At 46.9% G+C, this 1,153,433-nt stretch overlaps 2 protein-coding genes across 8 annotated transcripts in view; one reads left to right on the top strand and one right to left on the bottom strand.

The window, feature by feature from the left end:
• NBR1 (NBR1 autophagy cargo receptor) overlaps positions 1-416,151 on the bottom strand; it is a 1,466,631-nt gene extending 1,050,480 nt beyond the window's left edge. For all 5 annotated transcript variants that reach the window (XM_069634202.1, XM_069634206.1, XM_069634204.1 and 2 more), the window contains exons 1-7: positions 415,824-416,151; positions 355,218-355,329; positions 272,042-272,104; positions 269,443-269,461; positions 225,998-226,020; positions 193,885-194,103; positions 28,870-28,944 (exon numbers count right to left, since the gene is read on the bottom strand). In XM_069634202.1, coding sequence (XP_069490303.1) covers positions 28,870-28,944; positions 193,885-194,103; positions 225,998-226,020; positions 269,443-269,461; positions 272,042-272,104; positions 355,218-355,319 — 501 coding nt within the window. In that variant the 5' untranslated portion in view covers positions 355,320-355,329; positions 415,824-416,151. The remainder of the gene's footprint in view (positions 1-28,869; positions 28,945-193,884; positions 194,104-225,997; positions 226,021-269,442; positions 269,462-272,041; positions 272,105-355,217; positions 355,330-415,823) is intronic.
• Positions 416,152-417,042: 891 nt separating this feature from the next.
• Positions 417,043-977,536, top strand: BRCA1 (BRCA1 DNA repair associated). 3 transcript variants are annotated; one of them, XM_069634200.1, is made up of 23 exons: positions 417,043-417,462; positions 481,860-481,961; positions 508,808-508,861; positions 535,339-535,419; positions 541,364-541,452; positions 606,164-606,318; positions 611,066-611,171; positions 642,242-642,290; positions 668,324-668,466; positions 689,554-693,168; positions 697,050-697,135; positions 712,838-713,003; positions 749,660-749,771; positions 762,692-762,894; positions 783,285-783,622; positions 808,317-808,404; positions 840,581-840,658; positions 862,872-862,912; positions 901,616-901,699; positions 904,888-904,942; positions 928,791-928,864; positions 974,341-974,398; positions 977,286-977,536. In XM_069634200.1, exons 2-23 carry the CDS (start codon positions 481,882-481,884, stop codon positions 977,393-977,395), a joined length of 5,865 nt encoding a protein of 1,954 aa, XP_069490301.1. In that variant the 5' UTR covers positions 417,043-417,462; positions 481,860-481,881; the 3' UTR covers positions 977,396-977,536. The 3 variants fall into 3 exon arrangements, with proteins under 3 accessions (XP_069490301.1, XP_069490300.1, XP_069490302.1); XM_069634199.1 differs by having other exon boundaries at positions 611,063-611,171; XM_069634201.1 differs by having other exon boundaries at positions 417,044-417,462; positions 611,063-611,171; positions 689,554-691,764.
• Positions 977,537-1,153,433: the final 175,897 nt, after the last annotated feature.

The raw sequence follows: 1,153,433 nt of genomic DNA, 5'->3' as shown, positions 1-1,153,433 counted from the left end.
ATAATGGGAAAATCCCAAAGAGATATATTTGCGGTTGAATATAAAAAGTAGTATCCACTGCCACCAGCCAAAACTCGATCAGGGGGGACGGAGACGTGCCCCCTCGAACAACAGACCCCGGGGCAATCGAATTGCCCCGACCAATACGTCCACAATATGATGGTTTGTACTGGTTTCTGTTCATAATTTGGGACTAGTAAAGCCAATGGTGACTTTACATGCCTTGGGAGACAGTAGTCAGTCCCAGGGTATGGAGTCTATGTTGGGGGGTCGCTACGACACCCCTGGGTTACAGCACGGAGGGTGCTGTGTAACCCACATCAAAAACACATGAGACCTTATGGAGTAAAACACCCCATAGCCCATAAAACACATTGAAAGATAAAGGAACACCACAAATCATGTCTAAGAGTGGGAGTAAAAAGAATCTCACTCTTAGCAGGAGAAAAAATAAACCCCAAAAATCCGGCAAAGCTGCTGGGGGACTCACTAGGTTTGGGAAATTAGCCTTTACAGAGAATTCTCCCTAACACTCGACCCCCGCCACCTCCAGACTAAGGGACAGGAGGATTTAATCCACTCGTGGATGAACCTCATACCTCTAGTCGATGACATACATCCTAGAGAGTCCATCAGCATTTTGATGGTGTCACCCTGACCTGTGCGCAATGGTGAAATCAAACCCTTGCAGGCAGATTGACCATCAAAATAGTTTTGGATTTTCTCCCTTCATTTGCATTAACCATCTCAAGGGTTGGTGGTCAGCCTGAATGACAAAAGTAGAACCATGCAAGTATGGCCTAAACTTCTTCAGTGCCCACACAATAGCAAAGCATTCTCTTTCGATTGTTGCCCACCTTGTCCCAGGATCCTTCAGTGTTCTGCTGATGAAGCAAATGGGGTGCTCCCTACCCTTCTCATCCAGTTGGCTAAGGACTGCACCTATACCTACATTAGAAGCATCTGTCTGCACAATGAAAGTTTGGCGATAGTCAGGAGCTCTCAATACTGGTGCTTGGCAAAGAGCTTTCTTCAGGTTTTCAAAGGCCTGATTGCATTCCTCATTCCATTTGACCTTCTTAGGGAATTTTGGGGAGGAGATCACATTCAGTGGAGAAGCTATGGTCCCATAGTTCTCAATGAAATTCCTGTAATACCCAGTGAGGCCTAGGAAGGCTCTCACCTGGGTTGGAGTAGTAGGTGTTGTCCAATTTTGCACAGCTTCAATCTTACTGAGCAAAGGCCTTATTTCTCCACCTCCTACCTCATGCCCAAGGTAGACCACCTACACTGACCAATTTGGCATTTACTTGCCTTTATGGTCAGATTGGCCTGTCCAAGAGCCTGCAAAACATACCCCAAGTGGTTCAAATGTTCTTCCGAGGATTGACCGAATACTGCAATGTCTTCCAAGTATACCATGCAGAAGTCCTCCATCCCATTCAGAACCTGATTCACCATTCTTTGGAATGTAGCAGGTGCATTCTTCAATCCAAAAGGCATAACCTTAAATTGGTATAAGCCAACTGGGGTAGAAAATGCAGTCTTTTCCTTGGCATGGTCTGTCAGGGCTATTTGCCAATAGCCTGATGTAAGGTCAAATGTGCCGAGGAACTTGGCTGAACCAAGTATATCCACCAACTCATCTGTCCTTGGCAAAGGATGGGCATCAGTCTTGGTGACTGCATTAAGAGTTCTATAGTGCACGCAGAATCTCAATTCTTTGGATCCTGCCTTTGGTACTAACACAACTGGGCTAGACCATGGGCTATTAGAGGGCTCTATTACCCCGAGATCAAGCATCTTCTTGACCTCCCCTTTGATGTGGGTCCTTACATTTTCTGACATTCTATATCCTCTGCTTTTGACTGGCAGACAGTCACCAGAATATATCATGCTGTCCCCAAGGGGTCAAGCCTGGTGAAAGTGAGAACAGAGAGGCAAACTGATTTAACATGGCTTTGCACTCTTCTTGTTGCTCAGGTGTCAAGTTTGAAGAGAGATTTACTCCTTCAATCTTTTCGTCCAAAGGTAAGCCTCTGAGGAGATCAGGTAGAGCTTCACTCTCTTCTTCCTCTTCTGTTGAAGCTAGAAGCAAGGCTCCTACTTCAGGTCTAGAGACATACGCCTTTAGTCGGTTGGTGTGGAAGACTCTGGGAGCCTCTTTGGGATTGCCCAAGTCCACCAGATAGTTCACCTCTCCAAGTTTACCCACAACCTTGAAGGGTCCCATCCATTTATCTTGCAAGGCCCTCTGCCTTGTTGGGATCATAACTAGAACTAGCTGGTCTTGAGTCAACTCAACCATGTTAGCCTTCTGTTCATGCCGATGCTTGACCAGAGCTTGTCCAGCTTTCAGGTTATCACTAGCTTCTGCCATCATTTGTGAAATTCTCCTGCGGAGACCTATCACATAGTCAGTCACTCTGACTGGCTTGGGGAAGGAGCACTCTCCAACCCCTCCTTGATCAGGGATAATGGACCTCTGACCGGATGGCCATAGAGAAGTTCAAAGGGAGAATAACCTACTCCCTCCTGAGGGACTTCTCTATAAGCAAAGAGAAGACATGGCAATAGAAGGTCCCACTTTCTTTTAAGGGGATCCTCTAAAGCACCTATCATGCTCTTCATGGTTCTGTTGAACCTTACTACCAACCCATTTGTCTGAGGGTGGTAGGCGGTAGAGAACTTGTAAGTAACTCCACAGGTTTTCCACATAGTTTTCATGTAGTGGGACATAAAATTTGACCCCCTGTCAGAAATTACTTCCTTAGGAAACCCAACTCTGGTAAAAATACCAAGGAGGGCCTTAGCCACAGCCTGAGCTGTAACGGTCCTCATAGGAATTGCCTCAGGGTACCTAGTAGCATGGCCTACTACAACAAGGATAAACCTGTTGCCTGAGGAGGTTGGGGGATCAAGGGGACCAACAATGTCAATCCCTACCCTCTCAAATAGGACTCCCACAATTGGGAGAGGCACTAAAGGTAAAAAGAAAAATACCGGAGAGGTGGGCACCACAATGTTTACTTGCTTCTATTCAATGTGTACTTATTTAGTTTCCAATAATTTTGACCTGGAGCTGCCAGTTTAAACTGGTCCTATAGCACAAGGACCTCCATAAACCACAAACAAAAGAAAACAAGGCAACTTTGCCTTATTATAACTGGCGCTTCTCAGTTGGCCCCTAGAGAGGGCTGCAAGTTCCCAAAATATTTATATCCAACGTTCTCAGAGTCAAAGCATCAGTTAGATCCGTGCAGTTTTGGCCAGGAATGTTTTATTCACATCCCTGTTTTTCTAATTAAATTTATTCTGAATGTGATCTGTTGGGCGATCATATTTTGCCATCAATATACACTGAGCCAATGCATTTCGGTGAAAACCTTCATTAGGGCTGTATATAGGCTCTTGATTACATCATCAAGCTATGCATAGTCATACATTTGTCAATACAAGTTCATTGAATGATTTGTATACAATAGATAAACAAATTCACACATACCATTTTGTTTGTCCCATGAATATTCAATTGGTACGCCAGAAAAAATAAATGAAAAACAGAAATTTTCATTTAGTATCAGCGTTACAAAATTCTATGTACACAGTTTAAGGACAGGAGAGTGTCCTACCTGATCACTTTCAATGGGCTCTCTCTGTCAAATCTGGTAAGCCCAAAAGGCTTTTCTTTTTGCAACCCTCACGGCACCAGCCACGTGTGTTGCAGATGCGCGGTGAAACGCATATGTTAATCGTGTCTCTGTGAAATAAACAGGCTATTTAGACAGCTGTTCTAGCATGTCTTTAATGATTGTACGAATCAAAGCGGCGGATGTTCTCCGACATTTACCTTCAGTTCCTGCGTTGTTCTGCCTTCTGCAGAGAGACATGCACGCGCATGTCTCTTAGTTCTATTTAAACGTTGCCTTGGAGACGGAGTCGAGGTCTGACAGGAATGCCGAAGCACGTACGCCTCGCGCCCCACCCCCGGGTGATTACCCTGGGGCGGAGATGTCTCCATGACAACTCCTGAAACGTTATGGGTTACCAGGCTGTCAGCGCCGTTCTCGTGTGCTTGACATTAGTTTCGGACTGTTACTGTGAATGCATGTACATTGTAGTGTAAATGCATGTTATAAGTGTAATAGGTGTTGTATAATTTGTGCTGTTCTAAATTTCTCATTATGGCGGATAACCATTTATTGCTACCTCTACTGGCTAATGCTTACAGGTTATGTACAAAGCTAACCATCATTAGCTTACTATGTGTAGTATTTTTGTTTTTCATTTGCGGGTTTCAAACGATAGGTCTTAATTAAAGCAGGCACAAGTGTAAATGTACAAAAATAGAACTGTAGCATTTACAATAAAACGTCACGTAGGATTTTTCGTCTGAAAAGACAAGCAGAAAACCTTCACCCAAACAATGTTTTAGACAATCTAGCACATGATATTAGTGAAATTAAAAATAAATGTAATTCCAAATGTCAAATTACGTCCGTTTCATATGTCGATGACTGGGCTCCAGACCTGGTTGGCCATTACGATGGCTGCTGTGGGAGTTCATACGCAATCATTAATGTTTAATTACAAAAAACACATGAAGTTAATCTCTTCGTTCATTCCTTTAGGAATCAGCAAACTCAAACGATCTATCCAGAAAGTTTCTCGTTGATCTATTGTTTTCTGAAAGTTTTCATGTGACTCTCTCTTTTCAACTATTTCTCGGGTAGCAAATCGAATCTGTGCCAAATTATGTTTTTTGTCATGCCACAGCCTAAGTTTTGTTGTTGTTACGTATACAAGATCTGTGTTCGTTCCATCTTTTCTTGGCCGTTCTTACAGTTTGTCTGACATAATGTAAGCCACAGGGACATTTTGTGGTATATATCACGTTTTGGGAGTCACATGTTCCAAAGCTTTTTAGTTTTATATTCGATCCTGTATACGGATGTTTCAAAGAATCACCTTTCATGATGTAGCCGCAATTGCTACAATTTAGGCAAGGAAAAGTACCTATTCTCTTGGTGGCTTTCTTCTTTTGTGCTGGTCTGGTCTTTACAAGTTTATCTTTCAAATTATGACTTCGTTGATAAGCGAATGTTGGGACTTCTTTGAATAGATGTTCTACCCTTGGACACAGGTGACTGTGTTCCAGTGTTTTTTAATGATAGTCTTGATGATAGACTTAAATGATTAGTTTGTATAGTTCAATTTTGGACTCAAATAAGGTGCCCTCATATGTGGGCACATATATTACAAACTAATCAGAAAAATGAAGCTAAAAGTGTTTTTTAGCGAACTAGAAAATGAGGAAACGGGGAACAATAAAGAACAATAATTGGACAAATTCAGGAGCAAGAGCACCTTTATCCCTCCCATTAGTGTCCCATCAGTAGACATTTTTCAAAAACAGGTAACCAGAGACTTTGAAAAAATGCATTTTAAATCTAAAACTGGACGCAATATGAAACCCACACGAGTTAAAATTAATCCAAGACCTATATGGCGATCCAAACGTCACAAAAAGAGCTGCAGATAAAGGTGGTGGTCTAGTTTTGTTGAACACAGTGGACTATGATGAAGAATGCGAAAGACACCTGAGAGACATCAATACTTATACACCATTGGAAAATGACCCAACAGCAGAAATAAAAGAAAATCTGGGGATCCTTCTAGATAAAGCAGAGGAACTTGACTGGATAAACCATCACATGAAAAAATTCTTGACAAATTCTTACCCACGGGTACCACACTTCTATACTCTCCCAAAGGTACACAAAGACTCAGTCAAACCGCCAGCAGACCAATTGTTGCAGGGATAAACAGTATCCTAGAACCTCTTGGTAAATATGTGGACTACTTCCTACAACCTTTGATTAAAAAAACAAGTACATACATCCGAGACGCTACACACTTTTACCAACACCTGAATTCAATACCATTTGACTCCCAAAACATTTGCTTTACAATTGACGTTAAGAGTCTGTATACGTCAATCCCACACGATCTGGGTAACGAAGCAGTAGAATGGATACTTCTGAAGGCAGAGGAGATAAGAGCTCAAAAAGAATTCATAATGGCACTGCTGGAATTCATCAGCAACAATTCATACTTTAGATACAAAGATAATTACTACCTACAGGTGGCTGACACAGCGATGGGGGCCACCATGGCCCATTCATATGCAAACTCATTCATGCACAAATTTGAAACTGAAAATGTTTTACTTAACCAACTGTGGCAACAACATCTGGGTATCTGGATAAGACACATCGATGATATCTTTGGGGTATGGAAAGGCAGTGAACAAGAACTACTTGAATTCTTTGATTACCTAAACAGTAAGGACACGAGAATACAGTTTACACATGAATACTCTCGTGAAAGTATACACTTTCTGGATGTACAAATCAGAATAACCGACACAGGATACCAGACCACCATCTTTCGAAAGCCTACAGATAGGAATAATCTACTCCAACGACTAAGCTTTCACCAACCAAGCCTCACCAAAAATTTACCATACAGCCAGATGCTTCGCGTAAAAAGACTAGTGAGTGACCCTGTAGAGTACGAAAAAGAAGTGAAAGAAATGGGTAAGAAATTTATGGACCGTGGATACATGAAAGAAGAAGTGACAGCAGCAGAAATACACATAGCAACTCAGAAAAGCGAAGATCTATTGAGAACTAAAACCAAGAAGGAAGATGAACCTCTCTTAGTATTTGTATCCAAGTACTCAAGACAGAGTAACCGCATCAAGACTATCATTAAAAAACACTGGAACACAGTCACCTGCGACCAACGTGTAGAACATCTATTCAAAGAGTTCCCAACATTCGCTTATCAACAAAGTCATAATTTGAAAGATAAACTTGTAAAGACCAGACCAGCACAAAAAAAGAAAGCCACCAAGAGAAAAGGTACTTTTCCTTGCCTAAATTGTAGTAATTGCGGCTACATCATGAAAGGCGATTCTTTGAAACATCCGTATACAGGAGAGAATATAAAACTAAAAAGCTTTGGAACATGTGACTCCCAAAACGTGATATATACCATAAAATGTCCCTGTGGCTTGCATTATGTCGGACAAACTGTAAGAACGGCCAAGACAAGATGGAACAACACAGATCTTGTATACGTAACAACAACAAAACTTCGGCTGTGGCAAGACATTGGCATGACAAAAAACATAACTTGGCACAGATTTGATTTGCTATCCTAGAAATAGTTGAAAAGAGAGATCCACATGAAACTTTCAGAAAACAATGGATCAACGAGAAACTTTCTGGATAGAGCGTTTGAGTTCGCGGATTCCTAAAGGAATGAGCGAGGAGATTAACTTCATGTGTTTTTTGTAATTAAACATTCATGATTGCTTATGAACTCCCCCAGCTGCCATCGTAATGGCCAACCAGGTCTGGAGCCCAGTCATCGACATATGAAACGGATGTAATTTGACATTTGGAATGACATTTATTTTTAATTTCACTAATTTGTGCTAGATTGTCTAAAACATTGTTTGGGTGAAGGTTTTCTGCTTGTCCTTTCAGACGAAAAATCCTACATGACGTTTTATTGTAAACACTACAGTTCTATTTTTGTACATTTACACTTGTGCCTGCTTTAATTAAGACCTATCATTTGAAACCCGCAAATGAAGAACAAAAATACTACACATAGTAAGCTAATGATAGTTAGCTTTGTACATAACGTGTAAGCATTAGCCAGTAGAGGTAGCGATACATGGTTATCCGCAATAATGAGAAATTTAGAACAGCACAAATTATTCAACACCTATTGCACTTATAACATGCATTTACACTACAATGTACACGCATTCACAGTAACAGTCCGAAACTAATGTCAAGCACACGAGAACGGTGCGGACAGCTTGGTAACACATAGCGTTTCAGGAGCTGTCATGGAGACATCCCTGCCCCAGGGAAATAACCCGGGGGTGGGGCGCGAGGCGTACGTGCTCCGGCATTCCTGTCGGACCTCGGCGCCTCGACTCCGTCTCCTAGGCAACATTTAAATAGAACTAAGAGACATGCGTTTGCATGTCTCTCTACAGAAGGCAGAACAACACAGGAACTGAAGGTAAATGTCGGAGAACATCCGCCGCTTTGATTCATAAAATCATTAAAGACAGGCTAGAACGGCTGTCTAAATAGCCTGTTTATTTCACAGAGACACGAATAACATATTCATTTCATCACGCATCTGCAACACATGTGGCTGGAGCCGTGAGGGTTGCAAAAAGAAAAGCCTTTGGGGCTTACCAGATTTGACAGAGAGAGCGCATTGAAAGTGATCAGATAGGACACTCTTCTGTCCTTAAACTGTGTACATAGAATTTTGTAACGCTGATACTAAATGAAAATTTCTGTTTTTCATTTATTTTTTCTGGCGTACCAATTGAATATTCATGGGACAAACAAAATGGTATGTGTGAATTTGTTTATTGATTGTATACAAATCATTCAATGAACTTGTATTGACAAATGTATGACTATGCATAGCTTGATGATGTAATCAAGAGCCTATATACAGCCCTGATGAAGGTTTACACCGAAATGCATTGGCTAAATGTATATTGATGGCAAAATATGATCGCCCAACAGATCACATTCAGTATAAATATAATTAGAAAACAGGGATGTGAATAAAACATTCCTGGCCAAAACTGCACAGATCTAACTGATGCTTTGACTCTGAGAACGTTGGATATAAATATTTTAGGAACTTGCAGCCCTCTCTAGGGGCCAACTGAGAAGCGCCAGTTATAATAAGGCAAAGTTGCCTTGTTTTCTTTTGTTTAGAGGCACTAAAGGTGCCACATTCTTGGACCCAACCTTACCAGAAGTCTGGCAGGTATGGCAGCTCTTGCAAAACTTATCTACCTCAGCCCCCATTTTTGGCCAATAAAAGTAGAGTGAGAGCCTTTCCTTGGTCTTCTTGAAACTCAAGTGACCAGCCAAAGGAATCTCATGGGCCAGTTGCAAGAACTGTTGTCTGTTTTCTTGAGGTACTACAAGCCGCTTGTAGTCTCCAGGTGCAGACTCAGTTGGTTCACTGTAGAAGAGGCCATCTTCCCAGTGCAACCTATACTTCCCAGGCTCTTGCCCATCAGCCTGAGAAGCTGCCTGTTGGCGAAGAGCTTCTAGAGTTGGACATTCTCTTTGTCCCTTACTGAAGTATGCCCTGTTGGGTTCACCTTCTGCCAGTAAAGACTGCAGCTCAGGATGGTCAACAGGATCCAGATATCCAATGAGTTCTTGGCCTTCCACTAGCTCTTCTTCAGAGTCTAGTTCCACCATACAGGGTTGTACCTCCCTCTCAGCCTCAGCTGGAGGTGGAGTTACAGGTGTAACTTTGGACAACCTCGGGGAAGTCCTTGTTGGAAGCACTGGAGTGCTTGCTGTTGGGTGTTTCTTGGAATTCTTGGGTTTCCCCTTTGCTTCCTTTTGTTCCGTGATAGCAAGTTGTATTTCCAGTGGAGTAGGAGTGATATCTTTCTTCATCATCTCCTTGGGAGTACCTCTCATGGTTCTCTCCCTTGCAGGTCTGGTGAGCTCCTGTAACCTTTTACTAGGTGGTGTGGGGGTATGTGATACTACTCCAAGAGTTTTAAGGTCATTACCCAACAGAACCCTCCCTGGTACCTCACTTTGTATGCTGACAGGTATCTTCACAGTCATGTCATTACACTGGATGAGAACTGGTAATTGGGGAAGCATCTGCACAGGCCCTCCAGCTAACTTGGTGAGGCGTTTGGGTGCCTTAGCAACATCCTCAGCCTGGAAAAACGATTTATCCACCACAGTTCTGCTGGCCCCAGTGTCCCTAATGGCAGGGGTCTCCTGACCATTTACCTGGACACTGTCCTTATAATACTCTTTAGTATTATCTGGGATAGAGTTATAGACATCTAAATTCTGTTGTCCCCACAGACCCAGAGACACTAAAGAAACACTGGCTGAGACTCCAATGGGTTCATCAGCCAGCAGTAGAAAGTTTCCACTTGCCATTTGTACTTCATCCTCTGGAGTGAAGGCTAAGGAGACAAGCTGGACCCCTGAAGGTTTACCCTTACATCTGGGATCTCCTTTCACATGGTCAGGTGAGCCACAAATAAAGCATTTACGAAATGCTTTCTGGAATGGTGACTTTCTCTTACCTCCTCCTGGTTTACCACCAGAGGATACACTACTCTGATTGGGTTTCCCTTGTGGTTTACCCTTATTGTTCAGTTTGGGGCCCTGTTTGGGATTGGAATTATTAGAATTCTCTTTGGAGTCCTTTTTTAGCTGATTCCCCTCATCCTTTTTCTGAGTTACCCCAGAGTCTTTTTGAGTAGCCCTGTTGGCAACCCACAAGTCAGCAGCCTTAGCTAGTTTCCTGGAATCTAATTCCTTTGAATCAGCCAAGTGCTGTCTGAGCTCAGGAGAGCAGGCATCATAAATTGACTCCAACATCACAAGATTCTTCATTCCCTCATAAGTGTTCACCTTGTAACCCTTAATCCATCCCTCTAAGTTCTTCAAACTTTCACTCACCCAGGTAGCCCAAGGGGTACCATCATGCTTTTTAAGGGTCCTAAACCTCTAAAGGTACTGGGAAGGGGTCTTCCCAAATCTAGCTATCAAAGCTAGTTTCACACATTCATAATCCTTCTTATCCTCCTCCCCCAACTCCATTACCACATCAGTTGCAACAGGGGGGAGCCTAGAGAACAACCAGGAAAGTAACTCATTTCCTGTAATGTTCTGGAGCCCATGATTATATTCAAACAAACACGCTCGTCCCCTTTTATCAACATTGTTCTCCAAGCTGAAACGCGGAAACGCATTATTATAAGTTGTTGCAACTGCAAGTGACAGGTACTCTTATGGCACTTGCCTTTTTATAATCAATGATTAACCGTCCTACTTATGCAATAGCACACATGTCTAATACATCGCTTATAAATTTAAATTTACAGTGGAGCCCGTGAGAAATCAATAATCAATCACTTACCTTAAATCTGGGTAAGTGTATAACCTTTTAATTTCTTGGGTTGAATCGCAGCACTAGCATCTTTTAATTGGTGATGTCCTTTAAATGGAATTGCCCTAATCAGACTCGTTTGTTTTTCTCCCAGTTCACATTCAATTTACACCTGACTTCAGGTAAAAAAAAACTTTTCTATCAGCTCTTAAAATTTGTATGGCCCACAAAGAACTCCTAAGCTAATGAAAATCTGTTTATTTTTCCACTCCCTTCTCGCTTTCTGATCTGATGACTTTCAAATACACAAATGGTATGGATTTTTTCACAATTACATTGTATATGGATGTTTCTTTACTCTGGTCTTGTTTTTTTTTAAATTATATATAATTTTTTGGCTCTTGGCACTATGGATTGAAATATTGCAATGATGTGCCATATTTGATCAATGTAACTGTTATGTGGCTTTTCTCTTTGTTTGCCCTGTTACCTTGGGTCTTATATATGACTTTGCTTAATTTATTTGTACTACATTACCTCGCATGTACAAACATTTTGTAGCCTCAGTGAAAGGGCAAGTGCTCGAAACACGTGTCAGGCTACCCTAGTGTCAATTAAAAATCATTACACCATTTTGGTTTTAACCAGTGTCTGTGCGCAGTGTGTTTGCAAAACCTGTAACTCATTCTACTTACCTGGCGGCAGAATTGGCAAATCCCGCCCTCTGCACTCACCTGCAGCACTCCTCACTACACCTAAAATTACAAGTCCTTGCTCTGAACCTCGCTTTCCTCCCCCCTCTGCCAACTCCTTTTCTCTGTGTTACAATTTGATGGTTGTAGCTTGCTCCCATCCTTAGATTTAGGTTTAGATGGGCATTTAACCAACCCTGTAAAATTCAATAAATACCCTTGAACAGTGTCTCATTTGTGTCGGTCTTCATCAATGATACCAAGCCTTTCCTTACATCACATAATTCAACAATGTCTTTAGTAGGGCTCTTAGGGTTCCCTTCTCCAAGCCTAGTTTAGTTTATTTATTTATAAAGCGCACCTACCCCGGAGGTAACTGGGCGCATATGCTTAATAGTAGACAGTGGGCCTCATTCCGAGTATGGCGGTAAGGGATAGCGGCCACCGCTAACGAGAGCGGTGGCGGTAATCCCTTACCGCCATACTCCGAGTTCCCTTAGCGCCATGGTGCTTTTAACACCTGCTTTTAGCAGGCGTTAAATACCATGGCGCTAAGGGACCTTGATGTTAATTACGCCACCGTAATTTACGGTGGCGTAATTGACGCCTTCCCCACTCCCATTATGCCCTATGGGGCAAGAATGGGAATGGGGAAGGGTAAATGGGGATTGGGGAATTACCGCCCCGCCAACCTTGGAATGGGGCGGTAATTCCGCCAACCACCAAGGCGCTGCCGGTCCGGGTACGGCGTCAACCAAGGCGTTAATAGCGCCATTGGTTAGCGCCGTACTCGGAATGAGGCCCAGTGTTACCAAGAGCAGAAACATAGACAGGAGGACTTGTGTCACATATCAAGTCATTAAGCTATACAGACGCGATGTAAAACATTGATATGATACAGGTAGTAATGATGATTAAGCTAGACAGGTTCAGAGTATATAGTAAATATGATACAGCAAGCAGTGATAAACTGTTAATATGATACAGATGGCACTCGTGGAGAGTAGCGCAAATAGGTAATTAATCCCAGGGCTTGTGCGAAGAGCCAAGCTTTTGCTTAATTTCTTAAGGTCCAAAACGAGGGTTCAGCTCTAAGTGTTGTAGGCAGGGAGTTCCAGAGCCTGGCTGCTAAAACCGGGAATCTGGACCCGCCAGCTGTTTGTAGTCTGTACTTGGGGATGTTGAGACAGTCAAGATAGTTTGATCTGGTGGGTCTGGTGAATTTGTCGACCAAATATTTTGGTGCGTTATCGGAAAGCATTTATGCATAATTACAAGGGTTCGAAGAGAGATTCTGTCTCGAACTGGGAGCCACTGAATGTCACGTCTGATTGCAGAGACATGGTTGATGCGAGGGATATTAAGGGCATATCCAAGTGCATTATTTTGGAGCACTTGAAGTTTATTCAAGTTCTGTTTATTGAAGCCTAAGTATAGTACGTTAAAATAGTCTAGTTTGGAGAGGATCAGGGCTCTGGCTAGATTGATGCAGCTGTTGGCAGTGAGAAATGGCTTGCAGGCGTTGATCAATTTGGTATGCGGTAGTTAAGGCGGTTGCATTGACTTGCTTATTGAGGGAGAGGGTAGAATCCAGATATATGCCTAGAGTTTTGACCTCGCTAGACAATTTGATGATATTCCCATTGATGTTGAAGAATTTATAGAGAGGGTATCTAACTTTTTTAGTTGGGGTTGTGAGCAGATGAGAAGAAGCTCGGTCTTGTCATCATTCAGGCATAAGCCATGGTTGGCCATCCATGCCTAGATGTGGAGATGGATTTTGTTTAGCATTTTGGCGTAGCAACCTGTAAGAGTAATAAGGACTTGGGTGTCATCTGCATAGTTAGTGTAGGTGATACCCAAGTCGTCCAGGTGGTCAAACAGGAGCTTTGTAAAGATATTTTATAAAGGCCGAAGGTGCGAAGACTCTCATGGTCCCGTTTGCTCAGAAGGATTGTATCCAGGCAGCGGCGTTCAAGGAGAAGGAGGCTGCTAAAGTCAGGTGTTTGGGGAGTATATTGTGGCCCACTAAATCGAAGGCGGCTGAGAGGTCCAGCAGCAGGAGGAAGGCCAATTTGCCGTTGTCTTTTGATTCGTCCATTTGGATTTTCACATCGAGGAGGGCTGTTTCGGTGCCATGCCTCGGTCTGAAACCAGATTGACGGAGGCCAAGGAGATTGTTGTCCTCGAGGTGCTGTTGGTTTTGGAGGTAAGCAGCTCCATCAATGATTTTCAGGCGAAATGGCACGGTTGTTATGGGTCTGTAATTGGTGGGGATATTTCGATCAAGGTTAGTTTTTTTTATTTTTTAGAAGAGGCATGACCCAAGCCTCCTTGAGATTGTTAGGGACTATGCGGGATTCAAATGATGCATTTGATCAGTGAGGTAATGAACGGAGCAACATCCTTTGCTCCTTCCTTAATGATAGTGGCTTGGCAAATGTCCCCCTGGCATTTCGAGGGTTTCAGGCTAGCTAGGATATCTACTACCTCCTTGGTGGAGTCCGGGGAGAAGTGGAATAGGGGGATGGCGGTAGGCAGCGAGTTCTGTGTCTCGCTGAGATTGCTGCTCTGGGTCAGACTTTGCTTTTTGGCAGCAATTTTGGATTGCAACAGAGCTATTTTATCTAGTAGGGCTTTTTGGATATTGACACACCACAAGGCATTTTAGTGCAGGATTCGGTGGGTGCGACAGGGGTCTTCAGCTCTCCGAGAACGGAAAATAGTTCTTTAGAACCTGATTTTGCATTTTGTATTCTGGCGTTGTAGGTTTCTTTTGGTGCTTAGATTGGCAGTTTTGTAAAGGGAGGCCGCAGTTGTGAATTTTTCCTTGTTTAAGTCAGAAGGTGTTTTTTTCCACATTGCTTCAGCTGATCTTTTGGAGCCGTTTAGGGTTTTTTAAATCAGAGGAGAACCACTTGTTTAGGTGGGCAATAGGCTTCGATTTTCTTGTTTTAAGCAGGGCAATTGCATTTAAAGCCTGTAGTAAAGTATAATTATACCAGTCCACGAGCACAGATGGGTCCTTGTCTACACCATTAACTGTGTTGGCAATGGGTTGTAGTAGGGGCAGGAGGCTGGCTGCAGTGATGTTCTGCATGTTTCTGGATATGACCTGCGGGGCTAAGGTGACGTTAGGAATTGGGGGCAGGCTGTCCTGAATCTTGATGGTGATGCAGTGGTGGTCTGACCATGCGCACAGAGAGTTGGCAGTGATCTCGGTGGTGCAGTTTATGTCTGCCTGCCTATCCAGGATTCTTCCTTTGTTATGCGTGGGGTGGCTGACACAATGTTCAAAGACAAGTTGAGGGAGGGTGTTTGCTACGGCTGTTGGATGGATGTCATTTGTGTCATGTAGGCCTAGATTGAAGTCTCCCAGTATCACAATTTGGTAGAAGGGTTTGGTTTTTCGTGAGACGAGTAGAGTGATGTCTTCCTCGAAGGAGGAAATAGGGCCAGGAGGTCAATATAGGAGATGTAGAGAGAGAGTGCGTGAAGTTGACAGGGGGAGTTTGACTTAAAGAAGTTCATCGAGGGGAAGGGTTCTTTAGTAATCTCTCTGAGGCCCATTTGGCTTTTAGCGATGAATGAGACTCCACCACCTCTACTGAATTCTCTATCTGCTCTGATGATGGTATAGTTCTCTGGGAGAGACAGAGCTGGCACTGTGGCGGAGTGTAGCCAGGTTTCAGTGATTGCTAGAAAGTCAAAGTGGTTGGAGGTGGTGATGTCTGCGATAAAGGCGATGATGTCGGTGATAAAGGTCCCTCTTTATGAAGTTCAACAAACAAACAAAAAGGTTCCTCTAGTCAGGATGTACCTTTCACTGTACAGTTCTTTCATGGGTGTAGTTATCAGAGACTTCAAGAACGCTGGGTTCTTTGGCTCCTCACAGGAGCAAACACTCTGACCTCTAAAGCCTCTCCTTATTTTCTGGCACCTTATCCTCTTCTGTGCCTCTTTCAGTCTGTCCTTTTTCACTTTACTGTGCATCATGCACAACTTTTTTCTGTTGTGTACACTTGCACCTTCTTTCCAACTTTCTGTGACTCTTGCACACTTCTTACTTTTCACTGTGCTCTCTTGCACCTTCATTTGCCCTTTAATGTGAATATTGCACTCTCTGTATTTCTTGCGGGTTGCTTGCACCCTCTCTTGGCTGTCTGTTTCCCTTCTCGCGCTCTCTCTCGGTTTCGGTTCGCTTGCATCTCTCTCCTTATTTTCGGGTCTCTCACACCCACTCGTCTGTTTCTGCGCCGCCAGCGCACTTTGCTGTCTTTCAGTACTTACGTGCCTCTAGGGTACCTTTTCTGTCATTCCGCTTTGCTTTCTTTCACCAATTTCCAGCTTTTGCTTGCTTTTACCTTTCTCTTGCTTCGCTTTGCTTTCTTTCACAGCTTTCGAGCTTTTGTTTGCTTTTGTCCCGCTTTCGCTCACTGTGCTCTTCTTTCCACAACGCTTCTGCTCACGCTCCAGCCACCCGCACGCTACTGAGTTTCTCTCTGTCTCAGGAAACTCATCAACAGTAGCACAGCGCAAGGCTAGCAGGTCAAATTGGTTTGGGTCGAGGTCAGGGTCTCACCACCTGCCCCTCAGACACACTTGGGACCAGCACAAGTCCCAAGGGAACGAGCATTTCCCTGAAAACCACCGGCAGGATAAAGGCTGCCTTGCTCCGGCTCCCTGGAGATACGGCTCACTAGCCATGCTGCAGCCCCTCACAAACACTGTACCAGTGTCACGGCACGCTGTTCTCCTCTGGATCCACCAGGCTTCTCTCCCTGCAGCTCCCTATTCCTTGGCTCCTCTGGTCCAGTCAGCATCCCCAGCTCGATCTCAGATTCTGGCAGAACCACCCTTTTCACACTGCAGATGAGTCAATTGAAGTCAGATGGGCCCAGTTGAGGAAAAGTGCCTGACCTTGCCTGACGATTAGTGGGACAATTCCAAGGTTTTAGATGGTAGGCATCACTGTGCCCCTATGTTGTTTGTATGGGTAATACTCTTGCTCCCGATAGTCTCTTCCTGGTCCCAGTACGTATTGGAAATGGGGACAGGAGATGGGGTGTGATTGGAAATACCCCATCAAGGCCGAGGGAGAGTGGGTTGGTGTATAATTGGGAAAGGGGGAATACCATGTCTTACCGTACGGTATTCTCTGCCTAATCCCCTGTGACCTTCCACTCAGGCGATCCTCCCTCGCTTGTCCACACCCAGGGTCGAGATCCAACAGCAATGGCCCTTCCCTGGCCACATGAATGGAAGATCCCGGGGGTGTAGGTGGGAGAATAGGGTTAGGTTTCTCACACCCAAGAACTACTTGCGAACGCCACTCTGCCAAGCAAGGCCACATATACTTTGTCAAACCGATCGCGGCGCTTTTGGATGCACAACATCCTGATAATATAATGGTAAGTTGGGGACTGGTCATGCACATAGAAATACGTTAATACAGTTCACAGTTCTACTCCAATCCGGAAGAAGGAACAACATTTATTTTATCTATTTTAGCAAAACATATCACAGCAATACTAAGAACACCCATACAGCTTGGAATTTGCACCATTACATAGGTAAGTGTTGAAACTAACGCATAATAGAATTAACTGAACACACTCAGGAAGTCTGTACACAATGTCTGAACACCAACTTTATTGAAGTCGCAGAGCCTATTAGAATTAGTATCTACATACCCTAAGAGGATATACAGAGTCCCTCGATAAGCACATTGCAAATCACTCAAGATTACAGGAGTTCAAACAATTGGTTGGGTAAGACATACCTATGACTGTGTGTTAGGGAGAATTCTCATTCTATGGCAAAATTCCCTTACCTATAGAGTCCCCCAGCAGCTTTGCTGGATTTGAAGGGTTTGTTTCTTTTTACCTGCTAAGAGTGAGACTCTTTTTCCCACTCTTAGGCATTTTTGCTATGTGTGTTCTAGGCTATTTTTGTGTTTAATGCCTATGGGATCTTTCTCCACCCCATAGGAACCATCTTTATTCACATGTGTTACACAGCACACTCAGTGCAGCGACACAGGGGTGTTGTCGCGACCCCTAAACATAGACTCTATACCCTGGGACTGACTACTGTCTCCCAGGGCATACAAAGTCCCCATTGACTTTACTAGTCGAATCCTATGAACTAAACCAGTACAACCCATCTTTCTATGGAGGTACTGGAAGGGGTTAATAGTGTTTCCCTTATGTTCATTTTCGAGAGGGTACCCTACAGTCCCTCTCTCAAAAGTTTCTGGCTGGTGGCAGTGGTTACTACCATAAATATTCAACCGCAAATATTTCCCTATGGGATTTTCCAATTGTTCGAGTCTACCCCTTTTTCTGACAGCTTCTAATATACCGCCGGTGCATTTTAATATTAACTTTGCTCCGGTAGGTTTTAATTGCCAGAACTTTAATACAACTTCTTTCTCGTGCCTTTCTCTACAATTCTAACCCAGGTCGGGGATCCTTTGTTCGTCTGTTTGGCGGGCTTCTGCCCAGAGGCCCTCCTTCCGGCGCCACTGAGTCTGAGGTGGGTCCATTGTGTGGGAGGGGGAGTAGGACCCCTGGACAAGGTTGCCTCAGCAACCCATGTTGCACTCTCTCCTGATAGGCTGGAGGGTCTCCCGCCAAGATGACCACTCCACTGTGTGAGTGACAGCTAGGCTGTATGAATGGGGATCTTTTTGCATAAAAGCAGGGTCCTGAGGACTGGAAGAGCAAGACGTTGCCACTGGAACTAAGAAGCCGAAGAGGAGAGAAGCCAAAGACATCTGCAATGACTGAACCACCAGTGAAGCCTGCTGCAGCGTCTCACCACTTTTATCCACACGACGAGCGAAGATCTTCATCAGCAAGAGCCTTCTTCCCTTGAGCTGGTGGGGCCAACCAGTTTGCCAATCGCCTTCCTGGACCTACCTTGGTCGAATCGCCAGTACCCAGTACTTGGAGGCCCGATAGCCAGGCACCAGTCCATCCGGACCGCGATTTAAAGGAGCGTACCTTTTATTCGTCGGGCAGCACCGCGGCTGGTTTCATCCCTGGGTAGTGCAGTAACTCGAACCTTCCTCCACAACAAGAGCCTCTCTTCCTCTGCTGGATCACCTGAACTGCAAGAACTACCAGGAACAAACGCCACCGCAGGAGCCACTTCTTCATTTTAAGGTCCATTGTTCCGCCAGTAGCACTAAGGGTGTTTTAAATCCTTTACCTACCTGTTGGGTTGGCCGCTCCTCTCGCTTAACATTGTCTTTCGCCCTCTGCATCCATCTTTTCAAAATCGTTAACCAAAGACTTGACTGCAGCTACAAGAACATTTTCCTCCTGGGCCCTTGCCCTGTAACACTGACTCTGGCACAGGGCTACTGACGCTGGCTACATTTGTTAGATCTGCCTTCTTTAGATTGATTCTCATCTAGAACTGTGTGGTGCACCTATTTCTTACAACTGCCCTTTCCTTCCCTTTTTTGAACCTTGTGAAATGCCATTTTGCTCAGTTTTCATTTAAGTATTGCCTATACTGAAGCACTGTCTTACTTAAACTGGTTCACAAACTTATGGGAAGTGTTGCTAGGGTGTGTAAGAAGGTATTTCTGAATAACTTGTGTTTTCCCTCCCTTGTGAGAAATTGCTAGATGATGCCTGGTGTGTAGTTTTCACTGTGCCGTTTTGCTCAGTTTGCACTCTGGTTCACTTGGTCTACAATTTAACTTGGGAGTGTGTATATTTTTCCTTTGACTTAATTTAACTTGCTTGACGACTGTGATAGATGTGTTTTATTAGAAGTGTATAAAATAAATAAATATATATACTTTTTAATACAAAGCTTTGGTCAGTGTTTCCTTGTGCCATAGTGCTGTAGCCCTATTGTGTAGACCCTGAATACTGCTCATCTCCCTCTTGAATAAGTCTGACTGGCCAGCCACAGCTACCAACTAAATCTTTGTGGTACAGACTGATACCAAAGGGGATTTATTGATCTCACCTGTAGTCCTAATATTGTGTAGTGCTCCCTAAGGGAACTGCACAGGATTCTGCCTAACACTGTGGGTTTGATTGCAGGGACTCTTGGTCACTCCATGCACTTATTAATCAATTTGTGTGTCTTTTTTCCTCCCTCTCTTTACCGCCTCAATGCAATCTTAGTTGTTCTTTTGCTAATCTACAACATACGATACTGTTTTATTCCATAATATAACCACAGCACAATGATAATGCAATTAATCATATGCAATTATTTGACCATAAAATCCTCTTTGTTCCATTTTATATTGAATGTATGTTTATTAAGTGGGTCAGCCTTGATACAGACACATGGAGGTCGAAACATGTGTCGGCTGCTCAGGCTAGTTAGAGACTAATAATCAAAACATCAAACCAATAATTTCTGAATCCAATAGTAATTACTATGGAAATTATATGTAAACTAATAACCAAAGAACAAGTTACTTCTTATCTTGTAACATTCTTTCGACGGGATGTTCCTCCGACGTATTCCTTATCTTGATAGATTCCTTCCAGCTTGCTGGCCTCAGAAACATTTTTCAGTAGAGGGCGCTGCGAGTCGACGTCCCTCGAGACGGAGACCTTCGACAGCTTCCGTATCGCACAGACGTCATCATGCATATAAATAGACTCGCACAGCGTCCGTTGCTCAGTTCCGTTTTGAAGCTTAAGAATAACTGCATGAAGTGGTTATTGACCTTGAAGGAGCGTAAGCTGCAACTACAAGAGAAGTTTTACTGAGGGATGGATGGGAGGGGCGATAAGGAATACGTCGGAGGAACATCCTACCGAAAGAACGTTACAAGGTAAGAAGTAACTTGTTCTGCGAAGGGATTGTGTCCTCCGACGTATTCCTTATTTTGATAGACTCCCATAGCAGTGGTGTGTAAACAGAGGTGGGAGTAAAATTGCCATATTCCCCTTTAAGAATGAACAGAGTGTAACACAGCTTTGCCAAATCTAGTCTCTTGGCTAGAGTAGGAATCCAGATTGTAGAATTTTGTTAAGGTATGTGTGGACGACCATGTGGCAGCCGCACATGTCTCGAATCGGTACCCCTCTTTGGAGGGCCGAAGAGGCTGTGATACCCTTGGTTGAATGAGCCCTAAGATTTTGAGAGGGCTCTTTCCCTGCCAATTTGTAGCATTCTAGAATGGCTAAAATAATACATCTGGAAATGGTCTGTTTTGTGATTGGCAATCCTAATTTGTGCACTGTGTAACCTATGAACAGTTGGTCTGCTTGCCTAATCCTAGCAAATCTGCTGATATAAAAACTCGAGGCTCGCCTTGGATCCAGCCTATGTAGCCTCTCTTCCTCTTTCCCAAGATGGGGAGGAGGATAGAATTAAGGTAAGGTTATCTTCTGAGTGATGTGGAATTCAGAGACTACCTTTGGGAGGAAATTAGGCTTCACTTGTAGGACAACTTTATCTTTATGAAAAATTGTATGCGGGGGTTTACAAGATAGAGCTTGTAATTCGCTCACCCTCCTGGCAGATGTCAAAGCCACTAATAAGACAGTTATAAGGGTGAGAAATCTTAACAAACAAGAGTGGAGTGGTTCAAAAGGAGTGCCATCAGGAAATTTAAGACTAAATTTAAGTCCCACAAGGGAACTTGGAATGGTCTCAGGGGATAGACATTAGTTAACCCCTTCAGAAATTGTATTACTAGGGGTAATTTGAAGTATGATGGCTCTTCCGCAGTGCGCTTGAAGATCGATAGCGCTGCGAGGTAGCCCTTGATCGTACCAACTTGAAGACCTGAATTCACCAAATAGAGTAGAAAAGATAACACCATTGGTGTACCGCATGAGAAAGGTTCGATATTCTTTTCTCTACACCAGCTGCAAAATTTGTACCAACGGCAGCGGTATAATGTCTTTGTTGCTGGCCTTCTAGCCGAAAGCAACACCTCCATGACGTCATCTGGGAGGTCCCAATCCTTGAATCTCACCCTTTCAGAAACCAAGCGTGAAGGTTGAGGGTTCTGATGTCTGGATGGAGAACCTGACCTCCCTTCTGCGAGAGAAGATCCTCCCTGTGTGGAAGACGAATCGGAGGGCAGATGGACATGTCCAGAAGGTCCGGGTACCACGTTTCCTGGCCCAGTCTGGGGCAATTAGGATCATAGTCTTCTGGAATCTTCTCAACCTCCTGATCATCTGAGGAATGACAGGGACTGGAGGAAGCGCGTACAGAAGTGGAAACTCCCAGTCCACTAAAAACGCGTCCCCTAGAGCTCCTCCCGGGGAAAATTCCCTTGAACAAAACAGATCGCACTTCCTGTTGGTACTGGTGGCGAACAGATCCACTTGAGAGGTTCCCCAAAGGGTGAAGATCTCTTGAAGGACTTCCTGAGCTATCTCCCACTCGTGAGAGATTGTGCTCTGCCTGCTCAGAGCGTCCGTTGTCAAGTTCTTCTCTCCGGCTAAGTGAACTGCCGATAGAGAGATTTCTTCTTGAATTGCCCAAAACCAGAGCTGCATCGCCTCTCTGCACAGAGGCAGTGATCCTACGCCTCCACTTTTGTTGAGGTAGTGCATGGCCAAAATGTTCTCCCGACAGGCCCACCACTGAAGGTCTCGAGCCACTTTGTTTGGAACCTGAAGGAGATCTGTCATTCTTCCTGAGAATTGCAACCACTGAGTTCTTAGTGCCCACTGGAGAGATCTCATTCTCAGGTGAGCCTCTGGCACAAGGAAGATGCAGGATGCCATGAGGCCTAGCAACCTCAAAAAGTCAAAGGCTGGGAGACGTTGGGCATTTTGAAACTTGGTGACCATCTGCAGAATATCTTGAGCCCTCACCTCTGGTGGCAAGGCTTTCCCCAGGGAAGTGTCCAGGATCTCTCCGATGAACTGGAGTCTCTGTGATGGTATCATCTGTGACTTCTTTAAATTGAGGGAGAAGCCCAGACATAATCTAGTTGGATCTGAGCGTGTTCCCAAGATACCGCTCTGATCAACCAATCGTCTAGGTAGGGGTAGATGTGGATCCCGTCCCTCCTTAGACTTGCAGCCACTACCGACATTAGCTTGGTAAAGACCCTCAGGGCGGAGGTCAGCCCAAATGTCAGAACTCGAAATTGATAATGAGAGTTGCCAATTGCAAACCTCAGGTATTTCCTGTGTTTGAGATGGATTGGCTCATGGAAATAAGCATCCTGAAGGTCCAGAGATACCAGCCAGTCCTGAAGCTGGAGGGCCTGAAGGATCTGAGAGAGAGTTACCATCTTGAACTTGTCCTTCCTGAGGAACTTGTTCAATTCTCATAAGTCCAAGATAGGTCTCAGTCCTCCGTCCTTCTTCGGTGTTAGAAAGTAGGGGGAGTACCAACCCGTGTTCCTCTCCGCTACAGGTACCGGTTCTATGGCACCTTTCTCTAGCAGGTCTAGAATCTCCTGCAAAAGGAGTGGATCTGGAAACTTCAAAGAGTTGTTCCCTGGTGGATGACTCTGAGGAGTGCGTAGAAAAGGCAGGCAGTAACCTTGGGCAACTGTCTCCAATACCCAAGCATCTGACGTAATAGCCTGCCATTCCATCAGATGTTGAGTTAACCTGCCCCCTACTGGTGTCTTGTGAGGAGAGTCCTCAGAGTGGTTTAGAGGCGGCTGACGCAGATGCCGAGGGTAAAGAGGCACCTGCTGCTGCAGCAGCTTTTGTACTTTTAACCCGTCCACCTCGGGTGAATCGTTTTTGGCCTCTTTGAGCCGGCTGTCCTCTGCCTTTTCCGAATGCGGAATAAAAACGAAAGGATCTACCTCTCCAAGAGGTTCCTGAGGGGCGATAGGGAGTTTGACGGATTGCAGCTCCAAGGGATTTCGCTGCTGCCTTCGATGTTTCTTACCTCTCTAGGCGGTCATCAGCCTTCTTTCCAAATAAAGAAGAGCCGTCAAAGGGCATATTCGAAAGTCTGGCCTGTACATCTGGAGCAAAACCAGACTTTCGCAACCATGCAAATCTGCGGATTGTAGTACTTGCCGCCATGGCCCTGCTGACACTGTCAACAGAATCAATGCCAGTTTGAAGGGATTCGCACATTGCGTCTTTACCATCTTAAATGATGTTCAGAAAAGCTTCCCTTTCTTCTCCTTCCGGGAGACAGTCAGCCGCAGATGAAGCACACTCCCAAAGTGTATGGCTGAATCTTGCGAGCGTACAAGTAGCATTAATGGATTTAAGCGCCATGCTACACGCAGAAAATACCTTTTTTGACAGAGTCAAATCTCTCATCCCTGTTGTGAGAGAAGGGCCTCAACGACCGGTGGGGGGTGTCTGTACTTCCGCTCCCTATATGGTGGAGGAGAGGCACAGGAGACCCCAGCCAAGATTCTCTATTCGGTAGCAATGGTCAAGCAATCAAGGCCTAGCTTCTCAGGAGGTGATGCAGGCTGGTTCTTAAGTACAGTGTAGTCCCCAAGCCCCCACAAAGGAATATCCACACTCTGTATTGGTTAGAACACAGTCTTTATATAATCAATAGTTAAGGTTATGTACATTTATCATAGTAACTCACTTTGTACTCCGGCAAAATCTACAATGGCAAATATTTACAATCCTAAAGTGGTACCACCCTAGATCTCATTAAAGTGCATGAACAATACTGTACAATGTCACACAGACCAATAGAGTGAAACCAGCAATAGAGAGAGGAGAGAAAATAAGATGGTTAGGCAATAGGCAGAATACTGGCCCCTACCGCTAGGCACAGTTCTGTGTGGAGATCCCCCCACCTGGGCAACCTGTAAAACAAGATATAGCACACGCCCAGTCCATATACTGCTCGGCAAGTCTTATTCTCTCCTATAATGTTTTTACCCCCCCAATGTACCTGGTGGAGTCGAGCTCCTTGAAGAGACGTCGACAAAACGTCGAGGAACTCGCTGTTCGGCGACGGGGAATCGACGGCCCTTCTTGAATGCCTTCCCTTTCAAGCGGGAGGCACGGGGCGTCGAACGTCCGTCGACAAACGAGGTAGAACGATGTCGATGAGGCGGCAGCTTCGTCCAAGCGGTGCTCGTTGGCGTCGGAGCGTCGGCGTCCTGCAAGGCGGAGGTGTGCGGGGCACCTCGGTGACAATAGTTTTGGACCGCAAAGATTGTAGAGACGGAGGCCCAGCAAGGGCGTCGAGTCGTCCGAGTCTTTGAGGTCGTCGGGTGGCGGGAAACCCACCGGCAGGTTTCTCCTCGGCGCGTTGGTCGTCCTCGACTTTCTCCGGCAGGATAAACGGTCGACGATGCGGTCGAGAGAGTCCTTCGATTGAATGTTCTCAGGCAAAGGAGCGGACGGCTCCAGTCGTCGGCGGCACGGCGTCAAGGGGTTCCCACGGCTGGGCAACACAACTTCGACGGGCCTCCAGCGGTTACACAAACCTGCGAACCCTGGTCGACGGCAATGGACTTCGACGGCGTTGATGTCCGGGTGCTTCACTTCGATCTCCTCAGCGGTCCCGTCTCGGGTCGACAGCCTTTCGAGGGTCTGTCTTCCAGGGTGCTTCGGCGAAGGTGGAGCGGTGCTCGATGGTCCCTCGGAGCACGGGAAGAGGGCGCCTTACCAGGTCCTCTCTCGGGTCAGCCCTCGACGATCTCGCCAGCCTTCAGATCGGTCGAAGCAAATGCCACAGCAAGTCTTCTTCTTCCAGCTGGACGTCGAGGATCAGCAGTTCCAGTTACTCGTAGAGTGGAGACTCATCTCCCTGGCTGCTGTAGGAGCACAATGGTCGCTTCTCAACCAAAGGTCCCTTCTGAACACTTTCCAGTGGTGAGAGGTCCCCAGATATACTATCCTCTCTCTCATCCACGCTGCTGGCACACACTCAGCAGCCAATCATACTGCAGGGCATTCATGCAGTCAGTCAGCCAATCAGGCACACAGTGCATTCAGGCGCCACACTCCTCCCTTCCAGACACTCAGAACAAGAAATGTGGATTGGGACAAGTACCCAGCCATTCAACACTACACACTGCATTCAGGCCAGTTTCGGGCAGGGCTGTCTCGGTCTTTGTCTCTCATGCCAGAAACCAGACAACCACAACAAGAAGTGTATATTGGTCACACACTCCATTCACCCAGGTCCCACCCACAGGAGGTACCCACAACATACAGTCACTGGGAAGGCTCCAGTCAGTCTAGCTGGGCCTTCACAACAATACCATACATGGAACTTCCACCCAACAGCCAGTCAGGGGGAAGGGACAGAGACAGGGCTTCCCAGGACTTTGGGAAAACAAGATAACAGGCAATAGAAAGCAAGAGGCCACAGGGGCCATCTTGTTTCCTATCAGGAATCAACAGATCCCAATGGCAGGGCCAGGGTATCCCAAAATGGAGGACACCCGGAGCACCTGTCAAATTCAGCACGGAGCTGCCACCAGCCCATACCCTGCTCTGGGGCCACCCACAGGTGCCCAAAAACATACACTAGGGGCACAGGGTTGTACCCCTACCCATGGGTGCCATAAGGGTATCCCATGGGTCTGTTCACCAAACCAAAAGAGAGCTGCACTGCCAGGAGTCCCACATGGACTCTGGGGCAGAAAACATAACAGAACACACGGTAAAAACAGTAAAAGGACAAGGATTCGGAGGCCCTGTCCCTCAGATGCATTTCCAGCATCACACCTGTCTTGTGGAACAGTAGGGTATGCAGATCTACTGTTCGATGAAGTTTCTGCTTGTACAACCAGACTCTCTGGAGTTGGATGTTTGGACAAATATTCAGGGTCAGAAGCAGATACCTTATATTTGGCAGATAGTTTTTTGTTAACTGCCGGGATAACCTCAGGAGTTTCACAGTTGGTCGATATTTTCCTCTGTAATACAGTATGAAAAGGAACCACAGGATCTTCCTGTGGGCCTTTAATTAAAATGTCTGTAAGATCATCTTGTTGAAAAGAAGGTGAAGGTGTGGACCAACCCAAGAATTCTATTATCCTGGCCATTAAAATTCTGTAAGGGGTCTCAGCATGTTCCCCTGGGTCTGGTTTAGCAAATTCTACTTCTGGGGAAGTATCTAAACCATTTGCATCATGCAAGGACTCTTGAAGGTCCTTCAACCTATTCCCTTCAGATATAAATTCCTCTGGTACAGGTGTTGTAGTCCTCTGCAACCCAAAAGGTCTTTCATGATCAGAATCCTCCCCTTCCTCATAAATAGAGGACAAGGCTCTGAAATAATCTGACCTTGGGAATGGCTTAAAACCCATTTCTAGAGCAGAAGGGGCCAAGCTTGTAGTAACCGGTTGAGAAAATGTCGAAGTTGTTGACGCGGAAGTCAAAGGCTTCGATGAATCCAAAAAAGGCATCAAAAAGGTATGAAGAGACCTCTAAGAACTCGAGAGGATCGGAATCCTACTCGGAGTCGTCAAGGTTATCGACGACATTCTCGAGGTCATGGTGCGAAGCCCTCGGTACGTCTACTGACTGAGAAGTAGTGACAGCAGTAGGCTTGTCCTTTATCGGTGTCGATTCGACCGATCTGTGTGTCGATGGGCCCTTCGATAATGGCGTTGATGACGCAGATTTATGAGTCGAAGGGATTTTCGACGATGGCGTCGATGACGCGGTCTTACTGCCTTTGCTCGAGGGTCCATGACGCTCTCGGGCAGTTTCTTTCGCCGGGTGCCACAACTCGCAGCGTTTCGATTTTTCGGGTCTTTCACCCAGGGTATCACCTTTAGCCGTCTCTGAGGGGGTGGAGGCCGCTTTCTCGAACACGCCAAGCATCTTTTTACGGAATTCCTCCCACTTAGCTGGAGAGCTGTGTTTCGTGGGGCAGGTGACCCTTTCCGGGGAAACAGAAGACGAAGAAGAGGGTGATCTACGATACCTCTTTTTCGAGTGTTTGGATCTCGAAGACTGATGGGAACCGCTTCGAGACCTCGAACAGGAATGTTTCATGTGACAGCGAGGAGACGAATGTCTCGACTCTGCCGAGGAAACTTTCGAAGGAGTAGAAGTTTTAAGAGTCTTACCTCTTTCGAGCTTCCCCTTATGCTCCTTCAAGGCTTTTGCCGTCATGGACATGCAGTCCTCGCATTCTGAACAATGGTGCTCCGATCCCAGGCACCAGAAACAGATCCTGTGAGGGTCCGTCAACAACATTTTCTTTCCACAATCACGACACTTTTTGAAGCCGGACCGTGGGGTCGACGGTTCAGATGAGGGAGCCATCGAATAAAGTATGATATCTTCGAGGAATAAGTAGAATCTACATGAAGAACGAACTGAGCAACATGATTCAAAGACTCACGAAGCGCGGAAAAACAGAACTGAGCAACGGACGCTGCGCGAATCTATTTATATGCATGATGACATTGGCACTGATACGGAGGCTGTCGAAGGACACCAGCTCGAGGGATGCCGACACGCAGTCCTCTACTGTAAAAAAATTCCGAGGCCAGCAAGCTGGAAGGAATCTATCACGATAAGGAATACGTCGGAGGACACAATCCCTTCGAAAAGATGCTGTTTGGGAGAAATTTGCTAATGACCTAATCCATATATATGATACAATATGATTGGCTATTTATAATGCGCTTAATACCCAGAGGTTTCTAAGCACAGACCCGGGGATCAAACCTGTGTTGCTCCATGTCGTCTTGCTTCCAAGGCGAGCACGTTGGCCCTCAGCTATCCTCCCAAGATGATGTAAACAGAAGGGTTTGCGTGACTGTGCTACTGTTAACTTTTCTTTACTAGTTCCGATATATCTTATATTTCTGGAGGTTAATTTACGTCCTGCTTCCATATTTACCCTGTGTGCTATTTTAAACTATGAAATGCATTTTATATAAATGATTTGTGTTTGTTTTTGTTTGCATGTATTGTTTTATGGAATATTTCCTAAAGAAACATGATGAGGAGGAGGAGTGAGGGCTTCCACTGTACAAATTGATCATGCATGTGTCTTTTAATGCCTTCTACTATGGCATCCCAAGAGTAACCTTTTTCAAAATCAGTCGGCAAATGTCCAGAATTGTAAGCAAAACGCTATGTAGATGTGTGTTTTTAATAGGTCAGTGACGTACTAAAGTCTGCTCTTAAAGGTCATATGCCAGTCTCTTAGGAGGTATTCATATTGCAGCCACATAAACAAAACAAAACATACATTTAAAAGAAACCACACAATTTACTTTTTTCCACGTAAAACAAAAAAAAAAAAAAATTACTTTTTCCATGTAACATGTAAACCAGTCTGGAGGCTTTTCATTTGTCTTTTCCACTTCAAATGGTGTCTCCAGGAGCTACAGAGCAAAGAAAATACTAGTGTTATCTCCCAAGGTATATAAATCAAAAGAACATATCTACCAAAAACAGTTTATTGTTGCTTAAAAAATAAACAGACCAAAATGAGAACACTGAATGTAGAATGTTAAAATGCCAAAACATACAAAAGATACAGCAACGCACTTGTAACTATATTTTTTTCAATTGGCATCTTCTGTCCAGGGTCATACTATTATTAAAATAATAATGTTGCCTAAGACCATCTCTCAAACTAACTTACTAACTTAAGAAAAAAAGAAAAATAAGAGATAAAATATGAGCAGGCCTAATTTTTTATAAGTATTCAAGTCCTGAGTGAGACGCAAACAACCTTCGCCCAGACGGTCAACTAGGTCTTCTCCACACTAGTTTCTTCTGTATTGCCACATATAGGCGTAAAATAAATGAACATCCAAATAGAAGTGGTTACATGTTTTTATGAATTTTCCAGGCAAATATGGATGATACAGAGAGCAGGAAAACATACCTAAACAACCATGGAGCTTTTACATAGTCCCAGCTCACTAGGAAGACCAATGAACACATATGGAAAAAGGGACTTAGCATTAATTTTAACAACCTTGTCCTAAAGAACCAGATGGAATTTGCATATTCATTTGCTGGAATGAATTAAAGTATTTTGGGATTTCTCAAATTGAGTTACAAAGTGAGAATATACATTACCAGTTAAATCTATGCCACATAATTCATTAACATTGGACAACGTTATAAGATATTTTTGTCCCCAATTGTGCGTTGACTATCAAACTAATGGCCTACACTATTAACTTAATAAAACATTTTAAAATAAAACTAAAATGGGGATTTAAGTGATTGGCCAAAAAAAGGTGCCCATACAAGTAAAACGGATATAAAAAAAGCAGACCTTATTTCAAGGGACTCGTCTTGTAATTAGAAAAAATGCCATTGTGAGAATCACTTCACAGAAATAAGATCTTGAAGAGTTGGGTGTTAAAAATGAATGCAAAAGAAGCACTTTATAAGTTAGAAATATTTGCTTTTATCAGTCTAATACAGTTACAAATACATAGATGGCAAGTAACTAGTTAAGAGTTCTAAAGTGAGATTCTAAGATATACCCACGTTCTAGGACCACAAATCAAATAAAAAGTTTAACAATTAGTCAAAGGCAGCTATAAGATAAGTTATGTCTTTAAAGACATAACCATCTCGTCAATCTGAACGTCATAAATGTCAACAAGGAAAAGATTTTAAAACAAAGGGAATTTTTTTTCACATGAGGTAATTTGTCACTGAAAAAAAGTAGCTGTGTCCAAGCAGGAGCAATGCACTTTTCAATATCAAAAGCAAAGTAAAAAGGAAACATTTTAATGTAAAGTGCTGCTAGAGAAAACTTTTTGTAAAGAAACCAGGAGGCACGGACTACAGTAGATATGGGAGTGCTGAAAGAAACAAGAAAAGCATACAATAATATGTGAGGGTGCAGGAGTAAGGCTCGGACACAAGTGAGGCATTGTTTTGGTTATAAACCTTTATGCATTAAAGAAAATAGGTTCTTCAAAACTCCAAAGTAAACTAGTAGTGACAGTTCTTGCCAATTCAATAGTTCTCGAAGTCTCAAATGTTCAAAGGAAAAACCAATGTTCTGCACCTTAAACAATATTCCAATCATTAGCGTTTGGCTCCTTTCCCCTGGCTTTGACTGGTTCCATTGAGGAGTTTATCTTCTCTTCTTCATTAATGGACAGCCTCTGCCTCTCGTAGGGTCCCAGACCCTCTTATTTTCTCATATGGGTGCAGGTCCTAGACTCGCAATGCAGAAACACTACTCTCCTACTAAGTATGTGTGCCGCTTTGAAATGTTCCAATAATCTTCAGGGTCCCATGCCCTTTTGTGGTTTTCAGATTTGGTTTCTTTTATGGTTCGGGTCCCAGACTCGCAATACGTATTCACCACAGTTCGGTTCACTCTCCTGCCAAGCCTGTGGTTCTCTTTCAATTTCTTCCGTTACTTTCGAGGTCCCAGACCCTCTTGTTCCGTTTATCATGGGGGAGCACGTCTCAGACTCGCACATTGCTTTCAGGGACCCCAACCCTTCTCAAATGCTTTCCCACAGCTACCCCAGACCTGCAGCCTCTCTCGGTATGCCCGCATACCTTTACTCATGAATCGTGTATCCAGAGGAATGGGACCTTCCTGCGAGGATTCAGCAGCACTTGAGGACTTGGCTTTGCTGTTCGTCGCTTTGCAGCATTTGGCGTCTTTCTCGGAGCAGCTCTGCCCCAGCGTTGCAGCTCTCTGGTCCGGGAGACACCCATAGGTCGATTTAGGTACTTTCTTGCACCATCCCTGCCTCCTGGGCTTCCAGCTACGTACCTCTGTCTTCCATGCATGTCATCCACTTCTTTGAAAGATTTGCCGGTGCAGTTCTTGCAGCTGCCAGCTGCTCTCGACTCTCCTCCTCAGAGGGTAGCTCTTTCTCAGCATCCCAGCTGACTGGAATTTGAACCCCCGCACTTCCCTGTTGGGCTGTATGAAGAAACGGATGAGATTCTCCCCAAAAACCTGGTCTGGGACCCTCCTCAGGTGGCCAGGGAAAGGCAGATGCTTCCGGATCCCGAACCAGAGGGTGGTGCACTGCAGGAGGATCACATGGGGTGGGGGGGGGGATTTGAGAGACCAGGAAAACTGGGATCAACCCCTTTTTAACTTGTCAAACTAAAGAAGTGGAAAAACCAACGTTTGGAGAAACAAACTGCATGTCCCAGAATCCTAGAGGAACTGAGTCGAGGAAGAGGACTGGAGAGGCATGTAGATCTAGAAGTCAGGCACTTAATCCTAATAGCCACTTCAGGACTCAGGCAATTGAGGCAGAGGACTTACACCTGAAGCCAATTGTCAAACCTGCGGGGCATAAAAGGCTGCAGCAGGAGAGTAGAAGAAGGAGCAGAAGGAACAAGTTACTTACCTTTAACTGTTCCCCAGCATGGGTCTGGCATGGATTCACATGTTCATGAATATTCGCTGTCATAAAGCTGGGAATCCTCAGTAAAGAAAAAATCTGTTTCAGTTTCACTTCTTAACTGTCTTTCGCCTAACAACCAATCACTGGTCTCTGGGTCATACTGCCCCCAGCAAATGACTGCCTTCTACCTAAGGCCCTTTGGCAGCCATCTTCAGATTTGGTAGTGTGTAAAGTGGCAGTAGGACCAAGAGAAGAGCCGCAGAGGGGTAGGCGGGAGGGTTCGCATATGAATCCATGCCAGACCCATGCTGGAGAACAACAGTTACAGGTAAGTAACTTGTTCCTTCTCTGGCATGGATTCACATGCTCATGAATAAAGAATACATAGTAGTACACACATGCACAACCACGGGAGGTGGCAAGGCTCAACATTAAGCATCTCAACATTAAGCATCTCTTACCTCCTCACCAGGCTCACCTTCAAGCGAACACGTTGCGCAGCACTGCTTGGCCGACTCTGGACTCCTCCCAGGAATCCCTGTCGACGCAGTAAAACTTTGTGAAGGTGTGCTTCGACCTTCACGTAGCAGCCCTGTAGATGTCCAGCCGGGGCACACCAGACAGGAACGCTGTAGTTGCAACGATCCCTCTGGTCGAATGGGCTCTCGGATGGCCAGGCAACGGTCATTTTGACAACTGTTGACAATGGGTGATGCAGCCAGAGAGCCACCTGGAAATGGAAGCCTTGGAGAGGGCCTTCCCATGGTTCACAGGGCCAAAGTTAAAAAAAAGTTGCGACGTCTTCCGAAAACTCTTTGTGCGGTCCACATAGAACTTCAGCGCTCTAGCCACATCCAGCGAGTGCAAAGTCCTCTCAGCCGGCGAAGAAGGCATCGGGAAGAATACAGGTAACACCAAGGGCTTGTTTAGATGAAAGTAGGACGGCACCTTGGGCATGAAGGAGGGGTACGTCCATAGCACCACCCTCGTTTCGTGGAATGTCAGGTAAGGTGGTTTACAAGACAAGGCCTGGATCTCACCCACTCCTCGTGCAGAGGCGATGGCCACAAGAAACGCTGTTTTCCACAACAAAAATGTCAGTGGCGCCGAATGCATAGGCTCGAACAGTGGACCCATGAGCCTAGTAAGCACCACATTGAGCTTCCATGCCGGGGGCGGAGCCTTCACCGGCGAGAACAAGCAAAACAGTCCTTTGACAAACTCCTTGATGAAGCTATAAAACCATAAGGATGATCGTCCAGGAGATCTGGTGTAGCGGGAAATAGCCCCCAGATGAACTTTGATGGAAGCATGGGCCAGTCCTGCCTTGGCCAACGACATCAAGTACGGGAGCACCTAACTCGTAGAGGGTCGATCTTCTGAGTATGGCATCAAACAGTGAACCTCTTCCACTTGTGCCCGTATCATTTGAGAGTAGATGAAGCTCTGGCCTTGGCAAGCACCTCCATCCAATCTGCTGGGAGATCGTAGCTCCAAAACTCTAGTGCTGCAGGAGCCAGGCCTTCAGGTTCAGCGATCCTGGGTCGTGGTGCAGAACTGCGACCCCTTCCCTGGCGAGAAGATCTGCGTCCGCCGGAAGCTTGACTGGAGGGGACGCTGACATGTCCAGAAGGTTCGGGTACCATATCGGTCTCAGCCACGCCGGTGCAACGAGTATCATCCTACACCAGGACCGTCTGAGTTGATCGACTAGTCGAAGAAACAATGGCAACAGAGGGAATGCATACAGAAACAGGCCATCCCAGGGGAAAGAGACTGTGTCCTTAATGCACCCTGGCTGGGGAAACCTGCTGGTGAACCTCCGGCACTTAATGTTCGTCGCCGTCGCAAACAAATCGATCTGGGGATTGCCCCATCTACGTAACAGGCCAACCACTCGGTCCTGCCAAAGTTCCCACTCGTGGCAAGAGTGCAGCTCCCTGCTGAGAAAGTCAGCGATGGTGGGCTTTACTCCTGCCAGATGAAACGGGATGAGGAACATCCCCTGGGCTACAGGGCCTCTTTGGAGAACGCCGGGGATCTGGTTCCCCCCTGCTTTCGGATGTAGAACATTGTGGTTGTGTTGTCTGTGAAGACCCTTACCACTTTGCCTTTGAGGGACGGAAGGAAGGACTTGAGGGCCCAAAACACTGCCTGCAGCTCCAACACGTTGATGTGCAACGACTTCTCCTCCGGAAGCCATAGGCCTCTTGCATGAAGACTTCCGGAATGCACTCCCCATCCTTCCAGGGAGGCGTCCGTCGTGACCGTCTCCTGATGAGGTGGGGTCTGGAAATCCGCGCCCGCGGACAGGTGTGCGTGCCCTCCCCACCACTGTATCGCTCGACGGAAACTAACTTCCGAGTGTGGTCTTCTCCTCGAAGCTCCCCGCCACCTGTATCCAGCGGGAGTCGAGAAACTCGTGCAGCGGCCGCATCCGTAGTCTACACAGCCGAATGAGGTATATGCATGACATCATGCCAAGTAGGGACTTGATGAACCTCAACCTTGCGACCTTCAGGGCCAACAGCCGTTGTACCTTGCCCAATATAGCCACGATGCTTTCCTCCGATGGAGACGCCAGGCACAACACTGTTGAGTCGGGCTCCCAGAAACAGTGCGTCCTGCGATGGAGTCAGGCAGGACTTTGCAAAGTTTATCGAGAACACCAGGTCCATCAGGAGCTGGACTGTCTTCGTCGTGTGGTCGACAGCAGTGTCCTTTGAGTTTGCCCGGATGAGCCAGTCGTCCAGGTACGGGTACATGTGGATCCCTCGTAGACTAGACGTAGCCACGCAGCCACCGGGCCAGGCACTTGGTGAACACTCGTGGCGCTGACTTCAACCCGAAGGGAAGGGCCTTGAACTGGTAATGTCGCCTTTGAACCACGAAGCGTAGGTACCTGCGGTATCCTTTGTGTATGGGGATGTGAAAATAGGCATCTTCCAAGTCCAGCGACAATAGAAAATCCCCCTTTTACAGCTGTCCTAGCACGTGCTGAAGGGTCACCATCCAAAACTTTTGGGATTTTAAGTACTTGTTCAAACGACAGAGGTCCAGAATGGGCCGCCAACCGCCGGTCTTCTTTCTGACGAGGAATTAACGAGAGTACACTCCGGAGCCCAGGAGCTTCTTCGGGACGAGCTTGATTGCCCCCTTTCTTAACGTTGCCGTACTTCCAGCAGCAGAGGGATGTGGTTTTCCTTACGGGCCACTGGTGGTATCCTTGGACAATTCCGTTGGAACTCTAGGGTGTCTGTGGGCGAGAGCGTCTAGCACCCAATGGTCGGTGGAGATGGGACTTCCACACACTGACGAAGTTCGCCAGCATGCCTCCCACCGGGGCCAATGGTTGGGGGCCAGACTCCAGGGCCGGTTTAATCTTGTTTCGATGTTGAAGGGTCGCCTTGGGGGCCTTGGCCACGACAACCACCTCCAGACTTGGCGCGGCCCCTGTAGGTCTCCTGGGCCGATGAGCGGAGGTGGTAGAGAGGGAAGGGAGGGGGTGTGAGGGCTGAGGGTAGGACGAGACAGCTCCTCAGAATCCATTAGAGGAACTTTGGGATTCCCCTCCAGAAGTCTGAAAGGACGCTGCCGTTGCTGAAGCATGCCCAGGGCACGAGCCGTCCTAGTGTCTGCTTTGATAGCCTGAGAGACTCGTCCACAGTCTTTCCAAAATAATTGTCCCTGTCCTAGGGCATGTCCAACACCTTCGACTGAACATCCTGGTGGAAATTAGTGGCCCTCAGCCAGCCCCGCCGAAGGCAAACGCTGTTGCCCATTTGGTGAAAATCCTGTGTCGCCAATGTCCGTGGCCAGTGTAATGGCGTGGTCTGAAGCCACCTTGCCTTACTGTAGGATTTCCAACGCCTTAACTCGCTTGTCATCGGGAAGGAAGTCCAGGAGGGGGGCCATCTTGAACCAAAGTTCCCTGTCATGATGCGCCACGATGGCGAGAGCAGTTAGCTGCCTTGATGGTCATTGCTACCGATGAGATCACACTTTGCCCCATGGCATCCAACTTCTTCCCCTCACCGTCTGGGGGGGGGGTGGGGGTGTTGTCAGGCTGCCAACGAGGATGAGCCTTTAGACTTCTTCTTGGCCGCCGTCGAAACCAGAGTCTGGAGACAGCTGGGACCGTAAACACTTGGGTGCAGAGTCCGGACCTCTGTACTTCTCATAGCGATCCCTCTTTGCCGTAGCCAATGAAGGGTTCTTCAAGAGGGACAAACCCTCGTCCCAAATGTCATCCAATAGCAGGATTGAAAGTATGGTCTTCCTCTTCGCCTCCCGGCACTGGTAAAGGAAACCGTCTTTCTTCTTCTCCTCTGGGACGCGCTGGAACAGCTCTAAGGCCCTGGATATCAGATTGGAACGAGCCAATCTCGTCGGGCGGTGAAGATCTGGCTGGCAGAGATGGGAGATCCCCCAGGCCGCCGCCGCCGTCGTCGTCCATACCAGTGCCCGTGGTCGTTGTGTCCGGTTCCGTGTCATCCCTCGGTGGGGGAGAGGGAGGCGAGGGGTGAAAGGGCAGGGGGGGTGAACTCTCCTCCTCTTGGGTGGTAGTTCCTCAATGGCCTCAGCGCCGTAGGCGGGGCCGCCAGTGCCAGAGGCTTCCTTGTCCAGATTTCCAAGCACAGGGTATGCAGAGCCGTCAGAATGTCCACAGAGATATCCACAGGTGGTTGCTGGGGTGGAAGCGACAGGGACCGCAGTGTTTGCGGCTTTGGATCTGCTCTGTCGTCACCACCCTGTTGCTCCTAGTCGGTCCCCTCGTCATCGTCACCCTCGCCGGGAACCCCCCGCCCCCGTAGGGTTCGCTCTCAACACATCTCCCCTCCTGGAGGACCGGGAAGTTGGTGAGCTCTTCCTCTGAGGAAATGTCCATGCCCTGGAGGATTTACGTGCCCCCCACCCTCTCTGCGACCAGGGGAGATGGTTTCAGAGAAATGATGGGCACCTTCTCCGGAGTCTTCTTGATGGGCTGGAAGGAGGACTCCCTCCTGGCAGGCAGGGATACCCTCACCTATGGTGCCGTACCATGCGAATCCGCTCCGGCGGCCTTCGCGAGGGATGCCGCTACGACTTTGGTGGAAGTGTGGGTCCCAGCCTGATGCACCTGGGCCTTCATGGTCTTGACCGCGTCCGCTGCCTTCAATTTAGGGGGAGGGTCGTGACCCTGCTCCCCCTTGGCCTTCTCCGTCGGTCCGGCCTGGGTCTTCTCCAAAAGCTTGCCCGGATGGTCCGACTTCCTCTTCTTTGAAGAACCTGAGCGTCGGCTTGTGGTCGAAGGTGCTGGAGATGCTGAACTCGACCTGGCCGCCGAGGAGCCCGTCGCAAAAGCGCTCCCAGAGGCAGTGGACTTTAAGTGCTCAGCCTTATGTTCGGCCCCCGCGGGAGGGGCACCCTCAAAGGTCTTAGAAGAACGCTCTGCTTTCTTCTTCTGGGCAGGGGAGGCATGCTGCCGGGACTCACCCGGAGCAGGGGCCTTGGCATGCAGCCACTAGTTGAGGCGCTGGCGTCGGTCAGCCCGCGTGCTCGGCACCATCTCCCGACAAGCTATGCAGTCGTCCTCCACATACGTCTGGTCCGAATGCAGGCGGTAGAGGCACAGGGAATGTCATGGTCCGAAAAGACGTTCCGTAGGTTGCAGTCGGGGCAAACCTTAAAGAGAGGTGCCAAGTCCTCCTCCTCCGCCATATCCAGGGGGTGTAGGCCTCGAAGAAGCTTCTGGAATCCTCCAAGAAGAAAATCCGCCCTTTAGGGGCACTGAAGAATCCGAAAACGGGTCCCTGTTAATCGGAAAGGTTAATCAGTGGAGCTTGAGGCTCAATTGACCAAAAATAGAGTAAAAGTCTTTTAAAAAAAAAAACACAAAACGCAGTAAAAGCTGGAGAGCTATAGCACAAGGACTCCCAACACTTCAACGTGCGGCAAAAATCTGAAGATGGCTGCCAGAGGAGGGGCTTAGGTAGGGGGCAGTCATTGGCTGGAGGCAGTATGACCCAGAGACCAGTGATTGGTTGTAAGGAGAAAGACAGTTCAGAAGTGAAACTGAAACAGATTTTTTCTTTACCGAGTATTCCCAGCCTGACGACAGGGAATATTCATTGACATGTGAATCCATGCCAGACCCCATGCTGGAGAAGTTGGAAGGCTTGCAGTAGTAGCAGTAGTACTAGTAGTAGTAGAGGAGGAGCATGAGGCTGGCAATTCATGAGGAAGTGTGAGCACAGAAAGGACACCAGACCGTGGAGGGAGCAGATTTAATCTGCAAGTTCTGAGAGGACCCTGTCTTCTCAAAACCTGTGTTGCCGAGGCTGCGCAGAGGAAGATGTGCTGGAAGTAAAATTTTCCCCATGTCAGTTGAGTTGCTGTGATTGCAGAGCTGTGACCCTGCAGCAACACAAGACCAGAGGCAGAAGACAAGCCAAGGGTTTCGGGAACAAGAAAGACTCCCAATTAAGAAGGCCAGACCGGAGACACCCATGCTGCGGAAGGGTGTGGGTCCCAGGTGAGCCTAAAGAAGCAGAAGAGGTTGAGGAAGTCGGGAGTGCGAAACAACCCACAACCGCACTGTTCCTGAGATTGATGCGTGAAGCTCGGCGCTCAGAAACACTTAATAAGCCTTGCCGGCAACTGTAACCAGCTCCAAAACAACTTGCCTATAGTTGAAAGCAAGCAGAAGTTGTTTTTCATTGTTAACACAGTACCTGAAAGTTACAATGTATCACGCGAGTCTATTCTGAAAGCTGGAGTATTTGTGTAGAAATGAAAGACCTTTTCATTCATTGTTAAACACGTGTTCATATTACAGGAGTGGTTGCGTGCTTTCAATTACGGTAAAGGAACACTGTTTTCAATTCTGAATTTAATAGTGGAACAAGCACAAAGGAAGGTCACATGTGCACCATTACGTTTCCCGAAAGAAGTCATCTGTTGCCGCTTTAACATTTCATGGGAATACAATTCCATTCAAATCTTTAAGCTGAAAATCTATCTTAAAGAGTGGTCAGGTGTACCTAATTAGGGATTCACTTTGAAGACTAAACCTTGTAACCTCCTGAATTGACATTCTTTATTTCATAAAGTGGCTATACGGAAGCAAATGACAAGCAATACCAAAGCCAAAAGGCTAGCCCTTTTTCCAGTGAAGCAAGTATTGTTTAAACCCTGCTACCTGAAATGTGAAGTTGTCAACAGTCCAGTAGCCTTACGTCTAAGTGTGGTATTGTTAACTGAAGCCTGAGGAGTTGCACTAAGGCTTCTGGGAAATTACTTGGACAGATGGGATGTGAATAAGTCTGGGGAAGGGGAACCTGGTGCTTGGAACAAACTTTGGGGAAATAACCTGTAATGCTGAAGACTACTGAAGTGAGAGGAAGTCAGTCTTCTGGGCAGAGGCAGGTTACCCGTGATGGCAATTTGACAGACAAAAGAGGTAGAAAGGATGCTACCTTTTGGAAGACCCTGAGGGTAAGAGTGCCTTGCCTACCTGTAGAGGTTGAAAGTGTCTCGTCATTTCATGCCTACTAATTCTGAAGTACAAGACTGAAGAAGTACCCAAACTGTGGTAGCGTATAAAAGTGTCAGTGGATGTCACAGCAAAGTGGTTTGGAGTAGTAGTAGTGTGCGAAACCTGAGGGTATTCGCACTGCTAGACCCCATGGGTCCTTTGCGCAGGTGGTCAGGGAAAAGCCACTGCTATTGGATCCTGACCCTGGGGGCGGAAAAGCAAGGGAGGATCACCTGGGTGGAGTGTACCTGGGGACTGGGAGTGGGTGCCCTTGGGAGTTACATGGTATCCCCTTTCCCTTGCAACAACCAACCCAACCCTTCTTCAACCTTTATGGGCTGTTATAAGCCAGCTCCCCTCATTTCTCCACAATTGACACTTGAGAGTACTGGGACGAAGAAGACGCAACTAAGAGCAATGAAGACTATGCTCTTTTACCACTCTAGTACTGGGACGAGGAAGATGCCTGCTAAAAAAAAGGCATGTCCCTTTAATTGTGGTCAGGCAAGGCACACCTGTAACTTGCCTAGAGTTGAAAGCAAGCAGAAGTTGTTGGTTACTTTCAAGTACTGTGTTATGAAAATGTATCACATGCGTCTATTCTGAAAGCTGGAGTATTTGTGTAGAAATTAAAGACCTTTTCATTCATTGTTAAACACTTGTTCATATTACAGGAGTGGTTGCATGCTTGTCAAGGGGCTCTAGGTGTATAAATGGAGCCCAGCACAGTAGCAAAGGGGAGCAACAGGTGAAGGACCAGGAGGGCCAGTGCATGTGTTAGGGAGAATTCTCTTATAAGGCTAATTTCCCAAACCTAGTGAGTCCCCCAGCAGCTTTGCTGGATTTTGGGGTTTGTCTTCTTCTCCTGCTAAGAGTGAGACTCTTTTTCTCCCACTCTTAGGCATGGTTTGAGGTATATCTTTGACTTATTGTGTGCTTATGGGCTGTGGGGTCTTTCACTCCATAGGGTATCATCTGTTTTAGTGTATGTGTTACACAGCACCCTCAGTGCAGTAACACAGGGGTCTCATAGTGACCCCCAAACAGACTCCATACCCTGGGACTGACTACTGTCTCCCAGGGCATGTAAAGTCACCATTGGCTTTACTAGTCCAACATTGTGAACAGAACCAGTACACACCATCATATTGTGGAAGTACTGGAAGGGGTTAATTAGATTGCCCCTGGGTCTGTTTCCAAGGGGTTACTGTCCAGTCCCCCCTTGTCGAGTTTCTGGCTGGTGGCAGTGGTTACCACGCAGAATTTCCTAAGGGATTTTCCCATTGGTTTTAAACGCACCACTTTTTGGTGCAATGTTAAAGATACTTCTGGTTTATTTATTTAATATAAAATCACCGGTTGGGTCTTTTCGCCAGAACTCTTTTCCAAAATGGCGTTTGTGTCCGTCTCTGTAACTCCAACCAAGGTCGGGCTCTTTGTTCCACTTTTTGGCAGGCTTCTCCACAGAAGCCCTCCAACTGGTGCCACTCTGTCTGGGTTCCACAGGATGTGTGGGTGGGGGAATTGGCACCCTGGACTGCATTGCCTTAGCAACCCAAGTCGCGCACTGTGCTGAATGGCCCAGTGGTGAGCCGCCCGGCTCACCACTTAGCATGTATGAGTGACAGCTAGGCTGTTGAATGGGGTTTTTTCTGCATAAAAGCAGCGCTTTGGGGACTGGAACTTCAGAAGTCGCCACAAGACCTAAGAAATCCGAAGAGGGGAGAAGCTGAGCCAACTGCAATGACGACACCACCGCTGAGCCCTGCTGCAACGACCTCACCACTTTCCCGACGACAAGAGAAGATCTTCTGCCGTAAGAGTCTTTTCCCTTTGAGCTGGTGGGGACAACCAGTTCGCCATTCGGCTTCCAGGACGTCCCTTGGTCGAATTCGCCAGTCCCAAGCACCCCGGTGGCCGGATAGCCAAGCTTCACCACTGTGACCACGAATAAAAGGAACGCACCATTTAACCAAACGAACTCCGCAGCTGGTCTCTTCCCTGGGAGGTGCAACGACTCCAAGTTTCCTCCTCGACGAGATCTTCTCTTCCCCTGCTCGAAACCATGAACTCCACCCGCTGCCAGGAACAACTGCCAACGCGGGAGCTTCCTCACTCTTTAAGGTACTGTGTTCCAACTGGCCTCCCTTTCTGCGGAATAAAGGTGACCCTTAAATCCTTCGCTTTCCAACTGGGTTGGCCCCCAGATCTTCTAACTTTATCTTTCGCATCAAACCAACCTCATTTGAACATTTCTACAAAGACTTGAGTGCTTTTTAAACTGTGATCTTGGGCACATTTCTCCTTGCTCCATTTAAAGTGGGCCTGGCCTATGAACTTTGGCTCTACAGTAGATTCAGACTTCATTAACTTGCTGTGGTCTTAAGTGTTGGGAACGGGGGCGTGGCCAGGCGGCACACCATGCGGACGTGCCTCCTCTGAGCTCCGGTCTGAAGTGCCCAAGTCAGCCGTTTTAAGCCACTCATATGAAGAATTTCGGCCCCACACGAAAACGAGCTGAAAAGATGTGTTGAGGAGCCCGCTGCCGAGTTTTGGAGGTGGAAGACCCATGAATAGTGCACTTTCGGAGCCGTGGATCCTGGCACCGGGAAACCCAAAATGGCGGAGCGCGCCTTTTTGAGCAATCCTTGCGGGGAGACTCTCTCACCTGAGCTACGCCGGAGTTCGGGCCCTGACGGATGGCCCCTACTGCAGCAATAGACGCAGGGCACCGATGGTGGAGTGGATACACGGGCGACGCTGAGCCCTGCAGAAGAGCGAGGCCCGAGGCGAGCAAACCCGAAAGGCATCAGAGGAAGCAGAGCTTCGCCGGGGGGAGTCCGCCTGGGGAGCTCGCAATCTCCTGGATTCAACCATCCCGGTGGCAGCGATCCTGGCTCCCCTTGCGAGCCCCGCTCGGGACGGCTCAGCTCGGCTGGAGGACGGCAGCGCCTGGGGGAGGTCTCATCCACGAAGCTACTTCGCAGCTGACTCTCCGGCTGATCTCGCTCGAGTGTTGGAGCGGACGAGTTTTCATCGCCGGGTCTCCGGCCCCCGGCGGCACCGCAGTGTAAGCTCTGTTGGCCCCTGGGAGCTGCGCTTGGGGTCCCGACGGGAGAGGGTGGCCGGGCGATTGCGGACCCTCCCTGCGGGCGAGTCCCCCCGGCCTCTGGTCCCACCAAGAACGTGGCGTTCGCCCGCCCTGCCCCCCCTGGGAGCGCTGCTCGGGGCTGCGCGGCACGGGGCGGACGAATCTTCGGGGGACCTTCACTTGTCCCGCTCACGCGGGCCGCTGCGGGCTACCGCTCATCCCAGCCCATCCCAGTTCTGAAGCCAGGGCTGCAGCCGCGGTGCCTGCATTAGGAAGATCGACTCTGAAGGCTCTGCAGAGTGGGACTCAGCTTGCCTCACCTGCCCGATGGATTCGCGGCGCTTCCCCCCCAGGTATCAGGACCACAGAGCACTGAGAGCCCAATCTGCCTCGCAGTGGATCTGGGTGAATCCACACGACCTCCATGACTGTATGACAACAGACACAGACAGCAATCTATACAGGTACGGAGCGTAGAGGGACCACGAATAAATACACCAGGGGGTCCTGGAGCTGTCCTAAGAGGAGCCGGGGAAAGCGCCACTGTTAAGAGGAAATCCCTTGGGAGGGTCCAAACGGCCTGGTTTGGTCCCCCTGAAATATAACTGCGCCAGCACACAATAAGTTAAAAGCTCATAATATTAACAAGGTACGGGCTGAGTGCTTCTACATACTCATTTCCTCAGGCGCCTGGGGTTTCCATGCAAAGCCAAGTAAGTGACATCTACAGCACCGCCGGGGATGCCCAAATCTGGGACCAGAAAGAAAATACGCAGTATACAAGCCTATTTGACGCTTCAACCAAGAGACCCATTCCACTACTCCTGCTCTAACCCCGGAGCTGGATACAGGTATGGCTGTGTCCAGGGAAGATTTGGAGAAGATGCTTAAGTCCTTTAAACAAGAAATCTCCCAGGAAATCAAGGAGGAGATCAAAACCTCCAAGGACTCTTTGGCCCAGTCGCTTGCAGAACTTACGTCCCACCTCGGGGGGGGGGGGGGGGGCTAGAATCCAGAGTCAATGACCTGGAGAATGTTACCTGTGTACAATCTCATGACAGCGAAGCCCTGGCGGGAAGAGTGAAGGTCCTTGAGGAACACTTAGAGGACATTTGGGCGAAACAAGCTGACCTGGAAAATAGGTCGAGACGAAACAACGTACGCCTCCTTGGAGTCCCCCGGAAGATCCCTGACCGGGACCTAGCGGAATATGTTGAGACTTTTTTTAGGGCCCTTTTGGAGCTGCCACCAAATGAAGAGCTACAATTGGACAGAACCCACCGTGTGTATTCCTCATCCCAGTTGAAGAAAAACTTACCTCCAGATGTGCTTACCCGGGTGCATTTCTACCGCCAGGAGGAGGATATTATGGCGGCAGCCAGGGGCTCAGACTCCATTCGTTTTCAGGGCACTGAGATACACCTATTTCAGGACCTGGCCCCATACACTCTGGCACGTAGATGATGCCTGCACAAAGTAACAGCCTGGTTGAGGGATTGGAAGATCCGTTACCGATGGGGGTTCCCATGTAAGCTGCTGTTCGAACTCCACAATCAACACCATATAATATCCTCGGAGGAAGAAGTGAAAAGCCTGATGGAAGAGACACCTGACAGTGTGGACCACAACCCATGGTCCCCGGAAGATGACGGGTCCATCTCCCGTCCGGCGCCGAAGCCTAGGAGGGGGAGATCCCGCCGTAGACCACAGCCAGTCATGGTCCCGAGCGACGAATCAGAGCTGGAGAAAACAACTAAAGTTCCCGACGGAGCTCCGTCGCCAGCATCCTCGGAAGCGAAAAGTTGGGCAGAGATCTGTACAGGTTGAATGCAAGAGGTCCAAGTTACACCTTTATGAGGGGGACTGTACCCAGCGAGGACACCACCGGATCCCTGCTAGGACCCAATGAGGAAGACGTGTCGAGGGAGTGGGGAGCATAACTCGCAATAGAAGCTTCCCTCCCTGCACAGGAATGTTTCCTTTGAAGGGCTCACCTGAGGCCTGCAATCAGACTGCAGATGGGGATCTATCTCTCTGGGTTGAACCCCTGTTTAACTACTGTTTTTACTGGTTACCTGTTACCTCTGTATTTTCGTCTAGGTGTACTCTGGGTATTGGAAATTCTCTGTTAGTAGCTGACTTGGGCGCCGGATTGGATGGCGCCCTGCAAAGGTATTTTCTGATTTAAAGTGCCCTGGGGAATAAGAACTTTGCAATTTTTGATGGAAATATTTAGCGCAATCAATATTACATGCCTTTTTTATAAGTTCCTTTCTGAGTTCTTTAGGTTGTGCTCTTCTTTGGCGGTGCCAGAGAGAGTTTATGTTTTGTTTCACCACAGCTCTCATTCTGGATGCTCTGCTCAATTCCACTCTAGGAAATATATCACTCAGGCGCTGGCCGGGAGACCCAACTTGGTCATGAAACCTGAGCGACCGAACCATGTCAACCCCTAGCTACAAATTTATCTCACTTAATGTGCAGGGTTTGAATTCCCCTTTGAAACGAAAAGCACTCCTCCATAGATTGAAGTCCTTAGATGCCTCTTTTCTGTTTCTTCAACAGACCCACCTACGCCCGGAGGACGAATTTCGCCTGAATGACAGATTTTACCCCATTAGATTCTTTGCATCGAGTGGTCTGAAGAAGCGGGGGTTGCCATTTTGGTGCGCAAGGGGATATCTTTTAAGTCCAACGGAGAGTTTCGAGATGAGGAGGGGAGGTTTTTGCTGGTTAACGCCACATTAGATGGTTGCAAAGTCACCCTGGTCTCCATCTATGGCCCAAACACTAATCAAAGTCAGTTTTTTAGGAAGCTGTCCAAAGCCCTGTTTGACCACGACAAGGCGGAGGTGATTCGAGGAGGGGATTTTAATGCTGTAATCAACCCCTTGGTTGACAAATCACTTCCGCCAACAGTATCGAGGTGTGGAGATATTGTCATCAGGAAGAGAGGAATTACACGTATTTTTCAGCAGTAAATGGGGGTTTCTCAAGACTAGATATGTTCCTTATAGCTGACTCATTGATCCCAAATGTGTTAGAGGTTGAAATTCTCCCAGAGGCTTTAGCAGATCACTCCCCCGGTCCTGTTGTCCATCACTCACCCCCAAGTCACCCCCGTACGAAACCCCCCTGGAGGCTAAATGACTTTCTACTAGATGACCCAATGATTTGCGCCCATATCAGAGAAACCATGGAATTATACTGTAGGGAAAATGTCACAGAAGAGATGGGCTGGGGGACTATCTGGGACGCAGGTGAAGCGGTACTCAGGGGCCACCTAATAGAGCAGGCGGCACACCGCGGGAGGGCTAGGAAACTGCTGCGAGAGCAATTAGAGGGGGAAGTTCTCAGACTTGAGGAGGCACATAAGAAGAAACCCACTCGGCGCATACTAAGAGACCTGAGGGTGGCCAAAAGAACGTTGGAAGCACATCATGTGGGGAGAGCAGCCTATGGCATGATGCGCACCAAACAATTTTTCTACACGAAAGGGAATAAAGCAAACAGATTACTAGCGGCAAAAAAAAAGGAAGGCAGACCAAGCAAAATAGAATAGACTTTTTGAGGGACAGATCAGGCAAAGGCACATACTCGGAGGAGGGCAAATGTCACATCATAGAAGAATTTTTCAAGGAACATGCGACCCCGCATGTTGGAAACCCGGACCTCACTAAAGAGTTTATAGATAAAGCGGAACTCCCACTGTTACCCCAATCCCTAAAGGAAATTCTGGAAGCCCCAATATCGGGGGAGGAAGTAGAAGCGGTCATCAAATCCCTCCCCATTGGGAAGGCCCCGGGTCCAGACGGATTCAAAAACAAATTTGATAGAACTTTCGCAAAAGAACTCACACTGCATTTAACTAAATTATTCACTACCCTGTCGGACTCGGGATCAGTTACCCGATCTATGGCCGAATCATATGCCACCCTAATTCTTAAACCTGGAAAAGACCCGGCAGACTGCGCTTCCTATCGGCCAATAGCTCTGCTTAATACTGACGCCAAGCTCTTCAGCAAAATCATTGCGCGTCGCCTGGAGGAGGTATTACCTATGTTAATAGATCGAGACCAGACGGGCTTTATCAAGGGCCGATCGACCCATGACAATATCCGCAGAGCAATTGACCTAATAGCCCTGTCCCCCTCCATATCAGGCCCTCTTTCCCTGTTATCATTAGACGCCCATCGGGCCTTTGACAGCATGTCATGGGACTACCTACACTCAGTCCTGAAGGGCTTTGGCTTTGACTCGCACTTCTCCAAGCTGATCTTAGCCAACTTCCAGATTCCCACTACCCACGTTCGAGTCAATGCCCATTGGACTCCACACATACCTCTGGGCAGAGGGACCAGGCTGGGCTTCTCCCCTATCACCTCTGGTATTTGCGCTAGCAATGGAACCGCTGGCCCAACATGTCCGCTTACACCCTGAAATACAAGGGTTGGAATGAAAAGATCAGACCCATAAAGTTGCGTTATATGCAGATGACGTTCTCTGCTTTCTGAGAGAGGCGCAGACCTCGGTCCCTCCGCTCATGGCCCTACTGGATGGATTTGCGCAGATCTCGGGTTTCTCAATAAACGCAGCCAAATCAGAGGGGCTGAATTTATCTGAAACACCCGAGGTATTAAATGCTTTACAGAACACATATTCCCTCAGGTGGGTAACCTCCAAGGTAACATATTTGGGGGTGTACTTAACTGCAAACTACCCTGGGCTGGTGAGGGCCAATGTCTCCCCCTATTAAAAGAAGCTAAGGAATCTCTACTGAAAAGGGGTCTCCAGGAAATTTTGTGGCTGGGGCAAATGACAGCCGTTAAAATGACTTTGTTACCCCGTCTCCTTTATGCATTCCAGGCGCTCCCAGTCCACATTCCAGAGCGAGATCTGCAAGACTTGCAGAAAGAGATATGCCGATTTATCTGGCAGCGTAAAACACCCAGAATCCAGCGCAAGATCCTTATCGGAAGTAGGCAGCTTGGAGGCTTAGGGCTCCCCTCTATTGTAAGATATTATTGGGAATCTCAAATGGCTCCTATCCTGGGTTGGGCCATCCAGGAGGACCCCCCGCCAAAATGGCAGGACATAGAACGGGTTTTCGCTGGGGCCCCCCTCTCCCACCTCCCTTTCCTGCCACGGGAAACGTGGGCCTCAAAACTCCCGCTTCTCCCAACAACGAGCTCCTCGCTCAGATGCTGGGACAGGCAGATCACTTTGAGAGGGTTGACCCCGGATCTGGGCCCCATGACTCCGATCACACAGAACCCGGTCTTCACACCGGGGCTCCATCCTAGATCTTTCCATAACTGGGCAGGTACAAAGATCCTGAGGCTGCAGGAGATATATGCCGATAGAACCCCCTTGACATTTATCCAATGTAAGGAGAAATTTAATCTCCCAGAAACAGAAAGGTTTAAATACACACAACTTAGGCACTGGATCACCAACCCCTCCGTTAAAAAAGATTCTATCAGGCCACCCATAGGCTTAGAGCTAACCGCAACGGAAGGACAGCGCTCCCACAAAGTAGCGACATGCTACCGCCTCATAGAAATAGTCCCAGAGGAGGAGAAACTGCCTTACATGGAAGCTTGGTGGAGGGAGCTGGGGAGGGAAATTGCTCCTGAATCATGGCCAAGAATCTGGGCCCGAGCACACAAGTCTTCTAGATGTACGGCGGTGAGGGAATGTGCAATTAAAAAATGCTATCGCTGGTACTTCACGCCGCAGAGGTTGCATGCTATGAATATAGACTACCCTGATACTTGTTGGCATGGGTGTGAGGCTAAAGGAGACTTGGGACACATGTGGTGGAACTACACGATTATTCAATCATTCTGGTTGGAGATTCACTCCAAGATTAAGGACATTTGTGGTTCCCTCCTTCCCATGGACCCGGTAGCGATTCCCCGGAGGACGGCTCATACCCACAATCTGGTCCCAGAGCGCAGCTAATCACTCAACTACTGATGGCGGTCCGCCTTACGCGCGCAAGATTCTAGAAAGAACCTCAGGGCCCCCACATTGCACAATGGTGGGTCAAGGTCTGGGAACTCCTGGGAATGGAGAAGCTAACAGCTGCAGTAGTGAACCGAATAGACAAATACCGACAAATCTGGGGCCCATTTCTAGACTATGTGGAAGAAAAGGAACACATGTTCTTCCAACCAAGACTGGTCCAGTGCCTTCTCCAGCCCTGAGGGATTTAGAGTAAAAAAGGGACACTGCCGACCGGGGACCATAACTGGAGGAGGACACTGGGCACTAAGGATAATGTCTGGACTATAGAGAGTGCTGGTGAAGTTTTTTTTTTTTTTTTTTTCCTTCTTTCGCTCCTTTTTCTTTATTCCTTTAGTTTCTTTCTCCTACACACCATTGCAAGAACACATTCCCAAGAGTAATTGTGATGCCACAAATGGAATTATAATTGTTAAAATGAAATGTCAATCCATTGTTAAATTAATTGGTCACAGCGACAATTGCTGAGGTTTAAGCTGGCGAATTTGATGAAACTGTTGAACTACATTCAAATAACGTTGCCACTGTTTATATTGTTAAGATATCAATGTGCACTGATATTTCAATAAAAAGATCTTTACAAAAAAAAAAAAAAATAAGTGTTGGGAACTATTTTAATTTTCATGCCCTGCCTTTTTCTCTCCCTTTTACTTAATTATTGGAATGCCATCTAAGTTGCACGCTCACATCTGTTTTCACAAATAGTGGTGTTTTGACCTAGACTTGTCTAATAATTATTAAGGGAGGTGTGTATACTTTTCTGATTGTGTTTGAACTTGCTTTTAGTGTGTTTTAAATAAATAATTATATACTTTTGATACCAAGCTCTGGTCAGTGTTTGCTTGCTCTACTGTGTTTTTGGCCCTATTGTGTATCCTCTGTCTACTGCCCTACTGATCTTGAGAGAGGTCCGACTGCTCAGCCACAGCTACCAGGTAAATCTGGGTGGTGCAGACTGCTACCAATTGGGTTTACTGCTTACTCCTGTAGTCTTAATATTCTTGCAGTGTTCCCCAAGGGAACTGCACATGATTCTGCCTAACAGCATGATGTGGTAGTTGGGACTCCCTGGGGCAGATTGAAAAAGGGGATGGGAGCCATGCGGGAAGACTGTCCCTTTCATTTCTGCTCAAAGTGCTTCTTCCCCTGTGTTAGAGGACCACCACAGGAGTGTCTATGGGGCAGGAACTGGAGCCCTGACGCTACAAGCAGAAGGCTGTATGATCCACGATGGAGCACAAACTGTGAACTTCCTTATTTACTTAATACTTTGTATCGGAGTGGTCGAGTGCTGCAGATTAGCACGTTTTCGAAAGTCTCAGATTCTTTCATGGTCAATTATCAAACAGATGGGAATATTTTGTGTTAAGCAGTCCTGTGCATCAAGAAACAAGTTTTCGAACGTCTCTGTATCATTGTTTCTCTTTAATTGAATTCCTCAAACAAACATTGAACAACTGATGAAGTGAAAATGAACCATAAGCAAGACGTACAATTATTGAATACCAAAATGAATTTAAACCTTGCTACCAAGCAGAATTACAATCTTTGGAACCCAAAAAGGGGAAAGAAACTTGAAATCCAAGCAAACCATTACATGTTGAAGTGCTGAAATAAATATAACTCTAAAGAAACCACAGTATGCTGAAATCTAATATGATTCTAAAGAACATGCCAACAAAAGATATTGAAGCCTGATTTACAGTTAAATTTACAACCAGTGTGAAAGCAGCAAGTTATCTTAAATATTTGAATATTTGAAACAACAGTAACTGAACTTTGAAGACAAGGATACTATGTGGGGTTATTTTTTTATTTTTTTTATTTTTTATTATTAACTGTGTTGCTTGGAACTTGGGGAAGGGAACCCCAAGACTTGAATACAACTATTGCATCCTAAATCAAGAAAGGGAATTTTAAAACTTTTTGTTGTGGAATGTCTCGGGAGGATAGCTCAGCGGCAGCGTGCTCGCCTTGGAAGCAAGACGACACGGCGCAACACAGGTTCGATTCCCGGGTCCACGCTTAGATACCTCTGGGTATTAAGTGCGTTATAAATAACATATTATGTATCATAACTGTTTATACTTGGGGAAAGGAGCTGAAAGGAAGCTATGAGCTGGAAGAAGCTCAGAACTTGTTCTTCTGGTTGCTGACATCCCTACACATTGTACAGATATAGTTGTCAGGGCAAGTATAGGGTTAGACGTAGACTGATTCCTAAGATGTACTCTTTGACTCAGACGCTCCTTAGTTTTGCTTAGGTAGGGAAATTCTATCCTCGCATAGGGCAAGTTAGGCCTTTCCCATCCTAACCTTTAAGTTAATAAAATGTATTGTTTTGAATTTGGAATCTGTTTTTCTGTGTCCTTCTTCATGATGCCGTAACAGTAGGCTGCGAGACAAGTGTGACTTTTCTAATAGTAACAACAGTAGAAGGGTGGTTGTTAAGGGGGAAGAAACAACCCAGAGAGAAGAACAAGTTACTTTCTTACCTGGTAATGTTCTTTTGACGGGATGGTCCGACGACGTATTCCATATCTATGACATGTAATCACCACAGCTGTGCTGCTTCGGAAACTTTTTTCGGCGTCTGCGTCCTGCGTCGATGACGTTGATGTGCCGTCGTCGAGGACCTCCTCCGACGTCCGACGTCATCCGATGTAATAAGTAGGACGCACAACGCCCGTAGCCTCAGTTGTAGTTTTTTCCCCTAGAACGAGTGACACTAGCCAACTGAAAGTGCGAGTCGCCAACCGCGAACCTCAGGTTCTTCTTGTGCTTGGGATGGATCGGCACATGGAAGTAAGCATCCTTGAGGTCGAGTGACACCAACCAGTCCTGAAGCTGAAGGGCCTGGAGGACTTGAGAGAGAGTAACCATCTTGAACTTGTCCTTCCTGAGGAGTTTGTTCAAACCGCGCAAGTTCATGATGGGTCTCAATCCCCCGTCTTTCTTCAAAATCAAAAAATAAGGGGAATACCATCCCTTGTTCCTCTCCGCTACAGGCACCAGTTCTATGGTGCCTTTCTCCAGCAGGGCTTGAATTTCCTGCGCAAGGAGCGGATCCGGACTCTGCAAAGAGAGGTTCCCCGGTGGATTGTCGCGAGGCCTGTGCCGAAAGGGAAGACAGTAGCCGTGGGTTATGATCTCCAGAACCCACACATCTGAAGTAATGGCTAGCCACTCTACAAGATGCTGCGCCAGCCTTCCCCCAACCGGCGAACCATGGGACATGGCCTCATGACTGAGTGGGAGCGTCTGCGGCGTTACCTGAGGGCAAAGAGGCAACTGCCCGAGCGGCCTTGGCACCACGGGTACCCTGTCGTCCACCTCTGGCCAGCTCAACTCGCTTTACTGAAGGACGAGTAATAGCGAAAGAAACCACCCGTCCACTGCTGTCCCCTAGGACGAAAAGGCGGAGATTGGCAAACTGCAGCGCCCAACGACTTCGCTGAAGCTTTTGAGGTCTGCAACCGCTCAAGGCTCTCGTCAGCCTTGCTGCCAAAAAGGTGTTCACCGTCAAAGGGCATGTTGAGGAGCCGGGACTGCACATCAGGAGCAAATCCCAACTTCCGCAACCACGCAAACCTGCGTATCACGGTGCTCGCCGCCATGGACCTACTGACGCATTCAGCTAAGTCCAAACCCGACTGAACGGACTCACACATGGCATCCTTACCATCCTGGACCATAGCAAGGAAACCATCCCGTTCGTCCCCTTCGGCAATATGTTCAGCCGCTAATGCAACACAGTTCCACAGAGTGTGTGTGAAACGAGACAAGGCACAAATGGAGTTGGCCGCCTGAAGCGCCATACCACCAGAAGAAAACACTTTCTTCGCCCAGCCATCAAAACGTTTGTTGTCCCTATCAGGAGGGATGGTAGGGTACGACGCCTGCTTTGCCGGGGCCGTGGCCGCCTGCACCACCAAACTCTCCGGAGTGGGGTGCCTGGTCAAGTAGCAGGGGTCGCTACTGGCTGGACGGTATGTTCGCGACAAGGATCTGCCCACCGCCGGGAGACTCTCCGGAGCAGTCCAAGCCGCCGCCACCCTTCTCTGTAAAGCCATATGGGACGGCAGTACCGGGTCTGCACAAACTCCCCTGGGGGAGCAGACCATCCCAAGTACTCAGAATTTCACAAAACTAACAGGTTCGAAGAACCGAGAAGAACAGAACTCCAAAGAGTCGAGGCGTTAACCGAGATTCACGAAGCAACACGTTCGCCGAAAAAACGGAACTGAGGCTACGGGCGTCGTGCATCCTACTTATCACATCGGATGACGTCGGAGGAGGTCATCGACGACGGCGCATCGACGTCATCGACGCAGGAAAAAGTTTCTGAAGCAGCACAGCTGTGGTGAATACATGTCATAGATATGGAATATGTCGGAGGACCCGATCCCCTCGAAGCATCCTGACAATTATACTGAATGTACTGCAGAGGTATTAACGAATTATGAAATAGTAAACTGTGTTAAGCGACAATGAAGAGAAGATATCCAGGTTTACCATTGGTGCTATTTTCTTGGCAGGAATTGGAAGAGGATCCTTTCTACCAAAACGGGAGAATTGCTACCAGTTGATTTTTGTTTTGACTTGGAACTGACAAGAACTGGTTCAAGACTTTGTTTTTCTTTTGAACATTTTCAAGTTGACTTTAAAAACTTGGGAAGGTATTGTCCCAGGACAGGTGAAGGTCATCCAGATATATTTCAATTCTTCTTTAAAATATTATGTTGCTTTATTATTATTCTTTGAATGTGTTGTTGTTTAAAGTGAGGGCCAGTTTACCCATGCTAGGAGGAGTTCCCTTAGCTTTTAGACTAGGTAGTGAACCCCCTGATAGAGTAGGGCAAGCCAAGCTTTATTTACAAATGTATTCTTTAATAAAATGTCTCATCTTGAGAAAACTACAAGCTGTTGTCCGCCTCGCATCACTGACCCCTCACAGCTGTTCTGGACCAATCAAATATTGTGGAAGACTAGACCATTCACTTCGGTTCTCTAGAGTGATCTGCATCCTCCTGGGCATCTTCTACACAGTACTTGTGTAATCTTCATACGGAAAACCAATGGTGTCTATTCTAGTCAGATCTGAGGTATTAAGTTTACTGACTGTCCAACAAAGGATGCTAGCCCTATCTAAGGATAGGAAAGAAGGTTTGGTCTTGGGTAAAAAGGGGGTTTGAAATAAAGCAGGATTATACTGCATTCTTTGGGAAGGGTCATCTCTAATCCCATAAGGGGCTTCCTCTCCCATGTGATTTCCCCCCCCCCAGGGGGACTATTGTACACCACCCAGTCTCCATGGGAAAGGTCTCCCCCTACTGTAGAAGGGACGACATCCTCAAGATTTGTCACAAATAACAGAAGGAAATTATCTACTCTCAGAATGAGAACAAAATTGGCACAATTTTTTTTTTAATCAACAAATATATAGTTATCTTTAGTGATTGGATCTCATGAGCGGGTTACAACATGGAACAGTATTGTGAAGAAGCATAGCCAAAACGAGTTTCTGCGGAAGTAGAAATTTATCTAGATGATCAAACAAGCTCAATGACGTTTTTAAGGTCCCACAGCTCATCAAGGCTGGTTTAGAAGGAAATAACAAAACATTAGTCGGTTTCAATATCAATGTTCTACCCCACCAAACACCCCTTCCGATTATAGTATGAAGGATATCAAACGTAAATCGTTAATGCCGATAATGCTTTCCATAAAGTCAAAACTAAGTACACAAGAAAATATAGTTAAAAAAGAAGACGTTTCAATTCAGTAAAAGCCATTACCCTTGAAATGACTATGGTAAAACGTACAAGCACAATCAGGCAGCCCAAACGCACAGAACTTTCAGCAACAAAGATGAGGAAAGGAAAGGAAAGGAAAAAGGCAGCCTGGAATCAATGTGCAAAAACAAATTGATCGATCAACACACACTGAAATAGCAAATACAACTAGAGCAAACTAAAGTACAGCCATTGCTGCTTATGAAATACATGTTTGCAATACAGGTACAAAAACATTTCTGTTGCAAGATCCCACATTCTTAGACACATATTAAGTGAATTGAAGGGACTCACAAAATGCATAAAATGAAGCAGTAATGCAATAACATGCAACCTCCTGTGGAAGGAAGGAAATTATCCAAAGAGTTTCTAGAATCCCTTGCTTCTTAGACATGCTTGTACAATACACTGGACCCTTGAGGGTTTTGATGCACTGGTGTGTTGCCATACTAGTTAAGACAGGATTTTAGTTAATGAAAGATTGAAACAAATCAGATAGAGAATTACTGTTTTCCGGAATTATTGTTTGGATTCCATTTCAGTGCTTTTATAACACAGTTTTCCCAAAGCTTTAAAAAGCAGTGCCAATGATTCTACCCATTATTGTATAACTACACATATTTCCTGTAAGTGTAATTGTTTATTTGTAAAGCGCGTATACACAAGTGAAGTGCTTCAAAGCGTTTCTGTAATGCCGGTGATAATTCACAGGAAGAAATATACACTTTAATAACTGGCAGGTTATCCCAAAGACTCACCGGTACCTCTCTTCCTCTCCTTGTGACTGTGACCTTCCAGCAGTGGAAAGAATCTGCTTGTTCCAACCGGGGGGACGAATGTGAAAAGCCTCCCCACTAGAAACCCAGAGAGGAGAAGAGATCCCAGGGAAACCCTCTGGGCAAGAAAACCGTGTGTCGACGGCCACGGGAATGTAGTCTTCAATGCAGCGGAGATTCAGGTGAAGTCCGGAGACTGGTGGTCTTGAAAAAGAAAGAAAATGGCAAGTACTTGCAGGTAGGTGAGAGGTGGAAATGTAAGAGATTATGATTCAGATTACCCTTAAACAGGAGTGGGATGCGAGGAAAGGTGCCAGCCGGAAACTTCTGAGAATCCCTAGGGTAGCATGAAATAGTGAGATTAGAACGAGTAAGAGGACTGGATAGAATCGGGTTGAGGCCACGGGAGAATCTTTTACCTGGATAGAAAGAAGGGCAGAGCTTGGAGTTGATTCAGCAGTGAAGGGTTTGGAGCGAAAGGTGCAGTACCCGTGTCGCGTATGTCTGTAGATGTAAAAAAGGAGAAGGTAATTGAGTAGGGAGACGATCGGAAGGTGGAGGATCAGTGTCAATGTGACGGATCTCGAGAGCCCTGAATGTCGCTTACCGCGTTCCGGAAAGGAACGGTGAGCCGTTTGGAGCGAGAAAGTGTTGGAGTCCGAGGTGTCGGGAAACAGAGACGTGGTACGGTAGGCACTGAAATCGAGATAGGATAAAGATTGTTTAAGATACAGAAAAGTTAGTAATATGCAATACTTATCAGGAAGATCCTAGATGCGAACTCACGGAGCGTTGATGTTGAGGAGTATCAACACATCCGTGCGTCGTTCACAGGAACAGATAAACCTTCTCTCGGGTAGGGGGACAGTACTTCCTGGATACTGAGGCGTGCAACATCTAGACCTGCATCTTTAGTTGCGGTGGCCATGTTGCCAGTTAAAATGGCCGGCACCCGCCGTCCCAAGGTCCATCGATGCCACAAGGACCAACGCCTTCGGAGAGGCGTGACAGTTTCAAGGCGGGAAGGGAACAAGGGAATACAGAGTTATTCTTAGGCCTTGAAGTTTCCAAATGATCTAGAAAAAAATGACTAGCAAACTAGGTCTGACGGCATTACTACTAGTTCAAGTGCATGACAAGAAGCAAGGCGAGAAAGGGGCGGAGTAGAGGGAGAAGAACATACAATCCCTTAAACTATTCGACTAGGCCAACAACGTTTCGGATAGTGCAAGTGCATGACAGAGAGTGAGTAGATAAGGGGAGGCCGGGGGGCTGGGGGGTGGCGGGGGAGAACATACAGAAACAAACCAAAATAAATTCCGTACTACACCTGGTGAACTAGGTCTAGTGCATTCTAGGTAATGTAAGTGGGCAGATAGGAAGTGAAAGGGAGGGGGAAATGGGACAAGGGCGCCCAGTCCAGCATGGCCATGGGTTAAGTGCAGAGAGGTTACCCTCCTCATGGAAAAAATTCCAGAAGTGTAGTAGTGGTGAGCAGAGTGCAGAGGCCTGGGGCAAGTGCGAGGAGTGGCGGGGGAGTCCGAGACCTGTGTGGCTCTGTAGTTGCACCAGGCGACCAGTCAGCAAACGGAGCGGAGTTCGGGGAAGGAGGAGGAGGGAAGTAGTATTTTCCGGAACTTAAGGAGATCAGGCTCAAGAGAGAGAGAGGTATAGAGGTTGTTCCAGAGGGAAGCAACTGCAGAGGATAAAGATCTACCCCCAAATCGCTGTTTTGAAAAAACGGCTCACCCGCAGAGAGTTGGAGGACGGGCGGAGGCCTCTGTAAGGAGAGTATTTAGGGAGAGAGAGTTGTAGATAGTGCGGGCCCCGGCCCCCGAAAGCCTTGTGGACTACGCAGAGGGTCTTGTACTTCATCCTTGCAGCCACGGGGAGCCAGTGGAGGGATTTCAGCACCAGAGAGATACGGTCCCTGGGCTTGAGGCCAAGGATACGTCTTGCGGTTCTGTTCTGGATTAGTTGTAAAAGTTGGAGAGTAGAAGTAGGAAGATTGAGAAACTGTTGCAGTAGTCCAGTCTAGAAAGAACCAGGGCACTGGAGACGGTAAGCCTCTGGGGAAAGTGAGAAAAGGTAGAATACCTCTGAGAAAGTGCAGCAGGTAATGGGACCTTTTAGGAGATGTGAGAGGAGAAGGAGAGAGAGAGGAGTCGAAGATGGCTACTAGGTTTTTTGCTGCACTATTGGGTGAGGGCACAGGGCCAAGGGAGGCAGGCAAGAGTGAAAGTGGGGAAGCGGGAGCAGGGGTCCCAATGAGGATGATCTCTGTCTTGCTGGCACTGAGGCTGAGATCATTTGCAGCACACCAAGACTGAAATGCGGATAGACAACCAGGAATGAGCGAGGAGGAGGAGGCCGAGGGTAGCCTGAAAGAGAGCTGTGTGTCATGATATGATATTGCATTTGTATCGCGCTCGTACACAAGTGTTTCAGAGCGTGACAAGGTAGGGGAACAAGGGAGAACAAAAACAATGATCTTACTAGGCCCAGTGACATTGAGAACGCGCCAGTGCATGGGACAGGGAAAGGGGAAAAGTGCATGGAAGGGGGGGGGATTTGGAAAGTGCGGAGCAAAGGAAAACGGATAAATAATAAAATCAATAAATAATAAAAGGCAACAAACCGTGGTAGTGCTGCCAGAAAGTGTCAAGTGCTGGGTTTAAGGCAGCAGACCGGGTATATCTGATAAGTGGAGGAAAAAGGGGGGGGGCTGTATGGTTACAGACCCCAGTGCAAGGGATTGTCGAGAGGCAGTGAGGGTGGGTGGCAGGGTGAGCAGGTATCTGGGCCCACAAGACAGGGGATATGCCTGGTGTACGGTGCTGTTACGCTCACCTGGCTCCCACAGGGACGTCGGTCGGACCCGGACTGCTGCGGCCTCCACCCACTTGATGCGTAGTGTAGCGATGACTGACTGGATCTGCCCTCCTAATCTTGTCTGCTTGACTCGTAGTAATATTCTCCTTATATTCTTGAAGGATGAGCTCTCCATCCTGCGAAGTACGCAGGGATGCGTTGATGACCAGTTACTTCCCTGGCCTGAAGATGTTGGAAGAGTTGTAGACGAATCCTGACTCCAAAAGGTCTTGGCAAAGAGCCGTAAGTATATAGTTCGTAAGAGTTCAAAATGTCTGGTATTCACTGCTGTCCAATTTCTCTTTTTATCTTGCAGCTTTGACCCAATAAGAAGATTGACAGCTGAAAGTGCTCCGGTAAAAGTCTGTGTTACCCAACACTGTCTGCTAAATAATGCTAAGGGTTTAACTTGCTGCTTTCTCCTTTTCTTACGGGTGCGGCATAAGAAGATGTGGCGTGCTGATGAATAATACCTCCAGCGGTAAAATCAGTTAAGCATATGGCGGCTAAAGAGATTGTCTGTTTGTTCTCTCTGCTCACCTTGTTGTTTCTTGTCCCTTTAGGTGCCGGGATTCGGCCATGTAAAGATGAAGACAGCGCCGGATCGAAGAGATGCTGCGTGGAACGGTGAGTATGGTGCGGCGCTGCTGCTGGCGATGCAACGCTTTTAAATAAAGTCTTTTCTCTGGTTTGAAGATGCGATGAATCCGGGATCAGGTAACAAATCAGGTAATACTCTTGTTCTAACCTTTGCTGCTTTCCTTCTTTCTAGGTGCTCCAGGTTCGAGGCGGGCGTGACAGAAGGCTGGATGCTGCTGCTGGCATGGTGAACGTTACGCTGCTGGATGCAGAATAACGCGAAGCGTGTGCTGCTCTTCGGGCGTGGTTTAAATAGCCCCCAAAGTAGTCCCAGGTAGGTATTCCTCCCCGACCACACCGGAGTAACAAAAAAGTCCCTAAGGTAAGGTAGTCCATTCCAGGTCTCACATGGGCTTGGATCTTCTTGCAGCATGGTCTGCATCAGGTAAGAGTGCACCTATGAGCCTGGCGCCTATGGCGCCAGGACTGATGTCCCATATGAGCCTGGCGCCATAGGCGCCAGGACTGAACCCAGACAGCCCCTAGCAGGGGTTGCTGGGTTTTCTCAAGGCAACATGATGCCTGCTCCCAGGGCTGATGGACGTGGTCTGGATGCCCGGGGGTATGCATCACGACAGGTGCAGAGAGAGAAGATCAGCAGGGGAGAAGAGGGTTACAGGCAGAAGCAGTGAGGAAGGTCTTGAGGTGCTTCCGGAACCAGAGATGGTTCTACTCAAGTTTCAGAGTGGTAGGGAGGCTGTTCCAGATGGAGGCCCCAGCTGAAGACAGATCTACCCACAGCTCGTTTCTTTGAAAAATGACTGACCCTGAGGGAGTTGGAGGTAAAAGCGAAAAGCTCGAGAGGGGAGGTATTTTGGACCCAGGCCCCAGAAAGCCTTGTGGACAATGCAGAGGGTTTTTAATTTAATCCTTGCGTCCACTGGGAGCCAGTGGAGAGATTTCAGGGCTGGAGAGATACGATCCCAGGGCTTGAGGCCAAGGACAAGTCTTGCAGTCCTGTTCTGGATGAGTTGTAAAGGGCGGAGAGTAGAGGCAGGTAGATTTAGAAAGAGGCTGTCACAATAGTCCAACCTAGCGAGAACCAGGGCTTGGGAGACAGTGAGCTTCTGGGGGAAGGAGAGGAAAGAAAGAGTACCTCTGAGGAGGGGGTAGGAAGTTAGACTTTTTAGAGACATCAGAGATGTGGGCAGAGAAGGAAAGCGTGGAATCAAATATGACCCCGAGGTTCTTAGCTTCGTAGGTGGGGATAGGAGGAGGGCCAAGGGAGGCCTGCCAGAGAGTGAGGGGAAAGGAGGGTGAAGGTGTGCTGATGAGGAGGATATCAGTCTTGCTGGCATTCAGGCAGAGATCGTTGGAGGCACACCAACCCTGAATTGCAGTTAGACAATCAGAGATGAGAGAAGGCGAGGAGGTGGCAGAGGGAAGCCTGAAAATGAGTTGAGTGTTGTCAGCATAGCACTGGAAATTGGAACAGAAAATGGCAATGCAGTGGGCAAGAGTTGCCAGGTAAAAGTTGAACAGTCAGGGCGAGAGGTTAGACCCCTGAGGAACTAAACAGGTAGAAAGGGAGATAGATTAAAGGAAGGACCTAAGTTGGACCTGGTAGGGTCGATCAGAGAAGAAAGAGATCAGCCAGGCCAGAACCTTATCGTCAGTGATACCCAGGTTGACACAGACGGTTGAGAAGGAGGGTATGGTTGACCGTATTGAAGTCAGAGGAGAGATCGAGTAGGAGGACGACAGATGGAATGTTGAGTCAAGATTGGAGAGCAGATCTTCACGGATATTCAGGAGAGCAGTTTCTGTGCTTCTGGCAGCTCTAAAGCCAGACTGATGGTTGTGGAGACAGCCAACAGAACCAGAATGAAGGTTAAGCTGAGAGATGGCCACCTTTTCCAGGAGTTGGCCCAGAAAAGGAGTAATGGAGATTGGGCGATATTTAGCCGGGCAAGAAGGATCAGCTGTGGGTTTCTTGACAAGAGGATGTACAAGAGTGCTTCAGAGGGGAGGGGAAGGCTCCTGAGGCAAAGGAGTGGTTGCAGAAATCGGCACGGGCCGGAGCAAGGTTATCCATGTGGTCCTTGATGGTTTCAGAGGAACAGGGAGCAACCTGTTTTGACAAGGCTTTCATAGATCAGACTTGTCTAGCGACCTTGTCAGGGGAGAAAAGACGAAAGGACAAGAAAGAGGGTGGGGGGTGGCTGAAGGAGGGTGAGCGTTCACAGAAGAAGGAAGAGGAGGAGAGGGTGGACGAAGAGAGAGAGGGAGCCTGCGGACAAGGCAGAAATTCAAATCCTACTGTTTTTGCTTTTGGATTAAAAGTCAAATCCTGCTGTACTCCCCCCTCCCTCTTTTCCTCGCTACCACTCCCATGGTGCTTTCTTTTTCTCAAATCCTTTCAAACTGCTTCTCCATCAACTATCCTTTCCTTCTCACTAGGTCTGGTAGGAAGAAGTTCAAAAAGGATATCCTGGCCTCCAACCCAGGTCTCCCCATCGCTGATACTTATTCCAGAGCTTCTTCCAGACAGACTCTCACCGACATCCTCTTTGTCGTACCTTCCCCAGATCTTTGGACTCTTCATTTGATCTTTATGCTCTGTCCCGTCTCCTCCTCTCCCATTAATGGTGGCACCCGCGGGGTGTGGAGCAGAGTGTGGCGTCTGCATGAGTCAGGAGTCTGTCTACTGTGTTTTTTGCCTGGAAAGAGGAGCCCAGAACCCAGAGAACAGGATATTACCACTAACTGGCCGCGAAGCGGGCTGCAGAGTGTGGACTCTGCAGGAGTCCGTGGGACTAGCGGTGAAGCGGGGAGCACACACCCACAATAGGTAAGGAAACCTCCCCTGCCTGGTAAACTGGGAAATTGTTAACCCCCCCTCTTACCGCTTCATGGTCTTGCCATAAGTTCATAAACACCCGCAAATGACAGATTCAAGATATCTAAAACACAAGCAAAACAGGCAGTGTAAATCCTAATGTGGGGGGACTGCGGGACGAGTCCTTTGACCCCCACGCGGAAAAAGAAAATCATATAACAAGTGAAGCGAAACAAACAGAAAAAGCCTAGCGTGGGTGGACTGCGGGACATGTCCTCTGACCCCCGCACTGAACGCGAGACTCCTTTTTATGCTTATTTTTGAAGTGAATAAACATCCACTTAATGCCGGATGGAAGTATTGGGAAACAAACATTGCAACAGACCAACGTATAAAGATAAAAAGGGCGCCCTTTAGCCATCGCACAGTAAATACATTAATACAGAAATCAACAACCCTTTACCTGACACCCTCCCCCAACCCTCCCTCGTAGTCCAGACTCCCTGTTACCTGTGGGCCTCAGGAGACTGGGGCTGGCGCTAGGGGTCCCGCCGGTGAGCGAACGGCCTCCCCGTAGCGGGCCAGCTACTGCCTGGTTTCAGCGCGAACGCCGGTGAGACAGAGGCCTGCGTCGGAGGAACCCAGGGCACGTCTAGCTGCACTTCCGCCTCCTGTGCAGACCCGAGGATGAAAGATGGAACAAACGGAGAAGCCATGAACACAGAGGAGCTGCCAGCACACCATATGGGGCTTAGGAAAAAAAAGATGTTGGAGAAGCTGCCCAAAGCTGCAAAGGAAAACAGGAGAGCAGCAGAGCACAAACGCCTTGCCATGGAACAAGATTCAAAAGATTCCCCCTTTAAAGTGACAGTACCTAATTTTAACACCCAAGGAAGCACCAATGAAGCAAAACAATCACTGACCCAGAATAAAAGTGTGGCTGAAAGAAACGATGAAAAAAGCTCCAAAACACAAAATCCTACAAGTGGTGCCACATCCAACACATTACAGCAATTGCATGATTAAGAGGAGAATGCTGGAAATATTGAGGTAGGAGCTGAAAATTTGCCACAAACACAATGAAGAAAAGACCAACAGAGCAAAAGTGAACAATACAAATCAGTGATAGAGAATCAGAAGCAGAAACAACCACAAAGGAAAACATAAGGCTGCCCATTCACGGTAACGAGAATGGTGCAGCTGTCGGAGAGCTACTCTCCCAGAAGGAGAAAGCAATTAAGGCAAAGGAAAATGGAAACAATATTATCAGAGAGCAACAAAATCTGAACACCATTGGAAAGAGACAGCTCCACTAAGCCCACGTCGCTTAGAACGACTCTCATTGGACCTATCGGAAATTGAAGCACTAATGAAATTACAACAAACAAATAAGAAAAATAAAAGACTTGGCAATGAATTGGGACAGAGAACAGAAAACAGTGCTAGGGACCTTACAACACCTCTTAACATCGATTTTGGGGTCACAACAGCAAAAAAGAACCAAACGCCAAACTAAGGTATTCACGACAAGAGAAAGGCTATCAAGATGGAAGAGCCCACCTGTTCCTGTACCATAAACTCAAGCCAACAGCAGGAATCCGTGGCCACTACAATGGTAGAACTGCAAAATATGTTCATCGCCGTAACTACCCAAACAATGACACCATATGTAAGACTACAAGAAGTAAACATAGAAACAATCAAAGAACACTCAAAGATCTTAAACTCCATATACGATAAACAAAAGAGTTTGGAACAACTTATACACAAGCCCTAATCACGATTACCAAGATATTGTTAACAAGTAATAACCTCAGAGAACAGACCCAAAAGAAGAACAAATTACATGAGGAATTTACGAAAGGACAGAAAGCAAAACTAAGATTTAAACAACCAGGGCAAGGAAAATAAAACCCAACAAGAAGACACGAGCCCTGAAGCAAATATAATTCTGATTGATTTAACATCAGATACTATAAGGAACAAGACAAACGAAAAATATTCGATCCAGAACCGGGAGCTAGCAGAAACAAAGATTGACCAGAACAAGAAACAACGCAAAGGGGATGAGAACTACAGTATATTCGAACAACAAACACAGAATACCCCAGACAAAGTAAGAACGGAGGGCACGAACAAACAAATAAAAAAACATCCGAGAGGCTCGAGAGCTTTCCTCAGAAATTTGGTACAGAGTGATAGGGAAACTACCAGAAAATTAAAACAAACAGAAATAAAGATGCCAATTAGAACTAAGGCTATTGGAAACATCACCGAAAATAAAAGAGGAGTTGAAGAATCCACTCAAGGACAAGGAAAGAAGGTAGAAAAATCAACAATTCAGAACTTAGAAACAGAAGAAATAGAACAGAGAAACATCGATTTGTTAATGAACTTCTCTACTTATTCGACACACGACACTGAAAATAACGAGAGTGAAAACTCAATGAGAACGACGCTATCTGAACAACAAACAGATATGGCTTCAATGATCATAGTAGATTGTTACGAAGAAAGAAACACAGGAACAGAGAAATCCATAGAGCTATCCTGCAAGGAAATATCGGATGTCTAACTGCCCTCTGGAAATTACAATCTCTCATCAACAAGTCGATAGAGAGCAGATTACGAGAACCAATCAGTGGAGGCCAGTTACATTAGCTCAGAAGGATCCGAGCAAAATGAGAAGAACGACTCTAAGCTGGAAAGCATGCAACTTGAACAACCAAAATTCATTGACCCTCATTGGAAACCTAAAACAATCCGTCTGAGACTAGAAGGAAAAACTGATAAAGAGTCCAAAATTATCATGAATAGAACAAACACACTACGCCTTCTGCAAGCAATACCAAAATTGAGGAAACTGAATACCAAAGATCTTAAATTAATAGAATTCACCGACGAGAAAAGACTGGATAAAATATGGATATATTGCTATACAACTGAATTGATGAGACAAATAACAGCTTGCTTACACCAAAGAGATTAAGTCATTGGGATTTACTGTTACAGAGGAGGTCAGCCAAGATAACAATCACTGATACCAACAATACGTCCTGGTGAGACAATAACAGAAAGCTTTCAGACATCAGCCGTGGCACAGATATGACGTGCACAGAGAATGAAGAAAGGATGGCATACAGGGAAGAAAAGAGAGAAATTGCCCAGTATATAAATAGAAAATACCAATACCAGACAGCGAAAGCACCAGCAGGATGGAATCAGGAGACTTCACCCTTTTGGAGAGACACCAGCCACGAAACAGAGAGGACCATACACACAGGAGATCCTATAACAAATAGTAAACAAGGAAAAAACAGTTATGTTATGCTCATGGAACACAACAGGCCACCAACACCTATTCCAAACCGATCAACTAGAACTGAATGAAGCAACTATCATATGTCTACAAGAGACATGGCTGACTGATCCCCCAATATGCGAAGGCTATATCACCTATACAAATCCAGCTATTGCTAACAGAACGGGCCGACCATCACCTGGCCTCATCACGCTAATAAAACAAGATTTGAATTCAGAAGTCATTGAATACCATAACATAAGTAGCTGGGGCCGAAATATGATATTGAAAATTGACACAACGAATCAGCAAATGTTTACACCAATTCCACCGAGCCCTAAAGAATCGTATCTAAGCATCACAAACGTCTATTGGAATCCCAGAAAAACTAGAGGGGAGATGGTGAAAAACTAGAGGGGAGATGGTGATAGATTCAATAATGTCATTGATCGCACTGCTCAGAAATATGAAGGCATAGAATTTATCACATGTGGCAACCTTAACCTCCATTTATTCGATGACGAAGGGGAAATAATGGAAGAACATGCTCTTGAACAACACGCACGCAGATGGGCTACGGAGTTACACAACAGGAATTTTGAACGTTGGGAAGCAGGTAATAAAGAAACAAACATACCAGATCTGACATGGTCGCGCGGAAAAATCTAAATCAATCATTGATTACATTTTCACCACTAAAGGAATACCTCAATCTCGAACTAAAGCAGTGAATATATACAGTAAATATAGCGATCACTACATCCTTAAGCGCACGTGGGAAATGAACACCACGGAGCGCCCAAGAATAAATATCCCCCAACTCGCAGTGACGACTAGAATGAACAGACTCAAGATCCCACAGAACAAACTAACAACGCTCACCGAAAGGTTCAAGACCTTGACGCTAGAAGATGCCAATAGAGTCAATTATGGGTGGATATTCAAACAATTTCGATTAACAGAGAAACAGAAAGACCAGCCTCAACTTATACCCAAATACACATATAACAAAGCAATAGCCGGAAAAAAACATGAAAAGAAAATCGCAATAAAGAGAGCCAAAACGGAATCCCCACATACGAAAAGGCGAATGAAAGCATAGCCAAACAGATTTAAAAACTGGCTAAATAATGCAAAAATGATGCAAGATCAAGAAAATGTGGAACAGATGATGAAGACACTCAAAAACAACAATACGAGAGGTCTATGGGAGTTACTGAAACCGAATAAAAACACCAAAGAGGTAATGATAGTAAACGTCCCTGAATCCGCCTGGGTAACATATTTTATGGAGTTATACCAAGAATGATCATCAGAAACCAACAAGAACCCCTTACTAAGCGAAAAGCGCTGGAAAGTCTGCTACAATATTGAAGAAATCACCAACACAATGAAGAAGCTAAACGCATCAAGAGCCCCTGGACCAGATGGCATGTGAAACGCTACCCTCAAAAAGAATCCTGAAGCTTTTGCAATATTCTGTGGAGAAATCATCTAGCTCATCAACCGCACTAAAAAGCTACCGGATTCCTGGCAATTGGCCACATTGATACCAATATACAAACGAGGCGATACCAAAGAACCGATAAATTATCGGCCATTAGCACTTTTGGATCCTCTAGGGAAAATATTCGCCAATCTGCTTCTCACAAAACTCAATATATGGTCCAAACAAGCAAACCATTTGGCAGTGAGACAGACCGGATTTGTCCGTAACGTTGGTACAAACCTAAATCTGATAATCCTAAATATGCTGAAACGCGAAGCACAAAAGACAAAAACACAAACATATGTAGCATATGTTGATCTCAGTCTGTCTTATGACAAAGTCATCCGTCACCTGCTATGGGCTAAACTGGAACAATGGGGATGCCCGAGTGATATACTTGAACCCATTAAACTCCTACACACAAATACCAGAATCCAAGTAAGGACAGCAGATGAAGTAGTAACAAAATTAATCAATACTTGGCATGGACTAAAACAGGGTTGCCCCTTGGCAGCCGTATCATTTAGTTTGTTTACATCAGACTTTGAGAAAGCCATAAATGAACCAAGGATAAACCCTCCAAAGCTAAATGCCACGAAAGTGCCTTGCTTAATATATGCAGATGACATCATCTTGTTGGCCAAAACACTGGGGGGACTCCAAATGGCACTGAATAAAACGCAGGAATATATGGATACAAATCGAACTTTCAATAAACAAAGAAAACAAAAACAATGCTGCTGACAGAGAGAAAGAAAAAAGGAGAAAATATACATACATACATACTTCCTAAAAAAAGAAAAACTCATCCAGGTCACTACATACAAATACTTAGGAATCTGGATCAACCAATCAATAACGGAAAGACCTTGGACGCAACATTTGAAATCAAAAACCAAAGCCTTAGCAAGACAGGGCCTCATGATACATAGAAAATATGGAAAATGTTCTCTTACAGCAGTGCTGACATTCTACAAACAAAAGATGACAGCGATTTTAGCCTATGGAGCAGAAACGATGATTAACCTGGACGAAACTATATAGACAAAACTGGAGGCGATATTCTGGCGGAAAACATTAGGGCTGCCTAAAGCGATGCCAATTACTCGGATACGCTACAAATTGGGACTTCAATCCCTACAATCAATAGTGGAATGGAAAACACTAGATCTGTACAGGAAAGTAAACAGCGAAGAAAAGATCCCGGCCCTGGACATCCTGAGAAGATCAAAATATGAAGTCAAAGACCTTGTATTAAACAAATGGAAAGAAGCAACCATGAGGCTATGTATGAAAAGAGATATCACATTAGAGACACTGATACGAATGCCCCAGATTGCAAAAAAAAAAAAAACTGGCTCGACTAGATTGGATTGAGACCCAAGAGCATAAAGACCGATACAAAATGAACTTAAAATGCGAAGGTGAATCAAGAGCGGTTAACCAACTACCACATTACCTCAACCTGTATCCGGACAGAAGAATCCGAGATAGGTTTTTAAGATTGAGACTGAATCTCCTCCCCACAAGAGAAGTACTAGGAAGCTGGACACAAAACAAGGCGGATAACAAAGACTTCAGATTTTGTCGAACTGCCGGGAAGAGCGAAACGATATATCACATCCTAATGGAATGCGAGGCTCTTAACGAAAAACGCCTGATATATGGTGGCAAATACCAAAGTGCTACCGTAGAACTGGCCCCCAAGGAAAGATGGAGTCAAATCCTGATGGGAAACAATAGGAAAATGGTTGCTACCATCATCCATTTTTGGGAAGACATCACAACCGAGAACGAAACCCAACAGGGATGAAGGAAAAAACTAAATGAAGAACTAATTGAAGAAACATAAATGTATTTTAGTAGAATCGAAATGTAAGGTTTAAGATACAAACCAAACACATTTTAATAAAAAAATAAATGGTGGCACCCGCTGGGAAGTCCTTGAAGAACTTGATGTCCTCGGTTAGACCGAGACATGGTTCACTGCCAGCTCTGTCACAAGCTTTGACACTCTCATCCCCGATGGCTACAAGATCCTCTCTGCACCTAGATCCTCTCTGTCCGGAGGGAGTGTAGCCCTGATCTTTCCGGAGAGGATTCCTGCCTCTATCATTCTCACTCGGACTTAATCCTTTTTTTTGAATGAATGCCTTGTCCGCAGGCTCCCTCTCTCTCTCCTACCCATTCTCTTACTGTGGCTACTATCTGCTGGCCTCTGGTCAAATCACCTAATTTCTCTCTGAGTGGGTGGACCTCTCCTCTCCCTCCTGGCTTCAACCACTCAACTCCTCCTCCTTGGTGACCTCAATATCCATCTAGACTCTCCTTGTTCATCCTCTGTACTCTTCCGTGACCTTTGCGACTCACTCTCCCTTTCTATCCTACCTCTGGCCCGACTCACTCTGCAGGGAACACACTTGATGTCTTGTTCTCCTCTGACTTCCCCCTCTCTATCCCTCTGACCACTCCTCTCTCCTGGAGCGATCACTTCCTCCTCTACTCTAATCTCTCCCTCTCTTCCCCCCAGGCCAAACATACCCCAACACTAGTCCGTGGGACTAGCGGTGAAGCGGGGAGCACACACCCACAATAGGTAAGGAAACCTCCCCTGCCTGGTAAACTGGGAAATTGTTAACCCCCCTCTTACCGCCTCATGGTCTTGCCAAAAACAGTAGGATTTGAATTTCTGATTGGGTTCTGATGATTAGCGAAGGGTCTAGAAACGCAATGCAAATCAGGATGTAGACATGGGAGAAACAGGCAGAAGGGACATTGAAAGTCAGAAAGGGGGAGTAGGAGTGAGCCCAGAAGGAGGGAACTAACCCATAGTTCAGGAGGTGACAATGTCAAGGCAATCCGGATTTCTTAGAAGAGTGAGGCAGCTTCATTGAAGTTAAGGTGCTAGGGTACAGAGAGGACCCCAAGTAGCGTGATGGTAGTGGACAGGGAGCAGACAGGGGCCTTAGATGCGGGCTTTGGAAGACGGGGGCCGGCTAAAGCATGCCGGTCCCCAGTTGGTGGATTTGAGGGGCCAGATGGCCAATGAGCACACAGGCTCAGGTAGAGAGGCCCTGGCGGGAAGCCACTTCATTGAGGAAATGGCAGCGGCCATGTTTTAGTTGCCGCAAGGACGGCAAACGCTAAAAGTACAAAGGAACTCCAATAAAATTCTGCAGCACACGTGGCCCAGGAGAGGCTCTCTGCCACACACTGCAGTCGGAGGAAGTCAAATGCTCACGTAAAATACAAAAGTAGATGCCATCTTTTTTTTCCTTTAAAAAAAAAAATAAAATAATCAAGCGAATTTCCAATGATTGCTGGGATTTCCCTGTGCAGCACTGCACACTTGTGTTTGCGTTGAGGAGCATGCCATGGCCTCTGTCAAGCAGCCGCATAACACTGAAAGTTGGAGAAGGCAGAGATCCTGCGGGCCAGAGGTGCCATGTAAACATTGAAGAACGAAAAGAGCCAAGTTCCACCTGGGCAGGACAGTCCGCGAGAAAGGAGGAGAGCCACGCCAGCGCCTGATCTGTAATGCCCAGGGTGTCACAGAGACGGGAGATCAGGATGTTGTGGTTTACTGTGTCAAAAGCAGAAGAGAGGTCCTGCATAAGCAATACCAGTAAGAAGGGTGTTTCAGTTTCAAAACCATACGGGCTGAAGTGACAAGTTCAGTACCCTCACCAAGTGAAGAGGGGATGGGGTGTGAGGCCTACCAGGAAGGAGTGCAGAGTCATTTCTACCCTAGAAAGGGGACATTGGCAGTTGCGCATGTTCCCTCCTAAGGTCTTGCTTATACTTGGGCAGCACTCATTTGCATCAACCCACGCCATCAGTTACAAATGCGCGTCAAGTACTTTCATATTTTTCCAGCCCCAAAACCAACACAGTGGCTGGAGCGAGAGACCAGCAGAAGTACAACCCAGCAGTGCCCCACGGCATACGCTGTACAGTGTTGACTTGGCAAAGCAAGATGGAAAGAATGTGCACTGCCACCTAGCACTGAAGCGAACAGTAGCAAGAAAGCGGAAACCCCCTAGACCACCAGGCACTAAGATCATTTCTCCAAACATCCACAAAGATTGTAGTTACCTTAGAGGGAGGCAATGCTTGCCTCCAGGCCCCCAACACAAACTTGGACACTGTAAAACACAAGCTGCATTGTTGTTCTGTGGTGGACCGGCACAGAGAAAAAAGGCAGGTATTAACACGCTATATGAAACATTAGTTGTATGACACATCTCTCAGGCGTGATAAAACAAAGCCAGATGAGCAAAAAGGGAACAGGGAGTGGTTTAAAAGAGAGCCCAGGAAATATGAAGATGTGGATTGTTCAGGTGAGGTCAGAGGAGGAGGAGGTGGTGGCAGACCAAGAGATCAGCAGGAGGAAGGACGGTGGATAAAAGCATGTAGGATAATTGTAGAGCTGGGGAGGTACTGGTTGGTGAGTGCAAGTGGTAAGGTTATTGGTAGGAAGAAGACCAGATCGGGTAGAGTGTCTGAAAGACACACACTATAATCCCTTTAAGTAAACTAACACAGAATTTAGGGTGAGTCTAGAAACCTCCAGAGGGAGTTTATGTAGATAAGGCATTCGCATTTAGGTGGTCACATATAACGAAAAAAGAACCTAGGCAGTAGGGAGAAACAGCAATATATACTAACCTGAGAAGTAGGGAGGGCTGAGCTAGGGAGGAGTGGTACTTTTAGATGAGCGAGGGAAGGCTCTAAACCCTAAGAAACCATTCAATAAAATCTTTTGAACCATCTCTAAGACTCATTTCAGACACTGCCATGATTTATTATAACCATAACTATATGGGTTTAGACAGTGTTGAATGGGGGAGCTTGTCTGTTGCACTATAGATCTGATGGGAAGTTTAATATAACTGCCTCATAACAATCATTCCGTTTTGTTGCAAAAGCTTCAGGATTGTAAATGTGGAGTCGTTTGTGTTTTTTCTGGCTAGAAGAGTTTAATCTGTTCAGACTGGAACCACAAACTGATCTTTACCCACTATTGACATTTCGGAGCTCAATGTTGGTTAGTCCTTCAGACAAGAGAATTCTTTCTTAGATGACCAAGAAGGAATCCCCGTCTAAAGGATTGACCGTCATGGACTTCTGGTAGATCTTCACATTTCATCTGATGAATTCAGAATAGCTTTTTCCTCCAACAGTTCCCATATGGATATACAACTTTGGGATAATGGTGTTGGATACTGCAGTGATTCATACTGAGATCTGTGGAGACTTGGCACATACTGCTATTCCAATAGTTTCATTTCATTCTGTGGTACACACATTGGTTCTCTCATCTGGATGAAGGCAAAGCCCCTAAGTTGCACTAGAGCTTCCTCTTCCTGCTTGTAGAGAAGGAGCTAAGTACCCTCAGCTCAATCACTTCACCAATATTGCCTATCTGTTGGAAACCAGAATATGATGCACGTACAAAGCCATTTGAATTACAGATACCAAGGAGAATCCTGAATGCAAGGTTCCCATTTAGGCAACCAGAGCCACATATGAGACAGTATAATGGCTGTCTGTGGATTAGTCCGGAAGAAAGCAGGACAATTGAATGAACAAAGAGAAATAATTACGTCATACAAATGCAAAGCTGATGTACACAGGGAAGAGATGCAGAGACCAGAGAATGCAGACAATTGTATAAGGCATCCGAGATAAGTGACATCTTGGGATCAAAATGAAAAAAACTTATGAATCCAAGAGGTAGAATGCATAAGCAGTTATGACACCCTTTCAAAAGGAGTGTACGAATTTAAAAGTACAGTAAATACTTTATTTGTGGACAATAAGGTAAGGAATACAAAATGTATTCATAAAAATATATTTTGTATAAAAATGTTCTGTATAGGGTTTAACTACACAATATACAGTAGCCGAGCAGGATGAACACAGACTCCAGGTTAGGTTTTTTAGTTATGTCCTTGTTCAAGATGGCTGCTAAATTCTCTGGCCAGAAGGGCCCACACTTTCCTTTTACCCCCTTTTCCTGATGACCTCTGCCCCTCCTTCCATTATCAAACAGCAGAGCACATTTCTGGGAATATTAGCAGAGGGATAGGCTTGGGATCTGTAATCTTGTTTCCAAATCTGCCAAGTGTTTGGAAAAAAGAAAAGAAATAATAGTCTGACTTTCCAAGGTAATCTTCTTCGTGGACATTTCCATTTGTAGGGTTTCCAGGGAAACAACCCATATCTATTGCAACTAAAAAAAAATATTGGCATGAACAATAAGAAAGTATCTCCAGACAAATTATACAAAACAATGCCTCTAGTCCTAGGCAGCAGTAAGAGGGATTGATGACTTCGACAAGAGGTCAGGCCACAGTTTCCAACAAGCACTGGGCCACTTAAGCTGTACTACTGGCTGGGACTGGTATGAAGTTACTCCTTTTCGATAGGAATAATCACTGTTCAGAAACATCCCCACCTTCCTGTGCCTCCTCATGGAACCGGGACATTCTCCTTCCTAAATGGGTCTTGTCCACTGTACTGCTTCTCTTGACACCTTCTCAACAGTTTGCCACAAGTTCAGATATATGGTATGCCTAGCAGTTTCCCTTTTCATTCCTGGGTCTTCCCTGGCTACTCAAGTTTCTTCCTCCACTTACCTTAAGGTCACCCTTCATCTCTTTCAAATGAGGTTATGTGCTTATGACCTTCAGTCCTCATTCCATCTATGGATCTTCACTCTATTTCTTGAATTCTCCTTCCACCTCCTTCCCTTCCTTAGTTGTAATCTCATGAATCATCTACTCCTCCTGATGTGTTGTTAAGGCCCTACTTTACTACCACCTCCACCTGACTTATCACGTCTTCTCCAACCTTTCTCCCAAATCCTTGGTCTTTACCTTCTTCAGCCTCCAGCCTGTGCTACTCCACCAGCATTCGCCATCCTGCTCCTGATTGCCATTCTAACTCCCACGCCAGTGGGGTCCTATTAAATCCTTATATAAGAGCCTAGCCTGTGGGAACTGCCTTCTTTCAACTACTTCCAGGTGTGTAAATGATTTTAACTCTTGGCATTAGTTTGGTCATTGGTAGCTTGTGCAGATCCACAGCTATATTGGTTCCCATAGCGTACATGTGAGGGAACATGCAGCTTTGCAGAAACATCATGGTCCATGACTTCTCTGTGCTCTCTCTTGCCGATAATGCTGTTCAGTAAGTCACATTTCATATGCACAGAAGCTTGCGATGTCTGGCCTGGTTTACCTTCACTACCCACTGAAATCTAAGGAGCTTCTGCAATAATCTCACTGGCTCTCTGGGGATCCATTCTCTATTTTGTATCTTTCTGGCAGCAGACTGCTTTCAGGTTTACTTGACCATGAGAGAGTAACTAATTAGGCAGCTTCCTTTGGGGCATGTGTTTTTTTTTAAAGATGTGCCAGTGCTATTGATTTGGCACCAGTGGTAAGCCCCTGCCATTCAGAGACCTGGGGATCCCCATGTGCTGCCCCTGGTCACTGAATCACTTTGTAGGCGGCGGCACCTGGCCCCCATGGTCAACCCATGCATCACCATAAGAGCCAGACGGGGGACTTGTCACAAAAGATAAGTGCATGTTTAAAATAAATCTCCAAATAAGAATACCAATCCATAATGTGGTCTCACAGGACCATAGAATGCTCAAATAGTACACAGACCTTCAACTAGACTTTACATAAATACGCAATTACCCCTTCTCCGAAAGACAAAATTGGAGGTGTATATGTCAATAGGGAGCAATGGAGAAATGATAACCTACAGAGTTAAGTGAATTGTTTTCAAAAAGGCCCATAAAGGCAGCTCAGACCCAATGAAGGCCACAAGAGGGCTCAGGGGACTCACCTGAGGCAGTCCAGCCTAAGATGGATTCACCAAGCCCCTCAAAGAGGGGGTAGGGGTGAAGGGGAGGTGAGTAGGGAAGTCAGCAGCAGGGAAGGATGCAGTTTGGTGCTGGATTGGGTAGCTCAGTGTGGGAGCCCTACAGCCAAAGAAGAACGGAACAAACCTTTAGAGGCGAGTCTGATGAATTAAAACAGAAGACAGTCATCTTCCGGTCAGCCCCATCTCTTGGATGCTTCAGGATCTAATCCCAGCAGTTGACGTAGTTTCTGGTGCAGTGTGCCAACTTTTATTCTAAACTAGAGAGTGTAGGGTCATCCTAAAACATCAATCATTTACACATGCAACATTCAAACTCTGGGGGAGCACACCAAATTTCCTTGGTGATCTCGGGGGTTGTGGATTCCAGAGGAACGTTAACAAACTGAATAAATACAGTCAAACTATATACTTGCTCATCAAAATTATGTTGACAAGATTATCACAAAATATTTCTCTCTGGTTCTGAGCGACCATGCTTATGTGGGCCACTACTGTTCTTTGCTTAATATTTTTCACAGGCTAGTGTGTTCCTGACACAAAGCAGCCGCAAAGCAGTACCATTCCTGATATTCAATCTTAATACACATATGCAGAGTGCAAGAAGTTGTCCACGTCATCTACTGCATATTACTACAGGTAATCCCAATACATTCCTTTCTGAGTTTCTAGATTGACCTCAAAGTAGAGAAAGGACATTACATAGTTATTCCTAGTATATGAATAAATACACACAAGGGAACAAATCACAGTTGCCTGGTTACTTTCACAAAACCAGAAGCTAGATTTTGGAACCCTTCAGGAAGAAAGGATTAGTGTGAGCAAAAATGGCACAACTTGTGCAGTCACCACGTTAAGGTACAGTGACAACAAGAAGAACCAGCACAAAGGTCAGGGTACTGACCCTGGAAGACTAGGCAGGGGCGGTCATGACCCATAGAACTTGCCCCTTCTGGACTTCCTGGTCCTTATTACGCCGGGGCTTGTATTCTTTGGTACTCCCAACATGGCCCCAACAAGCGACTTGCCTCGCACCAGCTTCCACGTTGCACACGGCACGTTCTATAAATTGCCCACGCCCCCGCGCATCTCAACGCTATCATTAGGTAGTGACTTGACGTGTGTGTGTGCTGTTCGGCGAATCCACTTATCCTAGATCCTGGTTCCTTCTTCCTTCCTTCCTTCCTTCACCCCTTCCCTCTAATCTGCTCCTGGAATCCCCATTCTTAGCGACTGCTACCTATTTTCCTGGACATCCTGGAACAGCGGCCTTCCCGGAACTCTGAACGCGCTCTGCAGCCGGACGAGACTCGAGCGAGTCTATACAAGACCCGATCCGTCCACAAGAGGAATCCTCCCGCGGAACAGAGCAAGAAGCGATCCCAGGTGAGACGGGGGGAGATTTACGACAATTTGAGACGCCAAACGACCGACACTGATACTGCTATGGAGAAAGCAGTCCAGGACCTTATGCGTGGCATGCAAGAGCTCACAACTGAAGTACAGAACTTAAAGGCTGAGAATGCTGTGTTAAGGCAGCTTGTTTTGTCTCGCGACCCCGCTAACAAGGACAGTGTGTTACTGGGTGGAGTGGTAGACAAATATGATGGATCGGCAAAATCCTTACGTGGATTCCTGCTTGGTGCATTTTACTTTTAAGCCCTATTATTTTTCAACTTCTAGAGCGAAGGTGGGCTTCATAATCTCGCACCTCACAGGGAACGCGTTGACCTGGGCCACTCCCTTAGTCAACTCAGGGGATGCCCTCCTGGATGAATATGATGGATTCATTCAGGCACTCAAGACTATGTTCGACCGCCCAGAACAGGTTCTTAGTGCTCAGGAACGCTTACTTGATTTCCGACAGGGTACTCAGGATATGCTAACATACGTTACTAGATTCAAACAACTAGCCAAGGAAGCAGATTGGTCCTCAGACGCAAGTTTCATTCTATTTTGCAGGGGTGTAAACGAGGACATTAAGGATTAATTAGCCTGGGTGGCTCGTCCTAGTTCATTCCAGGCTCTTATGGATCTAGCCATGCAGATTTCCGAATCCAGGAAAAAAAGGCTGAAAGAAGAAAGACCAAGACACCTTTTCAAAAGAATTCCCTTGAGACCTCTTGAAACCGATTCTGCGCCAACCCGACATAGATCCGGAACCCATGCAAATCGGAGCCTTCCGTGGTCCTATTTCCCCTCAAGAAAGGATGAGAAGGATCCACACAGGCCTGTGCATGTATTGTGCCTCGGATAAACACCTTGTTAGAGAATGCCCTCTAGCCCCTCCACGGCGTTCGGGAAACGCCAGCTCCCGATCCTAGATGGAGCGAGGTGTCGGGAGAGAGATGTTTGCTCTACATCAATTCCATCCTTGAACTCTCCTGGACAAAACTGTTTGGTGATACTACAGGCCTTCCTCTCGCCCTCCAAAGACAAGACCTATCCCATTCTGGCCTCGGTGGACTGCGGAGCTATGAGAATTTTCATTGATCAAGACTGGGTTGTTAGTCATCATATTCCGTACGAGACACGAAACACCATGCAGCCGGTGGAAGCAATTGACGCAAGACCCCTCTCTTCAGGACCCATAAGCCTGCAGACTAAAGAGATCCAACTTTCCATAAAGCATCATCAAGAGCAGATTACATTCGACATCATTAAGTCAGCCCATTACCCCATGGTTTTGGGTATGCCCTGGTTACAAAAGCACAATCCGTATATCAATTGGACAGCAGGATCATTATTCCTGGGCTCAGAGTTCTGTATGTCCCACTGTCGATCCCTGGACCCCTCCTTGATAACTCCTAAAGAACCACCAGGAGACCAAGAAACACCACTCATGGTTTCCAATATCATACAAGTTCCAGAGGCCTAACAGGAATATGCGGATGTATTTTCTTCTGCCATAGTCCAAGCCTTACCCCCTCACAGGCCCGAAGACTGTGCCATAGATACAGATGTCTCAGCTGTAATTCCCCTCGGCCGAATGTTCATTCTTTCTGAACCTGAGAAAAAGGCCCTTCGGGAATACCTAGACACCAATCTTGAAAACGGCACCATAAAACCCTTGAAATCTCCAGCGGGTGCTTCGTTGTTCTTCGTTCCCAAGAAGGATACCAAGGAACTCAGACCCTGCCTCGAAAATCGAGGCTTAAACCAATGCACCCTCAAAGATTGGTACCCACTGCCCCTGATTTCGGATATCCTGGAAGCTGTGAGAGGAGCCGTAATATTCACGAAGTTGGATCTCCGGGGTTCCTACCATTTAATCCGTGTCCGGGAAGGGGACGAATGAAAAACAGCCTTTAGAACACCCTTTGGTCACTATGAATACCTAGTCATGCCTTTTGGACTAGCCAATGCTCCCGCAGTCTTTCAGCGTTTTATGGACAGGGTGTTCTCTGATATGCTGTTCCTCTTCGTCATTGTCTATCTGGATGACATATTGATTTTTTCCAAGGATCCTCTAAAACATGAAGAACATGTAAAGGCAGTACTACAACGACTTTGTTAACACAAACTGTTAGCCAAACCCGAAAAATGCTTGTTCCACGTTACTTCTGTTCACTACCTAGGATTCATCCTTAGCCCAGAAGGAATTGGTATGGACCCTTCAAAGGTAAAGGCGATACTGGCTTGGCCCGCTCCCAATTCTGTGAAACAGGTGCAATCCTTCCTGGGGCTCGCCAACTTCTACCGGAAGTTTATTTCTACCTTTTCCGAGATCGTTCAACCAATCGTTGCTCTATTGAAGAAAGACACCTCCTTTATCTGGTCTACACCGCAAGATAAAGCTTTCCAACGATTAAAGACAGAGTTCACGCAAGCCCCCATCCTGACCCAGCCCGACATAAATCGCCCATTTCTAGTGGAAACGGATGCCTCTAACTACGCCATAGGGGCGGTCTTGAAACAGGAACTTGAAGATGGACTGGAACACCCCATTGCTTACCTTTCACGAACCCTGACCACCAGCGAGACACACTATTCCGTCCTGGAGAAGGAACTCTTGGCCATCCGCCAAGCCTTCACTGAATGGCGACACCTACTTCTGGGTGCTAGATATCCAGTTGAGGTCCGCACAGATCATCGGAATCTCCAAATCCTACAGTCGTTGGAGTGCAGGAACAGTCGTCAGGCCCGTTGGGCCTACTTCTTTGCCCAGTACCAGTTTCAAATCACTCATGTTTCCGGATCACAAAACATGATTGCTGACGACTTATCTCGACGTCCAGACTACGCAGCCACGGAGGACAAAGCCTATCCTAAGATGTTTCCCCAAACTATCTTTGTAGCTCAAGCAATCAACCTCCTGGAAGCAATCCGACTGCAAACCCAGTCCTCTGACCTATGGAAGGATATTTCAAGGAAGAATTCATGGAATCTAAGAGTCAAGGAAGAATATCTATTCAAGGACAATGCACTGGTCATTCCTACGCAGAAATTACAACACAGGGTAATAAAACTCTGCCATGATACCCTTCACTCCGGTCATCGTGGTATAACTAACACCCTCCGTTTTATACAAAGACAGTTTTGGTAGCCTCGAATGAAGACCGACGTACAACAGTACGTCAAGGATTGTACTGTCTGCAGTCAAAACAAACATGATAACAAGAGACCGGCGGGTCTTCTACTGCAACCGTCACTGCCAACAGGACCATGGGAGTTTATTGCTACAGACTTCATTGTGGAATTACCACCTACCCGAGGGTACAATACCATCATGGTAACCATAGACTTGTTCACCCGTATGGCTAATTTTACACCTTTGTATAAACTACCATCCTCCTCAGAACTTGCTGGAATCTTCCTGGAACATATTTTCCATCTTCATGGACTTCCTTCCAAGATCATATCGGACCGAGGACCTCAATACGTCTCACAATTCTGGAAACATCTGTGTCGTATTCTAGGCATCCAACGCGCTCTCTCATCAGGTTATCACCCACAAACCAACGGAGCCATGGAACGTGTTAATCAAACTCTGGAGCAATATCTTTGTTGTTCTGCCACCAAGATTCAGGATGACTGGTCTCTCCTCATACCCCTGGCCGAGTTTGCCTACAACAATTCCGATCACTCAGCACTCAAGGTCAGCCCTTTCTATTGCAGTCAAGATTTTCACCCGTCCGTTTTACCTTCTGTTCTTCCACATCCCACGCAAGTACCTACTCTCGACTCATGGATACAGACTCATCAACATACACAAGGAAGCCAAGGAACAATTGAAAGAGGCTCAAACATGCACTAAGCTCTATGCGGATTCCAAGAGAAGATCAGCGTCCTCTTATTCTGTTGGTGATCAAGTCTGGTTGTCCTCGAAACTATTACCGTGACATCTACGGCCAATCAAATTGGCCCCTCGCTACTATGGACCATTTTCCATAAAGGAAGTCAACAATCCTGTCTCATTCCGACTCAAGCTACCCGATTCCTGGAAGAAAATACACCCAGTCTTTCATACTTCCCTATTGAAACCTTACATCCAATCCTCCCGAAAATCCTGCAGACCCAGTCCTGTTGTTGTGGACGATCAGCTGGAATATGAAGTCTCCAGAATATGCGATTCCAGGTATAAACGGGGTCGACTTCAATACCTGGTTGAATGGAAAGGATACCCTCCTAGCGAGAGAACCTGGGAACCAGTTTCTAACTTAAATACCCCTCGACTGCTTAGAAGATTCCATCTCATACACCCGGGCAAACCTGGTGGAACAGGTCTTCGGAGGAGGCATGCTGTCATGACCCATAGAACTTGCCCCTTCCGGACTTCCTGGTCCTTATCACGACGGGGCTTGTATTCTTTGTTACTCCCAACATGGCCGCAACAAGCGACTTGCCTCGCACTAGCTTCCACGTCGCACACGGCACGGTCTATAAATTGGCCACGCCCCCGCGGCCCCGCGCGTCTCAACGCTATCATTAGGTAGTGACTTGATGTGTGTGTGTGTGCTGTTCGGCGAATCCACTAATCCTAGATCCTGGTTCCTTCTTCCTTCCTTCACCCCTTCCCTCTAATCTGCTCCTGGAATCCCCACTCTTAGCAACCGCTACCTATTTTCCTGGACATCCTGGAACAGCTGCCTTCCCGGAACTCTGAACGCGCTCTGCAGCCGGATGAGACTCACGCGAGTCTATACAAGACCCGATCCGTCCACAAGAGGAATCCTCCCGCGGAACAGAGCAAGAAACGATCCCAGGTGAGACGGGGGGAGATTTACGACAGGGGCTGGGAGTGAGGGCCGGGGGGGGGGGCTACCTTGACAGTAGCCTCTGCCTTTGAGCTCCATAAGGTTCCCCAAAAGGACAATATAAATAGAAAAGTCAAGTCCCAGTAAAACCTAAACATGATTCACTGGGGTAAAAGGCACAATTAAAGAATAGCAAACAGTTTTAGGGACTTTCTTCCTTACAGTGACCCACTTAATGATGGCTTCTTATTTAGTGCAGCTAGGGGAGCACAAAATCTACCTTCAGAAATGTAATCATCCATCATGTGGTATGATCTAACAGGCAAATGTTCTTAGCTAAGAGTTTAGCCTTTTGTGTTTGGAGATTTCAAGTGTCTTTAAAACATATACCTAATCAGGCATTTTCTTTTGTGCTGCCATTAGTGTGTTTACATCTGGCTAGATCACTGTGTTGGTAATTTAAGAAACGTCAAAAAATGTTTTTTAAATTGTTTCACTTGACTTATTACTTCAGTGTGGTCGGCTGGTCATTTGTCTGCGTTTTACGTCATTCTACTATTTATGCTGTGTATTTAAGAAATGCTTTACAGTGCAAGGCAATAAGAAATGATTAATGCAACGCTCATCGTATGCATTACATTAAGTTTGATTTATGTCATTGTTCAACTTTCTGGACACACTTGCACTGTAAAACAGTTAAATAATTCCAGGAGATAAAGACAAATTATGCTAGGAAAAAGTTCCTCTGAAAGGGACTAATCTAGTGACTTGCAAAACGTATACACATACTCCCCCCACCTACAGAGGAAACTCACTAAGAACCGGATAGGGTCATTTTTTAATTTTTTAAATTTTCTTATTATTTATATCGCGCTCCGAACCAAGAGGTAACTGGGCGCTTGAGAACTTGGGTGTTACATACAAACAACGACAGTTATGAAGACCAATGGTTACAGTTAGGTCTGATGACAGGCGAGTTGGGCAAACATAGGAATGAAGTCTAGAGATGGAAGACAAGAGCCTCATCAGATAGGCTTATTGCTGAGCCAACTTTTTATTCCGGATTTGAAAATCGGGAAGGATGGAGGATGGTTCTTGTCTGTAGGAGAGGTGTATGGAGTTCCAATGCTTGGCTTCTTGGACTGGGAAACTAGCTCCTCCCACAGTTTTTACATTGAGCCTAGGTACTGAGAGGCAATGGGAGAGGGCAGATCTGGCGGGACGAGACGGTTGTTGCTTAATGAATTTATCTGACAAGTATTTGGGGGCAGTGTTTGCAAGGCGTTTGTGTGCGATTGCCAGGGTGCGAAGAGTCATTCTATTGTGAACTGACAGCCAGTTGGCATCCTGTCTGATAGTTGAAATGCAGCTGGATCTAGGAAGGCTCAGTGCTGCTCTCAATTAGTTATTTTGTAGGACCTGTAGCCTATATAGATTCAGTTCAGAGGATTCTAGGAAGAGTGTGTTGCAAAAGTCAATCTTAAACAATGCTAAGGCTCTGGCAAGCGTTAAGCAACTGCTAGGAGACAGATAGAATTTATAACTGTAGATTAGCTTGTTGGTGTAAGCTGTGGAGGACGCCAAAGAACTAACTATTTTCTTTAGAGACAGTGTTGAGTCTAGGTGGACCCCCAAGGTTTTTATTTCCTTGGCGACTTTGATCGTGTTTCCATCAATATTGAAGTATGTGTACCTCTGGTCTAGTTTATTCAGGCGTGCCTGAGTGCCGACAATCAGGAGCTCGGTCTTAACATCATTAAGACACAGATTGTTTGTTGGTGGCCATCCAGGCCTGGATTCCCAAGTAGATTTTGTAAATTAGCTTAGAGTCTTCATTGTAACGGCCAGTGAGCGGGATGAGGACCTGGGTGTCATCTGCATAATTGGTGTAGATGACACCAAAGTTGTCCAAGCGATCAAAGAGAAGCTTCATGAAAATATTATATAGCGTTGGTGACACCCAAGAGCCTTGTGGGACTCCACAGTGTATAGGGCTCGGGTCAGCTGAGGCAAGGGTTAAAAATCTGTGGTGGTTCGATTGGATAAAAAGGATTTGATCCAATTAGAGGCGTTGGTGGAGAAGGCAGCTGCTGGGGTAAGATGTCCAGTTAGGATTTGGGGGTCGACAAGGTCAAAGGCCGCAGACAAGTCTAACAGTAGAAGGATCGCCAGGTTGCCTTTATCTTTCGCCTCGACCATCTGGATTTTCAAATCCAGGAGAGCTGTCTCCGTTCCGTGTCTCGGCCTAAAGCCGGATTGTCCGAGTCCTAATATGTTTTCCTCCAAGTGCTTCTGGATTTGCAGGTATGCAACTCTATCTAGGAATTTTAAGAGGAAAGGGACGGTAGTAATAGGTCTGTGGTTTGTTGGAATGTTCGGGTCTAGATTGGGCTTCTTTAAGAGAGGCATGACCCAGGCCTCCTTAAGATTGTTAGGTAGTCGACTAGTCTCGAAGGATGAGTTTATCAGTGTGGCAATGAATGGGTGAATGGGGCCAGTTCTTTGGCTCCTTCCTTAATGATGGAGGCTGGGCAGATGTCTCCTTGACAGTGTGAAGGTTACATACTTTTATTAATATCTCCCACTTCTTTCGGTTTCACTTGAGAGAACGCTAAAGGTGAACATTGAGGGGTCTTTGTTCAGGCGCTAATTTAGCATAGTGGCAACTTGAGAGGCTACTCTTTTTAGATTCTATCTTGTTTTGTAGTAACGTTATTTTGTCAGCTAAGGATTGTTGGATTTTCGTGCACCAGGGTGCATCCTTAATGCAGTCCTCAGTAGGGAGTGCTGATGATTCTAGTTCCTTTAAGATGCTAAAGAGCTCCTTGGTACTTGATTTGGCGTTATGGATTCTGGTGTTATAGGCTTCTTTTTAATGTGGATAAGATGGCAGCTTTGTAGGATGCCGCCGCTGTGGTGAACATGGTTTTGTTATGACTGGTGGGTGATTTTCACCAAGTGGTTTCCGAGGTATTCCTTAGGATTGTTAGCTCGGGTGTGAACCACTTGTTGAAGTGGGCGATTGGTTTGGCTTTTCTTAGTTTGAGAGGTGCAGAGATGTTTAAGGCTGATTCCAGAGTAACATTGTATAGGTCGACTAAATTGTTCGAGTCTAGGTTCTTGTAGTTGGACGCGTCCATGATGTTATTGATAAGCAGCTGGAGATTGGAAATTGGGATATTTCGACAGTTTCTGGATAAGGTGTGGGGTGTGATAGTAGTTCTTCGGGGGGTTATCCCTTGGATAGAGAACGAAATGAAGTGGTGGTCCGACCAGGGGACTGGTTCATTCTGGAGAATTGTTATGGAGCAATTGAGGTCAGACACCCAGTCCAGGATTCATCCCTTAATGTGTGTAGGTTCTGTGACTCTGTGTTTGAAGCCAAGTTGGGAGATGGAGATTTCCAAGGCTAGGGCATGCGTATCATTAGGGTCCTGTAATCTTAGGTTAAAGTCTCCCAGGAGGATGGTTTGGGAGCCAAGTTTGGTATTGGCGGAGGGGTGTTTAGTGATGTCTTCATCAAAGGAAGAGATGTTGCGCCTGGAGGGCGGTAGATGAGATGCATAAGAATAGTTTGAGTGGGTGAAAGTGCGATTTTAACTGATAAGAGTTCTGCAGAAGGAAGGCGGCTCTGAGGCCCAGGTGGGTTTTTGTGATGAAGGCCACTCCTCCTCCTTTGCCTGAGTTTCTGTCATCCCTGATAATAGTGTATCCCTCTGGGAGGGCTAGTGAGATTGCTGGGCCTGCTGCCTGATGAAGCCAAGTTTCGGTAATGGCCAGGAAGTCTAGGCGGTTAGCTGTGATAAGGTCAACGATATTGAGGGCGTGGGCCACTAGTGAGCGAGCATTGATAAATGCTCCTTTGATGGGGGGCGGCGGAGGAGAAGCTAGAGGTCCTCCTGTGCTCTGCTTTACCAATGATGAAGGAGCCATGGCAATTATCGGTGCCGTAGTGGTGGTAGTGGGGGTGGGTGAGTTAGGAAGCTCAGACGCTACTGGTAAGCAGAAGGTTGGGAGGCGCTTTTCAGGATTGGGCAGTGTGTGTTGAGTGACCATCCTTAAAGTGACCTTGTGGTTGGGGGAAGCGTGAGCCTAATCTCTTATTTCTGCTGTCGAAAGTACATGGGATAAGTGAGGTGGGAGGTACGGCCAAGCGCTGTGTCCATTCAATAGGGCCGAGTATGGGAATGGCTACAACCATAGGGAGGGTGCCATCTGCAGGGGCGAATCTTTTGCTAGGTTGGAGAGGTGGGAGGAAGTTAGATGGGGTGGCGGTGTGGAATAATGGAAGGAAGGAGGCCATAGCCAAGCTAACTCTATGGAAGGTGGCCATGTTGGTGCGGGAGCGGAAGCGAACTGGAGAAAAAGTAGGAAGAGTTGCTATGTTGTGACTGGGGGTACAGCAGTGCTGAGGCTAAATCGCAATAGGTGCAGAGAGTAGGATTCTGAATTAGGAGTGGGCTGGACGTCACAAGGCAGCGTGTAGACTAGGTCTTCTGATTAGGTCTTGTGAGACATATGATTTTCGATTTGAATAGACTAGTAAACATTAATTAGGAGCATCGTGTCAATAATTTGGATTAGGCAGGTACAAATTGCTCGGGACATCAAGTATGAAGGAAGATGGGTTGGGCTAATGTAGAACACGACAGTAGTCGAGTAGACAAGCATAGGCTGAATGTAGCAATCCAAATAGCAGAAAGATTAGCAAGGTCTAAGTGTAATTGAAAGCAGTGGACAAGGCATGGGCTAATAAGGTCTGACAGGGACTAAATACTTTGAAAACCATTAATGCAGGGGGTGGCGCTGTTGCGCGGCATCGAAAATGGCCGCAGCCTGAGAGCGCTCTGCTGGAGGCTAAAGATTCCTGTCCCACCGGAGGTTTATAACGTGCTGCTGTCGCTTTGATAATTCGCCTTGTTGTGGCAGAATATTAGGGAAACACTTGATGAGCAGCTCGGGGACAACCGACAGCGGATTGCGACGGCCGGGCCTGGGACAGTTTATGCTGCGTGGAGCTGGTGTGCCCCCCTCTGCCCCGCCTTGTGGAATCCTGTGCGCCGGAGGTCTTTGGCGGTTTCCAGGGGTGGCGGGCCCGCGGCTTCGGAGCGGACGGTGCCTGGCGCTGTTGTGTGCGGTCCGCGGTGCCAGCGTGTGCTGTCGCAGAGGCGGGGAGCAGTTCCTCTGTCGGGCCGCGGCGTTGGTGTCCCCGCTCAGCGCCGGGAGCCCTCTCATAGCTGTCCGTTGGTGGACTTCCGCCCGGCTGCCCGGAGTTCGAGAGGCGGTAGGGGCGTGGAGGCGAGGGGCCTGTGGAGGTGTGTGGTGCTACCCCCTCCTACCTGACACATCCTGCCCTGCGGAGGTTTCTGGCGCCGGTACTCACTCACGTTGCTCCCTGCAGTGAGGGACTTTGGGGACCCCTGCCCGCTTGGACTTGGCTTTTTGGGACCTGTTAGGGGGGGGGGCATATGAAACCTGGGACAATTGGCGCTATCATGTGGGGCAGTGGCCCTGTGGCGGACATGGTGAGGTAACCCCACTGCCCCCCCTTCTCCGATGTGGAGCGAGTTGCCCCCCCCCGTCCCCACTGTGGAAGCTCTGGGTGGGGCAGGATTTTTCTTTTTTTTGACTGGTGGCCTCTACACTTCCTGTGGCTCCGGATCAGACTTATGGTGGGTTGTTCTGTGTGCTGGTCCTAGGGACCCTCCCCCATCTCCCCGGGCTAAATAACGGTGGTGTGGGGCGCAACTTGTGGCTGGCCTGGGGGGGGGCTTGGAGATTTGCCCTCACCCTGTGTACATTAGCCCCTCAAGTCCGGTGGACTTTGGCTCATTGGAATACCTTTTTCCTGCGCCTGGTGCCAGAGCAAATTGGGCACAGGCCCTGACTGCAATTTCCTATACCCCCCAGAATGGGTAATCAGAAATGACAATCTAAGATGGAGCAATTTGCGAAGGCGGACAGACCATCTGCCGGCCAGGAGGAGGAGCCCGGGGAAGCCCGCATCGACATATCTGCCTTAAATCAAACCCTGCTGGCCCTCAAGGGAAGTACTGACAGCTTGGGGGCAAAAATTGATGCTCTAACCTGTAAGGTAGATGTGTCGGCGATACAAATTGAGAAACTGTGTGGAAGGATGGCGGAGGCGGAGAAGAGGATTGGGGATGGGGAGGATAAGATCTCCATTCTCCAAAGAGAGGTGGCATCCTTGCAACAGACAGTTAAGAAAATTACTGCAAAAAATGATGACCTCGAAGGGAGATCTAGGAGGAACAATATAAGGATTACAGGGGTGGCCGAAACTACTCACATTGACAACATGGAACTCTTTGTTGAACAGCTACTTAAAGATGTCTTGGACAATCCGCCAGTTACGAATATGTTTATGGTTGAAAGGGCCCATCGTTCATTGGTGGTTAGACCGCCCCAGGTGCCCTGAAAAAGAGCTATTAAAGCCCGAATCTTCAACTACAGGGATCGAGATACCCTGTTGCGCGTGGCCAGAGAGAAGAAGAACCTGCAATGGGGCTCATAGACAATACACTTATTTCCCCGATTTTAGCCAGCAGGTGCAAGATCAGAGGAAAACGTTTCTAGGTGTCAAGACCATGTTGTGGAAGAAGGGGATCCGCTAGTCAATGAAGTATCCTGCTAAACTTAGGGCGGTACATGATGGCAGGGTGTCCTTCACTAACCCTGAATCGGCTGAGAGGTTTGCCTTGAGCATTCCGGATCCCATGCCCCCTGCTCCGGTGACCCCTTGACCAGAGTAGACCGGCGTGGCCATATGGGTGTTCAATGGTGCACGGCTGGTCCAGTTTGACGGCTGAGTAAGATATCCCACTGCAATATGATCGTAACATGTAATTCTTTCCCCCGGTGGGTGATTGAAAAGTGACATGTAACCATGGTATGGAGCCTCCAAGCTTTATGAGCCGCAGATGTCGCCAGCTTCCCCCGGAGCCCAGCGGCCACTTAGCTTGGATTTGTTTAATGTTTGTGGCGTCTAGGGTGGTGGGCGGGATGAGGGGGCCAGTAGATTGGGGTTTCTGGCGTGGGAGGGGTCTGGGGTCAGCGCGATTTGGGTGTTATCGGAGTGAGGGGAATATCCAGGTTACTGTATGTGCAGACGGAGAAACAAGAATTGACATATCTGGGGATATTACTTGTCTTCTAAATGTCACTGACCCAACTTTACACCTGTCATTGTTCTCTCCTAGTCCCAGGTGTGGTTGTCCCGATATACTTGTATCCAAGGGATGGGGGGGGGGGGGGGTTGGGTTTTCTTTTTAGGGAGGGCAACACTATGCGCGTCCCGATCAGATTAGACTCTTTCATGGCCTTACACCAGTTGACATCTCAGCGACTGCAGTTCCTTTAATCAATACCCAGAGCCATAACATGAGTATTCCCTCGGGGCCAGGTTCCCCTGTACCCTCGGACATAACCTTGCTTACATGGAACATTCAGGGCTTTACTAACACAAAAAAGGTGCGACTCATATCCAACAATACAATAAATCATCAGGTTAGTGTGCTATGTTTACAAGAGACCCATCTAGGGAAAGGTCAAAAGCTCCCTGCCCTTTCTGGCTGGGGAATTCAAAGGTATGGGTCTTCTTACGCTACACACTCCCGGGGTATTGCAACATACATACATCGCTGCCTGGGATTCAAACTTCACAAACAGGTGGTGGACGGGGAGGGACGGTTCCTGTTGGTGGCCCGGGGAGATTGCGACCCAATCGGTCCTATTTGTAAATGTTTACGGCCCTAACTACGACTCTCCCGATTTCTTTCAGGCATGCTTGGAGCACTTACGATTTGTCCCGGGATATGAGTTAGTGTGGGCGGGGGATTTTAATGTAGCCCTTTCTTCCACATGGGACAGGTCGACGTCGACCCAAAGGCCGATTCCCCACGCAGTGCAAAAAACGCAATCCATTGCAGCCGATTATTCCTTGTTCGATGTTAGGCGACAGTGTCATCCTGTCACCCGGGAATTCACGTTCCACTCTAGTGTGCATGGGAGCTCGCCCAGGATTGACTACGTGTTTATGTCTCCGGACCTGACCCGCGTGGTGGACAGGGTGGAGATTCTCCTGCATACCCTTTTGGATCATTCCCCGGTCCTTGTGAAATTCAGGGGTCCGCCATCGACCCTGGGCAGCTTCGTTGGAGTTTCTGGGCTTTAGAAGACTTGGTGTTCTGGGAGGGGTTGCGCCAGGCCATCATAGAATTTTTCCAGTTTAACGCGGCACCTGTTCCTAGTCCGGGGGTGGCATGGGAAACTTTTAAGGTGTTCTTGCGAGGCTGGTGTATGTCACAGGGGGGGGGGGGTTCTTAAAAGTATTCGCAGAGCGATTGCATGTAAGGAGATAGAAATTAAGAATCTGGAACTCCTTCAGGGAAATGCAGATTCTCCAGATCTTCAAGCTATTCTTGCGGCGAGGAGGTCTGGGCTCTGATGGACGGCGAGGAGCGATTCTTGGGTGATCCAGTTGCTGCAGCGAGATACGGGGAGGGAGATCGCCCGAGTAGAACCCTTGCCTGGGCCGTTAGACAGGAGAATCGATTGGAGCCTATATTAGAGGTGGAGCCCCAGGTGGGTGCGCCTATCAGGGAAGTGTTCGAGATTAACAAGGTATTTCGCCAATATTATGAGCAGTTGTATACTGGCCATAGTTCTGCTGGGCATGACGACATCGCGCAATTTCTTGATAGGGTCGCCTTGTTTCTGAGGTGGGTGGGCTTCTTAATGAACCCCCCCACGGCGGAAGAATTCCATAGGGTGATTAAGTCGCTTCCGAATGGTAAAGCTCCGGGAACGGACAGGATATCTGCTGAACTATACGAAACATTCCCTGATTTGCTTATTCACCATCTATGTAAAATGTTTGAAGAGGCGGCATCCTCCGGAGTGCTCCCAGAGTCCACGTGGACTGCCCTACTCACGGTATTACTCAAGCCCAATAAAGATCCCAGAAAGTGTTCCTCCTATCGCCCCCCTGTCACTGATAAACACCGATAATAAAATCATCGCCAAATTATTCGCGGATCAGCTTCTTCCGCACATGCCTGCATTGATCCTCGCAGATCAAGCAGGATTTATTCCGGGGCGATCCACCCAGAATAATCTGCGTAGATTATTTACTTTAATGCACAATGTGAATCCAGAGGTTCCTATTGCGGTGGTGGCCTTGGACGCGGAGAAGGCGTTTGATTCTGTGGAATGGCCTTTCCTGTTCGAGGTCCTACGCCGCTCGGGCATCGGATCCATGTTTCTTAGCTGGATTTGCCTTCTCTACTCAGCTCCACGGGTGAGGGTTTACACGAATGGTGTCCAATCCGCTCCCATTTATCCAACTCTAGGCACTAGACAGGGTTGCCCCTTTTCCCCTCTCCTATTTGCCTTGGCTATTGAACCGGTGGCCTGTGTACTGAGAGAACTCTCTCCCACCAAGGAGTGACAATCCGCTCACATGTATCCATCGTCTCACTCTACACGGATGAGATGCTTTTATATATAAAACATCCTCGGACAAACTTACAAACCGTGATGGAGGAGATATCTGCATTTGGCACTCTGTCTGGGCTACAGATAAACTGGTCTAAGTCAGAGGTGCTCCCGCTCACACCGGGAGTTGCCCCGCGGGATGTGGGTGAGGCCTTCGCTTGGTGTCCACAGGGAATCCCATATCTGGGTATAAAGGTGTCCACTTCCCAAGCACTTCTGTATCAGGAAAACTATGTCGCCACTCTGCAACATTTGGAACATCGGGTGGATACTTGGGTTTGGCTCCCTATTTCTCAGGCGGCCCGCATTTCCTTAGCTAAAATGATCGTCTTACCGAAACTTTTGTACGTTTTTAATAATGTACCGGTATGGCCCCCTGTAACTTTCTGGAACCACATAGTCTCTGATGACTAGGCTGATTTGGGCGGGGAAACATCCCTGTATCTCCTTGCGCTCAATGTGCTACGCATATGCCCAGGGGGGTTTTGACGTTCCCAACCTGTTTCTTTACTACTTAGTCACACTGATTCAGTACTCGATCTGGTGGTGGTCACCAACTAACAATTTGCCGCACTCGCAGCTTGAGAGGGCAACTGCCCAGAGGACCTTAGAGGCTTCCTTAGGGCCACTTGGGAGCGCCACTTGAAGACAGAGGTCCAACCCTAGAGATCACACTCAAGGACTGGGATAGCCTAGCAAAGTGGGTTGGGATGGGTCTGTGGTATTCTCCCAGGATGGCCATATAGGGTCCGTGGGATCCCTCTTACATTTGAGCACATCCTCATTCAGCATTTTCAGAATTTGCACATTTACACCCTGGGCAATGTGGCACCACAAGGAAAATTCATAACATGGGAAAATCTTAAGGCGAGAGGCGATTGGACTCCGGTCACCCAGTTGTTATATTTTCGCCTCCGCGAGGTACTGAAATCGAGGTGGCCTGACTTTCCAGACGCTCCAGAGGCCTCCCCAATTCTAGAGTATATTGTGGCCTGCCTTCTTCTAGAAAAGTGATCTCTTCCCTGTATGGTCTGACTCGGGGGCTTGGGTCTCCTTCTTCATATAGGGTCAAATGGGAAGATAGCATGGCTCGCTCATTGTCTGAAGATCAATGGAAAGTCATACTAGCTCAGACTAAATCGATTTCTAGCAATAACAGATTTCGCATGATTAATTTCAAATTTTTGCATCAACTGTACAATGCTCCTTTCTTTACACAAATTGTTTCCACTCAGGTCTCCGAATTGTAAGAGATGTCATCAGTCCCCTGCTGATTTTTACCATGTAGTCTGGTCCTGTTCCCATGTCCAGACCTTTTGGGGGGCCGTCGCTGAGGTGATGGAACAAGTGTTGGAGGCCCCGATCCCTTTGGGTGCTGGCGTGGGTAGATCTACATGTAAAACAGTGATAAAAGACTGTTTGGTATGGCCTCTGTGGTCGCCAGGGCTCTGGTGGCTCGTGCCTGGGGGGCATTTACTGTACCTTCATTACATCAATGGGTGAACTGCATGTCGATGTATGAGCGTAGGGAGACGCAATACAACCAAACGCTCCCCCTTAATAGCAGACCCAAGAACTATTGGCAAGCCTTCAGAAGCTACATGGCTCGTGAGTCTGACTCCGAGAGCGCCCTCTCATCGCAGGACAATGTGGAAGCCACCTCTGGACTAGGTTAAAGACTATCAGCTCTACAGTTTGTTCAGAGTCCGCGTCGTGCTGTGGGTCTATTGGTGTTTACCTTATCGTCTTATTAGGGTAGTCTAGGCCAAGTGACATGGATGAGTTTATGACATTTGGATGCGTTATGCTGCATGTATATATAACCTGGTGGAGGTTTAGGGGGAGGGTGGGGGGTGGTTTTGGTCCCGAGGTGGGACGTTGTTGACTGCTTTTTTTTTAAGTTTGTAATTGGCTGTGTCCGATCTGTTGTCTATTGTGCAATTGGGAAAATTAATTAAAAAAACTGTTTTTTAAAAAAAAAACATTAATGAAGTGTGCAGGCAGGCTAATAAGAACTGCCACAGTGAGCAAATACTACGGGAGCAATTAATGCAGGCTGATTGTGCAGGTACATGCGGGCAAGGCAAACAAGGCAATCTGGCACTCATGCGGTCAAATAATCTGCAAAACAGGCACTATTGAGATAAACAGTATTGCAGGCTGATTATGCAAGTACATGGGGGCGAGGCAAATAGGCAATCTGGCACTCAAGGTGGTCAAATAAGGGGCAACACAGGCACAATTGGGGTAAACAGTATTGCAGGCTGATTTTGCAAATACTAAGGCCGTACGGACGTCAAAAAATGGTAAGCGAGGTGTAAAGAAGTCTTCGTTTTAAACAGATTATCCTTTTTAAAAAAAACAATTTTATTGATTTATTCAAACAAAAAACAATACAAACCAAACACGCAGTGCATATATCAACAGCTCAATTGTTCATTGCTTAATTTAGGCCCCCTGATCCCCTTATCCCACTCCCCCTTACAAGCCTATTTATTCCCACACTCTGTATCTGCCTCGCGTGGTGGGGTCTCACTTTCCGTGGGTTCTGTCAGATCTTGTATCGTTCCAAACAATTCTGCTATTAATGATTTCCAGGCCATCAGGGTTCCTGCCTCCTCCTCACCCCCTACATTACTCACCTCTTGCCATACAATGGTTTCTGCCTCCGCACATTTCTGCAACTCTTTCCACCACACCTCCAACCGTGGCCTGTGACATGTCTTCCATCCCATGGCAATCCTTTTTGCGAGCACATATGCTAGATCTTTCAATTTACTAACATGTTTAAGTTTCTGCGATCTGGGGAACCCCCCCAGCAAGCAGGCCCAGGCTGTATCTTTAATAATCGTGCCCCCCTTTTCAGCTAGTTTCTGTGCTACTTCACCCCAGAAACGCTCAATTACCGGGCATGACCAAAACATGTGTACCATGCCAGCCTTTTCTTCGTCGCATTTGGGACATGCTTGTCGTCCAGCATTTTCAAACCTAGATATCCTCTGGGGTGTCATATATGCCCTGTGCGTAATATATAGTTGTATCTGTTTTAGTCTTGCATTCCTTGACACCTTCTTGTGGTACCCCAGGGCACGTTCTCACATCCCGTCCTCTATCGGGCCTCCTACTTCTGCTTCCAAGTCTAGTCTTAATTGTGTTAATTCCTTCCCGACCTTAGACATCATCATCTTGTACAGTCTAGAGATCTCGTGCCCCCCCCCCCCTCCGTTATATCATATATTGTATCTATGGTAGCATCTGGTTCTTCTTCCAGTACCGTTTCGGGCCATGTTCTCCTGATTCTCTGCACCATTGTGTGATATGCAATATACTGGCCCGTGTGTAACCCCGTTTCCTCCCCCAGCACTTCAAAATCTATGACAGTCCCCTCTCGCCAGATATCTCCCATCGTTACTAACCCCACCAATTCCCAGTGGTTCCTGATTATCATCCTTAGCTGCTTATCTCCCCCTGCCAGTACAACCAGTGGTAGCTGCGGGGAGCATGGGAATGGGTTCTCCATCATCCGGCATGCCCGGCGCCACATCTTCCACCCAAGCATCATCATCTTAGGGCGCTCTTCCATTTCTGTCTTGGGCAGCCAGATCATCTCTCTTAAATAAAATGGGGCACAATCATGTCAAAACAACCTGGATTCGGGGGTCACTTCATCTGAGAGCCATTTGGGGATACACTGCAGTTGGCTCGCTACATAATAGACCTCATAATTAGGCAGTTGTATCCCCCCTTTTTCATAGAAAAAGTTCTGCAGCTTCCATAGTGCCACCCTATTCCGGGTACCATGCCACAGGAAATCCCTACACATGCTGTTCAGTTTAGTGAAAAACTTCTTGGGAATCAGGTATGGAATATTCCCAAAATAATGCAGGAGCCTAGGTAGAACCACCATCTTAAGCATTGTCCCTCGTCCCATCATTGCTAGGGGCAACTTCACCCAGAATTTCATACACTTCTTGATTTTCTCAATGGCTACCTCAGTATTGTGCCTGTGTTCCTCTTCCACTGTGTGGTACACGTCTATCCCAAGATACTGGAAAGTACTAACTGCCCATGGTATTTCTAACACCGGTAATCATCGCACAGGGATTCCCTTATAACTGCCTAACAGGAAAATACTAGATTTTTGAGGATTCACCACTATACCAGACAACCCCGCATATCTCTCCATCACTTCCTGGATGTACTGGAGATTTTCCTCTGGGTGCCTCAAGTACAGCAGCAAGTTATCCGCATACAAGGAGATCAAGTGTCGTTCCCCTCCCACCTCAATACCTATAGTATCGTATTGTTGTCTAAGGTATATTGCTAGGGGCTCCAGGGCTAGTATATAGAGCATTGGGGACCATGGGTATCCCTGTCTGGTGCCTCTACTAAGTTGCCATCTTTCGGATATCACTGATCCTGTTCTGACCCTGGCCAACGGTTCACTATATAGCATCTTCGCCCAACTTATGTATCCAGGCCCCATTCCATAGCCCGCCAGCAGCCATGGCCACTTGACCAAATCGAAAGCCTTTAGCACGTCCAAGGACACAATTGCCATTTCGCCCTAGTTCCTGCTCCCCAATTCAACAACCGTTTGGAGTCGTCTATGATTATGAGTTATATTCCTATTCGAGACATAGCCCATCTGGTCGGGGTGTATTAGTTTGCCAATAACTCTCCGCAGTCTGTTTGCCAAGACAGCCGTCAATATCTTGCTGTCCTGGTTCAACATCGACAAAGGTCTGTAGGAGCCACAGCTATGCCCAGGCTTCTTGGGTTTGGGAAGAGGTATTATGATCGCTTCTCTAAGTGACTCTGGCAGCCGTCCCACCTCAAACGCTTCATTTAACATTTCTAACATTGGGGGGAGCACTTCCTCCCTATATACTTTATAAAATTCACTTGGGAACCCGTCCGCCCAGGGAGTCTTACTAGTAGGCAGCTGCCTCACCACTTCTTCTAACTCCTTCAAAGTAATCGGTGCATCCAGCTCCTCTCTTTCCTCAGCACTTATCGTAGGCAGTCCTTTGTCCCCCAGTGTTTCTGTTATCGCCCCATAGCTACTTCTCTCCTCATCCCCATATAGTAACCTATAATAATCTGCAAACTCCTGATTAACTCCATCTTGGGTGTCAGCTACACTACAATCTTCTCTCGTTATTATAATCGCAGGTCTGTGGGTTTCGCTCTTGGATAACCATGCCAAAAGCCTTCCTGTTTTATCCCATCCCTCATGCTGTCTCTCTATATATTTTTTATAGTTAAGGTTACACAGTCTTTCCCATTGCCCCGCACATTTCTGCTGCAGTTTAAGTAACAGCTCCATGTCTCCCTCTGTGTCACCTCCACCCCTCAATGCCTTTTCCAGTTCCCTTTCCGTTTCTTGTAGGTCAGCCAAGATCCCACCTTGCAGGCCTTTAGATTTTGCTATGGCTATGCCTCGCATCACCACCTTGAAGGCTTCCCATAATGTGCTCGCCGAGTCCACGCTACCCGTATTCATCTCAAAATAGTTTATAAATCTCCTCCCTCATATCTTCCCTGAAAAAGGGATCCTTAAGTGCCTCTGCCCGGAGGTGCCATGTCGGAATCCTTGCTCTCGGGGGGCAATATTCCCCCATCCGAGGGCCAGGGGCGAGTAGTCCGAGAGGACCCTCGCTTTATATTCTGCCTGTGTAATCTCTGTTATTACCTCCGACGTAGCAAAGACATAGTCCAGCCTCGTATGTAACTGCTGCAGGGCGGAATAGTGTGAGTATTGCCTTTCTTGGGGGTGTCTCGTTCTCCACACATCTGGCAGACCAAAGTCGTCTAGTAGTGTCTGCAACGCTTTAGCCTCTGGGGCGGGTCTATCAATCTTTCCATCTGATCTATCCACCCTGGGGTTTAATACACAGTTAAAATCCCCACCCCAGATCACCGCACTCCCCATACACATGCTAAGGTTAGTACACAGAGTTCTGAAATATGCTGCCGTATTCCGATTGGGGGGCGTATGTATTTACAATGCTCATCTCCCTATTCTCCACCAATCCCCTCATTATGACCATCCTCCCATCCGTTTCAGCCATTTCCTGCAACAGTTGAAACGGGACATGCAGCGCCACCCAGATGAGCACTCCCCTAGCATAAGCAGAATATGTCGAGCCCGCCACAACCCCTTTCCATTTCTTCACAACCATCTCCATCTTTTCCCGTGTCAGGTGAGTCTCCTGCAACAGTGCAATGTCCATCTTTTGTCTGCGCAGGTACAACATGACCTTGTTCCTCTTTAGATAACTATTAAGTCCCCTGACATTCCACGTAATTATTTTAAGGTCCCCCATGGCCCATTAGAGTTCCCCTTCCCCTCCCATCGGTGCAGTCCAGATCCCACTTCCATCTCAGTCTATATAGGCGTGTTCCCCGATTCAAACTTCCCCTAACTACAAACACCCCAAACACCCCTTCCCCTCTCCCTCTCCCTCTCACCTCCCTTCCCCAACTTTACCCCCCCCCCACCCCCAACTGTTGCCCAGCTCCATCCCTGGATCTCAGGCACCCCCGCATATAGCTCTTTCTGGCAATAGCCTGTACTCAAAGCTCAACAGGGTGAGGTTGCCCTAATGGCTATCCTGCTACTTCTACTGCCACTTGGGGGGTAAGGTGTCTGTGTCCTGCCACTCCTATTTGCTGCAATTCAGCCACATACTACTATCCAATTTGCTCATATATTCAATACTCTATATTCCAGTCCATTACACATCAGCAGAATCAGGGACATCCTAACCTGGCTTCAACACTACCCATCCCTACACATCTATCAATGTCTCTATCAGGTCTCTACTGGGATACCTCGCAGTGTGATATACCAGTATGCATAGAGTGTCTTAGTCACTTATCTTGCTCTCCTTGGGCCCGTTCCGCATCTTGTTCCGGGCAGCCCTGTAGGTCCAGCCATGTAGCAGCTTCCTCTGGGTGTCAAAGAAGAACATTCTACTTTTGTACAACACTTTCAATCTTGCAGGGTACAGAAGCATATATTTGATGCCAGCCGTGCGCAGCCTCCACTTCACCGCTACATAGCTATACCGCTGCCTCTGGACCAGCATTGCATAATCAGGGTAAGCTGTAATAGTAGCCGAGGCTCTTTCAATCGTTCCCCCTTTTCTGAAGTACTCCAAAATCTTCTTGTAATCTTTATAGTTCAATATCTTGGCAATTCTTGCGCGGGGAGGGGCTCCAGGCTTTGGTTTCCTCATGAGGGCTCTATGCGCTTGCTCCACTGTGAATCCTTGTGAGTGTTTGTCGGCTCCTATTTCCTGCAGGATCATATTCTCCACATAGTGCGTAGGGTCCTGGCCTTCTTCTCCTTCCGGCTATCACGGTTGTCTGTAATATCTTCTTCTTTGCTGGACAATTGCGGTTCACCCCACTCCCCCGACTCCTCACTTTATACCTTCTTGGATTTCCCTTTCTTGGAGTCTGAAGGTCTCTCCTTTTTTTTGTGAAGATATGAACGTCCCCGGAAGGATGCCACCGTGCCACCATTTAAAGGTGTAGCGGGGGGACCCCTTCCGGAGTCACCAAGAACGGGGAAAAAGCCGAAGGCACAAAAAACCCCGAAGAGGTCAAATCCAAGGGAATGAGGTTCAAACTCGAGTAGCTGGCGTCTGGTGTGGATGGAGGTTCCAGGAATGAGGGCGCCACTGAAGGGTGGTGCTAACGAAGGTACAAACAAGCAATGAAGGTATAGCGAACAGGATGCACCAAGGGCTAGGCAGCGGCAGTCCGGCAAGCAGCCAGAGTTCGGTACACAACGGTAATCGTGGATTCAAGGGTTAGACAAAGGCAATCCGTAGAGCAGACCGGGTCCTGGTACACAATGAACGGAAGGCAAGGTAGCACAGAGCAGAGCTGATAACGAGATGCCGGCTGGGAAGGGAGAAAAACAGGCAAGGGGGGAAAAGAAGAAGAAAAGAGGGAGGAAGGTAACGGAAGAGGAGAACTGAAGGCGGCAGAAGGGGGGAGAGAAGGATTGGCTAACAGGGGAAAACAGAGGAAGGTACAAGGTAGTTGAGGGAGCAGATCACAGAAGCGAGCGAGAGCGAAAGCAACACCACAGGAGAAACCGGAAACACTGCAATGCGCTCGCAACCCGGAAGCGGGGGAATAAATACTTCCGGTTATGTGTACGTGCAACGACTAGAGCGATACAGGTGAAAGTGAAGAACGTGATGGGAACGTTATGGCAGACCAAAGTGCCAGCGGTTCCAAACCCACCATCCCTGTCTAGATGTAACACCGGCAGACCAACCACACAAATGTTATTCCGCCACACTTTTCCTTCGGCATCCTCTGCGCGATTCTCCAGGTTAGCCACTTGCTGCTTTAGTATGTGGACTTCCTTTGCATTATCAGTGCTGGTGGTAGTGTTAGATTTGACAGCACTTTCCAGGCTGCTCGTTCTGTCTGCCAGCGCCCTGACATCTTGTTGAAGCAGGTTTACTTCTATCCCCACCGCGTCTATTTTAGCCTCCAAAGAGGTCCTTAGATCTGCCATTGCTAGCCCCCAAGAGTCTCTTAATTCCATTATGGCCGTCAATATCTGGTGGTTTTCAGTCTCCAGGGAGCTTCCGTGGGCACACTTGCGCCCGTGTGCGTCAACTTCGTTGGAGACTGCTGTGTCTTAGAAAACGCATCCATCGTGGGTAGTTTGCTTTTGCCTTTGATCACTCTCCCCACCATCTTGTGATCTGGATTAAGTGTCCCAAGCCGCTCTGTCCACGGCGTAGCAATACTATTACTCTGTTTCGCCGTGATGTCAGTGAGTCACTACAGGCCCTGGCTGTTGTCTTGGGGTGCCCCGTATGGATTTGTGTGCGCGGAGCCATGTACTCGAGTGGGTTATGTCCTCCCACGTTTCCAATTGGCCTATCTGCCACCTAGCACAGTTTTGTACCTTGTGCTTTCCAATATCGGCTCTTGATGCGCAGCCTTTGCACTCTTCGGGCCATCTGCCTTTACTTGGCGCCTCGGGGGATCTTGTGGCGTAGATGCCACGCAGCCATATGCCTCAGACAGAGCGGGAAGTCCCTTCTCTTTCCCTCGGCCTCCGGCACTTTTATTTTATGAGCACGATGGTATAGTTTAATTTATAATAGGTGCTCAATGGGCACCCTCCATAGCTGATAGCTGCCAAGTTAGTATTTAGCCTCAGATCCCAGGTCCCATATGTGCTTATAGGCAAGGGTATCTCCAGTGGTCCTTGCTAGTTTCCCTCCCTCAGCACGGTTCTTACGTTGCTTCCACTCTGCAAAATCCCGTATTTCTTTCCTCAGTTGTGCTTTTGGAGCACCACTCGTATTTGCCGGAATTTCACTCAATGTGAACCACAATGTCCAGCTCCTCTGGATCTCTCGCACCGCACAACTCGCCCCACAGCGGTGATATGTAGCGGCCGTGGTCCGCTTGGCAGCGCTCTATGGGTGGTTGCAGCCGCGGGCCCAAGGGACCCACGGCATTCATTCCTTCAGGGCTTCACCCCGGTTGAACAGCTCCTACACCCAGCTGTTATTCAGTACGTGCTCCTCCTCGCCCCAGTCAATCCAATATTTAGTGTTGGGTGCACGGAGCAAGGGGCGATTCGTTGTATGGCTCGTGCCGTTGTGCCCCCACTTGTTTGCTGGCAGCGCTTAGTTTCAGCTGTTTTTCGATCTTGCCTGCCGTGTGGAAGAAGTGCCCGGCAAGCAGCGCTGGTCCCTCTCAGTTCGGATTAACTACTGATGGTCATTGGAGGCAGCAAGCCTCTGTGCCTCCGTCTCGCACGCAGGGGTGCCTTACTTGCGTGATGGCAGCGCTTCGTTTCAATGATGTTAGCATTTAATCTCGCCTACCGTGCAGAAAAAATGTCCAGCAAGCCGTGCAGCTCCTCTATTCCATTCAGTCTAACACCCAAAGAATCACTGGACTCAGCAAGCCTTAACGCAGCAGTCTTGCTCACATGGGTGCCCTCATGCATTCATGGAGCGCCTGACGCGCATACATGGGACCTCCGTTCTATGTCTGCACCCGGCAGCTGTTCGTTGCACGGGTCATCCGCCACTCCTCCGCTCTTGTTATGCGGCACCCGTGCCGCCAAAGTATTTTCAGACGCAGGCGGCAGGGAGCCGCGTGCACGATAGTCTCATGTAGCTGGGGAGGCTGCGCAGGCTCCATATACCGGTCCCCAACATTCTCTGCGTGCGGCCACCACGCTCGCAACCTGGGCCCACCCGCTCCTCTGAACCCCTCACGGTAGCACGTGACCTCGCCGCCAGTCGCCACTCACCGTTCCATAAGCAGAGATCCACATGAGCTCCAGGGGACAATGTATCCTTTTTCGATTCGCGCTCGGGTCTATTCCGCTGATCCTGCATTCGTGGCCGCTCATCCTTTGTTATCCGCCATTTTGGATACTTTGATTCAGGGCTGCTGAAAGTTTCGGTGTCAATATCGCTTCTGCTGCTCACACGATTAGCTCAGTCTTTCAAGTAGTGGCAGAGCATCTATTCACACGCCTGTGCTTCCATTCTTAGAGTAGGCTGTCCATTTTCAATGCATGTTATTATGGATCGATGTCGGATCCCCGGAGCAGCTCTCTCAGGCACGTCCTGTTACATGGCAAGTTAGCCACGCCCCCCTTTAAACAGATTATCCTTGGGCGTTCAGAACATACAAGTAGAGACAAGGCTATGTAATAAGAAAGACCTGGGCAGAGTGATTAAACGAGGGGCGACTAATTGCACTAGGCATCATAACATGCTTCAGGTATTTGCAAAGGGGGCTGTGCTATTTAGTGGGGCAGCTGGTCGTAGGATGGCAATTGACAATTGTAGTATTAACGATGAGTGTACATAAAGAGTCAAGAGGTGGCATGACATATAGGCCACAGAATGCTCTGGGCATACTGAACAGAGAGATCCGATCAGAATTGTTTCGGATGGCAGCGTTCGGCCGGTAAAGATGTAGTGGCTAGCGGGATCTTAGCAGGGAGGCAGTTAAGCAGATGTTTCTTACCCTGTAAAGGAGGCCAATGTGATGGACATCGGAACAGCGTGAGGCGTTCTGCGGCAGCGGAACGACCCGTACAGGTGCAGACAGTCATGTGTTGCTTGAATGAATGGGACAGTTCATTTAGCGAACACTGAAACTTGATGGTGCTGGTCATTACTAGAGAGATTGCTACAAAACGCCAAGAGTCTAACTTTCAAGGAGGGGAGTATTAAGAGTTAAGAAACCGCAATGATTGGAAGCAAGCTGAAGAGTCAATGGCAGTGGGTGCCACTGTTTCGAGACCCATACAGAAAATGCCATCCATCTTGCCTTCCACACAAACACTGGGCCGAGGAAGAGGGTGACAGAGAACAAATGCTAACTCGTACACATCGCTTTGGACATGTCCACTTATTGGGTCAGGCGAAGTCAGGCACTTAACTCTAAGTGCATACATCTGATACCAATTAGCACTCTTCAGAAGGATAAAAGGCGGAACGTAGAAACACACTGAGTAAGGTGGAACACGAGCAAGCGATTAAATTCTGTGGTGAAGGTGAACCTATTGGAGCACAGCAACGGACCGAGGACCGAGAGCACGGGTGGAGAGTCCCAGGAGTTCCGTGCAGGAGGTTGTTGCCTCCAAAAGGCCACGAAAGGCACATGGAGAAGGGAGAGCCCCAAACAAGAAAGCTGCATTGTTTTTCAAGGACGCCAGCAACCCCCCCAGCAGAACGGCAGAGTTGGGGAGGCAAGATCAATCCTGTGGTACTAACCTTGACTTGAGAATCAAAGCAGCACAGAACAGAAAAGAAACGCACACAGCCGGTGAGTTGGAAAGCGATGCGAGAGACCGGTGTGCGCTAAAGAAAAATTGGAGTTGCAACAGGTTATCGCACAACTGAAGGCTGCATGCAAGTGGATGAGATGCAAAGAAAGGCAGACCTTTGAGTTAACTTTGAAATAACGATAGCTGGAAAGTCAATGATTCTGACTAACGGAGTGATCCGGTGAAAGGAATTAGCCCACTAGAAAGTCTCTGTGAAAGGTGAAAGGTTTGTAGCGATAAAGTGAATGAACTGTAAAAGCGAGTTGATTGAAATTGATCCAGAGAAAAGGGAATAGTAAAAAGATGAACATTGGTACATTATACAGTGAACTACCTAGACTAGGAAGCACTCTAGCAAGTGATATAGAAGTGAGAGTTACAAGGTGGAAAGTCAAAGTGGTCCTGCAGAGGTCTGAAGAAAAGCCATGCACATTCGAAAGTCGACATTAGGAAACAGTCCGAGCCCGACAGGGAGATAGAAGGTGTAATAAGTTAGGGGAAGTAGCCCTGTAAGGAAGTGAATGAAGCTTGGGGAAGGGAACCCCAGCAAGTGCTTTGTTTTGCTGTGAAAGGTCTGAGTCAGACAGAGGGAGAACAACAAACTTTTGGCTGTGAAAGGTCTGAGCCCAGCTGAGGGAGACCAATGTGAACTTTGCTTTAAGAAGTCTGAGCCTGACAGAGGGAGGCCGACACAAACCGTTTGATGAACTGTGTTTGAAAATTGGAAAGAAAGAATAATGTGGAAGGCCAAGCGGGCCTCGATCCACGTATTTAACTGCCTTTGTGTTAAGAGCTAGGGTGCGTCACCTTGCCTACAGGGACCGCCTTACTCCGTGCTGTCCAACGTGGGGAAGAGAGCTGACTCAGCCACATTTATTTTTTATATTTGAACACGGACTTGCCTTTACATACATATTCTCCTTTTCACACTTTTTGTACAAGATATAGGGCAGGCAATTAGGTTTTGTTAGTATAGGCAATTTTGATTTGACAGACTCAACTAGCACTGTTTTGCTTATTATTTGATGGTTGAGACAACTCACAGACAAAGTAGGAGTTTTTCCAACCCTTTTGAAACTTCAATAAAGGTTTTACAAATTGTACCTTTTGTGTCAGTGACATACCTGTGATACCATGCCTCCCTTACACTGGCAATAACCGAGAAATTAGTAAAGTGCTGGAAGAGCAAACTTTGAGACTAGGAAATCCAGACAGAGCAAGGAGAAACAAACCTATACGATTGATATTGGGCCTCATTACGAAATCGTCGGTAACCTGCCAGTGCCACCGGCAATCACAGGTTTCGGCGGAACTGTTGCTGACCATTCCTGTGGAGCACCGTCTTCAATGAGAGTCTGCCGGTAGGAGCCTTAAGGTAGGAGCCTGAATTCCCGGGAGGTCCGGCCTGCCGGGAGTTACGTGGCACCTACCGGCAGACACAAAGTTGCTACCAGCATTCTATTTCCAGACCAGCAAACTCGTTATGAGGCCCATTGTCTCATAAAATAAAAAGAATGACACAAAGAAACTATGGCCTTGTGTTCTTAACACCACACTACCAGAATTTCCTCATCAGAGGTATCATGTCCACGAGTATTAGAAAATCCAAAATACAGAATAAACTGTTAGTAGACGCACTGAAAGAGAAAAAATGAACAAGAATAAACTGAGTCACTAACTTGTGATGGAATGTACAGCCAACCAAAGATATGCTGTTTGTGCTGCCTGCCTTCGCAGTTGAACTTTATGCTGCAGACATTGCCAAGTTTAGGACTACGTTTGCTACGTCAGGGCTTTGTGTCCTTGGAGCTAAAACGCTCTATAGTTTCTGCTCCATTGAAAACACCCACTCATGATCCTAACAACCTTCAAAATTACCATCCAGTTGCAGGTCTCTCGTGCGGGTAACGTCCCAGCTGCAAGAATATGTGGAGAAACAGTCACTACTCGAGTCTCATCAATCTGGTTTCCGTCCCAAGCATGGAACAGAGACAGCTTTGATGGTGGTATGGGATGAGTTACTACAACTATCAGATATGGGTGAATTATTCTTTCTGGTGTTGTTGGACTCATCAGCGGCATTTGACACTGTGGACCCACAGCATCCTGGTATCGCGCCGGAAGATGGTGGGGGAGGGAGTCTCAGAGCATACCCTCAAATGGTTGGATTCATTTGTGTCTAACAGCTGCCACCAACTGAAACTGGGCAAGTTCTTATCGAATACCCTACCCAAGAATTGGGGTGTCCCTCAAGGTTCCCCACTTTCACTGCTTCGGTTCAATCTTTATATGCAATCTCTAATGAGCACACTAAGGAAATCTGATGTAGGGTTTACAAGGATAGCATGGCATCAGCAGTTAGAAAGACAAGTGACCACAGTTCAAAAGGTGTTTATTGAACTTCAAGAAGGGCATGATAAACGACCATCTAAAGCTATGGGAGTAAGCTACAACTAGAAAATAATAATAACGCAGTCCTAGTGGTGTCTTGACAAAATTAAAGGACCTATACTAAAAAACATATTGCCAATCCTTACCTCTAAATATAAATAGCGTGAGGAATAATGTTATGAAAAAGAAAGAAGTGTTCAAAATGATATGTCAGGTTTTGAAGCCGTTGGCCTCCCTTGCCCACGTTTTCAGCACGAGATAAGGCGGTTCACTCGAGAGTAGCATAGCCTCTGGCTTCTTTAGCACGAGGTTATAGTTCAATCATCAGCATCAGGGCCTTCGGAGCGCAAGTCTCGTGCTTCTCAAAGTCTCTTCACTCAAAGGGCCAGATGCAACAAAATAAACAACACATTCTGTTCCCCCTTTAGATTTTCTTAAGTATTCACATCGGGTGAGTCACTATCCACCCCGGAACCCCCTAAGCCGGGCTCATATCCGTTTAACACAATTAGTCTCCCTCAGCCAGACTCGGATCAATGTTCAATCAAATATGGAAGACTTTCGAATGTGCACAGGGGTTTGGCTTTGCCCGTTGCAGGACCATTTCGATTTCACAATTCTCTTTCTTTTAACGTTAGCACCCTTTCAGTTGGAATCCCAACAGTCTTTCAAATGAGCACCCACGTGATGCCGGACCACTCAGTCTATGGCATAGTATCTTATCTTCATTCACTCATCTGTTTTAATAATCTTCTTTATACAAAGTTGCCGCTTGCAACCTTGGTTTCCACACAGACCTGTCTGGTATCAGTCTCCCCAACTCACCGGCTGTGCTGACTTCACTGGTGCTGCTTTGTTGTAGGAGCCAAGGACAGTACCACAGCGGCAAACGCTTCTCCCCGCCTTGACTAGCGACGCAGGAGAGCCCTGGGTACCTGCGACACACAATGCAGGATTCTTCAGCTTTAATTCCTGGTCTTAAGTTTCCTATTCTCAAAGGCTCACAAAAGATGCGGTCTCTCAGTGAAAAGGTTGAGGGTACTTCCGTCCTTGCAATCCGCTTTGGTCCTGCCGTCTTCCACCTCATATTAAACTGCCCTCTTGGAACTGCTGCTTCCTCGTGTGCTTTCGTGCTCCACCTTTTAGCCATGTGGGGAAGTGTGATGGCAGTCAGGTGTGTGTAATGATCAGCAATTGCCTGACCCTGCCTGACCATTGTATTGGGACACGTCAGGTATACGCTCAGGTGTTAGTCCGTTTTCGCTCACAGCGAGTTGTCTGTGGGAAAGTGTTTGTGTCGGAAAAGGGGGTGGGGGACGTTTTGAATCCCTAAGTATCCTACCTGGTTGGATGGGGTAAAGGTGTTACAGGAAAGGGGATACTGCGTCTCGTTATACGGTGTCCCACTTCCGCTCCACGAAGACCCCTCATCCAGGTGATCCTGCCGCACTGGTCCACCCCAAGGAACTGGATCCAAAAGCGATGGACGTGTCCTGACCACCTGGATGACAGACCCCCGGGGACTAGCGGGTGAGAAACCTTCAGGTTTCTCACAGGTTCCAATTGTATGCAGACGACAAATCTACTTGAGAAGTGGCATTACTTGGACCTAGATATCTTTTAGGAGAGGAAATGAGTAGTCCCCCACCCCCTTGCTTCATGGGTTCAACCCTCAAGAATACCTCCAAAATCAAGAAACTGGGCAACTTTGGCAATCAAATCTGGGCTGCGATAGCCAGGTGAGTGTCAAGTTGCAGTTGGCATTCTACTCTTTGCACCTATTGTATCCTGCTCCCCTATTTATCCCACAGAATGATTATGCTATGGTTGTTGGGAACCTTAATTAGTTCCAATCTTGACTATGCCAACAGCATGCTAGCTGGCTTTCCAAATAGACATTTGATTAGGTTCCAGAGAGATCAAAATGCTGCAGTGAAGTTCATTTTTAAAACTCCCCAATCTACACCCAGCTTCTCGTTGCAACAATCTCTTCATTGGCTCCCTGTTAAAGAGAGAAACGACTAAGATATTATGCTTGGTTTTGAAATACTTGCATAACCTTGCCCCTACATAGCTTGCTTGGAAGTTGAAATGGTACCAACCAAATTGACTTTTGTGTTCGTGGGATAAACCTTTGCTAGCGACCCCGGGAAACAGACGTTTCGCAATGAATGGACAAAGACTATAGAATTCTGTACCCTGGGAGCAGAGGAACATGAAGGAGTTAATTCAATTCTGCAAATTCCTAGAAGCATATTTGTTTAAATAACGTGTAGAGTTAGGATAGCCCTTCAGATGTCTGTTCAGGTACTTTTTCCAAATCAGCAATTTGGAGTTCTTAGGCCATCTGTGCCCAGATGCAGTTAAGTCTGCTAGGCATGCCCGTTACAAATACTTGTGAGAAACCGGATGGTATTCTTCCACCTACTCCCCCAGGATCTTCAATTCAGGTGGCAATGGAAGTGCCATCGCTTTTAGATCCCGACACTGATGGTTGACAAGCGAGGGGGATCACCCGAGTGAAAGGTCACGGGGGATTGGGAGGAGAATACCCAAGGGCGAGATATGGTCTTCCCCCTTTCCCAATTATACACAAACCCACTCTCCCTCAGCCTTAATGTGGCATTTCCAATCACACCTCACCCCCATTTCCAATACGTACTGGGACAAGGAAGAAGCAAATCGGGAACAATGAGGATTACCCATAGAAACAACATAGGGATACAAAGTGATGCCCACCAACTAACACCTTTGAATTGACCCACTAATAGACTCAGGCAAGGTCAGGCACTTTTCCTTAACTGGGCACACCCGACTCCAATTTACTCACTGGCAGTATGAAAAGGGTGGTTCTGCCAGAATCAGAGAGAGCTGGGGATGCTGACTGGACCAGAGAAACCAAGTAGCAGGGAGCTGCAGGAAGAGAAGCCTGGAGGATCCAGAGGCGAACGGCGTGTCGGGATACTGGCCCGGTGTTCGTGAGGGGCTGCAGCGTGGCTAGGGAGCCGGAGCAAGACAGCCTGTATCCTGCCTGCGCTGTTCAGAAAAATGCTTATTCCCTTGAGACGTGTGCTGGTCCCAAAGGTGTCTAAGGGACAGGTGGTGAGACCCTGAACTTGGTCCAAACCCATTTGACCTGCAGCGCTACTGTTACTGAGTTTCATGAGACAGAGAGAAACTCAGTAGTGTGCGGGGGGCAGAAGTGTTGTCGAAAGAAGAGCCCGGTGAGCGAAAACGGGACGAAAGCAAGCAAAAGCGGTAAAAGAATACAAAGCGAAGCAAGAGAAAGGTAAAAGCAAAGCAAGCAAAAGGTGGAAAGCGGTGAAAGAAAGCAAAGTGGAATGACAGAAAAGGTGCGCTAGAGGCGCGGAAGTAATGAAAGACAGCAAAGTGTGCTGTCAGTGCGGAAACTGCCAAGAGTGGGTGCGAGAGAGACCCGAAAGGAAGGAGAGGGGTGCAAGCAACCCTAAACCAGGAGAGACCGCAAAGAAACAGTGAGAAGGAAAACGGACAGTTAAGAGAGGGGTGCAAGCAATCTGAAAGAAAAACAAAGTGCAAGAGGAACGTAAAAGGGCAAATGTAGGTGCAAGAGAACACAGTGAGAAACTGAAGGTGCAAGAGCACGGTGAAAAGTGAGGAGAAGTGTGCAAGAGGCACAGAAAGGTGGAAAGAAGGTGCAAGTGTGCCTGACAGAAAAAGAAGGTGTGCAGGAAGCACAGTAAAGTGGAAAAAGAGAGTGAAAGAGGTACAGAAGAGGAAAAGGTGCCAGAGAATAAGGAGAGGGGTTAGAGGTCAGAGTGGTCGCACCTGGGAGGAGCAAAGAACCGGCTTTCTCAAAAGTCTCCGATACTACCCTCCTGAAAGAACCGTACAGTAAAAAGTGCACCCTGACAAGGGGAACTTTTTGTTTCTTTGTTGAACTTTGTAAAGAGGGGCCTAGACTTGGGGAAGGGAACCCTAAGAGGCCCACTAAAGACATTGTTGAACTTTGTGAAGAGAGGCTTAGACTTGGGGAACTGTGTCTTTCTGTTTGGAAATGGAAGGGTCCAACCTTGGGGAAAGGAACCCCAAGAGACCCAGAGACATTGTGAACTCTATTGACTTACAGAAAGAGCCCTAAGTGGAAGGTTCCAAGCGTATGTTCACGGCCTCCCGAAAGCACGGAAATCTTGCCTGGCTCTCCCTTGATCCTTTCGATTGTCGATCAGCCTGTTGGCCTTCCACAGCTCGGTTTGCATCTGCCTCGGAAGAGCAGTTCCTTCTCTTGCCCCTCTTACCCAGCCTTGCTCAAAGTGGGCCTGTGCGTTCCACCTTTTATCTTCACAGGGAGTGTTAATAAGTGGCAGGTGTACATTGTTAGAGCTACTTTATGTTATGTTACTTGGAATTTATATAGCGCTTTATGTATCATTGGTATGACTTCAAAGCGCTGGTAGGATGAACACCCTCGGGAACCGTAGTTCAAGTCAGTAGAGAGAAAGTGTTGTAAGGTGCGTGGGCTATGTGTGCAGCTGGTGTGGTTGATGGATGATGGCTGCTTTACAGCGATAGGTGTGGTGCTGGTGAAATCAGTTGGATGTGTTCAGTCTGGTGGGTGGACACCTAGACTGGGTTCTGGCTGGGTTAGGGCCGAGGAACGCGTAAGCTAGCTGGAATGTCCTCAGCTAGCTGTGTTTATTAGGGTGATGAGGTGTTCATGGGGTTGTGTTCGTATGAGAACAGCTAGGCCGAATTTATCATGGTATAGCTGCGTACTAGTTGAATGATGGTGTATAGAAGAGTAAGCATAGTTGTGTGATATGGTGGATATCAGTACAAGTGCCTGCCTGAGACTGGGCACGTGATCAGGACAGTGGGGACGTACATAGCGACATACATATATTTAACGACAGGATGGATATGGGTCTATATGGGCTACAGATACATAAGCGTATACTGGTACATAGCATATATAGGCGATACAGCTATTTGGTAGCTTCATGGTGAACAGGCGTCGTCTCTATCTGCACCGTCCGTAGCATCCGCACAATTTGCACCATCCGTGACATCCGCACCATCCTTGTCGTCCGTGCCATCCGTAACACCCACACCATCAGTTCCATCCATTCTGTTAACTTCATCCGTTCTATCTATTCCGTCGGTTCCACCCACTTCTTCCGTTCCATCCACTCCATCCATTCCGTCCATTCCGTCCACTCCAATGGTTTCCGTCCGTTCCATCCACTCCATCCACTTCATCCACTCTTCCACCAACTGTTTCATCTGCACCTACTGCTCCATCAGTTCCATCCATATTGTCGTGCCATCCGCACCAGCCGTTCCATCCACTCCAATCCGTCCGTTCCATCCATTTCTCCCTCCTTTTCCATCTACTCTCTCTGTTCCGTCCGCTTCTTGCGTTCCATCCACGTAGTCTGTTCCATCCACGTCGTCTGTTCCATCCATTCCACCCACTCACCTGTTCCATGCCGCGCCAACCGTTCTATGCCGGACTAACCGTTCCATCTATTTCTTCTGTTCGATCTCCTTCTGTTCGATCTGCCCCTTCCTTTCCATCCACTCCCTCCGTTCCATCCGTTCCGTCCACACCATCTGTTCGATTCCATCAACTCTTCCATCCGCGCCACCTGTTCCATCCGCGCCACCTGTTCCATCCGCGCCAACCGTTCCATCCGCGCCACCTGTTCCATCCGCGCCACCTGTTCCATCCGCGCCAACCGTTCCATCCGCACAAACCGTTCCATCCGCACAAACCGTTCCATCCTGCACTAGCCGCTTCATCCTACACTGGCCGTTCCAGCCTACACTAGCCGTTCCAGCCTACACTAGCCGTTCCAGCTATTCCTTCTGTTCGATCCACCCCTTCCGTTCCATCACTCATCTGCTCCCTCTGCTCATCCACTTCCATTCCGTTCCGTTCTTCCATTCCATGCACGCCCTTCCGTTCCACCCGCTCCCTCCGTGCCATCCGCACCAACCAGTCCCTGCGTGCTATCTACTCCCTCGGTTGCATCCACTCTCTCTGTTCGATCTACTTCGACTATTCCATCTCCATCCGTTCCATCCCCCTTTATCCGCTCTGTCAGGCTTGTAGAAGCATGGTGAGCAGGTGTAGGGTGATGAGCATCCGCTCAGTCCAGTTTTAACTGACACAAGGCTAGTTTCATTGTGTGTTTTTGGAAGTTTCATGCACATCCTTAGGGTGGTCATTGGAGTTATGGGAAGAGCCATGTTTTAGTAGTTTGCGGAATGACAAATAGTCTTTGGTGTGTCGGATGTGAGGGGGAAGTGAGTTCCAAATGGAGGGGGGCCAAGGCTGGGAATGAGGATCCTCCAATCCTGACCGAGTTGGTTGTTGGGATCACCAGAAGGAGTGCAGAGCTTGATCTTAGGGTGCAGCAAGGGTGGTAAGGTTTAAGTTTGTCTTGCAGGTATATAGGGCCTGTCTTGTGCACTGCTCGGTGACTGATGCAGTGTGTTGAAAGTGGCCCTTCGTCCAATATGGAGCCAGTGTAGAGTTCTGAGAGCTGGAGAGGTGTGGTATCTTGGGCCCAGTGCTAGAAGCAATTTGGCGGCAACGTTTTGTGCTCTTTGTAATTCAGTAAGGTGGTATGCCCGGACTCCAAGGGAGTTAGCATAGTCTAGTCTTGACCTTACAATGGACCTAACAGCGGCAACCGTGTTCGGAAATTAGAGGTAGGGAAAAATGCATCTGAGAATTTTGAGATGGTAATGACAGGATTTGAAGACGTTGATTTGGCGAGAGAGGGATAGGTCCGAATCTAGAGTGCATCCAAGGTTTTTTACTGTGGGGGAGGGGGTTGGAGCTTAACCCATGTATGGGGGCCAGAGTAGGGGACGGGGAGAAGCCCAGTGTTGCCAGACACCATGATTTAGGTTTTAGTGGGGTTTAGGAGGAGGTGGTTTATAGTCATCCAACGGTCTATGTCATAGAGGCAAGCTGGAAGGTCTGGCTGGAAGTTGGGGTCTGATTTGAGGAGTTTCAGGATGATTTGTGTATCATCCGCATAGTTATAGCATAGGATATTGTGCGGGAGGATGATTCCAGGGAGGGTGGACAAATGGAGGTTGAACAGGAGGGCTGACAGACCTGCTCCTTGTGGTACTCCATGCGGCCGAGGCAAAAGTGGACAGTTGGGTTATTTGTTACCGTTGTTGAGGAAGGCGGCAATCCATTTGAGAGCGGTTCAGTGGATTCCTAGGGAGCGGAGGCGGTCAAGTAGGATTGAATGGTTGACTGTCGAACGCGGCAGAGAGGTCTAGGAGGATTAGTGCAGCGCACCCTGCAGAGTCAGCAGTGATCTTAAGATTTTCCCAGATTGAGGCCAGAGTGGTTTCTGTTCCGTGTCGTGGTCTGAACCCTGATTGGGTGGGATCCAGGAGGTTGTTGGATTCCACAAAGGTCGTTTAGTTGGGAGTAAGCAGTTTATATATGAGTTTTGCAATGAATCTGGTGTTCGAGATGGGGCGGTAGTTTTTGGGGTCGAGGGATGGTTTCTTTAGGAGAGATTTGACGTGAGCAATACTGAAGGCGTCAGGGAAGATTCCAGAGCTGTGGGAGTCGTTTAGAATGGTTCTTGCGTATACTCCTGCGCGCGCTGGTGGAAGAGAATATTTCTTTGAGGACTGAGGCAGGCAGGGGTTAAAGGGGGAGTCAGAGGGTTTTCGGGCAGAGAGAAGGACGAGAAATTAATCCCTGGAGATTGGTTTGAAGGTGTCGAAAATGGGTGGAGTTGTTGCAGTTGCAGGCGCGGGGGTGGTCGGAAGGGCCGGTGGAATTTGTGGCGGCGAGAGGAGGGCCAGCTTGTTGTTAAGAGAGGCTGTTCTGTCGAGAGCGGCGGAGTGGAAGTGAAGCTAGAGTGAGTCGCAGAGTGATTGAGAAGGGGGAGAATGGGCAGAGGTACAGGATGGTTTGACAAACTCGGAAATGATTTTGTGGTTTTCCTTGCTGGGGTTTTTACAGTTGTGAATCCGATTGTTGTAATGGGCTTTTTTGGCTTTCCGGATTTCAGCTTTATAGTAGCGATGGTGCAAGGTGAGGTTGGATCTACTCAGGTTGGTTGTTCTTTTCCGCCATTTGCATTCTAGGGATTCATTCCGCTGTTTCGCAATCTTCAGCTCAGGGGTAAACCATTTGGGATGAGGACCTGGGAGTGGGGAGGAGCGGCAGGTGAGGGTGAGCGGGGTTAGTGAGTTATTGAGCCAAGAATCGAAGCTGTTGATGGTTAAGGGTTCATCACAGAGGGTGCATGAGGGGGGTCTGAGAAGCAGTTCTTCAGCAAGGACGGGATGGATCTTTAGTTTCTTCCAGCATTTGTGGAGGAGGGGGTGGCTGGTTCAGGGATAGGCATGGGGGCAGGAGAGCGGATGGTGAATGGGACGATGAAGTGATCGGACCAGATGAAAGGTATGGGGGGGCTAGGTGTATCTGGTCATGTGAACTGAAGATGGCATCAAGGGCTTGTCCTTTGAAATGGGTTGGGCCGTTTATGTGAAGGGTGAGGTTAAGCGCATCGAGGCAGTCGACTAGAGAGTAGGTCATGGGATTGGTCGGAATGCCTAGCCAGAATTTGAAGTCTCCTAGAAGGGTGAGAGATGGGTGGTTTACTTGGATGGTGGCTATAGAGTCGCAGAGGTTGGTTGTGAAATGTCTGTCATAGCTGGGAGGTCTGTAGATGATTAGGAAGCTATGGAGAATGACGGGGCAGTGAAAGTTTTACGAGCAGGGATTTGCAGGAAGGACTGCAAACCTGGGAGTCGACGAGTGAGAAGTGAGATTTGAAAACGACTGCAACTCCGCCTCCTCTAGAGGGTCTGTTGAGTGGGATGAGGGAGTATTCGGGGGGAGGGGGAGGGCTTCATGAGCAACAGGGGCATAGTCGCCGGAGAAGCAGGTTTCAGTGATAAAGACTAGGTCGGGATTGTCAGAGGAGAGGAGGTCAAAGATGCTGTGTCTGTTTTTTGCTACAAAGCGGGCGTTAAAGAGGATGCATCTGACTTCTGAGAGTGGGGTTGTCCTTGTGGTAGTATGGGGGTGGGTGGGGGAGTTGGGGGCATGGGTGGTGGTAGTTGCGGGTGTGGGTGAGGGTTAGGAAGGGGAGGAGGGTGGGAGCAGGTTCTGGATGGTGGCTGGCTGGTGGATGGTTGAGGGAAAGAGAAGGCGGATGGAGGAGGGAGTGAGTGGTGGGTGGTCAGGGTTGGGTGGACAAGTGCGGGTCGGTGGTCGGTTAGAGGGCAGGGTCGGTGGTTGGTTAGAGGACAGGGAGGGAGTAGGGGTTGGGAGTCCATGTGTGGATCTCATGGGGATGGTGAAGTTTGGTGTGCTGGCGAGAAATCGAGGGTGAGGGGTTGAAGAGGGCTGAGGGAATCTGGGAGTGGGTCGGCAGATGAGGGGTGAGGAGTAGAGAGGAAGATGGGAACCAGGATTGTTTTTTCTTTTCCAGTTTTTTTTTTGCCGTCGGTGTGTGAGAGAGGGTGGGGGGGGGTCTGATGGTGACGGAGATGAGGCTACAGTTCTTGCCAGGGCGAGAGATGCAGAACTCAGGGAAGGGAAGGGATACAGTGGGTGTGGGGTGTTAGTGGGTGTAGGTGGGTCTGCGCATGCGGGCGGTTCAGTGCAGGGGTGGGCGGTTTGATGAGAACGGGGGATTATGTGGTAATGGGGGTTAAGAAGGGGTAGAATGCTTGCAGGAGAGTGGGTGGGAGGGGTGGGGGAGATAGGCCTTTGGATGTCTAGAGCGCCAGCAGGCTCCTCTGGCTTGAAGGTTGGATAGAGGGCGTGGTGGGTTTGTGATGGTGGGTGGAGGGTGGTTAGGGGGTGTTGGGGTTGTTTGGGGAGGGAGAGGGCGCATTCAAGGGGGGTTGCGAGGCTCGCCAGAATGAGGCTCTGATATTTGGTCTAGATAAAACGGGCCGAGTCATGGCACACTATCACGAATGAGACTCAACACAGTGATGCAATTAGGGCACACTGAATGATATTTGGGCGCACTGTCTAGAAGTGAGACTTAACACGGAAACAGTTAGGGTACACTCAATGCTATTTGGGTACACGATCTAGATGTGAGACTCAGTACAGTGAACTAGATGGGGCACACTCAATGATATCCCTTGCTCAATGTTGTTGGGCACACTTTCTAAAATCATATTTTAACACAGTGACGCTATTAGGCACACTCAATGATGTTGGGAGGACAGTCTAGATGTAATGTTCTCTATAGTGAAGCTATTAGGGTACGAATAATTGTTTGACCGTACTATGTGACTGTACAATGTAACACAGTAGACCTTTTAGGAATTTTTAAGTAAGAGTGGTAGGGCTTTCTGGCGTGAAGTAATTGCTTCAGTCCTCACAATTGCCACACTTACTTTTTGGTTGTTGCTGGTTGACGGCAGGCTACTGGCTTCTTGCTTCTCCTGCGGATACCTGCAGATACGATCTGGAGCCGCCTCAGTAGGAGCTTCCCTTTGTCTTGGGGCCCTTAGCCGCAGGACTGCACGGGCAGAGGGCTGCCCTGGGATGGTCAGTTAAGACCTGGAACAACAACCAATCACAGGCGGTGGGTGGGGTGGGAGGAAGGGGATCCCGCGGACTATGAGGGCACACAAGGCCTGGAAACACTTTAAACGAACTTATAGGCCCAGAGGGTCTACGAGCTTACAAACACTCAACAGGTTTGCAGAAGGAAAGTGGGGGGGGAGCGCGAGCCTCTCAGGTCGGTAGGCCCAGCTGTGAGGAGGGAAGCGCCAATCAGGGCCGGTGTTGTGGGCAGGATAAGCCAATCAGGGACGGTGGGAGGCGGGCGGTGGAGGAATTGGATTCTGATTCTGGCTGGCCTTATCACAGGGACCTGTCCAATGCAAGTCAGGGGAAGTAATCCTCCTAACCTCAGTCCTTATCTTCCTTGGCGCAGTCCTTTTGTCATGACAAAGTGGGGAGGAATTATGGGCGTTGTTTCCCATTAAAAAAGTGATAGGGGTTAAATGGGTTGTGGAAAAAGGGGGATATCATGTCTCACAATTGGGTGCTTCTCCCCCACTCCCCGAGGACCCCCTCCCAGGTGATCCTGCCTCGCTTGTCCACCCCAAAGGGTCGGGATCCAACAGTGAAGGCCTTTCCCATGCCACCTGAGTACAGGATTCCCGGGGACTAAGTTTTGAAACACCCTGAGGTGTTTCACAACACATTGTGTCCTACAAGGGATGCTCTCAAAGATCAGAAACCTTTTCACATGAAGATCCGGATGAAGAAACTCTGTAGAATGGGTCCCTTTAAATCAGAATAAGCAATCTACTGAGACAAGTAAGTTGATTAAAATAACCTCAATGAGCCAGAGTTTCTTTGTTTGTTTATTTGATAATGCACACCAAAACCCACAGGTGCAGCATTTACAAGAATATTTGAAGCTTAGTTACAACATAGAGAGTCCGTACATAACAAAATACATTACTGTACCTACAATTGATATGAAGTGTGCAGGATACAGGGGGGTGGAGTACTGGTGTACTGGCACAGCAGTTCCCAGAATATTTGAAGGTTGGTTACAGCATAAAAAGTTAGTATATAACATAACACATTCCCGTACAAATAGACATGCAGTGTGCAAGATGCAGGTGGGTGAGGTACTAGTTCCACGATGGGATACCCATGGTATCATATGTGGAACCCTAAGGTCAGGAGCACAGGAGCGTCGGTGGGGTGAGAAGTTTCTTAAATGTCCTTGGACCTGAGCCAGTTCAGTACGTTACATCTAAATCTGGCGTATGGCTGTTCCACCCTAAAGCCTGTGGGAAGTGCATTCCAGGAGAGTCGCTTTGACTGAGAAGCTGCCACCCCCAGCTTTGGAGAGTCTAAATCTAGGAATTTCTAAGCAGAGGTGGTTGGAGGATCTGGTGTGGTGGGAGGAGGTTTTTCTGGTCAGTCTGGCAGAGAGATAGAGAGGTGCAGCGTTATTAAGGCACTTGTAGGTAAGGGATACCGTTTTGAGAAGTATTCTGTCGCTGATTTTTAGCCATTGCTGGTCTCTTCTGACTTTGGCTATGTGCTCTCTGCGGGGTATATTCAGAGCTGCTATTAAGGAGTTGTTTTGTAGTATTTGCATTTTATTTATGATTGTTTTATTGACGCCTACATAGAGGGGGCGTTACAGTAGTCTAGTTTAGACATTATTACTGCATTGGCAAGTATAATGCAGCTAACTTTGGATAGAAAGGGTCTGCAGGCCCTGATCGAAATGTTCACATCGTGTTGATGACCTTATCTCAGTGCTTCCTTTATATATAGCTGGGCATTCACAACATTCACGCTTGTAAACAGGTTGGTTACCCCAGTTAGGCCGACTCAGCCCTTCAACCTAACAAACTGTGGAGGAGGCCATGGAGCTAACTTGTTTTTTTAATGTTAAGGTCATAATCAAGGTAAAATCCTAAGGTTTTCACCTCAGTTACTACTTTAATAACGTTGCCATCGATGTTGAAGGCAGCATAACTATGGCTAAGTTTTTTTAGGTTGGAGTCAGAACCCAGTATCAAGATCTCAGTTTTGTCGTCATTTAGGCAGAGGCCGTTTCAGGCTATTCATGCCTGAATGAGGCGGTATATCCTGTTTACCAGAGCTGTATCCTCGACAAAGCTGCCCGAGAGGGGTATGAGGATCTGGGTATCATCGTGTAGTTAGTGTATGTGACAGCCAGCCTGTCAAGTTTGTCGAAGAGTGGCTTAGTAAAGATTTTATACATTGTCGGTGAGACGCATGAACCTTGTGGGACACCACATGTAATTTGGATTGGGTCTGCTGAAGCTGAGGGGGAGAACACTCATTGTACGGTTGGCTAGGAAGGATTGTACCCGAGCTATAGCATCACTTGAGAAATGTGTAGCTGACGCTAGGTGTTCGCATAATAGTGCATGATCCACCAGGTCAAAAGCTGCTGATGGGTCGAGGAGGAGTAGCATAGCTGTTTTACCTTTGTCCTTCAACTCGTCGAGTTGTGTCTTTAGCTCAATTAGGGCAGTTTCAGTTCCATGTTGTGGTCTGAATCCGGATTGGCGAGAACCTATTAAGAGGTTAGCCTCAAGGTACCTTTGGATTTGGAGGTAGGCTACTCTGTCGATACTTTTTGAGGAGGAATGGGACCGTTGTAATGGGTGTGTAATTGGTGGGGATTGCCGGATCTAGGGTCTGTTTCTTAAGGAGTGGTAGTACCCAGGATTCTTTATGGTTGATTGGGACTGTGCATGACTTGAAAGAGGTGTTGATGAGCTTGGAGATAAAGGGCGCTAAATCTCTAGCTGCATCCCTAATTATTTGAGCTGGGCAGCTATCGCCTTGACAGTTAGACAGTTTCAGGGATAACATAACCTTTTCAGTTTCCAGTATGGAGATGCTGGAGAAACTAAAGGGTGTAGCAATGTTAGGAGTAGCTGTGGGTGGGGTAGGATGTGTCTCGGTGGAGCGCAAGGCTGCTTTTTTAATGGCTATTTTAGTCTGCAGAGTAACTATTTTATTTGATAAAGCATTTTGGATGCTGGTGCACCATTGTTTATCTTTAGGGTTGTTATCTGTAGGTGGGATGGGGTTTTCCATTTCACAAAGGATGGTGAAAAGCTCCTTGGTGTTAGAATTAGCTTTGGAGAGTCTGTCATTGAATGTGTTTCTTTTAGTGAGGATTATTTATTTTTTATACTTGTTTCCAAGATTGCCAAGTAGAGTTTTGTTCTCGACTGTAGGCGAGTGACGCCAAATAGCCTGGAGTTTCCTTTTTTGCAGTTGTATGTCTTTCAATTGGGGTGTGAACCATGTATTAAGGTGTGACTTTTGCTTGCTTTTGCGTAGTTTGACTGGCGGAATAGTGTCAAGGGCCTTCGTCATAGTGGTGTTGAAGGTCTCTACTAGTGTGTTGGGGTCTGAGTTATTGAAGATTGAAGAGAGGGTAGGTAGGAGGAGCGGGAGTAGTTTTTCAACCGTGATGTCTTTTTTACTTCTCGTAGGGAGCGATGGTACAGTTTCAAAGTTTATTTGCCTTATGGGCTCTATTGAGGACGAGAAACCGATCAGGTGGTGGTCCGTCCAGGGTTGGGGGGTTATTTTGGTGATGGAGATAGAACAGTTCAGGTTGGCTACCTAGTCTAGAGAGTGTGCGTGTGTGCGCGTGTGCGTGTACTTTTTGGGTCAGGCCATGTTCTGTCAAGGTGTTTTCAATGGATTGGGTCGGTTTATCCTGTGGGTCATTAAAGCCCAGGTTGAAGTCTCCTAGTAGTAGGAGCTGTGAGGAATGGTTGGAGAGGAGGCTTGAGAGGTCTTCCTCAAGGGTGCATATTGGACCAGGGGGTCTGTATGCTGAGAAGACTGTTAATGTGCTTTTATGGGAAATGGGGAGTTCGGCTACAAGTAGTTCACGGGATTTGATTTCAGGAGGTGTGGTGAGCCTTAATGCCAATTTGGTTTTGGCTATGATCGCGAGGCCACCCCCTCTGGCGTTGGGCCTATCAACTCTAAAGATTTGGTAGTTGTCAGGTATTGCTAACATGAGGGCTGGGCCTGCTGCATCATGCAGCCAGGATTCAGTGACCGCCAAGATATCTAGGTTGTCAGCCGAGAGTAGGTCTGCAATTTCAGTAGTATGCGCCATGAGGTATCTGGCGTTGATGAGGGCCCCTGAGATAGTGATCTTAATGTTCTACCCTTGGAGAGGGGAGGGTCTTTGTTTGGTTTTAGTCTGATTGCGAGGAGAGTGGGCGATGCAGTGGCTTTGAGTTTTTTGCGGGTTGTCAGCAGAAGGTGTGGCAGTAATATAGTCTGGGGCAAAGGTGGTATGACTAGGGAGGATATCTCGAGGCCTGATTCTATAGGTTTTAGGTTCGTGGAGCCTTGCAGTCTTGCTCGGAGTCTCAAGTTTCTCTCCTACAAGGAGCAGGGTAAGAGATTGATGCAAGCCATTATTGTGAGGGCACAGAGGAGTGTCAGTCGTAAGTTAAGCAATTGACTCTTTGTGTGGAGTGCATGGTACTATTTGGCTATAATGGTTATTGCCAGGTCAGGCTGGGGCAGTGACGCACTGGCAGGTACTAGGTGATTACGTTACTTCACATTAGCAGAAGTGTTGGAGCCGGCAGATAGGCTAGTCCCATAGCTCACGGCAAAGGGGCTAAAGTCACAGTAATAAGAGATATTCAGCATATGTTCACATAGGTCACAGTAATCGGAGATGTTCAGCATATGCTCACATAGGTCACAGTAATCTGATGTATTCAGCATGTACTCATATCCTAGTAATCAGATATTCAGATATTTGGTGCTGGTGCAATGTTATGAGGTACAATTACAAGCTGGAAATGTGGGCCACTAGGCTGGTCATGATCTGGTTCAGTAGTATGCAAGTCAGAGGAGGCTTTCGTTAGTGTTTCAGAGACTAATATTCTCGCGGAGTGTGTGCCTTTGTCACAATCACAGGTAGGTATTGAGGACAGCGAAGGTAATAATATTTTCAAAAATCTGAGTCAGGCTAATAGACAGGTGTCACCATAATGTAATGTAGTTACTTAGTAGGAGGCCGAGACAATATGTCGAACAGTAGCGCTTACGGAATATTGCTTACACATGCATGTTAAAATACAATGACTGTCTGGCTTGAAGGCAACTTTCATATGGAAGAGGAACAATAACAAGTGAATCATTGCAGTACATTTCTTAGGATCATAAATATCAAGATGTTGGGGCATGTTCATGGTGATTCACGCATATAGGACGTAGGTTAGGGTTGTGACTGATGTCGCACAGTGCCGGTGTGCACCATGGAAGGTAGAACTCAATAGTTGGAGGTTGGTGCGCGATAGTATGGTAGAAGGCACTGTGATGCGATCTGTGAGCAAGAGGCAGATCGCAAGCAAAGAAGTGAAGTAGTATTGGCCCAGATGGGCAATCTTACCCTTGATGGAAGAAGTATTCGGTCCAGAATTTCCGGCCCACGGCCCCAAACGGCGACGACAGGCTCAGGACAGGCCTCTTTGTGTGCCTGTCCTAGAGTAAAGGGAGGAATGCGATGCCGGTCCAGGAAGGCCCCGAGCTGCGCGACACCTGCAGGAAGCAGAAACCAGAGAACCCACAAGTTTTCAACTCGCTCAACTGCGACCAGAGCATGAAAATCCGTCAGGACAAAAGTCAGAGGATAGATGGTCGAAAGACCACAGAGAGTGCCTGTGAAGACGGCTGGCCCAACAAACTTCGCAGATACCAACGCAAGTATGAAGCCACAGAGTGTCCGGTTCCACAGAGCAACGAGAAGAAAAGAGAGATCCGAAAGAGGAGATACTGCGAGAAAGCAAACGCTGACTAAGGAAAGGCACCAGCGGTCGAGACCAAGCAAGAAGGATTCCGAGGAGCCATACTCCAGAAGACGCACTCCATCAAAGAGTAACGTAGAGGGAATCATTTTAACTTATAGCCAACTCGTCTCAGTGTTAGCCATGAAGGAAAGTTAATCTTGAAACAAGCCAATTTAAAGTGGGATGACATGAAAGAGAAAGCTATTAAAAAGCTGAATGACGAAAGAGGAACCATGATCGCAAAACCCTGGTAAAAGGAAAAATTGTCTAAAAAAGAACTAATGAAAAGCTGAATAAAGGGAGACAAAGACCAGTGATGATAATACCCTAGGAAAAGATACAAGTAGTGCGACAGAAACAAGGTCAGAGAGACCAAAGAAAACTGAACTATAATAAACAAAGGTGGATAGCCACCCCAAGACCTGAAGGTATTCAAGAATATATTGAGTACCAGAATCAAGAGGAAGAAAGTTAAAAGAGATCAATAAAGGAGATTCCTAAAGAGAGGACAATTCACAGGCACATTTGAAGAGTTACAGAGACTGATCAAAGAAGTAACATGAGGACTCAGAAATGAAAGTCAGACACAACTGTGCCATATTTTTGGTTAATGGTGTTGGGAAAATGCCTCTCCAACCCTGTTCTAAGAGGAATTTCCTTACCAAAACCAAAAACTAAGAATCTGTCAGAATATCCAAATCAAATCGGCCTGTGTCCTAAGTTCTATTCTGACCCTCACATTATAAACTTAACATTAAGGTGAAGGGGAAATGGGTGCTTTGGGGGCGCTGTTGAGCAGCCAACGGATAAAGACGTAGTTCTATGCTGCTCCGTCTGGGCCACCCATAATCATGGAAAAATCCCGATACAAAATGAAATTAATTCCTAAACAAAACTGCATGACGAAGACAGAGGTCTGACGGCATATCGCTGAAATCTGGGGGAAAATCTGAGCTTTCTGGCCGTAGAACCACCGATCAACAACCCTGGCGGCGCGGGAAGGGGGCCAAACACCAGCGCTGCAGGGATCACGGCTCGCTGATGCGTGGGATGACCATGACTCCCCCGAGAAATAACACTGCCGTCCCCTATCGCATGGCCGGGAGCGCAGCAAGAGACTCCCCGCCCCCTCCCTGGATCCCGGCAGACTACAAGAGGAGCAACCAAACTGATGCGGCCCCTGAGGGCTGGAGGCGCGGCAAGAGAAGAGACCGGGCAGCTGTAAGGGGGCTCCCCCCGGTCCCATGAGAGAGCCTGAAGAGGCAGATCTGGGCTGCCACGACCACCAAGGCTGCCGTTCCCCCCTCACCCACCCACGACCATACTGGACCACACCAGGGGCTGCCAGGGAGCCGCAGCCTCGGAGGGGCGAGGCTCGGCAAGAAGAGGACCAGGCAATCGCAGACAGATCCCCAACCACCCGCACAAAGCCGTGGGCCTGGGCCGCCAATACCCCCCCGAAAAACACCATATGCCCCCGAACCCACGGGACTGTGTGGGGGCTTCTAAGGTGCCGCAGCCTCTGAGGGGGTGAGGTGCGGCAAGGGGAAAGACCGGACAGCATCAGGCAGCCAACTCAAGACCCTGAAGACGAAGACCCGGGCTGCCACAACACTCTGGGCCGCTGTCCTCATCTGACCCAACAGATAGTGTGGGTCGCGTTCAGGAAGCCGCGGCCTCCGAGGGGGAGAGGCGCGGTGAGAAAAGGACCGGGCAACCTAAAGCAGAGCCCCAACCGCCCGCAAGAGAGTTTGAGCTGCAGGCCCGGGAGGCCAAGACCCCCCGAATCACTATCCGCCCTCTGAACCCACTGGGCCGTGCGGGGGGCTGCCAGGGCGCCGTAGCCTCAGAGCCACAAACGCCTGCAAGAGAGCCTAGGACCGCAGTCCCGGGCTGACACAATTCTCTAGGCCGCCACCCTCCCCTGACCCAACGGATCCCGCAGGTCAGGTAGCCGCGGCCTCTGAAGGGGAGTGGCACAGCATAGCAGCAGGCTTCCCACTGCCCACGAGAGTCCTGGACGGGGCAGGCTCAGGCTACCACGGGCCTCCAGACATTTACAGCGAAGGCATACTGAGGACAGACCTCCTGGACAGGCCCAGAGGGCATCAGAGAGACACAACAGCACTGGAACAGATGGGGAGGACTGGAGCAGCAACACTAAAGTAAGGGGGAACAACCTGGGACTCAGGAGGAGACGCAGCATCCTGACGGCAGTGCCCGTACAAACAGGGCTGGGGGAAGACGGGACCCACGAGAGGCATTGATAGACGGAGACCCGGGGGGGGGGGGTACAGAGCGAACAAGGAGAATTCCCTGGCATTAAAAGAGGCCATAGAAGGCATACAGATCCAGGAAACTCTTCCCCTACCAACCTGAAGCGGCCAAGATCATAACGGGGCAGCCTCCAACAGCAACCCCTGCCCCCCCCCCGGCACCATCACTGCATCCATAGTTCGCTGGGATCCGGGACACTCGTCAGGGCCCGCTGTACACAGGATTCTGCTCCCTGAACCCGAGAGACGCGAACACCCCCCCCAAATGCGGCGACACATGCTCCGAAAGACTGCTGCACAAAACAAAACAGACAGATACACTATGTCTGTCTCGGCAAAGGTCCCCACTGTCGCTGACTACGCTGGAAAGGGCACTCCAGTTAGTGAAACAAGTCAGGCACTGTCACTCACTGACATAATGACCGCTATTGGGGAGTCAAGGACGTCCGTGGAAATGAAAATAGATGGCCTGTCCTCAGAGGTCTCCTTCCTCCACCAGGACTTGAGGAACCTGACGTCTCATGTGGGGGAAACAGAGCAGAGAATCTCTGACGCCGAGGAAGGACACGATCAAACGAGTGGAGGAACGCCTAGTGCAGGTAGAGAAAAAAACTCGCCAATCTCAAGGCCAGGGCCAAAGACAGCAAAGGCCGTTCCCGGCACAATAAGCTCCACATCCTTGGGCTCCTGGAACGGGAGGAAGGCCCATCCATGGAACTCTTCCCAGAAGGCTGGCTTGCAGACCTAATGGCCCCCAAAAAGCGATCAAAATTCTTCTCTATCGAAAGGGCGCACAGAGTCCCGATAGGCAGACCAGTACCCGCAGCACCCCCAAGAACGGTAATTGCCAAGCTCATGAACTACCGAGACCGGGACACAATTCTCCACATGGCACGCTCAAAAGGCCTGATCACGTACAACGGGAACAGGATAGGGTTCCCACCCCCCCCCACCCCCCCCCGACTACACACAAGAGGTCCAAAAAGCCTGCCAGTCCTACGACTCCATCAAGTGCAAACTGGCAGCACTGAACATCAAATATATGCTTTTCTTCCCGGCCACTCTCAAGCTGCACCACGACAACACAGTCCACGTGTTCCAAAACCGTAAAGAAGCATGGAACTGGGTTGAGTCCCATGTTCTATCCTCCCCAAGATCCAGAGACCACACACCGAGAAAGGAGAATGGCAACACCACCCCGGCTCGGGGACAAACACCCATCTCGAGCATGGACAGTATAGAGGATAACTCGCCTGGTGGAAATGGAAAGACTAGCGAGACATAGGGGCGCCGGAGAACCCTCAATGCTTCGAACCGCTCTGGGGGATGGCACACATGGTCCCCCTGGCTCCTCCTTTCTGCATAGGCAGGAGATGCCTAACTTGTGTGACACACGCAACTAAACGGACCGCCCGGAACGGGTAAGCAGAGCAGCAACCTGAACCCCTGGGGAGTTCCCCGAACAAGTTCCCATTGTTGATGGTTGTAAGTTTGGGCGACAGGTGCTTCCGGTTATGGGGGGTTGGCGGGAGTACAAGGTGGGGGGAGTTCACGGGGGTTGGCTATCAAGCATCGCAGAACCTGATGCCAAGATAGCGGTTGTTATGGGTGCCAGTTGCGCTGGAACGAGGGATCCGGCGTTACGGATACCAGAGGATGTTTTGGTTTATGAAGTGCAGTCATTTGGTGGTAATGGGAGGGGCATTGGCGGGATTTCGGGGGGGGCACGGATCACATGATCCTCCTTGTATGCCGATTGAACTCAACAGATTAACGGGCCACAAACAGGTCTGTTGTCCTTGGTGACCTGGAATGTGAACGGCTTGGGCTCAAGCATCAAGTTAATATTGCAGTATCTTAACAGACACTCCCCAGACAAGGCCTTTCTCACGGAAACCCATTTGGCAAGGACGGAATGCAGGTTTTTTGTTTTTTTTTTTAGGAGATCCAAGTACCCGCAGTCATACCAGGCCGGGTTCTCAAGGGGCGCTAGGGGCACAATGGTTCTTTTCCATAAGCGCATCCCCTTTCAGGTTAAAAAGGTCGGAACCGACCCTGGCGGTCGATATTGTCATGAGCACTGCTCCCGAGAAGCCAAGTCAAGCCCAGCATCCCCGGAAACAGGCTCACGACCCTCGTCCCCGGCTCCAGCAAACCCCTATTGGGGCCCTTTGGACCATGTCCTGGCTCCTCTGGCGCCAGGCTCATAAGGAACCTCAGTCCCGGCGCCAGGGGCGCCGGGCTCATAATTCTTGCAAAGGTGCTTGGGTGGACCTACCTGTAGCAGACCATGCTGCATACTCACCTTTGCAAATGCTAGCAGGATGAAGTCCCCAGCCTTCTGCTGGGAGGAACTATTCCCTGAACTGGGACTATTTTCTTACCTGGGTGGGGCTGGTGCCACTCCTTAGCTCTGGAACACAGGAACTACTTTACCTGGGCGAGGCTGAGGAAGAAGACACCCAATCACTCCAACACTATTTAAACCACACCCGATTGGGAAAACGTGCTTCGCGTTATTCTGCATCTGCAGCAGGACGCTCACCGAGGCAGCTCCAGCATTCCAGTGACATCTCCAGCTTCAGCTCAGCAACCTGTGGAAGAAAGACACGAGAACTATACTTACCATCCAGGAATCCAGACACCGGCAGAACCTGCAAGCAAAAGAAACATGAGGTTAGCAAGTTGCAACACGTTCGCAGCCGCGCTCGCTTACCTGATCCATCTGTGCTTTCACGGATTCTTCGCGGCCTTCTCTTCAGCAGCCTAACGGCACCTGTAAAGACAAAGAACATTGTTAAGTAGGAATCGGGTGAAGGCGGCCGCATTTACTTTTCTTACCTGCTTTTGTGCGCGTATTACGATCTCTTCAACCGCAGCAGCCCGGCACCTGAAAACAAGAAAAGACATTATTTAAGTGCCATTAAAGACTGCAAGAAAGCCTAACACTTATGTGTTTCCCCACGTGCATCCGCGACTGGGAAAACGCCCGTAAGGTCCCGACACCTGCAAATAAGAAAAGAACATTGTTAGAGGTGCTATAATAAGGTCACAGATCATTATACTCACGTACTTCGCACGTGCAACGGCAACGGACGAACAACGCCCGCAACATCTCAAGACCTGAAAACAGAAAACAAGGGACATTATTGAGGTGTCATTGAAATTCCCATACCTACGTACAACCGCACGTGTCGCGCTCTCAGTGACCACGCCCTCAGCATCCAGGCACCTGAAAAAGACAATGCAAAGACTTCATTAAAGGTGCCCATCTCTTCAAGACTATAAACTCTTTATACCTACTGGCATCCGCTCGTGCAGTAACGGCAGCATCACCTTTCGGCATCTCAGCACCTGTGCCACTTCTAAGGCCACAAAAGACTTTGAGGACCTCCAGTGACGTAACTGCAACCCACGCACCCCTGCATAAGTCGCAGGATGGAGAGCCCAGCATTTATACGCCTAAAGTGAGAGCTCACCAGGACTTTGGACTGTCGGAGAGTTGGCGATTAGTGAGGAGGAAGTCCAGCCAAACGGTCATTAACCCTTTTTTCTTCCGCCTGCAGAAACCTTACCCTGCAAGCCAGACGATCAATAAGAGGAAGCCCAGTCCAGAGAGTCATCCGAGCTCTACGCTTCTCAATTGAAGAGACTATAACAGTTCAGCCGGGACCAGTGCCTCCGTGGGAATCAGGTGAGCGTTACAGATATTTAGCCGTGTTGGGTGACCTACGGGGAGAGCGGCGGGGCCTCATCGCAGCATACGCACCCCCCGCACTCACAAAGGACCTCCTCCCCGAACTACAATTGATATTACGGAAGGAAAGTGTGGATTTATGGGCCCTAGGCGGGGACTTCAATGATGTAATGGAGGTCGCCAGAGACAAGTCACGCAGGGGGATCACAACTCGGAGGGCCCGACTGCACTCTACAGTTTCAGACTCCACTGGGTTATTAGACACTTGGAAGGCTCTACACACGAATGAGTTTGGGTTTTCATTCTACTCCCAAGCGCACAAAACAATGTCTAGAATCGATTACATCCTCATCCTCCGGAACGCTTCCCACAGACTCATATCCGCTGCCCTATTGGCCAGAGGGATCTCAGACCACTCTCCCCTACTAGTGATCCTAAAGAGCAAACACCTGAAGCCAGACGCCACCTGGCATCTGAACGCATAGTACTTGGGGTTCCCTGAGATAACTGAAGGGTTGACAAATAAATCCAACGAATATTTTGAGCTCAACGAGGGTTCTGTTGATTGTCCAATTACGATCTTGGAGGCCTATAAATCTGTTCTTCGGGGGGTGGGGGGGGCATTCTCTTGGTGACCGCCCACCGACAGAACCACACTCGCGAACTCACGGAGGCTGAGGGGCAGGTCTCCGAACGGGAGTCACAATTTTTGGAATTGGGCACCGTGGCCTCACAAGAGGCCCTGGAAACAGCACAAGAGACCATAAGTAATCTGGCCCTAGACAATGCTCGGACCACCCACTGGTCGATCCGGAGCCAGATATATGAACGAGGGATAAGGCGGGAAAAAAGCTAGCCTGGCTTGGAAGGCGGGAACAACAGGGGTATGTTCAAGCAATTTGAACGCTGAACGGGGATCTATGGAGGGAGGATTCCGACATAGCGGACGCCTTTACCAACTATTACGAGCACCTTTATACCCCCCGGGTGGGAGCCCCGAGACCCACCATTTGAATTTCCTCGATACGATTGAACTCCCGCGCCTCACCACACCACAGAGGGAAACACTTGACCTTGAACTGACGGAAGACGAATTACAATCTGCGCTCACACAACTCCAAACCGGGAAAGTCCCGGGACCCAATGGGTTCCCAGCGGAAACTTGGAAACGCCTTGGCGGTTCACTAATTACACATATGCACCGTATGTTCCTCCGGAACAGAGAAATGGGCGCCCTCTCTCCAGGCCTCCGGGAAACCTGCATTGTAGTGCTGACCAAGCCAGGACGACCCCCTGAGCAATGTGCCTCATACAAGCCCATCTCACTGATAAATGGGGAGGCCAAAATCCTAGCCCGAGCCCTAGCCAACAGACTACTGGGAGCGATCGAGTCTCTGGTTCATCCCGACCAGTGCGGATTCATGCCTAATCAGTCCACACGCTTGAACTTACGCAGACTCCAATTCGCCCTGGACCGTGCCCCAGAGATACCTGACCCGCTAGCTCTACTGGCGGTCGACTTTGAGAAGACATTTGATTCTGTGGGGTGGGAGGCTCTGTGGGACATTTTAGAACAAATGAACTTCGGACATGGTTTCATCTCCTGGACCATGCTCCTCTATGAATCCCCCGTCGCAAAAGTCAGGGTGAATGGCAGACAATCCAAACCATTTCCACTGAGGCCAGGGACTAGGCAGGGCTGCCCCTTCTCTCCCCTGTTGTTCCTCCTCGCAATAGAACCACTTGCGATCAGGCGCTGTGCGGACGGCGAGTGGTCGGGATTCGTCAGGCCCAGGGGAGGGGGAAGACCGGGTCTCGGTGTATGCCGATGACCTCCTCATTTATCTCAGCAAACTGGTGGACTCATGCCCAGTGGTGTCTCAAATCCTCACGGACTACCAATGGTTTTCTGGCCTCAGGGTGAATACCCAGTAAACAGTGTTCTTTCCAATCCAGGGGGGAGGAGACACAATACCTGACCCCTGTCAATACCAGTTTTCCGTCCGTGGTTTCCTGTACTTGGGCATACGAATTAGTACCTCACTAGAGGAGTTCCTCCAACTGAACTTGCAACCTGTCCTCGACAGGCTCGTCACAGACATTTCCCACTGGCAATCCCTACCACTGTCCCTAATGGGCACTGCTGCATTATTCAAGATGTTGGCACTCCCGAGACTACTATAAGTTCTACAGAACGCCCCACTGCCCATCCCTCCCGAAATCTTCGCATCAATAGACAGACACATACAGGCTCTCCTATGTCGGGGGGGAGGGAGGAGGGGGGAGGGAGGGGGGGAACAACCCAAAATTGTTCTCACAACACTACAACGCTCAATTTGGGAGGGAGGGATAGGACTACCATGCATTCCCACAAACTACCTAGCGGCACAGATTGGGGTGGTAAACGACTGGCTGCATGGCGACAGCGCACTCCCCCACATCAGCATGGAACTGTCTGCCATGCACCCGCTTTCCCCCCTCCAAGTGCTGTACGCTCACCCAGGACGGAACGGCCAAAATTCCACGCAAGTCACTCCACATCCGCCGTACATGGGAAGAAGCACACTAACATATTGGCTGGGGCTCCAGGACCACACTGGCCCAACCCCTTCGGCATACTGCACACCTGCCTGAAATCCAAAAAATAGTGCCCCTGGGAAACCCGGGAAAGGCTCAGGATACTCACACTGGAACAAGTGATTCAAGGGGGGGCGCATGGTTGAGTTCGACACCCTCAGGGAGCACTTTGACTTGAGCCCTGGTGACCGCTTCAGATATGCACAACTTAACCATGCCATGAACGCACAGTTTCCAGACCTAGGGGAGATCCCGCCTTGCTCCCCCCTGGAAACCAACATCTTTGCGGAACGCATCCCTTAAGGGTTACCCTCCATGCTATACCAGGCCCTCAACTCCTTCGGCACCAAAGATCTCACCACACTGAAGGAGAAATGGGAAAGGGACATGGATAAGCTGGAACAGGAGGAATGGGTGGAAGCTCTGATGTTCCCTTGTGAGATCGGCATTGATGCGAAACTACGCCTGATCCAGCTCAGGATACTGCACCGATCCTATTATTCCCGTACCATGCTCGCTAGATGGAGTGGGATGGGTGCGGAAGTCTGCCTCCGATGGAAGTGCGAAAGGGGCACCTTCTTCCACACAATTTGGGATTGCTCTGAGGTACAGACTTTCTGGGCGGGTTGCACGCGCACAATCTCCGCGACGGTGTGATCCCAAATACCAATGGACCCAAAGCTGATACTGCTTGGGATATGGGGAGAACTGACCTCACTAACCACGGAAAACTATTCACGGCCGTGGAACTGGGGGCGGGCAAGAGGACGATTGCTGCAAATTGGGGATCAGCCGCAGCACTGAGCCTAACCCAATGGTCTATTGAGGTCACCAGGTGCGCCTCCTTGGAGCGACGAATTTACACGGCAAGAGGCTGCCCACGCAAGTTCCAAAAGGTCTGGGGAAAACGGATGGATGGTCAATGAGACCCTCTCTTCCCCTCCCCCCGCGGCACCCTCCGTCCACACTCAATGCAGCATATGCTGCAACATGACTGCATGCATTACCGAATTAACTGCCTTCTGCTCATCTTCTACATGTATGTTTTATGCACTTGTTAAAACCAATAAAATGAGTTTTAAAAAAAAAACAATGGATGCTTTGAAAAAGTGTTAATAAAAGAAAGAATGAATGGCTTCAACAGAAAAGTTCTTCAAGAACAATGTGCCTTCTTCCAGAGGGTGGTTCCCTTTCCCTGGATTCTTGAGGAATACAAACAAGTTATCTGGGCCTTTCTTGGCCAACACATCGACTCCCTGGCGCCTGCCCTGGCTGACTTCTGCAATCACTCCTTCGCCTCTGGAGTCTTCCCATCCCCCCTCAAGCACTCCCTTGTGCACCGCTTCTTAAGAAACCTTCTTCTGACCCCTCCTGCCCAGCTAACTATCGCCCAATCTCTATCACTCCCTTCCTGGGCAAGCTCCTGGAGAAACTGACCATCTCCCAGCTTAATCTCCATGCTGAATCTGTTGGTAGTCTTCATGACCATCAGTCTCGCTTCAGAGCTGCCAGAAGCACGGAAACTGCTCTCCTGAACATCCGTGAGGACCTGCTCTCAAACCTTGACTCTAACACCCCTTGTGTTCTCATTTTGCTCGACTTCTCTTCTGCCTTTGACACTGTCAACCACACCATCCTGCTCAACCGTCTCCGTGATAACCTGGGTATCACTGATCAGGCTCTGTGTGGCTGACCTCCTTCCACTCCAATCGACCCTCCCAGGTCGAACTGGATTCCTTCCTCTCCGACATCTTTTTATCTACCTGTGGTGTCCCTCAGGGATCTAACCTCTTCCCCTGGCTGTTCAACCAGTACCTGGCACTTCTTGCTCACCGCATCGCCGCTCTCTGTCCCAACTTTCAGTGCTATACGGATGATACCCAGCTCATTTTCAGGCTACCCTCGGCCTCCTCTTCCCCTTCCCTCATTTCCGACTGTCTTTCTGCTATCCAGGATTGGTGTGCCGCCAACGACCTCTGCCTTAATGCCAGTAAGACTGAGATTCTACTTATCGGCACACCTACTCCCTTCTTCCCTGCAGCTCTCTGGCCGGCCTCTCTTGGCCCTCTTCCTGCTCCTACCTGCAAGGCAAAAAACCTTGGGGTCATCTTCGACTCCACACTCTCTTTCTCTCCTCACATATCTGACGTCTCTAAGAAGTCACACTACCAGCTACACCTCCTCAGAGGTATCCTTCCTTTCCTCTCCTTCCCCCAGAAGCTCAGTGTCTCCAGAGGCCTGGTTCTCTCGAAGCTGGACTACTGTAACAGCCTCTATCTAAATCTTCCTGCCTCTACTCTCCGCCCTTTGCAACTCATCCACAACAGGACTGCGAGACTTGTCCTTGGCCTCAAGCCCAGGGACCGTATCTCTCCAGGACTGAAATCGCTACACTGACTCCCAGTGGCTGCGAGGATTAAGTTCAAAACCCTCTGCATTGTCCACAAGGCCTTCTGGGGCCTTGGGCAAAAATACCTTCAACTCTCTCTTCCTAAATATCTTCGTTCTCAAGCTCTTCACTCATCCACCTCCAACTACCTCAGGGTCAGCCGCTTCTCCAAGCAACGAGCTGGGGGTAGATCTCTCTCCGCAGCAGGGGCCTCCCTCTGGAACAGCCTTCCTGCCTCCCTGAAACTTGAGAACCATCTCCGGTTCCGGAAGCACCTCAAAACCTTCCTCTTTGCCTCCGCTTTCTCTCCCTCTCTCCCCTGCTAAAATCACTCAACCTGCTCTGAATCTGCACCTGGCCACTCACCGATCTCGGTCCTTGGCCCAGCCACTCTTCCCTGCACTGCCTACCTGCACTACGAGACTGTCTCTGTATCCGACAGCCCTTTCTCCCGGCACTTACCTTGCACTTGCCACCAGCTGGCCCTATTACTTATCTTGTATTCTACTAACCATGTACTGCACTTCCCCTCTCCCCTTCCCCTTGCACTATCTGAATGACACGTGGCCTAGTAGGATTGTTGTCTGTTCTCCCCCTTGTCCCACCCGCCTCATCGCGCCTTGAAACACTTGTGTATAGGCGCGTTACAAATGCCATATCATATCAACAGTCACCTTTACAAAAATAACCTGATTGACTATCACTTTGTAGCACAATCCTTTGTCTAGTCCCGATACGTTACCTTGGGACTTCTTTGGATCTTGTACACTTCTTGTTATGGCCTGGTATACTCTCCTGCCCGGGCTTCTTGTTCTCAAATACTTGCACTTGCCGGGTATACTCTCCTGCTAGGGCTTCTTGTTCTCACACACTTACAATCATGGGCCTTTGCCTTTCCAAGGATTGTGTATCAAATGCGTTGGATAATGTATCTTCTTGATATATTAACTTACTTGTGTTTTCTATGTGTTTGCTTTGCACCCACTCATATTTTCGTAAGGGTTCTATACTTGGTTCCTTTCCCTTAGAATATGTCTTTTTTCTTTCTCTTTGTTATGTTGCATTTATACATTCGTAAGGGTTTTTACAAATAATTCTTTTCCCTTCGAATAATACATCCTTTCAATTTCTTTCTCTCTCTGTTAACCTGCATACACTTCTCTGTATCCGGCGTGGTCGCCGACATGCTCCAGAGGCCCCAGTTTCTCTGGGAGGACTCACCGGCTCTGAACAGCATTCCTTGATTCTCTGCAGTCAGCCGGTAAAGCAGTTCTGCTTGCTTCATTGTTGCGACCGCGTCTGCTTCTTTCCTCCGTCTCTCGCGGCTTCCACAGATCGGGTCTGCTTCCTTCTCGGCTCTGGTTTGTGAAGAGCTGCTGCAGACTTCCTGCAAACGTCCCTCACTGGCTCTTGCCGTTCCTGCAGCGTATCTCGGAGCAGCAGCAGCAGCTTCTTGTTTCGTCGGCGTGCCTCCTGGCTCCACCACACCCGCTTCACCATTTATTCTTCCTGGATCTCACAGAGAGGTTTCACTCTGTCCTGCCAGCAGCAGACATCGCAGATTTTTAGTCTCTGCCTTTTTCACTTCCTGGGCTCAGGTGCATGCAAGCGAACACTAGAGCACTTGCTGAACCTGCCACAATATGCATGGTTTGATGATCTTCGTCCCAGTATTTTGAGAATTCTGGGACATGGAGGCCATTCTTGCAAACTGACACTGAGGACTTAAATAAGTATTTTCAGAGGTTTGAAAAGGTAGACCAAAGGGGGTTAATTGGTCTACAGGTTTGGGCAAATGGGTTTTCCTATTATCTAGAGGAGAAAAAGTAGATGTATGACAATAAGCCATGCGGATACTAGGTATAAAAGGGCCATTTGCAAGGCAAACAGGGGGATACCATGACTCACCCAATGAAACCATGACATCTCCCCAGAGGTGCTCTCCTCCCATATGATCCTCCCTCAAATATAGCCACCCCCAGGGTCAGGATCAGGTAGTGGCTGCCGTGCCCTGGCCACATTGGAGGAGGTTGCAACCGGGAAATTAGTGAAGACTCCACTGGGTTCATTACACTATTTAAGGATCCTATACTAAACTACAGACTGATACTAGAAATATCCTAAGGAACAGGGAGCTATTATCTGAACCCAAGTCAGTTTATACAGTGGAAGGGTCATTTGGGGGAGTTTTGGACAGCAGACTTCTTTGTTTTGACTTGCACGACAGACTGACGAGCACCTTAGTTAGTAAGTTAGGTAGGGACCACCCATAGTGATAGGGAAAGTTAGGCCTTACAATTCTTACTTTAATAAACTATCCTGAAGTATGTCATCTGAGAGTCTGTGTCCTTCTTCTGACTAGCTACAAATGGTAGGATCCAAAGACTGGTTTTCAATGTTAGAGGTGGGGGTTGTGGGAGGTTGTATTTCCCGCTGTTGGTTCCGGAGAGGTGCCCAGGAGCTGTGGGTGAAAGGATTCTTCTGGTCGGGGTCCAGGAGCAGAGCGCAACACTTAGGATGGAGAAATGCATGGTTGACGATTGCAGCCCTCTTCAGGACACCTCACAGGACAGGGTGGTAATGGTAATGGTTATTTGTATATACACAGGCAAGTGTTTCAAATCACTCAAGGAGGGAAGGAACAATGGGGAAAAAACAGTCGCTCAGAGACCTTGAATTTCTGAGACGATAACCGTCTGCACAGGCAGATTAAGTGAATAGTACACATTTAACAGTTGAGATACAGCAAACAGACCCGTCTGCGATTCTGCAGTTTTTTCAAGTGCACATTAAGGCGTGAAGACAAGGGAGAACAGACAGAACAGATTGTGCAAGTGCAGGAGGGCAGGGGAAGTGCAGGGGATCAGGAGCGCCCAGTCAGTAGAGACTGGTGAAGTGCAGAGAGGGAAGCTCTCAAGGTTGATTACAAGTGCAGTAGGGTGTAGGGCCTTGAGGCAAGTGCAGAAAGACTGGCAAGGGTGCCTGGGACCTGTGATACTCTGAGATACACCAGGTGGCCAGTCAGTAAACTGTGTGAAGGAAGGAGAGAAGGAAGATCAGAGAGCTAGGTTAGCAGGGTAAAGTGAGAGAGAAGGAAGAGGAGAACAAGAGTAAGGTGTTGAGGAGTTTCCGGAACTTGAGAATTTCAAGCCTCAAGGCGGGGGTGGCACGAAGGCTGTTCCAGAGGGAGGCACCTGCTGAGGAAAGGTATCTCCTCCAAATCTCTGCTTGGAGAACCGTCTCACTCGCAGAAGGTTGGAGGTAGAAGAGCGGAGGGCTCGAGATGGACAGTATTTAGGAAGGCAGCATTGAAGTTAGGTAGGACCCCGGCCCCAGAAAGCCTTGTGGACAATGCATAGGGTCTTGAATTTGATCCTTGCAGCCACGGGGAGCCAGTGAAGGGATTTCAGCACCGGAGAGATGCGTCCCTGGGCTTGAGGCCCAGAACAAGTCTAGCGGTTCTGTTCTGGATGAGTTGCAGAGGACACAGGGCAGAAGCAGGGAGGTTGAGGAAGAGTCTGTTGCAGTAGTCTAGCCTGGAGAGAACTAGCGCTCTGGAGACAGTGAGCCGCTGAGGGAAAGTTAGAAAAGGTAGAGTGCCTCTACGGAGGTGTAGTTGATAGACTTTTTTGAAATGGCAGAAATGTGAGAGGAGAAGGAGAGAGTGGGGTCGAAGTGGACCCCAAGGTTTTTGGCCACACAGGTGGGGGTAGGTGCAGAGCCAAGGGAGGTCTCCCAGAGTGAGAGGGGGAATGAGGTAGCAGGTGTCCCAATGCAGACAATCTCAGTTTTACTGCCATTGAGACAAAGGTCGTTTGCAGCACACCATGACAATGGCGAGGCGAGTTCCAGCGACAGCCAGGGCACACAGACGTTGGCATGCGTCCTTCTAGGACATGGTCCCTTGAGGCTGGGATGCTAAAAATTCAGCAGGAAGGTGGCTTGTATCACAAACTCAAGACCACCAAAGTTATGGGTGCAAACGCAGAACAGTGACTATTCAAGCGAAGTAGATAACTGGAGAGCTAGAAAGTCCACCTGATGGTCCAGGTACACTTCCGAACGATCAGGGCAGCTGGATCCATGAGAACACATCGAGACTGGGTTAACTCAGCAGTCCAGAGGTTAAAGCACCACACAGGGCCTTCGCAGATCAGTTAGTTCAACAGGGCTTGTAAATTTGGTTTTATTAAGAGTTTGAGTTATAAGTCACATTACATAAAACAATTACAAGCTCAGGGTTACATAGCGAGATCAGGAATTTCAATACTTCTACACGATTACTTTAACATGCTTCTTCGGTCTAGCCACTGTAGCTCTGCATGACTTTCCCCCTCCCCTTTCCCCTCCCGCCGCCCCCCGTAGGCCGAGCAGCCAGTCTCTTGGTCATTGCGGCATGCGTCCTTGAGGAGTCGCAGTCTTTTTAGAATATTTTCATAATGTAGGGATTTCTTTTGGGACAGGTGTTCGTGAGGGTAATACATTTTCTTGTGTTTATCTGGTCGCTTTATTTGCGTTGCATTCTTGGGTTTTGGTAAGTCAACGGAATAACCCGTTGGGGAGGTGTTAATTCTTAAAGTCCATCCATATGGCTTCACACTGCGATGACTTTCCATGCAGTGATGCAGTTATCAGTTCCATTATACATATATTAGTGGCAACATTAATCCATTGTTTCTTGGTGGGGGTTGACTTGGATTTCCATTTCATTACAAGTGTCGCTCGGGCGGCTAATAACAACTGAGGTGCTAGGCCTTTAATCCTATTCCAATCTTCTTCGTCCCTCTCAAGACCAAACTATATGAAATAGGGGTCAGCCACCCTCGATATGCCATCTATGTCTTTGATCCAGCCCAGGACCTCATCGCAAAAACCCTTTATTTGGGCGCACCCCCACCACATATGCCAATAATCAGCATTTTCCCCACATCCCCGCCAACATTTTGGGTTAGCTGTTTGAAACATTTTGAAGAGCCGAAGAGGGTCATACCTCCACTGGTGTAAAGTTTGATAGCGTGTAGCTTGTATTGGTTTGAAATGGATGTTTGAGTGGCAGCTTCACATATTGTTCCCCACAAGTCTTTACTAATCTGTTCGCTTAGATCTCTCTCCCATCAGCCTCTGAGCATTTTTTGGACCCTCCTCCCGCTTCTATCAGCTATTTATACAGTGCCGATATTAGGCCCTTCATTTCCGTTCTCGCGTCCAATATCTTCTCAAAGGGAATGAGGTCTCATTAGTTTGGGCTTCCACACTGGTTTCGTTAGGATACCTTTTATCTGTATGTATTGGAATGTGGACAGCGAGCCTATTCCCAGAGCTTCCGTCAGGTCTGGTAGTGATATAAAGGAATCTTTTCTTTGTAATTGCTCCATCCTCTCCAAGCCCACCTGATACCATGATTGGAATCGCTCTACATTTGAAATGTGGTTATTTATTCCGGGGGACCATAAATGGCTTAGGGGGGATGGCCATGTGGTGATTTTATGCAAGTTTTCGCCCTGTTTCCAAATGTCCCATATGGTACTCAAAATTGGGTGGCCTTTGAGTCTATTATGAAGCCTTTTCTTGGGGGACCAGAGCCATTCGGATATTGTAGCCGGTGACAAATAATGGTTATCCATGTGGACCAACTGGGGTTCCTTGTGGTTGCGTAGGTGAGGGATCAGTACACGAAGTTGGGATGCCTCATAATATTTTCGTAAATCCGGGAGTCCTACCCCACCCTTGTCTTTTGGGAGTGTTAGGGTGTTGTACAAATGTACAAAATTCTTGCTTTCTTCCCCTGCCAGAGAAATTTAACAATGGTTTTCCTGGTCTCTGAGAAAAAGCTTTTTGGCATCTCGATGGGTAACATTTGAAAGTGGTATAAGAATCGAGGGAGGCATACCATTTTGATGGCGTTAGTTTGTTCCATCTTGTTAGGTCGGTATGAAACCATTGGAGAAGGGGGTCGGGGGGGGGGAGTTTGCTTCGTATAGGTCATCTATATTTCTGGTAACTTGCATACCCAGGTATTGTAATTTAGTATGTTCAATCTTGAGACCTAGTGTGGAAAATTTTACTTCATTTTCTTCTTTCTGTCCCTGTAAGGGGAAGAGTATTGACTTTGTTTTGTTTATTTTGAACCCTGAAAGCCGACCATATTCCTCTAGCATTAGAAGGGCTCAGGGGATGGATGTCGTGGGGTTGGTAATGTGTACGAGTATGTCGTCGGCATAGAGAGCTACCTTGTATTCCGTTGTCCATAGATGGACACCCTCTAGTACGGGGTCTGTTTTCATTGCCTGTGCTGGGGGTTCGAAGGAGAGCGCAAAAAGGACAGCAGAGAGGAGGCATCCTTGGCAGGTTCCGTGTTCTAGATTGAACCATCTGGAGTATTCTCCATTCACAAAAATAGATGCTTTGGGATCTGTGTACACCGAATGTATTGCTCTTCTAAACATTGGGCCTATACCTACCTTACGTAGAACTGCCTTCAGAAATCCCCATTCTACCCTGTCAAAGGCCTTTTCTGCGTCAATCGAGGAAGACTGGGTCATTATGCATTGTCTGTGATGTGTGAATAAGGTGGAGTGTCTTACGCATTGTATCTGCTCCCTGTCTCCCCAATATAAACCCGACCTGGTCAGGGTGTACGAGTTGTGGCATTAATGTCTCCAACCTTGCAGCCAGGACCCTCGTATAGATTTTTGCATCCAGGTTGAGCAGAGAAATTGGGCGGTATGATCCACATTTTTTGGGGTCCCTCCCATCTTTAGGAATCACTGTAATCAGTGCGTGGGTGAAGGAATCAGGGGCTTTCCCAGTTTTTATTATTTCATTAAAGAGTTCTGTCATGAATGGCTTTAATTGTGTACTAAACGTTTTGTAGAATCCGGCTGTGTAGCCGTCTTCACCTGGGGATTTGCCTAAGGTTAACCTCTTTATTGCATCTTGGACCTCTTGTTCAGATATAGGGGATTCCAGCAGCTCTGAGTCTATAGTCTTGGTATCTTGGGCATATTGATTGAGGACAAGTAGGTCTCTGTTTCTGATTGTCGGTTTGTTTCTGAGGAGTATAGGTTCTTATAGAAGTTGGTGAAGCATTCTGGGATGGTGGGGTGAATCTCTCTCATTTTGGGGTTGTCTTCAATAATCTCCACTACTTTTCACTCTGCTTTTTGTTCTCGGAGCCTTGCGGCCAGCAATGCGTCCGGCTTGTCTCCCTTTTCATAGGTTTGTTTTAACATTCTAAGTTTGCGCACTATCTGCTCATGTTCCAATAGTTTCAATTCCTCCCTTTTCCCTTTTGCCTCTTTGATTTTGAGATAATCAGTGCCCACATCCCTCTTAATGTCCCCCTCTAATTGACAAATTTCGGTTCTTAATCTATGCTCAATTATGTTTTGCTTCCTTTTCTTTGATGACCCCTCCCTTATTAAGATCCCTCTCCAAGTGGCCTTTCCCACCTCCCATACTGTCTGCTTGGGGACTACAGCAGTGTCGTTTATTTTGAGGAATTCGTTAATTTCGGTCTCCATTTCTGTCTTGAAGACTGCATCCTTCCAAAGACTCTCGTTACAACGCCATTTTCCTCCCTTAGTTGGTAAATTTTCCCATTGAATTTCAGCCAGTACCTTATCATGGTCAGACCATGTGATCGAGGCTATCTCTGAATGTATTGTGGTATCTGTAAATTCTCTGGACAGCTATATGTAATCAATTGGAGTGTATGTATTGTGGGGGGCGGAAAAGAAGGTGAAGCCTTGTTCGTTGGGGTGCATGTTCTTCCATATAGCTCTCATATCATATATTTCCATCATCTTTGCCAACTCAGTTTGATCGTCTCTGCTCTGGTGTCTTATGTCAGGGTTGCCCGGTTTTCTATCTTTGACTGGGTCTGCCCACTGGTTGAAATCGCGCCCTAGGATAATGTGGCCTGTGGCTTCTAAGAGTATTTTGGGGATCACTTTGCCAAGGAATCTATTTTGTCCTGTGTTCGGGGAGTATAGTGTTGCAATCGTTACATTCACTTTGCCTATTTTTCCAGTTACTAATAGTGCTCGACCTTCTACATCTGACCATGTCTTGGTCTCGACAAACTCTATACCTTTCCGAACAAGAATAACTACACCTCCCTTTCTGAGTGGGCCAGGACATCAGAACTCCATTTCAACACGTTTTCCAAGGATTCTCCGTTCCTCACCCTTCACGTATTTTGTCTCCTGTAATAGTAAGATGTCAATCTCAGCCCTCTGAAATTCTCTGGCCACGAGTGACCGTTTCGTTGGTGAGTTGAGTCCCTTTACATTAAATGTCCCTACCCTTAGGGAGTCCCTCCCTCTTGTATTAGTATTTTGCGGCATTAGAAATGTTTTCAAGAGGATGGCTCTTATTGCATGACCGGCAGTATACTTTCGTTGTGAATTGCACGCTGCTACGACTGCTTCGAGTTTCTATGAATGCTGCTTCGACCCTCTTCCTTTTTTCACCCCCCTCAATGCTCCCCTCTCCCTTTCCCTGTTGATGGCTTTCGATCGAGCCCGGTTAGTTGCACCGGATCTGCGTCAATCCACCTGCGGGGGCCGTTACGTCACGCCCCTTAACCAATTATGGTATCACAGTTTCAATTGAGCCCCTTTAGTGTCCCCCCTGATTCCCATGTTGCGACCTCCGGGATGTCCATGATTTGATACCTTTTCCAGTCGCATCTTCTACAAAAAGTTTAAGTTCTATCTTACCAAGGATGTAAGTTATCAGTTGTCTGCCTCTGAGGAGAGTTACCTCTCTAGTACTTTTTTGATCCTTTCACCCGCTTTCTCCTGGGGCCTTGGATTCGCCATTCTTGATCTTCTCTTCGTGGTCCGTCTCGATTGCTTTCTTCTTCTTGGGGGCCGAGTAGATCTGAAATGCATGCCTTGATGTCTTTTCCGGTTCTTAGTCTAAATTTGGTTCCCTCGTATTCAAATGAGAGAGAGAAGGGGTAACCCCACCTATATCGAATGTTCTTTTCTTTTAATCGTTTTGTGAGGGGCCCGCACATCCGCCTGAGGACTAGTGTCAGTGCAGACAGGTCCTGGTATATTGAGATATGGGCACCTCCTAATGTGATAGTCTCACTCTTTCTAGCCTTGTCGAGTACTCGGGTCTTGTCTTGAAAACGATGGAATCGGGCAAGGACCGACCGTGGTATACCTGGGGGGCCCCCAAGCACTGTGGATTTGTTCGGTTACAGGTTCATCAATAGCATCATCTGCGACCAGAAGCTTAATGATATCATGGAGTATTTTCTTCAGGTCAGCTTCGGTTTCTCCCTCTCTCTCCGGAATTCCGAAACTACATATATTGTTCCGTCTTCCTCTATTTTCCAAGTCATCCAGCTTAAGCTTAAAATCTTCCTCTCATTGTTCTAATTCCGTCATCCTCTGGTCGAGTTGCGCTTCTAGAGTGTCTATGGATGCCTGATTGTTCTCCACTCCTTCAAGTCTATTTTACATATTGTCCAGTCTTTGTGTACGTTTGTCTATCTTGCCTCCTATATTGGTGCCCATGTTTTTAATTCTTCCCAATAGGGCCGCGATGTCTCCTTTTGTGGCGGCAAGCTTGTTTCCTGTGGTCCCACTGGTCGTCATGTTGGGTTTGTGAGGTGTGTTAGAAATGGGGGTTTAAGCAAACAGGGCTAATTTGTGTTTCACGTTCATATAGCCTTTGGGAGATTCTTCTAGTCGTGCGGTATGGGTCCATGGGGGCAAGGAGGGTTATATAAAGGCTGGATATTTAAATAGAATGGTGCTTTGCTATATAAGGTGCCACAGTATTCTCCTTGTCAGGTACTCCACTGTCCACTGTATCCTGCTCTGTTTGATTTGTCACAAACAGACTCCAGAGTAGCACTTTGTATATCTGCCCAATTACAGTGGATACACTCGGACTTACTGTGTTACAGCTGAGGTCTCGCCGCTCACCTCTGAGCGTAGTCGGAGTTGCCATGAAGTGTAGGAATAAACAATTCCAGGGTTTGGAAGAAGTAAAAGGGGTCTGTTGGGTCTGGTGCCAGCACAGTCAAATTCCCCATTGAGTGCTCAAGGTTCGGTGGACCTTCCGGGGCAGTCTGAGGGTGAATTCACATTAGGCAGGCCTTCTTTTGCCCTTGGTTGGTAGGTTATGCTAATAGTAGGCCGCTATTCAGTCTCTGGAGGGGCACCCTGGTGGGAGGGCTGGTGGTGTAGTAGAAGCCCCCTCTCAAACTTTGATTCGGACTATCCCGGCGCCTTAATGCAGTTCCTCCCTTTGGTCCTGTAGGTGGGCTGTGGTTGGAACATTCTCTGTTCCTCCGTCCGTTCCTGGGATATTGTCTAGGAAAGTGTGAGCGCGAGTCTCACCCTCGTGTTAACGATGTCAGAGAGGTGTATTCAGCTCAGGTCTTTTGGGCACTGAGGATTCCCCGCCTCGCAGCCTGTGTCCCTTAATGAGGCCACAAGTCTTAAACAAATGCGCTTTGCAGGCTGCAGTTTACCGAACCGGCGGGCAGGGGTGTTTAATGTTTACTTTCCCTCCGACAGAGGGAGGTCTGCGGGGGCGTCTGACTCACCGCGTCATCCGATGGCGCTTACACCGAGTGGCTACCTCTGGAGGGAGGCCCTCAGCTGGGGTTGGGCCTCAGTTGGCTTCCAGCTGCATTCAGGGCAGGTTGTGATCTCCAGACGCTGGGCACCTCACGTGCGGGGACGTCTCCCTCCTCGTCTGTCTTCACATCGGGAGCTCCTATGTTTGCTGTGCAACGAGAGCCCCTTCGGGGCCTGCAGTCCTGTTCGGCGGCTGCTCTCTATCACACCACAAGCTTGTTATGGTATCGCTCTGCTGAGCCGGGGGGTGGAGGGGGGAGGGCCTGTGTTGTCAGGAACGATTTCGGAATGAATTCCGATCTGATTTTCTCCGGAATTTCGGTCGGAGGGTGGGGGGACCTTCCTACATCAGTCGCTCGATTGCCTTGTGTGCAGGGTGGGGCGTTATGTGGGGGCTCAATCCACTTAACTGGGCCGTGGCGGCGGAGCTCCCGCAGGGACCATGTTTGTCTCTGCGCCCCCTCCCTGGTGGCCAGTGTTCTTTGGATTTTTAATCGGACGTCCTTCGACACAGGCTTTCTGGCTCCAGTGAGATCATTTATCTTCATTTGCAGAGTTGACACTACCGGCAGGACACAGGGGGTATTTCATTGCAAGCCAGCTCAGTGTTAGTCACTGCACTAGTATGCTGTGACTGCAACGCAAAGGCTTTTCATCTATGGTGAGCTGAACATTCTCTTACTGCTCAACCATTTCCATTTCCTCTGCTGTCCTTCGTGATATGGACATTTGTTCAGGTTCTTTTTCTTTACTCATAATTTGGATAATGCATTAGGGGACTGGATTTCCAAGCAAGGGCACCTGTGAGGGGGTAGAACACGAATAAATGGCCAGGATGATGCCTGGCAGAATGACCAGGCACCAGCAAAAACACACACATCTGACACCTCCTTAACTGTCTCATCTTTCCTGCCCTGAGTTTCGATGTGCCTCAGAGGTTGGTGCCCTATGTAAGAGAAGGGGGGGGGGGTAGGTGATGTAGGGCGACACAAATGGGTTATACCAAAACATATTCTCCCCTAAATGCAAAGAAAATAATGCTGTACACAACAGACTTATAACAATATGGTATTACATAATAGTGTCTGCAGGCAATACAACTTCATTTTAGAAGTTTGTTAGCATTAGAAGCTGGGACCAACTGTGGTGCCTGCCACTCCAAATATACTTGCACCCTACACGTTTTAGGGCTCTTCCATGCAAAGCATAGCGAGAACCGACACACAGGACTTCTGTTTCTGGAATACACTTGGATAATACACACATTGGCAGAGTCCAACTACCTTACCTGTCCCAACAGGAAAAGAACAAACCCCTGCACCAGCAGACAGAGTTCAAAAGGATATTCCCATTCTTTATAGATGACAGCTGCCCATCACTGAATGAACACCAAAATAACTAGTGCACATTAGTAAAATAATACAATAAATATAATGCCAGCTTACTTGGAAGCTGCATGAGTTACTGAAAAATCCTCCTGCAACAACTGAGTGTTTTTGAAACTGTGCTGTGTTACTTTTCCACTTGCAAGCATGGATTGATATATGATATGGCATTTAGAATGTGCCTATACACAAGTGTTTCAAGGCGCGATGAGGCAAGGGAGGGGGAACAGAGGGAAGGCAGAGACAGCAATCTTACTAGGCCAGGTGACATTGAGTTCGCGCAAGTGCAGGGGAGGAAGGGAGGGGAAAAGTGCAGAGGGAAGGGGAAGTGGAGTGCATAGGATAAACCGTAAATAAGAAAATAAATAAAAGTGAGGCCAGCTGGTGGCAAGTGCAAGGGTAAGTGCAGACATCAGGTGTTAAGTGCTGGTAGGGGGCTGTAGGGATACAGAACAGTCCCCGATTGCAAGGGTTGCCAGCGGGGCAGTGCAGGTGTGCCACTGGCGGGGAGGAGACCTGGGTGTTAATTTACTGTTATGGTTATAAACTATGGTATGAAAGAGCAACTGTTTATCAACTCGCTCACCTTGACAAGTCAAAGAATCCAATATGGAAGAGGCAAATGCGGCTGTGAAGATTTCCCAGAGGCAACCCTGAACCCCACCCCCTACCTGGAAATATAATAACCAGGGGAAAGGACAGGACCGCCAGGGAAACCCTCTAATGGGAAGAAAACCCTGGACGAGTCTGGAGTCTCGAGGTTCAGGTGGAGTGAAGATGTTCCTGAGGTGCTGTAGAAACTGATGTCCTCTCGGAGGCTTCCTCTGGATACATGAAAGGAAGATAAGAAGAGGGTTAGAATGGAAATGGGAGTTGGAGGTTTAGTAAAGGGCGGAAGGAGGATCCTCTCACCGTTAATAGAGTCTAGGAAGGCTTAGACTTGACGAGATGGGTACTCAAAAGGTTTGCAGATAAGTTACAGGAACTCTATAAGAACAGATAGGTAAGTGTTTTGATTGAAACTAAGAACAGGGAGTTCAAAGGAAATAGGGCTTACCCTCGCAGGCTTCTGGGAGGAAATGAAAGCCGGAGAGACTTCTCTCAAATCGGCTGGAAAATGATGTCTAAGCTGGACTGGTCTGCATTCGCAAAGAATGGGGGCTGAGCAGAGCAACTGCAGAAAAGGACTGAGAAACAAAGAATCAGAAGAGTAAGAAAGGATTAGTATGGAATTTTCTGCAAATAGGCAAGAAAGGCGAGAGCGAACTCACGGAGCGTCAGTAGCAGAAGCGACGCAAAGATCCGTAGGCTTCGAGTCCGGAAATAGAGTCACGTGAGCGTTCTGCGGCGTCTCGCAGGGACATGGGAAGACTGAACCGCTGCCGTCCGTTCGAAGGTCTCCATGAGCGTCCATCTTGGAACTGCTCCTCCAAAGAATACCACTCAAGCGGGCACAAGAACCGTATAACCGGGTACGAGCCTATAGTGACCACTTACGGCCATGTGTAACACTGGGCTCGAGATGAGAGGGTAGCCAGGTAACCAGTGCAGTGTCAGTTTCAGCCAGATGATCAGCAGGGGTGAGGAGAAGAGAAAGCAGAAGCACAGAGCAAGGTCTTGAGGTGCTTCCGGAACCAGAGATGGTTCTCCTCAAGTTTCAGAGAGGCAGGGAGGCGGTTCCAGAGGGAGGACTCAGCAGAAGAGAGAGATCTACCACCAACTCATTGCTTGGAGAAGCGACTGACCCTGAGGCAGTTGGAGGCGGATGAGCGAAGAGCTTGAGATGGAAGATATTTGGGAAGAGCGAGTTGAAGGTATTGAGGCCCCACGCCCCAGAAGGCCTTGAGGACAACACAGAGGGTTTTTAACGTAATCCTTGCCGCTACTGGGAGCCAGTGGAGAGATTTCAGTCCTGGAGAGATACAATCCCTGGGCTTGAGGCCAAGGACAAGTCTAGCAGTCCTGTTTTGGATGAGTTGCAGAGGGTGGAGCATAGAGACAGGGAGATTTAGAAAGGCTGTTAAAGTAGTCCAGCCTAGAGAGAACCAGAGCTCTGGTGACAGTGAGCTTCTGCAGGAAGGAGAGGAAAGGAAGAATACCTCTGAGGAGGTGCAGCTGGTAGTGTGACTTCTTAGAGACGTCAGAGATGAGAGGAGGAGAGTGTGTAGTCGAAGATGACCCTGAGGTTTTTAGCCTCACAGGTGGGAAGAGGAAGAGGGCCAAGAGAGTCCGGCCAGAGTGACAGGAAGGAACAAGTTACTTACCTGTAACTGTTGTTCTCCAGCATGGGTCTGGCATGGATTCACATGCTCATGAATAAAGAATACATAGCAGTACACACATGCACAACCACGGGAGGTGGCAAAGGCTCAACATTAAGCATCACATCAAACTCAACATTAAGCATCTTACCTCCTCACCAGGCTCACCTCAGGCGAACAGGTTGCGCAGCACTGCTTGGCCGACCCTGGACTCCTCCCTGGAATCCCGATCGACGCAGTAGAATTTCGTGAAGGTGTGCGTCGACCTCCACGTAGCAGCCCTACATATGTCCAGCAGGGGCACACCAGAAAGGAACGCCGTGGTAGCTGCGATCGCTCTGGTGGAATGGGCTCTCGGACGGCCAGGCAGCGGTCGGTTTGCCAACCGATGACAGTACATGATACAGCCGGAGAACCATCTGGAAATGGAAGCCTTCGAGAGAGCCTTCCCCTGATTGACAGGTCCAAAGTTCACAAAGAGTTGTGACGTCTTCCGAAAACACTTTGTGCGGTCCACGTAGAACTTCAGCGCTCTAGCCACATCCAGCGAGTGCAAAGTCCTCTCAGCCGGCGACGAAGGCGACGGGAAGAACACAGGCAACACCAAGGGTTCGTTGAGATGGAAGTCCGACGGTACCTTGGGCATGAAGGAGGGGTGCGTCCTGAGCACTACCCTCGTGTCGTGAAAAGTCAAGAACGGGGCCTTGCAGGAAAGGGCCTGGATCTCTCCCACCCGTCGTGCGGAGGTGATGGCCACAAGAAACGCTGTTTTCCACGACAGAAACTTCAACGGGGCCGAGTGCAGAGGCTCGAACGGAGGTCCCATGAGCTTGGTCAGCACCACGTTGAGCTCCCACGCCGGGGACGGAGCCTTCACCGGCGGGAACGATCTGAACAGTCCCTTCATGAACTCTTTCACCAGACGATGAGACCACAAGGACGTCCGCCCCGTGGTTCTGGTGTATCGGGAGATCGCAGCAAGATGAATCTTGATGGACGCGTGTGCCAGTCCAGTTTTGGCCAGCGTCAGCAGGTACGGCAGTACCTGGGGAGCCGTAATCCGTAGAGGGTTAATCTTCTGTGCGTGGCACCAGACAGAGAACCTCTTCCATTTGTGTCCGTAGCATTTAAGAGTCGAGGACGCCCTGGCCTTTGCAAGAACCTCTCTGCAGTCGGCCGGTATGTCGTATCCTCCAAACTCTAGCGCTGCAGGAGCCAGGCCTGCAAGTTCGGCGATTTCGGGTCGTGGTGGAGGATGGCGCCTCCTTCCCTGGAGAGTAGATCCGCGTCCACCGGCAGCTTGATTGGCGGGGACGTTGACAAGTCCAGAAGGTCCGGGAACCATATCTGCCTCGGCCACGCAGGTGCGACGAGGATCATCCTGCACCGTGACCTCTTGAGCTGGTTGACGAGCCGGATTAGCAGTGGCAAAGGAGGGAACGCGTAGAGGAACAGGCCCTCCCAGGGGAACGAGAAAGCATTGCCCATGCTCCTCGCCTGGGGAAACCTACTGGCGAACCTCCGGCACTTGGAGTTTGTCGCCGTCGCGAACAGGTCGATCTGGGGTGTGCCCCACCATCGGAAGAGGCGATCCACTAGATCCTGCCGTAGTTCCCACTCGTGGCACGAGCGCAGCTCCCTGCTGAGTGAGTCGGCATGGTGTTTTTAATCCCTGCCAGATGAAACGGCACCAGAAACATCCTTTGGGCGACGGCCCAATGCCACAGGTCCTGCGTCTCCTTGGACAGTGCTGGGGACCTGGTTCCGCCCTGTTTCCTGATGTAAAACATGGTGGTGGTGTTGTCGGTGAACATCCTCACCACCTTGCCCTTGAGGGACGGAAGGAAGGACCTGAGGGCCCAGAACACTGCATGGAGCTCCAGGACGTTGATATGGAGGGACTTCTCCGTCGGGAGCCAAAGGCCTCTCGCGTGCAGATTTTCGGTGTGCGCTCCCCACCCTTCCAGGGAGGCATCCGTGGTCACTGTCTCCTGGTGGTCTGGGGTCTGGAAGTCCATGCCCGCCGTCAGATGCGCGCGGGTGCCCCACCACCGGACCGCTCGGCGGAAACTCTCGTCGAGTGTGATCCTCTCCTCGAAGCCGCCCGTCGTTTGGATCCAACGTGTGTCCAGGAACTCCTGCAACGGGCGCATCCGGAGCCTGCACATGGGAATGAGGTAGATGCAAGAAAACATCATTCCGAGGAGGGACTTGATGGACCTCACCTTGGCCGCGTCGGAAGCCAACATCCGCTGTACCTTGCCCAGGATGGACCTGGTCCTTTCCTCCGACGGGGAGGCCAGAAGGGACACTGTGTCGAGCTTTGCTCCCAGAAACAGTGGGTTTTGCATGGGTACCAGGTGGGACTTGGCGTAGTTCACGGAGAATCCCAGGTCCGTGAGAAGTTGGACGGTCCTTGCCGTGTGCTCCACGGCGAGCTCCCTCGTCTTGGCTCGGATGAGCCAGTCGTCCAGGTATGGGTAGACGTGGATCCCCTCGCGGCGCAGCTGCGCCGCCACCGGTGCAAGGCACTTGGTGAATACCCTGGGTGCCGACCGTAGTCCGAAGGGGAGGGCTTTGAACTGGTAGTGACGCCCTTGGACCACAAACCTGAGGAATTTTCGGTGCCCCTTTAGGATGGGAATATGGAAGTAGGCATCCTCCAAATCCAAAGACGACAGGAAGTCTCCTTCCTCCAGCTGACCCAGGACGTGCTGGAGGGTGACCATCCGGAACTTCTGCACCTTGATGAATTTGTTCAGACGTCGCAGGTCTAGGATGGGGCGCCATCCTCCCGTCTTCTTCTTCACGAGGAAGTATCTCGAGTAAACTCCGGAGCCCCGAAGCCTCTTTGGGACGAGTTCGATGGCGCCCTTCCTGAGCATCGCCCTTACCTCCAGGAGAAGCTGAGGGACGTGAAGCTCTTTCCTGGCCACGGGGGGGACGCGCGGGCACCTTCTTTGAAACTCGAGCGCGTGGCCCCGGGCTAAGGCGTCCAGCACCCAACGGTCGGTGGAGATGGACTCCCACACGCTGACGAAGCTCGCCAGCCGGCCTCCCACCGGGGTGCATCGGTGGGGGCCCGACCCCACGGTCGGTTCAATCCTGTTTCGAAGAGGCTTTGCCGCCTTGACCTCCTTGGCGACGACGGCGGGGTCCGCCAGACTTGCCTCGTCCTCTGTAGGCCTCCTGAGACGACGAGCGGGCCGCTTGACGGTAGGTGGAGAAACCGCCGCTGGAACCTTTGGAGGCGCCCTTGCCTCCACTGCTCCGAAAGGGCGTCCGTCGTTGCTGCAGAACCCCAAGAGCCCGGGCCGTCTCAGTGTCCGCTTTAATGGCCTGAAGGGAATCGTCCACTGTTTTCCCAAACAGGTTGTTCCCATCGAACGGCATGTCCAGGACTCTGGTCTGTACGTCTTGACGGAAGTCCGTAGCCTTGAGCCATCCACGCCGCCTAAGGCACACGCCGTTGCCCAACTGGCGAAACCCAGTGTTGGCGATGTCCGTCGCAATAGTGATGGCGTGGTCCGACGCCACCTCACCTTCCTGTAGGATCTCCAGGGCATCCGCCCTCTTGTCGTCCGGTAGGAAGTCCAGCAGGGGAGCCAGTTTGTACCATAGCTCCCTGTCCTAGCGGGCCACGATAGCCAAGGCGTTGGCCGCTTTAATCGTCGTCGCTGCAGACGAGATGACCCTGCGTCCCATAGTGTCCAATTTCTTTCCCTCGGCGTCCGGTGGGGAAGTCGATGTGGAGGCCGCACCCCCCGCCCCCGCTTTCTTCCTAGCTGCCGCGGAGACGACGGAGTCCGGGGTAGGCTGCGCCCGGAGGCACAGGGGGGGCCGCGTCCGGGACCCGGTACTTCTTCTCGTACCGGTCTCTTCTAGCTGGCGTAGTGGAAGGGTTCTTGAGTAGGGCGAGGCCCTCATCCCAAATGTCGTCCAGTAGAGGCACCGCGAGGACCGTCTTCCTCTTGGCCTCGCGCCGTTGATAAAGGAATCCTTCCTTTTTCTTCTCCTCAGGGCAGAGTTGGAAAAGCTCGGATGCCCTGGCGATCATGGAGTGGAACGAACCAATCTCGTCGGGCGGAGAAGCCCTGGTGGGAGGTGACGACGGTAGATCCTCGTCGTATACCTCGTCGTCCGTACCCTTCGCTGCCGTGTCAGTCCCCGTATCATCCCCTCGGGTGGACGGGGAGGAGGGCTGGGCGGTGCGCGACGGCTGAAAAGGAGGTGGAGGGTGAATCCTTCTTTTCTTGGGCGGGGGAACGCCAGAAGGTCCCGGTTCAGGATCCCCCGACGGGAGAGGTTCCTCCGTCGGCAACGGTAGTCTCGGCCTTATCTCTGAGCATAAGGACTGTATAGCCAACAAAATGGCCGCCGAGGTGTCTTGCGGCGCTGGCAGAGGGGAATCCGACGGGCGATCAGGGGCCCCGTCGGCACCTTCGATGATGTCGTCGTCACCTGCGTCGGGATCCATCCCGACGGGCCGGTCTTCTTCCACGCCAAGGCCGTGGCTTAAGACCTCGATCAGCTCTTCCTCTGAGGTTGAAGCCGAATCTACGACGACGCCCTGCCCCCCCTTTTTCTTCCCCGCCGGGGATTTCACGGGGGTCCTATCGATGGGCACAAAAGAGGACTCCCTCCGAGGTGGCAGGGAGACTCTGAGCCCCGAGGTCGCCACCACTGGTGTAGACTCCACAGGCTGAGCCAGGGTCGCCGCGACAGTATCGATAGAGGGCTTGGCCGGATGGATTAAGGCCTTCACCACCTTAGGTGCGCTCACCGCCTTATCCTTGAGGGGGGGGACACTGCCTCGCTCCCCCTCCGATGGGGCCTTCGAGCTCAACCGGGGCCTCTCCAGGAGCTTTGCTGGGTGCTCGCCCTTCCTCTTACCCGACCCAGAGCGTTGGCTCGTGGTTGATGGTGCCGGGGAGGGTGCGCCCTGCCTGGCGCCCGTAGAGCCCGACCGTTCGGTGCTCCCGGTGCCAGCGGACTCGCGGTGCTTGGCCTTGTGTTGGACCCCTGTCGCCGGGGCGTCCTCAAAGGTCTTAGAAGACCGCTCGGATTTCTTCCTCTTCTTCTCGCCTGACGGGCTCTTCCCTTCCAGCCAGTTGGCGAGACGTTGATGGCGGTCCTTCATGGTCCGCTCCGACATATTGCCGCAAAAACGCACAGTCCTTCTCCACGTGCGTCTTGTCCTCATGTAAGCAGTAGAGACAAAAGGAGTGTTCGTCCTCCTTAAAGACGTTCTGCAGCTGGCATCCAGGGCAGACCCTGAACAGCTTTCCGGGCATCGAGCTTCCCTTCTCCTGGGCCATGTCCGGGCCTGAGAAGCTTCTGGAGTCCTCCAAAGCGTAGCTCGACGAAATCTTCACCCTTGAGGGGCGCAGACGAATCCGACACGGGTCCCCGTTGATCGGATGGAGAGTCAGTGGAGCTTGAGGCTCTTTTGACCGAAAAAACAAAGTTTTTGAGCAAAAAACGTGAAAAAATAGCACTAACGCTCGAGAGCAATAGCACGAGGATCCCAACACATGAACGTGCGGTAAAAATCTGAAGATGGCTGCCAGAGGCGGTGCTTAGGTAGAGGGCAGTCATTGGCTGTGGTCAGTATGACGCAGAGACCAGTGATTGGTTACTACTACGAAAGACAGATCAGAAACGAAACTGATACTGGTTTTTTCTTTACCGAGGATTCCCAGCCTGACGACGGGGAATATTCATGAGCATGTGAATCCATGCCAGACCCCATGCTGGAGAAAGGAGTGAGCAGGTATGCCGATGAGAATCTCAGTCTTACTGGCATTAAGGCAGAGATCATTGGCGGCACACCACTCCTGGATGGCAGACAGACAGTCAGAGATGAGAGAAGGAGAAGAGGTGGCGGAAGGGAGAGTGTCATCCGCATAGCACTGAATGTTGGGGCAGAGAGCGGCAATGCAGTGGGCAAGAGGTTCAAGATATTGGTTGAAGGGCTACGGAGAGGTTAGACCCCTGGGGGACCCCAGAAGTAGAGATAGAGATAGAGATAGAGGAGAGCAAGGACCCAAGTTGGAACTGGGAGGGTCAATCTGAGAGGAAAGAAGTCAGCCAAGCCAGGGCCTGATCGGTTATACCCAGGTTATCATGGAGACAGTTGAGCAGGATGGCATGGTTGACCGTGTCAAAGGAGGAAGAGAGATCAAGTAAGATGAGGACGCAGGGGGTTGCTGGAATCAAGTTTGGAGAGCAGGTCTTCACGGATGTTCAGGAGAGCAGTTTCCGTGTTTATGGCAGCTCTAATGCCAGACTGAAAGTCACGGAGACAACCAACAGATTCAGTGTGAAGATTAAGCTGGGAGATGGCCAGGTTTTACGGGAGTTCGCCCAGGAAAGGAATGATGGAGATTGGGCAATAGTCAGCTGGGCAGCAGGGGTCAGTAGAGGGTTTCTTCAGAAGCGAGTGCACAAGGACTCCAGTGGCGAAGGAGTGGTTGCAGAAGTCATACAGAGCAGGAGCCAGGGTGTCGATGTGGCCCTTGAAGGTTTTGGAGGAACTGGGGTGAACCTGTTTTGACAAGACTTTCATAGATCAGACTTGTCTAGAGACCTCGTCTGGGGAGAACAGGAGAAAGGCAGAGAAGGAGGGAGGATAGGTGGCTGAAGAAAGGCCAGCGGAAGAGCATGGAGTAGATGGAGGATAGGGTGAGGAAGAGAGAGAGGACAGGATGTCCCGAGTTTTAGAGATGAAATGAGAAGCAAGGGCCAGGGAGGGGACAGGAGAGGTGGAGACTGCAGCAGGATTGGCCAGCTCCTTGCAGATTTTAAGGAGTTTGGCCGAGTTGTTGGATGCCGCAGAGACGCAGGTTTGGATGCAGGCTCTCTTTTTGGAGCGAACAGAGAGACAGTACTGCCTTTGGAGCAGGCGGCAGGCCAGTTTGTCAGAGGATGTACAGGAAGCATGCCATTTCCTCTCAGCCACCCTGCCCTTGCGTTTAAGGGTGACGAGGTCCGAGTGGTACCAGGAGTTGCACTTGACTTTGGGCTTCAAGCAGATCCTCATGACAGGGGCAAGAACATCAAGAGTATCGGATATGGCAGAGTGGAGCATAGAAAGGGCCGTGTCAGGGTGTGCGTCAGCCAAAGGGTGACAGGGGTGGGGGGAGGCGTGAAAAAGCGGCGGCAGTGCTGGAGTTGGCATGGCCAGAGGGGTGGAGAGAGAGCTGGGAAAAAGAAGAAAGTGATCACTCCAGGAGAGAGGAGTGGTGAGAGGGATAGAAAGGGTAAGGTCTGTAGCGATCAGAACATCCAGAGTCGGGCCAGAGGGGAGAATAGAGAGTGAGAGAGCTGCAGAGGTCGCAAAAGAGCTCAGAGGATGGACAGGAAGCATCCAGGTGGATGTTAAAGTCTCCAAGAAGGAGTAGTTGAGTGGTCGAGACCAGGAAGGGAGGGGGAAAGAAAGAGAGAGAGAGAGAGAGAGAAAAAGAGGGAGAGAGAGAGAGAAAGAGAAAGAGAGAGAAAAAGAGAGAGAAAAAGAGAGAGAAAAAGAGAGAGAAAAAGAGAGAAAAAGAGAGAAAAAGAGAGAAAAAGAGAGAAAGAGAGAGAAAGAGAGAGAAAGAGAGAGAAAGAGAGAGAAAGAGAGAAAGAGAGAGAGAGAGAGAGAGAGAGAGAAAAGGAGAGAGAGAGAGAGAGAGAGAGAGAAAGAGAGAAAGAGAGAAAGAGAGAAAAATAGGCATTCGAAGGAAGAATAGGCCTGCATAGTGGCAGGAATCCACTCAGGGAAGATCAGTGCTACACCCCTTCCGGAACAGAGTTGGATCTGGGCATGGAGAGGATCTTGTAGCCGTCAGGGAGGAGAGCGTCAAAGCTTGTGGCAGAGCTGGCCATGAACCATGTCTCGGTGAGACGGAGGACATCGAGGTGAAGTTTTTTAACGAAGCGACAGCTGAGAGAGAGTGTAGAGTGGCAATATGGAGAAGGTTTGCGTCCTTGAAAGACTTCTGTGGAGGTGTACATATCAGAGGTACGCCCTGAGCAGGTGTAGAGGAAGCCTGAGGGGGGCAGAAGAGGAAGGAGGAGAGGGCAAGGTAGCCAAGGAGGAGACAGCAGGAGGAGGCAAGGAAGCTGTGGTGGGAATAGAGGGGACAGCAGGAGAAGAAAGGAAATTGATGAGGCGTGGGAAGAGTCTATCAAAGAGGAGAAGGTGGCCTTGAGGGCCTTGGACCAAGACGGTACCATTCAAGTAAACATTCATGATGACCTTAGAGGAGTGGAAGGAGGTCAGGAGAGCCTCCCAACGGGTGCCACCATTAATGGGAGAAGAGAAAGAAGAGAGCACAGAGACTATAGGCCTCATTACACGGATGGCGGTAGGTATTTAACGTTACCGGTAATGGAATACCGGTAACGTTAAATGCCCATGCGGATTACGACCCGGCTCACCGCCATTAGCAGCACCGCTAATTATGGTGCCACTAATAGCGGTCAGTCCACGTGCGCGAAACCCGCCAACCCGTAAATACCGACATGCCGCTAATAGCACACCATCACAAGGCTAGTGCACACTGCAATAGCGCCATGGTAAATACCCCAAAACCCCTTACCGGCATAGCGGCAATACCACCATCGCGAACCACCTGTTAAAAGAACTAAGCAGTGTCAACACCTGCCACAGGTGGCCAAAATCAGCACAGGTGGAGGCAATGGAGACTGTGGCTGCTCAAAAGAAGCACACCCCTTCCCGCACCCCTTCCCACACCAAGATGGTTCCAATACTGGCAGCATTACATGGCCTGGAGGACCTGATTGCAGCGCTGCTGCTACAACAACAGGCTGCACAGAGCAGAGGTAGGAGGAGGAGGGCCAGACAGGCACAGCAAGCACCACCACGCCACCTAATCATACCACAGAGGCACCCACCAATTCCCCGGATCAGAGCCAGTCCATTTAACCTAACACCTGAGCAGATATACACCCTGTACCGTCTGGACCGGGATACCATCACCAGCATCGTGGACATGATACACAACGACATTGTGAGCCTCATAGATATCCGAACTGCCATCCACCCCCCCCCCCCTCTACTCAAGGTGGTGACAGTGCTCCACTTCCTGGCCACAGGAACCTACCAGCATAAAGTGGGGCAGATGCTTGGCATCTCCCAACCAGTATTCTCACGCATACTGAACCAGGTACTCGATGCCCTCCTGAAGCATGCACCCGAACACATATCCATGCCACGGACTGCCCAGGAGATTGCAAACACCAAAGTTGGCTTCTATTCACTGGCAGGCATCCCAAGTTGCATTGGGGCCATCGACTGTACACATGTGGAATTGGTCGTCCCACATCACAATGAAGTAGTCTACCGAAACAGGAAGCAATTCCACTCCATCAATGTCCAAATGGTATGTGACGCATACAAGATAATCACACATTGCTGTGCCCGATTTCCAGGATCTACCCATGATTCCATGGTCCTGCGGAACTCAACTATCCCCCGCTACATGGAGCGACAAATGGGACAACGTTTGTGGCTACTTGGTGAGTTCCAGGCCAAGCACATGGCAGTGTGATCGGGGGGGAGGGGGCGGGGGGCGTTGGAAAGATAGATACTCCAACTGGGTGTGCATTGGGGGGGGGGAGATAGTTACTCCAACTGGGTGTAGCCTGTAGTCCGTTGCCCAAACGCACATACAGATGTACGCTAATGGGCATCTGTGAGGGCAGCAACGTACTTGGGATGAACGGACATGCAAGTATATGCCACACGACACAGCTGACAATCAAATCTAGTGACATCAAACATCAATCCTCATCCACATTGCATGACACTCCACGCCACGAAATACACAAATGTCATCCATGCCGTCAACATAGTCATGCAGCATTCCTACAGCACAACACCAACAATGCATTGTGCCCTTGGATGCATGCAAAGGGATACCCCCTAGCTATGGCAATGCACCACAAACCCATGGCACCACTGAAGTGTTGCCTCTCTGGCCTCACCCAGGACATGGCAGTCACTGTTGGAGGCATCAATGGGGCATGTCTACTTGCATGCTTGCGCTCACCTTTGCACAAAGCAGTCACACAGACCATATTCATTGATGCAGTTGAATGTGTACATGAATCACAATGATAGGCCAAAGTATGAGACATGAACAGGCCACACATGTGTCAAAAAGTAACAGGAACCCATTCCTCCCCCCATGTAGGTGATGCCGGCTACCCCCTGAAGAGGTGGCTCCTCGCACCTGTACGGAACCCACAGAACAGGCACGAAGAAGAATACAATCATGCACATACCCGTACCCGCCTTGTCATCGAGCAGACTTTTGGACTTCTGAAGTCACGGTTTAGGTGCATTAGCAGGTCTAGTGGCGCCCTCCTGTATGGCCATGAGAAGGTGGCAAAGATCACCACGGCATGTGTCATGCTGCACAATATGTGTATGAGACAGAATGTGCCACTGCCCCCTGATGTTGAAATGGAGGCACCTGATGAGGATGATGACGGGGATGAGGATGGAGGTGAAGGGGATGCAGGTCATGCAAGAGGGGATGGCCAGGAGGGATGTGCTGTGAGACAGCATTTGATCAACCAAATATTCTGAATAACATGTAGTCATACTGTCACCTGTATATGGCTGGTGATGCACTGGTGTCTGTTTGTTAGCTCACAATGGACCTTGACGTCAATAAATTGATAATACTCAATGAAGGAGTCAAGGCCTGTGTTTTGCTCAAACAACAGTGTATTAGTTAACAGAAACAGAAAAATGTGCAAGTCTCCAACCATCCCGCCACCCTTCCCCCCACCCCCCACAACTGTCCCATCACACCCTTCCCCCCACAACTGTCCCATCACACCCTTCCCCCCACCCCCCACAACTGTCCCTCATGAGTCTCCAACAATGTGTGTGTCCAGGCATGCACAGAGGTCAATGGACATTCACGCCCTATTGTACATTGCCAGGGCCAGCATTTGGGGGCTGGCTGGAGGTGCGCCTGGTGGTGCGTGAAGAGCGTCTGATTGGGCTTGTCTGCCACAAACTGGTGGTCGAAGAGGTGGCAGACTGTCCTGGTGGAAATTGGCGCTCCATTGCATCTGCGATGCGTGTTAGAACCTCCTGGACGCGTATCAGCTCCCCACACAGCCTGTCTGTGCACGACTCCATTCCCTCCCTGGAGTGCCTGGATGTCTCCCCGAGGTCAGCCCTGAGACGGGCAACCTCCTCCACATGTTGACCTATGAGAGCCTGCTGGCGCTGGATGACGCTGGCCAAGTCATGGGCAGTGGCGGCCTGTGGTGGTGCGTCTGCTGCGCATCCTGATACTGGCTGGTGTGCAGATGCCGCCTCTGGGGGGATACTGAAGGCCTCCATGGACTCGTGAACAGTGACGTGCGAGCCAGGTGTGTGTAGGGGTGATTGCTCGGGGGTTACAGCAGGGCTTGGGGTGTGCATGGGCAGATCGAGATCTGTGGGCTCATCCACGTCGGACAATGGGGCAATGGCTGCCGCCTCCCCTGCCGAACTGGCAGCAGCTGAGGGTGGACCCTCGGTGGCGGTGATTTGGGGGGGGGGGAGTGGACCTCCAGAGGCGGGGCAGTAGGGTATTGTGTGGCACTGGCAGTGGCGCGCAGGAGTTGTTTTGGACGCTGCAATAGGGGCCTTGGCCTTTTTCCACTTGATGTTGTTGGTGCGTCCTCGCTGGGCTGTGGCCTTTTCTGCTTTTGCACAGGGGGTGCCTGGGATGCTCCCTCGCTGTCTGTATGCGACCTTGTCGGGGACAAGAAGGGGGATGTCATTGGTTATGGTCGCATGTACTCAATGCAGGCTACATCATGAATTCATTTGGGGCCGTTTGAACTTGATTGTGGAGGAAGCAGGTGAGGTGTCATTTCAGTGCCTCATCCATGCAGTGTTGTGTGTGGCACTTGGCTCTGTTGATGTATGCATGTGTGTGTGTTGGGGTCTGGCGCCGACATGCGCAGGGTGGGATGCATGTGTGGATGCCGGGCCATCCATGCAGTGATCCAGGGCTGCCATTTGTGGGGACTTGTACATTCACATTGCATGCTTGTATCAGTGCACTTACCTCCATCAGAAGTGTCTGGCACGCCGTGCTCCATCCTCCCGACTCCCTCAGTACATTCTACCCCGATGAGGTTTGCGCATGTCTCCTCCCACTCCCTCAACTTGATCGGTGACCCTGATCCTCCAGCGGTGGCAGTCTTGTGGTCCTCGGCCAGGATCATCCTGACCCGGAGTCTCAGGTCGTACCATCGTTTTCTGCACTCGCGTACAGTGCGCGTGCTGGTGCCTACAGCACTCACTTTTGTTGCCACTTCGGCCCAGATTGCTTTCTTCTTTAGGAGGGTCTCCCGCCGCATGTCATTTGCGAAGACCACTTCTGCATTGTTCGCTAAGGTCTGAGTCAGCATCACTAACTCCTCGGTGGAGAACGTCTCCTTTCGCTGGCGGTCTGTGGTTTTTTTTTAGTGCCTTGGGCATGGTAACATTGTAGCAATGGATCTCAGGCAGCAAGGTAACACAAACAGGTCCAGGGGGCAGAGGATGGCAATGGATTGTGTTTTTAAAGATGGCCGCCGTGCTCTTTCCCGTTCCTGTGCGATGATGCTATTTCCGGTTCCGGTATTTAACGGACACCGCTATTAGCGGTGGCCGCTATTTGCACGATGCGTCAAGGCGGAGTTGCTATCTGCACTGTCGTGGAAGGTGGTAAGTGACTTTTGGGGGAGATTAGCGGCAAGGCTGGAGGGGCATTACCGGCATGGCGCAAAGCGCGTGTATCCGCCTACTCGTAATGGTACGCTATTAGCGCCCTCCTACGAGGGCGGACACGTTAAGGGCGCCATGCCGGTAATTTGCAGATTTTACCGCACAACGTGTAATGAGGCCCTATATGGAGTCCATAGGTCTGGCAAGGGAATGACAAAGAGCATGTCTGTGAGGGTTTGCCTGGAGGAAGCACTGGTGTAGGTATCAACGATGGGGAGGCCTGTGTTGGAGACTAGGATGTCCTTTTTAACCTACCAGATTTAGTGAGAAGAGCAGGATAGTCAATAGAGAAGCAGTTATAAAAGAATGGTGAGAAAGAGAGCACCATAGAGTAGGTAGGGAGAGGAAGGGTGGGGAAGGGGGCAGGGAAAACACTAGGGAAGGACACAGGCAGGGGTGCAGGCAGACGAGACAGAGAGACGAGACAAGTGGACAAGACGACAGGAGCTTAGATAATGGTAAAGCGTTTGCTAGATGAATGCTTTGCTAGGAGGCTAAACCATAAAATGGCACTACTTCACAATGCAATCAAATAATGGAGAGAAAACACACCCAAGTATGAGAGTCTGACCCACTCTTACCTTGCTTAGTCGGTGCTAGTTGATGCCTGGCCACTAGCTTCCCCTGCTGACACCTGCAGACACTAGCTGGAGCTGCCTCAGGGGATCCGCCCTTTGCCTTGGGGCCCTTAGCCATAGGGGCTGCCAGGCAGGTAACTTCCCTGAAAGGCTCCTTAAGATGGGTCAGGGGCGAATGGGAAGCTGCTGGGCGGGAGTAGGGTGAACACAGACAGGGGATAGGAGGGTTGGGGGAGAGTCGAGCTCAACAAGACCACTGCGTGTTGGTACTCAGTGGGGGGTGCCAAGGGGTTTGAAAAAGACACCACACTTACCTCCGAGCTGAGACCACGCTGGAGCGGGAAAAACCAGCAACCACTTTGAACCTTGCTGTGTTGCCTTTCCTACCTGCAACCACTGATTGACCTTTGAAACCTGGCTGTGTTTTGATTTTACCTTCCTGCAACCACCGATTCCTACCATTTACCTGCATTGTGATGTAGCCTCCCCTCATCATAGGGAGAGGCTTGACCATTTTGCATTTGGCCTATCTAGTACCTGCTCTTAACTTGTTTTGCATCTATTGTACCTCTCCCCTCTTCCCCCCTGCACTTCCCTTCCTCCCGTTTTCCCCCTTTCTTGTTTAAGCACTTGCATGATCCAAATCGCCTTGCGGCCTAGAAGGAACACTTATTTTTCATCCTTTCCTCCCCTTCCGGCACTTTCCTACCTCCCACTTTCCGTGCTCTCATGTTGGTACGTTCCGAATGTTTCAAGACCTTTTAAAAACGTTTTCCTTTTTCCTCATCCTTCTCCCCGCCCCCCTGTCTTGATGCGCCTTGAAACACAATTTTGCTGTATAGTGCGCATTAAAAATAACAAATAAATGATCTGCACAAACGGATGCAGGATTCCTCTTATCCAAAATCCAGCCTGGAAGTAAGTACAAGCCCACTAATGGTAAGGATCTGCACCACTCAAACAGCCAATAGTTGCCCAATCAGAGGCAACTATTGATTTCACTCATTCCCCACACCCAGACTCTCTGGCACCACTGACCGTCCCACCGACTTCCTGGGCTACACACAAAGGCAGCAATAGCCTGCGAAAGCTGCAGGTTTCCTGGGCAAGTGCATGACCTTAGATGGCATTTCCTTACCTGGCAGGGTGCAGCAAGAAGGCCAAACAATAATATGGCCAAAGAACAAGTGCAAAGCTCGTGGTATGGCCATTTTAGGGCAAAAGTCATGTTTAGTAGCCATGCGTGGTAAACGCGAATGTGCACACTAGAAATAAAACAAACTGATAAAAATGTATCTACTGCCACCAGCTTGTCTTTTGGCACATATAAATGTAACCAAAAATCCTAAGTGTAGAAGGCTAGGGTGATACAAATGTATCCCTATTGCATTGCATTGTAAACTGCTATGTGCAATGTGAAAAAGTTACAAAATAGTAAAAGATCAAAGGGAAACAGTTTCCCAGTACTGGTAGTCTGAAGGAATGATCAGTTTCACTAGAACAAATGAGCAAAAGGCAGAAGTGAAGCTTGAGGCTTTACTTCCCTGCAAAAATAAGAACAGGTTAAAAAACAAAGCAAATGATTGGGGGTTGTGGAGGGTCAGAAGGAGGACACGCTCTCTGATAAAACATTTCACATGAGTATTTAATAAAGAAAATAATGATGCCCATCTTCCCCTATGCTATCAGTCGACCTTACCTAAAAAAACTAGCTATGGTGCTAGTCAGTCACCACTGAATGTCTTAAAGGAATCTTATTCACCCTCCGAACTAACCCTAACTGACTATCACTAACTTAACAACTAAAGACAGGTGAAAGACTGCCTTCTCCTGGGTTTTTGCTTCTTGAAAACTTCCGTTCAATTGCTGATTTTCAAATAGTCTCTTGTGACTTCTTTGATCAGTTCATACAGTTCTCTCAGAACCTTATTGTGCTTTTGTTTCTTCCCTCTGTGGTTACTGGTTTCTGCTGGTTTATTACGCTCTTCCTTACTCTTTCTACAAATAGTTATTCTGTTCTCTTCCCATGGTAAAGTTCTGCAATATTTATGACTCTCCTATGATGAATCCTGCAGAGTCCTCACAGAATCGCTGCCTAAAGTCTCCTCCCAGGTGCCCAGGGGAAGCAAGCCGCTCCTGATCCTAACCCTGGGGGTGGTATTAGCTGGGTGGATCCCCTGTGAGAAGGCCACCAAGGGAATAGGGTGACTTCGTTAGGAGAGATGCAGTACTCCTCTTCAGAGGGGGCGATTTCCAGCAAAACAGAAATCCTTCCCATTCGGACCCCTGCATCCGACTTCTTCCCTTCACTCTGACCCTTCTTCCATGGACTCTTCCCCCTGTTCCCTGTTCTGAAGCCAGAAACCCCCCCCCCACCACCCTGAGTCATCTTCGACTCCACTCTCCTTCTTCCCTCATACTCAGGACATTGCCAAGAAGTCCCACTTTCAGCTCTTCCTTCTCAAAGGAAATCTACCTTTTCTCACCTTCCTCCAGAAGCTCAATGTTACCCAAGCCCTGGTTCTCTCTAGGCTTGACTATTGCAATAGCCTCCTTCTAAATCTAGCATCGAACACTCTGTGACCCCCCAGCTAATCCAGAATAGACTTATACTTGGCCTCAAGCCCAGGGACTGCATCTCTCCTGCCCTAAAAAGTCTTCACTGGCTCCCAGTTGCTTCACAGATTAAATTGAAATCCCTCTGTATCATCCACAAGGCTGTATGGGCCCGGGAACCACACTATCTGCAACACTCTCTTACTAAACATTCCCCCTCTAGACGTCTGTCTGTCTGTCTGTCTGTCTGTCTGTCTGTCTGTCTCGCTCTCGCTCTCGCTCTTGCTAATCTCGCAGTTGCTTGTTTGGTGTCCAGGGGCCTTAGGCATCGTCAGGCCCTGAACTCCCACACCGCCCCAGCTTCTGTCCATCCTCAGCACTTGCCTCGGCTCACCCTCCACCCCTGGAGGATCGCACTTACATTGTACTTCACCTAATGTTCCATCCATGAGCACCCCAGCACCTATCCCATTCCCTCTCCCTTCTGCACTTGCATGTTCTGAATACTCACAAGGCATAGTAGGTTTGTCCACCCCCTCTCCTACTGCATTTTAATATTTTTTTTATGTATTTTATTTGTTTTTTATCCCTTATCCCCTGCTGTTACAGTATTTACTTCCTGTGTAAGCGCCAAACAAGCGAACAATAAATAAATGCCAGAATACCTAATGGATTGTTGTCAGCGTAGTGCTTCCCTTCCCAAAACTATCCAAGTTGTCAGAAGTGAAAACCTTTATAAATCAGAGGAATGATACATGTAGGAGTCAGAGAAACCATATTACTCCTTTTGATGGTCACTGGTGTCTGACTTACTGTTGATACCATGCCTTCCTTACACCTCCCACCCCTGAAGTGTACCACAGCTCCCATCCTAGGAATCCATCCAAGTATGCCAATCCCCCACCCAGTCTCCTCCCCCCTAGTTGCCCCGTCTGGGTTTTATTTTGGCACCTCAGCGATAAAGATTCCTAAGCTTCTCCGGAATTTGTTAAGCTGTCTGATTTCTTAGTATAAGCCTTATTCTGGCTAGGTGTTGTGTTCACTGGACTAAGGGGAATCTGCAAGAAGTGCAGCTAAACTACCATAAAACAGCACTTTTACAAATAAAGCAGAGTCGCAGACCTACAAACACTACCTGGCCAAGCTAGGAAGCTAAAAGATGAGCTGGGCCCAGGTGTCGACAAATGGAATTCTCACAGCTCTTCTTGGAAGTGCGGCAGGAGGGGGCGGGGGTGACACCGACTAACATTTCCAATCAAGGCTCAAAACCATGTGGTTGCTGGTTGCGAGACCTTTGAAGAGTGGACCGTGTGGTGTGACAACTGTGCCTAGACCAAAAACCACTAAAGTTTGGAAAGCAGCAAAGAGGTGAATCATTGGTGAAGTTAGCCAAAGGAAGGGTCAAGTAGATCTCATGGTCTTTTTTAAGCATAAGAAAAAAGTAAACTGCTGAAAGTAAATCTTCGTGAAGGGAACTCTTAAAACAAAACCTGGAGAATATTCATGTTGGGGAAGAGAATCCCAAGACCACAGTGTTTTGTGAACTTTGTTACCTTTGGAACTTGGGGAAGGGAAACCAGAGACTGGCAAGTGATGTGACTTGTGATAAAGGTAACCTCAGAACTTGATCATTCCTTATTGCCACAAGACTACATTGGAACTGTATTGAACTTGGGACAGATAACTTTAGAAGAACTTAAACTGCCAATTATGGAACATTTACTTTGGAACACTTACATTTGGTTGAGAACATTTCCCCACTAGTTTTGTTGCAGTTGTGAGAGCAAGCATAGGTTTTTGACACAGACAGACTTTTGTTTTGGACTTGGACACAGACTTTTCTTAGATTTCTTTAGGCAGGGATATCCCGCCATAGCATAGGGTTAGTTAGGCGTTTTCAGAATCCTGATTATTAATAAAGCTTTGTTTAAATATATCTTTGTTGTCTGTGTCATTGCTCTCATTACCATGCCTCTCACAGTAGTCCCATAATGATTCTCATTTACTTCTGTGGATTTGAATGTTCTAGTTGCTTTATCTTGATTGGGACGAGTATGAGTGGTCCCATAATGATTCTCCTTCCCCCCTCCCAGGTCTCCCATTGCTTGCTACTCTAGGAATAACCATAGTCGGTTTCTAAGATGTAGAAGAAGAATTTCTGACCCAGAGCAGTACTACAGTAAGACCATTGACCTCAAAGAGATATTTCAGAAGGGGAGGGCTGGAGGAGGGCGGGGGTTCAGGAGGGCATCCATCCAAGATCATTGATGCAAGCTCTCAGAAAGCGGAGAACATTTCAAGAATGACTGCCTGAACTCCTGAGGAGAGGTCTCCTGAACCCAACTTGGTTTATTTGACGATGTATTTCAATCAAGTCCATCGTGAAAAGTAGCTCGAACTCATTAGAACTGGACCCCGGTTTGGCAGAATTGTTCAGACCTTTGCCCATATTAGCTTGCTGCAAGAGTAGATCCATACGCAACAACTTGATTAGAGCAGATTTTGGCATATAACAACACACAACAAGAACACAAAAGGCATGCAGTCGTATAAGAAGTGCCAGCACTGCCACAACGTTATGAAGGTTAAATCGATCAATCACCCATACACTGGACAGGGAATTTGATTGCGGCATTCCTCCACTTGTGATTCAACCAATGTGGTATACAGCATTAGGTGCCCTTGTGGCACCTTTCTTGTCGATATGACAACCAGGAAGGCAATTACATGCTGGACAGAGCATAAGTCAAACGTTAGAACAAAATCTGAAAGATCTCCTGTTGCACACCATTACGTAGCAACATGTCATTCCATTGTACAGATGCAATTAGTTATACTCCAGCACAATTCCATCACGCAGGGGCAGTGATGTCAATACCATTTTGTTGCAGAAAGAGATCTATTGGATAGAACGTTTAGAAGCATTATCACCTCGAGGTATGAACATTAGGTATGATTTGAGCTGGTTTCTCAGAACTGTCTTTTGAACCACATGTCACTCTCAGCAGTGGATGCGCCAGTATTGTGCTCTAATACATGTCCAATATTATGCACATTTCCAGTACATAACCATTACCCATTTATAACATTTGAACCCCGAGATGTGTGACCAAATTTGAGGCGTAATGAGCCATTTAATTGTGGATTATACTATGTTACAGGTTTATGTAATGTGTGTTCTTGTATATTTTTCAGTACACACAAGTTCCCCAATACTTATGCTTGATGATCAAAATGTAGGAAACCTGATGTTAATGTTATCTATTTTGAAATGCTATAAGCATACAAGAATTATCCAAACCATGTACTATTTCTTTCCACATTCGTAACTTAAGTTGAATATTTTCAATGTTGTAGAAGAACGCATAACCTGTGAATTTCACTCATTCATTTTTGAGGAATTTGAATTCTTTTGGTTAATAATATAAACTTACCAGGTTACTCACCGTAGTGACCACCTTACTCTTAGTCCATAGTCCCCTTTCCACCATACTTGTGGGGACATCTCTCCATCATGTGGGATGGGACAGGAGCACTTTGTAAAAAGCATCCACATTTTTTTCAAAAATGTGTCCCTCCTCTCTTTCCTGCGCGGGGCCCAGCACGCGGCCGTAACCCCGCCCACCTTGGCTCCGCCCCGCGCATCGCCCATCAGTCCTTTTCTATCGCAGGGTCCAAGACCCATTAGCAATAACAGAGGAACCTTATTAGAGGGGACGGCGGGCGGGCGTATGGAGGAAAGGGGACTATGGACTAGGAGTAAGGTGGTCACTGCGGTGAGTAACCTGGTAATACTCCTACGTCCCGTCCCCTTTCCTCCATACTTGTGGGAGATTCCCAAGCACTCCTTAGAGGAACTAGGGTGGATGGAAATACCCCTTACTGAAACAGGTTCTTTAGCACAGCATGACCAAACTGAGCATCAGCTCTAGAGCTCATATCGAGGCAGTAATGCTTACAGAAAGCAGATGGGGAGGCCCAAGTAGCTGCTTCAGCGATGGACTCCCGGGGAACATATTTCTGAAAAGCAACCGCGGCTGCCTTGCCCCGCACCAGATGTGCATGGATACCTTTAGGAGGTTTCAGCTTTTGTACGGTGAAAGACTGCGTGATACAGGCGGCAATCCATCTTGAAATAGATGCCTTAGACGCCGGCCTGCCCTGAAGGTTACCGAAGGTCACAAAAAGTGAAGAACTCCGAAGCTCGGAAGTCCTGTCCAGGTAGAACTTAAGAGCTCTTCGGACATCAAGACAGTGTAGAACCCTTTCAGCCTCCGAGGCATGGTTCGGAAAAAAAACCGGAAGGGAGATCGACTGATTCAGATGGAATTCGGTCACTACCTTCGGTAGGAAAGCCGGGTTTGTCCGAAGGACTACCTTGTCCTTGTGAAAGACCAAGAAATGATGCTCCACCGACAATGCCTGGAGCTCACTCACTCTCCTCGCTGACGTAACGGCGACCAGAAAGGACACTTTCCAGCACACGTACTTCAGGTCAACCTTAGCCATTGGCTCAAAGGGTTTATGGCACAGCGCCGTCAGGACTACATTTAGGTCCCAAGGTTGGTGCGGACTACAAACCGGAGGGTAGAGGCGTGTCAAGCCAGAAAAATGTCTCTTCACCACCTGGTTAGAGAATAAGAACACAGGTGTGTAGAAAGGTAAGCGGAAACCGCTGAGAGATAAGTCCTGCAAGCCAGAACATGAACTCCTGACTCTGCTAGGGAGGATACGAAGGACAGCACCGTGTCAATCGTTGCCACCCTCAGATCCAACTCTTTCTCCAAACACCAATGACAGAACCTGAGCCATTTACTCTTGTATTGAGATCTGGTCGAGGGTTTCCTGGCTGCTTGGATAATGCGCATGTTATCCGCAGACAAACTCAAATGCTCTAAAGATTTGAACTCAGGCACCATGCCGCCAAGCTGAGCGATTGTGGGGAGGGGTGCCACATCTGTTGTTCCCCTTGGTGGAGAAGATCTGGAGTTCCTGGTGTATCCGCCAGTCAGGTTACCAACAGGTGTTGAAGTTCTGAGAACCAGAACCTGGCCGGCCACCACGGGCCTATCAGTAGAAGAGAACAGTTCACAGAGTTCTTCAACTTCCAAATTGTTCAATGAACTAGGGGCAGAGGCGGGAAGGCGTAAGCTCTTATGTTGTGCCATGGAATCTCGAGAGCATCCCCCAGAGAGGAGGCTCCAAGCCCCCCATCTGGAGGTGTACTGAGGAAGCTTCTTGTTTACCGCCGTGGCAAAGAGGTCCACCTCCGGTGTGCCCCAATGCGAGAAAATCCATGAGAGGATATCCGCCTTCAACTCCCACTCGTAGCTGACCACTGTCCGCCGGCTGAGGGCATCCGCTGTGACATTCAGCTGGCCCGGGATGTGCAATGCAAGCAGCCAGACCCAATGAAGCACGGCTCACTCCCAAATCTGGATGGACAGGTCCACGAGAGGGGGAGACTTTGTTCCCCCTTGCTTGTTTATGTAATACATTGACACCACATTGTCTGTTCTTATGCGGACCACCTTATTGACAATGATCGGTCTGAACACCTTGAGCGCCAGAAAGATCGTCAGAAGCTCCAAATGGTTTATGTGCAGGAGCTTGTCCTGAGGCGACCAGTGGTCCGAGACCTGAAGAAGATCTAACGTCGCACTCCACCCCAAAAGGGAGGAGTCCGTCGTGATCGTCACCATGGGGGCTGGGTCCTGAAACCCCGTGCCCACTGACCGATTGCTGAGAGATGACCACCAGTTCAGGTCCATTCTCATGGAATCCGGAATCATTATCCGCTTGGAATCCGGGTCCACAGCCTGACGCCAGGAACTCCGAAGAGCCATCTGGGTCTGTCTCATTTTGAGACGAGCAAGAGGAAGAGCCAGTACACACGAGGCCATGAGGTCCAGAAGCCTCTGGAACCACCAGGCCGACATGCTCTCCGACTGCGCAAACATCTGACACGTGGCCAACAGATCCGGCATTCTGTCCCTGGTCAGATACACTCGGCAGTCGATCATGTTCCAACGAAAACCCAGGAAAGTCAGGTCCTGTGAGACCGTCATGGAGGATTTCCGCCAGTTCACCGACAGCCCAAGATGGAACAGGAGCTGAAGGAGAGACTGGAGGTTGCCCGCTGCTGCCAACGGACAAGGGCTGCGTAAGAGCCAGTCATCCAAAGAGGGATACACATGGATACCCTGGAGACGAAGATAGGCCGCAATCACCGACATCATCTTCGTGAAGACATGCGGTGCCGAGCTGAGGCCAAAAGGAAGCACCCGAAACTGGAAGTGCTCCTCTCCCAAAGAGAAGCGGAGGTATCTCCTGTGTGGATTCCAAATCAGGATATGCATGTACGCACCCTGAAGATCCACCACGCTGAGCCAATCGCCCATCTGCAAAGAGGAACGTATCTGGCCAGGTGTGATCATCTTGAATTTCTCTTGGGGTAGGAAACGATTGAACTGGGAAAGGTCTAGGATGGTGCGCAGGCCAGCTTGGTTGGGTTTGGGCACTGTAAACAGCCGGGAGTAGAAGCCCTCCCCTGGCTACCCGAGGGGAACGGGTTTCACAGCTCTGAGGTGCAGAAGTTTCTGAACCTCGGCCTTGAGGGAGGGTGAGCCCGACAGCTGAAAAGGAGGGTTGAGGGGTGGGGTAGGGGGTAAAGGTAAGCGGAAGCCCGCTCGAGCGACTGACAAGACCCATCTGTCTTCTGTGATGGTCTGCCACGCCTCCCAATGAGACGCAATGCGTCCTCCCACCGGTGTCTCGTGCGAGCGCGGAAAACCCTCATTTGGCAGGCTTATCGGTGGCTGTGCCACCTGAACCTGATGAGGCTGAGGAGCAGGAGAAAAACCGCGTACGCTGTTGTCTACGGCAGTTATTCCCCGCAGGAGCATCCACGCTGCGAGATTTGCAGTCGAGGAAGCCCCTAAAACCAGAAGAATGTCGACTTTGCGACAACGGTCTCTGGGATTTGAAAGGAGCTTTAACCAGAGCAGACAATGATTTAGCCGTCTGAGTGCTATCCTTGCTTTTGGTGAGCTCTACATCAGTAGAAGAGTGAAAAAGCTCAATACCATCGAATGGAAGGTCCAGTACCTTGTCTTGCACTTCCTTCAAAAACTTAGTGGCATGCAGCCACGCTTGCCGTGAGGCATCAACCCCAAGCATCAGGCCCCGAGCCGAGGTGTCTACGTGATGAGCCGCAGCCTCCAGGAGAACCTGAGCCAAGACCAAGGCATCGGAAAGGCCCCCTCTGAAATCTTCCAACTTCTCGACCGGAATGTGCTCCTCAAACTCCGACAGACCTTTCCACATCCGCATGTTAGCTCCCGCCAAAATCAATTCTGCATTGGCCTGCCTGAGCTGCAAGGCCGAATTGGCAAATATTTTCCTCCCTAGGGAGTCCAGGAGCTTGTCCTTCTTTCCCAAGACCTGAGTAGCTGTCGCAGAAGAGGATGCTGCAGGTCTCGATTGCAACGTAGCCGCAGCCACCACTGTGGAGGAAGGCGGACAAGACAAGGCCACTTCTTCCGAAGAATTCAGCCTGTACCTAGCGTCAATCTTTTTATTGACAAAAAGTCCCGAGTGTGGCTTTTCCCTGACTCTTCAGACTTCGGCCAGAACGTCCTTCTGCAGGAACAGGCCGGTGCGCTCCAAGGGAGACAAGGTGAACGCCCCAGAAAGCACGCCCTCCTGCGGAGCGGGTGCCTCAGGCACTGGAACATCTAAGAAACTCATCATGTCCAGCACCCGGTCATGGAAAGCTCTGATAGAGCGGGGAATGTCCTCGTTGTCCATCGCCTTGAGGGTCATCTGACAGGTCAGGATCCTGCTGAGCCTTGTCAGGCACGGCCTTGTCCACTGGGGACAATGGTGGCAAAGGCGGAAGAGCAGGGGGAGGCACCACGGGCAAGGGAAGCGCCGGCGGAACCACTGGAGGAACAGGTGGAGCCAGAGGCGCAGGTGGGCATATCTCCATGAAAAGCCCTTTGAAATATTCCCTCATGGGGTCGGTGCGCATAAGCGCTTGAAATTTACCGAAAAAGGTGTCCTCAGGAGATTGTTTCGGAAACCTGAGGAGGCCTCTCATGAGGTGGACAAATCCAGGGACGTAACGGAGAAGGGTGCCACACCGGCCCCTCCACCGACATATCCACATAAATCAAGGGAGCCGCCCCCGCGGGCAACGAAACATTGTGCGGAAGAGGCATCCAGGCGTTCCAATAATAAACCGGCCAGTAAGGATGCGCACAAGGGACCTTAGGTTCACCCAAAGGACCAAACCCTACACCAGGGGCCGATGGCGTAGTTGTAGGGGTAGCACCTAAAATGGCCGCCCTGGTCGTGGCTGGAACGGCCGCCATTTTGTCCTCATCTGAGGGGAACTGCGGCACGTGAGGAAGTCAGGCTCTTAATTTTAGCCTTAACGTAAGGAACCTCGGTAGAGCCGGTACTATGAGGCCTGGAATGTTTCTGCGACATACCAACCGCCAACTGAGCCTTCGAAGGAAGAACCTCAGCACTGCCGGTAAAAGAAGAACCTTTCTTCTTTGCCCCCTCCACAGATCCGGTGTCACCACAAGAGCGGGAACGGTGAGCAACTGCTTTCACCGACAGGGCCTTGCCCAGCCCCGCAGAACTGTTGGTAGCCTTAGCCTCTGTACGAGGGACCTCGGACCTAGGCCCGGTAAAAGCCTTATCGGCACAGGCCTCGAACATCTGTTCGGTAACCACAAGCCCAGCCAAGGCCTCGGGGCGCACCCCGTTTTTGTTTTTGAGGGAAGCCGAAAGAGAGGCCTCCGAGCAAGCTCCGGTAACCCACGACTCAGTAGAACTGGGCCTACAAACAGCCCCCACAGGAGGGGCCTCAGAGCGTACTCCGGTGTACACAGGCTCCTTATGGAGACCCTCAGAGAAAACTCTGGTAGAATTATTAGGCCCGACAGGCACCTAGGGGCGAACCCTGGTAACAGAGCGATCTACGCCCCTCCTGGACCGAGAGGAACCTGGGAAGGTATCCCCCGGTCGGGGTGCTCTGAAAAGTAAAAAAAAAAAAAAAGAAATTACCGGGCGTTTCATCTTCTCGTCGATGAACGCCTGAAAATGAGAAGGAGGAGTTCGTCCGAACACCTCCTCCCACCGCTCCAACCGACGTTGAAGTGCCGGGACCAAAAGGGAGTCACAGTAAAAACAGGAGTCCCCAACGGTGTTCCGGACCCAAATACTCTAAACAAAGAGGATGGGGATCCGCCCTCGCGAAGAGACGGTGACACGATGAACAGTCTGGAAAATCTAGTTTAAAAGACATAGACAGACTATTAAACGACCGCTAGCGAGAGCCAGAGAGGAAAACAGGGAAGAAAATCTTCCGAAGATGCAAGTGCGTCCGGTCCCGATCATGCGGAGAAAAGGACTGATTGGCGATGCGCGGGGCAGAGCCAAGGTGGGCAGGGTTACGGTCGCATGCTGGGCCCCGCACAGGAAAGAGAGGAAGGACACATTTTTGAAAAAAAATGTGGATGCTTTTTACAAAGTGCTCTGATCCCGTCCCACAGAACGGAGAGATGTCCCCACAAGTATGGAGGAAAGGGGACGGGACGTAAGAGTATTTAAAGTTTCTGTGAGTCGAAACATGAATGTGAACTCTTAGTTACAGACAAACTGTACAATGGCATCCAAAAATGTCACATTGTTTGACAATATATGATATGGCATTTATAACGTGCCTATACACAAGTGTTTCAAGGCGCGATGAGGCAATGGAGGGGTACAGAGGGAAGCGAGACAACAATCTTAATAGGCCAGGTGATATTGAGATGGCGCAAGTGCTGAGGAGGGGGGGGAGGGAAAAGGGGGAGGTGAAGTGCAGTACAGGGCCCACGAAGGAAGGCACAGAAAGCAAGGCTAACCCCTGTCCCGAGCCTGTCAGAGCCGGGAGGGTCCGAGGGTCGCCCAGTCCTAACCTTTCCTGTTCCTGCACCGGTATATCGTGCAAGGTCCCCCCTACTCTGCTCAACATGAACCTTATGTCCGGAAATCAGACAAGAATTGACACGTGCTGTAAGAACGCAAGCTCCTGCTCTAAGACTTGCTGACATTTGCCCATTCGTTTAAAAAGGTTGAACACTGCGCCTTTACTCACAAACTTCCGATGAGCCACGCCTTTCCAGACCGTGTACCCTGTACTTAATCTTATCTGCATATGTTCTCTGTGTTGCCCAGCCTTCGTTCATACGGCTGCTTGTGCCCGTGTCAAACTCCCTAACTTGCATCAAGTACAGTAGGGGCACAACTCGACTTACCGTAAAAACATCCTTACAGCCTTCTGCTTTGCATCGCGTATCACCGTAGTACAGAGAAGCCTACTCATATGGGATACATTACTCACCATAATCGTATTTCTGATGCTTGTATCTGCTTAGATTCACATGCTGTGCATAGGCTGACATCTAGTGGAAGCTGCAGAGTATTACAGTTTGTTTTTCGAAACTCGAAAATGGGTGTCGGCACAGGGCATGCCAGTAATACTATCCCTAGTGTGGCGTCCACTGTACCCATGATCCCTCGTGCGTCTAGGAGCCTCAGATTGTATTTTCTTTCTGACATGAAGTAGCATGAGGAGTAGCGGGAGTACAGATTATCCAAGCAGATAGATAGAAAGATAAGACTACAAGCATCCATGCGCCTTCTTTCAGAGGGGAGGAAGGGTGGGTCCCATGTAAACCTAAGCAGATACAAGCATCAGAAATACGATTACGGTGAGTAATGTATCCCTTCTGAGGCTTGTGGAATCTGCTTAGATCACATGCTGTGCATAGATTAGCGAGGAGTGTTAGAAGAAGGAGGTGGGATGTGAGAAGGGTCATGAGCAAATAAATGTCTTAGAACCGCTTGTCCCACTTGAGTATCTGTCTTGGAATGAGTGTCAATGCAGTAGTGCTGAGTAAAAGTGTGAATAGAGCTCCAAGTAGCTGCTTTGCAAATGGTGTCAAGGGGTACATTTGCAATGAAAGCCAGAGTGGCCCCAATGCCTGTTGTAGAGAGGGCTCTTGGCGTGAAAGGCAGTCTTTTCAGAAAGGGAGTAACACAGCTGGATACAATTTATAATCCACTTAGAGATGGCACCTTTGGAGATGCGATCTCCTTCTCTGCCTGTAGCTACGGAGACAAACAGTTGGTCTGTTTTCCTTAGCGCCTGGTCTTGTCTACATAGAATAGGACCGCCCTACGCACATCTAGGGTGTGTAGTTTCACCTCAGCAGAGCTTTGGGGTTCTTGGAAGAAAGCCGGAAGCTCAATGGACTGGTTAACGTGGAATTTAGAAATAAACTTAGGCAAGAACCTAGGGTGTATTCGTAAAACCAGTTTATCTTTATGAACAGTAAAGAAAGGATCCTGCACCGACAGAGCCTGAATTTCACTGACCCTTCTTATGGCTGTAATGGCTACTAAGAAGGCAGTTTTATATGTCAGGTGTTTGAGACTGCTTTTATGCATGGGCTCGAATGGGGGGGCCCATGGGTTTAGCCAGCACCACATTAAGGTCCCATCCTGTTGGTGGGTTAGACATTGGAGGGTGGAGTCTCTTAACCCCTTCCATGAAGGGGTTAACCACTGGTACTTTCCACCACAATACCTTGTTATGGGAGGTGGTGTATGCTGACAGTGCTGCCAGGTGTACCTTTAGTGAATTAAATACCAACCCTGCGTCCAGCAGGTGGAGCATGTAGGTGACAATAGTGGAAGGTGTGCAATCAACTGGGTTGATTTGCTTATTCTGGCACCAGATAACAAATCTTTTCCATTTGTCAAAATAACAGTGCCTAGTGTTTGGCTTCCTAGATTCCTTTAGGATGTCCATGCACCTCTGTGGTAAGTTGAGGTGTCCAAACTCTATGACTTCAGGAGCCATGCTGGCAAGTTCATTGAGCTGGGTTGAGGATGCACTGTTTGACCTTGGTGCTGGGATAGTAGGTTGTACCAGCACGGGTGTCTGATGGGTTCGCACATTGCTAGCCTGCGCAGGTGCGGGAACCATGGTTGTCTCGCCCACATGGGAGCAACTAGGATGAGCGTCATCGATTCCCTGTGCATCTTGTTGACCACCTTCCTCATTAGAGGAGTTGGTGGAAAAGCGTAAGCAAACATCCCTGACCAGTTCGTCCGCAGGGCGTTCCCCTTGGAGCCTGGCTGGGGAAACCTGGATGCAAAGTCTGGGCATTGTCTGTTTTCGCTTGTGGAGAATAGGTCTATAGTGGGGAAACCCCACTGTGAGAAGATGTCTTCTATGACTTTTCTGTGTTGAAACCACTCGTGTTCTCTTGGGAGAGGATCTCTGCTCAAGGCGTCTGCTAGTGAATCGAGATCCCCTGGAACATGTTGAGATGACAGGTAAAAGTTCCGTCTGAGTGCCCATATCCAAATTTTCTGGGCAAGCCTGGACAGATTTGGCAAACAAGTCCCTCCCTGCTTGTTTAGGTAGGACATCGCTGTCGTGCTGTCTGTTCAGATCTGCACTGACAGGTTCAACAGGTGGGGCTCGAACGCTCGAATCGCTCTGAATACTGCCAGAAGCTCTAGCAGATTGATATGATTCTTGGCCACTGTGTGAGACCAGAGACCCTGAGCTGTGTGGTGAAGGAGGTGTGCTCCCCACCGTGACAGGGATGCATCTGTAGTGACTACAGCCTTTACTTATGGATCGTAAAAAGGTTTCCCCTTTGACAGGTTCTTACTTGTCCACTAGTGAAGACTTTGTACCAGTGTTGGCGAAACGACCACTAGATCGTCCCACTGACCACTTGCCTGAGACCACTGTTTCGCCAACCATTCTTGCATGGGACGCATGCATAGGCGTGCGTGGGTGACCAGGTAAATACATGACGCCATCATGCCTAGCAAACGCATCACTTTGCGCACCGTTATCTGGCGACCGGGCTGATATAGAGGAATTTGCAGTAGTAGATTCCGAATTCTTTCCTCCGATGGAAAGGCCAACCCCTCTTGAGTGTTTAGTACAGCTCCTAGGAACTGCTTGGAGGTGCTTGGCACCAGGCTTGATTTCTTCTAATTTATGGAGAAACCCAATTCGAAGAGGAGGTCGATCGTTCTTTGAATGTTTGAACTGCAAATTACTGGGGTCTCCCCCGTGATGAGCCAGTCGTCCAGGTAAGGGTACACTGGGATTGCCTCCTTGCGTAGGTATGCCGCCGCCACCACCGCCAGAACCTTGGTGAATACCCTTGGAGCCGAGGCTATACCGAAGGGCAGCAACTTGAACTGGTAGTGCTGACTGTCCACTTTGAAGCGCAAGAATCTTCTGTGCGCTGGGAACATGGAAATATGAAAATAGGCATCTTTCATGTACAATGTTGCCATGTAATCCCCCTTTTTTAGGAGGGGGATTACCTCTTGGAGAGTAGTCATGCAAAACTTTTTTGGGCTTGACATACATGTTTGCAGGGCATAAGTCTAAGACTGGGCGCATTGTCAAATCTTTTTTGGCACAACGAAGTAAGTTGAATAAATACCCTTGTTTACCTGTTGGCCCCGGGACGAGTCCGATCGCGTCCTTTTCTAAAAGATTGACGATCTCCTCGAGGAGGATCTTCTGGGGGTCCAAGGAATGTACTTTTTGTCGTGGGGGATGGTTTCAGGGACGCTCGAGCAGTTTGATGCAGTATCCTGCGGACACTATGGACAGCACTCATCTGTCTGATGTGATCCCTTCCCAAGCTTGGGTGAAGTTGGTAATGCGGCTCCCTACTGGAGATGCGTGGGAAGGAACCCTGATCGCGGAGTCACTGTTTTGTGGGAGGTGTGCCGCCTCTGCTGGGGCTGCCTCTTCCCTTACCACGGCCCCTCTTGTTTCCCCTGTTGTGACTCTGGGTAGACTGCTGGTTGTTACCCCATGATGTACCCTGCCCCTGAGAATAGTTGGGGCCTCTGTGAATTTTGGCCGCTTGGGCGACGAAAATTACCATTCCCTCTTTGATTAGGGTGTGTGTTGGGCAACTGACCCAGGGATTTCAGAGTCTCATACTCATCTTTGGCATTTTTTAATGCGTCCTCTACGCCTTGCCAAACAGTAGGTTAGGCTCCACCGGCATGTTGATTAAGGATGCTTGTGTCTTGGGTTTAAACCCTGACTGTCTTAACCAAGCATGACTCTTAATGACAGTGCTCTCTGCTATTAGCCTGCCGGCGTGATCCACGGCATCAAAGGTTGCCTTAAGGATGCAACCGGACACGGCTCTCCCCTCCGACGCAACCTGTGCCAACTGGCCCTTTAAAGGTTCCGGTGCGTAGTCGATGAGTGCAACAACTTGCTCCCACTGGTGGCAGTTGTAACTAGCCAGCAGAGTGGTGGAGTTGGCAATCCTTGCCTGGTAGGCGGAAGTGGAAGCTACCTTCCTTCTCAACCCGTAGATCTTCTTGCTCTCCTTATCGGGGGGAGCCTCAGACGAAGATGGGGGCGTTCCCGCCCTCTTCCGGGTATTAGTCACTACCAGAGAGTCAGGTTTCAGTTGCCCCCTTATGTAAAGCGGGCCCGATAGGGCTGGCCTGAATAATTTTTCGTTTCTGGGATTTACTGCCCTGGTGAGGTTAGGATTGAGAAGGGAAGTGTCAAGTTAGTCCGACTCTTGATCAAGAGGCCTGGTAGAAGAACCCGAAGAGTAGCCATTGAGTTCTTCCTACCAATGTGTCCCTTTGTATTTCCAAAATAAACTACAAAGGAACCAATTAGTCGAACGATGGATCCACTGCAGCAGCTGGAGACAGACACGGTGGAGTGTAGACAAGACAACCGATCAAGGAACACTGCAGCGGGTGTTGATGTATACCGAGTATATGGGCTGTAGAAGGGAAAGTATATATCAGAAGATTCAAGACATAGGAGGGGAGAGACAACGCAGGAAGTGACAAACACAATAAGGAAACTTGTATGATGAACAAATGACAATGAGAAAACTCTGCAAACCCAACCTATCCCTAACTCACGACGAAACGAGGACGCCTAACGACCTGAGCGCAGGGTGTCAGTCTCTAGTTTGTGCGCTATTCTCTTGGGTATGCAGATTCACTCAGGTAAGGTGATGATGAGGTCACAGTGTAGAGAATCAGGTTGTTGTTCCTTTTGACCCGGCGTGATGAATCCGAATGTTGAAGAAGGATTCTGTTGGAAGGCAGTGGTGAACAGTAGAGGCAGACCAGAACAGCAGGCAGGGCAGGTCAAATAGCGTTCCGGAGTCCGGCAAAGTGCAAGCAGTTCAGGAGGTGACAAACAGTAGACAAAGGCAGGTTAATTAACTTTCCGGGGTTCGGTAGCATGTAAACAATCCAAGTGCAGATAAACAAGGAAACAAGGCGTTTCAAGAAACACAGACTGCGGTCAAAGGCCAGGAATAGAACAGGCGCAGTCAAAGGGGACAAGACATAGGAACGAGAGCTTGCTGTGATTCAGACGAAACTCAGAAGCAGCGAGTACGGCTACCCGGAAGTGTTATAACGGGTAGCCGCAACCTCATTTGGCTCCTCCTCCTCCCTACAGCGCAGTAGTTTTGTTTGTGGAGAGGAAGCCATAGTCGCCATGGCAACATGGGTTCGGAACAGGCATTTTGCTCTTTAACAAAGGAACAGAGTTTCCTTGAAACGGGCAAAACCCGTTGTTGAACACTTAGGGCTGGATGTTTTGTGGTAGGATCAATTCTCCTGTATAGACTTAAGAATAGGGATGGCCTGGGAAATGGGTTTCTTTTCTCCCACTAGTTCTTCGGCAAAGTCCCTCTCCTCCTGTGCTCCTGAGTGTCAATGCGGAAGTGTTCTGCCGCTCTAGACAAAACCTCATTAAGGAGAGGTTGGTTGTCGACTGGAGAGTCGGAAACCTGAGTTTCTTTGCCTACCAGAGAGTCTACTCTGTAGACTTCTGGGTGATCTTCCTCCTCCTCTTGGTCCTCGTCATTCCCATAGTAGTCCACCCCAGTTTGGTCTTCCAACATTACCAATTTGTGGATCCTCACTATACTGAGTGTATGGCTGTACGTAGAAAGGGTCAAAAGACTTACTTTGCGTTGGTGCCTCAACTCGAGGTTTCTTACCAGGGGGTTGCTGGTCCCTAGACCCGGAGGGAGAAGCCCCGTCAGGGGTATGGGAGAGGAAGTGATCTGGGTTCTTGGCATAGAAGTCTGGTAGGGATGACATTCTAGACATAACTCTGTCTATATCCTCACTGGACCATTCTTTGCGGCTGGGGATTACCCTTTCCTGGGAGTGTTTCCCTGCTATGACCTGACTGCACTTATGGGTTTGTGCAGGGGTCTTGGCTAGCTGTTTATCAGAAGACTTAGCACTGTCTTTATGTAGCAGAGGTGCAGAAGAAGGCGGAGAGGTTTTCTTCTGCTGTTTTCCCCCTTTCCCATTAGTGGAAGAGTGCTTGCCAGGCGTTTTCATCTTCTCAGAGCTTGTCGACGTCTGGCGCCAAGATTCGTGCGTAGAATCCCTATCCTTAGAGTGAGGACGTTGGGATACGGGAGCAGCGCTCAAGCGGTCTGCTGACGCCGACTCTTGGAGCGCGGCCTGGTGATGGAGGTCAGCTTCGTCTTCAGACGATCGTACCTCCATAACTTTGGTGAGTGAGGCACTCTTGGCAACAGTGGATGGTTGCCTGGTGTCATGCGGCGATCTTGACCGAGAACGCCCAGAGGGCACTGATTCGGTGGACCGTTCTTTGGGTGTCTCTTTCCGAGAACTCGACACGCGCGTCGAGTCTCGGTTGGACTTCGAGTGTTTAGTGGAAGTGGTGTGGGTAGCGCTCGTGTCACCGGGTGTGCTCCCCATAGCTGCCCTGCCGGACAACCTTCCGAGGTCGGGGACTTGCGCTTGGCTGTCTTTCGACACCACGTTGCCCTCGCCGTCCGACAGTACGGCGTCGCTCCCATCACTGAAGGTGCCCTCCGCTTCCATGGCCTCTCGTTGCCTGGCGTGGTGGGCCCAACGTTTGGTCGAACGGTCCTTTAGAGTCTTAGCTTTGAACCGGCTACACGCTCTTCGAAATTCGGTGACTCGACATGGGGATGGAAGAAATGGGGAAATATTATACTATTTGCAAAATTATGGCTACAAGCCAGGGAACTCCGCGGAATGCTTACGACAAGTATGGCAGAAAAAAACAATCTGAGGGTCCTAGACACGTGAGGGATCATGGGTACAGCGGACGTCACACTAGGGATAGTATTACTGGCACGCCCTGTGTCGATGCCCATTTTCGAGTTTTGAAAAACAAAACTAATACTCCGCAGCTTCCACTAGATGTCGGCCTATGCACAACATATGATCTAAGCAGAATCCACAAGCCTCAGAAGAACAAGTTACTTCTTACCTTGTAACGTTCTTTCGACGGGATGTTCCTCCGACGTATTCCTCATCTTAGATATCTCCTTCCAGCTCTGCTGGCCTCGGAATTTCTTTTCTCTCTAGAGGGCGCTGCGAATGACGTCCTTCGAGTCGATGTCCCTCGACAGCCGCCGTATCGACGCCGACGTCATCCTGGCTATAAAGGCCGCGCACAGCGCCCGTTGCTCAGTTCCGTTTTGTAGCCCACAAATATGCTTTCTGGACTAAACACATCACCCTGAAGGAGCGTAAGCTGCAACAACAAGGGAAGTACAACTGCGGGGATCGATGGGAGGGTCGATGAGGAATACGTCAGAGGAACATCCCGTCGAAAGAACGTTACAAGGTAAGAAGTAACTTGTTCTTCGAAGGGATTGTGTCCTCCGACGTATTCCTCATCTTAGATATGCTCCCATAGCAGTATTCTATTATTGGAGGAGGGAGTACTGACTTCATGCGGTCTTCTATTGATGAATAGAATGCAGTACAGCCCTTCCAAACCTAGTCTCTTGACTGGAGGAGGAATCCAAATTGTAAAATCGTGTAAAGGTATGGACAGACGACCATGTAGCGGCCGCACAGATGTCTTTAACCGGCACACATCTTTTGAGGGCCGATAAAGCTGCAATACCTCTGGTCGAATGAGCCCTAAGGTTTTGAGGGGGCTCTTTTCCTGCCAATTTATAACATTCCAGAATGGCTAGGATGATCCATCTGGAAATGGTCTGCTTAGTTATTGGTAACCCCAGCTTGTGACCTGTGTAACCTACAAACAGCTGGTCTGCCTGTCTTACCCTGGCTAGTCTACTGATGTAAAAACTTAAAGCCCTTCTAGGGTCTAGCCTGTGTAACCTCTCTTCCTCTTTCCCCGGGTGAGGAGGAGGATAGAAAGATGGTAGGGTAATCTTCTGAGTGATATGGAATTCCGAAACCACCTTTGGGAGGAAATTAGGCTTCACTTGCAGGACAACTTTGTCTTTGTGAAAGATAGTGTGAGGGGGTTTACAAGAAAGAGCTTGTAATTCGCTCACCCTTCTAGCAGATGTAAGTGCTATTAATAAAACAGTTTTAAGGGTAAGGAATCTTAACGAACAAGAATGGAGTGGTTCGAAAGGTGTGCCCATCAGGAAAGTTAGGACTAAGTTTAAATCCCATAAGGGAACTTGGAATGGTGTTGGGGGATAAACACTGGTTAACCCCTTAAGAAATTGTATTACCAAGGGTAACTTGAAATAGGATGGTTCTTCCGCAGTGCGCTTAAAGATGGATAGCGCTGCGAGATAGCCCTTAATGGTGCCAACTTGAAGGCCTGAATTTGCCAAATATAGTAGGAAGGACAAAACCATTGGTGTACCACATGAAAAAGGGTCGATATTCTGTTCTCTACACCAGCTGCAAAAGCTGTTCCAACGGCAGCAGTATAAAGACTTTGTTGCTGGCCTCCTTGCCGAAAGCAACACCTCCATAACATCATCAGGGAGGTCCCAATCCTTGTACCTCAGCCTTTCAGAAGCCAAGCGTGAAGGTTGAGGGTTTTGATGTCTGGATGGAGAACCTGACCTCCCTTCTTTGCGAGTAGGTTCTCTCTGAGTGGAAGTCGAATTGGAGGGCAGATGGACAAGTCTAGAAGGTCCGGGTACCACGTTCTCCTGGCCCAATCCGGGGCAATTAGGATCATGGTTCTCCGGAATCTTCTCAACCTCCTGATCATTTGAGGAATGACAGGGACCGGTGGGAACGTGTACAGAAGCGGAAACTCCCAGTCCACTATGAACACGTCTCCCAGAGCTCCTCTCGTGGGAAATTCCCTTGAGCAGAACAGGTCGCATTTCCTGTTGAGGCTGGTGGCGAACAGATCTACCTGAGGGGTTCCCCAAAGGGCGAAGATCTCTTGAAGGACTTCCTGAGCTAGCTCCCACTCGTGGGAGACTGTGCTCTGCCTGCTCAGAGCGTCCGCTGTCAAGTTCTTCTCTCCGGCTAGGTGAACTGCCGATAGAGAGATTCCTTCTTGGATTGCCCAAAACCAGAGCTGCATCGCCTCTCTGCACAGGGGTAGTGATCCTACGCCTCCTCTTTTGTTGAGGTAATGCATGGCCACCGTGTTGTCCGTCATTATCAGGATGTTTTTCCCTTGTACAGCTGGCAGGAACGCCTTCAGCGCAAGTCTGATGGCTCTCAGCTCTAACAGGTTGATATGTAGTCTGGACTCCGATGGAGACCAACGACCGCTGATGGTCAAGTCGTTGGCGTGGGCTACCCGTGACTACAGTTATCTCCGGCCAGGGTTGCCAAAACTGTTCTCCTTTCAGAATGTACTCCTGCCAGGCCCACCACTGAAGGTCTCAAGCTACTCTGCCGGGAACCTGAAGAAGATCTGTCATTCTCCCTGAGAATTGTGACCACTGAGTCCTCAGTGCCCACTGGAGGGATCTCATTCTCAGGCGAGCCTCTGGCACTAGGAAAATGCAGGATGCCATGAGGCCTAGCAACCTCAAAAAGTCGAAGGCTGGGAGACGTTGGGCATGTTGGTACTTGGTAACCATCTGTAGAATATCTTGAGCCCTCACCTCTGGTGGCGAGGCTTTTCCCAGGGAAGTGTCCAGGACCGCTCCTATGAACTGGAGTCTCTGTGATGGTATCATTTGTGACTTCTTTAAATTGAGGGAGAAGCCCAGTCTGTGAAGGAAGTGGCACACGTGATTTAGCTGGATCTGAGCTTGTTCCGAAGAAACAGCCCTGATCAACCAATCGTCCAGGTGGGGGTAGACGTGAATCCCTTCCCTCCTTAGACTTGCCGCCACTACCAACATTAACTTGGTGAAGACCCTCGGGGCGGAGGTCAGCCCAAATGGCAGCACTCGAAATTGATAGTGAGAGTTGCCAATTGCGAACCTCAGGTATTTCCTGTGTTTGAGATGGATAGGCACATGGAAATAAGCGTCCTGAAGGTCCAGAGATACCAACCAGTCCTGGAACTGAAGGGCCTGGAGGATCTGAGAAAGAGTGACCATCTTGAATTTGTCTTTCCTGAGGAATTTGTTCAATTCTCGCAAGTCCAAGATGGGTCTCAGTCCTCCGTCTTTCTTCGGAATGAGAAAGTAAGGGGGAGTACCAGCTCTTGTTCCTCTCCGCTACAGGTACCGGTTCTATGGCACCTTTCTCTAGCAGGTCCAAAATTTCCTGCAAGAGAAGCGGATCTGGAGCTTTCTGAGAGCTGATCCCCGGTGGATGACTCTGAGGTATACGTAGGAAAGGCAGGCAGTAACCTTGGGCAACTGTTTCCAATGCCCAAGCATCTGACGTGATAGCCTGCCATACCGCCAGATGTTGAGTCAACCTGCCTCCTACAGGTGTCCTGTGAGGGAAGTCCTCAGAGTGGTTTTGGGGCGGCTGATGCAGATGCCGATGGTAAAGAGGCACCTGCTGTTGCTGCGGCTTTTGAATATCTACCCCGTCCACCTCGGGTAGTTCTTCTTTGTCCCCTTTGAGCCGGTCGTCCTCTACCTCTTCCGAATGTGGAGTAGAAGCGAAAGGACTTGCCCCTCGCAGAGGTTCTGTCTAGCCCTTGGTGGTCGTGCAGATTAGTACTACCACCTCCGTCCCCAAGCACCACACAGACAGGAAAAAATAACACTGCCCGTGCAGCGCTTGAAGTCACAGGTGGAGAACGTCGTCTTATCAGGAACCAGAAACGCCAAAGGACCCCCTGACCACTGTAAGGCAACGGAGGGTTAATCAACACAGGGAATGGACAACAAAGCCATATGATAGGATAGCAAAAATGGGCTTACCCGAAAGTGAAGGAGAGGGTGGCCTGATGTGTATGCAGGAGTAGTGGGGGTACAGCAGGCACTGGTCGGTTGTGTCTCTGACAGGACTCGAGATGGATAAACTCTGAGGCAAATACGTGGGAAAATCCGTGAGCAGTCCAAAAAGCAGTTCCGGGGTCAATAACCAAAAGTTCAGTGTTCAATGGGATATCCGTGGGCAGTCCAATGAACAATTCCGAGTCAAAAAACCAGTAGTAGACAATGGAACCCAACAGAATGGCAATCCAGGGGTGTTTTCCGACAAGGCAGAAAAACAGCGTGATATCCGGGACAGAGAATGAGGCAATCCGTGTACAGTTCCGTGGTCGAGTAATCGTGGTAGCAAATATCCAAAAAAACGCCAAAGCAGTCCGTGAAGGAAGCAGCTGTGAAGCGGTGCTTCCGTGTTTCTCTGCTCCCTTTAACTTGTGTGGAAGGTCACATGATTCACATCACGGGAGGGGAACGTGAAAAGTCCGTGTCACGTGACCCGTGATGATGACGAAGGCCGTTGTGGATGCCTTGTCACGTGACGTGCGGTTCTGTGTGTGCCCAATCGGCAGCGCCAGTCGTGCGAAAACCTCCATGGGAGGTGCCAGTGAAGGAAGGGGCGAAGATCCCTCGGGCCGTGACGTGCGGGTCTCCTTTGTTTGGCAGGAGATCGCTGCCGTTCGTGTGCAGGGACACGAAGGTCACGTGAGTCTCGATGGTGGCGAATGTTGGGAGACACAACAGGTTCCTGTGGGACGAAAAGGAGTCTGACGGATTGCAGCTCCTAGGGATTTTGCTGCTGCTTTTGAAGTTTGCAGTTTCTCTAAACTGTCATCCGCCTTTTTCCCGAACAAAGAAGAGCCATCGAATGGCATGTTCAAGAGCCTGGCTTGCACATCTGGGGCAAAACCAGACTTTCTCAACCAAGCGAATCTCCTGGTTGATGTACTTGCCGCCATTGCTCTGCTGATACTGTCAGCCGAATCAATGCCCGTCTGGAGGGATTCGCACATAGCGTCTTTACCGTCCTGTATAATATTCAGGAACGCATCCCTTTCTTCTCCCGCCGGGATGCAGTCAGCCGCTGTAGAAGCACACTCCCAAAGTGTATGGCTGAACCTAGCAAGGGTGCAAGTAGCATTAACAGATTTTAACGCCATGCTACATGCTGAAAAGACTTTCTTTGCCATAGCATCATATTTTTTATCGTCCCTGTCCTGTGGGACGGTAGGATAAGCCGTCTTGACATCGGTAGAGGAGGCTGCCTGTACCACCAGACTTTCTGGGGATGGGTGTTTAGACAAAAACTCCGGGTCTGTAGAGGATACCCTGTACTTTGTAGACAGTTTTTTATTTACTGCTGGTACGACATCTGGGGTTTCCCAGTTTGTCATGATCTTCCTCTGAAGAGCTTTATGAAAAGGCACCACAGGATCCTCCTGTGGGCCTTTGTCAAGAATATCCGTGAGGTCATCATGTTGGAAAGATTGTGAAGGTGCAGACCACCCCATAAACTCTGTGATCCTGGCCATTAAGGCTCTATGGGGGTTTCAGCATGTTCCCCCGGGTCTGGCCTAGCAAACTCCACCTCAGGGGAGGAGTCTAACCCACTTGCCTCATGTAAGGAATCATGAAGATCCTTTAACCTGCGTTCTTCAGAGGAAAATTCCTCTCTAATTGGGGTTACAGGTCCCTGCAGCTCAAATGTGTCTTCCTGTTCAGACAATTCACCCTCTTCCAATATTGAGGACATAGTTCTCAATTGTTCTGAACTCATAAAGGGTGTAAACCCCATTTCCAAGGCTGAGGGTGCCGAACTTGTCATAATCGGCCTCGAAAACGTCGATGTCGTCGACGCCGAAGGCTTCGAGCGTAGCGTCGAAAACAAAGGCGGAGGCTTCGAAGACCTCGACAGAATTGGGATTCTACTCGACGATCTCGAAGCCATCGACGTCGAGGACCTGGGGATAGACACTGGGTGTGTCGTAACCGTGATTTTTCTTGGCGTCGAAACCGGTGTCGACGCTGGCGTCGTGTCGACAGACTCGTGTGTCGAAGGTCCCTTCGACAACGGCGTCGAAGACATCGACCTCGACGGAACATTCGTCGACGGCGTCGACGGAACCTTCGAGGAAGGTTTGGAGGTCATAGTCCTGCTCGAGGGTTCGTGACGCGCTCGAGAGGTTTCCTTCGCCGGGTACTGCGACTCGCTGCGTTTTTGACCTTCGGGTCTTTCGACCAGAGCATCGCTCACGGCAGTCTTCGAGGGGGTCGAGGCCGCTTTCTCGAAGACGCTCATCATATTTTTGCGGAATTCCTCCCATTCAGCCTGGGAACTATGTTTCGTGGGGCACGGGAATCTCTTTGGCGAAACAGAGGAAGATGAAGACGGAGAAGGGGATCTTCGACGTCTCCTCTTCGAGTGTTTCAATCTCGAGGAGTGATGAGACCCACTCCGAGATCTGGAGCACGAATGGTGACGAGGAGACGAATGTCTCGACTTCGTCGACGAAGAAGAAGCTTTAAAAGTCTTACCTTTCTCCAGCTTCCCCCTACGCTCCTTCAGGGCCTTAGCTGTCATGGACATACAGTCCTCGCACTCCGAACAATGGTGTTCAGCTCCCAAACACCACAGACAAACTCTGTGAGGGTCAGTCAGCGACATCTTTTTCCCACAATCTCGGCATTTTTTGAAGCCGGATCGAGGAGTTGTCGGTTCCGACGAAGAAGCCATCGAGTACGGTATCGAATAACTCGAGGTAAATAGGTTTAACTGACAAAACTGAGCAACTGTATTCCGAGGCACTGAGTACGTGCGGAAAAACAGAACTGAGCAACGGGCGCTGCGCGCGGCCTTTATAGCCAGGATGACGTCGTCGTCGATATGGCGGCTGTCGAGGGACATCGACTCGAAGGACGTCGACGGGCAGCGCCCTCTAGAGAGAAAAATTTTTTCCAAGGCCAGCAGAGCTGGAAGGAGATATCCAAGATCAGGAATACGTCGGAGGACACAATCCCTTCGAAATTAAGTTACTCGCATATTGTTTCACAATATTGGCAATTACCATCCACAGTAACTGATTCATCTGTTAATACCTTCTTTTGTATGCCCGACACGCTTTATTACCGTATGCCCATTATCATCCCTCAAGTCACGCTGCAAGTCTGTGCTAGATCACCCTGCTATGATGTGTCTAGAGTAGCTTACGCAACTCGTGCCCAACCTGGAGTCGCTCCACGCATTGGAGCCTGGTTGCTCGTTTAGATACTCTACTTGCTCCGTCCTGTCACAAATACGAGAGTCTAAACAATCACTGCTTGACGCCCAGCTTCCCATGGGCCATGCCTGTCTCATCTCATCTCATCGTACCCCATTACGCTGCTATTGTGATGCCATGGAATATTCTGCCACGCGCCCGTCGTATTTTATTGCACCTCATTTTGCTATTATTGCGATGCTATGCAGTACTACACCTGTTATGTCTGAACTATTGCGGTCTCCTATCAAAAATCTTTAACTGATGCCACGTACCTAGCTTGCAAATATTTAACCTACTATTGTCACCGTACTGCATATCTTGAACTACTAGGAACACCTCTTAATATGCTTTTTTAGCAATACCTTTCACATAGATTGCAAGTACCTAGCTCGTTACTACCTCTGCACGGTACTAATTGTGCTGTCCGATAAAGTTCTGGCAACTTGTAGCCATCAGAGCTATGAAGGCACAACATTTAGTTCTCATTACTACTGCCTGCAGCTTGGTTTATCTGAACCTACTACTCACAGTCCTTACTCTATCTAAGGTAGCCTCAGTACCCATGAAATCCTCCACCAACCAAAATGCCCTGACCAGTAGCCTATCTATGTCATCCAATCTACCACCATCCACCTTCATAACCCTATTACGCTCACTACCACCTGCTCTAATGCTACACGTGCGCAGCCACAAACAATAACACTATTAAGATCCAAGATAAAACACGATAGCCCGGTACTTGTCCAAAACTACACCCTTCTACAACACAACTACGACATATACCACCTTTGACACCTGAGTTATCACTAAAGCCACTGAGCCCCCCGGCTCATCCTACAACCTATCTCATCAACCTCGCACACTCACTGTATTACCTACCCCACCTTGCACCACACAAAGAAACCACAGACTTAGCTCGAGATTCTCACACAATACGATCACATCAACCACTCCAGCTAAGCATGGAGCCCCACCTGCCTCTGAATTCACTTGCAAATTAACGAACAAACACAAAATATTAGCCTTCCTATTAGCCTTCCTTCTATAAAAGCAGCCCTTATTAATGCTAGATCACTTCAGGCTCATGCCCCAGATATTCCGGACCACATTACGTCACACAATCTGGACTTCATCGCTATCACAGAGACCTGGCCGCACACAGCCTCTGGCCCCTCACTACCTCTGGCCATCCCAGACAACTACTCAATTATCCGTGAAGACAGAGATGCTAATATCTCAAAAGGAGGAGGCATTGCATTTATTCACAAGACCTCTCTAGGTCTGAGAAAGATCAACAGTCCTCTATTGCCCTCAGCAGAAATCCTTTCCGTCAAATCACCAACAGCGACTATCGCCATCCATATCTTGTATCGCCCACCAGGTCCCGCCACCACTTTTGACAATATCATCTCACATTTGCTTTCCACCAACACCAAGAATAAATCCCAAGTCATCATCCTTGGCGATTTCAATCTAGGCCTAGATGACCCTAATGACCAGAAAGCAGCAGCCCTTAGGGATACCATGACAGAACTAGGACTCTTGACTGGATAGCTTAACTAAACTGTAATATCGACACCCTTACTAACACCCCATGCGCTTGGACCGACCATCACCTCATTCTTTTCAATATCAAAGAAATTGCCTCACTTACGACTAACACAAAAGCTCCAGCTTCTATGACCAGGAACAAAAATGGAACTTAATATTAGATAAACTCATCCCTTTGCTACAGCCTATCACCAACCCTACCACAACCACCTCAGACCCCTCAGCTCTAGTCGATATTTACAATCATACTATTCTTAGATCAAACAACACTAGCACCCTTGAAATTATGTAAATCTAAACCATGTACCCACTTAAAAAGTTGGTACACCCCACACCTTAAATCTCTCAGGAAAATTAAAAGATCAGCAGTCATCTGGGAAAAATCCCCATCCTCTTCTAATAAAGACAACTTTACTGCAGCCTCTTTCAACTACACAATAGCCATACTTCAAGCCAAAAAAAACAACTATAGCTGAGTCCAACACAAAGGAATTCTTCAACATCCTGAAGGAGTTAGAATCGCCTGTCCCACCTCCTGCCACTTGTATGAAAGACACCCAATGGTGCACTAATATACAGAATGCACTCCAGGACTGCAATTACCATGCTCCAAAATAAAATAGAAATAAAGAAATCACTCATCTCTAATGCTGACCCCATCACAGATGCACATCCTATTAGCAACAACAGTCAACATCAATTTGACTTCTGTCCATTATCCATTAAAGAGGTAGAATCGATTATACTGAAACTCAAACCATCAAATTGCAAAGGAGACGCCTGCCCTGCTCCTCTCGTCAAGGAAGCTGTTAAGGAACTAGCCCCTTTTATCACTAGACTTATTAACGCCTCTTTCGAATCCAGTATAGTACCTAACAATCTGAAGGATGCACGGGTACTGCCTTTACTTAAAAAAGCTTCACTAGACCCCAACAATCCAACCAACTACAGACCAATCACAATGGTCTCTTTTCTGTTGAAAATACTTGATTGTGCTGCATATTTGCAAATACAACACCACCTAGAATCTAACAATTTACTAGGACTGAGGCAATCAGGATTTAGACCCAGACACGGAACTGAAACCGTCCTTATCGACCTCAAAACCCAAATCCAGTCGCTGAAAGACAAAAGGTAACTTGGCTTTGCTTCTCTTAGTAGACCTATCTGCGGCCTTCGATTTGGTGAATCACAAAATACTTTGTAAACACCTCTCTTCACTTGGCCACTTTTCAGACTAAGCCAAGGCCTGGATTGAATCCTTCCTCAATAACAGATCTATGAGGGTCTTTGTACCCTCTGCCTCTGCTTCTCCTACTCCCGTCACTTGCAGGGTGCCCCAGGTTAAATGGTTTTGAGGACCCATCCATGGAGGGGTGGGTTATATTGGGCAAGGTAGAGCTGATGTTTCGGGAAAAGTGGAGAATTTTTGGACTGGGCGATAGGTTTGTGGTTAAGGAACCGAGAATCTAGTTTTTGGCTCCTTGAATGGACTTAAAGTGGGATAAGAGGTGTAGGTGGTGTGGTGAAGCGGTGTAGCCATTCAAGGGGGCTCAGTGGCTCAATGATGGCAGCGTTGGGTGGTTATGAGCAAGTAGGTTTGGAGTCGAGTGTGGGTGGGAGCGGTGGCAGTGAAAGTGAAGGGGTGGCTGGATGAACTAGAGGAAGAAATGAGGCCAGGGCGAGTGTGACTCTATGGAAGGATGACATTGTGCTCTGTCGGTAAGCTGGGTCTGGTTAGATACTGGATAGGCCAGAGCGAGTGACAGTGGGCTGTCCTGATGTGAGGCAATGGGCAGGTAGATAACAACATCAATATTCTGGTTCCAAGGTAGACACAAGTTTGGGAGGTTATGAACAGTAGGCGAGAATTAGCATAAAGTCGCAAACAGGTGAGAAACAACCATTGGGCAAGGTGACAAAGTAGCAATATTAGTAGATTTGTAGGCAAAATATGGCATAGGCAAGTTCGAAGTTAGCACAGCTGGTGAGAAACAACCATTTGGCAGAGTGACAAAGTAGCAATATTAACAGATTTGTAGGAGAAGTATGGCAAGGGCTAGATCGAAGGTAGCACAAAGAGGATGGTACATGCTAAGTGCATTTACACAGATTAGACCTATGAGTAGAAATTAAAGCGGTAGGTTGTTTGATAGGGCAACCCCCGGTTGGCGACAGTAGAGTAGCGCTGAGTACTGGTAGTAGCTTAGGGATGAGGCTCTGTTACAGGCCATAGTGCGGCGGTCATTATCGGGTCAGACGCGCTGCGGGTGTAGAGTTAGTTTCAAATGGGCACAAAGTGGGTGCTGAACAGCTGGTTGTAGTGTCTACCATCAAGATGGTACTCACATGAAGCAGAGTTCTGTGCTGGTGGCGGTCCGGCGCTCACGGATAGGCACAGACATTAAAAGTTAAAACTACAAATTGCGGAGAGCAAAGTAAACAGACCTACCTCAATGACCGTGTGTTTCAGTCTACTCGTGTTACCATTGCACAATGCACGAAAGAAAGGTAGGACTAAATATACTGGAATGCAGTATAGCACAATGCATGGCCTTCCAAGTAAGACAAACAGAAAGGGGCAAAAAGGATCGCCATGTTGGGTGAACTAAACACACCTTTAGAAAAGCCTAACTTAGTTTGGGAGCCAATATGCCAAATACCCCCTTGCCCATCATTGGCAAAAATCTCATCAAATGGACTGCAAAAATGACATTCGTTTTGTGGGGCTGTACAAAGTGTCATTGCCCCCACGGGGCAGTATATTTAGTCCTACCTTTAACTTTTAATTGGCTTTTTTGGTTAACCAGTTAGGAATTGTCCACAGTCCTTTTGAATCACGAGTTAATTGGAGTTAATCTAATGGGTACTTTGGTGGTTTTTTGAATACTAATTTGAGATTTATTTTCTCTTTCTGGTTTCTTTGGCGAAATTAGCTTTCTGCAACTGCGAGGCATTTTGGAGGTATGTTTTTATTGATTTTATTGACAGCATTACGGTTTGTTTTGGTAACTTACGTAATATTTTTCTGCAATTGGCTTTCCAGTAATGACTTAATCTACCTGCCTACAGAACTGTATCTGGCATTGTCCTACTTTAAATGTGGAGTTCTTATTGCTGCAACCTAAGGTACTTATTTTTGGAATACATTACAGTCTTTGATTTAAGACTTAGCTTACTAAGTGGAACGTGATTGCGCTGCTATGGCCAACCTTTGTTTCTAAAATTATGTTTCTTTTTCTCTTTTTGTTTGTCTGTCAACAGACTACTACGAATGAAATTGGTTAATTTGTGGTAACTTAATTTCTACTTTTTTACTTTTCCTACATGTGATGTACATGTGTTTTATTTTTTGTGGTTGCATCGCGCCCTGGACTGCTTGCTCTCAACTTGTGCCTATGTTCTTTATGTAACAATTCTTTGCACAAAACAATCATGTGTATGTTTTATTTTTAACTTTACCCAATTTGTATGGAAATGATGTACTATGCAATTTAAGCCTCTGATGAAAAGCTGTACACAGCTTGAACACGTGTCAGGCTTCTCTTCGCACAAACAATAAAGGCTTCTCTTTGCACAAACAACTAATTATAATTTTTTGGCGCAGTGAGACTGGGAACATCTTTGTTTTTCTTCTACTAAAAAAACAACCTTGACTCCAAAGTCCCTCCCAATTATAGGCCCATCACCACCGTCCCATTCCTCCTAAAAATTCTGGATAGGGTTGCCTATCTGCAAATACAGAAGCACCTGGAGGAGAATGAACTCCTTGGACTCAGACAGTCAGGTTTCAGACCCAGACATGGTACCGAGACAGCCCTCCTAGATCTAAAGATCCAAATGGACGAGGCTAAGGACAATGGAAAATTAGCAATCCTACTCCTAGACCAATCTGCTGCCTTCGATCTTGTCGACCATCAAATCCTTACCAAACATCTGACCACAGCAGCAGCCTTTTCCACTAATGCCTCCAATTGGGTTAAATCCTTCCTCTCCAACAGAACCACCAGAGTCTTTTCCCCGTCAGCTTCTGCTGACCCTACACCGATACTTTGTGGCGTCCCACAGGGTTCTTGTGTGTCGTCCACCCTCTATAATATATTTAAGAAGCTTCTCTTCGACCGGCTGGACAACCTGGTTGTCATCTACACTAACTATGCAGATGACACAAGTCCTCATCCCCCTCACTGGCCGCTACGACCACGATTCCAAACTTCTAAACTCCATCTACCTTGAGATTCAGGCCTGGATGGCCACCAATGGTCTTTGACCCAACAACGACAAGACAGAGTTGATGATCGTGGGCACCCAGGCACGCCTGAATAAACAACTTCAGATACTCCTCCTTCGTCACTGTCTTGACTCAACCCTCTCGCTCAAAAAACAGGTAAATAGCGTAGCTTCATCCACAGCCTACACTAACAAAATAATCTATAGCTGCAAAGCCTACCTGTCCACAAGCAGCTGTCTAACGCTTGCTAGAGCTCTCGCTCTATCTAAACTTGACTACTGCAACACTCTCTTCCTGGGTTCTTCTGAACACAACCTAAATAAACTCCACGTACTTCAGAATAACTCCCTAAGAGGAGCCCTCAGCCTTCCCAGATCCTGTCACATCTCACCACACAGACAGAATGCCAACTGGCTACCTATCCGTGATAGAATCAAACTACGCACCCTAGCCATCATGCACAAATGCCTCACAAATTCAGCCCCAAAATACCTGGCAGACAAATTCTGCAAACACCAACCTACAAGTATTGCCAGGTCTACTCATTCCCACAATCTGATGGTACCCAGATTCAATCTAAAAACAGCCGGGGGAGCTAGTTTCCCAGTACAAGCCGCGAAACGCTGGAACTCCATTCTCATCCCCCTCAGACAAGAACCATCCTTCCTCACCTTTAAAGCTAACAAAGATTTGGCTGAGCAACAAGGCACTCAACTAAACCTTCCATGCCTATTTCTGACTCCGGTAACCGTGTGTATGTCTTATGATTCTTTACCTGCATGTCATCCGTCCTGACCCACATGTAACCAGGGTCCTTATTGTTTATACTGCATTGGATTGTAATGTGCCGGCACTTACTGTATGTATGTAACTCCTACGTTTTTCAAGCGCCCAGCTACCTATAATAAACAATAGACAAACCAACGGCATGGCCTCTTCACCCGCCTACACCTGCAAGCTTATTACAGCTTATCACCTGTACCTATCCCCAGCCAATTGCATTATAATATCCAGCGCCTTAGTCCTCTCCAAGTTGGATTATTGTAATGCACTATACCTGGGTACTTCTAAACAGAACCTTAATAAAAATAAATAACGCCATTCGAGCAGCCCTAAACATTCCAAGGAACTCCCACTTATCGGAAACTAGACATTCACTAAAATGGCTCAACATTAACCAAAGAATAACCTACAAAACACTCTCCCTCACTCACTCACAAATGCCTCTCAAACCAAGCCCCCACCTATCTGTCTGACACCTTTTCCCGCCATACATCCACACGCCCCCATCAGATCAGCTATGAGGCAGTGTGTCAAGATTCCCCGATTCAGGCAACAAGGAGCGGGTGGAGCTAGCTTCCCTATCCTTGCGGCCAAAACACGGAATGCCTTCCCTCTATCCATAAGACGAACCCTCCTACCACCTATTCTGAAAAAAGACTAAGGTATGGCTTCATGAGCAAGAATCCAGACTTACTGTCTAACTACGTGCTAAATCTTGCTCTATATTCTTATGATTGGATCTCCACTCTGCACCTCAGGCTGGTTTTTGTTATGCATATCCGGAAACTTTGTAGACTTTGTCCTATTGTTGTATAGCTTACATTTTGCCATATTGATGTATATCTGTACATTTTGTAAAAAAAAAATAGTGTTGCGTTTAATCTTAATCTGTCTATATTTTAGCAACATGTAAGTTTAGCACCCAGTTGCCTAAGGGTTCGGAGCACTCTATAAATACACTAAACTAAACAAGATAAACAGTAAATGAATAAAAACAATAAGAGGTGCAGCCAGCTGGCAGGTGCAAGGCTAGGTGCAATAGTTGCCTTTTGGGCAATTTCCTCGTACCCTCGATGATTCATCAGTACAGCTAAAATAATTGCTGATTTGACAGGAAAATAGAAAAATATCAGCAACCTCAGAAGAAGGTAAAGAAATCTGCTAGCACCAAGGGCCATAAACATGCCTTCTACAGTGCAATCTCTAAGGATCATAGAACCTTAATAACAGAGCTTAACATGCAAATGTTGACAATTAGGAGTCAGTAATAATTCCTAGATATACTACATTCAATACTGTATTTCAAATGATCAGAAAGAAAAGTACAACAAGAACTATCAATTTTACAAATACCTTTTCAGTGGTCTCGCGTTTGCTCTTTAGGTCCTGTCTGACCGCTTTAGCCAGCGGCGAATAATGTGCAACATGTTTCTTTCCTTTCTTCAAAGAGGATAACTTTACTTCTGTAACATTTTCACATGATTTTTGGCGTGAAGGATGGTGTGGTTCAAAGGAATATGGGGTTATTTCATATACATTTATCTGAATATCACCACCTTGCTTAACTGCAATCTAGAAAACACAATGATATAATCGTGTAAACTGCTGGAAGTAGACGATGCCAAACATATATATTTTTTTTTAAATCAAAGGATTGGTTAAAGGAGAGAAGGGAAAGCATTACACATTGTACACCAAAGACAGAAAGCAAAAAAGTAAACACCTCCATTACACAACACATTTCTCATTCAAAATGTAGGCTTTAATAAGTACTTGTTTTGAAGAGTGTGGGAACCTGAAGGACGGCTGGTCTTGTTTTCCAATTAAAAGGAATATCAATTTTTTTAAAGCACTGGTCATACCACCAGTCTGACCTCCCATTGTCGTGTCTAGATCAGATTATTAGTGTATTGTGTTTTTTTCTTTTTATGAAATCACTACACAGGTGATAAGGCAAATTACGAAGAGGGATTATCTTCTAGTGGATAAGGAAGAAAGTGTTGGATTCAATGTGGATAGTTTAAATCCATAATATCTACACATGCAATCTTAAAAGAGACATTATCTACAATACAGTAGATAAGGTGCCTCTAAATTGGTCTAACTTGAAATCCGTATGGCGCAATCGCTATAGCACAAATGCCCAATGAGGATCACATAGAACTCAATAGAATGTCCATTACTTAAGGCCTGTACTCCAGGAAGGTGTAATATCTATCAGAACTCCGGGGCCCATTTAAGAACTGCAGTGTTTAATCAGTGCTTGTAAATAGCTGTATTTTTATTTATTTATTGGACATTTTTTGTATGGCGCCTATACACAAGTGTTTCCAGACGCCACAAGACAAATTTGAGAGGGGGGCGGGGGGTGAAGAGCATGGGAATCACAAAAGTAACAGTAAGAAAAGGTTATATTGGTCTTGTGACAATACTAAAGTGCAAGTGCTTGACAAGGTGGTAAGGGCAGTGGGGGGAGAGGGTAAAGGGAGAAGTGCAGGAGTGGGTGCCCCCAGTGAAGGGGGCGGGCAAAAGCGGGGCAGGCCAATGTGTCAAGTTCCAGGGGAAAGGGGGATAGTGAGGATGAGTGCAGAGACAAGAAGGACCAAGTTGGGATAGTTCGGGAAAGGGAGCCCATGGGCAAGTGCTGACAAGGGATGTTGGGTGGACTGGTAGGGTGTGGACTGGCCCCTGTATGACTCTGAAGGGACCAGGCCCCCGTCGCATCGGCAGAGGAGAGTTAGCAAGAGGGGGCGAGAGAATAGAAGACATTAAAGCAAATGATAAAATGGACACTGCAAATCACCAGGTGTAATGCCTATTGCAGAGCCAACAGCTGCGCAGGACACCTTATTCCATAAAGGCTTATTTTCTTCTCATTTGTGTACAGTTGAATGTTTCCTTCAGTTTGAGCGACTGAAGTCCAACAATGCTTTGGTCATTGAGGAATGGCTGGAATGAGTGCTACATATGTCAGACATGGAGGTCACATTAAGAGTAAATTGGAACAAAGTAATTTATTGATGTATGTCTGAAGGAAAAAAAATGTGCCCTCAATACCTGGGAGAGTTGGCCCCTGAGCCAGGACCTCTCTCGACCTGGGGCAAGCAGCCTATTAAGGTGGATGCCAGAGCCAGTAAGGTCACAGATGCAGGGTCAGGGAGTTAGGAGGGTGCCAGTCTCTGTCCCCTCTACATGTGCCTGGCTACATGATCAACCTATACATACTGTGTCCTGCTCTGGCCAGTGTTCTCGTACCTCCCTTCTAGGACTCCAAATCCCAGAAACCCTTGCGGATGAGTAGGGAGAACGCAACCCACCAGCAAGAAAGCAGGCTGTGAACAGCAAGGCAGCAGAGCCATTCGTGCTGCAGACTGGCAAACACGAAACACCAGACCACGGGATTAAGAACTAAGCTGTTGCGGTTCCATGTAATAAAGTCGCCACAAAAATCTCGCCATACAAAAATATCGCCGAAAAATGGCCGTTTTTTGTGGCGACATTATTGCATGGAACATGCGGGGGATACCCCCACAACTCCCAATTTTTTTTTTGCCCCTGTCCCCATATATATGGTCACCCAAATAATATCGCCACAACCTTTTCCCGGCAATATTATTTACGGCAACCATATATATGGGGATAATATTACCTGATACCGCTGTTGCCGGCTACCATTACAAAACTCTGGCAGACCTGCATTTGAGAATGGGGCTCACATCTGAAGGACACGACCCCAGGGAAAGAACAAGGTAGCAATTGGCCTTGGGATCCAGCTGAGCACCAGGACAGGCGAGGAGAATAAAGAGGGGTAGAAGGAACACAGAGTGGTGTGGGTTGTTCAAGTGAAGTCAAGGGAGGAGAAGTTGGACTTGAGAGATCAGGCGGAGGAAGGAGGGTGCAGTGGACCGCAGAAGAAAATTATAGAAAGCGTGTGCAAGGGGAGGTATTGGTTGGTGAGAAAAAGTGGTACTTTGGTGTGAAAGAGCATGTATGATGAATAATTACAAGTTACTCACCAGAGTGACTAACGTACTCCTAGTCCAAAGTCCACTTTCCTCCATCCTGTATCGGCATCCCTCGCAAGGGACGGGACGGGGACCTTTTCTAAAGAGAACATTTGCCTTTGCCTTTAAATTTGGAGGTGCACAGGTGTGGCCGCGGCAGCATGCACTCCCTTGACTCTGCCCACTGGTGCCACACCAAGTCCACTTTGGCGCGTCGGCTGCATTAATCCGGCTATGGCCTCTGCATCTATTTAAGGGGGAGGATGGTGGGAAGAATGGAGGAAAGGGGACTATGCACTAGAACTATGTTTGTCACTCCGGTGAGTAACATGTAATTACTCCTACGTCCAGTCCCCTTTCCTCCATCCTGTATGGGCGTTTACCAATGATCATAAAGCCCTAGGGAGGAGTGTAGTTGACCCTCTTAGGCGAACAGATTTTGAAGTACCGCCTGGCCGAAGGATGCATCATAACGTGCACTGAGACCCAGGCAGTAGAGGCAGTAGTGCCTGCAGAAGGCAGACGGGCTGGCCCATGTCGCTGCCCACTAATCACCTGCTGTGATACATGCCTTTGGAAAGCGACCACTGTTGCCTTGGCCCTGACTGCATGAGCGTGTATGTTTCTTGGAAACTCCTTCTGCTGTGCCTTGTGGGCTTCCTGAATGGCCGAAACCATCCACCTGATTATGGATTAAAGAGCTTCTGACTTATGGAAATCTTTGGTCCTGTCCAAATAGAATTTCAATGCTCGCCTGACGTCAAGACAGTGCAGCACTTTTCCCGCCACATCCGTAGGACTAGGGAAGAAAGATGTGAGTAGACTCTCCTCGTTGATGCGGAAGGAGGAGACCACCTTCAGGAGAAACGAAGGATGAGTGCGGAGCACCACTTTGTCTTGATGGAAAGTCGTGTATGGCTCCATTGCCACCAGAGCTTTGATTTTGCTAATCCTGCGTGCCGATGTGAGGCCCACAAGTAGCGCAGTTTTGATAGTAACCAGCCTGATGTCCGCAACTGCCATGGGCTCCAGTGGTTTATGCGCGGGTGCGCTGAGAACTATGTTGAGATCCCAGACTTGATGCTGGAATCTGACCAGCGGGAACAGCCTTATCAAACCCGCCAGGTGTCTTTTCACCACTGGGTTGGAAGTAGAAAAAGAAATTGTATCAGAGTTTGTGTATGTACCAATTGCTGCCAGGTAGGTCTTGCATGTGTCTACCTGGACCCCTGATCTGGCTAGCTTTATTTTATTTATTGTTCGCTTCTTAGGTGTGCTGAGAATGACAGCACCTGGTGTAGGGTGCATTTTAGAGGATCTACCCCTGTGTGTCTGGCCCAGAAGCAGAACCTGGCCCATTCTCTTCTGTATTGCTTGCATGTAGCTTGTCTCCTGGCCTCTTGGATGATTTACTGTTGTCTGAGACATCTTGAGGTGCTGAAGACGTATCGGCTCAGGGACCAGGCTGCTAGGGCGGCCGTCATAACTGTGTGCTCCAGTTTGGGCTATTTGAATGGCTTGCCCGACCTGAGGTTGGAGTCCTGCCTCCACCACTCAATATGATGGTGCAGGCTCGCCGGTATGGCAACTGCCGCTGACTGGGCCCCGTCCTCCTGGTTCCAGGAGTCTGAAAAGTGTAGCTGCCGTTTCCTCTTTTTTGAGCCTGGTATACGGCATCACCAGGAGACATGCAGCCATTACGCCCAAAAAGTGCTGATACCACCATGCCGCGGTGACTGTCCTGCTGAGGACATATCCGACAGCCGCCTTGATGGTAACCACCTTCTCCTCTGTAGGAAATATCTGCCGTTGTGTGTCCCTTAGGAGTCCCAGGAATACCAGGGTTTGTGTCAGCTGCAACTACGACTTCTGAAAGTCAAAGGAGAACGCCAGGTCGCAGAGGGTGGTCATGAGCCTGTCTGCTGTGTCCTTGACCTGCCCCGGACACTCCCCCCGACCAACCAGTCGTTGAGATACGGATAAACAAGTAGGCCCTCCAATCTGAGCGGCACTGCCACAGTGTTAATAAGCCTCGTTAAGACCCTTGGCGCTGAGTTGAGGCCAAACTGCAGCACCTTGTATTGGAAATGCAAGCCCAAAACCTGAGGAACGTACGATGGGGCTGACAAATAGGGACGTGTAGGTATGCCTCCATCAGATCCAGGGTGCACAGCTAGTCTCCCCACACACCACAACTCGGCTATCAGGGCTTGTGTAACCATTTTGAACTTCTGCAAGGGCAGGTACATGTTTAAGAACGATAGATCTAGGACCACTTGCAGGCCTGTCTGGTTTTCTTCTGAATAGCGAGTATGCGGGAGTAAAAGCCCAAACCCTGCTGAGGGATTGGTACTTCCTATAGCACTTCGCTCGCTATAAGCAAGCGTATCTCTGCTAGGAGTGATGGTGTCCCGATTTGGGGGAGGAGCAGAGAACAGGGGGGGGTGAAACGGGGAGACGGATGCCTTGTGAGTCCACCGACAGTACCTAAGAGTCTGAATACATTGTCCGCCAGGACTGATTTTCGAGGGCCAATTTGCCTCCCACTGGAGTGCTGTGGATCTGACGCTTCACGTCACGGTTTCTTTGCCTCTGAGGCTGGGGTGCAGGAAGGAAGTGCAAGAACCCGTTTGCAAGGATTTGTTGCTTCCGGCAGTGTTAACTGGAAGACCGGTCAGGCTGCCAGGCCCTTCGGTCTTGGTAACCCCTAAATCGCCCAAATGTTCGGCCTCTATCCGCTCGAGGTTGCCCCTGGCCAAAGCTTTTGGCTGTCGGCTTGGTAAGAATAGCCAGTGACATGGTCGTTTGGGAGCTGGTTTTCTTTTCGTCAAGGTCCTGGTCTGTGGTGGAGCAAACGCGGGAGGGAGTGGTAGGAGGCAACTTGCAGCAGCTTGGCTGTAGTGCGTGGTCTCGTCTCCATGACAACAGATAAATACTGGAGATAGCATTCGCGTTCGCGCTTCGGCGAGTTGACTTTGCGACTCTGTTCTGCTGAACAAGGTAAGCGTACCAGTTACACGGAGCATTATAATCCTGTGCCGACTTCCATCAGCACTTACCAGCTCCTTTATCTTTGACAGGAGCAACGTTTGTACGTGCATTCTGCACGCTATTAGAAGATCCGTTTTGAATGCACAAGGTACAACGCTTAATTTTAACATACTCGTGTCAAACACTAGCTATTTCGATTTTTTCAACCTAGCTGACTGTCAGTTCTCTTTTGTTTCCATGTCAACCCCTTGGCACACATGGGTGGACACTTAAAATATTGGTATGTGATTTTTCTGCCTTTACTTGCATGATTTCAATACATTGATACCTGGCGTTTTCTATACAATTAACTGTAAAAGAAAGTGTATGCTAGATATTTTGTACAGCCCTGAAGAACGTTATAAACCGAAATGCATAGGCATATTTACATGAAACCTTAACCAATATATTTGCCTGGCCTCATTGAATATGAAGGAATAATATTTGATGAAAGAACCTAAGAGTAAAGTGAATAAATAGTTCCTTTGTGATAATTCTAACCATTTGTAGTGAAGAATACTAATTATTTTGAACAATCGATCAACATAATAGCACACGCGTGTGCAGCCCAGTAAAGGGCCAACTGAGAGCATCAGTTCTAATATTGTGGAGTCACTCTATTTTTGTTTTCTCGGAGTGAAACAAATCGTCACCCCCTCGAATTGCAGATCAAGAATTCTTTCTTGAACATCTGGGTTGAACCTTGTGGCCTTGAGCCAGGCTGCCCTTCTCATGTCTGTAGCTATGCATATGGCTCTACTCTCAGTATCAATATGGACGACCGTGGCTTCCAAGAGATCTTGTGCCACTATCTTGGCCTCCGCCAAACTTGCCTTCAATAACACCTGCTTGTGAGCCGGAATGTCAAGGAAGTCCGCGATCTCACACCACAGCCATTGATTCGCTGCTGCTAGGATAGCATCAGCATTGCATTTTCCTGCCTGAAGTGAAGGCCTGAGTTGGAATAGACCTTCTTGCCATAGGCCCCAGGGACCTTCTCCTCCTTGTCCAGTACTGCCGATGTGGATGTGCTGGTTGAGGACACCTGGGGTTTGGCATACATGGAGGCCGCCGCGATGACGGACGACAGTGGCTGAGGTTGTACGGACAAGAGTAGTGCATCGCCCTCGACCTGCCTAAACTTACCATCCAGCTTTTTGCTCACTGGCTGTGGAGTGTGGCTTAGCCCAACTATTCTTGCCTTGGGTTTTTCGACATCCGTCTGTAGGGGTATACCTTACCTGAAGTCTGCATGGATGATTAGAACCTCTACCAGGACGCCAACTTCAGGGTGCGCCTTTTGCGGCTGGGGGATTCCCTGGTAATCCGCCAGGCTGGCAATCCTGTCATGGAACGCTCTTGTCGACAAAGAGGTGTCCTGTTCTTCCCAGTCTGTGTCTTGCTGATCACCCGGCAGTGGAGTGGCCGGATGGAGCAGCATGCTGGCACCCACTGGTGTGGCCGTAGGGTGAGGGAGCAGTGCGCTTCCACATGGAGCCTGTGGCTGTGCTGGTACTGGCTGCTGCGGGACCATGGGAGGGATTATATCCAGGATGATGCCCTTTAGAATGTTACCCCATCTGCAGGGACAACATGAGCGTCAGAAATTTGTCGAAGAACTGCTCCTCCCAGGCAGGCTGTGCGCGCTTTTGCACAGGTGCCTGCACAATTGTAGCCATATAGCCCTGCTGCCTGCCGCCATTGAGCCAGTCATGTGTACATGAGGTCATGTGACCATTGACGTAGACACCAGTGTCCAATCCACTCTGTGCATTGATTACCGTCTTTGGAGCTCAGCTATCTAGTGCGTATCTGGCATGGCTGTCATCTTAGCTGCGTGAGCCGCCTTTTGTATACCCCGGTAGGGCGGACCACTGTGGTTGACACGGGCCTGAGCTCGGCTAAATTACTGACACGCATAGTGTGAGAAAACTGAAGGTGTCCTCCCTGACTAGTCCCAGGGGATCTGTAATCCAGGTGGCCAGACCACGACCATCACTATTGGATCCAGTTCCTGGGGGTGGACCAGTGAGGGAGGATCACCTGGATGGGGGATCCTCTGGAAGTGGAAGTGGTACACCAACGGGTGAGACATGGTATTGCCCTTCTTAAAAACACCTTTTCCACAACCTACCACGTAGGACACTCAAACACTCTACCCCCCCTGCCCCTTTTCGAGAAAACCACTTTACTTTTTGCACACCACCAAAGACGACAGACAAACACCAGAGCTGTTTACCTGACATGTCCCAACACAAGGGTCAGGCAAAGTCAGGCAATTGACCCGAATCACACACACCTGACGGCCCTTGCCCTTCACCACAGGGCTAAAAGGAAGGGCACAAGAGCACAATAGAAGCAAGGCAGACCACACGATGAGCGAGCTAACTCAGCACGGCAGTTAAAGAGGGGGAGAAAGACGGCACGGACCGAGAGAGTGACAAGGAGAGAAGCGACCTTGCCTTTTCCGACCAAGGCTAGTGAAACCTCCATGGAAGGAATCGTAAGACCGCAAACTATAGCCAGTGTGTGTTGCAGCAGATGTCAACGTTACACAGGGCCCTCCTGTGTTGATAATTAAGCCGGGGAGAGACGCTTGCTACTGTGTTACCGGCCTTGACTCCAGAGACAAGAAAAGCCAAGTGGTTCATCACAGCCGGTGAGTCGAGGGGAGAGCCGATAAGAAACCGAACTGTGTTGAACAAAACTAGCAGACGGCTAATTGCAGAAAGAACAAATAACTGTTAATGTAAGAGGAGAAAACCAGCTTCAGAGGAGTCAGGCACCACATGGGTGCTCACTCTGGAAACTCTAGGCGATTAGCCCATTGTTGTAACTACTGTTACCAGAAGGCCTTGGGAAAGGCGAGAAGAGGGTCAAAGTGGTCATACGGGGGTATAATAAAATCCTCCGTACAGTCTAAAGTCTTTGACCGGCAGATGGTCGTGAAGCTAAGGGAAGTGAATCTTCCTGCATCGTAAAGAACTGTTCAGGCAATTGTGTGAATGACAAAGTTGGCAAGAACAAACCCGATAGAGGGATGTCGATAAAGAGGGGGCAAAATCAAAAAGTTCAGATGAATAATGTGTTGACAGGAGTGAACACGGCAGAGGGGTGTCCAAAGTGAACTGTTTAAAAAGACATTAAAATGTGTGAATGTCACAGATGAGATTGTGTTAAAAGCTGTAGAGAAACCGACGGAGGCAGGCAAACAGTTGAGAAGGATCTGAACCCAGAAGAGGGGCATCCAGGGGTGAAATATCATCACCCCACCAACATATTAAAGCAAAAGAGAAATTTTGTGAAGACTAACCAGAGTGAACCCCATGGAGGGAGGCTGAGATTCGAGACGGGTCTGAGCCCGGAAAAAGGGGATCCAGGGGTGAGAAAGGATGTGCAAACAGAAGCAGAACTTTTTTTTGTGTTTTTCTAAAATGGAAATGTTTGAGGATCTGAGCCCGGAAGAGGGGTATGCAGGGGTGAAAAGATATCACCCAACTTACAAGCAGAAAGGAACTTTAGTTTGGAACACATCAGGTCCTCGGAGGCAAGAGACTTTTTGTAGAAAACAGACTTAACCACCAACTGAAGGCCCTGATTCCTGAAAGCGGAACTGTAGTCTTGTGCTGGGAAAGATCGAGCGTGCGCCGTGCTCCAGAATCCCACCTTGTCCTGTGCTCAAAACGTGGGGAATGGAGAACCCCGGCTAACACATCCTGGCTTATTATTTGTGAACACTTCCTTCTTTCCTGTGAATTCTACCCCACACTCTTTGTTTGTATTTAGCACAAGGATTGGCAATACATTTTTCTTAGTATAGGACCTTTTATTTGACAAGACGCCACTAGCACTTGATTATTTTTTGATGGTTGTAGCTTGCTCTCATCTTAGATTTAGGTTTAGATTAGGTGTTTTTCCAACCTGCATATACAGTTTAATAAACACCCTTGAACTGTGATCACTTGTGTCTGTCTTTTCTGTTGCCACCATGAGTTCCTTACAATAGGCTCTGCCGCTCCCTGCAGCTCAGGCCATTGCCAGGTAGGTTGTTGACCCTCGGCCATGGCGCGAGTAGTGCGGTCAGCCCTGCATATAGGCAGCTCTTCAAGCGTAGACCTGGTGATAGAGCAAAGGCCCTCGGGATGCATCCCGGTGTTTGAGCTGGATGGCTCCTTGGCTGCGGGACCGGGACGTTCCTTGAATCCCTCACCAGTTAGGCCGGTAGCTACTTGAGCCTCGGTACCCTTCTCTCCCGGATCCGACTGACCCTCCCGCTGGAGCCTCCCTGGGAAAGAGTCGCCCTTGCGGGGTGCTTTGGAGAACAATATACTCACTTTCTTGGTCTTCCTTCTGACATACTGCTTAATGTGGTCTGGAAGAGAACTGGCGAACAGTTCCCTCCAGAAAGCAAGCTGGTTCTTCAGGGACTGGGGAGTAAGTGCGTCACACGCCGAGCAGCTGTCCCATCCGTGGTCTTCCCCCAAGGCACCAGAGGCAGAGGGTGTGTGGGTCCGATGTAGGAAATTAACTGTTGCAAGACATGCACCTACTGAAGCACGTCGTGGTTGACATGCGCCAGAGACGGGCGAGTCACTCGTGGACTGTATTTGCAAAAATAATAGTTATTTAAACAAAGAAACCAGGAAAAAAGGGCTAGATAATTCTGTCCGATCCGGTCGACACGGAAAAAGAGGACTGGGTTGTGGCGCCGGTGGGCAAAGTCAGGGGAGCGCATGCTCACAGGGGCCACACCCCTGCGTGTTTCCAAATTTAAAGGGAAAGGCAATTTTTCTCTGAAGAAAAGGGTCCAGTGTCGTCCCTCTCGAGGGGCACCCATATAGGATGGAGGAAAGCGGCGGGGTGAGTGTATGTTAGTAAGGGAGGCTCAGTGAGAAAGGTGAATGAGTGAAAGGAGGGTGACGGAGACAGAAGGAGGGATGCAGTGTAGAGTCACAGGAAACTGCAGGAGGAGAGAAGAGGGAGGAGACTAGTAGAAAGTGGTTTAAGTTGTGAGAAACCCGAAGGTGTTCTCACACTCCCGGGGATCCTTTGCTCAGGTGGCCAGGGAAGGGCCATTGCTTTGCTCAGGTGGCCAAGGAAAGGCCATTGCTTTTGGGTCCCAACCCTGGGGGTGGACCAGCGAGGGATGATCACCTGAGTGGAGGGTCCACAGGGACTTGGGGAAGAAGACACTTAGGCAAGACACTGTATTCCCCATGTCAGGGTGACGATTTACCCCACCTTCCCTCCGAGTTTATGGGCTATTGAGAACCCTTTGCCATCTTCCCTTCTTCATGTCTACAAAATGTCAGGGCCAGAACAGAACAGTGGGGAGCAAGATCTACTCCCAATCCCAGAAAACATTTTGGAAGTGGGAAAAAAGGAGAATCCATCACAAGGGGTTTATACTGCCTACTGTAGTTCCCAATCCCCCCGATTTCAATCTATGTCCACAAAATCGTAACAAGGAAAAGAAAACATCCATGGGTGAGACAGGGTATTCCTCCTTAACCAACACCAACTTAATCCCCCTTTCCTTTATCTTCAGGGGCTATTTTCATGTATGCCCCAATTTTCCTAATGAATATGCACCAACACCAAGTACTGAGAAGAGGAAGAAGCAATGCATACTTCCTACTACAAACACCACTCTTGTACTGGTATGAAGAAGAGCAGTACAGAGCCATCCAATACTGAACGTCAGGCATGTCCCATTAATTGGATTCATTAGGGCCAGGCAAGAGAAGCCCACGACTCATACCTGAGGCCCCTTGTATAAAAGGAGGAGGCCCAAACATGTAAGGCGAGGAAAACTGCTGTGTTGAGAAGAGACAGACATCTGTACACCGGCATTGATCCCGGAGGATCTCCAACTGGTGAGTGCAGGACCAGAGGCCGTCAAACTGGAAGGCGGGCAGCTGGGGCTGCCGCGTTGATCAGAGAGAGCAAAGAGAAGCTAACAGTGCCGAGACCCAGAGGCAGCTGGAGCGGCAGAACCAGCCAGGACAAGGGGGTTGTGGAGTGAGATGCCAAGAAGGAAAGTCGGGACGTGCCCGACGAACGTAGATGTCTGCTTGCCCCCTGCAGAGAAGGTGAGCAGGAGTTACAGTAACCGCTGCTGGGTAGACGCGGAAAGCTGGTAAGTGTCAGAGGACACAGGAAGACCCAGTGCTCCCAGGGGAACGCAGGCAAGTAACGGTCCAAGTGAAAGTGAACAATATTGAATACCAAACGGAATGAAGAGTGATATTTGAATAAGATCACGTCTTATTGAATAGAAAACGAACATTTAAAGGGAAACTAACATATTGAATATCAGCACTGTGAGCAGAGTTATAAATTGAGCATATATTTGATTTGAACATTCTAACTATCAACGTGAAAGAGAGACATAACTCTGCAGCAAAGCAAATGCAGATGCAAAAAAGGGTTACATTAACTAAGGAGAATCCAAGTGTGCAAAGTCAAAGGCCCAAGGCAGAAGAGCCTGTGAAGGGGCCAAACAAAGCTAAGGGAGCTTATGGTTGCGCAACATGTAATGGTAGACCGTGTGGTCTAAGAACTGCGCCTAGAGCATAGACTTCCCCAGTGTGAAGATCACAGATATCACAAATCCAGCTAAGGAGAGGTCTAGGGTTCTGGGTTGTGTGACCTGTAATGAGTGAACCGTGTGGTCTGACAACTGCGCCGAGACCAGAGAGTCCTAAAAGCTGGCAAGTAAAGGACATTGAAATTGAACCCTCAAGAACTTTGAAACCATTGGTGAAGCAAGCTAGAAGATGGATCAAGTGGACCGATTGCTTTCTGATATTGAACATTGAATGAATAGAATTAGCAAAGCTACAGTAAAATCTTGGGGAAGGGAACCCTGAGAGTTGTAAGAATTGAGAAACACTGTCTTGGCAGGAAGGCAACCTCAAGACCCCTTTTTTCTTTGATGTGAACTGTGTTGTATTGAACCTGGGAAAGAGAAACTGAAGACCTCATTTTGGTGTGAACTATACTATATCGAACTTGGGGAACAGAAGCTCAAGACTTGGTGGGACCTTTGTAAACAAAACTAATGGAACTATTTTGAAGTTGGATAGGAAATCCAAGGAGATCTTTGAACCAAGATTGCTGAGACATTAACACTTTTTTGTTGGCAAAGAGAAACCCCACACCATGTTTAGTTCTAGATGTGGGGGAAAGCATAGGTTTTGACACAGACAGACGTTTTGATTTGGACTTACAGACCCAGACATTCTTTAGTTTTCTTTAGGCAGGGCTATTCCCACCATAGTTATAGGGCAAGTTAGTCATTACACCATACTGATATTTAATAAAAACTATACTATTGATTCTAAATGTGTTGTCTGTGTCATATCTTGATACTATGCCTGTCTCACAGAGTGAAAAGTAGTACAGATTAGTGGTAGGAGAGTGTAGTAGAGGACAGAGAAAGTGGAGGGGGGAGTGGAAAGAGAGAGGGGAGTTTAGTAGATGTGGAGATTAGTAGAGTGGACTGTGGTGGAAAGTATAGGTAGGGGATGTGATGAACCAGGAACGAGACAGAGGACTCATGGCGTTTGCCATAAACTTTTATTAAATGAAAATGCGGTTAAAAATGCATCACTGTCCCAATTCTAGTAGGTATTTCCCAAACTAAGGGCACGTTGTGTGTCAAGATGTCCAAAAGCAAAATGCCCTGTGTCTGAAATCCTATCCTAACCCTCACTCTAAAAAGAAACTATAAGGTGCTAAGGATAATGTCTCTGACTTGCAAAGTCTGAAAATGTTATAAAGTTCCACAGAAAGGCATAAATCTAACAAAGTTCCAAATGAATAATGCTCACAGTTCCAGGGAATCACTCCCTTCCCCAGGTTTCTCTCCAACAAACAAACGTTTGAAAGAGTAACAAAGTTCTTTGTAGCTCAAAAGGATAACTCCCTTCTCTTGGTGTCGCAACCTGCGTCTCCCTTCCCCAAGTCCCTCTCATATTCAATGTAATACAAACATCCTAAGGGCATGAATCTTTCCTGGCATTCTCAGACTCACGCAACAACACCTGGTATACTCTCCTGCCAGGTTCCTTCATTTAGTTCCTTAATACAATTTGGGTATGGGTCCCAGACTTGCAAGACACCTGTTGTACTCTGCTGTCAGGTTCTCTTTACACATTCATCACAGTTCAGAATCCTTAGGGCATGGGCTTCCTTGGGATACTTTTGTTCAGAAAACACCTGGTATACTCTCCTGCCAGGTTCTCTTTATAAAGATCACTTTCTACACACTTAACTCTGTCTTGTATTCTCCCTTGTCCTGTCTTTTCACATTAATTTCCTTTCAGTCTTATCTGCCACACAGTTTTCCCCATGTGTGTCCTTTAACGTTGCAATGGGTCCCAGACCCTTTTTCCATGTACTTCTTATTGGGAAAGCATCATGAAGCAGACACAGACAGAGATGTAGTTTTGGGTATAAACTTGTAACGCTCACCTGGTATCCACGGGGAGATCACTCAGCCTGTTCTGACCTGTTACGACCTCAAACCCTTCGCTGGAGGCTATTCGACTAGATACTGGGCCTGAAACACAGGATTGGTAGAGTATAACTCCCTATTGTCTCTGTGTGCTTGAACCCCTTCTCCCCCGGGGTCCAAACCTTCCCTTTGATCCACAGCTCACCTTGTTTTCTTGGATAGAGTGCTCTACGTCCTGCCTTCAGCGCAGGGGCGCGTTGATTGATGCGGGCTCGTTGCTGCCTAGTTTCTTCACTGGCAAGAGTCCGACAGGTAAGTATGAGTCTTTTGAACAGTTCTCCAACTTTGTTCCTTTCCTTCCTTAGATGATGGCCGGCGTCCGGGGATGGCGGCGTGCTGCTGAGATGAGTAGTGCTGAAGGTGAGTGAGAGCGCAAGGCGCGATGCACCCCTTTCGTATTTGCATTGAACCGAGTTCTTTTTCTGTGTCTTTTAGGTGCCGCAACGTTTTCAGCATGGATGCCGGTTATGAAGAACAAATGCGGTGGGTAAGCACGGTATGCGGCGCCTCTAGATGTTTCCACGCTAACCTGGAGTGTCTTTTTCCCTCTTGCAGATGGATGAGAAGTTCCGGAGACAGAGTTCCCCCAGAGCGGCTGGGATTCAGGTAAGCGTTTGAAGCTCGTACAGTATTTAAAAATAAGCGAAGATTTGCAGAATGCTTACGAATGCCTTTTTTCTGTTCTTTTCACTTTTCCTTAGGAAGCGGCGTGCTGGGATGGGAATGGCACCGCCGAAGATGCCTGCAGAACAGAAGGAGCGATGACTGATGGGCAGAAGCGCTGCAAGGTAAGGCTGTTCCTAACGGTGTTCTTGCAGGAGCTGAGCATAGAAGAAAGATGCAGGCCTACTGGAGACCGATCCGAACACGGCGAGTGTCACGCTGCAGGTGCAGAAAACGCATCAGCATGTTTCTCAGTCTGGGTGTGGCTTAAATAGTCTCTGGGTATCCCAGGTGCCTCTGGGCTGAACCACACCCAAAAGACTAGACCGCACATGCAGGTCTGGGAACCGAAATATGTGGGGGCATCCATCTTGTCCCCATCAATGCACTACAAGTCCAATCCCCAATGTTATCCTATGGGAGTGAGTGAGTGTGGTGCCACAAGTGCCAAGTCTGACTCCAAGTGGGTCTTTGGAGGGATGGAGAGGCCCTTGAGGGCCACGTAGGTGATTGTGGCCTGGCTCCAGCCTGACATCTTGGAGGGCACATGAGGGGCAGGAATCATGACAAAACATTTATTGAAAGAAAAACAGGATTGAGTAAAAGGCCTACCTTGCCCTAGTCTAAGTGGGATTTTCCCCACCTAACTCAAACTAAGGTCAGTCTATATCAGGTAGTCCAAATCAAATGTTCTGTCTGTGTCCAAGCATATTCTTGCCATTACATACTACTTGGATAGAAATGCGTACGGGTTGAGTATCAAAATGATAAGTGTACACAAATGTTCCACTGGCTCTTCACAGCTTATGGCTTGAGGAGGGATTCTCTTCCCCAAGCTTTCAGGAACTTCAAAATGACAAATTGGGGGTGCGTCCAACAAAAGGTGCTTCACTTACCTCAAGACACAGTTCGCAAATGTTCCCACAATACTTTTAACTGACAAGCAGGGGGTGCTTCCCAGCACCTCTATTCTGGCAAAGTTTTCAAAAAGTTCACAAACGCAAAGGCTTCTTCACTTGGGAATTGGTGTATTCTCCTACCAGATTTCCCAAGTGTTCACCAACGTCAAACACAGCAAAACCATTCCTCTTCTGGATAGAGGACAACTTGGCAATGCTTGCCCTCTCTTGGCAACACTTGCTCTCTATCGGCCCTTGGCAATGCTTGCTATCTCTTGGCCCCTGGCAATGCTTGCCTTGGGCTTTGACAGTTCGATACTCGTAGAACTTATCTGCACTTTGTTCACTCACATGAAAGGATCTGCGCGGCAACACAGACATCGGAGCGCAGAGGAGTCACTCGCTTGGCTCAAACTCACCGGGTTAGTGGTTTCGCTGGGTTCCGCTGGGTGTGCATAGGTCCTCGACACATGCAGCTCCTGCCGACCAGTCACCCGACCTCTCTCAGGTCACGGTAGCTTCCGCCACACTGAATGTGAGCCGCCTCAGTTCCTGAACGTCCCTGGTGCAATCGGGCCCACATGGAAAACTCGGCTGAATTCACTGACAGCCTTCTTCTGCGCAGGCTCTGCAAGGGGGACGAGAGGTACAGACCCTCTCAGGACCTGCAGGGCTCCCAGCGTCCTTTTGCCTCTCCAGCCCTGCTACGAACTGCTTCTCCAGATTCTCCTGCTTGTTCCCCTTGTCCTTAACTCTGCACCTGAGAGGGATATTTGTACCACCTAGTCTTTCTCAGGTGAAGAAGATCTCCACTCATTAGGTGATTATCACGATCCTGGTACTCAGTATCCCCCTTCTTCCCAGTACCATAGTGGTGTGTGCGCATATGGTTGTCAACGAGAACATGGGGAAGGGACTTGCAATAGCCAATGAAGGCTTGTGGAATGGAAGGGAAAAGGGGAATCCGCGTCTCATCTTCGGCACCCCAAACCTCTCCTCTCCTCTCCCCAGGTTACGTACCCCAAGGTAGGCCTCCCTTGCAAATTCACCCCCAGGGTGAGTCTGACAGCTTTGGCCTTTCCCTGGCCACCTGGGTGGAGACTGGTTTAGGGAATGGAGCAAGGATGCCCTCAGATTTCTCACATTATCCTGTTATCAAATGTCCCAGGGGCTCTATTCACCTGATCAAGCCTGCATCAGTTTTCACAATGCGGCTTGTCGGTGGTCCGTGGAGTGCTTGATTTGCTCATCCGCTTTCACCACTCTTCTGGCTCCTCTTGGCAGACTCCTCTTTTTCTAGCATCTCAGAGACTGTGCTCCAACCCGTTAGCGTCTCCAGACTACTCTCCCAGGCCTCTCAGGAATCGGCAGTACTGTCTGCTTTGCTTGGTCATTCCGACCCATGTCGGAAACAGCAAAACTCCTGTGCCGCCAGCCATAGTCCTCCCAGTCACTATCCTCGGTAGACCTCACCCCAGCTGTGTAAGGAGACAAATTCCATGCTGCTTTTCCTAGCATGGTTTTAAACCATGTTGGGCCAATTACAGTCTTCCAACCACTAGATGTTTGTTTTTTTTGTTTTTTTAATTTACTGCATTTGTATCGCGCACCTAACCCTCAGGCATCTGGACGCTTGGCTTAAGAATATGGTTACAGACAGCACAAGAATTAGTATTAGGCCTCTGCCTTTTCGCGTACATGAAGGCTTGGGAAATTGCCTTTTTACGCTTCAAGGTACCAGATTTCTGCGTTAAACGTTGCTTATGAGGGTGAGGGCCCAATGAGGGGACTAGATAGAGAGGCTTATTCACTGAGAAATGTAGGGTATTGCTAACTAGATAAATAGGAGGGCATAATTTGTGTTTTAACATTGGTCTTGAACATTTTTTTCTACCACGATTAATGCTTTTATGGAGGAGGACTGATTGAAGGTCCAGTGTATTTTCCATTTGTTCACATTTTTCTATTACTGTGCGCAAGAGACATTCAAAGGCAAGGAACATTTTGCTGATGTCATACTAGAGAAGCTTGTGTCGTCCAAGTTGGATTGGGCTGTGTTTGAACTGCAAGGCGGCAAAATATCTTTTGTTAGCGAGGAATTTGCATCTAGGCTATGGAGGCTAGGAGTTGCTGAGTCGATTGGCTCAGGGGGAAGGGATGGGAAAAGGGGAGGGGGGAGGGGGGTTAAGGGCATGAGGGGATTGAGACAGGATAGAGGGCAGCAGGGGAAATCCGGGCTGGCACGTCGTACTTTTCAAAATTGGGTGATCTGGCTATGACCAAAGAGGGAATGAATGACTCGAGGTCAGGGCCTCAACATTATTGCTACTAGACGATAGATCAAGCAGATTGCAACAGTCACGAGAAAGGCTTTGTGCTGCCACAGTGGGCGTGTCGATCAGAGCAGTGGTGACGACCGCTTGGATAGAGTTAATATTCGTTTCTATAGCTCCACAGGTCCCAGAGTACGGTAGTGACATAGAATTAGTATCTGGGTGAGGCGTGTACTCATCAGATGGACGAAATGGTGCTGAATCAGGGTTGAGGAGACTCTAGGTAGATGAGGGGAGGGGGTTAGAGGAGGGAGGAATAATGATTGCTGATTAGCTTTGAGCCAAAGAAGCTAAGGGATTGGTTAAGGTCTGCAGTGACAGCTTTGGCACCAAGTGCAAAGTCATCAGGACTTGGGGGGGTGGATTTTAGCAAAGTAGGTGGTGAGTTTGCGAGTTTTAACCAGAGACTCGGAACGAGTAATTGTCTTTGCTGGGCATACTCTGCGACGCCCACTCCGCAGGGTTTTAGGTTTGAGAGTATGGCTTTCCTGGGCGGGGACAGGAAGTTTGGGCAACTTAATGCTCTCAGAAACACTAGCCATAGTGGTTGCGTGGAATATATTAAGGACCAACAAAGACTTAATGCAGCATTGACGATTGGCGTCAAAATGTTATGAAATATTGGCAGGGTTTAGAGCGTGATTTCCCTTACTGATCTACAAAGTATAAGGTGGAATGGGCTCACCTGAAGGGACACCCAGGAGCTAGCAGCAGACTGGAGGCAAACGGGACAAGCTCCCGTGAAGGAAGTGCCTTCCGTCAAGGGAGGAAGAGGAAGAAGAAACAGAGAGGAAAAGAGTAGAAAGAGGACCAAGGTAGCTTTTCGAGAGAGGTTCGTTTCCAAGAGCCGAGGAAGCACAGAGTATGCGGTCTGCTCTTAAGGCACTGTAATGAATAGAATAAGTTCAGGGACAGATATATATGTCAGGGCGCTATCAATTAGGCTACTGACTTCTCGTTTGCAGGACTGGATATGCGTTGCAACTAGCCAGACAATTTAACATTTAGCTCAAAGGCTGGATTACAATACTGCAATCTATAGTGAACAATAAAATGAATACACCGGTCGGCATGTTATGGTCCGAAAGAGGTGGGGAATACAAGTTCTTGCTATATACGGCTATATACCGGTGTTCACTTCAGCGAACGCCAAACAGTACTCTGCAGGCACTCTTGCAAAGCGCGCCCACAATGGCGCGCAGGAGTGGAAATTTGGAACAAGTTACTTACCTGTAACTGTTGTTCTCCAGCATGGGTCTGGCATGGATTCACATGCTCATGAATATTCCCCGTCGTCAGGCTGGGAATCCTCGGTAAAGAAAAAAACAGTATCAGTTTCGTTTCTGATCTGTCTTTCGTAGTAGTAACCAATCACTGGTCTCTGCGTCATACTGACCACAGCCAATGACTGCCCTCTACCTAAGCCCCGCCTCTGGCAGCCATCTTCAGATTTGGAAGCACGTGAAGTGGCAGTATGACCAAGTGAAGAGCCGCAGAGGGGTAGGCGGGAGGGTTCGCATGTGAATCCATGCCAGACCCATGCTGGAGAACAACAGTTACAGGTAAGTAACTTGTTCCTTCTCCAGCATGGGGTCTGGCATGGATTCACATGCTCATGAATAAAGAATACATAGCAGTACACACATGCACAACCACGGGAGGTGGCAAAGGCTCAACATTAAGCATCACATCAAACTTAACATTAAGCATCTTACCTCCTCACCATGCTCACCTCAGGCGAACAGGTTGCGCAGCACTGCTTGGCCGACCCTGGACTCCTCCCTGGAATCCCGGTCGACGCAGTAGAATTTCGTGAAGGTGTGCGTCGACCTCCACGTAGCAGCCCTGCATATGTCCAGCAGGGGCACACCAGATAGGAACGCCGTGGTAGCTGCGATCGCTCTGGTGGAATGGGCTCTCGGACGGCCAGGCAGCGGTCGGTTTGCCAACCGGTGACAGTACATGATACAGCCGGAGAGCCATCTGGAGATGGAAGCCTTCGAGAGAGCCTTCCCCTGATTGACAGGTCCAAAGTTAACAAAGAGTTGTGACGTCTTCCGAAAACCCTTCGTGCGGTCCACGTAGAACTTCAGCGCTCTAGCTACATCCAGCGAGTGCAAAGTCCTCTCAGCCGGCGACGAAGGCGACGGGAAGAACACAGGTAACACCAAGGGTTCGTTGAGATGGAAGTCCGACGGTACCTTGGGCATGAAGGAGGGGTGCGTCCTGAGCACCACCCTCGTGTCGTGGAAAGTCAAGTACGGGGCCTTGCAGGAAAGGGCCTGGATCTCTCCCACTCGTCGTGCGGAGGTGATGGCCACAAGAAAAGCTGTTTTCCACGATAGAAACTTCAACGGGGCCGAGTGCAGAGGCTCGAACGGAGGTCCCATGAGCTTGGTCAGCACCACGTTGAGCTCCCACGCCGGGGCCGGAGCCTTCACCGGCGGGAACGATCTGGACAGTCCCTTCATGAACTCTTTCACCAGACGATGAGACCACAAGGACGTCCGCCCCGTGGTTCTGGTGTATCGGGAGATCGCAGCAAGATGAATCTTGATGGACGCGTGTGCCAGACCAGCTTTGGCCAGCGTCAGCAGGTACGGCAGTACTTGGGGAGCCGTAATCCGTAGAGGGTTAATCTTCTGTGCGTGGCACCAGACAGAGAACCTCTTCCATTTGTGTCCGTAGCATTTAAGAGTCGAGGACGCCCTGGCCTTTGCAAGAACCTCTCTGCAGTCGGCCGGTATGTCGTATCCTCCAAACTCTAGCGCTGCAGGAGCCAGGCCTGCAAGTTCAGCGACTTCGGGTCGTGGTGGAGGATGGCGCCTCCTTCCCTGGAGAGTAGATCCGCGTCCGCCGGCAGCTTGATTGGCGGGGACGCTGACAAGTCCAGAAGGTCCGGGAACCATATCTGCCTCGGCCACGCAGGTGCGACGAGGATGATCCTGCACCGTGACCTCTTGAGCTGGTTGACGAGCCGGATTAGCAGAGGCAAGGGAGGGAATGCGTAGAGGAACAGGCCCTCCCAGGGGAACGAGAAAGCATCGCCCATGCTCCTCGCCTGGGGAAACCTGCTGGCGAACCTCCGGCACTTGGTGTTCGTCGCCGTCGCGAACAGGTCGATCTGGGGTGTGCCCCACCGTCGGAAGAGGCGATCCACCAGATCCTGCCGAAGTTCCCACTCGTGGCACGAGCGCAGCTCCCTGCTGAGTGAGTCGGCGATGGTGTTTTTTATCCCTGCCAGATGAAACGGTACCAGAAAAATCCCTTGGGCGACGGCCCAATGCCACAGGTCCTGCGCCTCCTTGGACAGCGCTGGGGACCTGGTTCCGCCCTGTTTCCTGATGTAAAACATGGTGGTGGTGTTGTCGGTGAAGATCCTCACCACCTTGCCCTTGAGGGACGGAAGGAAGGACCTGAGGGCCCAAAACACTGCACGGAGCTCCAGGACGTTGATATGCAGGGACTTCTCCGTCGGGAGCCAGAGTCCCCTTGCGTGCAGATTTTCGGTGTGCGCTCCCCACCCTTCCAGGGAGGCATCCGTGGTCACAGTCTCTCGGTGGGCTGGGGTCTGGAAGTCCATGCCCGCCGTCAGATGCGCGCGGGTGCCCCACCACCGTATCGCTCGTCGGAAGCTCTCGTCGAGCTTGATCCTTTCCTCGAAGCTGCCCGTCGTCTGGATCCAGCGCGCATCCAGGAATTCTTGCAACGGGCGCATCCGGAGCCTGCACATGGGAATGAGGTAGATGCAGGAAGACATCATCCCGAGGAGGGACTTGATGGACCTCACTTTGGCCGCGTCGGCCACCAACATCCGTTGCACCTTGCCCAAGATGGTCCTGGTCCTCTCCTCGGACGGGGAGGCCAGAAGGGACACTGTGTCGAGCCTCGCTCCCAGAAACAGTGCGTCTTGCGCGGGCACCAGGTGGGATTTGGCGTAGTTCACGGAGAATCCCAGGTCCGTGAGGAGTTGGACGGTCCTTGCCGTGTGGACCACGGCGAGCTCCCTCGTCTTGGCGCGGATGAGCCAGTCGTCCAGGTAGGGGTAGACGTGGATCCCCTCGCGGCGCAGCTGCGCCGCCACCGGTGCGAGGCACTTGGTGAATACCCTGGGTGCCGACCGTAGTCCGAAGGGGAGGGCTTTGAACTGGTAATGACGCCCTTGGACCACGAACCTGAGGAATTTCCGGTGCCCCTTTAGGATGGGAATGTGGAAGTAGGCATCCTCCAAATCCAACGACGATAGGAAGTCCCCTTCCTCCAGCTGACCCAGGACGTGCTGGAGGGTGACCATCCGGAACTTCTGCGCCTTGATGAACTTGTTCAGACGTCGCAGGTCTAGGATGGGGGGCCATCCTCCCGTCTTCTTCTTCACGAGGAAGTATCTCGAGTAGACTCCGGAGCCCCGAAGCCTCTTTGGGACGAGTTCGATGGCGCCCTTCCTGAGCATTGCTTTTACCTCCAGAAGAAGTTGAGGGACGTGAAGTTCTTTCCTGGCCACGGGGGGGACGCGCGGGCACCTTCTCTGAAACTCGAGCGCGTGGCCCCGGGCCAGGGCGTCCAGCACCCAACGGTCGGTGGAGATGGACTCCCACACGCTGACGAAGCTCGCCAGCCGGCCTCCCACCGGGGTGCTTCGGTGGGGGCCCGACCCCAACGCCGGTTCAATCCTGCTTGGACGCGGCCTTGCCGCCTTGACCTCCTTGGCGACGACGGCGGGGTCCGCTAGACTTGCCTCGTCCTCTGTAGGCCTCTTGCGACGACGAGCGGGCCGCTTGACGGTAGGAAGCGAAACCGCCGCCGGAACCTTTGGAGGCGCCCTTGCCTCCGCTGCTCCGAAAGGGCGTCCGTCGTTGCTGCAGAACTCCAAGGGCCCGGGCCGTCTCAGTATCCGCCTTAATGGCCTGAAGGGAATCGTCCACAGTCTTCCCAAACAGGTTGTTCCCGTCGAAGGGCATGTCCAGGACTCTGGTCTGGACGTCCTGCCGGAAGTCCGTAGCTTTGAGCCATCCACGACGTCGAAGGCAAACGCCGTTGCCCAACTGGCGGAACCCAGTGTCGGCGATGTCCGTCGCCACGGTGATAGCGTGGTCGGAGGCCACCTCACCTTCCTGCAGGATCTCCAGGGCCTCCGCCCTCTTGTCGTCCGGCAGAAAATCCAGCAGGGGAGCTATCTTGTACCAGAGCTCCCTGTCGTAGCGAGCCACGATAGCCAAGGCGTTGGCCGCTTTAATCGTCGTCGCTGCCGACGAGATGACTCTACGTCCCATCGCATCCAATTTCTTTCCCTCGCCGTCCGGCGGGGAAGTCGATGTGGAGGCCGCACCCCCCCCCCGCTTTCTTCCTGGCCGCCGCGGAGACGACGGAATCCGGGGTAGGCTGCGCCCGGAGGCACAGGGGGGCCGTGTCCGGGACCCGGTATTTTTTCTCGTACCGGTCTCTTCTAGCTGGCGTCGTGGAAGGGTTCTTGAGGAGGGAAAGGCCCTCATCCCAAATGTCGTCCAGCAGAGGCACCGCGAGGACCGTCTTCCTCTTGGCCTCGCGCCTCTGATAAAGGAAGCCTTCCTTTTTCTTCTCCTCAGGGCAGAGTTGGAAAAGCTCGGAAGCCCTGGAGATCATGGAGTGGAAAGATCCGATCTCGTCGGGCGGAGAAGCCCTGGCGGGAGGCGACGACGGAATATCCTCGTCGTATGCCTCGTCGTCCGTACCCGTCGCTGCCGTGTCAGTCCCCGTATCATCCCCTCGGGTGGACGGGGAGGAGGGCTGAACGGGGCGCGACGGTTGAAAAGGAGGTGGTGGATGGATCCTTCTTTTCTTGGTAGGGGGAACACCAGAAGGCCCCGGTTCTGGATCCCCCGACGGGAGAGGTTCCTCCGTCGGTAACGGTAGCCTCGTCCTTATCTCGGTGCATAAGGACTGTATGGCCAACAAAATGGCCGCCGAGTTGTCTTGCGGCGCTGGTAGAGGGGAATCCGACGGGCGAGCAGGGGCCCCGTCGGCATCCTCGACGATGTCGTCGTCGTCACCTGCGTCGGGGTCCATTCCGACGGGCTGGCTTTCTTCCACGCCTAGGCCGTGGCTTAAGACCTCGATCAGCTCCTCTTCTGAGGTTGAGGCCGAATCTACGACGACGCCCTGCCCCCCCTTCTTCTTCCCCACGGGGGGTTTCACGGGGGTCCTCTCGATGGGCACAAAAGAAGACTCCCTCCGAGGAGGCAGGGAGATTCTGGGCCCTGAGGTCGCCACCACTGGTGTAGCCTCCACAGGCTGAGCCAGGGCCGCCGCGACCGTTTCGATAGAGGGCTTGGTCGGATGGATCAAGGCCTTCACCACCTTAGGTGCGCTCACCGCCTTATCCTTGAGGGAGGGGGCACTGCCACGCTCCTCCTCTGCCTTAGAGCTCGACCGGGGCCTCTCCAGGAGCTTCGCCGGGTGCTCGGCCTTCCTCTTACCCGACCCAGAGCGTTGGCTCGTGGTTGATGGTGCCGGGGAGGGTGCGCCCTGCCTGACGCCCGTAGAGCCCGACCGTTCGGCGCTCCCGGTGCCAGCGGACTCGCGGTGCTTAGCCTTATGTTGGGCCCCCGTCGCCGGGGCGCCCTCAAAGGTCTTAGAAGGCCGCTCGGATTTCCTCTTCTTCTCGCCGGACGGGCTCTTACCCTCCAGCCAGTTGGCGAGACGTTGATGGCGGTCCTTCATGGTCCGTTCCGACGTGTTGCCGCAAAACGCACAGTCCTTCTCCACGTGCGTCTTGTCCTCATGAAGGCAGTAAAGGCAGAAAGAGTGTTCGTCCTCCTTAAAGACGTTCTGCAGCTGGCATGCAGGGCAGACCCTGAACAGCTTTCCGGGCGTCGAGCTTCCCTTCTCCTGGGCCATCTCCGAGACCGGGCCTGAGAAGCTTCTGGAGTCCTCCGAAGTGTAGCTCGACGAAATCTTCACCCTTGAGGGGCGCAGGCGAATCCGACACGGGTCCCCGTTGATCGGATGTAGGATAGGTGGAGCTTGAGGCTCTTTTGACCGAAAATATCGAAGTTTTTGTGAAAAAGCGCGAAAAAATAGCACTAACGCTCGAGAGCAATAGCACGAGGATCCCAACACATGAACGTGCGGTAAAAATCTGAAGATGGCTGCCAGAGGCGGGGCTTAGGTAGAGGGCAGTCATTGGCTGTGGTCAGTATGACGCAGAGACCAGTGATTGGTTACTACTACGAAAGACAGATCAGAAACGAAACTGATACTGGTTTTTTCTTTACCGAGGATTCCCAGCCTGACGACGGGGAATATTCATGAGCATGTGAATCCATGCCAGACCCCATGCTGGAGAAGTAGGCCTTCTGGGAAGAGGGGCGTAGCCAACAGGAGCAACACAATAACTACACAAATAAGGGTCTTCTTCTGTCCAGCGTTTCCCACCATCAAACAGCACTCTGCAGCCAATCTTGCAAGGCGCGCACGCAGGACTTATGTGATTTAATTGCCCGGGTTCCTTCCCTTGCCAGGACTTTTTATATGTTTAACAGTTCCTCTGTATCACCAACACTGCATATATTGCTCTGGGCTTGGTATATATGTCTGCAGTAATGTTTGTTAAAACTTTGCCCACACTTGCATCTCGGGCATCCATAGTTCTTTGGGGTTTGTACTATGCCATTTCGGATTTCAAACTAACTATCTTCTTGTAGTTTTAACAATGGTGTTGCATTTAAATTATCATTGGCATGGTTGCCAGATCTCACCAGTTCTCTCCAGTGTCTACGGTCTGGTCTGCGCTTCTGCGGCATGGCTCTTTAACCCGCTTTCCACTCTGGAGTGTGCAGATGCCCTTCTGGCTTCCTTCGCGGCTCTGTGGTCACACGCCTGCTTCCTATTAGGACCAGGAATGTAGAACGCTGCCTGTTCGATCTGCCAAGCGTCCAGGAACTCTCTTGCAGCTCCCAGCGTCTCCACTGCACTTCCTGCTTGTGCAGTGTGTTTTTCCTTCTTTCTCGGGAGCCTCCTCTGCTCCGCCACACCTTGTTTCATGTTTGTGAGCCTCTGCATAAGAACCAACGTCTTCTCCTGCACTGCCACATTCAGTAGTGCGGTTGCCATCTTTAAATGTCCCGTGCACAGGTGATTTGGAAAAACAACTAGACTTCATGTTGTGCTTCCAGCTCTTAATTCCTTGTACAAACTCCTTCATCTAACACATCTCAGTGGTTAGCCAATTCTGGGAGTTGTAGTCCATGGGTGTAAATGGACACATGGTGTTCAAATAATTATTCTCAGTGATTTCACATAAAAGTACATTAGAAGCAAAAAGTGTTGTGTTGGAGTTGTGTGTGTTTAGGTCACAGGTGGGGGATTGACCACAAGAATATTAAGGTTTCTTTACTTAATCTAGAAAGGGGGTTCGGAGGGGGCAAGCAGCTGACCATTGGTCATTAAGGTCTTGGGTATTAGAGGGTCTTCCTCATGGGAAAGGGGGAAGATACCGCGCCTCGTCCAATGAAGTCATGACATCTCTGCAGTAGTTGTCTCCTCCAATGTGATCCTCCTATATGTAGCCGTCCACACGGTCTGGACCTGGTAGTGACTGTCGTCCCCTGGCCACATGGGACGATTCCGCTGGGGAATCCATGATGACTCCATTGGATTCATCACACAAAGTATATGTACAACTTTGGAGAAGGGCAGAGAGCCTGTGTGTGAAAACCAGATGTCCAGACAGGGGAGAATACCATGTGATCACAAGAAGCCCTGGCAGGAGAGTACACCAGGCAAACACAAGTGTGTAAAAGCGAGAGACCCTGGCAGGAAAGTGTCCCGGACAAGAGGCCTCGATAGCGAAACATATCAGATGGCTAAAGCTATATGGAGTAAAAGAGGTCCTGAGAAGTAACATCAGGACTGAAAAAAAGGATTCTGTTGATGGAAAAAAAGAAAGTCCTAAGAAAAGACTTAGGACTAGAAAAATAGACGTGTGAACCAGGAAGGAAAAAGCAAAAGCCTGGCAGGAACGCGAACCAGGTGTTCAGGAAGAGACATATTGTAACGTTAGAAAAGTTTGTACGTTAACATTGTTGCAGGACCCAAAAGGCATAAGGAACTGTTATGTGTGAAATCTCAGACAGCAAAGAGGAATCCAGGAGAAGGGAGACACCCTCTGGAGCAGAGACGTCTTATCTTCTAGTAACTTTTGTGTTACACCATTTATTCTTATTTTGTGAACACATTTCAAAACCTCCTAAAGGTTAAAGAAATTTACCGTTTCACCTTTGAGTTTAGTTTTAGTGTGAGGGTCAGAATAGAACTTTAGACACAGGACAGTATTATTTTGGACATTCTGACAGTGACAGATCCTTAGTGTTGGTTTAGGTAGGGATATTCCTCTTAGAGCAGGGTCAGAGAGGCATTTTCCCAACCCCTTTTTCTTTGAACAAAAGTATTTAACCAAAAACCTGGCAAACTTGTGTCCGGTTTTATTCCAGACTCTTTACACCTCACACTCTAAAAAGTAACTAAGGTGCTTTGGGTAATGTCTCTGACTTGCGATGTGTGAAAATGTTCACGTTCAACAAAAAGGCGTAAATCCAACTAAGTTCCAAATTAATGATGCTCTCAGTTCCAGGGAATCACTCCCTTCCCCAGGTTCCTCTCCACCAAACAAAAAGTTCAAAAGATTAACCAGTTCTTTGTAACTCAAGAGGATAACTCTCCTCCCTTTGATGTCGCAAATTGTTCCAGGGGAAAGGTCTCCCTTCCCCAAGTCCTTCGTACACTCAACGTAATGTGAAAATCCAAAGGGCATGAATCTTCCTTGGGATTCTCTGACTCACACAACAACTGGTGTACTCTCCTGCCAGGTTCTCTTTACTCATCCATCACAGATCAGAACCTTAAGGGCATGGGTCTTGCTTGGTATTCTTTTGTTCACAAAACACTTGGCATGCTCTCCTGCCAGGTTCTCTTTATATAGTTCACTTTCTACACAATTAACTCTGCCTGGTATTCTCCTTGGACAGGTATTGACGTACAATTCCCGCGCTACGCGCTAAACCCTCCAAAGTGCCCTGGCTGCCCTTTACTTCTCAGTGGGCTCACCGGTTCTTACTAGCGGCTTCAGGGTCCTTCGCGTCTCCAGAGTCGGCCTATGGCTTGTCATCGGGCCCAAGGAGCACTTTGTTCGCTTGTCGGCCTTCATCACGCCTCTGGCTCCCCTTGGCAGACTCCTCTCTTCCCTGCGTTTCGGTGACTGTACTCCGACCCGTGAGCATCTACAGACTACGCTCCCAGGCGTTGGCAGGACCATCTGCTTCCCTTGGCCATTCCGACGCGAGCTGGATACAGCAAAACTCATGTGCCGCCAGGCGCAGTCCTCCCAGTCACCTTCCTCGGTAGATCTGAACCCAGCGGGGTAAGAAAACTAATTCTTTGCTTCTTTTCCCAGCATGGTTTTAAAAGATGTTGGGCCAATTGCAGTCTTCCAAACCTAGACGGTTGGCTTTGGTTCACACTAGGAGTAATCCTCATTGCTCCTTCCCTCTGCCTCGTCCTCGTCCAAGTTCTTATTCTGTTCTTTGCTCTCTGACATTGAGGAACATGGTCAGAAAGATTGTCAGGTTGTTGAGGGATTGAGGGAATATCCTTAAAAGGGAAAAGAGGATATTGTGGTTCACCTGATGTTGTCATGTCATCCTCTCCGAGGGGCACCTGCCTACATGTGACCTTACTCAAATAGCCACTATCAGGGTCAGGATCAGGTAGTGGCTGCTGTCCCCTGGCCATCCCAGGGAAAGGAGTGATGACATCATCAGATTCATCACAGGGAGTAGTAGAGGGGAGTTTAGCATAGAGGGGGGGGGGGGAGCAGCAGTAGACAGAAGAACATCAGCGGGACAGTGTGAGAAACAGAAGGAGAGAAAGTGGCCAGTGGGAGGATGAGGATGAGAAAGAAGGAGAGTAGATGTAAATTAGAGGAGGGGAAGGACAGAACATCAAGGATAAGAGTATGAGGGTGTGAGAGGTAAATGACAGTAAGATCAGAGCAATTAGAAGGCACCGCTTATTGATAACATTCTCATTGTGGGTCCCAGGTTAAGTACATGCAATAAAATCCAGGAGGGACTGAAAGACAAGGTGGTTGTCTTTAGGTCCTCACTATTAGCTGGCACAACCAGGGTTCGAAACTGACAGAGATGTGAGAAATTTAGCTCCTGACACACCTATGTGAATTTAACTATGTGCGTTTGGGACAATCTACAAATATACCTACGGGCACATCTATACTATATCTAAAGTCTAAGGGTCCTAAATAATGGACAAACTGATCTGTTTGCATCCTACGTTGAAATTACATTTGAGGAACGCTATTCACTAGCTCCTTGCTCCCCAGTGGTAGCTCCTAGTCAATGGTTTATGCTGGTTAACCAGGAGATGCTTTTACCACTGCTTATCCAATCTTAATTCCGATACCTAAAGACCTTTGGCTTGTAGGGATTACCAATCTTGAATTAACATCTTGTAATTTGGTGAAGCCTGATCTAGGGAGGGAAAAGCCCACGGGAGAAAAGAGAGGGACGGTGCTCAGTTAGACCCTACGCATATATTTTAATAAAAATCCTTTAAACGTCGTAGAGAGTTTGTGTTCTTCAGGCATTCTGTGACAACCCTATTACTTGCTGTGACCTGCCTCTACCCCCAAAACAAAGAAACTGTATTATAGAATAGTATGATGAATCTGAGGATGTCGTCCCTTCTCCCCTGAGGGGGGGGGCGTTTATCATGTGGCCAGGGCAGTGCGTACACAGTACAATAATCCCCCTGGGGGTTGTGCATCGAGGCAGGATCCCATGGGTAAGGAAGCCACCGGTGGAATTGGGGACGATGGTTCTCTGAGAGCGTGGTTTTCTTCTGCCTTAATACACCCCATCCCCTCTCAGATATCAAATCCTTCCCCCTCCTTGGTAGGAAGAACTAATATACTTTGTTGCAAAGCTGGTGACTAATATACTTGAAAATCTTCACCTATTAGAAAATACTGAATGTCCTGCCTCAGAGGGGAAGACCAGTACTGGGACGAAGAAGATCACTCCAGAAGAAAAAGTGGGGGGTCTAGTCTTTTTTGCAAAGTCAAGTGCCCGAATGAAGACAGCTGGCTAGCGCGGGGGTTCAAAAGGAGCTTCGCTATGAAGCTTGGCGAGAATAATACTCTGAGGAGGAACAGCAGGTTACCTGCACCAAGCAGGCTGAGAGAAGCCGAGTGAGAAGCCCGAAATGAGGGGAAGGAAAACCCGACAAAGGTCCGTGCAAGAAGGACGGACAGGGTTGCTGCCAATACTTAACTCCAGGTGACCCTGGCACCCGTAAGCCGCTTGTAAGGCAGGACATGCAACCGGAGCAAGAGACACCTGCGGAACCGCTGCAGACCACGCCATTCACGAAGGAGATCCTTGAGCCTGGAGGAGCAACACAAGAGATGGGGAAACGCTGGTGCCGATCAACGGGGAGAGAACAGGTACGCGGGTTTATCAGAACATGTTGGAAGTCCGTGGAAGCTCAAGGGGGAATATACAAGTTGAAAGAAGAGGGATGGGGACCCAAAAGAGACTAAAAGAGGGTCTGGAATCCCAGAGCAGCATACTTGCCAGGAGAGTGAACCAAGGGGCAACAAACTTGTGCGAGTCTCGGACCTGCACCCATATCAAAAACCAAAGACTAATGCCAGGAGGGTCTGGGACCCAGTGGAAGACACAGATCACCTTTGTGAGTCACAAACTCGTTCCCATTTACAAGATTGGAAACCAGGGCACCAAAGACTCTGGGATTAAGTGAAACCTATACTTGGTAGAGGAGTATGTCAAGTTAGGGGGGCTTGAAGGACTGGGAATACAAGAGACAATTCTTGGTGTGCTATCCTGTGATCACAAGGACAATAAACCTAGGGGAAAGGAGCATTACCCTAGCTTTGGAACTTGCTATTTTTGAACATCATTTTGCATCACTTTATTACCAGCAAACATGGAGACTTTCTGTTTACTGAGAACACCAAGAACACTGTTTTTTTTTAAGTAAAGACTTGTCCTTGCACAGTTGTATCAGTATATTAGTGTGAGGGGCAGAAGTAGGTTTTCATTGGACACAACAGGGACTGACAATTTTTAGTTTCGGACTTCCTGACATTTTCATTAGTTTGAGAGGCACAGAGGGGTATTTTTCCAAACCTTTTTCATTTAATAAAAGTCTTTACTCAATATCATGCCACCCTTGTGTTCGAGTCTGACTTCTGCATCCTTACAATATATACACGCACAATCTTGTGGCAAAACGAGACCACAATTGTAGGGCATATGCATTTGTCTTATCGGCACTGACGGGGATGTCATTTGCTTGTATGGTCACAGACACTAATCAACAAAAGCTTAGATTTCCAGACTCTGGAAAGGGGAGGGCTGTTATGGGTATTTTATTTACTAAATTTAAAAAAGCAAAATAGGTTTCCTAAGGTTAAAGACTGTAAATGCAGTTTAATCCTATGATACACTAAGTTGTGATTTGCGCTATAGGAAATGCTTAATTAAAATCAACTGACCATACCAAGATCAAAACGCCAATACACTTATTGCACACATGAACATCCTGTACCGGCTGTGTAACTGCAGTCAGATCCCTTCCAAAAAAACAACCTCCTCCTGCATACCCTCATGTCCAAAATCCCCACTGCCAAAATAACATGTTAATCAAGATAACAGTTGATTTCTGTAACATTTTGAGATGAAAAACAACATTCAAATATTGACTAGCATGGTACAGCTACATAGTATCATACTGGAAACGGGTGAATATTTGCTCCAATAAGGTAGAAAAAACGAAATTCTACAACACCAAAAACAAAAAGCACTAAAACAATAATTACATCACTTGTAACACTTTCAAAAACCATGTGTTTTGTGCTATAAATCTGGTTGCAAGACTGTTTCATCAACTTTTTGGACAGTGGCGTGTTTGGAAAGATTTTGATAGAAAAAAATATAACAGTACCTTCAAAGCTTCTTCATACTCCTCTAAAATATGAATTAAGAAACATTATTAGTGTTTGCACTTACCAATAACACATTAAATATTAAATAGTCATACTATCATGTTGCAAGCAAACGTTTTTGGTTACAGTTTCTTGCGACAACACAAGACTGCTAAGCAATGCAGAAAGGCAATGCAGAATAATAGTCAACCTCTTTTTTAATATGCAGATTAATAAAGATAAAGTCTTGAAATGCTAGTCTTTTAAAATGCTAATAATGACAATGAGGATAAAAAAGTGAAAACAAAAATACATAATTCGCTTCCTATATTACCCCTGACCAAAACAATTAACATTCAACAACATACATGATAATGCCCAAACCATTTCATAAAAAGTAAACAATCAGCATATTCTAGTCTACTATGGAATGTTTAACGTTGGCCTGTGTGAGGGGTTAGAAATGAGAGGCAGACACAAGTTGTAATATTTATTTTCATTATCAGACATCTTTATTAAAATAAAAGGGCTGGAAAAATTGTCTCTCTGCCGCTGTGTTAGGGAGAAGTCTCTGTTAAGGCTAATTTCCCAAACCTAGTGAGTCCCGCAGCAGCTTTGCTGGATTTTTGGGGTTTATTTTTTTCTCCTGCTAAGAGTGAGACTCTTTTTCTCCCACTCTTAGACATGATTTGAGATATCCTTTGACTTTGTAATGTGTTTAATGGGCTACGGGGTCTTTTACTCCATAGGGTTTCATGTATTTTTGGTAAGTGTGTTACACAACACCCTCAGTGCAGTAACACAGGCGTGTCATAGTGATCCCCAAACATAGACTCCATACCCTGGGACTGACTACTGTCTCCCAGGGCATGTAAAGTCACCATTGACTTTACTAGTCTTAAATTGGGAACAGAACCAGTACAAACCATCATATTGTGGAAGTACTGATAGGGGTAATTAGATTGCCACTGGGTCTGTTTTTCGAGGGGGCACTGTGCAGTCCCTCCTCGTCGAGTTTCTGGCTGGTGGCAGTGGTTACCACGCGAAATATTCCACCGGAATATTTCCTATGAGATTTTCCCATTCATGTTAAACGCACCACTTTTTGGTACAATGTTAAAGATACCGCCGGGTTATTTATTTAATATTTATTCCCCGGTTGGGTCTTTTTGCCAGGACTCGGTTTTAAAATGGCGTTTGTGTTCGCCTCTGTAATTCCAACCCAAGTCGAGACCTTTGTTCCACTTTTTGGCGGGCTTCTCCACAGAAGCCTCCAAAAGTGGTGCCCCTCTGTCTGGGTGTACAGGATGTGTGGGAGGGGGGTTTAGGCACCCTGGACTGAGTTGCCTCGGCAACTCAAGTCGCACTCTTGTGTGATTGGCCCAGTGGTGAGCCGCCTGGCTCACCACTTAGCATGTTTGAGTGACAGCTAGGACCGATGAATGGGGGGTTTCTGCATAAAAGCAGGGCTTTAGGGACTGGAACTTCAGAAGTCGCCACAGGACCAAAGAATCCGAAGAGGGAGAAGCTGAGCCGACCTGCAACGACGACACCACCGGTGGAGCCCTGCTTAACCGTCTCACCACTTCCCAACGACAGAGAAGATCTTCATCCCGGAGAGTCTTCTTCCTCTGAGCTGGTGGGGATAAACAGTTTGCCCTCTTTTTCGCCTTCCTGGATCGTCTCGTGGTCGAATCGCCCATGCCAAGCACCCCAGCGGCCGGATAGCCACGCTTCACCACTACCGCAAATAAAAGGGTAGTACCTTTTAACCGGGAAACTCAGCGGCTGGTTTCTTCCCTGGCAGTTCAACGACCTCCAGCTTTCCTCCACGTCGAGATCTCCTCTTCCACTGGACGAAGCACCGACTTGCACCCGCTGCCAGGAACAACTGCCCCCGTTGGAGCTTTCTCACCATTCCAGCTACTGAGTCCCGCCTGGTCTCCCTTGCAACAGGCTGTTAAAGGTGTCCCGTAAATCCTCGACTTTCTATCCTGGGGTGTCTTGGGACCTACTAACTAACTTTTCCTAACTTGAGCCAACCCTTTTTGAACTCTTTGCAACAACACTTTAAAAGTACTATTCAACTGTGTGATCTTGGACACATTCCGACTTGCTCTCTTCAAGAGTGGGCCTGGCCTATGACTTTCTTGCTCCTCAGTAGATTCTGCCTTTTCTGACTTGCTCTGGTTCTCCTAAAGTGTTGGTATTGTGTATGTTCCTAATTCTGCCTTTTTCCCTCCCTTTTTAATTAACTTATTGGAGTGCCATCTTAGGTTAAGCACTCACCTCCGTCTGAAAATAAGTGGTGTTTTAACTAAGACTTGTTCAGTAAGTGATCAGGGATGCATATATATATTAATAGTGACTGTGTTTGAACTTGCTTGCCATATTAGTGTTAGTGTATTTTACAAAGTGTGTTTTTAAATAAATAATTATATACTTTTATACCCAAGCTCTGGTCAGTGTTTGCTTGTGCTACTGTATTTTGGTACCTATCTTGTATACTCTATATACTGTCTAACTCTTCTTGAGAGAAGTATGGCTGCTCAGCCACAGCTACCAGGTAAATCTGGGTGGTTCAGACTGCTCCCAATTGGGTTTACTGCCAACACCTGTAGTCCTAAGCCTTTTGCAGTGGTCCCTAAGGGAACTGCACATGTTTCTGCCTAACACCCTATCCTAAAGAGAGTTTCCCTACCCAGAAACTCAAACTAATCATCAGTCTGTGTCTCGTCGTCAAAAGAAACTGTCCTTGTGTCCAAAACATTCTACTTTGACCCCCACACTAGAAATGTACAACTAAGGGTTTAAGGAAATGACTCTGAATTAAGTTTGACAGAAAGTGTTCACAATTAAAGCACGCATATACATTCAACAAAAATGGTCTTTTCCAAGGAGAAATCCTTGGATACAGAGGGTGGTTCCCTTCCCCAAAATAATATAGATAGGATGGCAAAGGTGTCTCTTTCAAAATACAGTCCCCTTGGCTCTTTATTCAGGATGTTCCTGTGCCAACAATATATCCAATAGAAGAACAAGTTACTTCTTACCTTGTAACGTTCTTTCGACGGGATGTTCCTCCAACGTATTCCTCATCTTAGATATCTCCTTCCAGCTCTGCTGGCCTCAGAAAATTTTTTCTCTAGAGGGTGCTGCGCGTCGACGTCCTCCGAGTCGATGTCCCTCGACAGCCGCCGTATCGACGTCATCCTGCCTATAAAGGCCGCGCGCAGCGTCCGTTGCTCAGTTCCGTTTTGTAGCCCACAATAATTCTTTCTGGACTAGACTAATCACCCTGAAGGAGCGTAAGCTGCAACAACAAGGGAAGTAGAACTGCGGGGATGGATGGGAGGGTCGATGAGGAATATGTCGGAGGAACATCCCGTCGAAAGAACGTTACAAGGTAAGAAGTAACTTGTTCTTCGAAGGGATTGTGTCCTCCGACGTATTCCTCATCTTAGATAGGCTCCCATAGCAGTATTCTATTATCGGAGGAGGGAGTACTGACTTCATGCTGTCTTCTATTGATGAATAGAATGCAGTACAGTCCTTCCAAACATAGTCTTTTGACTGGAGGAGAAATCCAAGTTGTAAAATCGTGTAAAGGTATGGACAGACGACCATGTAGCGGCCACAGAGATGTCTTTAACCGGCACACCTCTTTTGAGGGCCGATGAAGCTGCAATACCTCTGGTCGAATGAGCCCTAAGGTTTTGAGGGGGCTCTTTCCCTGCCAGTTTATAACATTCCAGAATGGCTAGAATGATCCATCTGGAAATGGTCTGCTTAGTTATTGGTAACCCCAGCTTGTGACCTGTGTAACCTACAAACAGCTGGTCTGCCTGTCTTATCCTGGCTAGTCTACTGATGTAAAAACTTAAAGCCCTTCTAGGGTCTAGCCTGTGTAACCTCTCTTCCTGTTTCTCCGGATGAGGAGGAGGATAGAAAGATGGTAGGGTAATCTTCTGAGTGATATGGAATTCCGAAACCACCTTTGGGAGGAAATTAGGCTTCACTTGCAGGACAACTTTGTCTTTGTGAAATATTGTGTGAGGGGGTTTACAAGAAAGAGCTTGTAATTCGCTCACCCTTCTAGCAGATGTAAGTGCTATTTATAAAACAGTTTTAAGGGTAAGGAATCTTAACGAACAAGAATGGAGAGGTTCGAAAGGTGTGCCCATCAGGAAAGTTAGTACTAAGTTTAAATCCCATAGGGGAACTTGGAATGGTCTTGGGGGATAAACATTAGTTAACCCCTTTAGAAACTGTATTACCAAGGGTAATTTGAAATAGGATGGTTCTTCCGCAGTGCGCTTAAAGATGGATAGCGCTGCGAGATAGCCCTTAATGGTGCCAACTTGAAGGCCTGAATTCGCCAAATATAGAAGGAAGGACAAAACCATTGGTGTACCACATGAAAAAGGGTCGATATTCTGTTCTCTACACCAACTGCAAAATCTGTTCCAACGGCAGCGGTATAAAGACTTTGTTGCTGGCCTCCTTGCCGAAAGCAACACCTCCATAACATCATCCGGGAGGTCCCAATCCTTGTACCTCAACCTTTCAGAAGCCAAGCGTGAAGGTTGAGGGTTTTGATGTCTGGATGGAGAACCTGACCTCCCTTCTGTGAGAGTAGGTTCTCTCTGAGTGGAAGTCGAATTGGAGGGCAGATGGACAAGTCTAGAAGGTCCGGGTACCACGTTCTCCTGGCCCAATCCGGGGCAATTAGGATCATGGTTCTCTGGAATCTTCTCAACCTCCTGATCATTTGAGGAATGACAGGGACCGGTGGGAACGCGTACAGAAGCGGAAACTCCCAGTCCACTATGAACGCGTCTCCCAGAGCTCCTCTCGGGGGAAATTCCCTTGAGCAGAACAGATCGCATTTCCTGTTGACGCTGGTGGCGAACAGATCCACCTGAGGGGTTCCCCAAAGGGCGAAGATCTCTTGAAGGACTTCCTGAGCTAGTTCCCACTCGTGGGAGACTGTGCTCTGCCTGCTCAGAGTGTCCGCTGTCAAGTTCTTCTCTCCGGCTAGGTGAACTGCCGATAGAGAGATTCCTTCTTGGATTGCCCAAAACCAGAGCTGCATCGCCTCTCTGCACAGGGGTAGTGATCCTACGCCTCCTCTTTTGTTGAGGTAATGCATGGCCACTGTGTTGTCCGTCATTATCAGGACGTTTTTCCCTTGTACAGCTGGCAGGAACGCCTTCAGCGCAAGTCTGATGGCTCTCAGCTCTAACAGGTTGATATGTAGTCTGGACTCCGATGGAGACCAACGACCGCTGATGGTCAAGTCGTTGGCGTGGGCTCCCCACCCCGTGAGTGAGGCATCCGTGACTACAGTTATCTCCGGCCAGGGTTGCCAAAAATGTTCTCCTTTCAGAATGTTCTCCTGACAGGCCCACCACTGAAGGTCTCGAGCTACTCTGTCGGGAACCTGAAGAAGATCTGTCATTCTCCTTGAGAATTGTGACCACTGAGTCCTCAGTGCCCACTGGAGGGATCTCATTCTCAGGCGAGCCTCTGGCACTAGGAAAATGCAGGATGCCATGAGGCCTAGCAACCTCAAAAAGTCGAAGGCTGGGAGACGTTGGGCATGTTGAAACTTGGTAACCATCTGTAGAATATCTTGAGCCCTCACCTCTGGTGGCGAGGCTTTTCCCAGGGAAGTGTCCAGGATCGCTCCTATGAACTGGAGTCTCTGCGATGGTATCATTTGTGACTTCTTTAAATTGAGGGAGAAGCCCAGTCTGTGAAGGGAGTGGCACACGTGATTTAGTTGGATCTGAGCTTGTTCCGAAGAAACAGCCCTGATCAACCAATCGTCCAGATAGGGGTAGACGTGAATACCTTCCCTCCTTAGACTTGCTGCCACTACCGACATTAACTAGGTGAAGACCCTCAGGGCGGAGGTCAGCCCAAATGGCAGCACTCGAAATTGATAGTGAGAGTTGCCAATTGCGAACCTCAGGTATTTCCTGTGTTTGAGATGGATAGGCACATGGAAATAAGCGTCCTGAAGGTCCAGAGATACCAACCAGTCCTGGAACTGAAGGGCCTGGAGGATCTGAGAAAGAGTGACCATCTTGAATTTGTCTTTTCTGAGGAATTTGTTCAATTCTCGCAAGTCCAAGATGGGTCTCAGTCCTCCGTCTTTCTTTGGAATGAGAAAGTAAGGGGAGTACCAGCCATTGTTCCTCTCCGCTACAGGTACCGGTTCTATGGCACCTTTCTCTAGCAGGTCCAAAATTTCCTGCAAGAGGAGCGAATCTGGAGCTTTCTGAGAGCTGATCCCCGGTGGATGACTCTGAGGTATACGTAGGAAAGGCAGGCAGTAACCTTGGGCAACTGTTTCCAATGCCCAAGCATCTGACGTGATAACCTGCCATACCGCCAGATGTTGAGTCAACCTGCCTCCTACAGGTGTCCTGTGAGGGAAGTCCTCAGAGTGGTTTTGGGGCGGCTGATGCAGATGCCGATGGTAAAGAGGCACCTGCTGTTGCTGCGGCTTTTGAATATCTACCCGTCCACCTTGGGTAGTTCTTCTTTGTCCCCTTTGAGTCGGTCGTCCTCTACCTCTTCCGAATGCGGAGTAGAAGCGAAAGGACTTGCCCCTCGCAGAGGTTCCTGTAGGACGAAAAGGGGTTTGACGGATTGCAGCTCCTAGGGATTTTGCTGCTGCTTTTGAAGTTTGCAGTTTCTCTAAACTGTCATCCGCCTTTTTCCCGAACAAAGAAGAGCCATCGAATGGCATGTTCAAGAGCCTGGCTTGCACATCTGGGGCAAAACCCGACTTTCTCAACCAAGCGAATCTCCTGGTTGATGTACTTGCCGCCATTGCTCTGCTGATACTGTCAGCCGAATCAATGCCCGTCTGGAGGGATTCGCACATAGCGTCTTTACCGTCCTGTATAATATTCAGGAACGCATCCCTTTCTTCTCCCTCCGGGATGCAGTCAGCCGCTGTAGAAGCACACTCCCAAAGTGTATGGCTGAACCTAGCAAGGGTGCAAGTAGCATTAACAGATTTTAACGCCATGCTACATGCTGAAAAGACTTTCTTTGCCATAGCATCATATTTTTTATCGTCCTGTGGGACGGTAGGATAAGCCGTCTTGACATCGATAGAGGATGCTGCCTGTACCACCAGACTTTCTGGGGATGGGTGTTTAGACAAAAACTCCGGGTCTGTAGAGGATACCCTGTACTTTGTAGACAGTTTTTTATTTACTGCTGGTACCACATCTGGAGTTTCCCAGTTTGTCATGACCTTCCTCTGAAGAGCTTTATGAAAAGGCACCACAGGATCCTCCTGTGGGCCTTTGTCAAGAATATCCGTGAGGTCATCTTGTTGGAAAGATTGTGAAGGTGCAGACCACCCCATGAACTCTGTGATCCTGGCCATTAAGGCTCTATAGGGGGTTTCAGCATGCTCCCCCGGGTCTGGCCTAGCAAACTCCACCTCAGGGGAAGTGTCGAACCCACTTGCATCATGTAAGGAATCATGAAGATCCTTTAACCTGCGTTCTTCAGAGGAAAATTCCTCTCTAATTGGGGTTACAGGTCCCTGCAACTCAAATGTGTCTTCCTGTTCAGACAATTCACCCTCTTCCAATATTGAGGACATAGTTCTCAATTGTTCTGAACTCATAAAGGGAGTAAATCCCATTTCCAGGACAGAGGGTGCCGAGCTTGTCATTTTCGGCCTCGAAAACGTCGATGTCGTCGACGCCGACGCCGAAGGCTTCGAGCGTGGCGTCGAAAACAAAGGCGGAGGCTTCGATGACCTCGACAGAATTGGGATTCTACTCGACAATTTCGAAGCCATCGCCATCGAGGACCTGGGGATAGTCACTGGGTGTGTCGTGACCGTGAGTTTTCTTGGCGTCGACGCCGGTGTCGTAGCTGGCGTCGAGTCGACAGACCCGTGTGTCGAAGGTTGCTTCGACAACGGCGTCGAAGACACCGACCTCGGCGTCGACGGAACCCTCGTCGACGGAACCTTCGAGGAAGGTTTGGAGGTCATAGTCCTACTGGAGGGTTCGAGACGCGCTCGAGAGGTTTCCTTCGCCGGGTACTGCGACACGCGGCGTTTTTGACCTTTGGGTCTTTCGACCAGAGCATCGCTCTCGGCAGTCTTCGAGGGGGTCCAGGCCGCTTTCTCGAAGACGCTCATATTTTTGTGGAATTCCTCCCATTCAGACCGGGAACTATGTTTCGTGGGGCAAGGGATTCTTTTTGGCGAAACAGAGGAAGATGAAGACGGAGAAGGGGATCTTCGACGTCTCCTCTTCGAGTGCTTCGATCTCGAGGAGTGATGGGACCCACTCCGAGACCTGGAGCGCGAATGGTGACGAGGAGACGAATGTCTCGACTTCGTCGACGAAGAAGAAGCTTTAAAAGTCTTACCTTTCTCCAGCTTCCCCCTACGCTCCTTCAGGGCTTTAGCTGTCATGGACATACAGTCCTCGCACTCCGAACAATGATGTTCAGCTCCCAAACACCACAGACAAACTCTGTGAGGGTCAGTCAGCGACATCTTTTTCCCACAATCTCGGCATTTTTTGAAGCCGGATCGAGGAGTTGTCGGTTCCGACGAGGAAGCCATCGAGTACGGATCGAATAACTCGAGGTAAATAAGATTAATCTGACAAGAACTGAGCAACGGTATTCAGAGGCACTGAGTGAGCGCGGAAAAACGGAACTGAGCAACGGACGCTGCGCGCGGGCTTTATAGGCAGGATGACGTCAACGTCGATACGGCGGCTGTCGAGGGACATCGACTCGGAGGACGTCGACGCGCAGCGCCCTCTAGAGAAAAGATTTTCCGAGGCCAGCAGAGCTGGAAGGAGATATCTAAGATGAGGAATACGTCGGAGGACACAATCCCTTCGAAATTAGCTCTTCCTAGATTTCTTTCCACGAGTTCCCAAACCTAAAGGGGTTTTATTCAAAATAAGATATTCCACAGAGGTCTTTAACCTCTTTGATAGCTTAATGGACCTCCTGATGTACTTATCCATCAGGACTCCTCCTGCGAGCTATTCAGGCCTTAGCTTAGACTCTTTTGACGCATATTTGGATTTCAACAAGGAAAGGTCTTTGTTCAATTTCACAACTTCAACTTGCCCGTTTTCTTAATATCTCTGGTATACTTATTTTACCATCTGTTTTACAAAGTAAGTTTCTTTCTGTGATTGTGATGGACTTCCTGGTAAACTCCCCTGCCAGTTATCTTCCCAAAATTCCAACATGCAACCACCTCTCATCAGCAGCACACTTCTCTGACAAAGCCAACGCTTGGATACAATCCTTTCTACATAATAGATCCACAAGTCTCTTCGCACCTTCGGCCTCTGTCGAGCCAGCACCTGTCACATGTGGAGTCCCTCAAAACTCCTGTGTGTCACCAACATCATATAATGTGTTCACAAAACCTCTATTCAACGACTGACTATTTGGGTGTCACCTACACGAACTATACGGATGACACCTAAATACTCATCTCTATCACTGGGGACCACATCAAGGACTCTAAAGATCTAAATGACATTTACCTCATCATACGAGCCTTGGTGGCTAAGCATGGACTATGCCTTAACGAAAAGACAGAGCTACTCCTCTTAGGATCCCAATCCAGACTTAACAAATTAGACGTACAATTCACATTCTTTAACATCGAATGCAATAATATAAAGGTATCCAGAGACGTAAAAATGCTATGCATTTATCTAGACTCTTCACTCACCCTGACTAGACAAATCAACGCAATAGCCTCATCCACTACCAGCACCTGCAAGTTAATTAACGCTTGCAGACCATTCTGATCGACAACCAACTATACTTCCATAGCCAGAGCATGAGTTCTCTCTAAACTAGATTAATGTAATGGACTTTACCTAGGCACGAGCCAACGCAACTTAAACAAGTTGCAAGTAATTCAAAATAATGCCCTCCGATCAGCACTGAACCTCCCAAGGACTCAACACATCTCGGAAATAAGACGCAACACCCATTGGCTCTCTGTTAACAACGTAAGTGCCTCGCGAACCTGGCGCCCAGTTACCTGCCTGACAAATTCACCCGAAACACCTCAGTCTGCCCTACTAGATCCGCACAAGTACACTGCTTAAGGATCCCTAGGTTTAAGCTCCAGAAAGTTGGAGGCAGCAGCTTCCCTGTGTTAGCTGCTAAACTGTGGAGCACACTACCACTATCCTTAAGATCAGAACCCCCCTTCCATCTATTCAGAAACAAATCAAAAACATGGCTTCTCTTGCAAGAGGTTTAAGAAATGCCTTACTCTGCTCGTCTGTACTTTCAAGACATTTAAGAATGTACATGTAAGATATTTAGAATCTTAGCCTTTACTCTCCTCTCCTGTACTTTTTACTGCATCTTTTATGATTCTTTTGTCTACCACAATCTGCCTGTAACAATGTAACATATGTAGATGTAAGAAAAGCGCTCAGATGCCCCAGGGCTAGGTGCGCTATATAAATACATTTCTTCCGACTTCTATTGTAAAATCTCAATAAAGAATGTTTAAAAGAAAATAAAAATACAGTATATATATATATCCTATGCAAAATAACTTGATTTATTTTCATAATCTTCCTGTCATCTTTTCACATTCATATCTCTATTCCAACATAAACACATTAAAAGTATAGAAATCTAAAAGAAAATAATCAACCCAAAGGAGAAATCACATTTCTAAGAAGTAATGGTATTGATATTCTGATCCTTTCCTGTTCTATTGTTATGCTGATCATAAGGGTTTTCATTACTAACCTTTTGAGTAGCTTTCGGAAGGGGAGCCTTACTCTGACTGCAAGCCATTAGGTATTCTGGCATCGTGGATATCTCACCCTCCGGGGAAGATGAGTACAGTGTCTTTCGCAGAAGAGCCCTCTTATTCACTTGGGGGCCTTCTCCTCAGAGGTGATCCACCCAGCTAATACCACGCTAAGGGCTATAGTTAGGTAGCGGCTGCCTTCCCCAGGCTACCTGGGAGGAGACATTAAGGAGGGATTCTTTGAGGACTCCACAGGAATCATCACATTCGCCACTTATTATGCTTCCACAGTTTTAAGGAAAATAACTCTTTCCCTTTGGTTCTTCTATTTTTCACCATCCAATATTTTAATACAGGACAAGGTTATTCCATGGGGGACAAGGTCTTCCCTTGAGTCACTTTTAAACACAGTTTTCTTGAATCTTTAGTTTAACTCATTCTGTATCTCAATTAACCTTAAAGGAGTATAAGTCTTCCCTTTTCCTTTGACTGTTCCTCTTTTTAGCCCTGTGTAGTCACCTGCCAGAGTATTGTGAATGTAATACTGATCCGTAAAAGGGGTATGGGGTCTTCCTTTTTGTATTCGTTCTCACTGTTACACAGTTTCAGGTTTACTTCTCTTCTTACTCCTGGTTTACTCTCCTGCCAGGTAGTTCTATTCTTTCATGGTTGTGAGCCCCAGACTCACTTTTTGCCTGGTTCACTATCCTGCCAGGGCTTTTCCGTTCTTTGCTCATTCTTTCTTTCATCCAAGAAATAATGCTTTTCCAGTATTCACCGACCCTTTCTCATGAAAATTCTTATTGGTATCAATTCCTCTTTTGAAATATTGGGTCACCAACCCTTTCTTAACACTGGTGGTATTTGTGTCAGTGTCCTTTTTCAAGCACTGAGCTGCCGACCCGTTCTTCACACTGAGTATTCGTGTCAACCTCGCTCTCCAAGTACGGGGTCACCAACCCTTTCTTAACACTGTTCGTATTTGAATCAGTTCCTCCTATTACTTTAATTGGACTTTCTTGTGCTGTTAATGATGTGCAACACTCGCTTTGAAGTGCTCCGGTAACCCACTCATTCTCTCAGGGCTTACCGGGCAGCTCTGGTGTTCCTCACATCCTTCCGTCGTCGTCATCGTCGTCTTCTTCTTCGGTTCGCTGGCTGGGGGTGCGTCCCATTAGCCGCCTAGCTCCCGCTTCATCTTCCTTTGCCTCGGGTGGCTCCAGCTGCCTACTGCAATAAAGAGGGGAGCTTCTCTTGGCAAAGCCTCTCTGCACGCCGTTCTCGTTAGCCTCCATGCTGCCTTCCACCGTCTGCTCGCTCCGGCGTTCCAACCAGCATCAGCAAAAGCTGAGTTCCACTGCAGTCTGTCTTTCACTAGTAATTTCTTCAGCTGTGTGTGTTTTAAACTTCCCGACACTTTACAAAGGCTAGAACGCAGCGTTTGCTTCCAGTTCCTGGTCATCCTCATTGTTCTATCCCTCTTCCTCATTTCAGTACTTAAGGGGAGAGAAGGTAAATAAGGTTGTTGGTCAAGAAAACTTGGGAATTCTTTATCCATGTCAGAATAAGCCATGCAGGTATGTTGCAAAGTCACATGAGTGTCATTAAGAAATACATCTGAAGGTTTATTCTGATTCAGTGTTTTCCTGTCTCTCTGGAGCTTGTCCTCACCTACGTGGTCCTCGCATAGATAGCCATCCCAGGGTCAGAGTCGGGTAGCTTCTGCCTTTCCCTGGCAACTTAAGGGACACTTCCCTCCAGAGAACCAGTGACAATATCGCTAGATTCGTCACATACCCTTCCCCTTAAAAAAGTCATTTACCCCTGGGTAGTTGTATGGCGTTCCCTGGCATTATTGTTCCAGTCCCAGGCATCTTGTTTATATGTGTGAACTCTCGGTATAAACATGAATCAAGGTGGGGAATACCTAGTTCGGGATCTTTGATAATGTGCTTAAAATTTTCGAAGTGCGTACCTATTATGGCTTCCTCTGGTAGACCAGGGACGACGGCAGAGTTTATCCTTGTGGTCTGGCCTTGCATTTGTATGACTACAGGAATTCTGTTACATCTCCGGATCACTGTGAACACAGGTGACTTTTACTGGGTGTTTTGTTCCCAATTCATTAGTTGATATTATGTCTGGCCTCACAGCTGTTTGTTTACTGCCGCAGTCCACCACTGCCAACTAAGGCTTTCTATTTACTTGAGCAGTTTCAAGGGTTTTGAAGGGAAAAGTATTACAATAAAAACTACTTGTAGTTTCTATTAGTTCTTCTACAGCTTTATTCCACTCCCCTCATTCTTTGCCCTTCATCTACCCGATCTCCATCGGGTCTTCCACAAAAGAGACATACTATCGTACCTAGCACCCCTGTTGCACCTGTTCCCATGGCTCCACACCTTCGTGGGACACGTTTCGCTTATCCAACAACGAGACCGTTCTATACTAAGTGGAGACTGTTTGATGCATTGCCAGGAAAGCAGCATATTCACTATACACACCGGTATTATCACGTAATCTGCATTTAATCACGTGATTCCTTGCTACTTATGTGAACAGCGTTGGGAACTCTCATTCGATGCTTCTGATTGAGTTTCTACGGTAGTTGTTTCTCTGTGAAGCTACGTTCTGCGTTATTCGCATTACTGTTTTCTAAAAACAATGTTCCTGAATCCATTTCGACCACTTACTGCTTTTCCTTAAGCGGTTACTTTTGTTTCCGGTTACCAGTGACGAGTCTTCCGCTATCTGGCTTCCAAAGCGGATCCTCGGCTCAGTTGCGCCCGCTCGAGGTTTTTCCAGCACGGATTAAAACTTGGTTACGCTGGATCGGGAAATCGAGCAAGATCTAATCTCTGCGATTGTCTTACGCGGCGGCTTTCCAGGTCATCTACAGGCCGCCGCGCCGCACGGCAGCAGCCCAGCATTTCACTAGCAGTCGCATTTAAATGGCGGCAGTCCTAGACTCCTATATAGCCGTATAGACATTTCCGGCTGCTCCGGCTTATACAGTTTCAACTAGCTGGGCATTGCAAATTCCTCGTTCTCAAAACTCCACGAGCCTAACCATCGGTTATACTGCTCTTCAGGATTAGTGCTTACCCTCCCATTCCAACTTACCTTTTTTGACCATCGAAGGGCATGGATTATTAGTCCCGACAATAACAGTTTTCACCAATTGCTTTCTCCAAATCACCCTAAGGATACACGTGCACTGGACTGTACTTCATGGACGCTATCCAGTAGTACACCAACCCGGTACGTGACCCATGTGCCATTCGAGATTAGTTCCTTTACTAACCTTCCTTCCTTGTCATTGCACCTTACTTGGATTGACTTGGTGTTCCTTGTCGGACTTGTGCCAATCTACTCAAGCCAACAGGTTGGTGGTACTCCTTACTTCCACAAATTCCTTGTGTCAACACAAATTTATTTTGCGATTAGTTAAAATTGAATAGTCGGATAGACGAGAGCCATCAATTAAAAGCCGTACCTTGAATAAAAGATTTGTAGATTGGTATGCCCAGCTGTTAGAAAATCGATTGTTTGATGGTCTGAATGGATTCATGTGGGGGGAGAACCTCTACTTTATACTCGTTTCCCTGTGCTTCTTTTATTCTAATTATCATGAAGAGGGTAGGTGTGTCACGGTTTTTATGGCGGTATGATAACCTTCTTGCCAAATTATTGTATATCATGGTTATCGTGGTATAGCAGGTGGAGTTAACTAATCTAACAAATATATTCTTAAAAATTGTTAGCATTTTGAAACGTGTCTCTACACATTTTTAGCTGATCCTCCAGGAATTGAAGGCAGCTGCAGATTTGGTCTTTCATGGCACTCACTCATTGATCGCCTTGAATGTGGAAGTGTTAAAATGCACATTTTGAACAATGAGCTTGCTGCTCAGTCACAGGTCATCGCTTTGAAAATCGGCCTCGACCTACATTATTTTGGAACCACATGGCATGGGCATCATGACCCCTCGCTGCGATCAGTCATAAAAGTTTGTTTTGATAACGCTTTATCCCATTTAAAGGAGAAAAGTCACTCATGTGAGGTCTGAAAGCCCATGTCATTATGTTTCCTTTGTCAAAATGTCATAGCCAGCACACACTCATCGAAAGGTTTCATATTGATCAAATCACTATAGCTTGTTTACCATCTGCCTGGTGTATTATAAAGGTCTGATGCTGGAGACAACACTGACCATGTAATCCGAACATGACAGCGTTCAGTGGGTGCTGTCGATTTCTTTCTTGATTCTTGCAATACATGTTCATTTACCTTTTTAAAAGATAGTGGCACAAAAACATTTTGAAAATTACAAAGTTAAAATGCACATTGGCACAAATATGGCCTAGACCGCCCCATCACCACAGCCCCTTCATGACCATTTTCCCCAGGTCAGAGCGCATTAAGACCCTTGTAATGTGAGTTGAGAAGGAGGAATGCTTTCATGGGTTGTTTCACAAATCGAGGATAGACCTGAGAATTATCTCACCCCCATTGCTTTGGTTACTTCAAATTGAATGGATAATCTGTCCTGCCTGCTTGAGTCCAGTGCCACAAGCAGAAGGCAGGTGAAGGATCAAGCGAAGCAACAACTCTACTGCCAATGTGTAAATCTACACAGAGGACAGTGGGGGGAGGGGGTTTTAGTTTAGCACAAAGCACTCATAGGCCCAGTGTGCATACAGTCTACAGAGCTTATGTTTTTTGTGGACATGCATCAGAAGGGCATCAGTTCATTCCCCCCTTTGAATTCTGGGATGCGTAGCTCCCCATCTTTCAAATTGGTGGCAAAACTACAAATCAATGATTTTTAACTCGACTCTACTGATCACAGAGAAAGAGCAGTCACAGCATCAAAGCTGCATTTACTAATGTGGCCTCACTTTCCCTATGCTCTTATCTGCCAAAAGCCACATCCCAGAGTGCATGATCCAGAATGTGAAGCACTTGTTTACTGCAGCCTTTCCAAAACAGATTGAAAAGCTCTTAATAGCTGCAGGCCCTAAAACGGCATACCGGTATAAACAACATGACGGTTATTATAGTTCAATTAAGCTGTTCACAGTATCTATAAAGGTATACCGTTACACCCCTTGAAGGGGGGAGGTGAAGTAGCTCTGAAACTGTAACGAATAACATCTGATCGCCTAGTTGTGAGCTTTCTTCCCACCATTTAGTTACAACATGACCCACAGGCTCCTTAATGGTTATAATTAGATTGGTACATTATTCGTTAGGTTTCACAATTTCGGAGGTCCCCCAGTTTTTGTCAGCTGAGCCAGATCCCACCTCTGACACCATATATAAGGAATGAAGAGTAAGACTCAGACACAGTAACAAGTTTCAGTATGAAATAGGACGTTTATTGTCAAAATAATATGAGGGGTTGGGGAAATCCTACCTGTCCCTATGTGTACGAGGGGGTTCCCTGTTTTAACGAAACTAATGAACGTCTGTGCGAAGATGTTAAACCAAAAGAGCGTCCTCTGTTTTGAGTTTAAAAACCCTAAACTGACCCTTACACGCTGAACTTAAAAGAATGTGCACAATGGGATGTCTGTAAACTATGCAATTATAGCTTTCTTTCAGAGTTCCAAACAAAGTTCTAAGGTGCCGAAAACAAAAAGGAATTAAAGTTCCACGAGAGGAAGGGCTCCTCCCTTCCCATAGGTTTCTTCTGGCCTTTCACTATCTGTTCCATTTCAAGGGTTTTTATTATAAATCACACACAGTAGAGCCAGTTGTGGTTCTTTAAAGCTTCATTTAGAATTGCAGAACAGACAGGCATTAATTATAACAAGGCCTACTGGCTGGAAAAGAGGTTTGGGAAAGTGGCGCTAGGACTGCCACTCGTTCTCTGAACTCCCCTGGGAATCCTGCCCTAGCCCAGGCGTTCATAGCCCCTGTTAGGTTCTACAGATCGGTAAACCCTCCTATCTGTTCACTAAATTGCTTTAAAGGGGTGTTTCTGAGACATTGGCCATTTGCCTCCCTCATGGACTTCCTACCTATTTCTACACTACCACAGATGTTAGTTCTAGAGGGTGGTGTATGTCTGCCTCCTGATCTTATCACCCCTTCTCTTTACTACTCTACTCCTCCCTCCTGCTCTCCTATATCCTAACAACTTTGCCTACCTTCCTTTCACCACAAGACTTTATCTTATCCACCCTACTACAAGTCCTCTGGCTCTACTTCTATCACCACTATTCAATTCAAGGATATGGTGCCCTGCACACCCTTCCACTATGCCAGAAATTCTGCCCTTAACGATTACTAACCTCACTACTCAAAGCTCCTACCACACTTCCCCAATACATCCCACACCTTGCACCCTACTTCTAAAACCTTCTTACTAGCCTCACTCTGATACTACTCACTTCCTCTCACAGGAATGACTATCTCCCACTCTATGCTCAGTTTTTCCCTCTCACTCCCAACTCCTAAACTCCCACTTCCTGCACTGCAATACACTACACACCACTGATACCACACCTTTTCAAAATCCTCCTCTCCAACACTCTGCTCTGTCGCCCTTCCGCCAACTGGACTCTTGGTCTTCCTCAAACTCCGCCAGCGACTTCCCTCGTGCAACACACACTCTGCCTCTGCTGCTGTCTGCTTTTAAAGTGCAGGACTCTGTATGCAGGGGCTGTCTCACCCCCCTCTAATTGGTTGCAGTATGTAGCTGATTTCCTGCACCAATCAGTGCCTGCCGTTTCCCTAGGAGGAGGGAAACCCAGCTGGTAGGCTTTAAGAAACCCAAGCCCCTTCCCCTTTTCCAGCACGGTTTTACAAGCAGTTTGGTGTTTCTCTGCCACGTTAGTGGCTGAAAGTTAGTTTTTCTGTCTGGAGTGGTTGGTAAAATGAATATAGAAGATAGTTTTGTTTGGCAGTAGGAGGATGGTGAGGTTGATGAGCAGGAGGCTGGGCATCAGGAGATGGAGATTGAAAATCAAGAAGAGGGGAAATGTGAATATTAGATGAAAGGTGAACATCAGGAGGCGGCAGGCATGCAAATATGAGGGGCCCAACGGGTTGAGCTGAGGGTGGGTGGGTGATTGAGAGAACTTTAAGAGAAACGTAGTATGAGAAAGAGCGGTTCCCAGTGGGATGAGGAAAGTGAAGGAGACAGGAAAGAATATGCGGAGGGAAGAGTGCCAAAAGAGACAGAATAGAGATCAGAGGAGAAGGGGAATTAGGTTGTAAGTGATGGTTAGTTAGAAGAGGGGGAGATAGAAGTGATAGACAGATTGCGCAAGAACTGGTTCTGAAAATCAACTAGTAGAACACTGAGTTAAGGACAAGTGAAGCGGAGGAGATGGACGACATGTGAAGGCATCATGAGTCAGACACAGACAACAGGTTCAAGTTTCTCAACAAAGTTTTATTTTGACTCAAAAGGTAGGGTGGGTGAATGCCCAACTTGCAGGTGGGATTTTGCTACCTAAAGAAAACTAAGGATAGTCTACGCCAGGAAGTCCATAGTAAAACTTCTGTCTGTGTCCAAAACCTATACTTGCCCAAACAACTAACTGCATACAATGTGTAGGGATGTCAGCATCAAAAGGAGCAGTGTTCAGAGCTTATTCTAGCTCTTTGACTTGTAATCAGCTCCCCTTCCCAAGTTTATAGTTGTTGATGAAATATAGGAGTTCCCTTCTCCAAGAGTGCAAATCTTCCAGCGTTCAAAACACTTAACTTGAATATCACAACAGTGTCTTGGCACCGCACAAGCTACTGGATAGGTGCTTTTAGTGGCTTTTAAGCGCAGTTGTCAGACCACACGGTCCTCCACCCATTATAGGTCACGCAACCAGTACCCTTCTTTGACTGTTCTCCTTGGACTTCAGACCACTGCTTCTCCTCAGCAGTGATAATGACTTCAGTCATGGGTCACACTCTTTTGACAGTGTATTGTGGCTTGCTCAAACACCTTGCACTTGTATACCTCTGTAGGTTTCCTTGGCTCTTGCCAATGCTCGTTTCCTTATAATGTACAGTTCTTTGCACTATTCTGGCTGTGGCCAGTATTTGATCTCTCATATCTTGCATTCAACTCTTTGTACTCACTTGGCTTTGCTAGCACTTGTTTGAATTAATACAGTTAATTTCCAGCCATTTCACAACTTTCCTTTCAGTAAAGTTCACAATCTTGCCTTCACTCCTTTCAGGAAGCCAGAGTGTTTTTAACTTGTTTTCAATTCGTTAGATATTCAAAATACTTTTCTTTGCTTTAACTTGCTTTGAATTCCTCTGCTTTCATTGCCCTCATTGCATTCGGTATTCAAAATGCCTTGCATTTACTTTATTTCTCTCACCGCCTGCCAGCCCGGTGTTCCCCCTTTCTGGTTTTCACAAACTTGTCTGTCTTTAAGGCTCCTCGCGAGTCCTTCCGCCACCATGAGTACCTCTCTCGGCGCGGTCGATCGTGTCTACTCTCGGCGGTCCTCCCGTGGCTAGCCCAGCAATGCTTCCACACTGAAGCAGGATGCAAACGACCGCTTCCTTCGGTCAGGTCAACCTCCGTCTCACGGCTTGCTATCGGGCTCCAGCTTTTTCCATCACTGCTTCCTGCTGCGTACACTCTGCACTGCCTCACGGGCCTCCAGTGCGCCTCCTGCCACGCCGCCACATCGGAGAGGTCTCCCTGAGCACAGCTGACCGTGCTTCACCAGCTGATACTCCTTCCACAGCTGCCGCAATTTGCTTTGGGCTTCCAGCTTTTAATGCTCCAGCCTCCAGTTTCATTACAAAAAGGACTGCACCACTCGGCAGCAAATCGGTAGTCCTGCCGTGCTCTTGACCTCCTCCTCGTCCCAGTACTTAGTTGGTGCTGACAATTGTTCGGTTTCATCAAAAGAGGATGTGTTGGTCCAGTTGTCCTCTTCTTCGTCCCAGTACCATATTCATGCATTTTGGGGAATATTTTAGGGGAATCCCAGTGGAAGGGCTGACACAAGCCTATGAAAGCTTGAGGGATGGAGGGTTTGTGGTGAAAGGGAAATGGGGGATACCATGTCTCACCCAAGGACGTCCTCTCCTCACTCCCGAAGTCTCCTCCACCCAGGTGATCCTCCCTTGTATATCCACCCCCAGGGTCGGGTTCCAAAAGCGATGGTCTTTCCCTGGGCAACAGAGCAGAGGATACCAGGGGAAAAGAAGTGAGGACGCCATCAGGTTCCTCACAACACCAAGAAAGATAAGGAATCATGGGTCTGAGAGCCAGGGAGTCAGGGGAAGAGGGCTGCTGAGACATCAAGGGGAAAGCCCATGGATATAGAAGTAGGCCACAGTCTGTCTGCATAAAGCTAGCTGCCTCTCCACCCTAGACTATGGATCGTGCCAAAGCCTATGCCCAATGTCGTTATTCCTTTGCCTGGACAGTCACAATGATATACTGAGGTACTTGTGGGAGAAGGCCAAGTCAGCATGATTCACCCTGTAAATAAAGTGCCATGACTCAAAAAACCTGGTCTCAAAGCAATAAGACGGGGACTCCCTAAAACCTACAAAGCCACTCAGAGTGAGGGTAAGAGAAAACCTTTAACCAGAGTTTGGAACCATCATGGGAACTACAGAGACTTTGCTTTAAGAGAATTATGTACTCTTTTGGTACATCATTTTCCACATTCTGGGAATGGAACCCTGGTATTATTCAAACGCGACAGTTCACAAATTAAAAAGTAGACAAGAATACATACGCGAGCAGTAGCTTGCAATAGTTCCCGTGCATATCACTCGAATTGAAAGTTTAAAGAATAATGGCACTTCCACAAAGCATTGCAGAAAAAGGGGAAGGAACTACCCAGTGAAACCACACTAATACAACCATGTGGTAGGGAGGCAACTACCCGAGATATCTTAGCATGGAGCGGGCCAATCCTGCTGCAGTCTCTACCTCTCCTGTCCCCTCCCAGGCCCTCTGCACAGCTCTGGCTTCTCATTTCATCTCTAAAACTCAGGACATCCTGTCCTCTCTCTCTCTCTCCCCACCCCCCCACCCACTCTACTCCCTGATCTTCTTCAGGCCCTTCTTCGGCCACCTCGCCCTCCTCCTTCTTTGCCTTTCCCCTTTTATCCCCAGACGAGGTTTCTAGACTAGTCTGATCTATGAAAGTCTCGTCAAAACAGGTTCACCCCTGTTCCTCCAAAACTATCAAGGAACACATTGACACCATGGCCACCTGCTCTGGCTGACTTCTGCAACCACTCCTTCACCACAGGAGTCTTCCAATCCTCAGTGATGCACTCACTTGTGCACCCTCTTCTTAAGAAACCCACAGCCAACCCCTCCTGCCTGGCCAACTATCCCCCAGTCTCCATCGCTCCTTTCCTGGGCAAACCCCTGCAAAAACTGGCCATCTCCCAGCTTAATCTTCACATTGAATCTGTTGGTTGTCTCCATGACCATCAGTCTGGCTTTAAAGCTGCCAGAAGCACAGAAACTGCTCTTCTGAAAATCTGTGAAGACCTGCTCTCTAACCTCGATTCCAACACACCCTGTGTCCTCCTCTTACTTGATCTCTCTTCCTGCTCAACCGTCTCCGTGATAACATGGGTATCACTGATCAGGCCCTGGCTTGGCTGACCTCTTTCCTCTCCGATTGACCCTCTGAGGTCCAACTTGAGCCCTTCCTCTCTTCTATCTCCATCTCTGCCTGTGGTGATCCCCAGGGGTCTAACCTCTCTTCCTGGCTGTTTAACCAATAGCTGGCACTCCTTGCCCACCGCACTGCCACTCTCTGGCCCAACTTTCAGTGCTATGCGGTTGACACCTCATTTTCAGGCTCCCTTCCGCCACTTCCTCTCCTTCCATCATCTCCGACTGTCTGTATGTTATCCAGGAGTGGTGTGCCGCCAATGATCTCTGCCTTAATGCCAGTAAGACCGAGATTCTCCTCATTGTTACTTACCGGCCGACGAGTAATCAAGGCAAGCAACCAGGATGCCTATACTGGGTGGTTGCTTGAAGAGCTCGAGGTGGGCCTCCACCTGAGCCTCCTCTCTGTGAGGGTAATAAACTCTTTTTGATGATATGACTCTCTGCTGTACTCGGTATCGGACAAAGAGACTCATCACCCAAAAGAGCGGGGAGAACGCACCGCCACAGACCCAGCTGAAAGAAAAGACAAATGGAAAGTACTTGGTGACAGTAAGGACCACCACAAAACCCCCACAAAAATAGGAAGTACCTGGGCCACCCTCTCCCCTTGTAATTGAAAGGAACACGTATGGGAATCTCCCTGTAGGTGCAGAAAGGAAATTAGACACTATTCCGATAGATAAGGTATATTAATAAAAGGGATAATTATGTCTTACCAGAGTAGAAAGGGGGAGAGCCGTAATAATCCAAACTATGACACAACAATGGTACAAAACAATAAACAAAGAAGTTAGTAAGGATGCTATACCCGAGCGGCACGAGGAGTGCACTAGATGAGAGTAGGTGCACTTTCAGCAAGGCGTCCCTGCGTGCACGTGAGGAAATTATAGTTCCGAAACAAATGAAGAGAGTCAAGATCCAAAACAAAGGCACTTTGAAAGATGAAAGGGTACAGTTATCAACGATGCTCAAGATGGAGGTATAGCAGCAGGCTACACAAATGAAGTGGGGTAATATCTTCTGGACATTTGGGGCTACCAAGACAACAGGAAGAACTCACCCACGATTTGTAAGGAGTAGAAGCTGAGAGGTTGGAGTCAGCTGGGAGGATGAGGCAGACCAGAGTGTAGGCGAATGTTTGTTAGTTCCACACAGAAACGTGTGGAAATCCCCGTTCTGGACCAGTAAAGGAAGGCAATCCAGGGACAGGCAGCAAGATCTGGTACACAGGTGGGCGGTAGGCAGTACAGAATCAGGATACACAAGCAGACCGTAGACAGGCTATGGGGTCCGGTACACGGGCAGGCGTAAACAGTGCAATAATCACAATCCAAAAAGGCAAACCGTAAAGAATGCAAAAGGCTGGTGCACGGCGGGCGGACGAATTGATGAATCCTAAGGCAGTCTGTTAAGAAGAAACAAGTCCTGGTACACGATAAGGCAAAGCAAAGATAGGCACGGAAGACGAAACTTTGTATGCCAGCTGCAACGTTAAACAGAAGCAGCGTTCCTCCAACTGCAGTAGGTTAAGTCTCCCAGGAGGCAGAGCGCCGTATGCAAGGCGGGGCTCACGTATCCGCGTTGAAACTACACGCAATAGTCAGGCTTCCTGGGAGTTGTATGCAGAGGCTGGCTTGTTGGATTTCTCAGTGTTGCTGACCCCAATCTCCATGGTAATCGCCACTGAGACAAAAAGGGAGCTAAAAATCATCGGACACTGCGGCAAAGCGCCATGACTTTGGCAGGTACTTTGAAAGAAGTCTGTCCTGGAGTGAAGAGGAGGCAAGAGGGGCATTCAGACCCCGATGTGTGACACTCATCAGGACACCTGCTCCCTCCTTTCCGGTCACTCTCTGGGCAGCCACTCTTGGCCCTCTACCTGCTCCCACATGGGAGGCTAAAAACCTCGGGTCATCTTCGACTCCACACTCTCCTTCTCTACTCACATCTCTGATGTCTCCAAGAAGTCACACTACCAGCTGCATCTCCTCGGAGGTATTCTTCCTTTCCTCTCCTTCCCCAGAAGCTCGCTGTCTCCAGAGCTCTGGTTCTCTCTAGGTTGGACTACTGCACCAGCCTCTTTCTAAATCTGCCTGCTTCTACTCTCTGCAACTCATCCAGAACTGTAACGCTCACCTGATATCCCCAGGGGTGTCTGGAAGGCTCTGGAACTCTGGATACATAGTTGCCCAGCACCAAATAACGAATCTGCAATCACAGAAAGGAGGATTTGTGATAACTGTCTCTATCGGGCGACTCTCCCACCTCCCTCTGACCGGCCCCTCTCCCACTGAGCCTTTCTCACCTTAATGGTTTGTAGGGCGAGCTATCCGTCCTGCGTATGGTGCAGGGGCGCTTGGCATTTGTTGTCGATCTGCCAGAGTTGCTTCACTGGTTCAGTGTGCCTTTCTCTGGGTCCAGGCCTGCTGTGACCCTGATTCCGCTGGTAGGCAGGTAGGTTGGTTAATTGTAAGTCTTAGTTCTGATTTATGGTGGAATCCCCTTAATGTCTTTATCTCCTTTTCAGGTGTGAAGGTCTTGATGCTGACGTGCCGGATGGAGAGGCACGTTTTTAGGTAAGAGAAAGCGCGAAGCAAGGCGCCTTTATTGTCTTTTAAAGCTAACCTGTGTTTTATTCTTCTTCTCCTCCTCTCAAGCCGCTGTGGTGCTGCAAGTGGATGAGAGCGCAATGAAAAACTGGCCCCGGAATCCGTTAAGGTAAGTAAAGCGATGTGCGGTTGTTATATATTGAAGCAAACCTGAATAGGTCTCCTTTCCTTTGCATGATGTTGCTGTAACGCTCCGGATGGAAACGCAGCGTAGCGCGATGGAATTCATGCAAGACTGATGGAATTTGATGTTTTGGAAACGCGCGTGTTCTAATATTGTTTTTTCCTTTTCTCGTTATTTCAGGCTGCGATGTTCGGGCAGCAGCGGTGGTAGCGGTTCGGCAGAAGTCCTTAAGCTAGTACTCACAGGTCAGTGATGTTGTTTCTTCTCTCGGTTTCCAAATATTGCAGGCCGGTTGGAATGCTGAGTGCTGGATGGTGTATCCTCAGGTAAAACAGAATAATCTTGTTTTTGTAGGACTGCAGGGAGATGCTGACAAACAGGAGCTGGACAGGGTGAGCGTCACGCTGCTAGTTGCAGAATAACGCGAAGTGTGTTCTGCAGTCAGGGTGTGGTTTAGATAGCCCAGGTAAAGTAGTACCAGGGAAAGTAGTTCCAGGCCTGCCACACCCAAAACACTAGACTGCATGGCTTGGTTCTTATGAACTAGGCTGTGTGATTGCTTCCATGTTAGATTTAAAGACCCATGTAGTCAATTGAAAGTAAGCCTGCTATCTCCTTACAGTATATAAGCCTGGCGCCAGATGCGCCAGGACTGGCTCCAGGAGCCTTTTTGCAGACGTCTTGAGGCCCGTAGAGTAAATGTGGGAGCTTGCTTGTGGCACAGCTTGTGGCCCCTGACAGTGGTCATGACAAGAACAGGACTGCAAGACATGTCCTTGGCCTCAAGCCCAGGGATCGTATCTCCCCAGGACTGAAATCTCTGCACTGGTTCCCAGTGGCTGCGAGGATCAAGTTCAAACGCCTCTGCATTGTCCACAAGGCCTTCTGGGGCCTGGAGCCTCAATACCTTCAACTCTCTCTTCCGAAATATCTTCCTTCTCGAGCTCTTCGCTCATCCGCCTCCAACTCCCACAAGGTCAGTCGCTTCTCCAAGCAACGAGTTGGTGGTAGATCTCTCTCTTCTGCTGCGGCCTCCCTCTGGAACAGCCTCCCTGAAACTTGAGGAGAACCATCTCCAGTTCCGGAAGCACCTCAAATCCTTCCTCTTTGCTTCCGCTTTCTCTCCTCTCCCCTGCTGAACACCTGGCTGAAACTGAAACTGCACTGGTCACCTGGCTACCCTCTGATCTCGGGTCCAGGTCCTGTCCCCCCACCAGTTGCACCCCTGCACTGCCTCCATGGCAACCCCTCGCACTTGGGGACTGTTCTCTGTATCCCTACAGCCACCTACCAGCACTTGACACCTGATGTCTGAATTTACCCATGCACTTGCCACCAGCTGGCCGCACTTTTACTTATTGCCTTATTCTATTTATTTTTACTGCACCGAGTGCACGGAGTGTACTGTACTGCCCCCTCCCCATTCCCCTCGCACTTTTCCCCCTTCTCCTGCACTTGTGCGATCTCAATGTCACCTAGCCTAGTAAGATTGTCGTCTCAGGCTTCCTTCTGTTCCCCCTCCCTTGCCTCGTCGCGCCTTGAAACACTTGTGTATAGGCACGCTATAAAAGCCATAATATATGGCAGCGATTGTAGGTTTCAGGCCATTCTCATAAGCATGTTCCGATATCACAAATAAATGCATCCCCAGCCCTTGAACTATCCATCCCCTGATTGACACTCCACCCACCCCCACTTGTAGAATTAACAGGCAGACCATACTAAGCAGTCATTTAAAAGAAGGGGACAGGCCAAAACCCTTTGCAAATCCCATAATTTTAATACTAGCAGTTCCATCGCCCATAATGGCCAGGCCCACAAAGAACCGGAGAAACGCCAATGCTATCCCGTAAAATAAATAAATAAATAAAATAACAGCATGAGCGCAGTACATGGGTGTAATGTTGAGGCTGGCTCAGGTTTGCGAGCACTGCAGGTTTTGACAAACTCCCACATAGAGCTTGAGAATCTGCGGCGAGGCTGCATACCCCTCTAAGATGCATTGAGAAATGTGAGGAATCAGAAATGAGATGTGGACACAGTTGTATTCTCAAGTGTAGACATTTTTATTAAATAAAGGGGCTGGAAAAACACCTCTCAAGCCCTATTCTAAAGAGTAACTTCCCTACCTAGAAACTAAATCTAAGGATATGTCTGTGTCAAGATATCAGTAACTGTGTCCAAAACAACCTATCCTGACCCTCACACTTATAAAACAAACATAAACATGTGCAAGGAAATCTTTTTAACTTGATGTTACAAAATGTGTTGTGAGGGGCCGGAGTAAACAGACACAGGTAGGTAGTTTGCCCAAATGCTTTTATTTAAATAATACCGGGGGGGGACGTCTCACAAGCCCTAACTCTATGAGGGGTTTCCCTGCCTCAACAAAACCAACTAACATGGCAGTGGTCAGGATGTTAAAATAAATGTCCACAATCCTGTGCCCAAAAACCCACTCTAACCCTCGCACTCAAATGCTGCCCAAACATGTCTACAGGCAAATACAGTATGTTACTTGCTGTTTTCTCACAGCCTTTCTGCATCTTGGATGTACCACCTTCTAATTGGTATCGTGATGCCGATATACCCTTTCAAGAAGTGGCCATCTTCCTTTACTGATGGTTTATGATACTAACTCCATGCCAAGGGGATATTCCACTTCCTTGGTCTTACTGACAGACTTTATAATGCTAGGGGGACATTCCCCTTCTCTGGTATTTCCAGGCGAGTATGCCTAAGGGAAAATCCTCGTACCTGGTCTTTCCTTCTTTCTTATAATGTAATTTTGTTTGCATTAAGGGTTATATGAAGGAGGACACAGGCAACTGATTCCAGATTCAAAACAAATACACTGTATTAAATTAAATGTCAGGATGGAAAAAGACCTAACTTGCCCTATGCTAAGGTGGGACTTCCCTACCTAAATAAAACTAAGGAAAGTCGGAGTCTAAGAATTCAACTTGGAAATCGGCCTGTGTCCAAAATCTATGCTTCCCATGGCATGTAATCTATACAATGTGTAGGGATGTCAGCAACCAAAAGAACACAGTGTTTAACACACAATTCTGAGCTTATTCCAGCTCACTGCTTCCTTTCCGCTCCCTTCCCCAAAAATAAAACAGTTCCACAAAAGGACATCTCAAGAGTTCCCTTTCCTACATGTAGGATGCAACAGTCTTATTCAGGTCTCAGGGTTTCCTTCTTCCCCCAAGTTCCACACAGTTCAAACAACCTTGAAATGAAACTCAGGGTTCCCCTTAGCCAAGTTTAAAGTGACAGTTTAAAGTGACAGTTCAAACCAAACCACAAAAGTTCCTTGTTCCCCAATTCAGGTAATGTTGTTTTAAACATTTTGTTCAGATCATTTTGCTTCTTGCGTACAGGTCGTAAACTCCACTGTTCATTAGTATTTCAGCATACTGTTCGTCTCAAACAATATTTCTTTTTGCACATCAGCATATATTGGTGGACTTGTAGTAGTCTTAATTTAATATATATCGGATTCCTTGTGATAGTCTATTAACTCTACAAGATAAATTGGTTTGCTTGAAATAGTCTTAACACTTCAACATATTATGGTTTGCTTAGATTTAAAGTGTTCTTCCTCCTTCTGGGTTGCAAAGGTTTTAATTCTGTTTAGTAGCAAGGTTGTCCATACATTTCTGTATTCAATAATCAGCCTCTTGCTTATAATCCATTGTCACTTTCTCTGTAGCTCAGTATTTGTACGTTTCACATTAATTGCAAAGTTCATTGTTTGGAGTGCCCCAAAAGCATGTTGTTCATCACACGTGACCACTCCGATACATAATATCCCCATTGGTTTGATAATTGAAAATGAAAGATGTTCGAGAGAATTCTCAGAAATGTGCCAATTCTCTTCTACCTTAGAGACCCCCCCCCCCCCATCTCTTTTGCTGGACTTTAGGACTTTTTAATTTTTATCCTGGAGTGAGACCTTTTTCCCACTCCCTCATGTATTTTTCATTCATTTGAACACTGTTTCTTTTGGTTTTGGAGTCTGACAAACTCCATAGGCATCATCTTTTTACATTGTGACACACAGCACCTTCAGTGCAGTGGCATAGGGAAGTCTTTCAGATTTCACAAAAGCTTAAATACCTTCTCTTGCTTAAACTACTGTTTCCAAAAGCAGTGAAGTGAAATTGACTTTACTTACTCTAGACCCAGCACACACTATCTTACAATAGGGTGCTTGAGGGGTTACTTGTATCCCCTTGTAGCCCCTTCTATCTAGTTTCTCCTGTAATATTTTTATGTTACCCCCTTCTACAATTAATGGCTGGTGGCAGTGGTTTAACTTTTCCACCATTGAGTGTTTCTACTGCGGGCTGTAAATGCAGCTTCAGTAAAGCACCCACGGGTGCCCTTTTTGTCAAAATGGCTGGGTCTTTTTTCATCATTTCTTGTTGGAAAGGTCCCTGAGATTTACTCTGCGTGCCAAACCAGGTTTGGTCCCTTTGTTCGTTTTGACTTTGGCAGGGATCACTGCCAAAGCTGCGTCTGGCTCCAGCGTGTCTGGCATGGCAGGAAGCGAGGGAGGTTCCAGAAACTCCCTGTGATTAGACTCCTTGGTTACAGGAATGCACCCAAAAGGTGATTGGCTGTCTGTCCTTGGAGGATGCTATATAAGCGTTAGGAAAGATCCAGTTTCTGGGAACACCACCCTCAGGGATCATAAGGCAATAAAGAGAACAACAAGAGGAGAGGTGGTGGCCCTGTGACCTTGGAACCACAGTCAGGTGAATGGTGTTTCAGTCACCGGGAGAACGACCACTGCAGCACTTACTAATTTATTCTAAAAGAGTGCTAAAAGAGTTGAGCATGACAATTATGTTCAACTGGTTTTAAATTTTGGAATACAAGCAACAGTATCGACATTTTTCATAGCACTTTTGAAAGCAAAAGTTGAGGGAGAACAACCACTTAATATTGATGAAAAAACAAGGTTTTATTTTTAATCATAATAAAATGCATCTAAAAAATTCATAAAAACAAAATCAGGTGCACATTCTTACTGAAACAGAGACTTTATCGTCAGAGTTAGATAGTCACAGAGGCACAAAAGTGGGCTTAGTGCGTGAAAGACAAGAGCAAGACAAGCTGAAAAACAAAGACTTTTGTGAGCACTTGATGTGCAGCATCAAATAGTTAGAAGTAGAACATTGTTTGGTTGAACTAGTTCTATCATATATAGATAACCTGTTAGATATCTTAGGTTGGTTTTGTGGAGGTCGACATACGTTTCGGCTCATAACCCCATAGGAAATCAGGCAATGCACAAAAACGTTGTCTGTTGGTGCAGATGTAGCCGTCTTCAGGACAAAGGGAGAAAAAGAAACTATGATAATTTGTTGGTGTTGAATACTTCTTAGTCGTCGTATTGTTTTAAACAAAAAACACACGGAACCCACTATGTGCAAAATGTGGGCAAAAGCCACAGGAGCACATTTTGCAAAAGTTCAGCACAGACCAGATGTCGATATGATGTGGATATTCAATCGAGATCGATTTTCATGAGCGATTTTCGCCATTACTCATTGGGGAAGAAAGATTTTTCCTGTTGAATTCGTCTCAGAGCGCAATCTTTAGTGGAAATAGGCGTTTTTAGTCTTTCGAGTATCCAAAAGGTCGGTATATTCGAGAGAATGAGTGTGGTTAACTCCAGCCTAGTTGTCTTAACGTATCCTAAGCGTGAGCAGGAATACAGCCTGGTTTAGCAAGTAAGCCGGAGCTTGGTTCACGTATGTTGACGAAGCCGAAAGCAATCCTCGCGGTCTGCTGAGAAACTTGACGTCGTCTTAATCAGCTGATCAACCCTGCATACTGACGTAAACATCCGCTCATTAAAATCGATCTCGAGCAGGGGCCGATGGCGTAGTTGTAGGGGTAGCACCTAAAATGGCCGCCGTGGTTGTGGCGGGAACGGGCGCCATTTTGTCGCTAACTGCGGCACGTGAGGAAGTGAGGCAGGGGTCCCCGTCGATGGATCAGGGGTCTTAATCTTAGCCTTAACATAAGGAACCTCGGCCGAGCCGGTAGTATGAGGCCTGGAATGTTTCTGTGACATACCAACCACCAACTGAGCCTTCGAAGGAAGGACCTTGGCACTGCCGGTAAAAGAAAAACTTGCTTCTTTGCCCCCTCAACAGATTTGGTGTCAACACAAGAGCGGGAACGGTGCGCTTTCACCGACAAAGCCTTGACCGGCCTCTCAGAACTGTTGGTAGCTTTAGCCTCTGTATGAGGGACCTCAGACCCAAGCCCGGTAACAGCCTTTTCTGTGCGGGCCTCAAACATCCGTTCGGTAACTACAAGCCCAGCCAAAGCCTCGGGGCACATCCCGGTTTTGTTTTTGAGGGAAGCCAACAGAGAGGCCTCAGAGCGAACTCCGGTACCCCACGACTCAGTAGAACTGGGTTTACAAACAGCCCCCACAGGAGGGGACTCGGAGCGTACTCTGGTGTTCACAGGCCCCTTACGGAGACCCTCGGAGAAAACTCTGGTAGAATTATTAGGCCCAACGGGCACCTCAGGGCGAACCCCGGTCGGGGTGCTCTGAAAAGTAAACTTACCGGGCGTTTTTTCTTCTCGTCGATGAATGCCTGAAAAATGCAAAGGAGGAGTTCGTCGGACACCTCCTCCCACCGCTCCAACCAACGTTGAAGTGCCCAGACTGAAAGGGAGTCACAGTAAAAACAGGAGTCCCAACGGTGTTCTGGACCCAAACACTCTAAACAAAGAGGATGGGGATGCGCCCTCGCGAAGAGACGGTGACACGATGAACAATCTGGAAAGTCTAATTTGAAAGACATAGAGAGAGTAGTAAACGAACGTCAGTGAGAGCCAGAGAGGGGAAAAAAGAGAAGACAATCTTCTGCGGATGCAAGTGCGTCCGGCCGCGATCGAGCGGAGAAAAGGACTGATGGGCGAGCGGGGTTTCGGCCGCGTGCCGGGCCCCACGCAGGAAAGAGGGACACATTTTGGGGAAAAATTTGGATGCTTTTTACAAAGTGCTCCGGTCCCGTCCCACAGGACGGAGAGATGTCCACAAGTATGGAGGAAAGGGGACGGGACGTAGGAGTAAGGCCCGGAATGGACGTGGACCAAAAGCAAGTCCAATTCAGGTAAGTGTGCGCTTTTTGATTGTTTTTTAAATGTGAAGAATAAATGCTTACTAATGCTGCTTCTCTATTCTCCCCAGGTTGCGGCTTCGAAGGAGAGCGAGCATTCGCCCAGATGCTGGATGTTCGGGAACTTGGAGCGGATGACAGGAGCAGGGCTTGCTAATAGGTAAGCGAATATGAACAGTGTTCTTGTTTTCTTGTTCTTGCCGGTATCGGGTCCGGAATGCAGAGGAAGATCCGACAGATTGGTGAGCTTCACGCTGCGACCAGCAGAGTAACACAAACCGTGTTCTCCAGCTTGGGCGTGGCTTATATAGCCTGCAGGTATCCCAGGTGCCCCCAGGCCTGACCACACCCTAAATGCTAGACCGCATGGCTCAGTTCTGGAACTGAGCCATGCGGGGGCATCCATGTTGTGAAACTACCATTGTGAGTTCCTGTTCTCCCATTTGCCATATGAGCCTGGCTCCAAAGGCGCCAGGACTGACTCCAAGAGAGTCTTGGGGGACATGATGAGGCCCTTGGGGCCATGATAGAAGACCGCGGTGCAGCCCAGGTGGCCTGACTGCCAGGGTCAGGGGTCATGACAAGTATTCAGGATTGCTTAATGTCTTTTTAAACACATATCTGGTTCACTTTCACTGGTTCACTCAGGTCCCCCTCCTCTGGGCCGCAGACTTTCTTCTGTACGGTTCACTTGGGTCCCCCCTACTCGGGGCTCACACCTTCCTCTGTAGGTAGTTCTGGCTACCCTCCATCGGGCGCAAGCCTTCACACCACTAGAATCACACTGGTTTCTTTACAATCTTTCATGCTTTCACTTTTACGTACTGGCCAGTTCGATATAGAGACTTCCGATAGCCGATCACGTCTCGCTGGGGCACTCCGTTATATTTTAGCAAGCGCCTTTACTTTTCACAATCAAGCTTCTCTTTCTCACGGCTGCCGTCCTTCACACAACCCATAATTCTGGATACAGTTCAATGGGTTATACCGGCCTCCTCTCCCGAGGCCTTCTGGTATCTGCAGTTCATTTCACTACTTGTCGAAGACTTGACTGCATGAGGGGGCTTTTGCCCTTGGCTTTCTCCTCGTACGACCACTTTGACTATTAGCCTCCTTTCAGTTATTTTCTCTCGTGGCTTCTCTCACATGCACAATCGCGGCATTCTTCATTCTTGCTACAATGTACTTTCGCTCGCGGTTTCTCAACACCCTAACAAGCACTTCAATCGTTAATTGTCCTTTTCTTTTACCATCACAAGCCGGCCTCCCTTTTCACTCACCGGCAGCAGCTGATAAAGTTTATCAAAACTGTTTCATCTAGGCTTTTGGCCCAGCACGGCTAGCCTCCTTTCAAGTCCTCATGCAGTACATGAAGTAGGTTCTGCCATGACCTTCTGCAGCGGCAGGGAGTTGCCCATTTGGGATTCCTTAGCAATTTTCACCTCGCAGGTGATGGGTCCACAGCTTTTCGCTCTCCTCCGGGTCCTGTCTGCGCTGCTTCCATATTTGTGTCCCCTTCCCGGGATTTCCTGCCCTTCCATTCTGCTGGTGTTGTTCGCTTCGGTTGCCCTTCTCACCTTGCTCTCCAAGGTGCTCTCATGCTCTGCCTTTTATCCCAATGGGGAAAGGTAACAGGATTCAGGTGCAAGTCATTAAGGTGAATGCCTGACTCTGCCCGACACTGATGCTGGGACATGTCAAACAGACTGGTTGTGTGCAAATCTTTCATTTAAGCGCTTTGTCCGTGCAGCAGTGTGTGTGTGTAGGAAAGGGGGGATAGAGTTCCTAGACAGTACATGGAATGCAGGTGTTCTACAGGGAAATGGGTATAGGGATACCGCGTCTCTCCTCCGGGTGCCCCACTCCCACAGAACTCCTAATTAAGGTGATCCTCCCGGACTGGTCCACCCCCGGGGTCTGGATCCAATAGCGATGGCCGTGCCCCGGCCACCTGGTTGACAGTTCCCTGGGGGTTAAGCAGCGAGACACCCTTTGGTCGCTCACAACTGGGGCATGTCAGGTATAAGGCTAGGGTGTTAGTCTGTTTTCTCTCATAGCGAGCTGTCTGTGAGAAAGTGTTTGTGTTGGGAAAGGGGGTGGCGGGTTTAGCTCCGAAGTATCCTACGTGGTAGGATGGGGGTAAACGTGTTACAGGGAAGGGGTATCCCAGGCGATCCTCCCGCACTGGTCCACCCCCAGGAACTGGATCCAAAAGCGATGGGTGTGTCCCTGCCACCTGGATGACAGATTCCCGAGGACTAGTGGGTGAGACACCTTCAGGTTTCTCACAGTACAGTTTGGCACACGGCCCTGTTGTAAATAAACAATTGTTTAGGTATCTCTGCTTGGACATTGCAGTCTTGTATTTGTGTATTAGAAAGTACCCACTATAATGTCCCTTTGCCTGTGGCAGATTTGGTTTCCTGTATTGCCCCCTTTGGTTATCCAGCTTTGCTGCGACGCGGTAGAGTGCTTCTCCTTCACCGCTATACAGGAACATTATCTTGTTTCACAGCGGATTACTGTCCCCCTTCTTACTACAATTAGTCTGGACTTCTTGGGAAGTAATTTCCCTTCAACAAATACATACAGCATTCTTCCTGTTCGGTTGCTTCATAGTTTTGTTCTCCTCTCCTACCTAGGATTATCAACTTTGTTAATTTCAAAGTGACTGGGACGAGGAGGATTAGAAAAATGTCCAACATGTACGTACTGATAAGAATAACCCGTTTACTCGGGTTCCAACTCTTTTTCCCTTCCAGACCCTTAAGGATAAACATCTATCTCTGTATCACCGGACTCAGCCAGCCTGGGCTCGCTATACTACCCAGGTTTTGTTTAAATATAAGGCACTCGGTAGCTTTCCGCTACTTATGAGACGCTGCACGCGTTTATCCCAAGGTTGTCATATGCCGGCCCACTGTGGCTTCGCAGCATTATACATCCACAGTTATGTCATTGGACACAGCCTACCTGCTGTCCTTCTGTTCTCAGGTTCTCTGGCCGCTTCCCAAGTAGCCCAGCAGGGTCTCTGTCACTTGCTGTTGTGGTTGTTGGAATGCCCCAGGGTCCACAGCTGCTTTGAGTAGTGTGAAGGCATCATGAAGTAGACAGACAACTGAATGAAGTTTGGGCTATAAACTTTTATTAAATCAAAAAAGAGGGTTGGAAAAAGGTCCAACTTGCCCTATGCTAAATTGGGATTTCCCTACCTAAATGAAAGTAGTGATAGTCTGTGTCAGGAAGGCCAAAGCAAATATCTGTCTGTATCCAAAACCTATACTTGCCCTCACATCCAATTGTATACAATGTGTAGGGATGTCAGCATCTAAAAAGTGTTCAAATAGAAGTTCAGAGCTTCTTTCAGCTCTTGGTTGGAAAAGGGGCTCCCTTTCCCAAGCTTTCAACTTTCCAAAACAACAGCATTCTTTAGGATACTTCCCAGCTCTTCTAGCTTGGTTACCTTTCAACAATTCCATAGACTTCAGTTCCTTAAATTCAGATCACAAAGATTTCCTTTATATTCAATTACAAGTTTGTGGGTGATGTAAGTGGCTTTTCCTTAGGTGGGTGTATTCGGTATTCGGTCTAGACACAGTTGTCAGACCACACAGTCCACCCACTACAGGTCACTCAACTGATAAACCTTACTTGCTTTTCCTTCATATGTACGTTGCCACATTTTCAGCTTTACAGTGGTGCTCGATCTTTTCTCATTTCACATCCTCCTGATGCTTTATCACTGCTTGTTTTGCCACCTTTGACTTGTTACATATTCTCATTGCTCTTGCCACTGCTTTTTCTCTCACATTACACAGTTCCTTTATTTTCAGGGAATTGCACAAAACTACTTTCAAATCAGATCGGTATTCAACTGCAATTGCTTTCTTTCAGTTAGGTAATAAAGAAGGCATCCTTTCATTCGGATCAGTATTCAAAAAAGTACTCGCTTTCATTCAAATTGGTTTTAATTTTTGCGTGCTCATCTGCGGTCCCGGTGTCCCTCTGCCTAGGTTGACTCACCAGTCAGTGCTTACGGCATTCCAGCGACGGTTCCAGCCACCACGGCTCTGCCTCTCCTTTCGGCACCTCGCTTCATCTTCACAGCAGTTCTCTGTGGCTTCACTGCCACCACAAATGCGTCTCTCGCAGCTTGGGCTTCACTCTGCAGCTTCGCCTGGTCACGCTGGTTCCCTTCCGTGTTCTGCCACAGGCTTCCAGCTTCTTTTAGCCTTGCTTCCCCGCTGCATCTTCCTGGGGTTCTTGAGCACTCTGTCTGCCACGCTATCTTCCAGGAGAAGTTTGCTCTCACACAGCAGTCCATTGATCTGCTTCCACAGCCGACTCCATTGGCACTGTTCTTGCTGCTTTTAATCTTCCCGCCAGGTTGATTGGTCTGAAAAGCACTTGGACCGCTCATTGCCGACTAAAGGGGGGGGTGTGGGGGAGAGGGGAGTGGTGTGTGTATATTATATATAGGATACATTACTCACCGTAAAATGTATTTCTGATGCTTGTTTCTGCTTAGATTCACATGCTGTGCATAGGCCGACATCTAGTGGAAGCTCCAGAGTATTCGTTTGTTTTTTGAAACTCGAAAATGGGCGTCGACCTAGGGCGTGCCAGCAATACTATCCCTAGTGTGACGTCCACTGTACCCAGGATCTCTCACGCGTGTAGGACCCTCAAATTGTATTTTTTCTGGCATGAGGTAGCATGAGGAGAAGCGCGAGTACAGAGTATTCAAGTAGATATAAAGATAAGACTACAAGCATCCATGCGCCTTCTCGCAGAGGGGAGGAAGGGCGGGTGCATGTGAATCTAAGCAGATACAAGCATCAGAAATACGATTACGGTGAGTAATGTATCCCTTCTGAGGCTTGTGGAATCTGCTTAGATCACATGCTGTGCATAGATTAGCGAGCAGTGTTAGAAGAAGGAGGTGGGATGTGAGAAGGGTCATGAGCAAATAAATGTCTTAGAACCGCTTGTCCCACTTGAGTATCTGTCTTGGAATGAGTGTCGATGCAGTAGTGCTGACTACTAGATGTGAATAGAGCTCCATGTAGCTGCTTTGCAAATGGTGTCAAGGGGTACATTTGCAATGAAAGCCAGAGTGGCCCCAGTGCCTCTTGTAGAGTGGGCCCTTGGCGTAAAAGGCAGTTTTATTTCTGAAAAAGTAGTAACACAAATGGATACATTTGACTATCCATTTATAGATGGCACCTTTAGAGACGCAATCTCCTTTTCTGCCTGTAGCTACGGAGACGAACAGTTGATCTGTCTTTCTTAGCGGTCTGGTCTTGTCTACGTAGTAAAGGACCGCTCTTCGCACATCTAGTGTGTGTAGTTTCACATCAGAAGAGCTTTTGGGTTCTTGGAAGAAGGCCGGTATCTCAATGGACTGGTTCACATGGAATTTTGAAATGAACTTACCACTTAGGTGAGAACCTAGGGTGAGTTTGTAGAACCAGTTTATCCTTATGAACAGTAAAGAAAGGATCCTGCACTGACGGAGCCTGAATTTCACTGACCCTTCTTATGGATGTAATGGCTACTAAGAAGGCAGTTTTATAGGTCAGGTGTTTGAGACTGGCTTTATTCATGGATTCAAAGGGTGGACCCATGAGCTTAGCAAGCACCACATTAAGGTCCCATCCAGGTGGTGGGTTTGAAATTGGAGGGTGGAGTCTCTTTACCCCTTCCATGAAGGCTTTAACCACTGGTACCTTCCACCACAAAACCTTGTTGTGGGAGGTGGTGTAGGCTGACAGCGCTGCCAGGTGTACTTTGAGTGAATTAAATACCAATTCTGCATCCAGCAGGTGGAGCATGTAGGTAACAATATTGGAAGGAGTGAAATCAACTGGGTTGATTTGTTTATTCTGGCACCAAATAACTAATCTCTTCCACTTATCAAAGTAACAGTGTCTTGTGTTTGGTTTCCTTGATTCTTTTAGGATATCCATGCATCTCTGTGGTAGATTGAGATGGCCAAACTCTGGCTTCAGGAGCCATGCTGCCAAGTTAATCGTGCTGGGTTGAGGATGCACTGTTTGTCCTTTGTGCTGGGATAGTAGGTTGTGCCAGCACAGGAGACTGATGGGTTGGCACACTGTCAGTTTGCGCAGGTGCGGGAACCACGTTTGTCTCGCCCACATGGGAGCAACTAGGATGAGCGTCATTGATTCCATGTGCATCTTGTTGACCACCTTCCTCATCAGAGGGGTTGGTGGAAAAGCGTAGGCAAACATCCCCGACCAGTTCATCCATAGAGCGTTCCCCATGGAGCCTGGCTGGGGGAAACTGGATGCGAAGCCTGGGCATTGTCCGTTTTCGCTTGTGGCGAATAGCTCTAAAGTGGGAAAACCCCACTGTGAGAAGAGGTCTCCTACGACTTCTTCGTGTAGACAGCATCCGTGTTCTTCCGGGAGGGGGCCTCTGCTCAAAGCGTCTGCCAGTGAATGGAGATCCCCTGGAACATGTTGAGATGACAGGTAAATGTTCCGTCTGAGTGCCCATATCCAAATTTTCTGGGCAAGCTTGGACAGATTTGGCGAACAAGTGCCCCTCTGTTTGTTTATGTAAAACATTGTTTCATGCTGTCCATTAGGATCTGCACTGACAGGTTCAACAGGTGGGGCTTGAACGCTTCAAGCGCTCCGAATACTGCTAGAAGCTCTAGCAGATTGATATGATTCTTGTCCACTGTGTGAGACCACAGACCCTGAGCTGTGTGGTGAAGGAGGTATGCTCCCCACCCTGACAGGGACGCGTCTGTTGTGACTACAGCCTGTACCTCTGGATCGTAAAAGGGTTTCCCCTTTGACAGGTTCTCTCTTGTCCACCAGTGAAGACTTTGTACAAGTGCTGGCGAAACGACCACTAGATCATCCCACTGACCACTTACCTGAGACCACTGTTTCGCCAACCATTCTTGCATGTGTCGCATGCGCAGGCGCGCGTGGGGCACCAGGTAAATACATGACGCCATCATGCCTAGCAAACGCATCGCTTTGCGCACCCTTATCTGGCGACCGGGATGATATAGAGGAATTTGCAGTAGTAGATTCCGAATTCTTTCCTCTGATGGAAAGGCCAAACCCTCTTGAGTGTTTAGGACAGCTCCTAGGAACTGTTTGGAGGTGCTTGGCACCAGGCTTGATTTTTTCTCGTTTATAGAGAAACCCAATTCGAAGAGGAGGTCGATCGTTCTTTGAATGTTTGATCTGCAAATTACTGGGGTCTCCCCGTGATGAGCCAGTCACCCAGGTAAGGGTACACTGGGATTGCCTCCCTGCGTAGGTGTGCCGCCGCCACCGCCAGTACCTTGGTGAATACCCTTGGAGCCGACGCTATACCGAAGGGCAGTACCTTGAACTGGTAGTGCTGACTGTCCACCTTGAAGCGCAAGAATCTTCTGTGCGCTGGAAACATGGAAATATGAAAATAGGCATCTTTCATGTCCAATGTTGCCATGTAATCCCCTTTTTTGGGAGGGGGATTACCTCTTGGAGAGTAATCATGTGAAATTTTTGGGGCTTGACAAACTTGTTTGCAGGGCGCAAGTCTAATACTGGGCGCATTGTCAAATCTTTTTTTGGCACAAGGAAGTAAGTTGAATAAATACCCTTGTTTACCTGGTTGCCCGGGACGAGTTCGATTGCGTCCTTTGCTAGAAGATTGGCGATTTCCTCGAGGAGGATCTTTTGGTGGTCCGAGGAATGTATATTTTGACGTGGAAGGTGGTTTCGGGGACGCTCGAGCAGTTATGCAGTATCCTGCGGACAGTACCCATCTGTCTGATGTGATCCCTTCCCAAGCTTGGGTGAAGTTGGAAATGCGTCCCCCTACTGGGGATGCGTGAGAAGGGACCCTGAGCGGAGCGTCACTGTTTTGCGGGAGGCGTGCCGCCTCTGCTGGAGCTGCCTCTACCTCTACCACGGCTCCTCTCGTTTCCTCTGCCATAACTCTGGGTAGTCTGCTGGTTGTTACCCCATGATGTACCCTGTCCATGTGTATAATTGGATCCCCTTTGGGAATTCTGGCCGCGTGGGCGACGAAAATTTCCATTGCCTCTTTGGTTAGGAGGCTTGTTGGTCAACTGTCCCAGGGATTTCAGAGTATCATACTCGTCTTTGGCAGTCATTAATGCGTCCTCTAACACCTTGCCAAATAGGAGATCCGGCTCCACCGGCATGTCAATTAGGGATGCTTGTGTTTCAGGTTTAAATCCTGACTGTCTTAACCAAGCATGCCTCTTAATGACAGTGCTCTCTGCTATGAGCCTGCCCGTGTTATCTGCGGCATCAAAAGTTGCCTTAAGGATGCAACCGGACACAGCTTTCCCCCTCCGACGCGACCTGGGCCAACTGACCCTTTAGCGGTTCCGGTGCAGAGTCAATGAGGGCAGCTACCTGCTCCCACTGGTGGCAATTGTAACTTGCCAGCAGAGTGGTGGTGTTGGCAATCCTTGTTTGGTAAACGGCAGTGGAGGCTACTTTCCTGCCCAACCCATAAATCTTCTTGCTCTCCTTGTCTGGGATGGGGGGGCTCAGATGAAGATAGAGGTGTCCCTGCCCTTTTTCTGGTGTTAGTAATCACCAAGGATTCGGGCTTCAGTTGACCCCTTATGTAAAGCGGGTCTGGCTGGGCAGCCCTGAACAATTTCTCAATTCTGGGGTTTACGGCCCTGGTGAGGTTAGGAGTGAGAAGGGAAGGATCAATTCTCTATTGTGTAGGCTTCTGCGACGTCATCTTCCTCCCCCTCTTGGACCTCGTCATCCCCGTAATAGTCCACCCCAGATGGTCGTCCAAGATTACCAAGTCTGTATCCTCATCATGCTGTTGAGGATCTTCACCATACTGAGTGTAAGGCTGGATGTGAAAAGGGTCTGAAATCAGTCCCTGAGTTGGAGTCTCAAACCCGAGGTTTTTTAGTAGGGGGATGAGGGTCCCTGGATCCAGAAGGAGTAGCACTGTCTGGGGTATAGGAGAGGAAGTGCTCTGGGTTCTGGGAGTAGAAGTCAGCTAAGGAGGACATCCTAGTCATTACTCTGTCTATATCCTCACTGGTCCATTTTTTGAAGCTGGGAATGACTCTTTCCTGAGAGGGTTCCCCTTCTATTCCTTGTTCCTAGGTCCCTGGACTGGGGTCTTGGTTTATCTGAAAACTTTGAACTGTCCTTAAGTGTCTGTGGTGCAGAAGAGAGAGGTGGTCTCTTCTGCTGTTTTCCCCCTTCCCCATGAGTGTTTCCCTGATGTTTTCACCTTCTCTGAGCCTTTCGCAAGGAGGTGTCGAAAGACACCCAAGCGCAAGTCCCCGATCCCGGAAGATTGTCCGGCAGGGCAGTTATGGGGAACACACCCGGCGACATGAGCGCTACCCACACCACTTCTACACCTAAACACTCGAAGTCCAACTGAGACTCGACACGCCTGACGGATATTTAGCAAAATATGGCTGAAAGCCAGGGAACTCTGCGCAATGCTTCCGACAAGTAAGAGAGAAAGAAAAAGAGAGAAAGAAAAAGAGAAAAAGAGAGAAAGAGAAAGAGAGAAAGAGAAAGAGAGAAAGAGAGAGAGAGAAAGAGAGAAAGAGAGAAAGAGAGAAAGAGAGGAGAGAGGAGAGAGGAGAGAGAATATCTCTGGTTTGTCTCTTCCTTGTCCCAGTACCTGCGTGGTGATTACTGGGAGATGAGATACTGGAAAAATAGGGAAGGGGTTGGTAATAGCCTACAAAGACCTGGGGGATATCAGACTTGTTATAAAAGGGAAGGGTGTGCCTCATCCCCACTCCCAAAGTCTCCTCCACCCAGGTGATCCTCCCTTGCATATCCACCCCCAGGTCAGGATCCGATAGCGATGGCCTTTCCCTGGCCACCTGGAAGGAGGATATATTGGGGAAAGAAGTGAGGACGCCCTCAGATTCCTCACACCGATTAAGTTAGAACGGTTTATAGTCATAATGTCGACAAAAAAATGTCGACAGACAAAAATGTCGAAAAAATAATGTCGAAAATAATAATGTCGACATTCTATACTTTTAATGTAAAAAGTCATAATGTCGAAAAAAAAATGTCGACATTTTTTTTTTGACATTATGACTATAAACCCTTAAAACTATCAACACCTCACCCAACACCCCCCTGCCACCCCCCCCCCACACCCCCCAACCACCCTTTCACCCCTCATACTCAACACATACCAATTATTTATTTATTTATTTATTTATTTATTTAATAATTAAATAAATAAAAATTGTATTTACTATGGGGGGGTCCCCCCCCCAACCCCCCCTCACCCAACACCCCCCTGCCGCCCCCCCACACCCCCCCAACCACCCTTTCACCCCTCATACTCAACACATACCAATTATTTATTTATTTATTTATTCAATAATTAAATAAATAAAAATTGTATTTACTATGGGGGGGTCCCCCCCCCAACCCCCCCTCACCCAACACCCCCCTGCCACCCCCCCACACCCCCCCAACCACCCCTCATACTCAACACATCATATATATATTTATTTATTTATTTATGCATACACTAAATTAATGTCGAAAAAATATCGAATAATGTCGACATTTTTGTTTGTCGACATTATTGTTTTTCGACATTAATTTGTCGACATTTTGACTGTCGACATTATTGATGTCGACATTATGACTGCACACCAGTTAGAACATCTCCCCAGTAGTTGTTTCCTCCCATGTGATCCTCCCTCCTGAAACCACCCCCAGGATCATGATCAGGTAGCGGCTGTTCCCTGGCCACATGGGAGGAGGCTCCCACCGAGATTCCATGATGACGCCATTGGATTAATCACAGACAGCACCACCCAGTGCATGCTAGCTGGTGCTTGTGTTGCAGGGAAGCCGGATTGTATATTCCCCACAACCAAAGTCCTGCCTGCTTCAATACCCTACTGCAAGTCTCCTGAGACATATCAAAACATGCAGAGAAACCGAGCTATAAGCATGTGGTCCAATCGCAGAACAGCACACACTACAAATTACAGAAGAAACCTGCAATAAGAAGCAAAGGGAAGGGGAAACCAACATATAAAAGGTTGTTTCTTCAGTTCAGATGTGTTCAAAGAAGAGCTGGAGAAAGGCGTTTGAAGGCAGATGGCAAGCAAGAGGAATTTTTAAAGGAGAGGTGGTTGTAGATTGTTGGCGGTAGAAAGGGAAAAAGAAGCATATCATTTTTGAGAATTGTTGTTGAAGTGGGGGGAGGGTACTGGATAAGGAAGTAAACAACCTTAAAAGGAAGTCTCGTCGGAAAAAGTAGACGACTGGAGCAAGAGGGACACCATATGAGAGGAGTCGGGAGAGGAGAAAGGCTACCATCAGGAAACTAAGATGGAGGCTGGAGGAGGACAGCAGTAGCTACTAAGCAATGAAGAGCTGAGGTGCCACAGACTAAAGGGTGAGATCCATCCCCTTACCACAAAAGGAAGGAAAGGCACCCTTCCCTCACACCAGAGCCTAGGAAGTTTCTGGCAGGCCTGCCTGGTAAACGGCAGGTGACCGAGTTGGGAGATAATTTGAGTTGGTGCGGTCACAGAGGGCCAGGAGGGACTTGGTGCGAGTGTCCCAGAAAAAAAAAAGTTTACCCCAACCTCTTGGATGAGTAATGCCCTTATGAAATGTTTTCTGCAACACCTAAAAGTAGAGAATAGCCTTCTGCCTGGAGACACCATTGAAAGCATGAAGAGGAATCAGAAAATCTTCAGCCCACAACCCGAAGGCAAAGACCAGGGTTACCTCTGTGGATTGTGAACTAAGATATGCCTGATCCAAAATTGACTGGGAGAGCTTTCTTCTATTTAATATGGTTGGAGGATTTGATTTTGATAAAGAATACATTCTAAATCCTTAGAGAACTGCAGCACTGTGTCCTCCTACTTAGTGCAAAACACTTAGGCCAACCTGTGACAGAGTGCACCACAGTTTCATACAGTGCTACACAAAGACAGACATGCAGTAGCAAGGGCAGGCTATATATAAAATATGGTATTCTTATCACAAACCATTAAAAGCACAGAAAAATGCATCAGTGACATTCAGATTCTAGCAACAAAAAACTGTTACATGTTTAAAAAGTGGTTGTATTTAAGTTATAGCTTACTGAAGACTTACCTTGGCTATTGACAAACACCTGAAACAAAACAAAAAAAGTCCATGAAATTTTAAACAAGTTTTTTTTCTTTTGGTGGCAGGAGCACCAAAGACAAAGTATAACACAAATACTTGTTCAATCAGAAGGACACTATTTTTTGAAAACCTAAATTACTATGTATTCTCCATGTATACACAATGTAGGGGGATGCATGGTATCACAAGTAGGACACTGACACAAAAGATACAATTTGTAAAACCTTTATTAACTGTGTGTGGTTTATAAAACTCCTACTTTGCCCTATAACTAGGATGGGGGGAGTCTCGACCATCAAAAACGAAAACAGTCTTAGTTGTGCCTGTCAAATCAAAAGGGCCTATGCTAATAAAACCTAATGCCTGCCCTATCTCGTGTACAAAAAAGTAAACGAGATGTGTATATAAAAGGAAAATCAGTGTTCGACAAAGACATTTGGCTGAATCAGCTTTCCTCCCCACTTTCAGACAGAATGGAATAAGGCAGTCTATATAAGCAGGATGACGCACTCTAGCTCCGGTTTTAACAGTGAAACAGTTTGAAACGTGGATCGAGGCCCACATGGCCTTCCACGTTAAAGGCTCTTGTTCCGGTCTTCCCCAAATAACGAAACAAAAGTTAAACGTTGGTCGCCCTTGGCCGGGCTCAGACATTGCACAGTTAAAGGGTGATCCCACTCTGTCGGGCAGATACCTTTCCACGGTTCAATAACACTTGCTGGGGCTCCCTTCCCCAAGTTTTTTACACTTCGGGTCTCCCTCAGCCAGGCTCAGACTGCTTTTCGGATGTCGAAGAATTTCAAAAGGTGCAGGCTTCCTTTTCAGACCACCGCAGGACCACATCGACTCAGAATTCAATGTTCAACTTTTCCTCTCCCCTTCTCTCGGGGTTAACTTAGTTCACTGTTGCTTTTACAATTCATTGGGCCTCATTTCGAGTTAGGAGGTAACCACGCCGCTATTTGCGGCATGGCTGGCTCCGAACTCGTCCAAACTCAGGCCTGGTGAATGGAGTAATTACCGGTCCATTCTGAGGTCGGAGGGACCGGTAATTCCCCATTCACCAGGGCCATTCCCCATTCCCATTTGAGCCCCCATAGGGCTCAATGGGAAGGGGGAAGGTGGCAATAACGGTACCGTAAATTACGGTACCGTTATTGACCCCAGAGTCCCTTTGCGGGTCCCGTCCTGAACGCCTGCTAAAAGCAGGCGTTGAGGAAGTACCCGCAACAGGGAACTCGTAGTAGGGCGGTAAGGATTTAACAGCACCGGTTTCGATACCGGTGACCGTTAACCCTTACCGCCCCTACTTGGAATGAGGCCCATTCACTTTTATCGCTTTCAACAAAGCACCTTTCATGGAGACCTTCGAGTGGGCTACACAGCGTATCTTAAGTTCATTCACAGGTCTGTCTTTCCTCGAGTCTCATCCACACGCGTGCAGCCTTCACTCACGATATATTGTTGCAAACTTCAAACTTTCTTAGCACACACCAGTCTCAGGTTGCTTGCCAACTCACTGGCTGTATGCAGGTCTTGCATGCTTTTTGATTTTCAATTCACGAGTCAAGGTTAGTACCACAGGCTTGGCCTTGCCTCCCCAACTCTGCTGTTCACCCAGGAGGGTCGCTGGCGTCCTTGAAACACAATGCAGTCTTCGAGTTTGGGATCTGGCCTTCTCCACTTGTCTTTCGCGGCCTTATGGAGGTACTCTTTGGGTTTTCAGCATGCTGCTCTCGTCCCTTGGCCCGTCTCTCTGCTCCAGTAGGTTTGCCTTCGCCCCGGAAGTTCTGCTCGTACTAGTGTTCCATCTTTCTCAGATTGTCTCTCTAGATTCCGCCTTTTATCCGTGTATGGCGGGCTAATTGCAATCAGGTGTATGCACTTGAAGTCCAGTGCCTAACTTTGCCTGACCCGATTAGCGGGACAAGTCCAGTACGATGTATAAGAGTTAGTCTTGTTACTCTCAGTCACTTCTTCCTCAGCCTAGTGTTTGTACAAAAAAAAGGGGGGAATACTGCATCTCACCATCGGCCGTCTTACCCCCACTCTCCGAAGACCCCTCCCGCACTCGTCCACCCCGAGGGTCTGGATCCAAAGGAGATGTCCATGCCCTGGCCACCTGAGCGAGATCTCCCCGGGGACTAGCAGGTGGACACCCTCTAGGTTCTTACAACAATCAAAAAACACTTTGCACACAAGTCCTCAAATCAGATCTACACCTACTGGAACATATTTCCTTTTGCAGATCACAAAACAAAAAGCTAACTTAGTGTCAAGAAACAATGAGCATGAACATGATTTAGGATAGGCTGTAACAGGTATTAAAAGTGCCTAACTGGTGATTGAGCACACGTGAGGCTATAAATCAATGATAAGACAACATACATATATATTTATATATCAGTCTTACAGTGCTTACATCACTACAAAGGTCCCACACCGTAACAAAAATAAAATGTACAAATAACATGAAATACTGCTCCAAATGACTGAAGCCACAAAGATAAAAGTTGTCTTTATAAATTATTTATTTGTTTTGTGGGGCAGTCCAGGTCAATCAATATGATGGTAATTAACATACCTCTTCATTATCCTCATCCAGGTACTTGATTTGAATATTTTTCAGATCAAATGAAACCTTCACCTTGGAGTATAGAGAAAAAAAACAAATAAAACCAATAGATAACGTTTAATTGCATCAACTTTAAATTAATATTTCAGTACAAATAATTAGCCTAACATCATACTCGGAGCGAGTATTAATGCACCCTATCAAACTGGAGCAAACTATATTCTCCCACAAAGTAAATCAGTTGCAAGATCAAAATATATAAAGACGTAATTGACACACAAGGGACACTAACAGGGAAACAACCACCACATATGCAATTCAGGGCATAACACAAAAAAATGTAGTTTTTTTAAAAAAAAAAACAGGGAAAAATAGGTGGAAAGAACCATTTTTATAGTAACCTTCTCATCTCACAGGGACCTTTGTATGGCACTCTGACTTGTTGTTCTCCTCCAGCTAGCAGGCAAATTCATCTTAAATCCTACTGTGCTTTCTCCCCACTTTCCTCCTCTTAAACATCACCCGTTCATGACACCATATGCGATCATTTGTATAATCCAGTCTCAAACCATCAGTGAAGTATTTCCCTTCTGAAATCAGTTTTATTTCCACTGACCTCACCAGTAGCTCCCTTCATCCTCATGTCAAACCTCTGTCCCGTCCATCTCCATCCCAGAGTTGCCAACCGCCTTTCACCACACCCCCTGAGAAATGCATGTCTCTACACAGAATAGGCTCCAGATATCTTCCACTTCACTCCAGAAAGTTGCAACCTTCCCACAGCTGCAAATGTTATTAGTTTGGTTCCCATCTGCTCAAGCATACCACCATCAAGTGCAGTTCTCTCTCAAACCATGTCTAAACATTATCCGTGGTGTCAAGAATGTATAAAAGATCGCTCGCTGTTGGACAAAAGTCTTCAACTATACTCTGTCCAAAATCTATTTTAAGAATCTTTTACTTGGCCTCATCTATCTGCCATTCCGGCCAGGTTTATTCTACTGTTTCTCATCAGTTTGTATTTTTGTCATAGTGGATTCTCATTTTACTAACCTCGAGTGTAGATCCAAATCTAGGTATTCCAACCGTAGGTCCATTGTTCCTCATGAATGCCTCTGAACATTTGCACTAATCTGCCTTTATTTGCTTTCTTCTCCATCTTTTAATCTGCATTTGAACTTCAGAAACCCCAAATCTCAACCTTTTGCATCATGCTAGACCTGTTCAACCATACTTATTCCTGCCCGAGTCCAAAAGAGTCTTTTCCACTTTTACTCAATGTATCATTACCCCAAATCATGGATGATAGCATTATTTTAGCATCTTCCTCCTCGACTTCAGAGCCTTTAGCCAGGTATATGTGCTGCTAAGGGCATGTCTACCCGACATACGCTCTTCTCTCATTAACATCTCTTCCAAGAAAATATTCTCTCCTCCTTTCACACAGTATCAGAAAGTTGGGCCAAGATACAGGCTTCATTAGATCTTCTCCAAGTCAGGAAAGCCAAAGCTTCACTTCTTGCAACATCACTGGAGTGCTTCCAACACGAAACTAGCCTTCATTGTTGGTCCCTCTAGTAAGCTTACCATTTCCTTATAAAGTGTAAAGTTTTCTTGGAGGCTGTATAAAAAAGGTACACAAAATCTCTACAAGTTGTTTCTTACTACCATCTTCACATTCCTAATTTGCTCTATTCGTAGCACTTTAAATCCATCTCTAAACCAATTGACTACACAACCCTCAAGGTGGCCATAATGTCATCTTGGTAATCACCATCTGCTTGGTTTTCTCTAGGTTTAGCTTTATAGCCTGAGACTCTCTCAACCTTCTCTAACGAATGTAGGACCTGTGATGGACCTACCTGATGGAGCAGCAACAAATCTACATACGGAAGGAGCTTACAAGCCATGCCCAGTAAATCAATTCAAGGATGGTTTTTAGTATAGGCTCCAAAGACATTTACTTCTGAAGCCAGTTAAAACCATAGTGCATTGGCAGAATCCCTATAAACCCTAGCTCTGTTCAAATGATAAACGCATAAAATGCTCAAAGCTTTATTTTTTCTCAAAGTAATTTGGCAAGGTATAAAAGGAAATCTTGAATTATCAAAAGAGGACAGAAGACATAATGAAAACGGGGAACAATTTAAGGGAGAACTTGCTGAGTGAGAGAAGACGCTGCAATGGAATAAAAAGGGGCAAACCGATAAATATAATAAAAAGGGCTGTAAAACGTTTATTATTGACAAAGAGCAGCATAAAGATTCAATTATGGGGCAATGCAATCCTCCAAGTTGGTGCGAGTAACAGGCAGGGCAGCATTTGGTTCACTTTCCATTCCACTGAACTGAAGTGAAGTCAACCGACATGTAGAAGTCTTGAGAATTCACAACTTATAATGGCATATTCGCCATAAAATATGACATTTTCATTTTGTGGAAGCAGTGTCCAAGAAGTGAAGAGGTGAGACGACCAAGGGCCAGCAAGAGGTCTTTATCAAGAACACTATGAAGATCAAAGGCCAATACGGTTACCTTGTATCTCTCGCTGGGTCTGTCCCCCATCATTTGTAAGGCACTCCATTGCTTATCAAAGCAAAGTCTGCACTCAATAAATACCATGGTAATGATAATAATAAATGAGACACAGAAGGCGAGGAGGGGGCTAGGAGAAAGAGCGAGAAAGACAGACAGACACATGGAGAGGCACAGATGGAGACAGAGACAGCAGGACACACAATTCTAACAGGGTCAGTGAATTTACCCTCTCAGGGGAACTGAAAGGGACCCCTCTAAACCTGGGTGAGAAGGACTACTAAGGTGTTTGCCAGAGCCATCCTGCCCCAGAGGTGGGGTGAGGGAGTTGGGAGGGCCCCAGTATATGCTCTGCTTATGTGCCTTGTTATGGGTTATGTTAATGGGATTTGTACCGTGCACTAATACGTGAAAGGTACCTCAATCACCCAATGCATGCCATACCCTATTCTGGACACTTTTCTCTTTTCCTTCACAGGACCACAGAAGACTGTGCAAAAAAGAAGAAGCAAATGATCCTTGAGAGACAACTGTGGCGGCCTGTGCAATTTATGGGATAACAGATGGGGGACAGTTTATGGCACGCAAGAAATGCAGCTCTCTCACCAGAGTGATACAAAAACCACAAGCCAGAGGAACCGATGAACCCACAGCCATCAAAATCTATTTACAGCACCATGCCGACAAAGAGAATGGAGCTTAGGGAATTTTGTAAAGCTTTTTTCCCCCTGTGTAACCCAGCCCCTGAGGAAAAGACAGACAGAAATGGGTCCCTAGGGTCAGGTGAGCAATGGAGATAATAGAGAGGGAAGGGGCAGGCGAAAGTAAAGCCCTATAACATGGGAATGAGGAAAACGCAGAGTGTGTGTTGGGGGAGGTCAGGTGTAGAGAAGGCAGACCAAGGAAGCAGGCAGAGTAATGTCGGTGGAACAGCACGTGGTGGAAACTATGGTCGAGATTATTACAGGTGAGTTGTTCGTTGAGAGAGAATGGTACCTACTAATAAGCGTACGTGAATGATTGGTGGAAGGGGTGAGTGAGAGTTAGATAAAGAGTAGGTGAGAGTGGGAAGAGTGTATGAGAGTGAAAGGGGTGAATGAAAGTGGGAGAGAGGGGAGTAGAGTGAGGAGGAGAATGCAGTAAAGGAGAGAGGATAGAAGACTGGAGGATGGGTGAGTAGGGAAGAATAGCGAGAGACTGACCATCGGAAGGACTGGAGAGGGGGGGTAGTATATAGGGAGAAAAGGAAAGAAAGAGGGTGTGGAGTAGTTGAGAGGGATGGACAGTGCAAAGACAACATACGGGACAGGAGCGTTAGGGCATGGAAGCAGCGGGTGCTAGAAACTGGGTGGCTGAAAAGGCACCATAACATACAGAAGAGCCTAACATCCTGGGGATGGTTACAATAGGTTATCCACCCTAGAAAATGGCCAGAGGGAGTGAGATAGGAAAGGCTGGGGCCTTTAGGGAATTACTGTAGTGAGAGAGTAGGTGTTACCAATCTCTAGTTGCCAACCCGGGGAATAGAGAAGCCTGGCCTAAGGAGTTGGGAACCCCATGTCAGACAAGAGGGAAGACGAGAGGGAAGGTGATTAGCGTGTCAGATCTTATACAGATAATAATGTTTCAGCCTCATTTCAGTACTACCAAATATAAACTCTTTAATCATCCATTGGAGTCTGGGGATTCATAAGGCCATCTGTGACACAAAGAAGACCAACGGTGGAGAAGGACGAGAGAGTAGGAGGTGAATCAAGGAATACATAAGAAGAGCAAGAAAAGTGACAGGAGTGAGAGAAAGTATGAGAGAGAGCGACTGCAAGAAGACATGCACCCTCTGGAAGAGCACTGCTAACACAGAGGCAAAAGAAAATTAGGAAATCCTTTGGAAGTCCAGGAGTGAGCAAGGTAGATAAGGCTACAGACTTTAGGCCCCACCAATAGGGGTTACCGATCCGTAGTTGTATTACACCATTGGGGAATAGAGAGTGGAGGGAGCCCCCAGGAGGTCAAGGGGCAAGATAGGATCTCCCTCGGTTGACTCACCGTACAGTCACAAATAGAAACCCTTTAACTGTTTTGCCCGAGTATGTTAAAATTATTTAAGCCAACTGTGATAACAGAGTATCATCTTCAACAGACAAGAAAGGAATGCTTCCCAAATAAAAAGGTAAGAAAAAGGAAATACTGCAGTTAAGTCGGAAGAGAAAAGTAAGAAGAGTAAGAAATGGTGTGCTGTGTGCATGTATATAATTGAGGTGGCAATTGACTTTTTTTTATAGCTGGCTAGTAGCTTGCAACTCGAATGTTTGCCCCCTGGCTTTAATATGCCCGATTTAAATCAATTTGATCAGAAGTTTGATATTCATGATAAGCTGCAGTGTCAAGTGTAACAGCAAAATATACCTGGAGAATGTTAAATCCAGCATTTTGTACTCTGCAGAATCCCGGCTTTTGCAAGTGGTTTGTTCAAAGGTCAGCTAAACATTCATTGCTTACACTGAACAAATGCTTACTCATTCCTTTGATAAGCTTTACGTGCCAACGTTATTTAGTAATGTTTGTTATCACACAGGTCAAAAAGGACACATTGTACTGTGAAAAAGTATTTAAAATGTATCAATCTTAGATGAAAAAGAAACCTAAAACAAAAACAGCCTTGTGAGGATAGAAGCGGACACAGAGGACTAATATAATATGGTGCGAGTGGACACCAGGAGAAGGTCCTGAAGAGCACAAAGACACCAGACATGATATGACACTGTGAAACCTCAGAAATATGCTCAAACATAAAAGACAGACTTTGCTTGGTGGTCAGGAGCTACCAAGACATACGTGGGTGAGACAGAACATGTTAACATCACATCGAGATACCAGAGGATATGACCTGCAGAAGCTGCCAGAAGAGGTTTAACAGCAAAGTAGTAAAGAGCAGACGAGACAAACCCAAGAGCGGGATACGCAGAAAATACATAGTTACTGCAGAATGGGATACATTGGAGCAAGCCCTACAGATAAGGCAAATACTCTCAAAAAATTAAAACCGGGTGAAAAAATACTCCCAACAAAAACCAGGAAACCTTGTGCCCCTGCTATCACCCACATAGCTCTACGGATAGGTTTGGACCAGTACTGCACATAGTATCACAGAAGGAAACTATCATCAAAGCCTGATTGTAAGAACTAAACCTGTATATTATAATATGCATGAATAACTAGGTGCAAAGAAATAATTATCACAAAAGAAAATCTGGTTTCCAGTTAAAGCATAATTTGACCGGGTTATAAAATACTCCCAGTGGGATTTGGACTTTTTTTACTCACAAACTTTAAAATAGTGAGTACAACAATTCTCCTAGCAGTTACTGAAACATGGCTGCATAAAGCAGCCGGTCCAGCCTTAATGCTAGCTATACCCACGAACAGTACCATCTTTGGAAAAGACAGAGAAACTTCCAAAGGAGGCAGCATAGCATTCATCTGCAGAGCCGATCTCACCATCAAAGAAATAGATCATACAATTATGCCATCAGCGGAACTACTCTCATTAAAATTAGGAATCTCTGCCTCACGCACCATTACTGTGCACCTAATCTATAGACCTCTGGGCCCACTAGGAACTTTTGAAGAAGACATAACTACCCTTCTGAATACTAATGCCAAACCTGGGGCACAAATGATCCTACTCAGCGACTTCAACTTATGCCTCAATGACCCTAAAGATATTAATGCCTCTATCCTAGCTAATACGGTTATGGAAGCCAGCCTTACCATCAGGAACAACAGCCACACTCACTCCAAAGGCCGCAACCTGGACTGGGTGGCAGATTATCAACTGCACCTCCTTCATAACTGCCACTGAACCGTGCATATGGACTGATCATTACCTGATCTCCCATACCATTTTGGACTTACCTCAAACTAAGACAACCAAACTATCAGCACCACCAGCCCTCACCCGCTATATAAAAAAAATATAACAGCCACGATTCTCCTTCTTTTGGTTCAGCCCATCACTAATCATTCTGAGCTGATCACCAACCCTAATGACCTGGTTGACCTGTAAAATAACACTATAAACTCCATTGCGCCTCTGAAACGGAGCAAATCTAAACCTCTTGCCCATCTCAATACGTGGTTTACCCCTAGCCTAAAGCCCTGCGCAAAGAAAAAAAAGACAAGAGAAGCCTGTTGGAAAATAATTCCTTCTCCCCAAAATAAAAATCTCCTCACTTCCCTCACCAGTAGATATAAGAAGCAAATTATACAGTCAAAAAAAGAAACCTTCAATGACAGAATTCAAAAAGCAAACTCAAACACTAGGGACATTTTCTCTATTCTCAGAGAATTAGAATCCCCTATCGCACCTGTAGAATCATGCACCAAAGATAAAGCCTCGTGCACAAATATTCAAAATGCCTTATGCAATAAAATCACCATGCTACAAGACAAAATATCAGCCAAAAGAACCTCCCTCCATAACATTGCGCTCTCCACTCAAGAAGCCATCTTACAAGAACTCGCCATCAACCAAACTAAACCATCCAACCAATTCAACTTAAGGTCTATATCCATTGCATCACTTCACTTAAACCTTATCGTTGCCTTGGTGATACCTGCCCAGCCCCCGTTATCAAAGAGGCTGCACAAGACCTAGCTCCGTTCGTCACCTCCTTCATCAACGCTTCCTTTAAATTCTGCTCTGTGCCTACCAACCTTAAAGATGCCTGGATACTACCCCTTTTTTTAAAAAAAAAAACAACCTAGACCCCAATGTCCCAACGAATTATAGACCCATAGCGACAGTTAAGTTTCTCCTAAAAATCTTAGACAAAGCTGCCCATCTACAGATTCAATCCTACTTGGAGATTAATAACTTACTAGGCACCAGGCAATCTGGATTCAGACCAGACACGGAACCGAGACGGCACTCCTCGATCTCAAAAACCAACTAGATGAGCGTAAAGATAGAGGAGACACCTCCATTCTCTTACTAATAGACCGGTCAGCTGCTTTTGATTTGGTCGACCATAAAGTACTATGCAACCATCTCAAATCGGCTGCCAACTTCTCCACAAAGGCCACTGCGTGGATAAACTCCTTACTGGACAATAGAACTATAAGAGTCTTTTCGCCCACTTCAGTTGCTGACCCAGTACCCATCACCTTTGGCGTTCCTCAGGGGTCTTGTGTCTCCCCTACTTTGTATAATATTTTTACAAAGCCACTCTTTGATATTCTGGACAAACTGAGTGTCTCATACACTAATTATGCAGACGACACCCAGATCTTCATCCCAATCCAGGGAGACTACGACAAAGACACTAACTTCATAAACAAAATCTATCAAATCATACAAACTTGGATGGCCAACCACAGTCTGTCAGAACGATGAAAAAAACAAGCTTTTATCATTGGGTCCACCAGCAAACTAAACAAACTCTCAGACATGTACAAATCCATCACCATCAATGTAGCCAAGGAAGTTAAAACCTTAGGCTTCTATTTAGACTCAGCACTTAACCTTAACAAGCAAGTAAATGCCACAGCATCAACTACAAGTTACACTTGCAAACTAATCCATGCATGTAAACCATTTCTGACCACCGATAGCTGTACCACTATTGCACGGCCATTAATCCTATTGAAACTAGACTATTGCAACGCACTTTACCTAGGCACTGGCAAACACAACACTAATACTCCAAACCCTGCAAAACAACGCCCTTAGAACAGCCTTAGGCATTCCCAAAGGACAACACATATCTGACCAAAGGAGATCTGCCAAATGGTTGGCCATCAACGACAGAATCAAACTTAAAAAACTAAACAATACACACAACTGTCTCAATAACAAAGCACCTGTATACCTCACAGAGAAATTCTCTAAGCATACATCTGAACGACCCATCAGAAAGGCTCAAGCCAACAGTATCAGAATCCCCAACTTCAATCTGCTCAACTATGGAACTCAATCCCAGATTCCTTAAGAGCCACACCTTCCATCCGCTCCTTCAAAACCACAGACCCCCATCGCCGTGGAGTGGGCAGGAGCCCCCCACCACCGTCGTGGACACCGATACAGACGACGACTCGACTGGGCCTCGGATCACACGGCAGCGGTGATCCATTCACAGGAATCAAAGGAGATCCCTGCTGCCCCTGCATCGAGCCAATCTGCCCCCCCAGGGCACCCCACCTCATAAAAGGAGCCCCCGCAGCCTCTACACCCCCCAGGTCCGCTCGCGCCGACTTTTTGAAAAAAAATGTCGGGCGCGACGCGGCCTGAAAGCGAGGCTGAGCGTCTCATGTTGCTGAGCAACGCTGCATAGGCTGCTCTTAAGCCTAAACATCCGCCGGCAGGCGGAAGCCGGCGGCCACCTCAAGGCCACCATAAGGCTGCTTGCCCTGTTTGCCCCCACAGACCCCCATCGCCGTGGAGTGGGCAGGAGCCCCCCACCACCGTCGTGGACACCGATACAGACGACGACTCGACTGGGCCTCGGATCACACGGCAGCGGTGATCCATTCACAGGAATCAAAGGAGATCCCTGCTGCCCCTGCATCGAGCCAATCTGCCCCCCCAGGGCACCCCACCTCATAAAAGGAGCCCCCGCAGCCTCTACACCCCCCAGGTCCGCTCGCGCCGACTTTTTGAAAAACAAAATGTCGGGCGCGACGCGGCCTGAAAGCGAGGCTGAGCGTCTCATGTTGCTGAGCAACGCTGCATAGGCTGCTCTTAAGCCTAAACATCCGCCGGCAGGCGGAAGCCGGCGGCCACCATAAGGCTGCTTGCCCTGTTTGCCCCTGTTCGCCACGGAAGCATACTGTTGGACCCCGACTACCATCATAAAACTCGCGCTGTACAATTGCCTCATATGGGGAACTCTTCTTCTTTTTCAATTGCATGCTCTGTACGTGGATGATCAACAGTATACTGGACCGCAAACCACGTGAGTACAATCACTGGCTGCTCATTTGCTATGCTATGCTAGTTGCAGTAGTGACTTCCCTGCTACCCTGACAGATCTCGAATCTAGCTGACACCATATCTGACACTTGTGTTCACTCAGCTTCTTTTTAAGATCCATGGTGTCCTTGCATGAGCTGCCTACCTGCCCAAGCGCCCTTGTTTGAAACTGACTTCACAATCTCGCTAGTACGCCACCACTCGTGGGCATGCGAACTGCATTTCTGTTATCGTGCTACTTCCTGTGTTGTGCCCTATGGTCGCCAATAGACCACATTTAACCTATGCTGACCTCTGTGTTGTGCCCTATGGTCGCCAATAGACCACATTTAACCTATGCTGAACCCTGTGTTGTGCCCTATGGTCGCCAATAGACCACATTTAACCTATGCTGAACCCTGTGTTGTGCCCTATGGTCGCCAATAGACCACATTTAACCTATGCTGACCTCTGTGTTGTGCCCTATGGTCGCCAATAGACCACATTTAACCTATATTGTGCCCTATGGCTGCCATTAGACCACATTTAACCTATGCTGAACCCTGTGTTGTGCCCTATGGTCGCCATTAGACCACATTTAACCTATGCTGAACTCTGTGTTGTGCCCTATGGTCCCCAACAGACAGCTCTCTCCTAGAACTGGAAGGATGCCACACCTAGCATTAGCCCTCTGCGTCATGGCTACAATCACACATTCGGTCCTCAGCAGTCACAACCACACTACTCAGTCACCAACACCTACTTCAAACCTAAGCCAACTCACGACTAACGATATGCAACCTAAGCTCCCCACATTCTGCAAGGCCCAAGAAACAATACTATATGCCTCCCTTCCTTGTACCACTCCTAATAGAAACAATAGACTCCGCGCAAGACTAACCAAATTACATGAACCATTGAGAAGAACCCTTCCGGCCTCCAACCTCAAAACCAATTACAAACCTAGCTCACGAATGCCTAGCCATTCCAAACGGCCTACTCAAACATCTACCTCGAATGAGAACACCCTCCAGCTTAATAACCGCCTTCCTAAAGTTTGCACTACCACAGACAAACCCATCCGAGTCAACAAAACTCCCGAGGACCTCCCTCTCAAGGGAGCGCTCCTTAATGCTAGATCACTAGTCGCTCACGCTACGGATATTGCCGACTTAATCACAGAAGGGAACCTGGATTTTCTCGCAATCACGGAAACGTGGCTCCATACGGCAGCAGGACCTACCCTCATGCTAGCTGTCCCAGACGACTACACCATTATCAGACAAGACCGTGATAATACACGAGGAGGCGGCATCGCTATCATCTCTAAAACGGCTCTTGGTCTCAGACTAGCCCCCACCCAATCGCTACAATCATGCGAAACCTTCACCGCCAAAATGCAGATTAATGAGTCACAATCTATCACCATACACCTCATATACAGACCACCTGGCCCTCTTGGTACCTTCGAGGAAGACTTGCATAATATAATTATGAACAACCTGAAATCCTCCACCCAACTACTTATATTAGGCGATTTCAACTTAGGATTCAACGACCAAACAGACAAAAATGCCACAGACATAGCCAATACGATCAAAGCACTAGGCCTTACTCAAAAAGTCTCTACACCCACCCACATTAAAGGGAGAATATTGGACTGGGTAGCCGACCTCAACTGCTCTGCCACTATCACATCCATCCTGCCTTTAGCATGGACCGATCACTCTTTGATCTCCTTTCTCTTATCCACTGTCAGACCCACTCCACTGGCCCGACCACGAGCGCCACCATGCCTAACCAGAAGTAATAAAAGTATTACGGTAGAAAAAATCATCCCCGCCATACTGCCTACTCTCAATACACTGTCTGATAATCTCGACCCCAGCGGCCTAGTTCAGGAATTCAATAATATTATGCTTACCACTCTGGATAAAATTGCTCCTATCAAACTCAGACCGAGCAAACCTATAGCCCACCTAAACAAATGGTTCACCCCACAACTCAAAGACCTTCGCACCCTAAAGAACAAAAGTGAAACAAACTGGAGACGATGCCCATCTAGCGAGAATAAAGCCAAATTATCTGTACTCTCCTCTCTCTACAAAAAGGAAATCTGCCAAGCAAAACGTAACTCATATGACCAACGCATTGCTAGCTCAAACTCAAGCATGAAGGAACTCTTCTGCATACTCAAAGAACTAGAGTCCCCTATCGCTACCCCGGACGTCTGCACCAAGGACAAATCCTGGTGTACTGACATACAACAAGCCTTAGAGCATAAAATCGATACACTTCAAAACAAAATCCAATTAAAAAAGAAGGCTCTAAACTTACAGCACCTGCCTAACACTCTCCAGCCCAATGAGCCACTACCGGCACATAATGCCACATTCCACTTCTCTAAAATGTCCATCCTAGAGGTAGAAAAAATCATCATATCTTTAAAACCCTCAAACTGTAAAGGGGATATCTGCCCTGCACAGCTAATAAAAGACGCTGCTAGAGATCTCTCCCCATTTATAACCAAACTGATAAATGCCTCTTTTGCTACAGGTACTATACCCGCCAACCTCAAGCAATCCTGGGTGCTGCCACTCCTCAAGAAACAGACACTTGATCCCCTCATTCCTACTAACTATCGACCTATTACCACGGTCCCATTTTTACTAAAAATACTGGATAAAGCCGCCTACACTCAAATACAGAAGCACTTAGAATTGCACAAACTCCTGGGCAACAGACAATCCGGCTTCCGTCCAATGCACGGAACTGAGACTGCCTTAATCGACCTTAAGTCCCAGATAGACGAACTGAGAGACAAAGGAAGGACGGTACTCCTGCTCCTACTCGACCTTTCCGCTGCTTTCGACCTGGTCAACCACAAGGTCTTATGTCGGCACCTTGACTCTGCAGCTCACTTCTCCACGGACGCTATCAAGTGGATCGAGTCCTTCCTGAGTGAGAGGACCATGAGAGTCTTCTCCTCCTCAGCATCCGCCGAGCCTACACCCATCCTATGCGGCGTTCCGCAAGGATCCTGCGTCTCGCCCACCCTATATAACATCTTCACTAAGCCATTGTTCGACGATCTGGACCAGCTGGGTGTCACCTACACTAACTATGCAGATGATACTCAGATTCTCCTACCACTTTCTGGGGATTACAGTGCGGACACGGGCCTAGTGAACAAAATGTACCTCATCATCCAAGCATGGATGGCCACTCACGGCCTATGCTTGAACGACGATAAGACTGAACTAATAATTTTGGGTTCGCAGGCTAATATTAAAAAACTAGGTCAAGATTACTCATCCTTCAACATTGACGGCAACACCATTAAAGTCTCCAAGGAAGTAAAAACCCTGGGATTCTACTTGGACTCCACACTATCCTTTGACAAACAGGTCAAATCCCTTACCTCGTCTACGGCTTACACATGCAAACTTCTTAGAGCTAGTAAACCATTCCTCTCTGACTATAGCTGCCTGATCCTGGCTAGAGCTCTTATACTCTCTAGAATCGACTATTGCAATGCCCTTTACATTGGGGCTAACAAATCCATCACTAATAAACTCCAAACCCTACAGAATAATGCCTTAAGAGCAGCCCTTGGCATAAATAAGAAAACCCACATCTCTGCCTTGAGACATCAACACAAATGGCTCTCCACTTCCAATAAAATACTTCTAAAAACACTCTCACTGACACACAAAGCTTTGAACAACGCAGCCCCCAGTTACCTCATAGACAAACTTCAGAGAAGAACTCCTCTCAGACCCACTAGAATAGGGAACACTAACTGCCTAAATATCCCCAAATACAAACTGACTACCATCGGGGGCAACAGCTTCACTGTTAAGGCAGCCAGAAGCTGGAACTCACTGCCCCAGGAGTTAAGAGCTGACCAACCATATCCACTCTTCAGGAAAAACCTAATAAAGCATATCACTGCCACCAATCCTTAGTTACCCATCACCCTTCCCTGAGGACACTATCCTGCAATCAAGAAACATTATATCTTGCTATACTCTCTCGTTATGTAAATACTGCTGCCCATGCATGTGTACTCATATAAGTTTTATATCCTAGTGCACGCACCTTTGATCCAGCCCTATTGCTCATATTGTATATATCCTGTAATCATATAATACTGCCTCCCTTTTGTTCATAGTGTATATATCCTGCATTCTTGCAAACTAGCCACAGCCCTATTGTTCATATTGTATATATCCTGTCTGTAACCTGTGTAATCATGTAAGCCTTGCATTTCCTTGTCATTGCGCCCTTTTACTTACGAGTCTGGTGCGCTTAACAAATGAATAAACAAACAAACAAACAAACAATGTTAAACTCTGGCTACAAACCAACGACTGCTGATGCATAACCCCTTGACCGGCCTCTATGCATCAATACACAGGTGTTGCACTTAACATACCTATGTTAATTCTCTTCTCTATATACTTCTGCTATTCCTATATGTTGCCTATAACTGCAAATGTAAACCCTATATATGTAACCGTAACCTTACTTGTGTTACACATGTACATACTAATGCTAACCTTCTAGTCTACAAACTACTTTTACTCCTATAGGTCGCTTTAAGCTGTTAATGTAAATATAACCCAAGATGTAACTGTAACCTAAGATATAACTGTAACCTAAGACTTCACAAGCGCCCGGTTGCCCAACGGCCCGGTGCGCACTACAAATAAATAATACAATACAACAATACACTACTTCCAAAATCTTATCTTGAGCACTGAATGGATCCTATCAAAATACCGAAGAGGAAACAAAGTGGTGGCTTTCAGTTTTCAAATCTCAGTAACACGGAGTAGTTGACCAACATCCTTTGCCAATGCTAGTAGTATTAGCACCAGGAGGAAAATATGAATGAACTAATAGAGAGTGGCTCAACAGATCTCATCTCCTTCAACCACATACTTCAGCACTTGATCTAAAAAGAGGGTTAAGTGAGACTGATGGAAGGCCAAGTATCAACCAACAAGCGGCACACTGTACAGATTCTGGACACAGTCTAGACTGAAAGGTCTTTTGACTGTGAACTGGCTTAGCAAGTGAGAAGTGCTGATCTAGGTGTAAGCATTGAGAACTCTGCCCTTGCACAGAAACCCTGAATGTCCATGACTACTAGAACCACTGGGAGACCAGTGAGCACAGAGAATGAGATGTGTGGTGCTAAGAATTCTACAGATGATGCACTGAAACCCTCCCTAAAGTCTGCTTCCAGGTGGTGAGGTAAAGGCAATGCTTCCTGATCCTAGCTTTGGTGTACTGCGGGAGGATCACTGGGAGCAAACAAGGCCCAGGATGGTTAAGAGATCCTGATGGATAAGACACTGTATTTGTCCTTTCACGCAGGAAACCTTTCCAGGTCTTCAAACCAGGTAATGGCTTACTGTCGTTATCAGGCCCCTAACCGACAAATATAATCTGGGGTTCTGGACACACTGATCAGAAAATCAGAGAAAACCCTACCAATGGAGAGGCCCTTTACACCTTTCTTACTCCCAAAGCAAGGCATAGAATAACTACCATCGCACCGCAATTTACTAGACGAGAATGATGAATTACTTGGCATTTTATAAATCATTTCGCACTAATAGCATGTAATTTCAGAGAAGATGAGCATGTTTATTATTCTTTGTACCAAGCTCCAGGACAGAACAGGGCATATACAAAGGAAAGCAGAGATCCAGGCTGACCCCAAAGTTTACTTTTAATGAGCACTTTGGCTGATGGAAACTGCAGATAAGGGTGACTGTGTGGGAGTTTGTCAGTCTTCCACTTTACATATTTGAAGGAGGTCAGGTTGGTACTAAACACGTTAGCCCTTTCTCTCTGATCGGTCATTGCTTCCGCCTCTGTTCCCCAGCATTTTTCGATTTCATAATTTTTTTGCTCACATTTGGTTCCTTTATTGATGGTCTACCCCTTTAACATCTTTCTCTCATGTATCCACCGAGCCTATAACTTTCACTCTTGCCCATCACTTCTGAGAGTCTCTTCTATTTCTTTCTCACACATCTTGGTTCCTAAATCAATTGTCTAATTCCCCTCTCTTCGCTGTCCACCTTTCCTGAGCTCCATATTTCACGCAGACTGCAATGGCCTTAAACATGATAGGCTTTCATGTGCGTATGTAAAAAGCTATTGTGTGCAAGCATCTGAAAGGATGTGAAAGGCTGAGTGTGCATATATGCATTTGTGGTGTTCATGCATTTGAAACGTTAGGTGTGCACATGCAAGGCTGAGGTCTGTGTGCATGTGAAAGTCTGCATTGCTCATGCAAAGCTACAGTGCCATGGTATGTGTTGCTGTAGGTATTTTACATGTTACCAGATTTGGACATCTTAATTCAATGACCACACCAAAAGCTAAGATTATGGTTAACATGGTTAACCCATCTACTACCAGGCGCTATAGTCCGAACCAAGCATGCAAAGCGTATGCTAGTCTTTTTTAATTAATGCACATGCCATGTGATGGGAACTTGATATGCAATGCATGCTGGCATTCAACTTTCATGACTAACGTGAACTTTGCTTTCCATTGAAAGTTGCTAATTTGCCAAGGATATCTTGCATTGGCCCTGATTGAAAGTAAGGATATACAAAATTTGCTAATCATATATGTTGAATTGCTAATCAAAATATTTTTATTTAGCAGTCGCGACTAATCAATTTTGCAAGACTAATTTATGCCTTGCAAAGGTAGAATGTAAATGAATCTAGAAATTCTGCCTTGAATAAACTGACTTCCCTGTAACACCGAATTCCAAAGGGTTAATTTTAAATGACCTTAAGGAAGTAAACCTGCCCTCAAAGTCAAACAAAAGTCTAAAAGAAGTAACTTTGTTGTGGGGGACTACATGTTCCATATTCCCATGAGTACTGGGATGAGAAAGAGGGCCGAAGAGGCAAATTGCAGTAGTAGTCAGGCAAATAAGCCTAACAGCACACACCTGAAGGAACGTGGGAGACATAAAAGGCCCCCTCAGTTGCAGGCAGGAGGAAGAAGAGAAAGGAGCTGGAACTGTGACTGGAGTGTGTGCTGTAGCAGAAGCAGGAAGGCAGTGGCACAGAGCTTGCAAACCAAGCAGAAGTAGGAGAACCAGCGGGACGCCGGAACGTGGAAACAGCAGATTGCATCTGCTTGTTCCGAGAGGGTCCTGTTCCCCCAAACTCTGAAGTGCAAAGGTGGGAGCAGACGACGCGCAGAGAGGCTGTCTTTCCCCCATGTGAACCTGATTGCTGTGGTTGCTGGGAAGGAAACATGTCTGAGACCGAAGTGCAGAGCTGTGAGCGAGTCTCAGGTCTCAGGAGCGAGAGGTGCTCCTTGAACGAGTGGCCGGACCGGAGACAATCGAGCAGAGGAAGGGTGTGGGTCGCCATGAAGCCAGAAGCAGTAGAAGTTGGATTACAGTAGCCGGTGAGTCAAACCTGGCTCTGATTCCGCGCTAACACTGCCGGCAACAGTATCCAGTCTTTTCGTCACTCGCGCACAAGTATGAGCAAGCCAATTTTGTTTGATGAATTTTCTAACAAGGGAACAATGGAAAGTAACACTTGTGAGTGAATGGAAAGGTTTTCTTTTACTCACGTAGAAGCTGAATGATACCTAAACATCATTGTTAAACCCTTAAAGTCTTTCAACTTCACAAAGGAGTGGCCGCGTGAACCTAATTTTGTTTCCCGAACAAAGAGTGAACATCACTTGTTGCATGCCTCTCATTAACCCCTTAAGTGCCATGGGTATTTCTCCCCAGTGCCAGGGCCTTTTTTGGCGATTTCGGTATGTGGCCATTCATTCAATGGCTTGTAACTTTTTTGTTACATGAGGTATCTCGGCCAAATTAGGCTCCTTTTTTTCCCACATGTAGACGGTCGTAAAGCCACCCAGGAATCCTAGGTTGCTGTAGGGGGGTGAGAGAAAATAAGAAAAAAGGGCGAAAATTATGGGCTTTTTCAAAAAAATGGCAATAAAATGATGTACAAAGAAGCCTGAGGTTTTTTTCCTTGTAAGAGCTAGGAACAAATGGTTTGCTGTGCTGAATTCCCCAATTTCCTGGCTTTCAAGAACAGGTTGAGTGGAAACGAAAAAAAATATTTTGATGTGGTTATCAACCGTTTTGTGAGAGGTAGGCGATTTTGGCCATTTTTGCCAATTGGACATGCATGGACGGAATGGAAGAAAAAGGTAAGAAGGCCGAATTGGAGGACAGAAAGGCAAGTATTTCTGAAAAGTAGACAAAATTCGAAGTTTCGGAAGGGGTGATTTGCGTAGGTCAGGCAACAACTAGGTAGGGGAAACTGCCATAGATGGGGGAAAAGCAGGAAAATGACCGAAAAAAAGCTATGTGTTGGACATGGTTGGCTTGGTACGGCAATGGCTTCTATGAATTTTGAGAAAAGCAATGCTCTGCTACATTCCCCCGACTCTTGCAGTTAGGAGAGCACCCATTTTTTGTAGTGTTTTACAAAACAAGCAATACCACAAGCCAAACACTGAGCCATGGTACACAGGAGTTTTACGCTCACGGCCTGAACAGACGCACTTAGCATGTGTAAATCGGAAAAACCAATGTGGTGAGGAACGGCAAGCATACATTTTTTGAAAGAGCACAGGCAGACCTTTTCAAGGGTAGGTGACTTGTGCAGGTTACAAAAGTGTATGGTGCCTAAAGCAGCGACTAAATGTAGGTCACATTTGGGAAATGAAAGGGTTGTGTGACAAAGGCCACCAGCAAATGTGTCAAAACGTTATGAAAACCACACAAACACAACACATGGCCTACCGTCCTGCGTTCCCACAGGTGTCCCGATGAAAACGGTACCTAACATGTGTGGGTGCACCTACCTGGCCGCCAAGGGGAAAGCCTAAAACACAAGTAACCCCAAGTCTGTTTTCAGACCGGAATTTGAGACGCTCTGTTGACCGGATATGGGCCTCGGGTGTCCAAGCCACCAGGGAAAACAGGGAACCCCATGCATTTCTGAAAAGAGGACACCCGTGGGAATCCAGAGGTCTGCCTTGCGCAAATTGCCCCAGTTTTTATTAGCCACAATCCCCGACAAAGTGTGATATTTGGTGGGGAAAAAACACAACGTTCACTTTGTCTGGGGTTCTGGGTAATAAATTCTGGGCCGCTTCGTGCAAGGAGACCTCTGCGCATTCCCACGGGTGTCCTCTTTTGGGAAATGCATGGGGTTCCCTGTTTTCCTTGCTGGCTTCGACACCCTAGGCCCAAATCTGTAGGTTGCCCACATGAGCAAATTGTGCTTTGGCGAAAGGCTTGGGGTTACCAGAGGGTTACCCTTTTCTTTTTACGCCCCCGGTAGGTGCACCCACACATGTGAGGTACCTTTTTCGTCGGGACACCTGTGGGAATGCGAGAAGGTATGACATCTGTTGGCGACGTGTTTCGGTGAGTGGACACAGGGAAATGTCTCTGAAATTGGATGGAAATGAAGACAATTCTCAGACATTTCGGTCTAGCCACAAAAGGTGGGGCAGGACCCTCAATAGATGGGGCAGTAGGATTTGGGCACCCTGGGGCCAGATTGGCACACTAATCTGGCCATCTGCACCAAGCGAAGTTGGGTAAACAAAAAAAATAATACAAAATCGTAGGCTGCTTTTTAGGGGGGCTGAGGGGCACCCTAAATTGGAAGCAAATGTTGTACTGCAACGGGGGGTGGCACTCTCCCCCCCCACCCCAAATGGAGGTCCCCACCTTATGCATCCCTCCCTGGGGTCAGATGCCCCTTCCTAGGAGCAGATATCTGCCCCCCAGGGAGGGTTACAAGGGATGCCCCCCTTTCTACTTCGGTTGGGGGGGGCACCCCCTTTCAATCAGTAAAAATTCCATGGTGGCTAGTGGCCCCCCACCCTCACCCCTACCCCCACCCTCTTTTCCTATCATTTTTTTTTTTTTTTTACTTTCCCTGGGGGCAGATGGTCAGCCATCTGCCCCCATGGTTCATGTACTCCCATGCTTTGGGGGCTGGGGAGGGAGAGGGCTGCTTACTTGAAGCAGCTCCCCCAACTCACAAACAAATCAATGGTGGTCCAGTGGGTTGCTGGTCACGGATCAGCGCAGAGCGCTGATCCGTGACCTGCAATGTGTCCTATCAGTGGTGTCCTTGGAAAGGGGAGAACCTCCCCTTTCCAGGGACACCACTTTTTGTCATATCCCTGGTGGTCTAGGGGGCCCCAGGGCCCCAAACCCCCTCCCACCTCCCCCATCCTTCGATTTTATTTTTTTTCACCCCTGGGGGCAGTGATCAGTTGCCCCCAGGGGTCTCTGGCGCTGTGGCCCCATGCTTTGGGGCCACGGGGGAAGGGAGCTGCTAACCTAGTAAGCAGCCCCCTCCTCCCCCGCGTCACAAACAGATCTGTATTGATCCGGTGGCATTGCTGCCTGCGGATCGCTCGCCCTGCGCCCGATCCGCAGGCAGCAATGCCACACAATGGGTATCGTTGGAAAGGGGAGGGTCTCCCCTTTCCAACGATACCCGCCTCGATCTTCGGCTTGAAATACAGCCAGAGATCGAGGCGGAACAAGAAGGTCTCTTACCTTCTCTCTTCCCCTTAGCAGCCGAAAATGGCTGCTGCAGCAAATTTTCTTTCAGTTTCACGCCGACGTGCGTTACGCACGCCGACGTGAAACTGAAGGTAATCCAGACCCCTGGCAGTGAGGGGGGACCTCCCCCTCACATAGCCCGGGGGATGGATTACAGTTTTGCTCGATCCCTGCGTTTCAGGGATCGAGCAAAACAAAGTGCCTAAACCGACGAGCCAGCTCGTCGGTGACAACCTGGAGCGCTTGCCACCGACGAGCCGGCTCATCGGTGGCACTTAAGGGGTTAAGCAGAAGATCATTGTGAAACACCTTGGTTAAACACTGAAAGCCTTTAAACGTTATGAAGACATGGTCGCGTGTGCCTAATTTAATTTCAAAGTAAAGAGTGAACATTACCTCTTTATTGAAAGTAACAATCATTGTTCCTAAAATAGAAAGTGTTTAATTCTATATTTGCAGTTGGAGAGAACTCGAGCATTGCCCAAGCCAAGAGTGTTCCCCTACTGAGAGTGAAGCAGCCTTTCTGAAAGCCAGAAACGGTTTTAATAATTACTGTAAACCCAATAGAAGACCAAACTTGCCTAAGATACACGTGTACACGCATTACCTGAAGCCAGGAGAGTGGCAACAAAGCTTCTGGGTAATTGTGTGGCTGACATTGGCAAAAAGGTGAAGGCAAAGTTGGGGAAGGGAAACCTTGCTGCTTGTGTGCAATACTGAAGTTGTCGTGGTTTTAGACAGACAAGAGAGACAAATAGGCTGCCCTGTTTTGACAAGATATTCAGCGGAATAGCGCTTTTCCTGTTTTAAGGTGTTGCAGTGCCTAAAGTGAATCGTGTCCAAATCAGTCTTTTCAATACAAAGTACTAAAGCTGTGGTGGTATATTTGGGTTGTCAGTGGATGCCGGACTTCAGTAGTTCAAGAGAAATGAAATGCTATGGGGCCAAGGAGAATGTCCTTATGGTAAACTGTGGTAGAAGTTTAGTTGTTGAAGTAGAAGCTACAGAACTGAAGTCATCCTGACAAATATACCTAGGGTGCTTTCTAAACTGAATAGACGAATAATCATCATTAACCAAGACGTTTGTTCCATTAACATTCTAGAAGTTTTATTTCATTTTGAACTGCATCAAGTCTTTTTGGATAAATGGAAGTGGTAAAAAGGCATTGTGACTGAGAAAACCATTAATGCTATTCTAAGGAACGGGAAGGACTTTATTTCAGCAGAAGAAGAACTTTTGTTGTTGCTGGAACTATGGCGGACAACTTTTTACCTTGACATGGACTTTTCAAGAACTGATCTGAGACGTTAATATCTATGTGAAATTCCTTATATTCTGTTGATGAACATTGAAGAGGACTATAGCTCGAGTCCCGGGGAAGGGAGTTCATCCATGTTGCCAAAAGGTTATTATATTATGAATGTCATTGTTGATGTTAATTGAATTGCTATATATTTTGTTTTGGATTTGATGTTTAGTGCGAGGGCCAGCATTACTGAGTTAGAATGTTTTCCCTTAGTTTTGCTAGATAGGGAAATCCACAGTAGAGTAGGGCAAGTGAGGCATTTCTGTTCTAATAAAATGGAAGATTTTGAAAAAATATCAAACAGTTGTCTGCCTCGCTGACCCCCTCACAGTGTTGACGAATCATGGGATCAGATCACTTCTTCCGATGGGGGAGCACTTCCTTGTGAGGCTAGTGAGGTGAGGCCGCTACCCGATATTCCCCCTATGGGTGGTAAAATGTGAGAGGACCTCACAGGGAGAGACTCACCATAAGGGGATGGGGACTCCCGTTCAAGGGCGGAACTCCCTAACTGTCTTATCTTTGAGTCCCCGAAATCCCCAAGATCTTTAAGAAACACCTCTGACAGTACTACTATACATTATTGTGACACCTCCTTTTCTTACTACAAGACCACACTCATTGTCTTTCGAAAATACTGTGAAGAAGATTACAGGAGTCATACAAACAACTCCTTCATGCAATAGCAAAAGTGTTACGCTCACCTGGTCTCTGCTGAGGCGTTGGGGCACGGTTGCAGCCCTCCAAGGGAGTGAGGTTGCTCGGGTCCGACTTCGCCCTCTGCGCTTATGTGGTGACTGGTGGTAATAGGTGATAGTGCTCGGGACTGCTCCTGTGTGGAGAATAGGGGACTTGAGTGTGACAGCTTGTGGCCTGATCCCCTGCCAGACCCCTTCTTCCAAACCGAGGTTCCCGTGGGATTCGCTGTACCTGGAAAGCTCACCTGTTGATTAGTTTTGGCGAGCACGCTGTCCTGCTACTTCTGGCAGGAGGGCTTGTATGATCTGGACCGAGTTCCTTCACTGGTCACTTGCACGAGGTAGTCGTCCTGCTGTGACTAAGCCACTATACTTCAGGTAAGTGTTCCTGTTTGCCTTTGTCTTTCCACGTCTATTTTTGTTGTATTATAAAGTGTGTTGTCTTGTATTGCTGTCCGTTCCACTTTTGATGTTTGCTCTTTTGCTTTCTTCCCTTGCAGGTGATGTTGCCGGCCCGGCAGAAGCTGCGGAGCTCGAGACGGCAGCCGGAGGCAACGAGGAATACCAAGTAACAGACATCCTGCAGAACCGAAGCAGGGTAGTGAGAAGCCGGGAAAGAGTGGCAGTGAACGGAAAAAGCAGAAGAGAGGCCCTACATCCCAAGAAGAACCAGTCCCAGGAAGAAAGAGGTAACGGGAACCATGGTAGACCCATTGGGGGCTTTGGGCGATTAACAAATGCATCTGGAGTGATCTCCCTCATCTCAGTAAGTCTGGCAAAGATAACCAAAGACTCAGGAGTAATCTCCCTCATCACAATACTTATTGTAACAGTAAGCAAAGTGAAGTAAGCCTTGGGAACAATCTTACTCACCTTAGAAAATGCTCACAAAATTGATCCAAGAGCAATTGAGCCACGGACAGTAGGAGATTGGGAGACATTTAAATTAACTCTGGAATAAGCCTGGAGAGAAGTACAAAGCTTAATAAGAACTGTTAAGAAACATGGTCACCAGAAGCTAAGTGAACCTGGAGAAGGTAGACATTCTGCTGGTTTCCCAGTACAGCTTTGTTGATTCAGAAACTACAGCAATGGTTGCCAAACATATCGTCAAGAAGCCTAACCAGTGAACCAGGAGAAGGGAGTCCTTCTCCTGGTATTCTTTATATTGTTTTGTGTGTATTGTGGTAGGGCTAGAATTAGGTTGTTTTGGACAGGCCAGGATTTTTTTCATTTGAACAACCCTGACGACGAACACCTGAGTTTTACTTAGTTTGGCAGAGAATACCCTTTAGAACAGAGAGATTTAGCCAATTTTTCTCATTGTTTAATAATGAAGCGTTCATACCATGCCACCCCCTTATACGACTGCTTCCTCCAGCAAGCCACTGTGTCCGCTGAGTGGAAGACGGTGCAAACTAATCTGACAGCTGTGATGAATCTGATGAGGTCATCACTTCTTTCCCAGAGATAGCCTCTCATGTGGCCAAGGGACAGCAGCCGCTACCTGATCCTGACCCTGGGGGTGGCTATGCAAAGGAGGATCACATGAGGGGAGGCGATCCTCCGGGGGAGGGAGAGACTTCATCAGATGAGACATGGTATCCCCATTTTCCCTTTAGGGATACCCACCCTATTCCCCATGTCTTGATGGCATATTTTGTTAAGCCCCTTCAACATCCTGCAAAAGCCAAGGACAAAACTCATGATCATTTTTCACCTTTTCAAACAACATGCACAGACTAGGACGGCAATGAGCAAGAGTGTGAACCATAATGCGCAGTCCAGTGTTTGGAGGAATAGGATTGTCCAGAATGCCTTACAGCCTGAAGGTGGGAGTTTAAAACAGCTGCTGAAAGAGGATGGAGACCTTCCTTTTCCAAGCGTCAGCATGGAAACTGGCGATACACGCAGCCTGCAGAGCAGACCATGTCCGAACCCGGAGGCAAACCCCGAGGCAAGAGAGTGGAGGCGCCGAGAGTGTGAGCCGACCCCAGCAATCCGTGCCGGTCAGGCAGAGCAAGAAGCAGGCAGAACTGGGAGCCATGGCTGCACTGCGCTTCCAGCGGGAGAAGAAGTGAAGAAGCAAGCTGTGCTGGTTAACGGGTGAAGCACCCGAAGGAGGAGGAAGGCACTGCGGGAACTGGAAGCCAGGACAGGCTTAATTGTAATGCAGGAAGCGAGAGTGCTCTGTGCCGCTGAGTGGGGAAAGCTGCTCAAGACCAGCAGACAGAGGCGAGTACCCGAGCAAATGTGAGTGGCTTGAGAGAAAGCAGAAGTTGTCAATCAGTCCAGAAGGGAGAAGGGGACACTGAAGGTGAGGCAAATAAACCCTGAAAGAGTGAACTGGTTGCCAAGTGCGGAGGGAACAAGTAATCCTCATTGGAATCAGTATTATCTTCATCGTCACAGTACTTTGTCATAAAATAACTAGGAGAAGACCCATGCCCCTTTGTGTTGAATGAGAAAGAGAGATTGTGTTATAAAGTCCTGGCAGGAGAGTATACCATGCGAAGAACGAATCTGGGATTCACACCCACTAAGAATTGTGGAAGAACCTGGCAGGGGAGTATATCAAGTGCTTTGCGAGTCTGGGACTCGCACCCAAGTTGTGTTATCCTGAAAGAAGAATCTTAAGGAAGAGTCATACCCTTAAGAATTGAATTGCATTTAATGTGAAATCCTAGGGAAGGGAGTCATTCACTTTGGAACTGCGAACATTGAAGGAAATTGGTTATTTCTTTGAACTTTTTGTTTTGTCTTTGATGAAGCAAATCCTGGGGAAGGGGGAGACATGCCCTTTGGATGTCATGCGCTCCTCGCGCCTGTCACCTTGGCGTCTGTGGAGCTATTGGCGACTATGTCGCCATTAGAATGTTCTATCCTCTTTCTGTTACTTCCTGTTTTAACGCTCTAGCGTTTTTGTCCTCCGTTTGTGTTTCCGTATTTAACCACGGCCATTGTTTTGCTCCAGCGCGTTGCAACCCTTCTCTTTTGGCTCCGGGTACTCTTTTCTGTGATTTTTGCTAAACTTTTTGCCTTCCGGCATTACTCCCTTTTTCCCCCGCTGCCTTTTCCTGGCTGCTTCCTTGCTTTCGTACTACTAGTGCGTCCGCTGCACTCTCCAGTTACCCTTCCGTCGGCTCAGGCCGATTCCTTCTTTTCTACGGTCCTTTGTACTCTTCCCTCTTCTGTTTCCATTGTACTTTTTTTCTTTCGTTTTCCTCACTTTCCTTTCCTGTGGTTTCCCTTACCACAAGACATATCTCCATCCACTCACTTTTCCCGGTCCTCTTGCTTGCATTTCTCGCTTTCCTTGCCTTTCTTACCTGTATCTGTCTTGTTTCTCTCTCTCTCTTTTTGCTTGCTGTTTTCTTCGCCTCTCCTTTTTGATTGACTTAGCGCTTGCTGGGCACTTTCCACCGCCTGCTCATTGGTGCTGTCACCTCGTCCACTTAAGGAAGCTGTGCTGTCTGGGATACCTTCCTGGAGAACCCGTCTATATTTCATCATTCGCTGGACAAGGGATCCGGACCACCTTCCTCTCCACCTGACATCGGATTCCTCTTCTGTCATCAAACACCCCTCATCAAAAACTGCTTCTATACCATCTAAATATTTTTTTTTTTAGCATTGCTTTTTTCCTCTCATTGGCGCCTTCGGAGTGGGGTCCTTTGCTTCCCTGGCTCATCAGGGTGACAGAATGGCTTCCATCCGAGGAAGGCCATATCTCTACTCAAAAAAGAAATCTCTAAGAAAAAAGGGGCGAAAACACAAATCCTCTTCTGAAGACTCAGGTGAGGAGGAGGGGGATCTGGATGTGAAATTGTCCACTCCTGAGAAACCAAGTTCTGACAATGGAACTGTGAACATTGATTATTGGAACCTTCTTGTTTGAGTTGTACCTTTGTTGAACTTGAACATTTGAGCACCTTTTTGAACAAAAGACAATGCCCCTTTGCACCTTAGAGTTAGTTTTACAATGCGAGTGCTAGGATAGGATTTCGGACACTTGCTTTGCATATCTTGACACTTGACATACCCTTAGTTTTGTTTGACGTAGGGAAATACCTCCTAGATTAAGGGACAGTAAGGCTTTTTCCAACCCATTTATTGTTTCAATAAAAGTCTGCAGCAACCATTAAGAGTTATCTGTGTCCGAGTCTCATTCCTGGCTCCTCGCACAGCCCACAGTGTGAGATTGATCCCCGTTGGAAGGACAGGGTCTGAAATTAAGATTCAATGAGCAGGAGCTAAAACCAGCTCCTTTGTGTCAGGCATCACCCAGTAGGCAGGAGCTACTGCTGGGTAACCAGGAGCGAGTACCTAGCACACCGCAAATCTCACTTCCACATGAGATGCACACCTTTTGTTGATTTTGGATGATTCATTAGGTTTAAATGTGTACTAGGTATGCCCCGGTTCTTCTTTATAAGCATTCCCAAACACTCCTAGTCAATCTCACATATGCATGTATGTTATAAGGCACCAACTGGCCTGGGGAGCTAAAATTAGCTACGGGCAGCTACATGTTTTAAGCTAACCAGGCTCTCCTAGGTTAGAAGCAGGAGGTAAATGGCTCCAAGCTCCCCTCAATTTAGAACCCTAAAGGAGACATGGCAAACACTACTTAAGCGGTAAGTCAAGGAATTTCTGGATTCATGGATCCTTAATAGCTCAGATTCTGGCAAAAGTGAGAAGAGACGCTGTGAACTGCAAACAGAGAATGCAGTCCACAACTTTTGGGGGTAGGGAGTTGGACTCCTTAGTGGAAGCAAAGATGCACACACGAGAAGGATGCAGAAGATAACAGATTCTTGTGAAAAAGGAAGAACAGGGTGACTCATTAGAAAGGGGACACACTAGGAACATTGAATGTTACGAGGTTGGATTTTAAGAAAAAACTAAGAAACACTAGCAGTTCACGAACCACTTTAGAATCTTATGATTTGAATACTTGTGGGAAGCACAAGAAGAGTGGATCCAGGACGCCATGAGAAACCAAGCATGCAAAACCTTAGCAAAGTAAAGAGTGCTGTGATAGCTTTTGATTTAAGGTAAGTGTAATGTGACACAACGCAAAGAGAAATAGTATCATTTTGAGGCCCTATATATAACATCTTGATCAAACAAACATACTCAAGCCCAAGGAGTGAGTTTGCTTGAAAAGCTTCCAAGTTCAAATTCCTTCAATCAGGATATGTGAAGTTTACCCTAGTCCAACTAGCTTTGTGTTGAGACGGAAAAGGAGGCATGATTTACACGTGTTTTACTCGCTTAAAAGAAAGAAGACCTAGGTTTTTCCCAAAGCCTTTATTACTAATCCTTACACTATACAAAAGAAAGTCAAAAGAGGTGCTCATCAGGATGTCAAGATGGCTACAGAGAAATGCAGACCCCTGTCCCAAATCCTATTCTAGCCTAGTTTCCTGCCATACTTCTCAAAACGAAAACTTAAAACAACCAAGACCTGCTTTAGGCCATTTCCCGAATAAAGGGGTGGCTGCTGGCTTCTGCCCCTCCATGTGTACCTCTACCATAGGTCTTTACCTATGTGAAGAGTCCCAAGCGTGCAGTTCATGTTCTACTAGAGTGTGGTTCCAGGACTTCAGCGAGGACTCTCTGTTTCTCAGAACAGTCTCTTTCTCCCCACTCTGGGACTCCTTTTCCCTCCGCCACCCAGGGGTGTCTTCCTTCTGCCCCCCCGCAACCCTCATTCCCCCCACTCTGGGGTTTCTTTGTGCTCTTCCTACACCGGGCTTGTCTCAGTCTCTCTCCCTAATCTGGAGATCCTCTATACTTTGCCCACTCTGGGGCTTCTTTTGTTGTCTTAACACACTCCGTTGATGCTTGGTGTTCTGCCGACTCTGGGGCTGCTCTTACCTTCTCTCTCTACTGCTAGGCGTTTTGGGCCTCTCCTGCTCTGAGGCTCTTCTCCCTCTCTCTCCCCCACTCTGGGGCTTCTTGGTACTGTCCCCTTTGTCCTCTGACAAAGTCTCTTTCCCCCTTACAAGTCTCTTATTCATAGTATACCATGGAGTGCAAAGTAATATTTACAGTTTGCTTCTCTTTCAGGCTTACACAATTGAACGGGATATCCTTCCCCAACCTTCTTACTTCCAGATTCAATTTACTTTACTGTCGGAGACTTTCAAAACTATATGGTTTTGCTTTAATCCCTATGCATGACCACTCCGACAGTGCTGCATTCTCGTACTTGTATTTTTCAAGTTCAATACCTTTTACTTTACATTTAGTTCATTTAGTTCTGTTTCAAACAAGCGTTCTTAGGGATTGTATTCACTTTTCCTCTACTCAGTGAATTCCCCTGTTTTGGCTTTTAGTTTTGTTTGCTTTCTTCAGTGTTCTCATCACTTCCCTTCACTTCACAAACTTTGCTTTCAGTTTACAGAGACTTCCGATATTGTATTCAATCACACAGGGTCACTCTGTTACTTTGGCTCTTATTGTCTTTCAGGTATCACTTTTGCAGTTGGTTCAAGGTTCACCCCGGATCCCCATCAGCCGGGCTCAGATCCTCTAAAACACAATGTTCAATTAGTCTCCCTCCGCCAGGCTCGGACCAACTTTATTTATTTTGTCATCAACATTCACCTTCCTTTTTGGGTTTGGGCCACTTGCCCGCTTTACTTGGTGCCTTCCCGCACTTGCTCAATTTTCCACCTGCCCGCCCAAGTCTCTCTCACTCTCTTTTGATCAGACTCACCGAGCAGCGTTACGAGGTCAGCGGCTCAGTCCTTTGGCACAGGGATGAGGTCGGGGGTCTCACCACCTGCCCCTCTAGACCCTTGGGGTCGGCACTGGTCCCAAGGGAACAAGCAACTGTCCTGACCTCAACAGCAATGTCCTGGCTGCCTGAATTTAACATGTAGGAGTCACGGCTCCTGTGACACGCTGCAGCCCCTCCTTCTCACTGGCCCAGCGTCGCTGCACGCTGTCCTCCTCTGGATTCACCTAACAGTTCCCAGCCTCTTGGTTTCTCAGCTCCAGACAATCTTCCCAGCTTGTTTTGTTTGCGATTTGAAGAGGGATCCTCTGCCGGTCTCAGCCTTGCAACCTCCCGATTTCTCTCCAAACAGCATCTGACCTTTCTTTTCCAGCAGCTTCCCTTTATACACCTGTGTGATTTTAATGGGTAGCAGGTGTGCGATTAGGGTTGGTCTGCCTGACTTCATTAAGGGGACAGCTTGCTGTCAGAGTGCAGTAGCCTTTCTTGTGTCTTAGTGGGGTTTTCACTGGTAATCCTCACCCCTCCAGGTTGCTGCTTCCTCTTCCGAGTATTATGACAAAATGGGGTGCGAGGGGGGGGGGTCGTGTGTTTGAAAATACCCCAAAAAGACAGAGGTTGTATGGTTGTGGATAACAGGATGAAAGTGGGAGATCGTGCCTCGCCTAGGGTATTCCCATGAGAAGGACCCCGGACTCCCATACTCGGGTGATCCTCCCGCACTGGTACGCCCCTGAGGTCTGGGTCCAAAGGCGATGGCCGTGCCCAGGCCACCTGAATAGATGATTCTCTGGGTCTAAATGGGAGAATACCCCTAGGTTTCTCACATTACGCAAGTCTTTAAGGAGCTGGCTATAGTTACCGGCAAGGCTCGGGAAGCGTATCTGAACGCTGTGCTTCACTCAACAGCTTCAGGGCTACTGCTTTTGCAGGTTGCTCTGCTTCCCCGACTTCTTCGACCACTGATACGACTTCTGGCGCACTTAGTACCCACACCATTCAACATAGGTGTCTCTGGCCCAGCCACTTCAATTGGGAGTTTCCTTTTCTTCACAGACCCTCGGTTTGCCTTCTGCTTCTGGCCTTGGGCTCCAGCACAATCACAGCTCTGCAATCAAAGCAACTTGGCTCACAAGGGGAAAACTCAGCTTCCAGCATGTCTTCTTCTGTGCAGCCTCTGCAATGCAGGTTTTGGGAGAACAGGACCCTCTCAGAACTTGCAGATGAAATCTGCGGTCTCCACGTTACGGTGTCCCTTCTGTACTCCCACTTTCTTGTGACTAGCCAGCCTTGTGCCTGTCCTCTGCTACCACTACTGCCAGCCTTCCAACTCTTGTTCCAGCTCTTTCTACTCCTGCTGGGGGCCTTTTATGCCTCACTGGTTTGTCAATATGCTTCAGGTGCAGGCTGTAAGCCTTAAATGCCTGACTAAGGCAATGGCTACTGGGATCAATTGCCGAACTACATTGGCATACCTCTTCAGTCCTCTTCCTCGTCTTCTTTTCAATAAAGTTAGGTTTTTCTACTTCTGAATTACTTGGAAGGGTAGATTTATTTCCCATAAGATTTTTAACAGAGGGGCTGTGCAATTTAGCTTTTACAGAGGAAGATGGTTTAAAGGAGACATTTCCATAATCCTTTGCATTGCACCCTTGGGATTGAGGAGGATCCTTAGTTTGGGATACCAAAAAGGATCTCTCTTTTGGTGTAGTGTACTTTGATTTTACAACCTTAGATTTCACAACCTTAGATTGAATACGAGGTCGAGAGATATTAAAATGGCAATGGGCATGCCACCCCTTTGCCCGACTCCTTACTCCAGCACGCCACAGAAAATATAAAAGTATCCAAAAATCCCAAGTGTAAAAGGCTAGGGTGATACAAAGTATCCACATTGCAATGCATTGTAAGATGCTAAATCTAGAGATGTGGGGTAACTAGTTACTGAGTGCGATGAGACCTTGACTTTCAAGTTGGGTTATTTTAATAGAATAGTAGTATCTGCGGTTTATGTGGAGCTGAAGGGCTACCCCAGCCCAACTGCAAACAAACTAGAAATCCAGTGGTCGCACTAGTACGCACTATACACTTCTGAGATATTTGGTTCAACTATTTTGATTAAAATTAAATTGATTAAATTTGACTTATGAGACACAGTCTCTTGATATTTATGGGATTGAAGTTTGTGATTGCAAAATGTTTCTTAATTTCATGTTCATGCATGGATTATTCAAGTTGATTTTGTCAGTCCTCTACAGTCAATCATGCATTTGGACTAATGGAAAATATATTGCAACTGCTTTCAGGCATATTATTCCAATTTGGTCTTTATTTCCACAAGTACAAAATAGTTGAACCAAATATCTCAGAAGAGTATAGCGCGTGCTAGTGGAACCACAGGATTCATTGTAAAATGCTGTATGCAATTTTAAACAAAATTCAAAAAGTTTAAAAATTAAAAGGGAAAAACTGTTTCCAGTACTGATAGTCTGAAGGACTGATCAGTTTCCCCGTAACAATTGAGCAAAAGACACGGGATGTGAGGCTGAAGGATTAATCGCCTCCCAAAAAGTCACAATAGATTCCAAAACAAAGCAGACAGATTGGTGGTTGTGACAAATCTAGGGTATTTGTCCCTTCTCCCTGAGGGGGAGCCTCCCTCTTTGAGGCTAGGGAGGTGATCCCGTTCTGTAAGACCCTCCCTAGGGTCTGGGCAAGTGGGAGCTCACTGGGAGAGACTCCTCTTAGGGGACAAGGACACCTGCTCGTCTGAGGAACTCCCTAGAACATCCACCATTATGGCATATATGGGACTATCAGATATGAAGGACACTGTAAGCTCCAAGGATCTGGATGAAGACAAGTCTAAAATATCCCATTGTGCACAAGAAAGAGGACCCGTCTCTTTAAGGAGAGACATACATTTAACCGAGACGAGAAGGCTGGAAGAGGAGAGCAAACACCCTGGGACGAATGACAGCATGCCGAGGAGAGGCGAAGCATGACCCGAGAGAAACGTAAGCAGGGGAACAAGTTGATGCATGGAGGAGGCGAAGCCAAGGGGCCTGTGACTTTTATAAGAGTCCTGAGCTGTAGAGGGGAAACGCTGGAAGCCCGGCATTTTCTAAGAGGAGAGAACCAAAGGAGAATGGAAGCGTTATCCCGGTGGTTGCGTGACCACAGTGACTTTGTGGTGGGCAGTGCACCTGTTGAACAGTGCCAAAACGACTCTACAAGGAAGTCTGCAAGACGCCCTGAGAACCGCAGGCAGACGCAGTAGCACCGAGGTAGAAGACCAAGTGCAGGATGCCGACAAGCAGGAGAAGCCCGAGATTCAGAGTAGAAGAAGAGAGACCAGAGCGTGTGCCTAACCCAAAAGCGTTCCCCTGCAGATACAGACCTAACGGGGAGAGCAGGAATACCGGGAGGCCGCCGGGGCACTGGTGTAAAGCAAGGGAAACTCATCCCAGTACAATTGATGGGATACTAAAGATAAATATTTAAAGCAGAACTCAATGTAATCACAAGTAACGAAAATCAAAAGAGAAGGCATCAAGGAATATAAAGCAAGAGAAACTTGTCCTAGTGAAATTGACGAGACATATATAAAGCCATTTAAGAGTAACTATGCTACTGTGATCTCAAAAGGAACGAATGAGCCTGAGAGAGAAGTTTCCAAATACGAATGATAAATTAAATTAAGCGAAACAGATAATAGGAAGAAGTAGTCAAACTGAGGAAACCCGGGGAAGGACAAGTTACTAAAAAGAATAAACAACTTAAGGAAGTTGGAATTACAACAGTCAGATAGACACATACATCTGAATCAAAGTATAAGAAATAGTAATACAAAGGCTTGTGGAATAACTGTGAGAAAACGGTAGAGCAAACCCAAGGAAGAGCTATAGGACTATTTGAAGATATCTTCTGAAAAGCAGTATGAAGTAGGTAGAGACATTACCACAATAATAAGGCATAAAAGGGGAGATATTATCCTAGTGTCATTTCAGTTAGTTAGGATAGTGGTAGGGTAATGTAGAATTAGTTTTGGACAGAGGACATATTCTTTTCGGACTTCCGGACGACTGACAAGCACCTTGAGATATTTATATAGGCCGGGAAACCCCTTTAACAATAGGGAAAGAGGCCTTATTATTTTGATAAACAATACTCAATGTTCTTTAAGTGCCCGCCTCTTCCTTCCAACCCACAGCAGAGACCATAGAAACTATGGAGGGAAAGTTTCTAAAAGAAAAACCTTAACTAAAAGGCAAATCTTGTAGTGAACATGGGGTGGGCCCACAAGACACATCATAATGAAACTTAACAACCACATGCTTAAAGAAGGGATAATAGCAATGGCTAGTAAAACAAGGTCAGTCTAATTCATGCAGAGGGACATTCAGATATTCAATGATATATTACCAGCTACACTACAAAGGAAACGGTGTTAAGTAAATCTCTCACAGAGAACCCCACAGCAAGGTGTGCGGTACTCTTCCCTTTCCTTGTAAGGTATACAGTTAAAACCAAACGATACAAAATTACATACAACAGAGGAAGGAATGCATGCTTTATGATGTCAAGATCTCTAGCAAAGGGCCAGTAGGAGATGATGGTGCAAAATATGAAGCTCAGTGACTCAAAATAGAGCCATGTTTGCAAGAAAAAATATTTTTGATGGGATCAGCACTCAAAAGTACTTTTGACAATTGAAGTTAGAGCAATATCGCTGGTACTTTGCTATATTACATTATATTGAACTGATTACATAATCCATGACATCATCATTATGAACATGTCTTACGTTATGGGATTTTGTCTGAACTGAGCATATTTGATGAGCACCAGATTGCTGCAACCAGCATATATGCAAACATAGGTATTGCAACATGGCCGACAGAGTATACTGAGAGACATTAGTCATATTACTGTGTTTAGAGCGTTTTTTTTGCCAATGCCTCCTCGTATATGTACACACTTCTTTTCACAGGCAGCTCATGTGAACATGAAATGTGCTAGTTGTGAAACGGTTATGATGTTGCCGAACTTTCGGTTTTAAATCTTTTGGGAGTGCCATATTTGGATGGCTTTTAAATACGTTTCTGATGCACCAATAAAGATATGACTTGCTACTTGGACTCCGATCAGTTGCTCTAATTACCAGATCTTCAAAGAGTGCAACTCACCCTACTGTTGTGTCTGCTGCAGTAACCGGACACACACATATATATATATATATATATATATATATATATATTTACTAAAAAAACTTTCCACCTCCCCATGTGAAAATAATATTCCTAATATTGTGTGTTTGAGGCCTGCTATTGCCCCATGCATGTCATGTGCATAATGAGCAGACACCAGACCCTAAGGAAAGTACTTTAAGAACACAAGACAAGCGTAACGTTTTGCTATACAGCACCTTTTCAATTTTCATATTGCGCTGGACGGTGAATAAAACCACCTAGCCTACATTTTTCAATGCAGCAAAATAAGTGAGGCAAACATGTGATGTCATCAGTGATGTCATCAATGATATTTGTGATGTCATCTTTGATGTCCTAGGTGTTAAGTCATAGCAATGCACATAGATGGTGTGAGTTATGGTTGCTTAGCTTACTATAATGGGGGAATGTGCAGTGGTGTTTGGTTGCACTGTGAAGTATAACATTCCTTTAGTGAAATGTTTTTACTGATTGCACATATATATGTATGGCAGGGAAGGAAAAGAAGGGGGCTAAACAAGTGATGTCGTCATTGATGTCAGCATTGACATTTGAGATGACATCTTTCATGGTCTGGGTGTTAGTGGTAGCAGTGCACAGTGGTGGTGGCAGGTTTGGGGGCTTAGTTTACCATAACTGGCGAATTTCAGTGTTTTTTTTGGTTTTAATTTGAAGCATAAAGGGGAGGTGGAAAGTTTTTTTTAGTGAAGTGTACAGGTTTTTGTTAGGGCAACTTAACCATAACGTCCCCTCAACAAAGTTTTTTTGTAGTGAATTTCACTGGTTTTTGAGAGGGCAACTTAGCCATAATGTCCCCTTAAAGTTTTATTTTGTAGGGAATTGTGTAGATTTTTGGAAGGTGGAAGGTAAGCATGAAATTGTGGCAATGAAGTTGATGAGCAGAATATACACTGAAATCATGTGATTTTGAGAGATGTGTAGTATAATCTACGTACTTGACAAACATTTAACATGGAACATACAGAACCCCCTCCCTATTGATATTGGAAAGGTACGGACTGAGCGCCTGTTTGCGGATGAGGTTGGACAGGATCAACATTACCGAAAGAGGCGGAGGGTAATAGAAAATGTACTATTGTCTTACACAAAAAGTGTGCAACGTAGAAGAAGGATATAAAGATGTTATAAGTAGTAATAAGTAAACATGGAAACCTGAAGCTGGGAAAAGAAAACAACAAATGTAATAAGCATGTAGAATGAAGTGGATGGTACCATTAAAAAAAAAAGTAAAAAAAAAAAAGGATGCCTCCAGCATAATCACTTCACAGAAACTCGGCAGCCTGGAACGACAGTGGAGGGACGCAGTAGGACGAAGGGAGATGACAGCAAAAGAGTGAGTGCAGATCATTTTTTCAGATGCGTGTTTTTTTTTTTTGATATGTGGTGCATAAATAATAATTTCTTTCTGTTGTTTGGACTCAGAAATGGCTAGTACTTTGGAGTGGCTGGAGGAGTATTTCCCGCATGGGGAAATGTCTGAAGACAGCGACAATAATGGTACAGATTGCTCTGCACATGCAATATTTTAGAGGCATTGAACTTATGTATTTTTTTTTTTAACAGAGCAGGAAAAAAAAGACGAAAGGGTTACAAACTAGACAGAAGAAGACAAGAGGACAGAGGAGAAAATTGACATATTGAACGCCAAGGAGTTTGTGGAGGACTGTGTGAGAGAAAAAGTTTGTTATCATTGCCCCACCTGCACCTGTCCTGCTTCTCCATTCCCTAGTGAACCATCCCCAAACTTTGAACAGGAAAATAGACGTTTTGACGAAATATCCATCCCTTCACAAATCTTCTCCTCATAACCAGCCCGTGTTGAATCCTAATTCCCCCATATTTGTTTCACTGTCGCTGTTTGCATTTGCTGTCCAGGGGACTTTCATTACGGGGGTGGATGTGTGGAGGATGTCTTGTGACCGCACCTACGCTGAGCGTGGGGACTAGTTTTCGTGGTTTGTGTGCTTCTTCAACAATAAAAATGAACTTGTAGACACAAGGCAAAGTATTGTAGAGTGTAAAAATGTAATTTCACACCCCAAACAATAGCCCACCTCAGGAGTTGCTGTGTAAAATGTGTGCATCGCTTTGTAGGGATGAAGAGGGTCACGAGGCACACCCCTGCACCCCTACAAAAGGCCACACTCCGACCGCATCTTCATTGTCCTTCTAGCCATAGCAGATTGAGGTGTGTTGCCTTTACTGCTGTAGTGACCAAAAGGAAAGCAATCGGTATGGCTTCCATGGCTACTGTTGGGTTATTAGCCTCTGCACCATTTATTTTGGGCAACAAAGCAAGCATTCATTTGTAAACCATTCTACCTACAAATATCAATTTATTGAACAAAGAATAACAGGTGGAATGGCTGACAAATCCCTGTGTGTTTGGTACAGAAATAACATAGGAAATCCTTAGAAGGTTAGATTGTGAAAATAAGTTGCGGTAGCAAGTTTTTGGAATCTCGGTTATTAATAATGGTTCTCGTCACAAGTAGGGCACTTTGTACTCTCATCTAAAGCACATTGTAGTAGTATACAAACAGTAAAGTAGCCTTACCAAATGATAGTTGGAGGTCACCGTACGTTGACACACCATGCCAAAGAGCTTCCCCATCACACTCATGCACACAGCACACATACATTGGACAACAGACCAAAGTATACTTTTTTTTCTCAACAGACACCAAAGAAAGCCTACCAAAAAGCAACTCCGTAGAAAGGAATGTAGAATTAGAGCAAATAAAAATAAAAGGTGCCCAATGTAAGCATCCACCTGTTGTAGAGTTAGTGGAGAATCTTGGTACAAACCAGCTAATGCAGTTGGGTAACATAATAGACGAAGTCTCAACTACCGAAACTGTACCTCCTCCATCAAAAAGTGTCACTAAACACAGAAATGTTGTAAAAAAAAAAAAAAACGGCTGCCAGTACAGCTAACAATGTTCCTAATAATCCTGATAGTGTAAGAAGAACACATAGCAAAAAAAGTATTTTAGCAAAAATGTTTCATCACAGAGTCCTTCAGAATCTACTAAGAAGAGGACCAAAATCATCCTCACCCGTTAAAATGTACCGTAGAAAGTTAATTCTACAAGCACTCGTGGACAGTGCAATCCTTCTCAAAAGGAAATTGTTCATATTAGTGTTAAATAGGATGAAAGGACTAACAAAACTAAGTACGAAACTATAGATGAAACTCAGCAATAAACAGAATGTGAACAAAAATAATTTTTTGCATGTTTGTGGTGGTGAATGGAGTCACACAACAACCAGAGCCATATTTTAATGAAGAAGCATACAAACAAAATCAAACAAACACAATTGCCATCCATAGCAGTGGACGAGGGTATGGGAAAATCAATACTACCATCATGAAACAAGAAACACTGCTTACAAACTATCTTCTGAAATCTCAAAATTACCTCTCGATTCAGCAGAACCACACCGTCCAGTATACAAATGGCCGCGCACATCAATGTGTGCCATTCCAAACAAAGCTTTCAAATCTTTACGTCAGTTCCTCAATCAATATGTAAAAGGTAAAGACAAAAGTAAAATGAAAGTGCTGCAAAATATGGATATTTGTGTAGTGCGGAAAGTCACAGGACTAAAAGGACATTCATTAAACAGGATTTCTGGGCCTATTTGCAAAAGTACCTTCCATGATATCAAAAGAATATCAGTACATCATTCCAAAGTAAGAAATTTAGTGTATAAAATATACTATGCAAAAAGTCCAGCTTCAGAATTAGGAAATTTAAATACCACTCTTCTGCATGGTAGACCCAAATACTTACAAGAAGAAATGGACTGTATTCAGAAAAAGTATTTTGGAAGTGAGAGCCACGTAGAAAATTCAACAGTTTTAGAGCATAGTGGCGACAATTCTGTGCATAGCAACCTTCTATTACACACATACAGAAAAGAAATACTAAAATTTAAAAGGTCATCGGCTGAAGTACCAAACCATGTGTGTGTATGTTGCCGCAGAACGTTTTACAAAAGGAACACAAAAAATTTGGACATAGCATACAAAATAGAAAACAATGAAGACTCTAAATGGTTTGGTTTGAATGCCTAATATGTTGCAGTTACTGTACTGCAAAATTAGACAACAACCACACTCCTTCACGTGCAATTACAAATAATTTGGAATTGTTTCCATTACCATAATTCCTGCAACAGCTCAATTTGTATAAGAGCATAATAATTCAAACAGTTCACCCATTTCAAGCAATTATACGCCTTCATCCAAAAACAGCACATTTACCTTCCTCTGAATTGGTGAAAGGCATTTGTGGCAAAGTAGTTTACTTGCCATTAGATCTAATGGAAAATGTGCACACTCTAGGAGTGGAACGTTCAATAAAGCATTCTTTAATAGTCTTGGTAAATGGAGTACCAACAAAGGATAAAAACATTTGGCAACAATTAGTAGACTTACAGAAAGTTACACAAGCATTGCAATATCTAAAAGACAACAATGAGTACTACAAGGAAATAAATATTGATGAAAGCTTACGGCAAACAACTGAAATTATTCAAGAGCCATCAGAAACTGGACAATTCGAACTTCTGGATCGTGCTACAGTATCCTCTCTTTTGGACCATTACACAATTCATCCATTGCATTCCAATGAAAGCATCGATGATGCACTAGAAACTTACCAAATGCGACAAACCAAAAGGGTCACCAATGAGTATTTGGGAAAAAAAGTATAGAAGCACATGCTTTTCCGCTGCTATTTCCTACTGGCAAAGGTGGGAGATCCGAGGATAGACCCACTCAGATTGGGGCATTAGAATACCGCTCATTACGAATGTATTCGCAAGATCCTCGATTTAGACAAAATGTGGAATACATATTCCGCCTACTCTATGAAAGTGAATTAGCAACACTATGTTATGGAGTTGCACACATTCTTAAATCTGGAACGCACTTTCAAAATATGTCAGCTACGCAGTTAATACAAAAAGTACAAGAAAAAGATGAGGTTTTACAATCAAGTATAGTTTGCAAACATGCGTGGTACAAAGGAATACTGGTTTAGATGGCAAGGAGACGTGCGTTGCATGATCAGAAACCTTGGACCACCACCAACTTGGTTTGTTACGCTAAGTTGTGCAGAATATGCATGGGAAGATTTATATGAGATCCTACGCATAGCAAACAGCAACAAAAACTACAGATATATTAACACCTGGAGAACTTTGCTCTCTAGATCCAGTTAATGTCTCAAGATATTTCCATCATCGTTTCACTGCAATGCTACACTTTATTTGCAATAAAACTGTTCCTCCCCCTTGGAGAAGTGCAACACTTCTTTTGGAGAAAAGAATATCAAGCGAGAGGAGCACCACATATTCACATGCTGTTATGAATCAAGATGCACCGAAATGTGGGCACGACAGTGATAGCAATGTTTTGCAGTTTATCCCAAAAATATGTCACATGTGAAATCCCTTCACAACAGACACACAGTGCACTGCAAGGGCAGATTTTACAGTTTCAAAGACACAAATGTGGCAAATATTGTAGCCGTAAATACAAAAACAAAGATAAATACTACACCAAATGCCGCCTTGGTATCCCTAGACCAGTTACAGAAACAGGTGAAGTAAACAACTTCATGTCTTGAGTTCGAGTGTTAAAGGTAAATCACCTAAAAACATGTACTACATACGGGGGCCGTGTGCTCTGAGTCTGGCTGCTGCGGGGAAAGGGAGAGAAGCATTTCGTACTATCACAGTGAAGCCTGGTCACCAAGATGGAGTCGAAAGGGCGTACATAAATGGATGCCCTGTGTCCTGCTCAGTGGTCCCATCTACGCGAATGTAACCCAAAGTTAAGTGTATAAGGGCAAGGGGCGAACCCACTACTGGAGGCACTTGGTCCGAGTCTTGTACTGAGAAGTGAAGGATGCGAGGGGCCTACTGGCCCCTCACTCCCACACATGAGTTCATAGTGAATCTCACCATTCCAGCACAGTTTTCCAATTGTTGCCTTACTCCATGAACACTGTATGTGTTGTCAGGATTGCTTGTTGCATTTCTATGCAGCACTAACATTTGCAAACAAAATTGGTCTGTGCTGTGCAGGTAAATATTGTTAACAATTGGTGGCAATTGAAATAGACTATTCATTGCTACATTTGCATAGCAACCTAACCCACTTTCATTTGTAAATTTGAATGGGCCAGCAAGTTCTGTATCCGAGTGCATTTTTCGTTTTTTTCTGTTGCTTCTTTGCCGACGTGCCTGGTTAACATTCCCTAATAGGTTCTTCTATGTTTGCGGCAATTGATGAAACTTTAGCTACTTTTCTTTTTTTTGCAGAATTTCCTGTTGCATTCTGTTGCATTTCTGTTTCATTTACTTTTCTTTTACCACGTTTCAATTTATCTCGAACAGGATATTGTTTCAGGTGAGGGGTGTACAGTGAACGCAATCTATTGTATTCTAGAATGCAAGGAATATCAGCTTTGACTTTACTTGAATCAAAGTTTATTAGCAATAGACCGTCAAGTGTACGTAAGCGTGATAATGCTACGTAGCCCATGCCTTCCTTAAACACTGTCTTTCCTATATCTATCAATGCTTTCTCTAGGATAAAACCATGGGATTTATGAATGGTAACTGCATATGCAAGAGTTAGAGAAATTGCTCTCTAGGTACATACATTTCTTTGAAGAGAAGAAATCGAGCCATTGAGCGCCCTATCCTTTTCACTTCTGAAACTTTATCAAAGCGAATATTTACAAACTGAATGTTACTATCACGTGGGTATGATTGAAAGCCAACAACTGTGCCCAGTGCTCCATTAACTAGCCCTTGCTCTATGTCAAGGTTACGTTTAAGCATTACTCTACAATTTAATGATAATTTCAATATTTTTTCCAACCCAGCTGCGTTGGAGATTGAATTTTCTAAACTATTTAGTCTTGTTGTGGCTTGCTCACACATGGGTACTGTCAAACCATGTACATCTAGTTTGTCTGTGGCGCTAATTTCTATTATTGCTTGCATTTCTTTCTTTAACATTGTTTCATTGATTTTGAAACAGCTTGCAAGAGTTGGCATGAAGGCCATACAATTGACATTTTTTTGCGCTATTTGTTCCATAACATCAGCTGCACATGAATGATTGTCATAAAGTGCATGTATATGCCGCTTTTTTAATACAGATTGTGCTTCTTGCGATAATACACCAACTCTAATACTTTTTAAGATGTTGGCATAAGTGAGATCTGCAGATAGCCGCATGTTCTCAGTTAATTCTCTGTATTGGAAATGTTGCCAAAGGTTAACATTACCTATGCTACCAACAGTTTTCCGGCAGAGTTTGTGCCCTACAGTTTTTAAAAATCAGTTCACCTTTCACTGGTGTCAATTGTCGAAGATCTCCGAAAACGATAATGTGTTTCCCTGCAAAGAGTTCTTCGTTATTACTTTTAAGTACTTCTTGCAATTTGAGATGAATCAAAGCCAATATTAGATTGGAGACCATGCTCACTTCATCTATTAGTAACATTTTCATTTGTTTCAATACTCTACGTAATTCCATTGCAGCTTCTGCAGAAAGTTTGTAGTAGTCTATAATTTATTTTGATGCTCTACTGGAAGCAGTAGTAATCGGTGTAAAGTCACACCGCCTATGTTGTAGGCAGCTAAACCTGTGGGGGCTGTTACAACAGCTGAAAGTTTGTTGTTTGTCAATTGTTGAAGGAACTTGCTGATAATTTTGATTAAGAATGTTTTCCCTGATCCAGCATCACCACTGACGTACAGCAGTATAGGTTTGTAATTTTGGCAGGTACATTCTTTATTTTCGTGTTGAACGCCATGCACTATTTCTTTTGTTACCTTTTCAAAAATGGTGCACTGATCGTTGTTAAGTTTTGCTTGTTGTACAGCCAAGTCTTCTGTATCTTCATGATACTGATACATGGTGTTTTCTACTTCTGCCATAGCAACTTCAGCCTCATTTGCCATTAGTGGTTGTCCTAATGGTTCTTGACTTCCTGTTACAGAAGGTCGACTACTGTCGGAAGAGTCTTTATCAAGTTGGGCCTGAATTTCTTCTTCCTGTTGCTGCTCATTGTGTAACATTGTTTTGTACTGCGTAAAGTTCACATTGGTGATAGTGCTTTCATTTCTTTGAAAGCATCTTCATAGCACTCATAATTCTCTAGTATGTCTTCCTCTTTTCTCCATGGTTTGAAAAGTTGTAACAGAGACATGTAATGTAGTTCTTCCTGTTGAGGAGTTTTTTAATGACAATTTCACATGATTAATTAAGCTTCATTTGTTAAGTTTCACTAAGCTCCCTTCACAAATCGGTCACTCTATATCTACATATGCTTTCATCGGGTTTTACATTATTTTTGTATGCAAAGTTTTGAGCTATGTGGTATAGACACATGCTTTCCAGAGTGGTACTCCTGTTCGGATAGTATGTGTCCAGTAAATTGTTTTTTAGAATGTCTTGGCTGTTGGGATCATTTCTGGCAATTGTTTCTATGTCCTCATATGATTTTAGCACTCTTTTTCCATATTTTGAAGGACCAAGACTGAGCCATACTATGTTGTCTAACTTTCCATACAAAGCAGTGCCGGTTAAACGATCTGCTGCTTCATAGGCCCCACATTCTCTATGAGAGAGCATTTTTATGCCTAGGCTGTACAATATCTGTGATAATGTTTTGTCTGGTGCTAAATCATCCCAAAGGTCTTGAAGCCCTGTTTTTCCTGATTTTGTTAAGTAGGCTGTAACATATCGTGCAACAGCAGATGAATTGTCTGCAGTGTACTGCACATCTATGTATGCATTCCATAATAGGGCAATGATTGCATTGTAATCATTGATATATTTTGATTCCTCCCTTCTTTTTATGTAATACGTGTTTTTAGGTGATTTACCTTTAACATTATGTCGAACTGAAGACATGAAGTTGTTTACTTCACCTGTTTCTGTAACTGGTCTAGGGAAACCAAAGCGGCATTTGGTGTAGTATTTATCTTTGTTTTTGTATTTACGGCGACAATATTTGCCACATTTGTGTCTTTGGAATTGTAAAATCTGCCCATGCAGCTCACTATGTGTCTGTTGTGAAGGGATTTCACATGTGACATATTTCTGGATAAACTGCAAAACAGTGCCATCACTGTCATGCCCAAATTTCGGTGTACCTTTGATCCATACAGCATGCGACTATGTGGTGCTCCTCTCGCTTGATATTATTTTCTCTCAAAGAAGTGAAGCACTTCTCCAAGGGGAACAACAGTTTTATTGCAAATAAAGTGTAACATTGCAATGAAACGATGATGGAAATATCTTGAGACATTAACTGGATCTAGAGAGCAAAGTTCTCTAGGTGTTAATATATCTATGTTGTTTTTGTTGCTGTTTGCTATGCGTAGGAACTCATGTAAATCTTCCCATGCATATTCTGCACAACTTAGCATAACAAACCAAGTTGGTGGTCCCAGGTTTCTGATCATGCAACACACATCTCCATGCCGTCTAAACCAGTATTCCTTTGTACCACGCATGTTTGCAAACAAATTTGTTATACTTGATTGTAAAACCTCATCTATTTCTTGTACTTTTTGTATAAGCTGCGTAGCTGACATATTTTGGAAGTAGGTTCCAGATTTAAGAATATGTGCAACTCCATAACATAGAGTTGCTAATTTACTTTCATTGAGTAGGTGGGATATTTATTCCAAGTCGGGGATCTTGCGAATACATTCGTAATGAGCAGTATTCTGATGCTCTAATCTGAGTGGGACTATCATCGTATCTCCCACCTTTGCCAGTAGGAAATAGCAGCGGAAAATCACATGCTTCTATACTTTTTCCTAAATACTCATTGGTGACCCTTTGGTTTGTCGCATTTGGTAAGTTTCTAGTGCATCATCTATGCTTTCATTGGAATGCGATGGATGAATTGTTTAATGGTCCAAAAGAGTGGATACTGTAGCTCGATCCAGAAGTTCGAATTGTCTAGTTTCTGATGGCTCTTGAATTATTTCAGTTGTTTGCCTTAAGCTTTCATCAATATTTATTTCCTTGTAGTACTCATTATTGTCTTTTAGATATTGCAATGCTTGTCTAAATTTGTGTAAATCCACTAATTATTGCCAATTTTTTTTGTCCTTTGTTGGTACTCCATTTACCAAGACTATTAAAGAATGCTCTATTGAACGTTCCACTCCTAGAGTGTGCACATTTTCCATTAGATCGTGGCAAGTAAACTACTTTGCCACGAATGCCTTTCACCAATTCAGAGGAAGGTAAATTTGCTGTTTTTGGATGAAGGCGTATAATTCCTTGAAATGGGTGAACTGTTTGAATTATTATGCTCTCGTACAAATCGAGCTGTTGCAGGATTTTTGGTAATGGAAACAATTCCAAATTATTTGTAATTGCACGTGAAGGAGTGTGGTTGTTGTCTAATTTTGCAGTACAGTAACTGCAACATATTGCACGTTCAGTTATTTCATATTTACTTTCAGCGAAAAGATACAAAGCTAATTCAAACCACTTGGAGTCTTCATTGTTTTCTATTTTGTATGCTATGTCCACATTTTTTGTGTTCCTTTTGTAAAACGATGTACAGCAACATACACACACATGGTTTTTGCTACTTCAGCCGATGACCTTTTAAATTTTAGTATTTCTTTTCTGTATGTGTATAATAGAAGGTTGGTTTGTGCAGAAATGTTGCTACTATGCTCTAAAACTGTTGCATTTTCTACGTGGCTCTCACTTTCAAAATACTTTTTCTGAATACGGTCCATTTCTTCTTGTAAGTATTTGGGTCTACCATGCAGAAGAGTGGTATTTAAATTGCCCAATTCTGAACCAGGACTTTTTACACAGTATATTTTGTACACTAAATTTCTTACTTTGGAATGATGTACTGATATTCTTTTGATATCATGGAAGGTACTTTTGCAAATAGGCCCAGAAATGCAGGCTAATGAATGTCCTTTTAGTCCTGTGTCTTTCCGCACTACACAAATATCCATATTTTGCAGCACTTTAATTTTACTTTTGTCTTTACCTTTTACATATTGATTGAGGAACTGACGTAAAGATTTGAAAGCTTTGTTTGGAATGGCACACATTGATGTGCACGGCCATTTGTATACTGGAAGGTGTGGTTCTGCTGAATTGAGAGGTAATTCTGAGATTTCAGAAGATAGTTTGTAAGCAGTGTTTCTTGTTCCATGATGGTAGTATTGATTTTCTCATACCCTCGTCCACTGCTATGGATGGCAAATTGTGTTTGTTTGATTTTGTTTGTATGCTTCTTCATTACAATATGGCTCTGTGGTTGTTGTATGACTCCATTCACCACCACAAACATGCAAAAAATTATTTTTTTTGTTCACATTCCGTTTATTGCTGAGTTTCATTTCTAGTTTGGTACTTAGTCTTGTTAGTGCTTTCATCCTTTTTAACACTAATATGAATCACTTCCTTTGGAGAAGGATTGCACTGTCCACGAGTGCTTGTAGAATTAACTTTCTACGGTCCGTTTTAAGGGGTGAGGATGCTTTTGGTCCTCTTCTTAGTAGATTCTGAAGGACTCTATGACGAAACATTTTTGCTAAAATACTTTTTTTACTATGGGTTCTTCTTACACTATCAGGATTATTAGGAACATTGTTAGCTATACTGGCAGCTGTTTTTTTTTACAACATTTCTGTGTTTAGTGACACTTTTTGATGGAGGAGGTACAGTTCGGTAGAGGAGACTTCTTTTATTATGTTACCCAATTGCATTAGCTGGTTTGTACCAAGATTCTCCACCAACTCTACAACAGGTGGGTGCTTACATTGGGCACCTTTATTTTTATTTGCTCTAATTTACGTTCCTTTCTACGGAGTTACTTTTTGGTAGGCTTTGGTGTCTGTTGAGAAAAAAAAAGTATACTTTGGTCTGTTGTCCAATGTATGTGTGCTGTGTGTATATGTGTGATGGAGAAGCTCTTTGGCATGGTGCGTGCACGCACAGTGACCTCTAAGTATCATTTGGTAAGGCTACTTTACTGTTTGTATACTAGTACAATGTGCTTTAAATGAGAGTACAAAGTGCCCTACTTGTGACAAGAACCATTATTAATAACCAAAATGCAAAATAATTACTACAGCAACTTATTTTCACCATCTACCCTTCTAAGGATTCCCTATGTTATTTCAGTACCAAACACACAGGATTTGTCAGTCAATCCATCTGTTAATCTTTGTCCCATACATGAATATTTGTAGGTAGAATGGTTTACAAATGAATGGTTCCTTTGGTGCCCAAAATAAACAATTAACCCACGCAGCCTTTTTAAGGAGTAGTTACAATATGAAGATTGTACTGGACTTTATGACCAGGTTTCTTCGGATAGGTCGTCTGCAGTGTAGATGCTGTTGATTCTCAGGAGAGTAGTCTTCACTTTCAATTAAAAAAACAATATCAATTACTTTGTGTGTTTGCAGCGGTCATGATACTGCAGACTTTACGTCTACTTCTTTGGTCAGAGGTTTTAACTTTCATATTTCAACCCAGTCCACGTGTACATTTCACTTCTCTCTGTGCAGGCGTTCCATACTACTTTCAATATGGTACTTTCAAGTCCTTCCAAATAACTACATTTTTAAAGGGTTTGTAAATGCCTTGTTCTTTACAAAGTGTAGTATGCATAGGAGAGAGGTTTGTAAGTGATAGGGTAAAGTAGTGGATGGGCAAACATTTTGTACTCTTTAATGAAAAGCATGATGTCCAAAAATCGTGAGACCCTCCCAAGGACATGCCAGCACCACAAACGGAGCGATTACTATTCTCATAAGATCACACTGCAAGTAGCATTACTGTAGGCAGTACCGAGTACAGAACTCCAACATTTTTTCGCATACTAAATTGAGGTCTGCCCTACATTATACTTCTCAAATCACACGCTTTTGGCGGGTGTTACCCGCCTTTTAAAGGGCAAACTCAGCCGCCAAGCCCCCTGCACGGCCATTCATTCCAATGGGCGTCTCATCCGCCAAAAACAAAATCGGCTGATTTCACCCGCCTTTAACACAAAAATGGTTGCGAGCTATGCCTAAATAGGCATGCTTGCAACGTATGTACAGGTTATGCAGAAGACATTAAGCGGTTGTGCGATTTGTAAATGACAAATCGGCTTTCTTGCACTTCAAAAGGGGGAGCATCGTTATGTGTTCCCTATGGAAATTTACCGCCATTATTTTGTCTATTTGTAATCATAAGGCTTCCACATGTACTCTGATTAAAATGCACATACCTGTACTCTATACTGATGCATGTGCACATGCATGGAGCTGTAGGTAGAAATTCCAATACTTCCACAGTCGCTTGTGAAGTAGGTGCTTTGCAATGGTAATATATTTCCATTAACAATCATCGACAGTAATTTTGAAGTGCGCAATGTTGATGACGGAGTTAAAATTAGCGATGCTCTATGTGATTGGTGGATGACTGTGCGCCCGCTTAGTTGTGTCCAATGGGGGACTCGCTTTGGTACCACTGTAGAAAGGGTGGAAGGACTCGGTAAGAGTTACGTGCTGCACGTATGCAACGCTTGTCCGCTGGTAGGGCGCATCACATACGGGTTTGTACAGTAAATCCTACATGGGAAGACGACTGTGGGCATCAGCCAATCAGATGTTCACATTAGTCTTTTGTGTCGAAAGACGGTGCGCACACTGAAAATGGCAGAGGTGCAGAGGGTCTGGGTTTTGCTGCCTGGAGACATTTTTGTGAAAGGCTTACAACACTATGCCGAAAGTAGGCATGTCGCACACCACTTCCATGTGCGAGGAGTGGAGGTGGTGTGGAGCGCTGACACTGATGCCAATGCTGCGGCAATTCTGCAAGTTTGCAGAGAGATGCGTGGAATGACCACTCCTCATGTGGTAATTTTGCACTACGGTGCTTGCCTCTTGGGATACCTGACTTTGCGTACTTTGTTGGCAGATTTGGTACAGTTGGTTGAAGCACTCATGACCATCTTCCCAACATCGAAAGTTATTTTTTCTGCTTTACTCCCGAGAGTGCAATGGACCAACACTTCTGTTTTCTGTCCAGATCAAAGCATTGGGAGGTGCATCATCAATCGCGGCATGTGTGCATTCATGCTACGAGTCGGTATGTTTTTTTGTAGTCACGATAAAATTGTTCCAAGCAATGCGCTTTACTTTGAAGGAGATGGCTTTGTGCTATCCTCTTTGGGAAATGCAATGTTTTTTTTGAAACATAAGACTTGCTTTAGAGAAGGTTCTGTAATGTTTGCCAGAGTAAAGCAAGGAAAAAAATACATAAATACCACATGTCTAAAATATGTGGGCAAAAAAAAAAGAAAAAACTGCTCTTTTCAGAGCCTACCTTAAAGGGGAAAAAGGGGAATAGTACTTTAATGTACCGGTGTCACGCTCTGATCCTGTACATGTCTGCGAACATGGCGGTAGTTAGCAGCCAGCACATATCACCACCGGGGATAGAAGGGTGGAGCCGCATGTAAATGAGAATGAGCGGAGCTAGGGATTGGTCCATAAAGTTCAGTAGGTGTGTTCTGACCGACGTACTTTAGTAACACCGTCTTCTCCCTCACACGACATCAAACAGCCCTGGCTTTCCATATTCGAAAACAGATTATCTGGATTGTGGGAGACTCATGGATACATTGGTTGAAGGTGCACGCAGAAAGCTGTAGTTTATCTACAAAGATCAGATTTCCACATGTGGAAGTGCACTGGCATGTCGTGCGTGGCATGAGATGGTTGGACTTGGTACCTCTTTGTGTTACTTTACAGACAGAGCGTTCTCCGGATATACTCATCATTCCTTGTGGGGGAAACAGTTTAGGCCATGTATCTGGCATTTCTTTACAATTTGCCATGAAGGAAGGACCCGCAAAGCTCATGGACATGTTTCCAAATTGTCAAATACTATTTTCCCGTATTGCCCAAAGACAAAAATGGTTGCGTTCTTCTGCATTTGGTCCCCAAAAGGAGAAAGCGAGATGCAATGCGAATAAGTCTGTGTGTGCCTATTTAAGAGATGTTGGCATGTCCTCGTTCCACAGTGAAAAGATTTCGTTTCGTAGCACTTTCATTTTCTGCAGAGATGGCGTCCACCTCACATATGCTGGTAATCAAATGTTTCTTCACAATGTACAAAATGCATTGCGCCCTTTTTTGCAATCACACTAACCTATGTGACAATCCGTTTTCCCCAATCCACTGTTTTTGACCCACACCACACCCCACCAAAAGGCTCTTTTCAGAGCCGCCACTTACTCCCAATGTACACTTTATTGTGTTTGCGCCGCTTGCACCCTCCCTTTTTCTCCCTCTACAACTGTCTGCAAACTTTTGCTGCACTCTGCAGGGGACTACGGCCTTCACTTCATAGTTCTAGTGTTACACTGTGAAAGGCGGCTCTGAAAAGAGCCTTTTCTGTCATTTTTGATGTTTTTACGTTCATTGCTTACCAGCACTCGACACACTAGGAGAAGATGCGAAAGGAGGTTAAGGAAGGGACATCAGCCACGGGGATAAGAAAGGGCAACTGAACAGAGAAATATTACTGGTGATCTTTATTTAGGTAAGGAGCAAATCTTCTGATGCTCGGTGACTGCATCCTCAAAAGCACTTCGAAAACTCTCCCCCCTGCAGAGTGCTGCGTCACAATACATGCACACTACGGTCACCTTTGAAAGGCAAGGGTCCTAAGCATTGCGAATGGCTTGTGAAGCAGCTGGAGGGAGGTGCTCCCCCACAGGAGTGTCTCTTGTGGTGCGAGGAGCGGATTCCGAGGATGATGTGGCAGAACTCAAACGACTACGCTGTGGAATGAAGTGAGGTGTCGCTTCATGGTTGTCGTACCAAAACTGTACGTGCCAAATCTCCCGCGACTCAACACCACATCGCACTGGTTACACTTCACCAGGTTCGCACGTGCTTTTGGTACGTTCCCATAAACGTAAAACAACCGTCACACCCATGACTCCCACCAAGTGCTCCTAGTGCAGAGTTCCTCCACTTCATTCTCTTCCTCCTCTTCTTCCTCAATCTAAATCCTCACCCATATCTCTCTCTGCAGGCCCTTTCTGAGGTGGTGATGGTGGCAGGTTTGGGGGTGGTGCAGAGGCTAATAACCCAACAGCAGCCATGGAAGCCATACCAATTATTTTCCTTTTAAATACTTTGGATTGTGTCTACAAGTTCATTTTTATTGTTGCGGAAGCACACAACCCGTAGAAAGTAGTCCCCATGCTCAGCGTAGGTGCGGTCACAAGAGGACGTCCTCAACATATCCGCCCCCATATTGAAAGTCCCCTGAACAGCTAATGCAAAGACTCAAACATGCGCACAAGTGTCCTACAGACAGTGTTCGGGTTCTCAAACTACTTCAAAGTGCAACACAAGTGAGACGGCCAGTTAGGAACTGGCGCGCTGTTCGTAATACTTACGTTTGTACTGCGCATGTGCACTCATGCTATGTTCACTGTACGGCCAGTTCCAGTGTCTTTAGAAGAACTCCATTTTGTTTGCCTACGAACTTGCCACCTGTTCTACGGACGGCACCATTTTCACTGGACCCAATACGGACCGATATAGTGTATTTCACACACTCCATTTTAACTCATTTACACCCATTCCGGACATCTTGTGTATTCTATGACCGTGTATTATCTCGTTTCCAAGCGGTACGGCGACATAGTATATCATTTGGACACACTTTTCTGTTTATGTACGCACATTTTCTAAAGTTGCAGCAGTCACACATCACATCCGTCTTACTTCACATTAGACAACACCCACATTCCATTGCTTGTGGATAGGTCGAACAGGCGTGCTGTTCGTGAACATTTTACGTCTTTTTAAAAAAAATGTTTGCACACACTTTTCTCCACAACTACTGTACAAATCCATTACACACACACACACACACACACACACACACACACACACACACACACACACACACACACACACACACACAAATCTAAAGAAACAGCGGGGGAAGCGGACACTGAAACGAATATGGGGTAATTTTGATTTAACACAACCTGGTTATGAGGGGAAGAAGGGATGGATACTTCGTCAAAACGTCTATTCTCCTCTTGCAGGTTTGGGGATGGGTCACTAGGGAATGGAGAAGCAGGGCAGGTGCAGGTGGGGCAATGGTACCCAACTTTTCCTCTCACAATGTCCTCCACAAACTCCTGTAAACTTTGAAAATTGTCGCTCAAAATGTCAATTTTCTGCTCTATCTTTTTTATCCTGTCTTCTTCTATCTCGTTTGTTGCCCTTTCCTCTTTTCTTTCCTGTTGAAAAAAAACACACCATACGTTAAAGTGTACCATTGTTGTCGCTGTCTTCAGGCATTTACCCCTGCGGGAAGTACTCCTCCAGCCACTCCAAAGTACTAGCCATTTATGAGTCAAAATAACACAGAGAAATTATTATTTTTGCACCACATTCCAAAAAAAACCAACATCCACATAAAAAAATGACCTCCACTCACTCTTTTGATGTTATCTCCCTTTGTACTACTGCGTCCGTCCACAATCGTTCCAGTATGCCGAGTTTCTGTGCAGTGATTACAGTGGAGGAATCCTTTGTTTTTTTATTGGTACCATCCACTTCACTCTACATGATTATTAAATGTGTCCTTTTCTTTTTCCCACCTTCACGTTTCCATATTTACATATTACTATGTACAATATCTTTATGCCGTTCTTCAACGTTTCACACTATTTGTGTAAGACAATAGTACATTTTCAGATACCCTGCTCCTCTTTCAGTAATCTTTATCCTGTCCGTCCTCGTCCACAAACAGGCGCTTAGTCCGTCCCTTTCTAAAATCAATAGGGAGGAGGTTCTGCATGTTCTGTTAAATGTTTATCAAGTACGTACATTACAGTACATATCTCCCAAGATCACTTAATAAAAATGCATACTCTGCACAACAACTTCATTGCCACACTGTCACAATGAAGTTCCTGTTTCAAAAACCTGTACAATTCACTACAAAAAACAATTTGATAAGGGGACGTTAAGGTTAAGTTGCCCTAACAAAAACCTGTATACTTCACTAAACAGAAACTTTCCACCTCTCCTTTATGCTTCACACCAAAACTGAAAAACCCCTGAAATTCGACAGTTATGGTAAAAAAAAGCCTGCAACCCTGCCACCACCACTGTGCACTGCTAACACTAACACCCACACCATGAAACATGTCATCTCACATGTCAATGATGACATCAATGACGACATCAATGACGACATCACTTGTTTAGCCCTTCTTTTCCTTCCCTGCCATACATACATATGTACATTCAGTAAAAATAATTCACTAAAGGAATGTTATACTTCACAGTGCAACGAAACATCACTGCACATTCCCTCATTATAGTAAGCTAAGCAACCACAACTCGCCCCATCTATGTGCATTGCTAACACTAACACCCAGGACATCAAAGATGATATCACAAATATCATTGATGACTAACTGGCCCCAACACTAAAGGGATGATTCCCTTAATTGATGTTACTAAGGGCTGTCGGAGTCTGAAAGTCCAAAGTAAATGTCTGTCTGTGTCCAAGCCTATGCTTGCCCTCACTCTGACAAAATGTGTTAGGAAGTCTTTTAAAAGAAAAACAGTGTTTTAACAGAAAATAGGAAACCAAGGTTGGTTTCTGGTGGTCTTCTCATTAGGAGTATGTTGGTCAGTTTCACAAAAATGAGTTCAAGCCAAAGGAGCAGTTCATAAACCTTCAACACAGTTCTTGCATAGTCTGAAACACTTTCAATGTCTTAAGTTCCGTGGGATTCCCTTCCCCAAGCTTTAAATCATTTAGCATCAAAAACCAATAAGTATTCAATTTTGTTAGGCCTCTCGGGGTTCCCTTCCCCAAGCTCAGGTCCCTCTTCTCCAAGCTTCAATTCCTTCAGTACAACAAGATAATAGGTATTCCACTTTGTTAGGCTACTCAGCGTTCCCTTTCCCCCGAGTTTAGGCCCCTTTAAGTTGTAAGCACAAGTGCAGCTGGTCAGGATGTACCTTTCTCTCATATACAGTTCTTTCACATATAATCCATTCCTGGGGTAGCATCAGAGACTTCGAAAAAAGCCAGGTTCTTTACTCCTCCTAAGCGTGACCACCCTGATCTTTAACCGCTCTCTTTATTCCTTGTTCTTCCTTTTTTTTTTTTACTTTATTCAATATGCTTGACAGTGCAACAGAGAACGTCGAGCAACACATGAACAATCAGCAGTTCAGTTCACCAAAGGATATACAGTCTGGTAATATGGCATCGCAGGACCATGACAACAGGGTTTCCAAGCTTTACATCTGGACAGGTAGGTACTCAAAAAGAAAAAGTGATAAATCAAGGAAGGTCATTTACAGGGAACAAGGGGCCATCATCGTCTCAGTTCTTGCTGGGGGGAGTTGGGGGGGGGGGGGGGGGGAGCAGATCTGATCGGAAGGGTGTCCAGATTACTCTGGTCTGGGTCGTCTTACTGCTGGTTGAAGGTTTGCCCAGCGCTCCTCTGTGTCGGATGCCCAGGTAACAGCATGAAGCCATTGATTGAAATTGGGAGCTCTATGGGCAACCAGAGTAGTAGAATGCAGCGGGTCGCAAGCAACACACACGGTCCAGTTTAAGATCTCAACCCATACAGGGAAGCTTGTGAAAGAGACAGGCTAGCGTGGATGGCGCAATGGTGCAGTCGAGTATTTGAGATATGGTAGCGCACGCATTCTGAAGGGTGACCTGTGGAGGATTTTAAATTGGATTACTTTAAATCTAGAGTTGAGGGAGCCGTCACAGGGGTGGGCGCAGACTCCCAACGTTGGTCAGTAATCTCGACGCTGAGATCTCTGCTCCATGACTCCCTAAGTCCCTCCCATGAACGGCGCATTCTACCCTGAAGGAGGTTGTACAATTTGTAGACTCTCCCGCTCTTCCTTTAACCTTTCATCTTCAGGTGCCTCCCGTACCCATTCTTGTTTTCCTTTGTTTCCTTTGCTTCTTTGTCGTGCACACTTGCACCTTCTTTGCTTTCTCGTGCACACTTGCACCTTCCTTGCTTTCTTGTGCACACTTGCACCTTCCTTGCTTTCTTGTGCACACTTGCACCTTCTTAATGTCTTTACTTTCCATCTGCGCTGCTACCACCTTTTCCTTTTGGTCGCTTTCCTTATCTATATCTTGCATTTTCTGTCTCCCATATTTCCTTTCACTTTCCGCTAGTTGTCGCTCTACAAACTTTCTCTCACCTTTCACTTTTTCACTCTGTGCTGTTTTACAAGCCATCTCTCGCTTCTTTCACTTTTCCGCTCCGATCCGCTTTACCAACAGTGTCTTTCTTCCACTCCGCTCCAGTCAACTGCACGCTCCAGAGTTTCTCTCTCATTGACATGAAACTAACCGGGCAGCATCGCATTGATGAGCGGTTCCTCTGGATACACATGGTTGAGGTCAGGGTCTCACCACCTGCCCCTCAGGCACCCTTGGAACAGGCACAAGTCCACAAGGGACTAGCACTTTTCCGACCGCCAACAGCAGGACACAGGGTGCCTTGCTCCGGCTCCTTCGAGACAAGTCTCCCTAGCCATGCTGCAGCTTGTTTCAAACACCAGGCCAGTGTCTCAGCATGCCGTTCTCCTCCAGGCTTCAGGTCCTGCTGCCCTCTGCTCCTTGGCCTCTCTGGTCCAGACAACATCCCCAGCTTGCTCATTCTTTGGAAAAAGAACACACCTTTTCTAGTTGTGAAAATAGTCAAGTAGAGTCAAGTGTGAGTGATAATTAGTAAATGCCTGACTCTGCCCGACTATCAGTGGGACAGTCCGCGTTCTTTCTGTAGCCGGTTGCCCATCACGCCCCATGTTGTTCCAAGGGGAAATTTTCATTGAGCTTAGTTGCATCTTCCTCGTCTCAGTTTTTGTTAGAAATCGGGAGGGGGAGATGGGGTGTGATTGAAAATACCCCGTTAAGGCTGAGTGAGATGGGGTATTATTGGGAATGGGGGAATACCATGTCTCGCCCTTGGGCATTCTCCTCCCAATCCTGAGATCCTCCCTTGCTTGTCCACTCCCCCCTTCCCCTCCAGAGTCGGTACGGTATCCAAAAGCGATGGCCCTTCCCAGTCCACCTGAATGGAAGAGCCTGAGGGAGTACGTGGAAGAAAACCACCTGGTTTCTCAAAAACCCTTTCCCTATGCAGTTTGGACTGAATTGCCTCAAAGGGGAAACTCGAAAGGAAATCTACATTTCCTTGTTCTCTGCTCTTTTGATGTTCCACTGAGTAGGAATAGGGTTGCAACTTCAAGAACCACTGCATAACCCTTGGGTTGTATTCTTTTCTTGAAATGATCATACTAGGGGGGTGTAACGCTCACCTGATTCCCACAGAGGCGCGGGTCTTGGCAGTAAGCTGTCTGTGACTCGAAAAGTGATGTGCAGGACTCTATTGGCTTCTGAGGTCGAACCTCTTCGCACTGTGTGTCGGACTCGAAGAGTGAGGTTTCTGCAGGTGAAAGAATATGGGGGTTAATGGTCTGGGTAGTTGAATGTCCCTCTCTCCCTTTCTCTTCCCAGCTTTTTCGTAGAGCCCCCAGGTCAACGTGCTCACCCTATATAGGTGAATGCTGGGCTCTCCATCTGCGTCTGTTGCAGGGTGCCGTTGCCAGTTCCTTCACTGGTGAAACATAGGCTTCTTGAATTCAGAGGATGGTTACCGTTGTTGTCTGCACGAGCGGTGAGTTTCTGGACACCTTTTGTCTTTATAGTCTTTAAATGCGTGGCACGTTTATATGCAGACTCTATATAATGCTTTTCCCTTATGTATTGCAGGGCTCTTGAGATGGAAGATGAAGTAAAGCGCCTGGAAGTTTGTAAGTATGGCAAGCGCTCTAATTGTCTCTTTCCTTGCAGCTTAGTTCGTGTTAAAGAGACGCCGGAGTATTTGCAGGCGTTTTATTGCGACGAGCGGGATGGACGTAAGTAAATACCTGCTTAATGTCTTTTCTTTTGCCTTTCAGATGTTGGTTTGCAGCGCCAGAGTCCGCGGAATGCCAGTAAGTTGTTAACGATGCTTTGTCTTTACAGGCGGCGATGCAGAACGAAGAAATCCGGAATCCACAGCGTGCCGGTAAGTATGGCAATGCTTTTGCCTTTGCAGGTGGAGATGCGGCGTGACGAAGCGGCCGCAGCCGATGGATCAGGTGAGTAAGTACTGCGTGTAAAGTTCGCCTTGCTAACCTGTTGTTTCTGTTCTTTGCAGGTGCTGATGATGTCTGGATACTGAATTGGTAAGTAGGATTCTTGCAGGTCCAGGATCAGAAGAAGAAAAGCCAGAGCAGACTCAGTGAGCATTCTGCTGCAGATGCAGAATAACGCGAAGCACGCTTCAGCTATCGGGTGTGGTTTAAATAGCCTTGGAGTGATGAGGCGTCTTCTTCCATGGCCCCGCCTAGGTAAGAAAAGAGTTCCAGTTTCCAGAAGAGTTCCAGTGCTGTATCCAGGGAGTGGAGCTGCCCCACCCAGGTAAGAAAGTAGTTCCTGTTCTTAGATAGCTTCTAAGTGGCTGGTAAGTAAGCAGCATGGTCTGCTGCAGGTAAGTCCACCCAAGCATCCTCGCACCTATTATTAGCCCGACGCTTCCAGTGCCGGGACCAATGGTTTTGATGAGCCTGGTGCCACCGGCGCCAGGACAAGGTCCAAAAGGTCCCAGTGGGGACCGGCTGGTGCCTAGGATTAGGGTTAGGGGCCCGCTTCCAAGGACGTTGGGCTGGTCCTGGCTCCTTGGAAGCAGTGATCATGACAGGGGGAGGGGTCGGTGATAAATCTAAATGTTCAGCCCAATAAGTAGTACTTGAGATGTAGGATGGATTGATCGATAAAGCTTCCAATTCTATCACTGAATAGTTATCTTCCATGGGAAACATAAAATGGGATGTTCTAGCCCTTCATAGTTCTGATATATTACTGCACCTAAACCAGTCAAAGAAGCGCCAGTTTGTAATATCAAGTCCTTAGAAAAGTCTGCTACCTTGAGAATAGGGCTTTGAAATGTTAGTTTGAGGGCCTGATGGCATACTTCGTCCTCATCCCATTTTAGTTTCTGGGGTTCTGTATTTCGTAGTTTGTCAGTCCATCCGGCTGTTTTACTGGAAAAATTAAGTATGAATCTCTGACAATACCCAATTAACCCTAGGAAAGATCTTAAAACCTTTTTAGTTTTGGCCATAGGGTATTCTAAGACAGCTCAAACGCTTTCCTCTTGAGGTTGAACACTGCCATTTGCAACAAAAAAAACCTAGGTATTTCACGGGAGGTTAAGCCAACTTGCATTTAATTGGGTTGGTCATTAACAGCCTCAAAAAAAGTGGGGTTATTATAGTGCATAGATGGTACAAATGGTCTTCACAAGTTGGACTGTCGATTACAATATTGTCGATGTATGACCTGCATAATTCCAAATAAGGCTAAAGAATCTTATCCATCAACCTTTGGAAAGTCGCTGGGGCACCATTCAACCGGAAGTGTAAGAATTTAAACTGGTAAAGGCGTACGGGGGGGCAAATGTGGTCTTTTCCCTGCATCTGGTTCATGTAGTGGGACATTCCAATACTCATTGCTTAAGTCTACGGTGGACAAATTTACGGCACTACCCAATTCATCGATCAGATCATCAATATGAGGCATTGGGTAGGCGTCAATGTCTAAGATGTTATTCACCTTTCGGAAGTCTATACAGAACCTCCAACCTTTGTCTTCTTTTTCCACTAGCACAATTGGGGAGGGCCAGGGACTAGTAGATGGTTCAATTATGTTGGCCTGGAGCATTTGCTCTACATCTTTGATGACAATATTTCATGGGCCTCAGGTAATCAATATGGTATAAGATGTAGTACCTGCAGAGGTGCGGCTATGATGGTATATTTCTTTTAGCCTGCCAGGATCTTCCCAGAAAACACTGGGGTATTGTTCTGGCAATTCAAGGAGATCTTGTTGAGTGTCAGTAATGTCAGAGGGAATTAGAGTGTCAGAGGGAATTAAGAGTGTTATTATTCACCTCTACAGGTATTACATTAGATAACACTGTGGCATTAGACTCAGAGGTGTTCTCCTTCCATTTTATTTAACAAGTTTATACTGTAGATTTGTGTCTTGTGGCGACAGTCTGGTTGGGCGATTTTATAATTGCACAGGCCTAGCTTGTCCGATACCCCATATAGTCACAAAGCAGTATGTCACAGTGCACGCAGATGGAAAATAAATATTCAGAGACCACAGCTTTATAAAGAAATTCTAACAAATTAGGGTGCACGGAAGGAATGCCCCGACAAAAACCTGTCAATCAACATGTAAAACAAAAAGAGCCCAATCTATGAGCCCTCCCATCCCAGGCACACCATTTAAGCCAAAGAATGGCCATGCAGATAAACTCATATTAAGAAAAGATAAAACATTAATACATAAGAAACAGTTTATTGTTGAATATTAAATGCTCAGTAGTCAAATGCAAAACCAATGTTCAGTTTGAAGTTGTGAAGTAAGCTCAACGCGTTTCGGAGTACCACTCCCTTCTTCATGAGCATAACTGAAAATACTAAAGAAAGAAAAAAATAAACATACCTTATTTGTAATTCTTGATGCATACAATTTAAAGCCATACATCACCACCACAATAGTTAGAGTAAAGCATACCAGCATGCCTTGGGTTCACCAACTAATATCATACCATACGGGCAGTCCCCAATCTCCAGATCAACAGAGAATCACCTACAAATTATGTGACATTCATATCACCCTTGGTCGTGCTTACAACCCATAAACCACCAAATGAGTGAACAAGCTTAGACTTCTCATATGTGCTCAAGAAAGGTTCTATAGAGAATCAATTAAAACAAGCATAGTATAGAAAATTAGGGAAATATAGTGCACTGGCAAACTGGAATCCAAAGTCACCTGTGTAGTTCACAATCCATACAGGCAAAAATGTACTAGCCAAATTCTAATTAGGCATACCTAATGGTTGTGGCCGTGACCATATAAATAAAATAATGTATTCTGTAGGCACCAGCTCCCAATTGATACATATACTATTTTATTTGACAAAATGTATTCTGTATGTATGCAATTAATCCTTTGTTGTGTCTCTGGCGCCCGTTGTAACTAAGCTTCACATGTAACAGCGCCTCGATGCCCCTGGGCTGTTTGTGCGCTATATAAATATTTTAAAAAATAAAATATATATATATATATATATATATATATATATATATATATATATATATATATATATATATATCTATCTCAACAAAATCTCGGCACCGACTTGACGGCGCAGTCCTGAGCTGCACTCCCGGAGTGGAATGCCACTTTTGAGCTGCACACAATCGTACTCCACAGATCTTGCCTCAGCCAAAGTAGATTTAAAATTTCTTCTTTATTTCCCAAATATTAAAAAATCTGTGTTGACACTTCCATCCCTCGCCCAGCCAAAAGACGATGACATGTTTCACTACTACTCGTAGCTTGGTCACATGATGATATATATATATATATATATATATATATATATATATATATATATATATATATATATATATATATATATATATATAGTTAGTATCCGGTCATTTTTTAAAAACATTTTCGAAACACCATTTTTTCAAAAACATTTTGGTGAAATTATTTTTCACGAATGTATTCTTTTTTTATTTTATGTTTTTTTGTTTGGTAAGTAAAAAAAGTGTTTAGAAAAAAGGGGTTTGGGGGGACCCCCCCCATTTCAAAAATAAAAAAGTTTAAAAAAGAAACATTCGGAAAAAAAATAATTGGGCAAAATGGTGTCGAGAAAATGGCATTCGAAAATAGGCCATTCGAAAAAAAAGGAACTATAAACACACACATATATATTTATTTCACCTTCTCGTTCCAGAAACTGCAATAAATAAAAAGGTTTGCGGCCACTGCAGAGAGGGTATCAATGATAAAAATGTCAGTGGAGGGAGTTCTAACATTCAGATCAAGTGTGTTAGCCTACCTTGACGCTGCATGATAATTTAACATTTAGAATCCTCCAGGGATTATCCATCGACTATGTCCATCAACTAGGAGTCGAAAGGAAAGCCTTTTCAAGCGGTTTGTAAGGAAACACGGCCGCTGTAAAGATCAATGGCGACGTACATATAACAATTCCACCCACTAAGGTTAAAATCTTCACTCACTACAGAATTTACCTATGTAGTTAAAAGGGCATTCCACTCCCACCTCTACAAAGTTTCCCCCGCACCACAGGCGGGATTACAGAACCGGCTGGCGGTTGCAGGTGCATAACCTCAACTGTTGTAATAGAGTCTACTTTCACATCAAGTGATGCAGACTATGTAGTAGTGCTCACATGATCGCAGTTCTTTGTATTGTTAAGCAGAAGTAACCATGGCCATCATGGACTATGCATGGCCTACAACCCTTCGTACTAGACCTCCGTCAACTCTTCAAGGAAGTAAAGTCAGGATGTTAGTATACCACCTAAAATAGGGTTCTAGATGGTCAATATATGTTGTAACATCATGAAGATTAAATAAAACTTAAACGTGAAAAAAAAAAATTGCAAAAGAAATAGGTAATTTTTTTTTTAAGAATCCAAAATGAGTGCATAAAATCCAAGATTAAACCAATCGCCATAATCGTGAATCACTGATTAACCTGCTGTTGATATGTGAAAATGTGGGAGACCCATTGAAGGACACATCACATAGATCTATATACAAAGAACATTGCTTTGGTAGCGTTCAGTACTCTAATATAACAGTAGGAAACTAGACTATAGCTGTCTTGCCAGAAGAATCCAAACATTTCCAAACATAGAAGAAACCTGCCCACAAGGCATGTTGGTTTCAGGTGTCTCCGAAACAACGGGAGAATGTTTCTTACACATACCAACTAACCAAAAGTCTCCAAATGCTGCTACATACAGACACATTTTTAAATGAAGCAATTTAAACAGAAATCCCGATTCATGCCGTTCGGCTATACAGTGTCCAATAGATGTATCCAAAACATTTCCCGTTGAAGAAGTGTGTATTGAAGTCACCCGCACTAGACGGAGGTTTAACTACCTCCACAATTTTAAACTGCATTTGTGCGACTGTGTGGCATTTCTCGCTGAAATGACGATCAACTGGTGATTTCATGTAGGCTGTACGGACATTTGATTTGTGTTCCGTCCATCCCCATAAAGTAGGCAGCATGGGCATTTGATAGTGTAAATGACACTAGAGGTCATGCATGGCGAGTAATTGGATCTCTTTCCCTGTATGTGGGTGTCATGAAAGTCTAACCGTTTATTACATTATTGTAGTTATTGCATCCTAAACAGGGAAAAGTTCCCTTTTTGCGAGTGCTCAATACTCCTCGTCTATTCCTAGGAGGTGTTTCTACGTGAACCAACTCGTCTCTTAAGTTGGTACCCAGTATATATGCCATCATCAGTGCTTTTGGAAGCATTTTGAGCAGTTGGGGGATCATGGTGGAAGATATACCAATTCTTCTTCAAAATGTTGCCAATCTGGAAACTCTGCCGAGAATACTTGGAGATATATAGGAGTGGAGAGTCCATTTCCTTATGTTTCAGTCTCAGCATAGTTTCTTTAGGAATCTGTTCTACTCTGGTAGCTGCATCCATCATTACTTCTTCCAGATAACGCCCTTCCTAAAATGATCTTTCAAGTTGTTATATTTTATGTCAAATGTCTCAGGATTAGTGATGATCCTTTTCAGTCTTAACATTTGACTATATGGAAGACTAGGTTCACCAATCTAAGGTGAATTTAATTTCTCAATGCACAAAGTTGAGGTAGTCGAAAAAGGTTGTGAGCTCTTGTTTACTGCCTCTCCAAATTCGAAATATATTGTCAATATACCCCTTCCAGAGGGTCAGCTTCCCAGACCACTGTACACTGTCTAAGACAAAGGTTTTTTCGAACATATACATAAAAATGTTGGCATATGCTGGGGCCATAGCCGACCACATTGAAATGCCTCATGGTTATTGGTCCATTGTATTTGGATACCTCAATTTTCAGGGCTAGGTATTGCGGTGCCGAGTTGCACAAAATATTGTGAGACATTGATAGCCTTTTGAAAATGATCCTTTCTTTAATGGGGAGCAATGCACTTTTCTTCTTGTGGCTGCTATGTGATCTCTCCTTGGGATGTTCTTTTTTGAAGTTCCTGCAAAGAGAGCATTACAATAGTCCAGTTTTGCTCCTGTTGTTGCTCTGGCAATGGTCAAGCAGCTCTGTGGCGTAATGAATTGTCTTGCAGCGATACGTTTGGCTGTGTAAGCTGCTGAGGGGGTGATTGCATTAACTTGTTTGGTGAGGAAGAGCTCAGAGTGTATGTGGGCACCTAGTGTTTTTACTGCTGCTGACACTGGGATTTGGTGTCATCTATGGTGAAGGCGGTGTAATAGGGACCGAGTTTCTGCATCATTGTAGGTGGGCCTTCCAGCAGGATCTCGGTCTTCTCATTGTTTAGACATAGGTGGTTAGCTGCCATCCATGGTTGAAACGTGGAATAGATTTTGTTAAGACAGCATGTGTCTTCTTCGTAGCAGCCTGACAAGGGGAAGAGGATTTGGGTGTCATCGGCATAGTTGGTGTAGGATATGCAGATTTCATCCAGGATGTCAAAAAGAGGTTTTGTGAATATAATGTAGAGGGAAGGGGAGACGCAGGTACCTTGGAGGGCGTCGCAGGGGATAGGGATGGGGGGGGTGCTGGCAGTGTCTGAGAAGACTCATGGTTCTGTCTTCCAAGGAGGCTATGCAAGATGTGGCATTGGAGGAGAAACTGACTGGGGTGGTAACAGAGTGGGGTGGTCTACAAGGTTGAACGCAGCCGATAGGTCTAGCAGGAGAAGGACGGCTGGTTTGCCCTCATCTCTGAAGGAATCAAGTTGAATTTTAAGATCTAATAGTGCTGTTTCGGTGCCATGGCTGGGACAGAAGCCTGATTACCTCATACCTAGCATGTGGTTAGATTTGAGATGGGCTTGGATCTGGTTGTATGCTGCTCCGTCTAGAATCTTCAGGAGGAAAGGTACTGTCATTATGGGGCGGTAGTTATTTGGTGCTGCATGGTCCAGTGACAGGTTCTTAAGTAGTGGGCGGACCCAGGATTCCTTGAGGCTCACTGGAACAGTGCTGTTGGTGAAGGAAGCATTAATATATTTGGTGATGAATGGCACCAGTTGCTCTGAGAAGTCTATGATAGTAGCTGCTGGGCAGATGTCACCCTTACAGTTGGAGGATTTAAGGTTATTTAGGATGTTGGTTGTTTCAGCCTCAGATAATTGCCTGAATTTGAAGGCAGGAGCCGGGTGTACTTTGGGAGGCTGTGGGTGGTACTTATGCTTAACAATAGAGAACTGCGGTCATGTGAGCGCTATCAACAGTTGAGATAATACACGTGCAACTGCCAGCCAACTTGGATCCGGTCTGGGTGCGCAGAAACTTTGTAGAGGTGGGCGTGGAATGCCAGTTGAACAACATAGGTAAATTCTGTAGTGAATGTAGGCTTTAACCTCCGAGTGGGTGGTGGTGTATCTACGGCGGCATTTATATTTACAGCGGCTTCATTTCCTTACAGACCGCTTGAAATGGCATTCCTTTCAACTCCTAGTTGATGGACATAGTCGATGGACAATCCCTGGAGGATTCTAAATGTTAAACTATCACGCAGCGTCAAGGTAGGCTAACACACTTGATCTGAATGTTAGCACCCCCTCCATCTACATTTCTATCATTGAGATGCTCTATCTCTGCAGTGGCTGCAAACCTTTGTGTTTTCTGGAATGAGAAGGTGACCTATATGGTCACGACCACAACCATTGGGTATGGCTAGTACATTTTTGCATCTATGGATTGTGAACTACACAGGTGACTTTGGATTCCTGTTTGCCACTATCTTTGCCTCATTTTCTATACTATGCTTGCTTTAATTGATTCTCTATAGAATTTTTCTTGGGCACACATGAGAAGTCTAAGCTTGCTCACTCATTTGGTGGTTTATGGATTGTAAGCACGACCAAGGTTGATATGAATGTCACATAATTTGTAGGCGATTCCCTGTTGATCTGGAGATTGGGGACTGCCCATATGGTATGATATTAGTTTGTGAACCCAAGGCATGCTGGTATGCATTACTCTAACTATTGTGGTGGTGATGTATGGCTTTAAATTGTATGCATCAAGAATTACAAATAAGGTATGTTTTTTTTTTCCTTTAGTGTTTTCAGTTCATCTCCTGAAGAAGGGGAGTGGATCCTCGAAATGTTTTCAGCTTACTTCACAACTTCAAACTGAACATTGGTTTTGCATTTGACTGCTGAACATTTAATTTTCAACAAGAACACACAGCGCGACCAGTGAGTTTCAGTTCGCTAAGAAACTTGGTGCGCAAGTGAATGCAAGTGACTGGGTAGAGTGTAGCAGAGTGGTCGTGTGCACTCGGCACGTTGTCGAAAGTCTCTGAACGGAGGCGGCAAGCCTTAACACGAGGACAAATCGAGTGTAGAAGCGAACAATGGAACTGAATGATGCCAAGGAGCGCAGGAATGTTAAAGTGTGTGGAACATTGGATCAGAGTGAGTGCATATAAAGACACAGATTTGAAGAAATCTGAACAATGGAAGTATTAAGGAAGGATATTGTGCAGCAGAAAGGGGGAGCAAACTGAATTGTGAGCAAAATAATGAAGCCAAAAAAGGCTATTGTTACAAAACAGAAAAAGGATTTATGAAATACAGAGATCCGAGTAATTACTGAGAAACCTGAGTGAAACACAATGAGGAGAGCCTGAGAAGCGAAGGGCATATGGTTGCGTGACCTGTAATGGGCTCACTGTGCGGTCCATCAACTACACCTAGACCAGAGGGCTCCAACCAACTATGAAAGCAATCAATGAGAACAAGAAACCTGATGTTGAATAGTGTGACAAGAAACTTTGAACTTTGGGAAGGAGAACCCAGAGTCCTGGAGAACAGTTGTTGAACCTTATGAATCAAAATGCGTAAAGCTTTGAGAAGTGAACCCTGAGAAACCTTGTAGAACTTTGTGAACTAATATGCTTTGAACTTGAGGAAGGGAGCCAAAGAAGAGCCTCAGCAGAACTCTGCTTTTGCATTTTACTTTTTGAAGACTATTTTTGTTGAGTAAGAAAATCACTACAATCCGTTTGGTTAGATGTGAGGGCAAGCACAGGTTTTGACACAGACAGACTGGTGTCAGACTTACGCAGTTAGAGCTTCGTTAGTTGCAATAGTTGAGGGAAATTCCCAAATTCGTGAAAGGGCAAGCTAGGCCTTACATCATGCTGACTTTAAATTAAGAGGTTTACTGTTTAAAACTTAAACCTTTGTTGTCTGGGTCATCTCACAACAGTCACGGTTGCTTCTGCCCAACTTCAAAATGGCAGACCAGATCTTTAGACCTTTGGTCAAGGCCAAGAGTGGAATTCAGACAGACAAGAAGAAGAGGAGGAGGGCCTGGCACTTGCTTACCTCCAGAGAGGAAATTAAACTGCATGAATGGTAAAAGTGGAATCAAAAGTAGGGTCAACTCAGGAACACAGAGGACAGGGTTAAACATACCAATCGAAGGTGTTATTGACTGATCAGGATAATCAATCTGCCTATATAAGATGCCAGTTGAAGGCAGAGGGGACCACCTTTAGGACAATGATCATGGAGAACGAAAGAGCACAAAAGGAGCCAGAGTACGAGTCGCTCCAAAGCCTGTTGCGGGCTATACATCAGACTACAGCTAGGACCAGAATCAAAGAACAACGATATGGAGTACTTTAGATAGGTTCTTAGGCTTCTTTAGTTATCCATCCCGACATTTTGAGAATAGTTATTCCCCTTTGACTTCTAAAGGGGGTCCTAGACCGTTTAGGCATTCACCCCATCCAGTGCTCAAGATAAGATTTGGAAGTGAGAGTATTTTACTCCCCGTTTTTTTTTTTAAAGTTGGGAGTACAAATATAAGTTGAATTCCCAATGAGAGTATTAGTAAAATGTGTTTTAACAAAAAAATTGAAATGTTTAATGAATAATTATTTCTTTGCACCTAGTTATTCATGCACTTTGGAAGACGTTAATGTGCATCTTTTAAATCAGGCAGTTATAATAGTAGTTTGTTCCAATCGCACTACCTGCACTACTGATCCAATCAAATCCATGAAGCTGTGTGGGTGAAAAGAAGGGGCTAGCGTTCTACTTTGTTTCCTATTTTTTTTTTTGGGAGTATTTTTACTCCGTATTGTTTTTGGGGGCGTTCTGTGAAGGCATCATGAAGTAGACAAAGACAATTGAAGACAATTTTATATACAAAACGTGTATTAATTAAAAGTTGAGGGTTGGAAAATGGCCCATCTTGTCCTATCCCAATAGGTGGGATTTCCTTACCCAACTTAAACTAATGATAGTCAGGAAGTCCAAAAGCAAATGTCTGTCTAAAACCTATACCCTCACATTTTATTGTATACAATGTGTACGGAAGACAGCATCAAATAAAAGTGGTCAAATGAAAGTTCTCAATCATTCACTTCTTTCAGTAATGAGCAATATCTGCTTGACTCTTGACAATGCTCACTTTACTCTTGGCAACGTTTATTCCAAAACATTCACTTATGCTTCATTATTTTACTTTGCTTATTAATACTGCTTTTCTGTCTCAGCTTTATCCACTACACTTCAATGGTATTCATATTTTCTCTGGCTTTATCACAGTTAATTACTTGCTTGTTATATTTATTCAGTATTTTTCTCAAATGGACTTAAATGAGGGATTTCACGTAAATACAGCCTCTTTCCTTTAGTTGCTTGTCATGTTTCGCAAATATCCCCATGAAACCCGTGTCGGTACGCAATGGGAATCCCAGTGCTCCTGAGTTGACTCGCCAGTGTTGCTTGGTGTTTTCGACGAGTGGTGGGGGAAGGGCTGCAGCACTGGTCGTGTCTCTTGGAAGCGGTTCCTGTCCTGCCGGTCCTCCCGTAGCTCCACCGACAGCTTCCTTCTTGCTCGCTGGTTTCACCGATGCAACTCCCTGCTTCTGTGACATCGCCAGCCTCAGCAATGCTGTGGTTCGCTCTGCAGTGGTCCTACGGCTCTTTCCACGTCTCCCCAGCTGCTTCTCCAATTCAGAGGGAAGCTCCAGCTTTCTTCTGCAGAGTTCTCTCGTGCCGGCCTGCTTTTCACCTGGTTTCCCACTGCGCTTGCTCTGTATCCCTCTCAAGCTTATCTGGACATCTTACAGAGTTTCCACAAGACTGCACTTGCATACAAGTCCCTCTCACAGTTACAGCACTGGCTTCTAAATATCCCACCAAATGCAATAGATCCTTGACAACTAGACTGCGCAGATTGAGTTCTGCAGTCTGTTGTCAGTATTTGTTGCAGCTTCCTCGTCCCAGTACCAAAGTGATGTTTACTGGGAGATTGGACATGCAAAAGATAGGGACGGGACTGGTAACAACCTATAAAAGGCCTGGGGGATGTTGATTCATCAGAAAAGGGAAATGGGCGATACCATGTCTAACCCAAGGGTGCCTCATCGTCCCCTCCCCAAGTCACCTCCAACCAGGTGATCCTGCCTCGCACATCCTACAAAATCATCGGCAGGTGAGTGCTTGCAGCCCCCGACCTCCATTTTGCCCTGCAGACCCCCCCCCTTCCCACCGCATCCCGCATCCCTCCCCGAGCGTGTCCCTGCTCCCTCCCGCCTCCCAACTCGCCCACCGCCCGTGATTGGTTACTGGGCTTCCGGGACCAGGGTCTAGCGACCCGCGCTGCAGGCGCCCACTGCCTCCTAAAAAATCATTGGCAGGTGAGTGCTTGCAGCCCCCCGACCTCCGTTTTGCCCTGCAGACCCCCCCCTTCCCACCGCATCCCGCTTCTCTCCCCGAGCGTGTCCCTGCTCCCTCCCGCCTCCCAACCCGCCCACCGCCCGTGATTGGTTACTGGGCTTCCGGGCCCAGGGTCTAGCGACCCGCGCTGCAGGCGCCCACTGCCTTTGACCAACCAAAGCCCGCCTCTCCTCCTCTCCCAGCACCGTTCTCATTGGTCCTTCCAGCCTTTATCACCGGTCTCCCCAGGGCAGCCCTCTGCCCGGCAGCCCCCAGCGGCTAAGGGCCCCGAGGCCAAGGGCGACTCCAACAGAGGCGACTCCAGGAAGTGTCTGCAGGTGTCTGCAGGGGAAGCCACCCCAGTGGCCAGCCGTCAACCAGCGACTACAAGGACCAGTAAGGTAGGAGGGCCGGAGTTGGGAGAGGTACAGCTTTACACCAGATACTTCACCTCGTTGCCCCAAACTGCATTTGATAGAAGGGCCATCGCGCCCAAATTGCATTGTCTGTTCCCCAAACTGCACTGATAGGCCACTCCCACTATACAGGTGTCTCAAACTTAGCAGGGCCGCCGTGTCCAAATTGCATTGTCTGTTCTCCAAACTGCACTGATAGGCTTTTCTCCCACTATACAGGTGTCTCAAACTTAGCAGAGCCGCCGTGTACAAAGTGTATTGTCTGTTCTCCAAACTGCACTGATAGGCCACTCCCACACTGTACAGGTGTCTCAAACCTAGCAGGGCCGCCGTGCCCAAATTGCATTGTCTGTTCTCCAAACTGCATTGATGGGCCTCTCTCCCACTATACAGGTGTCTCTCAAACTTAGCAGATAGAAGGGCCGCCGTGCCCAAATTGCATTGCCTGTTCTCCAAACTGCATTGATAGGCCTCTCTCCCTCTATACAGTTGTCTCAAATTTAGCTGGGCCACCATGCCCAAATTGCATTGTTTGTTCTCCAAACTGCACTGATAGGCTTTTCTCCCACTATACAGGTGTCTCAAACTTAGCAAGGCCACCGTACCCAAATTACATTGTCTGTCCCCCAAACTGCATTGATAGGCCTCTCTCCCTCTATACAGTTGTCTCAAATTTAGCTGGGCCGCCGTGCCCAAAGTGTATTGTCTGTTCTCCAAACTGCACTGATAGGCCACTCCCACACTATACAGGTTCTCAAACCTAGCAGGGCCGCCGTGCCCAATCTGCATTGTCTGTTGTCCAGACTGCTTTGACAGGCCTCTCTCCCACTATACAGGTGTCTCAAATCTAGCAGGGCCGCCGTGGCCAAATTTGCATTATCGCTAAGGGAGACGGAGACTAAAGAGAGCCACTGTTAGAACCCAACTATATAACAATACAACCCTTAACTCCACCCTTACACCCCGACCAAGACAACAACTAGACTAAAACAACTCGGAATCGTACAATGCCGCGCAAACGACCCACCCAGAGGGAAAGAAGAGAAGAAAGAACAAACACCACGAAACTTCAACTAAGAACCGCAACAACAGAACACACCCCCACAGACAGGTTCAAAGAACGGACCAACACTGAAAGAAGAGACAAATCCCTTTACCTAACTCCATACCTCACTGAGACCTACACACCAGATCGAACCAACGCGACACCAAAACCAACTACACTGAACAACCTACCAACATCACGAAGAAGGACAAACCCCACCAAATACAACAAGCACACAACTGAAGCAATAACACCATACATCACCAAAGCAAGAAGAACCCCCAACCCACAACCATGTCCCCTGAAAGACGAACCGGATGAAAACAAAAACCCTAGGCTAAACCTAGAAGTACTACTCGAGAACGCCGACAACCTGAGACCTGGTCCTGAACAAGATCAGAAAACGACCCTAACAAAAAAAGGCAAACCAAGCTACACCTCTAAACTCCACTGCAATCTAATAAATGCAAGATCCATGTCAAAACACTCTACAGAGATCTTCGACCTACTCGACGACAACGGCATCGACATCCTCTTCATCACGGAAACTTGGCTGGACGACAACTACAAAATCACACTCCAAAGCTGCCTTCCAGCAAACTTTAAATGCCTTCAAATAAACAGGAAAAACAAAAAAGGAGGAGGCATCGCAATAGCATTTAAAGAGCAGCTGAAAATAAGAACAGACCAACCACTCAACATCCCCAACTGCGAGTCCAACTAGCCCAAAAACCAACATCACATTCATCCTGGTGTACAGACCCCCAACCTATGATGCATCGTTCGTCGACAACTTCATAGAAGCCATAACCAACATAGCCATCAACCACGAAAACCTAATCATACTGGGGGATTTCAACATCTGGTTCGAAGACAGTCATGCCAACTCCCAAAACTCACTGATTGAACAACTCGCCACCATGAAACTACGACAACTAGTAAAAGGGGCAACTCACTCGGCAGGACACACATTGGACGCAATATTCGCAGAGGAAAAACAATCACCATGGCACCGCCGATACAAATACTGTGGAGTGACCATCTCATCATCCCATTCGTAATCACTCTGCCTACTCAAGTCTACATCCAACCTCCCAAACTCACAGCCACCACAAAAAGAAACTGGAAAGACGTCAAAAAAGGCAACCTATTCGAACAACTGGAGTTAACCAAGCCCTCAACAACAGAAGTAGACCTAACTGACCTAGACGGGAAAGCGGAGATACTACACAAATGGATTGCAGATACAATCGACAAGATGGCCCCAGAAAAACCATTCACACCATCAAAAAAAAGAGCAATAGCAAAATGGTTTACCCCACTACTAAGCACCATGAAAAAAGAAAACAAAAAGATGGAAACGGAATGGAGGAAAGATTACAATCCAGACAAAAAAACAATGTTCCAGAAGCACATTCGCGCATACAAGAAGGAAATTCAAAAGGCAAAGAGAAAGCATTATGATGACAGAATCACAAATGCCACCAACACACAAAAAGAAATATTCCGTATCATTAAAGAAATGAGAAACCCACCAGGCTGTGACAACACCCCAACCCCCTCGGAGAAACTATGCAACAACCTTGCAGACCACTTCAAAAAGAAAATCAATGACATCCGACAAACCATCCAACATAGACCAACCAGCAGCGACTTACAACCAAACGAACCTAAATCAGAACCGCAGCACAAACTCAATAACTACCCTCAAATATCAGCAGAAGCATTCGCAATGCTGATAAAACACAGCAAGAAAGCGGGCTCACCGATGGATCCCTGCCCCCCGGACATCTACAAATCAATCCTCAGACAAGGAACACCAGCAGAATACTTCAGAAACCTTCTAAATCTATCACTGGCAACAGGAACAGATCCAAGGATCTTCAAATCGGCTTACATCAAACCACTTCTGAAAAACACAAGCGGGGACGTAGATGACCTCTCCAACTACAGACCAATCTCCAACATCCCCTACCCAGCCAAACTCCTCGAAACCTACGTATACAAATTAACCCAAGAATACGTTGAAGAACACCACATGCTAGACCAAGCTCAAGTCGGCTTCAGACCCACAAGAGGTACAGAAACAACACTACTATCCATCTGGGATGACCTAAAAACAAACGCAGACTCCAACACAACATCTGCCCTTATCCTGCTCGACCTCTCTGCAGCCTTCGACACAGTTAGCCATGACACCCTAACCAAAAGACTAGAAGACATAGGCATAACAGACACAGTGCTACGCTGGACTAAATCATTCCTAGCAGACAGAACTGAAACCGTCTGGATCAAACCCTTCAAATCCACCCCACGAGTCAACGACTGTGGAGTACCACAAGGATCCTCACTATCTCCACTGTACTTCAACATCTACCAAACCCCAGTAATAAGAATCTTCAAGAAACACAACATCAAATGCTACAACTATGCAGACGACACTCAAATCATCTACAAGATCGAAGACACCCAAGCCGATCATTCAAACTTAACCGACTGTCTAAAAGAAGTCTTCAACTGGATGAATGCCAACAACCTGAAAATCAACCCAGGAAAAACCGAAATCATGATCATATCCAAAGACCAAGAGAAGGAAACCGCCATCCCGTGGCCAACGGAAATGGGATCTACACCATCACCATCTAAGGTAGTAAAAAATCTGGGAGTCCTGATGGACAACACCCTAACGTTAGAACCGCAAATAAACGCAACAGTCAAGAAATGCTTCTTCCTCCTCCACACGACAAGAAAAATACTACCTTTCCTCTCCTTCACACACAAAACACTCACCATCGTAGGCCTCATGTCAAGTATCGACTATGCAAACAGCCTCTACCTCGGTATACTGGAATACCCACTGAAGAAGCTACAACGGATCCAAAACACTGCAGCCAGACTACTCCTCAAACTATCCAGAAGAGACCACATCACCGCGGCCCTAAAAACACTACACTGGCTCCCAGTAAAACAGCGTATCATCTTCAAAACAATGTGCATAACGCACAGGGCAATCAGCGGACAAGGAGCAGAATTCCTACAAAAAAAAATAACAATCTACAAGCCAACGAGACCGCTCAGGTCAACCAACAAAATCCGACTGGAACAAAAACCTTACATCAAGAAGAAACTCGGAGGCACCGCTTTCTACCACTTAACCGCGAAAACCTGGAACAACATCCCAAAAGTAATAAGGAACACCAAAGACCACCTTAAATTCAGAAAATTACTAAAAACCTGCTTCTTCAACACCGGAGACTAAAACCGAAACAACAATAAGACAAACGACTCATCAAAAAAGGACATTGACAAAACCATAGAACCGACAGAAGTACCCTGGGCATCAGTAGGGCTGACGCTGGACACAGGGGTCCACCCGCGAGACCCAGAGAAACGGATACAAATACTCCAGCCAACCCTTACCACCCCCCACCGCCTGTACAGCCACAACTAGGTTCCACGAGGCTGTGGAACGGACAAGATACCACCAATCACCACACAACCGGGTGTATGGACACTAGCAGCGGCGCTAGTCATGTGGAGGGGGTGAGGAACATGCAAGGTTATTAAGGGAGCGGGCGGAGGGGACAGCTAGATCCTCAAACGGCCTCAAATGGAAAAACGGGCACGTACCTCCTGAGGCTCAGGGTGTACAAGCATCCCGTCGGGTAAGATTACACGAGCCCAACCGGTTCAGTCCAGGATCGAGATGACTAACGAATACCATTAACAATTTCCTTCTCTGCATACACCTCTCAAACTCCAAACCAAACACAACCACAAACCTCTAGCGCAGCAAACCGCACGAACTTCACCACACTGGAACAACAAAACAAAAAAACACATAGACTCGCACATCAGCACACGACGACTAGCGGCCACATACAGCCCAGGCCCAGCCGACGGAACCACCGGGCTGAGGCTGCCAACAGCACATCACTGCAATCTTGCACTTTTCCAGCCTCCACCCACTAACCCACCATCCCCCCCTCTTTCAGAGCGGCCAGAGCACCAGGGGACCACTCCGGTGGTGATAGTGCGCAGTACAAATGACCTTTAACATTAACATTAACATCCACCCCCCAGGATCACGATCCGATAGCGACAGCCTTTTCCTGGCCACCTGGGAGAAGGATATGTTGGGGAAAGAAGTGAAGATGCCCTCAGATTTCTCACAGTAGTTGCCTATTTTTGGGGAGTAAAAGTGACCAATACACCCCTTATCTGTAGGGCTGATTCCATCCCTTACATAATAGGAGAGTGAAGCCAAAGCATAAACCAGGGGCCCTACCAAAGGTTGATCATTAGACTCAGGGTGAAGTCAGGAAACCTGCAAGAACTCCATAGCGCCCAAATAAAACCTGCCATTTCATTGGAACGTTACTTTGTCTTGAATATTCTTTTCTGTTGATCCTATATGGTCATAAGGTGCTCACATGCAAGAGCAAGAACCATGGGCCCACCGCAACACGAGTGCAAGTCAGTAAGCAGTAAGTGAAGCAATGGAGGGGCACCAAACTCGGTAGAGCTGCTGCAAAGTATCTGGATGAAGTACCGGAAGGGGACTTAACCAAAGCTTTACTGACTGAGGAATTTGCTGACTATTCGAAGCATTTGCCAAGGAACAGACAGCAAGAGAATAAAATTGTGATGCCAGAGCCAAAGTAAGTAAGCCATAGAAGGTTAATGTAAGGAATAAAGATGCATGCTGGAAATCGGAATTGCAGTTCCTAGAACACTTTGCATTTTCCCCTCTCTCCGGCCAAAGATGGTCTCAATAATTCCACAATTCGCTCCGAGTTCAAGAATGGATTGTCAATTTGTAGTACTTGTTCAAAACTCGATTGTAGGAGGGCCAAAACCAAGGTTATTCCCTAGTCTAATCTTCTACTGACACAGAGTTCCCTCCACTGCAGTCCTATTCTCCAGATTGTGGTACGTCAGGATTAGGGAAAGGTAACCCCCCCTACTGTCCATTAATGAGAACTTAAAGGCTGCAGTCTTCCATCTCTCACTTCGGGAATTTCTAATGGCAACCTGCTCTGGTTTTCCCTCAACATAATGAAGGTCAAGATGTGCCGTCTCCCTTGCTCTCTTTCTCTGTCCCTCTTCCTCCTCCTCTTCTCTCTTGCCCTCTTCTACTTCGTCTCCCCACTACTTCTATTCTCACCCCACCTCCTCTCCCAATCTTCCATTATCTCTCCTGCTTTTTCCATCTCTCCCTCCTACTACTCCATCCTATTCTCTTACCTCTCCATCCGTCTCCCCTCTCCTTTCTCTTTCGTGCTCGTATACTCTTTCACTCACTGTCTTTCTCTGACCAATCTCTCCTGGTCTCCCTCTACTCGCAGACTCTCCCATCGTCCCATCGTCCCTTCTCCCTCACTTGTTAAGCACTCGCTCCCAAACATTCACTCCACTCTCACAGACTTGGAACCACCCTCTGTCAGACACAGTCCTCAGCACTGCACTCCAGCTTCTGTCATCAGTCTGGTCTTAGGTCCACCACCTCTCCTCTCTTGCCTCACCCAGACACGCTTCATCAATCCCTGGCCATGCATGTCTTTTATACTTAGGCCTTCATTTCCGACTGCTTCCCGCCCCCCATTTGCCATTGGTCCCTGACCTCTCCGGTCCAATCTCCACTCTCTTGCTAACTTTTCTCAGGGAGTTGGGTCAGTGGATCCCCATGCTTTTAATAATTCTCCTTATCCCCACATCTTTTCCCACATATTGCAATTTGTGGTGTTGCCATAGTCCGTTGTTTGTTTATGGCAACTTGCATCGACTTCCTGCTTTCCCATAGAGTCGGCATTCTGGTCAGTAATCCTGAGATGAAAGGAGCAAGACTTGCGTCTACCACAGGTGAGAATTTCCCACCGAGGATGAAATGCAATACGGAGCTGATGGTTCTGTAAAAACAAGAGAACTTCTGCCAGATACAAGCTGCAAGGCATGGTAAGACAGTGGTACCAAGGTTACAGGGATGCATGGTACTATGAGGGGTCGGAAATGTGAGACGGACAACTTTGTGAAGATTTTTTAAAAGATGCCTTTTTATTAACTCAAAAGGTTGGATAAACGCCTCACTATCCCTACCCTGATGAGGATTTCCCTGGCTAAAATGAACTAAAGTAAACACTCTAACAAAATGTTTCTGTCCCTCACACTTAAAAATACAACAACTCAATAAAAGGTATTATATCTCAGTGCAAATAAAACCAATGTATCAGATTCAAAATCTGATAAAGTTTCCTCCTTACAATCTGTGTGAATTACCCTTCCCCAGATTCCAGAGAGATTCTAATCTACAGTTCCAAAAGGATAAAGAAATCCTGTCTTGTAACTAAGTTACACTTTCGTTCTTTTGGTTCAAACTTGATAACAAAATGGTCCAACTTAATTTCAACCAACAATTCACAAATGTTCAACAAGGTTTTCCTCTTTCCACTTGTGGCAAAACAGCTCATAACTTCTCATAAACCAAGAAGATTTTCATAGTTCATTAGGATCAATATAAATGTCTGTCAGGTTAATTCTGCAACAGTTCACACAACACTTGCTTCATTGATATTCAGTTGTCAGGATGATCCTTTATCAATTCACAAAAGCATCTTCGTGGTTCTACCACTTCTTCTTCAAGACTTAACCACACTGCAGTACTTAAATGAATTCCACCTGGTCCACTCACCTGCTAGGCCTACTACTACAAGGTCCCCTGCCCTGGTGTACTCTTATGGCAGAGCAGAATAAATTACTAACTATAAGTACTTCTGTCGTAAAGGTCATCTTCCAACAAATCAGCAATATGTCTTTTGCTTCCCAACTTCAAGTTTACATACTTCTACTGGCAAATACAAGCAATATATTGGTGCTGTGTGTTAGACACTTGTGATTGCCACACACAATGAAGGTCATGCTCCACTCCTCCTGAATACCTCCTATTAGAAGGACAGCCCTCCTGCCACACTTGTTTCCCCACTTTTGCATTAACCAATGCTGACAATGCTTCTTTCTCACACTCACACTTCTTTTGCTTTGGTAATGTGGGTTTAAGCCAGTTCCTCTTATAACCTCCTTTACAAACGGTCAATATGCTTTACGAATACCTCAATTCTTAGTTGCCCTCTCTTGGCTTTGGCAATGTTGGTTCTTTATAACTTGTCTTGATATATTCTCTTTTGGCTTTGGCAACAGTTGTTTATATTGGTTTCTCGATTTATTGCCCTCTTATTTGTGGCCTTTAATCTGATCTACAGTTACAATCACGCCCTTCTGGTCTGATAGTCAAGTTTGTATTCCGCAACCTGAGCCTTTTCAAGTCAGCTTGTTTTGCAATTGAATAATTAACCCGCTTTATATCAGTTAGGTATTCAAAAGAATGTTTCTTATCCCACTTCACTCTGTTTATATTACTTTTGTGCTTAGGCCCCTGGACTTGGCCAGTGTGCGGTTACGGGGTGCTCTGGTGTCATAATCTACTAGTGAATTGACCGGGTTTGGTATGCGTGTCCGTTTGCCTCGCTGCCTCCAGGTCCTCTGCTTCGGCTTCCCTGCGTGGCTCAGTAACTACTCCTTCTCTGCTTCCCGCGGCCTGGGACAGTGATAAAGGAGCCCACCTCGCTCCAATGGCTCTCTGGTGTTTGACGGACAATGGGAAAAGTTTTCAAACTGCACACTTTCCTCTGCATGACCTCTGCAGCTGATGTCCTCAGTGGCAAAATCTTCAATTTCAACGCTTCCCACTGCGCAACCTCTGCAATCAAGGTCTTGAACAGATGAGACCCTACCAGGACCAGCATCCGTTCGGCACACAACAGTGGTCCCAGCGTCTCTACTCTCCTCAATTTCTGCTGCCATTTGGAGGCACCACAACTACTCCATCCCCTGCTACTTCTCTTCTCTTCGGCCTGAACCTGAGGGGGGCCTTTTATGCCTCCCAGTCTCTCATGTGTAGATCATTACCCCTGATAGGCTGCAACTTGCAGTATCGGGCCTCTGCAGCCCTCTTTTTTGTACCAGTACCTTGGAAATGTCAAAATCAGCTTTCCTAATTGAAATCTGAACCCCAGGTACATTTGTCTTCCTTATTTATGTTCCCCAAATGAGTATAAGGATGAAGGATGTGGCTTTACAGACAAATGAGGGTTTTCAGGGTCTAAATTGGTAATATCTAAGGGCTCCACTTTATTATTTACTTGGAATTCTTAGAAGCTTTCATCTTTATAAATGTGAGGGACTAAAAGGGGATTTCTTACTCCCAATACATAACTGGTTATGGATTGTTTTCACCCACATTCGGATAGCTGTCTTGGGAAAATAAAAACTGACAGCAAGCCATTACATATTCTGGCATCAATGATATTTCTTTCCTTGAGATAGACAAATACTGTGTCTCAATCAATCGGGTCCTCCTGTTCCCCTGGGGCCCCTCTCATCCAAGGTGATACTCTTGGCTAATACCACTCACAGGTTCAGGAAGTGTCTGCCTTGCCCTGGTGTGAGGAACACATGGTGACAACAAGTAAGACAGACACAAGTGATCACAGTTTAAGGGTGTTTATTGAACAATGAAAGTGGTATGTGGGTTGGAAAAACGCCTAATCTAAACCTACATCTAAGATGGGGACAGGTGTCGACCATCAAATGAAAATAAGGCAGTTCTAGAGGCGTCAAGTCAAATAAAAGGGCCTATACTAAGGAAACCTATTGCCAATTCCTTAGGCTAAATACAAAGGGTGTAGGTTTAAGTCTCAAGAAAGGAAGAAGTGTTCACAAATGATAAGTCAGGAGGTGGTAGCCTGAGACTCCCTTCCCCAAGGTTTGAGCACAGGGTAAAGTTGGAGCTTAGAGCCTGTAGCACAGTATGGTCTCGGGCTTCAACAGCAAGAGACAACAGTTCCAATGGCAGTTCATAGAACACACTCTTGGGTTTTTCTAGCACAAGATGACAGTTAGCTTTTTACCCTCAAGCCTTCGATGGCCAAGTCTCGTTTCACTTGAAAGTCTCCTGCCTTCGAGGACCTGACTTGTTCAAACATCAACAAAAAAAATCCTTTAATAAATTAAAGCTCTTTTCCGATGTTCCCTGGGTGAAGATTCACCCCTCGGTCCCCTGCCCTTCTGGGCTGACCCTTTGGATCTCCCTCGGTCGGGCTCAAACCCCACTTGCCTTTTGGAGGATTTCTTTTCCCTTGGGGTCACAATGTTAATTTTCCCTGTGGGATTCACCTCCCTCACACTGCTTGTAGATCAAAGTCTTTCGATTGTACAGGGATTTTGCTTGGCCCTCTGTATGACCACTTTGACTATCGTCGGCCCTCCTACGGCTTTCTGGTACTTATAGTTTCTCTCATATGGGGCTTGACCAGAGTCTCTTGAATTAGCACCCACGTGGTGCCGCTTTCCCTCCACAGCTGGTCTCCCGTTCACACTATTAAAAGTTTGTTAGTTCAATAGCTCCGGTTCTAAACTTGTTACTTTGCAGTTCTCACTCATCACAGCCCATTTCTTATCGGTTCTCCCCTCGACTCACTGGTTGTGATGAACTGCTTGGCTAATGGTTTCTTTGGAGTCAAGGCTGGTAACAGGGCGTGGGAGTTTTCCTCCACGAAGGTTCCGCGGGCCTGGGATGAAAAGGGCAAAGTCACTTCTCTCCTCTCCACCCTCTCGCTTCACACTGTCTTTCTACTTCTCTTGAACTGCTGTGTGGTAGCCTTCTCAACGTGATGTCTGCTGTATTCGTCTTTCTCATACTGTGCTCTCCGGGTCCACCTTTTATCCCAGTGGGGAAGGGAAAGGGTTGTCAGGTGTGTGGGATTCTGATCAAATGCCTGACTTTGCTTGACCCTGGTATTGGGACACGTCAGGAAAACAGCAGTAGTGTTAGTCCGTTGTGTTGTGCGAAAGTGTTCACAGTGGAAAAGGGGTGGTGGGGCGGTGGGCAGTGGTTTTGGAATGTCCTACGTGAGAGGATGGAGAAAAGGTGTTAAAGGAAGGAGGATACCACATCTCACGCGTCAGTGTCACACTCCCCGAGGACCCACATCCAGGTGATCCTCCCTCACTGGTCTCCCCCCCCCATTAACTGGATCCTATAGCAATGGGTGTGTCCTGGCCACATGGATGCCAGACCCCCGGGGACTAGCTAGGTAGACACCTTCAGGTTTCGCACACTTACCACCTGGGAGGAGACTTTAGGCAGCGTCTTTGTGAGGACTCTGCAGGATTCATCACAGCACACATAGGAGAAGTTCAGGGAGTGAGGCCCTCCTAATTCACACTACCCACAAACCTAACCCATCCTCCTCCTCCTCCTCCTTCACCTCCTCCTTCACCTCCTCCTTCACCTCCTCCTTCACCTCCTCCTCAAGTGCATACGGAGCACCTTCAGATCATCCAATGGCTTTGATTCATGCATAAATATCAGTAACATACCATACCAAAATGGGCCATTTATAATAGAGAAAAGAGTTCTAGTTTGATTATCATGTGGAAGTTCAATTCTACTAACAGAATTATACACAATGCACAAGCAATTAAGAGTAATAGCAGAAGAGCAGTCATTTTGGCTGGACAACTGATATGCTTAATATCTGAATTTCCTTTATCAATCCAGTGCAAGGCACTAACTACACAATCTGTATACGCTACACAAACATGAAAATGATGTAATGGATTCAAAGTTGGACTGGGACAAGAATAGGCCCGGACACCCAAAAAAAAAAAGTGGCCTGCCCCTCGCCTCAAAAGAAGTGGCCCTCAAACCATCATCCGTGATTGGTGAATCGCGACAATTCACGACTTTCCAGAAAATGCTACTTATGGAGGGTTCATGTGTCTGTTACATTACAACACAACTCATAAAATAACATAACTTTGCATACAGTTCTGTGACAGGGTCCACAGCTCGCAGGGGTGGCATGAACACGACCTTTCACCCCTTGACAAAACAAAAAGCGGCATCAAATAGCATTTTTCCTAAGCACACTATGAAAAATATGGTTACGATTTCACTAATGTGACATACATTTCATACAGGAATGGATCACCATATGTATCATTAATATCTGTGGGTATAGATCCATATGGTCAAATTACTGTGCATGCAAGCAGACGTCCAAGGCCAATTGATAATGTTATTGTATAGCACTTATGCCTAAGCTCTTTTTTATAGAACAAATATGCATACAATATCACCCAACCTGTGTTGGTACTCATTTATCGACCTCAGAAGGATGAAAAGGCTGAGATGGCTCGAACCTGCAACCTGCTGATGACACACTCATCGCAGCAGCAAGCACTCAACCCACTGATCTATCATATCGGCTATAGTTAAAATGAGCAATTATTCTGTAGTGTGGATTCCATTAAACAGCAGACCAGTAAAGTTCATCTGCAAGTCTGGTGCAAATTTGGCCGCACGTTAAACCTGCGTGCATCTACTTTTCAGGCTTCAGGGTGTATGCAACAGAGTGCTGGTCGAACCCACGTCTCCAGAGGGACAGAATGTCCGACACAGACAGACAGACAGACACACCCCTTGTGTCTGTGACTTGACATCGACAGCAGAGGCACCCTCATCTATTGGACTGTACATGTCCAGCCCATAACGTGGGTGCGGTGCGCCTCAGTCCAGCCACCCTAACCACTCTTCATGAGAAGCCTGCGACTGCCGCATAACACTCCCAAACCAAGACAGCTCATAGAAGGCGCTTCATGTCAATGTAAATTCATTAATGGCGTTAAAGTACCAATGCAAAGTGAGAGGCTTGTTCCCTTCATTTCAGAATTTCCCACCCCAGTATGCGAGTTTAAGGACTTAATGTGCTCTCTGCAATGATGTATGTGCAGAACCCCTGCCCACATTTCCACTGTAGAGGCAACTTGTACTGCCAACAGGCTTTCAGAAAGTAAGCATGCGGCTTCTTCTCGCAAAGTTCCAGTACATTCCGGAAACGGAGTAACAGTATGCATGTTTTTACCTTGGCATGAACAGACAGTGCAAGGCTGGGCATCCATTTCAGGGGCAGCATGGCAGAGAAAGGTGGCTGTTAAGGGCAGGAAACCCATAGCTGGTCATTAGAATATGACTGCAGAGTTTGCGGATCAGAAAGCAGAGACCTTTTGAAAGGGAAAATACCAGTGCCCAGTTCCCCATTGTCATGTTTTTGCTGAATTGTTGTGCACATCATCAGTTCGTCAATTCTACGCCTCAAAATGCAGACTCTACGGAGAGGAAGCTTCAAGACCCACATAAAATAATTTCAAGCAGGCAAGAAATAGTGGCACATTTTTTATCATCTTTTGTGGTAATGATCACCACTTCACAGAGATTTTGGGATCCCAATTTGGGGGAATTACATTTTTTTTATTAATCTGCCAGTCGAGGTCAGGAAGACGGGGGCTATTTGCCACGCAGGCCTTTTGGAAGGCGTCAAACACATATCACCTAAATAGAATATGCAAGAGACACATATAGGCGTAACAAATACATCAATACTCTGCTACTCGGCCATTCCGGGGGCCTGGGACTGAGAACGCATATGCAACAATGCAACAGAGGGATTCGTGAAATACGGGTATCGGCGCAAATCACCTTGAAATGCCAACGCAAGAGGACCAAACTAGAAGACGTTGATGAATGCACTGTTGAATCCACCGAGTAATGCAAGACCACGAATTCCAAGGTTAGTGCAATAGTTTTGTGGACCAAGGCTTCATCAAGGGGTTTAACAAGCCTGAAAGAGCCATGCGTCGTAAGGTTACCTGAAATCTCACAGCAGGGAATGGTGGGGTGCTGCTTGCTTACTGTATAGATGCTGCAGCAACAGCTGCCAGGTTTGTATCTTCCGTGACTGGAGTGCTCACCCCTGTGAGGTTGTGCCTCCTCATTCCCCTTTCAGTTCGGGTCCTCCTGTTGTACTTGCCACAGCATCTGCTCAGTTTACATTTCTGTTAAATGAAGGGCAGGAAGTGCCATATGGTGCCTTATCCGCATAAGATTTCCAGAAGCTCTTTCGTCGGAGCCCGCAAGGAAGGGGGGCACAAAGAAAGTTAATGCCATGGGGCAGCTGCAGTGCCAGCACTTAGGTAATCAGAAGTTGCCTGTTCTCTCTCATGGCTGTGTGCACACCTTCCCCACAGCCTCTGCAGAGAGCACTTTTTTCCTCTTGTCAGGCAGTCAGCACTCAGAGTCTCGCTTCCTTTTGAATGCAAAATTCAAAAGAAAGCGAAACGAAACCAAATGCATGGGCGCGCGCCGCCAGAGGCAGCCTGTTGTTACTTTTAGGAAATTAAACAATAACACCACGTGCGCCCAGGCAGCCCTGCGGTCGCCGGCGCCATCAGGCAGCTGAGACTGGAATGGATACGATTTATTTACGTGTGTGTGTGTGTACGTGTATAAATCGGCCTCCAAGTGCTAAATAAAAACCGGCCCACAGTCCACTCAGCTCTAATTCTGGTCAGCCACGGGCGGATTGGCCGACTGCGCAATCCGATGGCGAATGGATTCTTATCTACCCAACCGAGAGTTCCAGCAACTTAATATTTGCATGAATGCTTCGAAACTAAAAACAAATGTGCTGATGATTACAGACAGTTCCGTTAAGTTGCAGCAAAATGTTATCACAAAGTTTTTAAAAAGTCACAACATTTAAACTCACCATGGCTTCCACATCTGCCCAGGTCGTATTCTGAGGGTCCGAAACATGAAAATTCTGCATTTGCCCATTGAAATTTACATTCAGGTTCACTTGAGCCTCCATATTGTTCAGGCTAACAAAAAAATATTAAAAAAGTGATTTGAATAGTCAGCCTTTTACTCAAACTATTTTATACAAGATTTATCAATTAGTTAAGCTTGAAACAGGCATGAAATAATATTTCAAATGAAGTTTACGAAAGGCCCTCTAAATAAAATAAACTTTAGCACCATGTTATCCCTCGCTTTGTCTTTTATGCCACGTTAATAGTCAGGTTAAATTACTTCCCAAATGGCAGCTGGCCATTTCATCAGTTCAAACAGAAGCAAGACTTGATTTTGGAGGGGAAATAGACAAATTTCAAACCAGCCAACAAATATCATACATGAAATGGAAACTGGCAAATGCCAGCAGGTGGTGATGTGTGGGGGGGGCGGGCAGCAACTTATAACAGCTGATGGAAATGAGCGAGTAGTCTTGACATTCAAAGAAGGAGTTGTGCTGAATCTGGAAAGTTTGCTAACCAGGGAGATGGGGAGAGCCAGATTTTTAAGAAAGTTATCTGCAGAATAACTGGAATTTGGGGAAATGTTGAGACCCTGCACCTGAAGGTGATGCGGAAAACGAATCAGAGGGTGAAAACGTGAACGAGGGGCTGACACTGTGAGGGGGACAAGATGTTGAAAATGAGAAAAAAAACCTAAGACTTTAAACTAGAGGGTGAGATGCATTAAAATGATGCACCAGAGTCCTATAAATAAATGTGAGGAAAATCGAGAAGAAGAAAAGTGAGATGCTAAATATAAAAGACTTGAGCATGAGAGATAATCCCTGCAGATAAGTGGTGTCCAAGCCACCAGGCAAACACAGCCAACAAATACAAAGTAAAAATACTTTCTGTAAAAAATAAAATATTTAAAAAAACACAAACACACACACCAAGCCCACTGGTGGTTTCTTCCACTAGCGTCCACCTATAAAGCTACATAAATAACTCTGAATTCAGTGGGATTGATTATTAATTGCAAAGTAATATACCGTACACAAATGCCTGCATCTGGAAAGGGTATTTGTTTTCTCACTTAGTAGTAATTATCCAATTTTTAGAAACCACAAGTAATTATACTGCCACTTCAAACCCTGCGAGAGATGTCAACAAATTAGAACTAACTGTGGACAAGACCTGTGAGATTTAAATTTGAAAGTGATAAAGGAGGTGAAACTACTAGAGTTTTGATAAGTGGTGGCCGCTAGATATAAAAAAGGTACTAAAGGAAATAAACCCAGCTTGGAGCTACATGAGCCACCCAGCTGGGAGATAGAGGAACCAATAGCTAGATGTAAATGAAAGAGAAAGCAAAATGCATGGGAACCAGAAATCAAATTCAACACAAGGAAGAGGCTCCAAGACTAGAAACTATTCCTTGTGATAAGACACAATATGTAACCCCACAAAGCCTACGCTAGAAAATGTAGAATAAAGAGAAAATGAACCAGATGAGGCTGAAAAGGCTTTAAGCACAGGGCCCCAGAGTATAAGCCTGGCACAGAAGGGGTACTTTGGGTGTAAAACTCAATTTGAAGGAAATGAACAAAAGAGAAAGAACTATTTGAGACAGACATTTATATTAATAGATTAGAAATCATGAAAACTACAAAAGTGTGTGAATCATTCAAATACATTATTTGAATACAAGTTTCTTACCTATTATTCAGTCTATTTGAGCTTGATTCTACAACTTATGCAAATAATGTATTCCGTAGAAGGCCTCCCGTTGCTTCATTAAAGGTTTTTGGAAATGTGGGATATATGATGAATCTTGTGATGTCATCACCATCTCCCCAGAGGTAGCTTCTCCTCTTGTGGCCAGGGGACGGCAGCAGCTACCTGATCCAGACCCTGTGGGCGGCTATATGACTGAGGACCACATGAGGGTAGGAGAACCTCGGGATGGGTAAGGGGGGGTGGGAAACACAATCAGATGAGACATAGCCCCCCCCCTTACTTTTACGGATATCCCCTCCATTCCCCATGCCCTAATGGCATATTTTAATAGATCCCTTCAACCATCCATGGAACCTACTGATAATACCTTCCAATGTTCTGTACATCAGTTACTGTCACGCACGACAAGCCGTAGCACTTATGGGACCGATGGTCTCTCCGCCGACTTTGAAAAGCACATAATGTTTTCCGGAACGTCAAGTGTTGGTCTAGATGTTCCCAACATGGCTGCTGCCGTGTCGGATATCAACACTCCGATTCCAGTCGGCGGTGCGTTGCAACCCCTTTGGTTCGCCTCACAGGTGAGACGCTGTTTAGATCCTTCCTAACCCTAACCCTGCTCCGCGCCACAAAGCTTTCCGACTTTCCCTTGCTTCCTCCCGCTCGCTCCCTTCATTTCTCCTTGCGTGTCTGGGGGGGTGGGGGTGGAGCCTCTCTCCCTTGCCTCTCGTTCTGCCTACCGCCTTCTGCCAAGGCTCTGGGCTTCCTACTGGTCGCTGGCATCTCCCCTTCTGGGTTCTCCGATTCCTCCGGGTTGTTCTTGTTCCTGTGCATTGTCCATTTCATCTACATTGCTTGATCTTCGTTCTCCCTGCTCTTCTACAGCCCTTCCTGTTTGCTGGTTGGAATCCCTTTCATTGTGGACACCTTTCACAGTCCGGATCCCTCTCATTGGAATCTCCCAAAGACAAACTCTCCAAGGGGTTTTTCCGCATGCAAAGGCTTTTCCTCTATATGGCTGCCTCAGTTAAGGGGCCACTAGTCCACCAATTACACAGACAGTGGCTTCCCTTCAAGGTAGACTTTATCTCTACAAGAAGAAAAGATCTGCAAGGAAGAAAAAGGGATGGGATAAGGAGTCTTCATCAAGTCAAGATTCAGGTAAGGAACGGGGACTCCTATCTGAATTAAGTGACGAACCCGACAGTGCCGACAGTTACCAAAAACTGATTACCATTCCATGCATATGAAAGTAATGTGACGAGAAAGCTGAATGGAGCAATGAGGATCAGTAAAGGCGAGAAGCACAAGACGCGCTCTAGTAGTTGCAAGAGCATTATAGGTGCTGGGATATTTGAACATCCTAACCAGCTGACAGGGGAGAGATGGTGCCTGGGAAAGCCTTGTCCTCTGTAACGATCGAGGCACTACTGTGCTGCTGAGAATACTGTGGGTGCTCCCCAGTTCAAGGAGAAGGCCAGAGGAAGAAGTCTTTCGGGACAGGTCTACCACATAGAGGCTGTGAGAGGAAGAGAGAAGACTTCCTGGCAATCACAAGAACTGGAGAGCCTTAGCCATGCCACCCGAACATGGAGAAGAAAACAGCAAGCAAGCAAGAGCTGTGGAGGACGCAGAAGCCGGCAAGCGAAGTCAATGAGCCCGGGAAGGGGGAACAGGGTGGTGAAGCGCTGCTTTGCCTTCACTGCAGGAGAACCGAAGAATGCCACAGAAACCCGGCAAGTCCTCAGGAGGAAAGCTGGGACACTTCGGCATCCTTACCAAGGACAAATAAGAGTAAATGAAGCACATAAGAGAGAAAGTGAAATGCAGTATTTCCAAAGGGGGACAAACAGAATGAATGCAATATATACAAGTTTGCAAGTGTGTCGAGTGAAACACATGAGAAGTCCTGGGAGGAGACTACAACAGGAAAATCCAAAACAGGGAGTAAAGAGTTACAAGTGGAGATGAAAGCTGGTAGGGGAGTACACCAGGTGTCCTATGAAGTTGGGACTAACAGCCAAGTTGTTTTTGATCAGAGAATTCCAATAGCAAATATCAAAATGGGTTCTCATTTAGGCCTTTTTCCTATTCAGGAAAAGAACAGTGACCCAATACTTGGAAAAGTACATGGATACGAATATGACCAGTGTTAACAAAGGGGCCGTGACCCAATATTTAAAAAGAGGAGTTGATACTAATAATAACTTTCCTGAGAAAGGGCAGGTGACCCAATACTGAAAAAGTCAAAAATTAGTCATGGGCGCCCATCTAGGAGAACGAACACGGCCCATTGACCTGTTCTATGGGAAGGTACCCACTCTAGAGTCTGCAGCCACATTTTAGCTCACTGTACCTTTCGCAGATCGGAAATATCCATTTGCACATCAGTCTTTATCTTGCCCACATGGGCAGTCCAGCACCGAAATGCTATGGCAATTTCTTTCTGAACAGGAGTACCAGCAGCAACCCCATACAAGTGTTTCAGCCTTGTTGGGCATCATCAGTGAGGTGGAGCTGTGCCTCTGAGCACAGTGAGCAAGGGGTCCACGTCTGGATGACCCTAGGACAGTTACAGTGAGCTAAAGTTTGGCTGCGGACTCTCAAGTGGGTACCTTCCCATAGAACAGGTCAATGGGCCATGTTCCTTCTCGCAGAGGGGTGCCTATGGACTATTTTTTCAATACCGAAAAAGCATTATTTCTTGGATGAAATTAAGAATGAGTAGAGAACGGAAAAGGCCGGGCTGGATAGTGTACCAGGCAAACAGTGAGTCTGGGATGCACACCCATTAGAGGATATAAAGCACTTGGCAGGAGTAAACAGGCACAATGCGAGTCTAGGGGTGTCCAGTCAACTCGTCGAAAAAAAACTGGTCGACTGCAATTTGGTCGACGCAATTTGGTCGAAAACCAAATGGTCGAATTTGTTTTTTATTTATATATTTATTTTTCGGGTTTTCGTTAGTTAAAAAAGGGGTTTTTAGAGAAAAAAAAGGGGGTTGGGGGGGACCCCTCCCCCCAAAAAGAAAAAAAAAGGGTTAAAATAAAAAAAAAAAATTCGACCATTTGGTTTTCGACCAAATTGGTTCGACCATTTGTCTGGTCGACCAATTTTTTTCGACCAAATGCCTGGCAACCGAGTCTAGGACCCGCACCCAAGAAACAGAATATCGTGCAGGAGAGTAAGCCAGGAGCGAGAAGAGAAGTAAACCTGAAACTGTGGAACAGTGAGAACGAAAACAAAATGGGAAGACCCATACCCATTTTAAGGAACAGTGATAAAGTCGCAATACCCTGGCAGTAGAGTACAAGAACCATAACCATTTAAGGGTAATTGAAATACTTTACCTGCATCACAATAAGCCATATAGGCATGCTACCAAGTAGGGATGTAACGGTATTACGGTATACCGTTAAAGATACCGTGAACCACTTAATTGAACAATAATAACCGTCACATTGTTTATACCGGTATACCGTTCATACCGTTAAGTGTGCTTTTCAATCGGATTTGGAAAGGCTGCAGTAAGCAAGTGCTGCGCAGTCTTGGTCTTGCACTGTTGGATGTGCCGTCTGCCAAGTAGTTTCAGTTGGAGCAGTTTTTAATGCCATTCCATAAACCACACGTGCCTGACACAAAATCAATATGTTAGCACAATAGGAAGAATAAATACAGTGCCAAGAAGGAAAAGTGTTTACTTTGGGTTGGCGGTTTGGGGTTTATATATTTATAATGGATAATGTTTTCTAAACATATGACAATGGGGGATTTCCCTGGTTCCATCATTGAATTTACATATAATAAGTCACAGTGCGAAATGTACTCATCTCTGTGGGTATTCTCTGCTGCCATGCCAAAGTGTAACATGTCCGTGATTGCTGAACACCTTTTGGCCCGCAAGTAAACTGAAGGCTGTAATGTAAAGAGAGAGGGCGTGCGTGTGTGTGTGTATGCACACAAGCGTATACTACCATCAGACTCCATTGATCTGTGGCATGCAGGTTATCAAGATAGCAACATGTTCATCTTCACCAGTAGCCAGTGGAGGGGCTAAAAGCCAAAATGACCACTTAAGAAAAGCTATTCAGTTTGCTTTGCCAGTCGCAGCAGGGCTCCCCTCCGCCTCTCCTCTGCACACGTGTGTTTGTGTTTGGTGGAAGCAAGGGGTGGCATTTCAGTGGAAAGTATGTTGAAAAGCCCAATTCTGGCCCTGGGTGCCTGGTTTTGTTTGTGATGATAAATCTGACAATTTATGACCTTTTAGAAAATATTTGTTAAGATTAGTTAACTCCACCTGCTATACCGCGATAACCATGATATACCGTCATTTGGCAAGAAGGTTATTGTACCGTCATAAAACTAATACCGTGACACCCCTACTACCAAGGCATGAGTGTCATTAAAGGATAGTTCCGGGACTTTTTTTTTATTGTCCCTACGGTTCGGCCATGTGTTTTTAAGCATAACTCGGTAGATCGTAGAAAACTTTCCTATGGACCTTACCCGACTTTTCGTCCATTAACGCACTCGAAATCAGCCGCCATTTTCTGATAATCCTATCATTTCCCCCCATCGCCCTGGCTCACCTGCTTTTGCGGCCCTAAATTAAATCCCCCGCCCCTGAAACAGACTTTATCAAAACATTCATATTCCCTGCCTCTATCCGTGACGTGACTGAGCTGCGTAGGCAAACGCGCCCAGGCGTCTTCTACGCGACTCCACACAGAACCCGGAAATCAACACAGATGAGCTCACACAACACAGCGCGCCACAATTGGGAATATGAAACTGTACTTTTAAATTAAACCGCAAGATTGTAAATTTGGTAAAGTACATTTATTTGACATCAAATGTTTTGAGAATATTCAGCGATTTGCATTTTTATTTGCTTACGTTCCAAAAAGTTCGTTTTGAGGCACGCGATGTTCCTTTGCTGTACACAGGGTCTTAGATCATCTCACAATACAGCGCCACAATTCGGAATATGAAACTGTGGTTTAAAAGCAAACGGCAAGATTGTACATTTGGCAAAGTACATTTATTGGACATCAAATGTTTAGAGAATATTCAGCGATTTGCATTTTTCTTTGCTCTCGATCCAAAATAGTTCGTCTTGAGGCAAGCGATGTTCGTGTGCAGTACACAGGGTGTTGGTTTACGATAAAATAAGCTCTTCGGTCGCACTGATAATCGCATGGCTGTTCCAACAACGAGGCACTAGGCCACCACAACGGTCTGTATGTTGCATCTAGCCGTTAGTACCGCGTAAGGGCATACTTGTACTTGGCGATCGTCCCATAAAATGGTCAGGGTGGTAACGTTGTTCACGCGGAGAAGCAACTGGTGGTTGAAAAACCCATCCGCCGGTGTCTGGTACTCGTGACACATGCAATAAGGAAGGATGTACCTGTTTGAAAAACATAAAAAATGAAATTAGTCTCACCATCAGATCTTTATTAAAATTATTCATTTTATATATTCGGTCGGGAAATTATTTCATAGCTAGGACAGTGCAACTGGGTATTATACGTCAAGGGGGGGGCTGTAGGATACTGAGACAGTCCCCCAGTGCAGGGGTTGACAGGGAGGCAGTGCAGGTGGCGAGTGGAAGGGCCCAGGACCGAGGTCGCAGACAGTGGACCAGTTGTAGCAGGGGAGAGGGAGAGAGAAAGCAGAAGCAAAGAGGAAGGTTTTGAGGTGCTTCCGTAAAAGGAGATGGTTCTCCTCAAGATAGTGCGCGGTACAAAACAATATGCCACATAGAACGAACAAATTTAAATTGCGGTATAAACTCATCTAAAGAGTTACTTACATTATATTTGCATTTTCCATTGTTTCTGTGCATAGGGCAGCCCCAAAATACCACTCCTTCTATGCCGACGTTATTTCTTCTAATGAACGAACATTAAATGGCTATCGTTTCTGAAATTTTATTCATTATCGTTTCTTACGTTATTGCACCACACCCCCAAAAAGAAGTCTTTCGGGATGGTCCCGGCCTGTCAAGGTCAAATAACAATAGAACCTTATACTGAGTCGTGGGCCATTCCGGCACCCGAGCAAAAAATCAAAGCAGCTGACCTTCACTTTGAACGAGCACACATTCCTAGTTAGCTACATTCAGTGTAAGGCCATCTCACAGGACTTGAAATTTACACTCCATCTTTGCATTTTGTCTGCGTGCTTTGCAGCCCCAGAGAACCATAAATACGGAGACATTCTATATTTTTGGAAAAATGATTTATATTACTGTTTGGTTTAATTTAATGCGCAAATGAACAAGGTTGGATAGACACATTGCATGTACACTGAGCAATCACTTTTATTTACACATTACATAGATACACATATTCAATGGGCCTGCGACATGAGGAGACTCGAGAGAACAGACAATCAAATTACAATCATTTAAACCGTGATGTGTATTTCTCAATGAGCTCTTCTTTAGGTGGACATGGAACAGAGGCAATGTTGGGTGGCAATGCAGTTGTCCTCTGCACAGGTTCATTCACAACTCCATGTATGTGCCTATCTAGGACGTCAACAATAAGTCTCTCAATAAACTCATATTGCATATCCTCAAACACTGGTTTGATCACCCATTGTTTACTTCTTTTAGTGAAGGCCTTATTGTAGCGAAGCGTCCCTAAAGTTCCAGTCGTCCTACTTTGTTGACGGCCAACATTATGGTTATGTGCCAAGACCGCTAGAAGAGTCCGATTTATCATGCCCTCCATGCCAAAATGCAATCGTTTTGGCCTGTACTTTAGGCACATATTGTGGAACACCTCCAAATCTCCTATGTGGCAGAATTCCGTGAGTCCCCTCAAATCTCTTGTTATAGTTTTATCAAATACAATCTTTTCAATGGCTTTGTGAGTGGGTGATGAAGGAATCAACCACTTCTTCTTCCGTGCCTCCTCTGTGGACAAATGGCCATGTTCACAATTGTGGAAATGTTGGTTTGTGTTCCAACGGTGAAAGTTGGTACAGTGTAGCATTACTGACCGCCATTTTTCCAGTAGAATTTCCAACGACCCTCCACATGTTTTTGAGCTCCACCAAAGATGGTTGCTGATTGACTTGGACCACTGTGAAATACCTTGCATATCTTTTTTTTTACCTGCAGCCGACATTTTTTTATTGATTGTTTTTGCAAGATGCCAAACGTCAAATTGGTGATTTATATTTTTGTACTCTTCTCTCATTGTCTTGGCAATTGAAACGTGTCTGTCCGTGGCTATCAGGTCGATCACCATTCCCCGCGATTGTAGTTCTTGCAATGATGCTACAAAGCCAACTTTCTCCATGGCCACTGAGGATGTACTTTGTGACACCTGTACGACCACCGAACTCACAATTTTCTTACTTTCCATGTCCTGAAAGTGGTAGGTGCAGTACTTGGCTGAAAATCCTGGGCTGTCGCACTGTCCATCACCGGCTAGCCTGAACCGTTTGCCCGCGAATGTACTATCAATAGACATTTTTTCCATTCTCCAAGCTTCGCTAATGGCTGGAAATAGATAATCGGTTTGGTATTTGTAGAACTGAGTTTTCGCAATGAAATGGATTCCCACAAACTGAAAGAAAGACTCTAACTTTTTAAAACTTGAACCACTAAAAAGTGCAGCCGCTGCACAAAGTAGATTGCCTGCTGGCAGTTGCCCCAGCATGGGTTGTGCAGACCATGAGAAAGGATGATATTTTGTACAGGTGGCATGTATTTTAAGGTTAGTGCCTCGAATTGCACGAGTCACATTAATCAATGGCTCCCCACATACTTCCCCACCAACCCAATGCCCACATTTCATCCAAATAATAATATCAATCAAACAACTATCGAATACAATGAATTTGGCCTCTTTCCTTATACTGTCACTCTGCATCACAGCTGGTTCGGCCTGTAACGTTGAGGACATGTCACTCACATGAAAGGTAGAATCTCTGATATCGTCTTCCGCTATGTTCAGTGATATTGATGGTGTTTCATTGTTGTCCACTTCATTCTCTTCCATTGCAACATCTGTTCCTTCTCCGGCGATGGGTGAATAAAACAATTTCTTCAACTTTCTCGCGGTCTTAGTTTTTGCGGGTGTGGATTCTGTGAATTGATCTCCGACTGCATCCGAACTACCAGGAGGACATTCACTATCAATGGCTGGTGGTGGTATAGCTCCGTTGTCAATCACTTCATATTCTTCCCATTGGCACGATGCATCTCCAGTCTCAAGTCCCTGCCAAAAGGTTTGACAAGCAACATCTCTCGTTCGCTTCACTGTCTGTGTAGATCTAGTTCGTACACCCACTCGCAACTAGAGGACAGATTGGAAAAGGGATGTTCAGTTTAAACACAACTTACAGTATTGAACTATTAACAGTGAAAAACAACATAATATAGTGACCAGGACACTAACCTTCTTTTGCTTTCTTTTCTTTGAATCTTTCTTGCCTCGAACTTCAACATCAGGACGCTGTTGCTCCGACTCGTGTGTGCATGTCTCCACTTCCTCTTGCGCTGCAACGACTATATTTTCATGATAAGCACATCCATCACGCACTGACGCTCCATCAACTCCCTGAAACATAGAACTTTCATTAGTATGTATAATAATATCGAAAACACAAAATGTACTTGGGGACCAATACCCACGTACATCTCAATAGCAAAATACGAATGAACGCGTTGTGTAGAACATTCAAACGACAATTATTCACGCATTGTTTATCTAGTTAGATGGAACTGTCAAGATCCATACCTCGGGCTCCTCATAGACTTCCATTGATGATATTATTGAAGATGATGCTTCAGTAACTCCCTGAAACATAGTAATTGCATTAGTATGGTTTTCTATTTTGTTAAAAAGAACAAACTTTGTGCAGGCGTCAACGGCTCATCTAAATAGACCTGCACAAATGATCAGTTGTCTAAAATAAATAATGGATATGTAAATATGATTCGATTTGCTCGATCGTTGGAAGTGTCACCACCCAGAGATCTGCATCAACTACTAGGGGTGATGTTCTTGTAGAAGAAGCTCCGTCATCTCCCTGAAACATAGTACTTGCGTTAATAAAGAAGGAAGTATAGCGGATGTAATCACGTCATATGATTTCGCTTGATCGAACTGTCAGTATCCATACCTCGAAATGCATAAGAACATCAAGGGACGATGTAACTGCGGTGCACACTTCTGCAAGCTGTTGCGCCGACCCGTAACTGCATGCTCCCGCTTCTTCTTGGACTAATGCTCCATCGACTCCCTGAAACATAGGACTTTCATTAGTAATGAACACAATATTGAAAAAAGAAGACACATAGGAGGGCGACGACAGAAGGACATATCAATGACTAAAAACGAAAGAAACATTGTGTGCAACAATCACGCTACAAGAATGCAAGATCTGATGATCTCCATCGATGGAACTGTCCGGAAACGTACCTCGAGCATCTGAGTGACATCAACGGTAGTCGTCAATACGTTGGACTCCTCAGCATCTTCCTGAAAGACAGTACTTGCATTATTTTGGATAACAATAATTATAACTGAAAACAAAGACTAGAGGACGAGTACAGTCAGTGGCAGAATAGCCAATTAAGATTACCCGATAGGCGCTTAAAGTGGCTGATGACTGCAATAACGACACGGATGGAGAATCTTCCGCCTTCATATTGAGTGGATACATAAATGGGGAAATTATTGTTAGCTAATGCTACACACTACCGCAAGGCCGAGAGATAAATACGTAAACTTGACTCACCAGTGGAGGGATGTGGACGAATAGAGTGGGAATAGCGGTTGAGAGCAATTTTCGCCTCGATCGCGTTGTGTTCTTCTTTACTAGCAATGATGTGGAGTACATGTCAGAGGTAAAGTGCCTGCTGCAGATGCGGTATCGATCACCCCTCTTGTCCGCAAAGACTTCTAGGACTCTACTTTCAAGCTCAGACGGTGGATATCCGCAATATCGGACCCATTCTCGTATCTGATCTATTGTCTTAGGGAAAACATGCATTATAGTACCTTCAGATTTATTATGGGTCTTCGAAGGGCAACCGCCAATGGAACAGGCAGGCATTGTGGAAAGTTCTGAAAAGTAAAGATCAACAATTCTCTATGAATACCAATGTGTTAAAAAATTAAATGACACATAAAAGGTTCAATGCAAGGTTCGTTTTGGTTCTTTTAACTATACACGTTATTCACATGCGGATAAGTATTTGAATAACTTTAAAAAAATAGAAAAATAATTTGACTAAACTCAGAACATGTGACTAGTTCCTTGCATGTACTGTCTTGAACGAAAAGAAATTGGACGCAAAATGATTATGGTACATGGCCTTACCTTGACGAACAAACAGTTAGCTGCAGGGATCAGAGCAGTTTCTTGTCGTAGAACAGGGAGCAGTTCACAGGTTGCAAACTGACGAGTTTCCTCGAAGTGGTCACGGAAGTTCGCAGAGACGAAGAGCAGATAACCAGCACCTTCACGGGTTGACTAGCAAAGCGCAAAGAAGTTCTCATTAGAAATATGAAGTGGGTTATAAAGAATTCGAAACAGGGGTGTGTTTGTGAATGAATGACGTGTATATGTTGTGGCATTATGCGGTTTGCAGGGGGCCGTCCAGCGTGAGGGGGGATGCTTGGCAGGAGACACGGGGTCTGGAGGTAGACATGGGAACAACAACCCATGCTCTATAGACCACTTTGAAGTGTACATGGTCTTTGGCACCTCTTGGCCTTTATCGCTCCCTGACAGCTCCACTTGGCAGCGCGAGTACTCCGGTGCGAACTACCTTTGATAGGGCGGGGGGGGGGTGTGGATTAGGGCGCTGGTCATGCAGACAAGACTCGTTTGCCGCAGGGCCTCACCAAGGAGAGGTCATCTCACTGCATGTAAGAGGCAGGCTGAAGGATCTAGTACATGGAAGGCAGGGGGGTGAGTTTATAAATACCTCAGCCTCCCAGGAGAATATATGGGTGCAGTTCACCCTGGAGACCCTGGATGCCTAGGCAGTTAGTCAGCTGCAGGCTGGCCTGTGGTGGCAAGGCGGCACGGGCCAGAGGGGGTCATCTCTGTACCCGGTGCCCAAAAGGATGATTTATTACGATCAACCATATTGATTATTTTTTTGTTTTGTATCAATAAAATTCAACGGCCTTTTGTTGCCAACGCTTGAACAAAGTGGTGTGGTAAGTATTTTTGGGGGAGGAGGCAAGGCCGGGAGGCTTGATGCCAACCCGCAAAATAACATATGTATGTCTGCTGCATATGGGTTCAACGGTTATGTGGATTGAAGGTGGGCGGCCAGCGTGAGGGAGGATGCTGGCCGGAGACATGTGGTGTGACAAGACAAGGCACAGGAAGACTATTCAATGGAGACACACTAGATTCATTTAAAAAATCAAAACAACCATTGTTAAAATATATGTTGGGTTTTATTTTAGATCTTTATTTCAATTGAACATAAATAATAAACATTACACATTGTAAAGTTCCGGTTGCAGCACATCCAGGGAAAATCCGCGGTATTGTCCACTGTCGCTGGGGAAATGTTGTCTAATGGCAAGTACCGCACAGGCAGGTATTACTCTACGAACGCGGTGTCCGAGCCTCCCGTGAAGCCACCAAGTGAAGCAACGATAAGCCACCAGCCTGTACCACCTGTGAAAATGAAAGATGCAAACTGTATTAAAATGACAAAACTTTATCACTGTCGATTCAGGTAAAAAATGTCATTCTGCTTTGAAAAAAATTCTATCTAGAAAATGCACAATATGGAACCAATTTACATGCGTTCGAATGATATGTAGATGTAATTTTATATGTGGGAGACGACCATGACATAGTAGTGGCATCACTGACATCACAACCAGAGTATACTTACTCGTTACTCGGATTACGTGGACGAACAGTGCCGCGAAGTTCGTGCATAAGCACCATCATCATCCTCAACACGGTCCGTGAGAGGCAGGCTTCCCTGAACTCTGGCAGCTCGGTGATGCATTGCGGACTTGGCTCGCCTTCCGAAATGTAGGCCAAGCACCCGGAATTTTCATGGCAGCAGCAGTTCTCCTCCTCAGTTGGCATTAGCTCGCACCGATTGCACGTGCACCAGGTGGAGACGCCGTCCATGCGACATGGTCCAGGCTCTTCATCCGTTGACTGGTCCTCCCAACTGCCGTCAGAATCCCCATCGTTTTCGCGTGCTTGCCTTTCCAGTAGTTCCTCCTCGGTGTACTCGGGCTCGTACATATACGGCATTATTGTAGCCATTGTGTGGTAAAGAAAGTAAAATAATTTACAGAGATGGTACAGGTGTTCACAAGGCCTAGAAGCGGCGAAGGTAGCTGACCAGAGCACAGAAACGAGTCACAGAATACTCAAAGTAACACACAGAGAGTAATGGAATCGAAAATCTGCTGCTGTGTGTTGTGAAACGGTGTGTTTATACTTATTGAGGAAAGAGGCGTCCTGCCATTTCCATGGCGACACTTCATTAGCTGAGGCGCAGCGATTGTTGACACGAAATGTGCTTTGGCGTTGGGAAATGGGCGGTACGCGTCTGCTGATGTCAGGCTCAGGGGCGGGGGATTTGATTTAGTGCCGCAAAAGCAGGTGAGCCAAGGCGATGGGGGAAATGATAGGATTATCAGAAAATGGCGGCTGATTTCGAGTGCGTTAATGGACGAAAAGTCGGGTAAGGTCCATAGGAAAGTTTTCTACGATCTACCGAGTTATGCTTAAAAACACATGGCCGAACCATAGGGACAATAAAAAAAAAGGCCCGGAACTATCCTTTAAGAAATGAGATCTTAAGGTTTATTTTGATTCAGTGTTTTGCTGCCCCTCTGGAGTTTGTCCTCCCCTACGTGGTCTTCCCGCAGATAGCCACCCCAAGGTCAGAGTCAAGTAGCTTCTGCCTTTACCTGGCCACGCAAGAGAAGCTTCGCTTCAGATAATCAGTAACGATTTGCTAAATTCTTCAATTATGTACAACAATGGACAAGGTTGGTGCAATTCCTTGGGTGATGGGATGCTCACAGGATTATGCACGTTAGAGAAACAGAGTAGCTGCTTGTCCCTGGCCTTAACTATCTCTGGCAGATGACCAATAGCAGAATCATTAACCTAATAATTCTCATCGGCAGCATGGCTCAAGATGACTATGCCATCATGCACAATAAGATGTGTGCAGCTTTATTTTTCTGAAACTGTATTCTGTCTTCCTCTTCTGTCTTACCTTACATGTGGAGTGTGACAGATCTCTTCACTTTCATTTATATAATTCAATATGAATGTAAAGTCTCCTGAGAAACTCTTCCATTGACGTGATTTTTTACACCTATGTGGATGAATCACAGCTGCTTATGTAGTAATGTAGAAGTAACACCCAAGATTAGTCATACTCGGGACATTGTGAGAAACCTGAAGGTGTCTCACCAGCTAACCTCAGGGGATCTGTCATCAAGGTGGCCAGGACACAGACATCGCTTTTGGATTCAGAGCCTGGGGATGGACCAGTGTCGGAGGATCACCTGGATGAGGGGTATTTGGGGAGTGGAACACCAGAAGGCGAGACGTGGTATCCCCTTCCCTGTAACACCCTTTCCCATCCTACAAGTTAATCCACCATCCCCCCTTTTCTGACACAAACAGCTCACTGTGAGCGAAAACGGACTAACACCAGCGCCTTATACCTGACATGTCCCAATACAGTGGTGTGGTCAGGCGCCGCGCCGCGCCACACCCCCACCCCCACCCCCACCCCCACCCCCACACACACACACACACACAGCGAGGCAAAGCACACGAGGAAACAACGGTTCCAAGGTGGCAGTTTAATACTAGGAGAACAACAGCAAGTCCAGCGAGGGTTTCAAGGATGGCAGGGCCCTTGACCTTTTCAAACTGTTACTTTCGCGAACCTTGGAAAGCAAGAGACCCAAGACGGGGAACTAAAGCTGAACAAATCTGCATTGTGTGTCAGAGGTGTCCGGGACTCCTGAGTCGATAACCAATGTGGGGAGGAGCAGTTGCGGCTGTGGTACTGTCCTTGGCTCCTACACCAAAGCAGCGCCAGTAAAGACAGCACAGCCAGTGAATCGGAGAGACTGATACCAAACCAACCTGTGTTAGAACCAAGGTTGCAAGCGGCAACATTGTAGGAAGAAATCTAAAGAGAATAGCCTGTGAAACGTATGTGACGAATGACGCAAATATAATTGAACACCAGAGGAGTGATTGAACTTTGAGAGGCCAAATAAGATACCTGTCAAGGAGTTCCCCCCTTCTCACCTGGGTCCGGTGTTTGCCGGTGTCTTCGATCGCTGCCTTCTTGCGAACGCTCCTGGTCTTGAACAGCGCTGCTCGAGTCTCGTCTGGTTCCAGGTTGCGTTTAGTTCCGGGATCGCGGAGTCCAGGAATCCGGGAGTCTGGGAAAGGCTATAAGTGCTCGGAACCAGGAAGGGGGAAAGGGACAGGAGTGGGTAATAGCACCGGGACAAAGGAAACAATATCGCGAGCTACGAACACACGTCTAGGCTACTCTGCAATAGCATTGAGACGCGCGGAGCCGCGGAAGGCGTGGTCTATAAATAGATCACGCCGCGTTCAGCGCATGGAGCGAGCAAGGGCTTCAGCTCTGGACGGCCATGATGGAAGTAGTACGGAATGTACGCCCCGTTGAGACAAGGACCAGGAGGTCTAAAAGGGGCGTGATCTGAAGTTCATGACAGCATGCCTCCTCCGAAGGCCTTTCCCTCCAGGTTTGCCCGGGTGTATTAGGTGAAATCTTCTGAGCAACCGAGGAGCCTTGATATTTGAAATAGGTTCCCAGGTCCTTTCGCTAGGAGGATAACCTTTCCACTCCACTAGGCATTGAAGATGGCCCCGCTTATACCTGGAGTCACAAATCCGGGACACCACATATTTCAGTTGGTTGTCAACCAGTAGAGGAGGTGGTCTACTGGATTTTCCAGAGGATTGGATGTAGGGCTTCAATAGGGATGTGTGAAAAACTGGATGAATTCTTTTCCAGGAGTTAGGTAGCTTGATTCGATGAGACAGGATTGATAATCTCCTTGATGGGAAATGGACCATAGTAGCGAGGAGCCAGCTTGTTTGGTCGCAAGTGTCGAGGAAGTAGTTTTGATGACAACCACATTCGGTCACCGACCGTATAGGAAGGACCTGGTCTTCTCTTGGAATCCGCATACCTCTTGGTCTGTAATCTGGCTTTCTCCAAGTGTTCTTTAGCCTCCCGGTGAATGTTGATAAGAGTTTCAATCCAGGAGTCAACAGTAGGTACTGGTGTAGGGTAAGGAAGAACCGAGGGTAAGACCGATGGATGGAACCCCTGGCTACAATAAAAGGGGCTGGTCTGTAGCGCTGAGTGTTCGGAGTTGTTGTAAGCGAATTCCGCAATGGGTATCAGGAGAGACCAGTCATCCTGGACCTTGGTGGCGAAACATCGGAGATATTGTTCCAGGGTCTGATTCACATGTTCTGTGGCTCCGTTGGTTTGGGGGTGATATCCTGAAGAGAGGGCACGTTGGATTCCTAGTACCCGACAGAGGTGTTTCCAGAATTGTGAAATGTATTGGAGACTCCGGTCAGATATGATCTTGGAAGGAAGCCCATGTAGTTGGAATATGTGTTCCAGAAATATTCCAGCTAGCTCTGAAGAGGAGGGTAGTTTCATCAGTGGCGTAAAATGGGCCATATGGGTAAACAGATCTATGGTGACCATGATGGTAGTATATCCTCGGGAAGGTGGTAACTCCACTATGAAGTCTGTAGCGATTATTTCCCATGGTTTAGAAGGTAGAGTGGGCTGCAAAAGAAGACCCGCCGGTCTTTTGTTATGTTTATTTTGGGCACAGGTTAAACAATCCTGGATGTATTGCTGCACGTCAGACTTCATTTTAGGCCACCAGAACTGTCTCTGTATAAGACAGAGGGTGTTGGTGATACCTCGGTGCCCGGAATGGAGTGTGTCATGACAGAGGTTTATTATTTTTTGCTGTAACTTGTAGGAATGAGTAGTGCATTGTCCTTGAATAAGTAGCCTTCTTTGGCTCTCAATTGCCAGAGATTTCGTGTTGAAATGTCCTTCGATAATTCCGAGGATTGAGTTTGCGATCAAACTTCTTCCAGGAGATCAACTGCTTGGGCTACGAAGATCGTGGGAGAGAACATTTTAGGAAATGCCTCATCTTCAGTGGTCACGTAGTCAGGACGGAGAGACAAGGCGTCAGCGATCAGGTTCTGTGATCCAGGGACATGGGTAATGTGGAACTGATACTGGGCAAAAAAGTAGGCCCAACGTGCCCGACGACTGTTCCTGCACTCCAGTGACTGTAGAATCTGAAGGTTTCGATGATCAGTACGGACTTGGACAGGATGTCTGGCTCCCAGAAGTAGGCGTCGCCATTCAGTGAAGGCTTGGCAAATGGCTAAGAGTTCCTTTTCCAGGACGGAGTAGTGCGTTTCACTAGGAGTTAAGGTTCTTGACAGATAAGCAACTGGGTGTTCCAAATCTTCCTCCATCTTCTGCTTCAACACTGCTCCTATAGCGTAATTAGAGGCATCCGTTTCCACTAAAAAGGGTCGACTAGTATCGGGTTGAACCAAAATGGGAGCTTGTGTGAACTCCGTCTTTAAACGCTGGAATGCAGTTTCTTGTAATGTTGACCAGACAAATGGGGTGTCCTTCTTTAGCAGAGCCACTATGGGTTGTACAATCTCGGAAAAGGTGGCTATGAACTTCCGGTAGAAATTGGCTAGTCCTAGGAAGGATTGGATTTGTTTCACGGATGTGGGAGTAGGCCAGGCGAGAATGGCCTTTACTTTTGAAGGGTCCATGCCAATCCCCTCTGGAATAAGGATAAATCCCAGATAGTGCACAGAGGTAACATGAAACAAACATTTTTCAGGCTTGGCTAAGAGGTGATGTTCCCGGAGTCTTTGTAGAACTGCCTTAACATGTCCTTCATGCTTCAGAGGGTCCTTGGAAAAAATCAATATGTCGTCCAGATAGACAATGACGAAGAGAAACAACATATCAGAGAACACCCTATCCATAAAATGTTGGAATACTGCTGGGGCATTGGCTAGTCCAAAGAGCATGACCAGGTACTCGTAGTGGCCAAAGAGTGTTCTAAAGGCGGTCTTCCACTCGTCTCCTTCCCGGATACGGATCAAATGGTAGGCACCCCTGAGATCCAATTTGGTGAATATTACGGCTCCTCTCACAGCTTCCAGGATATCCGAGATCAGGGGCAGTGGGTACCGATCCTTGAGGGTGCATCGATTTAAGCCTCTATAGTCGAGGCAAGGTCTGAGTTCCTTTGTATCCTTCTTTGGAACGAAGAACAATGAAGCACCCGCTGGAGATTGAGGGTCTTATGGTGCCGTTTTCAAGATTAGTGTCTAGGTATTCCCGAAGGGCCTTTTTCTCGGGTTCGGAAAGAATGAACATTCTGCCGAAGGGAATTACAGCTGAGGGATCTGTATCTATGGCACAGTCTTCGGGCCTGTGAGGGGGGTAAGGCCTGGACTATGGCAATAGAAAATACATCAGCATATCCCTGATAGGCCTCTGGAACTTGTACGATATTGGAAACCATGAGTGGTGTTTCTTTAGGAGTTACCGAGAAGGGATCCAGGGATCGACAGTGGGACATACAGAACTCTGAGCCCAGGAATAATGATCCTGCTGTCCAATTGATATACGGATTGTGCTTTTGTAACCAGGGCATACCCAAAACCATGGGGTAATGGGCTGACTTATTGATGTGGAATGTAATCTGCTCTTGATGATGGTTTATGGAAAGCTGGATCTCTTTAGTCTGCAGGCTTATGGGTCCTGAAGAGAGGGGTCCTCCGTCAATTGCTTCCACCGGCTGCATGGTGTTTCGTGTCTCGTACGGAATATGATGACTAACAACCCAGTCTTGATCAATGAAAATTCCCATAGCTCCGCAGTTCACCAAGGCCAGAATGGGATAGGTCTTGTCTTTGGAGGGCGACAGGAAGGCCTGTAGTATCACCAAACTGTTTTGTCCAGGAGAGTTCAAGGATGGAATTGATGTGGAGCAAACTTCTCTCTCCCGAATCTCTGCTCCACTTAAGATCGGGAGTTGTCGTTTCCCGAACGCCAAGGAGGTGCCAGAGGACATTCCCTGACCAAATATTTGTCTGAAGCACAATACATGCACAAACCCGTATGGATCCTTCTCAATCTTTCTTGAGGTGACATGGGTCCACGAAAGGCTCCAATTTGCATGGGTTCAGGTTCTGGGGCTGGACTTGGGTTTGCGTCCGTTCTGGCTGTACTCTCAAAGGACGTCTTGGGTGGGTTTCCCTTGGATTTCTTCCTTTCAGCCTTCCTTTCCTGGATGCGAAAGTCTATTTGGAAGGCAAGGTCCATTAGTGCCTGGAATGAATTTGGTCTGGCCACCCTGGCCAGTTCATCCTTGATCTCATCGTTTAGGCCTCTCCTGAACAGGGTAAAACTAGCCTCAGAGGACCAGTCTGCTTCCTTAGCCAATTGTTTAAATCTGGTCACATAAGTGAGCATATCTTGGGAGCCCTGTTGAAAGTCCAGCAAGCATTCTTGGGCAGTATAGACCTGCTTTGGACGGTCAAACATGCCTTTAAGGGCCTGTATGAACCCATCATAGTCGTCTAGGAGGGTGTCGCCGGAGTTAACAAGGGGTGTTGCCCAAGTTAAGGCGTTGCCGGAAAGGTGGGATATGATGAAACCCACCTTAGCACTAGGAGTCGAGAAATAATAGGGCTTAAAAGGTAAATTGGACCAGGCATGAATCCAGGAATCCGCGAAGTGTTTTTGCCAAACCATCATACTTGTCAACAATACCGCCCAACAGGGCACCCTCCTTTGTAGCAGAATCCCGGGATAAGACCAATTGTTTGAGCGGGGTGTTTTCCGCCTTAAGATTTTGAACCTCGGTTGATAATTCTTGCATGCGTCGCATTAAGTCCTGCACGGCGGCTTCCATCTCGTTTTTAGGTTCGATCGGGTGGCATCTCAAACTGTCAAGGAGTTCCCCCCCCTTCTCACCTGGGTCCGGTGTTTGCCGGTGTCTTCGATCGCTGCTTTCTTGCGAACGCTCCTGGTCTTGAACAGCGCTGCTCGAGTCTCGTCCGGTTCCAGGTTGCGTTTAGTTCCGGGATCGCAGAGTCCAGGAATCCGGGGGTCTGGGAAAGGCTAGAAGTGCACGGAACAAGGAAGGGGGAAAGGGACAGGAGTGGGTAATAGCACTGGGACAAAGGAAATAATACCACAAGCTACGAACACACGTCTGGGCTACTCTGCAATAGCATTGAGATGCGCTGAGCCGCGGAAGGCGTGGACTATAATTAGATCACGCCGCGTTCAGCGCATGGAGCGAGCAAGGGCTTCAGCTCTGGGTGGACATGTTGGAAGTAGTACGGAATGTAAGCCCCGTTGAGACAAGGACCAGGAGGTCCAAAAGGGGCGTGATCTGAAGTTCATGACAATACCATAGACAGAGTGATGCAGCGCCACGTGGGTGCTAACGCGAAGATCTCTGTCAGGTATCCAATTAATTGGCACCTATTGGAAAGGGGAAATTTGAGATCGAAGCGGTCCTGCAATGGGTCAAGTTAAATCCTGTGCACATTCGAAGGTCTTTGATAGTGGAATGCGTGCTAAAATTGGTCCGAACGTGGCTGAGGGAGCCCGATTGTGACGGAGAAAGAATCTGAGCCCGGCTGAGGGGGATCCGGGTTGAACCGCGAGTCCCCCGAGAAAGAGTATTCTCTAAACAATGGAAAAGGGGGATCTGAGCCCAGCTGCGGGAGATCCAGAATGAGACACCCGAATTGAACTCTCAAAAGAGGAGAGGAACTTTGTGTTTATTTTGTTCTTAAACATCAGGCCCTCTGAGTCAAGAGACTATGGAAAAGCAAAAGAGAAATGCGTGACAGAAGGCCCTGATGCTAGTAATGGAACTTTGTTCTCGTGCCTGCTACATATCGGCCCCGTCCTGCAGTACCTCCAGTTTCTTGTGGCCACATACGGGGGCAAGCGCGTTCCAGAACTTCGTTGTTGCTTCTGTATTGGTTTCCATGGCACCTGGCCATACAGCAGAGAACGTCGTATCAGCTGACACGTCCTGTGCGCAGAGAACGTGTAAGGAGGCTCCGCCCCCCCGTACCCCATAAAAGCCGAAGGGACTCAGCGGCTTGTTGCTGCTAATTGTGGCGTTACGTTCCTTCGGTTTCATCCCGTTCCAGTGCTTATTCCCCTTTTCCTTTTGACTTCCTGGTTCTTCGACCCACCTTTGTCTACTTGTATTGTCCTTGCCTGTTCCTTCAACCTGATTTTGAACTCTGTTGCCGACATCAGATTGTCCTTGGATTGCATTTGCTTTTTCCTCCATTCTGATCAGTGAACCCTGTTGCCGAACTCGGACTGTCCCTGGATTCCCACTGTGCTTTCGCCTGCCTGGTGAGATTACTTTTTCTTGCCGCTCTACGCAATTTGAACTATCTTCCTACACAGAGTACCACGCTGCACATACAAGACTGCCTCAACAACTTGGCCTGTGTTTGTGCTATAAGGTAACCCATCCAATTCTCCTGTTTTGTTCATTACCTGAAATTCATCAGTCTTTCTCATACGTGTGGATTCCTGGAACTATATCATTTATTCTTACCTTTTCTACATCAACCAAGTGCATAGTAGTGACGCTTTCCAGTGTATGCACCATCCCGTCACTAGTGCGACCCTCGTGCCGCCCGGGTATATTCTTCCTTACTAATCTTCCCATTTGTTGTTTTGTATCTGCCGTTGTTTTCCTTTCAACTGGTACCCATTTTATCTAGGAATCCCACTTATTAGGTCCGCTGGGGGTTGTATCAGTCATAGCGAGTTTGTGGTTATCACTTGTGCATACTCATAGTCTTGGGTTTTCTTGTAGGTTCATCTAATAAGGTCCAACACCACCTCAACCATTGTCTAGGTACTTAGAGAATTATCTGATTGTCTAAATACCTCCATATTGCCCGATTGCTTCTAATCATACTGTGTTTTCTTTGCAGCATTGGTTATTGGCGGTGTCTTCTCCCGCTCTTTTAGGCAATAGACATCTCTGCTGGTTTTTACTCAAACGGCAGAGAGGTACATCGTAGAAAAGAGCCCCTCTTAGAGGAAGCCTGAATCACAGAATTCAGGGGAGCTGGAATCCTGGAGGCTGAATCCGAACCTGTTAAATCCTACCTCCCTCCGTGAGGTCGTCTTACCCAGGCTCCAATCAGCATACGGAGCAGCGAGTAACAGTGCCAAAGAAGCAAGAGTGTGTGCTTTGCTCGATTGAACCGCCTTGTCCCGTGCTGAATGCATGGGGAAGGGAAGCCAACGGCCTGAACATTCTGACATAATTTTGTGAACACTTCTTTCTTTTCCATGAATAATAACCCTCACTATGTATGTTTAGCAGTAAGGATTGGCAATAGGTGTTTGTAGAATAGGCCCTTTTATTTTGATGATACGCCACTAGGACTGCAGCATCATTATTTGATGCTCGTAGCTTGCTGCCATTGGTAGATTTAGGTTTAGATAGGCGTTTATCACACCCTTGTTAAAGTTCAATAAACGCCCTTGAACTGTGGTCACTTGTGTGCACCTTAATGTGGATACCATGCCTTCCTTACAACACCTTGTCTTGCTTTCTTCTTCCTCTCCCTCTCTCAGGCCCCCTTTGGCCATCTCTCCCTCTCCTCTTCCTTTTTCCGCCTTCTCTCTGATAACACCCGACGAGGTTTCTAGACAAGTCCCATCTATGAAAGTATCGTCTAAACGGGTGCTCCCCTGCTCTTCTAGAACCATCAAGGACAACATTGCCACCCTCGCTCCAGCCTTGGCCGATTTCTGCAATTACTCATTTGCCACTGGATCTTTCCCCGCTCTCCTCAAGCACCCCCTCCTAAAAAAGCCTTTTGCCGGTCCTACCTGTCTGGCTAACTATAGCCTGATTTCGATCACTCCTTTCCTGTGCAAACTCCTAGAAAAGCTGGTCATCTCCCAGCTTATTCTCCACACTGAATCTGTTGGTTGTCTCCATGATCATCAGAGCAGTCAGAGGCATGGAAACTGCTCTTCTGAACACCCGTGAAGATCTGCTCTCTAATCCAGATTCCAGCTCTCCCTCTGTCCTCATCCTCCTTGACCTTTCCTCTGCTTTTGACACGGTTAATCAAGCCACCCTGATCAATTGTCTCCATGAGAACCTGGGCATCATGGGTCAGGCCCTGCCGAAGCCGACATCCTTCCTCCTGGACCGACCCTCCAAGGTCCAACTTGGGTCCTTTCTGTCCACCACCTCTCCCTCCACATGTTGATTCCCCCTGAGGGCTCCATCCTCTCACCCTGGCTCTTCAATGTCTATCTGGCCCCTTTGGCCCACCTGATCTCCACCTTCCACCTTCTCTTCCAACTTTCGGTGTTATGCTGATGACACTCGGCTCTCTTTCAGGCTTCCCTCTGCCTCCTCTCCTCCCTCGCTCATTCCCGTCTATCCGCTATTCAGGACTGGTACACCTACAACGATCTCTGCCTTAATGCCAGTAACTCAGAGATCCTTCTCATTTGGGTCCCCTGCTCCCGCTTTCCCTCACACTCTGGCTGCCCTCCTTGGCCCTCTACTCTCACCTTGCTGTGAGGCAAAAAACCTTGGTGTTATCTTCGACCCCACGCTCTCCTTACATCACGGACCTTGCCAAGAAGGCCCACTTCCACCTTCGCCTCCTCAGAGATAATCTACCTTTTCTCACTTTCCCCCAGAAGCTCACTGTCTCCAGAGCTTGTGTTCTCCCCAGGCTGGACTTCTGCAACAGCCTCTTTCTCAATTTGCTTAACTCTACTCTTACCCCCTGCATCTAGTGCAGAACAGGACTACAAGACTTATCCTTGGCCTCAAGCCCAGGGAACTGTATTTCTCCAGCCCTGAAATCTCTTTACTGGCTCACGGTGGCTGCAAGGAACAAGTTCACGACCCTCTACATCGCCCACAAGGCTTTCTGGCATCAGGTCCTACACTACATCCAACTCTCCCTGCCAAAATACCTTCCTTCTAGAGCCCTTTGCTCAGCTACCTCCAACTCTCTGAGGGTCAGATGCTTCTCCAAGCAAAGAGTGGGAGGTAGATCGCTCTCCTCTGCAGGTGCCTCCCTCTGGAACGGCCTCCCTGCCCCTCTCAGACTTGGAATGGAGCACCAGAAGTTCTGGAAACGCCCCAAGACCTTCCTTTTCTCCTCTTCCTTCGCTCTCTCGCTTTCTTGCTAACTAAGCCGTCTGTTGCGCCGTCTGTAGCGCCGACTGGTTGCTTGGTATCGTCAGAGTCTCACTGGATACCAGGCTCCTCCATAATCAGTCCTCCTTGCACTGCCTCCTGGCCTATTGCACACTTAGGGGCTGTAACTAACCCCTACCGCCCCTCTGCCTCTTTGAACTTACCCAGAGCTGCTCTGCCCTGGCTGCACTTACTCTTAGGCTGCTGCCCCAATCACACCCCTCCGAAAACCCCTCTCCATTGCCCCTGCACTTCTTGTGTCGCACTTGCATGATCTGAATGACACAAGGCCTAGTAAGATCCTTTGTCTTGTCTTCCCTTTGTCTTACCTCCCTTGTCTTGTGGTTGCAAGAAACACGTGTGTTCAGGCGCGTTATAAATGCCATCTCCTACCATACGCGGGGATCCTAGTGTCAAAGTGGGCTTCTAACAGTGCATCCACCAATAGCCACTGGCAAGTAAGAAATGGTGTACTGTGTGTATGTAGAGAATTGAGGAGGCAAGTTTGCATTTATGTCTGGTCAGTAGCTTGCAACTTGCAATGTTTACCCCTGATCACAGCACACTGTTATAACGAATAGAGAATATTAAGCGCTCGGCATTGGATTATAGAAGTAACACCCAAGATTAGTCAAAACAATTGATCCCAGACAACATGGAGGGTGAAGGTGAATGAGTATAAACATATATGGGAAAATACTTGGAGGAAAAATGTGCATAGGGCTATCTTACCAAAGATACCAACTGATAAATGGAAGGCACAGAGATGCTAAGTGGCCTCTAAGAATTAAAAATAATGAAGTTGAATCACAGAGTATTGCCAATTTCTAGTTGCAATTCTTTAAAGAAGAAGGATGTTAATTTCTATCAGAAATTACTTACAGTAACGCATTTGGTACGACGTCCTATAATTGACACCTGTTTTTTCGATGGTTCTGATCACAAAATGTTTTTGCCAAAAAAACAATCGAAATTGGGGGGGGGGAGGTTGAAGGGTTTGGGGATCGGGAACAACAAAAAAAAGGTAGAAGAGGAGGGCTTGGGGTGGGAACCCCCCCACCAAACAATTTAAATAAAGATTTTCATGAGTTTTCTCAGGAAAATGTTTTTGTAAAAACACCAGTCGAACAAAAAAACTGGTGTTGATGAAATGACATAAAACCACACCTTTCCAGATGCTAGAGGCATTTGCACAACAGCTGCCTGTAGAAAAGCCAAGAGATGAGAACAAGTCGAGAGGCAGTTTAGGAGAGTGTAAAAAAGTAGGACGTATACCAGGGACAGAACTTAAGAGAAAAACTATAGATATAAGAAAACAGGCGATTTACGAGCCTAGGGGGACAAATGCTTCCAACCAAAGAGAACTATATAAAAATACAAAATTATATTTATAGGCGTCACTGGATATAGTGGTGGGGTCAGGTACGAAGGATGGGGAAGAAGGTGGGTGGAGCTCCCTCTTTAGCAAGTAAGCAAAGTTTAAGATAAGCTTTCGAAGAGATCGACAGTTGGGTTGGCGTTGATGTTATGGGCAGTGGTTTCCAGTGGAGCAGAGGGGTGTAGGGAGAAGGAGCAGGAGGCACAGGGAGGACATGGCACAGTGAGTGCAGAGGAGGATCGGAGGGAACAAGCTGGTGAGCAAATTGAGAAACAATCAGACAGGTACTGGGGAGTAAGACCACTGATAGCTTTGAAGACTATGGGAAGGAACTTGAAAAGAATAGTGGTTGTGCATGCAGTCAGAACAGCACGTTGTCGGTAGGTAGACATCTTCTCTGTCTCTTGAAGCACTAATTCCATCGGTATGCCAATCGGGGCATTATAAGCTCAGGGTCCTATGTAAGATGCTGCCCTTTCTTCAACAGAAGTTGCATACTCCTGCAGTAGCTGTTCTTGGCTTAGCACAATCGACTGTTGCAACTTCCTCCATTTAGTTCAGCCACTTTATTTAATGAGCCGCCCCAAGCTCCTGCAAAATGCTGCAGCCATGCTGGCAACCCAGGCTTCTTTCTCTACATATATCTCTCCTGCTTTGAGACTATGTATTGCTATTCTGGTCAGACATCAGGGCCTTAGACTACTGCACCCTCTTACACGTATCAAAAGCAAGTAATTTGACTCAGGGAGGCAATGAATCACACTGGTTTAGAAAATAAATGGCCTGTTATAGGCCCTTTATTCACACCCAAGATACATACACATAACTACAACATAACATATAGTCGATTATACATAAACATAGAAAAAGAGCTTCACCGTTAGTATAGCTGCAGAAGACACCTTCAGCTCAGCCACCACAACACTGCTTAGTCCCAGAGCAGTTAGGCAGAGAGAGCACTCGTGCTAACGGGGCTTGGAGCGGAGCGTCCTCCCTCTCAGCAAGACTGCATCAACCGGGGTCCAATTCTCTCTGACTTCCCTGAGGAATACCTCATCTCTTTATGGGGAAATCCCTGCCGCTTCATGATTATCAATGCCCTCGGCCAAAGGGCAGACAGCAAGCATTGGGAGCAAAGAGTGGAAAAATTCAACTAGAAGTGGAAAAACACAGCTTCTCTCCCTCGCCTTCGTTCCCTGCACCTTTATCACTGCACCTGCAAAGCGCCGACTCTCTTCTTGGCTCATCCTTCAGCGGACAATACAACTATCCTCCACAATTCACTCATCTGACATTATGTGACCTTGCAACCGTTGCAGAATTCTCGTTAGCTTACTGAGCCCATAAAAACGTAGGCTTTCATTGCAGTAATGGAAGTGAATGTCCAAAATGGCCATGCATCAGCGCCATGTTGTTTAGCTCATTTTCGCACCCGCACTACAGACTATTGCACTGGCTTCCTGTAGCTCAAATATTATGTGCCTAATCATCCATTGTGGTCTCAAGAATTTCTCACTGTTCAAGTACTTCGGGTCCGGCTCACTTGTGTGGGTGGCCGTGCTTTCTCCATGGTCGCAGCTAAGCTGAGGAATGCACTTCCACAGCCACTGCATGCCACTAAGGATCATCTCTCCTTACACTGTCTCCTGAAGACTCTTCTGTTTAATAGATTTCCTCCTCCAGTCGATTACCCTGCAGCACCATGATGCCCTCAGGTGTACGATGCGCTATACAAATACCAATGAAATAAGATAGAAGTAGGGAGGATCTGGGTAGGTTGTATAGAGTGCACCTTGACAAGCTAGGTACTTCACTTTAGAACATCTTCAATTGGGTAACCTCATCAATAGAAGGTTGTAGGTGACCTTGGTCTTTAAATTAAATACATTTCCTAAATGTGTGCCATTTCTGCAGCTCTTGGAAATCTTTCTCATAGTGCACAACAAAACAAATGTGCTCAATGGCTTGGAGATGTGATGAGATCCAGGGAATTCATCCCAACCGCCCAAGGGATAGCCACCCACTTTGGGACAAGTGAGGGGACAGGGGTAAGCGAGATCCCACTGGGGGAGACCATCCTATCGGAACAAGAAATGCCCAAGTAAGGGTTCCATCCAACCTCCCCTTAGTTCAAAGTCCACAATGTGCCTCATTCTGAGGCTGGAGGTAAGGGTTAACGGTCACCGTTAATGGCAACGGTGACCGTTAACACTTACCACCATATTCCGAGTTCCCTTTTGCGGGTTGGCATTTAACGCCTGCTTTTAGCAGGCGTTAAAAATCCAACCCGCAAAGGGACCTTGGAGTAAATTACGGCACCGTAATTTACGGTGCCGTAATTTACTCCTTCCCCATTCCCATTGAGCCCTATGGGGGCAGGAATGGGGATGGGAACCGGTATGGTGAATGGGGAATTACCGGTCCCTCCAACCTTGGAATGGACCGGTAATTACTCCATTCACCATGCCGGATTTCCATGGAGTAAATAGCTCCATGGTTGCTTACCATGGTGCTATTTACTCCACGGATAGCGCCAGCCTCGGAATGAGGCCCAATGTTTGTTAGTTATATAGGAGTTGAGCAGGGAATCATGTACACGGCCCCTTTAATGTGGATGGTTGTTTCCTGACCTTTATTTGTGCCATCTCTTTCTGAGAACTAGGAACAATGGAATCGCTCTTTCTCTTCCAGGGAGGAACCTAAATAAAGCCGCTCATCAGTGAATCAGTGAAAAATCAACCAGAGTAAGCAGTACGCCGGCCAACATTAAGACTTAAGAGGAGGGAGGCAGTCCCTGTGATGAAGGATGGACAGCCAAGCACGGGACATGGTGGGCGGAGAGAGAAAGGACTCTGCGATGAACGTGGCCACTTTGAAGGAAGGGGTCACTGAGGCAGGAAATATCCAGAACTACCAGCGTCCCATTGCATATGTTATTGCGTATTTGTATAGCGCCTTATATACCATTGGTTTGATCTGCGAGCAACTACTACTAATTTATACTAACCAAGTCTCAGAGATGGTTATCAATATGCTCCCCTCAAATCTAAAATGGTTAGAAAAATCAGTAATCATCAAAGTTGGTTTAATAGTACACTCCGGGACCTTAAGATTGAGAAACGGTGACTAGAAAGAATATGGCAAAAAGATCCTTCTCCGAATTCCAAGGAGCAATGGAATCAGGCAAACGTCAAGTACAGACACTACATTACAACTGCTGAGGCAGAATACTATAATAAGCAGATTGAGGCTGTACCAAACGCAGCCAGCAAACTCTGATATCCTTAAATCCTACGAGAAACCTAAATCCATGTCTCCTCCTTACACGCCTACAGAGGAAGAATGTGAAAAGGTAAAAAAAGCTTTTGAAAATAAAACGCAAAAAGCTAGAGAAGCCATCATCCTGGCCAGAGAAACATCTAAAGAACCCCTTCCATCGACGGTGGCCAATTTACAGCCATACGAACTGGTCCCTTTCCAGGTTCACTCTCCTGCCGGGAAGAAAACTCCTACTACTACAGTTTATCTCTTCCTTAATGGCAATATGGGCTACGGATGCCCCAAACTGGGATCTCAGGAAAGAAGAAATGACGCCCATGTTGCCCTTTTACCTCTTAGTCATAGTCTGTGCTGTTGGCAATGGGGGATACAGGTTTCCCCCAAGTCGAAATCTCAGAAATGGAGAATTGCGCCATTTTTGCTTGCGGGTTACAGGTTTGACAGCTCAGAAACAGTGAATTGTGCCCTTTTTGCTCCCTTACTTCTTCTGGATAGCGTCTTGGCTGTTGGCATTGAGGGTTACAGATTTCACCAAGTTGACGTTTCATATATGGAGAATTGCGCCCTTTTTTCCCTTTTATATTTCACCAATTAAAAGGGTTTAGGTAGGCATTCATTTAACTTTCTTTGCCTCCCGCACCTTATTGCACTTTGCTTTGGGACTTCCTAGGACTCAATTGCAGGAGCGACAAACGCTATGAAGCGCCCCAGTGCCCTGCATCTCTTCCGAGGCTCATTGGATACTGTTAGCAGCTTCAGCCTCCTCCTCAGGTGCTGCACGACCCAGCAGTTCTTTTCTTCGGCGTCTGGGGTACCTCTTCGGTTCGCTCAAAGTCTTGGTCTCGCTCTGTGGGATCCTCTGCTGCTCCACTGTCAGTGACTGTGGCATTCCCAATCTGCCTTCCTCCTCACACACACCGTCATGTCCTTTTTTTTGTGCCTTTCTGCAGTCCTGTACCTGGTCCAACCCCAAACGTCAGCTTGGGAGAGCGAAGTCTCTTCTTGCTTCTCTTACAGCTTCAACCAGTTTGGAATCTTCACGGATAGCTTCTGCCTCTGCTTCCCTTCCTCTTCTACCTTCACAAACCTGTGTTCCGTTTTCAGGTTTAAAGGTCCCGCTCAGGTGCCTTGCCTCCAAACAACTAGACCGCATATTCTCTTCAATGGCACTTTAGATGCTCATTGACTCTTGGTCCTTCTTCCTCGTCTCATTACCACAGGCATCATGGATCTTGGAATACATACTGAATTTAAGTCTTTTAGGTCAACTCACTTCTGTATGATTGTTGAACTGGATGTTATTATTAAAGTTAGGAGATGTTATATGGGGGATGTGCAACTTAACACTAGGCCTAATATTTCTACCCAAGTCACAAGCACGGCCAATAGAGTGCGTTATATCCAATTCAAGAATATCCAAAGTATACAACTTATTGTGACTAGGTAACTTTTCATGGAAGGTTCTTTGGGTTAACGTCTGAGAGTGGCCTTTGTAATATCAGCATGCCATTAGAAATGTGGTGATTATAGGGCCCACATCCTCACAAGAAGATGAATACCGCGTCTCTCCCAAAGGAGTCCCCACTTCCCCTTGACAGCCATCTCCTCCCATGTGATCCTCCCTCATCTTATCAACTACAGGGTTAGGATCAGGTAGCGTCTGCCTTCCCCTGGCCACATGGGAGGAGATCTTAGGCTGGGGTTCAGTAAACATTTTGTGTTGGAGGTGTTATTGCGAGGGTCCGATACTTTTGGACATTAGGTCATTTTCCTTTAGTTTTAGTATGCTAGGTAGGGACATTCTCTTTAGGATAGGGAAAGATAGATGTTTATCTCACCCTTTTTAATTTACTGAAATGGCAAACATTGAAAACACTAAAAATTTGAGGCCATCTCGCATTTCTGACTCATCACACTTAGCAAGTCTTAGTTTGGAATGCCGAGCTTCAGACTAATTCTTTGCCTAAGGAGCAATTGATACGATACACTGTCACAAATGTCTGAATCCGAAGGACTACCCCCTTGAGTCTCCTCACCTGAGAGTGTGCCAGTGTTGTTCCGCCGGGATTCCTTCCGTCTTGTTCTTCTATTCTTCTTGTCGGAGTCTTCTTCACTCATCTCCTTCTTTGTTCTCTTGTCCTTCCGCTCTTTTCTTTCGTGGAGATAAGGACAAGCTCCACCTGAAGCTACCCTGACCGTGATGAGAACAGCGGTCGGATGGCCCCCGAGGAGCAAGACCCCTAAAACAGGGAAAAAGCCTTATAGGCATACAAAACCCTGTAAGCCAGATGGAGGGGATGATGGACGATAAGGAGGCACTCCCGAAGATTAAGCTGTAGTGCAGAGGGAATCTTGATGGCGACGTTCTGTGAGGCGGGTGAGTGTCTGGAGAGACTTGAAGTCAGAAGAAAAACCTGAAGGTAGAAGTCTCTGAACTGCTGTACTGCAATAAGGGTCAGGCTTCAGTAGTTCAGCAAGTAGGTAGGTTTAGGCAGGTAACTGGAAGGATGAACGAGAAAGAAAGAGTGCATGCAGTGGAGAGTACACAGAATCGAGAGAGGGAGAAAAAAGAGGAAGAGAGAGCAAGAGCACGGGGAGAGAGAGAGAAGAGGGCGAGTGAGCGCGAGAGAAAGAAAGAGGACGAGATTGAGTGAAAGTGAAAGGAAGCGAGGTAACATGTAAAGTAAAAGAAAACAGAATTCCCAATTGTGATAGAAACAAGCGGCTCCCTTATTAACTCAACTAAGGGAAACCGGGAAGAAAAACTCACTAAGGTGGGAACCCGACAGCGTGGGACCGATCCCGACTCCAGAACAAAACAGGGGCGTGGGAGGGGGCGGGGGGAGCGGAGTCGGAGATCGGCAAAACATCAAGAAAACAAAACCAGAGGAAAACATATAAATACGAGCACAAAGGAAGGAGAAAGGAAAGGCAGGAATCACACGAAACTGCAAGGGCAAAAGGAAGGCAGGAGGGAAACAGAAACAAAAGGTGACCGCACAGCAGTGTCATGACGTACAGAACACGCCCCTTTTGGATTTCCTGGTCCTTGTCTCAACGGGGCTTACACTCCCTGGTACTCTCAATATGGCCGTCCAGTGTGAAACACCTTCCTCGCTCTAAACGTTGGACGTAGCGTGTTCTATTAATAGACCACGCCCCCCGCGGGTCCGCGCGTCTCAATTCTATTGTGAAGTAGCGACCAGACGTGTGCTCGGTAGCTTGCAGTATTGTTATCCTTGGTTCTATCCCAACCAACCCCATTCCTAGTCCCTTTCCCTCCTTTCTTGATTCCTGGACTCGTGTGCTGAGTAGCGCATTCTGTTAATTTCCCGGATTCCTGGATCGTTGCATCCTGGAACTTTGAACGCACGCTGGAGTCGGAAGAGACTCGTGCAGCCTTATTGAAGACCCGATTCGTCCGCAAGAAGGCAGCAACCAAGAAATCCAGCAAAGATTGGACTCAGGTGAGAAGGAGGGGGGGGGGGGGAAGCGACTTCTTGACAAGCAGTAGGTAGCGAGTTGCAAAGGAACCTGCAGGAAGCGGAAGCCAGTATTGAACTGTAGTCAGGAAAAAGACTAGACCGTTACCGCATTGGAAGTGGCATCCCAAGTAAGCCTCCATCTGTGCCATTTCTTCTACGGTCGTAGCGTGACAGTATGACCTCTCTACACCGGACCCCCTCCCGGCTTTCCAGGGTGTAGTCTGTGGAGCAAACGAATTAAGCGAGGAGCGTGAATATGGCTTTGCGGCTCCCAGGTTCTTTCCGCCACAGAATAGCCCTTCCAATGGACCAAGTATTGCAGAGTGCCTTGCTTATATCGGGAGTCCACCAATCTTTCCACCTCATATTCCTCTGGATCTTTTTTCTTAGGTAGGCAGGAGTAAGGGCATCTTTGGGGATCAAGAAGATATCGCTTTAGCAGAGAAGAATGGAATACAGGATGTATTCTCTTGAATTTGGTAGGCAGCTTCAATCTAAAGGTCACTGGATTGATTCGAGAAACAATGGGAAAAGGTCCAATGTAACGAGTAGCAAACTTCCCTGGATGCACCCACCGTGGTAGATACTTAGTTGGCAACCAAACCTGTGTACCGATTCCGCAACAGGGGTTTGGGGACCTCTTTCCATCTTCATACCTTGTACATTTGTCTGCTCATTTCAAGGTTCATGGTTGCTTCCCTTTGAATTCGCCTCATTTTATCCAGATGTTGGTCTACAGCTGGTACTGTTGTAGGAGGTAGGCTGTGCACAGGAATATGTTTGGGGTGATACCCATAAGTGAAGTAGAAAGGACTACAACCCGTAGCCGAGTGTTTGGCATTGTCATATGTGAACTCCGCCATAGCCAGATATTGAGTCCATTGATCCTGTTTGATTGCAAAAACAGCGTAGATACTGTTCCAGAGTTGCGTTTAGCCGTTCAGTTTGTCCATTACTTTGGGGGTGATATCCTGATGATAAAGCTTGTTGGATGCCCAGGGACTTACAGAGGGTGGACCAGAACCTAGAGCTAAACTGTGTCCTCTATCAGACAAGATGGTACGAGGCAACCCATGTATTCTTACAATATCCTGTAAAATACGGCAGCAGCCTCCGGGCTGAAGAGGTGAGAAGTGAGCCAATTTGCTCAGAGAATCGACTGTCACCATAATAGCTGTACAGCCTCTTGAAGGCGGTAGATTGACTATAAAGTCAGTCGATACATGTTCCCATGGCTGCGAATGTATGGCTATTTGTTGCAGTATTTGTTGCAGTCGGCCCAGGGTTTTCTGAGTGGAGTATTTACTTATGGCACACACCGGACATACCGCCACATAATCCTTGACATCCTTGCCCATTGTAGGCCACCAGAAATATCAAGACAGGAGATCAACTGTAGCTCTCTGACCCTTGTGACCTGCAGAAGGAAGGTCATGACACCAGGTCATAGCTTGGGTTTGCAAAGACTTGGAAGGCAGAAACAATTTGCCTTGAAGTAGGTATAGGTTCCTCTTCTTAACTAAGAGGCTTCTCTGGTGCAGCGGTATATTTGCCCTGCGGGAGGATTTTTCGACCTCATCTAGAAAGGAGTGCACGGCTCCCAGGTTGCGTTTCCCTGCAAGTATAGCTTCTGGTTTCTGAAAAACGTCTGTGTCGCCTCCCAAGCTTTGAGATAACGCATCTGCTAAAACATTGTCTCTTCCAGGTAGATAAGTGATAAAGTCATATTGTGAGAAAAAATATGCCATCGGGCATGCCTTGAATTACGGCACTCCATTTGTTGGAGAACCTTAAGATTTTGGTGGTCAGTGCTCCTTGTAACAGGTGCCTCCACTCGATACATGCTTGACGAAAGGCCAATAGCTCTTGCTCCAAAACAGAGTAGTTTCTCTCAGGTTCAGGCTGTTTAGTGTCTACAATTGTACCCTCATCACTCTCCCACTCCTCACCTGAGGTTTCTGAGTTGGATTCCAAAGGCTCGTCTGAAGAAGTCTCCACAGGTTTCTCTCTCCAGGCTCTTGGGTTCTTCTTCTTCACCGTCTTGCCCTTTTGTTTGAAGAGATAGGGCCGAGCTCCTCCGGAGGCCACGTTGCCAGTAAGGCAATATGCCTGGCAGCAGGGACTCCGGGGAGCCCACCCCAAACCAGGGAAAAGCCGCAGCAGAAAAACCCTGGGTAGTTTCAGGTGAGTTGGTCTGTTCATATAAGTATTCACAATCCTTCTTGGAATACTGTTCAGTGAGTGGGTAATTCGCAATCCTTCTTGGAATCTCACTTCTTAGGAGTACTACATATACCAGAACGCACTTGGGTGCAATGTCTATGCTTTGGAAAAGATTCCAAGAACTCCGTGAGCAAGGTTGAGTAAATAAACAGAAGGGGGGGTGACACAGGTCAGAGGAAGCACACAACTCAGGGGACACGAGTTGAAAGTGGAAGCTGCTTGTAAAAGCGTGTGTGTTAGAAAAGAACTGAAGATAGCAAGTTCACCCACGCCGAGTAATAGCCCCAGAGTGAACGCAGGTGTCTGCTGACTCCAGTAAAAATAACAGACAGACACACACGATGGGAAGGTAGCAAGAAAGCGCGAGCAGGGAAAACAAACAGTGTAAAGGCAAATGGGTGGAATGACAAGGAGTAGCACGAGACAGGAGCACTGTCAACTAGCGTCGGAAAAGAAATCAGTTGCAATGCACCGGTTGCCACACCCGACAGCTAATTATAGCCTCTGTTCCAGCGAGGCTAGAACCTAACGTCCAGGTAAAGGAGGAGCTCAGTCCTTCTTGTATTTCTGCCATTCCTTCCATCTCTCCCACAGGCTCCATGGGCGTTTCATGACAGTTTCGCTCCCTCAACAAAAGGGTTCTAGAGTAATAGGCCATCGGGTGTTCCATACTGTCTTCCCCAACCTGCAACAGTGCTGCTCCAATGGCACCTCCAGAAGCGCCGGTCTCTAAAACAAAAGGAAGAGACTGGTCTGGTTGGACTAAAATGGGAGCGGATGTAAAGGACTGCTTGAGTAAGTTAAAGGCGTGATCCGCCTCGGTGCTCCACTCGAACCTTGTACCCTTCTTCTAAAGGCTGGTAATCGGTAGAACTATGTCGGAGAATTTTGGTATGAACCTTTGGTAAAAATTAGCCAATCCCAGAAACCTTTGGATGTCCTTAGGGTTCCTCAGGGTAGGCCACTGCAGCACTGCCTTGACCTTTGCGGGATCCATATGTACTCCATCTGGTGAAAGAATGAAACCCAAATAGGTAACCGAGGAAGATGCGAAGATGCACTTTTCTGGTTTGACTAACAATTGATTCTCAAGTAGCCTCTGCAAAACTTCCAGGACATGCCTCCTATGTTCTGTTAGGGAGGACGAGAAAACCAAAATGTCATCTAGGTATACCACTACGGAAATGTATAGCAGATCCGAGAATACCTTGTCTACAAAGCACTGAAAGACCGCTGGGGCATTCACCAGGCCAAAAGGTATTACTCTATATTTGAAGTGACCTAAGGGTGTCCTGAAAGCGGTTTTCCACTCGTCTCCGGACCTTATCCTTAGGAGGTGATAAGCGCCCCTCAAGTCTAGTTTCATAAAGACCTTAGCACCCTGTACACCTTCAAGGCCATCTTTTATCAAGGGCATCGGGTATCTATCCCGCACTGTCATACTGTTCAGCCCTTGATAATCTATACAAGGTCTGAGTTCTGTAGAACCTTTCTTGGGGATGTAAAACATGGAAGCTCCCGCTGAGGATCTGGACTCCTGAATAAGTCCATTCTGTAGATTAGCATCTAGATACTCTCGAAGTGTTTGTCGTTCCGGTAGAGACATTGGATACTGTTGTGATATACAAAATGCAAATTTGCCAATCAGGGCTTTAGATGACAGCATTAGCCGCTGAAAGCCAATAGTTTATTCAAAGTATGTGCTAAATGCTGAAAGTAATGCCGACAGTAATCTGTTGTAGCACCTCCATTACGCAGTAGTGAGCTACAAGGAATATGCAGGCCTAGTAGGGGTGGTAGGTCACATTATGCATTGTAGACAGGTAGGGAGGAGGCCCCAGTTCTTTAGCTAATAGAGACATTATTGGAGTGTTTGGAGCATTATGGCACCTATATAGCGCTTAGATAGCTTAGTGCCCATAGCGCTTAAGATTGGCTATGAGTGCATGCCTTTTAGAGCTTGCTCACATGAGGTTAATTCATCTCAGCTTCTCTTAGAATATTCTGCCTTTCTAACTGTAGCCCTGCATGGCTTCGTAAACAAATCCTGTTTCCCTGAGAAGGCCTGGTACGGCCTTGCCCACACGCTGATAAGGACATTCCAGTGCTTTCGCAGAGAGGGTTCCAAGGGAGGGGTAGGAGCGAGCAGGGAGCATCTCAGAGAGAGTTGGGTTTTCCATGAGCAAGCCTATATTTTGCACAGGGAAAGTTCTGGAACTGTGCGTCATGGTGACTGACAGCACGAGATTACAAAAATGCATGCCCACATGGATCAGGGGGGAGATCGATCCGTGGACTTGGTTCGAGCAAGATGGAGTGTCCAGAACCTGATACTGTCGGCACCCTGCAGCGCTGTCATCTGAGCGGGGCCAGGGTCTCCCAGCGCTGATTGAAGGGGCGTAAGACTGTGTTTCTCTATGTTTCTCCAAGTTCTATGTTTCTCTATATTTTGTATTTCTCTAAGTTTTGTGTTTTGTAATCTTCTCTAACTTGAATCCCAAAGTGCTGCTAAATGTGACTGTTTATGCTTTTTTCTAATAAATGGTAAACATTTTGAAGATGTCATTTGTCACTAGCATGAGTTCACTGCTCAGCACGATAGAACCTGTATTTTGGGCTGAATTGGGTAATTTTTGCTCTCAAGGGCTGGTCCCGAGGAAGATTTTCCCCTTTTCAAGACATTTGGTGGCAGCGGTGGGATTTGTGCAGAGCAGTGCCTTGCTGTGAAATGACAAATTGTGTAAGAGAACACAGTGCAGAGTGAGGAGCAGGCTGTCGTATTTCCTTGGTGCTCTCACTGCAGCTCTGAGACGTCAAATAGACAGCACTTTTGTATTGGCTTGCCGCGGCCGATAGCTTGTGTGGTTAAGACTTTCCCCTTCAATAAATCAGTCGTGGCTGACTTACTGCTTGGGAACGGAGCCAGGGAGCACAAAGCGATAAACAAGCGGGAAATGGCTATGTTTAAAGCGCTCAGATGAATGGTGAAGAAAAATTTATGTTTAATTAGGAAAGAATTTTTTCATGCGGTTTCCCCAGTTAAAGTTGTAATTTGGATTGCAAAGTGAGACGAAAGCTTGCTCTATTTTGGCAGGAGGGCAGAGAAAAGGAAAAATAGTTGTGAGGATTTGACATGCAAATTGTGAATAGTGATTTAAACATTGAGATCCAGCCCCAGTGTGCTAGCGAGCGGGGGGCTGTAATGTAAGGAGGCGAAGGTTCGCTTTTATAATGTATGCTTTTGAAGTGTCGACATTCCTGAAGATAACGTGGGAATGAGCAGGTTTAGGAGAAAGAGTAACATCTGTGTTGAAAGCCTAACGTTTTTTTTTGGCAAATGTTAATTCCATGTGCTGGTGGGGCATTCTGTTTAAGGAAAAACACTAAAATGGCTAAATTGCATTTTAGCTGTGCCATGCTTACAATGGGTGAGAGACTCACTTAAAAAAGAAAGTGAGTGAATGGCATTGGAATTTTTGATTTTTGTGTATTGATTTGAAATTGCAGAAATAGTTTGCAATGGTTCGGGGAGAAAAGACAATTTATATTTTCTAAATTGCCCCTAGAGTATTTTTGACTGTTCCCACACTATGCCATGGGATTGTTGCCAACGGCAAAAGTACTGTTGCTATTAAGGGATGTATGTTTTACACAAGACAAGGACAAGTTGACTGCGCTACATGGTGAAAAATGTTGTTGACAAATTAACAGCCCACAAGCAATATAGAGTGTAGGTTGCTCTTGCAGAAAACGTGCAGGGAGCTGCACTACACATGACATGTTTTAAATGCACTGAAATAAGTGGTTACATTCTGGCAATGGTACAACAGAATGAAAAATCTGTGTGTGATAAGACAGCACAAAGATTCAGTGTGTTGCGGGTTCTTTTGAAAGATTGCACATTGCATTGGAGTGAGTTTGTGAAGCCAAACTACAAAGTCACCAGAAAGAAACATGATTTTACATGGGACCTAGAGCAACAGCCTGTCTTTAAACAGGCTAAAAGACGCTTTTCCGAATTACATCACACTGGGCCCCATGATGAAAACTGATACTTTTGAACTGGAAATTGTTATCTACAATGCTGTTGCTGTGCAGAGCTTGTGGCTTGAAGATATGAATTGCACAGAAATTCCTGTCATGGGCTGGCTGCGTAAAATAAAATGGTTGTGAGAGGAAGAAGTGAGAAAAACAAAGAATGCTGCGCTCCTGTTCCGTAAAATGGTGTTTACAGAAGCTGGCCGATATGGGAGTTTTTCTGAGTTGCTAAAGCAGTGCAGAAAACAGTTAATCTGGGTGAACTGTCTGAAACGAGTGCCTTCCATTGAAGCCGCCCCAGTTTATGAGTTATAGTCAAAGAAACAAGCTTGCCGCTTGTGTATGGCGCTGCCATGTGCGCAGGAAAGATAAACAATGACATTCCTGCATTCCATCCCCTGTGAGAGACACCGTCAGTGTGAGCAAAGACAGAGGTGGGGCTGCGAAGCCAGAATGCTGAAACTGAACTGAAAGCAATAATTGCCGTGAGTGAGGAGATGAAAAAGAGCCCAATCTACCTTACACATGCTGATGTACGCATGCTTTCTGACACTGGCATGCAATAATAGAGCTGATCAGAAGTAAAGAATTTGCCCAGTATCAACACTAGAAGGAAAATAAATGCTGCATGCAGATGGCAGGCTGGGCGCATCGCGCATCTGAACATTTGGGGAAACTGTGCATCTGTGAATGGGCTAAGAAAAGACAGCTGCCCATTTCAAGAGACATTGCCGTGCAAGCTGCATCCCAGTGCTCCATGTGATGTGAGCTGAAGTAAAGCGCTGTGCACTGGAGAAGAAACCTCTAGGCGCTTTAAGAAGTGAAAATACACAGCTTGCAAAATGCAAGCTACATTGCCAGGGCTGGAGTAACTGACAAAGACATTATGGCGTTCCAGATGGAAGCAAAACTCACAAAGGTAGCAGTTTTGCAAGAGACAACATGCAGAGCGGGGTTTTGGAGTATAACATGAACACTGCACATTAGCCATGATCCAGAAGCCTCACGGCTTAGTGCAAGAATGAATGATTTGTTGAAGCAAATAAAGAAACTGACTTAAGACTATTGCGCTCAAAGGGGTGGCCCAAGAAATCAGCAGACACCCTTTGGGAAAATGACAAGTGGAAAACAAGAGGCTTGAAAGACACTAGCTGTATGGAGAAAAATAAACAAAGCTGCTTGTGCAATTGCAGGCGGTATTGGAAGAAGGACTTTACCTTTGAAAAAGGGAGTGATGCCAGCAGGATCATGAAACACAGGAAGCAAGTTGGCGCCTGGCGCCTGGAATTCGTGATCGCTTTGGTGACAAAGAAAAGCATTGATCCATTGAGAAGTGCGACCTGGGTACTTATTATATGGCTTTTGTAAAATCACAGATCAGTCTGAAATACCATTGACCAACTATGATCGCATTGCATAAATGAGTTGGCGATTAGGCAATTACAACCTGTATGGTTGTAACACAGAGAAGGATGACAAATAATTGCTGTAGCAATGATAAAGTGTGTAGTTACCCGATGAGACTTCTGAAGGTGGGGGTGGTGTTAAGGGAAGGGGTGGATAACAATGATATTGTACTTTTGATGAAATCCTAACATTTCTGTTTGTATTTTGCCTAGGCAAAATAAACCAAGACAGTTGCGTGCCATGATTGGGGTAGACGTGTGCAATTTGAGGGTGAAACTGATCAGTCAAGCAGACGCATTCTCAGAGAAAGCGGGTCACTGCAAGGTGATATGTGAATTTTGAACCTGTCCTGCACCGCACTCAATGCTGCTAACGTGCGTGACGCGTGAGGATATTTGTTCTGCAACCTGCGAGAAGTGTCCAACAGAGTAATAACTTTTGCTGAACTGGCACGGTGCTGACTTGGCTAGTTATCAAACATTTGATGCTGCACATTCAAATGATTCAGTTGCTGAAAATAACCTGGTTCACATGTTTTGCCTTTCTTGTTTAAAGGGCTGTGGACAAAGCAACCGTAATGGGTTGTGGACTGTGACATCCTGCACCACAAACAGCTGTGTGACACAGCACTTGAATGCTAACACATGCACTTTTGAGATGAATCTGAAAAAGCAAAATGTTTTGCTCTTCCAACGGAATTGCTTTAACCAGAGATGTTTTTTTTTTTTTTTTTAAACTACTACATTGCACGTAGCCAGGAAAAGGATTTATGAATTGTTAGGGCAGCAGGATTATGCAAGCAGGAGCGTAATATTTTTGAGATAAAATGAGTGCTCACACCAAAGTCAGCTATGCGTAGATTAAGGTTCTTAATTTGAAGAAATGCTGCCGAGTATATGAGTTCTAATTTGAGATGGTAACCTTTGAAACACTGGATACTTTTACAGCCAGCCTTAAGGCAGGTAAAGGCAACCAAGACACGCCATACTTGATTTCATGACACAGTGTGTGTGTCATGCATGCTGGACGCTACGCTCGTAGAACAGCTAGACCGTTCTACTCCAAATGGAGGCTATTCGATACGTTACCGGGAAAACGACGTTTACACTTTTCACGTCGCTAACTTCACGTGACTTTTGCTTCGTCACGTGAACTACGGTATCACGTATTTAAGCAGCGTAGAAACTTCACTCACTGCTTCTGATCGTCTCTATTGGCGTCGTGTAGCTGAACCTCTGATCTACATCCTGGTATATTCCTACAGCTACTTTTGGGCCTTCGATAGCGTGTGTTCCGCCACACGCTGATTCCTGGAACTATCCCTTCGCGTGATAACCCACACGCGCTCCTTGTCTTCACACGCGGCTGGCCAAGGCTGCGTGAATCCTGCCCGCGTGTAAAATCCACACGCGCTCTTCGTCTTCAAGTGCGGCCGGCCAAGGCTGCGTGAATCCTGCCCGCGTGTAAAATCCACACGCGCTCTTTATCTTCATACGCGGCTGGCCAAGGCTGTGTGAATCCTGCCCGCGTGTAAAATCCACACGCGCTCTTCGTCTTCAAGTGCGGCCGGCCAAGGCTGCGTGAATCCTGCCCGCGTGTATAATCCACACGCGCTCTTTGTCTTCATACGCGGCTGGCCAAGGTTGCGTAAATCCTGCCAGCGTGTAACATCCACACGCGCTCCTCGTCTTCAAGTGCGGCTGGCCAAGGCTGCGCGAACCCTGCCCGCGTGTAAATCCACACGCGCACGTTGTCTTCACACGCGGCTGGCCCAGGCTGCGCGATTCCTACCCGCGTGTAAATCCACACGCTCACGTTGTCTTCAAACGCTATTTTCTTCTAACTCCTGCATCTGTGGAATTAACAGAAGGATTGATCCCTAAGTGGGAAGGAAGCCTTTCAAGGATTATTGGAAGTGACTTTGAACTGAACTTTGGACGCTATCCTGTGGTGAATTCAACCCGTATCTAGCGTGAGCTTCGTTCCGTCCGGGATAAGTCTCCCTTACTAATTTTCCCTTCCCTGTCGTTTTGTTCTTCATTTCAAATCCATCAAGAGACTTCTGGATTGTTCTACCCAGAGATACAGGTCAGTGTGATCATTCCTGTCATTATCTAACTCATCATACTCAGGTTGGAGCAGTTATTCATGATACTTTAATTTGTCCTAGGCTGGATTACTATACCTTACCCACGCCCTTTCCAGTGATCCATCGCTCTGCCTGTTTTATCAGCCAGAGGGTTGTATCATTTGGAAGGTCTTTGTTGACTTCACGACTATCAAGTCGGGTGAACAGGGATCCGGAAGACCCTACCTCCTGTATCCTTTTGAATATTGTATCCTTTTCAGTTGATACTTTGGTGCATTCTGACAGTGTGACACGGTTTTTGTTAAACCAACCAGTTTCATGTTTCTGTGGGGACGGCTGTCTCCAGCACACTGATGCAAAGAGTCACCTTTTGATTGTAGACATTTAGAGCAATTCATTAGAAAAGCGCTACAAATGAGTATCCACATGGAACTGCTAACGTTCTGGCCTGGCACATTGTCGGGCATCTTTTGTCACCGACTCATATGACTGGTGCTTATGACGTCCTATGCCCAAATGTTTCAGTGAATGGATCCAATAATTTGTTTGATGTTTCATGTATTTTCTGACCAAAGAACTGCAGCGAGTGTTCTCGAGGAAGATTTTTTCGTTTTCAAGACAGATACATCCGACCAAAGGGAACGGATGCCTCCGACTTGAGCTCGCTGGCACAGTCTTCCACTCGATGAGGTGGAAGAGAACGAGGAAGCTGATACTCAAAGATGTCTGCAGATTGATGGTAACAAGGGGATATTGACTTTACCACAGATACAGATACCTGAACAGAGGTTCCTTCGCCAGAGATGAAGGATTCCGATGGTTAACAGTTCTGGCGACAGTATTGTAAAGACTGGTAGGGGGTGGTCTGTACTTCTGCTCTCTATATGGTAGAGGGGAGGCACAGAGGACCCCAGCCTAGATTCTCTATTCGGTAGCTATGGTCGAGCAATCAAGGCCTAGCTTCTCAGGAGGTGATGCAGGCTGGTTCTTAAGTACAGTGTAGTCCCCAAGCCCCCACAAAGGAATGTCCACACACTGTATTGGTTAGAACACAGTCTTTATATAATCAATATTCAAGGTTATGTACACTTATAATAATAACTCACTTTGTACTTAGGAAAATCAACAATGGCAAATATATACAATTCTAAAGTGGTACCACCCTTTTTGTATTAGATCTCATTAAAGTGCATCAACAATACTGTAACAATGTCACACAGATCAATAGAGTGAAACCAGCAATAGAGAGAGGAGAGAAAATAAGATGGTTGAGCAATAGGCAGAATACTGGCCCCTACCACTAGACACAGTTCTGTGTGGAGATCCCCCCACCTGGGCAACCTCTAAAATAAAGATATAGCACAAGCCCAGTCCATATATTGTTCTGCAAGTCTTACTCCCTCCTATAATGTTTTTACTCCCCCAATGTACCTGGTGGAGTCGAGTTCTTTGAAGAGGCGTCGACAGATCCTTCTTGAGCGACCCCCTTTCAAGCGGGAGTCACGGATCGTCGAGAAGCGTCGAGGAACTCGGCGTTCGGCGGCGGGGAATCGACGGCCCTTCTTGAATGCCTTCCCTTTGAAGCGGGAGACACGGGGCGTCGAACGTCCGACAACAAACAGGGTAGAACGGCGTTGATGAGGCGGCAGCTTCGATCCAAGCGGTGCTCGTCGACGACGGAGCGTTGGCTTCCTGCAAGGCAGAGGCGTGCGGGGCACCTCGACGACAATTGTTCTGGACCGCAAAGATTTGTGAAGACGGGGGCCCAGCAAGGGCGTCGAGTCGTTTGAGTCTTTGTAGTCTTCAGGTGGCGGGAAACCCACCGGCAGGTTTCTCCTCGGCGCGTTGGTCGTCCTCGACTTTCTCCGGCAGGATAAAGCGGTCGACGGTGCGGACGAGGGAGTCCTTCGATTCCAATGTTCTTAGGCAAGGAGCGGACGGCTCCGGTCGTCGGCGGCACGGCGTCAAGTGGTTCCCACGGCTGGGCAACACAACTTCGACGGGCCTCCAGCGGTTACACAGACCTGCGAACCCTGGTCGACGGCAATGGACTTCGACGGCGGCGATGTCTGGGTGCTTCACTTCGATCTCCTCGGCTGTCCCGTCTCGGGTCGGCAGCCTTTCGAGGGTCTGACTTCCAGGGCGCTTCGGCGAAGATGTAGCGGTGCTCGATGATCCCTCGGAGAACGGGAAGAGGGCGCCTTACCAGGTCCTCTCTCGGGTCAGTCCTCGGCGAATTCGGCAGCTTTCGGATCGGTCGAAGCAAGTGCAACAGCAAGTCTTCTTCTTCCAGCTGGACGGCGAGGATCAGCAGTTCCAGTTACTCTTAGAGTGGAGACTCAGCTTCTGAACGCTTCTGAACAATTACCAGTGGTGAGAGGTCCCCAGATATACTATTCTGTCTCTCATCCACACTGCTGGCACACACTCAGCAGCCAATCATACAGAAGGGCATTCATGCAGTCAGTCAGCCAATTAGGCACACAGTGCATTCAGGCCACCCTCCTCCCTTTCAGACACTCACAACAAGGAATGTGGATTGGGACAAGTACCCAGCCATTCAACACTACACACTGCATTCAGGCCAGTTTTGGGCAGGGCTGTCTCAGTCTTTGTCTCTCATGCCAGAAACCAGACAACCACAACAAGGAGTGTATATTGGTCACACACTCCATTCACCCAGGTCCCACCCACAGGAGGTACCCACAACATACAGTCACTGGGAAGGCTCCAGTCAGTCTAGCTGGGCCTTCACAACAACACCATATATGGAACTTCCACCCAACAGCCAGTCAGGGGGAAGGGACAGAGGCAGGGCTTCCCAGGACTTTGGGAAAACAAGGTAACAGGGAATAGAAAGCAAGAGGCCACAGGGGCCATCTTGTTTCCTATCAGGAATCAACTGAGCCCAATGGCAGGGCCTGGGTATCCCAAAATGGAGGACACCCAGAGCACCTGTCAAATTCAGCATGGAGCTGCCACCAGCCCATACCCTGCTCTGTGGGCCACCCACAGGTGCCCAAAAACATACACTAGGGGCACAGGGTTGTACCCCTACCCAGGGGTGCTATAAGGGTATCCCATGGGTCTGTTCACCAAACCAAAAGAGAGCTGCACTGCCAGGAGTCCCACATGGACTCCTGGGCAGAAAACACGACAGAACACACGATAAAAAGCAGTAAAGGACAAGGATTCAGAGGCCCTGTCCCTCTGATGCATTTCCAGCATCACAAGTATGATGAATGAAAGCATATGGTGTGGGCTGACCAGTCAATTCTCCGGTTATGCTTACGTAACCAAGGTATGCCCAAGATAACTGGAAAATGGGCCGCCCTGATTACGTCGAAAGAGAACTGTTCTTGATATTGGAACAGGGACATAGAGGAAATACATGTTTCTTGTAGAATCAGCCCTGAAGTGAGTGGTCTGCCGTCGACCCCTTCTACAGGACGAGGATGGTTTTTATTAACAACTGGGATTCTATGTTCTTGGACCCATTGGATATCTACGAAGTTCCCTGCGGGTCCGCAGTCCAGCATCGCCAGAACTTCTACTGTAGATGCAAATTCGAAGGAAAGTTTAACCGAAAACACCATAAGCCGGTTATCTTCGTTCTTATCCACTGGTTGGGTAACACTGCAGGGATCTGCAGCCTCTGCCCAGAACCTTTCCCTGCTTAAGGCCGGGAAGTTGCGTTTCCCGAACGTCTGGGAGGAACTTCTGGGCAGACCCGAAGGAGGTGTTTTGAAGATCCACAATACATGCAAAGGCCCTGATCCCTGCGTCTTTTCCGTTCTTCTGGTGTGAGGGGTCCCCTTGTGGTGCCAATCTGCATGGGTTCATCTGCCGGTGCGAGGACCGGAGTATGGACTGTTGGGTTTCCTATTGACGCAGGGAACCTACCTTTCTCCGCTCATGTCTTCTCTCTTGCAAGCGGAACTCCAGCTGGAGTGTGACTGATATCAGTTCTTGGAATGAACCCGGCCGAGCCATCCTCGCCAGTTCATCCTTGAGGTCTTCATGCAGACCACGGCGAAAAAGGGTCTGTTGGGCAGAATCAGGCCACCCGGCTTAAGCTGCAAGCTTGGTGAATGAGGAAACAGAAGACTGGACGTCTTGGGAGCCTTGGCGAATATCCAAAAGGGCTTTGTATGAGGAGTACTGAACTTCAGGCCGGTCAAATCTAGCTCTTAGCTGTTGAGTGAATAGTGTATAGTCATTGATGGCGGGATCAGTTTGGGAGATCAAGGGAGCAGCCCATGCGAGGGCATTGCCAACCAGATTGGATACCAGGAAGCCAACCTTTGCCCTATCAAGTTCATAAACCTCGAGTCTGAAAGTGTAGTACACCATGCATGCATCAAGGAACTCCTTTAACTGTCTAGGATTGCCATCATATTTTCCAAAAGAGAAGGGCAAAGAGGGTAAGTCTCCTTGGGACTCTTCATGAGTAACCATCTGTTGACACAGGTTAGCATTTTCTGATCAAAGATTCTGTACCTCTTCTTGGAGAGCTTGTAGAGCGCTTATAAGTTCTTGGTATTGCTCCAAGGAAGCCATATTGGTCTTTTGGCGTTGCAAACTGTCACAAATGTCTGAATCTGAAGGACTACCCCCTTGATGCTCCTCACCTTAGAGTGTGCCAGTGCCGTTCCGCCGGGATTCCTTCTGTCTTGTTCTTCTATTCTTCTTGTCAGAGTCTTCTTCGCTTATCTCCTCCTTTGTTCTCTTGTCCTTCCGCTCTTTTCTCTCATGGAGGTAAGGACGAGCTCCTCCTGAAGACACCCTGACCATGATGACAACAGCAGTTGGATGGCCCCTGAGGAACAAGACCCCTAAAACAGGGAAAAAACCTTATAGGCATAAAAAACCCTGTAGGCCAGATTGGGGGGGGGGGGGGGGAGGGACGATAAGGAGGCACTCCCGAAGATGAAGCTGTAGTCCAGGGGAAATCTTGATGGCGACGTTCTGTGAGGCGGGCGAGTGTCTGGAGAGACTTGAAGTCAGAAGAAAAACTTTAAGTTAGAAGTCTCTGAACTGCTGTACTGCAGTAAGGGTCAGGCACCAGTAGTTCAGCAAGCTTGTAAGTTTAGGCAGGTAACTGGAAGGATGAACGAGAAAGAAAGAGTGCATGCAGGGGAAGAGTACACGGAATCAAAGGGAGAGAGAGAAAAAAGATGAAGAGGGAGAGCAAGAGCACAGGAGAACAGGGGGGGAGAGAGAGAGAGAGAGAGAGAGAGAGAGAGAAAGTGAAAGGAAGCGAGGTAACGTGTAAAGTAAAAGAAAACAGAATTCCCAATTGTGATAGAAACAAGCGGCTCCCTTATAAACTTAATTAAGGGAAACCGGGAAGAAAAACTCACCAAGGTGGGAACCCGACAGCGTGGGACCGATCCCGACACCTGAACATAACAGGGGGGAGGGGGGTGTAGTCGGAGATTGGCAAAACATCCAGAAACTAAAACCAGAGGAAAACAAATAAATACGAGCACAAAGGAAGGAGAAAGGAAAGGCAGGAATCACACGAAACTGCGAGGGCAAAAGGAAGGCAGGACGGCAGGAGGGAAACGGAACGGAATACCGAAGCGCACAACAAAAGGCGACCGCACTGCAGTAGGTAGCGAGTTGCAACGCAACCTGCAGGAAGCGAAAGCCAGTATTGAACTGTAGTCAGGAAAAAGACTAGACCGTTACCGCATTGGAAGTGGCATCCTAAGTAAGCCTCCATCTGTGCCATTTCTTCCACGGTCGTAGCATGACATACACACTTGCACGGTGACTGCACCACTGAGTTACACTCATTCCGATCTCTATGCATTCCATTTTCCCCAACCGGATCAGCCATAATTGCCCAAAAACATCTTTTCATAAAGGCTGCCTCATGCAGTGCTTCCCAAAGAACTTGGAATACCTCATTTTATGATGTCCCAGCATCCTCTTATACTCCTTATGTTCGTTTGTCTAGCCATTTTACTAGGCAGATACTTATTACTATTTTCCAAGGTTCCCAATGAAGCAACATTTGCCTCCCTACAATCTTTGTCCAACTACTCCATACATGCGTCATTGTCCAGAACATTGAAAAAGAAACATACAATATTAATGTGAATGTAGGATGGTTGGGGTGGTGGCCTGGGAGCACAAATTAGAAGTTTATGTATTAGACATAGAAGAATGTGATATCCTGCAATTGTAAGGCATTACAAAAAGTAGATTGGAGTAGACAGAAGTTATGGGGATGTATAGCTATTGTTTCTACTAAACTTACACAATAAATTGATTGTTACCAACTCGCAACACTTCCCTTTTTAGTTGGGTACAGTGCATAGTTGTATCAACAGTAAGACAGACAATTGACCACAGTTCAAGGGTGATTATTGAACTTCAACAAGGGTGTGATAAACGCCTGTCTAATCCTAAATCGGAGCAAGCTACGACCATCAAATAATAATGCAGTCCTAGTGGAGTCTTGTCAAATAAAAGGGCCTATACTAAGAAAATCCTGTTGCCAATCAATATGCTTAATACAAACAAAGACTGTGGAATAGGGTTCACATGAAAGAAAGAAGTGTTCACAAATAAGTCAGGATGCACTAGTTGAGGTCTGCCTTCCCCACGTTTTGGCATTGGACAAGGTAGGACTCCAGACCACAGCACACGCTCGAGCTTTCCCAGAACTAGCTAACAGTTCAGTTCTCATCTTTCAGGGCCTTCGGTGGTTAAGTCTCTTTTCTACAAAAAATCTCTTGCCCCTGAGGATCTGATGTGTTCCAAAATAATAAACAAATGTTCCTTTCTGCTTGCGCGTGGGGTGATGTCGTTTTACCCCTGGGTCCCGCTCTTCGGGCTCAGATCCCTAGAAAGTACCTAGAGATATTTCAATCTCTTGCTTCCAAGGGCCTGATATATGCAAAACAACAAAACAAATGTTTTTTTCTACTTGTCTTTAGAGTGATGCTTCTTCACCTCTGGGTCCCCCTCTCCGGGGCTCAGACCCCTCTCGAATGTCAGCCTCCCTCAGTCGGGTTCACTACGGCTTTCAACACAATCTCATCTGCAACAGTTCCCTGTGGACATCCCTCCATCGGGCTCACTCTTGCCAACTTTTCCAATTCACACAGTTCATTAAACAGTTCCTACAATGTGGGATTCACTTCCCTTAATTTGTCGGTGAAAGACTTTCGACTGTAAGGAGTATTTTACTGTACCCCCGTAGGACCACTTTGACCCTCTTCTCACGCCGTTCCCAAGGCCTTCTGGTAGCGGAAGTTGCGACCACAGGGTATTCGCCCAGATTTTCTCAAGTCAACACCCACGTGGTGGCTGACTCCTCTGTAGCTGGTTTTGCCCTCTTGTATCAAAAAGAATAGTTCTTTGTACTTACTTCAATTAGCCCCTTTGCTACTTTTGTTCAAACACAGTTCAGTTTCTTATCGGCTCTCCCTTCGACTCACCGGCTGTGATGAACCACTTGGCTTTTTCGTGTCTCTGGAGTCAAGGCCGTTACCACGGTGGCAAGTGTCTCCCCTCGGTTTGGTTATCAGCGGAAGAGGGCCTGTGTATCGTCGACATCTGCAGCAACACACGCTGGCTATTGTTCACCGTCTTACGATTCCTTCTGTGAAGATTTCACAGGCCTGGCTCGGAAAGGGCAAGGTTGCTTCTCTCCTCATCACCCTCTCGGTTTGCGCTGTCTTTCTCCTCCTCTTGAACTGCTGTGCTGAGTTAGCTCTCTAGTTGTGCGGTCTGCCTTGCTCATATTGTGCACTCGTGCACCACCTTTTATCCCTGTGGGGAAGGCAAAGGGCAGTCAGGTGTGTGTTATTCTGGTCAATTTCTAACTTTGCCGGACCCTGGCGTTGGGACATGTCAGGTAAATGGCTTTGGTGTTTGTTCGTCATCTTTCGTGATGTGTGAAAGTGTTTGCGTCGGAAAAGGGGGATGGGGTTACAGCGTTTATCCTACGGCGAAGGATAGGGAAAAGGTATAAGAAGGGGGATACCGCATCTCACTCGTCGGTGTCTCACTCCCAGAGGAAACCCCATTCAGGTGATCCTCCCTCATTGGTCCACCTCCAGGAACTGGATCCAAAAGCGGTAGCCCGGTCCTGGCCACCTGGATGACAGATCCCTGGGGTCTAGTCCGAGAGACACCTTCAGATTTATTACAATACTTAACAGAGACCTTCGAATGAGCACCCACGTGGCACCATACCACTCTGTATACAATATCTATCTTGGCTTCAAAAGTTCAGTCACTCCTTTGATGTTTAATTATATTTGCATCATTCGTCACATACGCTTCACACACTGTTCTCTTCAGATTTCTCCATACAATGTTACCGCTTGCAACCTTGGTTCAAACAAAGACCGGTCTGCTATCAGTTTCCCCGACCCACCGCCTGTTCTGACTTTACTGCTGCTGCTTTGTTGTAGGAGCCAAGGACAGTACCACGGCAGCAAACGCTCCTCCCCACCTTGGCTAGTGACACGGGAGAGCCCTGGGCACCTCTGGCACACAATGCAGGTTTCTTCAGCTTTAATTCCAGGTCTTATGTTTCTTACTTTCAAAGACTTGTGAAAGTAGCGCTTATTTCTCTGAAAAGTTGAAGGGCTCTTCCCTCCTTGCAACCTTCTCTGGTTTTGCCGTCTTTCTCCTCGTATTAAACTGCTATCTTGGAACTGCTGCTTTCTCATGTGCTTTGCCTTGCTCAGAGTATGCTTTCGTGTTCTGCCTTTTATCCGTGTGCCTGACCATTGTGCTGGGATATTTCAGGTATACAGCACGGGTGTTAGTCCATTCTCTCACAGTGAGCTGTCTGTGAGAAAGTGTGTGTCGAGAAAGGAAGGATGTGGGGGGGGGGTTGATTTCCTAAGTATCTTATCTGGTAGGATGGGGAAAAGGTGTTACAGGGAAGGGGATACTGCATCTCACCATTTGGTGTCCCACTCCCCGAAGACCCCTCCGCCCCCATCCAGGTGATCCTCCCGTACTGGTCCACCCCCAGGAACTGGATCCAAAAGCGGTAGCCCTGTCCTGGCCACTTGGATGACAGATCGCTGGGGACTAGCGGTGAGACACCACATAGAATCAAGCATGTACCCCCTCCCGCATGAATTGCATTGACCCAGCAAGGCCCTTGGGCATTGTAAGCAGACAAGTATGCATAGACATGCCAGTCTGATGCACAGGTTGATAAAGTATCTTTCAAAACAGTGTTTTCAGTGTCTCTCGCTAAACACCACTGTGGCCCACCAACACCTGAACACTTTGGCTACCATATATTTCTCTTAACAACCAGCATTACACCTTACATCTCACGGTTTTGGACTGAATAACAAAATATAAAAGATTAGTTAGTGCAACAAACAGCACTGGATAATGAGGACAATCCCAGTGGGTGTAGTACAACGATAGCACAACCTAAATGTGTGCACTAGGGTAGGTGTCGCTGACAATGGTGTAGTTCCTGACTCCCCCTATACATGCCAACATTTCAAATCAGCCAAAAAGCATATTTTGAGACAGAAAGTGAGAGAACTGGATTTTCCCCCATAGGCGTGCAAGGGATGAGGGGAGAAAACTGCCTAATCTCATCCCACAAATTCCTGCACACTCAATCCAGACACATGATATCCAAGGCCAAGTCAGCTTACTACACCTTCACCATTAAGGCAGTGTCTAACAGGAGCAAAGCTTTATTCCAAGTAGTTTGTTTGTTTATTTATATAGCGCGCAAAACCCTGAGGTATCTAGGTGCTTCAAGTTAAGAGAATAGTGCTTCAGGTTACAGAAAAGGAAGCGTAAGATGTGAATTACAACATCGTGGAACGTGCAAAAGTAATACATCATAAGCAACATCGTGGAACGTGCAAAAGTAAATACATCATAAGCAAAGTGCAAAAGAGATTACATCGTGATCACATCCATTGAGCCTGGCCCCCTGTTGCAGGGCGGCAGCAGCACACGCATACAAAGTCAAATCAGAGGGCAAATACTTTGTGCCTACCCCCAAGTTACAAGGCGACAGCAGCACACAGATGCGAAAAGTCCAGCAAAGGGCAAATACATGGTGCCTACCCCACGTTGCAGGGCGGCAGCAGCACAGAGATGCGAAAAGTCCAGCAATGGGCAAATACATGGTGCCTACCCCATGTTACAGGGCGGCAGCAGCACACTGATGCGAACGTCATATCAGTGGGCAAATACAATGTGCCTACCCCTTGTTATGGGCAATAGGTAGTAGTCACACACAAACAAATAATGCCCAGATTAAAACACATGTTCAAGAAAATAAACACGCATTTCGCAAAAAGCATTTTTTTGTTTGCAAAACACATACAGCATTAGAGGATGGTGCCGTGCCGTTCCTACCTCAAGGAAGAGGTTACTGGAGGCAAGGATTGCCGTGGACACTACATCAGGCAAGTCCAGGGAGTCAGGTCCATTAAGCACCAAGCCCATACCTATCACACAGGTGCCGCTTCAGAAGATAAATGCGGCAGAATCAACACCTTCGTGCTTACCAAAATTGATATGCTCAGGAGGTGTCATCGATGCCTCAAAACAAGACAGAGCCTGTCACCAAACATGTGGAAGATCGGCCTCGTACAATACCTTCTCAAAAATCCATTGCTTGACCCAGAGGACCTATCCAAATATAGACCCATTACAAGCCTCTCGTCGATCAGGAAGCTTATTGAGAAAGTAGTTTCAAACCAACTATTTGCCAAAATTGACCAGCTTGGCCTCTTCCACGATTATGGGCACAGCTTCTTCCCCAAATGCAGCATTGAAACTGCAAACATCCAAGTGGTCCATGATGCGCTGTGAATCACTGACACTGGGTACTCAAGGCTCATAGTCCCCTTTGACTTATCTGCTGTCTTTGACACAGTTGCTCACCAAACACTTCCCCTTCCAGCTTGCTGACTAGATGGGCTTTTCTGGAACCATCCTAAAATGGTTTGCGTCCTGCCTCTCCAGCAGATACCAGGCTGTACAGATGGGCTCATTTACATCCAACCAACTCCTAATCACAAGTGTGGTCTCCCTAGGATCCATTATTTCCCCAACCCTCTTGAATCTATATATGGAACCCTTGAAAAACTTTCCTAAATTAACCCAACCATCAGTATGCTGATGACACTCTGCTGTACCTTAAGGTCAGTGGCCCGAAGGACATCACTCGCCTCTATGAATGACGGACTAACATCTAAATATGGATCTCAAATCCCTTCCTCAAAGTAGACACTGTGAAGCTGGAAAAGCATTGGAGGGACAGGGCCTCCCTGTCCTTGTCCTGTACTCCTTTTTCATGTGTGTTCTGTGTTGTTTTCTGCACAGGAGTCCATGTGGGACTCCTGGCAGTGCAGCTCTTCCTCTTTTTGGTCATGGTGAACAGACCCTTGGGATACCCTTACAGCACCCATGGGTGGGGGGGGTTAAAACCCTGTACCCCTAGTCTATGTTTTGTGGAACCCATGTGTGAACCACAACATAGGGTATGGGCCAGTGGCAGCTCCATGCTGAATATGACAGGTGCTCCGAGTATCCTCCATTTTGGAATACCCAGACCCTGACATTGGAAGCAGTTGATTCCTGATAGGAGACAAGATGGCCCCTGTTGCCTTTTGCTTTCTATTGCCGGTAACCTTGCTTTACCAAAGTCCTGGGAAGCCCTGACTCTGTCCCTTCCCGACTGGCTGTTGGGTAGAAGTTCCATATATGGTGTTATGGGGGAAGTCCAGGCCAGACTGGCTGGAGCATTCCCAATGAATCTATGTTGTGGGTACACCCTTGGGGTGGGACCTGGGTGAATGGAGTGTGTGACTAACACACATTTCATGTTATGGGTGTCTGGTTTCTGGTGTGTCACACAATAACTGAGACAGCCCTTCCCGAAACTGGTATGAATGCAGTGTGGTGTGCTGAAAGGCTGGGTGCTTGTCTCAATCCACATTCTGTGTTGCGGGTGTCTGGATGGAGAAGAATGGCCTGAATGCACTGTGAGCCTGATTGGCTGCATACCTGCTAAATGCCCTTCTGGATGATTGGCTGCCTGAGCCTGGCTCAGCAGTGTGAAGGACATATGGGGACCTCTAAGTTGAAACTTGATGCCCAGCTGGAAGAAGAAAGCTTTGCTGCTGCTTTCCTTCGAAGCTGCCGTGTCTCCAAGAACTGATCCAAGAGAGGACCTGGCGAGCAGACATCTTCCCGAGCTACAAGGGAACATCGTGCACCAGCTAACTTTCAGCAAGGTTACCTGAAAGTCAGTCCGCAAAAGGCTGCCGACCGGAGACGGGGACCGCCGAGGAATCTGAAGTGAAGCGCCAGGACGTCGATTACCGCTGTAACTTCGACGACCGGAGCAGCAACGCTCCATTCCCGAAGACACTTTGAAATCAAGGACTCCCTTGCTCATCACCGTCGACCGCTTTGTCCCGCCGGAGAAAGTCAAGGTTGCCAACAAACCGAGGAGAATCTGCTGATGGGTTTCCAGCCACCCGAAGTCCTCAAAGACGCAGCCGAAGATCCAAAACCCAGCCGTGGTCGTGTCCCAATCGTCAAAGCAGATGACCCAATGCCCTTGCTGGGCCTACGTTCTTCATAGACTCATCGTCGAGGTGCACCGCACGCCTCATCTTCGCAGGACGTCCATGACCGATCATCAACGAGCACCGCAAGGACTGAAGCTGCTGCCTCGACTACCTTGTTCCCCTTTTGTTCAAGGAATATCGACGATCCGTGGCTCCTGCCTTAAAGGGAGCTCACTCAATAACTGTCGCCAACTCATGCAAGAACTCTACTAAACCAGGTAGATTGGGGTAGTAGAACCATTGTAGTAGGAAATAAGACTCTGCTAAACAATATATGGACTGGGCTTGTCAATATACTTTATTTACAGGTTGCCCAAGTGGGGGGATCCTCACACAGAACTGTGTCTGGGTAGCGGGACAACCACTTGTCTTCCTCCCATGTCTGGTGTTGGTTCACATTACTGTTAGACTTGTATGTCATTGCAACTGTCAGTAGTTAGTGCATTTCAAAGGAGTCAAGAGTGAATTGTGGTACCACATAGATATTGTATATATTTATCATCGTATTGCCAGGGCACAAAGTGCGTTATTGTGTATGTATATAACTTGAACCTTATTTATATAAAGAACTGTGTTATCACTAACAGTGTGTGGACATTCCTTTGTGAGGGCTTGGGGACTACACTGTACTTGAGAACCAGCCTGCATCACCTCCTGAGAGCTAAGCCTTGATTGTTCGTCCATTGCTACCCACAATAGAGAATCTTGGCTAGGGTGCTCTGTGCTTCTACTCTGCCACAGAGGTCAGGAGTACAGATTGATTGATTGATATTTTATTTCTATCGTGCTCGTACACAAGTGTTTCACAGCGCGACAAGACAAGGGAGGGGAACAGGGGAGAACACAACAGCGATCTTGCTAGGCCCAGTGACATTGAGAATGCGCAAGTGCATGGGAGAGGGGGGAGGGGAAAAGTGCATGGAAGGGGAAGAGGTGGAAAGTGCGAAGCAGAGGAGAAACAGATAAATAACAATAAATAAATGATAAGGGCAACAAACAGTGGTAATGCAGCCAGCAATTTGCAAGTGCTAGGTTTAAGGCAGCAGACAGGGTAGGTCTGATAAGTGCAGGAAGAAAAAGGGGGGGCTTTATGGGTACAGATACAGATCCCAGTGCAAGGGGTGGCCCGGAGGCAGTGCAGGAGAATGGCAGGATGAGCACGTACCTGGGCCCAAAAGACAGAGGGTGGCCAGGTGCACGGTGCCAAGAGAGAACAGATCAGCAGGGGAGAGGGGGAGCGAAGGCAGAAGAAAAGAGGATGGTCTTGAGGTGCTTCCGGAACCGGAGATGGTTCTTCTCAAGTTTTAGAATGGCAGGGAGGCTGTTCCAGAGGGAGGCCCCAGCTGAAGACAGATCTACCCCCAGCTCGTTTCTAGAAAAAACACTGACCCTGAGTGAGTTGGAGGTAAAGGAGCAAAGAGCTCAAGAGGGGAGGTATTTGCGGAGGGATAGCTGAAGGTATTTTGTACCCAGGCCCCAGAAAGCCTTGTGGACAATGCAGAGGGTTTTGAATGTAATCCTTGCATCCACTGGGAGCAAGTGGAGAGATTTCAGAGCTGGAGAGATATGATCCCAGGGCTTGAGGCCAAGGACAAGTCTCGCAGTCCTGTTCTGGATTAGTTGCAGAGGGCGGAGAGTAGAGGCAGGTAGATTTAGAAAGAGGCTGTTACAATAGTCCAAGCTAGAGAGAACCAGAGCTTGAGATACCATGAGCTTCTGGGGAAAGGAGAGGAAAGGCAGAATACCTCTGAGGAGGTGCCGTCGGAAATTTGACTTTTTAGAGACCTCAGATGTGGGCGGAGAAGGAAAGGGTGGAGTCAAAGATGACCCTGTGGTTCTTAGCCTCGCAGGTCGGGGTAGGAGGAGGGCCAAGGGAGACCGGCCAGAGAGTGAGGGGAAAGGATGGTGAAGGTGTGCCGATGAGGATCTCCGTCTTGCTGGCATTCAGACAAAGATCATTGGCGGCACACCAATCTTGAATGGCAGTTAGGCAATCAGAGAAGAGAGAGGGAGTGGAGGTGGCAGACGGCAGCTTGAAAATGAGTTGAGTGTTGTCAGCGTAGCACTGGAAATTTGAGCAGAAAGTGGCAATGCAGTGGGCGAGAGTTGCCAGGTATAGGTTGAAAAGCCAGGGCGAGAGGTTAGACCCCTGGGGAACACCACAGGTAGAGAGGTAGATAAAAGGAAGGACCCAAGTTGGACCTGGGAGGGTCGATCTGAGAGGAAAGAGGTCAGCCAGGCCAGAGCCTGATCAGTGATGCCCAGGATTTCACGGAGACGGTTGAGCAGGATGGTATGGTTGACCGTGTCGAAGGCAGAAGATAACCCCCTCCAGTCTTTACTGAGCCCATGTCACATGCTGCTTGTGGCATGTATGGGTTAGTTGGTGAAACCGCCATTGATTGGCACAGCACGCCCATGAGGAACACGTGGTAGCGGTCTAGTCTTCCAGTCCCGCTATCGCACCCTATAAAGCTTTGCGGCGGATAGGACACTGTGCGTTGCAACCCATTCCTCTTGCGTACGGGTTAACATGCTAGTCTTAGGACCGTTTCTGGTAACCTGCCTCTTTTCTTGTGCTTGCCGCTCCTTGCTTAGCGCTTCTCCCCTTGTCTCTCTTGGGACACGCTCCTTGTGTCCGGCGCTGTATTCCTGCCTGGATTCTGCCTCGCCTGCTCGCCCTCCTGTACTTGGGCTTCAGCCTTCTCGCATGGGGTTTCTCTGCTCCGCGCTGCCTCGTCTTCCTGTCTGGCTCCCCCATCCTTAGGGAAGTTTGCCCTCAGCGCCACAGCGCTCCTGTCTGCAGACCCCTCCTGTGCTCTGGGTACGTATCGCTCACCACAGTATTACGACAACCCAGCCCGGAGGGCACTTTCGGTACCTGGGATTCCTACTACTCTCTCCAGTTACCTGGTCGAACGGACAAGCAAAAGGAACAACTCACTGGAAACCAAGGACATTCCTAGACTCCAACACAGAGGTTTTTCTGCCTGGTTAGGCGTTTCCCCTCTCTTGGGCTATGTGGGAGAAGAGGTACCGCTCACCTCGGCAGGCATAGTGGCTTCTCTTGGAGGTAGGTCGTACCTCTTCCAGAAAAAGAAGACGTCCACCAAGAAGAAGGACGATGCAAGGAGTCATCCTCAAGTCCTGAACAATCAGGTGAGGGCCGGGTCTTCTTGTCAGATCATGAAGAGAATGTTGACACCCCATCAAGATCGAAACTGTCCTCATCTGCCCCCTCCACCCCACCAAACAACAACTCATGCAATAATGGCTGGACGGCATGGGCCTGGAAGGATTCACCTCTCAGGCGTGTAGGTCGGCGAAATCCCTGGATGTCACTGTTGACAGTAGCCTTTCCTTCCAAAAGCAGATATCCAAAAAGGCAAAACAATGAATGCTTAGAGATCTCCACACTAAGCAAAAATCAAACCCTTTATCCGCTATGCACAACTTCTGTCCAGTGGTCCAAGCACTTGTGATATTACACACAGACAAGGGAAACACCCTTCTTACTGGACATCCAGCTGGACACTCGGCAGCACACCATGGCGCAGCTTGCCTCATTACAGGTGCTCCCAAATTCCACCGTATTTCTCCAACACTGCACAAGCTTTGCTGGGTCACCTTGCCCGTCAAGGTCATATTCAAAACTGCATGTATCGCCACAAAGCCGTTTCAAATGGACCTCGTCATAATTGGTGGCTTAAATAAACACCTATAGGGCTCTTGGACCTCACTTAGCAAAACTTCAAAAGGAAGTAGCTAGCCTTTAAAGAGAAGGCTTGCAAGCAGTCCTTCTCCAGACACCATGCCCCAACCATCTGGAAGTCCAAGGGTACTTAAAGCCCTGTAGTAATCCTACAGTTCCGCCTCGCAGCAAAAATGCAGGGTTCGAAATTGAGGGGAGCTGGGAGCTATTTAGCTTCTGCTTGTACCTTAGAAGATACTGGTTAGCTTGATAGCAACAGCTACCAGGTGCTTCCTTTGGCTCCTCAGGCAAACTACTGCTGAATAAACACACCTATGTGAATTTAACAATGTGCGTTAGGACAATCTATGAATAAACATTGAGACACATCTATACAACATTTAAAGCGCAAGGGGTCATACAAAATAAAAAATATATTTACATCTTATGTGGAAGTTAGATTTGCAGAACACTAAGCACTAGCTCCTGGTTCCGCAGTGGGTTCCCACGTTGTTTACACAAAGTAAAATACTACGTAGTAATTTACTTTGTGGGAATTACATTGACCATTTACATTTAAATAGATTTTTTGGGTGGGTTATAGTAAAGGAGGTGGGGGATTTGGTGGTGCGCCCCCATAAAAAAACTATTTCAAAGTAAACTGTTGATGACATTTCCACAGAGTAATTTACATTGTAGAAATGACATGGAACCCACAAGGGTAACTCCTGGTTATGCTGGTTAATGCTGGACACCCAGGAGATGCTTTTAGCTCCTGATTATCCAATCTTAATTTCGATGCCTGAAAATGCATCCATTACAATAACTGACGGACGAATAAAAACTCTCTCTCTACCAACAGAATAGTGCTAGTGTAAAAAAAAAAAATACGGAGTGGGGCGAAACAATCTGGGGACAAAAACAATATATTTGACTGAAGAAAACGTGACGTCTCTCAACTAAACAGGGAGGCTTTGCATGTAAACGCTCCTGATCTTAAAAATGTTACCCCAGTATTGTTCTTGCCAGACGTCAGGGGGTAGAGTTCCGCTCTCTTTCCTCCCCTCAGACTGCCAGCTGAGTATGTAAACAGAAGACCCCTCCGATGTCCTATCCAGTCAGTGACTGGACACAGTAACACCCCTAGCCTTTACTCGCTCTGCACGAAATGATCAACTCTAGGTCACCGGACATTGCTGGGAATTGATAAACCTGTACCAGAAAGGCAATAACAGCTTCATTTCTTCTACCAGCTTTGCACCAGTCTGTAAAGGTATATCCCCCGGTCACGAGTTTCTGGAACTCACCAGCTTTCTTCCCCTTGAGGTCCCCTGACCCCGGGGTACGTTGTTTCCACTCGCCAGGATAGGCCACTGAGTACTTTGGTTAGTAACAGTACTGAACCGCAAAGCTATTTTTTCTTCTTCAGCTCTCCTCCCCTTTGCTTCCCATATGAAGAACAGACGTCACGAAGTACAGTTAAGGATTCTGTTTCCGTGCCGTAGTGGCTATTGGTGAATAGAACCGTCAATCAGTGAAAGGAGCGTTTCTCATTGGTAATTGAATGGAAGGAATCGCAACCAAAACATCAACTCGCACATAAGCAAAACAGATACGTCATGACTGGTGTGTTATAGACATAGAAGAATTATGACGCACATCGAGCATGACTGTGATAACACATACACGATAGAAGTCGCCATTTTTGAATGGGCATTTTTGAGGATGCAAATGTAACATTTTCGAAATAAGGTATTTTTCAAACGACAATAAGAATTCTTTTTTTCGACGACTGATACTTTTAAAACATTGTAATATCATAGAAATTATTCTTTTGAATTATTTTTGATGACTTTTCCAAAGAAGCGAAAACGACTCAGGAAGTAATTACGTGTTTCCATAGAAATTGGTACGATTATTAGGAACATTCACTATTGCAGTGCATCCCAAATGTAGTCAGTCACGCGCCTGTCACTGTTTCGCAGCTACATAGCCGTCAATTTTAAGAAAGCACAATCCCTATTGGTCCTGGTAGGAAATGTTTGGAAAAAAGGACCATAATACAAAACCTAAACATTATCGTGACACTGCGCAAATGATAAAAAGAGAAGACGGCCATGTGAAAAATCTTCAAATAGATGTAGCAAAAGACCCAGCTTCTTTCTGTTAAAGTCTCTAACACTACAAAAAGGTAATAAACTAGAGTAAAATTAAAATGTTTTCTTTGTTAATGCCCATAGAGTATTGCAATGTAAAATGAGATCATAAACGATTATGTACATATTGAGTTTTCGCTAGCTCATAAAATATGTTACATTTTCTATTTATTTGTGTTGAAATGTATATTGTATTTCTCTAATTTTCTTTATATTGAATATGTATGTTATCTCTCCAAGATGGCCGTTTCTAGTCTCAACGGACACAATACAATTTCCGATAGGTACTGCGAGATGTTGTTCTATCGTTGACTGGCTGAGTGTGAAGACGTCTCTTGGCGTAGCATGTGACAGGTGATTTTATAGTCCCGCCCATTGGATATAGTCTATGGAAAAGCCCGCCAATCTTCAAACTGGGCTCATAGCGGGCTACCCCGTATGTCTCCCAAGGAAACATAGATGGGATGAGGAAGTTATGTGCAAACAAGGCTATTGTACCATGTAGCGAATCCAGTTGTGTGTAGCTGTGAGTGGACTAGGACGACGGTTCTTTCAGCATGGAATGTATTGCTTCCCAAATCACGGAATTGTCTCCCCCGTTTGATCCTCTATCCTAGAGTTCCAGTATCACGGAGTTCGCTCTCCGTAATAAACCTCTAGTCTAGGGAACCTCTGTTATTGTCGGCAGGGGGCCATTTCCTAATGTTGATTTCCTAAATCAACACACGCGTGGATCCTCTGCATCACACAAGTATTGAGGAAGTATGCAGTTGACACCATACATCTACAGGTATGTGATTTTTCACTTTTAAACTCTTGAGATTATGCGTTTGTCCGCACACACTTTGCTTTGCCTCCGTCCCACGAGCGGCTTCGCTTATTCCCCCGACAAGTAGACCATGTACAGAATACTGAAATAAGAACCCGTCCTATAGAAACATGAGCGGCGATGTTATATGACAGCCTCGAGGAGGTTACTAGTGTTTTTCTTGTGACCTCTTTTTTATTAAAGGGGAGTGGCGCAGCAGTTACTGGTCGCAGTTCCATTTCACGCTCTTGCCACAAGGGGCTGGCCACGCCCAAAATGGGCCTTTGGGGGGGGGGGCTGACTGACGGGTTTGAAAGTTGCTCGTGACTGGGGCGATTGGGTTGTAAACCCTCCCCGCCCCTCCACCCCTTCCCCTGATCCCAACATCTGTTGTGACTTTGGAGCCTCCGATGCATTTAGTTTAACCAAGAACTGCTAATCATTTGATGCGTGGGGCATCTGAAAGCTGAGACCAGGCGTTAAGCATTTTGATTTCATAACCATGGGCAGGGTTTTCCTTATGTAATTGTGTGCTTGCTGCTGATGCGTTAATTATTGTTTAAACGTAAATACTCTACTCTCCTAGTTGAGAAATTTGACAAGCTCTTGAAGTAGCACTGCATTCACATCAGCACTGTTGAATTGAGTGTCATGGCAGAGTGCTCCATTTGGAAGCCCTTCCAAGCCAGGGCTGGTGCCTCTCCTGCTTGCCACAGAGATTGATCTCTCTTAAATCGGACGCCTTTTGGTGGGCGTCTCCCTCAATGGAGTTAGTTCATAAACGCATTTCCTCATTATTTTTATTGTTGGATTTCTAAAATGAACCCTGGTGGGCATATTTTAGGAGGCCACCCTAGTTATGTTGAACATGGAGCTTCAGAGTTTACCCAAAACCCAATCAAGGTAGAGCAGAGAGCAGTCAAGGCTTAGACTTGGGAGTGTGGTTAGGGGCCCCAATGGTTTCTTGCACAATAATTCAGCTTAAACAGTTATACAAATAGTTAATTATTCAGGCCTTTAAAACACACACAAAAATTAAACCAGTAGGCAGTAATATCACACAAAACCATAATAAACAAATGTAAACTTTCGCCAGTAGGTTCACTTACTATGCATCACTAAATAACCAGGTGAAACTGTTATGTACTCAGATATAGGTAAAGTGATGAAAACCAGTTACAAGTACAATTACCTCACTTAAGAAATCCAGCCCTAGGGCACAAAAGGCACAGGTTCCTAAACAAGGTGTCTCTTGGGAAGGTATTCTCTACAGGGATGCAATGGGGTTGTGGTGGGTATTCAAAACTGTTCTGTTTAAAAGTTCAGCAACAATTTGTCAGAAGACAGGTACGTTCTCATCTGTCGTCCAGACCCCAGGTTAACCCAAGGGCAGGATACTTGTTTCATGACCAAAGTAGGGTTCAAAATTGAGGGAAGGTATTTAGCTTCTGCTTTTAGATTAGGAGAGCCTGGTTAGCCTCCCTATCTTCCTCTGCATTTCTCTTATATATCTACCATATGCAAAGTTTGTGTAATGATCCTGAAGCAAATCAAAAGCAGTTCTCACAGTGGGGAGAGCCAGAGGGGCCTCTGCATTAGTACTAACGAGATGGAGACTGTGGAAAATGAGGAACAGAAAAATCGTACAGGCATATATTATGCACAAAAACATCGGCATCCACCTTTCGTGCCATCCTGCACTTGTTCATTTTCTAGAATTTTGCCCGCTTCCCCATTTCTCATTTGTAATACAATAATCGCATTTCTTTGCACTTGCAACTTTAACATTTGCTTGATTATTGCAATGAGGAGTCTTCTGATCACTGGGCCATTTCTTTGGATCCTGTAAAAAAAAAGTGCTAATATCAACGCCTCTTTTGACAGAGTAGGATAAGCTTGACGTATAAATATAAAAACGGCAAGCAAAAGCCGATGAACATCACTGTCTGTAAATACCATATGTTTAACTGCTTAGGACAGGATGCACCACAAAATGAATCTGTATACTGATCTTGTTTCCAATTTCTGATCAAGAACTGACATTTAGGCATAACTGTTAATACGTCAGTGTGTTTCTAAAGTTCATTTTTGGCCTACTAAAATTCTCAGCAAGTCTTTGCATTCCTGCTAAAGTATCTATAAGGAGTGTCCTCCAAATTTTAGTCCAAGCTACATCTGTGTCATCCGATGGCAGGTGCTTTATCGTCGTCCTTCTTCGTCATCAATCAAGTCGGCACACGCTGCCATTCTTCTTCTTGCCTTGCTTCTGTATCAGCAACGGAAGTAGGGTGGGTCTCTCCTTTTATAGACTTTTACATCCCCCAAGTGAAGCCAAGCTCGCCTTCCTTGGACCTTTACAGCTGAAGGGTTATATTCTCAACACAAAAGGGACCGTTAAAACATGGCTTATGCCACTTTCTCGTAAAGTTTTTAATACTAGGTCTCCAACATATATATAACTTGGGTGCCAATAAAAGTTCAGTTGGGTTGGTTGTTGAATTGTCTTTGTGTTCTGAGACCCCCCCCCCCCCCCTTTCTCTTTACTTGATGTGAAATGAGAGAGATGCTAGAGGTCATAGATGTCAAATCATCACCTAAAGTTTTAGCTACACTCTGGGCATCGCTTCTACTCCTAGATGGAGGTGCAAGAGGTGTTCTCATGCTCCGCTCTGTCACTAGCTCGTGAGGGGTGAGGTGATGATCTGAACCTGGCTGATTCCGAAGGGCATATAAAGCCAAGGGTAGGCAATATAGCCATCCCTTCTTCAAAGTCAGTTTAATCTTGGCAATCCTTTCGTCAAGGAGGCCGTGGAGTCTCTCACATAGTCTGTTCGCTTGCGGGTGATGAGCAGAAGAAAACATGTTTAATGTTCAACAAAAGCCATATCTGTTCAAATAGTTCATTAACAAAATGTGGCCCTTTGTTGGATCTCTCTCTCTCTCTCTCTCTCTCTCTCTCTCTCTCTCTCTCTCTCTCTCTCTCTCTCTCTCTCTCTCTCTCTCTCTCTCTCTCTCTCTCTCTCTCTCTCTCTCTCTCTCTCAGACTTTGCGCACTAAAAACTTTTGCTGCGCAAGTGGCATCAGGGTTTGTACACAGACCTGCCTCGATTCACCTAGAGAAGGGACACACCACCGCTAATAGATACCTACATCCATTACATACTTGCTGCATATCGACATAGTCAATATGTACGCCAATGTAGTCCTCTGAGCACTGCCATCATGACTGAACCACTTGTGTGTCTCAGCATAATTGGGAATTCCTAAAACAGGAGCTGTACAAATTGCTTTTTTCAGCTCCTCAAACCCTTCCTCCATTTCCTCAGTCCATTCTATTTATATTTAGTCTACTTCTGCTTTCTTTAAAGCTTGCAAAAGGGATCTTGTGTATGAATTGTAATCAAAACACCAGGCTCTGACATAGTTGCATAATCCCAAAAACTGTTGCACCTGTTTCTCTGTATTTGGCTTTGGTATTTTCATAATCGCCTCAGCTCTTTCAGGTGTCACCTTCTTTCGCTCATATGAAATCAACTACCCTATGTATAATGCCTCTTCTTGACAAAATTGTAACTTCTCCTTGTCTACTTTATATCCCTTGTCTGCTAGAATAGTCAACTGAATAGAATCTTGTCTGCACTCATCGTCCGTGGTGCCACAAATTAAAATGTCATCGACATATTGTATCACTGCACTCTTAAGATCAATATTGCCTAGATCCATCTGCAGGACTCTGTGAAAGATTGATGGGGACTCGCAGTACTGCTGGGGCAAACAAGTATGTTTCAGTCGAGTTTGGCGGAACGTAAAGTAAGTCCAGTCTTGTGAGTCTTTGTGCAACGAGATTGAGAAAAACGCATTTTTCAAATTGATCACCCTGAAATATTGTGCTTCCACCGACATACTGCATAGTATCCTCACCGGATTAGGAACTAGAGGAAACTCTGTATCTACAATCTGGTTAATCGGTCTCATATCTTGTATAAATCTCCACCCTCCCTTCGATTTCTTGATTTCTTGCTGTATTACAAACTATTCTGATGGCACCAGAATCCCTTCCTTCATCAGTGCTGAGGTACTGAAATATACCTTCATCAGCCTCTCGAGACATGGAGAACTGTTTTCCTCGAGGTACACTGGCTTCAGCTTTATTTTAACTTCCCCTATTCCCTCAAATCAACGTGTGTCATAAGGGCCTGTGGTCCAAAGGACACTTGGCACCTTCTCCAAGGCTTCCTGGAAAAATACTGGACGCTGCCGCATTATCGCTGTTCGCTATGGGACCTCCCTCCTTTTCTATTCTTATCCAGCATGTAATGCTCATAAAGAACACTACTTCGTCATGTTTGGTCTTCCCTAAACATGTCGTCATCAGTCAATCTGTACCCTTCCTCGAAAGCTATCATTGTCCTCCATGGTCTACCTTCATCGTCTACTCCTTTTGAGCATTGCCATTTCCCATCATACTTTGGCTGCTTCTAATTCTATAGGCATAGTTAGTACCCCCTCTTCATCCATGGGTATTCGTGGTTTAAACAAAAAATCAGGTACCCTCCCAATTTTTCCCCACCAAGCCAGGTCGCCATGTCAGTAGAATGCTCACTCCATACAGAAAAATCTCTGGTTCTTCTGGAATGCCTTGTAGCGCCACCTGCCCTGTGAACGCCAGTATAAATTTGCGCACGTTTAAATTGTGTATTCCTCGAGTGGAGCACACTGTTCCTTGGTCAGTGAATGAAATTGTTTTGTCAACTCTCTTCCCAAAATGTTCTGGTGTCTGTCGTGAATATAACAAAGGAACAGACATATCAAACTCTCCTATAGAGACTGGTAATTCATTAGTCAAAGTAACTCGACTCATAGCTCCAGAGAACCCTTGAGCATTCATGGCAATTCCCGACATTGTATATTTTCCCTCTTGTATACATGAACGAGTTGCCCCAATGTCTACTAGAAAAGAAGGATTTGCCTCCTATCGTCGCATCGACCCTTTGTTCCTCTTGGGGGGGGGGAGGGGAGGGGTCTGGTGTCAGATAGTACTGAACACATCAAGTCGCCCTGCGAGCTGTCCTATTGTAGGTGTAGGCTCGTCCCAGTCCCTGTGAAAGGATTTCGTCATACCACAGTGGCACCTCCTATTCTGGGTGTCGGCACTTGTGCTTGCATACTGTTGTGTCTGCATAGGGGCTTGTTGCGACTGCCCTTGTGGTGGATTCCTTTGTACTCACTCTGGTTGCTGTACCTGCTGTACTCACGCTTGTCTGATCTTGGGCGACCCCCCTCTAGTTTGTGTGCTATTTGGTGGAGGATAAGCTGTCCCCCTTTTGAAAATTGGCCATTCTGTACGTTCGCTTGGCTGATGTGCCCTGTCATCCCACAAGTCCAACATATTGCGGGTGCCCTTCTGACAAGTCCCCCTTGGTTATATCCTACCTGGGTGCTAATTCTCATTATGTGTATTCTTGAAACCACCTTGATTATTTTGGAATCCTCTTCCTGTATAGCCCATACCTCTGCCTCATGGCACGAACCCGTATCCACCTTGGTCCATCGGGTGCTGATAACACACCTGTGGTGCACCCACTGCTTCCTGCATTCCCAATCCTTCTCCGCTTGTCAATACCGCCCCTTCTATGGCAAACTTTGACAATGTTTTCTGAACTAACTTGGCTTCCTCGATTTTGTTATTTTTAATTTTTTTTTGTACATTTTTTAAAATGTATTTATTTATTTTCCTAGTCTGATCAATCTTCTTCTTTTTCTCTTGCAATAACTGACAGTGATGCACTATCGACGGCTCTGTATCAGCCCATGGTTTCCTTCCATCCCCACTTGTTTATTCATCTGCCTCTGTACTGGGTCAGGCAACCTCTGGCCTAAAATGTGGTAAAATAATGCCACAGTTTTTTCCCACGGCTTGCGGTTTTCAAGTTGCCATTTCTCCTGTATGTAAGCAATAGTGTCTTCATCTTGCGTGTCATAATTGCACCCATATCTGTTATATTGGGGGTATTGTACCCTGAGAGCCCTCCAACGTCTGCTCTACAATAAAAAAACTGTGCCCTGGCATGCGCTGTGTTTTGTGCTGTCACACTTAAACATCCTGCTCTCCTCCCATATGTCATCAGCTCTTTCCCCAAAGAAAGCTGCCAGGAGACCTTTTATGTCCCCTATGGCCAATGTATTTCCTCCTGTTATTTTTTCTAATTCGTATATCCATTTCCAAGCGCCCGGAGTCAAACTCGAAAGCTTACAGTATCCTTGTCTATCTACAGCCATGGAATATACTGTGGTCTTGCTCCCCCTTTTTCCAATAAGGCAAACTGCATAAACCCCAACCCACCATCGACTCCCATCGTTAGTCTATCCATAGCAGGGGCGATCGTCCCTGTCCGTCTCCTCGTCGGTAGCGACCTTAACCTGCTCTCACATGGCAGCGATTCTCCCTTGTCACTCTACGAGCGTCCTCGGGGACTATCCTTGGGTTGTTTCAGATCCGACCATCTCTATTCTTTATCCATTTGCAGGCTTCCTTCGGATGTGCACGCGCTCCCTCCTCCTACCTCAAGGATGGACTCTTTCTTCATCTGACATGTCTTGTCCCCAACTAGTGTGACTATCATCCCCTTCACCTTACTTAAGTCTACTTAAGGACAAAGCTCTAAGTTCGTGACTGAACAGAATTTCTTCTTCGCTTCGTGACTGAAATGCTAGGGATTGATCCCTCCTCCCTTAACTTCCATGTGTGCTATCTTCTTTTAATTCTTGATGAGCCTTATCGATCTTGCCTACGATGCTCTCTGCATCAAAGCTTTTTTTTCTTCCTATATTACTCTACATGCCCTGACATTGCTTCCTTTATCGGAAGGAGCTCTTCTACTCTTTCCCACTGTATTGCTGGGCTTCGCCCTACTGGTTCCTTACGAACGAGACTGATCTGAAGACCGCGCTGTCTCCTCCTTCGTTCTATTTCTTTTAGTTCTCTTCGCTTTCTCGCATCCCTTCTAATTCTGTCCTCTTGCCTTCGTTCTTCTCTCCTTCCTCCTTCCATGTATTCTTTTGTCCCTTAATGTTTGCGCTTCCTCCTTCTTTCTTTCTCTGCTATCCCTTTCTCTGCTATACCTACCTTCTATCTCTGTCTATTGTCATGTTTTCTTTGTTCTGCCCATTCTTCATTTTTCTCTTGCTCCTCCCGATACATCTGTTCTCGTTGATCGCTGCTCTTCCTTTTGTGCTCATCTTTCAATCTCCTCTCATTCCTTGTCTCTTCTATCTTGTTCGTCCTGATCTTCTCTTTCCCTAACTTCCTCTATTCTTTTCCCATCTATTTTAAGTAAGATCTGTCCTCCCATCCATTTGTTCTGCACAAGTGCTATCTCGCCAGCTTTATCCTTCTCTCCTTTCCATCTCTTAATCTCCCTTTCTATTTCTGTCGACATATTCGACCACTCACTCTTTTTTTCTTCTTTGACCTTTTATAGATCTCTTATTCTCATCTGGACTATCATCACTGCTATAAGCAGGAGGCTTGTATATTGGATTACTATACCCCTCTGCGCTTTCAACTCCTTTAAAGGATACAACCCTATTTCTTCCGCGCTTGCGCCTTTTACTTCGGGGGTGGTAAGGGGAGCTGAGGGCTTAACACCTTCCTCCTTAGGCTGACTAAGCATCCACTCCTTAGGTGGCACATCTTCCCTCTCTTCCTGATATATTTTTCAGAGCTCTAGAATAGCTAACCTTTTCTCTAGTATGCAGCGTGCAAGTATGTTATTGTGTGTTGCAATACCGCTTTTGACAGTGACCCCCCCCACCCCATTGTGCCCACTTCATGAACATTTATCTCCCGTGCCTTTCACCCATTCCACACTATACTGTTTGAGCTTGGGCATGTGCTTTGGCAGTGTCTTAAAAATGTGCATCAGCTGAGTGTCTCCCATGATGACAAGTATCAATTGACTGTCAATACCTACTTGACGTATGAAATAACTTTTGCTTAAATCACCACTTGTTCAATGGAGTAAAACCACAAATGTGAGCACACAGCATCAATTGCTGCTCAAGCCTATAATTTCTTAATTATCTATCTCTACCTTTGGATTGGTACCAACCACTTCGCTAGGTGTAATCGGTATTGCTCCTCAACCTTTTCTCAATTGCTTCACAACTTATCGCTCTTAGATATTTTTACTCAACAAACATACAGACTAGTCGACTTTACACATTAATAAACACTGTGATCACCCTTTTCGTTCTCGCCTTTACCTTTGTACCATGTGCATGGTTTGAGATGTCACCTTACGTAAACCAGTTTAGGTGTTACATATTTCACTCCCATTAGAGTTTGAGACGTCTCCTTCCAAATTCCATTGAGCTAGGGCTCTAGGCGCTGTCTTTTCTTGTGGCAAATGTGAAAAACCTATGATGGATATTGATGGGTTCAAGGGGAACATCTAAGTATATTTTCTATAAGGGGTGGGATTGTGATTGGATCTGTCAGGTGGACAACTTATGCCTACCTCCTAACATCTCATCTTCAACACTATTAAGTACACGGCATAGCATTGGCTCTCAAACTAGAAGGCCCTTCGTTATACGGCCCTCTAAAATTGGTTGGCACGCTCGTGTCAGTCTGGAACATTCGGTTTACTTAGCACCACGCAAGTTCAGACCCAGGTGCCAGGAGGTGGACTTGACCTCCCCACCCAATTAGCCCATCATCTCGCATGCCTTCTGCCATGAAGATTGTCTTTGAACTTGGCCTTGCAGAGTATTCTTGTCTCTGGGAATATAAGGGAGTGTGAGCACGCACTATCATTGTTTTAGAACTCCGCGCTCAACTCTATTTCCATCCTTGGCTCACGTGACGAGAGCACGAGTTGGTCCAATTTGCAGCATTTAAATGTCTTAAATGAATAAAACTTGCCATGCTTGGTGTTCTTTCTTTGCACCTTAACAAGGGATGATTCAGCTTCTCACGTTCACCGCCTTCAAGAATAGATGACCAGTCCTGGCTGCTTCAGCTTTGACACCAGGCCAAACGGTCCACGATCTCTGCTAATTCTTGTTGCGACACAGTTCTCGGCCTTTCCTCTCCATGAGCCAGAGCTTACTAAATTCATGACTCTGATGTCTAGTTTATATACAATGGCTGCTTTGCCTGCAGTCTATTCACTACTTATAGCCAGCTTCTAAGATTACTGAATCTACTTGCGTTACAGCTTCTGTACAGTTATTGAACAGCTTGCATTTTTCTGCAGTGCTTCGCGCACATGCAATTTTCTTTTTGCATGTAAAAGTTAACTTGGTTCTTAACTTCGTTATCAGTTTCTGTAAGATCCATACATTCTCTTAAGTCAGCATTCTCGGGGCGTAACGCTTGTCTTTCGTGACACCAGCTCCTCTTCTTGCTCCTTTTCAAATTCCTTCAGGGAGTTGCTCCTTCAGATTCTCGTCTCTTCAGGAATGCATTTGATAGGGTTTTCTCAATAGGTTCCTTCTTTTGAATACTCGCTGTGGTATGGTCCCAACTACTGGTGCCAAGCATGGCACAATCTCAGTCCTCCAACATATAGGCAGAAGGGGGTGAGGGTGGGATTTCCTGCAGAGGCATGCAACTGCTCCACCTCTACAGCTGTTTTGGGGTGGTCAGAAAAAGCCCCAATGATGTAGGGGGTTTCATGTTGCGCGCCATATTTGTTACTGGGGCTGCGCCAAAGTTGGCGCTGTTGCAATTTCATATGTATCCACTGTGGTTAAATGTGAATGGGATATGCTACTCAAGTGTTGCTTTGTGTTGAAGTTGATCCATATCAGATCTGCACGGGCGTAGGAAGATAAAATGCCAAAACTGCCAAAAGATTCAGATATGGTGTGCTATGAAGTGCTTAGAAACTGGGCAACAGAGTTTTTCATAATGCGCATGCAAGGAAGAGGAATGGTTATAGAGAACCCACTGTGAAGAAAATATGACAATTATTAAACATGCATTCACACTGATATACATGGGAATGTATGAATCTCCATGTGTTTTTTATGTTTTACATTACAAATGGATTAAAACTTGGCAGTCAGGGCTTGACTTTGAGAAACTGGTTTTGCACAGTTTCAGAGGCCAGAGGATGGGTAAATAAGTAACTCTGACTTTGGCCTATGGTCAGCTAAGCTAAAAGAAACCGGCTGTGGTTTTTATGACCTTGTAGTACCACAGAAAGCAGATGTAATCTCTTAAAGCGCATGGAAGATTGATAGAGGGTCTCAGCTATTTGTTTTTGACTAGCAATAGATGTGGGGTGAAGCGATGCTCAAGGCCAAAGGGACTGCTGCTCCTTGTGATTCGATTATTTACTCGGTATGTGGCCAGGGGCCATGCGTGTTGAAATTTTAGTTATTTAGATTTGAATGTTCTGGGACGCCAGTAAAATTGTTTGGATGAGATGGTTGTCAGTTCAAAGAGTACCTGTTTATTCAGCTTTCTTCATGTTACTTTACGCAGCCATGCAAAACATGTGCAATTTTTAAATTAAGAGATCTCAAACCAGCTGGAACTTGTAGGTGAAAGTTTAATTGTGTGATGTTATGGCCTGCCTCGGACAAATCTTAAAAGGAGGTTCTACACATGAGCTGAAGATGGTAGTTAAGATTACGACTAGCAATGAGAATGGAGGAATTGGAGAAAGATGGGATTTCTTTGTATAAGTGCTTTGTATAGGTCTTTACCATTCATGTATGGGTTGGATTGTAATACATATGGGGGAGTTTTAACTGTTGCAAATATGTATATAATGTGTTAACTTATGTGGTTCAGTGATACTTTGGTAAATTTGACTGGACCGTGTAATCTAGCTCCTCCCCGGATGATTATACAATAAACTTGCTTTTTGTACCAACGTAGACTTGCTTTAAGTGGTGGGCCTGCTTGGCTAAGGTGATTAGTAGTCCATCCATACAGCTGGTATCTTCTGGGAGGCCTTCAAAACCATGTCGAGCTCCTTCTCTAAAACCCTCTCGCCATCCCCCTGCCCGACCCCCTTTCCTTGGAACTATCACCATGTCTCTAACACCCAGTTCATTTACAAACTCCTAGAACGCACTCCTTACAAGCCGCTCAGCCTCTTCAGAGAAGCCAAAAGGCTCTTTGACCCAGCCCAGTCGTGTTTCAGACCCCTTTGAGGAACCAAACCCTCTCTTGTGTACATCTGGGATGGTCTAAACAGAACAGCAGACTTCTGCACTCATCTTCCTTGAGGTGTCTGCTGCAATTGACACCATTGACCACGCAACACTCATGGACAGGCTCTACACACACTCACTCTAAAATGGATATAATCATTTCATTCTTATCAGTCCCAAATCATGCTCCTTCCTCCTTTCTCCTCATGCTGTCCTGGAATGGGTCCCAGAGGGCGCCTCCCTGTCACCCCTTCTCTTCAATCTCTTCCTTCGCCCACCGTCTGCATTCATCCGCTCTCTGTCATAACCTTTCATGTGATAACTATGCAGAGTACACCCAGATTAGTTTCAAGATTCCCAGATTAGTTTCAAGATTCCCAAGACACCAGACTCTAACCCCCCACCCCGCACCCCTTCGACCTGACCTCTCCTCCTGCCTCTATCCATCAACCACTGATTGGTTGACAGCCAACCACTTATATCTCAACCCAGGCAAAACTGAAATCCTAAGATTCAGCAAAATAGCTCATATTCCCCAACCAGTACCTTGGCCACACTCACTAGGAGCCCCACCTGCAGCTGCAGCTTCCACTTCCGTAAAGAAATCTTGGAAGCACACTGGACTTGGACCTATCAATCTCTCAAAACATCAAATCCATGTACAGAACTTGAAACTTCTATTTATGCATCCTAAGGCGAATCTTCCCTTCTCTCTCCTACCCACAGAGTCTCTCTGCAATACTTGCCATCCTCCTTTTCTGCCCAGACTATGCCAACTCGCTCTTAGGCGCCCCAGCACAGCAGTTCAGGAAACTCAACAAATCAAAAACTCTGCTGGCAGACTCCTCCTTGACCTCTCGTCCAGAGAACATATCACCCCCACCCTTAAAGTACAAAACTGATTCCTGTGAGAAAACTGACAGTATTCTCCCACCCACTCCTTCGGGATCTTTTATTCAGGTGGCCAGGGAAGGGCCATCGCTTTTGGATCCCAACCCTGGGGGTGGACAAGTGAGGGAGGATCACTGGATTGGAGGGATTGGGAGGAGGCTTCCCAACAGCGAGACATGGTATTTTCCCAGTTCCAAAACCCCAACCTACTCTCACTCAGCCTTTATGGGTTATCTTCAATCTCACTCCATCTCCTCCTCCCCGTTTCGAACAAATACTGAGATGAGGAAGACGCAACTAAGATTAGTAAAGATTACCCATAGGAATAACATGGGGTAAAATAAGGGAAACCTGCCAAAGAAAGAACTCCAGTTGTCCCACTAAGAGTCAGACAAGGTCAGGTATTTGATAGTAATCATTGGCACTTGACTGATCTTTTCACTATAAAAGGTGTGGTCTGACACAGATGCAGGAGAGCGAGTTGGGCGGAGAACCAAGACTCCAGAGCTGCCCAGGACCAGAGGCTAGAGTTCAGGAAGCCGAGACGCTGAGAAACTGCTGTCCGAAAGAGCAGAAGCGTGGCGAGGGAGCCGTTTCACCAAGGAGCCAATAAGAGTCTGCGTTTGGGAGCCGAGAGGCGTGCTGGTCCCCTGCAAAATCTATGTATGCAAGTGCTTGTTCCACTGGTCCGGTGAGACAGCCCAGCAGTGTCTGAGAGGCAGGCGGTGAGACCCTGACCTTTGGACGAAGTGCCTTGTGGAACTGAAGTACAGAAGTCAGCCTGGTGAGTCTGAAAGCATTACAGAGCCGCTTTGTGAAGAGCGCGATGCATAGTAACACTGCAAAAGCATAAGAAAGAGGACCGCGTTTGTGGGAGTGTTCAATTGAAGCGAATGGGAAGATTTCAAGAGTGCAAAGGCATTGATACAAGTAACAGTGTAAAGTGTGAGCGTGAAACTGGCGAGACGTGTGTCTCTGCAAGAATAAAGAAAGTAAAGTTGGACAATGAAGTAATGCGAAAGTGGGCTAGAAGCCAGTGAAAAAATTGCAAAGAGGCATGAAAGAAAAGGATAATGCAAAGAGGGTGCAAGTGACCCGGAAAGACAAACAAGCACAGGGTTGCGTGTTAGTGGGAAAAGCATGCAAGAGCACGGAAAAGAAAAGGAGTAAAGACGTTCTAAGTGTGCACAACAAAGGGAAAGGAGCACATGAAAATAAAGAGGGGCAAGAGGATCAGAGTGGTCGCGGCAAGGAAAAGCAAAGAGCCTGGTGTTTGTTTTTTTTCTTTTTTTCGAGAGCCTCTTATTTACCCCATCAGAGGATGGCATGTTAGAAAGAAGATAAATATGAAAAAGGCACATCTGAACAACTGAGCTGGTGTTTGGAACTAGAGGGACTTAAGCTTGAGGAAGGGCACCCTGAACAACAGAAAAGGAACCGTGATGCCTATTGCTTTTGTGTTTTGAAAGCTGGAAGAGGCCTGAGCTTGGGGAAGGGGACCCTAAAAGGCCCATTGAGGAAAGGAAAGTGAACAAGAAGCTTGGGGAAGGGGAACCCCAAGGAACTCAGACATTGAAGCTATTGGAATTCACTGTACGGGTCCTGTGGAGAAGGTCTTTCGAACAGCCCTGTTCAGTGAACAAATCTTTGTGACTTTGACCATAATGCACCTGGTGAGAAGACCACTTGAAACCAACTCTGATTTTGCCATTTTTGTTGAACTATTTCTCCTTTTCATAAAGACTTCTATCCCATTTTTGTAAGGCATGAGGGCATAGATTTAGAGACGACAGCCATTAGAAACATCAATTAAGGGAACATCCCTTTACAGTTGGGGCCAGTCAGGTATTCCACCAACCCAGGAACCTTAGTAAATAAAGTTTTTAAAACAAATACTTTTGAGTCTGTCGCTTGATACCATGCCTGTCTCGCACTCCCTATCAGCTGACTTCGACCCTTGAAGCCATGTGCATCACACACCACACCTTCCATAATACGGATCCAGAATTCCTCCAGGAAAAGAGAATTTGCTACCAGCCCACCAGAAACCTCCCATCAGGAACAGCACACCTTCTCGTAATCCCCCACCCCCTCACAACTACACCAGAATGGGAGACGCTGCCTTCTCTACCCAAGCCACCATCATCTGGAACTCCCTTCCTCTACACATCCACTGCAACGAAGACCACCTCTACTTCAGAAAGGATCTCAAAACATTGATATTTCCAGCATTAATCTGAAACGTCCCTCCCTCATCTCCATCACCACAGCATTATTCTTCCCGCCACAGCCGTGTCCTTTAGCAAACCTCTCCCTCTACAAGGTGTAGCGTAACAGAGATCAGTCCTATCATCTCCATCCACCTCGCAACAACATTGCAAAATTCCAACTAGGTACATGATCTGACACTACCAAGCAGCGCTGGCTATAATTTTGGCAGCCCTGCACTCGCACACTGGCAATCACAGACCACTAATCACTCAACTCACATCACTCATCCACAGACTACGGAAATGTCTACGATCCATTTAGGATCTGGTCAAATCTGATGTACTCTTCCCCCACCCCACCCCCCAATAAGGAACTTGGTCACACTCCCCTATGCGGACACCTGCTAGTGCGTCTAGAGAACTCTGACATGGGCAACCTGATCAAACGTGGCATCAACACCACTTCAGTGGACATCTGCTGCTGTCATGGCTATCCACCCGCACGCATCGGAATGCAGCGACAACCTACGACTAATTTGGTCTAATTGGGCACATAACATTCACCTCTCTTACACCAGCCTAAACCTCGACACTTCTGCCATCAGAATACAGCGACGAGCTATTACAGAAATGTGGTCCAGCAGGACAGTCTCTTGCCCTTGTGCACTGTCCTGACCTCCCTCAGCACCCTTCCACGTGCCTGATCTCCTGGGTTGCTTACTGTAGCCCAGACAGCCCATCTAATTCCATATATTGGCCAAATGCACATATGCATACTCTGCACTTCTGTCCCCAAAGGCATTTCCACAAGTGCGTTGAGACCATATTAATGGGAAAAGGTGCTATGTAAATGACGAATGACTACTACTTTACATGAAAAGCTCAAGTTAGGATGAAAAACAAAGCAAACAAATTGGGTTCCACAGAAAACTAAAGAGGGAAAGTTGCAAATAGAACATTTTGTCTTACACTAGATTTCATTAGGCTTGCTCCTTCTGATTTCACCTACCATAGCTACTCCAATGGTTAAGAGGTATGAAGTTGCTTGGCTGGCTGTAACTGTTCATGTTCAATTGTCCCGCCAACTGTTATGAACCCTAGAAAGTGACAGCTAAAAGAAATGGCGATTTCCCTTAAACAGTTTGTAGACTGAAAAGCCATTTATTAGAAATTGCAACACAGACAAGTTATTCACTATATGCATGTCAAATATATTCAATAATGCAGGATTTCACAATTCATTAAAATGTAATATCTGCTGAACAGATTTCTACTGGGATGCTCAGATTGGCAGATCCTCCCCCTACCCCTTTGGCTGACTTGCACTCTGACACTGCCCTCTCCAACCTTCATCTCTAACAATCTTGATGTCCTTGCCCCTGTCATGAGCATCCGTTTGAAGCCTGCATCCAAGTGCAACTCTTGGTACGATTCCCAATTCTGACCTTGACGGCCTTAAGCGCAAGTGTAGGGGGAGCTGAGAGTAAGTGCAGGGCATGAAGCGCACCCTCTAACAAACTTGCCTGCTCCAAAGGCATTGGACTCTGTCCTCTCGAAGAAGAGATCCTACATCCAAGCCCGCATCTCTGCAGCCTCTAACAACTCTGACGAACTTTTCAAAATCTGCAAGGAGCTGGCCAACCCTGCTACAGTCTCCACCTCTCTTGTTGCCTCCCAGGCCCTCTGCACAGCAGTGGCTTCTCACTTCACCACAAAAACTCAAGACATCCTGTCCACACTCTCTCCCTCTATCACCCCAGGCCCCTCTTTGGCTGTTTCTCCTAATCCTTTATCCTCCTTTCCCCTGTTCACCCCAGACGATTTTGTAGAGGAGGTCCTTAATATGGCCTGCACTCCAGCCACCCATTTTGAGATACCAAAAGCATACTCGCCAAGATATGTGACGTATAAGGAGCAAATAAACCAACAGAGATCCACAGCGGGGCTCTGTCCAGTATCCATCAGAAGGACTTGTATACCTATTGAAGCGCCAATAACCAGACAACCATGGGCTGTAAGGTACCCATTGAGACAACCATACCAGCAGCTGACGCGAAATGAAGTATACTTACAAACTGTCCCTGAACAGACCCAAAGGCCCCTAATTGGAGGCAAATGGTGACGACACAATGGCCCGAACAGACGTTCAGATGGAAGAAATGACAACCAAAAAGGTGATCAAGACGAAATGTTGGGAATAATGATGTAATAGAAGAAGAAACGACGCTGAACTGTAATGAAACATAACCGTGAAAGCAGGATGGAAATATGTAACTGGCTAAATGCCTGTAAATAGGCTTGGACCGCAAGAAGCTAAGGAAACGGTACAGCTTGCAATGCTTAGTAGAAGGATAGAGCGGCAAGTGCCAACTATATATATATATATATATCAAGAAGCACATTATACAAGTGCGACTCCATTTTACAAAAGCAGAATTAAGCCTAGGATGATAGAGGACAAAAAGGCCAGGATTCATAAATAAGCTCAGTCAAACGAAAGAGCGGAATCGAAACTCAGTAAGAAGCAGCTCATGGCTAGGAATTCGAGGTGAACCCAAGGAAGGGTGGAGAACGGCAACTCCGAAGAATCGAAACTTAAGAGCATAAAAGCCTGCCCCGTGAAGGTCGAGATAAGGAGGCCCGGCAGGTGGCGAGGCAGAACAAAGAATCAAATACACAAATAGAGGGAAAATGAAGCCGATTCACGGTGAACTGACACGTGACCAGCCAAGCAATGAGAGGTACCCACGTCTGATGTCATCCAAACCCAGAGGATGCCATAACTTCTCCTGATAAGAAGCTACAGTTTCGAGGCCATTCTTTGCCAACTAATTGACACATAGCCCTAAAGTGCTGATTGATGGAAGGGAGGCAGGGTGAATCTTGGGGCACTCCGCATCTGGGTGTCTGTTCTGCATGCTGCTAATTAAAGTGGAGATTTATGCCTAGGGGTGTAACCCACCCAATCACTATGGACCAAATAATCTAGAGTCCTATAGCTAGTAGAACCAATGAGACGTCGTACTTTTAGTGATGTCTATCACGAGTGATGTAGAGGGATGGGCGTAGACGGCCACCTGATAAGTTATCCAATCCTCATACTTTGTTAGTTACCATATACAGATATAGCACCTATACTTAAGTTACCTTTTCCAACCAATAGAATTGCATGACAATTTTGGAGTGTAACACGTCAATGATGACGAGAATGTACTAGAACTATTGCTGTCTGAGTGAAGAATTTGGGAGTTGAAGTGAGACAGGCGATCGCATCACTGTTGATTTCCATTTGTTTCCCCGTTTTTTGTAGTTGTCATTAAACAGACTTCCCTTTGCCAAACCATTGACTTGTCCTTATTGATTGGTGTTGGAGTAAGAGAATCCTGCACCCCATCCTCCTCAAGGTGCAGCTATCCCGACTTGCGGTACTGGAGGGCGAGCTCTGAATCTCATGGGCCTGTTCAGAGGTCGCTCCACCCTCCTGTACAATGTTTCTAGACAAGTCCAATCTACAAAAGTCTTGTCAAAGCAGGTGCTCTCCTGCTCTTCCAGAACCATCAAGGACCACATTGACACCCTTGCTCCAGCCTTGGCCGATTTCTGCAATCACTCCTTTGCCACTGGAAAGCCTCCCCCTCTTAAGCGCTCCCCTGTGCACCTACTTCTTAAGAAGCCCTCTGCCGATCCTTCCTCTCCGGCAAACTATCGCCCGATCTCCATCCATTTCCTTGCCAATCTCCTGGAAAAGCTGGCCATCTCTCATCCTAATCTACATACTGAATCTGTTGGTTGTCTCCACAACCACCAGTTTGGTTTCCGGGCAGCCAGAAGCACGGAAACTGTTCTCCTGAACACCTATGAAGACTTGATCTCTAATCTCGACTCCAACAACCTTCCTTCTGCCCTTGTTCTCCTTGATCTATCCTCTGCATTCGACACAGTCACCCAAGCCATCCTGCTTAATCGTCTCTGCAACAACCTTGCTATCTCCCTGGCCTGGTTGACCTCTTCTTACTGATCGACCCTCCCATGTCCAACTTGGGTCTTTCCTCTCTCCTATCTGTTTCTACTTGTGGTGTTCAACAGGGGTCTAATCTCACTATCTGGCACCTCTCGCCCATCGCATCTGTACATTCTACTCTAACTTTGTGTTATGCAGATGACACCCAGTTTTCCTTCACGCTCCCCTCAGCCACTTCTGTTCCTTTTCCCTTACCAGGCTGCTGAATGGTGTGTCCCCAACGATCTATGCTCTAATGCCAGTAAGACTGAGATCCTCCTCATTGGGACATGTGCCCCCCCCTCCCCCTCTTTCCTCCATCGCCACCCATCCTAGGCCCTCTACCTTCTTCCTGTGAGGCTAAGAACCTTGGTGTTATCTTCGACTCCACCATCCTTACATTTCTGACATCTCCAAGAAGTCACACTTTCAGCTGCACCTCCTCTGAGGTATTCATCCTTTTCTCACTTTCCCCCAGAAGCTCACTGTCTCAAGAGCCGTGGTCTTCTCTATGCTCGACTGCTGCAACAGCCTCTTTCTGAATGTGCCTGCCTCCACTCTTTGCCCTTTACAAGTTATCCAGAACAGGACTGCGAGACATGTCCTTGGTCTCAAGCCCAGGGATCGTATCTCTCAAGCTCTGAAATCTCTCCACTGGCTCCCTGTGGCTGCAAGGATCATGTTCAAGACACTTTGCATTGTCCACAAGGCTTTCTGGGGACGGGGACAGCACTACCTTTCTCTTCCTAAGCATCTTCCTTCTCGAGCCCTCCGCTCATCCACCTCCAACTCTGAGGGTCAGTCGCTTCTCCAGGCAAAAAGTTGGGGGTCGATCTCGTTCCTCTGCTCGGGCCTCCTTCTGGAACAGCCTCCCTGTATCTCAAAAACCTGAGCAGGGCAACCTCCGGTTCCGGAAGCAACTCCAGACCAACCTTTTTGCATCTGCTTTCTCTCCCCCTCGTCCTTGCTGATGCCCCTGACTGCTCAGCACACTGGTCACCTGGCCACCCACTGAACCTCGGGTCCAGGCTCCTGCATGTCCAGTTGCCGTTACACTCCCTCTGTGTCTCCCAAGCACCCAAGGGTCTGTATCTGCAACCCTAAAATCCTCTGTTTCTCTGCACTTATGAGCTACCTGATCTAGGACTTGGTGAACACTCCCTTATCAACCAGGTTTACTGAATCAATTGTATAGGCTCTTTTTGAGATGTAGAACTCTCGCCCTCCTTGACCTTATAGTGAAAAAGGTGCTCTAGAAACAAGATTTCCCCCTAGGTTCCTAAAAGGTGCCATGTTCTTCTATAACCCAAAACCTCTGATTTGAAATGGATGCCCACACCAACATTGCTAATTAATATGCAATTCTAACAGTCCTAGAATAAGTGAGCTGAATATTTGACTTCCCAAACCACCAAATGAGGACCGCAATCAAATGTTTTACATACCACTTAACCCATATTACCACTTAAACAGATTATCTTTTACTAATGTGTAAAGAGTGTATTTCTTGTAGCGCTGAATTAAGCATCTGGGGGACCCCTGTGATCACTCTGGTGGAGGCCCCATGTTGATATTATGTATACCAGGTGTGCAACACGCTGGTATTGGGTGCACATGATAACGTGACTTAAGGTTTAGAGCAACTATCTCCTATTCCTGCACACTATTACTGTTCCTCAAGGAATGACTGAAAACATTCCAGAGCTTTGCCTGTTCACTTGAGGATTGGTAGCCAGTCTGTGTGGTCGGAGCAGATTGTCTAGCATGTCAATGTCAGACCTCGGTAAACTGGATTCCCACCCTATCGGTGCTCGCAGCCAGTGTGGAAGGCCTAAAGATTACTTGGACGACCATTGCAGCACTATCTGTCGAAATTAAATGTTGCCTGCAAATGTTAGCAAGTGCAAAGTCCTAGCTCAGCAGGAGAGATGCCAGCACAGAAGAACATTAACAATTGCTAAGTGTATCTGCACCAGGGCTTACCTTTGTGATTAGGGGGTGCCTGGTGCAGATTAACCTTTTGCGTCTTGGTTATTCTGGCCCTGCTTTCTTGAGGACTCTCGGTCTCGGGTTGAATCATCCTTTATGCTCCTAGAAGTGGTTGCGTACTGTGAGGTGCCCTACTTTGTGAATGTTTTTTTTTTAAAAGGATGACATTTTATGAACTCAAAAGGTTGGCTAAATGCCTCCCTATCCCTACCCTGACAAGAATTTCCCTGCCTGAAATAAACTCAAGGAAACGCTCTAACAAAAAGATTCTGTCCCTTACACTTGTACATGCACAACGTAACCAGGCAATATATGGCAGTTCAACAGCAACAAATTTAACAGTTAAATTCACATCACTGTTTATCCTTCTAATGTGAGTCAATTCCCCATCCCCCAGATTCCAGTAGGATTTTGTTCACAGTTCCTAAAAGGTTGAGGAAATCATGCATTGTAACACAGTTCCACTTCAGTTCTCTTTGGTTCCAACTCTGACAATACACAGTTCCAACTTGATGACTCAAAATTCCTGCAACAACTTCTAATCAGCAACTTAGAACATTTCCTTACTTCATTGATATTTGTCAGGATACATCTGCATCAATTTACGCAACCACTTGTTTGATAATATTAAATATTTCTGTAGCAATTCACAAAACATTCGTTTCAATGTTGTTAATTTGTCAGGGTGATTCTGCATTAATCCACAAAAACACTTTAGTGATTCTTCAACTTCTTCTTCAAGACTTTTAGCCATACCACAGTACTTCAACGGCTTCCACCTAGTCCACGCACCCTCCTGGCTTATTAAAACCATGTTCTCTTGTCTGGTGTACTCTCCTGCCAGAACAGATCCAACTTTGCCAGGCCAGAGTAAACTACTACTGCAAGTATCTCTATGGTAAAGGTTGAACTTAAAGAGGCTAGCAATGTCTTTTGCTCCAGAACATCCAATATAAGAAACACTTCAAGGGAAACGAGAATCACACAGGTGCTGTTTGTTACACTCTCTGCAGGTTATGCTTCTCCCTCTCCTCCCCCCGAATGTCTTCCCTCAGAAGGTCAGCCTTCCTGCCACTCTTGTTTCTTCCCTTTTCCACTAATCCACTGCTGTTAAGGTTTCTGTTTTCAATGTCGCACTTCTTTGGATTTTGCAATGTGGATTTAAGCCCTTCTATTTTAGGGTCTCCTTTTCATATGGGCAATAGTTTTTCTCAACCTTGAAAACATCAACTGCCTTCTTTTGGCTTTGGTAATTCTGATTTGTTCATATTTGCCTGGGTATGTTTCTCTTCTGGTTTTGGTAATGATGATTTATCTTTTCTCTCATATGTGTTGGCTCTTATTATGCCCCACAATGTCAATCACATTCTTCTGATCTAGTAATTAGACTCTGCACTCTTTTAAATCAGCTTGGTGCACAACAGGAGAATTAACATGCTTTGTATTTAGTATTCTAAGAGTTTCTTCTTTACTCCATTTAAAACATTTCTATGGCTAAGCACCCGGTACTTGGCCAGCAGGCGGTTACAGAGCGCCACGGGGTCACTATCTAACAGTGAACTCATTCGCTGCCTCCAGGTCCTCTGCTTCATTTTCCCAACACGATCTGGGAATCTCTCCTCCACGGTCTTCCCCGACTCACGCCTGTGATCAGCATGGCTCTACGGGCTCGCTGGTCACCTGCCACCGGTGCTAATGAAACGAGGGGGGGAAATTATCAAAAGGTGCGCTTTCCACTGTGTGACCTCTGCAGCTGCGTTCCTCAGAGGGAGAGTGGCTACGCCCAACGCTTCCAGGCCTGGAGCATTAAGGACCCACTCAGCACCGGCATATACTGCACAAGCCACCATGGTCCTGGCTCACACACACGTCCTCTGCTTCTGCTGCCACAAGGAGGTAGGAAAATTACCCTTCTACTGCTGCTCCTTTTCATGTCCTGTACCTGAGGGGGCTTTTTTATGACTGTCCTCCGGTGTGGTTCATTATTCCTAATTGACTGCAACCTGCAGTACTCTTCTTCCTCCCTGTACTTTGGGCTTTGTGGGACATGAAGTCCACAATATCAAAATTGAAATGTCTAAATAGTTTTTACTTTGCAATAGGGGTATTAGAAGGCTGGGATCTTGTGGGGTGATATTATCGGTATAAGATGGCATCTGCCCTTTCATGAGAGGGGCCAAAGGCCAAGTTTCCTGGGTGAATAAGTACATTAACAAAATGGTTGGCCGCATTACTGAATAGAGCTGGCAGATCTGTGCTGTGACTGAGCACCATCCTTGCATACTGTTTCATGCAACAGAATACACCTTAGCTCATCCCTGTCTATGGGATCTATTGGATTAGATTGTGAGAATCTGCTGTTTTGCTGGCAAGATTGAGAAGTGGAAGTGGAAGTGGGGTTCTCCCACCTCCGTTCTCCCACCTCCAGTGACCACTGGTACTAAGAGCATGAAGACCTACTGGGTATGTTGTAGTTCTTGGTTGCCGGCTAGACATTTGTATCCTGTTGCGGCAAATAGGCTGTGGGTGATCACCATTGTTCACGTTGATTTTCTTGGTACAGTGGCTCAACAGTGAAGTGCAGTGCGAAACAGCTGCTTTGAGCTATCCTGGACAGTAACCATATAGAAGTCCTTTTTGAGAGGTGCCTTTTTAAAAATATGCATCCAGCCTACCTTTGAGACCTGTGCCTATATGCCTTCTTTAAATGACGACTAAATGTGATAGCCATATTCAAATCCTTTAGCGCTACCAAGCACAGAAGCCTCTGTGCACTTGAAGGGGCTGCCAAAGTGGATCACAGTTCTGCAATTAGGCAGATCAAAACTGAGAATTCTTATGGTATATCACACATTTTGCACTGCTTAATTCTACCTGTGCCTTGTGAAAATGTTACTACGTGATAAACACCTGGATGATAGATTTGCACAGTAACTATAAATCCTCTTTCGGCTCAAGTTAGCAGGAATAAATGGCACACAACGTGGATGGGGGAGATTTTGTCCTAGCTGTTGTCTGATATATATCCTATTCAAAGGACTTCTGCATTCTGCAATTTAGAGATGACTAAATGGCCAACACTGATGTATCATAAGCCTAAGGCACCAATTATTTTGGAGTGCAAGGTTGCTCCTGATGATACTAGGGCATTTTAGGTTACAAGAAAGGGCTAACTAGCTTGCATGTACTTCAAGGTTCGCAATTACGATTGGAGAAGCAGGAGCTAAAAAACTCCTGGGTATCCAGCATTAACCATTGATCAGTTGGAGAACCAATAGCTAGTGCATATCACTCTGCAAATCTAACTTCCACATAAGATGCATACATATAATTGTGTTCATTATTTATAACCCCTTATGCTTTAAATGTTGTATAGATGTATCTAATGTGTACTGTGATTATTTTGTAGATTCAACCAAACGCACAGTTAAATTCACAGGTGTGTGTGTTTGGCATCATTTGGTCTGGGGAGCCAAAAGTAGCTGCTGGTAGTGGTTTGTATCAGGCTAACCACTATTAAATGCTACAAGCAGGAGCTAAATAGCTCCGTGCTCCCCTCGATTTCGAACCCTGTACTTAGATTCTGGAGAACAACTAATGAAGATAATAAATTATCTACATGTTGGGTTTATTCTTTGATAGCTTTTTTCTGTGGTGTACTTAATTAATTTGCAGTTAGCAGCAGTATGTGATTTGTGTGAAGCTAGGCTTGATAATTCAACATTTGGAAATGTTCCCTTCTACTTGTTGTGCAGGTTTGAATTGTGCTGTCCTTTTTTGAAGCCACCAGCTTTTGAGCACCAGTTTCCTTCTTTCAGTGCCCTTAAAGGAACACTACTCTGGTTTGTCAGATGGAGGGTTTGGTTACAGTTGCTTCAGACATACAGATCAGTGATATGGGCATAATGTTTTTACCACCAACCCTGATAATCTTTCCTGGAAGTGGTTTGCATTCTGTACCAGATTTTACCGCAAACGTTTGCTTTTGTTTTCACTGAACAAGGACCTAACTTGTCATCTCTCCTCCTTGGGTCCTTTTTGGGCAGGTAGGTATCCAGCTTGTACAAAAGCTTATACCTCTGAATGAGCTGGATGTACAACTGCTCACTTTCTACTTTTGGATTACATTTTTGAATAAGATCATGGTCTGAAACCCTTAACGGCAACATGACTTACTCCAATTTGTATAGCACTCTCCTCCACATATATTGAGTCCACTGGGGAAGCAAGTGATACTCCTGAAAAATCAGTGCCATTCAAGAGGGGTCTGGTAGCTTTCTGTGTCGAAGCGCATCAATATTTTCTCTAACATGTCACATTACTACTAAGAGTGGGCACAACTTGTGGTTAACCACCAATTACTGCTGTGTGAAAGTGGGTGTCTATATTTGTAGAGTGCATAGGCTGCATTCCGATCGGCTACTTTTTTGCTACATTTTCTGTTAGGCCTTGTATAACGAGAAAGATGGTTCAAGTAAAATGTTGTGCACATTAATATTGCTATTAAGATATGGTATTTATAACGTGCAGCAAGGGAGGCGGGGGGACAAAAACCAACTATCTTACTAGGCCTAGTGACATTCGTATTACACAAGGGGAGGGCAGAGGTGCCATGGGTGGCAGAAGTGCAGGACAAAGGAAAAAACAGAAACGAGTAGTGCAGCCAACGGGTGGCAAGTGCGGGTGCACAGAAGTGCAGACGAGTGTCGAATAAGTGCAGGAGAGGGGATTATAGGGTTACAGATGCAGACCACAAGTGCACAGGGTGCCAGAGGCAGTGCAGGTTTACAGTTAGACCGGCAGGGACCTGGGCCCGAGTTCAGAGGGTGGCTAGTTGACCAGTGTGTGGATCAGACGGGAGATCAACAGGTGAGAGGAAGAGAGAAGGCAGAAGCAAAGTGAAGGCCTTTAGGTGCTTCCAGAACCAGAGATGGTTCTGCTCAAGTTTCAGAGGCGCAGGGAGGCTGTTCCAGAGGGAGGCACCAGCCGAAGACTGAGATCTGCCCCCAACTTGTTGCTTGGGGAAGGGACTGACTCTCAAAGAGTTGGAGGAGTGCAGGGCCCGATTAGAAAGATATCTCGGTAGAGAGAGTTGGAGGTATTGCAGTCCCTGCCCCCAGAATGCCTTGTGGACGATGCAGAGGGTCTTGAACTTGATCCTTGCCGCCACTGGGAGCCAATGTAGAGATTTCAGTGCTGGAGAGATACGAGCCCTGGGCTTGAGGTCAAGGACACGTCTTGCAGTCCTGTTCTGGAGGAGTTGCAGAGGACGTAGAGTAGAGGCAGGTAGCTTTCGAAAGAGTCTGTTTGTTAAGAAAGGAAGAAGGCCTTGCCTATGGCAAGGGGTAAAGTGCACAGAATTGCACAGGGAACAACTTGGGATCTAACAACGTGCATAAAATACCCAGGGCTTGTGTATGTATAACCCAGGAGTGCAAATAAAGTATTACCAATATACAATAAAGGAATGTAGGGTAAACACTTAAGACCTCCTTATAACTGAAAGGAAAGTCTGCAAACTCTTTACCCACTATGCGCTTACAGATACTGACAGCGCTAAACCCACGTAGCGGGCAAGCAAGTACAGATTCTGTGAACTGACACTCTGTAAAATACTGAATAAGGAACATTCAAACAGTACTCACGAGGACCGGAAAGACCACTAGAATGTCAGTAATATCACGAACCCTGTAGATCAAACAGGAACCCAGAAGGCTGTAAAAGCAAAGGGTTAAAGATAACAAAATACATAAAACCTTAGTCAGGGGAAAGTATGAATTGTGATGTTAACTTGTGAGGAAAACAAAAGGGGATACACACTGGAACATGTTACAACACCCACACCTAATATTCGATGGAAAGTAAATGCAGAGGTGCAATGGAAAATATGGAATGGACTCTGAATGAAGTAGGATCAGGAGCAGGGGAAACGCTATTACAAAAGGAAACCTATCCCACCCAACCAAGGGAAAAAGGTAGTAAATAAATACTACTAAGGTAAGATTAATGCATCAAGCTTTTCAGTAACCAGGACAGCATAAAGAGACAGAACGCACCGGAAACCTGGGCTGCAACTAAGAGTTAAGCACAGAGAAAGGCTGTCTGCAGACAGAGGAAGACAGAAAGGGAAATTCAGAAAGCATAAATCAATTAGCACATAATCCGAAATCCAGGGCAGAGGAACAAGATACAGGAGCTAAGGAACTGGGCACAAAAGCTAGGGACTGGAACTAGGTACAAGGAACAGGAGACTAGTCACAACAGGAACACTGCTACAATGACCAGCGCCGGACTGAAGCAAACTGAGGCTTTTAAAGCTGCTAAACGAGCACACCCCTCAGGCGTGCTCCCTGCTGCACCTGCAGCCACATGTGTTGCCTATCCTCCACCCAGCCTTGTGCTGCAAGGGAGGAGACGAAGCAGTGAGCCAGGCATTCTGGGAAGCAGGAGGTGAAGCAGTGAGCCAAGGCATTCCGGGAAACACAGTCATTTGATTTAAGTAACATGCTGGCTGCCAAAAACCTGGAATGGATCCGGAAGGGAAGTAACTTGGAATATAAGGGTTTAACGTTCCCAATTCATCAGAACACTGTAGCATAGGGTTCGAAGGAAATGTCCAGTAGGGAATAAACCCCAAAACATGCCCCCAAGTGGCGGGAACGGGAGCGAAGGGAGCGAGCCGTGACACTGTTGCAGTAGTCCAGCCTAGACAACCAGAGCTCTGGAGACACTGAGCTTCTGGGGGATGGTGAGAAAAGGAAGAATACATCTGAGGAGGTGCAGCTGGTAGTTTGACTTCTAGAGACGTCTGAGAGGAGAGAAGGAGAGTGTGGAGTGGAAGATGACCTCAAGATTTTTAGCCTCACAGGTAGGAGCCGGAAGAGGGCCCAGGGTGGGCGGCCAGAGAATGAGAGGAAAGTAGGGAGCTGGTGATCAGATGAGGAGGATCTCGGACTTACTGGCATTAAGGCAGAGATCATTGGCAGCACACACTCCTGGATTGCAGATAGACAATCCGTAGGGAGAAGAGGCGGCTGAGGGGAGTCTGAAAGAGAGGCGAGTGTCAAGCGCATAGCACTAGAAGTTGGAGCAGAGAACAGCTATGCGGTGGGCCAGAGGTGCTGGGTATTGGTTGAACAGCCAAGGAGAAAGATTAGATCCCTGGGGAACACCACAGGTAGAGCGAGAGATGGTAGGACCCTTGTTGGACCTCGGAGGGTTGGTCAGAGAGAAAGAGGCCACCCAGGCCAGGGCCTGATCAGTGTTACCCAGGTTATCACAGAGCCTGTTGAGCAGGATGGCATGGTTGACGGTATCAAATGCAGAAGATTGAGGATAAGGACAGAAGGATGGTTGGTGTTGAGGTATGAGAGCATATCTTCACAGATGTTCAGGAGAGCAGTTCCCATGCTTCTGACCGCTCTGAAGCCAGACTGATAGTCATGGAGACAACCAACAGATTCAGTGTCAAGGTTAAGATGGGAGATGGCCAGCTTTTCCAAGAGTTTGCCAGCAAAGGAGTTATGGAGATCAGGCGATAGTTAGCCGGACGGGAGGGATCGACTGAGGGTTTCTTGGGGGTGCATAAGGGAGTGCTTCAGATGGGAGGGAAGGTTTCTGTGGCGAAAGAGTGGTTGCAGAAGTCTGCCAAGGCTGAATCGACGGTGGCAATGTGGTCCTTGATGGTTTTGGATGAACAGGTAAGAACCTGTTTTGCCGAGACATGTATAGATCAGACTTGTCTAGAGATCTTGTCAGGGGCGAGGAAAGGAGGGGAGGAAGAGGCGTGGCGACCACAGGAAGGCCAGAATTAGAGGAAGGAAGCGCAGAAGAGCGGGTGGACAGTATGTCCTGGGTTTTGGAGATGGAATGTGAGGCCAAGGTGGGAACGGGAGAGGTGAGACTGCAGCAGGATTGGCCAGCTCCTTGCAAATTTTAAAGATTTCGGCTGAATTGTTAGATGCTGCAGCAACACAGGCTTGGAGGTGTGCTCTCTTCTTAGTGTGGACAGCCCAGTACTGCCTTTGGAGCAGGCAGCAGGCCAGTTTGTCAGAGGGTGCACATGATGCCCTCCATTTCCTCTCAGCCATCCTACACTTGCGTTTAATGGTGACGAGGTCTTATCAAGCTTTGCGCTTGGCTTTGGGCGTCAAACGGATCCTCATGACAGGAAGTACATCGAGAGTATCCGATACAACAGTGCAGGTTAGACAGGGCTGTGTCAGGATGCGAGTCAGCCAGAGGTGCAGGAGGCAGAGAGAAAATGGCGGCGAAAGCCTCAACTGACACACGCTGCATGGGTCGGACGACTGAGATGATGGGTGGCAGTGCTGGAGTTGCCTCGTCCTGAGGGGTAGAGGGATGTGGTGAGAGGGGGACGGAATATGAATCTCTCAGAACATCAAAGGTGTGCCCTGCGGAGGGAAGAAGAATAAAGAGAAATCGCAATCGCATAGTGTGTGAAAAAGTCCAGTGGAAGTACAGGAAGCAAGTGGATGTAGTGGTCTCTGAGGAGGTGGAGCTGAGTGGGGGGGGGGGGGGAGAGAGCGGGGGAGAGAGCGGGGGAGAGAGCGGGGGAGAGAGCGGGGCAGAGGGAGGGGCAGAGGGAGGGGCAGAGGGAGGGGCAGAGGGAGGGGCAGAGGGAGGGGGAGGGGGAGAGAGAGGGAGAGGGGGGATATGGAGAGAGAGAGATGGAGGGAGAGAGATGGATAGATCTCTCTCGATCCATCCACTCTGGGAAGATCAAGGCTACACCCCCACCGGGACGGGTGGTTCTGGGAGCGGAGAGAATCTTGTAGCCATCACGGAGGAGAGTGTCAAAACTCATGACAGATCTGGCCGAGAAAATCAAGGTCTTCCAGGAGATGGCAGATGTCGGAGGAGTGTTTGACAGCGGAGTGAGAATTGAGCGTGCCAATGTGGAGAAGGTTGCCACCAAAGACTTCCGTGGAGCGGTACAGGTCTGAGGTACGTCCTGCGGAAGTGTAGAAGGCACCAGAGGGTGGGCAGAGGAGGAGAGGGCAAGGTAGCCAAGGAGTAGGATGAAGAGGCCAGAGTAGAGGTAGCCAAAGGGGTGGCTGGGGGTGGAGGCAGAGGTGAAGGGAAAGCGGAAGAAGGAAGTTGATGAGACGCAGGAAGTTTACCGAAAAGGAGGAGGTTGGCCTGAGGACCTTGGACGAAGACGGTGCCATTTAGGTATACATTAATAATAGTCTTAGAGGAGTGGAAGGGGGCAGAGAGGAGGGAGAGCACAGACACAATACGTGGGGTCCATAGGTCTGGCGAAGGAACGACCAAGAGGATGTTGGTGAGGGTCTGTTTGGAGGAAGCGCTGGTGTAGGCATCGGCAATAGGGAGGCCTGGGTTGGAGACCAGGATGTCCCTTTTGAACTTCTTCCAACAGCAAAACAAACATACAGGGTCGAAGTCAGATGGTAGTCATTGGCTCTGACTTCAACAACTTTGTCTTGGAATTTCTTTCTAAGTGATGTAAACAAATGCTACAAATTGGGAGGCTTGCCAAATATCATTTTTATTTGGAATGACCTCGTCAGGGGAGCGAGGGGAGACTGTTAATTTGCATCTTTGGGATACTGGCGTCTGGCCGACTTGGATACAGCTAGTCAGAATACAGAATTTGACTTTGGGTGTGCATCATGAATGATGGCCAATGTTTACCGTGGCACACGTAGTATTTTTGGGTTCCTTATTGGGCAAAAATATGCAAAATCATTCATCATGCTGGACTTTATTCAGATAGGAATTGCATCCTGAAAAAAGATGGTACTTTGCTGTGGGGGTGGGGGGTGGAAGTGCAATGTATAATATGCTACCGATACTTTGCATCCCATACCGAAATCCTTTAATGTTTAATTTGATCATCTCATTCAGTGACCTTACTGAAAAATATTTATCATAGGAGGCAATGGTTAAACCGATACATGTTTAGTATGGGACAGCATTAAAGCAGTAACAATGGGTGAACTTTATTAGTCTTTTTAACGTAAAAAAAAAAGTGACGAGTTGTCCTTATTGGAGAAAAAATACAACAAAGGTGTACATTATAGGGAGAGAAATTATTATTATAGGCATCAAAGCTACGCGGTATCCGATGTCATGACTCCCCTCGTGGGAGTTGCTCTGATTTTTCTTAGAGATCTTTGACGAGAAATCCCCCAGGATCAAAGGAGGGAAATCCACCCAGGGTCTTTATCCTTGTCTGTTGTGAATCGGAAGCGGCCTCTGTGTTACGTGCTGATGCTTGAGGTGCGGCTTGATTCACCGTATTCCGCATTCAGCACGTTTGGAGGTTCTTTCCTCTAATCTTTCCCCTCTACGTGAGAGCGTGAGTGGCTGACTGTGTGGAAGCCTGTGGGAAGCCTGACGCCAGCTAGCCAGCCTATAGCCAGCCTAAAATATACCCGCCCGACCTTACCCTACCCTACCCCGTGCCTGCACTCCGGCAGCGCGTGCGGGGCAGTGGGGCTTCGAGCTGGGGCACCAGGTGCGGAGCCAAGTGCTTTTCCTGGACTGGAGAGGCAGCAAATGGGTAAGGCGGTGTTTAAGCTTTCTGAGCTCCTCTAACCTCCCCTAACATCCACATATGCGGATAACGTGCATAACTCTGGAGACTCGCCAGCTGAGGAAGGGATTGACGGCTGGCTTACGAGTGTGCAAGGGCCTTTAGGGCTGGCACTCCGGATTGGAGGCACAGTGGAGTGGAGTGGGGCTACGGTTTTGCTGTTTTCTTCTGCCCCTCTATCACTTTTACTTTGGTCCTCCTTTCCTTCCTTACACCACATGCATTACCTATTTTTTTGCCTAATATAATTACTGGCGTTCTTGTGCATGGGCAGTGAGAATCAGACTAGGTGCCTCATTTCCTTATTTCCCCTTTTTAGACCTGCTGGGCACCTAGCTGCTATGACTACTGGCTGTGACACTGGGCATATCTGCCTTTGAGCAACCAGGGTGTGGCATACTCCTGCATTTGTATTTATCCCTACAGGCTTACTGGTCTTCTGCTTGCTGGATACCTGGTGGTAATTGTGGGATTATTAACCTGGGAGCAATTAGGTTTTGCACTTGGTTAATGGTGTAGTTCCTTTGACTCTTGGGAACTCAGTGGCAAAGGTCGGTGAGTGTAGTCATTCCACCAGTAGGTGCCTCACTTAAGTGTGTGGAAGCGCATTACCTGTAACAAGTGGGGCCACTAGCCTCAATAGGTGGCCCATATCTGCACCACGTTGGGTGTTTTGCTCATAACACTGTTTGAAAAGGAGAATGCAAGGCCCAGTTGGGGGTGTGCTACTACCCTTATATTTGCGAGTGCACTTGGGTGTGGCTGTGAGCACGCTCCAATACAATAAACTGATTCAGAATGTCGTCGGGGGAGGTGGGGGGAGGGGGAGCCGCACAAAGCAATTATAATCTGCGCAAGACAAGGAAGCAACTAGAGGCAGATGGCCTGCAGAATAAGGAGACGGGTGTCCTTAAGGATAAAAAGAAGAATGCCATGAATACGGCGGCCCCAGGACAAGGAGCAATTACATGCTTATCCCCCACCCCAATCCCCCTTGATTCCCTTACCGGAAATTAATTCCACGATTATTGAGGAATCGGTTCTGCCGGATGCCGGTGTAGGAGACCCTATGCCTGAGCATCCAGATAGGGATGACCCCACGGATCCCCATGCCGCCTGGAGAAATTGGCTTGACACAGGGAAATAATCCATTGGCCTCTCCTGTTTGTGCCCGGGTTCATTCAGTTCCCACAAGCAGATTGTCTGCTTCCCCTAACAAGGTAATGGTCTCTATGGAAGATGCGCCAGACACTGAGGAAGATTTAACCTCCCCGTTCCCGGGGGCTAATGAAATAGCAGAGATCCAATCTTCAGTGGCTTCGCTACAATTTGCCCTAAAGATATTGCTCCAAATGATAGGGCGTATTTTAGCAAACTCTAATTCACTGACCACGCAAACACGGAGGAAGTTGAAGCAGAAGTCGATCTCTCTGAAGCCATTGTCATAGCAGAGGGGATTAATAATACTCAAGATATAGCAGAGGAGGCCAATAACATTCAAGACAATGAAGCCTCTGCAAGCATGGACCAGAGTAAGGTGGTCTTTTACTTCCGCAAGCAGTGTAAAATGGCTAGGAAGGCCCACAAGACCACGACTACCATCACGCTGGTCGGGGTAGAGGGAGAACCAGCGTTAGTTGGCATTCGCTCCAAGAAAGCTAAAAAAAAGGGCGGCCAGAGCTAAGAAAAAGAATAGTTCTGGAGAGGGTTGTTAAACCAGCTGGCTGATCACTGATCAAGATCAGAAGAAAGAGCGGCTTGAAGAGGTGGTTCAACCAGGGAGGAATGAAAAGAGGGCTGAGGCAGGACAGATACCCACCCCAGAAGAAATGGAAGAACAGGTAGCAGAGTGGGAGCAATTTGAGAGGGAAGTCCATATTGAAGAAGAAAGACGAGCCTTGAGCCTGGAGGAATCCTCCCCACCACTGTTTACCACCAACGGTGTCAGTAATCCCCCAATGAAATCGGGAAAGGTTGGGCCTGTTCCCTCAGACTCTAGGATTTGTAGGATTAGGAAGACTGCAAACGTAGATGGCTGTCCCGCTCGGAGTTCTTGATCAGATTGCACTCTGTACCTGAATTACGTGTGTTGAAGTCCGATGACTTCCAGTTTGTGGAGCCATTGAAAGGCCCTAATCCCTGTCTCTCCGCTCTCCATTGTAAATTTATATTGACTGCCCAGATGATGAGGAAATTTCGTGATGAACTGTGGGCAGTGGATGTTGAAATCGACGCAGATTTGGAGGAAATTGACCCCAGTTTTGAATGAGGATGCAAACGGTCCGGCAAAAGTGGCAGATTATTACTAAGGGAAAGAAGGTTGAAGTGACAGACGTCCAACTAGTGTTAAAATGGCTGGTGGAATCCTTACTGTAGGTGCTAACTAAGCATTGAAATTTATCATTACTATCCTGGAACTGCAGAGGGTTTGCACACCTTTTGTCCTCGGACGGCTCGGTAGATTTTGTTATAAAACATAGCCTCATTTGCCTGCAAGAGACTTGGGCAATGGACACTCTATCACTTGATGGCTACATGAACTATCAATCGCTTGCTGAACGGGGTGATAAAGGGAGACCTTTTGGAGGGCTTTTGATAGGGGTGGCTAGCTTTTTGTCTTCAAGACGAATCTTGTGCAATTCAGAGAGTAATTTGATGGCAGTAGAGGTTATATATGGTCCCAAGGGGAAAAATGATTGCTGGTGAATCTATACAATCCTCCCCCAAACGTTGCTAAGTGAGACGCTGCAAGACACTCTTAATGAACTTTTAGCATCTTGGTCAATTAGTGCTGGAAATACCTTGGTAGCTGTGATTGATTAATTGCCACATGGCTGGTGAGGGAGGGAGTCATCCACAGAATCCAAAGTTAAGGGAGAAACGCTTTCTGACTTGTTCCAAAATTGATAAGGAGGGGCCGGGATGGCTCTACTTATTTAAAGAATGGGATTTAGAAATGTTGAACGGCTATACTTTGAGTGATCATCCTGGTAGGCATACGTGGTCCAATGGTTCTTCTTTTAGTACATTAGATTACATATTCATGTGTCTAGAAATGCTAATGGGGGTGGAGGACATGATAGTCACTCCTAACAATTGGAGTTGGAATTGGAGCACTCCAGTGTGTGTTTAGAGTCCCACAGGGTGTCCCCGAGAAAAGTAATCTGGGCACAGTTTGTGTTGATAAAGCAGGAACAAGTATAAGATGGTCCGTCAAGAATATAAACCAAGCGGCTGACGCACTGGCGCTTGAGAAATGGGCGTATCTACCAGATTTTAAAAACATGTCTATTGTATAGAAAATTGGATCACTGTGTTCTCTAGTAGGCATGCAACTGCCCAGTGTTGGGCAGAAACCTGTGCAGTTCCCTTTGGGAACACTGCAAAAGATTTAGGACTACAGGTGTTAGCAGTAAACCCACTTGGTAGCAGTCTGTACCACCCAGATTTACCTGGTAGCTGTGGCTGAGCAGTCAAGACTTCCCTCAAGAGTTAGGCAGTATGTAAAGTATACACAATAGGCACTCTGGCACAATAATACAAGCAAACACTGACCAGAGCTTTGGTATCAAAGTATATAATTATTTATTTAAAAACACACTATTTGAAACACTCCAGCACTCTTATTGTAAAACACTCTAAACACAGTTGCTATTATAATATATACAACCCTTATTCCTTATCAGATAAGTCTTAGTTAACACCACTTATTTCCATACAGAGGTGAGCGCTTAATGTAGATGGCATTCAAATAAGATTATGAAGAAGGGAGGGAAAAAGACAGAATATGGAACGGTACACCACTCTAAGGTTTAGGAACACTATTAGCAAGGCAGAAGAGCAAAAGTCATTTGTGAGCTGAAGTCCATAGGCTGGGCCCACTCTTAGAGAGAGCAGAGCACACATGCGCCCAAGATCACAGTTACACTAGGCTTAGAAAGTCTTGCAGAGAGTTCGAAAATAGTTTAGAGAGGCTCAGAAAAGTTTAGCCAGGGTGTCCCAGGCTAACCCAGGTTCGAAAGCCGGGGGCTAAATCTACCCCGTACAGTCGGTGGCAAGGGAAGCCAGGCGGGACACGGTACCTTAAGTGGGAAGGCTCCTCTAGCGGTGGCAGTTGTTCCTGGCAGCGGGTGCAAGTCTCGTCGTCATCCAGGGGAAGAGAAGATCTCGACTTGGAGAAAAGATGAAGGTCGTTGCACTGCCAGGGAAGAAACAGCTGCAGAGTTTTCCGGTTAAAGGTATTACCCTTTATTTCGCGGTCGTGGTAAAACGTGGTATTCCGGTTGCCGGGGTGCTTGGCACAGGCAAGGCGGCCACGAGATGCGTTGGGAAGGCGAAAAAGACAGTGAAACTGGTTATCCCCACCAGTCAAAGGAACAAGACTCTCCGGCGGGAGATCTCCTCTATCGTTGGGAAAAGTGGTGAGACGGTCCAGCAGGGCTCCACCGGTGGTGTCGTCGTGGCAGGTCGGCTCAGCTTCTCCCTCGTCAGATTCTTAGGTCCTGTGGCGACTTCTGAAGTTCCAGTCCCCAAAGCCCTGCTTTTATGCAGAAAACCCCCATTCACTCAGCCTAGCTGTCGCTCAAACATGCTAAGTAGTGAGCCGGCCGGCTCACCACTTGGGCCAATCAGGACAGAGTGCGACTTGAGTTGCCTAGGCAACTCAGTCCAGGGTGCCTAAATCCCCCTCCATCCCTCCTAAGTACCCCTGACAGAGTGGCACCACTTTGGAGGGCTTCTGTGGAGAAGCCCGCCAAAAAGTGCAACAAAGGGCTCGACTTGGGTTGGAGTCACAGAAAAGAACACAAACGCCATTTTAGAACCGAGTTTTGGCAAAAAATACCAACCGGAGAATTAATAATAATTAAATAAACCGGCGGTATGTTCGAGGCTATCGTAATTAAATAAATAAAGATAGTAGCCTCGAACAATGGGAAATCCCATAGGAAAATATTTGCGGTTGAATATAAAAAGTAGTATCCACTGCCACCAGCCAAAACTCGATCAGGGGGGACGGAGACGTGCCCCCTCGACTAACAGACCCCAGGGCAATCGAATTGCCCCAGCCAGTACGTCCACAGTATGATGGTTTGTACTGGTTCTGTTCAGAATTCAGACTAGTAAAGTCAATGGTGACTTTACATGCCCTGGGAGACAGTAGTCAGTCCCAGGGTATGGAGTCTATACTGGGGGGTCACTATGACACCCCTGTGTTACTGCACTGAGGATGCTGTGTAACACACATCACAAACACATGAAGCCCTATGGGGTAAAAGACCCCATAGCCCATTAAACACATCTAGAGCCAAAGAAATGCACTCAAATCATGCCCAAGAGTGAGGGTAATGGTGTCTCACTCTTGGCAGGAGAAAAAAATAAACACCAAAAATCCAGCAAAGCTGCTGGGGGACTCCCTAGGTTAGGAAATTCAGTCTAAACCGAGAATTCTCCCTAACACATGTCTATTGTATAGAAAATTGGATCACTGTGTTCTCTAGTAGGCATGCAACTGCCCCTACACGGCAGATGGTTAAACCTGAAGGCGAGATACTCCCTTTGAATAAAGAAATCAGAGACGCTAAGAAAGATCTTAGAAGGGACCTGCAAGTCTGTATGAAGAAGTTGGGCCCCGTAGAGGAACTAGGGGTAGCCGTTAGGAAAATCAAAAATAAATACAGAGCGTATATTAAGAACATTCGATCTATGGAAAGAATACAAGCCCATTAGAAATTAGTACAAACCATCTGCACTAAAAATACTTGTAGCAATTGGTCTCTGCTAGGTGAAGCTAGAGCGACTGTTAAGGGTCAACTGGTTAATCCTATAAATGCAGAAGAATGGGAAATATTCTTGGGGAATCGAAATGTCTGTACATTGACTGAGGAGAGTTATCTTCCAACTGCTATAACACCAACCATCCCATTTGATATCTCTTGTACAACCATAATTGCTAAAATAAAAACTCTAAAATCTTCTAGGGCTATGGGACCCAACGGACTGGCCAACATAGTAATCAAAAGTCAGCCCGAGTTCTGGGCCTGTCTACTGACCATACTGTTTGGAACAATTATGGCCCAGGGGAAGATCCCTAGTTCTTGGCAGACTGCAGTGTTGATCCCTGTCTTTAAAAAAGGAAATCGGCTCGACCCGAATAATTATAGACTGTCTGTTAGACACGACAGGCACATTATTTGCGTCCCTGTTGCTTAATGAGCTGCAGATATGGGTAGACGAGTCTAACATTTTGCCTAAATTCCAATGCGGCTTCAGAAGAAGCTATTCAACTTCCCATAACCTTATGGTCATGAAATTATTGAGATCTAGGGCCCGTAGAAGGGAGGAACCGCCGTTGTATGCTCTTTACATTGATTTTAAAGCAGCCTTTGACTCTGTTCCCAGAGAAAGATTGTCTAAATTAGCCACCCTGGGCTGTAGACTGCTCCACTTTAACACCTCAGTTAGGTTGAAATTAGATCAAGAGGGGCACCTGACTAGAAAGGTGCAGCAGAATAGGGGGTTAAACAAGGTTGCGTAACTGCCCCTGTGGTGTACAACCTATATGTACACGACATTCCGGTGGCTATAGATGCCGCTAACAATTGTCCTCCAAAAACTGGGGAGGCATCCTGTTCTGTCTTGGCATATGGAGATGATTTGGTAATATTTTACCATACCATCAGCGGACTGCGTAGATCTGCCACGGCGCTCTGGGAATATGCCTCTTGCAATGGTTTTACCATTAATTTGGATAAAACCAAGGTGCTGAGATTTACCAGTAAAAAAGTTTCTCGGGTAAATCTCATGGTGGGCAATGTTAAGATCTCTTATGCGCCACTATATCGCTATTTGGGAATAGATTTTGAGCCCAGTGGTGAATGTGGCGTGTAAGCAATCCCATACTACGCGCGCAGCACAAGTAACCGCTTTAATGGTCAGTTTTACTAACAAGCAGGGGGGCTTCACGTTATGGGGCACGCGCCAACTTTATATGCAAGAATTCACCCCTATGATGACTTATGGCCTAGATGCACTTTTTGACATGGATCTTGGATGGCCACAGGTCATTGAGGAGAAAGTTTGGCGACGTGTCCTCTGTTTAGCACCGGGAGTCCCCATGGCCATTATACGTCTGGAATTGGGAGTGCCCTCGCTCTATGCCACTATCATGAAAAAGAGACTAGAGTTTTTCCTGAAGATGTATAGTGGAACAGACAATCCTCTGCTAACAACAGTATATCAGGAACTATGCAAGATATAGAACCCTTGCTCTCCGTTTGCCAAAATGTCAAAACATCTAGCTGATATTGGTTGGGCTTGGCGTGGAGGGGTGTACTCCATTCTGGTTCAGAAGGCACTGAATAAGCGTGTTGATATGTGGGACTGGTTAGAGAACTTTGCCCACCTCAACTCACTGAAAAGTTACCAGTTTGTACAGTATAGGCTTTATTCCTTCATGAAACCACAGGCTTATCTTAATCTTTGCCCCTCTAAAAGGTTGCAACGTTTTATACTGCTACCTAGGATGGACCAGCTCCCAACTCTGATGGTCACGAGCAGTAAACTATTTTATTGAATTGTTTCCACCCAGGAGGGTCTACAACCATGTTTTAACTCACTCACCCTTCAGAGGGGATTTGTTCATTTTTCCACCTTGAATTGAAAAATCGTTAGCCAAGATACATTATTTGCAAAAATGTCAGGTGATCTTGGGGGTAACATTGTAGTTGGCATGGAGGTTTCTAACAGTCTGCTTTGTTGCATTGAGATCTTTCAGACACTGAACCAAAGTCCACCTACCATTTGAAGTCTTACAGGGCAGGAAGGCTGACCTCAGTGTGTGCCCCATTGTATGCAGAGTAAAAATGTTTTGATGGGCAAACTGCATGAGTAGAAACTAACTGGTGTAAGATTGAGGTTTTTTTGACACCCTGGTAAGGACAAGGAGACCTAGGCACACTAGTGGGAGGTTTCACAAGGGACTACTAAACCCACAGGACGTAGTCTGATTGGGATGGGTTCCCAAATAGATTAATATTTGCAAAAATACTTTAAGAGCTACATCCCCATGCACCCTGGCAAAGCATCATAAGACTTGCCAACTTCAATTCCACAGCTAGAATCCTGCAACATTTTACAAAATTCTATGAGACTTCATTGAATCCTGCCATACTTGCACTAGGGTGGAGCAACTTTATCATTGCATGCCAGTAAGGGACTGAATTCGTCCACCTAGGACCTGAGAAACCAGAAAGGAGAAACCTGAGCACTGCTTGCTTGTTTCTGTACCAGCCCCATCTGGAACCTCAACTGCCTGGAATCAACGCAGTGTCCAAATAACAGAGCTGCCTTCACTTTACCTGCACAACAGCGGCTAAGAGAAGGTTAGTTTACTCTCTAGCCCTGCAAGGAAAATGCAAGTATTAGCAAAGCGGGTCGTACTACACAATATTGGAAGAATACAATTATGATGCAGAATTTTGGACCGTAAAAGAAACGCAGAACATTGAGTGACGTAACTACCACACTTCCTTCCAAGAACAAATCTTACTTCATTTCCAGGGGACTCTTTACAATGAGGAACCACTCTGCTGGTCCAAGTCACAGCAGTGGAGAAAGACACTGCCGTTGGTTTTGGGGAGGTTAGGAGAACAGGAGGAAAGGTTAAGCATTGGTTTGGACACTTGACAATCCTGCAGTTGTCATCTCCCTCCTCAAATCTATTAAACCTTCCAACTGTAAGGGAGACACATGTCCTGCCCAACTCATCAAAGACTCAGCCCATATCCTAGCACCCTTCCTAACTGCTTTTATTAACTCCTCTTTCCAGGATGGCCACATTCCAACTGGACCCCAGGAAGCGTGGGTCCGCCTGCTCCTAAAAAAAAAACCTTCCCTAGACCTCTCGGGCCCAGGGAACTATAGGCCCATTACCACCGTCCCTTTCCTACTCAAAATCCTGGACAAAGCAGCCTACTTGCAAGTCCAAAAATTCTTGGAAGACAACCGGCTTCTCGGCCTGCGGCGATCTGGATTCCGCCCACGACATGGCACTGAAACGGCTCTCTTGGACCTAAAGAATCAAATGGACGATCTAAGAGACACGGGCAAACTGACCTATCCGCAGCTTTTGACCTAGTGGATCACAACACTTTGTGCCACCATCTGGCAACTGCGGCTAACTTCTCCCCTAAAGCTTCTGATTGGATTACCCCCTTTCTCCAAGAAAGGTCCAGAAATTCTTTTCTGACTCGGCCTCTGCCACCCATGCCACATGGTGTGCCGCAGGGCTCCTGTATCGTGCCCACACTACAACCTGTTCACGAGGCCTTTGTTCAGTATCCTCGACTCCCTGCTCATCTCGTATTCCAACTATGCGGGTGACACGCAGGTGCTCATTCCACTCACTAGAGACTGAGGCAGACGCCAACACACTCCCCACCATCTACTCCACTATCCAATCCTGGATGGCAGATAATTGGCTTTGCCTCAATAGTGAAAAAACGGAACTCCTGCTCATAGGGTCACACTCCGCAATCTGGATGAACCGTACTTATTCTTCACTATTGATAACCACTTCAAGGTCTCCAAAAATGTAAAGACACTTGGAGTATACCTGGACTCCAGCCTTACCATGGACAGACAGGTTATTGCCATCGCATCCTCATCAGCCTATTATTCCAAAGTCCTCAATGCAGCCAGACCCTACCTTTCACGCCAGAACTGCCTCACAATTGCCAGGGCAATCATTGGCTCAAGGCTGGGCTATTGCAATGCCCTCCTCCTAGGGACATCATGCAAAAATTTGGTCAAACTCCAGCTTGTCCAAAACAACGCCCCTTAGCTACGGGAACCTCCAGGAAATATCACATATCCGAAGTTAGAAGGCAGGCCCACTGGCTCCCTTTAAAAAGAGAATTGTTTTCAAAACCCTGGCCATCACGCACAAGTGCCTCCTTGAACTCGCACCCTCGTACCTTGCTCAGAGAATCACCAAGCACACCGCCACAAGACCCCTCAGGAAGTGCTATTCTAACATGATCGTCACACCCAAAACTCGGAAAGCCCGCGCCCGAGGATCTAGTTTCTGCCACCCTGGCAGCCACCCACTGGAATGCACTTCCCTTTCACCTAAGAATACTCTCACCAAGCGTTCTGGAAAGCCATCAAAACCAAACTCTTATCTAAAAACATAATGTCTTCATGCAGGTTGTATACCTAACCACTGTTTATATGCTTCTGCCTGTAACCCTGCTCTTTGCTGTTGCGCACACTGTCTATGCTTTCTGTTACCAAGAGACTTCTGGCCGCCTGTAACCTTAATCAAAAGTTCTTACATAATCCTGTAACAGCGCCTCGATGTCCACGGGCTGCAAGTGTGCTCCACAAAGGCAAATAAATAGTAGAAGAGCCAGGGAGGTGACCCACTCTGATCCATGCCATGCCATGCCTGGTCCAGTCTCCCTTCAACCAAACCTTCACCCCTTGTTGGACACCCCTCAGAATGTGTTCACCTGACTCGGAGAGGAATCCCCAAGGGAGGACAGGGATGAGCTTCGGGAAGAATGGCCCATGACACCTCTGAAGGCAGCCAGGGCATCTAGGTTGTTGCAGAAGTTGAGGCTTGCAATAGCGAGCAGTGAATGTGATGGGCCCACAAAACAATAGATAGATTTGTAACATTTTGCTTGGGATAAACACCTATTCTGATTAGGTGTGTATCTACAATGATCTACAAATGTGCATATCCTGAAATGATCCAAGCAAAGGGTATCTGGATTAGTTAAAGTATGACGTTGTGGATCCTTGCTCTGAGGCTTATCGGCTCATTCAGGATCTCTGTTCTTGACCGTCTCTGGGATATACTGTCCATCTGCTTCTGGTTTCTCGAACAGCCTGAGTGTATATAGTGCCTAGCAGTTCCTCTTCACAACTCAGTCCCAGGGATTTAGTGTAAACGATTGTAATTGGTTTTCCATGCAGTAGGATAGTACCTAGCCCACTTTGTCCTGCATCAAGTATATAGTGCTCAACTCACTTAACAAGGTATTCAGTGCGGGGGGCGCTGTTGAGCAGCCGACAAGATGGCCGCTTAGCATCTAAGCCACTTGACCCGCGAGCTTCAAATCCGCTGGAATCAGCGGTTCTAAAGATAATCTCTTGCCGAGACCCCACGCATCCTACAGCCCATTGCCGCTGCTACACACAGCATTTTTTCTGGGCGAAAACGGACATCGGGGGCCATCACTGCCGCCTGTGAAGGACTCCGGCCCGTGTGACGCCGATTGCGGCCCATCCCCCTTCATCGGCCCGCCGGGGTGTGCGCTCCTGCGGCTCAAGGTGCGGCCGCCTGGGCCGCCTCCACTCTGCCCTCCTGCCCCCTGTGTGCCATCAACATCCGCGCTCCGCCTGCGGGGCCGCGCCGGAGCCGGTGGCCGCCCGGCGAGGCACCACCTCCGAACGCTCCTGCCTCTCGGTGATCGGAGGGCGCCGGCCCCCGGCGTGCGTAGTTACAGCGGGGGCTGCCGGAGCGGCCCCCGTGCGCACACCACTCGAACGCCCCGCTGCCTGCACCACTGGCCCCCTGTGGCGTGGCGGCCCGGCACGGTCCAGCTGCCTGCTCCGGCTCGGGGGCTCCACCGACTGGTCTGCTGGTTCCCTCTGCCGGCCGCGGCGCGGGGCTGTTTTCGGCCCTGGCTGAGGCTGGGGGCCCTGATCCTGCCTGGACACACTGCTGAAGCTGGTGGCCCTGCTACGGCCTGGACGAACAACGGCTCTTCGACCCACAGGGTCCCAAGGTGAGGAGAGTGAGGGATCTGTCTGCTGCACATCGGGCCCTCCTGCTCCGCCTCGTCTCTGGGCTGCGCCTCTGCCATTTTGCGGGGGGAAGGAACCCCAGACTCATCTTGCCCCCCTGTGACACCACTCGCTGCTGGTGCCGCCCTGGGCGTCCAATACGCTGCGCTAATTGGGGCTCCCGCTTACTACGCCCTGGGGTACCCTGCGCCCCTGACTCTGCTGCTTGCTACTACTGGCTGCCTCGGCCCGGGCCCCTTGAGTGGACTTGTCGCCTCGGAACACACCAAGTGTGGGTGCTGATCACGGCTCGAGCCCCTCTCTAAACCCCTTGGGGACCATTCCTGTCTCCCTGCGGAAAATACTCACTCTCTTTTCAAGGTGCTCCCTGAGAATGTCCGGCAAGGCACGCGGGGCCAACAAGGCTGGGGCAATGGACAAGTTTGCTAAAGCGCTAGCCAAGCAAGACCAAGCTCAAGCTGAGGCTGCCCTTCTTCCTGACGACTCGGATGTTTCCTCTTGCCCCCCTCAGCCAGACCTTACGTCGCTCATGGAGTCTATGGCCAAAAACTTTGCGTCATTTCACGAAAAATTAGACGACATAAATGCCAACGTAGCCTCCCTGCGCACCAAATTGGATCAGCATGGCACCAGGTTAGGTGAGGCCGAAACTAGGATTGGAACAACCGAGGATGAGGTGCACGCGCTCCAGAATACGGTCTCGGACTTGGTGCGAGATATGAAGCAGGTCAAGGCGAAGTGCGATGACTTGGAATCTAGGTCCCGCAGGAACAATATCCGCATCGTCGGGGTTCCCGAGACAGCCCTCGAGGGCAAAATGGAACTCGCAGTCGAAGCCCTCCTGAGAGACCTCCTGGGAGATCCTCAACTTTCCCCCTTCTTTACTATTGAGCGGGCTCACCACTCACTGGCCCCTTGCCCCCAAACCGGGCGACTTCCCCAGACCAATTATAGCCAAGGTTCTCGGCTACAGGGATAGAGACCACATCCTCCGGTTGGCCCACGAAAAGGGGGAACTGAAACTTGAGTCCCAGATCATTCGCATTTTCCCGGACTTCTCCGTCAGTGTCCAAATGGAGCGAAGGCAATTTAATGGAGTGAAGAAGATGCTCAGAGAGAGGAAGGTGGAATATGCCATGTTATTCCCCGCCAGGCTAAAGCTCAATCACCGTAATAAACTGTACTTTTTGATGAGGATTTAGCTGGCCTGAAACACACCTGATACCTGCCTCATTGTGGTATTGGTACCACGCCTGTTCTTTGTGATTTGCTTGTAATTTCATGTATCCTCCTGTTATGAATGCTCCTATTGTCGTAACTCATTGTTGAATTTTGAGACCTGCTACGAGGATCACAGATGTGTAGTCCACGATATATGGCACCTATACATGGACTATCTACCCCTACAGCCCTTGCTCACTGGGCCCTACTATGCGGTCTCCTCTCACGATTTAACTTAATCACCGCTATACACTATTTGGTGTACTCCACCGTTCAACTATGTTGATCGGGTCACGGCAGCAGCTACCCCCGCTGCAGTTGCAACGCCGAGTTTGGCTTGTTCAGTTCATGGGCTGCCCCCCTGTTTGGTTTGGGGGTTGAACCAGCCACGTTGGCCTTGGTACGAACGCCATGAGAATTTGGGTGGGTTTCTGGGCACTGCTAGGTTGAGGGTGGCAGTGAGGGAGGGGGAGGTGTTATTCGGGGAAGTTTTATTAACAAAAAAGGTGAGACAATGGCAGCTTCTGAAAAGACACATCAGGCCACCGCACTAGTGGCCGGCATCTGTTTGGCAATGTATGACACACATTACTCGGATCCCCCCTAAATTGCTATGAATGGCCATTAGGCTAATGTCCTGGAATATCAGGGGGCTCAGCAACTACACCAAGGCACGCAGATCACGGCCTACGTCCAGAGGCACGGGGTCAAGATACTCTTCCTACAGGAAACTCATGCCCTTGCACAATTATCGTCCTCGCTCGCCCCGGCTTGGGGCCCCAATAAATATTTCACTGTGTTCTCCTCCCAATCCAGGGGTGTCCTCACCTTGATTCACAAGTCATTGGAGTTCTCCCTTCGCGCCAGTCATATCGATGCCCAGGGTAGATATGTGATCCTTCATTGTTTCCTGGCCAACTCGGAGTGCCTTCTGGTCAACACATACGCTCTATGCATTGATACACCCGAATTCTTTGACCATATCCTTAATGTCCTTCTTGGCTATGTTGGGGTTCCCATCATATGGGGGGGGGGGGATATGAACCTCATCCTGGACTCCGACCTGGTCAGATCCGGGGCTGCACCCAGAACATTGTCCAGGGCCGCCCGCCGCCTCCATGCACACATGCTCACCGCTAGTCTGGTAGATGCCTGGAGGATTCTCCACCCGATGTCGAAAGAGTTTACGTTTTACTCCTCCGTCCATGACAGTCACTCCAGGATTGACCTGTTCCTTCTCTCTGCGGGCCTCATGGGCAAAACACTCACCTCACAGATTCTCCCTCGCACACTCTCCGATCACTCCCAGATCACGCTGGATATCGCCCTGCGCCCTGCCCTACCTCCGCATTCTAACTGGAGATTTAAATCTGACGCACTACACGATATAGTCTTCAAGGCTGACATTCTTGCAGATATCACCTCGTTTTTGACAGCAACAAACGCCACGACACAACGGACGGGGTAATATGGGAGGCCTTTAAAGTTTTCATCAGGGGCATGTGCATTTCTAGGGAGGCCGGGGTACTGAAAGATATTAGAAACTCTCTGCACCGTTCTGAGACCAAGCTCGGAGACCTAGAGCGCGAATATACGGTCACCCCGACTCCGCCCATACTAGCGCAGATTAGAACTGAACTAGACACGTTCGAGTCCCTTGCCCATAGCGAGATAAGCTACCTCGCCTGCCCCATCGCGGCCCGGAAATACGGGGAGGGAGAGAGACCAGGCCGTGTTCTGGCCCGTCTCGCCCGGGCCGAGGGTGGCAGGGCATGCATTGATAGCATCATAGATAGCGATGGAGTGCGACACTGGTCCGACAGCCCCATTCTTGAGACCTTTGCAGAGTTCTATACAACCCTTTATGCTCAGCAATCGGAGCACTGCCCACAAGACCTGGACGACTTCCTAGGACGCATCCCAGTGTCCCTATTATCCCTGGACACCAAAGAACAACTAGATGCTCCCTTCACCCATGACGAGATAACTGCAGTCATCTCGGCCCTCCCTAAAGGGAAATCCCCCGGTCCGGATGGCCTGACCGCCGAGTTCTATTGGGAGCATGTTTCTCTCCTCGCTCCACGCCTTCACGAGCTTTCGGAGGAGTCGCTGCGCCTTGCCACCCTCCCCCGGTCCCTGCGTGAGGCTGTCATTACTGTGCTTCCTAAGCCGGGCAAGCCCCCAGATGAGTGCGGATCCTATAGAACTCTATCCCTCATCAACACCGACACCAAGATCTTCGCCAAAATCATAGCTAACAGGTTCCTCCCCATCATGAAATATCTAATCCACCCTGACCAGAGCGGATTTGTACCTGCCTGCTCAACTGCCTTAAATATTCGACGGTGGTTTAATGTCATCTCCAGAATTGATCCCCAAGCCAACGCTGTGGCCGTGACATTGGACGCCCAAAATGCGTTCGACATGGTTTCTTGGCAATATCTGTGGGCGGTGCTCGGAAAGATGGGGATTGGCCCATACATGCTGTCCTGTATTAAACTACTGTACACTAATCCGGTAGCCAGAGTCCGGGTCAACTCCCGCTTATCGGCTCCCTTCTCCCTCCACAGGGGGACGCGGCAGGGGTGCCCTTTCTCTCCCTTGTTATTTGCTATGGCCATCGAGCCCATGGCTGATAGCGTGCAAAACAACCACGTGCGCAGAGGGATTCGCCTCCGAGACACCCCCGAAATTATATCACTGTATGCAGATGACGTGCTTTTATATGCCAGAGACCCCTCAGTCCACCTCAATCCGATCATACGTGAAATCATAAAAATTGGCACATTCTCAGGCTTCACCATAAATTATTCTAAATCAGAAATCCTTCCCCTTACTCCGGCTACCCCCCAGCCTGCATGTGAATTTCCTCTCAAATGGGCGCCCAAGGGCATCAAATACCTAGGGGTCCATGTGGCCCTCTCGAAAGCCTCGTTAGTGTCTAACTATGGGGCCGCCGCACAGTACGCTCGTACCAGAATAGAGAGATGGCGGAACCTTCCCCTCTCACTATCAATGAGACTATCCCTAATTAAAATGATCATCATGCCTAAACTCCTGTATGTGTTCGCTAATGTTCCTCTTTGGCCCGGGTAACAATACTTTTCGGACCTACACTCTGAGTTTGCCCGTTTTCTTTGGCACTCGGGCGCTGTGCGCAGGAAGTGGCTGCACATGACCCTCCCTTATGAGAGGGGGGGGCTTTGGAGCTCCTGACCTCACCCAGTACTGGACGGCAGCCCAAGCCCAACATGCTACATATTGGTACCAACACCATGAACCCCCCCCCCCCCGCATGTTAAACTCGAAATCCTAGCAACTGAGGAGGTGAATGTCATGTCCCTGATCCTATTTCACTCGTATCAGACGCACGCCCCTGCCGACACAGTGGCCTCCCCCACCCCCCCCATATACTACAAATGGCTTCCCCTCTGGTCTTTCTCGGGCCTCACCCCCACACAGGATAAGCTCCTTATACGCCACTGGTCGGACCTGGGATACAGATCACTTTCTGATCTGTTCCCTGACGGGAAATTCATCACCCCGGTGACGTGGAGGCCCGGCCACTCCAGATCCCCACTACAAATGCTGCAATACTTCCGCATTAGGGCGGCGGTCCAGGGCCTGTGGCCTTCATACCCGAACAAACCCCCTGAATCCCCCGAAGTCTGCTATATAGCCAATTCCGCTGGTTGTAGGAGTATCGTATCCTACTTATACAAAATGTTGATGGCACAGGCTGCTGAACCTCCCCACGCTATCCGGGATGCCTGGAGCCGGGACCTGGGATTAGACATCACAGATGATGTGGTCCAAAATGTGCATGCACACCCGCAAGGCTTCCCTTAACTCTAGAGTTAGGTGTCTCCAATACAAGCTGCTCAACCGCCTGTACTACACCCCTCATGCGATTGGGAAATTTGCCCGAGAGCAATCGCACCCATGTCAGAGATGTAGGGCTAGCGACGCGTACCATGCGCACATGTTCTGGTCGTGCGGGGCACTGGCCCCGTTCTGGAACGCGGTGCTCGATGCCCTCACTGAAATTGTGGGGTTCTGTGTAGATCCTGAACCCCTGCCACTCCTGTTTGGGCTCTGGGAGCGGACTGAAGCGAAACGGGTAGCCCAGTTTTTGAATGTGGCGGCGAGTGTGGCCAAGAAATGCATTCTGCAGTGCTGGAAGCGCAGGTTCCCTCCCTCTCTGGAGATGTGGCTCAAGGCCCTCACCTGGACACAATCCTGTGAAGAGGACTATGTTAAAATGCTGCCTAGCAATGCTCGCCCTAAATACATTTGGACAGAGTTTTGTAGTTACCTGAACAATAAGGTGGACCTGGAGCTCTTGTCTTCCCCTCCCTCTCCTGATCGGGGGGCTGATCTCGTTACATGAAGCACGCCTCTACCGCGGTTAACCGCTGATGGCACTGTATATGACCTGCTGTAATATTTGTACGCCATAATCCATGCTTTAATGTGAAATGTGTGTCACTGTGCTAATTTACACTGTATCGGCTGCTACCTCTTGCCAATAAAGAAAAGTTTTTAAAAAAAATAAGGTATTCAGTGCAACTCCTTTGAAAGGGAAATGTGGCACATCTCCTTTGTACACGGACTCGTCTGGATTCTCAGGCTTCTAAACTTCTTTACCTGCGTTTTGAGCACCAACCGTTTTGCAAACCTGCCAAGTGTTGCCCCGGACCATTGGTGTTGCCTTTTCATCAGTCTCCATTGGTGATCCAGGCTGCTCCTGCTCTGTTCCTGGAGTCTCAATTTCTCGCCTTCCATGCTCTTGATTCACGACCTCTTGGAGAAATGCTTCCCCTTACAAATCTGGCCTTTTACTTTGATATACATGTGCTAATATGCCATTAGCTTCTTCCACTCGTTGGTTTGTGAGGAGACTTTTGGATGGACTTATTTGCTCCAATAGGAGATTTGCTCCTGCTGTTGGTTGATTAGGCACAGAGCCATCTTGACTACATTTAGAAGCCCTGCCTTTTGTGTCTGCTCTGCTGCGGCTCCTTGGTGGCTCATGTAGGATTGGTCTGTGTTTAGGGCTGAGGTAACCGGTTGTATGGATCTTGTCAGTGTCCACTGGGATCCTTGCTGGCATGCGACTGAACTGGATGGTCTCCAGTCAGCCCTCTGACTGGGGATCTCCAAACAGCCCTTTAAGATGAGTTACAGTACCCTCGAGATAGATGGGGATGCAGATTCATACTTATGCATCAAATCACTATGACAACTCAATAGTTTGGCAGTTTAATGACAAGTATAAAAAAAACGGGGAGTACAGTGAACATCAGCAACAGCTTGATCTTCTCTCTCTATCTCTCTTCCAACTCCACTTTTTTTCAGAAAAAACACAGTATTTATAGCAAAAACCTGTCATCATTGACGTGCAACCTTAAAAACCTAACATGCAACGTGATTGGTTATAGGAAGGTAACTTTATCATAGGTACTATATCTGTATATGGTAACAGAGAGAGGGGATTGGATAATCAATGTCAGGTGGGGCAACTAAGCCCTTCCTTCAAAAGGGCCACTATGAACGTCACTAAAAGTACGACGTCCCATTGGCTCTACTCTCTCTCTAGGACGCTAGATTACACAGTCCACTATGATTGGGTTGGCATCAGCCCCACTCATACTTTTCCACTTGCTTCTAGCAGCATGCAGAACGACCAGCCAGGTGCAGGGAGTTTGTCTGCAGCCCAGCTTCCCTCCCATTATGTTACAATCAGTCATCGCCTCAGCGGTCATGTGTCAATTACTGCTTTGTAGTTTGGCCTCGAGTCCGCTTTTTTGTCTGAGAACTTTTAAGGAGTATGGGCATGGCAGAGAGCCATGCGTAGGTGTGAAGTCTCTTCTATCCTGTCTTGTCACGTGACTTGAACACCGTGAAATAGGCCTCTTCACGTATTTTCGTGTATTTGATTTAATTCTGCCAGTCTTCTACAATCCGTGGCTTATCTTGACCTTTCTGAACAGGATACTCTGTTCTTTTCTCCTTAATTGTATCCACTGTCAGCCTTTTCCAACCAGATACGACCTTGGCTTCTTGGCATGGTTACCCGCAGCTGAGTTTCGCTCTGTCTTAATTCTTGATTTGTTTGCTGCGACACTCTCCCCTTGAGACCTTTAGTAACTTTTGTTCAATTCTGCTCGTGTGTAGTAGAATTATACTTATGTATGAAGTGCTTTTGAGGTGTGTGTGTGTGTGTGTGTGTGTGTGTGTATATATGTATATATGTATATATGTGTATATATATATATATATATATAGCCACAATCCATTTACAATTAAGCATAAGCAAGCTTCATGATTTCTTTGCTTCTTGCGGTTTCTTGCATTTGTACACGCTTAAACTAACTGAATATCTTCATCGTGTATATGGCATATGTTTCTTCATCTTGGGTTCAACATGTCATTTATCCATAGTATCTCCTTTTTTACTTTGTTTTCCATCAGCATTCTCTGGTCTTAAATCCTGTGTGTCCGTCCGATGTCTTATGACATCACCATTCGTCTTCCTTATCTTCTTGGCTTCTTCGGGTATTCCATTCTTACAACTGTCATTTCGTCTTGAATGTAGATATGGTTTTCTCAATGTGTACCTTACTGTCCAGGTTTTCTTAGGTGTCAGTACTTCAGTAGGTTCTATTACTCTAATAGGCACTGGGCAGAGCCCAACCGCTGATGTTTGCTGGTTTATTTGTTCTTCATACGTCACCGGGTACTACAAAGGGGGTGGCTGGGGTGTGGATGACACTTGGCACTTCCTCTTCACGACTTTGCATTGTACCTCACATCCTTTTCTAGTCAAACGTCTTGGTTAGGGGCAGTACCGTAGACCTAGGAATCCCAGCAGGCATACGGTATTGGTTTTTCTTGCACAGTGTTTTTATTTGGGATTAATTTCTGTAACCCTTCCCCCGCCTGCCTTATAAGACCCCGTGAGAAGTATAGTCTAGCTATATTATTTCTGGCCTTGCCCCTTTTCTGTGATGATTGTTATCCAGTGAGGTGGGGTCCTCCTACTCTGTAATATGCAGACAAATGAGGGATCTGTTTTTAATGAGTGGGTAACGGGTAATCATGCTCAGGGCCTTTGAAGTTTAGGTCTTCAGCTTCTGAAACCACATATCTGAGATTAGGGAAAGAGCAGACTCTTGGAAGGGGAGGAATCTGTTACTTCCAACCTGTACCAACGCAGTAGCTCATGGTTCTGGTGGCAAAATCCTGGTAGGCTTAAATTGCTGGGGTACAAAGACCCTCATGCCTTTAAATGGAGTAAGCAATATACCATTATCACAAAGAGTTGCAATCGAAATGGGAGTTGGGGGGCAGGGTGGGGGGGGTAACATATCTGAACATGTTTCCAACAAGAACATTAATGTTGAGGTACTTTTAAACAAAAAAAAAACCATCATTTCGTGCTCTTGGCTAATCCTAACCATGGGCACATGTAAAACCAGAATACAGTACTTTCATTATTACATTATCACAGCAATTGTCTATTTCCTAGTTTACAATAAATATAAAATTACCACATTCTTAACAACTGAAACATTATTACATGATGCCACCAATTCGGCTATGGCAAACATGAATTTATGCCATACATAAAAAGCGGCATCTGTGACAACCAGGGAATCGGCTGAGAATATTGCTCCCCAAAATGTATTGGAACCAGTGTAGTCTAACCGGGACACAAATTTGGCATACGCCTTTCCATAGACTATTTTTTACACCCGGCAGTTCGTTAAAATATGCTTTGCGGTCTCGCATGTTTTGTTGCAAAGTCTGCAGCGCCTCGCCTATGCCGGAGAACTTGTCCAACCTATATATTCTCATGTAGGCAAGAGATTGACCCGTAAGTAGGTGATGAATCGCCAAAGCTTCGCCTCACTTATGGCAATGGCAGTTCACCTTTAAAACTCTGAGCTGAATTCACTATAACACGTCTTCCCCTGCATCCTTGTGGCATTTAAGACCACGTTTCACTGCAGTGACCTTTTTTTTAAAAAATATATATATATCCTGGCCATTGGGCGTAGAGGACATTTTTTAAAAACCATTCTTGCTCGCAGAGTCCATCCTTTCGGTTATTAGTGCCTTTTTAATGTGCCATTCTCATCCAGACAATCCTCTAGTTCACCATATAATTTAGATTGTCTAATTAACCATCTTGTGCGAATTGAGTGGACCATCCAACTCTAAACAGCCACTTTCACTGGAACGGCGGAAGGACACAGCTAAGACGGATTTCTGAACTCTGACCTGGTGGGCAGATATTCAGAAGGCCAGCCTAGTTTCTTGGAACAAGGTGACCTTCTGGACAAGCCAGACCAATCAAGATAGCATTGGCGGCGGTCAAGACTAGCTCCCAGGAGGGGGTGAGGGTGACTGAAAGACCTGAAAGAGCACACAGAGTAAAGGACAGTACAAATCCCTCCCAGTTAGGTGTGTGTATATATATTAAAAATACATGTACATTTATTCAAGGCCTTTGAACTTCAACACACAAATACAATCAGTAATACTTCTAAGCCAACACAATCCTATCAATATAGATATATACACGACCAAAGGGGCGTAAAGGGTTAATGCACGAAATGGGTCCTCAACCTAAAAAGGGAAGGAAGCAGGTAGTGTAAATAGTCTTTAGACCGTTCTGCATTAAACACAATCCTAACTGAAAGGCAGTCCAATCACTAAAATGAGGGGAGCCTAGTGCTCAAATGTACTTGCGATGCTGATGCACACGGTAGTGCAGATGGGCGAAACAGGGTCTTTAGTAGGGGCTGTAGCAGCTCAGGACGGTGAGGTGATGCAGAACGGGTTCCCATTGTTCGTGGAGGGCGGGCAGACATGTTCCAAGACTTGGGAATAGTTAACTAGTTTGCACTATCAGTGGAAAGGAGAGGGGCCATCAGGGGCCCCTCGTGTGTAAAAATGGATGTATGCGCTAGGGGCCACCGGTTATGGTTACTCGCCAACCCCTAGCACACTCCAGACCAAACTGCGGCAGTCGAGTCCACTTCGGTTGCAGCTTCAAATGCGGCAGTATTGCGGCTCTGTGGCTTTCAGTGACAAAGATGCAACATTGATTCCCAAACGGGACAGCTGCGATTTCTCTGCTTCTGGTGGATGGATCGGGCCAGTTCCACTGTAGCAGGCTTCAGGGCACAGAGGAGCACAGCTGCAATGAGTTTGCAAAGTTAGTCACCACGGCTGGGCGACACAGTAACCGTGTGTACTCTGGTTCGGGCGCTCTCTCCATTTACTCCAGACCTGGGAATGACAAGTGTACGAAATTAGATGTGAGTGTGCTGTGAAGACAGAGCTTGCGATGTACCAAGTTTCAAGGGCCTCCTCGGAACGGTGGCGGTATCAGAGCAAAGGTCCTGCGCAAGCTGGTCAGACCATTGGTTGGCCCAGGGACACTGCAGACAAGGCTTACTTGCAGGGTTTGTTGAAGGTGCCGAGAATAGTTGGTCCCATTATTCCAATGGGTCGAAGCGTCTTTGCAGACCTTCTAGGACTGTGCCAAACCTTCCAGCGGTTCCACGACTCGGCTTCTTAGTTTCAGGATACTTGGATCCTATCCTTTGTTCAGAGAGAACTCCAGAGATCAACATGGTATGGGTATGTGGAGCCTTCTCTTATCCAAAATCTCCTTTGCTCCAAAACGAAGAGGACCCAATGGGAGATCTGCTCACATACAGGCATACCATACGTGGGCCAATCATGGACCACGGTGCTCCAAGGCAGTCACAGCACACCAGACTCTCTGGCACCCAGGATGTGTATTGGAACCAGACAGTCAAGCCCACATCCTGGAAGCACACACACAAGGGATGCAGAAGCCTGCGAAAGCTTGGCGTTTCGCTAGGGAATGCATGCTGAAATGAGGCTGACCCGGGTCGGCTCGACCTGGGGAAGGTGAAGGGGCAAGATGGCCAAAGGACAGGACAAACCAACTCGTGGCATGGCCATTTTGGAGCCAGGCCACCTATTCGGGAACTACGGTTTACCTGGCAGGAAAGGGTCACAAATACATGAAAAGATAAGCTGCCACGAGCCCTGTCCAAGGCACATCTGCACTTCTCCTAAAAAATCCTTCGAGAGTATATAGGACCTTTAGAAATGACAGTAAGACCCAAGTGCACTGTACTGTAAGGTACATTGTGCACTTGCAACATGTTGCAGAAAAGTTGCAACATAGACGAGGACTAAGGGAAACAAAGTTTCCCAGAACTGACTGTCTTTAAGGGCATGTCAGTTTCCCCATAATAAAGTGAGCGAAAAAAAGCCCAGAGGAGTGCAGCAGAATGTGCTCCTCTGGCAAAGTCAGACAGACTATGGTGTTTAGACAAAGTAAAAAGTTGTGGGGTACACAACTGGAGGGAAAATTACACATGAAATGGTAATCTTTCCTAACAGACACAAAGTATAGCCCGTAGTATTCTTCCCTCTATGCGTTCAAACCATTCCACCTAGGACTCGGCTAAGACTTCCAGACCGTATAGCATGTCAGGGACTAAATTCATGTTGTAGATTGCTACCAACCCCTCTACATTATTACCTCTTCTACAAGCAATATCATTTTATTAGCTGCCACTTTTTCCAAATGTTTGCAGTAATGTGATCTTCAAAAAGTTTCTTAGTAGTTAGGGTCTTTATTGGAATCCTAAATAGATATATTTGCTCACCACCTCCAAAGGGAGCGGACCCAGTTGCCAAACAAATTGACCACCCACATTTCGTTTACTATTATCAAAATCTTAGTTTTTAATGTACTAATAGTTACATGGTTTGCTGCAGCATAGATCCCCAGGGCAGTGATTGATCTCTGGAGCCCAATCTGCGTTCGGACTATTAAAACAATATCATCCGCGTAGAGCAGCCAGGACACAGACCCAAGGCCGATCATTGGGGCGAAAGGAACAAACAGAGGTAAAGGCAGTACCCAGGTCTGAAATGTACAGATTGAACAGGATGGGCGCCAGGCTGCACCCCTGCTTAAGGCCTCTATTGGTGTTTTATTTTACTTGTTAGGAAGCCCTCCTGATTCAATCGCACAGAGACCAGTGTATCACTATATAGGAGATGGATGAAGTACAACAGAGCTGGACCACGCCCCAGTTGCTCAGTTTCTCCCAATGTAAAGGTCGGGAGACTGAATCAAAGACTTTGGAGAAGTCAATGAAACATAAGTATAACTTTCCATCTGGATCTAAAGTTTCCCCAGTCAAATAATGCAATGTGCGCAGGTTGGTAATAGTGTGACCCCTTCTGAACCCTGTTTGAAATTTACTGAGGGGGTTCTCCGCTGCCCACTTTGTCAGGCGTGTTAACAAACCGCTGCAATTATTGTTGAGCTACAGTCCAACAAGGCAAGTAATCTGTAATTGCAAGCATCATTGCTGTCTCCACTCATAAACACAGGAACAAGAATCTACTCCCTCCAGCTGTCAGGGATACGGCCACTATTTAGGATGCCATGAAATAACTGCGAGTTGAGTGGCCCAAAACTCAGGGTTTGCCTTTACACTATATTTGCTACTGTATCAGGCCCTGGTGTCCTCAATGATTTCAAGTTGTTAATTCTTATGAATACAGCGTCCCAATCCCATCACACAAAGAATTTAGCAGGAGGCCTTACAAAAGCCGGAGCCCGTGAACCTGTCCGCCTAAACCAATATAACTCTGTGATGTGTACCATCCAGGCTGCTTCTTGGACCGCACTAAGCTCTTGCCCACTAGATTTGGCCAGATATTGCCTATAGTATGCCCAAAATGTCTTGCGGTCATTGGAATGAACCAACGAGAACATGAATTTCCAATTACTGTTGGGCATACTGTGTCTGTGGCTTCTAAGCAATTCTTGTAGTTGGTATTAAGAGAGCTAATCCTTTTCCCTTACTGTAGACTTGCCAGACCTACATTCCTCCCAACCTGAGCTTTTTCTTTGCAAAACTTACATTTCCGTTTTTGGATGGTGTTAATGAATCCAATCAAGCATTCCCACTAAATCAGTGCCTTGTCTGGGATTGCTCAAGGGAAGCCCTTATTTATATATTTTTATGACAAGTTATAATCTGGATGATGAACCCTTGTATAAAACCCCTCTCTTAGAATCCCCTGACCTCACTGAGCCAAGAAGTAGGTTTGTTTTGCAAATTAAAAAGGTTTATTTGAAAAATTAAACAATAGATGTATCACACTTTGATAATAAAATAATATTTGATATCACACTTTGACATATGACAGTGATCAACAATGGATGATATACTAGCACACTGGTTTAATTACTTAGGAGTGGTATAGAGGATAAGGTAGCTGAGAATGCTTTATAGGAGATGCAAAGATGAATAAAAGGCAGTACGGAAATAAACTTGATAAGATTTCAGCAAAAGATAATATGATCACTTTGTCTCTGACAATTCACTACTCCCCTATGCAATGTAAGGAGATGGAAGTAACACACACAGTCTTCAGGAATACAATCACAGTACAATACGAATTCAGTTCCCCCCCCCCCCCCCACCCAGCAAGCTTATAGCACCAGGGATGATTTTGAAACACAGGCGAAAGACTTTCAGGTGATTTGCAAGGGAGTGAAATATGCTAAAATTGATTTTAATTCCCTCTAGAGGTTCAGGGTGAGTGAGAGATACTTTAAATTGGTTCAAGTCAACACTAACAATGATTAATGAGGGATTATCAGGTTGAAAACAGATTTCAGGAATGGAAGCAAAGGACAGATCTTTCTACACGAGGTTGAAATGAAGCAAATGTCAAATCGCTGCACTTTTTCCGAGTGCGTCGAGCACAATTACGGAGGCGCTATAAGGAGTAGCTTCCAAATGAAAGTTAAATCTCTTTCCTAGCACAAACAGTTCAAGAGATGGGGAGGAGTTTATGAAGGTAGTTTTTCAGAAATTAAATAATGATTCAAAATGGCAAATTACACTTTTACAGGTTTAAAATCGGAGAAGGAACACACGATTCTATAATGCAGTTTTGGACAGGTTAAATGTTTTGAATCAGATTATTTTAAGCTAAGAGATGGGTTCTGCACAGTTCTAGCTGGGTACTCGCACTATAAATTTGAAAGGAATGGCCTTGTTGCGGATCTGGTCAACAAGCTAAGCTGCGGTTCTCTCTGCTCGGCGGGTCAATCAGGCACCGGTTCTGTTCACAGCGGTCTGGTCTGGGTCTCTGGTTCTGCTGGTCTGGATCAAGAGGATTCTGGATACCACACCGCTTTCTGGGTACTGGTTCTGTTCTGGATACACAGGACTCTTATCAAGCAGCAAACCGCACAGCCCGGCGGTTGAATAGTTTGCAAAAGATTTTGAGCCCTGCTGAAGAGTTCAGCTCTTTTGGGTTTTTGTTCTGGAGTTAGTCTGGATCTCTGGAGTTCTGGGTCTGGAGTTCTCCGTCAGCATGCTGTGCAGGAATTCAGTTGAAGGTTGGAAAATGAATGTCCCTGTCTAGCTTCCAGTGGCTCTTTTTATGTCTTTAGAAAGTGGGTGGGTCGGCTCATTCTGCATGCCCAGCCCTCTCGTGATCTGATAGGTCAAAGGATTCTTTGGTCCCTGATTTGAGAAGGGATAGTGTGTCAGAGTGAGTCAGTCTTAGTCTATTGAAGAAACGCCCCTTTGCTTTTGCTTTAGAAGATCATTTTCATAACTAAACATATTTCCCAGATACCCAAGTGGTTGACATTACATATACATATTACAGATTACATATGGTACATTCTGGCCCAACTCTGATGTTTCTAAGAGCTTGCATTCAAAAATGACAACTTATTTTCGTTTTTGGTAGTTTTTGCAACATTGGTTTTTCATCAAATCTCTACACAGACCTGTACCCTCTTCCTGAGCATATAAATCTAAGTTATTGTGTCTCTAGCATAAATACAGTGTTTGCAGTATTCATAATTCCTGGGGCTTTGCCTCAGAACATCACAGAGCGACCAGCCTAGTCTTGAACTGGGAGTGAATGTGCCCTTTTAAAGATCCCAAAGTTGTACATTTCTGTCATCTAGTTACAATTAGTTATCAGTATTCTTATAAAACATATATTTGCCTTCACTTCACTTGAGTGTTTGGGTCTGCCCCCAGAAGCTTGGCAAGTCAGAGATCACATGTCTGGTTTCTCCCAGAGCAGTGTGTTGACAGTAAACACCTAAAATCTGCATACCCTATTCAATGGAAAGAGTCTACTGTGTTGACTGAGGTCAGCAGACCAGGGGGCCACTCTGCATTTGGTTAGCATGACCATGTGATCTCCTGGGCTGTTGCTGGTAAGGGCTGGTGTGAATGCTTCCCATAGACAGAGGCCCTTTGAACTGTTTTAATGGAATCAGACTGCCTCCTGGGAACAAACCTTTGAAGTCCCAGCTAGCTCAGGATGCTGTTTAGCTTCTGCAATACAGGTCCCCAGTCAGAGTTTAGACTGCTAGTGCAGGTTTGTGTCCAATGCCGGTACTGCACCCATTTTTGGGATCTGTCTTGAATTAATTCCATTTCAAAAAGGGGATTTTACTTGATAGTATATGATCCTTGCTTAACATTGTTTTGATGGGAATCCTTACAGTAGAGTGGTGATGTGGAACACCCCACAAGAAGGTTGAATCTTTAGAGTGGTCTTGTGAGCCATGATTTTAGCACATTTTTGACATCAAGAAAATGAATTCCCAACAGTTCTGGGTTGCTTTTGGCAATCGGCATTGCCATTTCCAATGGTTTCAGGCGACTGTGTGTGTAGCCCAATGGTGGTTTTAGGCAGTGCCCTCCTGTGCTCACAAACATAGGCAAAAATGGGTGCCAGCCTATTCTTCATGTTTCCCTGTGCACTTTCTGGGGAGTTCTGGCCATCATGATGTTTTCAATGCCAGTAATGCACAGTTTTGTGGTAGGGCTTGAACGGATGGGTAAAAACATCCCACAATGGCCATACCAAACAGACCCTCTTGCTTGGTGGTCTGGCCGGGCCTGCGAGATGACATTAGTAGCCTCAGCCCCAAGGAATCCCCCATCAATTTAAAATTCCAATTATGCTTATTTAGCCAGTTTTCTAATGAGCCAGTCGGACGTAATAATAGATGATCTCTTCTTGACGTTGCAATCGGACCAAATAATACAGTTGCCCTGAAGGCGAGTTGTGCAATTGGAGGTAACTTAATTAAATGTGAGTATGCAGAAGTCTTTAAGTCCAGGTAATCAACAAGTGATCACTTAATTGGGTTTCCAATATCTCCACCCTGCTGCTGCGTTCCCAAAGCTTGTGATCTACAAATGTGTAATCAACTACAGAGGAGTGCCTACCATTAGACCAAGTGCAGGGTAGGGGCAAACCTTTGAGTGATTTTTGTTTGTTTTTGTTTTGTTCAGACACATCAAGTCGAACTCAATGCAGTTTTCCCCATCCCAGGTCACCCCTCTGAGCCCTTAGAATCACAAATGCCGTTCCCCATCATACTCAGTTACTTGATTTTCAAATACCAAGTGTGTATTGAGGTCTCCTGCAATAACCAGGTTGCCACCGTGGAACTGGTTGGTCCATGCTTCCACCTAAAGTGTTCAATAGAGGGGGGGGGGGCTCCCTTTTTTTTTAACCCAGGATGCAGTAGTAAGCCCTTGAATGTCCATGGGTTGTTGGAGACTCAGACGAAACATTCTGTGATACCACAATGACTTTGTTGTGTCCTCTGCTTTGTAACCTAAATTAAAGAATACCTTCTGAAACCACACATGCCTCATTGTTATTCCTACAGGACCTACACTAATTCATCCAGTTGAGTGGGTCTAGGCTTTTTCTTCCTTGTTGATCCCTTGCCCATGTTTGCTCAGCAATGCAATCCCACTCCTTCTTTTTGTATTTATACACCCATTTATATTTGTTCTCTAATGGACACCGTGTGTCATTTATTTGTGCTCTGATGCAGTAGAGTTCACAATTTGACTCGACAGTAGGTAGCCATTTGCTAGTGATGTTTGACCCTTAGCAAATAAGAAATTGTGTGCTGTGTATGAATAGAATTGCAGTGGCAAGTGACATTTTTATATCTGGCTAATAGCTTGCAATTTTTGAATTTCGCCCCATGGGGTGCAGTTTTGTTAACCTGTTGCGTTTTTTCTCAGATTTGTACACTAGTGGTATTGCACGTGTAAAATTAAAACTGAATTCCTGCTGTAAAAAATAACCACAATCTCTGCGCCCAAGCCATCCTTGTAACTTTTTCCTCCAGTCGGTCATTCAGTGGATAGCCCAATTACCCTGCATGCTGGAGGTGTCAAAGGGCAATCTGGTATTGTGGCGTCCTTGTCCTGGCCGTTAGTGGTCCCACTCAGAACCCACAGCATCAGCCAAATTGTGTCACCGAAGAAAGGGAGCCTATGTGTGTGCCATTGCTTCCGGCTAGATGTCCTTTCGAGTTGATATGAGGGGGGGGGGGGGAAATCATGCGCCTACATGGGTCGTGGTCCAGGGCTGTAGAGTTGGAGTGAGGACAGAGAAGTACTGATTACGTTTTTAGGATTCTGGTAAATCCCTGGCTATTAATATTTACACGTTCTATCTGTTGTTTTTCTACCCACTGACTAACAGTCAATCTAGAATAGAGGAAAAGTTGCTAGCTGCTAGCTAGCAGTCACTCGCAACCTGAATGCTGTACATAAACGGCACACCATTTCTTACTCGCCACAGGTCCATTATCGCTAGCCATGACAAGTCCACATTTTGCGCCCTTATATAGAAACCCCCAGTCAAATTTTAAAGTAAGAGCGCTAAAGTTGCTCTATTCTTTAAGTAAATAATTGATAACTAGATCTATTATAGGGCATCTTTATTAAGCACTTAAACATTGCAAGCTTGGGGTGGTTACTAATATGTATGCTATCGAAGCACAGATCAAAATAAAGTTACTTTTCTGGAAAATAAAATCAACGCTGCTACTTTGTCTATGTGTTTATTTTTTTAAAGCCAGGGCTCAATGTGCTCAGAAATTGATGTGCTCACAATAGAAATCTTGTCAACATGTGCAAGAGTTCATTTCTTGGCTTATTTACGCCACAGGTGAGTCAGCAGCTGCCTACTTCCTCGCTTGTGTTGTGGTGTTGCGTTTGGTTCACTGAGGTGTATGACGCTGTTTACTGATGTTGGGCCCTACCTCACCATGTCTTCTAATGGGCTTCATTGTATTGTCGAACGTGTGTATTTCTGAAGCAACACATTAGTTTTTGATTCTGCCTTAAAAGATTTACAAAGTGCTATGGGACAGGCTGGATGAAGTTTAATGTATTCAGTGTGCCACACTTGCCTGATCTTACGCTGGTTTCAGTGCACACGATTAAAATGCTATGATCTGTTTAATGTTCTGGGGTTGAAATACAAACTGCGATCGCCTTATGTTCTGAACGCTTGCATTTTTAAGCGGTTAAGACGCATCTAAAAGAAGCTGGTTTCTGTATAACATTTTATTAAAAGGCAGTCATTATATTTGAAAGCACTTGGACATTATATCTATGGCAATTTCCTGGTGCATGTGTATGTAATTGTACTTCTGGGCCATAATGTATGAACATTCCCATGTCGCTTTTAAAAAATATCATTGGCAACGCTTTCTTTTACAGATACTTTTATTGTAATTATCATAGTAATCAATCAAAACTATTATAGAAGCATTTCTTATTATTCAAGCAGTCATTAACTCTGTTCATAGCCTAGCCTCCCACTCGCTGCTGAAAGTTGTTCACTACCGGTCGAGCTGGAGAGGAGGGAGGGGTGTGAGTGAGAGAGACAAAAAAATAAGCTATACCGTGGAAGGATTGTGAGTAGGGTTAAGTGTGTACACAAGTCTGTAATTGAAATTGATTTAACGAGTAGGAGCCAGCAGCACCAGGGTATCCTGATCACCCAATCACTGGGACTACCAGTGGGGTGGAAGTATGTAAACACCTACTGCCTTGTGTGAAGGCATCATGGAGCAAGACAGACAACCAGTTCAAACAAAAGATCTTTTATTAGTTCAAATGTCAGGATGGTGTAAGGCCTAACTTGGCCTATAAAAAGGGTGGGATTTCCCAACCTAAATAAACTAAGGATGTACCGAGTCAGTAAGTTCAACACAGTTCCACAAAATGGTCTCGGGGTTCTCTTCCCCAAGTTCAACACAGATCCACACAAAAGGATCTTGGGGTTCCCTTTCCCAAAGTAGCCAGCTTTTCTGGCTACAAATTAACTTGCTTAGTTTGCCTTTTCTTTCTGTCACTTAAACAATCTTAGGCTGCCCAGCCTTTTGACTTCCCTTGCCTTACTCCAAGTCAGAGTTCCTCGGTCTAGGCACAGTTGTCAGACCACACGAACACCCATCACAGTTCGCGCAACCGACAACCCATGGCACTTTGCAACAGTTCAGGCTTTCTGATCTGACTTCCTTGACAACACAGGCTTCCTTTCTGTATCTGTCATAAATCCACATATGCTTCGGTTTAACAACTTCTTGCCTTTACCACCATGTGACTGTCGCACACTTTCTTTGTGATATTTCTCCTGGTTACCACTTTGTTTTCACTATCCATAGTATTTTGCTTTTTACTTGTTTCACTTTGTCCGCAAATGCTGTTTCTTTAAATTCACCTGGTTCCCAAATGCACATCACTTGCAGTTTCATTTGTGCGATATACTCCTATATTTTCCAGTCCTGCATTAAAAACTCATTATGTGCTTGGCAACTTGTTCGGTATTCAATAGTTCACGTTTATACACACACAAACACACACACACACACACTCATACTCACACACTCTCCCACTCTCCCACTCTCCCACTCTCCCACTCTCCCACTCTCCCACTCTCCCACACACACACTCTCCCACACACACACTCTCCCACACACACACACTCTCCCACACACACACTCTCCCACACACACACTCTCCCACACACACACACTCCCGCACACACACACACTCCCACACACCCTCTCTCACACACCCTCTCTCACACACCCTCTCTCACACACCCTCTCTCACACACACACTCCCACACACACACTCCCACACACACACACTCCCACACACACACACACTCCCACACACACTCGCCGGTGTGCTGCTTTCGAGCTCAGGTTCTTGCTTGCTCCTCTTTCACACACACACACGTTCCCTGTCACTCACCGGTGTGCTGATTTCGAGCTCAGGTTCTTGCTTGCTCCTCTTTCACTCCTGGGGAGCTCCGGCGAGCAGTGCTCGCTTCTTCCAGACTCTCCTGTTGTCGGCTGCCTCTGGGAGATCTGTGTTCCCAACTCCCACTGGGAACACACGGCCTAGGGCTCTCCACAGCTCTTGACCCTCTCATGGGCCACTCTGGCATCTGTCTCTTTCTGGCTTCTCTGCAGTAGTCGTGTCCTTTTCACCGGCCCATATTCTGCCTGCTCCACCTCGGATTTCCGCGCTCTCCTACCCAGCTGGATCTCGACCTCTCCTCTGCTCTTGATTTCTCCTTTTATACACCTGCAACCATTTAACAGGTTGCAGGTGTGAACTCTTGGCTTCAATTGCCTGACATGATTATTGGTGCATGCCTGACCCTCAAAACAGTCCTCAGGCCTCTTCCTCGTCTCAGTACCAGAGTGTTGAAGTGACAGTGTGACCTACTCGTAGTTGCTTCTTCCTCGTCCCAGTACATGAATGTGGGTAAATGAGGGGAAGTGATTGGCAACCGTCTATAAAGACAGGTGGAGAGAGTAAGGTTGGTTCTCATCAGAAAAGGGTGGGGGGGGGGCTACCAGGTCTAGTCTGCGGCTATCCTCACCCCAATCCCAAATGACCCTTCATCCAGGGGGATCCTCCTTCACATCTCCTCCCCCAGGGTCCGGATCGAATAGCGATGGCCTTTCCCTGGCCACCAGAACAGAGGATCCAAGGGGAGTAGATGTGAGGACCCCCCTCAGGTTTCTCACACTTGCCTCATCGACCATCCACATGAAATGCAAATTGTAACTTTTTGTCCAACCCATTCAGCTTTAAAAGACTTCTAGATTAATGCTCCATTATACACATTTCCAAACACAAAGCGGTTAATGTTACTTTGTGCATTTGTTGGCCTGAGGAATCTACAGTAGCTATGGGAAGGTTTGTGTCAGGCTAAGCAGGCTCTTGGGCTGCATTCAGGAGCAAACTATGAGTGCCAAGTAATCCTTGCTGTAGCTGGGTATCCACGCATCTAATAAGGAACTTTACAATAAAAAAAATAAAAGCATTCCTGGAGGTGCAACTTTGTGTAGGTTTTTTGGATGACCTTTCTTTCACTTTTCAAAAACGTTTCATCCATTGAAAACATCCTTTTAATACAAAGTGTCATTGTGGAGGCTTTCATATTTAACTCTAAACTCTGCACGTGTTCTCGCATTTGTTGACGTAAGGTTTGCAGCCCCTCAATTAGATACTAACATGTTAAACATTCATTCCCGTAGGTGATATTCTGGAGAACAGAAAATGTCCTCCTCCGTACTGGACATGGAGGAGGTGCATGATGTGCTCTCAATCATGGGGAAGAACTTGGAATGCCCAATTTGGTAAGTGTATGACTTCGAGGTTCTTTTGTCAGACTTTGGTGTGCATTTTGGTGGTTCCAGGAGGTGCTAGATGTGAGCATGAGAATATAGCTTATTGTGCCCTTTTATGACATTTATGACATTTGTGTCACATTGTGTCTTAAGACCCTTATCTAGATGACCAACCTTTTTCTCTATAGAGCGATTGGGGCCAATACCCGGGCCGAGGTTTGCTCTTCAAAAGTATAACTGCCCCTTTTGGTATGGGTCTCCTAGCACCCTGTTCTGTAGGCGGGTACGGGGTTCGGAATTGAGGGGAGCTTTTTAGCTTGTGCTTGTTGCCTAGGAGAGCCTCGTTAGCTTAAAACCAACGGCTACTTTTGGCTCCCCAGGCAATTGTTGCCTTACAATCATGCATATGTTACGTTAACTTTGAGTATTTGAAAATGCGGATAAAGAAGAATTGGGACACATCTAGTTCACATTTTACACAATAAATCCTACATAATGGACAAAAAGGTAGTACATGCATTCTCATGTGGCAGTTGGTTTCGCGTGTGCTGGGGACTTGCTCCTGGTTCCCTAGCGGTAGATCCTGCCTTCTGGGTGATGTCCAACACTGAGGAGCTGGTTTTAGCTCCTGCTCATTGCATCTTAATTTCAAACCCTGCAGGTTTGTGGGTGAAACTGAGGCCGGTAAAGCGAGTGTGGGGCCTCGCATTGAAGGTTCACTACTCAATGTAATTGTCTGAACCTGCTGCCCGTGCCATCTTGCTGCTGGCAAAATGAGGTGCTTTTAGTTTTTGTAACTGGCCTGATCAGCGAGTCCCGATTGAGTTTGGTGCAGATCTAATGAATGTGTTCAGTAAGAACAAGTTCTGTCCACCAAATTACAGCGCAAGTGGTACTCCCCTACCGCAGCCATTCACACTGGAAAGTCGCAGTTGCGCTGCAACCTGAAAGTGTGGCAACAGTTCAGGGCACCGATGGTGAGGCTGCTGCTGAAAGAGGTACGCCCCACTCCGTATGTAAGTTGGACTGGCGCTGCCTGAGCCGGGCGTCCCTTTTTAATTATTTTAGTGATGTAGGATGTTCCAGAGAAAGCAGGGGAGTCCCAAGTCATAACATGTCTTATCAACGATTTAACAAGCATTTTTTAGTCCATAAGAAGCAACTGAAACGCTGATACGTCAGTGACTATATTGCTCTACAATGTAGTCCCTGAATTGTCCAGGCATTCTTCTGTTTAATCGTCGGGAACCCTATTTGTGGACGGCTGGTTCACTCATTGGGTAGCTGTGCTCATTCTCTAGTGTTCCACTTGAGTCCCCTTGCATTTGATTTCATTCGAGGCACTTGGGCGTCATAGTGATTATGGTCATAGCCAGTGACTGGACTATGTGGGATCTCAGTTCTGGCAAATTTGCGGAGCCAGCTGCAGTTGCAAGCAACTGATAATATCCGCTGGGGCTCCAGTTGTTTATCTTTCTTGTAGGCAAATTGGAATGCCTTGTTGAGCGTTCTTGTGAAGCAAACCATTACCCCATTTGCCGGCCTGGAGTGATACGCTTAAGAGTGAACTCATAGAATTTTATGAATTGATGGAACCTTTTGTTTTGAAGGGAAGACTGTTTTTGACCTGATCGACTCTGTAATGCCATTGGCTGTAAACCTTTGTTCCAGCACTGGGAAAAGGGTCTCTGGTAGTAGAGGATACAAACTTACCTCAGAATATCTCGAATGTTTTCGAACACCACGAGAAAGTGTTGTATGTTGCACAGACCTAATTTCTATGGTGCCTTCCAGGGTTTACTTGCCTTTGGAGGTGATGCGATAGGAGGGAGATGAGCCAATGTGCCTGCTGCTTGGCACTGTATACAGTGGCCCATGGCCACCTCTACCTTTTGCTTCTAGGTCAGGAAACCAAACTGTCTCATGCAGACAGGCTTTATCTTGTTTGTTCCTTGATGTCCGACATGGGCCAGCTGTATGACCTGGTCTGTAGAGAAGACCAGCCTTGAATCTCTAAACACACTTTCTGTCCTAACCGTCAGTTCATTCCTGACCTTCTAATAGGCTAAGAAAGCTTGCACCACAGGCGTTCAGTGCTGGTTTTTAGCCTATAGTGCATCATTCCGTGTGGTGATAGCAATAAGTCCTATAGGGACATTGAATTGGGGATGACAGCCTTTGTGACACTGTTGACGAAATCTTCGACTTCCTCCAACTCCTTCTTGGCTGTGCTGCCTCTGTGGAATGATGAGAGTGATTACCCACTCATGGCTGGAAAAGGAATGTAGCCCTACAGTCCTGGAGCTGCAGGAGCAATTTCTCGAGCAGAATAGTGAACAGTGGCACACATCCCATCATTATGGGGCTCTAAGGTTGGAGATCTGTGAAAAATGTTCACTGGGCGACCGAAAATGTATGTGGAAGTGTGTACAAGACCGTGAGAGCATCTCGCTCTGTTTGACAATATCTTCTCTCGGTGGGGATGTACCTTGCTGGCATATATCAGTCTCTGTTTTACCCTGATGTCCACCTGTCCAAGCACCATGCTCAACCCTATTGGACTGGCATAGACTGCCAGATTAGTGGGGGTGGAGATTTGAAAATGCCATTGTTTCAGCACTGGGAGCCGTTTTGATGTCAAACGCAGTTTTTTCCTCAAAGACTCCAGGTCCAGTTGCAGTCCTTATTTGTCGGTGCTTTAAGGGGCTCCCTGATGGTGGCAAGATTGGTATGGAAGCGCCTGCAAAAGTTCACCATTCCCAGGAAGCTGCACACCTCCTGGGATGCTGTGGCCTTGGCTGTCTTAATGTCCTCCAATGTGTGGAGATTAGGTGACGTACACTTCTGGAAAAACTCAAAGTCCACTGTGGAATCTTAAGAATCAGCATTGCCGTCGGTTGAGCGTTAACTCCCGTTTCAGGTGATGCATTACTACTGTTGGGCTTTTAAGGTGCTCCATTTCTGATGTAGCATGTATGGACATCTCATTGCTCATGTTGATGACTCGAGTCCCACAAGAACGCCTACGATAGTGTGTTGAAACATCTCGGCCATGGAAGACACCCCAAAACGGAGCCTCTTGAATCGACAAAGCTCAATGTGGGACGGAAACCTAGCCTTGTCCCACCTGCATTCAGGTCCATGGTTGAGCAAACAGTTGCCCCCCTGTAGATCAGCCATGATGATGTCCATGATGAGGAGGTGTGTTGGGGGGTTGTGTTGGATCTCTCCTGTCAAATGGCCTGGTTTGGAGACCACATATCCACGCAGATCCCTACTTCATCTCGACTGTTTCGACTTGTGGGCAATTGCAATTGGAGAGCCATGGTGTTTGCACCTCATCCCCCTCTGCCTCTACTTTCTTCCGAACGAGGAACAGAATTCTTATACTGCAGAATTCTCTTATACCGCAGCGTCACCGGCTAGATCAATATAGAGACGTACTTCCTGACCTTTGAGGCAGCCAATCTGGTTAAATGGTTGTTGATGGGTCTCCAGAGGCTTCTCAATGTCTTTTTTGTATACTTGGTATGCAAAATGAGCTTGACCCAAACATTCGGCTGTGTTGCAGCTGACAGGTGTGTCCTTCAATGCTGATGTCACGTAGAATGTGGCTGGTGTTGAAGAACAGTTGTGTATGAGACCAGGGTGTAGAAGGCTCAATCCAGGGGAAGCAGCAATGATTCTCGGTTTGGTGGATTTGGAAGGTGTTTGCAGCATCTCGGACGTTTGCATGGCGTTTATCGAAGCCCCGGTGTTTATCAAGAGCAGCAGCTGCCTTAAAAGGCTCCCCACTAAGCACTGAGGCTGCATGATTACCTTTTTTCATTCTGAAGCACTGCAGAGATAAAGAACATATCCTCCATGTTGTACTCCCCTCTAGGCTGTGGTTCTTGTGCCTCCTGTTCATTCACCAGGGCCGCCACCTTGGCTTTTGGGGGTGGTAATGGGAGAGGAGGTTGGTTTGTGTTGGGAGTAGGACATTGTATGGGGCATACCTTGGTGAAATGGTTTGGCTTGCCACATCTCACATAGACTTTGTCTGCTGCCGGGGATGTTTGTATGTAATGGAGCAAGCTGCCACTGGCATCGCAGATTATGCATCTCATCTAAATGTTGAGCCCCGCCTCCCCTGAGAGTCATGAAAAAGTACTGCTTTTGACACTGGTGAGTGTGGGAGGTTTGGAAGAGGTAGCATGAGCTTCAGCCAAATGAAGCGACTTCAATGCCTCTTCCATGAGTGTTTGCTCTTGTAGTGGCCAGTTCTTGAACCCTACCGAGATTGTGAATATAGTCCTTTAGGATTTAACCATGCAATTGAAGTGAAGGACTGTTTTTGATGATCTGGGCTCTAATTATGTCACTCCTCCTAATTCTGCAAGTCATGGATCCTCTGTTCAGGTGACCAGGGAAAAGCCATGATTTTCGGATCCTAGACCTGGGGGTAGAGAAGCAAGAAAGGATCACTTGGGTGGAGGGTCCTTGGGGATTGGGAAAAGGGTACCCACAGGCCAGGCATGGTATCCCACTTTTTCCTGTGAAGACCAACCTAACCCTCCCCCAGCCTTTATGGGCTACTATAAAATGGCTCCACTCCATTTTTCTCATTTGACCTACTACAGTACTTGGACGAGGAAGAGGCGACTAGCAGTAGTGAACACAAATGGGTCATTTCCCTGCTCTAGTACTGAGATGAGGAAGATGCCTGCAGAGTACTAGAAAGGTAAGGCATGTCCCTCTAATTGTAGTTGGGCAATGCTAATTGAAAACGCACACCTGCAACCTGTCCTGGGGTTGCAGGTGTATATGAAGGGAGGAAACCAGCAACACAGAGACCAACAGGGAGACCGGTGTTTTGGAGACCAGCAGGGAACTCGTTTTATGAGGAGGCAGCCGTGGTGCGGCCTGAGAGGAAGACAGGACACTGGCAGATGACCTGTGGAGCCCAGGGCGATTTGGGCTGCCAGAAATCCACACTTATGTGAGCCTCCATGGTAGGAAAGGAGCAGCTGTAGCTGGGAGAAAAGGAGATGGAAGCAAAGGCGCTGCCAAGCTGCCAGCTCGTGGGGAGAAGCATCGAACATGCGAGCAGTGCTTGCGGTTAACAGCAAGCCAGCCGATGGAGCAGAAGTGGAGCGATGCGTGCCCTTCAGGCAGCTGCACAGTACCGATGAGTGAAGAGGAAATGTCACTCGAAGCTGAGGTGCTCCAAGGGGCTGCGTGTCCGTGACGAAATTCAAATGAACCAATTGGAATGCCGAATGAACCAAATGACAAATGCAAGTCGAAATAAACCAGAGGCACGGGTCGAATGAGAATTAGGCGGTAAAATGATCACAAATATTGAATACCCAACATGCACTTTTGAAAGCATGTGCCTGCCATCACTAGCGGCGGCCCTCCCTCACTAGCGCCCGCCTTCATGCACGTGTGCTCTTACTCACCCTCAATAACCAACACACCTCTCTCCCATGACTTCCCTCTCCTGTCAGCCCCTGTGCGTGTAAAACAAGGGCATGACAGTTTGAGTTACAAAGACCGCTCGGTCTTTCTAAATAGTTTGTTTTTTGGTTAACATAAAACTATGTTTTCACTCTCTCTGGCAGATGAAACTATTTGCAGCTGTTATGGCTCTGTAGCTTCAGAAGCTTGGCAGCCATCTTTAATCCAGGTGGAAGTCCTACTTTTCGTGTCCAGTTCTGCTCTTGCTCGCCGCAGTTACTTGTGGACTTTGCTGGCTCCTGTGTTGCTTAATCTGTGATCTCCTTTCTGAACAGTGTTGCAAGGGTTCTAACTGACGCACTGTATCCCCTGGAATGAAATCGTATGCAGTGTTTGTTTCTTTTGTTTGTTTATTATTTATAGGGCGCCCTGAACCCTTAGGTAGCTGGGCGCACAACATAACAAGATTACTTATAGCCTGGTTACATTTGCATGGATAACTATATACAGGTGCATATAAAGTTACAATTTACATAATTATAGGTATGTACATGTGCATGGGTAGTTACAGTGATAGTTACATCAGCATAGTTACAGGCATGTGCATATGCCTGAGTAAGAATCGTTGGTATCTGATTACTGCCTGGGTCATAAAGAGTAGAGGGGTAGTTTTCTGTCTGTATCTGGAGTTGTGGGTCTGTTCTGTGTCCGTCTGCGAGGGGCCCCTTCACTGGTTTACGGAACCCTGCAGCACTACAGTTACTTACAGGGTTTGTTGTCATCGCCACCTGCTTTTGGTGGTTGATTTCTGTGAGGGTGCCCACTTATCTTATCAAGTAAGATGCACTGTCCTTTGCCTGTGCAGTCCCATGTGTGACCCCAATGACCATTAAGCAGGATCTGCATTGTCTTTTGTTTTCGTCATGGGTATTTGGAGCATAGTGTTTGAGGGTCCCCATGGTGGGTTGAGTCCTCCTGTCCTTTGGTGTATAAGTGGCTGAAGATCCTATTCAGCTAACTATCCTCTGCCATTATCTTAAAATACAGCTGGGGGTGTGAGTCTTTTGAAAAAGGAAGATGTACCCTATATTGGTGCTTGACTTAAATGCCTGCTTCTGTGGCCCAGATACAGGGCATGGACTGGGAGGGCCGGTCCTATGCCACCTTCAGGTCGTGTGCAGCTCGGTAAGCAAGACCCTAGTAGGCTAGCCTTTCTGGTTCGCAGAGCTCACTGTACTCCAGACTGGGTTAATCACCTAGTTACTTTTGGCATACCCATTTCAGAAGGGGTAGTTGAGCCACATCCTATTTGAAAAAACTAGAAGAAAATTGCATATGCAAATATAGATAGGTGGTTGGCTTGTCCATCGAACTCGCAACTTTCAAAAGTACTCTTATGTGGGGCATAAACAAATGTAACGGCCGATCATTTTGAGAGAGGGAGAGAGAATTTTACAGACTCATGTCACTGTCTGTCTCCAGTGGTACACATATATGTTTCTAGTTTGTTGTCTTGGGTACAAATAACTTCTGGTGACTGAGACACCAGAGGGTGACTAACACACTAGTCCCTTAGGATCTGTCATCCCGGTGGCTGGGACATGGCCATCGCTATTATCCAGACCCCTGGGGGGGACCAGAGCAGGAGGATCACATGGATGAGGGGTTCTGGGGGAGTGGGACACCGAATGGGAAGGTGCAGTATCCCCTTGCCATCCCATATGCCACCTGGGAACCTTACCCCTCCCTCCCTCCCTCCCTCCCTCCCTCCTTCACAGTTGCTCATCACCCGTGGCTTACTCTTTATCTACGGTACAAAATTTGTCTGGTCCCATTCCAATATGGTGACAGGGATTCCGCGCTGCGTCGCATCCCGCAGTTGTGATGTCATCACGTCGTTCACGCGACTGCCTGGTCACTGTAGGTAGAGGCATTCATTAACATCGGAAAATGACAGACTTCACTGACGTTCACGCCGTCTGGGAGACCGCTGCACCAAAGAGCGCTGGGCTTTCTAACACATCAGGTAATTTCATGCTGATTTACGTTCATTTGATTACTTCTACTGGGGCAAGATGCCGGAATCTCGACCATGCATCCATGGTGTTAATTCCTATATTTGGGATGCACTTTGTTTCCCTTGTTAGCAAGACATTCATTTGTCCTGCCGGCTCTTCAGGATTTATACAAATACGGAGTCTGAGACCTACAAATGCCAGTGGAATCTGATGAATTACCCCACTACACCCACACTAGTGGGTTTGGCAAGTGGTTGGACTTTCTTCAAGGTTGCTGGCACATTGTGTGACTACAATTTTGAAATACCTTGTTTATGTGAACATCACCCATTTTTAAAAAAAAAAAAAACAGATCTTGAAGGGTATTCTACATTCTTCTTTACTTTCGAAGGCCAGGTAGATGTTTGGTTGTACTTATTGGCGTCAGCCTTTGCACTTACTGCATGGGTGTGATTATCCACTAGATATGAGGGTTAATGGGCAATTAAGTTAGAATGTCACTATTGGGGACCACCCTAGTGTCACAGGTTGTTGGTTCAGGAATAGACCAGTGGTAAATGTGGGTTTGTGTGCTTTAGGATACACTGTTAGTGCTTATGGAGATCATGCTCTTTGTGTTACGAGTCAGGTCTGATTTCTAAATAGTGTGGTTTGGATCTTGAATTACAGTACGATTGCTCTTGAAGAAGGGGGACAACCCCCGAATGCGTAGAGCACGATTGGAATTGTTTGAACTCTACATGTATCATCAATTTGAAACTTTTTTCCTACAAATTGAATTAAACCGTATGGGTTTATCTACACTGTTTTGTTTCTTGAATGTCTATTATTCATCTGCATTTAAATTTCAGCTGAGCTTTCAGCCATCCAGTGTGCTGGGGACGGGAGAGTTCATACATCTTCTTTCATTTACTGTTATATGATCTTGTGTCAAGGTCATTATTCCTCCCCCGCACCTAAACGTTTATGAATTGGTTAAATTGTTGAATAAATATAGGTGTGCTCTAACACTTTTTTTCTAACAAATACAAAAGGGGTGTGTACACAAATAATGTGTCTGGATATGATGGCTTGGATCTCCCTTCTCCTGCACTCGGTAAGAAGGGATCTTGGAGCACAGCACAGTTCACAAGCTTTCTCCAGCACAGGACGACAGTTCGGTTTCCACCTCTCAAATGCCTCTACGGCCAAGTCTTTTTTTCCACAAAAAGTTTCTTGCCTTTGAAGGTCAATAAAATAGCAAACAACCACAAAGTGCCTTTTCAGTTTGTTTGGGGTGATGGATTCACCCCGGGGTCCCACTTTTCTGGGCGCTGACCCTTATTTCATTTCAACCTCCCTTCTCTGGCTTCACTACGGCTTTTCCTTTGCTCACAAATCTTAATGTCTTTTCAAACAGTTCAAGCGGACATCCCTCGGTCAGGTTCACTCTTGTCAACACACTTTTTCCTGGGACTTTAGACTTGCCCCCTTCTCATCAGTTCACCTCGGCCCTCAGCCGGGCTCACTCTTGCCAACTTTACATTTGCTTGCATTTGCGGGATAATTTTCCCTTGCTTTCTCCTATGGCGGGATTCATTTCCCTTGCTTTCACACTTGTGTCAATAAAGTCTTTTGATTGTACAGGGTTTTTACTAGACCACCTATGGCGACTCTCCTACGGCCTTCTGGTACCCTTAGTTTGGCTCTGATGGGGTTCGACCAGAGTCTTGAGTTAGCACCCACATGGTGCCGGTTTTCCCCTCTGCAGCTGGTCTCCTCTTAACACATTATACAGTTCTTTACACAGTAAATTAAACTTCGTTCAACTTTGCCACTTTGCGCGTCTCATTCAACACAGCCCGGTTCTTATCGGTTCTCACCTCGACTCACCGGCTGTGATGAACCGCTTTGCTTTCAGCTTCACGGGAGTAGAGGCCGGTACCACTGCCGCAGGAGCTTCCCTCGCTCCTGCTTATCGTCCTAGGCTTTCCCCATGTACCGTTGACATCTGCTGCATGACACTTGAGCTATTGTTCTCGGTCTTGAGCTCTCCTCCGCGAAGGGTCTGCATGCTTGGGATGAAAAGGGCAAGGTTACTTCTCTCCTTGCCACCCTCTCGATTCCTGTCGCCTTTTTCCTTCTCTTGAACTGCCGTGCCAGGTTAGCCGTCTCGTCGTGCTGTCTTGTTCGTACTGTGATCTCTTGCTCCACCTTTTATCCCTGTGGGGAAGGGAAAAGGGCCGTCGGGTGTGTGTGATTCTGATCCATTGCCTGGCTTTGCCTGACCCTTGTGTTGGGACATGTCAGGTAAACAAACGGCTCTGGTGTTAGTCCGTTCTCTGGTATAACGTGTGAAAGTGTTCATGTCAGAAAAGGGGGGTTTGGGGCTGGGGTAGGGCAGTGGTTTTGAATGTCCTACGTGGTAGGATGGGGAAAAGGTGTTAAGGAAGGGGGATACCGCGTCTCACCCATCGGTGTCCCTCTCCCCCTCCAGGTGATCCTCCATCACTGGTCCACCCCCAGGAACTGAATTCAATAGAGATGGCCGTGTCTTGGCCACCTGGATGACAGATATCTGTGAACTAGCTAGGGAGAAACCTTCACGGTTCTCACATTTAACTGTACTCGGCCTCGAACTCTGTTCCTCTACTCTTCACAGCCTATCCGTCCCCCAAACCCCCTTGCACAACCACCTGGTTTTTACTCTTTTCCTACTTGCCCTACTCCACTGGAATGCTCCCTCAGCCATCAAAGCCATCTCTTCAGTGGAACTCTTAAGAACCAGGCCCAAACTCCACCTGCTAGCAATGGCTGCAGCTCCCAAATCCTCCCAACTTCCTTTCCAAACAAATCACCCAATGTACCGCTCCTGCATTCTGCCGTCGCACCACTCGATATAATTTGTAAACGTGTAAAGACTGGCCTTAGGATCTCATTGTTCAAAATGTGGACATCCGACAGTCCCGTTCCCTGGTTTGTTATACTCGTACCCCATAACTGTCTTTCAGGACAGTAATGCTGTTATGTAAAGGCACTTTAACCGGCAGGCCTCTGTTGCCTACTTTGTATGTCCTTTCCAGGGTTTGAAATTGATGGGAGCTATTTAACTCCTGCTACTAGCTTTTGAGAGCCTGATTAGCTTGAAGCCACAAGCTACCAGGAGCTACTTTCGGCTCGTCTGGCCAACTGGTGCCTTACAAACATGTTTATTTGATGTGAACTTTGTGTAATTAAGAAAGTTAATAAAGAATAATTAGTGCATATTTAAATACAACAATAATGGGCATACGTGTAGTATCTGCGCATTTGCAATTCAGGAATTCTCTCAATACTTTGTTTTAGTCCTTTCTTCTTGGTTCTTTGATCATTGGTCTCAGCTTTAGCGCCAGGTTGCCTTTTGGTGTTGGTTGCGCTGCACCCCCCCCTCAGTGGGTGTAAATTCTTTTTAAACATTTTGTTTTAAGTTAAAGTAGCATCTTCTGGTAGCTCCTGGTTCTTTTCTGGTAGCTCCTGCCTGAAGGGTGATCCCCGACACCCAGGAGCTGGTTTGAGCTCCTCATCGAAACATGACTTTAAACCCTGCTTTCTATTCTAAATGAGACCCTATTCTTAAATGCACATCTCTCTGGTATCATGTGCAGGTGCCCAAGCTCACTGCTCTTACATTCACTCTCCTTCTCAACTTGTCTGCATTGACGTTTAGGCATGGGCTCCCTTCTCTTACCTCTTATGACCCGTCTTGATTGAGCAAGTGCGGTGCTTATCTGCTCGTAGGCTGGCATGTTAAGAACAATTGGTGCCCCTGCAGAGTTGATTCCTGTATGCAGTGTGTCTTTTGAGGCTTAATGTCTAGTACTCGTGTTCTGTCCTTTTCCTCCATAGGTACAGCGCTGAAGCATATTGCTTAGCCGCATTGGAATTCAAAGAAAAGTGGGCCTTGGCACATTCAGCAATGCGGCAGACCGCCATGCCTCATGAACTCTCAAGTTTGCTCCCAGTTCTCCCTGTGAGTCCTTTGCCAGTTGCATTGGAGACAGGAGCATCAGCTTTCCCATTGTTTGCATTTTTCTCTGCCACTGCAGTGTCTGTGCCCTCTCTATGGTTTTGAATGCTGCATCACCTGCCAAAGAGCGTTCACGTTGTCTGATCCAATCGCTCTGCCTGGAGTGCTTGAGCGTGACCATTTCTGGTCAGATTGCATGCTCCTAGACCACCTCTCATACAGGGTGTGGTTGTCTCAACTTCACCAATGGAAGCTAGTCATGAACTGCACGGCACCAGAGGACTTCAGAAGCTTCTATGTGGGACGGTTAGCTACATTTTTATTTCATCGTGTGCCTTCTTGACATACTCGTGACCAATGATTTATGGTACCGGGCAGGGGTTCCTCAAGCCCTATAAGTTACCAACAAGCGCTGGATGCTGGCAGTTTTGTGAAGGGTCTAATCTGGCCTATTGCCAGGAGAAAACATGAGGTACAGTCTTGACTGCCTACCATCGGCCCCTGAGACCGAAGTACTTGATGGCGCGAACATCCTGACAGTACATCCCGGTCCTTCCTGGGGAGAGTGAAGGGCACTTCATTGGACTACTCCTGGCTTTTCTTCTGAGAGAGATTGCCGCATTGTCACTGGCCAAGTAGCACACAGTTGTGCAACAATAGTCCCTACACTTGCGGATGAAACAAAATGTGACTATTTAGAGGCTGCATCTGGCCCTTGGAAACAGAAGTAACAAATCCCATTGGGAAAGGCTACAAACCCTCATAATTTGGGGGAGGTGGCCTCCTGTGCAGATATGCTTCCCTATTTAAGAACTAGATAAATATGGCATGTCTCATTGGATCTTTGCCTCCCCTTGCAGACTCTGGTTTTAAACCGTGAGTAGACTGATTGTGCTTTTCCCTCCAATTTTGCATTCTATGCTCTACAGGCTGCCGCACACCCTTTGGACCACTCTGGCCTACACACTTATTACTTGGCGATGGGGCCCATCCCCCCCCCCCCCCCAACAGAGCATATAAAGAGGATTCCAGTGTGAAGAAGTTCACTTGGCTAATTTTTGCCACATATGAGTTCCTTATTCAAGGCCCCGGCGGCGGAAGTGGTGCTTCTGGCCACTCTTGCTCACTTTGTGTCACTTACTCCCCTGCAGCTTTGTCATCCACCCTTTTGGGTGGGGCCCTCGCATCCATTCAATGTCTCGGCACTCGCTCTCTTGTTGAAACCCTTCCTACTTTGTTTCAGGGCCTTGACCCCTCCAACCCCCAGTGCTACAAAGCAACCAGACACTTCACACCAATCGACTGACTAAGGTGAGTTGTCAGAAGAGGAGGATCTTGTACGCAAGGCAAATCTGGCATGCAAGGTAAATCTGGCTCACATTTGTATGGTGAGCAGTATGCAGTTCCTAGACTAGCAGAGTCCTGAGCAAGTCGAGACACCTATTCAGGCAGCTGTTCTGACTGTAAACAAGAACAGGGCATCAATATAATGCTGGACATCCCTAACAAGGCCTGGAAGCTTTTCATTAGACACTTGTGGAGGTTGAGGGAATAAAAAGGTTTACAACCAGCAGGTTGTCCTGTTTTGGAGGCTTTGGTTCAGCAATGGAGCTCTTTTATCCCTTCTTCAGTATCTGCTTTGACACAATCATGCACAATCAATGTACAAAAAGTGTTCCCCGCTGATGGGCTTACCTAGATGCCATCTTGGCTGCCTGTTACTTTAGGCTCTACCTTTATAGTGTATTAATCTTAGTTTTTGGAACCCTTTGCCTGAAACCTTTTTTTTTTAGCTTAGAAGATGCAGTAAGATTAACTTGGGCCGGCATTTGGAACTAGCAGGAGGGTTGGGTACATGTCAGCCAATGAAATAGCAAATGTTCTGTCTTGGGAAAGCACATATTCTACCAATATTCCATACACTACCAGGAACTGACGGCGTCATCAGTTTTGCTGGCCATGGTAAAATGCGCCTTGATAATTTGGGCTGTGGTGCCTGCACTGAGAGGCACTCCTGCAACTCTCCACAGCTCCAGGTGACCTACCAGAAGAGGTCATGCAGACAGAGAGGTTCTTCATTTCGCTATGTTATAGAAACAGCACCTGTGCAGATGTTAAGGCTCGACTGAAACTCGAAGAACAATGTGCTGCTAATTCCACCAGCCAAGGCAGCTCTAAAGCAGCATGTGAACAGGGCAATCTATGAAGGAGACTATGTTTGACGGTAATAGCGGGCCCATTACCCCGCCCCTTTGGGGTATAAAACCTCATGCAATGGTTACACCTACCGAATCAAAGGACAAACCGAATCAAGGACAAATATTTATTGGAGTCATACATTGTGGTGGCAGGCCCGCCTCTAAGTGAAGTCGCATCTCCTTAGACTTCTAAGGTAGCCCATTGGTGAGTCGAACTTGTCCTTATCTTATAGTTCCCGGGGACACTGGTCACTTCCGGTTTGTAGTAGTTCTTCTGGACAACTGAATCTAGTTGACAAGGAGTCTCAACTGTCCCCAAGCACTCTGCGCCTGTCATCCGAATTTGGCTTTAGTGCAGCCATCGGGAAACTGCCTACGGCTGAAACCGCAGCATCAAACACACTACTCCCTGGATAGGGCCGCCCTATAACTCTGCAACGCTTTGGGGGTGGCTGACCCCAATAACACCAAAACTTACCGACCTGTATCTTGACTCCTTTCTTCTTAGATCCGTCCTGTGGAGCTGTGAACACAACCCTGAGGAAACATTTGCCTTATGCTCCCAGGCTGCCAGTCGGTCATTCCCAGAACCTTTTATTAATACTAAAAACTGTTTTGCTAGTCGCAATCACATCTGTCCGCAATGTTTGCGAATTGCAAGCACTGCCTTGTAAACCTCCATATACTGTCTCGCATAAGGAGCAGGTTATTCTGAAGTAAGACCTTAGTTTCTGCCAAAAATAATCTGACTCCCATTTGTCCCAAAAAATAGTTTTACCACTTTCTATCCTCTCCTCATCCTGAAGGAGGAGGAGGAGGAGGAGGAGGAGGAGGAGGAGGAGGAGGAGGACTCAGTTTTTATATCTCACGAATGTCAAAGATTGGCCAGGACGACCAATTTTTCATCCGATATACAGGTCACAAATTGGCATTGGCAATAAAGAAACACTTTATCCAGATGGATTATTCTGGGTATCCAAGAATGCTATAGACTAGCTGGTAAAGATCCCCCAGAGGGTCTAAGAATTCACTCAACTAGAGGCATGGCTGCTACTTCTGCTCTTCGGAGAGGAGTACCTATTAAAGACATTTGTGCGCCAGTCACACCGTCTACCCTACACACCTTTGTAAGACATTACTCCCTGGACACTTCTTCTACTCGAGAGCAATCTTTCGGGAAAGCGGTCTTGTACCTGGTCCATGATAACTGCTAAAGGCAGATCTAATGCTGCTTTGGGAGGCTCCCAAAGATGAGCAATACGTGGGAGGAAACAATCCATTTTAGGAAGAAGTTACTTGGCCATGGTAAAGTTCTTTCGATTGGATATTCCTCATCGCCCCTCCCAGCCTACCCCGTGCAGAATGTACGTGCGTTACACTCTGCGCTCTGGGTCTTCTAAAGTCTAAGGAGGCACTAGTAATGCCTCTAAACATGGAAAAACGAGAACTGAAGCCAACGGGCGCTGCGCGTGCTACATACGCTGTGGATGACATCGACTATTGGACGGGGCCTTCAAGGGACATCAAGTCATCGACGCTACCGCACAGCGTCCTCTGTCGAATGTCTTTTTCCAAAGCGACTGAAGCTGGAAGATAATTATCAAAAATGAGTAATACGTGGGAGGAACATCCCATCGAAAGAATGGTACCAGGGTTAAGTAACTTGTTCCATCTTATCTTTGTCCTGGAACCTTCTCCCTTGTGTACAGGTAAATTAAATCAGTAGTCATTGCTGTTAAGTACCTGGCTGGTTGGCTGAACTGTATTGCTTGCTCAACTTAAATTTATTAAAACCGGCCCCCTGTTGCAAATGGCTATTCATCCCTTATTGGCATCACCCACTCCGGACTCCTAAGCTTTGTCTGACAATCTTCTCCCTAGGCGCTGAACCTACTGCATTGCAACCATTTTGCAATATTTAATTTTAACCAACTGGCCTGCTGGGAGCTAAAACACTAAATGGCCACTGAAAAGCTATAAATACACATGGGGGGAGGAGGAGTGTGGAGGCTTGTGGTTGGGGGCAGGGTTTCGGTGCGGCACCCATTCTGACTCAGCCCACCTTACCCCAAGCCACACCTCGCTCCAAAACAGTCTTGCAATATTTTAACCAACCATTTTGTGCGTGGACCGCCAATTCACCTGAAACATTGCTCACATAGCAATATTGCTGAAAACCGTGCTCCCATAAACTGGAACCCATGCCACCTTAACCTTGTATGAACCCAAGCGGCACAGCGACAGTCTTGGGCAAATTAATCCCGTTGCTCCGGCTCAAAACTGAGCCCAAAACCCGAAGTTGCACAATAAAGCCACAAACGAAAAAATCATCGAAGCCCAAACCAGGCTGCACAGCGCCTGCCTTGTGTACACTGTTCATTCCTTTCAACACACAATTGAAATTGCTGCCAAATCTTAATGTGATGCTAATCGTGCACTTTACAAAATGTCCACAGCAATACTGGTCTAAACAACAAGACCAATAGAGGGGCAAATACTCAAACCTGCCATCCATATATGAACAAAGTGCCGCAGCGCTGTGAACACCCATCGCACACCACATTGCGCAGCCACCATTTCGAAAACGACCGCCATAGCCCCCACCTTGTGCACCCATGAATCGTTTTCAATGCTTACTTTCATTTTTACAGGGAAGGGGGATAAAAAGGGAGTCCCTCTAGCGCACCCTACGTCCGGGGGCTTCTACCAGCTCCTGACGTGTCTCCAATTTACTGAGCTGGGTCCAACCTGATGATAGATTGCATCAGCCACACTGGATGAGACTTACAGAAGAAGCGAAAATCTGCCTCGAGCTCATGTCCTGCAAGTGCACAAAGGGCTATGTCTGAAACCTATGGGTATTCTCCCATGTAGACCACAAGAATCCTCTTTTCAGGTGGCCAGGGGAGGGCCGTCTCTTTCGGATAGGGGAGTCAGATTGTTATCATGGAAATACCCCAGGTGAGACGCGTTATCCCAACAGGATAATAGGCAAGGAAGAAGAAATCCCTGAAGCCTTTATGGGATATGCAGGCCCCATTGTCCCTGATCCAAGAGAGGCAGGAATACCGTGTTTGAACAAAAGCAGGCAGGGAGGTGGGTCGGAGGAAACAACAATATGACTTTAAACCCATCATTTATCTCCCCACCTTTCAGACCCAAAGGGAGGCTGTCAAGATCAGTACCTTTTATGCCAGGGGACCAGAAGTAGGAAACAACGTAATAAAAATGGAATTGCACCAGTTGTATAAAAAGAGGGCCAGGGGACTCCCTTCTTTTTCTCTGTCAGTCATCCTATAATGATTCTGCCCATAAAGATAATTTTCAATCTCCGATCCCCATTTCCAGCAACTACCGTTACGAGGAGGAGGCAACTAGGATCAGTTGGAATTGCCCATGGGGAAAAGTAAGGGAAACCTACTTTAAAGAAAACTACTGTCTCACTAATAGTCAGGCAGAGTCAGGCATTTGTAAGTGGCCATTCACTTCTACTTGACTGTGGGTTCAGCTACAAAAGGCTTGACTTCTCACAGTTGAATGAGCCTTCTGGGGATGCTGGTTGGAACGTGGAAGTTGCATCACGTGAAGCCTGGAAGGACCGGAGGAGAGCCGGATGCCGCAATGCTGACCTGGTGTGGCTGAAGGGTTGCAGTGTGGAGAGGGAGCCGTGTCTCCATGGAGCCAGAGTAAGGCGAGCTGCTCATTTTTGGCTGTGTCCAGGCCAGTGCCCGTTCCTCTGGGACGTTTGCCGGTCTCAGAGATGTCTGAGGGGCAGGTCGTGATACCCTGACCTCAGCCCACAGATCCTGAGGAGCTGCCCCCAGTGCTGCGTTACCTGGGTGAGTTGGAGAGAGAGAAACCCAGTGGCGTGCGTGTGGCTGAAGCGGTGCAGAGATTTGAAAGTGAAAAGTGAGCAAAACAAATAACTTTTTGTATAACTCGGAAGAAGTGGTGGAAGGCACCTGAAGTTGAAGGGAAGAAAGGCATTTTGGGATTAGTAGTGACGAAACCTAGAATATGCAAAACTAAGGAGATCAGGATTATCAAAGCCAAAAGACCGAAAGACCAGTATTACGCAAAAGGAAAGTATGCACAAACAAAGTGAACAGTGGAAGGGTGCACAGGAAAAGCAGAAACAGTAAAAAAAGGGTATGAAGGTGCAAAACTAAAAATAAAGAAAAGTGCAATAAGAGAGTAGAGTGAAGGAGGTACAGAACGTGTGCAGGAAAGCAATATATGAAAGTGGTGCAGGAAGCACTGAAAGTACAAAGGAAAGCATGTGTAGGAAATAGAGCGGCAAAGGATCATAGTGGTCACGCTTAGGAAAAGCAAAGAGACTGGCGTTTTTGAAAGCCTCTGATTCTACCCCTGAGAGGATCCTATGTAAGAAAAGTTGTAAAAAAAGGAAAAGGCCCTTCTGACCAGCTGAACCTGTGTTTGGAATTAGAGGGGCCTAAGCTTGGGGGAAGGCCACCCTGACAAACAAAGGAACTGTGATCTGTTTTGTTTTGAAAGCTGGGCGAGGGCTGAGCTTGGGGAAGGGAACCCTGAGAGGCCTGCCTAAGAAATAAAAGTGCATCCTGTAAGGAAGGCATTGTATCAGTGAAGCCGGACACAAGTGATCACAGTTCAAGGTTGTTTATTGAACTTCAATGGGTTGGTTGAACGCCTGGTCTAAGGATGGGTGCAAGCTACGACCATCAAAAAATAACAGTCCTGGTCATGCCTTTGTCAGAATAAAAGGGCCTATATTTATGAACCCATTGCCATCCTTCTAAATGCAAACTGTGCAGGGCAATAGTGTATTCAAAAAGAAAAGTGTTCATGAAATGGTGTTAGTTGAGCCGTTTGCTTCCCTTCCCTACGTTTTCAGCATGGGGTAAGGCAGCATGTTTGAGCTTTGCACACACTCTGGCTTCTCTGACTCAAGGGTACCGTTCAAAACATAGGTAACCAGGCCTTTCGCCGAATCCTTTTGCCAGTAACAGTCTTACAGTAACAATGACATTTGTGATGTCATCTTTGATGTCCTGGGTTAGTCTTAGCAGTGCACGGTGGTGGCGCGAGTTATTGTTGCTTAGCTTACCATAACTGGCGAATTTCAGGGGGTTTTCGGTTTTACTTGTAACCATAACGTCCCTTTAACAAAGGTTTTTCAATGAATTTCATAGCTTTTTATTAGTCTAACTTAACCATAACGTCTCTTTAACAAAGCTTTTTTTCAGTGAATTTCATGGCTTTTTTACCTGTGCGTGCTATTTTCCTACAACTTACTAATATCATACTTACCCAATATAGCAATATTTGTGTCCAATTTACAAAGTGTCAACTTAAAACTCTGCCATTTCCTACCTTCCAGACTCATTTTTAACACTTCTACACACGTTTTAGAACTATTTAAACTAGTTTTGCATCCGTAGATGTCTACGAACATCTGACTCCATTGCGGAACCTTCTGCACAGTCCCACATGACCATACGCTGGCGTGCGGCATGATGACATGTCCGAGAACCCGTCCGCACTTCACAATAAGATCTGTGCTTCGCGGACAGTTTGGAACTGCATTTTCTACTGATCAACGAAATTTCAACTTCAAAATTTCCCTAGCACAGCTCCAACACCTATTCCTATTCATTAACAAACTAGTACACAGTACATACTTTTAGCAAAACTGCTATTTATCTTAAAATGGCATCAGCTAATGCCATCCCTCCTCCCAAAGAGCCACCACCACTGCTGTAATCAAGGAACATGAGAAACACTGCCCCCTACCTTAGAAAAAACACACACGCAACATTTTCCCCTGTCCACCTACCCTTCCATATTAGTGTTTGGTGCCTCTTCCCTCATTTCCTCCCCACCTTGGCTCTCCTGCCAAAAACAAAAATACATCCAAAAACAACAAAGGAAATGTTACTTTACGAACCACCTTTCACAATTAAAAACAAAAAAAATTACTTGGACTCCATCTACTTTATTTTTCTCAGCAAAGTACGTAGACTCAATTTTCCAACATTTCCATTAGAATTTTGTTATGCTAATGATGTGGCGTTCATCCTCCGTTCCAGGGACTGGAACGGTGGATACCGGCCCAGCAGCCCAAGTTATCAGCCCAAGCGAAGCGAGAGTGGATAACAAGGTCTGTGGACCATTATGCCCCCATTCCAGCCACTGTAATGGGGGATGAAAGCCAGTAGCACCCTAGGTTCCCAAAGTGGGACACCGGGGTGCTAAAAAGGATTTTTCTTCCTACAGGAAGAAGGAAAATCCTTTTCCAAGATGTCCACCATGGAAAGTGAAGGCGGGGTTCCTTACAGGGCCCCTCTTCACTTTCCATGAAAGCCTGTAGAAGGCGAAAAGATAACCATAGGACCTTATTATCACAAGCACATTTTTCTTCCATTTCAAATCTATCCCACTTTCGAATCACTTTCACAAAGCCAGTCCCAGGTGGACGTGGCCACTTTAATCCCATGTGTTGTCCCTCGTGGTCGTGGCCAGTAGCCAGATTGTCCGGATCATGACCTTACTCCATGACCTGGACAATATAGCCACTGCCCATGGCCACAGGCTACACCTCAGTCACCAAAGATCTATCGCTACTTTTTTGTACCTACATTATGACACTTGTCAAAAAATAAAGCACGGGCACATTTACAAAACCATGCTTTCAGGTACTTGCCAATGCTCCTTACACAAGTTTGCTGGAAATCCACCCATGTTTTATTTATTTTTTTAAGTGTCAAATGTATGCACATACAATCGTCATATAACCTACCCCCCACTTGACAAAATCCATTCAGACTTTACAAAAACATTTCTATCTAGATTTGTGAAGATTTGTCAAAGGGGGCTACATTTATAAGCCTTTACAATATTTTGGGACCCCCCGTGTAATGTTGCCCCCTCTTGACAGAATCCCTCCAAACTTTGCAAACACATTCAGAATCAGGTCAGCAATATAATTGTGAAATATCATGCAGTTTCAATGAGTGGTGGCAAAGTTATAAGCCATCCAAAAACTGCCCCCAAACATCTGAAGTGTACCCGAACTTCTCAGGACTGTTCACGAACATCCGAACTGTTCGTAGACTTTCGCTGCAAAAACCACCTGTTTTCATTTGCTTCCATCCCATCCTCATCACCCTTCACCTCCCCAGAGATTATTTGATAAGTTTGACAAGTGCAATGTTGTGTTTTTCAATATGTTTTTACTGCGATGTCCGCAGACACCGGCCGATGTCCGCAAATTCAAGATGGCGGGCATTTCCAAAAATCTGACGCACCTCCTGCTTCACGCCAACCAATCAGCTAACACGTTGTGTGCCCGCGGACATGACGCAAGTCTATTGGCCAAAAATCTGCTCCAAATGCTGAGTATAGTCACCAGAATATGATCTGCCCACAAGCCTGAACAGCCTTCTCTTCACATCTTCGTATAGCAGAGCTGTCTCCACCTGGACTGACTTGGCTATCCCCGAATCCATCCCTAGTGGTTACCTCCTAGAAGATAGGAAAAATAAAGGCTCTAAAATAGACTAAAACGCTTCATCCTGCAAAGTGTGATATGCTGAAGAACCTCAAGGCAAATGTTGTTTTAAGTAACATCCTTTCTGAAAATCATGGCTCCTGTTTCCTAGCCATACTGCAGTTAAAGAAATGGTCACATATGCAGTGTTATTTGCAGAGACTTTTGTCTTTTGCTCTTTCAACCACTTTAGTTTGCTCGTGTTCGTACTCTATCCCTTTGCTTTTTTTCACTGTTTTATTTGCTCTTCAGCATATTGTGCCTTTCCTTTGCTCCCAACTTTACATCTCCCTTCGCTCTTTCCTTCTGTTACTCATGTTCACTCTTCCGTCACTTTTTTTTTTTAAGTAGGCTCTTGCTCTTTTGTGCCCCTTCTTTTACTACTTTGAAACTACTTTGAATGTTCATAGTTTTAAGTGTCTATGGTCAAAAGACCTTTACACCAAACACAACACATCAGATGAGAAACGTTACAATTATAATTCATCATTGGTTCATCAAAGTTGGATAAAACACAAAAGACAGCTAATTTGTTAAAAATGCATCACAATTAAAATAGTTAAGGATAACATCCATTAACTTAATAAAACAAACAATACTATTTACACATACCAATTCAAGCGATTTTCCTCAGGACCATCATTCCGAATGCTATGCCTTATATCTTGCAGAATACATTTTGGGGCGGGGAGGTTTACAAAGAGGGAGGGTCTCGCAAGGTAGCCAGAATTTTTTCCACTTTTTGCCAAATGTGAAACGCAGCAGCAGTTGTTACCATAGATCTTGCACAATAGATGGCACTCCAGAACTGATCGGATGTATGATCCCTACATTCTGGATATCCATTTTCGTACAAGAGATGGAGCCTGCTACATTGCGTAAGCAAGTGCAATGCTGCTTCCACAGCTACCCTGCAAAGGCGACATGAACGCACATTTTTTACTAGGCCCCAATATTCTCATAAACCGGAAGTGTAGCTAAGCGTAGGGACAGATGTAATTAACCAATTGAGGGGAATAGGTGTTGACCAAATAATCACAAGGAGTGTTTAAATTCAGTCCCTGGGTGGTATTAAGAAGATATTTGCGCTTACTTGCAAGTTAATCAAAGGACTGAGAGTGGTCATAGTACCTATATTTTCTGTCAAAGTCCTTAGCATAGATTTCTCCCAGTGAACCGGGCACAGTTTCATGCCTATATTCTACAGTGCTTTTAAACAAGTTTTTGCATTTTGGAAAAACTGATGCTGCGCCCACAATAACGTAAGTGATCATTGCCACAATGTAAGAGTCTAACATTTTCCCTGAAACAGATGTTGCCCCAAAATTTACAGACATTATCCAGAGTACGTGCAAAGAAGTAAGTCCCAGTTCTAAACGCAGGGCTTCACCTGGTACAGAGTTGGGAAGGCCAAGCAATGATCGAAGAAGCTTGACCTCCAATTTTTTAAGCCAGGTTACTGATCCCTGTGGCGATGTTTCCAAAGTGTACAGGATGCCAAAGACTATAGAATGCCTTTATGCAGAGAGCTTTGCCTCCATAGATCGCCCTCCCTACATTTTTCAGAGTTAACCATTTTGTCCATGCCATGGAGGAAACCTCTCCTTCATGGCAGGAACCATTCAAATTGTGTGAGATGTGCATACCAAGATATTTATAGTTCCCAACTTGTTCCAAGCTACAACCTCCCAATTACCAAGTAAACCTCTTACCCAGATAGGCACCCTTACCAATGGTCATATTTAGTTTTGCCTATAGTAACACGGAGACAGTTAAGATCAGCATATTCTGCCAATGCGTTCAGTGAACGCTGAAGACCCAATGGGGTGCGGTCAAATATAACTATCATCCGTGTAAGTCAAGCAGCGTAACTTCTCTCCCCCATAACTAAGTGGCAAACTTCATACTGTAGAGGAGTCGTCGAGTACCCCCACCAAAAGCTCCGCCCCCTTTATGTTGGGAGCCAGAAATTGCAACACGTGCAGTTCCAATGAGGATGCCTTTACCGCAGAAAACCATTGAGAAAACCTTATATGCATTCACGAAAAAATAATGGCCTCTTGGACAGAGTCCCGGAAGAAGTGTGAAAGAGAAGATAGGGGACATCATGTGGAGCAGAGCTGACGCACCCAGAAAAGATGCACGAGGTAAAAGAACATAGACATTCTATAAGATTTGAAAGAGGAAGTGGTAAAGATGAGCAATATTTTGGACTCTAGATGAAGATGCTCATGTTACAGAAACGCTGAAGAAAATGCAATTCAGTTTACACTTAGTGATCTTAAGGCTGTCTACATAGTGAATAGTTTGCGGTGATGTGCCAATGTATATACATAGAAATGTATAGAACCTGGATATTCCACGATGCACTTTAGCGGGCCTTAAACTCTGTGACTGGAAAGAGTTTTCAGCATGGCGCAGTTGGAAAATTGCTGATGGCGAAGGGGAAATTGGTTTGGCTGGCCAAACACCAAGAAGCCGAGGCCACTGCGTCTAGTTCTCCATCCAGTAGTTACATGGAACGTGAGAAAGAAACTAACTTCTATTTGAGGTGAAATTTAAAACCCTGAAGGCACTAAGAATGAAATGCTGAAAAGAGCTCAAATGCGGTCTCCCAGTCACATGGTCAGATCAAAATAGATATTGGGTCGAGCTAAACCAAAACCATGGAGATACTCCCTTTATTTCTCAGGCACAGAGAGCTTCTGCAAGTTCAAAGCCTTAATTGACTGGCAGACTGCAAGAGTGATGATAAATGTTGGGCTAATTGGGAGGGGAGGCACAATCACGCCGACCTTCCCTGCACCTGGAGTGGTAGCCTGCGTGCTGCTAGCGTGTGGAATATTCCAGAAGGGTACATGGGTGCCAAACCAATGGTAGGGGGGCCACATATCAATGAGCTCTATAGTTTGTATAACCAATCAAGTGTCGAGTATTAGTATGACACGGAAGATGACTTGCACTTGTGATGGGCTTAGTTGCCCACCTGACAATAGACACCCAATCACTTCCCCTGTCAATAGGGAACGTATACTTGGATGTTCCCTGTAATCCTATCACACCCCAAGTAGGTTTTTGTAGTTTGCCACGTAGTGCGACGTCACTTATGACGAGTTTGAACTATAAAAATTGTGTTTTTTTTTAATCACATGCGCTGAGAGAAATCGAGCGAACAGCTGTTGATGTCCGTTGTAACTCTGTTTTTTGATAATTGCAAATAAAACGGGCCAAGTTTTGCCAACTTCCTGAGTCTGTTTGATTATTGATGTTTGAATACATTCTTCATCCCCATTTATCTCCAAGTATTGCTACCTCGTCTTAAAGGGCCCAAGGTACCTGGGTTCAGTACAGCCTCTAGGTTTGAAACAAAGTCAGCCACATAAAGATTATATAGAGAGAGGGCAAGATCACAACCCTGTTTGAGGCCTACAGTTGTAGAAATGGGTCTTGTAAGCTTGCCATCCTGTCGGCCTCACCCTCACCCTCACATTAGTATCTGCATGCAACAGCTTAGTAAAATATAGCAGCAAAGAATCTATGCTCCATGCAGATAATTCTTCCCACAGTCTACCCCCATCTACCGTATCCAACGTGGAGCTGTAGTCCACAAAGCACAAATAAAGATTGGTACTTGGTTCATGTAGGGTGTCTGAAATGAGCGTAAGGAGTACCCATATAGTGTGGCTAGTGCCGTGCCCTTTCCTAAAACCCATCTGCGTGCAGTTTAATATGGAACTGGTTTGAGACCACTTGGAGAGAACCTCCAACAGGATTCTGGGTAATATCTTTGAACTACTGTCCAACATGGCCAGTATCCGGTAGTTAAAGGGGTCTATTTGGGGCCTTTTCTTATGAACAGGAATCTGTATTGATTCTAGCCACGCTGGAGGATAGACACCAGTCTCACATGCCCATAAGAACAAGGCCTGTAACAGACCGGCCCAATAATGGGGATCATTCTTAAGGACAGCGTTACATAGGCCATCTGGACCCAGGGCCCTAGATGATTTTAACTTCACGAGTAATGTAACAATGTCTGCCTCATTAACGTAGTGCCAAACTGTTTGTGCCATTCTTGGCAGTCCTTACCACCGGATGTTTAAGTATAGAGATAGTGCAACACTTTTTATTAACATGCATGGCCCAAGTCTTTTCAGAAATGCTACACCAAACGTTCTGAGACAGTGTTAAGATTTCTTAATAGAAACCACATTTTTTTGGTGTCATGAGTCTGAAGTGTTTGATCAATAGATCTCCAGTTGCGAGCATTTTCATTGTACTTCTATGCGCGCAACCATTTTTTATAGGTGGCTCTAGCTGTCCCTTTAAGGTTGTTTTTTCTCGCTAATAGGAATTAAATAATTCTTTACTATATCACGAACCCCCCGTTTTAATAATTGCAATGTCAAAAAGATGTCCAGCCCCCTCTTACTTGTTTATACCCAGTGACAAAGTTTCCTAGCATGTAAATTGTATCTGTCAAGCAAACATTTCAGGTCCCAGTTAAGACAACTAAGGAGGGCTTCTTGAGTTTTCCTACAGTGTCCGTGATTAGTGACTGATACAGTAGACCAGCAAAGTCTATTACCCCTAGAATTAACCTTAGTTTCTTTTGCATGTCAGTTTTTTTTCCGGTCTTTTGTCTCCTTTCGGCTACCCCTTTACTTTGCCATTTTTGTCTTGGAAGACCAACCTTACTCAGCCCAAAAATGACTAGAGCAATCATGTACAAGCCGCTCCTGCGACATGTAGCACTCATCCAATTGGAAATACTAAACTTGAAAGCATTGCCTCCGAAGGGAGCCCATTGCATAGTGCAATGGTCTGCAATCAGTTGCTTTCTATTTAATTAGCCTCTTTTTCTTCCAATCCGAGAATAGGCACGTGAACTTTGTTTTGCAATTAGTTAGTTTCTCTGCTAAACAAATCTCACCAACCAATCCACAGAAACTGAGATTGGATACCAATTTGGTGCAGTTTGGGGAAAAAACAATACATTCATTTGTGTTCCTTTGCTTGCTTACGTTTGTAAGGTGCTAATATTCAGCAGTACCAATTTATTGAAAACTCTCCAAAATGACAAATCCTCAGCAGACTCGCAAGCTGATTTACTAGTTGCAATTTACAAACAGTCTCTATGTTCTTTGTAAAAAACTGCCAAACTGATAGCAAAAGTACAAAACAAATGAACGTGTAAGGGTCTATGAAAAACAGAGGGGGAAATGGGGGGCGGAGGAGAGCAAAGTAAACCCCTAAAGAGAGAGTGCAAGATTTAAAAGATCAAAAGATTGTAGAGAAGGCCAGTGTAAATGTCAATATATAATTTGGAGACTGTTTCAGAAAGGTTGTTAGTTGAAATAATATTTCCCTTGTGGTCCCACAGTTTCGATTCACCCTCTGGCAGTATTCAGGCCAATGCAAAATGAAACCCAGTTCATTGGATTAAATGAGCCTCTTGTTTGGTTTGCTATTTTGTACTTTTATTTCTGTTCTCTGGGGTGACAGTTGTATTTTTTTGTTAAGTTATTTGTCGTAGTTCCTCCTGTTTTGCTGGTTGAAAAGGGATTTGTCATGTATCTTGCGCTTTAAAACATTCTCCTCTTAAACTGGGAGTAAATCTCCAACCTTTCTCTGCCCCTTGAAACGCGTAGTACTAACTTACATTTTTTTTTCTCTTCTACCAGTTTGGAGTTGATGAAAGAGCCCGTGACCACAAAGTGTGACCACATATTCTGCAGGTAAGCTTCGGATTTTCCCAACCCGCTGCGATCTACAGGGTTTCAAACTTTAAATGATTTACAAGCGTTTAATTTACGCTTGAAAGTCCCTCTGTAACTGGAAATATTGTATTTGTCCTCTGAGCTGGATGATGAAGATTGGGTGGGTTGTGAGACGTCTGGAAACGAGCAGGGTACAGTATGTCCTTGTAGATCATAAAGTACAAATGTTGAAAAGAAAAAATAGTTGGTAGTTTGTGAGGTCATATTATCCTTCAACCCAATATCATTCTCTTAACGAAAGATACTCTCCCAATATGTATTTACACTTAGAAAGGGCACTTAAAATTGTTTCAATGCCATTAAAAACTTGGCAAGTTGTTTGTGAAATCCTCGACCCAACGCTAACAGCAGCCCTACAGATGAGTAGCATACCAGCCACTTTTACACCCTTTAAAAAAGGCAATTCTCCCAGCATAAGAGGAAACGGTGGACACAACAGCCTGCCGTCCTGCTACCACCACACCCCTCGAATCCGTGGTACCAAAGGAAGGAGCTATAATATTGCCTGCTCCGAAATGAAGCTTTTAAGCTACAAATGCAGTTTTTAAGTTGATATATTAGTAGGTGCAAAGAAGTGTTGGATTAGAATTAAAATATATTTTTACTTTCCTAAAAAATTAGGAAAGGGAATTTCTGTTTTACTCCACAAAAATATTTTACTCCAAGCTTAATCAAATAAAATACTCCCACATAAACATTGTATCTAGCTCCCTGGTGGTAGCATATGTTCCAATCTAGTGGAGGGGGTGTCATTTTAGAATCAGCGTAAAATATATTGACTTGCAGCAAGAAGAGTGGGAACGTGCAAAACGTTTCCCTTTAAACATAAAAGTTGTATAGCTTTTCTGGGCAGCTCGAACGTTGTGCCATGTAGGATTAAAACAAATACATTCATAAATTATCATACGGTGTGGCAGGACGCCATCTGCAATACTGATTTTCTTTTTGTTGCTATATATGAGAAACCTGAGGGTTTTCTCGCTCTTACTCCCCTTGCCACCTCTACACAGGGGGCCAGGCAACAGCCATCGCTAGTGGATCCAGACCCTCGGGGTGGAGAAGCGAGGTAGGATCGCAGGGTGGGGGGTCCTTGGGGGAAGGGGAGTGGGATGCCCACAGACGAGGCATGGTATCCCCCTTTCCCTGTTGATTACAAGCCTAACCCTCCCCCTGACCTTTATGGGATACTCAAATTTCCCTGCATGTAACACCTAATGGTACTGGGACGAGGATGAGGCGAGCAAGAGTAATGAACATCACACACCCATTTCACCACTGGTACTGGGAAGAAGATGTGTTTAAAGTACCATGAGGGGTCAGACACGTCCCTCTAATTGTGGCCAGGCAAGTTCAGTTATGACTGCACACCTGCAACCTATGAAGGGGTTGCAGATGTATAAATGTGAGTCAGAAAGGAACAGAGAGGACGAGAATGCAGGCCACAGAGGCAATAAGGGCAACGTGAAGAACCGGGTGTTGTGTGGGGAGAACCAACGGGGACCCGGACCGCGAGGAGGCCGCTGTGGTGGGACTTGAGGAACCGATCCAGGACGCCGGCCGAGATCCCCTGTGCAGGAACCTCCATCACAGGGAAACGAGCAGCTGGTGCTGCGAGTAAGGAGAAGGGACGCAGTCTGCATCCACTCAGGCAGGAGAAGTGCTGGCGAGTGCTTATGGCGCCCGGCATGCGAGCAGGGCTTGCAGAGGCAGGGCTTGCAGAGGCGAGCCTGCTCTCTGGGAAGAAAAGAAGCAGCAGCAGCAGCCAGATCTGCAGAAGAGGAACACCAGGACCGGTGAGTGACGCGAGGAGTCATTCGGAAACCGGGGTATTCCCAATGGAATGCAGGCATACATATTGAATACCAAAACTATAAGAAACTTTGAATATTTTAATCCTGCTTATTGAATACCGAATCATGAGAAACTTTAAAATCCACTTAAATCATGAACATTGAATACCAGACTAAGTTGAAACTTCACTGTATAGTGAATACTGAACTGAATTAAATTCTTGAGAATTCAACAACATGAGTGAACATTTAATACTGAACTGGAAATAACTAATGCAGAATGCCAATCTTAGTCTATAATTCTAAAGACTGAATGGAGCCCAACAGTGAACCTTTATGGGAGAATACAGTGAGGCAAAGAGCCCAGTTGGCAAGAAGTGTGTGACATGTGGTGGTAGAACCACAAGGCTGGCCAGGAGAAGCGAGAGTAATGCCAGAATACACATAATGTCAGGAGGCCAACAAAAGATAGTGTGAAGTACGCCAGACTAAAGAGCCAAGGGATCCTGGTTACACGACCTGTGATATGTGGACTGGGCGGTCTGACAACTGCACCTAGACCAGTGAGTTCTAAATTGTGGGAACCAAAAACACCGGTACAAGTCAAGAAACACTTATCTGAATTAATAACTTGGGGAAGGGAACCCCGAGGATTGTGTGAACTACATTGCCTTGAACTGGATGAACTACAAGTGCTGTCCTGAGGACAAGGCCTCAAGACCCTTTTTGTTTGAACTGTTACTTGGGAAAGGGATCTCTGAGAAGTTGTGGAACTATTTGATCTTGAACAAAGTAAATCCAAATACTTTTGTAGAACTGTTTTGGACTTTGGGAAGGGGAGCAGAGGAATAAGCTGAGAGCTGGATGAAGCGCAGAACTTTGAATTGAACACCATATTTCTTTTGACTTTGACATTCTTACACATTTGTTGGCTTTAGTTGTGAGGGCAAGCATGTGTTTTGGACACAGTCTAACTTTTCAAATGAGCTCCTTGACTCAGCCTTTCCTTAGTTTCGTTCAGGTAGGGAAATCCCACTTTGGTATAGGGCAAGTTTAGGCCTTCTTACCATCCTGACATTTGCGTTAATAAATTACTTTGTTTTGAATCTGTTGTCGGTGTCTTACTTCATGTTGTCTTCACATATGCTAAATGGTGGTTTTCCCGCTTGATGGATGCTCTGCAGAACCTGCTCAATGCTGAAGAGTTTAGATTGCAAGTATACTTTGCTAGGCCCTTTCTACTGGCACACCAGCAGCTGCAATGTGATTTGGCAACATGGAAGCTACAGATTAACTTGTTCTTCCCTAAAACAGCCTGATGCAACCAAATTCATTTCAACAGCCATGGGCTGCCTTGAAAAGTACTGGCACAACTTTTCATATTTTTACTGCAACCTCATTTACCAGAGCGAAGTCGGGGCTTGCAAAATCACATAGGCAATGTGAGCTTAACTAAATTAATATGCAGTAAATCTCAAGTAAGTGTCACTGTGTGGATAGTCTCTGGGTGGCAGGAGTGCGCAAAACATGAAGTTGGCTTACGGGGGGCTGGAGGGTATGCACCATTTTACTGAAATGTTTGCCATCCATCACCATAGGTTGAGTGCATTTCTCTTGGGTCGAGTGGGTAAACTAAGTTGCACGACCTGCAGGTCCAGTAGAATTTGATAGCGAAAGTTATGAAATTATTTCTGGTTTGGTATAGTGGCAGATGAGGAAATAGAATTAGAAGTGCCAAAACCCAATCTGATGGAATTTCTTTCCACTTGGTTTCCACTGCATCTACAACAGCAGTGTATTGCGTCTAGCCCAGGAAGTTTAATCAGCAACATATAATTGCTGGGAAGCAATGACCCCTCTCCCAGGGGAACTGCGGGTGGGATGAGAGTTGGGGACTTCATAGGGCCTCTGCAAATCCCTGGGGAATTGAACTGTGAGCAAAATACTGAGTCCTTTTCATTTGAGCCCGATGAAAGATGGGGGAAGGACAGGGTAGCTGGATGAGGACCATCACACTGGAGAAGGGGCCAGCCATCTTGAATTTGCCAGGCCCCACTTCCTTCCATGGGACCCATTCTTTTTTTTAAAAAACTTTATTCAGCTTGCCAACACACGGAGGAACACAGTTAGTAAAAGCACATTGTGAAAACAGTTTGCAATTAACACAGAGGCATCACTGTACAATGCATCATAACCAAACCGAGCACAGGAGCATATAATAAGGAAAGGGATGCAACTAGGGTGAGGAGGGTACATACTTCATAGAGGGTCATTGAGGGGACTGGGGTGGAGAAGAGGCCTCCGAATCTGAGGTCAAGGCAGACATGTAATCACGAAATCTGCGCCATATGTCCCTTGGTCTTGAATGCAGGTGTTGTGTTGCCCCCCAGGCCTCCTCAGTGTCATGTGCCCAGGTGACTGCCCGGAGCCACTGCGCATACGTGGGAGCATTGGGGCGAAGCCAGCACAATACTATACAGCGGAATGCCAACATCATACAAAGACCTGCAAATTTCCTAGAATCACGTTTCAAACCGGGGAGGTCATGAAAAAGGCAACGCATTGGAGAGGGATCTATGGTGCAGTCTAATATGTCTGATATGGTGGAGCATATGTCCTGCCAATACTGTGTTAGGTGCGGGCAGTTCCAAATCATATGTATGTAATTAGCCTGGTCAGCGCCGCATCTCGGACAATTAGGAGAGGTCTCATGAAACATGCGATGCAGTCTAGTCGGTGTGTGATGATACCTGTGCAGCATCTTGAATTGCAGTAGTTTGAACCTAGAGTTGTACGATACCTCCTGGGTTCGTGCGCACATACGGGCCCATCGCTTATCATCAATCTCAACTCCGAGATCCTCCTCCCATTTTACTCTAAGTTTACCAAATGAGGGGGCGGCCCTGGTCTGTAGTTGATTATAGAGTCTGGATACTTTCCCTCTGAAGGAATCGGACGTACAGAGCTCGGCTATCAAAGGATCATCTGGTGGAACTGTAGGGAATTCGGGGAATTTAGCTTTTAGGACCTTCCGAAGTGAGGAGTATTGTAGCCATGCTGATGGTCTACGCTTGAGAGCTAGGGGGCGATCCGAACACGCCAGGAAATTGCCCCCCACAAAGACATCACGGAGAGACAACAAACCTGCCATCGTCCAGCGGACAACAATGCATTGAGGAATGTAAGGGACGTCAGGAAGGAAATTCCAAAGAGGGAGGTCATCATGAAACGGATTAGGGGTTGCAACCGCAGACCACATTTTGGTAAGAGCAAGTGACGTACTTAGCACAGGGTCTGAGGAATCGGGGTCTGGCGGGGCTGGCTTGAGAATGAGGGAACCAATCGTACTCTCTCTTACCTTCAGTTTCTCAAGACTGACATGAGGGGGGGGAGATTCGTTGTGCTGAACTAATAGGAGGCAAATTGGGACTGAGCAACTACCCAGTATCTGAAAAAGTCAGGGGCACCGAACCTGCCCAGTTGCTTGGGAGCAGTGAGCGTATTCAGTTTGAGTCGGACCGCTCCAGAGTGCCAAAGAAAGGTGCTAGTAATGCTGCGCAGCGTCTTAAAGAATCCATCGCCCGGCCATAGTGGAATGTTTGTAAAGCGGTATAGGATTTGGGGCAGAACGACCATTTTTAGTATTCCTATTCTACCAGCTAGGGAAATAGGGAGTCGGGCCCAACTTGCGCTTTTGGTGGCCAAAACAACTAGGTAATTCTGATAGTTATCAGCGCGCAGTTTCTCGGTCTGACGGGAGACCGATACTCCCAGGTAGGTGAAGGCGGATTGGGACCAAGTGAGGCCCAACAGGTGAGAGGGTGGTTGTGTGTTGTCTGTGAGTGGGAATATGGACGATTTAGAGCAATTAACTTTAAGACCAGAAATATGCCCAAAACGGGTAACGTCACTGAGAATTGGAGCAAGGTTTGTTTCGGGAGAGTGGATGTAGAGCAAGGCGTCGTCCGCGTACAGGGAGACAATGTCTGCCTGTCCCGCTGAACGTAGGCCTCTATGAGAGTGTGATTGGCGCATCATGTCTGCAAAGGGTTCAATAGCTATTGCGAAGATCAGCGGGGAGAAAGGACACCCCTGTCGCGTCCCTCTGGCTATCTGGAAGAGGGCAGAGCATCTATCTTCAGTATGGACTCTTGCCATTGGGTTGGTGTATAGTAGTCTGACCCAGGACCGAAAATTGGGGCCAAATTTACATTTTTCTATGACTCGCCACAGATACTCCCAGGACACTGAGTCGAATGCCTTCTGCATGTCCAGTGTGACTGCCACCGCTTGTGTTTGGGGATTAATTCTGCTAATCACGTTGAAAGGTCGTCTAAGGTTTAGGGATGTGGACCTACCTGGCACAAATCCTGCCTGATCAGGGTGTATATCAGGCATAAATACAGCCAGGCGGTTTGCCAGTAGTTTAGCAAATATTTTTACATCACAGTTTATTAACAAAAGGGGGCGGTATGAGCCACACTGGGTAGGGGATTTACCAGGTTTAAGAAGGACTGTTATCATGGCCTCGCGGAGTGAAGGGGGTAGAGTACCCGTTTCGCAAGCCTCCTCCCATAGAGCTAGCAGCTGCGGGACCAGGATAGATTTATGACGCTTATAGAAGTCCATATGAAGACCATCCAGACGGGGGCCTTCCCTGCAGCAAGTGACTCAATGGCCTCAGTCAGTTCCTCTGGCGTGAAGGGTCTGTCTAGGGAAGCAGTGGCGTCAAAGGATAGGGCTGTGAGAGGGAGTTCCTCAAGGTAGCAGTCGATTTCTGAAACATGGGGCCCGTCAACCCTCGAATAAAGGGAAGTATAGAATGTAAGGAACTCTGTGTTGATGTCTTGGGGCGAGGTGGCTAGGGTACCGTCAGATCTCTCTATCGCTGGGATGTTGGGCGCTCCAAACCCGTGGCGAATTAACCTGCCCAGCACCCAGCCTGGCTGCTCACCCTCCCCGTAGCGCCTAACTGCCTGAGGATTATCAAGGAATTTAACTTCGCGCTCAGCCAGTTTACGAAATCTATCCAGCTCACGGCCCAATGATGCCAGTACGTCAGGGGAGTGATCGCGTGCGTATTGGGTCTCCAAGCTAGCAAGGGTCGACTCGCTGTCAGCGATATCCTCCCGGATGCTTTTTAGTATGCCACTCCCTTTGGATAGGGCGATACCCCTAATGTAGGCCTTGAATGATTCCCAGAGGGTGGCTCGAAGGGGGACTGAATCTGTGTTGACTTCGAAAAACTCCTCGATGGATGACTCAAGCTCGGAGGCAAAGGGTATGGTCAAGGAGGGCATGGGGTCTCATTCTCCACTGCCTTGATCTTGCAAGGTCATGTCCCCAGTTCAGGGAGATGACCACAGGGGAGTGATCCGACAATGTTCTGGGAAGGATTGCCAGATGGGTCAGGCATCTAATCAGTATATCCGACAACAGCCATCTATCTATCCTAGAATGAGAGCCGTGGACGGAGGAGTAAAAGGTATACGTGCGGGAGTCAGGATACATTAGTCGCCAGGCGTCCACCACCGCCAGCCGGGGGAGGGTTGTGAGGATTGTGCAGGCTGCTTTTGAAAGCTGGCGAGGTCTGGAGCCCGATCTATCTAAGGTGATATCCAGAATCGTGTTGAAGTCCCCACCCCATATAATCGGGATCTGAGGGTAACTCTCAAGAAGCGATGCTAGGTGAAGAAAGAATTCAGGGTCGTCGATATTAGGACCGTATATATTAATGATAGCTACTTTTTGATTCTGCAATGTACCAATAATGAGTATATATCTTCCGAGGGGGTCAATATGTGATTGGGAACAGCTGAACTTCAGGTTTCTGTGAATTAAAATGAGGGTACCTCTGCTCTGGGTGGAATAAGTTGTGTAATACCTCTGGGGTCCCCATTGCTTGGCAAACCTCTGGCACTGTTTAGCACAGGCGTGTGTTTCTTGTAAACAAAGGATTTGTGTACCATGACGCTCAGCGTAGAGTTGTATTTGCCTCATCTTTTTGTAGTTGCCCAGTCCCCTAATATTCCAGCTCATAAAGGTTATGTTACTATCCGCCATTAGTATGGAGGGTATGCTTGGGTTTTGTTTTGCGTATGAGGGTTGACCCAGCCCAATGCGGACAGGACCAAAGTTCCGCTCCATCTATACCTCTGTGTTGCAGTAGTGTACCAAGTGTGATTTCTCTAGTGGCCGTCAAGACTTTTTTAACATAACTCCCCCACCCCCCGGTTCCCACCCACATCCCTCCCCAAACCTGAGGAATGAATCCCGAACCCCCCCCACAACAATAACAAACTTCTCGGCATCAGCGCCTGGGGGGCTGTTAGCTGACCGAGCAGTGGCGCAACGGACTGTAGTGGGTAAGCAAAGTGTGCATACAGCTGGAGTCTCTAGTGCACATAGTTTAGAAACCATATGTGAAGCGACCATGGTATCAACGAGAGAGAATAAAAAAGAGCGCTATCATAACATGTTAATGCATTACCATACTCGCTAGACATGACAGTCTATAATCATGAGCCTTCCCGGCCCCCGGACCCCGTCGGGAGGCCCGCGTTCATTTAGCGTTTTTAAGCACTGCTAGGGCGTAAATAACTGGCAAACATAGTGAGATGAAACCATTCCGAGGGGCCATGGTTGAGAGGATCAATACAACAATAACAGGTAACTATTCAATGCATTTATGCATAGCATCGAGCCATCATGAATAAGGCTAAATATGGACTATTGCCGACCCATCCCAACTCAAAGGGCAACATTCAAGGCTGGACAGGAGATGACAAGGGGTTAGCCAGGGAAGTGCTCATCCAGGAATTTAGAAGCTTCCTCTGGGATCGTGAAAAAAAATGTTTTGTTGGAGTATTCGATGCGCAATCTTGCAGGGAACAGCATGGAGTACTTGACTCCTAGATCTCGGAGTCTTCTCTTCACAGCCACAAATGTTTGGCGTTCCCGTTGTACCGCCACCGAGTAATCTGGATAGAGGTGGATTCTGGCCGCTCCAAGTGTAAGATCACCTTTGATCCTGGCTGCCCGTAGGAGGGCATCACGGTCCCGGAAGTTTAAGATCCTGGCTATAATGGGCCGAGGGGGGGCACCTGGTCTAGGCTTTGCGGTCAATGCTCGATGTGCTCTCTCGATGGCGAACTGTGGGGACAGTTTAGGAGAGTCCAGGAGTGTCATGAGAATCCGTTCCAAGTAATCTTCCATCGGTTCTGTAATATTGTCCTCCGGTATGCCAACTATACGCAGATTATTACGTCTCGAGCGAGATTCAAGGTCATCATTTTTCTTCTCAACTGCCGACACACGGCTGGTGAGCGTGGAGACCTCAGCCCGTAGAGAGCCCAGCACATCCTCGGCAGCCCCCAGCCGAGTTTCAACCTCTGCCACCCGCCCATCTGTTTTTTCGATATGGGCTTTTATGGAGGAAATGGACCCATTCATGTCGTCTAGTTTGGTATGCAGCGTAGTGAAGCCATCCCGGATGTACTCCAGCATCTTCTGCGAGTCGTCTGAGATCGGTGGGGCCGAGTTGGAAAAGGGCTCCTCGGTATCATCGGGGGGCGGCTTGGATGGTGTTTTTAGCAAACCTGTTTAACAAACTTTGCTTTTTTCCTGTACCGGCTCCCTTAGTCATGATTCAAGCAGGTCTAGGACCTGGGGTCCTGGAAGAGAGTGGGTAAGCAAAGTGGCGTACTGCCCGGTAGCAGCCGAGGGCCCGGAGTGTTCAGGACGGTGGGTACGTGGCCAGTGGATCAGTGACCCGTTTGCGATGTGAATTACTCTCCAAAGTATATTTTAGCTCAGTATGCACATGCTGCAGTAGGTAGAGTTCACAGCCGAGAAGCACAGATGGGGGGGTACGGCTACCGGTGCTGCCGTCCCTCTGGACCAAGACTACACAGTGCCGGCCTTAAAAAAAAAATTCAGGGCCTGGTTCTTCTCAACTCCAGAGCTCGCAAGGAAATATGAACTGCAGCGCTAACCCAGGTTCACAGGGCGGATCCGCCGGTGAGGCACCAGAGCCGATGCGGGCAGAGGCCGGTGGCTAGTTGGAGGGGGTTGGAGAACTCTCAGCACGGTGGAAGTAGTCTCTAGTGGGGGTGCAGCGCAACCGCCAGGGCCCGGGCAATCGAAAACAGGGTGGCGCCCCAGAGGCCAGAACTCGCGGGACGCCCCGGACACAGGCCCCCCAGGGTGGCGCAGATGATGGGCCCAGCGATTCCCCGCAGTATTCTTCAGCGGTGTCCAGAGTACGGTGGCGGGGGGGGTCACCGTTAGTCACCAGGCCACCTTACCTCACCAAGAGAGTGTGCGTGAACGCTCTGGGGAGGGGGAAGCGGGCAGAAGAACAGGTCAGCCGCGTGGTGTTGTACAGTCCAGGGTGGAGGGAGCCAAGAGCCCAGGCACCAGCCGCCAGCACGCAACGGCCCAGGGCAATCTAAGTCCGCTCGCTGGTCCGGTAGATTGGTTGCAGGGACGCTTCGCGCGCCTCCAGGGCCTCAGCGCCCCTCCCCCACAGAGGCCGCACACGCCGGGGCGCCGAGTAGCAGCACGAATCCGCAACCCTCGGAGCTCCGTCTAGGGGAGAGCCAGGCGTCTGCGGAGCCGCGTTTCCCTCAGCAATAGTATGGCCCACAGAGGGTCTCCGGGTCTCAGATTTAGGATATCGGTGGACTGTCAGCTTATATATTATAGGTCATAGCAGTGATAGTTGGCAAAGCTGTATTTTGGCGGTTAAATCTGCAAGGATGTGCCCTCGTCGTCCGGAGCTTCACACTCAGGCAGCCATCTTGTTTCGGCACAACAGTGCCCCCCCCCCATGGGACCCATTCTAACTTTCTTCAGACAATGCCCTCTTGGAGCCGACTTCACACGGAATTTAAGCAGCAAGGATTGGCCCATTACCAAAGGCTTGGTATGGACCAGTCTGCTGTAGCAAAGGGACCATGTATGCGAGTAAGATCCTCCCACCACCTTTAGGGCAATCCTCTCTGAGACTCTCATCCTTGGGAAGTACCGTCTTGAAAATTTCACTTGGATCTTGTTGGGGCTAAAAACTGCCCAAAGCTCCCATCTGTATGGCAGAGACTAGGATTCCATGGAGTGTGCGGCCCCTCTCTCAAACTGCCTTGGAATATTTCAAGTGACCTGCTGGGGACAATCCTGAATGCAGCTGTGTACTGGGACCATAGAATCTCCCTACAGCAAGCCCTGCAAGTTCGCCTTGGAACAGTGAATGATTTGGGGACTCGGTGAAAGGTCCAGCACCCACAGTACCAAAAGAAGCTGCTTTTGGCAGGCTCTATGCAATTTGAAGCCACAAAGCATTTAATACACCTTCGAGCTGCTGCTGCTGCAAAGGCCCAAAGAAGCTGCATTTGAGACTGAACTTTTAAGCTGCTTTGTGCACCTTTTACTATGCTGACCCGAACATCGCCACCTGCTCTCAGCTTCTTCAAACCACAAGCGTTGCTGCTGGTCGAACCATCTCAATCTCTGCATTTCTTGCATCCAGACCATGTCGAGCCATGTGGACTTGACATCGCCTGTCTTTCCAAAGCTGCTTGCAGATTGCTGCTTGTTGAATCCGATGCTGTGTTGAAGCTCGTCGAACACCAGAAGACAGTCGGTCATTTGTGCAAACAGTTGAATAAAATATGGATATTTTGGATATCCATCCTGTTTAAACACCCTTGGAGAAATAATGATATATTAACTTAAACATTCACTTATGAATGAAGATGGTTGCCTTAGAGTTTCTGCAAATTATTTGGAAGGACTACTGTCTAGGGTTTCTATTCTAGCCACTGAAGGAGAGATTGTACTAAGTACTTCCTCTTTGAGTTTTGATGAGTGCGAATGCCTTGTTCGAACAGAACTGCATAGTTCAATCATGCTGTCGTATTTGCTTATTAAGGCACTGCCTGAAGGTCTTATAGTTGAGAACGAACCAACAATTATTACTTGATAACATTAATTTTAGAATAAAATGGAGACAAATGGCAAGTGTTGGGGATTGGCTTATTTTGATTTATAGACTCCGCTACAGAGCTGACCCAGCAGGTTTTGGATACATTGGAGTGTGAAGAACATATATGAAAACTAGTGCTTTTACAACAGTTTTCACAATGCTTGGAAGAATGAGATACAAATAATTTGAAACGTGTGATAGGCTCAGGCATTTTAATGAAGGATCTCAACCAATTCAGTACATCTGTATCTCTTTCATATACACATAAGGAATAAAACCTGATCCTTCAGTGCCAGAAAAGTCATCGCAAACTGAGATTTAGAGGAACCTCCTACAACTCTGGCAGTGACGCCAAACAAGAGGAACAAGATACAGCTCATTGATCCGTATTAAAGGGTTTTGTGTAACTGTGCTTCCCCTGTTGGGATTGGCCTTCCTTGTGATTAGAATTCACTTATTTCCTGGATTGTCCTTCTTGTCTTGTATAAACTCTGGGGGTTTCTTTATATTTAAAATCATTACATTCTCATTCATTTAGGTTCCCCTCTTTCCTTTTACCATAAAATTGTACTTTCTCCTTTTCCCAGGTTATTGATATCCAGACTCTACAATTCTTGACCTCAGGTTTTCATATTTTCTTCTTAATCCGTCGTATTCTTCCTCTTTATAGAATTATCCTTCTAGTTTAGAGTCTGTCTTTTTGACCTACTTTCTCCCCAAGAGTTTGTCTCCATTTTAGTTTCTCTTTCAATATTTATTGCAGTTGGGGGCTTCTCTGGTTATTCCACTTCCTTACTTTCCTTATTATGTTCTCGACGATTTGACTGTGCTGAGCGTGAGCAGTCCCATAACGATTCCCTGGCAGTCTCCCGGAATTCCCATTCTCCCTGTTACCTTGGTTTCGCTGGGACAATGTCTCTGGGGCCTCCGTTCATTCTGGGTTTGAAGTTTTCTTCCTTGTCTCTGGTTACTTCAGTATCCCACGTTCTGTGCCCTTCTTCTGGACGGATTGGCAGGCCTGCGGATATCCGTATAGTATGCGATTTTTGACAGCCTAGTGGTCCACCACGAAGTCTGATAACCCCACCACCATCAGGTTCTCGTTCTCTTCTTCTCAAATGTCCAGTGCTTTGCTTTCTACTCCAGAGCGGTTGCCAAACTCACGGGTTTCAGAGTATCATCCCCTCAGGTGAAAGTTGCCCTGGGGCTTGCCTGGCTAACGTTAGTGTCTCTGACTGCTTATTGCAGCATCTTGCTCCGCTCCAGCCTCCTTGTCCCAGTTAAATGGGAATTTCCATTTAAAGTGACATGCTCTGTTTCTTGTTCTAACATATGGCAGTTCTCTCTTTATACAGGTCTCTGTGTTTTATGTTCTTTTGTAGGTCTGATGTTCCCAGTAGGCCACTTCAATGTATGCTTTATGGAGTTCCTTGCAGCTTTATGGAGTTCCTCACAGGAGCGGGAGTTCTTGTCCCCCATGGAGTGGAGGGGGAAAGAATCTCTCCCGTTGAGGTCCCACTTGCCTCGACCCCTAGGGAGGGTGTTGCTGAGTGGTCTCACCTGCCTAGCTTCACGGGTGGGGGGGCCTCCCCCTTGGCGAGAAGGGACTGTGACTCTGATTTTCCATTTTACTGTAGTTTTATTTAGCAGAGGTGTGCAAACTCCTAACTTTCCCTAAACTATGGGTGTTCGCTACCTTGCACACTAAGATGCTCGTCTGTGTCTGTCTTGAATCTGATTCAGTCCAGTGTCCGCCTTATGTGATGAATCCTGTAGAGTCATCACTGGCCCCCAGCCTAAGAGCTCCTCCGATGTGGCAAGGGGAAGACGGCTGCTACCTGATCCTAACCCTGGGGGTGATATCAAGAGGGAGGATCACATGGGAGGAGATGGCTGTCAGGGGGACGTGTTCTGTCCTTTAGGAGGGACGCAGTATTCATCCTTTACTCAGGATAAGAATCTATACATTCCCAGATACCTGATGGCATGTTGTCATTGTTCAATTCCCTCCCATGAAACTACCCAGAGAAGATGTTGTGACGAGTTAGACTTTGGGAGTTGTCATGAAACTGTCTCAGATAGAGGTCCTAATCCCAAGGATAGAACACAAACCTTTTGTTCCATTTCATAAGTCTGACCACTCTGTTTTTAAAACCATCTGAATGGAATAGATACAAAAGGATCAAACACTACTAACGTCCAGAATGCCTGTATTACTGAGACAAGGAAGAGGGGCTCCGAGGTCGTAAAGATCCAAAGTGCAACTAATCTGAATGAGCAGTGTAGTTCATGCAAACAAAAACACCTTAGCAGGACATTTAAATGAAGAAATGAAGTACAGCTAAAAGAATGTGGAAACAGCTTAGCTGAAGCCGACCTGAGTGCTGAGGTCACAGTGAGAGTAGAAGCAAGCCCAGCTGATGCCTATGCAAAACAAACAGCCGGAGGACCGCGCAGAGTGTTTGCAGCAGAAAGCGGCATCCTAAGAGGGACGCTGGCTGAAGGGGAAACATGCCCCTTTTCAGGGGGACACTGCTGTGGAGTGCTAGGTGAAGCTATGAAGTGCCGGGGCTACCAGAGCTTCAAAAGCAGAAGGAGCAGTCAACTGAAGTTGAGCGTACTCTGCCAGGAACGCGGGCAGACCACGGGAGGCCCGCCTCATCCAGTAATCAAGCAGCAGAGACACCAGGTCAATCTGGTGAGTCGGCCTAAGCACAGAGGGTGACCCCCACGGTGCTCCGATGGTGAAAGATAATTTTCACCAGCCGAGCATAATTCCTCTTGTATGGGATATTAACTAGAGGAAACCTGTAACTCACATTTCCAACAGCCAAAAGGCTGTACAGAATTGTTACAGAAGAAACAAGGGTGGAAGTCCTCTTTTGTGGGACACCAATTAGGGGAAACCTACAACCTGTGTTACCCACAGCCCAGAGGCTGTACAGCAACCACAAGGAAGCAATCGGCACTCCATTCCTCTTTTGTGGGTAACCATTGGGGTAAAGTTTGTAAACCAAACTGACAAGTCAATCGACTATAAAAAGGGCAACCATTGTTCAGCTCTCCTCTCATGGGATGCTGGTGTGGAGAGTCTTGGGAACAAATATTGCTGCTGTGAACAATTGTAGATGTAGGCGTTTTATCCTGGCAGCCGAGTAGACCAGGAAAGAAGATGAGCTGAAACACTATTGGTGGCAAAAAGGTGTGGCAAAAAGTAAAGTATTAATTTAATTATTATTATTTTTTTTTTTTACAAAACTTGCTTTATAAGAAGTTGTTTGAAATAACTTACAAACTGTTATTTTCGAAGAAAGAGGTAGTCTTGCCAGCCTGACGAAAGTATTCAGTTGGAAGAAGTGTGGTATGTTTGCTCTGTTTTGAAGCGAACCCTTTCCTTGACCCATAAACTGCTGTTTGGTGAAAAAGGCATTGGTTTTGATTAAAGCAATTGATATTTCCCACAATATCCTTTTTGATTGGAAGAAGAGTGTTCTGGGAAAGGCATGTGTCTTATTAAGAAGGAAATTGTGAAGAATAAAGTGCTTCGGTTTTTGAAAACATTTACTTAAGGTTAGGCCGTATTGGGAGAAATGGAACTTTCATGTTGGACTAAAATGTTCTGAGTATTCCTGCTTTGAGCCAGGGGAAGGGAACACAACCCTAGTCACAAGGAGTGCTCTTTGAAATGTATGTTTGAACCCTTTTGCACTGGGATGTTGAACTAAAGATTGCCAAATATTCCTTGTATTATTTTGTTGGTATAACTGTGAGGGTCCGAGACATTTGGACACTAGGCCATCCATTATTTTCGTTTGTTAGGTGGGGACATTCTCGTTAGGATATAGAATTATAGGAGCTTAATTGCACCCTTTTTAAATAAAATGGCACATTTTGAAAAAACTGTATTTTGTGTCTGCTTTCGATTTCCTATTCTGACACCCATCGCTATTATAGGAACTACAGGAGAATAACCTTTCTTCTGTTATGTGTACTCTCCAAGTTCAGTTCAATATGAAATTTGTAAATATCTTTTTGCCATAATTCCCATCAAGTTAAACGGTGCTGATACTGGATTCTTCCAGGTCTTAATGTGTTCATTCACTTGCTTTCTCCTGTTTAGTTCTTCGTCTCGCCTTATTTCCTTTGTCATAGAATGTTCAACACTTTTCTCTTTACTTTCACAAAAGTTCTTCCAGTCGTATTATTGACTTTTCATCCTGATTAATACAAGCTGTAAAGTCCCAATGTTCTTTCTCAATTTCTTTTTTAAATTCCTCTAGACTGTGACGAGTTAGTTTTCCTGTAATGTTTCTCACTTTCTCTCTGTATTTTCAATACTTCCTTTTGACTGGGATGAGTATGAGTGTTATGAATCCTGCAGAGTCATCATTAAACTCCAGCCTAAAGTCTCCTTCCATTTGGCCAGGGGAGGGCAGCCGCTACCTGATCCTTACTCTGGGGTTGGTATGAGGGAGGTTCACATGTGAGGAGACAGCTGTCGGGGATTTGGGGGTCGAGGGGGGGGGGGGGAGTGGTGACTCTGTTAGGAGGGACGTAGTATTTGCGGATGAGATTCCCTTAATGCCTATATATCCAATGGCATGCTGTCCCTGTGCAGTTCCCTTTCCCAGAAATACAGAAAACGAAGACACTTTTTATTGAAATGGTATGAGGGATCTGGAAGACGTCTGCCTTGTATCAAGGTCCTAAACCCAAGGGTAAAATACCAACTCCTTTAACAATCTCCATTGCTCTGTTTCCCATTCAAATTGGGATAACTAATAATAAAACAAACAGGAAAATAATGCTCAGTACTGAGACGAGGAAGAGGAGCTAATGAAGTGTTATGAGCGGTCTAGTTTTAATAGAAACCCCCTGAGTGGGACCTTTTTAAAAACGTAAACCACTTTCAGGTGCACAGCAGCAGCAGGATGAAGCAGAAGCTGATGATGTGGCGGCAGCAGGATGCTGCGGTAGAGGTCGGGGAGACGTGGCCATGCAGAGAGAGCACCGTGGGAAGCAGTGCGGAAGCAAGCCACACCGTGAGGGAGAGGAGCTCCCAATACTCCTTGAACTGCTCCGGTATTGAATTTACAATGGAGAGTGAACAGAGCTCTGAGAGCTTCACTGAAAGTCTGCCTGTATGGCGGCAGAACAAACGGAGCAGGTAGAAGAAGCCCCAACGAGATCTGCTGAAACACCAGCGAGTCAGAAGGCCTAAGGCATACCGGTGAGTTGTCCTGAAGAAGGTGACCCCGGGGTGCTCCGAAAGGAGACCGCTAGGTGAGAATGCTTATTTTGAATACGATTGAATTGACGCAAGCTGGACACAACTCTCCTAATGAGGGATTCCAAATGCGGGACAATTGTAACCAGTATTTCCAAAGCCAGAGAAGAGTGATAGTTAGAAAAACTGAACAGAACTGAACACAACAAGAGGCTGGCAATCGACGTGCAAGCGACCTACACTGCCATTTACTAGGTAAGCTCTGTTGGGCTATTTGTTTCCGATTTTGGAACGTTGTGTCCCTGGCTGATATGAATATGGTGTAAGCCCTGACGCCTAATTCAATGAAACCTAAAGCTGCTCGATAATTGCAACATGGCCGCCTCCATGAGGTCAGCAGACCAACATCAGAGTGGCCTGCATTCAGGCCTGCCCATGATGCTCGCTGATTGGGGCATGTCCGCCAATATGCACAATACAGAGAGGAGCTGGCAGGTTATGCCAGACCCTCACCAAGGTGCAGCACAAAGCCTCCCCCTGCCTCCCTGTCTGCCCCTGTCTGGGCATGGAGGGGCTCCCTACCCTCCCTACAGCTATTGCCAACTTCGCAAGTCCTAATCCAATTACATGAGTGAATCCATTGTTTTTGCTGCTTACCCACCTCCTCCTTGACATTACTTTCACCTCCACATGTCCAACCATATGCCTCCTAGACCACCTTCTACCTGGGATGGGAAACGGATAGCTACACTAGCTCTACCACTGTTGCGTTCATTTGTGCCTCCCGGCACTTGCCTCGCTGCCTTGCTCACAGTTTGAGGTAGTCATAGACTCTGCAAACTATCAGTCACCATCTAAGTCTAAACTGCACTGCCAATACTGCGCATTACTGAAGTACCCCCTGTTGGTCCAGTTGTGGCTTTATCAGTATGTGTAGTCTGAACTGTCTACAGTCATGGCTCTTTTCGCTACTATTAGCAGAACACCAACTATTTTGCAATTGCTCTCTAAGTTTGCCTGCTGGGATCTTGCTCCTTCTCTTTATATCTATGCCATGCTAGCAAGTCGGGGCCTTGTCACTCTATACTACTTTTATGCCTAGTTACACACCTGAAGTACCCGCCCGTACCATGAGTTGAGGATTCACCATACTGTGCTATTAACCATGTTTCACGGAATTCACAGTTCCTGGGTTTGTGCTGACTTTGGACTGACTTATACTATTGGCTTGCTGTGACACTGTAACTATTCTCTGCATGATTTTACGATGCCCTTTGCCTGCTGGGTCCTTTACTACCCCACTGTACTCGGACTGGGACCAGTAGCCGGAGCCTGTCTAATGTTCTCTTTGCATACCTGATGTAGCCTCTCGTACCATGAGGCGTGCCCTTTTTAGACTGCACCTGCCCTTAATTTGTCTTTTTATGCATATCTGTGCACTGTGAAGGCATCATGAAGTACACGCAGACAACTGAATAGAATTTGGGATATAAACTTTTATTTACTAAAAAGGAGGGTTGGAAAAAGGCCCGACTTTACCTATGCTAAGGTGGGATGTCCCAACCTAAATGTAACTAATGATGGTATCTGTCAGGAAGTCCAAAGCAAATGTCTGTATGTGTCCAAAACTATAATTGCCCTCACATCTAATTGTGTACAATGTGTAGGGATGTGGGCATCAAATAAAGTGTTCCAATAAAAGTTCAGAGGTTCTTCCAGCTCTTGGGTGGAAAAGGGGTTCCCCCTTCCCCAAGCTTTCAAGTCCATCAATGTTCCAAAATAACACTATTCTTTAGGATACTTCCCAGCTCTCCGGGTTTGGTTACCTTTCACCAATTTATAAAGTTCCGTTCCTCGATTTTAAGTTCATGCATGTTTTCCCTTATTCAATAACAAAATGGCTTTTCCTTACATGGGTGTATTCGGTCTAGGCGCAGTTGTCGAACCACACAGTCCACCCATTACAAGTCATGCAACTGACCAACCTTACTTGGGCCTGCTTCATAGGTACCTTGCCACAATTTCATCTGCACAGGGTTAGTTCTGTAGTCTGTTAGTCTTCGTTGCATCTTCCTTATCTCATTACCAAAGTAGTGTTTGTGTGTGTGTGTGTGTGTGTGTGTGTAAGAGTCGATAGGGATGATGTATGGCTCTGGTGTCTCTTCCTTGTCCCCGTACCTGAATGGTGTTTACTGGGAGAGGTTTATGTTCATGATGGGGAAGGGACTGGTAACCTAGAAAGGCCTGGGGATATTAGACTCGTTTGAAAAGGGAAATGGAGGGATACCGTGTCTCACCCTAGGGTGTCTCATCTACCCGGGTGATCCTCCCTCGCATATTCTCCCCCAGTGTCGGGATCCGTTGGCGACTGTCTTTCCCTGACCACCTGGGAGGAGGATATATTGAGGAAAGAAATGAGACACCCTCAGGTTCCTCGCCACCTGAAATAGCCCCCCCCTGCAACATGAGGTGTCGCTTTACAAGACTGAACACCTACTCTATTTTGTCTACTGTATACCTGATGTAGCCCCCCGTACCATGAGGTGTGCCTCTGCCAGCTTATGCTTTAATGATTCACCTGTATGTTGTAACCCTTATTCGTGGTATTGCACTGTGTAGAATGTCACCTCGCACTTGCTGTACATGGTGCCTAAATGCCAGAGTTTGTACGCTGCTATAAATGCAAAAACAAACCAGAAAACAAAAGTCTGCATTAGCAAACCCCTACTTGTATGAGAAACCAAGGGGGAGAGAACTGTATTGCCAAAATATAAGCAAGCAAACAATTATCCTTTTTGTGGAATATCAACTTGGAAAGAGATAGACTATCAAGAAAAACAGTTGTTGGTTCAAATCTCCTTATTAGTGATTTTAGTGTGGAGAATTTGGAACAAGCCTTACTACAGAGTACTACAGAGTGCAGAAGTAGGAGTTTTCTCCAGCATGTGGTCTGGCATGGATTCACATGCTCATGAATATTCCCCGTCGTCAGGCAGGGAATCCTCAGTAAAGAAAAAATCAGTATCAGTTTCGTTTCTGATCTGTCTTTCTTAGTAACCAATCGCTGATCTCTGGGTCATACTGCCCCCAGCCAATGACTACCCTCTCCCTAAGCCCCTCCCCTGGCAGTCATCCTCAGATTTTTACTGCACGCTCAAGTGTTGGGAGTCCTCGTGTTTAGCTCTCGAGCTTTTTGCTGCGTTTTTGCGCTTTTTCAAAGAGATTTTCTCATTTTTCGGTCAAATAGAGCCTCAAGCTCCACCGTTTCTACATCCGATCAACGGGGACCCGTTTCGGATTTTCTACGCCCCTCAAGGGTGAGGTTTTCGTTGAGTTACGCTTCTTGGGGGAGTCCAGAAGTTTCTGTGGCCTTCCCGGACATGGCCCAGGAGAAAGGAAGCTCGACGCCTGGAAAGCTGTTCAGGATTTTCCCTGGATGCCAGCTGCAGAATGTGTTCAGGGAGGACGAGCACTTGAAATGTCTCTACTGCCTTCATGAGGACAAAACGCACGTGGAGAAGGACTGTGCGTTTTGTGGGAACATGTCGGAACGGACCATCAGGGGCCGACACCTTTGTCTCTCCAACTGGCTGGAAGGAAAGAGCCCGTCAGGTGAGAAGAAGTCCGAGCGGTCTTCTATGTCCTGTGAGGGCGCCCCGGCGACGGGGGCCCAACAGAAGGCAAAGCACCGCAAGTCCGCGGGCACCGGGAGCGCCGAACGGTCTGGCTCCTCGGCTGCCAGGCAGGGCGCATCCTCTCCAGCGCCATCAATCACGAGCCAACGCTCTGGCTCAGGGAAGAGGAATGCCGAGAACCCGGCAAAGCTTCTGGAGAGGCCCCAGTCGATCTTGAAGGATCCAGCTGAGGGGGACCGAGGCGGTGACCCTCCCCCCAAGGTGAAGGCCACAGAGGAAGTTGCGGCAGCCCTGGTGCAGCCTGTGGAGGCTGCACCAGTGGAGGCGACCTTGGGGCCCAGAGTTTCCCTGCCACCGCAGAGGGAAGCCTCTTTCAGGCCCATCGAGAAGACCCCGGTGGAAGGGGGGGGAGCCGGTGGCCATTGTGGACACGGACACAGCCTCCGAGGAGGAACTGGTTGAAGTCTTGGAGGGCCTCGACGAGGGCTTCGAAGAGGCCCGATCCCACGGGAGGGATCCCGATGAAGGGGACGATGAGAGCACCGGCGAGGTTCCTAGTCAACCGTCGCTTCCGGAGCCGCAGGACAACTCAGCGGCCATTTTGTTGGCAATACAATCCTTATGTTCGGAGATAAGGACGAGATTGCCCCTACCACCGACGGAGGAGCCGAAACCAGGCCCGACGGAGGAGCCAGTGCCAGGCCTGTCGGGAAGTCCCCCAAACAAGAGAAGACAGACCCATCCAGCCCCGCCTTTTCAGCCCTCGAGGCCTGCTCAGCCTTTGCCCACGTCCCCTGTACCTGGGGATGACACGGGAACGGACACGGCCACGACGGGTACGGATGGCGGCGATGACGGGACGGAGCTCCCATAGCCTCCATCCCGGGCCTCCCCACCCGACGAGATTGGGCCTTTCCACGCTATGAACGCCTGGGCATATGCGCTTTTTCAGCTCTGCCCCGAAGAGAAGGAAGGTTTCCTTTACCAACGGCGCGAGGCCAAGAGGAAGACAGTCCTCGCCGTGTCTCTGCTGGATGACATCTGGGACGAGGGTCTTACCCTTCTCAAGAACCCATCTACGACGCCTGCCAATAGGGATCGGTACGAGAAGAAGTACCGGGTCCCCGACGCGGCACCTTTGTGCCTCAGGGCACAACCGACCCCTGACTCGGTTGTCTCAGCGGCGGCCAAGAAGAATGCAGGGGGGGGGGGTCATCAGCCTCGACGTCGACTTCCCCGCTGGACAGCGAAGGAAAGAAGCTGGATGCAATGGGACGACTAGTTATCTCATCGGTGGCAACAACGATTAAGGCAGCCAACGCCCTCGTGGCCTGCTACGACAGGGAGGTATGGTGAGAGTAACAAGGCTAATCCTAACACATCCCATTGGACATGTCCCGCTAATCTGGCCAGGCAAAGTCAGGCACTTGACTATAATCACATACATCACATGCATAAAATCCGGAACACAGACGCACTCTGAGCAAGGTGGAACAAGAGAAGCAGCAGAACTTCTGGAGCAAAGGCGATCCTACTGGAGCAGAGCGACCGATCGAGGGACGAGAGCCAGGGGGGAAGGAACCCAGGAGTTCTCTACAGGAAGTCGTTGCCACCAAAGAATGGTAAGAGATACGTGAAAGGGCCAAATTCCAGACAAGAAGACTGCATTGTGTTTCGGAGGCGCTTGCAACCCTCTCGGGTGAATAACTGAGTTGGGGAGGCGAGGGCAAGCCTGTTTTAACTTTGATTCGTGAAAAAAAGGCAAAAATAAGAAAGAAATGCACACAGCCTGTGAGTTGGCAAGCGACTTGAAAGACCAGTGCGTTTTAAGGGAAGATTGAAGTTGCAAAAGTATATCGCACAATTTAAGGCTGCACACGTGTGAATGAGACTCAAAGAAAGGCAGACTTGTGGTGAACTTTAAATTACTGATATCTGTGAAGCCAGTGATGCTGAGTAGCGAAAGGAAGTAGCCCACTCGAAAGTCTCAGTGAAAGGTGAAATGTGAATTAAAAAGCAACAAAGTGAATGAACTTTAAGAGCCTAATAAACAAGATTGACCCCGGCAAAAAGGGGACGTAGCGAGCGAATATTGAACTCTTGTTCTTATGAGATTGAAATCCATAGACCAAGAAACACTGGGGCAAATGACACACGAGTGCGAGTTGAAGGGAAAGTCGGAGTGGTCCTGCGAAGGTCAATAGTAAAAGCCTCACACATTCGAAAGTCTTCGACATCAGGAAAAGTTTGAGCCCGACTGAGGGAGACCTACATGAACTTTTAGTTGTACTGGGAACCCTTTGGTTGAACTGTGAAGGAACGTTTGTTAACGCTGGAAAAGTGACTTTAACGTGAAAGGCCAGGCAAGCCTCGAACCACGTTTTGAACTGCGTTGTTTTGAGAACCTGCGCCATAGTGTCATCCTGTCTACGGGGACTGCCTTATTCCACGCTGTCCAACGTGGGGAGGAGAGCTGACACAGCCACTTTGATGCCTTGTGTTTTCCCAATGATTTTCTTTGCATACATATTTCCCTTTATACACTTTTTGTATAAGACATGGGGCAGTCATTAGGTTTTGCAGTATAGGCCATTTTGATTTGACAGACTGACTAGGACTGTGTATTCTTTATTATTTGATGGTAGAGACTACTCCCATCTTAGCTACAGGGCATAGTACGAGTTTTTCCAACCCTGAGAATTAAATAAAGGTTTTACAAATTGTACCTTTTGTGTCAGTGTCATACTTGTGATACCATGCCTCCCTTACACAGATGAGTAAATCAGGAAAGCGACCAATTGTAATTAGTCCTGGCAGGCGAGCATACCAGGAAGATGATTTAAAGTACTGTGGTTGTGGTGGAAAATAAGTATTGATTCCATCGCCTTGTCTTGCTGAACTTCACATTTCAGAAAATAATTGTTGAACAATTCTGACTAAAGTGTCTCTTTTGAAGAAGTAAGATGTGCTAACAAGTGCTTGGCCTTTTCAGAAAAGAATACATGCATTTGATTTCTGTATTCATGTATGGATGAAAAGACATTTGTTTTACCAAGCAGGAGGTTGTGGATAAATTAACAATTGCTTTGATTTGTAGGTACGACGTCCTTTCATTGTGGGATGTTTTTTTACAGGGTTTTTTACCGTGATTTTTTTGGGGGGGGAGAAACCCATCAAATTTTTTAGAAAGTGGGGGGAAGGGTTGGAGGGGGAACCCCCCAAAACTAATGCAAAAAAAATGTGATGGTTTTTTTTGTAAAATAAATTGCGGTAAAAAAAACCCGCGAAAAAACATCCCACGATGAAATGACATGGAACCGATTTGTAAACTAGCCTTTGGAAGAGAGATTCAATTTGCCAGCTGAAAGGATATATTGAATAGAAAAGACTTTGTATGTGACATTGAATAGAACTTTATCACCCAGAACTTTCTTGAAACTTAACTTTATTCCAGATACTCCTGAATTGATCCAGGGGAAGGGAATCCGACCTCGTCAGAAGCATTACTGTTTGACTTTTGAGTTTGATGTGATATGTTATTTTGTGGAATTTAAGACTGCCAAACAAACCTTGCATAATATTGTTGTGTATATTAGTTTGAGGGTCAGATTCTTTTTGGACACTAGGTCATTTTCTTTCAGCCTTTGTTTGGTAGGCAGGAAGATCCTAGTTAGGTCAGGGAACGATGGGCGTTTCTCACCTCCTTTTTATTTAATAAAATGGCAACTTGTGATAAAACAATACCTTTATGTCCGTCTCACACTTCTGAAACCTGAGTGTTCCAGTAATGACTATCTCTCGTCCCCCTCCTGGGTCTCCGTTTTCCCAGTTACCTGTGTTTTGTAGGGGTAACGTCACTGGGCTCCTATGTGGAGTGGGACCTTCTTCTCCATGTCCGAATGGCATCTCTCCTTTTTGGCATCCTCTGCTGCTTCGTTCCTCTTTCACTCCCTTTCTTCTGCGCTAGCTGTTCAGCCGTGGTATCCGCGTTGTTTATAGACCCATAGGTCCACCATGTCTACTCTGCAGTCACATCACCACTTTTCCTTCCTTCAAGGCCAGGACGTCTCTGTATGCCCTCTCTTCACTTCAGCATTCCCTTGCTTCCTCTTCCCAACGCTGTTGACTACTTGCTTTGGTTCCCTTTTCCACTCCGTACGCTCTCTCCTCACTACAGCATTCAGAGCATCTTCCTTTTCCCAATGCATCTCTTTCGTGGGTTTACTGCATTCTCCTCCTCACATCCAGGGCGCTCTCAGCGGGGCAGCGCCAGCTGATTTGAAACTTGCAGTCTCTCTGTTCTCAGGGCCCGGCCTTCCTGTTTTTATGAGTTACTTATGGGGCTTCCCTGGTGTCGTACTAATCCTTATTTCCTTTCTGATTCACATTCAATATGGTTTGAATGATCCATCTTCGTCCCAGTTTCCTCTAAGCGTTCTCTTCTAGATGTTAATGGTACACTTGGTTGACATGAACACATTTTATTTTTTTTATTCTTATTTTAGGGTGCACTCCTGCTGTTATGATCTTTCTGATGATTTAACACACTAACAGTTTTATGGTCGGTGGTCTAGGATTGACCGATACACTGGAATGCTGGGGTCTTGGAACGGGGACCTTCTGGGCACTGTAATTTAGCATTTGGACTGGTGAAGGCTGGTGGCTCATGCCCTCCTTCTCATGGGATAGAGTTTCACAGGGAGCTCTAGGCCCCCTCATGGCCTTGCAGGGCACATTCCTTCTGTGATACAAATAATAACAGAATGAGACATTGAAAGGTTTATGAATATCAGCGGGTTTGGTCTTTCCCACTGCTGCCTATGTTACACCCCAACTCTTCATGCACACATGTATTCCCCCTACTCTGGGCTCGGGCCTACTGCCCTGGCTGCACAGCAGCGTTCGTCCTCGATTTCAAAATGGCTGCTTATTCAAGGTGGCGTTTCACTCCCAGCACAATCTACACTAAAAGCATAATAAGATGGCCATATGGCTGCTTCTATAGACACCCCGTCGCCCCTGTCAGCTCTCTTAAGTCCATACATACCACACTCATGCCTCTGCCTTGTGCAAAACCTTTTGGGGGCCTGCGACGATCGCCCCTGCTCTGCAACATGCTTACCAATAAGGGCTGGGTGTAAGTTTGGGGTGTGCCGAAATGTGAAGTGGAGCAGGGATATAGCGTGTGGTTTGTAACGTTAGTTAATAAAATGCTGAATAACCGTTTCAAGGTCAGAAAACTGATTCCCGGTGGTAGAGTGCTAGTAAACCTAGCACAAATCAAACTGTTATCTGAACTTTTTGTTCGGTTTCCTGTCGCTGCCATCTTGAATACAGACATGTAGTTATGTGGAACCATGGAGTCCATATTGATACCAGATAATGGAGCATTTACTGTATATCCCTTAAATCAAGCGAAGCCGACCAACTAAGCTCTGACTAAAAGCTGAACCTGGATTTGAACTCGAACACTGAAAACTAGAAGGGAACGTGCTTTCACCAAGTCAAAGAAACTTTTAACTAGGCTACAGAAACTTTAAGCTTTTCTTTTTCTCTTTTCTTCTGACTTCTTTCCTACTTTTCTTTTTTTCCAGCCTTCTTCTCTACTTCTCTTTGCAAAATCATTGATTTGATAAAAGCAAATAAAACAAAAAAAAATATATATATATATATATCTATTTTCATCTTGGAGTGCATCTGAAGTTTGCCGTCATGCCTAGGAAGGGTGGGGAGCCCAAATGTTCTGAATCTGCAGATGGTTTTAAAAAAAAAAAGTAAATGGCCTTTTTCCCCCCCCACAGGTTTTGCATGTTGAAACTTCTCAACAAAAAGAAGAGAGGCCGCGCGGAATGCCCGATGTGCAAGCACGAAATTACTAAAAGGTAATGTTCAGCACTTGGTTTGATCAATTTTGCAGGGATTGTGGGGGGATAAATCAGAATCTTTGCCGCGCGTTGCTGCAGGAATATAATTAATTAGGGCTTGCCCTAACCAGTAGGCACAGGACCTGCCTGCAGCATTACTTTAATAAGACGGATGACAGTAGGCCAGATAGTTGCTAGCGTGTCTGGATTAGTAAAGGGGTGTGGAAAACCTGCTTTTGTGTGCCCTGTGGCATGGCTTCGGCTAATGGTGTTTTGGTTGACGCTTGCAGAAAGCCTCCGTGTATATTACCAGTGGGCTGGGAAGGTTTCTACAACCTCGTGTCCATGTTCTAATGTGGGGTCTGGCAAGACCAGCACAGTTCAGAACGTTCTCACAAAAATGAGGTTGAAGTGAATTTAATGGTTTTTCAAATTCTCTTGCAGAGGAAGTACCTTTAAGTCCTCCTTGCGACCTGTTTTTTCCCCTACCGTGTGACATTTGCATCACTTTCACGTTTTGCTTCTTTGATTATTCGTGCAGTGGACCCTATTCAGAACCATGGCTTGCATATGCAGACCTCCTGTATCACCCGCAAACCCCACTAGAAACACCAATTCTGAATTCCTATGGTAAAAGGAAGGAAGTCTGGCCCAGGAATTTGACATTTCATCTTTTTAACTGCACGCCTGGGCACGGGTGAGTGGGTCGGGGATAAAGACTGTTATGCAAACACCAAAAGAGCATGGCATGAATTTAGAATGTCTACTAGCCGTCTAAATGTATTCCACTGCTCCCCCAAGTTATGTTCTTCGAAGCCTCATTCCCAATCTGATCACTGCATAGCTGGCAAGTTGCCCTGCCATTTGATTACTCGCGCCAGTCTGTTTTTTTCTAATTGCATACTGGGGCTTCGTTTTTTTTCTTTTGTTAGTAATGGCACACGAGTCCCAGCATGCAAAGTTAACAACCAGGACTGACTCTTGGTGGCACACATGGCATGGAGTCACTTGACAGCTATTTCACTGCAGAGAATCACCTGACCACCCTAGCTAATCGGCTACTCTGTGTGGAAGAAGTGCAGTAAGAGAGCAGACGTTCCTTTAATGGTGGGACCAGAGGCAGTTGAAAGACCAGGGAGGGAGCCAGGAACCCAGAGTGACTGAAGATGGCAATGCACCATAACCCCAATACCCCAATATAGTGAGAAGGGCACTTGTCAGTTGCAAAGTGAGAGAAGGGACAGATTGTAATTGTTTAGTTGTAAAGCGCTTGTACACAAGTTAAGTGCTTCAGGGCGGGAAGAGAACAGAGGAATACAGTCATTCTTAGGCCTTGAAGATTCTGAATGGTCTAACAAAAAATGACTAGCATACTAGCCTGACAGCATTATTACTAGTGAAGTGCAAGACCGGAAGGAATGCAAATGGGGGAGGAGAGGGAGAAGACCTACAATCCATAGACTACCATATTAGGCCAGCAACGTTTCAGATAGTGCATGACAAAAAGTGGGGTGGGGTGAGGGAGATGGAGGAGGAGAACATGAAGAAACTGCTGTACTAGGCCAGGCGAACTAGGCCTAGTACATTCTATGTAATGGAAGTGCACAGACAGGTAAAAGGAGGGGACCAAGTGCACACAGCCCAGCAGTGCCCTGGGTTGAGTGCAGAGGGTTACCCTTCTCATGGAACGAATTCAAGAAGTGCAGTAGTGGTGAGCATAAGTGCAGATGCCCGGTGGCAAATGCAAAGAATGGCGGGGGAGCCTGGGACCTGTGCACCAGGTGACCAGTCAGCATAAACGGAGATAGTTGGGGAAGAGAAGGAGCAAATGGAAAGGTTAGCAAGGGAGAGAGAAAGAGGAAGCTCTTAAGGAGTTTCTGGAACTTAAGGGGATCTGGCTCAAGACGGAGAGGGGCAGGGAGGTTGTTCTAGAGTGAATCACCGGCTGAGGTTTTAGATCTAACCCCAAATCTCGTTTTGCAAAAAGAGCTCACCCGATGAGAGTTGGAAGAGGACGAGAGCAGGGCTCTAAAAGGAGAGTATTTAGGGAGAGAGTTGTAGATAGTGCTGGCCCGGGCACCAGAAAGCCTTGTGTACCTTGCAGACAGTCTTGAACTTGATCCGTGCAGCCACGCGGAGCCATTGGAGGGATTTTGGTGCCGGAGAGATGTGGTCCCTGGGCTTGAGGCCAAGGATAAGTCTTGCAGTTCTGTTCTGGATGAGTTGTAGAGGTCGGAGGGGAGAAGTAGACAGCTTGAGAAAGAGACTTGCAGTAGTCCAGTCTAGAGGACCAGGGCTCTGGAGACAGTAAGCCTCTGGGGGAAAGTGAGAAAATGAAGTATACCTCTGAGAAGGTGCAGCTGGCATTGGGACTTTTTAGGGATGTCCGGGATGAGAGCGTGGAGTTGAAGATGGCCCCCAGATTTTGTTGCCTCACTAGTGGGCGATGGTGCAGGTCCAAGGGAGGTCGGCCAGAGTGGAAAGGCGGGAGCAGGAGTCCCAATGAGGACGATCTGTCTTGCTAGCATTAGAACAGAAATCGTTTCAGCACACCAAGACTGAATTGCGGACAGATAGTTGGGGGAGGAGGAAGAGCCAAGTAAACATTGAAGGACCAGGGGGATGGGCTGGGACCCTGTGGGACACCACAAGTAGAGAGCGTGATAGCGGAGAGGAAAGACCAAAGTTCCTCCTTGGAAGTACGGTCGGAGAGAAAGGAGGCGAGCAACTCCAGGGCCTGATCTGTGATGCCCAGGGTATCACATAAACGGAAGATCAGGATGTTGCGTTTTACTGTATTGAAGGCAGAAGAGAGGTCAAGAAGAATGAGGTCAACTGTTGGATCGATCATCCTGTTAAGGACTGTATCTCAGACCCTGGGAGGAGCTAGAGAACAAGAGGACACCAAGAGCGTGTTGAGGGATGAAACAGTTAAACAAGGAAGGTGGTCCATCTCTGGTGGGTACGAATTTTACACCATGACCAAAAAACCCAGGAAAGGGGGAGGAAATCCTTGCTAACATATGTATCTTAAAAAGCCATATGCTATGCAACCGGGGAGCTTGGGGGAAGATTCTTGCTGGTCATGTTTTAAAAAGAAAGTGCACTTGGTCCAGGTGGGTGACTTGTGGCTTGAGCCTGAGAATACTTCTCGTAATCGTACCCTAGGCACGTTGTGGGGGAGGGGGTAATGGGGTGTAGAAATATTTAGCGATAGGAGTGTGTCCTTTATTTGTACTCTCCCAAGATGGAGACCGTCAACTAAAGGGTGAAAATGACCCACATCTATAGCCCAAAGCGGTGGCTGGGGTAAAGTATTTGCTGGTTGTCATGTCCAGAAGGGAGCTGGGCTGGGCGCTATATCCCCTGAAAAGAGAGCGTTGAGAAGCAAGCTGAGTACTACATCCTGGAGACTACTTTTAAGCCAAGACCCTCGAGGGTGCTGTATCACTGAGAGTGTGCATTAGATATTAAAAACCTGCAACGACCAGTGCTCCCATAGATGGTCCCTTGCACCGTTTTGAGTAAAGCCCATCCCGACACCTTTTTAGTATGTTTGTTTATTTTTCTTGCGTTGAGTTTAGCCCCAGGCCCTATACACATTCATTCACCTTGTCCTGTTAGTTGTAAATAAAGGATAGCCACTATATTTCTGTCTCATATTCTGTTAAACCTTCCATACACCAACTTGGCTTTGTGTTCTTACTCAAGGTCTTTCACTTACATGGCTTTTATCTTCAGAATCTCCCAAGTGGCTTTGATTCTGTTGGGTTCTGTTTGTGCATCTCATTCTAGGGATTTACTGGGCAGGATAATTGGCTTGAGCTCTTTTAACCATGAGAGACTAAAGTGTAGCAGAGGGATACTCTTTCCACTTGTCCCTGACTGCTTCTGTGAAAATCTACATGGGTCTTTGACGGGTATAGTTCGTTCATTGACGTGGTTACCTTCATTTGGAAAAGGTAGATAGTCTGCCAGTGTTGGATTTTGGCTGTAACGGATGGCTTGCACCGCATCCAACGTCACACTTTCACGTTGGTCTTTTATGTTGGGGTGCTTCTTTAGAAGCTAGACCAACTTCAGAAAAATCGCAGTGGGTGGCTTTCCACTTTTGGGACTATCGCAACCTAATTCAAGAACAGGGATTATTCAGCATGGAGAGTGCTGGTTTTCCAAGGTCTGTGCAATGGTTTGTTGATGGTCAAATTCATGCTTTTTTATTGGGAAGCAATCATTTGAGATTTAATATCGGTGTCTTTATATTTTTTTTAGAACATCCTTTTTTATTAGTGGGCACAGATTGATTTGGCAGAAGCTAATCTCCAAGGAGGGTTTTGCATTCTGAGTAAGCTTGGAGTTAGGAACAAAAGTATTGAGCACACAGCTACAGTGGTACATGGCACTTCCCCGCCCCACTGATACCGTTTAACCTGTCTGAAGGGCGCCAATAGAACTGGCCAAACTTTGTTTTTCAGTCTGCCATACCACTTCAAAATGGGGGAAAGACATGCGAAACTGACGGAGTCATATCCGAAAAGGGCAGTCCAACCCAAACTGCTAGATCACATCCCTTCTGCACGATAGCAGAATCAACCTGGGCAATTGTCAACCTCATTGGGTGACATTGGTTTGCTGTAACTTGGGTCTCTAGGCACTGCAAACTCTGGGCACACCTGTCCCAATTAGGTTTACCCAAACAAAACTAAAGAGTGATGGATACAATGGGACCATGCCTGATTTGCCTTTGGCCTTCCCCTTCTGTAACAATATGGCAGGCAGCAAAACCATGGTATGGAGGGTTTCCATGAGCAATGCCAGTGGTTGATTTGTTGAAAACCTTGCAGCCACCACTGTTCAGTTTTGTGGATTTTCATTTTTAACCAGGAAATCTATTCACCTTTTTTATAGCCTAGTGCACAAACGTCTCCAACAAGGAGTAGGTTGTGGCCTGAGCTTTAGTTTTATTTGGACAGGACAAGAATGTTCTGCGACTTGGACAATCCTTGTTATTACTAATGCTACTGCTTTGTTCCCCATTTGTGCATTCTACCGGAACTAAGGCAATATCAGTAGCTTTGCAAAGGGTGTGCCCATCACTGAGATCACTGAGGTCTGTAGCGCAGCCACATGGGCTCCTCTGTTAGTTGTCTGTAAGCAACCTTAGTTGCATGAGCATTCCAGGCCGGATTTTCTTTTGACTATGAGGTACTGTGTACGCTTTTCCCTTGAAGCCACCAGACCTCTTTTTCCATAGTAATCTTTGCCATCAAGTTGGGAAGAGGGTTGAGCGAATGTATGTAAAAGCGATGCATAATTAGTGCTCCCCCAGTGACCACTCCCACCCGGTCATCCCTCATCTCTAATTCCAGTGTCCTCCAAACTACTACATAGCATAAATACTTGAACTGGCTGTTGGGGCCCATCTATGCAGGGATAATGAGATTTCTTGCGAGTCTTGCATCCACTGGTCAGTTTATATTCTGCTGCTGCACAATGCACCATCTTTAGAGCAGCTTTCCTGCAGGAATTCAATAAAGTTATGAAGAAGCGAGAGCTCTGGACTGAGTACCCGAACTCGCATGGACTGTGCTTCTGAAATGTGTTTTCCTCGGTTAAATCGGTCCGTGCAATAACTCTACATGATTGTATTTCAGTTCCCAGGGCTTTGCCAATGATTCTGCTTTTCACGCTGTTCTCGTTCTCTGACCGGTAGTTCGGAGGGGTCGATTATGATCCCTTCAGTTTTGTAATTTGACTGCTACTGCCCTACCTTTTTTCTCTTTGATGTCCCATTCGGCCATTGTTTCAGAGAGCCAAATCTTCGCTCACTAAATGTATAAAATGCCTAATGTCTGTTGGTTGTGTGCTGTCCTGTTAACAGTTTCACTTTAGTTATCCAATCCCAGAAAGTCCCTTTGCTTTACTTTAGCTAATGCCATTCACACCGTTTATTCCTTTGCAGAAGCCTCCAGGACAGTCCCAGATTTAAACTGCTTGTGGAAGGGTTACTGAAAACCATTCAAGCATTCGAGCTGGACACTGGTCACAAGTGTAGGTATTACACCAGAACAAAACCACATTCCTCTGTACGTATTAATATGCTTCTTTCAAAATTTGATTCAGTTTTACAAGACCACCTCGCTTTAAGAACACATTATTTTATTTGGAAAAGCGTTTTGGGTCTCTAACGGTGCTCTCCACCCTTTGGCTCTCCAGATGTTTCGGACGGACAGTCCGATCTGCCTTAGCCAGCATGGGGAGTGATAATGTGATGTGTAGTCAAAAACAACTGGAGGGCTGCAAGTTGTAGACCCCTTGTCTATTTGGCATTCCAGATGTTTTTGGCTGCAATTCCCATGATCCTTCACCATTCACTGTGCTTGCGATGCATAGTGGGATTGGAAGTCCAAAACATCTGAATGGCGCCATAATGAGTAACTAAAGTGGATGGCGGATGTTGGTGTTCTGGGTGCTTTAGTATGCCTCATGACCGGGAAGGTAGGATTAACAATGTTGCAATGGAATATGCGCCCTCATGAAACCCTGTATGCAATGTTGCTTGTATTTGTATTGAACGGACACTTGTGCTGTTTTGCTCCCACACTTTTCTAGAATAACTGGTCATATGTGTGTACCTGCAGCTCTCCGCGTATAAATCCTTGTTAATTGGAAGCTGCTTCCGAGTTGCTAGATGGCCTAATGCCATCAGGCACTTGTGTATCCAGACTTGCCTATTTAGCTAATGTCACTCGAGTTATTGTATATAATACATAACATTATTATATATTATAGCTTTGCTGTCCCCTTTAAAATGTAGGCCACTGTCCCAGGATCCCAAACACTGTTGGTAAAATAGACTTGAAATGACACAGGAGAGTTTGGTGAAGGGGAACCACATGGCAACTTTTCTACTCGTTCGCATTTGGACCTGCATTTTTTTTTTTTTCCGTGTTCCCATCCCGCTCTACCTCGTTTTTAGTACGTTAATTCATTTGAAGGGCAGGGATGTCAATTTCGATCAGAAATGACTTGCAATAACTTATTTAATAGATGGTACAGGCATTGCCCGTAAAGGTGCATAATTGGTGGGCCAGCGTCTGAGCAAAGCAGGACGTAGACCAGGTGAAAAAAATATATATAGGAAACTGGGGATGTGCAAAAGATGGCATTAACCTAGGAGGGCATTTGCTTCAAACTAAAGAGAAGTACTGCACGAATATACAAAATGACATTGTGTGACACTACAGTGAATGGTTTGGTCAAGTAGAGAGGAGGTTCTGACGAAATTACCTTTACTCTGCAGAAGTAGGATGAGACTAAAGGGATGTCCAATCAAGGTTCTGTAAAACCCCACCATTATAAGAAGGAACACAGAATATGCAAAGATAGTGATGCGGTTCTATGTGAATTTACTCTTTTTTTCCATTTTTTTTCTTTTTTTGTCAAGCGAAAAAGACCGATTTTACTTTTACCGATTTTCTTTTGATCGGAAAACGTAAAGGTCTTTTTCTCCTGCGACCTTTAAAATGCGGTTTCATCCCTTTAAAAACATATATAAATATATTTGGGGGATTTTTACAGCAATGAACGGTCGTACTAGGCTTTTCACATTCGAATCGCGCAAGTGCAGCAAACGAGAAGTGCGTGGTGGTGGGGGCAAGGTCCGGACGAAAGAGGGGAGGGTGGGGGAGACCCAAGGGCCAGGTAAGTATTAAGGGGAGCACGGAAGGCAAGTGCGCTGGGGGAAGTGATAAGGTTAACTAGTGCAAGTAGGGGGTGGGTCATTCTAGTCAGGGAAGGCTGCCCGAAGGCAATTGCTGGTAAGGAGAAGGAGAAAAGGAAGGTCTTGCAAAGTTTCCTGAATTTAGGGAGGTCCAGCTCAAGTCTGAGAGGGGCAGAGAGGCCATTCCAGAGGGAGGCACCTGCTGAGGAAAGAGAGCAACCCCCCACTCTGCTTGGAGAAACGTCTGACTTGCAGAGAGTTAGAGCTAGAGGAACGAAGGACTCTGGCAGGAGGAAAGAAAGTTGAATTTAGCACAGTCCCAGGCTCCAGAAAGCCTTATGGATGATGCAGAGGGTCTTGAATTTGATCCTTGCAGTCACTGGGAGGCAGTGGAGAGATTCTAGGGCTGGAGAGTTGCGGTCCCTGGGCATGAGGCCAAGGATAAGTCTTGCAGTCCTATTCTGCATTAGTTGAAGAAGGTAGATCGAGGAAGAGGCTATTGCAGTAGTCCTGCCTGGAGAGAACCTGAGCTCTAGAAACATTGGGTTTCTGAGGGAAGGGCCGATTCGAAAGGAGAGGTCAGCTAAGCCAGTGCATGATCCTTGATGCCCAGAGTATCGCAGAGATGATTTAAGAGGGTGGCATGATTGATGGTGTCGAAGGCAGAGGACAGATCAAGGAGGATGATGAGAGAAGGAGAGTTGGAGTGGAGGTTTGAGGTCAAGTCTTCACAGGTGTACAGGAGAGCAGTTTCCATGCCTCTGGATGCTCTGAAGCCAGACTGGTGGTTGTGGATACAGCCAACAGATTCAGTGTGGTGTATTAGTTTGAGATGACCAAGTTCTCCAAATGTTTGCCCAAGAAGGGGGTAGTGGAGATGGGGCGGTAGGTAGCCAGGCAGGAAGGGTCTGAAGATGGCTTTTATGAGGGGGTTTACAAGGGAGTGCTTGAGAGGTGGTGGGAAGGTGCCAGTGGTAAAAGTGTGATTGCATTGCAGAACTCAGCCAAAGAGGGAGCAAGGGCAGCAATATTGTCCTTGAAAGTGCTAGAGGAGCAGGAAAGAAGTTGTTTGGAGGAGAAACCGTCTTGGTGACTTCATCCAGTGCTATGGGTGAGAATGAGAGGATGAGGGATGGAGAGAGAAGGGCCAAGGGAGGCCTAGGAGCATGCAGAGGAGGGAGGGGGAGTAGTATGTCTGCTGTTCTTGGGCGGTTCAAGAGTGTCGAGTGGGTTTTGAGCTGTGCTATATGGGTCGAAACCAGGTTCATGTGTGGCGTGTTGTGCTGGTCCAAGTGGACGCGATGGCAAGGAAAGAGATAAACAAGTTGGTGGATTCCTCCTCCAGTTATGCTGAGCTTTTTCTCGACTAACTCTGATGCTATCCACAAGGGAAGAGGGCAAAGGCCCTTTTGGTATGCAGTGCAATGGTGTGAGGCTAGACCTTTTGGGATGGGTGTGCCCTTTGAGTCCTGTGCAATAGCGCCTGGAGCATTCCAAGTGCCATATGGAATTACCAATAAACGATCTCGGACCCAAATAACTGGACAGACTCCAAGAATATGGCAAAATACTACTTTATTATCAGCGCAAATAAAGTAGGGAAACCTGGTGTACACACAGATTGCAGCATACTCACAAATACATTTCCTTTACATGAAAGCTTTATACGTCAATGTACATCACCTAGGACGTCATCCTACGTGGCAAACAGTAAAAATCTATTGAAAGGAGGGATTAGTTAGGGGAACATATCTAGCTATGCTTAGTTTAGGTGTACGTAACCTAATTGGCTGCCCTCCATCTGATGGGCACGCCTTGAACTATCTCCAACTACGTATAATACAGATTAATAGCATAATGACCGCAGCAGATTGGCTTCTGCAATAGTGCATAGTTCATTGCTACAAAGGCCCTCATGATTGGTTGGCATTCTCGTCAAACCTTGGACATTCAGCTCGTTAGCAGCACGTAAGCAAAACGAAACCCAGGTGCGAGGAACAACGTCAGACCACTGCCCACTTGACCTATTTGCCTACCATCTCATCAGTTGGGCCCTAAGCCAATGCGGCTTCTTTGTAGTTGACCTTGCTGACTGCTCTTTTCCTCGTCTTTTAAGGGAGTACAGGCACATTGCGATCTTCATCTGGAGCTTAATGAATAGGCCTCATGTTTTTGTCTTGCACCACGTGTGAGGAGACCACGATTTTGTCCATTCTGACCTTTTATTTAGTGCTATTTGATTCAATTATACTGGGTGGTATTACTCCTCTAGGCCTCTGGAGACTTGGTTGTTCTGTCCTGCAGATGCTTTCTGCATCTTTGATCAATACTTGGCACTTGCAAATGTTCACTCATTTACTAAATCTAAGAGAACTATGTTGTGCTTATTTTAGCTTATCCTCCTAGACTTCTTTCATTCCTTCAGTTGCATCTTGTTGTGGCATCCTTGTTCCCAAGCCAAACAGATATTCTTTTTTCCTTGCACAAAGCTGTTTTACAGCGCCTTTCAGCTCTGCATCTTTGCTCTTTCTCCTCCAGGCTTCGCGCTTACTAGTTATACAGTCGATGTCCATCTTTTCATCATAGATGCTTTACCTGTGTTAGATTTTCTACTGCAGCAAGCTTCTATATGTCTCTACCTTGTGTTGCTGCATATGTACATCTACTACATCTCTTCTCACTTATCTTCTCGGTGCATCTGATTTCTTCGTATTCACAAATGTTTACTTTTTTACTTTAGTCATAGCTTCGTTCTTGAAGTATTTGCATATCGTTTGTGTCCTCGTATCTTCTCTTCATGACATCCCTTACACTTGTCAGATTTCACTTGCAGCTCTTCTATGTTCAAGGGTGTATGCAGACATCCTTCTACCACGTCAGTTCGAGTGTACATTTGATACGGTTGTCTGAGTGCATAGCACGTCTCATATCTTCGATGCAGTATTGGGATAATACCTGGTGCATTGCAGTGTCCTCTTGTTCTTCCAATAGGACGTAGGTCAGGGGGGCGGGCACTAGATGATGTGTACATCTGCCTCTCTACAGTGTTTCCCAGGACGGAGATGCTGCTTGGAGATGGTTGTTGCCCAACCTCACAAAGTATCAAAGGAGTGTAATAGCCATTTAGTCTCCTGCCCTTTCAGTTGGCAGGGGCAGGCTGTCTGACCAGAATACATGTAACCCTTCCACAGTGCTGATACATGATATCAAATCAATGTGGCTTTTAATAAGAGATGCTGACCACCATACCCCAATTCAGGTATGGCTTATGTTTAAAGTTTAAAACTGCAATCAGGATAGTAACTATCATAGCCATGTGGTTTGGGAAGAGAGGTGCATACCTTAAAGGCAGCCCCTGTGGTGCAGTGCCTTGGCTGTCGCTGCAGCTGTCAAGAGGACACCTTGTAGAGGAGGTCCCAAATACGGCCCGCACACCAACCAGCCATTTTGAAGTACCAGGAACGTTCACGCCAAAGTATGTGACGTTTGATGAGCAAATAAACCAGCAGAGAGCCGCAGTGAGACTGTCTAGTACCTATCAGAAGGACAGCACCTATTGAAGCACCGACACCAAGGAAAACATGGACAGTAAAGTAGCCATTGAGGAAACGATATCAACAAATAAAACGGAGTGAAGATAGTCTGAGTACAGTCCCTGAAGAGGCGAAGAAAGTCCTAAAAGAAGACGAATGGTGACGTCACAAGAACCCGGACTGACTCTCAGATAAAGAAAATGACCTGTGAATGACGAAAAGAGGCGAAACACCATAGATAAGCGACATCCTGAGTTGAAGTTAAAAGGACGATGTCAAGTATAAGAAGCTTGAGACCCGTGCAAAGAAACCAAGGTCATCTTAGCTGACACAGGCTAACACAATTTATGGCGCCAAGAGCGGAGTATCCTGTTCAAAGGAGTTTAGATAAGCAGCAGAAGGCATTTGGTGGACAGTAAGCTAAAATCAAATGCACGAATTACATGGAGACGTAGATGATTTCACGGTGCCTAAACATGTGACCTGCCAAGCAAGAAGAGTTGGGGCCTTCACACTTACGTGCAGCCTTGAGCCATGCACATATATCCGAGTTCTCCTAGACAGCGAGGCAGCATCGAGGCCTGCAAATTAGAAACTAATTGACACATGGCCAGTGGGTCAGTGATCAGTGATGGATGGTGGTACTGGTTGGTGGGAGGCTAGGGGAGCTGACGGGCACCCTGCACCTGGCCGACCATTCTGCATGCTGTTAAGCAAAGTGGAAAAGTACAAGGTGACGTGGTATCAACTCAATCGCAATGTACCAAGTAATCTAGGATCCTATAGTCTGTAGAACCAATGAGACGTCATACTTTTAATGACGTCCACAATAGTCATTCTGAAGGAAGGGCTTAGTTGCCCCACCTGACATTGTCTATCCAATCACCTCTCCCCGTTGCCATATACAGATAAAGTACCTATAGTAAAGTTACCTTCCTATAACCAATAGAATTGCATGCAACATTTTAACGTTTCACGAGTTTTTAGTACAAAGGATGTGATTTTTGTGAAGATCATCAGAGTTGAAGCGAGAAGGAAGATCGAGCAACAGCTGATATTCATAACTTCCTGTTTCGTGTACTTGTCATTAAACAGACTCCCTTTGCCAAACCATTGAGTTGACATTATTGATTTGATGCTTGAGTACTAATCTGCATCCCCATCCATCTCACAGGTGCTGCTATTCCATCTTAAAGTGCCGGTTTGGAAATCCCCAGTCCTATGGGCCGGCTGGGGTCCCTCCTCCACACTCGGTGACCTGAACCTGTTTGGTGCCACTAGAGAGCAGGTGCTGCAGATCAGGATACTGATTCAGCACAGATGTACACTATTTGTGGCATGGAGTTTGCTGTAGGGGGCCTGATTAGCAGGCTGTCTGAGATAAAATTACCTGCATTATTCTATTAATTAAAAAAATCAAAAAAAGCAAGTGCTTCTACATCCTTGCCAGATGGTAATCCTTCATAGATGGGGAGAGAGCGGGGAAAGCTTCCTCTTGAGCAAGTAAGTGACGTTACACCCAGGCTTTGAAGAGCTCCTCAGTTGTGCTGGCTTTTACTGTGAAGGGCAGTAGTTTCCAATGTAGCAGGGAGAGTAGGGTCAAAAAGCAGAAGTGAACAGAGGCACGGGGCAGGGGGAAGGTCCTGGGACTGTAAGGTTGAGTGAAGGGAATGATTTGAGTAGACCGAGATAATCAGCAACATACCGAGTAGCAGGACCATTGATGTACTGGTAGACTAGGAGAAGGAACTTGAGGATGGAGCAATTGTGCATGGAGAGCCAACTAGTCTGTTGTCTGTAGGTGGAAGTGGGGAATGATCTGGGTAGATTGTAGAGTGTGGATCGCAAAGATGAAGACTTTGCCTAGAGGGAGGAATGAGTAGACCGAAACGGCCAAGGAGTAGTCTGGTTTAGTGAGCCAAACGGTGAAAACTGGAGTTTCTGTAGAGTAGGGAGTAAGAAATGGGACAGCTTCTCTGAATGCTGGAAAGATTTATACAAGCAGCAGAGGTGTTAGTGATACTCGCTATAAAGGAGGACCTCAAGGTGGCCAGCCTTGGGGTGGGAGAGCAAGGTCTGGTGAAAAGGAGATTGCAGAGGGCAGGGATGACAGTGGAAGAGTTCGGCATGAGGCAGCAGGGATCCATCCTGTGGCAGATTGCAGTGAGACAGTTGGTAATGCATTCCAAGATGGCTGGGATGAAGGAGGGAATGATGAAAACTATTTGAGTGTAATCAGCAAATTATTATTATATTGAGCACGCACCTAGCTTCGAGAAGCAATGGATACATTTACAGAGGTATACAACAATACAGATGCATAACAAAGCACATTTCTGACATAACAGAACAGATATACGATATACAGTAGGGGGTAGGATACAGAAGGGCACAGAGGAGGGGTACAGCTGTAACGGATGACAGCGTCCAGCGAGTCCGGTGGCGTGAGGGGTGATGTGATGGCCTATGTGAGACGAGACTCCTTGAAGAGGGTGGGGTCTCAAGTTCCTTTCTGAATTGTAGGAGTGCAGGGGCGAGTCTGATGCTGACGGGCAGGGGGGGTTCCATAGTCTTTGGGCGTAAGCAGCGGCAGCTTGTTTTCTTGTCCTTTCCTTTTTGCAGCGGTTGGATTTCGAGTGTGCATGTGTCCTGGCTTCTGGTGGTGCGCTGTCTGCCGGAGATGCTGAGTTTCTCCACAAGGTAGCTGGTTGACTTGAGGGCGACTGCCATAGACATAATGCAGCAAGACTTGAATATGATTTGTGCGTGCAGGGGGAGCCAGTGAAGGTCGATGAAGGACGGGGTGATGTGGTCGTATCTGCGTAGACCCTTGATGAGGCATGCAGCCGCATGTACGCATTTCTCAGGGGCACAAGAGAGCACTGGAGGCCTTTGAGGAGTGTATTGTCCCCACCCAGGTGGGATTGGGCCAGTGCTTGACCAGTGGATCTAAAGCTGTCCAGATAGAGGAAGGGCTTGACTTTCCGCAGGAGGCAAAGCTGATACCGAGATGTCTGACTTTTTTTTTGCTGTGTGCGTCTTGAAGGAGAGGGGTTTGTCGATGTGGAACCCAAGGGACTTGGTGCAGGAGGTGAGCTTGGGTGCGAAGCCCTCAGGGTTCATGGTTGCTATACAGGTCTGTATGTCTGGGTGTTCATTGTTGTTGGTGTGGAGTAGGAATTCGGTATTGGAGGGGGTTGACCTTCAAGTATGCATTGGACATCCAAGACTGCATCCACGAGAGGCAGGTTTTGAGCCTATGGATATCCTTGATGGAGTCAATCTTGAGGTATAGCTGTGTGCCATGAGCGTATTGATGGATGTTGTGTGTGGCTAGGAGAGGCTCCCAGCGGCTCCATGTATACATTGAAGGTCAATGGGGCGAGGATGGAAGCATTGGTGATTGTTAGGAAAGATTTCCATTTATGTGTAATCTTCCCTCCAGTTGTGAACCCCCCAACTTTTTGCTGTTGTCTGACCATCCTAGCCTGACTTTTGCCAGTGGGGCCCAGCCTTCTGTTGTACTCCGCTGGGCTTTTTGCTCATTTTGTTATGGTGGAAACTGACTTGCTCTTAAGACAGTCGGTACTGGGAGACTTTGTTTGCCTTAGTCTTTCACTTTGCTGCTATTCTTTAGCAACATTTTATCAGTGCACACTGTATCTTACAGTACAGTGCGCTGGGATCCCCTTTATATTTGTAAGACCCTAGACACCCTCAAAGGATTTTTCGGTGAATGTACAAATGTGCCTTGGATAGTGCTGGTGGCAGCTGTTACTGTTCATTTATTTTTAACCCTTTTATATGGTCCCTATCGCGTTTGGCCCAGGAGGGTGGTCAGTGCCTAAAATGGCCATGCCCTGAGGTCCTTCTGTCCTTTGGCCATCTTGTCTCTTTGCCTTCCCCAGGTCGAGCCAACCTGGGAAATTCCTTATTTGGTCATGCAAACCCCCGCTTAAACCGAAGCTTTTGTGGGCTTCTGCATGCCTTGTGTGTGTGCCTCCAGGATGTGGGCTGGACTGTCCAGTTCCAATACACATCCTCTGGGCTGGCTGTATGTGAGCAGAGCTCTCATTGGGTCCTCTTCGATTTGGCACAAAGGAGATTCTGCATAAAATAAGGCATCTTAGACCCATTACAGGTCGATCTCTTGAGTTCACACTGCATTTAGGAAAGGAGTATCCTGAAACCAAGAAGCAGAGCCGAGGAACCGCTGGTGACCTGCTGGAAGGTTTGGCACCCTGAGCCAGCTGTCGTCCCATTGGATCCCCTGTTTCTGATCGAATCTAGAAGTTCTGCAAAGGTTCTTCGACCCATTGGAATAGTGGGTCTAACTATTCACGGCACCTCCAATTTACCCTGTAAGCAAGCCTTCTCAGAAGTCTTCCTGGACCACCCAGTGGACTGACCAGCTTGCACAGGACCTTTGCACTGGAACCGCCGCCTCAAGTTGACACTTGAGTATTAGGAGACTGTAAGCTCTGGGTAAAAGGCACTCTCCCGCCGAGTTTCGTACACCTAGCCTTCCTAGGTCTGGAATTGGGAGAGCATGCCTGAAGCTGAGCATACACAGTCACTGTGTTACCGAGCAGTGGTGGCGAACTTGGTGGGTTCCTTGCTGCTGTGGCCTCAGACTCGCTGCAGCGGAATAGGCCTGATCCCTTCATTAGGAGTGGAGAAATCACCACTGTCCCGCCACGGAATCATCCCTTGAATGCAGCCCCTGAAAGCCGCACAGCTGTGCAACTGCAGGATTTGAACCTGCGACCGAAGTGGACTCTGCCGAAGTTTGGTCCGAAGTGCGCTGAGGGTCAGTTAGTACTTGCAACCCTTACCGGTGGCCCCTGGCGCATCCATCCATTTTAACGCGCACGTTTCTTCTGAGGGCTGCTCTTCTTTATGGAGGTAGCCTGTGCTACCAAGCTATTCCCAATTCTTGGATCCTGTTCTGCCCTCTTGGAAGACCCTCCTTGAATAGTGGGAACTTATTCTTCACTGCCTCACCCACCTCCCTGAGTTGTTGCAGCCCCTGCGAGAGACCCAGTTTTGGGTCAACCGCACAATCGCGTGCACCAGCACCAAAAGTACATTTGAGCACAAGGCTCCACTCATTTTAGGGAATGGACTGGCTCTCAAGGTTTGAAAAGTGAAGGACTGCCTAAACGATGTTTGCACTGTATGCTCACTTTCTTTACAGGTTGTGAACCCTTACTGTGTACTATTCCTTTAGGCAATTGGTGACTGTATATATGTTTTAATAGTAGTGTTGGTTTAGTTATTACTGCTGAGAATTGCTTTGGGCTTGATTTAAAAGGCCTATAATAACTGTATATCTAGTTTTGACATGTACAACCAACTGAGTAATTTTAGTGTCATTTACTGTGTGTGCTCATTGTGGACTTTTGATCACCCTCACCCCCCCCTGAGACCTAGTCTTGACCGCCGCCAATGCTACCTTGGTTGGTCTGGCTTGTCCAAAACGTTACCCTGTTCCAAGAAACTAGCCTGGCCTTCTGAACCTCTGCCTACCAGATCAGAGTTCAGAAATCCATCTTAACAGTGATCTAGAGGAGTCCATCTGAACCAACTGCTGGCGGATGGCTAGGTAGGACTTAAACCAGCGTAGGACAAGATTGCTGATCCTCATACGCCGATGTAGAGTGTCCTTAAACGCATGGTGGTCTATTGTGTCGCAAGCGGCCGAGAGGTTGAGTAGAACCATGAGGCAGGGTTGGCCATAGTCTAGGATGTTGAGGGTGTCGTCGACTACCTGTATGGTTGCTGTCTCCGTGCTGCATCTGAGTCTGTACCCGGATTGGTAGGTTTGGAGGAGATTGTTGGTGTTGATGTGTTGCTGCAGTTGTGCGGCTGCCGATTTCTCAATGATAGTACCTAGAAAGGGAAGATGGGTGATGGGGCGACAGTTACCTAGGTTGTCGTAATCCAGAGTGGGTGGTCCCTTTAGTTAAGGGAGGGGTTGTCCTGTTTTTAGGGTCGATGGGAATGTGCCTTGATATAAGGAGCCGTTAATGATCTCCATGTAGGGAAGGAGAGCTTCTGCGAAAGAGTGGGTCTCGAGGGTGGATGCTCTGACGATGTCTGTATACGATGTGACTTTGAGGGCAGCCAGGGTTTCTACCAGGTCCCTTGTCGAGAGTGTCTTGAATATTGTCCAGGGTGTGGAGATTTCGGGAGGAGGGAGGTGAGTTTGGTCTGTGGATGCAGAGCTGGTGTCTGTGCTGGCAAATCCTGCTGATTTTATAAATGAAGGTGTTGATGACGGTGGCTTTTTCAATGGAGTGTGTTATGGCCAGGTCGGGTATTGGGTTGACGTAGTGCTTGACTGCTTTGAAGCAAAGTGTTGATCGTGAAAGCAAAAGGACCATCTGTCTTCCTAGAGCAGAGTTATTGAGGGCAAGGAGCAGGGATTGGAGGACTGATTGGGTGATGGTGATGGTGATGGGGAGTAGGGTGAGTTGTGTGCTCGGAGGTTTGCGATTTCTGGGAGATTGGAATGGGGTTGACCCTTCCAGGTAGGAGGCAGTCCAGGCGCATGCTCACTTGCTAAACACAAGGTCCTGGCGAGTGAGATGGTTGGTCAACGGGGTTGAAAGCGACATAGGGCTTCAAAAGGATGAGTATAGAAGAGAATTTGGCTGTGGTGAGCATCAGGAGGAAGTTGGAGATTTGCATGAGTGCAGTTTCGGATCAATTACTGAAGGAGCTAAATTGTAGTTTATCTCAAGACCATTGTCCTCCAGGTACCTAATGGATCTGGTTAAAGACATCCGCGCAAGTCCCTTTGAAGAAGGGACACTGGGCAATATTTTTCTGGGCCATCTGGACAAGGAGAGGATTTCTTCAAAAGGGTTAGGACAGTGGCAGATTTAAGTGGTTGGGTATAGTGCAGTAGCAAGAGAAGGTTTAGAGTTCAGACATGAGGGCATGTGCTTGATATGAAGTCTTTAACCAGTTTGTGGAGCAAATTAGTTTATAGTAGAGCAATATGTCTTTTTTCTGCAAATGACTGGTGCTAATTTTGTAGTGGAGAAGTACTTCACAATAGGACAATGTGGGTGGGTTGGACGCGAGGAGGGCTGAGAGTATCAATCATTTTAGAAATTGTGGCGGAGAAGTAATAAGCAGTCAGCAGTGGGGAAGGAGGCGATGGATATTTGACTGGGGACGTGTGAGCAAAGCTTGCAGGGTAGATGAGTTTGCCAGTGGGATTGCAAAGAGCAGAAATAAGGTTGGTGAAGTAGGCCAGTGCAGCAGCCAGGGATTTTTTTGGACTAGGAGTATGGCGGGGGTACTTGATTTGTCAAAGCTCATGGGTTATTTTTTTTAGGGTCTGTATCTCGGAGGGGATCCAGGGCGAAGGATGAGGACCGAAAAGTGTGACTGATCGTGTTGGTGAAACAGAGTTCTAAAGACATAGAGGAAGTTACAGCAGAGTATATATGTACAAGATGATAAAAGCAAGTGCAGTTGACCAGGTTACATGGTGGTCGGCAAAGAAAACGAGTACATTAAGTAGTGTCAGATAGCGGTGGGATTCTTGTTGGCGAGCCAGGACTTTGTTTTGGCTCTGAAAATGCAAAAGGAGGGTTCTGCTCCAAGGTTCAGCGGTATAGTGTTCAATTGTTTGGCGGCTAGGACCGGGAAGCTGGAACCAACTGCTTTTTTTAGGGAGAATTTGGGGATGGAAAGACAGTGAGAGTACAACATTCTAGTTGGTGTGGTAGAGGTGTGTTTGATTAACTTGTCTGCCAGGTATATGGAGGCGTCATTGGAGAGGCATTTGTGGACAATGACGAGGCATCTGAGGGTGATTCTATCTTGTACAGGGAGCCAATGGGCATCTTGTCTAAAGTTTGAGATTGTGTGTGTGTGTGTGTGTCGCGGGATACTCAGAGCGGCTCTGAGTGCATTATTCTGTAGCGTCTGCAGTTTATTCAAATTGCGTTCTTAGGAGCCAAGAAAGAGAGTATTGGAGTAGTCCATTTTGGAAAGCACTAGCGCTTTGGCAAGTGTAATGCAGCTGGAGGGCGAGAGAAAGGGTTTGTAGGCATTGATGAGCTTATTTGTATATGCTGTGGAGGAGGATGTGGCGTTCGCCTGTTTTTTGAGCGATGGTGTGGAATCTAGATAGACCCCTAGAGTTCATTTCTTTGGCCACAGTGATTAGGTTACCGTCTATGTTGATAGACGCGTAGTGGGGGTCCAGTTTGTTTAGCCGTGGTTGGGAGCCGACAAGAATGAGCTCAGTTTTCTCAGGCATAAGCCGTGTTCTGCAATCCAGGCTTGGATCTCCAAGTAAAGGTTGTTGATCCGTGTGGAATCCTCTTCATAGCAGCCTCATAGGGAGATGAGAACCTGGGTATCGTAAGCATAATTTGTGTATGTGACACCCAAGTTATCAAGGCCATCATACAATATCTTCACTAAGCTATTGTTTAAGGTCGGTGAGATGCACGACCCTTGTGGGACGCCACAGAGGATGGGGATGGGGTGGGCTTAAGCCCCCGGAGAGAAGACCCGGGTGGTTCGGTCAGCTAGGAAGCATTGGACCCAGGCAGTCGACTGTTCGAGAAAGCAGCTGAGGCCGTCCGATGTTACGTGAGGATCTGATGGTCGACGAGATCAAAGGCTGCCGAGAGATCAAGCAGCAGGAGAATGGCTAAATTGCCCTTATCCTTTGCCTCGTCCATCTGGATTTTTAAGTCCAGGAGGGCTCCGGCGCCCAGTTACCCCAGGGTTCGGTGCACAGTATAAATAAACAAAACAAAAGTAAGTGCATAGTGAAAGTGACAAAACGCAGTCTTTGGAGAAGGCATGAATCTGGGAGAGTGAGAGTTCCACACATCAAGGTAATGGGCAAGAGAGTTCTGCTTGAATTTGTTCTGGTTATAGCGAACAATTGAGTGATCATGGGTGAAGAGGATTGATCAAGAGGTCCGAGGAGGAGAGCGAAGTAGGGAGAAAGACAGGGGTCAAGAGTTCAACACAGTGTTGGCTGGTTGTAGATTGAGTGGTAAAATAGGAGGGTGTTAAATTCACGGTGGAGTGCTTGGGAGGGCCTTAAGTCCCCCAGCACGACAATGGGGATGTCGGTGGGAAGTTGCTCAAGAAGGATTGTTTCAAGGTAGTAGTAGTACAGGACCAGGAAGAGTCAGTTCAGAGACAGAACAGTGGGAAGAGCAGAAGGGAGGAGGAGGAGTTAGAGTTGATGTCAAAGGAGGCCCAGGGTGCAGTGGTGAGGGCCTTATTGATCAGGAACTCCAATCCACGACCCGTCCCAATAGTTTGTGGAGAGAAGGTAGAAGTCATGAGTAGGTGATCTTGAGTTGAGAGTGGGAAGAGTCAAAGTAGTCAGTGATGTGGGAAGACTTGTTCCAGAGGGATTGTGTATTTCAGAGGCAAAGTGAAAGAGTTATAAGACTTGGGGGAGAGGAGCAGGTTTTGTGCAGTAGATGAGTGGGAAAGATGAGTTTGAAGGTCCTGGTAGAACTAGAGCATCTGTTTTAAGGAATAGGCGGTAGCGTAGGGAGGTGGTTAGGGGGCATGAGAGTGAAGTAGAATTTAGGCATCTGTGGCTGAATGCTATTAATGAATTTGCGGGTGTGAGTACAGGATGGAATGGTGTGAAGTCCAGGTCCATGATGGAGGATCGAATAATTGGATAAGTGAAGATGGGCGATGGGGGCTGAGTGAGATGAAATTGAAGGGGGCTGTGTGTCGGCTGGAAAGGAGGTGGAAGTTCAGAGTTGGGCTACAATAAGCCTCTAGGTACCCCAAAGGGAGTTAGCAGGGTCAAAACAGGGCTCTTCTTGGATCTTACAGGTAACAGCTCCACAGTCAATGGGGAGTCAGTGGTTCGAAGGATCCCTGTTGAAGCAGCAGTCAGACATAGGAATAACTGAAGTCCTGTCATGGGCTGTGGCGCTTAGCCCTTTCCTGCACAGACTGGCCCAAACCAGCTTTTCAAGACTCTGCTCTTCTGTATTTCCTTCCCTCACGCCCTCCCTTGCTAATGCCCCATCTGCTGCTGCGACTGGTGGCCTGGTCCCTTATCAGTCTTATAGGACACAGCCCCCCCCCCCCTCCAAATCAGCTCTGCCCTGGCTTGACTAGCCTGGTGGGTTGGGCATCCCTCCTGATGACGGTGGTCTGTCCCCAGCATCCGCTGGCACTTGCCCTATGGGCTCCCCCAGCATTTGCCCAGCCCCTGGGCCCCTTCTACCCCCACCCCCTGCATTTTTATACCCCCTCCACTGACCGCCACCTATCGCCCTCCACCCCACCACTCCCCCCCCTTTCACTTCCGGTTACTGCACTTGCACAATCCGAATGTCACAAGGCCTGGTAGACCCGTTATTGCTGTTTTATCTCCCCTGTTCCCCACCCCCCAGGCCCTCTTTTTGTCTTATGGTGCCTGGAAACACCCTTTAGCTGTATAGTGCACCTTAGAAATCAATATATCAAATCAAACCAGGAGTTTCTTTGCTGCAGACATCCTGACAACACGCCCTGGGGAGACCCAGTAGCTTAGAAGGCAGTGTCACCTGATCCTCTGGGAGTCGATGGAATGCTCAAGATGTCTTCCAGACTTAGACAGGGTCCTGTGTGTTGTAGGCCCCCCAGCTTTCTTTGTTGTATTTTTTATTTTCATTTTATTTACTTGTATATATCAATTAAAATTTTTACAAGGCTTCTGTTAGTTCGTTGAGTCTTCTTTGAGTTTGACTTTTTCACGGAAATGTTCAGCGTTTGAAATTTTTAAATGTTCTCTTTCAGTTAAAGATTGGGGTTTAACAGTCATAAAGGGAAAATGGTGCATCCAAGATGTGTCGACACTACAAGTTGTTGCATATTAGTTTATCGTGGGTCATTTCTTTGAAGCTCGTCGGTAGCGGACATGGCGTTTTGCAAAATCTACGCTGTTGCAATGGTCCATGATGTTTTTTCGCAGCTCATCAAGCGAGCCCACCAGGTTTCCTCTTTAGATGGAGAGTATGGAGATGTTGTTTGCTTTACGTACGCATTTCTAAAGGGTTGAGTGGCTGGACATGTCATCAATAGATGTCTTATGGACTCTGTTTCTCGTCGATACACAGTCTGCAAGTGCTGAAGTTTGATAGTCCTCTGATATGTAGAATTTCATTTGTAAGTAGCAGATTGAAACGTGCTCTTAGAAAAATGTGTCTTAATGGTTTAATTGGGCATTTTTTGATGAATTCTTGAGTTTCATTCTGATTTTATATGCACTTGCAGATGGTTTAAGAGTTTGTTTTTCCCAGCTAATTCCTGTCTAGTGATCCAGTCGAGCTCTTCCATTTTGATTTTGATTTTCTGTGGGTTCTGGATAAGGTATTCCTCACTGCATAGTATTGATGCAAGTTGAGACTTTTTTGTGGCCACCCATTTGGTCACTAATTTGGAGCAGCTGAGTTTTGCTTCGTTGCTTATCATATGGTAAAGAGGGGGGCTGTCCGGAAGAATAGTTTTCCTGAAGAGCGGCATTCCGCTTGATTCTACTGTGGCTTTCAAGGGCAGCAAACCCAACTCCCTTCTTATTGCTGGGGTCGAGGTAGATTTGGGAAAGTTTAGGACTGACCTCCTGAAATGACCTTCCAGTTTTTGCCATAATTCAATGGGAATAGTAGGCATTGCGTCACCACCGGAGGTTAAGGAAGGCACTACCTTTTGCCTTTATAGAATTTTATCACCGTTATAAGAGAAAACCGTCCGAATTTTTTATCCATCACTCGGGCCTGAGTGGTAAGCTTTCGGGTTTTATCCCATAAGTTTTGTTGCATTTTAGACTCCGATCTTGAACTATCTAGTGTAACTCCCAAGTATTTGAAATCTTGCAGTGTTTCAATTCGTACTTCTTTGTGGTTCCAACTCAGGGTTTCAGACCTTTTCGTGGATTTTTCAAGAATCATGATCTTGGTTTTCTCTTTGTTAATTTCGAGATTGTTTTCGCTGATGTAGTCGTACAAGTTTTTAAGTTGCCTTTGTAGGCCGATTGGGGTCTGGTCCAAGAGTGTTATGTCATCTGCATAAAGCAAGCGAGGAACTGAGGACACTCCTATTTTTGGAGCAAAAGATCTAATGATGGAACTCCAATCTTTGTAGTCACCAAGGTAGGCAATAAATAAAGCCGGTGCGAGAGGGCACCCTTGCTTTACTCTTTTAGTTGCTATCTCGTCCGATGAGAGGCGCTGTTGGGTCAGTCTAACTCATCGTGGTGTCTGTGTGTTACACCCTGATGGGTTCAAGAATTGCGTTCGGACACTTCCAGGCCAAAAGATTTGTCCATAATCTTTCTCTGCCTACTTGATCGAAAGCTTGCGTCGGATCGATAAACGCAAGGAATACCCTTGGGCAGCCTTCCATGATTTTACTTTTTACGATGGACAAAAGCATGATGTTAATCGAAGTACCATAACTTTTCTTAAAGCCCGCCTGGAAGGGGTCGACATAGGGTGATGACTTTATCCATGACTGGAATTTTGTTAATAAGCGTGACCCGTGGACCTTCCCGATGGTGTCGAGCAAGACAATCAGGAGTTAATTTCTGGGGTCTTCCCCATTTCCCTTTTTGAAGAGTGGGACCACCACCGAAGACATCCATGATGTTGGGATGGAATTTGAGTCCCTACATTTTTTGAAGACCAGACTGATAGTCCACTCAGTCGGGTAGTTCTTTAAATCAGTGTTTGTCACGCCGTCGGGGCCCGGCGCTCTCAATGTTTTCAATTTCCTGATAGTTGTTTCAATGTCTTCTTTATTGGATATGTCTTCGCAAGGCGTATTAAGGGCCCTTGACTGTAAGAATGTTTGTGGGACTGGTGCTTGGAATAAGCTTGTAAAATGTTTTTTCCAAGTTTCTTCACTCACACGGTTTGACACGGTAGCAGCAATCTGGTTTCCTGTAGTTTTCATTAGCGACCAGAATTCACAAGAATTTTGCTGCGTCACCTGTTTTAACATGGCTTCTGAGTTCTGTTGGTAAGGTATTGCTCTGTAGCCTTTTACCCATGACTTGTTTTTTTTGTTTCGTCCAGAAGCTGGGTTCGCAGGGACTTTGATTTTAATTTGCCAGCCTTTCTCTTTAATTGCCTAATGTGGCGTTGTTTTTCAGCCAGTGTTTTGTCAAAATTGTGGATTTTCACTCGGTACAGTAAGTTTGACTTTGGTCCCCTTGCCGTAGACCATTGGAAGTGGTTGATAGTCTATCTCTGTAGAGGTTTCTCCAGGTATGGTTGGTTTCAGCTGTCTATAGTTGATGGTTAACTCCTCTGTTTTTTGCCTTAAGCGGTTTCCTTGTCTGTTGCTTTCTATTTTTGCCATAAGAGTTGGTTTCTTAACTGTCACTGGTAATTGTCAAAAGATTGTGATCGCTGGATTTTGCCACAATCACCCGGAAAGATGTGATTAACTGCAGCATTGGTTGTGAAGGGAAGCGCCCCCAATTCAGCACGATCCTCCCCGCAATGAGAGACAATAAGGGACTCTCCCGTAGTGGGAATAAGACCAAGACAGAGTGCGGGTGAGCGTAAGTGGGATTTTATCCAAGGATAAGGCATGCAAAGAACTCTGCAACCTACGAGAGCGCTCTGCCTGACAATAGCAAAGACAGGCGTATTTCTAATACAAGAAACGTCATCAGCACCTAAACACTATAGGGGGCACAGGTCAATCGGGATTGGGTGGCATCGACTAACTATAGGTGTTGCTGCAGCGGGGTTGGTCCTGACGGGACGACGTCACTGGTCAGCCTCGTGGGTTGGGTTGGGCCTGGCAGGCCGGCTTGAGGTCATCCGTGCGGTGTTGATGCGCTGGGGCAGCCTGTGACAATGACGAATACCTTTCCTGTCTCATTTGCCCTAGGCCATGCACACTGCAGTTATTCAGAAAATGACATTTAAGTTCATTGATAAATTGCTTCAGCATCTTATCTTATAAAAATAAACACAACACATGAGGAATGCACCTTGTGAGAGGTCTGGTGGTCGTCGGTTGGGGTGAGATTTACCTGTGTCCTATTGACCGGTATTTTAGGTCGCGGGACGGGGCTCTGGGGCCTGGGCCTAATGATACATGTCTGTCTGCTTGTCTCAATGATGGGGGTCGTCCTTACACGGGGTCAGGATTCTTGGGGGGTTCGTGGGATTTATGAGAGGGTGCTGGTAGATCAGTGGGTTCATCCGTGGGTTTATTATCGTGTCGTAAATAACACAGGTGGTGGGCTGTGGCCTTGGTTGCGGCGCCGGGGCCTCTGACTCTCTGAAGTAACGCCAGCTTGGTTGTGGGAGGTGAGGGAGCGCGGCACAAGTCTTAGCTTTTTTTATCTGGCAGGCTTGGTAGGGTGGGAGTGGGAATGGCCTTGCATATCCACAAGGGTATTTTCCTCGTGCGTTGCTGATCAGTGGATGCAGAAGTTCTATACTGTTCTGCCTTATTTTGACGTTATTTAGACACACATATATATTTCAATTTCGTTACACATTTCTTTAAGACAGTCGATTCCAGTACCTTTTCATTACCTAACATTACATTCACTACATTGTGTGCGTATTGTATGTACATTAGACGTTATACGAGGGATATCTAGGTTATGGCCTACAGAGATTGATGCTCGCCGCTTTGGGTGATTCAGAAAACATATATGAGTTCAAGTTTCTACATACTATTGAAAAAACACTTTTACAGATAGAGGTTACACGTTTGGTCAACATCTTTCTCCGTGGTTATAGCAGCATTAGTCCAGACCTGGAGGGATATCATATAACGTTACATTTGTATGGCTTATTCACATTTTAAACAGAGGTAGTTCATTAATACCAATACTAGAATTGTTTTCTACCTTCTTCAGATAGTGATGCTTCAGCTTTTTTCCTCGCTACCCCGGCCTTGCGGTCCGGGTCATACGGGGTGCAATATCACATTGTTACTAACATAATGTTGCCGTGTTGGAGTTTCGGGTTTAGCTCATCTCCGACTTTCTCATGGGAACGCGCTCGCAGCGGATCTGCCAGGGCTGCTGAGGCGGCAGAGATGCATGAAAGGCCCTCCAAAGGTGGGGGCCTCGTTACAGTGTGCTGAACTCACGCCATGTTTGCTAGACAAGATGGCGTCTAGGCCTAACTAAATGCAAGGAAAGGATACGTGTGGGCAATGTCGTCGGCGGGCAAATCCTCCTCCACCTGGGCCCGGGTGGTATGAGGGGGCGCCCACCGAGTCATGGTCCTCACCTGGGGAGAAAGCTGTAGGTGAGGAGGGCCTCGCGGCCAGTCCTCCCCTACAGTTGTGACACAAAGATCTAATCAATGGTAGCTGCTGTATTTTCCCTTTCCCACGTTGGAATCTGGTTGTGGAGAAAGAAGACTTGATCAATGTTATGGAATTTCCGGGAGTCCATTCAATTTTGCATAGACGGCCTCACTTTGCCGATGCTGATTTAGGAGTTTCGTAGGTAGAGATTACCCTTTTTCTGCAGCATAGGGCATTGAGATCTCCAAAGATGATAATATGGGTTACTTGCCTATCAGCATATGTTTCGTGTTCAATTAACAGTAGAACATTTTTATCAGATATGGCTTGTAGGTTCCAATAAGTATTAATTATGACTATGGGAGTGGTCTGTTTTTTTTTTCCGCTCAACAAGTCAAAATGTTCCCAATTTAGTAGGACCGACAGATGGCTATGGGATGTGGTCAGCGACTTTTGGATGTTAATCCCACTTCCTACACGGGCGGCAAGTAGAAGGCCCGAAGACTGACGACCTTTCGGTCCTTTCGTGGCGGCGAAATTCCGATGGAAAACCCATCCAAGGTGTGCTTTTCCACCAGCCAAGTTTCTTGGAGACAGGGAATATCCAAATGCCCCAGGTCTGGGCCTTCAGTTGTAGTGAGATGATGGCCGTGTGTGTTCCAGGATCCCATCTTCAAAGTCAAGTTTGTGGTTTTTGTAGTTGTTTTGGGATCTATATTCTGCAGCACATCTCTTTGGACGAGCTGCTATTTTTTTCTGTTAGTTGCCAGAACTCTGGGAATCCAAGCCCACAGTTGTTTCAAAGCAGCAGAAGGGGGTTCCTTTTCTGCAGTGCTGCTTGATTCTGATAAAACAGTTTCTATTGATTTCTGTTTCGAACCTCTGAGGAGCCTTCTCCGGTCAGGGGATTCTGTTGCGAGGTGCTGTTTTTCCACTGGTGACTGGCCCCTAAACTTATCCGATCTTTTTTCTCGTGATGATTGAGGGTTTTTCAGATTGCTGGGTTCGGTTTGAGGTGAAAGGGCTCTCCTCCTTCGGTTTTGTTTGATGTCCATTTCAGCTTTATTTTTTTGACTGGTAGTTCTATACAATAACTTGGTTCTGGATTTGTAGTGCAGGCCTGAAGATGGTTCTGAGCCACCGTTTTTTCGTGCTTATCTTCCATGACTTTTCTTCTCAATTCAGTTAATCTGTAGCCTCTTTTTGATAAGTCTACCTCCACATCTTTAGGCATCCTCCTCACTGCGGAGGCTCTATGGAGATACGTTTTTGCTTTGCGATCTTTATGGTAGGGTTATACTAGGATGAAATCATCGGATCTCGTGATTTTAGTTTGCTATGTTTTCAAAGATTTTAAGAACTGTTTGCCTATTTAAGACAAGGTATTCATGGTTTCCGGAAATTTGCTCCAATTTGAAAGTTCTTGTGGGAGTCGAATTTCTTATGTTTTTTGTTGTGTGAGGACTCTCTCAGTTCTTGTCGAAAGTTGGCGGTGGCGAGCAGAACGAGGAGGATAGTCCATTTGATCTCTTAGGTTTCTTGAGGATTTTAATCTAGGCGATCTGTGGGTTGGTCGGTGGATTTTCTGCTAGTTTTGAGGATTCTTGCACAGTCTTGTTATCAGTCCTTCGTAGCTCCATGGTCGGGGTAAGGGGGATTCTCCCTCGTTTCGATGAGTCTCGTGCTTTCCTAGGACCCAATGGATTCAAGGTTGAGGGTATCTGATCAGAATTTACACCCGATTTGTCTCTTTCTCATTGTAGGGAGATGGTCCTTTTTTTTATTTAGGTAATGCTTTTCTGACTCGTCTGTATGATTGTATGGAGTTACCTCCTTTTGTGTCTCATCCTCCGATGAGAGATGTTGACTGATGTTCGAGGCTTTGTCCTCAAGGAAGTACTCAATGGTTTGATGACTCTGACCTTGGGTTATTTGGTTTCTCTGTGACTCTCGTTGTTCATGCTTAGGTCCCTCTTGTTTGCTGTTTTTTGGTTGGGTTTGTGAAGTGGGGTTAAGGGAATCCGAATTTGTTTCTGCATTTTTAGAACCTACTTCTGAAAGCTGCTGAGTAACTTGTCGCCTTTGATCCTATGTTGTTGAAGACTTTATTTTTAACGGTTCAAAGATCAAGAAGTCTTTGTTTACTTCTTTGTAGTCTGGAGATGGTTCTATGATTATACAAGTTTGAAACTCTGTGACGTCTGTATGTCTAAAGACAAACTGTCCTCACTTTGTAGCTTGGTTTTGCCAATCTTTTGTGAGGTTCTACTCTGTTGCATCTGAGACATAGAAGACTTCTTTTGAGGGGCTATTTGAGTCTGTGAAAGATTACCAGAACCAATATTTTGACTTTTAGAGTTTGTCTGAGTATCTGGTGAAGTTTTGAGGGTTTTTTCCAAAGTAGTTTGAGTCTGCGTTTTGCCCTTTAATAGGTTTTGAAACGTGCGCCAAGTTGGGAGTTACTTTGCCTAAAAAAGCAGTCAATCTAGATTCAAATATTGTAGAATGTGCACTAATTCTTTGTTCCATTTCTGTGATATATCGCTCTAGAAAGATTCGCTTTGTGTGCATCAATACGGTTAGGGTGGTGTGGTCTTTTAAGGTGTTTGATGCTCTTCGTTTTCTCAAGGGAGTAATCATTGGAAGATCAGGAGTGACCCTTTTGTACTGGAGAACTGGGGCGGAGATCTTGCATGTTTTGAGGTTGATGAGGAATGGTGATTAAGGGAATATTATTGCTCTGTGGACGAGAGGTATCCTGATCTTTCTGAGGAGAGGTCATGGAGGACCTAAAATCAGGTAAGCTGTTTCACTGCGTTTTTATTGGCTAAAGTAGGTGGCCGTCCGTGGCCTAGGCTAGTTTTTACAGCTGGGAGCACATTCCACCATGAGGTGACCACATTATGAAACGGCATCCTACGTGTGTGAGATGCAGGGAATGTAACACTTCTACTTTTTGTGGTTTATTGGAATGAGCACCTGTTTATTTACTTTGCTTTATTTTGTTGCTGAAGTATTCGGTTACGTTCCCCATCAGTGCTTTTGTGGTTTGGCATTTAATAGGCAGAATATCCCAGGATTTGCACTACAATTGGAGCCATTTGCTTGTTTTCACCCTTACCGGTGTAACTTGGAGAGGCAGGACTGAATGCACATTCAGACTGGTCAACCCTCTTCTCTTTCTTTCTGCAAAAAGTTAGCTTTTGGCTGTAGTGAGTGAAGCATAACAGCCCATTGGTTACAGAATCTGGTCTTCCTCGTCTCCCCGCTTCCTCGTCTCCCCTCTTCCTAGTCTCCCCTCTTCCTCGTCACTTACCAGCACTACACTGAAATGAAGGCCATTTTGTTGGAAATGTTGACAACTCAATTATTGAATTCTCCAAAAATAGCTTCTCCTGCAATGAGTGATTTCCAGGATCCAATACTCTGACCTTTACCCCTTTCTTCTTTATCACCTTCCGAGACTGGCTTCGTCCAAAGCAGGAAAAGAAAAGAAAACTTGAAATTAAAACGCAGCTCAGCCCACATAGAGTAGAGCAGGCTTTTAACCCTCAGCAATCGCTGAGTAGCACATCCGAAGCAGAGCTGTAGCCTGCATACCCAGTATCACAGAACATCCCCACAACACATGGAAGCACCAAGCTCAGCACCTGCACAGGGAACACACCACTAGAAAAGGCAAAAGGGATTTTACAGCGCCACTGAGTTAGGAAGCACCAAACTGCACCACATCACACCACAGTGTCATGATTCAGGCCCCTGGTCGTCATGGCCAAACTAGCCTTTTGGCTGGGGCCAGGTTACAGGCTTCCATTGTCGCCTCAAGGGCCACAAACACCATCAGGGACTCTCTTGGAGCCAGTCCTGGCGCCAGGCTCATACTGTTATGTGAAGGACAACATTTGGATTGGGACCTCACTTAACATGGAGGCACTCGCATAGCTCAGTTCCAAAGAACTGAGCTATGCGGTCTAGTGTTTCGGGTGTGGCCAGGCCTGGGACTACTTTACCTGGGCTTTATAAGCCACACCCAAACAGCAGCACATGCTTTGCGTTATTCTGTAGTTAGCAGCGTAACGCTCACTGTGTCCAGTTCTGATCTCCAGTGTTTCTTGCATCCTGCCACATGCTGAATCCTGTATCTGGAAGAACAACACCGTTATTCAGCACTTACCTGTAAGTAGCAGCCTGGCTTTGGTCTTGAATCTTCCATCTTCAAACTACCACCAGGTGCTCACCTGAATACACGCGATCCGGGGATTCTTCATCACGACACCGCATCCATCTTCAGAACGCTGCAGCAACCTGAAAAAGACAGAGAGACATTATTAGTGGGCGCTCGCTCACGGCCACGCAAGGACACCGAAAACCACTTACCAGGTGATGTCTCTCCTTGATCTCGGAATATCACATTGGGCCGGAACATCATAACGACCTGCAAAGGAAGCAGCGCAGGCACAGCTTAGCAAAAGAAAAGGCAAGAAAGTGCTGCGCACTGTGCATTCACTTACCTTGCTGGGATTCTCATCCTATACAGCACGGTAACGCCAAAACTCTCCAACTCATCTGAGGGAAAAACTAGAGACATTAATAACTAAAAGGCAAAAGCGGAAAAGGGAAAGATAAAAGACTGTAACATTGTAGTACCTACCTCATCAAGAAAATCGGAGTCACTGCAGGCCTGGACCCGAACACGGGGCAACGTACCAGTGAAGCAACTGAGTCGCCGAAAGCCCACACCTCCAACGCGCCCCTGCACAGAGACGCAGGACTGAGAGCACACCATACCTAATGTTAATGTGAGGAGAGAGACTAGACTTAAGGGAATAATTTGAGGCTGAGGGGGCTGGGAATCAATCCAAGAAACATTTAAGCCTTATATCCAGTTCTCCTGTATTGCAGGCGATATCCACATCCAACACACTATCAAGGGAGAGGGTTCGAGAGTGCTAATCTTACAGCCAGGGCTGAGTGGCGTCACCGTGGATATCAGGTGAGCGGAACACACAGCTGCCCTGAACCTGCACGCAGACTGCAGGATGGTGAACCCACACAACCATCATGACAGACCCAGCAGCATCCCCCGCGAGGGCAGGAGGCCAGGGACAGCTCCCTGACAACAGCACATGGTTGGGCACCACACAAAGGACCTTCATGAAGCCTTTTGAGTCCTATGGGCACAGTGCATTACTTAGATGTGAGCTGTGGATACAGCAGTTTGAGTGAAAAAAAGTCCTGCGAGGTCATGGGCCCAGAGGACAAGCGAACACTCGAAATGATCAACATCTGGACCCTTGGACTGAGACTATTCAATGTCCTACCCAATAGTCACAGAGGATGACTGACACGGCCAAGCAAGTGCTAACCAGAAAGTTTGAACCCCAGCACAGCCCAGATTTTGAAAGGTTCAAGATGAGCCAAGCCCGTCAACATCCGAACTAAAAGATCAGCAACTTTGCCAACCGCCTCTGAGAAATGGCTATAAGGAGCGACTTCCCAGATGAAGTTTCCTGTTCATCAGCAGGTATTCCATGGCCTATCAACAGACAAACTCTTTAGAGTGATAACTGTCCGAAACAAACCTACCTCTAGAACGAATACTCACTTGGGACGTCAATAGGAACAAACGGCTGCACATGTAGCTGAAATGAAGTACCTCTAGACTCGGAAAAATGCATGGAACAGCATAGCAATAAACACCCTCCGACAAGGAAGTGACGAGCCTAGCCAAAAGCTGAGACGGTCGGAAGCATGCAAATGGTGCAGAGGGCCCTGACATAAATATGAACCGTGCAAAGCACTAGGGGTTACTTGCCACAAGTGCGGGAAACGTAACCATTCCTCAGCAGTCTGTTTGAGCTCCAACATCTGCAGGCAGACTAACCACAGGGCAGCTGGACTGCAAGAACATTGGTGCAATGACACCGGTAGGAAGAACAAGCATGAAAGCACCCCCAGCAGCAAGCACCAAGCCAAACGCCAGCGGAGAAGCCGAGGACGAGCATGTGCAGTGGATGCAGAAGACATTGATGGTGATGAGGAAGAGTACTCCAACGAGGAACCATCCCCTGAAAGGCCATCACGCCACCGGAAGCATAGGAGATGACAAGTGCACATGATTTCCACTGTAAAACCTTGCTACAGCAAAAAGAAACTGGTGCCGAACACCCATCCCCCATGCATGTACCTAGCAGATGGCATGCCTACAAAAACGATTGACACAGGGACCACTGTCAATGTGATGCCCGCAGTCTGATATGAAAAACTCTGCCCACGCCCGATACTGCAGCATAAGTCAGTACAACTGTTTGCATATGGGTGCAGGAATCCCCTACCAGTAAGGGGCTGATTCAAGACAGAACTGGCGTATGAAGGGGAGATTCAAGTCTGCATTTACATGGTCGACGCAGGCATGGAGACACTTCTCTGCTGTAGGACAGCAGAAAAATTTAAGCTGATCCATTTTGCTTTTGTGGTACACATGTTGAGACTTCAGTGTCGTGTAGGCAGAAGAGTCCTCTGTCCCCAAATGCCACACAGAGAGAACTCAGTCACTCCCTGTGCGACCGTTGAGGCCACAGGTGGAGATGGTCAACTCCGGAACCGCAAACCTCTGGGACCCCAATCCGCTGCAAGAAAATACTGATTAAGTACCAAGCAAATGATAGTAAATGACAGTGCCAAGATAACGTGAAAAAGGTCTTACCAGAGGGGTCAGGAAAAAGGCAATGAACCAATGAGGTAGGGGTCCGGGACTCACGTGGGCAGAGCCACCCCAGATGGAGTAGGTAGACTGTAGTCCCAAATATTGGCATGAGAACCACCTGATGACAAGAACGTAGTTTGGTAGCTGTGGAGCTTGAAAGCAAGAAGTTCCAAAGAAAACCAGATGCAAAGGGAACCAAACCACAGGCAAATCCAAGGTAACAAAGCCAGTTAGGTAATCCAATCGAAGTCCAAGTATGCAAACCGAGGTCAAAATCCAAAAAGAGTCAAGAAATCCAAACGAACGCGTAACGTCAAACAGGTTGCAAAGAACAGCTGTTAAGCAGCGAGTACGCGGAGAGCCGTGTTTAAATACTCGCGCTTCTGGCATTACTTCCCGTCACGCGCTGTCGCATCACGTGAATGGATTCCTGGGTCACGTGAGCACACACCGCTGGTCACGCGACGCGGAAGCATAGTAGCGTTCCGCCGATTACCTAGGCGCAAAGGAAGCTGCCAATGCAAAAATGGACGCAACCTGGAGAGCGTTCTGTTGTGGGTGAAGCGTGCATGTGCACGCGAGTCATCAGGAGGCCCACGTGAGTGCCAGAGTGTGAAGGGGGAACAAGATGGGACAGAGGGAGCGGGGCGAGTTTGGGCAGGGGCAGGAGTGGCAGTACTGTCAGGTGTGTGTACAAGGGAGGGTGTGACAACACAGCAGGGATTGAACGCCTTCTGGAAAAACATGCTAAATTATTCCAGGGTATTGGCTGTTTGAAAAACTGCACATTCAAACTACATATAGACCCCACTGTCAAACCCAGCATTGTCTCACATCGACAAGTTCTCTTCCACATGAGAGGCGCAGTGCAGGCGGAAGAAACTCTAAGACCTCAACTTCCTATAAAAAACGACTAGTCCAACACCGTGGGTATCACCTAATGGTAGTAACCGCAAACTCCAAGCAGCCCCAAGCCATATGAATATGCATAGACATGCGACTGCCAAACGTAGCCATTGGGAGAGAAAGACTTATTACCCCGACCATAGGTGAACTTGCAGACCTTACAGGGGCATCCACCTTCAGCAAACTAGATCTATGCTCCGGATACCATCAAATCAAACTAGCCAGAGAATCAAGGCACATTATGGCATTCTCATCACACCTCGGACTGCAGAGGTACCAGCGTCTCAACTTTGGGATTTCTTCTGCAGCTGAGGTGTTCAACACGAAATCAGGAAAATCCTGCAAGTCCTCCCTGGGGTGACCAATGTCTGCGACGACATTCTTGTGTACGGAAGAACAGATAAGAAACATGACACGCGACTGGCTGCAACGCTACAATGCCTAGAAGACTCTGGACTAACACTACACGCAGAGGAGTGTGAGTTTGGGAAGAAGACACTCGGCTTCTTCGGGTGTGTGTTCAACGAGAAAGGTGTGTCTCCTGACCCGAGTAATGTGGCTGACAACGAGAACGCCAAAGAACCTACCAACGCCACTGAAATCTGTAGTTTCCTCGCACTGGCCACACACTGTGGGCTTTTCATACTTGACCTGGCCACCACCACATCGCCGCTGCGGAAACTCGCCAAAGCAAACGTTACCTGGGCGTGGGAAGAGGCACATAACGCCGCTTTCCAACTTATAAAGAACTCATTGCTAGGGGATGCAACCATGGCTTTCTTCGACACTGGCCGAGAAAACAACTGTCGACGCCAGCCCGGTGGGACTTGGTGTTGTCCCGACACAGAAGGGATGATCTACTCCATAGCATTTGCGAGCAGAGCCTTGCCCCCCCCCCCCCCCCCGCTCCCACTGAGAACTACTATGCACACATTGAAAAGGAAGCATTAGCCATTCTATGGGGGTGCAGGCACTTCCACGTATTCATTGTTGGTAACCCAGTCAAAGTTTTCATTGAACACGAGCCACTGTTACCGATATTTAAAGGATCTGCACCACACCTTCCTCCACACATCAAACACTGGATGCTACAGCTACTCCAATTCGAGGTCAATACAGAGCTGGAGCAAACAACCAAGCTGACTTCCCATCGCGACAACCTCTGCCAGTGACCCCGAGAGAATGTGGAGCAGCGCTGGAGGCGGAAGAATGTGCCCGATCAAAAACTATGCAACTAAAAAGACCTAGTCGAAGAAACCGCCAATGACACCGGTCTTGAAATCACCAAAGAAGCAATACTGACAGGGAAATGGAAAACCTACTTGACCGCCATCACACGCTGCACGGCCCAAGCCCAGGAAATGCTGCAAAGCCTGTTTGGCATACGACACAAATAATCTGTCTCTCCAGAAGGACTGGTGCTAAAGGGGCACCAGATTGTTATTCTGACAAGCCTGGAGAGGGCCTTATTCCTGGCCCATGAAGGACACCAAGATGTGGTCAAAACACAAGCATTCCTGAAGTCAAGACTATGGATGCCACAAATCCAACGGGAGGTGATGGCACTAGTGGAGGCGTGTGCGTCCTGTCAAGCATCCTGTCACCTGAGGACCCAAGAGCCGATTGCCAGCCCGTCCCGCAGCCAACAGAGGTGGGACGCAGCTAGTATTGACTTCTGCACCATTGCCAATGAGACATATCTCCTAGTGGCGGTGGACAAATTCACCCGATACCTGGAAGTTGAGCCTGTACTCTTAACCAAAGCGACATCGGTGGTCACAGCCCTGGAGAAGATATTTGCCGTTAATGGCATTCCACCCACTATCAAAAGCGACTTTGGGCCTCCCTTCAAGAGTCAAGAGCTCCAACTCTTTTTCGACAGCTCAGGAATTCATCACCATCGGATAACACCATACTGGCCACAAGCCAATGGAGATGCCGAAAGGTTCATGGCGTCAATAAACAAAGTGGTGTGAATTGCCAAAGACAGTCACAAACGGTGACTCCCAGAGCTATATTGTTTCCTTCGCTTATACCTCCAGACCATGCACTCGTCGACACAGGTGAACCCGGCAGCGCTAATGTCCAGAGTCCGGATCCAGGTAAGGATCCCTCTACACCACACCTGGAGTCTGCCACCTGTAGACTCAGAGAGGGCCAAGCGCACAACAGGAACGAGAGCGAAGCACGGCAAGCCACCCCAAGCACCCTCCAGATAGGAGACCTGGCGCTACTAAAGAACCAGGTGCCACCAAGGAAACTTGCTCTTGCGTATGAGTCACAACCATGCACGGTCGTGGAAACGAACCACGGCATGGTGACAGCAGCACAAGCAAACGATGAGGTGACCTGAAATTCACCACGCTTTCAAAACATCCTGACAACCATGTGGCAAGAGATCTCATGAACCACCCCAGAGCATGGTGAACAGACTCCGGCCGAGACGAACAGCCACAAGGAGCCGCAAACTCGCCCCGGAACATTGACGCGAAACTGCCGCCAGTGGACGAAGGAGAGCCAGTCCTCCAAAGTACCCAGGCTTTCCAGAGACGGGGGAGCCACCACTGTTACTCCCCCCGATGGCAACCAGCACCGTCCACCCTGCTCAGAGGGTTTCTGCTGCTTGGGATCCGTTGAGAGCTGGTGCACTGGACAATCGTAAGACTGAAAAGTTGGTTTAAGTTATTGACCCGAATTCAGGTTAGTATTACATTTGGGGAGGGATGTGACCTAGTCCTACCTACCTGATCATCAGTGATGGCATGACTAGGAGCGTCATGCCGTATATTCAGAGATGATGATAAAGGGCAAAAGCCTGCCGACGGGACACTACGTCTCTGCGACCCAACCATTGTCGGTGTACGTTATTGGTGTGGAGCCTGATAATACCTAGGTGTTTGGACAGTTTTTCTTAAGTCCAACTAAGGGCTTTGTAAAACCATTCAACTGAGACTGTACAAGTCTCTACTCATAGTATAAGGCTGTGCCACCGGAGTATATGGTAGCATAGACAGAGCAGCCAGGCTTAGCTTAGGAGGGAGAGAGGCCTGTAGAATCAGTACAAATAAATTGTTGTACACATGGTCTCAAGAAACAATGAAATACTATATATTGTAAAAATAAAGGGTTTATTTAAATGCAAGTAGGCCATGGTAATTCTTGTGTAAATAAGTACTTGCAATATATATAACCACAATTATAAAAACACAACACTGCTTTTAAAGTACACAGACCAAAGCATAGACCTTATTTAGAAAACCAACAGTATTTCTACGTAATTCAGACCTTATCAAACTCATTCTGTATAGGTGACACCTATTCTTGGGGAGTAAAGCCATACATTACTTTCAGATTACTTTACGGTAATTCAATGGTAGTAGACCCTGTCGGTTATGCAGTGACTCAACAAGGAAATCACATAGTAAACCAACTGGCAAATATACATTTCTGAATAGTGGAACACCGATTCAGGGGACAGTATATACCTCTACTTCTTTTGAGAGAACAGTTATACTAGGTGAGTAAGACCTTTTTGGTGTAATATACAATTACAGTTCATTTTCAGCTCAGTGGAACACAGCCTAAGATAAGCAAGAACTCTTTACACTAATTTCGAATGCACCATGCAGACCAAGGTCAGTTACACCTAAATGAACACTCTTCAAGAATGGCACACAGCTATTCTAGGCAGGTAAAACCTAATGTTGTAATATACTATTACAGTTGTTTTTCAGATCAGTGCAACACAGATTGAGGTACGCAATAACTCTTAACGTGTTTTAGGATGGCACACCGCTTACACCAGGCAAGGTAAAACCTATGTACTTTTAAAAGGAATGATCAGCCACTTAACAGGCAAGTATAATCTAAGGCACACTTATGCTGCACAGGCTAACAGCAAGACAGGGGAAGCAAGACCCAAGTGGTGACACTCATACATTATCCTAACAGGAATAGTAAAGTGAAATCAACAGCATTACCTTTGGGGAAGAGGCACAACTAATTCACAGGTGAGTAAATTAATCCTATTTATAATCTTCAGAGTAGTGCAACACACATTCAAGGTAAGTAAGAACTTTTGTAACTGTTCACTCAGAATTAATTACCAACCAACTTCTTTTACAAGCAAGTCACTTTTGAACACTTGTTAGTCCTTTCAAGGCAGAACCCTGTTCTTATCCAGTCCTTCCCTTATTCTATAGCATAAGTTACCTCAGTGGCAGAAGAGTGACCCCTAGTGGTCTACGTGCCAGCTGTAGGCAGGGTTAGATGGGGTTCAGTTTCAGGCAAAGTCAGAGTTCCAGAGGAAGACTGTTAAAACAAGTAAGTATTTCACTTCAAAGTTAGTTGAGGGTCCAGGGACTTCAGAGAAGATGCCGTAGGAGGATTCCGCAGTGGGCCTGGGTGAACTGGATGAGTGGCCTCCCAATCACACAACGCACCAAAGCTATACAGAAATCACAAAGTCTTAAGGTATGTAAAATACCCCAGCCAACACAGTACCAAAGCACAGAAGAATAGTTGCAGCAGGAAGATTTCAGGATCTGCAGCCAAAAACCTGGTAGATGGATTCCTTTGTCAAGAAGACAGGATTTAGGAAGGAAAAGGCTCCAGGTAAGAGTTTCTTCGTGACTGCATGGAGATCTGTGGTTTTGGCGCCCATTTCAGGAGCCGGAAGAAGACTGAATATTGCAGGTCAGATTCTTGTCGGTTGCAAGGTCCAGCACTTTGAGGGGACTTTTCAGACTCAATTCACGTCTCTGGAGGTCTAGCAGGATGCACACAAAGTTGCAGCAATATTCGGAAGACCATGCACAGTTGGTGAGAATTCTCATTTCTGTTCTAATTCCCTTCAACCTTGGAGACCCCCAGCTCTTTTGCTGGACTTTAGGACTTTTTAATTTCAACCCTGGAGTGAGTGGAACCTTTTTCTCACTCTTTCATGTGTTTGGACTTGATTTGGATTATGCGTTTCCTTTCTTTTGGGAGTCTGACAAACTCCATAGGCACCTACTTATTGTATGGCGACACAGCACCTTCAGTGCAGTGTCACAGACAAATCCTTTAGATTTCTCATAAGGTTTAAGTATATTTTCTTGTGTGAACTGCTGTTCCCAAGAATAGTAAAGTAAAATTGACTTTCCTTGTCTTCTCTTTGTGGGTCCAGCACACACCATTCTATGTGGAGTGCTCGGGGGTTACCTAGTAGCCCTTTATCCTACATTCCCACGTAACAAAATGTTACCCTCACTACTTTAAATGGCTGGTGGTAGTGGTTTAATTTTCCTACCGTTGTGCTTTTCGACCGCAGGCTGAATCCTCGGCTGTAGTATAGCACCCATGGGAGACCATTGTGTCAAAATGACCTTGGTCTTCTTTTTTCACCACTTTCTGTTTGAGGTCGGTCTTGGGCTTTACTCTGCGTGCCAAGCCAGGTTTGAGCCCTTTGTTCGATTTGCGTTTGGCGGGCTTCAGTCCTGAAACCTGCCTCTGGTTCCAGTGTGTTTGGAAGGGCAGGAAATGAGGGAGGTTCCCGAAACTCCCCTGTCCTTTGTCTCTAGGAGTGCATGAATGCAACCAGTCCTGATTGGCTGGCTGTCCTTCCAGGACATCCACCCTGCTGTTTGTGTGACAGCCTACGCTGTGCATGAATGGGAGAAACTTGCTTAAAAGGGACTAGAGGCAGTCGACCACTGGGAAGAACACCCGATGAAGAAACTGTGAACGAAGCTTGTTGCATCCTCCTGGACTTTGAATTGCCGGTGAAGTCCTGCTGCTGTGCTGAAACTCATTTTTTCTGATCGACGAGAGAAGCTCCGAAAGGGACGACTTCTTGCCTTGGGTTAGTGGGACCAACTAACCCAGTGACTAACTCCACTGGACACCATCCTCCACGACTCGCTATACTACTTTGCTGCTGCAGGAACCAAATGACAGGGGTCGAGAAATCCGTAGTCCAGAGCAACGTCTGCAAACCGGCCAGAAGCTCCAGGAGTCTCCTAAGAACGCTCCAGAAGCAGGATGACCAGAGATCGAGTCCCCTCACCAGAGTGCAGGATTCAAAGTTTAGGAAGCCCAACCAGTATCCAAGATCTGCAGTGGTACTGAAACCACGAAGTGCAGCTGATCTGAATAGAGCCCGTAGCCGACTACCTCCAAATTGCTGCTGCAGGAGTCCTCCCAACATCCTCCCTCTTGTTGACTGAGGCTCAGGAACCCAGGATCTGCATCGCTGCAACAGGACAGAATCCAGCTGGAGCACTCTTCTTCAAACCTGAGGTACTGTTCAGACTTTGGGTACTTAACTCGGTGTCTTTAACTTTGCTCTTCTCAGTGGAGACTTGTAGTAGCTACCTTTTGTTAGTTGATTTCAGCTCTGCTCTCCACAAGTGTAACAGCTTGTGACCCTACAGTGATTTTCTACAAAACTCTCCAACTTTGTGCAAGACATTTATTAACTATGAAGTGCTTCAGCTCCTTAGACTGTGCTCCAATTGACTTTGGCTGTCCTGATTCCCTGCAGACTCATATAGTCCATTGACTTTGATATTTTCTGTCCATCAGAGGTGGTAACTGGTTTTTTCAGACTGTTATTTCTAGGAAAGGTTTTGTCTAGACTTCATTGGAAGATTTAAGTATTCTCACATGTCCTGAGAACCTGTTTAACCTTTTTCCTTCCTTTAACCTTTCCTTTCTGCAAACTCAATCTGTAAAGTGTACTAGTGATATACAAATGCCATTACTGCCCTTGTGAATGAAGTCATCTTCGGGTGTAGGAAGTGTGTAAAATGCATCTCTAAAGAGTATCTACTAAGCTTATGATGATTCTGGAGAAGTATTTTTAAGTATATTTGATTGTTAGATATCTTGCCCTTTTTATGGGACGCTTATTTAAAAATTGAAGTTAAATAACTATATCTGAAACTTTGAGTATAAATGTTAATTGGCTACTTGTATTTGCGAATTTCATTGCTACAGCGCTACAGCTCATATTTACCCCTCTTGAGATGGGCCTGGCTGCTCAGTCAAACTACCAACTTGTGTAGTGCAGCCCTATACCAAAAGGTGGGTTACCTAATCCCAAGTAGACAAGTTTTGTTTAGTCTCACACAGTCAATATATCAATTCTTGCCTAACACTGCATAATGGCTTGCGGTTCAAGGGTATAAGGGTATTGCAGCCCTGCAAGGTCGTAGCATGACGTGGGATGGCTCAAAATGCAGGTCTTCTTGAGTCTAGTGGGTCTCACCAGGCTCTGGGTCGGGGTCATTGTTTCTGGAGTCTCCATGTCGATTGGAAGGAAGGGCTACAACAGTTTCCAGTTACACAGCAGGCTCTCCGGTTGCAGGAAATCGTTTCTGCCGCATTTTCTTAATCTTCCTCTTCGGATTCAGGTCCAGTGGTCGACTACCTCTTCAGCGTCCAGGATCAGACCCAGCCAATCAAGCAGCCATGTAACATTCAAACTTGGGGTGGTTGGCAGTCCTTTCAGGACAGCCAGCCTCCCAGTTTGATTCTCGCAGTCAGTCTGGAAGAAAAATGGCTACATAGTTTTGGACTCCTCCCTCACTTCCTGCCTTCACAGACCCTCTGGAGCCTGGCAGGGGAATCCACATCCCGCTGAAGATAAAAAATCGCACAAAGGAGTTTCCCACACTGGATGTCTGGGGAAGGAACAAGAAAAGACAAGGAACACTAAAATAGCAAAAAAAGACGACCTGGCCCTTTTTGGTAATGGGTGCCTTTACTGGGGCTGTGGAACCAGCCTGCGGTAAAGGTGCACCGAATTAATAAAAAGGTTCCCTGCCACCAGCCATTAAAGGTATGATTGTCCTTGTAATATAAATGTTACATTTAAAATGAGAAAGGGGATACCCAGTCTCTCCCCAGCACTCCACATATGGTGGGGGGTGCTGCTCTCCCCTAATAAAATGTTTAAGGGATCCAAAGGTCCCTTTTACCATTGGTAACTGTAGTTCTCACAAGGTTAGCCAGAAAAAGTTAAAAGGGGAGCCCCAAGGGCAACCCAGCAACAATAGGTAGTATGTGCCAAAAGTTGTCAGACAATACATTTTAAAAGACACTATGGAGTCTTAAAAATGACACTCATAAGTGTGGAAAAGGGTTCCCACTCACTGAGGTATAGGGAAAAAATAATCTACCAGTCCAGCAAAAAGTTCTATGGTTGACACAGGTCAGGAAGATTTATCATTGGTATGGAAATCTTACCCAACACTAGGCCCCTCGTGTGTGTGTGTGTGTGTGTGTGTGTGTGTGTGTGTGTGTGTATATATATATCTATCACACGTTGCACCCGCACTCGTAAAAGGAGACCTCTGTCTGCCTGGGAAGCATACGGGTTGTGATAACTGAGGGTTTAAATGAAAAGCAAGCCATTTGCAGACGAGGAGACGGGTCCTTAAAGTAATTAATTAATGGAGGCTGATCTCCGTTACAAACATAGGTGCCTTGTGAACCAGTTTGTGGGGGTCCCATTACTGTCTGCATGATACTCGAAATCCAACCATACAGTGAGATTCTGCAGTAGAGGCAGCAATCTTCCCAGAAAGCCACCAGAGCATGCACCACCAGCAGTGTGACTTCAAGCTGGCCTACAGGTTTTGTAAACTTGTGTAGCTGTCCTCTGGGAAATCTGTAGTTCGCATGTGCCATGCCTAAATAGAGGGATAACTGACACCACCTGCATAGCTGATCCCATTCAGACAATTGGTAAAAACTGGCCCCATCCCGGTTGATCTATAAAAAGAAACTCCTCTGAGTGAGGGTACTTGGGTGGGTATGGATGTGCAGGAATAGAACAGAGACTGGCTACAGGGAGGAGGAGGAGATGTGCAAAAGGGGCTGCAGTGAGGAGCGGGCGCAGTGAGAAAGGATGAGGAGGTGGGAGCTTATGAGGGGATGCTGACTGAAGCAGATGCGAAACGGCATGGAGGAGGTGCCGATAACGGTGGTTGCTGGGGGAGCTGATGAGGGGGCACGTGTGGGTAGAAGGTATATGAGTGAAAAGATGGGGTGCTGTGGAAAGGAGGACTTGGAGGGGTATCTGGGTGAGGGCATGTGGAGACGAGGCGGTGGGGGAGAAGGGATGCAAGAGCTTGCGCATGGGTCAATTAGTTTGCGAGGGTGTTGGCAACAAGGGTGTGACTAGGGTGGGGGAGAAGAGGGATGCTAGTGGGGAGGAGAATGGGTAGGGTGAGTTTGAGAGGAGTAATCTCACTGTAAAATTGCATGCAGTGGTTCACAGTGTAAAGTAAGTGTGAGCTTCATTTTCACTGCGGTATGCCTACCTAAGGCCGCAGCTAGGCACAGAGAATGTTGTAATCAAGACACTACATATGTTAAAGGCTTACAAGAGATCAAAATATAAGCATTATTAAATTCCCTATTTAACACTTTGTTACGGTACAAGATTGTCCTTGACATAGGTTAAATGCAATTTTTGGTTTGACTCCTTAAAGTGGCCGTATCCTGCTTTATCCAAGACCATAAGCTGGGGGTAGATGGGTCTGTAATTACATGTGGTGTTTGCATCCCTAAAAACATTCTTGGGTTTAGCTCGGTTTGCTTCAAATTGTCCAACCGCAAAAGTGGCAAGAGAGCATTTTAGCAGTGGGGTACTTTTGGGTAATAAAAAAATGTAGTGCCCATATACGGAAAATGGGCAAAATAGATGTTTTTTTTAATGAATATGCAATGTATTAATAATTGCAGCTCAAAAGCCAGCACTTTTTATAGCTTTGAATGACATGGGGATAAGGATACTTATGCAGGAGGTAATTTCTTAAGGGCTGCTAAATGTGATGCTGCAATAACCTGGGAGGTCTATGTTCTAGTCTTTTCTGCGCAACTGCTCGACGTCAAAAATTTTCCTTCGACCCAAGTATACCAAGTGGCGGTACCAGATAGTCTATGTGGATTAATGCAACTGCAGCAAAGACCAAGAAAGAAGTGACGCACACTAAATCCAGAGGCTCTGAGTGACTTTGATGCCAAGGGGCCTGCAGTGAGCTTAGTATGGTATCCGGTAATATTACCCCTACACAAATGATCACCATACAAACTGTTGCTGGGAAAAGTGTGGAAACTCAGTGGGCACACTGAACAAACGGTAGTCCTCTTTTTTTTGATAAGGGCTCGTGGGGGGAGGCCTCAATATCATAAGAGACGCAACAGGGGTTCCCAACAAGCTACCTTTTGATGTTCACACTAGAGGTGACGGAACTCAGTCCCAGCCCACATGTGCTTATAATCCCATCTTTATCAACAAATATACAAAGATGGAGGTGTCGGTAATTACAAAACATATATTCTTAATTTATTTTGTGGTTACTCATATATAAAACAGACCAACAGGTCACATTTGCAAATCAAAACAACATAAAACATACTTAATAAAAAGACAATTGTTTAACACTTTTTGTCCTTGTATTCACTCATAGAATACATTTTACTTTAAGTGATGTTAGTAACACATGGGTGACTTCGAAATATCCAATTCATGTCTGCATGTTTACAAAGTCCCCATATATATTGTGTCGACAGGAGTAGATCTGTTTCCAGCCTTATTCTTGAACACACAATTGAACTGCTAGTTATTCCTGAAATATTTAGTCGATTGTGTAAGGCTTTCCTCAGGACTCATCAACCCCACGTCTTCGGGGGGTATAGGCTCTCACGTGTTATTGCACAATTATCTCCACGTACCTACAATAGACCAGAGACATACATATACATTTTCATCAAGCAACCACTATATTTTCTCTAACATTCTTCTCAGGCAAAGGGTGAGACAGAGCTATCAACCTCTCAATATATCAAAGTGCACATCATCCACATTATTTGTGTGACTGTATACTCTTATTTAACAGTAATTTCAAATGATTAGTAAAAATTGGTTCAATTCTGTGCTCTATTTATGGCATTCTCTTTTTGGCTCCATAAGTGGGCTTACTTTTTAACAGCATTACTGCCAGGTGCGGGGTGCAGGAGAAAGGGGGAGAGGGAAGGAGGGGGGGAGGGGAAGCGTGGGACATTCAAGCCCCTCAGTGTGGCTTAATGCGCCTTGTCACGTCTGAACACGGCATGTACAAAAACAGGGCATACCTATATAGCTCTTGCGGATCCTGCGCTGAAAAAACGGTCGTAGAATGCAGTGTTCGTCAGGGCATCAACTGCTTTACATATTGATGGAAAGACTGTGGAAATTAAGCCACAAACACATTTTTTGCAAATGCTTCCCATCGGGCAGCTTGTTGTAAACATAACAGAGTGCGCGTATGACTATGCCTACCGGTTGCGGTCCTACAAGGAGTGATGCAGGTCGATTTTTCTTTCGGTAGCGCAGTCCCAGCGTATGTGACGGTGGGCAGCTGTTATTTGCAAACACCTAGTGGGAGACATGGGGTTTACCAGATGGAATTAGTATCATTCCGCGTCTTCAAAAAGTACAGCGTTTATATGACTGCAAGTAACTTACTTAGCAATGCGAAGTCAAACAGCACCGAGCCGAAAACAAAGACTAATCACAGCGCCAAAGGATTTATGTGGTCTTCTATTAGCCGTTCGTCGCGTGATATTACTGCGTGTTTTACAGCAAAGTCACGTGGTGTGGCTAGAAAAACTAGCCCGTTGCATGGTTTCACCCAGTCTATTTGGCCGGCCATTTTGGGAGGGATGCTTGCAGACAAATGGTGTGTGTACTGCACCTACAATATGAGCTAGGTGTTCACTAACTTTTATGTGTTCGGGATACAGCATTGCCAGGGTACTGTCTATTTAGCAAATAAATCACAAAAAAGATAAATCACCAAAAAGATAGATGGTGTGTGCGATGACATCATTGTTTTTTTTTAGAAAATATATTGAAAAAACAGATAGTAAACTAATGATGCACAATTATTTCCGTATAAACAGTCCCCACTCGATATATAAATTGAGTCCGTGTTTCACTGAGTCAAGGTTATATATCCATTTTTGTTCTAATCTGCGGAGTTTGAGATCTGTATCGCCCCCTCGTGGGTGATGGTTAATCTTTTGTATAACACACCAAAAAATCTCATCATGAGAATGATTAGCTTTCTTGTAGTGTTCTACATGTGGTTTATCTGCAGTACCGTTTTTTTTAATACAGCGGCGATGTTCGCCGATTCTCGTACGGACCGATCTTTTTGTCTTGCCAATGTATAAGAGCCCACATGGGCATCTAATACAGTAAATTACCCATTTAGTAGCACAATTGCTGAATGTATTCAATGTCCAATTTTTGCCTTTCAACTCGATGAATTTTAAATTTTGTGTAAACTTGCACATAGTGCATTTGCTGCATTTGAAATGCCCTGTAACCGGCTGGAGGTGCCATAGTGTAGGTTGGGTATGGTCAATTGTCTTTGTTAAGGGATAGGTCTGGACCAGTTCGTCTCCAAGGTTTGTCAAACGCTTGAAGGCAAAACGTGGTGGGGGGAATGTTGAAGTCCTCAGTATTAATCGTTTTCCAGTTTTTTAGTATTGCCTTTCTTTCTTAAGTCATTACTTATTGGGGTGAAAGAAGAAACGCATGTTATTTTGTCAAACGTGGTTTTTGTTTGTTTGGAGAGACACTCGGCTCTTGTGGTATTCGCTGCCCGTTTATATGCTCTTCTCACAATATGGGAGGGCTATCCTTTTGTCTTCAGATTTTGTTTTAAATCTCCTTTGTCAGTACAGTTTTGCCTAACGCGGAGAAACTGACCGAAAGGTAAGTTCTCCCTTAATGATTGCTGATGATAGCTTTGGAATTGGAGGAACGTGTTTTTCTGAGTAGGCTATTTATAAACGCCTGTCCCAATTTTATTCTCTGGCATACGGTAGATCAAAAGATCCAAGAAGGCAATTTGTTTTTTTCCGTATTCGATTCACAGGTGAAGTTTATTGAGGCTTCTCTGGCATTCAGCCACATGTTGAATGAACTCAAGTCATCTTTCGTGCCTCGCCATATTAAAAAAATGTCATCGATATAACGGTACCAGGCTCTGATGTTCTCCAAATAAGGGTTACTATGCACTTAGACATTTGTGGTTTTGAAATGATCCATATACAAGTTGGCCAAATCGGGGGAAAATGTTGCCCCCATGCTTTTGCCATAAAGCTGTTCAAAGAAAACATTGTTGTGTATGAAGAAATTCCTTGTCAATGCTAGATGAATACATTCTGCAATGAATGTCGACGGAGGACGTTTATCCTCATGTGTTTCTAGAAATTTGAGCATGACTGCTATACTTTTTGTTTCCGGTATATAAAGAAGTCGCATCAAGTGTGACGAAGATGTCTTGGGATTCCACAGTTGGTGTGTCCAAGATCTTTATGATGGAAGTCGAATCCTGTACGAATGACTTCATATTGCTCACAAAAGGCCTGAGGAAAAAGTCTGCATACACTGACAATGGTTCAAGCAACAAGCCAATGGCCGATACAATCGGGCGGCCGGGAGGTGTAGTCCGATCTTTATGTACTTTAGGGAGGCAAGTAAAAATAAGGGCGCCTGGCAGAGTCCTGATATACCCGCAGGGTATATCAGGACTTTAGGTGGAACTCTGTACCTCAACACGAAAGAGGTAAATACTCAATCTGTATTTCCACCAAACTCAATCACTATTGTCTGTGCCTTTTGAGCCTTTCGTGCTTATCGAAAGTAAACTAATTGAACTATAACACTTGCGGTTTTCTGAAATAAACTCTTCTGTTCAGAACCATAGCCTGCTGATTTGTAGGATCTCACATCCTGATTATTTTTGATTATTATATACTTTAGGGAGGCAATAGAAAGCCGGGGTCATGGGTTGTCTATATACGAGGAACATCCGTTCTTCATCATTAATCCATCCCTCATCCGAGGCATGCGTCATTAGACTTATTATTTCCTCCAAAATTTCGTGGGTGGGATCTACAGGAATTTGGTTGTACACAGCTGTCAAAAATCTGTTTTTCTACTTCCGTTTTATACAGGTGGGAGTCCCAGAGGACAATTCCACTGCCTTTGTTGGCCGGTTTGAACACAAAAAGAGGATTCTCCAGCATGGGGTCTGGCATGGATTCACATGCTCATGAATATTCCCCGTCGTCAGGCTGGGAATCCTCGGTAAAGAAAAAACCAGTATCAGTTTCGTTTCTGATCTGTCTTTCGTAGTAATAACCAATCACTGGTCTCTGCGTCATACTGACCACAGCCAATGACTGCCCTCTACCTAAGCACCGCCTCTGGCAGCCATCTTCAGATTTTTACCGCACGTTCATGTGTTGGGATCCTCGTGCTATTGCTCTCGAGCGTTAGTGCTATTTTTTTCACGTTTTTTCTCAAAAACTTCGTTTTTTTCGGTCAAAAGAGCCTCAAGCTCCACCGACTCTCCATCCGATCAACGGGGACCCGTTTCGGATTCGTCTGCGCCCCTCAAGGGTGAAGATTTCGTCGAGCTACGCTTTTGGAGAACTCCAGAAGTTTCTCAGGCCCGGACATGGCCCAGGAGAAGGGAAGCTCGACACCCGGAAAGCTGTTCAGGGTCTGCCCTGGATGCCAGCTGCAGAACGTCTTCAAGGAGGACGAACACTCTCTTTGTCTTTACTGCCTACATGAGGACAAGACGCACGTGGAGAAGGACTGTGCGTTTTGCGGCAACATGTCGGAGCGGACTATGAAGGACCGCCATCAACGTCTCGCCAACTGGCTAGAAGGGAAGAGCCCGTCCGGCGAGAAGAAGAGGAAGAAATCCGAGCGGTCTTCTAAGACCTTTGAGGACGCCCCGGCGACGGGGGTCCAACATAAGGCCAAGCACCGCGAGTCCGCTTGCACCGGGAGCGCCGAACGGTCGGGCTCTACGGGCGCCAGGCAGGGCGCACCCTCCCTGGCACCATCAACCACGAGCCAACGCTCTGGGTCGGGTAAGGCGAAGCTCCTGGAGAGGCCCCGGTCGAGCTCAAAGGCGGAGGGGGAGCGAGGCAGTGTCCCCCCCCCTCAAGGATAAGGCGGTGAGCGCACCTAAGGTGGTGAAGGCCTTAATCCATCCGGCCAAGCCCTCTATCGAAACTGTCGCGGCGGCCCTGGCTCAGCCTGTGGAGGCTACACCAGTGGTGGCGACCTCGGGGCTCAGCGTCTCCCTGCCACCTCGGAGGGAGTCCTCTTTTGTGCCCATCGATAGGACCCCCGTGAAATCCCCCGTGGGGAAGAAAAAGGGGGGGCAGGGCGTCGTCGTAGATTCGGCCTCAACCTCGGAGGAGGAGCTGGTCGAGGTCTTAAGCCACGGCCTCGGCGTGGAAGAAGACCGGCCCGTCGGGATGGATCCCGACGCAGGGGACGACGAGGGTACCGACGGGGCCCCTGATCGCCCGTCGGATTCCCCTCTGCCAGCGCCGCGAGACAACTCGGCGGCCATTTTGTTGGCTATACAGTCCTTATGCTCAGAGATGAGGACGAGACTACCGTTGCCGACGGAACCTCTCCCGTAGGGGGACCCGGAACCGGGACCTTCTGGTGTTCCCCCTACCAAGAAAAGAAGGATCCACCTCCTTTTCAGCCGTCGCGCCCCTTCCAGCCCTCCTCCCCGTCCACCCGAGGGGATGATACGGGGACTGACACGGCAGCGAAGGGTACGGACGACGAGGTATACGACGAGGATGTACCGTCGTCGCCTCCCACCAGGGCTTCTCCGCCCGACGAGATTGGATCGTTCCACTCAATGATCGCCAGGGCATCCGAGCTTTTCCAACTCTGTCCTGAGGAGAAGGAAGGTTTCCTTTATCAGCGGCGCGAGGCCAAGAGGAAGACGGTCCTCGCGGTGCCTCTATTGGACGACATTTGGGATGAGGGCCTCACCCTCCTCAAGAACCCGTCCACGACGCCAGCTAGAAGAGACCGGTACGAGAAAAAGTACCGGGTCCCGGACACGGCCCCCCTGTGCCTCCGGGCGCAGCCTACTCCGGACTCCGTCGTCTCCGCAGCGGCCAGGAAAAAAGCGGGGGGGGTGCGGCCTCCACATCGACTTCCTCACCGGACGGCGAGGGAAAGAAATTGGACGCTATGGGACGCAGAGTCATCTCGTCTGCAGCGACGACGATTAAAGCTGCCAACGCCTTGGCTATCGTGGCCCGATACGACAGGGAGCTCTGGTACAAACTGGCTCCCCTGCTGGACTTCTTGCCGGACGACAAGAGGGCAGAGGCCCTGGAGATCCTGCAGGAAGGTGAGGTGGCTTCGGACCACGCCATTACCGTTGCGACGGACATCGCCGACACTGGGTTCCGCCAGTTGGGCAACGGCGTTTGCCTTAGGCGGCGTGGATGGCTCAAGGCTACGGACTTCCGTCAAGACGTTCAGACCAGAGTCCTGGACATGCCCTTCGATGGGAACATCCTGTTTGGGAAAACGGTGGACGATTCCCTTCAGGCCATTAAAGCGGACTCCGAGACGGCCCGGGCCCTTGGAGTTCTGCAACAACGACGGACGCCCTTTCGGAGCAGCGGAGGCAAGGGCGCCTCCAAAGGTTCCGGCGGCGGTTTCTCCTCCTACCGTCAAGCGGCCCGCTCGTCGTCTCAGGAGGCCTACAGAGAACGAGGCAAGCCTGGCGGACCCCTCGTCGCCAAGGACAAGGCGCTAAAGCCTCGTCGAAGCAGGATTGAACCGGCCGGGGGGTCGGGCCCCCACCGAAGCACCCCGGTGGGAGGCCGGCTGGCGAGCTTCGTCAGCGTGTGGGAGTCCATCTCCACCGACCGTTGGGTGCTGGACGCCTTGGCCCGGGACCACGCGCTCCAGTTTCAAAGAAAGTGTCCGCACGTCCCCCCCCCCCCGTGGCCAGGAAAGAACTTCACGTCCCTCAACTTCTCCTGGAGGTGAAGGCGATGCTCAAGAAGGGCGCCATCGAACTTGTCCCAAAGAGGCTTCGGGGCTCCGGAGTCTACTCGAGATACTTCCTCGTGAAGAAGAAGACGGGGGGGATGGCGCCCCATCCTGGACCTGCGACGTCTGAACATGTTCATCAAGGCGCAAAAGTTCCGGATGGTCACCCTCCAGCACGTCCTGGGTCAGCTGGAGGAAGGAGACTTCCTGTCGTCGTTGGATTTGGAGGATGCCTACTTCCATATTCCCATCTTGAAGGGGCACCGAAAATTCCTCAGGTTTGTGGTCCAAGGGCGGCATTACCAGTTCAAAGCCCTCCCCTTCGGTCTACGGTCGGCACCCAGGGTGTTCACCAAGTGCCTCGCACCGGTGGCGGCTCGGCTGCGCCGCGAAGGGATCCACGTCTACCCCTACCTGGACGACTGGCTCATCCGAGCCAAGACAAGGGAGCTCGCCGTGGTTCACACGGCAAGGACCGTCCAACTTCTCACGGACCTGGGATTCTCCGTGAACTACGCCAAATCCCACCTGGTACCCGCGCAAGACACTCTGTTTCTGGGAGCGAGGCTCAACACAGTGTCCCTTCTGGCCTCCCCGTCGGAGGAGAGGACCAGGACCATCCTGGGCAAGGTGCAGCGGATGTTGGTGGCCGACGCGGCCAAGGTGAGGTCCATCAAGTCCCTCCTCGGAATGATGTCTTCCTGCATCTACCTCATTCCCATGTGCAGGCTCCGGATGCGCCCGTTGCAGGAGTTCCTGGACGCGCGCTGGATCCAAACGACGGGCAGCTTCGAGGAAAGGATCACACTCGACGAGAGTTTCCGACGAGCGATCCGGTGGTGGGGCACCCGCGCGCATCTGACGGCGGGCATGGACTTCCAGACCCCAGCCCACCAGGAGACAGTGACCACGGATGCCTCCCTGGAAGGGTGGGGAGCGCACACCGAAAATCTGCACGCAAGAGGCCTTTGGCTCCCGACGGAGAAATCCTTACATATCAACGTCCTGGAGCTCCGTGCAGTGTTTTGGGCCCTCAGGTCCTTCCTTCCGTCCCTCAAGGGCAAGGTGGTGAGGATCTTCACCGACAACACCACCACCATGTTTTACATCAGGAAACAGGGCGGAACCAGGTCCCCAGCACTGTCCAAGGAGGCGCAGGACCTGTGGCATTGGGCAGTCGCCCAAGGGATGTTTCTGGTGCCGTTTCATCTGGCAGGGATAAAAAACACCATCGCCGACTCACTCGGCAGGGAGCTGCGCTCGTGCCACGAGTGGGAACTACGGCAGGATCTAGTGGATCGCCTCTTCCGATGGTGGGGCACACCCCAGATCGACCTGTTCGCGACGGCGACGAACTCCAAGTGCCGGAGGTTCGCCAGCAGGTTTCCCCAGGCGAGGAGCATGGGCGATGCTTTCTCGTTCCCCTGGGAGGGCCTGTTCCTCTACGCGTTCCCTCCTTTGCCACTGCTAATCCGGCTCGTCAACCAGCTCAAGAGGTCACGGTGCAGGATGATCCTCGTCGCACCTGCGTGGCCGAGGCAGATATGGTTCCCGGACCTTCTGGACTTGTCAGCGTCCCCGCCAATCAAGCTGCCGGTGGACGCGGATCTGCTCTCCAGGGAAGGAGGCGCCATCCTCCACCACGACCCGAAGTCGCTGAACTTGCAGGCCTGGCTCCTGCAGCGCTAGAGTTTGGAGGATACGACATACCGGCCGACTGCAGAGAGGTTCTTGCAAAGGCCAGGGCGTCCTCGACTCTTAAATGCTACGGACACAAATGGAAGAGGTTCTCTGTCTGGTGCCTCGCACAGAAGATTAACCCTCTACGGATTACGGCTCCCCAAGTACTGCCGTACCTGCTGACGCTGGCCAAAGCTGGACTGGCACACGCGTCCATCAAGATTCATCTTGCTGCGATCTCCCGATACACCAGAACCACGGGGCGGACGTCCTTGTGGTCTCATCGTCTGGTGAAAGAGTTCATGAAGGGACTGTTCAGATCGTTCCCGCCGGTGAAGGCTCCGGCCCCGGCGTGGGAGCTCAACGTGGTGCTGACCAAGCTCATGGGACCTCCGTTCGAGCCTCTGCACTCGGCCCCGTTGAAGTTTCTGTCGTGGAAAACAGCGTTTCTTGTGGCCATCACCTCCGCACGACGAGTGGGAGAGATCCAGGCCCTTTCCTGCAAGGCCCCGTACTTGACTTTTCACGACACGAGGGTAGTGCTCAGGACGCACCCCTCCTTCATGCCCAAGGTACCGTCGGACTTCCACCTCAACGAACCCTTGGTGTTGCCTGTATTCCTCCCGTCGCCTTCGTCGCCGGCTGAGAGAACTTTGCACTCGCTGGATGTGGCTAGAGCGTTGAAGTTCTACGTGGACCGCACGAAGTGTTTTCGGAAGACGTCACAACTCTTTGTGAACTTTGGATCTGTCAATCAGGGGAAGGCTCTCTCGAAGGCTTCCATTTCCAGATGGCTCTCCGGCTGTATCATGTACTGTCATCGGTTGGCAAACCGACCGCTGCCTGGCCGTCCGAGAGCCCATTCCACCAGAGCGATCGCAGCTACCACGGCGTTCCTTTCTGGTGTGCCCCTGCTGGACATATGCAGGGCTGCTACGTGGAGGTCGACGCACACCTTCACGAAGTTCTACTGCGTCGATCGGGATTCCAGGGAGGAGTCCAGGGTCGGCCAAGCAGTCCTGCGCAACCTGTTCGACTGAGGTGAGCCTGGTGAGGAGGTAAGATGCTTAATGTTGAGTTTGATGCAATGCTTAATGTTGAGCCTTTGCCACCTCCCGTGGTTGTGCATGTGTGTACTGCTATGTATTCTTTATTCATGAGCATGTGAATCCATGCCAGACCCCATGCTGGAGAAGGAACAAGTTACTTACCTGTAACTGTTGTTCTCCAGCATGGGTCTGGCATGGATTCACATGCGAACCCTCCCGCCTACCCCTCTGCGGCTCTTCACTTGGTCATACTGCCACTTCACGTGCTTCCAAATCTGAAGATGGCTGCCAGAGGCGGTGCTTAGGTAGAGGGCAGTCATTGGCTGTGGTCAGTATGACGCAGAGACCAGTGATTGGTTATTACTACGAAAGACAGATCAGAAACGAAACTGATACTGGTTTTTTCTTTACCGAGGATTCCCAGCCTGACGACGGGGAATATTCATGAGCATGTGAATCCATGCCAGACCCATGCTGGAGAACAACAGTTACAGGTAAGTAACTTGTTCCTTATCCTCTAGATTTATAAGGGCAATGCGTTCAGATTTGGAAAGGTTGTCCTTGTACCGATTTTTAATTTCGCATAGATGTTTCATATCTCTTAGAGTTTTGTTTGCAAAGGCCACAATTTCTGGTGATATCATGGATTGTAGTGGTGTAAAATTGGAAGGTGGCTTTTTTCCTGCTCGATTGTCATCCACTTTCTTATTCTCATCTTTGTCATGGAAGAAATATTTAAACTATTCGGAAGAAATTTCTCATTTCAATTTCAGTTTGAAAGGCATCTGCCTTATAGACAGGAACAAAAGCTAAGCCCTTATTTAGCACGGATTGTTCTGCTGGTGTCAGTATATGTGTGCTTAGATTGAATATCGGTTTACCAAGTTTGTGGAGGAATCCATTGCCGGGTACGCATTGGATGATTGCCCCATGGACTGTTTTTGCCGCGATTCCCTCGTTTTTGAAAAAATTGTTGTCCTCTCTGGGGTGTACAAAGCAAAAACAAAGAGGTGATGGCTGGAAGGTTTAGAATGAATCTTAACCACTTGGGGTGGGGCCCAAGCCTAATTTGCATATGGTCTTTCCCCTTCTGTAATGGCTTGGCAGGCGAAGAACGGTGGTCTGGAGGGGTGCCCAGAGCAATGCCAGTGGTTAAGATTCATTCTAAACTTTCCAGCCATCACCTCTTTGTTTTTTCTCTCTGGGTGTAGCCATCCTGCTTGTACTGGGCCCATTGTAGGTGGTGTCTGAATCACTATATCGAAGAATTAAAAAAAGTGACCAACTTCTTGTTGCGTTGGAATTTTGTATAGGATTGTCCCTTCCAGTTAGTCTGGTTTGTATTGTATTGCTGGAAGAAGCCCGGAACCAGATATGGGTATGTGATTTCTTCTTGGTAGTTGGCAATATCTTTCTTCAGTTTCCAAATGTTTTTGTCTAAAGGGAAGGTTTTAAACTTTGACATTTCGTCATTTATTTTTTCTAAAACAATTTTAATGTCTGGGATGACTGACTCATTGATTTTTTTTCTCGAAAGAGTCTAGTTCCTCTTTTTGTTTTTTTGCCTTCTTCTGCTGTCTCAATTGGGCATTTCAAATGCGGCAAATGCACTATGTGCAAGTTTACACAAAATTTAAAATCCATCGAGTTGAAAGGCAAAAATTGAAAATTGAATAATTCAGCAATTGTGCTACTAAATGGGTAATTTACTGTATTAGATGCCCATGTGGGCTCTTATACATTGGCAAGACAAAAAGATCGGTCCGTACAAGAATTGGCGAACATCGCCGCTGTATAAAAAACGGTACTGCAGAGAAATCACTTGTAGAACACTAAAAGAAAGCTAATCATTCTCATGATAAGATTTTTTGGTGTGTTATACAAAAGATTAACCATCACCCACGCGGGGGCGATACAGATCTCAAACTCTGCAGATTAGAACACAAATGGATATATAACCTTGACTCAGTGAAACACAGACTCAACTTGTATATCGAGTGGGGACTGTTTATACGGAAATAATTGTGCATCATTAGTTCACTGTTTTTTTCAATATATTTTCTAAAAAAACAATGATGCCATCGCACACACCATCTATCTTTTTTGTGATTTATCGTTTGTGATTTATTTGCTAAATACAGTAACCTTGCAATGCTGTATCCCGAACACATATAAGTTAGTGAGCACCTAGAACATATTGTAGGTGCAGTACACAGCATTTGTCTGCAAGCATCCCTCCCAAAATGGTCGGTCAAATAGTGGGTGAAACCATGCAGCGGGCTCGTTTTTCTAGCCACAACACGTGACTTTTCTATAAAACACGTAGTGATATCACGTGACGAACGGCTAATAGAAGACCACACACATCCTTCGGCGCTGTGATTCGTCTTTGTTTTCGGCTCGTGTTACGCTCACCTGGTTCCCACAGGGGCGTCGATCGGACCCGGACAGCTGCGGTCTCCAGCAACCTGATGTGTAGTGAAGAGATGACAGTCTGGACTGGCCCGCCTAATCTTGTCTGCTGGACTCGTAGAAGTATTCTCCTTATGTTTTTAAATGATGAGCTCTCCATCCTGCATGGCATGCAGGGGCGCGTAGATACCAGTTACTTCACTGGGTTGAAGGTACTGGAGGAGTTCCGGAGGAATATTGACTCCAGTGTCTATAAAGTTCAGAGAGTTCAATATGTCCGATGTTCACTCTTGTTCCATTCCCTCGTTAGGTTGCAGCTGGGTCCAAAAGAATATTGCCTGGAGGCAGCTGATGGCGTTCAGGTAAGAGTCTGTATTACCAAACACTGTCCGGTAAAAGTTGCATGAGTTTAACTTGCTGTTTTCTCTCCCTTTTATAGGTGCGGCATAGGAAGATGCGGCGAATTAAAGAATAATACCTCCGGTGGTAAAGCAGGCAAGCCTATAGTGGCAAAGAGATTGTCCTTGTTGGTTTTCTCGGCTCGCCTTGTTATACCTTTTGTTTTCCCCCCGGTGCTGGGTTTCGACGAAGAAAATGATGGAGGCAGCGCCGAGTTGAAAGATGCGGTGGACTGGTGAGTATAACGCGGCGCTGCTGCTGGCGAAGCGACACGTGCTGAAATAATGTCCTTTCCAGGGTCGGAGATGTGCTGGAATCAGGTAAGGAAACAAATAATGTCTGAGATCTAACCTCTTCTCCTTTCTTTGCCTTTTGTCTAGGAGCTCCGGATTCGAGGCGGGCGTGCCAGAAGACTGGATGCTGACTTGCAGACACGGTGAGCTTCACGCTGCTGGATGCAGAATAACGCAAAGCATGGGCTGCTGTTCGGGCGTGGTTTAAATAGCCTGCAAAGTAGTCCCAGGTAAAGTTCCCCAGAACCACACCCGAGTGAAAAATAGTCCCTGTAATAAAATAGTCCCATCCAGGCCTCACGTTGGCTTGGACTCATTTGCAGCATGGTCTGCATAAGGTAAGTAAAGTCTATGAGCCTTGCGCCTGTGGCGCCCGGACTGATTTCTATGATGAGCCTGGTGCCTAAGGCACCAGGACTGAATCCCAACAGCCCCCAACCGGGGCTTTTGGGCTTTTAATGAGTATCTGGATGCCTGCTCCCAGGGCTGATGGACTCGATCCGGATGCCCGGGGGTAGGCATCATGACAGCTCGGTGCTGTTTGACTTCGCATTGCTAAGTAAGTTACTTGCAGTCATATAAACGCCATACTTTTTGAAGACGCGGAATGATACTAATTCCGTTTGGTACACCCCATGTCCCCCACTAGGTGTTTGCAAATAACAGCTGCCCACTGTCACATACGCTGGGACTCCGCTACCGAAAGAAAAATCGACCCGCATCACTCCTGTAGGACCGCAACAGATAGGCATAGTCATACGCGCACTCTGTTATGTTTACAACCAGCTTCCCGATAGGAAGCATTTACAAACAATGTGTTTGTGGTTTAATTTCCACAGTCTTTCAATTAATATGTAAAGCAGTTGATGCCCTGACGAACACTGCATTCTACGACCGTTTTTTCGGTACAGGATCCGCAAGAGCTATATAGGTATGCCCCGTTTTTGTACATGCCGTGTTCAGACGTGACAAGGCGCATTAAGCCACACTGAGGGGCTTGAATGTCCTGCGCTTCCCCTTTTCCTTCCCCTCCCCACTGTCCCCTCTCCCCTTTCCCTCTCCCCTTTCCCCCCTTTCCCCCCTTTCTCCTGCACCCCGCACCTGGCAGTAATGCTGATTAAAAAGTAAGCCCACTTATGGAGCCAAAAAGAGAGTGCCATAAATAGAGCATAGAATTGAACCAATTTTGACTAATCATTTGAAATTACTGTTAAATAAGAGTATACAGTCACACAAATAATGTGGATGATGTGCACTTTGATATATTGAGAGGTTGATAGCACTGTCTCACCCTTTGCCTGAGAAAAATGTTAGAGAAAATATAGTGGTTGGTTGACGAAAATGTATATGTACTTCTCTGGTCTATTGTAGATACGTGGATATAATTGTGCAATAACACTTGTGAAAGCCTATACCCCTGAAGACGTGGGGTTGATGTGTCCTGAGGAAAGCCTTACACAATCAACTAAATATTTCAAGAATAAGTAGCAGTTAAATTGTGTGTTCAAGAATAAGGCTGGAAACAGATCTACTCCTGTCGACACAATATATATGGGGACTTTGTAAACATGCAGACATGAATTGGATATTTCAAAGTCACCCATGTGTTACTAACAACACGTAAAGTAAAATGTATTCTATGAGTGAACACAAGGACAAAAAGTGTTAAAAAATTGTCTTTTTATTAAGTATGTTTTATGTCGTTTTGATTTGCAAATGTGACCTGTTGGTCTGTTTTATATAGGAGTAACCACAAAATAAATTAAGAATATATTTTTTGTAATTACCGACCCCTCCATCTTTGTATATTTGTTGATAAAGATGGGATTATATAAGCACATGTGGGCTGGGACTGAGTTCTGTCACCTCTAGTGTGAACATCAAAAGGTAGCTTGTTGGGAACCCCCCTTTTGTCTCTGTTGCTGGGAAAAGGCTGTGGCAACATTATGTATGGTGACCGTTTGTAAGGGGAACTGGGCTGTCTACTGCTCACTTGGGGGTGGGGGGTGTATTCAAAATGGGGGTTGTGGGGGTGTCCCCCCGCAGGTTCACAGTGATAATTCAGTAATATCTTGAAACTCACAAACTATTAGGCACCCGCCAATCGGGCTTCAGACCGCAGCACGGTACCGAGACAGCCTTAATCGATCTTAAAACCCAGATCAATGAGATTAATGACAAAGTTAACACTGCCATGTTGCTCCTCCTCGACCTGTCGGCAGCATTCGACCTGGTGGATCACGCAGTCCTGTGCGAACACCTGGCCTCAGCTGCCCACTTCTCGAAAGAGGCAGTAGCCTGGAAACAATCATTCTTGGACAACCGAACCATGAGGGTCTTCTCTACCCTAGCCTCAGCAGACCCCATTAAAATAACTTGTGGGGTACCCCAGGGCTCCTGCATCTCTCCCACCCTCTACAACATCTTTACCAAGCCCCTATTTGACAAGTTGGACAGTCTGGGTGTCTCATATACCAATTATGCCGATGACACCCAGATCCTCATACCCCTTTCGGGCAACTTCGTTTCAGATACGGCCTTGGTAAACAAAATATATCATCATTCAGGCATGGATGGCCACACACGGCTTATGCCTGAATGATGAGAAAACCGAAATCCTGCTCCTTGGATCCAATACCAATCTAAAAAAAACTCAGTTCCAGCTATAAGGCCTTCAACATTGATGGCAACACCATCACAGTGGCCAAAACAGTGAAAACGCTAGGCTTTCACCTTGATGCAACCATGTCACTAAAAAAACAAGTCAACTCACTAGCATCCTCCACCGCCTACACATGCAAGCTAATCAGTGTAAGTAGTGCCTTCCTCACCCAAGCTAGCTGCTTCATCATAGCCAACGCCCTAATACTATCCAGACTGGACTATTGCAACGCCTTGTACCTAGGAGCCAACAAATGCATAACCAACAAACTACAGACACTACAAAATAACGCTCTTTGAGCAGCCCACAACCTACCCTCTAAGGAACACATCTCCAACAAAAGGAGAGAACACAAATGGCTCAAAATCTCTGACCGCATCGCGCTCAAAACAGCATCACTCACTTACAAATACTTAAACAACGCAGCCCCCACCCTCTATCTCGCATCCAGAATAAAGAAAAACGCCTCCACCCGCTCCACCAGATTGATTAACTCTTACTGCCTGCAGGTACCCAATTTCAGACTAAAGAAAACCGGCGGCAGTAGCTTCCCTGTCTTGGCACCCCAATACTGGAACGCCCTCCCACTCAACATTAGGACAGACCAATCCTACTATAGCTTCATGCGAAACACCCTCACATGGTAGCAGGCCAATGATCCTCATGACTAACCCTGCCATCTGATCCGCCCATGCCGTTGTTCTAACTTGACTGCCATGCACAGCTTTAAATATGTAAATATGTAAGTGCAACCAAACTGCCCCTATGCACAGCACTAAATATGTAAGCATTCGTTTAACTATATGTATATATGTACACTCCACGCAATGTAATGCTATACCTCTTTTTTTTTTTTTTCTTTGCTCATGTGTGCCTTATCCTGCAACTAAGTTTTTATGTAATCCTATCTTCCTGCCCTCTGTTGCGCCCTGTTACCTCTGGGTTTTGCGCGCCATACTAAATAAACAAACAAACAAAATCAGAGGTACATTGGAGACGGAGAGAGGACCCTTGAAGGGAGATGGAGGGTGGCGTAGCAGTGAGGAGAGAAGCACAGGAGAGGGAAAAGTGATGGAGATGGGGAGAGGAATATGAGAGCACAGAAGAACAGGGCTTATGTCTTGAAGACATAACTCCTTAGTAACATCACCTTGGGAATTCTGTGGGTACGGACCCCCTGATTGTTTCCTGAGGGATCATGGATGGGATGTGTTTCCCTTTAGGGCACCACCTTAAGCTAGTCAGTTGTTGGATAGTAGGGTTTACTGATTTCTAGGGACCAGCCTGGGGTTGTGGGATGCTTAGACTAGGAAGAAACTGCCCATCCCTATGCCAGTTTAGTATAGCTGACTATGTGATAGCTATGTATTGAGTGGGGGTATAGGGCTTGATTGTTTGTGTATAGTAGTGTATAATATATATAATGCCTTTGCACTAGTACAATGCATAGTCGAGGTTAAGACGAGGTCTCTATGGCGTTTCATAAAATGGCTTTTCTTAATAACTTCTCAACGCTTGCATGGAAATATACATATATATTTACATAGGGTTCATATAGCCCTGTCTGGCTAGAGGGGTGGGAAAGCAAATAAAGTGGGCTGCTTAAGGCAATGAGATGATCTCCTTGCCATGCTGCTATATGGGTGGCACAGCAGTAATGAGGATGTCCACGCTGTTAGTCCCTGTCACCATTTGCGCTTGGGTGGAAATGTGGAGCACGACCCCCTGGCAGGGCTGATGGGGCGGGTGGGGGGAATGGAACGGGACACATCCTGGCCTCGTGACCATGACCACAACAGTGGGCCATTGCCATATAACACCAATGCTACATTACGCTCGTGTTGTAGGGTGTTCAGACCAACAGAGGCTCCTTTCGCCAGACAGGTTTATAGCGCAACCTTTCCCACGTCATACGAAACATGTTTTCACTGCAAAATTAAGCAAATTAGGAAGTTTCCTTTGTGGCAGGGATTAGTAATGTCTTCTTACAGAACACGTAGGTAATGCTGTATATTTGTCTTTAAGAATGTTTCCCTGCTAAAGACAATTGTTTGCTCACCAGAGGAGTAGCCCACAAGTATGTAAAAAGTGATTTCCCTCATGGGATCAATGGCCTTAATAATATCCCCAAATGTGTATCGGCGATATCCAGTAAAACTTTAACAAAAGGAAAACCTTTATAAAGAAGCAACATTTAACAGTAGCCAAAATCTACTTGGCTTGGCTTCACTTTTTTTAAAATTTTCTAATTTTACAAGCGACATGCATGGTCCTGCCATTTTATGAGCCTTCTGGTAGCGTCATCGGTCTCTTCACACTTCACCTTTGATGGCTGAAAAGCAGTTCTTCATTTTCAGATCTTTCTTTGATTGTAGTTCATTTTTGGCTACTTGCTTTTATCCATGCTATTGCTTTTGTGTACATGGGGACTTTCCGCTTAACTTCTCCTAGTGTATTGATGTACACCTAAATATCTTCGATATCCACTGGCCTAGAAGTTGATTTTACTAAGTTTATTTACCTAGTCTTCAGGGCCCATAACTCAGGCTATTTTATTTTTTGTCATTTTTAGTTTGAATCAAACTTTTATCACAAACATTTTTTTTTATCAAACCTTTAAGAAAACAAGCATCTTCCAAATACAGTTCATAAAGTCCAGACTTAAGTTTCACTGTCCAAACAGGCTTCCACAAAGTTTATTACTGAGCACGTCAGATGAAATGAACTTCCACCCAAGATTCTTAACCACCATTCATCCATGTTGTTATTTATAGGCGCAAATTTGCTTAGGTGGATTGACCTCAGGATCTTAAGTTCTGGGCATTCTGTTATTAGATGTATGAGTGATTCTATGTTGGTCTTACAGAATCTGCAGCTGTTATCTGATTTTTCAGTATGACGTGCCACTAACATTTGTTTTGTCTTTACGGCATTTAGACGTAGTCTCAGGAATCCATTTCGATGACGTAGTGAAGGAAACTTTTGCAAGTATTGAGGCAAATTACTATGATAAAAGCCTGAATGCAACAAGGGCGTTTTAACAAGGTTTACGAGCCCATAACTGCAGGTACGACCAGAGGGCGTGGTCTTTAAAGCCATTATGTGACTATCGTGAAGGGGGTAAAAAAATAAAAAGGGACTCTACCTGAAATGGTTCCTGAGAACTGGCTACTACCCAGCAAACACCTACAAACATGGAGGGGGGGGGGGGGCGGGGCGGGTCTTGGATTTCAGTCGCCTTGTACACCAGGTGCAGCCCTGCAAAGCAAGAGTCACGGCTCTCAGCACAGCGCTTCCTTATCACGGGAGTGCCATGCTGAGAGCTGTTTCTGCAGTGGTGGCATGGCTCTCAGCATGGTGCTCCTCTCCGTTATGAGCACCATACTGAGAGCCCTGCCTGCGGCGCACACTGGGTGAGCATGCAGCTCACCCGCCTTGTTTGATTTCTGTGCCCATATTGAAATTTCCAAGTCCTACCGGTTCGTGTGCCCTGAAATTGGACAGTGGGGGGAGTGCCACGTCTCTCCTCCAGTGTATAATGTGCACAGCGGTCCCAACTTGAGACGAGAAAATAAAGCTGGAATCTCGTGCTGCTGATGGGCAGGCTGCACCAAAGAAGAGGAACTTTCAGTGCTGTGCTGTCCTGTTGGGGATTTATCGCGGGCCAACATTTTCTGGGCATTCTGTTCTGGTACCTGTAGTTCAGCTTTTCTCCTTCTAAATATTTCAAAAATACTGAGACACTACCAGGACTGGATGACACTAGCTGCTGGTGACAACCAACCAATGCACACACTGCACTGACATGTCTAACATTGCCATGAACCCCACCTTGGCAAAAGGTATTTGAACCCTTCCACGTTCCTCTGCAACCCCTTAAGAAGGTTGGCATCTAAAAAGATGACGGTTGCACAGGAATTCACAGAACGTTTTGCTATGGACTGAAGCTGCACCATGATTGGAAGTCCCCTATTGTTTCAGATTTTCCTAAAGGTCTTGGGTAGTGGTAGTACTAAGTAATTTATATGGTCTCAAATGCTTGTGGCGGGAACGCCGTCGGGGACTGCAGTCCAGAGTATGGGAAAATGCTCAGAACAGGCTTAGAGTGCACGTGTGCATTTGGGCCAGACAAGGAATTAAATGGGCTCCAGTAAGCAACCCAGCAGATTGGGCATGTGGACTGGTGCTGAGGGAGGTCAGGAGAGTGTGCGAGTGCAAGGGATTCTTTGGGCCGAGATGGACCAAATTTGTCATAGGTCTTCACTGCATTGTGACGTGCACCTAGCCGTGTCTGCAGTTGATGTTGACTGAAGTGGTGCGTTTATACGTACCTTAAGGCTTGGATGGAGCTTTATTGATGCCACTATTTCATCCGGTCTGTGTGAGAGAGTCCTCTAGGTGCACTAGCCGGGTTGCCTGTCTTCAAAGTGTAATGAACAAGCTATGATAATGCATCTTCTAAGTGTGATAGACGGTTGAACTGTCATCTTCTAGGTGCATTATCAAGTCTACCCGCTTCTATTTAATTGCAATTCGCTGGCAATCCTCATACATATACGTGTAGTAAACTGGCTAAAATCATGCGGCTTCTAGGTGTAATGACAGACGTAACTGCATAGGACAGGCTATCCTAAAACCGGGTTCCAGGTAAGGGAAGAATGTCTTGGGTTTAGAATGCATGTGAGCTTAGGCCGAGTTAAGCAGTTAGGCGGGCTGGCTGTGCTACAATAAGCTTCTTAAGAGGTCAGGCATGTGAAAGGGTGCTGATGAGGCTGGGAGAGTGTGCGATAGCAGTGGGTTTGTTTATACATCCATTTTATTTCTGTACATATTAGTTTATAGTCTGTCGATGGATTTTGTGCACTGTGTATATACTGGGATGCTGGCGTCCCTAAGCGGGGCCACTGCAATTATGGCCGGCCTCCACATAGTGGAGCGTGACCATGTTTCTGATTGGGGTATTGCATTAGGTCCTAAATGTCTCGTAGACCTGTCCGTAATCTGTGGATGACATGTGTTATGTGATTAGTGGTCTGCGGTTGCCAGTTTGCGAGGGTGATGCTGCCGAGATTAGGGCTGGTGCCACCTTGTGGTGTCGGATCATGTACCTGGTTGTAGTTTTGCAATGGTGTTGCTAGGAGGATGTAGATGACAGGACTGGGTTTGGATACGTACGCAGCTGTGGCTGGGTGAATGATTCTGTGGAGATGGAGATGAGGGAGGGACGTTTCTGATTGCTGCAGGAAACATCTGTTGTGGATGTTTAATGGAAGGGAGTTCAGAGGGAGGGGGCTTGGATAGAGAAGGCGGATCCTCCCATTCTGTTACAGTTGTGAAGGTGCATTACCAGAAGGAGTGTCAAGCCTGATGGAGTTTTCTGGGGGGTTGCAAGTGATCTCGTCTTGGGGGGGGAGGGAACTCTGGTACAGTAATATGCAGGGGGTGATGTGTGATGCAGATGGCTTTAAAGGTGGCCCGTCAGCTGATAGGGAGCCAGTGTAGTAGCACAGGGAGATTAGATTGCGGGATTTGGGATTAATTTGGCTGCAAGTATATGTAGAGGGGTAAGTAATGGTAATAATAAAGAAAGGAGGTTGGGGCTGCAGGAGTTCTCCCCTGCATATATATGCGGCTACATGTAGAAAAATAAAAGAAATTGATGAAATAGAATTTTTAAAAAGCGACCAAATCGCATACAACGATCTAGTACTGAGGGCGGGGTTGATCAGTACTGTGGGTGAAGAGGAGTCTGGCCGCTGAGTTTAGAATTCGTTGGAGTTTCCTCAGCCAATGTGCTGCAATGCCTAGATAGAGGGAGTTGGCATATTCTAGACAGGAGTGAATGATGGCCAATGTTGCAGAGACTCTGGGTAGGGGAAATGTGAAGATTTGCCTTAGGGTGTGTAAGTAGAAGTTCTGGACACAGAGTTCATATGTTGGTAAGAGTGATGGGTCAGAGTCCAGTGTGCATCCAGGATTTTTGTTTACAGAAGTGGAAGCTGCAGGTGGGTCTCCTAGGGAGTATGGCTAGGGTATCGGTTGGTGAACGAGAGCGGTTTTGCAGCATATTATATCGGTTTTGCCCTGGTTTAGGAGAAGGTGGTTGGCCATCAATCGGTAGTCTATTGCAGAGAGGCAGATCGTCAGGTCGGGGGAGGCAGGTGTCTTGGGGATCTTGCAAATGATCTGGGTGTCATCTGCATAGTTATAGCATGAAAGGTTATGAGAGTGGATGAGTGCTGGCAGTGGGCTAATGTAGAGATTGGAGACAAGGGGTGACAGGGATTTCTCCTTGTTGGACCCCTTTCAGAAAAGGGTGAGGGGTGGAGGAGAAAGGCAGAAGGAGCAGGATTTGCCATAGATTAGAAAGGAATGACAATCTGTTTTAGAGCAGTGTCTCTGATGCCTAGTGTCTAGAGCCTGTCCGTGAGTGTTGCGGTTCTGTCATTATATCGCCAGTCATTTTTACGACTGGTATTTTCACGAATACATTTTTCTGAAAAAAGTTGTATAAATCTTTTTTTTATTTTGGGGTTTCCCCCCAAACTACCCTCCCCCACCTATTTTTAACTATTCCGACACCCACAACCCCTTATCTGCCCTTTTTCACCCCATCCCCAAAAGTTCGATTAATTATTTCGGCGAAGGGTACTTGTAAAGAAATGTTTTTTTAAAAAAACGTAATATGACTATATGAAACAACGGTATACCAGTGTTGCATGGTCAATGGGGTCAAAAGCAGCCAATAGATTGAGAATGAGTGCAGTCCCTACTTCAGTCTGCTGTTCTTATTAGATCATCCCAGCTGGAAAAGAGGATTTGATTCCTCGAAGGGGACTGAATCCCGATTGGGCTGGGTCGACGAGCATGTTGACTTCTGAGAAGCAGCTGAGTTGCTTGTAAGCAGTGCGGTCTAGAAGTTTGGCAATGGGAGCAGGTGTTGGTGACAGGGTGGTAGTTTGAAGGAAGGAGGGGAGTTAAGGTGGGTTTATTTTGAGAAGCGGCTTGACAAAGGGTGTTTTGAAGGCCTGCACGAAGATACCAGGTACTGTGAGGAACCTGGGGGTGAGGGGGGGGCCCTCACTACTTATTCCACAGGATCCTCCTCTCAGGTGGCCAGGGAAAGGCCATAGCTTTTGGATCCTGACCTTAGGGGTGAATATGTGAGGGAGTATCACCTGGAAGGAGGGAACTCTGGGAGTGGGAAGAGGACGTCCTTGGGTGAGACATAGTATCCCCCTTTCCCTTTTCACTCTGAACCCTCAAGCCTTTGTAGGCTATTGCCAGCCCTTTCCCTTGTGTTCCCTTCAAACTGTCCCTCTGAAATATCACCTCTACACTGGGACAAGGAAGAGACCAGCTAGGAAGACACATCCTCAGTTGATGGAGATGCACACATATTAGCCCCCTTTTATTAATTCAGACACAAGTCCGCCTCCTTTTGTTAATACAAACACCTCTCAACCTCAATTTTGTATACTTAGACGAGGAGGAAGACAACACGAGTAAAACAGAAATACTGTTCTGATGAGTGGTCTAGTCTTTCCTGGAATCATTATGGTGGCGGGCACTTTAAAACTTGAACTCTGTTAGTGAATGGAGTCGGCTATGGAGGCAGGAGCAGCTTTCTTTGCAGTGTGAGCCGAGGACACCAAGGCAGCAGCTGGGGAAGCAACTTCCGAGTAGTGGCTTGGCAAGTAGAGCACTTGAGACCCACTGTCAAATGCAGAGTTTATGCAGCAGGAACCAGTGCGAAGGAAAGCAGGAGGCCGGTAGCAGATTGCATGTGGCAGGGCAGTGTGACTGAGCAAAGTGGTCACAAGTCCTGGGATCAATGCCATGGAGAGCCACTGGGAGAGAAGTGAGGTCCTGCTCGAGCAGCCGAGAACCTGGAGCGGCAGAGACCTTGCACCGCTGTAAGCTCCAAACAGGGAGTGAAGGGGGAAGCACTGGGTTGGCAGGTGGAGAGGCATTGAACATTGTTGGTTTGGATACTGAACGAACAAAGTTATTCCAAGTACTTTTTTGAATTTTTGAATACCGAACCAACTGAAAGAGGAGGAGCCTGGAGGCATCTAGTAATGATCAGACATGTCACAGGCGTATACAAGGTCAGGCAATTGAGTTTAACTCTCTTCACCTGCACCCTGTTAGAAATGGAAGAGAGTATAAAAGGTGGAGCCCAAAAGCATACACTGAGAAACAGAAGGGAGAGGGGGGAGAGAATCTGTTGTGCTGGTGGACCAGGAATTGGAGACTCCGGGAGGATTGGGCAGGACCAGTAACCCCCGCATGGGAAGGCGGGCAGCCGGCGCTGCCGTATAGCAGAGGTGGAACAGAGCCCTTAAACTGTTGTGTGCGTGGTGAAGTGCCTGGCAAACTGGCAGTTTGGTTTCCCCGTTCAGGAGAGCTGTCGGGAGGAGCTGCGAAGAGCCGAAAAGTGTCGGCAGACGCTTGGAAGACCGGAGTGCTCTGAGAGACCAAAAATAAGTAACGGTCCACAAATACAAGTGACCGCTGCGTTTACTGAATACCGAACTGCAAGAAAGTCGTTATTTGACTAAACTATGATGTACTGAATAGTGAATGAACACTTTGTGTCAAATGGAGAATTCAAGTGACACCCTGCCAGTAAAACGCAATATATACAGAACTAAAGATGAAATTGAAGAGTTGTTTTGAACATCACTAAGCAACAGTTTTGGGGAGATGTATGGTTGCGCAACCTGTGATGGGTGGACCGTGTGGTCTGATAACTGCGCATAGACCAGAAAATCCTGACTGGTGAACCAACGGCAAAAAAGTGTGAAACAATTGCTGAAACAAACCCTGAAGGTGGGTCAAGCGGACCCAATGTTTTCTTGTGATCTTTCAACAGGTGAAACAATGTGAATGCTAAATTAAAGTTTTGGGAAAGGAAATACTGGGAGCCAAACAACCAGAGAATGTGATCTTGGGGAAGGGAAGTCACAGGACCTCCGTTTTGTGTGAATTGTGAAGCACTCGAACCTGAAGGTAATTTCAGAACTCAACCAAACTTTATTGAAGTGAACTTATATTGGAACTATATTGAACTTGAGATTGGGAACTCTAGAGGAACTCAAGCTGTAAGTAGCTTAACCTTTACTTTTCAACACTTATATTTTGCTGAGAAGATTCCCCCACCATGTTTAGCTATAGTTGTAAGGACAATCATAGGTTTTGACACAGATTGTTATTTTGGACTTGCAAACACAGACTTTCCTTAATTTATTGAGGTAGGAAAAATCCCACCATACCAGAGAATAAGTTAGGTGTTATTCCATCCTGATTATTACTAAAGTTGTGTTTAGAACTATACATCTGTTTGTGTATTCGCTCTTGATACAATGCCTGTCTCACATGAAAGAAAGGTGGTGCGTGCGACAGATACCGCAGAATGTATTGGATGAAACACAAGTCTTGGCAAAGTCAAAGCATACTAAGAAGGGTATAAGATAAAAAGCCAAGGATTGAACATAGCTGAAACAATTCAAAGGACTAAAGTTAAACCCAGGAACGTTTGTTTGCAAGAGGTTCATGTGGCAGATGCCACAGAGTGTATAGTATGAAACCAAAGTATGAACCAAAGCTAAAAGAGTTCAAGGAACTACAGGTTAAAGAGGAAACCTGTATGGGCGAGCGTCAGAACTTTACAAGAAAGTGTAATGAAAGCAAGATGATCAAATATGCTGCGTACATCGCCAAGAGACTGCTGCATTATCTGAAACACAAGCTGTAGCAAAGGTAAGAGAATACCAAGAAGGTTAGGAGATGAGAAACTGAGTATTGGCCCAAAGGAAACCGGCCCCAGGAATTTCTGGTTAAAAGTAAATCTGTTTTTGCAGGAGTCAGACTACAGAAAGGTGAACAAAGTATATGGTGGTTAAACAAGTCACGGACCAGTAACACTGGGGAATCAACTCAAAATCACGGTCACAAGGAAGCAGTGGTCAATTGGTGATAGAAAACTGTTAATAAGGGGTATTGGTTGCATGACCTGTAATAGGTGGACCGTGTGGTCCGACAACTGCACCTAGACCGAGTGCCTCCTTGTGTGTTGGAGTCAAGGAAAGTATCCATGAAGACAACCTGTTATGTGGCTTTGAAGTAAAGAAAAAGAACTGCCTATGTGAATTGGTGATATCCAAAGAGCTGGGAAGTGTTCCAAGGAACAGTTTTTCTTGAAAAGCTGGAAGATTTGAACTCTTGGGGAAGGGAACCCAATACCTTGTGAACTGTCTTGAACTTGGGGAAGGGAAAGCTGATTACAAGCCAAGAGCTTGAAGAAGCTCTGAACTTTATTTTGAAAACTAATCATTTTTGATGCTGACATCCCTCCACATTGTATGCAGTTGTGAGGGCAAGCATAGGTTTTGGACACAGACTTTTTGATTTGGACTTCCTGACACTCTTCTTAGTTTCTTTAGGTAGGGAGATCCCACCTTAGCATAGGACAACTTAGGCCTTACTCCAGCCTGCATTTGAAGTTAATAAACTATTTGAGAACCATACTTGTATCTGTTGTCTGTCTACCTCATGATGCCTTCACAATAACCAATCCAGGTAGCTGAGCAGGGTTGGTGGTTGGTTTCTTAGCACACTGTGAGGAGTAATCACCCTCTTGTTTTGCGTAGCGTCAGATTTTTGATACATTGTCATAATCACAACTCCCACATTTATTATACTGTCTTCATTAACAGCCAGCCATGTTTAATTCTTTGAGATCCCACAAGCGCTCCCATTCAGTAGGCATTGAAATAAATGGTACCTTGAGTTGGTGGAGAACTGAGTTGGCTCACTGGCCTAGTGTTCTTGTAGCCACTCAACCTGCATAGTTGTCCTCCCCTACCCTAATTATATACTGTGTAGAAAATGGTTACTGTGCCAGACCTGCGTCATCCTTAATCCCCTTCATTTTTTTGGGCTGCTGCTAGTAATTTGAGCTAAAAGGGAATTTAGTTCGTTTTTGTACATCTATTGTGAAAGCAAGGCACCAGTACTGTAGCAATCATGTGACCTTAAGGGAAGACTAAGGGTGGCAGTCCTCTTGTATAGATGGAAGCGATATTTGTGGATGATGCTAGACCACCACCCCCTTCTCGCATTCACTTGAGTTGGTTCAAGACGGACTGAATGCAAGCTATTCCAGCTCGAACTGCATTGTCCCCTCAAGTAGGCAAAAGGTCTAATTGTTTATATTTGTTTGCATTTTAGTTTCATGCAGTCCAGACAAGGGTATGAAGGCTTTTGAAGTTTGTTCCAGTGAGCAGCTGGTGAAAGACATGGGACTTATCGTCCACAGCACCGGCTACCGAAGGAGGAGAAAGAGGGTCTCCATGGATGGACAAGAAAACCTTGGTTTAATACTGGTAAAATTGCCTCATTGAGAGTGGCGTGTCTGTTCTAGCTTTTTGAGACTCCTTCCTGTGCATCCTTCTTTCTCGATGTACACCTATGCATTGCACTCTTTTTTCTTTTCCCTTAATGCCCACTTTCAGCTTTAGACTGCCTTCTCTTTTGGAAGGGACTTGTCACTCACCAGAGTGCAGCATAATTGAATGCGAGTGAATGTGGACATATGTAACTTCAATGATCGTTTATATTTAAGCCTCCCAGTTTTATAATGAATAATTTAGCATTTATATAGCGCTTCGAACCCTTGGGTATCTGAGGGCTGATTCCACGGTGTGGAAGGATGAAATGCTGAGTTTGGCCTTGCCGGGATTCGAACCTGCGTCAGCAGGCTCTGCACAGATGTCAAAGCGAGTGCTCTATTCACTCTGCTATCGGACCATATGATATTGATGGTTTCTACATTTGTCTGTTTATCCATATTTATTTTCTTGTGTCCTTATCTGCATTTATTTTTTGCTTTGTTAAAGAAATCAGTTGCAACAGATGTTTGGAATGGGACCTGCCAGAAGCAGGTGGAAAAGAATTTTAATTTTCTATACAACTGAGGTACACCATTTGCTTAAAATCACATGGGACACGCACAAAACTGGAAACCTGCAAGTTTCATTCGTAGCTTCACCACAAACTACTATACTTGCAGAAGGCATTTACTTATTTTTAAAATGGCACGCATCATGCTAGACTGCAAAAATCTAATTCGATGCAATTATTTCTACTTCAGCATACAGACCTACACACACATGTATTAAACACACACACTCTGATACACAAATTGAACTTGCAATTCAAGCAAGACTTTAACTTTCACCTTAACAAACGATGTTAAAAATTAAACTGGTGATTCTGTGATTACGGTCACTGTTGACGTGAACCGCAGTCATGCAAGCTGCTTTCAATGGAATTCACAGAATTTCTTTATACGATACATGCTTTGTTTGCCATTCCGTTGGTCTGCAATGCATGTATGGGAGCGGAATGAGCCCAACAAGAGGCCTTCTTTTCCATTGTTATCAATTATTACAAATAAATACAGGCAGTGATTTCTGTCCTTATTTGTGCAAAAATCAGTAAAACCGGTAAACTTATTTATAGTCGGGTTTTCAAACATGTTTTGAAAATATGGTGGAGTGACTATAACAGTTTATAAACTGTATTTCCAGATCAAAGAGCAACGCTAAACAACCTAAATGTATCTGCTAGTGAATCTAATGTGCAGACTAGGAGATGGGCGCAGCCATTATTCTTTCCGGTTTTGATGTCGTTTTACCATCAGCCAGAGGAATAGAAATTAGACCAATTCAGTGTGAATTAAGGTTTAATTTGCAGTGGGATTGAGTGTATGCGGGCAATAGTTCATATATGGATTGAGTGCTACTACCTTAACCCTGGCATTCACGATTTCTGTAGACTTAACTTTTTTTCTCCTGGAGTAAGCCTCGCCCCCTCTCAACAGCTTTATCCCTCCTTTCTTCCCTGGCTTTCTTTCTCCCTCCCATCTCCCTTGCTTTAGTAAGCCTCCCGCCTCCCCCTAGCTTTCTTCCTCATCCTTCAATGCCCCGCCCCTTTCTCCCTAGCATTTACATCTTTCTCCACCCCTCTCCCTTGCTTTAGTAAGCCTCGCCCCCCTCCCCATAGCTTTATCCCTTCTTTCTCCCCCTCTCCCTAGCTTTTCCTCCCTGTTCCCATCTGCCTGGCTTTAGTATGCCTCGCCCCCTACCCTTAGCTTTATCCCTCCTTCCTCCAGCCTGCTCTCCTTTCTCCCTCTAGCTTTCTCCCCCCCCCTTCCCTTGCTTAAGTAAGCCTCACCCCCTTAGCTTTTTCCCGCATCCCCCTTTTCATTCCGCCCATTGCCCTTACCTTTCTCCTCCCTCTGCCTTCATAGCTTTCTCCCTCTCCCACCAGCAGCCTCTAGCTTTCTTTCTTCAGTCATTGAAGGGAACATTCAAAGTTGTAATAACAGTCCCTGGAAAAGTTGCACGCAAGACACGTCGTGGTGAAGCTTGAAAATAGTGTGTCAAAGTGTTTTCCCCAAGAAGCCATTACAGGGAAGCACTAATGTTGTGTGTGTGTGTGTGTGTGTGTTTTTAGTTTTTTTAATTTTTTTTTTTTGTTATCAAGAACTTGTTCTCCGAGTTTTTGAAAACGCAGGCTTTGCAATAAAGGTACTTTTTTAGTTGTGGCGCAACCTTCTATCTGGAAACCTTGAACAGCTTCACATCGCTGGGATGCTTTGGGATAGACTTATACCAGAAGTCGCACTATACGGGGCAGAAGCGGAGGCGGCACACAAGTAGCAGTAAGTGTCTTTTATTAAACCTCAAAAGTTGCTGGGATTCATCTCCCATTCAAAGGCAGCAGTAAACATATTCGTGCCCACTGTTCTGACAGGATTTGGAATGAGGCCTGCGGATTAAGCTGTGAAGGGCCCCCTCACCTACTCCTCCCTGGCTCTCCATACTTTGAAGTTATTATTTGATTGCAATTTTGATTACAAAACGCCAGTGGAGTGCAGCTTTCTAACTCTCCAAAGACCTGCTGAGCTGTGATGCTGTGAGCCCTTGCACGCGCAATGCTGCAGATCTGACGCTCTGCTCAAATGCCAAACTACTGGTGAGGGGTCTGGTCACTATCCGCCACTGGGAGGGTATGCATGCTCACCCTGTGAACATACACAAGTGCTACCAAACATTGCTTTCTGGGATATGTAAGGAACATTTGCTGCATTGAGACAAAACAGAACCTGGAAAGGTTGAAGTGAAAGTTACAAAACTGACCCAAAGGCTCTGTGAAGGGCTGGTTGCTTGAAGTTGCTGAAAGAACACAGGGAAGTGGTCTGAAGCTGCTGTGAGAACCCAGGGGGCAAGGTTCTGAAAGTCGATGTGATTGGATCCTTTAAAGTTAGGACTAAAAGATCATGATACAAAAATAAGCATCAATAATCCAACAAGAGAATTATTAATGCAATTTGAGGCACAGACTTCCAATCTCATAGCCATTCTTGTGGTGGTATGCCCGGTAAGGAAGGCATGGTATCAACAGTAAGACAGACACAAGTGACCACAGTTCAGGGGTGTTTATTGAACTTTCACAAGGGTGAGATAAATACCTATCTAAATCTACGGATGGGAGCAAGCTACGACCATCAAATAATAATGATGCAGTCCTAGTGGAGTCTTGTCAAAATAAAAGGGTCTATACTAAATGCCAATCCTTACTATTAATTTACAAATAATGTAGGAGGATGATCCTGAAAAAGAAAGAAGTATTCACAAAATAAGTCAGGATGTTCCTGGTGTTGGCCTCCCTTCCCTCATGTTTTCAGCACAGGACAAGGCGGTTCACTCTACAGTTCCATTTTCACAGTTCAAGACCTGTGTCCAAGCCTCTTTGCTTCTTGCAAGTCTCTTGACTTAGAGGGCCTGGTATACAAAAACACAAACGTTCTCTTCCCTTTTTCCAGTATTCAATTTGCATGTTCACCCTGGATCCCCCTCAGCAGAGCTCAGATCCCTTTCAAGACCAGTTCAAATAATTGTCTCGGGCGACTCATGGTTTACCTCGGATCGCCCTCAGCCGGGCTCGGATCCCTTTAACTCACTCAGTCTGCCTCAACCAGGCTCGGCCCAATTGTGAAGTACTTTAAACTATCGAAGAGTTTTATATGTGCACAGGGTTTAGCTTGACCCATTGGATGACCACTTCGATCTTAATATCCCTTTTCCTCCCACTCGGCATCAGTTGGATACCTATCAGACTTTCGAATGAGCACCCACGTGGCGCCAGACCACTCTGTGTATGGTATCTTTTCTTGGCCTCCCAAAGTTCAATTCTAAAGTAAAAATTATATCTGCGTTTCTCTTTGCCAACGCCTCACACACTGTTCTCTTTGTACAATGTTGCCGCTTGCAGCTTTGGTTCAAAACACAAACTGGTTTGGCATCAGTCTCACTGGCTGTGCTGTCTTTTCTGACGCCACTTTGTCGTAGCACCAAGGACAGTACCACGGCGGCAATCGCTCCTCCCCGCCTTGGTTGTCGACGCTGGGGCGCCCTAGGTACCTCCCACACACTGTGCAGGTTCGATCAGCCTTAGTTCTTGGTCTTTGGTTTCTTACTTTCCAAGGCTCACGAAAGTAACTATCTTTAGAGGTCACGGGTACTTCCCTCCTTGCGACTCTCTCTGGTCTCGCCGTCTTTCTCCTTGTACTAAACTGCCATCTGCCATCTTGGAACTGCTGTTTTCTCGTGTGGTTTGCGTCGCCAGTGTGCTTTCGTGCTCCGTGTAGGGAAGGTGTGTGTGTGTGTAATAATCCGTAATTGCCTGACCTTGCTTGTCCATGGTGTTGGGACATGTCGGGTATAAGGCTCTGGTGTTAGTCCGTTGCAGCTCAGAGTGAACTGTCTGCGAGAAAGTGTTTGTGTCAGAAAGGGGGTTGGGGTTGGAATTCAACTCAGTGGCAAGCTAGGAGATTTTAGAAAAGTGCTTTCAGCATTGTAATGTCTCATATTTACGGAAGACTGGATAACTAATGTTTACAGTTAAATATTGCAGTTGTGTGGGGCACAGGGTCCTGTGTGTGCGGGGGCCAGCTTTTTGTAACTTTAGATTAGTGCCTTTTGTAACTATACCATGCGGTTGGTAACGTTTCCTGCTCGTGTTTTTTCTTTTTAACGTCTTAATATCAATACGATTTATTAGCAGGAAACCAGCTCCAACGTGAAGCTTAAAAAGGACTTGTTTCAAGAAAGTCCCCGTAGAAGCAAAAGGCAGAAGCTTTCATCTGGGAAGCAAGTGCGCTTGAAAAGTGGTAAGATGTTGAGCGTATTTATTTTTTCAGTAACTTTCTATGTTTAATACATTGCTAACATGCTGCACTCTTTTAGTAGCAGCAGCTGACAGGTTTCAGACCTGGTAGCATGATGAAAAGGCAAAAACCTGCAGCATTGTGCTAGTCGCAGTAAACCGAGCGAGCAACCGTGCACTGCAGAGCTATGGGCTGGGGGGAGCATCTCCGAACACCAGAATTACCTGGTCTATAGTTCTAGAGGGAACGACCCTAGAGGACGTGATTAGATGAGGGTGGGTTACTGTTCAAAGGCTTCCTGAACCAGCTGGCCACAAAGACTGGGAGCTGGTCCTAGAATTTGCCAGATCCTGGGGTTGGAGGACCCTTAATTTGCATATGTGTGGATATCTCATGAATTGGTATTATAGAAAGTGATATCGGTCTTCTACCTGAGGGCATATTAGGAAATTACATTGCCAAGAGTAACCCAAGAGTCAAATGTCTTTGATGTGCAATTTATGAACAATCGGCATCATTGTGTGGAGCCACAGTACTGTCTATTTATCCATGACTGATATCTTTTTTTTTCAATAGTGTACACTATTAAAATGATAAATATAAAAGGCAGCCGGATTTTGGCAGTTGGGGCACAGTGAGATCGCACGAGTTGCCCAGCATCTCGCACAAGTTAAATGGTGGTGTCTGTGTTTGTACAAACCAGAGCTGATAAACATCAGGGACAGGGTTCAGATACTCATTGTTTGTCTTTGAAGTGTTAAGAAATACTGGAAAGGAGTGAGGTACTAGAATGTTCTGACCATTGCGCAGATCAAAGGTAGTACTAGTCTAGGTACCCTGCTACTGTGACTGGGTTCAAGGAGATGGTGCCCGTCCGTCCCTGGATTTATCAAAATGAATCTGGGTGTACAACCTTATTCTCAATGACACTGGGTTTGAAAGAAATGTAAAAAGGTTGGGGTTTAATCCCCGTTGTCTAATTATGAACCCTAGGTACTAGAAGTGTTCATAACTGGTATGTTATTGAAAATTCCAGCCAATACGTGTTCGACCCTCATGGGTCTAAGATTGCTTAGATTATTCAGGAGAATGGATGCCCCAATATCACTTATTGGGACATCATCATTTCTCCCGAATCATCTAAGCAATCCTATTTTTTGTCACAGACTATTGACAGAAACTCCACTTCTTTAATATTTTACATTGAACTCCCACAATTGGGTGATGTCACTGTGACAAATGTTTGTTTCTTTTTTTTTTTTTAAATCCATAATTGTGTACACAGCCTTGAGAAAGGCTCAGGAGGGTCGAAACAGGCGTTTGCTGGAATTTTCCCAAAAAATGCATGTTGTCAATACTCATCATTTGACAACGGGGACTTAACCCTACACTCCTTACATTTGGTTCAAACCCAGCGCCATTTTAATACGGTTCTACACCCAGTTTCCCTTTGTTAAAAAATACTGTTTCATAGAATTGACGTGTATGGTACACAACACCAGGGCTTGAGTTCTAAAAGTGGGCGGACTCTGAAGTATGCAGTGGGCAGTGACTCATGGTAAGCTAAAGTAAATTGAAATACATGTGCATATTTCACTTTAGGATATCTTCCCCAACTCAAAGCGCACAGGAAGATTATGCATGTGCCAAGAGAACAGGGTTTCCTTAAACATTGCTGGCGAAGTAAAAAAGCGCACACCTTTTATGTCTGTGAAAACATGTCTTGAAAATCAGAAAGGGATTATAAGCGATTTTAAAACAGCCTTTTGAGATGCGTATTGCCTTGTAGCGAAGTTGCTGTCCCCACTGCAGTGCAGCCTTGATGTTTGTTACCTGGATTTGAATCCAGGCTGCGATTTCTATCAATTGGGTCTTTGATTTTTTTTTTTATCATTAAAAACACTCCAGGGGGAAGGGGTTCGTCCGCCTTCTGCAAAAAGAGGGCGAACGCCCTTTACCCACGTGTGCCCTCGATGTGTGCCTTGCACACATTAAACTAAGTGACAAAGCACGCAGCCACAGCACGGTTGCAGTTGTATTTTTCAAGTCAGAGTGGGTCAAGTAATCCGCCTTAAAACAATCTGCTGAGATTTTCTTTCTAAGAATTGGACACCCCTCAAAATAACCAGTGTGATAGGATTACCCGATTGCAGTCATTTTTTGGCACAGCATGTAGATTGTTAGTATTTACATTTGAAGTTCTATTAAAAAAGGTATTGCAACAAGCATGCTCCTTGAAATAGATCGTGGGTTAAAACGTTTTACAACAACTCATTTCATTGTCTTGAGAAATGGCCCACGTTTCAGTAGCTAATTGGATCTGTTGGGCTTTTGTATGTAATGGTACCATTGCAGTTCTTATCACACTCAATTGGGAGACACATTGACTACTCCCACACCTCCCTCCCACAAGGCTCTTCAATGTCAATCTTGTTTATTTCAGAAGCACATTTAATAGTTGTTCCATGGCCTTGGCGGGACGGAAAGGCAGTGAGTAGGACAGTAGGTGCTCTCAGGGAAACAGATAGGGGCTGGGGGGAAGGCAAGCTAGCGTTGTGGAGGGAAGTGGCCAGAGGTAATGACTCATTAAAAAATTTTCAGCCAGCACTCTTCTATTTTGCTAGTCAACCCAAGTCAGATGGGTGTGCCTAGACATGGGTCCCAAGCTTGCCATACCTGGAGCCCAAAGCTGCACCTCATAGCCTATTCCTAATGATGCAGAAATCATGTATGGGGTTGCTTGGTATCCAGTAAAATGTTCAAATGTAATAATTTCGAAAGTCAAAATGTCAAATATTATTTCTAAAATATTAATGTCGAGTAAACAATCGAATTTTTTCGAAATAATTCTACATACAAGGTATTAAATAACATTTGTAGCTATAACATTTTATTAAATAAACATTTTATTAAATAATATTAGTATTTGTGAGTTGTAACTTGGATTAATTTATATTTATTTTCACCAGTAGATGGTGCCATTGTATAACAAATTGCAATGTATGTATTATTGTTATTAAGTTCATGACGTAACTATACGATATACAAACAAAGGGGGGGGTCTGGAAATCTCTCTACCAGCACAAACACAGCCCAATGACCTGTTCTTGGGTGAATAACCCCTGGGAGAGACTCTACCAAGTCTTTAGCTCACTGTCCTTTTCACAGAGAAGAAATTTCCCCGCATATCAGCCTTTGTCCTTCCCAGGGGCAGTCCAGCGCCGAAATGCTAGGCAATTCTCCTCTGAACAAGAGTACCATCAGTAACCCCATACACGTGTTTCAGCCTTGTTGGGCATCATCAGTGAGGTGAAACTGTTGCCTCTCTAAGAACAGTGAGCAAGGGGTCCACGTCTGGATTGCCCTGTTAACTTAGGGTGAAACCCAAAGTTAATGTATGCAAACAAAGGGGGGTCTGGGAATCTCTCTACCAGCACGAACACAGCCCAATGACCTGTTCTTGGGTGAATAACCTCTGGGAGAGACTCTACCAAGTCTTTAGCTCACTGTCCTTTTCACAGAGAAGAAATTTCCCCGCATATCAGCCTTTGTCCTGCCCCGGGGCAGACCAGCGCCGAAATGCTAGGCAATTCTCCTCTGAACGGCTGATATGCGGGGAAATTTCTTCTCTGTGAAAAGGACAGTGAGCTAAAGACTTGGTAGAGCCTCTCCCAGGGGTTACTCACCCAAGAACAGGTCATTGGGTTGTGTTCGTGCTGGTAGAGAGATTCCCAGACTCCCCTTTGTTAACTGTGCGATGGCGTTATGTCGACGTAAGTGCCATTTTTAAAGTCCATTTCTTAAGCGCTTTCGTTCCGGTCGGGTGTCCTCGCTGTGGGTTCTTGGATTTTTTGTTTTTGGGTGTTTTTTTCGTGGAATTCCTGGACCTGATGGATTGTTTTTTTTTCATATGGATTTTTCCTTTGGATCATGGATTGGAATATGGATTTTGACCTTTTTTTCGCTAGTTCTTGCTTTTCGTCCGTGGATTGGGATATGGATTTAGTTTTTTCTTGTCTGGATTTTACTTTTCGAGCATGGATTTTGACTCTTTTTTTTCGCTGGATTTCACTTTTCGTCCGTGGATTGGGATGTGGATTTTGATTTTTCTTTACTGGATTTCATTTTTTGAGCATGGATTGGAATATGGATTTTGTTTTTCATTTTGGAATCGTTGGGCACGTTGGATTGGCATCGTTGGGCACGTTGGATTTTCCATGGAGGATTGTGGATTCTTCAATCTGTGCATTTTAACATTTTAAATTATATGTAATTGAGTCTAAGTAGTTGTCTGTCTTCTTGTTCAAACTGTTTTACTGTTTTTCGTCATTCATAATGTGTAATATATACCCATTTATCGTGGAGGGTGAGACGGGTCCGTGGGAGGGTTGGGGGGGGGGGGAAACCCCCTCCCATAACACCGTTACTGTTTTGGACATTTTACATTGATATTTTAGCATTGCGTTTTTGAATTGTTTTCACTTTTTTTTTCTCGAATAAATGACTTTGCCCATGGTATGTATGTAATTTCAATATATTCACATTCAACGTTTTTTTTTACATTTTTGGTTTTCGGTATTATTTTTTCGATATCACTATAAACCGGGTTGCTTGTGGTGCTATATAGAAGGAATGTGACCTAGCAGTTGAGCTGAACTCCCACTTTTGCGGTGGGGCCCAGCCTCATTTGAATACAGTCTTTTACTTTCTGTAATGTCATGGCAGGCTTAAATACAGTGTCCTGTAGGGGTGTACAGATTAGTGTCGGAGGATAGGATTCATTCAGCCTTCCAGCCATCACTTTCATGTTCCTCTGTAGAAGACTGCAAAGACGTTCTGCACGAGCAGCTGCTGCCTACTTGCTCCTTTTCTGCACAAGGGCCTTGGCCTCTGCGCAAACTGCCCATGTCTAGGGCTCACCCTGACTCAAGACCTAAACTTGTTTGGGGGCTACCTACTTCTTGCTGTGGGACAGACCCATATTAAGCTGGTGCCCCACTCCTGAGATTTGTCTGGATCTATCACCCCACTCCAAATCTTGCTTTTTGTGCTGGCACTCATTTGTTACAAGGGTTTAGCAGGGTGATTTGAATCCACTTGGTAGAGTTGATGTTTTAGGTGGGGCGAGTCAGTGGCTTCCAGTAGGTTGTGTCTGGTTGAGACTATGCTTTTGAGTCGAGTCGGCCCTCTAGATGCGACTAGCCTTTGACTTTCACAGCGGCAAGCTGGCGGTCCATTGCAGAGGAAGCCAAGTGGTGCTCTTGGTCCACAGCAGTATCACCCCCCCCCCCCCCCAATGTTCCCTGGGGGATGGTTTGAGGGAAAACCTCTCCTCTTCCTTGGAGCTCTGTGCCTTAACCTGTGTGGCAGAGTACTTTGGAATGGACTGTATTACCAACAGAATTCCTGCAAATCCTTCATCCAAGAGTCCAAAGATAAATCAACTAAAAGTTTCCATCCCCCTATAAAGGCAAAATGCTACAGGGGATTGGTTCAAAGTAAGTCTGTCAGGGGTTCAATCCAGGCTGCTGTAACAAGTGTCCTTTGGATTCTGACATCATACCCAGAGTGGTTTGTCTGCAGGAAGTGTAGGGGCACTTTGCAGAAACAAAGATTGTGAACACCTTTCCTGGGCTATTCTAACTCCAGCCTTTCCCATGTCTGCTGACTTCAGAAGAACTCCAGAGATCAGCACCCTATCAGGACTGATTTTGAAGCACCTATACCGAGGGGTTGGGTTTTGTGCATTGCGATGTAAGTGTTAGCCATGCTTAGGGTGGATCAACAAAGCAGCTTCTGGGCACGGTCGCACATGTCTGTTGTGGAGACATCACGACAGAAAACCAATAGGCTATATGCACTTTAATGTTGGTATGGAGTTTTATAAAGGTGGCTCTGATTAGCAGGCAAACCGTTCAGAAATCGAGTTAAACCATAATTTATTAAAAATTACGTGTAAAATGGTGTAACAATAAGGACTGTAAACAAATGAATACAATATAGATTGGCTAAAACTTTGCCTTGATAGACTAGATGATATGGAAGTCCAAGGCATGCTCATATATGGAAGTATATATAATGCCACAATGTTTGGAGGGCCATTAATAAGATTGAGGTTACTAATAGGAGGTAATGGATAACGTGGTACCGGGAAGTGTATGCAATGAGTATATAATGGCAGTTATTCTCATTGGATTCATGCAGATGTAAATTTTCAGAGCATGATCGAAACGTGAGAAGGAAACTTTAGGGATGACGGTATACAATTACTAATACAAAAATCTAAGGGGTCCCGTGTAGCAGGACCATATACAATACCAAATAAAATTTTTAAACTGGATGTTTGTTTATGGGCCAAAGTGTTCTACTATATGTTTAAGGCTGTATTAAAAAGGGGCACGTTACCAGAATCTTGGCTTGGGGCGTATATTTTACTGATATTTAAAAAAGGAGACGTAAGATCCCCTTGAAACTATAGGACAATAACAATGATGGACTCTATTTCAAAGTTATTTGCAGGTCTGATTTTAGAAGAAATTTTAAATGTGGGTGAATAGGTCCAATATGCCCTCTAAATACCAAACGGGATTCAGGGAAAATTAAGGTACTACTCATAATGGGTTTGTTACAAATGCTGAAAAGATGCGCAACAATGAACGGTTCTTTGTCATTGTATATAGCAAGCGTGGATCTAGCTAGCACTTTCAATATGATAGACGTAATATTCTCTGGCACAAACTGTATGGGTGGGGCCTTACTAATGATCTGCTAAGAATCTTCATGCTACTACATAGGAACACCAGTGTACAGATTAGTCTTGACAGTTATGGGAAGCTAGGTTCTGCAGTAACTACTTACAGAGGATTAAGACAAGGTTGCTTTTTGGCACCCTGCCTTTTTAACCTGCACCTATCTGACCTGTTTGGACCATATTCAGAATAGCGGCATAACCCGATCCCGCCCTCCCCACCCCCAACTTGTTGGTTATGCAAATATAAGGAAGTTATGGAGACCGTGAAACTTTTGGTAATAAGCTGCACGTCCCGCAATTTAATAATGCGGTTCGAAAAGTATTTAGTGGAATCGCTTCATGAAGTAGATGAATGGTTGTGGGATAAGTTTATGGAAAGATGGTCTACCTCCTTGATTATCTTCTTGGTGACATTTCTAGATGAATTAGTGAGTCAAAATGTGTATTCAAATGTAGGAATAAGAATGAATTGAAAGGAATCAAATGTAATGTATGTATTACAATGAATTGAAATTGTTTTTTTAAAGGATTTTATGTATATTTCGATGTATATTTTATGATTGGAATAATAACTGAGATGCTGAAAATGGTTTGTAATAAACTAATGGCATAAAAAATAAGAGGGCTATACCCACTCACAGATGGTATCCGATCATAATATGGATAGTCTGCGTGAGTGGCTCAAGATATATAGTTCTGTCCCAAGTATGCTGGGACAAAGTTCACCAAGTCTTCACTTAGGTACACCATGCCTTTTTAAAAGGTCTAGGTAGGCATGTTAAAGGATATTTGTACCGCGCACTATCAGCACCGGAGTGGTCCCCTGGTGCTCTGGCGGCTCTGAGGGGGGTGGCGAGTTAGTTGGAATAAGCGGAAAAGTGCACGAGAGCAGTGATGTGCCTTTGGCAGCCTCAACCCGGTTAGCACTTTTCGCTGGGTTTGGGGTGTTTCTGGTCGGTAGTCATGTGCTGGTGTGCGAGTCTGTGGTTTGTTGTTGTAGTGAAGTGTGTGCGGTTTGTTGTGCTATAGGTTGTGGCTGTGTTTGGTTAGAGTTTGAGAGGTGTATGCAGAGGGGTGAAATTGTTAGTGGATTGGTTAATTGGCATTGCTGCCTGGAAGCAGAGTGCTAAACTTCCATATTCCCTCCAGGTGGGGCGTGCAAACATCTCTGCCACTCAATCTAGATCCGGCACCGGCCGACACCCACAGTTCCTTCCACACATGGCGCCCACCCACGCTCATAACCGTGTCCAAGTTTGGCCACTGCCCACCTCGGCCAAACCTGTCTGTATGCGGGGCGAGCAAGCGTTCGTGAGTCTGTCCAAATCTGGCCCTGATGGCATTCCCAATCAAGTCCATATGCGGCATCGGGTCAACCAACGCTACTCCATCCAGATGTAGCAATGGTCGGCATTGACATTCTTATCCAGCTGCTCACGCAGACTATCGCTCACAGCCCCTTTGAAGCGTGGAACATGCCAACACTTGAGGCTACTAACAGGCGCTGCATCTGCCATCATCCACAGCTCCATCCAGGTCCGGCGCATGCCTGTGTCCACAACTCAGTTCAGGTGTGGCAGCTGCTAACATTCACACCACTCTATCCAAGTATGGTACCCGGCATCCCAAAGGCTGAGGATAACAATGGCCTTAATATGTGTTGGTTATGTAGAAATAATTGTAGAAGCTAAGAGTAGAGCAGGTTTACATAAGCAGGGGAAAAATGACAAACTATTGGGAAGAAGTTATGCAATTGAGCAAATTAGTTATGGTTATAAAATGAGATTGGTCTTTTAGGAAACCAAAATGCAGTGTCATAACTTGTTCAAAAGGATTGCTCCCACACAATAGCTATATTAATGAGCTTTGAGCGATTAAGGATTCTCATTAGGCAACGTGTATTGTTTAATAGTGGAAATAGTTACAAGCAATAGGAATTTACTCTTTTCATAAAGGCAGTAACCTCTCCTCCCAGTCTTAGGACAACAATTTCAGAAAATAAAGGAGCACTTGCATTAGGTTAGGGCACTAGAGCAAACGTAATTATGGATTGGGAACATAATGAGTTAAATGCAATGGAGAACTGGTATGCGATTACCAATTATGAGAATTTTGAAATTTCCAACTAATCTCTAAATGTATATCTTCTGATGTTTTTTTTTTTGTTCACAACTTAAATACTTTTCTTTTTTCATTGCTTGTCCCCTTTTTAGTGTTCTCTCATGTACCTTGTTAAATGTAATCTGATGTACATTGTAAGATAAGGAATCCATTTCAAAGATTGAAATCTATGCATTGCGAATGTCACTGTTGCTGGAGATATCCCGGCGGCTAAAACATGGAGGAGTGGGACCTCGAGCTCCATAATGGACTATTTGGTACTCTCCCCATATCTTTTCACTAGATGTAATAGCATGCTGATTAAGGACCGGGGCAAGCGTGATCAGCAGGGAAGGATGAAACTCTCTATACAGAGACTCTCCTCCTAATAATGCAGGGAATAGTTTCATTAGATTCAAGAATGGTGGTGGGGTTTTGAATCGGAAACTGGCCAATTTATTGGATATAGAGTATGGGCAGGTCCCTAGTGAACTGATGAACCCAAAAGGCTTCCTAGATTTTATCTGGAAATTGGACAATCCAACTGTCAAGATGTCCCAATTGAGTAAGAACCATCCACACGGTTTCGATCAGGAAACTTCTGATCGAAAGAGGGGAATTGAGAAGAAAAATGTGCCTCTTGGTCCACGAAGACCTTAGTATAGAGGTCTTTAAGCAGAGGAAGTAAGATCGGTCTAAAAGCTATCGACTCGGGTCTAAACAAAAAAACGGAGAGAAACTGCTTGGATGGCTCAACCATGCTGAAGGCAGCTTTGGAATCCAATTCAAAGAACTTTTGGAGCCTAGTTCATCCGCATACGCAAGCCCAAGTCTAGGTTCAGTCTGTCATCCCTGAACAGGAGTGGAGAACCTATTTTAGGGTTATTTATGAGGAAATGCAACCCATGGATTGTGTAGTAAGGCCGAATGCCAAATGGGACATTCTATTCGATGAAGGGAGGATGGAGGCCCTTATATTTACCTCATCTAGGTCAAGCACTACAGGCCCAAATAGCCTCACTAATGAAATAATGAAATCTTCAGTGAAATAATGGACCTCTATCCTCTTTAACCTATTCAAAAATATCACGGCAATGAAGAAATGCTCTCTAACTTGGAATCGGCCCATTCCGATCCCAATCCATAAAAAGGGGGACAGGTTAGATCCATTTAATTATCGTCCAATCGCCCTGATGGACGTTGAGAGTAAAATCTTCATGAGATTAGTCATAAAAGATCTGAAAGACTGGGCAGAAGGGGCAAATATTGCCAAATTCCAAACTGCTTCCGTAAAGGCCTTTCAGCCACTCTGAATGGCCTGATTTTGAACACACTGAATCTGGGTTGGAAGTCCGATCTTTCAGTTTATGGAGTGTGGATTGACCTGTCGAGGTCTTTCAACACTATAAATAGGGGCACATTATGGGGGAAGCTAAAACATTTGGGAATCCCCGAAGGTTTGCCATCGATCTTAATCTATCTTCATAAGAGAACATCTATTTCAAGTGAAATTGGATTTGGAGGGACATTTGTCCCACACTATAACAACGGCACAAGGACTTGGACAGGGATGCATAGTATCCCCCTGTCTTATTAACCTCTTCCTGGTGGACCTATGGGATTCACTCAGACCCATGCCTTGATAGCCCCTTCATTGGGTTCAACAAAGGTGAATGGTCTGGCCTATGTGGATGATGTAGTATTGGTATATCATACAGCAGTGGGCTTACAGCAACTGATTACAGCCTTTGGCAAATGATGTGGTCATTCATTTATAGAAGACTTTTATTATGACCTCTAACCATTCGAAAAGGAAGATGAAAGACAGATTTGGCTGGGTTTTAGACTCTCAGACCCTCCATGTGGTGAACGAAATTAAATACTTAGGATTTATCTTAAGATCTAGTCCTTTGGTAAAAAGATCAGTTATGGACATAGAGGGGGCGTGGTCAGCGGGCGAACAATGAGGACGTGATCCTTCGTCACTCCTGGCCGCCAGCCTAATCCTGCAATTATCCTGATTAAGCTTGAGAATACAAGGGAAGCGCGTCGGCAACTGGCGAAGCAGCGCCGCACCAGATCGAGACACAGCTGGTCGGAACCGGTGCACAGTTCTGAAGATACGGCCATCAGAAGTCAGAGGCGGTGGACTGCGTTCAGATGGCTGCCGGCGCCGCAAGGTAGAATGAGAGTGCATTATGCAGCGGCGACCCCGCAAAGAGGGCAGCCCAAAAGGAAGAAGCAACCGGTCTGGCGGTGGGGCGGCGGAGGGAAGAACAAATACTGTCTCCCACCTCACACAGCAGAGAAGGTGAGCGAGCGAGCGCGGCCATCCCCTGCCCGCCCTGCCCAGAAGCGGATCAACTCGGCTTGCGAACACTGAAGAGGTCCCGCGGCCAATACAACTCCGCACACAGCGGGGATTAGGCAACCGCCCCCCGCCCCCCAATTCAGTACCCAAGAGCCGGCTGTACCTGGAATCCCTGAGGCCGATCAAAATACTGCAGTGACCCAAGGGCTTTAAAGCAGACAGTGAATCCTGCGACCCGAAGGGACTGTTGAGCCCTGCCAGAAGGAGCTCGGGCTCCGACTGATCGAGTGCAGCGGCCAGGCAAACGGCGCTCCCGACAGGAGCGGAGCAGAGCCACCGAAAGCACAGAACAGAACGCTTCAGAGCCACGGATCTCAGCCACATACTGTGGAACCCTGGAACTGGAATTCTACCTGCAAAGAGAGCGTGAGCGGGTGAAAGGGAGCTGGCCACCCAAAACACAACACACCGAGCCTCCCAGAAGAAATCCAAGTACCCAGTGTGCCCCCGGGCCGCCATATCAGACAGTGGTAAAAGGGTGGCAACTAACTGGAACTGCTTGTGGGCCTAAAGTAGTAATCGACCAAGAGGTGGGGCCGCCTAATAATTAACTGACACACTGATCGGAGGGGAGGCGAATATAGTGGAGACACCAACCGCTCAGAGTGCGCGCAGTACTCTACCGGCAATTGTCCCGGGAAGGAACCACTACTGGAGACCTCTGAATTGGCCTTGCCGCCTAAGCACAAGGAAAACAGGGGGGTTGACCTACTGAACTGAACAAATGATAAAAAGCAGCTTCAACCCTGCAGTATATGCATCCGTCACCCCTAAAACTCTAAGGACGGAAGCCCGCCAGCGGCACTACCCAGAAACCCACGCCAATCAAACTAGCCATAGAGGCACAATAAAATACCCTGGAGTACAGCCTGTTTAGTCACCACTTGCTCAAAACAATAGCATCAGTTGCACTGTGCCCCACCGACCTACTGAGCCCACTGTCTACCGACGTAAAGCGGCTATGTATGCACCAGCTGATAGAGGAATACGATCTCAATACAGCACTGAATAGGCCATCAAGGGGAAAGAGTGGGCAAAGAACGCGACGACGCAGAGCAAAATGGAACACTATACCAACCCTGCCCAGGCCCCCCCCCAAAAGAACTGGCCAAAAGCGACGATGCACCAGGAACGGAAGAGGATAACATATCCATTAAAGATGTCATGAATGCAATTACCAATTCAAGAACCTCAATGGAAAGGAAAATGGATGGCATAAGCACAGAGGTATCTTTACTACGACACGACCTGCAAAAACTCACAGCCCGCACGGGGGAAGCAGAAGGCCGAATATCAGAAACTGAGGACTGCTTGAGGACAATAAACCACCAAATGACCGGGGCGCTGGCACGCCTGAAGAACAAGTGGAGGAGGAGGAGGGCAGAGCAAGACGAAACAATATCCGTATCCTTGGATTGCCCGAGAAGACTGAGGGTCCGAGTGTGGAACTGTTCCTGGAGCAATGGCTGGCTGACCTATTTGCTTCCAAGACCTTGTCAAAATTTTCTCCATTAAACTTGCCCACCGTGTACCGGCAGGCAGATTGATTCCTGGAGCTCCCCCGCGGACAGTGATAACGAAGCTCCTGAACTACAGGGATCGGGACGCCATACTACAGATGGCCAGAACCAAAGGCTCCATAACATACAACGGCTCCAAAATTGCTTTCTTCCCGGACTTCACCAGGGAGGTTCAGAGAGCGAGAAAATCCTTCGACCCACTTAAGACGTCTTCAGGCTCTCAACATAAAATACAGACTGCTGTTCCCATCTCAACTCAAAATATATCACAGCGGCACACCTATACACTTTACTGACCCCAGGGAAGTGTGGAGTTGGGCCGAAAGAAATCTGGAAGGTGTACTGGAGGCCGAATCGAACACAAGACAATGGTAGAAACAGGCCACGACCAGAGAGAGCACCACCCGAGCGACCACAACAAGCGATGGAACCACAGCCGAATGAAGGCAACGAATGATGCAAAAAGGCGAGAAGAGCACAAGCTGACGTGATGAGCACTGCTGCCACCGAAATCCTAGTGGCAAGTTCCATTAAACTTGATAAAGAACTCAACTGCATACGGCTGGCGGCCCACATAGAGCGGACCCCCACTACTGTCCTCACAAGACAAGGATAGATAACTTTTCTACCTACTGGTTGTAAGGGCCTGGGTTGGCAGGTCCAACTATTTGGAATGTAGGAAACTAGTTTGTTATTAAAGGTTAAATACCAGGGCGACAGATGCTTCAGTTTGGGATGGAGTATGGGGAGGGAAAGGTAGGGGATGTTGTTGTTTTGGAAAGCACAGGTCAATTAGCTGCACCACTTCTCAACGTCCAAGGAAAAAGGAACACCCCTTGCTGTGGGAGGGACATGGAAGACATAAAAACCAACAAATCACACAACGGCACAAGTAGGGCCCAACACTAAAAAACTACGGCTCCTAACGTGGAACGTAAACGGACTGGGCAACAGCATCAAAAGGGGATTGGTGAAGCAAGCACTGAACAGATACAGTCCAGACATAGCGCTCCTAACAGAAACCCACATTCCACCTTTTTAAGCGCACAAATTACCGCACAGCGGTACACGGAGGGTTCTTCATGGGAGCAAGAAGAGTGCTAACATTGATACACAAGCAAGCTCCCTTGCAGATCACTAAAATAACCCAAGACGCAGGGGGGGAGATGCGTGTATATTTACGGCACATTATGGAACCAGACCTTTGCCATTCTAGCGATCTACTCTTCCCCGACACTTATTTCCACCCTACTGGAGGATATCACACCCATAATAGCAGGAAATACAGCAGACAACTGAATAATAGGGGAGGAGGGGTTTCAATAAGGTCATGAATGTGGAAACGGACCGCACACACCTTAGAGGGAGAAACCCTGCCATACCTACTAAACTAGCTGCCTTCACATCTGCACTAGGGTTGAAAGATGTGTGGCGCGACCTGCACCCTACAGAGTGCGAATACTCGTTCCACTCTGGGGCACACGCATCACTCTCTAGGCTAGACTATTTCTTCCTCTCTGCAACAGATGTACATAAAGTGACGGAGGCGACCCTACTCCCCCGGGCATCTCGGACCACTCCCCACTTCTGATAGCCATTGAAACACAAAAACCCCGCCCAACACCATCCTGGCGACTAAACAGTTACTATCTGGGCTTCCCCGAATTAGAGGAGAAACGCCAAACGGCCACATCACTATACTTTGACTTGAACCAGGGCACAATAGACAACACTGTAATATTGTGGGAGGCCTATAAGGCATTTCTCAGAGGCAAGATAATTGGGTGGACAACGGCACACAAGAAAACACATAGGAAAGAAGTGGAAGAAGCTGAAACTGATGTTAGGCGGGCCGAAACACTTTAGACGAACACAAACTCACCAGAGAAGAATAGGACCCTGATTCTGGCACAGAAAAAGCTACAAAACAGCACTGAACTGCGCCAAACAAGCACATAACGCGATGCGCGTCAGGCTATATAAGACGGGTGACAAAGCTGGCAAGCTGCTAGCATGGCTGGAGAAGAGGGATGAGGGACATCAGCAGGTTAGATACATAACCACTGAAAATGCAGGGCAGGCCTGATCAAGAAATTGCAGAAAGCTTTGCCACCTACTATGAAACATTGTATGGTGCCCCCACAGGTCCCATAGATACCACCATATTAGATGAGATCACTCTACCGTCCTTACAAGACACACAGAAAATAAGCCTAGAACAGGAGATTACAAAGGAAGAACTATTGACGCCCTATCACAACTCCAAAATGTGAAAACCCTGGGGCCGAATGGGTTCCCAGTAGAAACATGGAAGAAAATGGGGAGCTGGAAGGTGGCTACACATATGCTCAATATGTTCCTGCACTCCAAAGAACTACGAATCCTTTCCCCGGACCTGTGAAAAGCTAGTATAGTAGTAATCCCCAAAGAGGGGAAACCCCAGATAGGTGTAGTTCCTACAGGCCAATCTCCCTCATAAACGGTGAGGTCAAAATCCTAGGCAAAATTCTTGCAAATAGACTGCAAAAGGTAATAACGGCTCTAATTCACCCTGATCAATGTGGCTTTATGCCCAGAAGGTCCACACAAATGAACATCCATAGGCTTCACTCGGCCATCGAAAGAGCACAAATGATACAGGAATCACTTGCGCTTTTTGCAATCGAGTTTGAGAAGGTCTTTGACTCGGTCTATTGCGAGGCCTTGTGGATAATGAGCAGAATGGGCTTTGGGGACCGCTTTATAGAATGGGTGAAACTTCTATATAACTCCCCGATGGCGGTGGTCAAAGTGAATGGATGGTCATCACGCACCATTAAACTGGGTAAAGGGACAAGGCAAGGCTGCCAGCTGTCGGCAATGCTGTTCTATCTAGTGATCAAACCCCTAACGGTGCTGCTGAGGAACACACGGTCATGGATGGGATTTCGTTGGGCCCATGACTGGGAAGATGGTCTCCCTGTATGCCGACGATTTACTGATCTACCTTAGTAACCCGAAGGAATCCTGTTCTGTCGTCACCCGGCTGCTGCAGAGATATGGGCTGTTTAGTGGGCTGAGGGTAAACTTGGCCAAATCGATACTATTTCCGATTAAATGGACAAACAACCCGATTCCAGACAACTGCCCGTACAGGGTGGAAGCGGGGCAGTTTGGCTATCTCGGCGTACTAGTTACACCCAACCTGTGGGACTATGTGCCAAAAAACGTATGTCCGATCGTAGAGAGGTTTGCAAATGATGTGGACACTGGATAGCGCTACCCCTCACCTTATTGGGGCGAGCAGCATTGTTCAAAATGCTAGCTCTCCCGCGCTTTTTATACATACTACAAAATGCACCACTACACATCCCGGTGATAGAATTCTGCAAAATTGATAAGATACTCTGGAAGCTACTATAGGGAGATGGACACCCACGCATAACCCTAAGCACCCTACAACGATCCATTTGGGAGGCGAGCATTGGACTCCCACACCTGCAAGTATATTACTGGGCCTCACAGATGGCAGTTGTAAATGATATTTTACACAGCAACACCGAACTTCCACACATTCGTGCAGATATGTGCGCCGGACAAGGTCTCTCTCCACTAGAAAGTCTCCACCAGAACATAACATCCCCCCCACCCCCCCAACCGCACGATGGTAGCCCAGAGAGCACAGATATGGGCGGAGACACACAAACGCATAGATTGATGTGCCCAAATGCACACCAATTGAAAGAAACATTGTACTAGATCGCGTGGATGTGAAAAGAACCTCCATGTACAGCGCAATCTCCTCATTTGCAACAGCCCTCGTTAGCCTGAAGGCAAAGTGGGGAAAAAGACGTCGGCACAATACAACCCGAGGAATGAACTGCAGTCCTAATGCACCCCAGAGAGGTTGCCATCTCTGCCAGAATCAGGCTAGTACAGTTCAAAATACTACATAGAATATACTACCCAGGGGTGGCCATGTATCGATGGGGGGGATTGGGGGGGGGGGAACAGACCCCAATTGCCTTAGATGTGCACAAGAGGAGGGATCCTTCTACCATATCTTGTGGGAATGCCCACATATCCAACCCTCGGGCGAAAATGCTGTGACTCGCGTTGGTGATGGGCCAAGTGATAATAACGGACCCTAAATTGTTGCTACTGGGAGTGGAGGAGGACAATGAGATGTCTCGGTACGAAAAACTAATGGTCTTGATGGCAGTAGGGCTGGCCAAGAGGAATGTGACGCAAGTATGGGTAATCAAATATCACCCCACAATACGAACAGTGGGTGACAGGTGTGGATGCGTGTATTGTAATGGAAAATAGGGTCTATACAGCCAGAGGATGCCCTGAAAAGGCGAATAAAATTCGGCACAGATGGGAAGAGATTTGGAGAAATGCACACGAAAGTCGAGTTGACTGGCAAACCACAAGTGTTCCGGAAGTAAACCAAATGAGCAACGTGCCACAACTGATAGAAACCTGTTGAAATACCCAGACATTGTACTAAACCTGTGATTTATGTTTCTGTACCTGTATGTATGTTCTGTATTGTGTTACTTTCAAAAAACCAATAAAAAATAAGTGGACATGGAGGGGAAAAGTGAGCCAATTAATATGCCAAATGAAAAAGATACTACACTTGTACTGCATATTCACTTTGATTGCTCTGATCAAATTTTATAAGGGCAAAGTAGTCCGGGTATTGATGTTTGGCATTGAAATTAATAACATGGCTGCAAAGATCAATTGGATCAGAATTGAAGGCCAAATCTGGAAAGGAGTATTAAATATACCTGTGTCACTTCCTATGGCACGCCTGCGCTGGGAATTGGGTTTACAATCTCTGCAATTACACATGATGTGGAGAAAGGTGATGTTATAGTACCCTCATGTCCCAAAAACACTTGGTTTTATGAGGATTTAGGGTTACTTTTGAATCCCAGTGAAAATGGGTTCCTAATGGTATTAAAGGAAGAAGTGCAACATGTCATTATTGGTTGCGACTTAACAGAAAAGGTGTCGATGGAGAATCCACTTAAGGTAAAAAAAAAATAAAAAACCTTCAGGCAGATTTATTGGATAACAACCAAGGAACACTTCCCGGATCTGAAGTTTTTCAAAAATGTCCCTTGCTGCGATAAACCGAGATACTTTGTGCTACCCTATATTGGGCGTTTTCCAGATTCCAGGTTCAGGGGGGAATTTCTGAGGTTTCGTTTGAACCTTTTCAATATGAGAGAATTGCAGAGAATCTAGAACAAGGAAAGTGTGCTGGTGGACTCATGCAATTTTTGTAAGCTTGATGTACAGCAAAGTGTGAAACATCTACTAAAAGCATGTGTGGCCACGAAAGAGAAAAGAGTGAAACACTGTTTGCCTTTTGTACACACTGTTGATTAGTTGGATACAGATGATTGGAATAGATTGTCTGCTGGGAGGGAAACGTTTTTATCATTAGAAGTAGTAACAATGTTGAAGGAACTTGAAACCATCATCCTTTTAATAGCTTGGGGAAGGTCATTTGGCATCGAGGAGTATGTGATGAGCTTAGTTAAAATGATACCATATCAGTTTAGGCTGTATTGATTGCTATTCCCTCGAGCTGTGTCGAATTTGTCTCTTCAGTTTCTCTTCTTGTATTATTTTTCCCTCTTTTTCTGATACGTATTTTTGATATGTATGGTCATACTTACTGTATTTTATCTATTAACGTATTTATGCATCTTTCGTAAATAGTGGAAAGTCTTTTGTTGACTAAACACCAAAAAATAAAGTATCAATTGTTCATCAAGAAATGGACTGCAGAAAAAAATATACTACTCTACTGCAGAAGTTCCATTTGAGTGAAACGCCTTTAGGTAGTTAAAGAAATTAAAATGTGTAAACCTGCTGTTTACAAATGACAGGCTTTGAAAATTGGTATTTTTATTTGCTGTAGTAACCTTTTTAAGCATAAACAGAATATGTATCTATTGAAAGCAGCATTTTATATTTGCAGTTCTGTTGTATGTATGAGTTTAGTTGGCAACACTGCATATACAGAGCAGCATCCCAAGAATATGAATCACTAAATATAAGCAGTCACAGACTTTGGCTCAAGATTGATCCCTATTACCTGTCACAGGGACCCCTCTCAACCTGGGCTGGGATGCCTACCATGGTTTTAGCAGAGGCTGTCCCACCCCAGAGGTGAGGTGGGGTGCGGTGTGCGAGTTGGGTGGGCCCAGTCTCTGTCCCTTCTACCTATGACTGCATGGCTGTACTTCTGCTCCATACTTGTACTGTGTAATGCTGGCCAGTTTCTTTCTATTTGTCCTGCAGGACTGCATCACCCAGAAGGCCTGGTGATGGGAAGCGAGGGTGAGCAGTTCAACAGGGGCTGAGCAGTCCTCACATCAAATGGGCAGTTGCAGCTGTGGTGATCCAGAGGGATGGCTAGGATGATTAGAAGTTATGTTGAAGGAGTTGAATTAGAAATAAAAGAACCAAAACGCCGTATTAGCACCATCGCTATGAGCAAAGTTAGCTACATAGCAAAATAAAAACTAATGGTCTATCCTAAAGTCTAAAATAAAGCTCTTCAGTCTGAATCCTATCCAACTAACTGGCCCTACCACTTGAGAAAACAAAAAAAAACAAAATGCGAGGCTTTGTACCATAGCCTCAGCAGGGCTTCTGCATTGCCCAACCTATGCTTGACTTGTTCTCAGTCTTTGAAGTTCCTTCACTCAGGATATCCTTCCCAGTCTTGGTATCAAGTTATGGGTTTGTCATTTCCTTTTAACCAAGAAAACTCTTGTTTTGAACACTTCCATTACTTCAGGGCACTTTCACCTTTGAGGCGTTGGGACTCCCCCAGTCCTGTAATACTCTGACAGGTTATGTTCTTTCATTCGTTACTTCACATAGGGCGATTGTCCCCCTGTTCTGTCAGAGCTCTGTCTTCTGTGGCTTTCTCCGCTCTTATTCAAAGTGTTTATGCATCTTTCTTCCCCCTTTTCATGGGGTATTTGTACAATCGGGTTCTCAGGCTCCCATAACGTGGATAGCTTTCTCAGCCTTTATTTACAGCCTTTATTTACAGTGTTTATCTTTCTCAATCCCCCTTTTCCTCAGGTATTTGCACACTCTGATTTATCAGGCTCCTGTAACCTTAATGGCTTTCCTAGCCATTATTAACAATATTAATATCTTTCTTGAGCCCCTTGTCCTAGGGTGTTTGCACACTCGGGTTGCTATCGCTCCCGTAACCTTGATGTCTCACCTCCCTAGCCTCAAATGGGGTGACTCCCCTCTGGGGAGAATGGACACCTTGTCCAGATTCGTCACCTAGCGCTCTACGCTCTTAGGACTGGATTTCTATACTCTGGCCTGGTGGACAGATGTATAGAAGACCAACCTAGTTAAGTGACTGGGACAACTCTGGGAACTGTAGCCAAACCAGTTCAAGGTAGCAAGGAGAGTAGTCCAGGCTAAATCTCGGGAAGGGTGAGCCTGGTAAGGGGACCTCAATGAACACACCCAGTGAAAGTCAAGGAACACACTTAGACAAACGGTTCTAAAAATATTTATGCCCATATAACCCTATGAAAAATAACTACTATCATGTAATGTTCTCGCACAAACTAAATACATTATACATATATACAATCACTGGAGTAGGGCGTAATACATAAAACACCCCTGCAAAGGAAGATAAGTATTAGTATGCAGCACTATAGGTACACGGAGATACAGCACTAACTTTAAAAGTCCATCTCTAAGATGGATGGGCCTTGTGCCCAAATGTTCACCAAAGTTCCACGCAGTTTTGAGACGGGGGGAATTAGTGTAGGGCTTCTGGGGTCCAAGCACCAAGGGGCAGAGGACAAGTAGTTCTAGTGAATAAAAGTGTCCCTCACTTTGGGAATGCTTGCGCGAGCAAGCATTGACGCAGCCTGTTGGGGATTTCAGGTAACTTTTGCATTGTTTTCTATCTCCCTTTTAAACGTTTGGTAAGTACTGTTACAACACCCCCCTCCATTCTCAGATTCTCCTTGGGGCTTGGCAGGTCTTCAGAAGAGGGCCAAGGTCGCTTTTCCCGACTTAAGCTCCGGTCCTGTGTGCCCAGGGGTTACAGGTTCGAAAACCTGTCTGGTCGGCGACAAATGCTGGTGCAAGGTCTTCAGGATGAATGGTGCAGAAAAACACGATACAGTGCCCCTCTTGGCACAGAACTGGAAGCAGGAAAGCTGTTTTTGATGAGTCAATGATGCACAGCGACGCAGTTAGACGCAACTGTCTCAGTGGAACTAAGCCTCCAATCTTGGGACACTTTGAGGCTGGAAGCACAGAATTGGGCAGACCGACTCCAGTGGTACAAGCTATGGATCCCCAAAGTTCTGGGCCTCAATGCGGAACTTCATCTACAGCACGGTAGCCCAAACTCTGAATCAGTGACCCGTCTGAGGGCTCTTCACAGAACATTGGTCAGATGTCGGGAATGGATGGACCCTTCACTCCAAGGGTCGAAGATCCCTTGCAGGACTTCTGGAGATCACCTTCAAGACTGGGCTCTTCCAGGGCCGCCGCAGCTGAAGTTGGTTGCCAGGCCTTCTTCCAAAGTGTCCGTCTCCTTACACATCTTGCAACTGGACAGGATACTTGGCTCCTTCAGGTTTCTTCCAGGATCTCTCTGGAACAGGTGCAGGGGTCCTCTTATCCAAAAAGCAAGTAAGAGTAGAAACAACCACTAGCCAATCTACGATCTGGCCCACACACAGCAACAGTGGTCCAATCAGGACCTCTAGTGGCACAGCTCATGCATACCATTCGGCCACACTGAAACCAGTTTGTGGGTTGGGAGTAGACGGTCCCAACCCACTTCCTGGCGGCAAACTCACATGGCCCTGTAATAGCCTGTGAAAAGCCTTGGCTTTCCTGGACACTGGAAGTCCATCTAAGGATTTCCTATCCACGTGTCAAGACGAAGTGTTGGTGACAAGATGGCCATGGGACAAACTAAAAACCTTGTGGCACAGCCATGTTTGGAAAAAAAATATCAGTAACTGCTGCCACAGCTTGTGCCACTAGGCACACCTAGAGTAACCAAAGGTCCTCCGAGTGTTAGTCTAGGGCAAAACAAAAAGTGTACCCCATTGTACTGCATTGTAAGATGCATTGTTCAATGATAGTTACCAAAAGTGGCAACTAAGTAACAAGACTAGGGGAAACTGTTTCCTAGTACTGATAGCCTGAAGGACATGCACGTGTCCCCATAATAAATTAGCAAAAGCCAGTGTAGTGAAGCTGAAAGCTTCGCTGCACTGTATAAAGTTCAGATCGGGTTATAAAATCAAAGCAAAATGATTGGGGGGGTCTATAAAAATGGAGGGAAGGGTGCTACAAAGAGAAATATTTCCTAAGATATGCGAGAGACACTGTGACAGTATCTTATCCGCATCGGAACTGTGGAGTGGTCTGCACATAAATCCGGAAACCCAGAGACCCAGGAATGGCAGCAATATGCTTCACTTCAGCAGGGCATTGTAGACACTCAATTCGGCCCTGACACGAACATGGACATTGATAGCTCGAGTGGGCCTCCATTTCAGAATGCTAACGTACCTGCGTACAAGGTGGTGTGAGGCTTAAACCCTACTTTCTGTATTTTTTCTGACCTGTAAAAGGGAAAGGAAAGCAAGCAGTTGCCCCGGGGGATCAGCTGAGGGAGTGAACATATGGAGTGAGAATTGTGAGGATAAAAATGGGCACAGGAGGGTGTGGGTTGTTCAGGTGAGGTCATGGGAGAAGGACCAAAAGACGTAGCGGAGGAAGGATGCTGCAGAAGAGTGTGTGGGATTGCTGAAAAAGTGTGCCAGGTGCAGTATTCGTTGGTGGGAGAAGGTTGTTTTTGGCTGTGAGGGTGTGTTCAAATTGTGTGTGAGGCTAATGGTGGGAGAAGTAGGGGTGATGGAGGTTTAGGGAGAATTCTCTGTTAAGGCCAATTTCCCAAACCTAGTGAGTCCCCCAGCAGCTTTGCTGGATTTTTCGGGTTTATTTTTTTCTCCTGCTAAGAGTGAGACTCGTTTTCCCCCACTCTTCGGCATGATTTGAGAATGTCCTTTGACTGTAAATGTGTTTTATGGGCTATGGGGGTCTTTTACTCCATAGGGCTTCATGTGTTTTTGGTATGTTACACAGCACCCTCAGTGCAGTAGCACAGCGGTGTCATAGTGACCCCCAAACATAGACTCCATACCCTGGGACTGACTACTGTCTTCCAGGGCATGTTAAGTCACCATTGGCTTTACTAGTCTCATTGTGAACAGAACCAGTACAAACCATCATATTGTGGAAGTACTGGTAGGGGTAATTCGATTGCCCCTGGGTCTGTTTTCCAAGGGGGCACTGTCCAGTCCCCCCTTGTCGTGTTTCTGGCTGGTGGCAGTGGATACCACGCGAAATATTCCGCCGGAATATTTCCTATGGGATTTTCCCATTGATTTTAAACGCACCACTTTTTTGGTGCAATGTTATACCGCCGGGTTATTTATTTAATATTTATTCCCCGGTTGGGTCTTTTTGCCAGGACTCTGCTTTAAAATGGCGTTTGTGTTCGCCTCAAACTCTAACCCAAGTCGAGCCCTTTGTTCCACTTTTTGGCGGGCTTCTCCACAGAAGCCCTCCAAATGGTGCCACTCTGTCTGGGGTCTACAGGATATGTGGGAGGGGGGGATTAGGCACCCTGGACTGAGTTGCCTTGGCAACTCAAGTCGCACTCTTGTGTGATTGGTCCAGTGGTGAGCCGCCCGGCTCACCACTTAGCATGTTTGAGTGACAGCTAGGCTGTTGAATGGCGGGTTTTCTGCATAAAAGCAGGGCTTTGGGGACTGGAACTTCAGAAGTCGCCACAGGACCTAAAGAATCCGAAGAGGGGAGAAGCTGAGCCATCTACAACGACGACACCACCGGTGGAGCCCCGCTGTACGAACTCACCACTTCCCCGACGACAGAGGAGATCTTCTTCCAGGAGAGTCTTCTTCCCTTTGAGCTGGTGGGACCAACCAGTTCGCCTTTTTCGCCTTCCTGGACGTCTTGTGGTCGAATCGCCCGTGCCAAGCACCGCGGCGGCCCGATAGCCACGCTTCACCACTACAGCGAATAAAAGGGTCGTACCTTTTAATCGTGAACTCCGCAGCTGGTTTCTTCCCTGGCAGTGCAACGACCTCCAGCTTTCTTCCTCGTCGAGATCATCTCATCCTCTGGTCAAAGCCACGACTAGCACCCGCTGCTAGGAACAACTGCCACTGCTGGAGCTTTCTCACCATTTCAGGTACTGTCCCGCCTGGTCTCCCTTGCAATGGATTGTCCAGGGTCTCCCGTAAATCCTTGACCTTCCAACTGGGGTGACCTCAGACCTGCTAACATGGCCTTTCTGAACTGATCCAACCTCTTTTTGACTTTTCTGCAAAAACTTTGAGTGCATTTCCACTGTGTGATCTTGGGCACATTCCGCCTGCCTTTCTCCAAGAGTGGGCCTGGCCTATGAACTTTTTGCTCTACAGTAGACCCTGCCTTTCTTGACTTGCTGTGGTTTCTTAAGTGTTGGTACTGTTATTTTCTTACTCTGCCTTTTCTCTCCCTTTTTAAACAAATTATTGCAGTGTCATATACGGTTACACGCTCACCTCTCGTTTTGCTAAATAAGTGGTGTCTTAACCTAGACTTGTCGAATAATTAATTAGGGAGGTGTATATACATAGTGACTGTGTTTGAACTTGCTTGATATATTAGTGCCAGTGTATTTTCATAATTGTGTTTTTAAATAAATAATTATGTACTTTTATACCAAAGCTGTGGTCAGTGTTCGCTTGTTCCACTGTATTTTTAGCCCTATTGTGTATACTCTATATACTGCCCTACTCTTCTTGAGAAAGGTCTGACTGCACAGCCACAGCTACCAGGTAAATCTGGGTGGTGCAGACTGCTACCAATTAGGTTTACTGCTTACCCCTGTGGTTTTTAAACATTTTGCAGTGGTCCCTAAGGGAACTGCACAGATTTCTGCCTAACACGGAGTAACTGTAAAATGAGTGAGAGGAGCGTGACTTGGAGAGAATATTTTGCTGAGTGAAGATCAAAAGTATAGGGTGGAGGGGAGTAGGAGTAATGAGAACACCAGAGGGAGTGACCAAGTAGAGTAGAAGGAAGAGAAGTGAGCGAGCAGAACGTAGGGAGAGGTGGAATACATCATTAGGGCGCGCGTAAGAGTGTGCAAGGAAAGGACCAAGTGAGATCTGGCTGGTTACATGGCACCTCTTGTAACATTTTATTATGGGACCTAGATTAATATTTCACCTAGATTGTGCCCAGATGGAGACTAAGCAAAAGGTTGTTCGCCCTCAGGCCACTTCAGCTAGCCACTTATGTTTTAGAACAGTAGGGGATATTCTGGGGTTGAAGGGCACCTGAGCTACAAAGGACAGTCCTTGGCGAGCCCCTTTTCAATGTCTTTATTTCAGTGCCTTCTTAAGGCCTCCGTTTTTTCATTTTAATCAAAATGAGGCTTGTGCTTGGGTCTACAGGTTTTGGCCAGAGGCAGGATTGTGGATTTTGTAGCAGTATGGATTGTCATTTCTGAAGAATTATGGGTCCTCTCCATAGTGTCCATGGAATGCAGGCTGTTTTTAAGTCATTTGTTCGGAAAGTGCAGAATCTACTGGACATTAAGCTTCTGGAATCTGTCCCAAGTGATTGGTGCTTCTATTCCAGGTTGTTTATTGGTCTCAAGAAGAACCAGATAGCCGTGGGAATAGTACTGGACCAGTCATCCCGTAAATATTACCTTCCCCTAAAAAAAAAACTTCAAGATGAATGTTCCTGTTCGCATCCTTTCTGTTCTGACTCGAGGCGACTCATGTGTAGTGGGCCTAAAGGGCTATTTGCATGTCCTCATCCGGCCCCCACACAGTTTCTCTTCCTGCACCACGAGTAGAAGGTTCTACCCTTTGGCCTAAACGCAGCTCTGGGAGTGTTTACGGAGCTCTTGTCAGCCACTGGAGCTCACCTTCTCCTAAAGGAAATTCATATCTACCAGTACCTCGATGATTGTCTGCTTTGATACCCCTCAGCTAAGGGACTAGTGACCGGTGCCACAGATCCTTCCGGGCCTTCTGTTTCATGTTGGGCTCTTCTAACCAAAACAAATTCCCAGTAGATTTAATTTCATAGGATTTTACTGGCATGCCATCAGCAGGCTGGTGTTCTCTGTAATGGACAGGAACAGTGCTATCTGGTAGACTGACCTTTTCTGGACTCCTGTGTGTGCGCGGTGGTTTCACCACTTACTCGGACGTATGACCACCTGTGTGCTGGTGGAAGTACCCTTTGGTAGACTCCTGATGAGAGGAACATAGTTGCATTTATGACATTTTGGACTCAGGCAACAGGTTTGCAGCCATTCCGCTTTCCCATTCCTGCAGACTTACTCCAGGACTTTCTATGATGATCAAATGTGGAGAATCTAGTAGTGGGCATGCTATTTTCAGTACCCCCTCGAGACGGGATTATCAAGACAAAATTGGTCCCTAATGGGGTGCAACTATAAGGGCTTTGTTCCATTGCAGATCGGCAGGACCATATCTATGTACTCTAGCTACAAGCCATTCTTTCAGCACTGAAGGCAAGATAGTGCTGAGGCAGACAAAATGACTTGCCCGTGCTATATCAAAAAGGAGGTGGGGGCACCACGTCCCCTGCATGGTGAAGACGGTCAGTGCACATCTTTGAGTGGGCTCTGTCACTCAGTCGTCCATCTTGTTAGAGTACAGAACATGGATTCGGAAGGGGCAGGCAGGCTGGTGGAGGTCTGGCACAACTCGGAGTTTCAATTACATCATATCTTTCAGAAATGGGGCATTCCCCAGCTAGACCCTAGTTAGATCAATGCAAAACATTTGCATCTCGAGGGATGTTAGGATTGTGGGCAGGCGTACACGACCTACAGAAGGGTCAGATTTCCCTGTGAATGGTCAAACCACGTCTGAAGGGACCCCTTTGGGGCTTTTTCCCATCTTTTCACAGATAAACTCTACAACATTGGGAAATTTCAAGAACCCGTAGCTGGACTATAATTCCTACAATTCCTGGTGGGAGGGGGGAAGGGCATTTTACCAGGTATTCTACTTCAATCTCCCATGTCCATGCTTCATGCCGGTACTTGAGATCAACTGCAGGTTCTGCATGGGTGGGTCCTGGTAAAGTCTTGCCATGTCGGGGGGCACCTATTTCCTTGCTTTCTATGACTTCCACGGCTGCTTGTGGTTGCCTTTGGCTGCGGCTTCCTCTGCGAACATAGCTGCTCACTCTGCACGTCATTTATCTGGATTTGTTCAGGCAGTCCGTTTGCGCTCAGTTCTGCATAGCACAGTTCATGATCACTGTCCTGGGAACGCTAACTGAGGGTTCCAGGACAACAGAGGTACACACATCTGAATTGATTTTCTTTTATCATGGCAAGTTCATGCATGTTCTATACTGAGTCAAGTGTTCTGTATTTTCTCTTGCTCTGTCTGTTCTGCTAATGCAGCGTCTGTCTATGAAGCAACAAATCACTCCTCTCTGTGTAGGAGAATTAATACCCTGTAAGGGACCATTGCTTACATGGGCTTGTTCTGTGCTATGTATTAGCCAAAAATGGGCTTGCATTGTGCTATGCTTTATATGGTTATCACAGTCTTCAGTGTGCTTTGGCTTAGCAAAGTGTTGGTGTGGAGCCAGTTCTTTTCATGTTTTTGTGTTACAGCTGGTTTATATGTTTTGGGTAGAAAATGTTGGACTTAAGGCTCAAACGTATTGGGCAATACGCCTATGGGAGAAAGTGCTAATGTTGAAGGACCGCAAACAAAGTGCGATGATGAAAGCCCTATCTATCTGCAACCTCTCCCTGACCCTCTTCAACCCCCAGGCTTCCACAGGGTGTCCTGTAATTCTATATTTAGTCTAATGTGCCAACCATGGTGGGAGGGTTGTCCCTTACAGGCTGTGGTTAAGTACAGAATGTGGGCATCAATTCCCACACTCCTCACGGGGAGGGGTTGGGACGTTGGCTGTCAAATACTGTTGTCCTTCACTGGCTAACTGGAAGATTGAAACGTTTCCTCAGATTCCTCACATTTAAAAGATAACTCCTTGATCCTAGTCAATCCACATTGGCTGGCCAGGGCTGGATTTCTGACGTATTGGAGCTAGTTTCAGAATGCCGATATTTACGCTAGTCTTTCCAGTGATTCTGAACCAGACGAGATTCTGAACCAGACGGTGGGGAGAAGTTCTTCACCCCTCCTCTCAATCACAGTGCTTGGTCAGCTGGTTCTTGAAATGTTAATCGAGGGACAGCCAGCGCTGACTCAGGATAATCTAAGCATAATTTAGGCTGCCAGGAAGCGCACCAAATGATCACAGTATAGGAGTATATGCTTCTGGTTGCCAATGGTCTGTTGATGATGGATTAAATTCTCTTATGTGCTCTTTGGAGCACATACGATTGTTTGTGTCACGACCTAGGTTCTGGTGTCCAGGTAAATTCTTGCCATACTTTGAAGCTGTAGGAGCATATATTAAATCCTCAAATCGTTCTCGATCTGTAATCAGATTCCTCTTCATTCCGAGGGGCTTTTGAAGTTCTAGCCACCAGTTGACATCCTGTATCTGGCGTGGGACCTAAAAATAATATCGGCAATTGCTAATTGGAGCCATGTGACCTTGAGGACATAAACTTGGTCACTCCAGGTGGCAGTAATGGATAAGCAAAATGTGGGCTGCCTGTTTCCGAACCTTATGCAATATTTCACAATTACTTGGTAGTCCTGTACACCCATCGATAATTCTTCCCTAAGGTGGTCTCTTCCTTCCATATCAAGCAGGATATTTGTCTGTCTTCTTTCCAAACCCTCTGCCTGCTGTCGAAAGTGTCCTATATTGTCAGGATGTTTGTCAAGCTTTGAAAATGTCCCTTAAACAGTCCTTCAGAAAGGATGATAATGTTTATCACCTATGGAGGCGCTCAACCGTTCAGGAAGTCATCCAAAGGTTCAGTTGCATGGAGGATAGTCGCATGCATTTCAGAATCTTACTATCTTCAGTGCAAGACTGTTCCAAAAGCTAATAATGCTCATGCAGTCGTGCCGGCGCTGTAGCCTTTCAAAGGCAGGTTGAAACTTGAGAGATCATAGTGAAAGCAGCCACGTGGACCTCAATCTTTTTGATAACACTAGTGCATGGACAACAGCTGTTGATCAGATGCTAGACTTGGCCAGGATATCCTGCAGAACCTATTTGCTTAGTTGGTTCTGTGACGAAACACAGGATTCAGTCACTTCTCCCCAGTGGGGGAGCCTTTCCCTGTGAGGCTAGGGAGGTGAGCATGCTGTGCAATACCCTTACTAGTGGTAGAGGCAAGCAGGACCTCACCGGGAGAGACTGCCCGCTTGTCCATAAGGACTCCCATTGCAATACGGAATTCATTAACCAACCCACCTATAGCCCATAGTTAATAAAACCCGCTAGAAGAAAGGATGAAGAACAAGCTGATATTTGTTAGTCACATGGAACCTTTGAGAAAACCTGAAAAGAGATACTTATGTGGTACTGAGACAAGGAAAACCACTGGAGCAGTACAGCGTACCAGTAGAACAAAAAAGGGCTTTGACGCTCTGCCGGGGTAGTCTGACTACAGCTTTTTAAATCTGAGATTAGGGGTGGGCAATACAGACAAAAAGCATTATTTCTTTTTTTGGGCTGATTGGCAAAATACAATATCTCCATATGGTTTGTGGGTTAAATGGTCAGTTGTAAGCCGCCAACTACATGTGAAATGTTAGAAGCATTTTTATTTACGTGACATTGATCAAAATATAGTGCTAATACTAGTTTCCTCTAACTGTTTTAGAATACAGCTGTGTAATTATGAAAATGCAAATAAAAAATGGTAGTATGTGTAATGCGTATGTATATATCTCGATGTTAATGATATTGTCTCATACTATATCGATTTTGAAAATGTAACGATAGATCTCCAAAACTTGATTTATCGCCCAGCCCTATTTGAGAGGAGACCTGGGAGAGAGAATCCCAGGAGTTCCCAGTCGGCTGTGGGAGCGAAGCTGAAGGAAACTGGGATGCACAGTTTTCTATATTGGGCGGAAGCTGGCGTGCGAATCCTAGCGTGTTGCGCTTAAGAGAAACGGAAGCAAGAGAAGCCAAAGGACTGGTACAGTGTCCAAGGAGTGACTGAGTAAGAAGTGGTAGCGTGAATGAAACCCAGTGGACTTGGGAGTCCCTAACGACGTTGAGACCACTTGCCTGAAGGCGCAGCGTGCCAAACGAAGAAGCAAAGAGCCAAGAAGCCAACCTGGCGGTCACCGAAGATCACCCTGTCTGGAGCACAGGCCCAGTGACGCGATCCCTGAGACATAACTGGGAGAGCGGTAAACCCAGGTGGGAGGCTAAAAATTAAGAATGGAACAAATATATACTTGACCCACTAAGGACCAAGTATTGGAAGCATATAAAAAGATTAAGAATTGTTACTGGTCGTTGCAGCAAAGACCAAGTGGACAGATCTTCCTTTTGGACTCCCTGACGAGCACCCTAGTTCGTTTTTGTTAGATTGGGAAAACCTGTAGTTTAGGGAAAGTCAGGAGCTTTCACTTTTCTTTTAATAATCTCTATGGCTTGATGCTGCGTGTAGTTCATGCCAGGTGTTGAAAAGGACTACTCATTAGCAATATTTTTTCTATTTGTCCATGCGCCTCTCGTTCTTTGCATGCTCGTGTCTTTCAGATGCGGCATTGGCAGAGCTATTTCTTGCTGCTTTATGCAAGAGTATCGGGGATCATGTGCCCCTTTCCGTTGGGGATTAGACCTTTAACAGGGAGTGTGACTTTATCTGTTAACAGAAGCTCAGACTGTCCTTTTGAGCAGCATGTGTCACTAGTATTGGGCCACAGGGAAAACTTCTTAAATCGTGAAAACAAGATGAATGCCTTGATTGTTGTAATTGCATGGCACTTTACAGCTCGGAAAAAAAGCGATTTAAAAAAAATGTTTTTATACATAAGGTGTTCGTGCGCATGTGGTGCTTATAAAATGGTGTTTTAAATTTATTTCTTCCATTCGTTTGTTAGGCCGAAAGGTTTTAATGTTCTGAAAGTGACTTGGCCACTATGCAGCATCTTGCCTCCAAGGAAAAAGTTCTGGGTATCTTTCAGATGTGCATTCGTTTACAATTTAATCTCTTGAGCATAATTATTGTGTAATCTGTTCAAGCCAGAGAACTAATTGCTGTTTTAATTGCTTGTTTCAGGATCAGAGTCTTCTGAAGAGGATTTATTGGAAAAGGCAGGCAGCCTTCGGTAAGCACAGGCAACGAACGGCTTTGCATGTTAAGTACATGAAAAATATTCAATAGACTTGTTTTCCCCTCTTTCAGTTTTAGATTCGATATGGGATATGCTTTTGTGTACCTTGGTTGAAGCGCGCTGCTCGGTCATTGGCTTGTTATTAAATGCTTGGTACTTTCATTCTCGGAATTACACCGAAGACTTTTGCTTTGAAAGATGGAAATGAACATCGACATCATTTACAGTGGTATGCTCTCTAGTGCCTTTATAGCAGCTGGCGATATGTTCCTCACGGGGATTGGAATTGCTGATGGGTATTTAGTTCCCGATTCCCTTGGGATCAGCTACTACCAAGAGCTTCTTTTAGCCAGATTTTTTATACAAATATACCGATCTTGCATTAATTGTGTACGTTTGCAAATTTGTTTAAAGGCACGTTAGGAAATTTCTAGAAGACGTTTAAAGCATCTAGAGTTATATGTAATAAGTTTTCAGGTCAAGTGGTAGATTTGTGGCAGGGTACGTGCTAGCACCTAGAACCCGAGAGGTGGCTCCTATTGAGTGGGTGATGCCAGATGGTCATGAAATCTTGTTTGGTCCCTGCCCTTACAAAACCATTTAAATACTATAAAAAAAATGTTGGAACTCGGAATATTAGTGAACTGTGTGTAAACTTGTGTTGACATCTTTGTGTTGTCCATGACGAACATTGAAAACTGCTTGACATGGAGGTAACCTTTTTCCAAAAACAAAATATTGTTCCTTGCTAATGTGTTTTATCTTCTAATTTCCCAACCCAACCTCTGTGTCTAGCTTAATAGTTTTGCAAGCATTGTTTTTCGTGTCGTCCATTTTTTGTGAACTATCATTTGTCGGGGTGCAATCGCCATATATGGCGTGTCCCTAAAGAGGCAAAGTCAAAGGATGAATGTTCTCACTTTCCACCAAATGTACATCGATTGTAAAATCTAGGACTTCGGCAGAAGTACATTTTTAGTAGTAAAGAACTGCATTTAGTCTTTGGCAATGCATTGATCCCTTTTAAGTGTAGTCGACGGATATGAATTGACACAAGGACGACAGTGGATAATTTGCTTTAGCTTTATAGGAGGAATCTGGACTGTCGTGTTTAACATTTTGAGTAATGCTAATTAAACCATAACCTCACATGCATGTGCCTGTTAAACTATCCGTCGGTTTACTGCCAGTCCTTGGATTTTATTTGTATTTTATCGTTTTGTAAAGCATCTTCATTCAGACATGTTCCTTAAAAGCGCAGAAAAGTCGTACTGGGGGAGAGAAAGATGGATGGTTAGTACAGGTGATTATGTATAGTGCGACATTCTGAGTGCACATCCGGTAGTGCCGTACATAACCGAAGCACAGCAGATGTACGTTCCTGTGTTGCAAAAACATGTAGCAAAAATGCACATTGGGATGCTTTCATGCTTAGAAACATGAGTGCTGGACCAGGCTTTTGATGATATTTGTCCAGATCGAAGCTGGAATGTTTACAAAATAGGGCGGCGTCGAGAGCTTGATGAGCTTTGCTAGTTTTTAATCTGTGTGATTATTGAGGTAAGACTTTGTTGCATAGCCAACCCTCTGAGTTGTCTCTTGGCCTTCCTTTAGACTTCTTTGACAACTGTTAAATAGAATAAACTGCAAAAGACACTCCTGTTAAAAATTGGTCTAAATTTGGGAGCCTTTGTAATGCGAAACAATGTTGGCTGATTGTTTCTTTCTATGCTTTTTTCAGTGCCAAAAAAGTACCTGTTTTTCACTAAGAAAACCAAGTGTCACCTAGACTGGTGGATAGCTCATTAGCTAAGCACTTGCCTGAGACATTACGCTAGTCTGTACTTTGAAATTTCGAATCCCTGCAGAATCAACTGTCGGATGTCTCAAAGAACACTCAAACTCCCAGAGAAAGGTCACAGGTTGTTTTCTTAGTCTGGGCACTAGGGCCGTTCCTCACTCTCTCGTCTTAATCACACCAGACCCCCATAACCAAGCCATCCATACTTCCCGGGTTCATGTGTACTGACTGTTTCTCCTTACTGGCTACTGTTAGCTTGCTGATGATGGGCATAAAGCAATTTCCTTATTTAAACTCCCTCTGGGACTTCCTAAGCAGGCCCTGGACTGTGTGTTCTTGTCTGCCTTCACCCTTGAAATAACTGCGCTCTCTCCTCCACTCTACTGCTCTCTCATCCACTCTACTACTCTCTCTCCTCCACGCTATTTGCCACCACTTCACCTTCTTCCCAGTCACTCTACATTAACATGCAACACAGTACCACTTCCTCTCACCAACCAATACCTCACCTTTTCTCCAACGTGCCCCCACTCTCCAATCCACCATCCTTCCTGCTGGTCTCTTGGTCTGCCACCTCCTTCGCTGATCTCACCTAAAGAACCCACAACTTTGGTCACATTGCTGACCTTTTAACATACCTCCACCCCTTGTCTAAAGTAGTGGTGCCCCCTGACGATTAGCTACTTTAACAATAGAGGTATAGCATCTGCATTTACCTGTTTGGCCCAGCCCCATGTTCAAATCTAAAGGAGTCGGGTTGTAGAGCCATGGGCCATGATACAGGTGTTGGTGTGCTTGTTTCTTGCCATCTGGTGTAAGGAGCGTGATCTTAGTCGAGCAGTTTAATAATAATGTAAACTGGATTTGGTCCCTTTGATGGCTTAACATTCCTACTCTACTACTGGATAGGTCTCCTGGGGAAATTTGTTTCCTGCTGATGAACAATATTGGATTTCCTCACCCTCCTGTACTTGCGGCAATGCTTCCCAAGACCAATAGAAGAAGTCTTTGTTTTCCGGATACGTTCTATGCTAAAGTTGAGCTTGGTTAGTACTGGACCACTACAGAGCGCTTCCTTTACTTCGTCAACAGCCTTTTGAGCACCAATATCCCATTAAATGATGCTGGGTGGCTTTCAACCAGTTTGTTGGTCAAAGGACCAGCTTTCTCTGAGAAATTCAGTATAAACGTTTTGACTGTGGGCCGGGTATTGCACTCTTATGGGCCTGGATGGTGGGCAAAACGCGCTGAGCTTCCGGGAGGATGACAATCGGGGACTTTAGATCCCTCTTTCATAGTTTGCAGTGTATGTTAATCGAAAGCACATGAGGGTGGGCCACGCCGCTGTAAGAAAACATGAAAGGGGGGGCCTTATTTGCTCTAGTAGGAACTGGGGATGGCATGTTATCACTCGCAGATCCTCTCAGGGGTGAGTAGTATGTATTCAATTAGCACGTAGCCCTGCTCTTTGTACATCGACAAAACCCAGGATGTTGACATTGTTTGTACAGCTAACCCAATATCTCCCCTTGCACACAGCACCTTCGTAACTTAGCGGAAGGCACCAGTACATTCCACACACCCTGCACTCGCATATACCACAAACAGTATTGCACAACACCTCTGCCATAAACCTTGAACGACAATAATTTGAACGGTAGCTACTTGCGTTCTCCCTCTCCTAACTGCCATTGAGACACAGGTGACTAGCATGGCCTTGGCCACCCCCACATAACTTTAATGGCTGAAATGCACACAAGCATAATATCCCGTCCCAATTTCTCCCAAACCTGGACTCCGGTCCCTCCAAAGCCGTTCAACCAACAGCGTGTTGGGACCATACTTATGGTGAAAGGCGTTATACAAATGAGTAATGGCCTACTAAGCTGAGGATGGCCTGAACATCTCTAGCCGTGCTTTAAGAACAGCTTCCACTTTGACTCTGAGGTAGAACCTATCCATTTCCAACTTGGAACCCTAGATACTTTATGCTGGATTGGAGTTTGGCTGCGCTATCGGTTAGATGGACCCTCCTTAACTGATCTGATGTCTGTCAGATGCTTGAGATGGTCTTCCCACCTAGTGCTGTATGACCGTCTTACAGATATGCTCCACCAAATGATCGTCATGGGGCCAGAATGCAGTCCATAAGCCTCTGGAATGTTGCTGGGGCTCTGTGAAGTTCAAACTGTAACACAGTGATCTGAAACACTCTCAGGCGTGTGGAGATGATATCAGGTTTTCATTTTTCTTACAGCAGTACCTGCCAATAATATCGAAGGTGTAAATTAATCTCACTTTCTCCAGAGTTTCGAGTAACTCATCAATCAGAAGCATTAGATTAACATTAAATTAGGAGATTGTGTTCATTCTCTTGAAATCCACATAAAAGCTCCATGTATTGTCCGGTTTTAGAACCAGGACTATAGGTGAGGACCATTCATCTAAGACTTGTCCATCGCCCGAAGGTATCTTCTTTAGTTCTTGATTTTTGTTTTCTGGCCTTGGGTAGTCTATACGTCCTGAGGTATCGCTCTCACTGGAGGTGTTTGGATTTTATGCACAATTCTTGATTCATCCAGGTTTTGGAAAAAAAAAGTCATGGATTTTGTGTGACCCATGTTATTAGCCTTTAATATACATTTAGTAAACATTGCATTTGGCTAACCTAAGGTCCCTCTGACTTTCTAGTCTGGCTCTGCACTAGCATTGTTGGTGACTAAAATGATTACAGGGTTGTGCTCGTCAGACACTCTACCTGACTTGGTGTTCTTCTCTCACACGCTGATGTTCCTTTCTTTGTTTCTGGCTGCTGTTCTACCTACTCTCCTGCCTTCAACTCCACCCATCTTCTGTATTCTTCTGAAGCCTTCTATCACTCTGATGTTAGGCTCTCCTCCTGCTACCTGCCTCCACCCTTCAATGTTGGTGCCCTCTCCTCGGCGCTCCGGCCCTCTACACGGCGCTGCGGCTCCCTCCTGTGGTCTGCCACCTTCTCTTCCTTTGACCTCACCTGCACAGCCTACACCTTCCTGTTGCCTCTTATCTCCCCCCTCTTACTCACATTCGATTACTCCACTTGACCAATCTGCAATGTCTTCCACTCCTTGCAATACCTCCTGGGTGGGGAAGTTATAAAAAAGTGGTTTAAGCCAATCACCTTTGCTCCACATGGGTTCACTGTTCTGTCACAATGGCAGACAGCCCTTCAAAGTGTCAAAGTTCATGCTGGGGGTCCTCCGTGCGTTTTCCCACAATGTAAGTGCAGTACCCATTAGGTAACAGCTGCTCCGTGACCAGCACTGGTTGCAGTGTACTTGGTGCAGCAGTCTGTTTACTGTGTTTTCCAGCCCTGGGGATTGGTGTATGGCATCTCAGGCAGCCCCATAAGCTCTCTGGGTTGTACTTCACTTGCCTGCTATCTGTCTGTGGAAGAAATGACTGTTGGCCAGTGGCGTGGCAAGCTTATGCATTGTAGTCTTGCGGGTGGTCTCCCAATACTGCTGTGGTCTCACTTTTGGGTATAGGAAAGAAAAGGAAAACTTAGCCTTAGCCTTCTTTTAGATATGGGGTGATGCAAGTTAATACTGCACAGATGTAAGCAGGCATTTGGGGAGGGGACAGGAATTGGGGCCCTTTCAACTGCCACAGTCATTCTCTGCAGTAGGACTTGCTCTGTCTTCTGCCGCTTGCTGGGAGGGGTTCCTCTCCCTTCATGACCAGGTCTGCGCATTGTGATTTTGTTGGGAGGATGCAGAGGAGTCCCAGTCCGACTCTCGCTGTGTGGCTACATCCATCAGACCAGAAAATCTGAGGTGCTGCGTACCATTGCATCCTATCTGTATAGTCCAGTGGAATTAATATCATATAAAGATGGATTAAATTCTTGTATTGTCTGATGTGATTGTTCTCAGTAAAATGTCCCCGTGAAGAAGCAAATGTCTGTTTTACAATAAGGAGTGGAGCCCATAATGTTGAAAAGGAAAACAAAACTAGGAATATCACCATTCAACTCTGTAATTGTGTTGAAAGGTCAGAGGAAGGCTGTCGGAACTAGTCAGTGCCGAAATGTTATTTGAAAAGAAGTTGCTGAACGACTAGTAATGTGTATAATAACGTTGACCTATTGGAACCCATGATTTAATATATAGAAATGTGCTGATATGTTTTATCTTTCAAATAATACCATCTGGTACAAAACTCAAAGACCGTTATTGTACGGTAATGCCCTTTGGATAACATGTGTTTCGGCACTAAAACAGTGCCTTTATCAAATCAGGGCAAATCAGTATTAGGCCATGCCATACTAAAGCTGTACATTCATAAGTATTAAATTAACACGCATGGATCAAAATCAAAATAATTTACAAACAGTATACAAATAATTGTCAGGAAATCAGTACGGATAATGTCCAAATAAAAATAAAGAATAAAAATAAAATAAACATCAGACATATCATTGAGTTTCAACAATTGGAGAGTGTTAATACGCCTGTCCACAGAACCTGTTCGGATGAATGGGTACTTTGTGCTAGTATATACGAAAACTCTTTCCCTACTAATTGTTGCTGTGAAGTTATCCGTGGAAATGTACTGTTTTTTTAAATGTATTTAGGTAACTTGTTTTTTTTGTGTTCTGTCATGGCTAATTGAGATGAAGTGCACGTTTTATGAAATTGTAGTACCATTGTTGCTATTTATATTTATGGCAGGAACACTCTTGTATATTCAGGTAAGATTCCTGAATTTATCACACAACTCTGACTTTAATCCTTTCTAGGTCGCTTAATCTAATGACATAAATTGGGTAATGGTTACATGCAGTGTGAGGCAGGCATGGTATCCAGAGATGACAGCTTAGCCAACAGACCAGTGTTCAAAATGAAAGTCTCAGCGATTTTCAGCATAGGTTCTTTCACAAGTTGAATACAGTTCCAATAGCTGCTTATCTTACCAATGTTCTGCCAAGGCTTGAGGTTCCCTTCCCCAAGACGGCATTTCTCAGTTCAAGTTCTCGGGATTCCCTTCCCCAAGATTGCACTGTAGTACTCCTATGCACAAAGTCTCTTGCTTGTCACCATTAAGGGCTCCTTGGTCTGGACGCAGTTGTCAGACCACATGGTCCATCCATTACAGGTCATGCAACCAGGAGCCTTGTGCTTCTCCTTGACTCGAGTTGGACTGTCTGAACTTCACAGTGGAGAACTCCCAGGTCTAGGCACAGTTGTCAGACCACACAGTCCACCCATCGCAGGTTGCGCAACCATATGTTCCCCTTGGCCTTGTTTAACTTCCTTCACAGCATTTTATGCTTCAGGCTTCTGAACACTCTTGTACACCAGTCTTTTGCTTTTCACATAATCTTATAAGTCTTCTCCATATTGGTTGATCAACCAATTTGCTCTTGTTGTTTTCACCGTACTGTTTTCACTCAGTCTCACATTCCATGTCAGTTTATTTCCAATGTTCATTCGGTATTTCATATGCCTGTTTTAATTCAAAGAGTACTTTCCATTCTGTTTGGCATTCAATATTGCATACTTTCATTCAGGCGTTCAGTTCGGTATGCAATATTCCTCATATTTACTCATTTTCGTAACTCGCTACTGCCTGCGCTTCCCAGGGAGTGCTGCAGTGTTTCCATACCATCTGACCCTCACTGGCACTTCGCAGCCCACTGCGGTGGTCCCTGCTGCTCTCACTAACCTTTTTGCCATCTGGGATGCAGACCACATGGCCTCTGCTTCTTCAGCGGGCACTTTTCTGCCAACGCCGGCGATTGGCACGGCTACGGCATGCAGCCGTCCTTGGTTTCAGTTGTTTGGCAGCTCCAGCTGTCATCCTTCAGTTTCACAGGCTCCCGGTCCTGCGCCCACCACGTGACTCGCTCACTCCGGTGTCAGTCTCTCAACCTCCAGGTTTCGTACCACCAAGGCAGCTCTTTCCTCACATTGGTTTGGGCTCCACCTTTTATATATCTGAGCCTTGTTAAAGGGCCTCAGGTGTGTGGTGTTGGCTATTATTGCCTGACCATAGCAACCCCAATTTCTGGCCGATGACTGACCTTAGTGAGGCCCCTCTTCTTTGTCCCAGTACCAGACTGGTGTTTCACATCGGAAGTGTGCATTACTCATAGTCCCCTCTTTCTTGTCCCAGTACTAGGTAGGTGTGAATGGGGGAAGTATGGCTTGAGATTGTAAATAAAGCATAAATGCTGAGGAAGGGTAGGTCAATGTTAGGAAACGGGGGAGGGGGGGCTGGAGGGTGGTTGGAGATGCATGTCTCCCTCAGGCACTCACTCCCCAAGGGCCCTCCACCCCGCTGATCCCACCTTACATGGCCACCGCCAGGGTCGGGATCCAAAAGCGATGGTCCTTCCCTGGCCACCTGAATAGAAGATCCCTGGGGAGTGGTTGTTGTGAGAGTACCTTCAGGTTTCTCACAGCAGCCATTATGATTGGTTGATGTTCTAGCTTTTGTTCGACTTTATACAATTTGAGGTGTCTGCTCCCATCCTCAACTAAATATCACCACTAGTCTGGTGAAAGTCTGCCAGTCAGGTGGAAGTCTGCAAAGTGGAAGGCGCTCTTACTGCCTGGCACATGGCTGCTGCAGGGTTTGAAATTGCTAGGAGCCTGGAGCTATTTAGCTTCTGCTCTTAGACTAGAAGACACGCCGACAACTACTAGGAGCTACTTTATACAGATCTATGTAATTATTGCGACGGCTGAAAATGCCGACATTTTTTGTTTAAACCAGATATATATGCGGGGGAGACCCCACTGCAGCCCCCCCACCCATATTAATATTATACTCTAAACTCCCTGCCGAGCCCCCGCCCACATACATATGTGGTGTAAGGGGGGGTTAAAAAAAGGTCTGCATTTTCGGCCGTCGCAATTCCCAGGTTGACATTTTTGTACGATTCCCTTTATAGTCCGCAGTCCAACTAGTGCAATGAAATCATGTATACTGGACATCAACTGTGTATTTCAGATAGTTTGAAGGAAAATTAGGACGGCATAAAGGGTCATACATGATTGGGGGGAAAGTTTTAGTGTACCTCATATGGAAGTTAGACTGCACTTTGTACTAACTCCTAGTTCCGGAGTGGTAGCTCCTGCTTGCTAGGCGATTCCAGATGCCAAGGAGCTGCTTTGAGCTCATGCTCATTAAAGCCTTCTATCAATCCCTGCCATTAGCTGCACATCGTTGACAGGGACTTGAAACGGCTTTGATTTTGGTTCGATGCAGGGATTTCTTTTGGGAGCTGCTTGGGCAGTTTTCCTTTAAACAGGTGCTCTGTTTGAAGTAGTCGACGTCTTTCTGCTTCCCCGGAGAACCTACCTTCATTTTTATGTGCTTTGTGCATATTTCTGGGCAGAAACCCACATCTGATGTATTTGTATTCAGGTGTTATTACGCGGTTTCCCTGTATTTATTTTGTTTGATTTTCTTAATAGAAGTTTTGAGAAATTGGTCATAGTTTTTTCTTTATTACCAGCCGTCACATGTTTGTCAAATTGCACTCTTTTCTAATGTACTGTATCCACTCGGGTGCTAATACTTCAGTAGTACTTGCATGCATCACTCTTGCTGGGTGGGAGGGAGGTCAATCTGTCCGGGAAAGGAGGTGGATCTTTAACAAGTGGGAGGAAAAATATCTACAACTGGTGTGAAATGGACCCTTAGTCCCATTTACATAATTGTGACCAGGCCATTAATCAGGTCTTGTCCCAAGGTGATAGGAACCCTTCTCAGCCGCGGGGTTGGAGGCTTACCAGGGAGCCATCAAGAGCCAGTTGGATTCCTGAGGTGGATGGTGACAGCAAAGCGGGCTTCAATTTTCCCCCACTCTTTGTGCGAGACGCTTCGCCTGCACACCCTTCTCGTCAGCCATGCATCTTTTCCATGATGCTTGCCTGTCTTTTTCTGTTCTTTAGAGCCCCAGTCTTAGGACTGGTTTTCTATACTCTGACCTAGTGGGCAGATGTATAGGAGACCACCATATGATTGGGACAGGGACAACTCTGGGAGCTATAGCCTAACCAGTTCAAGGTAGCAAGGCGGGTGGTCAAGGCTAAGTTGCAGGAAGGGTGGGCTTGGTAAGAGGTCTTCAATGAGTCCAAAAGGCAAGTAGACAAGAATAGCCCTTACACAATCAGTTATAAAAATAACATTTATTATATGGCCAAACACGCACAATGAAAAATGACTATAAGCATGCAGTTACTATCACACAAAAACTAATATGAAATGCATACATCCATCCACATAGACAGTGTAGCAATTGCAGTCAACAAAACTGTTGCTGACTTTTGGAATGCTTGCGCGAGCAAGCAATGGCAATGCTAAAGTGTTGTAAAAGTTACCAAACTTCTAAAAGGGGGAGGTAGGTGTCTGGTAAGTACCACTGTAACTCACTGCCCCCTACTCTGGTTCTTCTAAGGATTTGGCAGGTCATTAGAGGGGCCAAGGTCACGTTTCCCACCATCCGCTCAGGTCCTCAATGCCCAGGGGTTGCAGGTTCTAGCACTTCTCTGGTTGGTGACTACTGCTGGTGCCAGGTCTTCAGGATGGAGAGTGCAGAAGATTTCTATGCAGGGCCCCTCTCGGCACAGCAAAACCAAAACTTGATGGCTGGAAAGTTTTGAAAAAATCAAAACAACGGGCACAGCTTTTGGCAACCCACCAGATCGTTTTTCAGCCTGCCAAGCCATTACAGAAGGGTAAAGACCATATGCAAATCACGCTTGGCCCCACCCCAAAAGCGGGCAGTCAAGCCCGGACTGCTAGGTCACATCCCTTCTGCATGAGAGCACAAGCATCCTAGAGCATGTTTTGCCCTTTTTGGGCATCATCCATGAGGAGTAGATTGCATCTTTAGGCCCAGCAGGCTCGGGACCCGCGTCTGCACCCTCTCAGCAAAGGGCTGGATGCAAGAAAGCTGTTTTGGACGACGGCCACCGATGAAGTGTGACGCGGGGGAGGTCCACTTGTTGCAGTCGGATTTTGCCTCCTATCTCCGGACTCCTCAATGCAGAAACCATGAAATTTGGCTGGGATGAGTCCAGTGCACAAGTTGTCATTCCCCCAAGTTCTGAGCTTCAATACGTAATGGCAACGTCTGTAGCATGGTGGCCCAAACGCAGAGTTTGCCAGCAACTGCCGATTCCAGGGACACTTCTGATGGCTAATCTTTTCTGGATACCGCACTGACCTCTGATGGGATTGTTCCCACCACCCCAAGGGTCAAAGCTCCTTTGCAGGACCTCTGGAGATCACTAGCCAGACAGTCTCTCCCACGACAGCAGAAGTTTGCTGGGGCCTACTTCCAATGGGTCTTCGGTCTCCTCACTAGTCTTGCGGCTGGGCAGGATTCTTGGCTCCATCAGCAACATCCACGATCTCTGGGGCATGACTGTAGGATTCCTTTTCTTATAATCAGGTGAGTGCTTCGACTCTGCCCTCCAATTACAGGATCTGCCCCACTCATGCACACCAGCAGTGGTCCAATCACGGACTACTGCGGGTCTCGTGCAAGCATACCAGACATTCAGGCACCAGTATGTGAATTGGGACCAGACTGTCCCAGCCCATTTCCTGGGAACACACACAGCCCTGCACTAGCCTGCGAAAACCAAGGCTTTCCCAGGCACCTGCATGACCTTACAAGGAATTTCCTGACCTGGCAGGGCAGGAAGGTGGTCACAGAACAAGATGGCTAAAAGAATAAGCGAAAAACCTTGTGACACGGCCATGTTACGGCACTAGTCACAGTTCAGTTAGTAGGCAAATGCAGTAGGGCTAAAGAAAAGTATTGCAAAAATATACAAAAATGCAACTGCTGCCACCAGCTTGTCTTTAAGGCACATCATAGGTAACCAAAAATTCTGTTAGCCTAGGATCATATAAAAATAACCCCATTGTAAGATGTATTGTGCAATGATACAGTCACCCAGAAAAATAGATAACTTGTATCCAACTAAGGGAAACCGTTTCCCAGTACTGCCAGCCTTGAGGACTAGTCTGTTTCCCCATGGCAAACGGGCAAAAGTCAGTGGAGTGAAGCTGAGTTCTTCACTTCATTTAAAAAAGGTGAGGTTAGATTAAAAAATAAAAGCAAAAGGTTTGAAGGCCCATAGAAACTGAGAGAAAGTTGCCTAAAAGATCTTTTTTTAACACCCAATAAAAGATGACATTACCTGGATAAGAGGCCAACTAACTGCCCACAACCGCTTAAGTCCTGCACCGAAGACTGAGGCACCCCAAACCACCAGAAATTCTCATGAACTCAGTGTAATGGATGTCCTGCGCTGGTGAACGAGAACCAAAAAGCAGGACTTGTGTGACCGTCATACAAGTAGCGGTTTACTGCAGCGCACTGACGGGTGCGCTTGTATGGATTCTTTGGAAACCCTTTACCACCAGGGACAAACAAAGGAAGGTGAGACCCTCCTATCTAAGACTCCTCTTCCAGGGCATGGGAAGCTACTAGGGCCACCATAGAAGCTCTTTGACAGGAACAGATGTTAGGTGAGTGGGAGGCCCGTTTGATGCCTTTTCCTTGCACAAACACAACCCTGGGAGAAAGGACCTGGATGGAAAACCATTTCTAGAGGATGGACAATATATGGGTGGAACAAGAAGCAGGAAGATGTGGGTTCACCGGTTGAGGTCAGTAGTGGGGGTGGAGAGCGACCAAGAGACCAGCAGCAGGACACAGTAGACCACCAGGCGCTCACGGACAGCCTACATCAGCGCATGGGGAATCAGCGACCTTGTCCTGTGCTATATTCAGTCCTACCTCGCGAACGGCCAGCCGTTTGTTCAGATGATCTCCTCTAGATCACCAATGCTACCAGTCATCCGTGGAGTCCCAGAGGGTTCCATCCTCTCCCCAGTGATCTTCAATCTATACATGGAGCTGGTGGGAGCCCGCCTAGCAACACACAACATCCACCAATACGCTGACGAGACACAGCTATACCTCGGGATCGACTCCATCAAGGACATCCACAGGCTCAAAACCTGCCTCTCTCTGATCCAGTCTTGGATGTCCAGTGCATACTGAAGCTCAACCTCGACAAGACCAAATTCCCCATAACAAAACCGCACACCCAGACATACAGACCTGGCTATCGACCATGAACCCTGAGACCTTCACACTGAGCTCACCTGCGCCAAGTCCCTCGGGTTCCACATCGACAAAGTTTGATATCAGCGCTCCCTTCTGCGGAAAGTCAAGCACCCCCACACTCCAAACAGCTTTAGATCCACTGTTAACACACTGGTCTTATCCCACCTGGATGGGGGCAGTGCCCTCCTCAAAGGCCTCCCGTTGTCCTCCTTTGTGCCCTTGAGAAGTATCCTACACACAACTGCATGCCTCATCAAGGTTCTACGCAGGTACGACACATCACCCCGGCCCTCATTGACCATCACGGACTCCCACTGCATGCACAAATCACCTTAATGTCTTGCTGCATCATCTATAAGGCAGTCGCCCTCAAGTCACCCAGCTACCTTGCAGAGAAACTCAGCATCTCTGGCGCACAGCGCACCACCAGAAGCCAGGGCACGTGCAGACTTGAAATCCGCTGCTGCATAAAGGAAAGGACCAGAAAACAAGCTCTCTGCATATGCTCCCCAAGACTATGCAACCTCCCAGTCGGCATCAGACTCGCTCCCATGCTCCTACAATTCAGAAAAGAACTCAAGAGCCCCTCTTCAAGGAGTCTCTCCTCCTCAATACCTAGGCCATCACGTCACCCCTGTGCCACCTGACTCGCTAGACGCTGTAAGCGCCTCTCCTCCTGCCACTGTCATGCACTCAGTCCCCCTTTCCCTCCAGGTCCCTGACATCCCCCATGATTAAGCCCCACAGTACCATGCTGCAGCACCAGGGGTCTACATCTCCAACATTGCGGTGAATGGGACATCACATGCGACATCACATGCGACGCCATTGGCAGCTTCATCATCTACGGCGCCCTTGACAACTCCCATGGCGCTTATCAAGGAAACTCGTCTCTATGACAACACGACGCGGATTGAGACGAGTCTTAACAAAGGCAGGGATCACGTGAACTGTCGTCCCTGGTTCCCATACGCCCATCTCCTAGATGCACCTCCATGATTACGAGATACGGCTCCCGGGCTTTTTCAATGACATCTCTCTCGTATCCCCCCCTGTCATATTTCTCCAACATTTTTAGATTCTCTTCTCTTAACATCTCTTCCGTTGATACAATCCACTTTAATCATAAGAATTGGCTATATGTTAGGTTATTCTTTAGGTGTTACGGGTGGTGGCTTAGGTAATGCAGTGAATTGTTGACATCTGTAGTTTTGTGGAATGTTTGTTACTATCCCATTTCCTCTCAGTTCCAGTTCGACATCCAGAAAGTGCAATTTTGGTCTCCCTACTTCCATGGTGAATTTTATACGTTCATGAAGAGTTTAGGAATTGCAAAAAGACATTCAACTCTCGTCGTTCTCCTCTCCAGATGACAAAAATGTCATCTATGTACCTTTTCCAGGTTATGATTTTTGTGTGTGTGTGTGTGTGTCCATGAGTTGACTCTAGGTGATACATGAACAGATTTGAATATACTGAGGCCATTGAAGATCCCATCAATGTGCTGGAGGCTTGTAAATAAATTTGTTTTGTAGCGAAAATAGTTATTTACTAGTATGATTTTGCTTGGTTCTAGTATCAATTATTTTATTAGCTTTACAGTTATCGCTGAGTAGTGATCATGCCAATGCTTCTAGTCCATCTTGATGCGGAATTGAAGTATATAAACTTTGTACATCCGAGGAGACTAGTAGCTCACACTCCTGTACATCCACTAACTCCTCCAAGGAATTTAAGAAGTGGGAAGTGTCCCTTAGGTAGGTAGAAGTTGCTTGTACCAATGGTTGTAATGCCTTATCCACATACACTGCTAGTGGGTTGAAGATGCTGTCGGTACCAGCCACTATAGGTCTTAATGGTGGATTGTTTAGAGCCTTATAGATTTTCGGTAAGCCGTAGACTACTGGCGTTATTGGATGATCATTTGTTAAAAAACGTTTCGTTTTCTGTTACCCAATCATTTTCACGTGCCTTTTCCAGTGGCTTTTATTATTTGTGCAATTTGACCTGTTGGATCTTGTTCAATCTTTATGTATGTTTTCGTCTTCTAGTAGTTCCTTAATTTGGTTGTCATAGAAGGTGGTGTCCATGATGACAATGGCGCCTCCTTTGTCTGCTGGTTTCAAAGTTATTGTATGATCATACACTAGATCCTTTATGATCTGGCCCTGGTGTCGTCTGATATTGTATCTCAATGTCTTCGTAAAGTACACCTTCAGCAGGTCCTTCAGCATTTGTCCTTCAAACCTTTTTATGGCCATTTTATTGACCTGTTGGTCAAACTAGCTTCTCGGTTTCATTTCAAGATATTCATGTGTTGTAACTTGATCTTCTATTGTGGGTTGTAGATCAAAAAATACTTTTAATCACATTTTTCGTATTATCTATAAAGATTAACTTTTTCTTCCAATACATTTTTTGTGCTGGGATGAAAGATCCAAATTCAACGTATCCAATTCATTCTTAGATAGATTTTTGGAGTATATAATCATAACTAGCTGTTCTGTTTGTTCCTTGGTCTTAGGCTTTTTGTTGCCTCTTCTCATCTTTTTTCTGGGAATGGAAAAAGTGTAATTTCGAATGGATTATGTCCTCCCACGTATTAATCATCTTTATACGATAACCAGCAGTTTCTGAATTTCTTTTCGACAGAGGGCGCTGTGTGTGTCAATGCAGTAGATTCAATGTCCCTCGAGGGCCTCCGTCTCGAGAATGTCCTTGAAGGCATTCATAGCACGCACAGCGCCCGTTGGCTTCAGTTACGTTTATCTGCATAAGCGAACGCTTCCAGAAATTACGGCGTGCTTCCTTTGTTTGCGATAATGTCTTCTTCCTCAACACCTACTACCCCGAAGACGGGGTTAAAAAAGTGTTGGGACCGTGATTCTAAAATGTTGTTAACCGACCCACACCATGTTTGACTGTGGTGTCTTGGGGTGGAGCATAAGACCTCAGCCTGCTTGAATTGCCAGTCAATGACTGGAAAGGCTCTGGAGGAGCAAAAGGTGAAATTGGCAGTAAGTAAAAACCCCCTGAAATCCCCATCGACTACTCAGTCAAAGAAACCTTCGTCCCACGAGCCGAGAGGCGACTCTCCTCGAATGAAGGTTAAAAGGTCGAGGAGTGGCTCCCACCCCTCTGCATCATGGGAAGTCGAAAAAGATGCCCCACAGGTCGCCTTCTCCAACTTGGAAGTCAGACACCTTCCCTGAGAGTGTATCTTGTCCCACGAAAAGCTCCACACCTGCTGAATAGGAAGCATTTAGATCTGAAATACTAAAAATATTTTAAAAACAAAACCCCTCGGCAAGTCCTGCTCCTACCACACCATCCAAAAAGCTGGTAAGGAAAGGGCTCGAGACAAATCCTGCGCGCCCTCGAGCCCGGGACGAAGGCCAGATCCTCATTGCGACGTGATGACAAGTCATCGAACGATCCTTCGCGCTGTAAGTCCAAACATACGTCGAGGTAGTCCACACCAACGCCCCTGACGCCAGACGTACCGTCAACGCCAACCGTTAAACCAATGGTGCCATTGAAGCCGAAAAAGATTTTGCTGCCTCATTGAGTGTCGAGTACAGTTTCTTAAGCCTTCAATACCTATCCCAGACAAGACCTACATTCCTTTACCAAGGAAAGATCATTTCAAATCTCTCAGCCATCAGACAATGATGCACATTTTCGTCTTCAATTTGGTACACCAAATGTGCCTCAGAGCTTTATTTCGAAAGAGTCTAGATTGAGAGTTCTTTATGATAATTTACGAATGGCCAGTGGGGTAGACGCCTAACTAGAGCTAGATTTTGTTAGACCGGAAGTTGGTGAGCATGCAGATGCTTCATATAGACAACTAATGTCTAGGGTGGGGGAGTAGGCCTACCCTCCCCTTTGAACATGATGATCTGATTGACATCCTTGATAAGGGTCCGCAAATGGATCCTATTTCACTATTTCATATCACTCTCCAAAAAAGGGTGGCAGCAAATTGGGAGACGCCAGAGACTAATCCGGCAGGAAACAAAAACCTGACAAAAAAATGCCACCCTTCCAGTAGTGACCCCGGCCACCTGTCTAAACACCCCACTCCAGAGAGTCTGGTAGTACAGGCAGCGCTGCAACTTCCAAGCTTGCAAATTATCCAACTATCCCTCCAGGAAGGACAAGAGACTAGATGGATGGGCAAGAAACTATTTTTTGCAGGGAGCATGGCTCTTAAATCAGCCAAATCCATGTGTGCCCTAGCAAAATTCTCATTTGCTCTGAGACTGTATTTCCATGGCGGCAGAGCACATTCCCGAGGGGGAGGAAAGAGATGGGTTCTTGGCTATTGTTAGAGATGGCAAAAGAAGCCAAAGAAGCCATGTGCGAGTCACTTCAATCTGGTCTGGATTCTGCCGACAGCATCAGAAGGCACTGTAATACGCAGATTATTGCCGTGGTTGAGGAAGTCGTGATTTGCGACGGATGTGCAATCTATACTCCTCAACATGCCTTTTGACTGGTCTCACATTGTTGGCAACGAGGCTGACGAAAGCCTTGAAGTTGCAGACCTCAAAGGCGGCAGCCAAATTCTTAGGTGCCGCTTTTAGGCAGCCTCAGCCTTTTCCCCCCCAGTGGACAGCCTTGGAGGGGTAGATATACTACTAAGTTGGAAGAGCTAGAGAAATGGCTGGTCAACGAGGCCAAAGAAGATTCCGTCATGGTCGACAAGGGAAACTTGTGTAGCCTGCTCAAGCAGGGGGGTCCTTACCAACAGCCACTGCATCAGCCGCCTCAAAACCTCCGAGGTCTGTAGTCACAAAACACCAGTGGGAGGCAGACTGTGTCAGCATTTGAATGAATGGCAAGACGTTACTTTGGGTGCTTGGGCATTGGAAACCATAGCCCACCGTTACTGCCTTCCTTTCATTCAGAGACCTCAGAACCATCCACTGGGGAGCCACTCTTTGAGGGCTCCAGATCCGCTCCTTGTGCAGGAAATTTTGACCATGCTAAAGAAAGGCGTTCTAGAACGGTGCCTGTAGCGGAAAGGAACTAGGGATGGTATTCTCCAGATTTCCTAATACCCAAGGAAGACGGAGGACTGAGACCCATCTTGGACTTGAGATACTTGAACAAGTTGCTCAGAAAGGACAAGTTCAAGATGGTCACACATTCTCAGATCCTTCAGGCCCTGCAGCTCCAGGATTGGATGGTGTCATTGGACCTTCAGGATGCTTATTTTCATGTGCCAATATATTTCAAGCACAGAAAATAACTGAGGTTCGCTGTTAGCCGTTCTCCTGATCAGTTTTAAGTTATGCCATTCGGGCTAACCTCCGCCTCTAGGGTTTTCAGGTCTACCCCTACCTGGAGGATTGGCTGATCAGGGTGCGTTCTCCCGAACAAGTCCTGGATCATCTCAATTTCACCTGCCACTCTCTTCAGACTGTGCTTCTCTCTCTCAATTACAAGAAGTCCCTTATGACACCTTCTCTAAAGCTCCAGTTCATTGGAAAAGCTTGCCACACGTGGTGAGGGCTCAAGACATTCTACAGATGGTCTCCAAATTGGATTTCTTTTTTTTTTCTTTTTCTTTAATTTTCTTTTTTTTTTTTTTAGGTTCCTCTGCCTCATGGAATCCTGCATTTTTCTGGTGAAAGAGGGTCGCCTCAGAATGAGATCCCTTCAATGGGCCCTCGGACACAATGGTCCCAGTTCTCACGAAACATGTCAGACCTACTTCAGGTTCCAAACAGGGTCGCACAGGATCTCCTGTGGTGGACCTGTGAGGACAACATTCTGAAGGGCGAACCCTTTTGGCAACCATGGCTGGAGATAACGGTAGTGACGGACGCCTCACTCACGGGGGCCCACGCCAACGATCTGACAATCTGCGGTCGTTTGTATCCATCGGAGTCCAAACTACATATCAATCTTTTGGAGCTCCTCTTTTCCAGGATGAGGTGGAGGGTAGAAAGTGGGCAATATAATGTTTTGCCCAACATGAAAATCATAAATGATTTTGGGTAAAAATGAAGGCTTAACCATCAGAACAACCCTATCCTTGTGGAAGATGGTAAAGGGTGGCTTCGATGATGGAGCCTGCAATTCACTCACTCGACGGGCTGAGGTTAATGTTACCAAAAGAGTGGTTTTAAATTTTAACCTTAACAGACATGAATGTATATGTTCAAAGGGTGCACACATTAGACATTTTAGTACCAGATTAAGATCCCAAACTGGAACCTGGATAGGAGATGAGGAGGGATTGGGGGGGAACACATTGGTGAGTCCCTTTTTTAAAAAAAATGTCACCAATGGGATTTTGAAATATGAATATTCTTCTGACGAGCGCTTAAAGATGGATAGCACCGCCAAATAGCCCTTAGTAGTTCCAACCTGCAGCCCCAGATTGGCTATGGATAGTAGAAAAGATAACACTTCCGGTGTTTTTCATACAAAAGGATCTACATTCTTGTCTATGCACCAGGTGCAGAATGTGTTCCAACGGCAACGGTACAAGGATTTTGTTGCTGGTCTTCTAGTGGAAGGAAAAAGCTCCATTACGGAGGTCCCACTCCTTGTATCTCAGCTTTTCAGAAACCATGCATGAAGGCTGAGTGTCTTGACCTCTGGATGGAGAACCCAACGCTCCTTTCGCGAGAGAAGGTCCTCTCTTAGTGGGAGACATATTGGGGGGGCAGAAGGTCCGGTTACCATGTCCTCCTGGTCCGGTTACCATGTCCTCCTGGCCCAATCCGAGGCAAGAACGTTCTCACCCTCCTGATCACTGCAGGAAACGCGTAGAGGAGTGTAAACTCCCAGCCCTCTCCTAATGCATCTCCTAGAGCTCCTCTTGGAGGAAATTCCTGGAGCAGTTTAGTTCGCACTCCGGTTGACCCTGGTTGCGAACCGATCCAGTGAGGGGTTCCCCAAAGGGTGCAAATCTCTTGAATTACTTCCTGAGCTAGTTTCCACTCATGGGAGACAATGCTCTGCCTGCTCAGAGCGTCTGCCACCATGTTCTCTTCTCCAGCTAGGTGAACTGCCGATAGAGAGATTTTTTTCTTGAATTGCCCAGTACCAGAGCTGCATTGCCTCTCTGCACAGTGGTAGTGACCCTACACCTCCTCTCTTGTTGAGGGAGTACATGGCCACTGTGGTGTCCGTCATTATCAGGACATTCTTTCCCCATGCAGAGGGCAGGAAAGCCTTCAGCGAATGTTTGATTGGCCTCAGCTCCAAAAGATTGAAAGAGATCATTGGCCCCAATCTTGCCGTTTATTATGGGAGGAATTCATTTTTAATTCAAGGAGTAACGATGCAGTTAACATGGGATTCAAACCTAATATCTCTGGGTCATTTAAGACTTATTCAACAGGTGCCTTTTCTAACAGTTTTTTGGCTTACTTGTTTAGCCTTGCAAAGTGTAACTATTGAGATGCAGTTTAACTTCCCTTAACCTTGAGGTTGGCTCAGATGTCCATGCTGCCTCCACTTTTCCTGGGGTCTGCAACCTCTGGCATCCAGACGTTTCGGGCTGCAAATCCCCTCCCCATTGACTATGCTGGGTAGGGCCAAACGGAGTGGTAGTCCAAAACATCAGGAGAGCCCAAGGTTGCAAACCTTGGCCATATTCCAATAAGAGAGGCCTCTTAATTCTCTTGGCGATTTTTTTACATACTTCATTCTTTAATGTGAAATATTCTATTCAAACTATCATAACATCCAATCATGTAAATGAATTACAAAATTACACTGGTTTAAAGGTCAGTGGCGTTTGTCTTTGTGAACTCAGAATCTGAGCAATGTTATACTTGTTACTCACCCCAATTCAAGAGAAAACATCGCTCCGATTCCCAAACGTGGACTTTCCAAATACATGTCTACTTGTCACCAAACATGATGATTCACTGTAATTCTGTGTCAACCAATCGTAATAGCTTTATCACCAACATAGGACAACCAATGCCTGGTCTATATGAACTCTGGCCCTATACACATTGACGAATGCTGCAAGCTGCACCGCGGAAAGAAGCCCATTTCATACTGTCCATGCCAGATCACGTCCCTGTCCAGCGTACACTGCTGGGTGAACGTGGTTTTCTCTTCATGGCAAAGCACTTTGAACAAACATTGGATGTGGAATAAAGGCACAAGCAAAACTGAGCCGCCAATCTTTTTTTATAAGATGGGAATATGAACAAGATTTTAAACCAGGATATTTAATAATTGTGGAATTACCTGTTCTGTACTGTCTCACAACAATTATGGAATTGTTGTAATGTAATTGTTATTGATTTGTGTAAATGTTTCTATGTGTAAACTAAACGAACAGTAAAGTATTTGATGATAGTTGCAAACCATATTAAATTTACGTAATTCTTTACCAGGATCAGCAACCTGGCCACATCTGCTTAATCAAGTTCAGTGAAGTCTTGTGCGCCTCCAGTTTTGAGTCCTGCGTGGCTGCCGTAGCATTAATGCCGGGTATTCACTTTCTAGACTTGCGACTACACAGTACCGGGGTACTTCTGAGCTGCACACATCATCATAGCAGCAATGCTTTCTTGCATTTTCCCTTTCCTTCCACTAACCTAACCCACCCCACTTTCAGACTGCCAGAGCACCTGGAGACCATTTAAAGAACTGTTATCTTTGGTTGAAATGTTCGAATTCCTGCTTTAACTAGTGGCAATGTGTGTATTCTATTCTGTCTGCGAAGGTGTGCTTGAAATTTAAACTACGACCCAAAGGTTACCTATTTTTCTGATTTGTCTGTGTTCACCAACATGGCTTAACCAACAAAAAAAGAAGAGACGAGGAGTATTTTACGACATAAGGGTTCGGCCCCTGAGAATGACCATGGACAATCAATAAGTAGAGAACCCTTCTGTCTGTTTTCTCCTCCCATTGTGGACGCAGGGCTAACAGTTCATGAAACAAATACAGAACTGTAAAAAGTTCTTGAATGTAAAAAATTAAATGTTATTAAACATAATGTGCACAATTAAGTTAAAACGCATAAAAATTCATTATACATATTCAAATCACAATAAAACTTCTAAAATACAATACAAAATATCACAGATTACGTTAAAAACACATGGTACAAACAAATGTCATGCCTTCAATTGGCTACAACCACTAAAGTGCAAAACTCATGAACTGTGTTGGATGGCAGATAAAGTAAAAGTACCACTGATGGTTACTTTATTTTCTTGCATATAGAAACAAGTGAGTGAATCCTTACAAGCAACAAAAAGGTTCTTTAACAACTCAATATCTTATTAAGCACACTGTTAAACAGTACAGTGTGAATCAAACCCAACATGTTTTGTTCTGTATCTTGTTACACAGATTTCTCCAGATGTTCTTCAGGGGACCAACAACTTCAGATTTTAAAGCACTCAATCTTGAGTTAGCAGAAGTCAAAACACATCAATTCCTGCATATACGTCCAACCACTACAGGAGAAAACAGATATGTAGCTGTCAATAATACTACCAGTCTAACTTGCCTTAACACTGTAGGTACCCACATGCACCCAGGCGGCTTACCAAATTAATTTAACTAATTAATATTTTTCGAAATAGTATGGATATCTTTTACTAGACAGCGACCTATTAGGGTGACACAAACAATAGTGAAAAAGTCATACAAACCGTGTGCATCACTTCATCTACTCTTCCACACTTTCACACAACACTGCAGCACTTGATTACATTATATACCACTTCATCCGTTCCAAATGAGTCTTGATAACACCTGATGTCAAGATGTTGCTTCACTTCGTATCTCTTCCTGCATATAATCTTGACATCAATAACGGTCTTACACATTCAACCGTAATACCAGTTTTCAAAAGAAATGAGTGTTTAGCACACTCCCACACTGGAGCTGTCTACTCTTACCAGTCATCATATCTCGACTTGCTTAAGAAATGTATGCCTAGCACTTACATACATTGGTGTATTATGTTTGTTTATTTTATTTATAAAGCGCTGTACATTATAACAATACAATAACAGTAGTAGCCGATACAAATATGAGTCAAACCATCAATACATCAACTAGAACAATTTGCCAGCAGAGATAAATGAGGGAAAAATGGTGTAGAGTTGAATGGAGTGGGGAAGAGGAAGTGAGATAAGGTAGGGGGGGAAGAGGGGATAAAGAGGAGACAAGGAAGGGATAGAGACATGAGGAGGAGGATAAAAGACGGGTGGGGGAAGATCAGAGTATCAGGGAGGGGGGTGGAGAAGGAGAGATTTTAAGGAAAGACGAAAGGAGGAATAGGTGGGGATGGAGCGGATAGAGGGGGGAAGGGAGTTCCAGTGAAGGGGGGGCAAGGAGCTGAAAGGAGCGAAAACGAGAGGAGGCACATGGGGACGGGGAACAAGGAGAAGGAAGTGATTTGCAGATCTGAGGGAACGGGAGGGAGTATAGAATGAGATGAGAGATGAGAGATATGGGGGAGCAGGTTCATGGAGAGATTTAAAGACGAGACAGAGTAAGTGGAATTTGAGTTGGGAATGAAAGGAAAGCCAGCCAAGCTGCGAGAGCGAGGAGGAGAATGGAGTCTTTAGGTGAGAGTAAACAGAGGGTGCGGATGGCAGAGTTGAAGAGGGATTTTAGGGGGGGGCAAGATGAGATGCAGGGAGTCCGAAGAGGGGAGAGGAGCAGAAGAAAAGACGAGAGAAGAGAAGGATATTAAAAGTTTAGTGGCGTGGAAGGTTAGAGAGGAACGTATTTTGCGGGTATTGAAAAGGTGGTAGCGACATCCGCGGGAAGTGAGAGAGATGTGGTGGGTGAAGGAAAGGGAGGAGTCGAAGTGAATGCCAAGGTTACGAGCATGGGCAGAGAGAGGAAGATTAGTGGGAGGAAAGTGAATATAAGGAGGGGGAGACGGAGGAGGATTAGTGTTGGAGGGAAAGAATAAGACTTCAGTCTTGTCTGTATTAAGAGACAGAAAATGGGATGACATCCAATTTTTAATGGCAGTAAGACAAGAAGAGAGCTTAAGATGGAAGTCCGGAGTGAAGGAAGAGAATGAGAGGAAAAGCTCGGTGTCATCAGCATAGAAGTGATGAGAAATGCCGAATGTGGAGATGATAGGTGCGAGAAGCGAAGTGTAAAGGGAGAAAAGAAAGGGGCCAAGGACAGATCCTTGGGGAACGCCATAGTCCAGTGGAAGCGTAGAAGAGGTACGACTGCCCCATGATACGGAAAAAGAGCGGTGGGAGAGGTAAGAGCCAGTTGAGGACAGAGCCTTTGAAACCTAAAGAGAGAGTGTTGAGCAGTAAGGGGTGGTCAACGGTGTCAAAGGCTGCAGAGAGATCTCGGAGGATAATGATAGAGGAATGCTTAGAGTAGCGAGCAGTAAGGAGGGAGTTGAGGATCTGGGTAAGGGCAGTCTCAGGGGAGTGTTTAGGACGAAAGCCAGATTGAAAGGGGGGAAGGAGAGAGTAGTTGGTGGCGAACGCAGAGAGCTGGGAATAGACAATGCGTTCTTACTGGGCTCTTGTAAGACATGAGGGACAGGAACACACATCTCAACGTTTCTGTCTTCTGTATTTAATTTACCTTCCGTACTTGACTCATCGATGTCTACCCGCATCCGACTGCCGTTGTCAGATGATCGAGACGGTTCGCCTACTAATGTTACAAAAAATGGCACGAACATAGTTTCGCATCTTCCGACACCGACTTGGGATAACTACAAAAATTCGATAGATGCACTACTAGACCCTCATTAGATGCGGTTCGCAGTAATACTGCATGTTGAACTCAAACGAAAAGAGCATGTCGTATTACTCTACCCGACCGGTCTATCGGCTGTATAAACAAATCAAGGTCACTTACTCTCTCGCGTAAACGTTCAAACGTGTCTCCGTTCCTGGCCGTCATGTCACGTGGCTCCTATCACCTGACTGCTGCTACACCGTGCAGGAGAAACTACGTTTTATTTTTAAAGGGTCTTCATCACGAACTCATTTACTAAGTGACCAACCCTTAACGCTCTGCACCTGCAGTCTGTTTTCAACAGTGACTATAACGGTAAATGACTAAGCCTTACCTAATCTCACTGACCAATTTTATAGTTTAATTCAGCTCCTCCAAGTTACACTGGGAAAATATATTTATCCTTGCAAACTATACAAACCTCGGTTCACCTTTCACTATCTAACTAGTATAGATCACTTGAAATTAGCACAAACACCTATTTTGTTAAATGTAGTGTCAATCACGTAACTACATCATAGATTGTGCCGTTCCACCAGTTCATTCAGACCAGTCACTGACGAGTTGCATAAAAAAAATCAACCATTGTTCCTTTTTATGTAACAATTTAGTTGTACAACCTCTGTTCTGTGCTATTGGGATTTGGAGTAATACCGTCCATTTTAAAACTTCACTCGTGTGTTCCATTGTTAAATTATTCACCAATGGAGCTATCACCACTTTATTTTTAATACAGCTACGATGTTCAGAGATTCTTACCTTGACTTTTCGTTCAGTCATCCCAATTTAAATCTTCGGGCATGGGCACCAAATAGCATAGACCACATTACTGGAGTTACAATTCGTAAATTGTCTGTGTCCATAATTTAAACCTATATAGATTTCAGTAGTTCTACTTGTAAACTTGCAATTGGTGCACATTCTACAAGGGGAATGTCCAGTTAACCGGGGGATGCCCCAAAGTTCTGTCAAGCTTTTCTGTTGTCCACCTGTCTGAGAGATATCCTTCTTAGGCAATAATTCTCTTAAATTGGCAGATCTTTCGAACGCACACAATGGTGTTTGTAAAGGGCATTTGCCACCTTGTAAAACATGCCAGTTCTTCTTGATAATCTTAGTAATTTCGTTTGACAATGGTGTGTAAGTACTGACGAACACAATGCCTGGGCACTCTGAGGGTTTCACTTTATACTCTAGGAGTGCTTCACGATTATTATTAATGGATCTCTTAAAAGCTCGTTTGATTATTGCTTTGGGGTATTGTTTTGTCCTCCGTTTCAAACTAAGAGTATTAGTGGCTTCTCACGTATCTTGCCAACATTAATAAACCACACCTTTTCTTTTTATTTCTTGTAATAGTGTTGGAGAAACGGATTTGCTGCAAACTCCAGATCAAGGCTCCGATCTCGAAATAGAAGCCTGCGAGGGCTGTGAAAGAGAGACAGTCGATGATCCATTATCTCCAAGGGCAGATGCAGAAGAAATTATACTGTCTGATCTAGGTATGGGTTGCACTGTTTAAATGCCCATGTAGGGAAACTGGTTGTCCCACCATTAAACGTAAAGATTTTAGTTTATGACTGAGGAAAATACCCATGTGACTTCAGCAATAACCCCCTCCTGGTGAGTGGGAGGGAGAGGTTGTGGTGGTTATTGGCTGGTAACGCCCCAGAAAACTAAGTGAAAGGCCCAAGCAAAGGGAAAATATTTAACAAAGGGTCCGGGCTGTTTCAACTGGAGAAAGCCGCATTGAAGGGGGTTTATAGCTATTGACACACTGCATGTTGTACAGGTTGGTAATAGTTTAACTTTTTCAAAGAAATTGAGAAATGGCTTAGCTGCTGTTTCTCAAGTAAAAATACAATGGAACAACATGGTTGCCGATGAAAATGGGAAAAGTAACTACTCCTAGTCTCTTCTTTATTTACGAGGCAGGCAGCAGAGTGGTTGTGCAGAGGAAGGTGTATATTGTACAAGGGAGTGGTGGTGGTTGGTGAACGGGTCTAGGGTAAGTACTTGGGTGAAGGGGTTGTGGTGAGATGGCTGCCTATAGAACAGCGGAGCGCTCAGATTGTGGGCCTGTTCCAGGAGAGAAGGCCCACATTTTCAGCCCTCTGATTAGCATGACATTACCTCTGAATAGACTATAGTATTGTTAAGTTACCATTTGCTACATGAAGCTCGGTGGCTAGGATGCCTCTGCCAGAAAACCTTTCATGCAGTTTGCTGTATGGCCCCAGTTGATATCAAGGTTTAACTTCTGTAGGAGCAGTATCACTCCTCACTCTTGGTTGGTCAAAGGTCTACTACAAAGTACCCAAACTCCGTATGGTAGCTACACGGTGTCTTGTACAGAGTGAAGACATGCGCACTGTGGTCTGAATCCTGCGTTTATTTTGTTTTTTAAAGAAGTGTGTGTTTTTAGTAGAACCTCAGCAAAACTGACAACTTTTTATGGTCCCCGCTTGGCCTTAAGAAGTTGTAACAGGCAATGCCATTCGTTTTAAATGTAATGCAAAAAGAAATATTTAAATATATGTACATTTCTGCGCTTATCGTTTCCAGCTTGCCTCTCTTGGGTGGTTTGAACCTATTTTGTTAATTTTAGTTGCAGTTTGTCATTTGTGCTCAAAATATTTTTGGGGCCCCCAGCCAGGGTGGTCTTTTGTTGCATCTGGTGAGTTACTGAGTCCATTTCGGATTATCTGATATGTGCTAAGTACAATGAGATTTAGTTTATGTATCCACAGCTTTTATAGAGAGAACATCCTTCATAGAAGGATGCTTGCACGCTGCGTAATTATTTAGAAAGGTACAATAGAACTCCAGTTACGCGTTATAGTCAGTTTCCAGAGATTTAAAGTGCAAGTGGGTAAATCAAAAACGTTTTCAAGAATAGCAAAGAAATGCATTTTTGAGTTATTTTCGAATCTATTACTGAGTGGTACTTGTATCCTGCAGCAAGCAATGTTGGAAATGGGGCAGAGTTTCTCTTTTGCACTAGCGATTGCTTATTTCTGTTGATTGCTATATGCATGATGCTGTAGAGTGGTGGGCTCCAGGGGGATGTTTGAGACATACAGACGTTCTGTAGCAGTACTACGTACAATGAAGTAACATCATTGGCGTGCCTTGACTTTGCACTGAAACCCAAGTGAATTTACCAGGTATATAGATCAAGCATAGCCTGACTGCTTTGCGGGGTAGGAGAGGTTGAATCTCCAAACCAGGGTGGGCATTTCCCTCTCATGATGGCTCTAAATGACCATGTGAGATTTTCCCGAGTCCTTCCTCCTCCCTGGGGGTACAGCACCTAGAAGTTGACCAGTGAATGCAGGCTTAACTGCAGCATGCACTTATACCTGTTCCTTGCCCTGAAATGGGAAAGGAGACTTTCAAACGCTGCGGCAGTGGTAGGAGCGCTCCCACTGAGACGCTGGCTCATCGGCAACAGTACACTTCACCCGTGAAGCGCCTTCTAGTCAGTTGTCCCTTGATGCACTAAAATGTTGCTGCTCTTAATCATCTGTGATGGCCGTTTCTGTACTATTTTATCCTGTGTTGTACTAATCTTTTATGGCGCTCCTGCCGAAATAAAGCTATTGGATTGGGTGAAGCCAGCAGCTCTCCACTGTGGGAGGAGGTAATGAAGTGGACGCCCAATGACTTTGGGAATGCTATCCCTGGGGAAGTAAGTCTTCGTTTAGGCCATGATCTGTAGCCTCCTTGCAAACAGTCGCTACAGTAGCTGCCATGCATAGCCGGGAGACGTTTCAGAGTATGGACCTTCTGTTGGCACCCCTCCTCACCTTAAGACAAATTGAACGGCATTTTATTTTAACAGGCCAAATTACAGGGAATTGTAAAACGTAAGTCATTGTTAGTCTACCAGAGTCCTTTTTAATTGGTACGTTTCTTACTTGGTAATCCTGCTTTTTGTACAGCTATTTACTAAAAGGAGTTGCCTACCAGGACCCCCTTGTGGCTTTCCCAAACACACAAGGTAGTTGTGATACTCAATGTGAGTGTTTGATATCCATACGATTGTAAGGTGGTTTTATAATACCCCCTCATCTTTGACCGTTTAAATCGTGAAAAGCTATAGTGCATCCACAACTGGATTTGTGTTTTTGACACCCACGTCACAGAGCATAAACAAGTTCCATTCATTAATGCACTGAAAAATGAATGTCTGAGAAGACCTAAGCAGGTGACCAGTAGCTGTGGACCGAGCACATGCTAAAAGGCCGGGCGGATATGTCCTGGGCAATGCGTTTGTCTTGGAAGCAAGATAACGCATACCAACACAGGTTCGAATCCTGGGCTTGTGCTTAGAAACGGGTCCCAGTATTAAGTTCGTTGTAAAAGAACCATTCTAATAAATTGGGGACTGCATTTAGCACCCTAAAAATTGTATTGATTTGTTATTTATATAGTGCTTACGCCCATGTGCTGTACAGCACTGGAGTGTAAAAGTTTTATGAATAGACAGCAGTAAGGATGCCAGCCAGCCAGCGCAGCAATATGACCTCAGTTTGTTTAGAGCATTTTTCATTTTTTTTCTTTTTAAAGCCAATGTCAATCTATTGGAAAGCACATAGTGTGTTACGTTGTTGTAATCCATGTTCTGGCAGGATTTGAGCTCCTTCTTTTTAACGCATCCACAATGAAGTGAAACCTGCACAGGTCATTGAAAGCACCATAAGTGGAGAGAAAAACCATTAAATGGCATTGTAAGCACTTGGGCCTCTCTTTAGACATGGCAGAAACCCTGCGTTTAATTTGTCTTCAAGATGGGGCTGGTCCATCTTGCCCTGAAGCTTGACAGAAAACCTGGAGTAGTGCCCTGTAGTCATCAACTCAGATTTGGCCGTCTGTAGCATGGTTAGTCATGCAGATTCTTGAGTTAATCCCAATATCTGCCTTCCATCGTACTAATATGAATTACTTTGTAAATGTTGAACTGCAGGGGCACACCTCTTACATTCATGCTCCTACCGAGCCCTGCTCCCTCCACCACACCCATTGGCTCCCATAGGCTTTTGTTTGGAGTTTTCAACTCCAAATTGTATAACTATATTCTGGGGCTATCCCAACAAGAGCAACTGGCTCTACTTGGAACACCCCATCCCCTGAATTTTGTAATTCTTTTTTTTATTTATTATTGTGAAACCACTTCAGCGAGGGCGTCCAAGTACCTCTGAACTGTTATCCGGGGATGTTTGGGTTTCAGTATCCAAAGGAGGGCTGGAAACTCAGTACTTTGGCATGAAAGACAATTGACTTTTGTGCACTTTGTAATGAAAGGGAACTGAGTCTTTTTTTCTTGTGGCACATACTACTTTAATTTTAGTTTTTGTAATCCAGATCCGGAAGGTCAGGGGCCATTTCACTAGGTTTCAACCCTTTGGTGTCCATGTAGCATTACTATGGGCTCTGTCACAATGTGCGCAAATGGCTGCTTGCTTGGACTTCTACTATTTTGCCAGCGGGGCCTAGCATGGAGGTACAATAGAAAGGACACTGCAGCACTTCACCTAATCTTTGGTCTCGGTCCTGAAGTGCTGAGATCCACTGGCACTAGGATTGCGGATAAGGTCAAACAAAATCTAGTTTTGTGTGCGGTTCTTTATTCAGGATCCTGAGATTTCAATTTTAACCGGTTCTGCATCCTGAAGTAAGGAAAAACAAGACTAAGAGGCGAGGTACAGAATGGACAAGTTGGGTTACATTTATTCAGACTTGCAAGCCAACAAACGGACAGCATCCCACCATGCTGGAATGAGAAAGTGATATGACAAAAGGAGAATTAGGAAGACAAAGAAATAAAACTATGTGGAACACGACTAGAAAAGATGTCTTAACGGTAATCATTTTTTTTTTTATATTAAAACCTAATTGGAGTAAACCCGGATGATTGTTGAATCACGGTAATGGGTGAAACGCAATAGGCTAACAACATTAATCAATTGAATATACACCGAGTGTTGGTGGCGAACACTGGAATGTTTCTAGGTTAAGAGTTAAAAACATGTAAGTAAGGGTATGCTTAAAATGATTTAGACTTGTATATGGAATTTAAGGAATTGAATAGTTGTGGACTAACATTGGAAATGTATCTTTTCCTTTTCCGTGTATTATATATTTTATCATTTATTCTTCGCTACCCTACATTGACACATTGCTGGCCTGCCACTGGTCTGTGTACATTTTTTTAATTTAATTTTGTCTGTTTTTGAACTATGATTGTTTTGTGGTATTTAAAGCCCTGGTGAAGACCAATGTGTGAAAGGTCTAAACATGTGTTGGGGATGTCCAAAGGCTGAATAGGAATTAAATACCTAATGTACAACTTAAAATTGGTGTTTAATCTCAAACTGTAAGTGTAATTTTTGATAATACGAATCAATTGATGGGTGCTGGCGCAGAGGTTAAAACACATTTAACCTTATATTTGTAAGGCTTCTTTGGGCTTGAAGCTCTCTTATCCTCTGCAGCCTAGTAGTGCCAGTGTAAAATAGTGAGTTGGATACTATTGAAATAAGTGATTGTAAAAGTGGTTAGCACAGTGTAGTGTAAGCCCACAGGGTACATATAGATTAGTTTGTTCCATTGGACGAACAAAACAGCATACTTCTTTTTGGTACAGCTCTCTAACAGTGCCTTGTGGCTCCCATACTTGCACAATATTCTACAATTAACTCCATCTAATATTGCACTTCTCCATCTCCTGAGAACCATTGGTATTGGTTGCAGTGTTACTGCAGTGACACACCAGAAACACTAGCAGGTGACCATCTGGGGATGGGGCTGATTAAAAATATAATTGGTCCTTATGACTAAGGACCACTAATTTCTATTTGTTTGGCTTTATCCCTTACCTCATCCAACAACTGGTTCGGCATCTTGGTTCTTATACCTTATATTTACCATATTTGTTTGACTCTTGTAACTATGCTATGTGGTTACCTGCTCAAATTTGTGCTATGAGGCAGATTTTTTATTTTCTCATGCATTTAAAATCCTTTTGAATATCCATGATGTTGAAATGCAATAATATGATTGTATCTTTGTGTACATTTTGAAAGTTATTCTTTATAAAAATTGTTGCTATGATCTTTGGCACTGTAGGCCTGAAGACGACCTAGTTCTAAAGGTTGAAACACATGTTGGCAAACCATTGATCTATCCGTAAAAAGAATATTTGTATAAACTTGATTTGGTAGCTTTTAGGATACATTTTTGTAGGGGTTGACGCAAGTGATCTACTGTATTGTTTTGATGCTTCCCAGGTTTTCCAAATTAAAAGTCTCTACGATCAGGAATTGAGTAGGTTTATTATGTCGAGTGAAATAATGCTAGGAGTCCGGAAGATCACGTTAACTATTAACTGCCTAAACATGAAGTGGGCGGGCGACTCTTTTGGGGCTTCCTCTGCCTGTTTAGTTTGCTGTTTGCCCATTTTCCTTTCCCTATTTAATTCAGCATTTACTAGTCACTTGCCCCATTACCGAAGAGCACCTGCTCCACACCTTCTTTGACTCCTTTATTTTGCAGTTCTGAGAGGGGAGGAGTTCACTTTTAACAACCAAAGACACAGTGGAGCGGCCCTGACTGGGATAAGGACTCGCTATACAGTGACTCGCCTTTCCCTAGATGAAACTTGGTTTCATCATATCCCTAAATTTGTTACTTTCTAGTACCAGTGTGTTATACACATTCCGAGGTCCCATACTCTATGGAGTATTCTCCCAACTGGGCTCAGTACCTACCCTTGATATTTTACCAAATTAATTTCTCCCTAAAAGAGACAGAACTAAAATAATCGGTTTTAAAACCAGCAAATGCTATAGCCAGTACTACATACCCAGCTCAAAACCTCCATCCCATTTCAGCGTACCCCGTAAAAAACATCCCACCCAGAGTTGTCCATCCCCTGGTCATAGACCGGACGCTCTGTTCCCTGTGCGGCCCCGAATGACTGCTCACCAGCCCCGGTACCCTCCTCCGGAAGCCTACCCTGGAGATCTTTCAGCGCAGGTCTCCTACCTTTTTGTCTGGAGCGCTAGAGGGAGTCCAGGAGGAGGTCCTCTGTATCTGTTGGTCTGCAGCATTGCGCAACAATCCAAGTCACAGCACTATCTATTGATGTAAGGAAAAACCAGACTGTGGCCAGGCACAGAATGGACAAGTCAGGGTTACGTTTATTCAGACTTGCAAGCCAACAAACGGACAGCATTCCAGCTCAACCACCTAAGCCATCCCAAATCACCTGGCCTTTATTACCCTCATAGTCGGACCTCCTCCAAAACAAGTCACTACTGTTTGACCTACCTCCCTATTTATACAACAAAAGGCATCTTTGTATCACGCTCTAGTCTTTCCACCATGTTCAGTTCCTTATGAGGAATCACGTGATGTTCTTCTTCCGGATCAATGGCCTTGATATGACTGCATCTGGTGTCCACCTCCTCGGGTGAGGGTCGTCGAGTCACGTCCTCCTTACGCATTTCCTTTGGGGAATAAGGCTCTATTGTCTTAACTAGTACAGACTTAATCATTCCAAAAATGGCATCTGGGTGGCATTCACCCAGTGCACCCGAGAGCCTCCTAAAGTGCTGCCTCCGCAGTCCTTCAGCGCATGCACCTCGTGAAGCCCTCCAGTACAAGCATTGTCCATAGGCGGGGATTACCCGAACAATGGAAGTTCCAAAGGAAGGGAACTCTCGTTCCCTGTACACTATATAAGGCCAACAAAGCCAAACTGTTCAATATGAATTGCACATTTTTGTTCACTCAATAAGGTAATACAATGGTATTCATCATGGTGAAATAAAACAGTTTAATGTGCAACCCAACATGTTTCGAGAATTCATCTCCATCAGGTATAATTCATTTAAAATTCTGGAAGTAATCAAAACAGAACTCGTGTGAGCCTGTTAACATAAGACAACAGATAATCAAAATTGACAGTTTGAAATAAAATTGTCGTTAGATTACCATGAGTTTCAAAAATGTACCTCATCAGTTAAAATGTCCAAACGCCACAAATGAATAGAATGATCAGTGTAGAATGGAAACAGTGCTCCTGGTAATTCAAAATGAAATCAGAGCTGCTGGGTTATATTTGGAACCAGGGGTGGCAGGAAAAAAGTTAAAGATCAAAGTCTCACCTTCTCTTGTTCGAAGGTAACCCTAAAGTCATACGTCTACAGTTCGAAAGCCGTACAGCCACAAACTGCGACAAGTCATGGAGCCTAGAAGTAGATCTTATAAGTGATTTCAACCCGGCACTTCCCCTAAGTAAATGCCTAGCATGGGATGCACAGCTGAAACCCTTAATTATTCATTTGTGTCTATATGTTCTTTTATTCTGAACGATGTACCACTTATATCACGCCCCTCTCTTTTAACCGCCCCCCGGTCACACTGAACCAGGAATCGGGCTGGTTTGCAAAGTTAAATATTTATTTATGGATTTCACAATATATATATATATATATATATATATATATATCACACTATTTTAATGGGTATACAATGATTACCAATGAGGTGATGCCACACTAAACAATCTCTTTAATCACAAGGAGCAATGGAGGGAAAAACAATGCAGCGTAGAAATAATACTTTTGTGTGTTCAATCAAATGGCAGTGTGGTTAATATTTCCCCCTGCACACTCTTCAATCCCCCCAATATGACATATAAAGAGATAGGAGAGAGAGAACAGTTTTCAGGGATGTAGAATTCAATATAATATATCAATCAATTTCCCCAGCAAACACAGAGAGGGAAATGGGAATGATTGCAAACTTGGCAAAAATTGTTTTAAAATTGGCTTAAATGAAATGGTGAAAACACTGAAAATGGTCTAAATCACTAAAATTGTTGAAATTCTAATGAGAGCCGCTTTGTATGGGTTCAGACAAACACTAGCAATGATAGAGTAAGCAGCAAGTTGAAAACTTAATTTTGAGGTCGGGTGCAATGAAAAGCTATTTCACAAGTTATAGATTTGAGCCAAACGAAAAATTTGTGGCAAACTTTTCCGCGTGCTGTAAGCACATTTGCGGAAAAACTATAAGGAGTTGGGATGCGGTATTGGGTTCTTTAGAAAGCTTAGGATGTTAGCTTCAAGTAGACACTTAAGTTTCTAGCATAAAGTATGAAGAAGTTATGAACGTTTTTGTGGAAGTCGTTTTTCAGAAAGAGGCAAAATGTAAAACAAGAATGCGCTTCTTAAAATACAAACAAGGTTTCTTTACACTAGGAATAGACTATGAAGATACAAACTACACGACGGCACAAGCACCAGATCAGGACGTCACCGATCAGGTTTTTGCCCGCCGAGACGCTTGCCTTTCTTCAGATAAAATATATCGGCGCAAAGATGATTTTAACAATATTATTACAGAAGGACTATAGGATATGAAAGAGTTGAGGTAAGACAAAGGATTTCTAGCGATACAGTTCTGGATAAAAGATGGATTTGATTTGGATAGGGATGACTATAGATAGTACATAGGCTAGTGACAATCCTGTACTGTGGATACTCACTACCAATGTTTTGAATGGAACCATCTGGGATTCTGGTCAAGGATTTCTGGGACAGACTGCTGGGCACTCCGGACTGGACGGGTGGCTGGTCAGCAAGGCCCTCTGACACCGCACGGCAGGACTGGACTGGATCTGCAATGGCTCTCCGGTCTGCACAGCACAACACCAGACTGGGTTTAATCTGTCCTTCTGGTTATGAAGATGATTCTTTGGCAGGCAAGCAGCTACAGCACAGCCTGGCTGCTTTTTGGTTCCCCTTTAAGTTGGGGGATGGCTTCTGGAAGTTAGGCCCAGCTGAAAGTGGTTCAGCTATACTCTGGAAATGGGCCTTTCTGCTTGCAAAGTTTTTGGATTCTGGAACAAGGAGTATGGATGGATCTCCTTCAAAGTGCTTCGCCAATCTCGAGATGGTGGGTGGATCAGTCTCCTTCTAGGTCCTAAACTGTCTCTGTGTTTCATAAAGTGGTGGGTTTACTGAATTGTCCTAGGTGCACTCCCTAGGTAGTCCATTGGCTAAAGTCTGCTCTCTCCCTTGATTGGTGGGGAAAACAGAATGTCATCATGACGATCCGGTTCATGAGGCAAAACCCCCCTCCCCTTTGCCTTTTGCACATAAAATCTATTTTTGATATAATACATATTAACATGTGTACAATCTTGATACCAATAACATACATGTATCACATATCTGTTGGAGCACATATTCTTCCAAACCCTGTAGCTGTGAGGTCTTGGGTCTGCATTTGGCAATTTTTCACACTTTTTATCCGGTACACATCTGATTTGTTCACAATTTTATACATATGGGCGCATTGTATATGGGAATAATCATATGAAGTTTTGTGCTTCTGACATGAATACAATTGCTACAAAACCAGAATTTTCACTACGCCTTCTCAGAAAATCGCAGAGAGTTCTGGGTCCTTATAAAATGTGTCCAAGAAAATTCACATTAATCATATTGTAATTTTACAATTTTTACTAATTCGCACAGTCCTTTGTCTTTTTAGAAATATGCTTTCTGTGCATTGAGAATCCACAAAAATGTCTATCCTGCCTCCAAAGGTTTCTTGTAGCTCAAGGGCAATCCCCACCTTCTTCCCCTGGCAGAGGCCACTCTTGACACTTACAGTAAAGATTTTCCATAGTAACTTACTAGAAAGTCTTAATTCTATTAGACACAGAGGCGAGCATTATGCTTCTCTTTCTTTATTTATATATTGAAAGAAAGTGCTCAGCAGTAAAATATTTTCGCGTAACAGAAAAATATTCATATAAATTTAACCATAAAGGATAGGAAAAAGGTTTTCCACATAGTAAACAAACTACATTTCCCAGATGCTTGAGGGAAAGTCCAATGCAGTGTCAATAACATGTGACTAATGTCCACCAATCAGGTAACAGTTCCTCCCATAAACAGCCTTGAATACGATGCACTTCCTCTTTCGAAGCTGCAAACTTGATAAACAAATATTCATATCTGAGGATGGCTTGTAGTAGTAAGCAAAGGCAAGACGTTCCAGATTAGGTAGCCTTATCCGCAGGAGCTGTCAAAAGAGGGAAAGGATAATCATAATTAGATCATGTATATTACAACCCTAGTTCCCAAAAGAGGGAAGGAGAGAACTAAGCTATGTTATTCCAAAGACAACAGTCCTGCATTGAATAACAATTCTCTATTATGAGCGCAAATAATGCTGTCTAAACTCAGCAGAACCCGATTTCTCGCCGGGTGGGATAATGCTCGCCTCTGTGTCTTTAATAGAATTAAGACTTTTTAGTAAGTTATTATGTAAAATCTTTATTCTATGTCAAGACCGGAGGCTGCCATTATGCTGGTTTAAAGCTTACTTACCACAATAGATGCTGGCTGTTCTACCGGTTTCAGGTAGAATTGTTTAAAAATCGATTCGCTCGACCAATCAGCCATTCTCATAATATCTTCTAGCTTGATTCGGACTTGAAAGGCTTTAGAAGCCATTGCTCCTCTCACGGAATGAGTGCCGAAGTGTGAGGTATTTATACCTGCTTGTGTTAAGGTCCACCACACCCAGCGTGCTAAAGTCGGGGCGGAAACCGGTCTATGAGGCTTACGTAAGGCTATTAACGCTGTCCGTCAGGGGAGGTCCTGAGAGGAGCTGTGACCTCCTCATAGGCTTTGAGGCATCTGACCAAGCAGAGCGTAGGCTGATCCCTAAAGGCAGGGTAAGAAATCACTCTGGAGTTCCACTTCGTCCTTCTATGTATGTGGAATACTAGGTCATCGGGAGAGAAAGTCCTGCCTGCCAGATCGAGGGCTCTGACGTCAGACACTTTCGTACAAGAGACGAGGCAAAGAAGCGTAGTGAGCTTGCCAGATATGGCTGTGCGAGATAACTCTTGATTATCTGGCCAGGATAGTAAAAGGTTCAACACTTTATCAACATCCCAAAGTTTACTGTATCGAGACGGAGGCGGAGCAGCTAGTTTGATACCTTTAAGAAGTCTGCAGACCAAATGATGTTCCCCGGCTGGAACTCCTTTAATGGGGTCGTGGCCTGCTGAAATAGCAGAACGGTATGCAGTGACGGTTCTGTAGGCCAGACCTTTTTCCACTAGGGATGCTAAGAAGTTGAGAATCTCCTCTACAGATGACGAAACTGGATGTAAGCCTTTGTCCTGACACCAGTCTCTCCAGGCGTTCCATGAATTGGAGTATCTTTTGAGTGGTAGAAGCCCAACTCTCCTCGATGAGGCTGATTGCCAAGTAGGACATGCCTGTAACTTTCCACCTAGACCTGAAATCCTCCAGGCTGCTAGTACCAGACCCTTGGAGGAGAAGAGGGTGATGTTGGCCCACAGGATTCAGCAGGAGATCTGGAAACTGGGGTAGAAGGATTTGAGAATCTGTAGAAAGTTCCAGAAGAACTGGATACCAGATCTGAGAAGTCCAGACTGGGGCTATAAGAACTAGCTCTGACTGCTCCTGATGGGCCTTCGCCAGGGTTCGTGTAATCATGTTGAAGGGAGGGAAGGCATAACGTACTCCTTCGCTCCACCGTTGGAGAAAGGCGTCCGTAGCCGCTGCCGCCGGATCTGGATTCCAGCTGAAAAATATTGGTAGTTGAGTGTTCAGGCGTGAGGCAAAGAGATCTTTGGACATGGGACCCCAAATCTGCTGAAGCCGTAGAAAGACTTCCTTGTGAAGTCTCCAGTTGCTGTAATCGACTGTGTTCCGGGAATACCAGTCCGCCACCATGTTCGTCAGGCCTGGTAGGTATTCCGCTGTGACACAAATACGGTGCTCTAGGCAGTAATGCCAAAAGTCCTTGGCTAGTTCCGCTAAAAGTCGAGATTTGGTGCCCCCAGATGGTTGATGTATCTCACCGCTGAAATGTTGTCCATTTTGAGTAAGATACAACTCACTCTGTCTTTGGTAAAAGAGCGTACTGCGAAAGAACCCGCTAGCAACCCGAGGCAATTTATGTGCCCATGAGTTCCTGGGGTGACCGAGTCCCCCCCGTGGCCACTGAACCGCATCGCGCTCCGCAGCCGGAACGGCTGGCATCTGATTCTATCACTATGTCTGGAGCGGAACCGAAGATCGCTCGGCCGTTCCAGGCTTCCATGTGAACGAGCCACCAGTTGAGCTCTGTGCTTGCCTCTACAGATAGGGTCAGCTGTTGGGAGTAAGAAAGACTGCGTCTTAGATGTTGACCCTTGAACCTCTGTAACTCTCGATAGTGCAGCAGTCCTGGAAAAATGGCCTGGATAGACGAGGAAAGGAGGCCTATCACCCTCGCTAAGTCCCGAAGTGATATCTTCCCTCTGAAGGAGCCTGCGGATCTCCCGCTTGGTAGAGGGAATCTTGGACGCCGGAAGGTGGAGTTGAGCTGATTGTCTATGACGAATCCTAAGAACTCCAGGGTCTTTGATGCCTGAATGCAAAATTTCTCCCAATTTATGAGAAATCTGAGACTGTCTAGGAGATCTATGGCCAGCTTGGCTTGGTCCTCTACCAGTGCTTGTGATTGCGCCTTGAAGATAATATCGTCTAAGTATATTATCAGTCTGATGCCTTTTTCTCTCAAATGTGCTACGACTGGCCTCAGCAGTTTGGAAAAGGCCCACAGAGCTGAGGAAAGACCGAACGGGAGGCTCGTGAATTCCAAGTCTGTTTCCCCAGGAAAATCTTAGGTAGCTTGTGTGGTCCTGATGTATGGGCACCGCGAGGTACGCATCTTTCAGGTCCAGACGCATGAGCCAGTCGTTGGGTCTCAGTAGATCCCTGAGCATGTGAATGCCCTCCATCTTGAAGTGGCGGTAAACGATGAACTCCTTCCTATCCAAGAAGGCCTTTTTCAGCCTTGAGAAAGCGTCTGAAATGACAGTAGTGGGAGACTCTGGCTGGCTCGGGGGGGGTCGTAGAGTCTTTACTCAGAATAGCCGGAATACATCCCCCTTCTGAGAGGTGTTTTCTTTTTTGTGTTCTTTTCTTTGGCAGGGAGTTGTCATGCAGCTGCTCCTCTACGCCGCCAGCCTTTACTGTATAGGCAGGAGCATATCAGAAATAGCTTTCTTAATGCTAGTCTCCACCGATGAATTTAGCACCTTCTCCAAGCTGCTTGCCATTGCCACTTCGTCAAACTCATATGTTACATCTTCATATTCAGGCCATTCCTGGTCCTCTTGATCAAAGTAATGAGCATGCTTCAGATTGCACCTCTCTACTCCCCGATTAGCCTTTTATTTTTTTTATTTCTATGTCTGAAGCTCCAAACTGCTTTCTCTCCAAGCCCACAATATGGGTATTCAGAATATATATATATATATATATATATATATATATATATATATATATATATATATATATATATATATATATATATATATATATATATATATATTCCTGTGAATAGGGCTTCAGTTGCTTGGAATATTCTCCAATTGTCCTCCTTTCTGGGGAATTGTTTTCCCCTTTTTTTTTTTTTTTATTCTTCTAAAGGCAAGTGATCAGCTTGACGTGGATAAATCCGTTTCTGGCGCTCGCAATTTCTTTCTAAACGGAACGACAAATCCGTTCGCGAGCGCCAGAAGATAGAGGAAGGCACGTGGGAGGGTAGGAGCGCCCTCTAGTGCCTGCGGGGGTCACTGCAGTCCCGCGGATACTGGATCCACCGCCTCCCCGACATGGGGAACCCGATCTGAGTGGGAGATGCGGTGAAAGAAGGGTCCGGGGACCCGAAAGACGAATACGAGTTTTAGCTCAGTCTGCATTTGATTTCAGATTGGTTTGTGTCAGTTTTATTTTCTCTAACTTTCTCCTGCATCACCCCCATGTGGAGATGCACGTAGGCTGTGATTCCGACCATTTTAATCTGCTCTTCTTTTAGATTTGGAGTCATGTAAAACTCACTTAAGGCTTGATGTAACGGGCTACCGTCTTGCCACACATCCATGTCCATGGCGGTGACCTGTTTGCATCATCTCTCCTAGCCAGACTTCCTCATCTTGTTGCTGCCGTTCTCCTCTGACAAATAACTTGTGCAGAAGGTGCTCCATGGCCTTATTTATCTCTACTGTGGTCATTTTGGAAAGTGTTCTTTCTTTATTTATGTAAGGTAATCTGTATTCTGTTGCTTTTTGTCTATTTTGGGGTTGATTTAGCTTTAATTTTATTCACAGGCCTTGTACTTAAGATCTTTGTTTTGAGGAGGGGCTTCTACAGCGTAACCCAGTGTTCCAAACACACTAAGTTTCACTACCTTGAAGTTTAGCCTGCTTTGTTTAAGCTGTCACGAGTGAATAAACAAACCCAATTCCCGGCACCAGCCCCCAAGCTGTTAAGGCTTACAATTGGACGTCACACCTGACCTGGACTCTTGCCCTTAGCCCAAGATGTAGCGCTCAATTGCAATACTTTCTCTTTATTTTCAAAGGATTCAAATTGAGCTGGCACCCAACCTGTATCGCACCCCCATTTTTCAAATACGCAGGGTCACAATGTATCATGAACCAGGCCTGTTGGTGGAAATACAATATTTATTTCAAGTTCAAAGAAAATCACAGTTTGAATATTGGGCAGCAATCGCGAATGGGGGTGATAATTACAATGTAAACTAATGAAATACACTTGGTTGACCTCCTACAAGTACATATCCAAAGCACAAATGAATAGGAACACGTTTTCTATTCAAGTAGATAGCACCCGTGTTAAGATTTCCCCCCTGCAATGTTCCATCAAACCCCAATTAATAGAGTTTTGAATGGATAGAAAGGAGCAGCAAGGAGTCGGGGATATTAGGCAGCAAACAGAATCAAAATCCGACCTCCCCTCACAAAATAAGAGGCATTTAAAAGCCCTTTGCAGTTGCATAAAATGACACTCGGAATTGACAAATTAAATTAATGTGCAGTTGAATCAAGGAGGTAAATGATTTATCACAGTATCGGGGATATAATATCACTAGCAACTACAAGGCAAGTTATCAACAAAGGCATACAGTTCAGAAAGAAGCAACTTGAAAGTAAGAACACAGTGCAGCCAAATCACACGTTGAAAAGTTGCATTTTACACTTTTTCAGTTTTAAATGTCAAAACCTTTTTTTTATAAAAAAGAAACTGGTGAAATAGACAGAATTGGAATGCGGTCTTTAGGCTGGGTAATAGATGCACATCACAGGGACAATAGGGAAGTGAAAGAGTGACTCTAGCTGAATACCTGGATGAGATTTTCAATGTGGAAAGAGATGTGGTTTTGGTAAAATAAAGCAGTTAACAGAGAAAATCTGTTCAAAAAGGAAAGGACAAGTTGTACTAAAACTAGATTATGAAGACTAGATTGTTAATGAAAGACACTGTACGCTCAAGGTTAATTTGCAACTTAACCTTTTCACCCCGCGTTCAGCTCTATGTGGGAATTACTTAAATTATCCAAAATATGACTAAGGATCTATGCAAAACAGATGAGTAGAAGACTGGCGCTACTCTTGGAGATCAAGGACAGGATGCACAGAGAATTTGAACAGTTTTAAACAAGTTATCAGGTTATAGATAGGATTACTTGGAGAGTAGGACAAAGACAAAGTATCATGATGGGATAGGCTATGTGGTGCTATGGGATGGGGAAATACTCGCAATCCGCACTTGAGTTTGGGATTTGGGACAGTCAACCGGGTTCTGGACTCAAAGGCTTTGGTCACAGCACGGCGGCAGACTCTCCTAACAGCAAACATCTGGACAAGTCTGGTTACTGGATGGCAAGGGTACAGCTGGCATCCATTTAGTGGCAAAAAGCTGGTCTGGTCACAGGATACTCCCACAAGGGTACCACAGCTTTTCACCCTTCTCCCTGAACTAGACCTACCCCGAAGAACTGGATAGGTCAGCCTATGTTGGTCGCCTCCTCCGGGCGGGGACTCAGTTTATGGGAGGACCTGATGGGGAGGACCTGATGGGGAAGACTACAAATGTTTCAATATATGTTGATTAACAAGAAATACCTTAACCGTGGAAATCTGTAAACCCCTGGACATTTCTCTTGATTGAATAAAATGATTGTGGGATTTCCAAGAAATGGCAGAGATTTCTAATGTATTACTAATTGCAAGGAGTAACCCTGCAACAGGTCTTGCTCTTAGTCCCTTGACTGCTGGATTAAAAAATAAGTTACCCGTCCAGATCACGGCAAGTAGATAGCCGTGTCCCTTTAAACATAAACATATCGTTCAAATCTAAAATTCTTTTTTTCCCATTGTAAAAAATATTCATAAATCCTCTTTTCTGTATCTAGCACACCTGCTAACCATGGCCAGTTGGCATCTGGCTTAAGGGAGTTGGCATTGGTCTTACTAATATTCACCTTTCTCTTATTTGTGTCAGAGTTCAAGTTATGGTAAGAGGCGGGAGTCCGGCCATGTTGGCCTGAATGATCTTCGCCGGTAAATCGATTGGATCCCTACTGTGTCTACGATTAGCAAGAAAAACAAAATATTAGACTTCCACTAAATCCTACCCACTAGAAAGCAATTGTGGAGCCGCATTTAATGAAACCTGCTTAACTATATTGGAATATATATGCTGGAAGAAATATGCAGAAACATCTGATTTAACTTAGTCATATACAAACTCCACCTGAGCTACGTCTTTAGATGTAATGGCAGAGGGAATTTAATGAAATCACGTTATAAAGCATTGGTTCGATTCAAAATGATTTGGTCAGGTGAGGTTAGTATTTGTATCAATGAGGGGCATTTGTGCGGGGAAAGTGTTTTGAGTTGAAGTCAAACAAATATATTCTCTGCGTGAAGTAGTTTTGCTCACAGCTGAGCTGAATATATACGCTTCCCTTTGTTGTTCCAGTGTCCGGAAGGGACTAGATGAAAAACGCTGGGACAAAGAAGGATTTAACTTTTTCTTCTATGACAAATGATCCTTTTTGTTAACAAAGATCACATTAGACGCCAGATGAGGAGGTTAACGAAGAACTGAGGGTCACATTGGGGCTAACTTCCATCCAGATCCTCCCTTTCTTTGTTACCCTCCATACACACAAATTAGATGCATCTGAGTGAGGTGGATTGACCGTCTCAGGAATTGAGGTTGGAGCTGAAAGTTCCTCTTGGTGTGTCAGATCAACTGCAGAGCTGATTACGTCTGGAACAAACGCAAGAAGGACCTCATCCCTGATTTCTTCTGATTGTGACGTTTGAGCTAATATAGAAACACTATTTGCTTCCCTGGGACCAATCGAATTTGGCCACAAAGGTAGTGACTAAGAACAAAAAGGTTTCTGCATCATAGACTATCCCAATTTTCCCAATTGTAAAGGAGTGGGGGTTGCCAATTGGATGGAAGATGTAGATTTAGCCGGGATGGAAGGCAACAAGTTCTTTTCAGAAGTGCACGCTGTTGACGGAAGTACAGGTAATGCTGATGAACTCATCATATTTACACATTTTTCTTAACTTGTAGCAGGATGAGTTATCTCCAGCAATAAGTGCGCTCCAAATGACCTATCGTTTTGCTTCGCAAGGAGTAAGACGACATTTTTCACAAGTTCCTGGGACTCAGATGTGTATAAAAATACTGTGCTTGTTCAGGTCACCGTACCAAAAACAAAAATCACAAAGCATCCTGGTATAAATGATTCCTTAACCATACAGAAAATAATGGCACTTAAATATTGAAGATGGAGAAGTATCAATCACAGCAGCTTACCTGCAGCGTGACTCCACTTTGAATGCCACGCTTCGCACTGGGCCAGGTATTTGAATAAAAACTCCTCCCAGATATTTAAAGGAGTTCAACACCACGGCAATTCCAAAAGCTCCGCATAACGCCAGGCGATTAGTAGACACTGCAGTTAGACTGCAATGTGAACGCTGCACTTCTCTTCTAGACTAATCAGTTCCTCATAAGAATGAGCAAAAAAACGAGGGGTAAGGCAGAAGGCTTTACTGACCTCCAAAAATTCAGGAAATTAGTCTAAACGAAGAAAAACGAAATTGTGTTCAATAGATATCTGTGAGGAAAGCAGCAAACATGAAAATCTTTCCTAACAAACTTGGGTTAAAACTTTGCTTTTAAAGTAGCAACCTTCATTTTACCCAAGACTTTCTGGTTGATGTGACACACTCTGGAATAACTCAAATCCTAAAGTGTATAAGTATTCTAACCCAAACCAATAAGCTAATGCAAACCTTCAATCTCACCACTAATATTATTTTTTCTATTATGTGGGGTTGTTAAAATATTAACATAAATTAAGTGCTCTGCACCCTCTTTTAGTCCATAGGTTTGTATGTGTCGCATGCGCGTGAAAGATGACTGAGAATCAATTCCCCAACTCTGTGGTAGTTGAGTAATGACAAAACTTTCACACAAAGACTGCGCCACTGGTGTGCAAAAACAATGTTCTCTGGAGAGCCAACACGTATTATGAACAAGAACTGACACTTTGCAGGAGGGATTTAACCCTGGATGTAAGGCAGACAAACGACTACAGACTTAAGGTTTTATCAGACACGGAAAGACAGAAGCACTGAATATGTGATGATGCAGCATATATTGCCCTGATTTGAAAAAGGCACAAGTTGTGCCGAAACACATGGACCTTGTACGGGAGTTTGAAAATAAATTAAAACAAATAAAATCATACAGCATTGTTTTTACACACCAGTGGCGCAGTCTCTGTGTGAAAGTTTTGTCCCTACTCAGTACTTTGCATGTGGGGAATCTTGTATATTTTGCGGTCTACAGGAAACTGTTATAACGTGGCCAGGAAGAGAATATTGAAAAAGCAAATTAATAATGCTGATAATTTTTCATCCTGAGTCCCCATGATTTTTTCTGTACAATGTCCTATAGTTAATGGGTGAAATCAATTTCACTTGGGTAGAGTAGTTAAATTAATGTACTCAAATATCCACATCTGGCAGGAATTTAAAGACCTCTCTAAGCCTGCCCTAATTGTCTGACTATCCTCACCCACTTCAATTCCTTGCTACTTTTCTTCACGTACTTAACCCACCTGCTCATGGACTCTGCCCGCTGTCTGCTCTGCCACTGATTTTTCAAATGACTTTTACCTTTAGAGTTAAATGCTTTTGGTCCTCATCTTTCCTTGTCCAACATCCCACCAGTGCTATGTCATAATTTGTCCCTTTTTCACTCTGGCGTGGCCTTTTGGTGTCCTTTGCTGTTCATATGACCTTGTTTCTAACCTTCTGCCCTTTGTATATTCTCTGCCTGCATCTGACCATAGACATCTGCCTATCCCTTCTTTATGGTGTCTACTGGACTATTTCCAAAATTATGTTCTCACTTCAAAGGTTTTCTTCTAAACATTTGTCTTCTGATTTCCCTTCCATTTTGCCCATTCCCTTTTTTCTATACGTATCCTGAAAGCCTTAATTCCCAGCGTTGAGCCCTTTTCCTTTTCTTATCGCTGTTAGAATGTGGCATGCACTTGGCTCACTCAATTATGTTGGCTTTTCCTTGTTATCCATGACTTCAACTCATATGCTCTTTCCTTCTCTTTTCCTTGACTTTCTCTCGTCACTTTATCTACATCTTTTGACATAGTGGAAGCCTGCTTGCCATTCTGGGCAGTTCTGATTCTATTATTGGTACTCCTCTGACCTGTCTAGTTGCTCTTACTTTGTATCATGAACTACCCCATCTCTTCCCCTTCGTCATAGCCTTTCCCCAAGTCTTAATTCTGGGCTTTTTTTATCTCTACACTTTACATTTTGCTGGAATTATCCCTCTATTGATATATACTCAAACTTCCATTCTGATGTTTTTGTTTCTCTGCCCAAAACCTTCATCCACTCTGTTCCTGCCGTTCCCTTCAATGTATTCTTAAGCTCTTCCATAAATCGTCCTTTTTTCACCTCCTCCTTAGACTGTCTTAGTGTCCTATTGAGGTCCTGCTTACCTCTTCTCCCTCAGCAAGTAATCTCTGCCTGCTTAAAGTGACTTTGGATAAATTTTCAAAATATTGAAATGGCTAACATCTTTCTAGCTGAGCTACTGCACTCTTTCTGAAAATCCACCTACTCTCTGCTCTATATCTTGGCAAAATGTCCCACCGTTTCAGTTTGCCTGCCAGTATTCACCAATTTACGTGTTCTGCTTCATTTGTGTCTACCCTTTTAGTGTTATTAGTTGTGTGTGAAGCCCTTTGGCAAAAACCCTACCCAAGAAAAAATATACCCATGTATCAGAAAGAGTGACACAGTGAACAAAGGGACCATTTTGATTTGGTTCGTGGAGGTTCCAGGCAATTACCTCATGCAACACACGAAATGTGTCTTTAATAAATATAAAGAGGTTTTGCTCTTGCTGCCCAGCAATTCTAGTTCATGTCAAGAATTAAGAACGTTTGTTTTTCCGTTGGTGGTGCAATTACCTTCCAAACATGATTAAGCATGGAAAAATGTTGGTTGCTTCTACATTACATAATTGAGGGCGCTGTTTTTTTGAAAATGTATCGAAGTTGTGAATTGTTTAAAGTTTGACTTACTTTACTTTTTGTTTTGTTTTTAGCTGAATATGACTTCTCGGAGAGAGAGAATGAAAGCTCAAGGGACGTTGCATCTCGTACTGAGGATTTCAGGACTACAGCTTCATCTTTGTCTGAGCAAAACATGCCAAAGAACTTTGGCAATGCTGCATCAAACCCCCTACCTCGGAAATGTGAAGGGGAATCCAACGGTGCTGCATTACAGAATGATGGGGAATGTTTGAGCAACAAGGCAAAAGTACCCAGTACAGAAGTGCTCTCTGTGACTGTAATGGAGAAAAGTCCAAAACGTCATTCTAGTGGCAGGAAAAGTAAAGACTGTGATCTACAGGAGAAAGAGAGGGAAGCTTCCAATCAAGATCATGACTGCTCATATGAAAATGAGTCCTCGCTGCTTCACCCTGACCGTTCTGAGAATTCCACACCTTGTTCAGTCTCTAGTAAACGAGTGAGAACTGGTGTTCAACGAGTCACTGAGTGGCTTTCTAAACTCAATGAGGAAATGTTTGCTCTCCCTCCCCAGGATGACTATGAACCTGAGGTTGAGGCACTATATACTATACGATCGAAAGAGAAGAGACACTCTGGGGATTCCTGGGCTTCAGACAAAACTGAAATAATGCAAAACCTGCTTGAGGTTGAAAACTGCCAATCCTCTTCCAAACCACTCTTGGCCACCATTGAAGACAAGATATTTGGCAAGACATACAAGCGAGAAAGAAAGTCCAATCCTCTGCTTAACATCAGTGTTCTCAATGACAGCAAAAATATTGATGACTTGGCTGGAGATTCTGTTAAAGAATGTAAAGATGTAAGAACGCCTGTGTTAAAGCGAAGGAGGAAGCTTGATCTACAACCTGAAGACTTTATCCGAAGGATAAATACAAATGATAAGAATACATCGGGTATTTGCAAGGGTGAAGCCATTGTTGGTCAAGTTCCTGAACGAAAAGGTGTTGGGGCAGCTTTCCATTTTGAAGTTAGCCCTGATGACTGCACTTCGAAATGCAATAAAAGTCTGGATCAACCCTTGCTTGAAGATGGCTGTGAGTACATTGTTGATAGAACCATAGAACAAAAGGATGACCCAGCAGCTGCCGTTTTTAATGGTTGCCCACTGAAATGTGAAGTATTTGATGCCCTTTCTCCTGGGGATATTACATTAGTTTCTGAGACTTTAAAGGACAAAGTGAAAAGCAACAGGACAATGATGGGACCACCAATACATGCCAAAGATCAAACGCAAGCAGCTCAAGTTAAAGATTTAATGAGCAAACGATGCAAATATCAGACACAGCGGGTTCCTGCTCTTGAACTGGTTAGGAGAAGTGAAGGAGTGACAGATCATGAGGCGGTTGATACATTTTCAGTTCTAAGTTCAAATAATCTGATAGATTTGCAGATTGATAGTTACCCAAGCAGTGAAGAACGAAGGAAAGCAAAAGGTGGCTCAATAAGTCTCAGAAGGAGCAGGCGACTTCTTTTGCAAACTGAGGAAACCAGCACTCTGATTACACTGTGCAACGGCTCAAACAAGGAAGAAAAGCCAGATCAGGTTAATGCAGGTGAAGACATTGTCAGTGGAAAAGAGATGACCATCTCTGTACCCTCCTGCTCTCTTTCCAAAGTGCATGTCAATCTAATAGACTGTAACAAATTGAAGTCAAATGGCAACCACAGGAAAGCTGGGCTTCACTGTGAAAAGCAAACACTAAACCATACTCCTACAGATGAGACTGCACTTACTGATGTCAAAGACTTGAACACCACAATGTCAGAGGAGAGCATACACTGGTCACCAAGTGAGCTTCAAAACGAATTGGAGGAGGCGAATACCCAGAAAAGTACCTCACTGCTTATGGTTCCTCCCGAACAAAAAGACCAAATGACCTATCCACTGCAGAATTCACACCTGATTAAAGAGTATTCAACTTGTGAATCCAGTAGTGATGGTTTACCCATTACCACATCCATGGACATGATCTTGTGTGGGAGCAAAGATTTGCAACATACAAAGAGCCAATCACCACATATAAATGATAGTGTTTTGCCAGTTCTGAGTAAGGAAGTGGACGACAGTGAACAGGAAACTGAGCTCTTGCTCAAAACCTTCAAAGGTGCCAAGCGCAGATCCTTTATACTTCAGCCTAGTCCACTACCGGCGTGTACCTTTGAAGATCCTGCTTCCCCACCTTCTAGGGACAGGACTGACACTGGCCAAAGTGATGTAAAAGGTAAAGCACCCAGTAGTAACTATACACAAATTGTTCTCCCTGAAGACCCGCTTATATGTGCAGATTTTCAGAAGGCAACTGGTTATAGCTCTGATCACGCTGAGACATGTGGCAATACTGACGGAGCTGCAGGGTGCAGTACCAGCATCTGTAACACTATTAAGGACAACCAAAGCATCCCCTCGCAGTATCCGGAGCTTCACACACCTGTATTAGAAAGAAATATAACAAATAGAAGTAAAAAAGGGCTCCGTAGGAGGGGGAACCTCAATGTCGGTAGTCTTTCATCATTACAAGTTGTGGAAAGCTCCTTTCGTAACATTTTCAGAGACAGTTGTAGGGCTAGGGATTTGCATAACCCAGACGTGATTGTGCAAGGGACTGAGTCCCACACAATTAACGAGACTGAACCCAGTGAAGGAACAGAACGAGTGGATAAAGCTTCAGTAGGTAAAAACAATAGACTTGCATTAAGCCTACCACCTGAATCCATGCCGCTACCTCTTGAAGTTCCACATCAAAACTCTGCCACAGTTTGCTGCAAACTCACTTCCTGGGAAGCTCGTCAGTTGGTAAATGAGCTAGCGAAGAGTGACTGTTCTCAAAGTAGTGCTTTTGGTAAGGAACAAGTGAATCCGCGTTCCTGTTCAGACCAAGGTCATGAACCCGGTCTGACAGAGTTTCCAAAACAGCCAGCTGTAGCTTGTGGCAGTGGTACAAACAACACTCAAGTTTCTTCTGAAACTCCTGATGGTTTACTGAGCCTTTCTAATGAGGCAAGGGGAAATGCGAACTTCCCAGAGCTTAATATAAGATGTGCATCTGTCGGGTTAACCGGAAAAACATGTGACGAGTCCAGGTTTGCGGCAGGTAACTTGGTGGGTAGCAGTAGTGGGTCTTCTGTTCCTGGGTTAAACGGATCAACTCGCAGGCATCCAGCTCTGAAACTTTTCTCTTCAGAGTCCAGCGAAGAGGAAGAACTGCCCTGCTTTCAAGCATTACTGTTTGCTGAGGCATTTAATCCATCCTGTGACTCTGGCGGACCAAAGAATTCTGCAGATGACTCTTCATCAAAGCAGCAAGGTGGGGGTCTTGTGTTCAGCAGCAGCAGTGCCTGTGAGCTGAAGATCCACGAGGACTGTTCCAGGGAAGGGCCTGCTTCTCCCAGCCAGCAGTCCGAGTGCTCAGTGAATTTGTTTTCCTCACAGTCCAACGCCTCTGAAAAGTCAGTCACTGAAGATCCGAAGCAGTCGTCGACAGTTACTGCCAACCAAAGAAAGCGTGCACTTCAAGCAAATAAAAATGCTTTGGTCGAATTGGAGGTTGATGTTTGCCAAGACCATGAAGAAGAAAGTGAAGTTGGGAATGAGGAACAGAACGGGCAGAACACTGATCAACATTTAGGTATCAGTACTATTAACTACATTAAGTCGAAATTAAGACTTTTGATTGGGGCAAAGTGTTTTCGGAAGTAACCAATGTTTTTGTGTTTAGCTTTATAAAGGCAGAATATCTTCATCGTGTTAGAAATGGTTGATCAAAAAGCATCACTTTGAAATAAACTTTACTTGCATTAAATGGTACAAAACAAGTTACTAAAAGCATACGTAATTGCAGCTTGCAAATGGAGGCCTCTCTTAACCCCTTTATAATTGATTAGTCTTGCATTGGTCTCATTTCTTAGGAGCATCAGTATTAAGACGGATCTGATAAGATTACCTTGTTTCTGATCACATTTTTACATTTCATTTTTCACATTTAAAACTAGCTACTGTTTGAGACAATAGAAAAACGCACTCACACCAGCCAGGGTCTCAAAAAAGAAAGACATTATATGCTCATCCATGGTGTACAGATACGCACCCATTTCTTTTTTTTTTTTAAATCGACAGACACCATGAATCTATTTGCTGAGACAAAGTGATTGCATAAACTTACTGAGTATCTTGTGTTCCCAAATCCCTACATATATCTCAGCACACACATTGGCAAAGCAAATAGAGATTACCTTTGCCGTCGTTCATTGCCTTTTGCATTCATAGAAATGATCGGTCCCATAAAGAATGGGCCCAGTTCCAAACCTTGCAAGCTGGACTGCCTGTCATCGCGTGACTGTTATGGCCCCTGCTATAATCCTCTGCTGGCTGTTTAAACACATGTAACATTTTACATCCGCAGTTTATGCTCAAATACTGCAGTTTGCACAGGCTGCTCCAGAGACCTACACAATGATTTTAATCTCTGTACAAGCTGGTCGGGTATCTTCAGTAACATGCACACCTGTAGACCCCAGGGCCAAAAAGTAGGTGCATACCACTCTGACATAGAACACAAACCGGCCCCAAAATGCGCACTAGCCATTAGATAGGGATAATTGACTTTGCACGTAAGAAATTAATTGCTCTGTGTATGTGGAGAATTGAGGAGGCGAGTAACATTCTATGCCTTGCTGGTAGCTTGCAACCTGGTATTTTTACTCCTGCACACAAACGTGTTATGCGAGACCATGTGTAAGGGGGCGGGGGGGGGGCATGCATTGCTTAATATCTGCTTTCAGTACAATGAGAATATTGTGCCATACAATATCCAGCACAATGTATCCGTTATGCCCAAGCAAAGAGGGCATCGCGTTCATGTCAAAAAGCTAGTGTTACCTGATGCAAGGAAGATCCAATAGCGTGAAGTCTAGCACAGTTCTGGCTGAGCAACATTTGAGCAGCATTCGTGCCTTGCCGTCTACCTCCACAACTGTAGTGGCTGCGTTAGTCGTCCCTTGCCATTTGCGTTTTTTAATGTCAGGGCTTGAGTTGCGTGCGTGCTTCAAGCTAAGTAAGGCCCTCATTTTACGAAATGTAGAAATGCTAACGCAGATCTATACGTTGGCTATAGGAGGGTTTGTTTCCGCATAATAGAATAACATTCTTGTGCACATGTTATGCTTTGCAACGTGCACCCATACTGTCTTTGTTTCATTGCCGTCTATTGCACCATGTCCACTCTTTGGAATGACTCCACCGGGAAAGCAAAGAAAAGAGAAAGGGCAAGCGAGAGGAAAAGTGCATTAAGAGGGAGAAAGTAAGAACATAGAAGGGACAGGCTGGAAGGACAAGAGAGGCTGAGACTGCCCAAGGACTAGGAAAACAGACTACACATGTATTCAGTCTAAAACTCAAGGATTAGGACGGAGGTGGTCTGAAACAAAGCACTAGGGCACAAGTGAAGCACTGGAATGGAGGTGCAGAACTAAAATATGCGCCCAGATACTTCTGGGTTAGGTGCGCTATATAAGTAACTAAATACATATGGGAGAAAGGATAAGAAATCAAACAGTGGAGGAGGAGAACTGGGATAACACAGGAGGTCGCCAGGGGTGGACGCTGGGGCAAAGGATTATGGGGGCGACTAGTGGGAGGAAGTAGAGGGTAGGATGACTACTGGGATGAATGCGTACTGGGACAATGCAAGGGGGGGATGACGGCTGGGACAACTGAGGAGGAGAGGACTGGGAAGGTGGAAAAGTGATAACTGGGACGGAGGAAGAGGGGTATTAACCTATTTTACCGAATACATTTGGCTGAATGGTACATTTGACCAAATTTGGCCTGTACCATTCGACCGAATATATTCGGTCAAATTGGCTAATACATACCGAACGCAGGGTTGTGCCCCGCTCCCCGTGTTTGGTGTGTATTGGCCTACGGGGGGCTGCAGGGGTGTCTCCCCGCTTCCTCGATTTCGGAGGAGAGGGATGAAAACAAAAAAAGAAATGCGGAACCTGCGGCGTCGGATACGACCCACGCTAGCGGGACGGATCAGACGCCACCGGGTTGAAGCGGATCAGGCGGCGAGTGAGCAGGTAAGTAGGGAAGGGAGGTTTGGCGTGTGGGTGGTGGTGTTCGGCCATATGAAAAGGGACCGCATGCGGGCTGTTTTTTTTTTTTCCCAGCCAGTTTGCCGTGGTCACTTTTCATACGGTCAATCACCCCCAAACCAGGAAGAGGACTTGGGACCATGGACTCGGGATGAGAATAACTGACTGACTCAAATATGTAGCATACATTACAGGGCTACGTAGCTTTCGTTTAATTGTGCCTGCCCCTTACCATGCTGGCCGAAGAAAGAAAGGTAAGTGGCAGGGCGCAAGCTGATTGGATGCATGCACACCAGACATGAAACTGCAGGATACAGTCATCCTGGATGCATGCGCATTAAGAAGGAAAGACAAAATCGGTGTTTTCCTACACCAATATGAAAGCCCATATACACACAGGAATATGTTGCCAAAGCCTGCTTTGACCAATTTCAGTCCAAATTGAAAGCAGGTTTGAGGGTCCATACATTAACATCCGGTATGGAATTTGCATTGGTAATCATTCTTTCTGAAATAAAACACTTGATCTTTTTTGCATGCAGATTAACCACGTCTGACCGGCGTGGATTTTGCAAACCAAAGGGGACCTCGGCCATTCTTTTCTTGTGAAAATGTTCAATTTCACGCCTTTGGAGGATGTAGATCAGTAGCTCCCTGTAGTCCAGCAATGGAGGGACGGAGGGGAGATCTTGCACTGTCTCAATTTGAGCCCATTAATGGACGCCAGGGCAGTGCCATGGTGCCGTGATGGCTGGGTTAGGGAACAAAAAAAGCCATATTCATTCAAAATGGTAACCTGCATATGACGGCACCTGCAATTAACAAGAATTAAGAATGGGAATTAACTTACTGTTTTTTTCCTTTTTGTTTCTCCAATGTGAGAAAAAGTGGCTCTGTAGAGCAGCAGAGTGCGTCAAAGAATATTTTATTCATGTAGAAATAGCATCTGGCACACAAGGTGCTGAACATAGACTAATGTGGAGTACAGTTGAGGACCATGTTTTTGAAACACGCGTTTTACGGATAGGGAGTATGAATGTGCAGTGCAATTGTTTGGACCCATTTACATTACATAATTGTATAATTTGAGCCACATCCAGTTAGTCATTTCTGATTTTTGGGATTAAAACAAAGGTCATAAACTTCAAAGTTGAACAACTTGACCACTTATCACACAAATTACATTTCCGAGGTTCTCAATTGTGACTTTGAATCTGTACATAAATACATTTCTCCTTTAAAAAATATTTAGTCTGATTTGAAAAGGTTGCCCGAGACCGCTTCTGCGTCTGGTATCCTTCCATATATAACTTGGAAGCGCAATATATTTAAGCGTCAGAATGGGAATATGCTGTGTGAAGTTTTTTGTGTAAACATTATGCCTTTATTTTATTTATATTTTTCTTTTCCTCAGGTGAAGGGTCGGAGTACGAGAGCGAGGCCAGCCATACTGGTGACTCCTCCGGGTTGTCCTCTCAAGGCGAGATTCTCACTACGCAGGTATGGCCACTTGATTGTGACTGTAGTGCAACTCTGGCTGATTACATTATTTTTTTAAATTCAAAATTACACTTGCACGCAAACACCCAAATACACATTTTTAACTTTTAAGTAATGTTTTCACATGAAAAAAAACGGAGCTTTTTTGAAAATGAACAGCAACATTCGGCCTACACACTTAATATATTTGATCGTCCCAAAAAAAATGTACACTGAAGTTTGGTATGAAGATCAGTAGAGTCATGAATCCGCTTCATGGTTCTGCGTTTGACATGTTTACAGGTTCACTCAGCCTTTCTGTCATGGGAAATAGAATTGGTACTACTGAGTTTGGTAACAATATCCATTTGTTTAATGCCAAGAAGCCCCCCCCCCCCCCCCCTCCACGCGGGTTAACTTGCACTCTACAAATTCACACGTTAGGTTTGTGTGGATTCCTGCAGACTATTTTTCACAAACCTGCTTACTAAAAAAAGAAAAAACTATTAAATCCCTCGAGGGTTTTGCAATCTTTTTACTCGACAGATGTTTTAGACTATACTCCCGCCGGTCCCAGGAAGCAGAATGTTTGAGGGATTGATTAGTAGTCCAAAACATCGGGCGTGCCACAGAATGCATACCGCTGCATTAGATCGATGTCCTATTCATCGCAAAGCATTGAGGCTGGAATATTGGGCAACTGTTGCCCTATTCTGTCTGCGAACTGCATCGCATTGGAGGTCACAGCCATCCAGTGTCATTGCAAAATAGGCTTATGCACTAATGGAGGCATGGTATCATAAGTAGACACTGACACGAGTTGCAAGTTTCAAAACCTTTTGTTAGATTCAAGGGGGTTGGAAAACTGTCGGGCCCTATAACTACGATGGTCGTAATCTCAACCATCAAATAATAAAGAAACCGTCCTAGTCCGTCTTAGTCAAACAATAAAGACCTATACTAACAAAAAACCTAATGCCTGCCGTGACTCGAATACAAACTAATGTGACATACGAATATGTATCTAAAAAAGGAAAATCAGTGGTGAAACAAAATGTCAGAATGGCAATATAGATCAGTATTTATTCTCGCCCCCACGTTGTATAGCACAGGGTTAGATGGAACACTTGATGGATGAACACACTTTGGCTTGCGAACAGTTCGGCGGCTTGCTCTGCCCTCCAGCGCCTTCTTGGTCGTTCAAGTCTGAGTCACAAGTTCACAGGTTTAACCTGTGGGGGTTCCCATAACCCAAGTCCAGGTCACCCTTCAAGCTTCTACACAGTTTCAACAAAAGTTTCTAAGTATAGTATTTGGTTGCAGTTCACTAGGTTCCCCTCAATCAGGGTCAAACCTTTTCTCCTTGTTGGGGTTCCCTTCCCCACGCTTTTTTCACATTTCACACATGGGCTTCCCTCAGTCTGGTTCGAGGGACCTTTCGTGTTTTGACTTCGCTGTCAAACTTTCGAAACTGGGAGGATTTTTGCTCTCACCTCCACTTGACCACTTCGACCCTCCTTTCTTTCTTTACTTCCACTTCACATATTTTCCTTCAGTTCCAGTGCCTCTTGGAAAATATACTTGCTATGTATGACTTGTTTTCATATCAGTTGCTCCTAGATCAAGTCTTTCAAACTTTTATTTCATGCGGTTTTGTGGTTACTTTCTTTCTCTTCCCGCTGCCTCTGCAGCTTTAAAACATTTCAGAGACTATCTCCCCTTCTCCCTAAACCCCCTTTTCCACATATCCCCCACCCTCCCATTCCCAACTTAACTTGCGCTGCCTGGTCCCTCGCCGACACCTGGCCCGGTAAGCGCCCACCCTTGGGGGTAATATTTCTTAATTCTATAACTGTTTTATATGATATTCTGTCTATGGAAGGTTTAGTTGTAAACCGCGACATACGAAATAACTAAGCTATTTATAGGCTTCAGAAGGATGACTTGCCTGGATTCGAGACTACCTGCGCCACATAGATGTAGACTGCAGCAGTACTCCAGTGTTCCCAGCATTAGAGTTGCCCCATGTTTTGTGGGTTCTGCCAGTTGCAGTGCATGTGCTGAGAACTGTGTAGGCAAGGTGATTCACTGCTAGTGGGGCTTGGTGCTGGTGACATGTAAGGCTTTGATGGAGTGGCTTTGTGATAAAGCGGCAGAGCGAGCGGTGCATGGACCACCAGTATGGCGAATGTGGACGTCAGCGCCTTAGCCTGTTGACATGTATGTTGAAAGTGTTTATTTACGTCGTCCCAGGCGGAGCTGGATGGAGCCTGAGAGAAGGAACTGTTCTGTTCACAATGCAATGAGCTGACATGGCCGCATGGTGGCAGTGGCGTCTCGGCTGTACAAATAAAAACATGCTTGTTAAAAGCCATCCCATAAAATGCATTTGATTCGTGAGGGTCTGTATTCGAAACGGTATCACGCTGGGTTCTGTAGAATTCTTTCAAAAGGTGTGTATTTTGGCGAACAATTGGAGTTTTACAGGTTGTCTGGACAATGGGTGCATTGTTTTTTTTTCTTCTGGTAATTAAATGTTTTTGATCCCAGTGAAGTGGAAAGTAAATGCGCCTGTAATACAGGGGACCTATGGGGCACTTCTAGGCGCTTTGTCGTTCTGATGTACGTAGAGCAGGATGTTCTGGATGACGTCGCGTGGATGGATAATAATAATTCACATTTATATAGCACCAGTGCTTTAAGTGGAATTGCAAATCGAGGGGGGTGCTCCAGTTAGGGGGTGTAGCTCAAGGACACGCCCCCTAAAGAGAGCGCCCCCAGCCCCCATTAAGAGCGGGTGCGGCTGGTAAGAGGTGGAGGTAGGGCACACTGCCATTATTAACATTGCACCCAGCCCCTCCTTTTAAACCAAAGAAAGGGCTGGGCGCACCAAAATGTGTGACACCAATGTGCCCCAGCTCGCAGGCAGCCTTTTCATTCAAGGAGCTGGCTTTAACCACTGGCTCTTTGAATGAAAGGTCTGCCTGCTTCTGTTGTCTCTGTACTTGAAACAGGAGGAGGGCTGGAGGGGCCGGTCTCTCCTTTTGTTTCCGAGTAACTAGTCATCACCCAGCATGAAGCAAAGGCTTCATGCTGGGTGATGACTAGTTACTCCTGAACAAAAGGAGGAGTGGGCAGTCCAGCCCTCCTCCTGTTTCGAGTACATAAACATCGGGCAGCCCGCACTGCACGGTTACACGAGCTGCCTGCAGGTGTCAGTACTTCGGTTTAGAAAAAAAGGGAATGCATCACCTTTTTTCTTTTTTCTAAACTGAAGTATTGACACCTGCAGGCAGCTCGTGTAACCGTGCAGCCTCTACACGGGCTGCCTGAGGTGTTGGCTAGCTGTGGTTAGTCTAGGGTGGGCCCCAGCTGGGGAGCCCTTTCTGGAGAATGCCGAGGCACGGCCCGGCTGGCCCCAGCCCACTTAAAGCCCTGTATAGCGCTACTAACCCTCGGGCATCTGAGCGCTGCTTATTATTACCCACAGTGTGTTGTACTCATTTATCGACCTCGGGAGGATGAAAGGCTGAGTTTGCCCCAGCCAGAATTCGAACATCTGTCGGCAGGCTTTGCACGGATGTCAAAGCAAGCGCTCTACTCGCTGTGCCATCATGTTTATTCTCAAACCATCCTCCTACTCATCACTTTCCAACGTTGTGTAATACAGCCAGTGTGAACATATTCCATGATTTGCAATAACAAAGCATAAGTGCCTAATCCAAATTGCGCTTGATGTATATGCCAATGAGAACTGGCTGATTTCTGGAGTCTGCATCATACGTGCTGGTCAGAGAAATTAAAGTACACGTAAGGCTGCAGAACGCACAGTGCTTTGGAATCTGGCAGACCTCATGAAGTGGCAGCATTGGGAATTCTAGTCAGTGACCAATCTGCAATAACCAGCACTGTCCAAGCCAATCGGTCTGGCTTTGCAGATTTAGAGGGGAAACCGGTCCTGTGTGGGCAAGACAGAAAAATCGTAGCCGCTTCAATTTATAAAGACTGACCTATTGGCTTTTGCCTCTGCTTGTTTCACAAGAGCATGGAAGCTAATATTTTCTAATAGCAATTTTCAACAGGCCAAACGGTTGGGAGAGTTTTCTCTGTGCTGCTTCCGCGCCAGGGATCTTGCGAATTACCCAGCTCACTCGTTCTGGGGAACATCGGCATTTTCAAAATGTGTGGCTCGTTGAAGTTGTGCATACCTAGTTCCCTCCCGACCCCCAACCCTCTCCCTCTAGGCATCGGTTACCTCTGTGCAGGTCCACTTTCTACATGGTTAGTAGGCCTTTCTATCTGGGATACTATTTTGTGGTGTAGAGAAAAGTTGCTTAGTTTGGAACTTGCAGACCTTGTATCTGTTCCCTTCTTGGGTACTTTACCATGTGGTGTGGTTTGGGGCACATTTTGTTTTTATTTCCCATTAAAGGAATGGTTCGGTCAACATTTTTTATTGCCCCTACGAGTCGGCGATGTGTTTTTAAGCCTAAGTCGCTCGATTTTAGAAAAATTTCCTATGGACCTTACCCGAGTTTTCGTCCATTAAACGCACGCGAAAACCGGCACCAGGGAGCTGCCATTTTGTGATAATCCTATCATTTCCCCCATCGCCCTGGCTGACCTGCTTTTGCGGCACTAAATCATATCCCCCGCCCCTGAGCCTGACATTATCAAAACATTCATATTCCCCGCCTCTCTCCGTGACGTTACTGTGCTGCGTAGGCAAACGTGCCCAGTCGTCTTCTACGCGACTTCACACAGAACCCGGAAACCAACACAGATCAGCTCACAACACAGCGCGCCACAATTCGGAATATGAAACTGTACTTTAAAATCAAACAGCAACACAGTAAATTTGGTAAAGTACATTTATTTGACATTAAATGTTTATAGAATATTCTGCAATTGCCATATGAACTCCGAAAGTCATTTATTTTCTTTTCTCTCTATCCGCAAATCCGTAAAATGTTATCGTGAGTCACGCGCTGTTCCTTTATGGTACACAGGGTGTTGGTTTTCGTTCAAAGAAGCACTTTTGTCGCACGTTGAACCGCAAGGCTGTTCCATCAAGTAGGCACTAGGCCAGCGTAAAGGTTGATATGTTGCTTCTAGCCGCTAGTACCGCGTAAAGGCATATGGGCCCTTGGCGATCGTCCCATAAGATCATCAGAATGGCGCAGTTGTTTACATTAGGCTGCAGCTGGCGGTTAAAAAATCCATCTGCCGTTGTCTGAAACTGGTGACGGGCAAAAGGGGAAGGATGCACCTATTTTGAAAACATAACATTTATAATTAGTCTCGCCAGCCGATCTTTATTAATATTATTCATTTTATTTATTACGGCCGAGCTGAAACTATTTGCTTTCAAGGATAGTGCAATGGAGTATGTTCAGCTCTAAAATCAATGCGAAAACTAACCAAATAAATCGAGGTTAGTACACAATGAGAAACGACTTTGTCTACATGCGTGTGGAATGTGGACCTGCATGCCCATGTGCCCGCTACAAGGACGATCCCACAAACCTTTTCAAAGCTCTTCATTCATTCATTTATTCATGCATCCATTCATTAATTTCTTCATTCCGGTATAAAAGCGTCTGAAGAGTTACTTACATTATATTTGCAATTTCCATTGGGTCTCTGCGTAATGCAGTCTGTAAATCCCACTGTGCTCTTGACAACGATTTTTCGTATACTGAACTAACATGAAACTCGGTCTAGTTTAAGAATTTTCTGCCTTATCGTCTCAAACGTTATTGCAACCCTCAACCCCCCTCCCTTCAAATGAAGTTCTTTCTGCATGGTCCCTGTCTCTCAAGGTCAAAAAACAATAGAACCTTATACTGCCAGTGCGAGTTGTGGGCCTCTTCAGGGCGCAAGCTGAAAATCAAAGCCGCTGACCTTCACTAGAAATGAGCATACATTCTTTCTTTGCAACATCCTGTAGTAAAGCCATCTGTGAGAACTTGAAGTTTCGAATCCATCCATGTAGTGCGCCTCAATGTGCAAATGCGAACTGGCTTCTCTCCCATCTGCAACGGCTCGCTTGGCGCGTTCGTTCTAACGCCCCAATTTTGTCCTCGTCTGCGAGCTTTGAAGCCCCAAAGAACCATAACTATTGAGACTTTTAATTTTTTGGGGAAGGTCAGGGAAAGTATAAAGTACCCGAGGAGTTGAGTTGAAAGTGAGATTTATTGTTTGTTTTATTATTTGCAATACGCAAGCCTCCCCTCGGTTAACAGTGCCCAGCATTTATAAGAGATTGCGAAAATTAGTTACATCAACAAAAATATATACATACACATATAGACAAGGTCAGCAATATGAGGTGAATAGAGAGAGAATTCAAAGATGACACCCAGGTAGTTCGGCATCCAGGATGGTGAAGGGAGGGGTTAGGGTTAGCGTACTTTGTATGCACACTGTACAATAAAATGTATTTACAAAAAGACAATCGTATTACAATTATTTAAACCGGGATTTGTACTTCACAACCAGCTCTCCTTTGGGTGGACATGGCACAGTGGCAATGTTGGGTGGCAATGGATCAGTGCTCTGCACAAAAACGTTCAAAATTCCATATCTGTGCTTCTCTAATACAGCAACAATAAGGCTTTTGACAAAGTCGAACTCCATTTCCTCATAGACTGGTTTGATCACCCATTGCTTACTACTTTTTGAAAAGGCCTTAGTGTAGCGAGGCATCCTTACATTACCCTTAGTCCTAGATTGTTCAAGGCCGAGATTCTCGTTATGGGCCAAGGTGGCAAGTAGAGTCCTATGTCTCATGCCCTGTAAGCTGAAATGCAAGCGCTTTGGCCTGTACTTTAGGCAAATATTGTGGAACACCTCCAAACCTCCTGTGTGACAGAATTCTGTCAGTCCCCTCAAATCTCTTGATGGAGTTTTATCGAAAACAATCTTCTCAGTGGCTTTGTGTGTCGGTGAAGATGGATTTAACCACTTCTTCCGTGCCTCCACTGGGGATAAAGGGCCATGTTCACATTGGTGGAAATGTAGGTTTTCTGACCAGCGGTGCACGTTGGTATAGTGGTGCATCAGTGACCGCCATTTTTCAAGTAGTATTTCCACTGATCCTTCACAAGTTTTGGAGCTCCACCGAAGATGGTTGCTGATAGACTGGGACCACTCTGAAATACTTTCCAAACCTTTTTTTCCCCTGCAGCCGAGATTTTCTTATTGATTGATTTTGCAAGATGCCATACGTCAAATTGATGTTTAATATGTGGGAACTGCTCTCTCATTGTCTTGGCAATTGAAACGTGTCTGTCCGTGGCTGAGGTCGATGTGCATTCCCCTCGATTGTAGATATTCCACTGATTTTTATAAATCCTAATTTCTCCATGGCACTGAGGATGTACATTGTGTTACCTGCACGACCACCAAACTCACAATTTTCTTACTATCCATGTCCTGAAAGTGGTAGGTGCAGTACTTGGCAGAAAATCCAGGGCTGTCGCACTGTCCATCGCCAGCTAGCCTGAATCGTTTGCCTTCGAATGTACTTGCTAGAGACAATTGTTCAATTTTCCAAGCATCACTAATGGCGGCAAACAGATAATCATGTTGGTATTTGTAGTACTGCGTTTTTTAAATGAAATGGAGTCCCACAAACTGAAAGAAAGACTTTAACTTTCTAAAACTGGAGCCACTAAAAAGTGATGCAGCTGCACACATTAGATTTCCTGCTGGCAGTTTCCCCAGCATCGGTTGTGCAGACCATGAGAACGTATGATGTAATCTACAGGCGGCATGTATTGTGACGTTACTGCTTTGTTTTTGACGAGTCACATGAATCAATGGCTTCCCACATACTTTCCCTCTGACGGAATGCCCACATTTCAGCATACTTATAATATCCATCAAACAACTGTTGAATACTATGTATTTGCCCTCTTTCATTAGACTGTCATCCTGCGTCAAAGTTGTTTCGGCCTGTGACGTTGAGGACATATCACAACATTTGAAAGAAATATCGCTGCTATCAAGTTCTGATGCGTCGCTGAATGCTGCTGCTGGTTCATTCTGTCATTTCAACATCTGCTACCTCAACATTGATGGGAGAACACAACAAAGTCGACAGCTTTTTTGGTGGCAATTTTTTGGCGGGTGTAGATTGTGTGAATTGATCTGCGACTACTTCAGAGCTATCTTCAATACTTCCAGTATCATGTTGATGCGGCGGTGCGGTCGTACTGTAGCAATGGTCCAATAAAACTTTGCTGGATTCTCCGGACACATTAATTTCATGTTCTGGCCATTGGACATGAGCATCCCGAGTCTCAACATGCCGCGTCTGAATTAATAGTTCCTCCATAGTGTAAATGGTCTGGCAAGCAACATCTGTCATTCGCTTCACTGTCTGTGTATGTATAGTTCGTAGACCCACGGGTAACTAAAGGACATATTGGAAAAGGGATGTTCAGTTTAAACACAAGATAACGTATAGTACAATTGACTGGAAAAAAACATAAAATAGTCCCCAGCACAAAAAAAATTCTAAAGTTATGAACTGTTTGTAACTAACCTTATTTTGGTTTCTTTTCTTTACAACTTTTTTGACTCGACCTTCAACATCTGCACGCTGTTGCTCCGATACGTATCCGCATGTCTCCCCTTCCTCTTGCGCTGCAACGGCTATATTTTCTGTATCCGCATAAACCGCACGGAATGAGGCTCCATCGACTCCCTGAAACACAGTATTTTCATTACGGTGTATCAAAATATTGTTAGCGTAAAACGCACATGAGTACGAACACACATGTACATCTCAATAGCCAAACACGATTTAAACATTGTATGGACAATCAAACGACAAGTATTCGAGCTCTGATGACCTAGTTCAATGGAGATGTCAGTATCCATACCTCTGGCTCTACATGGACTGCCACGAATTATTGTATTGAAGAGGAGGCATCAGCAACTCCCTGAAACACAGTACTTGCGTTAGTATGGTTTTCAATATCGTAAACATAACACACACTTGGGGTCGACGGCATAGGTACATATAAAGAGATGACCACAAATGTTGCATTGTCTAAAAGAATCAAGGAATATTTAAAAATGATCAGATTTAATCGACTTATTTCTCCGATTTCTTTACATCTGCATCATCTAAATGGGATCTTGTGATTGTAGTGGAAGCTCCATCATCTCCCTGAAACACAGTACTTGCGTTAATAGGGAAGAAAGTATAGCAAATGGAATCATGTTATATGATCACGCTCGATGGAGCTGTCAGTATCCATACCTCATGCTGCTGAAGAATATCTAGGGCTGTTGTCAATGTGGTGCGCACTTCCGAAAGCTGTTGCGCCGATTCGTATCCGCATGTTCCCGCTTCCACCGGAATTACTTGAATGTCAGGCTCTGCATCAAGTGCGTGGGTTGACGATTCAACAACTGCCTGAAACATAGTATTTGCATTAGTAAGGATTACAATATTGAAAACACAACACACGCTTTGGGTCGACCGCACAGGTACTTATCAACGGCTAACCACAAATGAAACCTGGTGTAGAACAATCAAAACGACAAGTGTTCCAGTCCCGATGATCACGGTCAGTTGAGCTGTCGGTATCCATACCTCGGGCTGCTGAAGAACATCTAGGGCTGTTGTCATTGTGGTGGACGCTTCAGCATCTCCCTGAAAGACAGTACTTGCATTAGTATGGATAACACTAATTATAACTGAAAACAAACACCAGGGGACGACAACTAAGGTGTATATCAATTGGAAAGCACTAACCAAACAATTGGGAAAATAATCACACGATACATACAAACTATTACTTGACATGCATAAAACAAGTCTGTAGTGGAATAGCCAAGTATGATTACCTGATACGCGCTAGAAGTGGTTGATAACTGCGAGCACGTGATGGAAGTAGAATGTTCTTGCTTCAGATTCAAGGGATAGTCAAGAAGTTTTAAAGGTAAATTATTGTTTGATAATGAAATGCCAATATTTAAAATTGCCGTGTAAGGAGACAGAATACTTGAGTAATGCGGAATATAGCACAGTTCCCTTTGCCCATATATAGATTTCGTTTGTGCGTTATGAAATCTAAAAATAATATATTGATGTCATTATTCAAAAAGCTATACACTCTTATCAATGTCGAAAGTATTACAAATTGGAAACACCTAAAATATCAATGAATCCATTCGGCTACCTACACACTACCGCAAGGCCTAAAGCTAAAAACGGACACGTGACTCACCAGTGGCGGATTGTGGATGAATAGAGTGGGAATAGCGTTTGCGAGCAATTTTCGTGTCGATCGCCGTTTCTTCTTCTTTGTTACCCAAGATGTGGTGTACATGTTCGAGAGAAAGTGCCGGCTGCAGATGCGGTATCGATCACCCCTCTTGTCCTCAAAGACTTATTGGACTCTACTTTCCAGCTCATCCAGTGGATATCCTCAATGTCTGACCCATTCTCTTATTCGATCAACAGTTTTCGGGAATACATGCATTGTAGTGCCTTCAGATTTAGCATGGGTCTTCGAAGGGCAACCGCTAATCGAACAGACAGGCATTGTTGAATGTTCTGAAAAGTAAATATCAAGATTATTATAAAACCTTGTTGAATAAAAATGTCATAAAGTAAATTAACCATACCATGCTCAATGCAAGGTTTGTTTTGGTCGCCGGAACTATACCAGTTCATCATGTGCGGCTTAGTATTTGCATAAGTTACAGAAATTTCTGTTTTGTCTTGCACGAAAAGGAACCATGCTTACATTATAGACTGGACCCCTGAAGGATGCAATTCGATGACAATTGACACAGATGAAAATAAATAGATCTATTGATAGCATAACAATTGAAACTCAAGTCAATAGCAATGAGACCAATGACCATAGCTCTATTGGGTACTGTAATAGCAAATAGATTGAATGTAAAAATGACCGAAATATGACTAGAATACATGGCCTTACCTTGACCAACAAACAGTTGGATTCAGCAGGCCGAGCAGTATGTTGCAGGAGAACAGGTAGATGGCCACAGGTAGCACACTGACGAGTTTGCTCGAAGCGGTCATAGATAGTACGGCGACGAGCAGATTAGCATACATCTCAGTGCTTCTCAGGTAGAAGGTTCAGGAGTTGACTTGCAAAGCACAAAGATGTTCTCATGAGACATATCAAGTGGTTTATAAAGTATTAGAAACAGGGGTGTGTTTGTGAATGAATGACGTGTGTATGTCGTGGTATTATGTTTATTGCAGGGGGGCGGCCTGCCTCAGGAGAGGCCTGCCTGGAGACACAGGGTCTGAGGAGACCATGTGAGCGATGGCCCCTGGGCGTGGGATACCTTTTTGAAGTGTACATGCTGTTTGGCACCTTGGCCGCTTGCGCCCGTCACAGCCCCCCATGCCAGCGCTCATCCCCGGGTGCGAACCGCCTTTGCTATAGGGGGTGGGATGGATGGGCCTGGGGCGTGCAGATAAGGCACAGGAAGACTGCTGAATGGAGACACACTTATATGGATTGCAGGGGGGCGGCCTGCCTCGGGAGGCTTGCCTGGAGACACGGGGTCTGAGGAGGCCATGTGAGCGATGGCCCCTGGGCGTGGGATACCTTTTGAAGTGTACATGCTGTTTGGCACCTTGGCCGTTTGCGCCCGTCCCTTGCCCTTGTGTGATGTTAACTTTGCATGACATTTGCATAGACGGGAACACTGAGCAGGACACGGGGCATCCATTTTTGTACCCCCTTTCCACTCCATTTTGGTGACCAGACCTCACTGCGATAGTACAGCGCGCAGAGCACATGGCCCACAGCCTCGTTCCCACTCTGACTGGAAAACTCCAGAGGTATTTGCAACAGCTAATAAATGTAACATATCACTCTGAGATCACGGTCCTGCATGTGAACCGGCCTGAACCAAGCACATAGCTCGTTCATCTCCACAAACGTGTCCTTGCCCACGCACCCTCGCCAGTGGAAAGTTACTGTCATGATGCCTACCTCCAAGGAGCCAGGCCGGGCCCAGCAACCCCAGAGGCAGACATCATTTTCCCCAGGGAAGTCTCAGCGGGCCCAAGTCGGGGCCCTTTGGACTCAGTCCTGGCGCCTTAGGCGCCAGGCTCATAGCGGACCCCAGTCCTGCCGCCTTAGGCGCCAGGCTCATAGAGGATATGTGTTTAAGTGCTTGGGTGCACACTTACCTGATGCAGACCTTGCTGCTTCATCCAGGCCCTCTTGAGGCCTGAATGGGACTACTTTACCTGTAGGACTACTGCACCACCCGGGTGTGGTCGGGGAAGGATACATACCAGGAACTTCTTCCAAGGCTATTTAAACCCCACCCGAACAGCCACACGTGTTTCGCGTTGTTCTGCACCTAGCAGCTCGACGCTCACCGTGTCAGCTCCTGCATCCTGACTTCAGCCACGCCTGCCAGCACCCTGGAACACCTGCAAGGGGAGAAAGGAAGAGAATAGGAGAAGAAAAGCCCTTACCTGCTAAATCTGCACCCCGGAGTCATTTCTCCAACGGCCCTGAAAAGGAAGACATCATTTTAAAGGCATTTTGTTTCGATCACTGCAGCGCTGCATTTTACTCACCTTTGCAAGGCGCTTCCATCTTCAGCAGCGATCTTCCGAATTCAGCTACGCCCCGGCGCCTAGAGGAAAAAAGACAAAGACATTGAATGAGCGAATGCAAAGACATTACCTGAGCGCTCATCCAGAACTGTTTCACTTCGGGTCGGCGCCATATCTCCGGCACTCCGAACCCCGGCCCCTAAGGGGATAAAGACATAAGCATTAGCGCTTGCTGCAATTAGACAACGAACATTATTATTAAGCTTGAACTTTTGAACAGAACTTTTACAGCGCCTTACCTGAACAGTCGAGCTTACCTGAACTCCCATCAATCCTCAATCCAGTGAAGTAACTGGGTTTCAACGCGCCCCTGCATCAGAAGCAGGATGGAGAGCTCATCCTTCCAAACCCTAAGGTGAGGCTTCACTGGGAATCGTGGAGGAGGTATCGTGGAGGGTTGGAAGGGAGTGGGAGGCTTGAGCATTGTTCCACAGTTGGTAATACTCCCTTTTCACGCACAGGAGGGTATCCAACGAGCCAGGGAAGCCAGAATAGAGGGGCCCTTCCTGTCCATCTTCAGAGTTCTGCGCCTTCGACGCCGCGCCTCAGTGGGAACCAGGTGAGCGTTAGTTACTGCCATTCTGACCCTGTGTCCCTGCAAGGTATTCTCTTCATGTGCCAGACCACTGACCACGCCATGATGGCCACCTAGCAGATCCCCAACTAACATTAGACCCCTAATGCAGTATATTGTTGCCTATCAATAACAAATGCCACATATCGGAGATACTTGTGAGCACAGACCCACACTTCAAACAGTGTATCATAGTGGTCAAGACCCTTGACCCAATGCCTGTATCATCCAGTGTTAATTGATAGTATTGATATATGTGACTTTTATAGAGACATAACCGACTGAAAGACTTTGAACAAGTGTTATTTAGTGCATGCATTATTGATAATATATTATGTTAGCTTAGATAGTGACCACCCCGCTTCACAGCGACCTGAACTTGACCCATTCCGAGCACAGGTGTCTGATGTCCATCCTTGAATGGAGACACACTTGATTGATTTAAAAAATCGAAACAACCATTGTTAATATATGTGGTTTTTTTTATTTTGTAGCTTATTTTGATGACACAAAAATACAAAACTTTACACATTGTGCAGTTCAGGTTGCAGCACAGCGAGAGAAAATCCCCTGTACTGACCGCTGTCACTCGAACGTTTCTCTCATGGCACGAACGGCACAGGCGGGTATCACTCTTCGAACGCGGTGTCCAAGCCTCCCGTGAAGCCACCATGTAAAGGAACGATAGGCCACCAGCCTGTACCACCTGTGGAAAGGAATGAAACAAACTTTTTTTAAATTACCAAGATAAGTTTAAAAAACGTTTGTTGTCAATGACAATTCTTGTAACTAATGGCATTCTGTTTGGACAAATGCTATCTAGACACTGCACACTATTGAACGACTTTCATGCGTTACAATGATATGTATATGTAATTTTGGATATAGTAGAAGACCATGAAATAGGAGTGGCATGACAAGCAGAGTATACTTACTCGTTAATCTGATTACGAGGACGAACAGTTGCGCGAAGTTCGTGCATAAGCACCATCATTATCCTCAACACGGACCGTGTGAGGCAGGCTGCCCTGAAGTCTGGCAGCTCGGTGATGCACTGCGGTCGTGGCTCGCCTTCTGAAATGTAGGCCACACATCCCGAGTTTTCGCAGCAGTTCTCCTCGGTCGGCATTAGCTCGCACCAATTGCATGTGCACCAGGTGGAAACACCGTCCATGCGACTAGGTCCAGTGTCTTTATCCGTTGATTCGTCCTGCCAACTGCTGTCCGAAGCCCCATCGTTTTCGCGTGTTTCCCTTTCCAGTAGTTCCTCCTCAGTATACTCTGGCTCGTACATGTAGGGCATTATTGTATCCATTGTGTGTTGCACAAACTAAAATAATTGATAGCGGTGGTACTAGTATCTGTCCACACGGGCTACAAGCAACGAAGGTAGCTGACCAGAGCACAGAAACGAGTCACAGAATACTCAAAGTAACACAGAGAGAGGAATGGAATCGAAAATCTGCTACTGTGTGTTGTGAAACGGTCTGTTTATACTTATTGAGGAAAGAGGCGTCCTGCCACTTCCATGGCGACACGTCATTAGCTGAAGCGCAGCCAATGTTGACACGAGAAGTGCTTTGGCGTTGTGAAATGGGCGGTACGCGTCTGCTGATGACAAGCTCAGGGGCGGGGGATATGATTTAGTGCCGCAAAAGCAGGTCAGCCAGGGCGATGGGGGAAATGATAGGATTATCACAAAATGGCAGCTCCCTGGTGCCTATTTTCACGTGTGTTTAATGGACGAAAACTCAGGTAAGGTCCATAGGAAATTTTTCTAAAATCGGGCGACTTGGGCTTAAAAACACATGGCCGACCCGTAGGGGCAATAAAACATTTTGACCGAACCATTCCTTTAATTTTAAAAGTGAAATGTACACTTTATGCTGAAGGCTCCTGCTAGAATGCACAGGTTCTCCGAAGTCCCGCCATGATCAATTAGGACTAGGCCCTTTCCCGTTCAAATACCTCAGTTAAAATAACATCCGTATGAATGATTGTGATTTCTAGTTAAACTAGTAAGTGTACAATCTGCTGCATGTATGTTTTCTTTGTGCAGGATCCCTAGTAATAGACCTATGTAAATCTTTCAAAAACACTTTACAATCTTCTGATTTTTTTTTTTTATTTTTTAAATACTGTGCCAATCACCATCGTAGTAGTCTTACAATGCCAAGACCCTAAACGTCCTTGAATCCTTTTCATATTTGCTGATTGTTGGGTTTTTCTTTGTGTTTGTACTTATTACAATGCCGGAAATATTTTATCCATGAGAGTAGAACGTTCACAGGAAGACTGTACTTTTTGGCTACTTGATCAATATTTCACTTCCCTAATTTCCTTGGTCCATCCCTTGCTGATAGATCTAACAAAGCCCAACGTTAAACCCTTTATCAATTGAATTAAAATGTCTGTACTTTGCATTACATACAATGCTCCGTAAAGTTCTCCAAGCAGGCTGGTTTGTAAAGCAGAAGTCATTGAAAACTGTATCCATTTCCTTCCACAACAGCAGCGTGCGATCATGCAGAATAACCTGGAAAAACTACAGAAAGAAATGGCTGTCCTGCAGGCTGTTTTGGAGCAGAACGAAACGCAAGATTTAGCTGTCTCAAGCATCCCCCTGCAGCACAATGCAACAGACTTTCCCAATGGCAAAGTGGACTCATCTGAAAAAAGTATGAAATTGTCACGCAAGTGTATCTTGGAGTGTGAATGTTTCCTTATGATGAGTTGCCTGAATGGTGATTATGTGCCTTTTTTGTCACTATTTTTTAAATGTACTTTATTGACTTTTCTGTTACAATATCGACTCATTCCCCCTCCCTATTCTTTTCAGACCTATATTTCGAGGGGATTGGGTCCTCCGACATATTCCATATCTATGACAGTAATCCCCACAGCTGTGCTCCTTCGGAAAATCTTTTGGCGTCTGCGTCGATGACGTCGATACGCTGTCCTCGAGGGCCTCCGTCGAGCCAACGTCACCAGAAGTTATAAGTAGGACGCACGACGCCCGTAGCCTCAGTTCCGTTTTTTTCTGCAAACGTTTTCGCTTCGGAGATCTCGTGGCGCCTCGACTCGTCTGAGTTCTGTTCTTTCGGTTCCTCGAACCTGTTAGTTTGTGATATCCATGATGTCTTTGTCTTCTTCTACCCCAGGGCCGGGTTTTAAGAAGTGTCGGGACTGCGGGTCCTAGGTTTTCATTGACTGATTCGGACGTCGCTTGCCTCTGGTGCTTCGGTGAGGACCACGACACAGATGACTGTGTGGACTGCCAGTCGCTTACATCGAAGGCTTTGCGGGAGCATAAGAAGAAGCTTTCTGTAGGTAAAGTGGCCAAGCCCCAGAAGTCGAAGTCCACCGGCCTTTCGACTGACGATTCAAGGGGCGACTCTTTGCATCGTCGTCATCGGTCCGGGGGGTCTCGGTCCCGGAGTAGGTCCCGCCATTCCTCTGCCTCTTCGAGGCACTAACGGAAGCGTCGTCACCGGTCGCCTTCCTCGTCCGAGGACTCTGCCCGTCGGCGGTTTGCTTGTCCCGACAAGCTTTCCACTCTTGCCGAATGAGATTCATTTCGGCAGGAGATGATGGCGATTTTTCAGTCGCAGGGCTCCGGTCCGTCCGCGCCGTCGAAAGTCAACGGCTGTGACCGTGCTAGAGACACCACTCGCACTCCTTCAGGCTCGAGCAGTCGTCGCGATCACCGGGGCATTCGAGGTACCGGTCGGACAAGGATGGTCGCTCTATACATGCCCGTTCCAGGTCTCGGTCCTCGACGCCCTTGAGACCGTTGGAGCCTGTGAAGTCTTCGAAGAAGAAGACATCGACGCCTTCGGGCCGAGGTCATCGAGGAACTCTCGAGGCTCCGCCTCCGAGGAAGCCGTCAATGCAATGCCAGGCTGTCGAAGGACACGCTCGGGGCTCTGCCCTCGAGGACTGTGTCGAAGCTGTCGGCACCACGCTAGACGCCGATTCCATCAACGCCTTCCTCGATGCCTTTCGAGGCTGTTTTGTCTGAGGTACCCCATGGCACGGGTGAATCCCCTAGAAAGGCTCTGGCCAAGGCTAAAGATATCTGTCCCTTTTTCTGTGCCCTCATTCCAGCCTCTGGATTATATTTCCGAGGTGGATGAAGGATCTGAGGAAGGGTTGGTTCCTGATACAGTACCAGACGAGATTTTGTCTAGTCATAGCCAGATTGAAGACCTGCGTCAGTCGTTGCACGACGCCAGTGGTCTGGACACCTCTCCGGAGGTGGAGTTCTGTAGGCCTGAGCCTGGCACTCATGCTGGGTCCTCATACCGGCGCCTTATGTCGATGGTAACGGAATACTTGGGGTGTTCTGCGCCACCAGTGGATTTTCTGCAGGATGACCTGACGGATATCCTCGACCAAGGTCCACCAACTGACCCGGTACTGCCATTCCATATGGCCTTGCAAAGAAGGGTGGCAGGGGCTTGGACTGCCCCGGAGAGTCTCCCGGCAGTGAGCAAGTCTTTGCCGCGAAAATACCATCCAACCAGTAGCAACACCTGCTACTTGACCAGGAACCCTCTCCGGAGAGTTTGGTGGTGCAGGCGGCTATGGCCCCAGCAAAGCAGGCGTCGTACCCTACCGTCCCTCCTGATGGGGACGACAAGCGTTTTGATGGCTGGGCGAAGAAAGTGTTTTCTTCAGGGGGTATGGCTTAGCAGGCAGCCAACTCTGTGTGTGCCTTGTCACGTTTCACGCACACTCTGTAGAACTGTATTTAGTTAGCGGCTGATCACATTCCCGAAGGGGAGGAACGGGATGGTTTTCTTGCTATGGTGCAGGATGGCATGTGCGAGTACGTTCAGTCGGGTCTGGACACGGCAGATTGTGTCAGCCGGTATATGGAGGCAAGCACCATAATACGCAGGTTTGCGTGGTTGCGTAAGTTGGGGTTTGCTCCTGATGTGCAAGGCCGGCCCCTCAACATGCCCTTTGATGGTGAACATCTTTTTGGCAGCAAGGCTGACGAGAGCCTTGAGAGGTTGCAGACCTTCAAAGCTGCAGCGAAGTCGTTGCTGCAGTTCACCAACCTCTGCCTTTTTGTCCTAGGGGACAGCAATGGAGGGTAAGTTCCTTTCGATATTACTCATCCTTTAGTAGATCGAGAGGAGCTGCAAGTCAAAGGGGCCAGCTGCAAGTCAAAGGGGCCACCGTAGGAGTGCCAGAGGTGGATAACCGGGTACTCGAGGTGCCAAGGCCGCTTGGGCAGTTGCCTCTTTACCCTCAGGCAATGCCGCAGCCGCTTCAGCTCAGTCATGAGGCCATGTCCCATGGTTCGCCGGTTGGGGGAAGGCTGGCGCAGCATCTTGTAGAATGGCGTGCCATTACTTGAGATGTGTGGGTTCTGGAGATAATAGCCCACGGCTACTGTCTTTCTTTCCGGCAGAGGCCTCACGACAGTCCACCAGGGAATCTCTCTTTGAAGAGTCCAGATCCACTCCTTGCGTGGGAAATACAAGCCCTGCTGGAGAAAGGTGCCATAGAACTGGTGCCTGTAGCAGAGAGAAAGAAGGGATGGTATTCCCCTTATTTTTTGATTTCGAAGCGAGACTGGGGATTGAGACCCATCATGGACTTGCACGGTTTGAACAAGCTCCTCAGGAAGGACAAGTTCAAGATGGTTACTTTCTCTCAAGTCCTCCAGGCCCTTCAACTTCAGGACTGGTTGGTGTCTCTCGACCTCAAGGACGCTTACTTTCATGTGCCGATCCATCCCAAGCACAAGAAGTACCTGAGGTTCGCGGTTGGCGACTCGCACTTTGTTTCGGGTCCTGCCGTTCTGATTGACCTCCGCCCCGAGGGTTTTCACCAAGCTCATGGTGGTGGTGGCAGCGTATCTCAGGAAAGGGGGGATTCACGTCTACCCATACCTGCACAATTGGTTGATCAGGGCAAGCTCTCCTGAGCAAGTCCTGGATCATCTGTCACCTGCCACTCCCTTCACAAGCTGGGCTTTTCCCTCAACTTAAAGAAGTCCCACTTGACGCCAACTCAACGGCTCCAGTACATCGGAGCAGTGCTCGACACATCCCTGGGGCAGTGTTTTCCTCCCCAGGTGAGGGCTCGTCACATTCAGCAGATGGTACACAAGTTTCAACATGCCCAGAGTCTCCCGGCGTTCAGGTTCTTGAGGTTGCTTGGCCACATGGCATCCTGCATTCTCTGGTGCCAGAGGCCCGGTTGCGGATGAGATCTCTGCATTGGGCTCTCAAGATGCAGTGGTCACAGTCCTCCGGCAGGATGTCGAACCCCGTTCAGGTGCCGCCCTCGGTCGCTCAGGACCTTCTGTGGTGGGCCGACAGGCAATCTGATGGGGGCTCCATTTTGGCTACCCTGGCCAGAGGTGACGATCGTGACGGACGCATCCCTCACGGGATGGGGAGCTCATGCCAACGAGTTGACAGTCAGCGGTCGTTGGTCTCCGTCGGAGTCTAGACTCCATATCAATCTGTTGCAGCTGAGGGCCGTCAGTCTTGCCCTCAAGGCTTTTCTGCCAACTGTACGAGGAAAGAATGTCCTGATTCTGACAGACAACACAGTGGCCATGCATTACCTCAATAAAAAGGGGGGGGGCAGGGTCACTTCCTCTGTGCATGGAGGCGATGCAGCTCTGGTTTTGGGCCATCCAGCAGGAAATTTCGATCTCAGCAGTTCATCTGGCCAGAGACGAAAACGAGACCGCGGACGCTCTGAGCAGGCAGAGCGCGATCTCACGAGTGGGAGTTGGCTCAGGAGATTCTCCTGGAGATCTTCGCCCTTTGGAGGACCCCTCAAGTGGATCTCTTCGTCTCCAGTGTCAACCAGAAGTGCGAAAGGTTCTGCTCTTGGGAATTTCCTCCAAGAGGAGCCTTAGGAGACGCGTTTGTGGTGGAGTGGTCCTTCCTACTGCTGTACGTGTTTCCTCCAGTCCCCGTCATCCCGCAAGTGCTGCAGAGGTTAGAGGTTCGGTTCCCGGATGATCCTCATTGCTCCAGCATGGGGCCAGAGGACATGGTACCCGGACCTTCTCGACTTGTCCATCTGCCTTCCACGTTGTCTTCCCTACCGAGACCATCTGCTCTCATGGGAGGGGGGGTCAGGTTCTCCAGGCAGAGGTCAGATCCCTCAACCTTCACGCTTGGCTTCTGAAAGGTTGCGGTATAAGGATTGGGACCTCCTTGAAGACGTGATGGAGGTGTTGTTTTCAGCCAGACGGCCGGCAAAAAAGGTCCTTTGCCGATGGAGAAAGTTCTGCGACTGGTGCAGGGTTAAGAATGTGGATCCTTTTGAATGTGACATTCCTCTGGTTCTGTCTTTTTTGCTTTCTTTAGCCCACAAGGGCCTGCAAGTGGGTGCCATTAAAGGTTACCTGGCTGCGCTGTCCATATTTAAGCGCTCGTCTGAGGAGTGTTCTTATTTCAAAATTCCTTTAATTTCTCAGTTTTTGAAAGGGCTCGCTAATGTGTTCCCACCGTCACCTTTCCAGGTGCCCGGTTGGGATTTTAACCTTGTTCTCAAGTTTCTAATGGGTGCTCCATTTGAGCCTTTACATTCTTGTCCTTTGAGACTGTTAACCCTTAAAACTGTATTTTTAGTTGCGGTCACTTCTGCTCACAGAGTGAGTTGCAGGCACTTTCAGTTAAGCTACCCTTCACTGTGTTTCATAAGGACAGGGTTGTCCTTGGAGTTCGTCCTTCCTTTCTTCCGAAAGTGGTGTCGGAATTTCATTTAAGCCAGAAGGTCATTCTTCCAGCATTTTATCCTCCTGCGCATCCTGGTAAGGAAGAGGAGAGGCTCCATAGGTTTGATCCTAGGAGAGCTTTAAGTTTCACATTTCACGCATGTCCCGGGTCAGAGTGGATGATCAGCTCTTTATAGGTTACGCTGGAAGGCGTTTGGGACAAGCTGTTACTAAGCAGACTTTGTCTAGATGAATTATCTTGGCAATTTCTGAATGTTACCGCTTGGCAGGCAAGGACCCTCCGGTAGGCTTACGGCCCATTCTACTAGGTGTATGGCTGCCTCTACTGCCCTGCAGAGGGGTGTTCCTATTCGTAACATCTGTGAAGCAGCCACTTGGGCTTCGGTCCATACTTTTTGGACAACACTACTCCCTAGATTCTATCCATGGGCAGGATCTGGCCTTCGGCAAAGCGGTCCTTTACTCTGCAATTTGATTGGGCATTCTAAATTTTCTATATTCTAAATTCTTTTTCATTCCACCATACGTTGGTACTGCTTTGGGAGTCTGTCATAGATATGGAATACGTCGGAGGACCCAATCCAACTCGAAGAACAAGTTACTCTTAGCTGGTAACTTTCTTTCGATGGGATGGTCCAACAATGTATTCCATATCGCTCCCTCCCTGCCTACCCCGCTACAGAATTTCTTATGCGATTGCAGCTTACGTTTCCGCAAGGCTTTCTGTGGTCATACTGGCAGAAGATTGGTGCCACACATTCTGGGGAAAAAACTACAACTGAGGCTACGGGCGTTGTGCGTCCTCCTTAAAACATCTGGTGACGTCGGCTCGAAGGAGGCCCTCGAGGACAGCGTATTGATGTCATCGACGCAGACGCTGAAAGATTTTCCGAAGCAGCACAGCTGTGGTGATTACTGTCATAGATATGGAATACGTCGTCGGACCATCCCATCGAAAGAACGTTACCAGGTAACAGAGTAACTTGTTCTTTGCTGCTCCTTGCCAGATTCCCCCCCTCCTCCCAGGCCTTCTACCCCTTTTTGCATCCTATTAAGGAAGGAAAATGCCCAGATACTTATCCTACTTCACAAAGTGCTGCTTCCACCTAATAACCTCCCTCGCACGCCTGCTTTCAGTTTGCCCAACTAATCCATTGCCCCATACCTAGTATATTTTCTTATCTTTCCCCATAAAAAAAAAATCCAAGTTCTTAAAGATTCATAAAGAACCTTAAACTTTTCATCAAGGTACCTTTTTGACAAATTCTTTGACAAATTCGGCGAAGGGACTGTTTATTTTATTGTATTCGTCATTCTTATAGCCCCCTTTCCCCATTTGTATGGCCTCAATGTACTTTGTGGTTGGAAGGCCCTCAGTGACCGCAGTCCATGTGTCGGAGGTTCTAAGAGTTAAATTAAAGATGCATGTGTTCATTTTACCAGGTTAGGACTTAGGTGGACAGACTGGGCTCCTGTAGGCATCCTGTAGGTCAGGTGTGTGCTGTTGGTGGTTTAAGATGCAATGCTAGTGCTAGAGATTAGATGTGTGCCCAGCTAGACAAACATTTTTAGTAGGTTGTTGCTGTAAACTAATGGCAGAGGTGTAGAGGTACTCCAGTGGTATCAGTGTGGACGGCTACGTGTGCTGACCATAATAGAATAACCATAGCTGCATTCTAGGATGGATGGATGGATGGATGGATGGGTGACTGTGCATGCAACCTGTGTTCACAGACCGTGGTGCAAGGTATACATACCGTAAGCTTGGATGGAGTTTGGCTTCAATGTCATATTTCTTAGTCCAATGCGATTGGCTGGTCTCGCTAGATGTGGTCTCTTTGGAACAAAAATTTGAGCGGGGGGAAAGGGGCCTGGAGTGGGGGTGATGTATGATAGTCTGTCAGTGAGGGGGTGTGGAGAGAGGACGAAAATGTGTCATGGTCTCACGCTTCAAACGCTGCCGGCATCAGTGGGGGTTTTGGTGGAAAGGAGTGTTTTTGTGTTTGGGTCAGTGTTTCTGTGCGCCTATCAACGGTACGAGTATGTGAGGGATTCAAGAGGGTGGAGGAAAGAGCCAGGTTTCGAGTGTCTTTCTGAATGCCAAGTGATTGTCAGTATTGCGGATGTGCAGGGGTAGAGAGTTCCAGATGGTCAACGCTTGGACTGAGGAGGATCTGCCCAGTCTGGTGGAGTTATAATGTGGGACAACTAACAGAGATGCTGTGCCAGATTGGAGTGTCCTTGAGTGGTGGTAACGAGTGACTTTGTCTTGGAGGAATTCCAGGACTGGGTTGTGGGTGGCCTGATGAGTGATGCGCATGGCTTTAAAGGTAGTGCATTGACCAATAGGGAGCCAATGGAGGACTCTTAATGTAGGGTTGATGTGTTCTCTGGGAGGAAGGTTAATGAGCGGGCCGGCCTGGCCTCAGCGTTTTGGATTCTTTGCAGTATCCTTAGCTGAAACGCTGGTGCGCATAGGTAAAGACAGGTTGCATAGTCTCAGCGGGAGAGGATGATGGAGATGATGGCAGAGAAACAGTGAGGATACGTGCGGTATGGGAGTATACACCTGAGGATGCCTAGATGGAAGAATCAGGCTCTGGATACAGAGTAGATGTGTTGGGGGGAGTGAGGGGGGGATAGATTTGTGTCCAGTGTGCATCTGAGGTATTTCACAGAGGTGGAGATTCCTGGTGGGCGCCTAGGGATTGAGGCCAGGGAATAGGTTGGGGAAGAAGACTAGGATTTCTGTTTTCCCAGGATTGAGGATGGGGTGGTCGGTCGTCACCCAGTAGTTGACATCCGAGAGGCATGATGACAGATCTGGACGGCTGGAACATATTTTAAGGATGATCTAGGTGTTGTCTGGGTAGTTGTAGCAGGTGAGATTGTGGGAGCGGATGAGTCCGGAGAGTGGGTTTAGATCGATGTTGAAGAGGAGTGGAGATAGGATGCTCCTTGTGGTACCCCTTTTGTTGCTGGTCGTGAGGTGGAGGTGAACGGTTGTAGGAGCATGATTTGTGTGCAATTAGTGATGGAGGCGATCCAAGAGAGGGCAGTGTCCGATTCCTAATGAGTATAGCCTGTCTAGGAGGATGGTGTGGTCGATGGTATCTAAGGCGACTGGTCAAGGAGGACAAGTACAGCGCTGCTTTCTGCATCTGCTGTTCTTTTTAGGTCGTCCATACGGACACTAGGGAGGAATCTGTTCCTCTGAGCGGTCTGAAGCCAGATTGGGCAAGATCCAGGAGGTTGTTGGCTTCAGTGAAAAGGCAGAGCTGCTTGTATGCTATGCAGTCCATGAGTTTGGCCCTGAAGTGGGTGTTGGAGATGGGCGGCCAGTTCTGGGGAGGAGTGGGTCGAGTGAAGGTTTTTTGAGGGGTTTGATGTAGGTTTTTAAGGCTTCCTTAATATTTTAAAATATTCTTAACCTCTGCCATCATTCTGGACAACACTCCAGACCATTGTTCTTTGCCTGCCAATGGCCATGCACAGTAGAGACTTCAGGGCAGAGCATACCTTGTTTTCCTGGAAGGCACACAGCATTTGCCTCCACTGTGTGGGGCAGCACTTCACAAAGGGGGCATAAAACAGATGGATTCAGCACATTCGAACACTATTACATGACGGGGCTACCCTTCCACCCTCACTGTTTTTCCCAAAGCTGAACGCACGTTAAGTAGAATCTACCTGATTGACACCCATCATCTACACCAAGCGGGGGGTGCTGCCGTCAAAGGGCACCAGCAAAGTGGCTGTGCCCGCCGGCCTCATGTCACTCCTCGTTCCTCTCCAATGAATATCATCTGACTCCCTCAACCTCAGCACACCCGATCCACAGCAGTATTTTACCTCCACTGTGGCAACCTTATCACAACTCCTAAACTGACCTCCAACTTGCCACAATAATCCATCCTGCCTGCTCATGACTGCTCAGCCTCGTGCTGCCTTTGACTCACCTGCCAGTTCATATCGTTACTGCCTCGCGCTGCAGTTGACTTTGATACGTAAAGCACCCAATCACCACCCAGCCTCGCACTGCTTCAGACTCTCCCCTACAGATCATTACTGTACTGCCTCACGCTGCAGTTGCAACTTTATCAGGTCTGTAACCTACCTATCATGACCCAACAGCACTGCACCTGTTCTGTATACTTACTGCTCACCTGGTGTAGCCCCCCACAACATGAGGCGTGGCTTTGCCAAACTGTGCACCTACCTTTACCTTGTATTCTGTCTAGCTTTAGACCTGCAATAACCCCCATGAGGTGTGGCTCTGCACGATTATGCTTTCCAAGATCCACCTGCATGTTGTAACCCTTGTGTGGTTTTGCACTTTGTAGAATGTCACTTTGCACTTACTGTAACTACCGCCTAGATGCCTGAGGGTTGGGTACTGCTATAAATGCAATATATAAATTACAGAAAGGGGGAAGACCTATGCTAATCAGGTTTTGTCCCAACCCAAAAGGCACAGTCCAGCCCAAACTGCTTGATCACATCCGTTATGCATGAGACCCCAAGCAACCCCTAGACATGTTTCGGCCTCAGTGGGCATCATCAGTGAGGTGTTGCTTGGGTCTCTAGGCCCAGCACGCACGGGGCTTGGAGCCAGCTGACATCAGGCAGGTCCACACTAGAATTTAGCCCAACCACTTTCCATGCGAGTAAACTGCTGACCTTCGTGTGTGATGCCCTTGTCTGAAATGCATTGCTTACTTAAGCAATAAGCCGCTGGCCGCGGGGGCATTACTGAGTCAGGTAATGCCCCGGGGCCTTCGCAGTGAAGGGGCTTATTGCTATTAGTACCCCGGCCCGCAAGACCAGGGTACTAATAGCATTGTTTTTCTGTTGCAGCGTTTTGGAGCAGAAAAGAGAAAGGTTGCCGGGGAAGGGCAAAATGAGTGTGTTTTCCCTTTCCATGGCGGCCATTGGGAGCGGATGCGCTGGGGACAGAAATGTTCCCAGTGTATTTGCTCTTGAAAAAGGACCAAGAAGAAGGTAAGTGGGGTTTTGGAGGGCGGGTAGGGGATTGTTTGGAGTGGGGCAGGAGGTAGAAAACACTTACCTGAATCCCTGGCGGGGGAGGATGGCCTCCAGCCACGTGGTGGCACGGATCAGGGATTACCCCGGACGAGGAATCTGTCGGCAGCCATGGCGCCGATTTGGAAGCCATTGACCTTTCAGATGAGCCTGTGTGCTCCCAGATGCCCGTCCCTGATAAACAGGCCACCGGCACAATTATGGGGAAGTCGCACCCCAGCGACAAGGGCAGCCACGCACGACTTGTACAGAAGCACACAACCCCTAAGGCCTCTTCGACCGAGTCATCGAAGAAGCGCTTAACGCCCATAGGAATGTCGAAAGTTTCAGCGGCACCTGCTAAACCTTGCGGTTCAATGCCCTCCACGCAACCGCATGAGCGGCATGCGACTGGGCACCCTTCTGGAACGTGTGTTCCCTCTAAAAAAAAAAAATAAATCCTCGGTCTCTGACCCGGCATCCAAGAGCACGCAAGCGTAGAAGGACCCAGAGGAATCACGACCGCGACTGCACCTTCAGGCCCATCAAATCCCTCTATACAGCCACCAAAACTTTGCGAAAGCCTTTCGCAGATCATTTTGGTGGTCAAGGCACCCCCTCTCGTCGAGAGGACTATTCTGAAGCTCCCTCTCAAAGGCCTTATTAGGAAAGTCTCCCACTTTTGAGGAACCCTTTCCTCTTCCTGACCAATCTGCTGCTTATCTACGGAAAGGTTTGAGCAATACATGGACATAATGTCCCAGTTTATTGACTTTTCAGACCGGTATATTACACTCAAGAGACCTAGGGAAGTAGACTCTTGCTCCATCCCCTCCATATCGCAGAAACACCCCACCTCTGCACAGGGACGTCAAGAAGACATTTTGTAGGTCCCAGATGGCCCAAAGCAGGAAGAGTCTTATGAAGAGGTTAACCCTTTTGATCAGGACCCAGCTGATCAGGACCCAAACTGGAACCAGGCGGAGTATCAGGTGCCTTGGCTTACACCGACACATACTGTCTACCCAGATGCTATCTGTCTGTATCACCATGCTACCCCTCCACAAAGATTAGTCGCCTGTGGACGGCCAGATGATGATCAATTCCATTTTAAAAAGAGAAGTTGACTATTTTAAAATTGCGACGCACAAAGCCGCTCCAGACTTAAACTTCGTGGAGGATATTCTCAAGGAGAACTCCATCTAGCCAAGCTATCCCTCATCCGAATTCTATAAAGAAGTGCCTGGTCCCTTCTTTGCTGTCCCCGTGTCTCACTCGGGCACTTAACCCCTGGGTGAAGAAATTATTTTGCCCCTCACCCTCAGAACCCCTCTACATTAGGGGTCATGCTACACCAGACTCCTTAGTCGTTACAACCACTCGGAAAAGGCCAGGGGTACCTCTGTCCTCGGCAGAATCCCCTCCGAACAAAGACTGAAAGAAGCTTTACGCCCTGGGCTAGCGGGTCACCGCCTCTGCGGCCTACTCCACAAGGATCGCATGTAACACCACGCTACTGGCAAGTTGGTGATGTCCAGTGGGGTCTATTGCAGGATGGTCTTCAGGACGTTCCAGCGCCCACCCGATCACCCCTGCTGGCGGTTGCGGCTGAAGGCAGACAAGTAACCCAAAACCTACTGAAGAACACTCTGGACTCGGCTGAGACCGCTCGACACACCCTCGCGCAGGGTACCCTGCTTAAGACGCGCCTGGTTAAACCCGAAACTCAGGCCTCTCTAACCAGTGGAGGATTCAAACCTTTTCAGCAAAGCAGTTGACAACGCCCTAGAGACAGCAAAGAAAGAACACTTGACCCTGAAATCACTTAGCCAGATCACAGCTAAGCCCTTTCACCAGCATGGAGGTCTAATTCACACCACCACCTTTCATGGCCAATCCTTCTCCTGCTTGCCCCGAGGGCAATACGGCTCAGGAAATAATTTCTGGTCCTCCGTCAAGGATCCTCTGATAACTTTTCATACCAGCAAAAAGGCAATCGTAGGGGCAAGGGTAGAGGCAGAAACTCTACTCCTAGAGGCTCCCCTGCCTCCACCTCAAATTGACTCGCCGGTTCTGGTCCCCTCCCACGCTGCCCCGGTCGGGTGTCACTTGTCTTCATTCATGCCTGGGAGGAGATCACTTCAGATCAGTGAGTACTAAAGACCATTGCCCATGGGTATAGTATCTAGTTTCTCCGACCACCTCGGTACCACCCACCGAGAAGCAGACGCCTGTCACCAGAACACCTGTGCATACAGCTGGAAGAAGTGCAGGGTCTGCTGGAAAAGGGCACCATCGAAGTCGCCCCCTTCTCCCGGTAAACAGTATTTATTCAGTGTACTTTCTTGTACCCAAAAAGGATCTCGCCATGCGCCCTGTTTTAGACCTGTGAACAAGTCTGTCAAACCTCAAGTGTTGAGGATGACAACACTTCAAGAGGTCATCCCCCGACTGCAACAGGGTGGGGGTTACATGGCCACAGTGGATATGAAAGATGCATACGTTAATATTTCAGTGTTGTCAGCGCACAGAAAGAACCTCAGGTTCATGATAGGGCACCCACTATCAGTTTGATGTTCTCCCCTTTGGCATTGCCTCAGCCCCAAGTGTGTTCACAAAGGTGCTATTGGTAATAGCGGCTAACCTGCACAGGCAGTCGATCCTTAATTCAATGACTGGCTCATAACAGGGTATTTGTGCGGAACATGCCTGACAAATACCCAGAAGACGGTAGATCTCCTCTTCAACCTAGGATTCTCAAACAGTTTCTGGGGCTCTAATTCGGACAGAAGACAGGCTAGTCTTCCCCCTCCAACGAGAGGCTCCAAAACATGCTGGTCCAGATCCCTCACTATGTAGCCAGTCACCAAGTGACCGTATGCAAAGCCATGCAACTGATGGGGATGATGGCCTCCAGTGTCTACCTAGTTCCTCATGCTTGGCTGCGCATGCGCCCCATGCAAGAGTGGCTCTCGAACCAATGATGTGAGGACAGCAGCCAATGGGACAATCTAGTGGTTGTCTCGGCAGCCTTGTTCAGTCTCTGCAGTGATGGTCAAGGGAGAACCTTCACCAACCCTGCAGTAGAAGCCACTCTCACCATGGACACATCTCTGACTGGGTGGGGAGCTCACCTCCTTCAACAGACGGCGCACACTGTGTGATCTCCAGCAGTGGAATCCAATCAAATCAACCTGTTCTAACTACTAGCAGTGTTCAAAGCCCTAATGGCATTCCAGACACACCTCCGGGAAAAACGGTTGTAGTGCTCACGGACAGTACTACAGCCATGTACTACTTAAACAGGCACTCCCTCTCAAGGGCTGTCCAAACTGTCCCAGAACATTTGGAAGTGGGCACTCAAACACATGTTCCTTCTTTCACATGTTCCAGGGAACTCCATCCTCTGCCAGATGTACTCAGCAGAGACTTCCCCCTACTCGTAGAGCACGAGTGGCGGCTACAGGAAGACATTTTACTCGGCGTCTTCACAGAACGGGGCTTCCCAGAGATCGACTTATTCGCCACTCTGGAGAATGCCCAATGCCCAGATTATGCCTCCCAGGTACCCAAAGAACTGCTCCAATTGGAACGGTCTTTGGATAACATGGTCATGGAGATTTGTCTACGCTCCCCTCCCCCCGTATTCAACTTCTCTTTTGGGATGGCGGTTACTTTCTTTCCTTTGGTTCCCGTTGTAATAAACTTCATTTTGAATTTGTTATTTTGCCTCGCAGGACCAATCTTTTACTTTGTATCCTTTCCTTTTACAATTCAGCAATTGTCCATTCCAGCCTTCCACTTTTGGGTTACAGTTTGTTTTGCTTGTAACACACATCAGGCTTTTGTTGACTTGGATAACTCACCAGTCGTATTAATTGGTCTTCTTTCATCAACGCTCTTCATACCGCAGTCAAGGCCGTTACCAACACCTCCTTTGCTCCTCCCAACTCCACCGTTCACCCGGGAGGGTCGCGGGCCGCAGTCAAGCACCTTGATGGGTTTCTCTCTTCCGCTCACTGTTTCTTGCAACGCTTGCGGCTTCCCGGAGTGTGCAATTCTCGCTGGTCTCTCTCGTTCTTCGCAACTGTCGTTCAGCCCCTTGGCCTTCCATATCCTGGTTCACATCAGCCCTGAAAGAGCCGCGCACAGGCATACTCTGAGCAGATCACCTTTTATCTGGACAGGGAGTGTTAACAAGTGACAGGTGTGTAAAGTTAGGGTTACATGCCTGACTGCCTGGCCTCATTACAGGGACAGAGCCATTATAAATCAGTAGAGGTTATCTCTCTGTTCTCATTTCTCATCTTCCTCTGCTCAGTAGTGTTGCCAATATAAAGTGGGGAGGAATTATGGGAGCTGTAGTTTCCCATAAAATAAGCAGGGATAGGCTTAGATGGGTTATGGAAAAAGGGGGGATACCATGTCTCACCATCAGGTGCTTCTCCCCCACTCCACGAGGACCCCCTACCCAGGTGATTCTCCCTCGCTTGTCCACCCCCAGGGTCAGGATCCAAAAGCGATGGCCTTTCCCTGGCCACCTGAGTACGGGATCCCTGGGGACTAGGTTGTGAAACACCTTCTGGTTTTTCACAGTATCCAGAGTGCATCCCTTTTCCTTCTCGACTCTGTCTTCTGCATTACTTTACAGGGTGGGTTGTAGTTTGTAGTGTGTTCGAACTGTCTGTTGTGATAATAAAGTAGATTTTTTTTTTTGCAACCTTGACTGGACATTCACTTTTATCGAGTAATAATTGTATGTTTGCTGTGTTGCAACTAACCAGCGATCCACAACCTTGCGGTGATGAGCCTGCGGTTCTGTCCACGTTGCCAAAATTGGATAAGGAGGTTAATAATTTGCTTGTTTCCGATTTTATTCGGATCCCTCCTGGTGTACTAGCGGTGTGGGGCTGATTGATGGTTTAGAAACAGATATTCATCCCTGGAACACTGGTTCCCCAGAAGTTGGCTTGTCACATTCATATTGGTGCTGCCGAACAATTGCTTTGACACAGTCCTGTTAACACTTCAATTCAATGTTTATCTTTGTTGAGTTTATTGTTTTGAGAATACTAGCCTTCTGCTTCCTGATGTAAAATGTTCTGAAGTTCGTACATAACCGCCCCCAGAAATCTCCCCCCCCTTCTCCCTAAACGCTGCGGTACTGGACAAGGGAAGAAAAAAAAAAGGCACAGCTCAGATAAGGTTACATTTGTCAGTGCACTATGTTGGAGCGCGGCTCAGGTCTTTAGGTAAAGATGCCAGAAAGTGATTTCTGGATCAGCTGATGAAGACTGGGAACCTGGGTCCTTGGCTTAAGTTCAGGCATACGCAGTGCTGCTCTGACCTGAAACGATATACCGCACTACAGGCGATTCTAGAGAAATGCACAATCTCTCTTTCCACATTCGCAGAAGATCACGGTGTGCTTCAATTTTAGTTCTGAAAGGAACAGGTAATTTACTGAAAGCCTCAAATGGACGGCCAGCCCATTTAACACGTTGCTGTGCCCCACCAGCAGATCGGGACCACAGATTGGCCCACAGGTAGACCCCAAATCTTCACATCTGCATTAGAACCCGCTGGCAGGACGCTTGGAGGATAAAAGGCAATTATAGAACTGTTTTGTATTCTCCACTTCTGGCGGACATGTGACGAGCCTGTCGCTCCTTTCCCACCGTCCTGGATTGGGGAAGGTTAGTTTTGCTACAAGACCGTAAAAAAAAGATGGATGGATCAATTAATGAATGAATGTTTGGCATAATGCATCGTGCACCAGAATCCCTGAAGAAAAATGATATTTCGCACTTTAAAATCTCATAAAAGAAAAGCAGTCCCCTCCTTAGTATTAACCTGTTTGCCAAACTGCCCTGCAAGCCTGGACACTAACAAGGGGATCTGTTCTCTAGGCAAGTGATGTCAATCAGCTATCTTTTGCAGTCCAAAGTGTTATGTAGTGAGATCCGTAGTAGGCCTGTGTGAATCTCTTCAGAACCAGTTGTGAATCCCCGCGGGCTCAAATGCTTGATTCGGGGGCATCTGTGTGCGAAGCCTGCCTTAGCTTGAGATGGTATAGTGTGATTCAGGTATTTGTGCAAGTTCATGGGTGAAAAGTGAGTTCAGACACCTGAAAAGGACCGTGCAACTTCCTAGTTCCTTGGTGGTTTGAGTTTAGCTGCAGGAAGGAAGGAAGGGGGGCGCTGGTCCACTGGAGTTGGTTTTTGGACTGGGATTAGGTAGACATTTTTCCTGCTAGGGAGCAGTGTTGTGTGAATCGTGAAAGCATTATTTTTCCAGGGTAACCTTATTTTGTTTCTTCTTCGTTTGTTGAGTCACTTTGTTTTGCAAAGCAAGCTTTGTGCGGATACCACTTTACGAAAGCCCATTTTTATTTTGCTAGGGAAACCTTTTGTTAGGAAAACCTTTTTTTAATTTAAATTATTTGAAGAACATGTCAAAAAAGGACAAAGATGCTGAGCGGTCCATCCGCGAGTACAGCAGTCTTGATTCTGGGGTGCTGGTGGATGGTTGAACTATTGTCCTCTTACCTGAAATCTGTAGGGGGAAGGCACAGGTGTCTAGCATCTATGGTATGATGAGGGAAAGTGACAATCTGCCTAATCCTCAACAGATGCTGATGTTACTGGGATTGCTGAGGGGACTGATGGTGGTGGCATTGGTGATAGAACTTGTCATAGTAGGAATGATGATGATGAAGGAAGGGAAGAAGAGGGGCATGCAGGTGTGGAGGGTCGTGGAGGAGGAAAGGAATGAATAGTATACAGCAGTTGTGATGTAGAAGGAAAGGCAGGAACCGCATGCAAGGGTGATGGAGGAGGATAAAAATTGGTAGCAGCGGGTATGTGAAAGATGGTGGATGAGTGGTGCTCAGAGTATTGCAGGGCAGGAGAAGACTGCTCCCATCCCAATAAGTATACAAGGTAGACCCATGAGTCTTTAAAGGTATAGTGCAGGAAGACAGGACCCTTATGCCATTATTCACCAGGGACAAGGATTATTTTAAGATGCTTAAGTGATTTTTACAAACTGACGCTGAAACAGTCCAGTGCAACCTCTGCCAAGTGTCCATCAAAAGGGGTAAGGTCTTGGTCAGCCATTCAATTGGTACCACACCCCTTCTGATCCAAATGAGAAGGCACTTGGTAATGTATGATCCTATGCACTCTGCCCAGCCTAAAACAAATGAGGTTGCCGCAGCAGGCAGCTTACTGGACACTGGGAAACTGCCACCCCCTTAAGTAAAAGTGTCCCTACAATGAGTTACACTTGTTACCACCATGATGCTGTGGTACCCACACGCAAGGCTCAGACCTATCCAGGCAGCATTAAATGTGCGGCTCCCACAAAGCAGGAACATGAACAGCATTGCCTGGCAGCTCGGATGTTTGAACACATTGTTACCCCTGGAGAGTTCTTGGAGGCGACAAGTGGACTTTAGAATTTTGAAGTCACCACTATGGCATTATTTAAATGCTGACAATGTGGTTGCAGTAAGGTGAATCCTTCAGTAGGTTTCATTTTGTTTGGCGAGTGTGCGGTTTGTGTTTTATCCTTTTAACATTAAAAATCCCCACATGCACCTAATTAAAAATATAAACCCCAAAAAGGTTAAATGTTGATCGTTGTACTTTTTCTTGGTATAATGTTTTTGGTGCTGAATTTTCATGCAAGGGTAGACATTTGAAGGACTGGAATTAGGAAGCCTTTTGTTTTGGATAAGAAGGAATCGCTTAATGAGGTTGTTTATATTCACTTTCTCTTAGTTGGACAGTGCGCCATTCACAATCCCCTTATTCATGGAGACGGTGATCTTTCCAACACTAGAAATACGAATTAAGCACAAAGCCCCGTGGCCGGCGGGTGGGGATGAAGTGGATTTGGGACAGGGTTACCTAGTCAGGTAATGCCCTGGGTCCCATAGTCATAGGCCCAAGTAAAAGGCCTTAGCGAAGGAACCGGGGCATTACCTCACTCGGTAATGCCCCCCGGCTCAGGGTTTATTGCTATTAGTACCCCGGGGTACTTACTAATGATGTTTTTTTTTTGGTTTGCGAGACGCTCCAGCGTTTCGCAACCAAAAGAATAAAATGCCTGCCATGAATTGGCAACCAAAGTCAGTGTCCCTTTCCATGGCGGCCATAGTAAAGAAGATGGCCGTCATTGAAAGGGAGAAGGTAATACACATAGTCCCTTCTCCCTTTCCATGCCAGCTATCAAATATTGAAAAAAGAAAACACAAAAATGTCCACCGTGGAATGGGAGAGGGGACTACACATACTCGCTTCTTTCTCGCCATGGCTCCAGGGATAGAAGTGTTACCAGCGTGACTGCTCCCGAAAAGGACCAAAAATGAGAAGTTAAGTGGGGCGGGAGGGAAATATGAGGTAAAAGGGGGTTGGCAGGAAGGGGTGGGGGGGAACGCCACTTAAATCATTCCCTGGCAGCGGAGATTGCAACCTCCTGCCCTGAGAAGGCTCAGGGTGGCGGGATTACTATATGGTAACACCTCTGTTCTGAGCCGCCTCATTGGCTGGAAGGACGCCACACCTCCATCACCGGGTACTAATTAATGATGATCTGAATCCTCTTGTGGGAGTGTAAGGCAGACTATTGCAGAATTCAGTGAAGATATGCATGATGTCACTCATTCACTGGATAGCATGTTCCTGTCCTCTAGTCCAGAACCATGATGCTTTTCCACCCCCTGAGCCCTGCCAATACGACCCATCGCCATGGACTCGGGATGAAGGGGCTGTTGCAAGCAACTGGAAGGATAATGGGAAACACCATAATTCTAAGCTGGGTTCCATCTGGCCACTGGCTGAGCAAACTCTGTGGAAGCTTTACACCTCTACATCCCATCCCAAATCTGAGGCTGTTGATCCCAGAGTCCATGTCACTGAGTGGGAAGAGTTCAACAGTGCCCATCAGCCTAGGAGAGATTGCATAGTGACGGTGGGCAAACGGGAGCAGCTGTTTAAGTATTGTTGATATGCCGTTCTGTACCTGTGGCCATATCCTCTGGAAACAGTGTAATATTCCCTGCTGGGTTTTTGTAGTGACATTTTCTGCTGAGTCCTACGACATGAAGGTACTCTGTTCGTGCCCGAGTTTGGTGCGTCAAACAACCTTTCTCCATTCTGTCTCATGCAAATTGTGGGCGCCCGACCCCTTCCCATCAGCATTGTTAGAAATGATGTTTAGCAATATAAAGGGTGTGGAACAATGGGGGGTGCTCCCCACCCCCGTTCTTTGCGGGAGTGCTTAAAAATGTAGGAGTGCGTCCCCTTCCCTATAGGGTATTGCATTAGAAATTGTGGTCCCTCTCCCTTGTGGGATTGAGAGCGACTTTCAGTTAATCGGGTACAATGGTACTTCCAAGCAGCAAAAATGTGCACTTTGTGGTATCGATGCATTTTGAGCCGCCTCACTACAACAGGCTCCTTCAATCCTCCGTGCCTGCGCTAGTTTTATCAATTTAAACTAGCCACCGCCCCCGCTCTCCTGTCCTGGTTGACTCGCCTTTCACTGAGATAGAGGCCATCCTCTGACTCAAATATGAGTGGTTGCTGACTTTGAGGAGACTTGCGTTTATAAAAGGATTGCGACTTTGCCATAGTCTGCTCGGATATGGCACTAATTTGTTTTGAAGAATGTCACTTGTTCAACATGAGGTACAGAGTTCTGTTGTCAGAAGCAATTGCTTCAGCCACACTGAAACCTAGTTTGATTTGACACTTGCTAGGAGGCAGCTTAGGATGTTCATGGTAACACTGACAAGTGCTGCTGGTCACAGACTACTTGGGGAAACAGTGCTGCAATGGGTCAATGTCTTTTCTGATCTGGCATTTGTCACTCAAATATACAGCTAACATTTGAGCAGTTTAGGGTTCGATACCACTAGAGGTTGTACATCCTTACCAACATGTTAATGTACAATCAGGGGGGAATCCCACAAGATGGGTGTGTCTGTGTCTCTAAAAAAATAGCTGTAGTTTCCCCTATGCCTGACAGTTGTACTTGGTAAGCGGGGGTTATCCGATGCCAGACTTCTGCCGGGCTGTTGGTGATACAAAACTGTTTTTTGCTCGTCATAAGTCTGTTTTATAAGCAAATGTTCTTGCAAAAGCCTTTTGTGCAATTTTGCATGTTTCAAGTGCATTTTGTCAGTGTACCCTCGTACTCAAGAGTCTGAAGTACATCAACCTTCACCTTAAAGTGGGTGTCAATGAAAAATGCCAAATTCAAGATTTTTTCATGTTTTTTATGCCTGGATTATCGCAAAAGTGACAGCAGGTCATCTGACCAGCTGCATAATGTCTGTCTTTAGTGTGCGTTCATGCTCCATTACTTTTAATGGAAGTACTTGTGTGACAAGCCCTGTAATCGGGCCTTTTCAAGAGAGGATGACATACCCTCTCAGCCAGGGGAGGGAGTCCTACCACTGAGGTGGATGGTAGCCATTGAGAGGGCTTCAAGTCCTGCCTCTTCTGTTTTCATGCCAGCATGTATTTCTGGCGAACAGTTATCTCAAGCCTTACCTACAAGCTTATACACTTGCCAGCGTCTTTCTATTGCTTGTAGAGCTCAAGCACCCGAACCAGATAGCAAGAAAATTCATTCAGCTGAAAAACCAGAGTAGAGAGCCGAGTTGTCACCAGACCGCTGCATCGATTGACCGGAGATTGAGAGCCATCAGAAACAAGGGCAAGTATAGGCAGTGGGACAAACGTGCACCGGAGGCTGTGGTGCTCTGTGATGCGAGAAAGCTGCATACAAAAGCGGCCTCCATAGGCGTCGGACAAGAGTGCCTTGTGGAGCTGCCGAACATGGTCAGGAAGCCCGTGCAACTACCCACAGGCCCTCTAGACTACCTGTGACCAAAAGGGGAGCAATACCCATGCTCCCCAATTAATTGATCTTAAAAGCTCAGAACAAGTTCCCGGAACATGAACACTTACCTTCCTGGGCCGCCATCTCCATTAATCAGAGATCTCGCGTGGAAAAACTGTGCGGGCTTAGCTCTGAACTTATGACTCTACACACATGCCCGAGGTGGGCTGGACCGGGCCAGGTGGGCTATGTAGAGCGATCAAGTCTTGGCAGAGAAAGGGGATTTAAGGACGATTTGTTGGTTACTCAGTTGAGGTGTGAGGTGGTGAGGTGGAGAACGACCAGAAGATGAACAGACGGGAGGAAGGAGGAGCGGGCTGTGAAATATATTCCTGGAGCAAGTGAGGTATTTGCTAGAGAGTGGTGTGTGTGTGTTTGTGTGTGCGTTTGTGTAGCAAGTGGTAGAAAGATTAGTGAAATAGGTTGTTGAGAAGTGGATGGTATGAAGTGAAAGGAGGGTATTTTAGAAGTTTGGAGGGCAGTGGTGGTGTGGCGATGGTAGTAGTAGAGTAGTGAACCCATGAGTAACATCAATACATCAATGGGTGGACGCAGGCCCTAGGAGGAGAACATCGAAGGGACAGATGATTGGTGGGAGGAGTGAGGCAGAGTTGGTAAGAGGAAAGGGTAGAAAATGGAGAGATGAGAATGACCAGCAAATTTAAAAGAAGGTTTCTCTATCTTTGCTCCCTTTTTTTGTGCAGATAGTACATCTGCCACTTACTCGGGGCTGTTTTCCAGACTATTTGAAAATTGTGCATGTACACCCTTTACTAAAAACAGCTAACCTTGATGCTAATCTCTTGGTCAAGTCACATCTTTTCCATTCTTGGATACGTTTCTAGAAAGAGCGGTCTCAGTTCAGTTAAATGATTGGATGAGATCGTAAGGCTTATTAGCTGTTTCCCATTCAGTCTTTCAACCAGGGCATAGCATGAAACAGCAAAATTGCAGATTTTAGATGAGGGGACATGTTGTGTATTGGTTTTATTAGATCTGATAGGGGCCTAAATACCATCAATATTTGTTCTAATATTTTAAATCAAAGAATGGGCATAAAGGGTACAGTATTTCAGTGGATGGAGTCCTTTTAAAGAAATCAGCGCCAATCAATTTGAATTATTAGGGTAAGCTAATCTCAGAAATGTCCCTTTTGGAGTGCCACATGGGTCGATGGCATTACCCAAATTGTTCGAATGAACAATTGACCTAATTTGAAGGGTCCGAATTCACCTTTTCACACATATATATATTCACATACACGTAGTTGTCTGGTACCATTTCATAGATCTTTTCATCATATGGGACGGGACCGAGATACAGCTACCCAACTATGTTCATACTCTTAATGTCAACAATTTAAATTTGGAACTAACGTGTACATAGCAGAAAAGAATTGGTATTTCTGGATGTGTTCATTGTGGAGAGTAACAGTTTAATATCGAAGTTATTTAGGAAAGAACCCAGTTCCAACTCAACCCTGCATGCTATGAGCCATCACCATGTTTCAATTGAAAAACTCGATCCCCTATGGAGAGTTCTTGAGAGCAAAAAGAGCGTGCAGTAAAGATTCAGATTACCAGGCAGAAGACAAGCAGATTGGCAAGAGATTTGTCACACTGGGTTACAATAAGAGGGTTGTCAGATTGTTTTAATGAAGCAGAAGTCACCAAAAGATCGGAACTGTTTAGGGAACATTCTCTCAAGAAAAAGGAGAAGATAAGATTCATAACAGGGTATAAACATCAAGCCAGTAATAAACTTATTACGAAGTAATACTGGAATCTGCTCTTGATGTATCTTAATCTTAAAAAGGTGATAGATGAATTTCCTAATGGGACATATCGCAAGGCTCCTACTTTGAAGACAATACTATCACTGAGTATGGAAGCCACGCCGTCGGGCCATTTTATGAAACACGACCTGGCAGGTTTTCGCAAATGCGCAAATTGTAAAATGTGCAATTTTGTATCCAAAATGCTGTTTGTTAGTTCAATGGCTTAAGATGGAGATACAAACGCAAAATTACATCTATGTCAAAATTTGAAGTATATGTGATCACCTGTACCTGTGGCCTTCACTATATTGGATCGACTGTAGGAGTGCTCAAGTTAAGAATTCTTCAACATTATAGAGCCATTAAGAATAGAGATGTCGCCAATCCTTTCACAGGACACTTCATAGAGAAACATGGTGGCAATGTGAAGGAAATGTCATTCTTGGGCCTTGCTCATGTCCCACAACATAAGAGTGGGGAACAGAGAACTTAGACTACGACAATAAGAGGCGTCTTTTATTTGTAAATTTGACACTTTGAGACTACAGGCACTCAACATTGATCCTGAAATGTTTGTGTTTCTCCAATTAATTTAATATGTGTTGACCATACTTTATGAAACATGATGAATCTGGTTGTGATCTCCCCCTCCCTTTTAGAGGTAGTGGAGGTACTGGTTTCTTCATTTTTATATGATTCAGTGTAAGACTTTTACAGATGGTGAAGTATACTTGCATGAACTATTGCAATCATAACTTGGGGTAAGCTGCACTAGCACCTTATCTTCTAGCATTATGTTCGAATTTTAGAGCCTGTTGCACTTGCACTTTACATATTTTCCTGGTTGTTATGCTGCTTGGTGTCTATTTGGCATATCGTCACATAAGACAGACATGAGGTATTACATGGTTACTGGGATTAATAATTGAAGATCTTCGAAAGAAGAGAAATGAGTGGATAGTCTACTACCACCTGCATGCACAAGCTATAAGTTGTGGCCATGACTGCTGTGTCTAATAGCTGCATCTGGTCATGATATTTTTAATGTATATGCACTTAGGTGATTGCTGCTTCAGTGTAGTCTATAGGGAGAAACTGTTCCTAATGTTTCAGTATCGTATCATGTACTGTATTATACACAAATATATAACAATGGGCAAATGCATGGCATTGAGCTGTGTGCATATCAATACATAGTGGTTCTCCACTAGAGGGCACTATGCCTCATATTCACAATGGAAAACTTTGGTTTTAAGAGCGTTTGCTGCTGTGCCGTGTTTAGCTTTTAGTTCAACACTCTAAAACTTGGGACGTAATGGTTCGACTCATCAAGGAGATGAGGTCAAGCCATGTTATAGAAGGGCGCACTAGCGCGAATAAACACGACAATTAATTTAGTATATGTAGTTTTTAAGTAAGGGAAGGCGGCATTGAGCGAGTAATTAATTTCCCGACATCTCGCATAGCAGCTGGCATGTATTTCATGGTTAGCGCACAGTGTTTATAGTGAACACATTGACTATTTAGTCACTCCATCATGGCGGCATGCAAAATTGTGTTAATATAGGCGGAATCACGTTATCTGAAATTATGAGAGAAGCGGGAGGAGTGGTTCGCTCTAGCCGCTTTCCTTTTGTTTTAAATGCAACAGTGTTTCACGAATGTAGAGTTTGATCAGCCTGAGGAATGTTGGTATATCCAGGCGGAATGCATGTCTATTTTCCACCCTGGGGGGGTGAGTAGTGTTTGACCTACATGCCATGGGGAGGTTTTTGATTTATACCTGCCCCACATTGCTAATGTGCGTTGTTGGTTTTTATGATTAAATAAAAACGAATATTTTTTGTAAGAAGGTGGTTTGGTCTTGTGTGCTGGGAACCTTTGTGACATGTTTTGTGGGGCTTTTTTTTGTAGTGTTACAACCCTCCATATACATGATTTATACATATATGGTTTTGGTGGGAGATTGCGGGGTTTGGGGGTTTCCCCCCGCATATATATAACAATTTCCCTTCAAAATTTGGTCAATTGTGAAAAGGTCAATTGTCATTCAAGCAATTGTGACTTGAACAATTCGTATACAACCGGGTCGATTTACATTACCAACTCCTTTTAACCTCTATATGGATCCGTTATGAGACATTATAGCTTAAGAATGTTTGCACCAATATGCGGATGATGCCCAGCTCCATTTGAAATCATGTTGTAATGGAAATTTAACGAAATTGGCCGAATATCTTTTGGATATCGAGAGGTGGATGGCCTTGCATAGAAACTGAATTCCTTTTATTCTCACGCACAAAACCATGCCCTTATTGTTTAGCCCAAAATAAGTTTCAGGAAGCAAACATGTTACATTCCCCTTCCTAGTCTGACACTTCAGTGAAATATTTAGGTTTTTATCTGGACCTGCATCTTTTTTGTAATTCCCACATCATCCTTGTTGTAAAATCTGCTAATGTTCACCTTATTTCATTCAGAGCAGTGAAGCTTTTTATTCCCGAGTCTCAATTCTTTACTTTGGTCCAGTCACTTGTCATTTCTTGAATTGGCACCAGCAACTTTTTGTTATTTCGACTTCCGAGAAATATTTTGCTTCCACTAAAATCAGTTTTCAATGCAGCCACCTAGTTAGTTTGTGAGGTTTGTAAATTCAGATCATATCTACACCAATCTAATTAAATTGCACTGGCTACCTAATTGATTTTGGGATACATTTTAAATTTTTTATGTATTGTGCATATAGCCCTTTGTACTCGATCCCCAGAGTAACTCAAAAATTTAAAATCTCTGTAGTGTAAGAGGGTTTCGGAGAGGGGAGTAGTAACTTGAGGTTCCTAGCTTTAAAAGCTTGGTTACTCAGAAAAGATGTTTTTCAGGGGAAGCTGTTAAACTCTGGAACTCACTTCCGAAAGATATCCGACTGATTGAAAATAATCTTAATGTCAGGAAAAAACTAAAAACATGTGTTGGGTCCCAGCTTTCTAGTCCGGCAGGATTGATGTTATGTTCATGAATTGTTTCTACAAAAACCTTGATATTTTTTTTTCTTTTTTTTGTTGCAAATGCTCTTAAGAAGATTGTTTTAACTGAATTGCCGGGAACAGGATGATTTACGGGTGGATGAATTGCATTAATGTTTTTGTTACTCATATTATACTGTATCTGTGTTTTTGTAAAGCGCTCCGATGCTCTAGTTATCCAAGTACGTGCTATAGAAATGTAAACAAATTAAATAAAATGTGTGTTAGACAGCGCCTAACCAAAAGGGGTATTTGAAAAGCAACTCCAAATCCTATTGGGACAAAAACAGCTGTATATCATGAGGAGAGTTTGGAAGTGATTAACAGTGTTTGGCTTAAGGTCCTCCCCACGAGCAGAAGAGAGAACTACACAGTAGGGGTCATTCTTGTGTATTTACTGACCTGGGACATAGACGCATGGGTTAGGATGGAGGTTTTACACCAGACGAGAGACAGCAGAAGTTAAAGCAGATTTTGTGTCATTGCAAGTGTTTTAGTCCAGTGAGCAATCGCTGTCAAAACGTGTCGCTGCAAGGTGGAGAAAATGTGCAAACCATGGGATGTGCACTGTTCCCCAGCCTCACGGCAGAAATTACTTTGGAGCCATTGGCTGCAGCCACAAAGCCTATAGATGGCTGTCAGGGATTTAGCCACTCTGCCACCACCTACGTCACTTTATCCCAGATGCCTGTGTGGCTCCTACCAGCAATGCCTTGCATCCACAAACTGGCTTGTTGGTGAACAGCCTGCTGCTGCTGAGATGATCCCACTTACTCGACAGTCGAGGGGTTGGTTACCCAAAGTGATGTGGCTGCTTGTCCTCGCATTTGTTGTAAAGTTGACTCTCCTACCCTCCAACCTGTCCATGTGTGCCAAGTAATTGTAATTGGGAATGTTCCATTGGTCGTCAACACTTGCCATCATCTCCTTTTAACATTTGTTCTAAATTAAGTTCGTCTACTGCTCGCATTATTGCCAGTTTGGCATTCAGCTGTGTAGTCGTGGATGACTGCATTATTTCTGGCTGTTTTCAAATGACTCCGACTGTGCTGGCACATACCAATTGTTCCCCTGCCACTACTATAGCTTGGATTGCTGGTTGGCTCAATGCGCCGCCTGCTTCTTACTTTGAGGGGCAGTGAGCACATGCTACTGAGTGTTGGTCCCATTCCTGTGCATGGTGTTACATTATATGGCCAAGCATCGATGAGGAACACAATGTGCAGGTGTCAAGATGCAGCTCTTGACCTTCAACAAAATGATTCCACATATGTGCTGCAGGCCCTCAGTAGGTGCTGTTGGACAGAGGACGCAGGGTATGAAAAATGGTGCTCCTCCATCAGTACCTCTGGCTCACTGCTGAAGATGGGGTTGAACCCTGCATCAGTGTTCTCTGATATCTCTCTGCCTTCTCTTGAAGCAAGGTGGGCTACAGTTAGCGTCTTGATGGTCACCCTCCCCAGATTCGAAGCCATTGCCATAATCTGAGCCATAGGCCACAGGAGGGGGAAAGAGGGGGGCGTATTCCGTGGGAGCCTGAGAAATACTTTGACTGCTGGCGTTAATACATATTTGTTGATTATTGCCACACACAACTCAGTGAATGACAGTCCTGATTGCTTTCTTCAATACTTAGGTGCAAGATAGGACAGCATTAACTATCTTCAACTTCAAGACTTTGTAAACAATGATGCACATTTTACAAAACATGTTCAATGCATGCAGGGCACTGCCAAGGTTGGCACCTGCATGCTGTTTGATCTCCTGCAAGCAATTTTACATTTTTGCAAAGCAAGCTTAAAAGTGAGTAAAACCAAACGAAATCCCTCTTACTCTTCACTTTTACTCTCCATTTTGTATCGTCTCCCTGCAAATTACTTTGCAGCCGACATTTTCAAACAAATTCCTATGGCTTGCGCCTACTGTCAGCAGGTTAGTAAAGTGTTCCTGTGTGTCGTCCTCCTACCAATAATGTTGGCACCTTTGTGCGCGGCTCTGTAAAAAAAAAAAAATAAACGTGGCTATGGTGGGCTCTATTAGCAGGAAAGGCTAGGAGTCGAATGGCGGTCGTGTTGGCGAGTTAAAGTCTGAAGCACCCGTTAGCTGTTTGCTGAATATGGATTCTCCTTTGTTAGCATGGGTAAACGTCCCATGGGCTTTAGCCATAATGGCGTTCTCCGATTTAAGGTATTTGTGGATACATTTGAGTGGGGTGAAGGTGTTCAAAGAATGAGGGTAGGGTATGAATCTATGTTTAGTGTGCTGGAACTTGTGGGTTGTCTGTCCAGCGATGTATATTGTAAAGGGTTGGTAAATTTAGCAGTGGATAAGAGGCAGGTTGGAAAGTGAGTGGGGTGTCTGTGTGGTGATTCCTCAGAGGACGTTTGTATTTTATTTTGTTTCAGTAGGTTTAAAGGCCTTTGTGGAGGATTATGTTGATGTGGACGTTCGGGCACTTTGAGGCTTTAAAGGTCGTAGTTTATGGATGCCACGGAGACTCATTCTGGTTGGTCGAAGTTACTCGTGAATCCAGTTTACTTTAGCTGAAAAGCAATGTTTGCTTTTTTTAATGTTTTTTATTGCTAGTGGATCGCTTCCATATGAAGATGTTTGGGTTGGGAATTGCAAATATAGTAGTTAACATATGGAGTAGGGTGGCATCACTTGATCTGAGAGTTGTAGCGTTGGAACATCTTTGTGCAGCAGGCTGGGCAATGTCCATGATATGCATGAGTTAGAGCTTTGAAATGTATCCTTTTTTTTTTTACTGGGAACCAGTGTAGCATAGGTGATGTTTATCTTCATGTGTAGTCTTGCGGCTGCATTTGTGCCATTTGTAACTTTTCCATATGTTAATCTGGGAGACCTAAATGGGTTGTTTGCATACTCCAGTCCTGTTAGGACTAGCAATATCATGGTCATTGTCCGGTGAGCAAACAAAAGGTATGGTTGTATGCATCGTAGTGTGCCCAGTTAATGGAAGCAGCTGATAACCATTGCTCTACCTTGTGACTCTCGTGTGGGGCTGCCAACATAGTTATTTTTCTTATTTTTGAGGAGTGTGCTGGATATGACCGTAAAAGGTATTGGCCAGGGGACTGAGGATGAGTTTGGTGTTGCACTGCAAAGTAGGGGTTCCGATTTGGAGCAGTTGAGTGTTTGTCTGTTTGTCATCCTTGAGTCCACCTGTGTGAAACATCTGTCTGGCCTGATAGTTGAAGGGTTGTTTTAGTTTGCAGATAATTGGGGTGTTAGCTGCATAGCTGTAGCAGGTAAGTATGGAGTGGCTGCCTTCTAGTAGCAGAGTCTTGTAGATCATGAAAACAGTAGACCGGGTGAAGTGTTGGAGGACTCCACAGCTAAGATGGCATGGTGTACATCTGCATTTAGTGCTTTAGGTTCTGTTGGTAAGAAAGGAGGTTATCTCGCCTAAAGCAGTTTCCTTGATGCCAGTGTCGCCCAGTTGTAAGTAGTAGCTCTTGACTAATAGCGTGCAAGGCCACTGAGATATCCAGAAAGATAAGTACTCTTAGAATTGTCATCTGCATTTTTTCTTTAGCGAAGCTTGGATTCAGTGCTCCTTGTGGGTCTCAAGCCATGATGTGCCTCGTTAAGCAGGTTATTCGATTCAATTAAGTGTCATAGTTGACTGTATATGATTTTGTTTTCTAATATTCTCCTAATGAAAGGAGTGTTTGAGATTGTACAATAGTTTCAGGTCCGCTGTTTGCGGTGAGGCTGACTTATTTGTGAAATGCTGCCGGTGGTGATCGAGGTTTCATGATGATTTTAAATAGTTTGGTAGGACAAGCATCTTTGGCGAGTCTTGCAGGATTACATAAATCCATGATGGTGAGCAGGTCTTGAACCGAGAATTTGCAAAGTTAGTTTCTCAAGGAATTGCATCTCTTTGCATGGATAAGTGGTAGATAAGTAAAATCTTATCGACGTCTGTTGTGATTAGATCGCACAGCTCTTGGGATATGAGTTGTGCTTGGGGCTGGCAGGTTTTTTAATTCTTTAATTGTCTTGGACATTTCCTTTTGGCTTTGTGGAGCTGACTAAATGCGTCTGGAGTAGTGTACTTGATGAGCTTTGATTTCTTCCCTGTAGGTATGTAGCAGTGAAAAGTAGGCAAATCAAATGTGTCTGCTTGTAGGTGGTTTCCTCCAAATTTCATTTTCTTTCTTTATATTGAGTATTGTGGTGTGTGCCATTTTTCAGAATTCTCCCTTAATTTCTTTGAGGTGTGTTTTGGGAGTGATCTGATTGAAGGTAGTGTTTATGCAGTCATGAATGATGTGAATTTATTCCTCCAGTGTGCTTGCTTCTTGGTTGGTCTGGTGTGGTGGAGTGATTAAATCCAGTATTTCTAGAAAGGTATTCTTTTGCACTTCTTCTTAGGGTCTAGGACCTAGGGAAGGTGCTGCACGTGGCAGAGCTTATGCAAAGATTGGGATAGGGATGGTTACATGGTCTCCCCAGGGGAGGTGGTTGGTGGTGCAGGCATAGGCATAGTTTCCATTTCTGCAAATGCTGTTGACTGTGTGGCCAGCTATGTGGGTAGCACTTGTTACTAGTTGCTCGAGGTGTAATTCAGCAAGGCTGTGCGTGATTTTTTTTTTTTTTTTAAGCCATATGTTGAAATTAAATTGTAGAGTTTATCAGAAGCCAATTGTCTACGGATATTTCAGTGGCTTAATAACAAACATTCTACTTTGGTAAGTAGTCAGACTTCAAGCACAAGCAAGCACAGGCAGCACGACACACTGGAGCAGAGACAAGCCAGACAACACCCTGATGCATTCGACTGATGCTCGCTATAAAAAGGCTGCAAGGGCTTTAAATCAATGCATTATTGACTTCTTGTTGGACTAATCTTCAGTTTTAATTTTCAAATTTCAATATGCAAATCTAATAGCTTTGTATTAATTTGCGCAGTGTTTTATGAATGTTTATGGTCTTCCTCACCTGAAATAAAGTGAACTTAACTAATATGGTCCTCTGATAAATTGGCTAGGTGTGGAGAGTGTTTAGTAATTGATCTTGCGTTGATTGGGAGACACCTTGTGCCAACCATTTATTAAGATGGTGTCAGTGGCTGTAGTGGGGTTGGTGGTCGGCTCTTTGGTGTTTTCTAGTTGCGGCGCGTGGCAGATTTTCTTAAGAATCAAAAGGCAGAGTAAGTCTGTCCTCTGGCCAGGGCCCTCATCCTGAAATTCCTGTGTTGGTTGCGCTTGTCTTGGATGGTCAAGTGTTGAAAGGCGTTAATCGAGTTTTCTAACAGTTCTGTTGAAGGCTTAATCGGTTTGGTAATAGAATTACAACCCAACATCCCTTCTAATTTCTCCTATAAAGACTGGTATCAGGTGACCAGTACGTTCCACTCGTGGGCTGTATTCAGTTGGGTGGTAGGTGGAAACGAAGATTGTTAATGAGCTCCTGAGTGTGCAATCAAAATCCCTTCATGATCTTTTGTTGTCGACTGGTCTGAATGAGTTGCTATATAGCCGCGTCTGTCCTCATTTTTTTCCTTTCTTCTTTCCTGGTTCTGCGCCCTATGATTCCATGGCATATTGCCTTTATTTCTTGCAGGTGCAGCGTTATTGGGTGGTCGTAAAAGTGGGCAGATGATTTGGTTGAGAGTTTAAGGTGAAAAGTTGTTTAGCTTCGTGCTGATATTGATTAGTTTGTGGGCCATGTTTGATGCTAGAATATGGTGTGATGTGCCTATGGCTTTGATTGATGAGAGAAAGTCAATAGAGCTAGGATTGAACTGGTTACGCTGCTACTGATCTTGAGAGCTGCGAGTTAGGCATCCAGCCCACTGTGAGTGATCTTTTAAGATCTAGCTATCCGTGCTAGTTTTTGCGAATATGGTGTGATAATTCATGGTGGTTCCCTGTTAGCGAGTGTTTTGAACAGGAAAGGAATTGGGATTGTAGAAGTGGCTATGGTGTGAAGTTCGGTGTAATGAGGATACATGTTTTCTATTCCAGCAACTAATGTAAGTAGCAAAAGAGAAGGGGCCAGTTTCTATCGCAGTGCAATTGAAGTGGTTATGCTAGGTGTTCCTGGATAGCAAAAGCATTTAAATGCAATGGGGGGAGTTTCTGTAACAGCTATGCTATGTTTTCTCTACACAGATGAGTGCATTGGTAACATGTACTATAAAGTGAACTAAGTAGGGGATACAGAGGTATGATATATTTTATTTGTATCGCGCTCGTACACAAGTGTTTCAAAGCATGACTACGCAAGGGAGGGGAACAGGGGGGAGAACAACAATTTTACTAGGCCCAGTGACATTGAGAATGCGCAACTGCATGGGAACGGGAAAAGGGAAAGTTCATGGAAGGGGGCGAGTGGAAAGTGCGGAGCAGAGACGAGCAGATAATAATGAATACAAAATAAATAGAAAATGGGGGCAATAAACAGTGGTAGTGCTGTTTTTAAGGCAGCAGACTGGGTAAGTCTGATAAGTGCAGAAAAAGAAGAAAAATGGGGAAGGGGGCCTGTAAGGGTACAGATACAGTCCCCAGTGCAAGGAGTGGCTGGGAGGCAGTGCAGGAGGATGGTAGGGTGAGCAGGTACCTGGGCCCAGGCGACAGAGTGTGGCCAGGTGCATAGTGCCAAGAGAGAGATGATCAGCAGGGCAGAGGGAGAGCAAAGGCGGAAGCAAAGAGGGAAGGTCTTGAGGTTCTTCCGGAACCGGAGATGGCTTTCCTCAAGTTTAGATTGGCAAGGAGGCTGTTCCAGAGGGAGGCCCCAGCCGAAGACCGCGATCTACCCCCAGCTCGTTTCTTTGAAAAACGTTTGACACAGAGGCAGTTAGAGGTAGAGGAGCGAAGAGCTCGAGAGGGGAGGTATTTGCGGAGGGATAGCTGAAGGTATTTTGGACCCAGGCCCCAGAAAGCCTTGTGGACAATGCAGAGGGTTTTGAATTTAATCCTTGCATCCACTGGGAGCCAATGGAGAGATTTCAGGGCTGGAGAGATACAATCCCAGGGCTTGAGGCCAAGTTGCAGAGGGCGGAGAGTAGAGGCAGGTAGACTTAGAAAGAGGCAGAGGTTGAGGGAAAAGGATGGAGATGGTGTGCCGATGAGGAGGATCTCCGTCTTGCTGGCATTCAGACAAAGATAATTGGCGGCACACCAATCTTGGATGGCAGTAAGGCAGTCAGAGATGAGGGAGAGGAGGTGGCCGAGGGCAGCCGGAAAATGAGTTAAGTGTCATCAGCGTAGCACTGGAAATTTGAGCAGAAATTGGCAATGCAATGGGCGAGAGTTGCCAGGCAATGGTTGAAGAGCCAGGGTGAGAGGTTAGACCCCTGGGGAACCCCACAGGTAGAGAGGAAGATAGATGATAGGAAGGACCCTAGTTGAACCTGGTAGGCTCGGTCAGAGAGGAAAGAGGTCAGCCATGCCAGAGCCTGATCAGTGATGCCCAGGTTATCACGGAGGAGGTTTAGCAGGATGGTGTGGTTGACTGTGTCGAAGGTGGAAGAGAGATCAAGAAGGATGAGGACAGAGGGAATGTTGGAGTCCAGGTTGGAGAGCAGATCTTCACGGATATTCAGGAGAGCTGTTTCCGTGCTTCTGGCCGCTCTGAAGCCAGGTGTCCGTTTCTGTCAGCATCATTGATATACCCATTCTTTCTACGAAGTAGGCAGCCCGAGTAACATGTGCATGGGAGTCCGCTTCAATCTCATGGCAATTGTTCTAACTACCTTTGTTAAGAATTTAAAAACACAATCTGGCTATTTTTTTTTAAATTGTGTTTTTGACTAAACTTGGGGTGAATTGGACAGACGGAGCTCAGATTAGAAGCAAATAAAAATACTTCGAATTTGATAACTGCTCCTACGAAAGCTTTGCAAACAAACTGGTATAAGGCATCTAGTATTAAAAGATGCCCAACCTTGGTTACTGTATGGTTTGCTCTTTCTTGGTTGTTCAAACATGGAGCCCTCGGCCATGCTGCAATCTCGTTATAAGAACTGTCGTTAGTCCCACATCAGCAGATGAAGGACATCCAGACTTGGAACAGTAGCAGGGCTGGGAACTCTAATATACCAGCTGATGCCCACTTGCTTCCAATTCAGAAGGTTGGCCTGATGCTAGGACTGTAATTCATTATAACATTACATTGGATGCAACTTTTCCTATTCTTTTATTTCGCTCTTAAAGCGTGAGCCATCTATGCACTGCTAATGTTCGATAGTTCTGGCTGTTTAGCCAGACTTGACATGTTGGTGATATGATTGTGGGTTTGGAGCGCAACAGTTGGGTGGCATTGTAGAGGATCTATCCTCTACCAACTACGGACCTGCTTCTCCCCTTCCCATGGAGACTTCACCTCCAGCTTGAGGCAGCGCCTGACTTCGAAGAGAAATGCTGCTTAAATGGACCCTGGCATGCTACACATGGAGTCTCATGCACACGAGACTCGCGAACATTCTAACTATGATTGTGCGGACTCCACACTCATTCTGGCTTATTTCACCCAGCCAGGTGAGTGCGTGCCACACTATTTGCTTTGTTGTAGTGTTTATACTGCTCAGCTTCATTGGAGCCATGTGCTAGAATCCACCTTCCAAGATGGTGGCTACTTACTACTTTGTCTGCTGTCCCTACCGACCACAACTCCTGCTGCAGTGGTATTGGCCTTTGTGTTCCACTTAAGGGCCAATCCCGACGCCGGCAGGTGGACGCCGGCCCTCCTCCCCAAGGCCCGCCTTCTAAGGCCCTGTTTGTTTGCCTGTTTGTTTAACGGTGAGCTCCCGTGTGCATGCCTGCTCCCCCACCCTCTGCTACTCCCCCATGTGCATGCCTGCTTCCCCACCCCCTGCTACTCCCCTGTGTGCATGGCTGCTCCCCCACCCCCTGCTACTCCCCCGTGTGCATGGCTGCTCCCCCACCCCCTGCTACTCCCCCGTGTGCATGCCTGCTCCCCCACCCCCTGCTACTCCCCCGTGCGCATGCCTGCTCCCCCAGCCCCCGCTACTCTCCCGTGTGCATGCCTGCTCCCCCACCCCCGCTACTCCCCGTGTGCATGCCTGTTCCCCTCACCCCCCGCTACTCCCCCGTGTGCATGACTGCTCCCCCCACCCCCGCTACTGCCCCGGGTGCATGACTGCTCCCCCAGCCCCTACTGCTCCCCCCACCCCCCACTATTCCCCCGTGTGCTTGACTGCTTCCTCCCCCACCACCCTTTATGAATGTTAACCCTCCACGCCTTACCCAGTAATTAGGTGTAGCGGCCCTTAATACCCCAGGAAACCCGCAGCATGCCACTGCCCGCAGTTTTTGAAACTAAATAATAGCATGCACTTGCCTCTCCGCATAAGCCGGCCGGCCCCATGCTATTCTGTGTAAATCTCTGCCGTGCACACCTGCGTTCCGAACCTCCTCTGTATTATGTCGGGCACAACACACTTACCCTTGATTACGATTCCACATATATGGGTTGCTGTTGCCATTGAACCTATGGCTGACACCTTGTATATGTTCACTATCATGACCTCACAAATGCTTGTAGCTGCCTCCATACAAGACATGGCAGGCACCATGCTTTTGCCCACCTACCTTGACAACGTAAACTATATGATGCTACCATTTAAGATATGCTTGTACCATACAGTCTACCCATATAACCTTGTATTCCATGCCATGCACTTTTCTATCTCCACGAAGTTGCATCTTTGTATGCCTTCATATGCACTTCTGTAACCAAGTAAGCCTTCTTAACAGCGCCACAATGCCCCAGGGCAGCTAGGCGCTCTACAAATGCAAATAAATAAAAATTGTTCAATTGTAGTACTACCTTCATTAGCACATTCATTGAGTCCTCCATTATAGGCGATGCCAATTAACACTGCTGCATATAATCTGGATCCCCAACATCATCTTGGCAATTTCAAACAGTTGAAAGCGTCCTTCATTTTCCAACCAATTTCTTGAACCCAATAATGAAAAGGGGAAGAAAACCGGAAACTGTTTCTTGATATTTGCAAATGTGAGAGAAAAGAAAGAATAGCACTTGCTTTTAATACAAGTGGACACTACCCCCTTAAAAAAGCCAACATCCTGAAAACTTGCATAATGCACTGCGTTGGCAGTTGGCTTGTTACATTTTTTCTTTTCACTCGTTGGAGTACAATGCCTCGAAAGTTAGTCAGGGAAAAGTGTGTGTAGTGTCTCTTGATAGGCTGTATTAACCATTTAAAAGCTACAACCAATTTATTAAAAGTTAGAGGTGATGGTAACTGAGTTCTAGCATGGTCAAACCTGGTTTGTTTATAAATGAAATGGAGGTAGGAAACTCGCTATGTACATGCACAATTTCCTTTACATGAAGAGTATCTGCAGAGTAGGAAACTCTGATGGTGCAGACCAGTTTGATAGCCCTTTTATAGGTTTCAGGGGTCCTAATGTCTTGAGTGAATTTTAGCTGGTCCTTTCTTAGACAACACCAGTTTATGTGCGGAGTATGTTATTTTAATTTCTCAAACATGTTACCACCATTCCTAACTTGAAAAGCCCTTTGACAAAAAAGCTAGGGCCGACTGTCCTGAACCCAATACAGTTTTCTTCTTAATTCCGACTGTTAAATCAAAGCAGAATTACCGACCTGGATTTTTATTTTTCAATTTGTTTTTTGTGATTATCATTGCATTATATTAAAATGTTCTTTGATCGCAACACTGGTTGATTGGAATTAATTTCAGATGACGTGGCCAGGATTCAAACCTGTAACCCATCCTTTGGATGACCCACACAAGTGCAATGACTGACATGCAGTAAATTCTCAGAACGAGCGGTCTGTTGACCCAGATTGTTAAATTCCAGTTCTGACACTGGGTTTCTTTTGGTATTGCAGGTTCATCATTTACATCGAAGCAGGATATGGAGGCGAGGTCTGCAGATGATCAGCTGAGCGTTATTCCAACGTTTCCTTGCAGAAGGGAAATGGAAGATGTGGAATATAAAAGGTAAATGACTACTGTTCCATCTCGCACTGTTTGATAAGCGAGGGAAAAACCAAAGTACTGCCCTACAGAGTGAATGATTATATACTTGATACATAACATGCTTCTTTATCAGTCTCTTCATGGTTCAGAAGAGCGACTCTCTTCTGGGTGAAATGTTTTGCAAAGTAAGGGGAATCTCTCCCTTCTTAAGTCCTTTCTCAGGCTTCTCTTGACAGTCTACTGTGGTAGGGGGAATGTCTCCTTTCCCTGAGCCTTTCTCAGGCAGGCCTTTCTTGGTTATCCAATGTGGTTGGGGGAATCTCACCCTTCCCCAGGCCTTTCTAAGGCTCCTATTGGACAGTTCACTGTGTTTGTGGGGGCTGGTCAGGGGGGGTTGAATGTCTCCCTTCACCAGGTCTTTCTTAGGTACCACTTGGCAGTTCACTGGACAGCCCAGGTATACTCTCCTACCAGCTGCTGTCTCTCATGCGAGTCCCAGGCCCTTTCTTTTCATTCCTCTTGATGATTGTTCACTAGGCAGCCCTGGTGTCCTCTCCTGCCAGGGTCTGCCTTTCTCAAATGTGGGTCCCAGACGACCCCCTTGTATTGACTTCTTATCTGCGGATCCAAGACCCCTTCATTCGGGTATCTTGAATGCGGGTTCCAGACCCCCTCTTATTGATTTCTTGAATGTCGGTCCCAGGCCCCTTGACAATGGTTTCTCAAGTGTGGGTCCTGGACCCCTTTACAATGGTTCTGTAAGTGTTCCAGAGACAGCCTCTGTTCCTTCTCTCTGGACTCCTGGTCCTTCACCTATTCCTCGGGTTTCCGTTAGTGTTCCTGCAGCTCTTCTCAGCTGTTTTCTGTACTTGCGCTGGTTTACGTGCTCCACCACTCTCCTGTGGAGTCACGCAGCACGTACCTGCTCGCTGGCATCGTGCAGCACTATTCTGCGCCTGGGCATTCTGTCTTGCTCGTTCTCGGCATGTCTCACTTCGGCCAAGCAGGTGGGGACTCCCGAATTCTCCCTGTTTCATCACGGTCAGCAGCCCGAGTCTCAGCTCTTCCTGGTATGGGCACGGATCTCTGCTTGCGGTGCTTCCGACGAGGGACTGACCACAACGTTTGTCACTCTTCCATATTTAACCTACTTGTGACTGGATAACTAGACCATTCACTCTGGTTTTCTGAGAGGTTAGTTAGGACTCTGTATCTTTCTCATCCCAGTACTTTGGGAGGACAGCTCAGTGGAGTCAGCCCTCCTCTTGTCTCAGTAGTAATATCACTGCTATATCAGAGATACATAGAGGAACCTATAGGATCAGGGGAAGCTAAAGAGGATTAGGAAAGAAAGGTGGGTGAATGTGTGGTGTATCCCTTTGCCTCCGGATGTTGTCCTGTTTCCCAGAGGGGGAATCTCTCCCCATGAGATTCGCCCGCTGAGTACCACCACAGGGAGGCTATCTGGTAGCAGCCCCACCTCCCTGGCCTCATGGAAAGGGTCTCTCCCTCTGAGAGCAGGGACGACGACATGAGATTCGTCACACTATGTAGGAATAAGATTGCTGCTAGTCCATGACTTTCAGATAGTTTTTCATTGCGGTCAATGTGATGTCTCAAAATGGAGCACAGATTGTTTGCCAGCAATGGATCCTACCCAGGTTCATTATTGAAACATGAACATACGGTTTGTGGGTATCCATGTATTTTTTCATAATCATTTAGTTTGTCTTCATAAAAAGCAACACACCGGCACATGTCGACTTGCATTCCAACAGTCAGAAAGCAAAGGGGGGAGCTGGTGCTATAAAATTGGCAGTTGGCCTGAGTGCTCCCAGAATGCTTAGCACCTGTTAAGGTATTTTACATTTGTCCGAGCAGTACAAGCATTTTCACAACTTGGCATTTTCTTTTTTCTGCTATGGTCTTTTGTCAGATGAGACATTATTTTACTAAACATTTCTGTGTCAGTTTCCAACCACCACTAACTACTTTTGATCTCCATGTCTTCTGAATGTTTTTCTCAGACAAATGTAATCCAGAGGGCATTTGTGATATGTCTTGCATAATTATGGCTGTGGAGGAACGTGCAGCTTCTTACTGTTACATGATGCCGCAGGTGATGTATACGAACAGAGTGAATTTCGGGTAACTTCATTGATTAAACCCGTCACACATTTCTCCACTTCTACAATATTCACAACCTAAGACCTCCAGGTTAAGGATTCTCTCCCCCTCCAATACAGGACTATACTTGTAGCTTGTATTTGGCCTTAGCTACTTGTTGCCTAACAGTTGGCAGCTGGCCCTATGTCTTTAATCAGTTTTCTCTAATCCTTTGGTCTGACCAATAGAACTTTGCATGATGGCACTTTGTTTTGCGCAGTTATGACTCATCCATAATAGGCCGCTGACCTGACACCCCTATGGCCATTATGGTGGAATCTGCAATATCAGAAAGAGCAGAGCACAGGAGTGCTCTACATACCTTCCATATCCTGGAAATAGATGAATGCCAAATGGGCTAAAGCCAGCTGAGATGTACACCTCTCAGAGTTAGGCAGGACCCATTGGCCCTGCTGGCTAGGTTATTGCCGTGAGGGGTGATGCTCCTGTGCACCCTCCTTGGCTGATGAATGGGGAGTTTGAGTCCCAACGTGTCTAGTGTCTGAATGTCTGGTGCCTTGAACTTGACTCTTGTTCCAGATATGGCGCTCACTCGGAGTGGAGAAGCAGAAGGAATGGGACGAAGGCGTTTGAGTTGAAAAACATGTTTGGTGTGTACGTTAGGGGTATAGGTGTCTGCGATTGTATGTGCAGATGTGCTTGTCTTAGCGTGGGAGGTGCGAGTGTTTGACTTTGTATGTGTGCAGTGTGTTTGCCTGCCTGTGTTCGCGTGTCTGTATATGCACACAGGAGAAGGGGGCAAGACCAATTTATTTACACCGTTTGTGCTTGTGCTGAGTTGGGGGGGTGGGGGGTTTGGAGTTGGGGGGGGGGGGGGTTAGGGTCTGTATGGGTGCATGCTTGAGAGTGTGTGCTGAGTTGGGGAGTGGGGGGTTTGGAGTTGGGGGGGGGGGGGGTGGAGGGTTCGGGTCTGTATTGGTGCTGGAATGTGTGTGCTGATTTGAGGGTTGGGGGTTTGGGTGGGGGTGAGGGGCACATGGGGCATAGTGTTTGGTTGGGGGTGAGGGTGCCATGGGGCATAGTGTTTGGTTGGGTGTGAGGGGGCCATGGGGCATAGTGTTTGGTTGGGGGTAAGGGGGCGCTGGGGCATAGTGTTTGGTTGGGGGTGAGGGACATGGGGCATAATGTTTGGTTGGGGGTGAGGGGGCCATGGGGCATAGTGTTTGGTTGGGGGTAAGGGGGCGCTGGGGCATAGTGTTTGGTTGGGGGTGAGGGACATGGGGCATAATGTTTGGTTGGGGGTGAGGGACATGGGGCATAATGTTTGGTTGGGGGTGAGGGGGCCATGGGGCACATTGTTTGGTTGGGGGTGAGGGGGCCATGGGGCATAGTGTTGCACTCCAAGAGTGAAACCAATAATAAAGCTAAAACAGGCACAGTTAGGAGATGTTCATCTTTGGCTTTTTGAGGAAACCTGACTCGACGAAGGCCATACTCCTCTTGGGCAACCCAAATAGCAAACTGTAGCAGTCCAAAATAACGGCATGTCCAATCTAGGGTCAATAAAATGTATATAAGTTAATTAAACAGGCGAGATACAATAACTAAATAGAAATAAATTATAACAATGGAAAACGTGCAGTACAAAATGTACGTTTGAAATGCAAATAAAAATCGTTACCCCTCAAAAACATTCTTTTTCCATGTGTTTAGTACAAATTGGGGGTTTAAAAAGCCTCCTGCCACGCCCCGCTTAACGCCCCGCCCACATTTACTTTTCAGCCCACTATAGCCCTCATGTAAGGTACTTTTGGCCCTCTGTCAAAATCAGTTGTGCACCCCTGATTTACAGACACAGGCGTCATGAACGTATTTTAAAGTGAGAGATGATCTATAATGTAGGCACCAGCGTCTTGAATGTGTTTCACAGTGACAATCATTACCTATAGTCTGTAGATCCGTATTGGAAGCATTTTTCTGTGGAAATTCAATATTGTTGACCCTATTGTCATCACATTTTTTTTATTGGCAATGGTGGTATATACTGGGCGCTAGCATTATGAATGTGATTTACAGTGGCAATGGTGACCTGTACAAATACCGAATTGTGAAACGCTGTTAGTAGCCTGTGCAGAAACTGCTTATTTTCTTTTTATTTACAGGCTGCCATAAATTATTTCCACCGCATTTGGACAATTTAAACCACAGAATGATTATCCAAATATAAACCTGCACGTCTTTTAGAGGACTTTCAGTCGGTAACGAGACTGATCCCATGGCAACTAATCTTCTTACATTTATGGAAGATGGTCATCTAACGCGTGTGTTGGGGGCTTCGCCTGAGAGCGTCATTCTCTTGACCTCATCATGGTCGCAGGGAACAGTTTCATTCTCCTCTACTCATAAGGTTGGGTCAATGGGCCGTTTTGTCTTGTTTTGTTATGGAAAAAAACACCTCGAAAATATGTGATCCTATTAATTTAAAAAGTTAACCCTTCGATTGATAAACTACGTTTTTATTCATGTAAGAAAAATGTACTCATCAACCACTATCTTGGATGAGGTTAACTGCCCTGTTGGCATACATTATCAGTTTGCAGTGTCCAGCAACTGGATACAAGAAGCACTGAATGAACGACCGAGAAATGAAATGGCCGAGTACTCATTGGCTCACTGCCTAACTACACAATGAAAGAAATATCAAACCTCTTGCAGAGAATGCAGGAACAATTATGATCCTGAAGTGAAACTGGCTTTCCAAAGAGATCACAGGATTTTTTATTGAGTTATTAGAAATGGCAAAACAATTCCCATCCAGAGAGGATTGTCTGCATCTCTCCATACAAAAAGAATTTGATCAGATTGTTGTTGCACTATGTAATCCCTCATATTCCTGTATTGATATAGTTCCCTCACAAGCCCTATACAATATTGTCACGTTTTTTAATGAAAAAAGTGTTCAAATCATTGAAGAAAAAGTATGTTACCGACCTTTTGTCCTCTTCTGGACTTAAATCTGACATTTTGCCTAATCTTTTCATAATACGCAGTTAATGCAGTTAATCTTTGAAATGGTATCGGACCAAAATGATTCTATACAGTTTTGCAAACTATACAGAATAAAATGCTGGGACATGATGTTCTTATATTAAACCCGTAAGAAAGTTTTGCTGGCTGGGTCAATGGCCTTTGTCTGGCCTCGCCAACGTGGTTAGTTCTATCCTGGTAACTGCTAGCACGAATCCTGGGGTGGCAATATACATTAAAATGTCCACGGCCACAAAAGTGACGGCAATTGTGAAGAATTTCTTTTTTTTTTTTCCCTTCATTTACGGTTGGTGAAACATATTTCCCATGGTAAAGTTTGTGCTGTTTTCTTCCTGGGGTTGTCTCGTACGGAGTATGTCAATAGCTGCTTTTTGATGTCATGTCTGCAGAGACTGCCGAATACTGTGGCTAGGATACCGTTTTAAACTAGGTAAATTTGAATGCATCTCTTTGGAACTATGCACTCCAAACTGGCTTCCGATAAAAGCCTGTGCGATTTAAGACTTTCTATATGGCCCATGCATCGTTTTGGCAATTGGGCCTCCAATTTATCAGAAAAACTGAGACCATATATACATTAACTCTCTCTGTGGTCAGGAACCCTCATTGGCGATTCCAAGGTCTAAGAAAAGAATGTGTTAGAGAAAAATGGTTCTACCAGTCATCAAAACATTGCAATTACCTTCCTTCTGCACTTGGGCCATTGATGATAATATGTGGAAAAACCATCGGAAAACCTTCTTCTAGCTACTCACATATAGTGGTTGGCCCATGTAGCAACTCCTGTTTCCTGCTGTAGCGCCAAGACACCACCGGCAGTAGTGTTACTCTATACAAGAACAGTTAATATAACGTATATTGTGTATATCAGTAATGTATTTTACGGTGGTATTTATTAAATACATTGTGGCTACAGGTATCGCAAATATTTGCCTTAGAGTGGCTATCCTGTCATGTATTGTGTGCAAAGGCATGAACATGGTTTGTAATCTGCTCCTGTATGTTGCTGGCTGACTAGTATTTATTTTATTGAGTATTTATAATGCGCCCATGCAGTGTTTCAAGGCACAACAAGACAAAAGGGTGGGGGAACAGGGAGGACAACACAAAAACTATCCTAATAGGCCATGTGACATTCGGATCATGCAAGTGCAGTAAACAGAAGTGCGGGGGGGGGGGGGCGCAGGGGAGTGCCGGTTAGGACAGAAAGGCCTGTGAGAAAATGAGTGCCATGGGGTTGGGGGAGGGGCATGTGTACAGAGCTTGGGGAAGCAGTGTGTGCAAGGGAAGGAAGGGTCCGCGAGGTAAGGGGCTGGAAGGGCTACAAGGGCTACAAGGGTGCAGGCCCAGCCAGGCTTGTGCGGGGGGGGGGGTGGCCAGAAGGGGCAGTGCAGGTAGCGGGGGGAGGGGGGTGCTGTCACGGGAGACCAAGTGCAGGGGTAGACTGCATTGGGTGGGGGTTGGGGGGGGGGGCTTGGTGCCCTCCCTGTAAGACTCTGAAGGAGCCTGGCAGCCAGTCAAGAGGCAGATGGGGACATTAGCAGAGGAGAGGGAAGGGCGAAGAGAAAAAGGTCTTCAGAAGCTTCCAGAACTTAAGGAGATCCGGCCCAAGTCTGAGGGGGGCAGGGAGGCCATTCCAGAGGGAGACACCTGTGGAGGAGAGTGATCTACCCCGCCCACACTCTCTGCTTGGAAAAGCAGCTGATCTGCAGAGAGTTGGAGCTAGATGACCAAAGGCCTCTAGCAGGGAGGTATTTAGGGAGAGTTGAATGTAGAGGGTCCCCCGGTCCCCAGAAATCCTTGTGGATGATGCAGAGGGTCTTGAACCTGTTCCTCGCAGCAACCGGGAACCAGTGGCGAGATTGGGGCTGGAGAGACGCAGACCCTGGGCATGAAGCCAGGGATATGTCTTCCAGTCCTATTCTGGATTAGTTGAAGGGGGCGAAAGGAGGACGGGCAGATTGCGGAAGAGGCTGTTGCAGGCAGTAGTCCAGCTTGGAGAGGACTAGAGCTCTGGAGACATTGAGTTTCAGGGACGAAGGCGAGGAAAGGGAGAATGCCTCTGAGGAGGTGCCGCTGAAAGTGGGCTTTCTTGGCAAGGTCTGTGATGTGATGTGAGGGGGGAGAGAGAGAAGGAGTAGTCTAAGATGACACCAAGTGGTTTTGCCTCACTGGAGGGTGAGGGGCGGGGCCAGAGTGTGGCAGGGAAAGAGGGAGCGCAGAGGTCCCAATGAAAAGGATCTCTGTCTTACTGACATTAAGACAGATTCAGTGTGGTGGATAAGCTGGGTGATGACCAACTTCTCCAAGAGGGGTAATGGGTAGTTTGCCGGACAGGAAGGATCGAAAGAAGGCTTTTTGAGGAGCGGGTGCACAATGGAATGCTTGAGTGGTGAGGAAGCATCCGGTAGCAAAGGGGTGATTGCAGAAATTGCCCCAGGGTGGAGCAAGGGAGACAATGTTGTCCTTTTTAGTTCTGGAGGAGCAGGGAGCACCTGTTTGGATGACTTTCATAGATCTAACCTGTCTAAGTACCTCATCGGGCGTTATGGAAGAGAAAGAGGAGAGTAGATGGGAGTGGTGAGGGGGGGGGGCAACGAAGGCCTGAGAGCACGTGAGGGAGAAGGTTCAGGAGTAGAGGAGAATGAGGACAAGATGTCCTGAGTTTTAGAAAAGAAGTGAGGGGCCAGAGAAGTGCAGAGGGCCAGAGGAGAAGTAGACTGCAGTAGAGTTGGCGAGTTCCATTCAGATTTTGAAAAGTTCTGCTGTGTTAATGGCCGCAGAGATGCGGGTTTAGATATAGGCCTTAGTCTTCCAGCAGATGGAGTCTGTATTGCCTTCGAGATGTGCTCGAAGCTTGCCACTTCTGCTCAGCCGATGTGCACTTGTTTCATAGCGGCCAAGTCGGAATCCTACCAGGAGTTGCACTTGGAGACAGGTTTCATGCGGATCCTCGTGACCGGGGCAAGGATGTCCAGACTGTTGGAGATGAAGAGTTGAAGGTTAGTAAGGGCAATGTCAGTGAGACTCAGTGGCGGGAGTGGGAGGGGGAGTGAAGCTGGCGGCTAAAGCAGCAACTGACACTCGCTTCATAGGTCGAATGACTGAGGAGGATGCTGACGGTGCAGGCAGTGCTTAGCCAGGTGACCCAAGAGGTCCAGGTGCGCGTAAAAGACAGCATGATCAGACCAGGAGAAATGAGTAATGAGAGGGTTGGAGATGGGGATGTCTGAAGAGATGAGAGCATCCAAGGTGTGTCGGACCGGAGGGAAGAATGGAGAGAGAAAGAGTCAGAGGCTGTGGAAGAGCCCAGAGGCCACGTTAGGGGAGTCGAAGTGAATCTTGAAGTCTGAGGAGTAGAAGCTTGGAGGAGGAGGCGGTCAAGATGGAAGAGATGAGGCCAGCTCATTTTGAGAGAAAGTGGGAGACCTGGCCAGCGGGGACTGTAGATCGTGGTCAGAAAGAGGCCAGGAGAGACACCAAGCCTGCAGACAAGGCTTTCGAAGGAGGTGTAGGCTTGAGTGGGTATGATAGTAGCTGGGACCCAATCGGGGAAGATCAGAGCCACTCTGCTTCCGGGCCAGTTAGGCCTGGGCTTACAGAGGATCTTGCACTCCTCAGGGAGGAGAGTGTCAAAATGTGACAGAGCTGACAGTGAACCACGTCTCAGTGAGAGTGAGGACGTCTCGGTCTTCAATGAGGTGGCAGATGTCAGAGGAGTGTTTGAGGGTAGCTAAGTGGAGCAGGTTGCCACTTTTGAAGGTCTTCTGAGGAGGGTTACAGGGGTTTGTATTACTCTGCAGAACTAATTGTATAGCTTTAACCTAATTTTTAGCAAATAATTACACCATTCGACACATGAATTTAACACGTTTTTGGAAAAGGAGTCCCCATGCCCCCCAAACACTCCTAAAACCTCCCTACATTGGTTTGAATTACTCTTTACCCTTGGTTATTGGTACAAATGTGTGGGTAACATTATGCTCTGATGCTGGATATGTCACCAGATGCTGCTACTGGTTTTGATGTTCCATTACTTGCGAGTCTACAAATTCCAACACCGGAAGGTGTGTCTACAAATCCAGGACTGGATAAATGTGAAACACAGGGAGCCAGTTGGCAATTGTTAGATGAAATTCCGTTGCGTTTCACAGCATAGATTTCAGTGGAGCAGTCAGCATATTTATGTTGTGGGCCCCTGCTTGCATTCTGAAGCAATTAAAGCCTTTTTTGCTTTACTTGACTACTCATCTCATTTATTCTGGGACTACCAATTAACCCCCAAGCCTATTAGTGCAGCGGCCTGTTTTTTTTCAGTTAAGTTTTTCTGTATTTCCGGTAGCACACACCACCTTTACCAAGAGTCTTGGGGCTATAGCTTTCCTTCTAGCGAGGGGTGGAGGATAAAAGTATGGACTGTAAGATTGCCCGGCACTATGGGGTGCTCTAGGGGTACTTTGTATCCCATTCTACTTTGTCTGGCAACATATTTGAATGACTTAAAGGGATGGTCTAGTAAAAATTTTTATTTAAAAAATAGATAGGCCACATAAAAAAAATACTAGCATTCTCCGTTTTAATACTTCCTATGTAAAATTTTGAGCTATTCAAGCTCAAAATTCGAAAAAGCAAGCACAGGGGCGCAGCCATTTTGTGAAATGGAGGCCCTCCTGTGCTGTCTTTTGCGGCACTAATGAAGGAAAAGCCAGCCAGCTGTAGTAAACAAAGGCTACCGCTGGGTGGCTTTCCCTTCATTAGTGCTGTAGGTGGAGGACGGGGACCGGAGACCAGAGCAGGAAAGCTGCAGCTGAATCTCGGTAAGTGCTATTTATTTTTTTTACAAAAAATGAGCACTAGCTGTGTTTTTTTTTCTAAGTTTTCCGGGCTGGAGGAGCCCGGAAAACTTAGAAATAAAACCGCAGCTTTAAAAACGTATTTATGTTTGCGGTCGCTTTTGAAGCGACCGCAAACATAAATACAACGTTATTGTGTTGGAAAACGCTGCGGTTTCTCTGGCTGCTCCGGCTCGGAGGAGTTTGAGAAACTTGGAAAGAAAAACCGCAGCGTTTTCCAACACAAACGCGTGTGTTTCTGCCTGCTGTGGCTTTCACTTTGGGTCTCCGGTGGGAGCACCGGAGACCCAAAGTGAAAGCCACAGCAGGCAGAAACACACGCGGTTATGTTTACATGCCGCGTAGTTTTTCTACCTGCAGCTGATTTCCCATTTGGGGCTCTCGGGCTCCCTGTGGGGAGCCCGAGAGCCCCAAATGGAAAAGCAGATTGAGGCAGAAACAACGCGGTTGTGTTGGAAAACGCTGCGGTTTTTCTTTCCAAGTTTCTCAGGCTCCTCCGAGCCAGAGCAGCCTGAGAAACCGCAGCGTTTTCCAACACAATAACGTTGTATTTATGTTTGCGGTCGCTTCAAAAGCGACCGCAAACATAAATACGTTTTTAAAGCTGCGGTTTTATTTCGAAGTTTTCCGGGCTCCTCCAGCTGCGCCCCTGTGCTTGCTTTTTCGAATTTTGAGCTTGAATAGCTCAACATTTTACATAGGAAGTTTTAAAACGGAAAATTCTAGTATTTTTTTTTATGTGGCCTATCTATTTTTTAAATAAAATTTTTTACTAGACCATCCCTTTAATGATGTGCCTATGCCAGGACCATGCCAGTGAACCAGGTTTCTCTTCTTTTACCGGTGTACTCCCATGTACATCGTTTTACTGCATAATGCCAGTACAAATTCATAGACTGAAAATGGTGACTCATGTGATCTAAACCTTGTGCTTTGGCCATCTTGCCTCTTGTCTATCTTCCTGCTCTCTCATGTCAGGAAAATCCATATATAGACATACATTTTCGCCTGCATGTGACTTAACTTATTGGGACTGGGTTTGGTGCTGCATGGCCCGATCCACATCCTTCTAAGGTAGTGGCTGTTGCTGGGCAGATGTGGGGTGGCGGTTGTCTGATTGGATACCACTTAGTTGTGTGAATGGTGCAGACCATTGTCATTGGTGGGTGGCCAGCGTGGATTTTGTATGAGGGGAGCAGGAGCCCTGCAGCCAATTTAGGGGCTGCCCGTTGAAAACAGGAGGACTGTATCTGCTGCCACCAGCTTATATTTAGGCACATATAAAAGTAACAAAAAATCCCAAGTGTACAAAGCTAGGGTGATAAAAACGTATACCTATTGCACTGAATTGAAAGATGCTGTGTCCCACGTTAAAAAGTTATAAAAGTGTAAAATTTAAAAGCGGAACCAGAACTAATTTTCTGAAGGACTGATCAGTTTCACAATAACAAAATGACAAAAAGGCCAGCGGAGTGAAGTTGAAGGCTTCACTTCCCTGTAAAAAGTAAGGACGGGTTCAAAAACAAAAGGAAATTTTGTGTGTCCATAGAACTGAGGAGGGAAAGTTGCAGAAAGAGAAATCTTTGGTAACCACCAGATCTCTCCAACCTCGTTCACCAGCTAGGATGGCCTCCCTGCAACATGGCTTGTTCTGAAAATCCCTACCGAATGTTGATGAGCTCTTCAGCAATGCTAGCACAATATTCACAACTTGTTTTAGAGCCTGTGTCCACGGAAGTGCAGGTTTTCATTAACACAGTTAGGACCACTATATATCACAAGGCAGTAGCCCCTTCTAGTGGTGACAACAGGCGAAGCTATGCATCGGATAAACATACATCTGGCCTTTTATTATTTTTTAGATTAGATGCCTTAAAAAAAGCTCCAGCCATCACAAGGTTGCTTTGTACCAGGCCTCATGATGTTGGTGTGTTTCCACGACCTCAACACGGAAAACGCTCTGCCTTTCGATGCATTATGTTGAGGTTTGGGTTTGTGGAGCTGTAATCATCTTGCATTAGCTTTGTCATGCTACTTTGAACCTTATGGTGCCAGCCGGGTGTCACAAAATCCATTTAATTGAAATACAAATTGAATTGAAGGCTATTTTACTGCAGGTACATTTGTTGAGGTGCATATCCAAACCATTGAAATGTGGAAACCTAATTTGATTATTTAAAAAAAGCATATTTACACTATAAAGGTAGTAAGGCCGGCATAGTGGGAAAGCATTACAGTTTTGAAAGCGGACAAAAAGGGTTGGTGGCATAGGGTAAAAACTCAATTTATAGAAGGGCGTCCTAGTAGATCTTACTTTGCCCAGCCTCATGCTCTTCCCTGTCTCGCATAACCTCTGGAAACGGTTTGCGTTAAGCACCTTACAAATCAAATACACTTTAACATTTCACCTTTTAATGTTGGTTTAAGTGATCACTAAAGGAAAGCAAATGTGTTAATTACAATCCTACAAGATGCACGGAAATGTCTTTGGAGGAATTATGGTCCCTTTGGGAAACCATATTCCATTAATGAACAATGCTGGTTGTCTTGGAGCTCTTGACAGAATTGCACTAGAGCAGTAATGATGATTGAAGAAACAGAGTATGAGCTTGGAGGCATCACACATGCATGCTGAGGTCACCTGGTTTCCCTGCTCAACCACAAATATGCATGGTGACCAAAAAAGGATGTTTTCATTTGCACAGATTCATGGGGCTTTAATGTTCAGTCTTGTTCCTTTTCCACACGAAATGTATTGTGTTAAACTATTATTGTCAGTCATAGTTTACTCTTTGGCTACCTGGCTTTATTGTTCCTTTCTGATTGTCATCGGTTGGTCTTGGCCCCTGACTTGCGATGGAACCAATGACATTTGATGTTTTGTAATAATTTAACATGTCTTTTTACTTTAAGTTCACCAACGCCACCGCCTACTCCATCCAGATCCCAGCTTACCAATAGGAAAACTCCAGAAAAGGTCAGGCACTCTATGCGCCTCCTGAAGGAGCTAAAAGCAGCTGCGTGTGCCCAAGACGAGGATTCCCAGTTGGTGAGGGTTGATCAGCCGGAGGTGCCCCAGGAAGCTGAAAAGTCTGTCGACAACAGATCGGAACCAGGTAATGATTTTACTGCAAATGAAGTACAATCTATGTAAGACTAAAGGTACAGCAACATAGGCTAAACAGATGCAGTGTCATTTCATCAATCACTGGGTTCGTGAAAGTGATATTGCATGCCTTTTATACTCCGGTGACATTGCAGGAAGTGACTTTACATCATGTGCTTTGACATGCTGCCAAATACATTCTTATAGGCGAGTATGGCCCCACCTATGTGGGTGTAGGGGTAAGGAAAAAAAGCAGTTGCTACTAGATCGATAAGTGGTTTAAGTCATGCCTGAATATTGAAGGAATCCAGCCCTAGGCATAGGTTGCTAAATTTCTAAGACAAAAAGGTATTTTTGCTTCTTTATTGACCTGTAGCCTCCTTCTCCTGGTAACTACCATTAGAGAACATGTAACCGAGATTTCAGTTCTTTCATGTGTATTTCACAGAAGTGTTCACCTTTTGAACTTTCCTGATGAATACATGTTATGTTACTTTGCATTTATATAGCGCCTTATGTACCATTTGGTATCGTCTGAAGGCGCTGGTAGGTTGAACGCCCTCGGAAACCGAAGTTCAAGTCAGTAGAGAGAGTCAAAGGTGCTTGTGAGCACCGGATATGTGTGCAGCTGGTGTGGCATTCGTGTAATAGCTGCTTCGTAGCGGTAGGTGTGCTGGTTGAGACATCAGGGGTATGTGTTCGTTCTGGCAGGTTTTATCCAGACCGATTCTGGCTGCGTTAGGCCTGAGGAGAACGCCTGGCTGGGGGGGGGGTGAAACCAGCAGTGATTAGTGATGTAGAGTATGAGGCAGATGTTGGTATGAGAACAGCTATACCGAATGGTGCCATAGTATCTCTGTTCTAGTTGAATGGTGGTATAAAGAGGAGAGTAAGCATGGTGATGTGATGAGATGGTTTACATGCTCTTTCAAACGTTACATGCATTCCAAACCATTCATGTATGTCGCGCACTTCTATACACTCGGGACCGTTCCACGCATTCGGATCTGTTCATGTAATCCAATAATTTCTTTGAATTCAAAGTTGTTTTATGCACCCCGTCCACATTTTTCATCTGTACCTTCCACATATTTCACCCGTACCTTTCACATGTTACATCAGTACCTTCCATTTACTTCATCTGTTCCACCCACATACGTCCCCATTCCATCCACATACGTCCCCATTCTATTCACATACTTCACCCATTCCGTCCGTCCGTTCTTCGCACCCATCCGCTCTATGCAATCGTTCTTTCCACGCACTCCTCTGCTATATGCACTCACCAGTTCTACAAACTCGTTTGCTCATACGCACTCATCCGCTCTATACGCTCATCCGATCTACACACACATCTGCTCAACACATTCATCCGCTCAGCACACTCATCCGTTCCACTCGCTTCATCTATTCTAACGAGTTCATCCGCTCCATTCACTCATGCATTATCGATTCAGGCCATGTCCCTTGTCATACACACTGGATCCATTCCGTGCTTTCTATTTCATGCACTGCTCTCGTCTCATGTACTTGAATCTCCTTTTCTGTACTTTCCATTTATGCCATGCACTCATACAGTCGGAGTCATCTGTCTGTGTACTCATCAGTCTCTTGGATTCATCTTTCCATCCTCTTCTCTTTATTCATTTTGCCCGTTTTTGTCCATTGCACTCATTACATCCATTTCATTAATTCAAACTTCATTACTGTTTCCATGCAATTTATTCTTTTTACCCACTTCACTGCTTTGGTCTACTTTACTCGTTCTATTCTGTTTGTCCTTTTAGTTTACATTAGCAGTTATTAGTTGTCGATTTCTCACATGGATCTTGATGTTGTATTGTTATTTGTCTTATTGTTATTCAGGATGTAGTAGTTTGTTGGATTGGTGTCATTGAGCTGCTGTTATTCTGTTTGGGTTAGTTTGCGTACGGGTTGGTTTTAGGGGAAGAGCCAAGTTTTCAGTAGTTTGTGGAAGGACATTAGGTCTTCAGTTAGGCAGATGTGGGGTGGGAGTGCGTTCCACAGCGTGGGGGCGAAGGCTGAGAATGATGATCCGCCTAACCTGACTGAGTTTGTTTTAGGTATGACTAGGAGGCCGGCTGAGCTTGATCTTGGAGGATGTGGAGGGTGATGGGGTTTTAGCTTGTCTTGAAGATATCGAGGTCCGGTTTTATGCAATGCTCGATGAGAAATGCATAAGGTTTTGAAAGTCACCCTTCGGGCCACTGGAAGCCAGTGCAGTCTCTTAAGGGCTGGGGAGATGGGGTTTCTCGGGCCAAGCGAAAGTAGCAGGTTGGCTGCAGCGTTTTGGGCTCTTTGAAGTTTATTCAGTTGGTAAGTGTGGACTCCGAGGTAGAGGGGGTTTGCGTAGTCCAGTCTTGATATAACAATTGATTGGACCGCGGAGAGTCTATTGGGAAAGGAGAGATATGGAAAGATGCGCCTAAGAGTTTTAAGGTGGTAGTGGCAGGACTTTGAGACGTCGTTGACTTGGCGCGAGAGTGTTAGGTCCTAGTCAAGGGTGCATCTAAGGTTTTTACTGAGTTAGAGGGAGTCGGTGAGTTGCCCATGGTGGATGGCCAGGGTAATGGGTGTGGAAGAAGTTTGGAGTTGCCACTTAGCATTATTTCAGTTTTGGAGGGATTTAACAAGAGGTGGCTTTGGGTCATCCAGAGCTCTGTCAAGGAGGCAGGAAGCGAGGTCAGGTCGGCAGTTGGGTTTTGAGTTCAGGAGTTTTAGAATTGGTTGAGTATCATCCGCATAGTTGTAACACAGGATGTTGTGTGAACAAATTATTGGTGGGAGGGTGGTCAAGTAGAGATTGAACAGGATGGCAGATGGGCATGCTCCTTGTGGGACTCCCGTGTCGACTGGTCAGGCTTGGGAGGAATGAAGCTATCCATTTGAGAGCGGTTCCACGAATTCCTAGGGAGTGGAGGCGGTCAAGGAGGATTGAGTGATTGATTGTGTCAAAGGCGGTGAATAGGTCATGAAGGATTAATGTGGCGCATCCCGCAGAGTCTGCCGTGATTTTAAGGTCATCCCAGATTGAAGTTAGGGTGGTTCCAGTTCCGTGAATGGCTCTGAAACCTGATTGCGCGGGGTCTAGGAGATTGTTGGCTTCAACAAAGGCATTTAGTTGGGAGTAGGCAGTTCGGTCAATGAGTTTGGCAAGGAATCTGGTGTTTGAGATGGGGCGGTAGTTTTTGGGCTCGAGAGGGTCGAGGGAAGGTTATTTTATTAGAGGTTTGACATGAACCGTTTTGAATGGGTCGGAAAAATACCTGAGGAAAGGGAGTCATTTATGATGGATCTTGCGTGTTCTCCTGCGCAGGTAGAAGCGAACATTTCTTTGAGGGTTGTGGCAGGGCAAGGGTCTAGCGGAGAGCCGAATGGTTTGCAGGCAGAGAGAAGTTGGAGAAATTGGTTGGGTGATATTGGACTAAAGGAATCGAATGATGATTGCGTAGTGATTGCAGGCGGGGGGTTGGCCGGTATGAGGGAGGGTTGCCTGGTGGATGTAAGAGAGCCAGTTTGGTGGTTAGTGCATTTGTTCTTTCGAGAGCCGTGGCGTAGAAGTGGAGAGAGAGTGAGTCGCACAGTGATTGTGAGGGGGTCGGGACGGTGGTAGTGCATGCCGGTTTGGTGAATTCGGAGATGATTTTGTGAAGTTCTTTGCTGGGGTTTTTGCAGTTTAGGATTCGGGAGTTGTGGGCTTTTTTTGCTTTCCGGATTTCGGCCTTGTACTGATGGTGTCGGGCCAAGGTGGCTCTACTCTCTTGGGTTTTGTCTTTCTGCCATTTGCGTTCTAGGTATTTTATATAGTTGTTTAGTGGTCTCCAAGACAGGTGTGAACCATCTAGGGAACAGGCCACGGCGGGCTGATGGTTTGCAAGAGGGTGTGAGCCGCATTAGTGAGGTGTTGAGCCATGAGTCAAAGGCGTCGGGGGGGGGGGGGGGGGGGTTAGTTTGAGTTGGGAGGTAGGTGGAGGAGACTGGAGGAGTGCGTCGGCTAGGTCAGGAACAATTATTAGTTTTTTCCAGCATTTGTGTAGATTTGGAGGTTCAGATTCGAGTACGGGAAGCAGTTCGGGTGAGCAAATGGCGAAAGAAACAATGACGTGATCGGACCAGATGATGGGGGTGGGGGGGTTTAGATGTATCCGGTTGTGGGAGCTAAAGATAGCATCAAGAGTGTCCTTTATAGGGTTGGTGGGGATGTCGAGCCATATGTTGAAATCTCCAAGAAGGGTGAGGTTGGGATGGTTTAGTTGAAGGGTAGCAATAGAGTTGCAGAGGTGGTTTGAGAATTGTCTATCGTAGCCAGGTGGTCTGTAGATTATTAGGAAGCTGTGTGAGAACGACGGGAGAGGGATAGTTTAACGAGGAGTGATTCGCAGGAAGGAATGGATGGTTGATTGTCGATTATTGAGGCGTGGAAGTGCGACTTGAAGACGAATGCTATTCACCCACCTCTAGAGGGACGAGGGAGGAGGGAGTAGTCGGGGGGGGGGGGGGGGGGGGCTTCATAGGCAATTGGGGTGAAGTTGTCAAAGAGCCAAGTTTCGGTGTTGAAAACCAGGTCTGGTTTGTCAGAGGCAAGGAGGTCAAAGATGCTGTGTCTGTTTTTTGCTACGGATCGGGCATTAAATAGGTTGCAATTCACTTCGGTAGGTGAGGTTGGTGTCGGAGCTGCAGTGGGTGGAAGGGGGTGGGGGGCAGAGGGTGGAAACTGGAGAGGGACAGCGGTGGGGTGATTGATGATAGATGGGGAAAACTGGGCGAGCAGAAAAGTTGGCGGGTTTCAGGTGGGAGTGGTTGGATGCGTGTGTTAGGGTGATTGGTTTTGGCACGGGGGATTTGAAGGTGGGGTGTGGGCGGTTAGTAGTTTCAGTTGCAGTCGGTGAGAAATCGAGGGCGAGGGGTTTCAGAAAAGGTGAAGCGAGGGGTGGATGGTGGTGATTGGGGGAATGAGGTGTTGGGTCGAGACAGGGGAGGCGATGAGTGGTGAGAGATTGAGGGAGATCAGGTACGTTTCCTCTTTAGTGTCTTTGTTGCGATTGGTGTGTAACAGAGGGTAGGGGGTTCCGAGGGGGAGAGGGATGAGGCTTCTCTTCTTGCTAGGCATGCAGTTTTTAGGGAGGGGAAGGGGTGTGGTCGGCGGGGGATAATGGTGGGGGTTAGTGGGAAGAGCGTGGGGTGCATGATTGCAGACCGGGGTGTGTCCGGTATGATAGTGAGGGGAGCAGGCATGGTCAACGTAGACTGGTCAGTGGTGGGGTTTGGGGGAGCAGTGGTCTTAGGGCGGTTGGCTCGCCACCATGCCCCTCTGGCTTGGTGTTTGGAAAGGGGAAGGGTAGGGGATGTGAAGGAGGGTGGGATGATTTGGGAAGGGTGGGGACGGAGGCAAGGCAGGCCAGAGAGTGGAGGTGGTCCACGGTGGTCGTTTCCGGTAGACCCTGGTGGATTGGGTGCACTAAGGGTTAGTGCGTGCTATTAGGTGTAGTTTCAGGTGCGACTTACACTTTATTGGACTTTATAAGTTCAGCTATATTACTGGGAGAGATTAGTCTTGGTTTCAGGGTTCCACTAAGCAGGGTGATATTATTCACGTGTACTAATTGTAACTAGGCTGCAGATATTAGCCGGTTTTGAGGTGTAGCTAGACCTTAGGATATGCTGTTAGGCGGCCTATTTAGTTGCAACTACAGCACAGTTACGCTGTTGGGTAGACTTTCTTCTAGTAAGCTGGAATACAGGTAAGCTAATAGGGAGAAATTAAATGTAGCAAAGCCACAGGTATGCTTTTAGGTGGACTTTTAAGTGCAGTCTTGGAGAACTTTCTAATTGTAGTTCTAGCTTAAGTCAGGGCAGGCTATTAGGCACACTTCTGGATTCAAGCAAGGGGCGATAATAGGCCCACTTCTAAATTTGAGTTTTTGTACAGATAGGATATTAGTGCTGCTTTTATATTCAACTAATAACTCAACACGAATGGGCACACTATTGCACAGAGAGGGATATTATGTACGCAGAGGATATTAGGCACACTTCTAAGTTCAATTTGCATGGAGAAGGTATTAGGGATACTTCTGAATTCAACTAGGGTACGTTATTAGGCACACTTCTAAATTCGGACAAGGTGCGCTATTAGGTCTACTTCTGAATTTAGCTTTGCACAGAGAGGATATTAGGCACAGTTCTAATTTCGGCTTTACACAGAGGGTATTAGGGACACTTCTAAATTCACTTTGTACAGAGGGGATTAGGTACAGTTCTAAATTCGGCTTTACACGGGATATTAGGGACACTTCTAAATTCACTTTGTACAGAGGGGATTAGGTACAGTTCTAAATTCGGCTTTACACGGGATATTAGGGACACTTCTAAATTCACTTTGTACAGAGGGGATATTTAGGCACACTTCTAAATTCAGGTCTTGCACAGAGAAGTTATTAGGCACACTTCTAACTTCACCTTTGCACAGAGAGGGCATTGGGCACAATTCTAAATTCACCAGGGTACGCTATTAGGTACACTTCTGAATTGAACTATGCACAGAGAGACTATTAGGGACACTAGTCAGTTCAACTAGGGCACGCTATTAGGCACACTTCGCATTTCAACTTTACACAGAGAGGCTATTAGACATAATTCTAAAATCAACTTTGCCCACAGAGGTTATTAGGGACACTGGTCAGTTCAACTAGGTACGCTATTAGACACAGCCTCTCTGTATAAAGTCGAATTTAGAACTATTAGGCACAATTCTAAAGTCAATTTTGCACAGAGAGGCTATTGGGCACAATTCTAAAATCAACTTTACTCAGCGAGGATGTTAGACACACTTCTAAATTCGTCTTGCACAGAGAGACTATTAGGTACTGTTCTAGATTCAACCAGGGCAGACAATTGGACACACTGAGTCAAATTTTTCACAGTTCTAAGTTCAGCTTTGCACGGTGGGTTATTGGTTACACTTTAGGTTCAGGTTTGCACAGGGAGGAAATTAGGAACACTTCTAGAATCAGATTTGCACAGAGAGGGTATTAGGATCACTTCTAAAATCAGCCAGGGTACAGAGGTTATTGGGCACACTTCTAAATTCAGTTTTGAAAGAGAGGCTATTAGGCAGACTTCTAGATGCAACTTTTCACAGAGAGGATATTAGGCAGACTTCTAGATTTCAACCCTCACAGAGAGGCCCCGGCCACACTCTCTAAATTCAACTCTTGGGTACACTTCTAGATTCACCAGAGCACGCGATTAGACACACTTCCAAAATCAGCCAAAGCACTGTTACGCTCACCTGGTTCCCACGGGGGCGTCGACCGGAACTGGGCCGCTGTTTCCACCAGCGTGACGTGTAGCGCCGAGATGACTGACTGGACTGGCCCGCTCAGCCTAGTTTGTCTGGCTCGCAAGAATATTCTTCTGCAAAGGAGAAGAGGAATTAACCACCCGTGGAATTGAGTGTCACCCCACTTTCCCCACTCCCGTTGTCTTCCCACAGATCACTCTTGATGTCCCCTCCTTAGTCTCACCTGATGGTTTGGAAGGATGAGCTCCATCCTGCGTCGACCGCAGGGGCGCGTTGATGACCAGTTACTTCACTGGCGTAGAGGAATTGGTGAGTTCCAGTATTGACTCTAAAGTCCAATTGTTCATAAGAGTTCAAATGTCCGATCTTCACTCTGTCCGATTCCTTGCAGGTTGCCGATTAATCCACTCGAAGATTTCCAAATGGCAATTGGTAAGATTCAGGTAAGTCTATTGTGGTTTTCCCCTTAGGGGCCGGGGTACGGCGATGAAGCAGAGTTGACTGCGCCGACCCGAGATGAGGTGAGTACCTCCCGTGGTAAATCAGGTAAGTCCTTGGGGGTAGCTTGTATAGCCTTAGAGAGTCCCCTTGCTGTCTTTGTCTCCTTAGGTGTCGGAGGGCGGCCGCGAGATGGAGAGAGCGTGTTGGAATGCTGAAGTACCGCCAAGCAGGTGAGTTCAGCGCGGTGCCGTAGGAATGCGAAGCAATGCTTCAAAGACTTCTGTCTTTCAGTTCCGTGGCGAAATGGATCAGGATTCAGGTAAAGATTAAAGTTAAACTCCTGTTCTAACCTTTATCCTTCTTTTCTTCTTGTTTCAGGAGTCCCAGGACTGAAGCGGGCGTGGCTGAAGACTGGAGCTGCTGAAAACACGGTGAGCGTTACACTGCAGCAAGCAGAATAACGCGAAGCACGTGTGGCTGTCCGGGCGTGGTTTAAATAGCCTTGGAAGAAGATCCAGGTAAGTATTCTTCCACAGCCCCACCAAAGTAACAAAATAGTCCCATCAGTAAAATAGTCCCCCCTAAGCCTCATTTGGCTTGAGTCTTCATGCAGCATGGTCTGCCTCAGGTGAGTATGCAGCATGGTCTGCTTCAGGTAAGTTATCAATAATGAGCCTGGCGCCCATGGTGCCAGGACTGCACCCAAACAGCCCCTAACTGGGGCTTTTGGGCATGCTCCAAGTGGCATGATGCCTGCTTCCGGGGCTGCTGGGCCTGGTCTGGTCTTCTGGGGGCAGGCATCATGACAAGCACAGAGAGGCCATTGGGCACACTTCCAAATTCAACTCTCAAGAGAAGCTATTGAGCACACTTCTAAATTCAGTTTAGCACAGAGATGTTATTGGGCACATTTCTAAATTCAACTTTCACAGAGAGGCTATTGGGCACACTTCTAAATTCAACTTTCACAGAGAGGCTATTGGGCACACGTCTAAATTCAGTTTAGCACAGAGATGTTATTGGGCACACTTCTAAATTCAACTTTCACAGAGGGGCTATTGGGCACACTTCTAAATTCAGTTTAGCACAGGTATAGGACTGAGTTTATAACTGCAATTAGGCTACAGATATAACAAGTTTACAATGGTGAGACTATGGCAAACATTGTGCTTCTCAAATACGCACTGTCGTCCTTTCCTTCCATAATATGTCAGTCCAATGCTTTATACTAGACCCAGAAAAGACAGGTTGGCTACCTCCAATGTTTGGACTTCTCTGAAACACTCTTGCTGTTTTAAAACTTTGATTTTCAAGTAACTTTTTCCAAATAGTGCAAATTTGTTTATATCCTCTTGTGGCATGCTCGGATTTGTAGAGATAAAAGGCAGTTTTTTTCTAATTCTGGCTTCCGGCACTTGAACAAAAGTTGTGTGATTGTGGGCAGTTGACTTTTGTCTGTGGCATTATTTGGAACCCAAATGGCCGCCCACGTTTTTTTAAGTGTGATAAATGGTTTTATCGCCTTCTGTGGGACTGTCCTTTTTGCAACCTCTTTTTCATCACTTCTGCATTTTCAACTGGACTTTAAAAAGACATTTAGATTTTAGAGTAGTGGCTGTTAGCAGGGATGTTAATTCGTCAAAATGTCCAGCTACTGGCAGGGCTCCTTCTCTGGAATCCACTTAACAGGCTCTGGAAGTGGAACGGCTTCTACATGAAATAAGGTCTTGGAAACCTAGAACCTTTGGTGGGAAGTTGTTAGGGGTTTGTGTGGCATGGGTGTTCTGGCTGAATATTTTTATTTCATAGATGTGTACCAAGCCCCGTGAACCCAGGCAGAACATTTGACTGTGTCCAGTGACCTCATCCAAGTAGGCTGAGCGTAATTAAATGTATTAAAAGCTTATGCACTGCATAATTTCCTTCCAATATTAATCTCGGAGTAGTTCGAGGCCGCTGTCCTGCTGCAGTTTTACCCAAGGACGACACCATTTCTCAACCCAGTGGGAGTCCAATTAGTAATGTGCATGTAGTTAACTGGCATACTACTTGGAGGAGCCTATACTCAGGGGGACTCTGACTCCATGTCAGATAAGGGAATTTTCCATCTAGTAGGAATTTTGTGCAACAAATGTAATCTCTGCATTTCGACTAGTAGTAGTGTATCCAAACTTGTAGTGGTGCTGTAGGTGTTGCCGACTAAGGTATGAAGTGGCTCTTTGCTTCAGTAACTTCTCAAGAGACTCTGCCATAATAAATATATGTTACGTTTAATTTAATAGCAGGAGGTGCTCGAGTCCGCTCAAGCCTTTAATAAATCTCTTTAGGAGTTAGTAGTAGGAATTAATTTAGTAAGATTGTTCGCTGTTTAGAGATCCTTAGTCCAACGCAATTAGTCCTAGTTGTTCAGTTCTACGATAAATGGATAAAAGGAGCAGTTTGGTTAGGTAGGTTGGAGTACTAGGCAGGTAATTTGGTTTAGATCTGTAGTTCTTTTTTGCAGTGAATAACTTTGAAAGTACCACCTGTCAAAACCTTCCAGATTATCCACTCTACTTGTGACCATTGAATTCCTGGAAAGCCACTAGACATTGTAGTGTATTACAAACTGGTAAATGGGGTTTCTGGGGAAGAGGGCAGTGGCTAGGGCCAAGTCAGACCCTACTACCCAAAATCTAACCAGGATCTCTTAGCGTCTTCTAGCCCCTGGGCATTTGTGACCAAAATATGAGTTTCATTTATCCATCACACCTTTTTCTCCAGGCATATGTGTTAATGGCAGAATATCTGAGGATGCTCGAGCACTATCCCCTTGGAGATCTGTGTGAGTCAACAGCGCCTGTGAAAACTGAACACTGCAGCTTCTCAAATAGTTGAAGTTTGTTATATTTTTCTTCTATAGTGCCTTACCCTAGGTGCTTTACAGAAATTGATGAGATGGGACAATAAACTGATATGACCATCAATAAACCGGATACAACAGATAGAAAAAAGAGCAAAAGAATACCAAACTGATATTAAAGGAATTGATGGCCCGTAGAAAGTTATTGGTCGAGCAACAGAATTGCAAGACAAACACCAACCCAGTCCACCCCCCAACCCGATCCCCATGCCTCCCCGCCCAAAATAGGTGATGACAATGTTGGTGGGGAGCAAGTCTTTAATCATTCTAATAAAATCCCCGCACAGCAAAGGAATGGTCCTCAGAGACCCAGGAAACCCCTCAAGAGAGACATCACAAGCGAGTTAATATCACAGGAGGTAATAGTACTAGACTTACGGCCCTCTTCTTCTCAAGAAGTGATGTGTTGTCCGTCACTGTTGACATCACAGGAAGTGACCTTATGGATGGCGAAAAAACTTAAATGTTAATGATTCATGAAATGATGAATTGTTGCTATTTTAGTTACCAACGGTATTTTAACTAGGGTGCGGTCTTGATATGCTGAGTTGTATTTGAGAGGGCTACACCTAGCCAAACCAACATTTCCCAATTCATCCACAAATGGGCAGTTATAGCTTTACACACACCCAGTGTAGTTGTGAAGTTCCTTGAGCACCATGTCAATGGGTTGTCATCCTGGGATTGTTTAGGCCCCAAAACGGAAGCCAACCACAACAGGATACCAGGGGTACCTACCTCCCTTAGGAAAAGACGGACAGCCATTCTGAATAACTCACCATGGGGTCACAGCTGCTACTCGAACCCTTGACAAAGAGGTCTGGCAACTGGAAGTGGGCTAAGATTTTCTCATTTTAGAGACTCTTATCGGGCAAGTCTGACACTCCTGGAGATCAGTGTGATCAGAGGCAACCCTTGCTTAGACAGGGGGACCTTGAGGAGCGCACAGCGCAGCAAGTGGCTCCAAAACCTAACCTTGTGAAACGGATCAGGGAGGCCTGGGAACACTCGAACACTAGAGAAAGCCCAGGTGAATGCGTTTGGACTCCAAGCAATCCACAGCGCACCCACTTTCCAGCAGTGGAGAGCAGCCAGTTTCTGTAAATGGGTGGAAGAATTATTAGAGGTCTGTGATGAATTGCAAGTATTCGTCCCAGTCTCCCCAAGGAGGAGACTCCCCATGTGAGACAAGGGATGTGAGCCTGCTCCACAAAACCCTCCCTAGGGGTAGAGACAAGCCAGGACCTCGCTGGGAGAGACTCCCCCCTTTGGGGACAAGGACACCCAGTCCTGTGAGCAACTCCCTACGTCGACTACATTAGCCGCATATATGACATTATCTTCTGTGAAGAATAGTGTGGCAATTTTGCTTGGCTCAAGGCAATGTGAAAAACGTGTGGAAAAAGAAAGGAGGATGTCTCTTAACCAGAGAAGTGTATTTTACTGTGACGATTCAGAGCAGAAGGAGAGTGTGATGTGCAGGTGAAGTTCCTTGGCATCACGCTGTGTGAAGGTGCAGTCGAGGCAGGTTGCCGTGTCTGACTTTAGAATAGCCAGAGAAACGCAGTGGGAGAGGCCACAGGCTCAGTGTATGCAGCCTCAAAGGAAGCGGTATGAGAAGGAAAAGAGGAAAGAAATACCTGGTACTGGCTTGATCACACTAGCAAAGTGTTGGGCAGGACGTCCAAGGAAGAGTGCTCAGACTACCGAGACTGAAAGCCTGAACATCTTCCGATCGAGAGCATCTGGGGAAGGCAGGCACCCGTCAAGGAACTAAGAATGGGAATCCGAGAAGTAGTACCTCTGTTGGGGACAAACTCCCAGGTTGGGTTGAGAACTACTAGGAGTTTGTGGACTCTCAGAAGGCCCAACCCCTTCCCACCAAAAGGAACGTAGACCCAGCCAGACAGCAAGTTCAAACTGCGGTTTATTACAGCCAAAACCAACAGACATCTCAAGGTTCCCTGGCTCGCAGGCCAGTTTTGTACCCAAATGACGAGAGTGATGCTACAACCTGGGCCTCTGCCCAGAAAAGCTATCGCACTACTGGATTGGGTACTAGTCCTCCTATACTGGACACTATACATGTTAGTCTATTGGCTCTCGTATGTTAGGTGGCTGGCTTGGTCCATCCCCAAATTACTATCTCTAAACAATGTTGCAGGTTGAGGGTCTTACCATTGGTTCTCGCCCGTTGCTACCCACCCCTAGGAATCTGTGATTGGCTAGAGCTGATTTCCCCAGGCATGGGATCCGCAATAGTTCTCGGCTCTTAGTGTACCTTCTCAAGGTAATAAGAATGACTGTCTGCATTGTAACTTGTGTTCACCAATTTAGACTGAGAGTGCTCGTTCATCTCGTGTAACACTTGTCTCGCGTTGTAACATCTTTGCTGCAAGCTCCTGTCTGTCGGCGCGAGACCGACTCTTTCCCAGCACTAGTTTCTATTCATTGTCTGTGTCGGCTGATTCATGTGTTCAGAGACCATGATTTGGAGCTTCTGCAGCTCAGAATTATGAGGAATTAGCATTTATTGCAGCTGGTGTTAATGTCGTTCAGGGAATGGAATGTCGTTCGTATCTGGTGGCCTTGGTAGCGGATCCTGTCTCACAAGGTTGCTCTCTGGTCAGCCTGAATTCACCTCAGCTCTTGCTGGGAGGCTTGTGGCCTGCTGTAATTTTCCTAAGCCACATGGCTTCTACATGTTCGTGCTATTCTATGCTCTCCATATGTTAGTTACACGTGGCTCTGTCCGGTCCCATAGTTGCTCCTGCAGTTCCATAAGGTTATTTGCTTAAAAGCATCTGCAAGCTTTATTCAGGATCTCTTGCTTCTTGCGGTTTCTGCAATGCTGCGTTAAGCTAATGACAAAATAATAAAAGCAATGACTATATGTGTCTGTCTTCTAAATATAGACTGTGCGTTTGTGTTCTTCATGTATTCGAGCGTGTTTGTGTCCCAATGTGAGGATGGCACGTGTGCTTCCTGTCTAACGCTGCTAAGTCAGGGTGTCTCTAACAACGTCAGTGACGTGGATTCTTGGCGACTTAATCGACACTGTCAATTGAGGTCTTTTTAGTTGCAGCCTGAGGCTCGTGGCCCCCTCTGGGTAAGGCTTGTTCCGCACCTGGTCTGTAGGGCTGGCTGAGTGGATAGCTGTCGACAATTATTGGAGCACTAGGAATTGGTCCGAAAAAGTATGGGCGTTCATGGCATCTCCTGGCCTCCTTCCGTGTCATGACATCCATAAACCTTTACACACAATTGTCCTCCCAACGGCTACTCAACTTTGTAAGGATAGTCTGAACTACCATCCTAGTCCCGATTCCTGGAAATAGCTCTGCACCCTTGTGGAGACCCTCCTCTAATAGTGGAACTCTATTCTTCATCGCATTAACCCCCTTCCTGAGACACTACAGCCCATGGAAGAGACCAGTTCTTGTACTCTAACGCACAATCGAGCACTGCGCACTAAACTTACTTTTGAGCACAAGGCTCCACACTTCGTAGGGATTGGACTGCCTATTAGTTAGGGTTTGGGTTGCTGAAGAATTGCCTAAAATATATTTGAACTGCTCCGCAACTGCTACCACTTTAACATAGTAGTACAGGCTTGTACCAAAGGTAAAACTTGTATTGCCACCTGTAGTCTTAATTGTGTGTAGTGGTCCCTAAGGGCACTGCACAGGATTCTGCCCAACAGCCATCTTCAGATTTGGTAAGCACGTAAAGTTGCAGTATGACCAAGAAAAGGTACAGAGGGGTCGGAGGGAGGGTTCGCATGTGAATCCATGCCAGACCCATGCTGGAGAACAACAGTTACAGGTAAGTAACAAACCGTCTCCAGCATGTGGTCTGGCATGGATTCACATGCTCATGAATAATGATTACATAGCAGTACAACATTACTTGAATGAAATATCTGAAAGGTCTTTTGAGAAATTCCTTGCTGAGTCGGTGGGACCAAAGTGAAGATCTTCCTGGTGTAGTGGGAGATAGCCACCAGATGTACCTTGGAGGATTGTGCCAGTCCGGCCTTGGCCAAGCATAGCAAGTACGGCAGGATCTGTGGGGCAGTGACCCACGAAGGGGTAATGTTGCGTGACCATCACCACATAGCAAAACGCTTCCACTTGTGACCATAGCACTTCAAGGTAGACGACACCCTGGCTTTGGCGAGGACCTCCCTGCAGTCGGCTTTTGTTACAGGTTGTGGATATTTACTTGTTTAATATTACTTTAGGCCAATAGTTGATGTATATATGTTCCCTAGTATAAGGTTGTGTTAGTATTGTTAATATTGCTGTGGTTTTATCTTGTTAGATTTAAAAGGCTTTTAATAAATGTATATGTATTTTTGATATACACACCTGACTGAGTAATTTGTGGTGTTTACTGTGTGTGCTCATTGTGGACTTTCATTCACCCTCACCCCTCCTGAGAACTACGCTTGACCGCTGCCAATGCTACCTTGGTTGGTCTGGCTTGTCTAGGTGGTTACCCTGGTCCAAGAAACTAGGCTGGCCTTCAGAACATCTGCCCACCGGGTCAGAATTCAGAAATCCATCTTAACAGTAAAAACCAGAGGATAGCAAGAAGACCACCCAGTCTGGGAAGGCCGAGGTCACTTGAAGAGAAAAACTAGTCCCAGCCCTGGCGACGAGATAGCATTGAAGAAAGCAGTTTAACAGGGAAGTCAGCAGTATATAAAAGAGAGATTTAACCAACCCAGGTGCGGAGCCAAGAGAGACTGGGAACTAAAACCCTGGGAGGAAGGGCAAACACACTATATCTGCAGAGTTGAAGACTGACGCTAGTACAACCCAGAAAAACACAACAAGAAAGGCGAGATGAAGCTTGCCAGTGAACAAGATACATGGCAGACAGCCCCAGAGAGAAAAACCTTAAAAAAAAAGCCTGAAAGGTAATCGGTCCAAAGATAATTTAGAAAAGCCTGAGCAAACAGACTGGAAAGAACATATATGTGATGACAAGAGTGCCGAGGACCCTAGTGGAAGGAAAAGTACTCCAAACATAGGGCAACAAAGCACGAGACCCAAGAGTCAACTTTAAGAACTCTCAGTTGATAAGAGATGCTATCAAAGGAGATTACACTAAGAATATCAGCAAAAAGAAACATGTATTTAAAAAGACTATCAAAGAAGAAAAGATCAGGGGAAGAAGGGACATTTTCTTGGCCTATCATTTTAGTACTATTTAGTGGTAGTGCCAGGTGGTTAGTTTGGACGGAGGACATATTTACTTTGTACTTTCTGACATACGACGAGTACCGGAGCGAGTCATTATTCTTAACATTTGTATTAAAGAGAGTATAGAATGTCCTCATTGTGGCCAACTTCTTCCGTCCCAACGCAGCATAAGGAACAGGCTGTTAGGCAGAAACCTGTGCAGTTCCCTTAGGGAACACTGCAAAAGATTTAAGACTACAGGTGTTGGCAGTAAACCCACTTGGTAGCAGCCTGTACCACCCAGGTTTACCTGGTAGCTGTGGCTGAGCAGTCAGACTTCCCTCAAGAGAGTTAGGCAGTATGCAAAGTATACTCAATAGGCACTCAGATACAATAATACAAGCAAACACTGACCAGAGCTTTGGTATCAAAGTATATAATTATTTATTTAAAAACAGTTGAAACACTCCAGCACACTTATTGTAAAATATTCTAAACACAGTTACTATTATGATATATACACCCGTTTTTCCCTATTAGAAAATCACAGTAAAACACCACTTATTTTCATACAGAGGTGAGCGCTTAACTAGATTGCACTCTAATAAGTTTGTGAAAAAGGGAGGGAAAAAGACAGAATAGGAAGAGGCACACCACTCTACGATTCCAGAACACTGTTAGCAAGGCAGAGAGCAAAAAGTCACTGGTGAGTCAAAGTCCAAAGGCTGGGCCCACTCTTAGAGAGAGCAGAGCACAAATGCGCCCAAGATCACACAGTTACACTAGGCTTAGAAAGTCTTGCAGAGGGTTCAGAAAAGCGCTGGGAGAGACTTAGAAAAGTTTAGCCAAGGTGTCCCAGGCTAACCCAGGTTCGAAAGCCGGGGGCTAAATCTACCCCGTACAGTCGGTAGCAAGGGAAGCCAGGTGGGACACGGTACCTTAAGTGGGAAGGATCCTCCAGCGGTGGCAGTTGTTCCTGGTAGTGGGTGCAAGTTGCGTCGTCGTCCAGGGGAAGAGAAGATCTCGACTTGGAGGAAAGATGAAGGTCGTTGCACTACCAGGGCAGAAACCAGCCGCAGAGTTTTCCGGTTAAAGGTGGTACCTTTGTCTCGCGGTCGTGGTAAAACGTGGTATTCCGGTTGCCGGGGTGCTTGGCACGGGCAAGGCGGCCACGAGATACGTCGGGAAAGCGAAAAGACGGTGAAACTGGTTATCCCCACCAGTCAAAGGAAGAAGACTCTCCGGCGGTAGATCTCCTCTGTCGTTGGGAAAAGTGGTGAGGCAGTCCAGCAGGGCTCCACCGGTGGTGGTGTCGTGGCAGGTTGGCTCAGCTTCTCCCTCGTCGGATTCTTAGGTCCTGTGGCGACTTCTGAAGTTCCAGTCCCCAAAGCCCTGCTTTTATGCAGCAAACCCCCATTCACTCAGCCTAGCTGTCACTCAAACATGCTAAGTGGTGAGCCGACCGGCTCACCACTTGGGCCAATCAGGACGGAGTGCGACTTGAGTTGCCTAGGCAACTCAGTCCAGGGTGCCTAAATTCCCCTCCACCCCTCCTAAGTACCCCAGACACAGTGGCACCACTTTGGAGGGCTTCTGTGGAGAAGCCCGCCAAAAAGTGGAACAAAGGGCTCGACTTGGGTTGGAGTCGCAGAAGAGAACACAAACGCCATTTTAGAGTCATGTTTTGGCAGAAAATACCAACCGGAGAATTAATATTAATTAAATAAACCGGCGGCATGTTCGAGGCTACCGTAAATAATTAAATAAAGGTAGTAGCCTAAAACAATGGGAAATCCCATAGGAAAATATTCGCGGTTGAATATAAAAAGTAGTATCCCCTGCCACCAGCCAAAACTCGATCAGGGGGGACGGAGACGTGCCCCCTCGACTAACAGACCCCGGGGCAATTGAATTGCCCCAGCCAGTACGTCCACAATATGATGGTTTGTACTGGTTCTGTTCAGAATTTAAGACTAGTAAAGTCAATGGTGACTTTACATGCCCTGGGAGACAGTAGTCCGTCCCAGGGTATGGAGTCTATACTGGGGGGGTCACTATGACACCCCTGTGTCACTGCGCTGAGGGTGCTGTGTAACACGCATCACAAAAACACATGAAGCCCTATGGGGTAAAAGACCCCATGGCCCATTAAACACATCTAGATTCAAAGAAACACACTCAAATCATGCCCAAGAGTGAGGGTAAAAGAGTCTCACTCTTGGCAGGAGAAAAAAATAAACCCCGAAAATCCAGCAAAGCTGCTGGGGGACTCACTAGGTTAGGAAATTCAGCCTAAACAGAGAATTCTCCCTAACACAGGCGAAAAGACAGAACCCCAGAATAGCATAACCTTATTCAGCCTCCGGGGAAGACCTTTTGAGAGGAAACAGTCTATCTGCCAACACCATGAGATGCTGACAGCCCTTGGTGGGTGCTCTTTCGGAGAGGCCACAGGGCACCCTTTAGAACCACCAATGATGTTCTAAAAGCTGGGGGATGGAGAAGAACCAGTAGCCTTCTTTGTGAACTTCGAGAGGGTCTCTGAGACAGGTGAATGGCACGGGCTGTTGGTCTGGCTACGTAGTACCACTTCTTACGGTTGAGGCGCCACAAGCTTTCAGGCCCTGAACCCGTGTGATGAAATAAAAAAAGCTATTCTCAAATGGATGAGGCATGATTAAGAACATTACAGGATGTAGCTCAGAGAACTGAGATTACACCCGAAGACAACTATCCTACTAGTTGAGAAATCTGCTAAATCTAAATAGGTGGTGGGGAACCAGAACCTTCGAAGAAATTAGGAACATGGTGATCATAGAACAGAGTCCCTACCATGATACCTTCAGAGGATCATTCACCATCTTCATTAACGCAACCTGGAAGAAGCAGTCCAGATGGCAATGCTGATCAACTGGCCAATCAATGGCAGATCTCCCGACAGACACCAAGGACAGGAATGTTGTTCTACGTCACAGGGAAGTAAGTGATTTGCCCAGACTTGGGCCACACCAGGGAACCTTATAGAGCGAGGTAAAGAGGAGACAGTACCTTGGAGAGATGGCTCGAGACTTTCCAATCCCCGCAACATGCCTGACAAGGGCTTGGCAGCGGATGTTATGCCTGTCTCAGACATGAGCAAGTGACCATTCTGGGTGCATGGCTGGCTACAGGAAACTAGAGACCAGAAAGATGATGGGCCAGAGGGCTTTTTAAAAACTTCCAGGGGTAAGTCCCAGCCCCCAAAGTTATAGAGATTGTCTCAGAGGAGCAGTAGCTCTAGGAAACAAGTGGTGCTCATAAACCGGAAATACGGGGTTAGGGTTTATAAAAACTCAGCAGTTTCAATAGAGTGAAGGGTGTATGGGCGAGGTCCGAGGCAGCAGAGGTTGACCAAGAGACTAACGTGATGGGTGTTGCAAGTGAAGCAGTTGTAGGAGACTCATAAAGTGTTTTGCGAGAGTGCAGTTAAGGTGTTGTGTCTGAGATGGTAGTACCAATTGGGTTGTAGGTGAGTCACTGATTTGAAGGCTGAGAGTAGAAAAGAGCAGGGTGAGAATAGATGCGAGAGGCTGTGTGGCATGAAAGGGAGGCAGGATGTAGAGGCCAAGGTAGAAATAGTGTTTGGAGTGGAAGACTAGAAAGGACTTTTTTGACAGACTGGGGGACTACAAGGAAGAGGGGGTGAGAATACCAGGAACAGTATTGGGAGAGTGGAGAGATCAGTTGCAGGGTGTAGATTGGAGAAGTGATGGAGAACAGTAATACCAGAAGATGGAGTACACACACACCGAACACGAAGGCAGGGTGCGAGTTGAAAGGCGCCACACATACGTAGGTGGGTGAGGGGAGAGGTTTGCACACGGGGAGGGAGAGGCACACATGTATGTTGGGGGCTGAGAGAGATGTGACCGACAAGGGAGGAAAGCGATTGGGAGAATGGAGCTAGAACAACCAGATCACAGATTACCCGGTGATTTCCCATAGGAAGTCCATGAGGCAGGTAGTCAGATTAAGGTAGTCTTTAGACCGCCCTTGTATAAGGGGCAGTTGGATAGTAGGGGTACCTTGGCTATTGGTCGCAGATATTGATTGAGGGGAGGAAACCCTAGTGGAAAAGGGAGCCTGGTCTAGAGAGGTGGAAACGCATCTCACGATGAAGGGGTGCAGGCAACACCTCCAGAATGGGAATCCCAATTACTTTGGATCTATATATTCTTTTTTTATATTGAAAAATGTCATCTTATTCGTTTTTATTGTGAGGTTCATTCTCGTCTTATTCAGTTACATGAAGTTTATGCTTTGCTTTGTTTTCTGGCCAGCTTTTCAGGGGATTTTACTTTGCAATCACCTGCAAACCAGTACAAAACTGGAATAAGATATCTAAAATGAATTTATTGAACGAGTGCATTATTTGATAACACGTTTAACACTAGTCGTATCCTTCATACTGTACGTGGATGCTATTGCAGCAAATGTATGGTTTTCCAAGTTGATTCCTGCTGCTGCACACTTGCGATTATTTAATTCTCTGTATTTTTATTTAGTTGGCTTCTTAGCTGAAAAAGCTGCCGGCACAAGACGAAGCAGTGCAAGAGTTCTTTCCAGGCTGTATGAAAATATTGGGATGACGCCAAGCAAGCCTTCTCCATCTGCACTCTCTTCTGAAAATAATTATAGTAATTCCAAAGATTCCCTGATTAGTCCTTGCATTACGTCTAAAGATCGTCGTAGGCATTCCAAGAGGATTGAACGTGAAACAGGGATATCTACCTTTGTGACGCCTGCTCGTGTTGCTGCTGAGCCTGTGATGGTTAAAACCCCGGTGGTGACGAACAAGAGAAAGATCTCGATGGTGGCATCCGGGCTTAACCAAAGCGAGCTGGTGAGTAGTTCATGAAATCTGCTGGCCTAAGTAGACTTTCGTTAAAGGAAATACTTGTGTGTGTCTGTAACATAGATTCCACATTTGAAGGGGTTTGAGTAACTCCATTACAGACATGTGAGCGTGTTATTCTTGATAGAAAATACAGCAGTAAATAATGCATTAACTGATTTCTAAGGAAGCCCTGTCTTTGTGGTTTCACGCAGATTTGTAACATAAACTCCTTAACATTACAATCTCATGGTCCACTCCAGTGTGCCAATGACATCGTTTGACTGCCTGGCCACCACCTCATTCTTTGATGTAACCAAACTTGAATGGCCTTCCAGAATGAAAAAAAAACAAATCGCTGTTCTTGTTCCCCATATGGGACTGTTTGGGCTTCACACCTATGAGGAAAAAATAATTCCATTTGTAATGGCTCAATATCAATGCAAATGACTGTCAAAGTGATACAATAGAGTCAATGCTCTACAAGACGCATAATATTGAAAGGGTGGGCGAAGACTCCCCTTTGTGTCTATTTTGTAAAATTAGAACACCCTTATACTACATAGTTTGAGGAATCGATATGGTATAGGAAGACATGAAGGGGGAGCATTATGCTTGTTCAAAGGTTACTTTCCGCTGATGTACCTCCTCGATCAGTTTAAAATGCAGCTCTTAAAGCAGTTGCTGCCTGTTTCATGATCGCCTCAAGCCCTTTTCTCATGCAGTAGGCTTTTGATGCCATGGTGCCTCTCCATGACATGAGTGGGTTTTGTAAACCTACCTCTATACATGCATGTTTCATGACCCAACAAACCCACTTCACCAAGATGGGAACTGGCACTGACTGAAAGGGTCTTCAGAGAGTCGAAAGAACCTGCTGTGCATCCCGAACTGTAGGAGGCTGTAATGCTCTCTCAGACCGCAAACCACGCACAATTGAGGACGCATAATGGAAGGCATGATGAACAAATGCATCTCCTAATCCCCCTGAGCGCCGTGAAATTGACTTCCTACAGGAGATAGACTGAGTCATATCTTGAGCTCGAACATCGAACCTTTTTTGCAGGCGATCGGTTTGGACGAAAGTTCCTTCTAATGAGCACACCCGTTCCCCCTCCCAGCAGCCCTAATATGGCCTTAACGCACAAAGAAAATTGTGAACCTGTTATGGGGTCCTGAGGAACTTGACACCCATCAGGGGACTGAATACTAGTGATTCTTCGCCAGCCAGCAACCATCCACTTCTGCATGCCAGGCCAAAATCACCAAATTGTAGACTATCATACAGAAAGCTCTGCCGGGCAGGCTAGGATGTTTGTATTTCCAGGAGCTGAAATGTGATCGCAATGCCTTTTGCTGCAATAGTTACTCCTTAAGGACACCATCCCCTTATTGCCTGGATGTGGACTGTGCCAAAGAGTCCCTGATGAGATTTGACGCCAAAGGCCTAGAATGCCCAAAGTGCCCAGGAACATTCCACCTGACCAGGGTCAACAGCACATTCAGTATCGGGGCTCTTGGGTTGAAAATCTGGTTCAAGTTTTCCAGAACTGGATTCCAGGCTTGCCTTGTCTACCAGGTCATTATCAATGAGAGAGTCTTTTTATTCTCACTTACGCTTGTACCCTCGCTTTCATTATGAAAGGCGTATTTTCTTCCATGGGTTGAATATAGCTGTCCACCTGTCGGGAACGTACCCACCTAAGATCCAGCACTGCTGCATGCACCCTTTGTTTTTCAGAAGTATCTGAAACTATAAATAGTATGGATATAATTGATTGAAGTATAGATTTGTAGCTAGGATATGGAAGTATTCAGATTTTCTCCACTAACTTTTTCCTGCCTCCTGAGAAGTACTTTGTGAACTTTATATACAGCGAAACGCTTTTACGCACGCATCGAACATTAAGCACAGGGCTCCATTCATTTTAGGGCTGGACAAGTTAGGGTTGCCATCTCTGAAGGTTGTGGTTGTTCATGTTTTTCCTTTACAGGTATTGGTGAAGTTACAAACTTTCTCGCACTGACTCCAGTGATAGTATATATGTTATGATTGTATATATGTTACATGGAAGGCACTTGCCTGCTAATCCCACACACCTGGAAATGTAAGAGCACAACTAGATACCGGGGGCCGGTTAGCAGTTAATCTGCTAATCACACCTACCATCATGTTAATATAGCAGAACCACCCACCAGTAATCTAGCACAACCAACAACCCTAGCACTAATAGAACTTAAGAATGTGATTACTGCCATGCAGTTATGCACTACGCTATCAAAGCAGGAAATGGCCTTGGCTATTAATCCTACATACCGTGAAATCTATGTGGAGAATTATAAAGCAGGATCCCAACTTTCTGGAAATTTCCTTGTAGATCCACCCTTCACAGATTCAGTCTTCCAATTTGCCAACAAAGGACACCACCAGCACCTATACAATAACATTACTTTTTGGGGACAGATCTGCCTGTCACCATACACTAGTCTTTGCCAAACAATCTGACCAGTCAAGTAACAAGGAGCTACCACACCCTCGACAGGCACTGGCAGCAGAACAGCAACAAGGTTCCCTAGGACACAGCACTCAAACACGCCACTATGCCAACTCTTGCCTCTGCATCAACTAACAATGGAACGCAGCTATACACCTCGAACTTCGTCCTAGCTGCACACAGCGTTGATCTCAAAAACACACAGCTGCTAGTATGCAGATATCCTAGTCCTTTGCTCTTGCTGCCTACATTCTACTGATCTTGCACAACCACTGCATCACATCTAGCTCTAGCATGCAGATGTACACCACCTGTTGCACTCTGCTGCACACATACCGAGTGCACCCTAGCACATTGTACTACACTGCCCTCTCTACTGACCTGGAGTAAGGTCCCCAAGGGCAATCAACCCACATCGCTTTGGAATCATAACCATGGTAAAAGGCGCTATACAAATGCAAAATAACATGACAGTGTGGTGCTTGTGTGATATTCTGCTAGTGCATTTCATGATTCATTTGTGTTATTGGGCCTATAATAAATTGTATATTTTTTAGTATACAATTGTCTAATTGTAGTTCCTGGTGTGTCACTGTCTGCTCATTGAAGACCCCGGATTACTCTTACCCTCCTGAGATTTAACCTTGACTCCTCGCCAAGGTACTGTGAATTCATCTCGCTATCTTCCCAGAAGTGTTCCCCTGTTCATTAAAAACAGGTGGCCTCCTACACCTGTCCACCAGGCCAGAGTTTAGAAATCCATTTGAACAGTAATCGCATCAGATTCATCCCTCAAGGGGTTGGGGGGGGCACTCTTGGATCTCATTCAACCCACATTCTGTGGACTGATGAGGACAGATCCAGGCACATACCTTTCTTAGAACTCAAAGCCATTTTGGTGGCACAAGTCGATCCTGCCACTGGTTTGGAACAGGGCATTTTTGATCAGGGTGGACGGCATGTCATCAATATCCTATATAGCAAGCAAGGGGACAAAATCTCCTCACATGTGCTTGGAAAATTGGAAATGGGCCTTGCTTCAAGGGATGTCTCTCAGAAATGTTCACATTCTTGGAGACTTCAACACGGTTTTGGACAGGCTCAAAAGGTTGGGTAAGAGCAATTATGAACTGAAGCTTCATTTGAAGGTTCTTCACATTGTGTGCCAAAGCAGGGGCTATCCAGAGCTAGATCTGTTTTGCTTCAGTGTTCAGTGCCCAGTGCCCTTGCTTTTCTTCGGACGGGCAGGGCAAAGGATTGATGGGGGATGCGTTCCAGATTCCTTGGGGTAATCTCTGTGGTTACGCCTTCCCTCCCATCCCTGCTCAGCATTTGGTGAGCTGCAAATTCTGCTTGTTGATAGGCTACAGTAATATGCTGGTGGTCAGATGCTGGCCCTCCAGGGTGTGGTTTGCAGACATGGTCTGCCTAGTGACTCAGGGTCCAGAGGCTTGAGCTGCCCCAACATTTACTGGCTGAGGGGGGTGGGGAGTGAGTGCTCCACCCATCCCCTCGACTCCCTAGCCCGAGTAACTTGTTTCTTAAGAAATTGACACTGGGTCATCTCGGTTTGTCTGAACAAAACTCTATAGTTCAGTATGCCAAAAAAGAGTCTGGACAGAGGAAAGAAATGAGGATTATTTGTCATGCCCTTTGGATCATATCCTTTCCTTTTCAACATGTTTGACTCATTCTGAAATTTAGGTGAACACCTGTTTCTCCTCTCCGGTTGCTATAGGGGCTTATGGAGCATGGATGTGTTAACTTTTGTTTCCTCTTGACCGCTGGAAAAATAACCCCAAAATGTAACCTCCGGTCAGAATGTTGCACCCTGTTTGGGATCTTACACTTGTGCTCATGGCCTCAGTAGACCTCAAATTAGTTACGTGCAAAACTACTCTCTTGGTAGCACCAACCCCAGCAAGATCCAGGTTCCGACTACTTCTGAGCCCAATACAGTTTACCACAAGGATGAATTTTTACTACGCACACACTCGCATGTTTTGCCTACAGTAGTGTAATTGTTCCTTATCCACAAGGAGGTTGTCATGTCAATGTTAATCACCCACCCCTTTGGCATCAGGACAATGCAATGTCCTGTTTGCATGAGGGGTGCTGAAGTTCTATCTCAGTAGAACAATGGACTTCAGAAAATCTGATGTTTTAGGGATCCTCTCCGGGTAACCAAGCATCCAACTTCAGGTGATGGTGGCTTAAATTGTGGGAGCCTCAGAAAGCCTCTACCATTGGGGATCCATGCACAAGTGGTAAGAGCAGAATTGACCATGGTTGCCTTTCCAGCGACCTGTCTGAAGTAGAAATACAGTTCATTTTCCCTGGAAAATATTGTATTCCAATAATTTGAGACTCAACCCTGCCATTTTAGGTGTGGCCGTTGACATAACTTTCACAGTTAGTACTTCACCCAGTGGCTTATGATCAGTTTTGACAGTAAACCTATCACCCCATACCTACTGTTTGAAATGTTCCACACCCCAACAACATGCTACCAGTTCTCTCTCTCACTGAATAACGTGCTTCAGCGTCACTCACTGCTCTTGATGCAAACATAAGTATCTTCTCCCTGTGTCCTTCCATTTGAGACAACCCAGCACCTAAGCCCTTACCACTGGCGTACCTCTAATAATTGACTTCTTCCCAGGCACAAAACGCCCCCCACCCACTCCCCCCCCCCCCCAATAATGGTGCTTTTATAATATAATCCTTTATCTTGTCCACAGTGTTTTCATGCTCCTCTGTCCAAATATATCTTACATCCTTTTTCATAAGCACTCTCAAAGGTTGTGTAGTCTCAGAAAAGTGCTCCACAAATGTGTTATAATACTCAGCTAATCCCAAAAAGGAGCGCAATTCATCCTTACTGTGTGGATAAGGTGCTTTTTCGATAGCCTCCAACGCTTTAAATTTTGTTTAATAACCCCCTCTTTATAATGTGTGTCCCAGACAGTCTACTTAAAGGCTACCAAATTTACATTGTATTATGTTCCACAGTCAACCCCTTCTCATCCAACTTTTCCAAATCTTTGACTAATCTCGCATCATGTTCACTTGTTCCTTGTCGACATACTAACATATCTTGAAAAGCATATATTCCTGGCATACACTGTAACAAATGTGTCATCCTTTTGAAAAAACACGGCAGCCGAAGCTAATCCAAACGGCATCCTAATATACCTGTATATACCAAATGGAGTGATAAACGTGATGCATTTCCTTAAATCTTGGTGCAATTGTATTTGATATGCGGCAGACAAATCAATTGTGTAAAAAGTGTCTGCATCAGCAATTAAGTTTTACATTTCTGATATCACAGGTACAGGGTATTTCTCAATAATGATGGTTTTATTTAACTCCCTCAAATCCATGCATATTTTTACTTTCCCATTGGGTTCCTTTGCTACTGCAATGGGAAAAACCCACTCGGACGCATTCCACTTTCTCAATCACCCCTTCACTTTCCAATCTGTGTAATTCTGTTTTAACCTCTTCTTTCAATGGTATAGTTGTGTTTTTTGCGCTATGCGACATTGTTCAGCTCGTTCTTTCAACTGTATTTTGTGTTTGTATCCTTGGAATTTTCCAATGCTTTCATTAAATAATTTGGGGAACAACTCCTTCTCCTTTCCTCTGACATGCTTAATCTCACCCTTCTCACTGTAGTCCACTACAATCGAGATAGGTTCCCTACTGCCTGGCTTGAGCTAAATCTGGAGTTTATCTTGGTCTTCCCAGCCTAAAACATTTACCCGCTTGGACACCACAAACTTTGACTTCTGCTAACCTACCTTTGAATGTAGTAAGGGCTAATCTATAACCCAATATTTGTATGATCAAACCTTCAAATTCACCTAGATTTCTTATATCCGGCCTCTTCAATACAAGATCATATCCCTTTCTACACAGTTCTTCCCATTTTCCCTTTGTAATTATGATATATGGTGAACCAGAATCTACAGTAAGTTCAGAAACAATACCATCAATTGAAAACCTACTGTTGGGGGCGGGGGGACTTTCTTCTTATTGTCATTTCTCACCATATTAACAACTTCCCCTTCTCGTTCCCCCCCCCCCATCTTCTTCCTCTTGTACACATCTTATCTTTTGACTTTCTCGTTTCTGCATACCATACTGAAATGGTGCTTCGTGCCACAATTGGAACACTTCGTGTTCAATGCGGAACAAAATTGAGAATTGGCTTAGTGTCCCTTCTTCACTTCCCCAGAAAACTGTTCTGCTTTCTTCTCTCCTTTCCGCCGCGACTTTCATAGCTTCCTTGCCTTTCTAGTCTTTACTTCAGATCGTCGTTGTCTCTTTAAATTTCTTCTTAGGTTTTACAGCATTCACCTTAGTTACTTGGGTCGCCAAGCCTTTTCTCGCCCCTTTCTAGCTTTACTGCATGTCAATATGTGCTAGACTTGGCAATCGCCTTAGCTTCATCTAGAGAAGGATCTCCACACATCCATAGCCTCTCTTTAACAATATTGCTGTTTGTGTGGATAATTATCTGGTCTGAAATTAATTCTTCTTGCATTACCCCTCTGCCATAGTTACACAATACCACTAGTTTCGTAAGAGCATTTATATACTCATCCACTGTTTCATTGCTGTCTTGTTTCCTCGTGCAGAAATAGTATCTGTTGACAGCTACGTTGGTCTTTGGCTGGAAGTATTCATCAAGGGCTCTCAATACTTGTTCATACTCATCCAAGCCTTCTCCTTCACTCGCCCTTAGAGGCGGTAATTCTCTATAGATCCTGTGCCCTTCTGGGCCCAGGGAGTTTAAGAGTATTTGTTTCTTCTTGATTGCAGTGGAACTGTCATTATCAATGGCATCCATACAATTTGCTGATACTCTTTCTGGCCATCGCCAGAAATGGTTGTGATAGATTAATGGTTACCCCTTGCATTGTTGCACAATTGCCACTTGCCAGGTTCACCAGGATAGCAGTAATAAAATGATGGCTCAAAAATTGCAAAGAAAATAAATATGCAATGCAAACATAATCCCACACTTCAATGCAACAGAATCCAATACAAGCCCTCAAATGTACAATCTCAAGTTGCAGGTAAGCTCTTCTAAACCTTGTCAGGGCTCTTAATGGTGCAAGCAGGTGCTTACCCTTTTCAGACTCCTTATCAGTCCATGCAATGATTCCCTTGCTGGCAGCGTGCGGATTAATAGTAAATATCACCTCAATTGTATCCAGACATATTCCGCTGCGTAATCTCCTTCCATCAGGAGGCCCCAGGATGCACCTGGAGCAAAGATGGCCGCACCTATTTTCACGTTCCAGGGTCCTTTCCTCCAACGTGCATCGGCTTTAGCTGGGGAATCCGAGTTCTATCCCCAACACGCGCGTGTGCAATTTATAAATTGCTGGCAAGTCAACAAGCTAAATTTATTTCCCAAACTCCTTCCAATGCAACGCACAGCTCTGCGCTTACTGGGGCACTGTCAGGAGGAACCTAAAACACACAAACATACTGATGGCAGCACTGTGGGGCTTGACTTCACAGCCACTGGAATCTCTGCAGACTCAACGCAGTATCCGCATCCCATCCTCATCGCCATCTGAAGAAGTCGCCTCCAACAAGTAGGTTTTGTCCTTTAAAGTATCTTTATTAAGTTAATTCATTGGCTTTATAGTGACTTTTTCGAATTGCATATTTTCGAATGCCATTTTCTCGACACAATTTTGCAGATTTATTTTGTTTTTTTTTTTGAATGTTTATTTTGTTAAAAAAATTGGGAAAATGGGGGGGGTTCCCCCCAAATTCCCTTTTTTAACACTTTTTTTACTTACGAAACCAAAAAAACATAAAATAAAAAAATACATTCTAAAAAAAAAATTCGGCAAAATGTTTTCGACAAAATGGTATTTCCAAAATAAGTTTTCAAAAAAATTACTGGATACCAATTCATAGATGGTAACAGGTCCCACCATACGTGCTCGCCACTCACCAGCCATCTTCCAACTGCCTTCTGCAGAACCTTTACCACCTCACCACTCGTTCTGGGCACTCAACATTCCACCTTCCATCCCATAGTTACAGTAAGGCATCAATATAAAAACTGTAATAACCAATGCAATACAACAGTCACCTGTGACATGATCAACAAAGCGGCTATGTAGGTATCACTCTTAGTATTTTGTAAACATTAGTCTTGCTGCCGTGTCCAGGGCAGATACTGCCTTCAGGCAAGTGGTCTTGAAGAATCTTTTAGCTTCAAATTGTCGGTGAGACACTCCTGTTGGTGTGTTTTATTCACCCATACAATATGGAGGAAATGGGGACAGGAGATGTAAGGACAAGTTACTCTGTGTAGTGAGCGTCTGTATAAGGTTCATTTTAAATGAAGTGCACGTTTACTAAATTAAATGTGCATGGCTTTTCATCCCTATAATGTAGATCTCACAAAGAAGTTAGGCAAAAGTTAAGGTCAAACCGTGTTCCTTTTACTCTGCCTTGTTACACATATCCAAAAACTGATTTTTATGCAATATGTAGCATACATGTTTAAATGTGCGTAGGCCTACATGATTAGGTAAAAGTACAACTTGGCATTGCTTTGTATTTACATGTCATTTGAAAAATAATCAAATGCAGCTGGACCCTAGCCTTTATCCATTAAAGCCTTGTCCTGTGAGGAGCCAGGAATGAGACGCAGACTGAGGACTCATGGTTTTTGGTTATACGGTTTTATTGAAATAGATGGGGATTGGAAAATACCTAACTATCCCTAATCTAGGAGGTATTTCCCTACCTCAAACAAAACTAATGGGCCTGTCCTTTGTCAAGATGTCCAAATCAAAATATGTCCTGTGTCCGGAATCCTATTCTGACCCTCACACTCTAAAACTTATGCTTAGGTGCAAAGGGCATTGCCTCTGATTCTCAAAAGTGCCCAAACGTTCCAATCCAACACAAAAAAGTTCAAATCCAGCAAAAAGGTTTCAAATGGACAATGTTCACAGTTCCAGGGAATGGTTCCCTTCCCCAGATTCCTTGTACTAATATGTAAAATTCAAATAAAGAATAGTCCAGTTCCTTTGACCCCAAGAGGACACTCCCTCCTCTTGGCATGCTCACAGTTAACAGGGAAATGACTACCTTCCCCAGGTTTCTCTTACTTTTAATATTCAGATCCTAAGGGCATCTATCTTCCTAGGGATTCTCTTCACTTTATTACACTTTACATGTGTGTCCCAGACTCTCTGATCACCTGGTATCTTCCGCTACCAGGCTCTTCTAGTCAGTTTACAGTAGTTCACACTCTCAAGGGCATGGGTCCTCATTGAGATTATTTTATACTATACGTGTACACACACTTCAGTTATTCTCCTGCCAGGACTTTGATTCAGTCTTTTAAACCCTTCTATTCATCTGGTGTACTCTCCTGCCGGGACTTTTATGATATGACTTTTCCTTTTTATCCATTAAACATTGGCCCGCTTCTGGCTTATACACTCTTGTTTCGCACAGTTCTTTCAATATTCGCTTCCTCTTTCATCAAAGGGTTCTTTGCCCCTTTTCCTAGAGCAATCCCTTTTACTTCGCTCTTGCCCTTGAGATATGGGTTTAATAACCAGTTCATAGTTTGCTTCACAAATACATTAACTTCATTAGCCTCCCTCTCTGTATCTTTCGCTTTATTCTTATCAAACGTTACACTGTTATGCAACCTGGTAAACCATCTGTCTTCCCTGGGCTTACCAGTTGCTCTCTGTGATCCCTGGCTTCGGTTCCCTTCCTTCTGCATTATTCTTATAGAGCGGCATACAATTGCAGGCAACCTGGTAACCAGTCTCTTTCCTGGCTTTACCGGTTGCTTCTCACGTTCCTTCGCTCTGGGTCTTCTCAACTTGCTGACATGTCATGCGCCCCAGCAGCTGCTGCACTCTGGCTGTTTCTTTCTCCGTGCGCGGTTTCCGCTGCCTTCAGCCGGCAAGCCACCTGTACTTGGGCTTCTCTCTCCCACGTTGGGCTTGTTTACACACCGTCTCCTAAGGAGTGGTTCCCTTCATCTTGATTCTTGGCAGCACAGGTCAGCCCAGTATCTGCAGTTCTGTCCTCCTTCTCTCCGTCAGCTGTAGCAGATGCCGTTTTAAAGTTCCCGGCATGATTGCGTAGTCTCCAAAGAATAGACCATTGGTATTTAGACCGTTTCTTGAATGACGTTGAGGAAGCTGATACTGGTCCTCATTGGGAGCGATCCTTACTATTGTCTCTTCCTCGTCTCAATTCTTGGCATATTGTTCTTTGTGGGCTGTTGGGTAGTAGTAAAAGTAGATATAAGTGGTTGAGGGAGTGTTACAATATGCCATGAGCGTATATGGGATACAGTAAACCTTCCTAAATTTGGAATGGGGGGGTGGGGGGGATTTCCTCCATTCGGTCTGGCGTGGACCTAGTTAAAGCACAGTATATCAGTGATATTAATTAAAGATAACATACACATTTAAGTTGATTTGATGATCTGTAGATCTACAGCTCAGCTACCCGATCAGGCATCACCCTTTAAGCAAAAGCGACCACCGGGAGACCAGGCGGTAGTGTAGTGCATCATAAATACAACCTCCACATGAGATGTAAGCAATACATTTCTTTTGATTATATGCCAGTATTAAAAACACTTTCACGCTGACTGTTGCCATACATTTCCATTCTGACTGCACCGAAATATGCCAATATTGCCACATATAAACTTACTCAGGTTTGCTTTGCGCCCAATACAAGTAATGCTTCTATACGAGAACATTTACATGTGGGCTCTGCCAATATAGGGCAATATCCACCCATAAGGACATACTTTTGGGGGCTTTGCCATTAAAGCCAAATCACAATAATAAAGCATATCCAAAGTGGCTGCACAATGTGGTCAGTCTAGACCTGTAATACCACTTCATGCTTACTTTACTAGAGATACCCAGTAAAATAATCAAGCCACAGAAGGAAATGGCTAGACTGGCTGCACCAAAATGCCAGCCTAGCCATTTAATACCACGTCATGCCTACTTTATTATAGATGCCCAGTAAAAGTAATGTCACAATAATTGACTAGACTGGCTGCAAAAAAAATGCCATTCTAGCCACTACACATCATGCTTACTTGATCATGGATGCCCACTAAAATGGCATGTTTAGCGAAATCACCTCTGTCCCACGAGTACCTCTCCAACCTTCTACACGCCAAAATCAGTGCCTCGGACCAACATTATACACAAGCGCACACACTATTGCACAACGTTCACTCACTCATTTAAACATCCCATACACTTTCATCACCATTGACCGTACACTCGCTCATTCAAACGCACACCCAGCCCCCCATACATCATACTCATTCACACACACTACTTAAAAACACTCCATGCACACATGCATACATACATAATAAGCTCACATGCAACACCCTTCAACCCTGCTAGTTTCCGGAAAGGCTTCCCTCTCCTCTCTGCCAAAGAATAAACAAGTCTGCACACCAGCCTCCTCCCCCGGATGTGAAAAAACACAACGTTGTTATATGTTGGCTCGCATCCATGCGGAGGGGGCTGATGTTTTATTTTTCTAAGGCAGAGACACGATGGAAGCCTTTCTTGAAGCTAGCAGCTTAAGTTTTGCTGCCTTTGTGCAAATGCATTTTTATGCACGTACAGTTAACGCTGCCAATTTCAGGAAAGACTTCCCTCCCAGGGCTTTAAGTGGGCCGGGGCCTGCTCCTAAATTTCGTTTTGCGGCGGGGCCCTGCCGGGGCCCACTAATCTTCCATGGCAGCCCCGGCCACTACATGAAAAGGATTTTTTTCTACAGCCTGAAGCTCTCGCTCGTGTGCGAGAGCTTCAGGCTTCAGAAAAAAATGTCTTAAAGCCATAATGGTGGCGCCGCACCTACGAGGCATCCCTTTAAGCAACTGATGCCCGTGGGCCGGCGCCACCATTATGGAGAAAACGTGAGGCCGCTGGAAGCAGAGGCCTTGCTTTCTAAATACTGAAGCTCCCGCGGATTCGCGGGAGTTTCAATCTTTAGGAAAAAGGCCTCTGCTTCCAGTGGCCGCCTCACCCTTTCAGCCTTAATGGTGACGCTGCCCCTCCCCAGCTGGCGAGGGGCAGCGCCACCAATAAGGCTGAATAGGCGAGGCGCTATCCCCTGCCAGGCAAGCCTATAGAAAATAAATGCAGAGATCAGCACCCTCTTCCCCCATGCGGAGAGGGTGCTGATCTCTACAAAAGGCTGCCTGGCAGGGGTGCCAGTAGCCCATTGAGCCTGAGGCTCCTCGGGGGCGTGGTCTAACGGGTCAGCAGGACCCCCGCCGTTAGGCCACGCCTGCTTGATGAGCTCCGGCTCATTTTGCAGTGCCATTTAAGGCCTGTTCCCTCCCATCTCTGACTAACAAAAAACAAGTGCGGAATCCCTGCACTTCAACTCGCCTTGAGGCAAGAGCGCCCTTTGGCTTAACGCCATTTATAAGCTTTCTATAAGGCGTAGAGTAACTTTCTGAACTGATCAGATGGCTACTGCTAACCTCCCAAGTGACGTTCTGCATTTCTTTCTTCTAGCCCTAATCTGGCTGAATACCCTTAACTTCTGGCATGTTCAGATTTCTTAAGCCTACACAAAGTAACTTCAAGGGAGAGAAGTTAGCGGAAAGGGCATGGGTGGTGGCTGAGGCTGGATATTGGAGTGAGCAAAAGGAAATTACCTCTGTAGTAAGTTCTCTATAAGTTAATGCACCTGCTGTAGAAATCTGTAACCTGAAAGGTACCAGATTTGAAACGATGAGCACAACTCGCCATTTCATCCTTCTGGAAATTGTAACATTTAAATAAGTTGAATGGACAATTCTAAAATTTGATTTTGGTACAGAAGAGTCACACATGTTGCGGATTCCTGGGCCAGGTTTTCATCATCTGGAGGTTGAAACATTCAGCATTATTGAGGTTTATATTACAATCTAGGTAATGCGTAGGACTCGGACCTCCGAAAATCTTATAGAGCTGGGGAATAGTCACTCATGCATTGGCTGTGCATAACGTGTCATCTTGCTAGGTTTTCTTCCATGAGGATCACCGAGAGCATAATATAGTGGAGTGACTGCATAGCTTGTAAGTCACTAACCTCATAAAGGCCAGTAGAGCTGTGGTAGATCCAGTTGCTTGTCGAGCAATCGTGGTGCAGACTGTCATATCGCTGAAGGTGCTTAAATGAATACCAGTGCGTTGGTTAGTATTGCAATGTTTTGAGCTCTGTAGCTGGAGGCAAAACGCAGCATATTTCAGTTCAATGGGGTTTCACGAAATCCAACTGTTTAATTTTTTTTCTGTGCCTTTTTACCACCAAGTGCGTGGGTATTACCCCTGCCTGCCCACCCTCCACCCTTCCTCACCCAATAGTATCTCACCCCAACCTACCATCTACCTTTTTTTGGTAGCAAAAAATTGGTTGTTTTTTTAGGTAAACGGACGAAGCCCATATTTTTTTAAGAATCAACTGAATAGAGGGCGCTAGAGAGCCATCCAAGATGGCTGCCTCCTAGAGAGCTCCGTGTGGCTCTCCATTAATCCTGCGACATCCTCTTCTCTACGGTGTCCGTTTCACCCACAAACACAGCCGGGTGCATTTAGGAAACGCAGACGAACATTTTGATACGAAAATCGTCTCCGGCGGCAGAGCGACAGCCGTGTTCCGGCCTGACCAGCAAGGCCTGCGGTACACGCCAGCGGAACACCAGGGACGGAAGAAGAAATTGGGTGTGGGGGGCAGGAGCTTCCCATTAAAGCGCGGCAAGCGGCATCAGTGCAACACTCGACAACCGGAGCCTGCCGAGACCCGTCGGGGCATCGAACCGGGCCGCTTCAAGTAGCGGGTAGACGTGTGCGCCAGCGACGCCAAGAGACACACAGTCTCCGTCCCTGCTGCGGCCCGGTCGAGGCTCAAGAGGAGGGGCGGCGGGCAACAACATCCTCACCGTGCACCCAGGTAGGAGATCCCCCCCCCCGCCCCAGCGTACGCCGGCGGCCTCCCCGATCCGCTTGATAGCTGGACGGCTGAAGCCCGAAACTGCCGTCGGGATCCATTGTGAATACGGGAGGCACAGCAAGATACGCCTCGCCAGCAACCGTCCCTGGCGCCCAGCCAACTGCCTCCCCTCGATGTGAGGGCCACATCCGACCCACACCTGGCTTCCTAGAGGTGCGAAATTATCGGGGCCCACCCCCCCCCTCGGAAGCGACCGAGGGGTACCACCACCATTCCCCCACAGCCACAACACAAGTCGCAGCGATCAGCCCATTGGGCCAGGGCTAGCACTGTCGATCCCCACAACCGCCAAGATAAAGAGCCCAGATCGAAGATCCTCAATAACCCTTAACTCACAGCATAACGGCAGGCATTGGAGACTCCGACTAACAACCTCACCCCTAGAGGTTGGGCTACGACACCTATCCAGAAAGGACCCACCGAGCGACGACACTACCCCTCGCATCGAGGCCCAGGGAAAGTCCGGCAGCTTACAACCAGAATACCGGTAGCCGGAGGAGCACAGCGAACCCACCTGAGTACCACAGAGGTCGATCCGCCTGTTCCACTCCCGATTGCGCGGAAGCAGGCGGTAGCTCGAAATGGGGAAAGTTGACAAAGCCCAAAAGAAACTGACTTTTGAGACGGGATCCACCAGCAAACCACATCCCGAAGCTAGCAGAGCGGCGTCACCAACACCCACTAGGTCCCTGCCTGAAGAGCCCTTGCCAAGCTTCGATATCAGAGAAATTTTGATGGACCTTAAAGCTGGAATTGGCGACTTGGGCAGCAAACTCGACAACCTGTCGTCCAAAGTCGACCAGCTGCAACATCGCCTCGACAAGCACGCCGATAGGTTAGATACAGTAGAGCAACTGGTATCCGACCTGGATGATGGCGCAGCGAGCCTTACCACTCGAGTCACCACCCTCGAATCCCAGATGAAAGCAGTCTGCGCTAAAAACGAAGACTTAGAGGGACGCTCAAGGAGGAACAACATCAGAATCATCGGCATCAGAGAACAACGACTCCTGACGAAAATGGAAGACCATGTCGAACAGATCTGCATTGACCTCTTCGGGAAAGAGCAGCTCTCCAAAATGTTTGTAGTTGAACGAGCTCACAGAATTCCGAACACCAGACCAGTCCCAGGCGCAAATCCACGGCCAATTATTGCAAAACTATTAAACTATAAAGATAGAGATGCGATACTCAATGCAGCCAGAGAAAAGGGGAACCTTCAATATGACGGAGACTCAATCCAGTTCTTCCCAGATTTCTCCCCTACCGTTCAAACACTGAGGCGCTCCTTCACGACAGTTAAGAGGAGGCTGAAAGACAACCAGATACTCTACTCAATGCTTTATCCAGCAAAACTTCGCATTCAACATGATGGGAAAGCACTCTTCTTCCACACACCTGAGGAAGCCAGCGATTACCTTGATCGGGCTGGCTGTGGCACCGCCCCTAATAACCCCTTGCAGCAGCGTGAAAACAGAAGACGCAGAGATCCGCCATAACGGTCGTCCCAGGCGCTCAAAGGGACAGGTTTCATACCCATGACACCAATGCACAAAACCTAAGACCGCAGAGACTCACTCCTAGTACGTTGGAGAGCCACCCTCCCCTCTCAGGAGGCACAAGCGCCCCAAGCACAGCATCCCTTATAGTTTAGTTATGATGAGGGAACCTCGCGGGTCAGTTGGGGGTTACCCGCGCGCGGGAGGGAAGTCACAGTTACCACACCACCTCCAGTTGAGGTGCGCATCCTCACCTTTGTTTAGACACAAGGAGCGTCCAAGTTTTGCGCCGCCAGTTCCACGCCGTCCTCCGGCCCCACGTCCCCTTCGCTCGCCACCACTGCTGGTTCACCGCCCAGCCACCGAGCTTCCAGGCAAGATCAGAGGGAACAAAAAACGACTCAATATAGACCCTGACCCGTGCTATTCAGAGTCATAACCTGGAACATAAGAGGAGGTAACATCCCGTCAAAAACTAGGAAAATACTCCAGTATCTTAGAAGGCATGAAGTTGACGTTGCTATGCTTCAAGAAACTCACTTACTTCCGGGGAAGGATCATCAGTGGGCCAAAAGCTGGGGCTGTCACAGATACTTCTCCTCGTACTCATCCTACTCCAGAGGAGTCGCGATCGTAATACATAAGATCAGCTTCCGGCTTGTCCACACTGCAAAAGACAACGAAGGAAGGACTCTCCTCGTCAGCGGCATCTTAGCAGGCCAGAAAATCACCTTTGTTAACTCTTACGCACCAAATATAGACGGTCCAGACAACTTCAGCTGTGTAATATCCCATCTATCACACCAAGAACCTGCGACCATAATCTGGGGCGGAGACATGAATACAGTGATGGACCCGGTGAGAGACAGGTCCAGAACATCCACACAACCTCCATCCAAGGCCTGCCTTCAAATAAAAGAAATCTGCAAGGCATTCAATCTGAGGGATGCATGGAGAACTTCTAAAGGAGAGCTGCGGGAATACACCTTCTATTCCGCTGTACACAACTCAAGCTCCAGGATCGACTATCTTTTTACCTCGGTGAACGGCCCATGCGATATCCATCCAAGAACTCTCTCAGACCACTCCCCTGTAACCCTCGTCCTAAACTCGACTCACCCCAAGCCCCCCCTACAACGATGGCGTTTCAAAACCGGCTCAATGCGGGATGAGGTTTTCGCTGCCGAACTAAGAGAAGAGATCGCACTGTTCCTCGAAGTCAATACAGGATCTGTGACCTCGCCAAGTACACTGTGGGAAACTTTAAAGTGTTTCATCAGAGGGGTCTGCCACGCCAAAGAGAATGGCATACTGAAACTCATTCGGCGGGAGCTGACTTCCTGTGAAGTGAAGCTAAAACAACTTGAACTCCAGCGCACCAGCACAACCAACCCAAACATTCCAGTCGCTCTGAAGGTAGAGCTACAAAAATTCAACAACGCAGCGGATCGAGAAGTGAAATTTCTAAATCTCAACAGTCTAGTCAGACAATATGGCGAAGGACAAAAACCGGGAGCCCTCCTAGCAAACCTGATCAAAGCACACAACAAACTTTCACCTATAGAAAGGATTCGGACCAGGCAGGGGCAATTCGTCCACTCCGATGAAGACATAGCGGAGGAATTCAGGCTTTTCTATCAGGACCTATACAGCAACAGTCACGACAGCGACCCACAAGTCTCGTTGGAGTACCTCGAAAATGCAGAGTTATACTGGGTTGAGCACTCCCTGCGGGAACCACTAAACGACCTCATCACACAAGAGGAGATCATAGAAGCTATCAAAACCCTCCCTAGCTCAAAAGCTCCAGGCCCAGACGGCCTAACAGGAGAATTTTATAAAGCCTTCGCCACCACCCTCGCTCCCCTTCTAGCGACAGTATACGCCGAGGCACTAGAAAAAGCGACTCTTCCCGACTCCTCGCGCGAAGCCAACGTCATTCTCCTGCACAAGCCGGGCAAGCCTCCAGAGGACTGCGCATCGTACAGGCCCATCTCCCTCAATCTCGACAACAAGATACTTGCAAAGGTGCTGGCCAAAAGGCTACTACCATTGATGCCCACCCTCGTCCTGGCGGACCAGGCAGGCTTCGTCCCAGGCCGCAACACGACCTTCGGCGTCAGGAGGCTTTTCAGCGTCATTGAGGCACTAGACCCCTCAACTCAAGCAATAGCGGTCCTCCTCGACGCCGAAAAGGCATTCGATTCGGTGGGATGGCCATTTATGTTTGCCATACTCACCAGAATGGGCCTGGGCGCCCGCTTCATCAAACTGGTATCGCTACTGTACAACGAACCACGCTCCAACATCATAGTAGGTACGGCAAAATCGGCTCCAGTGGTAATCCAGCGGGGCACCAGACAAGGCTGTCCACTCTCTGCATTGATCTACGCCCTGGTGATGGAACCACTGGCCTCCATCCTAAGAGAACATCGACAACGGAGAGGAATCGTTATTGGACCGCACAAGCTTATCATATCTCTCTATGCGGACGACGTGGTCCTGTTCGTCCGCGATCCCGAAGAGAACCTGAACCCAGTCATGAGGGAGGTCATCAAATTCGGAACAGCCTCCGGCCTGAAAATCAATCAATCAAAGTCCATAATATTCCCGCTGACCCCAGCCACCAAACCCTTCGAAGATGACTTTCAACTCACATGGAAAACATCCAACGTCCGATACCTGGGAATTCATGTGTCCCTAAGCTACCACGAGGTATTCCGAGACAACTACGAAGTGGTGACTAAGTCCCTCCAGGAAAAAGTGACAAGATGGAAGACCCTACCACTAACGCTCTGGGGAAGAGTTTCTCTAGTCAAGATGGTGATTCTACCAAAACTACTCTACCTGTTTACCAACATTCCAATATTCCTTCCCCAAACTTATCTAAAAAGAATAAAAAGCATGGTCCTCGAACTACTATGGGCAGACAAACCAGCCAGAGTAGCATACACAACACTAACACTTCCAGTGGCGAGCGGTGGCCTCGCACTCCCAGATCTGGAGAAATACTTTTGGGCAGCACAAGCGCAATTTCTCAGTCACTGGTATGCTACCCACTCAATCAGGCCTCACGTTCAGGTGGAACGAGCGCTAGCAACACCAAACCTGCTAACCGCAGTCATCATCAGTCAAATTCCCATCCCCAACGCCAACATGAACGTAATGCTGTCAACATACAGAGCCTGGCTCAGATTAGCCCATAGATACGGGGTAAAAACGAGATACTCTCCCCTGTTGCCGGTGAAATTCATCCCAGGAGTACCACTAACGTCGGAAAAAGTATTCCACCAATGGGCCGATAAACTGAAAATTGAGACCTTGGGAGATCTCTTCACTGAAGACGGCTTTATAACCCCGCAACAAGCAAAATCGAAGGGCGGCAACTCCGCATTGGATATATTCCTCTATTTTAGGACCCGATACACGTTTCAAGCACTCCTGCCGGACTTCCCACGTCAGCCTCAGACCTGGCAACTGTTACACAACGTCATTCAAGCACAAGGGGAAGGCAAGTTGGTGTCACAAATCTATAAAGCTATTATTTCTGATACGTCTCCGAGACTCCACCAAGCAAAGACCAGATGGGAAAGGTCCCTGCATAGTACAATATCAGAGGAAGACTGGTCCTACATCCTGAAGCAGACTTCAAAAATCGCTCTCAATTCGCGACTTAAATTAATCCATTTTAACTTTCTACACCAGACCTACTACACCCCTGCGAAAGCTAATAAACATCACCCTGAAGCAGAGGCAAAATGTGAGAGATGTGGAGTACACTCAGCAGACTTCGTCCACTTGGCATGGGACTGCCCCGAAATAACTCCGTTCTGGAATCAAGTCCTAGAGACAACAGCAGCAATAGTGGGAGAGGCAATACAACCAAGCCGCACAACTGCCTTACTGGGCATGACGAGGCTGCTCCCCGCCCCGACCAGAAAGCTGGCGGGACTTCTGCTAACACTGGCCAGGAGGAGAGTGGCCATGTCCTGGGGTCGAGGCCCCCCCCCAACATTCAGCGCTTGGCGCAGGGACATCCTCTATTGCCAGGACGTGGATACAGACTTTGTCAAACAACTTCCCCTTCATGCCCGCCCTCCAGACATCTGGGGTCCGCTGATAATATTCCTGCTTAAAGAATCAGAGGAGGCCTCCACCAGCCAACCAACTGCCTCAAACATGGGAGAGGAGTCTCGATGAGGGCTCGGAACGAGCGGCACCATCTCCATGCTACATCGACCTGGAACCAGGACATCACAAACAGTTGAACTTTGGGCCGAGCGGGGGGGACTGGCGGGGAGGAAAGGGGGGACGAGGGATGGGAGGAACACGGCGCAGAGTTAAGTCCACCCTAATGTGGGTGAGTATTTGTTTCTATGTTTTAACAGAAAATTACAAAAACCAAAAATAAAGGTTTTAAAAAAGAATCAACTGAATAACCAGGTGCAAACCATTACTGTTGACTTTTTTTTCCATTGGGCATTCCTGTTATCTTTTCCATGTAGGTTAAATTGGTTTGTTTTGAACAATTGCTGGTAGAATAGGGTCTGACCTCTTCAGCCCACTTTTTATTGCAACATTTCACCTTTTTTTTCTTTTTTATTATTATTGCAAAATTGGCATGAGCTTAAACATTCAGGGAACTCTGTGAAAACCATGAAAATTCGGGTGATTTGGCTTTTGCAACGAATCAATGTAATTCGTCCCTTATCCTCCAGGGGACTCGCCCCCTTTGGAACAAGAGAGGTGAGCCCACTACGCAAAACACTCCCTAGGGGGCAGGGCAAGCGGGATCCCACTGGGCAAAACACTATGGGAACAAGGAAATGCCCAGGTGAAAAGTCTGGAATATCTACTTTAACAAAGAGGTGACAATGTATTTATTGGATACATGGGGGCTGAACACATTAATAATGTACAGTGGCCTTCACATGTGATTGGTTTGGCTGCTGAACCCATGATGATGCTAGATGCACATAGCCAGCAGTGTGGCATCTATTGTTGCACAGAGGAACGGAAGAAGGCAGTGTGTCTTACCTGCGTTGGACGAGCTAGCCGCTGTGAGAGGGACTGCCTGAGCAAGGTCGCACATAATGAAAGGCTACACTGTAGCGCCAACCCATCCCGGAGACAGGACCATGTTGAATTTGTGGTGGGGGGGGGTGGATCTCAGAAACCGCTGAATGCTGCAGAGTCCAGGGGAGGCATAGAGTCCTAAGTGCACGGGTCTCGGGCAGCGAGAGACCAAACAGACACAGTGCACGGGTATGCTTGAAGCCTAGACTAGGAACCAACAACAGAGCAGAGGACCCGAGAAGTATGGTACCTCAGCTACTGGAGCAGCCACCTCCCCTGACAAAGAATACAGCAGAAACACAGGCACACGGCTAATGTAGAGGAGTGGGAGGAGTGCGGCAAAGCTCTGAGGTCCACCAAGAAGGGTTGATGAGCATACGAGCCGGGCTAAAAAGCCAGAGGGCCCATGTAGGGCTACCAAAAACTTAAAAGAAATGCAAACACCCTGGAATTGTTAGCCTGAAACCAAGATCCTGCAAAGGGGATACAAGAGACCTTCAAGAAATAGAAACACCCGGGAGGGGTGAACCTGAAAGGCCAGACCCTGCAAGAGCCTAGTCCGGTTTGAGAACCCAAGCCACTCATGGAGGGTTGGAAACCACGTTAAAACAAAACTACCAGAAAGTCCATGCTGGACCAAGAAAATACATTCTTTCAAATTAACAAACGCTGAGATATCAGTCAGAAAATTGGATGATTTTCAAGTTCATGTCTCACATTTAAGGAACCCACACTCTAAGTTAAGCAAGACTTTGGTGAGTGTGTCTGGAGCCCTTTTAGGTTTATAAAATCAAGGAACTTGTTCTAACTGCACAAGCAGGCCAAGGCCTGAAATACCAAATAAAGTAGAAATTTGACAGGAGGGGAGTCAAGTACCAAATTGCATAAGCCAAGAAGGGTAAGGGTGTAAGAAAACACTTATCCAGACTAAGTTCTGTTTTTCTTATTGTTAGTGGTTGGGTCAGCCAGTTGCATTGAATAGATTTGGACAGAGGAAGATTTATTTTGTGTAAGGGGTCCTGACGAGCAGCTGTTTGTTTATTTTTTTATTTTTATTTATTTTTTTAGAATCCAGGACCTTTTTATAGAAGTAGTGATAGACTAAGCATTTTCTTTAATAAAACGGACACACTTTGAAACATGCCTTTGTCCATCTCCTATGCCTGATTTACCACAGTTTCGAGTAAATGTATTCACCCAGGCCTAACTATATGGAACTATGTCTATCCTTGAGATATAGATCTATCCTGGACTATACTGCGCCAGTATAGTCCAGTTTCCCCAAACACCACTCAGGTTGGCCTAGCCCATAATGCTTGTAAAAATAGCATGCCACTATAATTAAACATGTCCATACTTGCTGCACCAGTGTAGTCCTCCATCCACATAGGAACACTAATGTTGGCTTTGCTCATAACGCCACTAAAAATAAGCCACTAACTAAACATGTTCCCTATGACTGTCCCTGTTTTTGCCCCCCACTGCTGCCACCCGCACCGCTCATCAGGCATCCATCTCCCCACACACACACCTCATTCATTTACTTGCTCATTATTCACTGTTATGCATTATCTCGCGCTCATTCGCCTGCATACATTAATCCACTTGCACTTTCACATGCACACATATGCAAATGCCGACTGCACTCGCATACCGGCTCATTCGTGTACACATTAACAAACACACAACACCTCACGTAGACACATGCATAGATACTGACCCACGCACATTTAAAAAGGGCACATTTCTTCAGGACTTCTGCTCACTCCCTACTGTTCCGGAATATCTGCCAGATGCACCCTTCAGTCAGGAACTGTAAGTCGGTAGGCCAACCAATCATCTTTCCCCCAGTCCTTGTCCCCGTCGAAGGGTCAGAGCGGTAGCAGCACAATGCCACAGGACTTGCTGACCTGTGTGGATTTGCAGGAGCACCCTTACACATATTACAGGGTGCAGTACCCCCCCCCCCCCCGCCCCCCTGGCGTGGCCAATGCATGCTGGGGAGAAAAATGCACTGCCCCGGGCATATACTGCTGGGGTCGACCACATAAGCTAGCCCAGGAGAACTCCCGCAGCTGCTCGGGTTTCCATTGGGTTGGCTTTTGCTCATCCATAATGTGCGGTAGGCCGCCACCCCGTAGCACATTATGGACAAGCCACCCCTGTGTTTTTACCTACCTATTTCCCTTATTTATTTATTTTGTCTTTAGTTAATCTCATGGATTTGCAATAGCAAGAGTCCCATTCTCGTTGTTATCTTCATAAATAAACTAGAGCATTAAGAACCTTTTTTCAGAATGAGAGCACTAGTTGACGCCTAGTTGTAACTCTGTTGGAGCGTTCAGTGTGCCGGTCCTCTACTTTCTGCCAAAAGTAGTTAGCGTTTGGGGGAGGGGCATACCATCTCAAGAGCCCTCTTTCGTCTACGTGCCCAATTTAGGGCGTATGTATCCTAAGAGCATTGTAGTGGTGAATAGCAGTATTTTTTAAGTTGAACTATCCACGTTTTTTTTTTTTTTGGTTGTATTTTATATTTTAAGTAGCATTTTGAAAACATTTGTCGTTTCCTTAACGGTCTGTACACCTTTGTTACTTGAAAGCGTGTATGTGCTATCTGAATAAGTAAATAGCTATCAAATAAATTCGGCTGTCGAAATGAAGATTTATGAGCGTGAACTAAAAGTTAGCCGACGTCACCCAGTAGACTGGGAGCTACCATTGGGGAATAAGAGTTGATGCGTAACGTGCCGGAAATCTAAGTTGCACCTTTTGTATCCATTACGCAAGATCTATTATGCTTGGTCTTTTAGATGTGTCCTTGCTCTTTTAGAAACGTTTCCGTAGTTGAGAGCTAGTCCCTTAGATGTGTGTAGCCACCAGTACCTGGAGAGATGAAACTAGCGCCTGCGGCCAAGTTACCCAGGCTCTGGGCTGCAGGCACCAGCACACGCTCTCCAGTCTTACAGCAGTTTCATCACTCCCCACGATACAGCACACGTTTTGTTGCGAGGTATTTTCTAAAGTGCGATCATCTGTAATGTTAATGGCGTCTTGTGTGTAATCTTAGTGGCTCTTGTCTGGGGTGCGCACGGTGCACACGTTCAGATTTCGTGATGGGTTCAGATATGCCAGCATTGGGTTCCCTTGCGGATGAATTCTGGCACAGTTCTTGTCTTTCAGCCTTCACTGCTTATTTTGTCACGGATGTGTGGTAAATCTTTGTTCTGATGTCAGTCTGGGTTGCGCAGCGTAGCAAGATTGCGACCCCTAAACTACAACATAGAATGGATGGTTGCGCGTAAGGGGCGGCTCTTTAATTCAAAGGCATGTTCTAGTCCCGCTCTGTCCAGGGAAGCAATGCAGTCGGCCAGTGGAAAATGACGAAAGTCATCCATTGAAAGCACTGCTAATGGATCTGCTATTGAAGTGAATCTGTGTGGCGGAAGAGGTATGTATTGGCTTGTTTTGCTTTAAAGGGTTCCAGTTGGTTACTTAGACTTGTTTGAGGCATAAAGTGGCTGTTTGAATGCAGGCGACACTCATCTAGGTGTTATTTTTCTTCTTTTCTTTCAGCTCCTAGTGCAAAAGTTTTCGAGCAAAACCAAGAGCACATTATCGCATCAGATTTCTGACGGGACAACTCATGTAATAATGAAAACAGGTACCTGGGGAGGAGATGTGTGGACATCTTGCTTTAAATGTAAAATTGCACTGCTCACTGTTCCAAATGGATTTGTAAGCGATAAATTGACAATTTCCAGTGCTTTAAGTGGGATGGGAAGTCGAGGGGGTGGTCACGGAGCAAGTCTTACATAAGTAGCAGTTTTTTTTCCGTTTTAAGAGATTCTTAATTTGCAACGCTGACCGCTGCAGGCAGCACTTCCTCCACACACATGGTCAGTGAAAGGGCTGCCTCTAAAGGTAAGCGCTAGTGCAGGCGTCCCCAGCAGAGCTCCGGCTCAGGAGTATATTTGAGACTGTTGGGGCTCTATGCCAGCTATCCCCAGCCCATCCCTGATAATTTCTTAGAGGCACATACTTAATGATAATGTTTGAGAGTTTGTAGTCTTTATTTCCACTGGTCGGGGGTCTCCACATTTAGAGTCCTACTTCGCTATGGGGTTATTTTACCCCAGAACCATGGAGCACGTCCTACGGCACCAGAGCGAAGGACCAGATCTCAATTGACCGCTTTGATTCTGTGATCTTTGTGTATTTTGGGAACATTAAAGGCAAAAAGCAATTTTGACTGTGTGGGTGTTGTCAGAAGATTATATTTTCATTTGATCTCCTCCGTCTAAAAAGTAGTGACTCATCCTCTCCACAAATATTTGAAGTGGGTCAGTGTCCTTACAAGTAACTGTAAAGGTATTCTGACCACAGTGGCTCATTTTATTGTGCAATCTGTAATTGGTATAATAGATTACTCAGACTGTGCACATTTAATTGCAAAATTGACAGTTAAGTGCTTTAGAGCGTCTCACTGATCCATTCCAGGACTTGGTATTATTTATTTTTGTAAATGTCTAACTCCAAATAGTTATACATGCATGGAATTTTGAAGCGTGTCTGTGTGCCCGTGTCACTGTGCCCGTCTCTGTCTCTGTTACAGTGATGCACGCAAGTTGGTCTCCTGGCAGCAACATGTAGCTGTGTAGTGAGCAGTTCAAAATGACTGTACAAATATTTGGTGCAAGGCTCTTCTACAGAAGGTCACATGTACATTCATAAGGTACTGTGACATGACAGTTGGCCGGTCACACACTACTACGGAATCTGGTGATCTTCTGGGACAACTTAAGTTGATTTGCCCAAGAGGAAGATGTTTACCCTAGCGTGTGGCTGAGTCTGCATCCGGCACTATGAAAACACCTTGCACACTGAACTGATATGGGAGACCCCGGAGTTCTGTAATTGAAACCAGTTTCTTGGAAAATCATTTCAAACTGAAGAAATTAAAAAATCTGATTGTAGTGTGTGAGAAAACTGGATGTGCCATTTTGGCCAAATTACTTGAGCCGGAACAATGAGTGTATCCACTGTACCATGTGGCATACAAAAAACAATGGAAGACGGTTGCCAAATCAAGAAACTTTGCTTTTCTATATAGATGTACCCAATGACGAAAGAAGTTCAATTTGTGGCGTGTTTTTCCCACCAGAAACTTTCTATTTTGAATCTCCCCAAAGGTACTTGATCAGTGATGGAAGGGAGCGGAGCGGTGGGGAGCGGAGTTCCACTACTTTTATATTTTTTTCTGTTCAGTTTCACTTCTTTTTACAACCATATTCACCATTCCGGAACAGTTCTTTTTGAAGTTAAAGCATACATCTTCACCTTAATATCTTATAGCAGTTGCAGCTAAACTGAAATCTGACGGCAGCTAAACTGAAATCTGACCATACATCTATGACGCCTAAGTGACATAGCTGGATGGATTCTAGATGGCTTCATCTTAGACTGGGGAAGATGCGGAGGGATGGGGGGGGTCCTGGTAACACTAAAAAGGAATTTCTACCTACACCATCTCTTCCTGATTTTCGGAAAACCTGTCAAGATGTTATCTCAGGTAAAATGCTAAGACAATAGAATTTCTGAAGGGCCTTGGCAAGTGATCGATTTTTATTTTTGTATTTTATTTTTTAATTTTTAATATCCGGTGTCCATAGATAATGTATCCATTCATGCCCCTGGGCAGGTGTAAAGTTGTAGGATCCTTAGTGACTAGCCGCTTGAACTATTGCAATACACTCCTGGCGGTGATGTCAATGACACTTATTTGCAGCCTCCAGGTGGCTCAAAACTCTTTGGTTTTTGGACGTAGGAAAAGTGATCATGTCCAAGCTGTTCACATTACTGGGTGTGGCTTCCAGTAGAGTAGAATATTCAGCTTAATGCATCCTTAACAAATTACTTCAATGGAGTTGCTCTTGCCTACCTTCAGGATATCATCACACAGTATACCTCAGGATGGGGGATCCATTGGTCTTTGAAGGGTCAAAGACTTTTCATCCTTAATGCTAGGCCAGAGGGGATAGCTTTCTTTCTTGGGGCACATAATTTGTAGTAAATTGCCAAATTCCGTGAATGTTAAGGCAAGCCTTAGTCTGGGTAATTTTATAAATGACCAACTGAAAAATGTAAAGAAAAACAATGCAGGGGCACCACCGTTCTCCACCCACTTGGCTGTCAATCTGCCCCGGGCCGCAGAACCTTGTCACATGTTGCACTATGCTCCCACCTACTCAGTTCCCTGCCGGAGTCACAGTTCCACTACTTTGGATGTTGGTTCACTTCTGCCACTGCTTGGAATGCTAAATATCCATATTTGTTCGACATTTCATAGTTTCCCAATGTAAGCGGTTGCTTGCTGAGACCTTGTAGGTCATTGATTAGCACAGAGATGTTGACTTATCTGTGCATTGTGCACTCTTCGCCCCCCTCAGTTAGGCGAATGTTGCATAGGGGGAGGAAGGATAGCTCTGGGGCAATGCATTCGTCTTGGTGGCAAGACAACGCAGTGCAACACATTTTTGAATCCCGATCCCACGCTTGGAAACCACTTGCTGTTGTTATTAAGCACGTTATAAAAGACCAATTCTAATGGAGGCTCTGCAAAAGTGGTTGGAGACTTTACAACACCCACTTACAGGGTGAAGCTTATCAAGTTGGCAACTATTGCTCAGGCATATGCCACTTTCCTCCTGGCATGAATCACAGTTCGCCACATATGGAGTACGCTTTCTTACTCGCCAACGGTAGGTGCACGTTTATGGCCTGCCTGCTGACCGTCTGACCGAATGGGTGTTAACATTTTGATCTACAAGAACTTAAGCAACTTTGTAATTCAAAATGCCTTCACTTGTCGCTCAGAATTACCACATCTCGGATAACAAGGGCATCTTTACCTCCATAGCCCGATCACACCCCCAAGAATGGCTACTCACTGGTTTCTTGTAGTTACACTGCTCGTAGTTAACAAACCTCTACTTAAGTTTTCCTGCAACTCACGCCTTCGGTCCTTTCATGTGGCAAGAGACACTTTGCAGACACTTTGCAAACCTCCCCCCACCCCCATTTTTTTTTTAAATCGCTTTGAGAAGACATCAAGGCCTGATTAACACCAGGAAAATTATTAAGCAACCCGGGAAAACTTAGTTGAGTTCCGACAGAGTCGCTAGGACCGTGTGTGATAATTGCGTGCACTGCAGAAAAAGCTTTACAGCACTATTTTGGCACTCAAATAATGGTGCCGTATACCCAATGTGGATTATGAAACCGTCTTTAGAGAAGCTTTGACTTCCATTGTCAAGTAGTGAACAAGGACAGGTTGCCCCAACCATGCTTAATGCCCTCAGCAGGATTTTTGTCTGTTGTAAAACACATATTTTCCAAGAAGGTGGTGAACGCTGTCTGCTGAACTATTTTCTTTTTTTTTTTTTTTTATCACAGTGAAAGCACCAAGGGGATTCAATTTTCCAGTCGTGGGCTTGTATTTCACTATCAATTACGTTCTGACAGTCCCAAGGTGCACTTCAACTGAACAAAATGGATTAAGTAATACATTAGTAGAACTGTGTGTAAAAGGCTGGTCCCATCCTGGAGTTTGCTGTCCCTGCCACTTGGCGTCGTATCGTAGCCAATGGAGTAATTTGCTAAGTGCAGGTGTGCGCCCCCTGTTGGTTATTCTGGTGCTTTTATTTGGCCACCACTGTGAATCTGCCGACTGTACATATGTTACATTTTTATATAGTGCCTGCATGTTCGATTTTCTCGCCTATGGAATGTTATTGGCTTTGCCTAATTTAATGATGCGTCATTTCGGATGAATAGCAGAGTAAATCCTGATGGGATTTCAACCTAGGACTACTTGGTGCGCGCAGAAATCGGAGATAAGTGTTTAACTTGCCGAGCTCTTACCTGGCGTGCCTGTAAAGGCCAGATCTTGTGGAAAAGGAAACTGAAATCTTTTACTTAGCTTTTCTTTTCTGTAATCTATATGCAGCATTGTTAGGTAAGAATTGATGTAGTCACTGTCTTGAGACTACACTACACAACACTTGTCTGCCTGGTATTAGGTAACCCACCTGTTGGTAGAAGTCTGTACTACACAAGTTGGTAGTGTGACTGAGCAGCCAGGCCTATCTCAAGAGGGTTAAATGTGAGCTGTAGCAATGAAATTCGTCAATACAAGTAACACTTACACTCAATGGTTCAGTTATAAATAGTTATTTAACATGAAGTTTTAAATGAGCATTCTTTAATAGGTCAATTCGTGTAACAATGAAAATATACTTTTCAGAATCGGAATAAGTTACTGGATAATCTTTGGATATGCTTATTACAGAATTCCTACACCCTTAGGGGTCTTCATTCACAAGGACAGTAATGGCATTTTTATATCACACTAGTTACTTTGCAGATTCTGAGGTTGCAGAAAGGAAAGGTTTAGGGAAGATGAAACGTTAAACAGGTTCTCAGGATATGTGAGGACACTTACATTTTCCAATGAAATCTAGATGAGCCTTTCCCAGCAATAACAGTCTAAAACAAGTTATCACCTATGAAGGACAAACTATATCAAAGACAGTGGGCTAGAAGAGTCTGCAGCAAGCCAGGACAGCCAAAGTCAATTGGAACAGAGTCTATGGAGCTGAGGCACTTATTAGAATCAAAGTCTTGCACAAAGTTAGTGAGTTTGTAGAAAATCACTTGTAGGGTCACAAGCTGCCTGTGAAAAGAGAGGTGGAATCAACTATAAAAGTAAGCTAATTCAATTCCCAACTGAGAAGAGCACAGCTAAAAAGTCAATGAGGTAAGTACCCCAAGCCTAAACAGTACCTCTGGTTTGAAGAAGAGTGGGACAGCTGAATTATGTCCTGTTACAGCAGTGCAGACCCCGTGTTCCTGAGCCTCGGTCGTGGGGACAAGAGGGAGGACGCCTGAGGGCTCCTTCAGCGGTAGTTGGTGGTCGTAGTCAGCTATAGGCTCCTTTCAGTTCAGCAGCACTTCGCGGTTTCTGCGCTTAGCAATCTCCACTGTCGCGGGTCTGGGATACTGGTTGGGCTTTTTTCACTCTTTGGGTCCTGCACTCTGGTGAGGGGACTCTAGCTCTGGTCGTCCTGCTTCTGGAGGGTCCTTAGGATACTCCTGGAGCTTCTGGACGGATTTCAAACATTGCACTTGACTATGGATTTCTAGACCCCGGGCACTCTGTTCTTGCAGCAGCAAAGAAGTACAGCCAATCGGGGAAGATGGTCCAGTGCAGTTCCTCTCTGGGTTAGTTGGTCCCACTCACCCAAAGAAAGAAGTCGTCCCTTCCAGAGCTTCTCTGTGGAATTGAAAAAGGAGTTACAGCACAGCAGCATGGCTTCACTGTGCAATTCAAAGGTCCAGGAGGATGCAACAAGCTTTGTTCACAGTTTCTTCGTCAGGCATTTCTCCCAGTGGTCGACTCTTCCTCTTATCCCAAACACCTCGCCTTTTAAGCAGGTTTCTCCCATTCATGCACAGCTTAGGCTGTCAATGACACAGCAAGGGTGGCTGTCCTGAAAGGACAGCCAACCAGCCAATTGTAATTGTTAATTCATTTGTATTGCGCACCGGGCTAGTAGACATCCGGGTGCAGGTCAGGTTACAAAGTTATATATGACATTTATGAAAATGTACATAATACAGAAGTTACATAAGACATAGTTCAATATACGCAATACGAACATATATACAATGTGCAGTTATAAACCGCTATAGACAGGAGAATGAGTCATCGAAGTACATATATACATACTAGGGGGTCAGTTGTCACTTCTTGATGTTAGTTTTAAAGCAGTGGAAGCGAGCTATGGCTCTCAATGAGTCAGGGATAGAATTCCAAAGTTGCGTGGCCAGGACTGGAAAGCTCACGCCTCCATTTTATTTTTTAGCTTGAACTTGGGTATTCTGAGACTGTTGGATTGTGCTTTCCTGATGAGACATGTTGAGGTGTGTTTGGAGAATCTATCCGTGAGGTATAAGGGACCCTTGTTGGACAGGCATTTAAGAGTAAGGTTGAGTGATTTGAGCTTGATTTTGTCATTTATGGCGAGCCGGTTGGTGTCATGTCTTACCTGAGAAATGTATTGGGATTTGGGTATGCCTAGAGCCGCTCTTAGGACATTATTCTGGATTGTCTGTAATTTAGTGGTGTTGCGTTTGCTGGTGCCTAGGTATAATGCATTGCAGTAGTCCACTTTGGAAAGGATTTAAGGCCCTTGCAATAGTAATACAGCTTGTCTTGGACAAGAAGGGTTTGCAAGCATAGATCAGTTTGCACGTATAGTTGGTGGCAGATGCTGTGGCGTTGATTTGTTTATTAAGGTTGAGACCCGAGTCTAGGTAGAATCCTAGGTTCTTTACCTCCTTAGATACTTTGATGTTAATTCCATCGATGAGGAAGGAATTATAAAGGGTGGATAGTTTAGTCCGTTTTTTAGGGAACCCAACGATAAAGAGCTTTGTTTTTTCGTCATTGAGGCATAGGCCGTGGGTGGCCATCCATGTTTGTGTAGTTAGATACATTTTATTGATCATGATTGTGTCTGTGTCATGGTCAGCTAGGATAGGGATGCGATTCTGGGTGTCTTCATAATTGATGTATGAGACACCCAGACTGTCAAGTATGTCGAACAGGGGCTTTGTGAAAATATTTATATAGGTTTGGGGAGAGGCGGAGCCTTGAGGTACACTGCATGTAATGGGTACCGGGGTCTGCTGCTGAGGTGGGTGAGAAGACTCGCATGGACCTGTTGTCCAAGAATGATCTTATCCAGGTGGTGGCTTCCTTAGAAAAGTGGGTGGCTGTTTTAAGGGGATTGCACAGGACCTTGTGGTCTATGAGGTCAAACGCGGCAGACAGGTCTAGGAGGAGAAGGATGGAGGCTTTGCCTTTGTCGTTTTAGTCGTCTAATTTATTCTTCAGGTATATGAGGGCTGGCTCTGTCCCATGTCTGGGCCTGAAACCTGATTGACGTGTGCCCAGTAGGCTGTTGATCTCCACATAAGCCTGAATCTGGAGGTAGGCATCTTTGTCTAGGATTTTGAGAAGAAAGGGTACAGTTGTGATTGGCTTACAATTAGTGGGAATATTAGGGTCTAGATTGGGCTTTTTTAGTAGGGGTAGTACCCAGGCATCTTTGAGATTGGTGGGTACTCAGCAAGATTTGAAGGAGGTGTTCATAAAAGTGGAGATGACGGTGTCCCCCAGGCACTTAGACGTTTTTAGGTAAGACATTACCTTTTCAGCCTCTGCGGTTGGTTGAGATAGAGCTGAATTTAAATTGGTGATTGGGCCTCGTTTGTTTGGAGGCGGTTTCTTGCAGAATGGCTTCTTGTGTTTCCAATGCACTCTTATGTAGGGTGGATGTTTTGGCATACATTTTTCCTTGGAGCAAGGTTATTTTTTTGCAGAGGGCGTTTTGGATGTCTGTACACCAGATCTTATTTTTGATACACGAGTCCCTCGGCGTCGTAGGGGTTTCCAATTTCCTCGGGATAGTAAAAATGTCTCTGGTGTTAGAGCTGGCTTTTTCTATTCCATCATTGAAGGTGTCTTTTTTGGTTTGGATGATTTCCTTTTTGTATTTAGCGGCCAGGGAATCTGTTCGGAACCAATCGGGACTGGTTGCGTTCAGGCACTCCTAGAGACAAAGGACGGGGGAGTTTTGGGAACATCCCTCACATCCTGCCTTTCCAGAAACACTGGAGTCCGAGGCGGGCTCCAGGGCTGAAGCCCGCCAGAGGCAAAACGAACAAAGTGCTCAAACCTGGCTCAACGCATAGAGTAAAACCCAAGAAAGGCCTCACAAACAGAAAATGGCAAAAAAAAGACGACCAGGGCCATTTGAATGTCCTATTTTAAGCAATTCACAAAATGGAGGGCAGTCCATGAAAGACATAATAAAATGTAAAAGGAGGTGAGATTTGCATTTTGTTTGTTTTTTTGGGTGGAGGGTGGTTGGTAATATCTTTAAAACATTAATTTGTGTGGACATTTTACTTGGGATCACTTGTTGTCCACCTTACTGCAAGCAGTCGTTTGCTTTGTCTCATTCTCTGCAATTTTTTATGGCTAGCCATGAGGGTTAGAGAAGATTGCTTTCCAGCTGGCGGCAGGCAACCCCAACAGCAGCAAGGGAACCCACAACTTTCAAACTCATGTGAATGCTCTGACAGTAAAATTACCACTTCTAATTCCAAAGATCGCTCCTCCTGCAGAAATTTGAATGCCATGCCTGGTCTAGCTGGCCTTCTGTTGGGAGCAAAAAGCTGCGTCGCTGGATCGCCTATGCAGCTTTATGGCAGCTACGTAGTCTTGAAAATGTGGAAATCCATGCAAAGTCATTGAGCAGTCCTCTCACCTCGTCTCACCTACTTAAGGTACTAATGTCTTTTTACTCTAGGCCCTGAAAGCAGGATCTTGCCACTCTACTCCACTGTCTGGTTAACACAGTGGTTTCTCAGACACTTCAATGGGCAAATTTCCTGTCTTCTATGCTGTGATGCCGAACTCGTGCATTATGATCACATTGCAACCCTTGTTAAAAGATCGAGGGATCAAATAAAAACTGCTCACAACGCTCGTACTGATCCCAAGTCCCCCACTCCCTTCACCTCTGCCATGCTGCATAGTAAGCCAACTGTTCAATCTTTGGGTGTACCCCATTCATCAAGTACGACAGGAGGCCCTGCGCCATGCTTTGACAGGGCAGCCATTATGGCCCTTCACCAAGCTTTGACAGGGCAGCCATTTCGGCCCCTGTACACACAGCATGGCCCAAATACTCGAAGAGGAGATTGAGCTCATCTGCAAAGCATTTATAAACTAACAAAGTAAGGATATGGTGTGTCCAGTCATCTCCAAAGTCAATTTTTTATACTGGTAAATCTCAAAGGAAGATGTCAGTTTAACTGCAGCAGAATGATGGTATTTCTTAAGGCCACTGTAGGCACAGAGAAAATGTGTGTACCCTATGACTTCGTGTCCATTTCAGCTCATGGCTGCAACTACGATGACTCTTGTTCTGCAGTTCCATCTTTGAAGATTCCCATCCGGTCCGTCATTGGTTTCCGAAGGTGTGTATGCAGGATTCTGCAGTAAACACCTATTCTTGCCTTCGGAACCTGAACTAGTGACACATTGAGGTCCCTTCAGCAGATCTAGTTCCACCTGCCAGGTCCACTATTCTGTGTCGGCCTAGAATGGGCCGGTCTATTGCCCATTGTTCTTTTCACAATGGTGGCAGGTCTGAAATTCTGAGCAGAACCCATGTGGTGACCAACATGATGTACCGTGTCCATTCTCGTTGGCGGTTGAAAGGGCAGAATTTCAAGTTCTCCAGCATGGGGTCTGGCATAGATTCTCATGCTCATGAATATTCCCCGTCGTCAGGCTGGGAATCCTCTGTAAAGAAAAAATCAGTTTCAGTTTCGTTTCTGAACTGTCTTTCTCCTAATAACCAATCACTGGTCCCTGGGTCATACTGCCCCCAGCCAATGACTGCCCTCTACCTAAGCCTCTCCTCTGGCAGCCATCTTCAGATTTTTACCGCACGTTCAAGTGTTGGGAGTCCTCGTCCAGTAGCTCTCGAGCTTTTCCTGCGTATTGCGATTTTTCAAAGAATTTAATCACATTTTTTCAGTTAATCGAACCTCAAGCTCCACCGATTCTACTTCCGATCAACGGGCACCCATTTTGAAATTTTCTACACCCCTCAAGGGCGACGTTTTCGTAGAGTTTCGCTTCTTGGAGGATTCCGGAAGATTTTTGAGGCCTACCCCGCCTGGACATGGCCCATGACAAAGGAAACACGACACGCGGATCCAAGCTGTTCAGGAGCTGCCCTGGATGCGGATTGCAGAATGTCTTCGAGGATGAGCATTCCAGATTGCTCTACTGCCTTCACGAAGACAGAACGCGTGTGGAGAAGGACTGTGCATTTTGCAAGAACATGTTGGAACGGACTATGAAGGATCGGCGTATCCGGCTCACCAACTGGCTGGAAGGGAAGAGCCCAGCAGTAGGTGAGAAGTAGTAGTAGTCCGAGCTGCCTTCTAAGACCTCTAAGGGCGCCCCGGCGACGGGGGCCCAACAAAAGGCAAAGCACCACGAGTCCGCGGGCACCGGGAGCGCCAGTCGGTCGGGCTCCTCGGCTGCCAGGCAGGGCGCACTTTCACCGACGCCATCAACCACGAGCCAATGCTCTGGCTCGGGGAAGAGGAAATCGGAGAACCCGGGTAAGCTTCGGGAGAAGCCTGGGTCGATCCCGACGGAGACAGCCGAGGGGGAGTGAGGCGGTGACCCTCCCCCCCCCCACCCCCCCCCCCCCAAGGTGAAGGCCTCAAGCGTGCCCAAAGTCGCGAAGGCCCTGATTCACCCAGCTAAGCCCTCTATCGAGGGAGTAGTGGCGGCCCTGGCGAAGCCTGTGGAGGCTACCCCAGTGGGGGCGACCTCGGGCCTAAAGATTCCCTGACACCGCAGAGGGAATCCTCTTTTCAGCCCATTGATAAGACCCCTGTGAAACCCCTGGTGGAAAAAGAGGGGGGGGGCCGGTGGCCATTACAGACACAAAGCGCTACTGAAGAGGAGCTGGCTGGAGTCGCGAAGATCCTGAACAAGAAGTTCGAGGAGGTCCGGTCCCAGGGGAGGGATCCCGACGAAGTGGACGAAGAAAGCGACGGCGGTGCCGACATGGAGCCCGTTGAGGCAGAGGATTCCACTCCCCAACCGTCGTGCCCGTTGCAGACGGTGCCTGGGCCACAAGACAACTCGGGAGAAATTTTGTTGGCGATCTAGGCCTTGTGTACGGAGAGAAGGACAAGGTTGCCCTTACCCCCACGGACGATCGGCGGAGCCTGGACCGCCGGGAAGCCCTCCAAACAAGCAGAGGAGAATTCATCCCCTCCCCCCCACCCTTCCCTTCCAGCCTTTGCAGCCTTAATCTCCTTCTCCGAGGGATGATACGGGAACGGCGACGGCCACGACGGGGACAGATGAATACGCTGGTGATGACGGGATTGGCCTTTCATCACCACCTCGGGCCTCCCCACCCGATGAAATTGGCTCCTTCCACGCCATGATCGCCAGGGCATCCAAGCTCTTCCAGCTCTGCCCCTAGGAACAGAAGCAGGAAGGTTTCCTCTATCAATGGCGTGAGGCCAAGAGGAAGACGGTTCTCTCGGTCCCATTACTGGATGACATCTGGGACGAGGGGCTGTCGCTCCTGAAGAACCCGTCCACGACTCCTGCCAAGAGAGACCGGTACAAGAAGTAGTACTGGGTCCCGGATTCCGCCCCCATGTGCCTTAGGGCACAGCCGACCCCGGATTCAGTCGTCTGTGGCGGCCAAGAAGAAAGCAGCGGGGGCGACGGATTCAACTTCGACCTCCCCGCTGGACGGCGAGGGGAAGAAACTGGACGCCATGGGACAGCAGGTCATCTCGTCGGCGACTACTAATAAAGCGGCCAACGCCCTCGCAGTTGTGGCCCGCTATGACAGGGAGCTGTGGTTTTAAGATTGCTCCCCTGCTGGACTTCCTCCACACGACAAGAGGGCTGAGGCCCTGGAGATCCTACAGGAAGGTGAGGTGGCGTCGGACCACGCCATAACGGTGGCCACGGACATTGCTGACACCGGTTTTCACCAGATGTACAACAGCGTTTGCCTTCGACAGCGTGGTTGGCTCAAGGCAACCGATTTCCGCCAAGACGTGCAGACCAGCGTTCTGGACATGCCTTTCGACAGGAACAACCTGTTTGGCAAGACAGTGGACGAGTCATTGCAGGCCATCAAGGCCGACACAGAGACGGCTCGGGCCTTGGGTGTTCTTCATCAACAACGGCCGCCCTTTCCGAACTCCGGAGGCAAGCAAGGTGCCTCCAAAGGATTCAGCGGCGGCTCCTTGACGTACCGCCAGGCGGCCCAGTCCATGTCGCAGGAGGCCTACAGAGGATTCGGCAAGTCGGGAGGATCTCGTTGTCGCCAAGGTGGCAAAACCGCTGCCAAGTAGGACTGAACCGGCCGTAGTGTCGGGCCCCCACCTGAGCACCCCGGTGGGAGACCGGCTGGCGAAGGTAGTCGGCGTGTGGGAGTCCATCTCCAACGACCGTTGGGTGCTGGATGCCCTGGCCTGTGGGCACACTCTAGAGTTTCTAAGGAAGTGTCCCCGCATTCCACCCGTGGCCAGGAAGGAAAACCACGTCCCTCAACTGCTGTTGAAAGTAAGGGCGATGCTGAAGAAAGGAGCCATTGCGCTCGTCCCAAAGAGGCTCTGTAGTTTACTCACGATACTTCCTTGTAAAAAGACCACCGCGGCTGGCGACCCATCCTGGACCTTCGTCGTCTGAACAAGTACATTAAGTCCCAGATGTTCCGATGGTCATCCTCCAGCACGTACTCGGACAGCTGGAGGAAGGCGACTTCCTATCGTCGCTGGACTTGGAGGATGCCTACTTTCACATCCCCATTCTAAAAGGACATCGAAAGTTCCTGCGATTCGTGATCCAATGGCGACACTATCAGTTCAAGGCCCTTCCCTTCGGATTGAAGTCGGCGCTCAGGGTATTCACCAAGTGCCTTGCACCAGTAGCGGGGTGGCTGCGCCTGCAGGGCATCCACTTCTACCCCTACCTGGACGATTGGCTCATCCGAGGAAAGACGAGAGAACTTGCCATTGTGCACACAGCGAAGACCGTCCAACTGCTCAAGGATCTGGGATTCTCGATCAACTTTGCGAAATCCCACTTGGTACCGTCGCAAGTCGCCCTGTTCCTGGGAACCAGGCTCGAAACAGTGGCGCGATTGGCTTCTCCGTCAGAGGAAAGGACAAATGCCATCCTGGGCAAGGTGCAACGGCTGTCGACCATGGACGTGGCCAGGGTGAGGTCCATCAAGTCCCTGCTCGGCATGATGTCCTCGTGCATCTACCTCGTGCGCCTGTGCAGGCTATTGATGCGTCCACTGCAAGAGTTCCTCGACACCCGTTGGATGCAGGCGGCGGGCAGCTTTGAAGACAGGATCTCGCTCAACGAGACCTTCCGTCAAGCGATCCGGTGGTGGGGCACCCTCGCGTATCTGGTGGCGGGTATGGACTTCCAGACCCCGGCACATCAGGAGACAGTGACGACGGACGCCACCCTGGAGGGATGGGGGACGCACACCGGAGTTCTCCACACAAGAGGCCTTTGGCTCCCGGAGGAAAGGTCACTGCAAATCAATGTCCTGGAGCTCCGAGCCGTGTTCTGGGTCCTCAGGTTGTTCCTTCCATCCCTCAAGGGCAAGGTGGTAAGGATCTTCGATGACACCACCACGATGTTCACCATCCGGAAGCAGGGAGTGTAGGGGAGGACTGGTCCAAGACGACCCCCCCTCGCCTACACTTTCTCCCCAGGTGAGGACTATGGCTCTCTTGGGCGTCCCCTCCTGCCACCCGGGCCCAGAGGGTGGAGGGCTCACCCACTGGAGACATTGCCCGCACGTATTAAGTGCCCACACGTATTAAAACGTAGCTAGGCCTAGAAACCATTTTTGTCTGGTAAAGATGGTGTGAGCTCAGCGCACTGTAGCGCGGCCCCCACCCTTGGAGGGTTTCAGTCATCCTTGTTGCCGCAGCACCCTGGTAGATCCGCTGCGAGCACGTTCCCACGAACAAGACGGACATGAGCTAGCGTAATAGCCTAACATTGTAACAGTTCACCTCCCGCAGTGTATCTTCGTTCCCAGCATGACCCGGCCAGCAGGCCTAGACAAATGAAAAGAACAGTAAAATGGTCGATTATATGCCAGACAATCTTTGTATATTAATGCTGAGACTACTTGCAAAGGATGCTTTTCTCTTTCATAAAACCCCTTATATTACAAAAAGCCTGTAGGATGTATGATTACAAGAGATCATGCCCCCATGATATAAGCGATGGTGAGCATATACCATTGCAGTTGGGCACTAATAATAACGGCACGCACCAGGAATCTGGCTGTCACGTGCATGACTGGAAAACTTACACACCATGGGCTCGTGCCATAACTGAACTAATGCTGCTAGAGGACACAAGAAAACGAATGTAAACCATCCAAAGGGCCCATGTGAAGAATGCATGAGAAGGTGCATGTCTAGGCCCCACATGCGCCACCACCATCACGCACAAGTGGCGGGTTACTTTCTATGTCCTCCACCAACCCTAACTCTACCTCACTTACTGCAAATATATATATATGCATATAACTAAATACTGTACGTGTTAAAACATAAATGTATAAACAAGGTACTCAGACTGGGTATAATCAAGACACATCCAGCAAAGTTTAAATGCATGTTCTGTAGTGTTTTTGAATAAGTATTATCGAATGTTCAAATGTTTGTGATGTCTTTACCTAAACCGGCAACACACGAGGGAGATACCTTTGTGAAATACGCGCAAGGTCATTCCCCCTCCCACCCAGCGAGGGCTGCCAAGGCATGAGAGCAGAGACCGCGCCGCGCTGCGTTACCTCCCCCAACTAGGCTGGAGCCGCTTGAAAGACTTGTAACCCCCTCTGTAGCACCCAAGGCCACCACCCGCCACCTGTATTATTTACAGCACAGCAGTAAACCTCTGCCTGAACGCACGCGCCCCCTCGTAAACCTTACAACCCACCGGACCATCTCAGACTTATGGCCCTGTGCAAGCAGGACACCCAACACTTTGACAACACACAGCGGAACATCCATAACAACTTCTAACAAGGCAGAAAGACATGTACCGCCCGTCCCAGGCCCCGAAACTTAGCCCCTCGACCTATGACCCCGGTCAACAGGACACTGGTAACCATGCCCTGACGTATTGCCTCCAGTCCCCTCACAAGGTGCATTCCTCCTGTGTTGCATTAACCTGTTGTATAACCTATCGAAAGATTTACTAAAGAAGATAATACCAGAATGTTTGAATGACTGCGGTGTGCACGGCTTAGGGTTAACAAGTCAGGAAAAGACATTCATCTCTGCCACTGGCCGCGATGGCCCCACAACACCGCCTGGATGAACTCTGCCACCCTGCCAGGCCCAGCCCAACCCACGAGGCTGCCCAGTGACGTCTTCCAGCCAAAGCCAACCACATCACAGCAGCACCTATAGTTAGTCATCGCCACCCAATCCCCATGAACTTGTGCCCCCTATAGTGTGTAGGTTCTTATGACGTTTTTTGTAAATATATACGCCTGTCTTTGCTATTGTCGGGCAGAGCGCTCTCGGAGTTTGCAGAGTCCTTTGCATGCCCTATTCTGATTGATAAACTCCCGTTTACGCTCACCCGCACTCTGTCTTGGCCTTATTCCCATTTTTTGGGAGAGTCCTTCATTGTCTCTCATTGCGGGGAGGATCGTGCTGTGTGGGGACGCTTGCCTTCAGTGGTGACCCCGATAGCGTGATTTTATTTCTTCCTAAACCCATTATAACCGTCCCCTTTTGGCACGAGAATCTCCGGTCGAAAAGGGAGACGCACGGTGAGCCGGCTCCGGGAGGCTGCCCGCCAACGGCGACCGGTACACTAAGAAGTGCGCACTCAATAGAGAAAGGGTACGGGATCCCGGTTGAAAAATCCCCTTTGAGTACCGCTCGCCGGAGCCGGGGCTGACTGATGAGCTGACGGCGACACTGCCTGGACGGACCCAGTTTCGGAGACTATCGGTTCAAGACGGGCACGTGAGTACTGAGTGTGAGCGATTGTAAAGGGAGCGGGGAGAGAAGCGTAGGACAGGGACCGAGAAGGGGGTACGAAGATATACTAAAGACCATTCTAAAATTTCCTTTCTTTTTCTTTGCATATGGCCATTAGGATTACGAGGTGAATAAAGAGATAGAAGTGACGGGAACCTAGCTCCGAAAGGGGGTGGAAGGCGGCGCCGCATAGTGCTATATTGACTAGTGCTGGGAATATATGACGAAGTGAAATATAAGATAAAAGTGTTCAGCAAAAGGGGGCACTGAGAATATATTAGTGATCGCTACTACTTCTTTTCTTTTTCTTTAAGGGCAGGGGGAGAATAAAAACGGAATTAGCACGAACTTGGGAGAAAAGTAAGAGAACAAAGGTCCTACTAGAGGGGGGAGAGCAGGTTAAAACCTATAAATATATGCATATGCCCTAAGTAAGATAGACAGGAACAGCCGGCTAGGGAGGAAAGGGAGGACAGTGTGAATGGTGTACTGAGTGTTACCAAGAGGTGTGTGCACCTCGTATGTGTCAAGGGACGACTTTGATGTTGCGGATGTGTAAAACGGCTATAAATATATAATTGTTAAATGGTCATGGTAAGTGTGACCGGATAAAACGTTTTGAAGGCAACATTGAGACAGCGACGTGAGTGGGTGCCTTTTGATTTCCGGGTTGATGTTGTCAAAATAAAGGATGGGTTGCTGTTGTATGTGTCCCCCAAAGAGAACAAGTTAGAAACTGTGTACAGTCTGTTCCGTGTTGTGCAGTCAAGGGAGGGAGAGCCCAACCGAGCATAACATTGAATGTGAAGTAGAATACTAAAAAATAATATCGATACTACATTCACATTGTGGCTGTAGACACACACACACAGCGACACATAAGCACTAGGAGGACACAGAGATGGGGGCTGAAACACCCTTATCACATATTTGTAAAAGTCTTCCAGGGCACGCGGAGCGGATTAAGAAATATCACGACCAATGGGTAACCGAGTTGAAAGGAGAGGGGCTACCCCAGATATGGCCAGAGGGAGGATCATTTGACAAAAGCGTTCTAGATACGGTGATGACATGCATTTTCATGAAGTACCGAGGGAAACAGCTGCAGAATAGGAGGGAAATATTAGATCTCTGGCGGCTATTTGAAGAGGTACCACCGCCTAAAGCGCCAGCACCAAATCCTGATCTCCCATCTACTACAGACAATCCACTGGTGTTACAGAAAGATATCAAAGAATTGCCAGGTGTAGCGCCACCAGTAGAGGTAATAAGTTTATATCCGATATTAAAGAAACCTGTACCCGCGGAAGGATACAGTGATCCAATGTACGTACCTCCCCCGACAACCGCTACACCCCACCGGCCCACTGCACCCCCACCATATGAAAGTACAAGGGAGCAAGGCCAGGCGAGCACACAAAGGGTGGACATAGAGAAACTCACAGATGATCTAGAATCAAGACTGTCGATAGCAAAAGATGAGCTCTCGAGGATAAAAAACATATGCGAGCGAACAGCACTAGATACAACCAGAGCTGGACGTACGTCTAGAGTATCGGATGAAAGCAGAAGGCCCGAAGAGGGGTGGAAAAAGGGCGAGATCTTGTTTAGGATTGAGGAAGAACCAACGCGAATAATAGAAGTAGGGACCCGAGAGGAAGATGGTGGTAACGAAGAAAGGCTTGGGGGATTCAGAGAGGAATTACTATGTGATATTAGAGAGGAGCTAGATGAAAGCGACAGGTTGAGTATGGCAATAGGAGGGGGAAGCGAGGGGGAGGAAGGTGCATGTTCTATGCGAACCCTAGATGATGAATGGGCGGGGCGACTGAGGAACAGAGTGGGGAAGATGGCATCACTGGGAACATCAGCAGCCAAAACGGGTCCGGATGCAACAACGAAAGGAAAGCTACAGCTCCCGTTGATACATAGGGGAGGAGGGAGGCCTAACTATATCCCATGGGCACAGATGGATAAAGCTAATTTATTAAAGCTATTGCCCCCGTTATCAGGAGGGGCAAGTAAGTGGATATATGCCTTCGAAAAACATACAGCTGGGGTACCCCTAGCTGTAGGAGATGTGAAAAGCCTGCTCATATCAGCGGTGGGCGACCAGGCTGAAAGAGTATGGGTTAAAGCCGGTTTCCCGGGAGTAACCTTAGACTGTGACCGCCATGATGGGGCCTCCTTTAACACAGTGCGGGCTAGGGTGTGGGACGCCTTACGCGAAACATTTCCAGACACACCTGACTTACAGTCCGTGATGCAGTGTGCAATGAATGACGGGGAGGAGGCTATGGATTACATATTTCGGGTCCAAGAGATGTGGAGAGCGGAAACGGGCACGCCCTGGTATCAATCGACATCTTTATTTTACTTTATTATAAAAAGAGGGCTCCCAAAGGAAGTGCAGAAGGCGCTTGACAAAATAGCAGGTATAGAAGCAAAGGGATGGCCGGAAATTCAGAGCATAATAGTACACCATTGTAAACGAATCAAGGAAAGGGAGAAGGAGGTGGCACAGAAAAGATTGGCAGACGAGGCGAAGTTGGTGCAGACAAAGTTAGTGAAGGTTGCAGCAGCAGTAGCCGCGCTCCCACACAGCAGGGAGGGAGAAGATGAGGAGGAGGGGCTGATAGCAATACAAGGAAGGGTGGCAACTAATTGGGCGGGAACAGGACAGCGGCAGTGGAACGAGCAGGAGCAGGGTGGAGGTCCGCAGTGGCAAGAGTGGACCCCTCGAGGGGGACGAGGTGGGTACAGGAGCCGAAGAGGAGGTGGACCACAGGGGTACGGGGGAATGAGAGTAAGTGGATGGCAGGGTCCCAGGGGCCCTCAGGGGAGTTGCTGGAACTGTGGACGATGGGGGCATTACTCCAGGGAGTGCAGAAGTAGACAAAACAACGGGTTCCAGGAGGTGGAACAGTATGGCCATCCCCACCCGGGAAGCCCATATGGCCTTCCGATGGGACAACAGCAACTGAGAGACCCAAGCCAGGGTAACACGGGCCAGCAACAGGGACCCCATTATAGAACACAGAACCACCCACAAAACATGCATAACAACGACAGCATGCACTATACACCAGGCAACCCTTTCGCGACAGCAGCTAACGGGGCCCCCGCACCAGCACCTTACAACGGCATGTCAGTGGTCACAGGTAACGTATTCAATGAAGGGGGGGCGATGAGACACCCCGCATAGGACAGCCCACAGAGAACACTTGCGTGTCCAGTTCTATCTACCTCCCACAGTGCAGCAGAGGAACCATTGGTAGGGGCGCAGATAGGAGACAGGCAATTTATATTCATGGTTGATTCGGGAGCGGAGAAATCATGTGTCAGGGAGGGCCGGTTCCCGTTATCTAACAGGAAGTTAGAGACGCAGGGGTTCTCTGGGGCTGTAATTGAAGTTCCTTACACAGAAGTTTTGGATGTAACTATAGGGGGCAAGACTGTAAAAGCACCCTTACTGTATTATGAACAGTCCCCGATAAATTTGCTGGGGAGGGACCTTATGAGTAAACTTAACATGACCATATCATTTACGGAAGGAGGAATAGTGTGTTCTACACCCGGGATATGCCCCTTGCGTGCAATGTTGGTAGTGCAAGCCTACACAACCACACAGGAAATACGAGGGTTGCCACAAAAGGAAGAGATGTTCATTGCAGGGCTAAAGACTCTGGCCCTTATAGTCCCAGAGCTAAAAAACATGGATTGGAGGATTCCAGCAGAATTCCTCTTCCGCCCCATAGTGTGTCCAAATGCAGCACCAGGATCAGTGGTGTCGTTGGATTTGCACGCTGTGCAGGTATCAACGAAACGGATCGCTGTGATTGGAATGGACAGAGAAGGATGTGAGTGGCGCACAGTACTGTGTACAAACGCAAACCTCGCCCTACGCGAAGTAACAGATGAGGATCTCTTTTTAGACACAGAAGCAGATGGTGAGATAGTAATGGAAATAGCGATGCCCTGTGACATTTTGATCCAAGCCAGAGAGATCCCCGTCCAATTGATGGCAGTGGTAGGAAAACCACCGTCATTTTTTGATGACGACATGAGGTTAGTACCAAACAATTTATGGACAACAGGCCCCCATGATGTAGGGCTGTTGCATGGAGTACAACCTGTGATAATAAAACTAAAACAAGGAGCTATCTTACCCCGAGTCACAGTATCCATTGTCCCGTGAGGCTGAAGAAGGGATAAAAGAAACGATAAATGCACTACTAGTACAAGGGATAATAGTGCCTTCAAACTCACCATGTAACACATGTATTTATCCAATCAAAAAAGCGAAAGGGGGGTCTTGGAGGATGATACAGGACTTACGCCCCCTCAATGATGTAATACAGAAAGAGTTCCCTCTAGTCCCGAACCCTGCGTCAATACTATGCAGCATCCCAAAAGCAGCATCACATTTTACAGTAGTGGACTTGAAAAACGCATTTTTTTCAATACCCCTGGCTGAAGAGAGTAGATATCTTACAGCGTTCACACTGGGGGGAAAAAGATATGAACATTGCAGACTGCCACAGGGATACTGTGAGAGCCCGAGCATATTCAACCGCATATTGCATGAAGACTTGGGAAACCTATCAGTAGAGAGTACAATTATTCAGTACGTGGATGATTTATTGGTGTGTGCACAAGACGAAGCAACATGTAGAAAAGATTCAACAATGCTCCTGACTTTACAAGCCAACAAGGGTTACAAGGTAGACAGGGAGAAGCTACAGTATTGCCTGACTGAGGTCCTATACCTGGGACAGCTCATATCAAAAGATGGAAAAAGAATAATTCCCGACAGGGTGGAGGCAATAAGGTCAGTAGGAGAGCCCACGACGGTGAAAGACATGCAAAAATTTTTGGGGATGTGCAATTATTGCCGAGCATGGATACTAGACTATGCAGCATACACCAGGCCCCTCCTGCAAGCACTCAAAGAAGCACAACAGGAGAATGTAAAAATAAAATGGTCAGAAGACATGAGCACATCGTTCAAATTACTGAAAGAGCTAATTTCAAGCGCTCCAGTACTAGCAAACCCTGATTATGGACACGAATTTTACCTATTTTCCCATTGCAAAGGAACACTTATGACAGCAGTACTGACACAAAAAACCTCCTTAGGACACAAGCCCCTGGCGTACTATAGTGGTACTTTGGATGCCGTGATGCAGGGTCATTTCGCGTGCGAACAATCGCTCGCCGCAGCCGCATTCGCGATTGAGAAAAGTGCCACAATAGTAATGGGATGCTCTGTAACATTGTTTGTGGAACACTCATTATTTGCAATACTCGAAAGATCAAAAAGCACGCTGACCACACAGCGGGCAACAGCATATGAGATCATATTGTCCAGCGCTAACATCCACATAGTGAGATGTAAAACAGTGAACCCCGCCACGTTTATCACAGAAGCGTGCACATTGGAGGATATGCAAAATCACGACTGCACAACCCACACAGGAGAAGGAGGGGAGGGCGCAGTTGTGTGTGAAAACGCTCTCAGCGAGGGGGAGGTGTACTTTGTGGATGGATCCGCATCAATTGATATGGATACGGGAGAAAAGCATGTTGGCATGGCGGTAGTAAGATTAGAGGAAGGTGAATTTGAAACACTAGTACAGTACCGCCTCCCGTCACATTACTCTGCACAAGCAGCAGAACTGGTTGCGCTCATAGAAGCACTACACGCAGCAAAGGGCTGTGCAGTTACAATATACACACTCAGCTTACATGACGACGACAGTACATGGAGGTCTAGCAAGATGGGGCCGTAGGGGATTCAGAAGGGCAGACGGAACGCCAGTGCAGCATGCAGAATTGTTAAAATAATTAATAGAGGCCCTACAAAACCCTACTGCTGTAGCAATAGTGAAGTGCCAGGCCCATACATCCAATACAGACGTTGTGTCTTTAGGGAACGCGGCCGCCAAAGAGGCTTCCTATTTTCAAAAATACGACACAGGTGAGTTCATGATGAAGAACACAACAACCGAAGAACTGTCAGAAGGGTACAACACGATGTCCTTATCACAAATTCTAGAATTGCAGGAAGGAGCTAGTGCAGAAGAAAAACTAACGTGGACGAAACGGGGATGCAGCCAATCAGGAACAGACCTATTATGGCGGCAAAATAACTCAGGGAAAGTGGTAATGCCACTACAGTTACTAGAAGTAGCATTTCAACAGCTACACTTCCCCGCACACAACACTAAACAGCACATCGCAGCAGAAATACAGGAAGAATGGTTTGTGCCCTGTCTCCAGGAGCATGTGTCTCGATTGGCAATGGAATGTACAACATGCCAAATATACAACTCAGGAATGACCCTACGCACACTCCGGGGAACAATTCCCAAACCCCTTGGCCCCTTCAGAGAACTGCATATAGATTATGCGGACATGGGGGAAAGGTGTAATGGCGCACGGTACATGATCGTGGTTGTGTGCCCGTTTTCAAGGTGGGTGGAAGCAGGACCCTGTGCGCGACCTGATGCCAAAAGCGCCGCCAAGTTCCTAGTAAGGGAAGTGTTCCCGCGCTGGGGAATTTGTGACGTGATTCGCTCAGATAACGGCTCTCACTTTGTGAATGAACTCTTCAAGGAAGTTACCACGTTATTGGGTATAAAACATAAATTGTGTTCGATTTATCATCCTCAAAGTAATGGCGTAGTGGAAAAGATGAACGGCCTGTTAAAGGGCAGGTTATCAAAACTATGCTTCTCATTAAAGAAAAATTGGATTTACTGTCTACCCCTGGCACTATTTGAGTTGAGAAATCAACCAAGTAAAGACCACCATTTGTCCCCACACGAAATAGTGACTGGGAGACGAATGAACACAGCACACTCTCCACTGCGTGAACACTCAGATGCTCACAGGAGCGCCGCAATATTGGGAGATGAGTTCACAGACTACCTAAGAAAATTAACAAGGGCAGCGCGCGCAATATCGAAGCAACTATCCCCACCCTTCACTAGAGAAGAGGGAAATGTAACAGGATCTGTCACGGAGCCAGAGCAACAGCTACAGCTAATGCCAGGCGACTCAATTTATGTCAGAAGCTTCGTGCGTCGGTGGAATGCACCACGATTCCATGGCCCATACGAAGTAATATTTTGCACGCCCACGGCTGTAAAGGTGAAGGGCTTGAGGTACTGGGTGCACTTGACCGACGTACGAAAAGCATACAGCAATGTACAAGAGGAAATAGATGAGGAGGCACAGACAACAGCAAACGATGCAAATGAGTAAAATGTCTAAATACCGACTTGTGTGTGTGTGTGTGTGTCAGCACTGGACTTCAATGGAATAATGACTGACAAGGATATTACAAAAAAAAAAATGTTTGTGTGTTTTCTCTTTTTTTTTTTTTTTTTTTTTTATCTTGTTGAGTGGTATGTAATTAATGAAATAATAATATTATAACATGTATATACCCTTGTCTGTGAATACCCCTCCCCCACATCCCCACCCGCTTCCATTCCCCGTCAAATGTATTGGCACAGATGGTGCCAGCAAAACGTTTACATGCATGCACTTAATGCACTTTTATATCTCAAACAGGAGCTTCCATGGCATCTAACGGGCAGCCTGCAACGGATAGAATTAGTAGAATGAGAGAATTAGTATATGAGAGATGTAGATATTCGTATGAGTGTGGATTATCAATATGCATTACATTGTTTTTTATGATAATGTTCGGCTTGGTTACATATTGGTTTATAGCGTTCATCTCTATCGAGATGTATGAGGGGGGAGGGAGTAACAACACCACTGGACCAATTAACAGTACCACCGGGCCCAATGCAACTGCAGGGGTCAATACCAAGGAAGGTGATTTTTTGATATGGGACGGAACTAAACTTGTGTGGGGATATCATACCACACCATCCAGTGTTGTGACCTCGCAAAGAGAAAAGCCACAGGGTGGAATGCAGAGCAACACAGTGTCTCCACCAGGGGTATCCACTTACAATGCCCACAGTCTCAATGACCGAAACCCGTCTGCCATATCATGGTTATATAACACCCCCACCAGCAAGCTTGCCCCCACCCCAGAAAACAATCTGCCAGATAACGTCAGGAAAGAAAACGATAAGCTACTAGAAATGCACGAAATATTATATGATGAATGGGTCAAGGGGGGCGGGAAAGAGAAAGGGGGGTCTAGTTGGTCCACTGCCCAGGGGGGTGGGAAGTACATGAGCAACAAGAACAACAGACGAAAGAGAGAAGCAGGGAGGAGAAAGTACGATGAGAACTATGGGCTAGGTCTAGATGAGATGGAAGACCCACGACACCCCCATCAAACAAATAAGTGGTATGCAGACATGAGTGCCACAGCTAAACAGACAACAAACGAGAGCTGTTATGTCTGCTCCCTCATCCCCCATGCATCAGGTACACCCAAAGTGTTGTTACCTAAAGAGTTGCCTATTGTGGATGCCCAATGTCTCCTTCATCTCACGCTGTGCAGGATTAAGAACACCTTCCAGGCACACGAAGTGACTTTTCAAATGCTGCAGAACGAGAAAACATGTTACCCAAAAACGGCAGGAGTAGTATGTTTGAAAGAACCATTTTTTGTGATAGAAGGGACACTTTTTTCTGACAACAAGCTGAAGGATGAAGAAGTACTGTGCAAAGCGGAAGCACTAAGAGGTGTGGCGCCGGATAAATTACAGTGGATAGTGGAAACATGTACACCAGTATGGAGAGAACACATTTCAAAGCTAACTTGGGTAACTGCCATTGAAAAGCCGTTCAAACTACAGAGTGAAATGGACTATAAACTGTGCTTTAAAGGAGAAGGGAGAACCCCCATGGGAATAAACAAGAACTGCAACAAGACCCTCACCATCCCAGACCTAAGGAAAGGGACAGCGGCCCTGATGGACACGTACTGGGTGTGCGGCAAACAGGCATACCTACACCTCCCCCAGTCATGGAGTGGCAGATGCTCAATGGCCACTCTGCACTCAGCCCTGATGGTGATACCAGAAAGCCACGTCGATGGGACACGGGAACGCATGCAGAGTGTGGCTCAACCAACTGCAGAGACACACATATATGTCCTGTCTTCTGGAAACAAGGAAGAAGTGCTGACCCGTAACAGGCGAGCATCAAATTACATATCAAAGGCATCATCAGAACTATTGGCTCAGATCCCAGACAAATATCGATTATTCAGCTCAGCAGAAACATTTTTTGCCTCACTCGTCTCAAGTGTCCAAGCACGGGCAAACGCAAAATGGCTCCAGATAACACGCTGGGAATTGATTCAGCTGGCGAACGACACTGAAGAAGGATTCAATATCATCAGAGTTGAACTAAGAGCCTTACGACTAATGACCATGCAAAACAGGTATGTTCTAGACCTGTTGACAGCGATGGACGGTGGTGTTTGCCGAAAAATAGGAAGTGCCTGCTGCACTTTCGTACCTTCTGAAGACGCAGAGAATGGCTCCCTGTCCCATGTGATTGAAGCAGTCCACAACCTAGGAGAAAAAATGAAAATGGAAGGTGGAGCAGAAGCGAGTACCTGGTTCGACAACATCTTCTCCTGGGTTCCCTCATGGCTTGGAACAACTGTGAAATTTTTAATACCAGCTGTTGTGTTCCTCCTTCTACTTTTTTGCCTGTGCCAGGTGGGTCTTCGAGTCTGTGCTAACGCAGTACCAAATGGTGCAATGATGATGGTGACAATGGGCAACTCACACGGTACAATAAAAACAATGCAAGAAGCACAGGTACAAACAGGGATAGATAATTCGCCCAGGTACCAACTGGTGCCCATATACCACGATAAAGATATTGTAGATAAGTTGTGGCACACCACCATCAAAGAGCCCCGTATACTAGAATGGTATGAGGAAGTTTGGGTAGATTTAGAAGCAGATGGTGGGTGCATATATCTAACGTGTACCCCAGATGAATATGCCCGGAGAGGTGAGAGCTTAAGAGCGGTATGCAGAGCATGGATGCCCATCAAAGGAACTCCGGCATGGGATGAGGCGGTGATGGACGAGGCAGAATGTAGGAGGATAGAAGGTTCAAAGAATTCGTTACTTTAGTAACGAAAGGGGGGAAATGTAGGGGAGGACTGGTCCAAGACGACCCCCCTCGCCTACACTTTCTCCCCAGGTGAGGACTATGGCTCTCTTGGGCGTCCCCTCCTGCCACCCGGGCCCAGAGGGTGGAGGGCTCACCCACTGGAGACATTGCCCGCACGTATTAAGTGCCCACACGTATTAAAACGTAGCTAGGCCTAGAAACCATTTTTGTCTGGTAAAGATGGTGTGAGCTCAGCGCACTGTAGCGCGGCCCCCACCCTTGGAGGGTTTCAGTCATCCTTGTTGCCGCAGCACCCTGGTAGATCCGCTGCGAGCACGTTCCCACGAACAAGACGGACATGAGCTAGCGTAATAGCCTAACATTGTAACAGTTCACCTCCCGCAGTGTATCTTCGTTCCCAGCATGACCCGGCCAGCAGGCCTAGACAAATGAAAAGAACAGTAAAATGGTCGATTATATGCCAGACAATCTTTGTATATTAATGCTGAGACTACTTGCAAAGGATGCTTTTCTCTTTCATAAAACCCCTTATATTACAAAAAGCCTGTAGGATGTATGATTACAAGAGATCATGCCCCCATGATATAAGCGATGGTGAGCATATACCATTGCAGTTGGGCACTAATAATAACGGCACGCACCAGGAATCTGGCTGTCACGTGCATGACTGGAAAACTTACACACCATGGGCTCGTGCCATAACTGAACTAATGCTGCTAGAGGACACAAGAAAACGAATGTAAACCATCCAAAGGGCCCATGTGAAGAATGCATGAGAAGGTGCATGTCTAGGCCCCACATGCGCCACCACCATCACGCACAAGTGGCGGGTTACTTTCTATGTCCTCCACCAACCCTAACTCTACCTCACTTACTGCAAATATATATATATGCATATAACTAAATACTGTACGTGTTAAAACATAAATGTATAAACAAGGTACTCAGACTGGGTATAATCAAGACACATCCAGCAAAGTTTAAATGCATGTTCTGTAGTGTTTTTGAATAAGTATTATCGAATGTTCAAATGTTTGTGATGTCTTTACCTAAACCGGCAACACACGAGGGAGATACCTTTGTGAAATACGCGCAAGGTCATTCCCCCTCCCACCCAGCGAGGGCTGCCAAGGCATGAGAGCAGAGACCGCGCTGCGCTGCGTTACCTCCCCCAACTAGGCTGGAGCCGCTTGAAAGACTTGTAACCCCCTCTGTAGCACCCAAGGCCACCACCCGCCACCTGCATTATTTACAGCACAGCAGTAAACCTCTGCCTGAACGCACGCGCCCCCTCGTAAACCTTACAACCCACCGGACCATCTCAGACTTATGGCCCTGTGCAAGCAGGACACCCAACACTTTGACAACACACAGCGGAACATCCATAACAACTTCTAACAAGGCAGAAAGACATGTACCGCCCGTCCCAGGCCCCGAAACTTAGCCCCTCGACCTATGACCCCGGTCAACAGGACACTGGTAACCATGCCCTGACGTATTGCCTCCAGTCCCCTCACAAGGTGCATTCCTCCTGTGTTGCATTAACCTGTTGTATAACCTATCGAAAGATTTACTAAAGAAGATAATACCAGAATGTTTGAATGACTGCGGTGTGCACGGCTTAGGGTTAACAAGTCAGGAAAAGACATTCATCTCTGCCACTGGCCGCGATGGCCCCACAACACCGCCTGGATGAACTCTGCCACCCTGCCAGGCCCAGCCCAACCCACGAGGCTGCCCAGTGACGTCTTCCAGCCAAAGCCAACCACATCACAGCAGCACCTATAGTTAGTCATCGCCACCCAATCCCCATGAACTTGTGCCCCCTATAGTGTGTAGGTTCTTATGACGTTTTTTGTAAATATATACGCCTGTCTTTGCTATTGTCGGGCAGAGCGCTCTCGGAGTTTGCAGAGTCCTTTGCATGCCCTATTCTGATTGATAAACTCCCGTTTACGCTCACCCGCACTCTGTCTTGGCCTTATTCCCATTTTTTGGGAGAGTCCTTCATTGTCTCTCATTGCGGGGAGGATCGTGCTGTGTGGGGACGCTTGCCTTCAGGAGGCACCAGATACCCAGCCCTTCCAAGGAAGCCAGCATCTGTGGCAATGGGCTGTCACCCAAGGAATGTTTCTGGTACCCTTCCATCTGGCAGGAATAAAGAACACCATCGCCGACTCGCTCAGCAGGGAGCTGCGCTTGTGCCATGAGTGGGAACTGTGGCAGGATCAAGTGGATCTACTATTCCAACGATGGGGCAATCCCCAGATTGACCTATTTGCGACTGTGACGAACACCAAGTGCCGGAGGTTGGCCAGCAGGTTTCCCCAGCCGGGGAGCATGGGTGATGCCTTCTCATTCCCCTGGGACGGCCTGTTCCTGTATGCGTTCCCACCGTTGCTGCTACGACTCATCAATCAACTCAAGACAGTCCTGGTGCAGGATGATCCTTGTCACACCGGCGTGGCCGAGGCAAATCTGGTTCCCAGACCTTCTGGACATGTCAGCGTCGCCCCCCCCCCCCCAGTCAAACTGCCGACGGACACGGATCTGCTCGCCACAGAAGGAGGCGCTATCCTCCACCACGACCCGGGGTCGCTGAACTTGCAGGCCTGGCTCCTGCAGCACTGGTGTTTGGAGGGTACGATATCCTGGCGGACTGCAAGGAGGTGCTTGCAAAGGCCAGGCTGTCCTCGACTCACGTGCTATGGACACAAATGGAAGAGGTTCTCTGTCTGGTGCCGTGCACAGAGGATTAACCCTCTGCGGATTACGGCCCCTCAAGTGCTGTCGTACCTACTGTTGCTGGCCAAGGCGGGGCTAGCTCATGCCTCCATCAAGATGCATCTAGCAGCGATTTCCCGCTACACCAGAACTCCGGGGCGATTATCACTGTGGTCTCCTCGCCTGGTGAAAGAGTTTATGATGGGACTGTTCCGATCATTCCCTCCGGTGAAGGCTCCGGCCCCGGCGTGGGAGCTCAACGTGGTGCTGAGCAGGCTCATGGGGCTGCCATTCGAGCCTCTGCATTCGGCCGCGTTGAAGTTCCTATCGTGGAGAACAGTTTCTTGTGGCCATCACCTCGGCACGACGAGTGGGAGAGATCCAGGCCCTCTCCTGCAAACCACCCTACCTGACATTCCACGAGACAAGGGTGGTGCTGAGGACGCACCCCTCCTTCATGCCCAAGGTGCCGTCGGACTTCCATCTTAACGAGCCCTTGGTTTTACCAGTTTTCTTCCCGTCGCCTTTGTCGCCTGCCAAGAGGACTTTGCACTCGCTGGATGTGGCTAGAGCGCTGAAGTTCTACGTGGACCGCACAAAGAGTTTTTGGAAGACATCACAGCTGTTTGTGAACTTTGGACCTGTGAACCAAGGGAAGGCCCTCTTGAAGGCTTCCATTTCCAGATGGCTCTCCGGCTGCATCATGCACTGTCACCGGTTGGCAAACCGACCATTGCCCGGCCGTCCGAGAGCCCATTCAACCAGAGCGATCGCTGCTACCACAGCGTTCCTGTCTGGTGTGCCCTTGCTGGACATCTGCAGGGCTGCTACGTGGAGGTCAACGCACACCTTCACGAGATTCTACTGCGTGGACCGTGATTCCAGGGAGGAGTCCAGAGTCGGCCAGGCAGTGCTGCGCAACCTGTTCGCCTGAAGGTGGGCCTGGTGAGGCGGGGTAAGAGATGCTTAATGTTGAGTTGATGTAAATGCTTAATGTTGAGCGTTGCCACCTCCTGTGGTTGTGCATGTGTGTACTGCTATGTATTGTATTCATGAGCATGTGAATCCATGCCAGACACCATGCTGGAGAAGGAACAAGTTACTTACCTGTAACTGTTGTTCTCCAGCATGGGTCTGGCATGGATTCACATGCGAACCCTCCCTCCTACCCATCTGCGGCTCATCTCTTGGTCCTACTGCCACTTTACGTGCTACCAAATCTGAAGATGACCACCAGAGGAGGGGCTTAGGTAGATTTCAGTCATTGGCTACGGGCAGTATGACCCAGAGACCAGTGATTGGTTATTAGGAGAAAGACCGTTCAGAAATGAAACTGATTTTTTATTTACGCGAGGATTCCCAGCCTGTCAACAGGGAATATTCATGAGCATGTGAATCCATGCCAGACCCATGCTGGAGAACAACAGTTACAGGTAAGTAACTTTTTCCATCTACTCTTGTGTTATAGGGATATTGGTGAAAAGTCATTACTGTCTCCACTGCTTTAATTTGTTTTTAAAAAAGTGCCAGGACCCAAATATTTTCTAACATGCCTGTGTCATGTCTGGGGGCCGCACACTCACATACCAGCAATGTCACAACCCACTGCTGCTCTCCAGAATTAACTTATTTTGGGATGCAGTTGCAACTCCCACCAGTACTTTGGGGGTCATGGATGCACTACACCTGGCAAATGTGCTATTTTCAAACACCAGTCAACATCTCCTGAATAAAATACGGTTATAGTGGTTTTCTTTACGTCATTATCATTCTCCTCTGATAGTATAGGTGGCAAGAGGAACATGTTTGTCATCTGCGCACATCAAATAGAGTGAAAAGTAATTAATTTATTTGAGAAATGCTTTTTTCTATTGTGAAGTGGACAATGCAGACAAAATCAGTACTGAGCCAATTCAATTGCCTGCCGAGCAATGTAGCCACACCTTTTTATAGAATGGCACAGGTACTCTTCCCCAGTAGGGGCCTTTTCCCTGCGCTTGCCCCAGTGGTGGTGGTGATGCTCCTGACTGCTTCCTTTACTGCTGTCCTCTGTCCAGGATTCCCCTCTGCCCTTCTAATGGCATTGGCCACTGTGCAGCGCTGATCGCAGTAATGTGCTGATGTGTATTAATGACCGACTTGTTGACCAGGCACTCATCTGCCTATCGGTGCACCACGTGTTTGCTGCATGCCAGAAGAGAAATGGGCGGTGCCCAGTTTAACAAGGCCTTGAATGTGCTAATAAATGTTCCACCTGCAAATGCACGGTGCCAGCCATACCACGGGCAAACCTGTATGTCTGCCGAACTAGTTAGTTGACCCTCCTACATCGGCTGCCTGCACCACATTCCAGAGCCACCCAGAGTGCTGCATTAGTGCTGCCATTAATTGTTGTATAGAATGGCACCACTGTCGCATTACTCTGACTTTTCCATGTCTTGGGAATCGAACGTGCTCACCTTGCAAGCAAGACAACACCGAGCAACACGGGTTCGATCCCCAGGTCCGCGCTTAGAAACCTCTGGGTATTAAGCGCGTTATAAATAAACTGTCGTATCTATCAAGTGTGATCATGGCCAGCATGCGCGCCCCGCACTGCCACCATGCGGCTCATTGCTATTCTTGAAATTGGATAAATGATATCCATTGCCTGCATTGCTCATGAATAACAATGAGCTGATCTGGGATCTAGGCACATGGCAGGCACAGGTGCTACTTATTGTTTTACAATGCCTCTGTTAAAATAATAGTTACCAAAACACCATATTCTAGTCAAAAAATAGTTGTTCAAATAATTTCTGGGACTCGGCCCTAGCAAACACTCCCACAAACTAGCCACTGAATTGCTTCCCAAGAGAAGAGTAACGTCTCCTTTCCTTGTAGTATTGCGGGGTTTAAGGAGAGCCTGAGGGAAGGTAGCTGATTACTTGGGCGTTGAGGCAGGGCTTGTACCATAACATTTGGCACTGTTCGGTTTCCTGCTGCAACAGACATACTGATGTGTTGGCAATTAGTAAAGATGGCATGTGCAAAGTAAGTGCTGGTGTCCCACGAACGTGTGCCTTCTGGTATGTTCGGAACTCTGAGGATAGTTGCCATGCAAGTTTAGCATTCTTACTTTGGTAGTTTTAGAGTATATCTTCAAACAATACCAACGTCTTATTATTGCATACACATTAATGTACTGGAAGTTATTACTCGCTGTGTTATTGTATTGGGCTGTAGGGGCTTTAGCTGTTAAGTGCTCTGAACCTGTTCGGTTTATTTATTTGTTTTAAAAGTTTTCTCCTTTACAGATGCCGAATTGGTTTGCGAGAGGACGCTCAAGTACTTCCTGGGGATCGCAGGGAGAAAATGGGTCGTCAGCTATCGGTGTAAGCCAATGAAATTCGTGATCCCCTGTACTCTTTAGTAATGCTTCCTGCGTGCAAGTGTCCACGGTTGGCTGCATCATGTTATCTTATTGTTAATGTCACGATGCATTCTTTGTAGAGTCTTGGATTACACTGGAAAAGGTTTGGGGTTAACCACTGAATAGGATTACCTTTTAAACTTTCTATATGGAAATACATGTTTCTTGGATATCCAGGAAGGCTTTAAATCACCAGGACTAGAGTTGGACTTCAGTCATTGTAGTAATTTATTTTTAATGCATGGCTGTAAGAGACCACCAGTAGTCTTAGTTTTTAAATTTTCCTTTTGGTGGTTATGGGTGAAATGTTCAATGCTTACCCCAAGTCCTGATGTGTTTGCAGGGTGACAGTTGTGGGAGGGAGGATTCTGGTTCTACATTTGATAAAGCAGTAAAATGGACAGAGGTCATACTTTGCGTGTCCTGCACATTTTACATGTTTTCTGCAGAATGTTGTGATCTGGAAGTCTTTTTGGTGGGGGGGGGGGGAGTTAGGGGTTTTCTCTTGTCAGCCTGGAAGCATTAAATTTGCCAAGGGAAGACAGCCAAGCTCATCCTACCACAAGGTTCCATGTGATAAAATCGCGGCTAAAATGCTGTGGTTTTTGCACCGCAATCCATGTAAAACATGCGGGGGACACGCCCGCTCCCCTTAAATGGTATAATGGGGCACACCTTTACCGGGTCAAAATACAGCATTTTTGCTGCAATCTTTTTTTTTTTTTACCACAACATTTTTGCTGTGATTTTATTACCCGATACCTACCCCGGAGCGCCTGCCATGTCATGTCGTCAGTTTCACTGAAGTTCAACTTGCTCAATTATGTGGGTCTTTTAAAATGTGTTTTTACTCTTGAATCTCCTTGGATCATAGCCAAAATCCATGTGCAGCTGATCTCCCCCTATCCCTTTTAGGCACTTGGGATAGGATGTGGGCCTTGAACAGTCATTGATCAGAATACCTCTCCAATCCCTTAAGTGGCTGCCACAGTGATTGGGTTTTTCACCTGCATTTATTATGTTACTTACTGGGGTTTATACGCTGCTATCTGCATGCGCTCCCTGATTGAATGTTTCAGCATTAGATCAACACTGTCTTGATGTTATTTTTCAGACCTTTTTCCGCATATGGTTTGTTTGCCCTTGATTTGATACATTAATGCTCCATTGTTCCGAAATCACATTGGGGTATCTTGGTTTTATTGTATGTAGTATATATGTACAATTCTAAAACAGTTACTCTCTAAGCCCTTGTTTCTATAAAACACGGTAGAGATGCAGGATGGCTCTACCACTTGGCAAGGACCGTTGGTCTCCAAATCACTGATTCAGAGTTTGCTCGGGTGCTGTTTGTACCAACCTTGCGTCAAGCTGCCAGTCTTCCTTTCCTTGCCCTGAGAGGAACCGCCTGTAAATTGCGCCAATTTGTTTTGTTGTCCTTTGCAGAGGTGTCGGTACTCTGTCCAATGTTCCACTTCCTTGCATCTCCTCATTTTTAGAACCATTTTCTACTGGTACAATCATTTTTCATTGTGCACTGTGACTGAATTGCTGCACCCTGAATGCATGTGTATGTTTCTTATACAGAACCACATGCCCGCCTTCAGACAATTTTGAATGCACTATGGGGTGAGAAGAATTGGAGGGGAAATACCATGGTCGTAAAGTGAGAGGTGTGATACTACATTATTTTGCTTAGGCGTGCGAGAATCCCTAAAGCATTGCCAATGGGTGGCTTTGTAGTGCCGCAATCCATCTAAAGTTAATGTCTGCACACACCTGGCAGTGGCTTGGGCCCAGGAAACTTACCATCCTCGGTATAGAAGGCTAAGTGGTGGGTTTGGCTGTTGTGTGGGGAGGCATGTGGCAGCTTACACATTGCTAAAACCAAATTAGTTTGTGTTTTTTTTCCACTTCTCTATAGGTGGATATGTGCCATCACAATGTTTACCCTTGCTTCACAACGAGGCTGAACTGTGGCGGGCAGTTGAATGTGAATTTCCCCTTTTACAGTCTTGCAATATTTCTTCATCAAAAAGGTGTATTCAAGTTTGTCACTTTGGACATGTTTCTTATATTTCATCAATTCAGTGGATGCATAGAGGATGTGCTTGTAGGCTTCTTAATCACCCTGCATCTTAAACACTAAAATGCTAACATGCTTAAAACAAGCCAGTAGATTGGGATTATGAACAGTCCTTGCATACACCTTAGTCTGACATTCACAGTCTGCCAGCTATTGCTATCAGATGTGCAAATTACAGCCATCATTTGCTCTGCGAACAGCCTCATGACGTATTTTGCCATTGTATAGCAGCTAGTGCCATTAAACCTGAAACGCCCACTACTGCGAGGTTTTGGCTTCAAATGCTCAAGTGCTCTCGCCATTAGCAGGGATTCCCATCAAATGCTGATGTGCTAATCAGTTGCCAGGCCAATTGGCTGGATTGTCCCAGACCTGAGATCGGACAACATTTCTACCCATTCTCGGATCCGGGAAAACTAATTGTGCCCGTTTATGTAACAATCTGCTTTTTTTCCCCGACATCGTGATTCGACCCCTCTGGTTATGACCAAAGCCGGGTGACTTTAGACTAATAGAACATCTGGTTAGAACACTTGTGAATATTCCTGTCAGGATTGTACTCTGCAGAAAATATTAAAGTACAGCTTTGTAGAGATGAGCACCTTTTATAATTTGCTTGCAGAATTATGAAAAACACGCCGCCTTTCTTTAATGTATTAATTTCCTGAAATGTAAATGTTTATTTCCCGAGTTCCCTCTCCCCCTAACTTAAACATCCTGCGCCCCCACCACCCCTAGCTGACCTTCCCCGTGGCTGGTGGGATCCCACAGTTAATATATTCCAGCCCTGTGGGCAGGTTTTGTGGAGCTGGCACGGGTAGTGGAAAAGAAGGCATTTGATCATGCAAAGGGCCTTCACCCTATGTACTGTAAAGTCACAAACCTTTCTTCTCCATTCCGGGGCTACCACCGAGCAGCGTTTGGTGTTGTATGTATCCTTTTGCAACACGGTACTTTGTATGCAAAAGGATACACTCTGAATGGAATGTTTTTAATGTAGTACTTAGCCGAGTGACACTTCTGAGAATTCCATCAAGTATTTGACAGTTTGCAAAAAGTGGGTGCGTCAATCTGTCAAAGCTAAAAGTAAAGAGTAAACTACATGCTCCGATTCCAGCAAAAAGCATACTTTGAAACCCACCCTTGCTCTATTTTCGTTCACCGTTTCATTTGAGTTGGTAATGGTTTGCAAACTCTTGCCGTATAACATAGCGGGTAAGTTATTAGGGTATATATGGCAGACATTTGCTATGGGACTGAAATGCACCTATTTTCCCACCCATTGTGGTGACATATATTTTATGCCAGCTAGGTTATTGTTAATGATGCTTGGAAAGTTCACCATTTTCTTCAGCACTTAATGTATGGCTCTGTTACTGTGGACCAATGGGGCTTTGAAGTTGCCAGGTGGTGAGCCTTGCATGCTGGTTACTCCTTTATCTTTATCTCTGACTTCACAGGCCAGAGCCATTTGCTGGCTCAGAACTACCTTCAGATACAGTAGGTCTAGAGAAACATGATTTTCTACACCCTTCGGGACACATTTTATTGCAGTTGTAAACAGTTGGGATGCACAAACCAGGCTGGCCGTGGGGGAAGCCACTTGTGAATTTTGCCCATTGTCCTTGGCTAAAATGAACTCGCATACTGCATTTTCCAACATCGGCCTTTATTCTTTGACACATGGGGCCTCATTACTACCCAGGCGGTAAGTTACCGCCTGGGCCGTGACTTTACCACCATGGCGTAAACTACGTTTACGCCATGGTGGTTGGTGGATTTACCGCCCCATTCCGACCTTGGCGGGGCGGTAAATCCCCATTTTCCCATTTACCCTTCCCCATTCCACCCCATAGGGCATAATGGGAGTGGGGAAGGCGTTAATTACGCCACCCTAAATTACGGTGGCGTAATTAACTCCATGGTCCCTTAGCGCCATGGATTTTAACACCTGCTAAAAGCAGGTGTTAAAACCTCCATGGCGCTAAGGGACCTCGTACTCAGGCGGTAAGGGTCGGCGCTGTTTACGCCGCCGTAAAACCCTTACCGCCTGAGTTGTAATGAGGCCCATGGTGTTTTACTGATCTGAGTTCACTTTGCTTCGCGCTGAAGTGCAGGGCTGTTTCTTTCAGTCCTTAACAAAATACACTTTTAATTACTTGCGGTATGTTTTTCTGCTGAAAAGTGGGTCTGAGTTGTCACAGTGCACGCCCTTTTTGACGGGTGACCGTTTCAGTGAAAACAAGTGTTGCATTTATTTCTCAGCCCGCAATAATATCTGCTTTTGCCATCTGCACTCGGATTACAGAAAGATGCCCGCATAGTCTGCCTAAATAGGGCCAGTTATTCAACGTGCAGGTTTCTGAATGCTGGCAGGTCGGTTTCCCAGTGAGCCCTTCAGTTCCGTTTGTTTGGGGACTTTGATTACACCACATGTGCCCCCTCAACCCCATGTTTTTCTAGGAATCTTTGGTGGGGGAGAGCAGGGCAGAGCGGGATTTCATCCGAAGTCCCCTTTCTTTTTTTTTTTACATTTGTTTTTGTTGTACTTGTCCGGCTCAATTTCCTTCATTAGGGAGTGGGCACCGCAGCCTACCCTTCCATCTCTGGGTCGGGGCTGTAGCACAGCACCCCCTTTCTTACTTCATCAGGGCGTGAGCACTCCAGCCTCCACTTCCATCTTTGGGGTGTAGCACTGCACCCCCTTTATTCTTTCCTTTCAGGGTCCCTAAAGTTTTCTCCGGACTCCCCTCTTGCCTCCAGACTGGAGGTTAAGGAAGTTAGTTGTCTAACAATAGAAGGAAAAAAAAGAGGTTCAGTACTTTTTAAACACCACTTTTCCCCCAAGATGGACATGACATTAAAGAGGAAATATTTCCATAGAAATGGACATCAATTTTAAGACTTCAAAAGAGGAAACATGACATAAAACTATACACAATATTTGAGAACATCAATTTTAACCATTGTTCTTTGAAAATGTTAAAAAAAAAATCTGTCGTAAAGCATGTCTGGGTTGATAGCTTTTCAACTGATTGAGGTGGACCCTTTTTCTTCTGTTCTCCTTTTGGGATGCAGATTTTGTAGGCAACAGGTGATATTTTATCTACAATTTCAAAGGCACCACCCTGCCAAAATGGAAGAAATTTCTGCTCCTGGGCCTGATTACTTTGAAAATTTTACAGGTAAACCTGGTCACCTACTTCATATTCTTTCTTGGTAGTCTTTAGATAATAGGTCTTCATTCCTTCAGCCGACTTGTCTAAATGCACTGAGCATAAGCATACGCATGCTGGAGGTGCTTCCTTACATTTTCAATGTACCCATTGTGATGCTGGAAATGCATTGGAGGGACAGAGCCTCCATATCCTGGTCCTTTTTTTGCTTTGTCATGTATGTTCAGTCTTGTTTTCCACGCAGGAGTTCATGTGGGACTCCTGCTGGTGTGGCGCTTCCTCTTTTTGGTTTGGTGAACAGACACTTGGGATACCCTTATGGCACCCATGGGTGGAAGTACGACCCTGTACTCCTAGTGTATGTTTTTGGGCACCTGTGTGTGGCTCAGAGCAGGGTATGGCCTGGTGGCATCTCCATGCTGAACGTGACAGGTGCTTGGAGTATCCTCCATTTTGGGATGCTGAGGCCCTGCCATTGGAATCAGTTGATTCCTGATAAGAAACAAGATGGCCCCTGTGGCCGCTTGCTTTCTATCGCCCGTTACCTTATTTTTCCGAAGTCCCAGGAAGCCCTGACTCTGTGCCTTCCTCCTGACTGGCTGTTGGGTTGAAGTTCCATATATGATAGTGTGGGGGAAGTACAGGCAAGACTGGCTCGATCCTTCCCAATGATTGTATGTTGTGGGTATGCCCGTGGGGTGGGACCTGGGTGAATGGCGTGTGTAACGAATAGACATTTCATGTTATGGGTGTCTAGTATCTGGTGGTTGACACAATGACTGAGACAGCCCTGCCCGAAACTGGTATGAATGCAGCGTGGAGTGCTGAATGGCAGAGTGCTTGTCCGAATCCACATTCCGTGTTGTGAGTGTCTGGATGGAGAAGAATGGCCTGAATGCACTGTGAGCCTGATTGGCTGCCTGAATGCCCTTCTGAATGATTGGTTGCCTCAGTGTGACCCAGCAGAGTGAATGGGTGATCAACAGTATATCTGGGGGCTTCTCACTGATGGAAATCGTTCAGAAGCTGAAGTTGATGCTTAACCTTCAAGCCCACTGGAAGATGAACTGCTGCTGCTGTCCTTCGCTAATCCGAAAGCTGCGTGACTGTCAAGGAACTGATCCAAGAGAGGACCTAGCTGGGAGACCTCTTCCCGAGCTATGAGGGACCATCGTGCACCAGCTGATCTTTGCCAAAGCTCCCTGGACGTCAGACCCTCGAAAGGCTGCCGACTGGAGACTGGGACCGCCTCGGAATCAAAAAGCGAATCGCCCAGACATTGACGTCCATCATCGTCAACTATCGCTGTCTCGGACCGGAGCCGCAGTGCTCCTTTGCTGAAGACATTTGATCCAAGGACTCCCTTGCTCATCACTGTTGACCGCCTTCGTCCTGCCAGAGAAAGTCAAGGCCGCCGATGACCAAGGAGAATCTGGTGGTAGGTTTCCCGCCACCGAAGACCACAGACGCCGACGACTCGATGCCCTTGCTGGGCCAAAGTTCTTAACTCTGCGCAACGAACACTCGTCGTCGAGGTGCACCACACGCCTCAGCTTGCAGGATGTTTTCGACCGATCATCAACGAGAACTGCAAGACCCGAAACTGCTGCCGCAATGACAGTGTTCACCCTTTATCTTCAGACTCTCGACGACCCGTGGCTCCTGCCTTTAAAGGGAGTGCACTCAAGAAGGGCCCGTCGACGAATCATTGAAGAACTCTACAAAACCAGGTACTTTGGTGTCGTAGAACCTTTATAAGGGATCGAGACTATATTAAGCATAATTGGACTGGGCTTGTCAATACGTTTTATTTACAGGTTTCCCAGGTGGGGGGATCCTCGCACTAAACTGTTCACAAGGTAGACTGGGGGCTGTTCTGGCATTCCTTGATTTAACTTTCTTTCTGCGATCTATCGTTGATTCATCCTATAATCTGATTCGTATGCTGTAACTGTTAGCAGTTGATGCATTTCAAAGTAATCGTTCGTTCAGAGTGGTACCACGTAGATCTGTATATATTTGCCATTGTAGTATTGCCAGAGTACAAAGTGTGCTATTGTGTATATAGTGTAAACCTTATTTCTATAAAGACTGTGTTTTCACTAACATAGTGTGTGGACATTCTTTGTGGGTGCTTGGGGAACTACGCTGGGCGTAAGAACCAGCCTGCATCACCTCCTGAGAGCTAAGCCTTGATTGCTTGTCCATTGCTACCAACAATAGAGAATCCTGGCTGTGGTGCTCTGTGCTTCAACTCTGCCATATAGAGAGCAGGAGTACAGATACCCCCCCTCCAGTCTTTACACCCATGAGTAGTGGATGCATGTAGCAGGGTTTGCGTCTCAGTTCTATAGAGCAGATGCTGAGGTAACACCATTTTACGGCTGGTCATGAGCTCAAATGGAGATATCTTTGTTGCAGTAATTGGTGTAGACCTAATAGCCATCAGGACAAACGGAGGCCGAAACGAGAGCAGATGAGATTGATTGATGCGATTACCTTGTCCAACTCAGGGTCTTTTGTGACCCATTTATGTTTGGGAGGGATCCCCCATCCCCCCACTCACCCCCCCCCCCCGTTTTTGAAAGAGGTCTGCTTACCTGAATCCTCTGGGGATTCATTTCTTTCAAAGGACTATCTGGAGTTCCTCCACAAAGTGGGTTCTTCTTTGGCCTCTCCACCTTGGCCTTGCCTTTAGCCCTTTGGGTTATAGCTTCCGGGGTAGAGGTCACTTTCAGGCTGAGAGCTTTTTAGGGGTTCTTTTTGAGTGAGAAAGGAAGCTTCCTCTAGGGCTTGGCATTTCCCCTCCACCCAGGCCCTGTCCTCAGGAACCTGTGGTTTGTCAGACGTATCACCCCCACACCCCAAGAGCATCAGCCCAGGGTATTGGGGAATTCTGGGAAGCAGGGTTAGGTTGAGGGTTGGACTGAGCCCTCTGCATGCGTCCCAGATCATTGGTCAGTTGCTGGACCTGTCGCTTTAGCTGTAAGACCTTTTCTGGGTGGTAGGGAGGTCTTGAGTTATACCTTTTCTGCTCCCGAAAAGGGCAACTGTCTCTTCTCCCAGAGTACCTAGAGTACTGGACATTTCCCCATAATTTTACATCCTGAATCTCCCTTCTCCCGGGTTCAGGCGTCTATTCTCCTGGAACCGGGGGAGAGAAGAGGATAATTTTTGAACTTCTGGTACGGGGATATCTGGGGGGTACGTTCAGATGGGGAGGTGGAGTGATACTTCTGTCCTGAGGGAAGTTTTCCGGGGCAGTACTTAACTGATCCCCCCCCCCCCCCTTGAGCCGGGGGAGTCTATACATACCCCAGGATTGGTTTGTTACCCTTGTACCTAGGGCTTGCATAGGCGGCAGGGTCTGAGGGATCATTGTCTGGGCCCCTGCCTGACTACCATTTGATTGGGCTAAGTTGGGAGGGGGGGTCCTTTCTGCCTTCCATTTAGCTTGTTGGGAGGATGGTTACTTTTAGGCCCCCCCCTTTCTCCAGATCTCCAGATTTTACCTCTGCCACCTTCACAGCAACAGGTGTTAGATAGTTTGGTTTTTTTTGGGGGGGGGGGTTCTTACACTCAGCAGGCTTCCGGACCTCATAAATCCTGGTGGACGTTTAATCACCCAATCCAGGGTCGTGTGCTCATACAAATCACACACCAACCGAGTCATTATGTATTTGGGGAGCGCCTGGAAATATGTAGTTATGAACTCCCTTCTATGTGAATTCACACGCCGGAAAGTCTGAGCAAATGCCTGCTTCATCTGCTGTACAAACACCCTAGGCACCTGATCCTCCCCACATTGCAAAATATATGCAGCATTACTGGCCTATTGAGGGATCCTATTTGTGGAAAAATGCTTCAAAATGACCGCATTTATAGGTGGACCATTTATAATTCTGGTCCCAGGAGACACTGGTCCGGCCACCGTCCCTATTGTGTAATAAAGTGAGTGCTCCTCAATTTCAGATGAGGACTGATGTTCTGGATCAGTTTGGCTAGGACTGGGTAGGTCTAGTTGCCTCATGTTTCCTTGGACTTTATCGGTAGAGAAGATGCAGTCAGTCGCAGTTATGCCAGTTCGCCACAACTTCCTAGGGGCTAAGATGCCCGATGGCGAGGGTATCACGCCTGAATCAAAGGGCCCTTTCCCATACCCTGATTGGTCAGGGTGCCTCAACGCCTGTTTGTAATTTTCAATTGCATTCGTCAAACTCACACCTGCTTCTCTCTCTCCTTATTGCCTGAGCGTGTTCAGAGAGCTGACTTCACTCTGGGACCGGTGGCCAGATAGGCCTTGAGCACTTTACTCTGGGCTATTAATAGATCTTTCAATTCCCTGATTTCATTCTTATTTGACGCATTTTCGTTTTGTGCAGCCTGCATTGTGCGTGCTTATTCATTTAAAGCGGTTTGCTTTCAAAATACCAATCTTTCGCTTACACAGTTAAACGTTGCGCTGCCTCTAAACGGGTCAGATTCCACTTCCCTCACACACTCCACGAGTTCTGTATATTCTTGCCCATTTCCAGTCAGGTCTTGAGAACCTGACTGACTCTTTTCTGTATCCATTTTCAACTGATGCACCTCCTATGCAAGGACACCAGTCTTCTGGTTCAAGAGGTCTTTTTCCTTCACCAGTTGAATTTTCTGTTTTAAAGCACGTTCAACCCCTTTTATAATTAACTGACACTTTTCATTTTTCAACTTCTTTATTTGCAATTCAAAGCCCATAATGTAATCTAACAGCCCTCTATTATAGCTATTCTGATCATTGACCCTATGTTGCAGTGTGCTCACATTTTCCACACTCTTTGTGCATCTTGCAGTGCAGAAAACTGTGTTTCAAGCCCTGCACTCTTGCTTCTGGGTTTTTAACTCCTTTTTTAGTTGTTCCAGAAGGCTTTCTTGCTTGAACTCGAAAATCTGGCTCTGCTGTGCTTGATCTTCTAAAGTACTTTCTGCACCTCATTTCCGCGCACAGGCCTCACTCTTCTGCACTTGCTCTTCAACGAGCGACAAGTCGAAGTATAGATGAGCTGTGAGCTGAGCCATTTGACTCAGTTCTTCTTGAGCATTTCAGTTCATATAAAATGCCTCTAATACGTTTTGCCATATCCCACCTTGACACCAAAAGGCAATCTCTTCTGATCGGACATTTTGCATAATTTTAGTTTGCCAGCTCCCTTCATCCGCCTCTGTCCACTATCCACGAATGAGCAGCATAGTAAGGAAATGTCTCCTGACATCATCTAATTCAATTGTAGTCATTTTTAGAAATGGCCTTTTTGCAATTTTTTTTTAATTTCCTTTGCGCACAAGCAAAAATTACCCTGTTCCCGCTTAATTTCCACTCACAATGCCAAATCAATTTTATGCAACCTTAATTTTTCACCTATGCACCACCCTGGAACTCAGGGTTCAAGTCCTCACAGCACTTTAACAAGACAAAGATGACTTTCCCTACACCTAAATGCACTTGCATCAAAATAAATGGTCTGTCACAATGCACGTGTCATGAGTCAGAAATAGCCAACCAAATCACGGCCAAGAGCCCCCAATTTATGAAGTTTTATTGAGAGGCCACCCTCCACACAGGGAGTTCCTCCCTTCCCCAATCTAGTTGTCGAACAATAAACGGTTTAATGTCTGTTCTTTATTCAGCCCTATTTCCGATGCATATCATACCACCTGGATCCCTCGCCCTGAGCTACCAATGAGCCAAAAACCCAGCCAGTGTACAGGAAATGTGTGTTTGGATGATGAGTAATAGAAAATCGCAGTAAAATGTCACACACCACAATGAACTTCTCTCTGCATAAATAACTTGCAACATTTGGTTGGGAACATTTAAATCACAATATTATACTTTTTACAAATTTCAAAATAAATGTATTGGGTTGGGTATGGCGCTCGTCCATCTAAATCAAAGTGTGGCTGGTTATTAAGTATTGTACAATGAGACAATGGAAATATGTATACAAAAATGCCTGTAATATGTGGTGTGCCCTTTAGTTGACACGTGTTTCGATCTAACTCTGGTCTTTTTCAAAACAAGGCTCTTATTCTAGAATGATCACAAAAATTGAGCAGAAATTATGATGGACAATAAAGTTAAGTGAGACACATATGCAAACAAATTACAACCAATGGCATACATAGATTTACCAATAATCCAAAAAGCAGTTCATAAGATTGAGCAGTGAACAAAACATACAGCTGATAAATGAATACGTCAGCAGGATGCAAGGGGTTGGCGAAGGGGAGAGTCATAAGGAAGACAAAACAAAGAAAATGTCTCAGAGTAACTGTAGTTTGAGTTATCAAAACAATGTTGTTTCTATGCATCTTCCAGTCAGACACTCAATATTGGCTACATGCACCCCTGGTACGTTAAACCCCTATGGGCAGTTACCCAGAGTGTGGTTACTAGGAAATGTGTATTATTGACTGAAACCATCAAACAGACATGCCAAGATGCATGCATCGTGATTAGCAGGCTCTGTGCAGCAGGTGCACTCACCTTGTATCCTACCACTCAGGAGTGTGTAAGGTTAGCGTGTACATGTATATAAAGGGTAATTCCCTGCGTCTTGTAAAGAAAATGCATGTTTTTGGCATGTGTCCAAAAAACTAGCGTGCCACTGATTGTGAATAGAACTAGTAGTTATTGGATTGTTATCGAAAGTGCCTCTGTGATATTAATGTCAAATATAATGAACAAGGAGATTTGCTGTCCGCATGTTCTATAACACTTTGAGCAGGTATAAACCTGCTTTGCTAACATTACATCTGCACACGTTTGTGCCGGTAATAGTTGTGTGTACAAGTCACTCTTATATGGATAGCAGTGTATGGACTGCTTGAATCCAAGTGGGATTGCTATTGAGCATCCCGTTGTGTGGGTGAGATGCAAGCATCTCTTGAATTGCTTTAAGTACTGTGCACGCTCCGCTTTTATTTAATTTGTGCAAACTGCTTTGTTTGAGCTGGGGATGCTTCGGGCATCCGTTACATAAGCGGGATGCTAACATCTCTGGGTAGGGTGCGTGCTCCGCTTATAAGATGGACCCAGCTTAGCTTGAGTTGTTCGTATCGCCTACGGTGCTCTGCAATATAAGCAGGAATGAAAATATATATATATATTTATATATTTAAAATTAAATATAAGTTGTGAATCATGCACAATACCATCAGATTAGACTGTACTAATTTACGTAATGTGCTTGTGATCCCTGTGTTACCGCGGGATTCCGACCCTAACGGCGCACTGCATTCTGTTTAGAACGCGGCCGCCATTAATTTTGTCCTGAATATTTGGGAAAACAGCGGCGACGTCACACGCATGATGTCAAAAGTCGGTTATCTCGTACCGGCAATGCCATATTAGAAGAGACAATACGTGCAGCGTTGACACTGCCAAATAATGTATAATTTACCATTTGGCCTAGAAGTGTATAATGAACATGTATTTGTGTTGAAAGGATGCTAAAAGTAAGATAAATCTAACTGTTAGGCATATTCTTATTAGACACAGATACAATGTATATTTGTCAGAGTAAGTACATGTGAATGATGCATCCATGTGGTATTCATGCCATTGGTGCACAGGCATGCTTATATTATGGTGCACCTGTGCTAATTGGAAAACTGAAAGTAGCAAAAAAATCACCCTGTGGTGTTCTGCCAAGGGTAATTAATTAAATATATTGTTTTAGTTAAACATGCTAAAGATCTTCACAGTTTTGCCTTCCCTCTACCCACTAAAAAGGGGAAGGGTTTAAGGCAAGCATATTCCCCCACCTTTGGTTTTAATTGGCTCAATTCTACTTGCATTGAAAGCCTCTGTTTAAAGTTCAGGGAAGTCAGCTGCATATAAGGACCCTCTTGGGGAACAGGGCAGGGGTCTGGTCACTCCAATCACAAGGATGGCCCCCAGCTCTTCACCAGATAGCTCAATCAGCTTTATTTTAGGCCTCCCCTGCAATGGACCGCTTCACCCAGATGAAATGCTCTGGCGTTTCCTTGCATCTGTCAGAAGGTACATTTCAGCCGCTCTGCCCCTTCTCCCATAGTGCATCCACTTTTATATAGCAGTAATGACACCATAAATATTTCCATTTTGGGCAGTTCCTGCAAGAGTTCTCGCAACCAGGATTGGGCAGTTATCCTTCCTTCTCCTCCCAAGTCCAGCCTCTCTCTATGGATTGGTTTAGGAGTCTAGAACAGCCATATGGCAACTTCCATCTGAAATCCCTGTTTGTTTTCAAGTCTACTTTGTGGCAAAACTTCAGAATTTACTAGTAACTACCATAATGTATATATTTTTCGATTCAGTTAATCACGGGGAATTAAATAAAATGACAGCCTGGTCCGCACCATGTTGCATGGCCATTTGGCAATTGTCTGGCATTTTTACAAAAAGCAAAATAGTTGGGAACATGTCATTTATTACCCACATTCCTAATGTTATTCCCCCACCAGTTCTTTAACCCTTAAATCCAGGACATGTTCATAGCAGCTAGGAAGATCTTTTAGCTTGCCATTACATTCCCTAAATCGCAAGTGGATGAATTTTACTTCAACAAAATCGCCTGGAAAGTACCTAAAACATGACTCGTCAACCAAGGAAGTACAATTTAGGGTTGCTGAGAAAAATGACATCTTTAATCCTAGATATGGCCCCATCCGGTTCCTGCTGCATTGGATTTTTTCTGTTTATCTGCTCCGTCCTGGTGCCAGCGCGTATCAGTAGTGCCTGCTAGATGGTGCCTGCATGTGTGGTGTCTACTATGTCCCTCTTCTGTGTAAATCATTTAGTAATTATTGTCTTATTCAGTCTATGTGGGAATCCTATCTGCTCTCACGTAGGCAGGCCCCTGAAAGAATTGAGATTTCCTGAGTGCTTCTCCTGTTCTTCAAAAAAGCTCTCTACAACGGAGATTTGGTTGAACCTCGCTCGAGGTTTATTTTCGGTTTCATTTGGGTCTTTGTAATAACACGTGTTTTGGCATTAACTCTGCCTTTTTCAAATCGGGCAATAGCTTTGAAAAATCTAACTGATATATGCAATACATAAATAAAAACATATGTTCCAAAAAATTAATTTGACACGTCATTGACCGATTTTAGGCATGCAAGTGTATAAATATACAGAGCAATGTAAACAATAAGATAAATAAATATATATTATGAATATGCAAAATACGATAATACATAAAACACAGAGATCGGGAAAGGGGACCAGGTAGGGTGAATTAGGGTTGACAAGAGAAACAGCACAGGAAAAAGAGAAAAGATAACAAAATATTATAAGTGAATTGTAACATTGTGTTCCACATCTATAGTGCCATCCTGACCGTACTGATTTTTGTACTATCAATTTTCAGATTCAATATTGCTAGTGCAATTTTTTTTTAACCAGAATTGTTGTAATTCCTTGGGGTCTGCCTCAGTTGACATTGTGTTGACCTTTAAAAATATGTATACTACATTATGTCCAAACATTTACGTAACATAAGTTTGCATGGACTGAGATAGTTGTTAAGGTTGTGTTATGGCATAATTTCTCTAGATATTAGTTTTCGAAAAACTACGGTGGAAGTAGGCGTGTAACGGCATACCGTTATAGATACCGTGAACAACTTAATTGAACTATAATAACAGTCACGTTGTTTATACAGGTATACCGTTTTAGTGCTTGCAGCTATCAAGTGAGCTTTTCCATCTGATTTGGAAAGGCTGCAGTAAGCAAGTGCTGTGCAGTCTGGATCTTGCACTGTGGAATGTGGCGTCTGCCAAGTGGGCCTCGTTAGGCAGACAAGAGCATAGGTAAAGTGAGGCCACATTAGTAAAAGCAGCTTTGATGCTGTGACCGCTCTTTCTCTGTGATCAGTAGAATCGGGTTAAAGATCAGCCGATTTGTAATTTTCCCACAAATTTGAAAGATGGGGAACTACACATCCCAGAATTCAACGGGGGGAATAAACTAGATGCCCTTCTGATGCAGGTCTACAAAAAACGTTAGCTATGTAGACTATATGAACACTGGACCCATCAATGCTTTGTGCTAGTTTATAAACTGCCGCCCCCCGTGATGATTTGCACATTGGCACTAGAGTTGTTGCTTTGCTTGATCCTTCACCTGACTTCTGCATATGGCACTCGACTCAAGCAGGCAGGACAGATTCTACTTTCAATTTGAAGTATCCAGAGCAATGGGGGTGACATATTTCTCAGGTCTATCTTCGATTTGCCCCGATTTGAAAAAGGCAGAGTTAATGCCGAAAAACGTGTTATCACAAAGGGCCAAATGAAACAGAAAATAAACCTCGAGCAAGGTTCAACCAAATCTCAGTTGTAGAGAGCTTTCTTTGTGGAGCATGTCCTTATGTGAAGAAAAACCTACTTTGAACCTGCTATACGGTGTAGAGGAACTCAGTCTCCGATTTCTCTTCACACTCATGCGACACCTCTGATGGAATTACAGTAAAAATAGGGCGTGGAGGTCAAGAAGTTGATATCCCCAAACAAGTTCCTGACAACTTTGATTTTCTACTGTTCTTGTACTGCCTGCAGTAGTGGTTCCAGAGGTGACAGCTCTTTCAGCTGCCCTTTTGTGCAGGACAGATTTTCGCGCAAAATCAGGCAGTATGGAACCGAGAGGAGATGTTTTTGTAAGTGTGACAGCAGATCTGTAGAATAAAATATGCATTTTTGTTCTTATGTGGTTTAACAGCCATTGGGATAGAGACCTGCTCTTTATCATGTATCAAAATAAGTGTTTGATCGGGAGCAGGTACTAAAATCAGCTCCTGGGTATCGAGCATCGCCCAGTAAGCAGGAGAGAAACACAAGCATTAAACAGCATGCCACAAATGTAACTCCTATTGAGATGCAAACTATTACCTTTGTCCATTACATATGACTCGTTATGCTTTGTGTCTTTTTAGATGTGTACTCATGCTGCTTTTATACAGAATCCTCAAAACAGAGTTAATGTCGCAATGGTATGCTTGTATGGCACCACTTGAGCGACTAGTGGCTCCTGGTAGTTGGTGTCAAGTCAATCAGACTCTCTTGGGTTATTAGCAAGAGCTAAATAGTTCCCAGCAATTCTGAATACTGCCTCTGCTTAACTATCTTAACTTGGGTTAAGCAGTTTTGGGCTGACTTTTCATACACTATGTTGGGGTATAATCCAAAGGTCTGTTGGTGCCTTGAGCATTTTTTACCTCCTGCTATGTGTTTATCGACCAAGTAAATTGCACAGTTTTTGCACTTGGATTACCATATAACTTTGTGGGCTTACACTTTCAGTGTTGTCAATGGGTCCCAGAACACTAATTCGAACACTGACTTCCTAGACCGCCATCTTTGGTACGAAGGAAGCCCAAGTGGAGAAAATGGGTGGGGCTTAGCCCCTTTTTATGACTTGTGGTTTCACAAACATGCCCCAGTGTGGAAGCCAGGGGACCTATCTCTGCAGTGGCACAGGAATTTAATCAGCGAACAGAAAGCAATGTGGGTTTTTCAGGTGGAGGATGGTCAAAATACCCGCAGGATGGAGCGGCAGCGGCTTGTGGAGAAGATTTATAGAGCAGTTAAGGTATTGGCTTATGAGTAAAAGTGGTTCTGCAGCTTGATTGTGCGAGTTTATGTTGAGGGTGTATAGAGATAATATTGTATGGAGTGAGTGTGAAGCAAAAAATGTGAAAGTTGTAGTTTGGAGTGAGGGGAGTGGTAGGTTGGAGGGAGAGGTCATTATTTGGAGGGACTTGTGGTAGTGTGGAAGAGGGAGTAGTGGCATGGTGGAGGGAGTGACTTTAAAGGGTGGAGGTAATACCTAGGAGTAGTGTAAACTTCAAAGGGAGATGAGAGTGGTGGAAGGAGTGCGTCTGAGTAGACTGGAGGAAAGAGCAGAGACGGGAGGGGCTAAAATGGAGTGTTAGTGAAAAGCACTGATCATACAGAGTATTTGTAAGGCACCATTGCACATCCCTGTAGATCATGAACGATTGAATAAAGTAGGGGTACTTAGGAAGTCCCTGAAATAGCCACCTTTTAGGTTATCAGCTCTAGCATGAGCCAGCTACGGCGACAGCAGGCGTCAACAGTCAGTTGATCTAGCCTGGGGCTTAGACCTCTTGGGTTAAGTGCTTCAAGTTAAAGAGAAGTACTATATAAACGGGCAAAATTACATTTGGTGCCACTGGAGGCAGTGGTGGGGTAAGGACGGGAGGATATAGAAGAGAGCAGGTCGAGTGATCTCGTTAGTGAAGTTTAAGCAGAACTTTGGAGAGATCCATAGTTGGACTGGCTTTGTTGGGGCATTGGGTTCCAGCAGAGTGAGACGAGTAGGGAGAAAGAGGAAGTGAGACTAGGCACAGAGAGGTTGTGGGACAATGTGGTTGAGGGCAGAGGAGGACTGGAGGGGAAAGTAAACTGAGATACAATTAGACCAGTACTGAGGAGCGAGACCATGGAGAGCTTTGATGACTAGGAGCAAGACCATGGAGAGCTTTCATGACTAGGAGCAAGGAACCTGAAAAGAGAGCGGTTGGGGATGGAGTCAACCTGCATGCCATCGGTAGGTAGAAGAAGGGTGGGGGGAGATTTGGGTAGGATGTAGAGTGCGGGTAGCAAAGTTGATTACTTTGATTAGAGATGGCTGAGGTGAAGAGGGGGAATAAAAAAAGAGAAAGATATTTGTCTCATCAGCAAAAAGGTGATTGTGAAAGCTGAAGGATAAGAAGTCTTCCTATGTTAGCAATATAGAGGGTGAAGAGCAGAGGTCCAAGGACTGATCCTTTAGGTATGCCGACAGGGAGAGGGGGGAGGGAAGTGAGAGGTTTGAGAGTTCCAAGAGATCAATATTCCAATTAGGAGGTGACTAAGACGAGCATATTTGCGAAACCTGAGGTCCTGGAGAGTGAGAAGAATGGAGTGGTTGACCGTGTTGAATGCGACAAATGCCCAAAAGGAGAAGTATAGAAGAGTTTGGAGTGGTGAGCATTAGGGAGAAAGTTGGAGAAATGCAAGATTGCAGTCTCAATGGAGTACTTAATACTTAAGGTAGGTTGAAGTGGAAGTCCAAGGCCATTAACCTTGTGGTACTTGGTGATCTGGTCAAAGACCACCCACTAAAGGACTTTTTAAAAACCGTGAAGGAGAGAAACTGGGAGATTAGTTTTCTGGATTTTTTGGGTCATTTGTCACGTTAGGGATGTTTATCATACATCCTTCATTTGAAGCATTACTGCACCCTCATTATTAGTAATGAAATGCTGAAATAGGTTTTTTCAAACACTTTCAAAATAGCAAGAGGTTAGAAACTGTGAAGAGATTAGGGTCATTAGAGAAGTGGACCCAGGACACGGAATGATGTGCCTAGTGATTTCTCGGGTATTACCCAAATTGACCTTTTACAATTGACCTTTTGCACAATTGACCTAATTATAGTGGTCCCAATTGGCCTTCTGCACAATTGACCGTTATATTATTTTATATATGTATTGGGTTGGTTTTGGATTATAAATAATATTAGGGGATTGGGTGGGGAGGTTGCAGGGGGTTTTGGATTGGGTGAGGGGTTGCCGATTGGGTGAGGGGTTGCGGGGGGCTTCCCCCTGCATATATGTCCTAATTTACCTAAATTAGGTCAATTCTCCTGAGGTCAATTCTCCCGAGGTCAATTGTGAAAAGGTCAATTAGTATACGACCATTTCTCAGAATGTTGAAGCTGCTCATGACGATCAAAGGAAGGTGAGATGGTTCTACTTCATTTTTTCTTTATTTGAATGTTTCCAAGGGAATACGTGGACTGGCCCACCACGTTTCTTAAAATAACTTTCAGCACAGTGAACATTTACTACTGGAAAGTGCTGCGAGGCAGTGTTGCATTTAAGTGAACACCTGAAAGCATAGTTACGGAAATGTGGAAAAGATGATGTATGAAATATTGACTTTGATAGTGGAACAATGCCTGAACCTATATTTAATTGCCAAATCCATATATATATTAAACAGGAACATATATACTTGGAATTCATGGACCTGAGTACCGCCTTTGACAAAGTAAACAGGGTTAAACTGTGGAAGGTGCTCAGGTCCTCAGGTCCTGTGACTGTCCAGTAGCTATATCAGAAGTCCTAGAAGAGGCGTGCATCCGCTCGGCTAGCGAGGGCCACTGCACAGCTTGGTTCTCAATCAAATCTGGGGTTGGATGAGAGTGTGTCCTGGTACCCCTGTTGTTCTCCTTGTACATCAACACATTATTGGAATTTCTATTAGACTGTAATACTGATGTACGACGAATAGGTAGCATGCTATCCTGTGCACTAATTTATGCTGATGGTACTGTCCTCATTGCGCGAACTACGAGAGCGTTACAGTCCCTGGTAAATAGATTTCAAATCTTTATGAATAACTTAGACCTCCAAATTAATACCACCAAATCTGCTGTAATGGTGTTCCTTGGTAAGAAAAGAACATGCAAATTCCCAAAAATATTGTGCAACACATCGGTCATTCCAAGGGTGTCTCACTTTGATTATCTCGGGTCCATTTCAATGAAAAATGTAATGGGCAGGCCATATACAAAAACAAGCATGAGACAATTGGTATGGGGCATCCACAGATTTATGAAGCATAGGCATTAACCGCTTCGCGTAGTGGAAAGAGTGTACAAATCCTGCATGACCGGGGCAGTCAAATATGGTGCTGCTATATGGGGGTTTGGCGATCTTGGCATGTTGCAAAAAGAGAAAAATAGGTTTGTAAATCACTATTGGGTTTACCAGTATCCGCGCCAAACTTTGCATGTCTCAAAGATTGGTTGGGCTTTCCTAGAGGACCAACTGGCATTGGAGCCCTGTAGATTATGGCTACGTATATGGTCCAATCCCAAGGCAGGGTTCACGCAAAACCTGCGAAGCATCTAATGGTTAAAAGGGGTGCCAACAATATTGGCTGGATAGAAAACAAAACATGTTGGGGAAAGTGGGCGCTACCAATATACTAAACAAACCTATGCTAGAGAAGAGCAGATGTCGCCTCGTGATAAAGAGCCTAATTTAGTGGGTATGCGATACGAGAGTTACGGAAGAATTAATGAAACCACTAAATGGGGAATTGGTGAGATGATCATCAAAAAACGCAAAGGAATTTCTCATCTGGGTCGAATTGTAAATACCAAAGAGCACCAATCACAAGAGCACGTTTTGGTTGCCTGGACTTCGGCGCACTCTGAGATCAGGCCGAGAATTTGAAGTTAAATGTCTTGTGTGACGCTGGGCTAGAGGACCTAACTCGCTTTCTATTTGTTTGTCCAGCTCATCGTGACCAGAGGAAAAAATACCTATTAACACTTTTTATATTGGTAAAGGCTTTTCCCAACATAGACAAACATTATATTATTTGTTGAATGCAAGCAAGCCTGCTATAGCATGGAATCTGTCGTTCCATGTAAAAGTCGCCTGGCCGAATACGAGAAAGGGTCCTAAAAACAAGGATTTACTCCCAGAAGTAATGACCGATCCAGCTGTATTGATTTTTAAATATTTTGTACATAAGAAAGGGCACTAATAGTACTACTCTTATCAAGTCTTAATCTCTTGTTTTTCCTTAACTCTTTACAGGGGAAGTACTGATATTTTAATCCGTGAGATTTTTATTGGCATGATTGAAATGTCCTGTGTTTTCATATGCTTTGAAACGTAGAATAAATTTGTATTTCGAGTTTGATCTTGAACTGATATTTTAATGATTGCTGAGATATTTTAAGCGTTATCGTACTATCGTGTTTTGATATGAACTGAAACTAAGAATTAATTGTAATTTTCCCTTTTTCGCTGTATATATTCAGTGTGTTGTATCTTCTATGGATTCTTAATCAGAAATTAAAAATTTACTACTACTACTTTGATGGTTTGCGCCTTTGAGCTTGGGGTCATTTTTTGGAGGCTGGAAAAGTGGTGGCAGCTGCCCTTTTATTTTTTTTAAGAGCAGTTTTTCTCGCTTAGGGTAAGATAGCTAAGTTGAGTAAAGCACTCGCCTCTGACCCGTACAAGCAATCACACTTAATGCGGCTGATAGATGGAGTAGCATCAAATTTGTTAACAGTGATATTATTTCTGTATATGTAGATCTGCCTGCGTCAACCAGCCACTAACCAACCCTTTGTCCTGCTGCAGTGCATACGCATATATACTATCACCATGTTTGTGGGAAGGGCAGTCTTCAAGCTGGAGACGGTTCGTGTCGTGAATGACAAGAAACTGACCCTAAAGGGCTGTAACGGTTTCTAGGTCTTAGTTTTGCTTGTATACATACACAAGTAGTTGTGTATCGCGAGCCTTTCTCCCTCCGCCACTGAGCACTGGCAGTGTATGACGAAGGCTATATCCACATTAGTTACTGGTTTCTGTCCCATTTTGTGTGCTTTGATTAAACGCAATGGTTTCATAAGATGCGAACAGGTCGTTTTCAATGATGCACCTTTTTTTCATTCTTTTTTTCAACTTTTTCCGCACAAATAAATCAACACTGCTACTCGAGGGACGTTTATCTCGGATGCAGACTGCTACTTATGCACAGTAAATGGGCCTTGGTTATCAAGACAGATGAGCCCCGCAAAATAATTAAATGTAATGCAGCTCACGGAAATCTATGTAGCACTTTGTGTGCAAGACGTGCATTAATTAACGGGAGAAAACCGGTTAAGTAATGTTGGTGCATTTGGTTTTGGATGTTAAATATTATGAATATCATTTGAACATGAACGTTATTAAGCGCTTGAGTGTGCAGGAAAATGAAAAGGAAAAAAGCTGGGGCCCTGGTCCTGCCGCAGAGGTTTATATTGCATTTGACATAATGTATGCTGATCACTTACTCTCTGATCTTTTATTTAGGGATTGTGCAGTGTTTCAAGGAAGGAAGAATACTTGATGAGGTACGTTTCTCAAAATCCTAAATCTGTGTCCTGGCAGAATGCTAAATCAATACCTGGCTGTAAAATTGTTTTGAGGCTGTTTGTGACAGCTATTGGCTGCTTAACTTGAAGAATGGGGCTTGGTTCTCATCGTCGCTCTGGAGGGAATAAACAGGTTGCAAATGGGCGTTCACATAATGCTTCTAAAAAGTGATTTTCCCACATTGCTTTACCTTGTCTCCAAAATCTGTCTTTTATCTGCATTGTGGAATGTATCGCCTAGATAGCGAGCATGCTCGGGGAATACATTTACAGGAGGCGTGGGGGTGATATTATGCCCGGTAATGATCAAACTGTGTACCTTTGGCAGCCTAAAGCAGTCCTGTTTCATTCCCTGTTTGGTGTTGACAAGGTGTCCAAGTTTGGGGATCCTTGTCAGTGATTGGCTTGCTTAATTAAATGAACTGCAACATTATGGCCATAAGAAGTCCTGCTGAAACCTTTCATTTATCCGGCTCAGTGCAAATCTTATAATAATGTACTGAAATACATTTAGAATCCAAATGCCGTAATTCCTCTAAATTACATTTTCGTGTTTTTAATAAGCTGTCAGATCCTTTTCGCTCTGTGCTGCCTCTTAGTTAACCAATCCATGTTGTGAATGTACCTTTGATGCTCCTCCTTTCTCATCCAATGTTCGATTTCCTGGCTCAATTCTTCCCTTGCACACACCCCAGAGACTGCCACATAGGAGAAAACCTTTAATTTTATTGTGCTGAATTATGAGAGGTGAAAATGTGGAAACAACTTTGGGCTAGGTTCCCTGTTTAGTGTTTCTTATTCCCCTAAAATCCTTTCACACTTTTCCTATGGTTCTCAAATTTCATGTGGGTCTTTCTCTAATATACAGCAATTGTTACCAATGTTATGCTTCTGAGGACCAAGTCAGTGTATCTTGCTATTCTGATTTGACCAGTATTCTTAGTTTTAAACTTTAGATGACTTGATCTCTAGGTGATACCCCACACCTGTTCCACTCACACCACCCCAATGTCTTAATACTAACCCCTTTCTTGTGTGTATTCCCCTCTTTGCGAGTGCACTGCAACCATGTGCTGTAGAAAAGCAACCTATCTGGATCTATGAACGTTTTCCTTACTCTTTTTCTGCTGCTGACATTTCGCCATATCTTTATGCTGATTTTACCACTTTTGTTTACTGCAAAAAGCTGGGACAGACACCCGCACATATACTGTACCTACCATCTATATTTTTGCAGGAAAAAATGTGGCAAACGTGTGTCCCCACCCCAATCTAATCCATGGCTGCAGCTATTTGTTGCTCACTTCTCTTGGTTAATCAGGACTTTCCCTATGCATTCCTCAGAGTTTTATTTAAAGTAATTCTGACAAGTTGTATGTTGGGTTGGCTTTCTACGCTGGTAATTAGTAACTCCATCTTTTCTCTTTCATGATTAGGTGATTGGAAATACTGTATGCTTACAGTCCCTTACATAGAGGAGAACCACCCCTCCTGTCTTATTTTTTTCATACCCCCACGCTCTTCTATTCACCCTAGAATTCAAAGTGAAATTTCCCGTCATGCTCCCTCATGAGCATCACTAGCTCCCGACCCGCAAACTAGTGAAATGTGTGATGCTGTTGCACCTGCGCACTGTCCAGCCCATCTCTCAGCCACAATACCAGACCTTAATGTCCTGGCTGTAGTCCTGCCAATTGCCAGACTGACTGGGCACCTCCTGCCTTTTCAAACTCTTGGTTCCCAATTGGGGTGACTTTTGCCACCAAACACAGTTTCAATGAAACATGGTAGAATTGTTTTCAGAGAAGTTTTCAATGGCAGACCAGGATACCTAGACAGGAAAATGCACACAAGATCAATGTTTAACAGTGATTCTCTTTCTTTGTTCTGATTAACTCTATTGGAGCCTTGCATGGCTTGAAAGTCCTTTACTTCTTTCCAAAAAAGACCTTTAGTTCCATGGGAATATATTTTTATTTTATCCCATTAAATAAATGGTGAAAATTATCTCCCTCGTCTGATTGGTTGCAATTATTTCTTCAGGCAAGTGCTGGTGGTAACCTTCTTACAGTGGGGAATGGAGGTAGCCTCATGTTAAAGAACACATCTGGAGCCTCTGATCAGCAGACGTTTACTTAGCTTCTGAATCTTTTTGTGACTTTAGGATGGGAAAGTAAGATGTGTAGATCATTTAGTCGGTCAAATTTTGTTTGATTTTGTGGATAACAGATCAATATCATTATCTGAGTTTCCCCCTAGATTTATCTGTGCCTAGCCTAGAGTAACTCGACTCACTTCTCATGTTACCACTTTTGGATTGGATGCATCTTGCTTAGAGCCATTGTCACCTCATCAGATTATTCTACTTCTCCAGCATTGTATCTTTCATGGATTCACATGCTGTGAATATTCCCCGTCGTCAGGCTGGGAAACCTTGGACACTTCAACCTAGCGTTTTCCGATGGAAAACTTCGACACTTTAGTGTCCTATCAATGTCCTTTTTGGGTGCTTTAGTCCCCACCAGTAGGACGTAGGGTATAAATAGCCATGCCCCCGCGGCTTCCCTTCAGATTTCAACCTTCTCCAAACTGTTGGGATCACCTCGTGTTCGTTTTTTGCACATGCGTCTTGGTATTCGAGAGTTGCAATGGCTTCAGGGGCTCAGAAGAAGTCTTTTTTTTGTCCCTGTGCTACTTGTGGCTTGAAAAAGGTAGTATGAAGATGACGGCCATATGGATTGCCTCTACTGCCTTTACCCCCATCACTCGGCAGACACTTGCGAGATTTGTCAGGGGTTCTCACAGAAGACACTTCAAGACTGCAATCGGCAGCTTATCTGTTGGCTCAATGAAGGAACTTACCCGGCCTCAGAGGTGGGGTCGGTCCAGAGCCTGTCCTCAGAGCGGGCTGTGAAGTCTGCAGAACTTCGCTGTGCGGTGTCAGCCGAACCTCTGGCCAAGAAACATCGTCCTGCTTTGCCAGCGTTGGAGATGGGGAAGAGCAGTAAATCTTTGAGTAAGCAGCTGTCGAAGGGTACATCTTCGTCCAAGCATGGTTGGTTGGACCATTCCCGGGGGTCTGGTAGTAGGCCTGAGAAGTCGACGGCACAGGAGAAGGGCTTGTCCAAGCTGAAGAAATCGTCATCGAAGCGCTCGTCTTCCGGGGACCATCATAGGTCGTCCTCCAGCCAGGAGTCTTCTAAACACTGGTCCAGTGCTACCAAGAAAGCCGGGTCTCTGGAGAAGTCAACGCTGAGGGAGGCGGTGCCGACTACCTCATCGACGGTGGACCCATCGTCGACAGTTGGACTACAGGCTACAATTCCTTCGTCGATGGTGGTGTCGTCTGCTCCGGCGACGACAGTGATTGACAGTGGGCCGATGTTCTCGTCCACGCAAGTGGAAACGGAAGGATTGTTGTCGACAAGTGGGGCGTGGCAGTCTTCCGCCTTTGATTCACTTCTGCCTGACAACATTCTGCATCAAGATCCAGCGACTTTTTGTGTCATCAGAGGTTGAAGACGACCAGGATCCTGTGCTGGGCACATCTGCTTTGGGCCTTCGACTTCCAGTGGAATGGGCGCTGGTCCAGCAGGTTATCCACTGGTTAACCCACAGTCTCTTTTGTCCCTCCAAGTACTGTCCACGCTGTCGTTGGGTCAGCTGGATGCGAGGTTGCCTCCTCCGAATGTGAACCCGGCGGTGCCAGTGGTTGAGGTTCATGGTGCACCTCCGAGGAAGTCTCCCCCGGCACGGTTGCTAGTGCCGTTGCTGGTGAGGGAAGGTCATCCACAGTCGTACCCAGACGGCGAACTACCTGAGTCTGAGCCAGAGAGTGTTCCACGGGACACTCTGTCTACAGTTTCGTCTTTGCCGACGAGGGACGACACGTGGGATACGGAGGTGGAATAGCCTCAGAGTCCGGCGCGCTACCATCCCCACCAAATGATATTAGAGTGTTCCACGCCATGTCGTCTAAGGCGTGTGTCGAGTTTGGATTGGCACCAGAAGAGGAGCAGAAGGATTGCTTCCTGTGCGATCATATGGGCAAGAGAAGGAAGGCTGTCTTCTCAGTGCCTATTCTTGACCATGTGTGGCAGGAGGGCCGGAGCATGATGCGCCATCCATTTTCGGAGCTGGCTGTCAAAGTTCGGCTTGAGAAGAAGTTCAAGGCTCCGTAGTCTACCCCAAAATGCTTGGTGTCACAGCCCACGTCTGAGTCGGTGGCAGCGGCGGCCAGCCGGAAGGCCAGAAGTCAACACAAGTGTTTTACTCCTCCGGACAGTGAGGCCAGGAGGCAGGAGGAAGAAGGTTTTGAATGTTGGGGCAACAACGGTTAAGGTGGCAAATTCATTGGCGATCATGGCCCGATATGATCGCGAAATGTGGCATAGGCTGGCTCCTATTCTGGAACATCTGCTGGAGCAGCACCGCAAGGACGCCATTCTGTTGGTGTGTGAGGGTGAAGAGGCCTCCATCCACAGCATAAATATTGCAGTGGACCTGGCGGAGTCCGGGTTTAAGCAGATTAACAATCGGGTGGTGCTTCGACGACAGGCCTGGCTCAAATGCACTGACTTTCGGCCGGAAGTACAATACAAAGTCATCGACATGTCCTGTGAAGGAGAGCACTTGTTCGGTGAAAAGATCGATGAAGCCCTGAAAGGGGATGAAGGAAGACATGGAAACCTCTAAGTCCTTAAGTTCCTTACAGAGTGGGCGCTCTTTTCACCCATTCCGGGGTGCTTCAGGTAATGGCTGGTTTGCTTCCACCAGGGACCCTTGCTTACAGTCGGGCCACTTATTCCTCGCAAGGATATCGACGGTCGGCCCAGTCAGCGCAGAAGAGTCGGGATTTCCAGTCTTAGCGGAAGCGGGGTTCACAGCCCTCAGCTTCTAAAGGGAGGCAAGCTAAGCCGCAACAATGACTGCCTTCAGGACAGTCTACTTGGGGGCAGGGTGGCTATGCACATGGAGGAAAATAACATCGGATCATTGGGGGTTTGGACTCGGTGTGTCTAGGCCACTCGTTGGAGTTCAAGTGTTCCCCGGTTCCCATTCCACCGTTGCTTGTCTTACAGCCGCATCTTCAAATCCTGTGGCAGGAAGTGGTTCTTATGCTGGAGAAAGGGGCTATAAAACCGGTGCCGGTGGCAAGCCCAACGGCAAGTGGCGGCCCATTCTGGATCTTCGGACATTGAAGACTCTGCAACGCCTGAAGTTCAAGATGCTCACTCTTCAGGTGGTCATCCGGTCGGTGCAGCCGGAAGAATTTCTGGCGTCGTTGGACCTACTGGATGCATATTTTCACATTCCTATGCGTCGACGGCACAGCAAGTTTCTGTGGTTTGTAGTCGGCGAGGAACCACTACCAGTTTTGGGTCCTCCCGTTTGGCTTCAAGTCGTCTCCCAGGACGTTCACAAAGTGTCTGGCACCAGTGGCAGCGTTCCTCCGAAGGGAAGGTCATCATGTCTACCCCTATCTGGACGACTGGTTGGTGAGGGATTCGTCATCGGCGAAGGCGCAAGACAATCTCGGGGCTACCATGCAGCTTTTGTTACGACTGGGATTCGCCATCAACTTCGAAAAATCGTTTGACGCCGTCCAAGGACTTGGTGTTTCTGGGGGCAGAGTTTCTCACCCGGCGCAATCTGGTGAAGCCATCCAGCGAGCGTGTCAAGAAGTTGCTGCAAAGGGCAGTAGAATGGAAGGAAGGCACAAGGGTGTCGGTCCGAAGCTACATGTCGCTGCTGGGGGCCAGGGCTTCATATTCCTCTGCTGCCAAACTGTCGTCTCCATGAGACCGAAGCAAGAGCTCCTCACGGACCAGTGGTCCGACAAGTTGGTGGTCAACTGAAGTCTGGTGGATGCTCTTCGCTGGTGGACAATCTGGTATGGGGCATGCCTTTGCTGGAGCCAGAGTTCCAATTTACGATTGTGACGGATGCCTCTCGGACCAGTGAGGGGGCTCATCTCAGTGATTCACAGGTGCAGGGCCTGTAGTCTCGGGAGGAATCTGTTACACATCAATGTGCTTTAGTTGAGAGCGGTAAACTGGGCCCTCAAGTCGTTTCTGCCGCGCATACGCAGTTTGGTGAGGAGGGTGTTGACGGACAATTCCACCACAATGTTTTATCTAAGGAAACGGGGGCACACATTCCAGGTTCCTGTCGAAGGAGGCGCCGGACGTTTGGCATTGGGCACTGGCTCACGAGATCAACATTGTGGCCGATAAATCTGCCGGAAGTGTTGAATGTTCAGGCAGACGCGCTCAGCATGGACGCTGGCCAGCTGCACGAGTGGAAGCTGAAGGAGCAACAGGTTTCACTGATCTTCTGGAAATGGGGGCATCCCCCGTTGGATCTTTTTGCAACTGTCGAAAACAAGCAGTGGTGGGAGTTCGCCAGCAGAAGGGCTCATCCAGAGTCTCTGAGGGATGCGTTCCTGTGGAAGGGCTAGTTTGCGTATGCATTTCCCCCGTTTCCGCTCATTCAGTGGACCCTCCAGTGGATTTGGAGATAGCAATGCCGTGTGATTCTGGTGGCTCTGTTCTGGGCCAGGCAGATGTGGTTCTCCAATCTCCTTCATTTCTCGATGGCAGAGCCGATTCGGTTGGGGGTGACATCCACACCTGCAGAACGGGCCCTGCATTCTCTGGACGTTAAGAGGGCATTCAAGTTTTATTTGAATCAAACTCAGGACTTCAGGCAGTCAAAGCGCTGTTTGTGGCTTATGGTCTGTCCAACAAGGGACAGGCTATCTCCATACAGGAACTTTCACGTTGGGTGTCCTCTACTATTTCGTTGTGCCACTCTACAGCTGGGAATCCTTTGAGGAGGGATCCTAAGGCTCACTCGACGAGGTCCACGGCTTCGTCGGTGGCGTTATGGTCGGGGATTCCGCTGGTGGACATTTGCCAGGTGGCCTCCTGGGCGGTGCTGCATACCTTCACCCGGCATTACTGTCTGGGGCAGCAGCCTGGTGATGTACAAGTGGGACGTGCGGTCCTGCAACGCCTGTTCCAATAAGGTAAGCCCCCGCAGCTTCAGTGTGTTTATTTTGAACTTTGTCACTTGATGGGTTTGTTATTTCATATATGTGATTAAGTTTTGTTCACTGGTTTGCCTTTTACACTCCGCCATGCATGATTGGTACTGCTATGTAATCTATTCACAGCATGTGAATCCATGAAAGATCCAATGCTGGAGAAGGGAGTAGTTTCTTACCTGGAACTCCAGCGTTGGTATCTTTTATGGATTTACATGCGCCCGCCGGCCGCCCCTGTAGGCAAACCTGGTTCGGGTTCCCTCTACTTTGGAGGTTAAAATCTGAAGAGAAGCCGCGGGGGTGGGGTTATTTATACCCTACGTCCTATTGGTGGGGGACTAAAGCACCCAAAAAGGACGTTGAAAGGACACTAAAGTGTCTGTTTTCCATAGGAAAACGCTAGGTTAAAGTGACCAAGGTTTCCCAGCCTGATGACGGGGAATATTCACAGCATGTGAATCCATGAAAGATGTCACGCTCACCTGGTCTCCACGGGGGCGTAGCATGTGGCTGCAGGAATGATGTCTGCGCTGGCGTGGTACTGCGCATTTGATGATGCTGTTGCGCCTTCTCCCTTGTTATCACCCTCACGAGGTTTTTGACTTAGAATTTTGTAAGGTAGACTCTCCGTCCTGCACTCTAGCAGGGGCGCGATTACTACATTCTTTCCCAGGATCGAGTTACTTCACTGATCCGATGAGTGGTTGCAGAGTCTTGGAGAGCTGGGTCAAACAGGTAAGTCTCTATGCCAATAGCTGCTTGGTATAGGTGTTTAAAGTCTTAATTTTGCCTCAACCCCTTTTGATCTGTGTCTTTTCTTTCAGGCGCGGCCTCGAATGGAGATTCAAATAGTTTTAAGATGCGGAGCACATTTCCTTCAGGTGAGTTGAAGTGCAAGAGTGAGGCGCTGTAAGTCTAAAATACTGGTTTCCCTTCTGTGCGCAACTAACCTTTCTTCTTTTTGCAGAAGCGGCGCGGCGCCGGAATGAAGAATGGAAGAACCACTCTGAAGATGCTCTGGAAGAATGCTGAACCCGAGTGCGTCTTGCGGCCTGAACGAATACCTTCCCATCAGCTGATGTGGAGGTCCGGGAGCGGCTGAAGAAGCAACCGATGGAAGGATGCTGCAGGTAAGGCTTTGCTGTTTTACTGACTTTGTTTTCTCTCGCCTTTCTCCTTCTAGATACCGATGGATGAAATTCTGAATGGGCGTGGCTGTAAAAGTTCCGGGACAGACACGGTGAGCAGAATAACGCGAAGCGTGTTCTGCCTGCAGGGCGTGGCTTAAATAGCCTTGCAAGAAGTTCCAGGTAAAGTAGTCCCTTTACCACACCCAGAGAAAGCTGAAAGGCTCAGCCTCACTTGACTGAGCAAGTAGTTCCACATGCTTTTTCCCATCTTATGAGCCTGGCGCCAACGGCGCCAGGACTGAGACCAAGAGGTTCTGGGACACTCCCTTGGAGCTTGATAAGTCCTTATGGGAGTCGATGACTGGGGGGGGGGCATCGGATCCAGGGGGTTCTTAGCACGAACCATGACAGCTAACAACGCTGGAGAAATTGAGTTGCAGGTAAGAAACTACTCCCATTTCACCCAGATTAACTCTTTCGTCACTAGAGTCATCTTACCGCTGTTATATTCTCACCTAGGTGGATTGTTCACTCATGATGAAGACCCACCGTCGGCACAGTCCAACACTGGCTGTCACAGCACCTTTTGGCCGGGATCTGCATCTCTGTTAGTGTTAACTTTTTGACTCGTGATGTTAATCGGTTGTGTCCCACAGTGAATCTCGCACTTTGGTATGCTACTCATTTCAACCCCCCTGCCCCCCCCAATGGTTTCTTGCCATACAGTAACCATTTGTAATGTGTGCCCGACTGGTCTTGCCCTGACAATTGGAGTGACTGTATATATTAAACCCCAAACACTCCTCTTCTAAGCGCAGATCAAATGCAGACCAACCTGCCCATTTGAAAACCCCTCCCTTGGGACATCAATCCAATCATAACTCTATAACAACCTAAATACCACTAACCAACAATACTTTCTAGTACCCTGCGCACTCTAGGCTTCCAAAGGCCTCTATACCTTCGACACAGACCATACAAACAAATCTGCGTGCAGAGCCCAATTACTTCCAGCCTGCATGCACCAACACAACCGCTAAAATATCCTGCATTTCTCCCTCTCCCCGCTAACGTCACCCACCCCTCCCTTTTTCAAATTCACCAGCGTGCCTGTACTCAAAGCGTGGTATATATCCCTGTAATATAACATCATTTTAAGTAATCGAAACATTTTTCTGCAAACTGTGCCCCTGGTTAAGTATCTGTACAAACAATGCCAACCTATATTTGATGTTACAGTAACCCTTTAGCTGATGTGATTTGGAGCCCTTTCGTCTATTATCACTCACTAAACATGCATGTATGCAGATTTCCCTGCTTTTGTGTTTGAATCTTTAAATAACATGGAACTGATTCCTCCTACCTGCCCAGAGAATGTTTATCTGAGCGCTATTACACATGGACCTTAAAAAATATTTTCCTGTGCTGGAATGAGTCGCGCACCTTATACATCCCATCGGTTTCTAAAGACACTGTGGCTCATACATTCCTGTGTTTTAGGATGTCCCTTTAGCACATCACTGAAATTAGGCCATTTTACCACTGATTCCACATCTGGACATCCTGGACACCTTGTGGCCAGCATACCATTTTGTTTCCTCCAGATTTGGAGGTGTCCAGGCTGTAATATTGTTGGTACACTTGTAGACCGTCCATCTTTGCTCAGCAATGATCCAGGGCTTACGGACCGTCACAGAAAAGGTAGTGCCAATTTACATCAACAGTACGTCTGTTCTATAAGAACATTCCTTTATTGAGGTGCGGGGGAGATCTTTCCAAATATGCCTAGTAGCTATGGAGATGGAACTATGGGCAGAAGACACATTTGCTTCTTCCCTGCTGCACCTCTTGGGGGTCGGGGATTGAGTCAGCATGGCAATCTGGGATAAGTGCCAGCCAGCGATCAAGCTCCTCCTCAAAAAGGAAATCGCCCAACCCGGCTAAGCTGCGGGAAAAGCCAGAGAAGACGAGGGCTGAGGAAGAGATGGCCGACCTGCCCAAGAAGGCTCAGGCGGCACAGGAGAAGTAGTCATCGACTATTGAGCTGGTGGCGGCTGCTCTCAAGAAGTCGAAAGGGGCTGACCCCATGAAGGTAACTCCTATTGCGCCCAAGGTGTCCCTACTCCCGAGGCGGGGAGCCTCCAGTGTGACTGTGGCAAAGCCGGCTGGCACACCAGAGAAGAGGATGCCTTTTCTGAGCCCGGCTCTCAACCCTCAGGGTCCAAAAAGGGCAGTGGGGCGCGAGGAAGCCCCAGGCCATGCCCCAGGCCATGGAAGTTTCATCCATGGATGACTAGGACCTGGAGTCCCTACACACAGTCTACAAGCACATGGAGGAAGATGGTGGCAACTCCGCGGGCCTAGTGTTCCAATCACGCCAGCTCCAATGAGAGATGGATCCCTGGACATCCTATCGACCCTGCACACTCTGGTGTCTGAAATCCAGAAAAGGATGCCACAGGCCACGGTTCTTGTGGACCCTGATCAGCCTCCGGCTAAGAGGAAGCGTCATCTGACGCCCCGTATCAGCGTCCACTTCTGCGTCTGGTGCCCTCTACCCCAGTGGACACAGGGACGGACACAGCAACAACAGACGACGATATCCTTGCAGCAAGCGTATCTCTGCAGTCAAGGCATCCCACCTGATGAGGTGGGGTCGTTCCATTCCATGGTCGACACAGCTTCCAGACTTTTCCAGCTTACGCCCGAGGAGACCAAGAAGGAGGGTTCCTGTACCAGAGGTGTGTGGCCAAAAGGAAGACCATCATGGCAGTACCCCTGCTGGACCATGTGTGGGAGGAGGGTTTAACCCTCTTGAAAAACCCATGCATGGTCCCGACCGAGCCGGATAGGCTGGAGAAAAAGTACCGGGTGCTGCAGTCGCAACCATCGCCAAACTTGGTGGTTTCAGCGACCGCAAGGAAAAGATTGTCGAACCCTTCCTCTTCATCCTCAGTCCCTCCGGATAGCAAGGGGAAGAAGTTGGACACTATGGGAAGGAAGGTTATTTACACCGCTGCGTCAACCATCAATGCGGCCAGCCACTGGTGATCGTGGCCAGGTACGACTGGGAGCTGTGGTACAAGCTGGGCCAGATCCTTAAGTTCCTCCCTGACGACAAGAGTATGGAGGCGATCGCTCTCTTCAAGGAGGGGAAGGTGGCTTCGGACCAGGCCATCAAGGTGGCACTGGACATCGCAGAGACAGGTTTCCGGCAGATGGGGAACGGTATCGGACTCCGTCGTAAAGGCTGGTTGAGGGCAACACATTTCCGCCAGGAGGTCCAGGCGAGGATATTGACATGCTGTTCGGCGAAGAACCTTTTTGGGAAGGTTGGCCACAAATCCCTGCAGGCTTTCAATGCGGATACAGAGCAGCCCGTGCCGTGGGCACGCTCCAGCAACACTGTCCTTTAGCTCCTCCGGAGGAAAGTCGAGCAGATCGAGGAAAGGTTTTTCCTCGTACCACCAGCCCTCCAGGTACACTTGTTCCAAGGCCTACAGAGGAGGTAGTCGGCACTGCCGTCCCCCTCAAGGCAGGGCACCAAAGCAGGACTAAATCTGCCACGATGTCTGGCCCCCACCCATGCACCCCAGTGCTAAGCCAGCTGACTGGATTTGTCAGCGAATAGAAGATGATCTCCACCGACAGATGGGTGCTGGACGTTGCTGCCCATTGAAACATAGCCTAGAGTTTCAGCACAGGTGTCTGCTGATCCCTCCTGTGGCCCGGCAGGAGCAGCACATCCATCAACTCTTGCAGGAGGTATGGGTCATGTTTCGAAAGCGGGCGATAGAGCTGGTTCCACGACGACTCCGGGGCTCCGGAGTCTACTCCAGATACTTTAGTCAAAAAGAAAACAGGGGCTGGCGGCCAATTCTAGACCTGCGGCGTCTCAACAAGTACCTCAAGTCCCAAGGATTCAGGATGGTCACGTTGCAGCAAGTGCTCGGCCAACTGCTGGACGTCGCTGTACTTTGAGGACGCCTACTTCCATATCCCCATTCACAAGATCCACCAAAGGTTCCTACGCTTCGTAGTGCAGGTACGTCACTACCATTTCAAGGCCCTCCCCTTTGGCCTCAAGTCAGCCCCCAGTGTGTTCACAAAGTACCTGGCACTGGTGGTGGCCCATCTTCCTCTACGGGGGCTACACGTGTACCCATACCTGGACAACTGGCTCATTCGGGTCAGTTGTCTCCACTCCCGGTTGGCCATTGGACTTACAGAGCTGACCGTCCAGCTGCTGACGGATCTGGGATTCTCCATCAATTATGCAAAGTCCTGCTTGACGCCATCACAGAACATGCTGTTCCTAGGAGCCAGACTCGATAGTCTCCTGCCTAGCATCGCCCTCCGAGACGGTAGCAGCCATTCTTGGGAAAGTGCAACGACTGTGGTCACTGAAGACCGCCACAATACGGACCAGCAAGTCGTTTCTCTGCATGATGTCCTCACCTCTCCTTCTTTTGCCCCTCCCCTCCTTCCCTTCCTTCCCACCTCTGCTATTATGTCCACTTTCTCTCCTATCACCCCAGCCTGTGTTTCCCATCTCCTGTCCAAAACTCACCCCACTGGTGCCCCCTCTGATCCTATCCCTACCTCCCTCATCCCCAAAGTCTACCCCCTCCTTATCCCCTACCTAACTGCCTTCTTTAACATCTGTCTCTCCTCTGCCTCCTTTCCTTCAGCTTTCAAACACGCCACCATCATCCCTATCCTGAAAAAGCCCTCTGCTAACCCTCTTCTCACCTCCAACTTCCGACCAATCTCCCTTCTCCACTTCATCTCCGTTAAGTAGTCAGCTGGAGACAAACAAGGTTTTCTTTCACAATGGTTTATTACACAACAAATACTGGTCACAGATCAATAAATTCAGCCAACTGATGACGGTTCTTTTCACCTCATAGGCACAGACGTTGTGCCTTACTTTACTTGCAACTTCCGCTGCTGGCCTTAATTAGTTCCAAGATAACAGGCAGGCGATTACTGGCTTTCACCCTTCAACCTGTCCGCCGGCCATGAAAACGAAATTAACAAAATGTCAATAGTACACACTTCACCACTCCGAATCCTTCTTCTTAGGCGGCCGTTTCTCTCCACCGGAAGGTCTTGAGCCTTGAACTGGGTATGGTGTCAATCTGTGAGCTTTCCGCTTACTACTAGTAAGCCCACTCGTATTCTTGCTTGGTCTCACTCCACTCGGGTGCGGCGTCTCTCGCCACGCGCTGCTCCTGAAAAATAAGACTCCTCCTGAGTCTCTTGGAGTTGCATTTAACCCTTGTCCGGCCCCTCCCCCGTAATCAGCCCCATGTGTTCTCAGCAACGGTTTTAACACACCTGATTCAGATTCCCCACCTCCTCCCTGCTCCGTCCCAGTGGTCTTTGCAGGAGTCCTCCCTGCATATCAACCTGCTAGAACTGAGAGCAGTGCGATGGGCTCTGAAATCTTTTCTTCCTCAACTGAGGGACTCGGTGGTGCGTGTCATGACGGACAACACCACTACGATGTTCTACTTGAGGAAACAAGGAGGGACACGTTCCAGGTCAGAGAAAATCTGGCATTGGGCCCTGCAACACAACATGAAAATCTTAGCGTTCCACCTACCAGGCGTGAGAAACGTGGAAGCCGATGCCCTCAGCAGAGAAATGAACGAAGTTCACGAATGGGTGCTGAACGACCAACAACTACAAGAAGTATTCAAGAAATGGGGACACCCTTCCATAGACCTGTTTGCAACGAAGAACAACAAAAAATGCCATCAGTACGCAAGCAGATGGCCTCAGCAGGGCTCACTGGGGGATGCGTTCTCATTCCCATGGACGAACAAATTCCTGTACGCATTTCCCCTTGTCCGGAGGACGTTGCAATGGATCCTCAGGTACCCATGTCGGGTAATTCTGGTGGCCCCATACTGGGCCAGACAGGTGTGGTTTTCAGACCTGCTACACTTAGCGGCGGCGGAACCGATGAGATTCCAGAAGACCCCCGACCTTCTGTCTCGACAGGAGGGTGTCGTTTGGCATCACGACCCGGACAGCCTCAAGTTGACGGCCTGGCTCCTGACTTCGCCGAATTTGGTCGGCTAACGATTCCGGAGGACTGTCGGCGTATCCTGCAAGAGCACCTTCCACAAACGCCTCATACGCGTACAAATTGAAAAGTTTCTGTCAATGGTGTGAGGATCAACCAGGTTTGGCCCCGCAATCGATTAAGCCGGAACAGCTCCTTCCATACTTGCTGTTCTTAGTTCAAAAGGGCCTGTCGGTGTCGTCAATAAAAGTACACCTAGCAGCCATTTCCAGGTTTACTCGTCGACGGCACTCGGCACCATTGTTCAGCGACCGCCTGATTAAACATTTCCTTAAAGGCCTCTTTCGGATTTTCCCTCCAGAGAAGAAATTTCCGCCAGAGTGGAGCCTCAATCTGGTCTTAACGTCTCTTATGAAGCCTCCTTTTGAGCCAATGTCATCATCGTCTCTAAAGTTTCTGTCGTGGAAATTGGCCTTCCTGGTGGCCATCACTTCAGCCCGACGTATTTCAGAAGTTCAGGCTCTAATGGTAGACCCACCATACTTACGATTTTTCAAGACCAAGGTAGTCCTAGCCACTAACCCACAGTTCATACCAAAAGCTCCGTCGGTGTTCCATAAACACTCCTCTATTGTGTTGCCTACGTTTTTTCCGGAGCCATGCTCGGGAGCGGAGCGCATGCTACACACATTGGATGTAAAAAGGGCTCTCAAGTTTTATCTTCATCGTACGCAACCGTTCAGAGAAACGAGACAGCTGTTCGTGGCCTATGGTGTGGGGGCTAGAGGAAAAACCATTTCAAAGCAAGGACTATCAAGATGGGTGTCATCTACCATTTCGTACTACCATTCCAGGACAGGGAAGTCTCTTCTACGACGGCCAAGAGCTCATTCAACTAGAGCAGCGGCATCGTCGACGGCACTGTGGGCCGGAGTCCCTCTAGGGGACATCTGCATGGCGGCTACCTGGGCGGCTACACACACCTTTACCCGCCATTACTGCCTGTCGCAGCAACATGCCGAAGACACCCGGATGGGACAGGCGGTGCTTCGACACCTATTCCAATAAGGTAAGCCCCGGCTGAGGGGTTGCATCCTGTGGAATTTATGACTGTATGTGGTTCGGTTTCCTATGTTAACAATTACTGATGTATACATGATCATAGGGAACGGCCTTTGCGAAGAAAGTATATGGGTTTGCATGCACGCCTCCTCTTGGGGGTGGTACTGCTATGTCATCTATTCAAAGCATGTGAATCCATGAAAGATCCAATGCTGGAGAAGGGAATAGTTTCTTACCTGTAACTCCATTTCTCCAGCATTGGTATCTTTCATGGATTCACATGCGCCCACCTGCCTCCCCTGAACATGCAAACCGGTTCCCCCACTACTTTGGGGGCCGAAATCTGAGGGAGCGCGGGGGCGGGGCCTGTATTTATATCATGACGTCCTGACGGTACGGGCACGCATGATACAAAACGAGGTGGATAGGACGCATAAGCGTCGAAAAAGTTTTCCTACGGGAAAGGGTCTATATAATGTACCGGGGATTCCCAGCCTGACGACGGGGAATATTCAAAGCATGTGAATCCATGAAAGATACCAATGCTGGAGAAATGGAGTTACAGGTAAGAAACTATTCCCTTCTTTGTAGAGGTGCACTAGCCGGTATGTGATGAGTAGTTTTTTGACATATGGCACACTCTTGACAATATCTGGCTATTTCCGCATATATTCCAGGCCAGTAGAAATTCTGCAACACCCTTTTCACCGTCATGTTTTCCGCTAAGTGCCCCCCTGTTGTGTGATCATGGGCCAGTTGGATCAGAGTTTTCTGGCATGACTGGGGAACCAGCAATGGCTCCCTCTCCTGATTATCGGAACCTCTGGCCACCCTATATATTAGCCCTTGGTTTTCCTTGAAGTATGGAGTAGTAACTGGGGTCCCACTCATTGCTTGGGCTTGTTCCCTGGCCCTTTTTAGGGTTTCATCCAGTCCGGTTTCGGTCCGGAACGAGGGAAGATGGTCTCCCACTCGCCAGTCTATGAGGGCAATTTCCATTCCTTTTCCCCTATTCTCTTCCATATTTTTTCTCTGGCTTTTTGTGAGTTTCCACCTTCTTATTGGTACCCGGATCTCAGTTTTGGCAAATGGAGCTTCCTTTAACCATTTATCGAATTCTGGAATATCTGTCCCTATTAGTACCGGGGCTGGTATGGCTGGAATAATGGCTACTTTTACTGGTATCTCTTGTCCCTGTAGCCCCAACACAATGTCTTTCGTAGGATACCTTTTTACGTCCCCATGCACACATTTAATGTCAATGGTTCTCACCTTTCCTGGATCTTGCTCACTCACATGCGGTTGTATGGCCGTCTGTCTGCTACCGCTGTCCATCATGGCTTGTTGGGGACGTCCATCCACCGTTACCTCTATCACATAGGGCAGTTTCTTCCGATATCCTGGAGCTTGTAGTGTTCCAATGTCCATTGGTTCTGCCTTGGTTTTTCTGGCACAGAACCGGGCTATATGGCCCCATTCCCCACATTCGAAGCATTGGGGTGCCTGTCCCTTTAGGACACTGGTTCCGTTGTTGGGCTTAGGGTCTGGCCTATTCCTGTGTTCTTGGATTGCTCCCCTGTAATTGTTGCGCATAATAGGAGTTTCGTTGGGGGGGCCTCGCTGGTAGTGTTGTGAATGTGCGGGGTGTTCCGGCTTTTTGATAGGCGGTGGCCACATCTATGGCTTCCGACAGAGTAAGGTGGTGATGTTGCCTTACCCACCTTTGGATGGGACTAGGCAGGGCGTCGAATTGTTCCAACATTACCTTTTCCTTAATCTGTCCAATCGTGGCTGTGTTGGGTTGTAGCCATTTTTCCCGCTAAATCCTGTACGCGGTAGAACAGTTGCCTGGGGCTCTCTCCGGGTTTCAGTTTGGTTTCACGAAACTGGAGCCTATAGGACTCCTCATCCATCCCCAGCCTTTCCAACACTGATTTCTTGATGTCCACATATGGGGTGTCCCCTGAGGGATTGGCAGCCTGATAGGCTCCCTGCATTACCCCAGTAAGCAGGGGCGCCAAAAAGAAAGCCCATCTGTCCTGTGGCCATTGTGCTGCTCGGGCTATTCTTTCAAGGTTTACAAAGAAATAACTAGGGTCATCCCCTGCCTGGTATTTTTGAAGTACGGTAGGGGAATAGCTGGATGTGCCCGTTGGTTAGCCATTGATTCACCCAGAATCCTCAATGCTTCTCTTCCCTGTTCTTGAGCTGCTGTTTGCACTTGTAGAGCCTGTTGTAGGGCCTGCCGGTGCGCCTGGGCTTGATGTCCTTGAACTTGCACCAACTGCTGTAGTTGCTGTTGGCCTTTAGCCAATGCTTTTAACACGGCTTCCATGCTGCTGGTGATTTTGCGTTCCTCTGCTATCCCACCGCTGCCATCACTGTTAAGTAGTCAGCTGGAGACAAGCAAGGTTTTCTTTCACAGTGGTTTATTGCACAACAAATACTGGTCACAGATCAATAAATTCAGCCAACTGATGACGGTTCTTTTCACCTCATAGGCACAGACGTTGTGCCTTACTTTACTTGCAACTTCCGCTGCAGGCCTTAATTAGTTCCAAGATAACAGGCAGGCGATTACAGGCTTTCACCCTTCAACCTGTCCGCCGGCCATGAAAACGAAATTAACAAAATGTCAATAGTACACACTTCACCACTCCGAATCCTTCTTCTTAGGCGGCCGTTTCTCTCCACTGGAAGGTGTTGAGCCTTGGACCGGGTATGGTGTCAATCTGTGAGCTTTCCGCTTACTACTAGTAAGCCCACTCGTATTCTTGGTTGGTCTCACTCCACTCTGGTGCGGCGTCTCTCGCCACGCGCTGCTCCTGAAAAATAAGACGCCTCCTGAGTCTCTTGGAGTTGCATTTAACCCTTGTCCGGCCCCTCCCCCGTAATCGGCCCCATGTGTTCTCAGCAACGGTTTTAACACACCTGATTCAGATTCCCCACCTCCTCCCTGCTCCGTCCACTGTGGGTTAACCCTGCACTTTGTTTGTGTTCGGGCAGTTTTAACATAAGGAAACCTGGTTCTCCCTTTCCTCTTTTTCCTTTCTTTACCCATCGGTGTGCCTCCCCCTTGATGCAGTATTTCATGGGACATTTTGGGATCTGTAGTTTGTCTTTTCATTGATGGCCAGCACTTGACGGGACTCTTCCCCAACCCCCTCCTTTCTCCCAGTATCCAGGGCGGCTGCTACTGCTTCCACCTGACAATCTCTAAGATCCTCGAGCATACTCTCAACTCTCATCTTTCGCCTCCTCCCACTCCCTCCCCCCTCCCCTCTCAGTCTGGATTCCGCCCTAAACACTCCACTGAGACTGCCCTCACTCACGTACTTAATTCCCTCCTCTCTGCTCGCTACGCCAAACAATCCTCACTTCTAATCCTCCTTGACCTCTCTGCTGCTTTCGACACTGTCGACCACCCCTTACTTCTCAGCACTCTGTCCTCCTTTGGCTTCAAAGGCACTGTCCTCTCCTGGCTCTCCTCTTGACTCTCCAACCGATCTTTCACGGTCTCCTGGGGTGGCCGTACCTCAGACAGCCTCCCCCTGAGCTACGGAGTCCCTCAGGGTTCCGTACTTGGACCCTTTCTCTTCTCTCTGTATACCTCCCTTCTCGCCCCTGTCATCTCTTCCTTCGGCATCTCTCACCACTTCTAAGCCGATGACACCCAACTCTTCCTTTCCTTCTCTTCCTTCACTGCTGACCTCCACCACACTCTTTCTTCCTGCCTCAGGGCCATAAAAAACTGGATGTCTTCCCACTTTCTTTCCCTCAACACTGACAAGACGGAAGTACTTTTCTTTCCTCCTAACACTACCCCCCCCATCCCCCCCTTTTACCTACTGTCCCCCTTCCAATCTCCCCATCTCGTCCCACGCCCGCGATCTTGGCCTCCACCTGGACTCCTCTTTCCTTTTCTAACCATATCTCCCTAACCTCTCGCGCCTGTCGGCACCACCTGTTCAACATCCGCAGGATCCGCTCTTCCCTCACCTTACACGCTTCTAAACTCCTAATTTCCTCCCTTATTTTCTCCCGCCTCTTCTACTGCTCCTCTTCTTTTTGGTCTCCCCGCCTCTCACCTGACTCCCCTAAAATCCATCTACCACTCCTCCATCCGTACTCTGTCTTCTCGGTCCTCGTGACTCTATCTCAGCCTCTCTCTCAACTCGGCTGGCTTCCCTTCCTCTCGCAACTGAAATTTCAATTCCTCTGTCTTGTCTACAAATCTCTCCATGACCTCTCCCCCCCTATCTCTCTTCCCTCCTCTCATTTTACCATCCCCCCGTTCGCTCCGGTCTGCTGATCTCTACCTTCTCACAGTACCCCCTGCCCCTTGCGCCGCCTTGCGCTTCCACTCCTTCCAACTCCTGGCCCCCCTCCACTGGAATTCTCTACCTCTCCATCCGCTTCTCCTCCTCCTACTCATCCTTCCGCTCCTCCCTGAAATCCCTTCTTCTCCACTCCCCTCCCTGACCCTCTCCTTACCCCCCTCTCCCCTCCCCAAACCCCTACTACCCCCCCTCCACTGACCTCACTGGACACTGCCACCTAGAGGGCAAGAGGCCACCTGGGACTCCCCAACCCCCCCCCCCTGTCTCCCACCCTGCTAGCATCGAGCCTAATTCTCATACCCTCTACCTTCCCCTTCCCTCTCCCCCCTCCCTCCTCCTCCCCTCCCCTTGAGTAAATTGTTCCATATACTGTACTTCTGGTTTGTTTCACGTTTGTAATAAGCTTCTCAAAATGTTGTATCTTATTGTTAATCTGTAAAGCGCTTTGGCGGAAAGCGCTATATAAATTCAATAAACATAAACATGTCGTCTTGCAGCTCTGCAGGTTACGGATGCAACCTCTTCAGGGGTTCCTGGACGCTCGCTGGATTCAGGTGTCCGGAAGCTTCGCGGACAAGATCGCGCTCGACGAGGAGTTCCGTCAGGCAATACGCTGGTGGGGCGTTCACTCCATCACCCAGGGCTCCAATATCCCCCTACCCCTCATACCAGGAGAAGGTCACTACAGACGCTTCCCTGGAAGGCTGGGGAACCCACACCGGACGTCTGCATGCCTGTGGCAAGATGAGCTGCGGGCAGTGTTCTGGGACCTAGAGTCATTCCTTCCGTCTCTGTAGGGCAGGGTGGTGAGGATGTTCACGGCCAACACTGCCACAATGTTCTTCATCAGGAAGCAGAGGAGCAGTCTATCCCCAGCGCTCTCCAAAGAGGTGCTGGACTTGTGGCACTGGGCTGTCGGACAAGAGATGTTCCTCCCTTTTCACATGGCAGGATTCAGGAACACTATTGAAGACTCCCTCAGCAGGGAGTTGCGCTCCTGCCACAAGTGGGAACTTCGGCAGGACCAGGTGGACGGCATCTTCGTCAAGTGGGGAAAGCCCCAGATTGATCAGTTTGTGATGGCGACTAACTCCAAGTGCCAGAAGTTTGCCAGCAGGTTCCACTAACCAAGGAGCATGGGGGGCGCGTTCTCCTTCCTGTGGGAAGGCCCGTTTCTGTACGCGTTCCCGCTGTTGCCTCTCCTGCAGCGAGTAATCAATCAACTCAAACATTGCTGATGCAGGATGATGCTCATTGCCCCGGTGTGGCCGAGGCAGATTTGGTACTCAAACCTTCTCAGCTCATCAGTCACCCCTGGTCAAACTGCCAGTGGTACCAGATCTTCTCACCAGGGAAGGAGGGGCAATCCTGCCTCACGACCCAGGACTATCGGAAATTAACAAATTAACAATATTGTACTTCTGTGGTGCATGCCATTGCCTATATGTATGAATGATTAGGTTCCTCTAACAACAACACTAGAATATAATTTGTTTACATGGGCACATTCTTGAATACATTAAGTAGTTCATCATAGTTCTCCCAATCGCCCCTAACATTTTGTTTCCAACATTATAAACTCAACCACTTGTAGGGACTGTTTATTAAAATTAATTCAATGATGTGATGTAATCAGTGATGTCATCCATGACATTTGTGATATCTTTCATGTCTGGGTGTAAGTCTTAGCAGTGCACGGTAGTGGCGCGAGTTATGGTTGCTTACCATAACTTTCAAATTTCTGGGCGTTTTCGGTTTTACTTGTAACCATAACGTCCCTTTTAACAGTGAATTTCATTGGTTTTTACCAGTGCACGCTAATTTAGTAGAGCTTACTAATATCATACTTACCCCAATATAGTTTCACCTTATAACACTGCCATTCCCCACCTTCTAGCATCATTTTTTAACCCTTCTAGACACTTTTTCCACAGTTCGACGTTCGCGAACGTCTGACGTCATCATGGACTTTCTGGACAGTGGCAAGGGACCACGCGTGCGACATGTGTCCGCGAACAGGTCCGTGCTTCGCTAACAGTTTGGAACTGCATTTTCTGCTGATCTAGGAACTTGTAAGCTCAAAATGTACCCATTCACAGCCCCTACACCTATTGTCATTCAATATCCATTAACAGTCTAGCACACACAGCACATACTTGGAAGAACATTAGCAAAAACTGCTATTTATCTTAAAAATGGCATCCGCTATTGCCATCTCTCCTCCCCAAGACCCATCACCACCACCAGCAGGAGGAACTACACAACAAAAAAAGCACAGTACTTCCCAAGACAATGAAGAGGACCAAGAAGATGAGGTAGAGGAATTGCCTACCTGTACCACCCAAAGAGAATCATGGGTGTGGCAGTTGTTTGCCACTGTTTGGTAGTTTTAGCCTTTGGTACATTCCCAAGTGAAATGCAAGGAGTGTAATGTACCCAGTTGCAGGCTACCTGGACAGTGCTCCTACGAGACCACCTCCATGATTCGCCACTCCAAATCCAACCACTGCAATGCTCTTAGATAGTTTGTACCTTTCTTACCAAGTAGTCGGCTGTCTTCCTCCTCTTCCTCAACCAATTCTGTAACGACACAGCTGACTTCTGTGGGGGACAAAATCCCACCCGCTACCTTGCAAGCGATAAAAGAGGCTGTTCCATATCTTTCAAAGACAACAGTACTCTGTGTATACTGGAACACACCACTCTGCAAGGGGGAGCAATTTCGAAGTGCTTTTGAAGCTGTAATCAAGGAGTATGAGAAACACTGCCCCCTACCTTAGATGTAACATGCTCAACATCTTCCCCTGTCCGCCTGCCCCGCCATATTTGTGGTTGGTGCATCTTCCCTAATTTCCCTCCACCACCTTACTTTCTGATCACTCCTGCAACAACAAAAATAAAAAACCAAACAAGTTTTCCTTTAGGATCTACCTTTCACAGTGGAAAAATATAACTAAGAAAAATAATCTTAGACTCATCTACTTTACATTTCTCTGTAAAGTAGTTAGACTCAATAGGATTCTCCAACATGTCCATTAGCATTTTGTGTTCTGCTAATGGGAATAATGGACAATTGTATACTAGAGAAAAATATAAAGGGACAAACAATTTTCTGTCCCAAATACTTCTCTAGCATACAATAAGGACCATAATCCATGGACCTTAATGACTATCCGCGGTCTCCACAGTACCCTTTCCAGGCCATGGATCATTAAAATACCCAGATGGCACGTGCACTCATCCCAAAGGGCAGCCCAGCTACCCTTTAAAATGTTATATTTGTAGCTCTCCCTCAATACTTGCTTTCAAACATCCACCAATCACTTCCAAACACTGTACATGTATCCATATGACCATATTAAGCTTCCACACACCAACTGCCACTTAACAATCTTCTACAAATCCTTTGTATCTGCATTTCCCTTACTAATACAAAATAAATTGTACACTGTGCTCCTATAAATGCACATGGGTATTGTGCAGTGAGAGGAAAGCATTAATTGAAGGGGCAGTATGGACAGGCAAGTGCTCATGAGAACTAAGGAGGGAAATGCCAAGGGGGGGGGGGGGCACCACTGGCTAACTAATGGGTGGGATGCATCTTAACCGCAACATCCCTTTAACAACTTTTTTTTCTGTCAATTTAATAGGTTTTTATAATTGAAAATGTTTCATGGTGATACATCACTGTATACCAGTTATTAATAATTCCTCTTCTCATATATATGAAAGAACGATAAACCTCCTTTAAGAATCATATTTTTGGCAAAACATACTTATGTCTGTCATTATCAGGAGCGCATGCTGGGGATACACATCATTTTTCAATTGCTTATGGCATAAGGTTCAACAATGACCCCAGCCCAACTAAACGACTCCTATTATTCACTGCACCTACCCTCCATCCTAGCTCAGTGTCCACTATACCGTAATAATGTAGCCAATGGGCAGTCTCCAAATCTATGGGGCCTGGGCTTCTGCCATGCCGCTTTCCCCAATAAGCAAATCGGAGTAGACATTACAATTTGCTTTTGGCCAGGCCCACTAACCAGACACCAAATGTATATCACTCGTTTTTCTACTTACATTCTGGAACAAGAAAACCCAAGACATATTTCCAAAAACATGCTTTCAGGAGCTTGCTAATGCTCGTCATGCAAGTATGTTGTAATCTAGTCCACCACTACGGGCTGTAACCGCAATCAGAATATTTTTCGCCATTCAATCCTACTGCTTCGGCCATGCTGCATGCCCCAATAACCAAATTACAGTACATTTCTCCTTGCTGACGGCCAGGCCCATTGCCCAGTCACCAATGTTATATTGTGTTGTGTACTTACATTTTCCCACTTTCCCAAAAAATAAAACACAGGATATATTTGCAAAACCATGCTTTGAAGTTCTTGCTGACCCTGCTCGTGCATATTTGCTGCAATCCCATCCAGCACTTCAACCTGTACCCACGAGCAGGTTTTCTTTTCCCATTCAAACCTATCCCAATTTCGGAAAACTTTACCACATAGCCGGCACCTGGTGGCCATGCCCACTTTAACCCCATTGCTGGTCCCTTGTGGTCATGGCTAGTAGCCAGATTTTCCAGGTCATGGCCTTAGGCCCAGACAATCTGGCCACTGTCCATGGCCACAGGCTATACCTCAGTCACCAAAGTTATATCACAATTTATTGTACCTACATTATGACACTTTTCAAAACATAAAACACGGACACGTTTGCAAAACCATGCTTTTAGGTCCTTGCCAATACTCCTTGCACGAGTTTTCTGCAAATCCGCCCATTATTTATTTTTTGAAAAGTGTCAAAATGTACCTACATAAAATAGTCATATAACTTGGCCCCCACTTGACAAAATCCATTCAGACTTTGCACAAACATTCAAGGTTGGGTCTATAATAATTCTGAAAACATCTGTCCACCTTCATCAAACGGCAACAAAGTTATAAGTCATCCAAAAATGTTGAGAACCCCCACTCTAAGTTTGCCCGCTCTTGACAAAATCCCACCAAACTTTGCAAAAGCATTCATATCTAGGTCTAAAATCATTCTGCAAAAATGTGTGCAGATTCATCAAAACGCACCACATTTATAAGCATTTAAAATATATTGGGGCCCGCCTCTCTAATTTTCCCACCTGACAAAACAGCGCCACACTTTGCAGAACCATTGCTAAACCATTCAGAGTCGGGTCTAGAATGAGATTCCACAATTTCATGTAGTTTCATTGTGGCGCCAAAGTTATAAGCCCGCTTTTCACCAACTTTGTAATGCAGAAATTGGCATATATGTCCCGGAACATCACAGGACTAATGCAGACTGTTCTCGGACGTCAGAGTTGGAAAAACACCAATTTTGGCTTTTTAAAGCCATATCCCATCCTCATCACCCCTCAACTCCCCAGAGATTATTTAATTAGTTTGACAAGTGCAATGTTGTGTTTTTAATCTGTTTTACCGCGATGTCCGTGGCTGCTGTCTTTGAATTAAACATGGTGGGCGTTTCCAAAAATCTGACTTACCTCATGCTTTTCAACATCAAATCAGCGGGCGCGTCGGATGTCCATGGGCATCATGCCACCCTCTGGACCAAACAGAGGCCTGTCAGCGGACCGAATAGGGAAGGGAGTACGCGGCCCAAACCCGGATATCTGTACTTCTTGGCCATTTTAAGAACTACTGGACGGATTTACACCAAATTTACAAAAGCCAGCTTTCGGGACGAAGCCGCCCCTCCTTTTGCTGAAAATCCATTCAGCGGTTTGGGCTGTAGGTGTGAGCAAAATTTATTTTCCATTGTGTTCATGGGAAAAACCACACATTTTGGGACCCACCACCCCCTCTATTATTTTGCCCCCTCTGCACAAAACCCAACCAGACTTTGCAGAATCAATCTGACGGGGCCATGTACTTTGTTTGTCCGACAGAGGTGTGGGGGTTCAAAGTTATAAACTGGCCAAAAAGTGCTCTTCCTATGAGTTGAGCAGTTTTAGCCTGCCTGGTGCATTCTCCTGCCAGGGCTTCTTTCATAGATATAGTCTTGTGACTGAAGTCTTTCTGTTATACCTTTCCTGCCAGGCCTTCCAGTATATGTGCACTGTGCACATTTAACTTGATAGTCTATTATATTTGTTCTGTCTTGTCTTGAATCCACCTGGCAGACTATGGTAAACTATCCTGCCAGGGCTTCTCTTATAGGTGTACTGCATACACTCACAAACTTGACAGTTTCTTATACTTATTCTGTTCTGCCTCTTTAAGAAATGTTCATTTGGTCGTTCTCTCTCATATACTTTATTTACGGTTATTTAGTTTTGGCAGGGTAGCCAATATGCCCCAGTGTCCCCTTCTTCCCTTGGGCGGGCTCACTGGCTCTTGCTGGCCCATATTAATTCTCCCGCAGCAAACTTATAGCGGTCCGTCTGTGTTTTGCTCCCTTTCGCCGCCTCTGCTTCTTGTGGCTCCTGCCTGTCTTTCTGGGCTTCAGTGTTGTGGAGGCTGCCTTCCAGTACCTGCAAATGCCCAGAAGCCTTTCATTTGCTTATGGCATTCTCGCAGCATACTCCTGCTTGCAGTCTGCTCCCCTCTTCCTTCCCAGTGAGCTGTTGGCTCCACGGGCACTGTACCAGCCTCACGGTCGGCACCAAAAGAAGTAGCGTTCTCCAGACGGTGACTGCATGTCAGCTGGTCTGCCGGTTTAAATCTCCCAGCAGCAGAACTGTTCCTGCACTGACTACAACGAAGCGTGTGCTCCTGGCTTTTGGTGATCTTCATTACTCTGCTCATCTTCGTGGTCACCATAGTTTCGTTTTTAGGGTAATGTAGTCTGTTTCTGTTAACTGTTAACTAGCCTGAAAAAGGGTTCTCTGTGATCTTAAAAGGCACGTCAGTTCTTGAGGACTTGCATGCACTAACAACTCGGCCGAACTCTTTAAAATCTGCAAGGAGCTGGCCAACCCTGCTGCAGTCTCTACCTCTCCTGTCCCCTCCCAGGCCCTTTGCACTGCACTGGCCTCGCACTTCATCTCAAAAACTCAGGACATCCTGTCCTCGCTCTCCTCCTCTCACATCCCTCCCTCTCTTCCCGGCTCTTCCTCTTGCTCTCTTGCAGCCGCCCCTCCGCCCCCCTTCTCTGCTTTTCCACCTTTTTCTGCTGATGAGGTTTCCAGACAAGTCCGATCTATGAAAGCCTCGTCTAAACAGGTTCACCCCTGTTCCTCCAAAACCATCAAGGACCACATCGACTCCCTGGCTCCTGCCCTGGCTGACTTTTGCAACCACTCATTCGCCTCTGGAGTCTTCCCATCCCCCCTCAAGCACTCCCTTGTGCACCCCCTCCTCAAGAAACCCTCTTCCGACCCCTCCTGCCCGGCCAACTATCGCCCAATCTCCATTACTCCCTTCCTGGGCAAGCTCCTGGAGAAACTGGCCATCTCCCAGCTTAACCTCCATGCTGAATATGTTGGTAATCTTCATGACCATCAATCCGGCTTCAGAGCGGCCAGAAGCACGGAAACTGCTCTCCTGAACATCCGTGAGGACCTGCTCCTGAACCTCGATTCCAACACTCCCTGTGTTCTCATTCTGCTCGATCTCTCCTCTGCCTTTGACACTGTCAACCATGCCATCCTGCTCAACCGTCTCCGTGATAACCTGGGTATCACTGGTCAGGCTCTGGCATGGCTGACCTCTTTCCTTTCCGGTCGACTCTCCCAGGTCCAAATGGGCTCCTTCCTCTCCGACATCTTTTTCTCTACCTGTGGTGTTCCCCAGGGATCCAACCTCTCTCCCTGGCTTTTCAACCAGTATCTGGCACTCCTTGCCCACCGCATCGCCGCTCTCTGCCCCCACTTCCAGTGCTATGCGGACGATACCCAGCTCATTTTCAGGCTACCCTCGGCCTCCTCCTCTTCTTCCCTTATCTCCGACTGTCTGTCTGCTATCCAGGAATGGTGTGCCGCCAATGACCTCTGCCTTAACGCCAGTAAGACTGAGATTCTACTCATCGGCACACCCACTCCCTCCTTCCCTGCAGCTCTCTGGCCGGCCTCCCTTGGCCCCCTTCCTGCCCCTACCTGCAAGGCTAAAAACCTCGGGGTCATCTTCGACTCCACACTCTCCTTCTCTCCTCATATATCTGACGTCTCTAAGAAGTCACACTACCAGCTGCACCTCCTCAGAGGTATTCTTCCCTTCCTCTCCTTCCCCCAGAAGCTCACTGTCTCCCGAGCCCTGGTTCTCTCAAGGCTGGACTACTGTAACAGCCTCTATCTTAATCTGCCTGCCTCCACTCTCCGCCCTCTGCAACTTATCCAGAACAGAACTGCGAGACTTGTCCTTGGCCTCAAGCCCAGGGACCGTATCTCTCCAGGACTGAAATCTCTTCACTGGCTCCCAGTGGCTGCGAGGATTAAGTTCAAAACCCTCTGCATTGTCCACAAGGCCTTCTGGGGCCTGGGGCCTAAATACCTTCAACTCTCTCTTCCTAAATATCTTCCTTCACGAGCCCTTCGCTCATCCGTCTCCAACTCCCTCATGGTCAGCCGCTTCTCGAAGCAACGAGCTAGGGGTAGATCTCTCTCCGCAGCAGGGGCCTCCCTCTGGAACAGCCTTCCTGCCTCCCTGAAACTTGAGGAGAACCATCTCCGGTTCCGGAAGCACCTCAAAACCTTCCTCTTCGCTTCTGCCTTTTCTCTCCCTCTCCCCTGCTAAACCTGCTTAACTCCCCACTGAAATTCTGCACTAAACCTGCATCTTGGCCACTCTCAGCGACCTCGGTCCAGGGCCCAGCCACTCTCCACTTGCACTGCCTCCCTGGCTCCCCCTGCACTGTGGGACTGTCACTGTATCCCTACAGCCCCCTTCCTAGCACTTGCTCTACACTTACCTCGCACTTGCCACCAGCTGGCCCTTTTATTTATTATTTATTATTTTATTACGCTACTTACCGTGTACTGCACTTTCCCCCCACCTCCTCCCCCTGCACTTTCTCCTTTTCCCCCTACCTCTGCACTTGCGCGATCTGAATGACACCTGGCCTAGTAGGATCGTTTGTCTGTCTTCCCCTTGTTTCCCTCCCTCCCTGCCTCGTCGCGCCTTGAAACACTTGTGTATAGGCGCGTTACAAATACCATATCATATCAGAGTCTTTAAAGGTGTTTTCAGGCGTCTTGAAAGGCAAGTCAGATTTTAAGGACTTGTATACAGATCTTTTCAAAGTGTTTTCAGTACCATTCCTAGGTTGGTGAGGGGAGGTTGTGACAGTATGCCATTAAGGCATGGGTAATGGCAGGGGTATCCTCAAAAGAAAAAAGGGGATACCATTTTTCACCTGATGTCATGACACCCTCCCGATGGCTACCTCCCCCCCCCCCCCCCCCCCCCAATGTGATCCTCCCTCATATACCCATCCGCAGGATCAGGTAACGGCTGCCGCCCCTGGCCACATAGGGGAGAGGTCACTGCCGGCAAAGAAGAGATGACACCATTGGATTAGTCGCACCCCTTTTCTATGGTTGTTACCTGGTATCTCTGCTTTCAAGTCTGCATAGACCTGCACCCTGACTACACTGAGAGAAAAGTAACGGATGGGAGCAGCCTGGGCAAGGTAGGGGAGCACATGTGTTTGGGCTTCCCAGGAATTGTTTAATTTCAACATTTCTCAGTCCGCACCTGTACTGTGGAGGATGTTTCACCTGTCTACAGGAAGAGGGAATATTAAAATAAAGTACAAGTGAGTAACCTATACTACTAGATAAATGTACGCACAATTAAAAGAAGCTAAACTACAGCAAAAGATTTCAGTTCTTGTGGAGTCTTTATTGTCGCATAACAAAATAGGCCAGTTTAACCAAATGTAGCCTATGCTTGATGGTAAAATGGCAGATAATGGTGTGAAAATGCCAGATAATGAAGCATCCTGGTTATATTTAAGGGTCCCATTGCCATATGGAATGTTTATCTGGCACTTCTTGCTCGCTTTTCCAACAGGTTTCCACCCTGTGTGCTTGTATTCAAGGAAATGACTTGTACCAGTTAATTGAGCTTCCTGGGTAACTGTGCCAGATATGTTTTCAGTGTCTCAAGAACACAAGCCAAGTGAGAAGAACGTTCATAACCGAGAACCCCCATACATTATTTACATACTTTTATTAGTTTTTGATTATATGGGTTGCACTAGCCACCTGTATGCGAAGATAACTATTGGTATATAAAGTATATTGTTTTAGTGCGTTTTACTGGCATTGGTGGAGGGCTACTCGTGCAACAGTAAACTTCCACTGGCCCATTCTGAAATCTCAATCGCAGTCACACAAATGTTATTAAACACGCCTATTCTCTAATACGGGGGTTATGATGTGATAACACATAGTAACCAAGGGTGCCATCAGCCACTTGATTCCTCCTAAGCAATATAGTACCTCAAAGCACACTCCTGAAATAAAGTATTTAACTTGTCATTTTTTCCTAGGGAAAAGATAAACTGGTACTGCCATTCCATGTATGGTTTGTAGGAAATTCTGCTATACATGTTTATTAAAACTATATGAAGAGAGAAATCTGTCTGAAAAGCGAGAATTATTGCCTTGCCAGTGCGGTTATAGTAACTCATTTGGATTGTTGGACTTTCTGGACATGTGTGGTGCGCTTCTGTCCTAGTACAGAAACAGTGATATGGCGACGTGTCTCCCAAGTGTTCTCAAGCCCTCGCCTTTTCGAACCATGCCCATTTAATTGGCAATCGATCACTTGCCTGGAGACAAGTGCAAAAGAATGGAAAAAGAGAAGAGTTTGTAGCTGCGGCTATTGCACAGTGTGTTTATGAGTGTGTCGCCTCGCAGCAAACTGTTCAGCGCTTTGCGGCACGGTGGAAAATTGATGATGGGCCAAGAGACGGACAGGCTTCAGAATGTGAACTGCAGGGATCAGTGGACATGTTGCATGAAATAAACGGGACTGCTAGATGCTCTTGCTTAGAGATCCGGCGAGAAAGTAGGAATTTTCATTTAGAAGACCAGTGGTTTGAATGGTGCCTTGATAGGTCACTCTGGAAAAATGAATGATCCTGAAAAAGAAGACTGACAAGAACCAAGTGAAAAACGAAGAAAGCAAAACAAATCTCGACTTTATTATTTATTAATTAATGTTTTTTTATCATAAAAAGGAAAATACTCCTGGCTGGGATCGGTAGTATGTTTCAGAGCAGGTGAGGAGTGCAGAGAAGGGTTGAAATGATGTTTGCGAAGTTTGCACCCAGACCCCCTCTTCAACGCTAGAAAAAAGTCCAAATAAGGTTGTGATTGGTTTAGATGGGTTTGATGGAAGAGATTCCCTTTGTACAGCCAAATCAATAGGCCATTCTTAAACCAACATTACACAATTTGCATTTTATGAAAATATTTTAAAATACATAGATATTTAGCATTTTTTTCATGTAAAATTACTTTTTTTACTATTTGCTTTCAATGTCATTTTTTTTGTTTTTACCTCTTCATTATTACCTCTTCATTTACAAACTGAGATAATATTGCTATGATATTATACCATAGAACTATTAGCATGCCAACTATCTTTGACTAGGCATACCGCTGTCTTGAGTAAATTAGACTAGCATTCGTAAAGCCACCAGTTTTGACCTTTGTGTGTGCATAGCAAAAGGTATTTACCAGGCACTGCCATACTACTACCTGGCCAAAGGATGACCGCTTGAAAATGGTACAATTACCTAATATCTGGAAAATGTCTTTATGATGCCTATGCACAAGCTAAAACTGTTGGCTTTGTCAGTGCGTGTTGTTAACTGAACATTCGTACAAGAAACAGATTTAACCAAGTGTGCCTTCAGCTACTTGATTCATGAAATGTTTATTAGACATGTGCTCATTTACATTTGCAGTTAAGCCATTAAATTGTAGTGGGACTGCTTCGAAATTACACTACAGGCTACAGTGTGATGCTACTGCTGAATAGAGCTAGCTCAGATCACAGGAGGTTGTGTTGTGGGCAGTGTGGGGGCAGGTAGCCCGTAGGAAAGTCATTAATTAGCATGGCCACAGGTTGGCAATGGGTGGTGGGGAAATAACCGAACTTCACCAACAAGCTGGTCCCTCTCATGTGGTTTCCTTCTTTGCTGAGTACTCCAATGCAGTAAAATAGCCAAATAGCCCATGCCAGGGCTCCGGAGTCTATTCCAGAAACTTTCTGGTCAGAAAGAAGACTGGTGCTGGAGGCCCATCCTAGACCTACAACGTCTCAACAAGTACTTAAAGTCCCAAAAGTTCCGGATGGTCATGTTGCAGCACGTGCTTGGTCAACTGGAGGAAGTTGACTTCTTGACTTCGCTGGACCTGGAGGACGCCTAGTTCCACATCCCCATTCACAAGAAATATTTAATGTTTCTGTGCTTTGTAGTGCAGGGCCAGCACTACCAGTTCAAGGCTGTCACACATCGGGGTCTGAATGACCCGCGCGCCTCCTCATCACGCCAGGTGAAACAGACCACTTTCAAGGTACCTACCAAAGTCGTGACGCTTCGCCACAGTATCCGACGTTTCTCAGCCCCTTCTCTCTGGTGGCGGTTACTCTGGAGATTGGGCTCAACAACATCAAAGGTATCGACAACCCAGCCTTTGCCTACAACTCCCAGGAAACCTACTTTTTGCGTGTAGTTCCGACTATTCGGAACGTGAGCTCTGACGGGCTTACGGCACTGCGCCTCCTGAGTATATTAGGCACTGCAGCGGGAAGGACGCTGCTTCTGATTAAAGTTGCAACCGGCATCCGAAGTTTCGTCTTCTGTGCCTTCCAAATCATTGCCTTCCCGTATACCAATTCCTGTTTCTCCAATTACGGACTGCCTTGAGACTTCTCAAACTCTTTTGACTTCCTGTGTACCGGACCTTTGCCTGCTCTACGATTTGCTTATTTCCTGATTCTGTACTGTCTTCTGCCTACCTGTGTACCGGACTTTTGCCTGTCCTACGGATGGCTTACTTCCTGATTCTGTACCATCCTTAGCCCGCCTGTGTATCGGATCTCGCTGCCTGTTTACTGGATTGCCTTCCTTCTGTCCTGAATTACCTTCCACCGCCTTCAAGTGGTTTTCCTCACCCTCCCAGCTGACTCCAAGTACTGGGTACTGTTTCCTTCTTCAATTCCAGTGTTCTTTTGTGGATTCCGACTCCATCCCGTTGTTTTGGATTTGCTCCCTCAAGTGTACGCAAGGACGCTTTGCTGATTATACACAAAGACTCATTTCTGAAAGTGCACACAGGGACGCCTTGCTGAGAAGTGTGCACCTACCCGTATCTAGTGCGCCCCTCGTGCCGCCCGGGTATAGCATCCCTACTAACCTTCCTGTTTATTGTTTTGTACCTCCGTTGTTCTAACCTGGATTGTTTAGGTTATTTCAATTCCTGTTCTGGTAAGACTTCCTTTAACTTTCTTTATTAATTCCTATCTGAATCCTTAAATAGAAGTTAATCTCTTTTCTGTACTTACAGGGGGAATTCCATTTCTGTTCCTTTTCGATGATAAGGGGAGTGGACGACCCAGGTACTTTCTGCTTTTGAGAGGCTTTTTTCTTGTGGTGATCTTTGCTCTTCCCAAATATTTACCAATTGTCTTTTTCTTTTAGCTGGGTCCGTGGCGGTGTGTTCTCCCCGCTCTTTTGGATGATCGGTCTCTGTCTGTAATTTAGTGCAGCTGAGAGTCATATCATCAAAAAGAGCTAATTCCCTCAACAGAGAGGAGGCTCCATCTCGAGCTCTTCAAGCAACATCCAGTACAACCTTCCTGGTCGCTTGTCCGAACCACTCGCCTGCCGGTGAGTAACAAAGGCCCTGCGTTTCGGATTGAAGTCAGCCCCCAGAGTTTTCACAAAATGCCTGGCACCGGTGTCGGCCCATCTACCTCTGCGGGGTATACACGTATACCCATACCTCGACGACTGGCTCATCCTGGCCCGCTCGCAGGAGTTGGCCGTCGGACACACAGAGGCGACAGTCCAGCTACTGACTGATCTGGGATTCTCTAGCAACTATCCAAAGTCCTGCTTGATACCATTACAGAACGTGTTTTCTCTAGGAGCCAGACTCTACAGTCTGCTGTCGCCCTCAGAGGAGAGGGTAGTGGCCATTCAAGGGAAGGTGCACCGGCTGTTGTCGATGAAGACGGCCACTGTGCAAACCATCAAGCCGTTGCTTGGCAGGATGTCCTGCATCTAACTCGTCCGACTCAGCAGGTTACAGATGCAACCTCTTAAGGAGTTCCTGGATGCTTGCTGGATACAGGTTCCTGGAAGCTTCGCGGACAAGATCTCACTGGATGACGAATTTTGTCGGCCGATAAACTGGGGGGCGTCCCCTCCAACATCGCCCGGGATTTCAAAACCCACCATACCAGCAGACGGTCACCACGAACGTTTCCCTGGAAGGCTGGGCAGCTCACACCAGACGTCTGCATGCCAGAGGCCTGTGGCTGCCGGAGGAGAAGGATCTCCAGATTAACACCCTGGAGCTACAGGCAGTATTCTGGGCACTCCAGTCATTCCTTCTGTTTCTGAAGGGCAAGTTGGTGAGGATCATCACGGACAACACCACCACAATGATCTACATCAGGAAACGGTGGGGTGGGGGTTGAGGGGTCACTCGATCCCCAGTGCTCTCCAAGGAAGCGCAGGACTTGTGGCGCTGGGCCGTCGGACAAGAAATGTTCCTCGTTCCTCTTCACCTAGCAGGAGTTAAGAACACCATCGCAGACTCCCTCAGGGGGGAGTTGCGCTCCTGCCACGAGTGGGAACTTCGGCAGGACCAGGTGGACTGCATCTTCGTCAAGTGGGGCAGGCTCCAAAACTATCTGTTACTGACGGCGGCAAACTCCTCCAAATGCCAGAGGTTTGCCAGAAGATTCCTCCAACCGAGGAGCCTGACGGACACCTTAGCCTTCCTGTGGGAAGGCCCGTTTCTGTACGAGTTTGCTCCATTGCCTCTCCTGCTATGATTCATCTACACACTCAGTGCCAATGCAGGATGCTACTCCTCGCCCCGGCGTGGCCGAGGCAGATTTGGTGCCCAGACCTTCTCAGCCTGTCGGCGTCGCCTCCGGCCAAGCTGCCAGTGGTTCCGGATCTTCTCACCAGAGGAGGAGGCTCAATCCTACATCACGACCCTGGATCCCTGAACCTGAGTGCTTGGCTCCTGCAGCCCTAGAGTTTGGAGGATATGAGTTGCCAGCAGACTGCAGGGAGGTCCTCGCAAAGGCCAGGATGTCGTCGACCTTTAAGTGCTATGGTCACAAGTGGAAGCATTTCGCTACGTGGTGCCGGTCACAGAAGATTACCCCTTTGATGGGTAGTTGCTATCCTTGGCCAAGGCCAGACTGGCACATGCCTCAATCAAGGTGCATCTGGTGGTTCTCCACCGCTACGTCAGGTCACCAGGAAGATCTTCGCTTTGGTCCAGTCGACTTGTCAAGGAGTTTCTCAGATTGTTCCCGCCGGTGAAGGCTCCAGCCCCAGTGTGGGAACTCAACGTGGTTCTGACAAGGCTCATGGGTGCCCCCTTTGAAACCTTCTGCATCAGGCTCTGCTCAAGTTCCTCTCGTGGTAGACTGCTTTCCTAGTGGCCATCACCTGTGCCATGAGGTTAGGTGAGATCCACACCCTATCCTGCAAACAGCCATACCTGCTTTTCCATGAATCGAGGGTGGTGCTACATACGCACCCCTCTTTCATGTCGAAGGTTCTGCAGGAATTCCACCTCAACAAGCCTTTGGTGCTACCTGTTTTTTTCCTGAAACCTTTGTCACCAGAGGAAAGGGCCTTGCATTCGCTGGACATTGCTCTTGCGCTGAAGTTCTACGCCACACGCATGAAGTGTTTTTGGAAGACTTCACAGCTGTTCGTGCACTTTCGTCATTGGAACCGTGGGAAGGCCTTGTCCAAGACTTCCATTTCAAGATGGCTCTCTGGCTGTATCGCGCACCATCATCGGTTGGCTAACCAACTGCTGCCCGGCTGTCCGAAAGACCCACTCTACCAGAGCGATCGCTGCGATGACGACAGCGTTCCTGTGTTTTGTGCCACTGCTCGACATCTGCAGGGCTGCTACGTGGAGGTCCACTCGCACCTTCACGAAATTCTACTGCGTCGACAGGGATTCCAGGGAGCAGTCCAGAGTCGGCCAAACAGTGCTACGCAACCTGTTTGCTTGAGGGGAGTCTGTTCCAAGGGTAAGTGTCATTGCTTCTTTTAAGCCTTGCCACCTGCTGTGGTTGTGCAATGTTGTACTGCTATGTATTCGTTATTCATAAGCGTGTGAATCCATGCCAGACCCCATGTTGGAGTAGGAACAAGTTACTTACCTGTAACTATTCTCCAGAATGGGTCTTGCAACCCCTCTGCAGCTCTTCTTGGTCATACTGCCACTTTACGTGTTTACCAAATCTGAAGATGGCTGCCAAAGGAGGGGCTTAGGGAGAGGACTGTCATTGAATGGGGCCAGTATGGCCCAGATGACAGTAATTGGTTTAAAGGAGAAATTTTGTAAGTGAAAATTGAACTTTTTTCTTTTACCGAGTATTCCCAGCCAGACCCTTGCTGGAGAACAATAGTTACAGGTAAGTAACTTGTTCCATTCCTGTATATCCGCAGTGATGTTTCGGAGCGAGTAGTCTGAGTAACCCGACATCACCCTCAATGTCAGTAACCAAAGTAAAAGATGTTACTGTGATCATTGTGCAAATGAGACCAGATTATCCATGTATGATGATGTGTATGCAATTGGAGCCAGGAGACACTCAAAAATCAGAATAATTCTTTAACGTCAAACACTGAGACTAATTTTTAAGGCACCAGACCTGTTGGCTCCTCACCTCCACCCTCTTTGGCTGCTTCAGCCAGCAAGTCCTCATGTGCCTACCTTCCTTTCACCTTCAACTGCTGCTTTATCACTTGGTCTGACAGACCTAGTCAAGATTGAACCAGCAAGCTGAGATGTTGTACTGTAAATTAACTTTCACAGGAAAATAGAACAGGCACAACTGTGGCTACTCTACATATATTATACCTATCATACCCTCGCCATGGGCCTCTCCATGCAGTGCATTTTCAACGAATTATAGAATACACAGACCATTTCCAATGGAAATTCGGTACTTGATGTTGTATCCTGTGTGACAAATCCAGGGAATTCGTCCCTTCTCCCCAAGGGGGGAGCCACCGCCTTTCGTACTAGAGGTGAGCCTGGTACACAATACCCTCTGTAGGGGGCAGAGCAAGCAGGATCCCACTGAGGGTAACCACGCCCTTTAGGGGACAGGGAGACCCCAAGTAGGGATCTGTCTATACAGCTCTCATAGCCCCTCATTGTTAATGGCGTACCTAGGGAACTGATCAATGTAATAATGTGCAGGACCCTTTAAGCCAGGCTGGTGTGGTTTATGACCTGCAGCAGTTACAATTGTATGTGTGCAATCAATGTTTCCTTTTATTTCAAGAGGCGAACATAAAGCTCTGGTAAGAGCCGAGAGCGAAAGCCGGATTAGGATCCACTTGGCCGTGGAGCTGCAGCAGGAAGGGGAAGCACATCTGAGAAGCCGCAGTCAGCCAAACCCTCCTCTCATCCGCCGAGCACCTCGGTAGAGACGAGAAACCTGCAGAACGCTGCTCCCATCTGAGGGGGCGTGCAGCTGGGAAGCTTGGTGCCACCAGCCTGCATCAAGCGACTACGCTTCTACTAGCTGACCTTATGCTCAAAGAATCTACTTAGGGGTGATTTGAACTGTAGAGGGGATAGACCTGATTAAAAGCAATTCACAGAAAATGTAGGGACCGTAAATACCTTGGGCTTTCACCAAGCTCTGACGGACCAATGCATACAGAGGGTGACTCACTTTATTTTTACTTTCATGCATATCGCATTCGACAACATAATGATGGAAACTGATTTGAGGAGGAATGGTTGCCTCTAAAATCTCATCCTCTCAAATGTGCTATACTGTCTGCATTTTCGTGAAATGATCAAAGCCGACCTCGTCCATGTAATGGCACTCAGAGCATTGTCTGGAAGAGTTTAGCTGTGTATGCAAAGCTAGTAAATTGCTGCAAGGCAAGTGCTTACCATAAGGCCCTCCTTGAAACATTTTGCACCGAAATACTTACTAAACGGCTCCATAAAAAGTATTGGAAGCCTGCAACCTGAGATGACCGCTAAGATGCAACCAATGGAGAAAGTGGTGCATTTTGGAACATTGATGGTTCAAATAAGTAACCAAAGCAGATGCAACACAATGCAAGAGACATGAGGAAAGGGGTATCGAACTGCACAAAGGATCGCTTTACTACACTCCGGGAGATGTCCAACCCCTAAACATCCTCCCCAGCAGAACTTTGGAACACTGAGTTCAAGTCTAAAATCCATGAATTACTTCTAAACTTTAAGGTTAGAGGCAGCAAATAACACATTGTGTTTGGCCCTTGATGTATGCCATTAAGCCACCCTGAGACTCCTTCCCACTCTACTTTAGTACTGTGTAGATCCCAATATATGCTATGCACTATGAGGGTAACGCTCTTTGAGAACGTATAAATCAGTGCAATGGTTGACTGCAGCCCTGCAGATATTATAATCCCCGTTTGGTACATTGGCTCAACCCCAACCGTAAACGAACTTTATTTCTTCAACAAGACGTTTGGAGGTTCATCCAAGTCTAATATTAAGTTTCAGTGATGGGACCCATATTGGACTCCATCTTTCAATCCTGTGCTCCTTTTCCGACTATTTGATCGCTACAACGACCTATAAAAAAACCTTTCAAGTGCGCTCATCAGTGAACAATTCTTCTTGCTCGCTCTCCCAATTCAGATTGGTAAACTGGGATAGAAATTGGGGTCATTAATGTATGCGAAAGCATTGAACTACTTGAAATAAATGCCTGTTTCTTATAATAGTTTAACGTTTCTGTGCTGATCTGTTTTTTGTGGATGTTTATAATTTTGTGGAGGTTTTTTTGTTATCCTATACAAATTAAAGAGGATGTCTTCTGGATTGTATTTCAGATAGATTTTGAAGTGAGAGGAGATGTTATCAATGGCCGAACCCATGGAGGTCCACGGAGAGCCCGGCTATCTTCAGAAAACCTGGTATGGCCTCCTTTTCTGACATTCATTCCAGGATTTACTGCTGGATGCAGTAAGACCCCACACAGTATGATGGACCCAAGCTGTCTGGCAGGTTGTGGTCTATTCTTCAGTTACTGAGCTTAAATGGGAATTCTGTTTTATCTGAATCTGCAGAGCTATGGAAAAAGCACGTAATAAAGGTGCTGCTTTATTATGCATTTACCACTAAACCTATGGAAAAAAATGTTTTCAATCGAATTGAAAGTCTGGGAGATGGGGTCTGATAGGTTGGTTATGCAGGAAGACGAGCCTTGGGCTAGCTAGAGCGTCAGTACACCACCCACTTATGCATTTATATTGAGTGATGTGGATAGTAAAGTGTGCCAGGTAAGTTCTTTGAGCTACTTCATGTTCCTTGATGTGCACCAAATACACTGATGGTGTAGTTGATTAATACACCTCAAGACCAGTAGATCATACTAGCTAGTTACTCTTAACACATGACCAGAGGTTTTAAGAAGCATTAGCCACTGAACTGATCTGTTGACAACTGAGGGCATACGTACACTGAATAGGAAAATGGGAAGTTTGTCAGGTTATGCTTTTCCCGTGCATTACCTTAATCTCCCGGTGCGTAACCACTGTACTTTAAAAAAAAAAATGTATATACATTTTTTATTTATAAAGCGCCCTAATACATGAGTTTTCTTTTCCTAGCTGCTTTACAAAATCCTTAAACTATAAAAGCCAGGTTTAAAAAAGGGCTCTGTTTTCGATCTTTGCAAGCAGTAGCATCTTAAATTCTAGATCTTTTCATGTTTCTTTGATCATATAAGGGAAATTGACTTACTACAAGGCGTTGTTCCTTGGCACTTCAGGACTGCTTTAATCAACAGTTAATTAAGCAATATCGATGGTAACCTCACTTTGGCATGGGAAGTTGGTTGAAAGATGGGTGCTGGAATGGACGATTGGGAGAGAGTAGCAGTGCAGGTGTGAGGATCATGCGTGTAAGATTAGCTTTGCCAAGGTGTCTTGAGGTGCCATAGAGAGCACAATGGGTGTAGTTAAATGGAAGGCAATCTGCATGGTTATGGAGCAGACCCTGTCGGTCTGCATCATGTTGGAACCTAGATGCCACCCGATTCATTTTTATGAGGGGCATTCAAGCAGTGGGAAATGCGGCAAAATTAAGCCTTCAACGTCTCCTGTGCTGTCGCATAAAAAGGGTCATCAATGTTGTGGGAATTGCCTTACGTTTCTTTTCCTGTATGGTTTGTGCATGTGAGTTAAACAGAACTCATCTCTTGAGTGATGGAACCGTGAAGTGCCAGTTTTGTTGTGCTGTGAATGGATGGTGGGCCAGGACATTGAAAAGCACACTATCTTAATGTCGGCCCTTTTCCCTTTTAATGATCTGGCTACCGCTTTTCAGAGCTGCTGTACTTAACGGTCATGTCCGGCTTTCCGGCTCTCCTCGCAAAAATCTTTTATCTTTTATTGGGAGATGGGTTGACGGGCATCAAGAAGTGTAAAACAAGGGCCTCGGTGTGCAGCAGGAAGTTCTGGAAATGTGAGGGCGCCATTTCTGCTCGTGTGAATGTGGCCTCTCCTGACCTGCCGCATCAGCGCGTGGCCTGTGAAGAGCCGAAGCACCCATTTGTTCAGCATGGCCGCGTCCTGTTGTGTTCGCTGGCCATTGCCATTCCTTCCTTAATTGGTCCGTGAATTCCATCCTGCTGAGCTCGTATGATTGACATGTAGGCTTGAGCCCGCTGGTCTGCTTGAGCGCACCTGTCCCTGGCTGCACAAAGTGTGCATTAATGTTGCGTCTCCCAGCTAAGAGCTGACCCTGTGAAAAAAATACAGCCGAGGGAGGGTGGGGGCGGGATGGTTGAGCTGTTCACTGCTAAAGAAGCAACGGCCTAATCCATTGAACTTCACTGTTGGTATGTTTAAAATCCACTTAAAAAGAATTCTAGTTAGTAAACATTTTCCTACACAATTATGCTTCTTCCGGGCCTGGATTACAGTATATTTGTAGGAGCGCAAATGCAATTGCCCAGTTGTGTTAGAGGATGCGTGATGTAATTTGCAAGGGTGCTAATGCAACTGTGCATGCCGGTCACTTTTTGTACCCGTGCCAGATGTATTTGCACATAACCAAAGACTTCTTCTCATGGGCGTTCAGCTGTTAGGCCAGTCCCTTAGGCAAGTCTGTAGGCCAGTCCCATTGCATCCAATGTACCTCAAAGAAACGAAAAGAAAGTGCAATTTCAGAGATGGTAACAGATCTCCCATAGTTCATTTTCTTGAACTCGAAATGTGCTTTTTATTGGACCATTGAATGAAATGATAGTTTATTTATATCGCGCCCATATAGAAGTGTTTCATTGAAGTGACATTGAACGCCTTATAGATTAGCAGCCTCCACACAAGACTCTTGCGTACGCTGTAGCGGTATTGGTTGCAATTACATGTGTGATGTCAGCGAGTTTGTGAGTTAATGTTAGTAGTCCCCATCTTAGATAAGAGGTTGTATGTGATTAAAGGGGTTCTTTTCTGATTTATTTGCTGTCACTCAGCGTAAATGGTTGCTTCAGTCCTTGATCCTTCTACTATACCGGCTGAAAGGATGCAGTATTCACTCAGAGGTTTATATTTTTTTCCATAGCATATAGCATATTTGAGTGCCATCCAGCAGAAGGCGTCGCAGCTCTACCCTGAAGGCTGCCAGCATGTTGCACGGTGGTTGCACCAATTTATTACTCTGGTGGTGGGAAATATCCAGTAGGATTCAGTAGAGAGAGAGAGACACTCAGTATATGCTTTTTTGGGGGGAATTTGCTTTGTTTCTTAAATTATTTTTCCGCTCATCCTTCCAAGGTTTGAATCTTTGCTGTGTAATCCATCAGCATTACATTTGTCATGTACTCTGAGGCAGGGATGTCCGACCTTAATTCAGTGGTAAATTAGCCAGCTCACTTGGCAGGAAATGTTGTATTGAACTGTTAAAATGGGGAAATAATTCAGCCTCAACGACAGTCTGGAAAAGACGGCGGGTAAATTGATGCCCACTGTTTAAATCGGGGAATCATTTTGTGTACAAGTTCTTTCTAATTTCTGGATATGTTGGCTTTTTGAAGAACTGCGTTGTGAGTTATTGCTACGATTTAAGCGTAACAGTCCTTTTTTGTTCTTTTTTCCAGCTCTGGAAGGACTTTGAGATTTGCTGTTCTGGATCTTTCACAGATATGACAACAGGTGAGATGATGACTGTAGTAAAGCAGGCTCGAAGTAGCAGAAAACGTGGGTTTGTTTTCGGATGAGATTGCATTAACGAAAATAAATCTGTCTCCAACATCTGCAGAAAGAAATTTTTAATGATCTCGTCTTCCTTTTTTTCTGTTTTGCGGTGATATCAACTTTGATGACTCCAATTATCGTGGAAACGAAACATATGCCAGTCGTTCTGTGCTTTTAAATTATAATGAGGACTCTGCTTTTGCTTGTACGACCAAATCACAGCTCTGGTTATTTAAACAAAAAACATTAGAAATTGAATTGGAGCATTCAACCAATTAAGAGCTCTAACCAATCCATTTTGTGTTTAGGCCGTATGTTAGGATTTTTTGGGCGCTTGTCATTTTCCTGTATCTTGAAAGTGAAAACAGTTGTTGCATAGCTTTAATCGCAACATATGCAAGCACATTACCTGCTTCAATTGTTAGTACAGGCTAAGGCCTCCTTTCCCTTTCATACCTTTTTAGTCCATTAAAGAAGATTGCCACGGTTTGGGCTGCGGCAGTATCGTGTAAGTTTATTGTGCAAATTATCTTTCCTAGTGCTTTCAGTGGGAGTCTCCTTTTCCAGACCGGAACCTGAATGTCCGACTATTTAGGTTTTCCTTCTCCTTATGTTTTGTTAGATTATATAGGGTTCTTAATTTTTCTTGTGGTTGATTGTTCTCAGAACCATGCTCGTTTGCATTCTCTTGTCTAGCTGGTCCGCGAGGATAGCTCGGCAGCAACGAGTTTGTCTTGGAAGCAAGTGAACGCAGAGCAACACAGGTTTGAATTCCAGTCCTGCGCTGGTGGTGTTAAGCATGTAATAAAAGATTAATTTAGCTATGCCCTACTGCCCTCTTCCTTTTTTTCCCCAGAGCTTTTCATTGCCTTCACTTTGTTTTTAGGAAAAACTCCAATGGAGACTCCTAATATTGGCCTAGTACTCCTTCTGTGTGGCTTATCTGTGCAGCATACAGACGTCAGTTTAATTTACAGTCTAGTAAGAGCTCTTAAGTTACAGAATTTGATTCTTGGCCGCATTGTGTATTGAAAATAAAGGCTTATTTGTATGCTACAGATACCATATTTCACTTTTGTTGTGATCATCTTCGTGACCAGTGGCTACTAAACTGTGCTGTGGTACGAGGAGATTTGCATTTATTTTGGACATGGTGTTTGTGTAAACACATACATAGTCACTGAAGTCAGGGAATTCCTTTGCGAGTGTGGCTTACAGTACAATGTGTACAATGACCAGTGAACCCGATGATGGGAGTTGGGGAGTGCATGTTTTGTGGACAATACATAGGGACATAGTGGCGAGAGGAGGCAGTCGTCTGCGAGGGGATGTCACTGTACCTACATGTAAATTAAGGGTGGTTTAATTTGAAAGGGAGGGATTTTCCCGGGATTGCATTGGGGGAGGGGGTCTCTTGAAGCAGAGAAGCTGGGGCTTAATGGCCCAGTTGAATGCATGAATGATGGTGGTGCATTTGATTTCAGGGAGTAGGACGTTTCAGTGACCGGGGCAAGGAAGGAGAAAGGGAAGAATTCAGAGGGTGCATATGATTGGCTTGGGTCGATAGATTGTAATGGTGCACGCCTCTGATTTAAATGTAAATAAATACCTAATGTGTGAACTTGAAAATAAATGGTGCATCTCTAATCATGACGCAGATCTTAAATTGCCTGTGCAGATAGGAAGAAACTTACAAAAATGTAAAAACAATATTCTACTTGCATGCTATAATTTCATCTGAATACAATTCGAAAACCTTTTTTAATACTGTTCTGAAATGTATCAGTCTTGTTAACACAACCACTTTGGACCCATCATCCATCTGTGTGATAAGTTTAACAGTTACTTCTCAGATAATATTGAGCTATTTTGTTAGGATTTTGAGGATTAACCTTGAAACGATTATCTTCATTCAGGAAGTAGATCGCTGGATCTGGGATTATTTTTCTCTTTCTACTTTAGAGATGTTTTTGAATACAGTTAACTTTTTAAAGTTGACTTCATAGGCTAATGATTTAATTCCAGCTAAAGTAATTAAAAAGTTATCAGCAAGAGTACTTAATATATCATTCCCGATTGCTGTTTCTTCCCATATTTTTCCTGATCCGATAAAAACCGGCATCACTCCTCTGTTAAAGAAAAATAATCTGAGGAACTGAAGAATTCTTGTCCAGTTACAAATCTACTTTTCTGGGGCAAATGTTAAAAAAATCAATTAAATGACTCTTCATAAAGCGAACATGCTTCTAACGCTGTAAATCTGGTTTTAGTTCAAATCGCATTACAAAAAAAAATATTCAGATACTAAAAGATTTGCTCACTCCTGATTTTTTTTAAATCTGTTCATGGAACTGCTGCAGGATATAGTACTTGGGCATGGCATCCCCATCCATCAGTCTGCAGATTACACAATTATATCTGCAAGTGTCTTCTGATAAAGATGTTTGTCTGGTCCAATCTTTACTAGACATTGAAGATTAAGTGGCTTCATTACATCTGAATTTTGAGAGCTCAAAGACAGAATGTACTTGCTTTTGAGCAGATAAAATTATGAAACCTTTTCACCCATGTTTACAACTTCTTACTCTAGGAAATAAACCACTCAAAACCAGTTTATCGGCTAAATCCTTACAATTCACCTTCAATTCAAAACTTTCTGCTCATGTTGAGAACATCCAAGTAATTTACTACCAGCTGTCCCTTCTATGTAAAATCAAGCAGTTTCTTCCCTCTGTTTTCGTCCTAGTTCAACCCCGGGTTTTATCACCTGTTGATGGAAATACTGCATTCCTGATTGAAGTAGAGGACTCTACTTCAAGGCCCCTAAAAATAGCTTTTCATACGGATGCTTAATTGATCATAGGTGCCAGAAAATGTGATCCTGTCACAGCTATGCATCGGCTTCCTCTGCCGTCATGTATCCCCTTTTAATGTGGTTGTTTAACTTTTTTAAAGCACTTCGATTAGGTTACCTTTCTTAAATTTCAGATAAACCTTGTATTTTAGGAAAAAATGAACTCTGGAAATACTCCGTATTCCTAAAATAAAGAAAATCCAAACGCAAAAGCATGCATTCTCCATAGCTGTTACGACTTTCTGGAATACTTTACTTATCTGCCTTCACACAGTAGACTATTTGCTACAATTTAGGAAATTACTGAAAAACTCAACTTTTCTCTGAATTGAATTTGTTTTTTAGATATCTGGTTAAGATAATTCATGACTCATTATTTTATCTGTCTTGATTTTTAACTATCAGTTTGTTACATTTTGTTTTACATCTTGATAATGTATTTTAATGTTGTAAAGTGCTCCGTATATCATTTTCATTTCTTTGGTAAGGTTGGCATTATTTAAAGGATCTAAATAAAAATGGAATTTGGGGGTGGGTGGTCCAATCTGTATGTTGAATACTAGTGGTATGAGGCCTCTGATTAAAGAAATACAGTAATATTTCAGTATACCCAATGCAGTTACCAGAAGTGCTGATTAGAAAATATATTGTATTTCTCCAGCATGGGGTCTGGCATGGATTCACATGCTCATGAATATTCCCCGTCGTCAGGCCGGGAATCCTCGGTATAGAAAAAAAATCAGTATCAGTTTGGTTTCTGATCTGTCTTTCTTAGTAGTAACCAATCACTGGTCTCTGGGTCATACTGCCCCCAGCCAATGACTGCCCTCTCCCTAAGCCCCGCCTCTGGCAGCCATCCTCATTTTTACCGCACATTCAAGTGTTGGGAGTCCTTGTGCTGTAGCTCTCGAGCTTTTGCTGCGTTTCACGCTTTTTTCAGAAGATTTTTCTCATTTTTCGGTTAAATAGAGCCTCAAGTTCCACTGTTTCTACATCCGATCAACGGGGATCCGTTTCAGAGTTTTCTATGCCCCTCAAGGGTGAAGATTTCATCGAGTTACGCTTTTGGAGGATTCCAGAAGTTCCGAGGCCTACCCCGGACATGGCCCAGGAGAAAGGAAGCTCGACGCCCGGGAAGCTGTTCAGGACCTGCCCTGGATGCCAGCTTCAGAATGTTTTCAAGGAGGACGAGCATTCGTTATGCCTCTACTGTCTCCATGAGGACAAGACGCACACGGCGAAGGACTGTGCTTTTTGTGGGAACATGTCGGAGCGGACCATGAAGGATCGCCACCTCCGTCTTGCCAACTGGCTGGAAGGGAAGAGCCCGTCAGGCGAGAAGAAGAAAAAAGTCTGAGCGGTCTTCTAAGTCCTGTGAGGGCGCCCCGGCGACGGGGGCCCAACAAAAGGCTAAGCACCGCAAGTCCGCGGGCACCGGGAGCGCCGAACGGTCGGGCTCCTTGGCTGCCAGGCAGGGCGCATCCTCCCCGGCACCATCAACCACAAGCTAATGCTCTGGCTCGGGTAAGAGGAAGTCCGAGAACCCGGAGAAGCTTCTGGAGAGGCCCCGGTCGATCTCGAAGATTCCGGCAAAGGGGGAGCGAGGCTCGGACCCTCCCCCCAAGGTGAAGGCCCCAGGCGTACATAGGGTGACAATGGCCTTAATTCACCCTGCTAAGACCTCGATTGAGGATGTCGCCGTGGCCCTGGCTCAGCCTGTGGAGGCTACGCCAGTGGAGGCGACCTCAGGACCTAGAGTCTCCCTGCCACCGCGGAGGGAGTCGTCTTTCAGGCCCATTGAGAAGACCCCCACAAAGTCCTCTTTGGAGAAGGTGGGGAAGGGGCTGGTGGCCATCGTGGTTACAGACACAACCTCTGAATAAGAGCTCATCGAAGTCATAGAAGAGGCCCAGCCCATCGGGAGAGATCCCGATGAGGGCGACGACGAGAGCGACGGTGTCGCCGACAGGGCTCCTCAAGAGCCCTCGCGCCCGTCGTTTCGGGCGCCGCAGGACACTTCAGCGGCCATTTTGTCAGCGATTCAGTCCTTATGCTCGGAGATAAGGACAAGGTTGCCCCTCCCCCCGACGGAGGTACCTGAGCCAGACCCGACAGGGGAACCGGAGCCAGGACCTTCGGAAAGTCCACTGCAAAAGAGGACGACGCAGCATCCTACGCCACCTCTCCCACCTCTGCGGCCTGCTCTGCCTTCCTCCCGGTCTACTACCCACAGGGATGATACAGGCACGGACACGGCTATGACAGGTACAGATGACGGAGGCGACGACGGGACGTGTCCCCCGTCACCCCCTGCTCGGGCGTCCCCGCCCGACGAGATTGGATCCTTTCATGCCATGATTTCCAGGGCATCCGAGCTCTTCCAGCTCTGCCCAGAAGAGAAGAAGGAAGGGTTCCTTTACCAACGGCGCGAGGCTAAAAGGAAGACTGTCCTCGCCCTACCGCTTCTTGATGACATCTGGGATGAGGGGCTCGCCCTCCTCAAGAACCCTGCCACGGCGCCGGCAAAGAGGGACCGGTACGAGAAGTAGTACCGGGTCCCTGACGCTGCCCCCTTGTGCCTTCGGGTGCAACCTACCCCGGATTCGGTCGTCTCGGCAGCAGCGAAGAAGAAAGCTGGGGGGGCATCGGCCTCGACATCACCTTCCCCGCCGGACGGTGAGGGCAGGAAGCTGGACACGATGGGACGACAGATCATCTCGTCCGCAGCGATGTAAGAGGATTCAATTCAGCACTACAGCTAAGTTAACGCCTAGTCTAGAATACTGAATGAAAACCCTTATTGATATATCTTTATGTCCCGTTCATGCGTTCTGGATGACTACCCCTATATAACACCCCTCTCTTGGAATCCCCCTGACCCCACTGAGCCAAGAAGTAGTTCTGTTTTGCAAGTTTAAAAGGTTTATTTGATAATTTAAAATATATATATATCACACTTTATAATAAATTAATAATTGAATAGCACACTTAATCTGATATGATAAAGATCAACAAAGGAGAATCTGGCACTAGCACACTTCTTATAATCACTAATGAGTTGACATGAAATGGATAAGGTAGCACACTGGTAAATAGGAACAAAAGTATAATGTGGTAGAGGATGCTTTATGTAAGCTCAGGTGGATGCAATATTCAATGAATGCAGTACAGAAAATACTCAATGTGATTTCAACCAAACAATGTAATCACTTTTCTCTGGCAATCCCCTCCCCCCCTTGATGCAAGGCAAGGAAATGGAAGGAAAACACACAGTTCTCAGAAATGCAATCAAATGTGATTCAGTTCACCCCAGCAAGCTTAGACTACAGAAGTTTGAAAACGCAGGCCCAAATTGCTTTGATATGTGCTGGCAATGAATTAAAAAATATGCTAAAATGCTTTTGATTCCCTCTAGAGGTTCAGGGTGAGTGGTATCTAGTTAATATTAGTCCAGGCTCACACTAGCAATGATGCAGGGATAGTTAGCAGGTTAAACGAATTTCTGGCAAATGGAAGGCAAGCAGCAGCAGTTTTTAAACATGAAGAAATTTGCAAATCGCAGCAAAATTCGCGGATGCGCCGAGCGCTATTACAGAGGAACCACAAGGACCATCTCTATCGTTTTGGGGTCCTAGGAAAGCCTAGGATCTCATCTTCCAAATGAAAGTTACTGCAAGTCTCTAGCACAAACGGTTGCGGAGATATGAGCGATTAAATAAAGGTCGTTTTTCAGATTTGAAATTTTAAAGTTCAAAAAGACACGTGCAGCTTGCAACTAGGAAATGACAAGTGACAGCTTTACAAATGACAGGTGACAGTTAGGAGACAGTTCTACTTAGATTAAAATAGGATTGAATTATATTATTTTAACTAGGAGATTGGTTCTGCACAGTTTTCTAGGTACTCACACTATATTCTTGAGTTAAATGGGCCTCGTCACGGATCTGGTCAGGGTTTTAAACTGGACTCTGGTCTGGTCTGGTCTGGCCTCTGCACTTCACAGTGATCTGGGTCAGCTCTCTCTGCTGGTCTGGGTCTCTCTGGGTACAGCACTGCTTTCTCTCTGGTCTGGTCTCTTAGTTCTGGATAGATTGAAGTCTCTAGTTTGGCTTTCTGGAGGTTTGATGGAGGTAAGTATGGATTTTTCCGGCAGAGCGTCCCGCTGCAGATGGAATTCAAGGTCCCTATCTGTCCTGTCTGTCTGCTTTTATGTGTTTAGAATGTGGGTGTGTTCTAGCATCACTGACCCTACCTCTCTCTCAGCTTCTAATTGGTCAAACTTCCATTTATCATTTGATTGGGGAATGAACTGTGAGTCAGAGGGATGTCATTTTATGGCTTGCAGATAGGACACTCCTCTGTCAGATTGCACACATTCTATATTTGATAATAAAAGACATATTTCAGAGTTACACAGTTGTTTGAAATTACATATACATGGTGTGGCTGAATTTAGCCATGTCTCTGTCCAAATCTGCTGTTTCTAAGAGCTTGCATTCAGAAATGGCAGATAATTGACTTTTTAACTGATTTTTCACTTTCTGACATTGACCCAACTTTACATACATGTGTGCAGGGAGTAGGGACATTAACTGATGAAGTTTCAGATTTTTAACATGCATACATTTAGAGTAATATCCACTTTTCCGCTAAAACCCCCCTGAACATGCCACCGGGTCGAAAAACCTCTTAAAATGTGGGCAGAAAAATCACAAGAATTATGGTATCATTTATAACATTTTCACATGTCCGCTCTATGAGTTATTCATCTTTTTAAAGTTATGTTCTGGCTCCAAAGGGGTGTGGTTTACCCTCAGCACAAGGTTGCATTTCTGGTTTTTCCAGTTCTGCCAAGCCAGCTTGCTCTCACAGGCAGTGCTCCTCCCCTTTCCTCAGGAGGAAGCCACTTTTTACGACCATTTACGACTCCTGCCAATAAAACCTTTGCCTGAGCCAGGACAGGGCTTTGTTCACTTTCCTGCAGAGCACAGGTAATTCAATTATCAGATAGATGGCATATCCTTAGTGTGAGCAGCAAAAGGGCAGCTAGGCCTGGGAACACAGCTGTGACTCAAGTTTCACTCCTGATGGGGGTAGTTGCCAGGCAGAATTCAGTTCCTTAAGCCAGGTTTCAGATAAAATGTCACTTTTTGTTCCCCAGTTTCTGCCTTCAAATAAAACTAAACATTTTCACATATGCAGCTAGAAGGCTGATTCTAAGTGCAAAACTATGGCATTTCAACAGTTACAAAGGCATGTGACACCAAACATAGGTCACTCATTTGATCTAAACATTTTCGATTTTAGTGTCTTTAAATCCAGTGCAACTTAAACTGCTGACTCCATAGCTCAGCCAGTTTTGTTATAAGCTTTGTTCTGGGCTCTTCATTTCCCAGATTTTGTAGGCACACAACACTCCATTCTACCAAATGTCTGCTGGTGTTCAGTGAATATTTTGCACATATTGCAATGTTTGAAATAGGCACTTTGGCTTGCCTTCAGAGAAACACAGGGTGGTTTTAAACTGCCGGCTTTTGGATAGTGGTGAGTACTGGTACTGCACCCATTTTTGGGATTTAAGAAAATGAATTCCCAACAATTCTAGGTTGCATTTGGCAATCAGCATTGCCATTCCCAATGGTTTCAGACTACTGTGCGGGTAGTCCAATGGTGATTTTAAAGCGCTTTGAAGCTAACCGGCGCTACTGTTTTTCCTTTGGCAACCCATTTCCCTCATGGCAACCCGGCCTTTCATTCTCGCACTGGTGGGTGGCAAGTGAGGCAACCATTTTGGTGGGCGCACAAACTGCGCAGCTTTCCTGGATTTCGGCGCACATGTGGGTTTTCCGCCATCTTGAATTTTCTAAGCCCACAGCACCAAATGTTGCAGCATGATAGCTTAAACGTGGGTCAGGACACCCAACAGCGACGACTATCAAGGCGCCCAACGCCCTGGCTATCGTAGCCCGCTACGACAGGGAGTTATGGTTCAAAATCGCCCCTCTGTTGGACTTCCTTCCATGGCCAAAAGGGCTGAGGCCCTTGAAATACTACAGGAAGGTGAGATTGCTTCGGACCACGCCATCACGGTGGCAAAGGACATCGCCGACACCGGTTTCCGTCAGTTGGGCAATGGCGTTTGCTTGAGACGAGGGTGGCTCAAGGCCACGGATTTCCGCCAGGATGTACAAACCAAGGTTTTGGACATGCCCTTCGACGGAAACAACCTGTTTGGGAAGGCGGTTGATGACTCCCTTCAGGCCATCAAGACAGACACAGAGACTGCCCGGGCACTGGGAGTGCTCCACCAACGACGGCCGTCCTTTCGGAGCTCCGGAGGCAGACAAGGTGCCTCCAAGGGATCCGGCAGTGGCTCCTCCACGTACCGCCAAGCGGCAAGATCTTCGTCCCAGGAAGCCTACAGGGGACGCTGCAAGTCAGGTGATGCCCGTCGTCGTCGACAGGGAGGTCAAGGAGGCAAGGCGGCCTCCAAGCAAGATTGAACCGACTGTGGGGTCGGGCCCCCGCCGAAGCACCCCGGTGGGAGGCCGGCTGGCGAGGTTCGTCAGCGTGTGGGAGTCCATCTCCACCGACCGTTGGGTGCTGGACGCCCTGGCCCAAGGGCACGCCCTCGAGTTCCACCCGTGGCCAGGAAGGCAAACCACATCCCTCAACTGCTGTTGGAAGTAAGGGCGATGCTCAGGAAAGGTGCCATCAAGCTCATTCCAAAGAGGCTTTGGGGCTCCGGAGTTTACTCAAGATACTTCCTCGTAAAGAAGACAGGAGGATTGCGTCCCATCCTGGACCTGCGACGACTAAACAAATACATCAAGGCACAGAAGTTCCGGATGGTCACTCTCCAGCACGTGCTGGGACAGCTGGAGTAGGGCGATTTCCTGTCGTCGCTGGACTTGGAGGATGCATACTTCCACATCCCTATTCAAAGAGACACCAAAAGTTCCTCAGGTTCGTGGTCAAAGGGCGGCACTACCAGTTCAAGGCCCTCCCGTTTGGATTAAAATCGGCGCCCAGGGTGTTCACCAAGTGCCTAGCACCGGTGGCGGCGCGGCTGCGCCTGCAGGGGATCCACATCTACCCCTACCTGGACGACTGGCTCATACGGGCAAGGACAAGGGAGCTCACTGTGGAACACACTGCGAAGACCGTCCAGCTGCTCACGGACCTGGGGTTCTCCATCAACTTTCCAAAATCCCACCTGGTCCAGTCGCAAGTCGCCCTGTTTCTGGGAGCACAGCTCGACACAATGGCGCGGCGGGCCTCACCGTCGGAGGAAAGGATAAGGACCATCCTGGGAAAGGTGCAACGTCTGCTGGGCACGGAGGTGGCCAGAGTGAGGTTTATCAAGTCCCACCTCGCAATGATGTACTCCTGCATTTATCTGGTGCGCCACTGCAGACTTCGGATGCGGCCCTTGCAAGAATTCCTTGACGCCCACTGGATCCAGACGGGCAGCTTCGAGGACAGGAACCCGCTCGACGAAGCGTTCCGTCAGGCGATACGATGGTGGGGTGTCCGCTCTCATCTGACGGCGGGAACAGGTTTCCTAGCCCCGGCCCACCAGGTGACTGTGACGACGGATGCCTCCCTGGAAGGTTGGGGAGCGCACACCGTGGGTCTCCACGCGAGAGGCCTTTGGCTCCCGGAGGAGAAGACTCTCCACATCAACATCTTGGAGCTCCGTGCAGTGTTCTGGGCCCTCTGGTCCTTCCTTCCGTCCCTCAAGGGCAAGGTGGTGAGGATCTTCACCGACAACACCACCACGATGTTTTACATTCGGAAGCAGGGCGGAACCAGATCCCCTGCCCTATCCAAGGAAGCCCAGGATCTGTGGCATTGGGCCGTCGCCCAAGGGATGTTTCTGGTACCCTTTCATCTGGCAGGGATAAAAAACACCATCGCCGATTCACTCAGCTGGGAGCTGCGCTCGTGCCACGAGTGGGAACTGCGCCAGGATCAAGTGGACCGACTCTTCCGACGATGGGGCGAGCCTCAGATCGATCTCTTCGCGATGGCGGCAAACTCCCAAGTGCCGGAGGTTCGCCAGCAGGTTTCCCCAACCGAGGAGCATGGGCGATGCTTTCTCGTTCCCTTGGGACGGCCTGTTCCTTTATGCGTTCCCGCCGTTGCTACTCCGGCTCGTCAACCAGCTCAAGAGGTCCTGGTGCAGGAGGATCCTCGTCGCACCGGCGTGGCTGAGGCAGATCTAGTTCCCGGACCTTCTGAACTTGTCAGCATCCACACCAGTCAAGCTGCCGACGGACGCGGATCTTCTCTCCAGAGAAGGAGGCGCCATTCTTCATCACGAACCCGAGACGCTGAACTTGCAGGCCTGGCTCCTGCAGCACTAGAGTTTGGAGGATACGACATCCCGGCCGACTGCAGAGAGGTTCTTGCGAAGGCCAGGGCATCCTCAACTCTCAAGTGCTACGGACATAAATGGAAGAGAAGGACTGTTCCGATCATTCCCGCCGGTGAAGGCCCCGGCGTGGGAACTCAACGTGGTGCTGACCAGGCTCATGGGGGCCCCATTCGAGCCTATGCATTCAGTGCCGTTGAAGTTTGTCGTGGAAAACAGCATTCCTCGTGGCCATCACCTCTGCACGACGAGTGGGAGAGATCCAGGCCCTGTCTTGCAAGCCTCCATACTTGACTTTTCACGACACGAGGGTGGTGCTAAGGACGCACCCCTCCTTCATGCCCAAGGTGCCGTCGGACTTCCACCTCAACGAGCCCTTGGTGTTGCCAGTTTTCTTCCCGTCTCCTTCGTCGCCGGCTGAGAGGACTCTGCACTCGCTGGATGTAGCTAGAGCGCTGAAGTTCTACGTGGACCGCACAAAGAGTTTTCGGAAGACATCACAGTTGTTTGTGAACTTTGGACCTGTGAATCAAGGGAAGGCTCTCTCGAAAACTTCCATTTCCAGATGGCTCTCCGGCTGCATCATGCACTGTCACCGGTTGGCAAACGACCGTTGCCAGGCCGTCCGAGGGCCCATTCGACCAGAGCGATCGCTGCTACTACGGCGTTCCTGTCTGGTGTGCCCCTGCTCGACATCTGCAGGGCTGCTACGTGGAGGTCGACGCAAACCTTCACGAGATTCTACTGCGTCGACCGGGATTCCAGGGGGGAGTCCAGAGTCGGCCAGGCAGTGCTGCGCAACCTGTTCGCCTAAGGTGAGCCTGATGAGGAGGTAAGAGTTGCTTAATGTTGAGTTGTTGTATTGCTTGATATTGAGCCTTTTGCCACCTCCCGTGATTGTGCATGTTTATACTGCTATGTATTCTTATATTCATGAGCATGGGAATCCATGCCAGACCCCATGCTGGAGACGGAACACTTTACTTACCTGTAACTGTTGTTCTCCAGCATGGGTCTGGCATGGATTCACATGCGAACCCTCCCTCCTACCCCTCTTCACTTGGTCATACTGCCACTTTACGTGCTACCAAATCTGAGGATGGCTGCCAGGGGCGGGGCTTAGGGAGAGGGCAGTCGTTGGCTGGGGGCAGTATGACCCAGAGACCAGTGATTGGTTACTACTAAGAAAGACAGATCAGAAACTGATACTGATTTTCTTTCTATACCGAGGATTCCCGGCCTGACGACGGGGAATATTCATGAGCATGTGAATCCATGCCAGACCCATGCTGGAGAACAACAGTTACAGGTAAGTAACTTGTTCCTTGTCCTTCCTTACCCTATGCGATATTACATCATAGGTGGTATGTTTTGTTAAGGCGGTCTCAAAATCCCAAATTAACCCAGAGGAATTGGAGTCAGTCCAAACCAGAGTCCATAACAGCTTTGTCATCGAAACAAAGCCAGAACAGCATACAAGCATTCAAATATCGTTGTGCACAACATGTTAACAAACAATGGCTTAAATACTATAAATGTATCATCAGTAATATCATAGCAGAGTCTCAGTTTAGAAAACCTCCGGAGATAGGTTAGCAGGCTTGGCTACATATAGTTTCTATATGGGTTAAACACTTCATTGGGTTACACGTATCTGATGCCTCCACCTGGATCCACCCCTATATTGATGAGGGTAAAAATACATAATCTCTGGGACAAGTCGTTGGTTGGGATACTATTTATTTTATTTATTTATTACATTTGTTACTGACCCAGACCCGAGGGTATCACAGCGAAAATACAGGTGAGTTGTCACAATTAATAGTGTTGAACTACAGTCATATCAAACATTTTTAAGCTAAGGTTACAACAAGCAAATAGTCAAATTATTTATACAAAGTTACATTTAGACAGGGAGCCACTCTAAATTTGTTTCAGCACTACTTGCAGTTCTTAGGGTGACCCCTAGGTGTAAAGCTGTGGGACTCAAGCGATTAATATTTATTAAATAACCACGTTTTCAGTGCTTTTTTGAATCTTGGTAAGGAGTCCTCGTTTTCCAAGCTAAGGGGTAGTGCATTCCAGTGCAATGGGGCTAGGACTTTGAAGCTACTTCCTCCTGCTCTGCTGTATTTGTATTGGGGAACTTCTAGGAGGGCCAGTTTGTTAGATCTCGGTGACCTACAGGAGATTTTTTTCTTAATGGAGTTGTTGAGATAGCTAGGCGCTTTGATGGTGATACATTTGTATACGATACTAAGGGCTTTGAATATGATTCTTGCTTCAATTGGCAGCCAGTGGTTCTCTTCTAATGCTGGATATGTGTTCAGATTTCTTTATTCCTAGTGCTGCTCTAAGGGCTTTGTTCTGTAACTGAATTTTGTTTATATTGGTTTTGGAAGTTCCTAGAAAGAGGATGTTGCAATAATCCAATTTCGTTAAAATCAGAGCTCTGGCCAATGTGATACAATTTGAGGGGGTAAGAAATTGGCGGCTGAGCGCGATAAGTTTTGCTGTATAGGCTGTGGACGAGGAGAGGGCTGCTATTTGTTTGTGCATAGAAAGGTTGGCATCTATGTAGACACCAAGCATTTTAACTTGTTTAAGTACTGGGATCAGTGTACCATCAATGTTAATATGCGAGTAGTCCGGGTGGAGAGTGCTTATTCTATTTTGGGAGCCCACAATGAGGACCTCAGTTTTCTCATCGTTAAGGCAGAGGCTGTTGAGGGCCATCCAGTTTTGGATTATAGAATATACTTTGTTTATGGTGACGGTGTCTTGGGTGTAGTCGCCAGTAATGGGAATGAGGATCTGGGTGTCGTCTGCAAAATTGGTGTAGATGACACCCATATCGTCTAAGGCCGAGAATAGGAGTTTAGTATATGCATTGTAGATGGTGGGAGAGAGGCAGGATCCCTGGGGGACTCCTATGGGTACTATTATGGGGTCCGCTGCAAAGTTTCCGATGGCACCTCTGGATGTCCACTACTTGGTGGGCAGCTTAAAAGTAGGGATTCTGATAGGTTGGCTCTCTGCTAACTAACCATCGACATATGACAGGTCGTCAAGATATGGAGAGAGGCCAATGGACTGTCCTTTCTTTCAGTTTAGTTACCATCCCTCATTCTCAGACCATGAGACCAGGCAATCCCTTTGTACTTGGCCTTGTGTGACACCTCGTGTCTGTGTGCGTTTAGGGAGTACTGCAGGTTTCTTATCATAGTTGGCTTCTAATGAATAGTTTTTGTTCTCCAATTGTATGGGTTATATGTTAAGACAGTGTGTGAAATTAACTTGCCTCCGATTTATTGGGGTTTCAGCTAATATTAATGTGTGTCAGATTTCCTGTTGCTACCATCAACACTTTTGAGTTTTTCTTCATTGAGTCTTTTGGCTTACTGTTTTGCTGCGCCTGACGTAACAAAGGATGGTTGTACTCTTATAAAACTTTAATCTGTGAGTATACTGCTTGCGTCTTGGAATTGCGATCTCGTGCCTTCGTTCAGCCATTCCCATCCTCCCTTATTTCACTCTAAGCTTGTTACTAATTGCCAGCTACTGTCTGAGCTCTGCACAGGTATGCATTTCTGTGGATTCGGCTTTGAGCTCTCTCGACGTCTTGAGGCCTTTGCTTATTTAAAGACATGGTGTGGCTTCCATTTTTAAGAAGATTGATGACCAATTACTCTCTTGTTTGTTAGCGAACTATATATGCATCATGTTAGTGTTCTTCATGTCTTGTGGGGGATATGTTACTGTTCTTCATGCCTAAATGCATATATTACCTACTGTACATATTCTTCATGCAGATTGCATGTTTGCTTCGTATCTAAGGCATGTGCTATTACTGCAAAAATGTTAATTTGAATGCTTTTGCCATCTCCCGCACAGGGTTTCCACATCTTGCTGCACCTGCAAGGAATAAGGGTGGTAGGGTTGTCTCATTGAATAACATCTCTCACCTTTGTGATATTGGTCCGGGTGAGGGGCAGAAGCTATAGATGACATATTTATCTGCCTCTCAACAGTTTCCTGAATTGATGTATGAAGATTTCTTGGATTTTTATTTTATTGTACATTGATAACGTGCTTAATACCAGCGTGTGGTTTCTAAGAGCCGGATCGGTATTCAAATTTGTGTTGCTCTGTGTTTTGCGTCCAAGACAAACGTGATGCCCCCAAGTTATCCTTCCTCCCCGCTTAGTATCTTCAGGTATTTTCAAAGCGCTACAGTATAGAAGACTATAGAAGGGGAGAAGATGGAGATGAAAGAAAGGGTCTGATGTTGGAAGTGAAATCAGGAGGTGGCTGAGTTGGAATCGAAGGAGTCCAGGGAAATTGAGATTATGACAAAGCAAACTCAGTACAGTATTCTGCTTCCCCTGCAATGTGTGAGGAGAGCACCCCCCACCCCCCTGTTCTCTCGCTCTTTCTCAATGTGTTAATTTGTCTGGAGAGATCAATGACTAATGCTATAGGTAGGAAAAGCAGGTGCTACTGCAGAGGCTGCACGCCACCACCACCCCCCGCATATAGTCTTTCTCCACACCTGCCTGGCTTTGATCACCGCACCCATTTCGCCACAGAGTAAGACTTCATAAGACTATATACTTGCATGATACACTCCCAACTACTGTACCAATTGTCATAGTCATATTTGTGCAACTCTCATTGTCTAATGCCAATAATCTCGTTAGCATCTCACGGTACGAAACATTGTTTCGAGGGGATTGGGTCCTCCGACGTATTCCACATCTCTGACAGTAATGTCCACAGCTGTGGGCTTGGGAACATTTTTCGACGCTGGTGTCCTACGTCGATGACGTCTATACACTGTCCCTCGAAGGCCTCCATCGAGAGCCGACGTCACCGGATGTTATAAGTAGGACGCACAACGCCCGTAACCTCAGTTCCGTTTTTTCCGCGAACGTGTTCGCTTCGGAATCTCGGCGCACCTCGGTTCTTCTCCTTTGAATCAGTTCTTCTAACTTTGTAATTGAGAATATGTCTTTGTCTTCTTCTACCCCGAAGTCGGGCTTCAAGAAGTGTCGGGACTGCACTTCTAAAATGTCCCTTACGGACCCGCACAACGTCTGCTTCTGGTGCCTTGGAGAGAGCCACACCACCGACGACTGCGATGAATGCCAGTCCTTGACATCGAAGGCCTTGCGGGAGTGGAAGTTGTCTGTAGGTAGGGTTTACAAACCCTGTGAATCGAAATCCGCTGGACTTTCTAATGACGATTTGAGGAGCGGCTCTTCGTGTCGGTGTAAGTCCAGGGGGTCTCGGTCTCGGAGTGGTTCCCACCATTCCTCTGCCTCTTCTAGGCATTCGCGGAAGCGCCGTCACCAGTTGCCTTCCCCGTCCTCGTCGGAGGACTCCGCCAGACGGCGGGTAGCTTGTCCCAACAAGCATTCATCGCCGGCGGAATGGGACGCATTTCGCAAGGAGACTCCACAAGTGGATCTCTTCGCCACCAGTGTCAACCGGAAGTGCGAAAGATTCTGCTTGTGGGAATTTCCTCCAAGAGGAGCGTTGGGGGACACATTCATAGTGGAGTGGTCCTTCCCACTGCTGTACGTGTTTCCTCCAGTCCCCGTCATTCCGCAAGCGTTGCGGAGGTTACAGATGTTCGGTTCCCGAATGATCCTCATTGCTCCGGCATGGGCCAGGAGAGTGTGGTACACGGACCTTCTTGACATGTCCATCTGCCCTCCACGCTGTCTTCCCTACCGAGACGATCTGCTCTCACGGGAGGGGGGTCGGGTTCTCCATCCCGAGGTCAAGTCCCTCAGCCTTCATGCTTGGTATCTGAAAGTTTGAGGTATAAGGATTGGGACCTCCCCGAAGACGTGATGGAGGTGTTGCTTTCGGCCAGAAGTCCCGCAACAAAGTCCCTGTACCGTTGCCGTTGGAAAAAGTTCTGCGACTGGTGCAGGGTACAGAATGTGGATCCTTTTCAATGTTCAATTCCTGTGGTTCTGTGTTTTCTGCTTTCATTAGCCCACAAGGGCCTGCAAGTGGGTACCATTAAGGGTTACCTGGCAGCGCTGTCCATGTTTAAGCGCTCATCTGAGGAGTGTTCTTATTTTAACATTCCTTTGATTTCTCAGTTTCTAAAAGGGCTAATTTATGTGTTTCCACCGTCACCTTTCCAGGTGCCGGGATGGGATTTGAATTTAGTTCTAAATTTCCTAATGGGAGCTCCGTTTGAGCCCTTACATTCTTGTCCATTGAGACTGTTTAAGACTGTATTTTTAGTTGCGTTTACTTCCGCTCGCAGAGTGAGTTACAGGCACTTTCCGCCAAGCCACCTTTCATGGTGTTCCATAAGGACAGGGTTGTCCTTAGGGTTCGTCTTTCTTTTCGTCCAAAGGTTCTGTCGGAATTTCATTTGAGTCAGAAGGTAATTCTTCCGGCGTTTTATCCTCCTCCGCTTCCTGGTAAGGAAGAGGAGAGGCTCCATAGGTTGGATCTTAGGAGAGCTTTGAGTTTCTATCTCTCACGGATGTCCCGGTTCAGAGTGGATGATCAGCTCTTTGTTGGATACGCTGGAAGGCGTTTAGGTCAAGCTGTTACTAAGCAGACCTTGTCCAGATGGATCATTTTGACGATCTCTGAATCTTACCGTTTGGCAGGTATGGCCCCTCCAGTAGGCGTACGGGCTCTTTCTACTAGGGGTGTCGCTGCCTCCACTGCTCTGCAGAGGGGTGTTCCCATTCATAATATCTGTGAAGCAGCCACATGGGCCTCTGTCCATACTTTTGTGAGACACTATTCCCTGGATTCCATCCATGGGCAGGATTTGGCCTTTGGTAGGGCGGTCCTCTATTCAGCAATTTCATTGGACATTCTAAAATTCTAAATTCTTTTCCCACCTCCATACGTTGGTACTGCTTTGGGAGTCTGTCGGAGATGTGGAATACGTCGGAGGACACAATCCCCTCGAAGAACAAGTTACTTTCTTACCTGGTAACGTTCTTTCGATGGGATGTTCCTCCGACGTATTCCACATCGAACCCTACCAGCATGCCTCTCTACAGAATTCTTATGCGATTGCAGTTTACGTTTCCGCAAGGCTTTCTGTATTCATACTGGCAGAAGATTGGTGCCACACGTTCTGGGAGAAAACTACAACCGAGGCTACGGGCGTCATGTGTCCTACTTATAACATCCGGTGACGTCGGCTCTCGAGGGACAGCATATCGACGTCATCGACGCAGAACAGACACCGAACATTTTTCCAAAGCAGCACAGCTGTGGACATTACTGTCAGAGATGTGGAATACGTCGGAGGAACATCCCATCGAAAGAACATTACCAGGTAAGAAAGTAACTTGTTCATTGCGCACGTGCCCCTGCAGCTCTTCAAAATGTTATATGCCAATGTATACTATCACATACTACTCGAATTAGCATTGCGTGTATTTCCAGTTCATACATGTTGCATTTGAATCCTGACTTGTGTGCGCTCTGATTTTGTATGCCCTAACTAGCATTACCTGCACCCTCTAACTGTGCCCACAACTGGTGCGCTCTACTATCATGTCCAGTATCTTACGCCCGCTCCAGCATTGATTGCACTGTGACTTAACGTGCCGCATATGATTCCAGATTTGTGTTCCATGTTTTTTACACCTAGTGCCTGTATGCATTGTCTGCACCCTCAATCTAAGTGTGCCCCGCATACTTGGCACCTGTGCGCGAACTAGCAATGTTCTTTCTCTGATTTTAAACAGACCTCACACCAGCTTGTTCTGAGCCCGTCCGTGCCATTTTAGTGTGCACCCGCTGCTCCATGAACCAGTATTAACTGTATTTTCAGTCCACTAACCCACATATGACCACCAACCTGCTCATATCATTGGATTGAATAGAACTAGCGCATGCCTATGTGACTGCATCTTGAATTTGAAATCTGTTATTAATGACACTACAGCCTAACGCGCTCGCACTGCATATGCCCACTCTCCATAACAGGCCTGAATCGCCTCTAAGTTAGCTGCCATAATCTACACACTATTACAGTGTATACCTGCTCCTCATACTACACTGCCTGCCATTAGTGCTTGGCATCCCCTTTTCTCCATGTATCCAGCCTAACCTACGTATGAACAGCATGCAGAAATTGATGTGCACATCACTAAGCATGAGCACTAAGCGCCCCCCTAGCACACAGCATTTCACCATCTACCTGCCTGCCCTCATGCCAATATCCCAGAGCCAAACTCGCTCCCACTTGGACCACAATACCGTAATGCACCAGCCCTTTGGCTTGAACATTTCACCACCAAACCTACACCTAATCAACCCTGTACACTAAAGCACAGGAATGCCAGACTAGGCACTAGATTCCCATCTACCGCATCAGCACAGAATCCCACTGCTATCACCAATGCCTGCATTACCACCTCCAAACCAGCACACCTCTCCTGTAATTATACCTTCCATACAGGACATCACACCCGAGGAAAGCTCCACCACACCCAAGACCACACATGCCTCCTGCGTTAAGGGTGCTCTAATCAACGCTAGGTCTCTCCCAGCAAATGCCCTAGACATTGCAGACTATATTACCAAGCAAGACCTTGATTTCCTAGCCATTACGGGGACATGGCTATATGCTGCATCTGGACCAGCTCTCTCGCTAGCCATCCCCACAGATTATTCCATCATCAGATGCGACAGAATCTCCAACCAATCTAAAGGCGTAGGTGTCGCCTTCATTTCTAAACCTGCCTTAGGCCTTGGACCTATACCGACCCAGATCTTTCAGCTGAACCACTATCTGTCAAATTACCAGTCACTGCTACTCAAACATTCACCTTGCACTTGATCTACAGGCCTGCGGGACCAACTTCCTCATTCGAAGAATACATTACCACCCCCCTCTCCACTAACACCAAGCCTAGTGCACAAATCATTTTATTAGGTGACCTCAACCTTTCTTCTAAGATGACAATGACCCTAAATCGCTACACATTGCCAATGCCCTAACGGAACTAGGCTTCATTCAGCGTATCCAAGAACCTACCCACTCCAAAGGCAGAACACTCGATTGGATTGCAGACCTCAACTGCAGTATAAACATCCCTTCCAACACCCTGTGTACCTGGGCAGACCACCACATGCTCACATTCACCATTAAATCCGACGGCTGTCTTGCCAAGCAGAATATCACCCGTCCATGTACACCAGAAATAAAAGGGACATAACCAGTGAGAAATTGCCTCCACTGATTCTACCTATACTAAACATTGCCGCTGAGTCACATACCGACCCCACAGCGCTAGTTGATATCTATAACCAAACTATCCTCAAAGCTATCAACACCATCGCCCCACTTAAATTATGAAAACCCAAACCACGAGCACATCTCAACTCCTGGTTTACTCTGACCCTTAGGGCTCTACGCAAGGAAAAAAGAAATGCAGCGGCCCTCTGGAAGAACCTACCTTCTGCACCTAATAAGAATAACTTCACTCTAGCATCTCTCAGCTACAAAGAGGCAATCCTCCAAGCCAAAAAAGACACCTATAACACTAGAATTACCCAAGCTAAATCGAGTACGAAAGAACTCTTTTTAAGATACTGAAAGAACTAAAATCACCAACAGCACCCCCTGACTTCTGTACCAAAGATATTACCTGGTGCTCCAACATCCAAAAAGCACTTCTAGACAAAATCAGCATGCTCCAAAATAAAATTGAATCCAAAAAAAGCAATTTATCATCCGACTTACACCAAAGCCCTTCAGCTAGCTCATTTACTTCCCCCCTACTTGTAAACAAGCCATTCAACTTCTGACCAATCTCCACCAAAAATGTAGAAAACATAATCCTTAAACTCAAACCATCTAATTGTCAGGGAGATGCCCGTCGAGCCCCCATCATCAAGGAGGCAACCAAATAACTAACTCCATTCATCACGACCTGTGTTAAATGAGGCATTAATAAATGCCTCATTTAACACAGGCATAGTACCCGATAACCTTAAAGGCGCCTGGGTTCTACCTTTACTCAAGAAGCCTTCATTAGACCCAAGCATCCCCACCAACTATAGGCACATCACTATTCTGCTAAAAATCCTGGATAGAGCAGTTTACCTGCAGATCCAGGATCACTTAGTATCTAATAACCTCCTTGGCATCAGGTTTTAAACCAAGACACAGACCTGAGACAGCCTTAATCAATCTTAAAACCCAAATCGAAGCTTTAAAAGATAATGTTAAGCTGGCCCTCCTCCTCGACTTGGTCAATCACTGCATACTATGCAACCATCTGACCTCTGCAACTCACTTCTCTGTCAAAGCTACCACCTGGATCAGATCCTTCCTTGAGAACAGATCCATGAGGGACTTCTCCCCCATAGCATCAGCAGAACCAGCTCCAGTTTTGTTTGGAGTCCCCCAGGGTTCATGTGTATCCCCAACACGTTACAACGTGTTTACGAAGCCCCTCATCGATATCCTCGACCATTTGGGTGTACTCTACCCAAACTATGCAGATGACGCCCATATTCTCATTCCCATCACGGGAGACACACAAAGTAGACTCTAAGGCACTCAAAGCAATTTATGGTGTCATTCAGGCTTGGATGGCACAACATGGGCTCTGTCTAAACGACGATAGCAGAGCTACTCCTCCTTGGCACACAACTCAGACTGAATAAGCTAGATCCTGACTTTGACTCCTTCACTATTGATGGTAACATCATTAAGATATCCAAGAACACCAAAACTCTTAGCATTTACCTTGACTCCACCCTGTCACTAACGAGACAAACCGCAGCTATAACCTCATCAGCGGCCTACACCTGCAAACTCATTGCAGCCTGCCACCCTTTCCTAACTGCCGCCAATTGCACCACATTAGCTAGAACACTGATTATGTTGAAACTTGACTACTGTAACGCACTGTATTTAGGGACCTGCCAACGAAACACCAAGAAATTACAAGTCATCCAAAACAATGCCATTAGAGCAGCACTGAATATTCCAAGAAATCTCCACATCTCTGATACTAGACGCAACCTTCACTGGCTACCCGTGAATCAAAGAATTGTCCTCAAATCTTTATCACTCACGCATAAATGACTAACTGTGCACCTAGCTACTTGTCCTGGCTATTCGTGCGTAACACCTCTAACCGACCCCATAGAGCAGCACAATCTCATTGCATTACGATACCAAGGTTCAAGCTTCAGAAGGCTGGAGGGAGCAGCTTCCCTGTACTAGCCGCAAAGCTTTGGAATTCCCTACCCATCTCACTCAGAACTGAACCCTCCTTTCATGCCTTCAGAAGCAAAGCCAAAACTTGTCTCGCAGCGAAAGACCGGTAGTTATCACACTCGCAACTAACATTATACCTTATACCCTGTGTCAATCCCTAACCTATAATAATTCTCCATCGCTGAACTCTGTAATGTATATACCTGCACCCTGTGTACCACCATAAATACCTATGCATCACTGTAAATACTTTTGCAATATTGTAGTACCTGCTCAAATGTTAATGCCCATATGACAATTGTAATTTATTTAAATATGTGTAATCCTTTTAATTTTCTCGCTAAATGACAACTGTAAATTATGTAAATATATGTAACTTTGCTGAAGGAATGCGCCCAGATGCCCTTGGGCTTGGAGCGCTATACAAACAAAATACAAATATGTAGACTGGGCAGAGAAGGGCGTTAAAGCTTGAGGCCACCCTCCCCAGAGTGTGTCGGGCATCCAGACCTAGGCTGCATATTCTGATCCTAAGCTGCTTGGGCGTCTGTACATGTAGAGGCACCATTGCACAGTTGTCTGTGTTCAAGGAGGCAACTGGCCATGGCTATGTGAGATGGAAACTGGGGGCAGCAAAGAGTTACTGAACCTGCCACTTCTGGCTTGAGTAAAAGAGGGGCACAGTAATGTTATGCCATAGCAGTTATGCGTATGAAACTGCCTATGGTCTCGTAACTGTGGATGAGCGCGAGTTGCTACACAAAACTGGTATTTCGGTAGGCCACAGTCTGGCATTGCATGCAAAGCCATCAGTTAATTTACAAAATGTTAAAGCAGAGACAGATGTCATGAGCAATTGGCTCTACCTCGTAGTCTGCTGCTGTATGTGGAGTTGGTGTGGTGAACTGTGCGAGTAGCAAAAAATTGTGTGTTTGGAGGGGGATGGGGAACATGCCAAGGCCCAGTGAATAGTAAATTGGGCTAACCAAAAGGCAATTGGTGCAGACTTGGACAGAGTGTGCTTACGGATCCCATACAGTTGGAGGTTCTTCCTTTTTTGTTACGTCAACATTGCAAAATCAGGGGCAATGTGGCAGTTGCAGTGTTGATGGTTAATGTGCTGCGCTAAATTAAACTATGCGAGTGGGGGCCAGTGGCAAGTTTGAAGTAAGCTCTGGGATCCCATGCAGTCGGTTAGAATTGCAGACTTTGCCAAAATGTCACTATTACATGGGGCTGGCAGAGGCGATGCAGGACTGGGTATTGTGCTGTTTAGAGAGCATGTTGGCTGACGGTATGATGGTTCCCTTTTGGTGATGCAGTCTGTTATACGTTTCCTTAGAGCATTTGGAGCAGATGGTGACACTCTGTGGGGGATCCGTGGTGAAACAACCTCATCTGTTCACACACGACCAGGTAAGTTGCACTGGTTAATTCGAAGCACCCCAGTCCAATCGAAATGTTTCTTGCTTTGTTTTTCACACCTTCTTTAATTGTGCAATGCTTTTAGTAATGGCCACATCTTCATGATACTTAAATTGTGTGGCAACAAGCCCTCCCAACTACGAAAGATTGCATTTTACATGAAATATACAATCCTCTTACAAAGTATGGAACGTTGCGAAACTGTAGCAGATTTGTTTGTTTAATAAATCCATGTCCTGATAATACAGGTTTTTATGTAGCGTTTCATGCGGGACCGCTTCCACTTATTACCCAATGTAACGGTCCTCTGTTTATCAACCTTCGAAGAATGATAGGCTGAGTAGCCCCTTTTGGGATTGATAGTTGGAAATGCAGGGTGGCCCCATGTCGGAGGTATGTTCCTAGCTCATGAACTATGCACCTGCTTAATTGTTGAACAAGTAGATTGCATGATACCCAGATCCTATTTTTCTTGTTGTGGTGTTTGCTTTTTTAACCCATCCTTGGTATCGGATGCTTTCTAGAGGTCCCATTAACTTGGTGAAAGCCAGCCAAGTCTTTGCAACTCCTCCAATGCATTACTTAAATGTACGCCCAGGACTGAGGGCGATTTCCTGGAGGCATTCAATCATCCTGACTAATCGCATTCTCTCAACCCCTCCCAGATATTACAGCCCCAAGAGTCGGCAAATTGTATAGGTTTGCCCCAACAGATTTTACTAACCGTGACCCAGCAGGTGATTGGTACCAGTTATGCCCCACTGTAGTAGTAGTGACATCCCATCAATCATTTTGCATGTAATCGCTCACACAGCAAAATGTCCTCAATGACTGCCTTTTTCATTCAAATGTGCGCCACCTTTTTGTCCATCTGCATTATTCTACTTGCCTGTTTAAAGCAAAATCCAGGCACCTATTTCTAGTCAGAGTACCCTCTAGTTGGTCCCCCTGAGTCCCCTTTATGAATTGTGCCCCAAAATTGTTTGCATGTAAATCGCACCATAGCATTTGATAATTGATTGCAGGACATAAATCGAGGAACCCCGCAGGTGGTTTTGTCACCCCTGTGTATTTTTGAGCACTGAAAAAAAAAAATCCTACCCCCCTTCTTGGTGCCAAGGCAGGAATTTGATCCTAGGTCGCACGGGACCGGGAGGCCAGCCATTTGGCTACAAGATAACACTAATTGCACAAATCAAAGTTGTAAAATGTCTTGTATTGAGATTCTGCTATGCAGGACATGTTGTTACCGATTCTTGGACATAAAAGATGCACATCTTGAAGACGATCATGGCTAATGCCAAGGATCAATTTTTTTCTTACTTTACCAAGGCCTGCGCTTCCATTCTCTTGGGTCTGGACCTACCGTTTGTCGAGCTACTTGAAAATCCTGAAAGAGTAAAATGTCGTTTATATAAACAGGATTGGGCTTTTAAACCGGATGCTTTACATTCTTATCAATCCTCGTCTCACCTACAATTTGATAACAAGGTCGTCAAAATCATGGCCCCTTTTCTATCAATGGATCCCCATCCATCGGTTAGGGGCTCGTTCAGCCGTTTTAGATGGATTTTGTTTCCAACGCAAGAACTATTGACACTCTTTGACGATCGTTCTCAACTGTCCACTCTTTGACGTTTTGGCAATCATACTCTGTGTTGAAACCCTAGAACATCTGATTATACTTTGTCCAGAGTTGAATGGAAACCGAGAAATATAACGAACTATGACATTCCTGAAAACTGATGAGATACCATTTTTGGCATTTGTGTTTAGCAGGTCGGACTACATCAACTTTGTTAGCAGTTGTGGTTTTTTTTTTTGTCTCATTGAAGCTTGAATTAATTTTGAGTCACCTTTGTATTTTTTATTACACATTTTAAAATGTATGTATTGATGATTGTATATTAATGAAATAATTGTATGCTGTTGTATTGACTTTATATGATAAATGCTTCTTTTATATTCACTTTTAATCTTTTGTCAAAGGTTTGAAAAATAACCAAATAACAATTAAAACATTTTTTTTTATATATAGTGTTGGGAAGGAGAGGGGGTCTTCCAAACCCCCATTGGCGATACTGAATGAGAAATAAACGCTGAGAGCACATCCAGGAGGAGGGGCGGGGGGTGCAGATAGACAAGGGTGCACAATCACCTTATGGCATGCATTGCAAGCTATATGGTAGATGCAGGGGTGAATGCCATCTCAGCGAACGGCAGCCATCTTAGAATTTAGGCCCTGGCGCAACGAACAGCATTGTGGGTGTTAGTATTAGATCCCTTGCATGAGCACGAACACCACCCTACCCTGGCCAGGTTTCAGAAATCAATAAAATCCTCCATTGTCCAAATAGTTACAAGCCCCCATGCCCTGGGAAGAATGCGCCCTGCAAGGTCATGAGAAGGGCGCAGAGCGCGTCTTGGAAGTACCATCCCACGGAATAGATAGCGAGGCCTCCCTTTCCCCTAACGATGCCCACATAAAAAATACAGCCTCGCAGTGCTTTCATCCCAAGACCCCCTGCATGCCACTGCACCATCCAAACCCAGACCACGACCATAAAACTTTTACACCCCTCGATCGATCACAAAGATCAGAAATATTCCCATATGATCAGTCCCTATACATGTAGAATTGTACTATATGTAATTACGCCATTATTGATGATTGTGCTTATAACGTGCTGCACATGCCTATGGAACTCAGAACATTCGGCTGCGGCAGAGTTCTTTCTGATTCACTTCTATTTTGTAGAAATAAATACTTGTCATCCTCGCAAGCGTTGTCCTGGGCCTTTTTCTCTAGCCTTTTTATCTTTAGCGGCTGTATTTTTTCTGGTGTGAGCATGCAGGGGCGTGCCTTCATTTGGTGACCCGTGAGGTGTGAAATATCGCCCCTAAATGCCAGAAATAAAGAGGGCAGAGTGATTTGTAAAGTCCCATTTAAGTCTAAAGCCAGCCCAGAAATGGTGATGTTGGACATGAGGCCTATTGAACTAAAGACAGGCCTAAATCTCAAATGAAGGAAACGTTTGCATGGAAGATCAAAAGGGCAAAGATATGCGCAGTGCATGTCAGCAAGGAAAATAAATACATACATGTGGCTGACAATGCTGTTTTACTAAATCCATGGAAAGCTACACTTTTTGCTTAATGAGAAAGATAGCTGTGTACATTAGCTTTAATGTAATACCAGATAGTGCTCCAGCAATCTCAAGTGAAACCAAGCTTATTGCAAGTATAAAATAAAAAACGTCATTTTTGCTCCTCATCCAAATGACAGTATGTTAATAGAAGTGGTCACTTGGTTTCAAGGTGAACATGGTTTTCTCAAATAACTGCCCTATACATTTGGACAATTCAGAAGTGATACTCCTGTCTTTTGCAACTGTGAGATTAAAGAAGTACATTACACATGGGTGTGTATGTCGTGGAAAATACATTGTGAGTTTAAAAGCCATTTCTTGCAGAATTGTACATGCAGCTGGGCAATTCTCCTGAAAATAAAACTTAACCTCCAAGACCTTTCCTCTGCTGGTCCTGGGGAGGGAGGTCTGGTTGTCAACCATAAATCGGGTCCATTGTTTAAAAAAATATAAAGCAATACACTGCCTAGATTTAAACCACAGTGGAAATGGATAAAGCCTTGCCTGTTCTTTCAGCAGAAGTGACCTTGAGGTCGGAACTCCTCCCAAATTGTACATTAAACTCAGCCAGCGCTATTACAAGGCCAAGAAGGGATCGGAAATAAGCATGAGTCAGCCTCTGGCTGGTCACATGCTTAAGGGGAAATGAAACTTGGAGAATAAAGGTGAGTCTGGAGTTTAGTTAATAGAAAAATATATATTATTGCATAAAAAGGGCAGCGTATATGCCACAATGGTCATTTCAGACTTTTATTAAAGGTGACATTAAGCCCCTTTTGAACCATGCCAAAACGAATTTTGTGTGATAAACATAAGAGGTTTTTAAGGAAAATTTGATTTGGGCCTTCCCTTGATTCCGAGAGATTTGAAAGTTGGTGTGATATGATAGGTTATTTATAACGCGTTTAATACCCGGAGAATTCTAAGCGCGGACCCAGGGATTGAACCTGTGGTGCTCCGTGTCTTGCTTCCAAGGCGAGCACGTTGCCCCCGAGTTATCCTCCCGAGACGAGTGAGGGTGAAGGACAAAATTAACATGGGAACTATGAAGTGGCATATTTTTCACTGATACGGCTACTGAGTAAATGAAGAAAAAACATCTCTGCATAGCAAGCGCATGCCGACTTCAGATTAGTATCATCTGATTGGCCTTAAAATGGAGTTCTTAAAAATATATCCATACATGTAAAGATTTGAAAAATTAGGGTACTTGCCATTTTGGATTTTCTGAGTTTAAACAGGCCGAGCCCACATATCAGTTTTGGATGAAAAAGCTTTCTCCTCCCACAGCTTTCCTAACTCACATCTCCTTGTCCTATTGGCACAGAGGTGGGAGGTGGTTATAGAAAACCAACCAATCCCTTTCCGCAGGAATCATAACCAGTTGGTGATGTCATTTGCCCTATAAGTAAACCCGTTTGCATTAGAACTAGGCTTTTTCCACTTATTCCAGGAGGTAACCTGCTGCTGAACTCTTGCGAGAAACACTCAAGTAGAGAGGCCCCAAATCTTGTATTGGAGACAGGGACCAGGAGACATAGCAGTTGACTGGGACCCTTTGGAGGAGCCAGAGGGGACTATCCTTGGCTGACACCCTTGCTGTTCCAGGGGTGCCCTGCTGTTCGCTTATTCCCAATACAAGGCCTCTCCTGTAAGTAAAACCATCCCAAAGCCATAGATTGTGTAGGCCCTGCATTTTCTCTGGTATTCTAGTATTTCCCCATAGTAAAATATCTTGTTTGTCTGTGTAGATCCTTAGCATATTTAAATAAAGTAAATTCCCCTATAGAAATCACGGGATGTGTTTTGTTAGCATTCAAAACTAGCAAGCTGTTCCCAGTGTGTTTTGAGTCGTTATAGACATTAAGATTTGCCAAACGAATTGATCCAAAAACCCTGTTTCCACATGAGTGTGCAGGGTGCAAAACACAATTCCCCATTGATCCCCTTAAATAAAAAGTGTGAAGCCTTGTATTTCCTTTGCATGTGTTGTAGGAAAAACAAAATTGCCCCTTTGTTCCCATTGTACTCTGACCCTAACCACAAAGCTCTGCCTGTCCTTTTTCGGTGTAGCAAAAACAATATTTTCCCATTGAATCCCTTTTCAAAGAGTGCATTTTTTACCAGAACCCCTAAACGAGATTTTCCCATTGTGTTCCCACTCTCCGTCAATTCAGAGGGGCCAAGTCTAATTGAGGTTTGGAGGGTGGGGGTTGCTGGGAGAAAAATATTCTAACCAAATCAGCAATCACTGTTTTAAATTGTTATTTTTCTGTATTGGCAGGTGATTTGAAAAGAAAGCTGCAGGACATTTTGACTGCAAATCTCAGTATTATCTCCGTTTTCTGTTCTTGTGTTGCCACAGCATTGTTGACTGATGTTATTCTGTTTGTCAAATTTGGTTTGAATAAATCTATATTCTTACTATACGCAGGCCTGGTTCCTAGACCATTGTGGCACCAGGTATTTGTTGGGATTGGGTGCTAGATGGGTTGGAGGCCTTACCAAACTAAACCAACAAAATAAGAGTGCTTTGTTGTGAGCCACCTTGATCGGTGGGAAAGGAATTCCCTGGGTTGACTGTGACCACGTAATAAACCGCCACACCTCGACTTGATCCCAGCGACCCCATCACTGACCGAGGCTTCCAGGCTGCTTATCCCACCTGCAGCGACCACTCCCCAGCTGTGTCATTCCCAGAGGTGTACATGAGCCGTTTTCACAGAAGTCCTGTATTTCAAGTGGGTTGCGGCTCTGGGTAGATGCAGGACGTTGTTGGAACCCGTGACGGCGGAGTTTTGGTGAACACGCACATGTGAGTATACCCTTAAAAGTGATAACAAGTAGGGGAGTGGTATATGGGGAAGAATGCGGTGTGCGAGTGAATGGAAGACAAGGTTGTTTTTATGGTGTAGGTGAGAGTTTTTGCATTTCATTATTATTGATTTTTTTAGGAGGACATTACGGAAAGGAAAACGGGAGTGTAGGGAGCCTCCCTTAGTGAGGGGAGAAGGTGGTACCACTTATATTGTGTAACGGAGGAAAAAGAGATAAATAGGAGCCTCGCATAATTAGTGGGCTCAGATACAGTAGAGGTTATTTTAGCTTATTGGTTGTGTTTTGCGATTTCTTCTTGTGTAAGGTGAAGGCCCGAGGAGGGGTGGTGTTGAAATAGGGGCTGGTTTTGATAGCGAGAGTGGTTGCTTATGAAGGGGAAGAGGAGGGAAAGTAACTTGGGCTGACTGGGAGGAGACAACAGCAAGTAGATGTTTTGGCTGTGGCATCTGCAGCGTGTGATTAGAAGCGTAGGGATGCTTTAGAGTGCACACATCGCTGCAATGGGAGGGGAGACCCCCTTAGAAGTAAATGTACAAGGCCTTTCCCTTGTGTAGAGAAGTAACCAAATGCCTCTACAGGAAGTCCCGCCCCTCCACTGCTTGTATGTTGCAAACTTGAAAATCCACTATGCTTGACATCTGTAGTTTTGACCATACCGTAACAAGTGTTTGGGAAAAGGTATCTATTAAGAAAACCATAATGTATGTATGCCTGAAGAGATGAAATCTCTTGGAAAAGGTCCCCAAAGGAATATGAAAACAAAAAAAGGAGGAGCTGGTGATATCGCAAGAAGTGAGTGACGCACTAAGAAGATAAGCTGATGTATGGACCTTATAGAAACTAATGACGAAATAAGGAATAGTGAACGTTTTTATGAAGAAAATAAATATTGCGTGTGTGTGTGTGTGTGTGAGAGAGACACGCACTGTAGAAAATGCAAGCCGTTCAATGAATGTACAGCCGCTGCAATGCAAGTAGACTAGGTGATTATAGAAGCTAGCTATACGTAGTGAATAGACTGCAGGCGAAGCCGCCATTATATAGTGTCTGAACATCAGTGTCACAAATTTGGTAAGTTCAAACCCACGGAGAAAGGATGGAGAGCTGTGTCGCAGCAAAGAATTAGCTGGAGATCATGGACTTGAAGGGTGAAGCTGTTTGGCCTGATATTAAAACTGGAGCAAGCCAAGGCCGGTTATCCATGAAGCACAGAAACTGTGAGACGCTGAATCAACCTTGAAGGTGCAAAGGAAGAACACTGAGTGCCAAGTTTATTAATTCAAGACTATGAATTGCTGCAAAATGGGCCGAATTGCGGTCTCCCGTCACTTGGACGAAGGATGGAAATAGGAGTTGGGCAGGCAGACCAGAACTGTGATAAGCATGTGCCTGTACTCCCTTATATTCCCAGAGATGAGAATACATTGCAAGATAAAGTTCAAAGGCAAGTCTTCATGGTAGAAGGCATGGGCAATGAGAGATGGTAGGCTAATTGGGTGGGAACGCAAAGTCTTGTCCACCTTCCGGCAACTGGGTATGAGCTTACGTGATGCTAAGGAGCCAAATGTTCCAGACATGGCACAGGCATGCCAACCAATTGTAGAGGGCCATATAATTAAGGGCCTTCTAGTGTAAGAGCCAATAGTATTCTGTGTACTCAATAAGTGTTGAGGAGGACTTGCAGGCTTAAGTTGTCCACCTGACAGTAGATGTCCTATCACAACCCGACCCCGTATAGAAAGCATACCTAGATGTTCCCATTGAGCCAACCAAAATCCCTTGTAGGGTTTTCTCATTTGCCACGTAGAGTGACTTCACTTATAACAATATTTTTGTATAAGTGTGTTTTTATGAAAAAATGTATTGAGCTCACGCGAACTTCCGTCTATGTCCGTTGTAACTCCCTGTTTTGGACAATTGTTTTTAAACAGTCAAATTGGACTTTGCTAACTTCCTGAGTCAGTCTGATTATTTGGTGTAAGAGTTACTCTGCATCCAACCCTTTGCATGACATGTTACTGATTTAGGACTTTAAGTTCACGAGGTAGCTATGTTGGATGGTTCTGCCCATTAACCTGTTAACTCCAGATTTTCGTACAGTCGGGCATCTTCCACCATTTAGCTGGAAGATTGCAGGGTTTCCTGTGGAGAGCGGCTGAATAGAAATCTTGCAAGAAAATCGAGACATGGGAAGGGTCCCTCTTTGATGAAATCCCTACCTAGTTTCCACAGGCGCTTTGTGGACGGAAGGCGAAAGTGGTCGGTTGTAGGAGATGACAATACCGAGGGCCTTGAGTCAAACAACCGAATCGTGAGTAGATTGAGGGGAATGGCAAATTAAGGGGACTGGATTGTGGTAATTTTAAAGTAACAGGAAATATTGTGTGAAGGGATAGAAATGGCACCGAACGAGTCCTGGCTCAAGGGAATTTTCAGAAAGGCGTCTCATGCTCCAGTCGGAGTCTTTAGGCCACGTGTAAACGGGTTTGCATAAGGAGACGATTTAAACTCTAACGGATGTAATTGATTAGACTCAAAAAGAAAACATTGTGATCAATGGATATTTTTAGTATATGTGTAAAGTCGACTAGTCTGTCTTGTTTAAGTAGAAATATTGAGGAGGCAGTAGAAGCTGAAATTATTGTTGAGAAGCTAGAAGTAGATAACTTAGTGGAGAGATTGCTACCAATCTTCAGACAGATAATTGAAAAGGGTAGAGGTTTGAGCGGCGATTGTTGGAGTGCGCTCATATTTGTTTTAAAAGTATTGAAAAACGGTGAAATCGGTTTTATAAAATCTACTAAGTATTAAGTCACAATGGGAGATATGCATTTATGTAAGACATTGCCAAAGCACATGCCCAAGCTCAAACAGTATAGTGCGGAATGGGTGCAAGGCACAGCAGATAGGATGTTAATTCCATGGCCTCAAAGGGGGATCACTGTCAAAAGCGGTATTGCAACACATGACCACATACTTGCACGTTGCATTCAAGGGGAAGAAATTAGAGAAAAGATTAGCTATTTTACAGCCTTGTAAAATGTACCAGGAAGAGCGGAAGATCCACCCACCCTAGGAGTGGATGCTTAGCCAGCATAAGGAGTAAGGTGTCGAGCATTTGGCTCCCCTTAGCTCGCCTGACGTGAAAGGCGTTGATATGGAAAATGTAGGGTTGTATCCATTAAAGGAACTGACAGCGGCGGCAGGGTATAGTAATCTGATATACGAACCGCCTGCGTAAAGCAGTGACGATAGTCCAGAGGAGAGTAAGGGAAAAGAGATCTTTAGAATCATACAAGATAAAGAGAAGAGTGAGCGATCGAATGTGCCAACAGAAATAGAAAGAGAGATTAAGAGATGGAAAGGAGAAAAAATAAAGCTGATTATTACTCAAGCTAGATAAGAAAAGCATTGAGGAAGTAAGGCAAAGGGAAGACAAAGATGAACAGGAAAGAAAAGACAGCGAACGTGAAAAAAGATTGAAGGAAGACAAATACAAAAGAGAGCGGTGAGAACAGATGTATCAGGAGGAGCAACAAAAGAAACGGGGGCAGAAGAGCAAAGGAAATATGATGATAGAGCGATGGAAGATAAGAATAGAAGGGAAAGGAAGAGAAGAGGAAGCGCAGAAATGTAGGGACAAAAGAATACAGGGACGAAGAGAGGGGGATGAAAGAGCAGAAGTGAGGAGAGAAGAGATGAGACAATAGGAGGAGAGAATCGAAAGGTGGGTGACAAAACGAAGGGCACTAGATGAAGTATTAGAACGAAAAAGGAGACAGCGGGATTCTTAATCTATCCTTGTTCGAAGGGAGCCAGTAGGGCAGAGTCCAGAAATACAATGGGACAGAATACAAGAGTTTCTTCCGATGAAGGAAGTAATGCCAGGGGAATCTAGAGTAGCATTAGAAGAGGAAAACTTTGACCTAGGAAGCATCGGAGATGGGATTGATGAGGCCTATCAGGAATTAAAGGGAAGTGGCAGCTATGAAAATGGAGGGAAAGGGGATGCGTCCCCAGCATTTAAACTACGAAACGAAGAAGAAAATCAGTTTCGTCGAGAGCATAGAGCCTTGTTCTGAAGTAGACTGAACCTAGACCAGGGTGAAGGGGAGAGTAGTCGTACTTCTTGGGGACAAGACATGTCAGACGAAGAAAGAATCTTTCCGTGGCGTCGGGGGGGAGCGCATGCACCCCTCAAGGCAGCTTGCAGACAGATAAGGAAGTAAGATGGTCGGATCTGGAACAACCGAAGGACAGGGTGCCAGATCCCATACTATATCCAGAACGTCCCTGAGGACGATCGTATAGTGAGAAGGGAGAATCACCACCATATGTGAGCCGGTTAAGATTACCAGCGAGGAGATTGTCAGGAATTATCGTCCCCGCCATGTATAAGCAGACAATGGGAGCCGACTGCAAGTTAGGGTTACACAGTTTCCCTTACTGGAAAAAGGGGGAGCAATACCATGGCCGCAGATGGACAAGGATAACTTAAGGTGCAAGCTCCCGAGTTTGACATCGGGCACTGGGAAATTTATATTTGAGTTAGCAAAGACGACCGGAGGAAAAACGTTGCCCATAGGGGACATAAAGGGTCTCTTGGCAGCTATCATTGGAGAGAGAGAGCTGATGACATATGGTGGAGAACAGGATATGCAAGTGTAACCGGACAAAACACTGCACATGATGGATCGCCGTTTAATATTTGTAGAGCAGACGTGCAGAGGCCTCACATGCCGACCTATCAGATATGGGTGCAATTATGACACGTAAAATGAAGGTAAATGGAGACCCTATTGCTTATATTCAGGATATTCATGAGTGGTGGCAACTTGACACGGAGTCGTGGAAAAAAACAGTGGCATTATTTTACCACATTTTATGTCGAGGGTTGCCCGAGCCAGTACAGAGACAAATGAAGAAACTGGTGGGAATGTAAGCCAAAATGGAAGCTGGGATACAGTTGACAATAGTGCATCACTGTCGGCTATTGCAGGAGAAAAACAAGAAGAAAGATGAGGCTAGGAAAACTGAGGAAGCCAAATTAGTTTGGAAGAAATTGTCAAAATACACCATACAAGTGGCGGCATTGACAAGCGGAGGAGGAGTGGGGATGCACAAAACAGTGGGTGCATCGCAGGCAAATAATCGGCGCCCGATGGACCAAGGAGGGAATGGGTTCATGTCATGAGACAGAGGTATGGGATATAGAGCAAGAGGTGGATTTCAAGACAATCGAGGTGGGTTTCAAAATGTGCAAATGAGAATCGGGCTGTGCAAGGAGTATTCAACCAAGGGGGACTAGTCAGGCCGTCTCCTCCCGTATGTTCGACTTGTGGGATGACAGGACACATTGCACGCATATGTGTGAGCCAAGGGAATGTACAGAATGGACAGTTTGTCAGTCCAGAAAAAGTAGACACCCCTCAATAATGGAGGCAATGTATTTTGTTGGCCGAAGACCAACCGCCTCATGTGTTTGGTATTAGAAATAGAGATCCATAAGCTTGATTAAAGTGCGTCCATTTTGATGTGACTGAAACCACCATTTGGTTTAACTTTCACTCCTTGACTTCTGTTGAAACTGCTTTGCTGAAAGCTTATTCTGCACTATTACATTATTGTTCATGCATAGAGCAAGGCCGCAAGATACTTGTTGAAACATAACGCAGGCGACCCAGACAGCAATGCCCGGTCTCCTCTCTCACAAAGCCTTGGAAGTAAGCAACAAGGCATTTAATCATTACACAGGTCTCGCTCATGCGGTAGAAATGGTAGAAACAAACAATTAATGGCTTGAATTATTCTCTACTTTGCGGCCCCCCCGTCCCCGAGCCCTGGAGAGCGAGTTGACCCCTAATTCACAAATAGAAACTAGGAGATAGCGAGGCCTGGAATGTGTCTCTCCCCTGCTCGCAGCTTGCTTGCAAGAACAGGAGCAATGCGTTCTCTAAAACAAAGAATTGTGTCTGCAGTCTCACAAAATTGCAAACTGTTGCTAAATGAATGTTTAAAGGTGTCGCACTCGTCACAATTGTCAATCGTCGAACCCAATTCAAAGGAAATACATTATGGGCCATATTGAATATGTCACCGCTGATTGTAAAAATGCTCTTTTTGTATATATGTAACTGTTGTAAAATCCTCGCTCTCTTGCGTCCCTCGGGGTCTGGAGACACACGTTGCGGGGTGCGAGACCCAGTTGGGGACAAGGGCGCGGGTGTTGGCGTCCCGCGGAGGGGCAGTTTGGCCCAGGAGGGCTCCCATACTTGCGTGCTAGCCACGCCCCCTCCACTACTTCCCCCAGGACTCTCGGCCCGCCAGGGTGAAGCCCGCGGGGACAAGGGCGTGGGTGTTGGCGTCCCGCGGAGGGGCAGTTTGGCCCAGGAGGGCTCCCATACTTGCGTGCTAGCCACGCCCCCTCCACTACTTCCCCCAGGACTCTCGGCCCGCCAGGGTGAAGCCCGCGGGGACAAGGGCGCGGGTGTGGCGTCCCGCGGAGGGGCAGTTTGGCCCAGGAGGGCTCCCATACTTGCGTGCTAGCCACGCCCCCTCCACTACTTCCCCCAGGACTCTCGGCCCGCCAGGGTGAAGCCCGCGGGGACAAGGGCGCGGGTGTTGGCGGACCCGTGGAGGTGCATCTTCTGGACTTTGTCCCTTTGACTCTGAGGCGGTACACGGACACAGTGTTTTTGCGGTGAAGAGGGAGGCTCGGCCTGGATACATCTGGGAGAAGAGGGTGAAGTAAGTGCAGGCGAGGGACTGTACGAGGAGCTGTTTGCCTGTGTGTCTTGGACAAGAGGGTAGAAACACTGGGGTGGACCTACTAAACTCGCAATGTCACTCCTCAAGTCCCTGAGAACTTTGAAAGCTCAGGGACCACCAAGGAAACCCCTCCCTCCATTACCAGCTCTCTCACCCTTCCCCCTCCCCTCATTTTGTTCAGAGGTTCTTCTCACCCGCCAAACGAGTGGTCCCAAACCCAAGCGAAAGGTCCTGGCTGTGAAGAGGTTTTGCTCCCAGGGTCAAAAGGGGGCGCCAGCCAAAGCTCCAATCCCGGATGTGCAAAACTCTGTCCTAATTCATGGGGGTGAGCCCCTCCCATGTTCCCCCGAACCCCCACTAGTGATGAAGGATGGGGGCTGTCGGCTGTCACTGGGGGACAGTATAGCCGTCGGACAAGGGACCAGGGAAGGTCCAATACCTACTAACCATGGCAGTATGTCTGATCCTTGCGTAGGAGGGGACTGTACCTCTAAGCCTCAGGAGGACCAGGCTATCATAGGCCCCAACGGAGGAAGACATCCAGGCCCGATGTCCCGTCCATCTACTGCAGATGTGCTCTCTCCCCTTGTCCCCACCTTGAGCCTCAGTCCCCCCAAGGTGTTATCCGTCTCCGGTAATCTTGGCCCCGGATCAGAGATGCCTGAGTCCAATGAGGGAGACACTGCAGGAATCAGAGTACTAGCCAGCAGCTATCCCTCAGTAAGCTCCACTCCTGCTTGCAACATCGTGGCTTCCACCCCGTCACCATGTTCTATCATTCATGCCAGCCCGGGAAAGTCACTTTCTAGCTCCGCTCTGGCTAGCCCAATTGCGGGGGGCAGTACATTTATTGATGACGACCCTGTGTGCAATCTCTCCCTGGATAACAGAAGCTTCGGGAGTGTACCTATGCCCACAGTGTGCCCGTTGGCCAGCCCCTCTCTCTACCTATCTCCACTTAGGGTGTCCATGCAACCAAAATGTGAAACCTCCCCGGCTGTAGGGCCGGTTATTAACCCCCCAACCGAGGTGGTTCTGTCACTCGGGGGGTGTAAGTGCAACCAAGTTTTGGCTGAGTTGGCTGCCATTAGAAATTTGCTTACAACTCTAATAGCCATTAAGGGGAGGGAGCAAAGGGAGGGGGAGCCCTTTCCCATTCCGACTGTTTGTAAGGGTCTCTCTGACTTCCCTCTGGTACACCCTAAGGACCAAACCCCCCTGTGTCCCGAGACTATAGCTCCAACATCTTTTTGCCCCAGCCTGTTGTCTGAGTTTGTACATTCAGACATTGGAAAAGATCCCAGGGCTGGCGGCACCAAGCGCAGTGAGCTTGGTGGGGTGGTGGAATTTGCCCCAAGTCTAGTAGTCCTAAAAAGCCCTAATCATGAGGGTAAGTTTGTCCTTGGTCCACGGCACAGAGTCGGCCCATCTCAGCTTCCTGTTCATGACCAGAATGGTCGAGCTACAGTGTATCTTCACAGTGTACCAAAAATGGAAAAGAACATGTTGGAGTCCAGGGAATCTCTTGTAAACAAAAGTGTACACTGGTTACGTTCCGTGAGGGGATGTCCCTTTGTGTCCAGGGAATCCTTGGTAGGCTGTCGGAGATTGGCCAGTGTGGGCAAGAGCCCGAAGGACATAGTGGAATTGGTCTTTTGAGACTGGCGAGCAGGGTCCTGGGTCAATGGGGGGGAACGGGAGGGACACCAGGGAGCGGAATTCTAATCAGCCCACACTCTTATTTAGGCTTTATATCGCCCATGAGGCCAGTCAGGAGGTCCTACCCCCTGTCTGGGGCAAACCTCACTCCCCTGGGCCGTGACCGGACAGGTTTTTTGGGGATCAAGCACAGGCAGGGGGAGCTATCCAGAGGGTGATGGGGGGCCTTTGTTTCACCCTTTCCTTTCCCTAAGAGACTCTTTGCTGTACTGTTCGAGTATATGGTCTATTGATTGTAAATGCTTTTTGTGTGATGTTTTGCTTTGTGTTTGATGGATTTTTTTTCAATCCGAATAAACTTGTTGACTTGAATATGTCACTGCTGATTGTAAAATGCTCTTTTTGTATATATGTAACTGTTGTAAAATCCTCGCTCTCTCGCGTCCCTCGGGGTCTGGAGACACACGTTGCGGGGTGCGAGACCCAGTTGGCCAACTGAGATCATTTGCTTTGCAATAAACCCTAGCTTTTGGGAATACAACCTCGTGTCTGGCGTATCAGTTTGTGTGTGGTGAATGTGCCTTGTTTCCATACGCAAGGGTCCCCTAGGGGCCACATCAAGTTCACAAGAGGGGGGGATAGCTTCTCCTCCACCATATAGTACACAAACTAAGGAAGGGTTTGCCCAAGATCTCACAGTGTATCAGACGAAAGCGCCGCAAATACAACAGACACCACAATCAAAGCAAGTGCAAATTAACCCACTGCAAGGGCAATGACAACACACCCCCATGCACACACAGCAATATGCAAACACAGGACCATTATTGACAACTAGAATAGGAGGTGCCACTGTGGTGGGAGGGAATCCCTTCAAAGGTATGCAGGTATGTATGTACTCACAATAGGACAGCTCATAGGGTGACTCGATTGGTTCAGTACTATCTGTGACACCAGACCCCCAGGAGGGAACCAAGGGTCTATGTGACAATAGGAGGCAAATCTTTTTCTTTTTTAGTAGATGTCGGGAATTGCCATGAATGCTCAAGGGTTCTCTAGAATTACAAGGCGAGTTCCTTTTACTGATGAATTACCTGTCTCTATAGGAGAGTATAACATGTCTGTTCCATTGTTGTATTCATGACAGACACCAGTTAACATTTTGGGAAGAGATTTGTTGACAAAACTTAACATGCCGATTGTATTTATTTACTGATGAAGGAATCGTGTGTTCTACTCCTGGAATACACTACATAAATGTGGGTGAGTTTATACTGACATTCACAGGACAAGCGGCTCTGCAAGGGGTTCCAGTTGAGCCAGAGGTTTTTCTTTATGGGTTGTGCACCGGGGAAGACTGTGAGAATATGTGATGAATTCTTGTTTAGACCACTGATACCTATGGATGAAGAGGGGGGCACAGACTATCCCTATAGAGCTAGAAGCAGCCATAGTACGAAGGGAAATGGCAATGCTAAAAGGAACGGATGATGAGGGTAGACCATAGAGGACAGTGATGGCTCTCGAAGAAGGGTACAGGTTGACTGACATTACTGACGATGACATGTTTAGAGATGACCCAACAGACTATGAAGTAGTGTTCTTTTATGAGCATCACATACTGGATAAAAATAGAGAAATGGGACGTTCCACAGCAAATGGCAATAATACGACAGCGTCCAGCCTTTTTTAAAGAATCCTTTGGACCACGGGCCCTTATGATGTAGGTCTGTTAAAGAGGAGGGGAAAAGTCAAAATAAAGTTGAAGCCCGGGGTGATTTTTACCTCGAGCACTACAGTACCCCATGTCTCGAGAGGCCGATGAGGGTATATTCAAGACCATTTCAGCACTAATGAAACAAGGCATTCTGGTACCATCAGAATCATCGTGTAACACAGTGGTGTATCCTATCAAAGAATGGAATGGAGGGTCGTGGAAATGTATACAAGATATGAGACCTATTAACCAGATTGTAGATGCAGAGTTTCCTTAAATTCCTAACCCAGCGACAATACTGTCCAGTATCCCAGTGGAAGCTTGATATTTCACAGTGATCAATTTTGAAAAATGCATGATGAGTGCAGACAAGACTCAATTCAGCTGATGACTATCCTAGCAGACAAGGGATATAAGGTTGCCAAGAAGAGGTGTTATACATAGGACAGTTGATTTCATATGAGGGAAAGGTGACACCTGAAAGGGCAGAGGCAATTATGAAAACCGCAGAACTGCACACAGTAAAACAGATGCAATAGTTTTTGCGACTATGTAATTATGTTAGAACCCCTTGGTGTTTGCTTACAGTTCATATACAAGCCCCCCTTTGCAGGCTTTGAAAAAGCCACAGGTGGATAAAGTTACAATAGAATGGACTGAAGAAATGGAGGAAGGATTTGAGGAGTTGAAAAAAGCTATTTGTACAGCTCCTGTTTTAGGAATTCCTAATTATGCTGAGGAATTTCATTTATTCTTGCATACGAATGGGACAGTCATGACTGCAGTGCTTACACAAAGGACCACATTTGGGTATAAACCTTTAGCATATTACAGTGGAATTTTAGACTCAGTTATGAAAGGGCACTTTCCTTGCAAACAGTCATTAGCAGCAGCTGTGTTCGCATTTGAGTAGTCTGCAAGTATTGCTATGGGCTGCTCTAGGACTCTTCGTAGAGCATGCTCCGTTTTTCATTTTCGAGAAACCCATAGCTACATTGACATCTCAGAGAGCCTCAGCCTATTAAGTCATGATTTCGAACCCAGCGATCAAAATATTCCATTGTAAAATTGTGATTCCTGACAAGTTTATAGCTGAGCCAGTGACGGAGGGTGACCATGTGCATGATTGTGCAAATTATTTTGAATTTTATGATATTCCTTGTGTAAAAGAAAATGCCTTGCTAGCACGGTAAATTCTCTTTATGGATGGTTCTTCGAAAACTGATCAGACTAGTGGAGAAAGGCATTCTGGCTCCACTGTAATAAGGCATAAACTGAATAGGGAATTTGAAGTGGTAGCAAGTACTGCAGTCTCACTTTTCGGCGGAAGCAGCAGAGTTGGTAGCACTCATTGCCGTGCTTGAGAAAAGACTAAGGGCAGGAAGTGACTGTGTACAGTGACTGCGCCTATGTGACGTCAACTGCACATTCAGGGCTAGTGCGTTGGAAAAGGGCTACCTCTGTGCGGCCGGCACTCCATTGCAGCACGCATCTTTATTGCACAGGCTTATTAAAGCACTGCAACTCCCAGTAGCCATAGCGGTCGTTAAGTGCGCAGCTTACTCTAAGTGAACAGACTTTATTTCTTGCGATAACAAAGCCTCAGACGTATAAGCCAAGAGTGTTGTATATTCTCCAGACATTTCAAGTTTTGATACACCAAATATCAAAGAGACGGTCATATGGTGATGCAAGAAGGGTTTAATAAATTACTGATGACCCAATTAATGGAGAGGAAGTGCACCACAGGAAGAGCAGGAATTATGACAGCAAAGGGGGTGTTCCTTATCCCCCACAAAAGCATTATGGTGACAGGGCAGCAATGGAAAGCCGGTGATGCCAGTAGCATTATTAAAGGTCGTGCTTGAACAGCTGCATTACCCCGCGCATGTAACTGGGGAAACTCTTGCTGCAATGATTGCGGAAGACTGGTTCCTTCCAAATTTGTTGGAGCACGTTGCATTTTTTTGTAGTAATCTGCATTGAATGTCTGTCACGCTCACCTGGTCTCCACAGGGGCATAGCACGTGGCTGCACAAATGTCTGCACTGGTGTGGCACTGCGCAGATGATGCTTGCTGCGACTTCTCCCTTGTCATCACCCCACGAGGCGTTTGTCTGCAAGATCGGAATAAGATATTAACTACTGAGTGGGGCTGGATTGGACCAATCTCCTCAACTACCTGATGCCCTACTCCTCTTTGATCTCACCTTAGAGTTTTGTAAGGTAGGCCCTCCGTCCTGCAATCTCTAGCAGGGGCGCAATTAACAGTCTTTCCCTGGATCTAGTTACTTCACTGATCCGTTGAGCGGTTGCCAAACAGGTAAATCTCTATGCCAATGGTTGCTTGAAATAGATGCTTGAAGTCTTTATTCCCCCAAGTCCTTTTTTGATCTGTTTTGTCTTTTCTTTCAGGTGCGGTCTCGAGCAGATTTTTGAATGGAGGATCAACTCTTCCTAAGATGCTGAGCAGATTTCCTTCAGGTGAGTAGTAGCGCAAAGAGTGTGGCGCTGAATGTCTGAATAACTGTTTTCCCTTCCGTGCGCGACTAACCTGCGGTTTCTTTTCCTTCTTTGCAGAAGCAGCGCGGCTCCGGAATGAAGAATGGAAGAACCGCTCTGAGGTGTTCCGGAAAAATGCTGACCCCGGGTGAGTATTAGATGCCTGAGCGGATACCTTCCCAACGGCTGAAGGAGCAACCGATGGATAGAATGCTGCAGGTAAGGCCGTTGCTGCTGTACTGACTTTGGTTCTATTGTCTTTCTTCTTCAGGTACCGATGGATGGATTTCTGGACGGGCGTAATTAGTCCCTCAGCCATACCCTGGGTAAGCACAAAGGCTCAGCCTCACTAGACTGAGTAAGTAGTTCCATGCAGTTTAATCCATCTTATGAGCCTGGCGCCATATTGACTATGTTGATATGCTGCAGGTGTGTAGTGGATACAGGTATCTGATAGTGGTGTGTCCCTTCTCCAGGTGGATCGAGGCAGGTCCATGTGCACACCCTGATGCCATTTGTGCAGCAAAGATTTTAGTGCAGTCTATCCAAGATGGGGCGTGTGTGAAGTGCTGAGATCTGATAATGGGCCATATTTTGTCAATGAAGTATTTGAACAGGTAGGGCTTTTATTGAAAATTAAGCATACGTTTTCGTCTGCTTATCACCCACAAGCAAACCGAATATATGAGAGACTCAATGGCCTCCGTAAGGAAAGGATAGCCAAGATAAAACTGACACTGAAATAGGGACGGCTATATTGCCTGCCCTTAGCTTTATATGCCCTATGGAATCAGCCTGGTTCGAACCACCACCTCACCCCCCACGAACTAGTAACAGGGAGGCGAATGAGAATGCCTCTTACACCTCCATCGAGGAGCAGCAGTGATGCCCAGAGCACAGCAAAAATGTTAGGAAATGAATTAAATCAATATTTGACATGTATGACCCCTAGCATCTCTCTCATTGCAGATCATCTCAAGCGCCAAGGGGGTCTATCTCGGAACACAGATGAAAACCATTCAGCAAACGGATCAACTGAACTATTATCAACACCTAAACTGTTTATTGGTGAAGCTGTGTTAGAGAAATTTCACCCGTAAGTGGCACAAGCCACTTTTCCATGGCCATTATCTTTGAGAACCTAACCCCATCAGCAGTAAAAGTTCAAGACAGACGAGCTTGGCTTCATTTAAGTGACACTAAACCGTACAGAGGCGAGACTGTACCACCCACCGTTGCTGATCCAGAAGTAAGACCAGAAGAATTTCAGCGTGTGCAGACTTGATCAGGACGATAAAGCTACTAGCTGATAAAAGCAAATTTGGATTCAGACTGTGACTCACTTTGGACACTCTTTATAGATATAATAGGTGTGCAAATCGTTGCCGAGCGTCACAGGAATTTTGAAAATAAACATTAGAAATATATTGATGTATCATGAATATGACTGATCTTGATTTTGAGTTCAAAGATTGGAAACAAGAGCAATACCCCGACTCGTTCCGCGCTGAATATCTATTTGGTTTGCTCTATGGCTCTAACCGACGGGGATGTGCATCGTCTTGTGCTTGCTGCTTTTGTGTTTATCCTTCAAACTTATCCTGCTCTTGTCAGAAGAGATGTTGATATTCGCACTTTTTTACAGGATCCTAAAAATGGGCCAGTGATTAGAAGATTGCTAATCGCAATTATTGAACATGTATTACAGCTGCAGGAGTAAAAGTGTGTTTTCTTTCCTTAATTGATTACAGGGGAAATAAGAAAAGATGAGGTAAATACGATTTTAGGGAATGAACAAACCCAACCAATCTCAAAATGCCACGAAAGATAGAAATTGAGCATGCATATATTATACACCAGAATACCAATATCCATCTTTGTCTTTCTGATTCTCCTGGTTCACACTCTCCATTTCATTGGTCCAAATAATGCAGATGTCTCTTTCATCCTCCCCACTCCAGGAACTATTGTTGATTTGACCATTACTGATGAGCCAAAACCCCTTGTGTTGTCTGCCCGTAGTAAAGCTGCTTTAGAGTTGTTTCGATGGGCTGCAACCATTCTGTTAGGGAGACGGAGAAGCGGCGGAAAATGAGGGGATAAATACATACTTGGATAATGCAGCACACTTGCATCACAACATGTGGTATCAACACATGAAGTGTAGGGGAAAGGACGTCAAAAGAGTAGTTACGTTTGCACTCTCATACCTCATGCCATGAATGCTGCCCGAACTTTCATTCCAGAGAAGTTCCAGAACACGATGCCAGATGTCTTATTCACCTCACAGCATGCATGACTCGAGGACAGTTCCAAGGAAATTGGACCACTCTGTGATGGAGATTGGAATGGTCATTTCCATTCCAGGATGATTATATCAAGACTACACAGATGGAAAAGGAGCAAGATGCTCACGTATGCTAGGGCAGGGCCGGATGAATTGGTCATAGAAGAAATGAAGAGAATGGACTGTTCTGATATACCGGAAATAGATTGGATGCCTGGATGCTGGGAACGATCGCAGCTGCTGGTCTATGGACAAGTGAAGACCAAGCAAGGATTTGAAGGATTGCTGTCCTGTGCAGCCTATCTATTGAAGCTAGAATACATGCGAGAGGTGCAAATGATGGGTGTTTGAAGTCATGTGCCACACATGCCAAGCTGCTGACATGGGTAAAAGATGAATCTGGTCCAATGGTTGTGATTCCACTGGCAAATGGGACGCTGAGAAGGAAGGAAAGAAGCATATGGGAGATAACATAGGTTGCAAGACCACAGCTGATGTCTCCAGAATGGGAGCAGGGACAGCCGTCCTAATGGATTGATATTGGGCTTGTGGGTCCAGAGCCTACAAGAAGCTGCCCAAGGATTGGGGAGGAACGTGTTCCTTAGTACTTATCCATGTTCCAACGTTGGTGATTCCTCAGAGTGACCTGAACATTGGAGAATTTCCAAAAGCAGATGCCCATTTGAGAAGATCGCTTGAACTTCTCAGTCGAACCAAGAAAGAGAATTACTTGTCAGCAGAATAATTAGATGCATATGAGGCTATCCCATATGAGCATAGGCTGTTCAGCAAAACTGCTTCAATCTTCACAAATATCTTTATGCCTGGGATCCAGAAGATGGCCAATGCTAAATGGCTGCAGATAACAAGATTGGAGCTTCTGCAGACAATCCACACTACCATAAAAGGATTCAATGCTATCAAGGAAGAATTGAAGGCCATACGACTAATGACCCTCCAGAACAGATATGTTTCTATATATGATCACTGTGATGGAAGGAGGAGTTTGCGCCAAAATTGGTTCATTATGTTGCACATTCATACCTTCTCACAATGACGAGAATGGGACCTTGACAGAGGTCATAACGTTGCTGATGAACTTGCATAACAAGATCAAAGACGAGACCGAGGATATTGCAGACAACAGTTGGTTTGTATCTATCTTATCATGGGTTCCACAGTGGATGGCAAATATTTTAAAGATTCTTGGAGCAATTTTGGTGATGGTGATGTTTGGTTTCTGTATTCAGGATAATAATTACACAGTGCAAGAAGACAGCCAAGAAAGCAGTGGGAATGAGAATCATGAGTGATGTTGAATCAGGATTTGGACCTAAGGAATTGAACGATGAAGAAATCAGAGGATACATAAAGGCCAGCATTGTAGCACCTGAGGGAACGTAGTTCCTGTATCCAAAAAATCACATACATGGGACGATGGGCCTATTGTAATCCAAATGGACAGTGCAGTTACATGACTTGAGTGTGGATGAACATGTCAAATCAGCCGGTTCCCTGAAGGGTGTGGTGAAGATCCGGACTCCGAAGCACTGCCTCGGGACGATAGCTCAGGTGCAATGCACTCGTCTTGAAGTAAGACTATGTGGCGCAACACTGGTTCGATTACCCGGGTCCGCGCTTGGAAACTCTGGGTATTAAGCGCATTATAAATAACTCATTACATTATAATTCTTCAAGAAAAAGGTATCAAGATATGGAGACTGATGAAGGTGTGGTCGATGGCTCGAACAGAGGGGGTAGTGTAGAGGAGCAGCTGAATGCCTCTGCAGGAAGTCTTTCCCCCCCCTCCCTACTGTCAGTAGTTGTGACTATACCGTGACGAGTGTTCAAGAAAAGGTATCCATTAAGGAAGTCATACAAGATGTATGCCCGAAGAGATGACAATCTCTTGGAAATGGTCCCCGAAGGAATATGAAAACCAGGAGGAGCTGGTGATATCACAAAAAGTGAAAGTGACGCACTAAGAAGATAGGAAGATGATGTATGGACCTTAAGGAATCGAGAACATTCTTATAAAGAAACGATTGTGTGTGTGACGCCCTGCAGAAAATGCAAGCCGTTCAATGAATGTTCAGACGCAGCAAAGCAAGTAGACTTAAGTAATCTTAGAAGCTCGCTATAGACTGCAGACGAAGCCACCATTATATAGTGTCTGAACATCGGTGTCACAAATTTAGTACGTTCAAACCCACGGAGAAAGAAGGATCGAGAGTTGTGTTGCAGCAAAGAATTAGCTGGAGATCGCAGACTTGAAGGGTGAAGCTGTTTGGCCTGGTATCAAAGCTGGAGCAAGCCAAGGCCGGTGATCTAACCATGAAGAACAGAAACAGTGAGATGCTTAATCATCCTTTGTTACAAAGAAGGAACACAGCGTGCCAAGTTTAATTCAAGACAATTGCTGCAAAATGGGCCTAATTGTGGCCTCCTGTCACGTGGACTAAGAATTGAATTGGGAGTTGGGCATGCAGACCAGAACCGTTGAGCGTGTCCCCGTACTCCCTCCTATTCCCAGAGACGAGAATACATTGCAAGGCCAAGTTCAAAGGCAAATCTTCATGGCGGAAGGCATGGGTGATGAGAGATGTTGGGCTAATTGTGTGGGAAGCAAAGTCATGTCCACCTCCCGGCACCTGGGTATGAGCTTATGTGCTGCTAAGGAGCCGAATGTTCCAGACATGGCACAGGCGTGCCAACAATTGTAGAGGGCCAAATAATTAAGGGCCTTATAGTTTAAGAGCCAATAGTATTCTGTGTACTCAATAAGTGTTGAGGAGGACTTGCACTAGAAGCAGGCTCAAGTTTCCACCTGACAGTAGATGTCCTATCACAACCCGAGATGTTCCCGTTGAGCCAACCACAATCCCTCGTAGGGTTTTCTCATTTGCCACGTAGTATGACGTCACTTACGACAAATGTTTAGTATATGTGTTTTCTTATGTAAATATTGAGAGCGCAATCGAAAGTCCGTTGATGTCTGTTGTAACTCCCTGTTTTAGACAATTGATATTAAAACCATCAATTTGGACTTTGACAACTTCGTGAGGCGGTCTGATTTGGTGTAAGAGTTACTGTCCATCCCATCCTTTGCATGACATGTTACTGATTAAGGACCTTAAGTTCACTTGTACCAGGTAAAAATGGAGAAATACCATGGAGTGTGTGGCAGCGACACAAGGGGGCATGTCCCGCTCATGGCCAGAGCAGGGCACCCATGATAAGGGAATTCTGGAGCATACGACTACATTTTTAGCAGCAAAGTATAGGGGCAGGCAGATACAGAACAGAAAGGAAATCTTAAACTTGTGGAAGATGGTTGAGGATGTGGAAGACTCCAATGAGAAAGGGGCATGGAGTACCCACAAAGAGGATAAACAAGAAGGGGTTGGGACACAGACAGAATACAAGGGGATATATACATTGGCAGCCCGCCCCGCCGCAACAAGGTACACTAACCCAACCTATGTGTCCACCCTGGCCAAGGCCCCTCCAACCCCATACATCCAGTAATGGCTCTGCCTCAGGAGTGCAAAGGACAGAGGGAGTTAGAAGAAGCACTAGAATTATAGTTAGCGTTACTACGAGCAACACAGAGTGAAGCGGAGTGGGCTAGATGAGTGGAGGGCGGGAAACATTTTGTTCATAATGGAAAGTACGGCAATAAAAGATGTACATATTGAGAAGAAAGAGGGCGGGCGAGCAGGCAGCACAGGGTACAGAACAGTAAATTCTCCAGCATGGGGTCTGGCATGGATTCACATGGTCATGAATATTCCCCGTCTTCAGGCTGGGAATTCTCGGTAAAGAACAAATCAGTTTCAGTTTCATTTCTGATCTGTCTTTCTTGGTCGTAACCAATCACTGGTCTCTGGGTCATACTGCCCCCAGCCAATGACTGCCCTCTCCCTAAGCCCCGCCTCTGGCAGCCATCTTCAGATTTTTACCGCACGTTCAAGTGTTGGGAGTCCTCGTGCTTTAGCTCTCGAGCTTTGCTGTGTTTTCGCGCTTTTTTTCAAAGAGATTTTTTAATTTTTCGGATAAACAGAGCCTCAAGCTCCACCGTTTCTGCATCCAATCATCGGGGACCCGGTTCGGATTTTTCTACGCCCCTCAAGGGTGAAGTTTTCGTCGAGTTACGCTTCTTGGAGGAGTCCAGAAGTTTGAGGCCTACCCGGACATGGCCCAGGAGAAAGGAAGCTCGACGCCCGGAAAGCTGTTCAGGGTTTGTCCTGGATGCCAACTACAGAATGTGTTCAAGGAGGACGAGCATTCGAAATGCCTCTACTGCCTTCATGAGGACAAAATGCACGTGGAGAAGGACTCTGCGTTTTGCGGGAATATGTCGGAGCGGACCATGAAGGATCGACATCTTCGCCTCTCCAATTGGCTGGAAGGAAAGCGCCCGTCAGGTGAGAAGAAACAGCCCGAGCGGTCTTCTAAGTCCTCAGAGGGCGCCCCGGCGATGGGGGCCCAACAGAAGGCAAAGCACCGCGGGCACGGGGAGCGCCGGTCGGGCTCCTCGGCTGCCAGGCAGGGCGCATCCTCTCCGGGGCCATCAACCACGAGCCAATGCTCTGGCTCGGGAAAGAGGAAAGCCGAGAACCCAGCGAAGCTTCTGGAGAGGCCCCGCTCGGGCTCGAAGGATCCAGCCGAGGGGGAGCGAGGCAGTGCCCCCCCCCCCCAAGGTGAAGGCCACAGGCCCACAGAAAGTGGTGATGGCCTTGACTCACCCGGCTAAGGCCTCTATCGAGGAAGTCGCGGCGGCCCTGACGCAGTCTGTGGAGGCTACATCAGTGGGGGCGACCTTGGGGCCCAGAGTTTCCCTGCCACCGCAGAGGGAAGCCTCTTTCAGGCCCATCGAGAAGACCCCCATGAAGACCCCGGCGGAAAAAGAAGGGGGGGGGCGGTGGCCATCGTGGATACGGACACAGCCTGGTTGAAGTCTTGGAGGGCCTCGACGAGGGCGTAGCGGAGGCCCGGTCCCATGGGTAGGATCCCGACGAGGAGAACGAGAGTCCAAGTCAACCGTCGCGCCTGTCGCTTCCGGAGCCGCAGGACAACTCGGCGGCCATTTTGTTGGCAATACAATCCTTATGTACGGAGATAAGGACAAGATTGCCCCTACCACCGACGGAGGAGCCAGAACCAGGCCCTTCGGGAAGTCCCCCAAGCAAGAGGAGATGGACCCAACCAACCCCGCCTTTTCAGCCCTCTCTTCAGCCCTCTCGGCCTGCTTAACCTTTGCCCCCGTCCCCCGTCCCTGGGGATGACACAGGAACGGACACAGCCACGGATGACTACGGCGGTAACGACGCGACGGATCGCCCATCGCCTCCGACTCGGGCCTCCCCGCCCAACGAGATTGGGTCCTTCCATGCTATGATTGCCAGGGCATCCGAGCTTTTCCAGCTCTGCCCCGAAGAGAAGGAGGGGTTCCTTTACCAACGGTGTGGGGCCAAGAGGAAGACGCTCCTCGCCGTGCCTCTGCTGGATGACATCTGGGACGAGGGACTCGCCCTGTTCATGAACTCGTCTATGACGCCTGCTAAGAGGGATCGGTACGAGAAGTACCGGGTCCCCGACGCGGCCCCCCTGTGCCATAGGGTGAAACCGACCCCTGACTGTCGTTTAAGCGGCGGCCAAGAAGAAAGAAAGGGGGGGGGGGGCATTGGCCTCAACGTCAACTTCCCCTCTGGACGGCGAAGGAAAGAAGCTGGATGCGATGGGATGAGTTATCTCGTCGGCGGCAACAACGATTAAGGCAGCCAACGCCCTTGCGATCGTGGCCCACTACGACAGGGAATTGTGGTACAAGATCGCCCCCCTGTTGGACTTCCTACCAGACGACAAGAGGGCTGAGGCCCTGGAGATCTTGCAGGAAGGTGAGGTGGCGTCCATCCACACCATAACGGTGGCAACGGACATTGCCGACACCGGTTTCCGCCAGCTAGGCAACAGCGTTTGCCTTAGATGGCGAGGGTGGATCAAGGCGACGGATTTCCGCCAGGACGTACAAACCAAGGTGTTGGACATGCCCTTCGACGGGAACAACCTGTTTGGGAAAACAGTGGATGAGTCCCTCCAAGCCATCAAGGCGGACACAGATGGCTCGGGCACTAGGAGTTCTCCAGCAACGACAGCCGTCCTTTCGGAACTCCGGAGGCAAGCAAGGTGCCTCCAAGGGATTCGGTGGTGGCTCCTCTACGTACCGCTAGGCGGCCCGCTCCTCGTCACAAGAAGCCTACACGGGATGAGGCAAGTCTGGTGGATCCCGCCGTCGTCCTCCAAGCAAGACTGAACCGACTGTGGCGTCGGGCCCCCACCGAAGCACCCCAGTGGGAGGCCGGCTGGCAAAGTTCGTCAGCGTGTGGGAGTCCATCTCCACCGACCGTTGGGTGCTGGACTCCATGGCTCAGGGGCACGCCCTCGAGTTTCAAAAAAAGTACCCCCGCATTCCTCCCGTGGCCAGGAAGGAAAACCACTTCCCTCAACTACTACTGGAGGTAAGGGCGATGCTCAAGAAAGGTGCCATCGAGCTTATCCCGAAGAGGCTCCGGGGCTCCGGAGTATACTCAAGGTACTTCCTTGAGAAAAAGAAGACGGGAGGATGGCGGCCCATCCTGGACCTGCGACGACTGAACAAGTACATCAAGGCACAGAAGTTCCGGGTGGTCACCCTCCAGCACGTGCTGGGACAGCTGGAGGAGGGCGATTTCCTGTCGTCGTTGGATTTGGAGGATGCATACTTCCACATCCCCATTCTCAAAGGTCACCGAAAGTTCCTCAGGTTCGTGGTCCAAGGAAAGCACTACCAGTTCAAGGCCCTCATGTTCAGATTGAAGTCGGCACCCAGGGTTTTCACCAAGTGCCTCGCACCGTGGCGGCGTGGCTGCGCCTGCAGGGGATCCACGTCTACCCCTACCTGGACGATTGGCTCATCCGTGCAGGGACAAGGGAGCTTGCTGTAGAACACACACAACGAAGACTGTCCAGCTGCTCACGGACCTGGGGTTCTCCATCAACTTCCCGAAATCCCACCTGGTCCCCTCGCAAGTTGCACTGTTTCTGGGAGCCAAGCTTGACACAGTGGTGCGTCTGGCCTCGCCGTCGGAGGAAAGGACAAACGCCATCCTGGGCAAGGTGCAGCATCTGCTGGCCACGGATGTGGCCAGGGTGAGGTCCATCAAGTCCCTCTTTGGGATGATGTCCTCTTGCATATATCTCATGCGCCTGTGCAGGCTTCAGATGCGCCCTCTACAGGAGTTCCTTGACGCCCGCTGGAGCCAAAAGACGGGCAGCTTCGAGGACAGGATCCCTCTCAACGAGACCTTCCGACGAGCTATCCGGTGGTGGGGCACCCACGCTCATCTGACGGCAGGGATAGACTTTCAGACCCCGGCCCACCAGGTAACGGTGACGATGGATGCCTACCTGGAGGAGTGGGGAGCGAACACCGGAGAGCTTCACACGAGAGGCCTCTTGCTTCCGGAGCAGAAGCCGCTCCACATCAACATCCTGGAGCTCCGTGCAGTGTTCTGGGCCCTCAGGTCTTTTCTCCCGTCCCTCAAGGGCGAGGTGGTGAGGATCTTCACCACCAACAACACCACCACGATGTTCTACATTCGGGAAGCAGGGCGGAACCAGATCCCCTGCCCTATCCAAGGAAGCCCAGGATCTGTGGCATTGGGCCGTTGCCCAAGGGATGGTTCTGGTGCCGTTTCATCTGGCAGGGATAAAAAACACCATTGCCGACTCACTCAGCAGAAAGCTGCGCTCGTGCCACGAGTGGGAACTACGCCACTATCAAGTGGATCGACTCTTTCAGCGATGGGGCAAACCCCAGATCGACCTGTTCGCGACGGCGACGAACTCCAAATGCCAGAGGTTCGTCAGCAGGTTTCCCCAGCGAGGAGCATGGGCGATGCCTTCTCGTTCCCCTGGGACGGCCTGCTCCTATACGCGTTCCCTCTGTTGCCGGTGCTGCTCCGACTCATCAACCAGCTCAAGAGGTCCCGGTGCAAGATGATCCTTGTCGCACCGGCGTGGCCAACGCAGATCTGGTTCCCAGACCTTCTGGACTTGTCACCGTCCCCACCGGTCAAGCTGTCGACGGATGCAGATCTTCTTTCCAGAGAAGGAGGCGCCATCCTTCATCACGACCCGGAGTCACTGAACTTGCAGGCCTGGCTCCTGCAGCACTAGAGTTTGGAGGGTACGCTATCCTGGCTGACTGCAGAGAGCTTCTTGCAAAGGCCAGGGCGTCCTCAATTTAAGTGCTACGGACATAAGTGGAAGAGGTTCTCTGTCTGGTGCCGTGCACAGAAGATCAACCCTCTACAGATTATGGCACCTCAAGTGCTAACATACCTACTGTAGCTGGCCAAGGCTGGACTAGCTCACATGTTATAGGTAAGTAGCCTCCATCAAGATACATCTGGCAGCGATCTCCCGATACACCAGAACTACAGGATGGCCGTCCTTGTGGTGTCATCGGTTGGTGAAGGAATTTATGAAAGGACTGTTCCGATCGTTCCCGCCGGTGAAGGCTCCAGCCCTGGTGTGGGAGCTCAACGTGGTGCTGACCAGGCTCATGGGGCCGCCATTCGAGCCTTTGCATTCGGCTCCTTTGAAGTTCCTGTCGTGGAAGACAGCATTCCTGGTGGCCATCACCTCCGCACGACGCGTGGGAGAGATTCAGGCCCTATCCTGCAAGCCCCCATACTTGACTTTTCACGATACGAGGGTGGTGCTGAGGACGCACCCCTCCTTCATGCCCAAGGTGCCGTCGGACTTCCATCTTAACGAGCCCTTGGTGTTACCAGGTTTCTTCCCGTCGCCTTTGTCGCCGGCCGAGAGGACTTTGCACTCGCTGGATGTAGCTAGAGCGCTTAAGTTCTATGTGGACCGAACGAAGAGTTTTCGGAAGACATCACAGCTGTTTGTGAACTTTGGAACTGTGAACCAGGGGAAGGCTCTCCCGAAGGCTTCCATTTCCAGATGGCTCTCCGGCTGCATCATGCACTGTCACCGGTTGGCAAACTGACCAATGCCCGGCCGTCCGAGAGCCCATTCGACCAGAGCGATCGCTGCTACTACGGCCTTCTTGTCTGGTGTGCCCCTGCTGGACATCTGCAGGGCTGCTACATGGAGGTCGACGCACACCTTCACGAGATTCTACTGCGTCGACCGGGATTCCAGGGAGGAGTCAAGAGTCGGCCAAGCAGTGCTGCACAACCTGTTCGCCTGAAGGTGGGCCTGGTGGGGAGGTAAGAGTTGCTTAATGTTGAGTTTATGTAATGCTTAATGTTGAGCCTTTTGCCACCTCCCGTGGTTGTGCATGTGTGTACTGCTATGTATTCTTATATTCATAAGCATGTGAATCCATGCCAGACCCCATGCTGGAGAAGGAACAAGTTACTTACCTGTAACTGTTGTTCTCCAGCATGGGCCTGGCATGGAGTCACATGCGAACCCTCCCTCCTACCCCTCTGCGGCTCTTCACTTGGTCATAGTGCCACTTTACGTGCTACCAAATCTGAAGAATGCTGCCAGAGGCGGTGCTTAGGGAGAGGGCAGTCATTGGCTGGGGGCAGTATGACCCAGAGACCAGTGATTGGTTACTACTAAGAAAGACATCAGAAACAAAACTGATACTGATTTTTTCTTTACCGAAGATTCCCAGCCTGACAACGGGGAATATTCATGAGCATGTGAATCCATGCCAGACCCATGCTGGACAACAACAGTTACAGGTAAGTAACTTGTTCCAGCTGATGGAGGTTTAGACAGGGTTCTAGGAGAAGATGGGTGGAGTACAGTAGATGAGTTTGAGGATGGCTGTGATGAGGAAGCGGAACAGGCACCCGAAATAACACTTTGAGTGGAAAGTTTGTAGGATGAGGGGGTACAGAGTTTGGCCGGATGGCAGTAGCTCGGAAAAATTGAAGTGTTTGAAGAAAGGAGGGGAAGAGAGCAGGCTTGCAGACGCCCCTGATACACAAGGGCTTGGGAAGGGCGCGCTATGTGCCCTGGGCACAGTTGGATAAGAACAATTCGATTAAGGTGCTCCCGCCTTTAACAGCAGGGGCGGGGAAGTGGATATACGCATTTGAAAAGCAGACTGCAGGAGTACCCCTTTCCGTGGGTGATATGAAATTTTGTTTGGTGGCGATAGTGGGAGATCAGACTGGGTACGTGCGGATTAAAGCAGGGTACCCGGGAGTATGGTTAGACGATGATGTGCATGATGGCGCACCGTTCAACATCAGAGCGCATGCATCGGACACGCTTCGCCGTACATAACCTAGATTTACAGTCCATAATGCAGTACACTATGGGCCATGACGAAGACCCTGCGCAGTACATTAAGGTTCAGGGGATGTGGAGGGCGGAGACGGGACCAGTGGGAACGATCAGTTCCTCTTTTTTACTTATCAAAAGGGGCTTACCAAAAGATGTGCAGAAGGCACTAGATAAAATTGTGGGCATTGAAGCGAAACGGTAGGTGGAAATTCAGGCTATAATAATACACCACTGCGAACAAATAAAGGAACGTGAAGATGAAACAGCACAAATGCTGCAGGCAAAATTGGTGCAGAGGAAGTTGGCTAAAATAGCTGTAGAGGGGATGGTGCCCACACCTGGACAGACTTGAGACGACCGGGAGCGCGCACGCGTCGTCAGATATCCAAATAGCATTGTTGTGGCCAGAAGGTGGACCAGGGCTGTGGGGAAGTGGACCACAGTACCCCACCCAGGAGTGGCAGCAAGGACAGCAGCCTGGGAGGGGTAGAGATAGAGGGGGATTTGGAGGAATGGGACCAAGAGGGGTGGGTATGGGTCCCCCAGTGTTGGAACTGCAGGAAGTGGGGACATTTTTGGAGAGTGTAGGAGCAGGATAGGGCTCGGATATAGTACGTACAATAACCATCTCCCACCACCCCAGAACACACCACAAATGTCAAAACTGAGGATGACTTCCATACCATATGAAATACACCAAGTATACACACAGCTCCCACCTCAGCCCCCAGGGGCGCAAGCACAGCAGCAGCACCAACACAAAACTATGACCCCGCATGGAAATGGTAACATGCACACACACAGCGAGGTGCTGAATGGCCCCATAGTGCCCGATCGAGGGGTGAGCATAATGGGAAACAACCCTTTCACGTTCCCCGGGACGAACCCATACCTTGACTAGGACAGCCCTCGGAGAACACTAGTGTGCCCAGTTCTATCTACGATAGCCCGCCCTGATGAGGAACCCTTGGTGGCTGCAGAGATGGGTAACAAACACTTAATTTTATGGTCGACACGGGTGCCACAAAATCATGCATTAGTGAGGGAGATTTCCCACTATCGGGCTAAACTCTTGACATGCCGGGCTTCTCTGGGGCTGTCTCCACGATTCCATACACTAAAGAGGTTGACATCAAAATAAGGGGAAAGGTGGTGCGGGCCCCCCTGCTATATTCTGAAAGTTCCCCAGTGAACTCGTTGGGCAGGGATCTGCCTGGCAAATGCAAATTGACAATATCGTTTACAGACAGTGGCATAGTTTGCACCACGCCAGCGATCTGCACCATAAGGGCAATGCTGATAATCCATGCAATGGAAGTAGAAGTGGTGATTCAAGGGATTCCCATAGACCCAGACATATTTGTGTATGGAATAACTGTGCTTGTGGAGGCGGTGCTTCAGATTGGCAAAGGGTGTTGGCAAGTGCCCACAGATTTTGTATTTTTCCCTGTGGTGTCCCCTGAGTTGGTGGCAGGTACAATACTCTCTCTAGATTTGCAAGTATTGGTGATTTCTGCAAAAAGAACAGTTGTGATAGGGACTGACCAGGATGGGTGAGAGTGGTGCACTTTACTTTGCATTGACCCCACAGTGCCTTTGAAGTAGGTGACTGACACAGAATTGTTTGAGGGCAAGCCAGATGACGGAGATATAGTGCTAGCAATCTGTATCTCCTGTAAAATAATGGTACTGTACCGGAAGGTCCAATGTCCCCTGATGACCCTTGCAGCCCCACCCCGGTTTTTTGCGTCAGATTTAGTGCAGGTGCCCGAGAGACTGCGGACCACTAACTCCCATGGCATAGGGCTACTACAGGGCGTGACCCCAGTACACATCACTGAAACCAGGAGCAGTACTAAGTTGAGTCGAGCAATATCTGCTCTCAAGGGAGGCAGAGGAGGGAATGAAGGCTATCAGTGCCCTACTCAACCAAGGGATAATAGTACCATCCACCTCCCCATGTAACACGGCCATATATCCTGTTAAAAAAAAAGGCCACATGGGGCAATTGGAGAATGATCCAGGATTTGCACCCCTTAAATGATGTGGTGTAGCAAGAGTTTCCTAACCCTGCCACAATCTTGTGCAGCATCCCCGCCTTTTTCTTGATACCAATACACCCAGACTCATGCCTCACCACTTTTACACATGGTGGGAGGAGATTCAAACACACAAGCTTGCCTCAGCTGTATTGTGAGGACCCCAGCATTTTTAACAGAATACTCCATGCAGGCTTAGGAAAAGTCCAATTGTCCAGCACGGTAATCCAGTATGTCGACCTGCTGGTGTGCAATGACACTGAGCAACATTGCAGACAAGACTCAGTTACACTTTTGCAACTTCTGGCTTGTGAGGGGTACAAGTTTGAAAAGGCAAAACTACAATACGGTCTACAAGAAGTTTTATATCTAGGACGGTTAATATCAGCAAATGGTAAAAGAATAATACCCGACCGTGCAGCCTCTGTGCGCGCCGCCCATGACAGTAAAAGAGATGCAGAAGTTCCTAGGGTTGTGCAAGTATTCTAGAGCATGTAGCCTTGATTATACAGCATATACCAGGCTGCTTTTACAGGGACTCAAAGGAGCACAAAAGACTGACAAAATAGTCTAAACTGAAGAAATGTTACTGAATTTCAATGACCTCAAGGAATTGATTTCAACTGCCTCTGTGCTAGCAACCCCAGATTATACACAGGAATTATACTTATTCTCACACTCCAACGACCAGCTCATGACTGCTGTGCTGACACAGAAAAGCACAATGGGCCACAAGCCATTGGCCTACTACCGTGGAAAGGTAGACTGTGATGCAAGGACAGTTTGCTTGCGAACAGGCACTTCCAGCAGCGTTTGCAATTGAGAAAAGTTCCACCATTGTGATGGGTTGCTCCGTTACACTATGTGTGGAACATGCCGTTTTTGCCATTTTGGAAGGATCAAAATCTACTACCCAAAGAGAATCTGCACATGAGAATTCTCTCCAGCCCAAATATCCATATTGTACGGTGAATGATGCAATGTTCATAACTGAAATATGCACTGATGAGTTTTTGGCAAACAGGACTGTGTGGCGTACTAGGGGGAAGAGGATGACATCTGCAAGGCGAAGGACAGACAACTTGAGGGAGGGTCCTCTTTGTTGATGGGTCAGCGACAATTGACCAGGACACATACCTCCGACATGGTGATGCGTCTAGTGGATGGTGAATACGAGACATTGGTTCTAAAAAGACTACCAATGCATTATTCAGTGCAGGCAGTGGAACTCATTGCACTTATTGAAGCACTACAATCATCACAGGGGTGTCGCGTAACCATTTATTCTGATTCGGCTTATGTCACTACAACAGTGCAAGCTGGTTTTCGCAATGGAAAAGGAGGTGCTTTAGAAGGGCGGACAGGTCCCCAGTACAGCATGCCACGTTATTAGACAGACTAATTTTCACACTCTTACAGTCATTTGTAGTGGAGGTCGTCAAATGCGCCGCCCACACTACCACTGACCAGGTGTCACTCGGAAACGCAGGTGCTGACATCACGGCCAAAATGCAGCATATCTTCCAGTACCAGCTGTAGCTGATTAGGTCGTCACAACACCTGCCACTGGCCAGCGACCTGTCGCATTCAGTGCCCTGCCCATAGCACACGTTATTTAATTACAAGGAAGGGCCGCCAAAGAGGAAAAACAGTTGTGGGCCAAAAGAGGATGCACACAGTCTCCTACTGATTTATTGTGGAGACAGGAATGTACAGGAAAGACAGTGATGCCACACAAACTGCTAGTAATAGCGTCCGACTTGCTCCATCACCCCTCCCACAACTCCAAGCACCACATTGCTGCTGATCTATAAGAGGACTGGTTCATTCCAAATATCCAGAAACACTCGACAAGTATGGTTATTGGGTGCACCACGTGTCAAAGTTTCTGTACGGGCATGACATTACGAACACTGAGAGGCTCTTTGCCCTTCCCCACTGGGCTATTCCACGAGTTGCATATCCACCAAATGGACTTGGGCGATAGATGCAACGGGTCCCGGGAATTTTATCGTTGTTGTCTGGCCCTTCTCACGATTGGTGGAGGCGGGTCCTTGTGCACATCAGGGTGGCAAATGCACAACATTTCTGGTCTGCTAAGTATTCCTCCGATGGGGCATGTGTGATGCGTTAAGGTCAGATAATGGCACACACTTTTTCAAGGAGATTACTGCACTATTTGGCCTTAAACACCGGATGTGTATGATTTACCACACCAGGCCAACGGAGTTGTGGAGAGGATCAACAGACTTCTCAAAAGTAAATTGTCCAAGCTTTGCACCATGCTGAAAAAGAATTGTGTGCATTGCTTACCCTTGGCACTGTTTAATTTGCACACTCAGCCCAGCAAGGACCACCACTTGTCGTCCCATGAGGTGGAAACTGGTTGCTGCATGCACACACCCCTGTCCCCAGTTAGGAGGATGTTTTAGACACCCACTATTTGACCACCCTAACACGAGCACTTAAATGTGTTTCCCGACAGATTGCACCATTCCGATTAGAAGATGTGCCAGTTGCCACAGCTGTCTCCACAACTGCCTTCCCACTGACTCAACCGCTACTGGCAGGAGAACATGTCTACGTGCGGTCATTTATTTATTCATATTTTTAAAGCGCACATCAGCCCAAGGGCATCGTGGCACTTTGTTCACAAGTGGAACAGCCCCAGGTTCAACAGACCGTTAAAGTAGTATCCTCTACACCTCTTGCGGTTAAGGTGAAGGGGGGTCTGCTATTTGAATCACCTATCTGACATCTGGAAAGCACCCCCGGACATTGCCGCAGCACACTGAAAAACTGGTAATGTACATCTACCTCATTTCCTTTTCCAATACCAGCACACTAATTTGGATTGCCCCTTACCTGTGCACACGCACAGCTGCTAAAAAGGTTACATGTGCACAGGAGGTGCTTTCTTGAAGCCGATGGAATTTTAGGGATTTATTTAGGAGCTTTTTGTATACTAGAGGGACATATAAAAGAATGGGGCTAGGGGTAGAGGAAAACATTACAATTTCATTGTACCTAATAGGTCAAAGGCACACTCGGCTGATAGTGAAGAAAGCGCAAATGAAACTTAATTTAAATTTTTCCCAAGGCCCAACTTCACACATCAACACAACACCAATGCTGTACATAAAAAGAATGCACCCTCTCCCACTGGACTGGTGGAATATATCACTAGGTCCCTCCTGTTTTCAAGGTTTCCTAAAGCTTTTCATAACACAAATTGTACTGATGTAAATAATGTTGTTAGTGTTATTAATGGGTATATAGGTGCACCGAAATGTACAAAGAGACCAGCATGAAGGGCAAAACACAACGCCTACCACAGGCTTGCTCTCGACGCCATAGAAGATGTGAGTCACCCAGAACTGTCCAATAGTTGGTATACAGACATGAGCTTGGTTGGGAGGAACAAAGTGAATGGCAGCTGCTATGTGAGTTTGTTGATACTGGATGCGTCGGGGCACCCAAGGTCCTACTGCCACAAAAAGTACCAATTCTGGAGGCCCAATGCCTAGTACATCTTGAGCTTTGTAAGCTCGGTCACTTTCCAGGCACACAATGTGAGACTCCACCTATTTACCCAGATCGCCTGCAGTGCAGCAAAAATACGAAAAGCAGCCAATGCCTAATAAGACCCCTACCTGGTGATACAAGGACACAAATACACAAACAACAAATGGCAAGAAACAGCTGCATGGCAAAGGCTCTAGACTCTAGTGGGATACGAAGAAGGGGTTCTGGCCCGAGTGGAAGCAGCATGTACACCGTTCTGGACTGAACACATCACAAAACTACCATGGATTGAAGCAATGGAGAAACCAGTGAAAGTGCACATGGAAGAAACATGAACTTTGCTTTTATAGTGCCGGAACGATATTTGTACAGGCCAACAAATGTTGCAATAAGTCTTTGCTCCTTCCTGATCTCAAGGAAGGCACGGCAGCAGTGATGGATTACTACCGGGGGTGTGGCCAACAAGCTTGCTTGCATCTCCCACCAGCATGGAGGGATTTTGTTCGCTTGCAACGCTGCACTCAACCATGCTTCTAATCCCAGAAGTACATTTACAAGGGGGCCAACAGCGACTTTTGCCCCAACCACCTTGAAGAACAAGAAACCTGTTGCCAGCACCAGAGTTCGACACCCTCCCGGGAAAAGAGAAAAGTGAAACTCTACAAAGGAAAAAAAGTTAACGATCTGTCCAAAGACTCATCAAACCTGCTTAATGAAATACTGGACGGATACAGACTTTTCAGCAAAGCAGAGACTTTCTTCGCCTCAATGTTGCTGCCCGGTGTGCAAGCTGTGGCCAACGCTAAATGGCTGAAGATTGTCCGCTGGGAGTTGATACAACTGGCGAGCGACACTGCGCAAGGGTTCTAGGTCATGAAAGTGGAACTCTGCACATTAAGGCTGATGATGCAGAATCGCTACGTCCTGGATATGCTCACTGCGATGGAAGGAGGAGTGTGCAAAAAGATCAGGGTTTCCTGTTACACATCTGTGCCTCCCATAGATGCTGAGTACTGCTCTCTAACACATAATCAAAGCTCTACACAACCTGTGAGTGTGCATGAAAATAGAAGCTGGAATACAGAGTGAAGATTGGTTCGATCTGATCTTCTCTAGGGCTCCATCCTAGCTGGGAGCAATTCTGAAAATACTGGTGCCCGTCTTTGTATTGGTTATATTGTGCATGCGCCAAATGGGATGCCGATGTTGTGTCAAAGCAGTGCCCAATAGCGCAATGATGATGGTTAACATCCAAAGCACCTTGCGGTACCATAGAGAGCGGTACCCAGACAGACTACGCAAACAAGCCCTGTATGATAGAGATTCATCATCCCTTGCACCGCCTTGGCACAACCACCACCACCACCACCACCACACCACCACTAGACCCTGAGAATTATCCAGAGCATTGCGTTGATTTAGCTGATGATGGGGGTTGTTTTTACATGACATGTACCGCAGAGAAAGGTTGGAGAGGGTGCAGACGGGGGAGGAGAATATATATTGGAACTAAGTTGCCAATAACACTGCAGGGGAGTTTGTTTGGGATTAACGAAAGGGGGGAAATGATTGGAAGGAGTCTTCCCACCCCCCCGTGGTGATACTGAATGAGATATAAATGCTAAGAGAGCACATCCAGGGAGCAGAGGGTCCGGGGGTGCACATACAGAAGGGTGTACGATCACCTTAGGGCATGCATTACAAGCTATATGGTAGATGCAGGGGTGAACTCCATCTTGGCAAACGGCAGCCATCTTAGAATTTGTGTCAGGCGTGGCACACCGCATTGTGTTTTAGTATTCTATCCCTTGCATGAGCGTGAAAACCATCGCCATCCTGGCCAGGTTTCATAGATCCATAAAACCCTACATTGTCCAAAAAGTTACAGGCCCTCGCGCCCTGGGAAGAATGCGCACTGCAACCCCTCATGGCTGCTGTGTGCTGCTGTCGGCGCCTGCTGTTTGCCCTACGGCAGAGACGCCTGGGGGCCTTGCGACTTTGTGGTGCGGTCCCCCCGCTTCCCTCCCTACACCCAAGGCATTCGGAGCATTCCGGTATGCTGGCAGTCCTGAGGTTTGTCTGAGGGGAGCACGGAACACCTGAGGTGGGGTGTCTGCTGGGACCCGCTGTGGGCTGCATGGCGTGGCGCGGTAAGAGTCCCGCGATTTTTTTTCACTGTGACAGTCCTCCCTGTGGGAGGGTAGCCTTTGGCCCGGTCCTGCTCCTGGTAAAGCCCATTGATGGTTATGATGCTAGCTGACTATTAATGAGTACTAGGATGGCTGCATATAAGAAGACTGGGGCTAATTCATTCACAATGTCTGCCATGGGGGTCCTTGCAGACTCTATGGCCTCATCTCCAGCGACTAACAGGATCGTGTATCGGAGGCCTTAGCTCTTAGTGAGTAGTGAGCGTAGGAGACTGATAGTGCAAAGTAAACAGAGTAAACCCCCCCCCCCCATAAAGTGTTAAGTTCAACTTGGGTTCTGGCTAGCCCCTTTGTGAGGTCCGGTCCCATAGCACAAGAACCCCTGGCTATTTCTAAAGAAAACTGGCCACATGGTGCCAGTATTGACCTTAGATGCTCCACTTTCTGAGATATCTACATCCCCAACACCCCCTGCCCACCAAGGGAGAGTTATGCTTAATTTAGCTCAATCTGACTCCACTGGTTCACCCCAGTGGCCTGAGTTTATGGCCAACATTGTTAAAGAATTACTGTTATGCAATGATCCATTTGACCTTGCTTGTTAGCTGATGCCTTGAATGAGTGTGCATCGAGTCTACGGCCGCCTAAAGTAAACACTGCCTCCCAGACTCATGGGCCTATTAGGCCAGGCGCACCGCCACTGGCATCTAGCGTGAACATTGCCTGCCAAGCACAAAGGGAAATGATATGATATGGCATTTGTAACGCGCCTATACACAAGTGTTTCAAGGCGCGACGAGGCAGGGAGGGGGAACAAGGGGAAGACAGACAACGATCCTACTAGGCCAGGTGTCATTCAGACCGCGCAAGTGCAGGGGTAGGGGGAAGGGAAAAGTGGGAGGGGGGAAGTGCAGTACAAAGTAAGTAGAGTAGAGTAAAAAATAAATAAATAGGGCCAGCTGGTGGCAAGTGCAAGGTAAGTGCAGACAAGTGCTGGGAAGGGGGGGCTGTAGGGATACAGACACAGTCCCGCAGTGCAGGGGTTGCCAGGGAGTCAGTGCAAGTGGAGAGTGGCTGGGCCCAGGACCGAGGTCGGTGAGAGTGGCCCAGTAGCATATTCAGTGCAGTTTCAGTGAAGAATTTAGCAGGGGAGAGGGAGAGAGAAAGCAGAAGCAAAGAGGAAGGTTTTGAGGTGCTTCCGGAACCGGAGATGGTTCTCCTCAAGTCCAAGCTACTCTGACTGATTCCTGTAGTAAGGAGCCTTTGATGCGCACTAGGGCTGTGTTGGTTTGTAAGGAAAAGGCTTTCATCTCCAACATAGCTGGTGTACAGGAAACCTCTCCATCGGCATTGCTGTTTGAGTCGAACCTTGCCCACAAAGAGGTTAAACAGCCTACAACTCTCACCACTAAACTGAAGAGGACACTCTCACAGAATCTACAACTAAAAAAGGCACAATGGCACTAATAAAGGACACAAATACATATGACTTTGTAATGGATCAGAGAAATGTTATAACTAACATTCAGAAAACCAAAGGAAAAGAGACTAAAGAAGCCTTGCGCAACAAGGATCTTGCCTGGCTGCGACAGAGAACCGGTCCAGGGGTGGTCAGACGTACTGACTTAATGATCATTCGCAGGATAGATTAAAGCGATTGGTGTTTGCAACCTAATAGTGATTGCATCATAGTGGACTGTGGGGCTAGTACCCTGCCTGTCTTTCTCAGAGGTTGTAAATATCTGCCCAAAGGTGCCTCGATCTGCAATCTTATTCTTTAAATGTTACATCCTGTTTCAGGGAATTTTCCCGTGTGCTCTCCCCTATCATCTCTAATATCTTGATGATTAATGTCCGATAGCTGCTTCAGGGGAGTTATTGTTGTAATCCCCACAGTTGATTTGATTTTTGGTTTTTTTGTCCCCATTCTGAACTTTTTCCTCATATGCACCTTTATGTTTTTATGTTTGTTTTGTCTGCGCCATCACGCCTATGGGTCTATTGTGTTCATTATAAATGTAATAAAGTAAAAAGTAAAGTAAAATGCGAAGGTAGCAGAGTGCCTCTTGGCAGTACCATCCCACAGAGTAGATAGCAAGGCCCCTCTAACCCCATCAATAACCTCATAAGAAATACAGCCTCTCAATGCTTTCATCCCGAAACCTCTGCATACCACAGCACCATCCAAACCCAGACCACTGATCATAAAACGTTTACACCCCTCAATCGATCACTAAGATCAGAAGGGAAGGCTATCGCTCCTTCAGAAATGGGTCATGTGATTTGTGCAGCGAGATACAGGGTGACATCAAATTATAGGCTAAAACTAAACTTGGGAGTTGCTAATCTGTCTGGGAGCGAGTTGAGCATGCAAGTTAGTGTGACCCTGGCTCTCCCCCCGGGCTCATCCTCCCCTCCCTTCTGCACTTTCTTCTATGCACTTTATCAGAATTGTCCCTGGACCTACTATGATAGCAACCTCGTCTGTCGCTCCCCTATCCCCTTACTGTTGCCCTCCGCCCTACCCCCCCCTCCAGCACTATCTGAAACGTTGTCAGGCCTAGTACGATAGTCACTTGTTTTGTTCCTCCCCTCCCTTTCTGCACCCCTCTTCCTCACCTTTTGTTTTCCTCCAGCTCTACCAGAAATGTTGTCAGGCCTAGTACGGTAGTCGCCTGTCTGTTTCCATTTCCTTCCCTCTCTCCCCCTCCCTTCCTTATCTATGTCTTAGAACTTGCACTATCTGAAATGTCGTCTGGCCGAGTATGATAGTTAATTTCACATCCTTACTGTTCATGGCCTGTAAGAATGTTGTATTTTCCCTTGTTCCCTTCCTTGCCTTGAAGCGCTTTGAAACACATTGTGTATTGGCGCTATATAAATAAACTATAATATCATATCTGCCAGGTGTATTGTTACAAAGATTAAAATAACCTTGTTTTTGCAAGTAGCTAATTCATTGTTAGGGCAGCTTCACCGGGGTTGACGATCCCAGCAGCGCCCACGGAGGTGGACAGATGAAGACTGGCCAATGGCGTGGCATCCTATATGGAGCAGGCCCTATATGTATAGGGCTCCTCCAATCAGTATTGTAGCATTGTACTATATGTAAATGCGTCATCAGTGATGTCATTTATGCTTATAATGTGCTACACATGTCTACGGAGCTCAGAACATTCGGCGGCAGCAGAGTTCTTTGCTGATGCACTTGTAGTTTGTAAAAATAAATACTTGTTACCCTTGCAAGCGGTGTCTTGGGCTTTTTCTCTAGCGGGCTGTATTTATTCTGGTGTGAACATGCAGGGGCGTGCCTTCAATGGCCAGCAATGTTATAGCAAAATCTGTTCTCTTGGCAAATTCTTATTTGTCCTGTGCACATTCTTCAGTAGGGAAAGAAAGAAATGTGCATATTTTACTTTAGGATGTGTTCACTTTTTGAGTGGTCACTTTCCATCTGGTACATCAGTTCCCACCCGCCGCCCTCCCATTTTCTTTTTTTAAGGACTTGAGACCTGATTGAGTCACTCTGGGAATCGCACTATCTGCGCTGCGTCTTGGCATTATCACTGCTATATTCTTCACTTTTTGCCATCAACAGTAAAGGGAATCGCGTCATGGTGTGATGCGCTGCTCATGGGGTGGATGGCCTACATTTCCAGCCACAATACCTTGTGATGTATTTGCTCTCCTTGGCATAGGGCGGCCTGGCCCTAGCGCCTTTCAAGTTTCACATGACAGAGAATTCTCGCTTCACAAATGATCCAGCTACAAATACATTGTGATCTTGTCGACTCAAGGAATTTCTTAAGTTGTCTGTTCCATGCCTTTCCACCAGTGTGTGCTTTGGCTTCAGCTTGGGAGCGAAACGTACTCTCCAAATTAATGGGCCACTTTTTTTTTTTTTTTTTAGCATTTACATCAGGCCCAACATTAAGTTCCTTTCATGGAAAACCGCTTTCTTGGTAACCGTCATCTCAGCTAGGAGGGTAGGTGAGATCCAGGATCTGTTCTCCAAGCCTCCCTATCTGGTTATCCTCATATCCAATGTCCTTTTTGAGGACTGAACCTACGTTTTTAGGCCGAAAGAGCCTTACTTGTTCAACCTCAACAAGCCTCTTTTACTGCTAGTGTTCTTCGGCTCTCCTTCCATGACTGCAGAGTGCTCCCTCCACTCTTTGAATGTCATGCAAGTGCTTAAGTACTGCGCTTCCCATACCAAGCCATTCCGAAAGTACTCACAGCTGCTTGTGGCCTTTGTATCCATTGCTTGGGACAAGTGTCTGTCTAAATATTCTATCGCCTGTCTGCTTTCTGCTTGCATTTTCTTTTGCCACTGCCTTGCTAACTGGCCACTTCCAGGGTGTCCTCAGGCACATTCCACAAGGACTTTATCATTGATTGCTGCCTTCTTCTCCAGTGGTTCTCTGGCAGAAATCTGCAGGGCGGCAATCTGGAGGCCCGCCGTTCTTGACTTGAACAAGTTGTATTGCATCGTCAGGGACTCTACATAGGCGTAAAGTGAGTCTTGTCCTCCTGTTTTGTTTCATATGCAGGGATACGTATATTTACTGCTACGTATTCTGTTCAAACAGCATGGAAATCTATGAAACCTCAAATGCTGTTCTCCAGCATTTTTACCTTTTAATAGATTTGCGGGCGACCCTCTCGCCGAACCTTGTGGCTCATGCTAGCACTGTTTTTTTAAAACTTTTATTATTTTACAACGTAAACCAAAAACAACAAAACATGACAATCACTCTGGCACTCCGTTGTGGATTCCGCCCTGCATCATCCTTCTTCATGGCGCTATCCTGTGGCCGTGGTTGAAGGCCAACCCTCTTATCTAGTCCTATCTCCGATCAATTTCCCTGTGTTCCACCCTGCCGGGGGTACTCTGCTCGTCTGCCAGTTCTCCTAATTATGCTCTTCCACTTCTCCGTGGTCGTCTGTGCTGCCCTCTTCCCTTTGTCCAAATAAGTCCTGTATCAGTGAATTGCATGCAGGCATTTTATGTCCGTTCTCCCCTTCTCCCTTCTGCACCGCCCTTGTCCACACCACTGTCTCTGCCACCGACCGTTCTGCCCACCATGAGCCTATGCTCGGTCCCGATTTTAGAGTTCCATCCCATCGCTATGCAGCGCTTTGGCAGAATGCACACTAGATCTTTCATCTTGGCCAGATGTGTTATGTGCGTTGTACAAATCTGAAAATGGCCTCCATTGGTGGGTTTATGGAAGGCCAATGCCTATTGGCTATAGAGGCTACGTGACTCAAAGCCCTGAGGAACACTAATGCGAGTGCAGTTATTCATTTTCTAAATGAAGCTGCTTCAGTGTTGCTGACGATTTCCAACCTGACGGGGAATTTTCAAACCGTATGTCTGTATGTGAACCTACGAAAGATGCAAATGCTGGAGAACAGGAGTTTCAGGTGCGTACGTTATTCCTTACATTGCACCTGCATTGGGATCGCTGGGAAGGTCTGTATCATCATCATTCCTCCAGTCCTCTTTCAGTGTCCTCTCATGCTTGAAAACCTTAAGATATTTTTTTTCTCTGACATCCTCCTTACCCCTTGTCGGATTCTTCGAAGCGCTGGATCCCACGTTTAGTGAGGAGTCAGCACTGTATTCAACTTATGCAAAAAAGAGGACTACGTCTGTGTGATATGCATAGATGCAAAAAGGCAATGTACAGAAAATATGAACAGCAAGAGTCTGGACTTAAAGTAGGGGCAGTCATGCATGCCGCGTTTGTGGGGTTAGGGTGTGTTTGTGCACGGCAGTGAAAAGAACAGCATTGTATCCATTTGCATCACACACTGATGGGTGCATTCAACGCAGCACGCTGGCAGATTGCATCGACCAGCACTGCGAGCATACAAGACAGTAAAAGCTTCTTTTAATACGACGGGCAGAGAACTGCTTACATGCATTTACAAATATTGTCGTTTGCCTTGATCTGCAGCAGCTGAATTGCTGATTGTTGCCAGGCGACCGAATTTCTCATGTGGGCTTCACCATTACTGTGTGATCCTAGACAAATCAGTTTATAAATCCATGTGTCGCTGTTCTCCCAGCTTTCAAATGAAAAAAGAGGGGGAATGTTTAACTTGATGATGGTTTAATAGGAAGAATGCAGAATTCCTTCCCATTTGTTTCTTAGGAATTCAGCTTGGACAAAAAAACACAAATGGGGTTTTTCGTTGTAAATGTTGATTCGGATCTATTTTTTTATAGAAACAGAAACATCTTCATTCACATATCATTTAACCAATTTGCAGACCTTAAGACCACCCCCATCATATCCCCCCTATATATACTTGGGGGGAACGAAGCTCTTAATGTTTATGCAAATTGGGAGCACTATAGGGTTTTGCTCTGGTTTTCCTGTTCCGTTCTGCATGCATTGCAAGTACTGTTTGCTGTCTTGTGATCTCGTTCTCAGTCTTTCTACCAATGCCTGGAACAGAACCATATCTTTGTTTAAAATACGTTTCTTCATATCTGTCTAGTTTACTGCTGTCTTGGTCGTGCAACCAGATGCTTGTTCGGAAGACACCGACTTTAGCGGTAAGCCTGCTTCAGTGATCTTATATTTCATACCTGTTATATCTATATCAGTCGGAGGGAAAAAAAATCTATTTTAAAAAAAAGTTCACGTTACGATGAAACGTGAAGTCTGTACATTTTGGAAATTCGAACTTTAACTTGCAAAGACTCCGTCCTAAAGGTACAAAACGTATTGTTCGAAGGTCGGAAAAGCCAATATTAACATGTACATAGTCACCAAATGTAGTATTGCTGTAAATAAAAGCCAGTCATTTACACTCCAAATTGAACCTTAATTCGCTCTACTCGTGCGGAATTCTGCAGTCCAGCATCATTACAGAAACTGCATATTGAGTACATTCCTTTTATTTATTGACTTTCCTTTTATTTATTGACTTGAGATCGGTTTGTGGTGTGTTCCTCCCCCCCCCCTAGTGTTAATGTTGGTATATGACGCATGCATGGCCTTGTGCATGCATGCGTCATGTACACCTGGGCAGGTTAGTGAGGTTTGAGGCATCTCTCAGCCTTCCAATCTGACGCAGCCCTTTCTCTGAACCTAAACTTCTTCCTTCCCATAACCCTTAGCAGGTATTAAATGGTAATGTCTGGAGTTTCCAGAAAGCCATCTGCCAACTCGTAGTTTTTTTTTTCTCCTAGGAGGATACAAGTTATCTTTTTGAGATAGACAGAGGGAGAGGGGTGATTTACAAGGTGGCATTGTGGCCTATAGAAATGGGACCTCTCTGCAAATGGCATGGGGTAGGAATACAGGATTGCAGGTTGTTTTACCTTGTAAGGCTTACTTCCCCTTCCTCTGACTAACCAACTCACTAAGATCTCCTAGCGTTTACACTGCACACCCAAACCCCCCATAGACGGCCACCACAGGCTTCGCCATCTGCACATCAAGGTTTGGGTATGTTTGACCGTGTGCAAATTGCCTGTGGCAATTTGACCACAAAACGATTGCACACGAGAACGGATATAAACGCATGTGTTTTTTTTTTGGGGGGGGGTTCCCCCGGCTCCAATATTAAGGATGCCGGGGACAACCCTGCACCCCCAAAATTGCTAAATACCAACACTGGATAGCAGGGGACACCCCACCCCCCTGCAACTCCTGCTCTCCAGGGTTGCTATGTGGGGGGGTTTGTTCCCCACCTCCAATATTAAGGATGCCGGGGACAACCCTGCACCCCCAAAATTGCTAAATACCAACACTGGATAGCAGGGGACACCCCCCCCCCTGCAACTCCTGCTCTCCAGGGTTGCTATTTAGCAATATATGTGGTCAAATTGGCCGTAGGCCAACTCACCCATATCAAATTCCACCAACTTGCCCATTTTCATTCGGTTAAATATGCTATTACCCCCATATCAACACTAATCCGAACCCCATCTAAGCTCTCCTTTAGCACTAGCATGCTCTCACACGCTAGCCGCTAACCAGACCCAAAGTGCTGTAGACCATCCGATCTTGGGATCTTCCTTACAGATAACATATTCCCAAGTTTCTCTACCAAATCCATTGAAAGCAAATTGGCACACAGGCACTGTATATGTCTGACTTGCACCCTTCAGCGACACATGTTCTGCATCTGCCTGTCTATCTCCACCACCCCACTATTTTATTGGAGCCATGCAAGACGAGGGTACAAATGGTGGCATAAGGGCACTATACAATACCATTTGCATTCCATATAAAGGAGCGCTCATTAGTAAGTTATCTTGCACAAACGTAATGGGTGTGCATGTTAGTGCAAGAGTTTTTATGTTGTGGGCTTCTATGCGCATGCTGAATACAGGGACTCGGGTCATCCTCCATGGTGCAGCTGTACTGATTGTCCTGGTGTGCTTGTGTGTACATTGAACGTATGTGTACTGTAGCCCAATTGTTTGTATGCCACCTGCAGAAATAAGATTGTTTATGAATGTTCCAAGTTATGAATTGTAAATTCTGCATTACACCTCACCCATCCCTTCCCTCCCAGGATTCTTTCAGCGGTCTGCCTTTCCAAAGAAAATGCAATACTTACGTTAAACATTAGGGCTACATTTGTGTTAATGCCTCCGTTTCACTGAAAGTTGTCTGGTAATGCTTTGTTCCTTTCTACGCTATTTTGTCACGGTTTTATAAAGCTACGTGTATATTACAGTGCTAAGCTTGCTTCAATAAAATGTGTGCTTCCTGCAGTGTGAACTTTTTTTGCTGTGTAATTGTTCGCTTTCTGTGTCGGGGAATTTCGAACAACGTACTTGCTTTTAACTTCAACCTTGCCTTGTTTTTCAAAGATATATGTATTAGTGTGCCTGTCCCCATGCTTTAGTATTTCGAGATGTACCTCCCTTATGAAAGTATGTTTTTGAGGTCTGTCCAAAACCCCTTCTTTCAACTATCTTTTTCTGCTTGAAAACGTTAATAAGGTCAGTGGTTAGAGGAAAATGTTTTTTCATTCATTGGTTATCTTGGTACAATTACAATTATGTTTACATGATTGTATAAACTGTTGCTAGACTGTAAATTCACAATGTGTTAAGCAAGACTATTTTAAGAATACAAGAGCATTCAGAAGCAAACATAATGATGCTCTTACTACAAGCAGTGAGAGAAGGCCTGTCGAGTGGATCGAAGTAATCCAATAAGAAAACAGACTAAGTCAAGGAAACATTTTTGCCGCCTGTGAAGAGTACCCAAAAGAAGTACACTTCTGCCCCCTAGATGGACCTGGCTAGTCTCAGAGAGCGGCTGTATTTGGCCAACTAAATGAGTTTCGTGATTGCCTACCTTAAATATTAGTTCTTACTCTAATTGGAGCGTCTCTATGAAAGTCCTATTCTCTAGTCAGTTGCCCTTGCGTGCTCATTCTGCGACCGCAGTCTTAGTCCATTGTTCTTCATTTTTCAGCAATGAAGAGAAAGTACAATGTAACAGTGGTCACCCGGGAGTGGATGCTGGACAGTGTTGCGCGCTATGAGTGCCAGAAATTTGACGCATACCTTCTGCCGGTTTCCTGACCCTGGCCTCGTTTTCGACAACCATTCAGACCGGTGTGTGTACATAATGTAAAGCTATCCAGATCGCAATTTATGAACTTTTTATGCAACCCTGCTGTTCATTTTTTTTTTCACGTGCATTAAAATACATTGTATAAAGTATTTTTGGAGAAAAATCATACTCTTCATCGAATCTGTATCCAAAGTGTCTTATCACTGCCATCAAAAAAACACGGGTAGCAATTGATAAAGAAGCAAGGAGGTAAGTGTGCAGTATATGAAGTACTTCTGTTTGAATAACATGTTTGAATTTAATGTATTTATAAGTCGCACACATTTGCCTAGGCCTATTCTTCCTTGAAGCACGAGTCACAATGTTAGTAAGAAAATGCGACACCACTAGGAGATGTAGATAGATGGAAAATAAAGGGAACATGCAGGCTTGCAAGTGAAAGATTAGTATTCCAAGAATTCATGGCTGTTGGAATGTCGGGATTGAAATTGAAGTGCAGCAGAGGTTGCGCTTACTTTAAGACTACTAGGCAAGGGGGGAGCAGAACATGGATGAAAAAATGAATTTGCAGCAATTTCAGTGTGGTGTTGAGAACTGCCCTGTTACTTGAAGAAAAGTGAATACGATGTGCTTAATTTACATAATTTGTAAGTAGGATGCTATAAGAAATTATAATGCTGATAGTCCATAATTGGGAAACCAAATGCTCAGCATCGCGGTAAACGGACATACCCATCATGGTAGATAAACTAGATCAACAAATTGAGTAGTGATGTGATCAAATATAGCAGATGTCTCTGGCTAGGTCTTTGATATTAAAGCAGTGATCTCGCTGATCGTCCACGTCAAAGGAAGCAACAGCTGCTTATCTTACCAAATGGAAGCTCTCAAACTGCTACCTATTTCTATAGATCACCAATATTGTTCCTGTATAGTGCTTAATGCCGATTTCCTTTCGATGTGTAAGCCCTGCAATAACACATGTTATAACCCAATTTAATGATCTCAATCGGCCTTTTCCCCACCTTCTCTCCTAACCTCCCGCACCTATCGCCACACCTAGACTAGCTTGAAGATGAATCCCTGGAACCAGGTCACCAATTTTCAAGTTGCGTTTTCATTTAAGAGGAAAGCATTCTGTTAGATATAGCACAGAAACAAATTGAATGATTATGCTGCTATTGACTCCCAGTAAAGATTGCATCTGAACAACCACCCCACCATCGCCATACTGAAATCGGCTGAAGAAAAAAACCTGGTTTGTTTAATTATGCAATGAATTCAATGAAATTCCACATTTTATTTTTCATTAAAAAAAAGTAATTTGCTTATTGCATACAATACATTCTCTCCAGTTATATTCAACAGGATCAGTAGATCGCTGAAGTGCGTACAACATTTATTTCTAAATGCTGGTCGACAAATGTTTCGTACTTTAAATAAGGCTGACAATATTCTTTTTAATGCATGCTTCAGGGTAAGAGGTGATGAATTGTAAGCCATCTGTAATAATCTGAGTGAACTAAACATTTTTCCAAGTATTCTTCAAAAATCACTGTCTGTTAATTCATCATTGTTATGTTGCTCTTATAATCATATTGGTGTGATATTGAGGCAGCCCTGCACAAAACCTAACTGAAGTGGTCCCGCTATCTTGCCTGGACCTGGAAGCACAAGATACACAATTTAAGTTGTCAAATTAGAATAATATTGTAGCTGTGGTGCACATAATTGCAGCAGTCATGCTGGCTTGTCTAGCTAAATGAAAAATAAGTTGTATAGTATAATCACCACAGAGGTCCAAGCTAACGTCCGTTAGATGTACTCCTGATCCAAATGATTTGTAATGTAAGAAGTGCAGGGCTTAAAGTGTGGGCCAGTGGCACCCTGGTTCGCCTGAACCTTCACTACATTGTCTTATTAGGCTATCCAGTGTCTTTCCCTTTCGGAAAAAATGAAAGCAAGATGGACATTTTGTGTAATGCCTCCATTTTGAAGTTTGGGCTGAATACTTTCACATTGTGGGATTCCACAAAGTCCTCTGCAAGAGGAAATCTGAGACGTGCCATATCCCAGTTGAAAGTGTGCTCCAAAGGAAGTATTCTTATTTGCATTTTTAAACTGCGCAACTGCCCTAGGGCATCGTGGCACTGTTACACGAAGCTTACTTGACATGGGTATAATATGAGGACAACAATAGGCGATTGGTTACAGGCATTGCTCATGTTCCAAGGTTAAATGGGAACAGTGAGAATAAGTACAATTTGTGGGCACAGGTAAAAGATTGGTTACAGACATTAGTCGTGTTTCAGGTAGTGTTTTTGGTATACATTTACTTGAATAAGATGGTTTTCAGTGCCTTTCTAAAAGCCATGATGGATGTTTCAGATCTCATTTTAGGTGGCAGTGAGTTCCAAGATTTTGGTGCTAGAAATTTGAAACTCGAGCCACCGGCTTTGGTTCTGTTGAAGTAAGGGACTGAGAGTAGGTTTGTGTACAAATCCCTTTTGGGTCTAAGTGTCTGCACTTATTGTATTTGTTCAGTTAGATAGCTGGGAGCAGATAGGGTTATGCATCTATGGGTTATGGTGAGTCTTGAACAGGATGCGCTCCTTGACAGGGAGCCAGTGGGCTTTTTGTCTTGCTAGGGAGATGTGCTCCCTCCTGGGAATACTGAGGGCTGCTCTCAGTGCGTTCTGTGTAATTTGTAATCTGTTAATGTTTTTGGCGGAGGTGCCCAATAGGAGGACGTTACAATAGTCCAGTTTTGCACCTATGGTGGCCCTGGCAATGTTGAGGTAGTTTTCAGTGGATAGGTGAGGTTTTACTGCATTGATTATTTTAGTTGTCAGTGCTGCTGCTGAGGAGATGTAGCTTACATGTTTATCCATGGTTAAGGTTGAGTCTAGGTACACCCCCAGAGTTTTTACTGAAGAAGAGACTAATTACAGTGCTCTCAATTTTTGAAATTGCCCTATTTGCTGTCTACTTTACGGAGGGTTTCTTTAGGGCCCACCAGTAAGATCTATGTCTTGTCCCCATTGAGACAGAGGCCATTGGCTGCCATCCAGGCCTGGATGATAACATATGTGTTTTGTAAGGTTTTTAGGTCTTGCTCGTAATCACCTGATAATGGGAGAAGAATTTGTGTATCAGCAGCATAATTGGTGAAAGTTATGCTGAATTCTTCTAGGTCGTTAAAGAGCGGTAGTGTAAATAGGTTGTAGAGCGTAGGGGAGGTGCAGGAACCTTGTGGTACTCCGCAGCTAATAGGGGAGGAAGTGGCTGATGCTTGGTCTGAGAAGACCCTCATAGCTCTGCCCTCCAAGAAGAATGTAATCCATGTAGTGGCCTCAGTGGAGAAGTGATCCGTGTCTGTGAGGTGTGTATTTAGGATTTTGTGGTCGACGAAGTAAGAGGATGGCACATTTGCCCTTGTCCATATTTCTTAGGAGGAGATTTTTTAAGTCGAGCAGAGCATAGCCATTGAATATAAAAGGAAACTACACAAACGACCCAAGGTTTTACTCCCTCTCAATAGTCTAAAGAATACAATGGAAGCGGCTCTTTAGAACTCCCTGAAGAACAATCTAGAACCTCCTGAAGAACCGTCCCAACACAAGACGGGGAAACGCGTGTCAAGGATTCTTTAAGAAAGAAAAAGATTATTTAAGAAAGAGAAACTTTGTAGTGAAAGTACAAATGTCACCAAAAGTACTAAAGAGGATCTATTAAGGAAGAAAAGATTCTTTAAGAAAGAGGAACTTTACAGCAAAAGTAAAAAAACAGTACTAAAAGTACCAAAGAGGATTCATTAAGGAAGAGGAACTTTGAAGTAAGGGCAAACATTGACTCAAAAAAAGACACTTTAAACTAAGCACAACTGAATGAAAACGTTGATTCAGTGCATGAGTCGCAACAAAGCAAACCAACTGAATGGAAAAACATTAATTCAGTGATTGTGTTGTATCTAATTAAAAGGCGCAATTCAAAACATTACAGCAGTCTTTTGTCCTGTTTTTGTCACATAGGGTGGAGACTGGATTTCTAGCAAATAATGTATGAGTGGGATTTGCTGTCCAAGGTTTTGCTGGGGGTAGAGCCTTTAGCCTTGGGATGACCGGGGCCCTGGACTTTCTGACCCAATATTACTCCAGCTTTCCAATTTTGGATTAGCCTTTGTTGGTGTATTTGGTATGTAGTAAGCCTTGCATAAAGTTGCAGTAGTCTAGTTTGGGAAGGATGTGAGAGAAAGTACAGAGCAAGTTGATTTGGAGATGAGTTTTGCAGGCAACTTAGTCTACTTGGGGAGTGAAGGACATGACCACATTAGAACCTGCCTATGTTTTTCACGACTTGGACATGGGGAAGCATTCATCCTAAGGCAGCAGGTCACTAAAGGTGGGGTATATAGGAGGAGGAAAACAGAATGCGAGAACTTGATTAATAATTAAATCCCAGTAGTTAAACTGAAATCTAAAAATAGCACGTTTGTTTCGAAAAATAAAACTGAGCATGCACAAGAATGAATACAATCAATTTAGATACAAACGCGATCAGCAGCCACAAGAACTGATGCTCTCTGATAAAGTTAGTAATAAGCCATTGTATTAAGTGTGCCAGGCTCCCTATACGTTATCAGATTTAAGCAAATATTTCCTCCTCCTTGATATTGTTTGCACAGACCATGAAATCGGTGGAGAATTAGCCAATAGGAGGTAAATGAAGACCGTTCTACACTGCCTAATACCACTCAATCTTAAGAATGGGATGATATATTTTCCCCTATCACCCTGTATTTACTGCATATAGAAATTGCATAAAAAGTGGATTCAGGTATATTAATACAGAACCGGCAGGGGAGGTCAAAAAAATGGCACCTTCCTGATGAGAATTCCTCTTCATCAAGGGACAATTGAATCCTAGTTATAAGCCTTTGTGTCTCAGATGAGGAATACACATCGGATGAGCCTGAGGGAGGGGCATCAGAAGAAATTACTTGAATAGCCTGGTCTAGGGGCTTAATCATTTCCGGGGCTTAACTGTTATTTTTGTGCCATGTCTCAGATTTCAAATTCTGCCTAGCAACCATCACTTGAAAGGTGGTTTAGTAACCCTTATTGAGGTAGGGTAGTGCATAGTTTAGCCAAGGAATTTCTGCTGCGTTATCCTGCTTTTAAATTACTTACCAACTGGTTCAATAACCAGGCCTTTTCATTCGAGATGACTCCAGAGAACTAGGAGCAAGGGAAGTCTTAAGTCACCAACAAAAATGATCTTGCACAGCTTGAACCTTTACAATGCTATTAGATCCACCCATTCCATAAAGACTGGCCGCTTTAACCTTATAGACCCTGAACTTCTAGTTAGGTGGTTGAGCCTTACAATTAGTGGGAAACATTCCACCAGTTACTTGAGCTATGCGTGTTGCTTGCCTTATTAGTATGGCTGATGTGGTTTAATCCATTCATGGATCTCCCAGGACAATTTGTTATGGATATACATAAAAAGCCGTTCTTGGTCATGTTAAATGCAATATTTGTATCTGTGTGCAGTTGAAATTTGGGAGAGGATTGTTGACAGAGGGTTATAAGCAGTTTAATGGGGCTGTTAAACAGCTTTGGGGAGAGTGAACAGGCCTTTTCAGACTGATGAATTGAACGTTGAGGGAATGGACCTTTAAATCACCTACTTTCACCATTATGGTGCATTCACTGAGGAAAGAGTTTAGCCACCCAAGGGGAGGTAACTTCTTTGTCCATGTTGGAGTTGAGAATGCAAGAAAATGAATTATCACCTGTCTTTGCTACAGATGGATCTAGTAGGTTAAGGACATCTGGAATGTTCTTGTCCAGGGCTATAAGGACATCTCCCATTTATAAGGATGCAGGTGGTTTCTGTGCTTCTAAAGCCTGAACCCAGATTGATTATTGTGAAGGAGACCAAGAGGTTCACTGTAGTAGGATAGTTGCTAGTAATTAACTTCTAAAATATGCTTGCTATAAAAGGCATGTTGAAGCTAGAGAGGTAGTTCCCCAAATGATAATTGTCCAAGGAAGGTTTTTTTGAGGAGGGACAGGATGGAGGCTTCCTTGCAGATTTTGAAGATGTCTGGTGGTAGGATGCTGATGAACTCTAAGCAGGATTGCAGAGTGGGATTGGTATATGATATGGCATTTATAATCCGCCTATACACAAGTGTTTCAAGGCGTGACAAGGCAAGGGAAGGGGAACAAAGGGAGGACAGAGACGACGATCTTACTAGGACAAGTGACATTGAGATTGTGCAAATGCAGGGTAGGGGGTAGGAAAGGTGCCTGGGGAGGGGGAGGAGGGTAGTGCTGTAGATGGGATCAAAACAATAACAAGAAGTGCGGCCGGCAGGTGCAAGGGTAAGTGCAGACAGCGGGTGTCCAGTAAGTGCAGGTAGGGGACTGTAGGGTTACAGATACAGAACCAAGTGCAAGGGTTGCCAGGAAGCAGTGCGGGTGTGCAACTGGGCGGGCAGAGACCTGGGCCTGAAATCAGAGGGTAGCCAGGTGACCAGTGCAGTATCAGAACGGAGATCAGCAGGGGAGAGGAAAAGAGGAGGCATTAGCAAAGAGGGAAGGTCTTGAGGTGCTTCTGGAGCCGGAGACGGTTCTCCTCAAGTTTCAAAGATGCAGGGAGGCACCAGCCGAAGGAGATCTACCCCCCAACTCGTTGCTTGGAGAAGCGTCTGACCCTGAGGGAGGTGGAGGAGTGAAGAGCTCGAGTAGGAAGGTATTTACAAAGAGAGAGTTGGATGTATCGAGGACCCAGGCCCCAGATGGCCTTGTGGACAATGTAGAGGGTCTTGAACTCAATCCTTGCAGCCACTGGGAGCCAATGAGATTCCAGTGCTGGAGGTATACTATCCCTGGGCTTGAGGCCAAGCACCAGTCTTGCATTCCTGTTCTGGATGAGTATAAGCAGTCAGATTTAGAAAGAGGTTGTTGCAGTAGTCCAGCCTAGAGAGAACCAGAGCTCTAGAGACAGTGAGCTTCTGGGGGAAGGAGATTCAATTTGGGCACCAACCTTTTCCTGGATTTAATCGACTGTAATGTTATAAACGGGGGATTGGGAGAAGCAGGACAGAATAGAGGAAGGTATTGGTTCTAAGGAATTTTTTTTTGCTTTTGGGTATCTATTGGCTCCTGACAGTTATTTCTAGTTTGAATCTTCCAAATATTGTTTGTTAAATGTTAAAGGTATTTGTACTGCGCACCGTCACCAACAGAGTTGGTGCTCTGGCGGATCTGCAAACGAGAATGTGGGATGGGTTAGTAGGTGAAGCGGGAGTAGGATAGTGAGAGGAGTGGTGGTCTGTTGGCAGCTTCAACTCGGTATACACTGGGTGCTTAGCTTTGGTGCGAGTGTGGGATCAATCTCAGTCCTCTTGTGCTGTTGGTACGGCTTATGCGTTGCGGTGTTGTGAAGTGCGTGCAGGTTGTTCGAGAGATGGTTGTGTGAGATTTTTGAGGTAGTTAAGTCTGCAGAAATGCTGAGTTTTTTGTTAGTGGGTTATATGAAGTTTAACATGCTAACATTCAGAGCTCTGTCCGAGTGTGGCGCTCGCCAATCCTCCCAGTCTCATCAGGGTGGGCGAAGGGTTTACGCCTGGCAGGGTTTTAGGTTTGTGTGAAGCGCTCCCTGTGCTGTTCTAACACGCTCAGTAAGTGTTCTAAGTCATCCTCACCATTCTTTTCTAGCGAGCTCTGTAGGAGTTCTAATGCTGATGGATTGATTAGTTTGTAAAAACGTGATAGTCTGAGTTCTTGAACAGGTGTCATCTTGGAGAAGATGCATTTTGGGGTAATTTGCATACCCACAATGCATTGCTGTTGTGGCTCTGAACTGCAGGTGAACATCTAGCGATGGTTACTAGGTGGCATATGTGACTTGGCTTGAAAGAAATATTCTACTTTCACATCCCAGATAAAAGGGTTTTTGAAGCCTTATTAAAACCACCATAACTTTACTGGTGTTTAAGATGTGTATATATTGGGTAACTTACAAAGGTAACAATGGGGGGGGGCGCTACAAGTGCTTCAAACTGAAAAGGAGTCATGTTTAAATATGCACATTTATATATAGTATTACTGGAGGTGCTGGTGGAGTCTGGTAGGAAGGAGCAGGGGAGCTCCCACTTGAACAAGTACGTGAAGTTTAAGCCGAGCTTTGAAGAGACCCACAGTTGGGCTGGTTTTGATTGATATGGGCAGTGAGTTCAGTAGAGCAAAGTGAGCAGGGAGAAAGAGCAAATTGAGAGGAGTGGATGGGACAGTGAAGTTGAATGCAGAGAATGATCGGAGGAAACAAGATGGAGAGTAAACTTGGATGCAATCGGACCGGTACTGAGGAGCAAAACCCTTGACAGCTTTGTAAACTAGGAAGAGTTTGAAAAGAAAGTGCATCAGGTGCCTACCAGCATATTGTCGGTAGGTAGAAATGCAAGAGGGTCTGCGTAGGTTGTAGAGTGGGGTGACAGGATCATGTTACTTCTCCCCAAAGGGAAGCCCTTCCCAGTGAGGCTAGGGAGGTGAGTTTGCTTGCAACATTCCTCCTAGGGGTAGTGGTAAGTGGGACCTTGCAGGGAGATACTCCCCTCTTGGGAGAAGGACTCCCATTTCATCAAGGAACTCACTAAGCCCCTTCATGAGGAGACACTAACACCATCAGAACCTCATAAGAACCATTCCAAACAAGTCACTGTTATTGTAACATCACACAAAATCAACAAAGACAAACCTACTGAGAAGAGTGTGCAGGAAATGAAGATTACTCAGTGGTTGGAAGTCAACCATACTGTGATGAAGATCGAGCAAGTAGCAAAGCACGCTCAGGGACGAGAGACAAAGAACTACGGTTCTACCCTGGGAAGGACCCAGCACTTTACAATAAAAAGGAAAGGGCGACCAAAGAGCAATGTTGGTGAAGCCTGGGAGTTTCAAACCTGGGGAGACCGAGATACCAGGACAGTCCAGGAGGTTCTTGGTTGGGAGAATGCTGGCAAATAAGGGAAGGTGACCGAAGAGGGCAGGGAGCCAATCTGTGTATGCCTAAGGAAAGCTGAGACAGTGGTGTGACCCAGAATAGGTGGACAGTCTGGTCCTCAAACAATGCAGAGACCGCAGTAGATGGGTTCTGTGGACCTACACATTGAAACAGGAAGAAAGAAACAACGCTGGAAGCGTTCAAGCTACGAGAGAGAGCTTGACTCCACAGGGAGAACCGGTGATGCCATCCTGTCAGAATTAAGTTCACTGGAGACCAGGGAGGAGAGCAGGGCATCGTATTCGTCACAGTGATTGTGAATACTTTGAAGAAAGGGAAGAGTACAGAGGGGCTCAGAGCACCAATCACATTGAGTGTGAATATCGTAAAGACAGTGAAGAATCCTTTGAAATACAATTAATTCAGCCCAGATAGTGCTCAAAAACCAAACCAAGAACAGAGTAAGAAAGAGACTGCAAGATTCCCAAAGGATAAAACAAGCATCTGTGTTTAAGGAACAGGGGAGACCCAGGAGGTGAGATCCCTCTAGAAGAACTAAAGGAACTGGTTGATGTAATCACAAATAACTATTTGAAGATAGAATATAGGCTAGAGAAGCCTGTGAAGGAGAGGAGTAATTCTCCTGGGCCCCTCTTCTTTTAATGTTTTGATTAGTGGTAGGGGAAGGATAGGATAGTTTTTGAACGGAGGGCATACTGTTTATTTGGACTACAGTACTTCAGATGAGCATGCTAGTTAGTTTTGTGTTAACCAGGGCAAATCCTTTTGTATAGGGATAGATGGGCCTTTTTCCTTTTAGTTAAATAAAAAGAACGTGTGAAAATGCCACCATTTGGCCTGTCTCCTTCTGACGTATCAAAATGGGTAACAAAGTTGATGACTTTGTTTAGAGGGAGGACATAATAGGTAGGCAGGCCAAGGAGGAGACTTCAGCAGTACTCGAGTTTGTGTAGCACAAGAGTGGCTATTACAATTTTAGTAGCTTGGTTGGTTAAAAAAGGACGCATTTTCAGAATGCTGAAGGTTAATGAAACCAGCAGAAGCTGTGGTAGTGATTAATTTACAGATATGTGCAAGTTATTACACGGTAAGGCTAGGTGGAAAGCAGATGATCTGATTGGTTTGGGTTGTGGACATTTTTGTCAAACTGCCGCCACTGTTATCTGCTTATAATACGGGTCCTGTGGATCTACCAGAGCTAATATTTTTAAAAGGAGCATGTTTCAGCCCCTTTGGTAACCCAGAACATAAGCAATGTCCAGGGCAAGAAAGGGATATGGCAGTCTGCTCTCACTAAGCCCAGCTCTGACCCACAGACCAGGGCCTAGGAGTAACCCAGGCTTGCCAAGTCTATTGATGGTGCCCGAGACATGGCCGAAGGTCTGGCTTTATACTTGCTGTCTGCTGGCTACTGGTTGGTTGTGGCATTCATGGTTGCTTTAGAAGCCATAACTGTCAAATGTGTCTGGTTTGTTTTTGCATTGGAACTCTAACGTCCTGTAACAAAACATTTTCACTACATTTCAATGCTGCTTTTAGGCTATACAGGAAAGGTTAATTGCCATCCATACTTATGGCAGTTCCCCCTGGGAAAGGATTGGAGCCTTGGCAGAGTAGCGTGCACTTCCCCTTTAAGAATTTGAATGCAGAGGTGAGCTGCATGCATGGGACTCAGTCACGTCCTTGTCTCCCACGCTTCATACCCTCAGTCCCTTTAACTATTGAGCAGATAGGAAGACTAACTACAATTCTATGGGGTTGGAGGAAGGACTTAAGAAGGACAGCAGACTTCCGACTAGAAGTACAGTAGTCAATAGTGTTTATTTTCCGTACTCTTACCCCGCTTCCCTTTTCCTTCATACTGTAAACTCTAACTCAGTTAGAAGGAACCTACACTGCTTCAAAAATTTCCTGAAGACTGCCTGTCCAAATTCAGCTTCCACTCTAGAGCTGCTGTCCAGGGAGTAATTCCCTCAGACAGCTGAAAGGGAGGCCCATTTGACCGCTTTACATATTGCTTGCAGGGTTGGGGGATGTTACCCTGCAATTCATAGACATGTGTGATACATTCCATCTGGCTATTGTTGCTTTCACGCTTCCTTCCCCGGTTGGGTACATCTAAAAGTGGCAGAGCCTGTCTGAGGACCTATGAGGTCTAGTCCTTGCGAGATGGAACCTTACACAGTGCAAGACCGTCTCTGCCTCCATTTGGGGTCAGGGAAAAAGGCTGACACAGTGCAAGACCCTCTCTGCCTCCATTTGGGGACAGGGTAAAAGGGCTGACAACACCCTCTTGGTTTATGTGGATTGCTGAAACCACCTTCAGAAGGATGGGTCCTACAGTAGGATACCTGCACCCCAAATCAAACCAGCTTTGATAGGAAGGTTAGAAAGTTTTCTACTAAGACCTGACTACTGTTTTGAGAGTTTTCCAACATCCAGTATGTGGGGTCAAATATAGCCCCTGAATGTTAGAAATAAAGAGGCCAGGCCAGTATTTAAGAGTGAAGGTGACTGGTGCTATCCGTTGGAAAATGAAGGCCAGTCCCAAAATACTTCTTTTTCTGACTTAAGGCCAAGTGACATGGAAAGCAATGCGCGTAATTACACTCTATTAAAATGGACAAGTGTGCAAGTGGAGAAAGGCCTACTTGGAGCATTGCGATACTCCTGTTATTTCAACTGTTATTTTAAAGAAAAACATTACACATGGAGAGATTAAAAACTGCGGCAGAACACATGGGAGGAAAATAATTAGTTGTGCAATTGTAAGCTAAAAAGGACTATTGCCTGATTAAGAAATAAAATAAAGGGCAGAGTGCATTCATCAGGGAGAAAAAGACGTTAAGCCCATCCTATAAAATGACAGCATGAACAAAGAAGGGCCCGTTTCGTTTGGTGTAGATTTGAATACTGCTTCCTTATGTAAATATGGACTATCTGTGTGGAGAGAGTGATCTCATTGTTAATATTATATGGAGAAAAGACTATTTATGAACACGCCCTGGTGCAGCATTGAAAGTTGCAGGTACACAGTGGTTAAATGTAATGTCCTAGGCTTTCAAAATGATAAACTGCCTCTTGTTTTTCCCTCTAAGCTGAAATCCCCCATTGAACTGTGAATTGGATAAGTGTGTCTGGATCCTGACATCGCAGCCCTCTGGATTGATGAATGCCAAGAGGTGAAGGACTGGTTTCAAAGATATGCTTAAATATGTAAAGCAAGAGATCAAATGTGTGGTGAATGTCTGATAACACAACCAACAGACACAACCTTTAAGGTCCAGATCGCCATAAAATGTGCTTTCAGTTCTGAACGAAGTGCCTTTGAAATCTTAACTCCAGACCTGTTGTGGCTGGCCCCACCAACAAGAATGTCTGGTTGTCAATTAATTGCTGATTACATGTCCTGCCGAAGTAAGCTTGAGGTCCAGCTTCCCATGAACTGTACATTAAACACTGAGCAAGGCTTTCAAGCCAGGTAGGACAGGTTAAGATAAACCAGATGGCTGGTCTATTGGCTTGAGAGAAATGAAACTCACTGGGGCCACATTATGCCCCGTCAGTGATTAAACATTGAATGCAGTTTTTCCTTAGTAAAATGAGCAGTGTGTGTCCTATAGAGCTCAACCCGGGTTCAAATTAAACAGAACAAAAAGCCAATTGAGACCGTGTAAAAATGACATTTTGGTGATTAATTTATGTAAAAAGTATGATTTTTGCCATTTTCAAACACATGGGAAAGTCGGCACAGGAGAAGATCATGAACATAAGGCTTAAATTGGAAATTTTCCCTATTTTAGCAAACATAAAAACATGAAAAATGCCAGCTCCGCTCAGGAAGGGCATGCTGAAATAAAATTAATATGGTCTGATCTGCTGTAAAATATCAACCCCATATATCAATCCTCATGGGGTTATTTGAAAGACAAAGGGAGTTATTACAGTATGAGATTTTTCAGAACCAAAGATTTAGAAACTCCATGTCATTTTGAAATGATGTATCTATTCTCCTCCCTCAGCCTACATCATACATATATCCCAACTTCTGGTCCTATCAACAGCAAGTGGGCATCTTGATGGGAGGTGAATGGGATAAGCAAGCCAATCCTGACCATATTGCAGTGTGATCCACGCTATAAAAGGGCAGGTTTGCATCAGAACTAGGCTTTTGGGGAATTATTCCAGGAGAGAGCTGCTGCTGGACTCTTGCGTGGAACTAGCAGAGAGGCCTCAATCCCTGCATTGGAGACAGTGACTAGGAAATGGAGAAGCTAGCTGGGACCCAAACAAGAGGAGCAGGAGGAGTCTGGGTGCAGAAGGAAATCCTTGACTGAAAGCCCCTGACCAGACCTGTGCTGTCCTCAGGGGAGCCCTGCTGTATTCCCGGACCAAAGCATGCCATGCAAGAAGAAATCCCAAAGCCATTAATTGTGTGTGGAGCTACTTGCCTTTATCCCTTTCTATTGGTGGGTCAAAGTGGGAGGTGAAGCTGGATAAGCCCTTCGCACAATTTATTAAATGTCACTCAAAATGATATCCCCATAGAAAACCACCCCTCTGTTGAAATTGCATTGTGTTGGGAGCAGCCATCCTTAAACCTTTCCATTACAGTGTGTGCAAGGGGGAAGCTCTGCAGATCTTTAGTACATTGGATCCAAGTAAATCTATTAATTCCCATATAGAAAATCACGGGATGAGTGCTGTTAGAATTCGTAACAAAAGCTCATGCCCAGTTTGTTATAGCTGGTATAGCCCATAAACACTTGGTTGACGGTTTCTGAAATCCTTGACTTCCACATAGAAGAGGAGGTGGGGGCCAATCCCAAAAAGAAGTAATAAAAAAAAAACACCTTTCAAGTCAGTGTGGAGGTTGAAAAACGAGATCCCCATTCATTTTAAATCAGAATTACAAAGTATGGCATCTCATTTGTATTTCTGTTACCAAACAGAATTTCCCCTTTTGTTCCAATTTTCTCTGACCCCCAAGATATCAAGTCCTGACTTTTATTTTCATGTGTGTTGAAAAAACGATTTTCATTGGAGTTCCTTTTTTCCAACCTTTCCTTTTAAATAAATGCTGAAAAACTATTTTTACCATTGCATTCCCTTGCCTAATATTGCACTTTAAAATAACAAGCCAAAACGTTTTTTCCCATTGAATTCTTTCCCAAACAGCACCTTTTTTAAATGAGCAGCCAACGATTTTTCCATTGGGCTCTTTCTCCCTGCACCTTGCCTTTCCATCAAAGGGGTCATATTTAATTGAGGCCTGGAGAGGGTGGGAGTTGCCTGGAAAAAAGTATTGTTTCAAATTGTTATTTCTGTGGATCTTGTGTTGTATCGTGAATGATTGTATTGATCAAAGTGAAATTAAATCTGTTGTAAGTTATTACATGTTTCACAAATTCATCTGTAGTGTTTGAAGAATACAGTTACTGTCGTGATGTTGGGTGTTGCCACAGCATTGGTGGGTGATAGTCTGTTTATCAAACCTTGATTAAATAAATAACTATATATTCGAATGGATTGTGTCCTCCAATGTATTTCTCATCTTTGAAATTTAGTGTCCACAGCTCGCTGCTTCCGAAATTTTTCGGCAGAGGGCACCCTGCTTCGCTGGCATTGGGTCAATGTCCCTCGCAGGCCACCGTTGAGGGTGACATCATCGGATGTTATAAGTAGCACGCACAGCGACCGTAGCCTCAGTTCAATTTTTTCCGCAAACGTATTTGCTTCGTGAAACTCGGCACACCCCGTGCATTCTGCTGTTGCTGTAAAGATTTTCTTCAATGTGTCTTCATCTTCCACTCCGACGACACCTCGGTCTGGGTTCAAGAACGGCCCAGACTGTGGATACAAGATATCCATCACGGATCTGCATCGTGTCTGCCTATAGTGCCTCGGCAGGGGCCATGACATGGATACGTGCTCCAAGTGCCAATCGATGACTGGAAAGGCCTTGCAGGGACAGACGGGGAAACTTAATGTAGGCAGGGTGTGCAAGCCCCATGAGTCCCGACCTACTGGGCCTTCGAACGATGAGTCGAGAGGTAACTCTCCTCAGAGGAAGAAGGCCAAGCGCTCAAGGTCCAGGAGTTGTTCCCGCCACTCGTCCTTTTCGAGGTGCTCAAGGAGGAAGCACCACCGGTCGCCTTCCTAGTGTTCTTTGGGTGGCACCCCCGAGAGGGTGAGTTGCCTGTCCAAACATTCAACGCCTGCGGAGTAGGAAGCTTTCTGGGTGAAAATGCCTGACATTTTTGACAAACAGAGCAAAACCTTGTCCGCGCCTTCTGGTGAAGCTGGCAGGGAATGTTCTCGGCTGGATATTCGCGCACCCTCGAGCCCGAGTAAGCGGCGCGATCCTCATCAGGAGCTTTGAGGCCTCATTCGGACAAGGTGCATAAGGATCACTCGAGACGTATTGAGAGGTCACAGTCTTCGTCGAATTAGTCCTATTCCTTGATTCCATCGAAGCCGTCAGCGCCATGGCAGCCTATATTGCCAGTTGGGTCCTCCACCCTGATCAGGCCATCGGTGCCTTCGGAGCTGTTGTCGACGCCCTTGGGGCCCATGTTATTGGTTCAGCCCCCGGCACCGCCTACAAAGGAGTTGGCAAAGTCCAGGTCGACTCAGAAGGCTCTGGCTGTGGTTCCAGAGAAAAGATTTACTCCACTGCCAAAGAAGCACTTTAAGTCCCTCACCTCCATTTTTGAGGAGGAGGAACATTCTGATGAGGGTGAGGCCCCTTTTGGTTTCCAGTTTGGAACCCCTAATGTGCCAGAATGCCTCATCTTGGAGGAGAGTCGTATGCAGGATTTTTGTGCTACCTTGCATAATGCTAGTAGTATTGACACTTCTCCTGAGCTGGAGGTCGGCAGGCCTGAGCATGCCGACTCCTCTAACCGACGCCTTATGTTGCGAGTGGTGGAATATTTGGGCTGGGCCAGGCCTACTGCCCACTATGATCAGGATGTTCTTACAGACATTTTGGATCGGGTCCTCCTACAGATCCCATATTGCCATTTCATGTGGCTCTGCAGAACCGGGTGGCTAAGAATTGGGAAACCCTGGAGTCTAATCTGGCGGTGGTCAAGTCTTTGACTCGAAAATATCGCCCCTCCAGTAGCGACCCCCGGCTATCTGTCATCTCACCCCACTCCTGAGAGTCTGGTGGTCCAGGCAGCCATGGCTACCTTGAAGCAGGCGGCGTACCCCACCATCCCTCTGGATGGGGACGATAAGCGCGTGGATGGATGGGCATGCAAGGTGTTTTCGGTTTGGAGTATGGCACTGAAGATGGCTACCTCCTCTTGTGCCTTGGCAAGATTTTCACAGTCTGTGGGATTGCATCTCCATGGCAGCTGGGCATATTCCTGAAGGGGATGGAAGGGAGAGCTTCCTAGCTATTAAGGACGGTAAGGAAGCCATGTGTGAATCCCTTTAGTCTGGGTTGGATGTGCACCGCAACATAATATGCAGATTTGCGTGGTTGCGGAAGTCTAGTTTTGCACCGAATGTGCAGGCTAGACTTCTGAACATGCGGTTTGACGAGTCTCACCTTTTTGGCAGCAGGGCTGACGAGAGCCTTTAGAAGCTGCAGACCTCTAAGGCAGCTGCCAAGTCTTTGGAAGCTGTTGTCCGGCAGCCTTAGCTTTTTCGTCCCAGGTGACAGCAATGGAGGGGTAGTTCCTTTCGTTACTACTCCTCCTCTGGAAGGGCGAGAGGAATGGCCAGTCAAACAGGCCAACGTAAGTTTCCTTGTGGTGGACAAGGTAGAGGTGCCAAAGCCGCTCAAGCAGCAGCCTCTTTGCCATCAGGCTCTACTACTGCCGCTTCAAAACCGCTCTGAGGCCTTTGGTTACAGCTCACCGGTGGGGGGGGAAGGCTGTCTCAGTATCTAGAAGAATGGAGAGCCATTACTTTGGATGCTTGGGCTCTGTAAACAATAGCCCACGGGTACTGCCTTGCTTTTCTACAGAAGCCTCACGATAATCCACCAGGAGTACTCTTTTAGGGTTCCAGAACTGCTCCATGTGCAGGAAATATTAAACCTGCTAGAGAAAGGTGCTATAGAGCCGGTGCCTTAGCAGAGAGGAACAAGGGCTGCTACTCCCCTTATTTTTTGATTCCCAAGAAGGATGGGGGACTGAGACGCATCTTGGACTTATGATGCTTGAACAAGTTTCTCAGGAACGACAAGTTCAAGATGGTCACTCTTTCTCAGATTCTCCATGCCCTCCAACTTCAGGATTGGTTGGTGTCTTTGGACCTTCAGGATGCTTATTTTCATGTGCCAATCCATCTCAAGCACAGGAAGTACCTGAGGTTCGTCGTTGGCGGCTCGCAGTATCATTTCCGAGTCCTGCCATTCGGATTGACCTCCGCCCTGAGGGTATTCACCAAACTGATGGTGGTAGTGGCAGCAAATCTCAGGAGAGTGTGGGGGATTCACGTCTATCCCTACCTGGATGACTGGCTGACCAGGGCGCGTTCTCCCGAACAAGCCCTGGATCATCTGTGTTACCTGTCACTCCCTTCACAAACTGGGCTTCTAATCCCATATGACGCCTTCCCAGTAGCTCCAGTACATCAGGGCTGTCTTAGACACGTCCTTGGGGGAGTGCTTGCCACCCAAGGTGAGGTCTCAGAACATTCTCCAGATGGTGTGCAAATTTCAGAATGCCCAGTGACTTCTGGCCTTCGAATTCTTAAGGTTGTTCGGTCTCATGGCATCCTGCATTTTTCTGGTGCTGGAGGCCCATCTGAGAATGAGGTCCCTTCAATGGGCGCTCAGGACACAATGGTCCCAATTCTCAGGCAGGTTGTCGGCTCGCCTTCAAGTTCTGGTCAGGGTCTCACAGGATCTTCTGTGGTGGGCCTGCGTGGAAAACCTCATGAAGGGAGAACCTTTTTTCCAGCCATGCTCAGAAGTCACCGTAGTTACGGATGCTTCCCTCACAGGGTGGGGAGCTCACGCCAACGATCTGACCATCAGCGGTCATTTGTCTCTGTCGGAGTCCAAACTGCACATCCACTTTTTGGAGCTGAGAGCAATCAGGCTAGCACTGAAGGCTTTCCTGCTGTCTGTACGGGGAACAATGTCCTGATAATGACGGACAACACGGTGGCCATGCATTACCTCAACAAGAGAGGAGGCGTAGGATTACTCTCTGTGCAGAGAGGCAATGCAGCTCTGGTTCTGTGGAATTCAAGAAGGAATCTCCCTAGCAGCAGTTCATCTTGCAGCAGAGGAGAACACAGTGGTGGATGCTCTGAGCAGACACAGCGCAGTCCTTCCACAAGTGGGAAATTGCTCAGGAGGCCTTCAAGAGGTCTTCGCCCTTTGGGGAAACCCGCAAGTGGATCGGTATGCGACCAGTGCCAACCGGAAGTGCGAGCAGTCCTGCTCAAGGGAACTTCCTCGGAGAGGTGCTCTAGGAGACGCGTTTGTGGTGGATTAAGACTTCCCGCTATTGTATGCATTTTTTTTTCCAGTCCCCGTCATTCCTCAAGTTCTTGGGAGGTTAAGACGTTTCAGGACTCGCATGATCCTGGTTGCACCGGATTGGGCCATGAGATCGTGGTACCCGGATCTTCTGGAAATGTCCATATATCGTCCGGTCCGTCTTACCGAAAGAGAGGATCTTCTCCATCCAGAGGTCAAGACTCTCAACCTTCACGCTTGGTTTCTGAAAGGTTGAGATACAAGGATTGGGACCTTCCGAATGACGTAATGGTGGTGTTGCTTTCGGCCAGGTGGCTGGCAACAAAGTCTCTGTACTGTTTCTGTTGGAATAAGTTCTGCGACTGGTGCAGAGAAAAGAATGTTAACCCTTTTCAGTGTTCAACCCCAGTTCTATCCTTTTTGCTTTCTTTAGCCCACATGGTCTTCAGGTGGTACCCATTTAAAGGTTACCTAGCAGCGCACTCTATCTTTAAGCGCTCATCTGAGGAATGCTCTTTTTTTAAAGATTCCTTTGGTTACTTAATTTCTGAAAGGGCTCACAAATGTGTTTTCCTGCCTTCACCTTTTCAGGTTCCGGTTTGGGGCCTTAACTTGGTCTTAAAGTTTCTAATGGTTGCTCCATTTGAACCATTGCACTCATGTCCTTTGAGGTTGTTAACCTTTAAGACTGTTGTGTTGGTTGCTCTTACGTCTGCACACAGAGTGAGAGAGTTGCAGGCACTTTCTTCCAAGCCACCCTTTACTGTATTCCACAAGCGCAGGGTTGTGTTGAGTGTCCGGCTCTCCTTTCTACCTAAGTTAGTTTCAGACTTTCATTTGAGTCAGAAAATTGTACTGCTTGCCTTCTATCCTCCTCTGCATCCTAGTAAGGAAGAGGAAAGGCTTCATAGGTTGGACCCTAGGAGAGCTTTCAGCTTTTACATTTCCAGAATCTCCAAAGTGAGAGTGGATGACCAGCTCTTGGTGGGGTATACCGGGCACAAACTAGGCCAGGCTGTGTTTAAACAGACCTTGTCTAGGTGGTTCCTCCTCGCTATTTCTGAATGCTATAATTTGGCGGGCAAGACCCCTCCGGAGGGCTTGCGTGCTCATTCCACCAGCGTGCCAAGGGGTATCCCTGTGAAGAACATTTGTGATGCTGCAACGTGGTCCTCTACACACACACGTTTACCAAGCATTATTCCCTAGATACTTCCCATGCTTGGGATGTCATTTGGTAAGGCAGTCCTTTCTTCTGCCCTTTTTAATTTCTAATTTTTCACCCTCCTTCAATCATGGTTGCTGCTTCAGGAGTCCGCAAAGATGAGGTATACATTAGAGGACACAATCCATTTGAAGAACAAGTTACTTACCCCTGGTAACGTTCTTTTTACTAGATGTTCCTCCAACGTATTCCTCATCGCCCTCCCAACCTACCCCTTTGTAGAATTTCCCATTCTATTACAGCTTTCGTTACAACAAGGCTGCGATTGGTCCGGGCCGATTTGTGGCCATTTCTGCTACACTAGGAGAGGGGTGAAAAAACAAGAACTGAGGCTGCGGGCGCCGTGCATGCTACTTATGACATCCGATGATGTCACCCTCGACGGAGGCCTCGGAGGGACATCGACCCCACGCCATCGGTGCAGGGCACCCTCTGCTGAAAAATCTCAGAAGCAGCGGGCTGTGAACACTAAATGTCAAATATGAGGAATATGTTGGAGGAACATCCAGTCAAAAGAATGTTACCAGGGGTAAGTAACTTGTTCTTCTTAGTATATACCGGCCTGGTTCCTAGTCCATTGGTGACACAGGGTATTTGTTGGGGTTGGGTGCGAGAATGGTTTGAGGCCTCACCAAATTGAACCTGAAATAAAAAGTGCTTTATTGTGCATCACCTTGCTTGGTGGGGAGAAAAAGAACTCCCTGAGTTGAGTAACCGCATAATAAACTGCAACAAAATGCATAATCTGGGCCCCTTGCCAGTGGCGTCGCCGGGAATCAAATTTAGGAGGGTCACAGAGGGGGCCAAAGACAAAAGTAGGGGGGGCACAGACAAGAGGAGGGGAGAACATGGTCACTGCTAGTCTTGGGTATCGAGGTAGAAAGGGGGGCCCAGGGTTTCACAGGGGGGGGGGGGGGGCCAGGCCTCCCCCTTGTGACACTCTTGCCTCTATGCTTGACCGAGTGGATTTCTTTCTAGAAGCTGCCATAATATACAAACGTCCTTTTTTGGCACCAGTGTGCCAAAAGAAGCGACCTTCGGGAGGGGTGCAGTGTTTCCCACTTAGTTGTGAAGGAGACCAAGAAGAAAGGGGAGAACAGGTGGTCCACGAGCTGCAGTAGGTCAGAAAAACCAGTGGTTCCTTCTCAAACGAGGATCAACCAGGAGAATTGTGCAATTCTTGCAGTTCTGAAATTTCTCAGAAAGCAATCAGCAAATGTTTTGTATCACATGATTCTTAAGATGGCAGAACATTGTCAGTTTTTATGAAAACATTTAGGCAAAACACAAGAACTGCCCTAGGTGTGAAGTATACCCCAAGCTTCACAAACGTATTTATGGGAAAATATGAGCTCAAACAGGTTTGGATCAAAGTACACTATTTTAAGCATGATTCAGAGCTTCAGATTGAGAAGTCTCTATTACATGGAATATGATCATTTATCGACTGTTGAAATACGTGCATTACCTTAATTACATTGATTTGTAAATGACATTACCAGCCTATTGTTTTGACCTTCACTTGGTGGTCTCCGATGACCTAATTTTATCTTTTTGCTTGTCGGATGCTCCCAGCCTAATTTAACTGCTGTATACCTGCTGGTCGCACATTACTTATTTATCGCCTGTCTCGGATCTCCCCCTCCTTGGGGCTTCCCTTTTTCCTACTATGCTATGTGTTCTCCATTGTGCTCCTTCCTTACTCATTTAGTCCCCTGCCCCAGTTTTCCACATGCCCCTCAATACTATTGTTTGACAACCGCTTAATTATCAAACTCTGCCACCAAACCATTACATCCAAAAATACCAGGAAAAGGTCAAAAGCCCAGCCTTGGCAAAACACCCAATACCCATGCGCAGATTATTGGTCCATGAATTCCAAAGACTAGGTGTTGCTGATATCCTTCTATACTCCTATGTTCTGTACCCTTTCCTCCATACTTGTGTGAGTGCCCACAGAGTGGGGACAGGACTGGAGCCTTAGCAAGCACAGCACACTTCCCCTTTAAATTTAGAGAGCATGCAGTAGGCCACAGCCCAGCCTTTTGTGCTCCTTCCCCTTCATATCTTTCTCGGCTTCAGATGTGTTGGATGCCTGATACAGGTTTCTTCTTTTTCAGCCTCTTACCTGATGCAGCTTCAATTCTTCTTTTATTACTTCTTCCCTGAGCTTCCTTCTCATTTTATGCTCAGTAAAGCGAGGTTTGTTGTGTGCAACTGGTGTTGCAGGTCATTCTCAGCGGTAGACCTTAGACTCTTGGATTAGAGTGTTTGGGCCTGCTTCATCGCTGCGATGCCTGTGAGCTCTGACACACTTCTACAAATCCCTCAGACTCTGAAGTTGACTGACACAGTGGCAGGACGTCTTCCGCACGAAGCCCCTGGAGCACCTCAAGTCGAATGTCAAGTCCAAGAGGGTGAGTATTAATTGTCTTTCTCCAGCATGGGGTCTGGCATGGATTCACATGCTCATGAATATTCCCCGTCGTCAGGCTGGGAATCCTCGGTAAAGAAAAAACCAGTATCAGTTTCGTTTCTGATCTGTCTTTCGTAGTAATAACCAATCACTGGTCTCTGCGTCATACTGACCACAGCCAATGACTGCCCTCTACCTAAGCACCGCCTCTGGCAGCCATCTTCAGATTTTTACCGCACGTTCATGTGTTGGGATCCTCGTGCTATTGCTCTCGAGCGTTAGTGCTATTTTTTCGCGCTTTTTACAAAAAACTTCGATTCTTTCGGTCAAAAGAGCCTCAAGCTCCACCGATCCTACATCCGATCAACGGGGACCCGTGTCGGATTCATCTGTGCCCCTCAAGGGTGAAGATTTTGTCGAGCTACACTTCGGAGGACTCCAGAAGCTTCTCAGGCCCTGTCTCGGAGATGGCCCAGGAGAAGGGAAGCTCGACGCCCGGAAAGCTGTTCAGGGTCTGCCCTGGATGCCAGCTGCAGAACGTCTTCAAGGAGGACGAACACTCTTTCTGCCTTTACTGCCTTCATGAGGACAAGACGCACGTGGAGAAGGACTGTGCGTTTTGCGGCAACATGTCGGAACGGACCATGAAGGACCGCCATCAACGTCTCGCCAACTGGCTGGAGGGTAAGAGCCCGTCTGGCGAGAAGAAGAAATCCGAGCGGTCTTCTAAGACCTTTGAGGGCGCCCCGGCGACGGGGGCCCAACATAAGGCCAAGCACCGCGAGTCCGCTGGCACCGGGAGCGCCGAACGGTCGGGCTCTACGGGCGCCAGGCAGGGCGCACCCTCCCCGGCACCATCAACCACGAGCCAACGCTCTGGGTCGGGTAAGAGGAAGGCCGAGCACCCGGCGAAGCTCCTGGAGAGGCCCCGGTCGAGCTCTAAGGCAGAGGAGGAGCGTGGCAGTGCCCCCTCCCTCAAGGATAAGGCGGTGAGCGCACCTAAGGTGGTGAAGGCCTTGATCCATCCGACCAAGCCCTCTATCGAAACGGTCGCGGCGGCCCTGGCTCAGCCTGTGGTGGCTGCACCAGTGGTGGCGACCTCAGGGCCCAGAATCTCCCTGCCTCCTCGGAGGGAGTCTTCCTTTGTGCCCATCGATAGGACCCCCGTGAAACCCTCCGTGGGGAAGAAGGGGGGGCAGGGCGTCGTCGTAGAGTCGGCCTCAACCTCAGAAGAGGAGCTGATCGAGGTCTTAAGCCACGGCCTAGGCGTGGAAGAAGGCCAGCCCGTCGGAATGGACCCCGACGCAGGTGACGACGACGACATCGTCGAGGATACCGACGGGGCCCCTGCTCGCCCGTCGGATTCCCCTCTGCCAGCGCCGCAAGACAACTCGGCGGCCATTTTGTTGGCCATACAGTCCTTATGCTCCGAGATAAGGACGAGGCTACCGTTACCGACGGAGGAACCTCTCCCGTCGGGGGATCCAGAACCGGGACCTTCTGGTGTTCCCCCTACCAAGAAAAGAAGGATCCATCCACCACCTCCTTTTCAACCGTCGCGCCCCTTCCAGCCCTCCTCCCCGTCCACCCGAGGGGATGATACGGGGACTGACACGGCAGCGACGGGTACGGACGACGAGGCATACGACGAGGATTTTCCGTCGTCGCCTCCCACCAGGGCCTCTCCGCCCGACGAGATCGGATCTTTCCACTCCATGATCTCCAGGGCTTCCGAGCTTTTCCAACTCTGCCCTGAGGAGAAGAAAAAGGAAGGCTTCCTTTATCAGCGGCGCGAGGCCAAGAGGAAGACGGTCCTCGCAGTGCCTCTGTTGGACGACATTTGGGATGAGGGCCTTTCCCTCCTCAAGAACCCTTCCACGACGCCAGCTAGAAGAGACCGGTACGAGAAAAAGTACCGGGTCCCGGACACGGCCCCCCTATGCCTCCGGGCGCAGCCTACCCCGGACTCCGTCGTCTCCGCGGCAGCCAGGAAGAAAGCGGGGGGGGTGCGGCCTCCACATCGACTTCCCCGCCGGACGGCGAGGGAAAGAAATTGGATACTATGGGGCGTAGAGTCATCTTGTCGGCAGCGACGACGATTAAAGCGGCCAACGCCTTGGCTATCGTGGCCCGCTACGACAGGGAGCTCTGGTACAAGATAGCTCCCCTGCTGGATTTTCTGCCGGACGACAAGAGGGCGGAGGCCCTTGAGATCCTGCAGGAAGGTGAGGTGGCCTCGGACCACGCCATCACCGTGGCGACGGACATCGCCGACACTGGGTTCCGCCAGCTGGGCAACGGTGTTTGCCTTCGACGTCGTGGATGGCTCAAAGCTACGGACTTCCGGCAGGACGTCCAGACCAGAGTCCTGGACATGCCCTTCGACGGGAACAACCTGTTTGGGAAGACAGTGGACGATTCCCTTCAGGCCATCAAGGCGGATACTGAGACGGCCCGGGCCCTTGGAGTCCTGCAACGACGGACGCCCTTTCGGAGCGGCGGAGGCAAGGGCGCCTCCAAAGGTTCCGGCGGCGGTTTCGCTTCCTACCGTCAAGCGGCCCGCTCGTCGTCGCAAGAGGCCTACAGAGGACGAGGCAAGTCTAGCGGACCCCGCCGTCGTCGCCAAGGAGGTCAAGGCGGCAAGGCCGCGTCCAAGCAGGATTGAACTGGCCGTGGGGTCGGGCCCCCACCGAAGCACCCCGGTGGGAGGCCGGCTGGCGGGCTTCGTCAGCGTGTGGGAGTCCATCTCCACCGACCGTTGGGTGCTGGACGCCCTGGCCCGGGGCCACGCGCTCGAGTTTCAAAGAAGGTGCCCGCGCGTCCCCCCCGTGGCCAGGAAAGAACTTCACGTCCCTCAACTTCTCCTGGAGGTAAAGGCGATGCTCAGAAAGGGCGCCATCGAACTCGTCCCAAAGAGGCTTCGGGGCTCCGGAGTCTACTCGAGATACTTCCTCGTGAAGAAGAAGACGGGAGGATGGCGCCCCATCCTAGACCTGCGACGTCTGAACAAGTTCATCAAGGCGCAGAAGTTCCGGATGGTCACCCTCCAGCACGTCCTGGGTCAGCTGGAGGAAGGAGACTTCCTATCGTCGTTGGATTTGGAGGATGCCTACTTCCACATTCCCATCCTAAAGGGGCACCGCAAATTCCTCAGATTCGTGGTCCAAGGGCGTCATTACCAGTTCAAAGCCCTTCCCTTCGGACTACGGTCGGCACCCAGGGTATTCACCAAGTGCCTTGCACCGGTGGCGGCGCAGCTGCGCCGCGAGGGGATCCACGTCTACCCCTACCTGGACGACTGGCTCATCCGCGCCAAGACGAGGGAGCTCGCCGTGGTCCACACGGCAAGGACCGTCCAACTCCTCACGGACCTGGGATTCTCCGTGAACTACGCCAAATCCCACCTGGTGCCCGCGCAAGTCGCACTGTTTCTGGGAGCGAGGCTCGACACAGTGTCCCTTCTGGCCTCCCCGTCGGAGGAGAGGACCAGGACCATCTTGGGCAAGGTGCAACGGATGTTGGTGGCCGACGCGGCCAAAGTGAGGTCCATCAAGTCCCTCCTCGGGATGATGTCTTCCTGCATCTACCTCATTCCCATGTGCAGGCTCCGGATGCGCCCGTTGCAAGAATTCCTGGATGCGCGCTGGATCCAGACGACGGGCAGCTTCGAGGAAAGGATCAAGCTCGCCGAGAGTTTCCGACGAGCGATACGGTGGTGGGGCACCCGCGCGCATCTGACGGCGGGCATGGACTTCCAGACCCCAGCCCACCAGGAGACTGTGACCACGGATGCCTCCCTGGAAGGGTGGGGAGCGCACACCGAAAATCTGCACGCAAGGGGACTCTGGCTCCCGACGGAGAAGTCCCTACATATCAACGTCCTGGAGCTCCGTGCAGTGTTTTGGGCCCTCAGGTCCTTCCTTCCGTCCCTCAAGGGCAAGGTGGTGAGGATCTTCACCGACAACACCACCACCATGTTTTACATCAGGAAACAGGTCGGAACCAGGTCCCCAGCGCTGTCCAAGGAGGCGCAGGACCTGTGGCATTGGGCCGTCGCCCAAGGGATTTTTCTGGTGCCGTTTCATCTGGCAGGGATAAAAAACACCATCGCCGACTCACTCAGCAGGGAGCTGCGCTCGTGCCACGAGTGGGAACTACGGCAGGATCTGGTGGATCGCCTCTTCCGACGGTGGGGCACACCCCAGATCAACCTGTTCGCGACGGCGACGAACACCAAGTGCCGGAGGTTCGCCAGCAGGTTTCCCCAGACGAGGAGCATGGGCGATGCTTTCTCGTTCCCCTGGGAGGGCCTGTTCCTCTACGCGTTCTCTCCCTTGCCTCTGCTAATCCGGCTCGTCAACCAGCTCAAGAGGTCACGGTGCAGGATGATCCTCGTCGCACCTGCGTGGCCGAGGCAGATATGGTTCCCGGACCTTCTGGACTTGTCAGCGTCCCCGCCGATCAAGCTGCCGGCGGACGCGGACCTACTCTCCAGGGAAGGAGGCGCCATCCTCCACCACGACCCGAAGTCGCTGAACTTGCAGGCCTGGCTCCTGCAGCGCTAGAGTTTGGAGGATACGACATACCGGCCGATTGCAGAGAGGTTCTTGCAAAGGCCAGGGCGTCCTCGACTCTTAAATGCTACGGACACAAATGGAAGAGGTTCTCTGTCTGGTGCCACGCACAGAAGATTAACCCTCTACGGATTACGGCTCCCCAAGTACTGCCGTACCTGCTGACGCTGGCCAAAGCTGGTCTGGCACACGCGTCCATCAAGATTCATCTTGCTGCGATCTCCCGATACACCAGAACCACGGGCCGGACGTCCTTGTGGTCTCATCGTCTGGTGAAAGAGTTCATGAAGGGACTGTTCAGATCGTTCCCGCCGGTGAAGGCTCCGGCCCCGGCGTGGGAGCTCAACGTGGTGCTGACCAAGCTCATGGGACCTCCGTTCGAGCCTCTGCACTCGGCCCCGTTGAAGTTTCTATCGTGGAAAACAGCTTTTCTTGTGGCCATCACCTCCGCACGACGAGTGGGAGAGATCCAGGCCCTTTCCTGCAAGGCCCCGTACTTGACTTTCCACGACACGAGGGTAGTGCTCAGGACGCACCCCTCCTTCATGCCCAAGGTACCGTCGGACTTCCATCTCAACGAACCCTTGGTGTTACCTGTGTTTTTCCCGTCGCCTTCGTCGCCGGCTGAGAGGACTTTGCACTCGCTGGATGTAGCTAGAGCGCTGAAGTTCTACGTGGACCGCACGAAGGGTTTTCGGAAGACGTCACAACTCTTTGTGAACTTTGGACCTGTCAATCAGGGGAAGGCTCTCTCGAAGGCTTCCATCTCCAGATGGCTCTCCGGCTGTATCATGTGCTGTCACCGGTTGGCAAACCGACCGCTGCCTGGCCGTCCGAGAGCCCATTCCACCAGAGCGATCGCAGCTACCACGGCGTTCCTATCTGGTGTGCCCCTGCTGGACATATGCAGGGCTGCTACGTGGAGGTCGACGCACACCTTCACGAAGTTCTACTGCGTCGACCGGGATTCCAGGGAGGAGTCCAGGGTCGGCCAAGCAGTGCTGCGCAACCTGTTCGCCTGAGGTGAGCCTGGTGAGGAGGTAAGATGCTTAATGTTGAGTTGATGTGATGCTTAATGTTGAGCCTTTGCCACCTCCCGTGGTTGTGCATGTGTGTACTGCTATGTATTCTTTATTCATGAGCATGTGAATCCATGCCAGACCCCATGCTGGAGAAGGAACAAGTTACTTACCTGTAACTGTTGTTCTCCAGCATGGGTCTGGCATGGATTCACATGCAAACCCTCCCGCCTACCCCTCTGCGGCTCTTCACTTGGTCATACTGCCACTTCACGTGCTTCCAAATCTGAAGATGGCTGCCAGAGGCGGTGCTTAGGTAGAGGGCAGTCATTGGCTGTGGTCAGTATGACGCAGAGACCAGTGATTGGTTATTACTACGAAAGACAGATCAGAAACGAAACTGATACTGGTTTTTTCTTTACCGAGGATTCCCAGCCTGACGACGGGGAATATTCATGAGCATGTGAATCCATGCCAGACCCATGCTGGAGAACAACAGTTACAGGTAAGTAACTTGTTCCTTAGCATCCCTGCCCAGGCGTCTCCTTCCCGGGGACAGCGGGAGGGGTCCATCCAGGGCCTGTTGCGGATAGCCGCCTTCTTACTGATGTTCGCTCTGAGGAGACTTCTATTGCTGCCATCGCCGAGGACCCAACAGGGTCTGCGACGGGGCCCTGGCCCAAGGGGACTTTGGTTTCTTAAGACTTTTACCGAGGACCCTGTCCCTCAAGGGTCCGTGTCTCCAAGGCCGTTTTTTCTCATACTGGAATCCATTCTGAGGCTTAATCTTCTCTGCTTACCAGGCAAATGACCAAGGGCCTGAAAAGGCCTGTGGTTCTGGTCGGCTGCACTCGTCAGATGATCTCAGGGTTCAACGTGGCCCGTACTGCTACCCAGGCCATACCTCATCCTCGGCATGCCATGGCTCAACGCGTATCCTTTGTCGCAGGGTCAGATTCTGGTCAAACCCTGGATGATACATCCCCTCTCTCGTCAGAACATACGCTGTGTGATGAAGAAAGATTTCTGCCTCCAGTCCTCTTTGGGCTCCTTTATTTTTCACCACAGACTGAATGGTCACCCAGTGTCCAAGCATACGCTGCACCACCGATTTTCAATGCCAGTCAGCAGTTGGCCCCAGAGTGCCTTGCCGGTTACCTCCATTTCAGGTCCCTCATCTGAACTGAAGACTGGTTCTTTAACAAGTTTCCGGAACTCTTTCCTTCAGGACCAATGAGTCAGTATTATAAGTCCCTTATGAAGGAGGTGTTAGTCCTCCCTCCTCAGCCAGTGGAACTACCTACTCAAACCATGCTACCCCTGTCTCGGCCTTCAAATGCACTGCCTCCACCCCGCTGTTGGGGGACACTGTGTACAGCCTGCTGACACAGTTGTTCCTCTGCTCTTTAGCCTGACGGATGATGAAATGGCAGACAATCGGGATGATACTACGGATGATGGTGAGAAGATGCCCATGTCTTTCAAGGTCTTCCATGACCTGGTGCAGGATCTGATGGAGTACATGACAATCTGTTAAATAGTAGTGTAGTATGAGTGTTCTTTGTTTGTGAAGCAGCCCCTCTGTTTGGAGTTGTGCCTACATACCATGAATACAGTTAAACCGTGTTCTTGGTTCTAAGATGGAAGGGACTTGCAGGAGAACGCTGGAGAGTCCAAGTTGGAGATGGTAGGAAGGAAAGCGAAAAGGGCGTTGATGCTGGGGGCTTGTGTACCCATTTCTTATATATCACTTGCATGAATACATCTTTGTTGGCACACTTCCACAGTGTGGCCTACCTTGTATTACAATCTCAGTTCTGGAAAAACCACAGGTGGACCAGGGTGTCTTGACATCGGTCCTATCCAGGAAAGCCATGGACTGATCGTTATACATCTGCAACTGGACGTAGTTGAGGAAGCTTGAAAGATTTGGAAAAAAATCGGTACCAGTCCAACCAGTGGCAAAGCCAGTGGACATGAGCAAGAGGGCCCTTCTGACGGAGAAGCTTGGTCATGGGCCACCCTCCAGTGATTGTGGCAACAGTGACATTCTTTGGTAAAGGCCACCAAAAAAGCCAATCCTCATCCTAGTCTTACTCTTCCTTGCAGAATCTTCTGGACAACACAGGCAAAAGTGTACCGAAATGCGACCCTCGGCTTCTGAGAAGCTAATGCTGATGTGGGGCTGGCAGCAGTGAATCTAATGTTCTGGAAGGAACTGTGCAACTACGAGTCGCTCCTCCCGCTGGATACTTGGGTGGGTTTCCGCTCAGGCTTTAATAAAGCCCATTAAGTTGTGCAAGATCTCATGGAATCTGCCTTTCATCATCTTGATACAACTGTGTGAGGTATGGCTGTAGATGCGTCTATTAAGCGCCAAGCACTTCTGAAAGTCACCATGTTCCAGCCGGATGTCCAGTAACTGATTATGGACCTTCGGTTTGATGAGGTGGAGCTCTTTAGTCTGCATACCGACAAAGAGTTGAACAAGAAGAAAAATAGCAAGCAAATGGCAGTCTCCATCAGCACTGACCAACCCCCACAAAGCATGGGTCTTTGGACCTTCAGAGGAGGTCATTCTCCTACAAGAGTTCAGGAGGATGTAGAGGTTTTCTCCACAGCTGCAACAGACTTGACAGGTCTTGCAGCGCGCTTGGTAAAAAGCAGGCACTCGTTCACTCAGGGATTTTTCTCACAGCCCTCCCCAACCCCAGAGTCCAAACAGTCCCAGTGACTTAAGGGTGCAGGTCCACAGCACATTAGTGGGAGGTCGAGTGCAGCATCATCTTATCCATTGGAGGTCAGTAGCCTGTGACAACTGGGCCTCTTCAGTGGTCCAAACGGGCTACCATCTTCCCCTCTCTCAAAAAGGCTCAGACACTCTTTTGCAGATTTCCAAACTGCTCCTAATGGAGCAGGGTTCCTCTTGAAGAAGAGGGTCGGGGGATCAAGGGGTTACTCAAGGTTATTTACCGTTAAGAACAGAAATGATGGTAGACCTTTCTTCATTCAACCTTTTCGTACTAAAAGCAAAATTCAAGATGAACACGCCTGGTACAAACAAAATTCAAGATGAACACGCCTGGTAGCTGTGGATCTGCAGCATGCCAATTTGCATGTCTCTATTTAGCCCCCCTCAGCGAAGTTACCTGCCGTTCTCCATAGGTCAAGACAATTGTTCACCAAGCTGATGGCAGTCGTGAAAGCATTTCTGTGCCTGAAAGGCATACATCTGTACCTTTACTTTGATGGCTGGCTAATCAGGGCAGAGTGTCCATCACAGGCATCTCAACAACTTCAGTACCGTCTGGGTCTGTACACGCTGATCCCCACTCAGACTGGAATACATAGGCTTCATCTGGGACTCAGAGAGAGGGGCATGGTCTTTCCTACAGAGGAGAGGATTTGCGATTTACTTGAAATTACCTCACTGTCGCCCTCACACACTCGGACAACATCATGGTGGTTCCTGCGCTTGCTGGGCCTGATGTGGCAGCATGTGTCCTGCCGGTGCCTATGTCCAGGTTTCAGATGCATCAGGCGCAACTGCAATTGGTAGCATGATGGTCTCAATTGTCGGAACATTTAACGGCTCAGGTGTTCATTCCCATGTGTATAAACCCGACCTGCTGTAGTGGTCAGACAGCATCAACATGCTGGGTAGGAAGGTCTGCCGGGAACCTCTGCATCAGTATACATCACATGTCTTCACTGTTATGGAGGGGAGAAACTCTAGAGGACCTACAGATATGCGAGAAATGGAACGGCCAAGATGCTCAGGAGTATATAATCTTTTTTTAACTGATGGCAGCGTTCCTAGCTTTCCAGGCTTTCCTACCGATGATGGTGAGATCCTCATCCTGATGTATCATGCAGTCACAATTTATTATATAAAAGAGCAGGGAGGCACCAAGTCACCTAGGCTGTGTGCCCTGGCAGTCCTACTTTGGGAATGGCATCTGAAACCACAACATCTCGGTACGGTCAGCCCATCTAGCAGGAGTGCAGAATGTTCAGGCAGATGGGCTGAGCAGGAGTCCAGCTGCCAACCACAAATGGGAGTTCAATGTGCAGGTCTTCAGCAGGGAGTTATTTGCTGCCAATGGCCACCTTATGTCCCCTGTCCTCCGCCCGCCCTCCGTCTTTCTAAAACTATGTAGCTAGGTCCTACCAGTTCCACTCGGATCAAGGGACTGTGGGGCAAAGAGCACGAGAGGCAGGGCATGTGGCCCGCACTGTGCTCTCTAAAATGTTAAGGGGGTAGCATGCTGTGCTTGATAAGGCTCTGATCCGGTCCCCGCTTTGCGGGAACTCCACTAAGTATGGATGAAATGGACATAGGTCTAGGAGTACAGTGGCACTATGCTGAGTTACCTTTCCTTTCTCGCACTTCCTTGACGAATGGCACAGTGTGTGGAGCTCAAACCTTACTACCAATGACTACAACCCCATGAATGGAGTCTTTCCATAATTACCAGATTAAAGCATAATATGATTTAATGTTTATGACACGGCACAGTTCTGTCCTAAGCTAAACATTGCATCCTTTTAGCATGCACAACCATCGTTGCCAATTAGCCCCTCATTCCCCTGCCCTCTTTGGCCAGCTCCATGACCGCCATCCTCTACAGAGCCAAGATCCTATCTGCACTCAACACCAACCCCATCCCTCTTTCACAGCCCCTAGTTTCCCTGAGAACCGGCTGGCTACCAAACCTGATCAATATATGCAGGACAATTCCTCACCATTCTTCATGGATCAATACCCAAGTAGGGCCACTGCATCCAGTGATGATGGTCTCCAGCAGAAAACCAAAACACAAATCGCATCCTCTAGGCACTCTCAACCTGCCGCAAAAAAATAAAATATAACAGTGCATCTAGGAATTTCAAATGGACTCTAAAGATTACTACAGACCCTACTTGGATACATTGCTGCCCCCCTACATATAGGATTCTGACTTGTAAAAGGAAGAAAAAAACAGTGAGCGAGCGATTACTCTAGTCTATTTCAACGAGTATTGACACTTGCAACCCTCCAAAACTCCACTGTAGAGATAAACATGTTCCACTATGGTAACATGTCCTTCACCTGCATGTATTCTTCAGAATTACAGGCTATATGTAGTTAATCTATAGGCCTGGGGATCTCTTTGATAGCAACCTTTGACGGCAAATTCATCACAATCATTGCTTCTGCTGATATTAACTTCCTCAACGTTCAGAAAATGTCCTTTTCTTACTAACTACTACGAAAATTATAACATCCACTCTCGTGCGCTGTAAACTTAATGAGTTTGCTCTATAAAAATTGTCTGACCGCAAACACTAATTGGTTCATCAGCCACCTGGAAATGTAGTCCCAGAAATACTTTGTGAACCAAGATATCCCTAATTGGATATTGGGTGGTTTTAAATCATGCCACCAGATGGATTTGTATCCAACAAGCAAAAGCACGCTTTCTGGACCGCCGCCATCTTGTGAGAGTTTAGCTCACATCTGTCCCAACAGTTCTCGAGGAAGATGAGATCAACATTAGCCCTAAGAGAAAATATTGCAAATGTGTTATGTTTTGAGATTTTACTCCCACCCTCTTATTAGATTCTCAGTCCTTCCACAAAAAATACATTCTGGTACATCTTTTTTTTTGGAAATGTTCATGAAGAGATTGGCAAGACAGACCCACCAGAGGGGAAAAAGTAAGTTCATGGGAATAGAACCATAGACTCAATCAATGGAATAAGCTGCGCACTGTGAGGGAGCTAAATATGGGGACAGATCAGGTCAAGGAATCATAGAGATATATTCAATCAATCTTTAATGAACACATATACAATTGCCATACAATTAAAACCAGCTTAAAAACATATAATTGATACTAAACATATCTAGTAAAAGTGCATATTATTTTACTAAACATCCTAGGATGTAAGCAAAAGTGCAATGTGCCTAACTTAGTTCAAAAGTGCATAAATTCCGTAGACAGTAAAGAGCCTCAATTGAACCCCAAATTGTATTTAGCCAGGGGGATATATTATAACTAATCTCTGTATATATGTAAGAGTTAGTTAGTGAGGCTTAAAGAGTTATGTAGGACACCAAAGTCACGCAGATCAACAATAAACAATATTTTCTGCGAGATGAAAAGGGTTATACCTTAGTCCAACCCAACATTTCTTTATAGAGAACAAACAGCAAACTGTGCTTGTCTCCAATCTGACCAAAATAGAGATTGGCGGCAAAGTTATAAGCATCTTGGAAAGCCCAACTTAATCAAACATCGACAACAGTGGTTTTTATTAATATATATGTATCTATCTGAATCCACAATTGTAACCGTGAAGTTATGGGACACACCATAGGCAGTGCACTTTTTGATATGCTTATTACTTTGACAAATCTCATGAAACCTTCCAAAAATACACACCCGACAGAATTTATCTGGAAAGCTTTGTAAAGTACTCCCAAGGAGCAATGTTGCAGCTGGGGTCTCAAAGCATAAGTATAAGTAAACTATTAAATATCACATAGAGCAAATGTTTTTTCTGAACTTTAACCCAAACCACTTTCTCTTTGGTGTGGATTCATCCAATAGTTTCTTTTAACTCCTCCAAAAAGCAGTCCGTACGGAGGAAAAGGTGAGGGATCGATCCTGCTCAGGAATGGCCACTTTCTTTTGGTCTTGGCATAGCGCTCTCGAGCTCAGAGCCTTAACAGCGGTTGGAGAACATGACCACGCAGGTTAGAGGTATGCTAGCAGAGACGAAGCAGCTGGGAACAAACAGAGTTCCTTTTTGGCCCATGGAAGTCATTACCCACTGTGGTGTCCTTTAAGTTCCGCACCCTGGGAATCACTCCGGAACCTGGCAGCAATATGCCAGCCATGTGCTGCCAGCAATGGCCTTTGTTTAGCTCCCAGAGGCTGACAGCTGAAAAGTTATGTTGATTTGTAGAACAAAAACACACACTATGAAATGTGCCTCATCTTCTCCAATTGATCTGACTAAGAATGTGTTTTCAGTGTCCGTTAAAGTTAGAGCTTCGTTCCATGTGTGGGCTTGTTTCCATCGCTCTCGTTATCTGTGTTGCGAAAACAACGTTTAACTTTAGTTTGAGTACATTTGAATACATCGATCTGTAGGTCACTCGGATCTAATGTAAGAGTGACATCAGAAAAATGGGGTTGAAGAAAATATCACATTTGGCAAAAGATGGGGAGACGAGGAGCAAGTTCTGCGCCAAATGTAAGTGAGAATCATTTGCCATTTCCGGGCAACAGAAAGGGGGCTTAATTGAGCGCATTGCCTTTCTTTGAAGAAATGTTAAGATGAAGCATCAAGAGGACAGTAACCATACACGAAAAGTGATGTATGCATTGGGAAGTAAAATGAGGTGAGAGTGAAATATTCTGAAAAGGCTTGCAGGGGAGGTACTTAAGAGGAGGCTGACTAAGTCCTTGTGCTTTTGTAGTTGTTATGACAAGGGATTACGCGTATAGGGATTACGGGCACTTTATTCACATTAGAATCTGTTAATATGAACCTATATCAATCGTAATGTATTATAGGAATAAGGGAGCAAGGCGTGATGAATGTAACAACACTCACAGCAGCGAGATGGAGGAATAATGTGTGGAAAGGTCTATACTAAAATGGCAAAGAAAAGTACAATTATTTTTTCTGATGAATCGATGTTATCTGATTTAACAGTAAAGCAAGACTGAGGAACACGAGGGGAAATAGTGGAACAGCCATGATGCAACATATAAGTTAGAATGTGAATTTATGGAACGCGTGGACTGATATAGTTTATAAAGAGGACTTTTGTACCATTGATTTAGTTTTATGATCAATTAGGAAGAAAAGATTGATTGAAATGGATCACAAACGGGTTAAACATACCCAGTGATAATGGTATGAGCCAGTGAGGGGCGGGGCTTAAAGCCAGACACAAAGAATATAAAGCAAACAAACTGTCCATGAGAGGGGATCTGAACTCCAGTGACTCTGGTATGTGCTGTGCGGGAGTTTGGGATGAACGGTATCCGCTTTGGAAATAGAGGAGCTTCATGTATTAAGGGAAGGAATGCAGGATATGAGCGTGCGTTTTCGAGAGTTAATTCCACGTTATTTTAGCAATGTTGGGAAAGACCTGGGATACTAAGCTGTTTAGATTAAGAAGAGTTTTTATATACTGAGTATTCAATCGTTGTTAAAGAGTATGGAATGCCATTTTCTAATAGTTAGAGGGAATGGGTGAGGGCGAGCTGCAACTGAAGTTTATAATATGTGGTTACCAAGGCAGGCTGTCTGGTGTAACCATCGGTGCTTACACCAGTAGTTGTAAACGTGGTAACTGCCGTAAGCAACATTGGGGGTCGGGGGGAGAGGTACAATTTAGGTAATAAGGGATAGTCCATGCGTAGCAAACAAGTGCATCATGTGCAAAAGTGGTACCTGATGAATTTTTTTAACGGGCACCGAGGGAACTATCGCGGGACATTCTAACACGTAAGAAGCAACCCACACTATTACAAAGGCAGTATTACAACACTCTAGGTGAGTAAAGCACGTGAAAATGTGAGAAATGACAGGTTGAATTTGATTGGTTTTAAGCTTTGCCTAATTAGAAATCCAGGCATCAAACAGTAATTATATTTTATAATGTAGAAAACACCAATGAGGATTAATTCATGTCAAATGGAATGTGGCTCCAACATCTTATTACAGGTTTTAATTTTTTATTTTATATATCATGAACCGATGATACATCACAACAGTAAATTCGAAAATTCAAATCCAACATCTTATTACATAATGAATATGGAGTGGTGAGGTTAAAGGGCTATAGATTACAAAATAGAGGTATGTTTAATAGAAATACAGAGGACAGTACCATGTTCGCTCAACAAATTGGATATTTGAAATCTAATGAGTATCTAAACTATATTTTTGTTTGTTTTCCTTGTTCTATTTGTCTGTGTTTTTCGTTACATTGTTTCATACAACTTTTGAATCTTTCCCTAATCCAACCACTTAATCCCTGTCTGGTATATGGTTATGTAATGATGTTGTATAATGTTTATGATTTGATACCACATGTCCGGTTTTGAGAAAGGCCCCAAGGCCGAAACACGTGTTAACCTATGGGCATGAATATTAATATTAAATGAACATGTGGTGCATTTCATAGCGTGTCTGTTCAATTATTTATTTGGAGGACGGGGAAAACTCCTATGACACTCTGAATGTGACTTAGTTCAAGAGTTACAGGTGCTTATCAACATTAGAACACTGTTGCAGGAAGAGTATCCCTGAATACCCCACATTTATCACTCTAATTTATGTTGATTTATACCCCGCACTACTACCACCCTGGTGCAGTATCCAGGCACTTGCATGGCTCTGCAAGAGAAGGGTGTGGGAGTTAGAGGATATATTCAGAACCAAGAGGAACTGGCGTCTGTGAATGTTGTTTTGCATGTAGTAGTTTCTGCAAGAGGCCTGGTGGATTGTAACCGTATGGGTAAGATGCAGTGCATCGGGTGTGTGGTATTGTGTTGAGTAGGTTATGGTGGGTTTGGTTGTATGCACTGGTTAGATAGTGTCCATAAGGGATACAGAGTCGCGCATGGTGGTAGTTGTAAAATAATCTGGTATCTTGGTGTGTAGTTGTGTTGTAGATGGTTTTATGGACTATGTGGGTGGTTCGCTCTAGGTATGCTTCTTTAGATGCTGGGTGTATACATCGTATTGTTTTTCTGTTTGTGTAGTGTGGCTAGTCCACGGTCTGGTGTAGTGGCGTCCGTTATGTTGGAGGAGCAGGAAGGGGAAAATGGGTTAGTAAGTCTGTCAGTTCGTTGGAGCCTCTGGCGCGGAACTTTGGTTGCTGCTTGACTGTATCTAGCCAGGTTCTTGATGGTGGTTCTTTGGCCCATCCTGTCTACTCTCTAGTTATGTATCTGTGGTGTTGTTGCTGGTATCCCTTTGAGGGACACCAGCAACATGAAGTTATCACATGAATGAAGTTATCACATTCGAAGGAGGATATGTTGGCAGTATCCTGGGCCCTGCCGCAGAACAAACCGTGCTGCCATGAACATAGCGTAATCGGTAACTGGAACTGGCACGCCTGCCTTTATGCCAGATTATTACCACACAAGGGATACATACTCAAAAGCATACAGGGGACAAATGAGTAACAAGATCAACACACATTGGGGAGTCCCCCAGATGACCCATTCAAGAACAAATTTGATGGCCCAGTCTTAACTCTTACTGGGTCCCACTCTGTAGGTTATTTGCATCGCCTCACAGAATGTAATACACAGTGCACCGTATTTTTCATTTAGTATAAAAAGGTTATAATTTTATTTCATAGGCCATTGGTCCTACGTTTGACAACATAAAACAAACCACATACAGACATATATCAATGTGGAAGATGTATATATGCATCTACTAGAATTTTCATAGTTTATTCATAAAAGCCAGAGGTGGCACAGCAAAAATTCTCTGATACGGAGGAGAACGGGCACACATACTGTCTTCCTGGCCCTATCTGGCTAACTAGTCACAGATATATTCCATAGAGCAGTGTCACCTAATTCCAGTTCTAAAATTGATTAAACATGGCAAAGTGAATTACATCTGCCCGAAAAAACACACATCCCAGGTCTACGTCCATTGTGCCGTTGCTGAGCCATGTAGCATAACTCGATGACACGGAGAAATGCACAGGACATTTCGGCAGGGTATCAGTTCTGCTGCCTTCGTCAGGACCCCAAGGGAAATGGAGTTCTGTGGATGTGATAAATAATTGTATTACTGACACATAAAAATGTATTAAAAACCCAGCAGCCCAAAGGATACAGCCACTGGAAAGGTAATATGTAAAAACGTGAGGGAAAAAAAGGGATATCCTCCACCAACAAAAAACACCAAACTACTGTGTATAAGGTGGAAGCCCACACCTAACAAAGGTGGTAACATCAGTATAAAAACAGCCTCCACCTGAACATATCATTCACTATACCCTGCCCCGTCACCGGGCAAAAAGGGGACAGTGAAAAAATTAACGTTCAACGAAGAAAGTGAAAAGGGGAAATAAGAAGCACCAATATAAAACCCCCAAATGGCTGTGTGGGGGTGATGCTGTGTCCAAATACCTGCATGCCAAGTGCCCCAAAGTGCCGGACCCAAGACTAAAAGACCTGCAATGCCCAAAGCAGAGTACATAAAGGGCTCGAGTCTTCCTGCTGTCGAGTCTTCCTGCTGCGAGCCTGAGGACTGCAGAGTGACCTATGGAGACCGGAAAATCACGCATGAACTGAGATGTCGTCAGGAGCCCCTTTGTAGAAAATCTTGCATGATCCCCACAGGGCAAAGGCAGAGTGGCAGATTGAGGGAAGGTTGATACTGAAGGCCTCGGCTGATCCATGGATGTAACTATTGAGCATCGAATTGACAAACAAAGGTGGGAGGGAGTCACTTGTAAAATATTGGGGAAGAGTGATACATTTATTTGAGAGGATAGCTGTAACCTCGGTTATGGAGGGTGGTGCACTAAACCTCAAGACAAGGTATTAAGTAGTAAAAGATATTACCTGTGACAAGGTTCAATGGTGCCACGCCCCATTTGGGGAAGTATTAAGAGATAAAGGATACCTTGTTGGAGAAAGACAGGAAGTCGGCCGTAGGGGTTTTGTGATGTTATATTGAGGGTGCACTCATATGTGTAGAGATTGCTGGTGCCAGCGGTAGGGTGAGAAGTGCTTTAAGTTATAAAAACGAGGCTTTGTAGATATTGGTTTAGATCAATTGTAGAACACGTGGAGCTTTGGTTTGGACTTGAAGGGGGAAGAGTCCTGGGCACGAGCTGCATTTGTTGTGCGTGCCCTAACAGTTGTAGTCATGAGGCTTGGGAAAAAGCATAGAAAGTGTTGAACATAGAGGACATTTCTGTTGACTGGAAATTGTGAAGGAGAAGTGATGAGATAGTAAAAGTTCGATAAATGTTGAGGTCTGGTAAGTATCGGCAGTCAAGAGCGTGCTTGCCATCATAGAAGACACTCCCCTTATTTATTTGTGTAATTCTCTACCGAGGTATAAAACTAAAATCTGCAAATATAATGCTGAGTGCGTGTGGGGCACAGCATGCAAAATGTTTTTTGGCCTGGCCCCAGGACACACACTTTCGAAATAAGTGCTGCAACACATGACAACATTTTTATACGCTGCTCATAAGGGAAAAAAGCTGCAAAAGTGATTAGCCATTCTAGAATTATGGAAGATGTTTGGGGATGAGTTGGAGGATAACACACCAAGAGAGTGGATGCTTAATCAGCATCAAGGAGAGGGCACTGCATGCTTGGCTCCTCCCCCATGAGCATCTCGATCCGCCAGACGAAGGACAGGGATTTTACCCATTGAAAGAATTAAAAGCAGCAGCAGAGTATACTAACCCTGTATTTCCTGGTGGCGGGCCCCATGTCTACACCCTCTCTGTGCATTTCTGCTTTTTGGCCTTCCCACTATAGTGTCTGTAGTGAAGGATCTGGGGGTACAAATCTCTGTCCATCTCTCCAGCTCTACGGCAGCTTCATTGGCTCCCCGTGGCTCAGAGTTCAGTTCAAACCCCTGTGCATTGTCCACCAAGCCTTTTATGGCCAAGGTGCAGAATATTTGCAGAGTAAGTTTCACCCCTATGTCCCCAGTCAGCCTCTCCATTCCCTTGAGTCATGCATCATCTCTGTTCCACGTGTACGTCTCTCTCGAGTTGGGGGGGAGGGGGTATGCTTTTTCTGTCGCTGCAGCTAGGTGCTGGAATTCACTCCCTCTCGGCCTTCGGGTGACGGTGGATCATTTAGGTTTAAAGATGTTGTTCGTCTAAAGACCAACTATGATATGGCATTTAGAACACGCTTGTATGTGTTTCAAGGTGCTGAGCTGTTGAGTGGTCTCTGCATAGCGCCAAGATGCCTTTGGGTGCATGTGCGCTCTATAAATTCATATAACATAACAAATATGCGCCCCCTGCTTACAGTAGCGAAGATGCTATAAATTGAGTCAAGTTTATTTAAATAATCAAAGGTCAGTGTCTGTATAATGAACGCAGTGAGCTGCAGGTGAAGCTAACCAAGATTGAAGAGGAGATACAAAAACAGAAAGGTAGATAGAGCAATACGGAAGAGAGAATGATCCGAGTGAGTCGGAGGCCAGATATTACTCAAATTGGATGGGTAGAATATGGAGGACTAAAGACAAAGAAAGGGACATTAAAGAGAGACTTGAAGAAGAGGTGCAACAGAGAAAGCAGGAGAAGGAAGGAAGAAAAAGTGGGACAGTATATTTGCAGAATAAGTTTCACCCCTATGTCCCCAATCAGCCTCTCCATTCCCTTGAGTCATGCATCATCTATGTTCCACGTGTACGTCTCTCTCGAGTTGGGGGGGAGGGGGTATGCTTTTTCTGTCGCTGCAGCTAGGTGCTGGAATTCACCCCCTCTCGGCCTTCGGGTGACGGTGGATCATTTAGGTTTAAAGACGTTGTTCGTCTAAAGACCAACTATGATATGGCATTTAGAACACGCCTGTATGTGTTTCAACGTGCTGAGCTGTTGAGTGGTCTCTGCATAGCGCCAAGATGCCTTTGGGTGCATGTGCGCTCTATAAATTCATATAACATAACAAATATGCGCCCCCTGCTTACAGTAGCGAAGATGCTATAAATTGAGTCAAGTTTATTTAAATAATCAAAAGTCAGTGTCTGTATAATGAACGCAGCGAGCTGCAGGTGAAGCTAACCAAGATTGAAGAGGAGATACAAAAACAGAAAGGTAGATAGAGCAATACGGAAGAGAGAATGATCCGAGTGAGTCGGAGGCCAGATATTACTCAAATTGGATGGGTAGAATATGGAGGACTAAAGACAAAGAAAGGGACATTAAAGAGAGACTTGAAGAAGAGTTGCAACAGAGAAAGCAGGAGAAGGAAGGAAGAAAAAGTGGGACAGTATAATGGAAGAATGAAAGACGAAAAGAAAACAGCAAATAAAGAAAAGGAGAAGAAGCAACTGGGAGGAGATGAGAAGGGAAAGAGTGGTAAAATAAAAGGAAGAAAGAGAAAGGCAAAGAGAAGCAGAGGAAAAGAGAGCAAGGGACCTAAAAGAAGAGGCAGCAAGACAGATAGAACAGAGCCCAGAGAGACAGTGAAAAGAAGTTCAAAGGATTGTTGTGGAACATACATCGCGGGAAGGAGAAAAGTGAGGAACAAGAGTGGGAAAGAGAAAGGAGTTTGGAAATAAGTTTTATGGAGATGTAGGAGATAATGAAAAATCATACACTTCCTGGCGAAAATGAGGGAGCAGGAATACAAAGGAGGGTTGGTGCCATTTATAGAAGCAAGAGGGGACAGTGCTGTGTTCCGTAAGGAAATAAGGACTGTAGTAGGGTCCCCTTAGAAAGGAGAACAGAGCTAATTGGAAAAAGCACTGAAGGGATTGTATGGGATGAGCCCCCTAAAACAATTACATTTTGAGGCTAGAGAAGATGAGGGAAGTGATGGAAGTTGGGGAACAATGCTTTCAGATGAGGAAAGACATTGTGTGGGAGTGAGGGGCCAGTAGGCCCCCCGCCCCTCCTCTCCTTAGTACAAACTGTGTAGATGGGACCATCGCGCAGGACACAAGGCATCCATCTTTGTGCCCCCTTGATGCCATCTTGGTAACTAGACTCACTGCGATAATACGAAAAGGCTTCTCTCCCCTCTGCAGCGCTGTGCACGCAGAACACATGGCCCCCACCTTTTCTCTCACTGTGTCTGGAAAACTCTGTGGCTCCATTCTCACGCTGAAGCCGGAAATAAATTGCAACCAAGAACTAATGTAACAACTCACTCTTCCTCTGAGAATCCTTCCCTGTGTGTGAACCGGATTAAACCAAGCATCCATCTCCACAAATCTGTCCATGCCCCCTCACCCTCGCCATTGGAAAATTACTGCTAGTGTAACCCTGTGTCCCTGCCAGGTATTCACTTGATGTACCAAATATGTGACCCCACCATGAGACCCGCCGAGTAGACCCCCGACTAACATTAGGTTCCTGTCACAGTATACTGTCTCCTAATACTTACAAATGCCAACATGCCTTCGAGTCTTTACGAGTCCAGACCCAAGCTTCAATCAATGTTATCATGATGGACAACATAGCCCTTTTAACCTGATGTTCAATATAAACCTCTGTTATTAACGACGTAAATACATACAAGACATTTATCGTTTCATAGTGATGTGTTCAAACACATTGCAAAGTAATTATTTAGTGCATGCCTCATAGATATGTATTATGTTAGCTTAGTTAGTGATCACCCCACCTAACAGCAACCTGACCTTCACCCCTCCAGGACACTGGCAACAAGTCACGTGAAGTCCATCCTCCGGCGAAAGGGCAACCAATCCTGATGGAACTGTATCGTCATCGCCATATGTGCCTATACTTGTTGACCAATCATGTACCGCTTTGACACCCTATACCAGTGGTCTTCAAACTTTTTATGCCATGGCCCCCCTGAGCAGAAAATAAATTGTTCGGGACCCCCCTGCCCCACCCCTCTGTGTTGGTGTTATTTTTTTTTTTATAGAGAGGGCTGCAGAATGCATGGTGCCATAATTATGAAGGGATATGCTGTTGGGGAGACATTCCAAGACACTAGGACAATCACATCCAATCCAAACATAGAAACCGTGCAAGTAAACACAAAATTCTCCAGTAGGGCTTTTATTTTCTCAAAATACATTCCTATTAGTATATTCAGCAGAAGGCAATTTGATTTTACAGAGCAAGCACTAATGGGAAGGGTGGGCCTGTCTCTCTGCAGAAAGTGAGTCAATGTGTGGCTTTATTTTTGAGACCGCCACTCTGAGGTTGTCCTCCACTTCCAGCCTTGTGCGGTATTTAGTTTTCAGTACAGCCAATGCTGAAAAGCCTATTTCGCACAAGTAGGAAGACCCAAAGGGTAAGAGAGACTGTATAGCAGACCTTGCCAATGTAGGATACTCCAGGATTACCTTCAGCCAAAAGTCACCCACTGCAATGTTCCTAAATTCAGATTGCAGAATAGTGTCCGACTGAACCTCAATCAGCTCCTCCAGGGCATCAAATGGAAGATGCACCACCTCCTCTGCCAGAAAAGGCTGCATCACCCAGTCATTAATGCCAGCATTTTCTTCAGGGAAGTATTTATCAAAGCTGGACCTTAATGTTGTTAGGTGACTTGTGATTGGTTCTAGGACATGCAGCAGGTTGTACTCTGTTTCCTCAATTGCTTCTGCAAGCAATGGGAACTGAACTGCTACCCCAGCTCCAATTGTTCGTTTCCAGAGGTCTAGCTTCCTCTTGAAGGCAAATACTTTTTTATTCATTGTAAATGAGTTGGCATTGGCTCCTTGCAAAGACATATTGAGGGTATTTAGCTTATCGAAAATATCAGCAAGGTATGCCAAGAGCACAAGCCAGCGGGGATCACACAGATGGTTTGCTTTGCCAGTGTCCACATCCAAAAGGAATTGCCGCACTTCATTTCGGAGTTCAAACACACGTTGCAGCACTCTTCCCCTGGACAGCCATCTGACTTCTGTGTGAAAGAGCAAACCATCATGTTCTGACCCCATTTCTGCACACAGAATTGCAAAGAGACGTGCTCTTGTTGGCTGTGCTTTGATGGCATTAACTATTTTTACAGCTGAACTGAGTACATCAGAAAGTTCATTGTCCATATTCCGAGCAGCAAGCGCTTCACGGTGAATTATGCAGTGTGTCCATACAACATGTGGAGCGACTGCCAACACTTTGGCCTTCAATCCCGATCTATCTCCACACATTGAAGGGGCACCATCTGTGCAGATTCCTACGCAGGCTTCCCATCTCAAACAGTGGCTGCTCATAAAATCATTTAAAATGTCAAACAGTTCTGATGCTGTTGCCCTGGTTTTAATGGCCTTACAAAACAAAAAGTCTTCCAATATTGTAGTTGCCCCACAGTACCTTACATAGGCTATTAAATGAGCCTCTCTGGATATATCTGTTGCCTCATCCAACTGTAATGCAAAGAGACTCGTTTGCAGCTGTGTGATTAACTGAGCAGTGATATTGTCTGCCATCTCAGACACACGTCGGCTGATGGTGGTGTCTGACAGAGGAATCATTTTTAGCTTGTTCGCTACACTTTCAGCACCCATTCTCCTGCACATTGCGATGGCTGCTGGTAGAACGACTTTCTCGGCATCAGTGAACGGTTTTTTATTTTTGGCAAGGAGGTAGGCAACATCATAAGATGCCTTCAGTGCACTGGCTGGAGTAGAAGCAATATTTTGCACTGTACTTTTCTGATGACTTGTAACTTGCGAGCAAAGAAGTCTCTGCTCTTGCCAATGAGCTCCCCATGTTTTGTTTCCAAGTGGCGTCTTAATTTGGCTGGTTTCATGCTCTCATTGGCTAAAATTGCTCCACACACCACACACTGAGGCCTCGTTTCACCTCTGATCACAACGGAAGTAAATCCAAGGTCTAAATATGTGCCATCAAACTTTCTGGCTTTTGCAGGTTTTTTTCCTGTGTCAATGTCTGCGTCTGCCTTCCTTTTCACACTACCGTTTTTGGGCAAAAAGAAGTGCTCCATTTCAAAATGGGTTCCTCACCTATGAAAAAATGTAAACTCCCATATTAATGCCTTTTCATATGCTTTGTCGATAACCTCATTTACGTACCGAAAGAGGTACAGTAGGATTTGAAAACGATAATTCAAAAACAAAAATGCAAAACATGTAGCTGTGACAAAATCACACATGCACTAGAAGGCTTTTGAGCAAAAATGAGGGGCTGAAAAAAACATGGTCCTCCAATAGTGCACCACATGTTTTGTGGTGTTCTACATGTACTATGGGTCCCGACTTGAAGATCTGGTTAGTTTGTAGAATCCAAAGAAAGGCAAGGGACATTGCTAACTGCTTGTGCTGGCCACAATCCATTGGGGCATTATGTGGTGGTCCTCCAAGAAAGAAATTGTACCTTTGCCTCCAATAAGCCTTGAGACAACCATAGCCGCTTCACCCACCCCTTAACAATTCACTATTCACTTGTACAGAGACCTCATTTCTCACCCGCTTAGAGTGGAACCAGTCTGCGGCATACAGCTTGTAATGCAAAGCGCACATATTAAGCAGCATCACAAAAAAACAGGACTGAATACATCACTGAGCTAAATGAATTCTGACTGGCAACATGGGGGCAGTTGCTCCCCCTCCCCGAAGACTTAGTGAAGGCCCCTCTCACGTGAAAAGTTTGAAATGCCCTGGCGACTGTAATTTGAAACGGATGAAATGCCCTGGCGCCTATAATTTGAAACGGATGAAATGCCCTGGCGCCTTCCCTGGCCACTGGTGCTGCAAGAGACATGAGGACCATGGGGTCTTTTTTCTATTCACTTGTACGGAGTCCCCACAGACCTCTTTTCTCCCCTGCTTAGAGTGGAACCAGTCAGCGGTATACAGCTTGTAATGCAAAGCGCACATTTTAAGCACCAGCACACAAAAAAAACAGAGCACTGAATATATCACTGAGCTAAATGAATTCTGACTGGAAACATGGGGGCAGTTGCTCCTCCTGCCCCCAAGACTCAGTGAAGGCCCCTCTCATGTGAAAGTTTGAAATGCCCTGGCGCCTCCTATTCGAAAGGGATATAATGCCCTGGCGCTGTCCCTGGACACTGCTGCTGCAGGAGAAATAAGGACCGTGGGGACCTCTGTTCTATCAACTAGAACAGAGGCCCCTACGCCTCGATTTTCCATGTGTTTCTGGTCACTTTATTTATTGGTCATGTATGTAAATGCCACTTACCTTTTTGAAAGTAAAAAGAATAGAAAAGCAGGAACCTCGTGACAGCATGTAACTCCGGAGTTGATGGACGCAATCTGAAGCAGGATCACTGAAGCTGCAGGTGAGTATTATTTATTGTTGGAAGACGTGGCGCCTTCCATCCTCATTGGCTGTCAGTCAGCCAGATTGAGCTAGCAGCACAGCTTGAGGCCCTTGCCAAATGCAAGTTTAGAGAAGCTGGCTGTCATGGATTGGCTCACTCTCCCTACCACCCCTCCCATCTGAAAGTAGGGCAGTTTGTCACTAATGTGCCATCATTAGTGGTTTCCTGCTCTGCATTCATATGGGAGGGGCTGGTCATCCCTGCAAAACAAGGTGTGCGCTTTACCTTGTTTCATGAATAGGCTCCTAATGGAGCCTGCAGGGCCTCACAAAAGCCAGGCCCCTGACCTCAGTGTGACAGGGGTCGGGCCTTTGTGGGGCCTCAGGCTCCATTAGGAGCCTATTCATGAAGACAAAAGAAAAAGCGCACACCTTCTTTTGCCGCGATGACTTGTCATCACGGCAAACAAAGTGTGTGTGTTTTTTTTTTGTCTTCCTAAATAGGCTTCTAATGCGAGCCTGAGACCTGACAAAGCCCGGCCCCTGTCGCACTAAGCATGTGTGGCAGGGGCCGTGGATCGGGCTGTTGCTCTTTGATGAAGCAACAGCCTGATCCTTTGGTAATGGATGCCAATGTTTACTTTCAAGCTGTGGATGCGCGGACCCCTGGGCATGAGGCTGCGACCCACCAGAGGGCCGCGACCCACAGTTTGAATAACGCTGCCCTATACTAATTACGTCATGTATGACGACATTCACCTTTATAATATGATGTAACTGATTATTGTTAGAGTGCTCTCAGGCAGCAGAGTTCTTTGGATGCCAAATATATAAACTATTTTTGAACTCACGCAACCTGTCCTTATTCCCCGTCTGGGGAGTGTCTCATTTATTCTTTTGCACGTCTAAAGATGGGGAGGGCGCCTACATTTTTGGTGACCCCCGTGACGTGATTTGGAACCGGTGCCTCGAGGCCCGTGCAGTGCGGCGAGATCTGGGACATCCCCCAGCAAAACCATCGCCTCCGCGGCCGACCAGCCTGTGTGCATAACGAGAAGGGGTCAAGGGTTCCCGGTTAACGAATAGCCAACTGTAAAAGCTGCTCGCCAAGGCAGGCCACAGCTTGGTTGGGGTGCGGACCAGATTGTGGATGAACCGTGAACGGTGACTCTCGGACCACCCGACTGAACACGTGAGTACCTGTTGCGAAAGTTCCCAAAAGGTAAGGGAGGGGTTAAGAACGAGGGGGAACAGGTAACATTGGACTAAAGAAAGTTAGGGTCTGTGTGAATGATACTGAGGCTTTATGTTTGAAGAAATAATGCCTGCAAGTGAGGTAAGTACAAACAAAGAAACAGAGAAGAACAAAGCGTCAGAAGAGGTAGGTGGGTCAGCGAGAGGAGAGTGTACGACCACCACAGCCGAGAGTGATAACACTAAAATATACCCGTTGTTAACACGACCTGCAGTAGGTTATAGCGAGCCTCCATATGTGCTAGTGGGCCCTGCCCTAACTGCCTCACCGGAGACAGCAGCCGCTGTACCACCTCCGTACGACAAAGGGCAGCTATATGGTCTAACTAGTGCCCCACCTGTAAACTTAGCACAACTAACTGGGAATTTAGATAGACAGCTCGCACATGCACAGATGGAAATAACACGATTAAGAGCGTTATGCGATGGAGGCCAGATGTTGCCAGGGGGAGGGGAAGTGCCACCATTAGCAGCAGCGGATCTAACGCCCCCACCAAGTGTCGCAGGAGAGTCGGCGGCGGCGGCAATGCCAGTACCATCACAATCAGCACCATCGCAGTCAACACCCATACCAAGAGGGCAAGAGCAAGAGTGGCAATAAGGAGAGTTCCTGTTCCATCTGAATGGCAAGTTGAGAGTGCGTTCAGCCTGAACAGCTGTTGCGAGCTACCTTGATGCTGTTTTGTGAGAGGTCACTGCACTGATATTGTGCTATTTGTTTGCTGCATGTGGAGGCTGGGACATTGTGGCTGCCCAATGTCATGAATGAATTCCTTGGAAAAATACCAGACTTCCACTTTTGCACTGCAAATATAAATTTTATTGATTCGAGTTTTTTGATCTTGTCCACATTCCTCTTGAGTTGTCTCTTGTTGTTTCTTTTACTCCCCCTCTTGCCCCTTTTGGTTGGCCACCATTTGTGTCTTCCTGCTGCATATGTTGATTTCTTTTTTTTTTTTTTCAACTTTAGTTTTTATTTGCATTTTTATATGATAAACAACAAAGGAAAAACTGAACGACCCCTCCCCCTCCCCGTGTCCATTCCGGTGATTCGTTCATGGGAGACTCCCTGTGTTGGCTCTATCTCTTGAGCCTTGAGGTCGATGCGATTTGTGACCGCGTCTTTGGTTGGCTTAATGCCTCCGTTCCCCAGGTCGTGGGGACCCAGTCCATATTGTTCTGTCTTGCGGGGCTTAACCCGTTCCTTTATGGATAGGCACCTTCCCTTAAGTTCAGTGGACATCCCATCTCCAGGATTACTGCACCCCATACCAGTCTGTGAGGAATGAGCTTGTGTCATTGTTCACCCTGGCAGTTAGTTTGTCCATCAAAAACATGTTTTTTACTTTTTTCAGCCAGTCCTCCTTGGATGGGTGTTCGGGACTCTTCCATTTTTGGGCCAGGGCTACCCTGCCTGCTCTCAGCATGGTTTCCCACATCCTTGGGTATCGGTGGAGCTCCGTGTCCTCCGGGGGGAGGCCCAGCAGCATCGTTAAGGGGTTTAGCTGCAGACTCTCCTCAGTTACTTCCTCTATCCAGCCCCTCACCGACTCCCATTAGGTCTGTACTTTCGGGCAGTGCCACCACATGTGGCTTCTAGATCCCGTCTGACCGCAACCTCTCGGGCACCTCGGGGACACCCCAGAGAACATTTTAGACAGTTTTACAGGGTCTCTGTGCCACCCCTGTAATATCTTAAAGTTATGCTCCATGTCCGAGGTGAATAGGTTCCCATGGAATGCTATCTTAAATATTTTGGCCCAGGCGTCCTCAGAGATCGCCTTGCCTGCCAGGTCGTTCCAGAACCGGCGGAAGCTCCTTCTTCCTTGAAGGTTGTAGGTATTCAGTATTTTATACACACTGGACACCGCCCCCTTCCTGGACGTCGCAGAGTCTAGAAGCTTCTCAAAAGGAGTCAACTGCCTCCTCAGGTTTGGGCCCCATGATTGGGCGCAAAGGATGCCCTTCAGGCGGAGGTACTCGAAGATGGAAAGTGATCCTTGTCCGAGAGCATCTTTCAAGTCCTCGTAAGGCAGGAATTTGCCTTCTCTGAACATCTGCCCAGCCCACTCCAGGCCCTTATCTGACCAGATCTGAGAGTGCCTGAACCCCTGCCCTCCCAGGTTGATTGGGTGGCCCCAGAGAGAGGACATTGGAGACGGCCATGTGGTAAGGTGAGCGGTGCTGGGGCCCTCTTTCCAGATGTCCCAGAGGACTCCCAGGGTCGGATGGGATCTTAGGTGTTTCGGGATCGTCTTGCGTGGGGCCCATAGGAGATCTCTGACCTTTAGGGGGTGGGCGTCCATGTCCTCCAAGTAAGACCAGTACGTTCCCAGCCCCTCTTTCATGTGCTCCAGGAGGACACGCAGTTGGGCCGCGCAGAAGTATAAGTGGAAATCCGGTAGCCCAAATCCCCCCCTCCTCCCTTGGCAGGGTCAGCGTAGCCCTTCCGGTTCTCAGGGTTTTCCCCTGCCATACAAAGTCTCGTACCCCGTTCTGTAAATCTCTGAAGCTCTGTGCTGGGACTCTAGTCGGGAGTGCAGTAAAGAGGTACAGGAGCCGAGGGAATACGTTTCTTTTTGATTGCGGTCATTCGGCCGTACCAAGAGAGGATCATCTTCGCCATCTCCTCAAGTCTGAAGTGATCACCGGTATCATGGGGTTATAGTTGGCTGCTCCCAAATTCGCTAGATCCCTGGTGAGAAGTACCCCCAGATATTTTATGGCAACCTTACCCACCTTAATCCCGTGAAACCTGGCCAAGGGGTCTAGCACTGGGTCTATTGTTCTCATTGGTAGCATGACAGATTTCCCAGTGTTGATTTTTAGGCCAGAAAAGCAACCAAAAGCAGAGACCAGGGCCAGGAAGGGGGGGGAGCGAGGAACCCGGGTCCACCAGGTAGGCCAGGACATCGTCCGCAAACAGGGAGAGCTTAAATTCTACCTCGCCCCTTTTAATACCCCTGATATCTGGGTTGGCTCTGACCGCTATTGCCAACGCCTCCATCGTGAGGACGTATTTCAGGGGAGAGAGTGGGCATCCCTGCCTTGTCCCGCGCTAGAGGGGGAATGATTCAGATAATATCCCGTTCACCTGTACCCTTGCCGTTGGGGCTCGATAGAGGGCGGTTATCCAAAGCATAATGTGGGTTCCAAGGCCCATCCTGCGGAGGAGGAGTTCCATGTAGCGCCACTCCACCCTGTAAAAGGCCTTCTCGGAGTCCAGGGAAAGGACGCAGGCGTCCAATTCCGACGATTGGGTGAAGTGGAAAAGGTCTATTGTTTTGCGGATGTTATCTGACCCCTGCCTTCCTCTGATAAAGCCCACCTGGTCCCCATGTACTAACTTCGGCATTATACCTTCCAACCTCCTCCCCACCACCTTGGCCAAGATCTTGACGTCGATGTTTAATAGTGATATGGGGCAATAGGAAGAGCAATCCGCTGGGTCCCTTCCCTCTTTGGGCAAGACCGCTATAACGGCTCCCATCATAGATTCTGGGAGGATGTCCCCCTCAAGCACCGCGTTGAAGACCCTTGCTAGGTAAGGGGCCAGAGAGGAGCGAAATCTCTTGTAAAAGAGGACGGAGAAGCCGTCCTCCCCCGGGGTAGTGCCCACCTTCATCACACTAATCACCTTGTCCACCTCATCCTCGGTTATCGGGCCCTCAACCCCTCGGACATTTCCCCGGAGAGGGATGGAATCTGTATGGAGTTCAGGAAGTTTTCTATCTGGGTGTCGTCCCCATCGTATTCAGAAGAATAGAGGGTTCTGTAGTATTGTCGGAAAGCCTCTCCTATATGGGGAGAGTCGCAGCCCATGAGTCCCCGGGAGTCCCTCACCTCCTTTACCCTCCTGCTTTTCTGTACCTCCCTTAACTTCCAGGCAAGGATCCTGTCCGCCTTGTCCCCTTTCTCATAATATTTTTGCTTAACAATTTGAAGACTCCTCTCCGTTTTGTGTAGGAGGAGGTCTTTTAGTTGGAGCCTGTAGTCCTCCAGTGCTGCCACCCGGTCACGGTCTAGGGGCTGGGTCGGGGATCCCCCCGGTTGGAGACAGGCTATTTTTTCTCGCAGGGCTTTCTCCTGGGCCTCTCTCTCTCTTCTTTAGAGCGCCTATTTTTATAAGGACTCCTCGTAGGGTCGCCTTGAAGGCGTCCCAGAGCATGTGCGTGGTCACCTCCCCGTTGTCATTGAGCTCAAAGAACTCTGTTATGGAGTCCAGGACCTCCTGAGCAATGACCTCATCCTTTAGCAGGGCGTCATTGCATTTCCAGCGCCCTCTGTTTTCCCTATTCCAGCCCATTGTGATGATAACTTGGGCCATGTCATGGTCCGACCAGGGGACTGGGTCTATCCTGTAGCCTGTCGCATACGGACGAAGAATTTCGTCCGTTAGGATGTAGTCTATCCTGGAAAATGAATTATGTATGGCTGAGTAGTAAGTGAAGGAGGGGATCCCTGTCCTAGGGGTCGGGATAGTATCTATCAGGCCCAGGTCCTCATTCACTCTCCGGAAGCTCTGTGCCATGGCCTCTTCTATGGGCCTGGGGTTGAGGGGGCCCATCCGCTTCCTATCCGTGGTGGGATCCAGGACCATGTTGAAGTCACCCCCCACCACCAGTGGCCCCTGCGTGAATAGACTGAGCTTGTCTCTAGTTTCCTCCCAGAATTGGGCCTGGTTCTCATTCGGGCCGTACACCACCGCCAGGGTGATGGGGGACCCCTGTAGGGTGCCCCGTATCAGCAGGTAACGGCCTTCGGGATCCTTCAAGATCGCCTCCTTCTCGAACCCTACGTTCCTTCCTATTAATATGGCCACCCCCCTTTTCTTAGTCCTGTGGGATGCGTGGTAGACCTCAATTCCTCCCCCCCGCAGCCTGGGCTCCTTCCCCCTAGCCCAGTGTGTCTCTTGCACAAACAGTAAGTCTAATTTTGCCCGCTTAAACTCTCTGCAAATCAGAGATCTTTTTGTGTGGGTGTTCAGCCCCCGCGCATTCAGGGTGCCCACTCCCAGGGCCGGATGGCTGTCAGCCATAATCAGTGTTTCCTGCCCTACTGGTCAACAACTTCGCATCGGTTCTCCCTTTTCGCCCCCCTTGATTCACCGGTTGGATGCTATTGAAATGTGCCCCCATTTGCCCCCCTAACCCTCTCCCCAACAAACAAACCCCAATTTGGTCATGAACCCCCACCCCCTCCCCCGGCGTCCAGCCAGATAGTTCCGCCATTGCTGGCTTTTTGGCCGGACCACCAGCCTGCCCCTCTCGGCCAGGCGATCATTGCAAAGCCTCCTTCGTGTGAGCCCCCCCCCCGATATCGTTCCCGTAATTGCCCCCTTTGTACTTGCTGTTCAGCCTGATTCTGGTATCGTTCTTGCCTTTCGGCGATCCCCGGATTACTGTCTTGTAGTTAGTCGGCTAACTCCGGTCATCCCGGGAGACCGTTCTTTCGCGCCAGTGCTGGCTGGGACCCCTTGGTGATCATCCCTCCGAGTCATTCCGCTCTGCCTCTTTCGCTGGTGAGGGTGTGTTCATTTTCCTAAATTTTCGTGCCCCAGATTTCTTCCTCCTTTCGCTCGCCGGGCCCGGGCCACTTGCTCCGCCCGTCGCCGGTCCTGAAGGCTCCCTTCAGGGGGGTTGGTCCACCACATAGTCCTGGATGGCTCCTTTGATGTCTTCCTCCGTGGTCAGCGTCGTCCGTTGGCCCTGATATTGGAAGGTTAGGGAGAAGGGGAAGCCCCATCTATATCGTACTCCCTTTTCTTTCAGCAGCTGCGTGAGGGGGCGGCACATCCTGCGTTTGGCTAGTGTGTATGCAGAGAGGTCTTGAAAGATGGAGACCTGCGAGTTATTGTACGTTATCTCTTGGGTTTTCCTGGCTGCTTCCAGTACCCGTGTCTTCTCCAGGTAGTAGTGGAACCGGACCAGGATCGAACGAGGGCCCCCTGCTCGTCCTCCCGCCCTGTGTACCCGATCAAATGTGAGTTCAGCGGTCATCTCCTCTTCGAAGAGGAGGGCGATTTATGTTCCGCACCATTCTGGTAAGCTCTCTCTCCGTCTCCCCCTCTGCCTCCGGGACCCCAAAAAACCTGAGGTTGTTTCTTCGTTCCCTATTCTCGAAATCGTCCATTTGTCTGGACCTCTCTTCCTCCTTCTCCAGGGCTGATAACCTCATGTTAGTCTCTATCTCCAGGGTTGTCGAGGAGGATTGGTTGGATTCAACCTGTAGGAGTCTGTCCTCAACTTTGTCAACCCGTCGGTCCATCTTCTCAAACTTCTGGGCTATGTCGGAGCGCATGTCTCTAATTTCTTGCAAGATAGATGCAAAGCCCCTTTCCATTGCCTCCGTTGCGGGGGCAGCGGCCCCTGAGTGGGCCATCTCCCGGACACGGGCCGGGTCTATTCCGTATGGGCCTGGGTCTCGGTAGCGGTATTTCTGCAAGTTCCTCTGCCAGTCCATTCAGTCCCCCCCTGGGCGCTCCGTTGGGTGTAACTGGGGTGGGGGGGAGCTCCTGGTGGGTCACTTCGCGGGTCCACCTGTATGGGTGGAAGGGCGGGCACACGCCCCGCCGGTCTCGGGCGGGGGCCTCTCACCCGGTGTCCTCCGGACCTTCTGCGCTCTATGTGCCTTCCTTGGGGGGGGGGGGCTTGTTTGCCGCGTTGATCACTGCGTGGTGGTGGGCCGCGTGCCCTGTTATCGTGATGCTTGAGCCCAAGGCCCTCTCCGGTGGCGGGGCCGGGGGCCCGAGGGGATAGGCCGCTTCTTTCTTCTTTCATCAGTCTCTGCTGTGCCTGGGAGACCCCTCTGGGTGGGCACACGCCCCGCCGTTCCCCGGCGGGGGCCTCACACCCGGCGTCCTCTGGGCCTTCCTTGCCCTTTGTGTCTTCCTTACTGAGGGTGGGGTGCCCAGCTGTGGACGCGGCCCGCGCGTGTTATTAGTCGAGGGGGCACCTCCCCCGCTGTCTGTGGCCCACTATGTGGGTGGGGGGGCGGGGGAGCCGATGCCCGCCCCACGGGCAGCCCGCCGTCCCCCACCGGGGGCCTCTGAGTCCGCCCCGGAGCTCTCACCTCGCAGTGGCCTATTTCGGGCCGGCGCTCCTCTCCCCGGGTCGGGCGTGTCTCCCGCATGGTCCCCGCCGACTCCGCTTGGGAGGTGTCGGCGGACCTCTCCCCAGGGAGGGTCCCGCCGGTTTCGGCTCTGTGTTGGCGCCGCAGGGGACGGGCGTTCGCCGCGGCGTTGGAGGGGGACTCTCCCTTCCCAGTCTCCCGTGCGGTGGGCCTCGGCTCCGACTACCTTCTTCACGCCGCCCGGGCCCTCTGCGGCGCACCCGCTGCTGGATCCAAGGCCCTGGATCTCCGCTCTCCCTGTGTCCTTCGACCCCGCTGTTTCGCTCCGCGGGGGCACCAGGGGTTCTCCCTGCTCTGCGGCCCTCTTTCGCCTCGGGGGAGGTCTTTGGGGGGGCTCAATCCCGGTTAAGTCCTGGCCGGTGGCGGAGCGCGGAAATCAGGCAGCCATAGCCTGTGCGCCCCCTGGTGGCCTCCCATATGTTGATTTCTTAATTGTTGTGTACTTTGGTACAATGGATAGGATCTTGCTTGTCGGTGTTTCTGAAATTCCTCTAAAAAAAGAGTATGGGGTAATGTCTCCTGTTCTGGTTTCATCTTCCTGTGATTCTATAGATTTGTCAATGTCACTGTCTGGCTATGATGATTCTGAAGTAGTTTCTTGTGGTTTTTTTGAATGTTGTGAAGCTGCTGATTTCCTAAATTGTGTTTTACTTGTTGTTCGTGTTCTAAATTTGTTTTGAAATGTGTATACTCGTTTAAATTTGTAGTCTAGTTCGTCACGTTGAAATGCCAGTTGTTTTTTTAATTTGATTTCTTTTTCATAATTTCTTAAATATTCATCCATGATTTGATAATTTTTGAAGGTGGCTTCGGGTAGATTTAGCTCTTCAATAATCTGTTTGATTGCTTCTATCTCTTCAAGAAGTATAGCATGTATTTTTTTAGTGTACATGATGATTCTATGGATCATCTCTTTTGATGTTGTTTTGAGAAGTTCTTCCCAATCTCTGAGGTCTTCAACATCTTCCTCTTCAAGCGATGGGAAGATGCAAATCCGGAGTCCTTGTGGTATTCTTCCCACATTTAAATATTTTTCCATGGTGGTTATTTCCCACCAGCGAGAGAGTTCTTTCTTCGATAGGGCTTCCAGTTTTTCAAATGCCTGTTTAAGTGATTTAATTTGGGATGCATCACTAGGTTTTTGTATTGGAGGTGTGCCAGAAAAAAGATATTCTGCTTCCTGTTCCCTTTGTTTAAAGCGTTGTTTCATTCTAATGTTTTAGATTTTGGTATATTGCCTGGTGCTCAGCTACTGCTGTTGTTAATATAATAGATTGTTGAGAGTGCGTTCAGCCTGAACAGCTGTTGCGAGCTACCTTGATGCTGTTTTGTGAGAGGTCACTGCACTGATATTGTGCTATTTGTTTACTGCATGTGGAGCTTGGGACATTGCGGCTGCCCAATGTCATGAATGAATTCCTTGGAAAAATACCAGACTTCCACTTTTGCGCTCCAAATATAATCTTTATTGATTTGAGTTTTTTGATCTTGTCCACATTCCTCTTGAGTTGTCTCTTGTTTCTTTTACTCCCCCTCTTGCCCCTTTTGGTTGGCCACCATTTGTGTCTTCCTGCTGCATATGTTGATTTCTTAATTGTTGTGTACTTTGGTACAATGGATAGGATCTTGCATGTCGGTGTTTCTGAAATTCCTCTAAAAAAGAGTATGGGGTAATGTCTCCTGTTCTGGTTTCACCTTCCTGTGATTCTATAGATTTGTCAATGTCACTGTCTGGCTCTGATGATTCCGAAGTAGTTTCTTGTGGTTTTTTTGAATGTTAGGGTCTGTGTGAATGATACTGAGGCTTTATGTTTGAAGAAATAATGCCTGCAAGTGAGGTAAGTACAAACAAAGAAACAGAGAAGAACAAAGCGTCAGAAGAGGTAGGTGGGTCAGCGAGAGGAGAGTGTACGACCACCACAACCGAGAGTGATACCACTAAAATATACCCGTTGTTAACACGACCTGCAGTAGGTTATAGCGAGCCTCCATATGTGCTAGTGGGCCCTGCCCTAACCGCCTCACCGGAGACAGCAGCCACTGTACCACCTCCGTACGACCAAGGGCAGCTATATGGCCCAACTAGTGCCCCACCTGTAAACTTAGCACAACTAACTGGGAATTTAGATAGACAGCTCGCACATGCACAGATGGAAATAACACGATTAAGAGCGTTATGCGATGGAGGCCAGATGTTGCCAGGGGGAGGGGAAGTGCCACCATTAGCAGCAGCGGATCTAACGCCCCCACCAAGTGTCGCAGGAGAGTCGGCGCGGCAACGCCAGTACCATCACAATCAGCACCATCGCAGTCAACACCCATACCAAGAGGGCAAGAGCAAGAGTGGCAATCAGGAGAGTTCCTGTTCCATCTGAATGGCAAGCCAGTAAGAATAATACGCCCCACACTCCCAGATAGTCAGAGTGGAGAAAGACTAGACGAAGTAGAGGAAGTATGGAGTGATCTCTATGAATATGAAGGTGTAGCGGCAGCAGGATCCCCACTGCCATTTCATTTTGATGACTTAGATGAAAGATCACCGCCAAGATGGCAGGGACGTTTAAGACAATGGGTCGGGAATGTGCTGGTGAGCAAGCCAAAGAAGGGGACGGTAAGTAGGACAGGGATAAAGCACAAACTACAGATGCCGCTGATACACAAAGGGGCAGAAAGGTCGCACTACATTCCGTGGGCCCAAATGGACAAAAACAACTTGCTGAAGCTCTTCCCCCCACTTTCAGGCGGGGCGGGTAAATGGATACACGCATTCGAAAAGAACACAGCAGGAGTGCCATTAGCAATAGGAGACGTGAAAAGTTTGTTGGTGTCCGCTGTCGGAGATCAAGCAGACGCAGTGTGGGTGAAGGCGGGGCTCCCAGGCGTGACAATGAGTTGTGACCGCCATGATGGATCACCGTTTAACAACATCAGAGCACAAGTTTGGGATGCATTGTGGCGCACATTTCCAGACATTCCAGATTTACACTTAGTGATGCAGTGCACGATGGGAGAGGAGGAGGAGCCTACGCGATTCATCCTCCGGGTGCAAGACCTGTGGAGAAGTGAAACGGGTACGGCGTGGGATCAGTCCACCGCCCTGTTCTATTTCATAATCAAAAAGGGGCTCCCGAAGAAGGTGCAGAAGGGCTTGGATAAAATAGCTGGGATAGAAGCCAAGGGCTGGCCTGAGATTCAAAGCATAATTGTACACCACTGCAGGAGGATCAAAGAGAGAGAAAAAGAGAGAGCGCAGAAAAGGTTGGCAGACGAAGCAAAACTAGTACAGAACAAGCTAGTGAAGGTCGCAGCACTGTACGCAACCACATCAACTGATAGGAGTAGTGAAAGAGATGACGGCGCAGGAAATGTACCAGTTAGGATGGCTGCAGCATGGGCTACAGGAGGGCAAGAACAGTGGGACGGAGATGAACAGTATGTAGGACCCAAGTGGCAAGAAAGACCAGCAAGATGATGAGATGGGTACAGAGGGCCAAGAGGGGGATTTGGAGGAATGGGGAACAGAGGATTTGGAGGGCCCGGGATGAGAGGAGGACCACAAGGATCATGTTGGAATTGTGGCAGATGGTGGCACTATTCAAGAGATTGTAGAATGCGACCTATGGGGTATTTTCAAGGGCAGCCCCCAATGGGAAATGAATAACAATACGGACATCCACATCCAGGCAGCACCTATGGGTTACCCATGGGAGGGGGAGGGCAAGGTGATCAATACTATAGTGAGACCCAAATGCAGCAAAGGCAACAACCCCAGAAACAACCGCCGCAACAGCGGGGAGCACAACCGCCCATGGCCAGACAGAATACAGTAGGTAACGCAAATAACAATATTTTCGCAACATCGGCCAATGGTGCGCCCGCACCTTTTCGCGGCACAGCAGTGGTAGGGGATAATGTTTTTTCGGTGCCAGGAACTGAAACGTATGCAGACTAGGACAGCCCACAGAGAGCACTTGCGTGTCCAGTCCTATCTACTACCCTACGTGCAGAAGAGGAACCACTAGTGGGAGCAGAGATAGGAAACAAGCAGTTTATCTTTATGGTAGACTCGGGAGCAGAAAAATCATGTCTCATGGAAGGGCGGTTTCCGCTCTCGGAGAAAACATTTGGAAATGCAGGGGTTCTTTGGGGCTATTTTAAAAGTTCCTTACACAAAAGATCTTGACATAACGGTAGGGGGGAAGACGGGGCGCGCACCCTTATTGTATCACGAATACGCGCCAATCAATTTACTGGGAAAGGGATTTGTTGAGTAAATTAAACATGACCATCGCCTTTACGGAGCGGAGGATAGTGTGTTCGACTCCAGGGGTGTGTTCCGTACGAGCAATGTTAAGGATCAGCACAACGACAAATGAAGTTGTAGTGAGAGGGGTGCCCATTGACATGTTCATTTACGGCATCAGAGTGTTGGCCCGGGTAGTGCCAGAAATAAGAAGAAAGGAATGGAGGGTGCCCACAGATTTCATTTTCCGCCCAATTGTAAACACAGATGTTGTACCAGGAACCATCCTCTCCATTTATCTAGAGCGGGGTTCAGGTTTCAAGCAAATGTATCGCGGTAATAGGACTGAACACACGTGGTTGCGAATGGAGAACAGTACTATGCATAGATCCAAACATAATGTTGCGTTATTTAACTGATGAAGAATTGTTTACTGACAATGAGAGTGATGGAGAAATAATCATGGAAATAAGTATACCATGTGACATCATGCTTCAATACAGGGAAATACACAAACTACTCATGGCCAGCGTTAACATCTTGCCCACAATTTTTGAAGAAGATATGAACAAGGTACTGCCAGAGGTCTGGACCACAGGTCCCCATGATGTAGGGTTATTGCATGACATAACACCCATTAAGATAAAATTGAAGCCAGGTGCCATACCCCCAAGAGTTAAACAGTACCCACTATCAAAAGAAGTGGAGGAGGGAATAAAAGAGACAATAAGTGCTCTGTTGAAACAAGGGATAATTGTACCATCCAACTCCCCATGTAATACAGCAATTTTTCCAATCAAAAAAGCAAAAGGAGGGGCATGGAGAATGATCCAAGATCTCCACCCACTCAATTACGTCATTCAGAAAGAGTTCCCATTGGTCCCTAACCCGGCATCAATCTTGTGCAGCATCCCCAAGGAAGCCACATGTTTCACCGTGGTGGACTTGAAAAATGCTTTTCCATCCCACTCGATCCAAGCTCCCGTTACCTCATGGCATTCACGCTAGGAGGGAACAGGTACGAACACTGCAGACTACCGCAGGGATATTGTGAGAGAGCAAGCATTTTCAATAGGATCTTACATGAAGATCTCGGAAATATTGATGTAGAAAGTGTGATAATACAATACGTGGATGACTTGCTCGTCTGTAGTACAACTGAAGAGAAGTTCAGAGAAGACTCTATACCGCTGCTGAATCTACTAGCGACAAAAGGATACAAAGTAGATAAAAGAAAATTGCAAAACTGCCTAGCTGAGGTCCTATACTTAGTACAGCTTATATCCAAAGACGGCAAATGAATACTACCTGACAGGGCAGCGGCCATACGCCACATGATAATACCGAAAACTGTAAAAGATATACAGAAATTTCTTGCATTTGCATTTACTGCCGAGCATGGATACTCGATTATGCAGTTTAAACCGCCCATTGCTCCAGGGATTGAAAGAGTCCCAAAAGAATAATGTCCCAATAAAATGGACTAATGAAATGACGCAATACTTCAAGCTACAAGACATGATTGCACACGCCCCAGTTCTCGCGAACCCAGATTATGACAGTTTTACCTATTCTCACACTGCAGTGGCACACTGATGACTGCAGTATTGACACAGAAAACATCCCTAGGCCACAAGCCATTGGCCTACTACAGCAGTACACTGGACGCAGTGATGCAAGGTCACTTTGCGTGTGAACAAGCTCTCGCAGGAGCGGCCTTCATGATTTAAAAGAGCACTACAATTGTAATGGGCTGCTCGGTAACACTGTATGCAGAGCATTCGCTCTTTGCAATCTTAGAGCGATCGATATCAACGCTGACAACACAAAGAGCAACGGCTTATGAAATAATCATTTCCAGCCCAAATCTGCATGTAGTGAGATGTAAAACAGTAAATCCCGCCGCGTTCATTAGAGCCATGCACTTTAGAAGACATGCAGGAGCACGACTGTGCCGCATACGAGGGAGAGGAAGATGATATCCCCAAGGCAAGCGAGAATGCATTACAAGAAGGTGAAATATATTTCATAGATGGCTCAGCATCCATAGACCCTGAAACGGGGGAAAAACATGTAGGGATGGCAGTGGTGAGAATGGAAGAAGATAGTTATGAAATGATTGTCCAAAAGCGCCTCCACTCTAATTTTTCTGCGCAAGCAGCTGAACTGGTAGCATTAATTGAAGCACTACATGCAACCAAAGGATGTTCAGTAACGATATATTCAGATTCAGCCTATGCTACCACAACAGTACATTCAGGATTATCACTGTGGCGACGGAGAGGGTTCCATTGAGCAGATGGGTCGCCAGTGCAACATGCCACGTTATTAAATGAATTAATAGAAGCACTAGCAGAACCATCCGTAATGGCAGTGGTGAAATGCCAGGCCCATACCAACAACACAGATGCAATCTCATTGGGAAACGCGGCAGCAGACGCAGCAGCGAAAGAGGGAGCGTACTTCAATATACCCCCAACAATTGAATGTATTGTTAAAACACCCACTACACAACCAGTAGAAGAAGGGTATAGCAACACACCAGTAACACAGATAATAGAACTACAGAGAAGAGCACCAGTAGAAGAGCAAGAGTTATGGACTAAACGAGGATGTAAGCGATCCCCTACAGACCGGATTTGGAGACAGGAGGTGACTGGAAAGGTAGTAATGCCAGTGGAATTATTCGAAGTATCACTCCAACAGTTACATTTCCCAGCACGTGTGACAAAAAAAACATTGCAGCAGACATACAGGAGCACTGGTTTATCCCCAACTTGCAAGAACACCTATCAAAATTCATCATCGAAAGCACCACATGTCAGACATACAGTTCAGGGATGACTAAGAACACTGCGAGGGACTTTACTGCGTCCTGTGGGGCCCTTCAGAGAGCGCCACATAGACTATGCGGACATGGGAGAAAGGTCTAATGGAGCAAGATATTTGATTGTGGTGGTATGCCCCTTCTTGAGATGGGTGGAGGCAGGACCATGCCCCCAACCAGACGCGAAGTGTGCAGCTAAGTTCTTGGTGCGGGAAGTGTTCTCCAGATGGGGGATTTGTGATGTTATCAGATCAGAATAATGGCACACATTTTGTGAATGACCTCTTCAAGGAAGTGACATCACTTCTAGGAGTTAAGCACAAACTGTGTTCTATTTATCATCCCATGGCTAATGGGGTGGTGGAGAGGATCAACGGCCTGCTCAAAAGTAAATTGTCCAAATTGTGCAACACACTCAAGAGAAACTGGGTGTATTGCCTGCCTCTAGCACTGTTCCAACTCAGAACGCAACCGAGCAAAGACCACCACTTAAGCACTCACGAAATTGTAACTGGCAGGCGTATACACACGCCACTCTCCATGATAAGAAAACCATTGGATGCACATCGGGCTGCCACAGTGTTGGGGGAAGAATTTAAAGAATACCTTACTCAGTTGACGCGAGCAGTGCGGAGTATAGCGCGCCAAATCGCCCCACCCTTTACTGAAAATGCTGCAACAGACACTGTAACTCCAGCCCCAGACAGCCCAAATGGCCCATTAATGCCAGGAAACAATATATACGTGAGGAGTTTCGTTTGGCGATGGAACTCGCCACGGTTCCATGGACCGTATGAGGTAGTATATACTGCATGCCCACCGCCGTCAAGGTGAAGGGACTTAAGTATTGGGTGCACCTCTCGGATGTGAGAAAAGCACGCGATACAGTACTCCCTCAGTGTGAACAAGTGAGCAATACTGAAATATTGAATGCAGATGACCGTAATTATAAAGGATATAGCAGAAACAAGGTACAACAATGTGCTTGCATGAATATCTCTCTTTATTTATTCGTATTTTTAAAGTGCACAATCAGCCCGTGGGCATCAGGGCGCTGTTACATATTAAGCATTTGGCTGGTTACAAGAAGGAAGGTTGTTAATAATACATGGCATTTTTGATTTACAATAGCATTTTTTAGTTACACACATTGGCAGTACCGACGTCGAGGTGTTAAGGTGGTGTTTACGTCAGAGGGTGGAGGAGGATTATGTAAAGAGCGTGGTTTTGAGGGACCTCCGAAAGGAGAAGAGAGAGGGTTCTGCTCTGAGGGAGTTAGGGAGGTCATTCTAGAGCTTGGGTGTTAAGTGTGGGAAGCCAATGCCTCCCGCTTTTGCTCTTCTTATGGTGGGAATTTGGAGTTGGTTGTCATGGTGGCTTCTCTTAGGACGAAGGGAAGATTTCCTGGTTATGGTTTCTGATAAGTAGGAGGGAGCGGTGTGATTGATGCATTTGTGTGTGAGGGTGAGTATTTTGAAGTTGATTCTTTCCTTGACTGGGAGCCAGTGAACATTTCTTCGGGCCTGCGATATATGGTCCGATTTGGGAATGTGCAGAGCAGCACAGAGCGCATTGTTTTGCACTATTTGGAGCTTGTTTAGATTTTTGACTGATGTGCCGGCTAAGAGGGCATTGCAATAATCTAGTCTGGCTCCTATGGTGGCTCTAGCGATGGAGAGGCAGTTGGGAGTGGTAAGGTAGGGTTTTATGGCATAGATGAGTTTGGTGGTCAGTGCGGAAGAGGAGGAGATGGCGCTGACTTGTCTTGTCATGGAGAGTGTAGCCTCCTAGAGTCTTCACGGCAGTGGAGACTGGTATGTTGGAGTTGTCAATGGTCATGTGTGAGTAGTCTTGGCTGAGCTTGGATAGAATTTCACTGGGGGCCAGGATGATGATTTCTGTTTTGTCGCCCTTAAGGCAGAGACCATTGATAGCCATCCAGGTTTGGATTGTGGAGTAAATGTTGAGTAGGGCTTCTGTGTCTTGGGCATAGTCTCCAGTGAGGGGGAGGAGGACTTGTGTGTCATCGGCATAGTTGGTGTAGGCTATTCCGAGGGAGTCCAGGAGGTCAAAGAGGGGTTTGGTGAAAAGGTTGTAGAGGGTTGGTGCAGTGCATGACCCTTGAGGGACTCCACAGTTTATGGTGGTAGGTGGAGCATTGGCCTTGTCAGAGTACACCTTCATGACCCTACCTTCTAAAAATGAGGTGATCCAAGAGGTTGCTTTGTGAGAGAAATGGGCTGCATTGACTAGGTGCGATGTGAGGATGCCATGGTCCACTAAGTCAAATGCTGCTGAGAGATCTAATAGCTGGATGAGAGCAGGTTTTCCTGTGTCCATTATTTTTGTGTTCTGATTCTTTTAGTCTAATAGAGCATTTTCGGTCCCATGGCCTTTGCGGAATCCTGATTGTCTTTTGCCTAGGTTAGCATGGGTTTCGAGGTATTGCTGGATTTGGTTATGGCCGGCTTTATCTAAGATTTTGAGGAGGAAGGGGACGGTGGTGATAGGACAATAGTTGTTAGGGGAGGTGGGATCTAGGGAGGGTTTTTTTAAGAGCGGGCGAACCCAGGCTTCTTTTAGGCATTGAGGTACAGTTCCGGAAGAGAAGGAGGCATTGATGAAAGCTGCGATGATGGGTGTGAGAGCTACTGAGCACTCTTTGATAATAGTGGGTGGGCATATATCCCCTTTGCAAGTGGAAGGTTTGATATTTTTGAATAGTGTGGAGACTTCTAGCTCCGTGACTGCTCTAAAGGCAAAGAGGGGTATTTGCGGGTGAAGGTTGTGAGGGGGGAGAGAGGAGGGTGTGGAGGGGTTGTTGAGTGCTTTACGTTAGGATGCTATTTTGTCTTGGAGCGTTTTGACTTTAAGGAGTGCTGTCTGGATGCTTGTGCACCAAGCTTCATCCTTGATGATTTTGTCAGGGCTGGACTCCGGAGTAGTGAGTTCTTTGAATATAGAGAATATTTCTCTGGATTTGGAGCTGGCTTTGAAAATTATTTGATGGCATTTTTGTAGGTCCGTGAGATTTCTTTGAACTCGTTGAGGGAGGACTGGTTAGGCTTGGATTGCCAGTTGGATAGGGCTTTGTTTCTTGATGCACAGACAGATAGTTCTTCTGAAAACCAGGAGTTGGAGTGCATGGATTTTTTTTCTTTTTTTTTTTCTTCCAGTGGGGCAATTGACTCAATGGCTTTGGTGAGGGCATTGTTATAGATGTTGGTGAAAGAGGTAGGAACTAGGTTAAATGGATGCTTGAGTTCAGGGATACCAAGAAGTGGAGCGAGGTTGGTCGCAGTGATTTTTTTGGAGCTTCTGACTTTAGCGGGAGGTGCATGAGTAAGGGTTTATGAGTGGGAGTGGTAGGAATGGAGAATTGGATGAGGTAGTGATCCGTCCAAGGAAGGGCTGAGATGGAGGTGATGGTCAAAGAGCAGTTATTATCTGTTAACCAGTCGATGGACCGACCTTTACAGTGCGTTGGTTTAGTGATTTTGTGTTCGATCCCCATGTGGGAGAGATCCTTAGCTAAGTGTGCTGCAATCTTGTCCTTGGGGTCATCTAGGCCAAGGTTAAGGTCATCAAGTAGAATGGTTTTGGTGGAGCTTTTCAAGTTGTTGCCTATGATTTGGAGGAGTTGCTTTTGGTAGTCTGGGGGAGAGCCTGGTGGTCTGTACGTGACTAAGAAATTAATGGTGTAATTAGGAGAGAGAACTAGTTTAGCATAGAGATTTTTATAGATTAGGGCGACGCCTCCACCTTTAGAGGCTTTGCGGTCCTGTCTAAGGATGATATAATCCTGAGGGAGGGCAAGGTGTATGACGTGGTTGGACGCCTCATGGAGCCAAGTTTCGGATATGGCTAGTATGTCTAGATTGTGGGTGGTGATGAGGTCATTGATCTCTAATGCATGGGCATGGATGGAGCTTGCATTAATGAGTGCGCATTTTAGCAACAGATTGGCTGGTGATGGATCTTGAGTGCTGGTGTTTGGGGTGGTGGAGGCACGTGTGAGTGAGGGAGGTTGGGGTGTATGTTTGGGCGCAGGGGAATGGGGGATGTGTGTGTGGACATGAAGGTGTGAGAATGTTGTGTGTGTGCGCGATATCTAAGCTTGTGGTTCCTGCTGTGAGTAGATGGTGCGGAGCGAGAGCGAAGCCTTAGTGCGGGTTCTTAGTCTGTAGCTCCTGAGGGGGAGCCCAGGAGGGTTAAAGGTGCCATGGTTAAATGTGTTGTGTAGTGGATGAGGCTGGGTGCATGATGTCAGGTGATGAGAGAGAGAGAGAGAGAGAGAGAGAGAGAGAGAGAGAGAGAGAGAGAGAGAGAGAAAAAAAAAAGAAAAAAGAAAAAAAAAATAATATACATTTGACAGCAATGCTGTATGGTGTTTGTGTGGTACTAGTTGGGCAGGTCCACTAGTATGGTGTCTGAGGAGCAGAAAGGCCGTTAGAAGCTGGTAAATGTCTACACAATCATGAGGCCGCTGGGGGCTAGTGCAAGCATATATATCCCCAGGCCTTTAAAGGCTATCATATATATCCCCAGGCCTTTAAAGGCTAGCAAGGGCATACACAATGCAAAAGCCAAAGGGGCTGGCATGAGCATACATAATGGAAAAGCTGCTAGGGGCTGGCATGAGCATACATAATGGAAAAGCTGCTAGGGGCTGGCATGAGCATACACAAAGGAAAAGCCGCTAGGGGCTGGCATGAGCATACACAAAGGAAAAGCCGCTAGGGGCTGACATGAGCATACATAGTGGAGGAGCCTTGACTGATATAATGTAATATGCTGTTCAGGATCAAATAATGGAGAGAAGTGGCGAGCGAATTGCCGATGATAAGTAGTTCAGAGAGATGCCTTCCTTAGTCGGAATCGGCATCGGGGCTGCTATTCTATTCGTGGCATGCTTAGGCTCCAGACACGTGGGTGGGATGAGAGCGTGTAGGTACATAAGATAATACCATGGAAGGGGAGGAGGCCAGAATGGCCAGTGTCAGAGTACTCACGGTTGTTGCAGCAATATGTAAGCGGCAGCATGCCCGGCCGAACGGCTCACAGGCAGCCACACACAGGCCCTTAGGAAGCGGCCCTTTGGTGCAGTAGTCGGCGTCCGCCTTGCGGTTGCCTGGATTGGTAGAAATGATGATACGGATGGCCAATCGGAGGCACTGGTTGGGAGGCTCGACCGCTCCTCGGAACGGCTTGGTAATTCAGGCGGCCATTTTGGAAGGGCACAATTTTGTAATCTAGATGTAAGCTGCTTCAATGCAGCTTTGGGAGCCAGCTACTGCTGATACAATTAGAACGCAGCTCACAGGGCGGGCAAGGGATCGCTATTCTTACAGGGTACCTGCTTATATATGAGGGGGCTTAAGTAGCCCTGTAGCCTCGTAGTGGCATCTTCAGGTTCAGTCCGCAGGAATCAGAGGGAGAGGGCTCCAGCCCTCTCGTGTTGTTGTCGCGGTGATGGGGATCTCTCTCTCTCTCTCTCTCTCTCTCTCTCTCTCTCTCTCTCTCTCTCTCTCTCTCTCTCTCTCTCTCTCTCTCTCTCTCTCTCTCTCTCTCTCTCTCTCTCTCTTTCTCTTTCTCTCTCTCTGTTCCTTCTCTCTGTTCCTTCTCTCTTTATCTTGCTTACACACCCTGAATAAATGATATACTAACATCAATGTCTCAATACAAGTAAAGTGCACAATCAAAAAAAAAAGGGGGGGGTAAGGACGTATAGCATTACGTGAATGAAATAAAGCAGAATGTTACAAAAGTAGTAAATTATGCAATGTGAAAAATGAATACATGCTCGCCACTTAACAATTTTATATCGCCGCTCCAGGTGACATAATGGCCGAAAGGAGTGCACTCCCAGAAAATGGCTTACTGTTAGTTAGCGATAGGATTGTTAATAGAGCTGACAGATATAACACTGTCGAATGCACGCTGAAGTACTTTGCAGTTTTGCTATCTGTAATGTTATTCTTTACGGCGTGGTATTACACACTTTTATGCCTTGTCCATGACATGAACAGAGGAGGGAGTGGGGCACAGCTGATAAGGGAAGGGTCAACGTTAATTTGGAAGGGTGTACAAACAATGTGGAAAGAAAAATATTCAGCTGATGACAATGAAGGCAATGTAACCCGCATTACAGTGCAATTTAATGATACAACATTTGTCCCCCTCTCCTCAGTTGCCGTAATAAGGTGACATGATAAGAATGAAACAAACAAATATGATGGTGATTATTTTTGGCTGAATGAACTAACTAAACAGAACATTAACGCACAAACAACCACTGACCCTACCTCATTTTATATTGCTGCTACCCGCGAACCACAAGGTCCACTAATCAAACACACAGCAAATAACACTACCGACACAGCATGGTCTGGGATGTTCCCAATACATTATCGAAAAGTCAGATGTTATAAGGGAAGGGAAAAAAGGGGGGCAGATAGGAAAAGGTATGACATCTACCATGGCCTGGGATTAGATGAAATAGAAGACCCCCGCCACCCTGATCAGTCAAATAAATGGTATTCAGACATGAGCGCCACAGCAAAACAAGCCACAAATGAGAGCGGTTACGTTTGCTCTCTCATTCCTCATGCATCAGGAACGCCCAAAATACTCGTGCCTCAAGAGGTACCCTTGTCAGATGCCCAGTGTTTAATTCATCTTGTATTGTGTAGGATTCGGAGCACCTTCCAAGCACACACAGTTACAATAGAGATGTTGCAGAATGAGAGGACATGCACAAGCAGACGCCAAGGAGTGATTTGCATCAAAGAACCATTCTTCATCCTAAAAGGAACGAGATTTGCACAGAACAAATGGCATGACAAAACTATCGAGTGCAAAGCTGAGGCACTTAGAGGACTGACTGAAGAAAATTTTCAATGGATAAGAGAAACATGCACACCCGTATGGTCTCAACATATTGCCAAACAGCACTAGAAAAACCAATAAAAACTCAGAAAGATACCACATGAGCTGTGCTTCCATGGAGAAGGGAAAGTGCCCATGGGCGCCAACAGACAATGTAATAAGACAATAATAATTCCAAACATGAAGAAAGGAACGGCAGCCCTCATGGACATGTATTGGATCTGCGGCAAACAAGCATACCTACATCTCCCAGAGTCAGGGAAGGGCACTTGCACCCTTGCAACCCTACATTCGGCTCTGATGGTGATACCAGCAAGTCACATCCAAGGTAGAAAAGGAGAATCGGCTGGCATATCGGCAGCAGGGCAATTGGCTGACTCATCGGCAGCACCCCAATCAGCAGTAACAGAGCCCCCAGCATATGAACTGTTGTCAGAAAATGACTTGAAAAACAAACTCGTAAACGGAGATCATCCAACTACATCTCCTCTGAATCATCTGCCCTTCTAGCCACAATCCCGCCGAAATATAAATTCTTCAACTCTGCAGAGACATTCTTTGCTTCGCTCCGCTCCTAACACCAGGTCTCCAGGCACGAACAAACGCCAAGTGGTTACAAATCGTGCGCTGGGAGCTGATCCAACTGGCCAACGACACTGAAGAGGGATTCAACGTGATCAAGGTGGAACACCGCACCTTGCGCCTAATGACAATGCGAAACCGGTACGTCTTAGATCTCCTCACGGTGATGGATGGCGGTGTTTGCCAAAAAATCGGGAGGGCATGTTGCACGTTTGTGCCATCTGAAGATGCAGATAATGGAACACTTTCCCATGTCATATCAGCAATACACAGCCTGGGAGAAAGAATGTCGAATAAGGGGGAGTAGAACCAACTACCTGGTTTGACAACATGTTCAGCTGGATACCGTCCTGGTTCAATACAGTGATGAAAATGTTCATTCCCATCATCGTCTTCATAATGCTATTTTTCTGTGTGTGCCAATTATGTATCCGATGTTGTGCAAAATATATGCCTAATTCAGCTATGAGGTTGGTAACGATGGGCCGACCGACAACGGTAACAACTATGATAGATGCCCAAAATCAAACTGGGGAACTTAATCCACCCAAATATCGCATGACAGTAGTATACCACCAGAATGGGGACAGGGTTGACAATTTATATCATACCACCATAAAAGAACCCAGAGAGCTACAATGGTACAATGAGGCATGGGTGGACCTGGATGGCGACGGAGGGATTTATGCGACATGCACCCCTGACGAATATGCAAGAAAAGGGCACAGTCTGAAAAGCGTATGTAGGGCATGGATGCCCATAAAAGGAACACCAGCATGGGATGAAGCGCTGAGTATTACCGAAGGGAGAATAAAAAGAACTAATAGTTTGTTACTTTAGATGTAACGAAGGGGGGGGGAATGTGTGGGAGTGAGGGGCCAGTATTCCCCCACCCCTCCTCTCCTTAGTACAAACTTGGACCATGTGCCTCCAATGGTGGCGGGTGCCCCTGTCGCCCGTATGCAATGTCAGCATTGGCTGGCATCTGTGTAGATGGGACCATCACGCAGGACACAAGGCATCCATCTTTGTGTCCCCTTGACACCATCTTGGTAACTAGGCCTCACTGCAATAATATGAAAGGCTTCTCTCCCCTCTGCAGCGCCGCGCACGCAGAACACATGGCCCCCACCTTTTCTCTCACTGTGTCTGGAAAACTCTGCTGCTCCATTCTCACGCTGAAGCTGGAGGTAAATTGCAACAAAGAACTAATGTAACAACTCACTCTTCCTCTGAGATCACTGCCCTGTGTGTGAACCGGCTTAAACCAAGCATCCATCTCCACAAATCTGTCCATGCCCCTTCACCCTTGCCATTGGAAAATTACTGCTAGTGTAACCCTGTGTCCCTGCCAGGTATTCACTTGATGTACCAAATATGTGACCCCACCATAAAACCTGCCGAGTAGACCCCCGACTAACATTAGGTCCCTGTCACAGTATATCGCCTCCTAATACTAACAAATGCCAAGATGCCTTTGAGTCTTTACGAGTACAGACCCAAGCTTCAATCAATGTTATCATGATGGACAACATAGCCCTTTAACCTGATGTTCAATATAAACCTCTGTTATTAACGATGTAAATACATATGACATTTATAGGTTTATAGAGATTTGTTCAAACACATTGCAAAGTAATTATTTAGTGCATGCCTCGTAGAGATGTATTATGTTAGCTTAGTTAGTGATCACCCCACCTCACAGCAACCTGACCTTCACCCCTCCAGGACACTGGCAACGAGTCACGTGAATTCCATCCTCCCGGCGAAAGAGCAACCAATCCTGATGGAACTGGATTGTCATCGCCATATGTGCCTATACTTGTTGACCAATCATGTACCGCTTTGACACCCTACACTAATTACGTAATGTATGATGTAATTCACCTTTATAATATGATGTAACTGTGATTATTGTTAGACCGCTCTCAGGCAGCAGAGTTCTTTGGATGCCAAATATATAAACTATTTTTGAACTCACGCAACCTGTCCTCTTAGCCTTATTCCCCGTCTGGGGAGTGTCTCATTTATTCTTTTGCACGTCTAAAGACTGGGAGGGCGCCTACAACATGAAAGTGAAAATGACAAAGGGGAGGCAGCCGCGCAAGGCTGATCCATGGGCGTGAACCCAGAGAAAGCAATAGAGTTGTTTAATTCGGAAGCACTAGAAGGGGCATAGCCAGAACCTGTACCGTAACCCAAATTTCCAAAAGGACGATCACATAGCTTGGAGGGGGCAACCTCATATGCAGACAGGTTAAGAACATTACCAGGACGAAAGAAAGCGGGCATGACAGACGACTTCCCAAAAACGAAGTGAGCAACTGGACCTGAATATTATGCAGAATTAACACAATTCCCATTTTTAGAAAAGGGGGAGGATGACTGCAATAGATAACATGGTCACAAATAGACATGGGTAATTTGAGGTGTAAATTGCCAACTTTAACATCCGGGGTGTGACAATGGATTCATGAGCTAGAGAGACTGACAGCAGGAATGGCGTTAGCAATGGGTGACATAAAAAGCTTGCTGGGTAACACCATTGGGGAGAGAGCTCATGACATTTGGAAGAGGGCGGGAAGACAGCATAGAGCACGCTCATAATTACAAGGTAGATGTATGGAGAGCGCTCAGAGTTCAATATCCCGATATGTCAGACATGAGTGTGATTATGACGTGCAAAATGCTTGATGACGAAGATCCTGTTGCTTATATTCAAGAGATTCAAGAACTATGGCGTCTTGAGAAGAGGGAACTGTGGGTCAAAACTATAGCCATTTTCTAACATATATTGTGTCTGCAGTTACCAGAACCAGTGCAGAGGAGATTGAAAAAACTATTGGGAATGGAAGCAAAGGCATGGCCAGAGAGCCAATTGACTATGTAATTGGTTCACCATTGTCTATTATTCAAGAAAAAGCCAGAAAGAAACTTGAGGAAAGAAAGATAGACAAAGCAAAGTTAGTTCAGAAAAGGTTGTCAAAGTTTTCGGTGGAAGGAGCTGTGTTGACAAGTGGAGAGGGAGTGGTTGCACAAGACACAAAGCAAGTACAACCAATGGCTAGAGGGAATTTCACAGGAAAGGGAGAATATAATTACTAGCTACGAATAAGAGTGGTTGGATTTCAAGCTCCACAAGGAGAGGGATTTAATGGGGGACAGCCCAGATTTGGAAGAGCACCTCAGACATGTTGGATATGTGGGGATATGGGGCACATTGCTCAAGCATGCAGAAGCAGGGGAGAGATGCAACAGAATTGGCAGTATCCAAGAGGGGAGATGGCATATCCCCCACAATACAGTGCAGAGCCACCAGAATGTTATGCCCAAGATCATACACAGTATCAGACACATGCGCCGCAAATACAACCTACACAACAGTCACTGATGCAAGCACAGCAAACACCCATACAGACACTGCATACACAGATGTAACCGCAAGCACTGGTACAACAGAATACCATGGTGACTTGAAACACAAGTGCAGGAGCACATACAGCTACACCCAGAATAGAGAGCGTCACCGTAGAGGAAGGGAACCCTTTCACTGGGACAGAGATGAACCTATACCCACAATAGGACTGCCCACAGACTGACTTGATGTGTTCAATCCTATCTGTTACACCAGACCCACAAGAGGAACCATTGGCCAGGATGACCATAGGTGACAAGACATTTTCTTTCTTTGTAGATACGAGGGTGAGCAGGTCCTGTGTTAGGGAGGGGAAAATACCCAATGTCGGGCATTGCCATGAATGCACAAGAGTTCTCTGTGGCTACGAATTTGTTTCCATTTACTGACAATTTGCCTATCACTATAGGAGAACATGGCCTATCCATGCCACTATTATACTCTCACCAGACGCTAGTCAACATTATGGGGAGGGACTTGATGAACAAGCTTAATATGACCATATCATGTACTGGTCAGGGGATAGTGTGCTCCACTCCAGGGATTCATTATATGAACGCACAATAATTTATATCAGCATTCTTAGGGCAGAACGCACAGCGGGGCATGCCCATGGATCCCAAAGTATTTCGGTTTGGAGCAAACCTCTTACTAGCATGGTTTCCTGGTATAAGGGGTAAAACATTGTGTTTGCCGGCAGAATTTTTTGTCAGACCAGAAATTCCTTTCTATGAGGGGGAAGGACAAGTGCTCCCACTAGAATTAGACGGATATAGTGAGAGAAGAGAGGGTGATTATTCACAGGATTGATGATGAAGGAAAAGCATAGCAAGCTTTAATCGCCTTGGACGAAGGACCCAGGCTGACTAATTTGACAGATGAGGAACTTTTCAGAGATGGGAATTCAGATGATTAAGTAGTATTCTTCAAAAGCCTCACGTATTGGGTGAAAATTGAGAACCGGGACATGCCACAGAGGATGGCATTGATAAAAAAAAAGACACTGGGCCTCATTACGAGTCCGGCAGTAACCGTGCAGGAAATTCCGGCAGGTTTCCGCTTGACTCGTATTACCATTCCGCCTCCGTGATTGCCGGAATCACCGTGGCATTACAACCCCAATGACCCAATAATTCCAGAGGCGGAAATCGGTAAATCCCCATTCCCATGGAGTCTCATAGGACTCCATGGGGATGGGGACCATGGAAACACCGGCTCCGTCTATGAGAGAGCCGGTGTTTTCTTGTCCGCCTGCAGGCGGGTGGTGTTAAACCCGCCAGGTCAGACCTGGCGCGAGTGACACCTCCCGCCTGCAGGACTCTTAATCAGCTGGTCCGGAAAGAACGGTGGTGGCGGATTTACCACCACCGTTCTTTCCGGACCGGCAGGGTCATAATGAGGCCCACTGTCTTTTTTTTACAAGAAGACTTGGCACAGGTACCAAGCATACTGTGCACCAACAATATCCAATGTCAAGAGTCCCCATGTAAGGCAGCGCTGTACCCAGTGAAAAATTCGATGGTGGGGGGGTTTATTCAGGACTTTTGCCCCCTGAACAATATTGTTGAAGAATTTCCATTGGCTTACACAAGTTTGTGCAACATCTTCTCCAAAGCAAAATATTTTACAGTGATCGATTTAAAAAATGGGTTCTTTTCAATCCCACTCCATGAAGAGTCACAAGACCTGACCTCATTATCATATAGAAACCAGAGGTGGAAACATACTTGTTTCCCCCAAGGGTACTGTGAATCCCCATCAATATTCAACAGGGTCTTACAGAAGGACTTGGGAAATGTGCACCTTGACAGTACAGTGATTCAGTACGTAGATGACATTCTGATGTGCAGCGAAACAGAAGAAGAGTGCAGAAAAGACTGATACCGTTGATGACAGTCTTGGCAGAAAAGGGCTAATAAAAGTAGACAAAGAAAAATTACAATATTGCCAATAGGAGGTCTTGTACTTTGGGCAGTTGATAGCTCAAGAGGTCAGAAAAGTGACCCCTGAAAGAGCAGAAGCAATAATGAAAAACCCTCCACCAAAGACAGTGAGGGAAATGCAACAATTCCTGGGACTCTGCAACTATTGCAGAGCGCGGGTCTTTGATTACAGTACATATGTCAGACCCCTTTTGAAAGGTCTCAAGTAAGCTTGGAAAGATGACAGTACGGTAGCCAGGACAGGCGAAATGACAGAAGCATTCAATTAATTAAAAGAAGCAATATTCATAGCTGTCGTTCTAGGTATCCCTTATTAGAGTGCAGAATTTTTTCTATTCTCGCACTCAAATAGGTCAGTAATAACAGCAGTGCTCGCACAGAAGACTACCCTGGGACACAAACTGCTAGCATATTATAGTGGGATCCTAGATCCAGTAATGAGAGACTATTATCCCTGTGAACAATCGTATGCAACAGCAACCTTTGCAATTGGAAAATCGAGCAGTATTGCGATGGGCTGTAAAGTAACATTATACATGGAGCATGCCCTGCTCATCATTCTTGAGAAACCCAAAAGCATATTGACCACACAGAGCATCTGGGTATGAAGTGATCATCTAAAACCCAGCAATCAAAATTGTCAGATGTAGAGTAGTGAATCCAGCAACATTCAGAGTAAAGCCAGTGGAGGAAGGAGAACATGTGCATGACTGCACCAAATACACTGAATATTTTGATGATATATCCCATGTCAGCAAAAATGCCCTGGTGGTGGGAGAGGACTACTCTTCATTGATGGTTCCTCGTCAATTGACCAGAATTCAGGGGAGAGACACATGGGGACTGCAATGATTAAAATTAAAACTGAATGTAACATTGACGTAGTGGCAAGTGCAAGATTGCCATTTCATTTTTTTAGCACAAGCAGGTGCATTAGTAGTGCTCCTTGCAGCCCTTGAAACGCATGAGGATGAGGAAATAACAGTGTATGCAGACTCAGCCTATGTGACAACAGTACATGCCAGACTGTCACTGTGGAAAAGGCTGGGCTTCATACAGGCAGATGGCACACCAGTGCAGCATGTGTCATTATTGGACAGGTTCATAGAACCACTAGAGCTCCCATTTGCCATTGCAGTAGTGAAGATGCGTAGCCTACACCAGAGGAGGAGTTTTAATTTCCTGCAGTAATGATGCTGCCGACATAACATCCAAAAAAGCAGCATATTTTCCCTAAATATCTGAATTTGGCACACCATCTAATAAGCACATGGGAGCGCGCAGCATGGTAATGAAAGAAGTTTTTAATACTTTGCCCATAGTACACATAACCAAATTGCAGGGATGCGTGCCACCAGAAGAGCAGGATTTGTGAAAATGCAGGGGATGTTCATTGTCCCCCACCAACACGGTGTGGCGTCAGGACAGTACCAGTCCTCACAATGCCGCTCACATTACTTAAAGTAGCATTAGAATAACTTCACTATCCAATTAACACAACACGATTGTGTAATTTGCCGGATGTTCACGTCAAGGCACATGCTGCGACCAGTGCGAGGTGCAATACCACATCCTACTGGACCTTTCCCGCATTTCAATATTGATTATGTAGATATTCTTCAAAGTTGTAACGGCTACAGCATATATGCTGGTAGTCCTATGTCCTTTCTCCCAATGTATCGAAACAGGTTCATGCACACATCCTGACGCCACATGTGCTAGTAAGTGACCAAGATGGGGAGTGTGCAAAGTCGTTCGATCTGACAATGAACCGTATTTAGTAAATGAATTGTTTCAGCACATCACAATACTACTGGGTATGAAGCCTACATTTTCCTCAGTTTATCACCTGCATGCAAATGGGATTTGTGAGCGCCTCACCAGCCTTCTCAAAGAGAGAATAGTCCAATTAAAAATGACCCTGAAAAAAGGATGGCTTCATTGCCTACTTTTAGCCCCATTTGCATTACGCAATCAGCCCGGCTCAAACCATCACCTGACTCCTCATGAGCTGGTGATGGGATTCTATATGAAAACACCACTTGCTCCTCCTACTAGAGCGCAAACTGATTCCCATAGTGCCACAATGCCACTGCTGTTCTTGGTGTTGAAATGCATGAATATCTGGCTGCTATGACGGGTAACTTTTATGTTTCAACAGCTTTGAGATCGAATGGAGGGATCAAAGAACAATGAGGAAGATAGGAACAGTTCAATCCACAGGCCTTGCTGAAGCCCCCCCCTCCCCAATACCCTGGTGATACTGTTTTTATAAAAAAGTTGACATGGAGTTGATATAAATCCAGATTTGAGTGTCCCTAGGTTGTTGAGGAGGTGACCCCCTCTACTGTCTGAGTACAGGGTAGAAGGGGCTGGCTTCATATCTCAGTGACTTCAAACCCTACAAGGCGGGAACCCCCAGCTGCCAGTCCCTGAAGTTGAAGACAAAGCAGTGACGCAGAGGCAGACACGATCGGTCGCAAGGTGCAGACAGCAACTAGCAAAGAAAAATAATTAACTGTTTTCTGTCATTTATTTTTTAAACTCAGAGCGAACGTTCTCCACCAAGGACTTTTACCTGCATAAAAAAGACACATTATTTTGATAGGAGAAGGATATGAATGCCCGATGTTGCCATTAAGAGTAATACTGTGCGCAATTCTCTCTTTTATAGTTGTTAGCTACTGTACCGCGTATTGCTCTTTTGGTGAATCCCAAAACAAGCTTTATTTAAAAAAAAATTCTTGTAGCAATAATTGTGCAGTTTTTCTTGTAGGTACTAATCTTTTTTAAACCAATGTGAAAGTATCTAGTGAAAAGTAAGAAAATGTATCTTTTTAACTTTAAGTATAGCTCTTGGCACGCAGACCGCTTAATGCATGTGTCCCCTTACAACATATGGACACACTAGCGGTAATGACTGTAGTTGCATTTTTCACTTTCTGCTGTCTTTATTTCTTTATTCTTCTGGTGTTATGAGAACTGGTTCTCTATAATGTATTCAGTCCAGTGTACACCAATTATTATTACTAAGCAATTCTTGTAGGGCGCAAACCACCTGAAGGCCTCAGTGCCACAAGTAAGGAAGAAACCAAAGAAAGAGCCAAGGAGATGGGGTAAAGAGAGGTGTAAAGGGGTCATAATCAAGAATCGCGATCAAGAGGGGGGAAAAGGTTGTCTAATCGTCAGTTAAAAAAAAAAGTCTTGATGTTTTTTTTAAGCCTAGGAGGGAGGGGTTATTTCTCAGTTCCAGTGGGATAGAATTCCAAAGACCAGGGGCATGAACATCAAAGCTCTTGCCACCAAAGTGCTTCAGTTTATGTCTAGAGTTTTGTAGATGGTCAAGATCGCTAGAGCGTAGAGCGCGTGTTGCTTTGGCCTTCTTCAACCTCTTTGCCAAGTAAGATGGAGCGTTCCCTGCCAAACATTTATTTGTCAATGTTAGAATGTTGTAGTTGATGCGATGGTGGACCGGTAACCAGTGAAGAGATCTCTGAGCCTGGGTGACATAAGCAATTCTTGCCAGTCCACAAACCGCTCTAACCGCACTATTTTGTGCCACCTGTAAGATTTTTACATTACTTTTGAAGGTACCTGCAAGAAAATTGTTACAGTAGTCTATTCTTGAGTTAACAAGAGCCGGGGCCAACATAGTTATGATACAGGTAGGGTTTGATCTGTCTAATAAGCTTTTTTATATAGGCGCAAGAGGCTTCAATCTGTATTATGTTTTTTCATGTTCATATTAGAGTCTAGATTCACCCCAAGTGTTTTCACCCAAGAGCTCACATGAATAACAGTCAGCTACTGTGAATTAATTGTTTCTAGTCTCTAGCTTACCCAGACATTCACTTGAACCAACCAGCAGAAATTTGGTCTTACTGTTTAAAGCCAAGGAATTGGCTTCCATTCATCCATCCTTGGATCAGGTTATACACCTGATTGATTAACTGAGTATCCCTCTTGTAGACACCCGACAGCTCGAAGACCCACCTGGGTGTCATCTGCGTAGTTGGTTTATGTAACGCCAGCACCATCCAGAAGATCGAAGAGCGGTCATGACCAGAGTTAAATAAGTATGGAGAGAGACAGGCTTCCTGAGGTACTCCACAGATCAGCAACTCTGCAGGTGCCTGACATTCCTCGACAGCCACAAGTGCCATCCTTTAGCTGAGAAAGAAGGCCAATCATTGCAATTCGGATTGGGAACAATTAGCAATTTTTTCCAGCCTCTCGAGCAGCCGAGTACATACGATGAGATCAATAGCGCCCGAGAGGTCGAGAAGCATCAACAGAGCCATCTCGCCATAATCCACAATACCAGCCAAATTGTTTTTCAGGTCTAGCATGGCAGTTTTGGTGCGTGCATAGCACGGAAGCCAGGCTGTAGTTCACCTAATAAGCCATGCTTATCCATGTGGTATGAAATTGACGATAAGCTGCCCTGTTCAAAATCTTTAACAAAAAAAGGTACATTGGTAATGGGATGATAGTTCCCTGTCAACCCAGGATTCAATGCAATGTTTCCTTTTTTAAGAATGGGGGTTATCCATACATCCTTAAGGGTAGGAGGCACCATGGATGAGGCAAACGAGGGGTTAATGATATTAGTAACATAAGCGAGAAGGGGAGTAATGGCATCCTGAATATCACTGGCTGGAAATACATCGCCAATACAGGTAGAGGGCTTCAGACGCTTTACAATCTCTAGGATCTCCACCTCAGTTAGTTGGTTAAGGCGAAACTCGAGAGGGCTGTTTAGATTTTTAGTAGAGGGTGTTTAGATGTGCTAACCTTGTCAATATGGGCGTAAGTTGAACAGCCCGGTTTGCCTCAATGGTGACTCAGTGGACATTGATTTTTATAGCAAAGCCATGCAGAGTTTTAGTACACCATGTGTCACTTACCAATGGCGAGCAAGGTACTCCTTTTTTTTTTCTTCTTCTCAATTTCTTTCTCTTAAGATGTTAAACAATTCTCTTTGGTCAGATTTTGCAGAAGCAATCCGGTTTTCAAAGTTCTTTTTTGCTGAAATAATCATATTTTTATATGTAACTGCAGCAGTCCGGTATTGAGTGAGATTCTCCTGGGATTTTACACCATGTCCTTTCCCAAAGTCTTGTTATCATTCTGTGTCGTATTATGTTCTTGGAGAACCACGTTTTGCCAGAAGTTTATTTTTTTTATGGTGATGGGCTCAAGAGTGTTAATTACCAAAGAAGTTATCTTAACAAATTGTTCTACAAGAACACAGGGATCATTAGGTGGAGCAATGCATTCAAAAATAGGTATAGCCAGGCCCACAAAGGTTTCAGGAGTAACCCGACGGGTATCTCTCACTTTAGATTCTGTCCTTACATGATTTTTAGTTTTTTCCAGCTTAGTGGGAAGTAAAAGTGAAAAAGGTAATCAAGCAGTGATCTGACCAAGGTCATGTAGTGATCATCATAGGAGTAGTAAGTAGTTTATGGGTAAGCACCCAATCTAAGATGTGTCCCTCTTTATGCATCGCATTCTTAACTAATTGGGATATCCCAAGTGTCTGAAGTGCAGTAAGCAGAGAGTCTGCTTCTGGCTCATCCTTATGGTAGGCCCAGAGGTCAAAGTCACCCAGAATAAGTGCATATGAAGAAGTCTCAAGAAAGTCTCCTAAAGAAGTTGTTCCTCAAAGAGCGATGAACATACTGGCGGTCTATGCAGAAAAAAGGAGGCTAATAGTGGTGTTCACATTTACACCCAATTTAATTAGGGTATATTCACTACTGTCTAGAGTGGATAATGTGCACTCTAAATGACTCTTTTAGAATGATATCAGTGCAGCCACCTTTTCCAGTCTGACGGTCTGTTCTAAAGATCTATAGCCCAAGGGTAGAGCTAAAAGAGCAGCATGATTTGAAGTATCATTAAGCCATGTTTCTGTTGAACAAAGAAGTTCCAAATCCATGCTCACAATCAGGTCTGCTACCTCAGTGGAATGTTTCACAAGAGAGCGTGTATTAAGGAGAGCAATTTTTATATCTCCCATATTGGGTAGGAACGGGGTATAGACTCCATTCTTCCCGCCAGTGTTGAGTCATCTACAGTTTTTATTTTTGCTTTGGCATGAGACCAATTGGGCATTGTAGCCGTCCTGCTTGACCGCAGAAATGTCTGTGAGTTGTTCAGCTGGGCATTGATCTACATCAGAAGCCCTATCTTCAAGATAACGTAATTAACTACAGAGTAGTAGAGGCTGCACCTTGAGCTTCCAAGGGGAGATTGCTTAAAGAGTAGGGTCGTATAGTGCCATGTAACGCCTTACTATTGCCTCCCTGGTTTTCGTTCCCCCCTTAATCCTAGCCAACTTAATGGCTTCAAAGGTATTCTTTCAGGATCTGTGTGATTTGGCCACAATCTATGTGATCACTTCAACCACACATAATTGCGATGGCCAAAAATGCAGACTTTTTAAAATTAAACCCCTTTACACCACATAGATATGTGGGGGTAAACCACCTGCAGTCCCTCCATATTACTATAATATCCCATACCCCACCACATATATATGTGGTATAAAGGGGGTGTTTAAAAAAAAAAGTCATTTAGGCCAGCAACATTTTGGGGCATTTCCATTTGGCCGTTGCATAATTGTTCGTGGCGGAATTGACCGTAGTCAATTTTGCAGTGAATACAATTTTACTGTGGACAAATCCTGCAAATCTATACCCACACCACACCCACTTACCTTTTGCATGTCCGCTGCCTCTCCTGACCTTTCAGTCAGTTCCGGGTCTGACGCGGCAGGGTCCCCTTTTCTCGTTTTAAAAATTATTTTCATCCCCTGCCTCCCTTTCTCAGGAAGTGGGGGACACCACTGCAACCCCTCACGGCCATCAATACCGAACATAGGGGCGGGGGACATCCCCGCAACCTCCACTCCCCTTCTCTTGTATTGATTACCCAATTTGATCTAATTTAATCGATTGAATGGTACTGACTGAATTCAGCCAGATGTAACATTCAAACAATTAAATTCAATCAAATTGGGTAATACCTTCATTCCCACCTTACTCCTAGCCAACTTAATGGCTTTAAATGGCTGCATATTATAAGGTGGACAAGGCACAATCGTATAGTAACTACTAGGACACCACTGTACCTTACAACAGCTACACAGTCGGCGCGGACTGGAAAAGGCTGGCTTGTTACTCCCCCCCCCTGCGCTCCTGTGCCTGGTTAGTAAAACAGTAGTCAAAAGGACTACAATGCTGCTGGGAGATGTAGCTTATAGATAAAACCAAGCAAATCAAATATCAGCTTAGACTTTCCTACTGCAGCAACGAGGTATCAAAACACGGTGCTACACTTTTGTCTGAAAAATACTGTGCTACACATTTGTCTGAAGTTGTCCCTAATTACAAAACAAATCACAAAATCTTTTGCCCCCCATATTTTTTTAAAAGCAGAAGCTAAAATAGAGTTGCTAAAAGTGTAAACTAAGTAACAGCACAATTACTAAATCAAAGATGAGTAAACAGGCTCCTAGAGCCTTGTATACGGCACAGACTGGCTTGTTACTACCGCGCGGGCCCTCCTGTGCCTCGTTGGCAAAAAAGTCATCCAAAGGACTACAATGCTGCTGGGAGATGTAGCTTATAGATAAAACAAAGCAAACCGAATATCAGCTTAGACTTTCCTACTGCAACAACGAGGTATGAAAATATGGTGCTACACTTTTGTCTGAAGTTGTCCCTAATTACAAAACAAATCACAAAATATATTCCCCCCACAATTTTTTAAAAACACAAGCTAAAATAGAGTTTCTAAAAGCATAAAGCAAGTAGCAGCACAGTTACTAAATCAAATCAATGTGACTCCCCATTCCCATGTTGGACGAAGCAAGAACCCAACCTTTCTCTATTGCTACTAAGCAGATGAAAATAGTAAACCGAAATGCTGACACTAATTTCCGACACACAAATTCCTATGTGGTGGACTGTGCCCAAGTGACTAATAATATGTGATATCAGCACATGACCTAGGTGGGGAGAGGGACACCTGATGAGAGCTGTCATGTGTGTTCTCTCATTCCTTACTCCATGAGCAGGGTGTAAAGCACAAGCACACCTCTCAGTGCCAGTACCAGTAGTACAGAATGCAAATGATAAATGTCTGAAGGAATGGACCAAATATCCATGGGTAGAGGATGAAGCAGGCACCTTAGCCATAATTACCTTGAAAAATGCCATGTTACGCTTCAAAAATACTGGGCCTGTGAAAGTAGATGAAAGCCAAGGGTGCAAACATGTTTTTGTTGTGCCAGGCATCAAAATAGGCACAACTGTATGGATGGACCACTATTAGCATATATGAAGTTGCCCCTTAATTGGGGAGGGCTGTGTTCCAAAGTGCTGATAAACATACCCACGTTGGTAGTGCGCGAAAGCGACGCACACATTGCAGAATTCCCTAAAATGAATACACACATGAGAAAGAAAAGATCCCTAAACATTCAACAAGCAAAAAGAAGTGGCACTTATATCTCAGAAAAATTGCAAGAGGCACTTGATATGATTGTGTCATGCTCCCGGGTAGCTGGCGCCTTTGGAGGCAGTGGAGCCACCGCCTCCATTGATTGTGCCGTCATGTTTTGCTACACGGCTGCAGAACGGTCTAGTTGCTGGTTCCAACATGGCCACCGCTGGGAGGTTCTTATTCTGCCACCTCCCAGCGGTCGGCGCATTGCAACCTTTAGCGTTATTTTCCTCTTTGGGTTCGTCTCACTCCTATTTCCCCTTAGCAGTGCCCCGCTACTCTTTCCTGCCTTTTGCTTACCGTTTGAGTCCTTTTTGCAAACCGTGTGTTTTCCCTGCGGGGGGGTCTCTCTCTCTCTCTCTCTCTCTCTCTCTCTCTCTCTCTCTCTCTCTCTCTCTCTCTCTCTCTCTCTCTCTCTCTCTCTCTCTCTCTCTCTCTCTCTCTCTCTCTCTCTCTCTCTCTCTCTCTCTCTCTCTCCTCTCTCTCTCTCTCCCCCCCCCCCCCCCCCCTGCCTCTGCTTCGCTGGGGCTTTTCGTTGTTGTTTACTCTCATGGAGCTGTTCGGGTTTTGCCCTGAATTCCCCTTCACGTCTCATCTCCCTCTCTTTCTCCGGTCCCCAGCTTAAATCTCTGGATCCCCGGTGGCTTTCGGTCCTTCTGAGATTACGCCTTTCCCAGTCTGTTTTGCCTCTATTACCTGGTTGCTGGGGGATCCTTTTTCTCTGCTGTTTACATTCTGCCTTCCTGCAGAGTTGTCGCACTACCCTTTCTGCAACTACCAGTCTTGGATATTAATACCACGACACGAATCACCTACATGAACATGTTACAGCAACCTGTATCTGTGGCAAACTACACAGGGGTTTTTTGTGCCTGGAGGCTTTTCCCCCTATTTTTCTGGCTACTCCGGAAGCAAGGCCACTGGCTTGCTGAAATCTCACAGCCACAGTGGCTTCCTTCCGTGGTAGGCCGTATCTACCAAAAAAAAGGGATTACTGTCTCAGAGGAAGGAAGAAGATTCCCTCTCCTGAGTCCACTTCTTCAGGTGAGGAGGAAGAAGGGGACTTTGCCACTGAATCTGACGAATCAGAAGGAGATAACATTGTCCGATTGCTATGATATGATTGGTTATTTATAACGCACTTAATACCGAGAGCAGTGGCGGCTAGTGGGTTTGAAAGCTGGTGGGGTGTAAATTTCCCAGGGCGAATTTAGTAGCGAGCGCGCAAAGCACGCAAGCCCACCGCACCAATTTTGGGAAAAATGACCTGCAAAATGTGCAATTTACTGTCCAAAAAACCCACCGAAATATGAAAAAAGCATTCGGTTTTACATATTAATGGTGGTACACTATTCTTACGTGTGCAAGTGTGATGGTGTATTTTACAGCAGCTTGTATTGAGAATAGCTGGTACTATGGTGTATGCATAAAGTAATTCATTAGATAGTCAGTAATGATGGAAACATATGTTTGTCATGCTGTTACTGGCATTCACATGCGTTCAACCTCTTACTAAGGTTCCCCTCTTTGCACCTTTTCCCTTCCTGGGTGGCAACCTGCACCCCAACACTGACACCAACACACCACTTGACACACCACTTGGTGCAGAAATTCTCACCAAGTGCTCCAGGAAGCAGAGAAGACTTTGAAAGGTATCTCGCCCACTGAGGCATCTCAGTGCCAGGCCCCTGGGCCGGGGTAATATTGCCTGACCTGTTAACTACACTTCAAAGAAGTGGCTCCAGACACACCTACACACAAGCTGCGCAAAACTGCGCCAAATATGACATGAGACTTTTTCCTCCACAAAAAATGTTGCATAGAAACCGTTTTGTCTGGGTAGACTTTCCTGACTATTTTAACAAGCTGCAGGCTGTGTGGACGGCTGCGGTGGAAGGGCGTGGGCAGCTGTAAGGGGGCACTGGCTATTTTACTGCTCGGTCACAGAGCCAGTAATGTGGTGGCTACCGATATGTAATGGTTATGCAAGCTTAACATCCAGCTGCGACTATAGTGTGTGACCATTTTTTACAAGGCTGGAATTGGGGGCTTGGTATTAGCCAGATTAAAAACTGCCCTGTATGCAAGACCTTCCCTAACCCCCCACCACATGCTGGTATGACCGGTGCCCACTTAAGTGCGCAAGTGGCGCAAATGGGCCTTTAAACTGTCAGAGCAGTGGGCCCACCCCTCTCCCCGCATGTAAAAGTCGCACTGCGAAACCCCATTACACCATGTCCCAGCATTAAGTGCTAATCTGAGATATGAGCAAATGCATTTTTGTTCTGGGGTTTCGGTTTCCCAGCAGAAAAGAGGCCACTTTAGCTTTCGTAAATTCGTACCTAATAGGCTGGGGACTGTGACTGGGTTTAAGTAGCTCACACGAGCCTGGGGGGGTTTAAGGCTGAGTCTTGCTGCTCTTGCACTCTCCCTTGACGGCTGATGGTGGCACACACCCTTCCAGGCCGCAGCCAGATCACAGAATCGAAACTTTTAGCTCGGTGCAGCCCTGATAAAAAATAACGGGGACCATTTTACACCCCCGTCACCCCCAACTTCTCCTCCAACCTAATCCCACCCCCGCTTTTTGTGTGCCAATCTACTCTGTGCGTGGGCGTTTACGACACAGGGCACCCCAGCGCTGCACACAGTGCTTACTTGAGGGGAGTGGCGTTACGCGCACAGCAGCGGGCGTAGAACCGTTCGGGCAGCGCCTGGCGATTAAATAGCCTCCACTATGTAATCCAGGCAGGCTGCAAGTGTACAGACCCATCCGCCTCACTGCTCCCATCAGACAAGAGAACTGGCTACAGGCAGAGGGTGACGCGGTTTATCCAGGATCACACAAGCTATTCACGTTGGAGGGACCGCAGCGCCTGCCTGTTCCAGACCAGGACCACCTGAACACAGCCTCTTCAACAGCGAAACCCAGTGCTTAACATTAGAATAACTTGTGCAAGAATGTGTTCCGTCCTGAGAAAATAACACACACACACACACATACAATGCGCACACACACCCACACGCGCGGTGCAGTAGTGTAAGCAGATGCTGCCAACCTCAAAATTGCTGTAAGGACAAGGGCACTGAGCGCCAGGCAGCGACTGGTATCGGGCGGTGTACCTGTGCAGTGGCGAGTCACTTTAGTTTAGGAACTCGTTGGTTAGAATGGACTCAGAGAAAACACACAGTGCATGGAAAGGTCGCCGGGAGTCAGCAACATGAAGGCAGATGCCGATCATCGTGTTGAATGTGGTGGTATGGTGTGTGCGGTGTGGTCCGACCCTCTGTCTGCATGCAAGTAAAGTGGCCCAACAGAACGGCACGCTGGCTGATACACAATTGCACTCTGAGGCGAGCAGCAAGAGAAACACTGGAACTCACAAGCCTGCAGCACACACTGAGAATAAAGCACATTCGACTGCTGCGAGGTGTGCAGTTGCGGATTACACCGAGCGCCATACACATCTTTAGTGAGTGGACTTACCCAGGAAGATGGCGATCAGAAAGTAGCGCATCTCCCTCGCCGTGCCCATCCTGGAACACACTCCTGCTCCCACCTTAACAAGCGGAGTGTGGGATAACTTTATGGAGATGTTGGGGTTGCGAGAGGCGCGACGTTCCTCCAGAGAGATGTGTGAAGTCAGACCGCCACTAAATCGGCCAGAGAGCTTTTTGGGAGCATCGCTACCAGCGACCCCTAAGCCAGTGGCCACCAGGCATCAGCTGTGGTGGTGGTGCCACTGTGCCAGGCCTCTCCCTCGCGCTGCCAGGGCTCTACTTGTGCCGTTTTATATTTTCGTCATTTTTTGTTGAAAAATGCCGAAAATATTAAACGGCACATTTTGGATGGAGATTCTCATTCTACGTGGGCACTGGGCGGCAGCAGCAGCAGCACGCCTGGCCTGGGCCTTGCTGTCTGTGGCCCAAGGCCCTTGGGCCTTGGCCCACGGACCGGGGGTAAAGAAAGGCCCAGGCCAGGCGGCCCCTGCCTTGGCCCCCGCCTTGGTGGTAATAATAATAATAATAATAATAATAATAATTTGGCATTTATATAGCGCTACAAACCCTCAGGTATCTGAGCGCTGCTTATTATTACACACGGTGTGTGGTGCTCATTTATCGACCTCGGAAGGATGAAAGGCTGAGTTTGGCCCCGCCGGGATTCGAACCTGCGTTAGCAGGCTCTGCACGGATGTCAAAGCGAGCGCTCTACTCGCTGTGCCACTTGGCCCGGGCCCGCTACCACCAAGGCCCGGAGTGAGACACAAGGCCCCAAGTTGACGGCAATCACAGTCACAGTCAGCAACACTGAAAGACGTACGCCCTGGCCTACATGTCTTTCAGTGTTGCTGACTGGGGCCGTGGACATCCCTGGGCCCAAAATAGAACAACATCTGGGACCACCTGGGTACTTACCCGCCGGCAACTCGTGTCGTGGTCCAGGCTGTCTCTGCTGGGCTGGTGGTGGTGGTCTTCAGGGCAGGGAAGCTGAGCTCGCGTCGTGTGACTCCTGCTGCCGTCGTCCTCAAAGAAAGAATCAGGGGAGAGAGTGTGAAGGTGGCGCAGGCGCACCCACACACCCTGCACCAGCACCAGAGATCTGCATAGATACAGTAATGTCATTTGCTGTTTGCCAGCCAATGCAAGGGTTGTCATTGGCTGGCAAACAGCCAATGACATTACTGTGTCCATGCAGGGGAGGTACTCGCAGGGAATTTCATTTCCTGACCTAGTGCGCTGTTTGCGCACATTTTAGACTGGCGGGGCCACCCCTGAAGTGCCCCGCCAGCCTTCTAATTAAAGGGGCTTAAGTAGAGTGCGTGGAGCTACAAGCTCCACGCACTCTACTATTGAAGAAGGAAGAGTAAAACGGGACGCGCCCCGCTGTGAAAGCAGCCGGGTCCGGCCCTTAGTTATTGTTGCCTTGCCACAGCGCCCCCGCGCTGTTGGCAAAGGAAATGCAAGCTAAAAGAGATTCAATCAGAGAAGTTCTCTGATTGAATCTCTTTTAGCTTCCTCTTTCTTTTCTGGGGGGGCGGCGCTCGGCCGCCCTATGATAGCAGCCGCCACTGACCGAGAGGTTTCTAAGCACGGACCCGAGGATCGAACCTGTGTTGCTCTGTGTCGTCTTGCTCCCAAGGCGAGCACGTTGCCCCTGAGTTACCCTTCCGAGACAAAATACCACATGAGCAAAGATTTTTCAGCAGGACAGCAATGTTCTTTGCCTCCGTTATTCCCGGGGTGAAAACACACACAACTGCCAAGTGGTTGCAAATTACCTGCTGGAAGCTTCTACAAACAACACAAAAGTGAAAATTAATGCTATAAAGGAAGAGCTGAGATCAATAAGGCTCATGACTCTTCAAAACGGGTATGTCCTTGATTTGATAACAGCCATGGAGGCTGGCATGTGTGCAAAAATGGTCCCGTCATGCTGTACATACACACCTGCTCATGATGAGGAAAATGGGACCCTCACAGAGTGTAAGCACTGGGAGGTGGAGGGCAGGACTGGTGTGTTGTAGCAGGAGTCGGGAGACCAGGGCCAACAGGTTCTGGAGATATCAGGTGGCTGCAACCTGTTATTGCCAGGGAAACTACACTTCCTATTGGGCTGGGCAGCGGGCACATGATAGGACACATGGAAGGAGGCTGCTTGAATTGCCTCTTAAGCCTGTCTCAGCCCATGCTGCTTGCTGATGATTCGCAATTATGCACCCCACAGGCCGAGGACAGGAGCAGGTGTGGATACCGAGTTGAGCGGGCGCAGGAGAACAGGTGAGGTGACGGCGTGCTTGTGGAGCTTTTGCTCCATGTCTGTCCCGCTTCATGCTTCACGCGGAGGCCAACGCTCTACCGACTCGATTACTGCAGCATCAACTGCAGGCTGGTAGGTCCAGTTCACTCAATGCGCCTTCTTCAACAGCCTGGGGACACAGAGGATGGCTCCCCAGACCAGAGATAAGTACCGTGTTGAAACTGTACTATAGATATGAGAACGCTTAACCTGTGGGGGCACATTAGGGCAAATATTAATGCTGATGAGAGATCAGTATTATGAACAGTTAATTCCCTATGCAGTGTGAAGGTGTAATTCACGTAAATAACGTCAAAAAGTATCAGTTCCACCTCTAAACCTATGGCTATGCTTTTATGTTGTGCTGTGTTGTGCTGCTTGCTTGGGAGTCTCAATGAGACCAATTAATGTGCTTATATGTGCTTGTTTACTGTCATGCCACATCTGCTTCTGGCCATGCTATGTGAGAATAAGTGTTGTACATTGTCACGCAATCATCCGCTTATGCTATGTAGGAATAAGTGTGCCACGACAGGAGAACAGGGGAGTGGAAAGCTGGAGAGCTGGGCCCTTGATAAAGCAGGGGTTCTGGTCACACAGGTTGGAAGTAGGGTCAGGAGATATTGACAGAGAGTAAGCTGGACATCTATGTCATTATATGTTTAGCAAGAGTTCTACAGGCTACTAAGATTTATGTATTTGTGTGTGTTTCCTGTACTTCCCCCTACCTATCCGTTTACATTTCCTAAACCTTTTCCCGGTGTTCCTAACTCCCCCTACCTATCCACAACTTCTCCCTAACACTCCCCCCCCCGCTGGTGGCCATGTGGGGTCCTTTTACATGTAACCAGGAACCTGTGCCAACCTAGGGTGGAGTGTCGACTTCCATTCTGCTTCCGTGGTCAGAGTGAAGTTGTTACTTCCACAAGTGGGCTTGACTCAGAGGCCATAACTTAGCTAACAGATCTCAACATTAAAATGGTAGAGGAGGTGGACGAAGTAGAGCATGACGACTGGCTCTCTTATCTATTCTCCTGGATCCCCTCCTGGCTGGCTAATGCATTCAAAGGACTAACAGGAGTACTAGTGTTAGTACTGTTAGGCTTCTGTATCCTGAGAACAGCAATACACCAATGCAAGAAAACAGCTAAAAAGATGGTAGTGATGAATGTAGACACTAAGATACACGAGAGCACACAAACCGATGATCCACCTCACTTGGACTTGAGATAAAGTCCTATCATCACTCCAGGATGAAAATGTTATCATCACTGGGGCCCTCGTAATTATGTGGGGTGTTGGGTATTCTGCAAACCAGATGTGGAGTGCTCCTATATGACCTGGAGTGTGGATGTACATATAAAGCAATCGGATGACCAAGATATAGACCACCAAGGTACCCCACTGAGAAGAGGACCCTGTAAGAGATGTGGTTGAGGACTCAACCCCGAAAGGGGAATGTCGAGAAGAAGATGAACGTGTCATGCATAGTGTCTGCCCCTTCTCCATCTCTATATCGTAGGAACAAAAGGAGTGCATCATTTATGACGTCTGTTCCCTCTCCACCGCCATACCACAAATATGAGAGATGCTATTCACTAAGATAACCCTATCCCTGAGAGATGGAAGAAGAGATGAATTTGCAAGCTCCAGCAGACATGAACATGCTGTAGCCAAAAATTATGAGAGCAAGTGACATCACTGCCAAAACTGACATATGTAGACACAATAGACATGAAGCAGATATGCACTGACCACGAAGATACACAGACACTAAGTCAAATTTGCATTTAGACAGGAAGAATGTTTCCTGCAACCAATAGACACTAGAAAACAGATCACAATGTATATGCTGAAACGAAAGGCAATTGAAGTAAACACAAAGCTTGCTTAATGTAGAAATGCAACAGTAACAAGCAGACATTTTGGATAAAATTGACAGCGTGGCCACAGAGTGAATGGGAAGCATTGAAGAAGCTTCGAAGCTACAGTCAGGTCAGACTCGCTGAATCAGCTGAAAATACAGACCCAAGCAGACCAGACAATAGCTGCACAGCTTCTGCCAATGTTATTGTGGAAAGGGGAGGTTTGAACTAGAAACAGAGGGGAACAGAAGATAATAATTCCCAAGCATAAGACACATTTCTCTTAGATTAAGCAAAGAAACAAACAGCCCTTGAAAGCCAGGTGCTCACTAATTAAGATTTAATATCTGAAGAAAAGTAGCTCAAACAAGTCTACAGTGGACAGGAAGGGTAATGGCACACGCATTAAAACAGGCTAAAATCCTAATAAAAGTCGAGCAGAATAATTAAAAAAGTGGTCTCCTCATGCATGACTTATAGTTGGAAAACAGTGACTATTCATTAACTCCAGACACAGATAGACTGAGGCCTTCACTCCCCTCAAATTCTCAGAAGAATGATACAAGACAAGTTCAAAACTTAAATGTCTTGGCTTGTGGCCTAGGAAATCAGAGATGGTGTATTATAATTGGGAAAAACAGCACCTTGATGCTGCTCTGGCTAGCACTGTTGCTCATGTGCTGATGACCTGCCAAGTAGTCCAGGTTGGTAAAGCGAATGCCAACCAATCGCATTTTATCAAATGATGTCTTCTTGTAACTGTTGCAGTAGCCAATAGTTAATTGTTTTGATGATTTTTTTTTTTTACTTGTAATCCATTTTAGAGGTGGTTTCAGGTGGAGCTATCAGATAAAGCATAACCAATGAGAAAACTAACACCTATACATTACATATATAGACAACTCCCCAAACCAATTCCACCTTCCTGTAGGTTTTTGTAACCAGGATTGCAAGGAAATGTCAGTTGTGGCATTTTTAGTATTCTTAAACTGTGTCAAGCTCGGGAACGGAGCGTGGAGACATATTTGTGTTTACTGGTGCCCCTGTTTTATCTGGATTGCTAATAAAACAGGCATTTGTCAATTACCTTGGCTTCCATTTTTGGGTGCAGGATTTCATGGCCTGCCATTCCACTCAGGCCTGGGAATTTCCACCCCTCCATTACACCTCCTCATATCAGGCTTGCACCTCTAGAAACCCAGAAGGGAAGCGAACCAGTCAGTTAAATGTTAGGAACTGTGATGTTGCAAGTTTGGGGTCAAATACTATACTGATGGTGTATCCAAATCCATCTGTTTCTATGTAGAGGTAGAACGTCTGATACTTATCTGCCCAATTCTTAGCTTAAAGTGTCTGGTACCACAGATGGATAGTAAGCACAACAAAGACCACATAGAAAGGATGGACCACTTCTCGAGACCCAGGCCCCCCTGTGACCTCTAGTGCACCTATAAGGGAGGGGAAGAGGGCACTATGTTTGTCCTGGGCTGTGTGTAGGTTTTCTCTCTAGAGACCACGCCCCAACTTCTTTCAAGTTTAGGATTACTCAGATTGGAACTGTCTGTGGCATGAGCGCAGCGAGTCCGACAAGTTCCCAGGTCTGAAGTCATTGAGCGTAATAAGTGTTAAAACCTCTCTGCACCGAAGGGGAGAGAAGCCCAGTCCTTCACCAGAAAGAAGGATTTTCTTAGCGAAGGAGCATATGAACATCGAACATTGTTCAATAAGGAGCTGTGGGGGAAATAGCAGCCAGACAGATTTCTTGAAGCACTGAGGATTCAAGAGAAAGTATAAGACCCCAGAGAGATAGTTGGGAGATGGTGATGCCACAATTAGTGAGAAAAGGTGAGCACCTAATGGTGCTAGAGCCTGCGAGGAGACACTCTGCAGCGGCCCACAAGGGTAGATATGGAGGTCTTCCGTGCATGGTATGTGTGCTACAGAAAGCGAGAGAGAGTGCATAAATGACGCCAGCACGTGGAATGCAAGTGGAAGTGAAGGGTAAGGGGGGGCCAGTGGTGCGCAGAGACAGCCCAGGAGGAGGGGACTGGGAGAGCAGATTGACAGATGGAGGGAAAGGTCTGGAACAAGAGAGGAGAGTGGGAAATCAAATGCTGAACATGAGGAGGTATTCCCAAACATGGATTGTAGAATTGGGTAAAGCATCAAATCTAACAATGTTGCTGAGCATTTTAGTCAATACGGGTTAAATATTCCATATTGCTGCTGGAAGTACTTTTCTACTTCCAGTACTCATTCTGCAAAGAGTCAGCCATCTTGTTCTGGATTCTCCTTCCCTTTCAAATGGTCCAGCTAGGATATTCTCCACTATCTCCTACTGTTGTTTTTTCAGCTGTCAATCTTGACCACACCGCTTGTGGAGAGGGATGGGTTTGGCTTGTGACAGGGCCAATCACAGTCCTCTGGGCAGCTTGTAGAGCTGGGGCGATTAGGGGGTCGATGGGGCTGTGTTGGAGTGAGGCCACCACTAAGCCATTGTCCCAGAGGCTGGTGCAGTGTCAGATGCCAGTGAAGGGCCTTGGAGAAATTGATAGAAAATGTCAGGTCTGACTGTTAGATCTCCTGCATCTCTATAGGTGGAAGAGTGAGTGCCCGTTTTTTGGGATAGTGGGATAGTGACTCATGAAACTATAAGGTTTGTTCAAGTCCTGTTGTGTATTGAAAAAATGCATGCATTCAAATTTTTGGGTCTTCCTTGGTTTGTCAGTCCCGAAATTATCTTTGTGTACACCAGTCTTAAAATCGAGGGTATGATTTGGTGGTGTGTATATATATACACTAAAAAAATGTTGTTAAGGGGACGTTATGGTTAAGTTGCACTACTAAAAGCCTATGCAATTCACTAAAAAAAAAAACCTTGCTAACAGAACTTTATGGTTCAAAGTAAAATCGAAAAACCCCTGAAATTCACCAGTTATGGTAAGCTAAGCAACCATAACTGCCCGCACCACTGTGCACTGCTAACACTAACACCCAGGACATCAAAGATGACATCATTATTTTAGTGAATTGCATAGGCTTTTAGTAGTGCAACTTAACCGTAACGTCCCATTAACAAAGTTTTTTTTAGTGAATTTTACAGGTTTTTAGTAGGGCAACTTAACCATAACGTCCCTTTACCAAAGTTTTTTTGCTAAAGAGCATCGGTTTATAGTAGTGGCACGTAACCATAATGTAAAGTAACTTCTGACTTATTTACACACCTTGCGGAGAATACCACATGACAATATGCTGGTGTACAGCACGGTGACGTGTCCGAGAATCTGTAAACACTTAACAGTAAGATGTATGCCTCGTAGACAGTGTGGAAAAAGATTTTATATTGATGTAGGAACATCCACCTGCAACATTTCCCTTGCACAGCGCCAACACGTATTGGTAGTCGGCCATTAACAATGTAGTACACATTACAGACTTTTATAAAAAGTTCTAGTTATCTGAAAATGACATGACCTAAGGCCATCCCTCCTCCCCAAGAAACAGCAGCACTGCTGTAATGAAGGAGCATGACAAACACTGCCCCTACCTTACAAATAACAAACACACAAACATTTTGCGCCGTCCACCTACCCCCCCATATTTCCATTTGGTGCCTCTTTCCTTATTTCCATTCGCAAATTGCCTTATTACCTGTCCTACCAAAAAAGAAAGCCATCCGTTGCAAAGTAAATGTTCCGTTGAGAAGCACCTTTCACAGTGTAAGTATACTAAAAAGAAAATATATCATACACTCCATGTACATTATATTTCTCAGCAAAGGACATAGACGCAATAAGATTTGCCAGTAATAGTATAGATTTGCAAAGCAATAATGTGTGCTACAGAAAAATAGGATTTTTGGTTATAATCTGGCCCGCCTGCGGCGAGCCCGATTACAAGACAACATCCCTTTTCAAGATGGCCACCATAGAAAGGGAAGGCGGTTGTTCCATACATGGCCCCTCTTCGCTTTCCATGGCAGCCTGCAAAAGCAAAAGTACGTGCCGTGACGCAGAACCTATAAATAAACATACAGCAATGTACAACGTAGTACCTTACATTTTGAAATGATATACTGGATTTTAAAAGAAAACCTTACCATTTTAGAATTTATAAAGTAGTTTTATTTAACAAACAACTGTCAGAGAACATCGCACCAATCCCATTTTCAATTACATTGTAACAATGGTTGTAAGGGCGTCATTGAAAATGTTCATGGTGAGGCACACGTAATTATTTTCCCATACGCACAATATGTGTTTTTGTTAAACTACCCGCTTTGTTTGCACAGTGATTTCCAATACGGCGCCATGACCCTTGCCCTACACCACCATAAATGATGTTATGTTACTCCTTATAGCTAGTTCAGCGTAGGGACAAAGGGGGCCTGGCCGGTCATCCCACAACATTGTAATGGACAGGCAGCTGGTCACGAGCAGTTGCATTTAGCGTCCAAAGAAGCTGTCACTCGGCATCTGTGATCCATGACACACACAGTACGGCAAGATGTAGCTAGGCGGAAAATGTAAGAGAAAATATGTATCAATACCCAACCTTTAGCAACACATTTAAAAAAAGACACAAACATTGTGGAAAGTAGTACACAAATCGAAGGGGTCAAACATGACATTTTAAGGAAATATTAGCGTTGACCATGGGTAAATATAGTGACAGCCTACAAACGCCGACAATGAGCACTCGCCGTATGGTTTCAAAAAATGGCACCTACACAGTGAGATGGTAATTCAGTTATGGAGCCAAAATGAATGGACAAGCAAGAGAAAATTACGTCTCGTGATTTTAAACAACAGCAAAAGAATATGCAAAGTGATACACAAAGCTATGTGGGCAAGCATAACATTTCAAAGAGTAAATATTAACGGTCAACAAGGGTGACTCTACTCATACCCTGCAAACGCGGAGATTCTGAACTCTCCATTATTGGAGGAAAACTACAACTGCCGAGAAAGATAATACTTCATATTGTCACAATTAGTGTTTCGGTAATATAAAATTAAAATGCGGTTTGGTGTAGAGTCGTCAAAATTAAACTTACATGATGTTTACTGGCTCCATTGTTTTTGGCCAAGTGAGACAGCAATGTATTTGCAGCAATGATGTATTCGCAGCAATGAATTTTCGTGAACTGATATTTCATGTTTCGTACAAACATTTTTAAAACATAACCTTATCAAATGGTATTTTTTCCAATCAGTCATTCCTTTCATTCCTTTTGAAGTTTTCAAAAAACAAGTGCCCCCTATGTATTCACTCAGATACGTGGGCCTACTGATCTTGCAACCAAAAAAGCAAATCAAGTGTCCTTTACTCAGCAGGCAAATACATTCTCACTTTGCAACAACATATGAGAATCCAATCTTGAGAACCGCTACTCCCATATGCCTCCAGAACCGCTGTTTCCATCAAACAGTCCAGGTAGTGGCCTCAGATTTCAAAACATAGGACGCCAGTCTGACTACAATATTAATCTAAAGACATTGTAGCACAGATGCAGTAATTGTTTGCCGTACATTGAGCACCAACTTCCACTTTACTATATGACTTTGGTGACAAGAAAACACCACTTTTTGAGTTTGTGCTGCCACATCCCATCCCAGCCTAATTAAAGCTCACCTTCGGAAACAGTATTTCATAAGTATAACAAGTGCATTGGTGTCTTGTTTTGTATGTGTTCCCGGCGATGTCTGTGTACACCAAAACATGAACAAAAGATGGCGGGAGCATCGAAGAAATCTGAAGCACTTCACGCTGTTCCACAACCGATCAGTGAAAGCGCCACATGTCCGCGGACATGGCGCTACGTATTAGCCAATCAATTTCTTGTCCGCGGAGCGAACAGGGAAGTGTGACTGCGAAGCGGACATAGATATCATTAATTTTTTGAGACATACTTTTTGGTCGTTTTAAAGGAAACTACTGGATGGATTGTCGCCAAATTTACAAAAGCACGCTTTCGGGACCAAGCCCCTGCCCCTGCCGCAAATTTGGTGAAAATCCGTCCAGCGGTTTGGCCTGTAGGTGTGCGCAAAGTTTTTCCGCCATTCAGTCTATGGGAAAAAATGACATTTTGGGACTCCCCCTCTAGCTCCCCCCCTCCACCAAACATCACCAAACTTTGCAAAACAGTTCAGAGTGGCCCATATACTTTTTTTGCAAAGTTTGGTGAGGATTCGTCCAGGGGGAGCGGAGTTAAAGGCCGCCCAAAAAGTGCTCTTCCTATGGAAACAGCAATTTAACCATAACTACCGTGGCTGTGTAAAATATATATATATATATATACATATATATAGCTAGGCAATAAACAAGAAATAAACATTTAAATTAAATTGTACAGAATATTCAAGTCAATAATATATTTTCAATAAAGCAAAGAATCGCACCTACGTTTTTTTTTCTTTTCCCAGCACTCACTGTCTTGCTGTTTGTGTGACAGAAAACACACAAGATAAGCAGAAGGGAGTGGGGGGAATTTCAACTTCCAAGGGAATTGCATTAAAAAAAATAAAAAAAAGCACTGTGCTGCGTTTGCAGAACATCCCAAATGCGGTATCAAGTGAAAAAATTAGTGTTTTCAAATGAATGTAGACTCTGCCCGGAGACTCATCAACTGGAATTCATCGGTGGGTGTGTTTGGGGAGTAAGTAGGATTGGGAAGGGAGTCAATGGTGAGGAAATTGGGGGGGGGGAGCTTTAAATCTCCCCCTCCCCCCGATTAACAGGAAAACCAGCGAGTGGCAGTGGGGATGGGAATGGGATCGTCTTCTGAGGTGGGAGTGCTGGGGCAGCATGTGATATTTCAGCATTTTAAAGGCCACACAAAAACGGCCAAAAAGAATCTGGATTTTTTGTGTTCGCCCATTAAAATGTGGAAATATCACATAGAGCCACTAAATGCTAGAGTCTTACAAGCTGCCACTTCATGTAACACGCATGTTAAATCACAAAAGGTGACCAACTCCGAATGTAGGTTTTTAATATACCAGCTGGATCTGTGAAATACGGGGTTTAAACCTGAGAGTTGACATTTCAAAACTATGTACAAAAACCTTCTTTTGCCGTTCATTCCCATCTCAACACAGCACACAATATTTCTAGGTATGCAATATAAATCCTCAAAAACAATGATATTTTAACCACAAAGCATGTAATTACCCCATATGGTTGCAACTAAACAAATTCACATGTTCAGTAATAAAACCGAGAGTAAATGTTTAAGAATTATTAATGCAATCAAACCAACTCGCTGATAAAGATTGAGTGCTTCAAAAATATCACTTCACCGCATACACCACCATTCAACTGCCTGCAATCCATGTTTCATTACAGGACATTTTTAAATCCAGTCCAAAGCCTGCTTACGAAATGTTGCCACAATCTGAAAAAATAAATGAAACCCTTTACAAATGAAAGCAATTACGTCAAGTCAAACAGGTTTATTCGGATTTTCAAAGAAATCCATCAAACACAAAAAACAGAATGCAAAAACATCACAAATAGGCAATTACAATCACTACTCCCGAATAAAAACAATAACTCAACAATTCATTAAATCCCTAATTCTGTCCCTCCCCTACTTTCCCTCGGGCCCAAGGCGGTTAGATTTGCCCCTGAAAGGGGACTAAACCCAGAGGAGGCTCTTGCAGGGCACACAAGGGCAGGTATAGGGGGTGCGCTGACAGTGATACCACTTTTCCCTATCAGCCAATGGCCATTACATTTTTCCAATACGGCCCTTGCCAGATGGGCGCTCCCAAAAACCAGTTTGACGATGTCCGTTTTGGCTGAAGGATTGGACAGTCTGGTGCACTCCAACAAAGAGCCCATGGACACAAACGCACACTCCCCCACAGCCCGCAACCAATGTAGACATTTATTCCGCAGGGCGTCCCTTGGTTCTCTTGTGCCAAAAGTGGGTTTTAGAACACCATGAAGGAGGACCATGGAGCTACTACAGCCTTCATTAGTGTGGCGCCCCAACCTCGGCCTGCCCGGACCGGGGATTGAGGCACTTGCCCTCCTCCCCACAGGGTGCTGCATCAATGGGGGCTTAGTCCTTGAGTCTAGAACAGTGGTTTCACTCCTTCGGGGTGACAGTGGGGGAAAACCTAGCTTTGGTCGACTCCTCAGGGACTGAGGAGACCTAGCCACGGAAGTAGCCAGGGACGGACAGGGGATCAGGGGATGTGACCCTTTATCAAAGGCAAGATTAGGACCCCTAGGGCCGGACCCTACTGCGCTCTCACCTTCCCTACCCGTACCCTCCTCCCCCCAGGTCCCCCGTGTCCCCTTGATCAACACTAACAAAAGATTTTTGATCTCGGCCATCTCTGATAACAGGAGGTTCCAGGGACAGCTAGGGAGGGTTGCAGAATCAGAGGAAGGTTGGGCTGGTAGAGAATGTTCACCATTTGGGATGGATTTAGAGGCCAGGGGAGGGCTAAGACGGGGCAAGGAGCCAACCCCTGGGGGAGCATCAGAGGTTGGCTTAATACCAGATCTGGACGGATGGCAGGACTTCTCTCCCCTGCTCAAGTCGACTGGACCCAAGGCCTCAGGAGCCACAAACATGGGCACAGGGGAGGCGGCGGGATGGGCTTCAGCTTCAATATGAGTATGAGGAACTATAACCTCATGGTTTCGGCCGGAAAATGGATGAAAAGGGGCCGGCGCCAGAGAAGGCAACAGAGGTGGGACCCTAGATGGGGCCAGCGACACGTTCCCTTTGATCAGTTTCGAAAACCCTATTGAGATCCTCTCACATCCGTTGGCCAAAGTGTCCAGAAGTCCGGCTGTAGCCACACAGTCAAGACCCCCTCCAGGGGTTAACAGGTTGACAGGGGACCCAAGGTCATCCAGAAATGGGCTTAAATGTCCAGTTGTGAGAAGAGGGATTGAAACATGATCACAGGAGGTCCCAGAGGGACTAGGTAGGGGCCCCACCTGCAAGCTGGGGGGGCAGGGTGGCTTGAGCAAGGATTCTAACGAGGCTCCCTCTTTGGTGCAAGCAGTGACCGAGGACAGTTGGACAGGAACTCCTTTCCCACGGAGACTCCCAATGCCAGTTCCCTTTGCCTGCGTAGCCCCCAGTGCTTTACGCAACATACCTCCCCTCAGCCTTCTGCCCTTAATTGGCTTCCGATTCACCAGTGGGGCCAAGGGTCCCTGTAGACTCGATAGAAGAGAGGATTTAGAGAGGTGAAGTGGGGAAAAAGGAGAGGAAATATCTCCACCTTCCGTGGCTCCATTGGCGATTTCCTGGGGAAGACCCGCCATAATATGACCTTGGGCGCCTGCAGGGGGGGGTAGTAGAGGTCTGGCCCTCCGCAATACACGCTATAGGCTTTGTTGGCTTTGTTGGCCCTCCCCACAGTAAATGCCTCAGTCTCACCTCACAGTCCAGGTGCACCACCACGGGTCCGTGAACACCCTCCGCGGGACGCCAACACCCGCGCCCTTGTCCCCCGCGGGCTTCACCCTGGCGGGCCGAGAGGCGTCGGGAAAGTAGTGGAGGGGGCGTGGCTTGCAGTGATGGAGGCCCTCCTGGGCCAAAACACCCTCCGCGGGACGCCAACACCCGCGCCCTTGTCCCCCGCGGGCTTCACCCTGGCGGGCCGAGAGGCGTCGGGAAAGTAGTGGAGGGGGCGTGGCTTGCAGTGATGGAGGCCCTCCTGGGCCAAAACACCCTCCGCGGGACGCCAACACCCGCGCCCTTGTCCCCCGCGGGCTTCACCCTGGCGGGCCGAGAGGCGTCGGGAAAGTAGTGGAGGGGGCGTGGCTTGCAGTGATGGAGGCCCTCCTGGGCCAAAACACCCTCCGCGGGACGCCAACACCCGCGCCCTTGTCCCCCGCGGGCTTCACCCTGGCGGGCCGAGAGGCGTCGGGAAAGTAGTGGAGGGGGCGTGGCTTGCAGTGATGGAGGCCCTCCTGGGCCAAAACACCCTCCGCGGGACGCCAACACCCGCGCCCTTGTCCCCCGCGGGCTTCACCCTGGCGGGCCGAGAGGCGTCGGGAAAGTAGTGGAGGGGGCGTGGCTTGCAGTGATGGAGGCCCTCCTGGGCCAAAACACCCTCCGCGGGACGCCAACACCCGCGCCCTTGTCCCCCGCAATTACTACTTTCCTAAAAACAAATTACAAAGAAAACTTAAACACTAAACTTAGAGGCCGATTCATGGAATAATTAGCGCGGCGCAAGTGGGCAAAAACGTGCGATTCGCAGTGGAATTGCGAAAATCGCAGTGCAAGTGCGAAAATTGCACGAAAAGCAGCGCACATCGATTCATGGAAGGGCGAGCGCGAATAAACCATCTGATGTGCGCTAAAAAAGTGCGCGGCGCACGTTGGCGCACAGGCCATCTAACGGCGTGCGCCAGGTCACAGCGAAAATCGCACAGGCCACAGCGAAAATCACACATAGCGCGGCGCACACAACAAAAGTAGGCGTAACACGGGGCGTAACACTCGGAATGGGAAACAACTTGCCAAAATGTGGGCGTCACAGGGGAAGTACAGGGTGCAAGTGCGCGGAACGCCCACACGCTCGCCTACAACACGTATTCATGGAATCGAATAGGGCAAAACAGCGCACAGGCACAAACACGACCGCCACAAGAAAGCATGCGGTAGCGTCCCTGCGCCTGTAAAAAATGTGCGCCAAAAGGTGCGCCAACAAATAGCACCTATATACAGCTATGATGAATGTCCTATACTGTGGCCCTCCAGGACAAATGACGTGCAAAGGGGTACCCACAAACACGGACACCCGCTGACTGAAAAATAACGTGTGCGTGTATTTCGGGGTGCGTGGGAAGTTTCACACGCGAATTGGCTGGGTATGTGGATTCCAGGGGTGCGCGGGAAGTTTCACACGCGATTTGGCTGGGTACGTGGATTTCAGGGGTGCGCGGGAAGTTCCACACGCGATTTGGCTGGGTACGTGGATTTCAGGGGTGCGCGGGAACTTCAACACGCAAATTGGCTGGGTACGTGGATTTCAGGGGGGCGCGCGAAGTTTCACACGCGATTTGGCTGGTTACGTGGATTCCAGGGGTGCGCGGGAAGTTTCACACGCGATTTGGCTGGGTACGTGTATTTCGGTGGTGCGGGGGAATGCTACACGTGATTTGGCCATGTGGGTCCCCCCAGGTGTTCCCTCTACACCCTCCACGGCCCCTGCAGGCAGCCCACACCACAGGGTACTACCCTGCACCCCTGCTCATGTCCCACAGGCAACCCATCCACCATGGCCATGCCCACCAGCCAACCCACATGTCACCTTACACCACTGATCACCAACACATGTCTCCCACCACCCCCACCCCCCAGCAGTGCAGGGGCAGCCTCCACCAGGTCCCCACTCATGTCACCCACCACCCCCACCCCCCAGCAGTGCAGGGGCAGCCTCCACCAGGCCCCCACTCATGTCACCCACCACCCCCACCCCCCAGCCACCAGGGGCAGCCTCCACCAGGACCCCACTCATGTCTCCCACCACCCCCACCCCCCAGCCACCAGGGGCAGCCTCCACCAGGCCCCCACTCATGTCCCCTATTACCTCCACCCCCCCGCAGTGCAGGGGCAGCCTCCACCAGGCCCCCACTCATGTCTCCCACCACCCCCACCCCCCAGCCACCAGGGGCACCCTCCACCAGGCCCCCACCCATGTCTCCCACCACCCCCTACCCCCAGCAGTCAGGGGCAGCCTCCACCAGGCCCCCACTAATGTCTCCCACCACCCCCACTCCCCAGCAGTGCAGGGGCAGCCTCCACCAGGCCCCCACTCATGTCACCCACCACCCCCAACCCCCGGCAGTGCAGGGGCAGCCTCCACCAGGCCCCCACTCATGTCACCCACCACCCCCACCCCCCAGCCACCAGGGGCAGCCTCCACCAGGCCCCCACTCATGTCTCCCACCACCCCCACCCCCCAGCCACCAGGGGCAGCCTCCACCAGGCCCCCACTCATGTCCCCTATTACCCCCACCCCCCGCAGTGCAGGGGCAGCCTCCACCAGGCCCCCACTCATGTCTCCCACCACCCCCACCCCCCAGCCACCAGGGGCACCCTCCACCAGGCCCCCGCCCATGTCTCCCACCACCCCCTGCTCCCCAGCAGTCAGGGGCAGCCTCCACCAGGCCCCCACTCATGTCTCCCACCACCCCCACCCCCCAGCAGTGCAGGGGCAGCCTCCACCAGGCCCCCACTCATGTCACCCACCACCCCCACCCGTGCAGGGGCAGCCTCCACCAGGTCCCCACTCATGTCACCCACCACACCCACCCCCCAGCCACCAGGGGCAGCCTCCACCAGGCCCCCACTCCTGTCCCCTATTACCCCCACCCCCCGCAGTGCAGGGGCAGCCTCCACCAGGCCCCCACTCATGTCACCCACCACCCCCACCCCCCAGCAGTCAGGGGCAGCCTCCACCAGGCCCCCACTCATGTCTCCCACCACCCCCACCCCCCAGCAGTGCAGGGGCAGCCTCCACCAGTCCCCCACTCATGTCACCCACCACCCCCACCCCCCAGCAGTGCAGGGGCAGCCTCCACCAGGCCCCCACTCATGTCACCCACCACCCCCACCCCCCAGCCACCAGGGGCAGCCTCCACCAGGCCCCCACTCATGTCTCCCACCACCCCCACCCCCCAGCCATCAGGGGCAGCCTCCACCAGGCCCCCACTCATGTCCCCTATTACCCCCCCCCTCCGCAGTGCAGGGGCAGCCTCCACCAGGCCCCCACTCATGTCTCCCACCACCCCTACCCCCCAGCCACCAGGGGCACCCTCCACCAGGCCCCCACCCATGTCTCCCACCACCCCCTACCCCCAGCCACCAGGGGCAGCCTCCACCAGGCCCCCACTCATGTCTCCCACCACCCCCACCCCCCAGCCACCAGGGGCAGCCTCCACCAGGCCCCCACTCATGTCTCCCACCACCCCCACCCCCCAGCCACCAGGGGCAGCCTCCACCAGGCCCCCACTCATGTCCCCTATTACCTCCACCCCCCCGCAGTGCAGGGGCAGCCTCCACCAGGCCCCCACTCATGTCTCCCACCACCCCCACCCCCCAGCAGTGCAGGGGCAGCCTCCACCAGGCCCCCACTCATGTCACCCACCACCCCCACCCCCCAGCCACCAGGGGCAGCCTCCACCAGGCCCCCACTCATGTCTCCCACCACCCCCACCCCCAGCCACCAGGGGCAGCCTCCACCAGGCCCCCACTCATGTCCCCTATTACCTCCACCCCCCCCGCAGTGCAGGGGCAGCCTCCACCAGGCCCCCACTCATGTCTCCCACCACCCCCTACCCCCAGCCACCAGGGGCAGCCTCCACCAGGCCCCCACTCATGTCACCCACCACCCCCACCCCCCAGCCACCAGGGGCAGCCTCCACCAGGCCCCCACTCATGTCTCCCACCACCCCCACCCCCAGCCACCAGGGGCAGCCTCCACCAGGCCCCCACTCATGTCCCCTATTACCTCCACCCCCCCCGCAGTGCAGGGGCAGCCTCCACCAGGCCCCCACTCATGTCTCCCACCACCCCCACCCCCCAGCCACCAGGGGCACCCTCCACCAGGCCCCCACCCATGTCTCCCACCACCCCCTACCCCCCAGCAGTCAGGGGCAGCCTCCACCAGGCCCCCACTAATGTCTCCCACCACCCCCACCCCCCAGCAGTGCAGGGGCAGCCTCCACCAGGCCCCCACTCATGTCACCCACCACCCCCAACCCCCGGCAGTGCAGGGGCAGCCTCCACCAGGCCCCCACTCATGTCTCCCACCACCCCCACCCCCCAGCCACCAGGGGCACCCTCCACCAGGCCCCCACCCATGTCTCCCACCACCCCCTACCCCCCAGCAGTCAGGGGCAGCCTCCACCAGGCCCCCACTAATGTCTCCCACCACCCCCACCCCCCAGCAGTGCAGGGGCAGCCTCCACCAGGCCCCCACTCATGTCACCCACCACCCCCAACCCCCGGCAGTGCAGGGGCAGCCTCCACCAGGCCCCCACTCATGTCTCCCACCACCCCCACCCCCCAGCCACCAGGGGCACCCTCCACCAGGCCCCCACCCATGTCTCCCACCACCCCCTACTGCCCAGCAGTCAGGGGCAGCCTCCACCAGGCCCCCACTCATGTCTCCCACCACCCCCACCCCCCAGCAGTGCAGGGGCAGCCTCCACCAGGCCCCCACTCATGTCACCCACCACCCCCACCCGTGCAGGGGCAGCCTCCACCAGGTCCCCACTCATGTCACCCACCACACCCACCCCCCAGCCACCAGGGGCAGCCTCCACCAGGCCCCCACTCCTGTCCCCTATTACCCCCACCCCCCGCAGTGCAGGGGCAGCCTCCACCAGGCCCCCACTCATGTCACCCACCACCCCCACCCCCCCAGCAGTCAGGGGCAGCCTCCACCAGGCCCCCACTCATGTCTCCCACCACCCCCACCCCCCAGCAGTGCAGGGGCAGCCTCCACCAGGCCCCCACTCATGTCACCCACCACCCCCACCCCCCAGCAGTGCAGGGGCAGCCTCCACCAGGCCCCCACTCATGTCACCCACCACCCCCACCCCCCAGCCACCAGGGGCAGCCTCCACCAGGCCCCCACTCATGTCTCCCACCACCCCCACCCCCCAGCCACCAGGGGCAGCCTCCACCAGGCCCCCACTCATGTCCCCTATTACCCCCCCCGCAGTGCAGGGGCAGCCTCCACCAGGCCCCCACTCATGTCTCCCACCACCCCTACCCCCCAGCCACCAGGGGCACCCTCCACCAGGCCCCCACCCATGTCTCCCACCACCCCCTACCCCCCAGCAGTCAGGGGCAGCCTCCACCAGGCCCCCACTCATGTCTCCCACCACCCCCACCCCCAGCAGTGCAGGGGCAGCCTCCACCAGGCCCCCACTCATGTCACCTACCCCCCCACCCCCCAGCAGTGCAGGGGCAGCCTCCACCAGGCCCCCACTCATGTCACCCACCACCCCCACCCCCCAGCCACCAGGGGCAGACTCCACCAGGCCCCCACTCATGTCCCCTATTACCCCCACCCCCCGCAGTGCAGGGGCAGCCTCCACCAGGCCCCCACTCATGTCACCCACCACCCCTACCCCCCAGCCACCAGGGGCACCCTCCACCAGGCCCCCACCCATGTCTCCCACCACCCCCTACCCCCCAGCAGTCAGGGGCCGCCTCCACCAGGCCCCCACTCATGTCTCCCACCACCCCCACCCCCCAGCAGTGCAGGGGCAGCCTCCACCAGGCCCCCACTCATGTCACCTACCCCCCCCCACCCCCCAGCAGTGCAGGGGCAGCCTCCACCAGGCCCCCACTCATGTCACCCACCACCCCCACCCCCCAGCCACCAGGGGCAGACTCCACCAGGCCCCCACTCATGTCCCCTATTACCCCCACCCCCCGCAGTGCAGGGGCAGCCTCCACCAGGCCCCCACTCATGTCACCCACCACCCCCACCCCCCAGCAGTGCAGGGGTAGCCTCCACCAGGCCCCCACTCATGTCATCCACCACCCCCCAGCCACCAGGAGCAGCCTCCACCAGGCCCCCACTCATGTCTCCCACCACCCCCACCCCCCAGCCACCAGGGGCAGCCTCCACCAGGTCCCCACTCAAGTCACCTATTACCCCCACCCCCCAGCAGTGCAGGGGCAACCTCCACCAGGCCCCCACCCATGTCTACCACCACCCCCACCCCCCAGCCGTGCAATTTGCCTGGGTACGTGTACTTCGGGGAGCGTGTGAACTCCCACACGCGATTTGCCTGGGTACGTGTACTTCGGGGTGCGCGTGAACTTCCACACGTGATTGGGCCCGTGAGAGTGGGTTACATGTATTCCAGGGGTGGGCGGGAATATTTACCCGCGACTGTGCCTGTGAGAGCATGCTACGTGTATTCCTGGTGTGGGCGGGAAGATTCACACGTTCACCTACGATGTGCCGAAAAAGGGTCCAATCCTGACACACGTACGCCAGCATGAAGCAGGCGTATGTCGACACGCGCAGCATAAAAGTGCGTGCAAACAACAAACAAGCTCATACGCCAGGATGAATATACCATTCCTAGCAGCAGTGGCCGTGGGTTACCAAAGGAGGAGGAGGAGGAGGAGGAGGAGGAGGAGGATAATGAGGGCCCGAATTTTCACTCCCAGAACCAGCCTTTTTGGGATGCCTGATGACCAGGTGTATGGGAGGTACAGGTTTCCCCCCACACATAATACTGGACCTGGTCAGTGAGTGGGAGGATGACACCACATCACCCACCCTGTGCTCCCAAGCACTCAGCCCCCTGGAGAAGGTCCTCAATGTACTGCACTTCTTGGCCACAGGATCATTTCAGCGGACAAGTGCCATAGTGGGTGGGGTGTCACAGGCCACGCAGTCACGCTGCCTACACCAGGTCTTGAACATCATCACTGCACGCCCATCAGTCCGTAGGCACATATACCTGCCCAGGACACCTGCAGAAAGGCAGGCTGCCACCCTCGATTTCTACGGTGTGGCACAATTTCCAAAAGTGCTAGGTGCCATTGACTGCACCCATGTGGCACTACGCCCCCCCAGGGCATCTGAGCACATCTATAGGAACCGCAAGCACTGGCATTCCATCAACGTGCAGGTAGTATGTAATGCTAAGGGAATCATCAGCTCAGTATATGCCAACTATCCAGGGTCCACCCACGACAGCTTCATTTACCGAATGTCTACCCTAAGCCGGGACCTAGAAGCTGGCCGGCATGGTGATACATGGCTGCTTGGTGAGTATGAATGCCACTGCACATGCATGCATGTCAGATGCAGAGTTATGTCACTACCCCACTAATGATACCCATCACCTCCTCACCAGGGGACAGTGCCTACCCTCTGAGCACCCACATGATGACGCCAATTCGGAACCCCATCACGCCTCCAGAGGTAAGATACAACACAGCCCATATTGCAACCCGGGGCATAGTGGAGCACACATTCGGAGTGCTCAAGTCACGCTTTCGCTCCCTTGACCGGTCTGGCGGGCAGCTGTTATATGCGCCCCCAGTAGTGTGCAGGATCATAGTGCAGCATGTGTCCTGCACAATGTTGCAACACGCCGTGGACATGGTGGTGCCCCCACATCCCCAACCACATGCACGCCCGCTGCGCATGGGAGGGGAGAGGGCACGGGGTAAGGCAGCCCGTACGCAGCTGGTGGCTAATTACTTCACATAGAAATCACACCCCAGTGGAGTGCACACAGGCCTGGCACATACAATCTGATAAGCAATGATGACTCGACCTGACAATTAAGACGAACAAAGGGACTGTCAACTGTCAGAACCATAGCAGCCTGAGATTGTTCATGTGGAAGTGTCACAATGTGTGCATCCCTACCTACACAAACACCACCAATGCAGTGTCATGAAAAGACACTTCCATGCTGCAGAAATGAATACCCACTTGCAAAATACTACATGAAAACAGTGCCATGTCACCCACCCCCTCCACGGCACGGCCACACAACACACCATGGCATGTCATGCAATGTGAGAGGAAAGAAATGAATCCCCACAACATGCCCCAAGTGTCAGCAGCTACAGTGTCCCTAATGGAAACCTGTCCACACATGAAATGCTCACAGTAATGCAGGACCTACAGCCCACATTACCAAATACTTACCAAGAATACCAATCACCTACACAACCTCCAACCTACCTTAAACATGACATTACAGACTTAAAAATTAGCTAGCCTCACCACCTGATGATGACAGCCCTCCGAACACTTGCAAGTATACAGTGTTAGCGCCACGCAAGAGTGTAGGTGCACTGCTTACAACATGGACTCCAGTTCCAAGGTGGACCGCATTGTGAAGACAAGAGGAATGGACCTGCAAATATGGAGGATGAGATGGATGCAGAGGCACATATCAATACACCACGCAGTGTACAATACAACAACAATATGCACTATGAATGTATACACAGTATTGACTACAGACTGCCCACACAGCTCATGGGAGTCCAATGTCACCAAGTACGTCAATGTCACTTGGGCACACCCTTTGCAAGCCCATGGAAACGGGAAGCAGGAGGGGTGTGTGTGACAAAAACCCAAGCATCTGAACCAAATCCATGACAAGCCTGCATGTGCCCAGCCACAATGCAGCGTATGCCCACGGGAGCCACACAAGGCAACACACTGTCCCAAAATAAAATAAAAAAAAAAAATCGAAAATGGCCATTAATGGGCCCGGGGGGGTTTGGGAGGCCACCCAGGAGGTCCGAGGACAGGGTGCACACCAAAACCCACCTGTGTGGATCTTGCAAAAAAAAAAAAAAACACCTCCATGGGCTCATGGCCTACACGGCTACCCTATTGTGGGAGTATCACTGCTGTCGCTATTCTCACCCTCTGCAGCTGCATCCGGAGGTGGTGGCACTATGGGAGGCAGCCCACGCAAAGCCCTAGTCTGTTCCTCCATGGCTGCAAGCATGCGGGTGTGGTAGGTCTCGTTCTGGAGGATGAGTGTGCGGAGGTCCCCATGCAACAACTCACGGGATGCCCGGACCTCTGCCCTAGTTGCCTGCATCTCAGATGAGAGCGTACGGGTGAGACGCTCCAGCTGCTGTTCTGTCCTTCGGTTTGTTGAAGCCTCAAGCTCAACAAGAGTCGTCCTGAGGTGAAGGAGTTCCAGCCTCAGGGCTTCCCTGTGGCCCTGGGACTCTATGGAGATGGCTTCCTGCAGAGTCGCCAGTGCCGCCCGCCTGTCCCTGTCGGACGCCAACATGTCCTCCCTGTGTGACTGGCAGATGGAGTCGGTTGCCTGCTGTAGTCGCTCCATCAGCCTTTCGGGGGGGACAATGGAAGTGGCCACCCTATCCATGGCCTGAGCCATCATCTCTGATGATGCTGCCTGTTGGGTTGCCATACCGTAAATGGATTGCTCCCATGCGGTATTGCCAGGTGGCGTACGGCCACCACGTCGGCGGGCACCACACCTGTCTGGGGCAAGGCGAACTGCGCCTTGCTGTGCTGGCACTGCCTGAGGCTGCAGGACTGCATTCCCCCTCTGATCTGCTGGCCCAGGAACAGGATCAGATGTCGCGGAGTGTGACCCTGCATCCGTAACCACCAAAGGCGTACCTGCCAACACTGACATCCCTATTGAGGGTTCTAACCCTGGTGCAGGTGGGTCGGACAGAACAGAATCCCTCCCAGGAACACTCACCTGCGACGGCACGTAGGTCTCATCATCCGAATCAACACCTGAGTACAGCTCGGGGGAGGTGCAGCCAGAGATACCCCTTGAGAGCACGACCTGCAGCAGTTGTGGGTTCTCACCCACCACCACACCACGTCCCTCACTGGTGGTCGGTCGGCCCTCAGACCCCTCCTGGGTCTGCACCATCTCCACAACCCCAGCAGTATCAGGTGCGTCTTCCCCTGCAAAGACATAAAAGAAAACAAATGGAAACAGGCATTAGCACTATGGCACACAATGAGGGCTGAGAGGCTACAGAAACAGTACTTGATTGACACATGTCCCACATGACTAAAACACTCCCATGCATGCACCGTCACTGCGTGTGATGGGGAGGCAGATGCCACACATTGATGACACCAAGATGGAAGATGAACACATTTGCTGCATGCTGCCTAGCAGTGCCATCACACATTGGCCAGTGATTGGCAGGTCAAATACACATGCCATCACACAGATGGCATGTACCCTAGCCATGAAGTGAAGAGGGAGAGGAGGTCACCAATTGTTCATTCAGTCCAGTTTGTTCATATGATTGATTATTTTCATTGTAATGGTTCTAATGTTTAACATGCAGCTGCCAGTCAAAAATGGTCCTATAGCACAGGGACATGTCCACGAAACTGAGCCAGTCCACTGTACCATAGCCATGTCAGACATGTGACAATAGGACTGAGAAATCCCGAGTAAAAGTGGTGGTATGCAAACAATCTGCCTGAATAAACAGAGGTAAATAAGCAACAGTGTAGTGGCAAGATGACACTCCAAGGACAACTGGCGTGGTGTTGGGCTGGATGTCTAATGTTGGCCGAAGGGATGCTGCTATACCCAAATGCTGGTGCCAAGAATGTTTAGGAAGAGGCACATGGGTGAGCGGAACCACTCAGGCACACACACCCTCCCCTGGCACCCAAACAGAAGCCCTCCCACACACAACATGCACATGGATGACCCACACATGCATGTGCACTCACCGGACAATGTCTCGTAATCTGCCACTACTCCCACGCCTTGGATCTGTTCCTCTGTGACGTAGGTCCCAGCAACCTGCTCATGTGGAGTGAGTTCTATGTCGTCTGCTGGAGACCCACCTCCAGTCACTAGAGTTGCGGCATGATTTGAGGCCAGCTTATTCTTTGCCCTGCGCTTCAGGTCATTCTAGCGCTTGTAGCAATCATTAGCTGTGCGCCTCACGATTCCAAGGGCACTTATGATGTCCCCAATGGTCTGCCAGTTGACCTGACGTTGTGCAGGTGTGGTCTTGGATCCTGCAACAATCACCATTTCGCGGTCATGTGCGGACACATACTCTACAAGTGCATTCAGTTCGGCCTCATTGAAGCTGGGCTTCCTTGATGGGCCAGACTGTGTAGCCGTGTCTGGGGCATCAGCCTCTACTGGACGAGCACTCTTCCTCTTCTGCTTGGAAGGTGGTGGGGATCCGGAGTGTCCTGCGCCGCTCTGGACACTAGGGGCAGGAGCGTGGGATTGCACACTCAGCATGGGAGTTGGTGCAGGCATTATCTCAAGTGTGATGGTGTCAGGGGGAATGTCAGCATGATGGACTTGGACCGACACTGTCCTGGCTGGGTGTGTGAGAGGTGGGGTGGATGGAGCCGCAGCTGCCCCTGCAGCCTCCCCAGCCTGCCCACGCGGGGCAGCAGATGACCTAGCTGCCCCTGATCTACGTGGCCTGATGACACCAACGTTCACCGGCGCATGTGGCCTAGACCTGCTGGCCTGGAAGTCAGCCATGGAGTCACCCCGTGCCAGGTCTGGTTCCACAGTGGGCTGGTCCAACAAGGGCTGAGCATGGATGGTGTCAGCCACGGTAACCTCTACCAGGGGGGGGGCATGGGTGTCCCTGACTGCTCCTCCACACATGGGGGGCTAGGGGCACCCTGCAAGTCACGGCCACGTCCCCTACCGGATTCACCACGGCCACCACTTGGGGCTTGGCCAACTTTGCCACCCTTACGGCTTGTTCGCCTCCCAGCCATGGCACTGATGTTATTGTGCGTATGGGAGTTGATGTGAACTATTGTCCTGGGCAATTGGGGGTCAATGGGCTTGGGTACCAGATGGTAATTGTACCCTAGTGCTCTAGCAAGGCTGTATGTCACCCCTGGGGAAAGATGACGGGTCACGCAACGCACAGGCACCCCAAAAAAGGGAAGTAAGGTGCACGCAACCCCTCCTAGACCACGTGCGTGGAAAAATAAACCTGCACTACGCTGTGGCACCCAGGAACACAAGAATGAACGTATGCGTGTCACACGCAGCCTAGAATGACCTCTGAAGGGGTACGCGACACACGGGGCAAGCACAGATGTTAGATACGTGCGCGACTCACCGTCTGCCAGGAACAAAAGCGTGAAAAATATGCGCGTGTGCGCGTTGGCAACACCCCCGCCAAAAGAAGAATTGTACGCTGTCTGAGGAGACAGGACAACAGTAGTAGGGAAGCTGTTTGAGGAAACAGGCCCAGGAAAAAGAGGAAAAGAGAAAAAACTGTCAGAGGTAACAGGGAGTACGAACTGGAAACGCCGTGAAGTAAATCGCGTGTGAACCGACAAGAAGTACAGATTTCACCCACTCGCTCTCCACGAAAAGCACGTACAAGGAAATGGCGTTCTACACGTACCTTTTATACACACGTCACAGACGCGCATACGCAATGAGGCCATTTCCACCAACTACGCGCTTTGACACTCGGACGTGTATCTCTTTATTTTTACACGCGCCATTCTCTATGGCCATGCGCGTGTCGTCACAGCTGCGCATGGTGGCCTTTGGGCCAATGGAATCGCATATGCGAGCACACGTGGTAAAACTGCACGTCCGAGTGTCATCGCGTGTAATCGGCGGGAAGTGTGGGTACACGCGATTGGCCTGGGTACGTGTATTTCTGGGGTGCGCAGGAAGTTCCACACGCGATTGGTGGAAATCCACATGTGCTCTGTCATCACGTGTAATGAGGGAAACACCCGCGCGCCTCACGTCACAGATGTGCTAAGGGCCTTTGGTCCAATGAAATCGCATATGAGTGCTGACGTGCATACGCGCTAAGGGCCTTTCCTCGATTTACACGCAGACGTGCAGGATTTTCACGTGCCAAATCACTCCGTATCAAGCTGGCCACGCGTAAGCACACGGAAGACCACGCTCCTGCCCAGAAGGCCGAACTACTGCCCCCCAGAGCCCCGAGCACGCTCCCACCTGCCATCTGCTGCTGCCTGACTGCCTGCTGCCCACGTGCCCTGCCATTTGCTGCCTGCACATCAGCCAGGGGTGCTGTTGCTGTGACCACCCCTGCTGGAACCGAAGACTCCCGACTGGGATTCCATCGCTACACAGCCCAGCCCCAGGACCCAGTTGCCCACCCACTCCTGCCTCTGGGGTTGTCATGTCGGGGCAAACACCATCTGAGACCACTGACAACCCCCGGCCAGAGAGGCAGAGGGGCACCAGCTTCAGTGCCACCGAAGTTGGTGTCCTGGTGGAGCAAGTCCTGGGGCAGTATGACGCCCTCTTCGGAAGTTCCCGCGCCGACAAGGAAGGACGGACTCGGATCTGGACTGACATCGTGACTGCCATCAACGCGGAGGGGGTGGCAGTCCGCGACTTACAACATGTCAAGAAGCGCTGGGAGGACTTCAGGTCCAGGACCCTGAACAAGGCCCGGCGCCTCTTGAAGGCAGCGGATGCCAAGGGGCGCCGGGGCCACTTGTCGGAAGAACAGATGAGGGTCCTGGAACGCACATCCCCAGCGCTCCACGTCCAGGTCCTTGAGAGGCAGACCCGTCTGGAGTCGAGCGGTAAGTGTACATGCATCCTGATTGTGAGCTGTGCGTGTGTTGATTTTTCAGTAGTGTGCAGGTTGCACATCTGTTTGTATGGGGTCGAGTATGGGTGGGGGTGTACAGGGCCGTGGGGCTAACACATGTGAGGGCTGGAATGTGTGAGACATGGATGGTGCTTGTGTGTGTAGCCTTGCATGCCAAATGCAGTTGTGTGGGCACACATGTTTGGATGAATGTGTATGTAAGTAGACATGTCCGTGATGTGACGCATGTATGTTGTTTTCAGCTGCATGTATCAGCACTGTGTACATGTGCATGTGTGTGTATTTGACAAGGGTGCAACAGTGATGCAACATGGATGCATGTGACAGCGGTATGTGGAAGCCTGATGGGCAGATGTGACATGGATGCCCATCTGAACACTGCGACACTTGGCAGAGGTGTACACATGCATGCAAGTGTGGTGGTGTGTGTACATGTGTGGTGCACTTCCTGTGTTGCATGTGATGTCTGCCTCACCTTTGCCTGCTCATGCTGTTGTATGTGTATGGATGGTGCTGCCAGTTGCGATATGGCTGTGGTATGGCTCATGTGTGCGAGTTGAAATGACATGCGTGTTGGGGATTGTGATGACATGTCTGAAGTTTGCCAATGCCACTCATGTACAACTGTCATGTGTGTATGTGTCCATTGTACAGTGCCCTGATGCCTGTGTTTTATTTCTCCCTGTCTGCAGCGTCAACTGATGAAGAGGGCGGAGAAGGTGCTGTGGAGCACAGCGGCGGGGATCCCACCGCCAGCCGGAGACGCAAGGCCCGGCTCCCCTCCCATGTTGTCATCTCGTCGGGGAGTGAGGAGTCCGGTGCCACGTCCCAGGTCGCAGCTGCCGGGGGGAGGTCCAAGAGGCGGAGGTTGGAGTTGGACTCCTCGGCAGCAGAAGGGGCAGCTGGGACCCCACAGGGCCCAACGGGGGAAGATGGCACGGAGTCATCCAGGTTGGTGGGGGGTTTGGTGGAGGAGGAGGCCGTGCAAGCAACAGAGACGGGGTCTGGAGGTGGGGATCCCACTGGTGCTAGTGGTGCAGTGCAGGACCAGGGACAGGAGGCAGCACAGGCCGCCGCGGAGGTGCCTGTGTGCAATCCTGTCCCTGATCCTGTCCCTGCATCATCTTGCACCAGCAGGGATGCCTACGTCCAGACCCGTTTTCAGGCAGGGGATGAGCTCACGTCAACTGGCCTTCCTCTGCCTGCGGACGTGGCTATCCGGGTCCGGGTTGAGCCTGTCCTGACTGGTGTGGCGTTGCGTCAGCGGGCCATGCGAGGTGACCTGCAGTCTTTTCATGAGGAGACTGCACGTCATCTCGAATGGCTCGTTGACCACGTCAGCCTGCTGGGACAGGTCATCCAGGCCGGATTCCTCCGTTTGCTGGGGCTTGCTACGACCCCCTCCTCAACTGAACCCCCTACGCGCCAGTCGTCCTCCGTGCCATCTTCCCACCCATCAGTCACCTGGGTGCCCTGTGGAGCTGCCTCTGACGGTGCGGCCAGGCCGGTGGAGGAGGCATCCCTGCCACAGTCGGGAGTCGGACGTCCAGCAGGGGTGGCCACATCAACGACTGCACCCCAGCCGGCGGAGGATGTGCAGGCAGCAGGAGGCAGTGCACAGGCACAGCAGCAGCAGCAACGTGGTGGGAGCCATGAAGGCTCGGGCCCTTCAACATCGGAGGGGCAGGCATCGGCCGGAGGGCAGGAGGACCCAGGACAGAGAGTGTCTTCCGTGTGGCAGCAGTTGGGCCACGCCATAGATGCGGAGCGGCAGCGGGCGGAAGAGGCACGGCTCACAATGGTCAGGGCGGAGAACTCCATGCGGAGGGCAATGAGGCGGGCCGAGTGCCTCGAGGCAATCCGCGGGGGTTTGGAGGTGGACACGGTGACGGCCCTGCGGACCCTCGGGGCCATGGAGGAGGACCGCCTCCGGGACATTGAGCAGGAGTTCGATGATGCCCTGGCCCGGGACATCCACAAGTGAGCCGTCAAACTAGCCCGCTGCCCTTGTACATAGTTATGTAGGTAGTGTTAGGTTTCATTTTTTTTGGGATTTATTTTGGACCTTTCGGACATTGGCCACATTTTTGTATATAGTTTATTTTATTAGTTAGTGTAGTTGGATAGGTTTCCTTTCTTTTGTTGGGATAATGGACCCTGGCTTGTTCCCATGTACATAGTTCACTGTTGGATTGTATTTTTCTTTCACATTTTAACCATGGAGCAATGGCATTCTTTTTAATTTCCCATTGGATTTTGTTTTGTGGACAGTGACTTTGGACACCATTACTTTGGAATTTGATTTTTGGTTTTGCTTTTTTTCACGGACATGCTTCTTTTAATTTTTGTACATTCACATTTCTGTTTCTTTATTTTTGATTCTATTTATGTTTCCTTTAATACATATTTTTTTAGTGAACTTCAATGTGTGGTATCTCATTGGTTTCATGCATTTCATGATATGGGTTTTGAGATTCACTGACACCCATTGGGTGTATGTGAGGGAAATGTGTTTGTTTCGGAACTTGCAATTGGTGTTCTGTGATGTAATTGCCAATTATGAGTGGGTGGATGCAATACTAAGGTGGGTGTTTTGCATTTGGAGGCTGACCATGGGGACCAGGGATCTAGATTGTGATGACATGTTGGCTGGGGAACATGAGTTGGACATGGGTGGGGGCCTGCTGGCAGGTGCCCCACAGTGCTAATTAATAATAATTAGGCTTTTTATATAGCGCTGTAGTGCTGGGGGGTGGGGGTACATGAGTTGGACATGGGTGGGGGCCTGCTGGCAGGTGCCCCACAGTGCTAATTAATAATAATTAGGCTTTTTATATAGCGCTGTAGTGCTGGGGGGTGGGGGTACATGAGTTGGACATGGGTGGGGGCCTGCTGGCAGGTGCCCCACAGTGCTGGGGGGTGGGGGTGGTGGGAGACATGGGTGGGGGCCTGGTGGAGGGTGCCCCTGCACTGCTGGGGGGTGGGGGTGCAGGGGGACATGAGTGGGGGCCTGGTGGAGGCTGCCCCTGCACTGCTGGGGGATGGGGGTGCAGGGGGACATGAGTGGGGGCCTGGTGGAGGCTGCCCCTGCACTGCTGGGGGGTGGGGGTGGTGGTAGACATGGGTGGGGGCCTGGTGGAGGGTGCCCCTGCACTGCTGGGGGGTGGGGGTGGTGGTAGACATGGGTGGGGGCCTGGTGGAGGGTGCCCCTGCACTGCTGGGGGGTGGGGGTGGTGGGAGACATGGGTGGGGGCCTGGTGGAGTGTGCCCCTGCACTGCTGGGGGTGAGGGGGGTGGGAGACATGGGTGGGGGCCTGGTGGAGGGTGCCCCTGCACTGCTGGGGGGTGGGGGTGGTGGGAGACATGAGTGGGGGCCTGGTGGAATATGCCCCTGGTGGCTGGGGGATGGGGGTGGTGGGAGACATGAGTGGGGGCCTGGTGGAGGGTGCCCCTGACTGCTGGGGGGTAGGGGGTGGTGGGAGACATGGGTGGGGGCCTGGTGGAGGCTGCCCCTGGTGGCTGGGGGGTGGGGGTGGTGGTAGACATGGGTGGGGGCCTGGTGGAGGCTGTCCCTGCACTGCTGGGGGGTGGGGTGCAGGGGGACATGAGGGGGGGCCTGGTGGAGGCTGCCCCTGCACTGCTGGGGGGTGGGGGTGGTGGTAGACATGAGTGGGGGCCTGGTGGAGGCTGCCACTGGTGGCTGGGGGATGGGGGTGGTGGTAGACATGAGTGGGGGCCTGGCGGAGGGTGCCCCTGCACTGCTGGGGGGTGGGGGGGTGGGAGACATGGGTGGGGGCCTGGTGGAGGGTGCCCCTGCACTGCTGGGGGGTGGAGGTGGTGGGTGACATGAGTGGGGGCCTGGTGGAATCTGCCCCTGGTGGCTGGGGGATGGGGGTGGTGGGAGACATGAGTGGGGGCCTGGTGGAGGGTGCCCCTGACTGCTGGGGGGCAGGGGGTGGTGGGAGACATGGGTGGGGGCCTGGTGGAGGCTGCCCCTGGTGGCTGGGGGGTGGGGCGGTGGGGGTGGTGGGGAACATGAGTTGGACATGGGTGGGGGCCTGCTGGCAGGTGCCCCACAGTGCTGGGGGGTCGGGGGGTGGGGAACATGAGTTGGACATGGGTGGGGGCCTGCTGGCAGGTGAACCACAGTGCTGGGGGGGATGGAAGACATGGGTGGGGGCCTGCTGGCAGGTACCCCACAGTGCTGGGGGTGGGGGGGATGGGGAACATGAGTTGGACATGGGTGGGGGCCTGCTGGCAGGTGCCCCACAGTGCTGGGGGGTGGGGAACATGAGTTGGACATGGGTGGGGGCCTGCTGGCAGGTGCCCCACAGTGCTGGGGGGTGGGGGGGGGGTGGGGAACATGAGTTGGACATGGGTGGGGGCCTGCTGGCAGGTGCCCCACAGTGCTGGGGGGTGGGGGTGGTGGGGAACATGAGTTGGACATGGGTGGGGGCCTGCTGGGAGGTGCCCCACAGTGCTGGGGGGTGGGGGGGTGGGAGACATGGGTGGGGGCCTGCTGGCAGGTGCCCCACAGTGCTGGGGGATGGGGGGGTGGGGGACATGAGTTGGACATGGGTTGGACATGGGTGGGGGCACGCTGGCAGGTGCCCCACAGTGCTGGGGGGTGGGGCTGCAGGGGGACATGAGTGGGGGCCTGGTGGAGGCTGCCCCTGCACTGCTGGGGGGTGGGGGTGCAGGGGGACATGAGTGGGGGCCTGGTGGAATCTGCCCCTGGCTGCTGGGGGATGGGGGTGGTGGGAGACATGAGTGGGGGCCTGGTGGAGGGTGCCCCTGACTGCTGGGGGGTAGGGGGTGGTGGGAGACATGGGTGGGGGCCTGCTGGCAGGTGCCCCACAGTGCTGGGGGGTGGGGGGGTGGGAGACATGGGTGGGGGCCTGCTGGCAGGTGCCCCACAGTGCTGGGGGGGTGGGGGGGTGGGGAACATGAGTTGGACATGGGTGGGGGCCTGCTGGCAGGTGCCCCACAGTGCTGGGGGGGTGGGGGGGTGGGGAACATGAGTTGGACATGGGTGGGGGCCTGCTGGCAGGTGCCCCACAGTGCTGGGGGGGGTGGGGAACATGAGTTGGACATGGGTGGGGGCCTGCTGGCAGGTGCCCCACAGTGCTGGGGGGTGGGGGTGGTGGGGGTGGTGGGGAACATGAGTTGGACATGGGTGGGGGCCTGCTGGCAGGTGCCCCACAGTGCTGGGGGGTGGGGAACATGAATTGGACATGGGAGGGGGCCTGCTGGCAGGTGCCCCACAGTGCTGGGGGGTGGGGGGGTGGGGAACATGAGTTGGACATGGGTGGGGGCCTGCTGGCAGGTGCCCCACAGTGCTGGGGGGTGGGGGGGTGGGAGACATGGGTGCGGGCCTGCTGGCAGGTGCCCCACAGTGCTGGGGGATGGGGGGGTGGGGGGGTGGGGGACATGAGTTGGACATGGGTGGGGGCCTGCTGGCAGGTGCCCCACAGTGCTGGGGGGTGGGGGTGCAGGGGGACATGGGTGGGGGCGCAGGGGGACATGGGTGGGGGCCTGGTGGAGGCTGCCCCTGCACTGCTGGGGGGTGGGGGTGCAGGGGGACATGAGTGGGGGCCTGGTGGAGGCTGCCCCTGCACTGCTGGGGGGTGGGGGTGGTGGGAGACATGGGTGGGGGCCTGGTGGAGGCTGCCCCTGCACTGCTGGGGGGTGGGGGTGGTGGGAGACATGAGTGGGGGCCTGGTGGAATCTGCCCCTGGTGGCTGGGAGATGGGGGTGGTGGGAGACATGAGTGGGGGCCTGGTGGAGGGTGCCCCTGACTGCTGGGGGGTAGGGGGTAGTGGGAGACATGGGTGGGGGCCTGCTGGCAGGTGCCCCACAGTGCTGGGGGGTGGGTGAGGTGGGAGACATGGGTGGGGGCCTGGTGGAGGGTGCCCCTGCACTGCTGGGGGGTGGGGGGGTGGGAGACATGGGTGGGGGCCTGGTAGGGGGTGGCCCTGCACTGCTGGGGGGTGGGGGTGGTGGTAGACATGGGTGGGGGCCTGGTGGAGGGTGCCCCTGCACTGCTTGGGGGTGGGGGTGGTGGGAGACATGGGTGGGGGCCTGGTGGAGGGTGCCCCTGCACTGCTGGGGGGTGGGGGGGGTGGGAGACAAGGGTGGGGGCCTGGTGGAGGGTGCCCCTGCACTGCTGGGGGTGGGGGTGGTGGGAGACATGAGTGGGGGCCTGGTGGAATCTGCCCCTGGTGGCTGGGGGATGGGAGTGGTGGGAGACATGAGTGGGGGCCTGGTGGAGGGTGCCCCTGACTGCTGGGGGGTAGGGGGTGGTGGGAGACATGGGTGGGGGCCTGGTGGAGGCTGCCCCTGCACTGCTGGGGGGTGGGGTGGTGGGAGACATGAGTGGGGGCCTGGTGGAGGGTGCCCCTGACTGCTGGGGGGTAGGGGGTTGTGGGAGACATGGGTGCGGGCCTGCTGGCAGGTGCCCCACAGTGCTGGGGGGTGGGGGTGGTGGGAGACATGGGTGGGGGCCTGGTGGAGGGTGCCCCTGCACTGCTGGGGGGTGGGGGGGTGGGAGACATGGGTGGGAGCCTGGTGGAGGGTGCCCCTGACTGCTGGGGGGTAGGGGGTTGTGGGAGACATGGGTGGGGGCCTGCTGGCAGGTGCCCCACAGTGCTGGGGGGTGGGGGTGGTGGTAGACATGGGTGGGGGCCTGCTGGCAGGTGCCCCACAGTGCTGGGGGGTGGGGGTGGTGGGAGACATGGGTGGGGGCCTGGTGGAGGGTGCCCCTACACTGCTGGGGGGTGGGGGGGTGGGAGACATGGGTGGGAGCCTGGTGGAGGGTGCCTCTGCACTGCTGGGTGGTGGGGGTGCAGGGGGACATGAGTGGGGGCCTGGTGGAGGCTGCCCCTGCACTGCTGGGGGGTGGGGGTGCAGGGGGACATGAGTGGGGGCCTGGTGGAGGGTGCCCCTGCACTGCTGGGGGGTGGGGGTGGTGGTAGACATGGGTGGGGGCCTGGTGGAGGGTGCCCCTGCACTGCTGGGGGGTGGGGGTGGTGGGAGACATGGGTGGGGGTCTGGTGGAGTGTGCCCCTGCACTGCTGGGGGGTAAGGGGGGTGGGAGACATGGGTGGGGGCCTGGTGGAGGGTGCCCCTGCATTGCTGGGGGGTGGGGGTGGTGGGAGACATGAGTGGGGGCCTGGTGGAATATGCCCCTGGTGGCTGGGGGATGGGGGTGGTGGGAGACATGAGTGGGGGCCTGGTGGAGGGTGCCCCTGACTGCTGGGGGGTAGGGGGTGGTGGGAGACATGGGTGGGGGCCTGGTGGAGGCTGCCCCTGGTGTGTGGGGGTGGTGGTAGACATGGGTGGGGGCCTGGTGGAGGCTGCCCCTGCACTGCTGGGGGATGGGGTGCAGGGGGACATGAGTGGGGGCCTGGTGGAGGCTGCCCCTGCACTGCTGGGGGGGGTGGGGAACATGAGTTGGACATGGGTGGGGGCCTGCTGGCAGGTGCCCCACAGTGCTGGGGGGTGGGGGTGGTGGGGAACATGAGTTGGACATGGGTGGGGGCCTGCTGGCAGGTGCCCCACAGTGCTGGGGGGTGGGGAACATGAGGTGGACATGGGTGGGGGCCTGCTGGCAGGTGCCCCACAGTGCTGGGGGGTGGGGGGTGGGGAACCTGAGTTGGACATGGGTGGGGGCCTGCTGGCAGGTGCCCCACAGTGCTGGGGGGGTGGGAGACATGGGTGGGGGCCTGCTGGCAGGTGCCCCACAGTGCTGGGGGATGGGGGGGGTGGGGGACATGAGTTGGACATGGGTGGGGGCCTGCTGGCAGGTGCCCCACAGTGCTGGGGGGTGGGGGTGCAGGGGGACATGAGTGGGGGCCTGGTGGAGGCTGCCCCTGCACTGCTGGGGGGTGGGGGTGCAGGGGGACATGAGTGGGGGCCTGGTGGAGGCTGCCCCTGCACTGCTGGGGGGTGGGGGTGCAGGGGGACATGGGTGGGGGCCTGGTGGAGGCTGCCCCTGCACTGCTGGGGGGTGGGGGTGGTGGGAGACATGAGTGGGGGCCTGGTGGAATCTGCCCCTGGTGGCTGGGAGATGGGGGTGGTGGGAGACATGAGTGGGGGCCTGGTGGAGGGTGCCCCTGACTGCTGGGGGGTAGGGGGGTAGTGGGAGACATGGGTGGGGGCCTGCTGGCAGGTGCCCCACAGTGCTGGGGGGTGGGTGAGGTGGGAGACATGGGTGGGGGCCTGGTGGAGGGTGCCCCTGCACTGCTGGGGGGTGGGGGGGGGTGGGAGACATGGGTGGGGGCCTGGTAGAGGGTGCCCCTGCACTGCTGGGGGTGGCGGTGGTGGTAGACATGGGTGGGGGCCTGGTGGAGGGTGCCCCTGCACTGCTTGGGGGTGGGGTTGGTGGTAGGCATGGGTGGGGGCCTGGTGGAGGGTGCCCCTGCACTGCTGGGGGGTGGGGGGTGGGAGACATGGGTGGGGGCCTGGTGGAGGCTGCCCCTGCACTGCTGGGGGTGGGGGTGGTGGGAGACATGAGTGGGGGCCTGGTGGAATCTGCCCCTGGTGGCTGGGGGATGGAGGTGGTGGGAGACATGAGTGGGGGCCTGGTGGAGGGTGCCCCTGACTGCTGGGGGGTAGGGGGTGGTGGGAGACATGGGTGGGGGCCTGGTGGAGGCTGCCCCTGGTGGCTGGGGGGTGGGGGTGGTGGTAGACATGGCTGGGGGCCTGATGTAGGCTGCCCCTGCACTGCTGGGGGGTGGGGGTGCAGGGGGACATGAGTGGGGGCCTGGTGGAGGCTGCCCCTGCACTACTGGGGGGTAGGGGGTGGTGGGAGACATGGGTGGGGGCCTGGTGGAGGCTGCCCCTGACTGCTGGGGGGTAGGGGGTGGTGGGAGACATGGGTGGGGGCCTGGTGGAGGGTGCCCCTGACTGCTGGGGGGTGGGGGTGGTGGGAGACATGCATTGTTGATCAGTAGTGCAAGGTGACATGTGGGTTGGCTGGGGGGCATGCCCATGGTGGATGGCCTGCCTGCGGGACATGAGCAGAGGTGCAGGGTAGTCCCCCGTGGTGTGGGCTGCCTGCAGGGGCTGTGGAGGATTTAGAGCGAACACCTGGGAGGACCCACACGGCCAATTCACGTGTAGTACTCCCCAGAACCCCTGAAATACACGTACCCTGCTGAAATCACGTGTGGAACTTCCCGCGCACCCCTCAAATACACATACCCTGCTGAAATCGCGTGTGGAACTTCCCGCGCACCCATGGAATACACGTACCCTGCTCGCACTGGGCCAATCGCGTGTGGAACTTCCCGCACACCCCTGGAATACACGTACCCTGCTGAAATCGCGTGTGGAACTTCCCGCGCACCCCTGAAATACACGTACCCTGATGGAATCGCGTGTGAAACTTCCCGCGCACACCTGAAATACACGTACCCTGCTGAAATCGCGTGTGGAACTTCCCGCGCACCCCTGAAATACACGTACCCTGATGGAATCGCGTGTGGAACTTCACGCGCAACCCTGAAATACACGTACCCTGCTGAAATCGCGTGTGGAACTTCCCGCGCACCCCTGATGCACACGTACACAGGACAATCGCGTGTGGAACTTCCCGCGAACCACTGAAATACACGTTCCCCGCTTGGCGTTTGCTGTTTGCCAGCCCTGTGAACTGGTCCAGGGTTAGCGCAGCCCTTTGCGATTATTTGGGGATTTTGAAGGCTTTTCCTTGCGCGAGGGCGTTCTTGGGGGCGTAACTGGCGCTGCTGCAGGGTTGCTGTGCCACGCTGCGCCACGGCTGGTTTTGGATGCGAAAATCCATGAATACGCTGTGCGCGGAAATCGATTTTAGCGCACGCAGCTGGCGCAGACATTCACACGGGCATGCTGAGCGCCAGTCACGTGCGCCACTTTTGTGCGAATTTCTATGAATTACCCTGTTAATATGCAGTGATTACCACACATCAGTCATCTGCTTTCAGGTCAAAAGTACTCTTTTTTTTCTTCTAAGCGCCATCATTAATGACAGCCCTCATAGGCCCATCACATTACTTTCACATGTGTAAAATTCTAGAACCAGTCACCCACCCATCCAAGCAGTATATTATCAACATTGGAAACGCCAACTTTCTTTATTGGTAACAGTGTTAACCAATACAGCACTAAAAGTCCAACCCCATCCACAGTAAGTGGTATAAAGTGCATATACTCTGCTGTTCTCTCCAAAAATGTCAAAAGCACACTAACAAATGAATACTCCAAACAGATAGTACGCACATGCAATCTTGGTACTCCTAGCAAATTTGGCAACATATTTCGCACAGTTTATACCATACAATCTTAGAAAAACAAGAATATTTGTCTTGGGAAAGTCATGTTTTAAAAGGTAAGGCTAGCATATATGAAAAGACTGTCAACAGTGGGAAAGCCAACATTTAGATTTAACCTATTATTGGGCATAACCTAAAATAGAACAAATATTACAATCAGCATGTGTGACAGCATCTGAACTTAAGCAGTGCACCTCATTCCCAGCAAGTTTGATTTTCATGGTGCCTTAATTCTTTAGACACAGTTCAGCTGAACTGTGTATTTCTTCAGTAGGATGCAGACCCGTTGCTAGGTGGATGTGGGGTAGCAAGGGGCATCAGGCAGTGCGTTTTGAGGAGCAGCAAGCATAACGGGAGTTTGTGGGGTCCAAGTCTCCTACTCCAGTCTCGACCACGAATAATCATGGTCAGACCCATTCTGCAAGGATGGGGGCGGGGGATTCTAGGAAATTAATTTAAAAAAATTAGGAGTCGTGAGCATGAATGTTATCGGTAAGTAATCTGATAATCATTACTTTGTCCCTCTTCCCAGTCCTTAATCTTTGGTGTATATACAGGCCTTGTAAACCAAGCAGTGCCTAGTCATCCACCCACACGCCTCTGCATCCAAACATGAGTCATGCAAAAACTGTGACCTGTAAGAGATTGCAGTTTAAAAGGCAGTCAGGAAAGAGACTGATAGAGCCGCCATTAAGGAAGACACACAGAGGATGTGGTAGCATTAAATCAACAATGGAAGCATGACTCGGTTTTCTGCAGAGGAAGAGCCACTTAAGAGTTGACATGAATTTAGGTGTCAAAAAAGTGTGATTAAGTTGTCCTGTTTTCAGTGTGTAGACATGAAGGGAAGATGTCTTTCCTTTCTAACGTTTGCCTCTCGAAAGAGCTATGAGCTTGTGAAAGTAGGGAACTAAAACCAACCTGTGGAGTGTGAGAGAGTGGTGTGATGACCATTGCAGAAAACTGTGTGCTTAGGAAGAAATGGCATATTGGATACCTGCAGTCACCATACTGTAGGACTGTTGGTGCTATGAAGGTGCAAGACATGGAGAGAAGTGGAAGCTCAGATGCAGCAAATTCCTAAAAGAACCTAACTGGGATCAGAGAGCAGTGCCGGGAACTTTGAAGGAATTGAAGCGCAGATGAGGTACCAGGTGAAAGGAGGCACAGGTCGAGTCAACGGGCAACTGTTGAATTAAGCTGTCTCGAGTAGATAGCAAAGAAGGAACAGACTGGAGGGCTACTGGTTGGAATGGTGAACTGATGACAGATGCTGAAAGGCCTACAAGTAAGGAAACTAACCTAACCCACACAGGGCCGTCATTTCACCAAAAGGTCCGGTGTAGCGGAAGTGACATCACACGACCCTTGATCCCTGATGACATCACAGGAAGTGATGTTATTTGACCCCACCTCGAAGTGATATCACGAGAAGTGATGGAACATGACCTTCAACCTGTTGAAAAAACAGGAAGTGGCATCACACAGCATTGTACAATACGAAAAATATGGTTACGATATCACTATAATGTGATGTACATTTCATACAAGAATGGATAGCCATATGTATTGTTAAGATCAGTGTGTCCAGGCCCATATTGCCAAATTACTGTGAATGCAAGCAGAAGTCCATGACCACATGATAATGATGTTTTATTATATAGCACTTACGCTTAAGTGCTTTATATAGAAAAAATATACACCCAATATCACCCATCCTGTGTTGGTACTCATTTATCGACCTCAGAAGGATGAAAGGCTGAGTTGAGGCACTTAAGAATAGACTAAATCAGTGACTCACCCCCTGAAGTGTGCCTGAAATAAACCTTTAATGAGTCTAGCAATTATTGTATAAAATTCCAGAAAGACACATTATTTGGTATCCCTATTCTTTCTTATTTAGGGTTAGTGCTGAAAGTGTTAGACTTGTGGCACTCCTGTTCTTATTTTTCTTATTTTTTTTTAAGGGTCCTGAACAAGAACGCCAGCCACTCCAGAAGTAAAGAGCCACATGGTGCTGGCCACAGCCCAGGAGCTTGCATTACCAAAAAAGAAACAGGTTTTTTTTGGTCTTCTTTTTTAGAGGTTGCACGGGAGACCTCAGAGGTCGCAATTGCGACCTCTGGCGACCCCTAAATGACATCCCTGAACCCAAAGAGTGGAGAGTAGACAGCTGGTGTGGAATATTGCCTTTCTAAAAGGCAGCAAGATTAAATGGATCTATGTGATTACTGTGCCTTTTTTACTGTCAACTTTTATTATTTTGACCCCCTTTCAACTCATATAGATACAGGCCCCTCGCACATCTGCCTATATTCATTATATACTATACCTATCCCCCCATATATATGGGGTGAAAAAGGGGTCCATAGTTTGGGGGGGGTTGCAGTAAAAATGGTGCAGTAATTGTACAATCCCGATTAAAGAAATACAGACACAAAAGGCACAACCAAGAGAAGAGCTTGAACCTCTGCCTGCTGGACCTGTCCGGTGGAAGCAAGGGGTCAGGAAGGAGGACACAGCCAGTGGCATCAACATGAAAGTACACAGTTCAGCTGAACTTTACATAGAGTTAGGGAACTTGAAAAACAAATGTACTATGACACGCTGAGGAGTAGGCATGCTGCTTCGACTCAGAGAGTACATTTGGTATATGGGCAAAGCAATTAAACTGTTTGATCTGAGTTATAGTCCTGATAATCCCCTACCTCTAAGGGATGTGAAGGGGTCCAACAAACCAACCAAATGCACTGCTTGATGGCAGGTGTAGTCCAGAGAATCCACAACAAATAAGCTAAGCAAAGTGGTGCTTTTCTGAACCATGTGCACTTCTTGACGGAAGCTGCAACCTCAATATTCCAATTAGTAAGTCTGGGGACTACCTACATATACTGCCTGATGGGAGGAGTTGTTCTGAGACTCCCTCATGTGTGTGAGGGATACCAAGATTTGAAGTAGAACATAGAATGTTGTATGTGGAGCACTGTGTGGAAATGGCAGTTGCTATGCCTGCAACCTCAATATTCCAATTAGTAAGTCTGGGGACTACCTACATATACTACCTGATGGGAGGAGTTGTTCTGAGACTCCCTCATGTGTGTGAGGGATACCAAGATTTTAAGTAGAACATAGAATGTGGTATGTGGAGCACTGTGTGGAAATGGCAGTTGCTATGCCTGTTTTCATTTGCAATGTAACACATAACTTTTATTTTCCCCACTGTATTCAATGTATTGCACAACTTAATTTTCCAAAGTATTGGGTGACTTTTATTTTTCCCAAATGTATTTTTCTGTGTCCCCTGCACTGTGTGTGTGTGTGGGGGGGGGGGGGGAGTGAGGTGGGTGGGAGGGTGCATGGAATGGTGGACCCAAGCCATGATCCCTCCAAGAACCAGTTCTAGTTGTTGCTCAGCTGCAGCCTGGAACACCTTCCAAATCTTCCTCCCACTCGTCCTACCCTATAATTTCTATCTCACCTTTGTCTTGGCATGAAGCCTCTCTGAACCCTGCAAAAATGAGTTCCACTTGTTGTGTCCATCATGGGGGTTGACTCTGGAAAGCTACTTGTCCCACACCATGTAATTATCCAAAGTCACCAAGATAGCTCCAGACCTCTTGCACCCTTTCTGGGAACCTTCTCCATTCCCCAGTCCTTCATTTATTCCCAACTACTCTGCACTCTAGAATTTTAATCACACATAATCTAGTTTCCCCATTGTGGGAATCGGTAGGGGGTGGGCTCTAGAAGTACACTTGTCCTCCACCTTGTAATTACCTGACAATGTGTGCCCATCTCCCCTCCACTGGAAACCACTAACGCGTCCCTGGCAACAATCAAACAAATGTCTTCCCTTCCCTGGAGACCACACAAAAACATATCCCTGGCAACCATTGTGTTCCTGGGTAGGAGCGACAGCCTTATATAAAACCTGTGGAGAGAGAACATGGCTCTCTTTTTTTTGACTGCTGCTGGTGGTGTGGTGTGCTGGCCGTGTGGGTTGGGGGCAGAGGCTACAGAGGCTCTTGCCCTTCTAGCAGATACCCTTCCCCTGTCATGCCTTATCATTCTCCCTTGGCTCCCTTCCTCTACTACCTGCTCTATTGTTCCACCACTGGGTCTCTTGGCCTCTCTGCCTCCCCCTCCTTCTCTCTCCTGCCCTCTCAGCTCCCCCTCACCTACCTCTCTGTGCCTCTCTCTCCCCCTCTGCTTCTCTGTGTCCTTACTGGGAACCTCTCTCACTGAGAGCCTCCCTCACTGAGGGCCTCCCTCACTGAGAGTCTCCCTCACTGAGAGTCTCCCTCACTCCCAGTCTCTCTCCCTTTCTCCCTCCTTTTCTCTCCCTCTTCCTTTCTCTTTCTCCCCCACTCTCTCACCCCTCACTGTCTCTACCAGCCTCCTTCTCCCCTTCCCTCTCCAACCGTCTCCCCTGCATCCAAGGGTACTCCCTAGTCCCTGGGTTCCATGCCAGTGGTTGTGCCTAGCTAATGTACCTGCCATCTGTGTCCCGCCTTGTGCCCATCGCCCAGTGCAGACAATCATTTGTGTCCATTGTGCCTAACTTATCCTGCTGGCAATGAGTTTTCTCCTCTTCCTGTAATAAATCTGTTTCTGGTTTCTACAAAGACTTTGGTGCCTTAATTGTGTTCCGACTTTTCAGTGTAGCCTGCCTGCTATTGCCAGCAGGCGGGGGGGGGGGGGCAGTCCGTATGCATACACAATGCATCCTGTCTGTTGACTCCCTGGTTCAAAACTGTAGCTGTGCCTGGGGTCCCCCACATGGGCTCCTCCATTTCTCCTGCCTCCCACTTCCACAAATGAACCAACAGAGCAGCTAGTGTGTAGTGCATTTACGGCAAACCTCTCTTTCTGATAGGAGCTGTTGTTCTGACAGTCCTGTAGAGGAACAGACGTGTACATCACTGATAGACACCGCTCCTTCACCTCTGTCATACTGGATAAATAACAGGAAGGCACTGTGCATGACACCAGATATCATCCCAATACTGCATCGAGTGTATGAGAGACATTATAACTCAGACAACTGTACCAAATGTACCCTCCTACTGAGGTGGTAGCAGGAGATTTACTGGCACCACTGAATATCGAGGAGTTGTAAAGATCTGACAGGTGCAAAGTAATGTCATAAGGAGAAGATACAATGATGCACTGAAATGATATAAGAATACTTAAGAATGAAGGTGTAACTGAAGAAACAAGAGTAAGCATGCATACAAGTAAGAAGAAACCATATATTCAAAGAAGATAAGTAACCAGATGAGAAGTGAATGCACATATGCAGAAACGCAAGGTAGATGAGCCATACAGAAGCTTGCTGCAGTAGAAAAAATAACATGGGTGCAGTGGCCATGTTGAAAAGATGGACACCGGCTCTCAATGAGAGTAAGAGGAGAGTTTGAAGGAGAGAGACCAGAGCCACAGAGCTGACAGAGGCTGGAATTGCAAATTCTTGCATGAACAAAGAATAGCTGCTGGCCAGAGATCAAGGATGCCACAGCAAAGCTACTGAAGTGTACAAGGGGAGTCAACGAGGATAAGCAATGTATGCAGGACATTTTTATCTTAGATTAAGTACATGAGAGAGCATTTATGACTGCCAAGTATTGCCAATAAAAGATGGAGAAAAGCCTGTGTGAGGTAGAGCAACTAAGTCTCCAGAGGCCAAGAGGAGTAATGACACCCAGCTTAATTGAATTAAATAGCACTAAATAAGACGGCGAAATTGACAAAATTGTGGTCTCCTCAGACGTGATTCAGAACTCGAAACATGGCCTATTCATTAAGCTGCAGACGAAGATAGTGTTGTATCTACACTCCCTAAAATGTCCCAGAGAAGAGAACAGCCCGCAAGGTCAAATGCAAAGAAGAGGCCTTGGCTGAAGGCTTGTCTGATGAGAGATGGTGGACTAATTGTCAAGTGGGTAGTAATCTTGTTCTCTGCACCCTAGTTTCGTTTTGTTTACATGCTGCTAGTGAGCTGAGTGTACACGGTTGGGAGAGGATGCCAACCTATCATGAGGGTCTATGCAATGATGAGCATATAATGTTGCATGGGCCAATCCGCTACTGTTATACTGTTATAATCTGTATTATACGTAGTTAGAGGGAGGTACAAGGCTTGCCTACCAGGGAAGGAGCAGCCAATAAAGTTACTAACACTTATAGGCTCTATCAGTATATATGTTCTCCTAACCAATCCCTAAACCGGATAGGTTGTATTATTTGCCATGTAGGATGACATCATAGCTGACGGATATTGAGGTGTAAAGCCTTTGTGTAACCAATCTGCATTGTGAGTTGGACTATAATTTGTTGTTCATCAGATTGCCCTACTTTATTGAACTGATAAGAAAGTAGTACTTTGCCATATTCTTTGAGTCTGTCTGGTAATTAGGGTCCAAGACTATTTATTATGGTAATCCCATTCTGTGCATAGACACACCTTAAAAATTCTACTGCACATTTGGTAGCGGTGTGGATGGTTCTGATCCAGACCCTCGGATTCTTGACATCTTCCACCATTAGAAGACCGCAGAGTTTCCTGCGGGGAACGGCACTACAAACACATGTGATCTGAGGTGGTTGGCAGGTGCCCCTTTGAAGAAATTCCTGTCTGGTCCCTGCAGGCACCCGTGGACTGAAGGCAAGCTGGTTGATTGGGGAGCAAGGGTGCGTGACACACTCTAAATGAACTAAAATTTATATGAGATACGTCTATCAGGAAGATAAGACAAGACAATTGTAGAAAAAGTGTACACATGTGTTTTGGGGGATTTTGAAAAACATCAGTGTACAAAATATATTGACGTGTTTTGTATTTAGGGTGATGAAATAAGTTGAAGGCTTAAAAATTATAAGAAAGATAGTAATAAAAGTCATAAAATTATTAGACCCTAGAAAAGCTAGCGATTGGCGCCCATCAGACCTAGGAGGGATAATATTTGGAAAAAATAAGATAAAAAAGATTCTTAAAATTATCAAAATAAAAGGATAATACGAATTGACAAAAACTATGAACATAGTCAAATAGATATTGTTGCGGTTTGTAAATTGCTTTGAAGAAATGTGTTTGTTGGAGATGGGCGGCGATTGATGGTGCTGGTCAAAGCAATTGTTGAAGTGTGATTCATTAAATAAATAACTGAAAAAACCTGGTTAGTATTGACAGTTGAAAGTGACTTGTCATTATGGGTTACACCCCCCTTTTACATCTATGCAGAACATTGCCAAGATACACACCTAAAATCAGGAAGTACCACACTGAGTGGGTGAAGGGCACGAATAATAAAACATATATGCCATGGCCTCAAGAAGGTTCATTATCAAAGTCAGTGATGCGACACATGACAACATACTTGCATGCTACATACATGGGGAAGAAGCTACAGAAAAGGCTAGCTGTTTTAGAACAGTGGAAGATTTACCAGAGTGAGATAAAAGACCCACCAGAGAAGGAGTGGATGCTTAATCAGCATAAAGAGGAGGACATAATGCCCTCAGCTCCTCTTTCTCCTCTTAAGAATGACAGCATGATAGAAGACAGACAGTCGATGTATCCTCTGAAGGATTAAAAGCAGCAGCGGGGTATGTTAATCCAATATACGCACATCCCACTTATAATAGCGAAGACAGTATGGAGGAAAGTAAGAATAAAGAAGGTAAATATATGTCTACACACAACGGACATAAAGAGCGTGATGAGAGAAAGGACAGACAGAGAGAAAAAGAAGAGCAAGCCAAAAGACAAAAATGTTATGCTCACCTGGCTCCGACAGAGGCCTCGATCTGGACTGGACTGCTGCGATCTCCACCAATGTGACGCATAGGGCCGAGATGACGGACTGGATTGGCCCACCTAGCTTTGTTTGCTTGGCCCGTAGGAATATTCTTCTGCAAGTGGAGAAAGGGAATTACCCACCCGTGGAGTTGAGCGTAAATCCCCCCACCCCGTTGTTCTCCCCACTGATCATCTTGGATGTCCCCTCTTATAGTCTCACCTGATGATTTGAAAAGATGAGCTCTCCATCCTGCATTGAGCGCAGGGGCGCGTAGATAACCAGTTGCTTCAATGGCTCGAAGGAATTGGTGAGTTCCAGGACAATATTGACTCCGATATTCCCAGCAAGACGCTGTAAGTATGTAGTTCGTAAGAGTTCAAATGCCTGACTTTCACTCTTGTCCGATTCCTTGCAGGTTGCAGCTTGACCTTACTGAAGAGTTCCTCGTGGCAACCGGTAATATTCAGGTAAGGATTTGTATTATCCAACACAGTTCGATAAAATAATGTCAATATGTAACCTGTTGCTTTCTCTCTTGTTCAGGCGCTGAGAGAAAATATGAAGTCTTGGGGAGTAATGCCTCTGGCGGTAAAATCAGGTAAGTCTATTGTCGTGAGGAGGTTTCCCCTTGTTTCACCTTGCTGTCCTCCTTTTGTTTCCCCTTAGGGGCCGGGGTTCGGCGAGGATGCAGTGGAAGCTGCGCCGACCTGTGAAGAGGAATCGTACCCCGGGTGGTAAAATCAGGTAAGTCTATGGGGGGTAACTAATATTGCCTCTGTGTATTCCCTTGGCTCACCTTGCTGTTCTCGTCTTCCCCTTAGGTGCCGGAGTGCGGCGGGAGCATGCAGAAGGATGCGGTGGAATGTGAAGATGCTGCGAAGGCCGGTGAGTTCGGCGCTGCTGTAGGCAAGGCAACACGCATAAAATAACTTCTTTCTTCCAGCTCGAAGGCGCGATGGATCGGGAATTCAGGTAAGGATCAAAGGTATTGCTCTTGTTCTAACCTTTTCTCCTTCTCTCCCCTTTTTCTAGGAGCTCTGGACTCGAGGCGGGCGTGGCAGAAGACTGGATGCAGACTTGCAGGCACGGTGAGCGTTACGCTGCTGGATGCAAAATAACGCAAAGCATGTGCTGCTCTTCGGGTGTGGTTTAAATAGCCTCCAAAGTAGTTCCAGGTAAGTATTCCTCCCCAGCCCCACCCGAGTAAAAAAATAGTCCCTTAGATAAAGTAGTCCCTTCCAAGCCTCCTTTGGCTTGGAGCTCTTGCAGCATGGTCTGCATCAGGTGAGTTTGCAGCATGGTCTGCATCAGGTAAGTTTTAATCTATGAGCCTGGCACCTATGGCGCCAGGACTGACTCTCCATATGAGCCTGGAGCCATAGGCACCAGGAGTGCACCGAAATAGCCCCTAGCAGGGGATGTTGTGTTTGCATATTATAACTTTATGCCTGCTTCCGGGGTTGCTGGACTTGGTCTGGGTCCCCGGGGGTAGGCATCATGACAGAAGGCCCACAGAGTGACTTGATATGTTCAGTACTATCTGTGACACCAGACCCACAAGAGGAACCAAGGGTCAGGGTAACAATAGGAGGCAAGACATTTTCATTCTTTGGGGACATGGGAGCAACTCATTCCTGTGTTCGAGAGGGAAAATACCCAATGTCTGGCACTGACATGAATGCACAGGGATTCTCTGCAGCTACAAGTTTGGTTCCTTTTACTGACGAATTGCCACTTTTTATAGGTGAACTTGATGTGTCAGTGCCACTACTATACTCTTGGGAGACACCAGTTAACATATTAGGATGTGACTTGATGACAAAACTTAACATGGCAATATCCTTTACTGACAAAGAGATAGTGTTTTCGACTCCAGGGACGCATTACATGAATGTGAGAGAATTTGTATCTGCCGCTAAAAAGCATTACAAGGGTTTCCTTTAGAACCAGAAATATTTTTGTATGGAGTAAATATTTTGTTGACATAGCTTCTTGGACTGACAGGGAAAATATTGAGAATACCTGATGAGATTTTGTTAAGACCAGAAATACCTATAGATAATGAGGAATGGCAGGACATTCCCATAGAGCTAGAGGCAGCAGTGGTACATCGAGAAAGGGAAGTTGTTCATGGGACAGATGATGAGGGAAGAGCATGAAGAGCGTGATAGCCCTTAAGGATGGATATAGACTGACAGATTTGTTAGAGAAAGACTTGTTAAGAGATGAATATTCAGACGATAAATTAGAATTTTTCATAAGTCTTACTTATTGGATGAGAATTGAGAATAGGGAAATACCACAAAGAAAGTCATCGGTAAAAAAGAAACCGTCATTTTTTCAGAATTGCTTAAAGAAGGTGCCAAGCATCTTGTGGACTAATAGTCCATATGATGTGGTTCTATTGAGTGGAGCAGGTGCAGTAAAGATCAAGCGGAAACCAGGAGCAAGTCTGCCACATGCAAAACAGTATCCTATGTCTACAGAAGGACATGAAGGCATATTCAAGACTATTTCCACTTTCATAAAGCAGGGAATATTAGTGCCATCAGAGTCCCCATGAAACACGGTTGTGTACCTAGTGAAGAAATCAACTGGGGGGTCGTGGAGATTTATTCAGGATTCCCCCCCACTAAACAATATTGTTGAAGCAGCGTTTCCTATTGGTCCCGAACCCTCCTAAAATATTTTGTAACATCCCAGCTAAAGCCAAATATTTTACTGTGATAGATTTTCAATTCCCCTTCATGAAGACCCACAGGATTTGGCTGTTTTCACATGGAAACCAGTGTCTGAAACATGCAAGACTGCCTCACGGGCAGTGTGAGTTCCCATCAATCTTTAATTGGGTCCTTCAGATGGACTTGGGCAATGTACAAATTGAGAGCGCAGTAATTCAGTATGTGGATGACATTATGGTGTGCGGTGAGACAGAGGAAAGGTGCAGGGAGGACTCGGTTCAACCAATGATAATACTAGCAGTAAAATGATGTAAGATAGACAAAGAAAAACTACAATATTGTCAGGAAGAGGTCCTGTACATAGGACAGCTAATCTCTCAAGAGGGGAGAAAAGAAGCAATCATGAGAACTCTGAAACCTTAGACAGTAAGGGAAATGCAGCAGTTTCTAGGCCTATGCAATTATTGTGTGGCCTACATTTTTGACTACAGTTCATATAGTTGACCACTCTTAAAAGGACCAAAGGTAGCACAGATGGGCAAAAGTAAAATAGTATGGGAAGACGACATGACTGAAGGATTTTGAATAATTAAAAAGGGCAATTTGCACAGCCCCAGTGTTAGGAATACAAGACCATAGTGAAGAGTTTAACTTACTCTCACATTCAAATGGAGAAGTGATGACAGCAGCACTTACACAGAAGACAGCATTAGGACATGGACATAAACCACTAGCATATTATAATGGAATTCTACACCCAATAATGAAAGGACATTATCCTTGCGAAAAAGCTTTAGCAGCTGCTGATTTTGAAGTGAAAAAGCCACCAGTATTAAAATGGAATGCTCAATAACTTTGTAAAGTATATTTTGCATGAATACAGCCTGATAGTAAGCGTTGTCCTATGCACATTTGCATCGCACTGTAAATCGCATTTGAATGAACCTGAAATAGGCTGACTACGCCGCCATTTTAAGTTATCCGCCATTTTGATTAACTCCTGCTTACTGTCCCATGTTAGAATCTGTGTTTTTGGCTCCAGCAGAGCAAAATGAACTTTGTACTGTGTCAACATAGATAAGCATGCTGAAGCTGCTAAGGTGGATTGTTTGTCCTGCACTAAGGAAACCTTGGAGCTAAACAAGAGCCATGCTAATCTGAAATTTAGATGCTATCTGTACCAACATCGTCTTCCTCGTTCAAATAGTGAAACAGAATGATGAATAGCTGAACATGTGCTTTTGCAGAAATCTTTGTTTTCGCTCCTTGAAACTAAGCTGACTTTAAACTTAAGAACAAATGGTAGACAAATATAAGCAAATTAAATAAGGACTGTTACCTTTGTGTCCAATGTTTGAAAAACATATGAAGTGTTTAACAGAAAACAACTAGCTATTCAGGGATGTTTAAACATGTACTATGTTCCACATATAGTTATGTGGAAAGGCTATGCACCCTAGGTAAATGTGTTACACGAATAGGGGCTGGGCGATGTGTCTACTCATGTTTTTGAAATGTCCAGCACTCTCTCATCTCAGAGTGTCTGCTTGCACACATTGCGGGATGTTGAGAGCCAGACAGCTGTTCTGCTAAAATAAAGTGTACTTGTACCTTAGTACTCATGACTGGCATATTTCTATTATGTGGTATTAAGCCTCAATATTCTTTTAATCTTTCAACGTTATTTGTCGAGCACTCCCTAAATGTTATTTGTCGAGCACTCCCTATTTGACATTCAAAAGTACATTAACTACACAAAGAGCGCCTGGATATGAAGTGAATATTTCGAATCCAGAAATCAAAATTGTTAGATGAGGAATAGTGAATCCAGCGACATTCATAGCAGAGCCAGTAGGAAAGGGTGACTATGTACATGACTGCACAAGGTATGCTGATTTTTATGATGATATTCCCCATGTAAGAAAATGTTCTCGGAGGGGGGAAGTTCTCTTTATTGACGGTTCTTCAAAAAAATGACCAAAACGACTGGTGAAAGGCAAACTAGGACAGCAGTAGTGAAATAAAAAAAGAATTGTGAATTTGAAGTAGTGACATGTGCGAGATTGTCTTCACATTGTACAGCGCAGGCTGCAGAATTAGTGGCGCTTATCGTCTCACTTCAGAGATTTGAAGATGAGGAAGTGACAGTGTATTCTGACCCTGCCTATGTGATGACGACTGTACACACAGGGCTGTCACGTTGGAAAATGAGGGGTTTCCTCCATGCAGATGGCACTCCAGTGCAACATGCTTCTCTATTGGGCAAGCTTATTAAAATACTAAAGTTCTGATTGGCTATCAGCGTGGTGAAGTGTGCTGCCCATACAAAAGGGGTGGACCTAATTTCTTGCCGAAACAAAGCCACAGAGGTAGAGGCAAAAAAAGCAGCACATTTGTCTGATTTCGAATTAGAAAATGTTAAGCAATGATATGAGTGATGCATGCTGATGCAGGAAGGATTTAATATGGTATCCAATGTACAGTTAATAGAGCTGCAAGGGCGAGACCCACAGGAAGAGCAGGACCTATGGAAATGACAAGGGTGTTCTTTATCCCCCACTGAGGCTTTATGGAGATAGGATATCACTGAAAAGCCAGTTATGACTCTAGCATTATTGAAGGTGGTGCTGGAGCAGCCTCACTACCATGTGCACACCACCAGAGAGAGTCTTGCTACAACAATCGCAGAAGACTGGTTCACACCAATTGTATTAGAACATGTGCCACTGTTTATTGTAAATTGCATTGTGTGCCAGAAATGTACAGCAGGGCACACCTTACAAACAGTGAGAAGAGCAATCCCTAGGCCCAATGGTCCATTTCAGCATCTACATATAGATTATGTGGATATGCTACAAGTATGTAATGGATACAGGTACATGCTATTAGTCGTACGTCCCTTTTCCAAATGGTTGGAGGCAGGTCCATGCACGCACCCTGATGCTGCATGCACAGCTAAGTTTCTCATGCGGGAAGTGTTTCATAGATGAGGCTTGTGTGAAGTCCTGCGGTCTGATAATGGACCGCATTTTGAAAAGAAGTTATTTGAACAGATAGTTCTTTTATAAAGGTATAAAATATACCTTTTCTTCTCCCTATCACTAACAGGTGAACAGTGTATGCGAGGGATGAAACATGCTTCTCAAGGAAAGAATAGCTAAAATAAAAACAACTCTGAAGAAAGGATGGCTACATTGCCTACCCCTTACTCTGTTTGCCCTGAGAAACCAGCCTTGCTCAGATCAACACCTAACTCCTTATGAGTTGGTGACTGGATTCCGCATGAGAGTACCTCTTGCTCCTCCCTCTCGAGTAAACACTAATGCCCAAAGTGTAGCCAAAACTTTAGATGAGATGCATGATTATTTAACAAATATGTGTGTATTTCTTTCTTTTCTCAACAGATCAACAATCGGAGGGAAGGGTTGAAGAATATTAAGGAAGATAACCAACCGACTGATTTAATTGACTCTCTTAAGCAGCCTAGTTTGTGCCCAGGAGACCAAGTACTAATTAAATATTGTGGCAATAAGACCTGAGGTGTCGGGCCAATACCGCCCCAGATAATGCCCCTGGGGCTGTAGTTACAGCCTTAACGAAGCTCCTGTGGCATTACCGTGGGCAGTATTGGCCTGCCGCCGAGGGTCTTATTGCCATTAGTACCCCAGCCTGTTAGACTGGGGTACTAATGGCATTTTTTTCTGTTTCGAAACGCGTTTCAAAACAGGAAAAAAAAGAAAGTGAAAGAAAATGGCCGCAGGAAAAGGGAAAACGTAGTCAGTTTTCCCTTTCCATGGCGGCCAACGGGAGCGGACGTGCTGGGAACAGAAGTGTTTCCAGCGTGTTCACTTCCAAGACAAGAAGAAAAAAGAAGGTAAGTGGGGTTGGGAGGGGTTGGGAGGACACAAGGGAGGGGAAGGGGACAAAAATAAACAACATTGTCCCCCGCCGGAGACCAAGGGATAGAAGGTAAGTGGGGTGGGGAGAGCAGGGAGGTGGGAGGAGGGAGGAAAGGGGAAAAAAAAGTCTTACCCGAGTCCCCAGTGGGGGACGAAGGCGGCCTCCAGCCATGTAGAGGCTCGGAGTGGGGATTGCCCCATTTCGAGCCTAATTGGCTGAGGGGCTGCCACGCCCCTCACCGGGAACAGAGTACCTGGCACGCGCAGGACACACCAGCATACAAGGGAATACCGTGTGGTATGGCTCGCAAAAGAGCCAATCCACACGGTGTATTTCCGGTGCGCTGTGTGTGCCGGGTATTAATTTGGTAGAACTTGAACAAGTCCTGTTTTGAAAGACTGTGCCTAATAGAGGAGGACACTCCCATGGCTGTAAAGTTACAAGGAAGGAGAGCCTGGCTGCATTTGAATGATGTGAAGCTCTACAAAGGAGAGACCACGACCTCTCTGGCACTCGGTGACAGTGAACCAAGAGAAGAAGTTCTGCGCACGCTGACCAGATCGACCAAGGGCAAGGATAAAGAATCAATGGATTAAAAAACAATCTGGAACAAAATGGACATTTCCTAGGTCTAATAGGGAATTAATGGACTTGCAGCTATTCCATAACTTTCTCAGTTGAATTAAAAGTAGACTGAACATTGAAAAACACAGCACAAAAATTGCATAACACTCTCTAGTGCGACTACACATAGATGTTACTGGATTTTTGGGAAATCCTAAAAACAGTCCTATTATTCGCAGAGCTTTTGTAGCTATCATAGTCCAATTTTTGTTAAAAAAAAGTAAAAACTTGAAAAATATCTAAAGGAGAACACAGTAAATTAAAAACGGGAATTTTCCTTTATATAAAACGCACACTAACAAGAAGACCAGCTACTCCAAAAGAGATCATGTGGCCTTTGAATACTATGGCAATACTTCTGACAACTATATTTTGCCTTATGTGTTGTTTGTATTTTCTTATGCTCTTTACATTTCGTGAGATATTGGGCCTCATTATGAGTCCGGCGGTAAATGAGGTGGTAAAACCGCCTGGTTACCGCCGGACTCGTATTACATTCCACCTTTTTGATTCCTGGAATTACCGGGGCATTACAACCCCGGTGACCCGGGAATTCCGGAGGCGTAATGGTGTAAATCCCCATTCCCATTGAGTACCATGGGACTCAATAGGAATGGGGATCATGGAAACACCGGCACCATCTTTTGATGGTGCCGGTGTTTCCTCGTCCGACTGCAGGCGGGCGGTGTTAAACCCGCCAGGTCAGACCTGGCGGGACTGACGCCTCCGCCTGCAGGAGTCGTGATCTCCCGGTATGGAAACAACGGTGGCGGCAGGTTTACCGTCACCGTTGTTTCCATACCGGGTGAATTGTAATGAGGCCCATTGTCTTATAATTCGAGTGAAATACCTGAGAATGAGACGTCTCTTTCTATCCCTGACAAAGGCACGAGTGATATGTTTTTGGAACAAATTACCCGATCTAAAAGAGATGTTGGGGAAGATAACAAAGGTATAAATTCTTATCTTGACAATTTGGCCCATTTAAAAATTAACATGTGGTATCAACACATGAGAGAGGTGGAGAAGAGAATGTCACATGGAAGCTGCTACGTATGCTCTCTCATCCCTTTTGACATGAATGCAGCCAGACCATTCATTGCAAGAGAAATACCTGCACACGAAGCAAAGTGCCTCAGCCATCTAGCTGCGTGCATAAGAGGACAATTTGAAAGAAGATGGGAACCCCTACGATGGTGATCAAATAAATAATTTCCATATGAAGAGGCTTACATAAATATTCAGAAGATGGAAAAAGACAGAGGTTGGTTGAGCAGAATGCTCATTTATTCATCCCTGATTGGAGAACAAATAAGGGTTGCTGAACGTAAGAGATTGGAATGTGCAGATGTACAGAAAACACCAGGATTGCCAGGATGCTGGGAGGGACCACAGCTATTGGTATATGGACGAGTTGCCACCAGTACAGGATGGGAAGAAGGAATGTTAGCATGCAGTGCACATTTATTAATGAAAGAACCAGTATCAATAGTGCAAATTAAACAACGGATGCCTAAAGTCATGGGCCAAGAATTCCAAATGACTAACATGGGCTGAAAATGAAGCACGACCTGTGTCCGTAAAACAATAAAGAATGTGACAATATGCTTAACAAAGGACTGGTTCAAGTTGGAAAATATAAAGGATGCAAGCAGACGTTTGAAGTACCATGCTAATGTATCGCTATTGGGCCTGTGGATCCAAGGCTTATATGCAGCTGCCTAATAATTGGGGAGGAACGTGTTCCCTGGTGATCATACATGTTCCTGCATTGGTGATTCCCCTATGTGATCTCCAATTTCCCAAAACACATTTCAGCGAAAATGTCATGTATGTACCCCTCTGTCGGGCTCAGACCTCTTGAAGCACACTTTCGCGTTGGTCTCCCACATCAGGCTAGGACCTTTCACAGCACAAGTTCTCATCGTTCTCCCTCAATCATCAATTGGGCTCAGACCTTTCACAGCAAACAGTTCAAAAGAGAAACACTTGCAGGCGTTCCCTTCCCCAAACTTAATTCATCTCCTTTAGGGGTACCCTTCCGCTACCTTTTTACACCTTTGGTCTCCCTCTGTCAGGCTCGGACCGTTTCCTGATGCTGAAGACTTTCGAATGTGTGTGGTTTTTTTCTACAGACTTCCGCAGGACCACTTTGATTTTTTAGCTTCCAACTCACACTCCTTTATTTACCCCAGTGCTTTCTGGTCTGGGTAGTTTTCTGTATCATGTATCAAAGTTTAATGTTCACGGTTTACTTTCTGCTTTTCTCGGGGGCAATTTCGATCACTTTGTTTTTACAGTTCATTCACTTTGTTGCTATAAAGCTTTCACCTTTCGCATATACTTTTGATTGGGCTACTTCCTTTCTCCGAACTACTCCGTTGCTCACTATCACTGACTTTACAGCTATCATTACTTCAAGGTTCATTCGCAGGTCTGTCTTTCTTCGTGTGTCATCCACACACGTGCAGCCTTCAATTGTGCAATATAATGTTGCCACTTCAATCTTTCTTTAGCAGACACTGGTCTCTCGCATTGCTTGCCAACTTACCAGCTGTGGGCGTTTCTCTCTTGTCATTACTGTCTTCCAGTTTATGAGTCAAGGCTAGTGCCTCCCCAACTCTGCCATTCACCGTGCAGGGTCTGTGTCCTCCTTGAAACACAATCCAGCCTTCTTGTTTGGGACTCAGCCTTCTCCACGTATCTCTCGTGGACTTTTGGAGGCAATGACTTCCTGCAGGGAACTCCTGGGTTTCTTCACCCGTTGCTCTCGTCCGTCAGTCCATTGCTATGCTCCATAGGTTTACCTTTGCCCTGGAAGTTCTGCTCATACTCGTGTTCCACATTGCTCAGAGTGTGTCTCTATGTTCTGCCTTTTATCCGTGTGAGGAGAGCTAATTGATATCAGATGTATGCACTTAGAGTCAAGTGCCTGTCTTTGCTGACCAGATTAGCAGGACCCATCCCATCCAATGCAATGTGTAAGAGTTAGCATTCATACTCTCAGTCACCCTCTTCCTTGGCCCAGTGTTTTTGTGGAAAGGGGGGGGAGTTGGAACATCAGAGAATCCTATCAAATAGGAGGGATCATTGGTATGGGAAAGGGAGGAATACCGTGTCTCACCACGGGCTATCTCACCCCCACTCCTTGAAGACCCCTCCCCCAGGTGATCCTTCCGCACTGGTCCACCTCCAGGGTCTGGATCCAAAGGCGATGACCGTGCCCTGGCCACCTGATGGAGAGATCCCCGGGGACTAGCAGGTGAGACACCCTCTGGTTTCTCACAGCTGTCAACCCTGCATACGAAAATGGTAGATGAAGTAGACGAGACCGAGGACGAAGATTGTTTTTCATGGGTTGTAACTTGGATGGCAAATTCCTTCAAACTACTTGGAGCAATACTAGTGTTAGTGTTGCTGGGATTTTGCCTTAATATATGATATGGCATTTATAACGCGCCTATACACAAGTGTATAAGAATATTCATTGGACAATGCAAGAAGACAGCAAAGAAAGCAATTGGAATGAAGATACTGATCGATGTAAATGCTGTGACTGCTGAACACACACACACTCCCCCCCACCCATGCTATCACCCCAGATGAATTGATAGCTAGAAACCTTTTATTCCCAGAAGTGTAAACAAAAAGAGTTCTTGGTTAGCAGCTTCCAGAGGGTCCTGTCTGCCCTTCTTCAAAGCAGAGAGAAAGCAGGCCTGGAGGGTGAGGAAATGGAAAGGCACGCTAAGTTGTTATGCCCATTTTGTGGTAAAACAAACATAAAAATCTTCTGGCTGAATGAAGAATCCGCAATTAAAATTTCAATTATAAAAAAAGGACAAGAGTGGGAACTGAACTCGATTTCAGATTGTTATCCAGCTCGATAATGGGTGACTGGTCAGGTGCTTTATTCCTTAAGCAGGGCTTACAATATTTCTGTGTTTTTAAAGAGCTATGATGGTTGCCATTTTCCTGGCCAAGACTCACTATGGGGTACAGATTGTCACTAGGAGGAGGAGGTAATGTCCTGTGCGTCAGTGATGTCTGCATAGAAACCATCATGCAAATGGCAAGTCCGCTTTCATTTTCTGTTTCACCTCCAGTGTGTCCATTCTGGTTTTCCAAGATGTTTTCGTTTTAAAGCGAAAAGCCTAAAGGCCGTCTAATGATGGCAACAACGTGTGTTTTTTATATAGAGCTTGTCATATTTTGGCGTACAAATGAATGTTCATGTTCATCAAAGATATTAAAAAATCTATTATACAAAGAGTTAAATGTAAACATTCAATTATATATCACCATGAATATAGGCAATACCATATCCAACTTAAGTAACCAAGGCCTTGATTCACAGAAGGTTTTTCTATGGGATTGCGCCATTATAAAATACTTCTGTGAATCAGGCCCTAAATCAGACACATGTAACATTTGCACTACAACTGAATTAACGCTGTGTCAGAATCTACACCAACTTAAGAGACCAGAACAGTAGGGGGATATAATAATTGTTTTCTTACAAATAGTACACAAACTTATAGACACACGGGAGGCACACACATAGGGATGAAGAACAATCATGACAGTGGGACTAAGCAGTATCAATGTAATATTAAGAGTACTTAGTTGGGTTGACATAGTTTTCAACACAGACCCAGGTTATGTGCCGATGCATTAAAAAACGATGGATAGTTGGTGAATAAATCAATTCATACTTTGCTAACAGAACAGGTGTAATGGCTGCACATTTTTCTAGTCTATCGACATTGCAGCTGTTGTTCGACCAACCATAGATGGTAATTTTATGAAATTGTTTCCAGATAGTAGTTATTAACCTAATAGTTCATATAACAAAGAGATAATAAATAATATAATAACTATTAATGTCCATATAATTGAAGGAAAGGTTATCTAATATAATATTAGAAAAAGACAGAGGAATATTCCCTTTGAAAATTGCTTTGAGGTATTTGCATACCTCTACCCAAAATGCATTATTTTACATTACGAAAACATGTTTTTAAACAAAGTAATTTAAGCATGGCATGACCAGCTATTTCCACCATCTGCTACATTTCATTTGAATAACATCAAAGCAGTTCTATAGGAGTTATATAAGCTCCATGTGTAAAGAAGAATACAGTTTGAGAAATATTATCAGATGATGAAAGTACCTTAACCTTTTTCGATATAGGAGACTATGCATGAACACCACAATCTATTACCCACTGTTCCTCCAAGGACCATTTAACTGCTAGTTTTCTAATAGTAAGTGATATTCTATACAGTTTGGAAGCTCTACAGTCTGGGGTAGATGACAGTCTAGTGTGAGAAACCTGGAGGTGTCTCCCTAACTAGTCCCCAGGGATCTGTCATCCAGGTGGCCAGGACATGGTCATCGCTATTGGATCCAGTTCCTGGGGGTGGACCAGTGAGGGAGGATCTCATGGATGGGGGTCCTTAGGGAGTGGAAATGGCACACCGATGGGTGAGATGCGGTATCCCCTTTCTTCCAACACCTTTTCCCCATCCTACCACGTAGGATTTTTAGAATCACTGCCTCCCCTTTTTCTGCACGAACACCTTCTCCAGCACGAAAGACAATGGACTAACACTAGTGCTGTTCACCTGACATGTCCCAACACAAGGGTCAGACAAAGTCAAGTAATTGACCAGAACCACACACACCTGATGGCCCTTTCCCTTCCCCACAGGGATAAAAGGTGGAGCATGAGAGCACAGGACGAGCAAGGCAGCCCGCACAACGAGAGAGCTAACTCAGCACGGCAGTTCACGAGGAGGAGAAAGACGGCTTGAATCTAGAGGGTGACAAGGAGAGAAGCGACCTTGCCCTTTCCGAGCCAGGCCCGTGCAACCTCCACAGAAGGAATCATAAGACCACAAACAATAGCGCGCGTGTGCTTCAGCAGATGCAAACTTTACACAAGGCCCTTCTCTGCTGATAACCAAGCCGAGGGGAGACGCTTGCCACCAGGGTACCAGCCTTGACTCCAGAGACAAAAAAAAGGTAAGCGGTTCATCACAGCCGGTGAGTCAAGGGGAGAGCCGATATGAAACCACACTGTGTTCGAACAAAAGTAGCAAACGGCTGATTGAAAAAAAGTACAAAGAACTGTTAATACGAGAGGGGAAAACCAGCTTCATAGGAGTCTGGAAAAATGTGGGTGCTCACTCGAGAATGGGTGAATACCCTAGTGTTGAAACTACTGTTACCAGAAGGCTTTGGGAACGGGGTCAGAAAGGGCTCAATGTGGTCATAGAGGGGTTCTAGTAAAATCCTCTGTATAGTTGAAAGTCTTTGACTGGTAGAAGATTGAAACGTTAAGGGAAGTGAATCCCACATCGTAAGAAAGTAGAAGAAAATGTGTAATTAGCAAAAGTTGACAAGAGTAAACCCAACGGAGGGACGCTGACGAAGGGGCGAAGTCTAAAAGCCCGATGAACAGTGTGTTGACAAAGGTGAACCCCTGCATAGGGAAGTCCTCAGTGAACTGTTTAAAATGACATTAAGGCCCTCATTACAACTCAGGCGTTAAGGGTTAACGCCACTGTTAACCCTTAACGCCTGATTCCCACCTTAACGCCTGCTTTTTGCAGGCGTTAAGTTCCATGGTGCTAATTACGGCACCGTAATTTACGGTGCCGTAATTAGCGCCTTCCCCACTCCCATTATGCCCTATGGGGCAAAAATGGGAATGGGGAAGGGAAAATGGGAAATGGGGATTTACCGCCCCACTCACCTTGTAATGGGGCGGTAAATCCGCCATCCACCATGGTGTAAACGTAGTTTACACCATGGTGGTAAAGTTGGTGCACTTAGCACCTCAGTTGTAATGAGGGCCTAAGACTTGTAAATACAAGAAAAGCGATAATGAACCTGATGGAGGGAGGTTGATGATCAAAAGGGATATGCGCCCAGAAGAGGGGGATCCAGGGGTGAAAAGGCATCACTAAATGTGCAAGCAGAAAGGAACTTTTGTTTATTATCTTGAAACACATCAGATCCTCTGAGGCAAGAGACATTTTGTAGAAAAAGACTTAACCACTGAAGGTCTTGATACCTGAGAGCGGAACTGTAGTCTCGTACTGGGAAAGCTTGAGAGTGTGCTCTGGCCCGGAGTCCTGCCTTGTTCCGTGCTCAAAACGTGGGGAAGGGAGACTCTGACTACCGCATCCTGACTTATCATTTAATGACACTTGTTTCTTTCTTTTGTGAACCTTATCCCACACTCTTTTTGGTATTTATGTATAAGGATTGGCAATATGTTTTTTTTTTTTAGTATAGGCCCTTTTTATTTGACAAGACACCACTACGACTGCCTTAATTTTCATTTGATGATCATAGCTTGCTCCCATCTTAGCTTTAGGTTTAGATTAGGCATTTTTTCAACCTGCATATTCTGTTTATTAAACAACCTTGAACTCTTATCACTTGTGTCTGTCTTTACTACTGCCACCGTGTGTTCCCTACATATGGTGTCAGGAGTGGGATGTGACTCAATTGAAACTAATAGGGAAACCTTACAATTTCTTAAACTTAGTTAGACAGCCTTTAACACTTACATCGCCACCCAGGATCAACAGGGTTAGATATCTGCAGCAGTAGTGAAGCTATTATCTCCCTGGGTAAAGAAGAATGATTCTTACAAGCTTGGTTTTGATCCCCCCTGTGGGGTGTTACATTCGAGTGGCCCCACAATCTGGCCTAGCATGGAAGTTCAGGATAGACTTCTTGGAAGGCATTATTGATCCTGACTTTCGGGGAGATGCAAAGGTTCTCTTACAACATCTTGGTGAGATCCCTTTTGAGGTATGTAGGGGAGATCAAACTGTCAAGGGAATTTTGGAAAGAGCTATATTTCCTCAGTTTAAAGAAAGTGAACCAGATAAAACAGAGAGAGGTAACCTAGGTTTTGGGGAAGCTGATAAATCTCTTAACATCGAAGAAAGGACGGGAGAAGAACCCAACATTTATCGCGACCTAGCCTTTGCTCAGTGAAATGATCCTGCTCTCGCTGAAGCTTTTCTACAAACAATTCTGGAAGCAGAAGGCTTAGAGAAAGGAAGTCCCTTTTTTTCTTAAAGCAAGGATTGCTTTATAGAAGAGAAACCTCTACGAAAGGTTTAGTAAGAACACAATTGGTAATACCCAACAGCCACCTGAAGGTTGTACTAGAGATCACAGATTCCCATCTTGCTAAATTCCAGGCGCATATTAGTGGGATGTTTTACTGGCCAATATAAAAACGTTCATACAGACGTGCGTTATCTGTCAAAAAACCAGCAGGCACATCCCATTACCTGCCCTGTGAACCCGCTGCCGATCATAGAAGTCCTCTTTTCAAGAATTGGTATGGACATAATTGGACCTCTAGAGATATCCAGATTGGGCAATAGATACATCCTTGTGATTGTGGATTATGCGACCCGATATCCAGAGGCATTCCCAATGTGAAACAATAGCACCCAACGGATCCTTAAACATCTTCTACCGTATTTCTCACAGGGTCGGTTTTCCCAAGGAAATACTAACAGACCAGGGATTGAATATTATGAGTACGCTTATGGCCGAAGTCAAGGAGCTACTCTACATTAAAACCTTACAAACCTCTGTGTACCATCACCAGGATGGCTTGGTAGAAAGATTCAATAAACTCCTAAAACTAATTTTACGGAAATTGGTAGACAAGGATGGGAAAGACTGGAACCGAATGATCCCATGGGCCTTATTTGCAGTGATTAAAACCCCTCAGTCTTCCACAGGTTTCTCTTCCTTTGAATTGCTCTATGGAAAAGAACCCAGAGATGTCCTGGACATGCTCCAGGAAAGCTGGGAAGAACGAGAGGAGGCCCCCATTCCCATCTCGCAAACCGCCACCAGAATACAAGAACACATGCAATTGGTTCGAGACTTAGTTTGTACTCATTTGGAAAAGGCCCAGCGCAAACAAAAGACTACTTATGACAAGAAAGTGAATTTAAGATCATTCTCCATAGTACAGAAAGTACTGGTCCTCTTACCCACCTCAGAAAACAAAGTTGTCTTCAAATGGCACAGACCTTAGGAGATAGTAGAAGGAACGGGAATCTGTACGCATAAAGTAGCCCAACTGGACAGAAAATAAAAGGTCATTTGTATCAGTTAAATCTCTTCAAAGAGTGGAAGGAGAACCCATCAGCCACCCAAGCCAAAGTACTAGTATGTCTGGTTCCCAAAGACATAGTTAACTTCTACTTAATTCTTCCAGAGCTATCTATCCAACAACAAGAGGATATAAAAGATGTAGTGATCTCATTTCCCAATGTATTCTCAGAAAAACCAGGAAGAGTGAAAGGTACATACCACTACCTTAGGACACCAAAAGGTAAAGTGGTGCATTTAAAACTGTACAGACTCCTAGAAGCCTGTGAACAGATAGTGATCGAGGAAGTCAACAAAATGTTGAAAGCCAATATTATTGAACCATCCTCAACATATCATGTTGGTCACTAAACCTGACCGTTGTTGGAGATTCTGCATAGAGTTCTGTCAAGTTAATGCCATCTTGTACTTCGATGCCTATCCCATGCCACGCATCGATGACCTAATGGATAAACTCAGAGAAGCCACCTTTCTATCTACCCTATATTGAACTAAAGGGCACAGGCAAGTTCCTCTGTATGAGCCAGATAAGGAATAGACCGCATTATCAACACCTCTAGGACTATTCCAATTTAAAGGTCTTCCCTTTGGCTTCCACAGTGCGCCAGCCACTTTCCAATGCCTCATGGATCAAATCCTACTACCCTATTCTGATTTCTGTGGAGCTAATATTGACGATATCGTCATTTATAGTAAGACCTGGGAGGACCATGTCTTCCTTCTTTATACAATCATGAAAGTCCCCAAAACACTGGCCTAACTGCTAATCCAGCTAAATACAGATTGGCCCAATCAGCCGTAAAGTATCTTGGCTTCTTCGTAGGAAAAGGGAGTATACAGCCCCAACATGAGAAGGTAAAAGCCGTCTTAGATAAACCAACTCCCAAGACCAAAAGAAATATTAGAGCTTTTCTCGGGTTAATAGGATATTACCGTAGGTTTATCATCAACTTTTCAGACAAAACAGCCTGGCTAACAGATATACTTAAGAATGCCGAACCCCAGAAACTTCATTGGAATGAAAAAGATGAGATGTTATAACACCTCGAAACAGACTCTGTGCCAGAACCCAATCCTGAAGGTAGTCGACTTCTCTAAAGAGTTTGTCTTACATACGGATGCCTCCCTTACAGGGTTAGGAGCCGTCCTGTCCTAGGTTTGTGATGGATTGGAACACTCCATATTATCCACCAGTCACAAACTGTTCCCACGTGAAATAAATTTCTCTGTGTTGGAACTAGGGGCCCTGGCCATCAAGTGGGCCATTATCCATTGTATGTATTACCTATTAAGGTGAACATTCAAGCTTGTTACAGACCCCTAGTTTGGATTAGCGAACGCAAAGACTCCAACTCTCGGGCCATGCTATGGTTTCTAGACCGACAACCCTATTGTTTCACGGTGGAACACACGAAAAGGAAAAGAACAGGGAAATGTAGATTTTCTTTCCCCTGAGAAACAAATGTGACTACATTGTATGTAGGAAGGGTATGTGAGAAACCTGAAGGTGTCTCCCTAACTAGTCCCAGGGGATCTGTCATCCAGGTGGCCAGCACATGGCCATCACTATTGGATCCAGTTCCTGGGGGTGGACCAGTAAGGGAGGATCACCTGGATGGGGGTCCTCGGGCCGTGGAAGGGGACAATGACAGGTGAGATGCAGTCTCACCCTTCTTCCAACACCATTTCCCCCTCCTACCACGTAGGATATTCAGAAACACTGCCCCCCCTTTTCTGCACAAACACCTTCGTACACCACGAAAGACAACAGACTAATACTAGAGCTGTTTACCTGACATGTCCCAACACAAGGGTCAGGCAAAGTCAGGCGATCGACCAGAACCACACACACCTGATGGCCCTTTCCCTTTCCCACAGGGATAAAAGGTGGAGCATGAGGGCACAGGACAACCAAGGCAGACACAAAATGAGAAAGAGCTAACTCAGCACAGCAGTTCAAGAGGATAAGAAAGACGTCAGGAACCGAGCCCTCTCCAAGCCAGACCTGTGAAACCTCCACAGAAGGAATCGTAAGACCGCGCACAAAAGCCAGCATGTTTTGCAGCTGATGTAAATGGTACACAGGGCCCTCCTCTGCTACTAACCAAGCCGAGAGGAGACGCTTGCCACCGGAGTACTGGCCTTGACTCCAGAGACAAGAAAAGCCAAGTGGTTCATCACAGCCGGTGAGTCAATGGGAGAGCCAATAAGAAACCAAACTGTGTTTGAACAAAAGTAGCAAAGGGCTAATTGAACAAAAGTACAAAGAACTGTTAATACCACAATGGAAACCAGCTGTAGAGGAGTGTGGCACTATGTGGGTGCTCACTCGAGAAACTCTGGGTGAATACCCTAGTGTTGAAACAACTATTACCTGAGGGCCTTGGGAACGGGGTGAGAAAGGGGGCAAAGCGGTCACAGAGGGGTCTAGTCAAATCCTCTATACAGTCGAAGGCAGAAGATTGTAACATTAAGGGAAGTAAATCTCACATCATAAGAAAGTAGAAGAAAATGTGTGATTAGCAAAAGTTGGCAAGAGTAAACCCAACGGATGGACACCGACAAAGGGGCAAAGTATAAAGGCCTGGTGAATAGTGTGTTGACAAATGTGAACCTGGCAGAGGGATGACCACAGTGAACTGTTTAAAAAGACATAGTAAACCTGATGGAGGGAGGCTGATGTTCAAAAGGGTTCTGCACCCAGAAGAGGGGGATCCGGTGGTGAAAAGGCATCACATAACGTGCAAGCAGAAAGGAACTTTTGTTTATTATCTTGAAACACATCAGATCCTCTGAGGCAAGAGACATTTTGTAGAAAAAGACTTAACCACCGACGGTTCCGAAACCTGAGAGCGGAACTATAGTCTTGTGCTGGGAAAACTGGAGGCTGTGCTGTGCTCCGGAGTCCTGCCTTCTCCCGTACTCAAAACGTGGGGAAGGGAAACCCTGACTACTGCATCCTGACTTATCTTTTATGAACACTTATTTCTTTCTTGTGAACCCTATCCCACACACTTCTTGGTATATAGTTGTAAGGATAGGCAATAGTTTTCTTTAGTATATGCCCTTTTATTTGACAAGACGCCACTAGGACTATCCTAGTTTTCATTTGATGGTCGTAACTTGCTCCAATCTTAGCTTTAGGTTTAGGTTAGGCATTTTTCCAACCTGCATATTCAGTTTAATAATCACTCTTGAACTGTTATCCCTTGTGTCCATCTTTACTGTTGCCACCATGAGTTCCTTAAACTAGATTCATCTAGACTAAGAATGTTTTCGGTAAATTAATTCATGCATTTATTAAGATACTATACCGATTGTAGTCAGAGGACACCAAAGAGAATTTAAGTTTGAAGTAATTAAATGTGAGGATATCAATAAAAGCAAAAGGATTATATACAAACTTAACTCCTTTAAGCAGCCAAGACTTCCAGAGAATAGATCTACCATTGATTAAGATTTTTTTTTTAATTGTACTATAAATAAGGTGAAAAGAAGTCTGATGAGTTGACATCCGATGTAAATAGAAATTCTCTAGTGTTAAAAATAGGTGAATAGATTTTGAATATCTATACATTTTGATAAAAAATATAACAAAGTTCCTTCAAAGAGAAAAGGTACACAAGCTGTTTCTGGATGGATAGCCATATTGGAGGGTAAACAGGACTATCTGGTAGGAACCAATATTGAGCTTGCTTCAAAACAAAGCCCAATACATTTCACATCTCCATCATCCTGTGTATCCTTCAATTTGCTCAGAAAAATAATGTTCCTTTGTCTATTACCCCATAGGAAATGTAGGAGAATCAGATTAATAGAACTACAAAATGATACAGAATGGGACAGGGAGCATTTGTAAATAAAACAATATAACAGGTGAAAACATAATTTTAATTGATTCCCAACATACCCATCAAGTTGGAAACAATGGAGACCATGAAGCCACTGAATCTTTAACTCTATTTAATAAAGTATTAATGTTAAGTTTGACTGTTGCATATGGAGGACATATGAATCCCTAAATACTTAATTGAATTCTGATTTACCATTTTAATCCATGAATATCCAATTCATGGTTAATACAATAAGAGCTAAGAGTTAACATTATTGTTTTATCTTTATTTAATGTATAACCTGAAATGGAGGACAATCATTTTTTAGGATATCTCGTAATTTTTGAAGATTATTGATCATGAAAATTAATATATCATTCACAGCGATCCTAAAGCAGGCCTAACGCTCGCAAAGATAGCTGACGCCACAATAAGAATCTCAATGTAACCCTTACTGTGTTCCATAGAAACCGAGAATGCTGCCCCAAGTAATATGGCCTTGGATTGGCCCAACAGTGAACAAACATGCTCCAATCAGCAGAGCTGGCCAGTGGAGCGGGCTGTCCTCGAAGGCCAGACTCCAAGGCTGCCTGTCTGTGCGGGCTTAAAGTGCCACAGGGAGCACAGGGAGAACTCCTGGTAAAAACTACGTGCCCCCTAGGAACCGGAGGACCTGACGATTGCTCCAAACTTCTACCGTGGCCGTGACCAGAAAGGTAAGCCAATAATACATGTGTATGTGTCTGGCTGCATTGCGCCTGCAGCCTGCAGTATTCTTCACTTAAGTTGCTGTAACGACATTGCCCCCCTGACCAATATTCCCTCTAAGCTGTGCGCATGTGCGCTTGCCCAGCTTCCTTCTGGGTTCCGCTCAGTAGAATTTTAGCAGTGCACACATAAAATTCTCACCTATTCAAGAAGATTTAATAAGGCACAAGACACAGCAATTAACTGAAATTTTCTTTCTCTTAAAATATGCAACTATTCTTGATATTCTGCTAATTTGCATTACACTACTATGCACCTATAATCCCTATCAACAAAATACAACACAAGAAGTAAAAACTAATTTGAAAAACTGACTCCATGAACAGAAGAATCTAACCAAGATATGCCTGCAGACATTAACCAAAAACATTGCCTCCCCACCCATGACTCCTAAACCTGACTCTACCACACTTTCGCCTTATGACTCTAACTTTTGCCCGAGAGTACATTAAGATACTGCCGGACAACCTTGACTCTTCCTCTCTTGGCTCTGTGAAAGGTTTGCAGACGTGTACCTACATCCACTTGTTTTATGTTTGTTGTAACATGAATAACGTTCATGCGCCAGAATTTCTGTTACTCATTGGGCCTTACCAAAAGCATCACCCACATTATATAATCTAACTACCAGCTCAAATATTGGATACTGACTGTAAGCAAGCAGGCTACTTGGATGTGTAACCAAATACAATACTTCCTCTTCTTTGTACATATGTCACGCAAGTGCTTTGAAGCGTCCCACTTGTAAGTTACAGCATTATGAAACTCAAATATTAATTTGCCCTCTAAAGAATTTGAAAAGCCAAATGTGATGTTCAGCGTCTCCTACTTTAGCATTACTAACATTACTCTATAAATAGTTGCAATATCATTTACTTAGCCTACAAGGGATAATGGGTATGGACTATTCCTGGGATTACTCATCCATAGTATCAGGGCACTGGATATTCAGACAGGAGAATGCTTTTCACACAATCTGCATCATTTCCAAGTGTTCAGAGTTCCTTTGGGTATGGACCTTCACACATTATATGGTAACTCGCTTCTATAGAAAAACAGTTTCACTGAGCACTTGTGTAATCCTACACAATGATATAAGGGTGGGGTATGTTGCAAACAATCTTGTATGCACTGCAAAAGAATTGTGTACATGAAAAGTCATGACATTCTTAAAATGCCCATCATATGTTGAGTCATTTAAATATACCTTGCTTGCAATGTATTTTGGGTCTGCAAATATCCCAGTGAGTGTTTACTGCTACAATCCTTCACTTTTTACAGTGCTCTATCAACTAGTATTGGAGGCAAGCACAGGGGCTGGGGAAGGGTATGGGCGAAAGCATCACACCTTGCAGGTGATGAACAAAGCAGCAAATTTCAAAGACCAAGTCAGACGTTTCGCCAGTACACTGAAGGAAATATGTTGCCTGTTTGCTAAAGGATAGGAAAGTCTAGTACCCATCTGGACAACAGCACCTTCTTTTTCTTTCTATGCTACACTGCTGAGGGCTTTTCAATATAACCATGTGTTCTGTCCGTGCAGTCTCCAGCATCTCCCTGCATCTTATTTAACTGATCACAGAGAATTACAGAGGAGGGATCCATAGTTGTAGAAGAAGGCACTAAATCATTTGTATCTCTGATGTATTGATGCAATTAACTTAAAAGGCATATATGTGTGGTTTTCTTCAACAGGGCTCCATATTAAACCTCAGTAAGGGTCTTGTTTAATTTTATCTAGGCTGTGGTGCGGAAGGGTGGGCAAAACTATACACTTTATTATGTGCCCTGTCATTTCACTCCCTATGTCAGGGGGACAAGCAGGGCTCTAATCAGATGTTGCTCCCTACTTGGAGTCAAATGATTTTTCAGGGAGTAAAAAAGTAATTAGCTTTGCCAATAGGGATACTTTCCACTTATTATAAAAGATGTTCTTTCCCCATATAATTCCCTTTGAGATTGGGCATTAATATTATTAAAGTTCCTTCCTTCCTATGACACTGCTCTGCTGGTCACTAATTCGAAAAAATATCAGTGGAGCGTTGTCGGTTGAAGCAATGATATGTTCATTGTTTCTCGTTTTTGTTAGGAACATTTTCCTTTTTTAGGGAGTAAAAATACCTGGTGCATATGTCTCTTATTTCTAAGGCTGGTGTTATCACTACCCACGGGAGAACGTAATGTGGATAGTAAGTAGAGGCACAGGAAGTTTGGATCATCATATTCTAAGGTGCAGTTATTCTGATGCAATTATAATCTGTACACAAATTATTAGAAGCATGTTCTCCTGGCCCTTGGATTACTTCATTAAAGTGGCACTTTAACGCCTTTAGCATGTTTTTGACACGTTGCTTTTAATTACCATTAATCCAATGGCAAACATATTCTGTGTGAATTTCTTGACAGCCACATCAGTTATGACAAGAGATATTTGAGGGCCACCACCAGGGTCGTTGCTCGCAGCAGTAACAGGCTGACAAGCCAGCCTATTCAAGGAGTGTAACCCACCTACCCCAACCCCCCACCAAGAGCTAACCTACCCAACGGTCAAGGAACAATAGCGCACCAGCCTTGAAAATGATCCCTTTGGTCGAAACACTTGTCAGTTGACCACGAGATTATTGCATCAAGAATAAAATTACCTTTTTTTGAAAAATCAGAATACAAAGAAACATTTCTTTAAGAATAAATATTGTTTGTGCGCGATATGGGAACACAACTAAGAGATATTTGTGTTTTGTAATACAAATTAGTGATTTTCCAGTGGCATAAAACATACAGGGCATCATTAAGTCTTGGGGCAGTATCCTGGTGTAAATCCGCCAGAATACCGCCCAAACGAATTACTGTCACTGCCACTTGGTCCGCAGGAATTTCCACAAGATTACAACTGGTGGTGGCGGTGTAATTCCCCATTCATATTGAGTCCATATTGCGTCCATTGGAATAAATGTGGCTTTTTGGCGGGATTACCGCAGCGGGAATTCTGACGATTTCGGCATTGAGTTGGAGGGTTTACCTCCAGGATTTTTCCTGGAGGCAAATCTTCCACTCCAGGCCCAAAATTTTAATTTGGCGTAGTGGTAAAGTTGGCAGCAATAGAGTTACCGCCAACTTTACCACTTACCGCCAAACTCGTATTGAGGCCGACATTTTTCTCTGCGCAGAAGTACATTTGTAAGGTACTGTGGCAGATACTGAAGTCTTGGAATGGTTGATGAGTTTTCTGTATAATCACATATGACGCATTTTATTTTAGCCCATGTGTTTGGAAAAAGATTTTTAAAGAATTGCAGTGGCTGGGTAGAGGAAAATCCTTTGCAAACTCTCTTCTGCGACGGTAGCTCACAAACTGGCTTACCTCATTAGTCAATTGCGCACATGGAAAATAATGTGCGCACAACAGCCAACCGGTTCCGCACATGGAGAAAAATGATTAGAGGGAACATTGCCCCTGATCCCCTCCCAATTCCTCCCGCTTACCCACACCACCCTCCCCGCATTCCCAGAAATGCATATGATCAAGTCAGTGATCACGCAAAGCCGCAGCAACTACCCATGTTTTGACAAAGACACCCGTTCCCCGCCCGCTGCACTAACCCACCTGTACAGCCTTACTATGTTTGCACCAATGCCAGCCCCCCTATCGATATGTTAGGCAACATTCCCTTTCATGCTGCAACCCAACCAGACTGCCCAGGTTAAGCCCAACCTAGCGCCACACATCACCAACCCACCACGCATTGACCACGCAGCCCACCCCACACTGACCCAGCCTGGGGCCCTGCCTGCTGCTAACAACCCCACAGTCAACGTACCTGAGCCCCCACTCACCTCCAAGGCCCACACAAACACTGCCTGCCCTCTCACCTATGGCTGCCACACCTTCCTGCCCTACGCTGCCTGCACTACCAACCCAGCTCATGGCAACCTGCTCTCACCCACCCACTCAAACACACTGTCTCAACACCATGCTCAGGAAAAGAGCCAGGGCAGTCCTCACCATGACTAGCTGCCACACCCAAGTATCCACTCGCCCAATCAGACAGCACGGCACTACCCCTCTGAGGTATATCAGACAGTTAGAACAACATCACACTGCCATGACTTACCATGACTCTCCTCCCATGAGTCTGGCACACCGGAACAGTAGGCTCAGTTCCAGAACCTGCTGTGCACCAGCCACATCTCACCCTCAGACTAGTCAGTTCAGAAAAAGCTGTCTGGGCGAACATTCCTATTCTGCTAGGTCCCTGAGACCCCACAGGAATGTCTCCTCTCCAAAACCAAATGTCCCGCACAATACCCCCTGGCCTAGACGCAAGATACAGACCACCCTACCTCCTAAAAGCATCCAGCCACATCCTTCTAAACTCTACAAAGTCCCCTACCCAATAGGTGAAAGCCCTCTTGGTCTCAGAAAGCTAACCCACACACTCCCTCGAACCTTAGCACCAATACACTCTCGGCATTGAAAATGTTAGACACACCCACCAAGCATCTAACAGGGGCCTTGATCAATGCTAAATCCATTCCCACACATACCCTTGACATAAACGACCTAATCAGCAGCCATAACCTAGATTACCTGGCTGTCTCGGAAATTTGGCTTCACCCTCACGCTGGTCCGGCATTATCACTTGCCATCTCCTCTGGATATGTCATATAAAGGACTGACAGACCATCTGCCAGAGGTGGTGGCGTGGTGTTAATTGCCAGAGTCCCTTCCGATTAGACATACCACAATACGCCATTGCGCCTCTACTTCAAGTACTCCAACCCTAACATCTGCTCTCCAACAACCCAGCCGCATTAGCTGACCTCTACACAAATACTCTTACAGCAGCAGTCAATGCACTTCGCAAAACCAAATGCCTGGCTGAAGCCAGTTGGGGAAAAAACACCCTCATCACTAAAATTGACATTGGCTACAGTAGCTAAACAACACAGGCAATCCATCATCTCAGCAAAATCAACTATCTACAATCAGAGAATGGCCAATGCCACTAGTGAGATTTTCACAATCATGAGGGAATTAGAATGCCCAGCCACTCCCCCTCCCACCATTGTCAAAGATCAGGCCTTGTGTGCTAAAAAACCAAACAGCAATGCTGGAGAAGATAGAGACTTTACACAAAAACATTCCTCACAAGTTAGCCATGATCAAATCTACAGCTACCCCCTTGTCCACACCCGACACAGTGTCTATGCCTGAGATTAACCCTCCCCAACTGTTCTATTTCACCAACATCACACAATCTGAAGTAGCATCTATTCTCAAAAGTCTGAAGCCCTCCAGATGCAAAGGTGACATTTGCCTTGCACCAATCATAAAAGACTGTGCAGAGGGACTGATCCCTTTCATCACTAAATTCATCAATGCCTCCTTTTCTTCAGGCCTAGTGACAGCCAAGCTCAAAGAAGCATGGGTACTCCCCTTGAACAAAAAGCCATCTCTTGATCCAGCAGTCCCCAAAACCTATTGGCCCATCACCACTGTCGCTTTCCTCTTAAACATTTTTGGACAGAACTGCATATATACAGATCTGATAATTTCTGGATTTCTGGAAACCCACCACATCCTGGGAGTCCGACAATCTGGATTCCATCCAGGCCACGGGGTGGAATCTTCCCTACTTGACTTTAAAAAAAAGGTGGATTAGATCAGGGACACTCTGCCCGCTTCCTGCTTTTGGACCACGTAGCTGCATTTTATCTTTTCGATCACCAGATCCTCTGCCAGCACTTAGCGTGCTTCTAGCCGGAAGCCACCACTTGGGTTTTCTCATTCCCTGAGGACAGATCTATGAGAGTGTTCGCTGAGAACCACAGTGCCCCACCTGACCCTATACCTTGCAGAGAACCCCAAGGCTAGTATGCAGCACACAACTGAAATGTTCATTTTGTTACATATGTAGGTTCAATATTTGAGAGATACACTACCCATATCACACCCCTTCTTCAAATACCCCGGGTCACGGTGGACCAGGAACCAGGCTGGTTGGTAAAGGTAATATTTATTTATTTATTTAAAATTCAAGAAAATCATACACTTTTCAATATATGGGGCAGCAATCACCAATGTGGTGACAGTAACAATAGGAAGGTAGACAATGAACTTACATTAACCCTTTAGCAACACAGATAGAAAACACTAGAGAATAGAGACACTTTTGAATTTTGGGAAAGATAGCACTCTAGTTAGGATTTCCCCCTGTAATATTCCTCAACCCACAAATAAGCAATTCTAAATAGATATAAGGAAGCAGCAGGTAATCAAGAATGAGGAATAAGTAACCAAATTAAAATCCAACCTTTCCTCCCCAAACAAGATAGAAAAACGGATGTGAACCCTTGCAATGTTAAAATGACACTCGGAAATGGCGGAATAAAACAATGAATGTGTGCAAAAATCCTTAAATAAGTACAATTCTCTACGGGAGCAACACTGGAAAGTTACAAGCAACCATAAGCAATAGATTGAGCAAAAGCATACAATTCAAAAATGAATGGAAGGTTTAAAACCATTGATAGTAAAAATAACACGTGTAAAACTTTGCAAAAATATTAATTCCTGCCTGAAATTATCCAGATGGTTTTTGATAAAAATGTGTGAAATTCACTGATTTGCAGTTGGGCTGTAGCTATAGATCTTAGGTACAATCGGGAAGTGAAATGAAGTCTCTATCTATTAAAGGGAGATATGCAATGTAGAATTAGAGGCGTTTTTAGAAAAATCGGGTAGTGGAAAAAGAAAAGAAACTCAGTTTGGACAAGAACAGTTTTACTCTATACTAGAGCATTCAGGCTAGACTACCAAAGAGGGACACAGTAAGCTCCAGGGTTGATTCACGAGTTCAACCCTAGTTCCCCAGCACCCACCCTGGCGGAACCAGTCCGATCACTTGTCAGGGACTCAGGTAGGCAGAGACAAGGACAGGCTAGGCGCAGGGGTGTTGTGGGTACTGTTGTGGGCACTGGTGGGGAGAGACAAACAAAGATGCAACCATACAAAAGGCTGCTTTGCCCCATGTGCAGGAGAAAGGGACTAAAGACTGCGTTTCCCAGCAGCCGGCGCCGAAGGACTACAATCCCCAGCATGCCCAGGGACGTTTTGGGCCAATCAGGGACCAGGAAGGGCGCGGCCGCCCCATCGCGCATGCGCAGAGCCCCGAGCACGGGGCTTGCGCTTGAGACTCCATGCCGACAAGACGTCTGGACCGGAGCTCCAGCAAAACTACACGCGAGGGGCCCAGCCCCACCCGAGCAGCAGCCCGGCCCCTCGCCCACACGAGATAAGTATTCCTCTTGCTAAGGGCCCAAGGGGATCTAGGGGGAGGTGCAGGGGGCGTCAGCTTGCCACCCCAGAGCCCCAGCACCGCTACGAATTACGAAGTGGCTTAACTTCGGCGCTCGATCCGCCGGCGGCATTCTTTGGGAATAAATTAACCTGTGCACGGGTGATTTTGTCATTTGGAGTGTTTCCGCCTCTTGGAGCAGACCCGTGAGGCGAAAACACAGCACCGGAGATCCTACCACAGTTTAAAGCACATATTGTTCACGAGGGTCTGCAGGAAGACCGTTTGTGCATTTTGTCACATTTGCAGGGGTCTGCAGGGGCATTTCAGAGTGTGTCAGTGTGAGTGAGGCTGCATGAGGTGAATGCAGACTATGACAGAGGGCATGTTTTAATGCTTGTTAATTTCTTTTAGCTTGGACCTTTTGAAAACAACCTTCCAGACGTGCCAAGGACGTGACTGCTCTTCATGGACAAGACACAGAAGACCAGAGCTAAGTTGCATGCTAACTCCTGTACTGATCTGATGACTTAGGGATAGGCAGTGTTAGAATGTTCTTATGTGCAAATTGGTGCTTATGTATAAGTAGTTAGTAAGGGCTGAGGACACCAGAACAAAAGTGCGCAGCAACCAATCTTTCCCTGCAAAGTACCCCATTCCCACCCATAACCTCTACCTCACCCTCAATCCGGTTTACCTAATTCCCCCCTACCTATCCAACCATCGAGACCCTAACCCTCCTTCCCTGCTCTGGTCCAGGAAGCCCGTGTAAGCTCTGACTTGCGGGCTCCACGACCAAAGTGGGGGTGGTTGGTACTACGTCGCTCCTGCGCCTTGGATTCTGGACTTCGTGACACACTGGAAATAGGATTGATATTTTAGGATTTACAAGACAAGATAAAAATGACTTAAGAAATTACGTTTAGCAAGATAAATCAATGATAGGGTTGCAATATGTATTCTCACAATGTTACAAGTTATTAAGGTAAGGATAGGATGATTTAGAGATTGGGATAGGACAAGGCAAGACAAGTTATACTATGGTTCTGTGGTTCCTATTGATACTTGCTGTCCACTTTTAATTTGGATTTTGGACAGTCAGCGCTCTGGATCACCACACAGATCTGGTCTAACACAGGACCGCTGGACAAAATCAGCAGCATGGACTGGATACCGGGTAGCACTTCCGTTTACTGGATAAGAAAAGGCATCAGGATAGCAGGATAGCAGCAGCATGCAGTGAGTGGCGGCAAGCCAAGGTGGATTTGGATGCTCCCCAACACCACAGCGTTTCCCTTGGTTATGGGGATTATTTTAGGATTGAGGTTTAGCTGAAGCAGAATCAGCAATGCTTGGCCTTGTGGTGGGGATCTGGAGTTTAGATGGATGAATGCAAGATGAAGACAGGAATAGAAGCTGGCATAGAAATCAGGAATCTGTGTGTCCTGAGTGCTAGTCAGGGGCTCTTATTTATAATGCCAGATGACTTCATTACAGTATCTGACAGGGGCAGGATTCACTACGCCCGCCTCTAATAACAGGATTGGGCAAGGGTAGACATCTCTGCCTTGCTCTCTGCTGGTTGGATTTCTAAGGGGATGATGTCAGGTTTATGAGGTGAGGTTTACAATGTTTCTAACAATCCCACATTTATTTTACTTAAAATCTGATTTTGCCAAAAACATACATTTCTTTACTTATAATCTCTTGGCAAATTATACCCACAGGTTACATATGATGTGCAGCACAGATTAGTCCAAACCTCCAGTCTGTGCGACTGTGTTTTGCCTTTCTGACACATTTTGGTAATTTTTCACAAGATTTGGCCTAAAATTCTACAATTTTACACACAAATGCGAATTGTCCCCAGGGATGTATGTACAAAATCTTATGTTTGCCACATTAATAATTTCTTGGGAATCTATCACATTTCGTAACTTATGTTCCCCATGTGGCAATGAGTTCTACCAAGTTTGAAAAGATGGCCCATGAAATTAGATTTAAAACTGTAAACTTTTAAATTTCTGCTAATTCTTGCTACAGAAATAAGAGTCTTTAAAGTTTCTTTATAATATAGTCTCTGGCACCAAGGCCGTCCCTTTGTTACTTGATCCTTTTTTTTTTCTCCTTCCTTCAACTGCAAGCAGCTGTCATTTCCTTCCAGGCAAGGGGATTTCCAATCTTAATTGAAAGGTGTATTGCCCTTTCACACTTGACAGGCGAGTGTCCTAGGACTTCTATTGTCCCAGCCTGGAGCAAAGACGAATGTCTGATGAGCATGTGAACTGTCACTGTCCTATCCCATTCAAGGTTTTTAATCTGGTACTTCACACCTAAGTGTCCTGGATTTAGGGTGTATCTCCCTTCGTAGGAGGAGTTTCATAGCTGGCAACTGGAATTACAGGTTTATGAGAGCCTGCAACTTCAGCCTATGGGCCTCATTACACGGAAGGCGGTAAACCATGGTGCTATTTGCACCATGGTTGCCGCCGGTACCATACCGGTACCACCATGGAGAAAAGGGGAATTACCAGCCCATTCCAACGTTGGCGGGGCAGTAATTCCCCCTTTCTCCATGGCCCTTCCCCATTCCCATTTTTGCCCCATAGGGCATAATGGGAATGGGGAAAGCGGTCATTATGGTACCGCAAATTGCGGTACCATAATTAGCACCAAGGTCCCTTTGCGGGTCCCAACTTTAACAGCTGGTCTACACCAGCCGTTAAGGTCTGGTCCCACAAAAGGACCTCGTAGTAAGGCGGTAAGGGTGAACGGTTACCGGTACCCTTACCGGTGACCAATAATCCTTACCGCCTTCCGGGTAATGAGGCCCTATGTGTTTTAAACTGTTTAATTTCTTACTTTGTCTTGAATTACCCACCTATGACAGAAGATATCCTATGTGTGTATTGTCACCACTAACATAACTCCTTTATATTGCTAAGTAGGCAGGCTTTCATTAACAATCGAGTTTTAAACAGGTCATTTTTTTCTCTTCAGTCAGCACAGCCCATTTTTCCACATGTGTCAAAAACTGCTATCATTTCTTTCTTTAATACGGTTTGCAGCTCCTCAGATTGCCACTCTCTTGGCAGCTGTAGTCATTTTCCTTGCAGCAGGACTATCATCTAAAGTATAGATACAATTCTCCTTAACCTATCTCGGAGGGTAAAAAGTCTCTTTGAACTGCTGCACCTGGATATATTTTGTCAAGAAATAAATGCGTGTTTCCCATCCAAGTGAAAATGAAGTTGCTTTTTATTTCTCTGAGAGTTGGTTTTAACTGGCCCTATTTACTCCAAGTGGTTTCAGAATGACAGATGAAATTGGCATCAAAGCGGCATTTTGAAAGGGTGAAAACGGTTTCATTTTGAAGGGGATTTTGGCTTTTGCAGCAATGGCAGGCTTTCCTTTTCACTTGATCCCATATATGTTTCAGAACACACCGGTATATTTTTCAGTGCGTCCCCTTGTTCCATTTTGCGTGAAGTGTGTGATGCAAAATGGTGCAGCCATGTTTCTGTTGTTGCTGCCAAAAGCAGTTTTGAGGTCCTGGTGTGCACAGGAGCCAGCATAGCCAGGTTACTGTTTCTTGCCCACAGGCAGCTCAGTGATGGGAGGCAATGCTGTTTGCCCCTTTTTTATCTTCTAAATACTATTGCTGTATCCTACACCAACTATGCCGATGACACCAAAATCCACCTACCCCTCTCTGGTAACTACCTCGAAGACACAGATACTCTAAATAATGCATATTCCATCATTCGGGCATGGGTGGCCACTCACCACCTCTGTTTCAATGATGAGAAGACAAAGCTCCTCCTGGTGGGGCTGCCAGCCACAATCAAGAACCTGGATGCCCAATATTCTTCCTTTTTCAATCATGGCATCTAAATCCTTGCGTCACCTTCAGTAAAAATCCTCTACGTCTACCTTGGATCTACTCTCTCCCTTAAACAAGTGAATGGGATTGCCTTGTCTGTGGCACATACTACTTAGCTGATTAACGCGCCAGGCTCTTCCTCTCCCAGACCAACTGCCTCACTATTGCCCGGGCAATCATAGGCTCAAGGTTGGACTATTGCAATGCCCTGTTCTCCGACACCTCTTGCAAGAACATTGCAAAGTTACAAGTGATACAAAACAATGCAGTTCGAGCCACCCTGAATATACCGCGACGTGAACGTATCTCTGCCGCAAGGAAAAATATCCACTGACTCCCAATCAGAGAGCGCATCATCTTTAAATCTCTATATATACAACACTGCCCCATCTTATCTCACCCAGAAAATCATCACGGATCATTTGAGCAGACTGTGCAGAGCAGCCCACAGCAACAAATGAATGCAACCTAAATTAAAAAGTTCCAAAACGGGTAGTGCCAGCAAAACAATGGAATTCTCTCCTCCCCCCATCCTTGAGAGCAGAAACAACCTACTGGGTATTCAGGAGATCACAAAAACCTTGCTTTTTGCATAACTACACACGGTGGAATGCGTAAACGTGACCTGAACACTGTAACATTGTACCATGGCCCCTATAATCTTTATTTGGTTTGTAACAGCGCCTTGATGCCTATGGATTTAGTGCACTTTATAAATTACAAAATAGATGAAATAAATAAATACAATGCTTGTTTAATCTTATTTTTTACATTGAATGCCAGGAATCTTTATTTCACATCTAATATGTTCTAATATCAGTTCAAGTGATAGGAGAAACAGGATAAGGGGACTTTCCAGCATCATACCATGTTTTAGTGGGAAAATGGATGAACACTGACTATTTAAGATTGAAGTTCTGTGATCTGAGTATAAAAGTTTAACTAATGAAATAACCAAATGTAACCAATCTCTTAAGCTAAAAGTGCCTAGATGCCTCTGGTTTATGTGCGCTATATAACGGACAAGATAAATAAATTAATGTGATAAATCACAGAAAATTCTTGTATTTGATGACATGATCCTACCCTTCACAAACCCTACTTGTTCTGGTTTAATCAGTCCAGGATGGAAGTGCTCAATTCTATTTACTAAAATGTTTGCACAAATTTAGGAATCAGTATTGATAACGAATATTGGTCTATAATTCCTGGGCAAATTATTATCTTTGCCAGCTTTGGGTAACACAATGAATAATGCTTCTGTGCCTGGAGGCCCTCGGGCATGTGTCGCATTACACAAGTTTAAATAAATAAAAGTACCATACAATTTACCTACCATGGAGATAAATGAAAACAACTATTCCAGCTTGTGATCAAGATTAGTGGCAAAAAGATCATACATATCAATGGAATGGCCATTTGGGCCTGGTGCTTTACCTTTACAAAGATCTTTAACTGCTCAATATATCTTATTGACATGTATGGGGGTTTGCAAGGAACTCAAACCACTCTGAGAATAAGATCTTCTACCAACTTTATTAAAAAAGGATTTGAAGTCAATTCAAGTTATTTTGTTGGGAGGAATAAAGTGACTTGTAAAATGTCTTAAATACATCCAAAATATCTTTATCTGAGGAGACCCTGATACCATGTTAATTTTTAATAAATGAAATGTTCGATCTTACTTATTTAATGTTAAGGTTTGTTGCAAGTACTTTGCTCACCTTGTTAGCAGTTTGATACATTTTTATTAATATTTTAATAATACCCCACAAGCTTGTTCAGATAACTTTTTATTAATTTGACATCTGAGTGATGAAATATTATGAAATATATCCTCTTTTGGACTACCGTATAGAGTATCCAGCTCCTTTCTTTTTTTATAACATAAGAGATAACATAAGAGATAACCTGCCCGCTCAGGGCTGCCTTATAAGCATCCCAACAATTCACTGGGGAAGTATCTTCATCTTTAATGATTTCAAAGAATTGTTGTTGAACAGAGCGAGAAGACATCTCAAAATGTCTATCATGTAATAAAAAATGTTTGGATCTCCATGTACTTGTCCACAATTTTATATCTTTAAGGTCAAATGTTATGGGGGGTAGGATCTGACATGATGCTTTCTTTCTTAGAGTCAACTATCATACCAGATATGGATTTAGAAATACAAATATAATCGATAAGTGAACAGGTAGTATGTGGTATAAAAAAGTGTACTCAAAATCAGCAGGATGTGTGATCCGCCATGAATCCATTAAACCAGATTCTGAGATGCATTGAATAATTGCTTTATGACTTTTACAGCTCTTAAAAGCACATTTTGATTTTCTGTCTAAAAAAGGAACAATGATATCATTAAAATCCACACACATAAGATCTCAAAATATGTTTTTAATGTTAATCCAAAACTCAGGATCCGGGTTGGTAGGAACATATATATTCAGTATGGAGATAATTTGCAAATGTATTTGAAGCTTGGCTAGTATGGATCTACTATTTTCATCGGATTGAATCTGTAACACACTACATGTCCGCTTTTTGTTAATAATATGGCAACCCTGTTGCGGTTCCCTTTGGCTTGTTTTGTAATAACATCTTAGCTTCTTTCATTCTTGCAGCGACAATACAAGCAATAGATAACTTACATTTGTTTAAATACGTACCAATTTTCTGTATTTTAATAGGGTTAATAATCCTTTTCATTTTCCATGTTGCACACTTAAAAGCCATTACAACATACCTTTACAAGTCTAAGTCCAAATTTCGATATCCAAAACAATGAAAGAAATACAAGATTTCCAACATATGATACTCCCTGTTTGTCGATAGCTCCAACATTTTGACTTAGTTAGAAAATACATTGGGGGAATGGAGACAAATAAGATGATGAAGACAACATACCTGCAAAACATTACATATTAAAAAATGCAATATTGAGTCACAATGTTTGGTAATGAAGGACCATATTAATACATAATAATCCCCTAAAGGGAATACTGCAACAAACTAACAAAAACACACTGCCAATATTACAGAAAGATTCATCAGGGAAATGCAGCACAACATCAGACGACGGCAAAAAAGTGCCACCCAACTCTCTCCACATCCCCTAACTTAGTAACAGAATAATGATAAATATACCAGACCCAATGGCATTGTACAACAGATGTAGAAGCATCATGTAATTTTAGATAATTGAGGTTGTTGGCTATTTGAGGGCAGCAACATGTCTATATCTTCTATTTTGAGAGCTCTAACAAATGTTTTTAAGTCAGCTTGCTCATCAGAATTTGAGTTTTTTTCCCTTTTACGTTTACCTTACAAGTACATGGGTGATCCAATGAAACCTTGAATCAAGCTGTATTAGATCCAGACAGTATAACAGAAAATCCTTTGTATGCTGAGCTGAGGTCTTCTTGGATCCATCTTGAGATATATATACATTCTATGACCATTCCATATAAGCTGATTCATTTCTTTAACTTTTTTGTTTTTTGACAACTGTAACTTTGTTAATTCAAGAGGCAGAAAAATCATAGGGTGACACATTGAACTATTTTGACTTGCATATTATTTCATAGAAATACAGTGAGCTCCTTGTATGGTCAATGCTGTAGAGCGCTGATGATTAAGAAGATCTGGTCACTTTTTTTCAAGAATAGAATTGGGTCCTCTCCGTTGCAACACCCTGGAAGACCAGAAATGCTAGGTTTTTTCTACGACCTCTGTTCTCCAATCCCTCATTATGTTCCTCAAATTACGAAAACCCTACTACAACCACCACAATCCATAGTTCAACAATCCCCTTCTCTCTATCAAGCAGGAAGTCAGATGCCAAGAAAGAACCTGGCAAAAGAACCCATGCCCTCAACCAGGACACCCCTCAGACACTTCTGCAACAAATGTAAAGCAGCCATATGAAATGCCAATGCCACAAATTACTTCCAATAACTCCAATTTGCCACCAATCGTACCTAGAAACTAATCAACATCGTCAAGCCCCTCTCTAAACCACCATCCACACCCTCATCCACTGCAGTATGCAACTCCCTCGTGAACTACTTCAACTCAAATACATATCAGCTCTCCCACTCATACCCCCACTCTCAAACATTGCAACACATGGGACACCTTCCACCCCATCGACTCTGACACCCTTGTCACCCTCACTGCCAAAACAAAAACTGAACACTCCATGGATGATGCATGCCATCCTCAAGCTGCATCACCACTTTAGTTCCCCACTGGCTTAACATCATCAACTCTTGTCTCTCACATGATAACATCCCCACTGTACTCAAAACTGGACAAATCTCACCCCTCTTCAAAAAACGATGTCTCAACCTTCTGCTACCTGAAAACTACTGCCCCATTACTATCCTACCATACCTCGCCAGAATTATGGAACTCTGTGAACTCATCTGCAACAACATATCATCAGAAACAACCTACTCAACCCTTTCCAATCTGGCTTTTGACCTGGACACAGTAGTGAGATGGCTACTCTTAAAATCTTCGATGGCCGACCTCCAGTGCATCACAGACAAAGGACACACATCACTACTCATACTCCTCGGCCTCTCTGCAGCCTTCAACACCATCAACCATACCATTCTACTAGAGATCCTAGTCCATAGGATGACTCTCGCTGGTACTGTACTTAACTGGTTGACCTCCTTTCTCACTGACAGGACACACTTTGTCTCCATGCCCCCATATTGATCAGACCCCAACCCTGTCAAGTATGGGTTCCCGCAAGGCTCCTCCCTATCTCCACTCCTCTTAACCTATAAGTTGAATCCCTTGGACAGACCCTTACCAAACACAACGTACATTTCTACCAATATGAAGATGATACACATATATACACTTCCAAATGTCATCCCCTTCACAACTGCACACCCTCAAAATCTGTCTCTTCACCATCACCAACTGAATGGCTACCCATTTCCTCAAACCCTACTTTTCCAAAACAGAATACATCCTCGTCTGCCCCCACCCACCCCCCGGGCACAAACACAACCTCTCCATCTGGATCCAAGACCTTGCCACGGACAACCCACACATATCCCTCTCCAGACCTGTTAAATCCCTTGGCTTCAACAACGGCCCTGTTTCTTTCACACACCACATAGCTGCTGCCACCAAAACATTCAATCTACAACTACACCTCCTACAAAAAATCAGATATATCCTTCCTCCTGACGACTTCCCACCACAGTCCAAGTACTGGATCTCTCTAAATTGGACTCTGTAAATGCTCTCTTCACTGGACTCCCCAACAACAGCCTTGCCCCCCTGCAAGCCATACAAAACACATCAGCAAGGCTCATCCTCTCCTACCCAAAGATTCATACATCACCCCAGCTGTTGCCCAGCTCCACTGACTCCCCATACACCAGAGAATTGCCTTCAAAGGACTATGCATTGTTTCCAAAGCCAAACACCTCAGAATTCCATCTTAACTTCATGACAAACTCAAACCCACCATCCACACAAAGAGCAGACAAGCCAGCCAACACCTTCTACACATTCCACTCTGCAAAATCACATGCACACAAAAACAAGCATTTGCCGACTCGGCAGCCAGGGCATGGAACACCCTACCTCTTCACATATGCACTGCATCCTCCATCACCACTTTCAGACAGAGTCTCAAAACACACCTTTTCCCCACACATAAGCCTACCCTCCTCCACTGCTATCTCTTGTCAACCCTAATCTTACTATCCTTTCCTGTGAACATTTTGTAACTTCTTTTTTCCACTCACACCTTTTCAATATTTGAACCTTGTGTCTAGTGCTGGCCCTACCACGAGGGCTCCAAGGCCCTCCTGGTAGGGCCAGCACTAGACACAAATTCAAATAAATTCAAATATAATTAATAAAATAATGTTTTTGCAGGTCTGTAACAGATTTTTCTGAAAGCCCAACACGTGATGAAACAGTCTTCACCCCACTGGTTCTTCTTTTCACTTCTCCTGTCCTGTTTTCTAACAGTGACCATCTGGCATCCAATTGTTGGAGTTTGTGTTAGTTACTTCCATAAAGGATTTCAAATCCCTGAACTCCAAACGAATGGCTTCCACGCCTAGATAATTGCGCCACTAGATAAATGTGATGGCGCTGGAGAGCCACTTTCGGGCTTTTCAGTGTAGATGCGGATTGGGCAGAGGAGATAGAGTTTTCCTTGCCACCAGAGTCTTTTTATTAGATGCCATAATGAGTTTACAAAAACGTCAAGTGAAGCGTACTTCAGATAGCAAATAAATCCTGGTTTCGCCAAAGAGCGTTGGCCATACGCCCGATAAATTGAATATATTGAATAATAACGCCATAAAGCGCACAGCAATGAAGAATACATGTCAATATAAAGCAACCTATCAACTTCCCTTGTTATGATTGTAAAAAGTCATCCTCAGCCGCTTATTTAATAACTGCCACTAGATGGTGCACCTAGAAATCACTGCCACTTCATACAAAGGTCTGCTGCCTTGACGTTTGCTGAAGCTGCTTCTTTTACTGCGCACATCCCGATGACAGAGGAAGTCAACGCTGCTCGTCAGGTCAGCTCCTCACTGTACACGGCCGGGCTCAGCAAGCCTGATGAAACTCGATATTCATGCTCCTGCAACTTGCGCCACCCAATAAATAGCTTTGTTCATTAACGTCTTCAGTAACTTGGGCTCCGGTAAGAAGTATTTAATTGCATGGGACAGGAGAGATGGATGAGGTGGCCATATCCAGTGGTCGAGGTCTATGTAAAGAAGTAGTGGAACTATTTTCCCTGCTGGCCTGGCCCTCTCCTTACAAACTCCATTGCCACACCCCCTCCAAGGCACAATACAAGCCCCCAAACAAATGCGCCTGCTGTTTAGGAGAAGGTACAGTGCAGTGCACTGAAGTGCAAGTTTCAACTGCTTCATACACGTTTATTTTAAAACAAAACCATTCCAAACGGTTTCTTTTTAAAATAAAATAAAAGTATAGGAACAGTAAAACTTAATTAAAAAAAGCAGAGGAGCACCGCTCCCAACCGCTCCTGCCCACTTTGACCACTGCCCATATCCTCCTGTGCCAAGCCACGCTTTCTGCAATATGTATATCCGGGATTACTTTTACCCTACTTTCTGGTGCCAAAGTTGCTCTCTTAAGAATAAGGGGCTATCCTTGCCACGTTTCAGACTTGTGCCCTGCATGCAGAAAACAGATATCTGCATAGAGTACTTAACTCACTGGGTCAGGTGACGAACTTGGAGACTGTATTATTGGATCCAATAACTCAGTCGCTTTCACAATTGCCATCAGTGCACGGTTGTAAGGACAAGTGCCAGCCTGTAGAGGACACCATCAAACGCATCCTTTGTCTATATAACCAGACTGCAAACTGTACGAGTGTCACTAAATGCTTAGCATCCTCCCAGAACTTTAGACAACATCATCTCAGTGATACGTTTTTATGCCCTATCATCCTAACATTTCAAAGGCCCAGCAGTGGCTGCTGCCTCTTCTTAGCCCACCAGCCCTTGGTCCCATGGATCTAGGTCCGAAGGCCGGGAACGCAAGACCGACCTTGTAGATTCTTGGCCAAGAAGGCTGCACCTACAACTTTGTGCTTTTTTCCCCAGTCCCTTTTGGGACGGTCCCCCCAGCTACTCCATCCTCCCGGCTCTCCTCCATTCGCAGGCTACAAGCCCTGAACCAAGAAGCCCCGACGGCGTGACTTTTTGTGCCTCCAGCTTTGGGGGTCATGGGATGCGGACCGCTAATGTACTCCTATATCAACATGTACAACAGGTCCAGGACTCTAACACTATTGAACTAGAGATTTTCACAAACTACGCCAACTGAGTTTAATGTATGTTTACATTTTAACTGAGTGCATAGAAAAGTACTCAAGGTTTTCTTACAAGAACAACAGGGCAAACACATTCCAGATCAGGTGGGATCCATACTGTGCAATGTAGGGATGAAACATGCTATTCAATAGGCAGCTCTTAGGGAAATTCTACCTCAGCATTATGTTTGTAGATTACCTTAAAGCACCACAGGGAGGGGGTTGGTTGACTGGGGTCTCCCCTTTTAAGAGAAAGACAGCTACACATAAGTAAACACGTCAGCATTTGGACAGGGAGCCAAAGGGATAGCTGGTCCAGGGGTTACCTACAGAAACGATTCTGCCCTAAAATGACACCAATCCACCTAGTCGTGGGTGCGCGTGCAGAGATTGATGTATTGAGGTAATCCTTCACCACAAGCAAAGATATCTGCGAAATAAATGGAGTAGTATATTCATATAACGCAGCCTTAGAAAAAGATACTCAGATTTTGCTTGCTACCTGGTTCTACCGCATATTAAGTCTATGCGCTCTAATTCAGTAAGCCATTTCTGGCGTAACCCTGGATTAATGCAAAAGAGGCTCACAATCAGTAAATCAGGCAAACACCCAGTCACCTCTGTGTCTACAGGGTGAGGGCCTCCAAGAAATCATAGCTTTTACAATATACATTTTACTCCAATTTTAAGTAGCTGCAGCAGCTTAAACTAAAAACATGTTTTTTATAGGTCAAATATATAGATATGTCAGCCAAGAAGATCTTGATTTGGTGCCCCTAGCACAAACACTGCTGCATTATTAACCGTACACATCGGTCCCTGAATATTAACAAGGTTGATATTCAGCTCGGGGCTAAGGAACGGCTTGGTGTTAAAGGCACGGCTTATTTCCTTCATCCTTTCACTGCTAAGACTAACGGATTTGTTTTGCAGCGAGGCACGCAAATGAACCCATTGCAAATGCATTATTAATTGAGTTCTTCGGCGCTCGGAGGTATTGGGTGTGCGGAACACAAGCGCGTTGGTTTGGGGACAGGGTCAATTGTCTGCTCCTGAAATCAGACTTTTAACATGTCAGAATGTATTCTGACACCACTTGGGTAGAGAGAGCTGATTGCTGCAGCAGATTTTTCAAAATTTGGTTGTGTTCAAGAAAAGGCATTTAGGAAGTATTAGAACCCGCACCAGAGGGCTCTATTGCGTGGCAGTTGACTGCTCCAGAAGTTAGTGGTCTCCCGCTGAAGTTGACGGCCTCTGAGTGTGAGGTGGGAATAATGGAAGCCTTAGCAGTTGCGCAAGGAGCGGGGGCGTGGCCGGGGGTTGGGGGCTTTGTAAAAACCCACTTTAATCTCACAAACCTTTTCTTCTAGTCCAGACCAATGGCTCTCATCTTCAAAGCGGGAGGGAGATGGGGGTGGTTTGTACAGTAGTGGAAAACATGGAAGCACTGACCAAATGCGTCCCTGGCTGCGTCTGCACCCTGCCCAATCTTGCATGTCTCTGCATTGCTGCTATAAGCAGCTTTCTTTTTCAAACTTAAAAATACAATTTTTGTCAAGAGCTTTGTCCTCTGACTTCCTCACAAAACTCCTGAGCTCCTGCTTACCCAATGTAGTTCAGGCCGTTTCTGAAAGCTATGTTATGTTAATATTTGTGTATACTGCACCGGTCACCACAGTAGTGTTTGAGCAGCGCTGAGGCTTGTCTGTAAGAGGCATGCAGTATCCAGACCTCATTCTCCAGAGCAGTGGAAAAAGGGGATCCATGGAGAGTAATTGTCAAGAGGGAGCAGGGTTAAACAAACACAAATGATTTGCACAGGAAAGAGAGTGCCTGGAAGGTAGATTTGCACCAAAAAAAATAATAGTTTGCATTTGTGTCTGTGAAGAGGTCAAAGCAAAGTGGCAATACTTTTAAACAGACTTGCACGTGTCATCCATTCACTGCCTGGTTCTGTGACACCTGTGAACTACCTGTAGTTGAATGAACTCTTTGAGATGCCTGCTGCACTGATGGTCAGACTTCTTTTGGCTATAACCAAAAATGTGACGGGTGGAAGATTACGAACTAAACTTCACTACTGGCAGCAGGCAATCTTCCACACCATTGTTGCTCCCCTCAGCACCATCGTAGAAGGGCACCAGCCATATGCAAATCAGCCTGACACTGCAACCAATGGGAGCTTTCCAGCCTGAAGTGCACCAACACTTGTTATGTTATGGGGGATCAGGGGGGGGGTTAGCAGAACTCAGCAGGCAAAAGGCGCAAGAGAGCTGTGATGTGCTGTTGGCAGCTTCAGTTCGGTTGACACCGTTCGCTGAGCGTAGGTGTGTTTTTTGGTTGGTAGCCACCATGTGCTGTTGTGCAAGGCTGTGTGGTTTGTTCTTTTGTTTCCTTTATTAAAAGATCCCAATGATGGACACATTCCGTGGCCCCCAGTTTTTTTTAGCAGACAATCTATGTTGTACATAATCCAGTGCGAAACGAAAGCAGCCATTCTGCTTGTGTCCTTTGAGTAGTGGGATGGCCGGGACAGTGGATCTGCTGTGAGGTGAGTGATGTAAAATAGGTAGTGGAAGTGAGCAAGGAGACTGGAAAGGGAAGCGGTTGAAGCAGTGGGGTTTCTGGGGATGTCCCCCTGGATTAGGAGTGTAGGAAGTGTGTGGGGTGTGCCAAGGGGTCGGAGTTCCGGGGGTGTACCCCAAATAAATAGCAAAAGGACGTGGATGAGGAAAGGGGATGGTGGGGGGTCATTGCACAATGTAGTGTGCATTTCGTAACTCTCATTGCACAAGAGTTCTGACCAGGGGTAGAGTGCCCTACATGGAACTCTGGAGATTTCCTGGTGGGCCTCTGCCTCATGGACCTTTTTTGTGTGGTCACCCATTTTATTTAACACATTTTCTTAAGGGAAAAGGGTTAATCTTGTGCACACTGTGTAATATGGGGCCACTTTGAAAATCATTTCCAGGGCATCTTTTGGTTTCCAGTCCACCCCCGGTTCTGAAGCAACGGAAGGTGAGAAATTGATTCATTTTGGGCAGGAGATTGAAAAGTGAGTAAGCACACCAAGTTCCTATGTCAAACACACTATTGAGATGAATGTATGTAGCTGAATCCTAACTAGGAAGAATTTGGAATGTGTTAAGTTTGCAGGGGAGAAAACTATGACTCTGGCATCAAAAGTCAATGCATAAATGACAGATCAACAAAGTGTCCGTACCTTATGGACATTGCCATCCCATGCACACCTATTTTTGCTGAAATATTGTCAGTCAACATTTTAAACCATTGTAATGTGGTTCAATATTTTACGTGACAGTTTCTTATGTGTCAAAATAGTATTCAGAATCTCAGTTGGTGTTGTTCATCAACAGTTTACTGGATATATTCTGCCAGTTTAAATAATAGTGTAGGTTCAATCAAGTAACAATAAAGTAAAAGAACACTTTGCTACCAAATCTTTTTGACATATAATAATTCAACAAAAACAATATTTCAAATCAACTTTTTCAACAAAAAGGTTTTTCACAAATGGTAGGGCTCAACACGTTTCGAGAACAAATTCTCTTCCTCGGGAGCAAGTTATCAATTCATCTTCCATTTTCATTTTGCAAACACATTTCTATAAAATACGTTTCAAACATTTAAATGTTAGCCTGATCCTCGTTCATCTG

This window comes from Ambystoma mexicanum, chromosome 13, assembly GCF_040938575.1.
Source record: "Ambystoma mexicanum isolate Mex_15411 chromosome 13, UKY_AmexF1_1, whole genome shotgun sequence".
Lineage (NCBI taxonomy): Eukaryota > Metazoa > Chordata > Amphibia > Caudata > Ambystomatidae > Ambystoma > Ambystoma mexicanum.
This window is presented reverse-complemented; position numbering and strand designations above follow the sequence as displayed.

Bases quoted from the DNA above. Each gene is read 5' to 3' on its own strand.
- BRCA1 (XM_069634199.1), top strand. From the start codon at position 481,882: ATGTCCTCCTCCGTACTGGACATGGAGGAGGTGCATGATGTGCTCTCA. The intron at 481,962-508,807 runs GTAAGTGTATGA...CTCTTCTACCAG, and splicing joins AACTTGGAATGCCCAATTTG to TTTGGAGTTGATGAAAGAGC. The intron at 508,862-535,338 runs GTAAGCTTCGGA...CCCCCCCCACAG, and splicing joins TGTGACCACATATTCTGCAG to GTTTTGCATGTTGAAACTTC.